At 40.9% G+C, this 1,153,433-nt stretch overlaps 5 protein-coding genes, 1 long non-coding RNA gene, 1 other non-coding gene and 4 pseudogenes across 44 annotated transcripts; 4 read left to right on the top strand and 7 right to left on the bottom strand.

The window, feature by feature from the left end:
* The first annotated feature begins 11,312 nt into the window (after window positions 1-11,312).
* On the top strand, window positions 11,313-12,550 carry LOC100992004 (peptidyl-prolyl cis-trans isomerase A-like; annotated as a pseudogene).
* Window positions 12,551-65,784: 53,234 nt separating this feature from the next.
* LOC100992343 (jupiter microtubule associated homolog 1-like) lies at window positions 65,785-66,604 on the top strand (annotated as a pseudogene).
* A 60,730-nt stretch (window positions 66,605-127,334) lies between these two features.
* Window positions 127,335-141,413, bottom strand: CDCA7 (cell division cycle associated 7). 2 transcript variants are annotated; one of them, XM_003824247.5, is made up of 10 exons: window positions 141,253-141,413; window positions 137,400-137,525; window positions 136,746-136,982; window positions 132,772-133,008; window positions 132,339-132,416; window positions 131,245-131,439; window positions 130,640-130,780; window positions 129,800-129,949; window positions 128,949-129,085; window positions 127,335-128,601 (listed from the first exon to the last, which is right to left on the bottom strand). In XM_003824247.5, the coding sequence occupies exons 1-10, from the start codon at window positions 141,271-141,273 to the stop codon at window positions 128,571-128,573; spliced, it is 1,353 nt and encodes a 450-aa protein (XP_003824295.2). In that variant the 5' UTR covers window positions 141,274-141,413; the 3' UTR covers window positions 127,335-128,570. The 2 variants fall into 2 exon arrangements, with proteins under 2 accessions (XP_003824295.2, XP_003824294.2); XM_003824246.5 differs by lacking the exon at window positions 136,746-136,982.
* A 15,910-nt stretch (window positions 141,414-157,323) lies between these two features.
* LOC112439099 (cytochrome c oxidase subunit 7B, mitochondrial-like) lies at window positions 157,324-158,396 on the top strand (annotated as a pseudogene).
* A 38,850-nt stretch (window positions 158,397-197,246) lies between these two features.
* On the bottom strand, window positions 197,247-198,132 carry LOC100993855 (small ribosomal subunit protein uS5-like; annotated as a pseudogene).
* Window positions 198,133-227,436: 29,304 nt separating this feature from the next.
* MAP3K20 (mitogen-activated protein kinase kinase kinase 20) lies at window positions 227,437-420,794 on the bottom strand. Of its 3 annotated transcripts, XM_034954519.3 has the most exons (20): window positions 419,188-420,793; window positions 404,003-404,195; window positions 325,048-325,135; window positions 311,973-312,074; window positions 307,293-307,358; window positions 303,997-304,025; window positions 303,743-303,880; window positions 296,802-296,888; window positions 290,989-291,063; window positions 284,971-285,077; window positions 277,566-277,701; window positions 265,117-265,161; window positions 262,627-262,657; window positions 262,390-262,529; window positions 256,418-256,480; window positions 255,358-255,450; window positions 236,136-236,252; window positions 233,831-233,905; window positions 231,073-231,223; window positions 227,437-228,917 (listed from the first exon to the last, which is right to left on the bottom strand). In XM_034954519.3, the coding sequence occupies exons 2-20, from the start codon at window positions 404,159-404,161 to the stop codon at window positions 228,217-228,219; spliced, it is 2,403 nt and encodes an 800-aa protein (XP_034810410.2). In that variant the 5' UTR covers window positions 404,162-404,195; window positions 419,188-420,793; the 3' UTR covers window positions 227,437-228,216. The 3 variants fall into 3 exon arrangements, with proteins under 3 accessions (XP_034810410.2, XP_054964761.1, XP_034810412.1); XM_055108786.2 differs by lacking the exon at window positions 404,003-404,195 and having other exon boundaries at window positions 419,188-420,794; XM_034954521.3 differs by lacking the exons at window positions 227,437-228,917; window positions 231,073-231,223; window positions 233,831-233,905; ... (4 more) ...; window positions 262,627-262,657; window positions 265,117-265,161 and adding an exon at window positions 267,692-273,662 and having other exon boundaries at window positions 419,188-420,777.
* A 21,407-nt stretch (window positions 420,795-442,201) lies between these two features.
* On the bottom strand, window positions 442,202-759,580 carry RAPGEF4 (Rap guanine nucleotide exchange factor 4). Of its 6 annotated transcripts, XM_034954511.3 has the most exons (31): window positions 759,362-759,580; window positions 700,200-700,342; window positions 697,018-697,106; window positions 680,203-680,349; window positions 577,103-577,175; window positions 572,644-572,663; window positions 534,167-534,220; window positions 533,752-533,858; window positions 529,299-529,420; window positions 527,538-527,721; window positions 511,388-511,472; window positions 509,475-509,535; window positions 506,687-506,763; window positions 506,121-506,267; window positions 504,027-504,142; window positions 498,396-498,484; window positions 493,603-493,681; window positions 480,286-480,436; window positions 478,472-478,560; window positions 477,705-477,735; window positions 477,405-477,483; window positions 476,111-476,257; window positions 474,199-474,296; window positions 468,545-468,670; window positions 467,984-468,162; window positions 464,993-465,083; window positions 461,248-461,298; window positions 458,995-459,082; window positions 458,515-458,579; window positions 446,557-446,611; window positions 442,202-443,573 (listed from the first exon to the last, which is right to left on the bottom strand). In XM_034954511.3, the coding sequence occupies exons 1-31, from the start codon at window positions 759,424-759,426 to the stop codon at window positions 443,446-443,448; spliced, it is 3,036 nt and encodes a 1,011-aa protein (XP_034810402.1). In that variant the 5' UTR covers window positions 759,427-759,580; the 3' UTR covers window positions 442,202-443,445. The 6 variants fall into 6 exon arrangements, with proteins under 6 accessions (XP_034810402.1, XP_034810403.1, XP_034810404.1 ...); XM_034954512.3 differs by lacking the exon at window positions 534,167-534,220; XM_034954513.3 differs by lacking the exons at window positions 458,515-458,579; window positions 458,995-459,082; window positions 461,248-461,298.
* Window positions 759,581-778,466: 18,886 nt separating this feature from the next.
* PDK1 (pyruvate dehydrogenase kinase 1) lies at window positions 778,467-940,215 on the bottom strand. Of its 27 annotated transcripts, none has more exons than XR_010109498.1 (17): window positions 940,184-940,215; window positions 937,051-937,192; window positions 933,607-933,678; window positions 931,218-931,402; window positions 930,832-930,927; window positions 928,941-929,018; window positions 927,063-927,139; window positions 925,056-925,154; window positions 909,448-909,558; window positions 902,697-902,810; window positions 899,712-899,906; window positions 889,886-889,927; window positions 871,395-871,511; window positions 870,406-870,479; window positions 869,324-869,368; window positions 824,595-824,684; window positions 822,841-822,937 (listed from the first exon to the last, which is right to left on the bottom strand). XR_010109498.1 is itself a non-coding variant. In XM_063595445.1 (12 exons), exons 2-12 carry the CDS (start codon window positions 937,158-937,160, stop codon window positions 899,766-899,768), a joined length of 1,143 nt encoding a protein of 380 aa, XP_063451515.1. In that variant the 5' UTR covers window positions 937,161-937,192; window positions 940,184-940,206; the 3' UTR covers window positions 896,906-899,765. The 27 variants fall into 27 exon arrangements, 3 of the variants coding, with proteins under 3 accessions (XP_063451515.1, XP_063451513.1, XP_003824307.1); XR_010109482.1 differs by lacking the exons at window positions 822,841-822,937; window positions 824,595-824,684; window positions 940,184-940,215 and adding exons at window positions 860,686-867,715; window positions 933,103-933,162; window positions 939,557-939,752; XR_010109483.1 differs by lacking the exons at window positions 822,841-822,937; window positions 824,595-824,684; window positions 871,395-871,511; window positions 940,184-940,215 and adding exons at window positions 860,686-867,715; window positions 933,103-933,162; window positions 939,557-939,752.
* Window positions 804,096-804,199, bottom strand: LOC112439191 (small nucleolar RNA U13). Its single transcript, XR_003027489.1, has one exon. It is a non-coding gene; the product is annotated as a small nucleolar RNA U13 (small nucleolar RNA).
* LOC103787060 (uncharacterized) lies at window positions 939,684-1,002,765 on the top strand. 2 transcript variants are annotated; one of them, XR_612819.6, is made up of 5 exons: window positions 939,684-939,814; window positions 981,424-981,608; window positions 997,622-997,716; window positions 998,331-998,472; window positions 999,759-1,002,765. It is a non-coding gene; the product is annotated as an uncharacterized LOC103787060 (long non-coding RNA). The 2 variants fall into 2 exon arrangements; XR_001337888.5 differs by lacking the exon at window positions 997,622-997,716.
* Window positions 987,668-1,070,121, bottom strand: ITGA6 (integrin subunit alpha 6). 3 transcript variants are annotated; one of them, XM_055108757.2, is made up of 26 exons: window positions 1,067,098-1,070,121; window positions 1,028,147-1,028,271; window positions 1,026,245-1,026,324; window positions 1,024,441-1,024,696; window positions 1,022,703-1,022,834; window positions 1,020,922-1,021,038; window positions 1,019,544-1,019,754; window positions 1,018,691-1,018,884; window positions 1,018,127-1,018,215; window positions 1,017,302-1,017,420; window positions 1,014,072-1,014,170; window positions 1,013,760-1,013,821; window positions 1,008,894-1,009,054; window positions 1,008,572-1,008,715; window positions 1,006,699-1,006,814; window positions 1,006,384-1,006,573; window positions 1,006,208-1,006,291; window positions 1,006,031-1,006,110; window positions 1,005,800-1,005,877; window positions 1,005,610-1,005,712; window positions 1,004,182-1,004,355; window positions 1,002,715-1,002,813; window positions 1,002,506-1,002,616; window positions 1,002,314-1,002,412; window positions 995,752-995,877; window positions 987,668-989,767 (listed from the first exon to the last, which is right to left on the bottom strand). In XM_055108757.2, exons 1-26 carry the CDS (start codon window positions 1,067,277-1,067,279, stop codon window positions 989,606-989,608), a joined length of 3,393 nt encoding a protein of 1,130 aa, XP_054964732.1. In that variant the 5' UTR covers window positions 1,067,280-1,070,121; the 3' UTR covers window positions 987,668-989,605. The 3 variants fall into 3 exon arrangements, with proteins under 3 accessions (XP_054964732.1, XP_034810400.2, XP_034810401.2); XM_034954510.2 differs by lacking the exon at window positions 1,020,922-1,021,038 and adding an exon at window positions 991,957-992,086 and having other exon boundaries at window positions 989,630-989,767; XM_034954509.2 differs by lacking the exon at window positions 1,020,922-1,021,038.
* Between the last annotated feature and the right edge of the window lie 83,312 nt (window positions 1,070,122-1,153,433).

Genomic DNA, 1,153,433 nt, shown 5'->3' with positions numbered 1-1,153,433 from the left:
TTTCCAAAATCTCCATTTTATCCACCTTTTGTCAAGCAGCTATGTACTTCAGGGAGTAGAGAGGGCAGGCTTTAGCCTGCCATTCATGGTGGTCCCATTCTCCTTATAGTGGTGGTTTGGACATGGTTAAAGGACACAATTCTGGCCAGTGAGACTTGAGGGGAAGTCTGCTGTGAGTTTCTAAGAATGCGTTTCTACTCTTAAGAATATAAGAGAATGTTCCTTCTTCTGTCTCTTCCTTTGATCAGTGTTATTATGTCTACATGTGATGGCTGGAACTGCAGCAGCCATCCTGCAACCATGAAGTAACATGCCTAAAGACAAAAACCACAGAAAATAAAGACAGAAAGAACCTGAATCTTTGATGATTTCACTGAGCCACTGAACCCTGGAACTGCTTTTTCTGAACATCTCATTAAGTGAAGTAATAAATATCCTTACTTTTTAACCACTCAATTTTTTTATTACATGAAACTGAAACATCTTAACACGTTCAATGCACAATCAGTCCTATTAAATGAATAACTGAACAAATTGATGCCAAAGAGCTCAACCACATCATGAGAGACAGAAAGGCACAGGCTTCTTCATTTTATAGTTTCATTTTATTCTATAGGGATTTGGAGCAAAGGGGTATAAGGGAAGAAAAAGAAACTGAAAGAGCACTGGAACTTAGGACAGAAGGAATCTGGTTATTTATAGTAGGGATGGATTTAGAAAGTCCTTACAAACACACATGAAAAAAGTATGCCCAAACTGCAGTCCAGCTGCTCTGGTGGGGGTGGGGGTGCTGATGGAAGATATGAATCACACCTCAAGAAAGCAGAGCAACAATAAAACCTCATCTGGTAATGATGCACACTTAATGTGGATTGTATCTTAGAAACTGCCCCCCATTTGACAGTTATAGCCCTCATGCCAGTTACTTTGTCTTTCATTCTTTAATTAAACAGGATTCCTTTTCTTGGGTTTGGAGCTTGCAAGAACTCCATCTTTTGACTAATTCACCTTCAAATGAGTGCCATGTCTTGATGTATTACTGTGATAGGCTGTACCACACATGTAATCCATCATAGTAGTTAGCTGTTGCTGGGCTTCCAGGATAGAGAAACTGAGCCAGATGTTGTTCTGACACATTGGAGTAATGCATCAACCAAGCCTAGGGCTCCAACGATCTATGACCCCAAGATGGCTCTGACCAGAATAGAGACAATCCTAGGGCACATGGAGCATTGTGCAGGCTTGACAGAGACCTACTCAGGGCTGAGAAAGACTTTAATACTGAGTGGTTTGAAATAGATATTGGTTTTCCAGACCCAGTTCAGCAGGTTTAATAAGGGGGTACAGAATCATGCACATGTATTGCTGTCATTGATCAAACTCAGGACATCAATTTCTTACTAATGTATTTCTGAAAAATCAAATCCATCCCCAACAGCATTTTATGTATCTTAATCTTTACTGTTGATGACTAGAATTGTCTTTACACAAATCTTTCAAGTCAGCAAATGATATAGGCCACAGTCCATCATCAGGGCCCCCAGTTGAGTATGTGTAAATAAGAACTGTTTAAATATTCACTGCTGAGAATTTGCTGAAACCATGTACTTCCAGTTTGCTTTTTGTTGCTCAAGTGAACACTTTCACTAGTGTCTACATTGCCTTGGCACAGAAGAGCATAAATGAAGTTACCTAAAGCACTGACAAAAAATACATAGGAAAGTATAACTATCCCTCATTCAGGTGCTCCCATTTATCCAGCCTTTCCAGGACTTACATGTCTGAAGAGGGAATTGACCCAGAAAATGAGAAGATTTGAAAATGAGATATGAAAAGAGTTCTTAATTCTCAGATACCTGTCTACCTCATTTATCAAGAGACCAAGTGTTTATAAGCAATCCCACGTTTCTCCAGCATCTTTCAGAAGCCACAAGTCTGGTGAAAGCATTTCCCTGGCTGTGACTCCAATGGCATGAAATGAACCCTTTTGCACCTAAATCTCCCCATCGGCAACATGAGAAATTATTCACAACTGTAGTGAAAAAAAAGATAGGACTTCCTAGAATTGCATGGGTGGGGAGGCAGCACAGGCAATCAAATCTTTTTGGCGACATACCAATCCTGTGTATCTTAACAACAAAATTTTAATTTTGCATAAATAGGAGAGTTAGCCAAATAGTAAAGAAAAGTTTGATTCAGGAATCCTTCATTCTTCGCTACACTCTATATAGCCAAAAAAAACATGATTAATATTTCCATAAATAAAACATCCCCAAATAATACTGTTGGCACTTCAATGGAATTAAAATGGTTATCAGCAATTTCTTATTAGGTTCATTCTCCCTGTCCCTGCCAGTTGAATTAAGGTCTCCCTTTTTATGTAGGCACAGAATGATCACTGTTCTTACATCTCCATCATGAAATGAGCATGGGATTTCAGAGGCATTTATCTTTAGGAAAACAATGAAGGCTTTATCTAGATATGGATATAGTAGGGAGGGTGACCAATTTGTCCCACTTTGCTTGAGAGTTTCCTAGTTTTAGCACTGCGTTCTCTTGTCCTGGAAATCCCTCGGTCCTGGGCAAACTAGGACGTTCAGTCACCCTAGCAGTAGGTCCTTAGGAACTCACACTTGGGGGCAGTGTAACTAAGCCAAAAACCAGGCCATTCTGTCTAACCCCTAGACTTCTATTTCCTCCTGTGCAAATAGAAATAAAATGCAATGTGGTGAAAGATACAATCGGAACTAGGTTAAGCAATGGGTTTGTAATAGGTGCACCTTTTCACAAAGGGCCTTCACATAGATTCCAAGAGAGAAAAGAAAGGGATGTAACATTTATTAAGCAGCTATTTTAGTCACTTTACCTATCACATTCATATAATTCTTACCACCCCCAAAATAAGTGCTATTAATAATATGTTTTACAAAGCAGTTTACTGAGACTCAGAGAGGCCTGAGGTCATATAAGTAATGAGTGAGTGGAGAATTAGAGATTTCAGCAAAGGCCTTCCTATTCCTTAGCACAGCTTTGGAAGTAGACAGAAGCCAGGCCAAGTCACTCACACCTGTAATCTCAACAGTTTCAGAGCTAAGGCAGGAGGATCGCTTGAGACCAGGAGTTTGAGACCAGCCTGGGTAACATGGGGAGACCCCATCTCTACAAAAAATTAAAAATTAGCCAGGCATGGTGGCACACCCCTGTAGTCCCAGCTATTCAGGAGGCTGAAGCAGGAGAATCACTTGAGCCCAGGGGTGTTGAGGCTGCAGTGAGCTATGATTGGGCCACCGCACTCCAGCCTGGGCAACAGATGGAGACCCTGTCTTAAAACAAAAAACAAACTAACAAAAAAGAAGTAGACGGACATAGTATAATTACAGAAAGAGTCCTGCCCAAAATAGACTACTCGACTGCCTGTAATTCTCTCCTCATAAAATGTGTTTTCTTTCATCCAGAATATGTTAATAGGCTTCAGTTAAAAGGCAAAAGTTCCGTGTAGGAAACTTTTTCCTTGTAGGGAATTTGAAGGGGTTGAAAGTATTATAAGGTAACATTTTTCTTGTTGGCTAATCTTATAGATGTTAAATGACAACCAGCTGAAAGCAGGATGCTGCAGAGGAGCCTCCTGTGGATGGAGTGTTGAAATGCAAGCAGAGGGCCTCAAAGATAGATGAAACCAATACTGAATGCTCTTCTTTTATTATATAATCAAAGGCACAGACTAGGGTCTTGCAATAGAATTCTGGTTATATTAGGTTGGTGCGAAAGGTATTGCGGTTTTTGCCATTACTTTCAATGGCAGACACCGCCATTACTTTTGCACCAACCTTAGTTCTGCACCCAACCTCTGAGTGGCCTTGGCATCCTGGGTTCCTCAACCACAACCTGAGGGAGTTGGACCAAACAATGGTTCTGAACATTCCATTCCAGTCTAAAGCTGTAGACTTCTAGAGCAATGTGGTAGGTTTCTCAGAGTGCTTTCTCAGAGGCCAATATTCTATTTCTCACCTTGACCTTCAGGATACACACAGGATTTGCAGTCTCCTCATTAACCCCAGAAGCAGCAGAGTGACAGAGTGGAAAGAACATGGGGTTTGGAGTCAGATCTGGGTTGAGATCCTTGCTCTACCATTTGAAGCTGTAACTTTGGGCAAGTTTCCTGACCTCTTTTTTTAAATCATGTTACGCTCACCTAAAAAATAGCAATGAACCAACCAACTGGTAGTTGTGTTGGGAGCATTAAATGAAGAAGCACATGCATAACCCAAATGACAATGGCAAAAGGCCGTGCAGCCATTTCACTATGAACTGCCCCTCACATAGGACTTCCCATTTATTTCCAGCACCCCAGCGGCAGCCTCACCTAGGTGCAGAAACAAGCCCCAAGACGGCCCTTCACCTTGGCTTCCCTCTCTGGCCTCCACAGTGATGTCCCAGTTGCCCATCACTGTGCTGTCATGGTCAATGGCTGTCACCAGTCCTTCTAATCCTTCCACTCTAACAACAGAGGAAGGGAAATTGTCCCTCGGCTGCACCTTCTGACCTTTCCTAGCTCTACCAATTTCCTTTCCACGGTTAGAACACAGTTCAAGAGAACAGATGAACTTGTCTCCTGCATAAAAATACTGGAGATCCCATCTCATGTAAAAATTACCTTCAATTTAATACTAACCATTCCACTGGAGTCGTCAAATTCCTAGAAACAGAAAGTAGGATGGTGGTTGCCAGGGACTGTGGGGAGAGGAGAATGGGGAGTTGTTATATATAATAGGTACCAAGTTTTATTTTGGGAAAAAACTGGCCGGGCATGGTGGCTCATGCCTGTAATCCCAGCACTTTGGGAGGCCAAGGCAGGTGGATCACGAGGTCAGGAGATCGAGATCATCCTGGCTAACATGGTGAGACCCCGTCTCTACTAAAAATACAAAAAATTAGCCAGGCATGGTGGCGCATGCCTGTATTCTCAGCTACTTGGGAGGCTGGGGCAGAACCACAAAACATTTCGGAGGGGGTTGGTAGTGATGGCCACACGGTAATGTGAATGTATTTAATGCCATTGAACTGCATACTTAAATATGGTTAAAATGATAAATTTTATGTTTTGTATATTTTACCACCAAAAACAATGAAAAATTAACTTATCACAGAAAGACCATAGGTGTTTCCTGAGACTCACTCCCGGATTTCATTTCAATGAACAGCCAGGCCAACTCTGAACCCTAAGGGAGAAGCATAGAAGGAAGCAAAGAACAGTTCTGGCTCTGGAGGAGCCTAAAATCTGGTGCAGAGAGCTCACTTGCTTGTAAAATAGTGAAGAGAGTCCATGCAGGGAAAGCTGAGCCCACGCCCTGGGATTGTGTGGTGTTTCCAGTACTGCACTCAGACTTAGCAGCCGTCTCGTGTAGGTTTCATGGGAAAATGGTTTCTCCATCACAGCACAAAGAGGCCCTTGGTGCTTCCTTATGATTCTGTTCAGAAAACGATACAGAAAATTAGTCAACTATTAATTAATCATGAGGTTAAGGCACTGGCATCAAACTGCCTAGGTTAAAATGCCAGCTGTGTGATCCGGAACCATCAACTTGATCTCTCTGTGCCTCAGTCTTCCCATGTTTGAAATGGGAAAAATAAGTATAGTACCTACCTCTATGATCCTTGCATGAAGCAGGTGAAGTGACCAGGTCCCACTTAGCACCTGATGAGTACTCAATAAATATCACTGGGTATTATTCCTGGCTGTGCCACCATGCCCCATTCCAAGTTAAGATCAAATTAAACTTGAAGTTTAAGGTTATATGTCTGCCTTCTCAAGTTTCTTTTTTTTTCTTGGACTGTCAAACTTTCTCCCTGAACAGTGGTTTTTCCAGACTTACCAATCAAAAGACTTTACACTCTTCATGATTACTTTGAAAATTTCCTTAGAAAATCTCTTTTTATCCATCCAAAGAAATTTTGACATACAAAGAGTAACATTAATATGTAAATTAGCATACAGAAAAATTCATTTTGGTGCCTCCGAGGCAGTATTTTTATAAATACAGAAACATAATTATGCATCCTCTAGAGGACTAAAAATAATTATACAAATTTACAACAAAGCCCAAGGCTGTGTTTCCTTTTAACTGACTGTTTTTAATATCATTTAAATCTTGTTAGAACTTAATTACCAAATCTCTCTTGTAATAATTCAGGTGGAAGATATAAAGTCTAAACTTGCCATTCAGAAAACAGAACCTCATCAGACAAACAAAGACATTTAGGCACTGATTGCCCGAATAGGACAACGGAAGAAATTCTGTCAGGATGGAGCCATGTTGGGCACTGAGACAAAGAGGCCCTCTGAGAAAAAAACATTAATATTCATATATGAGCCATGTTAATTATTTTAATCTATAATTTCTTGGAAGCACATATTATTATCATTGTGGATTATAAACCAAATTAACCATTTCTCCCTCTTTTATTTTCCATATTTTCCTTGTCTTTTTCAAATTAAGGTCAATATAATTTCAGGGCAACATTCTTTTCATAACAATTTAATTACTCCTTCGAAAGTCTGTCTAGAATATGTGTGCGTGTGTGGGTGTGTGTTTCATATCTAAAGATCAGCTTATGTTAATGTGGAAAAGAACAACGAACAAAGTCAGGAGCTAGCGTCCAATGTATACTCCGTTTTAAAGACAATAATTTATTGGCACTTAGAAAAAATGGGCTCCTTATTATGAAATAAAAGGCACAAGAAACTTGAACATTTGACATTTGAACACATTTTCTTTTCTTTTCTGTTTTGTTTTGTTGTTGTTGTTGTTGTTGTTGTAACAGCCTCTCACTCTGTTGCCCTGGCTGGAGTGCAGTGGTGCAATCACAGTTCACTGCAGCCCTGACCTCCTGGACCCAATCAATCCTCCTGCCTCAGCCTCCCCAGTAGCTGGAAACAAACACATTTCATTTACCACTAGTTAATAATATTATCTAAGACTTTTATAGCTCCCTGGAAAATTAATTACTCAATGTATGCTATAAAGACTAATAATTTGTTCATATGCGGTATCTCTAACGTAGGTTGTTATCCATTATAGCAAAACCTGACCAATTAATTTTTCAAGGATCAGTTCCATATATGAAATGTCTATACAAAGTCACAATTCATTCTAGTCACTACAAAATATCAGTCAATTCAGTGAAAAAATTGTTATTCAAAATGATTGTTTGAGTTATTGAGTCTCATTTTCAACATTTATTTTGGTTTTGTGTAAGCATATAAATGTACATACATTTGTGCTTATGATACATGGATTTTTTTTCCCATTTCAACGGCTTTAATCCCATGGAAAGATATATAATTCCACAATTATTTATATGTAATATACTTGATATGTGTGTGGGTAAAGGCCTTGCTCTTGTTTCTTGTCTTCAAGGACTTTTTAAAATACCTCCTTTGGGCTAGGCTCAGTGGCTCATGCCTGTAATCCCAGCACTTTGGGAGGCCAAGGTGGGCAGATCACCTGAGGTCAGGAGTTCAAGACCAGGCTGGCCAACATGGTGAAACCCCATCTCTACTAAAAATGCAAAAATTAGCCAGGCATGGTGGCAGGTGCCTGTAATTCCAGCTACTCAGGAGGCTGAGGCAAGAGAATCGCTTGAACCTTCAAGGCAGAGGTTGCAGCGAGTCGAGATCATGCCACTGCACTCCATCATGGGCAAGAGAGTGAAACCCTGTCTCAAAAAAATAAAATAAAATATCTCCTTTGAATGAATCCAAAGGAAGTATCACTTTGACAGAGAGACCCGGAATGAAGCCTCCAATGGAATGGGTAGATTTTTCTATTTTAACTCATCTTCTTTCACTGATGTGTGATTCTTTGAAAAGTCCTCCCTCTTATACCATATTCTCCTTTTAACATAAAATTACATCATTACCTCCATTCAAGCAATATTTAAGCCATTTATGATTTGGGAAATTCCAATCTTGCAGTGCTTAAATTTCCAAGTCATGCTCTTGGCTGCCATTTGTAACTGGTCCGACTGGGATCCAAAATAAGTAAATAGACCTGTACAGATTTCATATCTGGAGGAGGGTCTAATGAGCAATAAGGGGAAGCAAAAAGATTGGATCAGTCCCCATGGAAGCTCTAAGCATTGCATAGAAATAAGTGCGGGATGATAACTGAAGAGATTCAAGCACATGAGTTTCCTCTCATCTCTTTTTGTTAGTGATGGCAGAGTGTTACTCAAAATCAGAAGACTAAATATATTGCCTTGGCTGCTAAAAATGAAAATACCTAAAAACTCTTTCTGCAGATACTACACACAAGCCTTATAGCCTGTGACCATCTTTCGTCTTGGCCAGTATGAGAAATCATCCATGGTATCTGCCCATTGTACATGTCTATTGCATTTGCCAGCTAATGTTTAGTAACTAGGGCTGTTTGTTCTTCTCAAAAATTTGAACTTTCTCCATTTGTGTTTACCTTCACATCCAAACTCGAACAACTCTGCTCTGAGTTAATTCCCCAATTTCATTATGGCCACACTGGGGAAGGGGAGAGGAATCTGTGTACAAACCACCAGACAGAAAACAATGGGAACAGGCAGCAATCCAAGAGCTTTGGCATGATTTGCAAGAGAAAACCAGCTCTGATTAATGCTATCAAAATGCTTGTCTTTCCTGTGATTGATATTCCAGCCCCTTGTTACAATTATTGATGCTGGTGACCACTATTATGAGAGTCTTTTTATAGTTTGCTGTTTTGGAGGGAGGTTGCATGGACTTCACCAGAACATTTGCACACCTGCCTCAATTTAACCTAAAACCCATTATTTTGCAAACAAAACATATAAACCCAACATAGCAATCATTGTTTCCCATATTCTGCTATTAAAACACTCCTGCTCATGGTAAGGAGTAGATCTCCTGCTGGCCTACTATAGGAATAGTGTGTAAAAGGCAGTGTGGAGGGTAGGATGCACCATTTGAAGGTTCTTTGGCATATGAAACCTGGCAAACCAAAGACATCATTTGAAATGGTATTGTGTGCCCTGGGGTGGTGACATTACAGCAGGCTGAAATCAGCAGGTATTAAGTTTTATGAATTGCTGATCTTCAGGAGTAAGTGATAAAACAGTCACAAGTATCTAAAAACGCCCTTGCCCTGAAGAGCTTGCCCTGGATACCACAAATGTGCCTAGAAACACTATGCACCTCTGTGCATGGGGTTTGTTTGTTTGTTTGTTTGTTTGTTTGTTTGTTTGTTTTGAGACAGAATCTCACTCTGTCACCCATGCTGGATTGCAGTGGCAGGATCTCACTGCAATCTCTACCTCTCAGGTTCAAGTGATTCTCCCAATTCAGCTTCCCGAGTACATGGGTTTTTTTTTTTATAAGTTTGATATGAAATGTAAACAGGTTCATTTTCACTCTCAGATTATCCCATTATTCTGGTTAAAATAATTACCAGCCTAACCTTTGTGTTCCTTCTCATTTAAACTTGACTGAACTAACAACTTTTCCTAGTTTCGTGCCTCTGATTCTTACAGGATTGGAATTTTTGGTCTTCCTGTCTCCCCAGGGCAATATTTTAAGTTATAGAAGCCAGAAAACCATAAAGAGAGAAATAAAGTACATTTTACAAGTGCTTTTCCAGTGAAACTCAAATCATTTTTCTTGTAATACATAGGTTTAGTAAGGACGTTTAAAGGAACTGGTATTTTAAAAGGAAGACATTTTTAAAAATAAACCTATATACCTTCCGAAAGACTTACTTTCTCTAAAGGGTATTTTCGTTGAATAGTAGTTAATATAAGTGCACAGGATTAAGCTCCCTGCTATATAGCCAGGACTTAGAATTGTGCCCAGTATATAGTAGACATTCAACAATACCTGAATGAATTAATGAATGGAACTGACAGAAATAAGCCTTTGTAGAGGAATGTTCTATAGAAGTTTTTGCCAGTTTGGATTGATCACTATGGGCAGTCAAATCTTGATGAAAATAGATAAGTGAGGTGCACTTAGTCTAGATATCTATCTGTACCAATATCAGATGTGGTTTTCTCTTTCTACTTTTTAGTATGAGATTTTTTAACATATAAAAAGTTAGAAGAAGAATTATAGTTCAAAAGATGGCAATCATATTTGCTTTGTCTCTGTGTGTGTACAACTTCACAGTAATCTACAAACATCTGACACTTTGCCTCTAAATACTTCAGCATTTATCTCTTAAGTGTAAGAATACATGATGATAGTTCTTTAATGAAAATTTAAGAAAACAAAATTAAAGAATAGGATTGTTGGGGAATGACTGATACAATATATAAGAACTCTAAGTCACCAAATTTTGAGCCTAAGTGAATACAGCAAGGCTGAATGGTGGGATTCTGCTCACTGTTCCCAGTTTCCTACAAAGGGAAATCCTAAGCTTCTGTGAAATAATCTTGTCTGATTCCCACCCAAGGCCTCTATCATATCTGTCATTTAGGCTCACGTGAAGTGCTCTTATGCATCCTTTACTGCTCTCAGCCCTCAAAGCTTCCTTGTACCATGGCCCTCATTAGGATTTGAAGGAAATTTTCAGTCTCTGACTGCAATAGCTTCAAGTCCTAGTAAAGGACAGTCTGCTTATCAACTGTATTTATAACATAAGATTTGCTCTAATGTTCTCTACTGTACATCGCTGCCAGTTACTTACAGCTAGGAAAGACTTTTTTCCCACTGTTACAGGCTTAGAGCTTTCCCCTCTCTCTCTAAGCATTCTCTCTGAATGTGTATGTTCTATATTTTGCAAGGAAAAGGAGCTCCCAGAGTGAGATCTCAGCTGAAATGGATGCTCTATGATGCTGAATAGAAATATTATCTTTCACATAATGAGCACCTCCATGCCCAAACTCCCCATTCCCCATCTCATTAGGGCAGCCAAGAGCCTTAGACTTTAACCATTGTTCTCCCTATGTTATTTGAGCTGCATCATATATATGCGTGTTCTCAACAACATGGATGTCAGCACAACAAATATGGGCTATATTTAATTCGGATTACTCTGTGTAGACTGGAGCTACTGTTTGCATTTTGACTCAGATGTTGAATAATTACATACCAATTCATTGAAGACCTGTGTCCAAGGTTATTTTCTACTACCAATGGATTTGGAGAAATGTATGTTTCTCCAGAGCATCCCTCCCTAACTTGTCTGGGAATTTATCTGGAAAATGAATGTGGGAAACGTAGTAGCAAGGTTGAGGGAACAGGACTCCACTTTATTCCATAAACATTCACTGAGTGCTTTGCAGATGCTGCTGTCGGGAGCTCTGTATTACCAGCCATGGTCAACCCCACCGTGTTCTTCCACATCTCTGTCGACGGTGAGTCCTTGGGCCTTTTGAGCTGTTTGCAGCCAAGTTTCCAAAGACAGCAGAAAACTTTTGTGCTCTGAATACTGGAGAGAAAGGATTTGGTTACAAGGGTTGCTGCTTTCACAGAATTATTCCAGGGTTTATGTGTCAGGGTGGTGACTTCACACACCATAATGGCACTGGTGGCAAGTCAATCTACAGGGAGAAAGTTGATGATGACAACTTCATCCTGAAGCATACAGGTCCTGGCATATTGTCCATGGCAAATGCTGGACCCAACACAAATGGTTCCCAGTTTTTCATCTGCACTGCCAAGTCTGAGTGGTTGGATAGCAAGCATGTGGTCTTTGGCAAGGTGAAAGAAGGCATGAATATTGTGGAGGCCATGGAGCACTTTGGGTCCAGGAATGGCAAGACCAGCAAGAAGGTCACCATTCCTGACTTTGGACAACTCGAATAAGTTTGACTTGTGTTTTGTCTTAACCACTGGACCATTCCTTCTGCAGCTCAGGAGAGCAGCCCTCCACCCCATCTGCTCGCAGTATTCTAGAATCTTTGTGCTCTCGCTGCAGTTCCCTTTGGGTTCCATGTTTTCCTTGTTCCCTTCCATGCCTAGTTAGATGGCAGAGTTAAGTTTGTGATTATGAAATGAAAACTAAATAAGAAACAAAAAAAAAAAAAACCATTCACTTCCAGGCACTACTGTAGGCACTGGAGATAGAAAGATGAATCCTTGTCCCCAAAACTCCATAGTTAGTAGAAGACACTAATTTCTTAAGTTGGTTTACTCCAAGTCATTAAGCTATTTAGTCTACTTGAAGATGCAAGAAATTATTAAATTAGTAAATTAATTACAATTTTGCTATCTGGCAGCCCTTGGGTTAAATGTTTAGATGCATTATCGCCCTATCAGCATTCAAGTCCACAAAGACCTCAGACGCCAGAATCTAAACAGATACACTGTACTGTTTTCCACTTTCTTGCTTGATAAAAAAGAGACAATTTTGCCTGAAATAAACCCCGTGAATTTGAGGTCATGAAGCCCGTACTTATACCAATTGACTCTTTCAAGTTGGGAACTCTCTACAAGGCATATTTCTCTTTCCACAGGTGTCAGATGAAGGTTGGGCAGTTGGTAATTTGGCCACATGATAGTGTGGGCTTGTGTGTGGATACATGTGTGTCTATGTTTCAGTATGAATCACAGTGATTCTGGTTCTCTTAAAAAGCAAAAAGTAAGTGAATGACACAAGGACATTATTTATGTGGAATATTTATATCCACATATCCCATATAAGGGTAGATTTGGGTCAGACAAGGCTTTCTGTAGCTGTCCTGACTTTTTACTTCACGCTGTAACTTCCATGTTCCCACAGGCTATCAGTGAGAGGAACATGTGGAATACCACTCACCCACTGAGAAAAGACCACCTGAGATGCTCGTTTTATTGCAGGACATGAATGTTCACTGAAGAACCCTTGTAGTTGGTCATGTCAGCTTCTAATTCTTATCATAAGGCTCTAAGACTAAGCCAAGAATCAAAATAATACAGCCGGTTTTAATTCATGGGACAACTAACGATTGGCTGAAATAAGATCCCATTTCCAGTGCCAAATGCTGCCAGGACAACACTAATTCCTAGCACAGTGCCTGCCACTTACTTAACATATAAATATGAGAAGGGGCTGGGGGTTGACTAGAAAGATCATCAACCTTGGGGCAGACAAATCAAAGTTCAAATCCTAACTTACTTCTTAGTAGTGTATGACCTTAAACAAGTTATCTCATTTTGGTGACCCCAGCTGTGAGATACTACTATGTTATTCTACTTTATCTATATTCCCCCAACATAATCCTGTCCCTCAATAAATACACTTTGATGGAAAAAATAGATGCTTACTACTGATTGATTGGTTGCCAATTCAATCAACAATCAATGATATTATGCCAGTTAATGGTACCTGTAAGAATTTTGGAAGCATCTTTATCATTTCCATATTTGTCCCTACTAATAATCTTATTTATAGTATCAAAATCTCTCTTAAGAAGCCAAGGAAAGTGCAAATATCAACCTGTTTTATATAATTTTTAAATGGATTCAGAGAAGTGATGTCACTTAGTCAAGTTGCTATAAAGTGATTAACCCTAGAGTGAATAATGAGTTTCTTATTCTGAGTTAAAATCCTGTGCTCTCTCCTTAGTTTGTACCAAGACATTGCAGATTCTACTTTCACTTCCTGCTGACTCAAGTAACTTCAAGACATAGGATGTGAGAGGTGAAAAGGACCTCAGGTGAAATGACTGAGGTCTACAGAGGATGAGTGACCTGGCTCAGGTCACAAGTGAGGTAAGGAAAATAGTCAGAACTGGGTCCTACCTCCTAACTGCCAGGCCAGGGGCCCTTCTGAAAACCCACATGATGAAAACAGAGAAGGGCCCCTTTGCCCTTCATGAGCAATAGAGTCCTATAGCCACAGTGAACGAGGCTTGAAAATGAAAGTAAATGGAAAGAAATGGAAAAGAAGCAACTCTTGGCCATCCCAACCTTTTGTTGTCAAATAAGCCTGTAGAATCTCCCTGCTCAGTAGACCCTTGATGGGGATAAGACAGACGCAGAAGCCCAGGGCAGCTCTACTTTACTGGCCAACAGTTACCATGAAAACTAAAGGAAAGAGTGGTCTGGCCATTTCCGGAAGGTTGTAAAATGCGCACCTCTTTCTTTCTCCAGGTTTCCCTGAATATCTCTTCTTTTTATCAGCAAAAGTTTGGTTCATATTTGTCAACACTTATTAGGATAGTCAGTGGGTGGGGACAAAAAGCAATTCATCCGTCTTTGGCCTAGTTGCAGATAAACTTCTCTCAGTCTATGGCCTAGTTGCTGATAAATTTCCCTCAACCTTGATGACTATAGCAATATTATAATTAGCTATCATAGAGAGATTTACTCTACTCTCCACCACCCTACCCATGGGGTGTGACCAGCCTCAAGAGGGTCTTCAATCATCTTGTCTTCCTCCTGCCATGACGTCTCCAGCCTCAGGCTAGATCAGCTGCCTGGAGATCTTGCCCCTTACTGCTCTGGACTAATCTCAAATACCTCATACCAATACCAGCCATTTGTGGCTGCTTCCCGCTACCCACCCTCCCAACACACACTTTAGCCTGGGTCACCAGCAGATCATCCCTCAACAGACAGGTATTATCTAATCTAACACAAACCCTCCTCTCTTCCCAAGCTTTTCCAGGGCACCCTTAGGAACTCACTGATCGGCAAACTTTCCTACACCTTTTTCCACTTCTAAATGTATCTTCCTATGAGATCCTGTCATTTAAAACAACATGATGGAACTGGAGGACATTATGTTAAGCAAAATAAACCAGGCACAGAAAGACAAACTTCACATGTCCTTACTCATTCATGGGAGCTAAAACTTAAAACAATTGAACACAGGGAGACAGAATGATGGTTACAGAGGCTGGGAAGTATAGCGGAGCAGGGAAGTGGGGATGGTTAATGAGTACAAAAATGTTAGATAGAATGAATAAGGTCTAGGATTTGATAACTACAGTCAACAATAATTTATCGTACATTTTAAAATAGCTAAAAGAGTATAATTGGATTGTTTATAACACAGAGAAATGATAAATGCTTGAGGGATGGATACCCCATTTACTCTGATGTGATTATTATGCATTACATGCTTATATCAAAATATCTCATGTACCCCATAAATATATACACCTACTAAGTACCCATAAAATTTTAAAATAAAAAATTTAAAATAAAAATAAGTTTAAAAATAAATGTATCTTCCTGCCCAGGGAAGCCAGGCTGTCCTCTGAGGATTCTACTTCCAGCAGCCCTCTCAGCTAAAGACTGCCTCTCCTCTTCCCCATGCACCTGAAGGCTGGGAGAGGGGTAAATGCTCATCTGGTGCCCCCTTGTAACTTCTCAAATGTCTGATCTTCTCCTTCAAAAACCCCAGCTTTTTTGAAGCCAATCACCAAACTATGCAGCCTCACAAGCCTCTCATTGCTGTGTGCTGGCTGCCTCCTGGTTCATGGAGTCATGGGTGATGTCAGCTTATGACTTACTGCCATAAGCCCCATCATTGACTTTGGACTCAACCAACATCCTGAGACTCACCTCCTTGTCCTCCTTTGCTCCAATGACCTTTTCCTCCAGCCCACCTCAGCCATTCACTCACATGGTCGTTGGTCTAGGTCTAGCAAAATATCATCTTCAAAATAGTGTTCCACTATTTCGCTAGACCTAGACCATGTGAAACCTAGACCCTGCCCTTGCCAATAACTGCAGCCTTTGGCTCCCAGACACCATGTTCTCCTTGTTCATCTCCCTGACCTCCTTGCTCATCTCCCTGACCTCTGAACATTGGTATGCCTCTTGTATTGTTGGCCTTTTCTCTCCTCTATTCACACACATTCCTGTAAAGATCTCATGCAGTCTCATGGCTTAAGATGAGTTTCAAATTTTTTTATCTTCAGTATAAAATAGAACTGAACTAGAGCTCAGAACCCTGAATTCTAGTCTCATACAGCCAACTGCTTATTCCACACCTCTGCTTTTAAGTCTAAAAGGAATCTCAACCCTGACATGAACAAAACCAAAACCTGATTTGAAACCAAATCTAACTACCCCTCAGTTTTCTCTACCTGAGTAAATATTTATTCCAACCTTCCAGTTGCTTAGGACAAAGTTCTTAGACTCTCCCTTATCTCCTCTCTGCTTCATGTCCCACTTCCAGCCCATTGGCAAACACTTCTTCTTCTTCCTTCACAACACATCCAAATTCTGGCCAGATTCTCTTCTCCATCGCCAGCACTACTAGCCAGGTGTAGGTCACTATCTGCTTTCACCTGGATTATTGCAAGAGCTTCCCAGCTGGCCTCCCTCCCTCGATCTTGTCCCTTCTCTGTCTCCTCTCAACAGAGCAGGCATAGTGTTCCTTCTAAGAGTATGTCTCATCTCTGTTCCAAACCCTCCAGTGGCTTCCCATCTTACACAAGGTAAAAGCCAAATCTTTGCAATGACCTGCAAAGCCCTCCTCAAGCTGGCACATGCTCCATGCAATCTGATCCCTTCCCCCCATCATGTCTCTGACCTCCTCTCTTACTACTCTTCCCTTGCAGAGAGTATGAGCCCTCTGAGATACCCAGGGCACCTCGCTTTAGCCACAGACCTACCTTGCATCTGTTGTCATTCTGCCTGGACTGCACTTCCTGAGATATCTGTATGTCAATTCCAGTCCCTTCCTTCCAACCTTTGCTCAAATATCCAGCCCAGGCTGGAGTGCAATGGAGCGATCTCAGCTCACTGCAACCTCCACATCCCGGGTTCAAGCAATTCTCCTGCCTCAGCCTCCCGAGTAGCTGGGGTTACAGGTGCACGCTGCCATGCCTGGCTAACTTTTTTTGTATTTAGTAGAGATGGGTTTTCACCATGTTGCCTAGGCTGGTCTCAAACACCTGAGCTCAGGCAATCCGCCCACCTCGGCCTTCCAAACTGCTGTGATTACAGGCGTGAGCCACGGCATCCGGCCGTCTATTGTACATTTTATTCTATTTCCTGATTTATAAAGTCCATTTATCCAAATCTGCTTTCCAGAGCTTTATTTTTCTGAACCTTTATTTGAAGGTTTATTTATATTTTTACGCTTTAGCTTTTTACTTTTATTTTTTAATATGTATATCGAGAGTTAGAAATTTTCTCTCAGGTCTGCAACCAAATCTAATGTTATTTGATATTATAGGGAACCTGTCTTTTTTTATTTTTTTATTGTGGTAAGAACACTTAACATGAAATCTACGCTATTAACAAATTTTAAATATACAATGTAATAATGCTAACCACAGGCACAATGTTGTACAGCAGATCTCTCAGTCTTGATCACCTTGCATAATGGCAGCTACACCCATTGAATAGAAACTCTCCATTTCTCCCTCTCCCCACTCCAAGTCTTCTTCAACTCAACTAATCGCTTACTGTACCCCCATACCCAAGCGGCTAAGTGTTGCTGGAGAAAAATCACACAACCAAGGCTATCAGGACCCATTTCAAATTTATGACCAAAAATCTTCAGTGAGCACTCAACACTATCTGACAACTAAACTTCCCTAGTAAATTCATTAACCTACTCCCAAGATGACTATTACACACTTTCTCCTCAGTCCTCAAATCTCCAACATCTCCTCCCACTCAACTTCAGCCGAAGACTTTGTCGTATATTTCATGCAGAAATATAGATGCAATCATGTGAAAACCATTTCAGCTTCCCACCTTCATTCCACAAGCTTATTCATATCTGTAGTCACATGCTCTGGTAAACTTGTGCCCTATTTCCCAGCTTGCTCTCCTTCTCATGAGCTGGGCTCCTCAAACAGTTTCTTCTTTTCTGTATCATCTATTCCTTCCTAAACTAAATCTTTAAGCACTAGCTCCTCCAGCAATTTTTTTATAAGTCTCTTTTCTGGCTACACTTTTTTCTTTAGTGATTCCAAAAGCCCCCATGTCTTCAAATATCATCCAAATGTTGATGATGCCCAAATTCATTTTACTAGTCCAGATCTCTTTCCTGAGGTTTAGATTTGCATGTATAAATACATCTTTATTACATCTCTGTACGTTTAATAGGTGTCTTAAATTAATACGGCTGAAACTGAGCTATTGATCTTCTCTATCAAAAAAAATCATTCCTAAATTATTTTCCTATCCTAGTACCACCATACACCCAATTTCTCAGATCAAAACCAGAGTCATCTCCTTGGATTTCTTTCTCTCGACTCTGCATTCAACCCCACAGCAAGTCCTGTCAGCATGACCTTCAAAATTTATCCTGAATCCAGACTCTTCTCGTCATCTCCACTGCAAATTCTTCAGTCTACACCAACGTCTTCTCTCCCTTGGACCACCAGAAGAGCAACAAACAAGAAAAATGAGTTAAATATATAGTATGTTTCATAGTGATAAGAGCTAAGGAGAAAAAGTAAAGCAAGGAGTCGGGGTAGAAAGTGTTGGATTGAAGGGGTTGAAATTTGAGCCAGTGCAGCTATGGGAGTCTCAGGCTTTAAGATGGGAATATGCCTGCTCATTCAAGCACCAGTAGAAGACACGTGTGGCTGGAACAGTTAAAGGGTGGGAGAGGCAGGAGATGAGCTCAGAATGGTCATGAATGACAGGGGTGTGGGGCAGCCCTGTGGCCAGGACACACAGAGCCTGGTAGGTCACGGAAGGGACTTGGGCTTTCACTTTGAGTGAGGTGGGGAGCCATTGAAAAGTTTTGAACGGAGAAATGGCTTACTTTCAACGGGAGCATTCTGCCGTGGTGTTGAGAATAGATTACAGACAGCAAAGGTGCAAGTGGGGGGTCAGTTGAAAATAATCTATTACAGAAAGTAATCTAGTAATTGCAGTATTGCTATAATGTATTCTACAGTAATCCAGGTGAGAAATGTGGCTTTGACCAAGATGATGGCAGTGGGGTAGGGTGTAGTGAAAAGTTTCAGAATTTTGGAGATATATATATTAGTTCTTATATATATAATAGCTCTTATCACTCTGATATATATATATATATATATATATATATATATATATACACACACACACACACACACATACATAAACATAATCTTCAGTTAGGGCTAGGAAGAGTTGCTGAGAGACCAAAAGTGGGTGTGAGAGTAAGAGAAGAGTCAACGACAATGTCTCCAGCATTTCTGGAGACCTTTTGTCTTCACTTCGCTTATTCCCAATTAATAATTAGAATAATCCATGAGGAAGGCTGGCAGGCTATGGTCACAGTGGGTGATGGGGACTTGGATGGGGTCCTTGCAGGAAGTCTTGAGGTATGCTTGGACCCTGGCTTCTGGGATATGTCAGGAGAAGGGAGCATTGGCTTTTCCATCATCAAGCCAAAGATGCCCCTCTTTGGGGGTATCTTTAGTCCCAAGGAGATGCCTCCTTGGAAGTCTGCTTCTCTCTCCAACCTGCATTCCTTTGATCGGTCAACCCAGGAGGTGGAGCTGGGCCTGGACTATGGAATTCCCACTATGAACCTGGAAAATGTTCATAAAACAAAAACAAACACGAAGCCAGAAGTTTGAAAATGGCCGGTGGATAGCAGAGACAGGGATTAGTGGAGGTGTGGACCGGAGGGAGGCCCAGTGCCTTCACAGGCAGAACTAGCAACTGGAGGAAGAGAACAGTCTCTTGCAGCTGAAAGTGGACATTCTGCTGGACATGTTTTCAGAGACCACTGCTAAATCCCTTTTAATGGAGAAGGAAATGGATGCATGGAAGAGTGTCAGCCAGAGGAGAAAATGAAGACCCTAAAGACATGCGTTAGGAGAGCAGGGAGAAAGCCACTGATCAGGGGAGTAGATGTGGCTAAGCAGGGTTTTTTTATTTGTTTTGTTTTGGTTTTTTTTTTTTTTTTTTTTTTTGCTGGGGGGTAGGGGTTGTTTGTTTTTTAGCAGACTAGCGGATTAGGTCCTGGGAGACAGTATCATATAATGTAGCCAATAGGCACTGATACCCTTGGGTTGGCAATAAGATGGTGAAATTTAATGGAGGAAACCAGGCCTCCAGGCCAGGGCAGTAACCAGAAAGTCACTCCAGATGCACTGCTAGGGATGCCAGCCTGTAAAGAAAACCTCAGGGAGATCTGGGGGTGATGATAAGCCTTGGGGTGCCCTCCACACATGTAAGCATGCAAATGTCCATGTCCCAGAATCACCATGTTGGACAGACACCATCAGGAGAAGCAGCTGGAGCTCATCATCTCATCCCCTTTAGTGTTTGGGGCACTACGCCAGTTCAAAAGAGCCCGTATTAGGGCTGCTTGGATGAGTGGCTCTCTTGGTTCTCTGCCCCTCTGACCACTCTCCCTGTCCTTACAGAGTACTTGTTCCCCACATCCACAACCTCCTCGGCTTCCACTTCCCAACAGCATGCACCAACCTTCCACAGCAACACTGTATTTTGTGCTACTTCCTGTTCACACTACTTCTTTTTCATTAAATGATTGATGTTAAAATTATTTTTAAGTCCATGAAAATGAAGTCTCGTGTTTCTTTGAGTCAGTTTCAGAATTTCTCTAGAAATGTCTTTCTTAGGAATGTCACCAGTCAATCCTCCAGTAGTAAGAAGGCCACCCTCTCTAAGGAAATAGCCATTAAAATCAGTGACTCTGGAGCATTTTGTTGAGCAATGCTGTTTCTCCAACATTTGAATTGCTTTCATCAATTCCCATCTGAGTTCTTTTTAGCTTACATCAGTGATCTTTTAGGCTTCCTTATGATCAAAGGAGAGGCTTCCCAACAAAATGCAAATCTTACTACCCAAGACACATGGCAAGGTGTGTGAGAAGAGAAGTATGGAGAACCTGTAGAAGCACTGGAAGCCACTTTGTCACCTCTGCTCAGATAAATATACCTACAGAAGTCACTTCAGCAATTGGACCCTAAGCAGCCTCCAGTAGAAGCACAAGCACTGCTCTGGAATTCAGCCACCTGGAGTCTCAGGAAAAGCACCCACCTGCCCCGTGACTATGGACAACCACTACGCTTTAGTGCTCCCATTCCTAAATCTCTTAAAGAAAATATTAGATGGTTCTTGAGGTTGCTTCCAACACTGATATTCTATATTGCAGATACAATCTAGCTAGATTTTATGAATGCAGTGGGGTAGAAAGTCAACACTATCAAGTTTTCTCTCCTCCCATCTTATCCAGAGATTTGTATTCTATGAGCAGAGCACTAAAGACAATCACAAATAGATAGAATTCACCCAAACTCTTATGCCAAATCTTCTCTTACCCTACTGATGTCTTTCAGCAAAAAAGGCATGAATACTGTCGGGCCAAAACTTTAGACTTAAGGGACTGGTGCTGCTAAAAGTCTGACATGGCCTTATAAACTTCTCTTTCTCATTTTTCTTGTATTTTTTGACTAATCCATTCAGATTTCCTTAATATATCTTCAATGAGTATATAACACTTTTTTAAAGACCATGTTTGACTTTATACCTGGCCCCTTTATTATTGTATTAGCTATTTGTTGCTGTGTAAGAAAATACCCCAAACTTAGTGGATTAAGAAAACAATTGCTTATAAGTTCACAGTTTCTCTGGGTCAGAAATTCATGAGGTCATGGTCAAGATGTTGGCCGAGGATGCAGTCTCATGTGAGGGTTTAACTGGGGTTCCTTCACATGGCTGTTGACAAGAGGCCTGGGTTCCCCACCAAAGGCACCTCTCATTAGGCAGCTTGAGTGTCCTCACAGCATGGCCAGCTTTCCCAGAACACAAGAAATCTAAGAAAAAGCAAAGAAAAATCAATAGTATTGCCTTTTATAACCTAGCTTTAAAGATCACATGCTGCCATTTATACCTTGTTCCATTCATTAGAAGCAAGTTGCTAAGCCCAGCTGCATTCAAGGGGAGGGAAATAAGGCTCTATCTTTTAAGGGAATGTCAAAGAACTTGTGAACGTGTTTTAAACCAACAGATTATAAATATTTTTAAAATACTCAGAGGAGTATTTTTAGAACTAGAAGTAGTTCTAGGTTCAACTAAAACCTCAGGCAGCCATGAGTAAACTTTAGAACTAGAAGAAAGCATTAGAGAGTGTACATTATGGCCCCATGGGAAAATGTAAAAGTAACCAAAGGCAGTATTGAGTCTAATGAAAACATAGTATCCTAGGAAGAGCTCACTTGTAGATGTGACAGCCCTAAGCTTCAAACTTGGCCTCCCATTTCTAATTGTGTGAGCACTTAATTTCACCATACCTCAGTTTCCTCATCTATAAAATGGGAGGATTAATACTTATTTTATAAGGTGTTGTAAAGATTAAATGCAATATTTTATAGAAAGTTACTAGCACAAAATCTGTCACATAGTAGGTGCCCAATAAATCTTAGTTTTCTTCCCAATTTACTTGCTCTGCTAACAGGTGGCAGAGCTAGAACCAAGGTGCTAATACCCAGATCTGTGCCCTTTCTAGTACATATTGTTGAGTTACTTGTCATTTTTCTTATTTGGATATTACCTGGATGTCTTTTATTAGCCCTCTTGTTAAATAACTTATATTGATCATTAAGATTTTCATTTCTCCACATGCTCTTAATATGTCCTTTAAAGAAGAATCTGCCAGTGTGATTTGTAAATTGGTGAAACAACATAATAGGGAGAGTGGGGGCACTACCATATCAAGGAACTGGTATATACCCCCAACAAATCCAGTAGCCAGAGTCAAAGTAAACAGACCCATATGTCCATATGCCAAGCAAGAAGCTTTTTCTGTGAACACCCAGCAGGACAAATTAAACCTCAGCCAGCCAGGAGTTACCCTCCATTGAGTTGGGAGCTGGACAGCTTGGTGAACAAGGTGTTCCTCTCCGGCTTCCTCTTGTGGAGATTTTAGCTTTAACTCTTTGTTAACCTCTCTGCTTACCTATATGAGTATGATGCCACTCTCCCAACACTCTGACCCATTTTACTAGGTTACTATTTGTAGTCCTTGGAAGAGCTCTGAAAGTTTCACTAAACCCTCTGCACTTCCTTTTCTGACTATATGATAGCCCTCGATGCCTTGTTAATCTTGATAAGGAACTAATCCCCACACCCCGAAAATCATTCTTAGGCAAAGGAAACCATCTGAAGAACCGAGAGACTATCCCAAAATTTTTGCACAAAACCACCCACAGCTGTTTTGAGATAAGTGACAGCATTTAATTTCATGAGGAAAGCAAAAGAATGTTCTGTTACAGACTTTGCAGATTGCCTTTGCAGGGGTAGTTGTGCTTTTCGCTACTAACCATCCATTCTCCTTTGAGGCCCTCACTCAGCCAACTAAACAGCTACTGCATGAGAATCACAGAAAGACCTTCCCTGACTACCCCAGCTAAAGCACTCTTTTTCCACACCCCACCTGATCCCCTGGCGTTTTACTCCATAACATCTATCACTCTCTGAAATGTTCTTGTGCATGGTGTATGTGGTTAGTTACTTGTTCACTGCCTCTCTCCCGACTAAACTCTAAATGATACAAATGTAGCCACCCTCTCTCTCTTATTATCCATAGCATGCAGAAAAATCCACCTAAAATATAATTTGATCAGTGGATGAATAAATGAACACATAATAGCTAAATATATTGACTGTTTTACAGTATTATCAGTGCTTTTTATTTAATCTTCAAAATAACTTGATAAGTACTATTATTATTCCCATTTTATAGAGGAGGAAAGTGAGCTCCAGAGAAGTTAAGTTACTTGCTCAAAGTCACCATTCCAACAAGAAAAGGAACTAGACTTTGAACCCAGACATCATGCTCAATCTATAAAGGGGTCCCTTCAATACTCACCCTCTTTTCAGCCTAGCTCTGAACAATTTGAGAAATAAAACAAAAGAACAATAATGGGGATGGAAATGTTATCTTTATAATTGATGGAGGCCAAGTTGGAAGACATTGAGTATTAGGCCTTTCAGGAATGTAGACGTTAACATTTAACTCCAGATCTGTCAGTCCTGTGCTCTCAGCCCTGGGAAGCAGTACAGAGGGGTCCTGCCGGAGGGGCTTACATCAATGAGGGAGCAGAGCAACATGCCCGAAAGGAAAGAAGGAACCAAGCAAGCCCAGCTATTCTTCTCAAATTGGCCAATCAAATAAGCCATCCCACCTCTCTAGGGCAGAGTTGGTAAAAGGGCACAGGGAGGTCACAAGTTACATTCTCTGAGTTCCCTTCACAGGAAGAAAATGAAAGGATTGGGGAGATCACATCATTCTAAGAATGCCTCATGAGTATGGGGGGAAGAAGGGGTGCATGCACACCCACACGCATATGCAAAGGCATAACCAGCACTGCACATCCCACAGAGTGCCCTGTACACCATTTTTGCAGACTTCAGCTTTAAACCAAAGTCGGGACAATTGTCTCAACACTGACTGATATTACACAGCTAACTCTGCCATGGGTGATTTGTTGCCTCTGATGCCCAGACAAATACAATTGGAGCAGAATTTAAATACATGCCGTTTCTGTAGTCTCTGGAGCACTGATTTTAAATAAGGCTATAAAGGAACTCTGGGCTGGGGGAGGGGGCAGGAAGAAAAGGTAAAGTAAAAATTTTTAAATGTGAGTGTGAGACCATCTGAGATGCCTAACCCCAGTGGAACCACCCCACCTAGTAGCCCAAGGAGCAGGGATGAACTGTCTCTGCTGAGTCCTGCCCAAATTCCAGACCCACAGAGGCGAGAACCATAAAATGGTGGCTACTTTGAGCCAGTGATTTGGGGGTAGTTTGTTACACAGCAATAGATAACTGATACAGGGGCAAATAGATGCAGTATTCTGTGCATTTTATTTGATTATGAAATTTTTCTCCATAAGACTATTCTACCTAACAGATTCTTGGAAATGCTGATCTAAGTAGTTAACATGATGGACATGTCTAAATCACAGTGAGACAACTTCTTAATAAGTGATTGCTGTGGCCTCAGAAATTTCCTTTTTAAAAGGTCTGTTAGTCTTTCATTATCTGCCATTAGTTTCAAACACAATTTTTACAAGTTATTCATTCATTCAACAGATACTTGTTGAGTGCTAGAGCGGATCATGTTTTCCGAAGCTAGCGAGAGCAATACCTCCCATCCCACACAGCCTGTGTCCAGTGTGACCTTGACACTCCTCTGTCAAGTGGAGGGGTCTGTGTCCCTTTTCTGAGAATCAGAGAGAGTGTGACTTCCTGAACAAGAGAGTACTGTGAAACGAATGTTGTGTGACTTCTGAAGCTACATCATTAAAATACCAAGCACTTTGTCTTGCTATCTTGAGGCACTTGCTCTTGGAGCCCAGCTGCCGTGTCATGAGGAAGCCCAGCTGGCCCATGTGGAGAGATCATGTGGAAGGATCACAGGTAGGTATCTTGGCTGACAGTCCAACTGAGGCTCTGACCAATAGCCAACACCAATCAACAAACACATAGGTGGATGCCATCCAGTGGGCACCTCTGGGTATTCCAATAGCTAGTTAATGTGTGAATATTCTGGCTGACAGTCCAGCTAAAGCCTCAACCAACAGCCAGCATCACCCAGTCGTGTGAATGAAGACACCATTAGATGATTGCAGCCCTTAGACATCTGGTCACACCTGGCTTCTTCTCAAATATCATGGAGGCCCCAGATATCATGGAATGGAAACAAACCATTCCTGCTGTGTCAAATATCTAATTCATAGAATCCATAAATAAAATGGCTAGGTTTTGGAGGGGTTTGTTAATGCAACAATAGCAGCTGCGACTAGTAGGAATGTGCCCACTGTGTGTAAGGCACTGGGATCGATGAGGTGGAGAGTAGAAAGATATTTAAGACCTCAGAAATGTATTGTTTTAAGTCTATACTTTTTGTTTTTGTTTTTTTTTTTTTGAGGCAGAGTCTCATTCTGTCATCAGGCTGAAGTGCAGTGGCGCACTGTCAGCTCACTGCAACCCCTCCTCCTCTCGGGTTCAAGTGATTCTCCTGCCTCACCCTCCTGAGTAGCTGGGACTACAGGCACATACCACCATGCCCAGCTAACTTTTTTTTTGTATTTTTGGTAGAGACAGCGTTTTACTATGTTGGCCAGGATGTCTCGATCTCCTGACCTTGTGATCTGCCCACCTCAGCCTCCCAAAGTGCTGGGATTACAGGCGTGAGCCACTGCACCCGTCCTAATTCTGTACTTTTACCTATCCAATTTCACCATCCTTCTTATGTCAACTTAAATGTTTCCTCCTCTAGAAAGTTTACCTCATATGCCATTCACTTTCAGACTTCTGAAGTTCTCCTACTGTGGCTTGTAACACCTAGGCCTACCACATCATAGCTTCAGCAAGTTTTTCCTTTGACTGACTCTCCTTGTCTATTTTCTTCTGATCCACAGTAGACTGCAGGCTTCTGGAGGATAGACATTGTCCCTACTGTCCCTTGTTTCCTATGATAATTCTCAGCAACTAGCTCAAATCTGATACATTTGCTGAAAATATTCCATGTATTTGTTGGGAAAAAAATGAAGGCACTATACAATAGGTAAATAAATCAGTCTGCTTTGTTTTTCCTCAACTGTCTTCCTATAGATACGCAGATGAATATTATTTTCTCTCAAAAACAAGAATATATATTTTTAAATGATATACTCTACACTTTATAGCCAGTCCTATCTCTCTCACTTCCAGCTTCATGCAGCCTATATGCCAATCATATCAAACTCTTTGTCCTCTTCTAAATATCCATGGCCTTGGCTTTGTGCCTTCTCTTCCATTACTAGGAATTCTCCTCTTTCCTCTATCTGAAGAACTCCTATCCTTTTTTCAAGGTGCAACTTATATTATCTCCTTTGTGAAAATGTCTACAAATGTTAAGAACAGGATTCATTGTTATCTTCTGTCCGCCTATAGCATGTTTTATTTACCTCTGTTACTGTAATATATTCATTGTAATTATTTGTGTAGATTTGATTTTTATATCCAATTTCCCACTCTGTCTGTTCCACACTCCCATGGACTTTGCCTGTAACCCCCAGCGGATGAAGGACTTCAGATGCACTCTGTTTTTAGGCTACACTGTTGAGCTCCTCTAGGTCAAGACATTTTAGGAGACTACTTTTAATGTTGGTCTTATTTTAGTCCCTTGAGCATAAGTCTCAGGAAGGAGGCAAAAAAGAAAAGCTGCATGATGAACTCCAATTTTTCCCTTTTAGAAAAGCTCTAGCCAGGTGCAGTGGCTTGTGTCTCTAATTCCAGCACTTTGGGAGGCCAAGGTAGGCAGATCGTTTGAGCCCAAGAATTCGAGACCAGCCTGGGCAACATGGTGAAACCCTGTCTCTACAAAAATTAGCATGGCATGGTGGTGCACGCCTGTAATCCCAGCTACTCAGGAGTCTGAAGCAGGAGAATCACTTGAGCCTAGGAAGCTGAGGCAGCAGTGAGCCAAAATCATACCACTGCACTCCAGCCTGGGCTGGTTTCACAGAATGAGACCCTGTCTCAAAAAAAGAAAAAGAAAAAAAAAAGTTCAATGACATTGGTCTGGGCAATGATGTTTTGGTTTTTTGTTTTGTTTTTTAAAATAGAGCCTCACTCTGTTGCCTGGGCTGGAGTGCAGTGGTGTGATCTCGGCTCACTGCAACCTCTGCCTCTCAACTTCAAGTGATCCTCGTGCCTCAGCCACCAAGTAGCTGGGATTACAGGCGTGCGAGACCAGGCCCAGCTAATTTTTGTGTTTTTAGTAGAGATGGAGTTTCACCGTGTTGGCCAGGCTGGTCTCAAACTGCTGGCTTCAAGTGATCCACCTGCCTCGGCCTCCCAAAGTGCTGGGATTACAAAAGTGAGCCACCGCACCCAGCCTATTTTTTTTTATATGACTTCAAAAGCATGGGTAACAAAAGTGAAAATAAATAAATGGGATTGTATCAAACTAAAATTCTTCTGCACAATCAAGAAAACAGTCAACAGAGTGAAAAGACAACCTATAGAATGGGGGAAATATTTTCAAACTACGCATCTGATAAAAACTGATATGGTTTGTCTCTGTGTCCCTACCCAAACCTCATCTTGTAACTCCCATAATTCCCACATTTTGTGGGAGGGACCGAGTGGGAGATGATTGAATCATGGCAGTGGGTCTTTCCCATGCTGTTCTTGTGGTAGCGAATGGGTCTCACAAGATCTGACGGTTTTAAAAATGGGAGTTTCTCTGCACAAGCTCTCTCTTTGCCTGCTGCCATCCACGTAAGATGTAACTTGCTCCTCCTTGCCTTCTGCCATGATTGTGAGGTCTCCCCAGCCACGTGGAACCGTAAGTCCAGTAAACCTCTTTCTTTTGTAAATTGCCCAGTCTTGCTGGCAATTGCTGATAAAGTATGTCTTTATCAGCAGCATGAAAATGGACTAATACAAAAACTTAATATCCAAAATATATAAGGAACTCAAACAAATAAATAGCAAGAAACTGAATAACTCAATTAAAAAATGGGTAAAGGAGAACAGACAATTCTCAAAAGACACATAAATTGATGAAGGTCTAAGAAAAAATGTTCGACGTGACTAATCATCAGCAAAATGCAAATTGAAACCACAATAACATATCACCTCACACCTGTTAGAATGGCTATTATCAAAAAGATAAAAGATTTGGCAAGGATGTGAAGAAAAAAGAAACCTCACACACTGTTGATAGGAATGTAAGTTAATGCAGCCATTATGGGAAACAGTATGGAGGTTCCTCAAAAAATTCAAAATACAACTACTATGTGATCCAGTGATCGCACTACTGGGAACGTATTCAAAGGATATGAAATCAGTATCTCCAAGAGATACCTGCACCCTCATATTTATTGCAGCATTATTCACAATAGCCAAGATATGAAATTAACCTCAATGTTCAACAGTGGATGAATAAAGAAAATGTAGCATTTATGTACAATGAAATACTATTTGACCTTAAAAAAATAAGGAAGTTTCATGCCGTTTCAAGGGAGTAGTTAAAAAAATAAATAACAAAATAAAATAAGGAAGGCCTGACATTTGCATCAACACAGATGAACTGTGAGGACGTTTTTTTAGGTGAAATAGGCCATGAGCAGAAAGGCCAATACTGCATGATCTCACTTATACGTGGAATCTAAAAAACTGAAACTCAGGCCGGGCACATTTCCAGGCCCTGAGAGGACACAGAGGCCTGAAACCCTTTTCTGCATGGCCCGCAGCAGTTTAGACCTGTGTCAAGAGCTGGCAGAACTGGAATGTCTTGCAACTGGGATGTAGGGGAGAGGTGTTGGTCAGAGGATGCAAAATTTCAGTTAGATAGGAGGAATATGTTCAAGAGATCTATTGTGCAACATGGTAACTGTAGTTCATAACAATGTATTATATTCTTGAAAATGCAGAGAGTGCATTTTAAGTGTTCTCACCACAAAATGGTAAGTATGTGAGGTAACGCATGCTAATAGCTTGAGTTAACCATTCCACAATGTATACATATTTTAAAATATCATGTTGTACATAATCTATAAAATTTTTATTTGTCAATTAAAAATTTTTTAATTATCCTTTTTCCACAGAATATCCTTCTATCCTCTTGTAAGTGATTACCCTACCTCCAAGCAATTCCCTCCCTCCATGCTAGGATCCGCACAGCTTAAGTCTGTGTTTGAGATCTTCAGCACACTTTTGGTACTTCTGTCCTCCACAGTGAGTCTATTTGCTCCTCGAGGGCCAAAACCTTGTCTTCAGTGTCCACATACCTATCTGAGCACTGCCATTGTACATGACCTAATAGGAGCTCAGTGGCTGAATAAATGATTGATGGTTTATAATACTTTTCAAAGGGCTTCTAGCTATTATTGTTATGCAATCAAATGGTTTTGACTCACAATTTTTAAATAAGAATAAAGACTAGAGTGATTTATACATGATCTTGGGATTGCTTGAAAATATCACATAGCATGCTTATTTTCTTCACCAGAAATGGATTTAGATTATACACATATGCTTATTATCCCCATTGTTGTGATATATGCATAATTGCTCTCCTCCAAGAATATTTAATCACAGTGGGTGCAACTTTAAATAATATTACTTAATATATTAGAAATCCAACATCCATCAAAATAATGTGGCACTGCCTTATTTATGAGGTACTAGTCTACAGCTATAGAAATGATATCAGATAGCAACAAAAAGAATAGATTTGACTTCTCATAGAACTCTCCCCAAAACAGAAGCCTGACCTTAGCTCAGTACACTTTATGTTTGGTATTAAACTGATAACATTTCATCGGCAGCACATACACAAGACACAATGCTATAGCTTGCATAACACAGGATTTGACGTCCCTTTATCTCATCAGAGTTAGATTGAATCTTTTTATTCACCTTAGTGAAGTTCATTGGAATGCAATAAGTAAATTCTTTTTTCTGTAGTGTTACACAATGTGGATAGTGTCTTAAATATATAATTTAAAATAAGTCTCTAATGTTTCCTACACTCACTTGGATGTGATGTAGGAGAGATGGAAAAATTTGCTCTTGGGTGTGGTATAGTTTCTATGATTAAATGCTTTATTCATACTCATATGTCAATCTATTAGTGTGCTGTTAATTCAAATGTTACTATGATGTATTTTATCCCCATTAGCACATTCATCACAGGTGGATGTGAAACTTAGACAAAGGTGTATGTTCTCATTAATGATGAGCAGCCTATTCATCTTACTGGAATGTAATTAATGTTAGTTACAATCCTTAATTTTTCACTGTTTGTCATGATGCGTATTTAGCATTTCTCTTGTCCTTTATCAACCAGCTCCTTCTTATCACACAGCTAATTCAAAAAGACATATATTTAACTAAATCTGGTGCTTCATTTTAAAAGTATTTTACTGTCTATGTTTCTTAATGTTTGTGGCAGTTTCCAAACAGTGGGACTTCATAGTGGAAGCAGAAGTGCAAAAACAATATTAAGGGGATGATTTGGTTCATCTTTCTTTTAATGTATGGGATTAACATAATTCAGTTGCTGAATTAAATAAAAAGACTTTCCAAAGATGTATTTATATTCTGCAGTACAGCATCAACTGAATAGAATAGTCTTTTAGGTTACAGCAAAGAAAGAGCATGTTAAAAAAAGTACATGCATTGCCATGTATTACACAGATGCATAAATACATACATATATCTAGTGTTCTTTCTGTCTGTTGTTTTTATTAAAAGTGTTTTATATATGATAACTCATTTAATCTCATAATAATCCCTATGAGGTCATAGTCCTATGATTATTTCCATTTTACAACTGAGGTAACAGAAAGACAGAGAGGTTAAGTAACTTGCCCAAAACCGCATAGCTAGTGAGTGTGTGGATCCAGGCCCAGGGAGCCTGACTCCAGAGCTCGTGGACTTAATTCTGCCATGCTGCCTCTCGTATTTATAACTCCTAATGAACTTCATCATTTAATGGTAGTACATTAAATATGCATGAAGTCTAAGCTAGGATTCTGATTTTACTTACATTCAATGATCTTTTTATCATTTTGCTTTAATTTTACTCTAATGACATAAATGTGTTGAGCGAAATATCGATACGCTATTTGCAAAACAATAAACTTTAAGCCCTTTGAGGTCAAAGAAGACATTTTACGTGACTTTATCCTCCCTGTATCTACACGTGTATATAAATACAATACACATACGGTTGATTTCAAGCTACGTTACATCTCCAAGTTGCAAAGCCAGCGATAAAGCAAGCCAGAAAACCATACCTGTAGGTGAATATTTCTCACAGAGAGAGGCCACTCTGCCTCTGAGAGGGCTGTTGTCCTTCCCACTGGGAGTTTTGAAACCACTTAGGGACAGCAACCATTAATAGGCATTTTAACCAATAAATAAATTTTTTAAATTTAGGGTTCAAAGGAAAATGAGATAAATTCAGCCTCACACAGATTACAATTGTGAGGCTATGCTAATCATGTATCTTAAAGGTTTTCAAATGAAATTCAAGCATTTGGCTGTGTCTCTTCTACTCCAAATATCTGTTTAAAATTCAGTATTGAATTGGTGTTGAAATGGGTATGATATTTCTTAACATTTCTTACTCCACACTCAGGTTTTCAGAAACTGTAACTCTCTTTACTTTTCTGCAACTGAACTGAGTATCTGTCTCAATAGAAACTCAAGTCTCCCTTCTGTCCTCTAAAGGAAAATGTTTTTCAATTCATAGAAACATAGTCAGATCAGAGCTTGCCTAATGGATTCATGGTAAATTTGGTCAACGTAGAGTCTCCCCTTCACCCAGATGAGGCATGTCATCTATGCTCCCTCCCATTGGGGGAGGCCTCGGGTCCTCAGTCTCCATCTGTCCACCGGGCATCTTCAGAATTGTAGGGATCCTGCCTGATTCTTTGCTGTCCTCATCTCTTCTTGCTGGTACCCACCAGCATGGTGATGTTCCCATCTGGCCTCCAGCCATGGCACTCAGCCTGTACCTGTGACTGCCTTCCCCTACACCAGTTGTAAGACATCCCAGTTCTGACAGCTCTTGACACAGGTCTAAACTGCTGCAGGCCACGCAGGAAAAGGTTTCAGGCCTCTGTGTCCTCTCAGGGCCTGAAAATGCTCCGGGAGGTGGCCTCAGCCCCAGCTGCCCGCACGCAGCACAGGAGTAAGAGGCCGCCGTGGCTACACTCCCAGCTCCGCACTGCCTTGCAGGCCAGGCAAGTAGAGCTGCTAACTTACCTAAGGGTCTGTCACCTGCGTGTACGGGACACAGGCACAGCGTAGAACCCCTGTGGGAGAGACGGTCACTAACTTCTAACTATTTTGATCTTCTTTAATCTTGGGGGAATACAGTTGGTAGCAGAGAGGCTGCTTCTACCCTATCGTGTATTCTACCAAATAGTTCCTGTCTCATACATGAACCCCAGCTTAGATCTTCATGAAACCTTCACCCCCACTCCATCACTTCCTAGGGCCAAAAAACCGCCTCCTACCTAACGGCATAAATGGGTGTGAGAAAACTGCAGGGGAAAACGCTGTTCTGTTATCCCTGTCACAGTGCCGCAGGGAAAGCAGCAACCGGATCTTTAATTGAGTGTGTCGCTGAGCTCTTCGAGTCTAGAAAACAGCCAGGAAGTGGATTCTTTGTCCTTTCTTGTGTTTATTAGCCGTCCCAGTGCACTGGCTTCTTCTCCTTAAAACAGCCTTCTGCCTTTACTTCTGTATTCAATTTGTTTTCCAGTTTCCCAATGCTGATGTTTGTTCAAACCTACAGAAAGAATATGAACTACTCCCCTACACCAGGTCATGCCTGGCCGAAGTGACAGAAAACCCTTTAGAAAGTACATCAAGAAACTGTAGTGATCTACTGTAATTTTCTTGAGTTTAAATGCAATTTGGGGGCTGGGCGCGGTGGCTCCCACCTGTAATCCCAGCACTTTGGGAGGCTGAGGTGGGCAGATCACCTGAGGTCAGGAGTTCGAGACTAGCCTGGCCAACATGGTGAAACCCTGTCTCTACTAAAAACACAAAAATTAGCCTGGCCTAGTGGTAGGCGCCTGCAATCCCAGCTATTCAGGAGGCTGAGGCAGGAGAATCTCTTGAAAACAGGAGGTAGAGGCTGCAGGGAGCCGAGATCCCACCACCGCACTCCAGCCTGGGCGACAGAGCAAGACAGTCTCAAAAAATAAATAAATAAATAAATAAATGCAATTCGGGTGTAACCACTGCCATGCTGTGTACATTTTAAATGAAAAAGATATTTTAGTAAATATCTTTGTGGCCAAACATAAATTATTTCAAACCACACCCACATTTAACTGTTCTCTGTTCTCTCTCTCTAGCACCCTTGAATACTGTGAATCAGAGAGCACTAAGAATTGTCTCACTCATAAATAAAGATTGAGCACCTCTTGTCTTAAAATAACTGATTGTCTGCCCATAAAGCCATATAACCCCACACATATACCATCGCAGGTTACCATGAGTTCATGAGATGAATCAAAGACCACCAGAGAAAGTTGCTAGTTGTCCGTCTTACAGTGTCTGCTTTGTTATATGTGGACTTTGCTTTTTTCTTCTTTACTTAACGTTCAACGTAAACTTCTCATTCGCTGGAAAATTATTCACAGCACATCAATAAAGGCAATGAGAGTCTTAGTGTTTTTATTTTATAGGCATTATATAAGCCATCTGATGTACACCCCAAGGGACTGAAAAGTGGAAATTATTTTTATCTCTATTTTAAGCAAAAACAAAAAGTGGGGTGGAGGGGCAGGCACCTATTGGTTGACTCTCCTTTCTGACCTCAGGTCAGGAGGCTGTCAGGCTAGAAACACAGATCTCCCTGCTACCAGTGTGTGCCTTTGAAGTTGTTCCCCTCCTGACTCACAGTGCAAAAGGGTGCACCAGCCTGTGTACCAGCTCCAAGGTGTGATACTACCTGTTCTTGTTTAATTCACCCTCACCTGGAGGTTAACTAGCCTGATGGCGGCAGTGTGAGATCGTGAGAGCCACAGACCATGCCGTCCGGACAGCTGCTCCCTGAAAGGAAGTGGTGTCCCTCCTCTGGCTTCCTGCCATTCCCAGGGTGACCCATGTGCAGCAGTGGTGGTCTGCTGATGTTGCTGCCAGGCAGATTTAGGTGAATCAATCTCTCTGCATGGAGCTTTAAACCAGTGTGTATGTGCTACACACTGAGCCCTTTCTTCCCCTGTCCCAGAAGAGGCTTCTCTGTTGGAACGAGGCTCTAAGCTTTGTACAATCAAAAGCCTTTGATTAAATCGGACCCAGTCCTTCTACTTGCCATGGCATTGTGTGACCCGGGAAAGCAGCAGGGCTACAAAACAGCCCAATCTGTCACTAGGTGGGCTGACCAAAGCAGGGCTAAACACACGGTTGATTTCAAGCTATGTTACATCTCCAAGTTGCAAAGCCAGCGATAAAGCAAGCCAGAAAAGCATACCCGTAGGTGAATATTTCTCACAGACAGAGGCCACTCTGCCTCAGAGAGGCTGTTGTCCTTCCCACTGGGAGTTTTTAAGCCACTTAGGGACAGCAACCATTTGAACAGAAAATTGTTCCTGTTTCTAAATGATTTTTAGAAAGAAAGAAAGAAAGAAAGAAAGAAAGAAAGAAAGAAAGAAAGAAAGAAAGAAAGAAAGAAAGAAAGAAAAGAAAGAAAGAAAGAAAGGGAGAAAAGAATCTCTCAGGAAAGATACTGCTTTTCTGACATCTAATCCATAATATACACATACGGTGACACACAAAAAAAGGCCAGTTTATAAGAATTAACTTAAAGAGGTATCTGCTCACTCTGCTCTTCACTAGCGGCTGGTGTCACCCCGCACACTCTTTTTGTCCAACAGTAGTGTGTATCCGCTCCCCTGGCCTCTCAGCCCAGACAGAACTCAGGGGAGCTCCAGCTTACACCTCTCTTTGCCAGAACTCCACCTAACCCACCTCCTAAGAGCCAGAATGAGACATGTGGGTTTCCTGGGTCATGACTTGGGACCACTTTAAGTCAATATCCTTTAAAGAATCACTCAGCATTCATATAGTGAAAAAAAGAGAGAGCTGCATAGGAGAAGCGCATAAGAGGACACTGTGACAGTCCTTTGCATAACACCAAAGCCTTGAACTTAGCTGGCCTCCCCTTCTCGGGGGCACTTTGTTCACCACTTGTGGTTAACTCAAGCATGCTCTTCGCACCAGAGAGTTCTCCAAACCTTTCCCCCACCCTAAAGGGTACATCAACAGATTCCTTCCAGCAGGACACATTATTCTCCATGAAATGCATCCTAAATACAATTGACTCCATCCCTTCCATTTCTACTCTGTTTAAAAAGTCCTTAAAAGTGGATGTCTCCAGGACCACCTGCCCAGTTCAACCCTCATTCCAATTCTAATGTTCTATCTTACCTCAGCTCTGAATAGAGCTGAGATCTGACCTGGGGTGGATTCCATGGGGAAGAACTGAGGGATCCAAGCAGTAACAATTGAGGAGCAAGTAAGGAGAGGACACTAGTATCAGAAGCAAAGAGCATTAACAAGGTGAGGAGCCACCAACACCCTGCACCTCTCTTGGGGCTGGGATAAGGGTTACAGTCACTGGAGGGCTCTGAGGTAGTCTTGCCCCCTAAGACTCCCTGAATCACCTTTGCCACACAGACAGCCCCACTCCCTCCCCAGGATGAGAGTCACTCACCCACCCACATAAGTCTGGTCTTTGCAACAAATGAAAGGATGTATATTCACTTGAGCTCAAGTTTCATCATTTCTTGAACCCCTTGGTGTTAGAGTTCCATTTTTTTTTAATGTCGACATTTGAATATTAGTATGTATTATCGAGAGCTATAAAATCAGGAAGGATAATAGGACATCCTTATTGACACAGGGTGTGTCTGAGGGCATATTTGCAGTGAAGATTAATTTCTAACACATTTTCTTATAGGCGGCTGCTCAGTGTCACCAACCACTGGCTAATTCATTAATATTATTCAGCGAAAAACATTTCTTCCATTTCATTTGTTAATAAATTTATTTTCATTTTCATGGAAATCAGTCCCTTCCAAGTTCATTTAAGAGGAATATTTCATAACTTTCTAGTATGGGAAGTATTTTTATTTAAATATTTGCAATAACTAAATGGAGGACTTAAACCTCTCATCTTTAAAGGTATTTTCCTTGTGGTTCGTGAATGCTTTGTGGTTATAAAAGATTGTGAAACTATTAAACATGACACAGAAAATTAAACAAAAAGGAAATTAATTTCAGTTACATTGGCTCCATTGGTATTATTTATTATAAATCAATTAAATAGTAGGAATTTATTTTTACATTTGAAAATGTATAAGCTTATCATCTGCCTCATACAGAAAGAAATAAATGTCTGGAATAATAACATCAGTATGGGAAATCGTGTTGCAAAATTTTTAATTATATGCAACTATTATTGAGTTTTTCTTAGTAAAAATAAATAAAAGGTCAAAAAAAGGTGGATTTCATAGTGTGAAATGTTTCTAAGAGAAGTATTTGATGGAGTGTTTCATGACATCTTACTGCCCTGATAATGCAGCATTTGGGAACCATGGGTACTATGGAATCATGCCATTTCTACTTTGTAGTTTTCATTCATTTTTATACCCAATAGAAGAAGCAACATTTGTGTATGCCTGAGACTTGAATGATCGGGTCTTTGTCTTATTTTTTAGAAAAGAAGTCTTTTCCCCTATCTATTTCTAATGTATTTTGTTTATTTATTTTAGAGACAAGGTCTTGCTCTGTCACTCAGGCTGGAATGCAGTGGTGCTATCTTGGTTCACTACAGACTTGACCTCCTGGGCTCCTGCCTCGGCCTCCCAAGTAGCTGGGACTATAGGTGCACATCATCACACCTGGCCAATTTTTTAAAAATTTTCTGTAGAGACGGCGGGGTCTCACTATGTTGCCCAGGCTGGTTGGACTCCAGGCCTCAAGTGATCCTCCCACATCAGCCTCTCAAAGTTCTGAGATTACAGGCGCGAGCCACTGCACCCAGCCCTAATGTATTTTGGATGTAAATCATTTTGTTATTACATATGAATTCATTTTGTATGTACTCAAAGTACATGAGAGAGGAAAAAGAAGCAATGCCTTACAATCAGCGCAAGTCACCGCGCAGTGGCCACCTGCAGTGGTGAAGTAAAGGGGCGTGCAGGAAGCTGAATCCCAGGTCAAAACCAAGCCTTGGTCCAGCCTGAACAGAATCACTTTCAAAATATCTTGGCATTAGTCAACCTGTCTTCTAGAAATACTTGTATATAATAATGAGAAAATGTTCATCGTGATTATTTTCAGTAGCATAGTACAGCCAAGCCCTCAAAAAGAGGAAGTTTTCATTGGTAAGGCATTTCATTTAAACATTGAAATCTGGTGTAATGTGAAGTATGAAATAAGTTTTGAACGGAAGCTGATGATTAAGAAGAAATGCAGTGGGCATTTAATAACTGGAGGAACCACGAGATAATTAACTGGCATGCATAAAGATTCATGCTTTATACCAAAATTTTAATTTTGCACATAAATGTGCCTGATGTAGGCAGCATTTAATCACCTAGCTGACAGGAGTAACTACTTTCATTTAACCTTGACTGAAGATCATGAATTCTAACAGGTTTAATTGGATACATCATTTAACAGAATGAACAGAGCAAATTTTTCTCAATTCATAGGTTCTGATTGACATGCACCAGCAATAAGGCGTTGCACAATTACAGCTGCTCTGCATTCCTGCCCTGGGCAGCAATTGCCATAGTGATGTGACACCACTGGATCACTGTGGCACGGGAACGATACTGAATCTCCCCTTGTTTTGAAAAGGGCAATGCTTTAAAAAAGAAAGAAAAAAAAAGGAAAGAAAGAAGGAAGGAAAAAAAAGAGAGGGGGGGCTGGAAAAGAAAGGGGCTTAGACTCTTAATTTTTTTTCATATTAATCACATTGATGTGCACATCCTCTAAGGGAAGGGGTATGTCTTGTTATCAGCCACATGGAAAAATGGGGGAATAATGGCATTATCTTTCATCTGTTTAGCACAGTTTTTTTCAGAGTGTCAAAAAAGTCTATAGTTACACGAAACAGACTCAAAAAAGAGGGCCTAAAAGCAAATCATGCCAGCTTGAAATCTCCAATCCTTCTAAAGAAACTGCAGTGTGATGTGGGCTCACGGCGCTACTCTCTAGGCTGGGAAAGCTGCTGCTGCTGCCTTTACCGGGAGTGTGGGCATCTCTGCCACCAGAGTTCAACTCTCCCCGGGGGACACAGACCCTGGGCGTAAATGAGGGTAGAAGACAGGATTCAAAATGATCCTCTTTCTCTCTCTTCCTTTGCTTCACTTACAAAAACCCAAATGAATCGAGGAGGATGAAAAACAAGAGAAAGTGATTTTCCAAAATAAAATGATAAACCTTTCTGTAAAAGGTTTATAACCTATAAAATGAACAATATCCAACCTCAGGAAACTGCTCATGGGGCTAAATCCTATATTTCTTGGCCAATCTCAAATACCTCAAATATCTTTATAAATATTCTAGAAAGAATCAGAAAATTTAGATCTCAAGAAACACTCTGCAAGTTCTGTTAGTTTCAGATGTGGGAAAAAAATGTTAAAATACTTATTTTAAAAGACTTTCCTCTACAAATCAAACATGAATAGTTACTAGAATTCTGGCACTCTTAATTAAAATAAAATGTAAAAAACATTAACAGTTACTATTGTTTCTTCTTTTTTTATTTTTTGTGGAGATGGGGGTCTCAACACATTGCCTCCCCTCAGCCCCCTGAAGTGCTGAGATTTCAGGTATGAGCCACCGCGCCTGGCCCACTGTTGTTTCTTTTGTTGTTGTTGTTGTTGTTGAGACGGAGTCTCCGTCTGTCGCCCAGGCTGGAGTGCAGTGGCACAATCTTGGCTCACTGCAAGCTCCGCCTACCGGGTTCACGCCATTCTCCTGCCTCAGCCTCCTGAGTAGCTGGGACTACAGGCGCCCGCCACCACGCCCGGCTAATTTTTGTATTTTTAGTGGAGACAGGATTTCACCGTGTTAGCCAGGATGGTCTCGATCTCCTGCGCCTCGGCCTCCCAAAGTGCTGGGATTACAGGCGTGAGCCACCGCACCCAGCCCCACTGTTGTTTCTTTGCTTTCCACTCTTTACCCTTGGTCAACAAACCTGTTCAATTATCAAAATCCTCCACTCCTGCAGGCTTGGTGTTTGCACCCTCTGCCTCTCTCCCCATGTGACTGTCAGTAAACACTGATTTGCTCATATGTTGCCCTTTTACTCATCATCTCCTCCTCACGCCACCCCTGCAATACTACCCAGACTGGGGGCCCCTTGACCACGGACACTACATCCTACGTGTCCATATCCCCCCTTCCCAGAGGGGTGCCTCACGGCTAACCCTGAGGGCCACAGTTATTCAGTGAGTGGGAATGGGGGGAGGGCGGACGCTCAGAGTAGAGAATCAGAAGCTCCTGCTCTTCCTCACCTGTCTTTCCCTTCCCCTCACCTAGTCTTTCTGCCTTCCCTCTCCCTTTTTTCTTTCTTTCTGTCTCTCTTCTAAGCCTTGCAAATATTCATTCACTCAGCAGAGGTTTACTCTGCATCTGCTACGTGGCCAGGCCTGGTGCTGAGCACAGGGGCCTCCAAGATGCCTAAGACAAAGCTTCCCTCCCACAGGAGTCCCACGGGGAAGACGGGGGAGAAGCATGTCATGACAGCGTAATGCTGTTTGTACTGTACTGATGAGCAACAAGGCTGTACCACTCAGCAGAGGGTGGAGATGTGACGACCTCTGCCTGGGGTTCCGGGAAGCTTTTGCGAAGGAGGGGGCATACTCAAATGAGGAGCTACTTTGGAAGCCTGGAAAGTTAAATAGAGAAAACGGCATTTGCAAGATTCTCGGGTGTGAACTAGCATGACTTAGGTTCGGTATGGAAAGTAATTCTGCGAAGCAGGGGTAGAGGCAGGGTAGGAAAGAGGGGGAGTGAAGCTGGAGGGGTAGACAGGAGCCAGCCCGCAGAGGTCCCAGGGTGGCCAGCCAAGGCGTCCGCGCTCTCCCAGAGAGGCCAGGGAAGGTGGAAGAGGGCTGGCTGGAGGACTGGCCTGTGTTTTGGTAGTGTAATCCCGATCGCTGGTGTGAGGAACGGATTTGAATGAGAAAAGAATAGCGAAAGTCTAGAAAGGGATTTCAGATTTCAGCGGCTCCTGCACAAGCCCTCCCCCTCCCCTCTCTTCTGTGGCCATCCCACCCCCTTACATTCCTGAATTCCTGTGTTCTTTCTTTCCTTTCTTTTTTCCATTCCCACCTTTTCCCTTTCCCTCCAAAATAAACTCAAATAATCTTCCAAAGAATTTTTGAACAAAAATCTTTGAAATTTGGTAACAGTCAGTAAAGAGGTTCAAGTCTCCAGAGCATCCTGCAGTTCCAGCAAGTTCCCTGCTCTTCTCCGTTCCCACCGAGGAGAGGATAGGAGGGAATGGCCCAGCAGGAAGGACTTCGGTTAGAGACTAGGAAGACAGTTGAAGAAACATCTGGGCCGGGCCGGGTGCTGTGGCTCACGCCTGTAATCCCAGCTGTTTGGGAGGCCGTGGCAGGTGGATCATGAGGTCAAGAGATCGAGACTATCCTGGCCAACATGGTGAAACCCCATCTCTACTAAAAATACAAAAAATTAGCTGGGCGTGGTGGCACGCAGCTGTAGTCCCAACTACTCAGGAGGCTGAGGCAGGAGGATCGCTTGAACCTGGGAGGTGGAGGTTGCAGTGAGCCGAGATCACACCACTACACTCCAGCCTGGGCAACAGAGCAAGACTCCATCTCAAAAAAAAGAAAGAAAGAAAGAAAGAAACATCTGGGCCCAGTCTTCCCTAAGGGCTACGGAGCCATGGAGACTGCTGAGGAGACTCCTGTCCCCTGCCCCCAGCATGGGGTCCCCATGGGCTTCCAGGGCACCTGCGCTGAAGCCAGGACCCTCATCCACATAGTGCCTGCCCTTGGTGCTCTCCCTTCCTCCTGACCCCAAATATCAGGTGCCCTGCACACTGGCCCACCTTAGTTGCCGAACGAGGTGTCACCCTGGTAAGGTTTGGATCTGGGTCCCCACCCAAATCTCATGTTCGATTGTAATCCCCAGTGTTGGAAGTGAGGCCTCATGGGAGGAGACTGGATCACAGGGTGGATCCTTCATAATGGTTTAGCACCATCCCCCCTTGGTACTGCCTAGTGAGTGAGTTCTCATGAGATCCGGTTGTTAAAAAGTATATGGCACCTCTCTCCCCACACCTCTTCCTCTGGCTGCGTAAGATGTGCCTGCTTCTCCTTTGCCTTCTGCCATGATTGAAAGTTTCCCGTGGCCTCCCCAGAAACCATCATGCCTCCTGTACAGCCTGCAGAACCGTGAGCCACCTAAACCTCTTTTCTTTATAAATTACCCAGTCTCAGGTATTTCTTTACAGCAATGCAAGAACAGATGAATACACTGCTGACAGTGAGGCAGTAAGAATCGAAGCCCCGTTCTCTGGCAGGACACCCACTGCAACCAATTCCAAGAGGAATGGGGACCACTGTCCCTTCAGGTCCATTATTCCAGGGAGGATTGAAATAAAAGCCTGGCTCACTACACTCTCCTCCCCTCTTCCCAGGAACAAATTATCTGGGCTTCTCGGTCCCTCGGGTTCAGTACGGCCCCAGTGAGCCATGAATCCCTTGATACTGATATTCTTTTCCCTCATGTACACATCAACCCACCCCTTCACTGAATTGTGAGGGTGTGAGGTCAGGGGCCAACTTATCCATCTTTTTACCATCCTCCCCTTCAGGTTTATAGCACTGTGTCCAGCTCTTGGTAGCTGTTAGGGGTTGAATTATGTTCCCTCAAAATTCTGTGTTGAAGTCCTAACCTGTAGTACCTCAAAATGTAACAGTATTTGTAGATAGGGTTTATATAGACCTTTACATTTTAGCAGAAGTTAAAATGAGGTCCTTGGGATGAGCCCTGATCCGATATGACTGGTGTCCTTATGAAAAGGGGGAATTTTGAGACAGACACGCGCACTGTCTCTCTAAGGAGAACGCCTCGTGAAGACGAAGGCAGAGGTCAGGGTGATGCTTCTACAAGTCAAGCAACAGCAATGCTTGTCAGCAAACCCCCATCGGCTCGGAAGAGGCCTGGAGCAGATCCTCCCTCACGGGCCTCAAAAGGAACCAGCTCTGCCAACACCTTGATCTTGGACTTCAAACCTTCCAGAACCGTGAGACAATTAGGTCTCTGCTGTTGAAGCTGCCCAGTTTGTGGTACTTTGTTATGGCAGCCTTGCAGAGGAATACAGCAGCCTATTTGTCTAATAGATTGTTTAATCAGAAGGTTCTAGAAGGAGAAGGATGTTCTTCTTGATGAAAGATTGCCCACCTTGCCAGATGTGCTGCCATCAGTGCAGTTTGAAGACATATTAAATAGACTTTGCGGTATCTGGTCTTTCATCCTAATTTGTTTTAATGGTCTAGATCAGTTCTGCGGGGGCACAACTAAGAGCCAGCTGTTTGGGGAGAAGGGAGGGGTGTAGAAACTGCGAAGGGTTGGAGGGGGACTTGTTAACTGCTTGAGGAATTTTAAGTGGTGGCTAGATCAGGGCCAGCTTAAAAAATAATTCTACACGCCCAAGGAATACTGACTTAATTTCTTTCCTCAGTTCCGTAAGCAATTATTTCCCGTTTCCTATCAGGTACTTGGCCTCAGTTTCCCTAGATATAAAAGAGACTGATGGGGCCCAGGTGTGGTGCCTCACACCTGTAATCCCAGCACTTTGGGAGGCCAAGGCAGGAGGATCGCTTGAGCCCAGGAGTTTGAGACTAGCCTGGGTAACATAGGAAGGATTCATCTCTACAAGAAATGAAAAAATTAGCCAGGCATGGTGGCATGTGCCTGTAGTCTCAGCTACTCTGGAGGCTGAGGTGGGAGGATCGCTTGAGCCTGGGAGGTTGAGGCTGTGATGAGCTGAGATTGTGCCACTGTACTCCAGCCTGGGTGACCCAGTGAGACCCCATCTCAAAAAATAATAAATAAATAATAAAAAACAGTCTGTTTTATCTATTATGACAGCTCAGTAGTCCCCAAAGGGACTTTGAGATGCTCATATTAAGTTGCATATCTGGGGAGAGTTATCATCATTTTTACTATCATTTCCAGTGTTAAATGTTTTTCATTAAAATATCATGAGCAAAATTATACATAATGCTGTGTCTACAAATGCCTTCCCAATATGCTGTGTGAGCATAAACAGTTTTCTTTCTTCATAGAAGTTCTTTACAAATATTAAATGAGCAGATGATTTGTTGAAAGAGAGCAGTAAGTTAGAAACAAGCACACAAGGAAAAAGAAATGTTCTTTTTTTATTTTTTATTTTTTTTGAGACAATGTTTAGCCCTGTCACCCAGGCTGGAGTGCAGTGATGTGATCACAGCTCACTGCAACCTCAAACTCCTGGGCTCCAAGCGATCCTCCACCTAGCTGAAACCTCATGTGCCCACCACCACGCCCAGCTAATTTTTTAAATTTTTTTGTAGAGACAGGGTCTCCCTTTGTTGCCCAGGCTTGCTTTGAACTCCTGGCCTCAAGCAATCCTCCCACCTTGGCCTCCCAAAGAGCTGGGATTACAGGCATGAGCCACCGTGCCCAGCCAAAAAAAAAAAAAATTGTTCTTTTGCTATTTGAACAATGATTCTTCCTAAACACGGCTTTTCTTTTCCAATTCTTCCTCTTCTCACCATCCCCCTCTACCAAAGAAACAGCCAACTCTCTTGAACACATGTACACTCACAACCTTCATTTCCCTACCCATTCTTTCCACTTATCCCTGGTGAGCTCCACCGCCACTGCAACTGGCTCAATTAGAGCCCCATCTCCTTGGCCCCCTTTCCCCATCACACCCCCAGCAGGAAGTTCTGCTGCCACACGCTGCCCCAGCTCCCCAGCCCTGGCTCCCTCCCTCTGAGCAGTCAATACACCAATACACCGCAGCTCTTCAAATCTCACCTTAAAAGCTTCCCCTACATTTCATCTTGGCGGCAGCTCTCAATGCAAAATGTTTTGGGACACTTTGTATTAAGTGTGTTATTGGCACTAATGGTACATAAAAATCAATTGTATTAAATCTTCATGACTTCAGGTAATTTGTCTGGGAAAATGACATTCTCCATTTCCCCCTAGGATTTTGAATTTGTCTGTATGTTCTTTTTCCCACCTCGGTGCTGTTTTGAACAAACAACAAAAATTACATAAACTGTCGAATATCCTTTTCTTCCATTTTCCCTACTGCACCTTCTCATTGTGTGAATTGGCACAGTCTCCTGAACGCAATTGTGTTTACTTCTGGGCATACTGTATAATTTAAGTTTCTGCAATATAAAATAAGTCTGCGGCGATATTTTTACTTGTTCCGACAATGTCCAAAGTTGTCTCTCACTGTTTTTATTTAAAGGAACTAGACACAAACCTGGCTGCTTTAACCACGGCCTCTGGGAGGGCTACAGCTGAGAAAATCCGCTGTCAGGAAGAAGTGAATAGAACTAACAAGACTATTGAGCGCGCCAACAGATTAGTGAAAGGTCTGGAGGTGAGGTCCTACAGGGCAGACTAATGAAGCAGGCTGCAGAAAGCACTCCTTTGTTATACACTACTGATCTGGCAATAACAGCAGCACTTAGCAAAGAGCCTGATGAGCTGAAAAAATTATGTCATTATCATTCATTTTTTTCATAATAGAAACATGTTTTTGACCTTTACATTTTCTTACATTTTACCATGCTGCGGCCTGTATTAACTGTAAGATTACCTAGTGACTAGCATATTCACGAAACCCTAAAGGAAAGGGAACAGCCGCTCTTTCCTGAGTATTGACAAATAAAGTTGATGCAATAAAAAAAAGCAAAGACTTTATTTGGAACAATTAGACAATGCTAATGACAGAGCCCTAGGTTGGTTTTCCACGAAGCGCAATGCAATTTGTCCGACTTAGTTAAGGAATATGATAATGCCCTAATTATCTGTCTAAGATGTGCCCTGGATATTACAGAGGAGACAAAGGATAAAGAGTGGCAAACCATGAATTATCCGAAATAATCCATATTGTTAAAGGTTGGCTCCTGAGAAAGTCTGGTCACTGGCAGCTTTCTCATTTGCCATTCATCTATTGTTAATTTCATCTTTTGTATATATTCAAATTTTTTCCCTGGGTTAACATGTGTTGGGAGAATGTCTCTTCTTGTTCCCTGCCATTGTAGGAGGCATGTTTTTTTGCAACCAGCAGCTTTCCATGCCTTTCTTTTATTTTGGTAACTGGACGTAGAGTGGGCCAAGAAAGCATCAACCCACTGCTAATTAAACAGATTTATACAACTGGATATTGTTAGGAGAATTTAAAATATAAATTGATGAGTGCTTGTTTGGTGCCATTTGAAGTAAAAACTGAAAGGATTTATGGGCTGAGAAGAAAAAGTCTCAGTGTCTCAGATGAAAGCCGGAAAATTTAATGAATTTAAATGTATCCCACCAGGGTGGCCATATTTCTTCTCACTGTGAGACACTGATCCCTCTCAAATTAATGGAAGCAAATTACTATCTTAATCTGACAAATCTATCACTGTTTTATCAAATCAGTTTGCTGGCTCTCAAATAGACTGGGGGAAATAGTAGAGGAGTATCAATGGACTTCTTTCAAAAGAGTCGTGGGCACCCAATACTCTAAAAGACCGTCCTGAGCTCTGCTGTCTTAGACTCACTTCCTCAGACAGAGGTCTTTATGCAAAAATACCTGTAGGAACAAACTCTAGGCAATACCACACTCGAAGCCTAGAGAGGGCTGGCCCTCTGCCAGCATTTTCTGTCTGTTGCTCTACCTTTTCCGACATAATGAATCTGTGGCCTCCAGAGAACATTTACGAGGACTGTGAACACAGGACGCCTGTGGGGAGACCTGGCTCTCCTGAGCAGCTTTCACTTTATATGCGGGCTCCTTTGCAAGCCAGACCCCATGCAGCCTGTTGAGAAACCACATTGCCATAACTAACCCGTCAAGTAAATTCTACCACCCCATGGTGGAAATGCTCAATGTGTCTACTCCAAACCTTCTTTGTGGAAATACTTGTGCCATTTATTTGGAGGCATCCTATAGCAAACCGAAGAGTTGGGGATTCTGTAGCCATGTGGAAATGCATGTGCTTCTGTACTTACTTCCATGATGACAGAAGCCAACCACATAAGTGTCACAGAAACACTGCCATCTCTGCTTCTCTGGCAAACTGGACAATTAAGGCTTATTTCCTACAAGTATGTCTTTCTTTCTTAAGTTGTGTGTTCTTAGTACTTAAAAATGTTTTGATAGTTAGCCCATTAAATATTGCCATTCTGGAGGTGGAATTTGCTTTAAAATGTTTCTTTTCCCTTTTTTTCTTTTTTCTTTTTTTCTTTTTGCTTCTGCTCTGTTCATATACTCTTTCATATTTTCTTTCCTTCTAGTTTTTCTTCTTTTCTTCAATACACTCTCCTTCCTGCCTCTTTTGGAAAAATCTTCCTGTCTTCTTGTCCTTCCTTCCTTCCCTCTTTTCCTTTCTCATTTCATTCTGTTTTTCTTTCTAGTATTTTTTCTACTGCATTTTTCTGAGTTAAGAGTAAATCTAATTACTACGATTTTTTTTAAAGATAACTATTTTAAAGCAAACTATTAATTGTTTCTGTAAAAAAAAATGGTCTGTTACAATAAGTTCTGTGTTTACAGTTTAAAATTTATTTTGGAATAATCAGTGTCTGCATTTGTAAGTTCTGTTCATTTCTCTCTCTTTGGTATTGTACTAATAGCCACTTCATTATCATTTTAAATAATTCTTTGGTATAATTCATTATTAAATGTTGTTATGAGAATTGTTTTCTCCAAGACTATTTTATTACCATCATGAAATTCATTTAATTAGTATGCTTGTAAAATTAGTACAAATTTTAAAAATAAAATGTAGAGATGTTACTAAGACTCGTTGCTTTAAAATATACTGCTGTCTTTTGGAGGGAAATCTCAGAACATGAATAAAAACATTAAGAGTATATATGTTCTTCAATCCAGGAATCCCATTGCTAGGACTTTATCCTAAGGAAATACAAATATGGCAAGCATTCACCACTAGAATATTTGTTACAGCACTGTTTATAATAGCTATAAAGTAGAAATAATCTCAATGGCCCAAAACTGAATACTGGCTAAAAAAGTTAGGGTCATCCATTATATAAATTATCATACACCTGTTAAAAATTATATTGTAGGCCGGGCACGGTGGCTCACGCCTGCAATCCCAGCACTTTGGGAGGCCGAGGTGGGCGGATCACGAGATCAGGAGATCGAGACCATCCTGGCTAACACGGTGAAACCCCGTCTCTACTAAAAAATACAAAAAAATTAGCCGGGCGCGGTGGCAGACGCCTGTAGTCCCAGCTACTTGGGAGGCTGAGGCAGGAGAATGGCGTCAACCCGGCAGGCGGAGCTTGCAGTGAGCCGAGATCCCGCCACTGCACTCCAGCCTGGGTGACAGAGCGAGACTCCGTCTCAAAAAAAGAAAAAGAAAAAGAAAAAAAAATATATATATATATATATATATAGTAGAAGAATATTTTTCATCATATGAGAAAATGTTTTGAGGATATTTTGAAGTAAATAAAACAGGTTACAAAATAAGATACATGTTGTGATCTCAGTTTAGTAGTACATTGCCTCTCACCTCCAAATCTACTTTCATGACCTGTTTTGCTTTCATAGGCTGGACCCTTCAAGCATTTTTTTCCTTTGCAGCGAGAATGAGGTTTAGCTTGTCGGTAGAGGGCGCAGGAGAGACATTGCAGGAGGAAGAAGCTACCCCACTAGCCCCGCCCAAGGTTCCCGGACGTCCGTTGTTTTTCTACTTGCTCCTAGCGCACCACTGCCAGAAGCCTCTGCCCCTGCCACACACCCAGAGCATGCAGTTTCTCTGCAAGTTCTGAGAGAGCCCCAGCCGGTGACCCCCAACAGAGACACCACTCACCCCGGGCCTCTATCTGTCCTGCCAACAAGCTGACTCTTTGTGCCCTGGCTGTCTCTGAGGACCTGCCCTGCAGACATATGTTCCCCCCTTTCCCTGCAACCATGCACCAGTTCTGTCTCAGGCAGCCAGGAGAGCTCCACCATTCAATGGAGCTGAGACTCTCTTTTCCCTCACTGTCTGAATCCGTCGTGGGGAAAAGGACCTCCTTCAAAGTGGTTCCTCCCGATTTTCATCCTCAGCCCTAGGATATTGTTTAGAGCATTGTTTTCACCTTCCTAGTTAGGCCTACGTTATAGTTAACAGTTATTTATAATAAATTTTCCCTGTTCAAATTACTGTGTGGTTTCTGTCTCCTGATTGGCCTATGACTAATAAACATGTTTATGTAGAAGAGAGGAAAAAAAAGACTGAAACAAAAAGCCAAAACGTTAACAGTGGTTAACTCTGGGTAGTATAATTAGAGGTTGTTTTTATTCTGGCCTTTGTGATTTGCAATATTTTCCATAATATTTTGTAAAGAGCTTTTATTTCATTTATTTATTTTAGTTTCTATTTCTAAGACTATTGTGCTACATATTTACCTGTGTAGCAAACCTGCATATTCTGCACATGTGTCCCGGAACTTAAAGTAAAATAAAATAAGATTATTGTGCTAGCAAAAGTTGAGTCTTGATAGTATATGTTGTTGCTACAAAATTCAGATTCAAAACCAAAATGATCATGTTAGTTTGTCTTTTCAGTGAGCAAATTGGGTGAAGCTTGCCTGACAGTGGGACCACACAGAGCCGTGTAATTCCTACTAAGAACTGGCCTCTATACAGGGATCACCCACTCTCAGCTCCCTGAACCTTGGGTTTTAATGTCTGAACTCTGGTTTTAAAGTCAGCCTTTTAAAAAAATTTTTTTCTTATTTAACTGAAATTGCTGATCTCTGTATCATTCCAATTTTTATATATGTGCTGCCAAAGTGAGCACTAAAGTCACCCTTTTAATGCAAAAGTATTAAGAACTGTTTTTGTAAATAGTATGGCGATTTTTTTATTTTTATTTTTATTTTTGAGACAAGGTCTCACTCTGTCACCCAGGCTAGAGTGCAGTGGCATGATCACAGTTCACGGCAGCATCAACCTCCCAGGCTCAGGTGATCCTCCCACCTCAGCCTTCCTAGTAGCTGGGACTAGAGCTACAGCCACAGCCACACGCCACCATGCCCAGCTAATTTTTTGTGTGTGTGCGGAGATGGAGTTTTGCCATATTGCCCAGGCTGATCTCAAACTCTTGGGCTCAACTGATCCACCTGCCTTGGCCTCTCAAAGTCCTAGGATTACAGTTGTTAGCCACAAAACCCAGACCAATGATTTTTAAGAGTACTATATTCATCTTGAAAAATACATCATGCAATGTTATTGCAGCCTTCTGCTTTTTAGAGAGATGTTTCTATACAAATAGCAAATTGGCTTGTTGCTGTTTCAGCAGAAGTACCACTAATGTAAGAAGGAAGCCATGGTAGGCAAAATTCAAAGATAGCTTTCCAGATACTCAGCCTGCAGTACACACTCCTTCTCCCAGTTATTCAGTCAAACACTGCCATGAAAGGATTTTTGCAAATGTAATTAAGGTCCCAAGCCAGTTGACCTTAAGATAGGAAGATTATCCCAGCGGGCCTGACATAATTATATGAGCCCTTTAAAAGTAGAGGATTTTCTCTGGCTAGTTGCAAAAAAGGATCAAGTCAGGTTGAGAGCACAAGGGGGGATTCAACTTCACCATGTGTGAATTTTGAAGATGCAGGAAGCCAAGTGGTGGGGAATGTGGGCAGTCTCCAGGAGGTGAAAGCAGCCCCAAGCTGACAGCCAGAAAGGGAACAGGGACCTCAGTCCTGCAGCCACAAGGAACAGAATTCTGCCAACAATCTGAAAGAGACTGGAAGCCCAGGCCTCCAGATTAGAATACAGTGACTAAAAAGCAAACATTGGATCTAGCTGGATGCCACTTATTTTCCAGTGTTCAGTGACACAGACTATAAGCCCCTTGAAGGTACAACATATTCCTTGGGATTATGACCCTTAATTCCCATACATCCATATGGTTGTCCTTGTTGAATAACCCTTCCCCACTACCAACACACACAGTGTTCTGGATTAGGGATTAATATTCTGGATTACAGAGTCTGTGGATTAGTGGTTGGCCGTACTAGATTGCTTTTCTTCCCTTGATGATATGTTTACAAAGAGTGACTTCATGGTAAGCAAAGACTTGAGAAATGACTAGTACTTCTTATATTTTGGTTATGGTTCTGAAATGGAATCATCTCTTATTCAGTAATAGGTCTCTGTTTTCTAACATTCTTTTACCTCTATTTCCTGCTCCCCTACCCCTTCCACCTTTCTCATAGTCCTTTTTGCCCTTATCTTCCTAATATAATCTCTCTAATCTGGTTACTTTTTGCTTTTATTATCATTATTTTTTTATGTGTGTAGCCATTTTTTCCACTTTCTTTTTTATTTTTGGTCAGTTGTGCAAGGGTATAAGGAAATAAGAGGTGTAAACAAGTTATTGGAAACTTTAAGTGATTTTTCTTATCAGCTTTCCAGTCCTCAATAACAGTTTGAAATCTGGTTTGAGATCACTTTAAATGATTTCTACAAGTAATGAGAGGAGAGCTAAGCTCTTAATAGAGGGTAAAGAATTTGGAAAGTCCTTAAGAGAAGTTTGTCACTTTGAATTTATATGATGTCACCAAAGTAAAAAGCAAAATTGCTCCCCTGGGACAGGAGTTGCCATGGGACCTCCCACCCACCAGCCGGGCTTTCTCTGCTCTCTGAGCGAGTTGCTTTTATGCCAGTTTCCTAATAGGTATTAATCCTGGTCCACTAATTCCGAATAACTCTACAAACAGTTATTTCTCTAGTTTCCTATAGCCATGTCAACAATAAGGCAAAATAACACTTTATTTCCCTTTGGATAGCTGACTGGGGATTGAATTACAGAAGCCGTGAAATCAGTGAAACTCCTTGAGATGATCAAGTTGGAAGGGCAGTGATGCATGCTTTCTCTGTTGACAAGACTGACATTGTAAGTTTGAAAAGTCTTTATTGCTATTTCAATCTGTGCTCACCAAGAAGGAAAATGATTTGAAAATCGAGTTGAAAATTCAGCTAGGAGATGAGTTCTTCATCTGCCTTTCCTCTGTGCAAGGTAATTTCCTTGGGAGCACTTTCCCACTGGAGAAACTGGAAACAGCCCAGGGCAGTCATACAAGTCAGAATGAAGGTTAAACCCACAGGACATCTACTTGATGAGTGCTATGGGTTGAATTGTGTCCCCAAAAATGCGTACATTGAGGGAACTACCAGTACTTGAGAATGAGGTCGTATTTGGATCTAAGGTCATTGCTGATGGAATGAGTTAAGATGAGCTCACGTTGGAGGAAGGTGGGCCCCTAATCCAATATGACCAATAAGGTGTGCTTAGAAAAAGGGCAATTTTGGGCACAGAGACAGACACACTGGGAGAAGGCGATGTGAAGATTGAAGTCATGCTGCCAAGACAAGGGGCTACCAGAAGCTAGGACAGAGGACCGAATGATCCTTCCCAGGACCTTCACAGGAAGCAAGGCTCTGCCCACACCTTGAATCCAGACTTCTGCTGGTCTAACCCACCCAGTTTGTGGCACTTTGTTATGGCATCTTGTTTCCTCGGAAACGGATATGGTTATGATTCTCCCTTCCTTGCTGTTAACTGAGTGCTCTTGGCAAGCACTGCATCCCCATGACCCTTAGACCCATTGTGAAAATGACAGGGGGTTTGAAGCAGGGGCAATGAGCAGGGTCGCACAAGGCCTTTCGACCCAGGAGCAAACCAGAGATGTCTGCATGGTACTGCCCCAATTCACTCTGCAAAGTCCAGAAACGAGGTCCCTTGCCACACCCATTTCACCGTGGTAGCCAAACCAAAGAGCTGCTGCCCCCACAATTATGACCTAATGTTCCATTCTACTGAACATGGACAGGGACTCAAAGAGGCCATAACAGAATTTGTCTGGAGATGGTTAGTTGCTGTAAGTGTATTGTGTGCATATCTTTTTAAATGATGAAACTGCCCACTGAAAAGTGAGGATTTCACTCTTCTCCAGCATACAATATAAAAGAGCAAACACCTTAACCCTACTTTCCACACTATACATTTCTTGCAGTTGCCCAAATATAGCTTCTCGCATGCATTTTGGAGAAATCTGTTATTTTTAGCAACCCACCATTTTGAGTCACTAGTATGAAATTAGCCGGATTTTCTTTTTCTTTCTGCTCAAAGGTCTTTGTGGTGATATAATCAAATTAACTCATTTAAAAGTCGGCTGTGGGCCAGGCGCGGTGGCTCACACCTGTAACCCCAGCATTTCGGAAGGCAGAGGTGGACGGATCACCTGAGGTCAGGAGTTTGAGACCAGCCTGGTCAGCATGCTGAAACCCCGTCTCTACTAAAAGTACAAAAATTAGCCGGGCATGGTGGTGGGCACCTGTAATCCCAGCTACTCAGAAGGCTGAGGCAGGAGAATCTCTTGAACCCTGGAGGCAGAGGTTGCAGTAAGCTGAGATCATGCCACTGCACTTCAGCCGTGGTGACAGAGCTGGACTCTGTCTCAAAAAAAAAAAAAAAAAAAGTCTGCTGTGTACTTTATATATATTTTTCCTGATATTGAAGCTGGTGGGTATTGTAGTTGGCTATAGTATCAATTTGTTTAATTTTATTCTATAAACATGGAATTAAAGTCACTAAATCTTAGCATGCAGTTTTATGCAAATATATACAAAGTATATGCAAGTGATGCCCATTGTACCTGCAGGGATCCCATCCTTACATTTCAAGACACAGGCTCTGTATTTTAGAGGGAAGTATGCTCCTTGGGAGATATAGACGGAAGTATAGCTTGCCTCTTCACCATTAACATCAGATTTGAACATGGAAACAAATCAGCTTCTATTATTATTCTGCTCTTGGTTTTTCACAGAACATTCTCCATACTTCAGACTCCCAAAGGAAAGAGTGGGTGGAGCAGAGATGGAAGGGGTCGTGTGCTTATGTTGAGATTTCAGGTTTCTCCAACTCTTGTCCTCCCTGAATTCATTTCACCTCATCCTCCAGTTTCCAGTATGAAGGAGTAACAAATATATGAAGTAAAATCAGAGTACCTTTAGCAAAATGCAAAATGGACTCTTCATAGGAACAAAAGATAAAATTGCTAATAAAGGAGTAGTGTATGTTTAAGATGTATGATAATCCTAATACTTGCGTGAGAAAAGAAAAAAAATTTAAGCATGATTGTGGGCTGGGCACAGTGGCTCATGCCTGTAATCCCAACACTTTGAGAGGCCGAGGTGGGAGGATCACTTGAGCCCAGAAGTTCAAGACCAGCCTGGGAAACAAAGTGAGACCCTGTCTCTACAAAAAATCAAAAATTAGCCAGGCATGGTGGTGCACGCTTGTAGTCCCAGCCACTGGGAGGCTGAGGAGGAAGGATTACCTGAGCCCAGAGATCAAGGCTGCAGTGAGTTGATATTGCACCACTGCAATCCTGCCTGAGAGACAGAGCAAGACCCTGTTTCTAAAATACAAAAACAAAACCAAAAACATGTAAACGTGATTGTGCAGCTTCTTACCCATCCCAGTTTCTCCAGATTGTTCTTCCTTGAACATTCTGCTATTTCTCGAGGACCACCCAAATATCTGCCCCCAGGAACCTCTCCAAGGAGCCGCAGCCTTATTTTGTGTTCCCCAGTCTTCACTAGGGGCCTCCACAGGCCCAGAGACAATAGAAGAGAATGTGTGGATGAATTAGAGAAACTCCTTTTCCCACTGCAGCAAAAGCAATTCAAAGAGCATGCCCTTCTGGCAGTGGGGCACGCACATCATCTTTCTAGACAACAGACAGCACGTTATGCTTTCAAAACCATCCCAGCTAGAATACCTGAGTCTGTTTTTAAAAAAAATGATCTGTGGGAAATGGAAGTACCTTTGCAAAATGTGAGCAGAGGGGCATCCTAGTTTGAATGCAAGATTATCTTCTTGACTCAAACCTTAGCTGGGAATATTTGATTGGGAAGGAGTTTTGTTTCCAGCTGGATGTGATTGATTGAAGATTTGTCTGGGACGTATTGGCTACTGTCACCTAGGCATGATTTCACCTTGTCATTTGGGGATTTCTGAATGCATAAAGTCCCCTAGAGACTCAAGCAGTGGGTCCTAATGTGTATGTAAAAATCCAGAAAAATACAGTGCTGTCTATTTCCTTGCTTTATGATTCATCAGGGCAGATTGAAATAGTTAATGCTCCCCTAAAACTGAGCAATATACTCTGGCCTCACAAGTAGAATCAAGGCCAATAAACTGTAACAAAGCATAATATTCAGGACATACATATAACTCCACTCAAGGATAATGTTCTACGCATAACTCATGCAGTTAGCTCCAATCAATCCTCCTCCAGTGAACATACAGTGCTAATAGGTCTACTGTGGCCTTTAAATTTCCACCCACATTTTGATGCATACATTCTTTAGAAAGCACAAATTATTAATCAGAGTAGCCTCTTTTGTGCTTCTGTTATTTGTACCCAGAATCATCTGGAATACAAAATAAGAGGAATAAAAGTCAGAGGTCAAATGATACCCAGTTTGCCATATAAAACTGAGAGTAAAGAGGGAAAGTTGTTTTTCGTTTTGTTTTGTTGTTTAAAGCAACATAAAACTTTTGTCTCTATTTCTAGCACTCTGTTCTGGTTTCTACCTTATGGCTGCCTGTTGCTGGCATATCACGTGAAATTAGCTATATCAGGCATTTGAAGGTGAAGAGCTGATTTTACAGCTCATTGAAGTTCTAAAGGATGCATTGCACTTAATTAAGATAGTTCTTTACATGGGGTTGAAAAATATTTACAATGTGTCCCAGGCTATCAACAGGTAAAGTTAACCAAGTAACTGGAAAAAGAACTCTTGCCTCCAGATAATAATGGAGCAGCCAAAATTTTACAGACTGTTTTACTCTAACACACACACACACACATACTACACATACAAATTCTTCTGCTTAAAAAAAAAAGTGATAGCGTGCAAAGAAACATAGACAAGGAAAAGTAGTATTTTTAAAGCACAGCAAGTGTCCAATTAAAGTTGATTTAAGATGCACCATCAAATGAATTTAATTGCAGGGAAGAGATTACCAACTAGGAACGGAGGCTGTGCGCTCTAGAAGGTGGAACGTGGGTATGGGACGCAGGTGGCTTTTCGCATTATCTGGACACCTCTCTGCCATGGAATGGCCTCCTCAATACATGCTTCGGGCCCTAATTCACCCATCTGATCAACTAGAACAATGGTTCCCATACACCCTTTAGCTTTGACATTGAAGAATTTTGAGATGATTCTATAAGTGAAAACATGAATAAGAAATTTGCTGTGACTCTCTGAAAAGGAAGGAAAAATGTTAGTGGCTGTGGTTTTAGAAAGATTTGAGAAAAGTCCTACTTCATGGCAGGGAAATAATAATGATATCTAGAAATAAAGACCCACAGCCTCTTATCTGAATTCCTTTGCACCAGATAGTTTTCAGAATTCAGAAATGTCAGGAATTTAGAATTATAACCCAGTACATATGTCATATATTACATAATGTCCCCATTGTAGTCTGGGCAGCAATCCACAATCAAACATTCACATTTCTGCAGCTAAATATATAGATGTTTATATTAAATGGGATAAAGAAAAATGATCAGTGGCCTCATATTAGGTCATGCCATGTTTGGCTGCCAAGGGAGTTATGCAATAACTTCCAGTTTTTAGAATTTTTTTTTATTCCAGAATAGTGGCTAAGAGGTTGTACATCTGTTCTCCCCTTTTCAATGCAGCATCGCACACAAATTTCATGAGCATCTGTCAGTGATGCACTAAAACTAGTAAAAAGCAGGCGATAATGTCCCCATATGACAATGTGGGCCTAAGGGTTCAAAAGGTGAAATGATTTGCCCCAAGGTCTTACAGTTGGTTCTTGGCAAAGTGGGTACCAAGGGTGGGTTTAACAGAGATGGTCTAATAGTGAAAATGTGCAACAAAATATCACTCCAACACTGTCATCAAGGTCCAGCTTTGTAGGGAGAGGTAATAACCTCATCATCCCCATCCCCCGTTCATTGCCATTCCCATTAATACCTACCCTCACGAAGATCCAATTATCTGTCTTATAGTAAATTCCATGTATCTTCTTATATGTGCAGAAAAGATTTATTAAGTACTTCTTTTAAAAGGTACAAATTGTTTCAATTACCTTTTAGATAATCTTTCTCTTTTTTATAATTTCTAAGTTGAAGAGCGTAGAAGGCAGATATCTCCCTTATTCTTGCACTGAATGCCAGGCTCCTACTTCAGCTAGACTGCTAAAAACTGAGAGGAAAGGAGACAGGATATAATGTGACAAGAATAAGACAAAACCTAGCAGAATAAATACCAAATATCTGTGGGACCCTCCTTCCCACAGAGTGCAGTATGTGAAGGGCAGGGTGTAGGGGGCCAGAGAGTCACTTTACAGTGTAGAAACCTGACCAAACACTTCCTCAGCCATGTGGCCAAGGTCAGCATTAACAGTGATGGATTCTGTTGATAGGATGTGCCCTAGAAATGATGCCATGAGAATGCACTTCACCTCTGCGGTGCCCACTCCCCCACCAAAAACCCACAACCCCAGGCTAATCATGAGGAAGATTTTTTTCTTTTTTTGAGGAGCATTCTGCAAAATACCTGACCAGTGCTCCTTATAACTATTCAGGTTATCAAGAAACAAGGAACATCTGAGAAACTGTCATCGTCTAGAGGAGCCTAAGGAGATATATGACTAGAGGTAATGTAGTATCTTGGATGAGATCCCAGAACAGAAAAGGGGCATTAAGTAAAAACTAAGGAAATCTGAAGAAAGTATGGACTTTAGTTAATAATAATGGACCTGGGCCAGGCGTGATGGCTCACGTGTATAATTCCAGCTCTTCGGGAGGCCAAGGTGGGAGAGTCACTTGAGCCCAGGAATTTGTGACCAGCCTGGGCAATGCAGGGAGATCCTGTCTCTAAAAAAAAAAATTTAATTAGCTGCGCATGGTGGTGTGCACCTGTGGTTCCAGCTACTCAAGAGGCTGAGGTGGGAGGATAGCTTGAGCCCAGGAGGTTGAGGTTGCAATGAGTTATGACTGCACCACTGCACTCCAGCTTGGGTGACAGAGTGAAACCCTACTTAAAAAGAAATAATAATAACAATAATGTATCTGTACTGGTTCATTCATTGTAACTAATGTACCATACTAATGTAAGAAGTTGTTAGTAGAGGAAAGTGGTGAGAGGTATAAGAGAGCTCTGTATTATTTTTGCAACTATTTTGCAAATCTAAAACTATTCTAAAATTTAAAACTTTATTTAAATAATCACTTTTCCTAATATGCCAAATGTATATAATTAAACAATAAAATGTAAAATGTTTCCATTTTAGGGCATGAAATAACTTACACAACTTACAACTTACACAAAATCAAAATTGTGTTGTTGTTGTTGTTGTTGCTGCTGCTGTTGCTGTTTTGAGACAGGGTCTTGCTTCATCACCCAGGCTGGAGTGCATTATCTCGGCTCACTGCAGCCTCAACCTCCTGGGCTCAGGTGCTCCTCCTGCCTCAGCCTCCTGAGTAGCTGGGACCACAGGCATGCACCGCCACCGCAGCTAATTTTTTAAATTATTTGCAGAGACAAAGTCTCACTATGTTGCCCAGGCTGATCTCAAACTCCTGGGCTCAAGTGATGGTCTCCCCTTAGGGATCCTCCCACCTCAGCCTTCCAAAGCACTGGGATTACAGGCATGAGCCACCATGCCCAGCCAAAAAGACTATTCTAGTAGAAAATATTCTTCATCATCTGTAATTTATCAATCTGAATTTCTAGAAATATTCATTCATTATTATTTTCCATTTTCCTATTTAAAATTTGGACAAATAAATCTGTAGAACTTAGAATGATACAGGATTTTGTTCATCTTCATGTATTCAGTTTGCAGATGTAATTCATGTAATAGCGGGAAGAGCTGGTGCCTCTGAATTCTCTGCCCAGCAGATTGCCAGGCATCTGGAACCTCTGCTGCTGAGGACATTACTGGTGCACTTGGCATCCCTTCTTTTAGCTCAGACAGAGCATGTGTGGCCTTAGTTTCAGCATTATCCTGGCGGGCTACAACATCCAATATTTAATCCAATTCAAGACACACCTCCCCAAACCACATTTAATTTACTTTTTAAAGGGATCAAGAATATTTTTTAAGCTACAATATTTTTAAGTCAAAATAAAGCTTCCAGAGGTCATCTCTTCCTATCTCCCTAGACACATCCTAAGATAGTAGACCCCTCTCCCTCAATAGGGGATTGTGATTAGTCAGACCCAAAATAGAGTTGTATAGGGTTGGATTATGTCATCTGGTTTCTCTAAGGTCAGATGTCATAACCCCCTGCTTTCTAAAGGGATTGCTGGGTATTGGCTCATCGACTGATTCAGAAAGAACCCGGTGCTTCTGATGCAGAGTGTCCTCAGACATCTAATCACTGTGGACGGGAGGATTAGGTTTATAAAGAAGACCAACCCGGTCTTTTGTGGATTAGCAGCTGGGGGACCATGGATATCTTCCTTGTCTGGCATGTTTGGACTTCTCTAAAATGCAGACAGACCCTGGGCCCCTCCTCCTCTGAAGCCCCCTCATGAATGTATTGGGGAACTTCAGGCTTTCCCTTTTTTGGGAGAAATGGAGCTTGCAGCTGGAAAGCTCTTTGCATGACGAGACGGCGCTCCTGTATGCCTTGTCATGCCATTAAAGTTGCTAAAGTGAGGGTGACATGTTAGAAACGTATCATGAACAATGAGGGGAATCGTGCCCCTTCCCCTCTGATGCTTTGAAAGGTTAGATCTTTCTGGACAAGACGGACAACGTTAACTCTCCTGTCTCTTAGTTTGGCAGGATTAGGGAAAGGATAAAGAGATTATAATTTTAATGGAAGACATTTTTGCCCAGAGAGAAGTCTCCAAAGTAGAATCAGCCTTCCCCTGTACCCACTACTCTGCTTCACAGCCCTTGAATCAGTGGCATGGGAAGTCAACATACAGACAAGAGCAAATCACTGAATTCCACGGGGAAATAAATACTCCCAGCACCCTATGATAAATTGCAACTAGATCAGAGCCTCCTGAGTCCCTCACTGCCTCCCTTCTACCTTCAGCCCTTCTGTGCTCTGTGAAATCCCATTTCTCCCCAAGGGCCTGCTGTAATACCCTCTCTTCTATGCAGGCGTCATTTATCTCAATCTACCCCATATTCTCTGGTTGAGAAATTCATAAGTACTTCTGGGCTCTTCTCCACTCCCAATATCACCTTACTACATCTTATCACATTGCTTTACAATGATTTGTTTTCATTGGTTTCATTCTCCAGCAGTCTGGGAACTCCTGGTCATATGCATCTTTGTATTCTCAGTGCCTAACTTGTACCTGGCAGACAGCAGGTGTTCAATAACATCTGTTGAATAGATGAATGAATGAGCAGTAGGGGTAGCAATTGCGTGTAAAGTCCAGGATTATGACTGTCATATGGTTTAGGGAAGGGTAGCCCCTCCCCCAGCCTCAGAAAATGAGTTATGATTGTTCTAAGGCTTCAATCTTCCAATTACCTTTTACCCGTGATTGAATTAGAAGGAGGCAGGTATGCATTTCTTGTCTATGAAACATAAAGGAAGCCTCTAGAAGGTTCCAAAGAAGGCTTTTGCTTTCCTCATAAGAACAAAAACATATGATGTCCCCTTTTCTACATCTTGGCTGAAGCATCTTTCTATTCGCAGTGCCTAGTTTATTATCTGGCACATAGCAGGTGTTCAGAAAATATTTGATGAAAGAAAAAATGAATGAATAAGTACCAGGGACAACTGTAGGTAAAGCCCTGGCACTACCTTGAATGTGGATGTGATGGCTGGTGCTGCAGGAGCCATCTTGCCACCAAGAAGGAAAGGCTGAGACTCCTAGATATATATGGGGCTGCTGAAGCAACATCCAGACCCTGTCTATCTCCAGACTTCTTCTTATATAAGAAAAGCAAACACCTGTGGATTTAAATCACCATTTTAAATCACCCCTATTGATTTAGAAACCAATACAGAGGTCATATTCTTTTCATTATTGCCTCTTTACCACCTACTGTGTTCAGCCACACCTCTCCTATGGTATGTCTTCATAGTATTATAAGAGTTCACAGTCCCATAGGGAAGAAAACTGGAGATTTTCTAGGCCTATAAATTTCTGCATTAAGTCTTTTGGTGTGACCTGATTGTTCATAAATATATCTGAGGCTGGGCGCAATGGTTCACGCCTGTAATCCCAGAACTTTGGGAGGCCGAGGTGGGCAGATCACCTGAGGTCAGGAGTTCGAGGCCAGCCTGGCCAACATGGCGAAACTCTGTCTCTACTAAAAATATAAAAATTACCCAGGCATGGTGGCGTGTGCCTGTAATCCCAGCTACTCAGGAGGCTGAGACAGGAGAATCGCTTGAACCCAGGAGACAGAGGTTGCAATGAGCCAAGATTGTGCCATTGCACTCCAGTCTGGGCAACAAGAGCAAAACTCCATATCAAAAATAAATAAATAAATGTAACAGAGGAATGCAAGTAAAAAATTATAATGCAATGTGTTACGTGTTATATTGGAGATTTTGATAAGGTGCTCCAGGAGCACACACATAGAAAATAACTACTACCAATACTGAGCAATCTGAAGTGTGTTGCGTTCTCTCTTTTCAGCAACTGGGAAATTCCCACCCTCTAATCTTCCGCCACCTCCTGTTTCCTTCTGGCAATGGAGTCTAAACTCCCTTGTTCAGACTAGGTCTCTGTCACTGGCAAGTTTTAGAAATAAAACCACTAAGGAAATGACAAGTAACTACAATAAAGTCTTTGTTGTTCTCTTTCTTTACAGATTAGTTTTGTACATTCAAGACAAAAAACATTAATTCTTCTTCAAGTTGACTATATAATAGTAGATCAAAATGTTTGTGTGAACAATGAGTTTACTCTAGGGGAAATCTATTCACTGACTGTCCTACAACCTTTCTGTCTCTTTCTTCCCCACAACAGTTCTTCATCTTTAATCCCACCCCAAACAAGGCTGTAGATGGAACTCATCAACATCGTGACAGAGAAGGTCAATAATCTGATTGATGAGTTATCCATTTGACTCTCAGTCTTGTCCATTGTAGTCTCCTAAGATGAATATATCTCATTCAGCTTTTCTGGTAGGTGTCTTGTTTTCCCACATCTTAAAATAAAACACTTGTGTATGCATGTGTGTACATTTTGAGAGCACATGTATTAGAGTAAACTGGGACTCTACACCCTAACTTTTCAGTTAGCATAGATAGGTTCTCTTGCATTACTTCTGCATTCACATTTCTTGAAGATAAGTCATTCTACAGATCTCCAAAAGGTTAAAGAAAGGCATCGGCAGTTAGAAACAGCACTTCGGGTAGCATATGCCTTCTTGATATAGAATTAACTTGAGCTATACGGCAAAACAAGTACCTTTCACCAAGAAAGAAAGTTTATGGAAAAAATAGAAGATTCATCAACTAAGAATGATGGATGATTGCAGAAATACTGAAGCAGGTATTAAATATTAACATTTGTAACATGACAATGTCTGTATTTTTATATTTTGCATAAATGAATCATTGACTACTAATATATTACTCTGTGTAATTATTCCCAGAAACCAGACGTCACACAATTGCCTCACCAAAAAAAACTGAAATCTTCTCAAGTCTGAATAGTGACAGAGTTGTCCCTCAAAAAGCTTATGGAGAATCTATTTTTTAATGCAGTAAATGCAGAACACTTCCCACATTCCCCTTGTGGAAGTTGAGAACAGGCTGTAACTTTTGAGTGTTTGGAAGTAGCAGAAGTGGATTAAACCCCAGGGACTGGAACTGCAGGCAGGACTGCTCTCAGCATCTGAAATAATAGGAAAGAGAGGGGAAAACTCCCTAACGGACATGTACAGAAATTAACGGATCTTGCCTGAACCTCTCAAGTTGAGAAAGAATGGAGCGAGCGAAAGAACAAGGAAGGAAAGCAGAGACCATAGAGGATGCAGTAGGCCATGCTGCATGGGCTCACAGGGCAAAACCATCTGGAATAGAACAGATTGTTTCAGGCTGCAAATGCTGCCAGGTCACAGAATTTCTGGGATTTCTCTCTATCCCCTTGGGCAGGCTAGAAATATAATTCTAAGCATACTCATAGTAATTATTTTTATCTTTGGGTTGTAAACTAAGTGTCCTTAACCAAGGAAGGCAAATGGGTCTTTATCCATCCAATCTTGACTAGAATTTTAGAAGAGTAATTCTCTGTGGAGGAGAGAGAGAGTTAAATGGTCAGAAAGTTTAAGAAACACATAATATCATCCCCTTCTCAGAGACATATAATGTACAGAGCCAAATAAAGTCCTTTAGGCCTATTTGAGTTGAAAAACATCTTGTTATCTCAGTAGTTTTCATATTAATTTGAGTCACAGAACCTTTTTTGGCTTGCATTTGGGAAATCATTGCTATAGTGTAGTGGGAGATAAGCCTCTTGTCTAGCCCTGCCGGTACCCACTTCCAGACCCATCACTCAGAGATGTGCAAATGTATAGCATGTTCTCCTCTTTCTGGGAAAGACCAGAATGCAAATGATTCTAACTGGGAAGTTAAGTGTCTTTTTCAGCAATGTCAGTTGGGTAAGGCTTTTAATGGGACCTATGCTTCTGCAAATTAGGTTTTCCTTAGGAAAAATGTTCCCTTACTAAATCTGGGTTTAGACAACACAGACTCCAGACAGGCCCTGTTGTCCTCTCTGGAAGTGCCCTCACACTGGAAGACTAGGATTGCCGAATCCCAACCTTGACCCTTTGACAAAAAATCCCAACCTGAGCAACTAACCCAAACTTTGGGAAATATATGATATCAAACCATTGAATTCTAGCATCTTTTAGATGACAAAGAGGAAAGTTCCAGGGATGGGGCTCTGCTAAAAGAAATAAATGTAACTCAAGTAACCATAATCTTGGGAAGAGAGCAATTCTTACGCAGGGAATGAGGAGGCAAATCTGGTTGAAGAATCTTTTCATTTCTCTTGATCTGTAAAAGATGGGGTCTGGACCCCAGGGCGGGAAACATAACCGTGCTACGTGTAAGGGGAAGAATGGCTGCTGACAGTCTAGAAAGAATGGTACTTAGGTGGGTATCCCTGTGATGATGGAGAGCCAGATGCTGAGAGCAGTCCTGCCTGCAGTTCCGGTCCCTGGGGTTTAATCCACTTCTGCTACTCCCAAACCCTCAAAAATTACAGCCTGTTATCAACTTCCACAGGGGGACTGTGGGAAGTGTCTGTGTCCACCACATTCAGGAGGAAGCAGGACAAAGAGGGACAGAGCCGGACACCGGCTGCGACAGGGGGAAGAGCAGGGTTGTGGTCCAGGACTGGACAACTGGATCAGGCAATAAACAAGCAGGAGACAGATGTGGAAATTACAAGGCTGGACGGACAACATGGGGTCTCAAATGAGTGTGATATGAACACCAGAGTGATGAATTGGGAACATTTGGGATATACCAACATTGCTCATCTATTTTTCTTTCCTTTTTTTTTTTTGAGATGGAATTTTGCTCTAGTTGCCCATGCTGGAGTGCAACGGTACGACCTCGGCTCACTGCTGCCTCCGCCTCCCAGGTTCAAGTGATTCTCCTGCCTCAGCCTCCAGAGTAGCTGGGATTACAGGCGCCCGCCACCACACCTGGCTAATTTTTGTATTTTTAGTAGAGATGGGGTTTCACCATGTTGGCCAGATTGGTCTCAAACTCCTGACCTCAGGTAATCCACCCGCCTTGGCCTCCCAAAATGCTGAGATTATAGGAGTGAGCCACCATGCCCAGCCCCTCGTCTATTTTTCTGTTGAATAAGAAAATAGAAACGGCTCTAAGAAAATATCATCTTGACAGAAATGTCTATTAATAGTCTTCACGGCCAAGAATGACAATACAAATAGTAGTGATCAACATATAAAGGACAGTCCTTTACCCCCACGTATACTTGGAGCCAACTGCCTTTATTATGTCAGTGTTGATAAGGAATCGTTGCCTTGTTTCTCAGAGCCGTTTTGAAGTAAGCATGCTGTACACTTTGTGATTGGTCCCCTCCACTTCAGTTGGCAGTCCTCTATGCCTTCTCAATCACAGGGGATTAAAGAAGCAAACATTTTAAAAAACCAGAATGAAAGATGTTCCCCAGTAGTTCCAGAGATTTATTTTCTCTTCTTTACAAAAGAAGATATTCTAGAAGATAAAGCCCAGAAGGTCCTCAGGTCTGGCAGAAAAGTGTTCTCCTGTTCAAATATAAACCTACTATAGATTCTCTGTCTTTTAAATTAACATTATAATTTAACTGTCTTATGTACAGAGCAGTAGTGAAATAGCCGACCAAGCTGAACTTGATACTAGATATCATGACTCATTAAAGAAAAAATGCAAGTAACTCTGTAAAATTGTGTAAACACAATTTAAAACTAGCTGGGGCCAAGGGAAAGGCAACAAGGCAAAACCAAGCAGTGTTAACATTTAGGACACCGTGAATATTAACTCAGAGTCTGCTACTCACTGGGGAGATGTGTGGGCCAATTTGCTTAAATTCAGAGCTAAAAACACCTTTTTAAAATGTCAAACATGCATAGGATATAAAGAAAAAGAACAAGGTGGAGGCAATTAGCAAAAATAGAAAATTGGGGAAGTGAAATTTTGGCATTTGTATTTTGATCTCATGCAGAGATAAGTGGAGCTGTGAGTCAACTGGGCACAGGGACTTCGTGTCCAAGGCTTGCCTCACATGGTTGTGCTACAGAAGCTTCCATGCGGGGCATGTATGTGGTCAGCTTCTGATGGTATTGGCTGCCTGACTCACCAGCAAGGGACCTAACTGAATAGCCATGGTGTCCCATATTTAAAAAGCCGTACAGAAGAGATTATGTTTGAAGCCCACTAACCATGCCGTTTTTGACCTAGGATGAGTTATTTACATCTTAGGTAGTAATAAGTATCATTTCGAAATAGCATTTAAAGAGACATAATAAACATATTCCAAATAGCATTTGAAAAGCTAACGTGGGCAGGAGACTCCCCCAGCGGGGGCCAGTCTGTGGGGTATGGAGCCTCCCTGTGCCCCTCGGTCCGACCTTGTCAGCATTCTGCTTCCACGCCAGCCTAACTTGCTCCTCTGCGCCATGACCACCACCACCACCTTCAAGGGTGTCAACCCCAACAGCAGGAATAGCTCCCGGGTTTTGCGGCTGCCGGGTGGTGGATCCAATTTTTCATTGGGTTTTGATGAACCAACAGAACAACCTGTGAGAAAGAACAAAATGTCCTCTAATATCTTTGGGACACCTGAAGAAAATCCACCTTCTTGGGCCACATTGGCAGGTGCCAAGTCTAGAGGTGGCGGAGAAGACTTGGAGTCATCTGGACTGCAGGGAAGGAACGCTTCTGAAGCAAACTCTGTAGATTCTTAGATCTGAAGGAAGAAGATGACATTCATGAAAATGTGGACACAGACTTGCAAGGCAGCCTGGGGCCGAGGGAAGAGAAGCCTGCGCCTGCTGCACCTGTGCTGAGCCCCGCGGCCCCGGCCCCAGCACCATCCATAGGAAATCCCCCTGGTGGCAAGTGCAGCCTCATCCTGGGTTAACTCTGCTCTGACCATCCTGAACTTGGTTGTTTTGTTTGTTTCTCCCATGCTTGTGAACTGCACTACTTGAGCCTGACTGTACATCTTTTGAATTTATTTCATTAAAAAGGAAGCACTTTTAAAAAATAAATAAAATAAATAAAAAGACAAAATGTCAACTACATGGTTTCTATGCTATCCCTGTGAAGACCTCTAAAGGTTTTTCTACTTTTCCTCGCTTTAAAAAGCTTTTCCTGTGTCTTTGTTTCTCAATGATTTCAAGATGGTCTTGAAACCACAAAATATGTAACTCGGAGGAAGGATCAGGGTAAAGGGCTGGAGGATTCCATTCGCTGAAGTCTGTCGATGTTACCTGTTGATGGAATAATGGCTATGAGGAAAGCTATAAAAGCAGCCCAGATTGAAGGCTATGGGGAACAGTGTTTGTCAGGACATGTCAAAAGATTTTAAAATGTAGATTCCATTCTAAGAATTTATCCTAAGAAAGCAAAGATGGATTACACAAAGGTCTAGCAAGGAGGCTCGCAGCAGCACAGTTCATAATTATAAATGTTGGATGCACCCAGAAGCTCCAGCACTAGGGAATTGGGAAAATAAATGGCAGTACATTCAGACCAGAAAACAATCTGTCAGCATGAAAAATAAATTTGGAGAAACGTCCATATCAGCAAAAGAGAGCTGTTCACAATATATTCTTAAGAGAATCCCTATGTAGAAACCTATGTAGATAACCTGAATTAAAGCAATTAGAGAAACCTAAATGTGAGAACAGAGAGTTTATTCAAAAACATCTAACTCCGTTTCTTTCAGGCACTGTGCTGAGCACCCTAGGGGCTGCAAAGATGAAGAAAATATAGTAGTTGTCCTCAAAAAAGCACATAGTCTCCATGGAAAAGAATGACTAAAATGCCAGGTAGAAAGCAGCTAATGCCATAAATGTGTGTGTGTGTGTGTGTGTGTGTGTGTGTGTGTGTGTGTGTGTGTCTGTGTGACAGAGAGAGAGAGACAGAGACAGAGACAGAGACAGAGAGACAGAGACAGAGAGACAAACAGATTAAGATCAAGGAAGCAGTTTGGGGAAACACTTATACCAGTAAGAACGACTGTGCTGAGAGAAAATGGCTAAGGAGAGGCAGTGTGGCTATGAATGACCCCAGGGAATGGAGCCCCAGTCCCTTCTGGGAAGTTTGGAGGGAAAAGTGAGAACTCAAGAGCAAATCAGGGAAAGCCCAGTCTTCCCTGCTATGTCTAACTTGCCATGGCAAGGTTGGGTGTCTCTGTGGATTGAGGTGCTTTGCCACCACATAATGCCCAAGTTTGGAGTTCCCCAAGCTGGCATCCTAAGCCTCAGAGGAAACACTACTCTTTTTTTTTTTTTGAGATGGAATCTCACTCTGTCACCCAGGCTGGAGTGTGCAGTGGCACAATCTCAGCTCACTGCAACCTCTACCTCCCAGCTCAAGAGATCCTCCTGCCTCAGCCTCCCAAATAGCTGGGATTATAGGCACACATCACCATGCCTGGCTAATTTTTGTATTTTGTAGTAGAGACGGGGTTTCACCATGTTGGCCAGGCTGGTCTCGAACTCCTGACGTCAGGTGATCCGCCCGCCTTGGCCTCCCAAAGTGCTGGGTTTACAGGCGTGAGCCACCACTCCAGGCTGAAACACTACTCTCATGCACCCTGAACAAATCAGAGAAAGCTGATAGTCACCAAGTGTCCTGTGCAGACTTGAACCAACTCTGCATCACCCTGTAGCGACTCCAGAGTAGTTCCAGGGGAATTCACTTTCCCCAGGCCTTTTCAGAACCCCTCCAAAGCCCCAGAATTGATTCAGTCCCCAGAGAGTCTCTGGGCTTTTGACATCTTTATTAAAGGATTGACATACAGAGGCACCCACTTAATGGTAATGATACTTTTCCATCCATCTATCAGTTTATCCTTTCATCCAACAAACACATACTAAGCATCTACATGCCCAACTTAGAGAATATGAATAAGAATAAGAACCAATTTCTACCTTTTTGGTGGGGACAAATGGTTAAACCAGCAAGTACACTAAGGATTACTAGTACCATGAGAGAAGCAGAACTGAAGCGTTATGTGGGAACGAAGGAAGGAAGGAGGAGGAGTCAGGTCGGTAGCTCATGCCTGTAAATCCCAGCACTTTGGGAAGCCAAGAAAGGCAGCTCACTTGAGCTCATGAGTTTGAGACCAGCCTGGCCAACACGGTGAAACCCCATCTCTACTAAAATACAAAAATTAGCCGGGGATGGTGGTGGGCGCCTGTAACCCCAGCTACTTGGGAGGCTGAGGCATGAGAATCACTTGAACCCAGGAGGAGAAGGTTGCAGCGAGCCGAGATCACACCACTGCACTCCAGCATGGATGACACAGAGAGACCCTGTATCAAACAAGAAAAAAAAAAGAAAACATTTCATGGAAGAAGTAATCTTCCAAAGATGGGCAGGTAGAAGACATGGGGATGCTCACTTGAACCCTCTGGGTCTTCCCAAATATAGTTGCCATGACTCAATGTTTAATAGTCATGACTGGAATCTGACCTGACCTACTTGACCTAGGTAAGGAAAAAATTGGAATGTACTGACCTAAGTCCCTGAAGAGCAGGAGCGTGACTGAGACACCTGGAGCCGGGGACTCGGACTCTCTCCGACTCTCTTGTCTCTGCCTCTCTCTGTGGATCGGCTTTCTTCTCCCCTAACCACGGCTTGGTTTTCTCACAGAAGTCAGACGTGGCTGCTACAGCTACAGGCTTATATCTGCCAGCTTTTCCTCAAGAGAAAAACGTTTTCTCCCCGCAGGTTTAGTTTTTGAAATCCCAGGGGAGTGATTGGTGTGTTCTGAGTCATGCATTAGACACATGTCACTGTGGCCAGAACAGGGGCTCCCATGATTAGCTCAGCTTGGCCAGGGGCCTACCTTTGGATCAAACACTTTGTACAGACAAGTGGGGTCATGTAAAATACAAATTACCCATTTGGTTCACATTGGGTAGCAAGAACAGCTCCCCCAAATAAAGGGAGTGTTATTCCCAGAAAGTAGGAGGAGTACCAGAAACAGAAAACAATAAATATCTACCATATCAGGACACCGCCAAACCATTCCTAGTTTCCAGGTGTCAACAGAATCTTCTGGCCCAGGGTTCACATGACAGTAGCAAAGCTGAAACTACAAGCCTGGCTATGTGAGCCAGCTTCTAACCAGATTCAGGTGGTGCAAGTCCCTTCATGTCTGGTGGGGAGTCACAGCCAGCTGGATCAGCACTGAAGTAGGCCAAAGAACAAAACTGTGGGCAGAAAGGAATGCTGAACTCCTGCCAGGGCAGAGCACCTGGAATGTCCATATCTTCAAGGCTACAGTCAAGGTCATTAACTGTGACTGAGCCTACAGAGGGTGGGCTAGAGGGTTGCAGAGAGAGCTCAAGTTCACAAAAGCAATAAGGGTCTTGCGGGATTTGGATGTAGGGGAGCTGTGAGAGAGAAGTGTGTTACAAGTGTCAGCAGAAATGACAACTGAAATTGAAGCACAGTTTGAGTGGCAAATATTAACTCCCTATTCCCTATTCTACCCAAACAGATGGAGGCTTTTATTGTGTCCCTTTTTGATGCCATTCCTCATAATTCCTCATTTCCTCTTCCCCACTTTGGGGTTGTAATAGATCACTGATAGCTATCCATCCCCCAACATATTTTACTTGCTTTCCTCATTTACTCTCTGTGTTCCCCACTAGATTGTAACCTCCATGAGAGCAGGGATTTTGCCTGTTCTGTTCATTTCTGAATCCCCCAAAATAATGTCTGTCATTGAATAGGCACTTAATAATATCTGTGAAATCAATTTGCTGAGGACTGAATTCCCAAGAAAGAGATACAATCTCCTAAGGGAATTGCTATCTGTGAGGGACAGAATGTCCCCCCACTCTTTATGCCGTCTTCCACAGGTAGGAAGCTGCCCAGCAGAACACTCCTGGGCTCCTCTCCACTTCATTTCCCCCAAACTCCAGCCCCGCCATGGGAAGGTGCAGCAATGTACACAATGATGTGTTTAAGACAAAGAATCGGGCCTTCTTCGGTCACCCTCAGGCACAAGCTGCCCACAGGAAGCCACCTCCGCTCTGCTCCTGCCTTCCATGCTCTCCATGCTGAGGGCTATGGTCCGGCACTGCCATGGCTGGGGGCAGAGGAATTTCCATCAAATTCCTGCAGATATAGGTCCTATTCGCAGGATCAGCTGGCTCACTAGCAAAGGTGATATTTCAATCCTACACTTGCCTCTTTTTTGTTGTTGTTGTTTTGAGACAGAAACTCACTCTGTTGCCCAGGCCGGAGTATAGTGGTACAATCTTGGCTCACTCCAACCTCTGCCTCCTGGGTTCAAGTGATCCTCCCACCTCAGCCTCCCTAGTAGCTGGAACTACAGGCATATGCCACCACGTTCAGCTAACTTTTGTATTTTTTATAGAGACATGGTTTCACCATGTTGCCCAGGCTGGTCTCGAACTCCTAACCTCAAGTGATCCACCCGCATTGGCCTCCCAAATTGCTGGGATTACAGGCGTGAGCCACCCCACTCAGCCTGAATCAAAACTGTTTATCTGTTCCTGCTGAGTTCAAGCACCACCTACTCATGCCGTAATTAGTAAAAATGAGCTTGTTACAAAGTAGCATACAGCACTACCCAAATTACCTTCTGCTGCAGGTCACATTCCCTGGGAAACAGACCCTAAGATGATGAGATTTGCATGTGGAAGGTTTCTACCGGGAGTGGTTAGGAGGATCTTCTCAGAAGCAGGCACCTGTGAGGGAGCTGGGGCAGGACAGACAGGCAGGGAGAGGAGGCGCTGAACTATGATGTAGATGCAGTCTCAGCCAATTATACAGGGAGCTCTGAACTGCCTGGGGCTGCCTTTTATCCTTCTTCCTTCCAGGACCAGCCATTGATGGGGGCTGCCTCCAGAGAGGAGTGTGGCCTTGGCCAAGGGTAATTCCCCTTCCAGGTCCTGAAGGGGCATCTGTGAGGTCACCTCAGAGTGGATTCACACACCATCCTTCCGTTATATGATGCTGGGTATAACAACAACAAAAACATTTTGCCTGTGATATCACCTGTATAATAATAATTTGCCTGTATAATAACAACAAAAACCTTTTGCCTGTGTATTTTGCCTAGGGGAGAGGGGTTGGTAAGGGAATGTTTTGATGTTAGGCCTGTAAAGGGAGAAGTGACAGCAAAGACACCACCCAAGTGAAATCACGTGCACTGGAATTCAGGTTAGGCAAGCAGAATGCCCCTTCCCACTAAACTGGCTCAGTAGGTGCCAATCCCTTGAATCAGTTTCTAGATTCCCCCTCCCTCTCTTTGAAGAAAAGTGGAGAAGGATTAACTGGCTAGTGGGCATTCCTTGCCCCAGAGAAGATTTGGCTGTCTTCACACATAACATCAACTACAATGGCTTCTTTTCTCCAATGCATGTCATAAGAGTAATGATTTTCAGCCAGGCGCAGTGGCTCATGCCTGTAATCCCAGCTCTCTGGGAGGCCGAGGCTGGTGGATCATGAGGTCAAGAGATCAAGACCATCCTGGCCAACAGGGTGAAACCCCGTCTCTAATAAAAATACAAAAATTAACTGGACGTGGTGGCATGTGCCTGTAATCCCAGCTACTCAGGAGGCTGAGGCAGGAGAATCGTTTGAACCAGGGAGTCAGAGGTTGCAGGGAGCCGAGATCGCGCCACTGCACTCCAGCCTGGCGACAGAGCGAGACTCCATCTCAAAAAAAAAAAAAAAAGAGTAATACTTTTCATTCTGATTTTCCCCTCTCTGTGCCAATGTAAGATGCTATTTTTCAGACCTAATGTGCTCAAAGAACAGGGACTCATGTCTAAGGAGAAAGCTGCTATATATCATGGTACATTTGGAAGAGCAGCACATTGGAGCCAGGCCCCACCGCTCATCTTCACAAATTCTATAACCTCAAGCAAGTCTCTTAACTCAATGGAGCCTCGGTTACCTGACCTGCCCAGTGAGCTTTAACACACTACCTGCCTCCAAGCAGGAGCAGCTCAAGTTCTACCATTTTTATTGATCATTTCTTCAAGCAATAAATTAACTGCATCCTGCCAAAAATGACTTCCCAGTGGTGAGGATGCATGGATCTCGCTTTCTTTCTCACCCACAAAGTATTTGGCAGTCACCATCAGACCAGAAGTTTCTTTGCTTTCCTTGCAGGCTTTCGAAAGAAGGAAATAATTTCACCCCCAACAAAATGAGACCCTGTAGACAGGTCACTTAGAGACAACTATATACTGGCTGGCTGCCCTGACATTCTCTGGCACAAAATGCATAGTGAGCCTGTTATATATTTGCATCCTTGTGGCTTTTCTGGTGTGTGCATGCCTGGAGCACAATCTATGGCCTCAGTCAGTATATGGGATGTGTATGAGAGAGAGACATCTCAGCTTTTGGTTGGCTCTCTCATCCTTGCCCGGAGTGTGACTCTATGAATCTCTTTGTTTTTTTAGATAGAGTCTCACTCTGTTGCCCATGGTGGAGTGCAGTGCAGTGGCGCAGTCTCGGCTCACTGCAACCTCTGCTTCCCAGGTTCAAGTGATTCTCCTGCCTCAGCCTCCTGAGTAGCTGGGACTACAGGTGTGTGCCATCATGCTCTGCTGGTTTTTGTATTTTTCGTAGAGACAGGATTTCACCATGTTGGCCAGATTGGTCTTGAACTCCTGATGTCAGGTGATCTGCCTGCCTCGGCCCCCCAAAGTGCTGGGATTACAGGCATGAGCCACTGCGCCTGGCGACTCTATGACTCTCTTACCCACAGCTTCGTATCATCTTTGTACCTTTCTGGTTTAAGTTGTCAAAATCAAAGATAATGGGTACACAAGAAGAAAATGAAAAATGTGAATATGTAAAACATTAAAGGCAACATCAACAATATATTAATTTGATGATTTCTTGTGATTTAACCATGTGAAGATATTGGTATAAACAAATCGTGAGCCAAACTTTATTGTGGCTCTATTTTTTCTTCTGATAGTAAAGACTATTGATGTATAATAACCAGATTTACAATATTAAATTTTTAAAAAGACATTTGGATGATTTAGAGGGTTCTCTTAGAAGTGTATTTACAAAACAAAACAAAAGAAAAAAAAACTAACCCAGAGTAAACCTATCAAAATGTACTATCTGGGAAAAGAAAGAAAAAAACTGAAATTAATTGAACTTATATTTTTTCTGACTTTACGCTTGATACTTTATATTTTATCTTATTTAATCCTTATGTAATCCAGTTTATGTAGGTATTATTATCCCCATAAGAAAGATGAAGCCTATATTAGAGCCTAAATTATTTGTTCATAATCTCCCTATTAAAAAAAGAAGAACTGACCAGGCGCAGTGGCTCACGACTGTAATCCCAGCACTTTGGGAGGCCAAGGCAGGCAGATCACGAGAACAGGAGATAGAGACCACCCTGGCCAACATGAAGAAACCCTGTCTCTAATAAAAATACAAAAATTAGCTGAGCATGGTGGTGCGTGCCTGTAATCTCAGCTACTTGGGAGGCTGAGGCAGGAGAATCACTTGAACCAGTGAGTCGGAGGTTGCAGTGAGCCAAGATCGGACCACTGCACTCCAGGCTGGCAACAGACTGAGACTGTCTCAATAATACATAAATAAAAAATAAAATAAAATAAAATAAAATAAAAACAGAAGAACTGGAATTCAATGTCTTTAAGTTCAATATCCATCTCTTATTAGATTTTGAACAAATGGCCATATGATTATTGTAGTAAAAACAAAGATTATGATATTAACCTTGAAGAATTTGTGACCACAGGTAACCAAACAAATCATCAACTCAAGTAACACTCTAAGACAGTGTTTCCCAGAGTAGCTGATAGAACATCAGTCTTTGTGAATGCTCCATGTTTTAAAAAAATGTTTGTAAGGACAAATATGATTTGGGAAATGCTGCTTTTTATAGCCCCCTCTTGAAGATTCATGATGTTCACCACCTAATTAAAGGCTTGGAGAAAGAGCTCTCTTGCATCCAGTGGCACTAGCATTCCCAGGAGCAATACTTTAGGACACCCTGCTCTAAGGCACTGTCTGGTCAAGTCCAGCTGCAGAAATAAAACAGACAGCTCTGCTGGGGTTTAGAAGAGGGTTTGACAGCACTGTGAGCTCATGGGATGGGGAGAAGTTTTCTGTTGGAACTGAAAGTTTATCTAGGCCTGAGGGCCTAGAGAGGAAGAGGATACGTGAGGCGAAAGGTCTGCTCGTGGCACAGAAGGGTAGCAGCATGGCTGGAGCCAAGGATGATTTGTGGGAGACAGTTGGAGGAAATGAGGTGAGGTGATTGGAGTTGGAGCCTGGATGGCTTGCCATGCAGATCAGAGAAGATGGAATACACCCTATAATAGCTACCAACAATACTGGACAAGGACATGAGGCTCCACAGCTTTCATCTCCTGTGCTATCTCACATTATCACAAAAATGGGCCAACCAGAGAGGAGGGAATTGAGGGATTCGAGCTTTGTACCTGGGCTCCCTCCTTCCTGTCTCCCTTGTGTGATGGCTCACACCCATAATTCCAGCACTTTAGGAGGCCAAGGTGGGTGGATCACCTGAGGTCAGGAGTTCAAGACCAGCCTGGGCAACATGATGAAACCCCATCTCTACTAAAAATACAAAAATTAGCCAGGTGTGGTGGTGCACTCCTGTAGTCCCAGCTACTCAGGAGGCTGAGGCATGAGAAACGCTTGAATGCTGGAGGTGGATGTTGCAGTGAGCTGAGATAGAGCCACTGCACTCCACCCTGGGCAACAGAGCGAGACTCCATCTCCAAAAAAAAAAAAGCATTTTGTAGGGAGATTAATGTGGTTGTCATGCCAAGGATGGAACCAAATGTGGAGACAGAAAGCAGGAAAAGTGATGAGAACCCTCTGACAGTTACACAGATAGGAAGTAATGAGAGCCCAGAAGCGGCTCTGGGGAAGGAAAGGAAAGAGCAGGTGCATGTGAGAGTTGCAAATAATGATCCACACAATTCAGCAAATGCCCAGAAATGGTGAAACAATCAATGATAATTCACATGCTTTGAAACTGGGAATTCAGACAATGACGTTCCCATGAATGTGAAGAAGTGCTGATAGTATTATTGATCATTAACAGTTGCTGAGGTCTTACTATTGTCAGCACCGTTCTAACCACTTACATTAATCACTTATTTAAAATTCCCAAACCCATACATGAGAACTTTTATTACTTCCATTTTCTAGATGAAGAAACCAAGGCACAAAGGAGTGGGTTACTTTCCCAGGGTTACAAATTTAACAAATACCAAAAGTGAGAAGGGATGGATCCAGTTCAGAGAGAAGGAAAAAAGAGACGATGGGTTTGATCTTCGACTCTTTGGCTTAATGCAATGACAGGTGATCCAAATGGCCACGTAGTGTAGAGAGAGACCTCACAAAACAGGTAGAAACTGAGGACTAGGCAGACAATGGTCTGGTTTGCTAGGGACTGTGGGTTTCAGTCCTGAGAGCCCTGCACTGGGAAATCCCACAGTCCCAGGAAAATTGGGACAGTTGGTCATCCTAGGCAAGTGAGAACGTAGACTGTAAATCTTTTGCACAGAAACTAGAGCATCAGCCAGGGAGCACGTTGGTTCTTCCAAGATGGGTAGGAAGGAGGGTGGAAACTGTCCCTTGGGAAACTCCCACAACCAGGAAGCCGGCTGAGGAAAGCAGCACTCATGGCTGCAGAAAGAGTCTCCAGACCATGCAGTGCCTAAATCCAGGATAGAAAAGAGTCTCAGGAAGAACTGGTGTCAGCAAGATGTCAAATGCTGCAGAGGTCAGAGGAAAAAAACACAAAAAAGAAGCCATTTACCATTGGCCACTGCAAGAACATTCTAGGACTTCAAGAGTAAAAGATTGGTAAATAACACATTATCTAATGATCTCATTTAATTAGTATTTCATTATCTATTCACTATAGTGCTGTGGACATCAGCATTTTACAGACGAGGAAACTGGGATTCAGAGAGCTGAATGAGCGGGAGGCTCTCCTCCACTGTCTGTTGTGGCAGAGCTGGGAACCACGAGGATGAGGAGAGTGGACGCAGGCAGGGGAATGCCTGCTAAGGGTATGAAGTCAAGGGAAGGAAGCCAGAATAGAGAAAAAGAGGGAAAAGGCCAAGGGGAAGAGGCATTAGTTGAGACGGAAAGGGCTTCCAAGAGGTGCAGGAAGGCTGTGAGGTAGGAGGAAATTGGTTGGTTTGCCCTAATGAGACAAATGGGCAGCTCTTCGTCTCAGACTGGACAAAAATGAAGGCTAATCAGAGGGAAAGAACACCCCTGAGGGAGGACAAGGTAAAGGTGGGAACTTATTCTGGTTGGCCTCAATCTAATTGTCAAAGGAGGAGGTGATATGGTTTGGCTGTGTTCCCACCCAAATCTTATCTTGAATTGTAGCTCCCATAATTTCCACATGTTGTGGGAGGGACCTGGTGGGAGACACATGAATCATGGGGGCGGTTTCCCCCATACTGTTCTCATGGTAGTGAATAAGTCTCACGAGATCTGATGGTTTTATAAGGGGAAACCTCTTTCACTTGGCTCTCATTCTTTCTTGCTGCCGCCATGTAAGACGTGCCTTTCGCTTTCCACCATGATTGTGAGGCCTCCCTAACCACGTGGAACTGTGAGTCCATTAAACCTCTTTTTCTTTATAAATTACCCAGTCTCAGGTATGTCTTTATCAGCAGTGTGAAAATGGACTAATACAAGAGGTGAAATAGTCCCCTGGGATGTCAGCGAATAGGGCAGCAGGCGGCTCCAGAAGTCAGGAATACCTTCTGTGAGACACAGCAAGAGTAACACAGACATTGCCCCTCTGAAGATGAACAGCAGGAACTCCCCTCACTAGCAATGCTCCTCAGGCCAGCTTGGGTGGAATGAATGATGGAACCTGCTTTTCCAAACTTCCAGAAAAGGAAAAGAAGTCTGGGGATATATGAATCACCCCAAGAGGTGACCCTAGGCTCCTAAAGCACCCTGAGCCTGCCTGTACCGCTCACTTACACTCTGAATTGGTATCCCTGGCTAGCCTGATAACTAATCTGTGTCCCCACTATGTGATAAACTCCTGGAGGAAGGGACTTTGTCTTAGTTGACCTGGTAGCCATAATGTGTTGTGCTGTGTCTGCAACATGGTAATTACGCAATAAATGTCTGATATAGAGAAAAGGTTAAGATGGTGAGGTGAGCTGACCATGAAGTCAAGATTGGATAAAGAATCTGAGATGACCAGGAGGAGATTCATGAGCTGGATGAAAGGAGAGGGTTCATGGTGCTGAGGAAGTTAAAACTGTGCTGGAACCAGCTCACATCAGCTCACAAGAGTCAATTTTGCACATTTCTTCCTAACTCTATGTCAGTGAAATCACACTGGTAGCTTAAAATTAGCAATGGTGGGAATATTTACATCATGGGAATCGACAAATGCTACATATCAGAGCTTCTTTTTTCTGAAGAGGTGGTTGATAAGTTACCAACACACCATTGAATAACACCCAGATTTCATACAGGTAGGACAGCAGAAGTGATGATTCAGACGTTGTGTATAATGAAAGAGACTGTTGCATAAGACAATAGCTCCAGGTTTCCTCTGCAGAGGCCATACTTCCCAAAAAAGGCACCCAGAGCCAAAGCACATGCCTCCTTCATTTTTAAGAGCAAGGAGTTCCTGTTTTACTGTCAGAAGCATTCTGGTTTTACTGTCTTTTCCGCTTCTGTTTATTATTATGACAACTGGAATATATACAGATGAGGAATAAAAGCAGGCAATATAAAGATGAATTGGTTTAGGATCACCTTTAATTCTCTGAGAAATTGGTTTTGGCCTTAACTTTTGCAAGGGAAGAAAAACGAGAGAATAATGTTCTGCTCTAAAGAATGTGCATATCCACAGATCAGAGGAAAAAGAGACGACTGCTTATCTCCTGTTGTCCCAGTAGAGCATGAGATAAAGTATTAATACTTTAAGAGAAACATCTGATCCCTGTCTGTGTTTAAGTGCTGTAACCTGTTGGCAGGAACAGTTGAAGACTATCTACACTTCTTTCCCCAAAATGGACAATACTCCAAGGTTTTTGCCCCACAGCCCACCTCACTCAATATAACTCTATCTCAGTCATGCACACTAGCATGGACTCAGAATTCAAAAGAAATTAAAGCAGATCTAGAAAAAGTCAACATGTGGAAAATGCAGAGTTTAATGAAAATTCGCAACCTTTCCCAGGGACCACTTTCTGTCTAATAAATGAAGCCTATTCCTTTAGTGAGTGTAAGCTTTACATTGCCGAGGCCAACGGCATTTTGTGGGAAGTTATAGGAGTTTTATGCTTATAGATTTTTTGTGTTGGGATATCCAACAACAACAACAAAAAAATGTTTGTGTTGGGATTTTTTGGTGTTGTGTTATACTCTGTGTTGGGACAGCAGCATACTGAGGAATGCAGGTCCAGGGGTTCAACCATGTGTTTGCGTCAGGCCTGGCTGTTGTGATTTTCCACTAAAGTTGTTCTGTACACATATTTCATATGCAGATAATTTTGGGTAAAAAAATAAAAGCTCCATTCAACAAAAGAATGTTTATGCTCAAGAGTGTAAAAGAGAAATTATTAATCAAGAAGTATACAATATCAAAACAAGGCAACTTGGTGCATTAATCAAAGAAAAAGTTTGAGTATGACAAATAGTTCAACTTCTAATATTTCTTAAAATCTACACAGCAATTTCAATTTAAAATGAACATTCTGATGCCATGTATGGTGGCTCATGCCTATAATCTCAGCACTTGGGGAGGCCAAGGCAAGAGGATTGCTTGAGCACGGGGGTTCAAGACCAACCAGGTCAACATAGTGAGACTATCTCTAGAAAAAATAAAAAATTAGCCAGGCATGGTGGTGCCCACCTGCAGTCCCAGCTAGTTGGAAGGCTGAGGTGGGAGGATGGCTTAAATCCAGGAGGTCAACCATGCAGTTAGCTGTGATCATACCACTGTACTCCAGTCTGGATGACACAGCAAGACCCTGTTTCAATAAAACATAAAATAAACAAAATAAAATAGACATTCTGAAATTTTTCCTTCCACTAATTTAATTCATTTTTAAACACACAGTAAAAATTTCCCAGGAGAATATGGAATGGGATAAAATAATTATATCAGATTTAAATTTAGCGCTTTAAAGAAAACCATTGTCTAGCATTAATCCATGACATTTGAAGTTTAAAATCTAACATTTCTTTACTGAACTTCTGTAATTTGATGCCTCAGCAATTTGTAGTATGCATAGAATGTATTATAATGCCAGAATAGTACAACCAAGTTTGAACTTAAAGTATCTAATTTAGTCATTCATATTCTCTACTAAGGTGTTTAAATGTTCAATGAGCCCTTAGAGAAAATAATGAATAAGTTTAACAGCAACTTATATTCCAAGATATTAAGGGTACTTCAGGTAAATAATATTAAATTTTCTGTCAGACAGGTGAAGACTGTAGTTAAGGGATGTGCCAAGGCTCTCCAATAAAGTTTGGATAAAAACATGTACATGCAATGACGATTAGTAGTCCCAACTTTTATATACCTATTCAAAACAGTAAACTTTTCTTAAATGGTGGTTTGAAGATGAAATTCAAAATGTCACTAACTTTATTTTTTAATTCCACTTTTCACAATGTAGTCTAAAAAAATTATAAAAATAGAAAAAGCTTCATGCTTAAAGATGTTGACCTCAGCGTTATTTATCATTGGAATGTTATACTAAAATGTCCAACAATAGCAGAATGAGAATGTAAAGTGTATCAGCTTCACACAATGCTATGTGGTCCTTTCTGCATTTCAGAGTCTTGTCACTGGAAGACACCACAGCCCAGTGTGAAGATCACAGTATCTGGATCATATCTTCCGGAAATTTTTTTTTTTTTTTTTTTTTTTTTGAGATGGAGTTTCACTCTTTTCACCCAGGCTGGAGTGCAATTGCATGATCTCAGCTCACTGCAACCTCTGACTCCCAGGGTCAAGCGATTCTCCTGCCTCAGCCTCCCGAGTAGTTGGGATTACAGGCATGCGCCAACACGCCCGGCTAATTTTTGTATTTTTAGTAGAGACGGGGTTTCACCATGTTGCCCAGGCTGGTCTCGAACTCCTGACCTCAGGTGATCCACCCGCTTCGGCTTCCCAAAGTGCTGGGATTACAGGTGTGAGCCACCTGCCCTGCCAAGTATTTTTTTTTCTTCTTCTTTTTAAGATGGAGTCTAGTTCTGTCGCCAGGCTGGAGTGCGGTGGCGCAATGTCAGCTCACTGCAACCTCCGCCTCCTGGGGTCAAGCGATTCTCCTGCCTCAGCCTCCTGAGTAGCCGGGACTACAGGCGCCCGCCGCCACGGCCGGCTAATTTTTTGTATTTTAGTAGAGACGGGGTTTCACCGTGTTGCCCAGGCTGGTCTTGAACTCCTGAGCTCGGGCAGTCCACCCGCCTCGGCCTCCCAAAGTGGTAGGATTACAGGCGTGAGCCCCCGCACCCGGCCCAGAATATTTTTAAAAGCTGAAGACGGGATTTTCTTTTTTGAGACAGCAAAAGGTGACTTTTTGATGTCTACAACTGATCTCCTATGATTCATCCCCACCTTGTTAGTTTTGGAAGTATGATCAAATAAGTCTACATAGTTAAGAGAATGCCTGGAAATTTTGCCAAAATGTCACTATATTATAAAGTTGTCTGTATGGCTGACTAGAGAAAAGAGAATATGGCAAGAAATAGTAAATTTCCTGTTCTTGAATTGTTTATGCTCTCGTTAGGCTTGCACACTAGAAAAATTTTTGAAAACATAATTTAAGGGTACTTTAAAATACAGTATAAATGAAGTGCATAAACACTGAGAGGCTGGAGCACAAAGGATAATCGAAGTCAGGTGGCCCTAATCAAGGCCGGCGCACTGGCGCTGGCGACGGGTCCGGCCCCGTGTGCACGGGACGCAGGGTTTCTGTAAAGTTTTAAGGGGGCGAACAAAATACAGTTGCTGATCCAGTCGGTGACATATTTGCTCACTTCATAATCTGCTTCCTACATAAGCTGTTGCTGAATGGAAAACAAATGCAAGCACATCAAGTCTGGGAACAGATGGTGCTTCTGTAAGATGAAGAAAACAGGAGGGCCGGGGGACAGCAAGTTTTAAAAAGCTCGCTTTCTTCCCCTTCCCCCTCGGCTGCCTGGCTTCCTCCGCAGCCCCCTCCTGTTAGCCCCATCTTTCTCTTCAGCTCCTCCCACCTTTGTTAGGATGAAAGATGCTGTAGGTTAGAGAGATAGAAGACGATCCTTAATCTCAAATCCCCTTTGTGCGTTTTAGTAGAGCTCTTGTCTCCCAAAGTAAAATAAAGAGGCCAAGGCCCCTGTAAAATGGCAGCGAGGCCGCGCACAAAGAGTGTGGGGCATATGGTGACCTTCCTTTCTCCGAGATGGGTTCAGCCTCAGTTGTCATGCTGGGGGGTTGTTCTTAAATATCATTTGGATGCTATTGTTTGTCTGAGGCCCGGAAAAAAATGTGACTGTCTTGCTGAGCTGGAGGGAAGAAGAATCTAAAAAGGATTTATGGAAATGTCTGGAAATTTTGCCAAAATGTCAGTGTGCTAATTGTCTGCTGAATTACATCCGAGGCAGCTCCATCTCTATGCATGGGTTTGGACGTGTACACGTACTCTCTTATTATTCTTTGGTCCTTCTTGCCTTGTTTTGAATCAGGATTCTATGGCACCACAGTAAAACTGGTGTGGTGTGCGTTACAGGGAAAGTGGCAAGCTATGATGACAATAACCACGTAAATCAGATTTTCCCGGGCAGTTCCCATTTCAAACATTCTGCTTCTGTAGGTCTATTAGTGCACTCCTACTCATCAGACCATATGTCACCCAGGTTTTCAATTCTGAAAATAAATCACTTGTTTATGATGAAATACGTGCATAGTGGGCATGAATAAATGTTGGGAAAGAAAGAAAAAAAGGAAGGAAGGAGGGAAGAGAAAGAGACAAGGAGGGAAGAAGGGAGGAAGGAAGAAAGGAAAAACAAAGAAAGACATGAATGAATGAATGAATGAATGAATGTTTGTACTCTGCAGATGATGTAAGAAAGCTTAGGCTTTTGTTATAACTTTGCCATTTGCCATTAGTCATGTGGCAGCTGGCCAAAAAAAGTAACCTCTGGGTCTTTGGTTTCTTCATCTAGAAAGTGTTGAGACAAATCTAATTTCTTTCTGAGATCCATCCAGATCCAACAAATCTATATTCTAATGAAAGAGGGCTTTATCTGAGACTTAAGATTTTTTTCTTGGTTCCTGGTCTGATGGCTTAGTTGTGACTAATCAAATTTACCAGTCCTCTAAGCAAATATGGACAATGACATGTAAGTTTCTTTATCCCATGGTAGGGGGGGAAGCCCATGACTAGAAGTTACTGAAAGCTCAATCTTCAAGGGGTATTAGGGAAGGGACTATATGCAGAAAGGCAGTTGCTTAGGTTTACTGCATTTCTCTTTTTTTTTTTTTTTTTTTTTTTTTTGAGACGGTGTCTCGTTCTGTCGCCCAGACTGGAGTGCAGTGGTGTGATCTCAGCTCACTGCAACCCCTACCTCCTGGGTTCAAGCAATTCTTCTGCCTCGGCCTCCCCAGTAGCTGGGATTACAGGCGTGTGCCACCACACCTGGCTAATTTTTGTAATTTTAGTAGAGACAGGGTTTCACCATATTGGCCAGGCTGGTCTCAAACTCCTACCCTGGTGCTCCACCCACCTCGGCCTCCCAAAGTGCTGGGATTACAGGTGTGACCCATCTCACCCAGCCTACTCCATTTCTTGAAGGCAAATAAGAGTATTCGCTTTAGGGTTGAGGGGATACCAAGGTGCAAAGGCAAAAATTAAAGACAACTTAGTTAAGAATTGGAAAAAGTGATTTGAGAATAATATGCTAAGTGAACCAAAAGATAAAAAGTGAAATATGAGCAATTTGGGGCTTGCACAGGGCTGTTTTCTAATAAAGACAAGACATCTGAACTCGTAGCCAAAGAAAGAATGCCTTATAGTTAACTGCATGCACTCAAAATGTGGTCCAAGTTGCAAGAGAAGACATGAGGAGTACTTTTGCAAATAATTTTTATTCTAATATTTAATTTTGCTGGAAAGTCTTGTAATCTAACACAATAGTTAAGTAAAAGCTGGTCGAAATAATGAAATGCATTTCTTCCTAGCGCATGGGTGCTGAGGAGCCCTCATGGCAGAGACAGGGGTGAGAAATCCCAGACAAAAGCTCCAGGTCAACGCGCCCCAGCCGCGTCAGAGCCAGCAGCTCCTGCCCTCAGCATAAAATTGGTCCCCAGAGCAGGCTGTAGGAGAGTTCCCTGAGGTGGAAGGAGAAAAAGAAAAGGAGACTGGGGGAATGAGCTCTGTGTATGAGCATGTTCAGGGGATGGGAGCAAGAGAGGGGTTTACATCTCCTGGGAAGGCCCAGGGTACTAGGATACTGCAGCAAGACACCAACAATGGGCAAGTCATGTGTGCTATTCACTACGTTAACAACACAATTAACTTTTTAGTTGCATTTTCGTTAACTTATTCTATTTTTAGTCAATGCTTTTTATTGATCAGTTGGCAAACAAGTTTTTATAAGTGATTGTTTTTAAAAGCATTGATCATAAAGGAAAGAAAAAGAATGAGAAAGAAAAAGGAAGGAAGGACGGCTATGTGCTGCAACACTTCGGTACCCTTATGTTAAAAAAAAAAAAGGTCTTTTTATTTCCTAAGTCCAGGCTCAGAGGATGATCTCTTACTAAAATTCTAGCCTGTGGTCCTGGCCAAGAGAGTAAACTGCTAGTCACCAGGACATAATTCTGCACCTGTCTTTAGTATCTGTTGAAGTTCCTAGAGCAGCATCCAGGGATAAAAACAAATGACCAAGTTTTTGTATAGCACCGAAGCAAGGACACCAAATAGTCACTCTGATACCCTCTGCTCTCCAATCCCTGCGCCTCACGAGGCCCCTCCTTGCAAAGAACAGCTCAACGAAAGGAAATAGAATGCTTTTTAAAAATACAGGCTACCCACGTTAGACTTTGCACAGTTTTACTAGCTCTGCCGCTGACCTACAGATCTAACAACGGCAATAACATCTGTCACCTATTGAGCACTTCCAGATAGTGTTCTAAGCATTTACATACAGTTACACATTTAATCCTTACAGCAACTCTATTAGGAAGTTGCTAAATATTAGTCCCCACTTTGCAGATGAAATTGAGGAAAATGAGGTTAAGTGAGGTGCCCAGGCCACATGACCAGGATCAGCCCACAGGCCTCTGCTTCCAGCATCTGCCTTCTCAATCTGTACACTGTGTGATGTTGAAAGCTTTTGCTGGAATTAAGCCTCCTTATTTTAGGTTATCTTCTTCCTGTTAAACCACATACAATACTTCTGCTTTTATTTATTCAATAAAATCTGGAATCAGAATCAGGTAAAAAACATATATACAGAGAGAAACAGTAGTTCAAAGAAATTCAAGTCTGAGAAAGCTTTGGAAACATTTTTTCATGTTAAAGGATTTTCGGCAAAAATGTAAGTGTTTTTAACCTCTTCTCCCATATGTTTAAAACAGAAGGCTTTCATTAGAGCAAGTCATTGCACTAAGATGCAAACATTAAAAAAAAAAAAAAAGTGAAAATGACCCAGAGCCATTGCCTTGGAAAGAATAATAAGTAGGGGTCGGGCATGGTGGCTCATGCCTGTAACCCCAGCACTTTGGGAGGTGGAGGCAGACCGATCACAAGGTCAAGAGATCAAGACCATCCTGTCCAACACGGTGAAACCCAGTCTTTATTAAAAATACAAAAATTAGCTGGGTGTGGTGGCGGGCATCTGTAGTGCCAGCTACTTGGGAGGCTGAGGCAGAAGAATCGTTTGAACTCAGGAGATGGAGGTTGCAGTGAGCCAAGATTGCACCACTGCACACTCCAGCCTGGTGACAGAGCGAGACTCCGTCTCAAAAAAAAAAAAAAAGGATAATAAGTAGGACCACTAGGACCACTGATGTAAGCACACTTAAGAATCTCAAACAAGTTTTTGGATTTAGTTTGTATATTTTCTACATATACCTCTAATCAACAGGGATAGCCACTGTTAGCATTTTGAAGCATTTCTTCCAAAAAGTGTTACTATTTCTAACCACAAGCACAACAATATTGCTTACATAATTTAACTCTTAGGCTACGAGTGTTTGTTTTTTGGGGGTTTGGTTTTGAGGATTTTTGTGCCTTATAAATAGCCCTCATAGACTTGGGAGAAAGTGATGGCATTAATATGTAAAAAGAATAATATCTCTGGTTTAGATTTTACCATTTCTCATCCACAGAATGCACTTCTGCAGCACCAGAAGAACTTGTCAGGCAAATAGCTAGATTCGAGTTAGAAACAAACCAAAAATCCAATCAAATTAGTTTTGAGATCATGATTGAGGTCACGATAATGAACAAAAGAAATTAACCGTTGGCCAGGCATGGTGGCTCACGCCTGTAATCCCAGCACTTTAGCAGGCAGAGGCGGGCGGACAGCTTGAGCCCGGGAGTTCAAGACCAGTCTGGGCAACATAGTGAAACCCTGTCTCTACTAAAAATACAAAAAATTAGCCAGGAGTGGTGGTGTACTACCCAATTACTCAGGAGGCTGAGGTGAGAGGATCACTTAAGGAGTGAGACTCTCTAAAAAAAAAAAAGAAGAAAAAAAGAAAAGAAAGAAAGAAATTAACTATTGGAAATGTCTAAGTTTTAAGATTTTAACCCAATCTTTGACCCTGTAGATATACAGCTTAATTTGATTATTTCCTTTCCTGAGTTTATTTAATGGGCTTGGTATGATAGAAAGGATACCAAAGTTACAGTGGGTTTGTAACTTTGCAGGTGGTATGATATACTCATGGTTCTTAACCTGGCCGTCTGTTAGAATCCCTGGGTGAGTTTCTAAAAAAATACTAATGCCCTGTCCCCAGCCCAGAACAATGACTTCAGAGTCTCTGGCTGTGGAGCTGAGGCAATGATGTATTTTTAACTCCAGATGATACTATTGTGTAGTTTGAGATGCACCGGTACAAACAAACAGCTCAAGTTTCTGAGTCAGCCGGTGCTGGGTTCAGATAGTGGCCCTGCCCCTGATTAATTGTGCAAATTTGAGTGTTGTTTCCTCATCTGGAAATGGGAGATGGTAATACCTACTTCACAAGGTAATTGTAACTATTAAATGAAAAAAATGTTTGGAGAATGCTTGGGAAATAGTGGCCACTCGTTCATGCCAGGTCCTCCCCTTTATATCTTTCATGTTTTGTGTGCTCTAAAACAAATCTAGTTTTGCTAAATTATTTCAAGAAAGTCGCTCAGATATTCAATGTCTTTTCATTCTGCCCCAAGAAATTGAGCTTTCAAAAACTGTGGGATTGCTGGCTAGGCAGCTCACAGGTAGCATTGTGGAACAACAAGCAAAGTCTGAGCATCGCTTTAGGGAGCAATGCGTCCATCTTCAATAATACTGTCACATGCCACGCCATGAAAGGAATAGAAAGGTCTCGCTATTGTCTGTATCTGATCAGATTTAACGTTTAGATTCCACCCTCGATGCAGCCAAAGCATGCCTGCAAATGTTCCTCATTCGTGACTCACTAAATAATAAGGATGCTGATTTCCACTTGCAATAGTACCCTACAAAGTGGCATGTAATGGGAATCTGACACAGGAATTTTCTTTGAAATAAGATATATAATGTGATCTTAAGACCACAACAGATCTCATCTTAATGACGTTGAGAAACCCCATGAGCTTCATCAGGAGACGCAGAAGAAGTGAACATTTTGCAAGCTGCTATTGCTGGATTAATCTCAGAGGTGGTTGTTGCTGGCCTTGCAACAGCAGCCTATGCTCTTTCCTGCTAGCCTGGCCCAGTAGTGTGGGGAGTTAAGGACGGAGCCCCTCTTTAGATGTGCTCTTCTGCCATCTTTAATTCCAGTCTTAAGCCACAAGACTTCCTGGCCCATTCAGCATTCTGGAAAGAAATTGTGTTGACTTCTATCTTCCCTCCAGGAAGAAAGAAAGAACTATTTTTACTTTTATTATCGTATTTCAATGGCCTAAGCTAAATGCAGTACTATTCTCTCTTTCTTCCTTCAACTTCATTATTTTGCCATGAAATGATATATATGCTTTGGGGTTTAAGTTTGGAAAAAGTCAGTAAAAGCATACAATGTATCTATCCTTGGGTCAAAGACAAGAAACTTTAGCACAAACAGCCATGGCAACTGCATCAAAAGAAATCCACTGGATTATACTTCAAATAAGTCCACATTTTTCGTTACATCTGTGGTGCATTGCAGGACTGAAATCTGTAGCTTTTCAACATAATATGTGTCTAGATCAAACAGTATTAAATAATCATTAAAATCTGCTTTGTCCTTCTTGAAGAGCTGTTCATAGCTTCACATTGTGCTATGTGTATTAATGGAACACTGGATATTATATAAAATGTGAATTGCAACTGTCTTGTGTGGTAGACAGTTTACTAAAGTATTATCCAGAACACATGCTATCTGATTTACTAACTTATTATCCATTAAAAAATCCATGGGTAAATAAATGTGTAACTAAAAGAATTGTTACTTTGTATAATCAGCTGAATAGATACAAACAGGGAAGATTGCTGTCATTATGTTGTATATTGTGCTAAACAGATGCACATGATTTTTTTCAAATAGTGCACATATCAAACTGCTTCCTTCCGTCTGGGCTTTGCTTTTATCAATAAGATTTTCATATTCCAAATCAATTGTTGTTCTGAGAAGGCTATTCCTCTCCCCACTTCTCCTTCTCCCACCCTCTTGCCCTCCCACTGCCCCAAATCTTTCAGTCAAGGGGCTTGGCCCAGAAGAGAAATGACTAGAAACACCAGGCCTATTCCGTGTGACTGAGCACTAGGTCTGCCCTTACTCTAAGGAATATATCATGTCCCAGGGCCCATTGGAAACTCAAGTCAAATCACAGTGAGTGGAAACTGAGTCCTTGGAAGGTTGCCAGCTGCCACAGATAAACTGTTCCCACAGCAGTGGGCCACACTGCATCAGTATCACTTGTGTTTTGGATTCTTCGGTAGATGACAGGGTGGAACTGCACTAAGCCACCCATTCCTCATTCATTCTCCCATTGGCACACACACCTATTATGGAATTAGCAGGATTTCTAAGAGCAGGCAGCAGTCATGGGCAGAGATGATAATCAACCTTTCCTTCCATCCATCCCCTCATCCCATCCCACCCAGCCAGTCAGCCACAGCAGAAACCTTGTTAGGTACCTATGGTGTCAGGCAGCATGCCAGGATAGGGAGGGGAAGGGCTTCCAAATAGTTTAGAGTCCAGTAGCAGAGACTTGTCAGCAAGGCACCAATTATAATAGAGGATAATAAACGGTTCCAGGCTCGTGTGTCAGATGCTTTTGGAGCACAAAGTAGGGCATCTGACCCAACTACTTCACTAATATAATCAAGGGCCAGGAGCTGTGGCTCATGCCTGTAATCCCGGCACTTTGGGAGGCCAAGGAAGGAGGATCACTTGAGCCCAGGAGTTCAAGCCCTGGGCAACATAGCAAGACTCTCTCTCTCTATTTTAAAAATAAAAACAAAAATAAAATAAAATAAAATAATAAAAAAACTAATAGCTGGAATCAAGGAAGGAGGTAACCACTGAACTGAAAAAGGAAGCGGGGGGTGTCAGATAAATTTCAGAGTTTTGGTTTGGCAAAATGGATTAAAAAGTGGTGGCATTTATGAAGATAAACAATTAGGGAGGATGCGGTATCTGCCATATCCTCGGTCCTTCCTAAGAAATTTGCTTCTATGAAACTCTTTTTTCTAAACAGCTTTATTGAGATATGATTCACTTACCATGCACTGCTTCTATGTTGGTGTACAAGTCAATGGCTTTTAGAATAGAGTTTTAGCACAGAGTCGTGCAACCTTCATCACAATCAATTTTAAAACATTTCATCACCCCAAAAGGAAATTCCATACCCATTAACTGTCATGCCCCAATCCCCCACCCCCACCCACAGCCCTAAGCAGTCACTAATCTACTTTATATAGAGATGTGCCTTTATATATAGTTCTGGGCAGTTCATATCAATGGAATCACACAATATGTGGTCTTTTACGACTGGCTTATTTCACTTAGCATAGGGCAGTTGGGTGATTAAAACATTCTTGAAAAAGGCAGCCAAGTGTCCTACCTTTGGCCACAGTGACAGATTGGATCAGTGGGCCCTTGAGGGTAGCCAGCCCACAGGCTGGTCAAGAACCGATGAGGAGGTATGGCATGAAAATATGTGCCAGAAAATCATATTCTCTCCAATTTGAACCACAAAAATACTGAGAGAATGAGGCAGCATTCAGTAGGATCTAAAACTGGCATGGACATTCCATGAGCTAGAGTTGGCTTGTGAGGCGTCAAGGCATGCACGAGTTATGCAGAAGTGGAAATATGAGTAAGATGAGAACGAGGAAACAAGTTAGCAGAGTTGTCAGGTAAAGAAACAATGCACATCCCAGGCATGGACCAGCCACTCAGAAGCAAGTGTCAAGTGGGATAGCTGAGTTAGGTTAGCGACACATGCAAAAGCCACCCTGATTCCTGCTCTTAACATCCAAGAGTTGCTCTGGGCTCTCACTTTTCCTGACCCATTACAGTTTCTCTTCCCCTGGGGCCTGGTTTTGGTTTTTGCTTTTTCAGCTTTAACTAGGTTCTCCCACCTATGTATCCTTACAATAAAACCAACATTATTCGAAGTGATTCAAACGAGCTTAACATGAAAAGCAGCTAAGTGGGAAGAGGGAATAATGAATTCAGTACAAGACGTGCTAAGTATGAGGTATGGGACTCCAGGCTGAGTAGGTGTTGGGATATATATGCACCTATAGCAGGGGAGTTGGTAATGCGAATGGCATTTGCAAGGCTTTGATGTAGACAGAACTCATAGATACAGTATCATGAAGGGGAAAGACAGAAAGATGCTTACAAAAGATGTTTCCTTTGTAAGAGGGGCAGCCAGAGTGGTGGCTGAAGAACCAGGAGGTAGTGGTTGGGGACCAAAGCCACAACCCTAGTCTCATTATGCACCAACCTAGATGCCAGCAACTCTTACAATGGAACAGCTTGGTCTTCATTACTTCCCCTACCTGCTGAGGAGAGCAGACTAATTTCCTCATTCTCAGCTTTGATTTCCATTTAACTCAATGAACGTTCACCTAGGACTGACTTATGCAAAACACTATGCTATGAGGAATACCAAGGGGTGGGGTGGGGTGGTGATTACATCCCTAGACTCAAGGAAAAGGAGAGAAAGACCTACTGTTTCTTGTAAGCTTAACTTGCATCAATCTGGCACCATGTGAGACACATGGTTATCTTGCTTAAACCTCTCAACAACCAAGGCAGAAACTGAATAATCATGGGCTTGAAACAGACAAAACTTGGCTTCAATCTGAGCATCAGTTAGTGATGGTGAAACCTTGCTCTAAGCTCCATTGCAGAGGGTTGTTTGAGTATTAAATGAGATAATATGAGTACAATTCCTCATACATAGTAAGTGCTGGATACACTGGAGCTGTGATTTATTATAATTATTATTGGTAGTAGTATCCACTTGCTTATGAGGAATAGACCTGGCTTTAGTTTCAGGTGTTCGGACTGACTACTTTTCCACTACATCATATTACAGTCTGTGAGAATAAAGGATGTCTACTCCAATAACCACAATTCAAGGCAAAACAGGGCAGGGACAAGTCAGAAGAACTGGTGGGTTCCAGCCCTGCCACCTCTTCTGCACTCACTGTGCAAGTCATCTGATCCCTGCCTCTCCACCACTCCCCTGACTTCACATGGTTGTTTTACAGCTCGACTGACACTGTGCATGAAAGCATTTTGTAGACTGTGAAAACGTGTGCAAAGGTTACAATTTGCTGGGGAAAACCAGCCAAGTTAGGCTTTATGAAACACTTTTGGGTATTCCAGATGAATTTTTCATATAAGTATGCTCTCGGGAGGTGGCCCACTGTAAACACTTACCAGCCCCAAGTTACTTAGGCAAGATGCTTGTGGCGGGGAATACCTAGATCAGACTCCAGGACAGGTGGAGGCAGAGCCTCAGTTGGGGGAGGATGCCAGTAGGAGAGGCGTAGGAAGGACAGAGACAAAGTCCACACCCACGTCGGTAATTTCCCTGCAGGCCTCTCTGAAAAAGCCCAGACACCACAGCTCCACAAATCCTCTCCTGGGCCACCTAGGGTGTTAGTGTCATCTGTGGCTACATCGACTGACTGAAGCCCTCGTAATTAGCCACAAACTAGTAAAACAGAAAGCCAGGAAAAAAGACCACATCAGTGGAAGTTGCCTTTGGAGATGAATTCAGACCACCCAGAAAGCCACTCAGTTCTGCTGAGTTTACCAAATCTTAATGCACAACATTATCAATAACAAATAGTGAGAAGTAAACACCAAATCTGACCCTCTAATTCTGAAACAAACAGAAACCAACTAGAACAAAGACAGTAGACATTAGGGATAGTTGCCAGGGCACCTACAGCACAGCATACACTATTGGCTGAAAAACACATTGTATTACCTCGAGGTGCAGAGACATGTAGTCTGAAGGATTGTCCAGAGTCTGTTGTTTGTTGATCTGATTTGGTGAATTGTGTTTATAGAAGCACCAAGAGCAAGTAAAAGATTGTTAGGACGCAGCCCTTGCTCTCTTGAAGCTTACATCTTAGACATTCATTTGAAACCACAGCAACCAAGAAGTATATAATGACTGCTCAATTGTGTAACCCCAACTATAACAATTTAGAATTTGGCAGATATTAGTGAAGGCTGGAAATATCAGGGAAGCCTCCATAGAGGAGCCAGAACTTAGCTGCAGCTTGGAAAAGAGGACTTTCCACTTGATGGGAATAATACCTGGCACATAGTAGGTGCTCAATCAATGTTTGTTGGATAAACATTGCTGAGAAAGTGCATGCAGCTGGGCATGAGCAAGGTGGTTGGGTGGCCGGTCATGCCATACTGCAAAGCCACACTGCCTTATCTTCCTTCTGATGCATCTGATCAACACCCCCAAGGAAAGGCAGTTAAGGTGATTCTGTTTCCTTTTGCCATTTCTGTTCCCAAGTGAAGGAGAGGTAGAGATCTGGGGGGAAAGAAGACACGCCCTTTTAGCACAGAGGACCTGATCACCCTCGCCACTGTCCTTTATAGCAATTTAGAAATAAACCTTCAGGTGTACACTTTACAACTTGGACCATGCCATTAACGTCAGTCCCAACTATAATACCACCGTCATGCACTCTGGCTCCTGCTATTCCTCAGAAAAGACTGTAAATCCTTGCAATCTGTAGAATCCCCATTAAAGCTCTGAATAAATGTCCTCAACAATTAAAATTCATTCATTACATGAATTTTTTTAAACTCGCAGTCTTGCATATAAATAGCAAAGGGAATGCTCCATGCAGCTAGTCCATAGATTAAGCAAAGCAGACAGATAAAGACATACAAGTAGCCACAGGACTGGTGTGAATTGTGATTTATAAGCCAAATAGGAAGAGAGGGGAATAGTGCCTCCTCTGGTCATAAGATTTTGTTCATTTTGTCTATTTGTAGACAAAAGTCTACAACCTACTTTCAACATAAATGTGTGATCCATTTCTGTCTCCAGGAGCACAAATTTTAGGTATATTCGGACATCCGTCCTTCCCCTTTCAGCCAGGAGCCATGCAGATGTGTAGGAATGGAGGAGTCATCATTTTACAGAAGAGGAAACTGAGGTTCAGCGAGGCTACGTGATGTCAAAAATCATAGCTGCAGGCCTGGCACAGTGGCTCACGCCTGTAATCCAAGCACTTTGGGAGGCTGAGGGGGGCGGATCACCTGAGGTCAGGAGTTCGAGACCAGCCTGGCCAACATGGTGAAACCCCATCTCTACTAAAAATACAAAAATTAGCCAGGTGTGGTGGTGGGTTCTTATAATGCCAGCTACTCAGGAGGCTGAGGCAGGAGAATCGCTTGAACCTGGGAAGCGGACGTTGCAGTGAGCCGAGATTGCACTACTGCACTCTAGCCTGGGCAACAAGAGCGAAATTCCATCTTAAAAAAAGAATCATAGCAGACGTTAGGATCAGAACCGATCTACAGGAATGCAGAAGTTTCTTCACCCCTAGAACTTTGCTCTTTTATGCATACTCAGTATTTCTCAAGGTATGTTCCACAAGACACAAGTGCCTAGAACATAGGTGCTTTGTGGAAAGGAAAAGACAAAATGTCATGGTCGTCATGGTCAGATAAGTTTTGGAAGTGCTGGATCAGACAAATTTAAGTGGGCTTTTTCATTTGTTTGTTTGGACTGTAGAACTTATAGGACTTGTAACAAGATTTCTTTCCACAAAAGTTGGGGGAGTGGGGAATGCACAGATAGTGCCTACAGCCTTTCTCAGACTCTGACATCAGAACACTTTTTACCCCATGAAATAAATACCTGGGAGCCCCTTAGGGTCCAGCAACCTTTCACACAACGTAGCTTAGAAAATGCTGTGCCGAGCCCCTCTTTCTCAGCTATTTCATGGGCTGGAATGGCATTTGTCCACATTTTGTGGGGCTTCCTTGTCTCTCTGCAGACGCTTCTGAGCCAAGTCCAGAAGACGTGGGAAGTGGGGTCTCTTGGCACTGATGTAGCTACAGCATAAAGGTATTGTGTTTCTCCTTCCTAGGCACCCAAAGTGAGAGCAGCAGGGCGCAGCAGTGCCCAGAGCTGACTGATGGCATCAGGAAATCTAGCTCATCCCAACCACAGGCAGTTTTTAAAATCGGGGTTGTGGCTCCCCCTGCTAAAGGTATCCTCACAGGATGTCATATCAGAGCTCAGCCCCCGAGTGAGAAACAGTTATGCCTAGGGGTATGGAAGGGAAAAAGAGGAGGAAACGGGGGCTTTAATTTCCATCCCTGACTTTTTCCCGGCTGCCTTTGTAAGACTTTGGTCACCTGCTCCTAAAATGCCTCTTCAGCTGTGTTTCTACAGAGGTGTTAACTGCTTTCCTCACCGGGGACTGTGCAAAGGGAGACCTCTGTTTCTGGTTCAGCGACATTACCCACGGACCTTGTTACCAACCTTGGCGACCAGAGAACGCTGATCTCCAAAGGTCTAGACCCGGTGAAACAGCGTTTGGTGGCCACTGACCGGTTTCCAGAGTCAGAGCTCCCCCTGCTGGAATCCAAAGCACGTCGTAACCCTGTCTGGACGTATTTTATTCCACAAGACCGTGCAGCCCTGATTGAGTGAACTTTCCACCAGTCACTTTATCCTCATACACAGGCCTTTTTCGAGGAGGACTTGAGCCGACATCAGTGTTTGGCCATTCGCGGTTCTCGCTTCCCCTTGGTTATTTCCCCTTCGCTGAAATATATTCTAGTTTTCCCAGCCCAGATCTAACTGGACTCCTCTGGGCTGGGAATTTAGGTTTGGGAGATTTCCCAAATTAAACCATGAAGTTTATCACTAATATAATTACATTTCTCAAATACCAGACCTTTTGCATTGCTCATCTAGATGGGGGAAAGGAAGAAAGGAAAAAGTGAGGAAGGGAGGGAGAGAGGGAGGGAGGGAGGGAAGGAAGGAAGGAGGGAAGGACGGAAGGAGGGAAGGAGGAACAGTGAGTCCTGCTTTGCTATCATGGGATAATAACATGTCTTAAAAAAGTGTTTCCCTTAATTGGGACCCAGGGGACGGAGAGTAGAAAAATACCTCCAGAAAGTCCCCCTTCGGAGTGGGGTCTAGAGCACAGATGTTGGGAATCAGGTTTCACTCTGCTCCAACAGCTCAGCCTTTCCTTGCCATAAGGACCCTGCGCTGTCTGCCGAGGAAAACAACGAACAGTAAACCTTTGCTCATTTCTAGCTTCATCTTCAGAGACCAGATTCTCCAGGATTCCTGTGGCTGAGTAATTTCATGTCCCTTGATTTGGGGAATTCCTCCTAGGTAAAGCTTTAATAGACACCATTCTATTTGAAATCGCAAGTACTGTGCATCTTTTCATTTGCTAAAGGAGAAGAAGAAGGGAAAGAAGGAAGGAGTAGAACCCAGTCAGTGTGAAATGTGTATCTCTCCTGTGGGACAGCGGCAAGGTTTTCTGCTGGTTTTCTAGATCAAACGAGGACTCCTTATGAACTACTGGCACAGAATTTCGAGGCTCTTTATGACTTAGAATTAGGGAGCATGTTGGCTGTGTTTTCGTCCTCTAAAGGTGGAATGTGTGGCCATTTTGGGGCACCTTGAAAATAAAAAATGGAAAGATACCAAATGCAAAAGCCTAAATAAAGGCATACCTCCTTCAACTCAGTAAATAATTATTCAGATTTACAAAAATGAATAAATAAGGGAGCAAATCTTCATTTTACAGAAGTATGCATACACCATGAGATTCCTTTACATTCCAAGTTCCCCTGATGCATAAAACATATGACTAGATTTACAAAAACTTGATTTACACAATTTTTTAGGAAAACAACTTTGCAGAAAGATTAGGTATGATTAGATGCTAGAAGAGCTCTTCTCTCAAGGGAAAACAAATGAGCTTAGCTAACGGGAGATGGTGGAGTTAATAACCAAAAAATTCTTCATGCCATTTGAAAGAGTTGATTTCAATATTGTGAGGTTCTTAAAGATTTCTTAGGCAACTCCAAATGACTGCTTACAGGCATGGGAACAGAACTCCTGGAAGGGACTGCGGCAGGAAATGGGCAGTGTTCAACCCTTTCTGAACTCAAGGGTTCCAGAAGAGAGCCCGTGAGGCCAAACGTGTCAGCTAGGAAATGATAGGGTCTGCCCCCTGTAGGGCAAAGGGAACCTGTACGTTGTCCTTGAAGGACTGACATATTCCTCTCTCCTTCTAAACGCCAGTCCTTCCACTTCTATGAGGATAAATACTGGAGAAAGGAGAGAAGAGGAGGGGAGGGGAAGGAGAAAGGGAGGAGAGGGAAACCTGTGTGGCATTGAGGGCGTTTGGCTGAAGCTAAAAGAAGAAACCTAATTCTAAATGAATACATTTGTTCCAGAGAGGTCTAAGAAGACTCTCGGAGCCTTGCAGCCTGGAGCTGGATTTTCCTCTGAAGCCCTGCCATGCAAAGGGCAAACAAATGACCATGTAGATGATGCAGATGAGGGTTTCTCATGTATTTCTCCCTGAATGGTCGAAGACGCTTCACTTTAAAATTCAAACTCAGAATAATTAGCCATTCTAACCTTTAAAAAAAAAAAAGAGTTCACATGCATACTCTTTTCTAATAAATAAATACTGCCCTGCACCATTTTGAAATGTCTAGGAATTTCCGTCATATTGTGGTCTAATCTCTGATTTGCTTTTAGCCTTCTGATCTGCAGGAGAATCGGAGCTATGCGAATCCACATCCAGGTTCCTTTCTCACCCTTTTATTCTCCCACGGCAGCATTTGGAGATGGCTGGAGAAGGAGGTGTTCTCTTTCTCTCCCCTCTCTCTCTCATAGACGCAAAGCCACAACAATGTTGAAAATCTGTGCAGACGTCCACTTCTGTTAGCTTCCATTTCTGTGCATGCTACAGTATTTGTTTATGATTTTGCACCCGTTCTGGTGATGCAGCACATTTACAGCTCATGAATATTTGATACTGAATTAAACAATTTGTCATTCTATTACATAAAGAGCACAATTTAGTTCAGAGCAAACCATTTGAAAGAGAACTCATTATTATGATACCACGATTTTATTTTATTTTATTGTAGTGTTTTGATTGTTAAATAGACAATACATGTCTTTCTCTCTCTCTTTTAATTTTTTTTTGTCTAAAAGATGAAACCCTGCCTTTTACTTTGCAAACTACATTACTTATTTTCATTTAAATAAGGGAAAGTATTTTTCTAAAATATTAAATTGTTTAACATGCGCCCCTCTAGAAAAAAAAGGACCATGTTTGTATTTAATAACAATTCAGCTAAAAGACAGTTCAGAGACTCATCAGCAGCCCAGTTCGCTTGTTTGTCAATGAAGGATCTGTGATCGTGTTCTGTGCAAGTTGTTTTAATAATATGGATTCGTCTAAATGAATCTACGCAGGCACGGACACATTAGAAATGTTGGGTCTTTACCAACATAATCATTGGTTTGTGCATCTGATCAGGGCATCTACTGGGAGCAATGATGAAAATAACTAGGGTTTTGTTAGGAGAGCTAGACAGGCTACTGGTTCTTCTGCTCCCCACTCTGTTTTGTGGTGTTCTCTATCCCAGATTTCCAGAGCTGACCTCGGGGCAGGGATGAAATACTGCCTCAGGAGGGCCTGGCCCTGCGTGCCCTGTACCCTAAGGTACAGACTGAATTCCTGCCAAGGACAGGGGCAGCTTGTTCTCTACCCTGGGCCGCTTGTTCTATATCACTGGCAAGAAGACATCACCACATGGCCAGCAGTAAATACACGGAGGTGCTCAGAGGGTTCGTAAGTGTGCAGAGATGGAAAATTGTTCACAAGTGACAAAGCACATATGTTATTCTGTATGGTCATCAACTTCACTCAACATCTCTATTTTCTTGTTTGATTTTTCTTTTCCCTTTCATTTGACCAAAGCAAAGCAGGAAATGGCTTTAGAGCTTTAAAATAAAAATAAAATTAGCCAAGAAAACAAGTCAAAATACTTAAGCCACTCCTTGTAAAGATTTTTTCCTTCATTTTTGATAATTTATAAGACTTAGCCATATAAGAAATTTTGTTTAAGGTAAAGAACCAGTTCTCAATGTATCATTATAAGGTGTAACTATCCCCAAATATTTTTATTTCTTCATTTTCTTCCCTACAAGAATGTTTGTTGTTACTTTCCAAAAGCCAAATTGCTTTATAAAGGTCCATTGTAATGTTCCTCACACCTAATATTTGCTGATTCACATTCTTTTTTTTCTTATTTTATTTTATTTATTATTATTATTATTATTTTTTTTTTTTTTTTTTTGAGACAGAGCCTTGCTCTGTCGCCCAGGCTGGAGTGCAGGGGCACGATCTCAGCTCACTGGAGCCTCTGCCTCCCGGGTTCAAGCGATTCTCCTGCCTCAGTCTCCCGAGTAGCTGGGATTACAGGTGCATGCCACCATGCCTGGCTAATTTTTGAATTTTTAGCAGAGACGGGGTTTCACCACGTTGGCCAGGCTGGTCTCGAACTCCTGACCTCAGGTGATCCGCCTGCCTTGGCCTCCCAAAGTGCTGGGATTACAGGCATGAGCCACCGTGCCCAGCTGATTCACATTCTTATATTGAGGGTGGATTTTTTTATATATAATCCAAATGCTTCCTTTGATGTATAATTTAGATGAAACCATATTAAGATTTAACCAGGGAAAATAGACCCCTGCATTCTACTTTACCATATAAAACACTAAAAACATTTAGAATTCCTCTGCTGTCTCTTACTGCATGATATTCTTTAAAAACTGACAAAAACATATGTTCTGTATCTGATATTACTCCTAGAATGGCAAATGGTTTGCAGTAATTTTTGTTAACCATTTAAAAATATGGAAGAAAGGCAATACTAGTCAAATTATGCTTTCTCTTCAATAATCAGTTTAAGCCAAAAGGTACTACACATGTGTTTGTGATTATTTTCTCCATAATTAAGTTTATATCATAATATCCTTGTGCATCTGAATTGGTCAAATACAATGGTCACTATTTGTGTTTTAATATTCGTTGCCTGTTATTGACCAGAAGGCAACTAACTCTAAGATATATTTTATTTTTAAAGATTAAAAGTAACAAAAGCTAGAGTCACAGAGTTGGTTAAAATGAAGTGCTGTGTCTGCACGCTTGGACTGTATTTTTTGTTTGTTCGGTTGGTGGGTCAGTTTTGATAACTTGAGGACCTGGTGTCCTCAAATGTAAAGTAAAGGAGTTGGAATACATAATCTCCAGGTTTCTTTCCATTCTGTTTCCATTAAGGATGGGTTTATAAAACAAAGCTTGGCTTTTTAGGGTAAAATGATTTAAGGTAAGGCCTCTACGTGGTGTCATCAGCCACCTGGTGTCACTGTCAGATCACCTGGTGGATGCTGCTAACCTTGGAAAATTTGGGAAGGACTCTGTTCTCTGGGTTTTGTTTGTTTTGATGCTATTGTTTCAGGTTTTTGCTCAAGTAATATGATTTCTCTCCTTGGCCTTCTTATTGTTTGTTCTCACTCTCCCCACTCCCACCCTCGCCCCCCTCCACACACACACATACATTCTCCCTCTTCTTTCCTTCCAGTGTCCCTGATTCCTCTGTCTAGCTTGATTGCCTGCCACCCATTTTCTCTCCACTCCTTGCAAAACTTTTCTTCTTTGACTGACTGCTCACTTTGCCATTCCCCTCAACTACTTGTTTCTAAATCACTTTAGATCTTTCTGTTTACCAAGTCTGAAAATAATAAATAATAAATACAGGCCACTTTAGATCTAGGCTTTCTTAAACATTTTTTGGTTTGCCTCAATAATCCTAGGGGTTAGAGGGCCCCATAACCTGTAATGTAATCCAGACACTCTCTAGGGTAAAAAAAGGGTTGGATTTTATCCAAAAATCGTGGTTGTCTACAGGCATGAATTGAAAGAAGATCAATTGAGAGGAAACAGCATGACGTACGTTCTCTAGGGAATCCATGGATCCAAGAAGCCTTCAGAAGATAAATATTGGCCCCAGGGAGAAGGAGCCAGTTTCTCTCCTGGAGGTCACCTAAATGTGGAGGGAAACACCCCTATATCTGGCCTCCTCCATAGGCCAGGTGAGGGCTTCCCAATGTCTTGGAAAGCACCAAGTTGGTGAGTGGCATAACCTGATCATGTCATTCCCACTGATCAACAAAGACACACTAGTGGAATTTGTCTTCCTGTTTCTTGTAGCCCTCCCATCATCAATTGGGAGTGAGTGAAAGAGTCACCTCAGCCTCCCATCCAGTCGTCCTTAAGGGAACAGCTTTAAATGCAATGCAAACAGACCAGGCGCGGTGGCTCATGCCTGTAATCCCAGCACTTTGGGAGGCTGAGGCGAGCAGATCACCTGAGGTCAGGAGTTCAAGACCAACCTGGCCAACATGGCAAAACCCCATCTCTACTAAAAATACAAAATTAGCCAGACATGGTGGTGTATGCCTGTAATCGCAGCTACTCGGGAGGCTGAGGCAGGAGAATCGCTTGAACCCAAGAGGCGGAGGTTGCTGTGAGCTGAGATCACTCCATTGCACTCCAGCCTGGGCAACAAGAGCAAAACTCAAGAAAAGAAAAAAGAAAAGAAAAGAGAAAATGCAAACCACACAGGGATTAAAGGATAACCACTCCAAAATTCAAACTGCTTTAAGTCTCAGGAGAAAGTATGACATTGAAAAAATATAGAAAAATAGGTCATGAAAAGAATGTAATAGTAGAGGCCAGTATCCACAGAGTAGGAAGAAACACTGATAAATTAGAAAGGCTTCCCGGTGTTGTTACTGGTTTTTTATATTGACCATGTTTTCTACCGACACCAACATGTGGACAGAATGTGATACCCGCCAACTAGTCAATGCTCTTATGGCTGACAGCACACAAAGCTCAGAAGAGTCTTTCTTTTCCATCCCTGCCAGTGCCTGGCTTTTCAGTACAACTCAGGCCAAAGGAGACGTCCCTGCCTGCTAGACAGGGTCTGGTTTGCCATGAGCCAGAGACTTCCCGGTAGCACTCGGGGGCTGGGAATGCTGTGAAAATGCAGGGTCAGGCAGGAAAAAAGTAGGTGCTCCCTGTTAAAGCAAACTAAATGTGGCCTGAGAAGGACTCCGTACTTCTATATTTGAGCCCTTGTGGATGAAATGCAACCTAACTTAATAGGTAGATGAGATTGAAAACCTAATTTAGGAGTCTGCACCAGTAACAATCGCTAAGTCTTAGCCAATCCCAGCAGACATACTTCAACCAGTCACACACCGCTGAGTGTTCAAACTGTGTTCAAATAAGGCAAACCCCAACCTGTAACCAGTCCAGCTGTCTCTTTAGCTCACCTCCGATTTCTGTATGTCACTTCCCGTTTTTTGTCTATAAATTTGTTCTGACCACGAGGCATCCCTGGAGTCTCTCTGAATCTCCTGTGATTCTGGGGGCTGCCTGATTCACAAATCGTTCGTTGCTCAATTAAACTTCGTAATTCGGCTGAAGTTTTTCTTTTAACATCCTTGAAGGTGCCAGTGAACTTTAGCAATCCGTCAAAGTACTTTTCATCTCCAAGTCCAACCTGTTCACCGCACATCGACTTCCACATATATTAGCTTGGGAAGCAAGCCTGCCAAGATGACCTGAAAACACTGGAAATTGGTGCCATCCCTGCAATTAATGAGGGGTGACAGTGGCTGCAGTTGTGGGTAAATCCTCTCTGGCGGACAATTTCCTATTTGGATACACTCAAGTTCACCCTGTTTGTTTCTGAATCATAATAAACTCCCTCTGTGAATTTCATATACAAACCCCTGTTCTTGGGGCTATGCCAGACCCAGAGCCCACTCTGGATTTCATGGAGGAGAAAGATGTACCTAAGGTTTGCTCCACATCACGGCGTGTCTTCTTTCGCATGCTCTCGGTGGTCGTGTTAAAGCAACTAGAGGAAAGGGTAGGACATGGAGTACTTAAGATTTCCCTCGAAGCTGTTGGCAACACTGGTTGGAGAACTTCTGCTGTTCTCCAACCAGTGCTTATGCTGCAGGCAATTTTGTTGTTCAGAAGAGCTCACCTTTTTAAAATAAACAAGCCTCATCAATTGTGGGAGCCGAGGTTTTCTTTGCACTTCACGATTTAGCTACCTTATGTGTTTTTATGGCAACCTCCCTCCCACCCCCACCCCACCATTTATCACATCATCTTATCACAGTCTCTTTGGGAGACGCAAATAGCACACTAATGTTTCCTTTTGTTAGGGTGAGTTGTCAATCTCCTCAGAAAGGGAACAACTACAGACAGCTCTTTCTTTTGATAATCTTCCTGACACTTGCCAGAGACTGGCTTATCCATCACACAGAACCTGGCTCCGTGGAGAGGCACATGCCGACAGTCAATCAGTATGGATGTCACTTTGTGTCCATCAAGAAAATATGTAATGTGAACTGTCGTGTATTTTGTTCCAGTAAATAGCCTTCCTTTCTCCCTAAATCTTCTCTGTTTTTTTGTGGGCTGACAGTACAAACAACACACGCAGCTCTGCTCTTTGACTAAGCAAGTCTGAAAGCTGTCCTCTCTGCGCTGTTTTGAGTTTACTGACGTACTCTTGTTTTTGCTGACAAAGGAAGGGGAGAAAGCACGTAGAGCCTCAAATGCCCTAAGTTTGGATCAAGAGCACCTTGTTAGAATTAGGAATGCTGGATTTGGTGTGAACTTGGTGCTGAGTTACATCATCAGCCATAAGCTTCCAGCCACTGGAAATCTTCCCATAGACAACAGTCCTCACTTCCCAGATGCAGAGCAAGCCAGAGAACCTGTAGGAGAAAACCAGGAATATAGAGCCAGAAACATACAATGAAGTCATTTCTCCAAAAAAGTTTGGGTAAATCAGCCAAGTCCAGGCCCCCAAATTGTTCTTGGAACCTTTTCCTTTCCATCTGAAAGAAGAAGGAGATCCTGTAGGGAAAGAGGTTGGAAGAGGCTGGGGTGGAAAAAGGAAAGAGGTTTTATATGGACGTTTGTGTTCTGTTAGGCAGGCCATGCACTGGCTGTGGATTGCCGCCTTCCTTCTTTTCTGGGAATAGAAATGGGTAAAAGCCATCATCAACCAACAATTATGATTGTCTCCAAGATCTCTCTAAGTAAGATCTCTGGCTAGAATTATAACTGGATCTCAGACAAAATTAGATTCAATATCTAGGTTTTTAATGGAAAAATCTGTAGAAAGCCAGATATCTGATAGAAAATGGTTAATAAATTATAGAGAGCCAAACTATGGAATCCTTGGCTGCTACTCAAGAATGAGATGGATCTTTGTGTTCTGCCACAGAGAAGTGTCTACCAGGGAGTGAAAATGGCCTTTTGCATTACACTATGGACAACACAACCCACCTTTTATTTCAAAAGCACGATACAAATGCCAATTATTAATCACTCTCCCTGGGGTAATGAGACTGTGAGAGAGAAAATTTTATTTTCACTTTTTAGATTTGAATTTTTAAAAACAAGTGTTTATTTGCTTGGGTTTTTCTTTTAAGCCAATAGGAAAGATATACTTAGGTTCACTCACACATAATCTCCTGGCCAGGAAGGGTTTTAGGAGAAAAACTTTATGCACTTTCATTGCTTTAGAGAAGAGGGTGTATTTTCTTTTTCTGGGCATGTGTTAGGATGAAAAAAAAGAACAAAATCCACATTTAAAAAGCTCCCAAGCTGACTTCACTCTCCATGGCTGAGAAAATTAAGATTTTGGTGTGCTCTGCCAATGCAAGTGAATTGAATAGAATTTGTTTAAATGGAAGAGAAACTGGTGCTTCTAGGCCTCCCACAAAGATCTAGGGATCCCATGACAAAGAAATAATAATCCCTGGGGCTTCTAGATTAAAAAGAATTCTGTAGAGTCGATGTAAACAAACATCCTAATAAAAACCCGTTTCACTTTAAACACATATCTCTGAGAATTATTTTTACTTGTCTTTTTGACTGAAAATAAAAGATGTCTTTAAAAAATAAATTAAATAACTGACCAGGAAAATAAACCCCTGATATGAAAATTCAGCAAACGTGCCAACCCACAGCACTGGAGTTTTGTGACAGAGAATCTAACTCCTGATAGAAAGCACGGCGTATCACACAAAAACCCTAGGGGCTGGGGCTGGGAAACAAGGGCAGTGATATTCATGGATTACAGTGGAAGGAAATTCGTGTGTGCATTCATGGGCGTGCTTTCCACTCAAGTGGAAGGGGTGACATTACAACAACTTCACTCAGAGGACTGGAGCCAGAGATATTTTTTCCCCCTATAAATTGAAAGAATTGAATGGTCTGTGGAAGAAATTCTCCAACAACTAGAAATGAAATCTGGTGAGAATTTCTTTAATGACTTTTAAAACTATATGACATGCTGTGTGGATGCAAACATACTTTACATCTCCTGCTCCAAGGCTGGGCTGGATTGGGACCACTAGAATAACAATAACAACATAGAATGTATGTACACAGGCATGCATGCATGCACACGTGTGCACAGGCACACACACATTCACACACTGTCCTTTAGCACGAGCCACAAGATGAATATATGCTAGGGAAAGAAATGGAACAAAAAGAGATGGACAATATAAAATGTAGAAGCATTAATACTCATAGTTAATAACAGTAAAATAGGATTACAAAGCCTTTGGAATAAATCCATTCATAGATGTCACCCTAATGGCAATTTAAAAACATAATCACAAAGTAACAATGCTAAAATGTTCATTAGCAGGAAAGTAGTTTACAAATTATGCCATACTCAACAATAGGATGCAGTCATTCAAAGTGATGGTTTCGTTTTATATTTATTGACAGAAAGATAATATATAAAGTGATAATTATATAATTTATATATTTATACATCACATAAATGTGACATTTTATTATATTATGTAGTAATACTGTACAAAATTTTATTTCATAAATATTATATAATAAAAATTTATTTAAAGTGAGAGGATCAGATTGTAATACCGTATGAGTAGTTTGATTCATTTTTGTTAAAATGTGTGATATACATAAAATAAAGTATAAAAGTTAAATATAGAGAGAACAATGTATGCAAATACTATATATAGCTATATATATATATATATATATATATGGCATGAAAACAGGGTCTGGAGGCAGGGAACATAAGGCTGATTCACCCTTCAGCTATGACAGCAAATATCCTCTCCACAATAAACAACTTTGTAACTTGACTTCATCCTCCTCATTTACATAGGGTGTACCCCAAGTAGCCAATGGAATCCTCTAGAGGGTATTTAAATTCCCCAACATTCTGTAACGGGGCCCTTGAGCCCCTATGCTTGGGTCCACTCCACACACTGTGGAGTGTACTTTCATTTTCAGTAAACCTCTTCATTCCTTCCTTGCTTTGTGTGTTTTGTTCAATTCTTTTTTCAAGACGCCAAGAACCCGGACACCCTCGACCGGTGACAAAAGGATAAGCCTGAAATCAGAACGTGATTCCCTCTAGGGGAGAGACTTCTTTTGTTGTTCTTGTTGTTTTTGCTTTTGTTTGTTTGCTTGTTTGTTTGTTTGAAACAGGGTCTCGCTGTGTTGCCCAGGCTGGAGTGCAGTGGCACAATTTCAGCTCACTGCAGCCTCGACCTCCCAGGCTCCAGCCATCCCTGCACCTCAGCCTCCTGAGTACCTGGGATGACAGGCATGTGCCACCACATCTGGCTAATTTTTGTATTTTTGGTAGAAACAACATTTCACCATGTTTCCCAGGCTGGTCTCGCACTCCTAAGCTCAAGTGATCCTCTCACCTCAGCCTCCCAAAGTGCTAGGATTATGGGCATAAGCCACCATGGCCGGCCATGGGGGAGAGACTTCTGAGTGGATATTTCTAAGAACAGACACAACAGAGTTTGCTAGAGTACACGAAATGTTTTGATCTAGGGGGTGGTGACATGGGTATACATAATTTTTAGGATTTTTTAAATGTTGAGATGTTCACTTATGATTTATGCATCTTTCTTTATGTACATTTACCTCAATTTTTTTTTTTAAAAAGCACAGGACCAAGATGTTAAGAATGCTATCTTTGAAAGACATGATTGGTTTTTCTTTTTCTTAGTCTTTTATATTCTGAAAAAAAGAATAAAGCAATTGTTTAGAAAAAAAATAAAGCCATAAAGACCAGGATCGTGGTGACTTTTCCTAATCAACATAGAATTTCCCTCTGCCAGACTCTTTTCTTGGTTTATGGTAGATATATAATATCCATAACATGTTTTCCATACATTCTAAACATTTTCCCCAATGCCAACAAAATCAACAGTTTTCACTCTGTGGTTAAAAGGCATAAGGAACATGGAGACCTCATCCTCCTGCCTCATTAGGAAAATATCCAACCAAAAGAGGTCAGAAACCAGAGCAGTGCCCAGCCCGGGAGGGAAGTGAATGCGAGACGGGATGAAGGAAGCCCCGGCTCCGATTCCTGCAGCTCTGGCCTAGAAGTTGAAGGGCTCCGTTGAGGTGTGTTGCTGTGTACGTGCCAGGTTATGTTTATTTCATGTTCTGAATGATTCCTTTTTAACCTACCAAGTATTTATAGCCCATAGAAACTCAGAGATGAAAGTTTTTCCAATGTGCAAAAGCCACAAATGACAAAATCTTGTTAGAGTGGCCAAAGCCAGGAGGGCTCTCAAGCCCGTGTGTGTGTCCATCCGTCTGAAGCCCCGTTCATTACGACTGAGCTTTTCTGGGCTGGTCCTCAGAGGAGAATGGGTGACCCTAGGAAACCATTGCCACCACTGTGTTGTGAGCTGAAGGAGAGCCATTGAACACAAACAAAAAGAATGCTTCAAGGACACATTGCAACACAATCAGAACCATGCCACTGGCTCTGATGGCTAGAGGTGACAGCAGGAGTGACACAATTAGGGACAGGAGTGGTTCAATTTAGGGGGAAAAAACCCACAGAAGTATGCGGTCCGTGGGACAAAAAGGCTGAGTTCTAAAGTCCCCCCAGTAAGCAGCTTCCACAAAGAGCTGACCATGTGCATGGAGCAGGCTCTGCAGATGGCTCTTTCAGCCACACTCAGACCTGGCACTGTAAAAGGAGCTCGGGGGCAGCAGGCTTGAAGGCCAGGGAGAGTGGAGCTGCGTGAGAATGTGCATGTGCCCTCTCGTACCAGAGACAGTCCGGACCAGACAAAGCCCCACCTGGCAGGACTGGTGAGTCTCCACCCTGTGTCTGCTCTCTTCCTGCTTCTTCCCTCTTCTCCCCTCCCCAGCACTCCCTGGCTTATGCATTTTGAAGTGATAAGCCAGTTTAGAATTCCCACATCTCATTTGTTCAGCCATTTTGGTTACAAAGCTCAGTCAACCCCCCGGTGAATGCTTTGCCTCCAGATGAAAATTCTCAGAAAATAAGAGCTTGTGATCTTCTGGAAGTATAGGTGGGAAAAAGCTGTGTCATACCTAGCAGGAATACCAATGATGTACCCTCCACTCCCAATGACAATGACTCACATCCAGAATAACTAGGGGAAGAGATAGATGAAGACAAGTGGAATAAAATAAAATATGTGTTTTCACTAAATCGTTTTCATGGAATACCAGGCCCAGGTTAATCCTTTATCAATATGTTCACAACCCACCCACGAAAAATGAATCTCAACCAGCCTTTGCTATGCTGCTGAGGTAGGAGAGATGAGGAAACTCCCAAACTGCATCTTACCATGCTGCTCTTGAGTGTGGAGAAATAGAGGTCACGGGTCACGCGGAGCTGACTCCACAGACTCTAAACACCTAAGTATTTGACTTCTGCGAGGGCTCTGAGTACAAATGTTTAAGTTGCTGTTCTTGCGGAAGACTTTCCTCCTTCAAATACGAGTGCAATTTGCAGTAACGTTAGTGAGAGGAATGTACTTGCATCTTTTGGAAAAGACAAAGCCTGTAAATCCTATCCATTTTAGGAAATAGACTTTCTGTAATAGTAGGCACAAGAGCAGTCTGCCTTGAAAAAAATACAGACTTCAAATTTACCACCTTGCAGGCACTCAAAAAAGAATTTGTATTGAATTCCCGGCTTCTGAGTATGGTTGTACAGTTTGTGAATGGAGCAAGCCCCAGAGGCACTTCTCTAACTGTCACGTGCAATCTAATCTACAGTATGAAGACACATTGCTTGATGCTGACAAAGTAAATGAATGTTTACAGTGGGATATTGTTATCCTGAGTCAATGTAAGTACTCGCTCTCCTGTTTTCTTCTGCATCCTAACTCAGGTAACATGGCAGTGCCATGCCTTGACATACCTGTGCCTTCGCCTGCTGTATCCCCCCAAAGCCCACCTACCATAGAACAAGCACTTGGGTGTCTTCAAACTGCCACATGCAATAAGCTCCCCAGCCTGCCTCCCTGTAACCATGATGATTGTTTTCATGTATGGGATTTCTACTATGGGCCAGGGCCTGTGCTGAGGGCTTGACCGATGATATTATTTAGTCCCTGACAACTCAGAGAGGTAAACTGGCCCAAACTCAAACTCAGGTCTGTCTGACCCCAGCGGCCACATTCCCCACATAGTGACTGTGGTGCTCCTGCTTCCTTCCAGACCCTCTGACCTTCCTTCAGTTCACAGGGGCTCTAAGCCTCTGCTTCCATTGCTTCAAATGCTCTTTCCCATCCTAACTCCCTCTCACTCTTTGAGATTTCACTTTAGTATCACTCCCTCAAAATAAGTTAGCCTCCCCTCTTCTGCTTTCCTTCAGAGCACTTATGTCGTAGGGACTCACGGTATTGTTTCGTACATGTCCTTGTTCAGTGTCTGCAATGCTGCCTTTCCTGCCTTACAAAGGCAAGGCTGGGCCTGCTACATGGACATAGGGCCTGGCACAGTGCCTGGCACGTAGTAGGGCTTATTGACATCTAATAAATGCATGAATTAATTAATTAATTAATGGTCAATGAGGGCATAAGCAAGGCAGACACTGCAGCTTCCACTGCATCCTCATCAAACTGCTTCTAGTTTAGCTGCATGTGATTCTAATTGTGAAGAAAACTCGCAATTGACATTTATGCCTTCCTTTAAAAACCATTTTCTGTGCACCTATTAGGGTGCAAACACTTCAATCAGCCTCCCTGAGGAGCCCCCAGCCTCCCTTCTGCTCTGCTGTTCCCAACACAGCACTCAGCTGGCCACCTCCTAACCTCTCTGTCCAAAGAGGGCTTCCTGACCTCCCCGGGTGATGAAATTCTGGCCTGACACCCCACAGTGTAGAGTCATCCCTCCCAGATTCTCCTGGGTAAAATGCAAGGCTGCTCACCGTTTTTAATGTTAATGTGACTCCATCCCACCACTAAGTACAATATTATTCATTAGTTTCGTGTACAATGATCATATTATAGTGATATAATACACTGTGACAATCTTGATACTTTAGTCTGACAAGCCAACAAACCTGACAATCTCATTTTAAGGCATCTGCAATTTAAAGAAAAAAATGTACACTCTAATGTCATTGTGCCCTCCCCATGAGAGGAGGGGTTGGACCCACTTGGAGTACGACATTCTGAGATGCTGTCAGAATTCTTAAAATTAAACAAAAATCCTCTTGGTGTTACAAGTGTGAAGACAATAGCAGCCACTACCTGAATAGACAGCTGTCACTCCAGACGACAGCCTGCCCACTACTGAGAGACACTTTTCAGGGGAGGGCTATGCTGAGGCTTCAGAGGGTGTTTCGGCTGGTTCCCAGATTCCAGCTGCCCATGGGGTGGGAGGCTGTAACCTGGTTTAGCTAGTCCCTCATCAGCAGGCCATGGCTCTATGTCTAGGGAACAAAGGCTACCGGGGATGAATTGACATAGCCCTGCTATGTGGTAAGGCTGCTATTTACCGTCCATATTAATCCAGAAAACTGCACAACAATGCCGTATCCAGCCATACTTCCCTAAGATTTAATGTTTCCATTTAACTCTGCTAACTCTAAAAACTGTGCCTGCCCTCAGATCAGATTTTCTGGCTTTTTTATATATAGCTCCTCAATCAAAATTAATTACTTGCGTCCAAAAAAAAAAACTTAGCTCCCTGCTGTAAATAAAAGAGCAAAATTCTAGCCAGTTCTGATCCTTCAGAGCAGGAGGTGAGAAACCCCCAGGAGCTTGTAAAAACCATCAACTGTGCTTGCATTAGAGCAGGCGCCAGGCTCTGCGGCTGGTTTTGAAAGAGCTGAGCAGAACCTGCACCTCGGCGGTCAGAGTCAAGGCCTCAGACTTGAAGGGCGGCGTGTGCCTGGAATCATTTCCCAGCCTTAATAAGAAGCCCTGTCCTTCCCAGGCGTCAGATGAGTGCTCCTCTGTGACCCCAGCACGCCAGCAACAACAAGTCGCTGAGACGATGCTCACCTTTGGGGAAAAGAATGCTGTAATCTTGATCCTGCTCCGACGGCTGCAGGAATCCCCCTGGTTGTGTGTCCTCAGTCTTTTTTTCTTGTTTGCTTTTGTGGTCTGGGTACACTGATCCTTCCCTGCTTGGGTGAGAGAGCAGCGCGGGCCGCAGGGCTCCCTCCCTCGCCTCCTCATCTGGGTAGCAGGCTTTTTCAACCCCCAGTCCTTCTTCACAGGTAGGAAGCACATCACAACTCATTAGTAATTTACTGCTACAGTAATTTTTATAATTACTGCCAGGAGGCCTCATTAAATTTGATCTAATGAATAAATATTGTATTTTTCAACGTGATTACCAGAACAGCTTAAGCTGAGTGCCATAAACAATTATTTTCCTCACTACTCAGGATGTCGGTGACTATTGATTTTTATTTCATAAAGAATTTACTGTAGTAATACCAATATAAATGACTTCGGGAATAGGCAACATCCCCCGTGGCAATTCGCAAGCAGCATCTAGCCCCAGAAACAGCCCATGGGGAGGGTTGGGAGTGGAAAGGAAAGAAAGATCTGAGCAGAATCAGGGTCTGCTGAGTGCGTGTGGCCAAGGATGAAGCTGGTTAAGGACGGGCTGGTGCTGCCCCGGCTTCCCATTCTGAGCCTGTGATTTCTGACCTCTGGGTGGCGAGTTCCCAGGCTGAACAATAAAGCTGACAGTTGATTTTTGCATTTTATAAAATCAAGTCCATAAGCTCAGTTGGAAATTTCTAAAGTAAAACACGAAAACCAGGCTATCACAGAGGAGACTCATATCAGCCCCTACTTATGCATCTGTTTCTTCACTTCCACTAGGTATCTTGTGCTTTCCTGCTTTTCCTTTTTTTGGTTTTGTTTCTTATTTTATGTAATAGAATTTCTCATTTTAACTGGTGAGATGGGTATTTCCCTACCTCTTCTGTTTTTATTTTTTATTTATTTATTTATTTATTTATTTATTTATTTTGAGATGGAGTCTCATTGTCACCCAGGCTGGAGTGCAGTGGCACAATCTTGGCTCACTGCAACCTCTAACTCCCAGTTTCAAGCGATTCTCCTGCCTCAGCCTCCCAAGTCACTGGGATTACAGGCACGCGCCACCACATCTGGCTATTTTTGTATTTTTAGTAGAGACAGGGTTTCACCATGTTGGTCAAGTTGGTCTCAAACTCCTGACCTCAGGTGATCCGCCCTCCTCGACTTCCCAAAGTGCTGGGATTACAGGTGTGAGCCACCATGCCCGGCCTGTTTTTCATTCTTCGTAATGCCCCAACCTCTTCATACTGCGAAGAGGCATGTGAAACGTTGTCAAGATGCTTCTGATTTTGGTTTCTCTCCCTCTAGCCACAGCAGCATTGTGCTTGCTACCACGGGGCACCGTCATTCCCTGGCTCGCCGCTCTTGTCACCTCTTTCACCCCTAGAGCTGTGGGCCTCAACCCTGGCTGCATGTTAGAATCATGAAGGAACTTTTAAAACCTGCTAATACCCAGGCCCTGCCTCAGAGATTCTGATTTAATTAATCTGGGGCAGGGCTGGGTTATAACTGTTCTTTTTGGAGCTCACCGGATGATTCTAATGTGGAGCCAAGGTCTAAAACCCCTGCTCTAGAAGGTAATGGATGAAGTCAGAGGCCAGCTAGATGGGATAGGAGGAGCCAGACCTCCAGCCCCTTCAGACCTCCAAAATGCCCTAGGCATAGCTGCTATGGACTCAGTTGTGTCCTCCCAAAACTCATACATTGATTTCTAATCCCTTGTACGTCAGAATGTATTTGGAGACAGGGCCTTTAGAGAGGCAATTAAGGTAAAATGAGACCATATGGGTGGGATCTAATCCAATAGGACAGATGTCCTTATACAAAAGATTAGGACACAGGTACTGAGAGACGACATGAAGGACACAAGACACCATCGACAAGCCAAGAAGGAAGGCCTCAGAAGAAACCCACCCTACCAACATCTTGATCTCAAACTTGTACACCCCAGACTGTGAGAAAATAAATTCCAGTTGTTTCCGCCACCTAATCTGTGGCACTTTGTTATAGCAGCCCTGGCAAACTAACACTGTGGTCTTCACAGACGGGATGAGAGAAGCCAGTGGCTACAGCCGAGATGCTGGAGATGGAGCTTCACATTCTGGGTCTGTGTGCACCTGTTATACTGGTTACCTATTGCTGCGTATCAAATTACCTCAAAACTTACTGGCATAAAGCAACCCTTTTTCATTCTCGTGGATTCTATGGGTCAGGAATTTGGACAGGACATAATAGGGACAATCTGTCTCCGTTCTACAACATCCGAGGCCTCAGCTGGAAGACTGAAAGGATGAAGGTGCCTCAACAGCTGAGTCTAAAATCTTCTGAAGGCATATTTTCTCACATGTCTGATGATCGATGCCAGGGGCTGGCTTGGGGCCCTAGTTGGAGCTATTAGCCAGAATACCTGCATGTGGCCTTTGTTCAGAGCCTGGGCTTCCTCACAACATGGCGGTCGGGTTCTTCACAGAAAGACATGTTCGGCCTTTTTAAATCCAGTCTTGCAAGTCACGCCGTGACATTTCCACCATATTCTAGTCTTCGAGGAAGTCACAAAGGCTTGCCCAGGTTGAGTGAGAGGAAATGGATGCCATAGCAAGGGGAATGACGGCGTTCAGAAAAGCAAGCCCACAGCAAGGGGGAAAGCAGGTGGGACCAGTGATATTGTTGTGGCCATTTTTGGGAAAATGCAATCTGCCATACTCGGACATTTTTCTTTTTTTTTTTTTTGAGATGGAGTCTCTCTCTGTCGCCCAGGCTGCAGTGCAGTGGTGCAATCTTGGCTCACTGCAACCTCCGCTTCCTGGGTTCAAATGATTCTCCTGCCTTGGCCTCCAGAGTAGCTGGGATTACAGGCACGTGCCACTACGCCCAGCTAATTTTTTATATTTTTAGTAGAGATGGGGTTTCACCCTGTTGGCTAGGCCGATCTCAAACTCCTGATCTCAGGTGATCTGCCCACCTTGGCCTCCCAAAGTGCTGGGATTACAGGCCTGAGACATCGCACCTGGCCCTATGTGGGCATTTTTCTTAACCTCTTTGAACTTGCATATTCTCATCCTTAAAATGGAATAATGTAAACTTGGTTGTTGAAAGGATTAAAATGGCAAATCTAGAGCACAGTGCCTGGCACCTAGTAAGTGCTCAGAAAATTCTAGTTACTCTTCCTATCTGGCATAAGCATGCTTATTCTGGCCAGGCCTTGAGGGATGATCACAAGCCTCAGAGTACCCTGAAGCTGCTCCCACCTGCCTAGAATCCTAGCATCCACTTCCATCCCCTTCGTCTCTCATACTCACCCTCTTCAGACAGACCCAGTACAGTGCCCCCTTGCTTAAAACTTACCTCCACCACCTCCCGAGGGCTCCCTTTGCCTCAGTGCCTTCCCACCAGTCACCCAAGAATAAGAACCTGGTACTCCCCAGTCACCATTAACTAATTCAGTCGTTTGATGCTTCAGCATTCTCAGGAGTATCTTCTTGCATAAAAAAGAAGAAAAGATAATGTTCAGGGCAAAAAACTAATTTGAAAAAAGCAAGTTGCAAAACAGTGTCTCCAATATGCCCCCTTCCCTCACCTTTTTTTTTTTTTTTTTTTTTAGAAAGGTCTTGCTCTGTCATCCAGGTTGGAGTGCAATGGCAAACAGGTCACTGCAACCTTGAACTCCTGGGCTCAGGCAATCCTCCCACCTCAGCCTCCCAAGTAGCTAGGACTACAGGTGTGTGCCACCACATTTGGCTAGTATCTTTTATTTTTGTAGAGACAGGGTCTTGCTATGCTGCTCAGGTTGGTCTCAGACTCCTGGCCTCAAGTGATCATCTCGCCTTAGCCCTCGTCAGCCTCCCAAAGCGCTGGGATTACAGGCGTGAGCCACCACACTTGGCCCATTTTTGTTAAGCAAAAAAATGTATATATACCCAGACACAGAAAACAGAATATGTTAAAATGTTAAAAATGTTTATTATCTCAGGCGGCAAGATTAGAGTTACCTTTATTTTCTTCTTTATGCTTTCAAGCATTTCCCATATTTTCTACAATAAACACAGATTAACTTTGTAATCAGAAAAAAAAAACAAAGTAGTTTTTTTGAGACCCTGTATCAAAAAAAATAAAAATAAAAAAGAATGGAGAGATCCTGCCCAGGCATGGTAGGTCACGCCTGTAATCCCAGCACTTTGCAAGGCCGAGGCAGGTAGATCACCTGAGGTTAGGAGTTGGAGACCAGCCTGGCCAACATGGTGAAACCCCATCTCTCCTAAAAATACAAAAATTAGCTGGGGTGGTGGCATGCACTGTGGTGGTAATCCCAGCCACTCAGGAGGCTGAGGCACAAGAATTGCTTAAACCCTGGAGGCAGAGGTTGCAGTGAGCCAAGATCACATCACTGCACTCCAGCCTGGGTGATGGAGTGAGACTGTCTCAAAAAATAAAAAGAAAAATAGAGAGATCCCCAAAAGACTTTGAGAAAAATACAGGTCACTTGTTAAAAAAAAAAAAAGATTATCACCAGCAAAGACCTCTGTGAGGGAACAAAACTACAAAAATCTGAAGAGAAATTTGACTTCGTATTCTCTTTCCAATCAAACTAATAACTAAGTTTGAACACAATAATTTTCAACGTGTGCAATGACTTACCTCTTAACCTGGCCGATTTAATTGCCTGAGGATGTACCCTGGTACAATTAGAATGGAAACTAAGGGAGGGAAAAATGTGGGTTGCAAGAAATGATGGAACTTGCTCTTCTTAGGAAGACAGCTTTGTAGCAAAACAGGGGAGTAATTTAGTGGCTTCAAGAGAAGAATGAAGAGGGATCCAAGCAATAAGTAGAATAAAAAAGAAGAAAGATTAAATATGTGATAAAGTGTGTATTTCATTTTCCTTTCAAGAATAAAGGCAATCTAAAAACCTAGGAGAAAATTTGACATGTCTATAAGAAAGTTAAGAAAATAAAATGTGGGATAATTTTAAATCATCACTGGAGTATAAGAACAGACAATCCAATTGATGGTGGCACTGAGAATATTCTCCTTTGAGAGGCTGGCCACAGGTTGTCATCAAGAACTGAAGGGAAGGCAATGTAATAATAATGTATCACACCAGGCACGGTGCCTCAGGCCCGTAATTCCAGCACTTTGGGAGGCCAAGGCAGGAGGATAACTTGAGGTCAGACGTTTGAGACAAGCCTGGCCAACATGGCAAAACCTCGTTTCTAACAAAAAATACAAAAATTAGTCAGGTGTTGTGGCATGCACCTGTAGTCCCAGCTACTTGGGAGGCAGAGGTGAGAGAATCACCTGAACCCGGGAGGCAGAGGTTGCAGTGAGGCAAGATCACACCACTGCACTCCAGCCTCGGCGACAGAGTGAGACCATCTCTAAAAAGAAAAAAAAAACCCAAACATATCACTCACAACTGTAGTAAAGGATGCTATATCATCTTATTAATGTACACTGTTTATTTTTTCTCAACCTTTTGAACAATCCTATAGACAAGGTTCAGAAGACATTTTTAGATCAAAAGGTAAATATTATCAGCCTTGATTATGCAAAAATAAAAGGAGAGTTACCAGGGTTAGTAGCAGAAGTGAGGAAAAGAGGTCAGGAAGTCAGTGAGTAAATCAAAGTTTACACATCAAGAAATATCAGGAAAGAATTACTAGTTGAGATATGCAGGTTATTCCTCAAAAGTTATAAAAACTGAAGTTAAAAGTGGTTGCTCCCTGGAAAATAGGGCTGGGGTTCTGGAGAGGTGGAGAAAGGAGCTGTTGCTTTTTATTGTAAATCCTTCAGAGCTATTTGATTGTTTTAGCCAAATATTATGATTTAAATGTTTGTTCCCTCCAAAACTCATGTTGAAACTTAATCCCCAATGTGGCAGTGTTGAGAGTTGGGATCTTTAAATAGTGATGAGGTTATGAGGGTTCTGCCCTCGATAATGAATTAATCTATTCATTGATTAATGTGTAAGTGAAGTAACGGGTTAATGGTTTATCATGGGAGTGGGTCAGTGGCTTTACAAGGGGAGGAAGAGAGACCTGAGCTAGCAAGCTCAGCCTCCTCTCCACATGACACTCTGTGCCACCTTGGGACTCTGCGCAGAGTGCCCCCCAGCAAGAAGATCGTCACCAGATATGGGCCCTCGAACTTGGACTTCTCAGCCTCCATAACTATAAGAAATAAATTCCTTTTCTTTATAAATTACCCAGTTTCAGGTATTGTAAGCAACAGACAATGGACGAAGATACCAAGTCCATGTTATTACTTTAATTTTAAAAAAGAAAAATAATCCATGAAAGACATGCCACAAGTAGCTGTCCGAATAAATATAAAGAAATTACTATTACTTCTAATAATGCATTTAAACTAATGTTTCCTAAAAGTAAGTCATTATCACATAATTTAGATGTGAAACAAAGGGTGGAGGGATAAAACTTATATGTAGCATATAATCTTTTTTTTTTCTTTGAGACAGAGTCTTGTTCTGTTGCCCAGGCTGGAGTGCAGTGGCGCTATCTCAACTCACCGCAGCCTCCGCCTCCCGGGTTCAAGCAATTCTCGTGCCTCAGCTTCCAAGTAGTTGGGATTACAGGCATGCCCCACCAAGCCTGGGTAATTTTTGTATATTTAGTAAAGACAGCGTTTTGCCGTGTTGGCCAGGCTGGTTTTGAACTCCTGACTTCAAGTGATCTGCCTGCCTCAGCCTCCCAAAGTGCTGGGATTAGAAGTGTGGGCCACTGTGCCCAGCCATATAATCTTAATAATACTCAGGTTCAGTACCCACGAATAACCCAATTCTTAACTGCAGTTACTTGTAAGTGGAAGGATTATGGGTGATTTTAATTATGACATTCCAATTTTCTATAATAAGTAATTAAAAGATAATTTTTGTTTTTGAGACAGAGTCTCACTCCGTCACCCAGGCTGGAGTGCAGTGGTGCCATCAACTCACTGTAACCTCAAATTCCTTGGCTCAAGGGATCCTGCCTCAGCCTCTTGAGTAGCTGAAATTATAAGGCATGCACCACCACACCTGGCTAATTTTTAAATTTTTTGTAGAGATGGGGTCTTGCTATGTTGCCCAGGCTGCTCCTGAACTCCTGGTCTCAAGCAATCCTCTTGCCTCAGCCTCCCAAAGTGCAAAATATACTTTTATAACCATCAAAAGATATTGAGCAAAATAATATTATTAATAATAATTTAAAATATAATAAACATAGGCTCATTTCCCATATCCCTCTTTATGTCTGCCCTGACATTTTAACATCTTCAAATGAAGTGCTATCTATGGTTAATTTAAAAGTGGGAACTGGCCAGGTGCAGTGGCTCACACCTGTATCCTGTAATCCCAGCACTTTGGGAGGCTGAGGCAGACGGATCACAAGGTCAGGAGATCGAGACTATCCTGGCTAACACGGTGAAACCCCATCTCTACTAAAAATACAAAAAATTAACCGGGCGTGGTGGCGGGCGCCTGTAGTCCCAGCTACTCAGGAGGCTGAGGCAGGAGAATGGCGTGAATCCTGGAGGCGGAGCTTGCAGTGAGCCGAGATCGTGCCATTGCACTCCAGCCTGGGCGACAGAGAGAGCCTCCATTTCAAAAAAAAAAAAAAAAAGTGGGAACTTCTTGTTAATAAGGTAGTGTTGAATCCTCATATCAAGATGGGGTGAGACTAAGTAGGGTTGTAATATCCTTCAGCATTTAGAAAGACTGAGTGAGGATCAGAGAGTGACTGATAAACTCAGAGAATTAGCAAAAGTCCTCAAGAATGCACCGATGGGAAAGCAGTTCCCTTAAAAATAACAGTAACATCGATATACAAAAATGAGTTGTGTTTCTATTTACAAGCAATGAATGATCTGAGAATGAAATTAAGATAACAATTTGGCTGGACACAGTGGCTCACGTCTGTAATCCCAGCACTTTGGGAGGCCAAGACAAGTGGATGGCCTGAGGTCAGGAGTTCGAGACCAGCCTGGCCAACATGGTGAAAGCCCCTCTCTACCAAAAATACAAAAAAAATTAGTTGGGCATGGTGGTACGTGCCTGTAGTCCCAGCTACACGGGGAGGCTGAGGCAGGAGAATTGCTTGAACCCAGGATGTGGAGGTTGCTGTGAGCCAAGATCATGCTGCTGCACTCCAGCCTGGGCCGAGACTCCTTTCTCAGGAAAAAAAAAAAAAAATTCCAGGCTGGGTGTGTAGTGGTTCCTGCCTTTAATCCCAGCACTTTGGGAGGCCAAAATAGGTGGACTGTTGGAGACCAAGAGATCGACAGCAGCCTGGGCAACATAGCGAGACCCTGCCTCTACACAACATTTATTTCTAAATAAAATTTTAAAAGAAAAAAGAAAACAATTTCAGCTACAATAGTATCAAAAAGAATAAAATACTTAGGAACAAATTTAACCAGGGATATGGACAAAGGAAACTAAAGCATTGTTGAAAGAAATTAAAGAAGCCCTAAATAAATGGAAAGACATCTCATGTTCACAGATTGGAAAATTTAATATTGTTAAAATGGCAATATTCCCCCAAGTTGAACTATGATTCAGTATAATCCCAATCAAAATTCCAACTTCCATGTTTGCAGAAATGGACAAGTGATACTTTAATTCACATCAAGTTGCAAAGGACCCCAAATAGCCAAAACAATATTGAAAAAGAACAAAGTTAGAGGGATCACATTTCCCAATTTCACAACTTACCTATAAAACTACAGTTTTGTGGCCAGGCGCGGTGGCTCACGCCTGTAATCCCAGCACTTCGGGAGGCCGAGGCAGGCAGATTACGAGGTCAAGAGATCAAGACCATCCTGGCCAACATGATGAAACCCTGTCTCTACTAAAAATACAAAATTAGCTGGGCATGGCGGCACGCACCTATAGTCCCAGCTACTTGGAAGGCTGAGGCAGGAGAATCGCTCGAACCCGGGAGGCAGGGGTTGCAGTAAGCCGAGATCGCGTCACTGCACTCCAGCCTGGCGACAGAGCAAGACTCTGTCTCAAACAAACAAAAAAACTAGTTTTGTAATCAACACAGTGTGGGACTGGCATAAGAACATAAAGATCAATGGAATAGAATTGGGAGTCCAGTGATACACTCATATATTGGTAGTCAACTGATTTTCAACAAGGGTGCCAAGAGCATTCAATGGGGGAAAGAATAGTCTTTTCAACAAATGGTGCTGGGATATTCAATATTCATATGCAAAAGAATGAAGGTAGATCCCTAGCTCACACTGCATACAAAAGTTAACTTGAAATGGATTGTAGACCTAAATGTAAGAGTTAAAACTATAAAACTCTTAGAAGAAAAGATAGGGGTAAATCTTCATGACATTGGATTTGGCAGTGGATTCTTAGATATAATACCAAAAGAACAAGCAGCAAAAAAAAAAAAAAAAGATAAATTGGACTTCATTAAAATTTTTGTGCATCAGAGAACACAATCAAGCCAGTGAAAAGACAGTCTGGCAGTTCCTCAAACAATTAAAAACAGTTACCATATGACCCAGCAATTCTACTCCTGGATATATACTTAAGCGAAATGAAAATATATGTGCATACAGAAACTTGGACATGTTTATATCAGCATTATTCATAATCCCCAAAAAGTAGAAGCAACCCAAATGCTCATCAGTTGGGCAAATGACAATGTGATATTCCCACACAACGGAATATTATTTGGCCATAAAAAGAAATGAAGTACTCATACACGCTATAAGATGGATAACATTGAAAACACTATGCGCCACATGAAAGAGGTCAGCCACAAAAGTCCACATACTTTATGATTCTATTCATATGAATGTCCGAAATAGGGGAAGCTATACAGACAGAAAGTATTAACAGGTCGGTGGTTGCTTAGACCTAGGGGAAGCAGGGATGAGAGGTAGGGATAATAGCTAAAAGATACAGGGTTTCTTCCTGAGGTGCTGAAAATGTTCTAAAGTTGACAGTAGTGATGGTTGTACATATCTGTGGATATGCTAAAAACCATTGATTGTATTCTTTAATGGAGCATTTCAAATGTTTGTATGGTATGTGAATTATATCTCTATAAAGCTGTTAAAAATAAAAGTGGAAAATCCACAGAAATGGGAGAAAATAATTGCAAATCACATATCTGCTAAAGATCTAATATCCAGAATATATTAAGAACTCTTAAACTCAAAACAAAAAGAAAAGAAACCAATTTAAAATGGGCAAAGGGTCTGAACACAGTAGCTCACGCCTGTAATCCCAGTGCTTTGGGAGGCCAAGTGGGAGGATCGCTTGACCCCAAGAGTTTGAGGCTGCAGTCAGCTATGCTCATGCCACTGTACTCCAGCCTGGGTGACAGAGCAAGACCCTGTCTCTTAAATAAACAAATAAATAAAATGGGCAAAGGGCTGAAGTAGACTTTTTTCCAAAGACAATCTAATGGCCAACAAGTACATAAAAGTATGCTCTACATCATCTGTCATTAAGGAATGGAATCCAAAATCACAATGAGATACCATTTCATGCCTACTAGGATGTCTATAAAACAAACACACAAACCAGAAAATAACAAGTGTTGGCAAGGACGTGGAGAAACTGGAGCCCTCACACATTACTAGTGGAAATGTAAAATGGTGCAGCCACTAAGAAAAAGTTTGGTAGCTCCTCAGAAAGTTAAACATACAATTACCATATGATTCAGTGATTCCACTCCTAGGTATATACCAAAGAGTACTGAAATTAGGTGTTCAAACTAAAATGTGTAAGTGAAATGTTCATAGCTGCACTATTCACACTAGCCAAAAGGTGAAAACAACCAAAATGTCCACCAACTGATATATGGATAAATTGTGGTATATCCATACAATGGAATATTTGGGCATGAAGAGGAATAAAATGATGATACATACAACATGGATGAATCTTATCTATTAATTTTTTTTTTTAACACGGAGTCTCGCTCTTGTAACCCAGGCTGGAGTGCCATGGTGCAGTCTAGGCTCGCTAGAACCTCTGCCTCCTGAGTTCCAGCGATTCTCATGCCTCAGCCTCCCAAGTAGCTGGGATTACAGGCACCTGCCACCATGCCTGGTTAATTTTTATATTTTTAGTAGAGATGGGGTTTCACCATGTTGACCAGGCTGGTCTGAAACTCCTGACTCAATTGATCCACCTGCCTCGGCCTCCCAAAGTGCTGGGAGTACAGGCATGAGCCACTGCACCCGGCCTAACATGAATGAATTAGTAAGTGAAAGGACCCTGCTTGGTGTCGTAGCTCATGCTTGTAATTCCCAGCTACCTGGGAGGCTGAGGTGACATGATTGCTTAAGTCCAGGAGTTCCAGGATGCAGTGAGCTGTGATCACACACTGCTGCACTCAACCCTGAGTGACACAGTAAGACCCTGTCTGTTTAGAAAAACAAAAAAGCCAGATACAAAAAGCAACATACTGTATGTTTCCAAATGTCCAGCATATAAGCAAATCCAGAGACAGAAAGCAATAGGTTCTCATGGGTTGGAGAGAGGAAAAAAAGGAGTGACTTTTTAATGGGTACGAGGTTTCTTCTGGGAGTGATGAAAATGTTCTAGTGTTACATAGTGATGATGGTTGCACAACATTGTGAATGTACTGGAAGCCACCTAGTTGTATACTTTGAAAGGGTTAAAGTGGTAAATTTTATGTTATGTGAATTTTACTATAATTTTTTAAACGTTGGCGGAAAAAAAGCAACAAAAAGCTGAACAATAGGCAGAACCTAGCAAGCTTGATATTGAATTGTTTCCAAACCCAGTTCTCTGATCAAGCAAAGTTGCAATAGAACTTTTCCCTTACCAGGGGCAGCTCTCTAGCTGAGTCCCAAATCCTGCCTTGCTAAAATCAATTAATAGAGTTCTTGGTGTCTGCCCTAATCATCATGCACAGAAAAAATTTGGTTAATATCCTTTTCTCCCTCCCCAACACTGAAAAATAAGATAAATAGAATCTATCTCCATAATTTTACTTACTCATTTAGTTCAGTAGCATCTGTTTATCATGATTTACAAGAATTTGGCTGGCAATGAGAGTTGCAGAAAGCATTTGCATAAAGGAATTTTATTTACATATTTTTCCTCCTTAAGCACTAGGGTACTCGAAATGGTCACATCTTGGAAATTCAGGCAAGTGCCAGTGATTACCAGTTTTAAAAAAAAAAAAAAAAAAAACAGGCCATGCATGGTGGCTCACGGCTGTAATCCCAGCACTTTGGGAAGCTGAGGGCAGGTGGATCACCTGAGGTCAGGAGTTCAAGACCAGCCTGGCCAACATGGGGCGAAACCCTGTGTCTACTAAAAATACAAAAATTAGCCGGGTGTCGTGGCGGGCGCCTGTAATCCCAGCTACTCGGGAGGCTGAGGCAGGAGAATCACTTGAACCTGGGAGGCGGAGGTTGCAGTGAGCCGAGATTGTGCCACTGTACTCCAGCCTGGGACAAAGCGAGACTCCATCTCAAAAAAACACAGTGGATGGTCACTAAGCAGTGAAAAACATTTATAGCTATTCAATTTAGAAGACAAACTTAAGGATTAGTCTATTAAAGTATGGAAAACCAAATAAAAATAAAACTGAAATACTGGTTCCTGTTGATATGGCTTGCCTACTAAGTGTGTGAGGAGAGAAAATTTTACTTTTTTTTTTTTTTTTTTTGAGACTGAGTCTGGCTGTTGCCCAGGCTGGAGAGCAGTGGCACAATCTCTGCTCATGGCAACTTCTGCCTCCCAGGTTCAAACGATTCTCCTGCTTCTCCTGCCTCAGCCTCCCGAGTAGCTGGGATTACAGGTACATACCACCACACCTGTCTAATTTTTGTATTTTTAGTAGAGACTGGGTTGGGTTTCACCATTTTGGCCAGGCTGGTCTCAAACTCCTGACCTCAAGTGATTCGCCCACCTTGGCCTCCCAAAGTTCTGGGATTACAGGTGTGAGCCACTGAGCCCGGCTGAAATTTGACTTTCCTAGCATAAGCCCACAGAATAGTCTGTCCTTGGGCATTTGAGTAGAACAGAAAACAATTATCTACAATATTTTTTTTCCTCTGAAACTCTAAAGCTTAATTCCATGTTCGTACTTATGAGTACTGATTATAACTTCAGAATTCTTTTTTTTTTCTTTTGAGTCAGAGTCTCGCTCTCTTGCTGAGGATGGAGTGCAATGGCACGATCTTGGCTCACTGCAGCCTCCACCTCCCAGGTTCAAGCAATCCTTGAGCCTCAGCCTCCCAAGTAGCTGAGATTACAGGTGTGCCACCAGGCCTGGCTAATTTTTGTATTTTTAGTAGAGATGGGGTTTCACCATGTTGGCCAGGCTGGTCTCAAACTCATGACCTCAGGTGATCCACCCCCCTCGGCCTCTCAAAGTGCTGGGATTACAGGCATGAGCCACTGCTCCTGGCCAGAATTCTTTGTATAATAAAATTATGTTTATCTCCCATATATATAGTTAAGTGAAAAAGGCAGGGTAAAAAGAGTATGTAGTAAGTAGTATGCTACCATTTATCTGAAAGGCAATAGGAGGCTAAAAATTATATATATATATAATGTTTACATTTTAAAAATCAAGGCCTAATTTTTTATTTTTTGTAGAGACAGGGTCTCACTATGTTGCCCAGGATGGTTTTGAACTCCTGGGCTCAAGCAATCCTCCCGCCTCAGCTTCCCAAAGTGCTGGGATTATAGGTATGAGCCAACCGCGCCCAGCCTAATTATACTGAAGCCATATTATGTGTACTATAATTCTGTGTTACTATATAATTATGTAATTATAATTTTATATTACATATTAATTTGATATTATATATTTTAATATATAACTATATTATATAATTTAAATATACAATTTTATATTCTATATTATATGTATTATACTATATACATATTATAATTCTGAAGCCATATGTATACATAGCCACATTATTTTTACATATAAATACCAATATGTATATGTATGCATGTGTATACATGTATATATACACAAATATACTAACAATTAGTAGATATAAAAGAAATGTTTTGAAAACAAAGCACTTGGGAGAAATGGCTGACTCCAGGCTTAGGGTAGAGAATGTGTAAGAGTGAGCCTGTAACATTGGATCTTACCAGAAAACAAAAGAAGCCACCAAAAACCACACTGGGGCCAAATTTTAATGCTAATAGTTGCATATGTAGTGTAAGTGCTACCATACAAAACAAAATACAGATTAGAAAAAAACAAAATGTTCATGGCTTTCAGCTTTGAGTGGTATCTCTTTTGTTCCTTGCTCCTTCCCTCAAACGCTTACATCACCTGGATGTTATAACAGATAAAGGACTTTCTCTGGAATGTGCCAGTTCCTCTGCAACGAGGAGTCCATCCCTTACAGTCCCAGTCAGATTGCTGGCTCTTTATTTCCACCCCAAGCTCTAGTCCCTCTTCCGTTGTCTCACAGGAACGGCTCCTAGAAAGTTTTCTTGCCCCCTGCTTTTCCTCCTCCTTCCCCAACCTTGTAGTTATCTAAGGAGTCCTCTCCACCCACAGGATTCCCATGCCCTTCAGTTAAAACCTCGGGGGTTTCTAACATCCATGTAGGATCATCCAAAGCCCTGGTTTCCTACTGTCCCACTGCCTCATTCCTTCTGAACCTGCTCTCCACCCATCTTCGCCCCCCAGTGCAACCCCCTGATCCACACAAACGCTCAGACCCCTTCCAGCCCTGCCAGCCTCCCTGTTCAGCAGGGTTTCTACAGTAAGCCACATCAGCCAGGCTGGACCCAGCACCCAAGATGCCCTTGTTCTCCCTGCCAGAACCTTATCAACAACCCGCTCTTCTTTGACTCCTAAGGCAAAGTCAGCTTAAAGAGGGAAAAAAAGAATAAAGTCCTCTCTCTGGTGTTTGGCCTAGCTTTGCCTCTTTGGAGCTGTGTGATACTGGGCATTTTTCTCAACTTATCTGGATTTACTTCCCCATTCTTTCAGACATCTAATGGATGTGAGGTTAGCATTAACATAAAACCTCCTATTCCCCTCAGGACTGAGTACCTAATACTGTCCCCATACTCCCATCTTCTCCTAAAGCACTGAGACCTCTAGTTCCATTCTCCCAGTGACCTCATTTCCTTCCTGGGGCAATCAGAAGTCCCCTCTCACTTTCTTCTAAAAGCAAAATGAAACAAAAACAAAACCTTCCAGCAAAACCCTCTAACTGCAGCCTTTGCCCTTCATTGTGAAAGCCTTTTTAGTTCGTATTTCATTTCTTAACTCCTAAGTAAGAATCGAAACGTAAATACCATCTCTACCTCAGAACACTCTACCTCAGGTTGAAGAAACAAATATGAAAGCAGTTCCTGGGGCACAGCCACCCTAACACCATTTTTTGCAGCTAGCTGTGAAAACCGGAGTTCTCTCCACTCAGGATGGCCTGTGGAGCTCTGCAGTGGGCCCCGTGGGCTCCCACAGTCAAGGCTGAGGCTGAGCAACTGACCTAAGGCTCCTTATTATAAAATGGGATCATCACAAAACCCAGGAGCTCACCCATGTTTTAAAATGTCTGGTGATGGGAAAATGCCAATTCGTTTTTTTCCCTTCATTCCTGCTGAGAACATTATTTTTGGGTTTTCATCTTAGTTCCCCCATTAGATTGTAAATCCTTTAAGGATAAGGCATCCAAATCAACTGTTATAGTTAATTTTTAATGAAAACCACCATTAGTTCTACTTCCTATTAAAACATGGTATCACCTGAACTTTTCCAAATAAGCATCAATTTATATGAACTCTAAACATTTAAGCTTCCCAATTACATATCCAATAAGGTTGGATTATAATTTGGGTTAAGATCCAAAAAGTTTACAAAAACAAAGTTACTGATTTCTTTTGGATCTACACAGAATACCAGTTGTACAATTTCACTTAGCTTGTTCTTCTCCCCAGATGAGCATGGGGTAAACATGGCTTCTCAAATAACTCTAGAGCAGACACAATAAACTTTTTCTGTAAAGTGCCAGGTTGTAAATATCTTAGGTTTTGTGAACCATATTGTCTCTGCTTATTTAACCACCCTTTCCAAATGGAAAAAAAAATACTTAGTTCATATGCCATATGAATAAAGTCTGCAGCAGCATGTAGCCCACAGGCTGTAGTTTGCCAATCCCTGGTCTAAAGAATTGGACAGCCGGTGTGGTGGTGGCTCTTGCCTGTGACTTTGGGAGGCCAAGGCAGGAGGATCTCTTGAGCCCAGGAGTTTGAAACCAGCCTGAGCAACATAGCAAGACCTGTCTCTACAAAAAATAAAAAAATTGGGCTATGAGAGCTTTTAGACCATGCCTTTTTTGTTGATTCTCACAGTCCTGGAACAAGCCTCAAGGCACAGCATGCATTTAATATATGTTTGAATGGTTGATAAAAGTAAGCCAGGTATTGCAAAGCACATCATAAAGGAAAAGAAAACACTACAAAACTTCATGGGCACATATTGTTTTCTATCAGGCACTGTGGTTGTCTCCGCCCGTTTTCTGATCACAAGTATTAGTCCTGTCACCTAGTGAGGTCCTTTCAAACAAGCTGACCTTAGAACTTCAGAAACTTCAGTCAAAAGGGAGACTTTTTTAGAAAAGGTGGAAATGGCCTTTTATTTAAATATGAGGAAAAAATTAGAATTAAGTACAGTAAGATTATTTTTAAAAAAGCAGACAAGTTAGAACAAACATTTTATTATTAAAATAAACTTTTGTATAAAAGCATTACAGATCAAAAGCTGTATTTACACTTATCGATTCAAGGTCCAATTATGCATCAAACATTGAATGGCACAGCAATGGTTTACATATGCAAGTAAATTGGACATACAAACACTTAGATTCCACCTCTACCAAATACCTTGATTAATGCAAAGAGGAGGGGGAATACTGACACAGGAAACCTGCCCAGAAACTAGACTGGCAGAGATGTCAGGTTAACAAACTGCTAAAAGTTACATCTCCAAAAAGGCACTTATCATTGTTATAAAAGTGCTTAAAATCTAAACTTGAACCTTGTGCCTGGTTTATAAATTTACAAGAAACTGCAAAGAACCACAGACTAGTTTTTAATATCAAGTTTCCATACAAAATTGTCCAAGAATTTATTTGCAATACCTTACGTGTGAACTGAAATAAACTTTGCAAACTACAATTATACTAAAGTTTTATACTGAAAATTCAAATCAGCTTACTCATAATCTCCAGATAGCTCTTCCATCATTATTTTAAGTATTACATTGCCCACCAACCTTTGAATTATGATTGTGTAAGCTGGACGCACCACTTACCCTTCGGGCAGAAGAAATTAGGAGAAATTAAGTCTCAACTGTGACAACAACTTGTAACATAAGCGCAATACATGGGGTTGAGAGACATCAATCTGCAATAATTACCTAATTTTTCCACATGGTTTTAAGACTTTTGTGCCTTGATTCTATTAAAAATTTCAACTAGTATGAATGCTAAATCATACTCGTTTTTGTGTAAACAAGTTAGAAGGCTCTTCTCTGAAATTCAATAGATCTAGTTAGTTAATACTATTATTGTGTTTCCAAGTGCTTAGGTTTTATGAGGGCTATTTCAACACCAAGTAAATAAAATATGCTTTCATAAAACTGTAATTTAAAAGAAATTCAGAAACTAAGCGGTTGGAGAGGAGCATTGGAAATAGAGGGGGATGCTATGAGATGGGGGTTGGGAGCAGAGAAGAAACTGCAGGAGGGCAAAGTGTAACTAGCAATATACCTTCTGTGATGCTCCAGAAACACATGTCTGCTAAGATTAACTTGATTGGAGTTTCTTATGAAACAGGATGATCATCAAGATTTTTAACTCAGGTTTCAGTGAAAAAATTGGAAACTTTTACAAGAAAGATTTGAGAAGTAGAAGGCAGGCAGCAAATTTTCCAGATATTATGCTTGCATTTCAAATTCCTGTTTCAGGCTGTGAAAAACAAAAGGAAATGTGTCAGGACATAGTTTTCAACCAAAGAATTCTCTTTTGAAAGCCTAATTCATTTTTAAAACCATTTTTATTGAGTTATAACATCACTATGGTCAAGTGTACGCATCTTCAAGTATATTACCTGACTTTTTCATACACACCCACCCACCCGGGTTACCACCACCTAAGTGAAGACAGAAAACGTTCCCATCCCTTCCAGTGTGCCCCGTTCCAGTCAGTCTCCACCCCGCCAGAGATAACCACTCTTCTGACATCTATCATCTTTTCATTAAGATATAAATGAATATAAAATTCAGATGTGGAAGAGAAAAAAAAACACCCACTACCTTTTCAAGTAGGCATGCACATTCCCAAAGCCATGATATTTGGCTAAATACACAAGGACCCCAGTCGCACACCGTCCATCTCGCTGCCGGCAGAAACTGCAGTTGCAGATTCCTCGACAAGGCGGGCAATGCCAGTTCTGAAGGAGGATTGTCAAACAGCACAATTAAGTTAAACCTTACCTCCCCCACCAACTTATCTACATTACATTTAACCCCTTCATGGTTAAAAATTTATATGATTAATATGCATTAGTCATGCCTAATGTTTCCTAATGCCTAATGCTTCCTTCCAGGAGTGGAAGTTACAAGCAGCTACCAGGGATAAATGGAGCAGCAACTTCCCAGGGACAGTTCAGACCCGAGTATCGTAGAAGCAGCTCATGCCTATGCAGCACCATCCCTCTAAATTCATTTGTGTTCTGAATTAAGAGCACCCTGGGCCGGGAGTGGTGGCTCACACCTATAATCCCAGCACTTCAGGAGGCCGAGGCGGGTGGATCACGAGGTCAAGAGATCTTGTACCACCACACCATCCTGGCCAACGTGGTGAAACCCTGTCTCTACTAAAAATACAAAAATTAGCTAGGTGAGGTGGCGCGTGCCTGTAGTCCCAGCTACTTGGGAGGCTGAGGCAGGAGAATCACTTGAACTCAGGAGGAGGAGGTTGCAGTGAGCTGAGATCGCGCCACTGCACTGCAACCTGGCGACAGAATGAGACTCCATCTTAAAAAAAAAGAAGAGCACCCCATAACAGAAAGGGCTCCACCCCTTCACCAATGCCTTTTTCTGGCCTCATCACAGTTTGTGGCTGACCTTCAAGCCCACAGGACCAACCCCTGGCAGGCACCTACCGGATCCAGCAGAGCATCCCTGACCTCTTCACCATAACGGTTTCGAAGGCAGGGGCCACAGAACTGGCCTCGAACGCCCCAGCAGTCTGGGTTTCTGCAGTTTGTTTTGGTATCAATAGTCTTCTGACGGCACTGATGACAAGTAGAGCCCTACAAATAAGCCATTAAGAAAAAAAACAAAAAAAAACACTGTTTTTCAACAGAGGAAATGGCATATTTACAGAATGTCCCTCTTCGTAGTATAGGCTTACATTTTGTCTATGAATCTCTACATACACATGTATATGCCAGGGTACGAAAAATAACTCAACCAGGTGCAGTGGCTCACACCTGTAACCCCAGCATTCCGGGAGACTGAGGACAGTGGATCGCTTGAGCCAAGGAGTTCAAGACCAGCCTGGGCGATATGGCAAAACCCCATCTCCACTAAAAATATAAAAATTAGCCTGGTGTGGTAAAACCACTTTCCCTTTAAGAAAAGGTCTCATTAAAAAATAACCTACCCAAATCCACTTTTATCTTTGGTGTACCACCACACTCCAGCACCTAGCTATGTATACACACATAATAGATATGCAATAAATATATGTTGAATGAATTGATTTCTAAATTAGGAGAAAAGATTTACCATGACTACAGACTTACTAAGCAGATAATTCCACTGTGAAAGAGGGCTAAATCCCAGGGATACTGTAAAACTTTTCCTTCCTTGTGTGAAAAAAACATATAGGTACAGATTTCACATGCTAGGCCCTTTAGAACCTGGGCAACACTTAGGGACAGAAGCTCTCTTCCTCTCACAGATGTTTACATTCTCAGGTGTAATTTAGAGGCTCTCACCAGTGAACGGTTATATATCTTCTCTCGAGAATTGCTGCAGACGTTCTCCAAGTCTTCCTCTGTAATTTCTTCCACTGGGCGAATTATATGCGGAAGGGTCACGGATGATCTGGAGCGACGGCTTCTGGGCAGGTCATCTTCCTGCATTACAAGGAATACAAAACACAGAACTTCAAAACTTCAAAACTGAAAGAGATTCAAAACTGAAAAAACAGAGATTCAAATATGAAACACAGAGATTCAAAACTGGCTCTCCCCAGCTTTGAATCTCAGACACTTGACTTGTAATTTCTTCACACAAACTTCAACCTGGAAATCTCTCCTAGAGCTTATGGTAGGGGAACAGGCCATACGCCTACTGTAGCCTAACTGGACATTTTGGAAGCGATGCCTACAATTAAGAAGAGATGAAGAAAACCCAATTCTCGCCTGCTAATGAAATTACCAAGTAAGCTTATGTGACGTTTACAATTCTGAATGGTTAGAGGAAAACATTTACTATGGATCGCCTGGTGTTAAGGATGTGTGTGTACCTGTGCTGTGTATGATGCCAGGCCTACCGAAGATGAGAATCAGAAGAGCAAGTACCAATGCGGAGAACTCACATTCATGTAGCCATCCATGGTCTTCCTCTTTCTCACCAACATGTACTTATCCTCTTCCTCCTCCTCCTCCATGGGTAGAGCATCAAGGGACCCGAGGATCCGGGACCTTGACCTGGTAAGAGGACGAGCTCTCCGTTCAGGGTTTCTCCTGGAAGCAACACCCGGGAATGTACGCCTTCGCGGTCTCCTTGATTGCTAAACAAAGCACGCATAAGGGAATCCATTTATTCCATAATAAAAAGAAGTAGTACTTTGGGGAATTCATAGCTTCTCCTTAAGGATGTTTTAAGTAAAGAGAGCTCTATTTTTTCTTTTTCTTTGTCCTTTGCATAATGCATGGCAAAATGAGCCTAAAACCTATATGGCCATCTTAATTTTGCTTTTGTAATACCAAGCCCAGTTTCTTTCAACTTGAGAGATGAGCTATTTATTCTTTTAATTAATGAAGATGTAAGAAATGATCTTCTGTTCTAAAAAAAAAAATTTTCTCTGATGTCTCTTGACCCTGTAGAAACACATTCAGTTTCTACACTGCAAAATAGAGGGATATCTGTATGGCTTCCCTCTTTCCATCTTTCCTTTCCTCAGGGAAAGCCAGGAAAAAGAAATCTTTTCTATCACAGCAGACACACCAAATCTCCCTAAATTGTACCAGCTTAATTCCTCAGAATGCAATTGTGTATGATACCAAGCTACAACTTGATAAGAAATTGTGATTTTCTTCTTTTATTTTCATTCTCCAATTTTAAAAACATCTATTGCACATCTACCATGTAGGAGGAATGTGCTCACACTGGAGAACAGAAAAAAGTTTTCAATCTTCATTACCTGCCCATGAGGGGCTTAGTCTAGCTGGGAAGGAAAGAAAGAACCAATCAAAAGGAGTTTAGTGCCACAGGAGCACAGCAAGGAGAGACCAAACTGCCCAGGATTCAAGGAGGATCATCCAGAGATCTGTCAGGGGGTTTCCTCTAGGTCCCCTTCGTTTGTCTAGAAGGCCACACAAATAAAGAAATTAGATTTTTAAATACAACACAGATCGACCTTAGGTGTGCCCAAAACACTACTGTATATAAACAAGAACTGGTACTTACTGAGTCGGAGCCTGGGAGGGGATGTCTTCCACGGAACGAGCCAGGGAAGCTTTCTAATTCAGACATGAGTTTTGCAAGCTAAAAAGGGAGGAAATTAAACTGATATCATTGGCTTAGAATAACTGTCGAAAATGAGCAACTAACTTCTGGAAAATACTCAAGTACATCTCATGGTTTTATATTTGATAGTAAGCTGACACATTCAAAGTTTCTGATTTCCCCCATACACTTAACCAGGCCTTTAACAGATTTTTAAAAAGTAGTTCAGGGAAAGAAACACATTTTGAGGCACACATTGAAGACTTCACAGGTAAACAAAAATAACTTTTTATTCATGTAACAGAAAAAAATAACTTTTGCGTGATGGAACAGATTTAAGTAATGAGTCGCTTAGAGAGGAAAAATTAATTCTAACACAAAGTCAGATACCTACCATTGCTTTGTTCTGCTTTATATTTAAAGCCCTTTTCTCCAAAAAATTCATTCCACTTTCATCTTCTGAATCGGAGTTGGAATCAGTCACAGAATTCTCTGAGGGCTGGGGGGACTCTGCTTTTTTGTTGGTTGCTCCCCTGGTACTTCGCGCTGGAAACTTCATCGCCACCCTGAGAGGTCCAGAGTGCCTGCACTGGCTGCGGGTCCTACAGCCTTCCCGAACTGACTGCAGCCTCTAATCACAACAATTGAGTCATTAGGACTTGATCAGCAGACAAGCTGCATCAGTATAACTACAAAGTCCCTTTTCAATGAGACACTTGTATGAAATGAATTTTAACTGAACATTGATACCTCTGGGTAACAAAATCAGGAACCACAAAGAGTACAACAATCAACAGAGTGCAGTTTAATTCCATGTAGCTATCTGGACCACACTGTTATAAGCTATTTTCATAGTCCCTAGGCCTGTGGTTCTGAGCCTTTTTTTTAAATGTTAAAATTCCTACCACCTGCTTTTCATTTCTTTAGAAACAGATCTTTATGTATTTTAAAAGAATTCTGACAAGAACAAATGTGTTCTCCTGGCTGGGTGCAGTGGCTCACATCTGTAATCCCAGCACTTTGGGAGGCTGAGGCGGGTGAATCACTTGAGCCTAGGAGTTCGAGACCAGCCTGGGCAACATGGTGAAACCCCGTCTCTGCAAAAAAAAAAATACAAAAATTAGCTGGGCATGGTGGCGCATGCCTGTGGTCCCAGCTACTTGGAAGGCTGAGGTGGGTGGATGGCTTGAGCCCAGGTGGCAGAGGCTCAGTGAGCCGTGTTCGTGCCACTGTATGCCAGGGCTGGGTTACGGAGCCAGACCCTGTCTTGAAAAAAAAAAAGGGAAAAAAATGTGTTCCCCTATAAATATGGCTTCAATGTTTATGGCAATATTAAATTATATTAACAGATCTCAATTCTCTACTTTAAAAAATATATAATATAATATACATAAGATTTATCATTTTAACCATTTCTAAGTATACAAGTCAATGGCACTAAATACATGCACATTGTTGTGCAGCCATCACCACCATCCATCTCCAGAATGTTTTCATCTTCTCCAACTAAAACTCCATCCATACCCATTAAACAGTAATTCCTCATTCCCTCTTTCCCTCCGCCCCTGGCAACCATCATCCTATTTTCTGTCTATACATTTGACTTCTCTAGGTACTTCTCTAATCTACTTTTAGAAGTTCAAAATGAAAATATTTCCAGATTCCAAAAGTAATATAGGTTTTCATCATTAAAAATTTATCCAAATTAGCCATAGGGTAATGTAAATCAAAATCACAATGAGAGGCTGGGTGCGGTAGCTCATGCCTATAATTCCAGCACTTTGGAAGGCCGGGGCAGGCGGATCACCTGACGTCAGGAGTTTGACACCAGTCTGGCCAACGTGGTGAAATCCCGTTTCTACTAAAAATACAAAAATTAGCCAGGCACAGTGGCACATGCCTGTAATCCCAGCTACTTGGGAGGCTGAGGCAAGAGAATCGCTTGAACCCAGGAAGCGGAGGTTGCAGTGAGCAGAGATCACTGAGATCACACCACTGCACTCCAGCCTGGGCTACAGAGCAAGACTCCGTCTCCGAAAAATAAAAATAAAAAAAAAACACAAAACATAGTGAGACACCACTTCATAGTAGAGCTAAAAAGCAAAAGAAGGCTGGGTATGGTGGCTCACATCTGTAATCCCAGCTCTTTGGGAGGCTGAGATGGGCAGATCACCTGAGGTCAGGAGTTCGAGACCAGTCTGGCCAAGATGGCAAAACCCTGTCTCTACTAAAAATATGAAAAATTAGCCAGGTGTGGTGGCACATGCCTGTAGTCCCAGCTACTCGGATGCTGAGACACAAGAATCGCTTGAACCCAGGAGGCGGAGGTTGTGGTGAGCCAAAATTATGCCACTGTACGCCAGCCTGGGTGACAGAGTGAGACTCTGTCTCAAAAAAAAAAAAAGCAAAAGGAAAATAAAAAAAAGTATTAGCAAAAATTTGGAGAAACTGTAACCCTCACACACTGCTGGTAGGAATGTAAACTGGTGTAGCCACTTTGTCTATTTCTCAAAAGGTTAAACAGTTACTACATGACCCACAATTCTATTCCTATGTATATACCTAAGAGTATACACAAAAACTACACAAAAACTTGTACATGAATGTTCACAGTAGCATTATTCATAATAGCCAAAAAAGTGCAAACAACCCACTTATCCATCAACTGATGAATGGGTAAATCAAATGTGGTTGATTCACACAACAGAATATTCTGCAATAAAATGAAGAACTAACACATGCCACAACATAAATAAACCTTGACATCATTATCCTAAGTGAAAGAAGCCAGTCACAAAAGACCACATATCATGATTCAATTTTTATGAAATATCCACAACGGGCTAATCTATGACGACAGAAAGCAGACTGATGGTTGCCAGGAGCTGGGGGTGTTGGGAAAGAATAGGGAGTGACTGTTAATGGGTACAGAGTCAATTTTGGGGGTCATAAAGTTATTCCAAAATTGACTATGGTAATGGTTGCAGGTTAAAAAAAAAAGAGAGAGAGAAGAAAAAAATCACCCATAAATCCCAGAATTTCACCCATAAAGACTCAGTTTTAACATTAAAATATTTATCAAGGCCAGCAAGGTGGCTCTTGGCTGTAATCCCAGCACTTTTGGAGGCCGAGACAGGAGGATTGCTTGGGCCTAGGAGTTCGAGACCAGCCTGAGCAACAAAGTGAGCCCACATCTCTATAAAAAATTTTTAAAAGTTCCCAGGTATGGTGGTACACGCCTGTAGTCTCAGCTACTGGGTAGGCTGAGGGAGAATCGCTTAAGCCCAGGAGGTGGAGGCTGCAGTGAGCCATGATCACACCAGTGCACTCCAGCCTGGTTGACAGTGCAAGACCCTGTCTCAAAAAAGTCTTACATGCCCACAAACAGCTTTTTGTACTTTTAGTGTCCATGGATTGAGAGAGTCCAAAACAACAAAAACTTTTCATGAGTTCCTAACAATTATAATGAATTGGCATTTTATTAATCATGACAGTATCTTCAAAGAACTGAAACACTGCCCAGAAATTATTCAGGTTATTGACAATGTTTGTGTCACATCCAGATCTGCAGACTGGACCCCCTGCAACAAACTCCAGTATGCACTGATTTGGACCAAAACACTCCTTGGCCAGGCACAGCCACTTGTATCAATGTTACTCAAACCATGATCCTCAGGCAGTGGATCCATGTCAGACCAGTGAGTTGAAGAGCATGCACTTGATTATCAGTGAATGCACTGCTTCCTTTGTCAAGAAAGTCTTTGGAACAGGAAAATGTGTGCAGAATTAAGCAGTATGCTCAGAAGAGTGGGACCGAGGCACAGCACAACAGTGGCAGCGGCAGTTAAAGGAAGGTAGCGTGCATAGGAAAAGCCAACCAAGGAGCAAAAGTAGCAGCAGGAAGGGCCCTCAATGTCATTATCTGCAATGGAGCTCCTGCACATAAGTTATCACAGGTTTTCAAGATGCAGCCACAGATCTACTATGAGACCAACATTTATCAAAGGTCTGCTCTATGACAGGCACTAGGCTGGGCACTTGAACTTAAATGCAAATGTAGATAATATTTAGAACTAGTGTGCTTCCTGATTAGGCTGGATTTTTGTGGTAACGAAAATCTGGAGATTGGCCAATTTTATCTTACCAGTTTCCAAATTTTCAGAGCCTACAAAATGTTCATGATTTGTAAGTCCAACTACATTAGTAAACACTGCTTTAAGACATGAAGAAAATACTAAAAATTTTTAAAAGGTCAACAAAGTCTGCTGGCACGACTAAAATCAAAATCATAAGAAAAAATTTTTAAAAAATATGTCATGCCTCTAAATGTATCTTACTTCTTGAAACTGGTGAAATTCTCAAACTCACCATTCCATCTTGTATCTCACTCTCTGAGAAACCGCAAAATGATTCATCGTCAGAGTCGGCATGAAAAATACCGGCCAGTTCGTTAGTGACATCTGGCCTTGGTTTCTGTAAAAATCCACAATGGTCTAATACATCTTGCACCTCACTTTCTGAAAAGCCGCAGAAAGATTCATTATCAGAGTCCTCATAAAAAACATTTGCCAGTTCTTCACTGATATCTGACCTGAATTTAGGTTTCTGTAAAATAAATAAATAAATGTGGTTGTGCATTTTTTTTCTTTTTCAAGAACCAATTTTCCATAAACCGTGCAGAGAGCAAATCACATTTACAAGTGCACTACAAGAGAACAGCTTTTGTTACAAAGAAAAATGGTTCAGAGGTTTACAAATGATTTCTGAGTTGTTATGGCAAATCATCATGCATGTTAGGTTAGGCGACATTTCAAAAGGATAGAATAAGTAGCTAATCTACCTCCAACAATTACTACCTAGAACCACAGCAAAAAGTGAAATGAAATTATAGTGCATACTGTATTTTCATAACAGCTGTATAGAAATGTAGGCAAAAAGCAAGCAGTTTTAATCACGCACAAAGCATCTGGGGCATTTTGAGCACTGCAGACTCAATTCTGTTTATTCTCAGGCAGCACTTACCGTGTTTGCAAAATTATCAGAAGCAAAGCTGTCACAACTGTCATCAGAGGATGACGAGGTTTCCATGGAAATCAACTTCACATATCTGAATTTCTTTAAGTTCTTCTTTACTCTGAGATCTTTCTGCTGCAAATGGAAATAGCAATCCTATTAAGCGTGATGCTTACTTTATTTAACTAAAGACATCATTTTTTTTTAGTTTAGTAGGTTCAAACAGCACAGAGTAGATATGTCCATTTATCATACCCTACATAGAAAAGGAAGTTTGTTAACTGCTACAAAAAATTTTTTCTTTCTTTTTTTTGTAAGAAGCAGGATCTCGCTCTGTCTTCCAGGCTAAAGTGCAGTGCTGAGATCATAGCTTACTACAACCTGGAACTCCTGAGCTCAAGCAAGCCTCCTGCCTCAGCCTCCTGAGTAGACAGGACTACATGCATGTGCCACCATGCCCAGCTAACTTATTTTATTTCTTTTTAGAAATGGGGTCTTGCTATGTTGCCCAGGTTGGTCTCAAACTCCTGGCTCAAGCGATCCTCCCACCGGAGCCTCCCAAAGGGCTTGGATTACAGGCATTAGCTACTGTATCTGGACCCAAAAATCTTTAAAACCAGGTCAAATTCTTTTTTTTTTTTTTTTGAGACGGAGTCTCGCTGTGTCGCCCAGGCTGGAGTGCAGTGGCGCGATCTCGGCTCACTGCAAGCTCCGCCTCATGGATTCACGCCATTCTCCTGCCTCAGCCTCCAGAGTAGCTGGGATTACAGGCGCCCGCCACCACGCCCGGTTAATTTTTTGTATTTTTAGTAGAGACGGGGTTTCACCGTGTTAGCCAGAATGGTCTCAATCTCCTGACCTCGTGATCCGCCTGCCTCGGCCTCCCAAAGTGCTGGGATTACAGGCGTGAGCCACCGCGCCCGGCCAAAACCAGGTCAAATTCTAAGAAGGGATCCCTTTGCAGGAAAATTGTAAAGACATTTATCAATTTATTCAAACATCTGTAGAGCTACCTCTCAACTCACCTTTATGAGCCCCTAATCTTTAGCTCTTAGCATTATACTGAGCCCCACAGGAGATTTTAATGCTAAACTCCTAAAATCCAACCTGTTTTTTTAAAAAAATTAAACTGTACTTCTAAAAGGAAATTTCAAAAGTACAAAAGGGGAGAAAGATTTTTCTCCCTCAGCCAAAATCAAGCTAATGAGGTATTTTTATGTAAGCTTTGGGCTATGTACTGTGATGCTAATTTCACAAACTACAAAAACTGGGCAGGACCTCTACTTCAAGATGGCAGGCTTCCAAGCAGGCCCCTTTCCAATCAAGAGGGCTATCGTGATTTCCACAGAAGTCCTTACAAAGCAAATACATCAAACGCTTCAACAAATGGTACAAGGAGCCAAGTTAAAGATCAAATAGCACTCCAAATGCAGGTGGGATACCGGATTCCATTTTAGCACTCTATTACTTGAGGCTGTCATTCAGTTCTTGTTGCTGTCCCTTTGCTATACAAGACTTAAGTTTTTAAAAGTCCTTTTATAAAGTGCAAATTACTTATATAGAAATGCTTCATTCATTCATAAATACTGAACAGCCTGGCACTGCTCTCAGAAAATGCAATTGGCATCTATCTTGTATAAAAAAAGGATAGTGGTTTGTCATTTCTTAATATTTAACAAGATTTCTTAAGTGTTGCATTAGGTCCTGTGTTTTTATTCCTTAAATGGGGCCATGGAATAGCAGAAGTGATTCCTTATACTGAAAACTTTGAAAGGGCAAGCTCTGGTATAGATTCTACAAAATATGCTAAGATGTAAGATGTCAGGTGACCAGAACATTCTTGCCCTCCTTCTTGGCCTAACATTACGCATTTCAGTCTCTTGCAGATAAAGTTATTTTCATGATGATGGCACTCCCAACATCCCTATACCCCTAAGTAAACTCCGTTCAATCATCTTAGGAAGTTTTTGTCTTTTGCCCTCTTAACAAGGCAGGACAATGTGTAAAAGGTAGAGCTACTAAATATAAAGGTTAGGTGTATGCGTAGGGGGGTGGCTCACACCTGTAATCTCAGCGCTTTGGGAAGCCAAGGTGGGAGGATCACTTGAGCCCACGAGTTCGAGACCAGCGTGGGGAATATGGTGAAACCCCGTCTCTACTAAAAACACAAAAATCAGCCGGATGTGGCGATGCGTACATGTAATCCCAGTTACTTGGGAGGCTGAGGTGGGAAGACTGCTTGAGCCCGGTAGGCTGCAGTGAGCCGTGACTGTGCCACTGCACTCCAGCCTGGGACACAATGAATGTTGGGAGCTGAAAAGGATCTCAGATCCCATTTTCCAGATGAGGATATTCAAGGCCCCAGGAAGGTGTAATAGACTGCAAGATCACAGGGGCAGGAAGGAGAACTCAAGTCTGCCATCTTCTTAAGCAGCAGTGTTCATCGCATTACTGCAGGAATTACCACCCTTTACTCATCAATCTACCTGCAAGCAGTCAGAGGCCCCAGACAGCCTCAAAGGCGGCATTCTATTGGAAGCTGTCCGAGAAATACACGCTGAGCTTTAACAAGTCAGCACAAGCCAAGAGTTATCTACCAGGCAAACGTATCTTTGGAGGAAAAGCCACAAAAAAGCAGCAAGGCAAATAGTCAAGACGGAGATGAACTTCTTTGGCAGGTAAGTAATAACTAATACCATTTATAGTAGGTGTTTTTCGTGCCAGGCACTATGTTAAGTACACTTTCACGTCAGGTTTAATTCATTGCAACAAAGGTGCTATCGTTATTCTCACTTAGCCAATGAGGAAACTGAGGCTCAGGAAGGCGAAATGGATTACTCAAGTCCCATGGTGGCTCAGATTTGAACCCAGGCATGTCAGGTTCCAAGACCAGCTACACATGGTTTTCTTCATCCGGAAAGCCAATGCCCAGCTCCACCGGGGCGGCGACTCAGCTCTGAAACCACGCCCCATCGCACCCACCCCCGCGAACCTGTCCTCCCCCGCGTGGGTCCCTAACCCCTGATATTTAAACATGTCATTGTCTTCCGTTTCACCGAACCCCCACTCTCCTACCCTCTCCAGGAGCCCGATCCTACGTTCTGGCTTCCGTTAGAGCAAAAAGTAACGTTCCACTCAGAGCAACGTCCTGCAGCTAAGAGTAAGGCTGGGGGGTTGGGGGTTGGGGTGGAGGAAGTAGGAAACGAGCAAATGGTCGGCGAACGGTTTGGCCCACCAAGCCCTTTAAATGCACTTAACCACCGCCCGGGACTACGGTCGCTTCACACTGCGTGCGCAACCCAAGTTCTAGGAGACCGATTCGCAAGACCTTAAACCTCAAACGCGCTGGCCCTCAGCGGTTAGAAGCGGACGCGTCTCTTGCCGGGCGGGGTGCGCGCCCAAGGGCCACCCACTGAGCGCGGGTATACACGCGGCGAGCCACGCACTGGCTCCGAGTTGTGTGCGGGAAAGGGCTGGGCCGCTGCGGGACAACCTCCCAGGGGGCAGGCAGGCTGGCTCTGCCTGGCAGGCACAATCGGGACCGGCCAGCGCTCCCGGCCGCTGTCCGGCCTTTGGCGGACGCACGTGCCTAGGGCTTTCCAGCGCTGCTAGCCATCCTGCAAACGACTCAAGTCTCCACGCCGCCCGCACTTCGGGTGCGCACGCCACGCAGGAACGTCCCCATGGCCCTCAGTTATCCCAGGTGCACAAAATCAGGGGCTTGCCCAAGCGGGCAACGCCCAGGCAGGCCACCAGTTGATAAGGCAGCGCTAGGCTGCGGAGTTGGAGAGGGTCGGCCCGCGCCCGCCTGCGTCCAGCACCCACCGCGCCCGCCCCTCGGGTTCGCCCGCCCAGCCCTCACCGGCACGCGGCGAGCGTCCATGCTGGTGGCGGGTGCCCAGATCGGCGCTTGGAGCGGGGAGAGCGGAGCAGCCGCGCGGTCAGCGGTCCCACAGCAGGAGGAGCAGCAGCAGCGCGGCCGGCAGGCTGGGCGCGCCGACCCGGGCCCGGAGGGGCGGGGCTCGGGCTGTCTTTCCCGCGTTGGGACACAGGTCCTGCAAGCTGTGGTAACGGCCAGACATGGCGCAAGACTAGATGGCCCCCTGGAAAAAACATGACCCCCCTATATATTCTGACCTCAAAGGATAGCCTTGGGCACTCCTAAAATCCGCTTTGAGAAAGGGGCGCTTTAGGGGCTACGGGGACCACTCTCCTTGTGCAGCTGCGCGGTCCTGAGCGAGTGGCGCGAAAATGGTTCGTATTGCCCCGGGGTTAGCTGGCTGATTTGCATGAATTTTCGTGGTGGCGGAGGAAAAGTGGAGTCTGGGGGGTAAAGGAGAGCAGCGTGAGGGTGGCGCGGGTCACGCACCATGGCGTTTAGCACTTTCATTGCTGCGTGCGGTTTACAAGATTTAAAAAATCATAGAATCCAGCACGAACTCCACCCTTCATAATCCAGTTCACCGCCCCTGGATGTAGCACCTCTTATCTGGGAACCACACCATTATCTGAAGCAATAAAATGAGTTAAATCCTGATCTTTCTTTCCAAAAAGCACAGGAAGCCGACTTGTTTTACATTCGACTTGTGGTTTTCAAAGTAGAAGAAAAGCCGCAGCAGCTTGATGAAGACGTCTATAGTATAGTTAACCTTTAACGATTATCTGTTGGGGATTGAAACTAAAGATTGAACAATTGTGGCTTGATGATCTTCTCTGTCTTCAGAATTGAGAACTACCCTGAGTCAGTGCGAACGAGAAAACTTTTCATTGCCCTTTTAACCAAACTTGGCATTACAACGAAAAAATGAAATAAAGCGAGGCTTTTTGTGTGCGTGAAGAGCAAAAAACTTGCTTCTAGAAGAAAAAGTAAATTTAGTTTCTTTAGAAGACACTAATTATACTCAACATTTAAAACAAGCGCTTGAAATGAAAACATTCGCATTTCCCCCTCATTTCAAAACTTTTCTCTGGGGAATAATTAATTCCTTTGCAGTAAGCGAGTGCATGGACATACAGTGTTCCTCTCTTGGTGTACTGAATACAAAAACTGTGAGCAAGTAAATAATGCCCGAGGACAATGGATTGGAAGGAGTCTTCCAGCCTTTCTTAAGTATACCTACCCAGTAATCACTCTGCCACTGTGCAAGGGACAAAGAGCTCAAGGTCTAGAAGGTGAGTGCCAGGGGGAGAGGCTATCGGTGGGTGGTGAAATTACGGAATTACAGGGCCCTCAGTAAGTATTTGTTGAATGAATAAACATTTGGGAATATAATTTTGTGCCACTAAAGCTAAATATATGAAAATTCGGAATTACTAGATCCATGAAGCAGGGGAAGATTAAGTCACTTTGCCTGTGAAAGGTTCTGATAGGGAAACTTTTAGTCTTCCTGGGAGCACAAGAAAATAATTTGGTGTATGTGTTTTTTAAGGATAAGATCTCTGGTCTATTCGTCTTTTTAGTAATCAGGAAAATGCAAATTAAAACAAGTGTCACTGGAAAGGGGTCCCGATCTAGACCCCAAGAGAGGGTTCTTGGATCTTGCACAAGAAAGAATTCAGGGCAAGTCCGTAAAGTGAAAAAGCAAGTTTATTAAGAAAGTAAAGGAATAAAAGAATGGCTACACCATAGACAGAGCAGCCCGAGGGCTGCTGGTTGCCCATTTTTATGGTTATTTCTTGATTGTATGCTAAACAAGGGGTGGATTATTCATGCCTCCCCTTTTTAGGCCATATAGGGTAGCTTCCTGATGTTGCCGTGGCATTTGTAAACTGTCATGGCGCTGGTGGGAGTGTAGCAGTGAAGACAACCAGAGGTCACTCTCCTCGCCATCTTGGTTTTGGCTGGCTTCTTTACTGCAGCCTGTTTTATCAGCAAGGTCTTTATGACCTGTGTTGTGTGCTGACCTCCTACCTCTTCCTGTAACATAGAATGCCCTAACCTCCTGGGAATGCAGCCCAGCAGGTCTCAAGGCTTATTTTGCCCAGCTCCTATTCAAGATGGAGTTGCTCTAGTTCAAATGCCTCTGACACAGGAGATACAATTTCACTCAGACTGGCAAAATTTAAAGCGCCTGATAAGACCAGATATTGTTAAGAATATGAGAAACTCCCACAATGATGTTAGTAGTGTAAATTTTTAACTTTGCAGAGCAATTTGGGAATAGAGGCGTACCTCATTTTATTGCACTATGCTTAAAATTAAAGGTTTGTGGCAACCCTAAGTATAGCAAGCCTATCAGTGCCATTTTTCCAAAAGCGCATGCTCATTTAGTGTCTCTGTGTAACGTTTTGGTAATTCTTGCAATATTTCACCTTTTTCATTATTTTTATATCCATAATGGTGATCTGCAATCAGTAATCTTTGCTATTACTGTTGTAATAATTTTGGAGAGTCACAAATTGTACCCATATAAGATGGCAGACTTCATCAATAAATGTTGTATGTGTTCTGATTGCTCCACTGACCAACCATCCTGTCTCTCTATCCTCATGCCCCCCTATTCACTGAGATAGAACAATATTGAAATTAGGCCAGTTAATAACTCCACAATGGTCTCTAAGTATCGAAATGAAAAGAAGAGTCACATATCTCTCACTTTAAATCAAAAGCTAGAAATGATTACACTTAGTGAGGAAGGCATGTTGAAAGCCGAGATAAGAAGAAAGCTAGACGTCTTGTGCCAAACAGCCAAGTTGTGAATGCAAAGGAAAAGTTCCTGAAGGAAATTAAAAGTGCTACTCCAAAGAACACACGAACGATAAGAAAGCAAAACAGCCTTATTGCTGATATGGAGAAAATTTAAGTGGTCTGGAGAGAAGATCAAACCAGCCACAACATTCCCTTAAGCTAAAACCTAATCTACAGTAAAGCCCTAACTCTCTTCAAACTCTGTGAAGGCTGAGAGAGATGAGGAAACTGCAGAAGAAAAGTTGAAAGCTAGCAGAGGTCAATTCACAAAGTTTAAGATTCACAAGGTTTAAGAGAAAAAGCCATCTCTATTACATGAAAGTACAAGGTGAAGTAGCAAATTATTCAGAAGACCTAGCTAAGATAATTGATGAAGGTGGCTACACTAAACAAAAGATATTCAAAGTAAACAAAACAGCTTTCTGTTGGAAGAAGATGCCATCCAGGACTTTCATAGCTAGAGAGAAGTCAATGTCTGGCTTTAAAGCTTCAAAGGACAGGCTGACTCTCTTGTTAGGGATGAATGCAGCTGGTAACCTTAAATTGAAGCCATTGATCATTTACCATTCCACATTCTTAATTCCTTAAGAATTATGCGACACCTATTCTGCCTGTGTTCTATAAACAGAACAACAAAGCCTGAATGAGAGCACATCTGTTTACAGCGTAGTTTGCTGAATATTTTAAGCCCACTCTTGAGACCAGCTCGGAAGAAAAGATTCTTTTCAAAATATTACTGCTCATTGACAGTGCCCCTATTCACCCAAGAGCTCTAATGGAGATTGATGAATGTTTTCATGCCTGGTAACACAGCATCCATTCTGCAGTCTGTGGACCAGGGAGTAATTTTGACTTTAAAGTCTTATTATTTAAGAAATACATTTCATGGCTGGGCACGGTGGCTCATGCCTGTAATCCCAACACTTTGGGAGGCTGAGATGGGCAGATCATGAGGTCAGGAGATGGAGCAAGTAAATAATGCCTGAGGACATGGACATCCTGGCTAATATGGTGAAACCTTGTCTCCACTAAAAATACAAAAAATTAGCAGGGTGTGGTAGCAGGCGCCTGTAGTCCCAGCTACTCGGGAGGCTGAGGCAGGAGAATGGCGTGAACCCAGAAGGCAGAGCTCGCAGCAAGCTGAGATTGCACCACTGCACTGCAGCCTGGGCAACAGAGTGAGACTCTGTCTCAAAAAAAAAAAAAAAGAAATACATTTCATAAGTCTATAGCTGCCATAGATAGTGATTCCTCTGATGGATCTGAACAGAGTCCATTGAAAACCTTCTGAAAAGGATTCATCATTCTACATACTATTAAGAAATTTGTGATTCCAGGAGTTTACATTCTAGTAGGAGAGCAGAAGTAAACAACAACAAAAAAAATAGTTTCAGGTGTGCTAACTTCCGTGAAGAAAAATAAAAGCAAGGTGAAAGCTAAAGACAGGACAAGGGGAGAGAAAATGAAAGAGGTACAAATTTAAATAAGAGAAACAGAAAAGGCTTCTCTGAGAAGGTGACACCTGAGGAGGAACATGAACAAAGTCAGGAAGGAAGCTACAGGAAGAAGAGGAAAGTGCTGGTTTCAGGCACAGTACACAGCTGGCCCAAAGGCTGTAAGGCAGTGCGCAGCAAGGCACACTACAGAAAGCCAGGCAAAGAGGGAGAGAGCCCAGATCATGTGGGACCTTCTTGGCCATGGGAAGAACTTTGGATTTATTCCAGATATGATGGGAAGTCATTGAAGGATTCTGAGAAAAAGAAAGACCCAATCCGACCCCATGAACTGTGTGGGTCGTAAACTGAAGGAGAGCCAAGAGTGAAAGCCGGGAGACCTATGGGCTCCTGGAGAAGAAAATGATGGCTTGGACTGGGATAGTTGTGGGGTCAGATGAAGTCAGATTTAAGATATATGATTATTATAAAAGTTAGAGCTAACTGGACTTGAGGGATGGATGGTTCATTCATATTAGCATTATGTATCATAGTAAAATACTGCAGTCAACATGCCCCTCAGAAGGGAAATGGATACATGAACAGTGGTGTATTTGTACAATGGAATCTGAACAGTAGTTCAAATTAATGGCATAGCTTACTGGCATCATTGTAGAGAAATCTTAACAGTGTTCAATGAAAAAGCAAATAGTAAAAGTGTCTGTAAAGTGTACCCTTTATGCAAATTTTAGAAACACAAAACATACCTAAGTTGGGAGAGTATAAAAACCTAGACAAGCAGAATAGCACAGAAGTTAACTTAAGGTGGAAAAGATGGAGGAAAGAGGCAAGGGTGGGTCCTTTGATTCTATTATTAATGCTTTCTTCTTTTCTTTTTCTTTTCTTTTTTTTTTTAAAAGGCTGGGTCTTGCTATGTTGCCCAGGCTGGAGTGCAGTGGTGTGATCATAGCACATTACAGCCTCCAACTCCTGGCCTCAGGTGATCCTCCCACTTCAGCCTCCCACATAGCTGGGACTATGGGTGTACACAACTGCACTCAGCTATCATTAATGCTGTTAAATTAAGTTTAGCCTAAAGCCGCCTCCTTACATATTTTAAGTTCAGCCTAAAGGCTTCTCCATACACAATGAACTGTAACCCAACTGGGTGTATAAACAGACTAACTTACTCTTGTACCAACCACCATGTTTTGGCCAGTCAAGGGTGACCAACTGTTCAAGCTGTGTTCAAATAAGGCAAACCCTGAGCTGTAACCAATCCAGCTGTTTGTGTAATTCACTTCTGTTTTCTGTACCTCACTTTTTCTGTCCATAAATCTTTTTCCACCATGCAGCTGCTCTGGAGCCTCTCTGAACCTACTCTGGTTCAGGGGATCCCCGATTTGCAAACATTCTTTGCTCCATTAAACTGCTAAATTTAATTTGTCTAAGGTCAGTGCTTTAACAGTGCTTTCTTGAAAAATAAAAACCATGGGAAGCAAATATGGCAAATTGTTAAATGTGACAAATGCCAGTGATTAGTACATGGGTGTCTTTTACATGTTTACTTTCTGTGCTTTTTTTTCTTTTTTTTTTTTTAATCTGAAACATTTAATAATTTTAAAATGTTTAAGTTTTGGAGAGTTTGTTCTGCCAATCAATATCAATATATTTATTGTGTTAAATATACAGTTCCTTTACAGGGTCCTATAAATAGGAATGCAAGTTTGTCGTGCAATTTTAGATGCCTCATAAAGGTTTTAAGTCACTGTATTAATCACACACTGGTAAATATTTTCATTTTAAATGAAAGACACAAAATGAATAAGCATGGAAAATCAGTGTCCAGGGAAAGATGATGGCACAGGCCACAGCAAAAGGTAAAAGGAAATGACATTTTATAAGTACATACTTACACAGACACTACTTGATATGAGGGCTGTTAATACAACAGGTACTCAGTAAATACTTATTATATTTATAAGTATTATTTGTATAATTTAATTTAATTATTTTTTAAGTTCCAGGGTAAATGTGCAGGATGTGATGTGCAGGTTTGTTACATAGGAAAATCTGTGCCATGGGTGGTTTGCTGCACCTAGCAACCCATCACCTAAGTATTAAGTCCTGCATGCATTAGCTATTTTTCCAGCTAAAGTGGTTGTAGGTGGAATTTTATTTTATTTTTACATTTTTTCTTTTTTGAGACAGGGTCTCACTCTCACTCAGGCTGGAGTGCAGTGCTCAAGCCATGGCTCACTGCAGCCTCAACTTCCTGGGCTCCAGCAATCCACCTACATCAGCCTCCCAAGTAGCTGGGGCCACAGATGTAGGCCACCACATCTGGCTAATTTTTCTATTTTTTGTAGAGATGGGGGTTTCGTCATGTTGCTCAGGCTGGTCTCGAACTCCTGGGCTCAAGCAATCCGCCTGCCCTGGCCCCTCAAAGTGCTGGGATTACAAGCATGAGCCACCATCCCCAGCCCTGGAATTTTAAATCTTCAAAATATTCTAAAATATCAATCTCTTGTTAAAGAGCTTTGAATTCCCTGGGCTACTACAAACCTTAAGAATTCTGTGTTTCTCTATACCTTTTATTCACCTTGCACAAAGAATTCCATTTCCTATTATTAAGTTTGAAACTTGACTGTGAGGTTCAGAGCACTTACATAATGAGGTAAGTTAAACTTCAACTCAGAATGATTGGTTTTCAGACAAAGAATGCAACCGCTAATAGCATGTATCATTTTTAGATGAGATTTAGAAACAATGCTAATGTTTCATGTGCTGCTCTCGGTCCCATGCACCCATCTCTCAGGCGGTGTAACGTGAACCCAAGCGCCCCTGTAAACCAGAGACCTTCAATAGACCAGATACCCCTGGAGACAAAGGGCTGGAGCAATTTCACTGTGTTTGTGGATATAGACAGTTTGCAGTCTGTAAGGTCACAAATCTCTGTTTTAAATAACCCCTAATTACAGATTTACCTCTCCAGTGCCTGCTTTCAGGATGCATAAAGGCAATATAGCTAAAAGGCCTAACATTAGGCTTCAATTGTCAAAAGCTGCTCTGTTGGAGGGCCCAGCCCATTATCACCCTGGCTGTTTGGTTCACAAATGCTGGCTCTCCAAGCCATATTGGTATGTTTGTTTTTCATTGTATGTCAACACTGTTTTAAGTAGATCAGTTTGCTGACATCTGACACCTGATTAGGAAAAGGAATATGGAAAAATGAGTGCAAATCTGACCTTTTTTTGGCAAGAAGAAATACTTGTTTTTCCGTGGATGAACATTGTCTATTGTGAAATATATTAACTGCTAGTGTTAAAACATCATTAAACACTTTGCACAAGGGAAAGTCAAGCTTTGATTACTGAATCAGTCAGTTCCAACACTATGGAAGCTGAATTACAGCCAAAACCTAACTCAGCTTACTTCTTACCATCCACAGTTTCCCTGTCACTTGTTCACCTTTCCATAATTTCTTTTTTCCATTTGGCAAAGTTTTTGTCTGTTTTTATGTAAGAATTTTTCATTGTTTTTAATTTGATCATTTTTTTCTCTGGAAACACCCATAAAAGGTGTTAAATGTCTCTGTTCATCACATAGGCAACTTATTCTAAATTGTCCTAGTTGTGAATTATATAAATCATTTATGTCTTCTTCAGATCTGTTCCTTTCAAGCAACTCTTTGGAAAGAGAATTGCTGCAGAGAGAAGAACTTTATTAACTAAAAGGAGACTTAGGGCTCATTTGTAGGTGGTTTAATTTCTGAAGTAAACCAATGCAAGATATTGGTAGGGGGTCCCAGGGAAGAGGCTAATCTGCACATTGTCCTATCAACCTAGAATTCAAAATTAGTCCCCCAGCAGGCCTCAAAAGTTAAACACAGGGCCAGGCCCAGTGGCTCACGCCTGTAATCCCAACACTTTGGGAGGCTGAGGTGGGTGGATCACCTGAGGTCAAGAGTTCCAGACCATCCTGGCCAACATGGTGAAACCCCATCTCTACTAAAAATACAAAGAATTAGCTGGGCGTGGTGGCAGGCATCTGTAATCCAAGCTACTCAGGAGGCTGAGGCAAGAGAACCACTTAAACCCAGAAGGCAGAGGTTGCAATGAGCTGAGATAGCACCACTACACTCCAAGTCCAACCTTGGAGACAGAGCGAGACCCTGTCTAAAAAAAATAAAATAAAATAATAAAATAAAATTTTGATCCTTTGAACATGGATAAAACTTAAAAATATTATGCTGAGTGAAATAAGCCAAGCACAAAAGGATAAATATTGCCTTATTTCACTCATATGAGGTACTTGGAATAGGCAAATTCATAGAAACAGGCCAGGCACAGTGGCTCACGCCTGTAATCCTGGCACTCAGCCTGGGAGGCTGAGGTGGGTGGATTACTTGAGGTCAGTTGCCGCGAAGAAGAACCAGCACTGAGACAAAGGATTTCTCAGCAAGGCAAATTTACTTTGGCAGAAGGGTGCTGCCTGTGTCAGTCACGATCACAAGAGCACACAGAACAAAGTAGAGTAGGGATTTTTATTCCTAATGCAGATTCTACCTCTGTGTCTTTCCCCCATTGGCTGGGGTTGGACTGCACAGTCTAAACTAGTCCTGATTGGCGAAATATTCAAACTTTCTTAGATAAGGTAGGTGCGTAATAGAGGAGAGAGGGAGAGGAGGAAGCAGTCACTTCTGGGGGACTAAAAAGCTAACCTATTCCCACATAAGGAAAGGAATGTGGACTGGGGCTTATCATATCTAGGCATATTTAGACAGGTTAATGCCCAGCAAAAGCGGGGGTGGGGGGGTACTTGGAATTTAGAGAATAAAGAATGGGGGAACTTGGCAAACTGTTTGAAGAGGAACCTAGCTGTATCTAACATCAGGAGTTTGAGACCAGCCTGGCCAACATGGTGAAACTCTGTCTCTACTAAAAATATGAAAAAATTAGCTGGGCATGGTGGTGCATGCCTATAGTTCCAGCTGCTCCAGAGGCTGAGGCATGAGAACTGCTTAAACTCAGGAAGTGGAGATTGTAGTGAGCTGAGATCACACCACTGCACTCCAGCCCGGGCGACAGAGCAAGACAGTCTCAAAAAAAAAAAAAAAAAAAAATCATAGAAACAGAAAGTAGAATACCTGTTACCTGGGACTGGGTGGAAAGTGAATGGGAAATTATTGCTTAATGGATACAAAGTTTCTGTTTGAGATGCTGAAAAAGTTCTGGAAATGGTGATATGTTTGCACAGCACTGAATATACTTAATGTCACTGAATTGTACACTTTAATTTAATTTAATTTTTTTTTTCTCAAGATGGAGTCTTGCTCTCTCGCCCAGGCTGGAGTGCAGTGGCACAATCTCAGCTCACTGCAACCTCCACCTCCCAGGTTCAAGCAATTCTCCTGCTTCAGCCTCCCAAGTAGCTGGGATTACAGGTGCGCACCACCACACCTGACTAATTTTTGTATTTTTAATAGAGACAGGGTTTCACCATGTTGGTCAGGCTAGTCTCAAACTCCTGACCTGATCCACCCACCTCGGCCTCCCAAAGTGCTGGGATTACAGGTGTGAGCCACCATGCCTGGTCTGAATTGTATACTTTAGAATGGTTAACATCTACTATGTACCCATAAAAATTAAAAAATTAAAAAGTAAAAAGAAGTGTTTAATAAGAATGGTTAAAATGGTAAGTTATATGTTCTGTGAGGGGTTTTTATTGTTTTTTGTTTTTTGGGGGTTTTTTTTGAGATGGAGTCTCACTCTGTTGCCCAGGCTGGAATGCAATGGTGGGATCTCTGCTCACTGCAACCTCCGCCTCCTGGGTTCAAGCGATTCTCCTGCCTCAACCTCCCGAGTAGCTGGGATTATAGGCTCGCATAACCACACCCTGCTAATTTTTGCTTTTTCAGTAGAGACGGGTTTCACTGCGTTGGTCAGGCTTGTCTCAAACTCCTAACCTCAAGTGATCCACCCCCCTCAGCCTCCAAAAGTGCTGGGATTACAGGCGTGAGCCACCATGCCCAGTCTGTTCTGTTTTGTATGTTTTATCACATTTTTTTTAAATAAAAGCCTACCAGAAATCTTGATTCCATGAGGTTTCTTTTTTTTTCTTTTTCTTTTTTTTTTTGAGACGGAGTTTTGCTCTTGTTGCCCAGGCTGGAGTGCAGTGGTGCAATCTCGGCTCTCTGCAACCTCCGCCTCCCAGGTTCAAGCGATTCTCCTGCCTCAGCCTTCCAAGTAGCTGGGATTACAGGCACCTGCCACCATGCCCAGCTAATTTTTTGTATTTTTAGTAGAGACGGGGTTTCATCATGTTGGCCAGGCTTGTCTTGAACTCCTGACCTCAGGTGATCCACCCGTCTCAGCGTCCCAAAGTGCTAGGATTACAGGTGTGAGCCACCATGCCTGGCCTTTTTTTTTTTTTTTTTTTTTTTTTTCTCGAGACAGGTTCTAGCTCTGTCACCCAGGCTAGAGTGCACTGGTGCAATCTTGGCTCACTGCAACCTCCACCTCCTGGGTTGAAGTGATTCTCCTGCCTCAGCCTCCCGAGTAGGAAGGACTACAAGCATGTGCCTCCCGAGTAGCAAGGACTACAAGCATGTCATCCCAGGCATGAGCCACCACACCTTGCAGATTCCATGAGGTTTCATGGGGTCAGGTTAAAGGTGTTGAGAACAAAGAGGAGAACCACATTCTCATGCCAGCCACTCCCAGCTTTCCAGAGAGGAGAAGAGATTACTGTTGGAAATATGACAGAATTATTAATAAGGTATAAAGAAATCATAGTTCACATCTCCTTTTTGTTTTAATAGTGTGTAAAGATTGCAATTTTTTTTTTTTTTTGAGACAGAGTCTTGCTCTGTCACCCAGACTGGAGTGCAGTGGCGCGATGTTGGCTCACTGCAACCTCTGCCTCCTGGGTTCAAGTTATTCTCCTGCCTCAGCCTCCTGAGTAGCTGATACTACAGGCATGTGCCACCACACCTAGCTAATTTTTTGTATTTTTAGTAGAGATGGGGTTTCACCGTGTTAGCCAGGATGGTCCCGATCTCTTGATCTCGTGATCCGCCCACCTCGGCCTCCCAAAGTGCTGGGGTTACAGGCGTGAGCCACTGCACCTGGCCAAGATTGCAATTTTTTAAAATAATGATAAAAATGTTTCACTATTATGACACATAATCTCTATACCCACAAAGATGTATTCACTTCTTGGGCCATCAGGAAGAAATGTGATGAAAACATTCAGAATTGTCAACTAGCCCACATGCACAGAGATCCGGCCCTGGGAGAACTAGCATCCCTGTCCCTTGGTGGGTGTCACCTAGCATGAGGGAAACAAGCTATAGGATACTCAGGCTGAGTTAGGTTCCTCCTGGAACACCTAGGAATATCTGGCCCAAAGAAAGAGGGTTTGTTTGTTTGTTTGTTTCATACGGAGTCCCACTCTGTCACTCAGGCTGGAGTGCAGTGGCGAGATCTCAGCTTACTGCAACCTCCGCCCCCCAGGTTCAAGCAATTCTCCTGCCTCAGCCTCCCAAGTAGCTGGGATTACAGTGGCATGATCTCAGCTCACTGCAACCTCTGCCTCCTGGGTTCAAGCGTTTCTCCTGCCTCAGCCTCCCGAGTAGCTGTGATTACAGGTGCCTGCCACCACATCCGGCTAATTTTTTGTATTTTTAGTAGAAACAGGGCTTCGCCATGTTGGCCAGATTGGTCTCGAACTCCTGACCTCAGGTGATCCACCGGCCTTGGCCTCCCAAAGTGTTGGGATTACAGGCATGAGCCACCGCGCCTGGCCGGAAAGGTTTTGAAGTGGCACACAATGATCTACTCAAATGGTCTCCCAATGGGCTGGGTGGAACTTGTCCCTCCTGGGGTTGTAACTAAGAATGGACTGCTCCCTTGGGGATTAAATGAAACAATTGTAAAAATGGGGAGAAGGCTTTTTCTATCTCAGCAAGACTAGAAACTGCAATTACAAGTGTCATCAAACAGACTCTCATTGATGACGGAGGGCGTGATGAGGTGACATGAGTAATAACAGCAAGGCACTTTGCCCATGAGGACCACCAGGCAGTGGAGCAGAAAAGAGGCACTAACAGGTGTCACAGGGACAATCTAACGGCAAGCAAGGACATCACAGGCGCCTCTTGAGCTAGAATTTGAAAGGCTTAAGGAGTTTGGGTTTCATCCTGAAGGCAATAGGGTTATGAACAAAGAAACAATATAATACAATTTGCATTTTAGAAAAATAACTTTGGCAGCCAGGGAAGACTGTCCTGTAAGAGGGCAAGGCTGGATGCTGGGAAAACAGTTAGAAAGCGATTCCAACAATCTAGACAAGAAATGATGAGGGCCTAAATTAACATTCTTTGGATGGTATTAAAGGGAGGGAAGAGCATGAAACTGGTCATAAGAGATACTAAGAAAGTCAGAGGGAACAAGAATATAAGCAGTGGGAGAAAAGTACAAAATGGCACAATTAACAGAGATTTAGAGTGGTGTCATAAAAGAAAGAGAATCTCACTCATGTCCTCAAGAAACAAGCCAATGAACTACATTCCTAATGCCACATGAGTTTGGAGATATATTTTTAAAAATGTGTGAAAAATTGAAAACCATGTATATGATTCCAATAATCAAATCAAAGTTAGAGGTAAAAGTACAACATTGGTCGTCAATTGGAATGATATAATTACTAGGGTGATAAAGTATAAGAAAGACCCCATGTTAGTGGATTTACTCTGTCTGTACTATTCACTCTGTGCCCAGTGCTTTGCTAACATAAAATCACTTAAGGCAGGAGAAAACAGGATCTAGTTTTCTAGGGGCAAGACTCATAGTGAGCTGAGCTCATCCCTACAATACTTTAATTCCTAGAAATTTATTTATTTTTATTTTATTATTATTATTTTTTGAGATGGAGTTTCGCTCTCGTTGCTCAGGCTGGAGGGCAATGCCCCAATCTCGGCTCACCACAACCTCGGCCTCCCAGGTTCAAGTGATTCTCCTGCCTCAGCCTCTGGAATAGCTGGGACTACAGGCGCCTGCCACCACGCCCGGCTAATTTTTTGTATTTTTAGTAGAGACGGGGTTTCACCATGTTAGCCAGGATGGTCTCAATTTCCTGACCTCGAGATCCACCCTTCTCGGCCTCCCAAAGTGCTGGGATTACAGACGTGAGCCACTGCGCCCAGCCTAGTAATTTATTTTTTAAATTTCCTCATTCATTTAATGGATATTTGATATACTTTACTCTTTTTTTTTTTTTGAGATGGAGTCTCAGTCTGTCTCCCACTCTGGAATGCAATGGCACAATCTCAGCTCACTGCAACCTCCACCTCCCGGGTTCAAGCAATTCTCCTGCCTCAGCCTCCCGAGTAGCTGGGATTACAGGCGTCCACCACCACGCCCAGCTAATTTTTGTATTTTTAGTAGAGACTGGGTTTCACCATGTTGGTCAGGCTGGTCTTGAACTCCTGACCTCAGGTGATCCACCTGCCTCAGCCTCCCAAAGTGCTGGGATTACAGGTGTCAGCCACCACACCCAACTACTTTACTCTTTAATTAATATACTTCAATACATATTTAAATAATAAATATTTAAATAATATATCAGCAATGTTGATATAAGTACCATTTAGTCCATAGCTTATATGGCAAGAAGGAATTGGAGCAGAACTTGAGATATAATGGACGTTGTCAAGAGGTTATGTACTCTGAGACTGAAAAGCATACTTTAATATTGCCCCATGATATCATCTCTAGATACAGTAGCTGGCTATGATTTTAGGAGACTTTTTTCTTTCTTTCTTTCTTTCTTTCTTTCTTTCTTTTTTTTTTTTTTTTTGAGACACAGTTTCACTCTGTCGCCCAGGCTGGAGTGCAGTGGCATAATCTCGGCTCACAGCAACCTCTGCCTCCCAGGTTCAAGCGATTCTCCTGCCTCAGCTTCTCAAGTAGCTGGGACTACAGGCATGTGCCACCATGCCCGGTTAATTTTTGTATTTTTACTAGAGACTAAGTTTTGCCATGTTGCCCAGGCTGGTCTCGAACTCCCAACCTCAAGTGATCTGCCCACCTCAGCCTCCCAAAGTGCTGGGATTACAAGCATGAGTGACCACACCCAGCCTAGGAGCTTTTTTCTTTTGGAACAGGCATGTGAGCTTATAATTACAAAAGTATATTTGAATTATATTGGCCTAGGGCTACTTTGGAACTGTAGAATGAGAAAACATATGTGTTTATCAGACTTGATAATAATAGCTAAAATATATTGAGCACTGCATTCATTCCAGAGAGGTACTCATTTTATCCTAATGCCAATTTGTGAGGTAGCCTTGGATTATTACTTAGGAATAAGTACACTGAGACACAGAGAGATTAATTTGCCGAAGTTCATAAAACGTGATAAGTGGCAGAGCTACTTTTCTAGCTCAGGTGAAGTCTACATTCTTTACCATTGTACTGAGCGGGACAGCATCTGAATACCCATCCCTGTCAGCTTAAGCACTGCGTTTGACACCATGTGATACTGCTCCCCTACTTCCAGTCACCAAAGATTGGACGCCTGATGACATAGGGACTGCTGATTCAGAAACACACATGCATGACGTGAACTAAGCCAGTCATTTTCCTTCTCTTGGCTTCATTAATCGCTTCTAATACTAAGAGATAATGCTGGTCAATGGTAAGATTAAAGGTAAAACCATGCCCTGGTTTTACCGCAGACCAAAGCCTGCTGTGAGCAGGCTTTATGAGGAAGCAGAAAAGACACAATGGCCAGCGAGGAGGCTGGGCTGCTTAGGGCAGCATTAAGAACTACTCAAGGCTGGGTGCGGTGGCTCACGCCTGTAATCCCAACACTTTGGGAGGTCGAGGCGGGCGGATCACGAGGTCAGGAGATCGAGACCATCCTGGCTAACACAGTGAAACCCCGTCTCCACTAAAAAAAAAAAATACAAAAAAATTAGCCCGGCACCTGTAGTCCCAGCTACCCCGGGGGGCTGAGGCAGGAGAATGGCGGGAACCCGGGAGGCGGAGTTTGCAGTGAGCCGAGATCGCGCCACAGCACTCCAACCTGGGCGACAGAGCGAGACTCCGTCTCAAAAAAAAAAAAAAAAGAACTACTCAAAACTTGGAAAAATTAGGAACTGTAGAACCTGATTCCATCAGTCATGAATCCTAGTTGGAAATTGGTAAGGCCTAGCTATTCTAGTTGTCTTTCAGAGTGAGGGTTTGAAAGATCTCCTCTAGTTTGTCATCAGTGTTATGAGGGCATCTCTAGCATTCCCTGCCACGCTGTTTGTGTTTGGACCTCTCTTTTTCAGGTGAGAGACTGGAAGCCTGGCTGTGGTGTTATGTGAGTTTCCTAGGGCTGCCATAGCAAATTCCTGTCAACTTAGTGGCTTAAACAACAGCAATTTATTCTCTCAGAGTTCTGGAAAACAGAAATCTGAAGTCGAGGTGTTGGCAAGGCTGTGCTCCCTCCACAGGCTCTAGGAGAGATTCCACTTCCTTTTCCAGCTTCTGTGGCTGACCAAATGCCTTGAATGGTGGCTGCGTACTCCAGTTTCTGCCTCTGTATTCACAGGGCCTTCTCCTCTGTGTCTGTGTCTTCTCCTCCTGTGTCTCTTATAAGGACATCTGTCATTGGATTTGGGGCCCACCTTGGTAATACAGGATGATCTCATCTCAGGGTCCTTAATTTAATTAATCTGCAAAAACCCCTTCTCCAAATAAGGCCACATTCACAGCGGCTCGGCATTAAGACATGGACATATATTTTGAGGGGCTGCCATTCCACCTATTCCAGGTCCTGGGTTTGGTGTGGTGCCACTGTTTTTCTAAAAGCCTAAGGAAAGACAAAGGAGAGTAATACACTTTCAGGTTTCGGTCAGTGTTTCTTTTGTTTAATGAACTCTATGGGTTGGGCCCATGCAATTCCAGAAGGATTGCTAGAGAAAGTATCAGCCCACAATATTCTGCATGTTTTATGTCTGAAGCATGGGGAAAACCTTTACAAACAATTCGATTAACTCTTCCCACAGTTAACTTTGGGGACTCCCAGAAGATAAAATAATAAGAAAAAAAGCTGAAATCCTGCCATTTGACCAGTGAACGTTCCTGATCTAGTGGACTTAGAAACCTTCCCGAGGGACCTGATGCAAATTTGCACCAAAGCAGCAGCTGCATTTCCACAGTTCTAGCTTCACCTTCACAATGTTTACCTTGCTCAAAAAGGCACTAAGTCATCTCCAAGTTTGAAGCACCCAGCGAACAACAGCAAGGCAGAGCCACCAGAAGCATACACCTGATTTTCATGACAAACACGGTAACGCTGTATGAGCTAGTGAAACCACTTTCTGTATTGCTGTACGGATATGTATAGCAACACAAACTGGAATAGAATGGAACATGTCCCCTGTTGGCAGAGTCACCCCAAAGGAATGGAGAGATAAGTAGGCATCCCAGCTGGTATAATACTGAATTGTTCAGAAAACAACTCATAAATGATGCCAAGTGAAAGCACTGTGTACCCATTAAAACATTACATTATTGAAGAAGTAATGTTTTGAAGAGTGAACTCTTCAAAAAAAAAAAAAATTCTTACCTAGGATCACAAACTGGTGTTGACTAGGAGACAGTTCAGGTTACAGATAAAACAGAGATCTACCCAAGATAACTCAAGTAAAAGATACATGGGGAACAACAAAGAGACTCATGCAAACCCAGAATCAAATATTAGGCTGTAACAGCTCTGGGCCATGTGGGGAATGGGGTTTGGATTTGTAGCATCTCCAGGATTTCATGGATCTTCACCTGCTTTTCCACCCATAACATGACTGGCCTATACACCACTGTGTGTTTCTGTCTCTTGATGTCAAATATAATTTTCAGAAATTTGGAAACATAATTCTTATAGTTTGCTAAGTTTTGTACACAACTGGTTAATGTCCCACAGGAACATGAAACCATCTTTTTCAGAATTATCTTCTCTATTAACAGAAAAGAAAGTTATCACATCTTATCCATTTTACACAATTATAGAATGTCTAGCTTCTAATCAATTCTGTAAACAAAGTCCATTTCCCTAGAGAGTTAGGTGACGCTTAAGTCAAAGCTTTGGCGTGACACTAAAAATTCACACAATCAAAAAAAATTTCATAGAATCATATCGTTGCTTTATTTCTAAGTTTTGCATAATTCTCCTAAACATTCCCCCTTTTGATCAAAAGTAATCTTTAAGCATCCTTATTGGATAGTCAGCAAATCTAGAGCCATGTGGTGTTGATCAGCTACTAAGACCAGAATATTAAATTTTGCCTAGAGATTAAAAAATCTATAGTTTCATCTTCAATAGCTTCCATGGATTCAGAGATGATTTCTGTGGCTATTTACTCATCCATTTCAAAGCTAGGAAACCAAAACCAGAGAATTCAGCTCTACGAAGTTTTACCTGCAGTACCTTGTAAATGTACAGACAGGATCACCTGGGACTTTTGTCTGAACTCTTCTTTATTCTAGGCCTTGTTGTCTGATGCCATTTTCATAAACGTTGATTATTTTTCTTTGCCACCATGTTTTTCCCTCCTTATAACCTGTCTTCTGACAGAGCCCCTTCAGTCTTTAAACTTATTTCTACCATCCTGCCCCTGGCTTCTATCTTGTAATGAATTCCCCTTTTCTGTTTAAGCCAGCTTGAGTGGGTTTCTATTGCTTATAATTGAGTCTGAACCAATTCAATCACCTAATCCTACAGCCTAGGGTAACCAAACGTCAACTCAGACTTTGGTGGGACCCACATTACCCTTGGAACTGAAAGATCTAAACTAAAATTAATGTTTGTCTGACATTTTGATTAGGAAGAAACTATCAAAGGTAAAATTTGAGTTAAGTCTTGAAAAATCAGGCAGTTATTTATTTTTTTAAAAAAGTACTTGTACAAAAAAAGTATTTGTGGGGACTTCCACTTCTGAGAAGATAGAACAGACATATTTTTTTCCCTATTTCTCCTACTAATTACGACTAAAAATCCTGGATACTATATATACCTGGATACAAACATAAGGAGACTCCAAAAGATAGAAAGAAGAAAGCAGACCAACAAGGTACAGTGGAACCTGAGAACCCATACACGGGGGATTTCCTTTGATTTCCTTTTTGCCCCACGATCCCAGACTTGAAGTGGAGGAAGCCAGCAACCCATATTGTCAGTGATTCCAGAACAAAAGAGCCCCAAAAAAAGTCTATTCTCTCCAGCCATAAGACCAAGAAAGATGTAGCCAAATGAGGCAAGAATTTTAGACGATACCCACTCTACTCCATCCAAACACCATAGAAAACAATTGTGGCCCCATCTCTACCCCCATTAGCAAAAGTCAAGAAGCCTAAACTTCCACTCAGCAGATAGCATAACAAGGTATCCCAACACACAATCCCAAAGGGCTGGTGTCAGAGAGGGACAAGCAGAGAGCTGAGAGCTTCATCTCTGCTGGCCAGTAACAGGGACCTTCCCCTCCCCATGGTGTCAGTGGAGACCATATGGGGAGCCTGGACTTCCAGCCCCTTCCAACACTAATGAGGCACCCTTTGCCATTCCTGCCAGGGTGGTATCAGAGGGTCTAGTGAAGAGTCAGAACTTTGACCACTGTCTAGCAGTAATTAGGTCACTCCCACCAAGGTGTCCGTGGAGACCACATAGGGAACTGAGGCAGAAGGAGCCTGCTCCCCTCAGGTCTCAATGGTGGCCAAGTAGAGAACATGGACTTGTACCTCTACCAGTCATAAAGAGGCAGCATCATCACACATATCTCCCCTACCAGAGTAGTGTCAGAAAAAGCCAACTAAAACAAAAAGTTTAGATAAAATCCAGAGTCTCAGAACATAATACAAAATGTCTAGGTTCCAGTGGAAAAGTACTCATCATACCAAAAACTAGAAAGATCTCTGTCTTAGCTTAGGCTGCCATAACAAAATACCATAGACTGGGTAGGTTAAATAACAGGAATTTATTTCTCACAATTCTGGAGACTGGAAGTCCAAGATTAGGGTGCCAGCAGGTCAGTGTCTAGTGAGGATCTTCTCCTTGGATTGCTGTGTCCTCACATGGCCTTTCTTTGGTGCACAAGGGTGGAGAGAGGGAGAGAGGAAGCAAGCTGTCTAATGTCTCTTCTTTTACAAGTGCCAGTCCCATAATAAGAATTCCACACTTATGACACCCCAAAGTCCCCATCTCCCAAGCATTATCACACTGGGGCTTAGGACTTCAACATATAAATTTGTTGGGAACACAGTTTGGTCCATAGCAACCTCAAACCAGTGAAAAAAGACAATCAATATGTGCCAACACCAAAATGAGAGAGATATTAGCATTATTTCACAAAATTTTAAAGCAGCCATGATAAAAAATATTTCAGCCAGACATGGTGGCATGCACCTGAAGTCCCAGCTACTTGGGAGGCTGAGGTAGGAGATCTGCTTGAGCCCAGGAGTTCAAGACCAGCCTGGGCAACATAGTGAGAACCCCTCTCAAAAAACAAAACAGTTGGCCAGGTGCAGTGGCTCATGCCTGTAATCCCAGCACTGGTGCAGGCCAAGGTGGGAGGGCTGCTTGAGCCCAGGAGTTCAAGACCAGTTTTGGCAACATAGAAAGACCTTGTCTCTACAAACGATTAAAAAATTAGCTGGGTATAGTAGTGCATGCCTATGGTCCCAGCTATTGGGGAGGCTGAGGTGGGAGGACTGCTTCAGCCTGGATAGTTGAGGCTGTGGTGAGCTATCATGCCACTGCACTCCAGCCTAGACAAGAGAGAAAGACCTCATCTCGAAGAAGAGGAAGAAGAAGAAGAAGGAGAAGGAGAAGGAGGAGGAGGACGATGACCCAAACTGAAATCTTAAAGTTTAAAAATACAGTAACTGAAATTAAAAGGTAACTGAAATTAACAGCAGAAAGGAGTGAACTTGAAGATAACGCAATAGAAATTAACCTGAATAGCAGAGAGAACAAAGCCTAAAAAGAAAGAAAGAAAGAAAGAAAGTCAAACAGGGACCTGTGGGTTATAATAAAGTATCTAATATTAGTATCATTAGAATCCTATAAGCAGAAGCAAAAGATAATTGAGAAAGTACTCAACAAAATAATGGCTAAAAACTTTCCAAATGTGTCAAGGGACATAAATTAATAGATTTAAGAAGCCGGGCATGGCTGGGCATCTTGGCCCATGCCTGTAATTCCAGTGCTTTGGGAGGCCAAGGCAGGAGGAGCACTTGAGGCCAGGAGTTCAAGACCAGCCTGGGCAACATAGTGAGGCCCAGTCTCAAAAAATCAAAAAACGGCATGATGGCACATGCTTGTAGTCCCAGTTACTTGGGAAACTGAGGCAGAAGGATCACTTAAGCCCAGGAGTTTGAGGCTATAGTGAACTATGATTGTACCATTGCATTCCAGCCTAGGCAAAATGTGAGACTCTGTCTCTAAAAAAATAAAATAAGGTAAGACAAGATTAAACTTAAAAAATTAAATATGTTTTTTAAAAAGCTTAACAAACCCCAAAAAGGATAAACTCAAAAAAACATACCAAGGATCAGGGATGGTGGCTCATGCTCATAATCCCAGCACTTTTGGAGACTGAGGCAGGAAAATCACTTGATCCCAGGAGTTTGAGACCAGCCTGGGCAACATAAAGAGACTCTGTCTGTAAAAAACAAACAAACAAACCATACCAAGATATATAATAATTAAACTAAAGACAAAGAAAAATCTTGAAAGCAGCCAGAGTAAAATAATACCTTATCAATAAGGGAAACAATTAAAATGATAGTGTACTTCTTATCAGAAAGCATGGAGATCAGAAGGAACTGGCACAATATTTTTTCAGTGCTAAAAAAGAAAACTATTGATATGGTTTGGGTGGGGACACAGCCAAACCATATCATCTTGAATTCCCACATGTTGTGGGAGGCACCTGATGGGAGGTAATTGAATCATGGGGGCAAATCTTTCCCGTGCTGTTCTCATGATAGTGAATAAGTCTCACAACACTAGATGGTTTTAAAAAGAGGAATTCCCCTGCACAAGCTTTCTCTCTTTGCCTGCTGCCATCCATGTTAAGACGTGACTTGCTCCTCCTTGCCTTCTGCCATGATTGTGAGGCTTCCTCAGCCACGTGGAACTGTAAGTCCAATTAAACCTCATTATTTTGTAAATTGTCCAGTGTCAGGTATATCTTTATCAGCAGTGTGAAAATGGACTAATACAACTGTCAACTCAGAACTTTATACCCAGCAGAACTATATCTTTCAGAAACAAAGAAGAAACCAAAACATTCTCTGATTAAAAAAAAAAAAAAAACTAGAAAAATTTGTGGTTAACAGACCTATTCTCAAAGAATGGCTAAAAAAAGTTCTCTAAACAGAAGGGAAATGACAAAAGAGGAAAGTATGAGACATCAGGAAGGAAAAAATAACATATTAAGGAAAAGTATGGATAAATAATGCCTTTTCTTCTCTTAAGTTTTGTAAATTATGTTTGATGATTGAAGCAAAATTTACAATGGCTGATGTAGTTCCAAATGTATGCAAAGGATATACTTAAGACAATTATATTACAAGCAGGGGAGGGCAAAGGGATGTAAAGATTTAAGGTTTTATACTGTACTTGAACTACTAAAATGAAAACACTAGTAGACTGTGATAAGTTATGTATTCATAATGTAATATCTAAAGCAAACACTTAAAAAGCTACACAAAGAGATACATTCAAAAATACATTAGACAAATCAAAATGGAATTCTAAAAAATGTTCAAGCAACCCACAGGAAGGCACATAAATAGAGAAATGAACAAAAAGAAAAGAGAAAAACAGAAAATGAAATAATAAAATGGCAGACACATTTTTTTCTCAGCCGTTTGGCTAGATCAAGTGTTAAATGGAAGACCTAATCCATTATTTTTAATTAATTAATTAATTTTTTTGAGACAGCATCTCTCTCTCTGTGTTGCCCAGACTGGAGTGCAGTAGTGTGATCGCAGCTCACTGCAGCCTCAACTTCCTGGGCTCAAGCAATCCTTCCACCTCAGCCTCCAACATAGCTGGACCACAGGTGTGCACCCCCATATCCAGCTAATTTTTTATTTTTTGTAGAGATGGGGTCTCACTATGTTGCCTAGACTGGTCTGGAACTCCTAGGCTCAAGCAATCCTCCTGCCTCAGCCTCCCAAAGTGCTGGGATTACAGGTGTGAGCCACTGCACCTGGCCACACTAAATCTTTAGCATATTAAGAATTACATTAATATAAGTGGTCTAAATATACCAACTAAAGGACAGAGATTGCAGAGTGGATTTTAAAAAAATATGACCCGACTATATGCCATCTATAAGAAATGTATTTCATATATAATAATGTTGGATGAAAAAGATATTATACAAGCATTAATTTTAAAAAGTAAGAGTGCTATATCAGTATCAGATAAAGCAGAACTCAGAGTAAAGAAAATTAACAAAGACGGAGAGGGACATTTTATAATGGCAAATCAGTCACTCTACCAATAAAACACAGTAACCTTTTTTGTTTAGACAAGGTCTCACTCTGTCGCCCAGGCTAGAGTTCAGTGGCATGATCTCAACTCACTACAACATCCACCTTCCATGCTCAAGTGATCTTCCCACCTCAGCCTCCCAAGTAGCTGGGAGCACAGGCATGTGCCACCATGCCCAGCTAATTTTTGTATTTTGTGTAGAAACAGGGTTTTGCCATATTGCCCATGCTGGTCTCGAACCCCTGAGCTCGAGTGATTCACCTGCCTTGGCCTCCCAAATTGCTGAGATTACCCATGTGAGCCACCATGCCCGGCAAAATATGATAATCTTAAATATGTATATGGCTAAGAATAGAGCTGCAAAATGTGAGAAACAAAAACTGATAGAATTAAAGGAGAAATAAATACATCCGTAATTACAGCTGGAGACTTCAACACTCCTCTCAACAAGTCATAAAACAAGTAGACAGAAAACAAAGATATGGAAGAACTCAACATCACCAACCAATAAGAGCTAAGTAACTTTTATAGAATACCTCACTGAATAACAACATTATACACTCTCTTTTCAAGTGCTCAGCAAACATAAGCAGATACATCATATCATAGGTCAGAGCAACAATCCCTAAGACATTTAAAAGAATGTACATCACACAGAATGTGTTCTCTTACCATGATGAAATCAAACTAAAAATGAATAACATAAAACTAAGAGGAAAATCTTCCAACACTTGGAAACTAAACAACACACTTCTAAATAATCCTTAAAAAGGAAGTACCAAGGGAAATTAGAAAATACACAATACTTAATGAAAATAAAAATACAACATATTAAAATGTGCCAGACACTCCCTGTTGATAGGGAAATTCATAACCTAAATGCATATATTAGGAAAGAGAATAACTATCAAATCAGTAATTAAAGCTGCCAACTCAAGAACTCTGAGAAATAAGGGCAAACAAAACCAAAAATATCCAGAAGAAAAGAACAATGATTCAAGTATAAATCAATGAAATTTAAAACAGGAAACCAATAAAGGAAATCAATGAAAGGAAGAGCTGGGTCTTCAAAAAGATCAATAAAATTGACAAATCTCTTTTTAGACTGACAAAGGAAAAAGAGAATACACAATTGCCAATATCATGAGTGAAGCAGGGGATATTACTACAGACTCTGCAGACAACACAAGGAAAATAAGGAAATACTATTAACAAACCTGACAGACAAAAATTTGGCAACTTAGATAAAGTGGACCAATTTATCAAAAAACACAAATTGCCACAGCTCACCAAACATGAAATCAATAGTTTGAATAGTTCTATAACTATTAATAAAATTGAAGACGTAATTTTAAAATTTTCCCCAAAAGTCATAACCAGGCCTGGATAGTTTAGAGAAATTCTACCAAAAAATTAAAGAAGAATTAACACCAATTCTATACAATCACTTCCAGAAAATAGAAAAGGAAGAGACACCTCCCAACTTATTTGATAAGTATTACTATAATGCCAAAAGCAGAAAAAGACAATACAAAACCCAGCAAACTACAGATCAATATTCAAAGAGGGAAACTTTCTAACTTGATAAAGACCATCTACAGAAAACCCACAGCTAGCACTTCACCTAATGGTAAAAGACTGAATCCTACTCTGTACAATTGGGAAAAGGCAAGGTTGTCCATTCTTCATTCTAATTACTTCTATTTAATACAGTACTGGAAGTCTAGCCAGTGCAATAAGGCAAGAAAAAGAAATAAAAGCCATACAGGTCAAAAAGGAAGAAATAAAATTGTTTCTATTTGCAGATGACATGATTATTTATGTATAAAGTCTCAAGAAATCTACAAAAAAACCCCAAAACCTTTCTAGAATGAATATTTACAGCAAGATTGCAGGAAACAAGTTAATATAAAAAATCAATTGTATTTCTATATATTAACAATGAGCACATGGACATTGAAATGAAAAATACATTACTGGCCAGTGTGGTGGCTCATGCCTGTAATCCCAGCACATTGGGAGGCTGAGGTGGCAGGATCACCTGAGTTCAAGGCTGCAGTGAGCTATAATCACACCATCACTCTCCAGCTTGGGCGAAAGAATGAGACCCTGACTCCTAAAAATAAATAAATAAAAATACATTATCATTCACAATAGTACCAATAAAAAAGAAATAGGTGTAAATCTAACAAAACGTGTACAGGACTTACATGTTGAAAACTACACAATGTTGTTGAGAGAAATTTAAAAATATATAAACAAATGAAAAGAAATACTGTGTTATTGAGTTAGAGATCTGATACACTAAAGATATCAGTTCTCAAATTGATATACAGTTTAATACAATTCCTAGCCAAATACCAGCAAAGTTTTTGAAGGTATAGAAAATAAAAAGCAGGCCAGGTGCGGTTGCTTAAGCCGGTAATCCCAGCACTTTGGGAGGCCAAGTCAGGTAGATCACATGAGGTCAGGTGCCAAGACCAGCCTGGGCAACATAGTGAAACCCTGCCTCTACTGAAAATACAAAATTAGCCTGGCGTGCTGGCACACGCCTGTAGTCCCAGCTACTCAGGAGACTGAGGCAGGAGAATCGCTTGAACCTGGGAGGCAGAGGTTGCAGTGAGCTGAGATCACAGCACTGCACTCCAGCCTGGGTGACAGAAGGAGACTCTGTATCAAAACAAAACAAAACAAAAAAAGGAAGGAAGGTGGGAGGGAGGGAAGGAAGGAAGGAAGGGAGGGAAGAAAGGAAAGTAGAGTAGCTAAAACAATTTGTAAAAAGAATAAATGGGGCTGGGCCTGGTGGCTCAAGCCTATAAGCCCAGCACTTTGGGAAGCTGAGGCGAGTGGATCACTTGAGGACAGGAGTTCAAGACCAGCCTGGCCAAAATGGTAAAACCCCATCTCTACTAAAAATACAGAAAATTAGCCAGATGTGGTGGCACGTCGGTAATCCCAGCTTGTTTGGAGGCTGAGTCAGGTGAATCACTGGAACCTAGGAGGTAGAGGTTGCAGTAAACCGAGATCACAGCCACTGTACTCCAGCCTGAGAGAAACAGCAAGACTCTGTCTCAAAAACAAACAAACAAAAAGAATAAATGGAGAGAAATTGGTCTATCCAATTTTAAAACTTACCATATAGCTATAGTAATCAGAATCAGAGTGTGATATGGTGAAGGGATAGACACATACATCAATGGAATTTCTGTTGAGAACCCTAAAATAGACCACCACAAATATACCTAACTGATATTTGACAAAGCTGCAAAAGCAATTCAATAAAGGAAAGATAGCCTTTTCAACAAGCAGTGCTGGAGAATTGTGCATCCATAGGCAAAAAAAAAAAAAAAAAAATGAACCTCAACCCACTTTTCATACCTTATACAAAAATGACCTCCAAATGGATTATGAATTTGACTGTAAAATGTAAAACTATAAAACTTTTAGAAATAAACATAGGAGAAAATCTTCAGGACCTAAGCTAGGTAGAGAGTTCTTAGACTTGACATTAAATCATAATTCATAAAAGAAAAATTGATAAATTTGACTTCATCAAAATTAAAATCATTACACACTGCTAAAGATCCTGTTATAAGTTTGAAAAGACAAGCTACAGTTTGCAAGAAAGTATTTGCAAATTGCATATCAGAGAAAGGGCTAGTATCTAGAAAGTATAAAGAGCTCTCAAAACTCAACAGTGACAAAGTAAACAATCCATCAGGGCATGGTGGCTCATGCCTATAATCTCAGCACTTTCAGAGGCCTAGAGAGGTAGCTCACTTGAGCTCAGGAGTTCGAGACCAGCCTGGGCAATATGGTGAAACCCCATCTCTACAAAAAATATAAAAATTATCCGGGTATGGTGGACTGTGCCTGTAGTCGCAGCTACTCAGGAGGCTGAGGTTGTTGCAGGAACCAAGGAACTGGAGAAACCAATGGGTGGAACAGGAGGATTCTATTTAGGTGCACTGGCCCAGCAGATTTGCATCCAAAAGGCTGAGCCCCAAACAAAGACTTGGCTTGACTTTTATACATGCATCAGTGGTGCAAAATGCAGTGGTGCGAAAGCAGGTTTATAGAAGCAGAATAAAGGCAGTTTATTAAACAGCAACAGGCTCATAACTCAGGCTTTCATGTGATTCTTGCTATGCGGGCCAGGTGGCTGTTATCTAGGCTTGCTGAAGATGCCCGCACAATCTTATCTCGTGTCCTTCCCTATGGCACCCAGATGGCTACAGTCTAAGCTTTCTCAAGCTTGCTCAAAACTTGCAGTGCAGGATACAATTGCATGGAGTGGGGAGGGATTCAAGGGGGAAACTGTTCATACCGCAGGAAAGGAAGAAAGTTTGTTTTTTTTCTTCTTGCATCTTCTGCTTCAAGGTAAGAGGATTGCTTGAGCCTGGGAGGCAGAGGTTGCCGTGAGCTGAGATCATGCCACTGTAGTCCAGGATGGGCAACAGAGTGAGATCTTGTCTCAAAAAAAAAACAACAAAAAAGTAAACAATCCAATCAGAACAAGTGCAACACATGAAGAGACACTCCACAAAAAACAAGATGTACAGATAGTAAGTAAGCACACGAAAAGATCTTTGGTATCATTAGCTATTAGGGAAATGTACATTAAAACCACAATGAGATATCACTACACACCTATCATAATGGTTAAAATTAAAAATAGCAACACTGCCAAATGCTGGTGAGGATGTAGAGAAACTGGATCACTTATACATTGCTGATAGGCATAGAAAATGAGACAGTTACTCTGGAAAACATTTTAACAGTTTCCTAAGAAACAAAGCATGACACTACCATATGACTTAGTCACAGAGATTTCCCTGCAATAAATCTCACCAGACCCATTAGAAGAGACTGGCTGCCCAAAAAACAGCAAACAGCAAAAGTATGCTTTCAAAGGGGAAGCCATTGCAAAAAAAAAAAAAAAGAAAAGAAAATGGCCTTAAGAGAAAAACCAAGAGAAAAACAGGGAATTGCAAACTTGTGTTCACACAAAAACCTGTACATGAGTTTTCATAGCAGCTTTATTCCTAATAGTCAAAAATTGAAGGAAAAAATGCCCTCAAATATCTCTCAATAGATGAATGGTTAAACAAACCATGATACATCCATACCTTGGAATACTACTCAGAAATGAAAAGGAACAAACTACTGATACATACAATAATGCATTACGAGAATTATATTGAGTGAAAAAAAAAAACCAATTCCAAAAGGTTACGTGCTGTATCATTTCATTTATGTAACATTCTTTTTGCTGTTGTTATTTTAAGACAGGGTGTCATTCTATCGCCCAGGCTGGAGTGTGGTGGTGTGATCATGGTTCACTTCAGCCTTGACCTCCTGGGCTCAAGCAGTCTTCCTGCCTCAACCCCCAAGTAACTGAGACTACAGATGTGCACCACCATGCCTGGTTAATTTTATATTTTTTGTAGAGATAGGGTCTCACTATGTTGCCTGGGCTGGTCTTGAACTTCTGGTGTCAACAATCCTCCCACCTCAGACTCCCAAAGTGCTCGGATTACAGGTGTAGGCCACCATGCCTGACCCTATAATATTCTTGAAATGGAAATATTATAGAAATTGAGATGAGACTAGTGGTTGCCAGGAGTTAAGGAAGGCATAGAGGCAGCAGGAAAGTGGACATGGTTATAAAAAGGCAACATGACAGATCCTTGTGGTGACGGAAATATTCTGTGTCTTCACTGTATCAATGTCAATATCCTGTTTGTGAATAGTTTTGCAAAATGTTACCACTGGGGAAAACTGGGTAAAGGGTACATGGGACCTCTATTACTTGTTACAATTACACATAAATCTATAATTTCCTCAATATAAAAAGTTTAATTTAAAATTGAGGCTAAGCATAAAAACACTGAACAGTTGTCTATTAAAGCCTAAAGTAAAGATTCTGCCTATAAAACAGCCCAATTTTATTTTTGCAAAGACAAATTAAATCAATATCATAAGAAGGAAAAAAACTTGTGAGATTCTGCTTCAGAAATGGTGTAGTAACTCCTGTGGGGCCACACTCCTGGACAAGATCTAAAAAACAATTACCTGAAGGCACTTGAAGGTGACTAAAAGCAGGTGGGAACTGCAGAGAAGGCTGTAGTTGGAAGAAGGGAATGGCTTTTCACTTGAAGGTAGTCCTTAGTCCATACCAGACAGATTGGCTAAAACTTCAATTGAAATTTGCAGTCTTGGCCAGGCATAGTGGCTCACGCCCGTAATCCCAGCACTTTGGGAGGCTGAGGCGGGCAGATCACCTGAGGTCAGGAGTTCGAGACCAGCCTGGCCATGGTGAAACCCCATCTCTACTAAAAATACAAAAAATTGCTGGGCGTGGTGGTGCGCGCCCATAATCCCAGCTACTTGGGAGGCTGAGGCAAGAGAGTCGCTTGAACACTGGAGGCAGAGGTTGCAGTGAGCCAAGATTGTGGCATTGCTCTCCAGCCTGGGCAACAAGAGCCAAACTCCGTCTCAAAAAAAAAAAAAAAAAAAAAAAAAAATTAGCCGGGGGTGGTGGCAGGCACCTGTAATCCCAGCTACTCGGGAGGCTGAGGCAGGAGAATTGCTTGAACCTGGGAGGCAGAGGTTGCAGTGAGCCAAGATCACACCATTGCACTGCAGCCTGGGAGACAAGAGCAAGACTTCATCTCAAAAAAAAAGAAAGAAAAGAAATTTCCAGTCATACTGGCTTGAAGAAACAGATTGACAGAGTTCAAAGTGGCCACTGCAACTGGAAACTGAGGGAAAAACCTCAGAAAGGAGACAGTGACAGAGGAGTGACCTCCAATTCTGCAAAAAAACCCTGCATGTAAGAATTCTGCACATAACAGTGGCTCCCCTGGAGAGAGTGAGAAGCCCCAGGGGCATAGGGTGCCACCTTTTACATTTCAGCTGGACAGCAAGGTGAGTGGGCACAGTGGCTGCTCACCCCTCTGCCACAGTCACAGTATTACAGGCCAAGCAGGGAGACATCATGGCTCAAAGAATCTTGTCAAAGAATCTTGATGTTTTTACTCTAAATTTTAAAAAATGCAATATTTTTACTTAATACTTTAAGCATATGTGACACTTTGGTTTTATCCTCCCTTCATAATGGTTTTTCTCTTAAGGCCTTTTTTTTTTTTTTTTTTTTTTTTTTTTCAATGCCTTCCCCTTTCAAAGCATACTTTTGCTGTTTGCTGTGTTTTGGGCAGCCAGTCTCTTCTGATGGGTCTGGTGTCTCTAGCTGCATGTATGGCCTCAGGAGAGTAAAGATCTGGGTCTGGGTTTAGGGTGTGTTGGAGCCAGAATCACAGATCACAGCTTTGTGAGGGTGGACAGAGCCCTGGCAGTTCTGGCTTACAGCCAAGGTGCTGGGCATACAGGCACCCATTAAAAAGTGGGTACATTTGGAAAAAAAGAAAGAAAAGAATTCTGCACATAAACTCTGCTCAAATCTCTGGCTGATCTCTAAGCCACATATACAGAACATATCCAAAGAGTTCAGCCATGGATAAAAGAGCTAAACAAAGATTTCAGCTGCTGCCAACTGCAAGGAAGTTTGAGTTTAGAGTCTGAGGCAGGACTAATTAACTTCCTGTTAAAACAATCAAGACTATTTGATAGAATAGAACAGAATCTGAAATCTCTACAATGTATAATTTACAATGTCATGAATAAAATCAAAAATTACTAGACTTAGGAAGAAAAAGAAATTGTAGCTCATAAGCAATCATTGCAGGCTGACCAGAAGATTTCACATATACTGAGTTAGCAAAGATTTTTAAGATGGCTATTAAAACTATGTTCAAGAGCATAAAGGACAATATCCTATAATTAATAAACAAATAGGACATATCAACACAGAAATCACAAGTATTTTAAAAAATCAAACAGAAATTCTAGAGCTGAGGCTGGGCATGGTGGCTCATGCCTATAATCCCAGCCCAGCACTTTGGGAGGTGAAGGAGGAAAGATCACTTCTATGAAAGAAGGAAAGGAAGGGGAAGGGGAAGGAGAAGGAAATTCTAGAGCTAAAAAATAAAGAACCAAAACAAAATATTTAATGGATGGTCTTAATAGAAGACTAGATAGGTTATAAGAATAAGTGAACATAAAGACAGATCATTAGAAATTATCAAATTTCAAGAACAGAGAGAAAAAAGATTGGGAAGTGGGAAAAGAAAGACAATAGAAATGGGGCTTAGTGACCTAAGGGACAATATAAACATTTCTAACATATGACTAATTAGAGTCCTGGGAGGAAGGAATGGAATAGAAAAAACATTTGTGGGCTGGGCACGGTGGCTCACGCCTGTAATCCTAGCACTTTGGGAGGCCGAGGCGGGTGGATCACAAGGTGAGGAGATCGAGACCATCCTGGCTAACACAGTGAAACCGTGTCTCTACTAAAAATACAAAAAAGTAGCCGGGTGTGGTCGTGGGCGCCTGTAGTCCCAGCTACACGGGAGGCTGAGGCAGGAGAATGGCATGAACCCAGGAGGTGGAGCTTGCAGTGAGCCAAGATCGAGCCACTGCACTCCAGCCTGGGCAACAGAGCAAGACTCTCCGTCTCAAAAAAAAAAAAAAAAAAAAAAAAAAGAAAAAACATTTGTGGAAATAACAGCTGAAAAACTTTCAAGTTTGTAGATTCAAGAAGCTCAGTGAACCCCAAGCAGAACAAATACCAAGTAAACCACATCTATAGTGTCTTTGTAAATTTTCTAAAAAGCAAGGATGAGAGAAAAATCTTAAAAACAATTTTTAAAAATCAATACATTATAAACAGCAAATTACAATACAAATGACCACTGACTTCTCATCAAAAGTATGTTATTTAAGTGTTTCAAAGTCAGTGTCTTAGCTGTAATTCAACTTTAGTATACCACCAGCCAAAAAAAAAAAAAAAATGCAGTTGGACATGTGTCCATGATGCCAAGCCCTTTACATAATTATTGGGAATTTATTATTTGGTCACGTCCTTCAAAATAGATCAAAGAGCAAGTTACTCCATAGTAAACTGACAAAAACCTAGTTGCTTAAGAAAATAAAACTGTGCCTTCAATATATAAATAAGTATTAGCACCAGGTTGTCATATCAGCCCTTGAAAGGCCAGGGTAGAAAGGATTGGTAGCAGAGAGTTTGGAAAAAAGATAGCTGATTAAATTGGATTATCATCCTGATGTCCCCTTCTTCTAATCTTTAGCCAATGCTTTCTCCCTGGGGGTTTATTTTCTTTATATTCTTTGGATAACAGAAGTGTTAGTTTTCAGGTGATATTGACCTGATCCAGGACTAGAGTCAGATGACTTAAAAGAAAATTTTGTAAGTCTCTTCAGGATCAAGATCAATGATTAAAAAAAAAAAAGAAAGGTAACAATAGAGATTTCTGAAATTGAAGAAGTTTTCATCAGAGACATTCAAACAAATGAACTTACAGAGCTATTTTAAAGCTATCTTCACAATGGTTAGAAATAGAAAGCAAAAAATCAAATATAAAACATAAATCAGAAGTGGAATTGAGCATGTTATAGTGAATCTTACAAAATTTAACAACCTATAAGGATAAAAACATCTCAGGGGACCAAAGATAGAACCTCTTAGAATGGCTGTATTCTCAACAACCTTTCACATTAAAGTTGTAAAACCTGATTCTAACAATGGCACTGGACTGAAGGTGTTAAGCTTTTGAATTCTCAAATCTGTATTTCTTATCCTGTCTTTTCTTCCTGACTCTAGATTGCCATTCACCACCGTCTCATGGTCAGAGGAGGTATGTTACTGAGCACTATTTTCCTAACTTCAGTCATTCCAGCACTGTTGTCTCATGTTTCGCCATAAGTGTACAATCCTTGTACTATTATTTATTAGTTTTCTTTAAGTTGACTCACATTTTTTACTTGTGTGTAATTGAAAATCATAGCTGCAATGAGAAAAGCAGTGCAATTAGCATCAATAAAATTATAGAGAAATAAATGTAATATAAAACATAATTAGGTTCTAATTAGATGTTGTTGTCTTCCAAAGTCTGACACCTGTTCTGTCTTAGATAAAACAAAAACTATCCGATGTTAAATAACATTAATATCAGACTGAGCCTTTCTCCTTGATACAATTGGAAAGATTTTTACAGGATTAAATGAAAACTGACAACATAAAAAAGAAGAGAGGGAGAAGAGAAAAGTGAGCAGATCCAAAGTTACACTCAAGTATCAACAGAAAAAAATTCTAATATACTATTAAAGAGAATGGAGGCATGACTAGAATTGGATAGTTAAAAAAAAAAAATCTATTCCTTGAGTTATGCTCTGTCTTCACCTCCATGTTCCCTTTGATTATTCTTTGAATAGAGAATATCATATTTGCAATGATAGGAAGTAAATTAAAATAATCAAAACAGTGGCACTTATAAAATTCTGCAAAATGCAATAAAAGGTGCTTATATTTGGTAGAAATTCTTCTGAATAAGTTTGATTTTTTTGTTTGTCTGACAATGTACAAAATCTAATTTTCTCTAAGTGGAATTAACTATATTTATTGTGCTTTCAGATAAGTTTAATATTTCCTTTTACATTTTGAATAAGGTATATAACCATTGCAGGCTAATAAGGTTAAACTAACAACTGCTGGCAAAATTTAAACAATCAATTGACTTTAGATTGATGTTTATTCTACATAAAAAATTTAAAAGTCATTTTATAAAGGTTATTCAACAAGAGAATTAAATGAAATATATCAAGATTTTATTTTATTTTATTTTATTTTATTTGAGATGGAGTCTCACTCTGTCATCCAGGCTGCAGTGCAGTGGTGCGATCTTGGCTCACTGCAAGCTCCACCTCCTGGGTTCATGCCATTCTCCTGCCTCAGCCTCCTGAGTATCTGGGACCACAGGTGCCTGCCACCAGGCCCAGCTAACTTTTTGTATTTTTAGCAGAGACAGGATTTCACCGTGTTAGCCAGGATGGTCTCGATCTCCTGACCTCGTGATCCACCTCCCTCGGCCTCCCAAAGTGCTGGGATTACAGGCCTGAGCCACCGTACCCGGCCTAAGATTTTATTTTATTAAATACAATCTACCGAGAGGGAGGGAGAGGGGGAGAGAGAGAGAGAGAGAGAGAGAGAGAGAGAGAGAGAGAGAGAGAGAACGAACATAAAACAAGTTCTTTCCAAAAGTTTACTGTAGCATATAGGGTGAAATGGAGAATTGTAATTGTTTTAAAATCTGAAACTATTATTGTATTGTTCTAGTATAATGCTATTTTAATATGAAATCCCAATTAAAATATACTGTTATTGTCTCATTATAAAAAGAGAGAGAGAACTGAGGGTTCTGGTGTTGATAACATCAGAGTAGCTAGTACTACGATAACTCTCCCACAGAAAACAATGATAAATCCTGGACAAAATGTGACCAACTATTTTAAGGCACTGGAGAGGGACCAAAAGCAGGCAGAAATTAGAAGGGATTTCAAAGTTAAATGAGGGGAACCATACTAATTTGATTGGATCTACATTTATCCATATTTTCCTATATTTTTACAGCATGGGGCAGTTAGAACTCAAGTAGAAATATGCAGTCTTATTTGCTGGAGGTGTCAAAGACCGGGATTTCAGAGCTGCAAGAGTGGCTAGAAATCTAAAGTGAAATCTGAGAAAAAAGCCATGAAAGAGGGAGTCCCCAAATCTGCATATAAACTCCTATCAACTAGTTGGCTGACCCTCCAACCTGTGCATGTGCAGAGATTATTTCAAGGGGCCCACTGGAAAGCAATAGTTGAAAGGATGAGAGAACTGAGCAGATATGTCAGCTACTATCTACTGCAGGAGAGAAGGAGTTTGAGCGCTGCATAGTTAAGAGACTCAGTAAACACCTTGGTCTTTGAATAGGCTCACACTGAAAAATCATAAAATCAAGACTTCACAAGGTTAAGGTGATCTGCCAGGAACCTAATTGTCTGCAGAACAAATATCAACACTCTTCAGAGAAATCTAACAGAAATCAGAGTCTCTACAAAGTATCATCCAGGATGTCCATTATAAATATGAAATTACTAGACATGTGGAAAAACAGGAAAATTTGACACAGACTCAAGAAAAAAAATTGTGACATAAAAATATACCCTAAGATGACTCAGATGTAATTGGTAGACAAGGATTTTAAAGTAGCTATTATATGTAGTTTCAAGAACTTAAAAGATAGTCATAGTGAGTAGACAGATGGGGAGTATCAACAGAGAAATGAAAACTATAAGAAAAAATAAATTGGAAATTCTAAAATAAAAGGTACAATTGCTGTAATAAACAATGTACAGGGTGAGCTGACAAAGAGATTGCATATAGTCAAATGAGGACTAAACTCTGATTTTTATTTTGCCCAAATTCCTGTCTAAGGGGTCAGGAGAGTCATGCCCTACAAACCATAAATTCTCATCAGATGGGTTTTATTTAACCCTATAGATCATGATTTATTTTCCAACCTGACTCCGGCATAACATTACGAGACAAGGTGGCCAGGTGCAGTGGCTCACACCTGTAATCCCAGCACTTGGGGAGGCCGAAGCGGGTGGATCACCTGAGGTCAGGAGTTCGAGACCAGCCTGGCCAACATGGCGAAACCCCGTCTCTACTAAAAATACTAAAATTGCTGGGCCTGGTGGCACATGCCTGTAGTCCCAGCTACTTGGGAGGCTGAGGCAGGAGAATCATCTGAACCCAGGAGGCAGAGGTTGCACAGGGAGCCAAGATCGCACCACTGCACTCCAGCCTGGGCAACCGAGTAAGACTCCTTCTCAAAAAAATTAATAATAATTATGAGATGAGGAATAAAATCCAAATATTTTACCCCAAAACATGTTTCTTTGCCATATTTTGAAATGGCCCTGCAAAGCTGTTCTGCATGGGGGAAAATTTGCACCTGTAATGAATCTCTATTAACGTAGTTAGATCTTTTTCTTTCAGACCCTCCCAATCCTAAAGAGATTAACTAAGATCTGAATAGGAAACATTTGTCATCTATTGTCCCTAAAGGCAGCCACTATAAGACTTTAAAAGAACTTTCGTCTTTACAATCTTTATCTTAACCTGAACATTCCCTTTCTATCAATCCCAGGTCTTTAGACAAACACAACCAATTGTCAACCAGAAAACATTTAAATTCACCTGTAGCCTGGAAGACCCCCTGCTTTGAGTTGTCTCGCCTTTCTGGACCAAACCAATGTATTTCTTAAATGTATTTGATTGATGTCTCATGCCTCTCTAAAATGTATAAAACCAAACTGCACCCCGACCACTTTGGGAACATGTTCTCAGGACCTCCTGAGGGTGCTGTCACAGGCCATGGTCACTTGTATTTGGCTCAGAATAAATCTCTTCAAATATTTTACAGTTTGATTCTTTTCATCAACACAAAGAAGGAGTCAGAACTTTAAGACAGATCAGTATAAATTATCCAATCTGAGGAAAAGAGAAAAATCAATTTTAAAAATAAAACAAATACTCAGTGACATATGAGACAATATCAAACAGACTAAAATACATGTAATTGACATCCAAGGAGAAAAAACTCAGAGAACAAATGAGTCAGAAAAGAATTTGAATAAATAAAATAGTCTCCCTCCTTATCCTTGGAGGATATGTTCCAAGACCCCCAGTAGTACCTAAAACCATGAATAGTACCTGCTATGGTTTGAATATGTTTTCCAAAGTTCATATGTTAGAACCTTAATCCCCTGTGCGGCAGTCTTGAGAGGTGGGTCATTAAGGAAGTAATTAGGTTGTGAGAGCTCTGCTCTCATAAATAAATAGTGCAGGAGTGGGAGTGGGATCCTGATAGAAAGAAGAAGTTTGGCCTGATTTTCTCTCTCGCTTGCTCACCATGTGATGCCTTCCACCTTGGAATGACTTTGTCAGATGCTAATGCCATGCTCTTGGACTTTCCAGCCTCCAGAACCATGAGCCAAATAAACTTCTGTTCCTTATAAATTGCCCAGTCTGTGGTATTCTGTGATAGCAGCAGAAAATGAACTAAGACAGTACTTAATGCTACATATACACTCTTTTTCCTATACATAAATACCTATGATAAAGTTGAATGTATAAATTAAACACATTACTCTTGTACTTTAGGCTCATTATTAAGTCAAATAAGGACTACTTGAATATAAGCACTGCAATATCATGATAACAGATCTGATAACCAAGACAGCTAGTAGTAGGTAATATATATATTGTGGATATGCTTGACAAAAGGATGATTCATTTCTCAGGCAGAATGGAGTGAGATGGTGCAAAATTTCATCATGCCTCTGAGAATGGCATGCAATTTAAAACTTATACTGTTTATTTCTGAAATTTCCCATTTAATATTTCCAATCTTAGTTGACTGCAGGTAGCTGAAACTGTGGAAAGTGGAACTGCAGAGAAGAAGGGACAATGGTAATGGCTGAAATTTTGCCAAATTTAGTGAGAAATATCACTTTACAGATATACAAAGCTCAGCAAACCCAAGCAGAATAAACACAAAGAAAACCACACTTAATCACAGTATAGTCAAACTACTGAAATCAAAGAGAAAAAGAATTTCTTTCTTTCTTTTTTTTTGAGACGGAGTCTTGCTCTGTCACTCAGGCTGGAGTGCAGTGGCTCAATCTCAGCTCACTGCAACCTCCGCCTCCTGGAGTCAAGCAATTCTCCTGCCTCAGCCTCCCGAGTAGCTGGGATTACAGGTGCACGCCACCATGCCCAGCTAATTTTTGTATTTTTAGTAGTGACAGGGTTTCACCATGTTGGCCAGGCTAGTCTCAAACTCCTGATCTCAGGTGATCTGCCCACCTCGGCCTCCCAAAGTGCTGAGATTACAGGTGTGAGCCACTGCGTCCAGCTGAGAAAAAGAATTTCTTGAAAGCAGCCAGAGAGAAAGAAAAACATATTACATACAGGGGAACAACGTTAAGAAGGACTGCCAGCTTCTCATCTGAAGCAATGGAGGCCAGAAGGTAATGAAACAACATCTTTAAAAACACTAGGGGAAAAAATCTCTGCCAAAAACTCAATATGGAGTGAAGGTATCATAAAAAATGGGGCATAAGGTAAGACGTTTTGAAATATCAGGGTGATAAAACTCATAAACAGTAGACATATAGTACAAAAAAACAGTTTAGCTGAAAGAAATGACATTATATGAAATTTGGATCTACTGAGTGGAAGAAAGAGCATAAGAAATGATAAATGTGCAGATAAATAGAAAGGGCTAACTTTTTTCTTTCATTCTTTCTTTCTTCAGAGACAAAGTCTCACTCTGTCACCCAGGCTGGAGTACAGTGGTGCCATTATAGCTCACTGTAGCCTTGAACTTCTTAGATCAAGTGATTCTCCTGCCTCTGCCTCCCAAATAGCTGGGACTTCTGGCACATACCACCAGGCCTGGCTATTTTTTTTTATTATTTTGTAGAGACAGGGTCTGGCTATGTTGCCCAGGCTGGTCTCAAACTACTGGCCTCAAGTGATCCTCTTTTCTCAGCCTACCAAAGGGCTGGGATTATAGGCATGAGCCACCATACCCTGACTTTTTTTCTTTCTTAATTTCTTTTAGAAAGCAGCTGATTGCTGAAAGCAAATAATATTGTATTATGGGATTTTAACATAATATAAAACCTATAAAAAGTATATATGACAACAATAACAAAAATAATGAGGAAAGTAAACAAAATTATACTATTACCAGGTTCTCAATTTTATGTGAAGTGGTACAATATTAACTCAGAATGTACTAATAAATTAAGAATCCATATTGTAATCCCTAAAGCAAGTATGAAAATAATACAAGAGGTATAGTTTAAAAGCCAATCAAGCAACTAAGATTGAGTACTAAAAATATTTGACTTACCAAAAGTAAGGATGGGAAGGAGAAACAAAGAAACAAAAAAATTTGAGACAATTGGAAAACAAAGAACAAAACAGTAGAATTTAATTCAACATACTGATAATTATATCAGATGTAAATGTATTAAACACATCAATTAAAAGGCTGTGACTATAGACTGAATCAAAAAGGAAGACCCAGGCCAGGCACAGTGGCTCACGCCTGTAATCCCAGCACTTTCAGAGGCCAAGGCGGCGTGGATCACCTGAGGTCAGGAGTTTGAGACCAGCCTGGTCAACACGGTAAAACCCCGTCTCTACTAAAAATACAAAAATTAGCCAGATGTGGTGGTGTGTGCCTGTAGTCCCAGCTACTCAGGAGGCTGAGTCAGGAGAACTGCTTGAACCCGGGAGGTGGAGGTCACAGTGAGCTGAGATCGTACCACTCCGCTCCAGCCTGGGTGACAGAGTGAGACTCTATCTCAGAAAAAAAGGAAGACCCACCGTGTGCTGTCTAAAAGAGGCCCACTTTAAATGGAAAGGCATAGGTTGAAAATAAAAGGATAAGGAAAGATATACCAGATAGACAGTAAGTATAAAAAAATAAGAGAGGCTATATTAATGCCAGACAAATTAAGCTTCAAAACCAGAAAGTATTATCAGAAACAAACAGACACATTTTATAATGATAAAAGGGTTAAGTCACCAGGAAGATCTTTCAGTCCTAAATGGCAATATAGAGCCCTGTCTCTACAAAAAATTTTAAAATTAGCCAAGTGTAGTGGTGCACACCTATAGTTGCAGCTGCTTGGGAGGCTGAGGTAGGAGGATTATATGAACCCAGAATTCAAGGCTGCACTGAGCCATGATCACGCCACTGCACTCCAGCCTGGGCAAGAGAGTGAGACCCTGTCTCAAAAAAAAGTAAACAAACAAACAGAATTTGAAGAATTTGAAAATCACAATCAAGAAACTTTAATTACTCAATTGATATTTATAACACATTTCACCCAGTAACTATAGAATAGCAAAATATGCATTATTTTCAAGTGCAAATGGAACATTCATCTAGATATACCATACCATGTGTTAGGTCAGAAATAAATCTTAATAAATTTCAAAAGAAATTCTAATTGTGCATATTTCTTAACCACAGGGAATTAAGTTAGAAATCAATACCATTAAGATATCTAGAAAAGTCTCAAATATTTGGAAATTAAACAGCACACAAATAATCCATGAGTCATAAATTATAAGGGGAAAAATATTTTGTACTGAATGATGATAAAAGTACATTAGAGCGCCTGGTGCGGTGGTTCACGCCTGTAATCCCAGCACTTTGGGAGGCTGAGGTGGGAGGATAACCTGAGGTCAGGAGTTTGAGACGAGCCTGGCCAACATGGTGAAACCCCATCTCTACTAAAAATACAAAAATTAGCCGGGTGTGGTGGTGGGTGCCTGTAAGTCAAGGAGAATCACTTGAACTGGGGAGGTGGAGGTTGCAGTGAGCCAAGATTGTGCCATTGCACTCCAGCCTGGGAGACAGAGTGAGACTCCGTCTCAAAAAAAGAAAGAAAGAAAGAAAGAAAGAAAAACAGTACATTAGAAAAGGCAAAATGAAACAGTGGTTATAAAAATCAGAATAGTGATTGCCTACAGAATATGGGGATTAAGTGAAAGATGGCACGAGGGATGACGTTCTTGAATTAGCAAAGATGTGACTTTAACTGTTTTTGAGGATAGACTGTCTGAACCAAAGGCAGTGATGCCACTGTGTGCTATGAGTGCCATTACTATAATTATTATTTTTTTTTTTTTTTTGAGACGAAGTCTCGCTCTTTTCTCCCAGGCTGGAGTGCAAAGGCAAATGGCATGATCTCGGCTCACTGCAACCTCCACCTCCCAGGTTCAAGCCATTCTCTTGCCTCAGCCTCCCAAGTAGCTGGGATTACAGGCGCCTGCCACCACATCTGGCTAATTTTTGTATTTTTAGTAGAGACGGGAGTTCACCATGTTGGCCAGGCTGGTCTCGAACTCCTGACCGCAGGTGATCTGCCCACCTCGGCCTCCCAAACTGCTGGGAGTACAGGCGTGAGCCACCGTGCCCAGCCTATTACTACCATTATATGTCTCCAGCCAAGACTTTTCCTCTGAATGCCAAATTCATATGTTTAATAAGCAACTTGATGTCACTTTGAATGTAACATATCAATAATGGGACTGTTGATTCCCTCCTTACATCTACTTGTCTCCAAATCTTTTCCACTGCAATAAATGGCATTATCATTTACCCAGTTGCTTAAGCCAAAAACCTAAGCATTATTCTTAATTTCTCTCTGCATTTTTTTTTTTTTTTTGAGACCGAGTCTCACTCTGTCGCCCAGGCTGAAGTGCGGTGGCGCGATCTCGGATTACTGCAAGCTCCGCCTCCCAGGTTCACACCATTCTCCTGCCTCAGCCTCCCGAGTAGCTGGGACTACAGGCACCCACCACCACCCCTGGCTAATTTTTTGTATTTTTAGTAGAGACAGGGTTTCACCGTGTTAGCCAGGATGGTCTTGATTTCCTGACCTCGTGATCCACCTGCCTTGGCCTGCCAAAATGCTGAGATTACAGGTGTGAGCCACCGTGCTCGGCCAATTTCTCTCTGTTTCTTATGTTTCACATCTAATCTGTCACCAAATACTGTTGATTCTGCTTCTAAGGTACAGTAGTTCCTCCTTATCCTCAGTTTTGCTTTCCACAGTCTTAGTTACCCACAGTTAACCTCAATTTGAAAATATTAAATAGAAAATTCCAGAAAGAAACAATTTATACGTTTTTTTTGGCCTGGCAATAAATATTTTAATTTTTGTTTCATTTTTATGATAACAAATAATTTTCAAGTTTATTTCCTTGCTTATTTGTTTAAATAGAAAGCTAAACTACAAACAGGTACAATCAAGACATTGTATCTCACATTTACACTCCCATCAGATCCTCTTCCAATTCACTGACCACTGACCAGGCTAGTGGGGGGTGGGGAGGAAGGCTTTTTTAGGTAGCCCCATCGTGAGGCCTGGGGTGGGGCTGGGGGGAATCAAAAAGGAGGACAGGCTCTCATACCTGTTTCCATTCACACTTACCTGGGACCAGGGTGGGCAGGAGACACCAGGTCATGGCTCCTGAGCCCTGGTCCCTTGGACTGAAAGGACAGTGAGTGAGAATCGTCTAAATTGTGTGCCATTCTGAGTAGCATAAGAAAGTCTTGTGCTGTCTCACTCCATCCCACCCAGCACATGAACCATCCTGGGATGCATATATATTTTGCTATGTATGCTACCCACCTGTGAGCCACTTAGTAGCCATCTCAGTTATCAGATCAATCATCAGGTCAACTGGATGTATTGTAGTACTTGTGTTCAAGTAACTCTTCTTTACTTGATAATGGCTCCAAAGTGCAAGAGTAGTGGTGCTGACATATTACTATAATAGTTCTATTTTATTGTTTGTTAATCTTGTTAATCACTTACTATGCCTAATTTATAATTAAACTTTATTATAGGCATGTCTTTTAAAAAAGCATATATAGAGTTTGATATTATCTGCATTTGCAGGTATCCACTGAGGAACTTGGAATGTATCCCCTGAGGATGAGGAAGGACTATGAATATGGCAAATCCATCTACTTTTTTTCTCTGCTACTATCATTCTAGTGTAAACCACCATTATCACTCTGAGTGCTCCACTGACTTCATAAGCCAGAGCAGATTTTTAGAAAAGTAACTTGGTTTGTGTCACGTTCCTGTTCAAAAAGTCCTTTATCAGGTTTCCATTGCCCCAGGTACTACGTGATCTGGCCTCTGCCCACCTCCCCCATCTCATACCAATGCACCACCTGATTAATGTGGTCGGCACAGGAACATCTCAAAACTACCTTGAGGCCTTTGTGCTTGCTATTCTGTCTGCGTGAAATGATCTTTGTGCTCTGATTCTTTCTTAGCCTTAAGTCTTTCTAAGTTTAAATGTTACCTCCCTTAGGTCCTATATTATTTTCAGAGTGGTCTCCCCTAAATCCTATTATATTCTACCTCAGTGCTATGGTTTGAATGTGTTCTCCAAAGTTCATGTGTTGGAAACTTAATCCCCAATGCAGTAGTGTTGAGAGGTGGGACCTTTAAGAAGTGATTAGGTCATGAGAGCTCTACCCTCACACATGGATTAATGGTGATATTGCAGGAGTGGGTTATTTACTGTGGGAGTGGGCTCTGGATAAAAGGATGAGTTTGGTCTCCTTTTATCTCTTGCTCTCTCTTGCTCTCTCTTACTCTGTGATGCCTTTTACCGTGTTATGCAACAAGAATGCTCCCAGCGGATACGGCCCCTTAATCTTGGACTTCCCAGCTTCCAGGACTGTGAGCCAAATAAATTTATGTTCATTATAAATTACCCAGTCTCAGGTATTCTGTTATAACAAAACAAAGTGGGCCAGGTGTGGTGGCTCATGCCTTTAATCCCAGCCCTTTGGGAGGCCAAGCTGAGAGGATCACTTGAGCCCAGGAGTTCAAGACCGGCCTGGGCAATGTAGTGAGACCCTGTCTCTGAAAAAATCCAAACAAAACCAAAACGGACTGAGACACTCTGCGTTTCTATTTATTTTCACCACAGTTCCTTTCAGAATCTGAAATTTTTATAGTTATATGTTTATAACATTTCGCCTACAGTACCCAACACACACAGACACAGAGAGAGACACACATACACCCCTACCTAGAATGTAAACTCCAGAAAAGCAAAGACCCTGTCTGTCTAATTCATAGCTGTCATCTTTGTGTGGTGGCCTGTATATCCTAAATGTTTAATGAGTTCAGTTAAGGAACACCAGGGGATGCCAAGACAGCCAACTGAGAGTTTCCTGGTTGTACTATTTGTAACACTCTCCTTTTCGTTAAAACCTACTAAGTGCTCTTTTGATTTAGTAAAAAAAAAAAAATGCTGGGTTTGTTACTCTCGTTTTTGACAGCTATAAAAAGGAGAAATTAATCCACACAATCTCACACATTCTGGGAGGAAAAATAAACTTCTGGACTAGGCCTCTCAAGGCTCTTAGAGACGGAGAGAGAAACAAAGATGGACAAAGAACAAAGGAGATGGACTAAGAAGCTAAATCATCTCCCTGCCTCCTGTCTTACTCCTACCACCACAACCCACCCACCCAACCCAACCTCTCCCTGGCCTTGATTACACACATGTGACTGTATAGTTCCCCTGTTTGCAATTCCTCAATGACTTTCCATCAAATATTGAATACAAACTCATGATTTTCAGCCCAGGCCATTTATTAATCTTTATTTCTTTGTTCTTGCCAGTGACTCAGCCTGCTTTTCTTTTCTTCTTAAAATTCCACCATCCATAATCCTCTATTGCTTCAATTTCTTTTCTTGCTTTCCCAAGGCTGGCTATGGAATGGGTCACATTTCCCGAGCAACCCATGTAGGGTAGATGTAGGGGATCGAAAAATGCTACTCCAAAATGTGTCATTTTGACATAAAGATTGTTTTGAGCAGGAAACAAATGAGAATCAACCGATATGAAACCGCCATTGCAAAATTGTAGCTGAGGCAATGAAAGAGATCTGACCTAACCAACTCATCTGGCTTCTAACCTCCAAGCTGTCCTTGTTCATTCCTCGGTATAAGCTGAATCAATAATAAGAGAATAAATTAGTTTATGGTTTAAAACAAAGATGATAAAAGCCCTTTCCCAAAACAAACCTCTTTCTTGCCCGGGGACTAGACTGCCTTTGTAGGACTAACAAATTAGCTGCAAGAATAGAAATTATGGTTTAGGAGTCATGCAGCTGGAGGCTACAAGATTCCAATCCTCCCTAAACTGCTTTTAAGATCAGTCCTTGAGATATTTTGCAGACCCTGCACTTGATGGGTCAGCTGGGACCACCCAGATCGATGAACTGGCTCATCTGATCTTGTGGCCCCCACCCAGGAACTGACTCAGCACAAGAGGACAGCTTCAATTCCCTATGATTTTATCTCCTACCTACCTAATCAATCAGCACTCCTGGCTCACTGTCTGCTCCCCCCGCCAACCCCCCCCAACCCCAGCCCACACCCACCCACCCACCAAATTGTCCTTAAAACTCTGATCCCCAGCCGGGCGCAGTGGCTCGTGACTGTAATCCCAACACTTTGGGAGGCTGAGGCGCGCAGATCACTTGAGGTCAGGAGTTCGAGACCAGCCTGGCCAACATGGTGAAACCCCCTCTCTACTAAAAATATAAAAAAATCAGCTGGGAGTGGTGACACATGCCTGTAATCCCAGCTACTCAGGAGGCTGAGGCAGGAGAATTCTTTGAACCCAGGAGGTGAAGGTTGCAGTAAGCCAAGATTGTGCCACTGCACTCTAGCCTGGGTGACAGAGCAAGAGTCTGTCAAAAAAGAAAAAATAAAAAACTTCTGATCCCCAAATACTGGGGAGTCTGATTTGAGTAATAATAAAACTCTGGTCTCCTAAACAGCCAGCTCTGCATGAATTACTCTTTCTCTATCGCAATTCCCGTCTTGAGAAATCAGCTCTGTCTAGGCAGCAGGCAAGGTGAACCCACTGGGCGGTTATGAAATGGGAGAGTTCCCTTGTAGCAGGACGAGCCACAGACAAAACTCCTCAGACACCGAGTTAAAGAAGGAAGGGGTTTATTCGGCCGGGGGCATCGGCAAGACTCCTGTCTCAAGAACCGAGCTCCCCGAGTGAGCAATTCCTGCCCCTTTTAAGGGCTCACAACTCTAAGGGGGTGTGGGTGAGAGGGTCGTGATCGATTGAGCAAGCAGGGGGTACGTGACTGGGGGCTGCATGCACCGGTAAGTAGATCGGAACAAAACAGGATAGGGATTTTCACAGAGCTTTTCTATACAATGTCTGGAATACTATAGATAACATAACCGATTAGGTCAGGGGTCAATCTTAACTACCAGGCCCAGGGTGTGGCGCCGGGCTGTCTGCTTGTGGATTTCATTTCTGCCTTTTAGTTTTTACTTTTTCTTTCTTTGGAGGCAGAAATTGGGCATAAGACAATATGAGAGGTGGTATCCTCCCTTACCCTGATCCCCTCACAGGACTTGTGACAGGGGTGTGGCTTATTTGCTTGGCTGCCACACACACTCAAACCCCTTACGGGATGGGGGGCATGCAGACAGGCAGGTGCAGGAGCCAGGGCAAGCACTTTTGGGCTCCGGCCCCATGGTAGCGTCTAGAGCTATGTTACAATTAATGCTTTTTTAGCAGTTACTATCCACAGATGACTGTTAAACCAGCTCAATGGAGAGTCAGAGTGACAGCCTTTTACATCCTGCCACCTTGGTATCTGGGGCCTTGTCCAGTGTCCAGGAAAAATCAGGTCACTCGGACTTGAAGGATGGTGAATGCAAGGATTTTACTGAGTGATGGAGGTGGCTTTCAGTGGGATGGATGGGGATCTGGAAAGAGAATGGAGTGGGAAGATGATCTTCCCCTGGAGTTCAGCTGTCCCCCCACCAATCTCTTCTCCAACTGTCCCCAGCCAAACTCCTCTTGACATTCAGATGCTCTTTCTCTTCTCCTCTTCTCTGCTACGCTGCTCTGCCACTCTTCTGGTCTTCTGTACCTGCTCGTGGAGCTTGGGATTTATATAAGCACAGGATAGGGGCGTAGTGAGCCATAGTGGTCTTGGAAAAGGCAACATTTGAACTGAAAAGAGGAATGTCTGTTCCCATTTAGGGCCATGGGTTTCCAGGCTTGAGGGTGGGGCCTTTGCTGGGGAACTGCCCTCTTCTACCCAGTATTTCCCTGCCTCCTGTCCATATCAGTTACAGAGGCTGAAAGAAGCCTTTTGGACCTTTACTTATCTGACCAAAAGCAGACACTTCTGAAAATGAGGATTTCCATAAATCCCCTCTCCCAGGGAGGTTTTAAGACATTGTGTCACTCACAGACAATTGTTGTCTTGTTTAATATTATTCAGTTTTATGGCCATGAAGACCACAGAGAGTTGATGCTAAAATGGATCTGCAGAAACAAACCTTGCCCCATCAGTTTCCCCCATGTATTTGCCTTCTCGCAATTTGTCACCCCTGGAAACTCCAAGTCCTTTTTTTTTGTCTTGGTACTTCTGTAACCACCCAGTGGGTCCACCTTCCTGCTGCCTGGACACAGCCAATTTCTCAAGACATGGAAATTGCAATAGAGAAAGAGTAATTCATGCAGAGCTGGCTGTGTGGAAGATCACAGTGTTATTATTACCCAAATCAGTCTCCCCTCACAGGACTTGTGACAGGGGTGTGGCTTATTTGCTTGGCTGCCACACACTCAGCCCCTGGCTAACTCCTCTTCACACAAAGTAGGCTAGAAACAGCAGCCAAAGAGAAACAATAGGTACTTTTGTCTTGAGTGGGTGATTTGCATTTTGACAACTTCCTTCCAAGGAAATGCCTATTCCAAACAGCTTTTGCTTCAAAAAAGAAACGTGTTCTGAGACGGCTTTTTTTTTTTAATTGACAAATTGCAGCCTGGCCAACGTAGCGAAGCTCCATCTCTACTAAAAATAAAAAGTTAGCCGGGCGTGGTGGCGCACGCCTATAGTCCCAGCTCTCGGGAGGCTGACGCATGAGAATTGCTTGAACCCGGGAGGTAGAGGTTGCAGGGAGCCAAGATCGTGCCACTGCACTCCAGCCTGGGTGACAGAGCCAGATCTTGTCTCAAAAAAAAAAAATTGTAATTGTACTTATTCATGGGGTAACATTTGATGTTTTGACACATATATCTGTTGTCTAATGATCAAATCAGGATATTTAGCTTATCTATCACCTCATGCATTCACATTTCTTTGTGGTGAGAGCACTCAAAAGCCTGAGCAGGCATTTTTAAATCACTCTTTTTAGACTTAGGGGATGCTTTCCCAAGCTCCCTTAAAGAGTGTTTTGTCTCCTAGACTGTTCTGGCTCCAGTCACTAAGACTCTTGAAAACAGGGACCGAGTATTCCGATGCCTAGCACAAGAATGATGGAGTGTTGATTCTGAGCACAAACTCTGACCTGGGGTGGCTGCATGGGGCACTGAGAGTGGTTGTGATTCTGGAAGGTGGAAGAGCACAGCAGCCACCTAGCAGCTTCTGCTTGATAGGAATTACTTATGGTCACAAATGTGCATTTGTCTTGTCCTGGTGAGCCTTCATCCTCACTGAGAACCATTTAGGTTTCTTATGTACCATAACAATTCTGCAGACTTTAGGCTTTCCTGCAAGAACTCTTGTTATCCTCCAGGCCTCTAGCAAAATGGCCTTCACTGCAGCTTTCATCACCTGTATCTTTGTAAGGCCCAGCCCCTAATTGAGATGGCCTGGGGAACTCCAGGGTCTCTAGGTGACACCCATCAGCTCCCCACACCTCACCCACCATGAATGAGAAGACAGGTCATGAATTCTCCTAGTGTTTTATGGCTCAGTTCAGTTCATCAGTCTCTCATTTTCAGGCAAAAGCCTTCTGAAGCTCCCACTGCCTCTGCCTTCAATTCCACATCCCTTTGCATTGATCTCATTCATCAACCAGCAGATTACCAGGGATTTGTCATTATCCTCAAGAATGTTACAGCCCGTGCAAATGACCCATCCAACAACTTGCCTTCAGACTTCCTTAATGTGATTCTAAAGATTCTAAAGATGGCCAAATTCCTGTCACACCTGAGAACAGCTCCATTTGCATAATGGTCAACTCTAATGACACCACTCAACGTCAATCTCCTGGCCCTCTGCCTCACTTCCTCGAGGGCTGCTTTACAGTTAAAGAAAACCTACCTCTCTCCAACTACTAGCCCTTTACTCTCTGTGCTGCTGTGCCATTCCCCCACAACCTCTACCCAGGCCTTCTCTGGCAGCTGAGAGCTGTTGGAAAAAAATTACATGACAATGAAGGCTAATATTACACTCAATTTATGATGTCTAATTTAGGCTGGATTCTCAATTCTTCTATTCAGCGCTTTATAGGATTTCAGATCAGTTCTGTCCAAAGACAAAATTACAGCAAGTTTAGTTAAAGATCTAATTGGCTTTTATTTGTGATTCATGAATCAAGGCAGGTTCCATTCTATAAAACAGAATGAGAGCTCCCACTGGGCAATGGCAGAACAGCCAGTTTTGTAAGGTGGGAACAAGGAAGGAAACAGAACAATTAAAAAAAAAAAGCTGATTGGTTAACTTCAGGTTACTTTTTTGTAAAGATTAAGGCAAAGAGGACCTCCTGAATATGCTGATTCAGTTAGGCTGGAATGTCCTGTTTCCAGGGTAAAAAACCGTTTTCGAATCTACCTGCTACCTTGGTTTCAGTTTGATTATGTGACATTTAGCATGAGTGACTCCATTTTGGTGTGGTCTGGTCTGTTGAGGCCTAGTGCAGAAGCCTAGTCCAAAACAATGGGTTCTCATAATTTTTGTGTACCAGTTCCTTACTTAAATCCTGCTGAGGCTTATCCAAACCATTCACTCCTTTCATCATGTATTTGCCCCCTCCTGCTTCTCTTTTGGCCAGGGATCCCACCTCCTACCCTGATAGGAAATAAAGGTACAATTTCCCACCTAGTTTCCACCTACAAACACCTCTGCAGTTTCATGTATTCTTAACTCCAACCTGTTCCCATGCCTGGATCCGGGAACAATAGCTTCAGCAAAGGTTTTGGAATTTGTTAATAATGTAAATTATCATTGGACTCACCCCAGACTTGCTCTGGGGATGGACCTGCAGACTGTTATAAGAGGCCCTCCAGGTGATGCTGGGGCAGCTGTTTGAGACTGGTGTAGGCCTCCTCCTCTGAGGACTTCCTTGTTCTTCTTTCATCTGTCTTCATTTTCTCTCCTGTTTCACATAATATTTCCCCTTCTGGAAAATTTATCCGAAAGAAATAACTGAAAGGAAAATAAATCTTGGGGACCCAGAACCACTAAGGTAAAGGGAAAAAGTCAAGGTGGGAACTGCTTAGAGCAAACCTGCCTCCCATTCTATTCAAAATCTTCCCTCTGCTCACTGAGATAGATGCATATCTGATTGCCTTCTTTGGAAAGGCTAATCAGAAACTCAAAAGAATGCAACCATTTTTCTCTCACCTACCTGTGACCTGGAAGCCTCCCTCCCTGCTTCAAGTTGTCCTACCTTTCTGGACAGAACCAATGTACTTCTTACACATATTGATTGATGTCTCGTGTCTCCCTAAAATGTATAAAACCAAGCTGTGGCCTGACCACAGTGGGCACATGTCATCAGTGTCAGGCCTCTGAGCCCAAGCTAAGCCTTCATATCCCCTGTAACCTGCACGTACACATCCAGATGGCTGGTTCCTGCCTTAACTGATGACATTCCACCACAAAAGAAGTGAAAATGGCCTGTTCCTGCCTTAACTGATGATATTGTCGTGTGAAATTCTTTTTCCTGGCTCATCCTGGCTCAAAACGCTCCCCTACTGAGCACCTTGTGACCCCCACTCCTGCCCGCCAGAGAACAACCCCCCTTTTTCCTTTACCTACCCAAATCTTATAAAACGGCCCCACCCCTATCTCCCTTTGCTGACTCTTTTCGGACTCAGCCCGCCTGCACCCAGGTGAAATAAACAGCTTTATTGCTCACACAAAGCCTGGTGGTGGTCTCTTCACACGGACGCGCATGAAAATCAGGTCCTCCTGAGGCTGTGTCACAGGTGCACCTCCTCAACCTTGGCAAAATAAACTTTCTAAATTAACTGAGACCTGTCTCAGATATTCAGGGTTCACATAACCTAAAATGAGGACACAGTTTTCTACTTACACAAAGATGTTTATTACAGTATTATTTATAACTGGGAAAAACTAGAAAGAAGCCCAATGTCCATGAAATTATTAAGAAAGGACAATGATGGCTGGGCATGCACCTGTAGTCCCAGCTACTTGGGAGGCCAGGGCGGGAGGATGGCTTGAGCTCAGGAGTTTAAGGATGCAGTGAGCTATGATCATACCACTGTACTCTGCCTGGGCAACAAGCCAGACCCTGTTCCCCTTCAAAAGAAAAAAAGGACAATGGACTATAAGTAGCAACTGAAATGATGTTATTAGTGTAAACCAAAAATAAAATTTGAAGGCCCCCCAACCATCTGAATGGACTTCCTCCTCAACCAGGGCTCTTGAAATGTAACCTGAGAGACTGTTTCAGGCTATGATGTGAAGTAGGGGATCAAACATGCCTCATTATACCTCTCCAGCATTAAACTCAACATAGACTTTAAGTCTGAAAAGAAACACTTTGCAACCTATTCTCTCTGAAGCTTGCTAGCTAAAAGCTTCATCTGCATGATAAAACTTTGGTCTCCACAACTGTTTTTTTTTTTTTTTGAGATGGAGTCTTGCTCTGTTGCCCAGGCTAGAGTGCAGTGGTGTGATCTTGGCTCACTGCCAGCTCCGCCTCCCGGGTTCACGCCATTCTCCTGCCTCTGCCTCCTGAGTAGCTGGGACTGCAGGCGCCCACGACCACACCCAGCTAATTTTTTGTATTTTTAGTAGAGATGGGGTTTCACTGTGTTAGCCAGTATGGTCTCGATATCCTGACCTTGTGATCTGCCTGCCTCAGCCTCCCAAAGTGCTGGGATTACAGGCGTGAGCCACCACACCTGGCCTTTTTTTTTTTTTTCTTTTGAGACAGAGTTTCACTCTGTTGCCCAGGCTGGAGTGCAGTGGTGCAATCTCGGCTCACTGCAACCTCTGCCTCCTGGGTTCAAGCAATTCTCCTGCCTCAGCCTCCCAAGTAGCTGGGATTACAGGCATGCACCACCACGCCTGGCTAATTTCTGTACTTTTAGTAGAGACGGAGTTTCACCATGTTGGCCAGCCTGATCTCGAACTCCTGACCTTGGGTGATCTGCCTGCCTCGGCTTCCCAAAATGCTGGGATTACAGGCGTGAGCCACTGTGCCCAGCCTCTACATCTTATCACAACCCAGACATTCCTGTCTATTGATTCCAGGTCTTGAGACAAACTCAATTGTCAATCAGAAAATGTTTAAATTTACCTATAACCTGGAAGCCCTCCACCCTGCTTCGAATTGTCCCACCTTTCTGAACCAAACCAATGTATTTCTTAAATGTATTTGATTGACGCCTCATGCCTCCCTAAAATGTATAAAACCAAGCTGTACACTGACCTTAGGCACATGTTCTCAGGACCTCCTGGGGGCTGTGTTATGGGCCATGGTCACTCATATTTGGCTTAGAATAAATCTCTTCAAATATTTTACAGAGTTTGACTCTTTTGGTCAACATTACGTTTTTAATCACACAGGGAAATGATTATACTACAATACTAAATAAAAATTTTTTAAAGGAAATATAAAATTGTACATAAAGGCTGCTTTAAGGCCGGGCACAGTGGCTCACACTTGTAATCCCAGAACTTTGGGAGGCCGAGGCAGGTGGATCACAAGGTCAAGAGATCGAGACTATCCTGGCCAACATGGTGAAACCTTGTCTCTACCAAAAATACAAAAATTAGCTGGGTGTGGTGGCGCATGCCTGTAGTCCCAGTTACTCAGGAGGCTGAGGCAGGAGAATCACTTGAACCTGGGAGACGGAGGTTGCAGTGAGCCGAGATTGCACCACTGCACTTCAGCCTGGTGACAGAATGAGACTCCATCTCAAAAAAAGAGGCTGGTTTAAAATGTTGGTTTTAATACCAGCAGTTAGCTATGTTCCATCTCAAACCCCTCTAAAACCACAGTAACAGGAGTTTCCCTTGTTATTTTTTAATTTCTTAATTTTTGATAGCCATAGGGGTGTTGCTATGTTTTACAGGCTGGTATCAAACTCCAGGCCTCAAGTGATCCTCCAGCCTCGGCCTCCCAGAGTACTGGGATTACAGGCAGGAACCACTGCATCCAGCCTATTTGTTTCTAAAGTAGAAAAGCACAAGAGCAATGAGGGTAGGAGAGGAGACAATAATGAGAGGTGAAGCCAGCTGGACTTTCTGGGATGAGTGGGGACTTGCAGAACTTTTCTGTCTAGCTAAAGGATTGTAAATGCACCAACCAGCACTCTGTAAAAATGCACCAATCAGCACTCTGTGTCCAGTTAAAGGATTGTAAATGCACCACTCAGCACTCTGTGTCTAGCTAAAGGATTGTAAACTCACCAATCAGCACCAATCACTCTGTAAAATGGACCAATCAGCACTCTGTAAAATGGACCAATCAGCAGGATGTGGGCGGGGCCAAATAAGGGAATAAAAGCTGGCCACTACAGCCAGCAGTGGCAACCCGCTCAGGTCCCCTTCCACGCTGTGGAAGCTTTGTTCTTTTGCTCTTCACAATAAATCTTGCTGCTGCTCACTCTTTGGGTCCACATTGCCTTTATGAGCTGTAACACTCACTGTGAGGGTCCGTGGCTTCATTCCTCAAGTCAGCGAGATCACAAACCCACCAGGAGGAACAAATAACTCCAGACACACCACCTTTAAGAGCTGTAACACTCACTGCGAAGGTCTGCAGCTTCACTCCTGAAGTCAGCAAGACCACGAACCTACTGGAAGGAAGAAACTCCGGACACATCCGAACATCTGAAGGAACAAATTACAGACAAACCATCTTTAAGAGCTGTAACACTCACCGTGAAGGTCCACGGCTTCATTCCTGAAGTCAGCAAGACCAAGAACCCACCAGAAGGAATAAATTCCGGACACAATAACACCAGCATTTTAGGAGCTGGAAGATGGTAGAATGGCAAGCAACTTCAGATGAATTCCCTAGCCAGCAGTGAGGAAATATTCAGTAACAGAGCAGAATCCCCCCTGCAGGAATTCGCAACATTGTGTATCTTTCCGAGTAGTGGCACAGGTGAGTTACAAAGAGAAGGAATGTTTGAAATTAGGTTTGTTTTTTTGAGACAGGGTCATGCTCTGTCGCCCAGGCTGGAGTGCAGTGGTGCGATCTTGGCTCATTGCAGCCTCTGCCTCTGGGGCTCAAGCAATCCTCCCATCTCAGCCTCCTGAGATGCATGCCACCATATTTATGCATAAAATATTGTATATTTTATAGAGAGGGAACTTCACCACATTGTTCAGGCTAGTGAGAGAGTAGAAAGGAAGAAACTGGCCAGGCAGTTAGGGTGGGTCCTCGGTTGAATTCTTTAAACAAAAGAACAGCCTGCAGGTACAGATAAGGGAACTTGCATAGAGGGGCTTGCCTAAGACGTGCCCACAGCTGAACAGATAAGAAAGGCTATGCAGGTGACTTTCCCAGTCATGCCTGCAATGGAAAATTCCATCCCCTGACTCATGCACAGTAAGGGGAACAAAGCAATATGGAATAGCAAGGTAAGAGCCCACATGCACACTAGGAGGATGGGGTGGAGCTAGCATAAATTTGCATCTTATGCAAATGAGACACCTAGTCCTCTTCAGTTTCTTATAAAAGCCTTTGCATTTAACTGTAAAAATGGCAACCCTCTTCCAGGCTCCCTCTCCACAGCAGAGAGCTTTCTTCTTTCACTTATTAAACTTTTGCTCCAACTTCACCGTTTGTGTCCAGGCTCCTTAATTTTCCTGGTTGTGAAACAAAGAAATGCAGGTGATACCCGGCAATGAGAAACTGCTACATTGCGGTGCATTGGCAAAACTGTAACATTTTAGTGCATTGGCAGGGAAAGGAAACATTGGAAAGTTGAGTAGGAGGGACCTCCGATTCTTCATTTTTGTTTGGGGGCTTCTTGCCCTCAGTTTTTTTAATTAAACAAAACACTGCGCCATTCAGCCAGTTAAAAGCTTCTAGAGTGGCTGCCATCCTTACAAGACTCAGGGGACAGGCTTGCTGGAGAGGACTTTCTCAATCCCCTATCGCCCTCACATGGTGGGAATGTTGGCTCTGTTCCAATCCAGTTTCCTTTGGAAGGAGGTCCTGGGGCAACTGAAGGCATCTGGCCAAGGCTATATAGGCCCCTGGACAACCTCTGGCCCCTGGACTACCTCTGGCCCCCAACAGCCCATCAGGGTGTCAGCATCAGGACTTCCAGACTTTTCTATTGAATTTCTTTCTTCTCTTTTCACAGCTATCATATCTCCTATCCCTTCTTTATGTACTACGTTGAGGGATTTTTTACAGCCTGGGAGATAATCTTGTTGGGTACAGTTAGCAGGTGCCTTGGTAACCAAGAATGTAAATTTTAAAAAATTGCTGCTTCTGTGATTTCCTTGAGATGGGGGGATTTCAAGATTTCAGTCTAAACTTTCACCTAGTAAGGGCCTTTTTGTCCCCCAGTGATAGGCGTTCCTGGCACTGTATGTGCGGATATTTCACCCCGAGTGAATACCCTCTGCTCCATTTTTTTTTTCCCCATGTAAGAGCTCAGCATTCCCCAGTGAATTTAAGCAGTTCCTCTATGACAAGTTAATTTTTTCCTGCTAGTAGGCATGTTGTGGGGACATCCTATTAAGCCCCAAACTTCTCTTTCTAACATCTGCTTGGAAAGAATTTGGAGTCAGAGTTTTTTCCTGACATTTTAAGCACTCCAGTGCTACCTAGTGGGGTGGGATTCTTCTCCATGGGGAGCCTTGTCAGTCCTTCCAGAACCTCTAGTTCCCTGATTCCTTTCCCTCTTACGTCCCTCTCTCAGTGATCAGGCCCCATGCCCTATTTGTAAGCAGAAAATCTCCCCTTTCAGCAGCTGGGAGGAAGCCATCCTGGCAAGACAGATTTTAGCCTCAGTGCTATCCCTATCAGAGGGAGGAGAGCCATTCAATTCTTACATTATTTTGAGACATCTGTTCTGCATTCAGCTACATTGGCATCTAAGTGAGAAACGGATCTTATGTTTAGAAGTCAATTGGTCCCATTCTCTAGGAATTCATAACTTTGCCCAGGCAGTAGTAACAGAATGTATGGATAGAGTTAAGACACTCCCTCCATTAAAGGGTCTTGCCCAAATTCAACTATTGTGCAATCTCTCCTGGGCCCCTGGGGTACCCTGAGAGCCTTATGGGTCATGTGGGTCTGGGAAACCAGCAGGGTGGAGAGCTAGGGCCTCATACAGGTAAACATGACTACTCTTGCCGACTGGCTCCTCTAGATCCATGGGCGAAGGTTATGCTTGCATCCATGGGTGGCATCTATGATGGTTGCTGGGACCCTGAGGAGATGGGATGAAAGAGGAGAAGTGGGGCACTCTTTCTATCTTTCTCTCCACTCTGGGTCACTCTGAAAGGAGGAGGAAGACTAATGGACACCTTCTCCTCCCCTCTTTTCTTTTTTTCTTTCAGGCTCAATTCACTTTATTTTTCTTGTATAAAAACCCTATGTTGTAGCCATAGCTGGAGCCTGGGTCCTCTGCATGGAGACTCTGGTGTGGGTCTTGATGGCGTGGTCAGTGAATTCCTGATAGGGAGACTTGGTTAATACAGTCTCCTTCCAGGGTCGGGGGTCAGGTAGCTGTAGGTCTTAGAGATGGCATCAAAGGTGGCCTTGGCAAAGTTGCCCAGGGTGGCAGTGCAGCCCCTGGCTGAGGTGTAGCAGTCATCGATACCAGTCATCATGAGTAGCTTCTTGGGCACAGGGGCCAAGACAATGCCAGTGCCCCTGGGCACAGAAATGAGGCACACCAGCACAGAGCCACAGCAGCCTGCCACCTTGCAAGGGATGGTGTGGGGCTTGCTGATTTTGTTCCCCCAGTAGCCTCTGCACGCAGGGACAATGGAGAGCTTGGCCAGGATGATAGCCCCACAGATGGCAGTAGCCACCTCCTTGGAGCACTTAATACCCAGACTGATGTGGCCATTGTAGTCCCCAGTGGCAACAAACGCCTTGAACCTGGTACACTGGCTGGTATGGGTCTGCTTCTGCACCAGCATAATTTTCAAAACCTCGTCCTTGAGAGAGGACGAGGTTTTGAAAAAGTCAAATGATCTCAGATTCCTTGATGGGCAGGGAGAAGAGATAGATCTCCTCCAGGGACTTGATCTTGATGTCCTTGACCAGGTGGCCCAGCTTGGTGATGGTCATCCACTCCTTATACTCGGCCTTGCCTCCACGAACTCCACGGCCTTGGCCCTGGCCCTGTCCACAGCCACAACCCTGGTGCCAGATGCCACTACCAAAGCCTCTGCGGAAGCCACCACGGTTCCCCATCCTAGGGCCCCCAGGGCCTCTGGCCCCCTACTCCTGCACCAGCATCATCTGCCATTTGGTGTTTTCTTGGAGAAGTTCCTTCTCTCTTTTCTAGATGGGCAACAACCCATCTTCAAGCCTGCACTCCCCTTGAGCATAGCCTATATGTAACCTGGTGTAACCTCAGATCCTGAAGTTCGCTTTGGGCACGCCCTAACTCATATATAGAGATCTTCCAACTATTTAACCCAACTATTTAAACTCTCCTGGAAGGACGTTATGTTACTCTTAAATCAAACTCTAACTGCTGCTGAGAAACACACAGCCCTACAGGTAGCAGAGAAATTTGGAGATGAATAACATATTTCCTCTAGCCATTCAAGAAAGAAAGCCAGTCAAAAGGGGAAACAGAGTGAGAAAGAGGCAAAATCCCCATTCTCAGTAGGAAGAGAGGCAGTGCCCCTTGAAACCTCTAATTGGAACACTAGTGATCCCATAGATGAGTGGAAAAGAAAACACTTTCAGATGTGTATATTAGAGGGCTTACAGAGGACCAGAGCCAAACCCCTCAACTACTCTAAGCTATCCATGATACGTCAAAAGCTAGATGAAAATCCCTCAGCCTTTTTAGAAAGGCTGAGAGAAGCCTTGGTAAAACACACCTATCTCCTAATTCAATTGAGGGACAGCAAATCTTGAAAGACAGATTTACTCAGGTGGCCCCGGGTATCAGAAGGAAGCTGCAGAAACAGGCTACTGGATCACATAGCACCAAAGAAAACCTCCTAAGGGTACCCACCTTGGTCTTTTATAATAGGGACCAAGAGGAGGCCCAGGAAAAGGAGAGGAAACACAAGAAAAAGGCAGAGAGAGGGATACCTTGAAATGGAATGCAGGCCTGGGACTCCATAAGCCTGCTGTTCCAGCCAGCCTGGTAAGTTGGTCAGTAAAAAATTTTGCTGCAGGCCTCCATCTTGTTTTATATCCTTGGGACCGTGACCTTGTGACGTGGTGGTACTTTGTTTTGGCCTCTGCTGTTTTACAATGGTGGCCTGAGTTCAATCCTGACTTGAGGAATGAGCACTTTTGGGTTAATATCTGTGTGACTTTTGCCATTTCCTGATTCTCTTCTCCTCTATGAACAACATTTACCTTTTTTCTTAAATCTTCATTTCCCTGAGTTATCTTTAAAGGTTCTATATTTTGTAAGAACTGCTTACCCCACTTTGAAAACACCTCATACACTTGTGGTTAAATCATAATCTTAATTGAGGCTTGTTGTTTTCACCTGTGAGGTTACTTCTGGTAAAGCTCAAAAGCCAGAAATACTAACCACTTGGTGTGGCTAAAGTTGGATAACAAGGGATTTAAAAGGATTTTCTTAAAGAGTGCTCAGTTTAATTAAAAGTGGATATCTAAGTTATACGTATATTTAAAAGGCCTTTGTTTTTCTCTTCTTGGATCTTGTTTTTCTGGAAAAGGGTTTTTTTCAGTCACCTGAATTCTTTTTCTCCATTTTGTCTTGCCACTGTTTTTTTGTTTGTTTGTTTGTTTTTGTTTGTTTGTCTTTTGAGATACAGTCTCACTCTGTCACCTAGGCTGCAGTGCAGTAGCATGATCTCAGCTCACTGCAACCTCCGCTTCCCTGGTTCAAGCAATTCTCCTGCCTCAGCCTCCTGAGTAGCTGGGATTACAGGCACTCACCACCACACCCAGCTGATTTTTGTATTTTTAGTAGAGATGAGGTTTTACCATGTTGGCCAGGCTGGTCTTGAACTCCTGACCTCAGGTGATCTGCCCACCTCGGCCTCCCAAGGTGCTGGTATTACAGGCATGAGCCACTGCAACCAGCTTCTTACCACTCTTAATGCACACCTCAGAGGCCCCAAGATAACTTCTGGTGGCCTGGGACTCCTTGGGAAAAACAGAAAAGGTGCCATAGATTCCATTTTGGGAGAAACCTTTGTTTTCCTCCTGGAGCCGAGGAATTAGAGGCAAATAGATCCCTCTCAAAATCTGTTTCTGTCCTCCAGCTATGCCTGTTTATTAGGCCCTAAAAACTGCATGTTTTCCTAGCCCTGCTCTTAAAGGGGGCCACCCGGAGGCCAATAATCCAATTTAAAAATTGGCAAATGAATATCTTATAACTACTAGATCTGCTTGTGTTTTTTGGTGTAGTTATATGTGTGTTGCATGTGATGTCTACAAAAAGAGCTGTAATTAATTGGCTTAAAGAAAAATAAGTGTTTAGTTCAAATTTTTTTTTAAATAAATAGTAAAAGCTGTAATGCTTCTTGGTTCACAGAACTTTAATCTTTGAGAAACAAAAACAGTCTTAAGGATTATTGGCAAAATACAAATGTGTTCAAAATGTAAATAGATGGTCTAAATTATGCAAGTCAGATACTAGGTTCAGATTCTATCTAGTACATCATTAAAATAATTTACCAGGTTTCACATTAAAATTTAAAATTGCTAAGAGTTACCATTATAACATGTAATTGAGACTACTGAAAATAGATTTACATGCAAGATGTGTAAAAATAGTAAAATGTGTTTTTAGTAAAAGATTACAAGAAGGCATGGAAATATATATTTGCCTAGGGTTAAGGGATTGTTTTGAATCAGATAAGATAAAGCTGAAGGTTTAAACAAGTTGTGGAGATACTGTAGAAATTCTATGTGGACATCAGCTAAAGTTAAAAGGCTATTATTAAATTTTTCTGTAAATTAAGCATTGAAATAAAAGCCCAACAAGGTTTTCTTTTTTTCTTTTCTTTTTTCTTTTTTTTTTTTTTTGAGACAGAGTCTCGCTTTGTCGCCCAGGCTGGAGTGCAGTGGCGCAATCTTGGCTCACTGCAAGATCCGCCTCCTGGTTCACGCCATTCTCCTGCCTCAGCCTCCCAAGTAGCTGGGACTATAGGCGGCCCCCACCATGCCTGGCTAATTTTTTGTGTTTTTAGTAGAGACGGGGTTTCACCATGTTAGCCAGGATGGTCTCAATCTCCTGACCTCGTGATCCACCTGCCTCGGCCTCCCAAAGTGCTGGGATTACAGGTGTGAGCCACTGCGCCCAGGCTTCTTTTTTCTTTTTGAGATGGAGTCTCGCTCTTTTGCCCAGGCTGGAGTGCAGTGGCACAATCTTGGCTCACTGGAACCTCTGCCTCCCAGGTTCAAGCGATTCTCTTGCCTCAGCCTCCTGAGTAGCTAGGACTACAGGCGCCCGCCACCATGCTCAGCTATTTTTTTGTATTTTTAGTAGAGACAGGGTTTCACCATGTTGGCCAGGATGGTCTTGATCTCTTGACCTCATGATCCACCTGACTTGGCCTCCTAAAGTGCTGGGATTACAGGCCTGAGCCACCATGCCAGGCCAAGTTTTTTTAAGAAGCTAATCTGCTCTGGGCCGGGCATCTCAGAAAAAAAAAAAGAAGATAATTTGCTCTTTAGCAAAGTTTGTAAAGGGTTATAAAAAGTTTATAAGAGTCTCACCTCATGGTTAAACTGATTAAGATTAGATGAACTTGTCTGTAAGTTTTCATTTAAAAAATGGGGTTAACATTAATAAACTAATGCAAGGGTGAAATTTGGCTTTGAACAGGATTTTCATGTAATAGTAAAGGCTAGTGAAACGTTTTTGCCTTTTAAAATTTTTGAGTCATTATTTTGGCAAATAAATAACTTATAGTAATCTGGAATTCTATTTCATAACATCAAGTGTTTTAAATCTCTAACCTATTTAAGAGGCTTCTCAAAATCAGTTTTGGGAATTTTGTCAATTTTGAATTTCAGTTTCAGAATTGTCTTTCCTGACCCCTAGCTTTTGGATGCTACAGAGGGCCTCTGAAGCATCCAGAAGAGAGGTAAACAGGGTTATCTAACATGTTTAGGTATGTGGGGTTTCCAAAATGATGTTTAATCTTCTTCAGGTTATATTTTAGTGAATAATATTAATATACATTCAAAAATTGTACAGGATTTCAAAAATTCTAATGTCTGAGTGTATACCATCAATCATAATTAAGGTTTTTATGTTAAGTTATTGTAAACCACAGAAATAACCAAATTTCTTTGTCAATTGTGTTCTTGACTGTAACTACCCAGGACATTTCATCATTCATAGATAATTGTTATCTTACTTTAATCCTCTTCAAAGATTGGTTCATAATCAGCTATAGGACTTTGACAGGTGCCCTCAAATGCAAGTTTCTAATCAGTTTGTAGATTATGACATTGAAATAAAGGAAAAGTGCTCAGGACCCATGAAGAGCTGAAATGTTCATGAATATCAAGCAAAACAATAGTTAAAAAAACGGGCTTTTTAAAGTTTTTGCTCAAAATGTTGCTGATCCTTGTTTTTTTTTTCAGAGTCAAGGAAACTTATCTTAAGCTATTTACAGCCTTTCGTAATTACATAAGGCATACTCCTGTAAACAAAATTTGGAGGATGCTTGCTTCTTTCTGCCTGGCTTCTCCAGAATTTGGAAACTGTGAGTATTCTTAACTTATGGCAGTATAGTTGTTTGCCTCAGTGCAATAACAATCTATTTTCTTTTACAACAGGACACAATTGCAGAAACTAGTTGTTTTACTAAGGCTTTGACTGGAAGGATATGCTTCCCTTTAAGAAATCAAGCTTGGCTTACAGAGCCAATAAAAGCCCCTTGGGGAAACTGGCTTCATACCTTGTCTATACAGTCCCTGTACAGGGTTCCTAACCTGTGGTGAGTAAAGAATGTCACTTTCTAACAGGCCCAGGAACCCCATATTCTTGGGACCTTAAGAAGAGAAGAATTCACCTAACTCATAGGTATTTGAGGGTACAAACCCATGGCTGGGCTTGGTGTTAAAAAGTCCTATCTGAAATTCCACAGGTCTCATCAAAGCCAATTTAAAAAGCCTGTGTAAAAATAATTATTCTTATTGCACCTTATGTAAATAATCAGACCAAGTATAAAACTAAAGTTTCTATCATGATTTGTTTTTAACAAAAATGAGGACTGGAAAGAGAAAAATTATGTTTCAAAACTTCTTACATGTTTGTCATTAAATTCTAATTTCATTAGTTGCTTTAAAGTTCTTGCCTACATTTTAGACTAAGCCTGCTTATTCATGTAAACCAACCAGCATCTCAGAAGAAACAAAAAGGGATGGTTAATGTAAAAATCTGGATCAATATTTTAGTTCTGGTTAATTATCGTGCAAATCCTGCATGGTGATGGGAGTAAATAAGGTGTCCATTACTCAGAGATTTCTTTGTTTGGGAAAATAAAACTAAGGAAGTTAACCAAAGCCGAGCCCCATTCACCTAAATCTTAGAAGCATAACTATAGCCACTACTTATCTGGGCGTGTTGGCAGCCTTGGGATTTTTAAGCTGTTCTTACCTTGCCCCCACCTTGTTTCATTTTAATAGATGTCCTGTAATAACCCAAATTGTTTCTTCTTACCTAAAGGCTATCAAGCTCCAAATGGTAATGCAAATGAAATCACACATGGACACGCCTTTCTTCCAAGGACTCTCAGACCAGCCCTAGGAGGAATCATAGCTGCTGTTCCCCACACAAAGCTACTCTGTAGCAGCAAGTAGCCGGAAGGCTCATCGCCCCATCTCCCTAACAGCACTTAGGGTCTCCACTCCTGAGGGGGTGGAAAATGAAAGAGTAGAAAGGAAGAAACTGATTAGGCAGGCAGTTAGGTGGGTCCTCAGTTGAATTATTTCAAACAGAAGAACAGCCTGCAAGCACAGATAAGGGAACCTGCATAGGAGGGCTTGCCTAAGATATGCCCACAGCCACACAGATAAGAAAGCCTACACAGGTGACTTGCCTGGACACGCCTGCAATGGAAAATTCTGTCCCCTGACACATGCACGGTAAGGGGAACAAAGCAATATGGAGTGACTCAAGCTAAGGACCTACATGCACACTAGGAGGATAGGGTGGAGCTAGCAGAATTTTGTGCCTTATGCAAATGAGATGCCAAGGCCTCATCAGTTTCTTATAAAAGCCTTTACATTCAACTGTTAAAATGGCTATCCTCTTCTGGACCCCCCTCCATGGCAGAGAGCTTTCTTTTTTTGCTTATTAAATGTTCACTCCAACCTCATCCTTTGTGACCACGCTTCTTAAATTTCTTGGTCATGAGAGAAAAAACTCGAGTGATACCTCACAACGAGAGACTACTACATTGTGGTGCATTGGTGAAACTGTAAAACTTGTCTTGAACTCCTGCACTCAAGTGATCTGCCTGCCTTGGCCTTCTAATGTGCTAGGGTTACAGGTGTGAACCACCATGTTTGGCCTGAAATTAGTTTTTTTTTTTTTTTTTTCTGAGATGGAGTCTCTCTCTGTCTCCCCGGCCGAAGTGCAGTGGCGCGATCTTGGCTCACTGCAAGCTCTGTCTCCTGGGTACACACCATTCTCCTGCCTCAGCCTCCCAAGTAGCTGGGACTACAGGCGCCAGCCACCACACCCGCCTAATTTTTTGTATTTTTAGTAGAGACGGGGTTTCACCATGTTAGTCAGGGTGGTCTCGATCTTAGGACCTCGTGATTCTCCCGCCTCCCCTCCCAAAGTGCTGGGATTACAGGTGAGAGCCTCCGCGCCTGGCCCTGAAATTAGTTTTAAGGAGGAGGTGGAGCCCCAAGTCCCTCCTGCTCTGCAGCTGCTGAGTGGCTGCCCCTCAATCACAAGACTAGAGGTCTGTCATCTTTACAAGATAAGATAAGGGTCTCTGAAGTGAGGGACTTGACACTTGAAAAGAGGTGATTAATGACAGTTCACTTTTCAAATATCAAAGCTCCAGCTTCTACCCAGTTTGGCTTCCAGACTTCTAGCCACCAGGCAAGTATTTTCCAGACAGGAAAAAGGGAAAAGTATCTTTTGGGTACTTCTCTGATAATTCCAAGAGAGGGATCTGATCTGCGATTCCTCAGGAAAACAGGCCCTCTCTCTAGAGGTGACCACACATTACTGAGTCATGAAATAAATTTAGTATATTGTGTCCATACAGTAGAAAAAAAAGTATCAGATTATATCACAATAATAAAGGGAAGTATTGAAGTATTGTGAAAAAAGTATGGTGAAGCTTTTCTAAGATGCACGCACACACATTCACATACCCAGGGTTATCATGTAAAATACATTTCTTACTGTTGACTTGATCAAAACGTTTTGAAAGCCACTGCTCTGTGGTGAGATAAAAATTGATAAGCCACATTCATATGTTATGAGCTTCCATCAGCTTCTCTTTCTCAGTCTAAAAGATGACATTGGAGGATTGCATGGAATATAAAAAACAAAAACAGAAAAAAAAACCACAAAAAAATGGAGAAAAAGCAACTTGGAGAAAACAGAGACTCCGGGGCGGGGGGCGGGTGGGGGGGGAAGGCAGGGCTCAATGGCTCACGCCTGTAATCCCAGCATTTTGGGAGGCTGAAGGGGGTGGATACCTGATGTCAGGAGTTGGAGACCAGCCTGGCCAACATGGTGAAACCCAGTCTCTACTAAAAATACAAAAATTAGCCAGGCATGGTGGTAGGCATCTGTAATCCCAGCTATTCAGGAGGCTGAGGCAGGAGAATCGCTTGAACCCAGGAGGCAGAGGTTGCAGTGAGCTGAGATGGCACCATTGCACTCCAGCCTGGGCAACAAGAGCAAAACTCAATCTCAAAAAAATATTCAAAAAAGAAAAGAGACTGCAGCTGGGCGTCGTGGCGTATGCCTGTAATTCCAGCACTTTAGGATACTGAGGCAGGAGGATTGCTTGAGCCCAGGAGCTCGAGACCAGCCTGGACCACATGGCAAGACCCCATCTGTATTTAAAAAAAAAAAAAAGGGCCAGGCGCAGTGGTTCACACCTATAATCCCAGCACTTTGGGAGGCCGAGGCGGGCAGATCACAAGGTCAGTAGGTCGAGACCATCTGGCAAACATGGTGAAACCCCATCTCTACTAAAAATACAAAAATTAGCTGGGTTTGGTGGCTCACGCCTGTAGTCCCAGCTACTTGGGAGGCTGAGGCAGGAGAATCACTTGAACTCGGGAGGCGGAGGTTGCAGTGATCTGCCACTGCACTCCAGATTGGCAACAGAGCAAGAACATGTCTCAAAAAAAAAAAAAAAAAAAAAAAAAGACTGCCTCCATATGCTCAGAGATAAGATTATATTAAACAAGAATATTAAAGAAGGACTATTCAGAAAACAACAAAAGAAAAGCTTTTCAAAATAAAAAATAAAATTGTGGAAATGAAAACTGCAATAGAAGAGTTGGAAGACAGATGTAGGGAAATCTTGATCACTTCTGTATCCATTTCTAGCACCATACTCTTTACAAATGAAACCATAATGAAAGATTTGTTAAGTGACTAAATAGACTAATAACTGTAACACAGAGAGGGTAAGTCATCTGCCCAAGGTCACACAGATAATTTTCAGAGCTAGGAATGGAAACCAGGTCACCTGGCTAAGAAATCTCTCTAACATCCTAGAATAATGCAATCAATGTATCAAAATGCTTAAATGTATTTTACATGATTAAGCACATGTTTTGTTTGCATTTTGATATGTGGTAGTGAGAAAAGAGTGGGCTGAACTGAGTGTGGCATTCATGGTTTTATCCTGAATCATCATCACTTCAGTCATGTCGATAGTGTCAGGGGCTCTGTGCCTGTCTTAGTCAGTGGCCTATAAACAACAGAAACTTATTTCTCGGAATCTGGGAGGCTGGAAGTCCAAGGTCAGGTGCCAGCATGGTTGGGTTCTGGTGAGTACCCTCTTCAGTATTATATCCTCTCATGGAAGAAACAGGGCAAGAGAGCCCTCTGGGGTTCCTTTTTTTTTTTTTTTGGAGATGGAGTCTCGCTCTGTTGCCCAGGCTGGAATGCAGTGGTATGATCTTGGCTCACTGCAACCTCCGCCTCCTGGGTTCAAGCAATTCTCCTGCCTCAGCCTCCCAAGTAGCTGGGATTACAGGCGCATGCCACCACACCCCGCTAATTTTTTGTATTTTAGTAGGGACGAGATTTCACCGTGTTGCCCAGGCTGGTCTCAAACTCCCGAGCTCAGGCAATCCGCTCGCCTTGGCCTCCCTAAGTGCTGGGATTACAGGCCTGGCACCAATCCCATTCATGAGGTAGCCACCCTTATGACCTAATTAGTTCCCAAAGGCCCCATCTCCTAACACCATCACATTGGAGGTTAGGATTTCAACATATGAGTTTTGGGGGTGCCACAAACATTGAGTCTGTTAGTACCTATGATTTTTGTGGCATTATTGGATATTCAAAGGATATTATCAATGACTCTGCTGAAGAGAGAGATACTGTGTAGTGAGAAAAGACCAATCTACAGAAGCCAACTATTTTAACGCTTGATTACGTATTCTGTATTAAAATAAAATGTTAGGATATAAACGTTGGACCATGAGTTTAACAGAATTTTTGAGAAAAAAAAAAAAACCAAACTCTTTGTGAGCCTGAATACTCAGAAAAGCCCAGAAAGTCATTCGGGTGGTGTTGCCTATGCTGGTAAACTCCTAAAGAAGAGGCAGATGGACATTTGGCTGTTCCTGCAGTTTTCAGTTAGAAGATTCTGGTCCTTTCCAGCTGGGTCTAACATCAGGCCTATTCTGTTTTTCCACACAAGATGTTTACACATAGTTAAATATAATCTCTGCAGACTGTTATTAACTTTAGACATATAAAACTCCTCCTACATAACCTCCAACCTGTCACAAGCAAGGGTGTGATTCTTGGAGCTCTAGAAGTTTATTATAATAAAAAATTAGAGCTCACGCCTGTAATCCCAGCACTTTGGGAGACTGAGGTGGGGAGATCACTTAAGGCTGGGAGCCTGAGACCAGCTTGGGCAACATAAGGAGACCCCATCCCTACAAAATTTAAAAATTAGCTGGGCATGGTGACGTATGCCTGTAGTCCCAGCTACTTGGGATGCTGAGTGGAGAGGATCACTTGAGCCCAGGAATTTGAGGTTGCAGTGAGCTGAGATCGCACCATTGCACTCCAGCCTGGGCAACAGAGCAAGACTCTGTCTCCAAAACAAACAAACAAAATGGATAAAAAATTAAAGAGAATTCTTCCACATTGTATGTTGCCCATTACAAAAGATTTCTGCTGATCTCTATCTTCTTCAGGGGAGCATGGCGATTTTCTTTCAATTTATTGCTATGACATGTCAGGAGGTCTTTCTAGCTCAGATTTTTTTCCCTCTCTATTACCAAATAAAGCAATTTGTCTTATTTTGGATCAGAATAATAATGGTAATTAGGTCATAAGGCATATTGCTGTGGAAGTAAAAATTCGGTGGAGTATCTTTGAAGCACATTACCAGGATACTTTGGAGTTGGGTTTGTGGAAAACATAAGCTTAAATTAAGGTAAAGTTTTGATCCTCAGCAGTACTGCTTGAACCTGATAACAAAACTGTCACTGAATGCCAGTGCACACAGAGGTCCTTGTTTTGAGTGACTGCACACAGGAGGAAGGGGAGGAACAATGATCTGAAAACTTTGTGGGGTTCAATCAGCTCAGCAAGTTTCTAGCTAATGGACAGGGAATCATTTTGATGTGTCCCCTGCAGAGTTGGCTTCTGTTGGTCTTCCTCAAGTACTTCCCTATACGTGGGGACATCTACTGGGGGTGGCTGGAATAAAGAAGAAGAAACCCAAGATTAAAAAATAATAAGGGACTCTGCATTCAAACACATCTGAGAGGACTGAAACTCGATTGGGTATGGAATCAACTAGTTATTACTCTAGTTTATGGGAAACCCCCAAACCAAGTTTCTCTATGAGACAGAATAATGTTCTGCCACTCAACTTCCAGTAACGACGGTCATGCAGAAATCACCTTAGAGATTGTCTATCTATGGCCTGTACTCTTGCCTATGACATTGGCATGCATACGTAGTGATTTTCTAACAATGGGTATCATGAAACAGAATCACTCATGTAGGCAGTCTGCCATTCTGATGGACTGATGGAGTTGCAAATGTTAAGTGGAGTGTATTTCACTTTTATAATAATAATAATAGCCACTTACTATATGATGAGCTTTCACTGGTCTAAGAAATTTACCTCATGAGATAGGATAGGTACTATTATTATCTTATACTGTTGAGGAAACCGAAACATAGTAGGGTTAAAGTGGTGAGTTGGAGCAGGCTGATTTGAGAGACCTTGGGCTCTAGCCCAAAGAGTTTTAGATATGGACTTAGAAGACAATTGTAAACAAAAAAAAAAAAAAAGAGAAAGAAGAAGAAAAGCAGGTGTCTTGAACAGTCTCGAAATGAACACTGCCCAAGGAGTATTTTATTGACTTAATTATTTAGAGAGGGAAAAGGTCTTTAAGAATATGGGTGGTTTATAAATTAGAAGTGTAAGCAGGACAGAAGCTAAATTATTCAGGAATTAGCAGTAGTATTTATGATTTGGTAGTCATTTAATCAGCTGCTAAATGACTATAAGCAGCTGAACTAAATATAGGTTTTAGTTATTTAAAATTGAAAGGGTATTGTCTTAAGAGATACACATTTTTTTTTTTTTTTTTTGAAACAGAGTTTTGTCTTGTTGCCCAAGCTGGAGTGCAATGGCGTGATCTTGGCTCACTGCAACCTCCACCTCCCAGGTTCAAGCGATTCTCCTGCCTCAGCCTACTGAACTGCCTTGGTCTCCTAAAGTGCTGGGATTACAGGCATGAGCCACCACGCTTGGCCAATACAGACATCTTAATCATTTCAACAGCAAATGAGTGCAGGCTGTTCCTTTTCTCGGGCAAGGCTGTGTGAAACGAAAGTCTGCCTTCCTGTGTTTTTTCTTTTTTTCTTTTTTGTTGGGACAAGGTCTCACTATGTTGCCCAGGCTGGTCTCAAATTCCTGGGCTCAAGGAATCCTCCCACCTCAACCTCCCAAAGTGTTGGGATTACAGGCATGAGCCACCATACCCGGCCCTTTTTTTGAGATGTTAACACTTAACGTCTCAGGTGGGGGAATGGGCAAGAACCTCTTGCTGTTTGACCCACAGAGAAGAATTATTAGAGTGGCTTCTGTGGGTTGAAAGCTCACACTTGCGAGACACTTTGTTCAGAGTTTTACACTCATTGTCCCTAACACTCATAACTCTCCTGTGAAGTAAATATCCTTGTCCCCATTTCACAGATTGGGAAAGTATGTCCTACTCCATACAGCTCCTAAGTGATGTGTTAAAATGTAGGGTTGCCTTAATCTCAAAGATGAAATTGTCAGCTCACATCTGATAGAACAAAAACTCAGAGGGTTTTTTTTACTAGCAGTGGTACAGATTTGTGCTAGGGCTTATTGGATACCCCCTTGAAAATGCCTGGCTAGAATTAGGGGTGCTGACAACAAAGACTCTCATGGATAACTGTTGTGATTCCTTCAGAGGGTAGGGAGATACCAAAAGAATCCACTGGGCCAAGGAGGTAGAAAGCTCTCTTTCGAAGGTTTATCTAAATATATTAGATTATAATATTAACAGAAATATAGTTAATTTTTTTATTTTTATTTTTTGTAGAGATAGGGTCTCATTACATTGCCTAGGCTGGTCTGGAATTCTTGGCCTAAAGTGATCCTCCTGTCTCAGCCTCCGAAAGTGTTGGGATTATAGGTGTGAGCCACCACATCCAGCCAGAAATACATTTTTTAACTGAAAAAAGACAAGCAATTCATGCTCATTTTTGACATATTAGACAAATAGGCAAAACAAGAAAAAATACACAGCTGCTCTCTCACCACCCAGAGATAAACAAAATTAATATTCTATTGTATATCCTTCCAGACTTTTGTTTTCACACTCACACACACACTTTTTTTTTTTTTAACTTGACTAAAAAGTAATAATGTAATAATATCAGATTGGAATCTTGGGGATCCATTAAAAATTTACAGAATTTTATTCAATTTACTAAGTCACCATAGTGTTTAATGTTTACGAACATGTAAACTTGTACAACTAAGTCCCTGACATACAATCCTTTTACAGTAGCCAAAGCCTGAAGACAATAGGTATATTTATTTTGGGAGTAAGCTTACTAGATTATAATATTTTAAGGAATTTTAATATTGATCCACTACAAACACAGTTATTACCCATAAGGCAATTTTTTTTTTTTTTTTTGAGATGGAGTCCAGCTCTGTCACCTAGGGTGGAGTGCAGTGGCATGATCTCAGCTCACTGCAAGCTCCGCATAAGGCAATTTAAAAACAAAACAGAAAAGGGTTGGGGAGAATGGTTTAAACAAAGATGATTAACAAAAAGAGCAAAGCAAAAATGCTTGTTTTGCTAGTGAAAGCTGGTTTAGAGCCTTACTATTTCTGTCTCAGGCCTGACCATTTTATTTTGAATTTTAAGATATAATAATATGCTAGTAACAACAACATCAAATACCATAATAACAGCTACGTTATGATGACAAGAGCCAGGTGAATGGAGCACTTTACATAGATACACTTTATTCTTTTAAAGATACTTATCTTACTTTTATTTTGGAGCAAATCTAAAATAATTAGTGAATTATTAGTGAAACAATTAGTAAGCATAGTGAAATAATTACTGAGTATTCTTCTTTCTCAGGTAAGGAGAAGATAAAATATCACCAGAACAAACTTAAAAAAAAAAAAAAAAGCTTGGCATGGCGGCTTATGCCTGTAATCCCAGCATTTTGGCAGGCCAAAGCGGGCAGATTGCTTGAGTTCAGGAATTTGCGACAAGCCTGGGCAACATGGTGAAACCGTGTCTCTATAAAAAATACAAAAATTAACTGAGCGTAGTGGTGCCTGCCTGTAGCTCCAGCTACTTGGGAGGCTGAGGTGACAGGATTGCTTGAGCTCAGGAGGTTGAGGCTTGAGCCTGGGAGGCTGAGGCTTGAGCCCGGGAGGCTGAGGCTGCAGTGAGCTGTGAAGGCGAGAGGTGACAGTGTGCTGGCAGCCCTTGCACCCCTCGTTTGCGGTGCCTCCTGGGCCTCGGTGCCCACTCTGGCTGTGCTTGAGGGGCCCTTCAGCCCACCACTGCACTGTGGGAGCCCCTCTCCGGGCTGGCCAAGGCCGGAGCCGGCTCTCTGAGCTTGCGGGGAGGTGTGGAGGGAGAGGCGTGGGTGGGAACTGGGGCTGCATCCAGCACTTGCGGGCCAGCGTGAGTTCTGGGTGGGCATGGGCTCAGTGGGCCCCGCACTCGGAGCAGTCGGCCGCGCTGCCGGCCCCAGGCAGTGAGGGGCTTAGCACCCGGGCCAGCAGCTGCGGAGGGTGTGCCAGGTCCCCCAGTAGTGCCAGCTCACCGGGGCTGCGCTGGAATTCTTGTCGGGCCTCAGCTGCCTCCGCACGGGGCAGGGCTCGGGACCTGCAGCCCACCATGCCTGAGCCTCCCTGCTGCCGTGGGCTCCTACGCAGCCCGAGCCTCCCAGACGAGCACCGCCCCCTGCTCCACAGCCCCCGGTCCCATCGACTGCCCAAGGGCTGTGGAGTGCGGGTGCACCGTGCGGGACTGGTGGGCAGCTCCACCTGTGGCCCCTGTGCGAGATCCACTAGGTGAAGCCAGCTGGACTCCTGAGTCTAGTAGGGATTTGGAGAACCTTTATGTCTAGCTAAGGGATTGTGGATGCACCAATCAGCACTCTGTATCTAGCTCAAGGTTTGTGGATGCACCAATCAGCACTCTATACCTATCTAATCTGGTGGGGACTTGGACAATCTTTATATCTAGCTAAGGTATTTTAAATACACCAATCAGCACTCTGTGTCTAGCTCAATGTTTGTAAACACACCAATCAGCACCCTGTGTCTAGCTCAAGGTTTGTAAATGCACCAATCAGTGCTCTGTGTCTAGCTAATCTAGGGTGGACTTGGAGAACTTTTGTGTCTAGCTCAGGGACTGTAAAACGCACCAAGCAACGCCCTGTCAAAACGGACCAATCAGCTTTCTGTAAAACAGACCAGTCAGCTCTCTGTAAAATGGACCAATCAGCAGGACGTGGGTGGGGCCAGATGAGGGAATAAAAGCAGGCTGCCCTCCCCCAGCCGTCAGTGGCAACTTGGTCGGGTCTGCTTCCGCGCTGTGGAGGCTTTGTTTTTTACGCTTTGCAGTAAATCTTGCTGCTGCTCACTCTTTGGGTCCGCACTGCTTTTGTGAGCTGTAACACTCACGGAGAAGGTCTGCAGCTTCATTTCTGAGCCAGCGAGACCACCAGCCCGCCAGGAGGAAGAAACGCCAAACACAGCCGAACATCAGAAGGAACAAACTCCTAACACGCCGCCTTTAAGAACTGTAACACCTCGAGGGTCCGCGGCTTCATTCTTGAAGTCGCAGAGACCAAGAACCCACCAATTCCGGACACAAATGCATCATTGCACTCCAGCCTGGGTGACAGAGTGAAACCCTGTCTCAAAAATAAGTAAGTAAATAAAAATAAAAATAAAATAGTGCCCCCCACCCCTGCCAAAGACCCTAATTTTGTCAGAGAAGCTATTCACTATGGTAAAGGAGCCAGTACTTTTCAGTGGTGGGTCTGACAACCAGCTGAGCTAATGTTGGCTTCTCCTTACCTTCAACCCAGCTCTGACTCTGTTAAAGGTCAAACTCTGCAAGTGCAGAAAGGATTGGGATTATTTTCCTTTCCTTGTCTATTAATGGTAATGTTTTGGTTTCCACATGCTGCAGCAAACTCAGGAATAGCAATTTTAAGAAGAGTGTGTGTGCCGGTTATGATTGGTTTTCTTTGTTGTCTTTGTTCTTAATCATTTGTTTTTAAATTGGAATCAGGTTGGACGCGGTGGTTCACACCTGTAATCCCAGCACTTTGGAAGGCCAAGGTGGGTGGATCATTTGAGGTCAGGAGTTACAGACTAGCCTGGCCAACATGGCAAAACCCCGATTCTACTAAAAATACAAAAATCAGTCAGGCATGGTGGCAGGCCCCTGTAGTCCCAACTACTCGGAAGGCTGAGGGATGAGAATCGCTTGAACCAGGGAGGTGAAGGTTGCAGTGAGCTGAGATCACGCCACTGTACTCCAGCGTGGGCGACAGAGCGAGACTCGGTCTCAAAACCAAACCAAACAAAAAACTAGAATCAATGTTTAGTCAGTCACTCTTTCCAGCATTGATACAACACCAACTTTTTAGGGAGCTCAGAACGAGTGTATCTTTTACCTAGGCTTTATTTAGTAAAATAGCTTGTTAATAAAACTTGAGATATCCATCCCACTATAACAGAGTGATTGGTAGCAGGGCTGGGGGGAATAGCTATCTTTTGAGAAATTCTCTTTTAAGATATGTATTAGGGGAAATGTTCCTGTCTTTATAAAACACAAACTAATGGAGTTCGTGCTAATTTCCCACTCAGGGAAGCCAAGTGCTGTCTTTTTGTAGCAGCAGGACCTAGCACAGTCTGATTACGGCCCTGCAGGTTGAATAGAATGCTCATTTTTATCTTTCTATAGCTATAAATGGAATCAGTCTTGCAAGGATGATGTACACGGGACCACAGTGATCTGGATAAAAGACTAAACTTTGGTTCTTCTGCATTAAAATTTGGACAGCACTCTTAGATTTTTCTAATACCACCAGGGAAATCTTTTCACCTCTGTAGAACAGAGATAACGGTGTTCAACTAAGGTGGTAATGTTGCCTGTTATGGGGGCCAGCCTCTGTGCTCGGCTGTGAAGCGCTATATAAAGAAAAAGGTTTGTTACATTTAATGGTTTTCCTGTTTGCTTGAGAAACCTGTCACGGTAGAAATAATGGATTGAGGGGAGAACAGGAAGGGTGTTTTCTTTCAGGGAACTTGGCTGAGGAAAACAGAACTCATAGCAGAACACTACAAAACACAAAGGTTTCCACTCGCATGTAAACTGTCTTTTACTGAGAACCAAATTGTCACAGTCACAATAGCAAGCAAAATGAACTGTCTTTAAGGACAACAAAAAGCTCTCAAGATAACGACTGACAAGTATCATTAATTCGTGATCCCAATAATAGGCACAATGGCCTAATTCAGGTTGAAAGTGCACACCCTTCAGGAACACCGGCAGCCATTCAGCTTGAAAAGCCGCCTAGCTCGAGAAACTTCAAGACGAAGACATGGGAAAAACAAAATTGCAAAGAAAACAAAAATAAAGACAATCCAGGATTTGCGGAGTCTAATTAAACATCACACAAGATCATGTTTTTAAAGCACTTGGCACAGAGTTAGCTATATAGTTAGATTTATTATTACTACTGAGAACTGAGGAAAGAAAAAAGGCAGGAAAAAGAAATGAGAAAGTGATGACAGTTAGGTAATCCGGGCAGGCAGGTGTTTAAAGGCTCTGGGAGTGGAGTTGAGAGAATACAGGTCTAAAACTCCAGTTCTGACTCTGTCTCCACCTTGCGTGGTCTTGGGCACTTGAGTTTACTACCACTTAACAGAGGATCTAACATTCTGGGCACTTGGGATGAAGAAGTTACAGTCCCTGTCTTAAGTATTAGTTCACAGGGTTGTTTACCGTGCCTATCTTGATCATCTTACTGGTCACTTTCTGATGTCTTTTTCCTGTTTTTTTCTTCTCTCCCATTTTCAGTAGTAGTAGTAATTGTAACTATGATTTAATTGTAGCTTATTTTAGGCCCTGTGGCTACCATCTAAAACTCAGTAGGGTTGACTTAAATCAGCATTTCTCAAACTTGAGTAATGTATGGCATCCTTTTAAAGGAAAAGAATTATGAGATTCTCCTAGGATTACTCAATTACTTCGGTTATGATGTTACTTAAAAGAAAACCACCACTCCAAAAAGCAGAAACCTCTTTCCTGAGAGTTGTCATTCAACTATATACATCTCTCACAGACTTACAAACTGAATATAAACAAAATCAAACTTAATAGCATTAATTGGATATGAAATGGGATGTTTTTTAGAGCAAAATTGTTGTTCCCATCATGAATACGGTGTCTTCACCTACTCAATTCTGTCATCGTTTTTCTGTGTTCCAATTACTGGGAAACCAAACTACTACATGCAGTGAGCTTTGGCATAAATGCATTTCATGTGTGTTTAGAATTTCCCCTTGTATTTTTAGCCCACCAAGAGTAATATTAATACTATTTGGCATTAAGAAAAACCCAGACTCACTTAATAATTTGCATGGCAGTGTATAGTTTTGAGGTGGCCACATGGATGCTCCAGAATACATTCATACAAATTTTTTAGATTGTTCTGGAAATACGAACACAAAACTTTAAAACATTTCTTACAGAATGTGTGACCTTTAGAACACGTCTGATCTCAGTTTAAGGAACACTGAACTAAGTGATCCCTAAAATTCTACAAACTGTATTTCTTATTTTATTTTTATTTTTTTCCTTTGAGACAGAGTCTTGCTTTGTTATCCAGGCTGCAGTGCAGAGCATGATCCTGACTGACTGCAATCTCTGCCTCCTGGGTTCAAGCAATTCTCATACCTCAGCCTCCCAAGAAGCTGGTATTTCAGGCACGTGCCACCATGCATGGCTAATTTTGTATTTTTAGTAGAGATGCAGTTTTGCCACGTTGGCTAGGCTGGTCTCGAACTCCTGGCCTCAAGCAATCCACCCGCCTTGGCCTGCCAAAGTGCTGGGATTACAGGTATGAGCTACCATCCCTGGCCTAATTCTTACTCTTAAAAAGAGTCTTAGCCAGGCATGGTGGCACACGCCTGTAATCCCGGCTACTTGGGAGGCTGAAGCAGGACAATTGCTGAAACCCGGGAGGTGGAGGCTGCAGTGAGTCAAGATTGTGCTGCAGCACTCCAGCCTGGATGACAGAGCAAGACTCCATCTCAAAAAAAAAATAATAATAATAATAATAATTCTGTTGGCCAGGCACGGTGGCTCATGCCTGTAATCCCAGCACTTTGGGAGGCCAAGGCAGGTGGATTACTTGAGCCCAGGAGTTCAAGACCAGCCTGGGCAACATGGCAAAACCCTGTCTCTACAAAAAAACACAAAAATTAGCCAGGTTTAGTGGTGAGTGCTTGTAGTCCTAACTACTGGGGAGACTGAGGTGGGAAGATAGCTTGAGTTTGGGAGGTTGAGGCTGCAGTGAGCCATTATGGCACCACTGCACTCCAGCCTGGGTGACAGAGTGAGATCCTGTATGGAAAAAAAAAAAAAAGTCTGTCCTCGATGATAACTTACACATAGTAGGTACTCAGTTTAATACTGGTTTAAATTGATTACACTTTGGTATATAAAATTATCTGATCCGATCTTTCTTAAAAAGCAGAGATTTTTATCTGCATAATTTTCCTGGTACAGTTCTTATAAGTGCCACATAAAAATAGACATTAAATTCAGCAAATTTGTCGAAATATGCCCTTGTAGCAAACTGTGTAAATTAATCACTAGAGAATAACAATGTGCTGAAAAGGTTATGCCCTTACTCTGTTCTAAGAGAAATTATTGCACCTGCAGGCCCTTGTAGCCTAAATAGCCATGCTTTATATCATTTGCTATTCTCGTACTCTTCTCTTTATGGGCCACAGCTGACAAGACCAGGAATGGACACCTACCCAACATAGGGTCTGCTGAGCAACCCGCAACCTCTGTGGTCTGTTTAGAAAATATGAGCTGGGCCAAATAGACTCTCTTGGCACTTTGAAACAAGAAATATGGAAGGCTTGAAGGTTTTACTGGTTAAAGGTGGGAGCTGCAGCTAAAAGTTCAGGAACTAGCAGCAAGGATGGGAAGCCTGTGGCTGCAAGCTGAAGGAGGGAGAGCAGTGAAGATCAGATGGTGGTGGCATGGAAAGCAGCAGCTCTGTGGGGGTAGTGGAATCACATTAATGGCAGAGCACAAGGGCAAGGATCTGCCGCTAGAGCCACCTTACATTCTGAACCATCTCCAGCTCCAGTCTTTATGGGGTTCTACCCTATTACAGTTCCATTTCTTGGACTGCCTTGGGCAAATAGCTAATTTCTCTATGTCTCAGTTTCCTCAACTGTAAAATGGGGATGATAATAGACTCTACCTCATTGGGTTGGTGTGAAGATTAAATGAGGAAAGGTTTTAGAGCCAGGCTTGGCACATACATAATGAATACTCAATAAATGTTAACTCTAATCATAATCATTCTTTCCATGATATGTTTTATACTACGCTACAGAAAATTCAATTGTGTTTGAACTAGATAGAATGAGACTGTTTCTTACAGAGAAACCTCATTAAAACAAGCAGGTGAAGCTGGGTGTGGCAGCTCATGCCTGTAATTCCAGCACTTTGGGAGGCCAAGGTGGAAGGATCACTTGCATCCAGGAGTTTGAGACCCCAGCCTGGGCAACCTCTCATCTCTACAAAAAAAAAAAAAAAAAATTAGCCAGGTGTAGTGGTGTGTACCTGTAGTCTCAGCTCCACAGGAGGCTGAGGAAGGGGGATCGCTGGAATCTGGGAGGTCAAGGCTGTAATCAATTCTGATTGCACCACTGCACTCAGCCTGGGTGACAGACTGAAATCCTGTCTCGAAAAACCCAACATAACCAAGCAGATATTGTTGATTTCCTTTTGAGTTTCCTTGGAACTTCATCTGTATTGGTAAAGAAGAATGGGACTTCTGAAAATTGCCGAATGTCTTAGTCAGTTTGAGCTGTTTTAACAAATTACCATAGACTGGGTGTCTTGTCTCAACACAAATTTATTTCTCACAGTTCTGGAGGCTGGGAAGTCAGATCAGGCATGATTGGGTTCTGGTTAGGGCCCTCTTCTGGGTTGCAGGCTGCCATCTTCTTGCTGTATCCTCATGTAGGAGAGGAGAGGAGAGTAAGGGAGAGGAACGAAGCTCTCTCATCTCTCATGACTCTCCTTATGGGATACTAACTCCATCATGAGGGCGCCACCCTCGTAAGCTGATTACTCCAAAAGCCCCTGATATGGTTTGGCTCGGTGTCCCCACCCAAATCTCATCTCGAATTGTTATCCCCACATGTCAGGGGAGGGACTGGGTGAGAGGTGATTGGATCGTGGGGATGGTTTCTCCCATGCTGTTCTCATGATAGTGAGTGAGTTCTCAAGAGAGCTGATGGTTTTAAAGTGTGGCACTTCCTCGTTCTTGCTTACATTCCCTCCTGCTGCTTTGTGAAGAAGGTGCCTGCTTCCCCGTTGCCTTCTGCCATGATTTTAAGTTTCCTGAGACTTCCTAGCCATGCTTCCTGTTAAGCCTGCAGAACTCTGAGCCAATTAAACCTCTTTCCTTTATAATTACCCAGTCTCAGGTAGTGCTTTATAGCAGTGTGAGAATGGACCAATACAGGCCCCATCTTCAAATACTGTCACATTGGAGATTAGGGTTTTAACATAGGAATTTGTGGGAGGACAAACATCCAGTTCATAACAACCATCTGGTGTTGGATTAATAGAGCTCTTATTTTTGGTAAACTTATTTTGAGCCTTTGATAAAATAAGATAGTGATTTGCTAAAATGGCTCAAATTTAAGGAAAGGTCATCATTGAGTATGTTATATTAAATGCAGGAGCTAGTGATTGTTAGACATTTTTAAGACAAAAACAAAGAATAATAGAGTAGGCTAAGTCCCGAGAACTTCAGGTTCAGAGCCTCAGGTCCCTCAGGCAAGGATGAAGTGCAAACAGGGGAAGGGGGAGTGGAGAGTGGAGAGGAATGCAGAAGGAACCAAAGAATGGCAAAGGAGTGGGGAACAAATTATTCCTGTTCCACAAAATAAATGCTTTTTCTTTTACCATTTTATGTTTCAATTTCTTTCTTTCCAAGTTTCCAGTTAGGTCAATAGGGAAATAATTCTCCTTACCTCTGAGACTTGTTCCTGAATTAACAATGGAAACCAGAGAGAATGCAAGGCTGATACCTAACACCCAGTGGGTGTCAGCTAATGTTTGCTTGACTGAATTGAGCATTAAAACTTACTTTAAAGACGACTTTGTTAGAAATATTTATTCCATAAAACACATAATCTCTCTATAGCACCATGAAATCCGGAGGAAACCAACACAGGCCTGGTGAAGGAAAGAAGAAATGTAATTGCCTTAATGTCTTGCTTTTAGAAGCATTTACTCATCTACTAATTCATGAAGACTCTTCCCGCTGTTTATGGAGACCCAAGAAAATTCAACTGTACCATAACAAAAGCATTAACTTACAGCTGATGGACCTCATGAACACTATTTTTACTGGAGATTAAACATTTCACAAGGCATAAGCTTCAATGAGAACAGAGAAGAGCCAGAGCTGGGTAGCCTTGAGCTCTGCCTTTGCCCATAGCTGGCTGAGTGATGGGGCAGGTGCTTCAGAACCCCACAGGCTTTGGTTTCTTTATCTGCAAAATGAGCACATTGAACTTCTGTAAATGGTCTTCAAGATGCCTTCCTGCTCTAACACTCAGTTGAACTATGCTCAGGTCCAGATTTTAGGTTGGGAAAACGTGAAACAAGCAGAAACAGCAAAGCTTAGAAAAGAAGACACCAAATTACAATGGGGAGGCCAGAGATTTAACTGGTGCCTGTGGTTGCAAGCCTATGAGATGACAGCCCCTGCCCTCAATAATTCTCACTTCCTGGTGTTTGTACCCTTGTGCAGTCCTCCCACATTGAGGTCCACGTGGGGAGGAGCTGATGCCTCCTAAGAACACCAGCACACTCTTGAGAGGACCATCTTGGAAGCAGATTCTCCAGCCCCAGTCAAGCCTTCAGATGAATGTGGCTCCAGTCAGTGTCTTGATTGACACTTCATTAGAAACCCAACCCAGAACCAGCCAGCTAAGCCACTCCTGAATTCCTGACCCACAAGAACTGTGAGATAGTAAATGCTTGTTCTTATTTTAAACCACTAAGTTCTGGGGTGATTTGTTACATAGTATTACATAGCTATTATGCTGTCTGTAAGAAAAATATAGTTGTTCTTGTTGAGTGTTTATATAACATGCATTGATTTTTTTCACCTTCTATTTATTTATTTATTTATTTATTTATTTTGTGATGGAGTTTTGCTCTTGTTGCCCAGGCTGAAGTGCAATGGTGCGATCTCGGCTCACTGCCACCTCTGCCTCCCTGGTTCAAGTGATTTTCCTGCCTCAGCCTCCAGAGTAGTGGGGATTACAGGCACCCACCACCATGACTGACTAATTTTTGTATTTTTAGTAGAGACAGGGTTTTACCATGTTGGCCAGGCTGGTCTCAAACTTCTGATCTCAGGTGATCCACCTGCCTCAGCGTCCCAAAGTGCTGGGATTACAAGTGTGAGCCACCGCCCCGGCCTCACCTTCCTTCTTTAATTTAGTCATTCATCCGAAAATTTATTGAAAACTTACTCTGAGCCAAGTGATAGAAATTCAGTAATAAAGTTTCCTACCTTCAAGAAGCTTATAATCTGGGAAGCTGGGGGTTGAGTGGGTGGTAGTCAACTATAAATGCCTATAACAGATGCCCCTTGTATTCTTGCTTTAACATCGCATTTTCTGTTTCTGCCAGTGTTTTGAGTACATAAACTTTGGCTGTGACTTCAGTGGTTGAAGAGAATGCTCATCAGTTACTGCTACATTATTGTTTTTACTTTTAATAAGAGTGATCAATACCATCAGCTCCCCCTTTAAATGCTAATGAATGCTTTAACACAGCAGATGCAGACATACAGTACACTGCAGATTAAAATTAGGCACAAAATTAAATTGCTTACACATAGCAAAGGAGCCAGTTTGGACATCTTGATAATCAGTCACTACCAGCTGACAAATCTTGAATTGTCCCCGCACCAACACAAAGCATCCTCCAGTCTCAGCCAGAAGAGGCATCATCTGGCAACTAATGAGGGTGCTGGTGTCTTTGGGTAAGAGAAAGGAAAGGAAAACTGCCAGGTCAGACTTTCAGTAAAGCTTTGTGTACTTTTAGAAGCAGTCACAGCAGGACTGTAGAGGGCACTAGGATCAGAAACAATTCATATTCATTAAAAAGACAGAACTTTGGGCCTCTGAAAAGGAAAGCCAAATAGTGAGATTGTATGAATGTCCAAAAGGACATTCACACGACTGTGTGTGAATTTCACACATATCTATGTGCGAATTTCACACTAATCGGGAAATTAAATTGACATAATGACATTCATTCCATGAAATGCTTTCTTGACAAAAACATCTCTCAATATTTATATAATTCAGATCAAAATATTTTATCTATAAGTAGAGTCACACACGACTATTTGTGAACATACATAATATTTCTATTCTTTTTTATTCCTATGACAGGTGTTTATTGAGAACTTGCATTTATAGTGCTATGCTAGGTGTCAAAATTCAAAATGGAAAATGAGCACAGTTCACTATGATACAAGGGGCTTCTTAGGAAAAATAGACTGGCCCTTCCCTTGGGGTCTTTGGCTACCCAGAATCTGCTCTCAGTAATACACTCCAAATCTTAATCAATGTCTCAGAGTTGTACTTAGGGGCCAACTCACATTAGCAAAGCTCACAGGAGAGTGATGTATAAAATTAGAATGGTAATTATTTCAACATTAGACCTAACTCCTAGTTGGATTGGAGACTTCTGTTAAGGTCACTTAATGAACAAGAAATTAGAACAAGAATTTAGATGATTTGATGTGTGTTAGCCTGATTAATAAGTTAATCAATTAATCCATTCAGCAAATAGAGTATCAACTATGTATTGGAGAAAGATTATCAACTATGTATTGGAGATACACAGGGGATCAAGATAGGCACAATCCTGCTTTCATGAAGCCGATAGTCCAGTGAGGCATATAGAGGAGCAAATCTTGGGAGATTTATTACAATAGAGGGGGATAAATATGATTGAGTAACCAAAAGTTGCTATGTGAGTCACAAGGGCGGGCCTAACTCAGACACGGGGATCTGGAAAGGTTTCCCGGAGATGGTAATGTCTCAGCAGAGAGCTGAAAGGTGACTTAAGCAGACAATACAGGGGCAGCTGGATCGGGGGTAGGGGGAGAGAAGGAGTACAAAGTTTTGAAGACAAAGGAGGGTTTGGCAGCTAATTCAGTGTGGCTGCTGTGTGATGTGTGGTTGCTTCACTGTGGGGATGATGCAAAAGAGGTTCAGAGGAGCGGGGTTATAGCACCATCTCGACACCAGGTACATATTTCTCAGGCTGAATGGATTCTCACATCACTTTGGGAGGGATTATGCTGGACAATATTATCTAGTTTACAGGGCCACTACCTGAGATTGGGCAGGTCGTGCCCTGCATGAAAGTCTTGCTTGCCCAGTATGGCTAACCTTTTCCTTTGTGGATTGCGTTCTTCTAGGCTTCCATTGACGACCAGCTTTGGCTGTTCCAACTCACCACAGCCTCTGAAAGACCCATGCTCTCTTTGGATTGCTTGGTACCTGCAGCACGTTTCCATGCCTGGGAGGTATTGTAACCATTTCATCAATTAATTCTCAGAGCTTAGTCTTATTTCCCTTATTGTCAAGTTCTTGGGCAGCACTGCACTGTACTCACAGAGCACCTGCAAGGGAGTGGGTTTGTCAGGGTGAAGTAACGGTGCAAGAGAGTGTGTGATAAAGGGCCTTGGAGAGGAGCAGAATGGAGAAGTGGCTGGAGCTGTTGGGGAGGTCTCCAGGGAGGCAGGACTTCAGCAGGACCCTGAAAGCTGAGTAAGTTTCATCAGGGTGGTGGTAGGCAAGGAGTTTCTCTGGTAGATTTGAGTAATGGGACATTGGTTATAGAAACTGAATCTTGATTTTAGTGTTGAATGAACTATGAGGTTATAAATCTTCTTCATTCTGTAACTCTGTTGGTTCGGTCATGCATTATTTGGTCAGCTGGTACACTAAAGCCTTGACAGTTTTGACCCTCCATTTGGCACTTTTTCCACTTTAGCAATCTCATAAGCCAGTTCCAATAACAGCAAATAGTAAGAAGCTGAGTCCAGGTCTTTCGCTCTAATTTCCCCAGGGCACCCCAGCTTCACTGTAGTTTCTCAGATCCAATGATGGCAAGAGAGCTGATACACCTCCTAAGTGCAGTCTCTATAATTTAAAATTTCAGGGAGGTTACATCCTGAACAAGGTGGCACAGCTACATCATGACATCTTAAAATTGAGTAGTTTCTGAGAACCAGAGTTGTAGAAGCATAGCACATCTGTACCAACTTGTTGAAGTGAAAGGATAAATTGTAGAGAAGGTACTTAAAAAGCTTATCAAATATAAAATATTTTGGTACAACTGAATTGGAAAAGTTGCAGTTAAGTCAGAATGCCTTGAGGTGTATCCAGGATGTTTTGACCCTGCCATTTTGAACTACTGGAGATTCTGACCCTACTGTTTTGATCCTGGAGACATTTTGACTTTACTTATACATAAAACATTTTGATCGGAATTATATAAATATTGAGAAATGTTTTTGTCAAGAAAGCATTTCATGGAATGAATGTCATGTCAATTTAATTTCCTGATTGGTTTCCTATCCAACATAATGCTGTTTCCCATTTGTGTATTATTTTTTTGAGACAAGTTCCCACTCTGTCACCCAGGCTGGAGTGCAGTGGCATGATCTTGGCTCACTACAGCCTTAGCCTCCTGGGCTTAAGAGCTCCTCCCATCTCAGCCTTCCCAGTAGCTGGGACTGCAGACATGTGCCAGCACACCTCGAAAATTTTTGTATATTTTGTAGACACAGGGTCTTATTATGTTGCTCATGTTTCAAACTCCTGGGCTTATGGGATCCTCCTGCCTCAGCCTCCCAACGTGCTGGGATAACAGGTGTGAGCCACTGCACCTGGCCAAATTTTTTATTGTACTGATTTTTTCCCATGGAATCAATTATTTTCAATTTTAATTTTACAATGAAGATTTGCATATCAATTTTTTGTTGTTATTCATACTGCACATTACCAATTATAGCTTCTGCCACTGTGAGTTTTCGTTTATAGTTACTGTTTCTTACCTAATTTTCCCAGGTCAGATTTTACTGTTCTGAATTTTACTGTAAATAGTTTTAAATATTATACTTTTTATTTTTATGAGCTATATTCATTATAAATTGGCTGAAAACAATTGCTAATTGTATTTCTTTCAGAAGTAGTCCTTGATTAAAAAAGAAATCTCCAGTTCTCCTAGACAGATTTGGGATTATCCAGTTATTCAGCCTAGGTCCATGGTATTGCTAATGTGGTGACTGTGCAAGGAGCTAAACATCCTGCTTTGTCTGGGCCTTGCCTGGACTAAAGACTGCCTCGATGGTAGCAACCAGTGTAGACTTGGCACTTCCAAACTAGCTCTGAAGCCTATTTAGGGAAAATCTCCACATTTAGAGGTTCCCTGTCCAATATATACTCTTTCGATTTGTTTCTACTGTAATTTTTTTCTCCTAATCCTAGAATAATATCCCTTTCCTTTTTATTTTCTTCTTCTTTTTTTTTGGTCTTAACCACCTCACTCCTTGCAACTAATAGTTTCTCATTGTTGGCTACTAATTTATTTTTATGGGGAAAAAAAAGTCCTGTTAATCCCTGCTTTGCTCTTGACTTACATTGATCTTTCAACCTGGCAAGTGACTTTTGGTGAATAAGCATTATTAGGAAAAGAAAAAAATAGAGAGAACATCCAACTTATTATTTCTTTACAGTCAAGAAGCAGACTGCAGATGTTCTTACTCTGATTTTGACTGGGAGCATTGATGCTGACAAGTATTTTTCCATGAGATATTACAAAGTGGTCAGTTTTGTGGGCTGGTGGAATAACCTCTTTGCAGTCACTGACTGCACTAAATAGGGCTGAGATCATTGAGTTATTTTATTACCAGCTTGGATTCCCTACCCCATAACCGAAGAAAGCAAGATGGAAGAAAGTGGCATGAAACTAGCAACGATCTGCATAGTGCCTTTTAAACTAGACTCTTCAGCAATTCCCCAGAATGCAAATTTTGTTTCACAATTAAGGCCATACTTTGTGTTCCTTTCAGAGTGACTCGGTCAAGACTGTTCATCTATTTATCCAAAAATTCTGATCACAGAAAATATTTTATTGCTTATTTAGAAACAGCATGATATTAAGATAGCATATTTTGCATTAGTCTACTTTAAATTTAAATGAAGGACAAAAAGCAAAAATAATTGAAAACAGGCTGTGCTTGATAGCTTCATGAGAAAGAATCATGGTGGAGCTGAAAACCTTAGAAGTTGGTTACACATGATGGAAAAGAGGCCCTCACTAACTGATTACACCATTCCCATTGCTTTTGCTTGTAAATACATTTGGCACCCAATAAAACTTTATAAAATCAAGTTGTTGAATCAATGTTTAGGTGATGACAACTTCCCTTGTAAATAAAGGTCATTTCCTATAATTTTGACTTTAGTATTGATTGATTGATTGATTGATTGAGACAGGGTCTTGGTCTGTTGCCCAGACTGCAGTGCAGTCACGTCTCACTACAGCCTTGACCTGCCAGGCTCAAGTGATCTTCCTGCCTCAGTCTCCTGAGTGGCTGGGACTACAAGCAAATGCCACCATGCTCAACTAATTTTTGTATTTTTTTGTAGAGATGGTGTCTCCCTATCTGACCCAGATAGGCTGGTGACCCAGGCTGGCCTTGAACTCCTGGGCTCAAGCAATCCTCCTGCCTCAGTCTCCCAAAGTGTTGGGATTACAGGCGTGAGCCACCATGCCCCACCCACCTTGACTTTAATGCTACCGAAATACAGTTTTCCCCACCAGGCCTCAAGTAATGTATCACACACAGCAGGGGAGCTACCCTGAGAACAAATGCATGTACTCTGATGACCAGCTTCTTTTAAAAAAGAATTCAAACCCACAGAATTAGAAGAGTGTCCTCTGGATTTCTACAGAGCACTGAGTCTATGTAGGGCTTAGTGAATGCTAAACAGGGTTAGTGAATGCTGAACAGAATCTCAGAATATTGAAAGTAACATTTATTGATTTGACATATAATAAGTTTGTTGCTACCTGACTTTTTGGTTTGTAAAACATAAAGCATTTCACAAGTTGGATCCCACCATTTCTGCCCTAAGCTGCAGACAGTCTCCTTGCACCCCCACCGGTTTACCTCTTTGCCCGCAGCTGCTCAGAGCTGTCTTGCTGCAAGGCTGATATTTACTGTCTTACTCCAACAAGGATGTTGGTAATTTTAAATTTCTCTGGCTTTTAGCTTGTGATGTTATTGTCTTGCTCTGTGTCTGTTTTCTTTTAGATTTTAGATTTCTGACATCCCAAGAGGCCTTTATGGAGTGATGTTTTATCCTCTTTGCTCCTTTGGTGAAATTTAGAAAATAGTATTTGAAAGCAGTCCCTGGGAACTTAGGAAGAGAAAGAACCACAAATCTAGGCAATTTAAATCTTTGGTTTCTGATAAATCATAATGAATGAGATATGCATCATATTCAACATTAAATTCAGTAACTTTTTTTATTACTGAAAAATGACAAGCCAGATCAGTTCAACTCTGACCATCATACAGACACAAATATCTTACTAAAATAAATACTAAATACTAACCAGCAGGGCTGAGCCAAGGATGAGATGAGTGAGGTACCTGCCTTGGGCACAAAATTTAAGGGGACATCCAAAAAAAAAGAGGGGGAAAGAAAAGAAAAAAGAAGCAACAAAAAACCTCAAACCAAAAAACTCGATAATCAAGCTAAATGATATTTTAATGCAATATTTAAAAAAATAAAACAAAAGCAAAAATTATGATGAACAAAATATCAAAATGTTAAAGACAAGATCAGTAACAGTGCCTTGCCAGGCCATATTGCAGCCTCAGCCAAAAGGAAAAATCAGTAACATTCATCTTATCTTTTCCTAAAAATTTGATTTTTTGGTTGACCTCATTTTCCTTCCCCTTGTCCTGGCCCTGCTAACCAGAATATCAGTGGTTAGGGTAAAAAGATGGCATAACCTTTCCTCTAAAAATGTTCACTCAAGGCAGAAAATACGTGTAGTGATTTTCAAGCCTAGTTATGATCACTGGGTGACCAATATCCATAATTTTGGCCCTGGTTTGGCTATAGTCTCAATTAGAAGGTATTTCCCAATCCAAAAACTGGAAGCGTTGTCTTTTCGTTAATTCAATCTGAAGGGATCATATTATCAAAAACCATTACATTTCTTTTTTTTTTTTTTTTAAAACCTGCTTAGAAAATCTATGTAGTTCAATTCATCAAAAGTTTCTCCATCCACGGTGGTCCCCTCTGGCTCTCTCTTTATTGGTTTTGGCGGGAGATGGCCTGTGGGGCTTTTTCCGGTATTCCACTTTTGTCCAGCCCCCTTCGCTGACTTTGCTCTCCTCTTCACTGGCTCTTGAGTCAGTCTCAGGGTGCAAAGGCATCCCTGGTATGGTGTTGGGTTGGTGGAGGTCCCTGGGGCTTCTCTTGAAGTCAGGCGACTGGTGAAGATTGAGTGCTGACTGAGAAACCCTGTAGAACTTTCCAGGGTATCTTCCTCTTGAAGGAGTGGAATGCTGACTCTTTCCACTGTATCTTCCTCTAGGAGAAGAATTGAGTGATATACTACCACGTCCATATTTGTTCCTGCTTCTGTCTGAGTATCGACCCCTCTCTGAAGAGGTGTCAGTATTGCCACTGGAAAAGCCACTGTCCCTAGAGTTGAGATGTAGGGAAGAGAAGTTTTTGGTCAGTCCATACTGAGTAGGAGAAGAGCTTCTGGACTGGTTCACAGGTGTAATCTGTTGATACTTAATGGGCACCTGGGTCCGTCTCACAGCAGCAGCATAGGAATCCTGGCCATCAAAGTGTGAGAAGAATGGTGACCCCAGAATAGGATTGCTCTGGGAACGCTGTAAAGAAGTGTTGGATGCAATCTGCCGCATCCTCAGAGTATCTAACCACTGGCAATCAGCACCTGCGGGAGAAATGGAAATGAGCATCTTTTAAGCCACACTAAAGCTGCGTGTCTAATTCATACGCCTGTCTTAGGATAATTCAGGGCTGTTTGGGATGCTCTAAGCTTTACCATTCATAGAAATTCTAGGCTACGTATAAGGACATTTCCTTTATTACAAATACTTTAAAAAATAAGGACATTTACACTTATTCAGTATATGCTATGTGCTTGGCATTGTTCCATGGGCTTTACTTACACTATCTCATTTAATCCTCTCAGTAATCTTCTTAGGTAAACACTAATAGTTTTATTCTATAAATGAGGAAGCTTGAGAGGTCAAATGACTTGCCCAAGATCACTCAGTCAATAATACCAAGTCCTTCTGCATCTAAATCCCATCTTCTTCCTACATAGTTGTGTTGTTACTTCTAGAAAGTATGTTCAGGTGGCAGGGGCATGTTTAGTAAACAAAAGGTTTGTTTTGCAACCTGCATTTTTAAAACCTCAAGGACCCTAAATGCAGATAAGAGAAATGAGGTTCCGAAGGTTGAGACAGCTAGAGATTGTTTGGAAGAAAGACCGTTCGTGTGTCCGCAGGAGAGATCCTGAGGCTCAGGAACAAGAAGTATTTTCAGCATAAAAAAATGAAGCTGCATTGGCAAATAGGAAGAAGTTAAGGTAAAAGAAAATGGTGAATTAACAAGAACCATTTAGTAAGCTATATTTCAGTGAATAAGCAAGTTCCTCACACCTGAGATCTTTTCTGTTTTCCCCCGAGCCTGAACAACGTTACCCATGTTCTAGAGTTCCTGGGTGGTCCTCCCAGCCTCAGCTTCCTCAGCTACTCCACCCCCTGCTCACGCAGATAGCGCGCGTGGAGAGTATCAGAGCATGCACATGTCTCTGTCTCCTCACTGCCTGGGCACAGGTGACCCCCGAGCTCTGAAGTGAGTGACTTGTCCAGACAATTCCAGAGACTCCTCCCAGGCTTCAGTCCATCACAATGCCTTCTTTTGTTGTTGTTATTGTGTGTATGTGTGTATTTTATTGTGGTAAAAACCACATTTTCCATCTTAGCCATTTTTAAGCCTCTAGTTCAGTAGTGTTAGTATAGTCACATTGTTGCGCAGATCTCTGTAATTGTTTCATCTTGCAACACTGAAACTCTATACCCACTAATCTCTACCTTCCTCTTTCTCCATTTCCCCTCCCTTCTCCCCTGCCCCCTGACCGCCACTTGTTAACTGTCTTCTACTTCCTGTTTCTGTGACTTTGACTACTTCAGATACTTCACATGAGCAGTAGCATACAGAATCACAATGCCTTCTTTCCTCGCCTTGACTTGTCTGGAATTTTGGCTTCCAATAGAACCCTGATTTTGCTCCGTCTCCATCCCCCTCCATGTAGCCACGTGATCGGGAGAGTTGACTGCATTCTGGCTCCAGGGATCGACTTTAATTAGTTTAAGTCAGATGTGCTCATGCTACGTTTAGGAACGGACAGGTTGCTCCATTCTGGCCAAAGCAGAATTGCTGACGGGTAGTCTGTTGGGGGTTTCTAGAAAAGTTTTCCTTACTCCTATATATAAGAACAGGTAGGGACCTAACCCGTTATTTCCTCTGGGCATTGTGATATCTTTGTGTGATGACTGTAAACAGGAGAGGAGCCGAGGGCAAAGGCAGCCTATTGAGCATGGCAGTGCAGAAAGAAGGGAAGGTTCATTCCACTCTCTGAATATGGTTGAGCCAGCTTGTCTTACTGCACCTGGAGCCTGCCCTACCTCTGGGCTTCTTGTTATGGAAGATAATACATTTTATTACAGTTTAAATCAGTGGCTTAAGGACTTTAGAGTTGTTCTTAATCACTGGGAAGGCTCCTTAAAATGCAGACTGCAGCTCCTATCCCCAGAGTTCTGATTCAGTAAGTCTGGGTTTGGGCCTGAGCATCTGGATTTCTAGCAAGTTCACAGGTGATCCCGATGCTCCTGGTCCTGGGGCCACACTTGGGGAATTATTGGGGTAAGCCAGTTGCAACTGGGTTTTCTGCTACTCGAAGCTCAAAGATAGATCTTAACTGATTGAGGTGGTATCCTCTGAGTCTTTAGATCATCTGGAAATGTCATAATTAAGTTTCTGGAATCTAGCACACATCTAATACGGGAACACTAACTTACTTGAGTCGGACCTGCTTCCAGGGTTGCCGTCTGAATTGGTGAATAATGTCTGAATGGCAAGTTGGACTGCTTTCACTTCATCCTGAGGTTTTGTTCTACTCCACTGAATCGAATGGACATGTTTAGTGCTTTTTGGAGTTCTAACATCACTCTGGTAAAACAAACAAAAAAGACAAAAAAAAAGACAAATAGAAACATATGACCAAATAGACACACATACATAAAATGGGAAAGAAAGTCATCCAGGTTATTATATCACTTCAGTTTCACCTCTTAGAACACTATCATAATGCACTAGGAAAATATTCTGAACAGTTGGCCCAAATATGCTAATTCAATGAAAAGAAAAATTTTAACCACTTTATTTCTTAGTGGGTTATAGCACTTATTCCTTAATGGATTATAACATAAATTTCTTAGTAAACTATAGTAGCTAAAAAATATGGTTGTCTTTTCCCAGAATTTATTATATTTGACAAATCTCAACTTACCTCTTTGTTTAATAAGAAATAAAAAATTACATCTTGTATTTATAGTACTTGATGACAGCTATTTTGTTGAATAAATGAAAATCTGACCACCATGTTTGCCTAAGACTGAATTTGGATCATCAAGGAAACTGAGTGAAGGTGGTGGGGTGAATTACCTGCATGGAGGGGAAAGGGTCTCAGATGCAAAAGTGAGACAGGATCAAGAAGTAAGAAATGGGGACCAGGAAAAGGAGAGGACACTAGGTCAAGACACATTACTTTCTTGTTCTGAAATCTCCCTCCTCACTAGCTGTCACCAATCAGTGTCAATTAAAGAGTCTCCAGGATTCAATATGGTTAGGGAAATCTGTTTTAAAAAACTCTGAAGTGAAAAACCCAGACAAAAGTGGCATATCATCATGGGGTCTGAAAAAGGAGGAGGAGGGAGAGAGAAGAAGAAAAAGAGAACTGGGTGTGCTGTCTCCAAAACTGTCTAAGGCAGGCAGAGGTAGAATCTGGTTGTTCTAATTGTCCGATTACTAACAAGAGGGCTTTTCCTGGGTAGTGAGGACCAGTTAACAGGCTGTAGAGTAGTCTAGTTTCCAAGTTCCTCAAGACCAACCAGCCTCTTTTGTTTGGGTTTTGCACCTTGCAAGCAATGCTTTGACAAGTAATATAACTTCTCAGATGCCTCATCCCTGACAACCTGTGCACCCCAGCAGGTGAGGATAAATAACTGCTGTAAAACTTTTTGGCTTCCAGCCTGGATAAGTGGACTGGCCAGAGTTCGTATTGCTTTTCTTTTCTTTTTTTTTTCTTTTTTGAGACAGTTTTGCTCTTGTCTCCTGGGCTGGAGTGCAATGGCGCAATCTCAGCTCACCACAACTTCTGCATCCAGGGTTCAAGCGATTCTCCTGCCTCAGCCTCCTGAGTAGCTGGGATTACAGGCATGCACCACCATGCCCAGCTAATTTTTGTATTATTAGTAGAGATGACGTTTTACCATGTTGGCCAGGCTAGTCTCGAACTCCTGACCTCAGGTGATCCACCCGCCTTGGCCTCCCAAAGTGCTGGGATTACAGGCTTGAGCCACCGTGCCTGGCCCAGGGTTTGTATTTCTAATATTGAAAAGCCAAATCCTGGCAGCCCAGGAAACCATCAAAATGCCACACTCACAGAGTCCTCTTTGAGGTGGACTTCATCTTACTGCAGCCACTGGGAGCTAACAGGGTAGCCAGGGAAGCGCAGAAAGTGTTTTTTATAGTCAGAAAACATGGAATTGACTTCAACAATTCTGTCAGTGAGGACCTCACACCTCAAGACTTCCTTTCATCTCTCTCAGCCTATTTTTCCTATCTGCAAAATGAGGATAATAATATCTTTCAGTATTTTTTTTTTTTTTTTTCTGGAGACAGGGGTCTCACTGTCTCACCCAGGCTGGAGTGCAGTGGTGTGATCTCGGCTCACTGCAGCCTCAACCTCCTGGGCTCAAGCAATCCCCCGACCTCAACCTCCCGAGTAGCTGGGACCATAGTCATGTGCCACCACACCTGGCTACTTTTTGTATTTTTTGTAGAGATAGGGTTTCATAATGCTGCCCAGGCTGGTCTCAAACTCTTGGGCTCAAGTGATCTGCCCACCTCAGCCTCCCAAAGTACTGAGATTACAGGTGTGAGCCACTGCGTCTGGACGATATTTTTCAGTATTGATTTACATGAAGTTAGTGTGATCAAACTGGTGTAAGCACCTCTAATAGTGCCTGGTTCATGGTAGATCCTTAATAAATGTTTCTTGAATGAATGAATTGATGAATGAATGAAATGCATGTTCCTTTGGTGGTGGGTGCACACTAATATTTCCAGGTGTGCCAAGATTGTACTATAACTGTTGCCTTCCACCCACTCCCACCGGGTCTACGTACCTTGTAAGGTGTATGTCCTACCAGCCACGAAGATCTTGTTGATTTAAAAAAAATTAGTATTAACTATTAGTATCCCCAATACCAAACATCTTACATGGTATACAGAAGGTGTTCAATCCATAACTAATGAATGACTGAAGTACTACCTCAGTCTCTATCTGGGTAAGTTTATCCTGTTCTCTTTTCTTCCCAACACGTTGTGAGAGAAATTATATTGATCTTCCTATGTTCATGTTGGTTGGTTTACTCCCAATAAATTATATGCTCTGGGTATATCTCCCAATAAATTATATGCTCTGAGATAACAGATAAATTTATATTCATTAACTGATGGTGAGGCCACCAGCCTCTTGCCCCCAGAGCTTACCTCATATGTGACAGTGCACTCCACAGTCTGATTTTTTGCTATTCCTACAATCCACTTCTCCATTACAAATGGTGGCTGAAAAACAAAAGTTAGGATGGTGTAGTACCATAACACAGTCTGCTCTACTATAGTATGTTTCTTTGAGGCCGGTTGTGCCATACACAATTAGCAAATAGGAGCATAATATCAGATTATCACGAAAGCCTTGTTGGTTCTCATGTGATCACTCACAACATGCTAATGTTTGAAGTTTTGCTTTTCATAAGACATCCTTTCGTATATTTGTAAACAGCTAGTCATGGCCTCCCACAATCTTCTTTTCCGATATAACATTTGCTATCACTCAATCCTATCATTAGGGTATTAATTCTTGCTAAAGTTTGAAGCATCAGTTGGAAAACTTTCCAACAATTAAGAGAAATCCATAGCAATATGAGAAGACCCAGAAGTGCTTTCCTTGAGTAAAGCCGTGGCTGGTTTAGTGGCTTCAACAATCGCTCTGCTTTCCATGACATCACACTATCCAGCAAAGCTGCACATACACATGAAGAAACCATGGTTATGTTTTCCCACTATATTAAAACAAAGGATTAGTGAGGAAGCCTGTAGCTTTGATCCTATTTTAATTATGATAAAAACAGCCTCAGAAATAAGCTGTACTCTCCTGCCATCCCCCTTTCACTTCAGGTTTAAGGCTGCAAAGGAATGACTGGCTGTGAGCTGGGTTCAAAGAAAATGTGATAGAGATTTAGCTGGGCTAGGTTTTCTTTGAGACTGAGTCTCACTCTGTCGCCCAGGCTGGAGTGCAGTGGTGCGATCTTGGCTCACTGCAACCTCTTCCTCCTGGGTTCAAGTGATTCTCAAGGCTGAGCCTCTCAAGTAGCTGGGATTACAGGAGCACGCCACCATACCTGGCTCATTTTTTTGTATTTTTCGTAGAGATGGGGTTTCACCATGTTGTCTAGGCTGGTCTCCAACTCCTGGCCTCAAGTGATCTGCTCACCTCAGCCTCCCAAAGGGCAGGGATTACAGGTGTGAGCCACTGCACCCAGCCTGGGCTAGTTTTTTGTTGTTGCTGTCGTTTGTTGGTTTTAAATTAGGATTGTTATTGTTTCGGTTGATGTTTAAAAATTCTATAACTTTTGATTGGTCTGTCCCAGTTCTAGTTTTCCTATAAGCCTGCTAATGTTGCTGTGTGATTTTGTATGTATGGCATGATAGCAGAAACACTTATATTCAGTTTTACAACTCCGTGGCATGGGTGGGGAAGAAAGAAAATATCTTTCCAGTCTTCAAGACAACATACTGTGTCCTGACAAAATAAAAAGGTAAAACCAAGTGACAACCCTTACAGATAAATAATGCCATGGAAATAACTCCTGGATGCACAGTGGAATCCAATAATGAATATCAAATCAATCTGCTGGATGTCCACTTGCAAATTAAAAGGACTTGGTGGTTTAGCACTCTGATGTGCACTCTAATGCAGGTCTTTGAAGAACCATTTTAGTTCCCTATTTGTGTTTGTATCTGGGTCCTTTGCTACAAGCCCCACTTTCTTCACTGAAACCAAAGACCTGGTGAATAGTGTATTACAGTTAATGGATTATGTGAGGTTATGGTGACTGTCCTGTTGACTTCATGGTTATTTACCTGAAGTTGTTGACCTTCTACAATTGAAGTCTCATATGTATTGTTCCAGTATGACTGGGACAGAATTGAATTTTTTTCCATTTTGAGGAGCAAGCTAAGCATTTCCGCAAGTCTTTCTTGTTTTCATCAGCATGCTTCCACCATTGACCCTGGAGTAGTAACATGTTCTCTGGCCACTCCAGGAATTCATAGGTGTGAACTTAAGGAAGCCATTAAGACTTCACTGTGTGCCTCATAATTAACCTCATCTCAGTCCTTCAGGAAATTGACCTCAACCAAGAAAGTCATTCTCTGTGAAAAGTTTTCCAAAGTTTAAATACTCAAAATTTGAAGTAAATATTTTCATCGTTCACATTTTCCTTCCTTTAATAAATGGCAGAGTAAGCATAAAGAAATAATAGACAAAAAAAATTAAAAAAATTAAACGATACCTTTTTGCAGTGCTTTTTAGTTCACACAGCATAAGTAGAATTTTAACAAACACCTATTATGATCTCAGTCTGCTAAATAAAATGTGCCTTTCAACAGCCAGCTCGAGGCTGAGCTGATGTGAGCATGGACAAGCACAAAAGCACACTGCTGGGGTATTTTAATGTCTTTGTTTGATATCTGTGAATTCAAAAGAGCTTTTAAGCCGTAAATAGAACCCTACCTTTGTCATCTTTAAAATCTCCGCATCAGGTAGGTTAGTGTTGAATGTCACATCTTTTATGTAGGTTATTGCAATTTCATCCCCATCCATCTCCATATACATTTTCCACTTACAATCCTGGAATTAAAAACAAAATTACAGAATTTGAGAAAGTGAAACAATTTTTTTTTTAGTCTCAATATTTCCTAACATGCAAAATATTCTAAATGAAGTATTATTGGAGTGGCTTTTTTTTTCCTTTTTCAATAAAAGGACATGAAATTAGATTCCTATGTATATCTAAATAAGCCCCAGTTAGTGCAGCCTTGAGACATAATGTATCAGTGTTAAGTGTTCTATTATAGGAGTTAGAAACTCAAAATCCCGAAGGGACTAGGCAGATAATAAAAAGGAGTAAAGCCAGGCAGTTTCCTTATAAAGCTTTAAGTGGCAACCTTTTAAAATAGACCCATTTAATTTACATATTAAACATTGTAGGAACATTTTCTCATTGCCACAAAGAAATGTGGGTTTTCTACCTTTCTTGAAACATAAGGCCCTCTTGATCCACCTTTAATTTTCCTAGATTGATAATGATGTGGGTTCAAGAAACTCTCACTTTCCTCTTAATACGAAAGAAAACAACAGTGCAAATGTGATGATATATGATAATGGACAACTAGGGAGTTATGGGGTGGGTGAGGGACTCTGGGAAACCAAAGAACAGTTCCCCTAAAGGCACAGCTACTTCGTGGCTTCTGTTGATTGTTCCCATGTGGAAATATGAGCCCAGTTTTGCTAGGTCCTTTAATATTTCATGAACAGCTGAGAATTAGGATCCTTATGTAAAACTCTAGATTTTTAAACGATAGTATGTTAATTAAATTTTTAATAAAATCACCATATAATGAAAAAGTGCTTTACATCATTCGTTACCAGGAAAATGCAAATTAAATCCACAATGAGGTACCACTATACACCCATCAGAATGGCTAAGACTGATAACATCAAATGTTGGCTAAGATTTAGAGTTACTGGAACTCTCATATTAATATTAATACATTGTTGGTGGGAATGTAAATGGTACAATTGCTTCAGAAAAATTTTGGTAATTTATTATAAAACCAAATATATGCCTATTCTATGACCCAGAAATTCTACTCCTAGGTATTTACCCAAGAGAAAAGAAAAAAGACTTGTCTAGATATGTTCTTAGCAGCTTTATCATGTTGACTGGGAAACTTGAAACAAGCCAAGTGTCCATCAAAATGAGAATGGATAAACTGTGATATATGCAAAGAATGGAATACTACTTAGCAATACAAAGGAAGACATTATTGATGCATGCAACAATTTGGATAAATCTCAAAAACATTATAGTGAGTGAAAGAACCACACAGAAAAAAAGAACAACCTAATGATTCCATTTATGTGATATTCTAGAACAGACAAAACTAATTAATGGTAGAAAAATTCAGAAGGGTGCTTGCTTCAACAGATGGGGACTTACAAGGGGTATGAGGAAACTTTCTGGGGGTAGCAGTGCTCTATTGATAGAGGTTTGGGTTACATAGGTACATGCATTGGTCAAAACTTAGTGAATATATATTTTAAATCTGTGTATTTCTCTTTTTAATTAATTTTATAGTGATTACTAAAACAATTTTTTTGAGACAGGGTCTTGCTCTGTCACCCAGGCTGGAGTATGGTAGCATGATGTCTGCTCACTGCAGTCTTGACCTCCCAAGCTCAAGCGATTCTCCCACCTCAGTCTCCTAAGTAGCTGGGACCACAAGCACGTGCCATCATGCTCAGCTAATATTTTCTTATTTTTAATTTTTTGTAGAGCTAGGGTTTCACTGTGTTGTTGCTCAAGCTGGTCTCAAATTCCTGGGCTCAAGTGATCCTCCCACTTCAGCCTCCCAAAGTGCTGGGATTACAGGTGTAAGCCACTGCACCTGAACTGCATTTCTTATTCTAGCACACTGAAATATTTAGGAGGAAGTATACTGATGTCTGCAAATTAATTTGAAATGTATCAAAAAATAAAGATTGATGGATGGCTAGAGGGAGGGGTAGATGGATAAGCCAAGTATAGTAAAATGTTAATGGTTGAATGGGGGCTAGGAGGGTTCACTGTAAAATTCTTTCAACTTTGCTGTATAAATAATTTAATAATAATAACGTTTGGGGATAAACAAGGAAAATAAATTCATGTCTTTGTACCAAATTTGACCCCTGGACCATAAATGCACATTCTCTCTATCTGTCTGTCTATCTATCTATCTATTTTTTAAATTTCTTTTTTAGAGATAGTGTCTCGCTATGTTGCCCAAGATGGTCTTGAACGCTTGGCCTCAAGCAGTCCTCCCACCTCAGCCTCCCAAGTAGCTGGGATAGAGGCATGAGCCACTGCTCCTGGCTGTGTGTTTTTTGAAGCATGAAGAATCCTGAGGATTAAGGCTAATGTACCAAGCACCTCACATGCTGAAAATGCCCTCATAAATAAGAGTGGACCTGGAATGTTTCCTAGAGCAAGCTCAGACATAATTCATATGGAAAGGCATCCACAAAGAGGCTGTTGAAAGCCTGTTGGCTTCAACAGGAAGCTGGAGGTGCCTGATGTTTTAGGAAAGCCTCTAGATGAATCGCAAACCAAGCAGGGCCCATGTCTGACCCTCTTTGGCCAGCCACATTCACAAGATGGAAAGCCAATTAGTGAAGGAAAAGGTCTATTCAATAAAATGAAAACCTGGTTCTTGGCTAACATAAGTCAAATTAGTTTCTCCGAATTGACAAATCTCTCAGTATTTCTTTGTTTTGGAGCCACTGCTACCCAGGCAACGTGGGTCCTGAGGTAAGTGGGCAGGATAATGACTGTTTGGTGTCATGATTGCTCTTCTCTGAAATAGCAAGAACCTCCTCAAGGCAGCAGCTGGGATAAAAAGCCTTAGAAGAGATGAGTTTACTTAGTTCAGTTTCTTTTGCCCGTCAAGTTTGGGAATTAAGTTAGTCAAAAGCACAGTCAAAAGACCTTGAACTGTATGAAAACGCCTGAACTTCCCCTGCTTCACTCTCATCTCCTAACCAGGGAGCTCTCCCATGACTTCAAGCTAGAAATCAGACCCTCCTCTGCACACTGTCAGAACGGCTCTGTGTGAAGAAGCGGCTGACAGGAGGAGAACTCAAATTTGTGGAGTGCTTACTATGCTCTAGGCATGTTGCTGGGCACTTACACCATGCTGTTTTATTGGATATCCATCAGAACCCTGAAAGTCAGGACTATTTTCCCTTTAGACGAATGAGAAAAATGAGGCTCAGAAAGATTAAAGAACTTTCCTAGGGTTTCATGACCAATACGTGGTTGACATCAGCACAAGGCTGCGTGACTCCAAAGCTGGAGGAGATACTAATGGGGACAGACAAGCGGGAGAGGTGGCAGGTGAACCTGCTGGATGGTTTTGTTGAGCTCCATAAATGGGTCCAGCCATGGACAACAGGCAGGTGGAAGAAGGACCAGAGATTTCGTTGATACAACCAAGAAAGCTAGTGGCCATCATCCTCCCTGCAGCAACTGCTTCCCTGCTCCCCAAAGTCCAACTTTTGGAGAAACACTGATACAAATAATAGGGTTAGAGACCTTTTATTTTTAAATTCTCTTTTTCCCTTCTACTAAAGAAAGGCTTTTACCTGAACCATAAAAGAAGGTAGCTACAGAAGGAATAAAACTATAATCAAGGAAGTCATAAGACAAGGAGGGCATCATTCATTTCACTAAAAAGTAGGTTCTGCTTGTTACAAAGCTGGGTAAGAGAGAAAGAGAATATGCTGCAACATGCAGTGCCCATGTAAATCATTAAGTTAATCTGACAATGGCCTGACCTAACTCCAGGTATCTTCAGGGCATCTATGATGTCATCGTTGCCTAGTTAACAAAAGTAATCCACAAATAAAGTAATGGAATTCCTTATATTCTGCTCAGTTTCAAATTAGCCTAAGGTATCCTTAATGTTTTTGCCATCTTGTGAGTCATAAATTGTCAGTGAGGATTGTCCACAACTCTGGGATTCAAATGGTTATTGAATTGGACTGGACACACTGCAGACATTGAGATGCCATGTAACGAGTACTTAACTGATCAACCCCTGAAAAGGCTATCATTACAAATAAAATGAATTAAGTCATCAATAACATCACTAAAAATAACAATTCCACAAGTTTATGAGCCTAATATAGGATTTTACTTACATATCTGCAACCTTTTCAGTACCTTGGCTGTGGCAGGGACCAGGTAATGGGCACAGTGGACTCTGATTTTTTTTTTTTTTTTTTGAGACGGTGTCTCACTCTGTTGCCCAGGCTGGAGTGCAGTGGCACAATCTTGGCTCACTGCAAGCTCCACCCCCTGGGTTCACACCATTCTCCTGCCTCAGCCTTCAGATTCAGAGTAGCTGGGACTACAGGCGCCCACCACCACGCCCAGCTAATTTTTTGTGGTTTTTTTTTTTGTATTTTTAGGAGAGACGGGGTTTCACCATGTTAGCCAGGATGGTCTCGATCTCCTAACCTCATGATCTGCCTGCCTCGGCCTCCCAAAGTGCTGGGATTACAGGCGTGAGCCACTTTGCCCGGCCTAGTGGACTCTGATTTTAAAACCATTCACTTTGACCAGGGTAAGATTTTTTTTTTTTTTTTTTTTTCTGACACAGGTTCTTACTCTGTCACCCAGGCTGGAGGGCAGTGGTGCAATCTCAGCTCACTGCAGCATCGATTTCCAGGGCTCAAGCGATCTTCCCACATCAGCCTCCCAGGTAGCTGGGACCACAGGCGTGTGTCACCATGCCCGGCTAATTTTGCCTTTATTCTTTGTAGAGATGAAGTCTCACTATGTTGTCCAGGCTGGTCTGGAACTCCTGGGCTCAAGTGGTCCTCCTGCCTCAGCCTCACAAATTGCTGGGATTATAGGCATGAGCAACTGCACCTGGCCCAGGTAAACTACTGATTTTGGCTTGAGGTGAGTGATAGAAATGTGGGCACTGACTTTTGAATTAGAAATATTCAAGGGTCACTTTGAATGTCTGTGAACAACTCAAAAGCAAACATCTCTCTATTCTGAGGTCCTATGGGAACTGCAAAGTACTCCTTTTTCAAAACCATCTCACCCTGGTAGTCTGAAATGCTCCTGTTATTCACTCCTCTTATTAAGGTGTTGATGATTCCTATTAAAATGGAAACAGTATGGAAAAAAACTGTACATTAAGTCATTACTAGTGGGACATTGTGGGGCAAGGTGGGGCAAGATCACAAGTTTAAAGTTTGATTACCTGGGCCTGAATTCCAGTTTTGTCCCTTTTCCTCCCAACCATAGCCAACTTATGTAACCTTTCTGAACCTCAGCATTCTTTACTCAGAAGTGGATTGTTGTGTCATGTGAAGATTAAGATAATGTAAATGCAGTTCCCAGCATTGTGCCAGAACCGAATTAGGAGCTCAAAAAGGAATAATTATCATTATTACCAATATGGTCACCAACACAGCTCCAATTAGCTGGTTTGTCATCTAGCAGCCATAAAAGGGAATGGGACCGAGAACAAGGTAGCTTTGATGGGCAGGAAGGTGTAAAGAGTGGGCTAGAAGAGGGACCCTGCTGGAGTGGGCAGGCTGGGTCAGCGCGTCTCACTTGGGCAGGAGTCTGGGCGTGCAGGGGGCTGTGAATCATTTGGGTACCAGGGAGTGATCAGAGATGAAAAAGAGAAGATGCAGCCAAGCAGCAACATAACAATGGCCAGTTTCATGAAATGAATCAAAGAAGGAATAAATTCGTATCTTCTTACATAGATGGATCATATAACACCAATTCTGACCTTCCCTGCTTCCACATATCCTGATTCAGCACTACTAAGAAGCAGCACCAGATGTCTGGAGGTATTGTGTATGATTGACAGCCAGAGAGCATTATCTTGGATGAGGAAACCAAAGCACAGAGAGATGAGGTAATTTGACTGAGGTCACACAGGTAGCAAGTGGTGGGGCACAAGTGCTTGACGGGCATTTGCAGGGAGTGCTAATTACTCTTCAGCAGGAAAAGGGAACTAGCCCAGGAGCGGAGGTGGGCACTGGGAAGTGCTTTTGCTAGGATTTCGAGTAGCAAAAAGTAGTTACCCGGAACTTTCCACTAGCTAGAAAATCTGCCTCTCAATGCAAATCTACAGGAAACAAATGGAATTTTGTTGGGGCGAGGGGAATGTGTGTGTTTGACATGAATGAAAAATACAACAATTCTGGTGGGTGCCCAGAATATGCATGTTTATCTGCTGAAATACCTGGGTAATTTTAGGAGCACGTGTGTGGCTAATGGAGGATGAGAAAGCATTCTATCTGAACTGCTTCAGGATCACCAAGTGAAAAACTTTTCTGAATTAAGACTACTGGTCAACTAAAACAGAAACTCTTACACTGTGAAGATAAAATCCTAAACAACACTCAGTTGATGCTAAATTAAGTATCTCTTTGTGAGAAATCACTATTACACTCTCTGCAAGCTGTTTAAATTTTTTTAGAGTTCCAAGCTAGTACAAGTGATGCCAAACATCACAGACAAGTGATCTCCCCCAAGGAAGAAAAAAGGGAATGAAGAAAATGGGGGAAGAGGTGAGGGAATAAAAAGAAATAAGACAGAGGTAAATTTTCCAAATAGGAAAAGAGATTAAAAGGTAGCACAAAAAACTAGAGTTTAAAGTTCTGGGCAATTCGCAGACAATAATCTCAATCTCTCTCTCTCTCTATTTTTCCCTATCAAAATTTAATTGCATGTATCAACATTATAGATAAAACCATTAAACAATCAAGACCAAGATCATTCAGGATATTTCAGAAAGAAACAGACTCCCAAAATTAGCCTTTCAGGCTTTTATAGATCACCTTTACCTGATGTTACAGACATTTAAACAATTTTAAGTGTATTTTCTTATTGAGGTATAATTTGCATATAATAAAATGCACAGATTTTTAATTGTACAGTTCAGTACATTTTGACAATAGTATATATCTGTGTAACCACCAGAATAAGCAAGGTATTTACGGTACCCCAGAACCTTCCCTCGTGCCTATTCCCAAACAAGCTGCCTGCGTAACCAGGACACTGTTCCAGCTTCTATCACCATAGATTAAATTTGACTGTTCTGGAATATCACAAAATTAGAATTTTACAGCAGGTACTTGTATGTTGTTTTTGAGATTTATCTATGTTAATTAATCCTCGCAGCCTTACCCTGTTATAGAGAGCACTGCCCCCATTTTACAGATGAGGAGACTGAGGCTCAGAAAATGGGGAGATTTGTAGCCAGGTCATTTGGCTTTGTAGGATAGGAATTCAAGTCCACGCATGCCAAATCTAAGCTGAGAGGTTAATTTTCAAAATCCACCACCAGCCCCCAAAACCATGAATGGAGAAAAAGTAAAATCAACCAAGAATGCTCAGGGTTTCAGCAAAAAAGGCCTGTCTTGAGGAAGCAATTTAAAATATAAAATACAGAGGTCAGAATAAACTTTTTAAGATTCAAGGGAAGACTGGAAGAGCCACAAGAGTCACAACTGACTGTTGTGGCATCTATGAAGTAATGCAAGATGAAATAAGAATACGATAAAAATTTTGTTCATGCTGGTATTAAAAGTAGTAAGATGTTGACAATTTAGGCCTCTGAAGGCTCCTTTATATGCGTTGCTATTATCTAGCTCAGCTGCTGAAACCTGCAGTTTTAAAGGCAGGAGAGTGGAACATCCCGTGATAGCACCTGGGTTATTTATCATTAAGTATAACCCTGCTACACTATATTTTATTATGCTGCCTTTAAAAAAAGATAATACAAGTATGGTTAATTTGCTTCTCTTCTTTATCTATACAGTGTCATGACCCACCATGGCTTTGTCCCATGAGATTTGTTTTTTTTAACCAAAAAGAAATCCACAAGAAACTCTCCCTAAAAATTCCATTAATAACCTCTTTCAGCGTGTATAGGTTGCAGGGTCTGGAACTAAGAATGTTTTAATCTCTTCAGCAAAACAATGTCTCATAATGATGTACAGGACTATTGCTGTACTGATGAAGAATCATACATAATTCAGCACCTTTCACTTGGCACCACTGTGATATCCTCATTAGCCGTGGCTCACAGTGTCTGTCAGATGGTGTCCATGCGAACGCAGGCATTATATTGTCTTTGAGATGTGCAGCTGCTTCCATGACACTGCCAGTATATAAAAACATGACGCCAGTTTGTTTTATTTAGTGCTAAACCTTCCAGTTTGTAAAAACAAGGCTGACACAGAGCCTGACATGAGGCAGTGAAAATAATTAGCTCTCATTTTCTCAGCCTCCTATTTCCTTCTCCCTGCTGTGTTCTCTTTCCACTAAACCACCACATGTCAGTCGAAATGGGAGGCAATTAGTGGGCTCATTTCAGTCCCCACAACTGTGCTGAAAAGAAAGTATTTATGATGGCACAATGAACAGCTGAAAGATTAAATAACATTTGCCTTTTGAAAAGAAAATGACTTCTAGCTAAATGGGCAATTTTTGATTATTCTCAAACAAGCTTAGAGTAGTTGGTTTTTAAAATACAAGAAAGGAAAATGAGTCATTTTTAGGTGAAAGAATCAAATAAAACTTGACACAGTAATGCAAATAACTGATGTTTTATTGCAAAATATGTAAATGCGTTATACCCTTAACAATGGCTTGTGTCTAAGGTCAGGGCAGATTGGTGCCAAGTAGACACCGGTGGAGATAAGGTTGTTATATTGCCTTTTGGGGGGTTGTTATTTGAGTTATGTATGAAAAAGGGGCTTTAAGGATGATGTTAAAATAAAGTGAAACAAATCAAGTGAGACATACTTTCATATGATGCATTACACACTTGACTGTCTAAAATGGTTCAGATGTTGACATGTTTGGAAAGGGCATTTTCCCCCTTAACTGTATTTGAAATTGGAAAGTACTAGGTCTTCATGATGGAAAAAAATAATAGTAAGTCTTGCTATTGATTTCTGAATAATTAAGAATCTATTCTATGTCAGAGTGGGTTTCTTAACAAATATAGAAGTTGATCTCGCTTGCCTAAGCACTGCTTTAACATTTTTAAATACTGGGAAATCTACTGCAAATAAAGTTTTATCCAGGATCCTCAAAATATAAAAACAGCTGTTCTACCTCCTAAGTTCTTCTCCTCCCACCCCATGACTTTAGGGGTGACTCGAAGAAATATGATTTTCAAAGAAACACTAAGCTAGTTAGTAGGCATTGTTTATCAGTTGAGCTATTATCGATTCAAATCCTAATGTCCAGGATTGATATGGTTGTCCTACATCCTTGATTTTCCAACATAGTGCTTTTTAATTTTACTTCAAATAGTCTGTGTCTTTTATAGTTGATTATTCTCAACACCTAATTTTTGGTTTAGAAAACAGAAGCCACTGTGAGTACTGAGGTCTCTCGCTGCAGAACTTGCAGTGATCCTCAGAAGCTTTTGAAAACTTTCTTCTAAAAGCAAAGATCTCTCTCCTATAGACAACTGTGCCTGTCATCAAGGAGTCACAACTATGACTGTTTCCACGTTTTTTAAAGACAGTCACAAATTTACATTTTGTTTTTCTGTTTCCAAACTATATTCTTACTTTTTACAAAATTGAATCCCAATTTTTGATGTATGCATTATGGTCAGTATGAGACAATATGACAAAATGAGACAATGGTGATCCAGAGACCTGAGCCAACTGACAATGGATTCATTAGGAGACTGGAGCTCTCTTTGAGTTAAAGACACTTATTATTATAGTTGGTAACCAGCAATAATGTGCTTGTAATTTATTTGAGCCTATGTTTTATCATGTACATCACTATTTTAAAAGGAATTCGTAATCTTGATTAAGAAGACTAAGAGAGACCCAATAGTGTGCTGGAGCCAGCTCTCATGAGCTGATTGCTTACAGCCATTCCCAACTTCAAATCCAGTGATGCCAGATTGGTAACTTGAAATCGGCCATAGTGGGAATTTTTCACACCATGGAGATCTACACATGCTACAAACCAGGGCTTTCTCCCATTGTTAGACACTTCCTGGCCTGCTAGCGTGTATGCAGGACTGTCAATCCATTCAGCAGGTATGCACTGAGCACCTCGCCTAGTTCTGCTCTAGCTCTCTAGCTCTATAGGTGGCTGTCCAACCCATTTGACAAAGTACATTGCCACACTCTGTAATTAGAAATCAGCAGTGACTTATGCAGTTGTAAAATTCTGAACTGCATTTGCTTCTTTGCTCAATTAAAACTTGTGTTTCTTTCTCATTTTTAAAAAACCACTTTATTGAGATATGACTGATATATGAAAAGCTCTACCTATTTAATGTATATAACCTGATGAGTTTGGAGATACATATATAAGACAGAGTAGGGACGGGGCTCAACCCTACCCTCCCAACTAGTATGTTTTTTCCATACATCCTCACTGACCGTGAGAACTTGTAAACTGTGTGACGAAACTGAGAAGCAGCATTCCACCGTCAATCTCTAGGGAGTTAACCCTGTCACCCGCATGCACACAAAACCAAGAAAATGACCCATCCTAACCTCTTGCCTCATTATACTACTAAAATCCCCGCCCCAGGAGCTTATCTGCCATTTTTTGATCATGCGATGCATGTATTAACATGATTTCTCACTTCGCCTGCACACTCTGTGCTCTGTCCTGCACATGTAATGACTTTTGCTTACCTCATGCTTATTCATGTCACCCTTCTTAAAACACTGCAAGACCTGCCCTCAGAGAGCCAGTCAGAGAACTCTTGCTCCCATGCTGTCTCCCTTGGGCTTGAGCACAGGCCCCAGTAAAGCCTTGTCTGGGAAACTTTCTCACCCTCATGTTAATTTCTGTTGCATGAGAACTCAAGAACAGGTAGGTAACGTATGCACCTATGAGACCATCACCACAACCTATGCCATAAACATTTATCTATCACCTCCAAAAGTTTCCTCCTGCCCTCTTATTTATTAGTTATTATTTTTATAAGAATGCTTAACATGAGATCAAATTTGCAAATTTTAAGTATATAACAACCTGCTGTTAATTGTAGATACTATGCTGTACAGTAGATCTCTAGAACTTATTCATCTTAGATACTTAGGCACACAAATTCATGTGTGCATACATGTATGTTTTTCTCTCAAAAAATAGTTGATCATGGAAATAAACTTCCTACACTTAATTTTTAATAAACGCAAGATATATCAAAGTAAAGTGCCGCTTTCTGCTCTTCTGAAATTTCCAAAAAGTGTTGGCTTTATACTTACAAAATCCTTTTCTTTGTGCCCTGTTATTTTATTCATGTTTATCTATCCATTTATAAAGATTGCACAATAGGGAAAAAAAAAAAGCCCTATTTAACAGTTTTTGATATTTATAGTGCTCTGAGAAAGGGCCTGGAGATTCATCTAAGTTTATTAAAAGCAACATTTTATAAGCAATGTAATAAGGACTTAAAAGCACAATACAAGTGGGAAGCATTTGTAAAAAGCCGAATTTTTAACCTATAGATGACATGGCTGGAAAAGCAGAACTATTGATTGAATTTCTTCCACTGCGGAGTGGGAGAAGAGGCCAGGTGTTAACAATGGCAAGGGTGGAAGGCAGGAGAGGGAGTTGGCTGGGCAGGAAAGTCCTCTATTGATAAGCTTCCACTTTGTGGGCATCAGTAATTCTGCTTCTACCTCTTCCAAAGGTTCCTCTCATTTACTCTTCCTGCTTTTCTTGCCCCTTTGAAATAGGAAATTGGAAGTGATGGTCATCTGGGAAGCAGTGGCTCCAGTCTGGAAGCCTGGTCTTTATTTAAGGACCCACTCATAGGTAGCCGGCGTGTTCGGAGAGTTGGGAGGGGCAGCGTGCTGTTTCCGTTACTTTTCCCCTAACCTCAGTCTCTTATCTATGTCAGGTTATCAGTTTAGACCCATGGGAACCCAGCTTCAATCAGGTTTCCTTTGCCTTATTGGGGAGAGGAGGAAATAAGGACGCAAGGAACAAAGTCTGTGACGGTTGAGCATTTGTAAGGAATGGACGACTCCCCAAAGAGTTCCTTCCTAATTCTGCTTTTGAATTTTTATGACACACGAAGTCTCAAAAAGATCTTGGTGAGAAAACTGCTGGGTGATTTGATAGTTTATCTCTTGGCAATTTGAGAATCAGTATTCCTGCATGGTGAGCTGATAAGAGATATAATAATAAAATCTAGGCAGCCGAATATTTTAATAAAAAGGGGTGGTTGCCACCCTGGGGAGCGCATGAAGTCGCCTGAGATTCTGGAAGCCGCTTTCCTTTTGTGCCAAGTCAAAGGCCTTAGATTGTAAAACACAGGGCACTTTGATTGCAAAAACAAAAATAGTGGTAATGTAGAATTAACTGACCCCCAAATGCCTTTTCATTACCAATATCCTTATTTTGGAGGACAATGGTATCTTCCAAAATGAGGCAGTGTGACACAGTAGTTAGACCCTTAGACTGAATTTGCCCCTTACTAGGTTGGAGCCTCTGGTGAGGAGTTTCACCTCTGTGCCTCAGTTTCCTCGTGAAGAGGATGATACAGAGATAATGTTCCCTGTCATGTGGAGTTGAAACAATTACACAAATATGCCCTTTGCAAAGTGCTCACCAGAAGTACGAAGGAATAATAATTATCCCTAGCATGGGAAACATTCAAGCAGAGAAAGACACAATTTCTGCCAGTTTGATTGTCGTAACTTCCAGGTTGTCTCCACATATGATGTCATCTAAATTAGTATTATTATTTGAGATGAGTCTTGCTCTGTTGCCCAGGCTGGAGTGCAGTGGTGCGATCCTGGCTCACTGCAACCTTGCCTCCTGGGTTTAAGCGATTCTTCTGCCCCAGCCTCCCAAGTAGCTGGGACTACAGGCGCAGGCCACCACACCCAGCTAATTTTTATACTTTTAGTAGAGATGGGGTTTCACCATGTTGGCCAGGCTGGCCTCGAACTCCTAACCTCAAGTGATCTGCCCGTCTTGGCCTCCCAAAGTGCTGGGATTACAGGCATGAGCCACTGTGTCTGGTCTATGTCATTTAAATTAATAATTAACTTTACTATTTAGGAGCAGGTCAAGTAAATGGGGGTAAAACCTGTTTCGCTTATTAATTTAAATTGCCAGTGAAGCCTTTGGTCTAATCATGATGTTTTCCCTGCTAGGTTGTTTCAGAAAAAGCACATTTCACTTGTGGGAGAATTCCTGTAAGCATCAGTGGGGCTGGAGCCTGGTCAGGTCCTGGCTCTTTGGAGGGATGTGGCTGTGAAGACTAAGCGCATGGGCAAGATGGCCCTGCAGCCACTCCTGATTATGATAGCAGGGCAGGCACTCAAACACAGATCACCTTCCAGGGTTCTGCAGATCAACCTCGCTTTGTGCCATCATCCATCTGCTTGTAAAATGAAGCTAAGAGAAATAACTTAATCTGAATTCTTAGGACAAAGGTGGACAGGGTTTTTCCTTTACCTATTTGTGTATAAGGTAATATTTTCCTGGCTTGCTCTTAGTAGGCTTCAAGTTGTGGAAATGACATAATTTTAAGGGGTAGTTAGTGGGTGGTCCTTCTCAAATGCAAAGGGAAAATGTAGCTACTATTTTCATGATAAAGTCACTGTCATACCTTATTCTCAATGGCTGCCATTACAACACATTTTTCATTTTACTTATAAAAGAAAAGGTGAAATCCAGCAAATGCCTCTGCTATGCTCCTAGGTTGGAGAGAACTTGCAAAGCTCCAATTTTCTCTTGGAAAGCTTATTCCGGTCATGGAGGTGGGGGTGGACTTAAAGGCTTCACCTTTCCCATGAAGAGGGTTTCTGAGAACTTGGTTAATTGGTTTTTTCTTGGGTTCTATCTTTAAGGCCCAAGGCAACAAGGTTTTCGTGTGGGGAACTGAAATTTCAATTCAAAGCACATTAATCAGAAAATATTTCATAATGCTGAGACATAGGCTGGCATAGCTGGTATAATTTAGAACAGGACAGTAATTTATTCTAGGACTGTTTTATATAGGTTTACAGATGGCTTAAATGCTGTGGGTCAGGTGTGAGATCTAGCACATATTTACTACAAAGACAATAATAAAGATGTAATTTCTGGTCTTAGCTCTGTCCTTGCCTCATCCCAGGCAAGTCATACACTTTCTCTTGTTATCTCTTTCTGAATCAGCAACGATGATACTATGAGTTATGCATCTCACCCAAATGCTAACGGGATAAAGGAGATGACATTTATTGAATACCTGAGCTCTTTAGAAATGTATTATCTAAGCAAAAGCTTTAAGCATTATGTTCAGGAAATTATTCTGCAACTGCCCACCAACCTCTTCAAGCCCCAATAAAATACTCATGGTTCCAAAAAAGCTTTTCCTGGTGAACCTCACCCATTCCAGTCACTTCTTTATACTTTTAGCACCTTAGCATCATATTCACATTGTATATTTCACTTTTGATCCACCACTTTATAACATCATCTCTCTAGTTGCCCACACTAGAAACCTCAGCACCCTCCTGGGCCCTCCCTCCCACTTGCTGCGTCTCCAGCTAGTGACACAATCTAATTCCGTTTCAGTGTGTCCTGGGACCCATGGCACTGTCACAGGCTCAGCGCTTTGACATTTTTCACCTGGTTGTCTGCACTGCCCACTCACAGATCTTTCTCACTCTAGCCTGGCGGCCCCTTTCCAATTCATCCTTCTCTGTGCTTCTGAAAGATCTGTTAAAAACATAAATCTGGGCCGGGCGCAGTGGCTCACGCCTGTAATCCCAGCACTTTGGGAGGCCGAGGCGGGCGGATCACGAGGTCGGGAGATCGAGACCATCCTGGCTAACACGGTGAAACCCCGTCTCTACTAAAAATACAAAAGATTAGCCCGGCGTGGTGGCGGGAGGCTGTAGTTGTAGTCCCAGCTACTCGGGAGGCTGAGGCAGGAGAATGGCGTGAACCCGGGAGGCGGAGCTTGCAGTGAGCCGAGATAGCGCCACTGCACTCTGGCCTGGGCGACAGAGCGAGATTCCGTCTCAAAAAAACAAACAAAAAAACATAAATCTGATCCTATCTGCTCTCTTCTTAAAATCCTTAAAACTCCTTGGCTTAGCACATAAGACAGTGCTTTTTCTGGTCGCCAGCCCCCTTTCTGGGCACTCCCTTTGGCATCCCCCTGTTCCATGGTAAGTCTTTCTAGAGGGAGGATGCTTGAGTTGAGTCGTGAAGTCCCCTCAAAATTATTCCAAGAAAGAGCTCCCTGTGTTTTCCTGGCTTCACGCTTTTGAGCTTTTGCACACATGGTTTCTTCTGCCTTCAATGTCCTCTCCTTACCTAGTCATTCTTAGTGGCTTTAACATTTGAGCTTAAGCAACACTTCTACCAAGAAGACTTCAAGGACCCTCCCTCACCCCTTTCCCATCTGTTGTAGATCCTCATCCAGTGAACTCCCGTGGAACCACGTAAATGGCTTTGTAAAAACTCATCATTCTGTACCATAGCGTTTTGTGGATTTTGTCTATTGCTTATGATAAGCTGTAGGTTCTGTAAAGGCTGGGATTGTACTTTTTGATTTTGTATCAAAATCTAGCATCTACCTTAGAGCCAGGCACAAAGTAGGTCCTCAGTAAATGCCTGCCAAATGAATAGATAAAATTATTACTCTGGGCTGGGCGCGGTGGCTCATGCCTGTAATCCCAGCACTTTGGGAGGTCGAGCCGGGTGGATCACGAGGTCAGGAGCTCGAGACCAGCCTGACCAACATGGTGAAACCCTGTCTGTACTGAAAATACAAAAATTAGCCGGGTGTGGTGGTGTGCCCCTATAATCCCAGCTACTCAGGAGGCTGAGGCAGGAGAATTGCTTGAACCCGGGAGGCGGAGGTTGCAGTGAGCCGAGATTGCACCAGACTGCACTCCAGCCTGGGCAACAGAGTGAGACTCTGTCTTTAAAAAAAAAAAAATTACTCTGGATGAGTGACCAAGGAACAGCAGAGGATCAAAACCTGCAGCACTGCAGCAACTTTAGGGCTTGTAGATAATCTATGACTCAAGAAGTCTACATCATTATTACCAAAAACAGACCATTGTATTCAGTTTCAAATATTATCCATAGCTCCTTATTTTTACTAAAAAATAGATTTTTCAGTTTTCCATATTAATAAATTATTTCTTTTTTAATTGAAAATATTTTCTTGGCCAGGCGCAGTTGCTCACGCCTGTAATCCCAGCACTTTGGGAGGCCGAGGTGGGCGGATCACCTGAGGTCGGGAGTTTGAGACCAGCCTGGCCAACATGGAGAAACCCTGTCTCTACTAAAAATACAAAATTAGCTGGGTGTGGTGCACACGACTGTAATCCCAGTTACTTCTGAGGCAGGAGAATCACTTGAACCAGGAAGTCGGAGGTTGCAGTGAGCCGAGATCGTGCCATTGTACTCCATCCTGGGCAACAAGAGCAAAACTCCGTCTCAAAAAAAAAAAAAAAAAAAAAAAAAATTTTTCTTGGTTGAGATCTCTCTTCACAAGTCTTTTCCAAGGAAATTTTTTCTCTCTTCTTTTACCACCTACAAGCCATAACAAAGCTTAAAGATAACCCATAAATTCAATGTCATGGAATCAAGAAAACCAGAAAAGGCAATTGAAATGTGCAATTTGTTTACCATCAGATGAGCTTAGGGGTGGCCACAGCTGCAGAATCTCAGGGTTAGAAGTGCTTCTGATACTGTTGGAGACAGAAGAACTTACTTTCCTGTCCCCTTTCTGTAGCTCCTTCTAACAACAGGAATGAATAGACAGTGATCCATTCACAGAGAGAAAACTATTCTTATGTAAGAAACCTGGATCCAGAGCAGCTCTCACTCAACCAAAGTCTGTGGCCGAAACAAGGGAGGTAAAGATTTTCATTCAGCAGGTAAAGAGATAACTGCAGTGGTGCAGGCAAGACACATTCTTGCATAGATGTCTAGAAAGGGCATCTTTAAAAAAAAACTTAATGTTTTTGGGTATATACTAGGTGTATATATTTTGGGGGTACATGTGATTTTTTTTTTTTTTTTTTTTTTTTTGAGATGATGTCTCACTCTTGCCCAGGCTAGAGTGCAGTGGCACAATTTTGGCTCACTGCAGGCTTGACCTCCTGAGCTCAAGTGATCCTTCCCACTTTAGCCTTTCCAAGTAGCCAGGACTACAGGCTTACACCACTACACCCAGCTACTTTTTGTATTTTTTGTAGCGATGGGATTCCACCGTGTTGCCCAGGCTGGTCTCGAACTCCTAGGCTCAAGCGATCCACCAGCCTCAGCCTCCCAAAGTGCTGGGACTACAGGTGTGATTCACTGCGCCCAGTCTTTGTGATGCTTTGATACAAGCATATAATATGTAATAATCACATTAGGATAACTGAGGGCATCCATTACCTCATTTCTTTGTGTTACGGACATCCCAGTTCCACTCTTTTAATTATTTAAAAACATATAATTATTGTTGACTGTAGTCACCCCGTTGTGCTATCAAATAATAGATCTTATTCATTCTGTCTATATTTTCACCCATTAACCATCCCAGCATCCTCTTGCCCTCCCCTGCTATGCTTCCAAGCCTCTGGTAATCATCATTCTACTATCTCCATGAGTTCAAGTGTTTTAATTTTTAGCTTCCGTCTTTCTGCGACTGGCTTATTTCACTTAACATAATATCCTCCGGTTCCATCCATATTGTTGCAAATGACAAGATTTCATTCTATTTGGGAACAGTATGCCATTGTGTATATGTACCATGTTTTCTTTATTCATCTGTTGATGGGCACTTAGGTTTGCTTCCAAATGTTGGATTTTGTGCACAGTGCTGCAATAAACATAGGAGTGCAGATATCTCTTCAATACATTGATTTCCATTCTTTTGGTTATATACCTAGAATGGGATTGCTGGATCATTTACATTCCCACCAACAGTGTACGAAGGTTCTCCTTTCTCCACATCCTCACCAGCATTCATTATCGCCTGTCTTTTGGATATAAGCCATTCTAAGTGGGGTGAGATGATATCTCATTGTGGTTTTGATTTGCATTTCTCTCATAATTAGTGACGCTGAGCCATTTTCCATATACCTGTTGGCCATTTGTATGTCTTCTTTTGAGAAATCCCTATGCAGATCTTTTGCCCATTTTTAACTGGATTATTAGAAAAAGCATCTTTGGAAGGCCCAGGAAAAACTCAACCCCTCACAACAATTTCCAATCATTCCCAGGCACTGGTTCCCAGGAATGGCCTGGAGCAAGCATGGTTTCACTGAGGAAAGGCCAGGGCCAGCTGAGCCTACCAGAGCAATCGGTAGGCTCACACAGCTTGTGAGCTGTATTTATAAGGTCCCTTGGCTTCCCTCAAGGGAAGGCTTCCACATTATGAGTAGTTAAGAACTTGGGTTCTGAGACCAGAGCAACCTGCATTCAAATCTTTATTCTGCTATTTGCTAGCCATGTAACCCTTGGGCAAGTTATTTAACCTGTCCGAGCCTCAGTTTCCTCATTTGCAAAATGGGGGAAAGTAGTTTTCACACTTCAGTACTGTATGCCTGGTACACAATAAGTGGTCAGTTAACAGAAGTTATCATTATTATCATTAGCTATTTATAGTAATCAAAAGTAACACAAACCTACTATAATTCTAATTCACAGGCTACCTAGGCCAAATAATTTTTCCAGACTTTCAAAATGACATAAACTGAGAGGCTTATTGAAGAAGTGTTGCTCAAATGCCCTGCCACCCTATTTAGAGCTGATAATTTGGGTCTCCACATGGCCTACAGTTTCATTCTTAGTTTTTATTCTCGGTATTATAAAGCTGCTTTCTCTTATGAATCAGCAGGAAGCTGTGACATGAGTGGTATACACAGTCTGGTATCCACGGCCCCCCTTCCCTGTCCATGCTTTACTGTGAGTTATCCTGATGTTTGGGTGGCCTCACATGGGCGTCTTCAGCTGACTGAGAAAGTAAGATTCCTAGACTGGATTACAGAGGCAGCTGGCAGCCTTTCAGCTAAATTCTATTTTATAAAGTCTATAAATTTACTCAAAATCCAGTTACCAGCTGGTAGGGGGTGTATAAAACCATGGAGTTACGGAAGAGAAAAAAGAGTAGTTCGATTGAGATTTATCCAAAGGATTTAAAATGTGATTTACCTGTGGGCCAGTTCCTGGTTTCAAGTGAAAACCAAAAACCAGTTCCAGGTTCACTATTTTTTCCTCGTTTTCTTCAGGTTCACCTCCTGAGTCCTAAAACAGGAAACCAAGCACCAATTATTCTAGATGTTGTTTTTACTTCTCATGTAAAGAAGATGATATCTTGGCACTAGTTTTTTTTTTTTTCTATTCTAATCTATTAACTTTTGGTTATTTTGGATTAAGCTACAAATTCTAATTACATCAACCAACAGAAATGACATATTATGCCTTTCAGGACTTTGCCAAATGATTTATTTCATGCAGTTCAAATTGAATGTCACTGTCTTACATTTATCACAGTGCATCTTGCATTGTGCAATTTTACCCTAGAAATGCACTTAGCACCTCGAGATGCATTGTGAGATTTCAACTTTAGAGGTTCACAATACCCAGGGCATTTACAAGCTATTCCCAAAGAGGGATTACGCAGTGGATGGAGGATGCAAATGTGGATGGAGGATGAAGCAGAGGAACAAAACGAGTCTTTGAGGGCTTAGAGATGAAAAACTATAGCTGTTAGTGAATAAGTAAAGTTCTGTGTATGAATTGCAAGTATTTGCTGATTTTAAACAAAGTATGCCATATTCCTTTAAACTAGATGCAAAATGTTAAGTATACTAATATGTTATTCAAATAGTAAACCTCCCATCCCCTATGAAAGTTGATGATCAAGCGCTCCAGGGTATGAATTCTCTCAGTGACTTACATGTTGAAAAGTATCCAGGGTCAGGTGGGAGGCCACAGGACCTCACCTACAATGTTGGCACTTACAACTCCTAGCCACTAAAGTAAGGTGTGTTGTTCTTATCATGAACGAATTGTTAATATTTCAACTTGTGGGGAACAAGGGTGTTCAATTTATACACATCCCTTGCTTCAAAGGGCCTTTTGTTAGACAGATATGATGAAATTTCACTTCAAACAACCATTACCGACATTGGCAAATTTAGGTGTGGATGCAGCAGGTGCATGTGTCAATAAAGGTAGCATTAGTGTCGGTAAGAAAAACCTTACTTACCTTAATTAGTGGTGGGAAGTGAAACAAATTTATGTAATCATGGGTTAATTTCTCAATGGCTGACTGTAAAAAAAATCATATGACTTTATTAATGATCCAATAATACCAAGAGAAGATTAAAATCATTGGGTACAAACAAAAACATTCCTTATTTACCTAGTTCATAAAATATCTTGGGGGCATTTATATCCAACGTCTATTTAGAATAAATCTCATTGTCCAAAGCAGTGTAGGTGGTTTGTAATTATTTAAAGGACCAGAAATTTTTAAAAATTATTTTTTATTTTGGAGACCAGGTCTCATTCTGTCGTGCAGGCTGGAGTGCAGTAATGCTATCATAACTCACCACAGCCTTGAACTCCTGAGCTCAAGAGATTCTTCCATCTCAGCCTCCCAAGTGGCTGGGACTCAGGCACACACCACCACACCCAGCTAATTTATTTTATTTTTTGTAGAGATGGGGTCTTACTCTGTTGCCCAGGCTGGTCTTGAAATCTTGGCCTCCTGCCTTGGCCTCTCAAAGTGCTCGGATTACAGGGATGAGGCCAAGAAAGAAGACATTTTAAAGATGTTGAACCTCAGACTAAGCAATAAATAAAACAATTTTTCAAACGCCGGCAGAGTATAGTACTGAGAAGTGGATGTTCTATTGTACAGAATGCAGGTGCCACTCTGAATAACAGTGAGCAAAGCAGCACAGCACATAACACCAGACTTTCAGGAAGGCTAGAATCTCACTAAAAGGTTGATTGCATTATAAGAACATTTCTTTGGATATGTGTCCAACATCCCCTCTGCCAATGAAACACAAATCTGAAAGGAAAGGAAGACAATTTAAATGATGATTTTTTGGATACTCAGCAGGCACAGTTCAGATTTTCTAAGAACTGATTGCAGAGAGAGTAAAAAAGTACCAACCTGAGAAAATTAGATGCATTTTATTTTAAAGCAAAATAAAAACTGTTGACAGCTGACAATGTAATGAACACTTATTGGGTGTTCAGTCCTACTTCTTACACTCTACTCCTCCACACGAGGGCTTGCAGGCTCAGAGAAGAAGGGAGCCATGGTCAGGCTTAAAGGGAGGGACAAACACAAAGGAAAAGAATGGGTGGGGGCCGCGTGCGGTGGCTCACATCTGTAATCTCAGCACTTTGGGATGCTGAGGTGGGCGGATCATGAGGTCAGAAGTTCGAGACTAGCCTGACCAACATGGTGAAGCCCTGTCTCTACTAAAAATACAAAAATTAGCCAGGTGTGGTGTAGCCTGCGCCTATAATTCCAGCTACTCAGGAGGCTGAGGCAGGAGAATCGCTTGAATCCGGGAGGCGGAGGTTGCAGTGAGCCAAGATCGCACCATTGCACTTCAGCCTGGGCGGCACAGTGAGACTCCAGCTCAAAAAAAAAAAAAAAAAAAAGGTGGATATACTGCTCCACTGTCCAGTTTGATCACCTACCATTTAAGGACTGAGACTCTTGGAGAAAGTACACAACAATTGTGCCTTCCTCAGTGAAAGCGCAAAGAATAAAGGATACATTCTTACCATCAGGCTGTGTGTGAGAAACACTTCTGACAAGGACCAGGAGGACTCCTCCAGTGTGGAGCTACTCATCCCCAAAGGCCCAGCTTGGAGCATTACTTATCTTAATTGAGTCTATGCAGGGCCCTCCTAGAGTAAGTGCACATGACCCTTTCCCTTTATCTTTCCCTCTCATATAAACTTGTTGGAAATCCCCATGCTCTGGCTGAGTTTAGTGGTCACCTGTTGGCTGAGCCCCCACTGGGTAGCCATTCTTACATACAGCCCCAGCCTTGGCAGTAAGGGGGAGGGGTCCGCATTCCACACTTTGGAGACTGCCCCTCTGTGAATGACTGTCTTTAGAATGACTGAGTGCAGACTCACTCAGGAGTTTGAGGGCAGTGTTAGGACCCCCAACAGATGCAGGCTACTCCTTCATTTGGAGCTCTGGGCAGACCCTCTGCAGAGGTCATAAAAAGAGGACATTACACTGACTCCACTCTAGTGGGTCAAATAATTTTTTTTTTTTACTTTTAAGTGGCTGCTTCCAACAGGGCTTTTTCTCTCTGCATGTTCCTTGGCTTCTCTGCAAGCTTAGACCCCTGTCCCCTGTCCCTGCCTTTTTTTTTTTTTTTTTTTTTTTTTAGACAGGGTCTCACTCTATTGCCCAGGCTGTAGTGCAGTGGTGCAATCATAGTTCATGGCAGCCTCAACCTCTTGGGCTCAAGCGATCCTCCCACCTCAACCTCCCAGGTAGCTGGGACCACCACAGGCGTGCACCACATGCCTGGCTAATTTTTGCATTTTTTGCAGAGGCAAGGTTTCGCCATGTTGCCCAGCCTGGTCTTGAACTCCTGGTTTCAAGTGAGTTGCCCACCTTGACCTCCCAAAGTGCTGGGATTGCAGGCTTGAGCCACGGTGCCTGGCCCTGAGACCCTTTCGACCACCGATTCTATCTTAAAGCTTTTCCAACATTTGATTTTTGTAACAGCATTCTCTCCTTATTTCCTACTTTGTGGACAGATATTCCTGTCTTCCTCTTCACTTTCCTGGCCACACACATCCTTTCTGCCAAAGACAGAAAGCTTCCTAGCTGGAAGAAGACTACTCTTGGGCAGGGTGTAGAGGTGCCTGTGCTTTCCTTTGCTTTATTATTATTTTTTAATGAGGTCAAATTCACATACCACAAAATTAACCATTTTAAAGTGGGCAATTGAATGGCATTTAGCACATTCACGATGTTGTGCAACCAGTACCTCTATCTAGTTCCAAAACATTTTCATCACCCCCAAAGGGGGCTCTACTCCCATTAGGCAGTCAAGAACCCTTGCCTCCTCCCCCTAGCAGCTGGCAATCACTGATTGCTTTCTGTCTCTCTGGATTCGCCTATTCAGGATGTCTCATACAATATGTGACCTTTGTGTCTGGCTTCTTTCATTTAGCATCATGTTCAAGGCTCATCCATGCTGCCGCACATATCAGTGTGGAGTCCTAATAAGTAAGCAACAACGAGGAGGGGGTCCCAGGTGGGGGATAACAGTTGTTCTGAGAGACGGCTAATCACAGACAATCACAACAACCTGTTCCCAAATACCTCATTCTGCAAGTAACTCCAGCAGCATGACCTTGTCTGCACACCCTATCTGCACGTAGCCCCTCCAGTATGATCCCATAAAACTTCCCTCAAGCCCCTGCCTCTTGGCAGACAGCCCCTTCTCTGCTGTGCTGCCCATTGCACCCTTGCAACGCATCTTCATACTTTCTCTAATAAATCTGCCTTTCTTTACCTACGACTGTCTTGGTAAATTCTTTTACTGCCTGCGACAGCGGCCCCAGCCAGTCTGTCCACAACAATCAATACTTCATTGTGCTTTCCTTCTTGAGCCTGAGAACAGCCCTCTTACCTGTGACATCTTCCCCTTCTCTCCATTCGCATTTTTGCTACACTGCAGTGCTTATTATTCTCCACATTTATACCCTCCTGTTTTTTCAAAACCCAGCCTTGCCTTTTTAATACATTTTAAAACTTCCAGAAGCAAAGTGTAAACATGTCAATTCTCAATACTCCCGACAGCTGGTCAAATTCCAGCTCTTTCCCCCCAGCCTGAAGTTGTAAGCTGTCCAGGATCTGGCCCCACCTTCCTTCCACTTCAGGTGCCATGCGTTCTACTCATCACCCGTGTTCTGCAGACGGAGCTGCTTATGCTACTTAGGTCGGGACTCGTCTTTTCTGTTCCTCCACATTCTCTTCCATTTCTCTTAACTCTTTGTTCTCTCTGTCTAGATTAATGTTCCTTCCTTTCCTGGTCTACATTCCAAAATCTGTCATTCCTCCAAGATCCGGCTCAAGGGCCACCCAGTCTGTGAAGTTTACCCTCTCCATCTCCCACCATGGCCTCTCCCAAGTCCGGGTAATGAATTGGTCCTTTCCTCCCAATTGCCAAGGAGATGCTGTGTGCACGTTTAATCTTTTCTCTGAGATGTAAATTCCTTAACCACAGGTTTCTTTGAATCTTCATAGGCCCAGTCTCACAATTAGTAGACATTCACTGAATTTTTTGAACAATAAACAGTAAGTCTGGACTTCGCTTGCCTAAATGATACCGCTCAGCATGAAAGGGGTACTTAGGTTATCCAGGGCCACCCTTGGAAAGATGTAAATCACTGAGGGCTTCTGGTGAGATATCCCAGCTCACCACCCTTCCTCCAAACTGATCCTTAAGGAATACTGGGCCTTTTCAAAGATGGCAGGTGGGAAGGGGAGGTGGGAGCATCTTATTTGGCATCTGCCAAATAGGACAAGATTTACAAAATTTCTTTTTTGGAGCTCTGAAACATCTCTGTACTGCAGAAAATACTTTTTCCTACTGTGGCCCACCTAAGCCAGCATAGCTTTTAGGATGGACTTGCCCACACCCAGAGGCTGGGATTACATTCTTTGCCAGCCTTTGGGAAATATGCTATGCATGAGTTTTCCTGCCCTTCCTCTAAGAGGGAGAAGACAGCAAGGTCCTCTTTCTGTTGTGGAAGTGGTCTCTGGTGGGTGAGTGCCAAGCTGTTACTGTTACGCAAAGGGTGCTGAGAGTCTGTAAGGATGTTTCTTCCTGGACCTAGGGTCCACAGAATGAAATGAATGGGCTCTCTTTGGGCCTTAATGGAGATTTCTCTAGAAAGGTCAGTGTGGGTAGCTCTGAGGTAGGGACTAGTTGGCATGTTGGTAGAGCCTTTGTGAAGGTGTGGATTTGGACAGGAGGCTGCCTTTTCTAAATTTTCTCCTTTATTCTGTTTCTCTTCTTTCTAACCTATACACACTCGTCCATCTACCCACACCGGAATGGGGGGTGGGTTTGGGGAGCAAACCTGATTTTATTCTAAGATCTCTCTTAAAACAAGATTAGTCACAATGACCACACAGATGCCAGCAATTCTTACTCAGTTTAAGTTGCTAAATTGAAAAAACAAAAACAAACAAAAAACAACCATGACCACGACCACCACAATGAACACAGAGGTTTAGCTTTGAAACTACTTAACAGTTAAGTTTTGGGGGAAATGTTAGAACTTCCTGAGTAAGTGGGGATTAAAACACATACATGGTGGTGTCTGTTCCAGGTCATAATGACAAAAATTACAAATGCCTTTAGGTTACTGCATTGGCTTAGGTTTCCCTTTGGCCATGCAGAAATTCTGGGGTCCTTAGGGATTCCTGATGGATTTTTGTCCTCTCTAGAATTAAACTGAGTCACCTCCTGCTATTCTGGGTGGATGGCTGTTTTCCAGGCACCACACTGCCTTTGTGGTATTTCTTACAGCTGTCATTTACCATTATCGCATAAGCAGTATCTGTTTTCTCCACCAGATTAGAGACTTCCTGAGGGCAGGGGGGTGATATTCAGGTTATCTCCCTGTGACTCCTACTACACCATGTATGCACCTTTTTGCTGTTTGGATTATGAGGAAGGAATAGGGGTGCCTGGGGGCAGCTGCTGATTATCAACTTGTGTAAGCATTTCAGCACAGTAATGACCAGCATAGCACTGTTTCCATCTGCAGCCCCTAACACGTGATCTGCTGCATAGTAGGTGCTCAATAAAGATTTGTTGATGGAGGCCAGGCCTGGTGGCTCACGCCTGTAATCCCAGCACTTTGGGAGGCTGAGGCAGGTGGATCATTTGAGGTCAGGAGTTGGAGACCAGCCAGGAAAACATGGTGAAGCCCCATCTCTACTAAAAATACAAAAATTAGCTGGGTGTGGTGGCACGCTTCTGTAATCCCAGCTACTTGGGAGGCTGAGGCAGGAGAATCGCTTGAACCCAGGAGGCGGAGGGTGCAACGAGCCAAGATTGTGCCTTTGCACTCCAGCCTGGGCAACAGAGCAAGACTCTGCCTCAAAAAAAACCAAACAAACAAAAAAAGGGTTTGCTGATGGAATGTTGTCCCTTTCTCAGGTACCTTGAAGTGAATGATATGCCCCTTGGAGACAATGCCCATGTCTTTCAGGTCTTCTTCCTCCAGCAGCAGCAGCCGCTTCCCTGTAATGTTGTTTTCTTTAAACAAGCTTGCATATACACTCATCTCTGCTGAAGAGTCACCTGAAGGAAGTGATTAGAAAGCAGAATAAAATTAGATGAAATCACATCCAAAACAAAGTTAACTCCATGATTGAAGAAGGTAACTTATTCCACTTGCCTTTTCTGACGAGCTGCTGAACCCAACAATACTGTGAAAGAGAGGACACATACGGTTTTGAAGATTCACACATGGTCAGTGGCCAGTCTTCACAGTAAACATAGAGTTTTCAATAGATCAAAATAACTTTAATTCCTGGCTCAACCACAAAGGTAAAATAGAAGACTTTCTCTTTGTAGTTTTAAAACCTCAAGCTTTCAAATGGGAGATATCCCTCTCTTCGGGGGTCTTGGACAGTTAAAAGACCGTTGGTTTTCCTCCTTCTTTGGGAGATATTTTTAAATCCTTTCAAGAGGGTTCTTACTTATAGTGATTTTTCCATTTATGTGCCAGTGGTCCCCTGGATTGCTGAGGGGCACCAGTTTACTCAGGAATTGTATGAGTTCCAGGGACCACACAGCAGTGGACAGAGCAACAGACAGAAGGAATCTTTTGTTCTAGGCCAGGTCATGAAGTAGCCACGTGGCCCCAGCCAAGTCAAAGTGTGGAGCTTCCTATGTAGAATGAGGAGATTGGACCCAGTGACCCTTAGTCCCTGTATATCACAGGGTCTGGGTTTACTGGTGGCCTCTCACAGTACCTTGGTGAGGAGAGAAGGATGGGAGGCCAGACTCAGTCCCTGTGATTCTCTGGGGAGCCCTCAACTCTGGAATTTTATTTAAGTGGCCTGGAAGCCACTCAGCCTCAGAGCAAAGACTAAAAATAGCTGTTAGAACTCGGTGATTTTTCAAAATTTTCTTTTCAAATGACAGGGGAAACTTTGCAGCTAGGGATAAAGAGATTATATCCAGGCTTGTGAATAAAGGAGACCCTGAGTCCTCTTTCCTTGTTAAGCAAGGCTGGCAGGAAAGTGAGACTCACTGGGGCTCAGTGAATGGGAAAAAATAGTGGCAACTGGTGCCAAGTTTCCTTACCCTACGGAAGCCAAAGAGGTTAGCTAATGTTGAAAGCAGGTGCACTTCAAAAGAATACAAAGGGCAGAGAGGGAAATGCCTGGGCCCAAAACCAGGTTGAGCTAGGTAAACAGATCTTTTGAGGAGTTTCCAGTAGCTAGTCTGCACTTTGTGGCACCTGGTCTGTTCCCTGGGCTGGAGCCCAAACCCACTAAGGCTGGCATTACATCTTTTGTTTTTTTCATTTTCATTTAGTGATACCCTGAGCTTGTTAAATAGACCTGGATAGCATAAGTCCCTGAGTTTTATAGAACTTAAAAAAAATTTTTTTTTTTGAGATGAAGCCTTGCTCTGTTGCCCAGGCTGGAATACAGTGGTGTGATCTCAGCTCACTGCAACCTCCACCTTCCATGTTCAAGCGATTCTCTTGCCTCAGTCTCCCAAGTAGCTGGGATTATAGGCATGTGCTACCACACCTGGCTGATTTTTGTATTTTTAGTAGAGATGGGGTTTCACCATGTTGGCCAGGCTGGTCTCGAACTCCTGACCTCAAGTGATCCTCCTGCCTCAGCCTCCCAAAGTGCTGGGATTACAGGCCACCGTGCCCAACCTAGTCTCTGAGTTTTCACATCAGGAATTTTCATACCTGTTTTGTCACTAAAAAAATAGATATGGTGATGTAACAGACTAAGTTGGATTGTTTCTCAGGGTTTCTATCAAGAATGCAGAGTGCAGGACTTCTTTTGGACTTCAACAGTCTGAGTGCAGCCTCTCAAAAGCACAGGGCTTCTCTGGCTAAAGCTACAGAGAATGTCTGGGCGTGCTTGTGTCTATTCCCACTTGGGAGGCCAGAATAAGGCTGGCAAATATGATGCCTCACTTTCAAACAGGCCTGAGGTGGAAGGAAAGCCAGTTCAGCGGTGTACCAGCCCAGCACTGCCTTGACCAGATCCTCCTCTACCATGGCTCGAGGCCACCCCTGTTCTTGTAAAAAGATTTAAGATCACTTTTTTTTCAAGTATGTTCATTTGTTTTCCCGAGCTGCCACTTTAATTTCCTCATGGGTATTTGTTATTGTATTCTGGAATACTTTCAGAGCAATTTAGGAAGGTAGAACCCACTTAGAAGATTTGCAGAGATACTTGCTTTACTCTTGAGGCTTTATTTTCAATCATTATTGCATTAAAAACAGAAAAAAAGGCCAGGCGCAGTGGCTCACACCTATAATCCCAGCACTTTGGGAGGCCGAGGCGGGCACATCACTTGAGGTCAGGAGTTCGAGACCAGCCTGGCCAACATGGTGAAACGCCATCTCTACTAAAAATACAAAAATTAGCCAGGCATGCTGGTGGGAACCTATAGTCTTAGCTACTCAGGAGGCTGAGGCAGGAGAATCGCTTGAACCTCAGGAGGTGGAGGTTGCAGTGAGCTGAGATCGCACCACTGCACTCCAGCCTGGGAGACAGAGCGAGAAAAGAATTTGTCAACTTCTCCTAGTTAGACTTTCCTAAGGCCCAATCTCTTCCCCTAAAAACTTAGGGAAAAATTTATGAAATACCTGCTCAAGTCAAATAAGGCATGAATACAAAGAGCTTACCACATCGTCTTCTGTCCATGCACCAATCTCAAAGGAAGGCAGCAGCTGCATGGGAAATATGCATGAAATGAAAAAAAAAAAAGTAATATTATCATTGTCTTTTTGGTTCATCCTCTTGTCTCACTCTTTCAGCTCTCAGCTGCTGCTCTGGCTTGGTTCCTCCTGCAGGTTGGGTTGAATGGAAAACAGTTTTCCTGACCTTAAGAGGCAGTTCTCAGTGCTCCAGTAATGTTCACCAATCTCTCAGTAACAATTCATGTACTTTGGGAGCTGTTTCATATTCCTTTGTTGGTACCTGGTTTTTACATCCCACAATCAGGCCTCAGCAGTCAAGGAATTTCTGACATTTTCTCAGAGACCTAGAGTCTTCCTCAGAGTCTCAGCCAACATGAGGACTGTTGGATTATTAATGAAAATTCCAAAGCAACCACTTAGTAACCAGATCATGTATTATGCCTATTCTCAAGGGGGAATTTCTAAGTGTTTAAAGATCTCATTTGCACAATATTTTAAAAACCAAATGTTAGCACCCACGGATGAAGAAGGACATGGGAAATTGGTACGGTCCTAAGAAACCCAGGCTGCAGAGTTGCTCTAACTAAAACAGATTAAAATACCTCCCTGTGAGGTTCACAAGTACAAATGAAGATGCCTCCAGAGGACTTCGGCCTGCACCATTTTCAGAGCCAAAGAACTAATTATGCCCCATGGCCATCTAAATAATAAATGCTTACATAATTTTTAGAAGTCTGTGTGTCCTATAAGTCAAATTAGAGTTTAGTACAGCTATTAGCTTTAAATAGCCTAACTTGCCCCCCAAAAATGAATTGCTTATGAGATAATATGGCAAAACGTCACTCATCTTCTGTTACAAATATTTTCTTGTGAGTGAGTTTCAAAAAAAAGAAGTTGAGTTTGGTGGCTTTTACTGTTAGTATAAAAATCATAGGGTAGGTGAGTTAACCTTTCTAACTTACAGGTATTTTGTACCCACATGCTCAAAATTCTGCTAGGAAAGGCACAGCCCCTGCCTTCAAGGAGCTTTCAATTTAACTGGGGCTAATACAGTTATAAATTATGCCTGGGGGAGTCCAAGGTCACCTGAATCTCGGTTTACTTAATGCCTAACATAGTGCCTGGCATACGGTATCTGGTAAATTTTTGTTGAGTCATTTTAAAGAATGAATAAAATTAAAGGGTGCATTTACTGGAATGCTAAGTTCTCTGGTATAGAGTTCAATGTCTATGGGTATACCATAGACGGATGTATTCACAAAGGGATTCATAAAATAAGATGGGAGAATGGAGGGCAGCACGGCTTGAGCTGGGTCCTGCAGGGCAAGAAGAGAGGTGATTCCGGGTAAAGAGAAGCAACAAGGCAAAACCTGGCATGGCGGGAGAGGGAGGGACAGGAGGGAAGGATGGGAATGGAAGGCAGTGAGTTCATGTTGGAGGAAAAAGGGTAAATGAGGCAGACAGGGTGGGAAGGCAAGCGGAAAAACCCACTAGCTGAAATGGATATGAATGTTTAGGTTTGAGTATTTATAGACAAGTTGTCAGGACATAAAGTACACACTGAAATCGATCCTGTTCTGCGTATACTCTGCTACCTGCATGTGCTTCCCTTCCCTCCAGGGTTGCCCTTGCCTCCTCGGAAACACTTGAGGTGGGTAGGAGTCATCACACACATTCACTTGCTTTAATAATGGGGAAAGGAGAAAGACTTGAGGAACAGAATCTAAAGCTGAACTGGATCAAAGAAAAATAGGTGACAATTTTGTCTCTTCACAGGGCAGCTGGACACAGCTGCAGAATCATGCCATTCCCTTCTCCCATCACAGAAGCAAATGTGAAATACGAAACTTTTTTGGTTCGTTCAAGAAACAACAGTCTGAGTTACAGAAATACTTTCCTGCATCAAGGCTCACCTTTATAGAAATTGAGTTGGGGGGAGGGGATGTGTAGTGTTATTTTTATAAAATTCCTAAATGTTGTACTAAACAAAATTGAGAAAGTATTTTTTTGAATAGAATAGAAGTTGTAAATGAAATAACTAATCACAACCAGAATCTTTGGTTTTAATGTTGAAAGGAGAGGGGGTTGGTTGCACACTGAGGATGGTTCTCCAATACGATGCCTAGGGAAACGCACTGGCTTCAGCTGGACGCTCACTCCAGCAGGATTCTTTGCACAATGCTAGCAAAGATCAGTGAGAGGAAGGCTGGAGCCAGGCACTGCTTCATGACGGTTTGAATTTGGCAAGACAGGGGATAAGAGTTAATGGTCTCCAGCCACAGAGTGGCTTACCATTTCCTTTATGTTTTCTGTACCTTGTTAACATATCAGTGTATCTGCTGTAGGATGAGTTCTAAGCCTTTCTTTCTTTAGGGAATAAAAAAAAAATCCACCCCATGACTGTCCCATCACTTTACAAATTTATTATTTACACTCCCACTGACTTTAGGAGAGAAAAGCTAACACTTGTGTGCATGTGTGTGACAACGATTCCTTCAAAGGATGTTGGGAATCCAATCTAACAGGGATCTTATAGACACAGCAACACATAACAAAGGGATTTACTGTCAAAACGTTTATTGCAAAATGGAGTCTTAGAACAAAGGAAAGCAAAGAAAAGTTCACATCAAAATGAAATGTATGACACCAACTTGGATTTCTGAATACACTGTGGACTTTGTGCTGGAATATCAAATTCCAACTATAAAATCAGTAACTGAAATAGTCTTACCACACAAGAGTAAAATTTAATCTTCCATACAAACATTATACAAGATATTTGGCATAGGACTTGCTCAGAATAACATTGCAATAGAAGAATTGAGAAAAAGTTTTTGTTAAAAAAACAATAAAGTGATAATGCCATCTATTCAAAGCTCACACTCAAAGAATATAAATATTTTCTATTATTTAGTACAAAAATTTTAAGAGTGCAAAAGCAATATGTGCAGTGTATCATATCTGACATTAAAAGATATACTATTCTGCACACAATATAAAATAATTAATGTAGGTGCTTGGAACTCTAGTTTTGAAGTAAATAATCACATGCCAGAAAGCTCCTCACAGGCAACAGAGTGCAAACAAAGGTGGAGTCTGAGAAAACACGGCTAGTCTTCTAGATTTCCTGATGGATACTCATTTTTCATCATAGAAATGCTGTATCTAGAGCTGTCAGGCTATGCTACAATTGAGAGGAGAGAATAGATTTTTATGTCTGGCAATGCTTAACACCTAAACAGGAAAACAGTCTTACTCAAAAGCAGCAAAAGGTGCCTGATTATAGAAAATTTATGCTCTGTTATATATATGGTATGATGAAACTCTGCTACTTTCAACAGGCTGCAATAAGTCTAGTACAATAATTTTTTAAAGTATTAATATTTAACTCAGAATAAGTTTTAAAACTGTCTTTCATAAAACTCTTACCATTCCAATGAAAACTCTGAAAAATAAAGTTGTACGCACAGTAATTCTGGGAGGTCATTCTGGATCACTCCTAAACCCTCCCCCGACCCCTAATTCCTTGATTTTTAATGGGGATCAAGTTTGACTACCTTAGCTAGTGTTTAAAAGTCTAACAAATTCACTGCGCGTTAAAAATCACTGGTTAAAAACCCACCCTCAACATTTCCAGAGCACCAAAAACAGTGAGCTGTAGGCTTTCAACGTCTTTTCACTGGTTATGTAAAATAGTAAAATATAATTTTGCTTTCAAAAATGAGTAGAAAAAGGAGGCTTTAAATTAACCTATAGAATTGTAGCTATCTCAATGAGTTTTTTTTTCTTTTTCTTTTTTTTTAATTGTGGAATCAGTGTAATGGGAAAGTGACCTGCCCTGGTGCATTTGGCTGTTTCATCAAGTTGCCACCAGCATTTCTAAGGAGAAAGAAACCATTTTTAGGGAAATGGTGATTTAAGATAAAGCCACGAAACTCACAAAATTCAGGTCGTATGCTGCTGTAATTCTAAAAATACATTTTGTTTTGACTTGGGTAATTTTGTTCAGGAGAAAAATAATTAGAGACGAAACTCTAAAGCTTCTGGATTTGATAAGTTTGTCAGTGGGGAAGGGACAATGCTACTGGGTTTTGTTTTGTTTTGTTTTGTTTTTTGAGATGAAGTCTCACTCTGTCATCCAGGCTGGAGTGTAGTGGTGCAATCTCAGCTCACTGCAACCTCTGCCTCCCGGGTTCAAGTGATTCTCCTGCCTCAGCCTCCCTAGTAGCTGGGGTTACTGGCATGTGACACCACACCCAGCCAATTTTTGTATTTTTAGTAGCAACAGGGTTTCACCATGTTGGCCAGGCTGGTCTCGAACCCCTGACATCAGGTGATCCGCCCACCTTGGCCTCCCAAAGTGCTGGGATTACAGGCGTGAGCCACCGCGCCCTGCCCCTTTTGGATGGAAGACTTTACTGAGCACACTGTCCCTGGCATTCATAATGTTACTATTCCTGGCACTGGGCAGCAAATGCCACCCCAGTTGCTGTGACAACCAAAAATGTGCCCTAGCCCCAACACTCTCAAACACCATTCGGTGACAGCACCGCCCCAGCTGAGAATGACTAGGAGGGTCTCATCAAATTCTACAAGATAACTTTATGAATTAAGAAAAAAAGATGAAAGGTGAGACATTTTCAGTTGCATGTCTCTGATAATTATTCCCACAATTTACATTTCTCACTGTTTCTTTTCACCTTCTCTAAATGTACATTTTTGTAAATCAAGTAATTGGAACTAAATCCAACACTGATAATTGCCATTTCAAACACTGATCTGAAAAGTGAATTAGAAGCTGTACAATATCGTCATTAGAAATTCTGCATATGGCTAATAAATATTCCTTTTAAAATTAATAGAGTCTAAAGTCTTCCAAATGATCTTTACAGATAGAGTGGGACACTATAAAATTCTGATTATATGATTTAGATTTTAGGGATGTTTTAACATTTTCAAACCACTAGAAGGACATTGGGAACAGAAAGTAATAGAGCCAACGTCACGTGGTAATGATCAATAGTCCAGTTCTAGGAGGAGAACAATTTTAAGCTCTTCACTGAGGCCAATTCTGCTGTATTCTAATTCCTTGTAGGTTCTTGGTGGTAGAGTAATGAGCTATGACCATCTCTGGAATACTGGTGAGGAAAATGGCAGCAGTAAAGAAATGAGGAAAATATTACCTAATTAATGATAAAGTTAGGTCCAGTACAGAGTCCTGTTATTTTTCTCTTTGGCCCTATTTGGCTGCTTTTATTAATGCATCAGAACTTTATGTATAATCATATGGATTTATATGTAAATTAAGAAAAAATGTCCATTTCATTCAGTTCATATGTTCTAAACGTATTGCTGATCATTCTTAAATGAGACTCAAGGTTTACATTCTTACATAAAGTGCAGGGATCCCGAAGTTAGCCCCAAAGATCCCCTTGCCTTTTTCAGCCTTGCTCAAATGTTACCTTATCAGTGGGGCCTTTCCTGACCACACTTTAAAAACCTCAACACCCACCCATGGGCCTTGTCCTCCTTCCCGGCTTCATTTTTTGGCATATACTTATCAAATGTGAACATATGATGCATTTGCTTTATTTATCATCAATCTTCACTCACTGGCATGTAAGCTCTGTGAGTGCAAAGATTTTCATGTAGCTATCTTCCAGAACAGTGTCTGGCACAGAGAAGGAGCTCTATGAATATGTGTTGAATGAATGACTATCTGTGCCTTGTAAACCCCATGCTATTGGCTCTCTCTTCAGGTGGCTGACCACTGCACCCCAGGGCATGCTGGAAAGACAGGAGTCCCAAGCCCTCCCTTCTGCTCTACTCCGAGCTTTTCTGCTTGGGTGCATTGACTCAAGTCAGGTAGTACTTCTCTATGTCTGAGCACAGACAGGCTGTGTTCATGTATTTGCACATATGTGTGAACAGACAGAGAAACTAGTAGCATGGGTATGTGGGGGAATCCATCTTTTAGGGAGAGATTTATCTACTGTTTTTGTGTTTGGTCTCACCTCAGACCAGGTTAAGCTGGCCAGGGCTCATAGTTTTCAAAGAGCAACAGAAAAAATCTGTTTAGCTTACATTCTAAGCATGTTCTCTTTATCTTTCCTGAAAGCTATCCACTTTTAATTTCATCTCATACTACAGAGAAAATATTATTTGAAACTGATAGTTTTCCAGAAGGTTACTGAAATCACTTATTTTTCAGTGTCTTCACTGGCACCATTCACAGTAGCTAACATTAGCCACTTTCCGTGGGCCTGGCGCTGTGTTACAGTGCTTTACGTATATTCTTTATTTTAATCTGCACAATGATCCTTTCAAGTAGGTACTGTTGTTATTCCCACGCCGAAGATCAGCAAACAGACGCACAAAGATAAAATAATTTTCCCAAGGTTGTCAAGCAACTGAGCCCAGGATTCTGAGTGACAGTCAGACTCTGATCCCTTTCTTCATCACTATGCCACCTAGACTGCTGTACACCTCACACCCAGAACTTTCTACTAGTTATTTCTCCCCAAATGAAGCTGGCACAGCATACTGATCATTATGTGGTATTTTTCACCTCTCAAGGGGCATTAGAAACATGTCACGCTTCAAATTCCAAGAGGCTTTTAATGATCAAATATAGTTAGAAATACTGTTAGATCATATCTATGATGATGTCCTTTCTTTAAACTTCCATAAAAAGACCCACCAAAAATATTTTGGTGTAACAGTCAAATAATGACACTCCTTTCTAATTTAGTTTGAAAAAAGTCTTAGTTCTTTTGCCTCATATATATAAAGTGTTTTATAATTTAAACAAGCTTTGACAAATAGGTGATAACATTCTGAGAATATCCTTGGCTAGCCAGGTTTTCAGAGCAGTGCCTGTATCTACTTCTAAAACACCAACATTATTAAGCAGGGTTAAAACAAAAAACAACCCTGGTAGGCTAAACTTGATATGGAAAGGACCTGTGCTTTTGCCTAAGTGAGGATAACTTATCTTTACTATTTCTTTTATAATATTTAATTTCCTCTTTAAAATAGCTGAGCATATGCTTAGAATCCTGGATTATTATGCCCCTCTAAAAAACAAACCACCACGCATACCCCACTTGCTGGAAAATACAGGAGAGGCATGAACTCACCCCCCTGGAAGCATCCCCTTAAGACCACCTCTTTCTCTTTGTATAAAGCACAAGCACAGCCTTAAATGACAGTGTGTTGTTAAGAAGCTTCCATGGCCAGCAGTGGTATGAAAGTTTGCAACATCTGCTGTTGGTTTCAAATCAGGGTATTTTTCCTTCAAATACATTACTGAGAACACTGCTCAGGCTTTACTTTGAGCAGCTGTGCTCTTTAGTACTAAAAATTCTCAGCACTTAGGTATTTCTGAAGAGCATTTTGTTATAACCTTCTTAGATCATCTCAGTATTGTTGTTGTTGGATTTTGTACTATCAATTCTTTCTTTTTTTTGTTTTTTGAGACAGGATCTTGTTCTCTTGCCCAGGCTAGAGTGCAGTGGTGCCATCGTGGCTCACTGCAGCCCTGACTGATTGCTAGGTCTCAAGCAATCCTCCTGCCTTGGCCTCCCAAGTATCTGGGACTACAGGTGTGTGCTACCATGCCAGCTAGTTTTTTAATTATTAGTAGAGACGAGGTCTTACTATGTTGCTCAGGCCAACCATTTCTGATATTACATTGTATTGCTATAAGAAAAAAAAAGTATGTCACAGAATTACTACGTGTCAAAGAACAATTAGGAGTTAAGAGTGTTCAAAATGTAAGTTTTTAAAAATGATTTGAATAAAGGAAATAAAGTCAAATACAAACTAAAAAGTATTCATTAAAAGAAAAAGCCAGAATGTCACAACTTTAAAAGTCCTATATTGTATATAGGATCACAAATTTCTATAATCAGGCACCACATTTGCTGATTCATAAATTTACTTCTTTGGCTTAATTCTCCCCCCATTTTTCTGTAAGCAAAAATAAATCAAAAGTAGAATTGATAAGAAATTACGGTCATGTAAATGTGATTGGCTAAAAATGCAGTGCTTGGCTTTCTGCCTCCTTACTGTTTTTGTACAGACTGAGATAAACAAGTTACTTTTGTGTTTTCCAAACATTTGTGATTTTATTACTTTGCTTTCTGCTTTCATTCACTATTATCCATGTCATTATCCTCCTCCTCACCGTCATCATCATCATCATCGTCACCTTCTGACAAGTCAAAATCACTGAACCCCAGAGCCATGTTGACTTTCTTCCCCCTTCTCTTAGATGTGGTTTTGGAAGAATTCTGCTTGGCTTGCATGTTTATCTGCATCCCAGAATGCATCACAGCTCCTGCTTTGTTCATTGAGAAGATATCCCCAAAGCCCATCAGCATCATGGCCTGCAGACTTGGGTTCATGCCATGGCCCTCCCCGTTACTTGTTGCTGTGATCTGACATGACATCTCTGCACTGTTTGACTCCTCTGTTTTAGATTCAAAGTAAGACTCCTCAGACATTCTTGCAGCAAGAGGCAAGAGAAGCTATCAAAAGGGAAGAAAGGACAGAAGTAAAAAGAGAAATTAGGACCAATTTAAATCAGGAAAATAGATACCACAAAATTAGTTGGCACTACACAGGAGGTAAATGATTAGTGAAATAAATGAATGTAGGGAATTATGTGAGAATTTATTTAATGGCAGATTTGGCTCCAGCATATTTGCCATAATTTATGAATGACAGGATAAATCACAACCAAAAGTTTGCAAAGCACCACAGCAAGCCAAATTTCAAATGGAAAAGAAGTTGCAAGTTTTAAGCCCTCATTTTGCTTAAAACAAAATAGTTTCTAGGATTTATCTTGACTTTTCCCAATTTCACTTTCATAAGGAAACATTTAGTTGACCATTATATTTAAAAAAAAATAAATTAAGCAGAGATTAAATCTCAAATGAAAAATTAAGAAACTTTGTACCCAAAAGAAAAGCTTAGAGGAAGCACAAAAAACAGTTCAGCAGTCTATACAGTTCTAGGGAAATGTGGGTTATTAACTCCCTTTTTATCTGGATTAGTACTCTGAATATACACTAAAAATTAGTCTAGAATTCACTTGCTTCCACTTATTTATTTATTGTAGCCAGAACTGATGTAATACTATTTATTCAAATTATTAAATAATTCACTTGTGAACAAATTCTAGATTCTGTCTCACATTTAAGTTAGACTAAGTATGTAAACACATGAAAACTGGGAAGAAAGGAAAATAGTGTTAATTTAGATTGTTCTAATACGCGCTAATATTCAAGTTTTCTTCTTTCAACAGAACTTTTTTCTGAGATGTCACCACTCACAGTGGTCACAGACATTATCTTCTACTTTACGTAATTATTTTGAACAGCCAACTTATTCCCATAAATGTTTGGGCATATCCATTTCAGGGGTAAAACTGTTAGCACATGAAAAATGTTACTGCCTCTTCTTTTGAGAAACAAGCAAATCAAGGCTTATGTTTTTGGCATAGTTTCAATATGGATACATTTATGATAAATAATGTACAAATAATATACTGGGATGACCTCTATATTCTGGTACCTAATATTCAGGATCAGTTTCCTTTTTTTTTTTTTTTTTTTTTTTGAGACAGAGTCTAGCACTGTTGCCCAGGCTGGAGTGCAGTGGCACTATCTCAGCTCACTGCAACCTCTGCCTTCCAGGTTCAAGCGATTCTCCTGCCTCAGCCTCCCAAATAGCTGGGATTACAGGCGCCCGCCACCACGCCCAGCTAATTTTTTGTATTTTTAGTAGAGATGGGGTTTCACTATGCTGTCCAGGCTGGTCTTGAACGCCTGACCTCGTGATCCACCCACCTCAGCCTCCCAAAGTGCTGGGTTTACAGGTGTGAGCCACTGCGCCCGGCCTCAATTTCCTAATTTTTAAAGTGAAGTTGGAGCTGAGTTTTTGAAAAGTAGCTTGTTCTTTTGGGAAAAACCCTCCTGGAGTTGTTAGTTCAATAACTTTAATTTCATATAATTCAACTGAAAGGTATCCATTATATGGAAGAAAACAATTGCTTTAGATCTTTAAACATTGGAAACAGGATGTTATTTCCCTTGCAGTCAAACTTCTCAGCTTCTGAAATTCGTTTTCAATTGTTAGATATTCTCAGGAACTCTTTGTGGCTCATTGTATTATTTTGAGGGTCCTTCCTCACATGAGGTTTGACTCTAAAGATCTCTATAAATGTTTCTCAGATAAGCCTATATTCTTAAAATAAATAAAAAGTTTACATCAAGCTTCAACTATAATTAGAAAATAAACATCCATATTTATGCATAAAGGATTAATCTCCCCAAATATCCTTAACTAATGTTTTAGTTTTAGGAAAGAAAATAGTGCCCTTGAAATTAATTCGATGATACAATTTTTTATGAAGTTACATAAATGTTAAACTTACATAATTAAGATGAGGCCACCTACAGGAAAGCTAAACCTCCAGCCACTTCCTTTTTAAAATGTTTATTTCATCTTTCTCTAAGAAATCTCAGTTAAAGCTAAACAGAAACTGATGTGAGGACAAAAGAAAATACCTACTTACAAAATATCTGAACATAAACTTTCTTTCCTTCAGAAATACCAGCTCTAAGCAGAAGACACATTAAAAGCAAGTACTGTAAAGAAAGAAAACTTATCTCCCATAAGGAAAAAAGAAGAAAATCTCATTGAGATTGTGCTGCAGGCTGTCCATTGTTAGATGGTAGCCCTCAGAGCAGTTCCTTCACAGAAAGTTTTGTGGGGTTAAAAACTCAAGCAGGCAACCTACCGAGCACACAGAGCTTTATTGTAGAGCACTTTATTACGCAACTATGTTACTAAGAGCAATAATGTGTGCAAGGCAGCCCATTTCTTAGCAAAACTGATGCCAATAAACTAAAGAAAGGTTCTGAAGCATATATGAATGGGTAAAGTTTTTTCTTACAATACTACATTTAGAAAGAGTCAAGCCATGCAATGCTTTACAGCTTTAGATTTCAATGCATTTTAAAGCAAAACAAAACCTCGCAGACTTCAGAAGCTGTGCTCTAGGGACAAGGTCACATTTTTGCTCCTGTCCCTCATGAGCTCTGGGAGAAGCACTGCTCCTGTGCAGATCCCTAGAGTGAGGCTTTCAGAGGCTGCCTGCTGCCACTCAGCCAGAACAGGAAACTTCCCTCATCGTCTTTCTCACAAGCCAAGTTAAATTCACAGATAAAATGTGGCACTTATAAAATGTTCCATGATAGTGTTAGGGATAGCAATTCAATTCATTTTGGAATTCCCTGGAGAACCAAAGTCCTTTTTTTCCAAGTTGAATCTGATAATAAACATTTAGCTTCATGGTATTTTCCCTTTTTGGATATCAGGTTGCTTCTCCACACAAGTTGGGAAGGAGACAAACTATTTTATTCTTTAGACACTGGAAAATACTTTGCAATTGGGCTCTGGCTGCTTAATGAAGATTAAGACTTTTAAAGATAGGAAAGCTTTTTGAAGATCACAAAACGAGCGGCATTTCAGTATTTTTTGGCATCACCATAGCAACTATCAAAAATGAATTTGAAATATATGTTTACTTTTAATCTACCATTACGTGGGTAATTTTAAGTGAACAAATATTGCCCATTAAAAACCCTGGGGAAAAAAACAATTATAAATTTATACTTAATTCCTGAAAATGTTATGCCATTTAAAATAGGAAAGAATGCTGAAATTTGATTAGACTTGAATAATATATCAGCATGTAAGCTCAAGATTAGTGTATAACCAGTGAAATGCTTAAAAATAATTTTTATATTCCTCTAAATACAAGACTTGGGAGAAAACAAGATACTGCCTAGGTGTAATAAATACTGAAAGCTTGTCCAGAGAGAATCTTTTTCCAATATTTTGCTGCCCATGATCATAACACTAAATTGAGTACGAAATATTAATGCTTCTCATTTGCATGTCATCATGGTTAGCTCCATTTTAGAAGGAAAACATGGTTAAGTTCTGACACATCAAAGACTCTGTTAGTCAGTGAGCTGCTGGAGTTACAGTTATTAATGACTGAGTGACTAGAAGGAGTTAATCAGCACCGAGGTGCATGTTCTGAGACTGAGCAGATGGTGTGAAAATACATCGGATTTTATTATTGTAATTCTAATATACAAACACACTGACAGAATAACAGTTCTTAAGGAAGGAGCCAGAAATAGGATAAGCTTTTCTTTTAAATCTCTGGCATTTTATTAATTGAAATTAGGTATGAACGCTGCTTGAGTCCACACGCGGGCCCTTTAATACACGGGCGCGAGGCAGGAAATGAGGAGGGGGCGGCGGGAGGCAGGGGAAGAGGTGCCATGCTGCCATGCTCAGCCGCGCAGCCTACAGCCGCATGTGGAAAGACGGCGAAGGGGGAGGGTACTCACCGGGGTGTTGGACTGCTCTGTCAGCTTTTGCTCCCACATCTTTAAACGTCTTTCTCGTTCTTTAAGCTCCTGCTCCTTAAAGCTGAGATCACGCTCTAGTTTCTTTAGCCTCTCAAGAGTTGCCTCAATTTCGCACCTGCACGGGGATAGCTGGTGTAAGTCTCAACTTTACTTAAGAGACATCAAGCGCTTAGTGGGTCCATCAGAATGCTAATCAAAGTAAAAGACACATGCTGGTGCTTTAAAATCAACCAGGAAACTGCCGAAGGAGAAGGAATCTTTCATGTCCTTAAATATCAAGGGTAGTTTCTAGCTTGGAAAAATAAGCTCCAAATATTTCAACAAAGTGTTGAAGGGCCACTGGGGTGCAGCATAACCTATGGAGCTGGTGTCCTGGTACAGCCATTTAGTAAATGCTTACATTTATCTAGCTTTTTACAGTTCGTAAGTGATGTTATATATGATCTCATCTTATTCCCATAACGGTCCCAAGAAACAGGTATTAATCTCATAGTATAGGTGGGAAAATGATATTCAGGTTAGGTGGTCAACAACACACCATCAGTAAGTGGTTGAGATGACACTTTAGGCTACACATTGGCTGAGTAACCCAAGCAATCAATTGACTAACCTGTCTCAGTTTCCTTGGTTGAAAGGGGTGGTGGTTATAGTACATTAGGGTTCTCCTACCTGCCTGATCCTTAGACTTACATAGGCAACTTGTTTTTTTAAAAAAAACACACCAGAACCCAGCAAAACATGGATTTCTAGGACCCTTCCTTAGAGCTCATGAGTCAGTAGGCCTGGGTGGGACCCTGGAATTTTCATTATTTTATAAAAGACCCGAGTAATTTTTACAATCAAGCAAGTGTAGAAAACCCTGGGCCAGATGAACACTAAGGTTCCTTTTAATTCTAATAATTTTTAAAGGAAGTTATCCCCTTTGTGCCTATAGGCCAACCAACCTCACCACTTGGAACCATGTGCCATGTTACAGAAATCTGTTCTTCACAGAAAGTGGAACTGGTACCATGGCTCAGCACAAATGTTTTTCTCCTTTAGGGCTGTTGCAATGTTTAAGTCTAAATCTATGTTTTGAAAACTGGAAGCTCTTTCCCTTGAGTTTCTGAAAAGCCTTTAAGTAAGCCACAATACTGAGAGAATGAGGGAGAGGGAGAGGGAAGTCAAGGCTAGAGAAGGCACTGGAGAGAAGGATGCAGAAGATGGGAACTGGGTGACTATTGCAGAATAGCTGCTGGGTGCTGCCAGCTACTGCTTCCAGGTGCCACTGAGGCAATCCTGTGTTGTGATGGCATAATCATGATTGAGACGCTGACTATGGAAGGTAGAAGCCCCCACATCTAAGTTAATGAATATATGTAACCAAAGTCTGCCTTTTTCTTTCTAGGGAGAATAAGAGTAAGTGAACAGTTTACTCTTACTGGAACATTCCAATGCTCTTACAGATAATAACTAAGTGAATGAAAACAAAAAGTTCAGGCATTCACTGGCAAAATCCAACTCTGAACAGGTATGGAGGTGGGTCTGGATTTGGCTCAACATTTCACTTCCCTACTCGTCTGAAATGCACCTCAGAGCAAGGGAGGCAGCAATCAGGTGTAAGTAGCTTCTGCTGCACTGCCCACAAATATCAACAGCCTGTGCCTTTTACTGGTGCCATCTGAAAAATCATAAAAGGCTATAAGTCCCATTACTGTCCCTAAAGAAGGCAGTGAATCAGCAATCTTTCAGAATTATGACTGTACCATAAAATCCAAATTTTATCCCTGATATTTCTGACAAAAATATTATGCCTATGCACGTAAACAAAGTTTTTATTTTTCAATGGAGGACTGAGGGGAAAAAAACGTGAAAAACCTTAGGGTAAATTTTTGTCACAAAAAAAGAAAAGAGTGAGCCATCTTCAGTCACTGAGGCGGTCAGAAGGCAGCAAGGAGGTGGTGGAGCTGGGTGCCCTCAGTGTGCGATGGCAGAGGCCTGGGGACAGCATCTACACAGCGCTTCTGCCGACCCAGTCCCCACACCCCTGCCAGTGAGACAGATATCACTGATGTTCTTTTAGACCAGGGTAAATGGCCACTACATTCTATTTCACTTGTAATTTAAGCCAAAGATGCATCTCAAGTTCCAGCTTTGAGAGCCTACTGCGATTTTGAGCACTTCCAGAAAACAGATCAAGAGTTAAATGGACGGAAAGCTGTGACACAGAAACAAACACCGAGTAAATCTCCTTCCTCAATCTGTCTCTCAGGCTCAGCTTTCCAACAGCACTCCCAACACTGCAGAGTCAAATCGTGTGTGAGGTTATATGCCATTAGAGATGTAACCCCAACCCGGAGATGACAAAAAAAACAGCTGCTCCCTTGGTTTTTTTGGTGCATTGTTTTGCATCAAATGCATTTGTTGATATATTTATATAAACTTCTTGTTCTAAAAATATAGTTTAAATGTCTTAGTTGATGAAAATTATGGTCTTCTTGTAAGTCAAATCCAATCAAGGTCACTGTCAACTAGTATCAATTTTCCATATGCCAAAAACAGGCAATGAACTGTAATTATCTTCTTTCATCAGACAGAAACTTACTTTGAAATAAAAGGTCAATTTGTAAAAAGAGTGATATAGAATATATATTACATGATAAATGTATAATCTGTTTATTAAATGTGTTATATATTACATGATTTGTGCTAACATTGCACAAATTGCAAAGGTTACATTTTTGATCTCTGGTTTTTTGTTTTTAAGAACGCACGTCATGGTGAGAGTACTTTGGTCACCACGGGAAACACAACCAACCAAGTGTTTTGCCAAGAGACACAGATCAGAACGCTCATCACAACACTGCATGGCTCATTCAGTGCAGGTTGCCACAGGTCTACAGTCACATGGTTAATGAAAATCCAAAACAGGACCAACAGGATGACACCTTTTCTGTTCTTAATGCTCATTGCCATTATTGCTAGTAAGTCAATGGGAGGAGAAATAAGCTGAAGATCTGATGACTGAGGAAAAGTCTGACACTAGATTTTGTTCCTATCATTTATTAGGTCAAAGGAAAGAACACAGTTTATGTGGTTTTTAATAATGTAGTTTTAAAAAGAATTTCAGAATAACCATTCAGTTTTCTAAAAATACAAGTTGCATCTGGTCTATATGTAGAGGAAGCTCTGCCAGAAAATAATCATTTGCCAGAAACACCACAGCAGGATTGGAATCAGGCTGCACTGTGATCACGGTGACTCTAATTTACTAAAACACTCTTTGGACACTAGTCATGTGGTTTCAGACACTAGATAAAAGTTGGGGGGAAAGGGGAGTAGTCTGAATGTGTTGTCTTTTGAAATGTTGAGATTATCTGATAAAAACATATAATTCTTTTCAGCAGTTTACATATTGAGTTAGACACCTTAATAACCTAAAATGATCATGCCCTGTAATATTTCTCTTAGCTAAAAAGGAATTCAGTCAAGTGAATATTGCATGCTAATGAGAAGACAGCACGACAACGGCCACAAGTCTAGTAACCGCACTGTACAGCATGGGTGCAAGGGCAGGCCTGTGCTACCAGACCACCTGGGTTCTGTTACTGTATTCTGTACTGGGTTCTGTTCTCAGTTCTGTATGATTTTGAGCAAGTTACTCAATTTACCTTTGCATCTGTGATATAATTTAGGGTTGCTATGGGGATTAAAAAAGAAAATCTAAATGAAGTACAAGCATCTGGTAAGAACCTAATAAGTGACAACTGTGTTTATTATTAAAATTACTATTACAGTCCTGTTTTTAACCAATTGCCTGCTTCAGTGAAAACAGCTCTACTGCTTCTCAAACTGTGGTTTACTGGTTCAGGTCAAGATATATATTCTCTCTCCAGCTCTCAGAACAGGATTAACAGTTCCTGAAAGATGAGGAGGCCCCTTAGGCAACTGTATGCCTTTTACTAAAATACTTCACTGTCTTGTATCTCCTTTTCCCCCCGTTCTCAATCATCAATTTTATTTCCCTCACTTTCATCTTCAAGCATTTTAAAAATTGAATTTATCATCCAACTAGTCCATGTTTAATGTGGAAGAAGTAGGGAATAAAGATATACAAATAAAAAACACTCTCTATAATCCCATTACCCAGTGATAACACTGACTTTTTGATACTTTTCTCTGTGTACATATACACAATAATATATATTTATTTTATAAAAAATAGAAACATTCTAAACAAACTAGACTGTAGGGTCTACTTTGAAATCATTTATCAGATCTGTGATTTTAGGAATGACCATATTCTGTATATGGAGATACCATCATTTTAAATTTATTTTAATTCTCTGTTTATTGCACTTTATACCATTTCTGGTTTACCCTTTTCAGTGATGTTTTGCTGAATAAGTGTCCCTACATTTTTGCACAGCCTTCTCATTTCTTTTCTTTCTTTTTTTTTTTGAGTAGGATCTCACTCTGTAGCCCAGGATGGAGTGTCGTGGCCAGATCTCGGCTCAATGCAGCTTTGACCTCCCCAGCTCAAGTGATCCTCCCACCTCAGCCTCCCGAGTAACTGGGACCACAGGTTAGAGTCACAATGCCCAGCTAATTTTTAAATTGTGAGTAGAGATGAGGTCTACGTTGCTCAGGCTAGTCTTGAACTTCTGGGCTCAAGCAATCTTTCACCTCGGCCTCCCAAAGTGTTGGGATTACAGGTGTGAGCTACCACGCCTGGCCTTGTTGACATACTTTAAAAGACTCCCTATCTTGATATTAAAATCTTACTAATCCCTTCGGTAATAGATCAAATAGCATTTTCTCCAAAATCCTTTTACTATGTCCTTGGACTAGATCAGATTTCATAGCTGTATGCTCTCAGACATCTAGTATATTTCTCTGTCATAATACTTGTCAAAATAGAAATGCGATAGTTTTGAATATATTTAATAGTTTAACATTGGACACTTGGGCTGGAGAGCTCCACATGCCCTGGGACTCTTGTGCTCATCGCTACAGCCCAGTACCCGAATGGCAACAGTCGTTCTCACACCAGCAGAAGTTCAATGAATGGATAATGAATGAATGAACATAAGAAGTACTTTTGTCATGGCAAACATACATATTTATATTCTCTTGTATAATATCACAATCTCTTTTTATATTATTACCACCATGGTAATTTTCTCTCTTGCTTCCCCAAATATTTACGGAGCAAATGCTGTGTTCAAGGCACATTTTGATGCTGTGAGTGATGAACAAACGTGATTGTCTGCCTCTCTTATATTTCAGCCCGTGAGACACACATTAAACAACTAACTGCCGAATTACTTCTTTTTTTTTGAGACGGAGTCTTGCTGTATCGCCCAGGCTGGAGTGCAGTGGCGCGATCTCAGCTCTCTGCAACCTCTGCCTCCCGGGTTCATGCCATTCTCCTGCCTCAGCCTCCCAAGTAGCTGGGACTACAGGCACCCGCCACCATGCCTGGCTAATGTTTTGTATTTTTAGTAGAGATGGGGTTTCACCGTGTTAGCCAGTATGGTCTCGATCTCCTGACGTGATCCACCTGCCTTGGCCTACCAAAGTGCTGGGATTACAGGCGTGAGCCACTGTGCCTGGCCCGAATTACTTCTTAATTCCAATAACAGCAAAGCCTATGAAGGAGATGCTCTCAGAGCACATAAAGTGGAACCTGATCTGGGGTCAGGAAGTGTTTCCCTGCAGACGTGTTATTCAACTGCTATGTGAATGATGAACAGGAGTTAAGGTGGGGTGTGACGGCAGGCGTGGTACACAGCTGAAATGGGATAAGCTTCAAAGAGAGGAAACTGCTTGTAAAGATCCTGAATAGGGGAGAAATACGCATCTGTTGAGGGACTGAAAGCCAGAAATTAAGGGGAGCATGATCTTCTTAAGCTGACACTGGTGAGGCCACAGTAAGGAGGGTCTGGTGAGTCTTCTTAAGTATTCTGGTCCTTTTCATTTCTTGAGAATGATTCTTGCTCTGTCACCAGGCTGGGCTTGAACTCCTGGGCTCAAGTAATCCACCAGCCTTGGCCTCCTGAAGTGCTGGGATTACAGGCATGAGCCACTGTGCCAAGTATTCTGGTCTTTGTCTTAAGAGTAATGGGAACTCATATATGGATTTTAAAGGAGAATGATCTGATGACATGTATACTGATCTCTTACTGCAAAAAAATATTACTTATTTTGTTTTGTTAATTATCTCAGCCCAGAAAAAAGTCCCTTATACCTAGACTTGAGCTCACTGTATAATTTTTGTATCCCTAAATAAAAATTCATTTCCCTCACTAGCCCTAGATAGATATTTCAAAGGAATAAAAATAAATAAGGTTATTGTAAAACAACAAACAGAAAGCCCAAAGAAGTATCTAGTAACAGGAGTAAACAACGCAGTAATTTTCAAAGTGCATGCAGTATTCATTTGGCATCAGCAGATGGCGTAAGGCGTCATGTTACTGCCCACGGCTATCAGGAGCAGAGATGAAGTTACCTAAATCTCCGCTGAGTCAGGGGGGGGAATAATGTCAGCTTCCAAACATGCTATTTATAGTCATGCATCATGTGACCTGGCTCAAATGTTTCATCCTGGGTTTACTCTTCCACTCATGCAATACAATTTTCTCATTACTAAATTTATTTAACAAGCTTTAATAGGATTTATGATATCAAGTTTTCTTTTAAGAGTATTTTTGATGTCTCCCTATCCCCCTTCACTAGCAGACACACACTGCTCAGCGAATTTCAAGGTAAACAGTATTCTTGTTTCTTACACAACAGAGGACAAAGCTTCTTAACAAAGTAAACACAGAGAAATGTCTGGTAACCATCTTTTGTCTCAGAAGACAGGATTTCAATTTTTTTTTTTTTGAGACGGAGTTTCACTCTTGTCGCTCAGGCTGGAGTGCAATGGCATGATCTCGGCTCACTGCAACCTCTGCCTCCAGGTTCAAGTGATTCTCCTGCCTCAGCCTCCTGAGTAGCTGGGATTACAGGCATGTGCCACCACACCTGGCTAATTTTTTGTATTTTTAGTAGAGACAGGGTTTCTCCATGTTGGTCAAGGTGGTCTCAAACTCCTGACCTCAGGTGATCTGCCTGCCTTGGCCTCCCAAAGAGCTGGGATTACAGGCGTGAGCCACCGCGACCGGCCTCAATATTCTTTTCAAATACTTACACAAGGCAACAAGCTTGGAGAAACACTATTTCTTGCTTATGAAATGCAGGACTTATAAGAGTTCCAAAATCATAAAAAAAACCTTTTCTTTTTCCCTAAGCTATGGTCAGAAATCAGGACTATCATTCAGATCTCTGGTTCACTTCTTCATTGAGACGAGTGATGGTCTTTGAAAGCCAGACGCTGTGGCCTGCTGTTGGGGCTACCCACCTCCACTCCGCCTTGTTGTGTAGGAATGAGTTACACTTGTCAGGAAGGCTCGTGTCATTTGACATGGACTCCAGGATTGAAATGATTTGCTTGAATGATGGCCGTTTCTGAAGAAGAGAAAATAAGTAATCATTCGCTGGGACTTAGGAGATATTTAAGAGAAAACGTAGATACTACAAGCATAGTAATAAACTCAACCCACCATAACAAAACATGATACAATGTCCTGATGTAGTTATTTTACAATCATCAGATCACTCAGGTTTAGGGAGCTCTATTCTTTATTTTCGGTGAACTATTCACAAGGAGGGATTCAGATGCTGTTCTCTATCATGTGGCCTAAGGTTGGGATAATTCATGTTTTTTGTCCAGGAAGAGAGAAAACTAATTCTCTCTTTTAGTTATGATTAAGAACTCCTAAAAGGAAACAGTGAAGTCCTTTAAAAATCTCCGTGATAAAGCCAGTAAAAAGTTAACAGTAGACTGTGTGTGGTGGGATGTTAGTGTTCACTGTAAAATTCTTTCCACTTTTATGTTTGAACATTTTTATGATAAAGCGTTGGGGGGAAATCTACCTATCAATCTATTGGAACTAATAAAATTTTCTAAATTGGTTTGTCAGAAAAAAAAATTCAGGTACTATGCTGATTACCTGGGTGAGGAAATAATCTGTACTCCAAACCTCCATGACACACAATTTACCTATATAACAAACGTGGCCATGTGCCCCTGAACCTAAAAGTAAAGTAAAAACAAGAAAAAACCCCAATTTTAAAGCCATCATAACTTCACTGTTCTCAATATTTATTTTCTGTTATAATTAGCTTTAGTGCTAAGACACTGTAAGGTACTGTTCACTAGAAATGAGCAGTGGTTAAGTGTGTTTCTTGAGCTGGCAGTAACTATTCTAGTCTATCTCTTTAGACTCTAGCCAAGGTTGAGACAAAAGGTTAAAACAAAAAGAGAAAATAAAAAGGATGATGCACATTCTCTCTTCATCATGCCTCGTAATTACGCCATTACTGAACAAATTATAGTTGCAGCAATTAAAACATGCATTTTAATTTAAGAGCACAAAAACAAGAAGAAACAATGTTGAGGTGGCTTGCTCTCAGGATTTAAGTGCTTCCTACATTACTAAGAAAAGCAATTTTTCCATTTCTCAGAAATATAAAAACCTAGGATATATAATGAGTTCTGCCATTATTATTCTCTTTCAAGGGCACTTGTGTGCATGTGTGTGCCTGTGTCTTTCCTTGAAGAGGGCATACATAGATAAATGTTACTGATATATATTAAGCCTTCTAATAAGCAAAGAGGAAAATGCCCTAAGTAGGAAGCTTGAAAAATGTTCTATTTATCTTCTTTAACTTTGTCCTCCTCTTAATTTCTCCCAGCATGTATCGGGTTTTAAAATGATTTTTTTTTTTTTAAGACAGAGTCTTGCTCTGTTGCCCAGGCTGGAATGCAGTGGTGTGATCATAGCTCACTGCAGCCTCGACCACCTGGGCTCACCAATTGTCCTGCCTCAGCCTCCCAAGTAGCGGGGACTAAAGGTGTTTGCCACCATGGCCAGCTAATTTTTTAGTTTTTTATACAGAGGGGTCTCGCCATCTTGCCCAAGCTGGTCTCAAACTCCTTGTCCCAAGTGATCTTCCTGCCTCAGCCTCCTAAAGTGATGGGATTACAGGCATGAGCCACTGTGCCTGGCCTGAAAAATGTTTTAATCATTTGCATAAGAACTAATTATATAATAAAGGATTTTCATTTTGCAAGGAAAAGCAGCAGGAAGAGCTAATGAATTTTTAAAGAATAATTTCCCTACATTTAATCATTCTTAAAATAAGGTGAAACTCTTCTGTAATTGGATGACCAGCATCCCTAGAAAAGATTTAATTTTATAGTCAGAACCTACTCTTGGCTAGAGGTTATCAAAGTGAACATTTAAGAGGTGATAACAATATAGATTTTTGTGGTAATAATATTCTATGAGTATTCTGGTTACAGAATACAACACTTTGTCTAGGATCTTATATAAATTCCTCTGAAGCGGATTAGGTTCCTTTTAGGCATCACATAGGATTTGCTTATTCAAAAAAAAAAAAAAAAAAACTGGGACCATTTGTGAAGCATCTACATACATTATTTCTCTATTTGTTATCTTCATTTTATAGGTAAGGACCACAAGTCTCAGAAGAGTAGGAAGTGCCCAGCATCACACAGGAAGCAAGTTACAGAACCAAGGGCTCTGTTCGTAAACTCTTCAACATCTTTTATCACATAAGGGTAAGATACTACTTCCTATTGAACTTATGACTTCAACTTACTATTATTATTTTTGGAGACGGCGTCTTGCTCCATTGCCCAGGCAGGAGTGCAGTGGTGCAATCTCGGCTCAGTGCAACCTCTGCCTCCCAGGTTCAAGTGATTCTCCTGTCTCAGACTCCCAAGTAGCTGGGACTACAGGAACGCGCCACCATGCCCAGCTAATCTTTTGTATTTTAGTAGAGACGGGGTTTCACTGTGTTGCCTGGCTGGTGTCCAACTCCTGAGCTCAGGCAATCTGCCTGTCTTGGCCTCCCAAAGTGCTAGGATTACAGACGTGAGCCACTGCACCAGACCAACCTATTTTTTTCCCTATTTAGAAATGTCATTTTAGGACCTGAACCAATACCCACCTTTCCTTTTTTTCTCCTTCTCTTCAATAAAATATTTTGAGCACCTGTTGTAAGCCACTAGAAGGACTTGACATTTACCTAATATCAGCTTTCTCTTGCATACATCACCACCCCGCCCCCGACCCTCATTGCAAAAGAACAGCAGTTCTATAGGTGGGCTGAATATTTTAATCTAGATGTTAATACTCTAAAAATTTAAGGACTTAAAAAAAAAAAAGAAAGTACTTTAACTATTGCTCTACATATGTGCATAGGACTGGCACTAACTTCTGGTTGAATTGCTACGTATTTCTAGCCAGAAAATGGATGTACCACTCAGGAAATTTACTGTGGTCTGGCTACTTCAGGCAACAACAAATTTGGCATCCACTTTCCAAATTGATGTAATGTGCAATAGGCAAATACATGTAACAATTACCTCTACACCCTTATAAAGCTTGCCGTCCATCTAGGAAGAAAATATGTCTTTAAAAATACAGCTGTACCAGGTAAGGCCCAGACTGTGGTTTAGGAAAAGTGCTAAGCCTGGGGTGGGATAAATAGAATAACCAAGGAAGACTTGATGATGAAGTATTCAGAAGAGAAAGAAAAGAAGGAAGAGAACTTGTTTGGGAATGAAAGTATGTAAGGTGTGTCTAGAGGAGATCAGCAGTGAGAGAGTTGGAAATGTGGGCCGTGGCCAGGTATATAACCAAATCAAATACAGGGGACATGTCACTGTTTAATCAGAATAAAATTACATGAATTTAGAAAATAAAAATCAATCTTAAACTTCCTTTATACTTCATGTGGCTGGAATGCAAGATTTCTTTGGTCCTAAAGGGTTAGCTTACTACATTTAAAGACATGCCAGCTGCACAGCTTCAAGACTGGGCCTAATGTTCTTGTTGTGTAAGGTGGATGTACCATAAATGTACATTCTTAGAATTTTAATTAATGTGGTACTGAGTGCTCAATTAAGAAACTCAAAATTTGCTTTGCATACTGAAATATAATCACAATTATGGAGATCTAGTTGCAATAATCAAATTCAATGCAAATAATTTCAGGCAAAATTTCTATTTATGTATCAGAGAGAAACATATGTCCAAAATGACTTCTACATCACAATGGACATATAACTAGTAAGAAGGGTAGGGAAGGGGTAGTATGATACCATTTTAACAGTATAAAATAAATGTTTTAAAGGTATGATACCATTTTAACAGTATAAAATAAATGTTTTAAAGCAAGCTTGAAAATACGTGCTTATAGTTTCTACTGAATTAGTTGCAAAGTGTAGGCATTTCTCTTAATGCTTAAAAATCCCCATTCTACAAAATCATGTACTAAAAATTATAGGATCTAAACAGGAGTAGGGCAGACCATTCAAAAACCATGCAACTGTGTCATCAAATACTAATAAAAAGAACAACAATCCTAAATAAAATACTAACACAGTTTAAAAAGATTATTCTTTAGTAAAAATAATACTAGGAATATCTAGGACTCTACTTAAAAAAAAGGGTAAGGGAAGTCTAAAGACCAGGAGTGAAAGCAAAGATTTTGCAACATGTACGCAGCACAGTTTGTTGCTGGGAGAACCAACAACAAATTCTTCCAAGTTTAAGCCAAGCCAAGCCAAGAAGGAGCACGTGGAGTGAACAGGCTTCATAGCACTGGTCCCTTGCTGCCTTGTTGGCTGCATTATTACACTTTGTGCTCAGTGCAGAACAATGTGTTGGGAAACATTATGAACCATCAACATGAATTCTGTGTTATACTAACATAGTCCCCAGTCTCCATTCTCACCAATTGCTTCTGAGTTATTCCCATTAAAGAAACATATTGTAGAAGAACAGAGTATATTTTATGGCCATTCTTCTTGGGGGTCAGATTGGAACAGGGTTTACATTCAGTAAGAAATTTGATTCTTTAGTCTTTCTTTTTAGTCTGTTTAAAAGATCAGTTTTAATACCTCTATTTCCACAAAAAACTGGACAAATTTAAACTATAAAATTTTTGTTCCTTTCTTGAGTGTAACTGCTCTCTTATTCTAATCTTTAATCTGTGAGAATATTTTTTATTTTTTATTTATTTTTATTTATTTATTTATTTGGTTTTTTTTTTGAGACAGAGTCTCGCTCTGTCACCCAGGCTGGAGTGCAGTGGCACAATCTTGGCTCACTGCAAGCTCCGTCTCCCGGGTTCATGCCATTCTCCTGCCTCAGCCTCCCAAGTAGCTGGGACTACAGGCGCCCGCCACCACGCCCGGCTAATTTTTTGTATTTTTAGTAGAGGTGGGGTTTCACTGTGTTAGCCAGGATGGTCTCGATCTCATGACCTCATGATCCGCCTGCCTCTGCCTCCCAAAGTGCTGGGATTACAGGCGTGAGCCACCGCACCCAGCCTATTTTTTATTTTTTAACTCATTATGGAAAATTCCAAAATATACAAAAGTAGAGATAACAATATAATGAACCTCTATATATTATCACTCAGCTTCAAAAATTATCATGGCCAATCCATTTTAATCTATACCATCATCCATTTCCCTTCACTTTGTTTTGAAGCAAATCCAAGACTAGCCTATCATTTCATCTGTAAACATTTCCATATGTATGCGAGAGTCTTTTAAAATGATCTTTGCAGGGAAAGGATATGGGCCATTCATGGTCAAATGTGATAACCACATGAAAGCCTAAGCTTTGGAATTTCTCCAACTCTATTGTGGAGCTCAAAAACATCACTGAAGCTGGACAGGCAGTACATATCAAGATGCTCTAGAAGTGCTACTTTTGTCTGCTCTTTGGCTAGAAAAGCAAAATAGTGCAGTGGTTAAGAGCAGGGACTGTGCCAGACCTAGTTCATGTCCAGCCCTACTACCTACTAGCTGTGTGGCCTTGAGCTCATGATGTAACCTCTGTATGTCTTGGTTCTTCATCTGTTAAATGAGGATAATTGAAGCATCTATTTCATAGAGATATTCTGAGGAATAAATGAGTTAACATACATAAAGTGTTTGGAACAGTGCCTGGCATATTCTAAGTACTGTGTCTTAGCCATCTCAATAGCATATAGGTGCAATAGTTATTACTAAAAATTAAAAACAAAACAATAAAATTATTTATACTGAATTCAGAATGTCAAAGCGTGCTATGAGAATGAGTTAATAATGAGTCTCTAGAGATCAAGATTAAGCAGATGTCAACAGAAAACCTTAACAGTCAATCTGGGGCTCATAGGAGCATCAATCCAGCTTTGCTTTGTAATGAATTTTATTACCGTAAGTTTTAAAAACTGAAAGCCAAACAAGAGAAATTTCAGAATTCTAAACAATAACAAAAATACATATGTATACCTTGGCATCAGCTTCCCAACACTGATGTAACAGTTCAGCAAAACTTCTGGGGCAACTGCTTGGAATGGTTAATCTCTACAATAGAGAGAGGGGAAACAAAACAAAACAAAACAAAACACAGGGATTTATTCATTAATGTCAGCAAACACCGTATCTGAAGGGTCATAATAGAGTTAATTTAAGAACATAAGGCATGAAATTTAAAGCTTCCATTGATTAATATGTGACAAGTGACAATTTATGTTTAGATCTGTAATCTCTGAAGACTCATACTTTTTCTTGAAAGGGAACTGTAGTGAACAGAGAAGTCAGGTTCAGTACAACTAATGCAACAAAACATAAAATATCTAAACAACTACAGTAGGAGGGGGCAAGTTGGAACTTAAATATTAAATATAAAACCATATGTCACTGTATGTTTATAGGCAACTTGCGATATATGTAAATAGGCCAGGTAACTAGAAACCAGTTTAGCTTTGGCAGTAGGTATACAACTCTGAAAACATCTGAGCACAGATCACAGAGATAATTTTAAAAACTCTGCATTTCTCAGTGGTAAATAAGACATTCTGAACGTATGACTGATTACGGCTTTGTTTTGGTCAAACCCATATACTTTAAGGACCCGATACAACAAAAAAAATAATGTGAGGATGGTCCTGTTCTAACATCCTACAGTGGTGCTTCTCATAGAACTTGTGGTGCCTCTATTCCACAGAAGCATTTTGTGTTTGTTTTAGAGACTGGTGGGTTGCAACCGACTTTTAAGTATAACAGGTCAGGAATGCTAGACAATTCAGTATACCATACTATCCTGCATAACCAGGAACTCCCCTGTATCCCACAAAATTTCAAATGCCCCATTTACATTCATGTAAGTAAAACAAGCAAACAATGAAGTTTATAATTTTCTGGGCCTAGAATCTAACTCTAACTTACAAATAAACACAAAGTATTCTTTTGAACAGTTTTAAGATACACTGAACGCTGCAGAATGCATCTACCAAATAAAATAAATCAAAGGCTTATTGATTCTTGCATGATTCATAACTTTATCATGATTTCTGACATAACAACAACAGTGCTACTCCCAGTACTGGAGTCGTTAATACAATAACAGCAACAGTGCTACTCCCAGTACTGGAGTCGTTAATACAACCCAACTCCATCCGGGTGCATTTGTAGCTGCTGAGTTCTATTTATCCCCTAAAACTGTTCCAAAATCTCCTCTGGTGTGGTCATGCTTGAGCATTTGTACACTGGAAAACATCTTTCATTTATTTCTCTTTTATATTACAGTTAGAGCATTATGTTAACTTACAATATAATGTGTGTAGGTAGTTGTGTTACCTTTGAATTTCACCTCAAGGGAGTGTAAGGGGTTGTTAACATAGTTGTTATAAAATGAGCATTGGGTGTGATGGAGTTGAGAACTGCTGTAATAAGTATTAAGACTTATTCCACAGTTTTGTTTGCCAAAGAAGTTTTGCAAATAAAAAACTTAAAACTGAACTTGGCTGGATTTGGGGGAGGCTATGAGAAGCTAGAAACATAGTTGCCTTGACAAGAAAACTGACAACCTGTATTCTGAATTACAGATAATCCTAAAATCAAAACAAAGTTGAAAAACAAAACAACTCTCTCCAAACTAAAGGCCGTGCTAAGCACTTTCAAACTTCTAGTCTTGTGATTTCACAGAATAGGACAAGATGTATTAAACTGTACTATTATTTTACTGTAAACTGCAGACCTTTTGATGAAGGTTAAAAAAAATTCAGGTGTTTACTTTTTAAAATATAAAATGGTTGGGGGCTGGGAATTAATAAAAGTAGACTATAATTCCAATTATGCACTTGAATGTACTCTGTAACTAAAAATAATGAGTTTTCGTCAAGGGTAACATTTTTCAATACAACTTCGTCTCAACGTTTTCCTGAGAACTGAATGTGAGCTGGCTGAATATGGAGGATGATCATTTCTGTGATCTTTTCTTACTGAAAAACTGTTTAGATACTACATCGAAGTCATTACACAAGGAAACACAATTATTTTAAATAATCTGACATGGCCAAATATCAGTTAAATCTAGACTCAGACACTTTATGCAATGGATTATTTTGGTGCGTTAAAAAGTACTTTAAAATAGAATTCAAAGTATTTAAGTCCTGATTACATAACTGTGGGCATTCCTAATACATGAAAACATTCTGAAATAACCAGATCTTAGCACCAGGTTTGCAATACTACTTAAAACTTAAATATTTTTAAATAAAAGTTTCAAATTAAAATATTTCCCAATCACTAAATTAGGCATGACATTTTTAAAAGAGCATATTCATTTTTGCACCATTTTCTACATAAGATGTAAATTTTTTTTTAAGTCAAGTTTTTATCTTTTTCTAAAGTATAGTCAAGAACAGTGGATTAAGTCTTATGAAGATTTCTGTTAGTCAAATAGTTTTGTTATTTAGAACAAACACATTATATGTAAGAATTTAAGTATTTATAAAAATAGAAATTATGCTACCAGAACATTCTGAATGATCACTGATTGAGTACCATGGAAATGACAAAAGCAAATGTATCTATCTGTTCCATTTAAAAAATGTATGAGTAATGCCCTCTTAATTTCATGCCTTCTATAAAGGTTCATTGTTTACTTTGTAAAGTTTAGCAGTGCTTTATGAATCTAGTTTTAATAGGATTTAATATTAGAAATATGACTGTTTAAACATCTTATTTTATTATTAAAGGATTAGAAGCAAAGATCTTCAGATATAATTTTTAGAAAGTATTGATTTTTCTATAGATGCAAAAAGTAATCTTAAATGGTGAAAATGAATAAGGTCTATTGTCTGGGTAAGAGTAATGCGCCAATCTCAATTCCCTGGTCTTGACAGTATACTACAGACATGTAAGATTTCACCAGTGAGGGAAGCTGGGTGAAGAGTACACAAATTTCTTTAGTTTTTGTTAATTTAAAAAACTTTTTTGGCCGGGCACGTTGGCTCATGCCTGTAATCCCAGCACTTTGGGAGGCCGAGGCAGGTGGATCACTTGAGGTCAGGAGTTCAAGACCAGCCTGGCCAATATGGTGAAACCCCATTTCTACTAAAAATAAAAAAACTTTTTTGAGTCAGGGTGTCACTCTGTCACCCAGGCTGGAATGCAGTGGTGTGATAATGGTGGCAGCCTTGACCTCCCAGACTCAAGGGATCCTCCTACCTCAGTCTTGCCAGTAGATGGGACTACAGGTATGCACGACCACACCCAGCTAATTTTTTGATTCTTTGTAATATTTTTGCAAACTCCTGTGAATCTATAATTATTTCAAAATAAAAAGTTAAAAAAAAAGACAACTCTAATACTTGGATATAGATATTATAGATGACTAGATAACATTTAAAATGTCTTCCTGAACACTTGAACATGTCTGTCTTTATTTAAATGAGGCCTGTTAAAAATACGACTTTCTCTTTTCAACCCATAACCCAAAATATTCAATAGTAAAAATACAGTAAAAGAATTAGAAGTTGAAGGGATTTTGTAAATTATGTTTAAGTCAAAGCCTCAATTTTGTTATGAAATGAAATAAATCCTTGTGAATTATCTTTATGCTATGTCAACAGAATTTATTTTGGAAATGGATACCTCCATTTGTGAGGTGAAATGAAGATACCTTCTTAAATGATGATGTTGAAACTTACATTGAAACTTAATTTCCATATTTTTGACAAATAAATATTGTACAGAATGAGAATAGCAGATAAATATCCTTGTAATACCCAATTTTACTAAAGTTCATTAGAAAGTTGAGAAAATGTATTTCACCATGTAGGCTTTTTTCAACTAACTATTATATTTAATGAATACAGTGTGGGAAGTATTTGAGTAGTCTTCATCAGTTATTAGCTGATCATCAGAACATATCATGAATAAAATAGTAAACTCTACTTTCTGGGATCTCTGGGGAGAAAAAAGACTGCTTCTGCATGTATAATGTTGAAGAGGTTCTGAAGGTTATTCATGGGTGATTCCAATCCTCAAGTCAACTATCCAGGCAGCTTCTAAATTCATTTTTTTCTTCAGCTTTAAAAATCCTTCACGGATACTCCAGTGTTTTAAAAAGTGCTTTAAATTTATATCTATTCTGCCACCCTTTAGATATTATTTAAAAATATTAATTATTCTGTCTTATACATATTTGGAGGGTCCAGTTAGCTAAAAAAAAACAAAAACAAAATAAAACAAAACAAAAAAAAACAACCTTTCTCCTAGTTTATCTTGGAATAGTGCAGAGGGAAAAGATTACACTGAATGTTTTGGTTCCAGAGTCTACACAAGGTCAGTAATTTTCTTTGCTTTCATTTGTAAACCCAGAACCAGATCTCTAATCATCTTACTGGCAAAAGAAATACAACAGAAACAAGTGTTTCCTCATATGACGACAATATCAGTCATCCTGTGTGTAAGATCTTATTTAATAGCACATGAGGAATTACTATCACTTTTAATTAAAACAGAACAGCTCCTGTGAAACAATGAGTAAGGCACATTCTTGCATATAACTCCTTTTCATTTCTTAAATTGGCAGCTCTTTCCCATCAGTTTCAGCTATCATCAACATTTCATCCACTCCCAATGAATCAGGAGGAAAAATTATATGGTAACTCTGGATTATGTGATCTAAAAGATGGAAACTTGGTTTCTCCTAGTCAATAGCAGCTTTTTGATTATTCTAGTTTGTTCCTGCATTCACCTGGGAAGCAGATGAATCTAATTCTTTTAGAGCATTAAAAGGGAATATTTTTATATATTCACCTTTTTGCAAATTATTTTATTCTAAGGTTGCAGTCTTACCCTTTGTGGAGAGCACAGATAAGATTTGGAAATGAAGAAGTTTTGTGAAATAAAGTAGTTTTGCATTGCAAAGACAACTGCTTGCTTCCATTACATGATCTAAGTTCTCATAATACCTTGATATTGGATGCTTCATCCTTATGCTGAGAATTTCCATGGCTGTGCGTTTCAGTCACAATTTTAAACCTTTCAAAATGTAGTTGCTCTCTTTGATATGAATGTACCATGTTCTCTGATGTAGGCTCATAGGTCCAACTAACTGAAAGCCTCAATTTGTGGGAAGAAGAGAAGCGAGGCTGGGGACACAGCACAAACGGTGTTTACGCCACTGAAGTTCTTTTGAAATGGAAAGACTCTGCATGAAGAAGCGAACAGTTATGCCACTGCCTCGCCAATTCCAGTGAGGAGCTCATCTTCAATGTAGTGTTCAACGTAGGTGGCAAAACTGTAATTTTTCCCTTTTTTGAAACTATTTTTTCTTCTTTTATTTTTGAAATTCTCATCTAAGCGACAGTTTCTTGTACTATAGTGACTCCTGCTGGGAGAGGTAAGTTGAAGTAGCTGAAGGTCTCTTACAGATATATCAACTCCCGGCCAGTAAAAAAGATGTCCTAAACGCAGGAGATGGAGTTAAACTGTTCCCCTACCTTGGACGCAATGGCTTCTTTCATCACTAAGAACAAACCCCTAGGTTTTACAATTGAGACTGAGAAACTAGTACAGTACTTGTACAATTTTTGATCTACAGCATCACGACGTGAAGCTGCAACAATTAGATGTAAAGGGTCCATTCATGAGGAATAACATCACTTTGACCCTTTGTGTTAGCTCCTACTGCTAATCTTTCCATAAGCGTGAACTTACTTTCAATTTGAAGAAGATGAAAAAGTCTTTTGCAAAACCCCAATACTGTTTTCTGATCTATGTACCTGAATGGAGAAACGTAGTCTTACCTCGTTTTTTTCCACTACAAGCCAAGCTACTTGTAATCCTTCCAAACCTTTAAAGGGGACCTCCCTTGTTAGCATCTCCCAGAGAACCTGGAACAAAAAGAAAATGGAATTTTTATTCTTGTACTTTATATTTTTTGGTACATATACTGAAACTTTATCTAACATGTAATTGTATCTAATTACCAGACACAACCAACCCCAACTGTAGAAACTTGGGCAAAACAATTAAGCATACAACTTCTTCCATATATTAAATACTTTTTACGTTCTTTTTTTATAAAGAAAAAACCTGGTTTAGAAATTAGGACATCTAGAGCCAGACTTAAAATTTTATGAAACCAATGGGCCTGACTGATTTAATGTCATCTCATAAATTATCAGAATTTTTATGTTCTCACAAATTAGATTGTGTATTTTGTTAAAACTCTACCTTCAATTTCTGATACATTTGTCTAGGAAATAATAACTGGGAATTCAACAGTATTTTAAAAGGTTCAATAATGGTCTCATCAAAAATAACTGAGCCCCAAATCCAAATCACTGGCTAACCTACCTACCCCACAATGGTAGATACTTGCAAAATTGTAATACTTAGATTTTACATGTTACATTTTAGATTTTGGAGAAATCTCCCTCAAAATGAGTCAGTCTAAGGGATCTATTTTCATCTACCTACAATATAATCTATTATACCATACTCTAAGATGTAATAAACACTTTCTATACATATAAGATGACTATGTGAAAGTGAGCTTATGTGTGTGTTCCTCTTTGTGCAGTTCTTGAGATCAGTATGATTATTAAATCTGAGTGGAATGCCCAAAGAAAGCAAATTGATGCTAGGAATACTGCTGATTTTGGGTTCTCTTGAAACACTGAGTAATGGAGATTTGTATACTATGTTACTTTTCCCTGTTTATACAAATGGAGTTCAAAAATGTGAGTCTACCAATACTCTGTAAAGTGCAAAAACAATTCTAGTTTTATCACTAATAGTCCTAATAATAAAAACCACCACCGCTTATTGAGTACTTATTATATTCCAGATGCCCTTTTCATATATTACCATGATTAATAGCAATCCTACTGGATACATCTTACCCTTATTTTATAGGTGAGGTAACTATTTAAAAAGTTAAAAAAAAAACTTGCCCAAAGACAGTCAGTTATCCAGTGACAGAGCCAGACTATGAACCTGCTGGCTCACCCCAAAGGTCAGGCTCTTGACTCCTTTTAATGTGAGTGAAGGGAAAGTGACAGTACTAGAGAGAATGCGACAGGCCCTGTCTTAGGTATGGCGCCCTGGGAGAAGCAGGAAGAGAACCAGTGGCTTCGACTCAGATTTCCCTTGTTTTAAAAACAAAAGCTCATTTCTAATAGGAACGTAGATGGAGCACACATACTCTAGTCAAGCAAATCATAGAAACCTTTCATTCCATATCCACTATTTCCTCAGCCAGTGCTCAGTCTCATTTCATCCATAACACAGTAAATGAATTCTGGCTAATACGAAGATAATTAGCAGGAAAATCAGGGAAATTGGCAGATGCTGCTCAAGCAGGAGAAAAAAAATTCACTGAAGCCTCTTTGGGCTTTTAATCAAGTGTGTAAGGTACTCCTTTAGAGGAGCTACTGAATAATTCTATTTGAGTCACACAAGTGATTAGGAAAAGGTAAGGGGCATCCCACAAGGGGACAATTCTAGTGAACACCACACGTAAAGGAAGGGTGACAGAACAGGTATGCAATCACCCTGACCTACACAGGGAGGGAGGCTGGGCAGCAAGAGGGCTGAGCAGGAAATGGAGCCCCTCATTTGGCTGCAATTACCACTCCACAGGGGGATAGGGCTGGGGAGGGGAAAAGATATGAAGGGCAAGTAAATTAATGGATGTGGCATTCCTAAGGAGAATGGGAACAGGGAGTTAGCTTCCAATAAATCAAACGCTCCAGACCCCCAAACGCACAGATGAGCAGTGCCTCTTCTGAGTTTGGCCTGCAGGTATGATACACGCCGTGTACATGTGTGCACACATGCACAGACTGAATTTTGTGAAGTAAATTGCAAATCCAAGAGTTTGGGGAGACAACACCAGAAAAACATTTACGTCATTCTTGATTCCAAAATATTCTGCTGGAAAATGTCCAAAATCTAATAAAATTTAAGTTATATTTCTCTGAGAGCTCTAACCGTGAAAGAAAAAAATAAGCCAATTTCATTTGACTCCCTCTGTGTCTCTGAAGAGCTACTACAGCTGAGGGAGTTACTTGATGGATGTAAAAGTGTCTGAGGTGGCGTCATTAGCTGCTATGTCCTGAAGCCCAAATGAGGTCTTTAGTTTAATTCCAGTATCAGCACATCTCATGATTTCCTTTTATTAATTCCCTGGATTTGGGAATGTATCAAAAAGCAGGTGGTAAAAGATAGGACATCAGCTTTTTTTTTTCACACTAAACAAAAATCACATTTGGCATACAAAAGTAACTTTACTGAGGAAGTCACTTGGAGGTCTAAAAATATATTAAATGATGCCTAAAAATACCAGTTATGAGGATTCAGGCCAAATATTATTGTGATCTTTCACCTTAAAAATATTTTCCGACTCATTTTATATTGAGACGTCCTCACATTTAAACTGTGCTCACAAGGAAAATTTATGTTTTCAGTTTACAGAATAGAAACTTGGAAAAGACTACGTACTTTTTCTGCCCTTTCTTTTCCAAACAATAGAAAGCCATTACCTGAGCCCAGCTTGTTCTGGAACAGTGCTCACAGACAAGCCAGGCAGCCATGCTGTCTCTTAAGCCACTATGTTTTCAAGGCTGGTTTTGGCTGAGAAGCTTCTAAGAAGGTAATCCTTTCTGCATTGTCATTAGAATAGCTTTTTTTTTTTTTTTTTTTTTTAAAGAGAGGCTAGGCCTTGTGTTCTCAGAAGGCTTATTCTTTCAGTGATTTTTGCTTTTCTTTTTTTGTGGATAACATACTAAACACTCTTCCAGGTTCAGTCCTCCAAGAGTTCTCATAAGAGGGTAAAAAAATCTCATTTCTTATAAAATGGAAGGAAACAATTGCCTCCCTAGCAAAGTTTACCAGCTTAAGAGCAAGGATCATAAAATCCACTTCTGGCATTCACAGCACATTTATTTTAAGGCAGTACAAGGTTAGTGAGTCTTGCCATTTGTTAAGAAGCAACAAAGGTTTATCAACCTGGGGAGGGCTGGTGGTTTTGGGAGTAGTAGGGGCTAAATTCTTACAGCAGTCTAAAAAATTAGAAAAACAAAAAGCAAAAATATATTGCAGTTTTTTGGGTGGATTTAAAAAAAAAACCTTTTTTTAATGGTCTTATTCATCTGTATGTGACTGCTGTGTGTAGAGGGGGTTTCAATGAACAGAACAGACTCCCAATGAACAATGGGATATTTAATGCAAATAAATGCTCCTACTGACAAAGGAGTCTTGGCTACTCACCTATTTTTGAAAAGACATAAAAAATTCAAAATAACCACATTTTGAATTAAAATAGGTATCATTTTCCAAGTTTATGGACCACAAACTTCTAAAACTAACATGGTCCCAACCTTAACAATATCCTCACCTGCTCTTTTCTATAACATCTACTTTGAACACATAATGCTTTCTTCATTAAAAAAATACCTGTGGTTGTTTAAATAAAAAGTCGCTGGAAAGCATACCTCGTATTTTTTCTCTCATTAATGGTGTTTATTTAGAACAAACAGAATGAGAAGAGGTCAGAATTAAATATGAGGTTGGTGCAAAAGTAATTGCAGTTTTTGCCATTACTTTTAAATGGCAAAACTTCAATTACTTTTGCATCAACCTATACAGTCCTGAGTTCTTGTTTATAATTAAATTAGCATCTGTACACTTTTCTGAATGGAATTCTGCTGACACAACATTCTGTGAGGCAAACCAGCATTCCAAGCAAATGCTGTCTTCAAGACTCACACAGCAGAAGCTGTTTTAAAACAGACTCACTCACTGAAATGGCATTTCTGTTTCCACCAGGTAAGGGAAGGCTCTAGCATGAATGCAGAATTGATATTCCACATCACATGATGGGGTGGACAGGTTCTGCAGAGCAACATCCAGTGTGTAAATACAGAGCAACACTGGAAATGCTCAGTGGCTGGTGGTCGAGTTTGTTTCAGTAAGTGAAATTACTCCATAGGATGGTTTGTTAAGCATTTGTTAAATCCCTCCAAAACCAAACCAAACTAAGCAAAGGTAGGGTCAGCACACAAGTAGAGAGAAAAGCTAATCCACAAAGAGACGTGTTCAAGCCCTTCTACTGAAATGTGGTGCATAGTTTCTTAAGTGAAAAGATTTTTAATAAAAAACACTGAAAATGTGCAGCTCCAGAAAGGTTGACTCAAACTATGTTTAAGAAATGGGGTCAATGTGGAATGTATGAAGAGATTTTAAAATGATACAGGAAAAAAATCCTAAGCTCTGCAAACAGAAGTCACTCTTAACATCTTTTATAGTTTATGTGTGAAAAGGAATTTGTGCTTGGCTACTGGTACTAAGATTGTACTTCATCTCAGGAAAAGCAGAGGGGGGCATTTCACACCAAAGCCCTGGCAACTGTAAGGCTTTGAAAGAAGGCAGCATAAAGTTTGTTTTCATATATGAAATAATATTGCGGCTAAAAGTTCAATCTATGTATAGTTGTGTCTTAAGGTCAAAAATTTTTGAGATAAGGAAATTCAAACACTTGGGGAGAATTTTAAAAGTAAAAGCACTGTATGTGTGTGGACTCATAAGTGCAAAAATGAACCTCAAAAGTCTTCTAGTTCATATAAATGTGACAAACAATTTAAAAGCTGTAACAGTCTACAATAACTATAACCAACATACATATATACCTAACACCAACAAACATGTTTATATACATTTATATACACATGCACATGAAAGGAGTGGGAGCAGTGGGCTCCTGGTGAGCCACTCTGAACGGTCAAGCCACGTTCCTAAACCACGCTGCTCATCTTCCCAAGCCCTCTTGTTCCAGGGAGGTGCCCGCAACGATGGCCTGCTGCAGAATACAGAGTGGCTTTTTCATGTTTGATGGGTTGTAAGAAACAAAAAGCCAACTATGACATCTATGAAGACTATGTAACAGAAACTGTAAGTGGCCCTCAAAGCCAAAAATATATATTATCTGGTCCTTTCTAGAAAAAGTTTGCTTGTTCCTATTTCAACAGGACAAAACGAGAGGCCGTTCCCAACAAGCAGGCTAAGAAAAATTTAAATTACTCTCAGGTGGTGTGTGCCTCAATAAATAAACGTTTGGTTATAAATGAAGGAATGCACTTTCACAAGAGAAAACAATCTTACAAAGAGTCTTAAATTGCTACAAATAACCCATTGTCAGAATATCCCACAGATGAATGTATGATAGTTAGAATGTAGTAACATTTGACATAGGAGACTAGTTTTATAAGCTAGTCTCCTCTGAAACTTAAGTTTTGTTCTTTTTTTCAATGAGAAATATTTGATCACTGTCTGTAATAGCTTATAGTCTTCATTCTTAAGAAACCAGAATCAAGGGATATCAGGTATTGATTTTTTTTCTTTTTTTGGATATCAGGTATTAAGCCTGATGTTACTCTTGCCTTCTGACCTTTAAAATTCTAGCCTTCGGTCAAAAACATACTTCATTCTTGAAATGATTTTTTCAATAGCTAACAAAATTAATCTTTATTAATTTGGTATACATAGGATGTGTTATGATTTACAAAAAGCTAGTCACTGAAACAAGTCCAAAACCTGTGAAGCCAGCATTAAATACCTAGAGACTGAATAAAGAAAACAAAACAAAACAAAACAAAACAGGTCTGACAACGTGAATCTCCTCTTGTGTCATTGGCTACCACCTGCAGTAAGAAAACACAGAGGTTCAGGACGAAGAGACATGCTGATTTGGACCTAAAACAGGCTGCTTCTTTACCCATTACTATGAAAATGCCCTTTTAGGAAGTAATAGTATAAACAGCAGGGCAGTATAATAGTATAAATAGCAGGGCAGTATGAGATGTAAAGACAGGGAATTCCAAAACTATTTTGGACTTTTTAAAGAATACGTAACATTTTAGGGAAAAGTTTATCCTCAACAAAAGGCAACAAATGAATTGCTTCCTCCAGCAAAGAACTCTCCCACTCCACTTCCTTCTCTCTGATAATGCAGGTATAACCTATTCCTCAGGAAATGGCCCATCTCCAAATTCCTCCTCCAGGAGCTTCTGCTCCTTAACGGATTCATTCCTGTGGTCTCTTCCTTGAGCACTCCACCCCCTCATTAGTCTATTCTCTATGTGGCTCTGCTGTGATTCTTATGTAATGCCTTAGAGTCACGCTTCAGATAGTCACTGCTACTCTAAGACTGGCAGCAGACATGGACAAGGTCATCTGGTAAGTGCTAAGTACATTTTCTTTTGGACTTTTAGAAACCGATGAATCAGTTTAATAGTTGAGACTCAAAAGTTTCCTGGTAATTAACTCGCTTGGCAGATCTATTGGTGATTTTATACTGTTTAAGCAATCCATTACAATGAAGTCCTGTTCCAAATGATCCACATTTCCATTGAAATTACAGAGAGAGTCCACAGTCACATTACCACCCTGTAAAAAATCATTCTCACAGGCAAAGTGGAGCCCAACACTATCTCGGATTCCATTTAATTTGTTTCTTGGAAGTGGTGTTGGTTTCTTCTCAACACAGGACAAAATAACTCCGATGATTAAAAATGATTAAACATTTTGGCAACTAGGAAGCGTTCTCCAATGGTGCTGCTTTAGGCATTCCACCAGCAGTACAGTCTCAAATAAAAATAAAACCATGTTAAACTGTATCTCTCTTCTTTTGAGTGTTTGCTTTTTGTATTTCCTTTAGTAAACAAGAAATGAGAAATGAACTCACCACACCATAGGAATATGTGTCACAAGTTTCTGACACAGGGAGACTTTGGATAACTTCTGGAGCCATCCATGGGAAAGTTCCAACCAAGGACATGTGTGTTGTATGGTTATGGAACCGAGAGGCACCAAAGTCACAGATCTGAGAAAACAGGAATCAGTGTCAACTTTCTACTTATTGGCTAATTAAGGGATTATCAGTTACAAAAATCTACATCTGAAATTAACAATTTTTTTAAGTAAAAGAAATAGTCCTACCTTCAATACTCCATCAGCAGCTATAACAACTAAAAAAAGAAAAAAGGATAAATTATGACAATCATCTAATTTGTCTGAGCTGTCTTCTACTGAAAAAAACCATAAACTTCTATTTCTGTCTTCAATATGGGATTATGAAAGGTGAAATCAATGTATTTACAGCATTGAGGATTTTGCAAAAGGGGGCTGACATTAAAACAAAAACTTAATTCCATTAGGTACTGATTAAAAAGGCTTCTGAGACACTTGTTTTATCCAAATGCAGTACTATCCAGTAAGAACGGCACAAATTAGTAGTAGTTAGGAGAACCAAATTTTTACCTGGGTTCTGCCCATGTACTGCCAATGTGATACTGAGGTAGTCATTAGCTTTACTACTTCATATTATATATATGGTTTCCTCCCAACTGAGTGATTTTTGTTAAAGGTGGAGAGAATATTCATTCATTCACTTGTTCATACATTCATTCATTTAATAAATATTTGCTGAGGCTACTGTGGGTAACGCCATGTATAATGCTGTGGAACAGGACTGTAAGCAAGTCTGCCACTGTCTTTGCTCTCAGGGGGTTTATATTCTTATCAGAGAGACAATTAAATAAACATCTACAACAAACTGGGATAGATTCCATGATGAGAGAAACAATACTATAGAGCCAAAGAACAATGATATCTGTGTCGAGGGAGGTCAGATGAAGTTTCCTGTAAGAAATGATGCTTATGCTAAAACCTGAAAAACACAGGAGTTAACCAGAAAAAGGAGAGCTGAGGGAAGAAAGTAGTTTCCTAGGCAGAAGAGAGAGCCTATGCAAAAACTCAGGAGCAGACAAAAAACGTATGGCAATTTTGGAAGGTAGATGCCAGGTCAAGAAGAGAAAGAGAAAGCCAATGAACAATTTTATGTGGAGGAATGAAATGAGCAAAGGTGCAGAGGGGAGACTATGTCAGAGAAGAATAGACCTGGAGGCAAGGGCATCACTTGGCACTCAAGGTTTTGTGGTCCAGGAGACAGATGAGGACATCTGTACTAAGGCAGTGGCAAAGGACAGGAGAAAAGTTGACCGAGTCAAAAAATATTTAGGATGTAGGATCACCTAGGCTTAATGAATGGCTGGATACTGGGGGAGAAGGAAGCGAACTCAAGGATAAAATCAGATAAAGAAGCAATACAGATTCATGGTTAGAACAGGAGCTCTGGCTTTAAACTGTAACTACTATTTATCTCATTTCTGGCTTGGGCAAACAGTATTGCCACTCAGTAAAAGAAATGCAGGGATGATTTTTCGGGGTTAGGGAGAAAATGAAAAGATTAATTTGGACATAATATATTTTAGTGTCTTAAAAAATATCTATGTGGATGTGTCTAATCAGCAGATAGAAAAATAGTTTTGAAGTTGAGATCTGTTTTTTGAGTTAATATGTAAATAGGGCTTTTATGGGAGTGCAAGAATCAGAGCATAAGAGGAGATGAGTCCAAGGATAAAGTTCTGAAGAACTGTTTCAGATGTTTCTTTTGTAAACCGTGCAGTGCCTTGAACATGATAGATGATCAATATTTACTAGTTACTGATGATTTTACCAAGGAGGGAAAATGATCTTTGTATGATCTAATATTTGAAAATAGCCTCAGGGTAAACCTGGTACTATAAGTAATAAGCTACAAACTTTTACAAATAGAAATGTAAATATTAATTTTATATTCAGCTTTCTCATTATAAGATTAACAAGTGCTCACTAGAAAAACTGCCATTATAAAAATACATAACATAGAAAGTGAAACTCTGGTTACCTTTCCAAGGGAAAAAGAATTGCTATAAGTTAGGTCTATATTCTTTCAATATCAGTGTATGTGTGTTCCTATTTAGTAACTATAATACATATAACTGTAACTTTTTAAAATGGGGACATTCTCCATTGTTATATAGTCTTCATAATGATAGCAGGGATAAATCCATAATTTAGTTAATCATTCCTCTTTTGTAGAAGATTTAAGATATACTGAAGTCAAATAACATAGTTAAATTGAAATTCTGAGCATGAACTGAAAATTTACAAATTCATAAAACTCTGATCTTTTCTACTACAGCCTAGATTATTTCCTAATGACTTCCTGTTAGCTGACCATATATCAAAAGTGCTTAGTTCCAAGAAGCTTAAGTCTAAGAAGAACCAAAGAATACATGATAACCTAGAAGAGGAAAGGACAATCAGACGGGGTTAAATTGGTGGTCCAACCAGGACTACTGATAAGTGGAAGGTGCTGATAACTTCCCTCCCCACCCCCATCCCTTCACCCCCTGCTAAACACACACACACTCACACACACAAACCTCACAGTCCTGAGGCATGTGCAAGGGTACCTGATTGATTCATTCCCTGGTTCTCTTCCACTACTTGTCATCACCACCCATTCTAAGGATCACACTATTAGCATATACTCATTTTAATTAAAGATCTCCTAAAAATAGATAGTTCTCTTCCTCCTTACTGAGAAGGAGCATTTAGAAAGCATGTAAATAATTAATTGATGGGAGGGTATTCAGAAAAGTGGCAAACTCTGATGTTTACTTTAGCTAGTGCTATAACGCTACTGCCTTTCTCAGATAACTCTGAAGTGATGTAACAGAAGAAGCATTCTGTTACCACTCCTACTTGAAGGTAATGTCTAATCCTGCAAGTTATTTTAAAATGCTCACCCTCCAAATTATAAGATACAGGGCCATAAATAAGCTTTAGAAAGTACAGAAGAAGAGAAGGAAGAAAAAGAGAGCCTTTACTTTCCAAACTTCCAAACATGTGGCTCATTTCTGGGCACTACTCCAGGTAATACAGGCATGACTGGCATCAACAATTCACACCACGCAATTCAGATGCAACAAGAACAAAATTCAAAATTGATAGTGCACAAAGCCACCTAAAAATAGAAGACTAAAAATATATGACTGCATACTTTGACACAGCAGTATCTCTTTTAGAAAATGATTCTAGGGAAATAATTAGGGATGTCTTGAAAAATTTGGCTGAAATATTAAGCCCAACATTTCTTATCAGAGAAAAAATGTAAACAATTCAAATGTCCACATTCTGGGCTATATTTATACAGTGAAATACTATGCAGCTTCTTCCAATAATGTTGAGATTTTTGTTATTTATTGACAGTAGAAAGGCTTCCATGGTATCAGCAGTGAGTCCCATAGTAGGTTACAAAAGATATGTAAAAGAATGATGCTCATTTCTACATGCAAGTGTATGTAATTTGTAATAAAATAGGTAAAATAAAAACATAACTACATTACCATTTCTTGACTTGAGGTCTCTGTGAATCACCTTGACAGGAGCCTCCATATGTAAATAATGCATTCCTTTTCACACAAGAAGAAATAAAGGCCTATTAATATTTTTCAACATTACATCAGTATTACCTTTCATAGTTTTTCAAAGAACTCAAGAGCAGAAACTAATTCACATGTCTTATTCTTCCATGACTGATAAAATGAAAACAGAATATGTCTACATTAGTAACATGTATATGTGAAGTCAAATTTATAAGCTTTAATCTCTTAGAGGTTGGAATTTGACTGTGGGTAAATCTAGCTTCTTACAATACCTAATAAGGACACCTTAATTTTCTGCAGTCTGCATGAAAATAGCACAGTAACCACTGAAAGGAGGGCTCCACGACTAAGGTATTCCGCTACCAACTACCTTCTAAATCTGCCAAAGTTCTGAGTAAAATTTGTGGTTTTCATCTGGTTGTCTGCAGGTACCCAACTGCAGATTCTGATGTCCAGTTACCAAAGTTCTGGATGTCTATGGTTACCTGGCTGCAGCTTGGCTTTTTCTCAGTACCCATTCCAACAAGACCTGGGAGTGGATGTGGGGTAGTGGTGGGGAGAACTGGGAGGACTGATTAGTTACGGTTGGTAAATAATTTTATGATCTTCAGATAAAAAAGTATACAGTAGTTACAAAGTATTTCATTCCTTTTACAAGGATAAATCTTTGAGATAATCTGTATTTCAACATACTCCAAAATTCTTTCCATCATATTTATAGAGCTTTATTATTTTGAATATAAAATTATACTTTAAAGACACATTTTATGGTTACCACTTTAGTAGTTTTTGACTCTTTCTGTATTTACGTATTGTCTACCCCTTTAGAATAAAAAAAGGATGATTTTCTACTAAAATATATCCTCTTTATTTCTCAAGTTGTTTTTTCTAACTAATGGCAGAAATAGCCTCCCCCTCACCTCCAAATCAAATAGGCTTCTTTTTAAAATGAACAATGCATTGAAAATAATTTAATAAGAGGCTTTGGCTTTTTAAAGCATATAGAGAGGTTAATTTTTAAATCTTTATTCTTCTACTATTTTAATTATGACATATTGAAGAATCATGAAAGGACAAAGAAAATTTAAACTCTTGCCTTTTAATGATATCACTGAATGATATCACTGAAGAGTCAAGTTAACACAAGTATTAGTAATTATGTGATCTTAAATAAGATGTAACTGGGAAAAGGAAATTTCTCTTCTGATAAGAAGTTCTACATCCCTCAAACTGCAAAAATTCAATAGTTACAACTTGGGTAGCATTTAATAATCTATATGACTGGATTTCATAGTTACCTCTCTCTTGCTTTAGAATCAAATTCCTTAATAATTTTTCAGGTAGAATCTGTATAATTACTATTACTGGTAGAGATAGTTTCTACACTTGCTGACAAGTAAGGATTTCAAAAAACAAGACTCAAATACAAAAGCTTTAAATATAGGCACTTTCCTTCCTCATGGAAGATTATAAGAAAAAAGTACCATAAAGTATTAGTGTACGATGCATAGTATACATTTAAATAATATTTCATATAAACAATAGTCATCACACACACATAAAATTCTATTTAATGTTTTTGTAGATCCATCTATAATTCTGCCTTATATTTATTGCAAACAATTAAGAAGGCTGAAAAATACTTTCATCAGGTGTACATTCAGGGTTTCCTTAAAAAAAGAATTGGCAGGTGTAACTGAGGAGACTTTTGGGGAGAACTGGAATGAGTGGTGACCATTTTGAAACTGGATTGGAGTTTATCTGCTTTAATTGTTCCTTTTAAGCATTGCTGATTAGCTTGCAGCAATTTCAGATATACTTGCTGGTCCACCCTCCATTATTCTCACATCTAGAAAGAAGAGAATCTTTTTTTGCGAGAAGATATTGTCTCAACAGCAATGATGCTGAGCAATGCCTATTTTAAAATGCATGAATCAACCTTTGCTTAAAATATTCATTTTCTGATTTCTCAACATATCATTGCTCCAGTGGATTCAATCATAGGTTAAACTGAAAGGTACATAGCTGAATTTGAAACAGAATCAACAAAAATCAAGCCTTCCTACTTAATCTCTTAAATTCTTAAGTTCTACACCCAGCTTATCAGAGAAAGCTGAAGTCATTCCTAAAGCCTTGATTTTTTTTTTTATGGGCCATCTTATAGGATTTTTAAATGTTAAGTATTACTTGCGTCCATAAACCTACAAGCCTCTTCCCTGCCTCACTCTTCTCACCTGAGGTCAAACACATTAGCCAGACAGGCAAAAGGGATTTTATTAATCTGCAGTTTTGGACACCATCAGTGGGTCCAATCCCATTCTCTCCTTCCCTTTTTTTTATTTTTATTTTTTTGAGACAGAGTCTCACTCAGTCGCCCAGGCTGGAGTGCAATGGCCCAATCTTGGCTCACCGCAACCTCCACCTCCCAGGTTCAAGTGATTCTCCTGCCTTAGCCTCCTGAGTAGCTGGGATTACAGGCATGCGCCACCACGCCTGGCTAAATTTGTATTTTTAGTAGAAACAGGGTTTCTCCATGTTGGTCAGGCTGGTTTTGAACTCCTGACCTCAGGTGATCCACCTTCCTCGGCTTCCCAAAGTGCTAGGATTATAGGCGTGAGCCACCGCGCCTGGCCTCTCCTTCCTTATTTTTAACTCTGGTACCAGTTTGCTACCTAATTTTTTTTTTTTTTTTTCCTAGACTGAGTCTCACTCTGGCTGGAGTGCAGTGGCTTGATGTTGGCTCACTGCAAACCTCTGGAGTTTGAGCGATTCTCTTGCCTCAGCCTCCCAAGGAGCTGGGACTATAGGCGAGTAGTGCACCACCATGCCCAGCTAATTTTTTGTATTTTTAGTAGAGACAGGGTTTTGCCTTGTTGGCCAGGCTGATCTCAAATTCCTGGCCTCAAGTGATCCACCCGCCTCAGACTCCCAAAGTGCTGGGATTATAGGCATGAGCCACTGCACCAGGCCCAGTTTGCTACCTAATTCGATTCCTTCTCTTCCTTGCCCTTCTGATGCAGAGCACTAAAGCACTCTTGAGAAAACACCAAGAATGACTCAGCTGATGTGGAGCCAAGAGACTTATCCCTCAGTCGGGATGATGTGGCATGTGGTTAAGGGGGTGCAGGGAGAAGAGTTTCCCAGGCTGGGAATCAGGGATGCTTAAGTAGAGCACAGCAGGAAGCAGAGTGACTGATGTTAGCTGTTTTGTTTGCTGTCTATCTATTCTAAGTGCCAATAAAGTAATAACATGGGTGTAACTGGCTGAGCACCCTAAATGCAAATGTGTGTAAGGTGATGTGCTGTAAGTTAAGTACTACCTATATATGCATTTACATTATTTAAGGGTATTTCCACAATGCTCAGGCAGCCTCCAATAAAGGCACATCACCTTGCTTACAGAGAGCTGGTCCTTGTGTTCTACTGACATACAGAGAAGTCACTATGATATTACATGAAAATATCTTTAAGAATATGAAAGTTTAAGCATGATTTGAGATGCCCGATGCATCAATACACAATTAAGCAAATTAACATAAAGTCTCAGGTACACCACCCTAAACACAGAGCTTATTATTTTTATAATGTAATGAGGCATCATTCAGCAGCAGCATCTAGCATGAAACTCAAAAAAATTTTTTTTCACTTTCCCTATTTGAAGAATTTGGTAGGTGTTGATGAAACTTAAAATAGACAATTCCCCAAAGGAAAGACTGCTACTTTTGGAAGTCACACAGTGAAATCAACGTATGAGTTGCTCCCCTTACTGAGTGCTAAATCACATTATATTTGCTTTGTAAAGAGATGCTTGTAGAGAATGGAGTAGTAAAATGTAGAGGAGTTAATTGCCCCAGGAAAATTCAGACACACTTTGTAGGGGTTGCTAGAATACAAATGTAACTATCGGTGTTCATTATTTAGATGAAGTTGTTTCCAAAGCAACTCTGACAGTTATAAATAAAGCCCAGAAATGTTCAGTTAGGAAAATGGAAAAAAAAAGATAAAAATAAATGAAGTTTGAATTGCTTTAGAAAGCATTCATCTATGCAAGAATGTATGAGAAAAAAGACTGGGCACCTTGTTTAGGGGTTTGGTGTATTAAAAATATTTAATTCCAACAGCGATGCCTAAGTAAGTTTACATTAAATGTAAAATAAAATCTGAATTGCTTTTACATGGCAGGACAAATAAAAAATTTTTTTGCAAGTGGTTTCTATTTTTAGCATATTATGTATACAAAATGAGTAGAACTAATCCTACAATAAATCATGTTTTCTGGATACTGAGTCTAAGTAGAGACTTTCAGAACAACAGAACTATGATTTTTCCATTTAATGTGTCAAGAAAGCTAGTCAATTATAATATCACAAAACATGACAAACATGTCTGCCCTGAAGCTACAACTAGATTTCGTGGATAGAAATAAAGTAGAGTCTTAAGAGGAAGAGAAAAGGAATTCAGGAGTGGAAAGGCAATGACCTAAAATATTATCTGTACCATCAGCTGTGGAATTCTTACTACTTTTGGTCTGGAAAAAGAACATCTAAAGACAGAATAAAACATTTTCTGATGTTAAGTCCCCATTTCAGGAGGGGAAAATGCACCCCACCAATTCTATAAGAATATACCAAATATTATTACCTTTGGCTACATCAGTGGCCCAGGTCATAATGTGATCCATATCCATCTCCTCACTTCTGTTACTGTTAATGTAATCATAGAGTGATCCCAGAGAAGCATATTCTATTTTAAAAGGAAAGATAAGCATATAATTAAAATCAAGATACATTTCAGAAATAAGACTTTATATTTTCATTGAGAAAATACATTAAAGAATTTAACAAAAGACATCAAAAATATATAAAAAATTGTTCCATGGTGTGGTTTCTAAAAGTTAATGTCATCCAGAAAAATATCTGTCAAACAAAAGACAGTAACATACGATGAATAGTAAACTTCAGTTGAGAATCAAAAGCCATTTAGCTGGAACTGAGAAACCCAAAGAGGTGTTGGAAGAATAAATTTGAAACAAAGGTATGTATATAAATAGGTATTTCTTTAAAAGTTGTTATTCTTATGAGATAGATATTAAATGCATAAATCAGACAGCTTAATGACAGTGTAAACAAATCAATTGTTGTCACATAAGGACTTAGAAGAGCTCTCAAAATTTAAGCACAAAAGGTCAAAAAAGTGAGAAAAATCCTTTAAAAATGAAGTATAAATTACATACCACAAACTCACCTGCAATAAGTATATTATTGGATGATTTTTAGTAAGTTCATAAAGTTGGGCAACCACCACCACAATCCAGTCTTAGAACCTTTCCATCACTACAAATAGTTCTCTTGTGCCAGTTTGCAGTTAATCATCACTCTCACACCAGCCCTACAATCTGCTTTTTCTCTCTACCAGTGTGCCTTTTCTGGATAGTTCATATAAACAGAATCATACAAATTGTTCCTTGTGTCTGACATCATTCCCTTAGCATAATGTCTTTATTTCTTTGTTTCTTTCTGGAGTCAGGGTCTCATTCTTTTGCCCAGGTTGGAGTGCAGTGGTGTGATCACAGCTTACTGCAGCCTTGATCTCGGCTCACTGTGGCCTCCACCTCCCAGGCTCAAGCAATCCTCCCACCTCAGCCTCCCAAGTAGCTGGGACTACAGGCACATACCACCATGCTGAGGCTGATTTTTTTTTTTTTTTTTCGGTAGAGATGAGGTCTTGCTGTGTTGCTTAGGGTAATCTCAAACTCCTGAGCTCAAGCAGTCCCACCTGTCTCAGCCTCCCAAAGTGCTGGGATTACAGGCTTGAGCCACTGCGCCTGGCCGCATAATGTTTTCAAAGTTCACTCAAGTGGTAAGCGTATAAGAAGACTTCAATTCTGTTTTATTGCCGAATACTATTCTGTTGTATGGATATACTACATTTGGTTTATTCAGTCCCCAGTTGATAGACATTTGGATTGTTCCCAGTTTTTGGCTATTATGAATAATGCTCCTATGAACATTTGTGTACATGTCTATGTGTGTAAATATGTTAATTTTTCTTGGGTAGATTTCAGGGACTGATATTGCAGGTCCATATGGTAAGTTTATGTCTAACTTTTAAAGAAACTATCAATCTGTTTTCCAAAGAGGCTCTACCATTTTATATTCCTGCCAGCAATGTATGAGGGTTTCAGTTTCTCCACATCCTCACCAACATTTGATATTGTCTTTTTTTTTTTTTCTGAGAAAGGGGTCTTGCTATGGTGCCTTGGCTAGTCTCAAACTTCAAACTCCTGTTGTCAAACAGTCCTTCCCTGCCATCCTCTGCCTCACAAGTAGCTGGGATTACAGGTGCATGTGACTGTGCCCAGCAGTATTGTCTGTTTTTTTGATTATGGCCATTGTAGTGGGTATAACACTAGTGGTATCTCACAGTGCTTTTAATTTGCATTTCCCTAGTGACTAACAAAGTTGGGCATCTTTTTATGTGCCTATTAGCCCCTTTTATATATTCTTAAGCAAAATATCTATTCAAATCTTTTGTCCATTTTTACACCGGGTTGTTTTATTGAGTTCTAATAATTTTTTTTAGTTCTAGATACAAGTCCTTTGTCATATATATGATTTGCAAATATTTTTTCCCAGTTTGTCATTTGTCTTTTCATTCTCTTAAGATCATGTTTCAAAGAGCAGAAATTGTTAATTTTTATAAATTCCAATTTCTCAATTTTTCTATTATGGCTGTGCTTTTGGTATCATTTCTAAGAACTCTTTGCTTAACCCCAAAGCATGAAGATTTTCTCCTATTTTTCTTTTGAGAGTTTATAGTTTAACCCTTATACTTAGGCTTATGATCCATTTTGAGTTCATTTCATTTTTATGTATGGTCTGAGGTGTGGCTCTAATTTTTTTTTTTTTTTTTTTTGGCATATGGATTTATTTTTGAGACAAGGTCTCACTCTGTTGCCCAGGCTTGAGTGCAGTGGCACACTCTTGGCTCCCTGCAGCCTCAACCTCCTGGGCTCAAGCAATCCTCCCACCTCAGCCTCTCTAGTAGCTGGGACTACAGGTGCACATCACCACGCTGGCTAATTTTTGTTTGTATTTTTTGTACAGATGGGATTTTGTCATGTTGCTCAGGCTGGTCTTGAACTCCTGGGCTCAAGCGATCCTCTCACCTCAGCCTTCTACAGTGCTGGAATTACAGGCGTGAGCCACCACACCCGGCCCTGGCATATCAATTTCTAATTGTCTCAGCAATCAAAGACTGCCTTGGCATCTTTGTTGAAAATCCATTGCCAATCAATGTGAGGCTTTTTCCCTAGAATTTTAATTGTGTTCCTTTGGTCTATATCCCTGTAGATATTGTGCCAATATTGTATTATGTTGATTACTACAGATTTATAAGTTTTGAAATGAGGCAGTCTAAGTCCTCAAAGTTAGTTCTTTCTCAAAATTGGTTTGGCTATTTCTAGGTCTTTTGCATTACCATGTAAATTTTAGGATTGGCTTGTTAATTTCTAAAAAAAAGTCTGCTGGGATTTGGATAGGAATTGTGTGGAATTTATAGATCATTTTGGGGAGAACTGCCCTCTTGACAACACTGAATCTTCTAAACCATAAATATGTAAATGTCTATTTGTTTAGATCTTTAATTTTCTCAGCAATTTTTGTACTTTTCATTGTACAAGTCTTATACTTATTTTGTTAAATTTATACCCAACTATTTTATTCTTTTTGATGCTACTGTAAATGGAATTCTTTCTTAATTTAATTTTTAGGTTGTTCACTCTCAGTATATAGAAATACAATAGATTTTTAAATGCTGATCTTGCATCCTGTGACCCTTCTAAACATGTTTGTTAGTTTTAGTAGCTTTTGTGTGTGTGTGTGTGTGTGTGTGTGTGTGTGTGTGTGTGTGTGTGCATTCCTTAGGATTTTCTACCTATAGGTTGTCAGATAAGATAGTTTTATTTCTTCCTTTCCAATCTGGATGCCTATTACTTCTTTCTTGCCTGATCACACTGGCTAAAACCTTCAGTACAATGTTGAATAGATGTCAGAGTAGAACTTCTTTGCCTTGTTCCCAGTCTTGGGGAGAAAACATTCAGCTTTTCATCGTGGAATAAGATATTAGCTGTGGGTTTTTGTAGATGCTCTTTATCAGGTTGGAAAAATTCCCTTTTATTCCTAGTCTGTTGAGATTTCTTTTTTTAAACTTTTTTTTTTTTTGAGATGGAGTCTCACTCTGTCACCCAGGCTGGAGTGCAGTGGTGCAAACTCGACTCACTACAAGCTCCGCCTCCAGGTTCACACCATTCTCCTGCCTCAGCCTCCTGAGAAGCTGGGACTATAGGCACCTGCCACCATGCCCAGCTAATTTTTTGTGTTTTTAGTAGAGACGGGGTTTCACTGTGTCAGCCAGGATGGTCTCAATCTCCTGACCTTGTGATCCGCCCACCTCGGCCTCCCAAAGTGCTGGGATTACAGGTGTGAGCCACCGTGCCCGGCAGATATTTCTTATTATCAGTGAGTGTTGTCTGTCAAATGTTTTTTCTGAATCTTGAAATGATCATATAGGGTTTTTATCTTCTATTCTATGATTTTATTGTTTATTATGGTACCTTACATTGACTGATTTCAGATGTTAAGCCAACCTTCCATTTCTGGGATAAATTCTAATTGGAATTTATAATCTTCTTTATGGGTGGCTGGATTCAGTATGCTAATATGATTAAGAATTTTTACATCTATATTCATGAAGAATATTGGTCTGTCGCTTTCTTATGTCTCTGTATGACTTTGGTATCAGAATAATACTGCTTGTTCATATAGAATATTGGCATCTATTTTCTGAAAGAGTATGGGAAGAATTGATGTTATCTCTTCTATAAACATTTTATAGAATTCACCAGTGAAATCATCTTGGCCTGGGATTTTCTTTATGGAAATATTTAAAATTACTAATTCAATTATTATTATTTTTTGAAACAGTCTTGCTCTGTTGCCCAGGCTGGAGTGCAGTTGCATGATCTTAGCTCACAGCAGCCTCCGCCTCCTGGGTTCAAGCAATTCTCATGCCTCAGCCTCCTGAGTAGCTGGGACTATAGGGGTGTGCCACCACGCCTGGCTAATTTTTGTATTTTTAGTAGAGATGGGGTTTCGCTATGATGGCCAGGCTGGTCTCAAACTCCTGGCCTCAAGTGATCTGCCTGCCTTGGCCTCCGCAAGTGCTAAGATTACAGGCTGGAGCCACTGCGCCCAGCCTAATTCAATTTTTAAATTATAGGTCTATTCAGATCTTCTGTTTTGATAATTTGTATCTTTTAAGAAAATTGTTCACTGCATCTAAATTATCTAATTTATTGGCATAAAGACTGTCATAACATTTCTTTATAATCCTTATAAACTTCTGCAGGAGCCATAGCACTGCTCTTTCTTTCATTCCTGATTTTGCTAATCTTTATCTTCTCTTTTTTCTTGATCAATCTAGTTAAAGGCTTGTCAAATTTATTAATCTTTTCAAAGACTAAACTTTCAGTCTAGTCTTTAGATTAATAAATCCTTTAGTCTTTGGAAAGATTAACAAATCTAATAAACTGATTTTTGCTATTGCTTTTCTGTTTTCTGTTTTATTGAGCTCTGTTCTAATCTTTATTATTTCCTTTCATTGACTCACTTTGGTTTTAATTGGTCCTTCTTTCTGTAGTTTCTTCAGGTTGAGGCTCAGGTTATCCACTTCAGACTTTTCTTCTTTTTGATATAGGTGTTGAAAGCTATACATTTCCTTCTAAATAGTGCCTTATCTGCATTCTATAATTTTAATATTCTATAATTTTGATATGTTACATTTTCATTTTCTTTCACTCCAAAATATTTAAAAATCTACTTTGATTTCTGGACGGGTGTGGTGGCTCACGCCTGTAATCCCAACACTTTGGGAGGCTGAGGCAGGTGGATCACCTGAGGTCAGGAGTTCCAAACCAGCCTGGCCAACATGGTGAAACCCCATCTTTACTAAAAATACAAAAAATCAGCCGGGCATGGTGGCTACTCGGGAGGCCGAGGCAGGAGAATCGCTTGAACCTGGGAGGTGGAGGTTGCAGTGAGCCGAGATGATGGCGCCACTACACTCCAGCCTGGGTGACAGAATGAGACTTCATCTCAAAAAAAAAAAAAAAAAAAATCTATTGTGATTTCTTCTTTGACCCAGTAGGTATTTAGCTGTGTGTTGCCTAATTTCCAAAATTTGGGAATTTTCCAGATTTCCTTTTGTTGTTAATTTCAATTTTAATTGCATTGTGATTAGAAAACACATTGTATGGTATCAGTCCTCTTAGATGAACTGAGATTTATTTTATGGCCTCCCTTATGATGTATTCTGGAGAATGTTCCATGTGTACTTGAAAAAATATGTATTCTTTACATGTGAGTTAGGTAGAGTTGGCTGAGAGTGTTCTTCAAGTCTTCTATATCCCATTTTATTTTCTGTCTAGCTGTTCTATCAATTATTGAGAGTGGAATACTGAAATCAGTTACTGGTGAATTGCCTATTTCTCCTTTTAATTCAGTTAGTTTTGCTTCACATACTTTGAGACCTGTTTTAGGTGTGTATATATTTCCAATTGCTATGTCTTTCTGATGTCTTGATCCTTTTATCATTTTGAAATGGTTCTATTTATCTCAAGTAATATTTCTTATCTTTGCTGTATTTTGTCTGAAATTTAATATAGTTACTCCAGCTCTCTGGTGCTTACTGTCTGCATGGCATATCTTTTTCTATCTTCTTACTTTTAACCTATTTGTATCTTTGAATCTACGATATGTCTCTTGTAGAGAGTACATAATTGGATCTTGTTATTTTTTAATCTGATCCGACAATCTCTGCCTTTTGATTGAAGTGTTTAGAACATCTACATATAATGTGATTATTGATACAGCTGGGTTTACATTTGCCATGTTTTCTTCATGTCCCCTGTCCTTCTCAGTCTCCTGTTCCTTTATTGTCCTCTTTTGCAATAAAAAATTTTAATCTATCATTTAAATCCTTGATTGATTTTTATTATATTTATTGAATGACTTTCTTAGCAGTAGTTCAAGGGATCATAAAATGTATCTTAATTTAACACAATCTACCTCAGTTTAATACTAATCTAATTACAATAAAATATAGAAGATTTTCTCCAATATAACTCCATTCCCTCCCTTATCCTTTATGCTACTGTTGTGATATATTAATATATCTACATACATTTTAAAGTTAACAAAAGTGAACAAAAACGTATTGCTTTATACAATGTTATGTTTTTATTTTTATTCATCATTATCTTTATTTTAAAGGTAGAAAAACCATAAGTTGAATGGTAATAAAAAACAAAAATAAAAGTAGGAAAACTGAGGCATTTCATGAAAAGTGAAATCCATTGTACAATGCATAATATAGTCAAAGATCTTGAAATTAAATTGGTGTCTTAACTATTATTTCTTACCTTTAACCAATAAACATTATTTTTCTTTAAAGGAGATAAAAAGATTATTCATTAAATATAGTGAAAATAAACATCATTAATTAAACACTATATCTCGCTAACCTCTTTACATCCATTAACACTCTGTAGTAAAAATAATACTGGTTTTTGCTGTGGCTTCATATTTCTTTAAAATATTAACTAAAATAGATTTCTGATTTGGGAAACATGATAACCAGTGCCATTTGGTCTTAAAAAGAATTGTATCTTAATCACCAAGACAAGACAGCAAGAAAACAATGACATGGTCACTTGAAGATTCTCTCAGTCTACTCTTCACCATCTAGTCAAACACCCATAAATTAATTCCAGCAAAACGCCTAAGAAATTCATCGATCAACCTCCAAAGCACATCAGAGAAAGTGCTAATATAGTGAACAGTAAAAACAACAATGGCAGCAGAACATCTTATTTAAACTTTTGAGATGATAAAACAGTAGAGAACTGGGAACTCTTTGGAATTTTTTTCTTGTTTTGGTTAAGAAGATCATTAATACTTTATAAACTTCATACATATGGCCCACTGTAAGGTTTAAAGAATAAAAGGTTTAATAGAATAAGCAAGAGAATGCCATAAAACCCTTGAAATAAGAAACACTGCTAACTTTTACAAACACAAAGTTCCTCACGTTTCAATCAAGTTTAGTCAGCCCTCGTTATTCATAAGGACAAGTAGGCCAGTTTACAGACAAGCGGCACCCTACGAATGGCTCTTAGGCATGACACAGTTCTTAAGATAAATATGTTTACACTTGGAACAGTCATGTGGATATTATAAAGATGGCAACTGCAGTCCTGTAAAACTATACCTAAGAAAAGAATGAGTCAACTTATATTCAGATACTTCTAAAATCCCTCATATTTTAAGATGCTCTCTCCATTAATTTATTTGAACAACAAAATACTGTTTGGGGAAAAATATATAAGTCTGAGATGACCTCAATCAAAGCTAGTTTTTCAAAGCTTATAAAGGTCACCTATATGAATAAGACAAAAGAGAGGGAGGGAAGTAGGGAGGGGCAACAAAATTTAACACAGAGCAATTATTCCTGGAACTATGAACTCTCAATTCCAACTGCGGGATGTCACTGAAAACAAGTCTTCTAAAGATCACTTTGAAAAGCTGTCAGTTATGACTACAAATATAGCATATGGGACTAAAATATTCAACAATCCTAATGTTATGCCATTGGGTACTTGTAGCTTGAGATAAATATCCAGAGATAGTATAATACAGAGATTTCCCCAAAGCATGATATTTCAAACATCTTACACTACAGTGAAGACATTGTACTCCAAAAACCATGTTAACTTTAAAAAGTCATTCTAATGATGATGAAGACATGGAATACCATTTGACCCAGCAATCCCATTACTGGGTATATACCCAAAGGATTATAAATCATTCTACTATAAAGACACACACACACATATGTTTATTGCGGCACTATTCACAATAACAATGACTTGGAACCAACCCAAATGCCCATCAATGATAGACTGGATAAAGAAAATGTGGCACATATACAACATGGAATACTATGCAGCCATAAAAAAGGATGAGTTCATGTCCTTTGCAGGGACATGGATGAAACTGAAACCATCATTCTCAGCAAACTAACACAGGAACAGAAAACCAAACACCACATGTTCTCACTCATAAGTGCGAGTTGAACAATGAGAACACATGGACACAGGGAGGGGAACATCACACACCAGGGCCTGTCGGGGGCGTTTATTTAATGCTAGGGGAGGGAGAGCATTAGGAAAAATACCTAATGTAGATGACAGGTTGATGCGTGCAGCAAACCACCATGGCACATGTATACCTATGTAACAAACCTGCACATTCTGCACATGTATCCCAGAATTTAAAGTATAATAAAAAAGATACATGATTAAATAAAAGTTTCATGACTTTGAAGTTGCAAGAAAGGCAACATTATTACCTTTATTTCATATAAAATGTCATCTTTAGGTACGTGGATAGCTAAACTAACATATTAACTATTTTAAATAAGCATTTAATTCTTTCATCCTTTTGGTTTTCCCATTGGAAATTGTGGACTCACTATATACACATATAGTTACATGCTTTTCAAACCACTTCTCCATAGAAAGTAGTTTACTGGATTTTAGTATAAAGTATTTGTTTCATTTTTTTTGAAGTCATTAAGAACCACATTAAGCAAAAATTTCCTTTTCATTTATAAGATGATTCTTCCCTTTGAGTTTTACGGTGATAATAGCTGGCTTTGAAAAATGTAAACATAATATCAGTATTGTTGAACTGTTGAAACGAATACCATTACCACGAAATCTCTTTGTAATAAAATGTCACCAAGACCAAGCTTCATTTAAATTATAACTAATAGAATAAATTTACGCAAATGTCTGAAATGTGTTATAACAAAATGTGACATTTGTCTCTAATTGACTAATAAAAAAAGACTAGCACAATATCAAAACATGCAAATTAGATGTATCTGTGCTTAAAATAAATCAAGATCAAGTTAAGGGAAATGAGATTGGGCACTTAAAAATTAGTATGTTTTCCTTGGCTGGGTTTAATGAGAATTTGGGCCTGCTGAGAAATCATGCAGAACTAGTCTCCTCTCTTAGACGAGTAATAGAGGCTAACGCAGAACAGGTAACTTAAGAGATCAGCCCCTGAGAACAAAGCAATTTCCAGGCATCTGGGATCCTAAATCACTTCTCACCGGAACCCTGGGACCCAGTCTGCCACCCTTTCTTTACTCTTAGATTACCAGATACTTTGGGTGTGGGTTCCTCTCCAATCTGGCTTGCTACAAAAGAGCTACATGGTCTGGTATCCAGCAACTCCTTCCTTCATCTCCCAGGAGCTCCCCCTGCCCTCACGTATTTATGTTTTACACAGACACACACACACACACACACACACACACACACACACAGAAATAAAAGAATGGGAGTAGTACAGAATGAAGAGGTTTCCAAAGATCAAAGAAAAGATGATCCAGGCTGGGCGCGGTGGCTCACACCTGTAATCCCAGCCCTTTGGGAGGCTGAGGCAGGCGGATCATGAGGTCAAGAGACTATCCTGCCCAACATGGTGAAACCCCGTCTCTACTAAAAATACAAAAATTAGCTGGGCATGGTGGTGCACGCCTGTAGTCCCAGCTATTCAGGAGGCTGAGGCAAGAGAATTGCTTGAACCCAGGAGGTGGAGGTTGCAGTGAGCCTAGGTTGCACCACTGCACTCAGCCTGGCGACACAGCAAGACTCCGTCTCAAAAAAAAAAAAAAAAGAAAAGAAAAGATGATCCATTATTGTATCTTTTCTTTTGGCTTTGGACTCTGAGTTTCTTGTCACCCCATTTCTTTGTAGATCTGGGAGAAAGATGTTCATTTCCCTTCCAAGGGAAATAAATTGGCAGCTGCCTCTTAGTCTCTTCCCTGGCTCCCCTGATAAGCAGGTTTTATATGTCTATGATAAAAAAGTTTCAGCAAACACACATGCACAAGTATACACACACATACACACTCACCAAGAGATCATGTATTCTAGTCCCTTCATTCACATGAGAAAACTGAGACAGAGATCATCAGTGACCCATCTATGAAGCTCTGGCAGAATCAAGAGAAGATCTCACATCTCACAATTCCCATTCCATTGCTCATTCCATTCCACCACTCTAATAAATCATTCTTTCAAGTTCTCAGCATGAATGACAACAGCTGCCTGCTGCAACAACCTTTTCTATTAAAAAAAAAAAAACTACCTCAAATTGAATGGATTCAAGCCATCCAAGCTTCCTCCTTCAGAGCCTCCACTATTTGATAAATATGATAAGGTTCACAGAGGGGTATCTGGCTGGGGCTGGGTGATCAAGGTCAGTTTTCCCGCCTATCTTTGTTTCTCTCTTAACTGCCTCATACTAAGACTTATTTGTGCTCATTTCCAGTGGCAGAGTAAGTGTCGTCATCACTAATACCATGTGATTTCTTCACTCCCAAACTGGACTCAGTTGTCATATTTTCTACTACCCATGCACAGAGCATAGCTGTACAAGGTAGGTTGAAAGGCTCACATAAACAAGCACTTAGTTAATTAAAACTAACATCTCTAGGAACAAAGATAATCATATCAAATCAATACATTCAAAACATTAAAACTCACCTAACAGGTCTCTTTAATAATCAATCTCATAGGTCAATAAGAGAGCTATAAATATACAATCTACTACTGCCTCATAATCTGAAACTTGTGTTGTTTTAATTCTTTAGGTTTAATGTTAACTAAACAATGTAAAGCCAGTTGCTTACTTACTGGCTCTACAGGGAAAGAGATATAGATCCATAAAAAACTAATCAATTTAACTGAAGAATTTGGGTAGGTGCAAGTATGAGTAGAGAATGCTAAAGGGATGAATGAAATAAAGGATTGACTAGTGTGATACAAATACTGAATGAAAGAAAACTTCCGGGATTCTTTCTCCCTCTTTCAGATGAGATGACCTAGGGGAAATATGCTGGCTAAGAATGTTTGATATCTTCCTACTGAGAGTAAACTCTTGGAGAAAGAATTTCATATCACCACTCACGTTCCCTTTTCTATCCTTCACCCTCACCTCAAGAAACTAGAAAACTTCATGAATAGCTCATTAGTTGGCCAAAAATATTTTCAAAAAGCATTAAACATCAAGAGTATATAATAAGAAACAGAGTTTCTAGTCTCTTGGGAGTATCACACTTTTTTAGGGAGGAATAACATCAGCCACAAACGAGGATCAGAACACTGGATTCAGATTTAAAAAGTAAATATGACTAGTAAAAAGAAGTAGATACAATGGACATGGAAAAAAGGAGCCACATGGTATATGGGTCAGAGAAAGGTTTAACTTTAAATCAGAAATCTGACTTAAAATGTGAGGTATGGTTCCCCCTCAACCAACAATATAACCCATTCTTGGGTATTCACATTTATAAGAAATATAGACTCAAGATAAAAATTGCTACATGCCCCATTTCAGTCACAAATCTAAAGACAGTGAATTGGGGATAAAAGTCCCTCCACTTAAGAACTTAGGTTAAAATGCTACTAAGAGTAAAAGCATGTTAAACTACCTGCCGCCAGAAGATGGTATAACAGCAACCATGTCTCTCTGAGTTTAAGAACCAGTCAGCTCACAGCCTTCCAGAACCTACCTTGCATAGAAGAGGAGCTTCTGTGGAGAATCAGCCTGAGAAATTTATACCGCTTTGGTTCTACCACTAGCTAGGTGACCATGGAAAAGTTGCTTAAGTTAGAGACGTAGTTTCTTACTAGTAAAATAGGAATTATTTTATCGATCTCATAGGATTACTCTAAGTATTAGATGAGATAATTTATAGAAAGTACTTAATACAATCCTTTTTATTGAGGGTGTTTTGTTGTTATTTTCTATAAAGACAATCCAGGTTCTCACCTCTACCGAGAAGATGTGGCTAATACTTAAAGGTTTTCTTGTTTGACTTTGTTTTAATCAAAGATTTGCCAAGATAAAGATCAAAGTTATTTGTTGTAAAACCGATTATAGACCTACAAGCTATTCAGTGGATTATACAAATATGAGCATAAAGTATTAAAGATATGTGTCTTTCTGCATTTTCATGTGGCAAAACTTTCTATGTGCTGCTTTTTAGAACGCGTATTTCTGTCAGTTATAAACTGCTGCTCCAAATTATGTGATAATTTAGATCAAGGTCATTACCAACTTAGTTGACCAAACCTGAAAAATATTGTTCTTATGTCAGAGACCTTGAAGAAAGAATGCTCTAATGGGATTAAAATGCCTTGCAAAGAATTACAACATGAATAGCTCAAGAAATCTTAATTTATAAAAGGTCACAGAGTTACAAAAAACATGTTTCATTTCAGCTAATTAAATGAAATTTTAGTTAAACGGCACCTTGAAATATTGGTATTGCAGCTGCGAGTGCATTTAAATAGCATTTACGCAGATATAATTAGCACAATTAAACATGGGTAGAAGTGGAAACACTATTCTTAATTATATTGATATAATCAGTTTTATTAATGCTTTATAGCAACAAAAGTGACATCTGACAGTAACACACAATTCATAACTGAGCCTAATATTAAGCATTTTAGCATATTAAGGAATCTAAAGCTAGGTAATTGGAAAAAGAAAGAAGTCAAACACTGAATTCTTACCTGTGACAATGCCATAGTTGGGAGGTTCAAGAATTACTCCATAAAACTGGATGATGTTTCTGTGACTGAGGACACTGAGTATTTCTGCCTGTACAAAAAATAAAATGCAAAGTTGCATAACATTTCACATTTATAATAGTCAAATAAAACAGGCTTCCTATTCATTTTTTTTTGAGTTAGGGTCTTGCTGTGTTGTCCAGGCTAGAGTACAGTGGTGTGATCTTGGCTCACTGCAGCCTTGGCCTCCTGGGCTCAAGTAATTCTCCTGCCTCAGCCTCCCAAGTAGCTGGGACTACAGGCACACACCACTACACTCGGCTAATTAATTTTTTTTTTTTTTAAGAGATGGGGTCTATGTTGTCCAGGCTGATCTCGAACTCTTGGGCTCAAGCAATCCTCCCACCTTGGCCTCCGAAAGTGCTGGGATTACAGGTGTGAGCTACCATGCCCGGCCTTAGTTTTCTTTTATGTACATTTACAAAGGTATATATGTGCCCAACAAATATGTGATTCTGCTAAAGTTGTCTTTCTTGAAAGTTGAAACATTTCTACTGAAGCTTTCTGAAAATTTAAAAAGAAAATGGGGTTGAAGAAGCGATAAAAGAGGCGCTTGCTAGCAAGCCCACCTGACTGATAATGGAGGAGAATGACTGAAGAGATACCCCATTTATTTACAGTGAAGGTCCTCTTCCTAATAGTCCAATATATATATTTTGCAAAATGTCTGTTCTGAAAGGCTACAGCCAGACTGAACTTCTGTTGGTTAGATGAGTCAATAATAAGTGGGTATTCAGGTAATACCCACTTATTTATCTAATCATTTATGCAAAATATATTATTGTTCTCCTTCTGTATGCAAGGTACTATAAACATATAAAGGTAGATTCTTGACCTTCAGTGGTGATTTGATAGGAGGCCGTATTTATACATTTTGAAACGTGTTAAATACTAGAAAGTGGTACTGAAGAGTGACATGGTAAAAATAAGTTGTATTTATTAAACTTAATTTTTAAAACAAAAAAACAGATACTATAATATATATCTGCTAATGTCAACAGAAAGATGATCTCTTCATAAATCATATATTCATCAATATTTTATGACTTTTATGGAGATAAAATATGGCTAATCAAGAATTATAAATGAGGTATAAAATCACGTAAGTTAAATATAGAAAATATTCAGTATTTTTCAATGAAAGGCATATTACTGGCAGTAAGTAGACTGGAGATTTATAAGTCCCCACCCCAGAAAGAGGATCATCAAGAAGAATGTCAGCAGTTAATGAAAATGGAGACACTTTGGTCAGAAAGGGACTCCCCTTTGGGAATGTGTAAACTATGAATTAGTGTTATTTGCTAATCAGTTTTTTTCATAGGATAAGAGTTGGGATTTCATTAAAAACAGCTGCGAAACTGGTTTTGAAGGTGGTGTAACTAGGTGGAAAACAAGTTTGAGGGTCGGCATAGGGTCAATATGAAATTGAGATAAAGAATATCATTGATTGCATGAGACGCTTATCAAGCTTGATTTGACAGTGTTTTCTTATAGTAATACATGTGTCAAAGGGGGCTATCGCTGCTTAATCAAACAATTCCTTAATACTTATTGAGTGCCTCGTGTGTATAGAGGGGTCTGTGTTCATCAAGCAACCTTCTTCTCATAGTTTAGTTTCTCAAGTAGGAAGAAGATGTATTATTTGTGCAACACAACTATTCATCCACATGGCAACCCTACTTCTTACTATAATAATAAATAATAATAAATAAAGTTTATTTATTATTATTAGAAATAATAAAGCTTTTTGTAAAAATAGAATGTATGTGCAGTTTGGAAATCACAAAGCCCCCATTTTAAGTGGTAGGACCAATTGTTTGTGAATAAAGCATTAAAGTTCAATGTGAGTAAAGCAATAGAGTTAATGTTTGAACCAGTATTTGTCAAACTGAGGCAGTGTTATCCTTCGGCATATTCTTTGGGGCACCTGAATTTTGTGATCATTAAGGATTTTTCTATCAATAAAGAATAAATACAAGTATATTCTGAATCCTTGGATGACCACTTTACAATGCAGCATGATGGGATTTTCAGTGTGCCAGCTAGTTTCCATGTTTATATTTAAGATATTGCCAAGTGATATCTTGAGGAGATAGGATTGATCATTTCAGGTGCCGGTAAGCATGTCTAACAGCTGTTAGGCTGGCAAATGCTAATGTCAAAATAACAATCATTATCCTCTAACCCCTTGTTGTGCTCATATTTTTTGCAAAAAAATTTGCAGTTTTATTTCCAAGTAAATGACATTTTCATGAAATAAGATTTTAGGTTCTTATATAATAAACTAAGAATCTGATTTAACATAATAAAAACAACATGTTATTTTAGAGTGCTGTACTGATTTCATGGAAATGGGCCAACAGTAAACAGAGGCAGACTGAATAAGTAAGTTATATGTTTGTAATAAATGAAGGTCAAATGACATCATGATGTCAGCAATTCAAATAAGCTCCAATAAAAACAAGTGTGAGGTTAACCAAATTATTAAAACCTGTGTTGTTGCAATCACCCTCTGACAGCAAGCAGATATACTCTCTGGATTTTGCCTTTATAGGCACCTGCTTGCAAGAGCTCATTAAAAAAAAAAAACTGTTGGCTGGGCGCAGTGGCTCACGCCTGTAATCCCAGCACTTTGGGAGGCCGAGGCGGGTGGATCACGAGGTCAGGAGGTCGAGACCATCCTGGCTAATACGGCGAGACCCCGTCTCTACTAAAAATACAAAAAAAAATTAGCCGGGCGTGGTAGCGGGCGCCTGTAGTCCCAGCTACTCGGGAGGTTGAGGCAGGAGAATGGCGTGAACCCGGGAGGCGGAGCTTGCAGTGAGCCAAGATAGCGCCACTGCAGTCCAGCCTGGGCGAAAGAGCGAGACTCCGTCTCAAAAAAAAAAAAAAAAAAAAAAAAAACTGTTGCAATAAATGTGTAGTAAATAATTTCTCACTGAATTGCTGTTTTTCCTTTGTTTTCCAGATTTATATTCTGGGATAATCTAGCAAATGAGCTGTGCATCAAAATAATGGATTAGTGGTTTAAAAATGTGTTCACTCTTAAAAGGAAAACATGAAAATGATGAAAGCTAAAATAATGGTCCACCATACAAAAGTATATCTTTTTACACTATTAAAACCAACATAAGCCATTTATTTTCAGTAAATATAATTGGATAACAATCGTTAATTTAAACTGTATTGATTTTATTTTTGTTTAATTAAAAAATTGGTTTTGAATTTACCTGTGTATGAGAGTTATAAGGAGTTAATTCTTAGTTTTATGTTTATGTATATTTAAGTTACACAGAAATAATTTCAGTCAACATGTGAAATCTGGAAGACTAAAATTTTCTATATAAAAGATCTACACATTTCTCAGTGTGCAAAATGCTTTTCTAGGGAGTCAAACAGATACTTGGACCCAATGTCCAAAGCAGCATTATTCACAATAAACAAAAGGTAAAAACAACCAAAGTGTTTATCAACTGACAGATAAAATGTGAGGCTATATATAAAAACAATGAAACATTATTTCTGCTGTAAATAGGAATTAAGTTTGGATATGCACTGCATCATGAATGGGCCTTGAAAATATTACGCTAAGTAAAATATGCCAGGCACAAAAGGGCAGATACTGTATGATTCTACTTATATGAACTATCTTGAACAGACACATTCAGCAATAAAGAAAGCAGATTAGAGGTTGTAACCAGGGGCTGATGGGAGGAGAAAATGAGGAGTTATTGCTTAATGGGTACAGCGTTTCTGTTTGGGGTGATGAAAATTTTTGTAAACAGTGGTGATGGGTGCACACCACTGTGACTACAATAAATGCCACTGGCCAGGCACGGGGACTCATGCCTGTAATCCTAGCATTTTGGGAGGCTGAGGCAGGAGAAGAGAAGCACTTGAACTCAGGAGTTTGAGATCAGCTTGGGCAACATAGTGAGACCTTGTCTCTACTAAAAATAAAAAGTTAGCCAGGTGTGGTGGCACATGCCTGTGGTCCCAGCTACTCAGGAGGCTGAGGCAGTAGGATGGCTTGAGCCCAGGAGGTCAAAGCTGCAGTGAGTTGTGACTGTGCCACTGCATTCCAGCCTGGGCAACAGAGTGAGACCCTGTCTAAATAAACAAGTAAATCCACTGAATTATACACTTAATTACGCTGAAATAGCAAATTTTATGCTATGCATATTTTACCACAATAAAAAAGTTTAAAAAATGGTATTCTAAATTTTTGCAGAGATGAGTGATCAGAGTCTATGTATTCAATAGTCATCTTAAAGTTATACAAACTACGGTCTAAGTATCCATAAGATAAACATGTAATTTTCCAAACTAGGACTTGGAGGATCTAAGAAAAGACTGGGACAGACTGCAACAATATATATACATTTTTAGACAGAGTCTCACTCTGTCGCCCAGGCTGGAGTACAGTGGTGCAATCTCCACTCACTGCAACATCTGCATCCCAGGTTCAAGCAATTCTCCTGCCTCAGCCTCCTGAGTACCTGGAATTACAGGCACGCACCACCACACCCAGCTAATTTTTGTATTTTTTTTTTTCAGTAGAGACAGGGTTTCACCATGTTGGCCAGGCTGGTCTCGAACTCCTGATCTCAGATGATCCACCTGCCTTGGCCTCCCAAAGTGCCAATTTTAACTCAGGCTCTAAGATTCTCCATAAAATAAAGGGCCCCAATCTGAGATATAAACGGAGGAATCAAGGTCTATTCATAAAAATGTCTAATAGTCATGTCCTATTAGGGTACCAAAATGTCTCTACAGATTATTGTTTGCCTGCTCTTACTGTTTCCAGCTGGGGCCAGTTCCTTTCTCCTTTCCTCTTTCCTTTATCAGAAAAATTACAGAAGTTTTAGTTTGTTGATTAACCTGGGAGGTCGTGAGTATTTTGTTGTTAGTTTTATCGGCATTTCTATAAGTTTACAGGGGAAAACGAGCCATTAGCTCAGTTTGCCATGTTTCCAGACATCGACTAACACACAGGTTCCAAATGACTGATTCAGAGATATTAAAAGAAGTTAAATATCATAGTTTTAATTATCTTCCTTTGAAGTATTTCCAACAGTTAAAAAATATCTCCATCTTCAGAAGGACTCTTTTCCTTCAATTCAAAACTTTTTTTCAACCTAATCCCAAATTTTATTTTGTTTATTTAATTTTGGAGAGCTGCCATAGACTCCTTAAAAGATTCTGTGTCTTTAAAGCTTGTTTTGCAAACATCGACAAATGGGACTAATTAAACTGAAGAGCTTGTGCACAGCAAAAGAAACTGTCAACAGAGTAAACAGTCTACAGAATGGGAGAAAATATTTGCAAACTATGCATCTCACACAGGTCTAATGTCCAGAATCTATAAGGAACTTAAAAAAGTTTACAAGCAAAAAACAACCCCATTAAAAAGTAGGCAAAGAACATGCACAGACACTTTTCAAAAGAAGACATACATGCGGCCAACAAGCATATGGAAAAATGCCCAACATCTCTAATCATTAGAGAAATGGAAATCAAAACCACAATGAGATACCATCTCACACCAGTTAGAATGGCTATCATTAAAAAATCCCAGCACTTTGGGAGGCCAAGGCGGGCAGATCACGAGGGCAGGAGTTCGAGACCAGCCTGGCCAACATGGTGAAAACCTGTTTCTGCTGAAAATACAACAATTAGCTGGGCATGGTGGCACACACCTGTAATCCCAGCTACTCCAGAGGCTGAGGCAGGAGAATCGTTTAAACCTGGGAGGCGGAGGTTGCAGTGAGCTGAGATTGCACCACTGCACTCCAGCCTTGCGACAGAGCTAGACTCCGTTTCAGAAAAAAAAAAAAAAAGTCAAGAAATAACAGATGCTGGTAAAGTTGTACAGAAAAGGGAATGCTCATACACTGCTGGTGGGAATGTAAATTAGTTTAGCCATTATGAAAGGCAGTTTGGAGATTTCTCAAAGAACTTAAAACAGAACTAGCATTCAATCCAGCAATTCTATTACTTATATTCCACACTTACATTCCATTACTGGGTAATGGAATATAATGGGGGAAACCCAAGGGAATATAAATCATTCTACCATAAAGACACATGTTCGTCACAGCACTATTCACAATAGCAAAGACATGGAATCAACCTAAATGCCCATCAAAGGTAGACTGGATAAAGAAAATGTGGTACATACATACCATGGAATACTATGCAGCCATAAAAAAGAACAAGATCATGTCCTTTGCAGAAACATGGATGGAGCTAGGAATACTATGCAGCCATAAAGAACAAGATTGTGTCATTTGCAGTAACATGGATGGAGCTAGGAATATTATGCAGCCATAAAAAAGAACAAGATTATGTCCTTTGCAGAAACATGGATGGAGCTGGAGGCCATTATCCTAAGTGAGCAAAGGCAGGAACAGAAAACCAGATACAACATATTCTCACTTAAAAGTAGGAGCTAAACACTAAGTACACATGGACACAAAGTAGGAAACAATAGACACAGGGGTCTACTTGAAGGTGGAGGGTGGGAGGAGGGTGAGGATTGAAAAACTACCTATAGGGTACTATGCTAATTACCTGGGTGATAAAATAATCTGTACAACTAACTGCCCACGACACACAATTTACCCATGTTACAAACCTGCACATGTACCCCTAAACCTAAAAGTTAAAAAGCTTGTTTTACACCTTTTGTATTCCATTTATGTACTCTATATGTATTTGTGATAAATATTGTAAAAATAAAATTGAGTTCACTTATTTTTGTGAAAGAAAGCAAAGATACCAACAACAACCTGTTGATGGGTATAGAATGAAAGCAATCGTTTATGAAGCCCCACATCATAAGGCTGGCAGGTTCCACTTACATCTTATACTCAGAACAGGCTTTTCTCTCTGATTGTCAACAGCTACTTCCCTCCACCTAGCAGCAAGATTGTGTCTCAGCGGGGTCCATGCTTCTGCATGTGATGTGGCACTGACACAAGGTACACTTCTTTTGCCCATGAATGTCAATTACTCCTTCAAGTCCTCTAGTGTGTGTGGTATTTAAGCATATAACTACTCCACGGACCCTGATCTCTAAGGTCCTCACCAATTTTTTTTTTTTTTTTTTTTGGAGACGGAGTTTCATTCTTGTCGCCCAGGCTGGAGTGCAATGGCGCAATCTTGACTCACTGCAACCTCCGCCTCCTGGGTTCAAGCGATTCTCCTGCCTCAGCCTCCTGAGTAGCTGGGATTACAGGCGCCTACCACCACACCCGGCTAATTTTTGTATTTTTAGTAGAGATGAGGTTTCACCACGCTGGCCAGGCTGGTCTCAAACTCCTGACCTCAGGTGAGCCGCCCGCCTCAGCCTCCAAAAGTGCTGGGATTACAGGTGTGAGCCACCATGCCCAGCCGGTCCTCATCAATTGTAGGAGTCTATCATTTCATCAGAGTGTGGCAGTAAGAGAAAGAAGAGTGGTTCATCCAATCACTCAGCTGAAGCCATCTCCTCACTGCACTCTACATCCAAGGTCCAAGGCTCTCTCCAAAAACTGCATCTGCAAAATGCCAATATGATCCAGGGTCACTATATTCCCCCAAAGTTCAAGAATATAGGAGATGATCCTACATATTTTAAAAATAAAAATTATGTGTATAGAAAAAAGGCAAGGAAGAAAGAAAACATTATTGTGGTCATCTATTTCTAAGTGGCAGAAAGAATAGGGATTGTAATTTTTTTTGTTTCCCAAATTCTTTACAATAAGTCTATGTAATTTTTATAATCAGAAAAAGCAGTACAGGCATGTTATATGTAATATATATAAGAACATATGACTATGAAATTTAAAATATTTATTTGCATGGAAAGATTCTCCCTAGGATTGGGTCAGGAAAAAGTGAAGCTCTTTCCTTACCTTCCCAGGACTACAGTAGGCATATAAAAACTCATTTAGTTAACCACTGACCTGTGATTTTCTCCCGATACGGCTCTGGAACAAACCAGGGTTCATTCAGGTTACTCTTACAGAAGGCCATAGGTTCTGAGAAGCTATGAGACTAAAGATGTGGATACTGGAAATCACGTGGGCTCTAGATGGACTTCAACCTACTCGGTATGCATGTGGTTCAGCATTTTATTACATAATGCTCCTCTCCCTTCTTGTGTCTGCTCCTATGGTCTGCTACCCTTTAGAAGAGCCTTTCCTACTTTGCTCCTCTTATAAAATATCTAGTATAATACCACATGAGTGAGAAAAGTCAGATACCCTATATATAGGAAGCACTAACATTTAAAGGATGAATGAACAGTATTTGATGATAATGATATTCAGTGTGTTTAAATAATTATGGAGAGCCTATGTTAGCAAATGTTAACCCTGAACCGTACCGTGAGAAGAGTAAAATGCCGGGAGGTATGAATTTGCTTCAGTATTCATTCTGCTCTTTTACATGCTTAAGGGTTACTTAGGGTACATTTCATAAGAGTAACAGTCAATCAATTATATAATTGCAGTAGGAAGCACACTTCAGAGTTATGTTCACTAGTTCATTGTGGATTTAAACTTCAAGAATGAGGATTTGGACAGCTGCACTTTGCCTCTTTGTAGGCACTGTTGCCCAAGGCAATTACATGAGCACAATTTCTTGAGAATCCTTTGCTGCTTTGCATTCTTCAAGCATGCCCTTGCCTTTGCATTGTACTTTTTCTTTGCCGTGTATTTAAATGTAGGGTTTTAGGATTAAGCAAGGATGAAAGGCTTACTTAACCTTAAACCCTCTATTTCCAATTTTCTACCCAATACATTTTGCCATGTATTTCCAAAGTCACCTCTACAGATGAGCCAGCCTTTTGCCAAGTCCACATTCAATACCCATTATTTGACCTGAAAGCTACGGTAGGTGCTTCTTTGCTGTGTGCTGACAGATGGACCCCTGGTACTCAGTAGTGGGGCCACATTGCACACAAGCTCCATTCCTAGGCCAGGGCCAGTATCATAAATATCCACAACAAATGAACCAGGGTCTCCTCAGTGCAGCATACCTCTTATCTTTATCACTACAGAGTCCAGAACTATTGTACTTGGCAGCAGAATGTGAACGCAAGGAGAAATTATTGATTTAGAAACTCCTAAAACAGTATTTACAAATCTATAACGTCAAAACAGCTAGATCTTTCAGGAAAGATGTAGGGAGAACTTCCCTTGCCTGCTAATTGTTTCAGGCTCTGATTATAAAGAAAACGAAGGAGAGTTTTCAATCTCAGTTATCAAAAGTATAAAAGGTTCATGATCCCAGGATCTTGACTGAGTCAAAAACGAAACAAAATGCTGCTTAATTCAGTGCATTTTTACCCCAAGAGTATCATAACCGGGGCTTTTTTAAAATAAAAATAAAAAACTTCATTCTTACCTGTATGACAAGATGGAAAACCAGCCTTTCTACGTCTAAAACTGCTGTGCTACAACTTTAAAAGCAGGCTTGGAGGATTTTCAATCCTGTATATAATCACCAGAGAGTTATACACAGGTCATGCCCTTTGAGTCACTTTGGGCTTAACAAGACCCATTCAGTCACAGTCACATAAAAAGCAGCAAACTTCACAATTCCATAGGTTCTTTTTCAAATGATGCTCTTTAGTATTCAGGGCAATAAAGAAGGATAAATGAACTGAATTCAAACCCATAATAGAATACATCCTATATTCTGAATGATGTTTGACATCATGAAGACTTTTCTTTGGAAGAAAAACAGTTACAAATGCTATGAAAAAAAAAATACACCAGTCATTTCCCCACTCTTCTTAAGCAACTGAGATGGAGTCACCAGTGTTGGGAAGTCTCCTATTGCTCAATGGTATTCCTGGTGTGATGCAGCCGACTCACTGTGTGCAGTCACTTGGGAGGAGCCTGGGCTTCCCTCCAGGGATCTAGAGCTGCTCTCTAGTTAAGTACATACCCAACTAAGGGCAGACTCACCTGGCAGGATAGGAGGGTGGCAAAAACTGGATGAAACAGAGTGAAGATTTAAGACCAGGGATTCAAGAGCTATTTCCAAATCACAAAAAGGCAAAGAGATTTTACATTCTTTGTGTTCACACCAGAATGTCACTGATAACATGAAAAAGTAAGGCCAGGTGTGGTGGCTCACCTCTGCAGTCCCAGCACTTTGGGAGGCCAAGGCAGGCAGATAACTTGAGCTCAGGAGTTCAAGACCAGTCTGGGCAACATAGTGAGACCCTATCTCTACAAAAAATGCAGAAATTAGCCAGGCGTAGTGGCATGTGCCTGTAGTCCCAGCTACTCAGGAGACTGAGGTGGGAGGATCACTTGCACCTAGGAGGTCCAGGCTGCAGTGAGCTGAGACCATGCCACTGCACTCCAGCCTGGGCAACAAAGATCCAGGAAAAAAAAAAAAAAAAAGGAAGGAAGGAAAGAAAAGAAAAGGAAAGAAAGAAAGGAAAGAAAGAAAGAGTAAAATACATTGAAACAACCCGTACTCAGTTTGGGTGACAAAAACACAGACAAGAATTCAGTCGGCTTTCTGTCAAACAACTTATGCAACTTGGTCGAAGCAATCATACGGAAATTATCCCCAAAGAAAATCCCCAAACAAGGCTTCAAATTGGAACTAATGAAGGATTAGGCATCTAAGAAATTGAATAGCAATATAACTTAATCAAACATTGGACTAGGTGAGTAAAAATTTAATTCTGTTCCAAAATGGATGGCCCTAAAGCGACCTGGTCACTCTGGGCCTTTTTTCCTTCCTACAAAATGACTTGGTTGCACAAAATTGTCATTCAGATCCCTTCATGCTTTACATTTCTATCCATTTTTGTGAAAAAATTAATGTATTATTAACAGCACACAGAGTAGGTGCTCAATAAATATGTGACAAATGGATTGGAGGTAATTAACCATGTTGTATTAGGACAGCCTCTGGAGTCACATAGGCTTCATTACAACGTTGGCTCTGCCACTTATCAGTGAGGTGACTTTGAGGAAGTTATTTAAACCTGAGACTCAGTTTTCTCATCTGTAAAAGGCAGACAGTAATCCTACTCCAGTGCCCAGCAAATGCCAGGTTGCTCCACCAATGCTAAGTCCTTTCTCTGACATCTTTCTCCTTCCTTTATAATCAATGATCATTCAGAAGCAAGTCAAGCTTATGAGTAAATTCCTATGTCTTCCATCAATGGATTCCATTTACATATTTTGCTTGTTTTAATTAGCCTCATGTAGTGATTATATTCGACTGTCCTTGTTTACTTATGTTTTTACCTAAATATAGCACTTTGACATTTCCAAAGCATTTATCTTACTTGACTCTCAAAAATGAGATATTGTATTGTATTTAAGTGTTGAGAAAATTGGGTCTTTGATTTGATTTTCTCAAGCTTACTTGCCTAGTAAATGTAATAAAGTCTGATGCCAGGTCACCTGCCTCTGCCTCTTTTTATATATTCTCCTCCCCCTTACTCCCTTTAAAAAAAGTCCAGTAAAATCATAGGTCCTTCTAAACATTTTTTATTAAAGCTTTCCCCTGCTCAAAGAGATTTCAACTTGCAGACTCTATAATACTAGCTAACATGTATTGAGTACCTACTGTGAGCTAGGCCAAAAACTTCCTGTAGATTGAGCCCTTACATTCTCACAGCAAACATGAGTTAGGGCTTACTATTAATCACCCTTTCACAGGGGAAGAAACCTGGGCAAGGAGAAACTTTAAAACTTGCCCGAGGGTACAAGAAATGGCAAAGCCAGGTTTTTAGTACAAGTAGTATGATCTCAAAGCCCTGCTTATCATCAGTAAACCATACCACTCCACTTCACAAACCTAATTTGAATACAGAATAAAATGAACAAGGAAAAATTAACTGGTCTAGAAAGTTCCAAAGCTCCCTTTAGTTACAGAAGCATGAGAAACAACGCATCAGCTTCCTCTTAGGGCCTGAGCTGCTGTCCCCACTATAAGATTTCCAAGTCTTCCTGACACTCAACTGTGCAGAATCAGGTCAAGAACCAAGATCTAACTCCCTACAGGCACTAGGCCATCAGGCCAACCAGCATCAACCAATTTTATAGCTAATAAAACCAGTTAATTGCACAGCAGGAGGCACTCTCTCTATGCAAAAATTACATGGTTAGAAATTTTGAGCGACTCTCACAATCTGATTAGCTAAGTGCTTTATAATATTACTCTCCAGTGAAACAGAGTTTGATTATTTACATCCCATAAGAGAAATGTTTGCCATGTTTATTATGGAAATCTACAAAATCATTTAAAAGAATTTAGCAAATTTAATTTTAAAAGAGTCTGAAAGTCCTTTAACATCTTTTAGACTCCAATTAGACAGTGTCTTGAACACTTGGATTCTTCAGCTACATTAATGATTTTACTATTTTGGGGTTCTGTCAGCACAAACAGTAACTAAAGGCATATGGGTGATAGCTGGCAGATATTTTTAGTTTTATTAATTGCAAAAAAAAAAAAAAAGGTACCAAACCCTAACTAATACATAGTAAAGATAATCTGGAATCATAGAATATTAAGAATGGAAGGGATTTGAAGTCTTTCAGTCTTTTTCTTTCTAGTCCTCAACTACAAGCCCACTTTAAGGCAACTCCACTCTTAAAGGCAAAAGATCACTTCTCCCCTAATGGCTTGATGAACAGATCGCCTCCATTTGAATGAACTGTCTCATACTTAATAACCATGACTCCAGCCACCATCTTTCCTTTCGCTAACAAAGGAGTCAAAAGGGACACCCATATTTTCACCTGCACAGGGGTTGGTGCCCCTAACCCCTGCATTGTTCAAGGGTTGACTGTATTTTATAGTGTATCTCAAATTGCAGTCTTTAAAAGAAGATTCCAGGGGTCCACAGATTCACAGATCCTTGATGGCCCATGAAACCAAAACTCAAAGAAACACTGGCCTAATCAAAGGGTTACCTCTTGGTTTCCCATCTGTACATACAAATACTATTTCCTTGACTTTGTCTACGCCAGGAACTTTCACCAGCATTCTACTTTAGCTCCTTATGACCATCTCTTAGGTAATGGTACCAACAGTGGTCTGTTAGGAACCAGGTCGCACAGCAGGAGGTGAGCAGCTGGCGAGCGAGCATTCCCGCCTGAGCTCCGCCTCCTGTCAGATCAGAGGCAGCATTAGATTCTCAGAGGAGCACAAACCCTATTGTAAACTGCACATTCAAGGGATCTAGGTTGCACGGTCTTTATGAGAATCTAATGCCTGATGATCTGAGGTGAAACAGTTTTATCCTGAAACCATCCCCCACCACCGCCCCATCTGTGGAAAAACTGTCTTCCACAAAACCAGTCCCTGATGCCAAAAAGGTTGGGGACTGCTGTCTTAGACCCTTTCATTACCCAGCCACCTCACTTAGAAACCCTTCTCTGACCTCAATCTCTTATGCTTACTCCCGTGAAATCAGCTCTTCGGTTGACCAGGTTGAGGCTTCTAGTCCCTCAATTCCTTTCTAATAAATGGGGTTCTACTAAAAGAAACAGAGATCCAAAATAACAGTGCTTTAAACAAGATAGAGTTTTATAACAAATCAGTCTTGAAATAACAAAATGTCTCAAAACACGAAGGCTGCAAGAATCCCAATATGGCAGCTCAACAATTCATTATTCTACCATCCTTAGCAATGGCTTACATCCTCGAGGTTGTGTGGTGGTCCCAGTGTAACCCCTGAAGTTCCAAACCGTTAAATTTACATTCCAGGCAGCAAGAAGGAAAGTACACCAGGGTGTCCTCTTAGGTCAGCTTCTTTTAGAGAGCTTTCTCAGCAATCTCATCTAGAAAGTTCTGCCTATATCTCATAAATGAGTTCTATTTTCAGGAAGGGCTGGGAAATGTAGTTTTAAGCTGGGTATAGTGGCACATCTAACAATACAGGAATCCTAAGGAAGATGAGGAGAATATTACTGTGTAAGCAGCTAATAATTAATGCCATATCTATCAAGCTATCAGAGATCAAGGTTCTGTTTAATGGAAGAGTCGCTAGGGTACCACAACAACATTTTGCACTCCTTGGTCAAATAATCCCAAAACATACTTGCCAAAACCCTAAAGTTCCAGTCCCCATGCTACCAATCTCTAAGTATGGAAAAAAATCCAATAATTACCTTTCTATGCCCCTCAGTACTTTCAGATAAGCTTTTCTGACAGATCTGTACTGAAACAGTTAACATGGTGTAGTTATGATCTGTACATTTATTGAAAGCTAAAGGATGAAAGCAATCATTTTGAGTATCTCCAGTTAGTTTCCTCTTTCACTCTCCATTCAACATTCACCCAACAAATATTTATGAAGTATATATGATGTGCCAGGCACTATTTTTTGGCGCTAAGGACAGTGGTGAACAAGACAGCAAAACCTTTTTCCTCATGGAGCCTACTATCTAGCTGGAAAAGACGGACAATAATGATATCAAGAAATATACAAGATAATTTTCATGAGTAAGCTACAACACACCTCAGCTCTTCTCATGTCTTCTAGTACTCTTGCTTTTTCATCCTCAATAGATTACTATGAATACTCTCACATTAGGGAAACTATGAATACTCTCACATTAGGGAAACTGGTAGAACTCAGCACTCCTACCTTACACCTACGCCTTTCTTTCTGTCTCAGAGAAAAATGTACCCCTCCCCTTCCCCAGATTTTACCTCCCCCTCTTCTCTCAGGATATCGCTCTCCATCGATATTCTTTCTGAAATATTCCATCTCTTTCTAGTTCCATCCTCTAGGCCTAAGAAAATGTTTTTCATCTCTCCAAAAAACAACTTTTCTTGACCCTTCCCTCCTTCTCAAACTACTTTCCTGAACACCAAAACTTCCTGAAATAATACTTTACACCACGTTCCATTTCCTCACTTTCTATTGGCACCCTAATCCCATTATATTTGGTTGGATTTCTATAGTAATGCTAAAGTTTCCCTAAGTAACTTGGAATTCTGATCTTTTCTTTCAAGTATCCTATATAGGTTATAGTCTGAGTTTTAACATTAAATGTAACCATGCCTCTCCTTAACATTCTGATATTGTCCTTAGTATCTACATTATTTTATATATTGATACGAATTAAAACAAGGATGGCAGAGTGCATCAGAGTGCTGGAAGTCAAATAAAAAGAAATAAACTCCTGCTATCAAGGGCTTACCCACTATCATGGGAAAAATAAAAGTACCTATTAACAAGATGCCACGTAACAACCATCAGAAGTACAAAACACGTGAAGGATCTGTATTAAAATTAGGGAAGTTGGGAGGTAATGGACAGTGTCAACTAGACCATGAAGAATGGATTAGGCTGGGCACGGTGGCTCATGCCTATAATACCAGCACTTTGGGAGGCTGAGGCAGGTGGATCACCTGAGGTCAGGAGTTCAAGACCAGCCTGGCCAACACAGTGAAACCCCATCTCTACTAAAAATACAAAAATTAGCCAGGTATGGTGGCACATGCCTATAGTCCAAACTACTCGGGAGGCTGAGGCAAGAGAATTGCTTGAACCTGGGAAGCAGAGGTTGCAGTGAGCCGAGATCATGCCACTGCACTTCAGCCTGGGCAACAGAAAAAGATCCCATCTCAAAAAAAAGAGAATGGATTCCATTTGGGTTCATAGCTGGGACGGGGTGCATGCCTGAGAAACGGCAGCACTTTAGTTTGGCTGGAATGTGGTGTAGTGATAGGGTAACAGGCAGGTAATGGAATTGCTAACACACAGCAGTGTGACTGCTAACATATGCCAAGCTGATATTTATGTCAAATTTCGGTGGGAGTGACTCCTAAAAAGCAAGAAAACAAACAGTCGACTCTCTGTATCTGTGGGCTCCATATCCGTGGATTCAACCGACTACAGACCTAAAATATTGGAAAAAATTTAAAGATAACAATACAACAATAAAAAATAATACAAGTAAAAATATGTGATAAGAATTACTTACAGAGCATTTACATTGTAATAGGTATTATGAGTAATCTAGAGATGATTTATACAGGAGGATACGTGTAGGTTCTGTGCAAATACTACATCATTTTATACAAAGGACTTAGGCATCCACAGATTTTGGTATCTAGGAAATCCTAGGACAAATCTTCTGCAGATACCGTGAAATGACTAATTCTTAGGTTTACTTCAAAGAAATCTTCCAGGATCAGCAAGGCCTACAGAGGTAAAAGAATCACTACTTTCCCATAAGTTAGAACTTCAAGGTCATCTGCTCCAGTTGTCTAATGAAGTAACCCTCTTAGTAATATTCTAAGAAACAGGCATCCTACTGACTGAACACTTCCAGTGACAGATGAACACCAGGGAAACAGTGATGCATTGTTGGAAATTTGGAAATGATCAACCTACTAAATGGGTGTCAGCAGAGACATGTCAAGTCATCCTAAAGTGAAAGACCCTTTCAGGCCATGAGGATGGAGAATAACTTGATAGAAAGTTTTAACATATTTAATAAAATTGTGTGAGTATTCAGAGGTAGTCATGGACAGTCAGTTACAAAGACTTAGAGAAAAGTTAAAGAGATGATAAGCCCTAACAGGGGAGGGGTGAAAATGGGAGGCGTAACAACTTCTCCAGTAAGGTGGGCCTCCTGTTGAAGGGTAGGTAAATCGATTATCAGCTGAATGTGGTATCAGAACATATTCAAATCCTATTACTAACTGCTCTTGCTCTGAATTCACATTCATAAAGCAATCTTTTATAAGTTTGTTTCCCATACACCTTATCTAAAAATAGAAAATTTAGAGATTAGCAATATGGTTTAATTATTTAGTCTCAATCAAATTATATGTGATTTAGCATCCCTGAGAGTCCATTCAACTCTGAACTCTTAAGATTAAATTTCCAAATGCATAAATCAGAAGCCACTTCAACAGGGACTTATTTGGGCAGCCACCAGCATTCCCTAGAGTGTGCCTTCACTATATTCTTGGGAGCCTCAAATCTCCTAAAGTAGGAAACTATTTTTCAAAATAGCCTATTCTACTTCTACTATGTCAAATTACTAGAGTTGACCTACGTAACTTGTGGTGCAAGTCTTGATCTTGCTTGCTGTATCTATTTCAGCTCAGATTTTTATCTCCTTATTTCTAAATACCGTCTCACCCCAAATTCTAGTTTTTCTCTTTGCTTGAAGATTCAGCGGGGTGTCCTTAATCTGACTGTCACTCTACTTAACTTACTATCTTTGAGCAGAAGGGTTTTTTTAAAAGGGCTCCTTTAAGAGCATTCGATAAGTGGTACTTAACAACACTGTAACTGGTCCATTCTTCCATGCCTGTTGACTGAAGCAGTGTTTGTGTAACAAATACCATTTATTTCATGCAACAAAGCTTAGAACCTAGGGGAGATCAGAGACAACAGGCTTCAATCTGTATTCTGAGTTCTCCAGGTAGAACTCTTCCCATGTAACAGCCTATAATCATCACTAAAAGTCCCAGACAAAATAATCCGAGATTTTCTGAATACTGCTTATCAACTAAATATGACCTTCAAGAGACAAGAATCGTTCTGCATGTAAACAAATATAAACCTGGTGATGACTGATGCAATATACCAATCTACATCAGAGCAACATTCTGGCAGCCTGAGACATTTATTAACAAAATACACAGAAGGTCATTGCTGAACTGAGCTGAGATGTAGTGGTCCAACAGTGAGCCCAGAGATGAAGAAAATAAATTAGAACATCAACATGTTTTCCAGGAGATAAAAAATCATGGGCTATGAAGCATGAGAGTATAGACCCTGTTAAGAGCCTATAGAAAGGTATATAAAATTTGAGACAGATGAGGCAGACCACATAGTTTATTATAATTATTTTGCAATGAATGAATGTAATAACTGTGGAGTTTCAGAAGTTGTAAGCTGAGTACAATCTGACTCATACATTACAATAGCTGACACCTATGGAGCATTTCCTGTGTATCAACACTGGCTCATCACTTTACATACATTAACTCATTTAGTCCATAGGAGAAATACTGTTATTCCAGTGTGTCACTAAGAAAGTAAGGAACAGAGAGGTTAAGTAACTTGGTTATATAGCTGAGAAGCAGTGAAGCCAAAATTCAAACGAGGCAATCTGGCTGCAAAGCCTATGAATTCAATCATGACATAGGAATATAAATTCTCAAAATCACATAGATGTACATGCCTGCACATTTCGATAATATTACATATAAATAAACACCTATTACTAGACATATGCCTAGGCCTTTGTATACAGTAAATGTTCTAACATATTTAGTAATAGTTGATCTGAGTATGGAAGCAACTTTAAGATCACAATCAAGACACCTGCATTCTAGGCTGGCTTCTGATACTGAATGACTGTGTGACTTGGGGCGTCAGCTTATCTATTGATAAAATGTCAAAATGTGGAAGTAAAAGGGACAGATGGAATGATCTAGTCTCTTCAAGTCTAACATTCTGACTTAAATCTAATTTAACTGGTATAGGGTGGGGCTCAGGCATGGGTGCTTCTTAGAAGCTTCCCAGCTTCCAAGGTGAGTCTAATATGTAGCCAGGATTCTCTGAGTAACTGTCAGAGGGTTTTCCACAACAGCTGTTTCATTTTACATTCCCCTCAGAAGGGTTTGTGGGTTCTAACTTCTCTACACCCTTGCCAACACTTGTTATTGTCTAATAACAAGTGAGTGGTTCTGTGGCAAGCTAAACTGTAGCCTAGTTGCCTTGGAGTCTGAAAACCCTGGAGCTAAATTTCAGCTCTATCATGTATGAGCTGTGTGGTCTTCCAGGTCTCTCAATTAAGTGTGTTCTTTATATGTAAAATAAAACCAGTATCCACTTAACACAGTTACAAGGACCAAACTCCCATGTAAAGTACATGCTAGGCACATGGTTTTCCTCAATAAATGTTAGCTGCTAGAAATTGTACCTACATTAAAACAATTTTTTTTGGTCGGGTGTGGTGGCTCACGCCTGTAATCTCAGCACTTTGGGAGGTCAAGGCGGGCGGATCACAAGGTCGAGTTCAAGACCAGCCTGACCAACACGGTGAAACCCCATCTCTGCTAAAAATATGACAATTAGCTGGGTGTGGTGGTGTGTGCCTGTAATCCCAGCTACCCAGGAGGCTGAAGCAGGAGAATTGCTCGAACCCGGGAGGCACAGGTTGCAGTGAGCCGAGATCACCCATTGCACTCCAGCCTGGGTGACAGGACAAGACTTTGTCTCAAAGAAAAAAAATTTTTTTAAGGATATGCAGAACTGAACTCGGATACACAGAACATCAGCCTGAACAATCAATTGCTGGAAAACAGATCCACAGACTGACAGCAATAGCACTCTCTCTTTCATGAGAGAAGAGGCTGAAACAACTCTGTGTAGGACACTGACCACAAATCAAAGAGAATCTAGAGAATAGAGCGTTGGAAAAGTGTTAGAACACATGTCATCCTGCATAGTCAGGTCAGGCCACAACTGGCAAAAGAATCTAAATCCAAAGACCAAGATATACTGAGATGACCACAAGCTGTTAGTAAGCCTTGTTCTGCAAGCTTCCAAATAAATCTCTTAAGTCACCCTGCTATTTTAAAAAATAAATTGCCATGTTGACAGAAATTGAACATCACTTCTCTTTTCCACTTACAGGATATGGAATCTGGCGTACCATCTTTAGACTCACAATCACCACATTTGCAGAACAAATCTGAATTTGATGGGGGCAATTCTTGTGATTCTATTTTCTGTCCATTCACAGATTTCTGTGTCAGAGATCACAGAAGACACCACTACACTACTATTCTTTTTCAAAACTACTGCCTTTGGGCATTAGCCATCATTCATCATATCTTCTCTATACACTCCCTAAATGAGATTTCAACAGTTGTACTGGTTTAATCAAATGGGCCCCAAAATATGTACTGTATTCTCCATTCAAATATGGAAGTCAATAGTCACTTGAAGTCAACAGGAAACATATTTTTGAGTTATTTTTCCAGTAGTGAGCATGAATGGCAATGATCTCTTAACTGTAAAATGAAAGCATCACCTCTCAACCCTCGAAAGGCTGTGGGGAGGATGCGCGGAGATGACGTAGGCAGAAAGCAGTGCATTCTTCCTAAGGCAGTACTCCTCAGTACTCAGCACTCAGGTAGGAATGCAAGGACTCCAGTTTAGGTCCTGGTCTTTTACCACCTCCCCCCTGTGCTATTGAGCAAGGTTCTCAGCCTTTCCAAACAGTACAAATCTGGGGAATGAGGATAATGAGACTTGCATTGACTAGATCATAAGGGTTTTTTTTTTAAAAAAATAAACTTTTTTATTTTGGAGTAATTTTAGATTCAGAGAAAAATATAGGAGTGTTCCCATATACCCCTCACCCATTGTTAACATCTTATGTTACTATATATAGTACGTTACTATTAACTAAGCTCCAGACTTTGGATTTCACCATTTTCTCCACTAATGTCCTCTCTGCATTTCAGGATCCAACCCAAGGTGCCACACTGCATTTAGTTGTCATGTCTCTTTAGTCTACTCTGGTCTCATATTCACAGGGTTTTTATAAGAGTCAAATAAATACAAGAACACTTTGTACAGTGAAAAGTACCATGAGAATACACTTTACTATTCTTATGCATTAAATGAGTACATCCATGTAAAGCACCAGGAAAACTGCCTGTCACATATTAAGCTCCAAATATTGATTTCAGCACTATCATTATAAATATTTCTACCTATCCTACATTGTGATCAATTCTATACGTCTACAACAGATGTCTGGGGTTCAAAATTCCTTCTATGACCACAGATTTTATTTTCAGTGTAGGAAGTCAGCTTTATAGAATTAGCCCTTGACCAGATTTTTGTAAACACCTGGCTCAATCTGGGAGAGCAGGAAACAGAAGAAGAGGCAGAGTGAAGGCAGAGGTATTAATGGAACCTCAGGACCCACTTAGGTTTCCCTTCATCATCGAACATCAATCTCACACCTCAGAGCTATACAGTCAAAGAAGTGAAGAACTCTGCCAAATTTGGCAAACCACGAAATTCAGTAAGGGACATTCCATAGAGATCAGCAAAGTAACAAATACCCACACATTTCCTGTTAAACAATCTGCACACCGCTTCCAGGCATCGTCAGGAGGTTGGAGCGACCTGGGGTGGAAGGAGGCAGGGAAGGGATGCTTTTCTTTATCCCTCAGTGGACCAGCTGGTTAACTCTGCCCCTTTCTTGTCTTTCCTGCTGTCCTAGATTTAGCAAGGTGTTTATGAAGGTCTGCTCAAGGGCCAATTCTATAAAGCATGACCAGGACCCATTCTACTCACACCACTCATCCTAAGGATATCAGGAGATAGTGGAATAAATTCCAAGTCCCTTTCGAATAGTAAAATAAAGAACATGTTCTGGCACTTAACCTAGACTGAAAGCCATGAAACAGCCTACCTCTCATAGCATAAAATTTTACCAGAAAGTGGTAACAAGAAGGTTTTCTAACCCAAGAGCAAGGGAGAATACTAAGAGATTTCAGTACAGAGGCCAAAAACATGTCCACTTAAGGGTATGTTTGTTAAACCCATTAAAATAATGTAATGTTAGCCAACAAAGACAGACGAGAACTGGTGTGAGGGGGGACAGGGGAAGATAAAGGGGCAGAGAGTTGGGTAGAGGCATAAGAAACAGTGTATTCCTTCCATCTTGTAGGATTAACTTCAGAAAAACCATACTAACAAAAATCCAGAAAATTTATTTTTGAGTCTTTCTGTGAGGCCACTTATGGATAATGCTTCTCGGTCAAAGTCAGATTTTCAGAGAGGTCAGGATATAAGCATATTAACAAGCAAAATCAGACAACTTTTTTAAAAATCCTTTTTGGGGCCAGTTACAGACAATGCTTCTTGGCCAAATTCATATTTTAAAAAGGCTGGAGTGGCCGGGCACGGTGGCTCATGCCTGTAATCCCAGCACTTTGGGAGGCTGAGGTGGGTGGATCACGAGATCAAGAAATCAAGACCATCCTGGCCAACATAGTGAAACCCTGTCTCTACTAAAAATACAAAAATTAGCCGGGCGTGGTGGCAGGCGCCTGTAGTCCCAGCTACTCAGGAGGCTGAGGCAGGAGAATCACTTGAACCCGGGAGGCGGAGGTTGCAGTGAGCCGAGATCGTGCCACTGCACTCCAGCCTGGCAATAGAGTGAGACTCCGTCTCAAAAAAAGAAAAAAAAGGCTGGAGTTTGTTGGTATACTATTTTGAGTCAAAATTAAAAACAGTATACACTGTGGCAGATGCTGCTGGTTGCATTCTATTTTGTTTAGAATAGCAATATGCACCCCCAAAATTTCATTTCCCAACCCCACTTGAAGCTAAATGTGGCCATATGACATATCCTGGCTAATAAGATGTAAGAAGTTATTATCTACATACAAAAAAATAAAGTTAGATCCCTTCCTCAAAACAGACAAAAAATGAATCACACACATGAATGTATGAGCTAAAACTATAAAACTCTTAAAAGAAATTTAGAAGTAAATCTTCATGACCTTAGGCAAAGCCCTCTTAGATATGACAACAAAAGCACAAGCAATGAAAGTTAAACTGAATTGCCCCCAAAATGAAGAACGTTAGTACTTCAATAGATATTATCAAGAAAGTGAAAAGACAACCCACAGAATAGGGCAATAAATATTCATAAATCATACACCTGATAAGGGACTAGTATGTGGAATATATACAAATTCTTACAACTCAATAACAAAAAGATAAATAATTGAATTAAAAATAGGCCAAGAATCCAAATAAGTATCCAAAGAAGATATCTACAAATGGCCACTAAGTATAAGGAAAGATGCTGACCGTCATTATTCATTAGGGAAATGCAAATCAAAACCAGAACTAGAAACCACTTCACACCCACTAGGATGGTTATAATTAAAAAGATAGAGAATAACAAGTGTTGGCAAGGGTGTAGAGAAGTTAGAACCCACATACCCTTCTGGGAGGAGTGTAAAATGTAACAGCTGCTGTGGAAAACCCTCTGACAGTTACTTAAAGAATTAAAGAGTTACCATGCAACTCATCACTTCTACTCCTAGGTATATATACTCAAGAGAATTGAGAATACACGTCCACAAAAATCTTGTATACAAAGACCACATGGTTTTAAATTCTATTTATATGAAATGTCCAGAATAGGCAGATCTCTGGAGACAGAAAGTAGACGAGTGGGTGTCTTGGGTTGGGGACTTGAGGAGAACTGGGAAATGATGCTTAATGAATATGGATTTCTTTTGGAGGTGATAAAAATATTCTAAAAGTGATTGTGGTGATGATTTCATAACCGTGAATATATTATAAAACACTTAACTATACATGTTACATGGATGAATTACATGGTATATGAATTACACTTCAATTCACCTTCAGTATTACATATATGAATAAAATAGTGTGCATGTACACTGTATATGTGCATGTATGCATGTATACAAACACACACATTTGGTTATTGATTGGCGCTTCTGGAGAATCCCTCTAAAAGGCAACAGACTTGACTGGCTTGTTCCTTTGCCTTAAAAAAAAAAACAACAACAAAAACCTGAAACTTTTTTGTTTCTTCTGAGGTAAAATTTACGTATAATAAAATACACAGACCTTAAGTGAATAAGGTAGAGTCTTGAAAATATAGGCACCTATGTATGACCTTAATCAAGATACAGAATGTTTCCATCTTTCCATGTGTCTACCCTTCAGTACCCAACCCTCATGGGCTCTGTTCTGCTTTCACCATCAGAGATAATTTTGCCTTTTATTGAACTTCACGTGAGTGGAATCATGATGTAGTCTTTTTTGCTCAACATTTTGTTTTTGAGATATATATATATATCAGTAGTTCATTCTTTTTATTGCTAATTAGTATTCCATTTTATCAACAGTCTTTATCTATTTTCCCGTTAATATTTGAGTTGTTCTCAATTGTTGGCTATTATAAACAGCTGCTACAAATATTCTTATACTAGTCTTTTTTGGATATATGTTTTCATTCTACTTGGGTAAACACCTATAAGTTGAATTGCTGACTCATAGGGTAGGTGTTTAATTTTTGAAGAAACAGCAAAGAGCATCCCAAAGAGGTGATACCATTTCACACTCCCCCCAAAAACATATGAGAATGTGCTGACTCACATTCTCACCAACACTGGGTGTTTTGGGTTTTTTAAATTTTAGCCTTTCTAGTCTGGGTGAAATGGGTCTCACTGTGGTTTTCATTTGATATCCTTAACCACTGTCATTGAACACTTTCACACATGCTTATTGATTATTCATATAACTTTTTGTGAGATGACTATTCTAATCCTCTACCTATTTTTGAAAATCGTTATCTTTTTAATATTGACTTGCAGGAGTTCTTTAAATATTCTGAAAGCAAGTGCTTTGACAGATATATCTCATTATAAACATGCTCTCCCAGTCAGCGGATTGCATCTTTGTTTTTCAAACAATTTCTTTATGTAAGCACAGAGTTTGGATTTGATGAAGCTCTAGTTACCAATTTTTTTTTCTTTTTTTTTGAGACGGAGTCTTGCTCTGTCACCCAGGCTGGAATTTTATTTTTAGTACCTGTTATGGTTTGTCTAAGGAATATCTGGCTATCAAAGGTCATAAGAGATTACCTTTGCTTTCTTATAGAAGTACTATAGTTTTCGCTTTTACATTTAGGTTTACCCTGGATCTTGAATTAATTTTTGCATTTGGTATAAAGAAGTCAAGGTTCCCTTTTTTTCATATGCATATCCTACTCCTCCAGAACTATTTATTAAAAAGATTTTTCTTTTCTGCATTTAATTACATTGGCATGTTTGTTAAAACTCAATGGATTATAATATGTCTGAGTCTAAATATGAAATTCTGTTGCATCTATATTTTTGTCTTTATACCAATACTATACTGTTTTGATTACCAGAGCTTTGGATTAAGTCTTGAAATCAGGTAATGTGAATCCTCCAATTTGATTTTTCTACAAATCAATTTGGAGGAAAGTAACATTTTAATACTGAGTCTTACAACTGGACTTATGGAAAACGCATGTCTCTCCATTTATTTAGGTCTTTTTTGTTTGAGATAGGGTCTTGCTCTGTCACCCAAGCCAGAGCGAGATCATGGCTCACTGTAGCTTTGAACTCCCAGGCTCAATGAATCTTCCCACCTCAGCCTCCCCAGTAGCTGTGATTACAGGTGCATGCCCCCCAATCCTAGCTACTTTTTGTATTTCTTTTCTTTTCCCTTTTTTTTCTTTTCTCTTCTCTTCTCTTTCTTTTTCTTTTTTTTTTTTTTTTTTTGAGACGGAGTCTCCCTCTGTTGCCCAGGCTGGAGTGCAGTGGCGTGACCTCGGCTCACTGCAAGCTCCGCCTCCCAGGTTCACACCATTCTCCTGCCTCAGCCTCCCAAGTAGCTGGGACTACAGGTGCCCACCACCACGCCCAGCTAATTTTTTGTATTTTTAGTAGAGATGGGGTTTCACTGTGTTAGCCTGGATGGTCTTGATCTCGTGACCTTGTGATCTGCCCACCTTGGCCTCCCAAAGTGCTGGGATTACAGGCGTGAGCCACCACACCCGGCCTTCTTTCTTTCTTTTCTTTTCCTTTCTTTATTTTTATTTTTTTTGTAGAGACAGGGTTTCACCATGTTGCACAGGCTGGTCTTGAATACCCGGGCTCGTGTGATCTGCCTGCCTTGGCCTCCCTAAGTGGTGGGATTATAGGCATGATTATACATGCCTATAATTTAGGTCTTTTAAAGTTTCTCTCAGAAATGTCTTGTAGTTTCCAGCATAGAGGTTTTGTATGTCTTTTGATGAATTTATTTCAATGTATTTTTTGTGTTTAATGCTAATGTAAATAAATTTTTTTTACATTGTCTTTAAAATCTTTGCTGCTAGTATATAGAAATATAATAAACTTGTTTCCTGTAACTTTGTTAAATAAATTGATCAGTCCTAGTATTTGTTTTGTAGATTTTTAAAAAATTTTTTATGTAAACAATCATTTAATCTGCAAATAAAGACAGTTTTACTTCTTCCTCTCCAATCCTAATGCCTTTTGTTTCTTTCTCTTGTCTTACTGCACTGACCAGGATCTCTACAGAACAGTGAACAGAAATCATGAGAGCAGATATCCTTGTCTTACTCCTAATCTTAGGGAGAAAAACATTCAATATTTCCCCGTTGAGTTAAAATGTTAGGTGTAGGTTTTTTGGCAGATCCCTTTAAAAGACTGAAAATTATAAAAACTTATTTTATGATCTATCCTGGAGAACACTCCATGTGCACCTGAAGATAATGTATATTTTGTAGTTGTTAAGTGTAATGTCTCAGTTGCTTAGGGGGGGATATTTAAAATTTACAAATGTAATTGTGAATTTGTCTATTTCTTTTTCTAGTTCTATCAGTTTTGCTTCATGTATTTTGAAGCTCTGTTATTAGGATAAATATTCATTTATGATTGTTATATCTTTTAAGAAACTGACTTTTTAAATCATCATTATTAAATCATTTTATCTTTAGTAATACTTTTGGTTCCCGAAGTCCATACTGTGTCTGATATTAATAGAGCCACTACACTTTTATTATGCTTTCTATTTGCATACCTCTTTTCCCATTTCATGTTTTTACTTTCAACAGATCTGTGTCTTATATTTAAAATACACCTCTTGTAGATAGCATATAGTTGGGTCTTGTTTTATTTTTTTGTTTTTTGTTTCTTTTTGAGACAGGTTCTAGCTCTGCTGTCCAGGCTGGAGTGCGATGGTGTGATCACAGCTCACTGCAGCCTTGAACTCCTGGGCTCAAGTGATCCTCCTGCCCTGGCCTCCCAAATTGCTGGGATTACAGGTGTGAGCCACTGTGCCTGGCTGGATCTTGCTTTTTCATCCAGCCTAGCAATCTCTGCCATTTAACTGGGGTGCTTAATTCATTTATACTTAATGTAATTATGTATATTACTGGGCTTAAGTTTACTATCTTGGCTTTTAAAAATTCGTTCTATTTGTTTTTTGTTCCCCTGTTTTTCCTTTCCTGTCTTTGTTTTAACAATTTTTTTCTTAGTATATCATTTTCATTCATTCATTGGCTTTTTAGCTATACCTCTTTTGTTTTGTTTTTTTGTGGGGGTAGGTAGTGGTTGCTCTAAGAATTCAACATATATTTTTGCCACAGTCTACTTAGATTTAATTTTGTGCTACACATAAAATGTAAGATGCTTGCTCACTTCCCCATCCTTTGTGTCACTGTGATATATATATATTACTTTTTTTTTTTTTTTTTTGAGACGGAGTCTCGCTCTGTTGCCCAGGCTGGAGTGCAGTGGCACGATCTCAGCTCACTGCAACCTCCACCTCCTGGGTTCATGCCATTCTCCTGCCTCAGCCTCTTGGGTAGGTGGGACTACAGGCACCCACCACCACGCCGGGCTTATTTTTGGTATTTTTAGTAGAGTCAGGGTTTTACCGTGTTAGCCAGGATGGTCTCGATCTCCTGACCTCATGATCCACCCACCTCGGCCTCCCAAAGTGCTGGGATATAGGTGTGAGCCACTACGCCCAGCCATGTGTTATATATTTTAACGTACATACATTATACAACCCATAATGTAACACTGCAACTTTCCTTTTAGCTGTTGTCTTTTGAAGAAATTAAAATAATTTTTTAAATGATCATTTGTATTTACCCTAATATTAACCATAACTAAATCTGCTGGCAATAAATTATCTCAGCTTTCATTTATCTAAAAATGTCTATTTCATCTTCAGTTTTGAAGACTATTTTAAGTGGGTATTGATCTCTAAAATGGCAGTTATCTTTTTTCTTTTGGCATATTACAGGTCATTCCACTGTCATTTGGCCTCCATTGTTTCTAGTGAGAAGTAACTGGTATTGCTTCCTTTATGTAATGTGTCTTTTTTTTCTGGCTCTTTTTGACATTTCTCTTTTCATCAATGATTTTTAGCAGTTTAACTATGATGTGACTGAGTGTGGTGTTTTTGGTTTTCATTTTTAATTTATCCTGCTTGGGGTTTTCTGAGCTTGCTGGAACTGTAAGTGTATGGTTTTCATCAAATTGGGGCACTTGAAGTCATCATTTCTTCACATATTTTTCTATCCATCCCCCCTCTCTCTCTCCTTTCTTTCTGTGATTCCATTAATGTATATTAGATTGACATTGTCTCATGTGTAACTGTTCAATTTTTAAAATTTTTTTTGTGTGGTCTTGAGATTTGATAAATTATATTAATCTGTCTTCACATATACTGACCTTTTCTTTTGCCTTCCTCAATCTGCTGTTAAGCCCCATCCAGTACAATTTACATTTAAAGAGACTGTAGTTTTACAGTTCTAGAATTTTTAGTTTCCATCTTCCTGCTGAATTACTGATTCTGCTCTCTCATTCTAACCACGGTTTCCTTTAAGTTCTTGAACATGTTTATAAAAGCTGCTTTGTAGTCTTTTGTCTGCTAATTACAACTTCACATGTCTAATATGTTTTACTTCACGTCTAGTTTTTCTAATAATACTACACGAGAATATAATTTAGTATAAAAAGTAAACGTGAAGTAAACAAATATTATTTAAATACAAAATACAAAAGTTATTAAAAGGAATGTGGTAGCTCTACATGTAGTCACATAAAAAAGTGCCTCAGTATACTAAGTTCAAAAACTAAGTTGCGAGGTGATTTACAACTTACACATTGAGACACCTTTTTATGATATATATACATACAAAATATCATAATCTAGTTTTTTTAAGTTTTTACTTTGAGATAATTATAGATACACATGCAATTATAAGAAATAATACAGAGAGAACCTATATATTTTTCAACCAGTTTCTCCCAATAGAAATCGACATTTACACAATCCACCAACTTTATTCAGATTTCACCAGTTTTATATGCACTCGTGTGTGTGTGTGTGTGTGTGTATGTTTAGTTCCACATAATTTTGTCATACACGTACATTCAAGTGATTCCTACCACAGTCAAGATACAGGACAATTTCATCACAAGGTTCCCTCATGCCACCCTCTTCATATGATCCATTTTTATGGGGGGAATAGTATTAGCGATAGTTATAAATACAGAGAAAAAAATACATCTGGGCTGGATGCAGTGGCTCACACCTGTAATCCCAGCACTTTGGGAGGCCAAAGCGGGTGGATCACCTGAGGTTGGGAGTTCGAGAACAACCTGACCAAAATGGAGAAACCCCATCTCTACTAAAAATTCAAAATTAGCAGAGTGTGGTGGCGCATGCCTCTAATCCCAGCTACTTGGGAGGCTGAGGCAGAAGAATTGCTTGAATTCAGGAGGCAGAGAGGTTGTGGTGAGCTGAGATTGTGCCCCTGCATACCAGCCTGGACAACAAGAGTGAAACTCCATCTCAAAAAAAAAAAAAATCTGGAAAGTTACTCACAAACTAATGATTTTAAAGTATAGGATTGAGGCTGGGTGTGGTGGCTCACGCCTGTAATCCCAGCACTTTGGGAGGCTGAGGTGGGTGGATCACGACGTCATGAGTTCGAGACCAGCCTGGCCAACATGGCAAAATCCCGCCTCTACTAAAAATACAAAAATTAGCTGGGCATGGTGGCACGCGCCTGTAATTCCAGCTACTCGGGAGGCTGAGGCAGGGGATCGCTTGAACCTGGGAGGCGGAGGTTGCAGTGAGCTGAGATTGCGCCATTGCACTCCTGCCTGGGCAACAAGAGTGAAACTCCATCTAATAAATAAATAAATAAATAAATAAATAAATAAATAAATAAATAAATAAAATAAAGTATAGGATTGCAGGGAAGGAAAACTGCTTTTTTACTTTGCATACTGCTGAAATTTCTTGTTTTACATTGAACATGTATTACTTTTTTAACATAAAAATTTAAAATCTAGGAAGTAAATATAACATGGAAATATGTGGGTGTAAGTATAGCAGGGTCACAGTAAACAAATGGCTAAGAATAGAAACTTTAAAAAGAAACATGATACTGAGTGTGTAAAATAAAATATTTAGGAATCTACTTTTCGTTTACTAACTATATCCATATTGGTTCCTTTACTTAAGTAAGCACTGGTCATTTTTTATTTTTGGAAGAGATTCCACCAAGCAAGAAAAAGAACTTAAAAATTCACAGAAAACTAAAAAGCTAAAATAAATGAAGTTATTTTACTTATAAGTAAGATAACAATCAGGGGGAAAGTAGGCACCTAATAAATGTCATTTTGTAAGAGTTTTCTGAAGAGTATAATTTTAATGTTGTTTTTAAAATCATATTACAGCATTACATTGATCCTTTTATCCTTGGTCCAAACAAGCACTGTTAGACAGCATACGGTATAGACTCAGAATAACTCAGAGAAGAACTTTCTAATAGTCAGTTTCCCAAAGATAAAAGGGACTGGCCCAGGAGGCTACTGAGTTCTCCTTCATAAGCAATCAGAATTCAAACAGGAGGTAAATGCCCATTTGTGGCAGTAATGTTTCGGAGGACATTAAGGCATCGGAAATACGGTCAATTAAAGTCCTTTCCAAAGCTGAGATTCTATTATGAGTAGAGCACACACTGGGTCCAAAGCCAGAAAAACCTCAGATTAAGCACTGTACTTCTCCAGTTTGCTTCTGGGAATCATACACACTTGCTTCATCATTTGCAAGGAAATAATGTAAGTAACAGTGCTTTACAAATGGCAAAGCACTGAGTAATATTATATACTATCATTTGAGGATACCGAGTTCAAACGTTAACAAAAGTTACTTAAGCCAGCCATTAAGCAGAACTTCTGAATGGTGAGGATGATTGAACCCACTTCCAGACAGCCTGTGGACTTTTAAAAACAGATACAGAATTCGCAGTGTCTGAAATGACTTAGCTACAATCTTGATCTAGAACAGCAATTGATGTGGTACTATGGCCCTAGCTGACAGAAGTACCAGATGAAGAAGGAAAACAAAATGACCTTTTGGTGCTAATGTTAAAGTGTTATCAAATAAATGGCTATCATTCAGGAATATCAAACCTTCTCTCTTGTCACAAGCATCCAGTAGGCAGCTGAGTATCATTTAAAAAGCAACAGACACAGAAGGAACCTAACAGGGTGTAAGAGCTCCAAACCAGCAAACCAAAGACCTGGGCCCTTGAACTGAATCTGTTGCTACTGAACATCACCTATCTGAACTTCAAATTACTGATTGTTAAAATGAGGGCTTGGGGCTGTTGGACTAAAATAGCTATTAAAATTTCAGTTTGTGTATTGTATTCGATTTCTCAGAGAACAGAACTTTTCAGAATATGTGAAAACCCACCTGTTAAGCAAAAAACCTACACCACAGTGTCAATCCTTCATCATCTTTCAAATCTTCCCCATATTACAATGCTATGACTGTGTACAAAATATCCAAACCTTGACACATCCATAATTAGGAGTTCAAAACACACAAAATAGAAAAAGTGCATATTTCATAATCATGGACACTTTCAGATTTTAAACATCCCTTTAAAATCACAAATATTTGCCAGGCACGGTAGCTCACGCCTATAATCCCAGCACTTTGGGAGGCCGAGGCGGGCGAAACACGAGGTCAGGAATTCAAGATCACTTTGGCTAACATAATGAAACCCCGTCTCTACTGAAAATACAAAAAAAATTAGCTGGGTCGGGTGGCGGGCGCCTGTAGTCCCAGCTACTTGGGAAGCTGAGGCAGGAGAATTGCTTGAACCTGTGAGGCGGAGGTTGCAGTGAGCCGAGATCACGCCACTGCACACTCCAGCCTAGGCGACACAGCGAGATCCTGTCTCAAAAAAGAACAAAAAAATCACAAATATTTATTAATCTACGTGTCTTTTCAAATAAGCTACTTACCTGGAATAAATGAGGATGGTTAAAGTAGAAAGAAATTGCTAGGTAATTGTTCAAGTAGATTTTTGTGGCTTGTATGGTTGAGGATCACTTTTACTTTCTGTTACTTAAATGTTGATGCCCACGTGTCAACAGCACTAGTATTAGGAAATTTTATGTGGGTTACAATTAAAGCCAGTACTTTAAAAACTGTAAAAATAAAATTTCCTTCCATTTCTGCTCATAGATTCCCTTTTCTTTTTTGGGACACACAGATTCTCAAAAGAATATTTTATAAAATACAATAAGAGCAACATACCTATTCACAGGAAAAAGGAAAAAAAGAGAGGGAGAGAAAAGAGACAAAATAAAACATGCACACTTTTTACTCATATGTAATTACATACTAGACAATTTCTCTTACTTTAAAATTACTCAACCAGAAAAAAAATCTTCTCAAGCTGACATTTAAATTAAAATGGATGCTTCTGTCTTCTGCATTCATACTTATACTTGCCTTCCCAAACAGAGAACATAGGGTATTTATAATTCTCTTCTGTACACATCTACACTACACCGTATCTCTCAGTAACAAGGTGACTACCAAGGTACAAAAGATCTAATAAGCCATAATCACTATTATTCTTTAGTCCAGGTGTTTTGGCAGATTCCTAGTCTAGATCCTGACAGTAAATGGGGAATTTTGCATATATAAATTTTACGGTAAGTCATTGTGACATTTAACCATTTTTAAACAGATTAAAGAGCTTAATCAAATCTAACGCTTTAACACTCGCCAGCTACAAACACACAGGAAAGCATGTTTTCCCACGTAAAGTTCACAAACACAGCCATCAATCCTTTTTAGGTCAGGAGAGAAATTGAGAAGACCAATCTTCCAAAAATTTTCATCGCTACTCTCCCTAAAAAGTGGTGCTTCTTGCAAGAAAAGGATAGAACAAAGATCTTAATGTTGCAGGTTTGAAAGACAACCACATCAAAACCAGGTATAGTGGTCCTAACCTAAGCAGCTGGCAAACTGCAGGATGGATGTGGGCACTCTTCTGCCTAATAAAATCTGAATCAAACACTTTGCATCTGATTCTCTATGTGAGCTTTTATGCAAACTTCTAAAGTGCAAGGAATCCTGGGGTGGAAGAGCTATTCTGAGAGATTTCACATAGTTCATGTAATTAGGGAAACCACTTCCTTTGATTGTGAGTGTTCAAAACAGCTGAATTTCTCCTATCAAAGGCACTCTGTGATTTGGGTCACCTCTTTTACGTTCTTTCATGTTCCTCAGGATGAGAGGTGAAGCCGGAGAGCACATTATTTAGGGGAAAAAAGATCTTGCTTTTTGTTTTAGGGATTGAACTTGCACTATTCAAAAGATTGTCATTTAGAATCTTCCTTTCTTTCTCACCCTCTGCTTCTTTCCTTCTCTATCGAGGCTCTTCAGGCACTGCAGAGAACACAATCCAAAATGCCAATTTAAAGCTGATGGAAAACTGTCAGATTGTGTGTAAAAGAATTCTAATTTTCATGTTTGGGTTTAAAACATAATTAGAGCTGTAATCTGCAGGCTCTTGATCTCCATATTATGCATTTTCTGTTGTTATGACAGTGACTAAGTCAAAAAGAGGGAAAGAAACATGAACGAACAGGAAAAAGGAGCCCCACACCCCAAAAATCACATTCCTCCGTGCCATCAGCAAATGCTGTAAAAAGAAACTGCCACTCTATTCTTTCCCTATATTCCTGGGGTATCCTTTTTCCCTAAAAGTGGAACACAGGCTATTCAACAAGGTGGCACATGCTGCTTTTGTTACAGCTAATTTTAGCATTGATGTTGTTAAGGTATTCAGTACAACTTATTCTACAACACCTTGGTCAGTGTAGCACACAGGTTTGTCAATGAATATCTAAACTAAAAAGTGGTGAAAAATAATTCACTATTTACCAACCACTTAGATGCTCACATTTCTACTGAGTGTTTAAAGCAAGTCTAATAATCTATATGCTACAATCCCTAAGATTTTAGTTAATTTACATTCAGTTAATTAAAATTATACATGGTTAATAAAAACTGGTGATACTAAGTTGTCACTCATATCAAGGAAAAGGGTTTTGAAGCATATGAAAAAATGTGATAAAATTGTCTAGAGTGATAATGATATCTCCTGCATTCATTATATTTGACATTTACAATTCAGAGAAATATAACTGGGCAGAAATTATCCCCATTTTATAAGTGCAGAAACCTAGTCCCAGAGAGGCTGGCTGATTTCCCAAACAGCAAAGGAGGAAAAGATCTAAAACTTTAAACACAGAAGAATAGGGTATGATCTCCTTCATTCAGGATTCTAAAATCTTCCCATCACAGTTTGAAAATCACATTAACTTTTCTGGCAAATATATCACATTTTAACTCATAATAAGCCCCAAATATAAAATGTCCTTCTGTTAAGCCACATCTTCCTCATCGTCTATCAATCCTTAGCTTTCCAGAGTCTCCATGCAGGACTTTCATTTCCGTCTGTTAACCCACTGCTCTAATCTGTTGAAATCTTTTCAGGTTCTTATTCTTATTGCACCTTTTAACATGTCAATTACTCTTCCGACTGTTACAGGAACTCAGAGTGAATCAGATGCTACCTAAATTATTAATGGAAGTATTGAATAGGACATTGAATAAAATTATTTAACTCTACAAGAATTAAATGCTCTTTATGTACTTGTAAAAGTGTTTACAAATCGCCTAATTTGTATACGGAAACTTTTTTTCAATATTTTTATTTCAGGACCAGATAAACTTTGCCATCCAATTAGTAATACATCCTCTTTGCTTCTATCAGAATTATAACCCCTAGTATATTTTGTAGCCAAAATGTATCGAACACTTACTATATGCCAAGCATTGTCCTGAGGCAGGTCCTGTTATCCTCACTTTAGAAATGAGGAGACTAAGGCACAAATATGTTAAAGAACTTGCCTGAGGACTAAGCTAGTCACGTGGCTGAGCTAGGGATTTCAACATGGGTCTGACGCCAGAATCCACACTTTAAACCACTTCCTCTGTTCTGAAGATATTCACAAGTTTCTTTCTCCCAGTTTGACTGTAAGATCCCTGTGGGTCTCCAACTTCCAGCACAGTTCTGGCATATATTAAGCATAATAAGGATGGAAAGGGCTCTGTAGCCTAAATAAAATAAAAGTAAAAATAGCATCATAGCTGCCTGGAAATATCTGAAGGCTGCCACATGGAGGAAGTATCAGTTCCAATGTATGCAGCTCCAGAGGACAGTACTAAAACCAATGGGCAGCGTTAAAGTAAAGCAACTTCTAACTAAAACCAACTAAGTCAGCAGTAATGAGCTGGGGGCAGTGGCTCACGCCTGTAATCCCAGCACTTTGGGAGGAGGGCAAAACGGGCGGATCACTTGAGGTCAGGAGTTTAAGATCAGCCTGGCCAACATGGCGAAACCCCGTCTCTGCAAAAAAAAAAAAAAAAAAAAAAAAAAAAAAAAAATATATATATATATATATATATATATATATATATATATGTATAGACACACACACATACACACACACACACAATTTAGCCAGGAGTGGTGGCATGCGCCTGTGGTTCTAGCTACTAGAGAGGCTGAGCTGGAGAACTGCTTGAACCTGGGAGTTGGAGGTTGCAGTAAGCCAGTAAGCCAAGATCACACCACGGCACTCCAGTCTGGAGGACAGAGCGAGATTCTGTCTCAAAAAAAAAAAAAAAAAAAAAGATAGCTATTGAAAACAAGGAGGGTGTCTTAATATAAGATTCCTACCACCAGAGGTATTTAAAATATGCAGATTACCAGATGATGTAGAAAATAATCCCATACTGAGAATCTCTGGTTAGGGTAAATCAGTGGTTCTCAAACCCCAGTCCACTGACCTGCTACATCAGGCATGAATGTTTTTGTTTTTTGGTTTTTTTTTTTTTTTTGAGATGGAATATTGCTCTGTCACCCAGGCTGGAGGGCAGTGGTGTGATCTCGGCTCACTGCAAGCTCCGCCTCCTGGGTTCCCGCCATTCTTCTGCCTCAGCCTCCCAAGTAGCTGGGACTACAGGTGCCCGCCACCATGACCGGCTAATTTTTTGGATTTTTTTTTTTTTTAGTAGAGATGGGGTTTCACCATGTTAGCCAGGATGGTCTCAATCTCCTGACCTCGTGATCCGCCCACATGAATGTTTAAAAGAAAAAAATTTAAAATGCACACACACACAGGAGCCTAGGATCTACCCTGGAACTACTGAATCAGAGTCCTTGTTGTGGGCTATGTGTGTTTTAACAAGCCCACCACGTCATTTTGAAGCACAGCCAAAATTAGAAAGGTTGGTCTTGTAAGTTCCTGTTCAACTTAAACATACTATAATGTTATATGGCATACCTTCATATTCTCTGAAGGTATGCTCTGTAACTCTCTGAAGGTATGCTCTCAACTATCTCTTAATTTATGATTGTATTTAAAATTCTAATGTATGACAGATGCCACAGTCCCTGAATGACTCTCACTCTCTAAATCAAACTCTGGCATCTACTCTCATTTCACTGGGTCCTTTCAGTTACAGTTATTGTGAGAAAGCTTCTTCCAAGAACTTAGTGTTAATTTGGAAACTGTGCATCGTCTCTACGTGTTACCCAATCTGCTTTCAGATCTTATACACTTTTTATCACCATGGATAAAAACACTGATACAAGCTTCTTTAGGTAAAGGACTCAGATGTTTACATTGCTTTGCTACTAAACTATCTTCTAAAATTTTGGAATTAAATAAAAATACACATTCTTCACCATACTTCCCATTTTAAAATATGTAAAATTTAGGAAACTATTTAGAAAGATGACTCCCTAAATTTTATATATCTCTATCACCAACTTAAGTAGAGAAACATTGAAGGACTGTGTAGGAGTGAGCCACATTTTTAAATCAATAAATACTTTTGAGTACCTACTGTATGTAAAGTACTGTTGAGGGCATGGAAGTGGAAAAGAGAAACGCTCAGGATACATTTCTAACATTTATTTAATACTATGTGCTAGGCACTGTGCTAAACACTTCTTGTGTGTTCTCTTTTAATTCCCTTAACAAGCTACCAAGGTTAACTTCATTTTGCAGATGAAGAAAGAGATTTAGTGGTTGTGTAATGGACCCTGGGTCACAAAGCTAACAAGTGGTACAGCTGAGATGGATTCAAATTCAACAACCACTTCTGAGCCTGCACTCCTAGTCACTACACTATACTGAACCCATCCCTTTAACACCACACTACATATCTGACAGGGGAGGGGAAAAGCTTACAAAAAGCAACTGAAGACAAATGCTTGGCAGAGGTGGAAAACAGAGAAAAACTTTAACTCTCCTGGGTGGAGGCAAGGAGGGGCTAGGGCTTTGAAGGAAGGGTGTTTTAATGACAAGAAGCGCCTGAGGGGCAGGGAAGGGGTAGAAATGCATTTCAGCTGGAGTCCGAAAAAGCACACTGCTCATTCGGAGAGGATTCTTCCCTCTCTTGAAGCTGATACACAGCCTACATGGGGTGCAAGGGGTGGGGAGTCAGCCGGAGGAGAAGATGAAAGCTTTGTTGAGGGTGACTTTTGTAAAGGGACTAAATGCCATATTAAGGATTAGAATTTTTCTATAGGTAATGGAGAACCAACAAAAGTTTCTCCATTTTTGTGCAGAAATGACATGATCTGATCTGTTTTTTCTTCTTTTTAAATTTGAGGTCCATACGACAGATGAACAGAAAGGGGGAATAACCAGAGGCTGAAAGGAGTGATAAGTATGACTTGAATTAAGGGAAGGAGATATGGGGACAAGAAAGCATCAATTCAAAAATATCTATGATCCTTTGGGAGGCCGAGGCGGGCGGATCACGAGGTCAGGAGATCGAGACCATCCTGGCTAACACGGTGAAACCCCGTCTCTACTAAAAATACAAAAAATTAGCCGGGCGTGGTAGCGGGCGCCTGTAGTCCCAGCTACTCGGGAGGCTGAGGCAGGAGAATGGCGTGAACCCGGGAGGCGGAGCTTGCAGTGAGCCGAGATCGCGCCACTGCACTCCAGCCTGGGCGACAGAGCGAGACTCCGTCTCAAAAAAAAAAAAAAAAAAAAAAAAAAATATCTATGATCAACAAAACCTACATGACTGAGAATACAGCTAAACACTCATTTCCTCAGGGAGTTCCCTGACTTTCCATTCCAGGGACCTTGTTTTTGATAGGAGATGAGAATTTATCTGGGGAGATTTAGGGATGAAATTAGGAATGTCTCTAGAAAATTAAAGAATCAGACAGTCCTGGTTGCAAACCATGAAATCACACCAAACCAGTTAGCTGCCAACCTTGCCTCTGCTTCTATCACATCACATTTATTCTTAAAACTTGCTCCTTTCTGAAATCTTTGCTTTGTCATCAACCCCAAGGCAACCTGAGGTTCACAATACTGAGTGCACCTGAGCAGACCCTTAGAGAACTTGCCTCCTACCATTCCACTGCCATCTTTCTATATTTCTACACATGATTTTCTGAATTTTATTCAGCTTTGATTAAAATACTTTCTTCTGCAAATATCTAATATACCACATAATTTCCTAGCTGAAATAAAGAACCCTGCCTAGCCCTTTGGCTTACAGACAATATAAAATAACTGTTATTAATTGGTACTCATTTTCAAACATGTTTTCATTTGACAATTTCAAAAACAACTACTTGTATATATGACTGGTTTCATGGTTCCTATCTCTGGGCAGTTTATTTTTCACTCCACCTCAAAATGAAATCGTTGAATTCCTAAGCAACTCTCTCCCCATCTCCATCACACTGGGTATCCATGGCAACATGTCCTGAAGAACTGGTACACTGTGGCATTTCATTGTTTAATGGAGCACCTAATGTCAATTACTGTACATGTAACTTTATATGTGTGTATATTACTTAAGCTCCTTTGTATTCTATAAGGCATATATGACAGTCTCTAATTCCCTGGAGACAATGCACTATCCCCTCTAGTGGGTAAAAGCCACAGCAGAAAAACAAAATGAGAGTATGCACAGGATGATTTAAGATCCTTGGGCTGCCTCTGTTGCTGCGATTTTTCACCAAGTTAGAAGACACAGCCAAGGGTTTTTATCAAGGCAGACAAAAACTGTGCAAATGCCATTACTCCATGAGGTAATTACAATCCCTAATAAATAGCATGCACATTGTTTTCAAAGGGGCTGATAGACAAGTCACAATCTGTTCTTAGAAGCATCTTATTTGTTTTAGTCATAGCCACATGTTTCAGTAGAATTTTGATAGATCCTAAAACCTTGTCACATTCTGAATCCTGGTGCAGTTAAAGTTGTTGTTTTGCACTTACATGGCATAAAACAATCATCAGCAAGAATTCCCACTGTCTCACTGCTGGTCTCATTTTATCTACTAGACAGTGTCCTGAGAACAGAATCACAAAGTCTGTTCCATATAGAACACTTTCACAGCTCAGTGCTCAGCACCGTCCCAGACTGATCACACCCTAGCATGTTGGTTCTCTGTTAACCAGCATACTTTGGACAGGATCCAACACATTCTCATATCATATTTAATTCTGCACTTTAGTGAACGTGCATTTAAAATCTAAAACTGGAAAGATTTCAATCTTTCTATTTTTTAACTCTCATTTTACAGATGAAGACATCAGAGAGGGAAGCAACTAATTCCAGAGTCTAGGATAAAAATATGAGTATCCCTGTCTCCTTGATAGCATAAAAATACTGACATATTCTCATTACCCTTTTTGTTTCTGATTTTTGAGAATAATAAACATTAATGAATATTATCTCAGGGCAGTTCTTCATTAAGCAAATCTATATTGTCTATAAGGTGCTTTATTTAAAAAAATGGACATTTTTCCATGTCAGTAAATATGGGTCTAGACAATTGTTTTCCATACTAGCTTAATTTTCATTGAATGAAAATACCAACATTTATTTGCCCAGTTTTTTACTGTTGAAAATTTAGGTTGTTTCAAATGTTTCATGATAATAAAAACACTTAAGTGAACATCTCTGCACATTCATCAGATGCACTTGTTTGACCATAATCTTAGGATATATTCTGAGTTGTGAAATGCCGAGGTCAAAAGTAAGCACATTTTGACGCATAATGCAATTCTGCACTTTGGAAATATATCAACTTATGTTGCCTCAATTTTAGAGGTTCCTTAAACAAATTTAGAGAGTGTTGATTTCCCAAGTCCTTACTAATAGTGAGTATCTGCATTCATTTTTATCTTTATCAACAGTAAATACTCTACCCTTTTGTGAAATGTCTCTTCATGTCCTTTTTCTATTTTTGTAATAGTATGTTTGGCCCCAAGTTCTTGACTCCACTTAAGTGAGCTTCAATTATAATTTCTGATTATGCGTAATTTTAGAAAAGGCAATTCCAACTTGATTTTAATAGGTCAAGTATAGATAAAACATCTGGTAAAGTTTCATTTCTAAATACCTCCATATCGCTTAATGAAAGCACTTATGAAAGCACAAATGCAACAGTTACAAACACAAGACCTATCTAGTCAGACCAGGACTCAGATCCCAGCTCTGCTCCTATTTGCTGCATGATCTTTGGCAATTATTGAATTCTCTATGTCTCAGTTTCTTCAGACGTAAAACAGTGATAATGCTGTTGTATTCATGGATTGTAAGATGCATGTTTCTTTTGGTATCATTGACACTGGGGCTGTATTACAACTGGTGGCATCTTACAGTTTCCATTGGCAGCATTTTTTCTTAGTGGTGCATAATATTTTAAACCAAAGGCATCTTAGATTTGATGAGCTATGATAGTGCTTACCTCACAGGATTGTGGTAAGAATGAAATGAAATAATGCATGCAAGAGCTTAGCATAGTAAATACTCCAAAAAACTGTTAGTAAGTATTCATATAGTGTTACATATTTCTACAACTTTGATTTAAATGTTTAAGATTTCTAAAATTGGCTGGGCGCGGTGGCTCACCAGCACTTTGGGAAGCCGAGGAGGGCAGATCACGAGGTCACGAGATTGAGACCATCCTGGCCAACATGGTGAAACCTTGTCTCTACTAAAAATAAAAAAATAAATCAGCTAGGCATGGTGGCAGGCACCTGTAATCTCAGCTACTCGGGAGGCTGAGGCAGGACAATCGCTTGAACCCAGGACGCAGAGGCTGCAGTGAGCCGAGATTGCGCCATTGCACTCTAGCCTGGGCAACAAGAGTAAAACTCTGCCTCAAAAAAAAAAGAAAAGATTTCTAAAATTGATCTGAAGAATGTTTTTGGTTCCTTGAAGGAGCATATTTCATATAAAATAGTTGAAATTTTTTAATTTTAAAATTACCACAGGAAAAACAGGTTCTTATTTAATGTAATTTAAAGGGAATCTAGTTTGAACAGGAAGTGATTATTTTGCACTTTCAGGAAAGAATCAGCTCAACAATGTACTAAAATCATGAGATTAAGCAAAGTCTCCAAACAGCTAAAGGAGAATTAATGCAAAGAACAGCATGGAAACTTTTCATTAAAGTCAATTTAGGCTGGACTCAGTGGCTCAAACCTGTAATCCCAGCACTTTGGGGGCCTGAGGCGAGTGGATCACTTGAGGTCAGAAGTTTGAGACCAGCCTGGCCAACATGGCGAAACCTCCTCTCTACTAAAAATACAAAAATTAGCTGGGCTGGTGGTGCGCGCCTGTAGTCCCAGCTACTCAGGAGGCTGAGGCACGAGAATCACTTGAAACCAGGAGGCAGAGGCTGCAGTGAGCCGACATCATGCCACTGAACTCCAGCCTGAGCAACAGAGCGAGACTCTATCTGAAATAAATAAATAAATAAATAAATAAATAAATAAATAAATAACTAAGTCAACTTAACTATAATGTTTTCCATATGCTGCTGTGATTGGATCTTTTACAGATGCATAAACTCAAATCAATGTCATTTCTTGGAAACTGCAATTAGAAAACTATCATTGGAAATACTGGAGAAGGCATGAAGGAGGAGGAGTGTAAGATGAACCTTGTGTCAGAGGAAAATAAATTATTGAAATCATTTCAAGAATTTTCATAATCTTTTGCATCAACATGAAATTGTACTCGGTGTGGAAAGGCTTCAACTGGTATGAGATATGAGAAAAAAATACGTATGGTTCATTTGACAGAGGGACAGTTGAAATAATGTGTGTGTGCATGGCAGGTACGAAGGTCTAGATTCTACCACTTACTAACTATATGACTTTGGGCATGTATGTTCACTTCTCTCCATCTCTTCACCTGCGTCGTGGCAATAATTCCTAACCCACTGGGGTGTTACCTATGCACACAGGGCACTCAGCCCAATGCCTGACAAATGGGAAGAGTTCAATAAGGGATTGCAGGTATTCTTATTATTGGTTGATATGCATGAATTATGGGGCAGCCTTTATGTCTTTTTTTTTTTTTTGTCCTAACATAGGATAAATTTTACTGATGTATTCCCAACCAACATATGCATTTTTGGAGTTAGTACCTTATTTCCAATTCCCACACCCATCTCACTTGAGAATTAGGCAATTTTTTAAAAGGCTTCTCCAAGAAAGAAGAAAGGTTCGGTTTATTTACTGTAAATGTAATATATTTTAACTTTTTCTCCTATCTTATACCAGTTGTTTCCCATATCTTTTTTCTCTGCCAAAAACTCTTCAAAATGAAAACGTGCTTGTTGTAAGCTGGGATCTTAAATTTGAAAGATGCTGCTAATTCTAAAGATCGACTTTTTAACAGAATCTTCAAAAAGCAAAATTTCTGTTTCTGAATAAATTATTTATAAAGTTATTTTTCTTCTATCTTTCCTTCATTATGAATAGCAGAGTAAGTCTTAAGAGAAGGGCAGAGCAGTAAATCCTTAATTACATTATTTAAATATTCACAGAATTCTTAAATGAAGAGGAAATGGAGTGGGCCAATGGGAACCAACTTCTGCAGACTTTGCAGTCAGTATCTACACATCCATCTTTTCATTCTTTCTTAGATTCACTGTAATTAGAAATGGTCACTGGGTGGTCTCCTTCAATGGAAATTTGCTTTTTTCTTCCTTGTTGTATTTATTTTGTGATCAGAATCCTAATGTTATTGAATGGTCATAATGCTAGTCCCTACTTCCTGTTGTATGTTTGAAGAAAACCACAATACCAACTCAGATGGGATTGTGGTTTGGTGGGGAACTTAAATGTCCATTCTAAAACCACATGGCCAGCACAGAAGTTAAGAACATTCACAGGCTGTATTTCAATTTCTAAAATCCAGGGAACACACACCTTCTTGATGTTGCAGAAATCAATGTCAGAGTTAAACGTGTGGATGCTGCCTACAGAATGTCTGGCTTGCTTTTCAAAGCAAGCTTTATTGCCTAGAATAGTCTGTAAGAGCATTCTGCAGTCCAAGCAGTTCTCACTCCCCTTCCCTCTAGACTGCTAATAAAAATAGGAAATGCATATTCTCTTTGTAAAGAAACATTCATCAGCTGGGCACGGTGGCTCATGCCTGTAATCCCAGCACTTTGGGAGGCCGAGGTGGGTGGATCACCTGAGGTCAGGAGTTTGAGACCAGCCTGGCCAACATGGTGAAACCCCATCTCTACTAAAAATATGAAAATTAGCCAGGTGTGATGGTGCATGCCTGTAGTCCCAGCTACTTGGGAGGCTGAGGCATGAGAATCGCTTGAACCTGGGAGGTGGAGGGTGCAGTTAGCAGAGATCACACCACTGCATTCCAGCCTGGGTGACAGAGTGAGACTCTGTCTCAAAAACAAAAACAAAAAGAAAGAAAAAGAAAAAAGAAAAATTCATCATTACTTTGTTACCTTGAAACCACCCTTACCCCAATATCACCACTAGAATACCACAGAATCATCTCTTTCTTGCCCAATGTCAGACATTCTTTTCTCTGCCGCAACTATATAATATGAAACTCTAAAATACTCTAATTTATATAAATCCTATATAAGTGCCACAGGCAAAAACATTACACAAAGTATTTTAAAAATATATATATTTAGAGACAATGCCTCATCCTTTGGATTAAACATGTTATAGTCCCATAAAGAAATTTAATTATATTGCTTGAAAGCATTTGTTTTTAATCATTCTAGTGGTATAATTTTTCTGCTCACTTATAATGTACAGATTACTGCAAAACAGAATGGAAGAGTATATATCATTCAATTAAAAAATTAAAAGGGGCCAGGCGCAGTGGCTCACACCTGTAATCCCAGCACTTTGGGAGGCCGAGGCAGGTGGATCACGAGGTCAGGAGATCGAGACCATCCTGGCTAACACAGTGAAACCCCATCTCTACTAAAAATACAAAAAATTAGCCGGGCGTGGTGGCAGGCATCTGTAGTCCCAGCTACTCCGGAGACTGAGGCAGGAGAATGGCATGAACCCAGGAGGCGGAGCTTGCAGTGAGCTGAGATCGCGCCACTGCACTCCAGCCCGGGCGACAGAGTGAGACTCCATCTCAAAAATAAATAAATAAATAAAAGGAAATAAAGAAAAGAAAGCCTACTGAGAAAACTCTTCTCAGGAATAAAATTTATCTTCCCTTCCAATCCCCAGGGTACTGACATTTTTAGTGTTTGACAAGAAATGCTAGTACATTCAATAAAGTAAAGTTTTATTTTAAAAAAAAACACATCTAACATTTAACTTCACTTCCTATTTTCAAACTGTGAGGTGGAGACTGCTAAGCAGAAAAACACAAGTAAGTAAGGTTGCTCTAAGGATAATCTGAGATCCTTATTTTGCTGTGATGAGCCTGCTCACCAAGCTAAAAAGCTGTAAAACAATACACATTCTTTAGGTGTAGTCCAGGATTCACTGATATACAGTAATGCTCTGAAGACTGAAATACGTACACAAGAACATATTACATAGTTAAAGTGCTTTCTTTTAGAAGATAAGAGATTCTATAAGGGATATATTTAATGGTGGATTCAACATACCTATCTTCCTTAAAATAGGGAAGACAAAATGGTATACCCATTCCTTCTCAGAATGACTAGTACTCTATAAAATGTGCAAGTTGTGGATTAACTGCCTCTCAGTTCCACATCTACACCTTACCCTCCTATGTGGTACTTGAGCTGGACCCTGTAAAAACATCTCTCTTTTGTCAGTTGGTAAAATTTTTATTTTCCTTTTCTTTATTTTCTTTAGAGACAGGGTCTCACTGTCCCCCAGGCTGGAGTGCAATGGTGCAATCATAGCTCACTATAGCCTGGAACTCCTGGGATCAAGTGATCCTCCTGCCTCAGACTCCCAAAATGCTGGAATTACAAGTGTGAGCCACCATGCCCAACCAGTTGTTGCAACTTTAAGCTTTCTTAATAGAGGCATGGAAGGGTCGTAGCAGAGGAAGGAGCATCTTTCTTGTTTGTTGCTGCTTTTTCTTCCTCTTGACAGTCTGGCTGCCAGCAGAGTGCAGGAGATCCAGTTGAGCTCACCCTTCAGCAAGTTTCCTGGACACCCCAGCAGCTGGATTCCTGTGAACAAGTTCTGGCATGTCACACCCTAATGGGCAGTTTCCTGCTCACCAGCTCTGGCCACAGGCAACCCAGAACTTCTCATGGAACAATTCCAACCTGTGGCACTACATCAAGCCTCACCAGCACCCTAATAGGTGGCTTCTTGTGAACCAGCTCCCACCCATGGAACCCCAACCAACCCCCACCGCCCCATCATCCATTTGCAGCTGCAGCCTTTGCAATGAGGTCTCAGTCACAGCCCGGGGAGCGGGCCCTCTTCCAATCTGCTCCTTCCTTGGATGCACTTCATCAGGCCTGGAGCTAGTAGCTGTTCTCTGCCTTTGCTATCCCCATATACTTTAGAGTCTCTTTTACCCCGTTCAGTAGTCAACCACCTTTTACTAGGCAACAGTTCTCTATACTAATTATCCTAAATGAGCTCTAATACAGAGTTGGTACCAAGTGTGGTTCCTGGTTACAGACCCTCAAAAATATTAATAGAACTTTGGGATTAGTATGGTCATGAGCTTTGACTGGAGGACAGCACCAATCCTTGTCAATGGGATATGGGATGCTGGTAATCCATGGCATAAAGTCCCATCAAAATTAACTAAGCTATCACCTGTGATTAACTGCAATGAAGTGCCAACAGAAACAAGGTCTGGGAGTCAAAGAGGCTGCTGTCCTTGACTGCTACGGCAGTAATGATGAATATAAAGATTGTAGGGTACAATGAATTCTTTTGAGTGCAATGAAGCATCTACCGAAAGAAAATAAGTTTAGGTGTTTTTAACCCCCAGCCCAAGTCTAAGAACCAGACAGCTTCCACACTAGCTCTAAAAAAATATTTTATTTCCTGTAGTCACAGAGCTACTATTTCCAGAAATTAAAAAAAAATGTACTGGGTGTGTTGCTGAATTACAACATCAGTTGAATTTACAACCACAGTCTCTCATGTGAAAGTTAGGGTACTGATTAAAAAAGAATGGGACCTGAAACCTGGAAAGGGGAACATCTGGTTGAATTCAAGATGAAACAAACAATTTCAAGCCCTAAAGAAACTCTGAGGTTCCCTTGACCATGGAAGTTGCTTGCCCTCTTATGTCTCAAGAGACTAGCTTTCTTTTTCTGGAAAACTTTTGCTGAGTAGCCTCACCTGGAGTAGATGTCTTTATAAGGGGATGCTCATTCTCCTCAAGATCTCTCATAACCACTCAGTTCCTAAATCTCAACATGCTTCACAGTACACAGCATCACCCAGAAGGAAATGGCTTACAGACTCAAAAACCTGCAAGACCCTTGTTAATATATAGTGGCAGAACCCTGGGAATATGTGTGGGGGTAGGTACCCATGGTGTTAGATAAAGAACGCTGGGAAATATACAGCACATCAGGCTGCTTTCATGGATATAGATGCACCTAACTAGAGTTTTTGGACTGAATGTGAATGTGTTAGCTCATGAAGCCAGAAGTCTCTGAGAGCTTACTTGGTTGGTTGACTGAAACTTGTAATGAGGTTGAAATGCCAGAACTTCCCTGGCATGATATGGAGGATGGAATCCAAAGGTTTAAGGAGATAGGAATGTAGTGGATTTATCATGTGTGAACTACTTACCCAACCACCTCAACTACATCTCCTGAAAAGGACCAGAGACACTCCTTGCACTAAGACATTGAAAAATACATAAGTGAGGGGAGCGCTGCATCTCTGAAAAACTCTGTAGTTATTTTCCTTTGTAGACCAGTAAGACCACAGGAGATGTCACGACTGAGATGAGCTTCCTGGTTTCTTTGGAGATGGTGGGATACAGGAGGAGCAGAAAAAGTAGCAGCATTGAGTGCCAAAGACAAGATCGGTGCATTTACTATCAAAGGGATCAGGGACATATTAATCAAAATGCTTTGGCCCACAGGAATCTCTGGTGGTAGCTAATTTATCCTGCAGTCCCTAGGAATGAAATCAGTATGCAGTTTACTACAATACTGTATAATCTATATAACAACAACAACAACAAAACGTAGGTCCAGTGGCCATTACGTCACCACAATGGAGAGTCACAGAATCACACCCAGTTCTAGGCCTAGAACAGTGTATTGACCCATAACCCTTTGAAGGGAAGGCCAGGTTTCCTTCAAAAATAACCCTGCAGTGCTGCCACAGGCATATACCATAAATCCTTCTCCAAGCCTTCACCAAAGAGGCCTGCTGCCATTACTAGATGGACAGTGCACAGGGGGAAAGAACATACTCAGATATTTCAGGGATTACTAAACACTAGCTCTGAATCAACACCAAGTTTCCCCACAAGTTGACTAAGAAAGAAAAAACACGGGCTCAATTTATAAAGGGTTCTGCATGATACATTGGTACCAGCTGAATGAAAGTCTATGTCCACAGCTTACATCCCCAGTTAGGGGTGACCACCAAAGAACAGCTTTTAAGGAAAATCCTCCCAGAGGGAAAAACTTTGACAATACATTTGGTGATTCACTTTGTCTGTAATCAGAAATGGCCAGAAATAAGAGTTTACATTAATTCACGGGTGATTGCTTATAGTTTATCTGAATGATCAGGGACTTGAATAGAAGAAGATTGTAAGATTGGTGACAAAGAATTTGAAGGAAGAGGATGTGACGGACCTCTCACATTGGGCAGAGACCTCAATAATCAAATGAATACAATTATATGCTCTGCGGATGTCATTCAGCCTCCTTCCCAGCCACCCCAAGGCTTACTCAATGGGGCCATGAACAAAGTGGCCATGATGGCAAGGATGGAGACTAAATGTGGGCTTAGTAACATGGACTTCCCCTTATCAAGGCTGAACTGTCTGTTGCTACTGCTGAGTATCTAATCTGCCAACATGGAGATAGACACTGAGCCCCTGACAGTCCCCCATTCCCAGGAGGTGATGGTGGCGGGTGGGCGGGTGGGGGGGGAGGCATCCATGCTGAATGGAATAGACACGTATCCTAGATAAGAATTTGTTTTCCAGCTGGGCGCGGTGGCTCACGACTGTAATCCCAGCACTTTGGGAGGCCAAGGCGGGCGGATCACGAGGTCAGGAGATTGAGACCATCCTGGCTAACACGGTGAAACCCCGTCTCTACTAAAAATACAAAAAAATTAGCCATGCGTGGTGGCGGGCGCCTGTAGTCCCAGCTACTTGGGAGGCTGAGGCAGGAGAATGGCGTGAACCCGGGAGGCGGAGCTTACAGTGAGCCGAGATTGCCTGCTGCACTCCAGCCTGGGCGACAGAGCAAGAGTCCGTCTCAAAAACAAAAAGAATTTGCTTTCCCTGCCTGTAATGTTTCCGACAATATCTTCATCAGTTGCCTCACGGAATGCCTTATTCACCACTATAGTTTTCCATACTGCATTGCTTCCGACAAAGGAAACCACTTCACAGCAAGGGAATGAAGCAATGGGCTCATAAGCATGGAATTGAGTAGTCTCACCCCATATCCCTCCAATCAGAAGCAGCTCACCTAATAGAAATGTGTAATGACTCACTGGAAAATTCAGTTATGGCATCAAATGAGAGACAACACCCTGAAAGCATTTCTGATTTACAGGATGAAGTAAGAATATGCCTTGAATCACGGACCACTGGCAACCCTGTAACAGAATACATGGATTTGGTAATCAAGGAATAGAAGTGAGAGTGACTCCTGGCTGGGTGCAGTGGCTCACGCCTGTAATCCCAGCACTTTGGGAGGCCGAGGCGGGTGGATCACGAGGTCAGGAGATCGAGACCATCCTGGCCAACACGGTGAAACATGTCTCTACTAAAATACAAAAAAATTTAGCCGGCCATGGTGGCACGCACCTGTAGTCCCAGCTACTCAGGAGGCTGAGGCAGGGGAATTGCTTGAACCCGGGAAGCGGAGGTTGCAGTGAGCCGAGATCATGCCACTGCACTCCAGCCTAGGCAACAGAGAGAGACTCCATCTCAAAAAAAAAAAAAAAAAAAAAGAAGTGAGAGTGACTCCTATCACTGTTATACCTAATAACTCACAGAATTAATGATCCCCACCACAGTACCCCTGAGCTCTGTTAGTTTGGAGATCTTAGTCCCCAAGGATGGAATGCTTTCACCTTATTGCATGTGGGGACATAATAATTATTCCATTTAATTGGGATACGAGACTGCCACTGGCTATTCTAGGTTCTGAACCAACAAGCAGAAAAAGAGGATACTCTACTGACTGGAGTGATTAATCCCAATTACCAAGGGAATATTGGGTTGTTGCTAAACAATGGGGGCAAGGAGGTCTATGTCTGAAACCCAGGGGGGTCATGGGGTGACTCCTAGTGCTCCTATGCCCAAGAATAGAGGTTCATGAAACAATATGACAATCAATAAAAGGCAGGACTGCTGAGGACTCAGAACCTTCAGGAATGAAAGTTCAGGTCACCCCATCAGGTAAAGCCGCCCAGCCAGCTAAGGTTTTGGCTAAATGAAAAAAATATATATAGAATGACACGTGGAGAAGGAAGTCAGAGATCATGACTAGTTACAGAAATGCGGACTATAGCAGCTTTGGGGATTTTCCCTTTGTTCTTTTTTTAAGAGATAATTGTATTACATTGAAACCATTTTCTTTTAAAAAAGAAAGAGGAGAGAAGGCAGGAAGGCAGGGAGGGAGGGGGCTTTGCTTGTTCTTTGTGTATATGTGTAGATACTTGTGTATATTAATTATTTCTCTCTGATCTCTCCTTCTTCCCCTTGTTATTTTATATACAAATTGTTAGAGGCTAACTTTATGATTTAGTCTTTAGGTAACAGAATATTCAGTGTACTATAATGAAATCTAAGAAGAAATTAATAAAGCAGGCAATGGACACAGTGACTGTTGGGACTGCATCTCATTTGGGGGAAAGGGTGAGAACTTCTTCACTTGTACAAAGGGCAGCTGACCTTCATCATAGGTGAAAAAATAGAACTGTTTCATTATTACATGGAAGTTCAAGTGCGTGTAGATGGTGTATGTAGAAGCTGAGTAGCCAAAGAGATGAACTGTGCCAGTTAACAATTTATTGCCTCTCAGCACCACCAAATCCATCGTGTTTTGTGCTGCCTCGTGATACTGGAGCTAGGCCCTGTAAATACTTTTCCTCTGCCAGCTGGCACAATGTTAACCTGTGTCAATACAGTGCACTGGAGGGACCACTGCAAAGGCCTAGTGGAGGAAGAGACCTGTTTCCTATATGCTTTTCCTTCCTCCAGTGGCGATGATGGCCAGCAGCATGTACAAAGCCCAGTGGTACTGACCCTCAAGTGGGTTCCACTGGCCACCAGCCAGAAGACTCTTGTGGGCCAGCTTTAGCCTCCCAGCACCCCAGCAGGTGGCTTCCTGCACACCAGCTCTGCCCCACGACACACTCGAGATCGTCACTGGACCCCCAGCAGATGGCTTCTTGTAAACCAGTTCCAGCCTGTGACACCACCCAGTCGGCTGCAAACACACCTTCTCCAATAAGGGCTAATTTCCAGCCTGAGTGGGGCCCTCCTCCAAGTCTGTTCCTCCCTTAAGTGCTCTCCCTCAGTGCTAGAGGTAGCAGCTGTTCCCTATGTTTGCTAGTCCTATATTCTTTAGAGTCTTTTAAAAGTTAACTATCTTTCACTAGTTAATAATTTTAATACTGAAGTTTCCCTATTCAAATTACTGGTGTGGTTTCTGACTCTGATTGATACAATCTACTGTTTTCATACTGAAGCATCTACTATATCATGGTATTATCCATTTGACAGAATATACAATTGACAAACTGTACACTTCTAAAACTTAATTATAGCTACTTCTAGAACCATTAATTTGATAACATTTTAAGAAAATGACAGGATAAAGTTGTAATTCCTCGAGTGAAAGAAGACAGTTATAAATCAAGTTCAACATACAAGATGATGTAAATACAAAAAATGATGGTTACCTATCATGATTATTACTAACTTCCAAGTTAAATCTGGCCATTAAGGAATCTCTCACCTTCAAAGAATTCAGGAAATCTCCTTGCCAAATACATTCTCTAATCCATGCTTTACTTTATGCCGTAAGATCATGGTACTCAGAACAAGGCCTTGTGAACACCAAAGGTGGAGAATGTGTGGGTGTGCTTGTGTATCTACACACAGGCTTGTAGCTCCAAGTGCTCATGTTCTCAGGCATCAAAATTAGATGCACAGTCACCCCCCCAAAAAACCAAAACATAGAATATTTATATGTTACAGTTTTTACCTGCTGCCTTTCTAAATTGTTCCCCTACCACAAACTTATAACAAAGACAAAAATCTAGAAATAATTTCAAAAAATTAATTCAGGTCCATAAACTCCGTGGGTTAGGTCTTGCTCCCTGAACTAGATCCATTAATGTTAGTGACTAAATTCACATCTCATTCTTTCTGACACATCTATTTACAGTAGGATTTTTATCTTCTTAAATATAAACAATACAACAAACTAAGAAAATATCCTAACGTGATTGGAGGAAAATGGAATTACAAAGAGAAAAGAGATGAAACGTAATTAATCTTAAGGTCTACCAAATGGCTGAATTTCTCTTTTTGTAAAATGATGGAAGCAATAACAGCTGGCTCAGGTAGTATGCTTTCAGGTCCAGAATTTTCTAATTACAACTGTATAAAGAACAGAAAACCCCTTGGGGGTAAGTCTCCTGCCATACCAGAGATTTAGACACTGTACTCACGTCTTTCCTTTTGCCATCCCCCTCAAGCATCTATCACCCCCTTCCCATCATCCTAACTTTGATGAATGATAGGCAGGAAAGAATGACATCATGAATTCATCATGAGTGAATGACATCATCTGACACAGGGAAGGCCTATATATAACTTAGGAGGAGAAAGGAGAGTGTCTCTGTGCTAAGTGCCAGAAGTGATTAACAAAAATTTCCGTAGCCAAAAATGATTTTTATGCTTGCCTTATTCAGATGCATTTTCTAGATGAGTACTCCTTCAGAGTATCCTCACATTTGTTCTATTCTATACTGTGTAATCATGAAAATTACTAATCGATTCTTTTCGTGCAATTAAAAATAAAATTCAATATAATTTTATTAGAAAAAAAATAGGCCAGGCGTGGTGGCTTGTGCCTGTAATCCCAACAATTTGGGAGGTCAAGGCAGGAAGATCAGTCGAGCCCAGGAGTTTGAGACCAGCCTGGGCAACATAAGGAGACTCCTTACCAATAAAAAATAAGTAAAATTAGCCAGGCGTGATGGTGCACATTTGTGGTCCCAGCTATTCAGGAGGCTGAGGTAGCAAGATCTCATGAACCCAGGAGGTTGAGGCTGCATTGAGCTGTGATTGTGCCACTGCACTCCAGCCTGGGCAACAGAGTGAGATGGTGTCTCAAAAATAAGAATAAATAAATGAGGAAGTTTAAAACTACATATCCCTGCTTCAAAAAAGAAACTCTTCAGGCATTCTTAAGAGACTCACCTTAAACACTCCTCATTCTTTCAGATTTGCTTTATGGATAAAATTTAAAAATACCAATTCTTTTTTATTTAATTGATTGCATTGTTAAATGCTAATTAAAATTATACACTACATGACATAAAATGATAAAACAGAACTGATCTTTCCTAACTCTTTTAGAACTGATACCTCCAAATAAGCCTTGCCTTCACCAATGAAGTCCCCATCAATGAAATCCCCATTGCTGCCACCATTCAAGAACAATGATCCAGTTTGCTTCTTTTTCAAAGGAGCTAGGAATCTGGATTTATGTAAAATCATACGATTTTTAAATGTTCACAATGAATTCACAATATTTACTGTTCAGAGACTGGGTGAGATAGATTATAGGCAAAGAAGGGAAGCGCAGGCATGCCATTTTGAAGGTTCTAAGCTTCTACCAATAAGTAGCTGAAGGGAAGTGTAGCTGAAGGTAATCAAGGAGGTCATGGTAGAAAGAAGTCTGCAGTCGGCTCAGAGGTTATTAGGGTGGATAGCAAATTCACTTGATGATGGTTAGAAGCAGGATGCAGATGGTAACCAAGGCAGGTGATAAAGACACGCAAGGTGGGATTGTTTGCCAGATGAAGAAATGAGCCTGCGGCCAAAGCAATTTAAGTAGTCTTGGGGAAAAACAAAGTCAGTGATGAGGGGTGGCAGCAAATGAAAAAATGAAACTAATGTTTCTGTGGCTAATGAACTGATTCAGTCAAAGATAACATACTCATTTTGATTTAGAAGTTGTATAAAATCAGCTTTAGGGAACGCAGGGAGATGCTGGCCAAAGGACCTGAGATTTTGGTTAGGAGGAATAAGTTCAAGAGATCTATTGCACATCGTGGTGATACAGTTTGTAATAATATATTGTATACTTGAAAATTGCTAAGAGAGTATATTTTAAGTGTTCTCACCAACAGATCTATCGTAAGTATGTGGGATAAAGCATACGTTAAATAGCTTGATTCAGCCATTCCAAACATCATGTTGTACAGCATGAATATATACCATTTTACTTGTCAATTCAAAATATATAATAGGCCAGGCACAATGTCTCACACCTGTAATCCCAGCTCTTTGGGAGGCTGAGATGGGAGGATTGCTTGAGCTCAGGAGTTAGTGAGACTGGCCTGGGAAACATGGCAAAACCCTTTCTCTACAATTTTTTTTTTTTAAATTAGACTCTTTCCTGCTCTGCCCTGGTAAGACATGCTTGCTTCCCCTTCGCCTTTCTGCCATGATTGCAAGTTTCTTGACACCTCCCAGCCATGTTTCTGGTTAAGCCTGCAGAACTGGGCCAAAATTAATACTAATAAGAAGCAAAGCACAGACCAAAGCTAAGAACCCTCACAGAGTCCACTGCATCCCCCGCCACCTCCACCAGAACAGGCGCTGGGATCCACAGCTGAGAGACCTATAGGCGGTTCACATCACAGGACTCTGTGCAGACAACCCCCAGTACCAGCCTGGAGCCTGGTAGACTTGCTGAGTGGCTAGACCCAGAAGACGGACAACAATCACTGCAGTTCGGCTCACAGGAAGCCACATCCATAGGAAAAGGGGGAGAGTACTACATCAAGAGAACACCTCATGGGACAAAATAATCTAAACAACAGCCTTCAGCCCTAGACCTTCCCTCTGACAGAGGCTACCCAAATGAGAAGGAACCAGAAACCCAACTCTGGTAATATAAGAAAACAAGGCTCTTCAACACCCCCCAAAAAGTCACACTAGCCACCAGCAATACAACCAACCCAAAAAGAAATCCCTTATTTACCTGAAAAAGAATTAAGGACGTTAGTTATTAAATAGCTAATCAGGGAAGGACCAGAGAAAGGCGATACCCAATGCAAGGAAATCCAAACTATGATACAAGAAGTGAAGGGAGAAATATTCAAGAAAATAGATAACTTAAAGAAAAAACAATTAAAAATTCAGGAAATTTTGGACACACTTTTAGAAATTTGAAATGCTCTGGAAACTCTCAGCAATAGAATCAAACAAGTAGAAGATAGAAATTCAGAGCTCGAAGACAAGGTCTTCCAATTAACCCAATCCAACAAAGACAAAGAAAAAAGAATAAGAAAATATGAACAAACCCTCCAAGAAGTCTGGGATTATGCTGAATGACCAAACCTTAGAATAATTGGTGTTCCTGGGGAAGAAGAGAATTCTAAAAGCTTGGAAAACATATTTGGGGGAATAATCGAGGAAAACTTCCTTTGCCTTGCTAGAGACCTAGACATTCAAATACAAGAAGCACAAAGAACATCTGGGAAATTCACTGCAAAAAGATCTTCGCCTAGGCGCTCTGTCATCAGGTTATCCAAAGTTAAGACGAAGGAAAGAATCTTAAGAACTGTCAGACAGAAGCACTAGGTAACCTATAAAGGAATACCTATCAGATTAACAGCAGATTTCTCAGCAGAAACCCTACAAGCTAGAAGAAGAGATTGGGGCCCTATCTTTGGCCTCCTTAAACAAAACAATTATCAGCCAAGAATTTTGTATCGAGTGAAGCTAAGCACATGTATGAAGGAAAGATACATCTTTTTCAGACAAACAAATTCTGAGATAATTTGCCATTACCAAGCCACCACTACAAGAACTGCTAAAAGGAGCTGTAAATCTCGAAACAAATCCTAGAAACGCATCAAGACAGAACCTCTTTAAAGCATAAATCACACAGGACCTATAAAACAAAAATACAAATTAAAAAGCAAAAACAAAAAAACCAAAGTACACAGGCAACAAAGGGCATGATTAACGCAATAGTACCTCACACTTCAATACTAACGCTGAATGAATGTAAATGGCCTAAATGCTCCACTTAAAAGACACAGAACTGCAGAATGGATAAGAACTCACCAACCAACCATCTGCTGTCTTCAGGAGACTCACCTAGCCCATAAGTACTCACATAAAGTAAAGGCGTGGAAAAAGACATTTCATGTAAATGGACACCAAAAGCAAGCAGGGGTAGCTATTCTAATATCAGACAAAACAAACTTTAAAGCAACAGCAGTTAAAAGAGACAAAGAGGGACATTAGATAATGGTAAAAGGCCTTGTCCAATAGGAAAATATCACAATTCTAAACATATATGCACCTAACACTGGAGCACCCAAATTTATAAAACAAATACTAATAGACCTAAGAAATGAGACAGACAGCAACACAATAATAGTGGGGGACTTCAATACTCCACCGACAGCACTAGACAGGTCATCAAGACAGAAAGTCAACAAAGAGACAATGGATTTACACTATACCTCAGAACAAATGGAATTAACAGATATATACGGAATATTTCATCCAACAGCCCCAAAATACATATTCTATTCAACAGTGTATGGAACTTTCTCCAAGACAGACCATATGATAGGCCATAAAACCAACCTCAATAAACTTAAGAAAACTGAAATTATATCAAGCACTCTCTCAGACCACAGTGGAATAAAACTAGAAATCAACTCCAAAAAGGACCTTCAAAACCATGCAAATACATGGAAATTAAATAAGCTGCTCCTGAATAAGCACTGGGTCAAAAATGAAATCAAGATGGCAATTAAAAAATTTTTCAAACTGAATGACAATGATGACACAACCTACCAAAACCTTTAGGATACAGCAAAGGCAGTGCTAAGAGGAAAGTTCATAGCCCTAAATGCCTACATCAAAGACTGAACGAGCACAAACTGACATTCTAAGGTCACACCTCAAGGAACTAGAGAAGCAAGAACAAACCAAACCCAAACCTAGCAGAAGAAAGGAAACAACCAAGATCAGAGCAGAACCAAATGAAATTGAAACAAAAAAAATACAAAAGATAAATGAACCAAAAAGCTGGTCCTTTGAAAAGATAAATAAAATTGATAGACCATTGGCAAGATTAACCAAGCAAAGAAGAGAAAAAAATCCAAATAACCCCACTAAGAAACAAAACAGGAGCTATTACAACTGACATCATTTAAATACAAAAGATCATTCAAGGCTACTATGAACACCTTTACTCACGTAAACTAGAAAGAGATAGATAAATTCCTGGAAAAATACAACCCTCCTAGCTTAGATACCCTGAACAGACCAATAACTAGCAGAGAGATTGAAATGGTAATTTAAAAATCATCAACAAAAAAAAAGTCCAGGACCAGACGGATTCACAGCAGAATTCTACCAGACATTCAAAGAATTGGTACCAATCCTTTTGACCACTATTCCACAAGACAGAGAAAGAAGGAACCCTCCCTAATTCATTCTATGAAGCCAGCATCACCCTAATACCAAAACCAGGAAAGAATATAACCAAAAAAGAAAACTACAGACTGATATCCTTGATGAACATAGATGCTAAAATCCTTAACGAAATACTTGCTAAAAAAAAATCCAACAACATATCAAAAAGATAATCTACCATGATCAAGTGGATTTCATAACAGGGATACAGGAATGGTTTAACATACACAAGTCAACAAATGTGATACACCACATAAACAGAATTAAAGAAAAAAGTGACATGGTCGTTTCAATAGATGCAGAAAAAGCATTCAACAAAATCCAGCATTGCTTTATGATTAAAACTCTCAGCAAAATCAGCATACAAGGGACATACTTGTATGTAATGTAATAAAAAGCCATCTATGACAAAACCACAGCCAACATAATTTTGAATGGGGAAAAGTTGAAAGCATTCTCTCTGAGAACTGGAACAAGACAAGAATGCCCACTCTTGCCACTCCTCTTCAAAATAGTGCTGTAAGTCCTAGCCATATCAATCAGACAAGAGAAAGAAATAAAGGGCATCCAAATCAGTGAAGAGGAAGTCAAACTGTCACTGTTTGCTGATGATATGATTGTTTACCTTGAAAACCCTAAGGACTCCTCCAGAAAGCTCCTAGAACTGACAAAAGATTCAGCAAAGTTTCCAAATACAAGATTAATATACACAAATCAGTAGCTCTTCTATACACCAACAGTGACCAAGCAGAGAATCAAATCAAGAACTCAACCCCTTTTACAATAGCTGCAAATAAAATACTTAGGAATATACCTAACGAAGGAGTCAAAAGCCCTCTATAAGGAAAACTACAAATCACTGCCGAAAGAAATCATAGATGACACGAACAAATGGAAACACATCCCATGCTCATGGATGGGTAGAATCAATATTGTGAAAATGACCATAATGCCAAAAGCAATCTACAAATTCAATGCAATCCCCATCAAAATACAACCGTCATTCTTCACAGAATTAGAAAAAACAATTCTAAAATTCACATGAAACCAAAAAAGAGCATGCATAGCTAAGCCAAAAGAATAAATCTGGAGGCATCACACTACCTGATTTCAAACTATACAATAAAGCCATAGTCACCAAAACAGCGTGATACTGGTCCAAAAATAGGCACATAGACCAATGGAACAGAATAGAGGACCCAGAAATAAATCCAAATACTTACAGCCAACTGATCGTCAACAAAGCAAACAAAAACATAAAGTGGGGAAAGGACACCCTTTTCAACAAATGGTGCTGGGATAATTGGCTAGCCACATGTAGGAGAATGAAACTGGATCCTCATCTCTCACCTTATATAAAAATCAACTGAACATGGATTAAGGACTTAAACCTAAGACCTGAAACTATAAAAATTCTAGAAGGTAACATTGGAAAAACCCTTCTAGACATTGGCTTAGGCAAGGATTTCATGACCAAGAACCCAAAAGCAAATGCAATAAAAACAAAGATGAATAGTTGGGACTTAATTAAACTAAAGAGCTTTTGCACGGCAAAAGGAACAGTCAGCAGAGTAAACAGACCACCCCCAGAGTGGGAGAAAATCTTCACAATCTATACATCTCACAAAGGACTAATATCCAGAATCTACAACAAACTCACATCAATAAGAAAAAAACAATCCCATCAAAAAGTGGGCTAAGGACATGAATAGACAATTCTCAAAAGAAGATATACAAATGGCCAACAACCATATGAAAACATGCTCAACATCACTAATGATCAGGGAAATGCAAATCAAAACCACAGTGTGATATCACCTCACTCCTGCAAGAATGGCCATAATCAAAAAAATCAAAAAACAATAGATGCTGGCATGGATGTGGTGAACAGGGAACACTTCCACACTGCTGGTAGGAATGTAAACTAGTACAGCCGCTATGGAAAACAGTGTGGAGATTCCTTAAAGAACTAAAAGTAGAACTACCATTTGATCCAGCAATCCCACTACTGGGAATCTACCCAAAGGAAAAGAAGTCATTATTTGAAAAAGATACTTACACACGCATGTTTATAGCAGCATTGGGTCAAAAACAATTGCAAAATCATGGAACCAACCCAAATGCCCATCAATCAACGAGTGGATAAAGAAACTGTGGTCTCTATATATGATGGAATACTACACAGCCATAAAAAGCAATGAATTAACAGCATTTGCAGTGATCTGGATGAGACTGGAGGAGACTATTATTCTAAGTGAAGTAACTCAGGAATGGAAAACCAAACATCATATATTCTCACTGATATGTGGGAGCTAAGCTATGAGGACGCAAATGCATAAGAATGATGCAATGGGCTTTGGGGATTTGGGGGAAAGAGTAGGGGCGGGGCAAGGGATAGAAGACTACAAATATGGTGCAGTGTATACTGCTCTGGTAATGAGGCACCCAAATCTCACAAATCATCACTAAAGAACTTGCTCATGTAACCAAATACCACCTGTACCCCAATAACTTATGGAAAAAAAATTTTTTTTAATTAGCCAGGCATGGTGGCACATGCCTATAGTCCCAGCTACTCAGGAAGCTAAGGTGGAAGGAACATCTGAGCCCAGGAGGTCAGGGCTGCAGTGAGCCATGATCACACCACTGCACTCCAGCCTGGGTGACAAAGCAAGATCCTGTCTCAAAAAAAAAAGAAAAAAAGAAAAAAATATATATATATATATGTATAACATATATATTTTATTATTTATATATATCAAGTTGTATTAAAATAACTGTTTCTGTTTAAAGTTAAAAAGATAATTTTACTTATTTCCTACTTATTACTAACTTGACTTAATAATATCTTAAAAGGAGGAGGATCATTAAACATTCCTTTGGGGGAGACAAATACATCACGTCCCATCCCCCAACTAGGTTGCCTAATCTACTAGGAAGGATGAGAAAGACATTTCTCATCTGCAACTGCATCAAATGGGAACCCAAACTGAAAGATGGTTTTCATTTTTTAAAAAATTACAAGCCTTAAAATATGTTTCTGGAAACGTATCATATTAGCATTTTATGATTGTAGACAATTCAGCTATGTGAATTGAAAGAATTCTACAAACGGGCTCAACAAGAAAAGTGAGAAATTTAGGAAAACTTTTTGTTTGTAGACACAAATAGCGGGCCCTTCTACCTGGCGCCAGTGCCCTTCCAGAGAGCAGAGAAGGTCACCATACACTCTCTTTTCTAAACTCTCCTCTGAATGAAAGAGTTAATGGGGAATCTATCTCCCTCTCTCTGCAGACCCTGCTAAGATAAACAGGTGTGAAATACTTCTTTCTTTATACACAGTTCTTAAAAAGGAAAATTTCTTCTTACTCAACTTGACAAATATCTGTGGGTAGACATTCCAGAGCCTTTATGGGTTTACTAAAACAAACAGAAAAAAAAAACCACCATAATAAACGGAAAGACATATTTCAAATACCACCCAAGCATTGGTTTCATGTACTGGTGACAAGTACTGGTTTTCACCTACAGAGCATATACAGATTTCTCCCCTTTATAATCACCAGATGTGGAGAGAGCTATAAACAAAGGCAAAACCCTAAAGCATTATTGCTTAGTAACCAAAAGTTTTATTTGTATTCTTACAGAATACTAAAGGAAGGTGCCTAGTGCCCAGATAAATTCAAGTTACATTTAACTTAAAAAGTCTGCAGTATTTCTTCAGCTACCAATTACGACCTGGAGAAACTCTGAAGTAGAATTAATGTTTACTTTATATCACGTATCTGCTGAGCTTCATGATAGCAAATAAATTCGGAGAAAGAAAAAAGGGAAGTAAGGAGATTAAAATTCTGGGCCATCAATGACATTCTAGGAGGGTTGAAGCAGAAAATATCAAAAGCATATGAGTGTACTTTCAAGGTACTTTGCATGATTGAAAACTCAACAGAGGGGTGAACTGCCAATCTGTACAAAACACACCAATTATAAAGATTTTTTACTGTCTCTGTCCCACAAGTAAGATTCCATGCCTTTGGTTAGTTTTGTTGTTTTGTTCTGATTATAAAATAGAATGTGCTCACTGTTGCTGATTTGCATTGCCATACACAACTCTTAATACATATGCACATGCACTTTTCCAATTTTTGCTTACAACAAATTCCTAAAAGTGAGGATGATAGGTCGAAGGCATTTCATTTTAAAACTTCTGTCAATCTTTCAAACTGTCTTCTGGAAGGCTTACCATTTTAGACTTCCACCAAGAAAGTGTTATGCCCATCATTCCATTCCCTCACCAGCTATAAGTGTTTCAGTCCTTCTCATTTCTACCAATCTTATACATGGAACAATACCTCCAAATTATTCTATGATGCAATCATAATGAGCTGATATAACAATGATTCCTAAGTGAGAGATCTCAATTTCCAGAGGACAAGGAAGGGGACAGGACATGTGTAATTAAAAAGAGATTTTTAAAAATCCCAGTTTATGCCGGGCGCGGTGGCTCACGCCTATAATCCCAGCACTTTGGGAGGCCGAGGCGGGCGGATCACCTGAGGTCAGGAGTTCGAGACCAGCCTGACCAACATGGAGAAACCCATCTCTACTAAAAATACAAAATTAGCCAGGCATGGTGACACATGCCTGTAATCCCGGCTGCTCCGGAGGCTGAGGCAGGAGAATCGCTTGAACCTGGGAGGCAGAAGTTGCGGTGAGCTGAGATCACGCCATTGCACTGCAGCCTGGGCAACAACAGCAAAACTCCATCTCAAAAAAAAATAAAAAAATAAAAATAAAAATCCCAGTTTATAACACAAAATATAGTAAGTAAATGACAAAATATTGTTGTCTGGTGAGAAAATTTTTTAAAAAAGGATGAGAAACCACCATAGAGAACAAAGATTTTTTAAGTTTGGGAAACATTATACTCTAGGATGATGTAAATAGCTAGTTATCTATAAGTCTTAAAAAAGCAAGTTATGCTGAAATAGTGCTAACAAGCCACAGGGGAGAGGAGAAATCTCGAATATGTTCCGACTGTCTGCTGCTGAAATCATAGCACTAACCGCCACAGGTAACACGCACTGAGAGCTGAGTAGGAGCCAGGCACTGTACTTACCCAGATTACCTCATGTGGTCCTCACAATAGCCTTATGAAGTGGACTCTATTATTATCTGCATTTTATAAAAAAGGAAACTAAGGCTTGGTGCAGTCACTTTCCCATAAATCTAATAAGTAGTGGAGAAAGCATCTGAATCTACACCTGTCTGACGCTAAAGCCCAGGCTCTTAAACACGAAGCCATATTGCTTCCTAGGAATTAAATGCCTCCATTTGCAGCTCAAGGCAGAAGATGTTATTTAAAACATATATTTTATTTTAAAACATGTAAATAGGCGAGTCCTGAATACTCCAGGACTAGGCTCTGGGTGCCCTTATCCCTGTGCAGGTCAGCACAAGACAACCGGCTCCGGCTGCCCCCTCACCTCTCATGCCAATTCCTACAGGACCGCATGTATTCTAGCTGGATCCTCCTCCCATCTCTTCTCAACTCCTGAAACCCTTGCACAAAGCCCCTCTATCCTGAACCTCTTCTCTAAACCTTCCCTTGCCTCCTCTGTCCAGAGCCTGGCCCTCCCCGGCAGCCCTCGCAATAGCTGCTGTTCTGTCTCTTGGCCCTTGCTCTGCAGAGCTTGGTGGGGAGCCCCTCATTACCACCTCCAGACAGTACTCTTTCCTACCACCTCCCAAAAGCTGAATCTTCTGTCATGAGATTGCATCATTCATGAGCCTTCATTGTTGCCATCATGTACCAATCCCTAGTTCACTCCCCTGTTTCTTAATGATTTTAGCCCCAGCTCACTGTCACTTTGTCCGATTACTATTCCTGTCTGGATGTGGGAATTTTCATGCACTTACAAGACCCTCAGACACCTGTTCTTTCAAGTCTTTGAACTCTTCCCCTGCAACAGTCTAGTCCTTCACCCTGCCGCAGTCACAAATTCCTTTGGTCATGACTTAGGAATTACCCATAACTGCACCTCTCTACAATCCAAAATCCAGGCCCCCTACTTGCTGACCACCACTTCCTGTATTTCCAGCTTCCTGCCTCCAGCACCTGAACTCCAGTAATCCCTTGACCTATCATTACCTGTTCCTATACCTTATGAGTGTCACACCCTTCCCTGAAGTCTTCCCTCCTTACTTAGCCTAAATTCCAGGCCAAATCACAGAATCCTTCCCCTGCAACCATCCTCAGCATCATGGTTCTACTTTTCCTTCACTGTACTCAGGAAAACCACAACCCTGAAGAAATCCAATTCTCTGTTTACTCCACTCTTGCAACTGTTGAACTGAATATGGCTGAAGAAAACACACAACCTGATTGCTTCTCAGCAACCATACTACATTTCCCTAGTTCAGTGGTTCTCAATTTTTTCAATGTAGACATTAATCATTCCAGCACCAATTCTAGAAAAGGTTACCCTTTTCCTCACTTAACTGCCTTGGCATCTTTGTCAAAAATCTACTGACCAAATATATGTGAGCCTAATTCTGGACTCTCTGTTCGGTTCCACTAGTCTATCTACACACAAATACCACACTATCTTGACTACTGTAGCTTTATGGTAAGCCATCAAATAAGTTTGTAGTACAAGTTCTCCATCATTACTGTTCGTTTTCATTTTTCATTACTCCAGGTCCTCTTCACTGCCATATGCTTTACAATCTGCTTATCAATTTCTACAAAAAATTTAAAAAACTGGGTGTGTTATGATTTGGGATTATATTAAATCTTCAAATCAATTTTGGGGGAACTGACATCTGAATAAAAATATTCTGACCCATAAATGTAGGATATATTTCTTTTTTAAATGTATTCACTAATTTCTCACAGCAATGTCTTATAGTTTTCAGTGTAAAGATCTTACACAGACTTTTGTTAAATTTATCCTTCAGCATTTCATTTTTCTATAAATAGAACTTTGTTTTAAAAATTATAGTACATAACATAAAACTTACCAATTAAACCATTTTAAGTGCATAATTCAGGGGCGTTAATTACACTCACACTGTTGTGCAACTCTCATCATTATTCATTACCAGAATTTTTCCATCATCCCAAACAAAAATTCTATACCTATCAAACAATAATTCCCCACTCTCTCTCTCCCAGCCCCTGGTAATCTCTATTCTACTTTTTGTCTCTGAATATTGCCTATTCTAGGTACCTCATATAAGTGGAATTGTACAATATTGGTCCTTTTGTGTTAGGCCTATTTTTACTTAGCATACGTTTTCAAGATTCATCAATATTGTAGCATGGGTCAGAATTGTATTCCTTCTTAAGGTTGAATAATAAATATTGTTTATCTGTTCATCTGTTGATGGACACTTAGGTTGCTTCCAAGTATTTCATATTTTTATTGCATTGTAAATGGTATTTAGATGGCAGATTCTAATTGTTCATTGTTTGTATCAAAAAAGAACTCGACCTGCTCACAAACCTGCTCCTCTCTTGATTTCCCTTGCCCCCACGCACATCTTTCCATCTCCTCGGTGCAAAACCTCTGAGACGTCCTTGATTATTTTCACAGCCCATGGCCAATCAGTGAGCACATCTGGCCAATCTGGTTAACTCTACCCCAAATTCAACCACTTCTCACTGCCTCCACTGCAACCTTCCTAGCCCCAGACACAAGCATCTCTCACTGAGATTACTGTAATAGAGCCATAACTGGTCCCCTGTCTCTGTCCCATGTAATCTCTTTTCAACAGTCTCCAGAGTGGTCATGTGAAAATGTAAGTCAAACCATTTCACGTCACTATTCAAAAGCATTCAACTGCTCACCATTTCCTTCCAATTTAGGTCGGAGGCTCTTATAATTGCCTACAAGGTCCAAGACCACTTGGCCTCATTGCCTCTCTGGCCCAACCTCTTGTTTCTCCTCCCTCACACACTCCACTCCAGCTACGATGGCCCCCTTGCTATTTCTCCAATACAACAGGCATGCTCCCACCTGCCATGGGCCTGTATCTGGAATGTTTTATCCCCCATGCATGGTTCCCTCCCTTAATTCCTTCAAGTTTTTACTCAGTGTCACCTTCTTAGTGAGGCCTACCCTGACCAACTCATTGAAATTTGAACCCTAGCTCCTCTGGCACTCCTGATCTCCCTTACTCTGCCCTATTTTCCCCTTATATTAATTAAAATAAACTTTTTATTCTGGAATAATTCTAGGTTCACAGAAAGGTTGCAAAGATGGTACAGATAGTTCTTCTTGCCCTGTTTGCCCCCCATGTTAACATGCTGCATCACCAGGGTATATTTGTCAAAGCTAAGAAGCCAACATTGATACATGACTATGAACTAAACTCCAGGCTTTATTGACATTTCACTATTTTTTCCACCAACATCTTTTTTTTTCTGTTCTAGAATCCAATTCAGGATACCACACTGTGTATATTCATCACATTTCCTTATCTCTTGTGGTCTGTGACAGTTTCTCAGTCTTTCCTTGTTTCCCAAAACCTCAAAGTCTTGAGGAGCACTGGGGCCAGGTATTTTGTAGACTGTCCATCAGCTTTGGTTTGCCTGATATTTTCCTCATGACTAGACTGGGGTTATGGTTTTAGGGGAAGAAAACCTCAGGGGTAAAATGCTTTTCTCACCAAATCATATGTGGGATACACGTTATCAACCTGACTAATTACTAGTGTTGTTAGCCCTCATCACTTGGTTAAGGAGGCATCTGTCAGGTTAGCCCACTGTAAAGTTACTAACTATTCCTTTTCTATACTTGAATCTTTGGAAATGAATCACTAAATTCAGCCCCTAGCCCTGGCAGGTATAGGTCTTATATTTTCTAATGTGTTGACATACCATTTATTTTCTTATTCCCCACATTTGAAGGTAAACTCTAAAAAACATGAATCCTTGTATCTTTTATTTACCAGTGTAGTTCCAGTATCTAGAATAGTACCTAGCATGTAATAAATACTCAATATTTGTTGGATGGCTGAATTACAGAAAAGAAAGTTACCTCAGAATCTGTTCAGGTCACAGTTTCCTAGTGTCAAGTATGCACCTCCCCACCTAGAAAAATATGTGCTCAGGAAACAAATCAGGTATGTTTTGTACTTCAAGGTATTATTCACATGTAGAGTTACCTCTTTCAGTGGTATCTGCAGTTCTATTATGGGAAACAGCCTTAAAGAATAAAGTTACAAGATAAAATTGGAAGTGTTAGCAGTAGGCTTGAATAGAGAATCTATGCGAAGTGCTTAGAATAGTAGCTGTAAATAACAGAAACTAAAGAAATGTTAATTTTTTTCTATTTCCTCACCTTACATTTAGGTGAGAGAGATTTCGGAGATACAGAGGGCCTTCCTGGAACTTCAAAACATGCTTACTTTATCTGCTAATAATCTTAAATCCTTTTTGAAACAAGGCCAGAGTATAAACTTTTTAACACTCCATACTCCCAAGTCCATTTAATATTAATTAATTTGATCTCTTCCTAAAATCTGCTCTTGGTCTGGTCAACACTTGAGGTCAGTATATCCAGAATCAGGATTTCCCACAGAGCCTCACTGGTCTGAGAGAGGTGTCCTGGCCTTACTACAATCCCTAGGCTTCTTTGCACATAAGGTTTTTCCCATAGAAGAATGCAAGCCACACTTAGAGGCCTAGGCTTTACTGTGTAGTTAAGAAGACATCCTGAGGTTTTAGGGAGAAAAAGTCCCTCGCTTTCACAACTTTAAAGATTTGTTCAGCAGCGGATGCTCACTAAACTTTGTATTATATTTTAAAATAGCCACCAAGTGATTAAAATAAAAATGAGTATATATTTCTTTTTCTTTTCTTTTTTTTCTTTTTGAGATGGAGTTTTGCTCTTGCGGCCCAGGCTAGATTGCAATGGTGCGATCTCGGCTCACTGCAACCTCTAATTCCTGGGTTCAAGCGATTCTCCTCCCTCAGCCTCCCGAGTATCTGGGATTACAGGCACCAGCTAATTTTTGTATTTTTAGTAGAGACGGGGTTTTGGCCAGGCTGGTCTCGAACTCCTGACCTCAGGTGATCTGCCCACCTATGAGTATACGTTTCTTAAGGTAGATTCTATGTTCCAATGATGGAAGCAATTCAGTTTCCGACTAACGGAAGCACTGCTTGGCATGTTTTTAAAATGTCGTGAGATCAGCTGATTTTGTACATTACTTGCTGAATACAATCTCTGGAAAGCAGAGCTGCCATACAGTCTCCTCCCTCTTTAACAAACATTTTCATACTTACCAGTGCTGCTTCTCTAATGCACCTAATTCTGCCAAGCATTATTTTCTTGAAGAACAGTATCAGGGATAAGAGTCATATTTTCAAGTCATTAAAATTCTGGCAGTCTCATTTCATTTAGGACACCTTAATTTTTCTCAGGTCATGAATCAGTGAACATCTGATATTAGCAGGGCTAAGAAAAAGCATCTTGGATTCCTTTTTGGGAAATATGTTCAAAAGCAAACCAGATAAGAACCACGGCCAGGAAAACATCCTTTCTAGCTGCTATAGAACAGAACCCTTCATTCAAAGACAAAGTAATTTATTAAGAACTCAAAAAGTCAGCCAAACATGGAGAAGAAAAGGCTATAAAGTAGGGTAGGAATGGCAAGCTGTATTCTTTTCTGAAGATTCATTAACAGTGAAACCTTTCTGTAAATCTTACAAAGAAGAGAAAGTTGAGATGTGATCATTATGTTTATTATTCTTTTCATTTATATCCTATCCATTATTGACTGCTTATTGTGGACCAGGTACTGTGTAGAGTCCAGAAAGTACAAAGATCAATAAGGTACAGATGCCATCCTCTAGAAGCTGATACATGGAAGAAGGTAAGATTTGTTGTATATGGCCCCGGAGGCAGGGACCAGGAACAATGGCTGGAAGTTACATTATAAAGGACTTTCTAAGAAGCTGTTCCAAACTAGAGCAGACTGCATCTCATATGTCATCAATGGCAGTGTTCAAACAGAAACTGGATGTCCTAACCGGGAGTATGAGTCAAGCATCAGTGAAAAAAAATTGATAACATGGCCTCTATTCTTGGGTAATTTCATGTCAGTGACTTCCCATCTTCACTACAGAACAGAGAAGAAAATTCTAGGTACTTTTTAAATATTCAAGTGAGATAATTCTATTTTTGAAGACTAAGAACCAGTCATATCAATTTCGAAACTATCTGAAATACTTACGGGCTGCTTTTTCTCTCCTCCAATTTTTCAATTTCTCAATTCTCTATATTAGGCTTTGAGTTTCTCAGGAATTGAATTCATGCTGTATACTATTTTTCTTCTAATAGCAAGAGCCTAGCTTTGTATAACATCAGCTACTCAGGCTGTAACATTTTTACTGAAATACGTTAATTGGTTTTACTTCAGCATAATATTTCCAGCATGGCTATAGAACAAATATTAACTAACTGAAATGTTTATTGCTCAATATGCTGAGATCAATAATACTTTAATGAAAAGGTGAAATAACAGTTGCAATGTTTCTCATAAGGCAAACTGAAATTAACCTCCATGTACAGGTAAATATATTATCTAACAAAGCTTTGAAAGGATTTTTAAAAATTTTAAAGACTAAGTAGCAAACATAAGAAGGATTAGGGGCTTTGGCTTGCAAATAAAACATTTTTATGGTCACACTAATCATCTAAAAAAAATCAGTGGTGTTTGTCTTAATGTAACTACATTTCACATAACATGGTAGGAACATTATTTATAATTCAGGTAATTTTCCAAATTCCTCTAGGTCCTAGGAGAAGCCTTTCTGGTGGCTCTTCCTCACTGACCTCTCTCCTAAGGTTTGAGTTATCTTCAGACATATCAGTAATACATGTTACTCATTTAATACATTTATTTGCTCAACATGTGTCCAATTTCCTCTATCACCTTTATAGCAGTTCACCTTGGAGTGTCTTAGATTACAAGCTCCCAGTAACAGAAATGTCTGGTAGAAAAGAGCAGAGTGATGGATGGCTATTCAACATATACTTCTGGATGATGACTATGTTCATTATCAAATAAAATGATCCATTATTTTAAATTGCTTACTCTCTAATTCAAAATGATGATTTATATACGTAGCACAATGTTAAAGCACTGCACAGTGACACGTTTAAAATTCCTTAAGCAGAAATGGCATGCCAGTCTAAAAGGCACAAAAGCAAGGGCATTTATAAAAACCAGACATCAGGAACCCTACAGCAAGGGCAATACCTAAGAGTTTGTTACTATGTAGGTGAATGCAAGTGTGTTACTGTACTTACAGTGACATGGTAAAGACACGAGTTCTACCCTCTTCACAGCTCAAAGCAGAGTAAATGAAGAAAATGTAGGTATGTCAATACAAGATACATTTCCTAGATGAACAAAAATGAGAGGTATGTCCACTGCGACACAATACCAGGTATCAAGGAACAAATACTTCAATGTTCACTGGGAGCAAAGCACAATGGCAGGTGTTGTGAGGCTGGCAAGGAAGACCCAAGTGAACGATGCTGTTTATATTAGGCAGGCTGCTTAACTTCCCTGAGCCTTAGTTTCCATCAAATGCAGATTATAATCTTATAAAGTGACTGTGAAGAAGAAGAGGGCAATGGTGTAAAGCCCTTCACCAAATTCAGGCTCACAGTGGTAGCAGTACTTGGTAGAGTGATGATGACTAGTCTAGTGACAGCATCAGCTACAAAGACAGTCCTGCTCTCAGAAAGTTCACGACAGGACATCAAATGCACCACACATGTGCTTGCCCACTGTATTCACCCTGAGCCTTGCCAGGCTGCCTTTGCTGCTAACTGTATATGTGGCATCTGATCCCTTCTCAGCATGAGGCCTAGATATCAACTAATTAACATTTTCACAAAAGATGACATCTAGCTGCTGTTCTGACTGTGGGGTACAGTTGTGAAGATGCAAGTGATCGTTAACAGTTATCCAAGTCTTCCTATGAGTCAAGCACTCTTCTACATACATTTCACATATATGATCTCATTCAATCCTCTCAACAACTCTTATGATGTGGGTACTATCATTAGCCCTGCTTTTCAGATGAGAAGACATAGCATGTTCACATGAAAACTTAGGTGGCAATTTCTCACTGGAATGCAGAGTCACAGGCAGTTTTAACCATCGGTCAAATTAGTACTATGGGTATGATGTGGTATAAATTCAGAAGAGAAAGAGAAAATATGCTTGTATGACTGAGAATGCTTCACAGAGAAGGAAATAATTACAGCTGAAGAATGGGTAGGATCTGCCCAGACAGGGAAGACAAAGGTATTACAAGTGAAGGAAAGAATGTGAACAAGGTTACAAAAATTAAAAAAGTAATGCAGAAGAACAGTTGGACAGGAGTGGAGAGATCCTGTCACAAAATAAAGACAAAATAAAACAGCTGAGTGAGAGGGCTTGCACCTGTTAATCTCAGCCACTTGGGAGACTGAGCTGGGAGGATGGCTTGAGCCCAGGAGTTCGAGGCTAGAGTGAGCTCACTATATTCCAGCCTGGGGAACAGAGGGAGACCCTGTCTCAAAAAACAAAACAAAACAAAACACAAAACACAAAACAAACAAACAAAAACAACAGAAGGAAGGAAGGAAGAAAAAAAAAAAGGCTGGAAAGTCAGATTAGCACCACTATGAGAAGGGGCTGGAATTTGAAAGTATTGGCCTGAGGTTTCATATACATTTGCCATTCCTAAGTCAGCCTTCAGTTTATTATGTGCATAGGTGGTCATCTACAATGGGTGAAGTTAAGAGCCTAAAGGCCTCTAAGAGCAAAAACCTCTCCGCCACTTTTTGACAAGGTACCCAAAATTCCAAACTGAAGTTATACTGTCTATATTTAGCATATGATTGGCTAAGTACAATAAAAGTAGTGGTTCTCAAACTCTAGGCGACATCAGAAACAACTAGAAAGCTGGTTAAAACACAGATTGCTGGGCGCTACCTCCCAGTTTCTGACTCATTTGGTGTGGGGTGAGGCCCAAGAATTTGTATTTCTAACAAATTCTCAGGTGATGCTTAATGCTGCTGGTCCAGGGACCACACTTTGAGAGAACCACTGACCTAAAAGGATAAAATCCAGAATGAACAAATTCTAACTGGGGAGAGAAAAATTTTATATGAGATTATTTAATAACTCACAAAGGGACTCCTGAGTGAAGAGGAAGAGACTAGGCATGTGGAGATGCTATAACCAATATTCTTCAGCCATAAAAGGGTACATTTGAAAGTACGGGTTGAGTATCTTTTCCAAAATGGCTGGGACCAGAAGTATTTGGATTTTATCAGATTTTGGAATATTTGCATATATACAATGAGATATCTTGGGGATGGGACCCAAGGCTAAACATGAAATCAATTTATGTTTCATCTATATCTTATACCTGGAGGCAATTTTATACAATACTTTAAATAATGCTGGGCATGAAACAAAGTTTAGACTGCGACCTGTTACATGAGGTCAGGTGTGAAATTTTCCACTTGTGTTGTCACATCAGCACTCAAAAAGTTTGTGATTTTGGAGCTTTTTGAATTTCAGATTTTCAGATTAGGGATACTCAACTTGTACCAAATTAAAATGTTAGCTCTGGTATAGTTAACAAAGCTCTCTCCATGCTTAAAAATACCAGTGGCCACTCTTGAGCACCGCTTTGGACGAGTTATTATAGAAACTATGCCAGAACTCAATAGCAATTGTCAAATATCTAAGATAATTAATTTTTATTTGTATTGGTCCCATCGATATACTTAAATATTGAGAGGATTTACAAAGAAAGTAAATGTGGCATTATTCTTCTTTAATGTGTTTGGGTCGGGGGAAATATTTAAAATAGCACTTACAATTAAAACAAATTTAAAGAATTTATTAATAAAAAGTTAGCAACAGAACTGCATAGAAAAGAAGAAGGGTCTCCCTCCCATGAGCTAATAAAGTGATAACATTTAACTAGCCTTCCATAAATCACTAAACAATATCATATTGATTAACTGAGTATAATAAAAGCTTTTTATTTTTTGCTCTTGGTTCTGTCAATTTCAAGATTATATTTCCTATTTCACACAGGTATTTCCCCTTTATATAAAAATTATTGATAGTTCCTGTTATTATAACCAGTTTGACATGTTGATCTTCTCTCCTTATCTATAAATATTTATAACGTGGAATAAATTTGAAACTTGAATTTATCTGGCTTCCGACATTTCTAAAGCAGTGAAATTTGGTAGGATGCTTTTTCTTTTAAAATAAGGGTAGCGGTGTCTTACAAAAGCCAAGACAGATGAAGAAAAGGCCTTATATATTACCTCTTAAGGATTCTGCTTCCTTTTGATTCAATTGAGTATCAACAGATTTCAAGTTAACATAAAGGCTGTCAGGTTCCCATCTCTTCCAGACAGAAAAAAAAATACTATGTACAGACATATCTTGTTCAATTTATTATCAAATATACACAAGAGTACAAATAAGTTGCTGTGATTAATTGTGTTTTGTTTTTGTTTTTGTATTGATTTTGAGACAGAGTCTCACTCTGTAGCCCAGGCTGGAGTGCACTGGCACCATCTTGGCTCACTACAACCTCTGCCTCCCGGGTTCAAGCAATTCTCCTGCCTCAGCCTCCCAAGTAGCTGGAACTACAGGTGCCCACCACCATGCCTGGCTAATTTTTGTATTTTTAGTAGAGACGGGGTTTCGATCTCTTGACCTCGTGATCCGCCCGCCTCGGCCTCCCAAATTGTTGGGATTACAGGCGTGAGCCACTGCGCTAGGCCAATTAATTGTTTTCAAAAGTTAACATTCAAGCTGATGAACTCTTTGTCATGTTGGGAGTGTTCTCCTCTGGGCAGTAGCTGTAAATAGGACATTGCAGTCACAATGTCTTTCTGTACCACTTCTACTTGTCCCTTAAATTTCTGCCTAAGCAGTTCAATTTGATCCCAGCTCATCTGGAATTCATCAAAAAGATACAATAGTGGCTTCCTTTCTTACCTTTGGTGTATATGCTTAAGATCATATGATTTTCTCCTATTGCAAACACTATTTAAAACAGAAATAAATAGTACACTGTAAGTAAATCTGCAAATAATGTAAACAAGCTAAACTGAGGTCTTGCACTACTATGGAAAAGCGATATGAAAGTAAACATTAAACACTTTACAGCCACATATTGAGAGTGGAAAATTAGTGTTGTGTGATATGCTAAGGAGGTTTACAAAACTCAATTCACCAGATTGGCCGGGTGCAGTGGCTCACGCCTGTAATCCCAGCACTTTGGGAGGCCGAGGTGGGTGGAGCACGAGGTCAGGAGATCGAGACCATCCTGGCTAACACGGAACCCCATTTCTACTAAACTACAAAAAATTACCCAGGCGTGGTGGCACATGCCTGTAGTCCCAGCTACTCAGGAGGCTGAGGCAGGAGAATCGCTTGAACTCGGGAGGCAAAGGTTGCAGTGAGCGGAGATTGCACCACTGCGCGCCAGCCTGGGCAAAAGAGCGAGACTCTGTGTCAAAAAAAAAAAAAAGGAAAAAAAAAAAAAAAGAGAGTGACATAGATTGCCACAGCTACACTTTTTTAAATTGAATTTTTCTGATTATAAAAGTAAATGTGTGGGTCATGTGGTATTTACATTTCTCAAAACTTGAGGTAAATTTTACCCCAGAAGAAAACAAAACTGCAAACACATACTGAACTCTAGTAACAATATACACGATGAAGTGTTTAAGGAGAAGCACACTGATGCCTGCAACTTATTTGAAATGTATCAAAATGAATTAATGAATGGAAGGGTAGATAGCTGCATACACATCTTATAACGCAAGTATTTATATTAATGATAGGCACTAGATGGTAGGTATGCAAATATTTACTACAAAACCTTTTCACCTTTTCTTTATGTTTGAAATTTTTCACAATAAAATGTTGCGGGGAAAAGAAATGTAAAATCATCATAGGAAAATATGAAAAACAAGGTACAGTATAAGAAAAATAAAAGCACCATACAGACACAAAACCTATACCTGGGATCATATTGTATATAATGTTTTGTAACTTCCTTTCACCACTTAGCACTATACAATGAGCATTTTCCTTGCTTTCTAAATGTTCTTCCAAATGGAAGAGAAATCAATTATATAGCTGCAACGTAATTTGTAATTTCCAATTCTTCCTTGTTATACATCTGAGAAGAATCCTATAATTATATCCATCTTTCTGCACATCTCTGATTATTAAGTCCCAGAGCAAGATTCCTGGCCCAAAGAAGTAAACATTTTAAGATTCTTGATACATTTTGCTAAACTCTTCTCCAGAAAGGTTTACCAATTTACATTCCTAATAGCAGTGTATCACAGATGTAGCTAACCAGAGCCATGAGTTTACACTTCAAATAAAATGCTTTCATGAATAAAATTTCTCTGTAACCATAATTTCTGTCAAAAAGACAATGTTCTTTTTAAAAAAAGTCTAAAGTAAACAATCCTAGTACCCAAGTCTTGGTTCCTAAATAATATACTCCAAAATCAGGTATACTGACTCAGGGCTTCTCAAAAACATGGCTGACTCCAGGAATGAGACAGGAACTAGATGAGCCTAGTACATCTTTTTGTGCCTGAAGTAAGAAAATCATAAAAAAATGACAGCAACATACCAAAAGGACACAAGAGCCAGCTGGAAAGAGCTCTTACTTGCTAAATTTGGGATAGTTTAAGCATGAAAATGAATAACACTAATGGATTATAACATTCTGAATTCCAAAAAGTCTTTAAGTATACGATCAAACAATAAATACATGAATGAATGGTTGACTAAAGGAAGAAAGGAAAAAATAAGAAGGGCAAACTCACTTACGCTAGAACTTTTTACTTTCTGCACAGTAAACTGTTATAGTACTATTTGATCCAAACAAGAATCATCAATAGATGCTAAAAACATTAGTAAATGTTTGCTGAGGAAAGATATTTACTTAGCTTCAAAGTATCTACCAATAGCTTAATTATTAATTACAAAGGAAAAATAGGTATTTTCTTGTACTGTGGAGAAATTGGGTAAACCCCTCTTAACTAAGCATTCAAAACTAACATCATCAATAATGAGACTAACCAACATCACAAGACACCCATTAAGACACACCAAGGACACACAACCTATGTAGTTTTCCCGCCAAAACTACATAAACTCTGACTAGGCTGGGGGCTGGGGAGGAAATCACATAAACCCCAAATGAGGGACATTATACAAAACACTTATCCTATACTTTTCCAAAATGTCTACGTCTTAAAAGACAGAGAAAGGCAGAGAAACTGTTCCAGATTAAGCTGGGCTAAACAGACATGTCGATTATATGCAATATATGATCCTGGATTGGATCCTGGGTTGGAAAAATTGCCATCAAAAGCTCGCATTGCAAAAGTTGGCAAAATGTGAATATAGACTGTGTAACAAGTAACATTATTGTTATCATTGTTACATTTTTTGAATTTGTTAATTGTACTGTGGTTGTGTTTTGGGAGATGCTGAAGTATTTAGGGATAAAGGTACATGGCATCTGTAATGTACTCTCATCGTTCAGCAAAAATCATACAATATATATGAATACATATAAATCAATAATATATAGAGAAAAAGCAAATGTAAAATGTTACTAAATGGTGAGTGTAGGGGAAGAATAAAACGTACTAGAGTTCGTAGTAGTATTCTTTTAATTGTTCTCTAGGTTAAAAAAAAATTTTTTTTTTATTATACTTTAAGTTTTAGGGTACATGTGCACATTGTGCAGGTTAGTTACATATGTATACACGTGCCATGCTGCTGTGCTGCACCCACTAACTCGTCATCTAGCATTAGGTATATCTCCTAGTGCTATCCCTCCCCCCTCCCCCCACCCCACAACAGTCCCCAGAGTGTGATATTCCCCTTCCTGTGTCCATGTGATCTCATTGTTCAATTCCCACCTATGAGTGAGAATATGTGGTGTTTGGTTTTTTGTTCTTGCGATAGTTTACTGAGAATGATGATTTCCAATTTCATCCTTGTCCCTACAAAGGACATGAACTCATCATTTTTATGGCTGCATAGTATTCCATGGTGTATATGTGCCACATTTTCTTAATCCAGTCTATCATTGTTGGACATTTGGGTTGGTTCCAAGTCTTTGCTATTGTGAATAATGCTGCAATAAACATACGTGTGCATGTGTCTTTATAGCAGCATGATTTATAGTCCTTTGGGTATATAAAAATTTTTTTAAATAAAGTTTTAAAGAACTACAGAGATTTTAAGTAAATACAGTCTTTCTTTTTTGTTTTTAAATAAAGTAGTATTATACCCACTAAAACAGAGAAAAGTAGTACATACTCACTACACTAGAGGTCTGCAAATAAAGTGAAAGTAAATAGTCTTCCTTTCTCCTCTCACATAAACAAAGTTAGAGTTTGGTATATATTTTCTCTACATTTTGCTAAGTTTATAGAACATATATTTAGTCTAATATTAAGTCATTCTTAAAGAGTCACATGAAATGAGCTGCGAACATTTTATTAAGTGTTCCATTGCTTCTAAAACTCATCGGCAAAAAACAACCCAGTGACATGGAACTGGATCTATAAATTTGGAAAAAATCCAGGGCTTATTACCTTTATCTTATCACTTAGAAAACACCTAGCCAGAAGCCAACACACATTTCATAAAGCATAACAATTATTTACATAAGAAATGTATATTTCCTTGCTAGTAACTGTCAACTCCTCGCCATAACTTTTTATGTCTTAAACTCATGTTGTTCCAGTACAAATAGGGGTTCTTTGCCATAATTTACTGTGTCTCTTTATCACTCATAATCACTGACTAAGCCCCAAAGCAAAAGTGGAGGTTTTGTTTTTCCTACCTACAGGTTTATGAGTTATGCTCTTACAGTTTACTGGAATCAACTCAATTTCTGAATTACCTACATTCATGTTAAATACCTGCACGAAAGCAGGATTTGGCAGTTTCCAATTCCTGCTTTCACTCCTGCACTTTCCTATGTCATTTTCCTGGCTCTCCCAAGAATAGAAGAAAAGGTATTATGTAGGTATCCTTGGGGAGGGGGGAGTGGAGTGAACGGGTTACAATTAATATTTTCCTATCAAAATCTGTTTCATGTCTCATAAAATCTTTTTCACATCGAACAATCATATAAGAACATGTTCCTTTTACTAAAGTTGTACAATCTAAAGCTAAAATATTAGCATATTATATAAATAACTGACTATAAATGGATGGAGCAGGTTTAGTTTTCTCTTCGTACCTGGTCAATTAGAGGTTTCAGAGTCAAAAACTAAAGAACAGGGGTTCTAGCCTCCTGGATTTCATTTGCCCCTCCTGGGGCAGCTTAATACATTTCGCAAAGCTCTATTTCCCAATCCATAAAATGGGGACAATAATGCTTCCTATAAAGGACTTAAAGAATTGATCAGCTAAAAGGGCTAGGTTCAGTCCAAGGTAAGACATGGATTTATTACTTGGCTACTATTAAAAATTTTTATTGATCGAGAAATGGGGGAAAGGGAAAGTGACTTTCTCATACCCAGTACCTTTCTGTTTTGTGTACGGATGGGCTTTAAAAGCTCTCCTTTCTTAATGTCTTCCAAAAACCTATAGATTCCCCAAGGCAGAGATCTCTCAGTCCTTCTAACCTGGCTTCAACAATTGGAAACACAGCTGGTGATCACACAATTACACAGCACCGCTGGGAGGAAACTCACAAAGTGCTACCATTTGGGTTTCCTTCTCTAATCAATTGCTATGGTTCACTGGCAGCAGTTAGTGAAAAAAATGAAATCATTCAGGGAGATTAAAGGATATTTATGGGAAAGTTCACTTTAAAAAGATATTGAACAATAATTTGCCAAAACAGGGCGTAAATAGAAATGACCAAAACCAGCTCCAGAGGGTCGCTACTGAAGTTATCAATGCTGCTGAGTCCCTGCAGGTCAGCTCTGTAATTACTTTTATTCTCATGGTACCAAACTGAATGTGACAACCATGTTATATCTCATTCCTGAGAAGGATGACAGTTCTAAGAGCTCTGAGCTCAACTAGGACCAGCACAAATCCCAGGCTCTGAAAGCCAAGACCCTTTTCTGATTTTACTAGGAGGACAGCTCTCTGTCTGGCACCTATTAATTCTATATAATACAAAGACCATCACTGTTAGCCTTAAGTAGAGGTGAAATCCAAGAAACAGGTACTGCATATTTCAGTTAAAAAAAACAGTGTCTTATCTTTTAAAAGACAACTGCTGATGACCAGAAGTTCAAGCAGAGAAAATGGAAAGGGTATAAAAACTTCACACATTACTCTTTACCGACCCCTCTTGGCTGCCCAGGGAAGAGAAAAGCTTGAACCCTGGGAAGGTCTAAAATCTCACCTCTGCCTCCAGGAGAGCTCAGAGAACATTCGGTCTTTCATGCCCTGGAAAGAAATCCTCTTACTTCAGCTGACCCCTAGTAGAACTCAACCCTAAAGCACACGCTGCAATAATTTCTATTTATGGGGCTCCCAGAATGGAAATTGGGAAACGGCCTCGTGGATCAGTCCCAAAGGCCTTGCTAGGTCCCTTGCAGCCCTGTGACCCTCTAACTCGAGGTTGAAAAAGCTTACATAAATGGTATCGTGACTGTTTCTGTCAGCTGGAAAAGACCTTACCTCTTTCTCTATTTTGAGGAGCTTCTTTACAGCCACCTCCTTGTCCTGTGATATCCATTTGGCTCGATAAACACTCCCAAAACTTCCTCCACCGCAGTTTTCAAAAAACTGCAAGTCATCAAATTTAATTTGCACAAAGGAGGCACCGAGAGACGACATCTCATAATGACAAAGTATTATACTTCCACAAAATCTGCAGAAAGAAAGAAAAAGAAAAGCTGAATTACAAATACATTAGGCTAAATCCTCTGAATCCTACTTTAGATAATATATCATGAACGAGTCCTGTGAAACTTCCAGAAAGTCACGGTGACTTAGGAAGAAGAAAAGCAAGATTATAAACAAATCGAAAACACTCACCCTGGCAGCCCACGCAAAATTCAACAACAACCTGCCCAGACTTTGAAACACAGCTGCCCACAGAGAAATGGCTCAGATATCCCTCAGACAAAACCTGCAGCAGCACTTCCTACTCATCCCAAGGAGCTCTGCCGAAAGGCTACTGTGTCACCAGGTCTCCTCTCAGGAAGCCCTGACAGACGGGAAGCATGCTTTCCACAGCAAGCTTGCATAGCTCCCCTGGCATCTGAGGCATGCCACCTCTCCACGCTGCACTCACTTCACACAAAATATACACAACCTAAGCCACCGAGCATCCTGGTACACAGCCAGCCAAACGGCTGCAAACTGAACACACAATAAACGTTTAGACTCCAAAAACAAACTTTCAGGTTAGGGATGACAGAAAAGCTGGACTGTTTGCCAGAAGTGGCTCTCTGGACTGTATACTGTAACAAAACTTAAAGAGTAGAAAAAATTTGCCCTTGATTACAATATATTAAGTCATCGAAAGAATACTGCCAAGGACGTTAAAAAATATTATGCTTGTTTCCAAAGAAACGTATTACCCCCCCAGAGATTATTTTAGTGATCTTTCCTACAGTCTAAGGAGTTTTACTATTCTCCAGGTAAGTGGCCATTGTTAACACCCTATGCCAAACCATAGATTAGTGAGACTTACAAACACAAAAACTGGACTAAAATTGGGTTAAAATTTTGAACCTACATAAAATGCTTAAAAATAGTGGATAAAAAAGTTTGTGTACTATTTTATCCCATGTGTACTATTTTATGTGGTTTATACTATTCTTGCAAAAAGTATAAACCAAAACCTTAAGAGGGACAAATCTATATTTCTAGGACATTCTACAAAACATCTGGCCTAGGCTCCTTGTAATTATGAATGTCATGAAAGTTTTTGTTTGTTTTTTGCAGAAAAACTTCTAGCATAAGGAAAACTCAAACACAATAACTAGGCTGGGTGTGGTGGCTCACGCCTGTAATCCCAGTACTTTGGGAGGCCGAGGCAGGTGGATCTCTTGAGGTCAGGAGTTCGAGACCAGCCTGGCCAACATGGCAAAACCCTAAGCATACAAAAATTAGCCAGGTGTGGTGGCAGACACCTGTAATTCCAGCTACTTGGGAGGCTGAGACATGAGAATTCCCTGAACCCAGGAGGTGGAGGTTGCAGTGAGCTGAGATAGTGCCACTGTACTCCAGCCTCGGCAACAGAGCGAGACTCCATCTCAAAAAAAAAAAGAGAAACACGATGACTACATATAATTTATGATCACTGGATTCTGGATAAAAAAATCTATAGAAAATATTATTGGGATATTAGAGAAATCTAAATATTAACTATAAATTAGATGATATTATTTTATCCATGACAAATAATGGTATTTTTGTTTTATAGATGGATGTCCTTGGATGTATTGCTTGGGAAATGCATGTAGCCATTTTAAAGTATGACGTCTATAATTTACTTTAAAATGGTTCAGTCCTCATCCCTGTCCCCCGACACACACACTCAAAAAAGTACATAGGAATAGAGAGAGGGAGAGAGAAAGCAAGTGTGCCAAAACGTTAAGAACTGGCACATCTAGGTGACAGGTATCTGGACATTTTACTACTCTTTCCATTCTTCTGTGAGTTTTTTTTTTTTTTAAAATAAAAAGGTAGAAGGGGTTGGTTTGTATCCATATAAACTGGCAACATTTCTCCATAAAAAGCCTGGGGCTCTGCTGAGTGAAGTGCACAGGCAGCTCAAAGATCTTAGCACGCAGCTGGCTAGCCATCCCATTTCAGGAAAATCAGGTCACTGAAGAATGCTGATTTCTCACATGAAGTCAAACGCTGCTCTACTTTGGGGAGAAGGCGAGAAAGAGGAAGGGTTATTTGTTCATCCTCTAAAGTTTAGAAGATACACTCCACATAAAAATATGAGTGAGGGAAAGATCATAGTATCCAAATATAGTCTATAAACATATGTGAATCAACAGTTTACGTTACCAACTTTTTTGTAATTCCTATTTAGTTAAACATGGAAAAGAACAAAATTTGGATAAAATTCAGGAATGTTGCCAAGGGTAGGTATATAGAGTATGCAAGCTAAAAAGTTTGTTCAACCAAACGTCAAACACCATTTGCAAGGTTCCCTCAGCATTACAGACACTAGGTTTACATTTTTGTTAATTATTTTTATAAAAGCATTAAAATGAAATTGAACTACAAAGCTTATCATAAAAAATAGAAGTTTCCTGTCTCCCCATTCCCCATACCCAATTCCCACCCTCTAGACGCAACTAATTTCAACTCCTTTAGCATTTTCTTCTGGCACTGAACTCTGTATTTCGAAAGAATGTGCTTATATTACTATTTCTTGATTTTCCATTTTAGATATTATCTATTAACTTCTGTGGAAGACAAGAATTTAGTTCTCATATATCACTCTCTACCTCCATGCATACAAGCATGGCATACTTGCCCAAACCTCCCAGCTTCCAACCGTACTGTAACATTTGGTTAAGTCAATAGTCAGTGTTTACAGTAATCCAACAAAGTAAACATTATTCCCAGCAGTGCCATGTAGGATTCAATAATTACATTTCCTTTCTTGGATAACGTTTGGATTCTCTTAGAGTTATTAGTTGCCCTGTTTTTGCTTTTTTGTTGTTGTTTGCTTAGCTTTTTACACTCCTAACACATTCCCCTCATTAATCTCTCCCACGAGCTGCAAAACTCCTCTCAATAAAATTAAAACAGGTAATTTCTCTCTTTTTTTTTTACTCTTTCGTTCTATTGTTTTTAGAGACACTCCTTCTAGGCCCTTCATCCTGATTCAGTCTGGCTGGAATGGTTGCTCTCTAGGCCTGACTTGGACTGGGACTCCTGTTGGCTACCATCCTAAGAATTTCCTTCACCTTTTTCCTCTGTGAGAACCTTGTCTTTGGATTTCCCATCTTCCCTTTCTTGGTTTATTCCCTTGTTTTGACGACACATATCTCCCATTAGCTACCTGAAAAGAACACACAGAATAGAATTTTTTGAGAATCTGTATATCTTAAAATGTCTTGATTGGTAGCCTGGTTGGGCATACAATTCTAGGTAGGAAATGATTTTCCATATACTTTTGAAAGTATTACTTTATTTTCTCCTAGTTTCTAATGTGGCTACTGAGCAGTCTGATGTTACTGATTATTAACCGTTTTTATATTATTTTTTCCTCTCTGAAAGATTTTAGGATCCTCTATTGATCCCAGGAATCCTGAATTTTAATAGGATATGTTTAGGAATGAGTCTTTTTCATTCATTGGTAGGACACTCAGTGAACTCTTTCTATCTGTAACTCATGTATTCTAATTCCAAGAAAGTTTCTTGTGTTATTCATTTACCACTTATAGCCACTTTGACTTCATGTCGTCTCATTTCCCATACACACATGAGGAACTGCCTGCACTTCCCAATATACACTGACCTCTCACATCTCCACATTTCTACACAGGCTAGTGTCTCTGCTTCAAATACTTTTCTCTGCACAGCAAACTCCTATCCCTGACCACCTCTTTTGAGTCTCCTGAGCACACCTGAATTCTCCCTCTCATGTGCCACAGCACCTTTCTTTACCCATTTATCTTTCCCACTTAATTCCCACCAGACTATAAATTCCCTAAAGTCAAAACTCAGTTCTGTTTACATCTGGATCCTCAGCACCTACTACACAGCCAAGTACACAGTTAGGCAGCTTTTCCATTAAAAAAGCATTTGTTGAATAAGTGAGTAAATAGTTTCTGGTTATTCTTCCATTATACCTTTTGTAGCTGGAAAGGTTTCAACCAAGTCATGTAAAACTTAAGGTGTGTAATTTTTACAAGTGCCCCGGAGGGTTCTGAAGCAAATCCTGATTTGGAAACTGCTGCCTAGGCTTCTTCGGAGAGTGTATTTGGGACTTTCAGTACTGGGTCCCTCTGAATCCCAGGGTCAGGGAAGAAGGAGGAGTAGAGAAATCCTTTCCAAAACAAAGGTAGAGGTCTGAAGCAGGATGAGATCAGTATGAATTCATGTAAGCCTTATGCTGCAGAACAAGCCCAGGGAATGTGGATGAACTGAGGATCAGTCACAACTGACACTGACCTAAGGGTGCCAGAAAAAGGCTGACCTTTGAGAAGCACACTTCTCCAGGATTTCACCACTTGACAGGAGGCAACTAGCCAGGTTCTTCACAGAATCACTGCTATTTTGTGATACACCATGCCACTTTGGGAACTGGCTAGTTGTGAATGGAACTATCCAATTACTTGAATGTTTTATTGAAACCATAAAAAATTAAGTTCCATCTGAATACCGAATAAACTAGTAATCTAGGGTATATGAGTACAGGTTTAACTCCAGTGAGCTTGGCAAAGCATCATGGATGTAGCTGAAAAACTTGGTTGAGATTTCCACTCCCATATACATGAAAGTTAAACCATATATATATTTTTTCCCCTTGAGTTTTCTCTCCTTTAAGAATCATTTTTCTAAGGGGATCAATTTATGACAAGAAGAATGAAAAATCTGAGTGCTAGTTATTTATATTTAAAGCGTATTGGGGAAGACTGCTACTTGATAAAATTATGTTCTAATTTTTCAAATGTATTCTCCACTAAATGAATATACCAGAATTTAATAAAAAGTCATCTATATAAATTTATTCACATGGTATATCAAATCAAATCCAACGTTTTCATCTCACTGTATTAAAAGAACTGTTTTGGCCAGGCATGGTGGCTCACGCCTGTAGTCCCAGCACTTTGGGAAGCCGAGATGGGTGGATCACTTGAGGTCAGGAGTTCAAGACCAGCCTGGTCAACATGGCAAAACCCCATCTCTACTAAAAATGCAAAAATTAGCCAGGCATGGTGGCATGCATCTGTAATCCCAGCTACCTGGGAGGTTGAGGCAGGAGAATTGCTCGAACCGTAGAGGCAGAGGTTACTGTGAGCCAAGATCGCGCCACTGCACTCCAGCCTGGACAACAGAGTAAGGCTCTATCTCAAAAAAAAAAAAAAAAAAAAAAAGAATTGCTTTTACACAAAAAAGGCAATTTTGCTCCACGCAACAATGTTCAGTTTTAGTTCTGTGGCATTCTAACTGTTGTTTTATAAACTCTCAAAGCTGTTTTAAATGTTAAGTATCTACCATACAATACTGAAGGGTAAGTTAGAGCAGAAATGTCACAAAAATCAAAGTAAAATAAGGCATCACAACTCTGTAAATGTTGAAAATCAATAATTTGGTGGTTGAATCCAATCATTTCACTACTTGAGTAGAATGTCAAAAAATTTTTAATTTAAAATTTTCCTTAAATTAAAATTCAAAAACATTTAACTATTAACCAAATTGCTGAAAGCATATATAGCAGCATCACCTAATTATGAAAAGTTGGAACATAAGAAGGTAGGAAATCTTAAAGAATTATTTTACTTTTTAAAGTTTTCAATCTTCTAGTCCAAAAAAATAGACTTAAGTTTCTCTATTCACAGACCTATTTTGCTTCTTGATTTTTCAGATCCATGTTGACCTCAAATAAGTCATTTACCTTTTCACTGTTACTTTTGCCCCAAATTAAAAACAAAAATGACCCCACTACAGTTCTAATGTTAAAAAGCAAGGTTTTAGAATTAGATTGATAGGAGTTTGAACTCTCCCTCCACCTCTCGGTAACTTTAACAAATCACTTTTTCTCAGACTGTGGCATTTCCAGATGCATAAATAAAAAATTTCAAATCTTTTCCATTCAATGTCACAAAACTGATAGCCCCAAAGTTATCAAGTTTGCATAGTATTTGACTTCATTGATACATCTCACTTCCAAATAAGAGATATTTCAACAGGGAAGTAGCATGATTCAGGGTAAAGACCCCTACTAGAGAGATCTATGAGCAGATCTGTTATTAGCTACTTGGGCAAGGCACTGTGTCTCTCTGACCTCACTGTTCTCACTGGCAATAATACCAGTGCTGTGAAAGTGCATACGTGAGCACAGTGCCTAGTATATGGTATACATGCAATTAATGGAAATTATGGTTTTCTCATTATTTTAATAACCCTTGATATCATATTTAGCCATCTGTTCCTTCAGTTTTTATGGTCAGGTATGCTCTCCTCAATAGCTTTCCTCTCCCCATTTTCAGAATTGTTTTATATTATATCTCTTAGTTTTGTAGAGCAATTATTAACAAATAAAGGTGCTATTGATCCCTAAATCCTTTCCCTCTCTTTGCCTATTTTCTAATTCTTTCTCATTCCTCTGTTTAACTGCCGTTTTTGGTTTTGGTCATTTCTGAAAGATCTTATTAGTAAGTAATTATAATTTCTTTTAAGCTTTTTTCATAATGTATTTAAATTGCTAAAACACAATACTTTTCTCTTGTTTTGCACTTTTTGGACATTAGCATTGCTAAGATCTATTTATTCAATGATAGCACTCACTTTGGTAGGGTGCTGGAGCATCCCCTCCTTCCCCAGTGACCACGGTCTTCTTTCAGACATTATCTGCTGCACAGTCAATTGGATGTCTAACCCAAGAAAACTTAACCTGCTTATCCAATACCTGCAAGTGATGATTTTTTTAAAAAAATTAAATCTACTTTGGCCGGGCACAGTGGCTCACACCTGCAATCCCAGCATTTTGGGAAGCGGAGGTTGGAGGATCACTTGAGCTCAGCTGGGGCAACATAGGGGGATCTCATTTCTAAAAGTAAAAATAAAAATCTACTTTATGAAAGGATTAACTTTACTAGAAAAAAGGTCTTTGAACTTTCTCTGGATGTTTCTATCTTGTGGTTTTATATGGGCCTATATTTCTGAATTTAGATCCTTCCTCTTTTCCTGTCCCTAATTCATACTTTCCTTTCCCCCTTCTTCAAAAAGTAAGGTTGCCAGTTTACTTTTTATACAATATAGGAAGAAAAACTTACTTGTTTTATCATGACCTGGATGTGACAAAAAAGATACTCTTTGAAAAGAGCTTTCAATATTCAGCAAATTATTTTGCCAAACTTGCTGCCTTGATATTTATGCTAGTATTATTTCAGCCTCTTTAACATAGATCAGTGAATAAATTAATAATATGTGCTTTATCATCATGTGTATAAAAAGAACACCACTTGGAATCACTGTTCTGCAATTTTTTTCCCCTGAGTCTTATCTTCAAAAAAATGAGGAAAGCTCTGGTTCAGTGTATTTGTCCGTAACACCAAGGTCAAAGATTCAAAGATTCTATTCCTCAACAGGACTGCTGTTCTACTATTTTTTTTTAATCACTAAAAAAGATAAAAGCTGGCTGGGTACAGTGGCTCACACCTGTAATCCCAGCACTCTGCAAGGCTGAGGCAGGAGGATCGCTTGAGCCCAGGAGGTCGAGGCTGCAGTGAGCTATGATTACGCCACTGCACTCCAGCCTGGGCGACAGTGAGACTCTGTCTCAAAAAAAATAAAAAATAAAAAATAAAAAAATAAAAGTTGCAAGACTAGGTATATGAACAGAACCAACTCGTACTGTGTCTACCAGATATTTCCTTTCTTCCTCCAAGGCTGCTCCTAGAAAAATAGTGTATCTTATACAGAGTAGGTTGGGTTCAGTAAATAGGACTTCAGGTATAGATATCTGAGAGAACCCAACTTTAAATAAGAATCTAAAAAGCAGAATAGCCATTGTTTCATGTTTTCCCCCTTCCTCTATCTTTACAATATAAGTAATGTAACTCTCTAGTTAGAGCAATGGTAAGAATAAAAATAAGCTAAACATTCTTATTGAAATATTAAAGTAATTTAGTAGTGAGGCATTCTTATTGAAATAATTAAAGTAATTTAATAAAAGTCAACTTCCACAACACACTTCCTTACCAAAAGTATTGTTACCAGAAGTAAAAGATGGGAGGCACAGGAATGTAGCTGGTGGGAGCACTTAACGCCACAGAAATGCTGCGTGGAAACATGTCTGTGCTCAAACAGAAGCCCAACAAGGAAACATGAAGTGGATACAACCTACGGCCACGGCATGGGCCGCTGCGTGGGCTTGTTGTGTTGAGTAACTGGGAGCTTCTTGCAGCAGGAGGAAGAGAATGGGGCCAGAGTTGAATAAAGTGAGGGTGCACGGAGAGGGGAGATTTCTAGGGCTTGGCCAGAAGAGGAATTCACAGGTGTCAGGACTGGGGATGAGGAGAAAGCCGTAGCCTATGAGTAAACAAGGGTCACTTCAGTTCGCTACCTCCCACCTATCCTGCCCCCACCCTAGGTCTTGCTGCTACTCAGCCCTTGTTTGTACCCCAAATCGTTTTCTGTCAAATAGAAAGTATCAGACCATCCTGGCTGCTGACAGACAGGTACAACTTTGGACTGAGTGCCTGGAATGAATACTCCCTGAGAAGGGTGAATGCAAGAGTTAAAACATGGCAACCTCAATGTAAGATGAAGGGTGAAAGGAATGGGGATGGTAAAACTAGGGAAGACTAAGACCTTATATTATGTTTTGATGATCAAGAGGCAAGGCTATCTGTGGATGAAAGTTACAGAAAGAATTCCTGGTTCTTTGGGAGGCCAAAGTGGGAGTATCGCTTGGGGTCAGGCATTTAAGACCAACTTGGGCAGCATAGTGAGATCCCATCTCTACAAAAAATAAATAAATAAAAATTAGCCAGGTGTGGTGGTTCATGCCTGTAGTCCCTGCTACTTAAGAGACTGAGGCGGGAGGATAGCTTGGGCCCAGGAGTTCAAGGTTGCCATAAGCTATGATTATGCCACTGCACAAAGTGAGAACCTGTCTCCAAAAAAAAAAAAAAAAAAAAAAAGGATTCCTGGTTTAGAGTTGGCCAACAAGAAAATCTGCCACCCTCTTTAGTAGTGAGTGACCCATCACCAAGAGCGTTCAATGGGATGTGCGGTGTAGAGTGGGAGTGGGAGACTCTTGCATCAGCTAAGAGGGCAGAATGAAACCACTTTAAGACCCACTCCAACCCTGTGAGTTGATGACTAATCTACTATAGACAGTCTCCCTCCTTTTCTGAGGGAAGCAGTCATGAACCCGACACCAAACATCATGGAGAAGCACAGTGAACCACATCAGTGATGGAAATAAAGGAAATGATTTGGCCATCTTCTTCAATTTCTCCTCCCAAACTGGGTGAGAAGCTAAGAGCCACATTCCAGGTTTCTATCCTAAAACTTTCCTCTTCCTTCCCCCCAATTCCCAAAGCAAAGAGATCTCTTTGTCTTGAAAGCCATAGTATAACCACCTAACATCAAAACTCTTTGGATGATGATCTACCCCTATTCTTTTATCAGCAAAATGGAATTGCACTACCCCATGCAGTATTGGGCTGCAGAGCTTAATGGTGCAGGACTCTTTATCAGGACCAATCCCATGTTCCTCGTGTGCTTATTCCCATACGTGGTATTACACAGTACTGTGCAGAAGGTGATATGAATAAACAGCTGTCCTACAGCATCAATTTCACTTTAACACTATGGGGAGTAAGCCAGGCAAGGTGGCACATACCCTCAGCCCCAGCTACAGGGAAAGTTCAGGTGGGAGGATTGCTAGAGCACAGGAGTTCAAGGCCAGCCTGGACAACATAGCAAGACTCTGTTTCTTTAAAAAAAAAAAAAAAAAAAAAAGATTTGTCTTTTTTTAAAATATGTGTCTGTATCGATTTGTTCAATTTAAGTAAAACAATGTAGGACAGAAGAGAATGCAAAATCCACATAAATTTTTAAGATTAAATATAACATTTTAAAGCAAGTACTTGCTTGCATTGGGGTATCTGTGGCTATATGGACAAATTTTTGAAGGAAAACATTCATTTATCCCCACAATAGAGTACTTTGGTAGAAAAGTTTAATAAGTAAAGATTTATTACATGACGTGCAGACAGCAATTCTTTCCTTTTCTTTTTGGTTTTCTTAAATGGAAGCCTGGAGATGAGTCCAGAACGAAGGGTATTGGGGCCTTGCTCAAAATTAGCTATAAAAATGGTTCCAAGTGGTTCTAAAGCACACTTTAGAAACGCTTATACTCAAAGCAGGAGAGTAGTTATGAAAACCTACATACCCACTACATAAGTATAACTTGGGAACAGGACAGGGTACCAAAGGCAAGCCTTAGCTGGAAGAGCTGAGTGCTGTGGTAGGAATGCTCCCACCAAAATTCATGTTGAAACTTAATTACTTAATTGCTAATGTAACAGTACTGGGAAGCAGAACCTTTAAGAGGTGATTAGGTCATAAATGGATTCTCACTGTTATCCTGGGAGTAGGTTAATTATCTCAGGAGTTCACTTTTTCTCTTTGTCTTTCATGGCTTGCTTTTGCCTTCCACCCTTCCACAATGGGTGATTCTCACCAGATGCCAGAGCCATGCACCTGGACTTTCCAGGCTCCAGAACCATGAGCCAAATAAATTACCCTTGTTCCTTGTAAATTACCCAGGCTGTGATAGACTGCTCTAGCAGCAGAAAACAGACTAGGACAGTGGGCAAGCAGCTCTGTGTATAACTTGAGAGATGTAGTAAAACATCCTTCTTTACCACATTGATACAGTGGCTGAAATTTCAGGCACTGTTACAAGCATTTCTATGTGCTTTCTCATAAAGTCATGCACCACATAACTATGTTTTAGTCAACAATGGACTGCATATATAACAGCGATCCCGTAAGATTGTAATAAAGCTGAAAAATTCCTATTGCTCAGTGATGGCACAGTTTCCTAACATCATAGCACAATGCATTACTCATGTGTTTGTGGTGATGCTGGTGTAAACAAACTTATTACGCTGCCAGCTGTATAAAGGTACAGCACATACAATTATGTACAGTGCACAATGCTTGATAAGGATAATGACTGTGTTACTCATTTATGTATTTACTATACTTTTTATTCTCATTTTAGAGCATACTCTTTCCACTTTAAAAAAAAAAAAAAAAAGAAAGTTAACTGAGGCAGGTCCTTCAGGAGGTGTCCAGAAGAAGGCATTGTTATCATAGGAGATGGGGAGACGGCAGCTCCATACACATTACTGCCCCTGAAGACCTTCCAGTGAGCCAAGATGTGGAGGTAGAAAACAGTGATATTGACGATCCTAACCCCATGTGGGGCTAGGCTGATGTGTGTGTTTCTGTCTTAGTTTTTAACAAAGTTTAAGGAGCAAAACAAATTTTTTTTAAATTTAAAAATAGAAAAAAAATCTTACAGAATAAGGATATAAAGAATTTTTGTATAGCTGTACAATGTGTTTGTGTTTTAAGCTAAGTGTTATTTCAAAAGACTCAAAAAGTTAAAAAAAAGTTTAAAGTTTATAAAACGAAAAAGTTACAGCAAGCTAAGGTTAATTTATTATTGAAGAAAAATGTTTAAATAAATCTAGTAGAGCCTAAGTGTACAGTGTTTATAAAGTCTACAGTAGTGTACAGTGATGTCCTGGGCCTTCACATTACCTCACCACTCACTCACTGACTTGCCCCAAACAACTTCCAGTCCTGCAACCTCCATTCATGGTAAATGCCCTATACAGGTGTACCATTTTTTATCTTTGATACTGTATATTTTATACTGTATTTTTACTGTGCCTTTTCTATTTTTCGATAGAAATACTTATTACTGTGTTACAACTGCCTATTCAGTACAGTAGCATGCTACATAGTTCTGTAGCCTAGGAGCAACGGGCTATCTCACACTGCCTAGGTGTGTAGTAGGCTATAGCATCTAGGTTTGTGTAGGTGCACGCTGCGGTATTTACACAACTACAACATCACCTAACAACACAGTTCTCTCAGAACGTATCCCCATCATTAATGGATACATGACTGTACTTATCCTTAGGAAGCAGGTACTACTGTCCCTAACTTACATGAGTGAGAAAACTGAGGATCAGGGGTATGAAAGTAGCTCAAGCCAACTACCTTACAGGTGACACAACTTGTGTCAAATTCAGGCCTGACTCCAAAGTCATATCATTGTTTTCTACCATATCGTGTCTTTTTGTTAATAACATTCTGCCTCCTCCTTCTAATTTGCCTTTTGTTTTCCCTATTTAAACTAACTCTTTTCTTATTACAGTAATTACCGGATTGCTTACCATCCACCTAAAGTTCAATTTGAGGCTTTAATTTCCTATTACAATTGAAGACACTGGGGTTAGGGTGTCAAATGTGGGGCTGCTTTGTTCTCACAGATTCTTCTACTGTGCTGGGATTACTTAACAGCTATTAGGACGATGCTTCAGCATCCGTAGGACGGTCTGACATAAAAGCACCCATGTATCAGTCAAATCAATCTAAGCTCTAGCATTCATAGTCCTCTTCCCTTACCAGGTACAATTTTCTGGTCACAGCTGGAACTCTTTATTTGTGTCTAGTGGGGTGAAGTTAATAGCTACCAAAAAACTAGCCTAAATCTTCCTTGCAGTAAGACCAAAAGGTGCTTTAACTGTTCCTACTACATTTAGATAGACAAGATACTCACCCTGTCAATCTGACCTGGGTAGAATAAAATGGAAAACAAGTGATCTAAATTCATTTTTATTTCCAACATCTCAGGATACAGACATAGGGCTATCTTATTCCAAGAAGTACTATATCCCCACAAACATCTTTTTCCAGTTTTAAAAAAAACAAAAACAAAACAAAAACAAAAAAACCATTGATTCTCTCCTCTCTTCTGAATCTACCAATTTCTAAAATAAACTGTCCATTTTGCTCTGTCACTCCACACTAATAGCTTCACCTTACATCTGACTTCTTTTCAGGAAAAGTTTTCAGTGTTTTCTCTGATGATTCGATTATTCACTCCACGCCCCCACATACCTATTTATAATTTTGTAGCCCTATCAAAGTCAGTTTCACTGCTCATTCCAGATAGGCTCTGAGCCAATATATTGCCAATAACACTCACTCTTGTGCTAAGTTAAAATACACAGTGCAACTTGCCAAGTTTCCTTATTTGGCAAGAAGGCCCCTTAGTTCCCAAGATCTTTGACCATCCATTTTTAGATCCAAGTCCGCGTGTTTAATATTTGGATATTTTTTTTCTCTCTTTTACTGTGTCCTTATATATTCCCTAAAAGATTAAGAAAAACGGATCAATCATCTATTTGCTTTTTTAGACAACGGAGAAAGTCCTTGCAATTGCATCATGGTCATTTACTCTGGAATTATTATCACTAAATTTTTTTATTTAAACAATATTTTGTAGTTAAAAAACTCCCCAAATAATCTCAAAAAGTTATAGTAGGAATTAAATTGTGATAGATTAAAATAAACAGTGCAGTGGTCCAAAAGACCATTTTTCTTTATCTTAATTCTCTTTTCCCAAACTAAATTCGTATTCATTTACAATCTCCTAAATCTCTCACTATAGTAGCAGGAATTTAAAACAAAGACTCTACAAATGACCATAACCATAATTAAAATGCAGCCATCACTTTTTTTTTTTTTTTTTTTTGGAAAATCGAAAAACAAGTGAAATTTCACTGTGGAGATAGGCCTACTACAAAGAGGACATTAACTAGCCTTGAATCACTTGTTTATTTTTGTCTTTAAACGTGTTTGGAGGTTTGGATCCACTAAATCCTAGCTGTTCATTTCAACGAAGGTCGAGGAAGCAAGAAGGCTCTTCTAAAACAGCTTCGGGGTTAAAGAAGGAATACAGTTTTCAACAATCTTAAGTCAAACATCCTCAAATTCACTCTGTAAGACGATTCTCACACACCAGTATTAATGAGAGCTGCTTACTGTACCATACTTGGAATGGGCCCCTAAATTGTGTTGCTTTCATTATTACAGAAACTAACAAAAATAGTAATTAAGTTCCCCATAAACAGTACTTATGCGCGATCTCAAAGCGCATCAGAAACATAACATTTTCAGCGATCTAACAGAGATAACTTTTTTTAAAATTTTTTTAGGCAATCGGATGTTATCTAGCCAGTCCTGAATTAAAGTTTTCTGAAAGCTGTCATGGGCAAGCGAGGCCAGACGAGGCGACGGCCTGGGTAAGCACTTCTGGGCCTGGTGCAGGTCTGGGAGCCCACAAAAAGCCGCTGCCTGAGGGTCACCAAAGGAGACATCCCCGGCTCCGGTGGGAGGAAAGGGGGAAGCCCGAGAGGGCGGGCGCTTCATGCTGCCCAAGCCCGGGGCAGGAAGGGCGGGGAGCGGTGGCTCTGGATACATTTACGCATGTTTTTAAAACTAATCTTTAGTGTTCATTGTTCCTGCTGGTTATTCGCATGGCCTAATTGTGTGAGGGAAACAGAATGAAGGAAAATGGATGGGAAGCAACACCGCTCGCGGCCGAGTTCTTAGAAAAGCAGAAGTTCGTCGTCCCTCCTCGCACGCACAGCGAGTGCTGGGAAGTGGCCTGCACCCTACCCTGATTTGGGGGCCTCGCGGTTCGCCTCCCGACAGTGCCCCAGTCACCCGCTGCTTGGCCGGCTCTGCTGCTCGCGGAGCCCCTGCCCGTGCCGCACGCCCGGGGCCGCTCCGGCCTGCGCCCCGCGCCTCCAGGCGCCAACTTCTCCATGGGACTGGCCCGAACTCTCCCGAACCGCACTTGGCGGCGCCGCGGCCAAGGTCCCGCGAGGACTTCCCGGGCGCCGCGAACGCTCGCTCGCTCGCCCGCCCGCTCGCTCCGGCCGCCGCCGCCGGGCGGGCCCTGGGTCGGGGAGGGGAGCCCCGAGGAGCCTCCCGAGGCCGCCTAGACTCCCGGGCTCCGGCGGAGCCTCAGCCCCGAGACGCGGGGACGACTCGCGAGCGCGGCGGGCCTCGCCCCCTCCCTCCCCGCCCTCCGCGGGCTCCAGCCTGACCCCTACCTGGCTCCCGGGCGGGGCGTGAGCAGCAGCCGGGGGCGCGGAGGCCCCGCGCGCGACGAGGGCGGCGGGGGTTGGGACGACAGCGGCCCGCGCGGCTCCCACGCTTCCGCCGCAGTTAGGAGTTGAACATTCCGCCTCTCTGCACGGCGCCAATGAGGAAGACAGTCACGGCAACAGCACCACCTACCTCCCGGCGCGGAACGGCTGGGCCGCCCTCCCCTCACACGCGCGGGCGAGCGGGGCGTGGGGAAGGCGCTCGGGCCTCCCTGGCCTGCGCCCGGGGGGCACCATCCGCCCCGCGCCCCGGCACCCGCCGAGGCCCCCAGACACACCTGCCTTGCTGTGGGGGGAGGGCCGTGGGGGTGTTCCCCTGGCCCCCCGCACCTTAACTCATCTTTTTGACAAATTAACACCACCTGCTACTCCTTCAACTCAGTCTTCAACAAACAGGCGCTGGGGACGCAAAGAAATAGAGGCTGTTTTGTGCCCCGCAAGAGTTAATTCTCTAGTTGGGAAAGGCACAAACGTAGAGATTTCTGGGAACATAGGTCTGAAGGCTGCCTCTCTAGAAAGATCAGTAGGTACCTCTGGAATTTTGAGGAGGGGCCGTGGTCTGCTGCTCTAGTTGCTAATTTTAACAGCAGAATTCAGAAGAGGAGCCAGAGTCGTTACAGGCCTAAGCCAAAGGTGGAGGTGGGCGTTGGGAAGAAAAGAAATTTCTGATTGGGGAGGATGGTTCTGTGAAGGAAAAGTGAGAGGAGGTTGCAAGGGCATGGGCAACATTATTCAGGATTTTGAATTTGAATTTTATTATCCATGGACACTGGGAGCTGTGAAAAATTAGAATCAAAGGGGTGAAATGGGTGTTTGTGATTCTGTTTAAATGGTAATTTTGAGAGAGTAGTCCACAGTAGTTGTAGGTTGGGTTGCTAGGATGGAACCAGGATGAGTGGTAGATATTGTCACCACCCAGTTGTGGGATCATGAGGACCTGAGTTAGGATGTAGGAAATGGAATTAAAAAGAAGAAATGGGCTGGGCATGGTGCCTGTAATCCCAGCACTTTGGGAGGCCAAGCTGAGAGGATTGCTTGAGACCTGGCTGGGTAACACAGTGAGACCTCATCTCCAAAAAAATCAGAAAATTAGCCTGGTGTGGTGGCATACATCTATAGTCCCAGCTACTCGGGAGGCTGAGGTGGGAGAATCGCTTGAGCTGGGGAAGTCGAGGCTAAAGTGAACCACACTCACGCCACTGCACTCCAGCCTGGATGAAAGTGAGACTCTGTCTCAAAAAAAAAAAAAGAAGAAGAAGAAGAAATGGAATTGAGAGAAATATTAAACGTTTCAGCAAGAGGCCACAGAAATTGGTAACCCACAAAATTTAGAAGAGAAGAAGAAGAGAGATGATGCCAAGATCTCAGACCTGGATGACTGGAAGAATGATGGTGTCATTGGCAAAAATAGGAATACGTGAAAGGGAAGCTGGCTTCATGTTGAGTTTGAGGTCATAGGAGTAAAAACAGGTAGAGATGCAGCAACTGAAATATGAAACTGAAATTCAGAAAAGAGGTCAAGAGTGAAATAGAAAATTTGTAAGTCATTCAATAGGTTAAAGATATGAAAGTTGAGGGATGAATGAGTAGAGGTTAAAAAACAATTTATTAGTCTGATTAATTTGCCCTTTGATAAGGACTGGAGATTTTAGCATTAATAAATTTTATTTTGGTAACTGAGAAATTAGAATTGATGAAAATTGCCATGCTAAAAAAATGTATAATGCAGGTCTAATAAAATAATTCAAATAATTCCATCCTATCCATTCAAGGAAAAACTAAGGCTCTTTAGCATAGACCCCAGGCATAGGAAGACTCCAGTCATTTTACCTTACCTTCAGAGGCATTTGTTTGTTTTGGAAAGGACCCTAGACTGAGAGTCAGAGAACCTGACTTCTGGTCTTAGAGCTACCAGTTATCAGCTAGAGTGCTTTGCAGGATAGGCCACAGTTTCCTCCTCTGTAAAATAAGAGGGACTAATTAGAAGTTAGTTGCAGGTTCCAGCTTTAAAACCATGAATGTATTGCTTTAAATTTGGAACACATGGCTTAAGAGCATCAATATGTTTAGCCACATTGCCCTTGCTTCCCATCCCTTTGCCTTCATTCTGTTTCCTCACATAATTAGGCCAAGAGAATAAGCAGCAGGAACAATGAACACTAAAGATTAGTTTCAGAAACATGCTTAAATGATAATCTAGTAGACATTTTCTTGTCTTCCCAAATAGGTTGCAAGCCCTTTGAGGTCACATCTTATATTGTGTGGTATCTGCATATGTATTGTCCATAGCTGAAATAAATATATAATGATTGTATGATAAACTGATTGCCTCAAGTTTGGTTTTTCTTTTGTCAAGCTGCCTGTTTCCTATTGATTATACTGATCTTTTTAGGCCCCAGACCGGTCTAGTATGTATTCTCAACACTGACTGCTTTTTTGAACTTTCAAATCTTTTTTGAATTGGTTAATGTTCACCAGGCAGAGTTTAGGTTTACCTGTGTGAAAAGCAAAAACAAAAGAGACCTAGTCAAACCTCTCTTATCAAACCTGCCTATTCCTTTACTTCAAATGTTTCCACACTAAAAATAGATGTACTCTTAGCAGTGGGGTGGCTTGGAAGTCCTTAGCACCCTCTTATATCCAAGAACATTCTCCAAAATAAACATGCAATCTAAGTTGAAAAATATAAATATAGCTTAAGGAAAAACTTTCCTATCCCCCTATTCAATGGGACTGTTTCTTCTAAGCCCCTCTTCAAATAGATATTCTGAAACTGCCACTAGCTATCAGTGGATGAGAAAAGTGCAGACATAAATTCTACGAATGGCAGAAGGAATGGCAACTTAAAAGGAAGAAAGCGGTCTTTATCCTCCCCTCCTCTTATAGTGGTAAGAGTTATGGCACAAGCTGGCACCCAGGGGCATTTTCTCTAGCCGTCTTAGTTTTCCATCTTAAATTGTGAATAGTCTATGCCTGGATCATAGCTAAGAATTACCCAACTTTTATGCAAAGACCAAGGCTTTACTTCCTGTACAACTCTGAATCCCTGGGAAATTAAGGTATATAATCAAACATCCTTTAAGTCATTTAACCATTGCCTTAAAATCATAAATGAAGCCCAGATCATTGTTTGAGTTTAGTTTTTACATCTAACTTGAGGATCAAAGAGATTTACAGGAATATGCAGGATATCGAGCTTATTTAGGCACCCTGGGACCTGAAAGGAGCGGTGTGGCAAGAAGACATATTGAAGACTTTTACAAAATGTATTCAACAGGCATTTACTGACTGCCAGGCACTGTGCAGAGCTTTATGATTATAGCAGTGAACAAGCATGGTCCCCTCTCTCACAGAGTTTTCGGAGTGCAATGGAGGAGCCAGCAAAGACACGAGCAATTACACTATGGTATGCTCTTAAAGGGGCAAAGGTTGGGGCTTACAGCAGGGTACCTAGCATAGTTTTGAGAGGTCAATGAAGGCTTCCAAATCAAAGAAGCTCGAAGTTAATACAAGAAGAAATGAAGAGGATTTGCTGGACAGAAAGGAGGGAAAGGTATTCCAGGCAAAGGGAACAAGTGCAATGGCCTGAGAGCATTTAGCAAGTTCAAAGAATAAGTTCTTTATGTATCTGAGTAAAGACATCACCAGCAGGGAGTAATAGCCCTCATAGTAGTGGTAACAGTAATAGCAGAAGCAATAATAATAATAGATGGTTAATATTTACTGAATAGTCATACGCCATGCACTGAATTAAGAGTTTTACACAGACGTCTTCCCATTTAGTCTTCACAATAACCCTAGCAGGTAGTTTTAAGTCATCATCCCATGCTATGGGGCCAGAAAAAGTCTTGGAAAAGTTGGGCAACTTGCCTTCCCTCAGGGAGCAAAAGGTAGACTTTAGGCTTGTTTCTTCAAATCAAGCAGTTCTGAAACTTTTTGGTCTCAGGACTCGGTTACACTCTAAAAAAGTCATTGAGGATGCCAAATAGCTTTTAAGTGAGTCATATCTATCAAATTTATTATATTAGAAATTAAAGCTGGGCACGGCGGCTCACGGCTGTAATCTCAGCACTTTGGGAGGCTGAGGCAGGTTGATCACAAGGTCAGGAGTTCGAGACCAGCCTGGCCAACATGGTGAAACCCCGTCTCTACTAAAAATACAAAAATTAGCTGGGCCTGGTGGCGGGTGCCTGTAATCCCAGCTACTCGGGAGGCTGAAGCAGGAGAATTGCTTGAAGCAGGACTTGGGAGGCAGAGGTTGCAATGAACTGAGATGGTGCCACTGCACTCCAGCCTGGGCTACAGGGCAAGACTCCATCTCAAAAAAAAAAAATTAGAAATTAATCCATTTAAAAATAATAAGCCAATAAGCCTACCTATGTTAACATAAATAACATTTTAGTGAAAAATAACCATTGCCCCAGATTTTTAAAAACTGAAAGAATACCATTGTTTTACATTTTTGCAAATCTCTTTAACGTTTAGCTTAGTAGACAAAAGTTGGATTCTAATATCTGCTTCTGAATTTAATCTATTCCAATATCATACTACATATATCCTCTGGGAAATTCCACTGTACACTCATGAGAGAGTGTCAATATTTTTATGAAGAGTTCTGACCTTGCAAACCCCCCAAAGGGTCCCCAGGCTGCATTTTGAGAACTGATATTTTAGAGTCTGAAGGGAGTTGGTTGCCTTGTTCTCTGCTTCAAGACGTGCATAACAGGGCAGCTGCATCAAGCAGGGAAGAGAGCACTTTGCTAAATGGCAGAAAATCTGGGATGTGGTGCCAGCCCTGTCCTTAAACAACTGTCGCCTCCTCGGGACCATACTACCTGATGGTCATGTGGGATGATAAAGTCCTACATATCTGAGTCTTGAGTCCTAGTCACTGCTCATTCTTTACTATTGTTTGCCATGCTACTTTTCTTTAAAATGCTATATCTAAACTTTGACTGAATCATAACTGAGTTTGTCACATCCATTCAGCATTGAGCCTTCTATTCTTTTTTTTTTTTGAGACAGGGTCTCACTCTGTCACCCAGGCTGAAGTGCAGTGGCATGATCTTGGCTCACTCCAACCTCCACCTCCTGGGTTCAAGCGATTCTCCTGCCTCAGCCTCCTGAGTAGCGGGGATCACAAGTGCAAGCCACCACGCCTGGCTAATTTCTGTATTTTTAGTAGAGACGAGGTTTCACCATGTTAGTCAGGCTGGTCTCAAACTCCTTACCTCATGATCCACCCGCCTCAGCCTCTCAAAGTGCTGGGATTACAGGCGTGAGCCACTGCACCTGGCCGAGTCTTGCTATTCTTTCTACTCACTCTTAACTCTACTTTATTGCAAGAAACTCATATACCTCTTCCCAAAGATGTAACAATTGATGTAATTTTCTGACAGAATCCTGGAGTTACTTATTATGAAGTGGTATTATTAAGTGAAGGGCTGGTAATGACTTTGAATATGAACACTGGGATTCACTGAATCCCAGCTTGGGTTCACTGAAATCAAGATATGTCTAGTTTTTGCTACTGGTATCAGAGGAGGTCAGTGTGGATCTGATTTCAGTGAAACATTTGACAAAGTTTCTCAGGATGGCTTTAGAAATCAGAAGGAAATTTTAACTGATGACAACACAATACAGTGAATTTCTGTTAGAATGAAAACTGAGCCACAAGTGCTGATGAATGGATCAGTGCTCTGGTGGAGAAGGGTTTCTAATGGTATGTTGCTGGACTGTCTTCTTTATTCTGCCCTGTTGAACATTTCAACAACTTGGATGAAGACCCAGGAAGCTTGCATATCTAATTAAGGACTAACATGAATTTAGAAGGAATAGCTAATAAATTAGGTAGAAGAATCCTATCAAAACCCAAAAACCTTTGCTTAAAACCTTTATTGATGCCTTACTGCCTAACATGTTAGTCCAAGCTCTTTAGGGTGCATTCAGAATCCTCCATTAGTAGCCCAAAGTTAAAACCCCAAATCCTCCATTATCTAACCCAAACATCTTCCATCATCATGGGCCTCATGACAAATAGAACCATTCATTTTCCAATTTCCATGCTTTCCTTCTAATTACTTTCTTCTAGCACCTCTGCTGTCTTCAAGGCCCAGGTAAATTGTTCCCTTTCTCAAAAGCCTTTTCCAATCCTCTGTTAAGAAGTAATCTTGGGAGGCCAAGGCAGGAGGAGCACTTGAGCTCAGGAGCCTGGGTGGCATACTGAGATCTCGCCTCCACAAAAAAAATTTAAAAATTAGCCAGGCATGGTGGCAGGTACCTGTAGTACCAACTACTTGGGTGGCTGAGGTGGGAGGATCGCTTGAACCCATGTGGTTGAGGCTACAATGAGCCATGATCAAGCCACTGCACTCCAGCCTGAGTGACAGAGCAAGACCCTGTCTCAAAAAAAAGAAGTAATCATTTCCCCCTTGGAATCTTAGAATACTTTTGTTTATCTTTTGGGTTTTGCCCCATATTATGATTATTTACATGCTGTTGTTGCTTTTCTTCATGATCTTTAAAGGGAAGATCCACATATATTATTATTTCTGTGCAAACCCACCACAACTGACATAAACATTGCTTGCAATCACTCAGTAAATATTTATTTAATGAAAAACCGAATAAAAGAAAGTGAATTCCTAATTGAATTATGATTCAAGAAAATACTTTTAACTATGTCAGGGAGTTTATTTGTAGAGAAGTATGGAAACTAACGCCACATGAACACTGATTCTGTGTTAAGCATTTTATCAGAAGTTATGCAAATACATCACTTAATTATTTAATTTATTTAATCTATAAAAGAAGAACTGCAGACTCAGAGATGCTAAGTAATTTGCTGAATATCACATAGCTAATATGTGGTAAAGTCAGGATATAGATACGCCTTGATCTATCTGAGTCTATAGCCCATATTGTTTTTATTGTACTGTGTTTCAAGGGAAATATACTTTTAGATGTTTTTGATAAAGAAATGGGCTATAAGAAGCACCTGGTCAGTCTCTACAATTATTTCTCAAAGGGGCCAGCCGTTGCTAAAAATTGGAAAAAAAGTGGCATATTTTATAATATGTATCATAAGACCTTTGTACACATCAGAGGCAATTGCATGTATTCCATGTCTTAGCACATGCCATCAAGTAATGTTTTTCTGAAAGATTTTAGTTTTTGGTTTAACTTATTAAAACAAAATTTACTAACTAAATAGCATAGAAGCAAAGGGCTGACACCTGTTTAGATAAGATGATACAAGAGTTTTAAGGTTTTAAGTGCATGATTTCTCACTACTTTATCATAATTAATGGTTCAAGAATAGTCTCAGATCTCTATAAAGAATATCTTCCTATATACAAATCTTCAAACACTACACAAGTGTTCAAGAAGGAGAATACCCAGGTGGAAAAAGTCTGTGCATGGGCCCAGCTCCAATTCTTCCACCATTGTCCCCTCCCAACATCTTCCCCTACACCTTGGAACCTGCCTACACCAGTTCTCATGCTCATTGTCACACCTGGCAACCAAGAATACACTGCTTCCATCCCAAGTGCCGGGGTGGCAGCCTGTATTCAAAAAAACATTACTGAAATCTACAGAAAAGCATACATAATATAACTACATAAAAATAAAGTTTTATAAACCTAGTCAAGTTTCTAAAATTGAGGCTTCTACTTTAAAAGATCCAATAAGCAGGGATGAACTTTCATCCCCAGGTGGCTATATCTCAGGTGAGCTGGTAAACATTACAGATACGTTGCTACTTTCTTACAGTCCTCAGAGCTTCCCCTAGACACATCTTGCTGTTTTCCTGGATAAACCAAATTCTCAGACCCAAACTTCTGGAAATTCTGAGAAACCCAACTATAACCCCATATGTCATTCAGCTATACCACCAATTTCTTTAATTTAAGCATGTGCAATAGGGCAGGAGAACTATTCTATCTGTTGATTTCTGGAAAAGCAATAATTATATTTCATAAGGTAATTATTAGATCCATTTAATCATCACTCATAAATATTCAAGTGACATAACCATCTTTTATATAAAATTTTCAGATATCTGTAGATTTCTCATGGTCTTTTTCATTATACACCTGATTAGATGATACTAATACATAATCATCTGCCTCCCATAGTAATCCCTTTCTTTTCTATATGCATTTTTAACTGATATGCCTGATCTGTGTTTTCTTCATTTCTCTTGCTACCAAAAGTCTACAACTAAGCAACATACTTCCTCTGGACTGCCTGGAGGAAGAGTGGGAAGTAAGGGAATGACTACTGCTTCCCAGGATCTGGGCTAGGACCTCCCAGATGTGGATTTAACAACTTGTTATAATCAGAAAATCCTGGTCAAATTTCAAAGTCACTTTTCTGGCCACACTTCTTTTGTATTATTCTTTCTCGTGTTGAAATTTCTCTAACTGATGTTTTTATAAATTCAACCTTCTTTCTTTTTTCTTTTCTTTTTTTTGTCACTGTTGGTTCTTCCTTAACTTTTCAAGGTCCATTTGTATTAAGCCCCTGTCTGCATTGTTGTTTGTAACACCTTCCAATTTAGCAGCATCTGCAAATTTCATTAACATGCTATTTACTCCTTCTTCCAGATCATTAATAAATGCTATTTCTTATGTATTAAATTTTGCGGTCGAATAGATTTAATTTGCTGTTATAATTTCAATGCATGTTTTCTAAAGACACAATGCAGTTAAGAATGGTCTTAACATAGGCTTAAATCCATACCCAGTTTATAGTTATTTTACTATTATGCAATCCATTTGTGTTCTCTAATCAGCACTGTTGTGAGCTCCATTGAAGCCATGATCTATTGATTTTCTCGTCCCTCTCTTTCAATACAGTCATCATCTTGGCTTTAAGTGCACAGCAATAGCAGAGTTGGAACTATTGTTGTAGTACTCTAATCCACAGCTATTTATCAAAGGAAATTAAGACTTTTTTCCTCAGTGGATATTCTTCCACTGATTTAAGAAATGCCGTACATTAAAAAATTTATTTTATAACCATAACATTTTATTTTCCTATGCATAGTATCAATGTTCTAAAAGAAATAGATTCTAGATCTTTTTTATAAACAAGTAAAGGTAATACATACAATTGATATAAATATATGTTTTATATACTTATATAAAATATATTTGATATTTTATATATTTACATATATAAAATAGGGATGTGTGTGCATGCATTATATATATATATATATATATATATATATATATAATTATTTTTTGAGTCAGGGACTTGCTCTGTTGCCTAGGCTGGAGTGCAGTGGCACAGGCACAAACACCACTCACTATAGCCTTGACCTTCTGGGTTCAAGTGATCCTCCTGCTGCAGCCATCTGAATAGCTAGGACCACAGGCATGCACCACCACACCCAGCTAATTCTTAAATTATTTATAGGGACTGGGTCTTGCCATGTTGCCCCTGCTGGTCTCGAACTCCTGGGTTCAAGCAATGCTCCTGCCTCAGCCTCCCAAAGTGTTGGGATTACAGGCCACTGAGCCTGGCTTGTATATACATATTTAAATACATCTGCTCACTGACTCCCTGACTTCTACAGACTCTGGGGTGACATTGCTTTTACAATAGAATTAGACATGTCACCTTCAAATCAGAGAATGAGGTTTATTAAGCCTTTTTTTGCCTGGGTCACACACCCTCCTCCTTATCAAAACTTCTGTAGTGCCAGTTTACATTCTCAATAGGATGAGCCTTCCCACATGCCACTTGTTGCGATTCTTATGTTCGCATATAACAGTTCCAAATAATTATGTGTGAGATTAGTCTTCACATTTCTATGTAATATTTCCAGGAAATATTTTCTTTTCTTTCAATCTTTCTTCCTTTTTTTCTCTAGTGTTCTCTGGATATGACCCCATGGTAATCTTTTCTTTTCCATCTTGAGAAATGAATTTAACCTCTCAAACTCAGCTTCCCCTGCTGTGAATTGTCCCTTATAGCTTTCCGATCCATCTCAAAGTGTTGTTGTCAAGTTCAAATGAGGTAATTTATGTAAAAGTATTTCATAAGTTTTAAAAGCAAATAAAAGGCATTATTTTTATTGAAACATAGTAAAGGCAAACATATATAGTTTTCACCGAGAAATACAAGCTGGATTTCCAGATGATTTTCCATGTTGAACTTTTGGTAAATGTCCCTTTTTTTGGTAAATGTGAAAAGACATGCTCTCCTTTCATATTTGGCTGTCAATGCAATTGAGTTCTGAATCAAGGAATTGAGTAACAAAATGTCTGTAGTTTAGAATGTTCCTAACTATACAGCATACAATTTTACATCCAAGATTGTTAAATAATTCCACAGTAGAGCTTTGAGTTAAGAAAAGATGACACACAATAAACTAAAATTTGTTTTCCTATGGAAAACTCTTTTTCACTTTTTGTTGTTGTTGTTTGTTTGTTTGTTTGTTTGAGACAGGATCTCAGTCGGCCATCCAGGCTGGAGTGCAGTGACACCATCTCAGCTCACTGCAACCTCTGCCTCCTGGGTTCAAGTGATTCTCGTTCCTTAGCCTCCTGAGTAGCTGGGATTATAGGCATGCATCACTACACCCGGCTAATTTTTGCATTTTTAGCAGAGACAGGGTTTTGCCATGTTGGCCATGCAGGTCTCAAACTCCTGGCCTCAAGTGCTCCACCTGCCTCCACCTTCCAAAGTGCTGGGATTACGGGCCACTGCGCCCAATCTCTTTTTCACTTTTAAAAATTGTTTTTGAAGTCTTAAAGAGTGGAACTTTTGTTGAAAACATTAATTTGGTTATTTATTAGTTTAATTTTCCATTCAGGGTAATTCATCTTATATACATTTTGGAGGTTCCATGAGAGTTGATTCTCAAGAAAGACACTTGACTAGAAGCTATTCTCACTAATTCATCCTCCTGACACATAACACTCTTTTCATTACCAGTCATGTTTTATGATAATTCTCCCCACTTTCAACTTTTTCTTTAGAAATAGCCTTAGTCTATGATAATGATAAAGTTCTTGCCGTTGTTGTTTTCCTAGTGGAGAGAGAAAATTGAACACAGGTAGGTACATGGTAGGAAGTGGTAGGTAGGTAGTATTTGGTTATGGCACCCCAAGCTGACTAATACAGGAGTACTTTAATGGAAAGAATGTTCTATCAGAAAGAAGTGGAGAGCAGGGCTATTTATCTAGTGTGTTCATGTAACTGTAAACCCTTCACACACACACACACACACACACACACGCACATGCATATAAACACATTTTTGCCTCAACTATTTAAGTATTTTAATCAAAATTCTTTTTACTAGCAGATGTCAGGGAAAAAATAAAAGTGTTGAAATAACTGGATAATTGCCTAAGTTTTTCACTTTGTTAACATAGAGCAAACCTTCCCAGCCCACTGTGGAAAACATTTCAAAATAATTATAAGTCAGATATACAAAATTGTACTGAATTATTTCAGTTGAGTAATCAAAATTCAGCCTCGCTTAGCCAGCCTCCATCTGTCTCGACAACTAGTTTATCTGGATTATTTTACTATGCAAATTAGTTACATAAACCCCTCCAAGAAGTTTCTGTGTGTCAGATCACACATCTTAATAGCCATGAGCAACATTTCCAGTCTCTGGAGGAAGTTGCCTTAGACATATCTTTAGATGATTCAGATCCTGATGGACCTGGACACTACAAGTTTCAAGGTCGACATCTTGTTACAGAACAAAGTTCATAGGTATTCTTAAAGCCCTGGGCCCCTCATCTCCTCACTCGCCTTATCTGTAAATGTGTATATAGATGGAGACCAAATTCAAGCTGTCACCCTTCCCCAGACTCATAGACAAATCAGGGTGGACCCTCAGTAGTCTTAGTAGAAGAGAACTTAATAGCTTGATGAATCCCTTGGGATAAATGCTAATTAGGACTTCCAAGTGTCTAAAACTCAAAGATTAGGGCTCTGAAGACGATGTAGCATAGGGACTAAGAACATGGATCTATCGCCGGGCGCGGTGGCTCATGCCTGTAATCCTAGCACTTTGGGAGGCCAAGGTGGGCGGATCACCTGAGGTCAGGAGTTCGAGACCAGCCTGACCAACATGGAGAAACCCTGTCTCTACTAAAAACAAAAAAAAAAATTAGCCAGGCGTGGTGGCGCATGCCTGTAATCCCAGCTACTCAGGAGGCTGAGGCAGGAGAATTGCTTGAACCTGGGAGGCGGAGGTTGCTGTGAGCCGAGATCGTGCCGTTGCGCTCCAGCCTGGGCAACAAGAGCAAAACTCTGTCTCAAAAAAAAAAAAAGAACATGGTTCTATCTGAAGTGATAGGACTCACATAGAGCTGGATAGAGGCCTGGGTCTGCGGCTTATGAGCTCTGTAACTTTGGGGATTTTACTTAGCCTCTCTGAGCCTCAGTTTCTTCATCTGTAAAATGAGGATAGTACTCAGGTTTTCGTTTGGATTAAATAAGTCTACATGTGAACAGCCCTTAAAAACAGGACCTGGCCCAGAGTTGGGTGTTCAGTAATTCTAGCTATTATTATTGTTATTATTAGTTGCATTTCGTATGCTGAATATTTGCTGTTATTATTATTGTTGTTGTTGCTATTCAATTACCTGAATTATTTGGTTTTTTCCAGAGTTAGTTTTTCTCTTTATTTTTGTTTTTTTATTTTTCTGGTACTAGTTTTCTCAGAGATCTCTGGTGATTGTTATTGTTTACATGTAAGAATGAAGAATTATGTTGGTTATTTTAGTTAGCTGGCATGGATTATCTCCACTATTGTGAAGTAGATTTTTCAGCCATAGGGTGCTTTCCTGAATAGGAAAACTCAATGAGAATCTTTAGTACATGATGGGACAAGTTGATCAGCAGGCTTATTGTAGGGTAATGTATTCATAATTGGCTCAGCCTGTGTGGTTGAGTCAGTGCCAGCATGCCTTGGAGTTTTTCTGTCTTATTTCGTGAAGTTATAACCCATATGGCTAATGAAAAAATGTGAGAGATTATATTGGAGGTGATTTTTTTTTTTTTTTTTTTGAGACAGAGTCTTTCTCTGTCGCCCAGGCTGGAGTGCAATGGCGCCATCTCGGCTCACTGCAAGCTCCGCCTCCTGGGTTCACACCATTCTCCTGCCTCAGCCTCCCAAGTAGTTGGGACTACAGGCGCCTGCCACCACGCCCGACTAATTCTTTGTATTTTTAGTAGAGACGGGGTTTCACCGTGTTAGCCAGGATGGTCTTGATCTCCTGACCTCGTGATCCGCCCGCCTCGGCCTCCGAAAGTGCTGGGATTACAGGCGTGAGCCAACGCAGCGGCCTATTGGAGGTGATTTTTTAAAGTGGCAGGAAGAGTATCTTGCTGAGTATTTAAATGCAAATTTTTGCCAATGCTCGAGAGGCGTTTAAAGAAATGTTCGGTTATCAAGAAGATAAAAATCAGGCCGGGTGTGGTGGCTCATGCCTGTAATCCCAGCATTTTGGGAAGCCGAGACAGGTGGATCAGTTGAGGTCAGGAGTTTGAAACCAGCCTGGGAAACATGGTGAAACCCTGTCTCTACTAATATATATATATATATATATATATATATATATATATATATATATATATATATATATATATATAAATTAGCTGGGCCTGGTGGCGCACACCTGCGATCCCAGCTACTCTGGAGGCTGAGGCAGGAGAATCGCTTGAACCTGGGAGGCGGAGATTGTGGTGAGCTGAGATCGCGCCATTGCACTCCAGCCCGGACAACAAGAGCAAAACTCTGTCTCAAAGAAAAAATAAAATAAAATAAAATAAATAAATTATATATATATATACACACACACACATATATATATATATGCAGCCTCTAAGGATTTTTTTTTTTTAAGTACTGGGAAAAAATACTGTCCCCTAAGCTTATTACAACTTAGAGGATATGAAGAGAAAGGAAGGGTAATGTTAACGTGTATGCTGTGAATTTGTCTCCAGGTGGAATGGCAGTGACTTATTAGGCTCCCATTTCCATGAATGGATCCTCGGCTAAGTGTGCTTGGATACAGCACAGCTAGAGGAGGCTTTGAAGTTTCGGTCTTCCTTTCTTTTTCTCTCCTACCAGGCTCTGAAATGCATTAGGTTGGTGCAAAGGTAACTGTGGGTTTTGCCATTACTTCCAAAGGCAAAACCCACAATTCCTTTTGCACCAACCTAAAAAGGAAACGTATTTACTGCTCCTGATGTGAATTATGACATTCATCCTGAGGAGGTAGAAGGAGCTTTTGCCAGTTTGGTTTTATTTTTATATATACTTATTTTTATTTTGTTTGTTTTTTTCAGGCAGGGTCTCACTCTGTCACCCAGGCTGGAGTGCAGTGGCAAGGTCATAGCTCGCTGTAACTTCAAACTCCTGGGCTCAAGCAATCCTCCCACTTCAACCTCCCAAATAGCTAGGACTATAGGTGCTTGCCACCAGGCCAGCTAATTTTTTAATTTTTTGTGGAGATAGGGTCTCCCTACGTTGCCCAGGCTGGTCTCAAAGTCCTGGTCTTAAGTAACCTTTCCTCCTCAGCCTCCCAAAGTGCTGGGATTACAGGCACCAGCCACTGCACCAGGCCCAGTTTTGGTTTTAAATAAGACTATTTAACCTATTTTATATCATAACAGTTTTCGTTATTCCTATTTTTTTTCTTTGATAGTACCATTCTAAAGATAAGGGATCTTGGTAACAGGAGAGTCTTCTGTTTGCTCAGTACAAACAATATCTTCATCCTTAGCCCAAGTAGAGATTTTCAAGTTTGGAGTCAGAAGCTATGAGAAGATTAAAGTGGTCTGCATAAGAAAGAAAACATGACTTAGGGTCCCCAAGAATGATCTGCAAACTAGAGAGGGTGGAGAGAATTGGGAATAGAAAAAGGAGACCATGTGACTGGCAGCAGAGGAGAAAGAGCTCCAGACAAGATATATCCAATGAGGACTTGTTAAAATGAAATACTCTTGGGTTCTATAATGAAACCCCCTTGCCTCTGTTTTCTTCATAATATTCAGTAAATACATGGAGTTCAAGAACGCTTTGATTTCAGTGGAGTCAATTTCTAATGAAATAAACTACAGAGAATAATATGAAAACACATATGGGCCAATCATACGTATTTTAAGAGATAAACCATTTCAAATACAACTGAAGCCACTTCTTGTATATGAGTGAATCTCTTATGGTGAATACAAAGAAATGTTATTTCCTGAGTAAAGTCTTCCCATAACTGATATATGGCATATGATTTGTGGGATATTTATGAAGGGATTCATATACATACATACACACTTTTATTTTAAAGATAAAAGTTTAGAAAAAAATACTCCAAATCACTTTCCTAAAAACCTCACTTACTATATTTTGGCAAAATTAATCTCATGCTTTGGTTCTTGAACTCCTATCTGTTATTTTTATTTTGCAGCATCAAAAGCCTGAATAATCAGTCCTCTTGGGGACGAGAAGCTAGGCAGACAGTGAGCCTCATAGCTAACAACATATGCCTTGGAATCAGATGTACTTGGTTTGAGATCCCAACCTCTTTCATAATCTAAGTATGTGACCTCGGGCAAGATATTTCATTTCTCTCAGTGTTTCCTCATCAGTAAATAGTGAAACTATTCATTTCTTAGGTATTTAGAATAAAATGCTTTCTGTATGTAACTGGCACATAGTGGGTGTTCAATAAATGCCAGAAGAACTGGCAGACAAAAAGCATTGATTACTGAACCAGTAAACAGCCCAGAAAATTCTCTTCCAAAGTCCACATTCAGTAAACTTTGTACTAAAAATCTGTGTTCCTTGGTGACCTTGCTTTTCTTCTAATTTAAAAAACAAGTACAGGACTTCCTCTATTTTTCTCCTAGCAACCATCTCATCGTGCTCAAAAGATTTCCATGCCCCGTGCTACAGACTTTCTTCAGTTGCTGCAAAGATGTTTTTTTCTAATGCATAAATGAACTCTGCACAATAAGCCTATAATACAACTGAGTATCACAGTTATTCCCATAATCCCCTCCACCCACGACTGTTTCAATGTTGACTTAATGTTATTCATTTGCTTGTTTTGTTATTGGAAACAAATTCTTAATTAAAATGGCCCAGCATCACCTGGCTCACGTAGAGTGCCACAAGCAATAATCCCTAATGTAATGTACACTTTGGCTTATACCTACAATTTAATTTCTGAAGCCAGAAATATAAATGGATTTTTATAATGGCTTCTGAGTATTAGGTGGGGGAAGATTAGGACTGCTAATGAAGAGCTACTTTCTTAGGAGGCATCTCGTAACAATGCATAATTGTTTCTAGGTGAGATAGACTGAGCATGTAAATGAACACCCAGGTTAGGCTAAAATCTAATTTCTGGCGTGACCTATGTCTGTATGACTTGTGTTATATTTTGGCTTAGTTTCTAGTCTACTCTTTCATATATGAACATTTTATCTGTTGTTAAGGAGCATGAGTCTTTTATTCTATTTTCACTTCTCCTTTCTTTTATTCAGTAATTTGAAATGTTTTCTATTCTGCTGCAAATAACTTTTCAGTTGTGCCTATATAAAAATGTGGTATCTTGGTACAATTATTGCAGCAAAAACTTTGCAAAACTGGTGTAACCCAAGTTTGGAATACAAAGGACAGGCATCTGACAGAACTCGTAAACTGCCCCTCTAGCCCAAATCAATTTCAATGACTTAAAGCCACCATATAACTTTCTCTCCTTTTTCATCCTTTCATAATTGGTTTGGCTGAACTGTCAGGCATCCTTCAATGTTCTAAAGCACCTCTTTCTGTGGCCTCTCATTATAGCAGAGAGGCAGGAAAGGCACTAATATTTCTTGAGCACCAAGCACTCAGTATGCCAGACACTTTCTACAGCTTCACTCATTTAGGACTCCCCCCAGCTTTTGTGAGGCAGGCATTGTCATTCCCATTGGCAGATGTAGAAAATGAAGCTCAAAGAGATAAAATACCAAAGTTCACAGCTGAGGGCTATCACATTACAACAGTGTAGGCCACAGCACACACAACAGGAAGCCTGGTTGAGGAGGAGCTCTCTGTGAGGCAGTACCAATGGAGAGAAGGGTTGACTCTTGCCTAATACACACAAAGTTGCTGTCTATACTGGAGGTGGCCCTGATTGAGTCAAACCCAGGTCTGCCTGATCTTCAAGCTGGTTATCTTTCTGCTGGTCCTGCTGCTTCCCCAAGAGCTAATAGAGTCACCCTGGAGAAGCACTTTCAACAGCTGGCTGCACCACGCCTGAAAAACTCTCCCTAAACAAGAACAGTGGACCTTCCAGCCACTCCCCTTATGTGCTACCCTCACTCTAGTAGATGGTTTGTGAAAATGGCAACAGCTTTCCCCTCCTTATATTCACAACTTTGATGATATGACTTGGTTGTGCCAGACATCAAGAGAGAGAATTGTTTCTCCACTCTTTGACTCTTGGCTATCCTCTTGACCACTTTGGTCAGCAAAGTGCTGCAGAAGTCATAGTGTCCTCTTGGAGCACCAGTTCTGACCTGGGCCTCCAGAGCTCTTGCTTATCCTCTTGCTTCCTGGGAACACTTCCCAGCCAACAAGTGATGAAACCCAGGATAGGTGGTTGGAGAGTGAGAGACTATATGGAACAGAGACAAGTCATTCCTTCTGAGGCCATCCTAGACCAGCTGACCACAGATGCATGCCTGAGTCCAGCCCTGATCTGCTAAGTCTGGCTCAGATGGCAGAACTGTCCAGTTAACCCATCAACTCATGGTTCATGGTCGTTGATTGAAAGCTTGTGGTTTTAAGTCACTAAAATTTGGAGTAGTTTATTATACAGTGTGATAGCTAATTTTGTCAAGTTGGAGGGTGTTTTTAGATGAGATTAACATTTAAATTGGTGAGCTGTGGCTAAAGCAGACTGCTCTCCATAATGCAGACGGGTCTCATCTAATCCATTAAAGGCACCTGAATAGAACAAAATGACTGGCCTCCATCAGCAAGAGAAAATGCTCCAGCAGACTCTGCCTTTGGACTTTATCTGCACCACCAGCCTTCCTGGGTCTCCACTTGCCGGCCTTCAAACTGGAACTGCACCATCAGCTTTCCTGGGTCTCCAGGCTGCCAGTCCACATGGTGCATTTTGGACTTGCCAGTCTGCATAATCATGTAAGCCAATCCCTTATAATCTCCCTTAAAGCTCATTCTATTGGTTCTATTTCTCTGGATAACCCGAATACACACAGCAATTGATAAACTCACTGATATCACTGAACAACCTCTTTCTTTATTCTTCTAAAGTTACCACAGCTTGGCTAGTGCAGAACACGTTCCCCAAGAGCTTCTGTGTCTCCTTACCTCAAGCGCTTCTCCCTGCTGGGGAGACTGAATCATCAGTCTGTCCCTCTGTCCTAAAGTGTCAGGACTCCTTCCTGAAATCATCGATTCTCCTCCATTCCTGACAGGTCCTTGATGTTATCACCTGGAGACTTTTGCCACCTGTCTCTGGCTAAGGAAATAGATGGAGACCTGATGCAGCTTTTCCAGTCCTCTTTTTGTCTCAGGTGCTGCAAAAACCTGTTCTGAAGAGGTTTACACCAACTTTTGCTCTCATGTTTCTCTTGTACTGGTCCTCCGATTGTAGAATTCCACTCTTCCTGAGTTTTCTCTGGCTAGGAAGAGTCAGAACCCTCCCAGAGGAGGATGCAGGAAGAAGACTGGGATGGAATCAGGCAGCTCTCACATGCCCTGGCTCTAGGCTCTCTTTCTTCCTCAAATCTGGAGGGAAATGTCAGAGCCCATGAGCCCATAGTGCCTTGTGTTTACTTCCCTTTAGAGCAGGGCTTTGGCCCCGATCCTTCCAAGGTTGAATTGTCCCAGGAACAAAGATCCTGGCTTCCTGTAGCAGCATCCTTGACCTTCCCTAGCTGCCTGAAAAGCACATGCAAAGGAGCCCTAGCAAAGCGACCACATTTCCCATTCCCACGCCCTTATTCTCTGGGGGTTAGAAACATTCCCTTCACTCCTCCCATCCTGCAGTGTAAGACCACAGGCAGCAGGAGTGTGGTGTATCAACCCACAGGGCAGCAAGGATGGACAGAGGTTCTGGGGCTGTGATTGTCTCGTGAGCTGCCCTGGCTTGACAGATGGGACACTGGCAAATGAAGCCTCCCTGCTCCTTGCTTGGATACCCACATACTGAGCCCTGGGTCCCCTGCCCACTCCTTCTCTCAACAGCTGTGCCATACATTGGCAGCTTCGGAGATGACGCAGGTAATTACGAGCTATGTCCAATGTAGCCCATTAAATGGTACAGCCACTGTAGAAGACAGTATGGCAGTTCCTAAAAAAATTAAACGGAATTGCTATACGATTCAGCAATCCTACTTCTTAGTATATACCCCAAAGAATTGAGAAGTTGGGACTTGAACAGGTGAATGGACAAACAAAATGTAGAATCGACATAAAATGGAATTCTATTCAGCCTTAAAAAGGAAGGAAATTCTGGTACAGGCTACAATTTGGATGAACCTTGAAAACATTAAGCTGAGTGAAACAACCCAGACACAAAGGACAAATATTGTATGATTCCACCTATATGAAGTCCCGAAAAAGGCAAATTCATAGAGATAAAAGAATAGTGGTTACCAAGGGCTGGAGGAAAGGAAAAATGGGGAGTTAATGTTTGATGGGCACAGAATTTCAGTTTGGAATGTTGAAAAAGTTTTGGAGATAGATAGCAGCAACGGCTGTACGACAAGGTGAATGTACTAAATGCCACTGAATTATTTGCTCAAAAAGGCTTTAAGTGGTAAATTGTATGTTGTATATCTTTTACCAAAATAAAAAATTAAAAAGTGGCCCAGTGTGGACTTAGTCAGGAGAAGGGATGATGTTTGTCTGTATGGGTGTCTGGGTCCACTACTGCTTTTGAATGCTTGCATTCTCCACAGCTCCCTCTGCTCTACCTTTAAGCCTTCATAATAAAGTAACTAAGGAATTAGAGATGGCCCTTACCAAGTGTCCTGGGCAGTGTGGTACACAGAAAGCAGTGGCCCTGCCGTTCAAGGGCTCACCATTGGAAATGCAACGCCCTGCCTCAAGCTCTTCAATGACTTCCTACTCAAAGGTCTGCATAGGCCTTACATGCTCTGAGCCCTTCTTAGCTCTCCAGCACATCTGGAAATGCTGTCTCCTTCGATCTCCATTAGCCACAGTGAGCTTGCTGTCCCTTACTGCCAATGTTACTTTCTGCTTAGAACACATTCTCCTCCTCTGTCTTAGCCAGCACTCACATCTTTCAGAGCTCAGCTCAACTGTCACTTTCACAGGGAACACTTCCTTGCCTCCGATCAGGTTAAATTCCCTTATTACATGCTCTTGCAACACCATATCCTTCCTTGGAAGCATTCTTTTTTTTTTTTTTTTTTTTTGAGACAGAGTCTCACTCTGTTGCCAGGCTAGAGTGCAATGGCGTGACCTCAGCTCACTGCAACCTCCACCTCCCAGGTTCAAGTGATTCTCCTGCCTCAGCCTCCCAAGTAGCTGGGACTACAGGCGTGAACCACCATGCCCAGCTAATTTTTGTATTTCTGGTAGAGACGGGGTTTCACCACATCTCTTGAATGGTCTTGATCTCTTGACCTCATGATCCACTCGCCTCGGCCTCCCAAAGTGCTGGGATTACAGGCGTGAGCCACTGCGCCCAGCAGGAAGCATTTTTATATTTATTTGTTCACATCATTATTTGGTTACCTCTGTGTCCTCCACTGAATGATAAGCCCCAGGAGAACAGGGACCTTCTCTAGTTGTCCTCACCATTGAATTCTGTGTCCACAGAGGGCACTCAGTAAGCACTTCAATCATTATTTTCTATGAATGAAAATGAATGAACGAATGAATAGAAAAGTGACTAACAATACCTAAGTTAAAGGCTTTTTTCCAGTTTAGAAGTAAGGGATAAGGTAACTGTTCATCTAATACCACAATTTTCAATGTAGGACAGATTAAGATTACTCTAAAGCAAGAGATGTAATGCATTCTAGATTGACAGTAAAAGGAAAGCTATTCGAGGTAGGGGTTCATTTTACCACACTGCATATTCCAGGCTGACTTTTTTTATTATTATTCAGAGCACAATTTGAAACTAAAATGACACTCTGTTTAATTTTCTCACACTGGTAGTCATTGATCTGCATTCATATCTTCAGAGGAAATGCCACTGAATTCAGGAGGAATATACTTAACCTGCATGGTATTCAAAAATTGCCGGAAGAGCTTAGCTCCCATAAACTATGCCAGTGACCTTGCTAAATAGGTATGTTAAACACTCAAATGTATAATTTTCTACAGGCGCTTTTGGTAAAAACATTCTTCTTTTTCACATCTTCCAGCAAACCTCATTATCCTTCTTGTGACCCTGTAGGCATCTCATTTTCTTTTGGCTTGTTTGCAAGTTTTAAAGTATTAACTGCATCTCCTGCCTCAGGAAGGGTTGCTTGGCTACTACTCTACATTTTTAGAGTGTGAATTCTATTATTTTACCACTGCTACCTTCAAGAATGGAGTTTAATGCATTTTCAAAGAAGCTAGAAATAATTAAAAATGTCTTATCTTTATTAAGTACAGTAAGTTATTCTCATGTGGAAGAACAAGGGGAACATACATGGGGAATATGTATCAATTTTGAATAATGTTGAAACTATATTAAAATAAGATCATAAGTTGGCATTCACCATGGAATTGGGGAAAAGTGCTGCTGTATATAGAATGCTAGCTTTCAGTAAAGTAGGAATAAAGACAAGCAAAACAAGAGCAAGGATGCCCCAGGAACGGGCTCCCAGCTTCATTCATCATCTTTGTAAATTATCTAGAAAAGAAACTATAAAGGATATCTAAAGGAAAATATATAAAAGTGGAACCTTTGCAGCTGACACTGAGGTCTATCAGATAGTGAAATACTGAACGATAATGATTTCAAGAAGATTTATTCAGTGACCTTCTTTTATTGTCTAGTAAATCCCAGGCACTGCACTTGCCTCCAGAGGCAGGTGTAATACCGCAGAAAACACCACCTCTGGTTCTGGGGACCTTGAAATTTTATATGAATGAACACAGAGAGGCATTCTTGCCTGCTTTGGCATTTCTCAAAGTGGACTTTAATTGTGGGATGTTAAAAGGGATTACAATAGGACTTCTCAGAGCCTTCAATGTGTGAGTGAATACTGGGAATCATTTCTATGAATGGGGTATATTATGCAGTGGTCCCCACATTTATTTGAAGATAGAATCTTGGTTTTGTTTTTGGCTTTGTATGTGTGTGTTTGTTTTTGGAGGGACAATATGTGAACTTGTGAGACTAGAATAGGCTGGAACACGCTCTGGAAAATGCTGACTTATTAAAAAAATAGAGGCTTGTCTGGAATTTAAAGAATTTTGGATATCTCTTCATCAAATATTTGCTAAGTACTTAAATCACTGAGAAATGGCATGAGGCCCCACACAAGGGAGCTCTAAAATCCAGTGCCCCTTCAGAACAGCAATGCTCCTAATTGCCGAAAAGTGAACACAACAGACAAATGTCTGTCAACTGATAAATGGATAAACAAAATGTAGTCTATTTATAGAATGGAATATTACATGGCCATAAAAATAAATGAAGTACTGGTACAAGCTATAATATGGTCAACCTTGAAAACATTATGCTAAGTGAAAGAAACCAGACGCAAAAGGCCTCATACTGTATGATTCCACTCATATGAAACATCCAGAGTAAATCTGAAGACAAAGAAAGCAGATTCGTGGTTGCCAGAGGTTGGAGGGAGAGGAGAAGAAGAAGTGACTGCTAATGAGTTCAGGGTTTCTTTTAGGGATGAGGAGAATGTTCTGAAGTTAGATACTGATGATGGTTATCTATACAACTTCGTAAATATACTAAAAATCACTGGATTCTGCACTTTAAAAGAATGAATTTTATAATATGTGTATTTTGTGTCATTAAAAGATCCAATACCCCACCATACCAAATGGTTATCCCTTTTATATTACAGGAATTGAGATGAACACAATCATTTCTTGTCAACAATTATATTTAGTGAAGATACTAGATGTTATTTACAGAAGATATACATACATACAATTCCTACACATTAAATGTAGTCTAATTGTGAAAACAGGAAAAAATGTACTTCAAAATTACATACTAAATAAAATAAATAAAAAGTAATTATTTGGCACAATATCTATTATGTAGCAAATAAATAACTCTATACCATTGATTGAATGAACTATTTACAATCTTTGAAAGTGCAAAACAATTGCTGAAAATTAAGATATTTGTAATAACATTTAAGTCCAGAAAATATGTTTTCATCAGGTACAATAAATTTGTAGCCAATAGTACAGGTTTTTAATGCCCAGGAAAATATTTCAATTTTGACAAATGTTTTATGCATATTGTGCTCTTCTGAAATGTTATTTTCTACTTTAACGCTGGCAAATTTAAGAACCTTGGCATTTCTTAGTGGAATTCTTATGTATATAATCCTGATTTGTAAATTTTGAAAAGTTACATTGTAAACATAAATATTATTCTATATATCATTCAGAAATTACAGACCAGTCCTCCCTAAATTACATAAACAGCCATAATGTTTCATAATAATGTGGTCAGGTTCTATTCCTTCAGAGGTAAGACAATGAAGATGGAAGAATACAACCTATAATTTGGACTTCTATAGATTCCTCACCACCTTCCCGAAACCCCAGGCTCCAAATCAAGATGTTGAGTTAAAATTTTATCCAAATCTATCCCATTTGTAGCACATCTCATCCCATAAACACTCAGAAAAAAATGTCAGGGGCTTGCTAGTTCTCTTGACAAGGCTATTTCTACCAAACTCTTCACGTGGGCCTTATTCGACACTTCAGCAAAGAAGATGGCACAAGTGGAAATGAAACAGGGTAACCACAAACTGGGGATTCCTAAGCTAGAGTGTGTAAGCTTTAGGCAAGTCAAATAATTCCTTCTCTTGCTAGGTAGCTGGTAAGCTGAATGCAGCCCTGAGGTGTCTCAGGATGTGCTTTTGCTTGTTTTGTAGAATTCTCTAGTGGCAATACAGTCAGTAGTAGCATAAATGGCATTTTTGAAAGACTGTGGACTGGAGACAAACTGCTGCTTTGGGCATTTGAAATGTCTATGGTCGACGAGGCTCTAATCTGTGTGACATCTGTGATAAAGTTCTCTGGTTGTCAATCACATTTAATTGCCGTACATAACTCCGGACATCCTGATGGTTCTTATTAGCTTGAGCTGCATCAGGATCTGTTGAAAGAGGAAAGGGCAGAATTGGCATTGTGTAATATATGTATATAAGATACAATCTTACTTCTCCAATTATTTATTACATTTATCGTAGGTTCCTGGGTTCCCTCAAGACCTTTCAACACACCACAATCATTGAAACGTTTCCACTTGGTTGTTCCATCTCCTCCTTCCTACCCTCCAATTTTCTTTTCTTCCCTGGAATCACCTCTTTTGATCATTCTCCTTTGAATTGCACGTTGTAAAAAAAAAAAATGGCACCAAATTAAAAGGGAAGCATGTGTCTGATAGCCCCTGGGTATAGATTAAAATTGTTTCCCTTTCCAGAGGTCTCTGTGTCTCACACTCTGTGTCTCTGCCTCCTTTGATCCAGATGAAGACTAATGTCAAAAGACAGTTTTTATTAGCCCCTCACAAAAGCGCTTAACATCTGGGCCAAACTGAAGCAAGCCAGTGAGACTACAGAGTCCTGACTCCCCTCTTTACTTGCATACAGTATACAGCATTACTATACCGCCTGTATGTTCTTAGAGACTGTCCATATTCAGAAAAAACCCAACTCACAGGCTGAAGTTATGACTTCTGCTAGACGTTTGATTCTTTGATGCTATCTGCTCTGAAAACTCAGCTACCATTCTATTCTGATGCACATCCCAAGCATGTGAGCAACTGAGGTTAACCAATTTCATGAAGATCAGGGCTGAATGATGAGCCAATGCACTCAGCCCTCTCAGGGAACATACATGAATAAGGAAAGCCAGACTAGAAGGTGGTGAACTGGAAACACAGGTCCCTCCGGAAGTGATGACCTGGCTTCTGCATGTTGCTGCCACGGGGAATCTGTGCCTAGAGTTGCCAGATCTTCCTTTTTTTTTTTTTTTTTGTTAAGAAATGGGAAATCTGGATTTCTTCTTCGTGAATTCTCCCAATTTTAAAATGGTGACATTATTTCAAAATAAAAGGGAAAAAAATGCTCTCTTTAGACCCAACACCTCTGTGGGCCACCTCCATTTCATGCATCACTGGGTAGGGCCTCTGGTCTAAGGGGACACCCGGAGTGGCAGAGCCAGACCCTGGCTCCTGACCGGGGTTTCCACCACAGTACACTACCTTCTGCAGTCTGGCTGCTCCTGCTAGATCCACACAGCACTCCCAAAGACAATTAGAATGCCATCTGCACAAGGGGTGAAGGGGAGTGTTGCAGGTCTGAAGGCAGAAAAGCAGAGAGAAGACATACATGCCCCTGCCCCCTGTGAGAAGAAACTCATCAGTATAATTATCACATAGAAATAATACCACAGCAAACTGCAGAGCACATTGTGTTTAATTTCCTCTGCTTCTCACTGGCAGTGTACTCTACATGTACAATATACTGTAATTACATTGTACACATTCCCACAGTGTTTGTGAATCTATTCCTATAGCTTTATCTATAGATTGTTGACTTCGGAGCTGAGCAGCTGTTGTTTACCAGCAGTTACTGATAACTTCAACAAATGCAGTGGAGTTTTTTCTTTTTAAATACATTTTCCCCTTGGCTTCTCTAGGAGGAGACATAGAAGAATGCAAGATTTACTTCCAAAGAAGCTCATAGAACAAAGCATATTATTTTATGGTTCTTGAGCCTCACTGAAAACCTTCTTAAGGCTATAAACCCCCTCAGGCACACACGATCTGGCATATAATTTCAGGGTCCCCTTTTATCCCCGCTGCTGGATTTGGGATTATAAACTCTGGTTATAACTGGTGTCACTTATCTATTCTTGTTTTCACTTGTACAACTGCTTTATGATCACATCTTTAAACACAAAGTAAATTAATAGATGAAAACACATGAGACACTTTAATTCTGGCTGGATCCACATAAGAATAGTTGATGATATGCAAGACTATTCACATTTTGGAAGTCAGAGAAGGCACAGTCATTTGAATCAGTGGCTCCCCAAATCAATGTCATTTTTCTTATATTTTTCCTCCCTATTCATTAAAAAATGAACATTTAGTAGTTCTGGTGTCCCATGTTAGCAAATCTGGCCATGAGCCAGTCCTGCTCTAGGAAGAACAAACAACTGACTAATAAAACAAGAACATCATAGTCTCTTAGCACTGGGTTTATTGGAGGAGACGGTACTGGTAGCCTCAGATTCATGTCTATGTCATAGTATCATATTGAGTTAATGAGATAAATTTCTTCAAGTGACTCATACAATGAGCTTAGCAAAAACCTTTAGTGTTCACCTTCTCATTTCCAGACCAGATTGAGGGAGCCAAAGCTCCACCCCCACCACCAAAGTCCCAGCCCAGAAGAAACAGTAGCACTGGTCTAGTATGCCCACCTGGTGCTATGATGCAACTTAACTCCCAACAGACTAAAATTGTTATTTATTATTAGTAATTTTTTTATATTAAAGTATTATACCAGTTCTTGTGATAGATGTTCAGATTTTAAAAGAGCACCTCAAATTCATGTGGGAATACTAGAAATATAATATGAAATCCTGTTTTTGGACCTTTTACGAATGTGCTATAAACATTAATGCATTCTTGCAACACCCTGAAAGACAATAAATATTATCTTTCCTGGTTTATAATTGACTGAACTGAGTCATCAAGGGCTGATGTGAGTTTCTCAACATGGAGCAATGAGTCATAAAGAGAGTTGGTTTGAGGCAGGATTTGTTGGCAGTCGTACTTTAGTTGTCTCCAGCTGCACTGGATAGAGCAAATTAAATCTCTTTAAATTCATTCACAAAATAATATTCCTATGGTTATTTTCTAGTTTCACAACAATGTAAATATGTTCTAGTTTAAAACAGCAAAAAAAATCTTTAAACTCAAGGCCCCTATCTCATGGAATTCATGGTCCAAAGTGTCTCTGACACAGTCAGATATTTCCCAGGCTCCAAGGGTGTCTCAATGGCCTCATTAAGAAGACCTTAATCACCAACATCTACATTGTAAGAGGTGGCAGCAGTTAACTTACTGAAGGGTTGGCTCCTGTAGTATCTCACTGTTCTGGCCGTATTTGCAATCATGCGCTAAAAGGAATATAGAAAAAAGAAAGATAGAAATTCAAGTAAGCGTAGAGTACAATCCAAAAAGGAAAACAAACCATTTCTGCAATACTTGGTACCATGAGAAGTGACATGTTCTGAGATGTTGACTATCTGAAGGCAACTAGCTGATGTATAACTTGTTTAATTATTTCAAAGGGGTACCCACATACATACAAGGCATTTTCAGGTAAGGAATATTAATGGCATAACTCTCATAATTGTTGGCATGTTCCCCATGATGTAAAAAACATCTATCATGCCTGAGACTGTACATTAGTGCTTTTTCACCATCCTTTCTTGAGGTTGCCATGAATTTGTAAGAGAATCTGTAACTATCCTAGATGTGGAGAAGGGTTAGCTTATCAAGTTCCTCACAGTAAATAAGACTCACTAATGAGGTATGAGATTTTATTGACTGAACAGCAAGTCAAAATATTCTACATTTACATTTTTGCTACACACTCTGTATTACTGACCTCTCTAATCTTCCAGCAAAAGTTTGCATTTTAATGTTAATCCTGATGATTTGATTCCCTCTTTCCCTCCCTTCTTCCTCCTTTCTGATTATAACACTAACATATACACATCTTAGAAATTCAGAAAATAGGCCAGGCGCAGTGGCTCACGCCTGTAATCCCAGCACTTTGGGAGGCCGAGGCGGGTGGATCACGAGGTCAGGAGATCGAGACCATCCTGGCTAACACGGTGAAACCCCCTCTCTACTAAAAATACAAAAAATTAGCCGGGCGTGGTGGCGGGCGCCTGTAGTCCCAGCTACTTGGGAGGCTGAGGCAGGAGAATGGCGTGAACCTGGGAGGTGGAGCTTGCAGTGAGCCGAGATCGCGCCACTGCACTCCAGCCTGGGCGACAGAGTGAGACTCCGTCTCAAGAAAAAGAAAAAAAAAAAAAGAAATTCAGAAAATACAGAAAATGTTAAGAGCAAAGTAAAAATCACTTAGAATATTACTTCACAGAGTAATCTTGTTAATATTTTGGCATATAGCCTTCTTATATTTAAAAATATATAAAAACATGTTTTTCAAAAAATTTGAATTCATATAGTACATACATATTTTATTTTGATTTGAAATTTTTCACATTGCATTGTGACTATTTTCCATGCCATTTGCATTTTAAAACATTTTTTAAAAAGCATGTATTCAACCAAATGGACAGATTATAATTTATTTGACCTTTTAAAATTTGGTCACTAAGCGATCATCTTAATTTCTTTGTAAAGTTTTGGTTGCAATAAAGACTTAAAAGGGAATCTTTTGTGCTGAGCTCAATTAAAAACAAAAGAAAAGAGAAAAGAAAATGGACAGAAACAGAGACTCCTATCCCCTGGGGAAAAACACTGATGAGACCTACGCTCCATTTCTTAGCCAGAATGTCACGGTATTTGAACAATAGCTGGCACTCCTGGTCACTATGTATGTTTCAGGACACCTTACTGCTCAGGCTCTAAAGGGGTTCCTGTGGAGATAACAGATTAATTACAACACTAGCAGAAAATTGATAAGGCTCCACCCAGGGAAAGAGACTCCCTGATCTCTGAGCAGCTATGTAATTCTAGTCAACCCTTTCCTCTCTCACGGACCCTTGGCTTGCCAAAGTATAAGAAAATGACTTTGAGAAAGCTTACATAGTGTAAAAAAAAATCATAGATGAGTCAAGGCCTTACAAATATATTATCTGCAAGCATCATAATACCTCACTGAATACTACTGCTTTGAGGACTCTAGCAAGCCTGAAGTGACATGTACCTGCATTGGATAATTTCGCACACAAAGAGGCAATTGGAAAAGTTAGAACTTCACTTCATCAAAGATCGTAAAAAGTGACACATCCATCTGTTGATCAGCATGAGAAACATATCACAAATCCCTCCCAGAAAATGTAACGTACAATGTATAATTAGCCCTTGATATATGGAGCCGTGAAATAAATAGTAACTATGATAACTTCCCTGCTAATTTACTTTTAAGTTGTTTTTTCACTTCTCTAAAGGCTTTGCATCTGAAGGGCACAAGTATATTCCATGTAGAATTATTGTAATTCTTCAGATATTGAATGGAGTGTAATTACCGAAAACCCTGGGAAATGCTGCCAGTATGCCCCTCTGAAGAATAAAAAAACAATTAGCAGGGGTCAGAAACCTCTTCCTATACCATTTTGTAGGGAGTAATTGTTCTGCTTTTTAGTTTTGAAAGCTAAAACATTTCATTCTGACTTTGGTTTTATGCTACTCTTTAAAGCTATACTCTGAGACTTCATAATTTTTAGCTCATTATGTAGTTTAAAATGTGAGAACAATTGTTTAAATCAGTAATTTCCAGCCCTGAAGTTCATTCTACCTTTCTAAATCTTTGATTAATTTTAACAATGGTTTTAATTTTGACGTATCCTTTTTAATTGTTCTCAAAGATAACTTCAGTTTAACTTCGAAATCCAAATCTGGCTTTACAACGAGGTCCATTCTTTTCCTTTGTGAGGTCCGGACAATAATGTTTAATGGTGTGAACCCACAGTTATGATGTGTGAATCTAACTAGCATTCCTGGTCAATGCATAGTTACAAATGCTTTCACAAGGCCAAAGAAGGGTTAACTTAATATTTTAACTTCACCTCCTTTTGCACCCATTAACACATGTAATATTAAGCAGTTACTGACAACTACACCCAACTACAAGGCACTCTCCTGAGTTGCTGAAAGAGACTTCAGGAGTCACCTCCTTGAACCATCCCCAGAGTGCATAATGCTTTTTCTACAGCCTGCCTATAAACAGTGGCTCTCCCACTGTTTGAATGCATCCAGCAATGAGTAACTCATTACCTCCAAAAATAGCCTCTTTCATTGTTAGACATCTCTGATTATTAAAACTTATCATTTTGAGTTAAAGTCTTTCTCCTTTTACTTTTCGCTCATTTATCCTTGGAGCTCATAATGCATTTGCATAAGACTCCCACGGGCACCATGACAGTTTACAAATGCCACGGCAATGACCCAACAGCAAACACGTTTAATTTCTTTTTAACAGGACAAGTCTTCAAATACTTGAATATAACTGTTATGGATATCTTCACACTCCCAGATCTTTTCTTGTTCAGCCTAAATATTCTCAATTTCTTCAACAATTCTTCATAAGACAGTTTTGGTTCTCTTCCAAACCGTCTCTAGTATGGTGCCCTAGACTAAACAAATTGTAAAGTGCAGAGAAATTATGATCTTTCTTCTTTCCTTGATCTAGATGATGCTATACTGGGCCTACAGTTAAAAAGAAGTCATGCCACTGACATCTGTTGAAGTATTCATGAATTAAACCTCTCAGCCTCCTTTGCTGAGCTGCTGTGTGGATGCAGCTTTCTGCTCTGTGCATGTACAGTTGATTTCTTGGACCAGAGTGGAGGATTTTAAAAACTAAAACCATCTAGTTAGAGTCTATCTTTCCACAAACTTCAGCCTATGTTATTTTTGACGGTAGACAGCTGTTTATTCATTGGTGCTCGCAGTCTAGCCTGGCAGAAACGAAGGTTAAAGAGATATAGGGTTCATTATCCAACTGCTGCAGCAGGGGTGAAACCAAAAATTACACCCTACGCTTCATGGTCCTGCCAGAGCAGGTTGGCCTGCCTGGAGCTGGCCAGGCAACTTTCTATAATGCCAGGCCGGGGGGGAGTGTCTGATTAGTCTAAAGCACAGATTCTCATCTTTTTTTCCCCAGTAGCCAGCCTGAGGTTTATGACACATTCCCATGAGCAAATAGCTCATTAAGACAGCAACTGGTAATTCAGGAGTAAATGTGGGGCAAACATGCCCCGCATTAGAGCGCCTCCTTTAGAAGGCGCTCCGGATCCGTGTAGGGGAACAAATTGAACCCCCCTGTCGCCACGCTTAAACTGATGTTTCTTGGGACTAATCCTAAGTACAGGTCTTCGGAGCTTATGTGCAAAAATGAATATGTTCCTACAGTTCGTGGCCTACAGGGCTTAGAGATGGGCCCAACTGAAAGCTGGTGAATTCCCCTCAGGACATACACTTGAGGAGGGAAGTGCAGAAAGGAAAAACGATGTGGTGAGTGAAGAACTCTGTGACTATGTCACGCGTTTATTTTTCTTTAGAGCTGAAAACAGAGGGGCACAGAAGTAGATGTCCTTCCTGGGGCCTGCGTTGCAGAGTGGAGGTAGAAGATCAGCAGGATTTGTTTTCCCAGCCTTGGTCACCACCCTGCTGATGTAGCAAAGAAACCAGCCCAAACCAGCTAGGACTAGGAATTATAATGCATTTGCATAAGACAACACCGCTCCCCCACCCCCACCCCCCGGCGCCATGACAGTTTACAAATGCCACGGCAATGACCGGGAAGCTACCTTAGATGGTTCCAGGAACTCCTGGCCCCTTTTCCAGAAAGTTTGTGAAAAACCCGCTCCTTAGTTAGCATGTAACTAGAGTAGGTATAAATAGAGCCGGCCAGCACTCTGTGAGTGCTACTCTGTGCTACCCTGCCTATGAGACAGCGCTGCTCGGTCTACAGAGCACCTGTTTTCCTGTATACTGTTCCTCTCATGAACTTGCTGTCTTTCATTGTCAGCTCGTTCTTAAATTCCTTCCTTAGGAAAGCCAAGAACTGTCTCCAGCTGAGCCCCAATTTAGGGGTCAGCCTGCATCAGAGTGACCAGTACAAAGACAGAATCCAGAGGAAGGGGTGACCACTGTCTGCACCTTGGCCTGGTACAAGCCAGAGGCTCTGAGGCCAGCATCCCAAACACAAATTTCCCTCAAGCTCTGATGCAGGGAATTTCCCTTGAGTCCGCTGAGGTGTCAGAGGTACCTTGTTCTCAGACTGGGCCTTTGGGGCCTGGCTCTTGGCAGGCGTCACCCTTCTGTGGTGTCCTCCCCTCAGGAGCAGGCCAGCCAAGTTCCACTTTCACTCCTATAAAGACATGACGTAGCCTACCAGGACTTTGTGGCTGCCCCCACCTTCCTAGCCAGCTTGCACTGACTCTTGTGCCCTAGTCCAAGTTCCCCCTTTGCTCTCCCACTGCGGAAGAGAAGACTTCATTCTTCAAGTTCTGACCGGCAGGCCCTCCAGGCCACGCCACCTCATTGGTACCACTCTAGGACCTCCCACTCCCAGACAGCGGCCACAATAGCCTTCCTCTTAGCCTATTATTCTGCCTCTGCTCAGATCCCTCAGGAAGCGGCTCCTCACCGTCAGGCCTCTTCTAAATGCCTGCCCTCAACAGTTTTAATCTTCCTTCTGTTGCCCCTTAAGATCTTTACCGTCCTTGCTCTTAATGTTTGCCAGATTGCTTTTTCTTACATTTCTGCCTCTACCGATTTGATTCTGTCTCCAGACCTATGCCTATCAAATATAGGACCTTTGTTAATTACTCCTTGCTTAGAATGTGTAAAACCACATTTACACCATTTGATTATTTCACTCAGACCTCCACATATTTGGGACAAGAATTTTTTTTTCACAAGATCCAGAAATACACAGTGTCTCACCTAACAAAGATTGTGCCTGTGATAGCAACCAAATGGCCAGGCACAGTGAGGACCAGAGATAAAAGGGAATTGAAGCTGAACTAGCCTTCACTGTGTGCATCATTGAGGAGGAGCCCTGAGTCCGGTCTCCCTGCAGATCTTTAGTATCCAAGAGGTGTATGACATGCAGATACGCATGTGTAACACATGCATGATGCTTACGGTATGTGGTATATATGATGACCATGGGAGAAGACAGTTCAGGTGCCTTTCCAGGCACGTGTAGAGTATGTATACCTCTATGTACTCAGGGAGGGACACTGGAGGACAGACACAGCACCACAGGGAGGAGGGGGGACAGAATAATGTCTGGTTAGGAACAGAGGCTAAGGGAAAGTCATCTTTTATAATGTCTCAGTTATGCAAAACGCTTTGGGACATTTTGGTTAATCCAATTTTCTTTCCCTTTTTTTTTTTTTGATTTGGAGTCTTACTCTATTGCCCAGGTTGGAGTGCAGTGGCACGATCTCGGCTCACTGCAACCTCTGCCACTTGGGTTCAAGCAATTCTCCTGCCTCAGCCTCCTGAATAGCTGGGATTACAGGCGCCCGCCACCACGCCTGGCTAATTTTTGTATTTTTAGTAGAGATGGGGTTTTACCAGGCTGGTCTTGAACTCCTGACCCCATGATCCACCCGCCTCAGTCTCCCAAAGTGCTGGGATTACAGGCGTGAGCCACTGTGCCCGGTCGATTCAACCAATTTTCTAATAAAATAGAAGACACTTTTGGATTTATTACATAAAATATTTGAAAAATGCTTTCGTGCACTAAGCCCAACACTGAAACATTACATTTTATTCAGCAAGTACTTCTTGCATACTTACGATGTGCCAGACATTTTTATGGGTGCTGGGGAAATAATGTGTCATATATTTTTATGGTGCTGGAGAAATATCAGTGAACAAAACAGATACCTGGGCCAGGGCACTTACATTCTGGTAGGGAAGACATTGAAGAGGCAGGAAGATAATCCCAGGCTGTGAAACCCCTATCAAGGCAAGGTTGTGTTGGAGAGTGCTGGGTGTGGCAGAACGGTGTTACACGGAGGTCAGGCACAGTTAGCACCACAGGGAGGAGGGGAGATCAGGGAAGATGTGTGATCTTCTTCCCTTCCCACAAGGGTGGTTAGGGAAGACTATTTGGAGGAGGGGACCTGTGAGCTGAGGCCTGACTGACGAGGAACCAGACAGCAGACGACTAGGGGAAGACAATTTCAGGCAAAGGTAACAGCTAGTACAAAAAACCCTGAGGCCAAAAGGAGAAGAAGGCAGGTCAGTCTCACCAACTTGGACTGGATACAGAAAAGACAAAGTGTCAGATGAGGCTGGACAGGTGCTTAGGGCTAGTCTAGATCTTCTGATATTATGTCACTGCATATAATGTGGTTTTATTTTCCATTGATAAAACTGCATGAAGTTTTCTTTCCTGCATTTTGCTTTCTGACATCTTTTATTACTATTGTGACCTAGTTTTTATATCTTATGTGGATTTTTAATATTTCATGTGTTTATGTTTTCTCTTCCCAACTGCAGGTAATCTCCTAAAGGCCCAGGGTTACTTTCTAGATGTTTATATTTCTTAGTAAATTCTTTTGCCTGGACACTCCACACGTTATGTTGTTTTGAAGCATACCCTTTGGAAATCTGCATTTAGCCTGGCCTGGGAAATCTATACAAAGATGTAAACTCTCAAAGTACTCCCATAGATTTCTTTTGTGTTGGAGAGCTCTGGGAATAGGGTGGACTTGAACACGTAGATTTTTACTTAGAGATTCTTTTTTTCCATAGATTGAGGTAACAAGTGAAGTGCTCTCTCCATGAATCTTATAATAATATTATTGGTGATAGAAAACATATTGTTGCTAATTATGTAATGACATGCTTAGTGATACAAAAATAAAAGGATTCAAAACATTTCTCTTCCTTAATGAATTAGCTTCTGTAATGTTTACAGAAGTATAAAAGTTTGCCCTATGCTTCTCATTCCAAATAAAATGACTACCTTAAAAATCATATTTATAAATAAATATACCTAAATATGGGTATGTCTGAAATAGAACCAATCTCTTATCAGCATGCTTTATGCAGCCTGGGATAGTGGCAGGTGGCCAGCATATTATCCTCTAATCCATTGCTAGTCTACCTCCTAAATGTTATAAATATTCATGTATGCCATAGAACTAGGAAGGACTTTATTCAAACATTTTTTTGAATATTCCTTTATGTTCCCCCCAAATAAAAGAATGTCTGCTTTTTTTGGCATCAGGATTAGGGTGTGAATTCTCTTTTGTTCATACCCATAAATCCTGAAAACCAATAAGCAACAAATTCTCTAATCCTTATTTCATACCTCAAGGGTGAAGATGTAGGAGATTGGTTCTATTGCAGAGAAATGTTTTGAATGAAGATGTACAAAATAAAAACACTTAGAGTTGGCATGGTGGTTTGCTGTGACTGTACAATGCTGCCACCAAGAAAAGGTATCTGTATTCCTGGCTACCCTGGTGACCTCGGCCCCTGGCAGGGGCTCCTTCTGGGGACCCAGCCCACCAACCCCACAGAGGCTGCCAGCTCTGCTCAGCACCTGGGCCTTGATCATGGATGACTGGGAAGTGGCATTGACATCAACCTGAAAAGGAAAATGTAGCCTTTCCCAAGACCCACAGTAATAACAGCAGCCACTGATGGTAGTGGTGGTGATATGGGGGTAGGGGTGGGTTAGTTTATGGGGAGAAAATTTTGGAAACCTGGCAACATGCACCTTGCTTAGAAAACATAATCAAATCATTTTGAAATTTCATTTAATTTTCTGGTAACATCTAACTTGTGGAAGGACAATTCTTTTTTTTTTTTTTTGAGATGGAGTCTTGCTGTTGTCATCCAGGCTGGAGTGCAGTGGTGTGATCTCGGCTCACTGCAATCTCTGCCTCCCAGGTTCAAGCGATTCTCCTACCTCAGCCTCCCAAGTAGCTGGGATTACTGGTGCCCACCATCAACCTGGCTAATTTTTGTATTTTTAGAGAGGTGGAGTTTCACCATGTTGGCCAGGCTGGTCTTGAACTCCTGACCTCAGGCGATCTGCCCACCTCAGCCTCCCAAAGTGCTGGGATTACAGACATGAGCCACCACACCCAGCTGGAGGGCCAATTCTAAAATCAAACTTTCTTATGGTAGAATTTCTCACATGAGATAAAATGTACCATGTGGCTGGAACAGAGAACTTACAGTACTCTTTTGATATCCTTTCTTCCCTTCTCTTTCATATGAATAAAACTCCTTAACTTTCAGTGGGATATATGAATACTTCAAATAAGGGCTTCATGTTTTAGCCTTCCTTTCATGGGACTAGGTTTCTGAGCAACAAAATATGAGGCAAGTGGTGAGTGTAACTTCTTCCCTATCTTTAAAAGGGATGAAGCATGCCTTCACCTTCTCCTTTCCCTTTCCCTGTGGTTGGAGTGTGGAGGTGGAGGTTGCCATCTTGAACCAAGTGGATGTAAAATTGGCAAGAGAGAAGCCTGGGGCCTCTATCGCATCCTGTAGCAGGTCTACCATACCTGCTTGAACTTTTTTTTTTTTTTTTGAGACAGAGTCTCGCTGTCTCCCAGGCTGGAGCACAGTGGTGCAATCTCAGCTCACTGTAAGCTCCGCCCCCTGGGTTCATGCCATTCTCCTGCCTCAGCTTCCCGAGTAGCTGGGACTACAGGTGCCCGCCACCACGCCCGGCTAATTTTTTTTTTGTATTTTTAGTAGAGACGGGGTTTCACTGTGTTCGTCAGGATGGTCTCGATCTCCTGACCTCGTGATCCACCTGCCTCAGCCTCCCAAAGTGCTGGGATTACAGGCGTGAGCCACCACACCTGGCCTGCTTGAACTTTTAAGTGAGAAAGAAATAAGCTGATCTTGCTTATGCCATCATTAATTTAGGTTTCCATTAATGAAGCTGAACTGCTTGCTATCGTAGCTATTCATTGCTTTTCAGCAAAAGTGGACTCTGTGAGAGCAAGATGGGAAGGATCTCTTTCCTTAGTGCTAGGCATGGAGGAATCCACTGCTCTGGGTATGAAGTGCAGAAATGGGGAGAGGAATGGCACTCTCCTAGTATCCACTGAATGTGACCTTGACTTTTCCTTGCAGGTTACGGATGGGACACCAAGATCTCAAAACTCAGATGAAACAACTTTTATCTACCCCAACAGATGGCTGGCTTTGCATACCTTGCTGTTCTTATTTGTTCAGTTTAGTTAACTTTGGCCATCAAAACTTACTTTAAAAAATTTATTTTATTTTATGTTCCAGGATACATGTGCAGAATGTGCAGGTTTGTTACGTAGGTATACATGTGCCATTCTGGTTTGCTGCACCTATCAACCCGTCTAGGTTTTAAGCCCAGCATGCACTAGGTATTTGTCCTAATGCTCTCCCTCCCCTTGCTCCCCAACCTCCGACAGGCCCTGGTGTGTGATGTTCCCCTCCCTGTGTCCATGTGTTCTTATTGTTCAACTCCCACTTATGAGTGAGAACATGTGGTGTTTGGTTTTCTGTTCCTCTGTTTGCTGAGAATGATAGCCATCAAAACTTCTAAAGCTCAGTAAACTCTTTAGGAAACCCTGACTTCTACATCTCTGTGCACATGTATATTTTATAATTAAATGGGTGGCTTAGCCAATCCTCAGTTTGCATTTCTGCATAAGTAATCCAGAAGTTTCTTTACGCATTTGCCAAATCTTTCATTTCTGGAAAACAGGTTTTCTTTCTGGGAAGTCAGAGGAATTGTTTAATTATCCATACTAATAAGTTAGCAAAGAATGTTGTCTACTTTGATCAATTATTAAATTGACACAGGAGTAAGATGTTCATACCCTGCCTTTGGTGTGAGGGGTGGGAAGGAAGACTGCTGAGGACATACTTGCCATCTAGTACAAAGAGTCTTTGAGGAGTGTGTACTCGTGTTACTTCCTAAGAAGCTTAAGACATAGTGCCCAGCAATAGCTGCACTTGACCAGACTGGGCTTTGCAATAAGCGCATTCCCCGGGCTGAATGCTGCAGATCCTTACAGGCTGACTGCAGGGTGTTTCAGATTCTCCTGGAGTCACACGTGCCAGCTTGATTTCAAGAAACAACTAGAATAACAGTTTTCTGATAAGAAGTCTATAGCACTTTATGGCTTACATAATCCAGAGATAGATGGGCTGGGCATGATTCCCATTTTCTGTTGGGGAAACTGACTCACAGAGAAGTTAAGGGACAAGTATAAAGTGATGAAACTGTGTACTGAACCTCATGTCTCCCAGACTCCAGGTCCCCGGCTTTTCCCACAGCGCCACATTCACACTGCAATTCATGACCGGGCAAATGCTCACCCACAGAGAGATTAAGCACTCCAACACTCCATCCACCAGGTTGCAGCCAAAGGATTCAGAAGACAATGATCATTCCATCAGCATGCACCATGCAGCTAAAGAAAGGTTTTGGCATGCTCTGCTTTATTGTTTCACAGAAGATAAGAAAATAAACTGCAAAGTAACTTAAGCCAGATAACCCTGCTTTCCCCCCCACTAGGAGTAAGGACTAGGAGGAGGGTGGCTAGAAAATACTGAATATGTGCCAGTTCCACATCTGTTGTGAAAAAAATTTTCTAGGCCAGGCGCAGTGGCTGATGCCTGTAATCCCAGCACCTAGGGAGGCTGAGGCAGGAAGAGCGCTTGAACCCAGGAGTTTGAGGCTATAGTGAGCTATGATCACAACACTGCACTTTAGCCAGGGTGACAATGAGAGACCCTGTCTCCAACAATAAATAAATATATAAAAATGTTAAAAACAAGATTAAAAACTTTTTATTATAAAGATTTTCATGTTCCTTCTCTGAACTTGAGCGAACTTTATTGGGATAAGCAATACACATTTAGATTAGCCCTCTATAATAAAGGCGTAGAATTGCCTTTTACCTACGGGCACTAAAGTCAGGCTTGGCAGATAAACCTTTCAAAGGCATCCTGGGGCAGTCTAGCTCCACAAACCTTATAGCAAAACAACAACATGGAAGTCACTCAGGAACATTTGTGCATTTCAGCAACAGGCTGCCAAGGAAGAAACACACGGCATAAAAGCCAGCTGCTGCTGTGAACCACCACACAAATACTATTCAATTTCACAAAAGAGAACTGACAGAATAGAATAGGTAGCCAATTTGAACCAAATATTTCAAAACTCCTTTATGTGTAACTACCTTTTTAGCAGGGCAGCATATATGGAAATTATTTCCTTTATTAGAAAAAATGCAAATTTTATTTTAAAAACACATTGTGGTTAAGGTTATAATACTGCACATACCATTTTTTCAAAGTTTACTAGATTGTCAATGAACGTCTTGTTCCCCTCATGAGTAAATGTCATATCTGTAAAGAAATAAAAGCCACATTCTAATCACTAATGGAAATATGTCATACTAAGAAAGCACAATAGCACCATTAGATTATGCTGGCAGATTTGCATAACACTACAGTTGAAAAAAGCTGTTAATAGTTCCTTTAATGCTAGGTGTTTAACTTTTTAAATCACTTCACCTGAGAGTAGTAAAATTTTTAAACTAATCTTCTGTTTCACTAACAAGTTTTCCAAATCATGAATCTCTGCTCCTCCAGTCATCTTTCTGACCCTTTCTGAACAGTCAGGACTGAGAGGAGATGACAAAGAAGGCAGAAGGATGGGATCGATCATTCTTCCCTAAGTAATCAATCTTATCAAGGTATTGTTCATTTCCCTCCCCAAATACTCATCACCTGCTTGGCCTGTGCATCTTATTAGGATTACCTTTAATGAGCAAAGGCATGAAGGGGATGAGAGGAGGTTCCAGCTTAGCTACTGTCAGCCTGTAGGCCCTGTGGTTCCTTGAAGGGTCCTTAGGAGAGAAAAAGAGATGATGGTAATGACTGGTGACAGATACACCACCCTTTGTTACCTCCTAATACACCTGCCTTTCACCCCACAATCAGGTACAGTTGACCTTTGAACAACACAGGTTTGAATTGTGTGGGTCACTTATACATGGCTTTTCTTCTGCCTCTGCCATCCCTGACACTGTAAGACCAACAACCCCTTCTCCTCCTCCTGAGCCTACTCAACAAGAAGAGGACAAGGATGAAGACCTTTATGATGATACACTTCCCTTTAATGAACAGTCAGTACATTTTCTCTTCCTTATAATTGTCTTATCATTTTTTCTCTAACTTACATTATTGTAAGAATATCGTACATAATAATACATATAACATACAAAATATGTGTTAATTGACTTTATGTTATCAGTAAGGCCTCTAGTCAACAGTAGGCTATTAGTGGTTAAATTTGGGGAAAGTCAAAAGTTATGCTTGGGCTGGGCATGATGGCTCATGCCTATAATCCCAGCACTTTTGGAGGCCAAGGCAGGAGTATCGCTGGATCCTAGGAGTTCATGACCAGCTTGGGTAAAATAGTGAGACCCCAAGTGAGACCCCTATTTTTTTTTTTTTTTTGGAGACAGAGTCTCACTCTGTCACCCAGGCTGGAGTGCAGTGGCGCGATCTCGGCTCACTGCAAGCTCTGCCTCCCGAGTTCACGCCATTCTCCTGCCTCAGCCTCCCGAGTAGCTGGGACTACAGGTGCTTGCCACCAGGCCTGGCTAATTTTTTTGTATTTTTTTAGTAGAGACGGGGTTTCACCATGTTAGCCAGAATGGTCTTGATCTCGTGACCTCGTGATCTGCCCGCCTCGGCCTCCCAAAGTGCTGGGATTAGAGGTGTGAGCCACCGTGCCTGGCCGAGACCCCTGTTTTTTAAAAAATAAAAAATTATTTGGGAGGCTATTTGGAAGGCTGAGGTCGGGGGATTGCTTGAGCCCAAGAGGTCAAGGCTGCAATGAGTCATGATTGTACCACTGCACTCCAGCCTTGGTGACAGAGTGAGACCCAGACTCAAAATAATAATAATAATAAAAAGTTATACTCAATATTTCTACTGCATGGGGGTGGAGGAGGTGTCAGTGCCCCAACCCCTGAGTTATTCAAGGCTCAACTGTATTTCTGAATCAAATATAGCTACAAAAGAAAGGTAGACTTAGTTAAACAAATTGATTTGTATTTGTGTGTGTGTGTGTGTGTGTGTGTGTGTGTGTGTGTGTTGAGACGGGGTCGCACTCTGTCACCCAGGCTGGAGTGCAGTGGCCCAGTCACTGCTCACTGTAGCCGCCACCTCCTGGCTCAAGCGATCTTCCCATCTCCGCCTCCTGAGTAGCTGGGACCACAGGTGCAGGCCACCACATCTGGCTAATTTTTGTATTTTTTGTAGAGACGGGGTTTCGTCATGTTGGCCAGGCTGGTCTCGAATTCCTGACCTCAAGTAATCCACCTTTCCTGGCCTCCCAAAGTGCTGGGATTACAGGTATGAACCACTGCGCCTGGCCTGATTTGTGTTTTAAAATAACTTCACTTATGTCATAAAAAATTTGGAGTTTTCTTTTCCCTTTCTTGTTTGAAAAAGAGATTTGCATACAGGGGCCAAGGGGAGATATTTCCTATGAAAGCAAAAATGAAACCTCTACTGCAAGATTCCCTTTTTCCTGAAGCCCCATCTTCTTCCTGGGTGTCTGGCTCACTCACTCTCTGCCCTGCACAGCCGATCCCTGTCCCGATTTGCCCTCTGAAACCTGCCTATCACTCCCGGCGAGCCCAACTCACTCCTTTTCTGTCTAACACCTCCAGCCAACGGGGAAAAATAATCTTGGCAAGCCAAGGAAAATGCAGCTTCCAACCCATAGCCAACCTGAGCTGGATGGAGAGGACCCTATTACACTGCTTTTCTTAGTTATACAAATTGACCTTATGTGGGACATAAGTCCTCTTTAAGTTAGTTCCTGAGGGTGCCATTCATTCGTCAGACATGCTTGTTTTAGCAGCACTAAAAGGGATCATAAACTTCTTAAAGTCATACAAGGACAGATAAAATTTCCAAAATGAGAACTTCAATTCAGCTAATCAGAAATTGGATTAATGTAGACAGTGAACAGAATAAAGAAGCCACTGTCACTTACCATTAAACTTTCAAACTCTGCATAGAACTTCTTGAACTTGCTTGGCAGTTTCTGTTAATGAAATGAAAATGCCACACGCATATGTCAGATTCAATATCTAGATATGTATCATGGGTTACCATTTCTAGGGGAAATATATTTCCATTGGCTCTTAATCAAACATCTCTGAGACAGGCCAGACTGTAATCTGTCTTGCCATTTGAGAATAATCTTCCAGAATATAGAGAACTTGCCTTTTAAACGTCTTTAACCTAACTGAACCAAAAGTAACTATGAATGCTTTGGTGTTACTGCTTTTATAATGTTTTCTGAACTAGACGATCTATAAAGAGGACTGCATTCCCTAGACTAGAAGAGTCTGAATATACCTCCCCCCACACTTTTTAAAACTCTCTGATTCCCACAATCAGGAATTTAGATTACAGAATATTAGCAATAAAAGAGCTTATGAAACTATCTCTTTCAACCCTCCTCCTCCCTTATAAGGTAAACTACATGAGAATATGAATTTTTATTTGTTTTGTTTACTGATATTTTTCTCAGTGCCTAAAAAAGTACTGGGTACATAGTACTCCCTAAATATTCATTTGAATAGATTGAGCCTGTGTTTTACAGATGGAAAAAATTAAGTCTCACAGTTTCAATGACTGGCCCAGAGTCACACAGCTGCTTCTCATTAGAGCCTGTAATTCACATCCCCTGCCTCCTTTCCTGCTGTCTCGTCTCTCACATGCGCCATGCTTTTCTACATGAGCATTTATTTCTCCCACATGCCTTCCTATAATACAAAATTGGATAGTTCTATCAATTTACTGATTTCTCATGTTTTTATTTCGGCAAATGATTCAACACCACTTACTGCACCCACATATCTACACCAATAGATCAATACTGAATCATCTTCCAATTTATTGGTTCCTACTTTGCTTAGTTCCTGAGTCTTCAGTAAAGCTGAACCTTTCACTTCTCTCTCCTGACAGGGCTAAGCCAAGATAGAGCTGTGTGATACGTTTCCCATCCCAGGACTAGGAACTCATCAACCAACCCCTGGGTCTCAGAGACTCCTGGGTCATCTGGGAGGAGGCTTTGAACAGTGAAGCCTGACTTCAACAGTTGATTCACCAATTGGGCCTCTGCAATCCACAGAATGGCTCTTCTTGGCTCTTTCTCTTTCCTATCTCAATCAGTTTGTCATATTCCCATTTAAACATCTGTAAAACCCCGATTTTGTTTCTAAAAACTAGTCCCTGTATATCCTCCAAACTCATTTTTCTGGCATTTCAAGTTAGGGTTCAGGAAGACTTGATGCCCTCACTTAGGGGAGACTATTCAAAGGGCTGAAAGCTGGGATGGGCATCAAGGGATGCCAGGATCTCACCCCACACAGAGTATCCAGATCACCAAGGTATGCAGAAACATTGACTTACTGAATTTAGTCCATTTAAAAAAATAAGAGTGGATTATGTTTTTGGCAAGACCTCTGTCATCTGTTCTCTTTCTTTACTTAGCTTTCTTTTAGGTCAAAGACAGTAGGGCACAGGGTAATAAAAAATGTTTCTTTCATTCTTAATACTATTATTTATCCACCCCCCCATTCTTAGTACTATTATTTATCCACCCCCCCATGCTTCTAGAGCAGTGTTTTCAATAGGGCCATCCTGCCAATCCAGGAGGCATTTGGTAATGTGTGCAGACATTTTTTTGTTGTCACAGCCGGGGTGGGGCATGGTAACAGGTGCTTCCAGCATCTGGTGGGGAGAGGCCAGGGATGCTCCTAATTGTCCTGCAACAGAGAAGATGTCTCCACGACCAAGAACTGTTCTGCTCCAGATGTCAGCAGTGCTGAGGCTGAGAGAGTGTGTGTGCTCCAGGTAATTCTCATTTGCTTCATCTCAGCTTGATCTTCCCCCTCAGTTTTGAACCCTTCCCTTTATTGTGTGCTCTGGCTTTCTTTTCTATTTTATTCCGTGGCTGTTCCACACGTGTCCCCTAGTTCCATGAGGCCAGGCAGCATTTCTCACACTGCTCTTGTGGTCACTGTGGTGCTCAATGGAGTTGCATGGGAGGCTTTTGGGAGGTTTTCTCGGCAAGTGCAGGTACATAAACTAGAATCAAAGGTGCTTAGGAATGAAATCTCCCATACAGAATTATATAATTATACTTCACCTTAAAAAACAAAGGCTTATAAATGATGAAAGGATAATTTCCTCTTTTCAGCAACATTCAGTGCTGAAAAAAGAAGCTCATAGACTCACAGAACTCCCATCCCTAGTGAAACCAAAGGACTGGCCAGTTAGCTATCTCCTTTTGCTGCCTGCACCCTCTTCAGCAGCCTCCTACTTTTTTATTTAGACTGGGAAAGAGGGTTCAGAGAGTGTTTCCCACATGCTTTGTTCTTATTGTCTGGCTGATCTGTGGTACCCACACCTGGCCTCCTTGGACCCTTTGAGGCTTTATGGTTTTTTAAAATGTCCCCAACCAACTAATTTGGACTCTGTGGCAGGGGGATTAGAAGCTGGAAGCTGACTGGGGAAGGCAGACTCTTTGCAGGAGGACCCTAGGTCTCCAGCAATCCCAAGAGCCTTGGACTATAAGACGAGGGAGTTGCATTATGGCTTTGTGCTTAGATCTCTTGGCAGCACGAGCTCCGTCCTTTTACTAGCTGGAAGATGATATAGCTGCATGGCACGCAGGCCTCACCAATTCCCTCATTCCTATATTCAGGGGATGAGCTGCTGTGTGCTGCATCTGCCTGGAATTTTAAGAGAAACCCAAGACAGAAGGACTTGTGAGGACCTGCCCTACAAACAATGGAAACATTTAGGAGGGACGGAAAAAGAAAATCATTGCAAGAAGGACATGGGGAAGAAAATAATTTCAGAAAAGCATTTAGAGATGCAAACAGCTGCCTTTAAGCACCATTGCAAGTTGGGTCTCTAATATATACTCCTTGCCCTCTTTCTGTGTCCCACTTACACACAATTTTTTATTTTTAGCATGAGTCTATTTCTGTATGTATGTTCTATTAGAGATTAGTATTTCTTCAACTATATGCCACGTGTAAGAGGTCAAGCACATTTTGAGTACAAAGCTAATAATAAATGAAGATGTTTTCTAGCTTGAATACCAAACTCTCGACAAACCATTCATTATATTTGCTACAGAAACTCACAACACACCTGCCTCACTTTTGCCCCAAACTGAATATTAGCCAACTGTTGTTCCTCTCCGTGGAGAGAAGTCTGCCAGGTGGTGAGGCGACACTTAGTACTCAACTGCTGCAAACAGTTGGCTTCCTGGCTCTTCCTTCCAGAAGCAAAATGAGTACTTGGATAAAAATGGATCTTCTGTCCTCTTTCAATTAAAGATAAGGTTTATGGCAAAAGCAACAAGCAGACATTTCAGAAAACAATACAATCTATGAGCAAACTTATGAAGTCATTCCCAGCAATGTGGGTCCTTCATGTTATACTTAGGAACTGGACTTATTTTTATTTACATTGCATATATCAAGAAGTAGACATCTCCTCATCTCCCCCACTCTCCATACACAAAAGGACAATATCTTTTAAAAATTCTCCCTCTGAGGCAACTGGAAAAAGGAGACAGGTCACCTCCCTCCAAGTGTCCCACCTTTCCCATTGTTATACTAGTGTGAGTGATATTTCTATTAAAAAGCTCACTGGTGAGCCTGTGTTTTTATTCCTAAGGCAAAAGTCACAGCTGGATCCTAGCTGAAGCTTACCTCCCACGTTAGTGCCAAGCGGCTCACAGCAACGTTACTTAGTCCCATGACGATGGCAAAAAAGGAATTCAGATTTTTATACTCCTTACAGCTGAAACACAGGAGATGCGTGTTTGAGTAAAATGTTACTTCTGTGTGAGATAAAAAAAATTAGAGTTCTATTTTCTGATAGTCATTAATATTTGTCAGGGCTCATTTATGAGAACAGGCAATGATAGATTTAATGTACTGTAAAAGTTCCACTTGGGTGACCATGTTCTGCTGTTTGATTTCTCATTGTGTTTTTAGAAAGTTGAAGACATTAGCCATTGAGGTTTGGGATCTGAGAAGGAACTTAAAGACAGCTACCTTAGGGGTTGTTGTTATAATCCCAAACTTGCTAAAAGCCTTGTTGGACCGAGAGGGAAATATCTCATGGGGTAAGAAAAAAAGTGAAATGTCCTTGGAGATTTCTAGACCTTTAGCCTGAAGGTGGATACCCTCCTCTGGCAGCTTGAGAGGGCACTAAGGGAGTCTCACAGCTGCAGCCACCATGGCTTCTACCTGCCATGCAAATGCTACTTGTTTGTTGAAAAATATCAACTTATAAGGTGTGATCTCTATAGGCTGGGCACTCAATCTCAAGGAATTTTAAAGCTGAGAAGTAACCTAAACAACTGACCAAGAAATAACCTTCTCTGTGTTTTACTGACATCAATGAAGCTGATCATTTTGAATCTGTACTTACGCCATTATTAGCTTTTATGAATATATGTTTGGGAATGAGACGTGGAAAAAAACAGAAATTCTTATTAGAATGGTGATGTTTAACACAGGTACTTGGTTTAACCATTTTTTAGAAAGAGGAACCCCAAACTTCTTCATACCAGGTCCCTGAAAAGGGAAAGAATTCATTTTGCAATAAGCATAAATCCTTCATCCTGAATCAATATGGTTATCGAAATTGACTATATCATAATGAAATCCTGTTTGGATTAACATTTTTGAAAAAGACTAAATTGTTGCATTTGCTACCCATTGCAAAGGTAGCAAAGAGTAATTCTTGAATTGTCTGTGTGGAGATGGAGAACATATTTCAGAGAAGCTAGTGTGTATGGTCCCACTGGTGAGAAAGCAAGTGAGGCCTTTGGTGTGCTGGGACAATGGGTCTGAGTTCAGGAGCTGAAGGTTATTTAGAAGACACCTGGGGCTAAAGGCAGGTACAATTGCATCTATGTGTTTGCCTTTGTCCTTTATGTGATCTTGAAAGAACAAATGCAGGGCTGTAGACCTGCCTTTCTAGTCACTGCCTTGTTATCAGCTAACTTTATTACCCTATGGAAGTCATGAAATTTCTCTATGCCTCCACGAATGTAAACAGAGGAATAAGAACATCTGCTTCCACCAACTTCACACAGTTCTGGGCAGGCAAAGAGCTTAAAACAAATATGTTGAAGTTCTCTAAAAATATAAAGTAAAACAGATGCTACTGTCACGAGGTTTCAACCTCATTCTTGTAGATCTCGGATTTAAAAAGTCTACAGTCTTCTTCAGCTGGGCTGTGTAAATAGCTTCTCTATAGGACGGCAAATGTAGCACAGGGCTTAATAATGGTTAAATAACATAAACTAATTTATACTGAAGGCCAAGTCCACCTACTCGTTCACATAAACAGAAGGGAGAGGGATAAGAAAAGCAAAAACATGAAAAAAAAAAAAAAAGTCCTGGATGTTCTGAAAGGCTCTCCCATGTTGCCTCTGTAAAATAACAGGATCAGGCCCCAAAAGATTTTCTGGCTCCCCACATTTGTGTGCAGATTGCCTCTCTCTTCTTGTTGCACTGGGCACTGCCAGGCTAAGGTGAAGAGAGAGAGCGTGCTTCTTCTAACGGGAAAGCACATCTTGTCATAGTTTCCATAATCAGCTCATTCCAAATACGTGAAGGCATTTGTCCCTTGCCATAAGGCTGTGCAGACTACCAGGGAAGTGGCTATACTCTGAACCAGAAATTCACAGGCACCATTTTACCAAGCCTTTCTTAAAATAGCCAGCTTTGCCATATTAACAGATAGCAGCTTTTGAATCCAAGGGATTTGGTATTCTATTGAACCCTCAAGTTGTTGGCAAATAATTCCAGGCATCTGGCAAACTGATATCTATAAAATGTCAAGCAGCCTTTACTTCTTTGTTTAGCCCAGGAAATCAAACTCCATGTTTGATTTTGGGTCAAGAAAATTGTCTAGCTGGGGTCACTTGTGCTCTCAGCCTTCCTGTGTGCTAGAGCTCCCTGCATTTAGAAAGGAAAGAAGTCTCACAGCCATAGGCCACATTTAGCATTTTATTTTTAGCACTGTGGTGATACCAAAAACATGGAAGTAAACAGGAGGTTGTCAGGCATATCTAAATAGCAGGAGAAGATTAAATTCATGTCAGGGAGAACTCTAACTGGCCCCTGTAGTAAAAAAATTGTTTCCCATGAAGTGCTGTTTAATAGAATATTTATAAGATAGATGCTTCTTTTTCTGATGTTTGTAGTGATGATTTTCATGTACCAGGTTAGCTTGCATGCATTTTACCGATTTAATTCTGTCTGGGCTGGATGTGCTGCTGTACATGCATGCTGCACTGCCCTCTACTGGTGAAAATGTGTCATGCTGGACATTGACTTCAAGATCTTTTCAACTGAACTTTCGAAGTATAAGGGAACTTGGTTTACGGAAGGAATTTTAAACTAAAGGAGGCAAAACCGTCTGAGTAGAAAGCAAAGAGCAAAGAGAGGTCACAACTTCGACTCCAGCATCAGTGCTGTAAAGAAGTTAATTTATCTATTGATGTTAAATGCTACAAAATATAGAAGGGATCCATTACAAGAGTTTGGTTATTCCTAAGACCCTGTGTTTGGCCCTCTAGCAGTTCCCAGATCCTGCTTTTCTTTTTAAGGTGTAGTCTAAGAAAACAAAATGAAAACACAGCTCAACATTTTTTTTTCTCTTTCCAAGCTAAATATACTTACTGGGCTGCTATCTTAATAAATTTTTTTAATAGCTGAACACGCTTGCTGAGCTGAGAACAAAGGCAGATCTCAGTGACGACCCAAAACTGAATTTCATTAAATCTCCTCAGGAACAAATCCAAGTTTGCTGTGGTCTTTTTAAAATTATGCCTTCCAAATGTGTGATAGATTAGCTCCAGCTAGAAAATAAAGGAAAACAATTTTGCTTATTTTTTTTTAAATCAAAACACCAGCTAGGTTTCTCTATTTGTCAAGACAGTGTTTTACTGGTCAGCAAATGTGAATTCAATCAGACTTGAAGGGCTTCCATGAGGCTTGTTAAATATATAAATATAAACTAGGTTTTACTGGCTTAATATACACAGGAAGACATGGCATACTGTAAAGATTTTTCTTTAATACTCAAAGGCTTTATAGCATGCTTTATTTATAAGCTCAGTATGCAAAATAGGTCATGTGGTTTCCATATTGTAGCACATATTAGCACTTACAAACTAAGCAATGCCAGCAGCCTTTATCCTTGCTATCTCAGCTACTAACACATCTGATCCTGCATCTTACCTCATGCACGCAGTTGAAGAGTTCCCAATCATAAATTGTCATCTGGTATGCTAAATCTTTGGAGCTCATCAGTTCAAAAGTTCCCACTGTTCCAACAGTTGGGCCTTCCTGTTCTGGTAAGGGAGTCTATGAATAATAATGCAAAAATATATCAGAAACTCAACACAGACAAGTATTTAGCACTAAAAGCTTTCAGGAGTTTCTGAGGGGAAAGGATTCTGGAGATGGACGCTTTCAGGAATATCTGGAAACTCTGAGGAGAGATGCCTCTGCTCGCAACGCTAGTTGCTTTAGTGTCGTCTGTAAGTCACCAATCATCATTATCATCAATTCCACTGACTGAAAAATGTGAACCGCGGCAAATAAGATTCAGTGAAGAGTGACCTGCAGAGGTTCTCTTCTCTTACACTCAGGCCTGGGAGTTCCCTGGAAACTCTTCTTTTCCCTGGTAAAAATGGAAGAAGTCCTGGGAGACCTTTTTTCTCCTATTTCTCACTGAAGCTGCTGTAAAGCAGGTAATGGCATGGCAGTTTGGGACATTCATCCACAGTGCTACTTCCTGCTGCCGGTGGCCATGGTAACACTGCTGCCTCTCCATCTCTTGGGACACACTGCCTGGGGTCATGAGGGAATGGAAAGCTCTGTGAACTGAGGTTACACATGATGTCTGATTCCTCTATTCTTGGGCAGATGTTGAGCTGAGGATGTTATTCGCATGGTCATGGTGTTTTGGGCTAGACATTAGAAAGCCAACGTCTGCTACTTTCTGGAAGACCCCTCACTAAAAGTTTCCATCTGACTTGCTTATCTCAGTTTTATTTTATGAGAAATGATCTACAGTGTTTTTACTTAGTGAGATGAATGATATGCATATATAGGAAGCACATGTATAATGCAATAGATTTATATATAAATAGGCAACACACACATTACAAAGTTCCAAAAGTCACAAAAGTGGCTGGCACAGTGGCTCACGCCTGTAATCCCAGCACTCTGGGAGGCCAAGGCGGGTGGATCACCTGAGGTCAGTAGTTCAAGACAAGCCTGGCCAACATGGCGAAACCCTGTCTCTACTGAAAATACAAAAATTAGCTGGGCGTAGTGGCATGTACCTATAGTGCCAGCTACTCGGGAGGCTGAGGCAGGAGAATCGCTTAAACCCAGGAGGCAGAGGTTGCAGTGAGCCGAGATCGTGCCACTGCACCACAGCCTGGGCGACAGAATGAGACTCCATCTCCAAAAAAATAAAATAAAATAAAAAATAAAAACAAAATGATGCTAACTATATTTAGATACTATCCATGTCAGAAGTCCTAATATTATACAAGTTCCATCATCATTTTCATCATCATCACTGTATTCTACAAACTCCCACTGCATTCTGGGCACTAGAGAAATTACATGTTCTGCAGGTAGACGGTCCTTGCATTTGGAAGTTTACAGTCTAAGAGAGGACCAAGCAAGGTTACAGTTGAAGGGAATCAACCCTGTCTGGCCCATACAGCACTCCACAGAGGCAGCATCTGCTGCTGGTCCTTATTTGCAGGTATAAAGGGACAGAAGCAACAACACACGTGACACCCAGAGATAAACAGGAGGGGAACATGAATGAATTTTTGGGAAGTTATTGGGTATTTGGAATGAATGTGTGGTCTGAACAGGATCTTGAAGAAGCTGGGCTTTAAAAGACGAAGCAGACAAGCTTGGGCAGGTGAGAATAGCAAGGTTTTCCCTGAGCATCCAGGATGGTCCCTTGGGGTGGAAGGATGGCAACAAGGGCATGAAGATGGGGAAGCTGTCATGAAACTTGCCTGGCAGGAGCAGAGAGCACAGGGGGTCCCCATGGACAGTGTGAACAGTTAGTAGCACATCTTCGTGTACCAGATTAGGAGTTTGTGTTTTGTAATAGACTAGATAATAGACCAGGTTAGTGTCAGCTTTAGAGAGCAAGTGACTCTGAATATAAACCCTACTCTAACTGCGTAGACTTGGATTGATTCCCTAATCTCTTGAGTGTCTGTTTCCAGCTCTGGTAAATTGGGGTCATGATACCTATCCCTAGGCTTGTTAAGAGAACTGGATAGGAATGATTTCAGTGAATCATGTAAATACAGTGCCTGGCACAAAAGAGGTCCCCTCCCCCAAATCAGTTCACTTTCTAGAAGTGCTGCAGCAATGCAAATACACAGAAAAGTGTGATCAGTACAACACCTGGATGTAGGAGCGAAATACTGTTGCTCCCAATTTACTCTACACAGGGGACAGAGGACAGGGAAGAAAAGTGATTCCAAAGTTTTAAATCTTAGGGAACTGAACCGAAGCTGATGGGCAAGTAGCATATGGAAACAAATGAGGAGAATGATTTCAACCAGGGTAGGTCCTAGGTAAAAAAAAGTTGGGGAAGCTTATACATTTTAGGGGTTACGACTGCCTCTCAGAGGATCAAACTGGCCCTGCACATTCTTCCTTCCCTCTTGCAGCTGCTGTGAACACAGCCCCTCTGCTGCTCTGCGGAGCTGCCCCTCCTACGTTATTCCTGCTGTTCGCTCTCTCCTCAGGATTGGAGATACCCAGTACACCTTGCTCCTTCTTTTACTTGAGGCTTTATAACTTTACATAAGGGGGATAAGTTTACCTAACAACACAGGGAAGAGTCTAATATTAAGAAATATGCAAAGTTCTTTTAGTCGTGGATGCTGGTCTATCACTCCTGCAACCCTTTTGAGAGTAACGGAAAGCTCTATTGAGTCTCAACTTTTCTTTCAGTGGGCAGGGCTCACCAAGTCTCTCTCCCGGCATAGGGCAGGTTGACCCCTTCCATGAGCCACGGAAGAGGCAATCTGAGCAGCAAAAGGTGCTTCTCCCTTAGAAGTGGGGAATATAAATGCTCACCCTGGACCCCAGAGGAAGCGCCTCCTTGGGCCATTTTCTTGTACATAGCTCTGCGGAAATGTCCTACAGATAAGGCATAGCAGAGCTTATGTGGAGCCTGCATTGCACAGACAGATCTGAAAGCTGCTTACACACAGACACAGAACTCCCATGCATTTTCTCCCCACGGTTTTTGAGCCATGATTTCTTTGCTAAGGCTGGAGAGGGGTAATTGGGAGAGTAGCATTGTTATCCTCCCATTTTCCAGATGAGGAGACTAAGACATAAAAGGGATGTGTGGATTGTCAGTGACAAAGAGATGGCGAAGGTAAGCTACCCGGAGCATCTTCCTTTCCTCGTGCGCCCACACCCTCTGTGTCTAGCTCTGCTGTGGCCCTTGCTGCACTGCATTCTCACTGGTCACATGCGGGGGTGCCTCACTACACTGTTTGCTCACTGAGGTACAAGGACCATGATGGTTTTGTCTTCAAGACCATTTTAGAGCCAGAACCATCTACAACGCCTCCGATGATGTGGTAAGTACTAAATAAAAGTCTGAGGAACCAGTGAATGGAAAAAAGTAGAATCACATTATATACTACAATGGAGTTTTATAGGAATTTGCTCTGTACTGATATTTACACTTAAATAAAATGTGAAGAGTAAAGTTTCAGAATCTGAACCCTTAACCACTAGGCTAACTCGCCAGCACTCTGCTAATTCTATTATAGACCACACAATTTAAGGCTAACATTGAACACTAAGACTTGTTCTATTCCAGGCTGCTTGTGTTAGTCTCATCTCTCTGGCTTTAGCGTAACTGCGGTAAGGGCAGAAGCTCTGGGGCACTTGGTTTAGTGTCGCACAGAAGCCAGCACAGCCCCAAGCACAGAGCAGACCCTGAAGAAGCGTGTGTGGATGGATCAGAGAGTGTGGCCAACATTCTCTACTGCAGGGTCATCCTCTGTGCGACTCCTCCTCGATGGGCTGTCCTCAAAGGGAATCTTTAGAAAGCCAGAGAAGGAGCTCACTGTCCACAGTTATGTGAGGCAGGTAAGGTTTGGCCACTCACAGCACAATGAATGGCAGAGCGCTGATAGGGAAGAAGTTCATGCCCAGGGTACTCAATGCAGAGGACATTCCTTCCAACGACAGAGGCCTTAAAACAGAGGACGAGCAAGGACTAAGAACTTGGAAGGCTGTAGGACTGTGTGCCAACAAACAGAGGTTTAGAAAGTTAGTATCTGCCCCACAGGGAGCTGAAGACAGTCTGCACTCCCTGTGTCTGCGCCATGTCATTTGGCACTGCGGCCAAGAACCCTCTGGCAAGAGAGTCCCCAGCACCCGTGCAGTAACATGTCACATAGCACCTTTAATGGGGCTGCGCTGAACTGGCTTTTTATGGCTTTCCTTTCCAGGAGAGGGCAGCACGACTCATTTATGACATTTTTTCCCCCAATCCTTCAGTATTGAGAAATATTTATTTAGAAAGCAATGAATGTAGATGACTAAAAAAATATACGGAAAGGCGGGGGGCAGACTCAGATCTTATAAGGCTGGTGGTTGAGGAAACGTGAGCGTGCTTATGGGCTGTGATGGATGAGGGATTAGCAGGAAAACTAATGCCACATTTGCTAAGTTCCTCTCCAAGTGAATTCAAAATATGGTAAAAATCCACCTATCCTCACTGGAGCACACAAAATGGTACTCTCTAAAACAAAAAATCAGGATTATGATGAGCCTGAAACAATCTCTAAAAAGTCCAAGGAAGAGAATCTTGATATCTATAAGAGCTGATCTGATCAAACTTGAAACCTACTCATGCATCCCTTATGTAAACTCTCTCCCTAAAATTGGATGCAGTTTACCTCTGGCTCTTGTCTTGTGCCTTTCTTTTCTTTTCTTTTTTTTGAGGCGGAGTCTCGCTCTGTTGCCCAGGCTGGAGTGCAGTGGCGCCATCTTGGCTCACTGCAAGCTCCGCCTCCCGGGTTCACGCCATTCTCCTGCCTCAGCCTCCTGAGTAGCTGGGACTACAGGCGCCCGCCACCACGCTCGGTCTTGTGCCTTTCTTAAAGGAGAAACCCCGTGTATCCAAAGACTGAAGAAACCAGTTTCTCTACCCTCTGAATTGGCCCTCTAGGCTTTCTAAGATATGTTACTAGCTACTCACCTACATACCAAATTCTGGTAGGATAAATAGAAATGGACGCTACCACCTACTTAAAAGAGAGCAGGCTACTCAGTTATTAGTGTGGTCCTATTAGTCCTTTCTTCACAGAAAGATCTGTCTGTATGCTGGGTAACAAGTGTTTTTGGAGACTTAGGGAAGGGTCTGGCCTTTGCCTTTTTCTGCATAAGGTAGAGAAAGTGCTTTTGGGGAACAGCATTTCTCTTAGATCAGATGGTGGCTTTGCCATAATGCAAAGGAGCCTGATAAATAGTGATATCTTGCTTTAGAAAAATTATTTCCATCCTGGTGTAAGTATTCAGATTCTTAATATTTAAACTGGGGACATACCAATGAGGCGAATTACAACAAAGAGTTCTGAAAGCTGAATTATGCCCTAATAGTGGTGCTACTTGGCTAATTTTCACAAAAGAAAATCAAAACCCCTGAGCATCTCAAATGAACACCTGAGGCTTACCTAATAGACTGCAGAAAAAGAAAAAGCTAAGTACCATTCAAGATTTTTTAGCCACTGGGTTCAGTGTGACTGCAAAATTAGGCTCCAGACAAGTTTTTCTGATTGCAATGCTGCTCTGAGCAGGCCATCCACACCTACCAGTGAATCGAATTGCTCTCGCGGGCAAGCAAACAGGCGTCCATTAATGGTGAGCGTCGTAAATACTGAAACATCATTAGGTTTGAGCACCACCTTTTCTGTGAACATAAAAAGCATGAGATTGCCTATTAAATACATCTGAGATTTGCTGCACTGCCCTAATCACACCAACAAATTGCCAGCTTGGTGAATTACCGGAACACTCAGAGTGACTGCATAAAATAGAGTACTGAAGGGATCCACGGAATAAAAAAGACAGCATTCATGCAGCCCCGCGCCACTCAGGATGCCATCAGAAATGGCCACAAAAAGGAATAGAGATGCCAGAGGGTCAATTCACCCAGTTTTGTGCTGCAACCATAATTACTGAGCACATAAAACCCGCACTTGCTATTTATCTCACAAGTTATGTTTCCAGATGGTAATCACACCCAGGACTTTGGACATAGAAAGATCACTTTTTAAAAACTTTGGAGGTTTCTGAGACCTCACATGATTTTAGATGCAAAATTTACTATTGTTTTTTCACTTATTCCCTAATTTGCAGGGCAATAGAATTAACTAGATTAAGCCTCCTCCTACATTAAAAAAATTAGTTCTTCAGATGAGAACATGTCAAAAAAATTAAAAAATTAGTTCATTTAATAAACATTTATTTTGTATTTACTGCATGCCAGAAACTGCTCCAGGCACTGGGGAGACAGAAGGGAACAATACAGAAAAAAAAACCCACTCCAAAAAGCATTACATCATAGTGGGAGATGCCAACAATAAAGAAAAGAAATAGATTAGAGAGTGAGAAGGCAAGGAGAAAAAAATATCGCAGGGGTGGGGTCTAGGAAGCTTGTGTAAGGGGAAGAAGTTAACATTTTAGAAAGGGAATGAAGCAAATGAAGGAGGGAGCTTCAGTGAGACACTGACATTTGGGTAAAGACTGAAAGAAAGTGAGGGTGAGACCTGGGATATCTATGGGAAGGTGACAAGGGGTCAGGGAGGGCAGACATCCTGGGCCTTGTGCAACTGGAGCAGAAATGGAAGGGAGATCTTAACATCCAACATGCATTTAAAAATCCTCCATCAGTGGAATCATTCACCTTAAAACATGACAGAAATGGCTCACCTGTTCCTGAAGGATTCCGCCAAATGGCTGCCAAATCATGACTGGAGAAATGAACCTCACTGTTGCTTCCTCTAGTCTCTCACTACGATATGTGGTCATTCCTAAAACTCTTGCCAGCATGAACTGTAATTGTTTTAACTTACCGTCTACCTCCTCCCTGGCCTGGGAACAACCTGGGGACGTGAGCTGTGTCTAACTCATTCTTTCCTTCATAGCCACACTGTGGCCAGTAAATATGTGATGAATGAATAAATGACATTTCAAAAATGCACCATGTAATCAAGGACAGTGAAAGGAACTGTAATCCCGTGGAGGAAAAATATTCCTCATTTCATTTGAGCCAGGCTCCTAGCCTCTCTACTGAGTAAGGAGAAAAACCATCATCAGCTTCAAAGAACTAGCTTCTGACCACTTCCAACTTTGGACTTGTAGAAACCCATGGCCTTGAGCTTGTCCAGCTAGATTTCCTCTTGGGGCCCATATTTTTCAGGGCTCCAAGGCCTAAAACTTTTTTGAATAGAGTTTGAATTGAAAGAACTCCAGGCCAACATCTACACGACAGTCCTCAGTTCCAGTCACCTTTCCGATTTAGAGTGGGTACCTACAAGATAGGGGACATTAAAAACCCAACCCACCTCTACCCATACTGTTTCTGCTATTAGTGGAAGCATACATAAGCACCAGTTCATCCTCTGGGTGAGCCTCACATGACCACGCTAACTCCTTACATAGTTTCTGCTTGGATGGAATGTCCCATTTTGCAGAGCCTAAAATATGAATTAAGGCTGTTACCTCCTCCGGAACTCATCTTGACTATGATCAGGCCCTCCCCGGAGCCCAGCTTGTCGGCAACTGCACTGATGACTTCCTTCACCGAGGTGGCCACTGGCACCCGAATGGTTGTGTAGGTGTGGTCCATGCAATAGACCTTAAACAGAACTATCCAAAGGCAGTAACAAGGTAGTAAATCAGTCTTAAGAGTTTTCAATAAAACTATAGTTATGAAAAATGTTTAGGCATCCTCTCCAATTTGCATCATTTTGCCATTTTTATTACTGTATTTATTCATACTCATTTACCCCTATTCCTGCCCCTTCTAAACTGCTTACCTTAGCATTGGTCTAAGAATAGGTGCACATATGGTTGCCAAGTCCAATTAAAAGAACAAGAGATATTGGTGAAAACCCCACAAAGAGGTCATGGGAAAAAATTGAGAGTATCTTCAGGCTGATGTTCAGGGTCTGAAGTGCTATACTGTAGGCAATTCACAGATCACTGCTACCCTGTGTGGCAGTGGGGAGACACCATTCACCTCTCTGCACACAGGAGGGCTTCCGCCTGGGCCATGAGCACGTGCTGACACTCCTGCTCACTTGCTTCAGTGGCTTGTGTGCTTTGGGGCCAGGCCATGTAAGCTCGGATGCTATTTAGCTCAGCAGACTTAGATCAGCAGATCTGGATATGGCACCCAGAGGCTCAACTCTGAACACAAAAATCCTGGGAGCAATTCCCATTATTATATTATAATTCCTGGGCTTAGAGGCAGTCCTAAATGACAAGATTTATTTATAGCTTTAAATGAAATTTTTATCATTATTATTGCGACTATTTTTGGTTGTGATTCTTTGGAGAATCTTAACCAAACAAAAGCCAGCATCTTGATCTTCCTGATGTAAAGCCTCCCTGCTCAGGGCTGGGCTCAGGGCCAGAGCATTGTCCCTGGGCAGGATGCTGGTGATCCATTGTCTCCTTGGCACCCACTAGGCGCCAGCTACCTTCCCACCAGCTTTTCCCAGGGGTGGGCAATCCTGACAACCAGGCCCTGAGATCATCTTCATTTCCTCCAAGGAAAGGGGTTAAGCAGGGAGAGGCCAAATCAGGGAAAGGTAGACAGGCATCTCGGCTTCAGGCACAAGAGTTTAAGGACATAAATAATCGGGCCACCAAAGGGCACCTCCAAGCAAACCATCTGGAGGGCAACAGGGCGTCTTCAAAAGAAGCTATTCTGTGGGTCCAAGGTGATGCTTACCATTATCCTGACTAAATAATCTATACAACTACGAGTTAGTTGGAAGAGGGTTCTCACCTTCATCAGAGCCGCGGATAGGCTGGCGCTTCTGGGCTCTCTCATCGCCCGTATTGAACTGTTGCAAAAGAACCTTGTGCTGTAAAAACAACCACAGCAAGTGCCATAAGGGACAGTGACCAATGCATGCTAGCATCTCAGAGAAGACACATCTGAGAAGCAAGCAGAGTCAAGAAATGAAGACAATATATTTCACGTCTACAAAAAAGAAATCACTTTTATGTATACTGCAATATAATATTTCTGGGGAATTGTAATTCTACAGGACACAGACAGAGAATGCAAGTTCATGCCACCTACCTTCTTTTGCGGTGCCTTTGCATCTTCTGAGCTACGAGAAGTAGAGAAAGCACATTATTTAATACCATTGCTACTATTAAATTGCCTTATTTGTATATAACTAATCTTATGTTAGAAAATGAAATCACAATCACAGAATCCTTTCAGGAGACAATATGAGCTTCCTCATTTTAATAGTAATAGATCAAAGCAGAAGGGTAGACAGCAAAGATATCAGCTCTTGTCACAGGCAGATTCCTGGCAGAACCGATGTTCAAAGCCAGGATTTCTAGCTTTCAAAGTCTATCTAGCAGCACACTCACTCTCTGATACTGCATTTAATCTATAGTTCAAGTAATAGCATGTGAAAACCTTCTGGTACATTGAGAGGACACAAATATTCACCACCAACAGCTTTGGCAGCAGTTAGTGAATTTTCCATATAAGTAATTGCCCTCAAACTTTCTTTAAATGCCGCTGGCCATTTTATTGCCAGATTCACTGCCTTGAACCTAAGGGACCCAGGTTTATTGAGTTGGACTCTACCCAGGAGGATCTTTTCTTTCCCAGGCTATCTTTTGGCAGCCCTCTAGCACAGAATGAACAGAATCTCAGTCCTTCTGTTCCTCTGGCCTTACTGTACCACCTATGCCCTCAGCCCAGTCTGCTTAAATCAAATCAAGCGGGGCATGGCTATGGAAAGACCAGCTTTAACCTTTCTTGTGGGCAAAGGACTTTTTGAGATTTACTTGATGAAAGCACACCCCCAAAGTCAAGCCCTTCCTTACATTTGCTTGACAATCTTCTCCAACTCTGGCAGTTGCTCCTTGAGGGCAGCAATCATCCGGGCATCATCTGATACAGATACATAAAACTCCTGTAATTGGCAAAAGTCACAGGCTTTTAACAAGAACTGCAAAAGGCACATGATTCTGTCAAGAGCAATAAAGATGTGTCCCTATGTCATCTGCTTCACCAGCATCTCCAGACCATGGCTTCGTGGACTGGAGGAAGAACAAAGAAGAAAATGTTACACTATGTCTAAGTTCAAAATTGGCCATGAGAAAAAATTTTGGAAATAGATAGTGGCAATCAATGACTGCACGGATATCAGAAATGAAATGAATGCCACTGAACTATACACCTAAAAATGGTTACAATGGGAAAATTTATATTAGATATCTATTTTACAACAATAAAAATTCAATTCAAAGTAAATTGCAGGTGAACTGTTTATATGATATTTATATGAAAGCCAATGTTTTGAAATGGGTCATTTTGGAGTCCACAAAAGAGTGCTTTTTTTAGTTCATTTTTCTCAGGGGAATTTTAATGTTCGTTTTCACATTATTTTGGTATGTATTGTTTATTTACTAGGTGTCACTCATTCTGGGTCATAGTTGGTGGTAAGATGCAGCATGGTCTTCAGCACTGTAGCGAATTTATGCTGAGTTTGTGCCACCAACTCAGGACTCTCTGATGCCCTTCTGGGAACTGTCCTGACCCTGCAGCTGTAGGTGTGCCTGCTCTGCAGCAGAAGGTGAGAACCATGGCAGTGCCAGCTTCACCACCACTTTAGTTCATCTACAAAATGGTCCTGTACTCAGTGGGTAGAGGCCATGAGTCAATGTATGACCCCAAGCTACCGCCATTCCTCGCATTTTCAAAATACTTCATTCCTCAGCTTGGAGGGATGCTCTCGGTCCATCTTTCCTCATTGCCTCGCCCCTCTGGCTGTGAAATGATATGAATAGAAAGGAGAGATGGTGTATGTTTCTTTTGGATAATTTATAATTTTAGAACACAGACTGAAAAAGTTTGAAACGGAAGTAACATTGCCTTTTGCCTGAACAGAAGTCAGGTCTTCATCCAAATTTTGGAGGGGAGAGCGACTAATTGAGCTTAAATGTCAGGATCAGTGCTGTAATTTGGGGCTAGAGCTACGGGAAGGAACGGGGAAGTGCAGCTTTCAACAGTGTTTATGAACCACTTTCACAGCCTACCATTTCCGGTTCTAGCAATTCCTAAATAAATGATCTGCTCCACTCCACTCAAAAATATCTACCATTTGATCTAGTAATCCCATTTCTAGGAAGGTAATCAAGGACAGAATCACTTGCACAAGACTTTTTACCGTACTATTATTCTACGAAGGTGAAAACTGGAAGTGATGTGAACACTCAACAATAAGGGAACACATAAATATATCTGTGACATGGCTACTCAATGGTCATTAGAAATTTTTTTGATTACTTCAGGAGATGTAAATAAATTTTTATTATAAGGACTGTACTGACAGAAAAATCCTTATATCAAATAAATGGAAAAAGCCTGCAGAATGATGGGTGCTACGTGACTACAAGATAAAACATACAAAGAAAAAGAGACTAGATGAAAATGCTACCCATTATGGAGTCAGAATGGCAGAATAATGGGTAAATTTTTTCCTTACTTTTTCTGTAGTTCCTTTCTGACGAATGAATGTGTTCACAAAGTCTAGCATTTGCAATTACAGTCTCTCCAGGGAAGCTGCTGAGCCTATAAGTAGGTCCCTGTATTGCAGGACAACAGTGTATTCTTGGAAAAGATGACCCCTGCCTACCTCCAGGAAGGCCATAGACACGTCATCCTCTTGCAGGAGGTCTCCATACATGGCAGCCCACTGTAGAACCAGGCGGATGACTCGCCTCTTATTGTTGAGGGCATAATCCATTTTCTCCTGTTCTGTACCTTGTGAAGGCTGTGCGTGGTAGGTGCCGAGGAGTCAAGGAAGAAATTGAGCCATTTCACACTCATTTCACATGCTACTTTCAAAGGTTAAGAGTGACAGATCCCAGCTTCAGAAAGGCAGGCTTTTAGATGGATAGAATTCCTCCCCTAGGCCCTCATGAAAAACCCCACAGAAAGTGTCTGTGCCGAATGCATGCAATTCCTTGTTTACTCCTGCTGACTCTGGCCTGATAGTTGCCCAAGGGATTAGACTTTCACAGACTCCTCCTGGACTTGGTGTGGACAAGGATTCTTGTATCTAGCTCTAGCTGTCATTCTCTGCCAGGATCTGCCTTGCCCTTTGCTACTCTGGGTGGTAATGTTTCTTGCCATTGCTTCTCTCTGGGTGCGTTTCCACCCGTTGTTGGTTTCCAAAATTCTTCCCGAATCTCTGTAATCCCCTTTGTTACATGCATTTCAGTAAAACCCTTCCAAGTGGGCATCTAGTCCTGCTGGGACCATCCATGGCTGATACAAAGAGTGCATGGGTGGGCAAGAGAGGCTGGAGGTAGATAAACTTACCCAGAGGTAGGAAGAGGAAAGGCTCCTGCTGTACCAATTCTCTGGTGAGGGCCTCAGACACACTTTTTACACCACACCTTCTTCTCTTGTGTAGAACCATGACTGACCTTACTGGCTCTTTGCACATTTATGGCTACCATCTTAATTGTAAGCACCTTGAGGCTTGGGATGATGGTCATTTGTCCTGTATTCTACACTATGCCTAGGATACTGACTTTCACCCAGAAACTGTATTTATTCATTAATGCAACAAGTACTGATTGAGGGTCTCCTATGTGCCAAGAGTAAAGGTCCCTGGTCCATTCTTGTATGCACTACAGGAGGCACAACATCACAGGTAATCAAGAAATATTTTAGGTTAGACACACCATTCCTTTTTCAATGATTTATAGTTCATATTATAGATAATTAGTTCATAAAACAACTTACTCTTCACAATTTACAATATAACTTGCACACAAAGTACTTCAGTTCAACTCCACTTTATAGCCTTGTGATGAAAGTGTCGCTCCATTTCTATAAGTGAACAAACTGAAACTAAAGAAGCATAAATGGCCAGGATTACAGAGTGAGAGTGCAGAGGTTGCGAATGCAAGACTCCTGATGCCAACTAGTGTTCTTCCCATTACCCAACGCCCCCATTCCTCACAGCGAGCTACAAGACTGGCCCTGTCTTAGCTTCCTACCTTGCCTTGAAAGACGTAGAAAACTGGCTTGTGACAGTGCTGTGCTTGAGAGCTAAACCAGTAAAGAGCCTTGTCTAAAAGGACTATAAATAATCATGATCAAGGTAAATGACAGAACTTTAAAGCAAAGGTTTACTGCATGTAAATGGGTTGCAAAATGGCTTTCATAAATTGAGCACAAGATTCATAAAAAAGAAAATTGCTCAACCTGTATTGCTACAATCCTCTCTCAGCTCACAATAAAGAAAGGAAGAAAGATCGCTTTATGTGAAAATTATTTCTTTTCTGATTAACTCTTTGGTCTCTTGCTTGCATGCATTTATAACTGAGTTTTTCTTTCCAAAGAGTTGCAATGCTGGACATTATATTTTATGACCTTTTTTTAATGGCACGTAGGAGCATAGTCAGATGCATGGTAGGTACCAAATAGGAAAGTCTTAACTGATTGAAAAATATGTACTGGTTCACCCAAGAGTGGGAGGATCTGGGTTCAAGTCCTCTAGCTGCCACCATTTAGCTATGTGATATTGTGTAAGTCACTTAGCCACTGTAGACTTCCATTTACTCTCCATGAAATGAGGAGGTGAGAAGAAATCATTTCCAAATTCTCTTTCAGCTACCGCATTTAATAACGCTAAGGCAAGGTGAACCGAAGGAGAATCAGATAGGTGCCACAAACTAACATAATGAAAATACAATGCTACCTTGCCATTGTGCTTTCTTTGGTTTAGTTTTATGGTAACTTGTGTTTGTGCAGAAACTTGGATGACATCAGGCTTTGGCAGGTGCTATCTTTTTCATTTCCATGGCATAGGAGCCAAATGGAGAAAGTAAGAATGGCCAAGGTGGGGAGTAGGGGTGTGGGCTGAGGAACGCCAACCCCTATAAATGTAAGAGTCAGTGGAGATTCTGAATTCTGAGTACGGTATGTGTCAAAGCTCCCATTAGGCTGGGCTCGCTCCCTAGACTGCTGTCCCAAATATCCTGATGCCACTATGGACCATGCATGTTCCTCACCGGGTACCTGAGGCTAGGCTTCTTCCCTCTAGCCCCTCTTCTAAGTCTAAGTGATAGTGCCTGTGAAAGACAACCTTTCTGATGGCCTTGTACTGTGAAAAATGAGCAAATTTAATTCTCTCTCAGATCATGCCAATTTAAAAGAATGTCACACTGTGCCCTAAGTTACTCTATAAACTATGATCTTAAAAATATTTCACTACACATGCAACATGAGCATATTTTGAATCACTCAAAGATGGAAACAGCATAGAGAGGAAAGGGAAGCTTTTACTGAGCTGGTAGTAATAGAGTGGTGAACACTTAGCCTCAATTTAGAAAAATAACCCCAAGATAGGACAATTAAGGTGCTAATGTGTTTTTTTTTTTTTTTGAGACGGAGTCTGCTAATGTGGTTTTTAAGAAATAAATATATTTTCAAATGAATTAATATGCTTTTCAGAGAAAATACATCAAAATGCTTTACAAGTACTTAGGCAAAGAAACTGTTCAAATTGATCCAATTGATTCACTAATTATTAATTGACAGACTACTTTGAGTAAAGCACCATGCTAGGTTCTGGTGATACAATGGGCACAGTCCTATTCATCTGAAATATTACATTGGACAACATGTTGGAAAGGAGGTATTCACATGTGTAAGAGAGAAAGGAGGAGTCGGGGGAGAGAGAGAGAGAGGAAAGATTCTTTCCTACTTGTTATGATAACATGTGTATAGAGCTTTACAATTCATAAAATAACTCAATATTCTTATGCTATCAAATGATGCTTTCTACAAACCTGAGGAGGAAATATTTACCGGTGAGGAAAAGGAGATTCAGAGAGAAGAGATCTGGCCAAGGTTGTTGAGTGAATAAATGGCAGGGCTTGCAAATTCAGACAGGGCTCTTTCCACTATTCCCACCCCCACTATCCTAACCAGCAGCTATAGCAACTAGACCTTAGTGCTTGGGTTCATGAAATTATTAAGAATAAATGCATCTAGAAAGCAAAAAGCCTAATGGGAAAGAGATTCCGTGTGTGTGTGTGTGTGTGTGTGTGTGTGTGTGTGTGTGTGTGTGTGTGCGCGCGCGCGCGCTGAAGTTCCAAGGTTCCCGCAGCTGATTCAGCATGTTTAGTCACCAGGGCTGAGCACCCCTTGTCTTTGATGAAGAACCCCACAGCCTCTAGGGAGATAGAATTGACCAAATCTGGAGGGACTGGGAAAGGCTTTCTCCCTTTTCTCATGAAAGTTCAGTATTTTTACCCCTGGGAAAATAAAAGGAAGCGCTGACTTATTTCACAAAGTCTCATTTGTCCCCTCATGGATGTTTATTTACTAAAGTGAGGGTGGGGGTGATACTTCTTTTATAGCTGAATCCAGGCATTGCTAAAGGATTCTGCTCCTCCAGAGGCAACACTTAGGGTTGCCTTTCTGAAATGTCTGTTGAATCAGGTTCTTAAGAAACACAGAGAGAACTTTGTATACAATTGATTATACCTGAAATGGTTACAGATCAGATGCTGACGTTTCTATTCATTCCCATAACAATCTCCCCAGGCTTTTAGAAAGTTTGTAATTTTTAGATTTTATTTAACTCCTACAAAAAAGGTAGGAAGGGGGAAAAACTATATTCCCTTCAGGTAGCAGCCAAAGAATAAAGAATATCCTACTAGTTCCCTTGTCTCAATATGATGTCAAAAGTGCAATCTAAAAAGAGTAACATTTCAAATACAGCATGTTCATAAATTCAGACACATCAGGAAGGTTGAAGAAGCCGTCTCTGGCTAAAATTGGAATAATGCATGATCAAGAAGTGCTTTTATTGAATAAGGCCATGACTCATGATATGACAGTTGGGTCCAGGAAAGAAGCAATATGGCTGCCTGAACTCATAGGGAAAGAGATGCAGAAAGACAACATGGCTCCTATATCTCATAAAGTTCTAGTTTTTTAAAAGTCTGTAAGGCAATCTAAAATTACTTACTGAATTAGTATTTTAAACACCATTAAGGAAAGGCCATATAATTTAAGTGGCCAAACTTATCACTGACACATTTGAGTTGATTTCAGGTAAGTCATGGAATCACAGGATCTCTGTTTCAAGAGCCCTTTGATTACATTTCCTTCAACTCCATCACCTTAGAGGTAAGAAAACTAAGGCAGAATGAGTTTAAGCGATTTTTCCAAATTTATCAAAGGAATTCTTGGAACTAGAACTCAGTTCTCTTATTTTCCTCCCCAGTACTCTTTTTACCTATGTTGTTGTGTTTTGTCTGATGTTAACATTACTTTCTTTATGCAAACATAGATTATACAGCAGAGTCAGATGACTTCAAAGTTTGTTGGGAAATAGGAAAATCCATCTGAGATGTAGAAATTGATCCCCCAAATCCTGATAACAAAGCACATGCAGAAAATCAAGAGTTAACTATTACAGCCTTCATAATCTGATAGAGAGGCACAGAAATCGTTAATACCTGAACGAGATCCCATCTGCTATAGTTTAATACCTGTCAATTAGGAAAGCAGTGGCTCACTGCGACTGAGCAGACACTGTTAAATCTGATCATTCAAATTCCAACTTGAAGTTTTGCTTACACAGTTGAGTATCTCTTTTCCCAAAGGCTTGGGACCAGAAGTGGTTTTGGATTTCAGATTTTTTTTTTTGGATTTTGGAATGTTTGCATTATACCTACTGGTATAAGAGCTAAAAAAACTTCGAATTTTGGAGCATTTTGGATTTTGGATTTTCAGATTAGGAATACATAAACTGTAATAAAGTATTTCTCACCATCTGGAAGTATTAAATCAAAATCCTTAACAGAAGGAACGAGGTCGTAAACTCACTGTTAATTTCTGCACTTTCTAGCTAAAGACTGGGCACACAAAAGCCTTCAATATTTTTTTATCAACTGATTACAGATAATTTATTTGCACTGTTTGGAATGCTGTATCTAATGCACTTTTCTAAAAAAACAAAAAACCTTTAAAACTATCACAGCTATTTAAGAGCCTTTAATTAAGTTACCCGGAATCCCATCTTGTCAAGATGTCAAATACAGATCAGAGGTACATTCTAAATAAATTCATAAAGAATTTAATTGTAAAACATCTGGTACATCTTTTAAATAGAATCTTTCAGTTATTGAGTATTTAATCTACAGGATGACAAACTTTCAGAGTGACTAAATCTTCTCGGAACTGAACCACCTCCTTCAGCATTGTGTACATGTGACTGAAAGCAGATTGGATCTGTTTGCAGTGAGGTTTTAGGGCTGAGAATCAGAAGAGGTGAAGGCCACAGTGTAGGCTACAGTTTTTCTACCCTGCCAACATCAGGCTTAATATTCCATTGAGTCATTTTCCTCATGCCGGCTCTGCCGTTCAAACACTGTAATTATTTCATATATTTTTACCTAGTTATTATCTTACTCACCACAGGCACCTGTAATTTTTCTGTACTTTTTTTTAACTGCTCATTTACTTATTCTTAATTCAGCTAATAATGGTTCCATGTATTAAAATTATCATGGGGAAAGTAAGTGAAAACCTCCCAGGATGTAGAGGCAGCAGATTCATTACAGCCTACAACAGGGAATAAAATATTATGTATACTTTTTGCAGTAAGTACATGCTAATTATGCAGCTATTTATAAAACACTTAACAACATTCAAACTGATACTCTTCAATGTTGTTGTTTTTTAAAACCCTGCTTTGCATACAAGATCTCTGCTTGCAGCTGAAAACAAACTTTGGGGGTCATCTGCCCACTGACAAGACAAAGCTTTTGTATATTCTTTATAACATGCCATATTCCTCTCCTGATGGTATAATAATAATAGCAACATATATATGGGACTTTAAGGTTTATAACGTATGTTCACACACATAACCTCATTTGATTTTCACAACAACCTGGTAAAGTGGGTAGGGCAAGTATAATGTATTAGTCCATTCTCACACTGCTGTAAAGAACTGCTCAACTCTAGGATAATTTATAAAGGAAAGAGTTCCACAGGGCTGGGGAGGCCTCAGGAAACTTACAATCATGGTGGAAGGGGAACCATCATGTCCTTCACATGGCACCAAGAAGGAGAAGTGCCAAGTGAAGGTGGGAAATGCCCCTTATAAAACCATCAGATCTCATGAGAACTCACTCACTATCATGAGAACAGCATGGGGGGGCCACACCTGATCTAATCACCTCCCACACAGTTCTGCCCCCAACACATGGGGATTAAAATTCAGATTACAATTCAAGATGAGATTTGGGTGGGGACATAGAGCCAGACCGTATCATATAATTACCCCTATTTTACAGAAGGGGCTTGGAAAGGTTAAGCATAATTGCTGAGTAATATAGCTTATAGGACACAGGTCTTAAACACAGGTCTTTTTACTTCAGAGCTTTTGCTTTTTTTTACTATAATCTGGGCTTCTTGTCTTTGTGGAGCAGCCTGACATTCTGACCACTGGGTCTATTTCTTCCTTCATATGGCATGTTCATAAAATGCAAGTTCTGAAATTACACTACTTAGGTCCCATCCTGGCTTCCCTACTTATATAAAAACTGTATGATCTTTGGTAAGTTAATTGACCATTTAGAGCCTTGGTTTCCTCATCAGTAAACTTCATAAGATTGCTGTCAAGGATGAAATGAGATAATACAGGTAAAACATGTATCTGAAACATATTAAGTATTCAGTAAATCTTAGCCACCAATGTTATTATTGATTCTTCTCTGGAAGTCATTTAAAATATTTTCAATGGACTGTTGTGGAATTTTTCATAAGACCTGGCATTTCTGGGTTTAAGTCTGTGATGTTACTCCTATCCACACAGGCTGCTCTTTTGTTTGTGTGTACCTATTAACTTTGAGCTCATAGGAGCGCCTTCTGTACCATCAATTTCTTTACATATCTCCCATTTTCTTGCTCAGAATATTTTTCCCACTGATTTTCAGAATCCTCTGTGTTTTTAGAAGTCTCTAGTTCCTGGCTATTCTCCTTTTAAGTCTCAAGCCAAGGGCTTGTACTCATAGCACAGCAGTTAGGACGTACCCTAATGCAATACACTGCTTGGGTTCAAATCTTGTTCTAACATTTACTAGCTATGTAGCTAGGGGCCAATTATCTAGCTGCTCAAGCTCACTTTCCCTATTGTGAAAAACAAGACTAAAAGAGTACATAGTGTTGATATGAGGCCGAGAACATGTATATGAAATATTTTTTAGCATATCTGATAAGACAGTCATTTTTTTCCCAAGAAGCATATCATGTTCATAACATCACCAAACAAAGTCTTCCTCATGGAAACAAACTCAAATTGCATATCTGCAGAAGCAAATTCCTCTGACGGTGACATATGGATCAAACACTTTTCAGAATCAAATGGGGACTATGATGACAAAATCTGGTTTCAACAAAATTTAAGTTGAAAGTTTTTCTTAGAAATCTAAAAAATGTTCCTAAAAACTTGGCTTCATTTAAAGAATATGAACCTGCTGCTATTATGTGAATCTTTCATCAAAAAGAAAAGCAGATTTTGATAAATGTTCCACTTATAAAACCCAAGTCAACTTATAAAGAGAACATCTCCAGATCAATTTCACAAAGATTTTTATGACAGGGACCCTAATTTTTCAGTGAGGGAAGCTGTTGTGTTTGCTTCTATACAGGGATGAAACACAGAAAAGGTGGATTTAGCTAAAACTTAGTGGCAAATCCATGTTCTATATTTTTTTCTTTTTAATTCAAGAAACTAAACTCATTATTTCCAGGCCAAAAGCACAAAATTTGTGTTGAATACTAAGCTAAAGAAAATTAGTATACTAACAAAAAAAATCTGTCCAAAATTATTGCTGTTTTAAAATTTCTGTAAGTTTAAATATCAGCCATTCATACTTAAGATTCTTTTAGCTGCAGTAAGAATCTGTCCTAAACAACAAACACCTACATTCATTGACATAAAAAGATAATCTATTGGCAGAGTAAGCTTCAGGACCAGTCAAATGCTAATGATGTTATCACAGACCCCTGTTTTTCCTGTCTCCTCATTTCAGCTTTATCTTGGGGTTCATTCCCATCATGGTTGTAAGATAGCTGCTGCTGGCAATTGGAGTTATAGGCTTCCTGTTTTTTTCTCCTAAATGTTAAAAAGGTTTTCACCCAAAAGCCCAGGAAGCCTCTCTTTGAATTCCATTGGCCCAGTCTAGCTTGGGTCTGGCGTTGCAGAACCAGTCTTTGGCAAGTGAGGCTAATTACTACGAGTGGCTAGAATGACCGAGTAATAAGGCATGAATGTTGGCAAATCAACCACAGTGTCCATTACATCAGTGCTACATGGACTTCCTCCAAATGTCTACCAGTATATGCAGGATCTCAGGCAGTTATTAGACCTCCCTGTACCTTGATTTCTCCTATATGTGAAATGAAATAAATACCAGGTGTGGTGGCTCATGCCTGTAATCCCAGCACTTTGGGAGGCCAAGGCAGGCAGATCACGAGGTCAAGAGGTGGAGGCCATCCTGGCCAACATGGTGAAACTCCATCTCTACTAAAAATAAAAAAATTAGCTGGGTGTGGTGGTGCGTGCCTGTAGTTGCAGCTACTCGGGAGGCTGAGGCAGGAGAATTGCTTGAACCCAGGAGGCGGAGGTTGCAGTGAGCCAAGATTGCGATACTACACTCCAGCCTGGTGACAGAGCAAGACTCTATCTCAAAAAAAAAAAAACAAAAACACAAAACAACAACAACAACAACAAAAATAATATACCAGACTTTTTTGCTTTACATTTGGAGAACTGGTGTTGGAAAGATAAAGTAAATAATGTGAAAATACTCTGAATCAAAGAGAGTTATTAAAATTCAAAATAGTATTGACTTCGTTGTGATCACTTACTAAACTGAAGGCTAGCCTGGAGTTGTACAAACAAGAATATGGCAGAGTTTAATCACAAAGCACTAAATTGAGACAATAGGAGAGTAATTTGGGAATACACATCAGAAGCATTAACATACTACATATTCTTTGCCTATTTTTAGGAATTTAAAGTGTGTACATTTTCATATACATGAGCAAAGATTTAGCTGGAAGGATGCCGATTCACTCCATTGTGTTTGTTATAGCAAAAAAAAAAAAAAAGAAAAAAACCGTGGAAATAATCTAAATATCCAATAGGTAGAGGCTGAGAAAATAATTATGACATATCTATTAATATAATAGTCATTAAAAATGATAATGTGTCTTTCTCACATATCTTTGCCCCCTTGTTGCCCAGTACTCTATGTGACACATTTCCAGTAGTCAGTAAATGTTTATGGAAATATCTAGAAGAAAAAAAAGATGATGTAGTTTTATCTATATATATATTAGTTTGGAAAGATATTCACAATATACCACCAAGTGAAAAACAGCATATTACCAAAAAGCACATGTAACATTATTTAATTTATATAAAATCTTATGAACATAAAAATGTATATATAAATTCTAAAATTTTAAAAACAAATTTATTAATGGTGGTGAGATGCCAGGTGAACTTTGCTCTCTTCTCCTTTTGTGGTAATTAAAATTTTTTGTAATGAGAATGTTTTATTTTTAAGGATGACAACTATCTATATTTAGAAAAATGGCACAGAAAAATAATGACATAAAAAGATAGTCACAAAATATTGCTTAATTAAAAGGTATACAAAATTATTTACAGTATGATCCCATTCTTACATTTAAAAACATGTATCTATATGTATAGAAAAAAAGACTGGAAGGATATACACAAAATGGTTAGCAATAGTACACCTGAGAGGTTATAGGGTTATATACAGGTGGTTTTAATTTTCTTTTGAAGACTAAAGGAAAATTGAACTCAATTTTAAATGCAGATTTAAAAAAGGATTAAAGAACCTGGAGATGAAAAGTATAGAAATTGAACAAATATGATTTTCAAACTCATTATAAAGTACTTGTATTCATCGGGTCAAATCATGTCCAAACTGTGTCTAATGAATAGAGAGTCTCTCTCATTAGCACATAAAAGGCCTGATATATTAATGTTCAGCAGAGTTCTACTATCTTTCTCCATGGTAAAAGCAAAACTGGAAGAGACACACAATGTGGGTTAAGAACAGAAATACGTGTCAGTAGCTCAAGGCTCAAATCTTTTCTCTGCTAGTAATTACCTTTCTCTGAGCAATTCATAATTTTTCATTATTCTAGTTTATTGATTTAGAAAAATAGCAGTAAAAATACTGACTTCTTCATAGGGCTGCTATGAAAAGTTCCAGATGTTAAGCACTTTAAAAATACTCCACTAAAGCAACTGACTAATGAAACATAATTAAGTATTTTACTATCCCTAATATCCCACGTTAAAAACATAGGGGTTAAACCACTTGTTCAAGTTTGCATTATACATCCCTGTTGCTTGCAGGTGTGCTGTTAAGCAGTTTATGATGCAATATAGTGTCTTGAAATGTTCTTAAACTCTAATTAAAGGTTACAGAATCATTAAAATTTAAACAAGCTTTCAAATAAATAAGTTGTGAAGAGAGAGAGAGAAAAAAAAAAGGCAAACTCCAGGTTTGGAATCATCTGGAGAACTCAGCTACTTGCCCTGGGCAAGCCACTCCTTTTTTGTTTTTTTGTGGGGGCTGGGGGTAACTTCAGGACCCTGATTTGTAACACAAAGCTAATACTAACCCAATAGAATCCTGCCAGGATAGAGTGGTATAATATTGGTCAATGCTCTTAGCATGCACCTGACACAGACAGAGCTGATTCAAAATAGAACAGTGAAGAGAATCTAAGTTCCCACAGGGCCAGATATGAGCCAGGTGGTCTGAGGGACCTAGATAATACAGATCATACCCAGTCATCCTGGATTCCCCCGTCTACAGACAAAAGAAGTCAGATCTGACGTCACAGCTCTTCCACGCCTGTTTGCTTTCTTGTCTTCCCCTCTCCCTGCCCGCCAGTATCATTTTCCCCCTCCTCCCTACCTGGGCATGGAACGGACCTTCTCTCCAGAGCGCTATTTTAAAAAGAGAAGTTAGTGATTTGAATGTTCTCAGTCAACTCTTGAAGGGGAACAGGCTAATACACGAAGAAGTTAGAATCTGAAAAAAAAAAAAAAAGACAAGCGCAGTGTTTGGGGCTTGGAGTTGTAAAGATGCCAGGCCTTGGCCCACTGAACTCGCTGACTCGCCCTTGAGTTTTGTTTGCCTTAGGCTTATCTGCTAAAAAAACCAAGTCTAAACTCAATGGTGGATTTTATTTTTCCTTCCAGCAAATCTCAAAGGTCCATAATGATTAGTGCGTATGGAGTTAAAAGAGCACAGACATCCTGAATTTGTTCATTTTACTTGAGAAAAATTGAGTATGTGCCAGAAAAAATACATAATGTATGAAAGTCTCATTAAGCCATCATTACTCGGTAAAACAGTTTCCAGGCAAATAAACACACAAATCTCCCTCTTGAAGCTGCCTCTGAGTTGCACCTTCAACTCAGATCTCCTGTCCTCATACATTGTTTACTTCAAAGAGAATTATGAGTGAACAAGAAAATGAGAATCAGGTAGGGTAATTATAATCTTGAATGAGGAAAACATGCCAACATTCATTGAATTCCCCCCCCCCCAAAAAAAAGAAAGAATAAAAGAGTCATTCTCCTTCAATATTATTTAACTGCTCAAAAGGGCCAAAGTGATTTGGGGTCTAAATTTTTGTTGTTCTAAAAATAAAACAAAATCTTAGAATATACTTTCACATGCTCCCAAAATTGAGTGTGAAGCTTATTAATAATACCCACTTCTTTTATTCCACTCCCATTTTCTGAGAATGTTTGCTCTGTGCTACACACCAGCATCAACTGGGCCATTCCAAACACTGTTGAAAAGCTGTCCCAAATAAACTTGGCCTTCAAGCTATAGAGAGGAATTGTCACTGGAATTTCAAATTTTGGGTCTTTAAGTCAGTAAGATGATAATAAAAGGGAGTAACAAAGAAAGAAATTTTGGTATCTAGAGGAGAGGATGGACGAGGATGAATGGGAAAAGAAAGTTATCCTACAGTGATAACTTGTATTTATCTCAGCAGGTTAGCAATTTAATACCATAGCTCGGAGGAGGAACACAAGCCGACCACAGTCCACCCTGCCAGGGAACAGTCTGTCTCTGAGGTTAGGGAACCATTCCTGCTAATACTCCCAGGTTCTTCTCCATAACCCTTTCTAGCCTGCCTCCCAGGCAATGGATTTTTTTTTTTTTTTTTTTTTTTTTTTTTTTTTTTTTTTTTGCCAGCATCACCTTCCTGTGGTAAGCTGGTTCACACTTCTCTGCACAGATAATGGTACAGTTTGGATGTTTGTCCCTGCCCATATCTCATGTTGAAATGTAATCCTCAATGTTGGAGGTGGGCCTGGTGGGAGGTGTTTGGGTCATGGGGGTGGATCCCTCGTGTCTTGGTGCTGTCCTTGAGATAGTGAATTCTCATGAGATCTGGTCGTTTAAAAGTGTTTGCCACCTCCCCCACCTCGCTCCTGCTCCCCCTTCACCTTCAGCCACAATTGTAAGTTTCCCAAGTCCTCCCCAGAAACAGAGGCTGGCACGATACTTCCTAGCAGAACTGCCAGTCAATTATACCTCTTTTCTTATAAATTACCCAGCCTCAGGTATTTCTTTATAGCAATGAAAGAATGGCCCAATACAGGTAACAAGGAGGAAATCCTTAAACATGGCACAGCAGACCTCTGCCAGGCAGAGCTAGAGTCTGTACAGGGGAAAACTGTGGGAAATGTGGGAAAACACATTTCAATGTGATGAGGGTGGAATGCACAACTCTGCCTGGGCCATGACTTACCTGCAGAAGATGAGATAAGAATGGCCCTTGATAAGGGGGGTTGTCTTCGAGGCAATAGGGACTTACAATCACAATAAAAGGATATTGGGCCACCAGTGCTGGGCAAAGCTGGGTATTTGGCATAAAAACACAGTGCATCATAATAAAGTCATTTAAAACAGAATCTGGAAGGGGAAAAAAACAGAAAAGGAAATTAGGTTCTTGTGGAAATCTTTAGGAAAGCAAGAGTATCCATTCACTTGTTCTTAGTTATTGGTTCTAACACATTGGTTTGGGGCATGAGTTTACTTTACACGGAAGCACTTCATGTAAATAATGGTGTTGACAGAGATTGGGATGAAAATCAGTTTCTTATGACAATGGACAAAAAGTATAATATTTTAAAGAGAGACAGCCTTGTACAAACGGCACTGGGTACCTTAGCCACCAAAGATTTTAAAATCTGTGTACTTAAAGGGTCACATGTGGGCAGTACCATACATGCAGAACGAAGACATGGTCGTTTCTTTGTCTATACCATATTTGTTTTTTCAAAATCCTTTCTCTTTTATGTCTTTTTCACCTCCTATTTCCAAAAGAAGCAATGAAAGGTAGGAGGACAATAGAATTACAGAATCAGGACGTGGTAAGAGCAGAGAATTGGTGAGGGGAGAAAGAAGCAGCAAAAAAAAAAAAAAAAAAAAAAAAAAAGAAAAGAAAAGAAAGAAAGAAAACAAGATTAAGGCTGTGAGCAGCAACTAGAGCAAAACAAAGGCTAACAAAACAGAAGCTGGTGGATTCAAATGGTGACTGTCCTATATGTGAAACTATTTTGTAGGTAAGGAAGCAGGGGGTTGGCAAGGGAAGTAAGGCAGGTCCCCCAAATAAGCTTCATTTACTTCGTCATTGAATTTGATGCTGGTTCTTCATTGCAGACAACATGCCCTGGCTAGCCAGATGGGAAAGCTCATGAAGGCAAACCTAAAAACCTCAGGACTACGCCCATCAGAATTTGGAACCCAAGATGCCATGACATTTCCCGGAAAACATGAAATACACTGTCTGAGATTCTGACGCTCATCTTAAATGGAAAATGGTGAGAAATACGTACATTTTAATGCTATAAATTAGATTGCCAAATGTTGTCCATGTTTTTAATGAACTTTTATTTGTGAAGTCTGAGTCAGTTACTAAAGTTTTAACCATTATACATAGTCATTTAAATATAACTGATGAGTGTAATACCAAGCTGTCACAACTCAATGTCACCAGGTCTTCAGTCCCGTTATACTGAGCCAGAGAAGAAGCAGAGAAGGTGCCAGACAGAGGCTGCAAGAAACTATTTTTTTTAATGTACCAAAGGATTTTGGCTTGCCTGAGCTTAACATCTAGCACCATCTTGATATGTTTTATATATTCCTGAGAATAGAGGAGGTAATACTTGCTTATATGTACCCAGGAGGCTGTACTATCCGGTAGTTTAAAGTTTGCTAAAGCAGAGACTTGACTTGGGTGCTCCAAGGCTGGGGAGGGAGTCAGTTAACATGGCCAACCACTCAGCTCACATTTCAGTGTGGCTTTCCGGCTCTCTCCTCACATGTAGCAACTCTTCTGTCTGGCACCTTCTCTGCTTCTCAGTATAATGAGACTGAAGGTGACTGGTGACACTGAGTGATGACAGCTTGGGATTACACTCATCACTTATATTTAAATGAGAATAATGGTTAAACATTTAGTCACTGATTCAAACTTTGCCAATGTAAGTTCATCAAAAACATGAACACTGGAAATCTAATTTATAGGTTAAAATTTGCTTAAGAACTAATTTAAAACATCACTTCCTACTAGAAGACGATTTACCAAGTCACTCCATGACTAATGCTGGTTTTAAAAGTAAAAATATAAGAACTAATAGGTCTCAGGTAGAAAACAGATTTTTGGTAAATTAAGAGAGTGTAATGTCAAATTCAGCAGTGTGCATTTTTATGATGTAAACAACTTTCACGGTAACTCTGACCTTTCTTACTGTACTGTAAATCTATAACTGCCAAAGGTCTCCTACTCTGGTATATCGACAAATTTCGTGGACCTACCCTAGGATTATTTAGTGTCCAGGAGGGAGGCACATTTGTATTTCTGATTTATGAGAAAGATACTGGTTTGTTCTTTATCTCCAAGGCATAAACATTACTTGTAGGAAAAAAATATCAGGAAAAACTGCAGGAAATGAAGTTCAATATTAAATTATGATGTTAGCCTAGTCTCTACCATCAAAAATGGAAGGGTCAAGAATCACATCCCACACGCCAGCCTTAGAATACACTGATTTCTAGGCTTTAATTTTTTTGATGAAGAAGGAATAATCAGGCTACTCTTGGCACACTGCCCATGGGTTAGCCCTGCTCTGCAAGGAACAGTAATTAAAAAAACAAAACTAAACAAAAGAAGCAGAAGCAGCAGCAATAATCCAATCTCCATCTCTTTTAGAGGTGACTTGAAAGGAAGGCTATACTTGCCCTTCATGGGTGGTAAAGATCTTATAGCTCGTTCCTTAGATGCCACAGTCTCTAATGTACCAGAATATATATTTTTTTGAGTCAATACATACTTTAGGTAAGATGCTGATTCTTGCATTATGCAATCACACATTCTGGGCAAACAGTTAATCAGAGGGAAAAAATCAGCTGCATTTTTTCCTGACCCATGGTCCTGGAAATTTGGTTTATTTGAGGTTACATATGGCTCTTGGTAGCTATCCTCACATAACCGGTTCTTCAACAGTTTCTCTATACTAAATATGGAGTAACTTTTCTCCAGCATAGTTCTTATCATGTTCTTCTTGCTCAGACATCTTCAACCACTTCCCAGTGCTTGGCTCTACCTTTTTGTTGTTGTTGCGCAAGCTGGAGTGCAGTGGCATGATCATAGCTCACTGTAGCCTCAAACTCCTGGGCTCCAGTGATCCTCCCGCCTTGGCCCCCAAAGTGCTGGGATTACAGGCGTGAGCCACTGCACCCAGCCGGCTTTACATTTAAGACTCTCTAAGATCTATACCCCAATTCTTAAACCTTTCCTTCATTTTCCAACTTACGTATACAATAGTCCAGTAAAAATCCGACCACTCACTCTTCCCTGTCTATTTCTAGGTCAGTGCTAATATTATCCCTTAGTATGGATGGCTTTGTCCCTATCTCTAATTACTGGTTACCAGCCTCCTTCAGGGCCACTCTATATTTTCCATGATACTTTTCTAGATCCCTCATCTAGTCAGTGTCCCTGAAGCACTAACCACATTCTGCCTTATATTCAAGTTATGTGCACATTCCTTTATATCTTCTAACAGATTATAAGCTTCCTGAAGGCAGGAGAATGATTCCTTGTTCACATTGCCTAGTCCAAAGCATCTAGCTTAGTGTCTGCCCAACAAGATACTCAGCAAATATTGACCTGAGAATAATTGGCCTGGAGCCAGTGATCCTGATGATTATATCTACTATACCCTAATTAATTTGCTACATAAAAAACCTCAGGTAATCTATGTATAAAATGAGAAACTGGAATGAGAAGATAAAATAAGAATTCAGTGGTAAAATACCTTTAGGAGGTATATAATAATAATAATGATATCTTCAACTTGAGTATATAGCAAAGGTCAATTATGGAAATGGATTTTGAACTAAGTTTTTGAGATAAATCTCTGAACTTCTTTTAGTGAGAAAGGCTCTTCTATGGAGCTCAATGTGCTTAAAATATTAACCCACAACATTATTCTGAGAGACAGGCAGTAGCATAGGATTAAAAAAAAAACCACGTTGCGTGTGGGCTGTTTCAAAGTCATATACAAGATGGTAACCAAAGTGGAACACAATTTTATAACTCTGAACACTTAGTTCACTGGTGAGATTTGTTTTATTCACCCTAGAATTTCTGTGTCTTAGGTAACAAGACTGACTCACTGTAAGCAGATGTTATGTGTTGAATTGTATCCCCCCAAAAAGATATGTTGAAGAACTAACCTCCAGTATCTCAGAATATAATCGTCTTTGGAAATAGGGTCTTTGCAGATGTGGTCAAGTTAAGGTGAGGTCCTTAATGAGGGCCTTAATCCAATATGACTGCCATCCTTATAAAAAGGGGTAACCTTGGACCCAGAGACAGACAGGCACAGAGGGAAGGCTATGTGAAGAGTCACAGGGAGAATGCTGTGTGAACATGAGGGCAGTGATCCGGATGATGCATCTACAAGCCAAAGGATGCCAAAGATAGCCTGCAAACCACAGGAGGCTAGGAGAGAGGCATGGAACAGATTCTCCTTCACAGCCTTCAAAAGGAACCAACCCAAATATCACCTTCAGCTAGGATTTCTAGCCTCTAGAACTGTAAGACAATATAATTTTGTTGCTTGAGCTACCCAGTTGGTGGTAGTTCATTAGGGCAACCCTAGCAAACGAATGGTGGCATTTAGTTATATTCTAGAGCAGCTGGACTCTACAAAAACTGCAGAGAGAAGTATCTTACTCCCAACTGGAGCAAGGCTGTACCTTTTATGTAGGCAGCTTCAAATCCTTTGTGGGAATAGGTAGGATGTATGATAAGCCCAATAGATGCCTATAGAAGGTGGGATTTGAATAACTTAAGAGAGAGATGCCTAGGGAAGATGAGGCATAGTATGTAGAAATGAGGCTGAGTAATTTCTAGAGAACAGTCAGGATTGGGGAGGGAAGAGGACAGTCAGAAGGACTGTTCCCAGTCAGGTCACACAGAGATACTTTTCAAATATCAATACACGGAATCCCCTTCCCAAACTGCTTTCGCTATACACACTGCAAATGAATTCAGGACTTTTAAACAATGCTATGCATGGATTTAATGGACATGCAAACGGTTCTATGTGTATACCTGTTGCTTCATTTAAAGTTGCCTCAAGGCGTATTGTTTCTAGAAAATGCTCTAAAATTTTTTCAGGTGTTCCTGACATCACAGTATACCTGGATAAGAAACAAAAATGCCATTAGTTTTTCAAAAGTGGGCAAATCATTAAAAAAACTTTTACTTATCTAAGTTTTTTTTTTTTTTAATTTGAGATCCCAGGGAACCATATACCTTTCATGGTAAGAGAGACCACACACTTTGTCAAAGTCACACAAGAAGACAAAACAAACAAACAAACAAACAGAAAACCCACAAAGTGAAGTCGTTACTACAAACACTGTTCTTTTTTCCCTATATGGAAATAAGGTAAACTTCTTGAAGAGCAGCTTTAGTAGGCTGGGAACTGAGAAACTTCAGTCTTTTTTCCAAAGGAGAATAAAAAGGAACATGTAAAACCCAGGGCAGTTCAGGTCAGGCAGGGGGAGCTGGTGAGGGGAAGTGAGAGTAAGCTAGGTTATCCATATATGGGTTACTCATAGCAAAACTTCTTCCCACACTGGATTCCCCTGCCTATTTCTGGAATGCTCTGTCTTTCCCAACTGTACACTGGTATGTGCTTTGGAAATTCAGCTAATAATAAAACGAGAGAAAGCAAACAAAACCCCATAACACTGATGAGCAAACAAACAAACCCCAGTAGCATCATGAATGGGAAATAAATCAGCAGTAGAAAATCCTTATAATTTATTTCAATGCCAGATATAAATTACTGGGGGTTATATTAGACATTATTTCAGAAGATCTTTCCATGGTGTTCTTCAATTAACACAGGAGGATTTATTTTTTAAGTTGCATGTGAACTGTTTCAAAATCATACTCAAGACAGTGACAAAACACTACTATGTGGGAGCTGTAGACAAAATACATTCAGATGATCTGGGTGCTTCTCTTCCAAAACTCAGGCTTTGCTTTTCTGCTTGGAATTTCACTTAAAAATAACAGGCAAGTAGGGGCCAGGCGCAGTGGCTCACGTCTGTAATCCTAGCACTTTGGGAGGCTGAGGCGGGCGGATTGCCTGAGCTCAGAAGTTCGCGACCAGCCTGGGCAACACGGTGAAGCCCCGTCTCTACTAAAATACAAAAAATTAGCTGGGCGTGGTGGCACATGCCTGTAGTCCCAGCTAGTTAGCAGGCTGAGGCAGGAGAATTGCTTGAACCTGGGAGGCGGAGGTTGCAGTGAGCGGAGATCACGCCACTGCACTCCTGCCTCGGTGACAGCAAGACTCCATCTCAAAATACAAACACACACACACACACACACACACACACACAAACAGGCAAGTAAAAACAACAATGAAAATAAAATTGTCTAATGTTCAGAAAGCAGTGAGAATTCAGCTCTGGTTTCCTTGCCTGTTTGAGACTTTTGAGGTGTGTTGAGATCCCAAGAGTAACTCTAACATATTGTTAAATCTCAGGATCTTAACCCATGGCCTGAGGGAGTCATGTGCAGACATTTTAACATATGTGCATGTGAAAACGGTGAGGGAAGCACCCCTGGTATTGAATGAGGTGGCCAATGCAGTCTATCTGGAAGGCAGCTGTTAGCTAAAACTATAGTGCGCGCACAAGACCAAAAGGAAGCTAAACAGTTAAGTCTTTGAGGAAACCTGGCTTTGGAGCCTAGAGGAGGAGAGAAGGGGAATAGAAAAAAAAAATAGTCTACTTTCATCTCAAAAGTCTGACCCCTTTCTCAAAAGAGATAAGGTAGAAGACAATGGTTTTTCCTCTTGTGGGCAATGCGTATTTGAGGAAAGAAGAGGGCATATTTATAAATGACTTTCAATATTGAAATAGAGAATATTGCTCAATTCATTCAGTAATTCCTGAAATATATGATTCTTTGATAGCACTCACCAGATGAGCTGGAAGAAGAGTAGCGTTGGCCACATTAATCAGGAAACGGGGTTAGAGAGAGCAACATCTGTCGAAATGTTTACTATGCCCTAGACAGCTAGGTGGGCACTGAATAAGGTCGTCCTGTTTACTCCTGCTAGTTAAATATTATCTTCATTCTGCAGATGGAGAGACCGCTCAGGACGGGGAGGCATCATGCCTCAGGTCACAGAGTTAGTAAATGGGAGACCTCTGACATGAGCCAGGTGTGTCTGGCTTCAGAGAACAAGCATGAGTTTCATGGCACTTTTCTGCTTGTACAGCAAGACGCTCCACATGGAGACCAGGTCTAGCTACCTGGAGCTTTTTCAGAACAGGAAATTCTCCATGTAATTAACAACCTTCCTCTAAAGAGGGCTTGTTCAGTTTGTTTCTGAAAACGAGTTTTATTTCAATAGGAGTATATGTACATTCCATAACATGAAAACTGAATGGGGGGAAAACCAGTCTGTTACTTCGCGTGGCACCAGGCAGCGGCTGCTGGGAAGTTACAAGCTCTATAGCTAGCCGTGTGACTCATACATCAGTTTGTAAAATGTGTCCCCTTGTCAAAAGTTTAATTCTACTAGAAGGTTGGCTTCACATTCTGGTATTCTTTGTTTGGACATCCTTTAGCTAGGGCATTATGGCTGGTCAAAAGTAATAGAGATCTGAGAGGCAAGCCAGATGCCTGATCACCTCTCTAGAAAGTGGCCTCTCTAAGCTCTGCCCACCTGGCCAGTCGGAGACCCCCAGGATCTTTCTTTTGCTACCAAAGACTTCCTCTCGTGGTACAGTTGCCGTGGCCACCTTACCCCAGCTTCTCTTCACAGCTCCACAGAAGGCTATTAGGTGCTGACCTTCCCTTAGGGTGGGGGACTCCAAGACGGAGGGGCCAGGAGCTTCTGGCCAGACACAGCCCTCTGGGTTCTTGGGGTTCTGGGTTTGGCTGAAACATCACGTGACGGCTTTGTTTCCCACTGTCCACTGCCAGGCACCTACTGCTTGGCCTCTGTTTAAAATGAGGTCAGGACCACTTGAAGACCACACAGCATGACCCTTTTCAGTTTATTTCATGAAAGAGCGACTCTAGTCCAAGTTAAAAGCAAACTCCAATTGGTTACATTATGTAAGCTATGAAGTTTTAAACCTCTGACATAAAATATTTTTCTGCAAATGAGGACACTACAATCTGTTCCTAGAATAGAGAAGGGTGTGGAGAAGGGGACCTGAAAGAGACTGTCTTCCTGCACACAGGATGGAGTTGAGCAATGAGAAAACAGTCTAAGATAAAAGCAACACAGTAACGAAAACAGGAATATGCATTTCAAATTCTTTCTTACTAAACCCGCATAACCACACAGCAGAAAGACATGCGAAACAGTAAACGACTACGGGCTCCATGGAATTTATCCTTCATGGCAAATATTGTCTTATTATTGACATTTTTAATATCACACTCAGAGTTGAGATGCTTAGGTAGAGTCAGGAGGTTTTGAAAGTTAAAAATGTGCACATAAACTATTCTGGATTTTTCAGGGAAAAAAATGAACCAGAAAAATAACATTATTAGCAGCACCAACATGGTGACCCTTTTTGAGCTCAAAAAGGATAATTTCTGAGGAGAGGCCCTACAGCTTCCTAAATTTTAAGTCCATCCATACACATGGTTGATGCCACATTTTTGAAGTCCGGAATATCAGCCCCAAATTTATTTACATGCCCCCTCCCCTTCAACTCTGGTCTCATTTGGGAAAGCTCAACATGGAAAATGACCCCTTGAGAGAGCAGCTTTTCATTCTTCAGGGAAATGATTATGTGTGGTGCATTAATTTGTACTCACTGATATTTCTTAAATGGCTCATTGTGAACATGCATAAGTTTTTGAATTGCGGAAGAAATTTGGATTGGAATACAGGACACAAATAAGGAGATATAATAAGAAAATCAGATCAGGCCTAAAATAATAAAACATACGGTCTCTTCTTTTCCATTCCTTTTAGTTTGATTTCATAAGAAACCTATATTTGGAGAACACCCTGAATGAAAGCCATTGTAACAGGCAAATGCTTTTGATCATTCCCCAATGACATGAAGAAGTCAAGCAAGGGGACCTCCAGGGAACCTCTTGATCAGATGTTTCTAGGTTAAGGAGAATTCTGAAGGCTTGCCTTTTCAGTAAGCATAATTTTCCCGGGACATCTGAAGCATTAGTTTAAAATACAGATAAAACACCAGGTATTTAAGGGAACCAAAGAAAATCACTAGAAGCAGTCCCAACCTTCACATAAAAAAATGTTTTCATTCTTATCCTCCTTAGTGGACTGGAAGGACAACTGTTAAAAACATTTGGGCAAGAACAATTTCAAGAACAGACAGTAGAAAACAATAAATAATAAGGAAATTTCTATGGTAATTTTATAGTTTTGTAAGTGAAAGGTAGTTTTTTTACATAGTCCTTTTGATGTCAGTTCTTTCGATATGGAGTGGTTTGCAATATTTACTAAACAGTGTTGAGTATGTAGTCTTATCTACTATATTTTGTTATAGTAAGCTGGCAGGTGGAAGGGGGATAGGCATGTGAAAACTGGTCAAGCTGGACTTGAATCCAAGCTCTGCCATTACAAGCTTTGAGACCTTGGGCAAGTAACTTGTGGCTCTGAGCCTAAATTTCTCCATCTTTTAAAAGGTGTTGTAATATGATAAGAATCCTATAAAATCTGCAAAATATACTATGGCTATTTAATAATATTATCTTTTTTCCTGCCCTCTTTGCAAATATGTTGATTCACCCAAATGAAAATGTCTGGGCCTTAGACTTTTAGTCTAAACAATAAAAATTAATCATTTATGGTGAATGCCTTGATAAAGGAAACACCTTGCTTATTTGGCAAACAAAGGAAAATTACTTGAGATGCATTCTCCTTCAACATATTATTGGGCAACATTTCTTTAGCTACAGAATTGGTGTTTTTATTACACTAAGATTGAAAATTAATCTCCATTTTAAAAACTAGATTCTGCAATTTTCTGTAATTTCTTAGAGCCACATTTTCTATTCTGTCTTACCACTCAAATGTTGGTACATTTGATGCAGTCTTATGTAGTAAGTTGCAGCAAAAGCTGGAACTGAACATCGGTATGCTGAAAAAGACTCAAGTTAAACAGGACATCTGAGAAATGTGAAGCTAATGGCCTTTTGACATTAGCAGGAATAAGTATGAATGAGGCCAAATGGATGCTTCTGGGCTGCAATCAATAGACTGTTTTATATTTGAAGTCTGGGTTTCCATCAAAGACGCTCATTCTGATAACAAGAGGAAAACACTTCACGCGAAATCCTGCATACGAAATTCAAATACCAAAAGTTCTCATCACCCAGGGGCCTTCATATCCTTTGAGCTGCCTGGCATTGCTATTCCCATTGTTCTCTCACACGCCTTCTGTTCCACAGCTATTACAGTTGAACACTGTATACAAAGAGTGGTTTTTAGAGTAAAGGAATATTCTCTCCCGAATTACTCTAGGCAGCACCCGGCTCAATGCTGTGCCAGAAATGGATACATTATACTCCACAAGATGTGTGATTAGTCAATAGAGAGGAAAAAAGTCACATACACTGCCATCTTCCACAGAAAAGGAGAGCATGCTATTGTAGAAATGATGATACCATGTGAAAAGGTTAATCATAGTCTGGCAATTACAGTGTTGGATGCAAACATACTTTTGCTGAGGCTGTGAGTTTCCTTGATTAGAAGCTCTGTTCCCTGCTGGGACCTTCTCCAGCACCAAGACATCTTGGTCATGTTCTTTAAGTCTGACTGTATTCGCCTCCACGTCCTGCAAATACAAATTACACCACATACAGATGCTGCCGCTTACTCAGACAATGAAAAAATTTTCAAATGCTTCAGAAACTCATTTGGTGCTTGTCATGCTAATTGTTGCGTCTACAAATTAAGTCATTTTCAAAGTCAAGGGCTGGAACGGTCAGAGAGAGGACCAGATGAGGTTTGAGGCATGTGTTTTTAAGACTGCTTTTACCCTAGCTTCAGAAAAACAGCAGAATAAAGCATAGCGTGGTTATGCTCTGAGAAACCTTTGGGAGAAGGAAGCAGAGCAGGAAGGTGGGGAGCAAAGGCATTTATTAGTTATAAAAATATGTGGTAAATAGCAAGCAGCTTCAGCAAAGTTCTTTTTCTTCTAAGCGTATTTAGTTTCCTTAGGAGTGGGGCACCTTTTCTCTTTAATCAAAAGACTGCTTTGTTTTGTTTTGTTTTTTTTAAAGAAAAATCTGTTTGAAATGTGTTAAAAACTATTTTTGGTTATTTTAAGTGATTTTATAAATTACATCAATGATAATGGTCCTAATCTGATTCGTTCAAAGAATGTTTTGGCTGAATGTAAACTCCTTGTGTGTAAACTTGAAGGAGTTAGTACAGTTTACCTTTAAATTTCAATATCATTGTAAATAGTTAGTTTAAAAATTTTAACATGCTTTTCCTCAACATTTGGCCCCCATTTAAAAAGAGGTCAGATAAGAACCAACTCAAATTCCATCTGGTATTTTTTTAATATATCGTTCAAGGGTATACATTTTAGCCTTTGTTTTCTTTTCTTTTTTTTTTTTTTTTTTTTTTTGCATTAAGACCATGCCTTCCTAAGACAAACTTAGTTGTCAGAAATTTTGCCACCAAAGGCAAATGCTTAAGGCCATGTAGGGATTGATGTCCAGACACAAGGGCAGGAGCATGACATTGTAAATCATCATTAAGTAACGGGAATATACCCCAAAGCACAAAAGCTACATTTAGGACTTCAGGAGGGGATAGAGATGCTAAGGCTGCAAGAGGGACAGAAGGGACCCTGCTCTGTGGGTCAGCAGTGAAAGAAAGAGGGGCAGTGTGACCCTAGAAAGAACAGCCTCCTGAGTGAACTCAAGCTAGGGCGGGAAGGACCACAGGCCACCTGAGAAGCCAGGGGTGGTGGGACATCGTCACCATCCCTAAAAGTCCATGACCAGGCCTCAAGCAGCCAAAGCAGAGTCATCCCTCCCAGGGACAAGGGACCGCATGCTGGGGAGAGACCAGAGACCATTTTTTTCTAAACATCACCCACACTCACAAATTCCTTAATATGCTTAGAGTAGGCTCATCTGCAGAGCCAACTTTTAAGTGCAATTGCACAGTTCCCTCTACTACCCCAGTTATTCACCTGCCTGCCAATGTCAGAAATTCCTTTAGTTTGTAACAATTTGAGATAAAGCCCTTGAAAATGAAAATGCTTGGTTGGAGTAACCATGATAGATGTTAATTCTCAGTAAAATGTAATCACTCAATAAATCAAGGGAATGTATGATGATATGAGACAGGCTCAGATTTGGGAGGAGAAGGAGGTGGAAACTAGGAAGGTCTAGGAAAGAGAAAGACAAGGGGCAGAGGCGGCTGCCACTGTGTTGGAGAGTGGGATGGGAAGGACACAAAGAAGGATGCCCAGGATGTCAGAGAGAAACTTCTCAGACTGACATTTTGCCAAGGCAATTCCTATTTATCGTCAATTCTCATGGACCAGTGCAGGGATGCATAGAGGGACTGGGTCCAGCATAGCATCCTGCATTTGCAGCTTTACTAGAATACAACCTCTGGATCCCAGAATGCATACCAACACATTAAATATAACCGGTTTGTAACAAAGGCCCTTTGTGCCTAGAGCACTCATTCATCACAGGACTACTCAATTAAGACTATGCTCAAAGCTTTGCTTATTTAGTTAAAGAAAAAATGGGCTGTCTCTCAGCCACACTTTGCTTTGGACTCACCCTCAGGATCCGGTTGAAATCCTCCTTGTCTACTCTTAAGAAATGGCAGTTATCTTCTCGTAAGACGATAGAGGCAGCTCGTGGGGCATCATTCACTAGTGCTAACTTGCCGAAGTCATCTCCTTCATGCAGGGTGCAGACCACACCCTGGATAGAGTAGAACACACAGATGAAGAAGATCCCTGAAATAGAGCAAACACCCAACACCTCCTGCCACAAGACCCCCAGCCCCTAAAACATTGTAGATAAATGGGCTGTACCTAGCGATGCCAAAGGGGATTACACAATTACATTATGATGTTCACTTTGCTTTCACTGAGTAATATGGTCTGTGGCTTAACTTAAATGTACACACTTTAATCCGTCAGGAGACAAACCCCAGAAAGTACAATACAACTTTAAGTATAATAACTGAGGTAACTTATGATTAAAGATACAATAATGTCTTTTCTACATCTAGGAGCAATGTTGTTGCAAATTTAATTGTGGCACTACATTGCTAATACTTAGAGCCACACTAGTAAGTGGAGCGTAATAAAGTTTCAAAAAGAAAAAGATATACATACCTTGCCGTAAATGACTACATTCACTGATCCTTTTAGAATAATGTACCAGGAGGTACCTTCTTCCCCCTGGTTAAACACTAGACACAAAAAGATGAAAAGACTTATGATAAGAATAGAAGCACATCAATATAAATTACAGCTTATCAAATCATCACTTTAAGTCCCCAGAAAATATGCATACGTAAAATTCGAGAAACATCACTGGCAAATATTAACTTGTTCAGGTGGCACATTATCTCCTTTTCTATAGAATACAAAAGAAAGAGAAACACTGCATTCCTTGCTATGCCCTAAAACATAGGTTTTTAGTAGATATCAATTTATCAGCAATCTGTTTCTTAAAGCCATACACATTTCTTCCACAATTCATTAAAACTTATCCCATAGAAAAATGGCTCTAAAATGTAATCTGACAAGTAATGTGATGTTTAAAAACATGCAAATCAGCACTATATATTGTTTACAGATACATACCTACACACACTTGTCCCTTCGTATCCATGGGGAATTGGTGCCAGGACCTCCCAAGGATATCAAAATCCACAGATGCTCAAGCCCCTGATATAAAGTGGTGTATTTGCATATAGTCTACACACAGCCTCTTGTATACTTTAAGTCATTTCCAGATTACTTATAATAGCTAATACAATGTAAATCCTATGTAAATAGTTGTTATACTGTATTATTTAAGGAATAATAACAAGAAAAAAGTCTGTACATGTTCAGTAGAGACACAGCCATCCGCTTTCTTTTTTTTTGGAATATTTTTGATCTTCAGTGGGTTGAATTCGTAAATGTGGAACACATAGATGTAGAGGACTGACTGTATTTTTAAAAAAGTGAGTTGGAATGATCACCACTACATTCAGGGTAGGAGTTACCTTGGGGTAGGAAAGATGAGAATGGGATCAATGAGGGTACAAAGGGTCTTCAAGTGTAGTTGTATAATTTATTTTTTATTTTTTGAGACAGGGTCTCACTCTGTCACCTAGGCTGGAGTGCAGTGGCGTGATCACGGCTCCCTGCAGCCTTGACCTCCTGGGCCTAAGAGATCCTTCCACCTCAGCCTCCTGAGTAGCTGGGACTGTAGGTATGCACCAATCCACCTTGCTAATTTTTACAGACAGGGTTTCGCCATGTTCTCCAGGCTGATCTCGAACTCCTGGACTCAAGGAATCCACCTGCCTCGGCCACCCAAAGTGTTGGGATTACAGACATGAGCCACTGCACCCAGCGTGTATAATTTAATTCTTTAGAAAATATGAAAAAAGGCTGGGTGCAGTGGCTCACGCCTGTAATCCAACACTTTGGGAGGCCACGGCGGGCAGATCACTTGAACTCAGGAGTTTGAGACCAGCCTGCCAACAAGGTGAAACTCTGCCTCTATTAAAAATACAAAAAAAAAAAAAAAAAAAAAAATTAGCTGGGCTTGGTGGCACACGCCTGTAATCCCAACTACTTGGGAGGCTGAGGCAGGAGAATTGCTTGAACCTGGGAGATGGAGGTTGCAGTGAGCCAAGGTTGTGCCACTGCACTCCAGCCTGGGTGATAGAGCAAGACTCTGTCTCAAAAAAAAAAAAAAAGAAAATATGAAAAAAATGGCATGTTATTATCTGACAAAGATTAAGAAGGTAATTGTAATATACTCTATTTTTTGTTTAAAATATTTAACTATTTCATAATAAAATGAAAACAATTAGCAAGTTTGAATGAAAAGAATAAAAGAAAATAAAAAAGAATAAGTCATTAGCAACCATTAAGATAAAAATATTAAAGTAAGCCTTGAACATTTGAAGAAGTTACATTCTTACTAAAATAGATATCAATGTCAGAAATAGCATTTTTGATGACTGAAAGTAAAAAAACCACATTTACAATTAATGTTTCCTGCTTATTTGACTCATACAATGTAGCCTGAAGAAAGAGCAAGATTTTCTAAACTGTCTCTAAAGAGTTAACAGGTGTCCATGCAAAAAGTGTTCTATGTGTCATTAGGCTCAGGAAGTATCGGTTTAAACATGGTGATCATTTCTCCTTATTGCAGAACTTCTGAGAACACATTAGCATGCTGCTGTGTCCTGTGATTCTGCAAGAGAGATTGGAGAGGCATTTCCTGACCTTAGTAGATCACTAACCCTGTTTGTTCCAGCCAGATTTTTGTAGGAGTAGTAAGGAATGCCAGCTTATATAATATTGTTCACATCTATTCACATCAAATTTCCTTTTCTTGCTTCCAAATATGATCACAGAACTAAACTACAACTTGGATTTTGGTGAGATACTATAGATTAACACTGCATACGTATTTGAAGCAAAGAAATTCTCTCCAACTTGGAGCTTAAAGTGGAAGTGAGAGAAGAAAAATAAAGTAGGATGGTTTAAATATCATTCTAACTAACAACCTCAAGAGATCGATTAGTTCTTCTAAAGCTATGAACGAAATGAGGTCACTGGGAAAAGGTACTGCCTCAGGCCCTTCCTGAAGGGCAGTGACTTCATCCCACCCTCTTTAAACACTGTGGTGAGTCAGGAGGGTAGGGAGCCAGTGAGACTCAGGCTGGCACCCACAACACTTGCTGGTACTAGAAAACCACGATACTTCAGAATAATTGACATGTGCTGGAAATAATCACAGGTCCAGAAAAACGAAAGTACCACAGGACACCCTGCCAAGTCACCAAGCCAGACCCGGGGCCAAGAAGTGAGGCGTTAGCAGCCTGGCTTCCCGTGGCATGTGCTTGCAAGGATGCTGGCCAGGCACAAGGTTCCAGTACAGCTTTTCACTTACACACAGTCCCTCCTTTGGCGTGAGACTCAAAAATGAGAACACCTGCTAACTCTCGTTTCACCTAGAAGAAAAACAGAAGAAACATGCAAAGGCCACATTTCCAGGTCTGGGTGGAAAAGGGTCATGCTCTTTCTGGGGGCACAATGCAAACTCTCCCGGGGCTTCCCATGCAGTCATCTCTCACCTCTCTTGCTGCTGCTCTCATCTAAAATCACTTCTACTCGATTTGCTGCTAGGCTTTTAAAGCTTGTAGCTCTTTTTATAGAATAGCTTATAGCTAATTCATACCAGGCAACCTCCTTAGAGACTGTTTCAAACATGGTCCCACCTGCATTAACTAGCCCACTTGCCTGCCTGTCTTTGGCTGTGGGTGAGAAGGGGAGACCATGTACAACATCATATGATTCTGTTGCTACTAGTGACTCTTGCTTGCATTACATATAATGCATCATGGCAAACATGTTGGAAAATTCTATGTCTTGAAGCTGAATAATGAAGCCTAAATGAACGAACACATTTATATTCTTAGTTAAAATTCCAAATTATTCCTAGCTAGCTAAAATTCACATTTAAAAAAAAATTCCAAATTACGGTCCCAAATCATGGCTCTATCTTCCTAAGAACCTAGTAACTTGAGATTTTTCTATGCCTGGGTACCTGGGGTTTGAGGTAGAAGACAAGACTACCCACAATCCTCTCAATTCCAGTGAGACCAGGGAAGTCGGATCGGGGCATGCTGGGTCCCTGGAGCACAGGCAGGGAAAGGGGTCCTTCCTTACTTCCCTCTACATCATGAGCTCATGGAGCCTCAGCTTTCTGCCCTGTATATATGAGGGCTTCCCAGGTGAGGCTCCCAGGCACTACATCTATGCCCTGTGGAGAGTAAGGATGGCAAGGGCAGTGGTAGGTAGGTGGGAGGCTGGGCTGGACCACTTCCCTGGGTAGTCCACATAGGTGAGCAAGTCTCCAGACCCTCAGTGGTGCCAGAGGTGGGAGATATGTGAAGGAGGTTTGTCTAGGTTGAAGGGGAGAGGGGACTTGAAGCCCTCTTGCTTGGAGCTATGGCAAATGCCTCGCTGCTCTCAACAGAGACCTGAACTTATCCCCAACAGCAGGGACTGGCAGGTACTGCTACTGTGAGGTAGCAGAACACCACTTTTAGTGAGCTAGGAATGAAAACAAACTAGGCATCTAGATATTTCTTAGGGACCTCAGTATATACTCTGTGAAAGTTGAAACCACTTCATTCTTCTTAACTTATTAGCGTGTAGGACATGTGTGTTTCCTAAAAATCATATTCTTATGGGAGGAGGTGTTTCTATCCCTATTCAGTGGCAAAAAATTTCTGTCTCCTAAATACTCTAATCAGGTAAAAGTTCAGAATCAGATACAGCCACTGGGTCATTTTTTATTAGTGGGTGGTGTTATTTTCACTAATACATCTGAGCTGATGCTCTCTTGAACTTTCTGCTTCCATTCTCAAGAAGGCAGCAAACCCTGGTGGAGTTGGCCCCATAAGCCAAGACAGGTCATCTAGGTTTCCCTCTTTCCACCTTCTGGCAGCATACCATGGCAGGATTCAGAGTCCCTCCCAGGCCTGGCTCTCTTATCTGAGTGTGCAGGTTCCAAAATTCATATTCACAGGGATGAAGCCCATGTTCCAACCCTACTCACATGGGGCTGCTCTGGGGTTTAGGGCACATGGGCAACTACCAATAATAGGACAAAATTTGATTCCTTTCAGTGATTGTTCTTGGGTATAACTTCCTCAGCATCTCGTAAGAGAGTAGAGGTGATTTATGAGGTGAAAATCAGACATTCTTTCCCCCCACAACACCGTAATACTCTCCTCTGTCCTAACAGTGCATTTATTGCAAAGTGCTCCAACCATGCTAAACTAAGAGACAACTTACTGTGGTAGAAAGATGGGATAAGGCTTTAATATGAAGAAGCTCCTCATAGATAATCTCTAGGTCATCCACAGTCCTCTGGCCAGGTCTACAAAGATAAAAAAAAAAAGGAATATGGAAAAAGGGCATCACTAGGGCCTCAAACATGGAAACGGATCCAGGCATCAGTAACATGCTCAGGGATTTCTTCTGCACAAGAAGATATTGGCGGAGGGAGAGGTTGCACCAGTATAATCCCTAAAGGGATTTTTGAAATAAATGTGTTCCTTGATGAAAGGATATGGGAGAAAACCAAAGTCCACAGGATCCCTTCTCTTCTGATCTCAGAGGGAAGAGCATCTCCACTCACGTGGTAGTTGGCCAACTCATCTCTCACTTTGTAGATGATTGAGCTAAAAAACTGCTTTTCATTACCACCTTAATCAGTAATGGCAAAACTTGTCTTTTAACACCACTAGAAACAATTGGTATAATCAACTTGACAACTGATCTAAATTCCTTGAGATCCTGTGTACTATCTTAGCCTAGCAGAATAATAATGCCACTGTCACTATTATTTGGGGTTATAAAATGTATTTTTTCCGAAGGACTCAAATATAGGATGTATGCAGACTCAACATTTTCTTTTCTAGCCCTGAGGAGATAAGGGCATGAGATGAAGAGAAGGCAAATGGTAGCATCTGCGATTAGTAAGAGAAGGCAAGAAGGGAGGTATATTCCACATTCCCAAACTCTTGTTACAAAAACCACCACTGCCCACCAGACAGTAATCAGTTTATGTAAAGCATTTTTATTCTAAAATTTATTATAAAACTGGTATCCAATAACATGCCTTCAAGGACTCAGTATATAATCTGTGAAAGTTGAAACCACTTCCTTCTTCTTCTTGAATTATTAGAATTATGTAGGACATGTGTAGGGTATGGGGGTGTTGTGGACATTTTTGGCACTGGAAGACTGAATAGATTCCTAATCACTTTTCGTATCTATAATTATTCTGAAATCATTCATAGTGTTTATATTAATGGTAGGAGATACAACTGGTCAGCAACTTGAATTTTTTGTTGCTTTCTGCAAAATAAAGAATCCTAACTAATATGTTTTTGAAACTTGAAAACAAACTAATGGGTTATTAATCCTGAGAGTTCTAGGGAGTCAACTGAGAGACAATCTATATATTGATGGATAGGCGGCATTACTCTCAGCTAATTGCTGCAGTTATGAATATTATCTATTACATAACCATCCGTCTATTTTGTGCATTTTGTCCTAAAATTTTAACAATTTATGGTATTATCCAATATTACTGTAATTATTACTAATTAAACATTAAACCCTTGATGAGCTACTGATGATGTACCATCATGACATTATCATTTATAAGGTGTTCCCTGGTCAAAGAAATTTGAGGAGTATTGGTGTACTAAACACAGCACTAGATTTAGGGTCTGAAAATCAAGTTTAAAATCAGTGCAACCACTCACCAGCCATGTGACATCAAAGTCTTAGTCTCATATGAAAACTGGGGACAATATCTTTCTGAGAGAGATGTGAGAGCTAACAGAAGCAGCAACCATAAAGGTGTCTACATATTTATTTGTGTAAGTGAAAAAAACCCAGCAAAGTGATATTCAAAACTCAGACCTTTGCAGAAGCAGTTAAACAAACTTACAAATAAACTATGACATTTGGTCTACTAGAGTACATCTGAAACTTAGCTGATTATTAGATAAGTACTCTTAGTAATCAAAACTGAATTATGAATATTCTAAAATAGTTAATTGGATTAAATAACTTTGCAACCATATTCTAACACGGGGAAGATGACAGATTTAGTGGAGTCTAATTGGAGGAAGAAAACTCTGCATACTTTGCACAGTACCTTCCCAAGGACAGCTTTAACATGAACAAAAGAATATTATAACGTTCTCTTCTGGAATCAACAGGGGCTATCTTCCTAATCCTGACTGTATAAAGACAGATACTAAATCCATGACCCGGGAGATGCTAGCCAGGTTCACCTCCTGCTAAAGGTCACCACTGAGGGACACAACTGCACACCAATCTCGTGCTTATGGTGGAACCCAGAAAGTATGGGACCCATAAAGACGCTGAAGAAAAGCCGTGGCCACAGGGGCTCTAAAGGAGCCAGGCCTTCTCGGCCAGAGCCCTCATCCACTACTTGACTTGGACATGGGGATTTTGAAACTGCGACCCTTGGGGATTTAAAAGTCAATCAAGTCACCTTCATCCATCTACTACTATAGAGGCAGCTAATGCGAAAGTCTCAAGGTAGGCGTAATAGGATTATGGATCTTCAGCACAAGGAGCAGCCCTGCTGTTCTTGCTACTTGACATCAGCAGCAAATAACACGGAACCCTCCTAGAAGCTTGGCTAAAAGAGAAAGCAGTCACCAAGTCTCATTCGCACCTCCATGGGGTGGGCTGTTACGGTGAGAGGAGAAAAGCTCAGCTGGGAAAAGAAAGGCTTAGAATTCCGCTCTAAAATCTGGACATATTCAAAGTTGTAATTTTGGGAGCAGATCTCTATGAGGTTAGGAAAAGTGTTTATATAATATAAATATGAGATCTGTATTACTCATCTTTTATGGATTTCTTTTTTAAAAATGCTGTCCTGCCTGCCTGGGTGTGCTGGAACACACCTGTAGTCCCAGCACTTTGGGGGACCGAGGCAGGAGGATCACTTCAGGTCAGTTTGAGACCAGCCTGGGCAACAGAGTGAGACCCCGCTTCTACACACACATACATAATGATGCCTGTTGGATCTACACATCTCAACATATTAATAATATTGCATCTGAGATTTGAAACAGGATGAAGAACTGTCAGACCCTCAATAACATATACTGAAAATTTGATATCATGGTTCAAGGCTGACCTTTGAGCCGTAACAGCTAGTCTTAGGACCTGCACAAACTGTAGAAGAAGAGAGGTAAAGATGGCAGAATTCCAGCTCCTTTTGAACCATGCTCACTTTAACTGCTGCCCTCCACCACTAAGCATGCCTGAAGCTCTCTCCTCTCCCCATGCTCCTCCCCCTTGGCTCCCTTCCTGCTTTATTGAACATTTCTTCTCAATGTCTTTTTGGTTTGTTGTTCTTTTGTCCATCCCTTGTATTGTGTTCAGCCCCCAAGGCTTTGTTCTACCTTCTCTCCCTGGGAAAAACCCTCAACTTCCATCTAGATAATGACAAGACCTAAATCTTGTTCTCCAAACAGCCCTCTTTCCTGAGTTCCAAGGGCTTCCTGGCCATCTCTTCCTAGATAACTCACAAGGACCACCAGCTTAATCTATCTAGAAGTGCTCCCTCTTCGTCACACAACGCTCCTGGAAACCAGATCTTAACTTCCTTCTCTAGACTCATCTATCTCCCCTCTCTTCACATCTTCCCTGATAGCTATACTCTCTCTCCAGCTATCCCAGGCATCTCTCCATTCCTCGAACACACTAAGCTTTTTCATGCCTGCAGGACTTTTTGCATGCTCTTCTCTTTGCTTAAAATACTTTTGTTCTGCCTCAAGTCCAGCTCAATGTCATCTTTCCTAAGTGAAACTGGCTCTCTAACCTTTCTTGCCCAGGCTGGAGTGCAGTAGTGTGATCTTGGCTCACTGCAAGCTCTGCCCCCCGAGTTTAAGGATTCTCCTGCCTCAGCCTCCTGAGTAGCTGGGATTACAGGCACATGCCACCACGTCTGGCTAATTTTTGTATTTTTTGGTAGAGACGGGGTTTCACCATATTGGCCAGGCTGGTCTCTTAACTTCTGACCTCAGGTGATCCACCCGCCTTGGCCTCCCAAAGTGCTGGGATTACAGGCATCAGACACCATGCTAGGCCACTCTCTAACATTTATTCCTCCGTGGCACATGGTCTTACTGCTATGGTAATTACAACATACTGTCACGAATGTTATTTGCTTAAATATCCATAAATCTAGCCTGTTCTTCTCAAGAGAAGCAGTATCTGGTAGTGCAAAGGCACTAGATTGGAAGCAGAAACTGAATTTGAGATCTAAATCATGAACTTCCTCGTTGCTCAACTGATCTAATGACTTGTTTCTGCATCTGTAAAATGAGAATAATACATGGGATTGTTACAAAGGTCAAATAAGGTAATATACATGAAGCTTTGTATATACTGACAATATAGGACAAATGTAGGGTGGTATTGTTATCAGGGTGGGTGTTTAATATGGCTCATCGGATGAGTGAACACACGAGTTCTCATGATTCATGCTGAATTTAGGGTCTGCCCAAGGGAGATGGCAGTGGTGCTATGGAGCAGTTCTTTTGTGTCCTGAGGGAGATGTGTCCTTATTCTCTGTTGTCCTTCCCACTGAGGTTAAGCAAGGCAAGGCATCCACGGCACAACTCACTTTTGGTACAGGACACATTTATTTCATGGCAAATAGTTAATTATTAATAGAGGGAGGAGATGTGAAAATGATGGGCCTCACCTCTTACTCCAAATTCTGTAAAATGATAGAAAAGGTCTACTTTTCTTAGGATTACAGATTTACTCAACTGTTTGTGAAAAATAAATTCCCATCTTAGACCAGCTAAAGATACTCAGTACCTATGTTGAGATCAGCGGGAGTTTAAATGGAAGTCCACTCAGGACCAACAAGCAGCACCTTGCTAATCTCTTCATTTTAGCCAGATTTTTGTCTGCCATGCTAAAGGTTTGGCAGAAAAGATATTTTAACATGCAAAATGACATTGGAAAACAAATGAGCAACACCACCACCACAAACGATGAACTATCAGCAGACCAGAAAGTTTTAGGAATTCCTGGATAATAGAGAGCAGACGAGAAAAGAATGTCTGAGAAACAAGACTGGAAGCAGCTGCAGCTCAACCCTCACAGAAGAAAACCATCACAGGAGTAAGACAGCATCACTGATAAGACAGCTCTGCGTCAATCAGCCCAGAGGGCAGGAGAGGGCGGTGTTAGCGGGGTTGATCAAAAGGCCCACCACTTGGTCAGGCCCCTACCCTTCCATGCCTGTCACACTCAGTAGTGGACAGGGGCAGATTTACTGCCAGGCAAGACCTTGAGACCTGCTCTCTAAGACAGACGCCCCAGGAGGACTGAGGGTGAGCACTGGAGCCTGGGAGAAGCAGAACAGAGGGTGTGAAAACCCCAGGCTCTTCCAGGTGACACAGTAGGAAAAGGAGGCAGCTCTCCCAGGAAGAGCAGGGAAGGACTCTGTTCCCAGGAAATCCTTGCTATTTTGGCAACTAGTGAGAGGAAAGGGGATGGTGTGAGCCTGACTGCTCCCCAGGTACCTCTACCAAAGCAAAGCCTGCCAAGAAAACTGCCTCCTTGCAGGGACAGCCCCCAGCATTTCCAGGGGAAGCTCTGTGGGGGTGTGACCACTACATCTGCACAGAAGCCCATGTGGGCAGCCTGCTTTACCTCCTGGTCTTTCATTCATTAACAACCCACACAGAGAAAGAGAGGCTTCCATGGGGACTCCCGGATGCCTCAGAGAGGTCCACAACAGCTGTTCGGGACTAAAGGGAACAAAGCCTAAAACAGTTTAGTTTCTGAATCCTAAACAACATTCAAGCTGCAAAGAAAAAAAGAGAAGCACGACAAGAACAAAACCCCAACCCTGTGGTCTGAGGTGGTCACAATAATCACACAGCAAGCAACTATCATTTGGCAATCCACCCAGGCAGCAAAGAACTTTTTGGTCCTGTTTACAGCCAATGTTTTAATGATGTGAGAGAAGTCAGGACTGCCAGGTGTGAAGAGACTTACTTTAAAAAATGAGTATATTCACAGCTAGCAAAGCAACAAAAGCACTCATGAGAGATTTGCTGTGAGCTAGGACACTGTCCCTCAGGGGCCTCAACATGTCATTAGGATTGAAAGTTGAGGTGAGTCCCAGGGAGGAGGCCAGGTGGAGCAAAAGTCAGTCTGGTCAACCTGTGCCCACCAAACTGCATCAAAATGGAGCCCCCTCCGACCCTAGGGGGGGCTCAGTGTTCGTGGCAGCAGTAACAGAAACCAGCCCAGCCTCTCGGAGGCTGCTGGCTCGGAGCTGCTGTGCCATCTAGTGTCTCAGAAAAGGCTCACCTCTCTACTCTCACATCAGACAAAGGTTCTCCCCCGATCCACCCCACCCCTCAAAGAGCACCTGATCACATCTAAAACTGAGCGTTCCCCACCACAATCACTGAACAAAGTCGCATTTTAAAAGCAGGTTTCTCTTGGCAAACAGTGGCATTAAGCACCTTTCCTGCTTTGGTCTTTACGGGGGTGACAGGGGAAAAAAAATGGAGAAGAGATCCTGTAAATCAGCCCCCAGACTGTTCAAACAGTAATGAAAGGGTCCCAAGGACTGAAGGCAATCTGGCTTTCAAGAGTAAAGGGAACACTGTGCCCGAGCAGGAGGAGAGAACTCCCATGCACCTTCATAAGAGTAACCTACAAGGCTGGGGAAGTGAATTGACTCTCTGGCTGCTCTGAGTGGCAGCCGGTGAATGTACCTGGTCTTTACTTGTCCTTCTCCAGATGACACAGGGAGAGATATTAGGCATCCCTGCTTCTTTACAAATCTGCGTGGTGCCACATTGATGTGGATTTGTCGGATCCCGCTGTGGAAAGGCCTAGTTTCTGCAGGGGATGCATTCTGGCAGCAATGTCTAGTTACAGACAAGATAATAAATGGGGATGGATAGGGAAGCAGTTTATACATTAAAGGATGGGAGGGCTCAGGTGATATTGGAAGCTACTGGTAAATACAGTTTTATCAAGGAATTTATCAAGGTCAGAGACAGAGCTTCTCAGTTATTGGAACATGGATAAAATGAGGGATTCACCCAGCCATCAAGCAGCACATTGGCATGGCCCATAGTAAAATATGCAGGTAAGAAGGCAAATATCCCAGTCCTCTAGACCTGTCACCTAGCAGACCTTGCTACAAGGGGAAAACACCCGGAGAAATCAACATTATAAATATCTACATAAGCCATGGTCAAGCTTCGAGGTTTCTAAAAAAAATGCTCTATTTAATTGTGTGTGGGGGGTGGGGGATGCTTTATTTTTGATGCAATGCTTCATCTCAATCCACCTGATTCTCTAACTTTTAAGTCCTTTCTCAAACTTGGACCATTTTCCCACACTGTTAAGATCTTAAGATCTCGCTTCTTCCACTTCCCTTAAAGGAAAGTTTAGTGCAGTTTTGCACTTCCTTGTCTAGCAAAACCAGCAAAGCATGTTTTTTCTTTGCCTCACCTCTCAGGACCCCTGCTTCTTAAGTGTCAGAGACATTCCAGGAACCTGGTGACTGCACATTTAAAGTGTCCTACCCAGCTCCGACTGCTCAGCTCCCTGCCATGCCACCACCCCTCACCTTATCTTTAACCCCAAAAAGGACATTTTAAGTTCCCTTTCTAGTCCTAATAGCAGAGCTTGTGTACACAGGGATCCTTTTCTGCTTTGTGAAGTTAGAAATGAATACAGTCTATAACTGCAATAAAGGGCAAAAGCTTTATGAATATTTGTGAGAAATGAAGTCATCCCTGTCAGGACATGGGATAAGGGTTCCATAATTCATGGCTTCTGAGTGCTAAGTGTTTTTAGGACAATGTGGTTTGATCACATTTAGAAACTGTATATGCCCAGCATTCTTCCAGCAAAAGTGTTTACTACAAGGACACTCAAGAGTTTAACATTAAATCTTTTAAAAGGTACAAGTACAAATATTTTCCTTTAAAACACCTAAGCAACAAGCTGAGAAGAACAAATAAATTTGGATGGAGTCAGATAGTATAACTGCTTGCCTTTGAGGATGAAATATACATATGAGATGGAAAATGCAAATGTTTTTTGAGAAGGTGCTACATGAATGCATTGTTACTTCTTCCTTGCAAAATGTCAATTCTTAATTAATCAGGGACATAGATTGTCCATATTTTGTGGTTATTTCACTGCTTATTCAGTAAATTCACTAGTGAGGACACACTTGAGGCAACCTAGGAGAGAGGAAATAATATTGTCAATGAAAGAAAAAAAGAAGAAATAAAATTGGACTTGGAGTAAGATTTGGATCAGTTCCTGGTTCAGCCACGTATACTGCTGTGTGATGTTGAGAAAGGCACTTGGTGTTGACTAAGCTCAATTTCTTTGTCAGGACATAGTGGATTATCATGAGCCATACTTAATTCACAGAGCTTTTTAGTGGTTCAAAGAGGGGACGGATGTGAGACCACTATATAAACTATACAGTGGTATTCAAATATTAGTGGTTAAGTTTTGTTTGTGGTTCTGGCTAGAGGGTTGCTGTGGAGTAAATTGACTCTTTCCAGAGCTGTGGGTTTTCAGTGTTTTTTATGTGATCTTTAGACTAAATTTTCCAGCAAGTCTTCAAAGGAGCTGTGAAGAGAGGCAGATTAATTATAAGTTGGGTGCCGGATTTGGCAAATAAAAATATTGCATGAAATATACTTATATCAGAACATTGTTTGTTATTCATCTGAAATTCCAATTTAACCGGGCATCCTGTATTTAACCTGGCAACCCTAATTATATGGCAATTAAAACTATAAAGCACTTCATTTCTGTGCAATCAGTTTGACAATGGATTGTAAAACTTTAGACCCATATGGCCCGTTGGATTCTGCTCCTGACGATACATAGTAAAACTCAGGACATAAGACAAAAATAAAAGAATTATAGGTTCCAGAAGCATGTAACTCCCTCAGGAAAGAATAATCTTCATCATCATTTTAACCCATTATGGATTAGCAGCACGCCTGGGAATCTGCCATACTAGAGGACTTTTTTTCCACAGTAGATGGTGAACTCCATTCTGGTCTATATGGTAATAATTTAATGAAATTAGATTAGTCTGTAATAATAATTTTATTTTTTTGAGATGGAGTCTCACTCTGTTGCCCAGGCTGGAGAGCAGTGAGATGATCACGGCTCACTGCAGCCTCCACTTTCTAAGCTCAGGTGATTCTCCCACCTCAGCCTCCTGATAGCTGGGATTACAGGCATGCACCATTACGCCTGGCTGATTTTTGTATTTTTTGTAGAGATGGGTTTTCGCCATGTTGCCCGGGCTGGTCTTGAACTCCTGGGTTCAAGTGATCTGGGTGCCTCAGCCTCCCAAAGTGTTAGTACTATAGGTATGAACCACCACACCCAGCCTTGTAAGAATTATTTTAAATTGGATTTCCATGACACCTTTCCTTTCCAATGCTCAAAGCATAAACCCATGAGTCCATTCTGAAGCCCCTTTGGACGATGGCAGGTTATGGTAGTGTGCAGTAAAGAGCACAGGCTCAAGAGTCAGGCAGATCTGAGTTGAATCCTGAGTCTAGTGCTTTGTGGATAACCATAGGCAAGTGACTCAGCCTAAGCCTCTGTCTCCTTGTCCATAAAATGGGAGTAATGTTAAATAACTACCTCAGAGTTTTGTTGAAGGAATTGAATTAAGTAATTGTTTAGCACAGTGTCTAGCACACAGATGCTCGATAAATGGTGGCTATAGTTAAATTCAGTTGGCACTTGTGTTTTCATTTCCAATCTATTGTGAAGTAGGGAGAGGGCAAGCAGGTATTATTGAATTCCTTTTATACCTTAAGAGACTTGCAATCTGAAGATGTTAGATGATATAATGATAAACTGGTAAGAATAGAACCCAGAGCTCTTGTGCTCAGTAGTATTTTCACTTCATTTACAAGACTCTTGGGTCAAATGCACGTATCTCAAAGGCTGTCATTTCAAACTATAACAAACATAATCTCATAAAACTCAGTATCTGGCTTTCTGTCTTTAGTTGGCCCCTCCAGTCTATTCTCTGGAGATAGCAGAGAAACCAACCTACTACAAATCTGATCACACCACACCTCTCTCTAAAACTCTTCAGTGGTGCCCCATATGACTACAAAATAATACCCAACATACACAGAGGGCATGGCAGATGCCCCCACTGACGTCAGCCTAACTCTCCAGCTGCATCTCCTAGTGCTCCTGTCCGGTCACTCCCTTGGTGTGAAACAGTTTACAGTTCCCTGCGGGAACTTTCCCAGCATCTTTCTGCCCCACCTGTGCCCCTATCCGGCTAGGAGCTCTTCCTTTGTTCTGGGAAGAAGAGTATTAAAATATTATTTTTTTGCTGCTCTTAAGAAGAAAGGTGCTGGGCCCAGTGGCTCATGCCTATAATCCCAATACTTTGGGAGGCTGAGGTGGGAGGATCGCTTGAGTCTGGGAATTCAAGACCAGCCTAGGCAATATAATGAGACCTTGTCTCTATAAAAAACTTAAAAATTAGCTGAGCATGGTGGCATGCACCTGTAGTCCCAACTACTTGGGAGGCTGAGGTGGGAGCACCACTTGAGCTCAGGAGGTGGAGATTGCAGTGAACTGAGATCACCCCACTGCACTCCAGCCTGGGTGACAGAGTGAGACCCTGTCTCAAAAAAAGAAAAAAAAAGGGGCTTGAAAAACAACCTAAACATCCAACGATCACAAACTGAATGCATTAAAGAACATTCAGAGAATACACCTATTTAAAAGCTCCATCCTTAAAGGATATTTAACTTTAAGAGAGAATGCTGTGATATGTTATTAAGTGTATAAAGTTAGGAATTAAAAAATAACTAAAGGGATAGGCACCAAAATGTTAACAGTAATTAACTGAGACATGTGATTGCAGGTATTTTTCTTCTTTTTTAACTCTTGTCAGTGGTTTCCAAATTTTCTCCAATAAAGAGATCGACTTTAGCAATAAAAAGTCATTAAAACCTTGAGGCAATCTTAAACTCTAAACTGTAGATGAGCAGCTAAGTTCATCCTCCCCTCTCCTGAATCTTAATCATAAAGGTAGCAATCCAATGGTTGGTTTCAGGCCATGTGGATATGAGGAATAAGAATAAACTGCTTTCATGGGGAGAGGCAGAGAAATGACCTACTTAATGCAATCATTTATTCAGGTAAATTCTACAAGCTTTCACTTGTGACGCCAAAATCTTTCCAGTAAAGACCAAGGTGAAGGTCGCCATGCAGTGAAGGAAGGATTCGCCGTGACTGTCTTACTTCAGAAGCCTAGGTTCTTTCGGTCGTGCTTTTCTTTTCATCTGATTAACATTTGAGATGAACTTCGTAACTGTGGACATTCTCTTGACACATCCCAGCAGAAATCAAAACCCTAACCACCACCAATTTTAGGCTTGCTAATCTGGAATCCCCTGAAGAAACAAATCCCTCTATAATTACCAGGATTTTAAATTCCACACCCTGGAAAAGAGTTTAGACAAATAAAGATCCTATTAAAACAGACACTGCTAATTAAGACACGATACACAGGCTCTCACGCGCCCTCTAGAGCAAGTGTGTGGAATCGAACAGCAGCGGGGTAGTCTCCACACAGCCTCTGCAGGACAGCCTTGCATTAGGGCAGCCAATTAAGGGATAAACAATACCCTTCCCACCCCCACCCACAGTATTTTGCCTTTATGTCATTTAATCCACCTTAAATTGTTGCCTTTCAACTTTACGCCCTATAGCATATGTTTGATATGAAGCCAATATATCTCACATTTCCATATTTCTTAATGCCTTAGCAGAGTATGGGCAATGAGAAAACAAACAAAAAAACCATTTCCAGGACCTTTGAACATGCTCTCAGTTTTCAGGAGCAAGGTGCTCAGATGGTCTCTTCAAGACAACAATGATACTGGCAATTCTTGACCAACGAAGCTTGTTTTCTTTCTGTTTAAGTAAAATTAAATAGTAACTCCAAAGATTATTAGCAGATCAAAAAAAAAATGGGGTATGTGTGTACGTGCATGTAGAGTTGGACTGTCTGTCTCCTAAAATTAGATTCCTTACTTTTCACTTTCCCATCTCTCAGAGCTCTTATTCCAGCAGAAAGAGTCAAAAGAAGAAATTGCCAGCCCAATTCCAATGTTTACAAAGTTTCAAAAAACCTAGGGAGATGGGAAAAATCCCAAGGGCAACTGAAATATTAATTTATCACATAAAATAAACGAACTCAAGTTTCTGTGTTTCTGACCCAGTTGGAAGATTCCCCAACTTCTAACAATTCTCTTATATATACATATATTTCTCTCTGCTCGGGCCCAAATGACTTTTCTCTTTCTCAACTTACTTAGGCTTCTACTGTTAGGCATTTTCAGAACTGCAGACCTAAATTTTGATTTGGGAAACAGTGTCTACTTAATTGTCCTCCCAACTTTAGGCTGGTCTCTGATAGACCATCCTGAACATTGGAGCCTATGTCTCACTTTACTTGGAAGGAGTGGTTGGAAGGCTTGTACAGCAGAGCGTCCTGTCTCCTTGAAGCCTCTTTTTTATCCACAGTTGGCCTCAAGTTTACAATACTCTGTTTACCTAGTCACTCCAGATCCTTTTACTCATATTTCTGTAACCAAAGTACCTGCTCAAAGAAAGCCAAAATGCACATTTCTACTGGTAAGAGTACCCATTATATCTACTTGCTATAGGGCAACCTCTTGTTTTTAGATTTATAAACAAAGCAAAATCAAAACAATAAGCTTGGAGAGCTCATTCAGTGTTTGATGGCCCTGTCTCAGAGCTACAACAACAGCACCGTCAAACTGTCATCGTTCTGTAGCACTTGCCCCCAAATGCCATCCAGGTCTGCACCTGCGAAACCAGGACGGGCATTGTGAGTCACTCTGTCTGCCACCACATAAAAAGCTAATTTCACATGCAGAATGTATGTGTTTTTTTTCAATACCAATAGCAACAAGAGTGTGCCAAAAAATTTCCCCTGAAGCTCTATTCTGTTTTTTAAACTACAGAACATTCTTTCATAGTTTGACAGTTAAAATGCTGCAGTTAATGTAATAAACAGAGAATTTTTCTAAGTAGCCTGTCAAAACAAGTGACACTTTTTTTTTTTGCTAGCAAGTCTCAGATTCAGAACAATAGGAAGTACATTTCAAAGCAACATCTTCATTATACAATCAAATTCTCAAAGTAATCTTCTCATCAAAGAATATTGTGTTATTTCTTTCCCAGTAATTATCAGAGTTCTGCAACCTCTCTGGCAGTGGTGACTATTATAAAATGCAGCCGTGCTGAGTTTAAAAGTTGGGGGTCCTGCCCTGGTCAGTATGAAGCCAATGCATCTCATGCCTCCACATTTCTTAATGACTTAGCACTTTCGGCAGTAGAAAGTCAACATTTCCAGGACCTCTGAACATGCCCTCAGTTTCCAGGAGTGAAGTGCTTGGTTGGTCCCTTCAAGGACAGTAGTGATACTGGCAATTCTTGATCAACTAAGCTTGTTTTCTTTCCACTTAAATAAAGTAGTAGCTCCAAAGATTATTAGCAGATCAAAAAAAAAAAAAAAAGGGTCTGTTTGTGTATGTACATGTAGAGTTGGAATATCTGTCTCCCAAAATTAGATTCCTTATTTTTCACTTTCCCATCTCTCGGGAGCTGCTATTTCAGCAGAAAGAAAACTGAAGAATTCCAGAAGTGCCAGCCCAATTCCAACGTTTGCAAAGTTTCGAAAAACCTAAGAAGATGGGAAAATCCCAAGGCCACCTGAAATCATGTATCTTGGAATATTTGTAAAACCTGTACTTTAACAACTAGCGATAGAATGGAAGAGTGTCAGTTTTGGAATGTAATATTCTGTGAAGAATCTGGGCTGCCAGGGATCATGCAATTCAATGGTGTATAGAAAATAAAAGGAAGCACAAGCAGCGACTCCCATTTCTCCCAAGGTGACTCATGAAAACAAGCTCTCACGTCTCTTGAGAAGGGTAAATCAAACAATTAGCATGAATGTTCCTAGCATACAGCAGGCACTCAATTGATGATTGTTGGATCTTAATCTAATTTGGGGATTCCTCTCCCATTGAATTATAAACTCCCCAAGGGCAGGAGCCATTTTATTACTTTTTTCTTTAAATGTCTTTGGTAGATGCTCAAAAACATTTGTGAATCAGATGGCATTTTTGCCTCCCTTGAAGCAAGTAAGAGCTGAGGGAACATTAGCTGGGACTGTGTATTCACACTTCCATTCATTCATTCATTCATTCACTCACTCAGCAAAGGTTTACTGATGGCTTATGTGGTGTAATGCACAGAGCTAGGGATACGGCCTTACTAAGTTCCACACCAGGTTAAACCCTCCTCCACATTAGGCTGTGCCAACACACACTACATCTTCCTCCATAGCATGTAATGCAGCTGTGATTAAATGATTGCTTGCATAAGTAGTTGCTTAATCCTCTGCCCTAGACAGAAAACTCCAAGGAGGAGAAGCCTTCTTGTTCAATGTTTACCTTAATGCCTTAGCACCTAACATAGTATCTAGAACAATGTAGGTGCTCAATAAACGAACAAATGTAGTAAAATGAGATCTGTCTTTGCCTTTAAGAAACTCATAGTTGACTGCAATATTTCTCCACACGGGCATTGTTCTCAGGACAGCTCTTTATTGTGTTGGGTTCCTAGGTACTGCAGTGTGTTTGGCAGCCCTTGGTCCTAGCCACTGCCCAGTGAGTGCTAGCAGTGGGCCCCCTCCTGTGCTTTGACAACAGCCCTTAGGGGGCTGTCCCACCTTGATTCAGAACCACTGCATATGTTGGCTTGGATGCAGGTGGCAGCAAGGAGGACAGCAAAAAGGGGATGGACCCAGGAAATGATGGGGAAATATGCAGGAGGGACAGTGGGACAAGAGGGGACAAGAAAGAAAACATGGCTTAAAATGGTGGTATTCATCTGAGTTCCCCAGGCCCCAGGGATTCTCTTGTGCCCCCTCAGCCATGCTCTCCTATGATCCTTCAGGGCAGAGAAAGCATACATTGGCTGGGCAGGTTTCTTGGACCCCACTCCTGCTTATGTCAGTGAAGCTCTAGCTTTGTTTGATGTTTTGGATTTTCCTGTTCATCTTTTTATGTGAAGAAAGGGTTTTGAGGCTTACAGAGCTGAAGAGTGTGGTTCTAGAGTTAAGGATGATGGTATCTGCTGGGATGAGGGGAGGCCTTTGGAACACATGGTGTGGGAGAGTCAGACCCATGAGAAAGTTTTGACAAAGGGGACAACCCTGAGTAAGGGCAAGTCAAAGAATCCTGGGGAAAGGAAATTAAAGTGCCTTCAGAGAGGCTACTGTGGGTTGGTCTGAGGGGCAGCCTCTGGGGAGGCTGGCCTGAGGGACACCTCACTCTTGGAAAGCACCCAGCAGACACCCAGGACATGTAACATGTAATGCCCTTGTCTAATACAAGACTAATACACCAAGGTCGGCCAAACATGACTCAGAGCTGACATCCACAGCTGGCCGACGCTGGCTGTGGGGCAGAGGGCGTCTTCATTTCCAGCCGAAAAACACAAGCCTGTGTGGTGGTTTCGGATGCAAGGGCCAAGTCACCGCTTACTGAAAAGGTTTCCCTGAGGATCAGGACCACATGTATGCTTCTTTATATGCCCCATAGCAATTAGTGGAGTGCCCTGCATCAAACGGGGGCTTAATAATACATTCTTCCTGAGTGGATCTGATTAAACATTTCAGAGTCCACAACTGCAGGGGGTGGCCTGCTCCTGAAGGTAAGGTGGGTTCAGCTGAGACAGAAGGGAGAGACTGCCTCAGTGGCTCAATGGGGGCCTTGACAGGGGTAATGCAGTTGTGGTGTGCTCAGAAGAATGAGCTTTAAGCTGAAGAACAGAAGCCTCAGAGGTGGGTAAGAGCATGTGCTGAATGAGTGAAGGAACAAATGAATGCAGGCCTAGGCATGAAGGCTATGGTCCTGATGACCTCTGTCCTGTTGCATTAGGGAGATAGGTGCTGCCACAGGCTGGCATAGAAACAGAGCAGTTTCTGTTTGTCATTGACCAAAGGTCATTTAATATGGGGACTCAGTTTTGACAGCCGGAGCCAACTACTGACAACCTCTACAGCTTTAACTCATGCAAATGGAAAATGGAGCCATCTGGATCAAACACAAAAATTAAAATAACAGAGACAAGCACTGCTGTGGCACCCTTCAGCTGCTCCCTTTTGTTCCATGGGGGATGGCCAGGGCTTTTGAGAGCAGCCTTGTGTCTCTCCTCATGGTACGTCTACGCACTAGGCGGCCTCGGGACCTGGAGGGGTGAGCCACGAGCTCTCACTCACGGTTTGCGGAGGATCATCCTCATGTGGGCGTCGGGGCCCATCTGTGACAGTAGCAGCATGGTGTCCTGGAGCTCCTCATCACACTCCTTCTTCTCCTCCTCAGTAGGCAAAGGGGCATCCTCGTGCTCGTCATCCAGAAATCGATAGAATAAATATTTGTCTTGGAAATGGTGCTCCTGGTCCACTATGGGAAACATGGAAGCACGTGTCAGCTGCAGCACCTCGGCCTCACAGCTCCGTTTACTAGAAACAAATGCAGAGTGTCAGGCAGGAGGGCCAAGTGGCAGCAAAGCCGGGAGCCTCCTCGCCCTTCTCACTCTGCCCTGCCCAGACTGTGCAGCTGGAAGACATGACCTCGGGGCTGCAGTCATGCACACCACAGCCCTCTCTGACCCACCCATCTCCTCGGCCTCTGTGGGACTCCCTTTGAGGACCTGCCAGCATTTCTCAGATGAACACTTTGACCTGCAGAAATCGTCTTCCTGATATTTTCTAGGATGTGGGACCTGTGTCCCAAACAGGAAAGGAACCAACTGCCAGGTCATGTTCTGTCACAGCTTTGGAAAGTACAGGCTTTGAAAACAATCTGCCTTGTCAGGATCAGAATTTATGTTATTCTTTCTATATGTACTGTTTATCAACTGTACTGTCTGCACTCTGGAAAAAAATGTTAGTATAAAATTAGTTGTCTGAACAAAGCTGACCAGACCAGGTTTCTAGATCATATACTGCTAGAAGGATTTTGTGGTAAATTTCTTCCAAATCTGATGTCTTAAAGTTTTTTCCTCTTGTTCCTTTAAACAGGATTTAAATCTTGGTAGGACAAAGACAATGAACGTGGCTCAGAATCCCTCATGTACATGTCTTAGAGCCTTGAGCCCCTTTTCAGGATGGAGCATCAATACTCTCAAAAGGTAAAGACAAGCAGTAGATCCCTTGCTGCTCAAAGGGTGATTCCTGGAGGAGTAGCAGCAGCAGCATCTGGGAACTTGTTGGAAATACAGACTCTTGAGTCCATTCCAGACGAGCTACATCAGAATCTGCACTTTAACAAGAGTCCCAGGTGACATGTACGCACATTAAAGTATGAGAAACGCTGGCAAAACCATTACTAGATTCCCAGGTGTTGGTAAATGAAATGAATGTTTTTAATATTTTGTCTGTTTGGAAGTGTCTTAAACAATGGCATAAGAGTTTGGCCAGAGTTACACACCAGTCCTGAAGAGCTACTCTGTTCAATTATAGCCCCTGCAGTTATCAAGAGCCACAATTGCAGAGCACATTCTTGATTTTAAATATGGTCATCCTGTGGGTATACAAATTGGCTCTCCCAGACAGCGGCACAGTTAAAAGGCAGCTTCCGAATTCATTACTTACTTTCATGTCATCAGCCCAGCCACACACTTCACTGCTCTTCATTCTGCCCCTGCATCAGGATTGCTATGCACTGCTCAGAGTATAATCACACTATCAATGAACCGTGAATGCAAACTAATAAACATAATTGGAACTGATGCACTCGGGCTGCAATTTCATTTTCCTTTCATACATTCTTCCAAGTTAGGAAGGTACAATGGTGGAACATAGCAATCAATAGCATCTACTTGCTGCATTTGTATTGCTAAATGAAGATGCTAGCTCTGCAGGTCCCTAAAGGGATCGTAATTCTTTCTTGCCCATTCAAGAGTTCAGCAACTACTTACCCAGGGAAATGCACTTAGCATTTCTTGAGAGGTTTCCAGGGACTGGGGCTCATCTTACCGTGGTTGAGAACACCATCTTCTAACAGGACTTGCCACATGCCAACAGCTTGAGTCCGGGAGTGAACACATGGTGTCTGCTGCATCATCCAGTCCACCAGCTCAGTTCCCACACAGCATTGTCTAAGGAGAGGTGAGACATAAAGGGTGGGGAAGTCACCCCTTTTCAGATAGAGGATGGGAGATGGCTTTTGAGAGGAAAACCTACCAAAGGGCTTAATGGTCTCCTACCAGAAGAGGTCTCATGGCAAACAAAGCACCACACGTGGTAGCTTCAGGTTCTCAAATGTTAATACAAGCCAAAAAAGCCACTCAGCTCATGAGAGAACTTTAAAGCAAGGCTGGTTAAATGAAAGCATTACAACTTGTAGCACCAGGGGAGACCAGGGGGCCCCTAGAGGGGGAGATTGTCTGGCAAGCTAATCAGAGGAACAGAAACTCTGTCCTAGTGAGCCGGTCCCAGAAAATCTCAGTGCAAGATGGAGGCAAAGCGAAATACATACTGACTCTCTCCACCTGAGTCTCGTGCCGAATGAGTTAATGTTTATGAGGCACTCAGAGGTGCTATGAAAGGCACCGTATAAGTGCAAAATTATATAGCACTTTATATTTTCAAGTAATACTACTGATCTTCCTTGGAGGGGTGTTGGGAGAAACAAGCAATTAGCGATGCAAATCTCTTTGAAAAAGTTCTGTGTAATGAGCATTAGCACTTCTCCAGAGCCTGTCATCTGAAGAGCTCCACATGCTTTCTGGCTTCCTGTATATTCACACATTAGTCCCCAAGATGCCCTTCTGTGGTGAGTTGGTCTGGATAAGCAAACTGCATACATTAGTTAGGAAATGCATAAGTATATACACTCACATATTTGGGAATACCGAAATTCCCCATGGGGTGAGAGAAGGGGGCAGGTATCCACAACATGATGGTTCAAGAGAGGAAATAGAATCTGAAGTCCTAGTGATGGCTCAATCCCAAGGGATGATGGAACAAGGCAGGGAGTCACAGAGCAGCCGGCTGCCTGAAGCTGGGACTGAATCACTGGTGGCCTCCCCTCTCATGCTAAGGACAGCACCACCTCTGGGGCATGGGCTAGGGAGCTCCTCTCTAGTTGACATTGGAGGAGACTCATGGTTCTGTGCCACTTTGGGAACAATCTTGAAGTGGCGGGAGACATGAGATACAGAACTAGGTCTGCTACTTAGCTATATGACTTTGGCCACATGGTTTCAACTCTCTGGTTCTCACTTTCTTTGCCGTAAAAAAAAAAAAAAAAAAAAATAGGAGGAGCAAATGATGGCCTCTAAAGCCTTTTCCAGTTGTAATAATTTTAATCCTAGACCTCTGAAATCTATCAGAGGAATTGTGGGATTCCTTGATTTGGGGTTGACCCTGACTTCAGAATATTTCACAGGGAGGGTGTACTGAGAAGGCCATTATATTTCCAGGACTGCCCTTATTACAGTCTATACCCACATATTAGAGCTTCAGTAGGCACAGTCACCTACTTATAAATCATTCTGAACCAAACATAAGACCTTCCATTATATTTCTTTCCTAATTTGCGAATTGATTAATCGTAAAAATCATGTAAAAATACATAAAATCAATTTCATTTGGCTTTTAATTCAGTGATTACCTTTACAAAAAAAGAGTACACAGACTCGAGATGATCCCAGAGCATCTGATGAGTCCTTACAAAGGGTTTAAGAATCTTGCAGTCAGAATACTGAACAAAGACACACAGTTGTGCTACTTGTAGCTGATGGAATCACAGGTATCCTTTCCATTAATGATCCCTAGACGATTTAGAATTGACAGCAGACCGCTAGTATAGTTATTTTGGGGGGTTATGCTGCACCAGGAGAGGCTTCAGCCCCTGAATACTGTGGCAATAATATAATGGAGTGAGAAGCAGGAGGGAGAGAGAGGATGGAACTGGAAAGTATAAGATCTGGGACAAGGAACTCAGACTGTCCTGCAGAAAAAAGAAATCATGCTTCTGGCTTCCAGTTGAGTCCTGTGGTTATTCCCAATAGGTCATTAATTTGTGTCACAGGGCATGGAACAGACATAACACCTATATTTCAGGGGTTTAAAATCTTAGTACAATGGAGCACGAAAGAGATTATGGTTTCTAACTTCTAGTTTCCATTATCTATCATCAAACATGACTTATTTTAATAAATTTTCCCTAATGCAAGTCAATACTTGGCAAAGCACAATCACATCTTAAATTATGGAAAAAAGTAATACAATTTTGAAAAGAAAAAGTTCCTTTAACCATATGAGATCTTTGAGATCCCCTGAATGAATTTAAAAGGTTGAACTCTCTCTGAAGACATATGACACATTGATTTATTTACTTTAACCTTTACTTTTCTTAAAATTATAGCAGTATGTAGGGGGCCTGATATGGTTTGGCTTTGTGTCCCCCACAAATCTCATCTCAAATTGTAATTTCCATGTTTCAGGGGAAGGGCCTGGTGGGAGGTGATTGGATCACGGGGGCAAATTTTCCCCTTTTGCTTTTCTTGTGATAGTGAGTGAGTTCTCATGAGATCTGATCATTTAATAGTGTGTGGCACCACCCCCTTCTCTCTCTCCTGCTCTGCCATGGTATGATGTGCCTGCTTCCCCTTTGCCCTCTGCCATGATTGTAGGTTTCCTGAGGCCTCTTAGTCATGCTTCCTGTTAAGCCTGTGGAACTGTGAGTCAATGAAACCTTTTTTCTTCAAAAATTACCCAGTCTCAGATAGTTCTTTATAGCAGTGTGAAAACAGACTAATACAGTTCCACAGACTAGAAAAGGAATCAACTTCTGGTGTTGGAGAACAGGACTTACAAATGTAAACATCCAAAATAGTAGTTAGTTAATATCAACATAAAAAGGGCTAAGTAATCAATCTGTCCTAAGAGATGGAATGTATCTTAAGCGGAATATGCTACTGATGAGACTAAGGCACTTTCTCAAGTCCCATCTCATTTCCAAAATTCTGTCAACAAGAGGCCAATCTAAATGTAACACACTGTCAATTTTGGTCTTGTAACATATTCATGCCAAATGCAAGCAGAAGAGTATTAGTTTGCATGGAGTATAGAAAAAATAATCAGAAGAGGAAGAATTTGCAATATATTTTTTCTATCTCTGTCCTTGAGTAGGTTTGCTTTAAGGTGAACCCTGTAGATACTAGATCTAGATCACATTCAGCTAACATTTACTGAGCACTTATTTATGCTCAAATTCCTGAACCAGAACCTTTGTAGATTCTATCATAGTTGGTAGAAGATATGCATCCTTCACGGTAACTTTGAAATTTGCATTCTAGTTTTTCAGTGTGTCTTATGAATTTGGTTCCTGTGAATCAAATGGGTTTTGACTCATGCCAATGCTGATGGGTTCTGAGGTCATGTCTAGGCTAAATGGGAAAGAGAGTCTCACTGATTGCTGAAAGAGGGCAGTCATGTCTGAGCCCTGGGTTTGGGAAGACAGAGTGAAGGTCTGTGTGCCACATATTGGCAATTCTAGTTCCTCAACACTTGCTGAATTGATCAAAAGTTGCTGAATTCTGAAAATCAAAAGTTAGGGATTAGACTCGAGTTCTTAACTGGCCCACCATGGTTCAGTCATCCCAGAAGGTTCAGCTAACCATGAAATCTCTGCCTTTATCTCTGTCATTTCTTAACTCCAGTGACAACTATAATTAGGAATCCATATTCTATATGAATATATATGTGATACAGAGTTGTGTATCCTACTGTATGCATGCTACGATGGAATCCTACATTAGAAAACAAGCTCTGTAAAGGACTTTGCATATTTTGTTCACTGCTGTATTCTTAGAGCTTGAAACACAATAGTGCCTGGCACACAGTAAGTGCTAAACTTGTGAATAAATCAATGACTGACTGAATGAAATGATCACTGAATCTGGAAATCAACCAACCTTGGTTTAAATCCTGGCCCTGCCACTCACTAGACTTGTGATTTGGACAAGCAAAACTAATTTCTCCAAGCCTCAGTTTTGTTATCTGAAAAATGGTCTACATGTCTAGCAGTGTTATGTGAATGAAATGAGCTAATATATCAAAAGGGACCTGGTACAGGTCTTTGAGTATAAATAAGTGTGCAGTCAATGTTGGTTGAATGTGATCTAAATCTAGTAGGCTGCCTAAAAGTCACTAGCAAAAAGAAATTACAAAAATTTTCTTCTCTTTGTTCATCACAACTAAACCAATATCCAAGCAACTTAGTTTAGGAGGTGCTAGGAATATTAAGGATAATTAAACAACTGCAGTTAAGCTGAGATGTAAGACAAGCCTAACCTTCCAGAACCTGAAGGCATTACAAAATGGGCTGCGCCCACATGGAAAACAGGGAGAAGCATTTTTGTTCCATTTTCACTAAACATGAATATGAGCGGGGCACAGCCTTTAGAATTAGCACACATACCTGTATGTCTTTAGGTGGTATTTTCTATCTCTTATCATGTGAGGTGCTCGAGAGAGAATGGCATTTCGTAAAATTTTTCCAGCTCTGAGGATCTTCTCTGAAGGGACCTGGATTGTAATCAGGTGGAAGGAGGGGAGGAGATAGAAGTGTTTATAGAAGGAAAACAAACCAAACAAATCCTGAAACCACTTTCCAATCTGACTCTGGCTTGGAAAACATAACTCACTCAGTGCTTTATTTTGTTCACTTGTGGGATATGTCACTGGTTTATGTTGAGAACTGAAACACTGAATATTTCCTGTCTCTAGAAAATGTATCAGAGGCTTCCTGATGTGATCCCCTGACATATGGACCACCTCCAGAGGTACTTAAGAAGCTAGCTCAATGGCTCATCAACCCACCTACATCCCATTACCTTGGTAATGGTGTTAGCAGGACGAAGAGGAACGTGAGGTTCAATGAGAGGTGTCTGAAAAATAAAATGTTAAAGCAAAAGAAAATTAAACAAAAAGTTCACTGAAGAAAATTATGGGTTGGGGGATAATAAGAAACATCCATTTTTTATAAAACTCAAAATATAATTTAAAAAAATAAGAGATAAATTCTGCCTAAAGAACTTGAATGCATAGGCATTCAAAGGGCAAAATTAGACCATTCAATTTGCCAACATTTAAATATAAATTATTAAAAATGAAAAAACCAAATAGATAGGAATGATTAGATGTTTGTAGGCTTCATGAGAAGAGAAAATAAATATCTATTCAGAGCCTAACAAACATCAGAGCAGAGGAAAAAGCAAAACAAGATAAACATAAATGGAGATTAAAATGACCTGTCTCCGGGGGTGGGAAGAAAGTATTGATATGGGATGGAAATGAGCTATTTCGTCTCTCTCTTGTGTAGTTAAGATTCTTTTTCTGCAATTTGTATTTTTAGAAATAAAGTTTTAATTTTTAAATGCGACTTCTTGGCGGTTCTATGCACTCAAGCTCCTAGAGCCCACTGAGGCAGTTAGTACACTTCTCTTTCTTCTACTAAGTAGAAGAAAGTGTACAGAGTTCAGGATTCTGTGGCTGTCAGATCAGCTCTAGGCTCTAGAGAAAGTGCATATGATTATCTACATTCTAGTTTTTAAATAGATGGGGTCTTGCTCTGTTGCCCAGGCTGGAGTGCAGTGGTGTGATCCTAGCTCACTGCAGCTTCAAAGCCTTGAACTCCCAGGCTCAAGAGATTCTCCCACCTCAGCTTCCCAAGCACCTAGGACTACAGGCTTGCACCACCATACCCGGTTAATTTTATTCTGTAGAGATGAGGTCTCGATATGTTGCCCAGGCTGGTCTCGAACTCCTGGCCTCAAGAGACCCTCCTGCCTTGGCCTCCCAAAGTGCTGGGATTATAGGCATGAGCCACAGCACCTGGCCTATTAACAACATTCTTCAGATGGAGGTATTGAATGTAATCCCAGAAAAATTACTTCCACACAGCTACACATTAAGCCCTCTAGTCTTACGGAAACCCCTTCGTTTTCTTGCTCTGAAATAATCTGGTAATCATATTCCAAACGGTGGAGAAAAATGTTTCCAGTCAAGGGGAGTGACAGAACCACCAATACAATGCCATTTATGCCACTTCCAGAAGGTAAGAAAAGATGGGAGATTTATTTCTTATGAGATTGTGGTAGGCAGAATAATACTCCCCCTGATAAAAAAAAAAAGTTTATGTCCTCATCCCTAGAACCTTCAAACATGTCAGGTTACACGGCAAAAGGGACTCCAAAAATATGATTAAGTTAAGCATCAAACCAAGGAGATCATCCTGGTGTTTCTAGCTGGGCCAAAGGTAATCATAAGGGGGCTTAAAAGATGGAAGAGGGAAGCAGAGAAGTCAGAACTGGCTTTGAAGATTAAAGAGGCCAAAGGCCAAGGAATGAGAGCAGCCTCCAGAAGATGGAAAAGGAGAAAAACAAACAAAAGAGATTTCCCCTACAACTTCCAGATGAACGCAGCCCTGCTGACGCCTTATTGTGAGCCCAGTGAGACCCATTTCAGACTTCTAAACAATAGCACTGTTAGGTTATTAAGGTGTTTTTTAACCGCTGCATTTGTGGTAATTTGTTATAGCAGTCATGGAAAACTGATGTAGAGATTATTACGCTTTGTACTAAAAACCCTACTGTTTGCAAATAGAAGCCATTACAGTGAAAATAAATTGATAAGTTTTCCCTCTAGTCCTAATAAAAAATGAGGTAAATAAAGGCCAATATATAATATTGTATGTAGCTAAATACAAATATACATGCATAAATATATACCTTTTTAAATTAACAATAAGTTTCAAGTGGGTTGATGCTTTTGATTTATAATAGAATTAAGGAAAAAGAGAAAAGAATACTAAACTTTAAGATAACAGCATAGATAAGATACAGATGTATTTAGAATGGCTGAAATCTCACTGAACTAACTTATTTAAACATTTTCATCACCTCGCTGGCATCTAGCAGACTTTTTTCCCCTCTTGAAATCACTGTAGCACAGATGTCAAGCAATATTATAGTATTTTAACAGCATACTGTTTACAACCAGCACAGATCAAGAAGTATCACTCTAGTCCAATTCAACGGTTGCTTTAAACAGGGACTGATTTTGCCCTGAAATAGTCCATGCTCCGTTATGGCAGACCTACTGATGTGACTATGAGCTCACAGAGTCCCTGTACTTGCACCTAACACCTCAAAGAAGACAAGAATTCTTTGATAGTATATCACCCAGAGAAGTGTTCAAACATGTGAGACCATCATACACTGGGACCCTGAAAACGTGCAGTTAAAACACGCTACATATTTCTAAGTTGTGAGTTCCCAGGTTCTTGAGCCTCTCACCTCTTTTCATTACACAGGTTGGTTTACAGTCTAGGACTGCACCTGACTGTATCAAATTGTAAAGACCTCTGGTTTCTTGAAAATAATAGTAGAAATCCATTTCTTCTTTTTGTCTTAGAGGAAAGAGGTACAGATAGGTGTGGTCTAGAGTAGATGGGTATGGGATTTGTTTCTGAGCTCAACTTTTCTTTCCAATGAAAAACCTACTTTCCTTTGCAGTGATCTTTGAGAGGCTGCCAGAACCAAGGTCAAGAAGATGCTCATGCTTCTGGACTGGTGATAAGTGTTTACTCTTTGGTAGGTGCAATGAAACATTATTTGAAGATTGCATGTTTTAATTTGTTTCTAAAGCAATGGCTATATTTTAACAAAATGCTAACAAGTGGTCCCTAGGCTACTTTATTTTGTTGGACAGCTCCCTTTCTGGTTCCTTGGAACCCTGAAAAGAAAGTGTTACTAAAGCAAAGAAGTATCAAGCTTCAACCAGAACTTTTTCTTTGATTTGCAACTTCTAAAGAGGTAAATGTACACAAGGTTGTCTTTTAGCTAGTAATCCTAGTACCAGTTCCAGGACCAAGAGGGTATTTCATCTGTTGAAAGGCAGAATTCTCAGATCCTTCTCCGGCTCAAAGATTTTAGGTTTAGGGGCAACATGATGAATGAAGGATGCCTTGAGGAGGGGATAGTCCCTTTATTTAAATAAAACCTCCAAGGAACACATGCAGGGGAAAGCAGGGAAGGTTTTATTTTGAGGGAATAGGAATTTGTCTTTGAAAGGGACACTGTATTCAGTTAGGCAATATATCACATCCTCAGAACTATGTGGGTAAACTTAGAAGCCAAATGCTCTGAGACAGAGGGCAAGCCTGACAGGCAGGCCATGTCCCTGGAAATAGTCACTGGCCAATGCCTGTTCAGAGACCCCTGCATTACAAGTGTAACTTTATTGCCTTTGTGTCAGATTATTTACTTCCTTTTTGGTTTCCCTTGGTTTTCAAGTAAAGTTTCTTTTGAGAATTTTACCTTAGCTGCACTGTAGAAAAATAAGAGAAAGAATGTCATTTTAAGAATTCTTAGGTTAAACAGGAGAAGGAAAGACAAAAGCATGGTGATATTTGTGAGAAACAAAGAAAGCAAGCCAGCTCTAGAGGCAGGTTTATACATGCTGTGTACACATGCTCCTTTACATGTATCTTCTTGCTATATTCTGACTCCCATTGTTTATGGAGACAGCTAAGACCAGAGACACCTAGGGACTTGCCTGTGCTCACACAGCCAATAACTGGAATTGCTTAGAGTAGACTCCAGGTCTATTTCACTCCAGTGTCTCCACTGCAGGTACAATGACCCCATCCACCTGCAGTTTTCTTCTCGAGACATCTTGGCCCACCCTTTGGAAGAGTCTGTGTTCTGTTTGATTCAAGTTATTGAGAAAATTGCATCCAAGCTCTTCTAGGTCATCAGGTATCAGACTTGATCTGATGAATTTCCAGCAATAAATATTCACAGTGACCTACTGAGATTACATATGAGCACCCTGCATCATGCTTGGTCTGAATTAACTTTTTGAAAAGCAACTTTGTGGGCCAGGCGCAGTGGCTCACGCCTGTAATCCCGGCACTTTGGGAGGCTGAGGCGGGCAGATCACGAGGTCAGGAGATCGAGACCAACCTGGGTAACACGGTGAAACCCCGTCTCTACTAAAAATACAAAAAAATTAGCCGGGCGTGGTGGCGGGCACCTGTAGTCCCAGCTACTTGGGAGGCTGAGGCAGGAGAATGGCGTGAACCCGGGAGGCGGAGGTTGCAGTGAGCTGAGATCGTGCCACTGCACTCCAGCCTGGGCGACAGAGCGAGATTCCATCTCAAAAAAAGAAAAAAAAAAAAAAAAAGAAACTTTGTAACAATAAAACAACATTTAGCATTGAGGAACTGTCCTATCAGGGCTAAGACAAATATACCAGGGAGAGGAGTAGCAGTCCAGTGCAGCCAGGAGATGGAAACCATTCAGTGTATTTACCACAAGGGAATTTAATGCGGGAAGTGTTGCACCAGGGGAGGAAAATTTCAGAAGCCAAATAGATCACTGTGAGAGGTAGTCCCAATATTGGCAAAGCAGGAGGCCCTCAAGCAAAGGGACAGAGGGAGAAGGAAGCATGACCAGGGCCTGAGCCAGGTGTCCTGCTGGGAGCTGGAACCCTGGAGGGTGTCCCAGAACCCTAGAGGTATGGCCACTGCTAGAGATGCCTCGGGGCCACTGCTGAGAGGGAGGCAAGAGCTTCCCGCATCCGATCTCTCTCCAGCCAGAAGTCAGAGAAACATGGAAAAGAATTTCATTTTATAAATGATTAGGTTAAATGGAAGAGGGAAAGAAGCAGCACTGCAGTATCCGTGAGAGTCAAAGAAAGAAAACCAGCCCAAAGGCGGAACCAAAGGGCAAAGAGTTGATCCGAGAGCAGCGGCCCCAGGACCCATACAGAAGAAGTCGCAGTGGCCACAGGGCTGGGCAGGGCTGCCACAGCTGCCACCCAGCCCTCTCACTCGCTCCCTACACCATATCCTCCCGGATACTCTTCCTGCTGAGCGCTAGGCTAGGCAGGAGGACAGCGGGATGGCACAGAGTAGGGGCTGCATTTGGCCTGCTCGGTTTGCTTCCTAGAGCTCCATGTTTGGCCCTATAGCCAGAAAACACGTATCACAAATGAGCCCCGAAAGGCATGGACCCCTCTCCAATGAAATTTTCTAGATTTTGACACATCAATCATGTGTTGATAAAAATTCTTCCTCCCTACCTGAGCATGAAAGAATCCAAATGGGGCTGTGACAATGTGATCCTAAAACCGTGAGGCAGGGGGGACAGATAAAGGCAGAGGCATTCAGCTTTCTTTCTGCTTTTCTTGGCTTTCTCCACGAAAGACTTCCCTCAGGACTGACTGTAATTGATTTTTGTTTGTTTCTGGAAAGGGGATGCTCTTTCTACTGCCTTGTATTATGTTCATATTACTACTGAAAAGGAGAAACAGAGACGGAAAATATTCCTTTTGGCACCAGAGCCAATACATAAATACTAATCAGGTGAATGAAAAATATGAATTTAGCCTCCATTACAAGATGCACAATAACTCCCCAGTAGATTATAATGAGGTATAAGGCACTGTAACAGGCCTCACGAAAGACCATATTCAGACCCTTTTGAAAGGGGGTAATTCTTTTTCCTCAAGTGCTTGCTCAAAGAAGCCTTTTGCAAAGCACAGCATTTTAAACCAAGAGACAAGAATGACAAGCAAGATTGGGACACAACTCCTGCCAAACCAGTGCGGTAAAAAGTCAGGCAAGTCCACATCCAATCTGATTCAAGGATTTAATGAAGGTCTGTTGTGTGCAGAGCAGTGTGCGAGGCTAAAGAAGGAGACTCTGATAAGGTACCTGGCCAAAATGGGCTCTTGGTCTTGTTGAAAAAGCCAAACTTCTATGGGTTAAACAATTACAAGATAATATGAATCTAATAAATGCTGCAACATTTTGGATTTCAAATCCCCCTTTTCTTATTTCAGCTGAGGACATTTCTAGGAGGTAGAGAGCAGTATTCAGTTTTTTAGTGAAAATGATATACTTTTAGGAGCTATATTCCCTTGTTTTGGCATTTTGGAATAATATAACTAAGATCTTTGAAATGTATGTCTCATTCTTGTAATAGTTATCATCAATGTCATCACTCTTTGGGGCCGCCCAGATGAAATTAAAATAAGGACTAAGTCAGACTCATAGGCAGATTTCACTACTCTGAATTAACTCTGTAAGTTTTTCCATTTGTGAAATAATGGAAAAATCATCTAGAGACTTCTTTGGCTTCCATTTGAAGGCTTCTTTTTCCTCCCCAAGTCTTTTCCCCTAAGTTCAAAATTGGCTTAGAGATTTCCAGTTTCAGCTTTTCTCTTGTAAAGAGCTTGAAAGTTGTCACTTATGGCCAAGAAAAAAGTGAAAATAATGATTGCTCTTGGGCTCCTCAGAGAATTGAGGTTGCAAAGCAAACTGCCACCCAGAAATCTGGAGAGACAGGAAAATCCGGAGTCCTGATTGAGAGATTCGCTCACCTGGAAACCACAAACTGGTAAGAATACTTAAATGGTAGTTCTGATTAATTGCTGGAGGCTGAATGCAGATTAGCTTGACAGTGAGAAACTCCTGGGGATGGGGCATTTTCAGCTGGGCACCCACACTATGTGAGTTTTACCTACTTCAACCCCACCAGTTTTACCTACTTCAGCTCCTCATGAAGAGCCAAAAAAGGGTCTCCTTGTGGCTCTGGCAAGGAGAAGGAAAGCATCATCATTGTGAAATACACCCAGAGCATTCACCATAATAAAGGCAGACTCTCTAGGGAAAAGACTTTAGGAGTGTCTTATCTCATGGGGTAAGGTTCTCTGACTGTAGCCACTCTAGCCCACCAGTTGTCTCCTAAAGGGAAAAATTTGTCTTGACCAGTCAAAAGAATAAATGTCTTCTTTCTCTCTCCTTCATACACTAGTAGCAGAGAAGTGCAAGTAAAGACAGGTGGGATGGGAGACGCAGATCTCACCCTCATGCCCCCACCCCACCGAATGCTGGGACCACCAGTCCAGGCTCCTCAGGGATTCAGCTCCAACAAGAGCTGAACATTTAAAACATGTACATGACTAATCTTTAATAGCTGAAATAACATTTTAAGGGCCCAAAGTGACAAAACATTTATGGATTAAGACTGAGGTGTTTTTATGGTTGCTAAGTACCAGAGAGAACACAGTTAATAGTGGTCAGTGGGGGAAGGGGATTATTTCATGTGTATATTTCACTGAGTTGAAATATACTCTCTCTCTGTCTGTCTCTCTCTAGAGAGTTATTTGGTTGGTTTTACATATATTATAACAAATAACTGAGATTATATATTACATATATAAATATATAAGTTATTTTTTATATTTATTATATAACATATTTATATATAATTCTCTCTATACATATATAGAGATCATGATATATCTATATATAGAGATATATATAGAGAACTATTATATATAGAATTATATATAGAGAACTATTACATATAAAATAAATAGATATAATATATAATAGATATAAAAGATTGTATATTATATAAATGTAAAATATCTATAATAGATAGCTATTATATATATATTTTTTAAGTGGCTCATAAATCAGGGGCACTGAAGCCTAAAGTGTGGTCTCAGGCTGCAGTCTGACTATTTGTATCTGACTGTAAGAAGAGACTGAAGAATACAGAAGACTGCATGGTGAGTCTGTAAAACCGGACGAAGGAAGCGCTTCCAGGAAACAGGCTGCCTGGACCCCACCTGTCAACTGGTCTGGAGTACTGCTCTTAGCAGGTGCTAGCAAATGGTTCAAGTTTTTCCGCAACATACCCTAACACAGTGCTGCAAGATGGCATGTTTTTAGAATGATTCTGTCAAACCCTAACTTACAATGTAAGATTGTTTCTGAATTCTTCTAGTGGAGAGAGGCAGCTTCAATTAGATAGTAATCTTTCTTTTAACATACAGGATCTTCTGAGTGTTTGCTTTCTAGGAGGTATATCTATATCTGTTAGACACTTCTAAGTCAGATATTTAGAGGCAAAAAATAAAATGGTAACTTTAGAGAGGTCCCTGTTCTTACCAGTAAGAATGGTTCTCTTTTAGATCTTACAAAGTAGTTCATTTTTTCCTTACAAATTGGCTTGATCGAGCCTAGATTTTCTTATAATGGCAATACCAACATATTACTATGAAATCCGCATTTGAGTAGTAGAAGCTAAGAGATGTACACAAGCCAACCATAATATTCCACAGAAGCCACTGCCCATTACGGTGTGTCTCCCCTTACAACTGTGACTTCTATGGAAACATAAACTCTGAAAAAGAGTCTTCAACCACTGTTCCCTCCTCCTTTTACAAATCTAAGCCTTGGCCTCATCATTCACCCTTGTTTCCAATACGAGAAATTCTGACAACAAAGTCCAAACCTGGGAATAGTGTGTTGAGTGCTTTTTGGAAATAAAACGAATGTTAAGATTTTGAAGACATGGTTCAATTCTTACAACTTTCATGGACTGGCACTTATTACAAAAGGGCTGGAACACTATCACATTTCCCTTTATAATCTCTAATTTAAAAAAAATAGCCTGGTGTGGTGGCACATGCCTGCAGTCCTAGCTACTTGAGAGACTGAAGCAGGAGGATCACTTGAGCCCAGTAGTTTGAGGTTGCAGTGAGCTATGATTGTGTAAATTACCATGCCTGGCAGGAATTTTGATTTAAATTAAAAATTTTAAATTCTGTTCCTAAATTTCATTAGCTACATTTCAAGTGCTCCATAGCCACTTGTGCCTTATCCAAGCCTTGGTTATCCCTTGTCTAGAGATCATGATCCTGTCCTAGAAGGTGTGTATGCTTCCATCCCCTGCCATCCCTGCCCCAACATCATCAACCCCATAGCCGGATGATCCTATAAAAACATAGATCAGATCATGTTGCCCCAAATCCTCCAATGGCTTCTCTTCCCACTCCCAGTGAAAGCCAAACTCTATAGTGTACAGTGTAACTGTCTGGCTCCTTGCAACCTCTGATCTTATCTCTGCTCTCTAGCCCTCTGCTCAGGCCACACCCTCTCTTCCTTTTGCCTGGATGCACTCTTCCCAGACAGCCCCACGGCTCACACCCTCACTTCTTTCAGGTCTCTGCTCAAACACACCTTCTCGGAGAGGCCTGCTCTGTCCATTCTATAGGATATCGTATCCCTGCCCCATATCTGGCACTCTTTACCCCTCTCGCTATAGCATTTATCACACTGGATATTCTATGTTCGTTTCTTACCTGTTTACTGTACTGAAATGTTAGCTGCATGAAGACAAGAACCTTGTTTTGCTCACTGTTCTACCCCAGCTCTTGGCATACAGAACTACTCAAGGATTTATTGAATGAATGGAAGAATTTCTTCATTGATTCATTTATTCTAGCTGACTTCATTGTAGGTGCCCAAAGAGAAAACTGAGAGTAACTTATGTGTTCAGGTATATGAAGGGATGTTGGGAGCAAACTGATTGGGTGTTTCCACTGCACTGTGGTGTGAAGAATCAGATTCAATGAGTTGCAATTGAGTAGAAACTTACTGACAGAGAGGAATACTAAGTAATTCCCCTCTTCCTAGTCCTTTGTTTTTTTAAACGGACTGGGTTTTGTGTCTGATAAAATGATGCACAAAATCAGTGCTTTGCAAATTTTAATGACTGCATGAAGCCCATGGGGATCTCATTAAAATGCATATTTTGGTTATGTTGGTCTGAGATGTTACCTAAGATTCTTCATTTCTGCCAAGTGATGTTGATGCTGCTGGTGTGGGAACCACACTTTGAGCATCAAAGAATTGGATGAGTATCAGTAGAACCCTATGGATCCATAACTTCATAATCCTTACTAACATGTGAGCATTTCTAAAGATTGGATCTAGTCAATATAATCATAAGGTCATCATTCTAACAACATTTATGTTATCTAAATAAGCCAATATGTTTTCCAGTTAAAGGAATTATTGTGCAATCACACTTGTCTTTATTTTTGGAATACTCAAGTACCTGACAGGAAAATCAAATACTTATAATTTATTAAAGAAAATGCATTTGGCCTTTAGGAGTATTTGAATAATATACTTAATATTCACAAATAACACACTTCAAACTTTCTAAATTACAAATAAACTATCTCAACCAAATTCATTATATAAACATTTCATAAGAATAGATAAAAACACAAGAATAGATAAAAACACAACATAATCCTTACATTACCCTCCTAAGAGAATCAGGAAAAAAACACACTCCATTTTTATGAAATTTAATAATAATTTATGAAATTAGTATTGGAAAATGTTTACATGTGAATTTAAATCTCAATAGCGTGATTTCAGTATTTGCTGAATGGATCAATCCTTATCCTTATTCTAACTACTTGAGGCAGAACAGGGTCACCTTGGCCAAGCCCCACGGCCCCCGCCACTGGGTACCACTGAGACTCCCAAAGTGCACACATTGGACCCCAGAAACCCAGCCCCTCCCCTACCGCCCTCATCAAGGAATTGGATTCTGTAAAGGATGGCAGAGTTTGGGTCACAAGCTTCGGCTTTAATTGTGTTCAGGAAGGCCAGATTTCTAAAGTTTGAAAAATCCCAATCAAAGTTAGCATTCTCTCCCCACCAGAAAAGCAGAAGAAATGGCTACTAACCTGGGATGTTAAAACCTAAGTATAGAGAACAAATTTATAAATATTACAAGCATGCATATTTACAGTGTATAACATCTAACAAGATTACAGCTATCTCAGATACCCTGATAGAAAGGCAAGTTTCCATTTCTCAAAACTTTGGAAGTATTTTCTCAAGCCCATTGGGCATACAGTAGATACATCCTTAAAACTATGTCACAGTAACAAACTTACAATAACACCCTATAAATAATAACATATAATGATTTACCATGTTATGTAATTCTAGTTTGAATAAAAATACCTGTGCAAACATCAGTTTATTTCATGGACATTTGAGAATGTCATCTGTTATGCTCATCTGATTTGTCAGAGTTCAAAGGACACTATTCTGGTAAATGATACTAAGTTAATTATAATCCTAGGTTTGGGTTACAAGATGTTTAAAAATGAGATTGGCTCAATTAGAGACACACCTACTGAAACAATCTGAGAAGCTATAGAAACTGCTTTAAAAAATATAGCACACTACAGGTGACTTTTCTCATCCTTGGTCTTTGAAGATTCATAATCAATGCATTAGATGAAACAACTGAAAGGGAGATTAGTGATCGGGTTAGGGTATTCCTGATTTTCTTGATTTTGAGCGATCTATGGGATATATTTCCGCCAGACACCAGTCATATCCTGAGTGCACCCTCAGGACCTTTCTGCATTTCCTGAATCTCCATTACAGTAAATATTTCATTGCTTATACCACAGTTATTGATATATCTGTTTCTCCAAGTACTACATGAAGTCCTTAAAAAATTGTGTCTTTGTTATCTCAGAATCCCTGCGGTGCTTTGTGCATACAGATTGTTCATTAAATATTTATTTGATTAATATGTAGAGAAATCTCTGAGTAGTTTTTAGCTGGAAGTGGCATGAAAAGAATTTTTCCTCTTTTCATTTCTGAAATTCCAGTTTTGCTCTTCATGGTTAGATATGAAAAGGCTAAGTTTACTGGATGTTGGAAATTAATTTGTGAACTATTTTACTTTTGCTTTTTCCTGCCTAGGAATAACATTTCCCTTCAGTTCAAATCTGCACTAAGGTATTTTAGGTTGGACAGAAGATATATTAATTTCCTTCTTTTTAAAAACTTTTAAGTTCAGGTGTACATATGCAGGTTTGTTATATAGGTAAACTTGTGTCATGGGAGTTTGTTGTACAGAATATTTAATCACCCAGGTATTAAGCCCAGTACCCATTAGTTATTGTTCCTGATCCTCTCCCTCCTCCTACCCTCTACCCTACAATAGGCCCCAGTGTGTGTTGTGCCTCTCTGTGGGTCCATGTGTTCTCATCATTTAGCTTCCACTTAAAGTGAGAGCATGCAGTATTAGGTTTTCTGTTCCTGCATTAGTTTGCTAAGGATGATGGCCTCCAGCTCCATCCATGTTCCTGCAAAAGACAGGATCTCATTCTTTTTTATGGCTGCATAGTATTCCATGGGAAAACACATTAATTTCAAGTGGACACCTTTATATTTCCTTTAGATCAAGGAAGTTCTAGAAAACAGACTGTCTTGGAGCCTGAAAACATACTTCTCCACCATCTTGACTTCCTCTTATTTTTCCCTAGATAGACACAAAACCAGTTTTGAGGCTTCGTTGTTTTGATAAGTATTTCTGACTGTTTTTGGGACACTTCTAAGAATTACCTAGAAGTTATGGTATGCACATACATATATCTAAAATTGTGCTTATAATTTCAGAGGTAAATGGACTTCTGGAAGTCCATATATAGAACATAAACCTGAACAAGTACATTCCTAACACCTCAGAAATCTACTGCCACATAAAAGCCCAACAAAAATATTGTACATACATTCACTAAAAGACATATACTAAAATGTTCAGAGCAGTGCTATTCACCATAGCCCACCACCAACAGAATGAACAATACATCATGTAGTCCCATAATGGAATGAGAGAAAACAATTCACACCTGCATGCAACAATGTGGATAAATCTCACAAACCGAATGCTGAATGAGAGAAGCTGGATACAAAAGGTATACACCAGATGATTTCACTGATATAAAGCATAAAAACAGATTACTATACCCTTGGAAGGCAGGACAGTGGGGAGTGGCTAGAAGGAAACATGAGGTAGGCTTCTGGGGTGGTGGTGACATTCTGTTTCTTGATCTAAATGCTGTTTATATGACTGCATTTGTGAAAATGTACTGACCTAAATGATGTGTGCAGTTTTTTTTACATGTATATTCTATGTATATATATTCTTTAATGAAAACTCAGAAGAAAAAGCTTGATTTAGAACTTCTTATCAAAAAAAATTTAAGAAAGTACTTACCAACCCTCTCTTATACAGATGAGTCGTACAAAAAAGTAAAGGAAACCTTGGAATTTTCAAGTTTATAAAAACATTTGAGTAGCACTTACTCATATGTAATCCTGATCTACAGCCCAACATGCAGCAATTTTCCTTTAGGAATGACTCGAAGGAAAAAAGAGAATGCATATATGTTTGTATGCATGAAAGACACCCAGAAAAAAAATGTTACCACCACCGACCTCCACAGAGGGGAGTCTTCAGCAGGAGGTTACCGGGCTAGACAGTGAGCCTAGCAGAGCATGCAGCATTTTTAGTAATATTCATTCCTTCAGCGATTCTGGAAATGTCCAAGAATACTGATTGCAAATGTCAACTATCTACTACTACGTAAAACACCACCAACACCCTCAGAAGTATGTAAACACAGGAAAAATCAAAACAAAAAAAGTATTGAAGTCCATATGTTATTAAATGTTTTACAGCTATTTTATTTAAATACTAGCTGTACCTGCCAAAGCATATATTTTCCTAGCAGATCATGGAATAAAATATTAATGTATCCTATTTATTCACATATTTCATTGCAAATATAACATGATCACATTCTTCCTAGATTTAACACTTAGGAAGCCCAATGATTTGAGTCTTAACAACAGACAGTTGTCAATAGACAACCACAGGCTTCTGGAGGTACAAGCTGAATGTCAAGTCTCAGAAATTTTCACAAATACTTTTAGGCAATGTATTAAATTCAGAATAAGTGAAGCACATTTAATGATACATGTTGCAGAATCTCTACAGTTGACTTTTTAAGTTAAGGTAATGAACAGTCAGAAAAATGCATACAGTTTTATAGGCAGTCGTTACCCACTTGTCACCTGTCAGTGTCAGCACTGATAAATCAGCAGGTGGGGCTTCCCAAGGTCAGAGGGATGCCCATGCCTCCTCTGTTGGCTGGCCCAAAATGATGAAAGGCACAGCCGGTGGAACCGTTTTACATATACACAAGTATTTTATAGAGTCAGAAGGTTTGTGGTGGGGGAAGAAGGGAAGAGCAACAGTTGTCCAGGGTGGTTCAAGGAATCTTCCCAGAGGAGGTGGGATTTGAACAGCGTCTTTAGGATGAACAGGGCTTGATAGTGAGAGAGCAGATGGAATTGCAGGCTGGAGCCAAAGTCACACAGACGGGAGTTTAAGGCATTGTGAGTCCCCTAGTCTGGCTGTAGCCTACAGCTGGAGTTGGGAGGAGGTGAGAGAAAGTGTAGGAAGACAGTATATGTGATGATAAAAATTCACCATTGTTAAGAACAGATACAGAGAATCAGATTATCAATTGTAGTAAAGGCATATACTCAGGTATAGGTTTCTACCTTTTCCTATTTTTCCATTACATATAATGCATGCTTATTGGAAAGTATAAAAAAGTTTAATCTTCCAAAACGAACCAGTCAAAGATAATTGTGTTAATATTTTGGAATATTAATATTCAGCCCCTGTTTCTAAGTGTGGGTTTTGTTTTATTTTTAACTGAAGTGTAATCATACTCTATATAAAATTTTGTATCTTTCCTTTTTACATAATGCTAAATCATAAGCAATTTTACATGTTGCTATAAACTCTTTGTAACCATCAAAATTCCTTTAAATGTATACAGCATAATTTAACATTTTTTTGGTCAATGTGCCTTTAAGTTTTTAATGATTTGCTAGTAGTATTAATATGCTATAAACTTAGGCCAAAAGTTCCCCTTACCCACTCATATTTGGAATTATCTTCTCAGAATCAATTCCCTGAAGTAGAAAACCCAGGCCAGGGATTATGGTTCCAAATGCATATTGTCAAATTGTGAAGCTTGCATTGAAGGTAACTTTGGATGAGATATTTCTTCTGAATAAACTCTTAGAAAAGTGGTCTATCTTTGGCCACTTGAACATAGCCAGTGTCTTTATTAAGACTAATACATATTAATGTGGAAGAAATAGATCAATTAAGACAAAAATGTCCAACAGAAAAACACAAATAGATTCTCTTAATATTTAAATGCATGCTATGTAAACTGCCTTAGGCCATTATTTTAATAGCATAGAAACTCCCAGTTGGGACAGGTAAAATAATTACCATGAAAAAAAGGTCTTTGTCCTACACTTTGAATTAAAAATAATGCACTCGATTGACTTTTGTATAGTCCTCTGCATGTGAGCGTATTTATCTGTATTGATTGAAAATTGTAAAAGACTTTTTTCTACCTCAAACAATCTAGTAGGCAAAAGCTACAATAAACATAATTTTAGTACAAATACAGGACAAGAATATACAAACAAATAATTCTGATAACCTTTAAGGACTCAGAAACCTGAGGGCAGTAGTATATTTGATCTAGGTTTGGCAAAATTCCTGGAATAGCAAAAACCTATTGATGTTTTCAAGAAACCTTTTAAGCCTTTGCAAGGCTCATCAAAACAAACATGATCAAAGTCCTAAAAGCATACCATATAAAATATGGAAGCAAATCAGAAAAGTAGCATACTACATAAAATATCAAGTTCATTTCAGATCAGGTTCATAAACCAGGTTCCCTAAACATAGTTTTGTTTTCTTTTATCATCAAGTTGCCCTAGTACAGATGATGGTTTCAATTAGATATGCCAACAGTATTCTAAAAGGCCAAAGAAATAAGTAGCATGATATATTAAGTTCTAAAATTTGATTTCACTCATATTTTCCTCCCTTCCCCTTCCTGTATTTTTCTAATTTCCAAGAATGTGTATAAGAAGAAAAAAAAAACCCACAATAATGAGCTGATGGAGGCTCACGCATACTTTAGAAACCTGGCATTTCTACCTGGAGGTCACAGTTTTTTTATTCAAAGTAACTTGAAAGGTTTAGACATACTTGCAACATCTGCAAGTACAATGAGAAGGAATCAAATGTTATTGTGTTCTTTTATTGACTAGGAACTTAAACTGTGGACATAATTTTTTTTGGAAGTACAATGAGGATTGCAGCTCACCCTCAGGACAGATTTTCACAGTATCTCTTCGAGAAAGGGGAAATGTTCAGCTGAAGATGACACAGCTACAACAGCCCCTTGATTAAAGCTTTCAGTCAGACTGGGGTTAATCACTCTAAGATCAGCCTGTTTTGAGAGAAATCTCCAAGTATCTCAATCCCATCTGCTTCCCTTATGTGAGGCTCCAGATTCTGGAAGTGTTGGGTTTTGCAGCCATGAAACAGAAACAGCCGAAGTGTGGGAAGGTAGTCAGTCATGACTCGCTGTGCTAGGACACAGGCTCACCCTGGGCACTTGCCCAAGATAATAAGAGGACTCCACTGCTTACCTGTTTTCTTGCCTCTATCTCTACCTAACATGGAAACACTACAAATCTCTGCTTTCTGCCCCTTAGGACTTTCAAAATGGTGGGCTGCATTTTAAAGCAAATCTCTTCCAAACAAAGACAGAACTTTCAATACATGACTGTCTTATCGCATAAACCTAAAAGGATTATTGAGACCTGTCAGTTTCCTTCTTTTTTTCTACAGTGAGGCTCCTCCCAGGATGCAGACTGGCAGCCTGCATTTACCAAGGGTGCATTTACCAAGAACAGAAGGAAGGAAGGAGCAGAGGGCAGCCTAAGATGTTCCCGTGTTTTTGGCTAGAAGTGAGGAAAACCTGTTCCATGTGATTTAATATCTATGTATTAAGTGTTTTTATTTTAAAATTTCATAAGTAAAATGCCTTAGGTGATTGACTGTTTGCAAATACCATAAATAATTGATCTATTATTATCTGGTAATATCATTGCTTTTTCTTACTCAAGTAGCCATTTGGAGAACTATTTCTCCCTAATTATCATTAGGAGGTTAACCTCAGTGATCTTACCATATTTTTAAAGAAGAAGCATGTGGGAACCTTTATGAAGATATAGAACAGAGAAAACTCTGAGAGGATGTGGTTCATGCAACAACTGTTCTCAGGTTATGAAAGCAAACGCATATGCAAGCAAAAACAGCGGGTGAAAGGCAAGACAGTGAAAGGGTTTTCTTGTCTGATTTTGGGTTGTGGGGTAGGAGTAAAGCCATTCCATTCTTATCTCATTTGTTTAGGGTGCTTCAGCACAGGAATCCAGAGGCAGGGAAGCCCAAGATTTGAAGTATGTTCTGAAGACAAAGGAAGGTTTGTGGATTTCTCCTATAAGAGACTATTCCAGGCTCAGGCAAGGGTAAGAACAAACATTTATCAAATGCTGTGTGCCAAGTGAGTCACATCAGTTATCTTATTGAATACTAACAACAACCCTTTGATGAGCTCCCATTACTCCCATTTCACAGATGAGGAAACTGGCAGCTCTGGGATAGGAACTCTCTGGTTAACCACTTGCACTACTGTCTGCTGCCCTCTGAGGAAAGAGTCCTTGCTTACCTTCCCCTTAAAGTAAAGGCAATTCTCTAAAAAGAGCCATTCTGATCATGTCATTTTTCTAGTTATACACAGTGCCTCCCCATTCTTCTAGGAACAAATCCAAACTCCTTACCACTGCTTCAAGGTCTCTTCAGAACATCACCTCTGCCTGCCTCTCCAGCCTCAGTGGCTCCCTTCTTCCTTTTTAGCTTCTCAAATATGCCAAACGCTTTTGTTTTGGAGGTTTTGCCCAATCTGTTCCCTCTGCCTAAAACGTGTGTTCCCCTCCCTTTTCCTGACTTCCCCATCCTTCAAGCCACACCAAAATGTACCTTCCTCAGACAGTTCTTCCCAAGCCCTCTAATACACACTTCTGAAGCTGCAATGTCCAGTGCAGTGGCCGCCAGCCAGATGTGACCACTGAGCCCTTGAAACACAGTGAGTCTGAAGTGAGATGTAAGCATGCAAACACATGCCCAAGTATGAAGATGGAGAACAAGAAGCAGCATGCAAAATATGTCAGTAACATGTTTTATTAATATATTGGTTATATGTTGAAATGAGAACATTTTGGATGTGTTAGGTTAAATAAAAATACGTTATTAAAATTAATTTCACCTGTTTACCTTTTAAAAATGTAGCAACTAGAAAATTTTAAATTACACATGTATCTTGCATCCTATTTTTGCTGGACCATGCTGTGACAGAGCATTCTGCACTTCCCTTTGGTAACACACATTACAGTTATAATTACTTGGTTACTGAATTTTTTTTTTTTTTACCAGACTCTAAGATCTAAGCAGGAGGACCATGTTTGTCTGATTCCCCTGGTACTCCAGTGTTGAGGCACCTGGCATATAGCGTGGCTAAATGGAGTTGTTGAAACAATAAAGGCTCATTAAAGGTGGACATCCGTTAGGAAAAGGGGAGCAGCAAAATGCTGTCTCCCTTAGCAAAATATGAACATGGCCCTTTAATCTTAGAGAGGAAGAAAGCAGATGGTGGTTCTGAATTTGAGCTAAGATAATTTAAAAATATATTACCAGAAGTTTTTGAGATCTATTGCAGAACATGGTGACTCCAGTTAATATTAGGTAATTGTGGTGCAAAAGTAATTGCAGTTTTTGTTATTACTTTTAAAGGCAAAAACCGCAATTACTTTTGCACCAACCTATTGTATATTTCAAGATTGCTGAGTAAATTTCAAATGTCTCATCAAAAAAGGATATGTTAATTAGCTTGATTTAATCATTCCACATTGTATACATATATCAAAATATCACATCATACTCCATAAATATCTGTAATTATTATTTGTCAGTTAAACTCTCTGAAAACTGCAAAGCACCATTAAAAGAATATATGACCAGAGATGTAAATGAGGGGAATCAATTTTATCTTGTTTATAATAAAAAAATACTTGTTGAGAGCATACTATGTTTCAGGTACTGTGCTGTGTGAACTTTATATGCGTGTTCTTATTTAATCCTCAGGACAAAGTGAGGAAGTCGATTCTATTATTATCAACCCATTTTTCGGATGATGAATCTGAGTCTTAGTTTAAGTAACTTGCTCAAGCCCACATAGCTAAGAAGTGGCAGGGCCAGCATTGAGCTCAAGCAGTCAGCTTGCAGTCTCCTTGCTGGTTTACTCCTACGATGTACTGCCGTAATACAGTTTCCTCAGAAAGTGTAAAGAGAAATCTCTGCCCATAAACACAGGTTCTACCCTAACTCCCCTAATCACTGATTTTTCAAAAGCCTTAATAATGATAAGAAAAAAAGCATTTTATCAAGTGCTTACTTTTTGTCAGATGTGGCAATAAGAACTTTCCATGGATTATGCTATTTATTTTTCACAATAACTTCGTGAAGTGAATATTTTTCATCTTTATCGTGAAAATAATAAAACTAAAGAATAGTGAAATTAGAAACAATCAAAATATACATTATACAAATGGTTAAAATAAATGACGCTGCACCAGAATTAAGGACTATTTTGCCACCATTACAAATAATGCTTCGTGGAAGACTTAAGAAATATGGTAAAAATTATTACATTAAAAACCTAATAGCAAGGGTATTCTTTCTCACCATTCCTATTGACTGTCATACCGGAAGTCCTACCTTGTGCAACGAGACAAGAGAAATAAAGAAAAAGCACACAGATTGGGAGGAAGAAATCAATCTGTCTTTACTTGCAGATGACATGATTGTCTACGTAGAAAATTCCAAAGAACTCCTGGAACTAATATGTAAGTATAAGGTCATAGGATACAAGGTCATGTACAAAATACCAATTGTTTTCCCACATATCAGCAATGAACAACTGGAATTTGAAATAATAAAATACCTCTTAGAACATCATCCTTCCAAAATAAAGTACTTTGTATTAATCTAACAAAACATGTACAGGGCATATATAGAGACAACTACAAAATACTGATGAAGAAAATCAGTGAACATCTAAATAGAGACATATTCCATGTTCATAAATTATCAGACTCAATACTGTTAAGATGTCAGTTCTTCTCAGCTTGATCTATAGATCCAATGAATCCCAATCGAAATCCCAGGAATCTATTCTGTAGATATATAGACAAACTGATTCTACAATTACTGGAAAGGTAGAGGACCTAGACAGAATAGTGTATTAGGCTGTTCTTGCATTGCTATAAAGAAATACCTGATACTGGGTAATTTACAAGAAAAGAGGTTGAATTGGCTCATGGTTCTGAAGGCTGTACAGGAAACATAACGGCATCTACTTATGGGGAGGCCTCAGGGAGCTTTTACTCATGGTGGAAGGTGAAGTGGGAGTAGGCACTTCACATGGAAAAAGCAGGAACAAGGGACAGAGAGTTGTGGGGAGGTGCCACACTTTTAAATGACCTGATCTCATGAGAACTCACTATCACCAAGACAGCACCAACCCATGAAGAATCTGCCCCCATGATCCAATCACCTCCTACCAGACCTCACCTCCAGCATTGGGATTACAATTCAACATGAGATTTGGGCAAGGACAAACATCCAAACTATATCAAATAGTCAACACAACACAGAAGGAAAAAGTGGAGGACTCATGCTACCTAATTTCAATAATAATATATATTCTCATAGTAGGAATTCTTGATATGATGTGATGAAAACAGTAGAACTCGGTGGTCTTCTCCCCAAAACCCATAATCCTAGTCTAATCTTGAGAAAAACATTAGACAAATTCTAAGTGAGGGACATTCTACAAAATGCCTGACCAGTATCTCTTAAAACTGTCATAGTTACCAAAAACTAGGAAAGTCTGAGAATTATAATAAAGCTAGCAATTAAGACAGTGAAATATTGGTGAATGAACAGAAAAGTAGATGAATGGAACGGAATATGAAGTCCAAAAATAGACCCACATAAACATAGTCAACTGATCTTTTACAAAGGAACAAAGACAATTCAATGGAGAGAAGACAGTCTTTTCAAGAAATGGAGCTGGAAAAACTGGATGGCCCATATGCTAAAAAAAATGAATCTACACACAGACCTTATGCCTTATACACACACCTGTACCTCAGAAATGATTATAAACCTAAATGTAAAACACAAAACTATAAAACTTCTAGAAGAAAATACAGGGGAAAATCTAAATGACATTTAGTTTGATGATAAGTTAGATACAACAACAAAAGCATAATCCATGAAAGAAAAAAAATGAATGTTGGACTAGACTGAAATTAAAAACTTCTTCTCTACTAAGTACACTGTTAAGATGAAAAGCAAAACCACAGACTGGACTGCAAAACTCATATCTGATAAAGGACTTGTATCTAAAATATGCAAAGAATTCTCCAAACAATAAGAAAAGAACCAAATTTTTTAAATGGGCAAAAGACACCTCAACAAAGAAGACAGATGGCAAACAGCATATGAAAAGATACTCAATATCATCTGTCATTAGGGAAATGGAAATTAAAAACAAGAATGAGATACCACTACATATCTATTAGAATGGCTTTAAAAAACTGACAATACCAAGCTGGCAAGGATGCAGAACAAAGGAACTCTCATTCACTGCTAGTGGGAAAACAAAATGGTACAACCACTTTGGAAGACAGTTTGGCAGTTTCTTACAAAGCTAAATATAGTGTTACCACACAATCTAGCAATTGTGCTCCTAAGAATTACCCAACTGATTCGAAAACTTATGTCCACACAAAATCTGCCCACAAATATTCATAACAGTTTTACTCATAATTGCCAAAAAATGAAAGCAGCCAAGATGTCCTTCAAGAGAAGAATAAATAAATAAACCGTAGTACATTTATATAATGGAACACTATTCAGTGATAAAGGAAATAAACTATCAAGCAATGCAAGGACATTGAATCTTAAGTGCATATTGCTAAGTGAAAGGCTACATGCCGCATGATGTCATTTATATGACAGGTTGGAAAAGGCAAAACTTTATCGAGAGTAAACAAATTGTGGTTTCTATGGCTTCAGACATGGAAGAAGATTAAATAGGTAAAGCACAAGGAATTGTTTAGGGCAGTAAAACTATTCTGTATGATACTGTAATGGTGCATACATGGCACTATACATCTGTCAAAACTCATATAACTTTACAGCACAAGGAGTAAAACTTAATATATGCAAATTCTAAAAATCATTTAGAAGGTTAGGGTATCCCACGATGGAATGCATACTGTGACAAAATAATTTGACTGTATAATAAATGTATGAAATAACTTCAATGAAGGGAGTGGCAGAGCAGAGGCAGGTGAGGAAGGTGCTGACTTAAGAAATGAGTGGAGCGTGAGATACTGAAGGCAAGGACACTGCACACAGTGCTCTATTCTACTTGAAAACATTTGTTTCCCATGGGGGCCCAGGCAAACAGTTTAAACCATTGTAAATGTATATGCGAATTAGACAGTTAAATAAATAGGTGGCAGATGGTACAAGCCAAACTTCTCACTGTTGGGAGTGGGAGGTTACAAAGAGGCAAGGAGAAAGGACTAGAATGATCCATGTGGTAATGGATTAGAGTTGGAGGAATCAGTATGAAGTCATGCTTAGCCAAACATAGATACAGATGGTTGTCTCTCTCTCTCTGTGTGTGTGTGTGTGTGTGTGTGTGTATGTACTTACAGATATGTGTACATGCACAGGTTAGGATGCACACATGTATTTCCTTGCTATCTCAGATGACAGGGCTTAAGATATCCTAGTAGCAACAGCACACCTAGCACCAAGATCTTGCTAACACCATTCTTTCATCAAAGGAACCAAGAATCCTTGGCAAAATGGCTGACTCTGGGACTAGAGCCGAGAATATATATGCAACTAGTTGTGCCACAGGTAAGGCAGTGCTCCATAAAACAAAATAAAACAAAGCATAGTGATGGGAGTGTGTCAAAGGAATACAGGAGCCAAGGGAAAGAGCTCCCAGTGGCCAAAGCTGGAACAATTTGAGCAATAAAATTAATATGGTAGTATTGGATTATAACCCAAAGTATAAAATAAATATCCATGAGTGCATAGTGATATAAAAAAAATGACAGAATAAACCAATCAACATGGGAAAGGAGACAAATCCCCCTCACAGAGGAATTCCAAACAATGTAGCTATTCTGCTATCAAGAAGCTGGAGCCTAGCTCCTTGCTCCTTAAGTGTGGGCTGTGTGCACGATGACTTCCTTCCAAAGAGTTCAGTATGGAAAGCGGGGCAGGAGTTGTGGGAGAGTGACTTTACAGTGGAGAAACTTGCAGACACTACCTCAGCCAGATGATCAAGGTCAACATCAACAGTGATAAGTCATACTAATAGTATATATTCTTGATATGATGTGATGAAAATACGGTCTTCCCCAAACCCCTAGCCCCAGTCTAATATTGAGAAAAACATTAGACAAATCCCAATAGAGGGACATCCTACCAAATACCCGACCTATATCCCTTAAAACTGTCAGTCATCCAAAACAAGGAAAGTCTGAGAAACGGATAGCCAAAAGGAGCCTAAGGAGACATGGCGACTGAATGTGAGGTGGTGTCCTGGATAGAATTTTCGAATAGAAAAATGATGTTAGGTAAAAATGAGGGAAATCTAAATAAACTACGGACTTTTTTTTTTCTTTAAGAGACAGGGTCTTGCTCTGCTGCCCAGGCTGGAGTACAGTGGCATAATCATAACTCACAGCAGCCTCAAATTCCTGGGCTCGAGCGATCCTCCTACCTTAGTCTCCCAAGAAGGTAGGACTGCAAGCAGGTACCACCATGCCTGACTAATTAAAAAAGACTTTTTTTTTTTTTTTTTGCAGAGAGAGGAGTCTCACTATGTTGCCCAGTCTGGTCTTGAACTCTTGGTCTCAAGTGATCCTCCTACTTTGGCCTCCCAAAGTGCTGGGATTACAAGTGTGAGCTACCACATCCAGCCTTAAACTATGGACTTTAGTTGGTGATAATGAATCAATATTTGTTCATTAAGAAAATACTCTTATAAATAAAGACAAATTAAAGATTCTCTCAGATGAGAAAAAATTTAGAATTTGTAGCCATCACAACTGCTTTAAAAGAATTTCTTTAGAAAGTTCTTCAGGCAGAAGAGAAATGATACCAGAGGAAAACTAGGAACATCAGGAATGAAGGAAGAGCAACAGCAATATAACAAAAATAATTCCAGTAATGGGACAGGGATGGTATGAAAAGTAACTTTGACAAGGTACAAATAGCTATTTAAAAAATATTATTGCAAAAAAAAACCAATAAAAATGTATTGCAGAGGAAATTCATTCTACATTACGGTTGAGACAATATTAACTAATTTTAAAAATCCTTTAAAAAATTTAATTGAAAAAGGAAGAATATGAAACTATATATACAGTGTAAACTAAATTTTGTTTCTATTTGTATACATTTTCCTATATGTTAACTATATAAACACACAGAGCTCTGGGAGGTAGCATTTACAGAAGTTTTTTTGGGCAGGGGATGGAGTCTCACTTATTGTTCAGGCTGGAGTACAGTGGTTCAATCTCAGCTTGCTACAACCTCTGCCTCCCGGGTTCAAGTGATTCTTCTGCCTCAGCCTTCAGAGTAGCTGGGACTACAGGCACACACGCCATGCCCGGCTAGTTTTTTGTACTTTAGTAGAGACAGATTTCACTGTGTTGCCCAGGCTGGTCTTGAACTCCTGAGCTCAGGCAACCCACCCACCTCGGCCTCCCAAAGTGCTAGGATTACAGGCATGAGGAAGATTTTTAAAAACACTTATTTTTCCAAATATTCAACATAAGTATTATATTTATGATCAGAAAGAGATAACCATTATTTTTTAAAATCCACCATCTTGCTAGACTTCATTTTAGACTCTTGGCAGAAACATCTCCTTTTAGGCACAAAGTATAAATATCAGTGACTTATCTGAATGTAAATTTGGCTCACAGACTTTAAAGACTTAAAAATGTAGATTAAAAAGGAAGAATTCCTGTAATATTCTAGGAAAAATGAGATTGCTTATGTCATGTACTGTTGGAGCATCCACATCTAAGTAGCTCAAAAGACTTAAGATCAAATCTTGTTAATCTCCACATCATATATGTTAAGAAGACGGTGCAAAAGAAAATTTGATTCTGACTGAATGGAATGGATGGACTTTCTAAAGCACAATGCTCACTGCAATCACAGCTACTGCAAAATGTGATGTCAACATTATTTTCATAAGTGCATCTGTCCAACTTCTTCATAAACAAGGCATGAAGACTAGCCCGAAATGAGATATTGATTGTATTATGATGTTATTTGAGTACATCAATCAAAGGGGGCAGGTTTTTTTTGGCAGTCAGCGGAATGCACATCACTGGCGAGAAGCAATGAACAGCTCTCACTTCCCATCATTCCTCCTCCTTCTGGGCACAGACCTCCCCATCAACAGAGCTGTGTAACCCACCTACACTGGCTCAGAGTGGGGATAGGGGAGCCATGTGACCCACCATAGGCCAGCCAGAGTCCTTCCCCTATGCTCCCTCATTGTGGCTGCTGGGGAGGAGCCAGGAGCTGTTGGTTGCCATGTTTCTAGGCTGGGGAAGAAGCAATAAGAGGTAGAGCCCTCGGCTCCCATCAGCCCAAGGCCGGCTCCACTGTGAGCCCCCAATTTCCTCTCTTGTTTGGTTTTTTTGAGACAGGGTCTGGCTCTGTCACCCAGGCTGGAGTGTTATGGTACCATCTTGGCTCACTGCAGCCTCTGCCCTTCAGGCTCAAGCCATCCTACCACCACAGTCCCCTAAGTAGCTGGGACTACAGGTGCGTGCCACCATACCTGGTTAATTTTTGTATTTTTTGTAGTGACAGGGCCTCACCACGTTGCCCAGGATGGTCTTGAACTCCTAGGCTCAAGTGATCCTCCCATCTTGGCCTCCCAAAGTGCTGGGATTGCAGGTGAGAGCTACCACCCCCGGCCTCTTGTTTGCTTTCGAGGTGGCTTGATCCAGGTTTCTGCCACCTGTAACTTAGAAGTCTGGAGTTATATAGTAACCTAATAATTCTGTAGCCTTGTGAAGAGGGAGAATGTTGGGGTAGGGGGTGAATAATGAAACTTTTTTTTTTTACTGCAACCATAACAGATGAAATGAAACACTGTTGTCTCAGAAATCCTTCTGGTTCAGGTGACAAGGCTCTTAGAGTGTGTATTTTGGTATTTTGGTACTTAACTCCAATCTCTCTCAGTACCACATTCTGAAATAATTATCTGTTTACCTAACTCTCTCCCCCATTAGGTGGTTTGCTCTTTGAAATCAATAATTCATTGCATTGGACTTTTTGGACTTTGTATCTCCAGAGCCTACATGGCACACAGTAGAAACTTAATAAATGTTAGTTAATATAAAAAGGATTAAATAGGGCTGGGCGCGGTGGCTCACACCTGTAATCCCAGCACTTTGGGAGGCTGAGGCAGGTGGATCGCCTGAGGTCAGGAGTTCGAGACCAGCCTGACCAACATGGTGAAACCCAGTCTCTACTAAAAAATACAAAAATTAGCTGGGCATGGTGGTAGGTGCCTGTAATCCCAGCTACTTGGGAGGCTGAGGCAGGTGAATTGCTTGAACCTGGGAGGTGGAGGTTGCAGTGAGCCGAGATTGCGCCATTGCACTCCAGCCTGGGTGACAGAGCAAGACACTGTCGCAAAAAAAAAAAAAAAAAAAAGGATTAAATAAAATATAGTTATTTTTTCTACTATTACAAAATTACCTCACTCCTTCAAACTTTATTAATTAGAAATTTGTGACTAGGCTAGAAAAATTAATTTACTCAAGGAAAAAGGGGATTATTAACCCATTTAGTAGTGTAAGAAACTGTAAAAAGAATGATTAAACTAATTAAGAGAATAAATTGTTTCAAGCAGGCCATAGCCATTTAAAGTCACCTATTGATATAGAAATAATTTGTGAACTAAGTTACAAATAACATCCCTCTACCTATTCATTAAATTAGGTCCCTGAGAATGTCTATTAAATAATGCTTTGTTAGCCTGGTTCACTTAGCTGTTTTTACTTGAAATATTACATAAATCAACCTTTTATTAATTTAAAAGGTGAAACCTGAAAGCATATACAGAGTTAACTTATAAACGTAAATGATCTTAAATCTATAACATATAATAGAGGGCCAAAACAAACCTGATAAAATTCTTGCTGATTTATGTCTCACTATTTCATTTCTTTCAGACACATTTTAATTTCATTCATGCCCCGGGCATGTCCTACTCAGTGCAAATCCCTATCATCTATCTCATTATCACTCTCTAGGCTAATGTTTATCATTATTAGCTATTGACTGCACCCAGGTACAGTGCAAAATCTAATTACACTTCATTCTTGGATACTGCCCAGTACAGTGACCTTCAAACCAGGTCTCCAAACTCACTCTACTCTCATCCTTCCCTCCCTCAGTTGATGGCAGTTGCATCCTTCCACGTGTTCAAGCCAAAACCCTTGAAGTCACCCTTGAGTACCTTCTCTCTTACCTCGTATTTAATCCATCAGAAAATCCTATGGACTCTATTTCCAAAATCCATCTAGAATGCAACACTTTCCACCCCTCCACTGCAACTCCACCATCATCTCTAGCTTTCCATGAAGTACACATGAGTTTCCTGGGATTCAAAGAATTTAGTAACACTGTTACTTAAAACTACTTCCATCCCCAGCTTCCTGTTTTTGTGAATGAGTTTTCCCAGTGCTTGCATACATAAAAACCAAGAAGAAGAATGAAACTGCTATTTCCTAAAGGTGCATGAATTGACTTTTTAGAATAATTCATTTTTTAAAACACTTGCCAAAGTCACCCAGTGATGCATTTCTAATAGTAATTTACTTTAATGTTTAATATTTCTGTACAGAAATTTATAAAATACTTATTTTGTTTTGATGATCATATATATCTACTTATTGTCATAACTCAATCTAGAAGAAAAATTATAACAAAGACCCATGGTCACAAGAGATTTTAAAACACGAATATTTAAATGTAAGTACATATTTTTGATACATGTTCAGTATGAGGGTGATCCATAAGAGACTTTCAATCACAAACATACATTACAACGTGAAGCTGCCATACTGACCCTGGGCAGCTCATATTTGGACAGTTAACATGAGTAAAAAAAAATCTATTTAAGATGCTGTTGTGTTTGAGTCTTTGTTATTATACCTGAATCTGGATGACAAAGTCGTCTGGCCTGGAAAACAATATGTTACAGTAGAATAAAATTCTACAGAGGAAATAAAATGGGAATATGACTTAAACAACAAAAGGAAATAATATAACATTGTAACTATTAAAAAGCTTGTTCACATATTTTTTTAAGTGGTGAGCAACAAATTATTTTTCACAATGCCTGGTCTAATATACTGTATGCATTCCATAAAAACTTGCTGATTAATAAAGCCATTCCTTGAGAAAATTTGTTTAACTTACAGGACTGGAACTCAATTATTCTGTATGGACTTGCAGACCAGACCATGCTGCATTTAGCAAAGTCAAATATCAACAATATGTGAGAATGGAAGACTATACATGTGCACATATGAATGGATGAATGAGCGAATGAGCTGGTTATTTTGGTGGTTTCCAAGTACTAGGAATCTTACAAACGAAAATAACATTTACTACTAATATTTCCACTTTTCATCCAAATATCTTGTGCCATGTAACTAAAACTTGAAGGTTAGACATGCATGAACACTGGAATGACCACCAGAGGGAGCCCACGTGTTTTTCTGAATATGCGAAACACCAAATTGAGAAAAAGGAAGAAAACACACACAAAATATAAAGCTGGGGGTGGGCGCATGGGGGTGGGGGTGGGGGGCGCATGGGAGTCGGGGGGTGCGAGGAGTGGCGGGAAGGGGAAAGGGAAGCATTACCTGTTTCAGTTATTTAAGAGACTATATTATTGAATGACAGAACCATTTACGCATCTATGTTACAAATCCTTTTACTAGGCAGCTGTACACTGCAATGCTTTGACACTTATAAAAGGAGAATTGGTTAAACGTAAGATTTAAAAAATCTCACATAACCTAAAACTAGCAGGTCCTGGGTGGGCTGCTGTGATAACATCCATGACTCTCCCCTGTGCCCCAAACAAGCCAGCTGCCTTCTCCAGCTTATCTTTGTGTTCCTGCTCTCACTCTCTATTCCGGTTCATCTTTGTGGTTAACTTTGGAGGAAGGTTTGGGTGTGGCTTCCTCACTTTGTTTGGGATTGGGCTATCAAATTACAGCACCAGAGGAGCACTTGGTGTGACTTGGGAATTTCTGATTCTCCTGTCTGAGCCAAGTTTATAAGGACGGTAAGATGAATGACTTTCCATTTGTTGTCCTGAAGTCTTCCCAGAACTGAGAATTGAACCAAGTGCTAACAGGAAGCAAGAGCACCTCTCTAAGGCTTTCCAGGCCCAATCTCCACTTACACCAGAACCCACAGGCCTGCCTCAGAGAGCTCCCCGCAAGCTAGAAAAATATCCTGGGACTGAGGCTATAGAAACAGGATGTGATCTTATCTAGAATTACGCTCCATGTAAACTGAATAGAATGTTTTCTATTTGAGATCAGTGTCGAGTTTTGGAATCCCCTCCCACCTGTCCAGTCCCCCCGCCCCCCAGCGCCACGCCCCCCCCCCGCCCCCGGCCTGGCTTGATCTTACTAATCCTTTTATTGTGGTAAGTCAGATCACCATTATACCAGTGAGGAAACTGAAGCTCCTGGAAATGAGTGACTTGTTCAGTGTCACTGGCTATTAAGTGTCAGGGATGGGAACTGGCAAACATGCGCTTCTAGGGACATGGATTGTAACAATGAATGAGTATTGAACCCCGTCATACTAATGTCTTTGGAGACAGAAAGAAAATTATTGTCTTCCTTTTCCCTCAAACTACAATTGAGTGAAAAGCATGACAGAAGTGAATTCAATGACTTAGCCCTTGTTTTACCCAGAATTTTCATGGTATGTTTTCCCAAGTTTCTTTTATGTCTGGATGGGGTGATCATAAATCATGTATGCAAATAAATTAGCACAAACAAATTGAATTCCACAGGCTTAGGTACTGGGCTGAATGCTGCTAAATTTAACATGCTTATTAATGCCTTGAATATGGAATCAAATCAAAAACATTCTTATCAAATTTAACAATGATACCCAATTGAGTGGGGGTGGCTGGCAGTTAGGAGAGCTAGTTTGAAATTTAAAATGACCTTGACAAACAGAAAAGGAAAAAGAGGGCAAAATTCAATAGAAAGCTTTGCAAAGTAATTCATTCAAAAGAGGGGGGCAAACAAAGAGAACAACAGAAATGAGGGAGTATTGATTGGGTAATTATAACGGAAAAGGAGCTGGAGGTCAGAGTGAACAATAGCCTCCAAACTCAAGCTAGTTCTGTATTTTAAAAAAGAAGGCATGATTTTGAGAAGTAAAATAGGGGGAAACTCAAGCTAATTCCCCCTCCAGACTCAAAATAGATCAAGCTCTTTGAGGAGGGGTGAGGAAGGTGTCTTGTTGGGACACTAGAATGCCTATGGCTTGGAAGCCAGGTTTTTATAACTTTGAAAGGGATCCTTAGAAAGAAGAGTGCCCAAAATAATTCAGAAGAGAAAATTCGGGTACTCTTTTCCTGTGTTCATGCAATGCTATCAGCCTGGCATATTGTTTTCCTTCCCCCTGGGTAGCACCCACCCAGACATTGCCTCCTCTGTGGGGCTACTTTGAACCCTTTCCCTTCTTCTTAACAAGAACTTCACAGTCCCGCTATGTGTCTCCACAAAGCAGATACTAGAGGCCAGCACTGGCTAAGTCCTTGGCATACATTATCTCATTAATACTCTTGAACACCTCCCTGGGCAAGATGCTACTATTATTCTCCTTCTGTAGATGAGGAAACAAATGAGTAAGGCAGTTAAGTAACTTGTTCATGTTCCCATGTTAGAAATTGGCAGAGCTGGGAGTTTAACTGAAACCCTAAGAGCTCCTAAATCCCTGTTCTGAGGCCACACTACCCTGTTGACATGAGCACCCACAATACTTCACTGTTCTTATTTGTTCACGTGTGCTTCTGTCTAGGCTGCAGTGCCATATTTTCATAGTCCTATATGACGGCCTGAGATTGATCAATAAATGTTCATTAAATTGAAGATTTTCAAGCAAGCAGTGGTATATTCCAGGGGTGTTTCTGAGTCATTCTTTGGCTGAAGGGAAATAGAAAAGAAAACTAAATTAAACTAAAAAGGATTTAGACATTTATAAAAACTGGCAATAGGAATTCTGAACAATTCTGGACCATATTAGTAAAGGTGATTTGACCATTTTCTTTTCTGAAAATTTTAAAGAATTGAAATTGCTATATACATATTTATACATGTACAAATACATATGTATGTGTCTATATATATTATGTGTATATGTATATATATGTGCATTTATCTGTCATCTGTCTTCAATGTAATGTCATCTAAAGGTAAAGAGGGTGACTACGGAATATTTAATATCTGTGGACTTAGGGAATCTGCCTGACACAGAATTCTTGGTAGAAGAGAATCTAAACCCTAAATGACATGTCAACACTAGATTAATTTATCCAATCTGAGAACACTATAATTTTTTCTGCTAACCATAAGACATATTTTGCAAATAATTTGTTCTCAGTTTCTCAAAACAATAAAAATTCAAACACATCAAACATAAGGGATACTATCTATTTTATTCTCACAGTTAATTGAGATAACATGCTAGCAGCCCAAAGTAACTGGTGATGACGATAATTGCCTTCAGTACAGGAGAAAATATCTCTGAAGACAGCAATATACTCTCCCACAGCTTGGAAGCAGCAGCTGTGTACATTACTAATAACATGACATCACACTCCTCCCTCCCTGCTGACAGTGGAACAATTCTGAGCTGCATCTCAAGGCTGTGAAATGTTTTAGGTGAGAGCAAGAAGAAGCTGTTGGCCAAAGAGAAACTCATTTCTTTTATTATTATTATTAAACTATCGAACATTACACAGGTTATCTGGGATAGCTTGCCAAATCAAATTCTGATGACTGAAGATGGAGGGAGCATATTCAAAGCAGGGCCGTGCAGTATATCTCAGCTGCAACCCTAGAAAATCGTCAGCATGGCGGCAGCATTAAAAAGTTCTATTTCATAAGAGAGATTTTAAAAATTGCAAAGAAACCAAACATAGAATATTAAAACAATCACCAAATGTAATTCACAGTATTACAAAAATAATTCTAAAATATAGCAATGAATCATCACCCCAATACATCTCCTTTCACCAACAAACTCACAGCAAGCAGGTCCTAGGAACAATGTCCAGGACATTCAAAAGCAACCAACACACGGTATAACTGACAACAGAAGGATCAGAGTTCTAGAGTATTACCTACATTTCCTATTTACCATTTAGGTGGATGACAACTACACGTCATCCTAAAAATGCAATTAGCTTACCACTTCAGAAGCTAGAGAGAGAGATGGTATGGCTAGCTTTTGTAAGAGTTGAGGAACAGATGGAATAAAAAGCAGAAAGAAATTCAGCAAGGACAGTCTGCCCCATAAAATGCATAACTCACAAGTACAAAAACAAACATTTCCTCAGAGACTGGAGAGCTGAAGTTGTTCTTGGCACCTTCAACATGAAGTCACGGTGTTTTCTAGAAGGTGGGGCAAAATAAGTCCTGGCTCGGGGGTTACGCTTTCTAATAGGCCAGCTAATGAAAGGAGTATTTACACACTACACAGCTCACAGGATTGGGCCAGCAGCACTGCTAATCTAATCTTCATTTGGGTGATAAGCAATGTGTCCTTCAAAATCAGGACAAGATGGCTCAAGATTTTCAAAGCTTCAGCATTTTGTGGTTTCACTCTCCTATTAGAGTTTTGTACCCTGGCCAGTTACACGTGAGTTTCAGAATGGTAATGGCACTAGTGAGGCCACTGGTACCCTAGAGCAGAGGGACACAACTGCTAGGGGAACACCGGTGACACTGGCCAAGGTGTCTTCATAGGTTCAGCCTGGATCAATCATGTAAAGCAGGGTTTTAAAAACTGTGTTCCACAGAAAACAGTTTGAATTCAGTCGGTCCTCGAAAGGTGGAGTTGAAAGGGTTTATACAGCCTTATGGAATTATCTCTGATTGTTGGTTTTTTTCTTTTTTTTTAGAGACAAGGTCTCACTCTGTCACCCAGGCTGGAGTGCAGTGGTACGATCCTGGCTCACTGTAGCCTCAACTCCTGGGCTTAAGCAATCCTTTTGCCTCAGCCTCTCAAGTAGTTAGGATTACCGGCATGAGCCATCAATTATCTGAATTTTTAATGTTTTAAGTTTGTATGAGGATACATAATTTCTTATTTCTTTATCTGGCCCAGAATTTCATTGTCTTAGCCAGTCTGTAGTGATAAAATGTTGTCATATAATAGGTGGAAAATATTCTAATTTGTTCTCTCTAACCTTAAAAAAGAGCAACAATAAAGATAAATAAATGTTATTGTATTCCCTAAAAATTCCCCAAATTCCTAACCTTTTGACCCTCACAGTCAAAAGGTTCTTATTATTCTACTGCCCTTCCCTTAAGGAGAATTTCCACAAACTGTGAAACTTATTTCCTTACTAGTTGCCATTTGAAACCTTACATCTTTATAATAATTTCTAAAACTTATTCTTCATATAAATGACCCATAGTTTTTAAAGTTTGAGAAACTCCTGCTTTAAGTAATCTCCTTAAGATGAGACTTGCCAAGTGGTTTGAGATGATCTCCAGGCTGGGTCATTACTAATTACTAGCACGAATCCTTCTAGCACTTGGGAAACAACTTTGAGCTCCACATTGATGGTGATTTATAGCGAGAAAGCATTCTTCAGTATTTAGCAAAAAGCTTATTAATCATACTATCAATACTATAACTGCCTAAAAAATGAGGACCTCGGGCTGGACGCGGTAGCTCACACTTGTAATCCCAGCACTTTGAGAGGCTGAGTCGGGCAGATCACAAGGTCAAGAGATCGAGACCATCCTGACCAACATGGTGAAACCTTGTCTCTACTAAAAATACAAAAATTAGCTGGGTATGGTGGCACGCGCCTGTAGTCCCAGCTACTCAGGAGGCTAAGGCAGGAGAGTCACTTGAACCCAGGAAGCAGAGGTTGCAGTGAGCTGAGATTGCACCACTGCACTCCAGCCTGGCGACAGAGCGAGACTCCGTCTTGAAAAACAAACAAACAAACAAACAAACAAACAAACAAAAACCTCACAAAAAATGAGGACCCCAGATGATCCTCTGGGAAACAAGATGTTTATAAATTAGGAAATGAGATTATGTTGTAATATCTCCATGAGTCTACTTCTCCAGCTCCTTCCACACTAAAGTAAAGTATTACCTTCTAAAACTAGGAAACCCCATAGCAGTTGCCCTTTCAGAAGTATGGAGCACAATAAGCAACACAATCTGCCTAAGTAGCCAAAAATTAAAGACAGGGTCATTATTCCAAAGGGCAACTGTAACATTCAGCATTCAACATTCAAGCTTTCTTATCATTGTGATTTTTAACTTCAGTGTTAAACATGGTCAGTCAGGTATAGCACATATAAAAGACAGAAACAAATACAACTTTAATAGATCAAAGAGAATTCCTTTAACAATCACAACCCTATCAAAATAATCAACTTGCTTTATTGGCTCCATGGTTTTGCTTCCTTCCTTCTTTCCTTCTTTCCTTCCTGTCTGCCTGCCTGACTTCCCTCCTTCCCTCCCTCCCTCCTTCCGTCCTTTCTTTCCCTTCCTTCCTTCCTCCCTTCCCTCCCTCTGTCCCCCCTCCCCCTCCCCCTCCTTCCTTCCCTCCCTCCTCTTTCTTTTTTACTCTCTTTCTCTCTTTCTTCTTTCTTTCCTTTCTTTTCTTTCTCCTTCTCTCTTTCTTTCCTTCCTTTCCTTCCTTTCTTTCTTTCTTTCTTTCTTTCTTTCTTTCTTTCTTTCTTTCTTTCTCTCTCTCTCTTTCTTTCTTTCTTCCTTTCTCTGTTTCCCTCTTTCTCTCTTTCTCTTTCTTCTCACTCGGTTGCCCAGGATGGATTGTCTAGTGATACAATTATGGCTCACTGTAGCCTCAACTTCCCAGGCTCAACTGATCTTCCTGGGACTACAGGTGTGCACCACCACATTCAGCATGTGTGTGTGTGTGTGTGTGTGTGTGTGTGTACAGACAGAGTCTCACTATGTGTCCTGGCTGCGTGGTTGTTTTTCTAACATTTTTCTTGATATTTTGTAGGTTCCAGCATCCTGTATTATCTCACATTAAATGATGTCTCCATCAATTATAATAAATAGTAGACAAAATAATCCAGCAAGTAGCTGCCCATCCATTTATTCCTACAAAGGTGCAATATATGAAAAGGAATTTATTTTTGTGCAAGGTAAGCCTGAGTCTGAGAATAAAATGTAGCTGGCAAGGCAGCCACAAACAGCACTTGTTGATGTGTGCATATTTTATTAAAAGTTAAACATGGTGGCTGGGTGTGGTGGCTCACACCCGTAATCTCATCACTTTGGAAGGCCGAGGTGGGCAGATCATGAGGTCAGGAGATCAAGACCATCCTGGCTAACATCATGAAACCCTGTCTCTACTAAAAATAGAAAAAATTAGCCAGGCATGGTGGTGGGTGCCTGTAGTCCCAGCTACTCAGGAGGCTGAGGCAGGAGAATGGCGTGAGCCGGGAGGCGGAGCTTGCAGTGAGCTGAGATCATGCCACTGCGGAGCTTGCAGTGAGCCAAGATCATGCCACTGCACTCCAGCCTGGGTGACAGAATGAGACTCTGTCTCAAAAACAAAAACAAAAACAAAACAGTTAAACATGGTGATTAACAAAATGATGAGAAGCTGGGAAGGAGAATTTTTTTTTCTACAAATAATCTGTTTGGACACTGAAACAATAGTCTAAATGTTTTTATTTCAGTCCACAGGCATATTATTGTTATTTTGAAACATAAGGGGAATATAATATTGCCCAGCATGTAGTTAAAGAAGCTGAAGGATAAAAGAAATCATCATAATACAACTTGTCTCCTACGAAATAAACATTTTCAATTAACACCACTTTAAGGCTCTTAAGCTTCTTTTTATCTTTCTAGCGCTTCAACTTTGCTCATGAATGTCTTTCATTTCATTTGCTGTACTTTGACTGATGGCATTGGAGAGCTTTCCTAATAACACATGGTGATGATACATCTACTCTATTTGCTAATAGAGAATTAAAGTGTGGTTCTCTGTTTGCTATAGAATCTGACCTACAATAGCCTAGACAAATACAAATAAACATATACTACTACTAGTATTAGGGAGATGGCCTGGCCAGTTCCCCAGATCTTTCAGAACAACATGCTAACAGTTCATTGTATCTGACAAGCTCATTGTTCTGCAAACTTTAAATTCCTATTTTGTCACAAAGTGAGCTACATGATGACAGCTGTTAGCCCTCTGCTTAGAGCCCTGTGCCTGTTGTTCCACTGCAGGGGGATCCCGCCTAAAGGTCACTGGGTGCCCAAGAGCGACCACTTCCTTTTGAAGCCTAGAACATTTCAGCCCTCCCAGGGCTTGGACATTCTGTGTGAGCTCCCCACATCACTGATAGTCTCTTGATGAGGAAGGACAAGGCCTTTCTGTCTTCTTTATTTGGCAAATGATTTGTGTATTATTTGTTGTAGGATGGATAATTTGGGACATCCATGTCCAAAATGGTGGCAAGATCAGTTTGTTCCTTTAGAATCGTTATGAGCCTGATTTTCTAGAGCTTGACTCAACATACAAAGATTTTTTTTAAAGTTTTTAAAATATCAATAGCAAGGTTCACTGAAGAAGGGGCAGCCATAAAAGGCAAAAGGACAGTTAATTTATTAAAGGGTAGGACATTTTTCAGAGGTGAAGAGTAGCTAGAAAATGATACAAGACTTGAGAAAATACTAACCACATTAATAGTCCCAATGTTTACTGAGCCTACCTACTCTACTTGTCTGTGCTTTCTCCACAGATTATCTCATTCAATATTCATAATTTCCTTTTAAGGTAACATCCACATTTTAAAGAAGAGATGAGGATGTTTAGACAAATCCAGTAGCTTGGGCAAGACCACACAGCTAGGAACTGAAATCCTTTGCCAGACCAAGCGAAGTAAATTTTGGTGTAACATTTGAAGTGACACTGCTAGGTCTTAAACCCAAGTCTGGCCAGGTGTGGTGGCTCATGCCTGTAATCCCAGCACTTTGGGAGGCCCAGGCTGACAGATCACTTGAGGTCAGGAGTTCGAGACCAGCCTGGCCAACATGGTAAAACCCCATCTCTACTAAAAATAAAAAATTGGCTGGGTGTGGTGGTGCATGCTTGTAATCCCAGCTATTCGGCAGGCTGAGGCAGGAGAATCACTTGAATCCGGGAGGCAGAGGTTGCAGTGAGCTGAGATTGCACCACTGCACTCCAGCCTGGGTGGCAGAGTGAGAATCCATCACAAAAAAACAAAAACCAAAATCAACCCCCACCTCCCAAGTTTGTAGTCCTATAGCAGTGGGCTAGAATTCCCAACCAGTCCTTTTAAAACTAATACTATGAAAAGAGGAAGAGCTAAAGCAAGCCAGAGACTGATATCTGAGAACGGATATGGAAATAATCTAAATTGAATTCAGAGAGTATATCTTCCCACAGACATGGGACCGAAAGCAGAGAAAGGCAAGGGTGACAATCCTGTAACATTGCCACTTGGATATAGCAATCAAAGGACACAATTATAAGGTGACACATCTGAAAGCCAACCAAGCACTGCTCCCAATCAATCACTGCATACTCCTATCGTTAACCCTTCCATGTTTTTGTCTAAATTTAGATGTTAGTTAATAGAATGAATACTATTATTATTTGCATGCAAAGGTATGCCACTAAACCATGACCACTCTTGGAATGCTTGCTATTTCTTGGTGAAATCTTTGTCCTAAACCTTCTACTCTTTTACAGAAAGAATACAGTTTTACAGAAACAATTATAGCAATTAATCATTTTCAGTTTCCAAAGAGAAATGTTAACACTAGTGCACTTGTATATAATTAGACAAATTCATCAACTGACCCTGAATTTCATAGTTTGTATTCCTGCTAAGGAAAAACAACTAGTTTTCTATATGCTATTAGGCTAATGATTTGTTTGACTGCCATGTATGCATCATCAGAAAAAGAAAACACTTAGCAATTGTAGCATTTGCCCCTAGAATAACCTTTCTTCAGACTGGTTAAAATCAGGGACATGTGACGACCATGTCAGAGCAATCAATCTTCTCCCCTTTCTATTTCAAAGTGACTTGCCAAAGATGCCAGAATGAGATTAGAAAAATATTTATTGCTCTGTTGAATGTGGGTCAAGAGCTCTCTTTGTTGGTAGGGTTACCATGATTATTTTTTACCTTATAACAATTTTTAGAAGATAGGCAGAGAGAGTAGCTACTCACGTTCTCCTTGTCAGGAATCCCTAAAGGAGGAAAAAGAGACAGAGAGAGGCCATGAATTGTATAATCAACCGGTAAAGTGGAATTGAAATTTTGCTGAACCAAACCAAGTAAAATTTCAGTGTTTTCAATTTGCATTTCCGTGAAAACTTACATAATGCTGCTTAGAAATATAAAAACTTATATAATGCTGCTTAAATAAATCAATGAATCAGGAGCAGGGCCATGTGCCCAGACACCAAAACCCAGGCTTATTTTGCTTCTACCATATGGTTTACTTTCACAGAGGTAAATACCCATCACTGATTCATTCTCACCATGAAAACAACTAATTCCACTGATTTAGGCACCAGAACACTCGGAATTTTGGAAAGGCACATCAACTCCTAAGTTTCACATGCTGTGATTTTACTTTGCAAACCACTCCACTCGGCTCTAGTGATTTGAAGCTGGGGCAAGTAGCACATGAAAGACATTGGAAAACAACTTCCATTGTGAGCAAAGCAAATTCCTGCTATCTCCAAGCCAAGTCTGAGCACAGCAGAGGCTGTTTCCAGGGGTATCTCAGTGTTCTGAGCTAGAAGGCTAATGACTCATCCATTTGCTCATTTGTCATTGATTTACAAACATTTCATGAGTATCTACTACAGGCAGTCCTATTCCTTTTTACCTCCTTCAGGCTTCTCCCCTGGTAAGGGTGGCCACACTCGGAGGTTCACTGCCCCAGCAGAGCTTAATGTCTCCAGTACAGCAGGCACAAGTGACCTTATACAGAGGAGACAGAAGCATAGGTCATTTTTACATGTGGTTTGCACCTATCTTCAAACTAGTGGAGCAGTATGAGGTGGTTTGCAACAAAAAAAATACAATAATCCAAATTCTGAGTAAACAGGACATTTTGTTTTTACACAAGGAGCTACACAGGATTTACAGTATCAGCATTAAAAGAACTGAGTGCTGGCTGGATGCAGTGGCTCACACCTGTAGTCCCAGAACTTTGGGAGGCTGAAGCAGGTGGATCTCTTGAGCCCAGGAGCTCGAGAGCAGCCTGGCCAACAAGGTGAAGCCTGTCTCTACAAAAAACTAGCTGGGCATGGTGGTGCATGCCTGTAGCTACTTGGGAGGACCGCCTGAACCAGGTTGGTTAAGGCTATAGTGAGCAATGATCATGTCACTGCACTCCAGCCTGGGTGACAGAGTGAGACCCTGACTAAAAAAAAACAAAACAAAGACAAAAACAAAAAAGCAAAAAACCTGAGTGCTCATCCTAGTAGGCAGTAGTACAGAATGCAGGAGGGGTGAGGATGAAAGAGACTTTGGAAACATTCCCTAATTGAAGCTTTGATCCACACCTGGGACCACACAAGACATAAAAACGCAGTCAGAAAAGAGGCAGAGAAGAGCTATTCTCTGAAAGAGAGTATTAACAGGCTCGCTATCACTTCCCAGGTCTGTCAGAAAGAGGAAGGATGGCCTCAGGTCAGCACTCTGAAGCTCATCCCAAATCATCCATTCATCCATCCGCCTATCCATCATCCATCTGAAAGAACTAGGGTTGATTGTATGAGGTTATGGGATATAACAGAAGCTTACTTTCTAGCAGGTTCAATAAGATAAATACACAGTTGCACAAATCACCATATATGAGTAGCTGGAAATTAGGGTATCTGTAGAGAAATGACACTGAAAAGGTGATTTGAGGCCACACAGGAACTTGACAGTTGGGCTAAGACATTAATAGTCTTGGAATTTCACCTTCCATGGCAGGCAATGGATGATCATTGAAAGGTTTCAAGCAGCAGAGTGATATGATCAGGAGAAAGGAGGGAAGGAGACTGTCTAACATTAAAAGACGTTTAAGACATAACACCAGATGACCATAGCATGGCCCTTGACTGAAGTCCAGTTTGAGCAATCAGCAATAAAGACATTCGGTTGGGAACATTTGAATATGGATTGGGTGGTGGATGTTATTAAAGAAAATCATGCCAGCTATTAGGTGTAATTGTGGTGCTCTGGTTACACATGAAAAAGTCCTTATTTTCAAAAATGCCTGGTGACATATTTGGAATGACGTGTATATGTGATTGTGATTAGAAGAAAAAAAATGGCAAAAATAATATTAAAATGCATATTAATTTACTACTAAGAAATATATTGAAGTATTAAAATATTGACATCAGTTAAATGAAAGTGATGAAAATAAGGGTGTTAACTGTATCATTCTCTCCACTTTCTGTATGTTTGAAAATTTTCATAATAAAAAGTAAAAAATGTCTTGGGGAAATCAGGCCTAGACTAGACCAAGGGTGAGATAGTGAAGGTTCACAGCCAGTTGACTCATCTCTGCCCTAAAATCCAAAGAGATGAGGCCCAAGGCCAGGTGGCTGCAGAGGGAACTGAAAGGAAGACTGTGAACATGCAAAGGAAGGGTGCTGGGCCCGGGCAAGCAGGGGTGATGGCGAGAGAAAGGAGGAGTCCAAAATGGCTGAGTTTTGGAGCCCAGCACAAGAGGAGAACAACGGAATTGTCAGAAACCGGCCTCTCCAGAGGAGGGGCTGGTTTTGCGGGAATCAGAATGTGTTCCCTTATCAACATTTTGAGTTTGAGAGGCCAGCAGGACAACCAGGTAGAAAAAGAACCTGAGGTCACCTGGAAACTTAGGCTGCCCCTGGAAGGATCAAACAGAGGTGTTGGTTTGGGAAGCGTTTGTATCAGTTGCAGGAAAGGATGCCATGGAAGAGGGGAGAGTGAGTATGGAGAAGGAAAGAGAAAAGAAGCCATGGCTAAACTCTTCCGTAAGGGGGGGAAGAAGTACCTATGGAAGAGACCAAAATGTGAGTGGCCAGAGAGAGAGGAGGAAGCCAGGATAACACAGTGGCGCCCCGGGAGCCAAGGCGGAATGGAGTCTGGACGTGGGCAACGGGAATGATCAGGTCTGGTTATTGGTTGGTCACTGGTAACTTTAGAGTGGTTTATTCAAGAAGTATGGGGCAAAATCCAGACTTTGAGGGGTCGAAGAGTGACTGGAGGTGAGGAAATAGCCAATGCCATTTGGGAGCTTTTTACATGCCTGGCACCCTTTGAAACACTTAACATACTTTGATTCACTTGATCTTCACAACAACCCTCTGAGGAAACCGAGGCACAGAGAGACTACGTGCCTTGCCAGATGTCAGCTAGGAGACAGCATTGCTGGGATTGCAACTCAGGTGCTTTAATTAGCCAGCCATCCCTGGCTCAGCCAGGAGAGAAAGAAAGCAAGAACAAGAGAGGAAAGGAAGGATGAACCTGTCCCTCCCACCCTCCTCCTCTGCAGGAAAGCAGAAGGCAAATGGGGAGACAGGGCAGAGGCTGCATAGAAATAGTGAAATGAGGGGAGGAAAATGAGGATGTTCACTCAGGATTGCGGTCAAGCAGGGAGAGAGATCTCTTGCAGTGAGTGACTGGTCAGCGAGGGAGGGTGGGAATTCTAGGATCCAGGAAGAGGATCTGAAGGGTGGCTGGCTGTGGCTCTGAAGATGCAGGGACTACCTGCTGCACCACTGGGTCTGCTGGCTGAAGCACTATAGCTCCAAAGACTCCAGGACCTGGAATCTTGTTATATGTGTACACACAAGAGCTTCCTAAGGAGACTCACAGATGCAATGGTAACGAACGCTAACCGTGTTTCCGACATGCATGAACAGATCAAAAGACTCAGGGGACATACGGGTTTCTTTGAGTCTAGTGGGTCCCCACTAGAGAAGAATACCACAGAGAAAAACTTCGTTTCTTTGCTGACCAGCCAGAGACTGGTCTCTCATAAAAGGCCTGGATGTTTTAAATTAAAAATATTTAATATGTACAACACACTGTTTTGATATACATATACCTAGTGAAATGACTACTCCAGTTAAGCAAATTAACCTGTCACCTTCCATAGTCACTTTGTGTGTGTGTGTGTGTGTGTGTGTGTGTGGTAAGAGCATCTAAAGTTCACAAAGGCCTGGAATTGGAAGAGGCCATGATTTAGAAGATTAAATAAATGACTCACCCCACTTCTCCTCTTCATCAATAGAGTAAAAAAAAAAAAAAAAAAAAAAAAAAGCAAGAGGTGGGGCTCTCAGGTATCCAGCTGGGACTGAAACAAATACAGTTCGTGCATCCCTTCTTTAAAAGGGCACAGAAAGAACACTGGATTTCACTATAAGATGAAGATATTTTGGGAAAGTATTCTATGCATGCCAAAGTTCCAGCTGGCACCAGAGCATACCTCTCTCTATCAGCTAAGACCACAGACTAATACTATATTAACCATTTCTTTAAAAATATCTCCAGTGTGAGCTGGCAGGTTTGTTTATCCACAAAAGAGTCTGGAGACTTACTCTGACAAGCTGGTGTAGGACATATTTTTTGTCACATGAAAACACATACCACACGACAAATTTTTAGATACAAAATGTTCACATTTTCCACTTACTGTCATTGTTAGAGCCCGTTTCCATAACACCATAAGGAGGAGCCAGAAGTCCTGCCATATACTGTCGATATTTCTGAAAGACAAGATTGTAAACTCAACACACAGATATTTACTTGCTTTGAGCATTCATTTATTTACATGTTAAAAAGCAGAAATGCTGGGTGTCAGGAAGCATCTGAGCCTTGTATTTATAGAGCCATGAAACGTGTTCTCCGGGGTCTCTGGTCTGAAATAAAGATGTTGTGTTCTAAACAGGTCTTCCTGAATAAGACTGAATGTGCCCGGGGGCAGGGGTTCTATCTCCGCCAGTTCATTTATATATTTGTGGCTGCCTGAATTGTGTGGGATATTTAGCACCCCCTGCACCCCTCCCCAACCCCACAAACACAAGCTCAGCTTTTTGTAGAGGGAAAAGGCACTCGAGCTTTATAGATGCAGATACAAATAAATGTGCTGCCTACTTAATAGGTGAATGGCACTGAATCAGCTTCTTTCAAAGCAAAAAGAAACGCATCTTGAGAAAAATGTCTTTTTTGAAAGAAGCTGATTCGCTTCCATTTACCTACTTCCTTTTACATCGTACACCTGCCTGTTTATGTGACCTCCAAAGAACTTTTGCTATGTGTCAAATAAAATAGTTTAGCTTAATTTAGAACTATTTGGATTCCCCTGAATTTATCTGCCTGACTTTTGGTCCAAGCTTGCTCTAAAACCTGGCACTTAGCATAAGGTATTAGCCCCAGGAGTCTGTGCTGTTTAGGAGGGATAAGGCTTGGTGAGAATAAAGCCATCTAGAGCATCCAACTAGAGAGGAGTGACATTTATAAAGAATGGAAAATGAATATTAGCCACCCTCTCTTCTCAGGTCATAAATACAATCTCCTCCCCTTTCAGAATGGAAGCTGGGCAATTTTATTTATTGCATGGTGTCATGTATATTTATGGTTTATAATTACGATGACACATACATGTTAAATAGCATCAAAAGAATCAACACTCCATGGTGTGCTTGTGGGTTGCACAAACGTCAGCAGAAAAGACTTCATCTGTAGCAATGGGCAGCTGGCAGCACGCAGTATTGGGGCAACCATCTGGCCCATTTGGTAGATTTGAATGGCGTTTGTAATGTGACATTGATGCTTTCTCAAAAGAGCCTTCTTCTAGTCAAGATGTAACTAGCTTTTTAAAAATTCTTTTTTTCTTCTCATTCTGAGGCAACTATACCAACACCTGCATGCAAACATTAAAACCATGATTTCCTCAGCCTCTGAGCTAAGTGATCACTCAGACATACCCACAGGACCAATATATCACCCTGCATTCCTGATATTTCCTTAGATAATTTCCTAATTCTGATTCTCTTCTTTCTTATGAGACACCATCTACTCTTCTTCTTCATGAGACAGCATTCACTAAGCAGCACATTTCTGGGCTTCATATTATGCTGGACTGTAAACAAAACAGGCCCAGAGAGAGCAGATGAGGACTGGTTATGTTGTAAGGTTTCGTGACTCCTGATTACCATTATCAACTCCCTAACAGGCTCCTAAAAGAAATACTTCCTGTTAAATTGAAGGGGCCATTTCACTTTGCTTAAAAATATTGTCTTGGATGTGATGGGTGTTCTTTGCCTCAGGCACCTTAATGTCAATCCCCATGAGCTCCACAGAAGCACCTTCCTGATCCCTGAATGAATGGGACTTCATCTTCCTTCAGGCCCCATAGCACCTGGTCTGTTGCTGTCTTGTGGAGCACACCATCAGGGTCGCTGCTAGTGGGAACAGAAACTAGAGCAGCCCTGTGGGCAGGAGTGTGTGGGCTGGATTTCAGGACTTGTGCATATTGAGCATCTACTATGTACAGTGTCTCAAGATGGGCTTACAGCACAGAACAAGTAAACAAGGTCCTGTGCACTTGTGAAATGTCCATTTTCTTCAACACAGGGAACTATGTCTTGCACATAATACAAACTTCGTACTTATCTGTTGACTCTCTAAATTTTTCTAGAAAATTTCAACAGATACAGAAATAGAATACCACATACTCCACATTCAACTTCAATAATTATTAACTCATGACCAATACTATTTCATCTACACATTTATCCACTTACCCCTTCTAGAATTATTTTGAAGCAAATCTCAGATATCTTTTTTTTTTTTTTTTTGAGACAGGGTCTCACTCTGTTGCCCAGGCTGGAGTGCAGTTGAGCAATCTCGGCTCACTGCAACCTCTGCCTCCCCAGTTCAAGCAATTCTCCAGCCTCAGCCTCCAGAGTAGCTGGGACAGGACCACAGACACACACCACCATGCCTGGCTAATTTATTTTTTGGAGAAACAGGGTTTCGTCATGTTGTCTAGGCTGGTGTTGAACTTCTGAGCTCAAAGCAATCTACCCGCCTCGGCCTCCCAAAGTGCTGGGATTACAGGCTTGAGCCACCATGCCTGGTCAGATATCATATTATTTAATCCATAATTATTTCAGCAGGAATTTCTAAAAGATAAAGACTCCTTTTTCCCAAAATAAAACCACAATACCATTATCACAGCTAAAAAATGTAATATATCCATAATATCCAGTTGATGGTCAAACTTTGTAATTGTTTCATTCATGTCATTGCTGAATTGAATTTAAAAATAATTCATTTAATAAGACAATATGGGTTCCAGCATAATAGCTTTTAGTATAGTGAAGATTACCAAATTAGGGTTGAAATATTTATACTTGTAAATTAAAAGTCAGTCCTTAAAATTGATGGGGCACTTTTTAATAAACATTCACTAAACCTGGGAGATTCATTCTTATGTAGCACCCTGCAGAATGCTCTATATTAATTAGGATAAAAACAGCTAACTAGAATAAAACCTGTATCAGAAAATTGGGATTTCTAAATTATTTGCATATAGCTTGATCTTTGGGCAGCATTTCATCTTCCAAGCACAAATTTAAAAAGCAGTTCATAAAAGAAAATACCATATGAAAAGATGCAGAACCTCACTCATAACAGAAAGGCACATAAAAACTACAGCGCAATATAATTTTTTAATCTGTCGGAATTGGCAAAGTTCCAAAAAGTTTGCTAATACACTATTGGTGAGAATGAAGCAAACATGTTATCTCAGATATTGCTTATAGCAGTGTAAAATGATACAACCTCAGAGGCAGGTAATTTGGAAATATCTGTGTAATTCTTTTTCTTTTTCTTTCTCCCTCTTTCTTTCTTTCTATATTTCTTTCTTTCTCTTTCTCTCTCTTTCTCTTTTCTTCCTCTCTCCTTTCCTCCCTCCCTCCTTCCCTTCCTCCCTCCCTCTCTTCCTCCATATTCAGTGGCCAGTGACTAGATCTATCAAATTTTAAAATGCATATTTCCAGCAGGGCGTGGTGGCTCAGGCTTGTAATACCAGTTACTTGGGAGGGTGAGGCAGGAGAATCGCTTGAACCAGAAGGCGGAAGTTGCAGTGAACCAAGATCGTGCCATTGCACTCCAACCTGGGCAACTGAGCAACTGAGTGAAACTCTGTCTCCAAAAAAAAAAAAAAAAAAATGCATATTTCCTTTGACTGAGCTAGGAACCTCCCTCAGAGGGCAGATGCAGAGTCTCCTGAAATACCTGAATACATACGCAAACACATGTGCTTGTATGTAATAGTAAACCAAACAACAACAAAACAGGAAATTACTCAAATGTCCATTAGTAGAGGACACTGGGTTACTTTCTGAGAAGATGATGGGTTATTTCTTGATAAATAGATGCTGTTGGAATAGTATGACGCCATGACAAAGAATGAAGCGGCACTACTTATATACAGATATGGAATGATCTATTGCTTTTAAATTTAAAAAGCAAACTACAGCATGGTGTATATACCATTTTGTGGGAATAAAAGATGTTCGCGTGTGTGAATATACATAAAGATCTGTAAATGTGTAGCTATCTACAAGAAAGTAGTAACCAGGATTGTCTCTGGAAAAGAGATCTGGGTGGCTGAGGGTCAAGCAGGAGAGAGACTTAGTTTTCACTATTCATTCTTTAGAACTTTTGACTTTTATTCCATGGGACTCAAGAACGGTTAATGTTCTTCTCTATTTTACATGTATTATTAAACTCTCTAATAGATTTCAAATGAAATGGAAGAAAGGATTCTACCAGTAAGACATCAAGCAAACAAACAAAGCAAAAAACCATACAAACAATCAAAACAAAAAAAAATTTTAAAGGAAGGAGTTAGAGAAAATAAGAGCTTATATATGAGTGCTCTGGTCAACTCTCCCAGCTGACTCCAGCCTTGGAGTCATTCCAACCCAGGAGCCAACACATGAGTGAAGAAGCCTCCAGATAATTCTAGCTCCCAGCTAGCCAAGTCACCTCCAGCCACTCAAGTCACTTTTGTCATTCAAGTATTCCCAGATGAGGCTCCAGACAAGTTATTCCCCACAGCATCCTGTTCAAATTTCTGGCCCACAGAAACCTGTGAGCATAATGAAGTGATGGTTGGCAAATGCTGTTAAGTTTGGCATGGTTTGTTACACAGCAATAGATAACTGAAGCAGAATTTGATACCTGAAAGTGAGGTGGTGGTACAACAAAACCTAAGATGTGTGGCATGAATTTTGGGAGGAAGCCTGATGGGGCTGGCGGAGATTTGATGACAGTTTCAAGAAGAGTGAGGGCTGGGCGCGGTGGCTCATGCCTGTAATCCCAGCACTTTGGGAGGCTGAGGCAGGTGGATCGCCTGAGGTCAGGAGTTGGAGACCAGCTTGGCCCAACATGGTGAAACCCCATCTCTATTAACAATACAAAAATGAGCCAGGCATGGTGGTGGGCGCCTGTAATCCCAGATAGTTGAGAGGCTGAGGCAGGAGAATTGCTTGAACCCGGGAGATGGAGGTTGCAATGAGCCGAGATTGTGCCACTGCACTCCATCCTGGGCGACAGACAAACACTCCATCTCAAAAAAAAAAAAAAAAAAGAGTGAGGGAGACATTAATGGAAGATGGAAGACACTCACACTCACCCTTGTTTTGCAGTGGTGGAAAGTTGAGCAAAACTGATGCCTGCAGGAATGTGGAAAATGAAAAGTGCCCCTGAGGAACTGATGGATCTAGCCAAAGAGGCTTCTAGGAAAAACACCCGTGGCAGCTCCCTTCTCTTAGCTGTATATTTTAAGGTGCATACACAGATGAGCTAACAAAGGAGTCATTTAGTTTGTATTCAGAATTTAGAGTAAATATAAATTAGGGTCTAGGACTTGCAGAGTTCAAAAATAAAGCTATTTCTAACCACTCTCAATAAAATATTTTCAAAGTTAGAAAGGGCCTCATGACAAACATCAAATATAGGGCATTGGCAGGAAAACAAAGCCTCAGAGTAAGGAGGCCAACTGTGCAACTGTAAAACCCTGCTTTAAGACTTCAGAAAGATTTAAGGTGGTGCTTCACAGATTGTTTTAGATACGCAAAAGACTTTTTAAAAGAATCTTAAGGATGCTATATCACAGTAACCACAAAAAGGTTCAAAGTAGGAAAAGGCTTATGCAAAGATGCACATGGGTATGGTTTTGTCTAATGAAATGGATGATAAATTGATACATAAGAAACCTATTAAGATTTTCAACAAATTACACTATCCTGGGCTGTAAGAAACAGAGACAGTAACTAATAAAAAGAATCCTTTGGACCCTTCAAGTTCTATGAGCAGGAAGCAGGCTGAGAACTACTCAGCTACAACACAGACTACGTTTTATGAGAAGAGAACATGATTCAGAAGGTAGAACTAAAAACCCAGAAGGCAGAATCAGACTGGGTGTGGTGGCCCACACCTGTAATCCCAGCACTTTGGGAGGCAGAGGTGGGAGGATTGCTTGAGGCCAGGAGTTCGAGACCAGCCTGGGAAACATAGCCAGACCTCATCTCTACAACAAATTAAAATATTAGCCAGGCCTGGTGGCGTGTACCTGTAATCCGGGCTACTGGGGAGGCTGAGGTGGGAGGATCACATGGGCCCAGGAGTTCCAGGCTACAATGAGCTGTGATCACTGCACTCTAGCCTGAGTGACAGAGCAAAAATCCTGTCTCTTAAGAAAAAAAAAAAAAGGCTTAGCACAGTAGTTCATGTCTGTAATCCCAACATTTTGGGAGGCCGAAGCAGGCAGATCACTTGAGGTCAGGAGTTTGAGACCTGCCTGGCCAACATGGTGAAACCTCGTCTCTACTAAAAATACAGAAATTAGCTGGGTGTGGTGGTGCATGCCTATAATTCCAGCTACGCGGGAGGCTGAGGCAGGAGAATCCCTTGAACCCGGGAGGTGGAGGTTACAGTGAGCTGAGGTTGCACCACTGTACTCCAGACTAGGTGACGGAGTGAGACTCTGTCTCCAAAAAAACAAAAAAGGCAGAAAAGCCAGGAGCCACAGAAAACAACTCCCGGAAAGTAGAATTGGACCTTAATCAAGGACCTGATGCCATTTGCCCAGCTGGACTTCAGAATTGCTACAGATTGGTAACTTATGTGCCACATATTCCAACTTTTCCCCCTTGTTAAGTGAGAATGTCTGCTGCAGTTTCCCTATCCCCTATACCCATTGTTTGCTGGGTGTGGGGGACACGTAACTTGTCTCTTTCATTCATAGGTCTGAGATTGAGAAGAAGCATCATCAGGGAACTGTACCTAAGAAACAGCATTCAAGGTGCCTCATCCACATCCAGATCTGATTTAGCTGATGGGATCCTGGACTTTGAGTTGACGCCATAACAGGAACAACTCTGGGAGTCTCAAGAAAGGACAGAGTGCATTTCGGATGTGGGAGGGGTTGTGAACTGTCGTGGCCAGACAGTGGACTGAGGCAGCCTGCCTTTTCTAAAGATGAATATAACACTATCTCTCACCCCATACGCTTTCCTGAAAGGTGATGCTCTCTTTCCTTCATCAGTAGGGACCATCTAGTTCCCTTCCTTTTGAACTTGGGCTGACCTGTGTGATTCTGTTGTAACCAATAGGATGCAGCGGATGTGATGCTGTGTGACTTCCCAGGTTAGGTCAGAAGAAGCCTTGCAGCTTCTCCTTGGTCTCCAGGAACACTTGGTCTTGAAATGCTCTCTCCTGGGGTGCTGCCTCTCAGCAGCCATCTGCCACACTGTGAGAAGCTAAGCTGCATGGGGAGACCACACCGAAGTGCTCTGCTCCACAGTCCAACTGAGGCCAGCCTCTGATGCCTCCAAATGATTCCAGCCCCCAGGTGCTCAGATCAACTCCAGCCATTCAAGTCTCCCCTACTGAGGCCAAGACAGTGTGGAGCACAGACAAGGCATCCCTTTGTGCCCTTTTCAGATTCCTCAGGGAATCCATACATATAATAGAATGGTGGTTGCTTCATGACACTACATTTGGTGTGTTTGGTTAGACAATAGATAAAAGGAATAGTAGAGACTAAACATATGCAATTGGAAGATCTGGCTTCTACAATGAATAAGCAGGGCTGGAAGATCACTTTGGAAGTTAATGAGCCACATTCAACAGGGAAGCTGTAGAGTTTATAGCCCTCAAAGTGGTGTGCAGACACTATTTGTGTTCATGGGGTGCAATGGAGAAACTGTCTAGAGGTTATTGGAGAGGATTGGGGCATAAGGATTCTAGGTTTTCAAGGTGACAACTGCTAAACCAGATGGCACCATGTCTATGTGGCCTAAAATAGATGAGAGCCAATGGTACAATTTTGGGAGCCCAAGCCTGAAGCGCTCTTTGCTGAGCAAACACTGAGGCCATGGAATCACCCACTGTGTCTGTCTGGCAAGGGGCTGGACTGATGGGGCTGGTCTGCAGCCAAATCACAGAGCACGCATGGCACCTGGCAGCAAGGGTCATGCCCACAGTGGCATGAGCAGACAGTCCTCTCTCTTTGATTGTCCCATGCAGCGGTGGGGTAATTCCCTTCCGCTGTAAAATCCTCCTGAGGTAGAGGGATTTGGGGAGTTAGACACTGGGCAGTCTTCTAGTAGGCCTTATTGGTGTTTAGCTGATGAATTGAAAAAAATAAAAGAGAGATGACCATATCAGTAATGCTAGGTTGTGGAGCAGTTCATATCTTTATAGAAGTTTAATAGTCACTTCAAGTTCTCTGAAAATCAAAATGAAACTTAAGGGGATTGCCAAGCCTGTGTTCAATAAGGCCCACACATATAAGTCAGCACAAGTCAGCTTAAACCTGGGGTCAGCAGTGGTTCAGAGGTGACTCGGCAGGTCTTTATGTGGCCCCCACATGCCCTCCACACTCCGGCTGTGGAGGTGTGTGGTGGCCTGGCTGAGCTCTTGGACAATGTCCTCTCTGGGGCCCTGGTGCACTTCCCCCTGTAAACCCTTTCCCTGGATCCCAACACACTCTGACACCTTAACAACATCAATGACCTCACTCGGTCGTTTTTCAAATTGCTATATGCACTTGGGAAAGAGCTATGTCTTTGGCTCAAGTACTACAATGATAGAGAGTTAGCAGAGATAAATCAATAGTCAGGTGAAGAACAGAGTAGAACACTGAATCGGTGCTTTGAGGTGGAGAAGGGAATGGTGAGCTCTAGTGTTACTCCAAAACTCTTGCATGGTGGCCTTGAGGATGCATGCCTCAATCAACACTTGGGAGGGCTCAGGCTTTTGTTACAGAGTATCCTGCTCATGTCCAGAGAAGCTTCTACAAGGCCCTTCTGAGAGGTGGGGTGGCTTGTGCAGCAGGTCACCAGTCTGGATTGAGTTCTGTCTCTGAGGCCCAGGGCACCAGTCTCACTCCTGACACTGAGGCCACCCTGCCATGGTGCTAATACACGTGGGAGGCCCCTATCAGGAGGACTCATGCACACTCCCTGTCCAAACCCTCCAGGACCCCTCCAGGACCTCTAAAGGCAGTTAGGAAATCAGTTCTTCAAATGACAAGAAAACCTCAAGGACTTTCAAGGGTCTTAGAAGCACTTGGCCGGCTTGGCTCCTTACTGCTAATCAGTTGGGTCATTGCAGACAAGTCCCTCAAGCTCTCTGGCTTCAGTCTCCCCATCAGTAAAATGAGTGCTTTGGATTAGATCCATTCTGTAGAATCTGTACTCCCTGGAGTACCCTCAGCCGAGGGCACACCACACAAGCATGGCCTTCAGCCCCAGTGATCACTAGAGTGTCTTTATTTTTTGTTTCATAAATTAAAGTTCCAAGAATAGTTTCATTTGAAAAATGACTTTGGATCCTAAAAAATAAGAGTTTACAAACCACAAGATTAGATCATCTCTAAACTTCCAGCCAGACAAGATGTCACTCAAAGATCTACATGAAGCATCAACAAAGACCAATTTAGGATTTGTCTACGAAGTGTTAGGGACTCTACCCTCTGTTAAGATGACTTCTATGGTTGTGGGTTGGCCAAGTGACAGTTTTCACCTTAACGGAAAGGTTTATCAACAAAACTGGTACCAAGAATTTAACTGAGATGCATCACAGTGCAGTGCTGACCTTCACAACCGAGGTGTGCAGACACCCGGTGTGGGACCCAGCAGAGCAGAAAGGGATGTGAGAAGAATAAACAGGAGCTCTTCCTGGAGCTCAAATTTTATTCTATGTCAAGTAGTTTAAAGGATTATTTTTATGCTTTTATATTATGGAGTAGAAAGCTAAATTTGCATAAATTTTAAAGATTAAAGCATGAGACTTCAAAGAAATTCTGATCTGGCTGCTGGCTACTTCTAGCTACAAAGGGTATAGACCCCAGGCATTATGTATTGATTTCCTCTGCATTTGGGAGCTTCAGTGGAAAAAGCCAAGAACCTCTGATGTTACGGAAAGTGTGCAGACATTTAAATCACACAAGACTGGGGTCTTAATTCCGATTCCACTACATGCTACTTGTGTGAACGTGGGTCAGTTACTTACCTCGGTCTCTTGGGTAAGGAAACTGGGATAACAGCACCATCTTTCAGGACCATTGTGAGGATGAGAAATAAAATCTATAACAGTTCCCTGCACATATCAGGCACTTAGTAAATGGTTCTGGATAGTAGTAGTAATAATAATAATAATAATAATGGTAGTTGTAACAATAAACCAAGGATTAAGTGAACCCCAGTATATCTGATGACATTTTCCAACCAGATAGTCTCCAGCTTTGAGAAAGAATATTTTCTGCATTACAGCTTCACATCACTGAGGCTGTTGATATGCATACAATGACCCACAACACACCTACTGATCATCTGCTAAATGGACCTGTGGGAAAATAAGAATTCAAATAATAGACTTTCTTAAATAATTTTATAATGTACCACCTGTTTTTCACCCACATGGTAAAATACTTCAAGAAGAAAGCAACAAGTTCCAAAGTGATGGAGAAACGAAGAGCACCAGAGAGAAAGCCCAGAAATAACCTAACAAACACAAGCAAAGCCTTTCTGCCCTCTGAGCTGTTTGTTACTAAGAGACTCCTTTAAAAAAATTAACCTGTCAATTACAATTGGCCAGTTTTTAGAGCAAAGTAAGTGCCTGTGGCTCAGAATAGAGGGAAGAGGGAAGGCAGAAAGAAGGGATGGGAAGGGACAGAAGTCCTCAGGCCAGTGAGGCCAGATGCCTGTCCCCAGATTGAGTTGCAAATGTATTATTATACTGACTAATACAATATTAGTATACAGACTATACTAATATTTTCTAATATGAAACAAAAGATGACAGTCTTAGAAAGGTTGAAACCTGGTCTACCTCACAGCCAATCAATTGTCTCCATCAAGAGCACTGAGGAATTCTGGCTGGAAGGCTGGCAGAGCAACCACCAGACTGGGGAAGGGGTGGTGGGGGTAAACCCAGCTCTGCTGAACAAGCCTTGAGCCCTGGCCTGGGGCTGCTCCTGCCTGGGGCAGGGAGCCCCTTTTTATAATGTGCACGAAGTCTCCATATGGCCTAGAGGTAGCCCAGGAGCTGGCATACAAAAGTTGGGTGGCATCTCCTGAAGGAGGAGACATTATAGAGGCATGTCACTTTCTGAGACTCAGTTTACAAAGCAAGATGCAGAGAAGAAAGGAAGGCTGGCAGCTTGAACTGAGCTGAGCCATCTGACAAGTGAAGACAGGGTCCTGGCAGGCAGAACTCCCTACTGTGGAGGTCAGGGCCTTCCTGGCACTCTGTGAGGCCTTTTCTGGGTGTTCTCCAAGCTGCTGTCCACTGCCAAGGAGGAGCCTCCACCAGGCAGGCCAGAGTGGCATGCAACTGCTGGCACCCAGCGGCTACCACATTCCCACCCGGATGCTGCCTGAGCTTTGGGCACACCCCTTCCCACAACTGTCCCCTTGCTTTCCCCCTCCTCCTGGGCTATCATCAGGCTGTAGGGAAAGCATCAGAAGCTCCCTGGGGATATGTCTGAAACCCCTTGGCTGGGATAATCAGCACCAGAAAAGCATTAAAAACAGGAAGCCACAGGGATAATTGACAGGCATTGCTGCAAACACCTGGGGTGGGGGTGTGCTCAGAATAGGGACAGAATAAGGAGAGGCAGCGTCCAGGATTGGGAAAGAATAACACAGGACTGTTCTGGGGATGTGGGGATGTGTCTCATCATAAGGGCCCATTCATTATGTTCCACTAGGTTCTCCCAATATACTAAAGCTGAGATCATAAACTGTCATGACAAAGAACAGGTCATCTGTACTTTCTCTGAAAGCCTCATGATTAGACAGTAGAATAGCTTAGAAGAGTGACATAATGTTTAGACCCTTTTTTTCTGTTTCTTGCCCAGAGTTCTTTCACAACCTCTAGATGATATGAAAATGGACACAACACATGGCTCCAAAATCCCAGAGTACTACAGAATTCTTAAACCCATGCATGGTAGATAAGAAGGCAAAAAGCAAAGCAGTTATAAATGGAAGCCTGCAAGCAGAAGCTTTCTGTTTACCTGTTTAAAGCCACATGCACTGCCTTTCCCACAACAGATCACTAGCTGGACTGAGTTGACCTCTTAAGGCAAGTTATTCTGTTTCCTTGTTCCTGGATTCCTAGAGCATCCGCATAATGGGGCACAAATAAGTTCGAAGCCCTTTCAGTGATACCTAATTACATCCTTTGGCCCTTTTATAGACATTTCTACGTGGAAGCAAAATTCTGCTTGTCAATTTATGACCATTTTTAATTCATGGCCAACCTGCTGAGAGCAGTGGTCTGGAGTGCAAGAATCACAACTTTAGCTCTAGTAGAAGATGCTTTCCAAACCTGAATCACATAAGAGCCCCTGACTAAAGCCCAACTGGGATGACACTACAAGCGAGCAGATAAAGTTGTGGACAAAGCCCCCTGTTAGAGATGCTCTCTCCTCCTGGCCTGGACAGTTCAAGATTCTGACCCACACGTGTAGGGAGCCTCAAGTACTCTCAAGTGAAAGCAGAATTATTACCTGTGAAGAATAATAGTTTAGCCAAGTCTCAGTCATAGAAGGCAGTCAGATTAATCCTGCAGCAACAGCAGAATAAATCCACACTCATTTAGTCAGTCAACAAATATTGACTGCATGCCTGCTGGGGGATGACAGAGGAGTTATGGTGGACCCCTCCCAGGCCTTGCAGGCTAGTGAGGACAGCTACCAACACATGAGAGTACAAATACCTGGATTCGCACAATGACGCTAGATGCCGGAAAGGAAAAAAAGTACAGGGTGCATTGAAAACCTGTTCGGGTGGGGAGGAGAGGGCAAATTCAGATTTGGGAGCCAGAGAAATGATATTGAATCTGAGGCTGAGGAGGCTTGGGGGATAGGGGAAGCAAGAAAGGAGAAAGGGAGCAGGTCGAGTGTTAAGGGACAAAGAAGGCCAGTAGGGTGGAGAATAAGGGCAAGGGGAATTGGGGAAGACAGGAGGGTAGTGAGGCCTCAGCACACAGGGGCCAGGACAGGGAAGGCCTTGCAGGTCATGGTAAGAATTTTAACCATCATCCTCATGTGACAGGAAGCATTCTAAGTAGAGAGGTGACAAGAACAGATGGGTGTTTTTAAAAGATCGCCCTGCCTGCTGCTTGGAGGAGGGTTTCGTTGGGAAAACAAGGAAGGTATTAGGTGCTGAAGGGGAGGACAGGCCTAGATGTGGCACCTCAAGGAGGCTGGAAATGGGGAAAAGAGGGAGGAAAGAGAGAGGGAAGTGGTGTATCGGGTAGAGAAAATTAAAGACACTTCACTCCTAAAAGCAGAGGTGAAATGATCTGCAACTATTTATTGCTAATAATATTAAAGCCCCTGATTTCTTGTTGAAGCACACTCAACCCATTTGTGCCTTTCATATGACTAAAAGGTTCAGAGATTTCAGGGGCTCACTGGTATGAGTGTAATTTTAGTTAGTGCACACTTTGTATATTTGAGTAATTAATCAACCATAAGCTTCTCTTACGGAAGCTCAAGTTGAGAGCAAGACACACACAGTAGGTCAATGCTACTTAATTGAAAGTCGTAAAACAATTTGCTCTAGCAATGTTATTGCATAGTAAATCCTTACCTCTCATCACACTAAGTCTGAATCTACTACAGTCCAGCGAACATATAAATGGGACTAAGAACAGTGAAAAACATAGCCATTGCCTCCTTGTTCACAGAGAAACAGTTGACTGACAACATTTTATTCAACCATATTAGTCTTCAAGGGGTGATGAATATTACTATAATTATTCTGAATTAAAACTCACATGAAGCCCAGCTCTTATAAAATTAACAATAATGTCAGTAATAGAAATCATGGAAACATGGAAGTTACAAAAAAGTGCCTACATATTAGTCAGACAGATTTAGGATGCACTGATCGTTTAAAAACCTAAAATAAAGGATCATTTCACAGAAAGTAATAGCCCATGACTGTCGACCCTTTTGAGCAAACTACCATCATCTTGTTTTTGCTTTCTCGCCCTTCAGTGCACTGCTCCAAGGGTGGCATGCCAGGTAGAGGGGATTGAGTGAAGATTTATGGGGCAGGAAGACTGCCGGCTCAGAGACACCTGGGCTTCCCACTGCAGAGGCATCCCTTCTGGCTTTGTCCCTCAACATGTGAAGCCACTGGGGCAGAGGCACTTTGCATTTCTCAGTTTATTTTCTGACCAATTTTCTCAGGAAGCATTCATATATAACTCACCTGTCTTAAGTCTGATCCTACCCAGTAACCCCCGGGGGCATACAGTATCCATAGGGTCTCTTAGCTTTTGCCATATCCATGCACATTGGTCACTAAAATGTAAACTACAGAAGAACAGTGACTTCTGTCTGTTTTCTACACTCACTGGCCCAGAACATGCTACTTCTTAGCTTCAGGCATTCTTCATCTTTAGAAACTTTTTTTTTTTTTTTTTGAGATGGAGTTTCACTCTTGTCGCCCAGGCTGGAATGCAGTGGCACAATCTCAGCTCACTGCAACCTCCTCCTCCCAGGTTCAAGCGATTCTCCTGCCTCAGCCTTCTGAGTAGCTGGGATTACAGGTGACTGCTACCACGCCCGGCTTCTTTTTTTTTTTTTTTTTTTGAGATGAAGTCTCACTCTGTCCCCCAGTCTGGAGTGCAGTGGCGCAATCTCCGCTCACTGCAAGCTCCTCCTCCCAGGTTCACGCCGTTCTCCTGCCTCAGCCTCCTGAGTAGCTGGGACTACAGGTGCCCGCTACCATGCCCAGCTAATCTTTGTATTTTTAGTAGAGATGAGGTTTCACCATGTTGATCAGGCTGATCTCGATCTCCTGACCTCAGGTGATCCACCCATCTTGGCCTCCCAAAGTGTTGAGATTACAGGCTTGAGCCACCGCACCTGGCCGAGACTTTGTACTTCAATTCCTTCTAAACTCCGCCAGCTTTTCTGCCCACACATGTTGTTTGCAGTGACTTTCTTCATTCCCCTCCATTATGATTTTTTCTATTATTGCTGCTCCAAGTTCCCATGAACAACCTGAAAACATCCTTGTCAATCTAAGCCAATATATACTTACTGCATATATGTAGTAGGAATCACCGTAATACAGCTCTGTGTGGTTTTGGAAGTCTCTGTTTATGGTGGAATTTTGCACCCCTTGAGTCATTTGAGTGGATCCTAGTTTCTGTCATCTCTCCACTCCAGAAAATCTCAACTCTGTTTTCTCTGCAGGGTATGTTCTTATGGGTCTCACCCAGGCCCATACTTTATATCATCAAATAACAGATTAGGCCCTACATTTCCCCAGCATAAAGGCTAGGAGGTGTCAATAATGAAAGTGGTGCTTTAGCTATTCTGCAAAATAGTGTGGAAGAGAATATTAGGGTGCCACATGTTTGAAGGGGTGGGGCATGAGAGACAGCAGGGCTGAGAGAGTTGGGAAGATATAAGCTTAAAGATCCAGGCATCGAGACCAGCCTGGCCAACATGGTGAAAGCCCGTCTCTACAAAAAATACAAAAATTAACTGACTGTAGTGGGGCATGCCTGTAGTCCCAGCTACTCAGGAGGCTGAGGTGGGAGGATCACTTGAGCTCAAGAGGTCGAGGCTGCAGTGAGCCAAGGTCATGCCGTTGCACTCCAGCCTGGGCGAGAGTGAGACCCTGTCTCAAATAAATAAAGAAATTAATAAATACATAATGAAGATCCAGGCAGACATGGGCTCCAATCCCAGCTCTACAAATCTCCACTGCTGTTAACAAGACTTGTGAGCCCTTACACAACCTGGCCTCTGCCTTCCCTCCAGCCTCAGCCCCCACTCGCCTCCCCTATTCATTCCTTTCCAGCCACTCTGCCCTCTTTCAGGTCCTTCAACACACGAAGTTTTCCTCCTGAAGCCTCCTGCTGCCTGGAATGTACTTCTGCCACTTGCCCTTGCCAATTTCTCCTCACCTGAGCTTAAATATAACCTCCTCAGCGTGGCCTTCCCCAACCCCCAGTCCTCATGACTCCCCCAGTTATTCTCTCCCTCAGCAACATGTCTCTGTCATTGGCATGCCCAGGTAACGTGTCATTATGCCCCGCATCTGAGTGTGGAGTGGCTCAATGCTTTTTCTCCTCTGTTAACCACAGACTAATGGAGGGCAGGACGGCATCTATTTTCTCTCAGTGCATACCCAGACCCTAGAACACTTGCCTGGGACATGGGAAGAAGCTCTCAGGGAATAGTTGTTGAGTGAAAGAATCACTGATTGAATTTCTCAACCACTCTGAGGTTCAGATTCCACAATAATAAAGCAGAAAATTACCATGGCACCCCTCATGGTTGATGGAAGGACTGAATGAGATAACTCAAGTAAAGCTCCTCACAACACAGGCACACAATAAATATTAGTTCCCATTTCCTCTACTTCATCATTGTTTCTCAGATTGATTCTGCCAAAGGGCACATTTTCATTCAAAAAACAGATGCTTGAAAGAAAAATCAGCCTAATGCATGAAGACCTACAAACATAATGTTAGTGATTTGGAGATAGGATGAAAGAAGCCACTTAAAATCATATGCTGTACATGGTCAAATCTCTCTGTGATGTTCTTTATGAATAAGCTTCTTGCTTTAAGAGAAGGGACAGGGGAAGCATGATGATCACTTGATACCAATAAAAACAAAACCTAAATTTAATTCATCAAAATCTAGGGATACTAATCAATTTTGTATTTTAAAAGGAAGTACAGAGGAATAGAGTGCCCAGTCTGTGCTCTCGGAATTAGTGCCAAAATATACTCATTGGTGAAAATTTAGTTTTAAGAAACCCATGTGTGGCCCACTTATGATTTCGGTTTTATTCTCAAAAATGAGATAGCACTGTAAATACTTAATTCCAAGGTAAACAGATATAAAGCATGTCACTCAGAAAATTCCTTTGATCTCTCTGATGACTTTATCTAATTGGTATCATTATGTTGTAACTCCACTTTCAATTGTATTTCTGTAAACTTGGCTAAAGCTCCCATGTAATATATTTGAAAAAAAAAATAATGTATGTGTTTTCTCTTTCAACACTGTGGGAAGAAAAAAAGAACCTTAATTACATTTTAAATGAAAACTTCAATCATTGACAGTTTAAAAATAATAGAACAGAAATCATAAAACATTATGGACGGTGTTTGAGTATTATTATTGGTGTTAAAAGGAACCAGTTTTGCTGATTTTGACAACCGTCTTATGGTTATATAAGAAAATGTCCTTGCTCTAAGGAAACATGCCCTCATGTATTTGGGGGCAAAAGAGTACAATGTCTTAAATCAATCAGAAAAATATAGGAGAGAAAGGGAGATTGGTGCTAATGGGGCAAAATGTAAACAATTGGCAGAATTTGGGAAAAATTCTAGGTAAGTCCTTTGTGTTATTCCTGCAACTTTGCTAGATATATTTAAAATTATATCAAAACTAAAAATTGGCCAGGCACAGTGGCTCATGCCTGTAATCTCAACACTTCAGGAGGCTGAGGTAGGGGGATTGTTTGAGGCCAGGAGTTCGAGACCCACCTGGACAACATGGCAAGACCCATCTCTACAAAAAATTAAAAAATTAGCCAAGTGTGGTAGCACATGCCTGTAGTCCCAGCTACTCAGGCAGCTGAGGTGGGAGCATCCCTTGAACCCAGGAGTTGGAAGTTAGGGTAAGCTATGATCACGCCACTGCACTCCACACTGGGTGACAGAGCAAGAGCTTGTCTCTAAACAACAATAACAGCAACCAAAACCTAAAAATTATCCAAAAATGGAAAGGAGTCAGAGTTGCAGCTTTAAATGATTGCTCTTACTGCATTTATTCTGTCCATCTGTCTTCCTCAACTCAATTCCAGGCTCTGCTGTCCTCCATTCTGCCTCTGCCTCTCGAGTGAGTCCTCTTCGGAGTGGGGAACTCCGTCCCCACTGTCAGGGAAGGTCTAGAGCTATCCCTGGGTGCCCATGTGTCCAGTTATCTGGCATGAGGGGAGGAGGAGTCCAAGGGTGGAAGGAAGGGCTGCATCTCAGGGCAACAAAGCCACAGCGTTCCCTAATCCACCTCATGTGCTTGGCCTTTTTCCTTAATAAGCATGTCTGTTCCCTTGCTGGGATGGAGCTCGGCCCTACATGCGGTCCACAGCCTGCCTTCTCCTTGCCATACCTACATACAGGATACCTCTTGTCCTGCATACCTCTAGTTCTAGCCTGAAATGCAGCCCACCCTTTACAGCTGACCCAGAGCCTTGATGCTATCAGCTGTCCGATTTTTTGTTCTTTCACTGTTGCTAAATCTCTTCTGCAGGTGCCACCCAGCAGAAAAACGGATCCTCCTGGCCTCAATGCCATCATAAGTCAAGTCTGAATTTGCTGGCCTCCTGTGGCACTGTCATTTGGATCACTGGCCACTGTCCTCAGGGGTCAGCCTTACAGCTTCTGTAACTAGGTTTTCTGGGAAGCACATTCTGGCTTCCTTGTATTCTCCACACTGGACTTCCCTGAGGCCCAAGGACACCATATATCCAACCTTTAATGTTAACACAAGCCAAGAGTCTCACTTTCCAATGTAGATTAATCTTTGATCACACACTAAAACAGATTTCTGCTGCAAACACTTTCCTATGCAGATTAATCTTTGGTCATGCACTAAAACAGATTTCTGCTGCAATCTAGAAACCCAACTTCAAATGCCAATTTTCCCATCAGAAAACAGCTACACTGGGCTTTCTTATAAATTATCTCTATAGTACTAGAAGAAGAAAAACGACCTTTCTACCAACCAACCTTTTTACCAGCCAACATAAAATCTAAACAATATGATACAGGTGTGCTATGCTTATGAAAACCCAAAGTATAAAACATGAATGTGTGTTTTTCAGTATTTGTAACATACAGATATTCTTGATTTTATTGCAGATTTAAATAAAATGCTTGGTGTTTTAAAAATAACACTGCATTTTGCCCACATCAATATATACATAGCTTTTAAGCAACATAATTGAATACAGTGAGGTATATTTAAATTGGGGGAAAACAAAGATAATCTGCAGGAAAGAAAACCTGAGGGAGTGGAGGAGTGCCTTTTTAAAACTTCCTTAGAAGTTCTGCAGGGAGAGACATCATTGCCAGCCACTTTCTCACCTAAACACGTGGCACACAGCTAATCTGGACAAAAAGGACTCTCCTCCCTTCCACGACAGTGTCAGAAGCTGAAAATGACACCTTTCAGGACAGATGTGTGGCGGCCCATAGGGAGGGCAACCAGGTGAGGGACTCTGAACTTGGACCCAGGACCCAGGGGAATCTCTCCTGAACCTCCCTACCCACCTGTCCCTCCAGGACATTCTTGTTTGTCTTCTATACCCTCCTCCAGGTGCAAGTGAGCAGGTCCGGCCAGCCCACATCCCAAGGAGCTAGACACCTGCCCAATGCCTGTTCACCTCACCCATGGGTGTCAGGGATTTGCAATGACGGAAGATGTTGCCCAGAGGAGCTTGTCCCAGTGGGTCCACAGAGTGAGGTGGGTCAGAGAAAAGGTATTAGGAGAAAATGGTGGGGGACAAAAAAGCAAGCACCTGAGCTACTCAACTGGAGTAAAGAGAAGACGGTCTGGCAATGCTGAGTGGGAGGTGGGGTATCCAGCGAGCAGGCGGGATTCTTTCACAGGAAACAGGATTCAACAGCTACCTTCTCAACTCTTCTGTTCCCACTCCAGCCTCTCCTTCCTCCAGCCTGCACATCATATCATGTGGATATCTACCATGATCTCTACCTCCCTTTCAGAGCTTTAGCTTCTGCTTTGAGGATCTTCCATCTGGATGTTTGACTTCTAACTCCCCCAACCTCCTGTACAGAAATCCACCTGGTCCCACATCCCTCTTTTTAACTCGGATCCACTTTGGTCACTGGCTCTCCTGCTACTGCCACCCCAGAGTCCCCACACAGCTGTGCTCAGCCTGCAGCCTGCAACCCACCCCAGTGATGTTGTGAAATTACACAGTCTCTCCTCCGCCAGCCCAGTCACCAGGGAACTTCTTACCCCTAACCTTGTTCCACTGTCAGCCAGGCATCTCATCTGGAGCTTGTGCGAAAGTGCTTTACAAACTATAAAATACAGTACATGTGATGAGTATTAAATGTAGTTGCTGTGCCGTGAAGCTAAGACATGAAGTGAAAAAGGCAATTCCAAAGATAAGAACTCTCTGGCTGATGTTTGCTCTATAAAATAAATAAAATAAAATAAAATAAAATAGATGAAAACTCCCATTCAAAAGCATCCTAGAGTCTGGGCATGGTGGCTCATGCCTGTAATCCCAGCACTTTGGGAGGCTGAGGTGAGAGGATCCTTTGAGGCCAGGAGTTCGAGAATAGCCTGGGCAACAAAGCAAGACTCTGTCTCTACAAAAAAATTTAAAAAATTAGTCAGGTATGGTGGCATATGCCTGTAGTCCTAGCTACTTGGGAGGATGAGGCAGGATGATTGCTTGAGCCTGGGAGGTCAAGGCTGCCGTAAGCCATGATTACCCCACTGCACTCTGGTCCGGGTGACAGAGCGAGACCCTGTCTCTCTCTCTCTATATATATATATTTTTAAAAAACCCCAAAAACCCAGCATCCTAGAGAATGATCACCTTCATTTCACTGAATTAATTCACCCAAATCTGAGTCTCAGGAGAGTACTAACTGGGATGTGGGGTGTCTTTTTGGAATAATAAAAATGGTCTAAAACTGGTTGTGGTGGCTGCACACATACTGAAAAAGCTGCAGAATTATACAACATAAATGGGTGAATTGTATGCAATGTGAATTACACTTCAATGAAGCTGTTAAAAAAAGAGAAAACACTGAGTGGACTTCAGGATGTGGGCCTAACTTGCCCCATGTATTCTCCTGGTTGTCAGAGGGAGGGATCAGAAAAAGATGCAGGAAAGCCATTTTCCAGAAATTCTGGGCAGCTTCTGGTGAAGCATATATGCTGATTTTACCCACACGGAGCCCAAATCTGACCATCCCTCCCTAGGCCGCTCACCGCACAGGAACACTGCATGCCAAGAGAACTGGCATGTGTCGATTTCTCAGCACCTATAGCATGCAGAGTTATGCTTACTTTTCTCAGCATTTGATTTTTCCAAACAAAAGGAGAAACCAAGCACACAAAACCCAACAGTGAACTGATGAACAACTTTGCATATATATAGAATTTACAGGCAATAAAGCATGCTCTCCAACAAGCTTGTCTTTGTTTGGAGGAAAATTATGCTTTGCTTTTTCACAATGCCCTCTGCCAAGCCCAATGTGCCCTTCTAATTTAAATCAGTCTTTCAATAGTATGATCCTTCCAAAAGAAACTAATTTTCACTACGCTCATTCAGGGAACTTAACCAAAACTGGATTTTTTTGGGGGGGGTGGGATGGTGTTGGTGGCAAACCCACATAATAAGGTTTTCTGCTTTGTCACAATCCTAAGATTAATCATTTTCTAAATATCTATAAATACTATTTTGATTATATAAATAGCTTTAAATAGCTGTTTATGAAAAACTCTGTATACAAAGGAATATGCTTAATACAAAATGTAAGAGAATTAAACACAACTTGCAGTTATATTCTAACCTGTAGATTATAAATCAGTGTGCCATATGATGTATCCTGAAAATTATCTTATCTCAACAGAGGATAAAAAGCCGATTAAAATAAATCTTCTTGTAAATTCTAAAACGCTTCATTCACTGGGTAATTTTATTCTGTCCTATCTCAATAAGGACATTTCAAATCAAAGACATGAAAAGGAAGGTTAATACATCTTGATGGTTTCAGTAGCTTCCGTTTTCTTATTCTATGTTAAATTCCTCAAATATGTGTGAAGTTTGGCAGTTCATGTAATCTGGCATAAGAATGGAAGATTGTAAAGAAATGTTTAAAATGTTGACTTCTCAGACAACGTCTTTATGATCTCTCTTTTTCACTGCTCGTTTATTTCACAGAAAAGCCTCCATTTTCACTATAATTTTCCCAAATAAAGCTGTTATGGAAGAGGATGCCAGGGCAATGGGAATGTAAAGAATCAGATCAAAAGTGGGTTAATTTCTAAACTGTTGTAATAATATAGCTCATCCTATCAATTCATAATCTAGGTAAACCAATCATTCTGCATGGTTTAGGGGCAAATTCTGGTTTGTTTGTCTGTCTGTTTGTTTTGAGAAAGTGTTCTTTTTACCCCTCCTCTCCCAATTCCTTTTTCCCCATATACAAAAATAAGATACTCATCTCTGAGTGCCCTTGGTGACCTGAACACATACTTTTGGGACAAATTATGTCAACACAAAATTCGAGATTGGCAGTCTCAGAGAACCACATTAGAAGTAGATTACTTCTATGTAAAATATTGTATATAAAATTAAATCATTTTGGCAATAACTAAATTCAAAGAAAATCTTGAACAATAACTAAGGAAATAAGCCTTTTTGGGGGCATGTTCATGTAAATGACAAATCAACAAATGCAGTTTATTTCAGGGAAAGTGTGTGTCTATGATCTTTCCCCAAAGTAGAGAGTTGAGGGAAAAGCATTCGGCCCTCAGGTGAGGAGACTGCAAGGGTAGAAAAAGGTCTACGACTCCTTGGAGATACTCACTGGCTCTATTTTCCAGCAGTTACCAATGACAAGTTCCAAAAAGCCAAACTTTTAATTAAATCCTATGGACAAGTAGGATGCCACATGCCTTTCAAAAAATCCAAACCCACCGGAATGGCTCTGAACAGGACACGGAATCAAGGATAAGTACTAAAAGCAGAATCCAGCTGTTGTCTCTAAAAGATTAAAAACAAAGATAAACGAAAAACATGAAAGCGAAGTGGCTGTCGGGCTGCTGCCAAAGGAGCACTTAAAACAGACCCAGAAAGTAACAACAAATCGCTCCCCACCTTCCCTCACACACCAGAAACTATAGAGAGCTCTCTAAAGAAAATTCAAAAATCAGTTCTTCTGCTTGGCATTCTTTGAAGAGGCTCGATGCACATAGTATCAATTGGGCAACAAACATGCAGAAAGTTCAAGACAGTTCAAGTCCAATTCTGCAATAATTACTACGCAATGTTCACTGCCCAAGTTAAAGGCCAAAATAGAGTATGCATGTGCATGTTTAAGTATGAATGTTTTTAGAAGGTTAGTACAAACTGGAATAAGAAAACAGATGGGAAGACACTGATACCATTCCTTTGAGTTTCTCTGAAATGCACCCTCAGAGCAAAGCCAGACTTTGGCACCCACTTTTCACCAAGTCACAGATCAGCTTTCTATTCTCATTAAATCCTCATTCATGCAGTCAGTCTAAATTTCCTATTCAGACTGAAATGAATGTTCCATTCTTTTCCTACTTCTCTGGTCAGAGTCACTTATGCTCGTTTCCAAAATAAATCTTCATTTTTCACAAAATAATTCTTCTACTCTCTCCCACTAAATCCTTTTCCTAAGAATAAAAAGAGAAGGAAATCAGAAAGAAAAGTGTAACAGTGAGAGTTAGAATTTTATAAAGCTTAGTCCCGATTTTAGAAATGAAAGGGAGTTTAAAATTTGGAAGCCATCACAGGAAAGCAATCTTGCATAGCGCAAAGGGAATCTCTGGCCAGTGGTATACTATTGAGAGCATACAATTGTTTCTACAGGACAGCGTCCATGATGAAGCTGTTAATGAACTGAAAAAGTCCTAAGCAGAGATCTGAATAGGGAAACCACTAGACTCTAAGGTTCTCTACCAGCCACTCCATGCCAAACAGGCAGTGAGCATGCTCCTTAGAGCAAAAGAAGGTGGTGGTGCAGTGGCCTGTAGGGAGAAGGCTATGGATTATGCAGAACTCAACACTGTGACTGGTCTTACCCATGATGTGTGCACTGCACACACAGAGACATCTGCTCTGATTCTTTACATCTTTAAATTCAAGAATGAAGAAGTCTTTGTATAGAAAAATGAATTAAAATAGGGGCTTTCCAGTAGCATCTTTATCAAAGATTTGGGCAGAATTTTCTGCTAGCTTGGACCTAACCAATCAGACTGTGGCATTGTAAACATCAATAATGCAATGAAAGTGGCCAAGACTGGAAGTGCATTTGGAAACAGATGCACACTGGTAGTGGCAGGAGGTCAGACAGAGATGCCTGAGGCAGGATGGGAGATCAACTGCAGTCTGGACCTTTCTCTGGCTCAATGAATCGAGTTTCAGTAAAGGTGCTTTAGATTTATATTACTTCAAGAATTGCAGGCATTCCTGGAGCCCTTTCTTCTAAAGAAGACAAAGAAAGTTAAGATTTGCTGTGAATAAATGCTTCATAAAAAATTTGATAGTGACTAATATCTTATACACCTGAGGCTCTAACTAAAACAAAAAATTGCCTTCATAAAACATGAAAATAAAGTTAGTATAGTATATTTTTTGAAAGCCTAGAATCCTGAATCAAAAGTCTTGTGCTCAACTCCCATGATTCGGGGCAGCCATCTGGGGGTCGATGCACTTTATAAAGTGCAAACTTTACGGGGAATGGGGTTGTTACTGTGCCCATGATGTTTCAGCAATGCTCCTTGTCTCTTCACTGACTTTCACATAGGACATGTGGTGGCCGCTTTCATCTCCTGATTCTAAGTTAGCCTCCAACTGGGCCCCAGCTGCTTGCAGTTCTCTCCCAGGACGGGGCTGTCTGTGCCTCCCTGCCTTTGCCCAGGCATCCTCCCATCTAATGTGTTTCCTCTCTCTGCCCCACTGGCTCTCATCCACTTATCCTGTACAACTCCTCGCTGTGGACCCACGGCTGACCATTTCCACGGGATCTTCGTTGTACTCTGGGGAGATTTCTAGCATCGTTTCTCTTTAACAGACTGAATGCTTTCATTCTAGCATCAGCCTGTAGCATGGTGCCCGACAGAAGGGGGCTTTTGGAAATGTTTACTGCATAGATCAATACATAATGAGATGCCATAAATATAAGGGAAACTTTTCAATGTAAAGAATATCTCTAATTTTTTGATTTTCTCTTTTACTTATCAGTTTAAAGACCTTTGCCCCAAGGAATGCCACAGTTGGACCAATGCATGCAGAAGTCTGCCATATATGCATGCTAGCCTGGCCAAAACTGTATCCTATTCACTTTAGGGGCATCTCTTAGTCTGAACTCTTCTGAAAGCAGAACGTGAAAGCAGAGCCTAAATGCGGCTCATTTGGGAGATGACCAATCCCAGGAAGCAGGAGTGAAAGTCAGGACAAGTGAGACAGGGAAGGAAGGAAAGAAAGCAGGCTGTGTTAAGGAGCTAGCTATCCCACTGGGGACCCTTGTTGAATGCATTTCAGAATTGTGCCTCCAAAGGACAGGAATCTGGGACACATATCTGCAGACTGCAATCCCCTGTTATCTGAGGTGAACCTTCAGAAGCACTAACTCCCTCTGCCCCCATAAAACTTCTCAACGATCTGGAGTTTAGGCTGTGCAAGCTGTTGTGGGTTAGGAAACAGTCCTGAGCCAGAAAGGCTGAGAGACTGGGAATAACTAGGGAGGGGTGTTGATGTGCACAGGGACTGTCTGTCACAGTGGCAGCTGAAATGGAAGGTTGGCCAGGGCACATATTCAACTATTGATAAGGAAAGGGCAGTGGAGTCAATGGTTAAGGTTTTGCATCATATATATGCAGCTAAGTAAAAACCTGATTCCAAAACACAATCCATTAATCGATGAAAAGAAAGTGCTTAATAGGGAGCATGAGGATGTCCTAGCTGGACCTCAGGGACAGAGTTCTCAGGGGAACGGGCAAGCGTCTGCCAGTGGATGCTCAGGAATATCCAAGACTGCTCCACCCCTCACATCCGCCCTGCTCCTACCCTCTCCCCTTACTGCCACCCCACCATTCACAGGGCAAAGGGCTGAGAACTGCCATTCATCCATTTTCATTCACTGTGACTTCCTTCCACCATTGGTCTTCATGGTCATTTTATAAAAAATGGGTGAAGGAAGCAGTAAAGAGAAAAGGAGGGGGACTTGCTGACCTGAGTATGTTCAATCATTCAAAGACAGCTCTTCTTCCCCTCTCTTGGGCTTTGATAATGGAAAAGAATTCCCATATAATATGTTGGGGAACCCACTACCAATGACAGCAAATGTGCATTAGTCAGCTTTCAAGTATATTTGTATTTATACTTGAAAGCTTCTTGTATTTATGTCATCAGAATTTTCTTTGTCAATTGGAATAAAGGCAGACCGAGTCCCATTCTGTCACTGTTTTTACACCTGACCCTCTGTACTCCACTGTTTATTTGAAAAGGACGTCAGGCACCCGCCCATCCTTCCATGCTGCACGTGCACCCATCCATGTCCCCTTCCATCTGCCTCTGATCCCACCACGCAGAACCACTGTCAATGAATTTGACTCTTTGTTTCTTGGAATCAGTCACACTTTTCCAACATGAACCTTTTAGCTCAATACCAGCCCAGAATTTTGAGATAAACAGATGTCATGACAGAGGAAAAGGGCCATAAAGGAAATTAAAGCTGGCTTCTATAGAAAACGTCTTTTTAAAAGGAGAAGGAGAAGGAAAAGGAGACAAATATACATTGAGAGATTGAGTTAAATCAGAAGACATCAGGGACACATACCTGAAACTTAATATCTGACAGATATCATAGAGTAATGTTTGTTAAGATCAGGTAAGAATCACCCATGAAACTCATGAAGGGAAGAAAGATAAAATCAGGGCTGGCTTCATGGGTGTGAGATCTGTGCAGTCACACAGAACCGCATGTTCAGAAGGGTCAGCGCTTGGTTTAATACTGTGCTGTTACCATCTTGAAATTCCTTTTTTTTTTCCTTAAAGCCAAAGTCTCACTCTCTTGCCCAGACTGGAGTAGAGTGGCATGATCTCAGCTCACTGCAACCTCCACCTCCCAGGTTCAAGCGATTCTCATGCCTCAGCCTCCCACGTAGCTGGGACTACAGGTATGTGCCATCGCACCTGGCTAATTTTTTGTATTTTTAGTAGAGACGGGGTTTCGCCATGTTGGCCAGGCTGGTCTCGAACTCCTGGCCTCAAGTGATCTGCCCACCTAGGCCTCCCAAAGTGCTAGGATTACAGGCGTGAGCCACCACACCTGATCTGTTAATAATTTTTTAACGAAAGTCCCCATGTTTTCATTTTGCACTGAATTCCCACATATTATGTATCCAGTGAAAGAATAGAAATTATTTGACAAGATCTTTCCTTCACAGTCTAGGAAATAGCAAGAAATGGTTTGCAGGGGTATTCTCAATGGTTCCCTCCCTGCTTCTTGCAGATTGATGTGAAGCTGTCTGTCTAGGTTTGAAGATGCTAGGAACTACAGCCTATAGACACATTGGACAGACGAGAGAAACGTAACCTGGTTGATTAGCACCAAGAGGAGGAAGTCTTAACGGATGAAGTTCTAAATGGATGAGATTCTAGGCCCCCTTCACTGGTTTATTTATTTGCAGAAGTGGAGAAATAATACCTCCCCAAATAACCAATGATTACTCTTCAAAAGAAGTTCACTTACATAAAGCCTAACTTCCTTGCGAAGAAAACTCTTTGAGTCTCCTGTAATGTAGCCCAATTAGAAATCTATTCTCCTCAAAAAAAAGGGCAGAGGAGGCAACAAAAGGTCACCCAATAGTCCCCAAGGACAACTGTGGAAATGGCTGTCGCCAGTCATCAAAGTCCTGACTCTAAGCCCCGGCTCTTATCAGTCATCAACTTCCTCTCCTTAAATAGAGCCACTACAAATGTTACCATCAGTCTTCCTCAGACAAAATCAGGCATCTGGCGTCAGAACTTCAGCTGCCAAAATAAAAACCCTCTAAATTATTTTCGGTTCACATTGGACCTTCCTTCCTTACATGTTCTAAATTCACTGTTTACTATTAAGATGTCTGGTCAAGTCTTGCCTTCAGTCTGCAGGCATTGGCCCAAGTGGCATTTGAGCTTGACAACTGTAAAATATTGAAGCATGCATCTTTCTTCTATGGCTACAGAAATAAACCCAGCACATCACAAAACATTCCCAGACGCTGGTAGATAAAACCCCAGGAATAGAGAGCAACTCACAGTCTTGCATACTGGAGTAAGTTTCCTTTGCAAAATCTGCTAAGAGAAGCCACATATGGTCCAGGAGTTTAAATACTGACATTGACTAGAATCTTACAAAATATCTATCTATATTTTTAAAATTTTCCTTGCTGATTGACATTTGAAAGTAACAAATCAGATTAGTGATGCAGTGGGTAGCGTGTGTGTGTGTGTGTCTGTATTCTCACAGTGAATGAGAAAGAATGACTGGTGCATATATATGTATATATACATATATATTTGATTAAAGCCTGTCCTTGCGTATAAACATGTCCCCTTGTAAAACCTCGTTCTATGAGTGGGAATTACTAGAAGAAATGACCTCTGTGGGAGAAGAGGCATTTGTTATTTGGACACCATCCTAAATGCAAAGTAGTTCTATGAACAGATAGCAAATGCTGCCCATGTTTCTAGCAACCGTACGTAAATTGGTCTCTCAACAATTGAAATCTGTTTGTAAGCAAATACGACTCTTTGTTGACATTATTACTATGTATAAGTATTATTGTCAAAGCCTGAACAATGAAAATCCAGTAAAAGTGGTTTTCTTTTTTTATAAAACATGCCAAAAGGATGTTAAAAGCCCATTAACTTGAAAGGCGACAGTGTCATGTGATCTCTTTCAGCTCTTTAGTAAGGAAAAAAAAATGAGTGCCACACTCTTAAAACATAATTTCATAAGTATTAAAAGAGAGGTTCTAGTTTGTAAGTTCTCATTCAAATATGATCTTTGAGATGATAAATATGATTTTCCTACTATTTAAAATTAGATCTAAACTGCCTATCAATCTCAGAAATTGTTCGTCAGCACTCACGGTTGTCTTTCCTCTTCTCTGTGTCTTTCCCTCGGTGAAGAGGTGTCTAGGAAGTCAATTAAAGTTCACCTTTATTACCCTATAAGTGGTTACCAGCCCCAGGAAGATGGACAACTGGGCTCTCTGCCAGGTCAAATTCTCCCCATTAGGCAATTGGAGAGCATGAAGCATCCAGCAGTTAACTGGCTCTAGCAACATGAAATCACCATCACTCAGATAAATATGAGAAACTCTTGAAAAATGCTGCTTTCTGTATTGAATTCAATCTTTCATGAAAAAGGAGACAATTATTAATTCGATCATAACAAGCCACGTCACCAAGCTGATATTGCAAAGGCCATTATGGATTCAAAGCAGCTTTTTAAAAGGATTCATATTTTCATGGAAGGTAAAGACAGTATTTGGGGCTGAGAATTATCCTTATTATTCAAAGGGAAAACTTGAGGTAGATAGAAAATCAACTTATTGGTCCACAAATGAAAGACAGAGCTAATGCTAAACTTTTCTAATCTGCTTCCTACTTACTATTAGAAGTTGGTCCACCAACAAATAATCCATTTCTTCCACTGTGGAAAGAAGTATTAACAATCTTACTAATAACTCTCCAATTAACATGCTGTGTCTAGTTCATCCCCACTGAAAAGCCTCTGTTGATGGTGTCGCACATGGAAAGGGCAACAGACTGAGATACAGGAGAGCTGGGCATCATGTCCCCCGTCTTCTTGGTCAAGGCTCCTGTTCAGCCTCGGCTTTTTTCCCCATCTGGGAGGTGAAAGAACAGGGAAAAAGTAGAACAAAAATAATTCCTAAATACTTTACAGTTAAACCTTCTATAATTTCTCCAACTGCTGCATGTGTTTCTCATTACCCCCACACTCTTTTCTGTGCACTGGTTAATAATATTCAACACCCCCAGTTATTAATCAGTGACTTCTTGAGCATCTACTTGGTTCCAGGCTCCTGGACGGATGCACGGAAGATGCAGAATTAAATAAAGATATGGAACCCATCCTCTACAGCTCATACTCTAGTAGGAGATAAACACAAGAATGTGAATTATGATACTAATAACAATGATAAGGGCTTTAATATATATCTGGACAAAGTGCTGTGGGAGCCTAGAAGAGGAAAAAATACATTTTGAGGAATTCAGAAGTCTCACAAAGAAGATGAAAAAAACCAACCAGGGCCTCACTAGCTTGTAGCAGAAGTTTCTAAGTAGGAAAGGGGAGAGTGGCCTTTAGGCAGAGGGAACAGTATGTGCAAAGGCTCAGATGCACGAAAAGGTTCGGCAAGCAGAGGAACTGTGAGAAGAGACAGGAGTTGCCAGATACAGAAGGCTTCCTGCAGCAGCGATCAGCAAAGGTTTTCTGTCAAGGACCGGTGAGTAAATCTTGGGCTTTGTAGCCCATACAGTATTGGTTGCAGCTACTCACCTCTGCCATTATAACACTAAAGCAAGCATAAACGATATATGAATAAACGAGTGTGGCTGTGTTCCAATAAAAGTTTATTTACAAACCCAGGCAGTAGTCTGGTTTCACAACCCCTGCCCTAGAGCATAACAGGAGATAAGATTATAAGCACACCTTGGAAATCAGATTAGAGAAGTTCCTATAGGCATTACAGAGATGCTTAGAAAAATGTTAAATTTTTTTTAAGTAAATGAGTGAGATGATAAAATGTGTATGCTTAAAATGGTAACAGCAGCATAGAATATGGATATTTTCATATCCTGTATCATTAAATTTAAAGCTATTATCTTTCTTTACTTCACTATACCCTGATTTTTCTTTCTTTTCTTTTCTTTTTTTTTTTTTTTTTTTTTGAGATGGAGGCTCACTTTGTTGCCCAAGCTGGAATGCAGTGGCGTGATCTCGGCTCACTGCAACCTCTGACTCACAGGTTCAAGTGATTCTCCTGCCTCACCGTCCCAAGTAGCTGGGATTACAGGCATGTGTCACCACACCCAGCTAATTTTGTATTTTTAGTAGAGACAGGGTTTCACCATGTTGGCCAGGTTGGTGTCAAACTCCTGACTTCAGGTGATCCACCCGCCTTGGCCTCCCAATGTGCTGGGATTACAGGCAAGAGCCACCGCGCCCGGCCAATTTTTCAAATTAAATAGCTATGGCATGCTTTCCCACGTAAAAGTGGAAGTGAGAATCTTTTCAAACAAGCAAGAGTCTGGAAAACACTTTGCATAGGGCATCATGTCCCACTTGGTCTGAAACAAATGGGGAAGAAAAAAAAATAGTAAAATCTCCATCTCTTTAGAAAGAGCATTGCCAAAAAAAAAAAGGCATTGCCTAGTGAACGTGACAGTAGAGGTGGGAATCTCACTTCCGTGTGATAAAGAGCTAAAAGAAGGGGGTACCACACGCTCCAGGTCTGGAAATGTTTCCTTGCTGTGAACAGTACTGCCCCAAGAACACATAAAATTCTGAAGACAAGGGACAAATCAAGAGGGAAGAAATGCATTCATGGAAACTTTGTTTCAAGTCAGACATATTTATATTATGTCTACTTTGTGTCAGGAACTATGCCGAGTGCTGGGTTCTTTCTAATAGTGAGCAGGAGACTCTTCTTTCAGAGTTCACAGTCTAGGGGAAGAGTCTGCAAGCTTTTTTGTAAAGGTCTACATGGTAAACATTCTAGACTTTGTGAGCCATGTGGTCTCTTGCAGATACTCAACTCTGTGGTTATATCATGAAAGCAGCCATAGATAATATGTAAATAAATGGATGTGCCTGTGTTCTAATAAAAGTGTAGTTGTTGGCAGATCCCTGGTCTAGAGAAAGAGATGTTAAACATGCAATGGAAAATGAGCTACATCATTGCAAATACGCCAAGCTCTAGGAAGGAAAAGCATAGGCTACTCCAGATCGATGGGCTGGACTAAGCCTCAAAGATCTTAGGAGCTGGTAAACAAAAGAGTGCAAATAAACAAGTCCCACAGAGGAAAGGTGGTGCAGAAGAGCCAGGCGTGAAGGCAGCTTGCAGGGAAAGGAAGGGAGAGAAGTCCCAGTGGCTGCACTGGTCTCAGACATACTGAAATGCAGCAGCAGCCATGGCACTCAGGGCACCGAGATGCATTAGGGATCTGGGACTCCATTCCTAGGCAAGAGGAAACCATGAAAGGTTCTGGCACTTGGTTAATTTGCATTTCTAACAGATTCAGGGTGTTGGTGGCAAGATGCCACACAGGGTGATATGGTTTGACTCTGTGTCCCCACCTAAATCTCATCTTGAATTGTTCTCCCATAATTCCTATGTGTTGTGGGAGGGGCCCAGTGAGAGATAATTGAATCATGGGGGCGGTTTCTCCCATACTGTTCTCGTGGTAGTGAATAAGTCTCATGAGAGCTGATAGTTTTGTAAGCGGAAACCCCTTTCATTTGGCTCTCATTTTCTCTCTTGCCGCCGCCATATAAGAAGTGCCTTTTGCCTTCTGCCATGATTATGAGGCCTTCCCAGCCACGTGGAACTGTAAGTCCAATAAACCACTTCTTTTGTAAATTGCCCAGTCTCAGGTATGTCTTTATCAGCAGCATGAAATGGACTAATACACAGGGCGACCAGCTGGCAACCTAAACCAGTAGTTCAGGGAACAATTCTGTCTTAGCTTAAGTTCCCCAGACAGACCCAGAGACCAGGTCTTGGGAGGCAATCTCAGGAGGCATAGATAAAGGAGGAGGAAAGTGAGGCAGGGAGGAGGAAAGTGAGGCAGGGAGAAGGAAAAGCCAATACTGCCATGGGCAACTGGGGCTCTGTCCTGCTGGGGACCCACTGGGGAACTGTGTGGAACACACTGTAACGCTGACCCACAGAGGGATGCAGAAGCTGGGGCATTCAGCCCTCATGGTCAAACGCACCAGGGAGCATCAGATCCCTGAAGTGTCTGTGCTGGCTTGTTGGGCTGTGGATATCCCCCAGCATTGAAGAAAACCCTCAGATGAAGTAGAGATATACTGATACTTGAAATGGGAGGCCTTCAGGGGACAGGGGGCAGTCCACTGTGGCTACTGACAAACCCAGGCATAGGCCAAGGGTATACGGAGAGGGGCAACAATAGCGTTTGCTACAAGTAATCTTTCTGTTTCATCAGAAAGTAAATAAATCAAGGCAAATGCAAATGATTTTCAAGCACTGTCAGAACTTCCTAAATTTCCCCCTTATATGATCAAAGACAAAACTCTGCTAAACTGAAGTATGTTGCATATGTATTTTTTCGGAAAAAAGTAATACCATATCACAGGGACCATTTTCAAAATATCTCACGATTTAAACAGCATGGGCACAGATCATTCAGAACAGACCTTTAAAACTCTTTTGGGGCACACAAGTGTGGACCAGCTGAATAACAGCCCTATCATTCTTCTCAAAATGCTCAGAGGGTATGGTAGGGATGGAACAGGTGTGGCATTAATACAAGCACAGAATTCCCACATATGAGGCAACGCTTTGGAATCTCCAGCTGGTTCAAGCACGCACTATGCTGACAAGTAGTATGAGAAGCCTGGAGGTGATCTCAGATAAGTTTCTTCAAGCAAAACTGAATCTTCTGGCAAATTCAGTACTGATGTTGCAAATGTTAGTCCAAACAGGGATAGAGGCTCCAGTGTAGGAACACTACTGACTGCAAACACAAGTTTCCTAATCAATCTACCTCCCTGCTGTAAATAGGGAATAAAACTGTTGGTTATCCAAATTACAGTCCAAGGTCAACATGATATTAAGGACTTGTATCTGAAGGTAAAATATTTCAGACCATTTTCATGGCTTCCAACTTGAAAACACTGCTGTAGGAGAAGCCTCCCAGCAAGGAACTACCTCATACATTTTAACAGTTCACTGTTGGCTCCCTGGTCCTGGGGTGGAGGTGCAGGGGTATAGTAGAATTTAAACACTGTCATCAGAGGTCACTGTTGTAGCAAAATTGCTGTGGCAACAGTTTAGTTACCGGAAGAAGCCTAATCAATGAAGACAAAAATTGGTGTGATACCATAGCTGCTGTCCCAACTCCATGAGGCCAATTATTTCACTGACCGTAGATATAATTTCTCCCCTTCTCTCCTCCAAAATAACTTTTATATATGGTTTGTTCTTTTCACTAACCTAAATGCAAGGTAAGGAAGGACTCAATGCTCTTGCCTTCTTCCAAACCATATTTTGCATCTCATCTTCACACTGCTTGAAGTCAGATTTGGGTTGGGCTTTCTGTGGTCCCAAGGACCACACAAGTTGATTCTGTGGCTTAAGTCCTCTCCCAGACACTGCCAACTGAAGCGGGCTTCCAACCAAACCCACCTTTCCTGAAAACATCTTCTAGGAGAGAAAAACATCTTCTGGGTAAAACTTCACCAGGTATTTACCTAGCAGAATTTTTAAAAATGTCAGGTCCTATTTTCCTTCCTCTATTAACGTTTGACCATGAATTGGTCTTTTCTTCAAGAGTCTTCATCAAACTCCAATATGAATGTTTTTGACCACTTGTCAGAAGTATGCTAGGGTTTGAATGTCCAAAGTTCAATTGGAGTTGGAGGCTTAATCCCCAATGCAACAGTGTTGGGAGGTGGGGCCTAATGGGAGGTGTTTAGGTCATGAGGGCTCCACCTCATGAATGGATTAATCCTGATTGTAAAAGGAGCTTGAGGCTGTGAGTTGGATCTCCTGCCCTCTCTTGCAAGCATGCTCTGTTGCTCTTCTGCCTTTTGCCATGAGATGATACAGCAAGAAGGCCCTCCATAGCTGCAAGCCCTTCCACCTTGGACTTCTCAGCCTCTAGAACTGTAAGAGAGAAATCTCTGTTCTTTATAAATTACCCAGTCTCATATATTCTGTTATAGCAGCACAAAACAGACTAAGACAAAGTCTAGCCCTAAGGTAAAATTCACTCCTTTTTTTTTTTTTTAACACATATTAAACACGTTGCTTTAAACTGGCCTAGTCCTGTCTTCTGACCATGTTCCTGCTCATCTGCTCCCCTACTCTGACTCCATGCTTCCAAATCAGTGGATAATTGGAAATCAACAAATTTAAAATTTAATGACAAAACATGAGTAAATGCAACAATTGGACTTGAAGCAACTAAAAGCAGGAAAACAGTCTGATGCTTCAAGTAGCCAGGACTTCAGAATTCTTGGATCTAGCATGTCTTCCTAACAGCAGTTAGGATGGTGATAATGGTGATGATGATGATGATGATGATGATGATGATGATGATGATAATGTTTGCTAGCACCTTATGATCTGTAAAGCACTTTCACATGTTATCTCATTTGAGCTTTTTTCAACTTTACATTATAGCTAGAACAGACACTATCCTCACTTTCATCAATGAAGAAACTGAGTCTCAGAGATGAAATGACCTGCTAATGATGAAATGACAATGCTAAGTGACTCACACAGGTAAAAGTCCAGATATAAACACAGACCTTGAGTTTCTGAATTCCATATGCTTCCCTCATAACACACAGCCTCCTCCTCCTCCTATGATAGCTTCTCATAGTGCATTTTGAACTTCTTTGTGGTTTAAATTCAGCTTCCATGTCTTTTAGATTCTTGCATTTTAGTCCTGGGTGTCTCTAAAGTTCCTGTACTCCATTAAACAACAGAGTTAAACAGGCCCTGAGTGGGGCCCATTAAGTGTGTAATGAAGACAAAATTGGATCCAAACTCAAGGTCTCAACATGGTCAGCTGGCCCCAGAGGACACAGGACTGCAAAGAGGAATTCATTTCAGGCAGATACCCCTTGAGGTCTAAAGAGAGGAGGAAGTAAATATGGAAGCGGGGGAAAAGGTATCAGATACATTTCAAATTGAGTAAAAGTTTACTAACTAATCGCAAGGCATTTCATGCTGGGAACACAGGACAGATGGTTAGTACAGAAATAATTTAATTTGAAAAAGTTAATATGAGTTTAGAAGAAAAATGTTGGATTTACTTAATTATCAACAGTCCCCTGTTAACATGAACACACCACATATATATTTTAATGCTTTCCCATCTGTATGTCTAAAAGAGCTTATTGTTAAATCTATTAGAAAAAGGGATTTCCAACTCCCAGCTCACTAAGCCCCATAGGGTGGCATTTTTAAGAGCCTGTCCCCCTACCTTACTCCATCATCCCTCAGAGAGTAGCTTCACAACAGTTTTAGAAAATGTTTAAAATGAAAAGAGTCATTTAAAGGCCACTGATGAATTCTCTGATAAGGCATACCAAAGTAGTCTCTCAATACAGATCCTTAGAAGTACAATTTTAAAAACTACAAACGTGTTGGAGTAATACCATTTCTAACAACAAAATGTTAGCACTTTCACTGATATTAACAGACTATCTTATTTAAGCCTTGCTGACAACTGAGTGCCCATCTTATTTTCCTTGTTAGAGAAGATGAAACTGAGCTCACACAGCAACTAACTAGCAGATCCAAGACCTGAACCTAATGTCCTTCCCCACAGTGCAGGCTGCTTCCTTCTATCCGAGGAAGTGCTAAAACTTCTAGCTCAGTCCATGGCATTATGTTGAATTCAAGTTAAAACTGTAGAATAGAAAATAGAATAAAACTTTTTTGCATATGCTAAAACTTTGTCTGTCTTAAATACATCAAATATTGGCATTAAATAGGAAAGAATTCAACCAATGTGGAAATCATAAAAAGCATTCGCCTTATTCATTAGAGAGCTCAGTAAGAGCCTCATCAAGCCACTCTTATTTCTACACAATTATAACATACTTGGTAGTCTGATTCCCAAGAGCACAGTATATTAGAAAAAAGAAAAACAGTCAAAGAAAGTACTAAAAGCTGGCCACGGAGCTTAGTAAGAATTGAAAGTTGACCATTAATAAATGTAAGGCAGAAGAACTCAAAAATCAGAATAGTTGGGAAGTGTGACACCTACACACACCTCCACAAGCGTGGGCAGTATTTCTGTGTTGTGCACAGGACGATAATTACTGCTTATGACAATGTTCCTGAGTTAAAATGGAGATGCTCATTATATTGTTTCAGGAAATAGAAGCCATTTTTAAAAGATAATACACAAAGTTGGTTAAATAATAAAAACTCAGTTTTTAAAGGGGTATTCAAAAAACTTGACCAACTAGAATGACATGTCTTGAAGGTTCTAGACAACAATCACTAAGAGTGAACAACAAATGAATTTATCTATGTGCCATTCCCACTGTTAAAGCTTTGCGTTCACTATCTCTTGAATCCTAGCAACCAGCCTGTGAGGTAGATTGATTTTGGTATCTCCATTTTACAGAGGAGGAAACTGAGGCACAAGCAGGTTAAAGAACTTGCCAAGTCACTGGCTAGTAAGTGGAAATGCCAGGATTTGAACATAAGCTATTAACTCCAAAGCCTAAACATTGAACCAACTAGCCATATAGCTAAGTTTTAATTGTACCAGTTTTTAATTATCGTGCTTCTATACATTTCCCTTATATCCAACCACAGGAAAGCCCAGGTTTTCAAAAGTTCACTTATAAGACAGTTCTTCAAAATCTAGACTTTTTATCCTTTATTCGACAGTCATTTCTTGAGCATTTCCTGTATACCAGGCACTGTATTGAGCTCTGGGAATACAGAAATGAACAAAGACAGAGTAAAGAAGAAGACTGACATGTAAACAATGAATTACTGCAATGTGTACCTATAGAAGTTCAGGAAGGTGTCAGGGAGATGCAATGCTATGCCTGCTGGTTAGGAGCCTAGAGAAGCACGTTTTATAGAGCGTGAGCTCTATTGAATCTAATGATAGCTGTGAGCCCCAGGCCTCCTGAGCTCCCCAGAGCGTGGAGCTCTGAGTCCACCAGAGCTCTGGGGCATCAGGGAAGTGAGGTAGACAGTGGGACCTGAGTAACATTTTATGTTTAATGATGGACTCTTGTTCCAGTCAGCAAGTGGGCATGTGATTCCCCCACCCCTTCAGTCTGCAGGTAAGTCGCTGTCTCAGCTAGCTGTTTGTGATGGCCACCTCATTTGCAGGCTATGCAGGTATGCTTCCCGAAAAGTGTACGGAAAAAAGCCTGTCATGTTCCATTATATAAATGGACCAACCACTACCAAAATAAAAAGGAAAAGCTTTTGTTGTACCACCCACCTTTGGTTTCCTGAACAGTCTCTTTGGGAGGCAATTCAGAGTACTTTTCCCAGAAAGCTAAGTTGCAACTTTCCTATTTTTATATATGCTTAACAAATTATACAAGTAATCCATTTTTTGGAGACAGGGTCACACTCTGTCACCCAGCTGGAGTACAGTGGTATGATCACGGCTCACTGCAGCCTTGACCTTCTAGGTTCAAGTGATCCTCCCACCTCAGCCTCTGAGTAGCTTGGACTACAGGTGCACACCACCATACCTGGCTAATTTTTTGTGTTTTTTTGTAGAGACGGGGTCTTGCCATGTTGCCCAAGCTGGTATCAAACTACTGGACTCAAGTGATCTGCTCGTCTCGGCCTCCCAAAGTAATTCATCCTTATTGTAATAGAGATGTAATAAAATATCAAAGGTCAGAAGTATGTAGAGTAAAAAATTAAAAGTCCCGCTTCGTCACTCCACCCCAATTCCTCTCTTTGCTGCACTGTCAACAGTTTGGTATATAGTATTACATGACTTTATCTGTGTATTTATGTACATATCTAAGTATATATACAAAGCTATGGCTTTAGGTTTATTTTTTAAATGAATGGAATCATAATCATATGTATTGTCCCTGCAGCTTCCTGCTTGGGCATTAGCAGTATGTCTTGGAGATATTTCCATAACAGTATATACAGATCTCTCAGTTTTTTAAACAGCTTATAGTATTTCAAGTTAAGCATGAATTATGATTTACTTAACTAGTCCTTTACTGATGGACATTTAGAGTTTTTCCAGTAGTTTGCTATAGCAAACAATACTACAAAAAACAGGCCCTTATATAATATCTTTATGAACATGCGCAAGCATTTCCAAAGGAGAGATATCTAGACTTAGGAGTATTTGGCCAAATGGTGTGTGCATTTAAAATTTTGATAAATACTGCCTGTCAACTGCAAAATGTAACTAATATTTGCAGCCCCACCTGCAGAGTACAAGAGTACTTGTTTCCCCACAGCTTTCCCATCACTGCATATTTATTGATTACTTCCATCACTGCCAATCTGGTGAGTGAAAAAGCATATCTAATTGTCTCCATTTACGTCTTTATGACTACTAGTGATATTTACATAATTATTGACCAAAAGAAGAAATATATTTCTTTCTTTGTGAATTGCCTATACACATTGTTGCCCATTTTTTCTAGCTAGTGGACTTTCCTTGTCAATTGATAAAATATTTTGAGTTCTTTACTTTAGCAGGGAATGTAATATATAAGACTTCTCATCCAGGTGTTGTTTCTAAATCCATCTGTCTACTTTACCTGCCTTCATTCTCTAAAAGAATAAAGTTCTGATGGCTCTCAGTGAAATATGCTGTCCCTTTCCTGAGCTTCTTCCCGACAATTTTTAACAAACTTGGATTTTTTTAAACAGGAATAACTACAGAAATAATCACACACTGCAATCTGGACAGCTGCCATCTGCCCCAAGCTGTAGTTATAGTCCTTCCTAGAAATGAACAGACTCTCCTAGAAATAAGACTGTCACAGAGAATCCTTCTGGATACAAACTCACATGGACATCAGAATATTTTGAGGTAAGGTACAAGGTTAGAATGTGAATGGGTCCATCAACAATTGGGTGAGTGGGAAAAAGAGAGAAGAGAATGATTAGGGAAGGTAACCTTGTCAATAGAAAATGTGGTCAGAAGGACCTACACAGAAATGATGGAGGAAGAATAACCACCGCATCACTTCCCCCATCTCTAGTTCCGCTTTACCACCTCTCTAACCTTACGCTGTTTTTCACACCAGGTGGGTGTAGAATTAATTCATTTGAAGTGCAGATTCTAATGCAAAGAGCACAACTTAAGTAACTTGTTCTAACAGATTCAAAACCTGCCTCCCACAGCAAATTAGTAATGCTGGCTGAGTCACGGAGGGGTCACAGACAAAGTTTCTTAGAGTTTATTTGCCTCTATTCTTAGCAATCATCTTAGAGTGAAAGAACAAAACATACTGAGGATCTATTCATATTGCAGACTTCCAGTATGTTTAAAATTATACAGCACCATCTTTCCAATAGCTAGGAGAGTCACTGCTTTCCAAAGGTATGGAGAAGACAGAAGGTCCCTCATCCATAACGCACTCCAGGGGCATCAGGGTAGCCATGAAGAAAGAGCTTCAGGCCAGCACTTGGCTGGGTGCTTTCCAGAATACAGGCAGCAAGTGCAGAAGGAAGGGGTCTTTTATCTGAGAGGCCGGTCTAGGGCGTGTGAAAGACTTGGGTTACAGCTGGTGCCGCAGCCCAGCAAAGTGAGAAAAGCAAGGTTTAGTTCCAGCAGAGAACAGCTCATCATCCAGGTCTTCAACTGGACTTTAAACTAATTTCTTTTCTTTCTTTTTTTTTTATATTTTAAGTTCTGAGATACATGTGCAAAACTTACGGTTTGTTACATAGGTATACAAGTGCCATGGTGGTTTGTATGCATGGTGGTTTGCTGCACCCATCAACCCATCATCTACATGAGGTATTTCTCCTAATGCTATCCCTCCCCTGGTCCCCCACCCTCTGACAGGACCCAATGTGTGATGTTCCCCTCCCTGTGTCCATATGTTCTCATTGTTCAACTCCCACTTATGAGTGAGAACATGTGGGGTGTTTGGTTTTCTGTTCCTGTGTTAGTTTGCTGAGAATGATGGATTTCCAGCTTCATCCATGTCCCTGCAAAGGACATGAACTCATCCTTTTTTATGGCTGCATAGTATTCCATGGTGTATATATGCCCCATATTCTTTATCCAATCTATCATTGATGGGCATTTGGGTTTGTTCCAAGTCTTTGCTATTGTGAATAGTGCTGCAAAAATGATAAAGGGGATATCAGAGAATACTATAAACACCTCTACGCAAATAAACTAGAAAATGTAGAAGAAATGGATAAATTCCTCGACACCTACAAACTCCCAAGACTAAACCAGGAAGAAGTTGAATCCCTGAATAGACCAATAACAGGCTCTGAAATTAAGGCAATAATTAATAGCCTACCAACCAAAAAATGTCCAGGTCCAGACTGATTCACAGCCAAATTCTACCATACAAGGAGGAGCTGGTACCATTCCTTCTGAAACTATTCCAATCAATAGAAAAAGAGGGAATCTTCCCTAACTCATTTTATGAGGCCAGCATCATCCTGATACCAAAGCTTGGCAGAGACACAACAAAACAATAGAATTTTAGACCAATATCCCTGATGAACATTGATGCAAAAATCCTCAATAAAATACTGGCAAACCGAATCCAGCAGCACATCAAAAAGCTTATCCACCATGATCAAGTGGGCTTCATCCCTGGGATGCAAGGCTGGTTCAACACATGCAAATCAATAAATGTAATCCAGCATATAAACAGAACCAAAGACAAAAACCACATGATTATCTCAATAGATGCAGAAAAGGCCTTTGACAAAATTCAACAGCACTTCATGCTAAAAACTCTCAATAAATTAGGTATTGATGGGACATATCTCAAAATAATAAGAGCTATTTATGACAAACCCACAGCGAATATCATACTGAATGGGCAAAAACTGGAAGCATTCCCTTTGAAAACTGGCACAAGACAGGGATGCCCTCTCTCACCACTCCTATTCAACATAGTGTTGGAAGTTCTGGCCAGGGCAATCAGGCAGGAGAAAGAAATAAAGGGTATTCAATTAGGAAAGGAGGAAGTCAAATTGTCCCTGTTTGCAGATGACTTGATTGTATATTTAGAAAACCCCATCGTCTCAGCTCAAAATCTCCTTAAGCTGATAATAAGCAACTTCAGCAAAGTCTCAGGATACAAAATCAATGTGCAAAAATCACAAGCATTCTTATACACCGATAACAGACAAGCAGAGAGCCAAATCATGAGTGAACTCACATTCACAATTGCTTCAAAGAGAATAAAATACCTAGGAATCCAGCTTACAAGGGATGTGAAGGACCTCTTCAAGGAGAACTACAAACCACTGCTCAATGAAAATAAAGAGGACACAAACAAATGGAAGAACATTCCATGCTCATGGATAGGAAGAATCAAGATCGTGAAAATGGCCATACTGCCCAAGGTAATTTATAGATTCAATGCCATCCCCATCAAGCTACCAATGACTTTCTTCACTGAATTGGAAAAAAGTACTTTAAAGTTCATATGGAAACAAAAAATAGCCCACATTGCCAAGACAATCCTAAGCAAAAAGAACAAAGCGGGAGGCATCATGCTACCTGACTTCAAACTATACTAGAAGGCTACAGTAACCAAAACAGCATGGTACTGGTACCAAAACAGAGATATAGAACAATGGAACAGAACAGAGCCCTCCAAAATAATACCACACATCTACAATCATCTGATTTTTGACAAACCTGACAAAAACAAGCAATGGGGAAAGGATTCCCTATTTAATAAATGGTGCTGGGAAAACTGGCTAGCCATATGTAGAAAGCTGAAACTGGATCCCTTCCTTACACCTTACACAAAAATTAATTCAAGATGGATTAAAGACTTAAATGTTAGACCTAAAACCATAAAAACCCTAGAAGAAAACCTAGGCAATACCATTCAGGACATAGGCATGGGCAAGGACTTCATGTCTAAAACACCAAAAGCGATGGCAACAAAAGCCAAAATTGACAAATGGGATCTAATTAAACTAAAGAGCTTCTGCACAGCAAAAGAAACTACCATCAGGGTCAACAGGCAACCTACAGAATGGGAGAAAATTTTTGCAATCTACTCATCTGACAAAGGGCTAATATCCAGAATCTACAAAGAACTCAAACAAATTTACAAGAAAAAAACAAACAACCCCATCAAAAAGTGGGCAAAGGATATGAACAGACACTTCTCAAAAGAAGACATTTAATGCAGCCAACAGACACATGAAAAAACGCTCATCATCACTGGCCATCAGAGAAATGCAAATCAAAACTGCAATGAGATACCATCTCACACCAGTTAGAACGGCGATCATTAAAAAGTTAGGAAACAACAGGTGCTGGAGAGGATGTGGAGAAATAGGAACACTTTTACACTGTTGGTGGGACTGTAGACTGGTTCAACCATTGTGGAAGACAGTGTGGCGATTCCTCAGGGATCTAGAACTAGAAATACCATTTGACCCAGCCATCCCATTACTGGGTATATACCCGAAGGATTATAAATCATGCTGCTATAAAGACACATGCACATGTATGTTTATTGTGGCACTATTCACAATAGCAAAGACCTGGAACCAACCCAAATGTCCAACAATAATAGACTAGATTAAGAAAATGTGGCACATATACACCATGGAATACTATATAGCCATAAAAAGGATGAGTTCATGTGCTTTGTAGGGACATGGATGAAGCTGGAAATCATCATTCTCAGCAAACTATCGCAAGGACAAAAAACCAAACATCGCATGTTCTCACTCATAGGCGGGAATTGAACAATGAGAACACTTGGACACAGGAAGGGGAACATTACACACTGGGGCCTGTTGTGGGATGGGGGGAGGGGGGAGGGATGGCATTAGGAGATATACCTAATGTAAATGACGAGTTAATGGGTGCAGCACACCAACATGGCACATGTATACATATGTAACAAACCTGCACATTGTGCACATGTATCCTAGAACTTAAAGTATAATTTTAAAAAAATACACGTGCACGTGTCTTTATAATAGAATGATTTATAATCCTTTGGGTATATACCCAGTAATGGGATTGCTGGGTCAAATGGTATTTCTGGTTCTAGATCCTTGAGGAATTACCACACTGTCTTCCACAATGGTTGAACTAATTTATACTCCCACCAACAGTGTAAAAGTGTTCCTATTTCTCCACATCCTCTCCAGCATCTATTGTGTCCTGACTTTCTAATGATTGCCATTCTAACTGGTGTGAGACGGTATCTCATTGTGGTTTTTATGTGCAGTTCTCTAATGACCAGTGGTGATGAGCTTTTTTTCATATGTTTGTTGGCCGCATAAATGTCTTCTTTTGAGAAGTGCCTGTTCATATCCTTTGCCCACTTTTTGATGAGGTTGTTTGTTTTCTTCTTGTAAATTTGTTTGAGATCTTTGTAGATTCTGGATATTAGCCCTTTATCAGATGGATAGATTGCAAAAATGTTCTCCTATTCCGTAGGTTGTCTGTTCACTCTGATGATATTCCTTTTGCTGTGCAGAAGCTCTCTAGTTTAATTAGAACCCATTTGTCAGTTCTGGCTTTTGTTGCCATTGCTTTTGGTGTTTTAGTCATGAAATTTTTATCCATGCCTATGTCCTGATAAACTCATTTCTTTAAAGTCAATGGCAACAACAAGGAAATCTTTACCTAAATCATTGCATTTGTACATATCTCTAGTTTGTGCTAAATGATTATGAGTTATTGTTGAATTAGGAAAGAGGGTAGCAGCTGAAGGACCAAGGAGGAAAGACCTAGAGTTGCTCTTGTATCCTTTGTAAGATATACAATCTAAAGACTATGCCAAGGTTATAATATGGATGACAGTTAAAATGTGTTGGCTTTCAAAGTATTCTCTAATACATTAACTTTAATTTTATTGTAATCTTAATTGTACATGGATACTATACCTAGCAGCATCCCTCTGAACAAGGTTCCCTGAGAAACATGAGAACATTTCCAGACAAGACGTAAAACTGGATGAATCTTGAGGAAGGTTCTTAGGAGTCTCCCAATGCCTAGTCTTGAATATCAGCCATCTCTGCTTTGTCTGGCTGTATTGAGAACGCAATTATAGACACATTGTATTCACTGTGAGAAAATTATTGGACTTTGTATTCAATGATTTACACTCTGTCTTCCAAAGTTGCATCTTCAGTTAAGGAGTCTGATTCCCTCTCCTAAGCTGGTGGCATGTTATAACAATCGATTGCATTTGACTAATGCACCCAAGTAAGGGGTATTCAATAAATGGTTCCGGTCAGTCTGAACTCTTCACAGACATAGAAAGCCTGAAGTGAGAGGGGATTTGTAACACCACTACTGCTTGTGAAGCTGGAAGAAAAAGCAGGAATCTGCTGGTATTAGGTCATTCTCTCACTGCTATAAAGAACTATCTGAGACTGGGTAATTTATGAAGAAAATAAGTTTAATAGACTCACAGTTCCATAGACAGTACAGGAAACATGGCTAGGAGGCCTTGGGAAACTTACAATCAAGGAGAAAGGTGAAGGGGAAGCAGGCATGTCTTACCATGGTGGAGCAGGAAAGAGAGAGAGGGAGCGAGGGGGGAAGTGCCACATATTTTTAAACCATCAGATCTCGTGAGAACTCACTCACCATCATGAGAACAGCAAGGGAGAAATCCGCCCCCATGATCCAATCACCTCCCACCAGGCCCTTCCCCCAACAAGTAGGGATTACAATTCAACATGAGATTTGGGTGGGGACACAGGGCCAAACCATGTCACTGTTCAACTTTTCATCCTCTCAGATGAGATGTCAAAAACACAACATACAACTACCCTGGGCTTGGCAACTAGCAGACTACCCAGTTGGATTGAAGGATGCCTTATCCTAAAAGTTGTAAATTATGAAAATAGGCATAACAATGCTGCAAAGATTATTCACCAGGAGTCAGTCATATATCTTAAAAAGGAATAATAGTACGTCACAGATAAGCCTCTGAAGAGTTTTGTTAACCAGTGCTAAAAGAACTAGTAAAGAACCATTAACAACTAACAAATGCATTTGATAGAAACAACAAAGTGGAAACAATACAATATATACCTTAAAGAAAAACAGCTCCAGAGAATAAAGCAAATTTGGAAACTGAAGTATGATTTAGAAACTAAATATAGGTCTTTCAATTATCCAGTTTTCTCAGAAAGTAGGTTTGTTTTTAGATATGCTATTATCTCTTAATCCCACATCAAAGGCAGATGATACATCATGGGAAGGATTCTGGACCTAACATCAGACTTGAAGCTGGGCACAGCTACTTCCTTGCTGTGTGACTCCAAGCAAGTTGGTTAACTTCTCTGAGCCTCAGTTTTGTTATTCATAAAATTAGAAACAGGAAAATAACCAACTGCCACCCAGAACTACTAGGAGGATTAAACAGCCATGTAAAAGTGAATTGGAAAGTGTCTTGAAAATAGCAGCTTCTCACTGCATTTTTTTTTAATCTGAAGGACTTACCCTAATTTAATATATACTTCCTTTGGCTGGTCATTTGCTTATTTCGATAATGCTGTCATCTCAAAATACTGTTGTAACTCTTTTAGAATTACCTTCAGTGCAAAAAAAAAAAAAAGTCTGCTGTTTTGGGTCAAAATGGATAATATCCCTTTTAGTGAGGTCTATGAAATGGGAATCTTATTTCCATTTTACAACTGAAGGCCCTGGCAAAGAGAGGTTAAGTGATTTACTCAAGGATATAAAATGTGTCAGAGGCTGAGATAAATCATCCAGATTTTGTGCCTTGCCCTCCACTACCCTCCATCTAACCCTGGGCTCTGTAAGCCATTTCTGTGAGTTCTTGAAAGGAAATCTCCTATGATTGTCACATATCCCTTGAGTCAGCTTTCTCACTGCAGAAAGCAGGCCGATACCAATCAAAACACTCTGCCAAGGGCCTCCACACCTCAAAAATCAGTGCAAGTCTAAGGCAAGTTAATTCAAAAGTTTTCCCTTTGAGCAACACACTAAATCCATTCTGAATTCACCTGAACAAGAAAGCCTCGTGCCTCTAGTTCCTGCCTGATTAGCAGGATTTCAGATATGATACAGTCTAGTTTGATAATGATGGAACAACCCTATGAGGAGAAGAAACTGCCTCTTTTTTTCCCCTAGAAAATATAGGTCTCTGAATTAAAAGCAGTGGACCACTGGAAAAGCCACATTTAAACAGACTATCTGAGACTTAAGGCAGGCAAGTGGTGTTTATTTTTCTTAATTCTAATAGAAATAAATATACAAGTTTTATACCAAAATTTAGAATTCAGTTAAAGGTGCTATACCTCTTTTCACAACATTTCAAAAGTTTTAATCAAAGCCAAAATATTCCCAAGCTACTGATTCTCCTAGCAAAATCCATAGTCTGTATTTAGTTATACGGCTCTGCATAGGAATTTTAATAAATTTAAATCTCAATTTATAGATAGGAAAAAATTATAAAGTCATATTTGAAATAGGAAACAAGCATAAAGATAAGTAATCTCACCTGGCTATATCCATGCACACAGCAGCATATCTCTCGTAATAGTCATGGTCAAACTGAAACATCCCACCGTGACTGAAGCCATTACCACCTATAATTAATTCCATGGGTTCCAGAACTTTGTTACTGAAGCCATAGCCCCAGTCTGGGGTTTATCTGCAAGGCTGTGGCTTCTCAGAACCAGGAATAGGAAAACAAATCCTGATATAAACTGACACAGGCCACGGCTACTTAAGAGGGATAAAAAGCTTAAAGATTGAGCTGGCATTTTTTCCCTCTCTCATGAAGCATAAAGGTCTCCACAAGTTTAGTTGGGTCCTCATTCAAAAAAGACATGATGGATAGCTTCTCAGAACTGGGAACTGGCCTACCAAGATATATATCATAGAATAGAATAGAACAGAATAGAATTGGATAGATTGATTGACTGGCTGATCATATGCATATATACATCATACAGTATAGTGTACCGGGTCATGTATTCCTACTATGGGTTACAATAAAAGAGGCTTGAAAAGTAGTGCAACAGGGACACCCTATCTCCCCCTAATTGGGTGAGCTGCAGGTGAAAGCAGCAGTATCCACACAGTGGTAACAGCAGAGGGAAGTGAGTTAATAGGAAGGCAGCGGGACTCAGGAATGAGGAGATGACTCAGGGGTGCTGCAGCACACCCAGGTTACCAGTTTGTCAGGATTGCTCCTAGTTTGAAATGCCCACTCCCTGGGAGTGGAGTTCACCCGTAGGATTATAGGATGTCCCCAGCTATTAAGCACCTATGATTTCCAGTGCATTTGTCTCCATGAAGGATGTCAATAATAGTATCTGCAGCCCATATGAAAAGACACTTTACCTCTACATTTTATATTTTACATTGTCTGAGCTCAGATTTCTGGACTTCCTTTTAGATATGACATACAATCCCTGCCCTCCAAATGCCTATGTCAGACAGAGCAGATAAACAAACACACATTCAATAACAGAAATATACTTATATTAAGGCTGAACATACAAAATCACCATTTTTGTAGGTCAAAAGTAGAGTCAAATATCAGCAATATTGTATGGTTGTGCATAATAAAAATCATCAAAATGCAGTGAGGGGTGGATGGCTAAGAGGCTGAGCTGACAAACACCCCCATCCCATATCCCATACACAGCTACATGGGTGAAACATCTAAATATTAGAAAACAATTTTCCATCTATAGTTCTCAAGACACAAAATTTACCATTAACTCCATGCAAGATGTTGGACTTCCTGTGCTTTCTAATATACAGCATAAAATTACCCACGGGGAAAGGACTTTTAGCAAAGAGATTTTTCAATATTTTAACTTCAGATGTTCAAAATTATTCCTTAAAAAGCACATATTAATTTTTTTAAAAACCCAAAACAATAACACAATAACTAAGAATTTATCAAGGGCTCTGGTTTGTTTTTTTTCATGATAAACTTTCTATTTTAATAGAGCTGGATTGTTTATGAAGGACTTTCCTGTGTTATCTCATTGAGGTCCCCTAATAACTCCATGAAGTAAGGGTTAGTCTTCACATTTTACAGATAGGGAAATGAATCATTCTAGAGATTCACTTAGAATTGGGGGAAATTCAGTTTTGTTCTTTAATGTAAACTTTGTTTTCAGATCAAATTCTAGTTGGCTCCAGATACCAAAACTACAAACACTTATTGAGATCCTACAAGATGCCAGGCCCACTTTGGGAGGCCAAGGCGGGAGGACGGCTTGAGCCCAGGAATTTGAGACCAGTCTTCTCTCTCTTGCTCCAGCTCTCATCAGTGACATGCCTGCTCCCCCTTCACCTTCCACCATGATTGGAAGCTTCCTGAGGCCCTCACCAGGAGCAGATGCCAGCACCATGCTTCCTGTACAGGCCGCAGAACTGTGAGCCCAAATAAACCTCATATCTTTACAAATTACCCAGTCTGAGGTATTCTTTCACAGCAATGCAAATGGACTAACACACATGTTCCCCTTTTAGAAGAAGAAAAACTGTAGAAACCCACTTAATTAAGATGAAGCTAGAACTATGATTCTGTCCTCTGAATTAATAAGTACTGTCAGGTTCAGACAGATAGCTGCTTCCATTGTTTGAATTTATCTGCAAGAGACATACCTTTAAAGAAGGCATAGGCACCATTCACAGGAGAGAGCTGTACACATGGCTCTTTCCTCCCACTCCCCAATACAAAGATTCCTTCCCCTCTGTCTCCCTTCCCCATTACATTTTCTCTTATTAAAACATAGAATGAAAAAGTAGAGACAGTCTGTGCTATATAAGAGCATGTTATGCAGTCTGCTCTAATTCTACAAAATGAAATATAGGACTCATACTTTCCAGAAGCATTAGGATGTCAAAACAAATTTAGAGTTCTCTGTGAATTTCAAATGAACCTTGAAGCAAAGGTCTTTCTTTCAGTTAAGTATTATCATTAAGGATATGAGTTGGGTGAATATTGATCAAAAACATTTAATTCATGCTTTTATTATTTCTGAGATTGATTACTGGGATGCTCGTTTTGTTAGGTGGTCCAATAATCTCTTCATGTGATTCCAATCTGTTCAAAATGCAATTGCATGCCTGGATGATAAGAGTCCAGCAACTGAAGCATGTCACACCTTCTTCCATTTCTCTGTCATTGACTAACAGTTAAATTTTGGATTAATTTAACTATGACACGATTTGAATTTATGAAATGTTTTACTTTCTTCATCTCTGGAAAGTTCAAATATATTCCATATTCTTCTACAAAAAAGTGGCTTTAAAGAAGTTAAAAAGGTAATATAAAAATTTATTTTCCTGATCCAAATCATCAGACTTCTTCTCTGTCACAAGAAACTTTTCCAAAATGTAATTAGGGCTCAAAGGTTCAAAATAGTTTCTTAAACATTAACTCCTTTACCTATGTAGATTGGCCTGGATGGACATTAGCTTGTGCCTATTTAATCAGGATGAAATTGGACAAGGCCAGTGGATTTAGTTCTATCTTTCACCACATTTTAATTATGAATGCCCAACAAATAGCCATACCCTCAATCATAAATCCATTTACTCATGAAGTGTTGAAAAATTAGATGGAGTCTTCCAACCATTACTAGTTTCAACATGAGATAGATACATTTCAGATGATAAGGAATCTGTTCAGATAAGCAAAGGAGTATTCTCTTGGACCTTCATGTTCAAGGGTCAAGAGTCTCTTCTCTTGAATGATTCCTCTCACCAACTCAATTCCCTTTTCCATTCCTCTGTAGGTTAAAATATTTAAAAGTTTGTATCTCATTGCCCCTATGAGATCATTCAGTTACCCCAAGGACAGTAAAAGAACTGAAGGAAACAAAGAAGCCAACTGCTTGTCTAAATAGATTTATTTATCCAAAATACAGACAAAGGTTTTTTTTATTTTTAATAAGCAGTTTTTGGCTGGGCACAGTGGCTCACACCTGTAATCCCAGCACTTTGGGAGGCCGAGGTGGGTGGATCACCTGAGGTCAGGAGTTCAAGACCAGCCTGGCCAACATGGCAAAACCCCATCTCCATTAAAAATAAAAAGAATTAGCTGTGTGTGGTGGCGGGCGCCTGCAATCCCAGCTACTAGGGAGACTGAGACACAAGAATCGCTTAAACCCAGGAAGAAAAGCAGAGGTTGCAGTGAGCCAAGATCACGCCACTGCACTCCAGCCTGGCAGCCTGGCAGCCTGGGTGACAGCAAGGCTCTGTCTCAAGAAAAAAAAAAAAAAAAAAGCAGTTTTGAGATAGAAAAGACTTTCGCATTCCAAAATTTTGGCTTAATTAGAGGGACAAATTCTATAAAGTTTACACTATAAACACTAGACTATCGAAGAATGTAAGAAGATTTTAAAGTCTGTATTTCAGCCCCAAAGGAGATCAATACAACAAAATTGGTGGTGGTAGTGATAGAACATGTTTGAGAGAGGTTTTTTGTAACAGAAGGGTAATTCAGCAAATTATTGGTTTGGGCCAGAAAAACAGGCCCACCCTCAGACTGCACCATTTTGGGGTTAAAATCCAAGTTGAGTTTGGAGTTCTGTTCTCCAAGCAGAAGGGATCTGTATCCTGCCTCCCAAAGTGAGGCCTGATCTAAGCATGGGAGCCAATAGTATGTATGTATTAACGGAAGCCACAGCAATGAATAGCATCTCCCCATTTCTCCCAAAGTCAGAAGAGTGCCCCTGAATACGACTTATATTTTAATAGTGTATAAAGAAAGATAAGCCTACAGAGACTAAGGAATAGGAGAGCACTAAAAAGCTGCAAGAAAATAATATTTCAAGAAGGGAAAGGAATCCACAATGTCAAATGCTATAGAAAAATTAAGGACTGAGGCTCTCTTTCACATTCAGAACAAGCAGGCAGGGGATGACTTTAGCTAGCCAGCTTTCTGTGGAGTGGCTGGGTTAGAATTTTAATCACAGTGGATTGAGGAGTGTCTGGGAAGGGAAGAAATGGATACAACAAATAGACAATTCCATGACAAAGATTGGCTATAAAAGGGGAGATAGAGTAGATAAAGGGGTGCAAGGGGAAGATGAAGGTTTTGTTTTGTCTTGTTCTCTTTTAAATTGGAATGGTTGGAGCCCATGTACACTCAGATGAGAAGGATCCACTGGGGATGAAAAGGTGAAAGATATAAGAAATGGAGGAAATTATGCATAAAGTAAGCATCCCAAGAGGATGAGAGTGAATGGGGTCCAGGACACAGATGAAGGGGTCACGGGAGGAAAAACCTCTTCTATCTTAACCTGAGGGACTAGAAATGGATTTGTACAAATGGACTATATATATGTATGTGTATATATATACACACATATAAAAATATATATATACACACACACATATATATAATTGCCAGTATTTGCAATGCCTCCCTCCCTTCACTCGGAAGGAGGATAACCTGCTTATTCAACCATCTATGACTCATCCTGATGGAGGTAAGAGGAATGGGTGGTGGGGGGAGTGGCCAACACCAAGACAGGCTAGTGTGCTCTACCCATGCAGGAATAAGAAAAGGCAGGCCAGGGTAAGAAGGCAAGGCAGATGAGTGTGGCAGCTGGTGAAGAAACAGAGGAAGAGGGCAGAGGGCAAGAAGAAACGAACTGCCACCAGGAGGAGCCAGACTTTGGGAAGAAAGACATGTAAAGACGATTTTTAGGAAATCTAGCTATATATTTTAAGACTAGTGCCCTTTTTGGTCTTGGCTGACTCCTCAAGAAACTTTCAGTAAAGACCTCCTTAGCCTTCCAAGGCTTCCTGGAGTTACACTTGATTTCACTGTGTTGAACTGTCCACAAGGCAGTTGGTTTTATTTGGACTACGCAGGTAATTGATTTGTTGGCAGGAAGCTGAAATCTTGCATGGTAAGAGGTGAGGCTGTTTGCAAAAAGTGACCAAGGAGGTGGTTTGGTCAAGGATTTGAGGAGAGTAGAAATCTTCAAATAGGTGTTGGGGAGAAGGGTAGAAATGCATTAGGAGAATATATAAGGATGGCTCAGTTGTGCCGAGGGGTCCAGTGAGGTTGGCGGCGATGGATGTGCCACAGAAGCCATGTGGAAAGTGGTGTGGTTTTCTCTGGCACTGCTCAGCAGCCTGGCTGGAGGCAAGAGAAAGCCTACAACTGGACTGAGGAAGGGTTGGTATTGGACCTGGTAGGTGACAAGGGCAGGCACAGACCTGCTTCATTCATTTCCAAGTATCCAGTACGACAATGTCCGAAGCACAGGAGTCACTCCATAAATCTTTTGGATTTTGTTTTTGTTTTGTTTGCTTTTGAGACAGAGTCTAACTCCATGGCCCAGGCTAGAGTACAGTGGCATGATCTAGGCTCACTGCAACCTCTGTCTCCCAGGTTCAAGCAATTCTCTGGCCTCAGCTTCCTGAGTAGCTGGGACTACAGTCACGTGCCACCATGCCTGGCTAATTTTTGGCATTTTTTGTAGAGACAGGGTTTTGCCATGTTGGCCAGGCTAGTCTCGAACTCCTAGCCTCAAGTGATCCACCCACCTCAGCCTCCCAAAGTGCAGGGATTACAGGCGTGAGCCGCTGTGCCCGGCCAATAACTCCTTACTGAATGAATGATTGGGAGAACCAGTAATATGGACAAGAGGGTGATTGAAATGATAGGCCATGGTATCCAAACTGAACAGGGAAGGAAGTGAAGACAAGGGGGACCTAAATCGGGGGACGTACACTGGAGGTTCCTCAGGTCTACCCAGTCAAGAGCCGAATCCCAGACTCAAGAGACAACTTCTCTGAGGCTGAAGCACCCCCTGGTGGCTGATCCAGGGAGCCATGAAGCCCAATGTTCTTTCCCCTCAAGAGCAAAATGCACACCTTTTTGTGTTCCTCCTTCAATGTCCAGTGCTCCCTTCATTGCCCTTTGACCTCTTTCTCACTCATACTTTAAACCTGCTGTTTTTCCTCTCAACTTTTGCCCCAGCTACCTCAGGTATCTCTCTCACTACCCGCCTTTTTCTCTCATCCTCGTTTGTGAAAACAACCCAAATCATGGCAGATATGGGTAAAGGTAGAACCCATGATATGCCTGAAATAAGGACAGGAAAATCCTACTTTTCATAATGAAAGAAGTCAATGTCTCAAAGTCAGTGAAGGCAGACACAAATTTTAAAAGAGTCACAACCCATACATATCATCTTGTAGTTAACCCTGAACACTAGCATTCAAAATATTTTCTATACTGGTGATTATTGCTTCTATTATGCTTTAATTATTGCTTACTGCTTATATAGTCATTGCTTAATATTGCTTATATATGCTTTAATTATTAACATGAAAAGTGGTTTTGCTATTAATTTTTATTGCAATTGTATGTGACTTTGACCCTAGGGTGGGTTGGGTAGACTTTTGAAAAGGAGCCTAAATATGTTTACAACATCGCTCCTATAAAGGGCTTGCAAATGAACTTGTGGAAAACAACCTTTTTGCCAGTTGGGGGTTTGGTATAATTTTGATTCTTGCTTGAATTTCCTTAAAAATCACAATAAGTTATTTAGGGAATAACAGTTGCCAAACTTTCTGACAAATCATAATGAATGGTTATGTTCTGAAAGGTCAACTAGCCATCTTTTGGCTCCCATTTCCTCTTTAAAACTGAGCTATTTTGAGAATTTCCATTCCTCGTGCTCTTTTTTCTTCCCAACCCTGACACTATTTGTATCCCCTCAGTGGCATTTTTTAACTCAGGAAAACTTAAATAAGTTCCAAGATTGCAGAAGAGCCTTATTATTTGATGATTGTGGGTCTTGTCTGGGAAAAACTCCAAACATAGATTTGCCATTTTAAGCAATTCCTTTGAATTCTCATTCTATTGTCAGCAATAGCTCTATGTTATTGGTTTATTATTGATTTTTCCCTTTCCCTTTACATAAGTTAACTAGAGCACTCCAATTTCCTCTTCTCTCTTGCTTTTCTTAGTTTATAAGTCCCTGAAATATTGTATTGTTCTAGCTTTTTGATTTTTAGAGAACACACACACACATTAGACTTTGCCATAATCATAAACCCATCATTTTTTCACTCCTCACTATGATTCTTTCTTCTTTGTCACCCTATTTTAATACAATCTGCTGCCATATTCTGTCATGTTCCCTTTTGAAACATATTTCAGATTCATCTTTTCCCCCTCATTCCCACGGGCACCATCCTGTCTCAGGTCATATTCTTATCAAAGGTACTGTTCCACCCTTCTAGCCAGCTTTCCTGCCATCCTACTCAGTCCCCCACCTCCCCTGTGCTCCACTGCACACTCAGTCCACAGGGTAAATGATACTACTATATCCTGTGAGGGCAGGAGAGCACCTCCTAACACCCAGGTACATCTCTTCTCTTAATTCCTGTATGATGAATGTTACTTTCTTCATTTCACAAAGGAGGAAACTTCCTCTCCCAAGAGATTAGGTATTTTGTCCCAAACCACCTAACTTGCAAGTGTTCAAGTCACTAGCCCTCAAATCTGAAGAGGGAGGGTGATCTGTGTTGCAACAGAAAAATTAAGCATCTCCATAACAAGGATTTAATATTTAATACCTTTAAAGTCAAGGAACTAGACAGACTTGCCGTTATCATATCAAGGGCAATAGTTTTCAAGAGATGGGATTTATAAGAGAAATGTATAAATCCAAGTGTCTGCTCTCAAAGAGTTTTTAATCTAGTTGGTTACAGCATGTATCTAGAACATGCTAGATACACAGCAAATGCTAAATAAACACTTGCTGAATTTGGGACCAGAGAATGGAAGGTGAGCCCTTGCTGCTGTCTCTGCTCAGCTTGCCACTAATTGTACTATTTAGTCATAGGATGCTTCTTAATATAAAATGCTCTCTCTGACACTTCCTTCTGACCCGGTCCCAAAGAATATCAGAACAATACACTGTTAAGAAAAAAGGCACTGAGATTACTGGGCTGCCTTCCAAACTGCAGGGGCCAATTTATTTTTTCCTAACTACAAGATAATTATTGCTGGATATTATTATGGGATTTTTCCATATGTCCTTTAGTTAGGACAGTGATGACCGAATGCTGCCTTTTAATGTACTCTGATCTCCTGCCAGCTTACCTCATTCTACCACTTTGTCTTTGGTTTTTATTTTTGTGATTATTCAAACTTCCCATCGCCTAATCAATACCTCATTTGGCCATTGCCGCTGTTGACAACACACTTCGACAAAGACTCTTTGAAAAGGGTCTTTTTTGCTGGCAGTGGGCTCATTTAAAGCAAGTTCTTGCTACGTGCATCATTTTGGCAAACAAGGACAAGTTCAAGGAAATTAGAGGCCAAACTTGACAGAGCACTGGGTGCAGCTGCTGGCCCAGCTGTGCAGTGATTCTCAACTGGTCCATTACCTCCAAAACTCAACTATTCAGCACAGCTTCCCTAGTCCAGCACTCCTGTCGGTCTAATATATTTGGCAACAGCCATTATTTCAGAAATGAATGCTCATGTGTATTTATAGAAAATCACATGCCTGCTCTATCAACAATTAAACAGATTAAGATTCAGCAGACATATTCCTCTAATTAGGACAAGATGGAAGACATAGTGTATAGAACCCTGCAGTTTGGTCAAGGTTTATTCTTTCCTAACAAGACTGCCATACTACATTTCATCAGTCAAACACCTAGGCTCGCCAGGGACACCATCTTCCTGGTATAGCATTCACTTCCTGTGTCTGCCCCATGGAATTTTCAGTCAGGGGATTCTATTTGCAACTGGCACTTCAAGATACCCCCTTTTCCCTCCCTCTAACCACACTATAGGATCAATGGACTGTTTTAAGGCTTGTTTTGAAATAGCATGTGGACAGCATCATGTGGTCACTAATTTCATTCAGTTACACCCTTCCCCTGAGCCTCAGTGTATGCTGTATGCTCACACTTAAGTAGTGTCTCCTCTGAACAAAAGCCTGATCACACTGTCTGGGCCATAAATTCCATCTTGCTTCGCTCTTGCCCATGCATTATTTAAGCAATCTTCTCGGTGAGCCGGCATGAGAATTTCCCTCAGAGCAACAATCAGCAGGCGCTTTAAGCCCTGTTCTAACGGGAAATGTAGGATATCTCAGAGAGTTCCACCCATTCATAGTCTCGATAATGAAATATGATAATCTAATTTGGTAAAAATAAACTGTGAAATCAGAGATTTGAGGCAAAAACTTTAAAGATGCAATTCAGACTAGCAATCAATGCTCATTCAGTTTCTGTACCATCTCAGCTTTCTCCTTGTGCAGATGCTTAAGTGATGCTAAATTAAATAATTGACAAATTTTTAAAACTGCTGAAAATTACCATCTGTACTTAATTTTGGAATATAAAAAGGTCCATAGAAAACACCCTTTATGATTATTTTGTCTAATAACAGATATGAAACAATACAAACATCCCAGTCATAAAATATAATGTGTTTCTAGCAGGCTGGCTTTACATATTTAAACATAGTTTTTCAAAACAAAAGACCACAGGAGGAGTGAAATGCTGGGTGACAAATACATTTTTTAAAAAAACAATTGCCAAATAACTGAGTTTTTCATTTCAAATCTACTCCTCTAACCCTTCACTTCCCCGTAAAACAAAACCAAAAAAAAAAAAAAAACAAACAAAAAAAACCCCCAAATAAACAAAACTCACGCACAGGCTTCCTGCAGACAGTTATGACAACCATTACTTTTTTTTACATTTCTCTCCTGGATAAACACTGGGTTAAACTGTTCTCTGTTAAGAACTTTATTAGGTTGATATTACATTTACACAAAATGAAGTCTACTTCTGTAAATAAACATGCTTGAGGCTTCCATGAAAACACAGAGAAGAGAAACAAGCTCCCTGTATATGTGAACACACTGCTAAATACATGGATAAAACAAGCTGAAACTTACACCAGACACTTCTCCCAGGTCCACCACGGCAGGAGCCCTAGGGGTACATTCTAGTTTTTTTTAAATCCATGTTCTCCTCTTCTCACTGATGGGACTACTCAGGCACATGGTCAAGTTGCAATCAGCTTCTCCCTTAGTGATGTATGAGAGCTGGACTGATTTATCTTGGCTTTTCTGCAGCATATTAGCACTAATGTTTCTGCGTATGCATCCTACCTTTCTTTAGCCGTAGCCCCGGCTTTATCATTGGTAATCTAAATTAAAGAGCCAGTGAACAGAGCAGGGTTGTTGTCCCCCACCCCTCCCTGTTTTCCATGAAACAATTGCCAGGCAGTCACTCCCGGACAAGGATTCCACTGTTTATTCTACCGAGCCTCCTCTTCAATATTCCATTGAGACTGGAAGTCAGAGTTGCAAAAGGATAGGTCCAGCGAGACTGTCTTAGTTCAAAGGTATATTTATGATTTATGCTCGAAAACAGTAGATGGCCTCAGGAAATACTAGAGAGAGCTGTCATTTACCAGTTTTTCACCCCAGAATTCAGAATCGACACTATTTATAAAAACAGAGCAACTTGATACTTCACCTTACTGCCCAGGGTGCACTTTACCTTCAGGGCACTCTTTCTGAGAAATCTCTTCCTTTTTCCACCAATATTTGTTTTATATACACATGCTTAAATGTTTATTTTAATGAGCTATATTGAGCTATGACTTAGCAAGTTCCATACAAGAAGAATAAAATGCTATAAAAATTTGGGCAGATCCATCAAACAAATCATTATTAACCTTGTTGCAACCTGCTATCAACAAACAGCAGCTGAAGCAGGAGCTAAAGGCTGTATTTAATTCATGAGCTGTCAATTCCTTTCTTTAAAACATGTTTAAAATTTTCTCAACCTCCACAAATGTTTGGGAAGAGGAAATATATCAGAGTACATTTTCATATGAAAGTTTTTAATATCTTGAAAATGTTGCTGCCTTAGCAGCACCTCAATGCTTTTTAAACTCAGATTTACAATGATTACTGAAGTAATATTAGGTTTATTTTCTCATTTTATTCAGCAAGACTTAAACAACTGTTAAGCAACAGAGTTTGATGGATAACAAAGCATACCAAGTTTCATCTCTATTTTTGTGTATTTTGTTAAGGGAATACATGATCATTTTCATAATTTTAAACATGTTATTGCATTTTAAATTTTGCTTATTAAAATTAACAAATTTAACACACCCATTTTCATGTAGGCATAAAATACAGACTTGTCATTTTAAACAGCTTTATATATTCATTTCCCTAATCCTAATGACATCTGCATTTCTTCAATTTTTCATTATAAAATAAAATGTCTCATCAGAAATGCTAAATACTCACATTTCAGGTTCTTCCCCAACCGCACCCCCCAAAAACAGAAAAAGGCAATCTCAAACTTTATGCTTCTCAGCGTTTTTCAAAATTTCAGTCAGGAGAAATAACTTGAGAGGGCTGGTTAGAGACTATTCAGGGTATCAGTTCTTCTTAGATTATATCACTTGGGTAAACTTTAAAAACATATATTGATTTCTGTGCTCTAAAACTTGGTTATACTTAACTGCTCCACAAACATCCAGATAAATTATTTTAAAAATTTAAATCTGGGCTTGTCACTCGGCTGCTTAAAACTCTGCATAGCTTCCCATTACTCTTAGGATGAAAGCCAAAATCTTTATCATGGCCTTCAATGACTCAGTTTTATTTCACTGGGAAGATAAGCCCACCTTCCCAGAACTGACTGGCTGGCATTCAGAACCATCAATCAATCAAGTATTGAGTCCCTGCTCTTTATGGGCCGGTCACTGGAGTATGGTATCCGAGCACTGGTTTGGGATGCTGAGAGAATTCCAGGAGCACATACACATGCCTTCTCCTTCAGTTTGAAAGTAACATACATGAACAAGATTTTACTACTCTACAAATCAGCTTATGAACTATGACAAAATCAAAAAGAGCAAGCCAGACTTTGAAAATACATCATAAAGATAAAATCAAGGGGTAAGAGGAATATGATGAAATTAATAATTTGGTGAATGTTAATTCAAACTGACTTAGGCTAGTTGAGAAAAAGGGAAACAGTCAAGAAGGAGCATAAACTCAAAAACAAGAATTGCTCAAGCCTGGTCTTGTTGTTAGGCTTTGAAAGTCATGACTCACATCAGCTAAATTACATTTTTAAAAGTTTACTATTTATCCATAACTGTGGTTCTGAGTGTTTTCAACAAATAACTCATATATGTTCATTACATTACTGTGGATATTACCTTCCTCTAAAAGTTCTCTTTATTTTAGTCACTAAAAGAATCACATAATAAACTTCACCAGTTTCCTTTTTTTTTTTTTTTTTTTTTTGAGACAGGGTCTTGCTCTGTCAGTCAGGCTGGAGTACAGCCGTAGGTCATGGCTTGCTGCAGCCTCAGACTCTCCAGGGCTCAAGTGATCTTCGCCACCTCAGTCTCCCAGGTATCTGGGACTGCAGGCACGCCACCACACCCAGCTAATTTTTGTACTTTTTGTACACATGGGGTTTTGCCATGTTTCGCAGGCTGGTCTCAAACTCCTGGGCTCAAGTGATCCTCCCACCTCAGCCTCCCAAAGGGCTGGGATTATGGACATGACACCTGGCCTATTTCACCAGTTTCTATGTAAGATGGCCCAAGCCAAGATCACAGGACTCTGAAAATAGGGATTTTCATAACTAAAGATCTACTTTGTAGTTAAGCAAGAGCTCATGATCCTTGAATGCAACTTGTATATAAACTCATGTCTCAAATAATGTATACACCGAAAGACATATGAAGTATCCACTGAGTAATGAGATCTTGGGATGAGTCTGGTGCATAAGGAATTGACACCATAAGGCCCCATAAGTTCCAGAATATTTTGTAGACTTCCTTCCATTGTCCTGAAAATTCACACCATTAAAAGCTCCCATTGGAAGAAATCCTAAGACTTGGATTTGCCTGTCTTCAAATCATAGTTCTGCCACTTACCAGCTGTATGACCTTGGGCAAAGTACTAAGACTCGCTCTTTGTGTGTGTGTGTGTGTGTGTGTGTGTGTGTGTGTGTGTGCGCGCGTATTTTAAATTCACCTGTAAAGTGGGATAATAGAGTTCTGCTTCTGGTCACGAAAGTAATTCAATTCAGGCCAGCTCTCCCACAGATAACAATTATAAGTCCTGGATAAAATATTTAAAAACAATAATAAAATTATCTGAAGGCAGTGGAGAATGACTGAGAACAGGCAGAAATAAAGGCGGGTGGGGGGTGGGTGCTGACACTTAGAAGAATGGCACTTGATAAATTACCCAATTTTTATAACTTTTCATCTAAGGACAAGGCCCAGTCAGTTCCACAGTGTGGCCAGAGTCAGATAAAAGCCTGTAGTCTTCCTGGTTGAGAAACCAGAGGACAGAGTTCAGGGAAATGATAGCAGCTAGAAGATAAAGGAGGAAATCCTAGAGAGAAGACAGCCACAGAGGGAAAGCCCCAGATTGACTACATGAGATCTGACCAAATCTCTGACTGATACCAGTACTATACATATGTGAAGCAGACTCCAAGCCACTCAGTTAAGGAGAAAGAACTGAACAGAGATGTCTGCTGCTGTCTCAGGGAAGACGAAATTGGAATTTGAGTTTTGCCAAGTTAACTGCCTACAAAAACAGAAAATCAATACTCTTTAAAGGCATATGACAGTATTCAGAATCTCTGTAATATATCACTCACAATGTCCAGAGTACAGTCCAAAATTACTACACATGCAAAGACACACAAAAAAATAACCCATCCTCAAAAGAAACCAACCAAAAGAGACCAACTCTGAGATAATTCAGATATTAGAATTAACAAAGACTTTAAAGCAGCTATTATAACTAAGTGCTCAAGGACATAAAAGAAATCTCAGCAGAGAAGTACAAGTTATTAAAAAGTACCAAGTGAAAATTCTAGAACTAAAAAACACAGTATCTGAAAAAAATTCACTGAATTGACCCAACAACAGATTGGAAAAATAATAATAAAACGTGTCAGTGAACTTAAGGATAGAACAATAGAAATTAACCAATCTGAAGAACAGAGAAAATTCTTTTTAACGAAGAAGGCCTTAGGGATCAATGGGATATAACAGCATATGTATAACTGGAATTCCAGAAGGACAAGAAGACAGAGAATAGACAGAAAAAATATTTAAAGAAATAATAACTCAAATTTCCCAAAATTTGGTTAAAAAACGATATAAACTTAAAAATTCAAGATTCTCAGAAAACCCCAAACCAGATTAATAAAAAACAAAACAAAATAAAGACCCATGCCAAGGCACATCGTATTCAAACTATTAAAATTCAAAGATAAAGAGAGAAACTTAAAAGCAACCAGGGGGAAAATGGCATACTATGTATAGGAGAAAACTATATTAGTAGTAACTTTCCATCAAAATTCACAGAGAATAGAAGATAATGGAATGACATCATTAAAATACCAACAGGAAAACAACACTTGTCAAGCTAGAATTCTATTTGTCAAGCTAGAATTCTATATCCAACAAAAATATTCTTCAACATTGGAGGCCAATGAAGACATTTTCAGAAAAACAAAACCTAAGACACTTAATCTCCAGCAGACCTGCATTACTTGAAACATTGAAGAAAGCTCTCCAGAATGAAGGTAAAAGACACCAGATGGTTAGCCAGATCTATAGGAAGGAAAGAAGATCACTGGAAATGTCAATATGTGGGGAAATATGAAAAACAGACAGACACACACATACTTTAAAAATATTACTTAAAAATATTACTTGTATTACAGGCAACCATTGAAATAAAAATTCTAACACTGTATTTTGGAGTTTATAACACAGATAGGTATAATATCATCAACAATAACATAAAGCATTGGGGGGGCAATAAATGGAATTATACCATTTCCAGGTTCAGTATTTGACATGAAGCAGTACAATATGAATTCTAAGTGGAATGTGAAAAGTTAATAGATGTGGTAATCCCCAGAGCAACCATTAAAAATTAATGCAAAGAGATACAATTGAAAAGCCAATGGAAAAATTAAAATGGAATTTGTGGCAGCCATGATGGTGCCTACTTCTAGAAGTAAAAGATCTACTTCTAGAAGGATCTCCCTTCTAGAAGAAACTTGCCAATCAGCTGTGAAGAGTACAGCTAGCTGACAGCATCCAACTGCAGTGATTTTTAGATCTACTGTGAGTGAATCAAAGCTATGTTCTTTAAAGTTAGTCAATGATAAGCATGGTAGGGAGGGCCATCATTTCTGCCCAATGCAAAACTTGTTTACAAGAAATTTTTGCATTAATGCTCTCCATCGGGCTTGCAGAGACATTCTCAAAACTGTGCTGCAGTCTGAGGCTCTTTCTCTTTCATCCTCATTCCTTCTGCCCCTTTCACAGGTAACAAACTCTCTCTTTCACCTCTTTATTTTTGTTGGCCTTGCATCTAATAAAGCTCTTGTACTTATAACTCAGTCTTGGTATCTGCTTCCTAGGGAACCAAACTAATGTAGAATTCTATAAAAAAATTAATTAATCCAAAATAAGGCAAGAAAGGAAGAGAGAGGAATAAAAAAGCATATGGAACAACAACAACAACAAAAATAGCAAAATGGTAAACCTAAATCCAATCATATGAATAACTACATTAAATGTAAATGGACTAAACACTCCAATTAAAAACAGAAATTGTCAGAATGGATAAAAAAAGCAAAATTCATCTATATGTTCTTTATACCTTTTATATACAAAGAAACAGATAGTTAGAAAATAAAAGCTTGGAAAAATATACACCATGAAAACAGAAAGCATAAGAAAACCACAGTAACTATATTAATATCCTATGAATTAGATTTGAAGGCAATAGAGTATCACCAGACAAAAGAGATGAATTTTATAATGATAAAAAGGGTAATTCACCTAAAAGAAATAAAAATAATAAATGCATACATGCCTAATAACAAAATGTTAAAAAGCAAAAAATTAAAAAAATTATTGAAGAAAAAGACAAATACTTGGAGATTCTAATACCGTTCTCTCAATAATAGTTAGAATAAGATGAAAAAATCAGTGGGGACATATAAGACCTGAACATTACTACCAACTACATTGACCTAATTGACATTTAAAAAATACTACACCCAACAGCTGCAGAATGCACATTCTTTTCAAGTGTGCATGATAGATTTACCAAGATAGGAATACCTTGGTAAATATAAAGAAATCTCAACAGCGAAATATAAGTTATTAAAAGGTACCGAGCGAAAACCCTAGTGTGCTATAAATAAGTCTAAACAAATTTCAAAAGACTGAAATCCTAAAAAATATGTTTTCGGACCACAATTTAATTAAACCAAAAATCAATACCAACAAGATATGTAGGAAACAAAATATTTGGAAACTGACAACACAGTTCTAAAGAACCCATGGGCCAAAGAAGAAATCATAGGGGAAATGCACAGTATTTTGAACTGAATGATAATGAAAATGTAACATATCAAAATTTGTAGAAAACAAAGCAATGCTTAGAGGAAATTTATAGCTTTAAATGTTTATAGTAGAAAGGAAGAAAGGTATAAAAGCAATGACCCAAGTTTCCATCTTTAGAAGCTAGAAAAAAAAAAGAACAAATTAAACCCAAAGTAAAGAGAAGGAACGAAGGAATTTTTTTAAGTCAGAAATCAATGAAATAGAACACAGAAAGTCAACAAAAACATTAAAAATAAACAAAAGTTGGTTCTTTGCAGTGTATCTGCAAATCCTGATACACTGAAAAGATGATAACTATAATAAACAACTCTATGTCAATACATTTGAATGCTTAGATAAAACAGACAAGTTCCTTCAAGAATACAATTTACCAAAATTGACACAAGATGAAATTAAAAATCTTTAATAGTGCCATATCTATTAAAGCAATTGAATGTGTTATCAAAATCCTCATAAAGAAAACTCTAGTACAAATGGTTTCATGGTATTCTATCAAATATTTATGGAAAAAATAATATCAATCCTACATGACTTCTTCAGAAAATGAAGGAGGATGGGACAATCCCCAACCATTTTATGAAGCCAGCATAATCCTGATACCAAAATCTAATAAAAATACTATAAGAAAAAAATTGCTATGAACATAGAAACAAACATCCTTAACAATTACAGCAAATATCAGCAAATCAAAGCTAGCAATATATATCAATAAAAAGGACAATCATTCTTTTTACATAATAGAGTTTTTACATAACAAGTAGAGTTTATTTCAGGAATGTAACACTGTTTTAACATTAAAAAATCAACCCATGTAATGCACCATATCACTAGAATAAAAGAGAACAAACATGTGGCTCTTACTAATATGTTCAGAAACAGCATTTGACAACATTTAATATCAATGTGTGATTTTAAAAAAAACTCTCATCAAATTAAAAATAAAAAGATATGTATTTAATATACAGTTAAAAATAATATTTAATGATGAAATATTGAATGATTTTCCCCTAAGATCAATGACAAGGAAAGGATGTCCATTATCACCACTTCTATTCACCCCTGTGCTGGTGGTCCTTGCCAGTGTGATAAGGCAGGAAAAATAAGTCAGAGGCATAAAGATTAGAAAGAAAGAAGTAAGATTCCCATTATTTGCAGATAACATGATTTTTTGTATAGAAGAATCACAAGGAAGTTGAAACAGGGTAACACTAGTAATACCTACCTCATATAGTTGTTAGAAGGATTAAATGAGTTTAAATTTGATGTGTTTAAAACTCTACCTGATACAAGTAAGCACTATATAAGAGTTAAGTAAAGTTAAACAAATCTAAATATAAAATCTGAGAAGGGTTACGTATCGGATCAACTTATTGACAATTCATCAAAATTGACAATTCATTAGCTTAAGAAGCCTTAAGGAAGATAACCTGAAAGAATAAGGAAGGTTATCTTCATCCTGGGGCTCATGTTATGAAAACGTTCAGGGAAAGTAACACTGGGATGCCTAGAATATGACCAGTCCTCACTGACATTCCTAAAATAGAAAGATGAAATGTGCTACAATGTGGTGACACTGTCTGCAGAGTTACTGCTTTCATATATGATCTAATATGTCTATACAGTTACACAAACAAATCCAGGCGTTATTTTTAATGAGCACATAACTTGTTGTGATCTATAAATATTCATGGCAAAATATCCATGAAAGACATTGAAGTAAAAAGTCAGTTTGCATAATCATATTTACAGCATAATTCAATTTTTAAAAACTTTTATTTTAGTTTCAGGGGTATATGTACAAGTTTGTTCTATAGATAAATTGCAAGTCTCGGGAGTTTGATGTATATATTATTTCATCACTCAGGTAATAAGCATGGTACCCAACAGGTACTTTTTTAATCTTCACCTTCTTGCCACCCTCCTACCCTCCACCTTTAAGTAGGCCCTGGTGTCTATTGTTCCCTTCTTTGTGTCCATGTGTTCTCATTGTTTAGCTCCCACTTATAAGTGAGAACATGGCAGTATTTGGTTTTCTGTTCCTGTGTTAGTTCACTTAGGATAATGACCTCCAGTTCCAACCATGTTGCTGCAAAGAACACTATCTCATTCTTTTTTATGGCTGTGTAGTATTCCATGGTGTATATGTACCACATTTTCTTTTTCCAGTCTATCATTGATGGGCATTTAAGTTGATTCCATGTCTTTGCTATTGTGAATAGTGCTGCGATGAACATACATGTGCATGTGTCTTTATAGTCGCTCGATACTTGACTAAATAGGCCTAATGGACAGCTACAGAACTCTCCACCCCAAAACAACAGAACATACATTCTTCTCATCTGCACATGGCATATACTCTAAAATTGACCACACAATCGGCCATAAAACAATGCTTAGCAAACTCAAAAAAACAAATCATACCAACCACACTCTTAGACCACAGTGCAATAACAATAGAAATCAATACCAAGAAGATCACTCAAAACCATAAAATTACATGGAAATTAACCCACTTCTGAATGAGTTTTGAGTAAACAATGAAATTAAAGCAGAAATCAAGAAATTCTTTGACACTATCAAGAACAAAGATACAACATACCAGAATCTGTAGGACACAGCTAAAGCTGTGTTAAGAGGAAAGTTGATAGTGCTAAACACTCGTAACAAAATGTTAGAAAGATCTCAGATTAACAACCTAACACCACACCTTAAGGAACTAGAAAAGCAAGAGTGAACCAACCCCAAAGCTAGCATAAGACAAGAAATAACCAAAATCAGGGCTGAACTGAATGAAAATAAGATGCAAAAAACCATACAAAAGATCCCTGAAACCAGAAATTGGTTCTTTGAAAGAATTAATAAGATAGATAGACTGCTAGTTAGACCAATAAGGAAAAAAAGAGAGAAGATCCAAATAATTCAATTTTTAAAGCAACAAAAGAGGCACGTACATAATAATTACATTGATGTGTCCATAGAAAAATGTCTGGAAGTACACAGATAAAAGTGTTAATAGTAGATAGTTCTGGCTAGTGGGAGTGGAGAAAATTTTTCTTTACTTTATATCTTTTGCATATTGTTTGCATTTTAAATAATATCTGTTAATTTTTTTTTTTTTTGAGACAGAGTCTCGCTCTGTGGCCCAGGCTGGAGTGCAGTGGCATGATCTTGGCTCACTGCAAGCTCCGCCTCCCGGGTTCATGCCATTCTCCTGCCTCAGCCTCCCAAGTAGCTGGGACTACAGGTGCCCGCCACCATGCCCGGCTAGTTTTTTAATATTTTTAGTAGAGATGGGGTTTCACCGTGTTAGCCAGGATGGTCTTGATCTCCTGACCTCGTGACCCACCCACCTCGGCCTCCCAAAGTGCTAGGATTACAGGCATGAGCCACCACGCCTGGCCTGATATTTTTACTTTTTAATTTAAAAATGTTACAAACCTAACTAAAGCAAAAAAATTGACATTTAAAAGTAATGATTTTTTTTCTGAGTCAAATAAGATGAAAAGAATTTTTCCTTTGTTTCCTTTAAACAAAGGTAAATTTTTATTTTAGACATCAAGATCATATTCCAGATGCTTTTATCTTTAAGAGTCTCAGCATCCCCACGCCCTCCACTCCAAGTAGGAAATAGAAGAAAACATGGGTCAGGTCAAATTAAAGGGTCAGTCTATCCTTAGCTACACAGGCTCATCAAAACTGAGAGCACGAAGAGGGCAAAGGTCTTGATTCCCCTGTGAGCCTGTCTGCTTACTTCTAACTCTTGCCTTCTGACTGCACCATGACTCCAGGAACTGGTTTCCCCAACTCCTATCTGTGGATCCATGGAGACCAGTAGAGAGGCACATGGACCAAGGACAATCCATCACCATTGAAAGCACAGCATTTTAGTAAGAATAACCTTAGATAATGTTTAATTCATCTACAGACAAGCAATTTTCAGGTAAGGAAACTGGAGTCCAGAAAAATGAAGCAACTTGCCCAAGGGCGCACAGTCACTAAGAGATCTTAGAGGTCTAAGCAGGTCTCCCAAGCATCAAGATAGTGTCTTTTCCATTATGACTGAGAAAGGACAGAAAAGGGCATGTCCTATTAATAATGTTGGACCAGTGGCTGTGCCTCCGTGTACAAAGATAGTACATTAGGATGCAGGCTAAACAAGGCCCTGAAGAGAGCAATCTTCCTGACTTTCTAATACTGCCCCAAATCGTAGTGCAAACATAAAAAACTGGCTCTGTTATTCTTTTACTTTCATTACTGATATTCCATATGATATATACTTTCTCTACAAACAATCCCTGAGAAAAAAGAGAATTTTCCCTATTTGAGATTTGCCTTCTGGCCACATCATTCAGAGATGCTTTTAGTATGTAACTAACACTAATAAAGGGCTCTTATTAGAATGTTTTCTGCATTTTGTTTACAGGAAATAGGAAATCTGGAGATATTTAAACTAATGCAATGTGTTCTATTATGTTCTGTCATATTGTTTTTTATAGTGAGAACTATAAATCAGTTTGTAAGGTTTCGGCAGTAAACCAATGATTAAGCTCTGGAATTACATAAAATCAATAAATCAGAGACTGACTGAATCAAGTTGTCTGGCAAACTTGTCCAGACCATAAAGAAATCCCTCATACCTCTCTGCTAAAAAAAAAAAAAAAGAAAAGCTCCCAGAGAACAGCCATTATCTTATCTATTTATCAATATAAGTTTTCTAAAGCCCTCTGCTATAGATGGTTATTTATTAACACTGATTAATGGTTATAATACACTCAGAATTATAAAAATGGTCACCTTTAGTCAACATCACCTTTTTTTTCACTAATTGAGCCTTCTAACTTATTGTAAGCTCCTCTGATGCATTAGAAATATGATTCAATTACATACACCCTTGAATTTGCAGGAAGATATCTTGGTACCTGCATTCCTTATAAGAAGCTGAAGTGAGTGCTGAGAGGCAGGCCTCTTGCTGGACTCGAAGGCTGCTCACACATGCTATATTCCCACCCCTCCCCCAGATACTTCCTTGCTAATGATTTTCTAACACTGAAGCTTTGTAAAACTTTGATCTTTTGTGAAAACTCTGTAAGATGATAAAAATCTTCCAGCTGAACAAACAGACTAGGGCGGAAAGACCACCCCCTTAGCAAAGACCATCCCCTTAGCATTTGCCCTGACTCCACCCCAGTGTTTCATTAAAGTGGTATCTTTCAAAATATGCAGATGACACAGTAACACTTTGAACAAACAAACGAATTATGTGAGCCTCTACAGGCAATTTACTCAAGGTAATTAAGAATGCTAAACCAAACAAATTATCATTTTAAATGGCAAGTAAGTTTTAATTAAACTTAATTTCTATACTAAAAATGAAACTACCAGCTCAACAGAAGGGATCTAGTGTGAATTAACAGGCAAAGCATCAAGAACGGGCTGGCGGGGGAAGAATGTATACCTTGACTTTTGATTCACAAGATTAGAACCAGGTGTCACTGCACTGTCATTGGACACTGGCTCAGGGAGAAGTGCCCTGCGCGTGAGTTTAGAATTTATAGAACATATTTGGGGTGTCTCAAGCATGAGTACATTTTAAGTGGTAAAATTGCTAATCAATAACAGAATCAACTAAAACCCAAGGTAGTTTCTTTCCAACTAGACTCTCAATCTTTGTCTTCCATTATGAAAAGGAACCCAGCAAGCTACTGCCCACCCCAGAGATTAAGAGTCCTTCTGTAAGGAGTTGGGAGATGTGGAGATCCCTAGTAGAATGTCAACAGAGTATGATATGACCACCACTCATGAAATAATTGTGTATGATGGACCACATCCATGGGCCCCAATCAATAACCATGAAAATAAACATGAGAAAGACCACCAGAGTTGTCCCAAGATGACAAGGCTAACACATGGTCCTATTAAAGTAGATTACGCCTTCAGAATAAATAATCTTAAAAATAATTATAGTCTCTTAAAAGTTTCACGTAATTTCTGAAACTAAACTACGTCCCTGCCCTTTTACATGTTTTGTCCCAATAAGGTAATGGGACTCTGATTAGACTCCAGCCACCAGTACTGGCCACCAATAAAGCCCTCAAAGAACCACCTGCTTTCTTCTCCACGTGAAACACCTTGCCTGCTTCAGCATTCAGGGTCTTCCCACTTCCACCTTCAGCCCAGTGTCCCACAGGAATACACACGATGCGTCCTGTCCCCTTCAGTCCCGGCTTTCTGGTCAGGTGAGATGTCCCAGGGCAGGAGCCAAGGAGGAGGCTGAGAGCATGAGCCAGGCGGTGGCAGGGTGGAACGGGAGGAGCCTGAGCACAGGCTGGGGAAGCCATGCTGTCACCACCTCTGGCATCTGGGTACAGTCACCCTGCCACGCAAGACCATTTTCATATTGTTTCCCTAAGTAGTCTGCTCTCAGGGTGACCCTAGGAGCACTATTAAGATATTTGTGACAGTGTTAAGAAGTCTGTGTCAAGCTTGTGTTCCAGGAAGCAGTGAGAACTTCAGATTGCTGTATTTTCTCTTCTGTACCTGTGCCTGCAGTCTAAAGAGGCAACCCTGCAACCGCTAACTCTGGAACTAGAGAAGGAAGAACACTGCCCCTAGAAACGAAGAGACCAGAAGAGGCCCATATGTCCCCAATTCTTATATTTGCTCCTGATTCTTGCCAGAATGGTATTCAATCATCCATTAATTCATCAAACAACCACTGGGCACCTTCTACATGCCAGGCACTGTACTAAGCTCCATTCCATCCTCAGGTTGCTCACATTCCAAAGGGAGGAGAGACATGCAAACAGGCAATTCCAAAAACACGTGCTGGAAACTCATGATGGAATGGCAGTGCCTGGGAGGAGCACAGAGCATCTGTGGAGGGGCATAGTCAGGGGAGCAGACTGAAAAACCTGCCTGTGACCAAACATCAGTCCCAACAGAATGTGTCTGCTCCTGTGACCCACCAGCATAGGGGCTGGGCTGGGCCTTGTGTGAGAAGTGCTCTGTCTCCTACAGTAAAGCAGAAATCTCAAGAATGCAGGACCATATTCCCAGTGTCTAGCACAGAGCGTGGTTCACCATGAGGGCTATTCAACAAACATCTGTTGAGTAAATGCATGATCTAAGAACTCAGATCTGCCACTGGGACTTTTTTTTGGCCAGAATCTGGGAGAGGGAAGATCTTAGAAGTCACCTAATTAACCCAACCCCCTAGACTTCACAGACTAGAAACTTCTTTAAAAATGTTTGCAGGTGAATAGATAAAATGTGGTATATCCAGTCAATGAAATACTATTCAGCAATTTTTAAAAAGAACTCCTGACACATGCTCCATCATGGATGAATCCCCAAAACCTTATGCTCAGGGAAAGGAGCCAGATGCAAGACGACATGTCATATGATTTCACTTCTATGAAATGTCCAGAAAAGGCTAATTGATAGAGACTGAAAGTAGGCCACTGGTTGCTTGGGACTGAGGGTAGAACAGGATTAACTATAAATAGGCATGAGAGATCTGATTGGAAGGATAAAACTGCTCTAAAACTAGATTATGACAGTGGTTACACCATCTGGTAAAGATACTAAAAATCATTGAATTACATTTGAAATGCATGAAGTTTATGATATATAAAGTACACCTCAATAAGGTGGTTTAAAAAGATTTGCAAAGGGAGTCATAAGCTACAGGTTTGTCCTCCTGCTGCGGTGAGGAGGGTTTGCTATGTTGTTGAAAACAACAAAGACAGGAGCCTAGATTTGAAAAGACCCTCCGTCTCTTAATTCCCAACCCCAGTGTCTTCCATTCCCCTGAGCTACTGTGCTGTCCTGAAAAGCCTACTTATAGACAGGAACCAGATGAATTGGCAGGGACTGGAGAAGTGAGAAATAGGGAGTGACCGCTAATGGGTGTAAGTTTTCCTTAATGGGGTGATGAAAAACTTCTGAAACTAGACAGTAGTGATGGTTGCACCACATTGTGAATGAACTTAATGCCACTGAATTGTATATCTAAAATGGTTAAAATGGTAAATGTCACGTTATGTGCATCTTAACCACAAGTTTTTTATTAAAAGTCTACTTGTAAATAGGCCATGCTTCAGGAACATTTTCACATTTCCTTTCCATCTGCCAATTCCATTCCCCAGTACCACAGAGGGGCCAGCTGCTGGCCCAGCTACATCATGTCAGGATGTCTTAGTCCAGGTGACAGCACAGCTCTAAGCAATTTTTTTGCTGCCTTCTATCACCTTCCCCTTGGTTGGCAAACATCAGACATTAATTAAATACAAAAAAAAAATCTGGGTTTGGTTTGCATTTTAATCCTGCCCACTTGAAACTGGCTGGCATCATTCAAAACAACACATGCAGGGCCATTCTCTGAACTGTCAGGCATCTCATTAGGCGTTGCTTCCTGGCTCCCTGAAAGCATAAGAGGCGATGACTTCTCCTGTAATGTGGTTAGCCATGGCATATTATGAAACACTTGCTGCTCAGGCAGAAATACTATAGGTCCATGAAGCTCAAGGACTCCCTGTCCCCACATAACTCAAAGAAGCTCCAGCTTGGCCTGAAATCACTTCCACATGATCCCTATTGCAAATGCCCTAGGTCACTACAGTCAGTGACACTTCCTGGAGTACTTCTTTTCATCAATACCATTTGTATTACTATTCCCATCAGAAAATCTGTAATGTGGGCTAAAATTCTCTTTCCTTCTTCCCAAAAAGAAGATGGATTCCATTTGTATATAGTAAGTTGCCCAAGGATACCAATTTATTTAGGGGCAGGAACCAGGGTCTGAACATGCTTTGCATTCATATACATATTTGCTCAATGTTGTACATTGAAAGTTAGGATTATCAGCTATAAAATATTTTCCACATCGTAGATGACATTAAACTGAAACTATCACTTTTGAGTGGCTTACAATATGTCTGCTATTGAATGAACTAAAAACAAAAACAAAAACACAGGCCTTAGGTTTCCATTTGTGAAATAAAATTTGGAGAACAAGTACAAAATGTCAAATGTCTCAAAGAAGTCCTCTGAGGAAATTCTTCTTTACTGCCAGCCAAAAATCACAGGGACACACTGTGGCTGACTTTTTTAATTGTGTTTTTTTAGTTGCTGGATAATTTTCTGACCATTAAAGACAATCACAGCCAAGTCTAACAATAAAAGTAATTGAATCTCATGCTTGAGAGTATACAGCCCATTCACTGTAAGGAGGAGAGGAAGGAGACAAATGAGAGGATGCAAGAGGTCCTGAAGTCATTTTCTCTCCTGAAAAGCAGAGCCTGCCTGCACAGGAGAAAAGCCCAAGATGGAAGTACATCTTTATTTCCCGAGTGCCTCACTTTCCAGGGCCCATTCTCCCAAGTGGCACCTGAAAGCCACCAGAGGCCGAAGAGGCTTAACCCTGGACTCTGCCCAAAGTCTCTGCCCAAAGTCTCACAGGTCCAGCTCAGCACATCGAGATGAGGTTTCCAAGAGAGGGCAGGGTGAGGCCATGACCATTCTGCCCTTGGGAGATTGTGCTTGTTCCAAGTCCCCAAGTCTGGACACGGACAGAGTACACAGACTTACCTGGCAGTGTATACTGATCAACCCGTAAAATACAGCCTAATGTGGAGTACTTATATGTCAATTGCAAATGCCAAATCAAAGATTCAGCTTCTTCTTTATGTAAACTGCTTCTATGTAAAGCAAATAACACTGTCTCTGCCTTCAAAGGATTTGCAATTTAACGGCAAAAATACCAGCACCTGTCAGAGATAAGATAGCCAACCAGAAAAAGAACTGGTGTCAGAAACAGATCTACTTCTGTGAACAATTCCTGTGTACAGCTTTTCAGATGGAGTTGGTGCTCACTGAGAAGGCCTTTACAGATTGGTCTTTACAGATAACAGATCCTAGCGTACGCCTTGGGTAAACTACTTAATTTTCCAAGTAACGCTATTCTCATCCATGAAATTATGATTCAGATCTAGAATCTCAAAATCAAATACATAATATGTATGCAATGAAATACATGAATATTCACACTAAGTGGGATGAATAGAGACTATAAACAGCTTTATGTCTATTCAATACCTGTTCAGGTCAGGTTTTGCTGACAAAAGAGCTCACAAGAACTTTTCATCTTTTGAAACAGTTTAGGTTTCAAAGTGGTAGTAAGGGACTGTGAGGCTTGTAGTAATATCCCAAAGGACTACTCTAAAGGCAAAATAAAATAACTATATAATCACATTTTGAAGAAAATCTTAATTTTGTAAATGCACTTAAATCAATTATGTCCTTTATCTGTTCAGAACTCACTGTGGGAGCTCAGGAAACACTAATTATCCAAGTGTGCATGCTTTGACTTGCCCCTGGCAAATTCTGTTGGAAAACTACTGCCCATCTCTTTAAGGATAGAGCCTATATTATTACTTAGCTCATAACAGTGACATTATCACTGTCCTATTTTCCCCTTTTCCTCTTATCCAAGTATTTTGAACATCGTATTATTCCTGGTAATTTCTCTCTTTCCTGTCACTTTTTTCCAGTCTCTATTTGTACTCCATGCAAGGCCTTATCTTGGCATATCTAGACTACTGTAATAAACTCCCAGTTAATGACACCACCTCCAACGATCCTGCACACTCCAACCAGATCATTCTAGTTCATCATCACTGTGATTACATCAAAAACTTGAAAGCATCACCAGTGTCAGCAGGACTAAATCCAGATTCCTTAGCTTAGACTCCCACCCATTTTCCAAGCTCCACCCAACATGATTATCCAGACACCTGCAACGGCACCACCTCTGCAATCTCACTCCTATCATTCCACGGCCTGTGGGGCAGACTATGTTTTCCCAAATGGCCACAACAGTATCTCCCCTCCCACATGCTCATCCTACAGTGTGACTTGAAGATGTTAAAAGCAAGGCCTATGTTCCCTCCCCTTGCATCTGGGTGCACTTGTGACTATGACGAAAGTGGCAGTGAATGACTTCCAAGGCAGGTCATAAAATTGAAGAAGCTTCTGCCTGGTTCTCTTGGGACACTGGCTCTTGTCACAAAGCCTCTTGCTGGGAGGAAGCCAGGCAGTCACATGGAACAGCCGTATGTAGGTGCTCTGGTCAACAGCCACAGCTCCTGTCAGCATCAACCAACACATGTGCCAGGAGCGATCCTTCGGGTGATGCGAGCCTCCTGTGTGTTGCCCCAGGTGATGCCCAGTGGAACAGAAGCAAGCTGTTCTCTGTCTCATCCCCCAACCCAATCCAAATGGCAAATTCAGGAGAAAATTAAGAGGTGTTGTTGCTTCAAGGCACTACATTTGGGATTGTCTGTTATATAACAATAGATAACTAGAATAGACTAAAATACCTTCCCCTTCTTTTTGGCCTTCTGCAATCCAATCCACCTGTCAAAGCCCAGTCAGTATAGACTTCACCTCCTTCATGAAGTTCACCTCAAAGTAATTTTTGTCTCTCTTTCTAGCTTGAAGCTTGAATAGCACTCAATAAAGACCTGCCATTGAATGCATATTAATATCATTGTGCCCTCCAAATTGAACCAAAATTTCCTTGAGAGAAAAGACCATGCTGTGTCTTCTTAAGAACCCTTTCCCCACATCTCTCAGAATATCTTACACATAACAGATGGTCTATATATACTTGCTGGATGAATAATTTTCTAGCCTCCCGAGTAAAATGCACAGTAGGTCCTGAATAAAGGATACACACTATGGCAGGTGTTTACTAGAAAAGAAAATATAATAGGAGAATGAGGGACAATAAAAATAATTTTTCAATGGAAGATAAGGTAGTTGTAGGAAATTCACACTTTTCAAGTTTTTTAACTGCCTTTTAACTGCTTTTAAATTTATGTTCAAGTGTGTGTGTGTAGTGTGTGTGTAGTGTGTGTGTGTGTGTGTGTGTGTGTTATTCAGCCAACATGTAGATTTGGATGTCTGTTTGGGGAATTGTTCCCTCACTAATAATTAAATCCTAAACGGCCATTTTGAGAAGTGGCAGTAACCATCCACATTCTATAATCTTGTAATTACTCAAGTGTAATGAGAATATAGGAGTATTTAGAAATAGGCAGAGTGTTTCTTGTAAATTCCATCTGTATCAGTACTTCATAAAATGGAGGTCATGTACCCTAGACAGCTGTCATTGGATAAGCTTCATGAAGTTCATGTCCAAAATTATATCCAAAATTGTAAGTGTGTGTGTGCATTGTCTCAATCTGTTTGTATTGCCATAAAGGAATACCTGAGGCTGGGTAGTTTATAAAGAAGAGGTCTGTTTGGCTCATGGATCTGTTGGCTGTACAAGAAGCATGGCACCAACATCTGCTTCCAGCGAGGGGGCTGCCTTCACTCATGGCGGAAGATAAAGGGGAGCTGAAATGTATAACGATTACTTGGCAAGAAAGGAAGAAAGGGGGAAGGAGGAGGTGCTAGGCTCTTTTCAAGAACCAGTTCTTGAGGGAAGTAAGAGTGAGAACTCACTCACTTCTTGGAGTGGCACAAAGCCATTCATGAGGGATCTGCCCCCACCAGCCAAACACCTTCCACAGGCCCCACCTCCAACAGTGAGATCAAATTCCAACATGAGACTCTGTGGAGCCCAACAAACTATATCCAAACCATAGCATGCATTTTTCTGGGGAGAGGGTCTATCACTTTCATCAGGATCTCAAAATAGTTTTGGACACTGTTAATTCAAGGCTTTCCCTTATCACATTAGCTTTTAAGCCCCATTCAGACATAGTGCTATGGCGTCAGCCCTGGGCCAGTAAGAGGAAAACCAAGGCTGGTCCTGGCTCTGCCAATGCCCAGCATGGTGGCCTTAGGGAAACAGTTGAAAGCTCTCTGGACCTGTTTCTGCTCTTCAGTTCATAGGCAATGAGTGATCTCTAAGACCCCTAGAGCTAACAAGACATCCCAAGACAATTTCCCTGAAAAAGGACCTGCTAAGGAAGAAGAGGGCAGCTTCACTTGATGCTTTTGGATTCTTCCCTATAAAAGAAGTATAATATTCACCTTAAATAAATCCATATCTAACTGCTAACAATTACTACCTTAATAAATATTAACTGGGTGCTCACGATGTGACAGTCAGCAGTGATGAACTTTTCATGCGGTCGCCTAAGACTTGGCTTTTACTGAGTAGCTCGCCCCAACACTGCAAATAACTCTAGCAGGTAAAGTAGACAGTAAAAGTATCAACAACTAAGAGAATGGCACAGAGGACCAAAGAACAAGTGGTTGATCACCCAATGGGTAGAATAGGCGTTGTGCAGATGTTGAAGTGGAAACATAGTACTCTGCTACGATAACCAGGTTGATCTGGCTAATCTGTCCTGTTGGGTCAGGGCTCACTCCTTCTTCGCCTTCCAGAATTGCATGATCAGTTAAGAGAATAGTTTTCCTTCCTGGAGGAAAGATTTGGAAGTAGCTGCACTCTGGCTCAGAACCTCTAAACCAGCTCTGACAGGAATAGAGAGCCATAAACAAACAAAAAGCAAGCGAACACAGATCCTTAATGGAAGAGAAGCCATATAATGAATAATTTGGACCCAGGGATGCTCTGACCATAATTCTTCACATGCTCAAAGGTTTCAATGGAGGAAGTAAGATTTTATAAAAGCTTTGAATTAGAGATGAAACACAAGACAAAGTACTAAAGAGAAAAGAGGCTTTTAGCACTTAAGAGAACAGAAAATATGATATTGATCATTTCACTTCTTGATCCATACATGTTCCTCTTAATGTTAGCAACTTTTATATTGATACTCTGCCTTTCATATGCATATGACTTACCTCTTGAATTAGTACCTCCGTACGCCCAATGCCCAGGAATTTTTTTGTATCTCCTTTGTGTAATGATGTGCCACTACTAAATACTCAGTAAATATACTATGAATGAATAAAGGTAGCTTCTCCCTAAAGCTTAAGATGATGATAAAGCTGTCAGAGGTATGTGAACCAGAACAACTCCATCTTAAATAGGAACTGGGTAAAAGGAGGCTGAAACCTACCGGGCTGCATTCCCAGATGCTTAAGGCATTCTAACTCATAGGATGAGATAGGAGGTCAGCACAGAATACAGGTCATAAAGGCCTTGTTGATAAAACAGGTTGCAGTTAAGGAGCTGGCCAAAACCCACCAATACCAAATAATGACGAGACTGACCTCTGGGCATCCTCACTGTTACACTCCCACCAGCGCCATGACAGTATACAAATGCCATAGCAATGTCAGGAAGTTACCCTATATGGCCTAAAAAGGGAAGGCATGAATAATCCACCCCTTCTTTAGTATCTCATTAAGAAATAACCATAAATATGGGCAAACAGCAGCCCTCAGGGCTGCTCTGTCTACGGACTAGCCATTCTTTTATTCCTTTACTTTCTTAATAACATTGTTTTCACTTTGCACTGCAGACTCGCCCTGAATTCTTTCTTGTGTGAGATCCAAGAACCCTCTCTTGGCGTTCTTGGACCCCCTTTCCTACAGGACCCCTTTCCTGTAACAAAGCCAATGACCTGGCTTTATAAGGAAGCTGAACACTTTCTTCTAACTCACCATAATTAATATTCACGATGTATTTATTTCATTAAAAGTAAAAATATAAATGGAGGTCCTGAGTGTGTTGCTGATCTTTTAGGGGAGGGGTCATGGAGACCTACACCAGAAGAAAGCTGTTCCCTGTTTGGTGATGGGGATCAAAGGATGCATGGGAAGAAGAACTTGCTTATTGCCCAAACTTAGAAACTAGCTAAATTAATTTGTGCTTCTTAAGAAAAAAATAAGTGCAGTAAAGAACAACATATGGTTCAAATAAATAGGCTTTGGTTTTCTCTAACACGTTTCATGCAAGTTTTCCTCCCATCCTCCCCTATGACTGTGTTTGGTGTATCACGTATATGTAAGATCACACTTTAGATAAATTTGCACATGTGTAAACTAAATTCCTAGAGAAGAGAAAATATTTGGGGTACACGATATCTTTAAATTTTACCAAAAACATTTATACAAAGTTTTCTGGAATCTCCTCCATACCAAGAGATCCTACAATAGTTTTTAAAACCCATATCTAGGTGATAAAAGAGATCTAAAATTGAACTAATCACCAGCATGCTTAGAAAGCCTTTAAATTTATTTGAGATATTAACTTTCTACCGTGCATGAGATTTCCTCAAAGCTGCTTCTGGATTCTTTCCTTTTAGTCATAAATCAAATATCCAAAAGCTGGCTTATTTAATATTATCTTACTTCATTTTCTCTAAGTTAATCACTTTAGAACTAAACCAAATTGCAGGGATAACAAAGGCGGATTTCCCAGTGTGTTCTGGTGTGTGTGATCATGGTGGTATAATGGCCCATGACCATGACTCTGATCTTTCTATGAAGTGTACTGAAGTTAAAATGGGGAAGATATTTTTGAGGAGGATATTCTTTCATGTCATGATATCCACAGAGAAATAAACATGTTTCATTTTTTAGGATATCAAAGGGAAGACCCCCCAACAGGTCACTTCTTGTAGGAAATGATATGTAGCAATGTGAGAGACTAAAGTGAGAACAGTAGCCTTAGCCTTCTGGTACTCTTTTGCCTCAGCCTTCTGGTATTCTTCTGGTATTCTAAGAGGGTGCTCTTTTCCAAAGTATCTCTTGATTGTTCACCTCAGGGTCTCATAAGAAGCATGACCAACACAGTAGGCACTTCATATTTGTTGGATTTAACTTAAGGTTGTAGATTTCCATTTTTTCCTAAGTGTTGGTGAGAATGGAATACTACACCATATTTGAGCTATTGTTCTCCAAGTGAATATAAGCATTTTTCTTGGCTGGGCAGAGTGGCTCACACCTGTGATCTCAGCACTTTGGGAGGCTGAGGTGGAAGGATCACTTGAGGATGGGAGTTTGAGACCAGCCTGAGCAACATAGTGAGATCCCATTACTACCAAAATAAATTTAGCCAGGCAAGGCGGTGCACACCTGTAGTCCCAGCTAATCAGGAGGCTGAGGTGGGATTGAACCCAGGAGTTCAAGACCACAGTGAGCTACAATTACACCACTGCACTCCAGCCTGGGCAACAGAGTGAGATAATAGAAAAAGAGTACCTTTCTATTATAACATACACTCCATTAAAGAAGGTTGAAACTGCATTTGTTTGTTTATTTACTTGTTTATTGGTTTGTTGGTTGGCTGGTTCGTCACTGATAATGCTTGATCATAGGATGGTAAGAGAGAAAAATGGTGTGGTACAAATCACAAGTTTTGAAGTCAGACAGAGCGAGTTTAAATCCTAACTCTTTCACTTTACTAGCCATACAACCCTGGGCAAGCTCCTTAATCTCTCCAAGTCTCCATTTTCTTACTTATAAAATGGGATAATCACCCCCACCGGCCAATGTTGTTAGGAGGATTCAATAAGACAATGTATATAAGATGGCTACTTAGCATAATGACAAGCCCATAGCAAGCATTAGTCATATAGCTATTTTTATGTTTATAATTGCCTCAAAAGCCCATAGTTAGGATTCAGCAAAATGTATACACACACACACCCAACATGGTTCTTGACATACACAGTAATAAATGGTAATGCTCATGTTCTGTAAGAACACAATTTAAAATGCAATACGAGCCATTCTCCTTACATACCCCAGGGAGCTTTCTCACATGACTGTGCTCCTGGCCACATTTCTATGTGCCATTATAGCACATACCTAGGTCTATCTCAGACATATATCAAACACTTCACAAATCCCTCACTCTGAATAAACTCTAACAATGTTTCTCAATTGCCAGAAATCACAAAAATAGAAATAATCATCAGAATTCAGATCTGCAATGAGAATTCTGGTAAACAGGAGTACTTTGATGTGGCACTTTGGGTTGTTGAAAGCACTAAATGACTAGTGTTGAGGATGCTAGCCACGAGCTATTTCCAGCCCTCGTTGTATTTCCTGGCTTTACCTGGATGGGATGTGTGCTGAAAGCAGATTTGTTACACATGCCATACAAATAATTATGGCCTGACTGGTCTCCTGTGTCACATCCTCAAGTCTCTTCTCATGACTCATCATTCAGCTGGAAAGCAGGAAGTGCTCCATTTGGGGGAGGAAGTCAAAAGGACGCCACACCTCAGGACAATACCCTTCTTACCTAAGCAGTGTTATTTTTCTACCAGGCAACACCCAAACAGAGCGTGTTTAATCACATGGACAGAATGGGAGATCAGGGCTATGAGGTTGCTCTAGGATATCACAACTGAGACGTCACACACCACAGAGCTACAACGAAGTTGAGTTCTGGTGGTGCCAAAGGCATCACACCTTTAACCTCAAAGCACAGAGTCTTTGAGGCATTTGCTTCTTCTGGCATTTCTCCTGGAAAATTGCCATAGACATGTGGAAGCAGAAGAGGGTGTGTTTTGCATGTATTTATGCAGGCATATGTGTCCATACATGAGAGATTTTTGGCATTCAAAGGAAGCTACCATGAAGATTTTGGCTGCCAAAATTGTTAGCTATTGTTTTTTCACTAATTTGCATCTAAAAAAATAAGCCTGAGATTATACCAACATGTGACATCTTTTATGGAGTGGAAGGTATATTTCCATTTCAACAAGTTAGATTTACCTCACTTTTCACTTCTATTCAGAAAGTCTGGAGTAATCACAACTATCACCCTCATTCAAAGTCAGGAACAAAAAGCCAGAAAGAGATTGGAAGAATGATACTCAATCTCACCCTCTTTCCAGCCCTAGACCCACATTCTAATTTAGAAGCCTTAGAGGAATGGAATGCTCGCTAGTCTTAGTTCTTTCTGGATCTCAATCTTCCCTTGCCACTGAGAATTTGATTTCTGAATTGGGAATGTACACTGGTTAAGAGATTGTTGTTATTTGAAAATTGTATATTTTTTAGCAAGTCATAATCATATATTTAAGGTATGTATCAATAAGGATAAATAATTTTATTATCATAAGTATCAAGAATGTATTCTAATGATTTATATTCATAAAACATATTTAAGTTAATATCAGGTTATATATTTCTAAAATTGTTATCATTTAATGAAATTCTTTCACTCAGTGTTTATTCATGTGCTAGGCATGCCACCACCACACAAGCTATATTTTATTATCTCACTTTACAGGTGAGAAAACTGAGGTACAAACTTCTGGTCCAGTATCACACTGCCAAAGAGCAGTAAAATCTCATTTTGATACCATGCCCATGTGCTTTCCACTGTAGAAACTGTCTCTTCTATTTATTAATGAGCATGCATATTGTTGGATATGTTTGCAGCTTGGTCAACAGTTTAGAAATAATGTTTTATAAAGATTTAAATCACTAACAACACACCAGTAATCCAATAGCCACTTATACACATCCTTTAATTGATCTGAACACAATTAGCAACTGCATATCTGTCCTCTAAGACACCAAAATGAATGTGGCATCTGTTTCACATATCAAAGCTGCTAGGTGACACCACTATGAGCACTCACAACTCACTTCTTCACGGTCTATTTACTCTTGCTTAGACGCATATCATTTCCCAACCTTTAGCAGAGAAAAGGCACCAGGAGCAGAGGAAAGAGAGCAGTTTGATCTCAGTGAGAAGGGACGGCTGGCAACTTAGAGCAACTCTGTAACGTACTGGTGTCAGCTAGTGGGGGGCAAAAACTCCTACATAGCTCAGAAGCCTCAGAGGGCGCCAGTCAACTGAAGTACGGAATAGGAGCATAAGCTGATAAGGATGACATTGCCATTATGCCACAGGAAAACAAAATGTAATATTTCACCTAAGAAAAAAATCAAAGAAAGAGAACAGAATTTAATAAAAAAATTCTTTCAAGACTATTTCGATGTTTAAAGGAGAAAGAATGTGTGTAGAAAAGAGATTTCCCTTTATTGAAACCCAATCTTTTGTAGAGGTTCTCATTTTTCAAAGTGGTTAAAAGTCATTTGTTTGGTTCAGATTTCTGATTTTTTCAGATTTTGGAATATTTGCAGAATGTTTACCCCTAATCTGAAAACCTGAAATCCCAAATGTTCCAATTAGAAGAAGAAGAAGAAAAAAAAGCAGTTGCTTGGGATTTTATAAACAAATAAACAAATTTATTTACAATGGGATTATTTCTTGTTGAGAGAGTTTTCAGAGCGCGCAGAAAAGTAGCTTTATCTTCCTGTTTACTAGCACCAGTCACCACAATTGTAGCATTATCTCCAAATCAAGTTTTATGAAGAGTAGTTATCTTCCTCTGCCTTTATAATATGTACCCCATCTTGGACACTCCTTTCAATCTCTCTTCCCTGAGTTTTTTGAAGCTGCCTCTGCTATTTTCCACACATGATTATATCCCATTTTACTAGAACCACTGAAGGCCAATACATTGAGCACTGGGATGATAAGATTGAGGCACAAAAGTGGAATTACTTTGTTTTTGCATTCAGTGTTCTTTAGCTTCAACTCTACTAGAAACTCCCATTGAAAGTATCTGGTGTGTAAAGAGAAATAGAGACCATGCGGCCAACGGCTAAGCCATTGATCCAGCCAAGAAAAACAGCACGTGATAGAATTTCAAAATGCCTTCTTCCTCTGAGTTTCCCCCAAATAGATAAGGCTGAATAAGTGCTGGGAATTGCGTCTTGGAGCCAACAGATCCAAGAACTAACTAATTTGGAATTAGCTTCCTGAAGTAGCATCTCCCCAGTAGAAAAAGGATAAAAACATCAAACAGATAAAATAAAATAATTTCCAGGAGAAGCAGTAGACAATAAAATGATTTTTTAAAAGTTTTGCTTCAATAGTGATACTGTATGTCCTTAGGGATGTGTAACTGGGGCATAGTTCACAGGAAGAAATTACAGGGAAAAAAATTAATGAGTGAAATGTCTTGAGGAAAAAACTCATAAAGGAAATGCTTCTCCAGTCCTAAGCGCCTAGTCACAACATGTATCTGGAACAAAACCCTGGAAAAGATATTTTAATGCATATGGCAAAAGGGGCATGTTTCTTTAATTTACAAAGTGTTCTTATAATCTCATAAACTGTAGATACAACCCAATAGAGTACTGAACAAAAGATGTGAACCAGCCATTCACAGACCAAAAACAGTACAACTGCCAAGAAATATTTAAAAGATGCTTAACCTCACTCGTGATTAGGGAAATACAAAGCGAAGTAATAAAAATTTTCAAAGTTTGAAATTACTCAGGTTAAAGAACTGAAAAAACAAGTATACTCCTACACTGTTGTGGAGAGTGAAAATTGCTTCAGACTTTCTAGAGTGTAACTAGAAAATATTTATCAAATTTTAAGTTTTGTATAACATCCATAAAATGCGTTCTTCCCCTTAGTTTCCCCCAAACAGATACTATGTAAATAGTTACCATATCATATTGTTTAGGGAATAATGACAAAAAAAAAAAAAAAAAACCCAAACCTCTGTACATGTTCAGTGCCATAACTTTTTTGGATTTTTTTTTTTTTTTTTTTTTTTGAGACGGAGTCTCGCTCTGTCGCCCAGGCTGGAGTGCAATGGCGTGATCTCGGCTCATTGCAACCTCCACCTCTCAGGTTCAAGTGATTCTCCTGCCTCAGCCTCCTGAGTAGCTGGGATTACAGGCGTGTGTTACCACCCCCAGCTAATTTTTGTGTTTTTAGTAAAGACAGGGTTTCGCCATGTTGGCCAGGCTAGTCTTGAACTCCTGACCTCAGGTGATCCGCCCACCTTGGCTGGGATCACAGGCGTGAGCCACCGCGCCCAACTGGCATATTTTTTTGAAATCTGGGGTTAGTTGAATCCATGGATGTGTAACCCATGGATACCAAGAGCCAATTCTATTAGCCAACCATTAGTCTGAAAATAATGACATTAAAGTAAAGGAAAGATAGGGCAACCTATACTTCTTTTTCCTTTTAGTCCTTCCTTACTGTGAGTAAGCTGAAGATAGTCAGTGTTGGTTAGAATGTGCATGCATCAAGAAGCAAAATAAAAACAGTTGAATCAGTTTTGTGCAAAGTTTCCACTGCCCTAGTAAGAATGAAATATATACACATGTCCGAGCTAGGAAGTTCAAATTATGTAGTTTGGGTCATTCTGCATGTAAGTTAAATGGTCTTATATTTGCATTTAAAACTGGTATTGCACCACAGATAAACAAATTTATGCTAATAATTTAAAATTTGGGTTTTTCTTTACTTAGAACATTAAATGGCAAAGAACAAAATGAGGAGTTGAGATAGAGAACGCAGAAAAAGTTAATATTTTTTCCTCTGAGGAGAACAAGAGATCCCATATTTTTATTTCGCACTGGGCCCCACAAATTATGTAGTTAGCCTTGTCTGTACTGTTTGAACTTTGTGTACATATGCCCTATTTTTGTATATTAAAAATAGGTGTCTTTTTACCTGCCCCACTCACTCCTTTACTTTATGAGCTTTATGCTACCTCTTACCTCAGACGATCATAGATCTGTTTATTAATTTCTAAAAAAAATTCAAAAACTGGTAAGATCCAGAGGGAACCGGCAACCAAAAGACAACAGGTGCCCAAATGAAGAAACACTTTTAATAAACAAAGGCAATATTTCACACTATTATTCCTGCTCTCCTTTCCTTCTGTGGGTAAACACTGTCCCTGATTTATAGCTCTGTAACCATAGTCAGCACAATGAAATTAAGCAAGAATAATATGCCAGATTAAAACACCCAAACCCAATTTTACGAACTCAATATATGGCAGCTGCACTGTCAACATAAATATTTATTCTCTCAAAGGACATGGATGCAAGGTCATCTACCCCACAAGGGATGCTTGCCTTGATGAGTGCACACACATCAACTCAGAAAATGTAGATCAGTAGAGGTAATTTACAGGGATAACGTCTTCGAAAATTAGTAGAAAAAGAATTTCTCTCGTGGCATTTACTAGCATGGTACCAATTTGATATCCCACAGTCTTAATAGAGACTAACATCTCTATTAAAATTGAAGGAGGTAACCTCTTTTGCTTTTAATATTATTAACCATATGCATTACTTCAAATTTCCAACAAATGTATTAGTTCTTAATAACTAAAAATTCAATATGATTATACTGCAATGATTCTTACATACTTAAAGTTTTCTATCTGGGCCAGGCACGGTGGCTCACGCCTGTAATTCCAACATTTTGGGCAGCTGAGGTGGGTGGATCACCTGAGATCAGGGGTTCGAGACCAGCCTGGCCAACATGGTGAAACTCCATCTCTACTAAAAATACAAAAATTAGCCGGGCATGGTGGCAGGCACCTGTAATCCCAGCTACTCAGGAGGCTGAGGCGGGAGAATTGCTTGAACCCGGGAGGCAAAGGTTGCAGTGAGCCAAGATTGCGCCACTGCACTCCAGATTGGGCAACAAGAGCAAAACTCTGTCTCAAAAAAAAAAAAAAAAAAAGTTTTCTATCTGAAACAGTCACATTTTGTGAAAATATTCTCAGATTTAAAACATCAGACGGTGCTAATAGGGGTTCAAGGTGTTGGAGTTTAGTGAAATAATCAAATAAATGGAACAAGTAAATGAAAACTCTGGTAGGTATTTTAGAGTCAATTTGTGTGAAAATTTTGACTCAAAATGCCTTGACAGTTTCAGTAATTTTAAAAATTGATTTTTCTTTTTCAGGAGGTTGAGAAGAGGAGTCAAATGTACATTTTGGAAGTCTTGCCCAGCAACCTATTAAAGAGAACATCCTTCATAAAATATTCTACAGAGAAGCCCATAACAGTGATTGCTTCTGGTGAAGAGATCTGGTGGTTGGGGCAGGGGAGGGTGAGAAGCATACTTTTCGATATATACCCTGTTGTACTTTTGGAATTTTGTACCACATGTATGCATTACCTAGTTTCAATAAATTAAATAATTTCTTTAAAATAAAAATAATAACAACAACAAATTAGCCAGGTGTGGTGGCACGTGCCTATAGTCCTGGCTACACAGGAGGCTAAGGTGGGAGGATCTTTAGAGCCCAGGAGGTCAAGGCTACAGCGAGCCGTGATTGCACCACTGCACTATAGCCTGGGTGACAGAGAGAGACTCTGTCTCAAATGAATAAATAAACAAACAAACAGGATTCTTGTTTTGCGTGATGGGTTGTGTTATGACTACTTTTTGAAAGTATCATTGTCTGAAGTTGTCCAGTTAGCTTTATAGGCATTTTTAAATGTGGACAGTTTTGGGGAGATATGGAACTGAGGATACAAAACCACACATCTGTGAAAAACTCCTGCGGTAGCTCAATCAGTTTGGAACTAGGTACAAAATGTCCAAATGATGTCAGCTATTTAAAAGGGCAATGAATCAACAAATAAGAAATATTTATTTTGAAATGGGCTTTGAAATACTCTTTCGGCAAAGTATTTCTGTTTTGATCTCTGGAACTTAGCATTTTTCCCTAATAATTTCTTCTTCACTACAAAAAGAGTCAAAGCCTTAAAGCTTGATGACAAGTACTTTTCTATTTCCACTCTCACCATCACAAATTCTACAAAGATATGTTACACTGGGAATAAATGTTCTCCCACATAAAGAAGAAATAAGCTACATAATCTGGTCTATATTCTTTTAATTCCACAGAAAATGGTTCTTAATCTTTTGGTAGATAACAGACCCTTATCCAATTAGAATGAAAGCTGATAATATGTTAATCATAATTTATATGTGTGCATCCATTAATATATGTATTATATATGGAATATAAAAATGCACACACAGATAAAAATTTCAAAAATGTCAAAGCTGGTCCTTGAACTCCTCAGGGCTCAAGAATCCCAGGTAAAAAGCATCTGTTGTGAATCATCCCTCTTTGCTGACCCTCCAAACGCAGACCTACCTGCCAGAGGACTAAATGAGTTATTATATTATATATAATATATATATAAATGAGTTATTATATTACTAAAAGGCAAAAGGCTCACATTTGACCTAATCCTACATTTTTCCTAAACAAACTTAGAGCTCTTTTCATTCCAAAAGCTCCCATCACTGAATTCTTGATACTTAAATTATCTTCTTCAGACTAAGCTGATAATAATTTACCACTAAAGAGTCAATCTACATAAAAAGATAAGAATAGTTTCTGGCACTTAGTTGGTGGTCACTAAAATTCATCTGTTATCATTACTTACGTATTATTCACATACAGAGACCCGCCTTGCAAATGTAAAATCCAAGTGACCACGATGTTTTCGAATCAGATCTGGCCCTCAGCCAGTTCATACCGGGGATGCCTCACATGGATGAGCTCAGGGGCTCACCTTCCTTCTGCATGAGGTCAGAGAAGACTTCCCCAAGTGCCAGGGTAACACACACATGAAAAAGAGTGATGTGGAGTGTTTAGGCTTTCTGCTACTCAAGAACCCTGGCCTGACAGCCAAGGTGAGCTCTTGCCACGCCAGTATCAGCAGAACTCCTGCTGAAAGTGGGAGGCACTGACTGAGAAAGACCTGCAGGCCTCTAGTCCAGGAGAAACTAAATGGATCTCCTGAGTGTGTCTAGTTCCCACTGGATCAGTTTTGAAGCAACATACGGCCTCTTGCTCCAGGGCCTCTCAGCCCCAGGCCCTCATAGCCCAGGTCTCTTGGAGGGGCCGCAGCACTCTGGCCTCCACTTTCCCTAAATCAGCAATTGGAGATGTTGTGGTCCTGATCCCTGTTCCCTGAGCTGATCTCAGGTTCAACACCAACCTGTCTTTCCTAGAGTCACTTTCTCTTTGATCATCTGGATCATGATCTCCTCAGGAGGAAACTCAGCCTCCTTGCAGCCTTTCCTTCACAGAAAGATCTGATTTTAAAAATAAACTGCTGAGAGGTAACAAATGTGTGAACGGGCTGCCATGATTCCCTCCTGATGTGATTTGCCTGAACTGGGAGGCGTCGTCTTGAAGACATGGGAGGAGACAGCATTTGAGCTGGGTCTTGGGGTAGGTAGAGAAGGAAGGTGACTGTAGGCAAAGGGCCCCTTCAGCAAAGAGACCAGGAAGACCCAGGCAGGAGCAGTAGTTAGTGGGCCTGAAGTTGGAGTCTGCTACCCCTAGCAAGACTTTCACCAAGAGTTTGACCTTCAGTTCTCTTGGTTAACATGTCTGGGTGTCTTATGTGTTTCTGCACCAAGAGAGCAAGCAAGCACACAGCTAGGAGATGTGAGATGGGTCAAGGAGGAGCCGAAGGATGTCAAAACCCTGTTCTGTCCTCAAGAAAGGCCAGGAGGCTCCAAAGGGCTTCTCCTTCCACAAGGAGAGTCTGAGGATGAGAGAAGATTGTCCCTCACACTGGGGGGCTGTTATGACCCCTCCTCTGTGTGAAGATATGTCACATCAGAAAGACTTGTATACTTTGCCTGGGTCTGGTGGCATCTTCCTGTCTGTCACATTTCTGTCGGCCTTACGAATGCAACGCCCATGGAGTGAGGGACTTGGTCTGGAAACCCTTTTCACTCTCCTTGGCAATTACTTTCTCTATTCCTTCCACCTCTAGCTCCTGTATGCACCCCTGTTGTACCTTTTATCTCACTTTAATATTTATTTTCTTATATTTATCTCCATTAAGTTGCAAGATCCTTGACGGCCACAAGTTGTTCATTTCTGCAACCCCAGTGCCTAGCATCGTAACTGGCATTTAGTGAATGCTTGACTAATGCTTGCAGATATGACTGAGGTTAATTAAAAAAAAAAAGTGTGCATCAATTAATAGAGGCACTACAACTAGAAAAGGATGCAGGGGCAGATTTAGAAAGCTGAGCATGCCAGGGCAGCTAGTTTGAACTTTAATCCTTGGGCAGCAGCGAGAGCTGAGTTAGATGTCTGAGCACCTGGAGTGAGGGATTTGAACCCCTGCTCTGTCTATGCATCCAATCATCATCACCACCCACATCTACTGGGTTTGTTCTTAGAGCTAGGGGGTTGATTACATTATATCATTTCTTCCTCTCAGCAACCATTTATGGTACGGTTATTTTGACCCCCATTTGACAAATGAGGGAAGAGATTTAGGGATATTATGTACCTTGCCTGAGGACACAGAACTGGCAAGAAGCAAGGCCAGGACTGTCACTATGTCCTGGTCAATTCCAGTCCATGGTCTTTAAGCTCTGTACTGCCTCACTTATGCTGCTGAGGCTTGAGGACAGAGAAGGGAGGTCACTGAGAATGGTGGGATGGAATTGAAAAGGAAGAGGTTAATGTAAAGGAAGAGGTTATATGACTGATTATAACGGGAGGCCAACTAGGACAAGGAGAGGCAGAGAGAAAGCGAACCTGAAATACTGAAGGGTAAAGTCAGATGTTTCAGACCTAGGTGAGGTCTGGAGAAGGGACTTGGATAAGGGAGAAGGAAATATAAAGTAACAAGCAGAAAACAAGAAAGGGAATTCAGGGGAGATGGATTCCCAACTGTGCTAAAATATATTAATGTCTCTAAAAATGGATTAACAGAGCCGGGACTCAGCTGTTTAGAGTATTATACACGTGCTTGCAACTGTTATTATCAGGAATTCACCGAAGGCTTTTAATTTATTAATTTTCATTTAGTAATGATCACTTTATTAATAAGGTACAATTTGCTATGTATGATGAAACTTTTTGGTGAGGAAGGAAAGAAAATGTGGATGGAGAGAGTGTGACTAGCAGCACAGTTTTAAGAGAACTAAAACACTAACATTTAAAACACTATTTTAAAACTTCACACTTTTTTTTTTTTTTTTGAGAAAGGGTCTTGCTCTGTCACCCAGGCTGGAGTGCAGTGGCATGATCATGGCTCACTGCAGCCTCAAGCTCCCAGGGCTCACGTGATCCTCCCACCTCAGCCTCCCATGGCTACAGGCACATGCTTCCACACTGGGCTCATTTTTTGTGTGTGTTTCTTGTAGAGACTGGGTTTCACCATGTTGTCCAGGCTGATCTCAAACTCCTAGGCTCAAGAAATCTGCTCGCATCACCCTCCCAAAGTGCTGGGATTACAGGCATGAGTCACCGAGTCCAGCTTTATAACTTTTTAAATAAGTGAATGCCTTTCAAGGTGTTGTTCACAAAGTGGTGTATGTCCCTGGGAACAGGTGTATCTCTACTAAATACAATATCTGATCATTTTACTATCTTATCCCATTTTTAAGTTCTATGTGCTTTTAATAGGAATTGTATATAGTGAAAGTTATTATAGAGCTTTTTTCCTTTTTTAGAATATTTGCATTTGGCAATTCTATAAACTTTAAACAAAGCTAAGCATAAGCAAAAAAAACACCCTCCAAACAGATAAACTAAAACCCATAACAAATAGCAAAGGCCTAAAAATGAAAAACTGTTTCATTAAAACTTATTGGTAAGAGTTTCAGTACTTTCTCCACAACTATTAAAGAGGTAGACACAGTATTGGACAGTGGAAAAAAGAAGGCAGATATGGATGCACACAAAAAAAGAGAACTCGCTTCTCTAACCTCAGAAAAGATCACAATTCTACTGGATAGTTTCACTCAGACCAAAGCTTAAAGCATGTTTGCGGGAGGGCATGGCATGGAGGCAAAAGAAAGCAAAAGACCAGAGCCTTCCACAGTCAAATCGCTGGGATCTTCACAGACACCCAACGGCTAGAGGAGTGGAAGGGATGACCATAGATCATGCTGCAAATATCCAGAAAAGAAATCTTCACAAAATTTTGTTACAGATCACAAAATAAGGTTTACACAGAGGTTATAGGAAACAATTAGAGGCAAGATATGGATTTGTAAGAATATTTAATAAATTTTTGAAGCAAATGAGAGAAGTGACAAAAAATTTTTAAAACTTCAATCAATTCATGCAGCCAACACCATTGGGTAAAAGACATTATTACTTACATCATGTTATTTTACAAATCCACTGTAAATGAAGGTAAGATAATATCTTTATAAAACTAATTTTAATTTTTTAAATCATGAATATAGCCAGGTTTATGGTGGATTTAATGAATTTAAAAGGTATGTACTTTAAATATTATGAAACATGAAAAGTAAACAGATCAAGATTAAATATTTGCAGAAATTCTAAGAGGGTTAATGTCTCAATCATATAAAGCATTCACATAAATTGGTAAATAAATGCCAATGTATTTAATTCATATGAATAACATGTCCCAAAAGAGGACATGTTACATTGGGTATTTATAATCAGTAAAAAAAAAAGAGATAATAAAACCTCAAGCATCCCAGTAATCACAGAAACACAATTGCAATAGCAATGCCTATTATATTGGACACACATAGAGCCAGTCACTAACTTATGATGGGTCAACTTAGAATTGTTCAAATTTACAATGGTGCAAAAGCAAAAAGCATTCAGTGGAAACTATACTTCAAGTAGCCATACAACCATTCTGATTTTCACTTTTAGTACAGTATTCAATGAATTATATGAGATATTCAACACTTTATTATAAAATAGGCTTTGTGTTAGATGATTTGGCCAACTGTAGGCTAATGTAAGTGTTCTGAGCACATTTAAGGTGGGATAGGCTAAGCTATGGTGTTCAGTAGCTTAGGTGTATTAAATGCATTACTGACACGATATTTTCAACTTACAATGGGTTTATCTAGATGCTTCCCCATCATAAGTCGAGGAGCATCTGTATATATAATGGTCACGATGGCCAAGGCCAGAAGCAATAGGCATGCTCAAATACTGTTGGTGGCAGAATAAAAGCTACTGAAAATAAATGTGATCATATTTATCAAGAGTCATAAGTTTTCACATTCTTCAAACTAGTGATTCTTTTCCCGGGAATTTATTGTAGGTAAGTAATTCTTACAGTATAGTCTGGGGATAGTTGAGAGCCTCCCACGATTCCTATGGGATCCAAGAATTCAGAACTTCATTCACAGTAACAGTAAAATTATTACCTGTCTTCTTTACTCGCATTCTCTCATAGGCGTACAGTGAAATTTCCCAGGAGCTACAAATTGTGAAAGACACCATTGCTCAGACTGTTAAGAGAAGGTGCATTTGTGGGATGGTGGAATTTGGGGATGATCTTGCACCTTATTCTCACTCTTCCAATAACCATTCCACATAGGCAACCTCTAAATCATAAAGCCTTGAACAAACCCCACAGATTCTGACTCTAAAGTACTGACTGCCATTATTACATAAATCTGCTAGAAACTCTAATTTGGAAGTAGAATGTCTATAGAAGAGAAGGACAAATTACACTAGGAAATTCAACACAGACTTGTAAGGAACAAACATTATTCAATCATAGCATCTCAGCACAGGGCAAGGACACCGGCCAGGTGTATGCAGAAGTAAGCACAAAGGGGAATGGTGAATTACCAAAACCCACTGCTGAAGGGGTTCTCAGCCCTGGCTGTCCAGAGACTCATCTGAGGAGCTTTCAGAAGCTACTGATGAAGCTCTATCTTCTAGAGATTTTGGCTTCATCAGTCTATCAAAAGTCCCGGCATGGAAATCTTTTAAAAAGCTTCCCAGATACTTCTAACGTGAAACCAGTTTTAAGAACTACAACTACAAATGATGAAAGTTACCAAAAAGTTCTTCTTCCCTTCCAAATAATATATTTTGATACAATATGAACTACTGCCCTATATTTTATTCTTTCCATTCACAGAATTTGTGGCTCTCCCTTCTTTAATTTGCAAACCAAAAAGGGAGGGGGACACTAGATTTTTCAACTCATAAGGCACATAAGAATCAATCAACATTAACTGTGACCACTCCTGTCAGCAAGGCAGGATTTAAGTAAAGGTATCTCTATTTTACAATAAGTGGCCTAGGAAGCTGGAGAGCTTTGCAAAATGTCATCCAGCAAAGTTGGGTTAAACCAAGAATAGACCAGAATCTCAGGCCAGACCATTCAACCACATCAACAACCTTTGGAAGATTTGTCTTGCATTTATTGGTTTGGGCTAGACAGCTCAAAACATTGAGGTCAGTGAGATCAAACAGGGGCAAGACTGCAGGAATTTGGAGAAGCGAACTTAGTGACAGGATTTCTGCTGCTTCATCCTGTGTGTCAGACCCTCTGCCCCAGTAACTGTGCCCTAACCTCTCACAGCAGCCCAGAGACGACTCAGGAGTGGAATTTGGCCCCACGAGAGCAGGAAAGTCCCATGACCACAGGGCTTTCTACACATAAAGAGCTTAACAGTATCCCCCAGTCCTCACCACGAGTTCCTTCTGAAAGTCTCAAGTTCTTAAAGCTTTCCCAACTAGAACTGCCTTTGCCTGGGGGAACCCGTTAAACCCCAGAGCGGATTTCTCCAGATGATGGCTGAACAACAAAAAACAAACCCAGACATTTGGAATCACAACACATGACAGGCTGAGTTCTCACCATGCCTGCCCAGGGGCCCAGCAAAGGAGAAGAACCCAGAGTGCCACACAACACAACCACAGAGTGAAGAAGCCCAGCCCCTTTTCTGTGGACTCAGTCCCTCGGGACAAGGCTGCCTCAAATGCTATCATTTGGTTAACTGTCCCCAATCCTTTAGGGATGCTGAAAAACAGCCTTGCTACCCACATAAGAATTCAGAAGCAGATCTCTTTGTTCTTGGATGAAATGAGGCCCTTGGTGGAAATGGATCTCTTCTTGCTCTGCCCCTGTCCTTTAGCACGCTGGATCTTTCTTAGAGTATTTTTCAGTTTGTCTCATATTTGTGTCTATGATTGTCTTTTCCACTAGATTGTAAACCACAGAAAGGCAGACAGAGGGCATTTTGCACCTCCACCTGGTGGGAAACAAGTATGTTTGCTGAATATGACAGAAGCTTCTTAGAGATGAAATGTTTAACGTGGCATCAATTCTGTTGAGGTGAGCAGCTATTGAGAAGGGCAGGCTGCTCAGTAGCTTAGCTGAGTGGGTGAGGAGACCCAGTGTAAGAGAACAGTGCAGGGGAGAGAGTCGGGGTGAGGTGTCAACAGAGTCCTGGCTAGTGCACGGCCAAGGGAAGCATTTCGGAAACTAGTTTAACAGCAGCTCCTCAAAGACCTGAGTATTCACTCTACACTCCTGAAATGAACACCCAAAGTAGCGCCAGCTCAGAGAAAGCAACTACTGGTTATAGCACCCTACCGGCAGGCCCACCATACAGCATCTGGGCATTCCTGGCATTTGCCAGCCAAGCCTTGATCTGCTCAGACCCCTGATCATCTTCTGAGAAACATTGAAATCATTGCTTGGGGAGCAGGTAGAACCCTTAGTTATCAATAATGTAACAGAATGCCTATAAACAGCAAGGACTTCATTGAGTCTGAGAGCTACAGGCAAAATACCTTCCAGGGGCCTGGAGGGTGAAATACCATCACCCACAATCTGTTTCCTTGGACAAAATTCATTTTTAATATGTGACATTCAAATATGTCACTAGAAAAATACATGTATGTAATTTCACTGTGATAAATGTTACTCTGCCTAGTTATGAACAACTACCTTTATTTATCTTCTAGAAACATATTTAAGATCATCAGGCTAAATAAACACGCTTTACTAGCAGAAAGATGAGCCACCACTCACCCCCTGGCCCCACACACACCACAAACAAAGATGAAATCAAATTATGTCCCTGCCATGGTACATATTTGGGTCTGGTGGAACATAATTAGAAAAGCCAGAGATGTTTTTGAGCATAATTCCAAAATGCAAACAGTAACATGTAGTATTTCCCCACTCTCCCACCCTTCACTAAAAAATAAAAAGATTCATTCTGACCTTGTAGAGCATACGTCCTTCTTTTTCGGTCTCTCAAAGTTCTCAGACATCCAGTGAGCATCTATCCTTTATTTGATCAGCAAAATGAACCTTCATTGCCGTTCATTCCCTGTTCGTGTCTACTACTGAGTGGATCTCAGTCCACAGAAAGGAAACTGGTGCTGATGGTTCTCCAGGAAAGCTCAGGCAGTCTAAGGCAATAAGAAAACACTTCCTTTTTTTTTTTTTTTTTTTTTTAACTTTAGTTAGCTCCTAATAACTTCACTCCCTTCCTTTCTGGATTTGAATCATTTTGCCACTCCATGGAAAAGCTTGAAGACACAGGAATGAGACCCTGGTGCAGACATAAGTCCAAGTCATCGAAGCAGGCTTCCGCTTGGTTTAAAAGAATCAGAACTGTGAGGAGAGAGACAAGAGAACCAGCCAACAGGATGTGTGTGGCTGGAGTTCCTGGCATGAAGTCTTGGCTTTCATGTTTATTTTTGGATATATTTTTCTTAGTCCTTTGATGCAAATTTCTGGCCTGAGAAGTAACCCTACAGTACAAGCTCCAAAGTTGCCAAAAGTAAGCTCGGGCTCCTGACTTGGGAGAATGCAGGCCCCTTGGCTTGGAGGCTCTGGTTGCTCCTGATGAGGGTATGGGTCTCGGTCCCCGTGCATTATCAGGCAGGCAAGGGGCTGCCTTGTCTGCAGGTGGGCCGGGCATTCCTAACTCAATACCCAAGCCCATTAAATATAAACCTGAAAAGCCTACCATTAATGCAAAAGTGAAACAACCTGAAATTGTTAGTATGGTGGATAAAGCCATACAATTTACCTGAGAACTTCTGGGATATCTGTGTTCTGAGATATTAATTTTTAAGTATTTGGCTTTCATTTTTCTGACAGCTACAGACAGATAGAAACATCAAGCCTATTGGAGCAAGAGCAGATGCCTCTGGAAGGTGTATTATTCTAACAGCGTTTTTAAAGCACCTCAGCAAAGACTAAGCTGCTGTTGCTTCAAACAATCCTTATTCTCACTGTGGCTTGAAAGATTTTAATGGAAAAGGGATTTCCCCCTATTTACTCTAAAAAAAAGTCAGTAAATGGAAGTAACTAAAAAGCTTTTCAGTTCCACAACTGCCAACATATCTGGTAGAATCTTATAGAAAAATAAACATTCTGAAAATTAGGGAATAGAGACAGTCATAAACATATTTCTTCAACAGCATTCATTATTCTGATTAATATCTCTATTTACTAACTACTTTCTTTTCTTAAGACAGAAACGTGCACTTTCTTATTTTTACCACTCAGTTTTGTATCTCATAAAGCATGAAATACATTTTCAGTCAGTTAACAATGTTTACTGAGGCCACAGACACATTTGAGCAGTAAATCTAATGTGCCAATCATTATATCCAAGCGACGGCTCTCCATGACACGTTTTGCCCTGGTTGGAATAAAATCACAATAGCATGTCAAGAGGCTCCCAGATAACAATCACAGCTAAGAAACCACTTTTATAGTGACACAGGTCAGACTACAAATTTAAAACATTGCTTTTATTTTTAATGGCTCTGTAATTTTATTATTGTCTTTAATTTTTTAAGAACATATTCATAAATATGTGTTATTATTTTGAATATGCTCAAACATGGCTCATGGCAACAGGGAAATTTTTCCAGAATGGTGTTCATGCAATTGAACTACAGGTAAAGAGGTGGTAACCACTAGTTCAAGGGCCTCTCAGAAGCATCTTTCATGGATTTAACCAAGAGCACCTCTCTAATCTACTTTCCTGAAAACAGTGGACTCATCACCTCGTTCAATTTCATGTATTTGAAATATTCCATGTAAAGATGTCAAAACATGCCACAAACCTGAAATCATCCTCATACAAACACAACATCAGACAGAAAGTCAAGAAGAAAACCCAACAAAACCTTCACTGTTTTGTTCTAGCCATTGGAAACCCTCTTATACTATCTGTGCTGAGCAGAAATTCATGGACTTGGATAATAGATCAGTTTTTATTTATTCCAAGAGCTACTATCAATCATAAAATACCCATAATCTTAGATCAACTATTAATATAATAACTGCTTTAAACTCCCAAACTTACAGTTAACTGCTTTGCCATTTAACTTCCTTACTGAGGGTAGAAAATGCCACTAGTGTCAAAGAGTTTAAATTGTAAATTATAATTGTCTCAAGAACTAAAAATGGTATTCTAAGACTTTTAAATTCATTTTCTTCTGTATGTAATTCAGAAACATACTGTCTCCAATATTTATCTCTCCCCATCTCTGCCTCCCTCCTGAAATGGTACTGGAAAATGAGATGTTTTATACCCTGGTTAATATTTTTTATTAAGTTCTAATATTAAAGGGGTGTAAATGGAGAGAGGCATTATTTACCAACTCTGAACAAACTTAACATAATTCATTTAAACTAAGAAAATAAGACCTGACTTTAAGATAGAGCAACCCAGCACCCTCAGATCTGACCAAAATTGGAAATTGAAATAGGGAAAAGGAGAAGGAAACCAGGTCATTTTCATTAGGAAAGATGTAGGGTACAAAAGAAAAAAAAAAGTGCCAAGCTGCCACCTCAGTTATATCTTAGGGAATATTTATTTTATTTGATATATTTATAGAGACTATTGAGGAAATGCTTCTAATCACATTCATGATGATGATTTTTAAAAAATACTCTGAGTGTTGCCTATATGACTTACAGCAGAATAGACAATATAAAGCAAGAGGTATTGGGGATAGAATTAAATAGGATTTCAAAACCTTACGTGTGTTCTCTGAGGGCATACCTGAGGAAGCCTAGAAAACTTGCTGTTGACCTGGAAAAGAAAAGGAATTCCCTAGCTTTGTGCTACCATTACAGTCCCAAGTGTAAGATATACAGTATTTGCTCAGCCTATTAAAGGACTACTTTTTGACTGTGCTACCTGTTAGTGATTAGGGACCATAATTTTCCCTTAGAAGCAACTCAGAATCCTGATGGGAGTGTTCTAGCCTGCAGCTCCTGTAAGTGACAGTAAGAGTACCTACAAGGAGACAAAGCCCAACATAAGAGCGCCTGCCATGAAAGGAGCCCACCAGGACATTCCTCAAAAGTAAACACTCAAATGAGATGAACATGCACATTGAGACCCAGGGTCTCTGATTCAGGGTCTCTGATTCAGGGTCTCTAATTTTGACTATTTGGAACCTGTCACCGAACATTGAACTCTGAGCACCTTAGCTCCCTGATGGTGGAGGCCTTATCCAGTTGACCTTGCTGCTGCTTTCTTTTTATATTTGCATGATATATATTTTAGTGTTTTTTCTCTTTTTTAAAATTTCAATAGGTTTTTGGGGAATGGGTGGCATTTGGTTACATAAATAAGTTTTTTAGTGGTGACTTCTGAGATTTTCGTGCATCCATCACCTGAGTAGTGTACTCTGTACCCAATGGTAGTCTTTTATCCTTCACCCCTCTCTCCCCTTTCCCCCAAGTCCCCAAAGTCCATTGTGTCATTCTTACGCCTTTGCATCCTCATAGCTTAGCTCGCACGTATGAGTGAGAACATATGATGTTTGGTTTTTCTATTCCTGAGTTACTTCACTTAGGATAATGGTCTCCAATTCCACCCAGATTGCTGTGAATGCCATGATTTTGTTCCTTTTTATGGCTGAGTAGTATTCCATGGTGTGTGTGTATATATATATATAATTCATATAATATACATTATATATAATTGAAATATATATATTATATATATATAATTGTGATATATATATATATCACAATTTCTTTATCCACTCATTGAATGATGGGCATTTGAGTTGGTTCCATATTTTTGCAATCATGAATTGTGCTGCTATAAACCTGCATGTGCAAGTATCTTTTTTGTATAATGACTTATTTTCATCTGGGTAGATACCCAGAGTTGGCATTGCTGGATCAAATGGTAGTTCTATTTTTGTTCATTAAGGAATCTCCACGCTGTTTTCCATAGTGGTTGCACTAGTTTACATTCCCACCATCTGATGCCTTCTTTCTGCACTCTTACTGTTCAGTGATGATTCAGGAGTTGGCCTGAATCCTGAATACGTAATTCTTCCCCGTATAGCTCTTCCCTTTTGATATTTGGGTGATCTAGCTGACTTAGGCTTCAGCTGACAGTATGAGCTTGGGTTTAAATTTTACTAACAGATATCAGCACAAGATGGATTTTACCAGAACAAGGATGGATTAATTTTACTAAACCTATTATCTGACATATCAAGGAATAGGCGTTCTGGTTATCAAATATTTTGCAAGCAGATTAGCGCTATATATGCCATGTATAGATCATCAACATTCAAATCATGCACCTAAAGTTATTTAATGATATATTATGCTCTGAGATTCTGTGATTTTTATTTTCTGTCTCCTCTGAGCGGAATAGAAGCCCCTAGCCTGAGAGCAGAAGCATATATATTTGTATATATGTATAAACATACGAACATCTGACTATATCCACATACATACATATACATATACCTAACACATGGGAGATACTCTGTATATTATGAATAAATGAATAGACAATAAACAGAATTCAATCTTTTTTATTCAGAAGGTACTTTAGAATTGTGTAATTTTTTAGGATTATCATGTACTGCATGTGCACAAGTGTGCCCATTAATGAAGTCCTGATTAACAGATTGCTAGATAATGGGGTTTATTGCATTTTCAGTTTAGACAATTAAAACATTGATTGAGCATCTAATTCACACTCTACACTTAGTTGCATGAACAGGCAAATATAATGAAACATCTGACTATCTCTTACTCACTATGAGATTTCAGTCCCCACCCTGTAAAAGAGGTCAGACTAAAAACTATCCACTCCTGTCAATTCCAAATGGCTCTCTGAATGTCGTCCCCAGTACACTTATGCCACTGGCAAGGGAGATCACAAATCATGCTCTGAGGTTACAGGGGAAGAGTTGGACCCACTGAACTGCAAAACATGTGGCAAGGTTTTAGATAGCAAGGACAGCCCTCCATATCAATGTCTCTACTAAATATTTTTCCTCTAAGGGAAAGAACTGTGGAAAACAGTCCTAAAAGGTACTCTGATACAACCTAACCAAGGGATCAAACGTAGCATCAACAGAGCAATATCCTCAGCATCACTTTTCACATTTTCTTGCCAAAAATGTTTGACTTGATCTAATCAAACCTTTAGCCTAATTTCCATTTATAGGAAACCTTGGGATAGAAGTGCAAAAAAAGATACCATGAAAAAAACAATCAGACAAATCTTGAATTTGGGAGAAACTGACCTGGCCTTTTTAAAAAGTCAATGCCATGATGGGGCAGGGGGAAAGTAAGAGAGAGAAGGGGGAGAGAGGGAGAGAGGAGAGAGAGAGAGGAGAGAGAGAGACTTAGATATAACAATCAAATGTAAGACATGGCTCGTTATTGGAGCCTGGTTTGAAACAAAGCTATAAAAGGTATTTATGAGACAATTAAGGACATTTGAAATATAGACTGGGTATTAGATAATATTAGGATATTATTGTTTTATAGGTGAGATAATGGCATTAGGATATGCAACAGGATATTCTAAGTTTTTTGAGATATATGCTGAATATTTAGGGTGATATGTTATATGTCTATCATTTATGATAAAGTAGTTCACCAAAAAAAAACAAACAAAGCTGAAGCAAATATGGCTCTACATTAACAATTTCTGAGTTCAGTGGGGGTGAATGGGTGTTCATTGTACTATACTTTTTGATTTTTCTGTCTGTTTGAAATTTTTTTAAATAATAAGTTTGTTTTAATCTTCACAGGTAGCAACCTCTTAGAAACTTCCTTCTCAGCACTAAGGGCTCCTAATTAAAATAAATCTTTAAAATATTTCCACAAACCATCCTCTCTCAGCAATTTGAGTAAGTCATCAGAGACAAAAGTGGTTATAATGACACACATCACAGTTAGAAATCATTTTTGTTCTGAAAACCAGTTTTCCAAACTCCCCTTTTGAAAAAGACTTTTCAGTTTACCTTTTAAAATGAAAGATCCAAAAAGTGGCTTATTTGCCTCAAGCTTGGTCCCTTTTAATTGACAGAAAATCTCTCCACATACACCTCATGCAAACCTACTTTCAATTTTCCTTCCTAAAACTAGCTTTTGTCTCTGAACTTTACAGAACGGTTGGAGCTCTTTAATACTTTCTAAGAGAAATATTTCAAACAAGTAACCTCACAATTTATTCACTACTGCCAAGAATAAAAGTAACAGGTTTCACCACCAAGGCCTTCCAAGGCTTTGCATGACTTTTAAGGCAAAGCATCACTCATTCACCTGCAGGTTGGCTCCCTTAATGCATCTGCCATTTGTTTGGCTCTGGAGGAAACTATTTGATTACACAAAATTCTTTTTAGATCAAGTTTAAAATCTTAGCCACACTGGGACCAGTGGCGAAGCCTGCAGCCTGATGGTTTAACACTTGGACATACTGAGCTAAGGACAAAGACAAGGAGCAGGTTAAAATCAGAGGCTTAAAGAACTGAAAAGAACGAGTGTAAAAGATGCAAGGCTTAGCTGGGCCTTTATAAGTGCTCTATTTGCCATGACTGCATATCAGATGATTTATTCCTCATACTTCTTGTAAATGAGTGCAATACTTTAAGGGGCTCTGGTAAGCATTGATAAATGCAAAAGCCAGTAGGACCAGTTGCATCCATTCACTGCTGTGCCACCTATGCATTTTGAAGTTGGCAAGTAACCAGACATCTTTATGTACCTCCATTTCTCATATCTTATTATAGGGCGCATCATTTTTAAAAGCATTTAAATGAAGCAGATGTTAACCCCATTCATTCCACTTTCCCAGGGAACATGTCAATGATGATTTTTAAAATGCAAAAGAAAATGTCAAAGTATTTTGTTCCCTGGTTAAGAATACATCTGTGGAAAAGAAGGGAGAAAATACATAAAACACTCTATGGTCATTCAAGAAATAATTATAAGGTATGTCAAACTACAGAAAATTGAGCAAACACTAAATTAAACAAAAAAAAAGGATGTCTTGTGTCAAAATGGCTTTTTCACTCACTCATTTCAAAAACAAGTTTTGAAAATTAAATTCCATCTACCAGCTCAGAACAGAACACATTAAGGCTTGACTGTAATGCCATTATCCATGTGGCAGCTCCCTTTCTTTTCTGAAACTGCATTAATTGACAAAGAAGCCTTAGGGCTCACCTCCCATAGTGCCTTGAAGTCCTTCTGCTCGATGCGGAGCAGTTCACTGCTCTCCCTGGTAACGATGGTTGCATGGCGGGGTGTGTTGTCCAGAATGGACTCTCCAAAGGCCGTCCCAATTCCCAGGGTACAGATGGTCACAGCATCCTGAGGATCCCAAAAAACTAGTCATTAGAAAATTAAACATCTAATGGGTAGGTGTTTTCTTTTCTTTAACTGAAGTATAATTTGTACAAGGCAAAACACCCAATTTAATTGCATAGTTCAACGAGTCTTGACAAATATATATACCGGAGTAATTACCAACCAGATCAAGACAGAACATTTCTATGAACCCCAAAAGTCCCCTCGTGCCCCTTTCCAGGCAAGACACTCAGATAACTTGTTCTGATTTCTGTCATGAAAGAATTTTGCCTGTTTTAGAACTTCATGTAAAAGAAGTCAGACGATATTCTCCGGTTTGTGCCTAGCTTCTTTTTTGCTCAACATAATGTCTGTAAGATTCATCCATGTTGTTGCATGGATCCATAGATTCTTCCTTTTATTCATGAGTAGTTTCCCATAACATGGGTGTGCTTCAATTTGCTTATCATCCTCCTGCTGGTGGACATTTGGGTTGTTTCTACTTTGAGGATATTATGAATAAAGCTGCCAGCAGGAATCTTACCTTTTTATACAACTACTATCTGTTTTCAGAAAAGAGGAGAAATCTATCGAAGCTGAGCTCAGTTTTTTTTTTTAAGTTAGAGAGTGCAGTTACAATATTTAAATAAGAAACTGGCACGTCTGTCTTGACAAGATGAGGAAACTGAGGGTCAGAGTGGTGGATCTACACAGCCCCAGTTCACACAGTTGATAAGCAGTGTGGCCAGATTCTAACCAAATCTGACTATAAGTTTACAAGATTTTTGTATCATGCTGCCTCCTGCAGCCACAACAGAGTAAAAACAGCATCCGATGAAGTACGGTGTGACTAGCTTATAAAATGTCATGAATCGATGATTTAAAAGTTTCTTAAGATGTACGAAAAAAAGTAATTTCCTCTCTGCATGCAACACTGGTGATAATGTTTGGATTTAATCCTAACTAGTTTCAAATAATGCAAATAGCCACTCAAAATCACCTGGACATTAATTTTGTAAGGCATTATAAACTAAGGGAGACACACAAGGGTAATCCTCTGAGTTAGAAAGCCCAGTTTTCCTTTCATGCATCTAATATACGATAATAGGCAAATGTTATTAAGATCAAGTTAGTGACTCTGTAATCACATTACTAAGACAAATGCCCATAAGGATCCAGTTCCTTCAACCATAGCAAATTGCTTCTGCACAGATATTACCATATAAAATTATGTTAGGGAAAATAAAATCAATATCTCAGAAAAGAATAAAAGATCAGGGAAGAAGTTAAGAAAAGCCTGCTAATAAATTTTGCAGAAAGGCAACTGCAAATAAATTCACTCAAAAATATCCCCAGAACTGAAATATCAATAGTCAATGAGTTAGGTCTCTCTGAGCAATTTTTAAATGCTAGTAAAAACACAAGATAGATTATGATAAATCACAGACTTTCACAATTCTCTGGAATAGCAGGTTCCCTGAAGTTCCCACTAGCCTATTTCATTTTTCTATCACCTGAACCCTTCGGAAAGAATTCTTTTGCCTAATTTTTACTTTCCAGCATGTCTTAAAAACCTGAAATGGACCCTAAGTAATACCACTGACATCATCCACATATTTTACATATATATGGTTATTTGCGAAGTATAATGCAAAAGAACTAGGATGCTCTCAGTTATTCCTGAGCTAGCTGTACAGTTTATGGATTAATCAGTCTTCTTTATCACCTCCCATCCCTGACACGAGTAGTTTGTCACCAAACAGTACACAAGGAAATACAGAGGCTGGGAGACACACGTGAGCCTGTCTTTCGCCAATAATCAACTCTTGTAATAAAGACACAAGATTGGATTTCTTCTTGGATTTTCCCAGGAGATTTCAACCTGACTCATGCCTTTATCACATACAACAAAATTTCATCACGGTAGTGCTGCCAACTGTACTCCTTGGTGTATTTCTGTGTCAGGACCACCTCTGTAAGGGGAAAACCATGCCAGTGAGTACCCAGCTGCAGTCATCAGCTCAAGCACTCTGGGCTTGTTTCAGGAATCAATTCTTCTACCAGAATTAAGTATGGGATCAGTCCTTTCCAGATCTTCTCTTTCACACTGCGTCCACTCAAATTTAAGGACAAGGAGTCACAAATTACAAGATATGATCTTAAAAGTAGGACTGGAAAACCTCACCTGAAAGGAGTATGGTTTGCAAGTTCAAACTTTCAGCAGATTCAGAGTATTTTTTAGGACAAATATACTTAGAAATCTGAATGAATTTGGGAGGTATGGTTGGGCATTGGGATAATTGGGCACAGAGAAACAGAAGGTGCCAAGAAGAACATTTTCACCCTAAAGACTATTCACTATCTTTACAGTCTATGGGTGCTAGCCCTTATTTACATTTAAATCACAGGCAGGGCCTTGCAATGTGCTGCGAGAGTAATTTTCAAATAAAGAAATTGACATCCAAATGTTCTCTCACTTAGCAGAACCAATATATGTTGCTCAGCACGTATGATGAAAGGTAGATTAAGAATGGACAGGATGAATATGAGTGGATGTAGAAGAAGCACTCTTAGATATCCACACTAACATCTAACCAGATCTCCATGGGTCAGGATTCCAAGTCTGAAACCCTGTAGATGGGCTTAATGCCTGCCTTCGCCTGCTGCTGAAAGTGTCTGTTTCTGGATGTAACATAACCATTTCTTTTACGCTTATACATACTGCTCATGTCTCAATACTTATTTAATAGGGACTATTCAAAAGAGCACTTTTATTAATTTTCTGCTCATTTGCAGATTAATATTCAGCGAGGCCATCTGAAAGAAGATGTTTACAGTAACACAGAGACTGATGAAAGCAATCAGCACCTATGCAGGGAACATGAAATGGTAACAGTGAAGGAATGTCCTATTTTGTGATAAGATTGCACTTTGTTTTGAGAACTTTCAAAAGGGAAGTAAAGATTTAAAAACCTGACTTCAATATGTGATGGTGGTTTAGCAGATGCTGCTGGAGCCCTGCCAGATTCTGCACTCACCCCTGATGTCATCTGTAGCTTTCTGGATGGCTCTGTGCAGTGTGCCACCTCGAGCATCTGCACCCTTGCTCTGCCTGAGGGCAGAGTGCTAGGCAGTTAATGCCTTAAAGGGGCAACCATTGCCATGACAGTGGTAGGACATGAGAGTGGGAAGATAAACACCCCAGCTTCCTTGCCCTTCACAGTTTCTTAGCAGGCCCCCTGAAGGAGTGAGTCCAGTTGCCTACAGTGGAAATGCTCTTATTAGAACACTTTGATAGGCTTTCCTTCCTTCTTTGTCTAATTTTCCCATTCTGTTATCATATTTCCCAAGATCATCTCTAAAAAACCACTTGTAGCCAAATCCTTTTCTCCAGGTCTGCTTCTGGGGAAACCGAAAACAAGGAGGTGGGTGAGCCAAGATGGCCGTGGGTCCTAAATTGCACTGAGACCTCTGGGGAGGTACTGGACCAAACCAGCATTCCCAAAGAGACTTCTGTAATAAGGACAGAGGCCAGAGTGTCACTTACCACTTGCATCAGACACACTGTAAGGGCAGTATGTTTTGGGTGACACATGGGAAGACTTCATTCTGTTAGGAAAACATACTGGGTTACCTGAGATCAATTCTGCTAGATAACAAGGGCTGATGGGAACACACACACAAAATCGCCTCTGGCATATCACCGACACGCCATCTGGCTTTTTCCTCCAATCTGATCCAGCTATCTCATCTCTCAGTCCACTGGATCACTCCTTCTCCTCCTTCTAAAACACAGACCTCCTTACTTAATTATCCACCCATCCTTAGTCCCATTGTGCAGCAGCATGCATGTTGATCTGCATGTGTGTGAGTGGGAACTGGGTCACACACTGGCCAAGTGTCTCAATGACGATGCCTCATTTATTCCTCACAACAGGTGAATGAGATGATGTATTTAAACTGCTTTGCATAGTGCCTGACTCAAAACAAATGCTTAATAAATTGCAGACACTCTTACTAACACGATCCAGCAATATCAGTAGTACTATTGCTATTTTATAGGTTGAGCAAATCAGGCTCAAGGATAGTCAGTGACTTGCCCAAGACGATGGCTAGTAAGTAGAAGAGCTGAGATCAGAAACTAGTCAGTCTAATGATCTACCCACATACTTCTTAGATTGTCCTAGTAAGTATAAGTACCTCTTAGCCAAGGTTCAGTTGGAAAATCTGTTAAGGTACCAATTTAATTTATATTGATTCTTATTTCAGTCAGCCAATCTGTGTATTTATTGAATACCAAATAAGTCAAAATCACTAGGAAAATATAAAACATTTGGCATTGCTCCTCTTCTAATCTTCCAATTCCAATATTGAGATCCACTTGATCCTCCTTAGAGGATCAAATCCATCCCAGGCAATCCTCTTATTCATTAGGGGAAATTTAAACAATCACAAACAGGTAATTAAGAATTGAATTGAATCACTCATTCCTGTTATACCAGCACTTGGTGGAGGGGAGGTGAGGGGCTTGCTTGAAGCCAGGAATTTAAGACCAGCCTGGGCAACATAGTGAGAACCCCATCTCTAAAAAATAAATTAAAAATTAGCCAGCCATATTGGTGTTTGCCTATGGTCCCAGCTACTCAAGAGGGTGAGGCAGGAGGATCCCTCAATTCCAGGAGCTCAAAGTTACAGTAGGCTATGATCCCACCATTGCACTCCAGCCTGGGAGTCACAGCAAGACTCTGTCTCTAAAAAAATAAAATAAAATCGGCATTTCTGCTTTTCCCACTCTGATCCTGTGTCCCAGTTCTAATAACTGAGTTCTGACCCTGGTTGGAGAAACTGAGTTTCTGTCTTTCAGAGTCTCTGCCTTGATAACCTGCTGGGTACCCTAATTCTTCTCAAAGTGACAGTATCCTGTCTTGACAGCCCTTCCTGGGTCCCAGTTCCTCTCTGGCAGTCCTTCTGTGGCCAGACTTCTTAGGCAGCCTGCCCACTGCCCATCTCCACCACTGGGCCTGCTTTTGACTCCCTCCCATCAGCAGGCCAAGTCTCATCATGCTACCCCTGGTTAGACCAGCCTTGGCCCCTCCCCACACTAACCTGGGGGCTGTGTCACACCACCTTCCTGCTTCCTCTGCCCCTCCTGCCCAGTGCTGCCTGAACATGCCCTCGAGATATTTCCCACCTCCATCATGGATGCCCCCCAGATTCCAGGTTCTTCTCCTTTACCCAGCCAGGCACCAGCTGAAGTTAAGTCATGAGCACTGTCTTGGCACAGTGTTTTCAGTGGGATATGCAGGGTCCAGTTAACTTCATTCATAAAAGCTGGCATTAGGTAAGTTAATAAAGATGTCGATGAAGCCGCCCATGCTGGAAGGCAGGGCATCAGGCAAAGGACTCCCACGTGGAGGCTACCCATGGTCAGAACACTCAATGCTCAGCAGGGAAAATCCCCTGGAAGCAGCAGAGTGGAAAAGCCACGGGCCTTGGTAGACTTAATTCAAAACTTATCTCTGCCAATGACTGACCTGTGGGCTTTGGGCAAAATGCTCCCCAGAGCCTCAGTATCTTCATTTGTAAAATGGGCACAATCTTACTTGTAATATCATTAGCAGTATTAAATCAAAATAAAGTAATACACAGAGTCCATTATAGTGCTGTATAGTTTCTGGCACATAACAGGTGCTCCATAAATAATGGAAATTATTATTTCTAACTTAGTCACAAACATGTATGGGTTATCCATATTTCTAAAAAGCAAAGCAGTTTTTTTCTATCATTTAAATAATAGAGAATCTCTATATTCATTTTGTTAATCTTCAACTAATGATGGCTTTCAACACTTAAATTCCAAGTTTCTCTGTCCCCTAGTCTGGATGTCAAGTGGATTGAATGATCTGCAAAACACTTCAGCTCTCTGGGGGAGCTCGTATTCAAAGGAACCCTTCTGACAAACCGTGCTGTAAATCAAAGAATCCTTTTGTACTGCAACTAATCACCTCTTAATTTATCTGCTTTGTACGTCTGAGTTATGTACACTGGGTTTTCTTAAAGCAGACATTCTCATATGAGGCGTTTTATTTGTTTCATTGTAAATATAGTAAACAGTATGGAAATGGGAATGGTGTTAAGAAAGCCGATGGTTATGTGTCACTGATAACTAAGACTGGTATTCAAGCTAAGGCACTTGTGCCTTGCAAATAAATAATGTCTATAAGCATCAGCTGAAATCCAACTTACACAAGTTATAGGTATTCTGATGGAATTTAAAATAGCTAACAATCAATTAAACAGACATAAGAATTCTCTGTGGTAAGTACATCAAGATTTTCTAAAAATTGTACTGTAATTTCAAGGGCTATCGGATCATCTTATTATGCACATTTAACTCACTTCCATATTCATGGCTCAAGAAGAGTTCATTGTCTCATGGCAAATTTATTGTTTTGGACATATACTGAGTTAACACCAAGGGAAAAACAATTGGTCCTTTAAATGTGTGGAGACAGAAACATATTTTTTTCTTTCTTAGAGATGAGGTCTTGCTATGTTGCCCAGGCTGGACTGCAGTGGCTATTCACAGGTGTGAACATAAATTCTAACAAGGCAAATATTTTTATAAGTTTTATTTTAGGCCTACAGGCAATATTTGCCATTAAGTTTCACAGCACCTGGGATTATTTCACGAACTTGAATTTAGTGCTGGAATTTACTGGGTGCTCCAAGTCATCTTAAGTAATAAAATTAAATGGAACCCAATCTCTTAATTTGTCAAGATGTTAGATTGTATGTGCTGCAGAAGCATTTCCTGCCAAATCAAGAGGGCAAAATACTTCTCAGGCAAATGTGTTTTCTAACAAACAGCAAAGACAAGGTCTGTTACTTTTAGAACACATCCCTGGAATCAGCATGTTCAATAAAGCTTAACAAGATCAGGCAAGCCGGCCGCAGGAAGGTTTGATGAGAATGGACTAGCATTAGCATTCTGGTAACTGAATCAGGGAGGCCAGCCTCATTTCAGTGGAGAGCCAGTCTGTCCAGCATTGTGACGCAGTTTTGCATCCAACCACCCAAACAAAGAATTACAGGGCAAAAAAACTAAATGCAGGATGCAGGATGCTCAATAAACTCCCAATCAGCTCCTAACAAATAGCCTGACCTGAGCATAGACAAGTAGGAGGAGATTACAAACAACTGCTGTGGACTTGGCACCTTTCACGTTTTATGGGCTCAATAAATGTGCTCAGAAAAAAAATGTTTCCAATGATGGCAGTGTTCTCTGTTTGAAAATAACGGAGTGAAATGAGTGAATAGAAGAATCAGAGAGGCAAAGAGAGAAAGACAGACAAAGGTAGAGAGATCCTCATTACAACGAAACACACATGTTCTTCAAATTTTGTAAACAAAAATGCAATGCTTAAAAACATTTGTTACTGTAGAAGGAAAAAAGAGAAGGCAAATAAAAGCATATTATTTTACTTTAGGGAGAAAACTAGTATGAGATTTTTTTCTGAAATTGAGCTAAAATGTGCCAGATAATTTCACAGTGATAGATGAGGGGATGAAATTAAGTGATGACCAAGGCCAAGTGTAGCCCGGATTCTCTGATCCATGAAATGGCTGAACAATATTGTTAAACTTCTACGTTTCAAATCCCAAGTACATTTCCTGCGTTTTCTATTCTGGCACTGCCCTCTTGTGATAAAACAACAGCATTGCAGTCATTGCAACCAACTTTTCTTGAACTGGTAATTTCAAAAAGCACAGACCCTCTGCCTCTATCCCAGGCTTTGTACTAAGTGCTTTACATACATCAGCTCATTTAAGATAAGAGCTATTATCCCCAATTTACAAGTAAGCTAACTGTGCATACCCACAGCCAATTAAGTGGCAATAGAATTTCAAAGGAGCTCTGAATTTAACCACCGTGGGTTCCATTGGGTAAATACTAATGCTTTCAATAGGCATCTGTGATAGAGATGTAAAGGTTTTAAAGAATTAATAAACCATCCATTTTCTATCTTGCAATATAAACTTTATTCTGTCAGCAGCCATTTGAAATTCTTCTTTCCTATGACTGGAAAAGCCTTTTTACTTTTTGAGAGGTAAAGATTAATTTAAAATCTTATATATATCTAGGATTTTGATACTTACTATGCCAAAAAAGCCCCTCACTTAAAAAATCTGCAGAGAAAAACAGGACCTTCTCTCTCCCTTTCTCTCTGTCTCTGAAGTAAACACACACACACACACACACACACACACACACACACACACACACAGCCGGATAATATCTGATACAATGAGATTTATAACCCTATTTATTGTTTTTAAGCTTGTTATTTATTGCTTATAACTTGTCCCAATGTTCATCTCTAACCCTAAATCGATTAAAATATTACTGAGAAAAAATACACCCATAGTATTATTCATTCTAGTGGGAAGGCAAAATATCTGACTTTTAGCCCTATGTAACTTTTAAGTTACACAGGCACCAAGACAGGAGAGGATCTTGTGCAGACAAGTACAGCAGTGGGGATCTGGAGGTGGATGTGTCCTGGTTAGGCTCAGGCAAGAGACTGAAGGTGGGGACAGATATTATTGGCGAAATGGAAGGATTAATCCTTGATAGAGGCCAAGTGGATGTTCCCAGTGGAAATCTACGTGAACATGTCAGCCAGGTTGGGACACCTTAGGAGGATGAAGTGGTCTGTGGGCAGGTCCCCTTCTTGGTGCTCTTTTCCTTGGGTTAAGATGAAGAATGGCTAAGGCAGGAAGGGTGTCTGAGAAGCTGGGAGAGATGCCTCTGACAATTACGCATAGTGGTAAGAGTGTTGCAGTAGGTTTCATTTTATAGAGTAGTGAAATAAATATAATTTATAGAAAGATAATTACAAGGATTTGTCAGCCTTTAAAAGTTCCTGAAAGTAATAGGGGCAGAATAATCTATGCATTTCCTACAATTCTTAGGACAAACACGTTTTCAAGGCAGTAACAAAAGAAATGAAAGCAATGCAGCCCCAGCTCCTAAGGGAGGGTCTCCGAGAGGCAGACAGAGTCCACCGTCCCTCCCGTCCAGGGACCATTGTCTCCCCTCCAGTCTCTTGAAGCCTTGAATTAGGGAAACTTGACTGAGAGGAAAACAAAGAGAAGAAGCAACATGTGGTCCTGGGGCCTGCCTGGAAAGGGCCTGACTGTGAGAGGGGAAAGCAGTGGGTTCCCCTGCTCAGCAGGAATCCATGCCACTATCTGATGCTTCCTGGGCCCAGAGAAGACCCATGGGGTAAGGCCCAGTCAGCCTGCAACTCACGCCTCCTACAATGGCCAACTTCTGGCCATTCTGGTGGGTGGGCTGACCAGGGGTGACACTGGAAGGTGAGCCATTCCAGTCCTGCAGCCCGATAGCTTTTTTCTCCATCCTCCCTTCCTAAGAGAGGGCCTGAAGTGTACATCAGCACTCATCGAAATGTCTGTAGTTAATACTTCTCTGAAATGTAGAATCATGACTTTTTTAAATATATAATTTTAGGCTTCAGCAATCCAGGGGCAAAAAAGGATCCCCATCACCCCTCTCCACCCTACTACGGACACTGGAGGAGCTTGTGAGCAGGTGCCCTTGGGAGCAGATGCCTTGCAGGCTTTGCAGATTCCCCAGGGAATGACTGCACGCACTGCCTAAAGCACAGGAGAGCAGAGGCAGAATGCTGGATGGGCTCAGGAGGCCAGGTCCTCCCCGTTCCCAGGCTCACCACTGCATCATCCTGAACAGCCACTCAGGCATCAGGCACTAAGCAAGAAACAGCATAGCTGTTTCCCAAACAGGGCAGGCTCAAACCAAAGAAAGTTCCTGAAATGATCTGTAAATGAACAGTTACTACTATATGCTCTGGGTATATTGCTGATGAAAAATAAGTAGGACCCGCAACCCAGTATTCAAAAAATTCAGGAAGAATTTGCTAAACCAATTACACAGAAGAAGCTGTGTGTTTTTTAACCTAGACAGTAAAAAATATAAGGGAATGACAAGAAGGGAGAAAAAGTAATATTAACTTGAAACAGGAAGGCAATATGAATTTGAGTCAAATAGAATAGTTACACCCCATGTATTCTTGAAATTTATATACAGATATATCTTTCTACCACCATATGCAAGAAAGAGGTTGATTTTTTTTTCAGAAAAAATTCCATCAAATCACTCATACTGATACAGTTTGGCTGTGTCCCCACCCAAATCTCATCTTGAATTGTAACTCCCACAATTCCCACATGTCATGGGAGGAACTGGTGGAAGGAAATTGAATTATGGGGGCAGGTCTTTTCTGCACTGTTCTCATGATAGTCTCACATGGACATGAGGAACTTGTTGGGAACTGGAGCAAAGGTGGCTCTTGTTATGTTTTAGCAAAGACACTGGTGGCATTTTATCCCTACCCTAGAGATTTGTGGAACTTTGAACTTGAGAGAGATGATTTAGGGTTTCTGGCAGAAGAAATTTCTATGCAGCAAAGCATTCAAGAGGTGACTTGGGTGCCGTTAAAGGCATTCAGTTTTATAAGGGAGGCAGAGCATAAAAGTTTGGAAAATTTGCAGCCTGACTATGTGATAGAAAATAAAATCCCATTTTCTCAGAAGAAATTCAAGCCAGCTACAGAAATTTGCATAAGTAACAGGGAGCCAAATGTACTCCCCAAGACAATGGGGAAAATGTCTCTAGGACATGTCAGAGATCTTCATGGTGGCCCCTCCCATCACAGGCCCAGAGGCCTAGGAGGAAAAAATGGTTTCATGGGCCAAGCCCAGGGCACTGGTGCTATGTGCAGCCTAGGAACCTGGTGCCCTGGATCCTAGCCACTCCAGCCATGACCAAAAGGGGCCAAGGTACAGCTCAGGCCATGGCTTCAGAGGGTGCAAGCCCCAAGCCTTGGCAGCTTCCATGTGGTGTTGAGCCTGCAGGTGTACAGAAGTCAAGAATTGAGGTTTGGGAACCTCTGCCTAGATTTCAGAGGATGTATGGAAATGCATGGATGTCCAGGCAGAAGTTTGCTGCAGGGCTTTCATGGAGAACGTCTGCTAGGGCAGTGCGGAAGGGAAATGTGGGGTCAGAGCCCCCACACAGAGTCCCTACTGGGGAACCACCTAGTGGAGCTGTGAAAACAGCTGGTATCCTCCAGATACCAGAATGGTAGATCCACCAATAGCTTGCACCATGCACCTGGAAAAGCTGCATACACTCAATGCCAGCCCATGAAAGCAACCAGAAGGGAGGCTATACTCTGCAAAGCCATAGGGACCAAGCTGCCCAAGACGATGGGAACACGCCTTCCACCTCTTGCGTCAGCATGACCTGAATATGAGACATAGAGTCAAAGGAGATCATTTTGGAGCTTTAAGATTTGACTGCCCTGCTGGATTTCAGACTTGCATGGGGCCTGTAGCCTTTGTTTTGGCCAATTTCTCCCATTTGGAATGGCTGTATTTAACCAATGCCTGTACCCCCATTGTATCCAGGAAGTAACTAAGTTGCTTTTAATTTTACATGCTCATAGGCAGAAGGGACTTGCCTTGTCTCAGATAAGACATTGGACTGTGGACTTTTGAGTTAATGCTGAAATGAATTAAGACTTTGGGAGACTGTTAGGAAGGCATGATTGGTTTTGAAATGTGAGGACATGAGATTTGGTAGTGGCCAGGGATGGAATTATATGGTTTGGCTGTGTCCTCACCTAAATCTCATCTTGAATTATAACTCCCACAATTCCCATGTGTTGCAGGAAGAACCTGGTGGAAGGTAATTGAATTATGGGGGTGGGTCTTTCCTGTACCGTTCTCTGATAGTGAATGAATCTCACAAGATCTGACAGTTTTAAAGATGGGATTTTCCCTGCACAAGCTCTCTTTGCCTGCTGCCATCCATGTAAGATGTGACTTGCTCATCCTTGCCTTCTGCCATGATTGTGAGGTCTCTCTAGCCATGTGGAACTATAAGTCCAATAAACTTATTTCTTTTGTAAATTGCCCAGTCTCAGGTATGTCTTTCTGAGCAGCATGAAAATGGACTAATATACATACCTAATAAATGTATAGCATAAAATACTATTGCAGAATCTGGGAAAGGTGGTCTCCCTCATGTATTCCCATTTCCATTAGTAGCATCACTGTCCACCTCTTCACCCAAGTCAGGAGCCTCCCTTTCTCTCTACACCTCCACATCCCATCACCGTCAGTTCTAACCATTTTGTCTCCATCTTGTACACAGTGTACTTCACTTTCCCTCCCTATCACCTACACTTATCTACCCCACCCTCTAATCCAGATGCCCTTTGGAGGGAGGGCCACACCCCTTTCACTGTGCATCACCAGATCAAAGAGAGGGTGGGAGGAGGATTGCCTCCAACAGCACCTGGGCAGTGGGCTTAGAGGGGAGGGCTGTGGGGCTCAGAGCTGCATCAGACACCCAGGTGGGAGTTGGAGAAGCTGCAAGGGGAAAGCTCCTCCCTGCATTCCTTATTCCTTAATGGCTGGCTCAGCTCCCCACCTCTCTTCCTTCCCCTTCTGGTCCTTCTGGTTGGCACCTATACAACCACAATGGGCAAGCATTGAGCCCCAGAATCACAAAGAACTGGCCCAGATACCCAGCAGCTTTATGACCTTGGGCAAGCTGTTGAATATCTAGCCTCTAAAATGAGACAAACCACAGCACTAAGGGGAGGGCAGTGTGGTGAGTGCTGGTGGGATAATGCTTGTGACACACTGGGCACATAGCCTCCTGTCATAGGCGCCCATTGCCAGCAGCCACTCCCGCTCTTCCATCATCCTGGCTCACACCCCACTGAGGGTCTGAAACCTAGTGCTAAGTTTGGGAATTTGTCACTACATCCCTCTGGCTCTCAGATGAGAAAGCAGACATGCAGGGCAGCAAGGAGCAGGCTGGCAAGAAACTCTGCCCCGTCCTCCCTGAAAGACTTGACTCTGTGCCATCACCTCTTTTCTCTTTCCTCAGTTTTCTTTTAGACTGTGTAACTTTTCCTCCTTCACTTTTATCATCCTCCTCACACCTCTGTTCATGAGTGCGCCCAGCAGAAGAACATGCAATTTGGAGGATGTCAGACCTGAATTCAAATCTCAGTTTGCCCACGTACACGTGTGTGGCCCTGGGAAAGCTGCACCTATGTCACTGAGCCTTGTTTTCAAGCCTTTGGTAAAACAGGACACAAATGCCTAAAGATTAATTCAGTTAATGTCCATGGAACCCCTCACATGAGCCACACAAGGAAGGCACTTAGCAATGATCTTTTCTGGTCTCTAGGGGTAGGAATTCTAGGTCTCTCCTTGCTCCTTACCCACGGCCTTCACCCAACCCCATTTCCCTCCTCATTGGGGTCTATTATGGTTAATTGTATGTGTCAACTTGGCTAGACTATAATGGCCAGTAGTTTGGTTAAATACTAATGTAGATGTTGCTGTAAGGATATTTTTTAGATGCGATTAACCTTTACAATCAGTAGACCTTAAAGTAGATTACCCTCCATAATGTGCGTGTACCTCATCTACTCACTTGAAGGCCTCAGAGCAAATAGGTTTCCCTTGAGGTTTCTTGAGGAATTCTGCTTCTGCCAATAACTCTTACCTGAATCTCCAGCCTGCCAGCTCTAGACTTCAGACCTGCCAGCCCCCACAATCATGTGAGCCAGTTCCTAAAAACAAACCTGTCTCTCTCTCTCTCTATCTCTATCTCTTAGTGATTCTGTTTCTCTGAAGAACCCTGACTTGTATGGGGCACTACTCTGTCATGATAAACAATCCCCCTGATTTACCACATTGTTAGTGGGCAGAGACCCAGAGCCCATCACAAGGCCAGCATGGGTAGATATGGCAGTTTTGTTTCTCCCTTGCAAGCATCTTGGTATGGAAGGGGGCTCTGCCATCTTGGTCATTCTCCTTAGCTTCTTTCTCCCATGTGGCTGGACCATGTCCTACCTTCAGAACTGGCTGGAAAGCTGGGCCCTGTTTATCTCAGGCTGTACTCTAGAGGGCTAGAGGGTGTAGGAGTCAATGAGCTTTCTCTTCCTTTCATTTTAGTGATACAAATCCATCCAGAAAACTCTGGTTGAACATTGTGGGATGAAATACATAAAGGAAGTAGTAAGCCGGCTTTGGTATTAAATTAACTCATTCCTAACAACTAAAAGAAGACCGAGCCCAGCTTCGGTAAGTTCTCTGCATTGGTTTTGAGGTCAAAATTACAAGTAAATCTAAAATTAAAAGTTTAGTTAAAATTGTTGAATCTGTAGCTAATAACCCTGCTATTATGGGTTATTATAGCATGGCTAGGATGCCATGGTGAGAGATAACTGGTTAAGGGCAATATTCCCGAAACCCCTGGCCAGATACTATTTTAATACCATCAAAATCTCGGCCAGCTTTCACATCTGGTGTGTCAGCACATAAGAGCTGGTGTTATGTATCATCCCCTTAGGCACATCTGCTCTTCCTTTTCTGATTCTCCTTCTCTCTCCTTCTCGAGATTTCCTCTTCTTTCTTTTCTCCTCCTTAATTCTCATCTTGCTTCCCTTTCCTCTCTTTTGTCACATTTCTCTTTTCAGCTTCTCCACTCTCTCCATTATCACTCATTCAGGAACCACTCGAGCTGCAGGAGGAACTGAGCAGAATGATCCTGTGTAGGCCCTGTCCCCAGGGAACATCTATGCAGGTAAAACCTGGGGAAACGAAGTACCAGGAGCAGCTCTGAGCAAAAAAGCCCAGAGAGTCCCCACCAGGACAGCATCCACAGGTAGGAGATATGCAGAAAGAAGGACATGGGGTAATCTGAAAGGATGACAAAAGGCAGGGAGAGAGGGAAGTTGCATGTTGCCTCATGTTTCTTAAGAGTCAAATGGTGGAGAGCAGTGGCGAAGAGCATCTGTTCAGGTGCCTGACTGCTTGGGTTTTAATCTTGGTTTCTCTAATTTCTAGATACAATACTCGAGGTAAGTTATTTAACCACTCGGGGACTTCGTTTTCTCATCTGTAAAATGAGAACAGTAATACGACCTACCTCATGGTTGACTTGAGGATTAAAGAAGTAAATAAATACCTGTTAAGTGCTTGGAACACTGCCAAGTAAATATCCAAGAAGGACTGGATAAATTACATATGGATAAATATCTTGATTATATAGGATATGGCAAATATCCAAGAAATGCTAGCTGTTCTCCTTCCCATTCGAAACTGAGGCCGCTTACAAGAATCAAAACCCACCTCTCACCTTGACTCTCTCTGAAATCCAAGAGAAAGCCAGCCCTGTGAGAGACAGCAAGAGGAAAAGTACCATCAAAGTTGGGAAGCACAGGTTCCAGGCTGTGTCTAATGGAATTTTCATGCACTGATGCACAGAAAGAGTATGCTATGGATTACACAGGATTTGGACACTGGCCTGAGAATTTAACCCTCCATTACAATGGGTATCACCCAAGAAACTACATCGCAAATTCCAAATGCACACCTTACCAGCAATCTTTTGGGATACCACTCCATTTTTAAGATGGTGACTGCCCACAACTTCAATACACATACAAGTTCCTAAAAAATTTAAACCTCAAATTTGGTGTGTCATAAATGTTTCTCACATTTGAAGTGTGCTACCTATGAAAAAGCCTCCAAAACATTGCCTTAAATATGACACTTGGCAGAAGGTTATTTGTCCCTTTAAATAATTCTTTAATTTTTTTGGACAATTCTTTCAGATTTCACAATTAACTGATTCTCTTCCTTCAGTTTTTTTCTGAATCCTGAATATGTGGAAATAAGACTTGGAACATTTTCATAGTGATACCTGATGGTGGCCTTTTATGGGTCATACTTTTCAGACTCGAGATTCTTGGCTCTAAACAGTGAGGTTGTGTACATTTTGGCCACTTGTCTTAATGACAGAGCAAGAGTCACTGCAGATGTGAAAGAAGGCCCTGGGTTCGACTTTAAATATTCATATATTTTTTCTTTTTTTAATATTCTTTCTTTCTTTTTTAATTTTGTTTTTGTTTTTTTAATATTCATAAATCTTGTGAACAGAAAAAAGAATGAGTTTCATCTACTAGGATGCCAAACTCCTCAGAGGTGACTAATGAAAATAAAGCCAGTGCTGTACTTTAGAGGGAAAATAATATTATTAGCCTTCCACATTTGAAAAGACAAGGCAGAGAAATAGAGATTTCAGGGGGACTGCATCAGCCACATATCCCCTGCATCACAAGATCTCCTACAAGGCCGATGAGGGGATCACTTCTAGGACAAAGAAAATTCAAGATACAAAGATGGAGAAAGGATCCAAGAGGAAACATAGGAAGACTTCTTCTCCTTCCCCTTCACTCACATTTCACCCTATACAGCAATTTGTGTCACACTGAAATTGCTTGCATTTCCAAATAGACCTCAAGCTCCTAGAAAGCAGCCCCAATGTGTTCTTGCATTTCATGTTTTGACACCTGGCACCATACTCAAATCAGGGAAGACATTCAATAGGTGTTTGTTGAGTAACTTAATAAAGGAATCCAACAAACAGTGCTGAACTCCTTATTGTGGGAAAGAGGAAATGGACTTGAAAATGTAATTTTAATGGCATAAAAGACATAGGGATAATCAGTCTTTAAAAAAAATAAATCCTACTTTCAAAAAAATAGACCATATTACCTGGTGACTGCTGGTCTCAGATACTTTAACATCCAAAGACCCTGCCAGGACAGCATACCAGTTTGTTCCAATATCACCCTGGCGAAATACTGGGAAAAAAAAATTGTGATATAAATATAACAGATACAACTTGGTTTTACTATATGATCTGCCAGTTTTTCACTGGTCCAAGCATGTCTTGGACCTAACTGAGCTTACCACCCTTCCCCTATCTGTTGCCCACAGGAACATAACATGTTTTTCTTTACCTCATCTGTCAACAAAGCTATATCCTATTTATTCAATATTCTGTGAAGTGGAACCTTATTAAAGAGAACTCTATCATACTTACAGAGCTGTAATAAAGATGATAACTTTAAATGTTATAAGATCCTTTGAATTTAAGAAGAATTGGCTGATATTTCCCAAGACTATATTAAAAGCAATGTGTTTTCTAGACTAGCACCTCTCCTTTTAAGGTGACCAATGATTGATTTAAAAAACCAAAATCTGCTTTGTTTAAAAATTTTAACTACTATATTATCATTGTCCATATTCTTATTCTTTTTATAAATTCACTGCTTTTAAGCATTTAGAAGTGATCCTCATCAGAAATTTTTGAACCTGATCTTGCTCTAAGTTTGTCCTCTCAGAGAGAAAATATTTAGGTATTTAGATAGAACCATACTTCCCATATCATATTAAGACCAAGTTTGGGAAAGTAATTCCAAACCACTGGTTCAAAAATCTCATGCAAATCAACTGTCCTTTTAAATATCCTAACTAAATAACTAGATGAAGTGATTTGATATTTTAAAATCCTCTTCACAGTTAAAGTCAGAGGTCAAGTAACTCAATGAAAAATCACATGACAGTTCGTGGGACAACTGAGTCCTGGCAAGGCTAGTGCTTACTGGAGAAGAGCAAGCTTCTGGGAACCATAATTAATGATGACAAGCTGCTCTGACCTTCCGGACTAGGACATGCTGTGAAAAGGCAAAGAACAACAATGACATTCTACCAAATGCAATGACAAGCTTAAGATGGGGTTGATGAGTTTATAGCTGGTCTCTCCAGTAACTCTGCTGCTCCAAATCTTTATAAGTGATTCATTTTAGAGTTAGGGTTTTGTCTTTCATGAAATTCTTGGCCCCAAAAGACGTTATTATTTGTCAATCAAATTCATGTTACACGTTAGGAGATTCATTGTGAAAATGGCTTTTAGAAACATAAAATAGTCTTATTGCCAAAAGAATAAAGTTTCTGATATCAGTTTAAAAAGCTGGTTGAAAATAATATGTATGAATAATTCTTTTCTTAACAGAAATGTAACTATGAGCTGGGTGCGGTGGCTCATGCCTATAATCCCAACACTTTGGGAAGCCACGGCGGGAGGATTGCTTGAGACCAGGAGTTCAAGACCAGCCTGGGCAACATAGCTGACCTGGTCTTTACCACAATTAAAGAAAGTAGCTGGTTCAAAAATCTCATGCAAACCAACTGTCCTTTTAAATATCCTAACTAAATAACTAGATGGAGTGACTTGATATTTTAAAATCCTCTTCACACTTAAAGTCAGAGGTCAAGTAACTCAATGAAAAATCACATGACGGCTCGTGGGACAACCGAGTCCTGGCAAGGCTAGTGCTTATTGGAGAAGAGCAAGCTTCTGGGAACCATAATTAATGATGACATGGTGGCATATGCCTGTAGTCCTAGCTACTTAGGAGGTTGAGGTGGGCAGATAGCTTGAGCCTAGGAGTTCAAGGTTGTAGTGAGTCATGATTGCACCACTGCACTCCAGCCTAGAGTAGCGCAGAGTGCAATGGCGCAATCTCGGTTCACTGCAACCTCTGCCTCCTGGGTTCAAGCAATTCTCCTGCCTCAGCCTCCTGAGTAGCTGGGACTATAGGTGCCTGCCACCACGCGCGGCTAATTGTTTGTATTTTTAGTAGAGACAGGGTTTCACCGTGTTAACCAGGATGGTCTCAATCTCCTGACCTATTGATCCACCCACCTCAGCCTCCCAAAGTGCTGGGATTACAAGCGTGAGCCACTGTGCCTGGCCCACAAAATATTAACGGTAGAAACTGTAGGTGATTTTTATTTTGTTGACTTTCTAAATTTTCTACAATAACGCTGTGACTCACCCTGTTCCTTTCCCACCCAGAAACACTCATGCCCTCTTGTCTAACTGAACCCAGGTTTTAGACAAGTTTCCACCCTCATCCATAGGCCTAGGTGTTAGCTCCACTAGGGCAATCATGATTGGTCTAAATCAGTCCTGGTGATCCCATTATTTTTGCAAGTGATTGGTTTAGACTTAGGCATGTGATGCATTTCTGGCCAATGAGTCAATACAAGAAGTCTGCTGGGAGACTTCTAAAACAGAGACCCAGAAAGAAATAGTCCTTCAGCAGGATGTTTTTGTATCAGTAAATAATGCATCCAACAGCTGTAGCTGTCAGAACAATCTGGGACAAGTCTAAGGACAAAGCCCAACACCTCAGAATGCATACAAAAACAAAAAATACAGGAAGGACCTGAAGCCTTAATAATTTCACTGAGTCACTTCACTAACCAACCCTGAAGTCATTCTACCTCAGGACTTCTTCTGTATAAGTAATTGATTTTTTTTCTTCTTGTATAAGTCATTGAATATTCCAATTAGTTGAAAGGGAGTTTTCTGTGAGTGCAGCATAAAGTGTTCCAACAGAAGAACTATTACTTCTTTAATGAAAAAATACTTTTTAAAAAATCCAACTGTTACTCTATCTCCCTGCCCCTTATTCACACGTGGAATAGATGATATTACTGGCATTAATTCAAAACATTACTATCAGCACTAGTTAAGAGAACTTTTATCTTAATATCCTATTGGCCACATATTTCTTGGATTAGAGAAGACAATTATGTGAATTTCTAAAGATATAGCTAAATGTGTGAAACATTACATCCCTCCAACTCCATCTAGAAAGTTGGTTGCCTTGGAAGAACCATTTATGTTCTGTGAACAAAGGAGTTAGGGAAACACCTACATGCAACTGAATAAACAGACTAGAGGGAAATGTCACCTTAATACTTTTGGTTGAAGCTCAAATATTTAGCACATAAATACTCCATTTGCTATTTATCTCCATAAAGTAACCACAAATCAGCATAAACCATACATGGAAATATACTACGAGAGTTGCATTTCTTACATGTTATTCCCTTTTCCAGATTCTCATAATAACCACATAAGCAAATCTGATGAAGGAGATTTGGGTGAAATTTCTCAAAAGCTTTAACTTCTTTCAGTCGAGTGAAGATTATATCCACATCTTCGCTGGATCGCTCCAGTGGTCTGTATAGGGAGAAAAGGCACAAAAGCTATGTCAGTAAAGATTTATCTCAAAGTGAATCAACAGGCCTCATTTTAATTATATTCAAATTTACCCAAATATCCCACTTGCGAATATTTCATTGCAAATATTTATCCACCCCCTTATAGGTATTTCTGGGCTAATACAGACATTTCTGGAGCTTTACCAACTATTCGCCTTAAATCACTACTATTGCAGATGCTACAGCAGGAGTCAACCTCAGAGTGCTAAATTCAAGGTGATACTCTGGTATAACACTTAATCCCTTAGAAGCACAAGATACATGAAAATGCAGATTCTACTAAAAAATGAAGTCACAAACACAAATGCCTGCAGGGGCCAATGAGATAAAGGAAGTGGGTAGAAAGAGCAAGATATAAGGGGAAAAAATCTCTAAGAAAACAACACTGAAATCACAAAGACAAATGAGAAGTGACAGCCTCAGTGTTGGTGATTCTCCAGGGAATGGTGGGCATCAGGGTGAACTGCAAACGGGACTGTCCGCAGGGAGCAGCTCTTATTTGGCTGTTTTCCTTCTTCTTAGTTTTCTGTGTAAATGTGAGCCCAGATGTTGTCAAATCTTCCCATTGTTCAAGGTAAATCTAGGTGTGTGGACATTTGTCTGCTTTTTTCTTTTTTTTTTTTTTTAAGATGGAGTTTCACTTTTGTTGCCCAGGCTGGAGTGCAATGGCATGATCTTGGCTCACTGCAATCTCTGCCTCCTGGGTTCAAGCGAATACAGCCGCCCACTACTACATCCAACTAATTTTTTGTATTTTTAGTAGAGATGGGGTTTCACTATGTTGGCCAGGCTGGTCTTGAACTCCCGACCTCAGGTGATCCACCCACCTCAGCCTCCCAAAGTGCTGGGATTATAGGCTCACTTTGTCACCCAGGCTGTGTGCAGTGACACAATCTTGGCTCACTGCAGCCTTGACCTCCAGGGCTTAAGTGATCCTGCCACTTCAACCTTCCAAGTAGCTGGGATTACAGGTGCACTCCACCACGTCCAGCTAATTTTTTGTACTGGCGGGGTTTCGTCATATTGCCCAGGCTGGTCTCAAACTCCTGGGCTCAAGCAATCCTCCCGCCTCAGCCTCCCAAAGTGCTAGGATTACAGGCATGAGCCACCATGCCCAGTCTGTTCATATTTCTTGAACACTGTGTGGGCCACACACATAAAAAAAAATCTCTGGAATAGATGCAACCTGCTGACTGCCATTTCATAACCTCTGGATTAAGATAAATCAAAGAACCAAACAAAAATAAGACAGTTTTACACACTACATAAACTATTTTTTTCTTTTCTTTGAGCAATTTTCCAAGTCTGTTCCTTCCATGTGCTTTGCAGGAACCCACTGCTGTTCTTGATAGATATTTCACATTATATAGAAACTATCATGTGTTCCCCAGAGCATTCTGGGATCAGAGGAAACGAACTGGATGAGGATGTGAAAGAGACAAGTAATGTTCACCAAATAGCCATGTGCTCCCATGAATATACTAGCCTCCTTTGTAGTTATGTTGGGGCTGGACTGAGAACAAAACTAGCATATATTTATTCTGAGGTGAGACTGATAAGAGCTGGGGGCCTCTCTTCTTCAGGAACAACTTTGAAGGGTGTTATGGGTTGAACTGTGTCTCCTCAAAAGATACATCAGGGACCTGATACTCAGCACCTGTGCATGTAATCTTCTTTGGAAATAAGGTCTTGTAGATGCAATCAAATTAAGATGAGGTCACACTGGATTATGGTTGGCCCTAATCTCATAACTAGCACCCTTAGAAAAAGAGGGGAATTTGGACAGAGAGACACCGGGAAAACAGCCATTTGGAGGTGGTGACAGAGACTGGAGTGATGCATCCACCAGCAAGGAATGCCGAAGATTGCTGGCAACCTGCAAAAGCTAGAAAGAGACAAGAAGGATTGTTCCCTAGAGCCTTCAGAGAAGACATGTGCCTCCCACACCTTGATTCTGGACTTCCAGCCTTCAGAACCCTGAGAGAAAAAAGTGTTTGTTGTTTTAAACCATTCAGTTTGTGGTATCTTGTTCCAGCAGCCCTAGGAAACTAAGACAGGAGGCATGTGTTTTACATGCCATAGCCACAAGATGGAGAAGAATGTACAACCCACAAAAGATTCTGTGTAAGTGGCAGGTACATTATCAGAGCATCTCCCAGCATTACCCAGACTAATACAGAAGTCAAGACTAGCTAGGCCAGAGTTCAAGGGACTTGGGACATTGTCAGAAGACAGATTCCATCATGAGAGATGAACATTTTCAGAGGACATGAGTAGATGATCTGTCACTAAGTGGAAGACCTAAGATACAGGCTTTCCTGAGCTTAGTTTAAAAGCTCTTCATCTTGCTCAATTTTCACCCCATCACACTTTTAGGCCCAAGAAAACTAGATTCAAAGAATATGCCCACAACCTCCCTGGCCTCCCAACAAACCCCTACTAGAAGGGTTTGGATTCTGCTTCCTGGGGAAGAGGAAGGGAAATCCTGATGTGTGTGTGCCCAGTCTCTGAGATGACAGCATGCCTGAAAGCACTGAGAGATGTGCAGGCTTGACTTGGAGAAATACAACACATCAGTATCAGTGCCTCTTCCTCCTATTACCCCTTCAGAAGGGCTTTCTAAATTCCTTACCAGAAACTATGTCCTCAAAGTTAAGGGGCTTTGGAACAGAGACTAGGACTTCAGCAGTTAATAAGGTGGTATGGACAATGGTGCAGATAACTTTCAGTCTTTGTGTGACTGGGGGGCAGCAAGGACAGCAGCAGCTGGCAGAGGCGCCCCTACTGGGGGATCCCAGACAGTAAAGCACACTTCCCGGGAGGCAGAGCTGGTGCTGGTGCCAGCAGGGAGTCGGGTTGCGGCCACAGAAGCACTGGTAGCAGCCACAGGCCCAAAGCAATGGCAGCATGCAAGTGACTGTGGGAGGAATCATAAGAACTAGATGAGCTAGAAACTGACTGGACATTGATATGGCAGATTCTACTTAGCTACATAGGAAAAGAGACAAACAGAGATTCGAATCCATCTTCCACAAAGAAAGAAAGAGCATGCCTTTTTGTTTATTCTCACCAGAGCATCTCCCACATTAGGAGTGTAGACTAGGGCAGCTAAAAAGATTTTTAGCCTGACACTCAAGAGAAAATAGTAGAAGAAAAATGTAGGTACTTCTATACAGTCCAAAACAAGCACAGAAGAACTTCAAGCTTCAGAACCAGATTGTTAAATGACAAAAGACACTTGGAAAGACAAAATTAATTTGAGATAACTGGGAGAAGAATGAAATCTCTTCTCCTGATATTTTTGTGTGCCCCCAAATTAGGCCCTAATGATGTCATTCTTGTTTAATATTTAAGCCTCAGAAACAATGAAAAGCAACCTTCTATCTGTCATTAATTTTATTGGGTACTTCATGGAGTGGGGAAAATTTCATTTGGCTATTAACAGACACCTTTACTATTCGATCTCTGGAAACTACCACCAGTGATAATCCTTTTGTGAATCTCTAATTTCATAATGCAATGTATATTCTCACCTCTCTAGAGGTCATGTCTGGGACCTCCTTTATCGATCCTACAGTGCCCGAAACAGGGCCAACCATACAAAAAGTCCTTGCATGTAATCTTCTACAGAGACCTCAAACTGAACTTATCTTCTCTCCCACATCTGCTACTGCACCTGCCCCCCTTATTTCCATGCATGGAGTAGACTCACCCTCTGCTATGGTCTAAATAGCATAGAGGTGAGCCTACTCCTTCTGCTATTTGGTCCCTCAAAACTCATGGGTCAGAAATTTAATCACCAGTGCAACAATGTTGGGAGGTGGAGTTTAAGGAAAAGTGCTTAGGTCATGAGGGCTCTGCCTTCATGCAGTATCTGTGGATTAATGAGTGGATTAATACTGCCATAAAAAAGGCTTGCAGGAGTAGGCCCACCCCTTTCTACCTTCCACCATGTGAGGACACAACAAGAAGACTCTGACCAGATAGATGCTGGCACCTTGATACTGGACTTCCCAGCCTCCAGAACTGTGAGAAATAAATTTCTGTTCTTTTTGAATTACCCAGTCTCCAGTATTCTGTGATAGCAGCACAAAACAGACCAAGACACTCTCCCTCACCACATCCCGGTGATTTTACCTGTGAATGTCTCTCAAATTCATCCCTCCATTAATCCTTATGCCACTCTCTCATTGAGCGTGGATAAAGGGCATATGAAGCACAAAGCACATGTTGAGACATGAATCTGAACAGCATGGCAGTCCTATCCTAGGAGGGTTCTGTCTAATAATCAGCAGAAGCATTTTAAGCAGGGTAGTGGCATGCTTGGATATGCATTTTGGAAAGATCACCTTGACTGTGACTAGTAGCAGATGGGAGACAGTCAAGATCAACAGCCAAGAGGAAGTTAGGAAGTTCTTGCAGTATATCAAAATGATGATGTGGTTTCTCTAATTATAGCTCGCTCTAGGCTCCTTTCTTCTCCCTTCATGACGATGAACAGCTGGTCCCCAAGCAAAAGCTCCAAGTACAGAGAATTGATTTTCTTTAGCCTGGCATCTAATATCCAGGGCCTTTTTTAAAAAATGACTTTTTAAAAACTTCCATTTTTAAAACATGTTCAAACAACAACAAAAGAATCATTTACAACCTCTACAACTTGGTATTCTAAAAAATTAATATCTAATTAAGAAATAGCCTAAGGACTTGAATAGACGTTTCTCCAAAGAAGACATACAAATGGCCAACGGATATGAAAAGGTGCTCATTGTCACTACTCATCAGGGAAATGCAAATCAAAGCCATAATGAGATATTACCTTACATCTATCAAGATGGCTATTATAAAAAAAAATGTTGGTGAGGATGTGAGGAAACTGGAACCTTTGCACACTGTTGGTCAGTATCTAAAATGGTGTGGCTGCTATGAAAATCAGTTTAGAGATTCCTCAAAAAGTTAAAAATAGAACTACCATTCATCCAGCAATCTCACTTCTGGGTATTTATCTGAAAGAATTGAAATCAGGATCTTGAAGAGATATTCACACTTCCATGTTCATTTCAGCATTATTCACAGTAGCCAAGATACAGAAACAACCTAAATGCCTATCAGTAGATAAATGGATAAAGAAAATAATACATATATACACACAATGGAGTATTATTTACCCCTGAAAATGAAGGACATTCTGCAATCTGTGACAACATGCATGAACCTTGAAGACATTCTGCTAAGCGAAATAAACCAGTCTTGGACAAATACCGCATATTTCCACTTATGAGGTTTCTAAAATAGTCAAATTCATAGAATAAAAGACTGGAATGGTGGCTACCAGGGACTGGAGTGAAAGGGAAATGAAGAGTTATTATCAGCTGACCTAGAGTTTCAGTCAAGAAAGATGAATAAGCTCTAGAGATCTGCTGTATAACACTATACTTATACCCAACAAAAATATATCCTACACTTAAAAATTGGTTCAGAGGGTAGATCTCATAGTAAGTGTTCTTAACACAATAAAATAAAAAATTTAAAAAGAATCATTTGTAAACAAATACACTGTAGAACACAGGATTATAAAGTGGCCCCCTGTGACCCACACCATGTATAATCCTTTTGAGGCTGGGTGGGAGCTCCACTTTGCTTTTAGCCAATAGAATATGGCAAAGTGAAGAGAGATCACTCCCATGATTATGTTATGCTGTATGGCAAAGGTGAAGAGATTTTGCAGATGTAATTATGGCCCAGAATTAGTTGACTTTGTTAATCAAAAGTGAGGTTTTCCTGGTTGAGCCTGACCTAATCAAGTGAGATATTTAAACAAGAATGGAAGGAGTGAGAGGTTCTTTTGCTGGCACTGATGAAGACAGCTGCCCTGGTTGCCTGAGGGCCTCTGAGAGGGCCATGTGGCAAGAAATGTGGGCAGTTACTGACTGACAGCCAGCAAGAAAACAAGGACCTCAGGCTTACCACTGCAAGAACTGAATTCTGCCAAAAATGATGTGAGCTTCGAAGAGGTCAACTGAGCTCCAGAAAGAAGCACCTCTTATTTATTTATTTATTTATTTATTTTATTTTATTTTATTTTATTTTTAGATAGGGTCTCACTCTGTCACCCAGGCTGGATTGCTGTGGCATGATTATGGCTCACTGAAGCCTCGACCCCCTGGGTTCAAGTGATCCTTCCACCTCAGCATCCCAAGTAGCTGGGACTACAGGTGTGCATCACCATGCTCTTCTAATTTTTTTATTTTTTATTTTTTTTGTAGAGACAGGGTCTCGCCTTGTTGCCCAGGGTGGTCTTGAACTCCTAGGCTCAACCAATCCTCCTGCTTCGGTCTCCCAAAGTGCTGCAATTACATGTGAGCCACCACGCTTGGCCAGGAGCACCTTGATTTCAGCCTTTAATACTCTGAACAGAGGATCCAGACAAGCTGTGCCTAGACACCTGCCACATGAAAACAGACAGACAATACATGTATGCTTTTTTAAGCAGCTAAGTTCATCATAATTTGTTACACAGCAACAGAAAACTAACACAAAGTTATTTTCTCACACTGACTAATTTCCTTATGGCCCAGCTTAGATTTCACTCCCTTCTTGGAGCTTTTCCTTACAACGTTTTCTCTTCTCTGAAATCCAATTGATAACATCTCTTTTTGGCATCTAACCCCATTATTTATTATTTCATGTTTCATGCATGTAAATTTTTTCTTGGAGAGACCTTCTGCTATGGTCTAAATGTTGTGTCCTAAGTCCCCGAAATTTATATGTTAAAATCCTAACCCTTAAAGTGATGGTATTAGGAGGTGGAGCCTTTGGGAGGTGATTAGACCGTAAGGGCAGAGCCCTCATGAATGGGATTAGTGCTATTATAAGAGACCCCAGAGACTAGCTCTCCATTCTGTCATGTGAAGACACAGAAAAAGGTGCTGTCTATGAGTTAGAGAGCAGCCCTCACCAGACACCAAATCTACCAGCATCTTGATCTTGGACTTCCTAGCCTCTAGAACTATGAGAAATAAATTCCAGTTGTTATAAGCCACCTAGTCTAACATACTTTGTTAGCCAGGGCATGGTGGCTCACACCTGTAATTCCAGCATTTTGGGAGGCCAAGGTGGGAGGGTTGCTTGAGCCCAGCAGTTCAAGACCACCCTGGGCAATATGGCAAAACTACATTTCTACAAAAAATTTAAAAATGAGCCAAGCATTTTGGTGCATGCCTGTGTTCTCAGCTACTCAGGAGGTTGAGACAGGAGGATTGCTTGAGCCCAGGAGGTTGAGGCTGCAATGAGCCATGATCACGCCACTGCACTCCAACCTGGGTGACAAAGTGAAGCCCTGTCTCAATAAATAAATAAATAAATAAATAAATAAAGCACTTTGTTTTAGCAGCCCAAACAGTCACCTTCATTTATCTATTCATTCATCCAATAAATACTAGTTGGGTCTTATTTCTTATTAACCCTCGAATCACTATGTATTCCTGTTTTGTTTTTTTCTTCTTCTCATGGTTCCTCAGCTCTTCCAAGATGAATTTAACAGTCATCAAAAACTTTCTGACAGCAAGTTAGACAGAGGACAACCCATCTAAGTTAGCAAAAGGCTAAAACTAAAAATATTTCTGATGACATAAAATTATTTTAAGTTCTATATAAATCATAATGGTAATAATGTCTATTAGCAGTATCAAAAAAGACCATTTTATTAGAATGTATTGATAATCTTAAAAGGAATAGGGTTTTTTAATTTTTTAATTTTTATTTTTTGAGACAGAGTCTCACTCTGTCCCCCAGGCTGCAGCGCAAGGGCATAATCTTGGCTCACCGCAACCTCTACCTCCCAGGTTTAAGCAATTCTCCTGCCTCAGCCTCCCAAGTAGCTGGGATTACAGGTGCCTGCCTGCCACCACACCTGGCTAATTTTTTTGTATTTTTAGTAGAGATGGGGTTTCACCACGTTGGCCAGGCTGGTCTTGAACTCCTGACCTCAGGTGATCCACCCGCCTTGGCCTCCCAAAGTGCTAGGATTACAGATGTGGGCCACTGCTTCCAGCCAGGAATAGGGTTTTAAAGTTAAGTTTATTTTATTTTTTTAGAGATGGCGGTCTTGCTATGTTGTCTGGGCTAGAGGACAGTGGCCATACACAGGCATGATTATAGTGAACCAAAGCCTCAAACTCCTAACCTCAAGCAATCCTCCTGCATCAGACTCTCACGAAGCTGGGACTACAGGTACATGCCACCACATCCAGCTAATTTTGAAAATTTTTTGTAGAGATAAGGTCTCTCTATATTTCCCAGGCTGGTCTCGAACTTCTGGCCTCAAGCAGTCTTCCCACTTTGGCCTCCCAAAGCTCTGAGTCAATTCTTAATTACCACCTGGCCTATAAATAAGTGTTAAAACCATTCTTTTTTCTTTCAGGAGACATAGACACCAGAGAAATTTATGAAATCTATGACATTTTAAATGGCTCTCCATTCACCGAACACATCCTTTCATGAATGCTCATTCATTTTATTTATTCACTCAGTAAACTATACTGCTTTACTACTATACATTAGGCACCTTAATCTGGAAGTATAAAGATGAGCAAAATGCCAACAGTATCCACGAGGAGCTCACAATCTAGTGGCAAATGGAATCAACCAAAATTAGAATATAGTATAATAAGGACTGTAATACGAGTACCAACAAGGTTCAGGGCTGGACCTTGTTTTACTACACACGGTAGTTGAATATGGAAACTATCAAAGTCAGGCATCCAGGCAATAGCAAAGGTTCTGGATTCCGGGTGCTGTCCACCTGCATTATGCAATGTGGACATCTACTGTGCTCTTAAATTTTAATTCAGTCAACTCTGGATTATCTAGGAACTAATTAGCCAGTTTCTGAGTTAGCTGGAGCACAAAATAAGAACACAAAGGCATTTGTGGGAAAGAACACACAATAACCATAAATCAGTAAGAAACATTGTCCCCTCGATGACTTCCGTTGCTTGGCTATCTGACAGTCAATATTTGCAAACCCTTTACCCTGGAGAGTGCCCACCTCCTTCATCAATCAGCTGAGTAGACCCCTTAGTGGCAACTTCTGCCACAGCTTCTGGGGACCTCTTGGGACAGCAGATTCCAACACCCAACACACCTGAGGGGTGCAGGAAGAAGAAGTGGAGAGAAAGGGGGAGGGAGGCAGAACTGCTCTCTGCCCAGTGCCTTCCCATAATTATAAACAAAAAGCTTGGCCAAGAAATGGACCACATTAGCAGACTATGATAACACTGTCATCTTATAGGAATGTATATAATGCTCAACTACCTCAATATGTTTTTTAAATTTTCAGATGTCTTTGGAAAATCAGTAAATATATTTCAAAACATTGAGTGTAATGGTCACTTAATATATATGCATTAGAATGACTTTAAGGTTCAGTTTGACTCTTTTTAACAGTAATTTAGCATTGCAAAGAGCTGCTCATCTCCTCCAGTGAAGAACTGTCAAATCTGAGATAATGCATATGAGCTTTATCAATTACAAAAGGCTACAGAAGCTATTTCTAGTACCACCGTCGTCATCATCATTATTAGCCACCAAGACATTTTTTAAAAAGTATCTCAAGAAAGCAATAAATAAAGTGCTTAAAAACATATACTAAAATTTTTCCATGCCTTTTAGAGGTTTTATGGATAGGTGTGCATTGTGTTTTTTCTCTATAACAACAGTTAAGATCTTAAATACTATGTACTCTACAATCTCAATCTTTTTATAACACTATTAGCTTTTCAAAGGGCCTTGACACTTACTGAAAATTTTGATCATTGCAGCCCTGTTAGATAAAACAGGTATTAAGAATTCCATTTTGGGCCGGGCGTGGTGGCTCACGCCTGTAATCCCAGCATTTTGGGAAGCCAAGGCAGGCAGATCACCTGAGGTCAAGAGTTCAAGACCAGCCTGACCAACATGGCAAAACCCCATCTCTACTAAAAATACAAAATTAGCCGGGTGTGGTGGCACATGCCTGTAATCCCAGCTACTCGGGAGGCTGAGGCAGGAGAAACGCTTGAACCCGGGAGGTGGAGGTTGTGGTGAGCTGAGGTTGCACCATTGCACTCCAGCCTGGGCAACAAGAGCAAAACTCCGTCACAAAAAAAAAAAAAAAAAAATAGAATCTCATTTTACACACATTTAGACACAGAAGTTAGGTGACTATTAGTATGCTAAAATCATGTATTTATAATGTCAGTGATGACATGGATATAGCAAAAGTCTTTGAAACTCAAGATGTTTACCACTTATGTTATTATTTTAATTATATGATTATTAACCACTTAGAATACTGAAATGTTTACTCTTTCCTAATTACAAGTTTTTCCAACAATGTCAACAAAATTCAGAAAGGTGTTGAAAATGCACTCAATCTGCAAGTATTTACTGAGTATGAAGACTATACTTTCAGGGATCTTTTTTTTTTTTTTTTTTAAGAGTTTCGCTCTGTTGCCCAGGCTGGAGTGCAGTGGCATGATCTTGGCGCACTGCAAGCTCTGCTTCCTGGGTTCAAGCCATTCTCTTGCCTCAGCCTCCTGAGTAGCTGGGACTACAGGGGCCTGCCACACCATGCCCGGCTAATTTTTTGTATTTTTAGTGGAGATGGGGTTTCAATGTGTTAGCCAAGATGGTCTCGATCTCCAGACCTCATGATCCGCCTGCCTCGGCTTCCCAAAGTGCTGGGATTACAGGCGTGAGCCACCGCTCCAGGCTCAGGGATCATTTCTATAGTTCGTTACTGAGTATCATCTGTATGACAGGCGAATAAAGTACTCGGGTGATATAAAGATCATGGTCCCTGCACACACAAAGTTAAAAATGGGTAAGAGAGATACAGAGATACGTACATCTACAGCAAGTATCAAGGTGAAATGTGGTAAGTAGCACAATGGAAATGCGAAAGAAGAGAATGGGAATCCAGGAGAGAAAGAGACTTCACGTACAGATGAAATTTCTAAAAAGACTTCATGAAGGCATTACTGTAAAATCTCCTTAAACTCAGTTTCTTCTCATTTCTTTTTTATGACTACAGCACCAACATTGTTTGGTCATTTCATCCGAAAACTTTGGTGCATCACTGTGGCCCCTCTCCCTAGAGATCTGCTCTCCTAACTCCTTTCCCTGTGAGTTTCCTACTCACACACCCACTCCCACCACACACACACACACACACACTCACACATACACACAAGCACATACACACACACACAGATACCCATATACATACCCACATAAACATGCCTACAGAGATACATACATACACACGCGCAAGCACCTCCTCAAGGCAATCAACTGCCCAAGTTCTCTCTCGGCTGAGGCTCTTGACTTTGTCAGTATTCAAGGTGACTCTCAGAAAAAAACCCCTTTGAAGGAGCCTGAGATCCCAGGGACCATTGCAGTTTTTCACTCACAGCTGAGATTGATCATCAGTCAGACAGGGCACACCAAGACCCCTGTGACCCTTTGGAAACATGGCCTGCACAGCCGCCACTAGGGAGCAGAGCACGTGGAGTCTGTGAATTCCTGGCATAATGCCTCCTTGTTTAGCAGTCATACCCTCTTGCTTTTATGTCTCTGTGAAAGAATGAAGAGGAAACTGCTCCCTCAAGATCCCAAATGAGATAAGAAAGTTGTGACTGGAGGTCACTGCAGACCACAATTTTGCCCTTAAGCAAAGCAATAAAAAGGTTCAAATACTTCCACCTCCCCGACCACTCTGTCCTCACTCTGTCCTCGGCGGATGGATGAATAAGATGCCACATCTGAGGCTCAGGGCTATTCAGAGAGTTGAAAAACCCCATCATTAGGCAGAGGGCCAGACCAGGCCTGCTAATATCTAAAGAATGTTTAGCCCTGCATTTGTAAGTGAAGAGAGAGAGGAAAATTTTTTGAACAGATCTACAGTGTTGCAATTTGTCTTGTTACAATTAAAATGCAATGTGAAATCGAAGTACAGCCTTGTCCAATTTTAACAGACCCTTTTCAAAAACCTCTGACTGTTCCTGAGCATCTAGCCTCAGTAGAGGATCATCAGGCTTGGCAAAGGCTCTCCACCACACACCCTCAGCCTCAGGTCACCAGACCCCAGCCAAACGGGGATGCTTATTGGATCCCAAACAGCACATAAAATAGAAGTCTACCATAATTGTCCCTCTGAAATACACTTGCCCTACTAGCATTAAGTTAAAAAATAATTTCATTTGGCTCCTTAAAATTTAGAACAACTTCTGGGATGACTCAGATAACCGAGGCTTCTTTAAAATGCTTTCTGGATGGGTTTCAACTGATGGCTTTTTTTCCTCTGTGTAATTTTCACCATAGTAAGCAAAGGCTCTCAAAAATCATTTCATAGTACTTAGTGCTACACTCAAATTTGAGATGACTCTGTTAAAAAATTGCCACTGTTGCCCCTAAATAGTAGGAGAGCCCACGGAGGGCTTTGGGTTGAAAGAGTTAGAGAAGGGGACTCTCTTGAGTCAGGTCCTTCTGACAGTCTTCTCTTAGCTCTCTCTATTCCTGGGTAACTAGAGGGAGACCCTTCGAAGAGAAAGAACATGGAAAAAAGGAAGCACACTGAGCATGGGGGGAGGGGAAGCGACTAAGAACTTTACCTGGAACAGTGATTCTCTGCCTTTTATCCCTCCCAGCCCACCTGAGGCACAGCATGCACAGCCAGGACTAGCAACACAGGGAACACATTTTTAACAGGCAAGATTTGAAAAAGACTTTCTCCAACTGAATCAGCTGTTTAGGAAGCTCTAGCTTTAAGAAAGAAGTAGTTTATGAGTTAATGATGAGTTTATGAGTTATTTATTAGTTATTTGTATATCTTATCCCAGCTATTCATGGAACATCCCTTGCATCTTGCCACCTCCCCAAGTGTTCACCAGTACCTGCTGCTGGTGCCCACCCTGGTGACAACTTGAAGAACCCACAGAATAAGTAGGTGAAGGTGTGAAGTCGGGGACTTGAATTGAGAGGAGTACAGCTGGCCTTCCATATCTGTGGGTTCTGCGTCTGAGGAATCAACCAACCACAAATTGAAAATATTTTGAATAAATAAATAAAAAACAATACAATACAAAATAGTATAAATTTTAAAACTACACTGTATAACAACTATTTGCATCCTGTTTACATTGTATTAAGTAATCTACAGAGGGTATGTGTATGTTATATATTAGGTGTTGTATTAGGTTGTGTGTGTGTGTGTGTGTGTGTGTAGGTAGGTAGGTTATGTAACACAAATACTACACCATTTTATATCAGGGTCTCGAGCGTCTGCAGATTTTGGTATCCAAGTGGGGTCCTGGAACAAATCCTCCCATGGGTACCCCAGGACGACTGTACATAAATGCAGCATTGGAAATTTAAGAATGTTTATCAGAAGTCCTGTTGTTGGCATGGTGGCTCATACCTGTAATTCCAGTACTTTGGGAGGCCAAGGCAGGAAGATCGCTTGAGGCCAGGAGTTAGAGACCAGCCTGGCCAATAAAGCAAGACCTCATCTCTGCTAAAAATTAAAACTCCTAGGTTCAAATGATCCATCCTCCTTGGCCTCCCAAAGTGCTGGGATTACAGGTGTGAGTCACCACACCCTGCCCTCGTGAGCCACCATGCCTGGCCCTTCCCTGTCTTATTCTTCTGACTGAAGTGTCTGTTTCTGGCTTCTGGCTGGAGGCTTCACTTCCCAGCCTGCCAGAAGGGCCACCTAGCAGGCTACAACTCTTTTTGAGAAGTAAAATTTTCCTTTCTAAATTTATGAATATTGTTATTCTTCAGTTGACACTTCCTTTGAATAAAGTCTGCCTTACCATCAATAACAAAAATTATTGTTAAATAACTTTTATTTAACAATACTATATTCAAATAGTACTAAAATACTGTTGAGTTTCAATGCACAATTGAGTGACAAGCCTTCTCATTTTTTCCCTAAGATGTCTTTGGTTGTTAGAAGAATGTACCCTATGAATGAATAGCCTCAATTTCAATAGATGTTATGAATATGAAAGAAGTGAAATGTTTTTAATGTGTAAAGATACACAGTAAATAGATGTAAATATAAATTCAGTGGAGGGCAATTTGATGGTGTATATCAAAATTACAATATTTTAATACAATAATTGCAGTTATCAGACTTCTGCAGATATTCTTGCACATGTGTAAAATTATGTATGCACTAGAATATAAAATATATTTATATGTGGATATAAATAATGATAAATCCACACAGTGAAATGGTACCACACAATGAAATGGTATGCAAAGAAAAAATGAGATAGCGCTATCAATCCAAGGTATTGAAGAGCAGCAGAATATTCCACTCCAAAATATGCCATATGGTTATTTTGAGCTAAAGGCAACTGAGAAACGGAACCAAAAAAAAGCTCTCTGCCCTCCCGCTATTTGCCTAAAAAGAAGACATAAATTTACAAAGGCGTCTCTCCTTCCCTCTCTAACAGAAAGAACAAAAGCTAATCACTGGAAATGACTTTAGATCCTTATCAGCCTGGAGAAGATACCAGAGGACTCTACATAACAAACTTTGCTAACTAGCCTTTATCACAATTAGTTTCCCATAGATTTGCCTTCCCACAATTTGCTGTCCCTAGAGACTCAAGGTCCTCTTCCTTTGTCTAAAATGTATTATCCTTCTCTAAAATGTATTCTTCTTTGTTAAAGATGCTATAGTGAGCCTGGAGTTCTAAGCCACCTGTTGAAGAATTACTCAGTCCCTGGGTATCTCCCATGTGTATATGAAATACATGTTAATAAACTTCTGTTTGTTTTTTTTCTTGTTAATCAATCTTTTGCTACAGGGGCCCCAGTTAAGAACTCAGAGGTGTACAGGGAAAATTTTTCCTTCCCTAGAGTACCATTCAGTAAAAAGCAGGGTTTAGGTGTGTAACATGCCGTCATTTATTAATAAAAAAGTGGCAGAGGGAAGAATATATACATGTATTTATAAATGCATGTAAGAAGTTGGACCAAAAATTGAAAACTGGCATTAGTGTTTATTCTATGGCGTGACTAAGTGACTAGAATACAAGAGAGGGAGATTTAATTTTTGCTGTTTACCAGAAGAAATATACACACAAATATTACATTAAAATATTTCCAGAATGCTGTCACTTCTCACCACTTCAAGACTTCCTGCCCTGGTCTAAGCCACCATCATTTCTTCCCCAGACTATGGCACTGATCTCCTAGCAGCAATCCCTGCTTCCACCCTTGCCCTCTTGGAGTCTATTTATTATCCTTGGAGGATCCAGAGTGATACTTTTAATATTTAAGCAGGTTCACAGCATGTCCTGCTCAAAACTCTCCAGTGGCTCCCTGTTTAGCTCAGAGTAAAAACCAAAGTTTCCACATCACCTGGCCCCCATGTCCCACCTCAGTCACACATTTCCCTTGGAACCTCGTCTCCTACTATCCTCCTCTTACTCCCACTTCTCCAAACACACTCGTGTCTTGGCTGCACCTTGATGGCCTCTGCCCCACCTTCAAGCCCTTGCAACAACTATTCCTTCTGCCAGGGATACTATTTCCCCAGATATCTGCCCAGCTCATGCCCTTGCCTACTGTAAGGCAGAGCAAAACTCTCCTTCCTAATGAAGTCTACCCTCCCGTCGCATTTAAAACCACAGTCCTCTCAACAGCACCCTTAACCTGCATTGCTTTATTCCAAGCACGTAACAGCTTCTAACATAATATTTATGGTAATAATTTATTGATTGATTGATTTTGGCTATTGTCTCCACTAGAACGTAAGCTCCATAAAAGCAGGGATTCTTTTTTAATAACAATTGTATCTCCAGTACCAAGAACAATGTTGGGAATATAGTAGATACCCAATAAACATTGCTGAAATAAATATACTTTTATACCTTTTTTATTTGTACATGAGAATGTATAATCATGAAAAGTTAACGGCACTTCAGAGAAAATTAAATTACTTTTTTGTTAAGAAAATTTTTGATGTTCTCTACCATACTTACCAAAATCAGTAATAATAACTCCTCAGAATACCAGCGTTCTCAATAAAATAAATAAGCAATTATTCATTTTTTAATGAATATTAGTAGTGATTTTTTTAAATGAATAACAGCTTATTTATACACCAGGACTTCCTGTGAGATCCCTTTCACTTTTTCTCCTGTGAGCCCATGCTAATTTTCCTGAGTGATTAAGTAAACCTAAATATTCAAAAATGTGGTATTACACTATTTATGTACTAAGTCTCTTCTGAAGGTATAAACCATATAATAAATGAAAATAATACAGTTCTAAAGCTATATCCCAGAATCAGGAGGACAGGCACCATTCCTTTTTAGAGAGATGCACTCAAAGAAATCCCTTAAACTAGGCCCAAATTGAAAATGGTTCTAAACCATTTTCACACTAGCAACTACAAGGTTTATTATTCCCGTGCAGAGATAATCAGGCCACTCCTTTGGTCACTAATCTCTCCTGCCCCACAATACTTGGATATAAGTATATTTAAATGGGGAGGGGGGTGCTTAATTTTAGCTTAATTGATAATTAACAGACAGAAATAGAAAAGTGGGTATGTAGATACATTGGAGAAGACAGGTCTCTAGATTAGTAATCAGATTATAAAAGTTTAGATGTTCAGTCCCCATAAGGAACTAGAACTCATGCAGGAGGCAAAAATAACAGAGGCATTCTGGGGCTTCCGGGAAAGAACCCAAGACAGAACAGAACAAAGAAGTTAGCAAATCAAGGTAGGCATCACTTTGACCCAGGAGCCAAGGATTTTAAACTAGAACTAATTTCATCAGCTCACTAACCTGTTATTGAACCACGCATACTAGCCAACAGTCAAAGAAAGTCCTACAGGTGTCTTTACTTCACTAACAAGATAATATCTACATCTGATGCTTTAGATTGGTCACCTAAGCACTATGTAGAATTGTGATTTTTAATATAAGAAATTTTTATTTATTAGAAAATTATATTATATCACTATAAAAGGGAAAGAACTTCCACTTCTGGCTGTAATGGAGTAACTGGCAGAAAACTAACCTCCTTCATCCACAGAAAACAATTATAAAATTGAAAAAATATAGGAAGTGACTGCTTTCAGACACTGGACAATAAATACACAGTAGTGTGATCCCAGGAAGAAGGGAAACACACAAAAAAGATCTGTCTACACAATCGCCTTGATATTTTGCCTGGAAACACTTTCTGGAACACAGGCAGAGAGGGAGAACTCAAACAGAGCATGGCAGTCTCACGGGGCTGGGGAGGCAGCAATCAGAATTCAGGGATGCTGAAGTAGCTGGAATGTGCAGTGACGTGAGTCAGAGGGAAAGTTGTTCATAGAAAGAGATCTAAAGTTTAGCATGGGGGGGGTCTTCTTAAGTTATTAGCTGCACATGTGTAGACCAATACTCATGGAGAGATGTGGCAGACAATAGGTCCCAGACAGTGTGAGCTGAGTGGACATTCCAGAGGTCACACAGTGCTGAGAGATACAGCACTTCTAACCAGTCAGAGTACACAGGCTGATTTATTTTGATTATTGTCTCCACTAGAACATAAGCTCCATAAAAGCAGGGTTTTTTTTTAATAACTATTGTATCTCCAGTACCGAGAACAATGTCTGGATTATAGTAGATACCCAATAAACATTGTTGAAAGAATAAATATACTGTTTATACCTTTTTATTTGTTATTTTGCCTAGAAACACTTTCTGGAACACAGGCAGAGAGGGAGGCTGCCTGGATCACCCTGGACATTCAGCTGAGTCTCCAAAAATGCTACTGTAGCCCAAGAGCTAGACCTATTCTAATAAAGCTTAAAAATAAGCCAAACAGAATCAAGCTGATTGGCCAGGACATTAACTGCCTAGGAAAATGGAAGCTGATCTTTTTTAAAAAAAGAAACACAATCCAGACTCTCAATAGCATAGCATCCACAGTATCTAGCATACAAATATAAATTACTATAGATGCAAAGAAATAGGAAGATTGACCCATAACCAGAAAAATAATCAGTAAAAACAGAGTCAGAGATTACAGAAATGTTGAAATAGCAAACCAGAACTTTAAAACAACTATAATAAATATGTTTAAAGATTGAAAAGATTATCATAACGCATGAACAGATAGGGAATATCAGTAGTGAAGTAAATATATTTTTAAAAAGCAAATGGAAATTCTAAAACTTAAAAACACAAAATATGAAAAAAATTCACTGTATGGACTTAATAGTAGATTGGGCACTGCAGAAAAAAAAGGATAACTGAACCTCAAGGCAGGCAATAGAAATTATCTGAAGTAAAGCACAGAGAAAAGAAAAGGATGAAAAACAGTAATAACAATTAGAGACTCAATAGCCTCGGAGACAATACTGAGAGTTTAATCCACATATGATGAAAGTCCCAGAAGAAGAAGAGAGACAAAATGGAGGGGAAAAAATTTAAAGAAATAATGGATGAAAATTTTCCAGTTAAAAAGGCAGTAAATACGCCAAAAAGTCTAAAATATTATAAAGTAAAATTTAAGCGTTCTAAGTATGGTAGATTAAAGATGGCCACAAATGCTTTGTCATCATCTCCATTAAGAGGTGGGATTTATTTCCCCTCCTTGTTAATCTAGGCTGGCCCTGTGACCACCAGAAAGTGATGGAAGTGATACTATTTGTCTTGTGTTTAGCACTACCACTATCAAGCCTACCACCCTGAACAAGTTGCTTAACCTCCCTGAGCCTTGACTTTCTCATATCCAATAGAGTGATGTGGGACTCAATTTTCTGAGATTCTATCCAGATTTAGAAAAATCTATGTTCTAAGAGGAGTTACATATTAAACCAATAAATAAAAATAAATCAGGATGACATGTCAAAGTGTAAATCTGTAAGTACTTGGCTGCTAAGAATATGAATATCTTAGTCAAAATGTATATGAACCTTCCAGATCTATTGCTAAGTCAAAATACACTTAGGATTCTGGCTAGAATAATGTACTCTTCATGGCTCTGACTTATAAACTAAAGATTATATAGTAGTAATAGGGTCCTATAGCTAAAGAGTATTAGTAAACCAAAGATGATTTAAGGCACCTTAGGATATAGTCAAATCCCTTTCCTTTCACAGTGCTTAGGCTTTCCCCCCAACAACCCTCAGTCTTAAAGAGTGAATAGACTTAAATAAATCTGAGGTAGCTAGTAGAAAAAATATCTATAATTTTTTATAAACTTTTGTTAGACAAAAACCTTTTGTCATACCCACTGAGTCTAATATACCTCATTTTCATAGTTCCAAAACTACAAATGCCAAAAAAAGCCAGATGCCTTGAATTTCATTCTTTTTGGAAACAGCTTCCGGTACACCCTTCAGTGTGGAAAATGGCAAGAGCAGTCCTCACCATCACAAATTTCCAATATGCCTCACTGCATAGAATGAAAAGCCCCAGGCAGCATGATTTGTGCCAAGGACATACAGCAGGGATTATGATTAGTTAGGGATGAAGACTCAATTTGACAGTCTTTCTTTTTAGTGTTAGTCATTTCAGTTTTCATAGAGATCAGAATTAATAGATCAGGCCAGGTAGGCTAGTGTATAGAATGCTGATTTAATAAAAAGAAAGCTAACCATATGTATAATTTCAGGCAAGGTTTGAATGATTGCATTTAATTATAACTGCCAGGAATTGTGACTACCTGGGCAATAAGAAACCTAGAGACGGGGCTCCCAAAGGGCCAGCAAATGGCCAAAGCTGGTTGCAGAAAGGAGTCTTGTTATAGTCATGTATGGTCCATTTAGCAATAGGATACTGTAACTACCCACCCATGCCAAAGATATAGCTCTGGCCTGGGAGATTATAACAGGCTTCTTAAATGCCAAAAGCTGGTCCATTTTTTCTATCCCTCCTATGAAGGAAAGGAAGCCACGCCTCAGAACCAACAGGAATCAAATGCCCACACTTATCCCAGTCCCAAGTCTCTGAGCAAGCAAAACAGGAAGCATCTTCATCCCACAGTTTTTCTTCACCAAAGCAGAGATAAACAGCATCAGAATTTTGAATTGCAGTCTCTAATTTCTTTCATTCAACAATACTGGTACATGTCTAGCATGTACAAGCACAATGAAAAGTTATTTGAGAATTACAAGGAAGAACCAGACCTTGAATCTGCCCTAAAACAGCTTCTGATCTATTAGGGGATCTAAGACATATATCTACATGATGGCAATGCAAGGATAAAAGCAGTCATATGGGTCTATAAAAGATACACAGAGGTCTGTAGAAAAACTCCTAGAAGTTCAGAGCTATATGAGATAAGAGTGAGTAGAGAAGGCTTCATAGAGAGCCCCTTTCTTCCAATGCTCAGCTTTCCACAGCATTTTAGCTGATATTTTAACTAGGTCATGGAGAATGGACAGAAATTGCAAAAGTACAAACAGAGGTTAAAATGTTTCCAGACAGCAAAATAATAAAGCTTGAGTAAAGGCATGGGGGTAGGAAATGACAGGCCAGGAACAGCCAGTAGTTCCAATGGTTTGGAGTTCTAGTGGTTCTGAGAAACAAGATTGGGACCCAATTGGGGCAGCATTTGAATGCCAGCCAGTCAGGCACAGACTTTATTCTGCTAACCATGGGAAGGCCACCAGAGATATTTAAAAATCAGAAAATCAGAAAAAATCAGAGCCATCATTTTCAAAAATTAGTCTTCTAGCAGGGAATGAACTGAAGAAGAAAGGGGCAAAAGGTATGGAAAGTAATTAGGACAGAGCTTTTAGGGCTCCATATGTCATGCTTTTCACAATAACATGCAGAATCCACATCCTCATTTAGGTGTGATAATATCATTACTCTCTTCTCTCTCCAATGTCTACTTAGAAGTAGCACAACAGTAAGTCTTTTTTCTGGAGATGGTCATGGCTTATACCTGTAGTCCCGGTGAAATTAATAATACTGCCCCCATTCACTCTCAAAAGTATTCTGGTTTGGACAATAAATTATGTATGCACCTTACTTAGAAATAATCCTTCTTCTTCCACTTCTCTGCAGATCCTCTTCTAGATACCAGGGTTTCAGAGCCAATTCATACCATTTGCAGCCCCCTCCCCTCACTCACTATATGACGATTATGTGATCAGTTTCTTTCCTTCCCCAGGATATCAGGTGATCACATTTGTTTTGTTTTGTTTTGTTTTTTTGGCTTTAGAGCTTCTGTTACCTTTTTTCTCCAGCTCCAAGTCAGTGGGTCAGAGCAGGATGAAATTCTGATTGAAAAGGTTTAGGCTGTTGGGTAGGATGGTCCGCGGGGGGGCAGTGTGGGGCAGGGAGGCAGTGTGGGGTGGGGAGGGAAGTCTGGAATAGGAGATAGAGGCTCTCAAGTCTGAGAAGAGGGAGGAGGACAAGGTTTCTCCAGAGAGCCATGGATGAGTAAGATTCCAGACCTTTGTCTTTTCTCATCTGCAAATGCTAGTGGGTGTGTGAAGATGATGATGAAAGGGTACATGTTAGCAGCAAAATGAAAAATGTGACTTTACTGGATGAAAGTAGCACTAATTATAGTCATTTATTAGAACATCATATGAACCATTTGTCCCTAATTACAGTGCTGTCCAAGAACGAATATGTAAATCATAAAAGATGCCAGATCATTTTTATTGTGGCTGTATTTGATTGTAATAGTAAACTCTTTAAATGTGTTCATAATTATAGTTTGTTACACATGTGGCATGATTATTTGTTTACAACACTAACTCCTTCTATTATTAATAATAAATCATATTATCCAGTAAAAGATCTGGATTTTTCAGATACTTATGAACTTGTGTAAGAAGGAAAATGCCCAGCCAACAGGAATCATCTTTAAAAACCAATGTAAATGTACAAAAAGTGGCACTGCATTTCTGGGTGGGCCAAGATTAGTTAATGAAAGAGAATAATCCAGTCATTCACATGGAAGTGGACCTAATGAGTTTTAATCAAAGAAAGGGATCAAAGAGTGATTACTGACATCTCCTGGAAGACCTGTGTGCTAAGCAGATTCAGAAAGCACGTGCTTGTGATTCACTGTTAGTAACCCTGGGTTTAGAACATAACTAGGACAAGTAAATAAAGAGCACAAAAGTTTGATAAGGAAATAAACTTCTGTCTTCCCCCAGACTGTGAGCAGCCTTAGCACAGCAACCACATCTGACGCACAGCACCTGGTACCAAAGCACACGCTTGGTTATTCACATACTCGTTCAACAAACACACTGAGGATTTAATGAATCATCGGTCCTTAAACAAACTCATTTCATTTTAAAATAATGTTTTAGCTGGGTGCGGTGGCTCATGCCTGTAATCCCAGCACTTTGGGAGGCTGAGGCAGGCGGATCACTTGAGGCCAGGAGTTTGAGACCAGCCTGGCCAACGTGGTGAAGCCCCGTTTCTACTGAAAATACAAAAATTAGCCAGGCCTGGTGGCAGGCGCCTGTAATCCCAGGTACTCGGGAGGCTGAGGCAGGAGAATTCCTTTACCTGGGAGGCAGAGGCTGCAGTGAGCCAAGATTGCGCCACTGCACTCCAGCCTGGATGACAGAGCAAGACTCCATCTCAATAAAATAATTAAATAAAATAATAAAATAATATAAATAATAAAATAATATAAAAAACATAAAATAACATTTTATTCTGTTTTAACTACATTCATTTTATTCTCTGAGTTCAAAAATTATCTTTGAGACAGAGTCTTACTTTGTTGCCAGGCTGGAGTACAGTGGCCAGATCATGGCTCACTGCAGTGTCCATCTCCTGGACTCAAGTGATCCTCCCACCTCAGCCTCCCGAGTAGCTGAGACTACAGGCGTATGCCACCACACCCAGCTAATTTTCGTATTTTTTGTAGAGACAGGGTTTCACCATGTTTCCCAAGCTGGTCTCAAACTCTTTGGGCTCAAGTGATCATCCTGCCTCAGCCTCCCGAAGTGTTGGGATTATAGACATGTTGCCACCATGCCCAGCCAACAGTTATTACTTTCTACTGGATGGAAAGCTTTTTATTTTTCCTTGAGCAACAGACATTTTTCTTTAAAGATCAAATGTGGGCTTTTATTTAGCTGCATTGAAGGCTGGTTTATTGTTCACAATATAACCACTTCATATCATTGTTTAGAGTTTACTTACTTGCAGATGCACATAAACATTTCGAATATAACATTAAAAATAATTTTAAAGCCAGGAACGGTGGTGTACATCTGTAATACTAGCTACTCAGGAAGCCGAGGTGGGAGGACTGCTTGTGCCCAGGAGTTTGTGACAAGCCTGGGCAATATAGTGAGACCTTTTTCTCATACCAAAAAAATAAAAATAAAAAGAATTTAAAAATAACACTTATGAGAGTTTGTCTTTTCCTAATTACAGAAATGCATTTCGGGGAAAATATTAGGGGAAAAATCACAATTACAATCTCTCAAATAACCTCAATATGCTATATATTTTTTCAATCTTTTTCTAGCAAGCTAGCTAGCTAAAAATCTAAAACTTGCTTTATTTAAAAAAAAAAAACAGTACTGCTTTGGTCCAAGTGTTTGTATCCCCACCCCCAAATTCATATGTTGAAATCCTAACCCCCAAGGCGATGGTATTAGGAGGTAGGGCTTTGGGAGGAGTCCTCATGAGTGGGACTACCGTTCTTATAAAAGAAGCCCAAGGGGGCTTGTTCTCCCCTTCCACAGCAAGAGGGCACCACCTATGAATCAGAGACCAGGCCCTGACCAAATCTGCTGGCACCTTGAGCTTGGACTTCCCAGCCTCCAGAACTGTGGGCAATAAATTTATTTTTTAAATAATTTATTGTTTACAATAAATATATTAAAATTTATTAAAATAAATTATTTAAATAATTTATTATTTATAAATGACCAGCCTATGTACTTTGTTATAACAACCTGAACAGACTAAGACAAGGGCCAAGCTATATTCTGCAACAACTGAAAGTATTACATTACAGCCTAGAACAGTGCCTCCCATCCTTTTTTTAAGTCATGATGGACTCACAGAAAATTACATTTGCATGGCACACTAGGGTAAACTGATCCATGTCCCCAAGCCACCTTTTGAAGCTCAGGCCATCCAAAGGCTGCAGAATCAGTCCCTTAGGTATACCAATACCGCATATTAGTTGGGAAGTTCTGGCCTAAAGAACCAGTTCTGTAAGTGTGTCTGTTCAGGAACCAACCAGGGAAGATTATTTCCTAATCCATGGGGACAATAGATGGCAATTCTTTCCATTTAACACTCATCTAGTGCCTATTGCATGCCACCATAATACATGCTGTGGGTGCAATGTGAACAGGATTTACTCCCTCTCCTCAAGGTATGTACATTCGAATAAGAAAGATATTAGGTAAACAACTATATCACAACCTAGCAAGCACTATGTTTTGGGAAATAACAGTAAAATAGCAGATGGCATTTATTGTGTTTTCATTAGGGCCCATCAATGTACTCACTTTACATATATGAACTCATTTAATCCTCACAATAGCCTTAAAAGGTAGGTATTATATTATCACCCTGCTGATGGGGAAACTGAGCTTGGGGTGTTGGGAACTTCCCCTAAATCTCCATAGGCAGTGGGGTAGCCCAGCCTGGAACTCAGAGCATTTGACTGCTCTCTTCACCACCATATTTTTGATCAGGGCCACCCACAGATGTGTGACTGCCCCAGGCAGGCAGATAATCGGGGTCCACTTCAAACATTCTCTGACTGTTGGTTCAATATTTATTTAGCAGAGTAGCTGACCAGAGGAGAAGGACCAGCCAGTGGCAGCTCTCAGGTATTCTTATACTTTCTCAAGCAGTTTAGCATACTCTGTCAACAAACAAAAGTGGGTATGCATGCATACACCACCAAATACATCAGCAAAAACTAACCCTGCATTTAATTAGTCTCACCCTCTTTAGAAGGGTGTTAGACTATATGTGGTTCATCATGATCACCTTTTTATCCACCCTTGGATCCCTTCAAGGGATACTCCATCCCTAAACAGTATTTTTGTGTGAAGAGTTCTGGTAAGCCTAGGGTTGCCAGATTTTGCAAATACAAATATTGGACACCCACTTATATTTGAATTTCAGATAAATGAATTTCAGTTTTTTTAATGTAAGATGTCCCATTGTAATAATTGGAACATACTTATATTTTAAAATTATTTGTCATTTATCTGAAATTCAAACTCAGTTGGACATCATATATTTTATCTGGGAACCTAGATAAGCTCAATTTTCTCCATATCTTATTTCTGTTGGTGTTGTTGGGGTTCAGAAAGCAATACCCCAAAATATGCTGCTTTGAACTTCAAACTGAGAGCACCTGGGGAGCAGCAAATGCAGGGAAGGGCTTTCCCTGAACTCCCCCTATCTACTTAAAGGCCAGATCCTCCAGAAGATATTCAACTGTATGAATCTCTTTCCCAGATATCTTGTCAACCAGGGGAAATTGATGCATACCCCAGGAAGGAAGACAGGGGTGGATATCATACCCAGAGCTCAGACAGACTTTGTCCCAGGCTACTGTCTGTTCTTCAGGCCCATTCATTTCCCCCAGAATCTTTTAATCTTCCTCTAAAATTGTCTACATCCCCCACTTGCCTCTCCCCTATGAAGAGGGTGTCTAAGCTTCAACCATCTGGCCTTCCTTTGAGTTTCATACTTTTCGTGACTCCCATGCATACACACGTAATAAATGTGTATGCCTTTTCTGCTGTCTACTGTCAAGTTTATTCCAGAGATCAAACCTTCAAGGAAGGAAAATTCCTTTTACCCTAACAATGATTTAGAACCTCCTTAAGACGGATACCCCAAGACAACTGCCCTGAAGTTTCACAGCTTAACCTAGGTCTAGTTCTCCCCCTTCTACCATATCATGATTTGCTCCACATTCACACATAAGGAAAGGGAAATGGTGATCCCATGTCCTTGCCCCACACCACCATGTTGGTGCTTCTGTGGGTGGCATGCTCGTCGTCTCATGATGGTATTCAGTTCTCTGTGAGAGTACAAGGAGAGCTGTGAAATGCAGAGGAAACATCTACCTGAAGCAACAATTTTACTGAAATAGTTTGAGATGAAAGATTTTGCATTCTTGAGTTTTTAAAAGAATTTGTCACAACAATATGCAGCAGTCTTTTGGTTTTCCATCTTGGCCAATGTCGAGCTTTTCATGGAAACCAGTAGGCCACAGATATTTTAATGTGCAATAAGGGACTGTAATCTTTGGTACTTTGGAGTTATATGGGAATCCCCAGAATCAGCACCATGGTGCAGAAACAGTGAGGAATGTCTTTGGCAGAACTGATTATGCTAATGATGTCACCGGCACCTACAACTGGCACTCTTCCGCCTGAGTACTCACGCCAGGAAGTGTGATTTCTTGATGAATCCACAGCTTTTTTTTTTTTCTTTTTTTTTTTTTACTTTTGGTTGCAAAAATTCTACTGGCTCCCATAAACTAGTGCAGCTTCCTATTGGAATTGTTCAAAAATGTGATAAATCAAATATTTGTTTACAAACACAGGACTATAAATAGCTTCATTTTCTGTTGTACTGAATGTCCCTATAACATAAAACCAAGCAAAATTAAGGTTTTTTGGTAGATATATTTTTCCTCTTCACATTTTAAAATGGCAATACATTTCTTGCGTGAATGATTGTCTGCTGGTCCATACATCCTCTCAATGGCCTTGAGCTCCCTCCTTGACTTTAATAACCTCAAGATTTCACCTGGTAGAGATTGGGAACTGTCTGCACAAGCAGTGTATACATTTTGTCCCAGTCAATAAAAAGTCATGCATCAAAACATGAATCAGGCCAGGCGCGGTGGCTCATGCCTGTAATCCTAGCACTTTGGGAGGCTGAGGCGGGCAGATCACTTGAGGTCAGGAGTTCGAGACCAGCCTGGCCAACATGGCGAAACCCCGTCTCTACTAAAAATAAAAAAAATGAGCTGGGCACGGTGGCAGGCGCCTGTAATCCCAGCTACTCGGGAGGCTGAGGTTGCAGTCAGCCGAGATTGTGCCACTGCACTCCAGCCTGGGCAACATGCGGAGACTGTGTCTCAAAAAAACAGAAACAAACAAAAAAACCATGAATCACTATAGACTCTGGAACCTAGTGTCATCTTTTAAGCTTTCCACAATAAACTCAAGAGAAGATGCTGGCAGGGCCATTTCACAGACAATTATTTGGAGGTACACACAAAGGTAGGCTCTAAAAAGCATATGGATCCTTATTTCTAAAGTTTTGAAAATAAAAAAAGAAATATAACCACTTGGTGTCTTTGTTTTCCAAGAAAGCAGAAAGAAAAAATTATTTCCTAGGCTTCCATCTTTAGTTTATTTTTCTTTAGTGGGCTATGTTCAATCTCAGCACAATCTCATTTTCCTCATAGATTCAACTGTCCATGCATATGTTTATATGTTTTTTTAAAACAGAGTATTTAGGCCGGGCTCAGTGCCTCATGCCTGTAATCCCAGCACTTTGGGAGGCCGAGGCAGGTGGATCATTTGAGGTCAGGTGTTCGAGACCAGCCTGACCAACATGGAGAAACCCTGTCTATACTAAAAATACAAAAATTAGCCGGGCATGGTGGCGCATGCCTGTAATCCCAGCTACTCGGGAGGCTGAGGCAGGAGAATCGCCTGAACCCAGGAGGCGGAGGTTGTGGTGAGCCAAGATCGTGCCATTGCACTCCAGCCTGGGCAACAAGAGCAAAACTCCGTCTCAAAAAAATATATATATATAGAGTGTTTATCTTTGTTTATATGTTTATTTAAAATAGAGAGTTTATCTTCACAACCCAAACCTTATTGTATCTTGGATGACCTATGACCGTATATAAAAATCTATGACTTTTACAACACATCAAAAAGCCAATTAGGCACATTTTAAAAGAAAGTTCTCAGAATTTGTTGAGCTGAAAACAGCCAACTTGACTAGAAGTGAGACAATCAAAAACAAAACCATACAAGAAAATGCTGCAATTGCTTGTAGCTTTCCTTGCACACAGTTTCAGAATCGTCTTGGATAAATGAATTGTGTATATGCACGCAATGGAATACTACTCAGAAATGAAAAGGTATGAGTTGTTGATACATTCAACAACATCAATAGATCTCAAAACAATTACAGAAAAGAGCATCTATTAAACGATTCCATTTATAATAAACTCTAGAAAATGCAAGCTAATCTATAGCAACAAAAGCACATCCACTGTTGGTTTTGATGAAGAAAGGCGACGGGAGGGGCTGGAGGCAGGGAACATAACGAGGCCCCAGGGGACTTAGGGGTGATGGGTATGTGTGCTATCTCGATTGTGGTGATGGCTTCACAAGTGTACACATAAGTCAAAATGTACCAAATTGTGTAATTTTTTTTTTTTTGAGACAGAGTCTCACTCCATCACCCAGGCTGGAGTACAGTGACTCCCTGCAACCTCCACCTCTGGGGTTCAAGCAATTCTCATGCCTCAGCCTCCCGAGTAGCTGGGACTATGGGCGCGTGCCAGCATGCCTGGCTAATTTTAGTATTTTTAGTAGAGACGGGGTTTCGCTGTATTGGCTAGGCTGGTCTCGAACTCCCGGCCTCAAGGGATCTGCCCGTCTTGGCCTCCCAAAGTGCCAGCATTACAGGTGTGAGCCACCATGCCCAGCCCCAAATTGTATAATTTATAATGTATAATTTTATAATCTAGATATGTGTACTTTATTGTATCATGGTCTACCTCAATAAAGCTGTTTGATAAATACATAAATAAAAGTAAAACTTCAGTGCCTCAACTGAACTTAAAAAAAAAAATAGGATATCATAAATCTGCAAGATATCTTGTTTAATTAGGTATGATAAGCCCATTTTTAAGGGACAAGAACTCTAATTCACATGTGACACTGAAACATAAAATGGCTTTCAACACCACAGTCCAGGAAAAACCCCACCTTCTGCAAATTGGGCTTCACACAGAGAACAGCCCAGGGTTCAGAAGTGACAGCTACTTCATGTCCTCCCCTGAGCCCACAATCCAGAACCCAAAGTCTAAAGATACAGGGAAAGTCCCTTTGCAATATGCAAATTCTCTGCACACACCCAGAGCCCATTCAGCTGGGCCTCCCACTTCCACCTCCCAACAGTGGCAGCCAGAACCGAAGAGAGGGGAACCCAGCACCAGCAGTAGAGATGAGTATCTCCATGTTCTCTGGTTGGTTTTGCTGGATGTACCCATATCTGATGTTCCTAAGGTCATAGGAAAATATGAGGAAATCGTTGGCCATGGCTGGATCCAGGCTTACATACACATAAAACTTCAGCATCCCACAGTACATACTCAGCACAGGCATAGTCATGATCTCAGACACCAGCATCCCCAGGACCATGTTGATCTGGATCCTCTGTGTGTGAGAGATGGCAAGACACTAGGGACAAGTAAAAAGACCATCCTGGCTCTTTCTCTCTTGGGATAGATGAAGCAGAAGTTGGGTTCATGGAATATTAGACACAGGTCTTCAAAATAGTTTAGGAAAATGGAACAGGTCGACTCTTTTCTGAGTTTTCCTGTTATTGTCTGTACTGGGTTGAACAGTGTCACCCCTACCCTCCAAAGTCATGCCACCTGGAACTCAGAATGTAACCTTATTTGGAAAGAGGGTCTTTGCAGATGTAATTCGTTAAGAAGAGGTCACATGGAACTAGGGTTCTCCCTAAATCCAATATGACCAGTGTCCTTCTGAGAAAAGGAGAGGACACACAGAAACAGACACGGAGGCAAGACAACCATGCTATGATGGAGGCAGCAATTGGAGTGATGCATCTACAAGCCAGGGAATGCCAAGCAACCATCAGAGGCTAGGAAGAGGCAAGGAAGTCTTCTTCTCTAAAGTCTCCAGAAGAAACACTGTCCTGACAACGCCTTCATTTCAGATTTCTAGCCTCCAGAACTGTTAGACAATACATTCCTATTCTTTAAGCCACCCAGTTTGTGGTACTTTGTTTTGGCAGTTGTAGGAAACTAATACATGGTCCCATAGAAATTCACCTTCCCAGGGCAAATTCTCAGGCCCATGTTCAGTGCTGGCTCCAAGTCTGATAAGGCTGACCAAATTGCCCAGTGCTTCTCCCATAAAACTGAAAAGCACTCTGGACAGACAAAAAGTCTTTTGTCAATCTCCATCACCAAGAAGGCAGGCACCTTAGATACTGTGTAGACACGTCATAAGGGTATGGCTCCCAAAGTAGTTCCCACAAAAGGGGCAAGTCATTGCCTTCCAGAGTTCAGGCATGGATGCTCTTTAATTAAGATTCTCTCCACGGGCATCCAAACTGAAGAGTCCCAGCTGTATCTCAGGGGATCTGGACTCACTGCTACCCTTTTATTGGGACAAGTGAGATCACATCTTCCACCCACATCCTGCCGAGCCCATCTCACCTACACTCCTTCGACTACATTTCCATTGAAAAGTCAAACAAAATAAAAGCAGGAAATGCACTCACCTATGGTAGGACTCCAGGATTTTGGGATGGTACCTCTGCAAGTTCCATGTCAATTCAAACAGCAAATAAAATTTTACCTGGCACCTACTTTGTGTAAGAATCATGTAAGGAGATAAGGCATGTTTAATGGCGAACAAGAAAGACTTGAATCATGAAATGACAGTACTACTTTCTTTCCTTTTTTTTTTTTTTTGAGACAGGGTCTCGTTTTGTCACCCAGGCTGGAGCGCAGTGCGTGATCATGGTTCAATGCAACCTCAATCTCCTGAGCTCAAGCGATCCTGCCACTTCAGTCTCCTGAGTAGCTGGGACCACAGGCATGCACCACCATGCTTGGCTAATTTTTTTTTATTTTTGTAGAGACAAGAGTCTCCCTGTGTTTGCCCAAGTTGGTTCCAAACTCCTGGGTTCGAGTGATCCTCCCATCTCGGTCTCCCACAGTGTTGTGATTACAGGTGTGAGCCATGGTGTCTGGCCGATAGTATTACTTTTTATAGGTTAAGTAGTATTTCCTTTCATTTGCATACAGAGTCCCTTTCTTAGCATAATCAGAAAATACCAAAAAAAGGAAATATGAATATGTATACATTTACAATTTTGTAACATACATCAACATACAAATATTTCAAAAATGGACAAACTAGATAATATTTTCATTGCATTAAACGGAAAAGTCAACATTATTTATAACAAATTCCTTCAAAAGTTTGCCTGTACTATCTAGCCAGAGAAATCTGCAGGTCATTTTTTCCTAATCCATATATCACTAAGTCGAAATGATTAATTCACAATTCATGTACATGTTCCTGGCTACATGGGGGCTTCTTGAAACCAGGAAATAAATCATCTGGATGAGATGATAATCAAAAGGTACTGTGTACATAAGACCCTCTGATGTTCTCTCACCTACTCCTGTTTATTGCTTTCATGCCACCTCCTCTGGGGAAATCTGATCTGATCTCCCCTGTGTATGTTCTCAAAGTCTGATCTGATTTCTCATAGCACATATGAAAATTACATTAAACACCCCTCTGTTCAGTGTCCGTGTTCCAGGTAATTTCTATAATGGCAAGGACTGTCCCCTTCTAAGGACTGAGCCCCGGCATCAGGGTCACATGTAGCACATTGTTCAATATATGACAAATAGGCAACACATAAAGGCTTTATAAAAATTCTTTTGAATGTTATTTCCTTATTCCTGTATGACTCAAGACAAGGAAAGTGGCTGTATGATAAAATGATGGTGAAGAAGAGGGTGTACTTAGATTGAGGAAGGCATCAGAGGAAAGTAGGTTCTGGGATTTGAGAGCTTCATATTCTGCCAGAGTTTCTTCAACAGACTGGCTCATCAAGTTAGAAAAAGATTTACTGTGCCATCCACACAATCATACCAGGCTCTCATCTTGGAGATCTTAGTTTCAAAAAATAAGTTAAATAAGCCTTTCCTTCTTTAATAACTAGAAGGCATCACTGACATTCACCACTCAATTCTCATAACAGCACACTGGCCTTCATGGTCACACAGGTTTATTATTATCTCATTGTGTATCCCACAGTCACTCAGAGCAGAGGCCTTGCAAGTCCACAATCAGTGTTTTATCATTGGCCCCACTCGCCACTTCCCTATGTGTATATCAGCTAAGATAGCAGGTCCACGTAAATGCAAAGATGTTCACTCCCCAGGTTACACCATGTGATTCCTATCTATGACCTTGTGTTAGGCAGCGACATTGTCCAAATACAAGGCTGGGATATATGAAGTCTGAAGCCAGGGAGATAAAAGTTGTTGTTCACCAGCCAGGTGTGTCCACTGTTGGCCACCTCTTCTTCTGTCCCCTGCCTCTAACTGGGGACAAATGCAGCCCCAATCCCAGACAGAAGGCCTCTTATAGACAAGCTCAGCCTTTGGGATTCCAAAAAATTAATAATTATCAGGTGAAGAGGCAGAGTGAGAATAAAGACTGAGTATAAGTGATGCCCTTGATCGAAGAAATGTTTTCCAACCACTTTTGGGACTCCATAAAGAGCATAGATCTCAGTGATAAATATGTGATTCTCCTCGCAGTCTGGCAAAAGAAACAGTGGAGGCCAGGGTGGGGCAGTCTATATCTCAGGAAGAGATCTTGCATGTGGGGTGGCTGGATTACTGGAGAGGGAGGAATGCTGGATAGAAGTCAGGAAGCAGAAGGAGCTGTACATGCTCACCAACTAACATCGTTCTTGTATACCAAGTGGGTAATTTAAGAATATTATTGAGGGGCTTTTAAAATATGGAATTCTGGTGCATAGAAGAAAGCAGCATGTTTGTTTTTTGTTTGTTTGTTTGTTTGAGACGGAGTCTCACTCATGGCTGGAGTGCCATGGCACGATCTCGGCTCACTGCAACCTCCGCCTCTTGGGTTCAAGTAATTCTCCTGCCTCAGCCTCCCAAGTAGCTTGGATTACAGGTGCTCGTTACCACCCTTGGCTAATTTTTGTACTTTAGGGACGGGTTTTACCATGTTGGCCAGGCTGGTCTTGAACTCGTGACCTTGTGATCCACCCACCTCGGCCTCCCAAAGTGCTGGGATTACAGGCATGAGCCACCATGCCAGGCCGAAAGCAGCATGTTTTTTTAAGGATAGTGGAAACAGGAGGGCACTTGCATTGAGAGTTACCCATTCTAGCACCCACTGATCTCCTTGTACATTTCTGTTTTGCAAGTTATGCAACTTTAATTCAATCTCCTTTCTCCTGTGCTTCATATGTTTACTCTTTCCATGTTCCTTCTTTCTCCCTGATATTCCAAGATTCCTTCTTTTCTCATTTCCTTTCTGTTTCAGGAACTTCTTTTAGTAATTCTTCTTGGCTAGGACTACTAGTCACAACTCCTCTTAGTTTTTCTTCATCTAGAGACAGCTTGGTTCCCCCTTCATTCCTGAAGGATATTTTCACTGGGTATAGAATTCTGGGTTGACAATTCTTTTTTTTTCCACATTTGAAAAATGTTCCACTTCAGGCCGGGTAGGGTGGCTCACACCTGTAATCCCAGCACGTTGGGAGGCTGAGGTGGCCAGATCACCTGAGGTCAGGAGTTGAGACTCTGTCTCAAACATTTTCCTAACCAACATGGAGAAACCCTGTCTGTACTAAAAATACAAAATTAGCCAGGCGTGGTGGCGGGCACTCAGGAGTAATCCCAGCTACTCAGGAGGCTGAGCCAGGAGAATCGCTTGAACCCAGGGAGCAGAGGTTGCAGTGAGCTGAGATTGTGCCATTGCACTCCAGCCTGGGCAACAAGAGTGAAACTCCATCTAAAACAAAAAAAAAGAAAAAAAAATTAAAAAAAAAAAAAGAAAGAAAAATGTTCTACTTCATTCTGGGCTCCATGGATTCTGATGAGAAAAGCCCCTGTCATTCTCATTGTTTTTCCCCCATAGGTAAGGTGTCCTTTCTCTCTTGCTGCTTTTAAGTATGTTTTCTTTATGTTTAGTTTTCAGTAGTTTGGTTATGTGTCTTGGTGTGGATTTCTTTGAGTTTTCATATTTAGGATTTTCTCCTTCTAGGATTCCAAAGATAATGAATGTTAGATCTTACCACTGTTATTTTTTATTCAGCCCATCTTCTCTTTGTTGTTCAAATTGGGTAACTTATATTGTTCTATCTTCAAGTTCACTATTTCTTTCCTCTATCTTCTCCATTCTGTTGTCAAACCATCCATTCACTTTTTTTTTTTTTTTTTTTTGAGATGGAGTCTTGCTCTGTCGCCCAGGGTGGAGTGCAGTGGCGTGATCTCAGCTCACTGCAAGCTCTGCCTCCTGGGTTCATGCCATTCTCCTGCCTCAGCCTCCCAAGTAGCTGGGACTACAGGCACCCGCCACCATGCCTGGCTAATTTTTTGTATTTTGAGTAGAGACAGGGTTTCACCATGTTAGCCAGGATGGTCTCGATCTCCTGACCTCGTGATCCACCTACCTCGGCCTCCCAAAGTGCTGGGATTACAGGCGTGAGCCACCACGCCCAGCCTCCATTCACTTTTAAATTTCAGTTATTGTATTTTTCAGTTCTAAAATTTCCACTTCTTTCTTCTTTATTTCTTGTATTTCTTTGCTAAGGCTTTCTATTCTTTGCTTAAACATTCTGTTTTTTCATATGCTCTGTGTTCATAATTGCTCAGTGGAGTATTTTTATGATGATGCCTTTAAAATCTAGGAGTAAAGAGCTGCTTCATCACAACCAAGCAAGGATGGATGATTAGGCTCCTCATTTGGTCTTTGCTGATGGGGGTGGAGGTAAGCTTGTGGTTTCTTCTGTGGTGTTTGCATAGTAGAGCAGTTATCTGAAAGTTTTCTATTTCTCTGGGCTTCTATTTTCCTTGTTTTATGGCTACAAAGAGTAGGCTTTTCTTGTGGCATTTTTTTGTCTGTGCCCATTGGTGTTTCTGGGTAGCTGTCAACATCCAGCCTGGGATACATGAGGCAAAGAGAAAACTCAAGGAATTCACCACTGTGTCCTTCAGATAGACAGGGCCCAAGCCAGTCTGCCTTTTCTCTCTGCCTTTTAGAGTCTTTCTTTGTTTGTTTATATATAACGTCCAGGGTTTAGAATTGTACTTAGTAGGAAGAATTGAATCCACTCCATCTTGTCCAGAATGAGAAATCTATAGTTGTCTTTTTGGCAGCAGTTTTGCTTATTGGTAAACTGGGTAGTTACAATGTCACAACTGCCATATGTATCAAAAGCAAGTATGCACAAACCAGAAACTCATTTACAGAGGCATACCATCTCCTAAGAGGATATGTTTCCAGGGACATGGCAACCAATGAACCATATGTTGTTTATTTGGTAATCACTTGACAACTCTGGCTTTATTGATAATATCACTTCTGAGTTTCACAGAGGCTCACATGCCTCAGCTGTGATCATTTGCTTCCTTGCTGTTCAGTATTTATCACAGTGATGTTGACTCTCTGTTCTTTTCCCATCTGTTATGGAGAAATAACACCCTAATTTCATAATTGCATCCATGTCATCCTCCCCCTTGCCCTCTGCAACTCCATGCCTTGATTTTTCATCTTCCTTTACTTTCCCACTTACCTGCATTCTCATTGAATGATCTCACTCTAACCTGGGTCACAGGCTATGCATTTGCCCTGCACTTTGTATGCAAGATCTTTTATTTTTGTTTTTAGTACTGCCAGCTTTTTCACAATACCATTTGAAGACCTGCCACAGAGTCTGCAATCAGCCCAACTGCCAACCACACTGGAAAAATAGACCTACTAGCCATATCACCTGTAAGAAATAAAACTTCAAATGCAACCCCAGATTTTGGTCTTTCTTCTTCCTGATGTTTTGTCAACATGACACAATCTGTCTGAATATTTGAAAACATCTTTACTTGCCTTTCAAAACACGGTTGACATTCCCTTTATCTTCTTCCTGCTTCATTGGTCAATCCCATGCAGCTTCTTTGCTAGTTACTCTCTTTCCTTCTGAACTCCTCTCTTTCAATGCTCATTTTTTTGGTATTCTCCCATCTCATGGCTTTAAGTGTCATCTATGTATTAATGATCCCCAAATGTATATCTCCAGCTCAGACCTCTCTCCCAAACTCCAGAGGCATATATCCAATTTCATACTTAACATCTCGAATTGAATGTCTAATAGGTATCTCAAACCCAACATGTCCAAAATTGAACTCCCCCTCTTATCTACAGCCTTCCGCATCATAACAGATGACCCACAGTCCTCCAAATGACCCAGCCCAAAACGCTTAGAATTATCCTTGACTCTTCTTTCCCATACACTTCCACATTCAATTCATAAGCATGTCCTATTGGTTCTACCTCCAAAATGTATCCTACTGCTTCTCATTATCTTCACTGCTGTTCCCCTGATCCAAGCCACCATCAGCTTTTACCTAGATTACTGAAATAGCTTCCTCATAGCTCTCCCTTCTTCCACCATTGTCCCCCTTCCCCCAGCATCTTCTCAATGTTGCAGTCATAGTGATCTTTTTAAAATGTAAGCCAGATTATATCATTCCTCTGTTAAAAAACTTTCATGGCTCCTATTTCACTCAGAGTAAAACCCAAGATCTTTATAACAGCTGTCAAGTTCCTATGTGATCTGCCCTCATTCTCTGTCTCACTTCCTCTCCTACCCTTTCCCTTGTTCACTTCACCCTGGCCACAACATCCTTACCATCCCTCAAACAACCTACACATGCACCCACACCAGAGCCTTTGCACTGGTTGTTCCCATTGCCAGGAATTCTTATCCTAAACATATGCTTGGTTAAACTCCTCTGCCTCTTTGCTCAAATCACTTTCCCAGTGAACCCTATTCTGCCCACCCTATTTAATATTACAGTCTTCACCCACTGGCACTCCTGATTTTTCACTGGGCTCTATTTGTTTTTTGGGGTTTTTTCTTCCATAATACATACTGCCTTCAAACATAAGATATAATTTATTTATTATGTTTACGGTTTATTATCTATTTCCTTTGTTAGAATGTAAGCTCCATGAGAGCAAGAGTCTTTTGTTTTGTTCAATTATAAACTCTAAGCACCTAGAAGGTGTTTCTTTGGCACTCAATAAATATTTGTTAAATGCAGGAATTAATCTCATTACAGTAATGCCTCAACTATTCAGAGGATATTTATATGGAAATCTCAGTTATTAAAACAATCACTGGAGTGAGATCATGTAGCAAGCAAGTTTACAAAGGATTTGTAAAACCAAAATCAAGGCCCCAAATACCAAAAATTCTGACATTCATACACTTAATTCAGAGGAGAAATACCCAGAAGGCAAATACATGCACTTGTATTATACATACAGCCCCAATAAATTTAGTTACCTGGATTCGAAATCCAAAGGATTAAAAGCAATATATTATGTTTGTGCAAGGGAAGAAGATAGGATGGAAACCTAAAGGGCAAGCAAGGAGTGACAGCTTCTCAGTAGTAGGGAAGAGACAAATAAAACAAAAGCAAACAGAACTTTAAAAACAGCACTGGGGGCATCTGGTATTAAAACAGATAATCCACATACTTCAAAATCATAAATCACAGAGGTACACAGGGTGCTAATTTATGTTCAATATACTGAGCCTTAATCATCAAATAAAAGAAAAATGAAACTCAGTATGCTTTAGAAAAGCAGTCACATTAAATATTCTGCCAGAGTTACTAAATAATGGCAAGTTTAGAGGATTAATTGGGATAAACTTGTATGAAATTAACTTCCCTATGATGCTGGATTACTGAAGACTCACTGAAAATAGCTACACTGTTTGGCTTTCAGCCATTTGTTTATTGCTGCAAATCCACAAATTAATCTTGTGTTCCAAAACAGAGCACATTCCAATCAACTCTAAGATCTCAGCAGGTTTTCAGAACTCTGGGTAAATTGAGGTTCTCACAATTTCAAAACCATGTACAGAAAATTCTCAGTTGGCCAAAATGCTTGGGAAATGGTCCATCCCCGATAGGTGCATTAGGATTAGGGTTAGGTTAGAAGGCACACATCTGGAAAATATTACTTCAAAGAGTCACCAGGCAGATATATAACTCTGTGAGTTTCACTCTGATTTCCTTTGAGTTAAGGCTTTTACTTCACTAGGAATTCTTTATTTGAACTACAGTCATTTCTGCAAGGGATAGCACATTAAATTCTTTAACACGTTAGCTCAGATTACTTTATTAAAGGTTAGGAAATTTGGGACTGCAAGGTCCTGAACAAATAGATGCAAGGTGCAGTGCCCTACCATCCTGTGGCCACCTCCAGGTGTGGGAAACAAGGTGTCTGTCCTACTTCTTCTATTTAAGAGATTAGCCTACAAGAGAAGTACAAGACAGGGCTGAGGAAGAAGTCAAGAGGACTCCTGTCCAAGGAGTCTAGACACAAAAGGGAGACTAGACACAATCAACTAGGGATATGACAGGTATAGCAGAATAGGTATGGCAGATTATGTGGGTTGAAAATGGCCCCTGGAGGCTCACCCACAGTGGTGAGGGCCATGTGAAAGCTAAGAGTGGGAGCTGACTGTCATCCTATCAGCCCCAGGGCATTTGAGGTATCCAAAGCGATGCGCAAAGGCTAGGCAGTCCAGTAAGGCAGCAGACGGCCATGGGAAAGGGCACTGGAGCACACAGGCACCTTTCCATTTTGCTTAAGGTCCCTCCTAAACTCAGAATTAAGGCCAGCCTTCTTTGGTGTTAAAATTCTTTCTAAACTGGACTGGCCAACTTTACTGTCCTAGTAAATACTATCTACCAAACAATATTTGAACCTTAATCAGTTATCAGCAGAGACCTATAGAAATAGATAAGTGATATGAAGTAGGGTTGGAACTATCATATCCTAAGATATACACTGCTCATTTTTTTAAAAAACTAGTTTTTATTGACAGGAGATGGGTAGGCATGGCTACAAAGGGCTGGAGAGAGGGAGTCTTGGAGAGATTGAGCAGTTCTGCATCTTGAGTATGGTGGTAGTTACATGAGTCTACAAGTGATGAAATTACATAGAACTACACACACACGTGTGCACTTGAATGCACATAGAATTGGTAAAGCCTGAATAAATTCTGTGGACTTTACTGATGCCAATTTCCTAGTTTTGACATTGTACTGTAGTATGGTTATGTAAGAGTTACCCTTGGCGGTAAAGATTGCATGGGACCTCCCTGTACATGTTTTTGCAACTTCCTGTGACTCTATAAGTATTTAAAAATAAATAGTTTTTAGGCCAGGCGCAGTAGCTCACGCCTGTAATCCCAGCACTTTGGGAGGCCGAGGTGGGCAGATCACCTGAGGTCAGGAGTTCAAGACAAACCTGGCCAACACGGAGAAACCCTGTCTCTACTAAAAATACAAAAATAGTAGCTGGGCATGGTGGTGCACACCTGTAATCCCAGCTACTTGGGAGGCTGAGGCAGGAGAATCGCTTGAACTGAGAGGCAGAGGTTGCAGTGAGCCGAGACTGCACCACTGCACTCCAGCCTGGGCAACAAGAGTGCAACTTCATCTCAAATAAATAAATAAATAAACCTTTTTTAAAAGATAATTTTTAAATTATTGTTATTAGCTCAATTTGTGTTACTTTTCTATCTAAAATCTCAAGGGGCTGAATTTAGTAAGATTTTAATTATGTCACTAAACCGTTCCTCTTTGGTCATTTAATCTTACCTAAAGGGATTAATGTTAGATGTTTATGGGTCCTGAGTTAAAGAGTTTCTGTACGGGGCCAGTAGAATATGAACCTCAACTTCTCATCAAAAGTCTGCTTTCTTCACCATAATGTAGCCCGGCATCAGCAAGCACATCCCAGAGTATTCCTCAGTGTTCTACGGCCACATATCATTTTGTCTTTATGGTGATGTCCAGACATAAGAGGATTTTTTTTTTTGAGATGGAGTCTCACTCTGTCACACAGGCTGGAGTGCAGCGGTGTGATCTTGGCTCACTGCAAACTCTGCCTCCTGGGTTCACGCCATTCTCCTGCCTCAGCTGGGACTACAGGTGCCTGCCACCACGCCCAGCTAATTTTTTGTATTTTTTAGTAGAGACGGGGTTTCACCGTGTTAGCCAGGATGGTCTCCATCTCCTGACCTCGTGATCTGCCCGCCTCGGCCTCCCAAAGTGCTGGGATTACAGGCATGAGCCACAGTGCCTGGCCTGAGGATTTTCTTAAAAAGCTTTAACTTGACATTTCCAAATTTTTTCTCATAAGCCCTTTTTTCCTTGCCCTATCTACTAATATTCCAAGGAACACACTTGAAACACTTACAGTGGAAAACGACTGGGGTTCCAATTCCCCAGTGGTCCCTAGCACTTAGCAGCTATGTGACCCTGGATGAGTAATTTAACTTTTCCAGACCTCAAATTCCTTATTTCTAAAATATCAATAATAGCTTCTTACTGTCTTTATGAAAAGTAATTTAAAAATATGTTAAAAACCTTAAATCTCTTAACTTACATTAACTAATTTTAGTTCTATAGATATCTCTCCATCCTAAGTATCTAAAACACAAGAAATTTTTAATATAAAACATTATTCCATTATTTATAACAGCAACAATCATTTTCAAATGTCTTAGTTGTCCAACAATAAGGAAAAACTTAAGCCACATGATCTGTATGATTTCAGCCAATACGAATTATATTTATAAAGAACTGTTAATAACCTGGGAAATGATCATCCTATAAAGTTCATTTTAAAAGGTATAAAGTCATAAAGTTCAAGCTCAAACACATTAAAAAACACTCACACAAAAAAAATACTGCAGGAAAATACGCTAAAAATGTTAAGACCTGTTATTCCTGGTGATAGAGTTTATAGAGATAAATTAATAATTATAAGCCAGAAATTATTTTATTTGGTCCAATTACAACACAGTTTAAATCACAGTCTGTAACTTTTCACAAGCTCCTGCCACTTTCCTCCTGGGAAGGATAAAGATATGTCAACACATGTTAATTGGTAACATTCTCAGAAAGAAGCTGGTATGTATATGTGTGCGGTGTGTGTCGGGTGTGTGTGTGTGTGTATGTGTGTGTACATACACTGTCACGTCTCAGATGCAATCTAGCAGCAACCCTCACAAACCGAAAGAGGAAGGGATGTGCTGGTAGCAATTATGTCACATGTCACTCATTTTAAGAAGAGTCATAGTGCCGTCTCAGATATCTGGTTTAGCATCTAAACATTAGTAAGCTTTAAAAAAAAAAGTTTTCCTTTTCCCCTATAATTTCCCTTATTACTAATTTGTTATTTTCTAAATTTTTTCATTCACTACAATATCAATCCTATGAAATCAAAGCCCTATCAATGAAGTTTCTTTCCTATATAATGATATGAATAAATAGAATTCAGTACATAAAATCAATTGTATACCTGTGTTGCTTTTCCCAATTCAAAAGAAATATACTCAAATATATTCTATTTGTAGAGGTATTCTTATGTGGCAGAATTTGACCACAAAACTCTTTATAGGCAGATAAAAATCAATTGTAGGTAAATTAAAAAAAAAAAAAGAAAATCAAGGTTTTAGTTCAACTAAAATGGAAAGAAGAACAGTTTTATTTTAAATAATTTTCCAGTTTTTAAAAAATCATTCCATTTGGTTGTTTTTATTTTATTATTGTTCACTCTCCCTTCTCATCAATACCTACACTATTTCCCTAAAGGTGATTAATCATATATACATTTTAAAATTATTTCAGTTTTGCAAATCAACAACTTTATGATATTTCATATAACTCAAAACAATACTAGGGCTAAGTAATGTCCATTTTTTATTCCTGTAAGTTCCTCCGAGAAGCAGTTTCATTGCTCATTTCTCCTGTGGATATTTAGGATTAGAACTTCCAGTCACAGAGACAAAAATATATTAATCATCTGAACACCAAGGGCTCTTTAAAATTAGAATTGCTTTGACATCCATGACCTGTTAAATGTTGAATTCTAAAATGAACCTCTAAAGTTGTTAAGATAAATATCCAGTGAAGTGCTGAAAAGGTAAGAAGCAAAGCAACAGAGATAATGTAAAATTCAATTGAGGAACAGATAAGGTTCATTCACAAGCTGATAATGTACAGCTACAGCGCAAGGAGATAAAAGAGCACAATAAAATTATATTCTGTTCACATTCAACCAGTTGGACATCCAGATTTGGCTATGCCTTATAGATGAAGCTGCCTGATTATGGTTCTCTTGGTATGTTCTATAGCTGCACACTTTGTATCAATAGAAGGCATTTATTTATGATCTGATGATTTACATAATTAAACAAGGACGCCTAATCTAGGTTTTTAAATTATTTTTGGTAAATAGAATGTAAAACCTGGACACTAACTAGATAGTTCTAACTCTACAACCTAGACTTTCAAATACCATCAGGGAATATTTATAAGTCTAATGTACATATGGTGCCCTAACATCACAACAGAGACTTACTATTCTCAAGTTACCTTCAGTTTTTGACATGAAAAACTTTTAAAACATACTGCTATATCACTGAATTCATCTATGAATAAAATATGATAAAAATTCAATACAAAAGCACTATCAAGAGGCAGATGGTGGAATAACAGCAAAGAAATCCTTCAGATGAGAAATTGTTGGAATTTCTAGGTATCCAGGACCACTTTCCTGCTCTAGCACATTTGCCTTCGAGGCCTGGCTAAGACACTGATCCAACAGAGGTACCAGACAAATTCATCACTAGTGAAACTAAACTGGTTAAATATGAAAACCAAAATTCCATGGGTAGGATGGGAATGAGGACACCACCATGCTGTAATCATCAGCATCCATGATCAAAAGCACGCAAACAGTATCTTTACAACTCCATTTAAATGATAGTACCTTTCCTGGTCTGAATGGTACTTATCAGTTCTCTAGGTGTAGCTTTCTTTTTCCTGAATATTATTATCAGAAAAAACTAAAGTGAAACATATTTTTCACATCTTTAAGTCATAATAACATTTAAAGGATAAACCAAAATTCCAAAAGGACTTCATCTATCCCTTTCATTGTTTTGTGAAGCTACTTGTCTATTACTTCAACAAAAGCAGTTAGTAGTCTATGGGTACTTTCCCAAAAAAAGGCCTTGTTACCAAACAAAAGGACAGTGCTGCATTGATTCAGCCTGTGTTTGCACCACAGGCACTAACCAGCCTGACCTCTGTTCTCTAAAATACCTCATCCACCTATTTAGTAAAGTCTGGATTACACTGATCTAAATTCAAACTAGGTGACCTCTCAGTTCATTCAAGGTCTTTGGTCAAATATCACTTCTACAGAAAGACCTCTCTGACCACCCTCTCTAAAATAACACTACCCCTCAGTCTCTTCCCCTCTTCTCTCCTTGATTTTCCTTCACTGCTCTTATCACTGCCTGACACAGTAGTACAGTTTTGTCTGTATTTGTTTACCGTCTGTTCCTCTACCTCCATATTCTCTTACCTTTGGCTTCATAGCATTTATTACCATCTAACTTCTCCTATTCTATCACCACTGTATTCCCTACCAGCTAGAATAGCATCTAGCACATACTAGGTACCCCATAAATCGTTTTTTGAAGACTGACTGAATGAATGAATGTCTTCCCACCTAGTATTTCAATTCGTGAAGTCAGGGCCTTTGACAGTTTTTCTCACTAACGTATACCCACCAAGAGTGACTGGCACATGGTAAGCAGATAGTAAAATCTCTAAATGAATGAGTGAATGACAGTAGGAAAGTAAATTACTACAATCAGATCCTTTTCCTACAACACATTTGGGTGGGGGAAGATGGAAGACAGTATGAGGCAGGTGGAAGAGTGATAAAAGGAATGGCAAGGGGCACTGAATATGGAACTTTTCTATATTCCAAGTTTCTTTAAAGAGTCGATAAAGAAAACATGTAAAATTCAAGAACCCAGCTTTTGCTGTAACATGTCCAATAAATAACTAATGACTGCACAGTAAAACAATCAATACAATAAAAAATTCAACCTATAAAATGGGAGAAAATATTTGCAAATGATATATCTGATAAAGGGTTAATATTCAAAATACATAAGGAACCTATATAATTTGATACCAAAAAAACAAGTAATCTGACTTTTTTAACGGGCAAAACACCTGAATAGACATTTTTCCAAAGAAGACAAACAAATGGTGAACAGGTGTATGAAAAGGTGCTCAACATTACTAATCATCAGAGAAATGCAAATCAAAACTACAGTGAAAAACAACGTCACACCTGTTAGAATGGCTATTACCAGAAAGACATAAAATAACAAGTGTCATTGAGGACATGGAGAAAAGGGAACCTCTGTGCACTGTTGGTGGGAATGTGATATGGTTTGGCTGTGTCCTCACCCAAATCTCATCTTGAATTGTAGCTCCCATAATCCCTGTGTTGCGGGAGGGGACCTGGCAGGAGATAATTGAATCATGGGAGCAGTTTCCCCCATAATGTTCTTGTGGTAGTGGATAAGTCTCACAACATCTGATGGTTTTATAAAGGGAAAAAAACGCTTCTGCTTGGTTCTAATTCTCTCTCTTGCCTGCCGCCAATGTAAGAGGTGCCTTTCACCTTCTGCCATGATTGTGAGGCCTCCCCAGCCACGTGGAATTGTGAGTCCATTAAACCTTTTTTTCTTTATAAATTAACCAGTCTCGGATATGTCTTTATCAGCAGCATAAACAGAGACTAATACAGTAAATTGGTACCAGGAGAGTGGGGTGCTGCTGAAAAGATACCTGAAAATGTGGAAGTGACTTTGGAACTGGGTAACAGGCAGAAGTTGGAATAGTTTGGAGGGCTCAGAAGAAGACAGGAAAATGTGGGAAAGTTTGGAACTCCCTAGTGACTTGTTGAATGGCTTTGACCAAAATGTTGATAATGATATAAACAATGAACTCCAGGCTGATGTGGTCTCAGAAGGAGACGAGGAACTTGTTGGGAACTGGAGTAAAGGTGACTCTTGCTATATTTTAGCAAAGAAACTGGCAGCATTTTGCCCATGCCCTAGAGATTTGTGGAACTTTGAATTTGAGAGGGATATTTAGGGTATCTAGCAGAAGAAATTTCAAAGTGGCAAAGCACTCAAGAAATGACTTGGGGGGATTAAAAACATTCAGTTTTAAAAGGGAAACAGCATAAAAGTTCAGGAAATTCACAGCCCGATGATGCAATAGAAAAGAAAAGCCCATTTTCTGAGGAGAAATTCATGCTGGCTACAGAAATTTGCATAAGTAATGAGGAGCCAAATGTTAGTCAGCAAGACAATGGAGAAAAATGTCTCCAGGGCACATCAGAGACTTTTGTAGCAGCCTCTCCCATCAATGGCCTGGAGGCCTAGGAGGAAAAAGTGGTTTCGTGGGCTGGGCCCAGGGCACCCCTGCTGTGTGCGGCCTAGGGACTTGGTGCCCTTCGTCCCAGCTGTCCCAGCTGCTCTATCCATGGCTAAAAGGGGCCGAGGTACAGCTTAGGCCAAAGCTTCAGAGGGTGCAAGCCCCCAGCCTTGGCAGCTTCCACATGGTGTTGAGCCTATAGGTGTTCAGAAGTCAAGAACTGAGGTTTGGAAACTTCCTCCTAGATTTTGGAGGATGTATGGAAATGCCTGGATGTCCAGGCAGAAGCTTGCTGCAGGGGCAGGGCCCTCATGGAGAACCCCTGCTAGGGCAATGCAGAAGGGAAATGTGGGATTGAAGCCCCCACTCAGAGTTGCTACTGGGTCACTGCCTAGCAGAGCTGTGAGAAGAGGGCCACTGTCCTCCAAACCCCAGAATGGTAGATCCACCAACAGCTTGCACTATGTGCCTGGAAAAGCCACAGACACTCAACATCAGCCCCTGAAAGCAGCCGGGAAGGAGGCTGTACCCTGCAAAGCCACAGGGGCCAGGCTGCCCAAGACCATGGGGACCCACCTCTTGCATCAGCGTGACCTGGATGTGAGATGTGGAGTCAACGGAGATCATTTTGGAGTCTTAAGATTTGACTCCCCCACTGGATTTTGGACTTGCATGCAGCCTGTGGCTCCTTTGTTTTGGCCAATTTCTCCCATTTGGAATGGCAGTATTTACCCAATACCTGTAACCCCATTGTATCTAGGAAGTAACTAACTTGCTTTTGATTTTACAGCCTCATAGGCAGAAGGGACTTGCCTTGTCTCAGATGAGACTTTGGACTGTGGACTTTTCAGTTAATGCTGAAATGAGTTAACACTGGGGAACAGTTGGGAAGGCATGATTGATTTTGAAATGTGAGGACATGAGATTTGGGAGAGGCTGGGGCAGAATGATATGGTTTGGCTGTGTCCCCACCCAAATCTATCTTGAATTGTAGCTCCCATAATTCCCTTGTGTTGTGGGAGGGGACCGGGTGGGAGATAACTGAATCATGGGGGCAGCTTCCCCAATTCTGTTCTTGTGGTAGTGGATAAGTCTCATGAGATCTGATGGTATTATAAAGGGAAACCCCTTTTGCTTGGTTCTCATTCTCTCCCTTGCCTGCCACTAATGTAAGACATGCCTTTCACCTTCTGCCATGATTATAAGGCCTCCCCAGACACATGGAACTATGAGTCCATTAAACCTCTTTTTCTTCATAAATTACCCCATCTCAGGTATGTCTTTCTCAGCAGCATGAAAACAGACTAATACAGAATGTAAATTAGTATGTTATTGAAAACTTATGGAGGTTCCTCAAAATTAAGATTAGAAATACTTTACGATGCAGCAAGCCCATGTCTGGGTACATATTCAAAGGAAATGAAATGAGTATCTTGAAGAGATATCTGCATTTCTCTGTTTATTGCAGCATTATTCACAATAACCAAGAAAGAAAACAACCTAAATGTCTGTTGACAGATTAATGGAAAAAGAAAATGTGGTGTATATATACACAATGAATATTATTATATTATTCAGTCTTAAAAATAAAGGAAACCTTGGTATTTGTGACAACATGGATGAACCTAAAGGACAGTATGCTAAGTGAAACAAGCCAGGCACAGAAAGACAAATACTGCATGATCTTACTTACATATAGAATCTAAAATATTCAAACTCCTAGAAGCAGAGAGTAGAAGATGGTTGCCGGGAACTGAAGGGAAGAGGAAATGGGGAGATATTGGTCAAGGGGTACAAAGTTTCAGTTATGGGAGATAAATAAATTCTGGGCTGGACACAGTGGCTCCTGCCTGTAATCCCAGCACTTTGGCAGGCCAAGGTAGGAGGACTGCTTAAGCCCAGGGGTTTGAGCAGCCTGGGCAATACAGCAAGACCATGTCTCTACTAAAAATAAAAAATCTTCCAGGCATGGTGGTAGGTGCCTATAGTCCCAGCTACTTGGGAAGCCAAGGCAGAGGGATCGCTTGAGCCAGGAATTCAAAGCTACACTTAGCTATGATTGTGCCACTGCACTCTAGCCTGGGTGACAGAGTGAGATCCTATCTCAAAAAATAAAATTAAAATTAAAATTAAAAGATGAATACGTTCAGGAGATCTAATATACAACAATGTGAACACAGTTAACAATACTGTATTTCAAACTGCAATTTGCTAAGAGAGTAGATCTTAAGTGTTCTCACCACACACACATACCAGGTAACTATATGAGGTGATGAATATGTTAATTAGCTTGATTGTGGCAATTATTTCACAATGTATACATACACCAAAGCAACAAGTCATACATCTTAAAGTTATACGATTTTTACTTGTCAATTGTGCCTCAGTGAAGATGAAAAATTAATGACTAGAAGAATAAGGCTGTTCTGACGCTGCCCCAAACACAAGGGAAAACATTAATGCCTTCATCTAGGGTATAAACAGAATTGAAATTTCACATAATACCAAGAATCAAGTTACTAAGTTGTGAGTAATATCTGCTTCTCATCAAAGATATTTTCTATTTGTTTTCAACATCTCAACTATTAAGTCTTTTCTAAGGGCCTATAAAAATTATTTCTCCATTTAATTAAGGGGGGGTTTCTTGAACTTTTCACCAATTTATAAGTAATATTTCTGGCCAGGCACAGTGGCTCAAGCCTGTAATGCCAGCAGTTTGGGAGGCCGAGGTGGGCAGATCACCTGAGGTCAGGAGTTCAAGATCAGCCTGGCCAACATGGTGAAACCCTGTCTCTACTAAAAATAAAAAATTAGCCAGGCATGGTGGCAGACATCTGTAATCCCAGCTACTAGGGAGGCTGGGGCAGGAGAATCGCTTGAACCCGGGAGGCAGAGTTTGCAGTGAGCTGAGATCGTGCCACTGCACTCCAGCCTGGGCGACAGAGTAAGACTCTGTCTCAAAAAAAAAAAAAAAAAGAAAAAAGTAATATTTCTATACAGCAAGTCATCCATTTTGATATGCTTACATTGTACAATCAATTTTATTCAATAAAAGTGTTTTTAGAAAATTATTTCACTCACGGATAAGCATTTTAAGATTACTCCAATGCAATTAACATATGTCCCTTGGTTTCCACAGTTGCAATTAGAGGGGCTATGTTCTGTAGCATTACCTGTGGGCTCTTGACCACCATTTGTCTATTTGTTAGAGTGGCACCAATATTCCTCTTTGAGAATACACCCGTGCCCCCACATCCTCACAGAGAAGAGACGGAACACCATTAAGGCACACATTCTTGTTTGGCTACCAAATTATACATGAAATGAAATAAAGCAATGGAATATAAAGGTCAAATGATAGCCAAACGAGAATGTAATTTTCCCCCAGTTTGGCTGACACCAAAGTCTTATTACTCTTCATTCAGCCAACAACACAGAATAGAATGATTCCAGGTATCTATTGGAAAATATTACTTCAAAGTCATTGCAACTCAATCATAATCATTATTAACAGCTCAAATGTGAAAAAACAATATTTATAGTGGATTTCCAGTAAGAAACACAATCCATCTATTTCTAAAATATACTAAAATCTTTCCTTGGATTAAATCAGATCACCTGAAAACTGTATATTATATTGGCCCCCTCGCAGAATTACCCTTTCTTAATGTTTCTTTAGAATTATGCTGTATTTAAAGAGCCTGTGAAACTCACTGCTGAATCACTGTTGGAATGTTGTTGAGGATATTGTTCACCACATTGCAAAGTATACTCTTGAGGCTGAGGGAGTCAAGAGGTCCCAGTATCAGCTTGATTAATTGTTCTTCTCCAGCAGAAATAGTTTAAGTTTACAAATACTGAATAAAAAAAACCTGTGCTTCCTTCTTTGTGTTGAAAATGAGAAATTGAAGCTAAAATGCTTGTATTAGTAAAGAAGAAAGGTTAAAATTAAGCAACGAAGTTTCCACTTTAAGAAGCCAGAAAAAGAAGAATAAGTTAAACCCAAAGTAAGGAGAAAAAAGGAAAAAAAAATGAGCAAAAATCAATAAATTTCTCAAAGAACACAGTAAATCAACTAAAAGTTGTTTCTTTTAAAATATTAACAAAATTGGGAAGCTCCTAGTAAGAATGAATTTTTAAAAAAAGACACAAATTACCAATATGGGATACAAAGGACAGAACAACACTACATATCCTAATGGCATTAAAAGGATTATAAGGAATACTATGAACAACTCTATGTCAATAAATTTGATAACTTAGATGAAATGGACAAACTCCTTGAAATAACTATAAAAACTGACATGAAAAGAAAATCTGAATAGTCCTCTATTACAGTTTGAATTTGTCATTAAAAAGCTTTTCACATAGAAAACTCCTGGCCCAGATGATATCTATAAGACATTTGTAAAATAAATAGCATTGATCTTATATAAGTTCATTTAAAAATAGAGGGAAAAAAACAGGAAAAAAGGAAATGTTTCTTAATTCACTTGATGAAGCCAGAATAATCCTGATACTAAAATAAGAAAAGAAAGTTATAGGCTAATATCCCTCATGAATTGACATGAAAGTAGCATTAACGAAATATTAGTAAGTTGAATAAAGTAATATATAAAAAGTATAATGCATGTTGACAAAGTAGTATCTATTCTAGGAAGGCAAGGTTGGCTTAACATTTGAAATTCAGTCAATGTAAATTCACTATAGTTACAGAATAAAACAGAAAAATAATATAATCATCTCAATAATTTCAGAAAAGGGAATTTGCTAAAAAAAAAAAAAAAACAACAACTACATGAAAGACAACTAATGTGGCAAAATAGCAAACTATTTTTTATAAGATCATAACCAAAACAAGAGCATCCATTCTCACCCCTTCTATTCAATTTTGTCCTGGCATTCCTGGAAAATGCAATAAGGCAAGAAAAATAAATAATAGAAGACATAAAAATCAGAGAGAATAAGTAAAACTACCAGTATTCACATTCAAGATTGTCTACAGGGAAAATCCCAATAAATCTATAAAGTAACTACTGAACCAAATAACTTGCCCAAAATTACACCATCAATAAAATTAAAACTGGGGTTTGAGCCTATACAGTCTGACTCCTAAATTTTTAACCTCTACACTACATTTTCTCTCTAGAGATGACCACGCAACGTTTGCATTAGCTCACACACCTCAACACAGCCATTACTGTAGGCACTGGGAATCTCATTTGAAGATGTGAAAACAGAGATTCAAAAAGATTAATAACTTGGCCAAGATCACATAGCTAGAGGGTAGAGGTGACAGAATTTGAATCCAGGTCTGGCTGATCCTAAGACAAAGCTGATTTGACTATATCATGTTTTCCAGACTGGAAACAGAAAACGGGGAGATCCAGATGCTAAGGCCCTGAAAGAAAAGTGGAATAAAAGTCAAGACAATTAGTGACTGGTTAGATGTGGAAAAGAACATAGGAAAGGGAAAATGCAGATAACTTCAAAGTTCTGAGAATGAGGAAGTCATGATATCATAAATAAAATAGTAAAGCAAGAAGGAGAAACTAATGGGGAGCAGGGCTAAAAAAGATGAGGTCAACTTTAGACAAGTATCAATCTGTTAGGTTAGAGATCATTTTGATGGCGAATGATAGAACACCAAACAAAGAATGCTTTAGAGAAATAGGGCTTTTTTCTTCACAAAACAAAAATCTGAAGGTGGGTAACTACTGATCTGGGTTCAGCAGGTGGACAAAGTCAGAACTGGGGGCTCTGTGTTTCTCTGGGCACTTGCTCCTGGGATTACAAGATGGCTGCCACAGGCCCAGGCCTCGGGTAGTAACTCCAGGCAGGAAGAAGAGAGGAAGGGGAAATCAAATACACGGGTAAAGCAAGAGCTTCCCTGGAAGCCTCCTGTAGACTTCTGCTATGTCTCATTGGCCAGACAGTGTCACATGGACACCTCACCTGAAGGAAGATTGGGAAAATAAGTATGTTGTTTTTCCAGCCTCTATAGCAGAGGTAGGTGAAGGAAAACAATGTCTGCCCCACAAAATATTAATGGGATATTCATGTGGGAATATCCAACAGACAAAAATACATCTGGTCTAGAAGATAAGCCACAGATACAGAGTTTAAGGAATCTGCGCAGTTACAGCAAAGGAAACAGATAGGTGCGCCAAGAAAGAGCTGGCATGGAGAGAAAAGAGAGTAGTGGCAGCACTTTGTTTTTCTTCTGGGGCAGGGGAAGCAAGCGGGTGCACAGGGATGCAGCTGAGTCAACACGCCAGGATTGTCCGCCTCCGCTCGTCAGCCAGATTGTTTTCTGTCAGATGTTCAGCTGGATCTCTCGCTGTCTCCCTCCCCACCCAGTTCTTTCCATCCTCTTTCTCTTTCCTCAGTCTCTCAGTACTCCTAGGGCAATCTCTCCCTCATCTGTGACGTGAAAGTACTGGAGGAAAAACCCACTCTCATTGACCACTGTTGAGGATGCACAAACGTGATTTTATTCTGACTGAAGAAAAACTAGCTGCATGGGGTGTGAGGAGGTGGTACAGGACAATAAGCAGCTACGATGAGAGGGCCATAAAATCTTCTAAGCTCATGGGAAATTCCAACAAAAGGTATCTGCCAGTCCCACCTCACAGGAGGGGCCAGAAATCCATTTGAGAGAACTCCAACTAAGACAAAGAGGCTGGATTTGCTTTGCTAAGCACCACTTTTCCTCTGAAGACTCTTTCCAGCTCCCAGGCTGCATGCAGGAGACCAGGCAGCAGGGTCAAGGGTGTGGACTGAGCACACCAATCCTACATGTATCCCCAGTCTGAGGGAGTGCAGGTCTGGCTAAACTTTCCTTTCCTAATAGATTAAAGCAAGTAAAATCAGCATGACAGAATTTAACCCTAATTACATATGAGGTTGTATTGTTCTCAAATTACTCCAAATATATATGTCATGTGCTCCCATGTATTTGAGGCCACAGTGAAATGTCTCCCAATAAATTGCAAATAGATAATTCCCAAGCATTAAACTTTAAAAACAATATATTGCTAACATTATGAAAAGAGATCACTTGACATTATATACCTCATTATGGAAATATATAACACTTCTGTGATGCATTCTTACCAAAAAGTCAAACTCTAGACCCAAATACCAATTTACAGGAAATACAGGGGACAAAGGAACATGTTTTAAAAAACTGCATGGAGGTACAATGAAAATTCAGACTGAAAAAAACAACAACAACCCAGTTTCTTCAAGAAATGTATTACAAGGAAGAAAAAGAGAGAAAGAGAGAACCCAGACCTATAGACATATCAACTAAATGCAACTTATTTGGCTCTTGATACAAACACACTGCAAAAAAGAAAGTTATGAGGTAAATGGGGACATTTGAACACTGACTGAATAATTGATTATATTAGAGAACTAATGTCAAGTTGTTTAATGTGTGTGGTATTGTTTTCTTTATAAAAAGTCACTACCTTTTAGAGACATATACTAAAATATTTACAGATGAAATACGTGGGATTTGCTTGAAAATAATCCTGGGGGGAGTGGGGAGTGCGTGAGGGTATAAACAAAACAAGGTTGGCTGTAAGTTGATGATGTTGGAGCCGGGGAAGGGGTGGCACAGAAGATCATACTGGCTGGGCACAGTGGCTTAAGCCTATAGTCCCAGCACTTTGGGAGGCCAAGGTGGGAAGATCACTTCAGCCCAGCAGTTTGAGACCAGCCTGGGCAACATAGGGAGACTCCATCTCTATAAAAAATTTTTAAAATTAGCCAGGCATGGAGATACACATCTGTGGTCCCAGCTACTCAGGAAGCTGAGGCAGGAGGATCGTTTGAACCCAGGAGGTCAAGGATGCAGTGAGTTGTGATCAAACCACTGCCTTCCAGCCTGGGTGACAGAGTGACCCTGTCTAAAAACACACACACACACAAACAAAAAGAATTAAGAATCATACTGCTATTTCTTCTTTTTGTATATTTTGATTTTTTCCACAATAAAAAGATGTTAGTTTTTTTTTCAAAGGTGGGTGAGGATTTAAGGAGGAAGAATAGATTAGATTAGAGCTATGCAGTGTCATTTTAAAAAAAGTATTCACATTAGCCAAAAAACATAGAAGAAGCAACAAAGGCAGATGTGGATGGTGTCACCCACGCCCTTCCCCAGCAAAGGGCCCAGTGCCAGGGCCTTTTGGGTTACAGAGGCCATCATCCCTGAGGAGAAGGATGCCTGTGGCCATCTTGCCCTGGGCCCATTAGCACCTTCTCTAGTCAGGGCACTGCACTGAAGCTGAAGATAAAATGATGAATAAAATATAGGGACTAAAGTCAAGTGATGTGAAAAGAGAAGTAAGCAGGCCATTACAATGGAATCGGACTTGTGCTATGTTATTACAGAGTGGGACCAAAGTGTGCTGTGAGAGCACAGGTAATGGTGATCTGACTGGAAAAGGTGGCAGCCACGCTGTCCTGGACGATTCCCAGGACTGCCTTCTCATTATCATCCAATTCCCAGGCTCTGTTGCTCTAGGAAGAGGATGTACTCCTGTACAGGCCAGAAGACGTAAGCATCCTGACCTCCTGGCAGCTTGGCTTCTCATTGTAAATGCAGAAAACGGACTTCTGAGAATAATTGGATTTCCCATATGGCTTACTTAGAGGAAGAATACATTAGCCAAAGGACGTGAGTGTCCACTTCTCTGATGTGACAGATCTTATTGTCAAATTAATAAACTGTCTTTCTGGCTTTTAGAGTCTCTGAGAGTCTGGTACCTGTGTATCTGTCGCTGAAAGATACATTAATTTTTGATGTGCTAACAAGTCAGTATTCTGAGATTGCAAGACCAGCCTGAGCCCTGGAGGATGTACCGGGGTAATGTCATCCCTTGGGACATGGCTAGTAGATACTAGCCTCCTCCAGGGACCCCTTTCTGCTCTGTGTGCCTCTTTGATCCTCTGCATTTCTCAAGGGTGGACCCATGTCTGATGCTTCTTTGATATCTGAGTTATCTTCTCTCACCATGTGTGCTACAAAGCATTTTGGTTCTTAACAAATTTGTTTCTTGATTTCTTTCACTCGAATTCAACCTAATCAAAATAGCTAAAATAACATCTATTTGGGGGCAAGTCAGATGGAAACTGTCCATGGAGTATTTTTAAACTGAAACACGAATACTTAAAAAAAATTTATCTGCTGCCTTTGAAAGATCACAACCTTTTGAATAACCACGTTAACTTCATCATCTGCTTTGGCTGTGACAGCCAGTGTTCCTCAAATAAGCCAATCAACTGAGAACCTTTCTCCAACCTATACTTCTAATTAAAGAACAAGAAACCAAACACTGTGAACTCCTTTCCAAATGGAAACGATTTCTTTCATCTCCAGTGGTTTCACTGTCAATCACTTAGATAGGTTCTTTCATCTATAACAAAAGATGGCAAACTTTTTCTGTAAAGGTCCACATAGTAAATATTTCAAGCTCTGTGGGCCCACAGTCTCCATTGCAGCTACTCAACTCTGCCACTGCAGCGGGAAAGCAGCTGTAGACAATATGTAACCAAATGAGCATGGCTATGTTCCAATAAAACTTTGTTTATAGACACTGAAATTTGAATTTCATCTAAATTTCATGGGTCACAAAATACTACTCTTCTTTTGATTTATTTCCAACCATTCAGGAATGTGAAAACCATTCTTAGCCCACAAGACATACGGGCAAGCCGTCAGATCTGGCCCACAGGCCATAGTTTGTCAATGCCTGTCCCATCATGATGAATGCCAGCAATGAGTCGCTATACTACATGAATGTGTATGGTCCCTGTCCCTTCATAATACTCCTTTACCAACCCTGAGAACTAGGACTTATAAGTGGATCTGAAGTTCACAGTTGGCAAATTTAAAATCTTACGGGAAAAATATTTTCATTAAAATTAAACAATGGGCCGGGTGTGGTGGCTCACACCTGTATTCCCAGCACTTTGGGAGGCCAAGGCGAGCGGATCAGCTGAGGTCAGGAGTTCAAGACCAGCCTTGCCAACACGGTGAAACCCTGTCTCTATAAAAATACAAAAATTAGGCAGGCATGGTGGTGTGTGCCTGTAATCCCAGCTACTCGGGAGGCTGAGACACGAGAATTACTTGAAAGCAGGAGGGGGAGGTTGCAGTGAGTCAAGATCGCACCGTTGCACTCCAGCCTGGGTGACAGAGTGAGACTCCATCTCAAAAAAACAAAAACAAAAACAAAAACAAAAACAAAAAAACTTAAACAATGGTCAGCACACTTAAAAAAAAAAAGAAAGGACATTTTACCTATCTTAAGTCCCAAATAGTGGGAACTATGTAATTTGTTCCTAGTTGCCATCCCCTCAGAAAAAAATGGTAAGATCCCTGAGATAGTGGTGAGCTTGTTTTACTCTAACAATACATCTGCTGAGATTTTTTTCAATGTTGGTTTATCCATCCAAATGTTCAATGTCCTGTCTTTCTGGTTTTAAGATTAGTATTTGTAGACCCTCATCTCCTCAGTCCCACCATAGTCCAAGATGGTGGATGACTGATACATAAAAAGCTATAGATTTTGTTTCTTTAATCTAATCTACACATCTACAACACTTGCAACACCCTTCCCCACTTGCAAGTATTGTCCTGTCTATGATAGCTTTCTAGGCATTCCTAACAAACACTTTAAGGCTCTATTTTCCTTGTGTTTTGTTTCACTTCAAATTTCATTGCATACTTCTTTACTACTGCAGACTTTCTCTTTTAACTCTCTTTTTATTTTCAGTCCCAGGGTTTCTCTTTTTTTCACCATCCACAACAGTTGTCACTTGAATGAGGCATATATTTGAACTATGTTTCCCAGTTACGTCCTTTTCCCAGTTGAAAGGTCCCAGCATCATATTCCCAAGTGAACCCACATGGGTTCATTGTACTTTCTCTTTTGTGCAGGGTTGAAAATGTCCATAATAAAAAAGATTTTATAAAAATAGAGCATACATTCCTATACTCTAGATTTGGTCACAAGAGGAATTTGTGGTTGGGAAGAAATTAGCATATTCATATGCCACACCACTCCCTGGCATGCCCTCCCTATTCTGTGCCTGGTAAAATTGTTCTCAGCCTCTGAGTTCTAGGCAGGACACCTATGGAAGCATCTCGATAACTCTCTCATCTGCATTCCCAAAGCACTTTATACATCTCCATTAAAGCACTTACTATTGCATTGTGGTTAGCTGTTTATAGAGCCGTCCCACCACCAATCTCCCCTACCCTCTAAGCCTATAAGCAACTCTCATATTTTGTTGCATCCCCAGTGCCCAGCACAGTGCCTGGAAAAGAAGATCAAGATAGCATTTAAAAGAGGATCAAGATAGCATTTCACAGTGCCTGGAAAAGAGGATCAAGATAGCATTTCTCAGAAACATTGAGGGCAGTGTCTCCACTAAACAGGTGTTTCAGGGGGCTTCCCTAGCCAACTTCCATAAACACTCTCAACCTTTCTCCTTTCCTAAAAAAAATAAATAAATAAACAATCTAAGTAAAAACACAACTTCAAAACAAGTCCCCCCATGGCCTTCATACAATGAGATTGCTGCCCTAAACTGTTCCTCATTGGAATTAATTCTGGCATGAACACTGCAGAACATGCAAAGTTCTTTTAATACCACAAAACAAAAAGCCTACATGGCACTCACAGTTTTCAAACTATTTCACCTTTTTTTTTCTCCTTCCATTTGTCCACTTATCCCTGATAGTCCTATCCTCATTTTTCAGACACTCAAGGAAGTAAAAGTGACATGTCCAATATCAGAACTGGTAACAGCTCTGTGCCTAAAACCCTTAACTTATTGATCTGTCCACTCATCTGACTCTTCTGATGCTAGGCTCAGTATCTGTGAAGGGGTTTTTTTTTTTTTCCCTAGATTTTTTTCCCATTATGAATGGTGGCATTAAATGGGGGCACCATGCTCTAAAAAATCCATTTCAAGCAAAATCATTTAGGCAGATACACATTATGAAAAGAGAGAGTCGAATATGTCCCACTTGTGTTAGTATTGCTCTATGATTTTGCCATAAGTACTTCTTATTGACTAACGGGTTTCCAGTGAATTACCGACTGTTCAAAAAATGCCATGCCATGCATTTCTACACATAGAAATATGTTATCTATTATCTAAAAATTTTGCTCATAAGGAAGCACTACTATTTATAGGTTAAGTGCAAGATCTTGAATCCCATATAATTCCTTTTTCCTGAACTATTAAATTTAGATACTTATCACATTAACAACCTCTATACTTTAAATACTCTTAGTTCTTCTACATAATCCTGTGTGATTTAACTATTACTTTAATTCTCTTACTATTTATTGCATGCAACTCTTCTAATATTAGTACATATCATTTTAGACATAAATAGGGCACTGCCTGCCAAAAAATCTTGCTACTGAGTGGTAATTGAAAGTCAAGATTATTTCTCAGATATATTAAGCTTTTCAAATGAGCTACATTTAGCTTTTCTCAAATTACTTAATATTTTTCAACAAAGGCCTATAATAGAGTATGCAAAGCACGTCACACTTAAGATTTTCAAGTTTGATCTGGTTACGAATCTGTTAATTGAAAATTTTTCAATATGGCAGAGCACAAAATATTTCACACAAATGCAAATAGAGATGTCATGCAGATAGCTGCAAGACGTGCATCATTGCCCTTCTGCATCAAACTCCGAAATTCAGAGGCAGTTCACTCTGCAAGATTTCTTGCTCAGTTCTTAAAAGTTCAGATGCATCACCTTTTAATCAGGGTAATAAGCTATAATTGCAAACATACTGTGTAATGTTTACTGCTAAACCTGCAATCTGGACAAACAGAAAATTATGCTGTCAGAGCCTGGAAACAACTGCAATCCACTGTTAACACACACATCCTCCTTAGAGAGAGCTGTCGTCGGGAGTTACATGCTTTATGGTTTTAATTTTTTTTAGCGTAAAGATCTTTTCCCGAGAAGCAGGTATTAAGACGAAAGCAGCCTCCCAAATGACCTTCTCTAACACAGACCTTGAGCGAGCGACTGCGGGGGCAGAGAGCTGTGAATTTCAGCAAGGGATTCGACAGCTCCACCGGGTCCCTCACACTTTGCTTTCAAGAACAAAAAAAGAATGTTACTCTGCACCTGCCGGTGCCCCCACCCCTCTTTAAAACTTCATACCCCGCAAGGTCTGAATAGCCGGAAAGGGTATGCATCGATTCTTCTGTCCCGTGATGCCAAGAGAAAATAAACCCCCACCCAGGAGCGGAGCCTGGAGTCGCGGCGGGGCAGGGGGTTGGAGAGGTGGGTGCTCTCTCCCCTTACTGCGCTGCATTTGCTCCACCACGTGTAATAATCTCATGCCGCTGGCACCCCACGAGAGGCGGGGATCCTTGTCCTCCTGTCTCCCGGACAAGGACCTCAACCCCTTCCCCCGCTCGGGGACCCCGGCCACCCGCAGCCCGGCCGCGCTGCGCCCAGGTGCGGAGCTGCGGTGGTCTCGGGGCCCAGGCAGCACCGCAGAGCTCGGCCCCCGGCTGCGGCCCCCGGCCGAGCTACCTTTTATCCAGGCAGGCGATCCACTCGGCAGAGGAGGAAGAATGGGCAGCGTGCGCAGCGACCATGTTGAGCGGCGGCGCGCGGTGTCCCTGGCTGCGGCGACCTCCCGCGCTCGCTCTGCCTGCGCCTCCGCCCCCGCCTCGTCCGCCGCGCGGACCCCGCTCCTCCCGGCCGCCTGGCGACCAGCGCGGCTGCGACAGGCCCGCCCTCCCCGCGGGCTCCCGCGGCCTGGGGCGGTGGGGAGAGGGAGGGGACCCGGGGGGCGGGACGCGGGCGCGGGGAGGGCCGAGTCGCCCGCCCGCCCGCCGCTGCACTGCGGCGCCCGTGGGTGGGGATTCTGCCCCGGGGTGGGGACCCCGCGGTCCCGCTGCTGGGGGACACTGGGGGTGGCGACCCCGGTGGCCGGCCACCTGCGACAGGTGGCCGCTGCGTCCCTCGGAGACTGGGGCCCCACCCTCACCCCGGGGCCTCTGAGGCGGGGCGGGAGGGCAGGCGCCGAGGCGGAGTGGGGAGAGGGCTGCCAGTGTCTATATATTTTTCATACAGCAAATGCTACTAAAATGGCTGCTGCCTCTCTGTTTCCTTAGAAACCCATGAGTCTTCCTCAGCAGCTGTCGAAACTTGCCGGCGGTTGCTTTCTCACCTTTGCTGTCTCCCCTTCAGAAAAGGCTGGAGGGGAGGGCGAGGAAGGCTTGGCGTGGGGACGCCCGTCGAGCCTCTCAGTGAGGAATGAGAGGCCAGCTTCTCCTGCGGGGTGAGGAAGGGCTGGGCGCAATGGGGGGCAGTGCGGGCAGGGCTGGGGGGCAGGGAGGGAGGAGGCCGGTGGGCCCGATGTGGTCTGAGGGGGTGACAGGCTGAAGTCACTGGCCTTGAACCCTGGGCCTGTCTGGGCTTCCATCACCTGCATGGTGAAGAAAACACAGTTGAGAATGGGGAGTAGCCGGGCCACAGCAGAACTGAAGTTTTAGGATGCAGGCCGAGACCCCGGACTCGCAGGTGAACTTGTATGGCTGGCCCCCTTGCTGTTCTTCCTCTGGCTGGAGTGTTGAATGGGTGGTGATAACGGCCTGTCTCTTGTAGATGTTCACACAAATGTCATGTCTACAAGTTATTCAGTTACACTCTGCCAAGAACCAAATTACACGCCAATGGTTGTTTAGGAATTTGCGGACAAGTTAAATGTTTTGGACTATTACCAAGCACTGTTTTGATATTTATGGCACTACATTTGGGGCCAGACAATGGGGGAAAGGGACATAGCATTGCTTTCTTCTACTGTTCCCTGCCTCCTCCCCCCACCAAACCTCCTATCCAACGCTGCTCAGGGGAGAGTCAAGGGGACTGGAGAGAAGGAAAGAGCAAGTGCTTTCTGGGATGCTTTGATCCTAATAAAACAATTATTACCATGATATAAAAGCCTCCAAAAATGTGCCATTTCCCTCTGCTGGATAGCCAGGATCTAGTTTCAGACCTGCCACAGTGTTCCCACAGCAACTCCTCCCTCCCTGCTCAGGGCTTTTCCCCCAGTTAACCTTCATTCTGTTAATTTCTATCATGTTTATGGTAATATTTAAAATAATATACTATAGAAAGATTAACCAAAGGTATTTATGTTGTGGCTTTTTTACTATACAGGTATGAAGGAGGAACTGTATCTCCTATATATATTAAGTTTCATTTATAAAGACATCAGAGAGCACCTGAGAATGTTTCAAGGTCACCAAAAGCTTTCTGAAAATGCCTTTCTGCAAAGAAGGTTTCCAGGTAAGGAGCTAGAGGAGAAAGGAGCTGCACATCACCTGTCATCACACAGAGGCTCAGAGTTGCCATAGCTTTGGTTATGATACTAATAATAGTTGCCATTTATTGAACATCCACTGAGTGTTAGACCCTGTGCAGTACTCCTTACATGTGTGATCCCATTTAATCTTCAGAACACTCTATGAGGCAGAGCCAGAAAGACACTACTCCACAAACAGCAATAAATATCCTTGAAAATGTAGTGAAATATTGAAAATGATATGTATCAGTACTTTCAGGGAGAGTGTTAATTGGATTGGAAGGAAGACACTGATGAGCTGCTGGGAGTGAGAGTGAGACCCTCGAGGAGTCCACAGTGCATTTTAAGGAGTGTAGCTCTGATGAACTGCAAGGCCTTTGTTTTGCTGTGTGGGGGCCCTGCCTTTTCTCTAAAGAGAAGTTGAAGACTTATTTAAAGAACATCCTTTCGAAGGAGAACCAACAATCACTAGCTTGTCCAGAGCATGCTCATGTCTTCATCCAGCCCTGGAGGTAGGTACAAGTAACTCCAAGATACTCACTAAGACACTGAACTCAGGAAGGGTCCATAACCCAGCTACAGGAGATGGGGCCCCGGAGTGGAATTTGGGTCTGTCTGATTCCAAACCCTTGCACATCAGTGATGGTGTCCCTGTTTCTGCCAATAGAATGGGAGTATAGGGCATGTCTACAATGACTGTCCAGAGGGTAAGAACAAAATAGTTATAAATCAGTTTTTTAATGTAAAAATAGAGAAATGTGTGAGGAATTAAAAAATAGAGATCCTTAAAACATCAGGAATAGCTTTACTGTCCTATAGATTATCTTGTGATCTGAAAGGGATTTGATTGCTGGTCAAGAACTACAGGAGTAAAGGAAACTCTGTTGATAATTAGTTATTATAGTATTAAGAGGAAGAAAACAGGCTTTTGCTTGGATTGGATGGGAAAGGCAAAGAACCAGAGAATATTTATTCATTTCCCTCTCTTTAAAAGAACATAATATATGTCAGTCCCAAAAGAGCATATGTTGTATGATCCTATTTATGTGAAACTTCCAGAAAAAGCGAATCTATAGAGATGGAAAATAGATTAGGGATTGCCTAAGGCTGGGAGGTGGGAATAAGGGATGACTGCAGATGGGCCTGAGAAATCTTCTAGAAATGATCTAAAATTGAACTGTGGTGATGGATATACAACTCTATAAATTCAATAACAATCATCAAATGGTATAGTTAAAATGAGTGAATTTTACAGTATGCAAATTATCTCAATAAAAATGTTAAGTAAATAAAATATTAATAAACCTATATGGAGAGGAAAAATAATATGATTGATCTTTTGGGGGGAAACAGAGAAAAGTATAGGAGAAAAAGTAAAAATTACCCATAATTCCATAACATAGAGGTAATACTGTTAATATTTTAGTGCATTTAATTCTAAACTTTTCTATTATAAAAAGACACAATCAAGGCCAAGCACAGTGGTTCACATCTGTAGTCCCAACAATTTGGGAGGCCAAGGCAGGAGGATTGCTTGAGGCCTGGAGTTCAAGACCAGCCAGGGCAACATAGTGAGACCCCCCATCTCTACAAAAATTTAAAAAAAATTAAAAATTAGAAGTGATATGATCATACATGTACCCACAAACACATACATATAACTAGCTATGTGTATGTATATGTGTGCATATATGTATGTGTATAGATACATGTATTCAAACAGACTTGAAAGCATTAATAGTTTATAGGCTACTTTTTCTATTGGAATGGAAAAATGCTTTACTTTCCTTAAAAAATCCTTAAACATTTTTTCCTGGCCACCAAATATTCTAGTGTACAGTTATAATTTACTTACACTATCTTTTGAGACTTGTTTTTTCACTTGGAAAAGGTATTATCTGTTTAATCTCCTTCCTATAGTTTAGTGAATTCTTTCTCTACTAGAGAACTAAGATCTCTACTGAAGATCTCCATGAGACAAGGATGAGACAAGACCAATATCTGTTAATGCTATGTAGATCCTCGAATGAGTTGCTAAAATGTCTGATTTCCATTTTGTTCATCTGAGCAGAGGTTCAAAGTTAGGAATTTGAAGGCAGGCAGCCAAGTTCAAATTGCAGCCATATCTTCTGCTAAATGTTTGGCCTTAAATTAACTACTTAGCCTAAGACTCCGTTTCATCATCTGTAGAGTGGAGAAATTAATAGTATTATATATGAATTTGGTATTTGTAAGATATTTAGCATAAGTGCCAAGCACATAGTGAGTGTTCAATAACTCTTAGCTATTATTCTCCATATGGTGCAAATAATACTAGGTGCTCTCTGCATTTCACAGGGACCTGGTGGTGATAAGCTGTCGAGATCACTTATGCTAAAGGGCTTTGACATCTATAAATTGCAAGTTTTGGCTATAAAGGATATGAGGGATGGGTCTCCTGAGAAACCCATAGAAATTCTCCAGGAAATTCTATCATAGATTGGGCATTCACTCATATCCGTATATGGGGGAAAATCTGATTCACCATGTTTTAGGTACCTCATTGGAAGGTAGGTTATAAAAACACATCTATCACTCCTGCTGGTGATATAACCAATTCAATGAAGACGCAGTATTCCTTCGGTGAAATCATAAAAGCAATTTTAATGTTTTATCTCACTGTCCTTTTAAACTTGCTCAGTGAAGGCAATTCTACCCCTGCCACTGGATATAGCTTGTTTGGTCACTTATAGGTAATAGAAAGTACCAGATTCTTTCTATTAGAATGCCCAAACCAATATATCACTACATATTTCAATCTTCATTTCAAAGAAAAGAATTCTGCCCTCCTCCCCAACCTACAGCTGGTCACAGGCAGGTCTCAGCCTTTAGGAGAGAAGACGTGGTCAGCTTCTCCTTTCCTTCCTCATCCCAGACCACCATGAAAGCTGCTGGTTTTGACCCTTCCAGAATCAGAGTAGGGAAGGGAAGAGAGAAAAGAAGGGGCAAGAAAGTTCTTACTTTACTGGGACAGTTGTAAGATGGCATTGTCTTTTCCAAACCTGGCTAATGTCAAACCTGCTCTTTATCTTGTGGGTGCCTTCATTTTTTCTTAGGTGCCCCTGCTGCTGGGCCCCCCACATAAGCAAGTGTCACTGGATTTCCTGAGTCCCCTCCAAATTTCCTCCCTCTGTAGGACTCCCAATTTATCTTCCACCCACACCCCAGCTGTCTTCTTGAGCAGGATTTAAAGGGGCTCCAGGATCGTTCTCTTCTGTGTGTCCCACATTTGGTCCATAGGGACACTCGACACCTATTTTGCTCTAATAAACTCAGAGTGCAGACCAATCCTACCAACAGTGCAGCCTCTTGACTCGCCAAAGAGGCTCACCAATCCCTCTCTCTTGATCTGTAGGTTTCCAGGGCTGGAGTCAGACAACAATCCCCTATGCTCCCAACTTACAGGTTCTCTGAGTGGCCCACATGGAGAGGAAAAAATAGTATGAGAAATATTACTTTTCAAGACTTTCCATGACTAAAACAAGAAAATACTCCTGTTTTAGTCATGGTTCTCCAGAGAAATAGAACCAATGGATTATATATCTGTAACTATGTCTATATCTGTATCTATAAAAGGAGACTTATTATGAGGAATTGGCTCCCACAATTATGGAAGCTGAGAAGTCCTACCATATGCCATCTGCAAGATGGAAACCCAAGAAAGCGGTGTAATTCAGTCTGAATCCAAAAGCCTGAAAACTAAGGAAGCTGCTAAAAATCCCAATCCAAGAGCAGAAGACGAGATGTCCCCATGCTAGCAGTAAGGCAGGAAAAAAGGGGCAAATTTCTCTTTTTGTTCTGTTCAGGCCCCCCAACTAATGGGATGCTGTCTCCTTGAGGAGGGCAATCTACTGAGTCCACTGATTGAAATGCTGATCACATCCAGAAAAACCCTCACAAACACACAAAGAAACAGTGTTTAATCTGGGGACCCATTGGTCCACTCAAGGTGACACATAAAATTAACCATTGCAACTCCTCACAAAATCTTCCTTTAATTTCTCCTTCGTAGGCACTATTTCCCCCTTCAGGTGAGAAGTTTTAGACCCATGAAACTGGTCTTTAGTATTTTGATTGAAAGTTTGCATCTTGGCATCTCACTTTGGAATTTCATAGCTATTCTATTTTGGTGCCTGACGTGAAACTTGCAATTTAACATCTGTGACTTGGGCTAGTGAAAACTGAATCAAGTCAACTTCCTTCCACACCTTCAACATTAATTCCTACTCAACCAAGACAATTGCCTTTTCTACGCAAAGTGATTCGCCTGGGACTTGGGAGGAATACCATACTCATTAGGGAAGTACAGCTCTTACAGTCTCTTGAGCTTTCTAAAAAAGAAATGCGTAATTAAAAATATCTGATCAGGAGAGTCCCAATTTGTGGGTAACAATAAAAAGGTTGTGGTTTGTTTTAAAACTGTGATTTGTCCATTTAGGGGAATATATTTGGATTAAGATCTTAAAGCGATAATAAGGGGAGACAGGAAAGTGGCTAAAATTTTATTTATGATAACACTTTTTTTTAGACTTTACTGCTAAAGCAAAAGTCACAAATGACCCACATTTAGGACCTCAATATTTTCAGTACTAAATTAAGTATTGAGGAAAGAAAAGAACTTTCATCTGAGGATTGTGAGCCCTTACGAATTGTTAGGCCCAGAGAGGCATTAAAATGAGATCACAGTTGTGCCCTATTACCCACTCTGAGCTATGTATTTATCTCCTGCAACTGCTTAGCTATTGTGACAGTAGCTATAAATTAACCTAATAATGCCACACCAGACACTATAACCCACACCCTATAGCTTACCAACGCATAGCCAATCACTAATCAGTGTTAAGTCTGTAAACCAATGAGAATTCCTGACAAACAACTTTGTATCAGCCCACTCACTGTTTTCCTTTCTTACCTTTAAAAGTCTGCCTGTAGGCCCTTTGCAGTGGCTCACTCCTGTAATCCCAGCACTTAGGGAGGCCAAGGCAGGTGGGTCGCTTGAGGCCAGGAGTTCAAGACCAGCCTGGGCAACATGGCGAAACCCCGTGTCTGCAAAAAATACAAAAATCAGCCAGGCATGGTGGCACTCGCCTATAGTCCCAGCTACTTGGCGGGGCTAAGGTGGGAAGATCACTTGAACCTGGGAGGTTGAGGCTGCAGTAAGCTGAGATTGCACCACTGCACTGCAGCCTGGGTGACAAAGTGAGACCCTGTTTAAAAAGGAAAAAAGGAAAAGAAAAAAAAAAGATAAATAAAAGTCCGCCTGTAACTGCTACTAATCAGAGGGTCTATTCAGGGCAGCATGCATCTATGCTCCTGGGCTGCAATCTTCAAACTCCCGGCCCAAATAAACTCCTACTTATATTAACTCTGCCTCAGTTCCTTTCTTTTGGATCGACAGTATTATTACATTTCTTTGTGACTTTTAGAAGCAGAGTTTTTCTTTTGTTTTGGTTTTGTATTTCTATCATTATGGCATGTAAAAGTAAATTAAATTAGAAAGGAATTAGCTATTTAGTTTTAACTGTACTTTAGATATATCCAACTTCAGGGCACTAGAATTAAGGCAAACAACTAAATATAAGTGCAAGAAAAAAAATGGTTTGAACTTGTCTAGTGACTATCTTCCAATCTCCAGCTTTGTAAAAGACTAAGGTAAAGTTCTGTTTTGTACTCCCTGTGCTCTTCAGGTAACTTCATAGGTAAGGGCAGTTATAGTTCCTCGTTTTACAGAAAGGTAAATTATCCAGTCAGGAGGCAAAGTTAAAATGAACTCTCTTAATTTAAAAAACATTCAGAGTTAAAATTTGTGACTTAGTTATTAATGGAAGCAAGTCTTAAGGGAAAAGAAAAATCTTTTGTCCTGGAAGTAATTGCATCTGGTTGAGAAGCATACTGACCTCTGTAAAGAAAATGGTAGTTATTAGTGTTAGTTCCCATAGCATACGAACTCCCTGCCTCCTGGGAGGCAATAGGCTAGGAAAGAGCTTGAACGCTCCACCTCGCCCCCTTCCCAGAAGGGACAATTCCTCACAAAGCCAGAATGGTGAAAGTCAGCAATCCACAAATCACTCAGGTCCAAAGTGGGTTCAGCACTCCACCTATGCCACAGTCGTCCTCACCAAAACGAAGTCTGCACTTTCTCACCAAAACAAAGGGAGAGGGTTACATATGCCACTTTCTCAAGCTCAGTTCGTAAAGTTGCAGTAATGAACTTTGGTACATAATTTGCAGTGAGGAAAATGTCACCATGTCAACAGCTTTAGTCTTAGGCCTATTTTCTAGTGGTGGAGTATATTTACTTTGGTGAAATAACAAGCTGCCATTGCTTTTTATTATTGTACGAAAGACACAGAGTACATTATTCAACTCAGAAAATCTCTACCTGTGTTATACTCATTTTTCACACTAATAGAGAAAATTACCACAAACGAATTTTGAATGAATTATGGTCACCCAGTGTTTGTTACAATTTCCTTTTCATCAGTAATCCAATATGGTCTCCTACATATTTCAAAAAATGGATGACTTTATATAGTGAATTCCACAGAGAAAATAGCACAGGAAAGAGAGAATGTGACTAAAAATCATATTGATTATATTGAACCAAGAGCATGTTGACTTGAAGGAAGTAAAATGGAGAATTGTCATTTAAAGTGAGACACATTAAATCTTGACTGGGCAATAAATAATAAGGAGCTGAGCTCTTTCGCTTAGGTGACACTAATTTTCACCTTAAAAATATGATAGTGCCACAGCTAGTAAAGAAGATATATTTATTGGCATTTTGGGACTAAAAGTACTAGTTTGGTTCCAGAGATAGAAGATAACTCAGGAAGCTTAGAAGAGGTCAACCTGGGAAGACAGGATTCTTTCTCCCCACCCGTGACTCTGCAGGAAGCAATACCCTCCCCTCTGGGCAAGGTCGACCCTCCAAGTCTAGATGAGAAGAGTTCCCTCTGTCTGCTCTTTCCTCTGCCTGATGACCCAGAGGCTTTGCAGCTGTGATCCTGGCAGCCCCTGGCCGCCTCAGGGAGCTGCAGAATTCAAACCCTGGAAATGGAGCTCTGCTTGCAGCTGCACCTGGGGCCTGACCTGCTTAGGACAGGCCTGTCTGGACCTAAGAGAACCCCACTGCCACCCACTCAGCTACTCCCTAACAGACTGCAGAGACCAAGTCTTTTTCATTTCTTTATATCCATTGATTTCTCGAGTCATCGAAACTCAATATTTACTGAGCACCTACAATGTGCCAGGCACTGTGATAGGCACTGAAGAAAGGGCAAAGGACGAGCAGATAAATTTCCTACTTGCAGGGAACACCGTGGTAGTGAGTAAAATGAGACATTGCAAATAAACACATAAATATATAATATGTCAACTGGCAATAATTGATGCGAAGAATGATTAAGCAAAACAAGGAAATGCAGAGACAGGGAAGGAGCATCTATCTGGTATGAAGTAGTCAGAGAAGGCCTCTCTGGTCAGATGACATTTGGGCAGAACCTGGGGCCTGTCTCAGCACCACCTGTTCCTTCCTCGGCCACTTGCTCCCTGCAGCCACCACAAGCCCCTGTGGTTTTCCTGCCTGAGGCTCATCAGCCACAGGCCTAGAATATCTGGCTTCTCTCCCCACGTCCAAACTCAGCTGAAATGCCAAACTGCAGGACCTTGTTTCCTGAGCAACTGCCAATGGGTCTGAATGATGCAACTTGGAAAGGAAGAGGATTTCATTCCCCCTGAATGGACTTTGCACCAGTGGGAGACAGGAAACAGGAGATTGGAGGATACTGGGCAGCTGAACTGCCTCACCCTTTCCCCCTGCCCTGTCTGGTGCACAATTTCTCCACACAGCCTGCTGTGTGTGGCCAAGCCTGTGCGCCGACTGAGTGTTATGGGTTGAACTATGTTCCTCAGAAAGATATGTCGAAGTCCTAACCCCCAGTAACTGTGAATGTGGCTTTATAGTATTTGGAAACAGGGTCTTTGCTGATGCAATCAAGTTAAGATGAAGTCATTAAGAGGGTGGGGGCCTAATCCAATCTCTTGTCCTTAGAAGGAGAAAGACAGAGACACATCAGGGGAAGATGGTGAGGTGACAATGGAGGCAGAGATTGGAGCAATGCATCTAAATGCTAGGCAACACCACAGAGAGCTGCAAACACCAAGGCTAGAAGAGGCAGGGAAGGAGCCTTCCCCTACAGGTTTCAGAGGGAGCATGGCCTCACCATACCTTTACTTCAGACTTCTAGCATCCAGAACTGTGACACAACACATTTCTGTTGTTCTGAGTGACAACAGTGTGTGGTGTGTTATTACAGCTGCTCTAGAAACTAACATATCGAGCAGCCAGCTGTGTGGGATTGTACCTCCCAAGTAACCCTCTAAGACTTAACCTTTGCCCAGGGCTCTGTCTCTAGAGAACTGTGACAATGATAGGTAGACCTGAATAAAGCGAAGGATGATATCTGCAGGGATATTTGAGGACAGGGAGTGCTGACAAGGGAGGAGCCAGTGCAAAGGCCCCGAGGTGGCAGTATGCTTGGTGTGTTGGAGGAGGAGGAAGGTGGCCAGGCTGTTTGGGGAGTGAATAAGGGGAAGACTGCTCAGAGGAGAAGTCAGAGAAGGGGTCAAAGACATGTTCTCTAGGGCCAGAAAGGCCTTTGGATCTTTTCGACATTATCTTCTTGACATGTAATTTATATAGTAGTAAAATGAACAAAATGGGTGACTATTTTGTGAATTTTTTGATACATAAAACCATGTGATCACTATCCAGATCAAATGTTGAACATTTCCATCACCCCAGAGAGTTCACTCCTGCTACCTTCCAGTCAATACAACTTACCAATCCTGAGGCAACCAGTACTCTCTCTTTTATCATCATACATTTGTTTTAACCTGTTCCTTAATGGCATATAAATGAAACTACATAGCATGCTTTTGCTCAAAATAGTGCTTGTGAGGTTCATCCAGGTTGCTGTATGTATACTTCAATTATTATTATTGCTGAGTAGTATTCCATTGCCTGGATATATCACAAATTATTTATCCATTCTTCTGCTGAATATTTGAGTTATTTGCAGTTTAGGCCTATAAAAAATGAAGCCGTTAGGAACATTTATGTGTTCCTCTTATTTTGGTTGTATGCAATCATTTCTCTTGGTATAAACCTATCAGTGTATTTTCTGGGTCAACTGGCTTAGGTTTAGGTTAACTGTATTCGTTTACACCATTTTATACTCCCGTCAGCAATATATGAGTTCCAGGTATTCTGCATCCTCACCAACACTTGGAGCCTTTCTGGTAGGTGTGTAGTGGCATTGCATTGTGCTTTCAATATGCCTTTTTCTGCTGACTAATGCACTCCTTTTTATATGCCTATTATTCACATATCTCCTTTTATGAAGTAGGTATTCAAGTCTTTTGTTCACATTTTATGTTTTTGTTATGGCCACATCTCACTTCCAGAATCTGTATTGGTTATCTATCGTAGCATTAAAAAAGTACTCTAAAGCTTGACAGCTAAAAACAACAAACATTCATTCTCTCACACAGTCTCTGCAGGTCAGGAACCTGGGTGCAGCTTCATGGGGTGGTTCTGGCTCAGGGTCTCAGGTTGCATTTGAGCTGCTGTCTGAGGTTACAGCCCTACCTATCAAAGCTGAACCAGAGCCAGACTCCATGTCTAAACTCACTTATGTGAGCTTCAGTGTGAGAAATGTATGAATTTTGTTTGATGAAATATTGAAAAGCTTAACAACTTCCTCCTACTCTCATTGGCCTCTTGGTGCCCAGTATCTGAGTCTGAAAAATCTCATCTATAGGAATCAATGGCAGCAAAGACAGAACCAAGGTCCCACGGCTATCAGGGAGGTTGGCAGATGAGTGAGGAAAAAGGGGTGTCAGCAACCTAAAAATATTCAGGCTCACAGAAATATAACTGTTTGAAATGACTCACTTTTATTAAGATCCTGCCATCTCACTTACCAGCTTAAAAAAAAAAATAGATCACAGCAGAATGTTTCAAATTCTCCATAAATGGCCATTTGATCCAGCAACCTACCTGTGGAAATTTATGCCAAGATTAGAATCTACAAAACACATACAGAGATGCACATTGAAGTATTATTTATTAGGAATCTAAATTGTGGAATCATTAAAGAGAATACATATTCCCTCAAAAGAATACCACGGTGTTATTAAAAGTAGTCATTATGAGTGGTTAGGATATAATATAATATTACAGGAAATTCTTAGGATATACCATCAAGTAGAAAAACTTTTCTTCCCAGCTTTTCAATGTGAAAATGTTTAAACCTACAGGAAAGTTGTAAGGCCAGAACAATAAATGCTTGTATAGCCTTCATCTAGATTCTCCAACAGTGACCACAGTTGCCACATCTCTTTAAGTGTAATGCTCATCCTTTGAGAGTAAGTGCAGACATTTTGATACCATGGTCTAAGTACTACAACACCTATCTAAAATTGTAGAAGGAAACTCTTCTACGATTTTCACACTCAAGACATTTAACATTGATATAAAGTTTATATTCAAATTTCTCCAAAAGATTTAAAACTATCTCTTTGGTTTGTGTTATCCAGGACTCAATGGAGGATTGAGCATTGCATTTAGTTGTTGTGCCTCTTTAGTTTTTTTTTATCTAAAACAATCCCTCAACCATTTTTAAAAATTCTTTCATGACATTGACATTTTTAAAAGACTCTGGAACAGTCATTTTACAGAATATCCTTCAATTTGGATGTGTCTGTTTCCTCAAGATTAGAAATTACATGAACTTCTTGGCTAACTTCTCCATTTTATTTTGTGTTCAAAATATATTACTCTTTCCCATGTCCTGTGAAAATAAAAAATCTCTAATGTGTTTGTGAAAAAGATTAAGCTAAGATTTTGTTTGGATGCAGTGTGATTTGGACTTAGGTGTGTGTATCTGAACTTCATCCTTTGTCATCAAAAGAATAGTATAATAACTAAGAACATGTAGCTTAAGAAATCCAGGCACTTGAGAGCCACTGTAAGTAAACTCTAATTCCCACAGCAGAAAGAAGGGGTCTGTCTGCTTTTTAACCACCAAAAGTTTATCTATATCAGGACTGTTTCCTATTCTTTGTTTCCTTCTATTTGCCAGACCAGTCTATAAGCTAGTAAGGAGTTCATCGGTTCATTAGAATAGACTTCAAGACACTAGATCACAATCCCAACGATTAAAATCATCTGCTTTGCCACTGCTCAGATGGAAGAAGTATGTGTGCCTTCAAAAATGTTTTACTAGAAATTTTGAGTCCTGAAAATACCTGATTTCTAAACTAAACAAGCAGAATCTAGGCAGAGGGATGTCTAAATTTCATTTATAACTTAGCCGATTAAGGCTGCCAATAAATCATACCAACTTATATAAGTAACAGCCATGGTAAGGATATTGCCTTAATGGTAAGTGCCTCTTACTTGAGATTTACAAATCTGGGTACTATTTCTAGGAACAGCCTACTGAATGCATCCAAGAGCTTGGCTTAAGTCCCAGGGATGACGAAGTTCTTTGAACCCATGCCATCACCCCTACCTCACCTGCCATGATAGTTATTGCCAATTAATCACAGTGTTCTTTTCTATTAGCCTGGACACTGCCTCAGACAATTTCCCAACACAGCACTACAAGCAGTCACTAATAATAATTTGGAGTCAATACATCAGATGAAATCTTTATCACCCTTGGAAAATATATTTTTCTGAATCTCATCTAGTTTTTAGCTTCTCAACTTCATCTACACATGAATGGTGAGGCTGTAGAAGTCTGTTTCTTGTGAATGACCTACAGATAACTGGCAAGCCTGGTAAAATCTCATATCAGAGCAGGTTGACCAGGTGATTTGACTAGGGAAGGAAAGGATAAGATTAGTTAGGGTTGGCCATTTGCCAGGACAATTGACCTCAATATCTCTAAGAGCTGGAACACAAAGTTGATGTCTTGCTCATGAAATAATCCAAGTTGACTCCAGGCTTGGGAGATGGGAGTGTATGAGTTCCATTCTGCACAGTCATTAGGGATTCGGACCAATAGAGGCTCTGCCTTCTTAAACACCTGACTTCCCACATCACTGTGGGCATTTGCATCCACCTGGTGGTAAGGGAAGGAGCATGGAGGAATGCCACGTGAGTGGCTTTTACAGGGGAAGCCTGAAAGTGGCTCACATCAATTCTGCAATTTTATATTTGCTAGAACACAGTTACATGGCAGTAGCTAACGGTAAGGCAAGCTATAAAGTGTAGTTCATGGAAGAGCCAACTGTTCCCAATGGCATTCTACTATAGAAGAGAGCATAAATGTTTGGTGGCCAGCCAGCCACCTCTGCCCACAAAGAGAGGCTCTTCTGGGAAACTCCAAGCCTTCTTGTAGGACAAGAAAATGATGATAGCACTTGAGTGCACATAGCAATACGCCAGACACAATATTGCCTGGCCTTTTCCTAGCTGGTCTATGACTCAGCCAAATGTGAAGATGAAATTTTGGATAGTGAAAATTATTAACCCTTCCATGCATTACTGGGAAAAATCTGCAAAATTTTAATCTCTAGAATAACTTTAAAGATACAATGGAGGCCAGGCACGGTGGCTGACACCTATAATCCCAGCACTTTGGGAGGCTGAGGTGGGCAGATTACCTGAGGTCAGGAGTTCGAGACCAGCCTGGCCAACATGGTGAAACCCCGTCTCTGCTAAAAATATAAAAATTAGCCAGGCCTGGTGGCACATGCCTGTAATCCCAGCTACCTGGGAGAGTGAGGCAGAATTGCTTGAGCCTGAGAGATGGAGGTTGCAGTGAGCTGAGATCATGCCACTGCACTCCAGCCTGGCCAACAGAATGAGACTGTGTCTCAAAACAACAACAAAAAGATACAATGGGAGTTCTACTTCTACCTAGGATGTAGAAAGCAAACAAAAACACCTTTTCCACCCTAGAAATAAGAAAAACTACAGATAAAATACAAACTCATAATTTTTCTTGAACCCTTCAGATAGTTAAGGCCATAGGGCAACTAGGTAGCTTGAAATCCAAGGCGTCTCTAAGAATACAGGGTACAAGCTCTGTCTCACCTTCGGCAGAACACAGGAAGAAGAGATACCGGTTGCCATCAAACAAGTAGGAAGGATTTGCTAAAATTTCTAACAAATTGCAGAAGTCTGACTGTGAACTAGTGTGACAGTACAGGTTTGTCTGGGAGCCACAGACAGAGAAGCAGTTCACACTTACAAGATCTTCTTCACAGATTTCCATTTAGTGCTCATGAGAAAGACTGGGTGAGGGTGGGGGACCAGAGGGAGTCTTCCTTGGTGGTGCAGGCCTGGAGGAGGGGAGTGCAGTTGCTGAAGGAAAGTCACAAAGCCCTCCTTACATGCTTTCTCAAGGAACAAAAGCCTCTAGCCTTGGGGGAAGAACCAGAAACTTCATATCTCCAAGACTAGATGAAAACCCATTACAGCTAGAGAAAGAGAAAACAAAACAAAACAAAACAAAACCTTGTCGTTATTGGAAGAGCAAGGAACAGTCCTGGGCTCAGGATCCTACACCATTACTAATAGAAGTCTCCTACTACTGGGAAGGTACAGGGAAGTCCCATAGAAGATTTGCCAAAGATGCAAGGCAGTTTGGCTGCCTTGAAAAGGAGAAGTAGGATCACACAGGAACAAAACAACTGAGCTTGCAATACTGGGTAACAAGCAATAGCAGTCCACTCCTTGGGAAGATAGATCCCTTTTGTGGTGCTACAACACAGGAAAGGCTGAAAGCTGGGGGTAGAGCAGCAACATTGAGAAAATCTCAGCCAGGCGCAGTAGCTCACGCCTGTAAACCCAGAACTTTGGGAGGCCGAGGTGGGCGGATTACTTGAAGTCGGGAATTCAAGACTAGCCTGGCCAACACGGTGAAACCTCGCCTCTACTAAAAATACAAAAATTAGCCCAGTGTGGTGGCGCATGCCTGTAATCCCAGCTATTTGGGAGGCTGAGGCATGAGAATCACTTGAATCCAGGAGGCAGAGGTTGCAGTGAGCTGAGATTGTACCACTGCACACCAGCCTGGGGGACAAAGCAAGACTCTGTCTCAGAAAAAAAAAAAAAAGAGAGAGAGAGAGAAAAGCTCTTTGACACCCAAGCAGCAACAAAACCTGCTCAACTGCTAACTAGATAAACTCAACCCCTATACAAATAGCCTAGCAGAAGAAGAGACATGCTCATTTCCAATCATATATATTGTTTGTTTCAGCCTCTGCTGTCCTGCAAACAATGTCTGGTATTCAGTCAAAAATAATAAGACAATAAGATAGGTAAAGTAACCCACTGTCCTGAGATGAAGTGATCAACAGAACAAAACTCAGAGATGATTCAGATGCTGGAACTATCACACAAGCCATTTGAAATAACCATTAGTAATATGTTAAAGGCTCTAAATGGAGAAGGCAGACAATGTGCATGAACCAATATGGAATTTCAGCAGAGAGATGAAAACTGTAAGAAAACATATATTGGAAACTGGAAATAAACATATATTGGAAACAGGAAATAAACATATATTGGAAACATATATTGGAAATAAACATATATCGGAAACTGGAAATAAACATATATTGGAAACTGGAAATAAAGCAAGATGGGAACAAAGATAAACAAAGATTTCTTATGTATGACACCAAATAAAAACCCACTGAGACATCACTACATACCTAACAGAATGTTTAAACTTAAAAAGACCAGCTGAACCACATGATGACCAGGATGTGGAGCACTGGAACCATCATACATTGCTAATGAAAATATGAAATAATACAGCCACTTCAGAATATAGTTGGTAAGTTTTTTTTAATAAAGCTAAACATACAGTATGATCTAGCTATCCTCTCTTAACCATTTACCAAAGAGAAATAAAAACCTATTTTCAACCAAAAACCTGTACACGACTATTTATAGTGACTATTCATAACCTCCAAATGCTGGAAACAACCCAATTGTCTTTCAGCTGGTGAATGGATAAAGCGTAGTACATCTATGCAATGGAGTACTACTCAGCAGTAAAAGCATGAACTGCTGTCACATGCAGCAACTTGGATAAATCTCTAATGTATTATGCTAAATGAGAGGAAAAAGACTAGAGGAGCTATATAATGATCTAATTTTTAGTACCTTCTAGAAAAGGCCAGATTATAAAGACAGTAAATAGATCAGAGCTTGCTAAGAACTGGGGTAGAGGTTTTGTCTAAAAAAAACCAATTTTGGGGGTGATGGAACTGTTCAATATCTTGAATGTAGTGGTAGTTGTACAACTTTATGCTTTTGTCCAAACTCATAGAACTGTACATTTAGAAAGGTGATTTTTAAAATATATAAACATATACTTCACAAAAATAATAAGTAAACACATAAAAAGATATAATAAATAAAGACAGGGACTCTGGCTTCCTGACTTTTTCAATCCTCTATTATATTGCCTTACAAGAAGATGATGCTTATGGTCTATTGTATTTTGGCCCAGAACATCCCCTACCCTTTCCTAGGGCCTTCCCCATTAGACCTTGCCTTATCACCCCAAACGGAATCACTCCAGAAGATACAAACTCACTCAACATATTCTGTTTGCTAAAACAAATTCTATAAGCCTACAATATACTACATCACATTTGATTTAAAGTGTATTTAACATCAAAGACAAATTACTCTGAATGCTATATTAAAAGAACTAACTTTTTCTAAAATATATCTTACAGATCTCAATTTTTGTGAGCCACATCTAATCAATCTCTGATCATTTCAATAACATGCATATTTTTATATCTACATGAAAATGAAAATTGTAACAAAATACGGTTTCATTTTTTATGGAAGTTTTTTACTTTGCCTTCCTTTCATAATTTTGGATTTCCCCAGTTTACGATGCTAAAGGGCAGTGTGAACATCTCTTCATTTCACTCGCTTCATTATTTCCTTCCATGAGTGTGGAATTTTACCTGTCTCAAACTAACCTGTTACCTAAAACTAAAGGCTGATTTCTCTTTTTAGAAAATACCATTTCAAATGGAATTTTTATGATTACAAATTTTACATTCTTATATTCAAATTTTTCAGCAAATTACATTCCATGTGACAAATTCCTGGTTTCTTTTACTTTTCCATTATGAATCATCTCAAAAAAAGATCAGCAGATTTCATTTACCCTTCCCCAGGAAAAGCAGGACATTCCTCTCTTCAATCTGGTAGCTCTCAGCTGTATTGGAATAACACCCTTTTTATAAAACAAATGTTTTGTAATGTTTCCTTTGCTATCTTAAAATGAAGTGTCTTACACATTACCGGATGTCTAACACCCTTAGCTCCCACCTACTAGAGGCCAGTGAGCTCCATTAATCATTTTGACAACCAAAAAAAGCCCCTCACATAGCTCTAGGTTGTCCTTGGATAGGAGGAGAGTGGAACCACCACCATCAAGAACTACCAATTTAGGGCATATTTCCTTAATGGCAAAGCAATGTTCTACTTCAAAATACTAATAGGCTTGGAATAAAGAACAATTTATTTGGGAGGTGAGGCAGGAGAATCGCTTGAACCCAGGAGGCAGTGAGCCGACATTACGCCACTGCACTCCAGCCTGGGCAACAGAGCAAGACTCTGTCTCAGAAAAAGAAAATTAGGCCAACTTAATCAGGTATTTTAGTAACAAGTATTTTAGCCAAGTATATAGTTTAAGTAACAGGTTTAATAGGAAGCGTAGTAACTAAAGGTAGTTTATTAGTTTATCTGTTACTACACAACCAATTACCCCAACATTTAGCAGTTTAAAACAACAAGCGTTTATTATTTCACTGTTTCTGAGGGTCAGGAATCTGGAAGCAGTTTAGCCCGGTTGTTCTGGCTCGAGGTCATCCATGAGGTTGCAGTCAAGCCAGGCTGCAGCCATCTCAAGATCCATCTGGAGCTTGAGGCTCTGCTTCACTCACATGCACACAGGTTTAGTTCAGCCATATATGGGTCTCTCACAACATGGTTTCCCCTAGAGTGAGCAATGAGAGAAAAGCCGTAAGCAGTTCTTTGATAATGTAGTCTTGGATGTGAGATACCATCATTTCTGCCATATTCCATTGGCCAACCCTGGTACAATGTAGGAGGGACTCCACAGGCTGTGAATAACAGGAAGTGCAGATCACTGGGTGCCATCTTGGAGGCTGTTTACCCCAGGTAGGAATCTCTACATTTCTAAATAAATACAAGTACTCCAATCCACATTCAGGTTTTAATTTTATTGGACTGTAAGGGATTACTTCACAGAACTGAGAGAAACAGAAAACATTGATGAAGTTTTGTTCCAATTAAATAGAAACTGTTTCTTAGCAACATGAAAATATCATTTTAGTGATCTGAGGCTCAGAATCACAGTTTTTCAATGTCTATTTTTACCTCTGTATTTTAGATTTATTCAACTGCTGAATGTGAATAAAATTCCATTTAGCAATATCACAGGTAGAAGTAAATCTGAAAAACACAATATTTGAACAAATACATATATATTAATTTTAGCAATAAGAAAATAAATTATTTATTAAGCCAGAAAATTAGGCCAACTTAGGCCTGGCACAGTGGCTCACCCCTATAATCTCAGCACTTTGGGAGGCTGAGGCGGGCGGATCCCCTGAGGTCAGGAGTTTGAGACCAACCTGACCAACATGGTAAAACTCCATCTCTACTACAAATACAAAAATGAGCCAGGTGTGGTGGCACGTGCCTGTAATCCCAGCTATTCGGGAGGTGAGGCAGGAGAATCGCTTGAACTCAGGAGGTAGTGAGCCAAGATTACACCACCGCACTCCAGCCTGGGCAACAGAGCAAGACTGTCTCAAAAAAAGAAAAAAAAAGAAAATTAGGCCAACTTAATCAGGTATTTTAGTAACAAGTATTTTAGCCAAGTATATAGAAATGGTGTAGGTTGAGAAATATGAAGGTGAATGTGTAGTCCAAGTAAACACTTAAAAAAATCAAAACCCTATTTCTGACATAGTTTTGCCTTCATATTATTAATGAGTATGCCTTCTACACATCCATCTTGATAACATTTTCAAAATCTCAAAGGCAGGACATCAACTTTGTTCATTTTTGCTAATGGATTGAAGTTTCTGAAAAACATATAAATCCTTTATAAATCTGTGGCAATTTTTCAAAGGAGGATAAAAATCATTATAATCTAATGAAATGTTCTCTGGTTCCCTAAGAATTATTAATCACAATTATGATACTCCAGATTGTGACCTGTATGTTTACTAAATACCTTAGGAAAACAGCATGATAGTTTTATTTATTTCTTTTCTAGATCACTAAAAAGAATGCTTATTTGAACTCTAGCCCTTCAAAGTATCTTAAAACAAAATTTAACATTAAGATGAGTATGACCTTGTTTGAATGTTTCCATTACATTTTGATTCTTATTATACTACTTTCTCGGGAGGCAGTTCACAGGTAACAATTTTCATTTTTTTCCTTATGGACATAAACTTTCACTCAAAGGTGGAAGAGCACTCATCTCCCATCATGTGTTCTTTGCCTGTGTCCCACCGGCTGTTCACTGTCCATTCTGTGAGGTTGCATTCCCATGAGGCGGGCAGTTGTCACATAACAACTCAAGCTTCTGTGAACGGTCTCTCACAGAACAGCCTGATGAACCTCCTAGGCAGGCTTTGTGTCGCTGGGCTTTCTAAAAAATTTAAGTAAACTTGAAATACATAGTGGTGGGCCTCAAAAGTCTCCACTATGGTCTTCAAACTGGAATTTGTGTGGGAGCTTTCAAAAGGGTATGTAATCTTGGATGGTTTTAAGGGACTCACTTTGCAGAGCCTCAACTTCCATAGGCTTAAATCTGAGCTGTCTGAGAACTTGGGCAAGGCATAATGCTCCATCTCTTCCCAGTTCCTCATTCCCAGTCACCTTGACCCAACTTCTTAAAGTAAAGGCAAACCTCTCACCCATCAGGAATCCTGCTATGGGGTCTTGGCCTGGGGTGTCAGTGCCTACAGGGAAGCTGCCTTGATCAAAACACTGGTTTGTGTCTCTGCTAAGTGATTTCAAGAAAAAAGGAATACAAATTCCCCCAGTTATTCCTGCTGGTCAACATTACATTTTCAAGTATCCAGAACATATATTAGAAATGAGTTAGTGTTGTATATTTTCTTGTACATTTATTCAGACTCATAGGGAAATTCTGTAAATAACTATTCCATAAAGATAATTAGATATAGAAAATCTATATTCATTTTTCATTTGGGTGCATTTTCTGTTTGCTCTTATCGGCTTTTATCAGTTTATTCTATCCTATAGTGTACTTATTTAGAGGTATAGTAGCTGAACAAAATTGGATGGTGGATTCTACTATAAATAGTCATTAATACAACTTCTATAAGCCATACACATAAAAATGGCCAATAATTGCTTTTTGCTGTCAATTACCACAGTATCCAGTCACATTCTAGCAATAAGTAATACATATCTATTGACATATAACCTAATTTAAAAAGGAAAAAAGCTCCATTCATCTCATTAAGAGATATAGTTCTAGTAACATTTTATTTGTTATCTTTATTGATTATCAAATTTAATAATACATTTATTTGTTATATTTAATTGTATATTAATAACTGTGATAACAAAATCTAGAAGAAAATTTTACCACTCAGCTTTATCAATAAAGAAAACATACATTTTAATTTCAACATAGGCATATTTTTGATACAGAAAAGTATGGTAATATAATTAATTCTAAAAAAACTTTCAAATATAAAGAAAAAATTTTGTGGGTAAAGTTAAATGGAAATACAAGGTCAAGGGAAAACAGGAACAATGTAAATTTTCCTAATGTTAGAAGAGAGGTTGTTCATATATTTTTAAAGTTAAGATAGAGCATATAAAACTGTTCTGGTATTTAATATTGTATATGTTGAAAAGAGTGATGTCATAGGTTTTTGTTAAAAAGTGTCAATATTTATAATTATATCTTTTGTTACTATTTAAATTTATGAGAAAAATTTCAGATGTTAACATAAAAATGTGTGAGAAGGCACATTGTTTTTCAAAACTATTTTAAGGAGTACGCTAGCAACAAAAAGTACTACTCTAGTACCAGTGTTTTGTTCCCAGATCTACTGTAAAATCAGGCATTTATTTCCATTTCCTCATCTGTCGTCTTTTCTCCAAATATAAAATGGGTATGATAACTTTCCTTGTGGCCAGAGGTGTCTGTGCAGCTCTTGTGAGGAAAAAACTTGTGTAATAGTGATGGCAGCAGTGGCCTATCTGGAAAGGCTGCTGAAAAGACACTAGCTGCAGCCAGGGCTGTGCGCTCCGTGGAGCCGGGGGAGCCGGGAACAGACGGGATCCACACCCCCTTCCCAGTTGAAGGGGCGGGAACCTTGCCCTCCCGGACACAGCTGCAGCCACCCAGCTGCAGGACCCGGGCATCCCTGTGCTTCTGGAGGCCCAGGAAGTCCCCCTGTCCGCACAGGCACAGAAGTGCCTGCCCGCGTTGCCTGGCCTCTCCCTGCTCCCAGCACCCACTCCAATTTCAAAGCAAAGTTGTGACCAAGCCCAGGTGCTGTCACAACTGGGCTGGGTGTGCACATGCTCAGGACAGTGTTGACACGCCAGCCCCCTGCCTCCTCGGCCCCCTCCAGACTTTGGGCACCAACAAGTATGAGAGAGTGGCCAAGGGGGCACTGTGGGCAGCTCGGCATGGGCCTGGAGGCATCCCTCAGCTCGAACAGCCTGGGCACCATGAACAGTGGCAGGGGGCAGACAGGCTCCTGGGCAGAAAGGAGCTAGTCCCCCATAAAACCCCACCTGAAGCCTGGGGACCAGGCTGCCAGTTCCACGGACTGGAGTGAAAACTTACAGTACTTTTTCCAAGCCCACACATGGCTGCTCATGGACCAATCAGCACATAAGTCCTCCTCTCTGAAGCCCATAAAATCCCGGACTTGGACAGATGGCAGGACGACCTCCCTGCAGAGCGGAGCTACCCACCATGAGTCTCCTCTCCACTGAGAGCTGTACACTCTGTACAACCTACCTGTGGATAGGAGCTACCCACTCCAGGTACTCCAGGTCTCCTCTCCACTGAGGACTGCAGAGACATCAGAAAGACCAGCCTGCAGATAGGAGCTACCCACACCAGGTCTCCTCTCTGCTGATGGCTACAGAGACATTCAGACAGCCTGCCTGCAGAAAGGAGCTACCCACTTTGGGTCTCCTGAGAGCTGAACTGCTGCTCAATAAAGCACCTCTTCACCTTGCTCACCCTGCAGTTATCTGCGTACCTCATTCTTCCTGGATGTGGGACAAGAACTTGGGACCTGCTGAATGCTGGGACTGAAAGAGCTGTAACACAAACAGGCCCAAAACACACCCTCCACCCCTGCTTGCCACATTGTGGGCAACAAGGAGAGAAGAGCTGCAGCTCTTTGGGAAGCCCAGATCTAGGAGTTCCCCAAGCCATGGCTGTGACACCCTCTTTGGGGCTCTGTGGTTCCTGGTATCTCCAAGCTTCAGGTGCCACTGCATTCCCAGGTGTCCACAGTGGAAGCCGCTTGCAGTACACCTGGTCCAGCCACAGCCTAGCAGGAAGCCAGGACTCATGCCGGCACCTGGAACTGCCCACCCCACCGCAGCTAGCATGCCTGGCTGTGTGCAGTGGCTGGACCCCGTGCTCGCTCACACACCCCTCACCGCCCTGTGCCTAGCTTGCCCTTGGCAGCCATGGGATCGGAGCCAGTAACGAAAGCCAAGTGAAGCCTGCCAGGCCAAGAGAGCAGAAAGAGCCCAGCGGCCCAAGTAAAACTCAGGCAAAGGTGCCAACAGCCACAGAGGTTCCTGGCTGGTGAAGTGACAACCTAAGGATCCCATGACAACAATAATAGTAAAAGCCACATTATATGTTAAATTACTTGTGAACTATTGCAGGTTAGAAATAAAAGTACTCACTTATCTTGTTCTTTTTATATTTGTTACAATTTATTACAGGGGAAACTGAAAACCCATGGGTTCTAACAAAACAGACAATTCAGAATCTTAGAGGTTTAAGACAATAGTTTCTAACCTAGTCTTTTAAACCTATAACCTTAACAGTCTTAATATGACTCTATATGCAAATAAATGTAAATATATATACATTATATATGTAAATATATGTACTAATATATATGTAACATCTTTTAACAACAACAAAAATATAAGACAGATAAGAACATATTCCTAAATGTTCTATAATCTCTTCCTCTCCTTTTGAGCAAAGGGAACTCTTTTTTTTTTTTTTTTTTTTGAGCTAGGTTCTCACTCTGTTGCCCTGGCTGGAGTGCAATGGTACAATTACAGCTCACTGCAGCCTCAACCTTTCGGGCTCAAGTGATCCTCTCACCTTATCCTCCCGAGTAGCTGGGACGAGAGGCCTGCACCACCATGCCTGGCTAATTTTTTAATTTTTATGTAGAGACAGCATTTCACTATGTTGCCTGCCCAGACTGGTCTCGAGTTCCTGGACTCAAGGGATTCACCAGCCTCTGCCTCCCAAAGTTCTGGGATTACAGGTGTAAGCCACTGTACCCAGCCATAGAGAGCTGTCTTGACAGCCTTCTATAAATTTATAGATGCACAATTTGCCTGCATCCAAATTCCTATTCTCATTACCATGTGATAACTTTGGTTGCTTCCATTAAGGAATGGAAATATATTAGTTTATTCACACATTTAACCATTATTTATTAAGCATTTCCTGTGGACTTAAACTGCTTGTACCAAACTGCTGGGCAAAGAATTGTTACTTTATTTGGAAATGTAAACTGTGAGGGTGGAAGGTAGGGACAGAGTGGAAGAGGAGATTAATGCACTATCTCTGAACTAAAATAGTTTGGAAGCAGATCTGAAAGTTCTGGAAAGACACTGACACACTATGGCTCTTTCTGTTGGTCACAAGAGACATCTTTATGTCACTATTAATGCTAAACATTTCTAGAAGTAAATTGTCCAGCCAGTGAGGACAATTGCTGGAATGGAACAAGAGAAGAAAATGTCAGGGGAAATTTGGCATAGTCAAAATTCCAATCTAGGCTTAAAGAGGATGCTCTCTAAGCTCTCATTTACAACCTAGGAAAAATTTTAGTTTTGCAGTGAAAGTTGGCATAGCCACCCGTTGGACTAAATAACTTCCAATGTGCTTTCCAATAATAGGCTTGTATCAGGTTACACTCAGAGCACAGAATCACATTAAGAGAATTTAGTTACATGATGTAATTGTTTAGTGGCATGAGAGCCTTCTCCACAATGTGGATATAATGACTCACTCGACTGAGAATTAGAGCATACTTGCTTTTGCATGGGAATGCTTTGCTTCCTCTAGGGTGGCAGCAAAGGGGTAGAGCTGAAAAGAATAAAAGGTTGAGAACTACCTATCTGTAGCTTGACAGTCTGACAATTTCACTGATCTCTGGCACCTCCAGCAGAGGGCAGGCCGGTATAGAGAAAAGAAGGAAAACATGAATTTCTTAATTTCCTTTACAGCCAGTCCTTGCTTTGCCCAGTAGTGCAGGACCATAAAAAGGACTGTGCATGCCTAAACCATGCAAAACAATCTTCATAACTTTCCTGACCTTTAATAATTGTTGTCAAAACATTAAAACTTTGTACATGTATAAGGAAATGTCGAAACATTAAAACTTATACATGTATAAGGAAATGAAAAAATACTAAAACTAGCATGTTATTTAGCACTTTGTAATTTAAAATATAAGAAACATTGGAATGAAAGTGTTTTATTTCTTTGTGAAAAATATATTAAGAGTACTTTGAATTATGCTTTCAGTCTTCTTGTTGCAGAACTCATGGTAGGAAACAAGCATCTTTCACATGTCTCAGCTGATTGTCATACTCCTTTCTGAATTTGGATCAGCTTCCAACACGTTACCCTTTGCATTTTGGATGTGGTGAAGTATCTCTAAGAGTGCCTTTACCGTGAAAGTTTTTTCCAGCATCGCTTCCTCTGGCACACCTTCATCCATTTCCTCACAGCCACTTTCGTCACTTACGTCATGAGTTCACCTGCACTAAGTTCCCCTGGCTGCATACCCAGAATCTCTCCAGTGGTAGCAGGGTCAACATTCCCAGGGTCAGCGATTTCCTCTATAACTTCATTATGTTCACTTCAAATTTCATTTGCAGTATTATCACTTTTTTTTTCTTTACTGCAATTTCGTCTTTGTTGGCAAACTGTCTTTTTCAGTTATTCATTTTTGTAAAATGTCATGTGGGTTTATCACTGAGCGATAAGAAGACCATACTACCATTGCTGTCCATCACTGAATTGAATAACAGATGCACCGTGACCCATCAGGAACAGACTGGACGAAGTGATGTGATCAGTTGCTGATCATTGATGCATATCTGTTATTTACATAGTGACTTGTGAACTAAGAGCTAGCAGCAAAGTTGGCACTTTATGCAATTTCTCACAGTTAGTATACCATGGTAACTGAAATTTGAATTGTGCCGTTGGGTGACTGCTGTTATTTAACTGAACGGTGGTAACTGAAATTGGTACACAATGTAACCATTCGAGCAAGGACTACCTGTATTTTCCACATCCACCCTCACAAAGAATGTATGAAAAGTTTGCTGAAATTAAGCAAGAATTAGCTTCAAGACTGACAGCAAACTTATTTGGGATGAGCGTTGCCTTTCCTTTTCCCTAACAGAACTAACTTCATTTCTTTTTTCAACAAAACATATTGATGGGTCATTTGGTAGGTGGACTCACTTAGCACTCAGGGATGACTTTGATGAAATACAAGAATATATATTTCTCTGAATAAGAAAAATAAGATGTTTGAGTTTTTGAAATAGTGAGGGGCTGAGGAACTGAGAGGAGCTGAAATAGCTGAAAGCAAGTTGTGAGGAGAGATGGTCCCACAAGACGAGAGGCTAGGACTCCAGGAGAAAAGATGGTTTAGGGTGGTGGTGGTAGTAGATGTATTGTTTTATCCATCTACTGTTTTTTAAATACCCTTAACTATTTTCCAATTAATTTTTATTTTATGACATCATTATAACTGCAAAGGTTTAAAAACATAGTGCTAAATGGCTACAAAAAAAAGAAAGAGAGAGAGAAACAACAAATCTCTTTATCAGCTGTCTTTTTGTCCCATCTCTGACTGCAGCTATCAATTACAGGTTGAGCATACCTAATCTGAAAATCCAAAGTGCAAAATGTTCCAAAATCTGAAACTTGCTGAACACCAACATGATGCCACAGACGGAAAGTTCCATACCTGACCTCATGCGATGGGTCCCAGTCAAAACACAGGTGGACAACACTAGTTTATTCAGCATTCCCAAGGGAAAAATGAAATTACCTTCAGCCTATATGTATAAGGTGAATATGAAACATAAATAAATTTTGTGTTTAGACTTGGGTCCCATCCCTAGGGTTTTTCATATTATATATATGTACAAATACTTTGAAATCAAAAAAATCTGAAGTCCAAAACACTTCTGATCCCAAGCCTTTCAGATAAGGAATACTCAACCTGTATCAATTATTTTGGCTGTTTTTCCCAGGATTTATTTCCATATTTCCCAATGATATATATATACTGCTATTTCTTAATTTATCTTTTTTGTCATTATTTCATGAGAAACTATTAAAATAGTTGATGATTTAACTCTCTTAAACCAAGCCACACATGTGCTTGCACACTTCTCTTGCTACTATCCTCCCCCTACAGTTAAAGCAATTATATTATTATGACAATTTAAATATCAACAAAAACCAAGTTTTTGTTTTCCTTAGAGTTACTAACAACCATAGTTTTAATTTAATTATCTATCACTAAATCCTGTTGGCAATTTTTCTTTTTTTTTTTTCACTCTGTCGCCCAGGCTGGACTGCAGTGGCACAATTATTGCTCATTGCAGCCTCTACCACCCAGGCTCAGGTGATCCTCCCACCTCAGCCTCCCAAATAGCTGGGACTACAGGTGCACTATGCCCAGCTAATTTTTTGTAGAGACAGGGTTTCACCATGTTTCCCAGGCTGGTCTTGAACTCCTGGACTCAAGCAATCTACTCACCTCGACCTCTAAAACTGCTGAGATACAGGTGTGAGCCACCACGCCTGGCTGGTCATTTTTCTAAATGGTTTTATCCTCCATGTATTCCCCACTCCCTAAGCACTCTGTTTCCCTCCTCCACAGTTCTTATATACTGGTTGGAGAATTGTCATAGTTAGCATAATGTGGATTTGTAAATTCCATTTTTCTGTGGAAACTTTAGAACTTTAAGCAAACATTTCTATTTTCTAACAAATGAAGATCCCTACAACAAATGTGTGGTCCCTAGTTATAAGTCAATGGTTTTCAGAAAATAACTATTAACACACAATTCTCAAGACCTTTGTTTCTGGGAAGATGGAGTAGACATACTTTTCCCTATTCCTCCCTCTATGTATAACCCAAAACCTTGAACATTATATATAAAATGAACATAAGATTCTGAAAGGTGGAGTGAAGAAGACAGACTGGTCAGGGACCTCAGGACCCAGGGAATGACACAGCTGTGAGTTCCCGGGTTTTGCTTTAGTCTTGTATATCCCAGACCTGGAGCTGTCGAAGCTGGCAGCCTGGAAGCACCAAGGAGTCCCGTGCAGACAATAAATGCCCAACAAACCTCTGCTCTCTAGCCAGAGGACTAGGAAAGGGGTACCCTGGCAAATCAGAAAACTTTCAGACGATTTCCACTCTAGCCTAGTCAAACATCCTAGACAAACTGTGGTCCCACTCCCGCCCATGCCAGCCCAAGTCTGCTGGGGAGCCTAGACTTCCAACCACACCAGGCTGTAATGACAAAGTGCCCCAACCTTCCTCCCGCTCCCAGGGTGGAATCTGAGGAGACCAAGTACGGATCAGGACTTTCATCCCTGACAGGTGATAAGGAAGTCCCCACACCCTGTGGTAGCAGTGGAGACCACATAGGGAACCCAGACTTGGACTCACATCCAGAAAAACAAAGCCTCCCTACCCTTCCCTGCTGATGGGGTATCAGAGGAGGCCTACCAGAGAGTCAGAACTTCTGCCCGTGCCCAGTGGAAACAAGGCCACCTCCCACCCCCATGGTGTCAATGGAGGCCACAAAGGAAGCGGTAACTCCCTCCTAGCTGGTGGTGTCAGTGGAGGCGGAGTGGGGAGCTGGAACTCCCACCTCACCCAGCAGGAACGAGGAGACCCTCCCCCTGGATGATGTGGATGAAAGCTGAGAGGGAAGCCTGGAATGTTACCCTCACTGGCCAGTAATGGAGTGGCTTTCCTCCCCACCTGCCCTGTCAAAGAGGTACCAAAAGACTGCTAAGACAGAAAGCTCAAATAAGCGCCAGAGGCACAAATAGAATGCCCAAAAAGGATGAGAAAAGACAATGGAAGCCCAGCGTGGGTGCTCACATCTATAATCCCAGCACTTTGGGAGGCTGAGGCGGGCAGATCACTTGAGCCCAGAAGTTTGAGACCAGCCTGGGCAACATAGTGAGACCCTGTCCCTATAAAAACACAAACACCAATTAGCCAGGCATGGTGGCACATGCCCATGGTCCCAGCTACTCTGCATACTGAAGTGGGAGGATCACCTAAGCCTGGCAAGGTCAAGGCTGCAGTGAGCCGAGATTGTGCCTCTGCACTCCGGCCTGGGCAACAGAGCTAGACCCTGTCTCAAAGAAAAAAAAAAAAAGACAATTGACAGACACCAACACCAAGATCAGGATGACAGAGATGTTGGAATTGTCTGACAAAGATTTTAAAGTAATCATCATAAAAATGTTACAATAAGCAATTACAAACACACTAGAAACAAATCACCAATAATTCCTCTGAGTGAAAAAAAAAAGGCAATCCTAAAAGGTTTTACACTGTAGCCTTGTATCAATTCTATTGAAAGGACATCTTGAAATAACAAAATTGTAGAAATGGAGGACAGATTCACAGTTGCAAAAGGTTAAGTAGTAAGGAGGGACAAGGGTGTGGATATTACCAAGCCACATGAGAGATCTTTGTGATAACAGAAATGTTCTTTATCTTGACTGTGTCAACCTTAATATCCTGGTTGTGATAACTGACATACTATAGATCTTACCACTGGGGGAAACTGGGTAAAGGGCGAGCGGGGTCTCTCTGTATTATTTCTTACAACTGCATGAGAATCTACAGCCTTCTTCCTCTCAAAGTAAAACATGTATTTGAAAACCTCACAATTCTCAATACTACAGGTAAGTTCTGTGCCCTTTTCTGTAAACAGATTTAGAAACTCAACTTTACAAAGGCAAAATACAGAATAAGTATATTTAACTTAAACTATAGAGCAACTGTTTTGTAAATATTCTTTATTCTTCCTTTTCAAACAGAGGGTAATGGTTAATCCCATCCTTAACATTTGCAAAGTTACTTGTATAAATAGTTTTTTCATTCAATATTTCTTATTAAGCATGATTAAAACTGACAGTCTGATACAACCATCATTTAAATTGAGTGAAGATTAACTCTAAGTATTAGAGGCTTATGACAATTTTACTCCACATCACAACTGAGTACAAGCCTGAGTCAAACTGAGTAATAGATCTTTCAGAAAGCCTGGATTATGGTAAAGCGAAACATACAGTGGCAGGACCTGCACTTAGGTGACAGTAATAAGATAGGGCAGAATAGAGAGAGTTTCACTCAAAGATTCCCAGGGTTGGGCAAACACCAGAGATTTGTGCAGACTTAAAATGTCAAGAATTAATGATGCAAAAGGCTGGACACTCAGAAATTCCTATAGGAATCATTCTGTAAGAAGATCAATCTATAGGAAGAAAGGGACTGTTGGACCTTAAATGTTTTAGCAAAATTTTCAAGGCAAATCCTTGGACTTTGGATACTTTTTGGGTATTTTTGAAGGATACATCCTTACAGTTAGACTTGCATTAAATTTTGTACATTTTTTTGTACATTTTATACAAAATTTAATAGATATGGATAAATCTGCCCGCTCAAAGTGTATCAACCATTAACTCACAACATTATATGAGATGGTCAGTTTCCTCACTGCCTATTTAAATATTCACATTTTAATCTTTCTTTTCTGATTACTGAGTCCTATAAAGTTTTCCACCTTTTTTGCTGGCCTTTGTTTTCTCTGTTTGTTAGAAGCAGATCCTGGCATTTGTGTTCTTCTTTGAGCTTGTAGAACTGATGTGATTTCCAATTCTTCGTATTTGGTTGATATTGGGACTCCATAACTTTTTACCTCAAGAGTACGGGGAAAAGTTTCTAGAACTTCCTTGTTCAATCCTGGCTACAGTTCTATGTGACCATTTCTTCACTCAGCCTCCCAAAGTGGGAGACAGATGAGGGAGGACGTCTGTCTACACAGGGTTGTAATTTTATACACATATATGGCTTTTGGTTGTTTCCCCATACCTTATCAGGTGGGTACGTGCTAAAATAAAGCACATAAGCATCTGGGTTTTTGTGATGCTGAGCATGGCATTTTTAAAGACTGTGGTGCTTTGGATGTGGGCTCAAGAGTATACCCTGGCTCTCACACTCTGTAGAACTTGTCGAAATTGATCCTTCCTTAATACTGCCCTCTTGTGGGCTCTCCTGAAAATACTACTTCCCTTTACAGAGATTGTAAACCTTGGCATTCCCTGTGATTCTCAATGTACCCCTTAAGCCGCCCTGTATTCTGAGAAGAAATGAGAATGTAATCCCTTTCACCCCAACTCAGTCATTCTGACACATGGACCCCAACTGTCACAAAACCCTGACTGAAAACAGCCCCTTTTCATACTGTCAGCTGCCCTTCTTTCACTAGAAGACAGAGTCCCTGGGAGCCCTGTGGGAAGGAGACACCACTTCGCTGTGGGAAGTCTCACCATCGCTGTCGTGCCAGGAGCCGTTGGAGTGTCCCCTTCTCTAAAGCCATGTCAAGCACAGTAAGAATAAACAGAGGGGAAGTGGAACCATGAGAACATGCTCTTAAACCCTATTTTACAGTATTCCTTTGTTAAATGAAATGAAAGCAATTACAAGAGAAAAAGTAGGCCGGGCACGGTGGCTCACACGTGTAATCCCAGCACTTTGGGAGGCTGAGGCGGGTGGATCACTTGAGGTCAGGAGTTCGAGACCAGCCTAGCTAACATGGTGAAACCCTGTCTCTACTAAAAATACAAAAAATTAGCCGGGTGTGGTGGCATGTGCCTGTAATCCCAGGTACTCAGGAGGATGAGGCAGGAGAATCACTTGAACTTGGGAGGTAGAGGTTGTGGTGAGCTGAGATCGCACAACTGCACGCCAGCCTGGCTGGGTGATAGAGCGAGACTCTATCAAAAAAAAAAAAAAGAAAGAAAGAAAGAAAAAGAAAAAAAGGAAAAAGAAAGAGTGACGAAAACTTACATAAAAACACAAAGTGTGAGGAGTTAGAAGTCAGTAAAAGATCTTTAAATACCATCCTATCTAAGATGACTTCCTGGCTTCCCTCAGCTAAAATTAATTTCTCCCTCTCCCATATTTTCTTTGATTTTTTATTTTAATTTTAGCACCTGCTTATTATTGTGGGGTTGGGTCAGAATGACTTATGATAGCAGATTGTGAGTCTCTGAAGGACAGGGACTCAAGGCTTTGAACCTGTCAGGTGTCTTATGGTATTTAATTAAATGAGATAGGAAAATGATATAAAAATGGCTTTGATGGAAACAATCTAGGTATGTTTTCTGTGGCTGCAGTAACAAATTACTAGAAACTCGGTGGCTTAAAAACCACAAAAATATATTATCTCACAGTCCTGGGGGCCAGAGGTCCAAAATCAGTATCACTGGGCTGAAATCAAGGTGTCGACTGCTCCTTCAAAGGATTTAGAGGAGAATCTGTTGCTTGACTCTTTCAACTCAACTCCCAGTGGTTGCCGGCTTCCCTTGCCTTGTGGCTGCAGCACTCTCACCTTCGCCTCTGTCTTCATACTGCCTTCTCCTCTGCATGTGTGTGCAAAATCTCCCTCTGTTTCTCTCTCATAAGGACGCTTGGGATGGCATTCAGGTCACACCCAAGTAATCTGGCATAGTCTTCCCCATCTCAGGCTCCTTGATTTAATCACACATGCAAAAATATTTTTTTTCCTTATAAGGTAACATTTAAAGTTTCCAGGGATTAGGAACTGATATTTTGGGGGGACACACTTTTCATCTCACTACAGTCTACAGTGAGATGGAATAAACCATAAAATCAGCGTACACAGAAAAGGTATTGCCAAGAGAATATGGGCAGGGTACCAGTGGTTTTGCCCTCAATCATGGTGATCTAGATAATTCCAACTATCCATCCTAGTGAGAGCAGCTAGTAAAGCTGAATACAATTTTTTTAAAAATCTGTTTGCATTCAAATCAGTGAAAGATTATAGGGCCAAAATCCAAAAGAAGGAGGAAACCTAGAGAGATGAGCCCAGCATTTTTGGCTGCTTTGCTCTTGGAAGCACCTGCCAATTAAAAAAAAAAAAAAAAAAAAAAAAAAGGCAGTTAGGAGGCAGAGAAGCTGAGCAGAGCTTTTGGTAGATTAATGGGGTAAGCGAGACAATTGTAGTTCAGGGTCTAACAATGAAAGAGGCCCTGGCAAATCCCTCTGTCTTTTTTTTTTTTTTTTTTTTTTTTTAACAAAGTCTCGCTCTGTTGCCCAGGCTGGAGTGCAATGGCACGATCTCGGCTCACTACAACCTCCACCTCCCGGTTTCAAGCAATTCTTCTGCCCCAGCCTCCCGAGTAGCTGGGATTACAGGCATCCGCCATCATGCACCGCTAATTTTTTGTATTTTTGTAGAGACGGGGTTTCACCATCTTGGCCAGGCTGGTCTTGAATTCCTGACCTCAGGTAATCTGCCCGCCTCGGCCTCCCAAAGTGCTGGGATTACAGGCATGAACCACTGCGCCCGGCCATCCCTCTGTCTTTAGGTTGGAACCCACAAGCAATGCACCCTAGGAACAGAGGTGAATTAAAATAAGCCAGTCGTCTTTGAGTCATCCCAGTCCTTCACTTAAATCAAATTCACTTGTATTACCAGCGCCCCTAACCTAGTCCTTGGCCTTAAGCACATGTAAATCCTTTTTGGAGGAAGATAACATATCCAGTGAAAATATTTTCAAAATTAAGAAGAAATAGTAACATTGTCAACAAATCAACACTAAGAATATTGTCACCAGAAGATATATACTAAACGCAATACTAAAGGGAATCCTTCAGGCAAAGTGTATTCGGCTAAAACAGACATATGTAAGTACATCTAAATGAACTGTCTCTTAAAATAATAAGCATTTCTAGAGGTAAAAAGGAACATCTCATAATAATAAAGAGCTCAATTCACCAAGAACATAGAACTATTCTAAATGTGCATGTATCTAATGATAGACTCAAAATATGTAAAGCAAAATTAACAGAACTAGAAGTAGAAATAGAACCCTCATGTTCCAAAAAAAAAAAAACAGGATAAACTAGTTAGCAGCTCTTTTGGACTCACAGACTCTGGAAAGAGAAAACCACAGACTGCTCCAACAAGTAGCCTTACCCATGTACCAAACAAGTTATCCTGGGTACCTGGGCTTACAAATCTTCACCAGTTCTTGCCCAGATTCTAACTCTGACTCCTGCATCAACCATCCAACGAGTAACTCCACTCCAACAAACTTTATAAAACCCAAATACTCAGGCGACTCAGGGAATTCATTTGACTGATTCATTTGGACAGTTGCCCATTGTCTGAGAAGTTTTCATTAAGCTCAGCTTGTTGTTTTTAATCAAAACATAGTATCTGTTTTTATCAAGACAACCTTTTGTGATGACTTTGACACACAAATGTGGATAGAAATATCAGAAGAAACAACAATAACAGAGCAGATAGTGCTTGTGTCTGGGAAGCAGAATTTGGAGGGTGAGGAAGATGGAACAAGTGGCCGATTTTGTTGTTGTTGTCATAAGCCATGACTTCTAACACTATGTGCATCTATTACTTTGTACAAATAAAAATTAAATTAAGAAAAAGAGCTCTCCCTCTCCCTCCTCTCCCTCCTCTCCCTCCTCTCCTCCCTCTCCCTCTCCCCTTTGCACGGTCTCCCTCTGATGCCAAGCTGAGGCTGGACTGTACTGCCGCCATCTGGACTCACTGCAACCTCCCTGCCTGATTCTCCTGCCTCAGCATGCGGAGTGCCTGTGATTGCAGGCGCGCTGCCATGCCTGACTGGTTTTTATATTTTTTGGTGGAGACGGGTTTTCGCCGTGTTGGCCGGGCTGGTCTCCAGCTCCTGACCGCGAGTGATCTGCCAGCCTCGGCCTCCCGAGGTGCCGGGATTGCAGAGGAGTCTTGCTCACTCAGTGCTCAATGTTGCCCAGGCTGGAGTGCAGTGGCGTGATCTCGGCCCGTTACAACCTCCACCTCCCAGCCGCCTGCCTTAGCCTCCCAAAGTGCCGAGATTGCAGCCTCTACCCGGCCGCCACCCCATCTAAGAAGTGAGGAGCATCTCTGCCCGGTCGCCCATCGTCTGGGATGTGAGGAGCCCCTCTGCCCGGCCGCCCAGTCTGGGAAGTGAGGAGCGCCTCTTCCCAGCCGTCATCCTGTCTAGGAAGTGGGGAGCGTCTCTGCCCGGCCGCCCATCGTCTGGGATGTGGGGAGCGCCTCTGCCTGGCCGCGACCCCGTCTGGGAACTGAGGAGTGTCTCTGCCCCGCCGCCACCACGTCTGGGAGGTGAGGAGTATCTCTGACCGGCCGCCCCGTCTGAGAAGTGAGGAGCCCCTCCGCCCAGCAGCCGCCCCGTCTGGGAAGTGAGGAGCGTCTCCACCTGGCAGCCGCCCCGTCCAGGAGGTGGGGGGCAGCCCCCGCCCGGCCAGCCGCCCAGTCTGGGAGGTGGGGGGCGCCTCTGCCCGGCTGCCCCGTCTGGGAAGTGAGGAGCCCCTCTGCCGGGCCGCCACCCCGTCTGGGAGGTGTACCCAACAGCTCATTGAGAACGGGCCATGATGATGATGGCGGTTTTGTCGAATAGAAAGCGGGGAAGTGTGGGGAAAAGAAAGAGAGATCAGATTGTTACTGTGTCTGTGTGGAAAGAAGTAGACATAGGAGACTCCATTTTGTTCTGTACTAAGAAAAATTCTTCTGCCTTGGGATGCTGTTAATCTATGGCCTTGCCCCCAACCCCGTGCTCTCTGAAACATGTGCTGTGTCCACTAAGGGTTAAATGGATTAAGGGCGGTGCAAGATGTGCTTTGTTAAACAGATGCTTGAAGGCAGCATGCTTGTTAAGAGTCATCACCACTCCCTAATCTGAGGTACCCAGGGACACAAACACTGCGGAAGGCGGCAGGGCCCTCTGCCTAGGAAAACCAGAGACCTTTGTTCACATGTTTATCTGCTGACCTTCCCTCCACTGTTGTCCTGTGACCCTGCCAAATCCCCCTCTACGAGAAACACCCAAGAATGATCAATAAATACTAAAAAAAAATAATAATTAAAAAATAAAAAAAAGAAAAAGAAAAAAAGCACATTTAGTTCTTCTGAAATAGAGCAATAATTTTCAGTTAAATTGGTAAATATTTGTGGAGCATCTATTCTGTGCCAAGTGCTATGCTAGACAGCAGGAAAAGAAACCTGAAAAGACTGAAGTCTAGCCTGAAAATCGGTCGCAATTACCTGAGTCCCACAGAGACTGAGTGGTCTCATGGAATAACAATCCAGTGCACTACTTTTAACTTTTACAATCTGAACAGTTAAAAAAAAAAAAAAAAGTCAGATGAGGTCTGTACTCAAAATCAGGTGTCTTCAAAAAAAATATGAACGATTCAGTTGACTACTTGCAGGAACGGAAGAGTTTGTTTCCAAGCACAAACTAACTTACAGCTCAGCTTCACTGAGAAGCTCTAGTTTTACTCAGTTGAGGTTTCCTGATAATTATTCTCTTGATAAGGAATATGTTTTCCATGCCATTTATTATGTTTTTGCTGTGCTCAAATGCTGCAAATTTTTATTCTCTCATAGAAAACAGCACATTCATCTCGCCATAAAAAATAGCGTAATTAAATTTCTAGCCACCCAGTTGTAGCAACTAGAAATGAAAGTTTGCTATTATTATGGCTATTATAATTCTTTAATATTTGACTAACAATAGATTCTGGGGACATGAGACATATGTTAATGTACTTTTGAAATATTTTAAATGCTGCTTAAATATTAAAACATGCATTCTTCACATAAAATACCAAACGTATAGGGGAGATTTTGAGTCAAGGCACTCTCCTTAAATCTCACCCCCCTTTGCATCTCTGGCATCAGCTTCTCTTACTGTAATGGTTCTCATCCTAGCAGCACATAAAAATCACCTGAGGAGCTTCTAAGAAACAAAAAAGACCAGTACCTGAGACTCTCCTGCAAGAGATTCTCATTTACTTGGTCTTGGGAGGCCCTGGGCATGCGTGTTGTTTAATACCTCCTCACGTGGTTCTAATGTGTAGTCAAGGTTGAGGACCATTGCCTAAAACAGTAGTTCTCAGTGTGGTTCCTAGACCAGCAGCTTCAGCGTCACCTGGGAATTTGTTACCCATGTGAATGCTGAGGCTTCCCACAGCCCTCCAGAATCAGAAGTTCTAGGGGTGGAGCCCAGTCACCTCTGTTTTAACAAGCCCTTCCGATAGCTGTGGTGCACACTCAAGTTCCAACCATTAGGCTTAAAAGAATATAACAGGAATTTTCAAGAGAATGCAGTTAACACATGACAGGGAATATAGGTAGGTGGACTTTCTTCCTGAGGGGTAGGAGGCTCTGTAGTAGTTTGGGTGGAAGACCAGACGTTGCTGAGGAAGGTGATTTTCTTTTATGATCAGCTTACCCAGGATGAGTCATACCATGGTGAAGTGAGTCACACTTACAAACCAGCCCAAACTTATGCTATATTTTCTTGCATGAGAAGAGGGAGATTCTTGGTGGAGAGAAAGGAAGGGGCAGGAAAATGCTCAGAAGTCTAGAGAGCATGAAAATTAGAAACTCTAAATATTTGGTAGAACAAAGTGGGGGATGATTCATGCATACCTCCATGTAGATACACAAAACCAGAATGCAAAATTAAACTGGTTTTAGGAAGTATTTCATCTCGCCCTCTAGGCTGATGCTGATGACTTTTATCTCTGCCATAAAAATTACATAGTAGACTGGGATTTCTTTCAGGAAGATGGGTGGCCATCTCATTGTGGGATTGTACTTCAGAATAAACAAATGCTGACATTTGGATCATTTTCTAGGGTTTCTAGTTTTCCAGTGAGATGCTTCTGACAGTTGCCATGGTAAATCCCTATGGACACCATTTTAAATTCTCCTCATTGGCAAGTAGCATATGGTGAGGATACACTGCAATTTTTGCTAAAACCATAGCTGTGGTAATGTATAATATAAATGAGATACACAGTTCAGCTTCTGTTGATCTGGGCCAGTATCTTCAGAATGGGGAAGTTTCTTCCATCTTCTGAGACAAGGATTACACATATTTGAAAATACGGGTAATTGAAATATTACACATATTTATTGAAAGATTAATGTCACACTAATTGTTTTTAAGAAGATTATCAATCTTGGGGAGAACCACACGTAATTATTGGGGTTAATTAACATCTCTAAAATCTCTGAGGACTGTATTTTAACTGGAGACATTCTGAGCTCAGCTTGGATCATAGAGCATCACTGCTCAGCACGTGTATTCTAAAGATAAGGAAGGCAGTTGCCCCATCCATCCTGATTAATATGGCCAGTGGTATACTTGGTGTAATCAACAGCCACATAAGAAATACACTTCTTGAAATGTCAGAGGCTTGATAAAGCTGGATATTTACATGTGAAAATAATGGCAGGAACCTATCTGGATACTTTACCAGCAAATTTAAAATTAAACGTGCCATTTATTATTTGCTATCCCCTGTCGTATGTCTCTGGGAGTGTACAAACAGGGTCAATTACAGATCTTGGGGAACTGGTCACAGAATTATTTCTTGACTTAGTGATTTTTGCCCAGTGGGTTTTGCAGTTGGAATTGGCAAATGAGAGAACTAGATTTTCTTAAGGCAGCAAATGGGTAGCATTCACACAAAGGAGCCCTCTCTATTTGGGGTAATGTCATTGCAAGGATAAGTTGGGAAATATGCTCTCAAACATCTTCCGTTACAAATTCACCAGTTTTACAAGCAGAAGTGGATTTATATTAATAAGTAAGTGCTTTTACTAAGGAAACTTAAACTAATTGGGATAGAAGCAGAGTAATAAATTAGAATATAGTATATAACTTGTGAATGTTGGTTGATTGGCACAAATATTACCACTTTTTACCTCTCCTTTATATATTACTGATATTCAAAGGTGTGTAACACTTTAGAATAATTTCATACACTACAAGGATCCTATAAGATCATGAATAAGTAGTCTTGTGGAAGATATTGAGAAACTTCATAGGATTCCTTATAAAAGATGTTAACTGGAAAAATTTTAGCAATGCAGAAATATAAAGCAATAAAATTAAATTTACTCTTTCCATAGAAATTGGAAGAATGTGACAGAGTCACAGTGTATAAAGAGAAAATAAGCTATCAATTAGGATATTATTAAATCCTAATATGTCAGTGATCCTATGTCATCATACTAACGCATATTATGATCATTATACACTTTCCTCAACAATCAACTTCTCAGATTATGAGAGCAGCTAAATCAAAATGGCCCACTGTCAAAGATGTTCTATAGCCTTTCATCAACACTTTATAGGCTGTTATATAGGATTCTACCTCACTAAAAAATTAAAATTAGGAGATGTTAAAAACAGGAGTTGGGTAGTGCATGAACTATATATTGCCACAGAGTTATTGGCCTAAAACAAAACAATTTATTACCTCATTGCTTTTTTGAGTGAGGAGTTCAGGCATAGCTTAGCTGGGTTCTCTGCTTAGGGTCTCACAAGTCAGTAATCAAGGTGCCAGCCAAGCTGTGCTCTTATCTGGAGGCTCAACTGGGGAAGAATGCTCTCCTAAGCTTTTTTTTTTTTTTTTTTTTTTTTTTTTTTTTTGAGACAGAGTTTCGCTCTTGTCGCCCAGGCTGGAGTGCAATGGTGAGATCTTGGCTCACTGCAACCTCTGCCTCCTGTGTTCAAGGAATTCTCCTGCCTCAGCCCTCTGAGTAGCTGGGATTACAGGCACCTATCACCACACCCAGCTAATTTTTGTATTTTTAGTAGAGACGGGGTTTCACCATGTTGGCCAGCCTGGTCACAAACTTCTGACCTCAGCTGATCCACCCGTCTCAGCCTCCCAAAGTGCTGGGATTACAGGCATAAGCCACCACACCCAGCTTCTTCTAAGCTTACTCAGGTTATTGGCAGAATTCATTTCTTTGTAGCTGTAGGACTGAGGGCCCTAGCTTTTTGCTGCCTAGAGGACATCCTCAGCAACCAGGCTATCTGCAGTTCTTCTGAGCCCCCTGTCATTCCTAGAGGCCACCTGCAGTTCCTTGCCACCTGTCTTTTCCCAACATAAGCATTTCATCAAGCCAGCAAGGAGAGTCTCTAGAGCAGTCTCCTAGTAAGATGGAGGTTTATATAATGCAACATAATTCCAGGAGTGGCATCTATCACCTTTGCCATATACTATTGGTTGGGAGCAAGTCCCAGATCCCATCCATGCTCAAGGAGAGGGGCTTACATAAAGGTTTGAACACTGGAAAGCAGGATATGTGGGAGAGTTTAGAGTCTGTCCACCACAGGTAATTTATTTAGCCTGCTTGAGTTTCATTTTCCCCTTCTGCTAAATGGGAATTGTAATCTCTACCCTATAGACTGTTGTCTATGTTGTGTGCATGACAAGAGGGCAGAACACAGGACCTGGTGTGGAGTAGGTCCTCAATATATGAGTTAAGTCTTATGTCTCGCTCTCTTCCCTCCCTTTCCCTTACAGTGTGATAGAGCACAGTATGGCATCCATGGGTTCTTAGAAACTGTGACTTTAAGCAAAATAACATATAATAAAACCAATTTCATCATAGGCTAGTTGATATAAACAAGAGTTAAGTTCCTATGGCATATTTCTGGTCACAAAAACATCGCTAAACTTTTTTTGTTTTGTTTTTTGAGACAGGGTTTCACTCTGTCACCCAGACTGGAGTGCAGTGGCATCATATAGGCTCACTGCAGCCTCTGACTCCTGGGTTCAAGTGATTCTCCCACCTCGGCCTCCCAAGTAGCTGGGACTACAGGTGCACACCACAATGCCCGGCTAATTTTTATATTTTTTAGTAGGGATGGGGTTTCACCATGTTGGCCAGGCTGGTCTCGAACTCCTGACCTCAAGTGATCCACCCACCTTGGTCCACCAAAGTGCTGGGATTACAGGTCTGAGCCACCGTGCCCGGCCTACCAAACTTCTACATAAAGACTAAAACACTTCTAATATTAAACACTGAAACAAATGAGAGCTATGTATACATTTAAGAAAGATTAATAAAAACAAGTAAGATAATTATTTACCCAATCATTCCAGTTCAGGACCAAGGGTGGCCAGAGTCTATCCCTGCAGTTCACGGTGCAAGGTGGGAATCAACCCTGGACAAGATGACATTCCATCACAGGGCGCACTCATAGCCACACTCACTCAGACTGGAATGACTTAGACACACCAATTCACCAAACTAGCACATCCTTGAGATGTAGGAAGAAACTTGAATGCCTGGAGAATGCCCACACAGACAGGGAGAGTCTGTGCAAACTCCACACAGACAGTGGTTCCGGCAGGAATTGATTTTTTTCTCATCAATGTTATAATGAAACGATGTTGAATGCTATTTGAGGACCTGCTGTATTTCTTTTATTTTCTATTTTCCATTCTTTTTTAGCTCTGTGAAGAAATAAGATTCTAATGGCTTCTGTAAAAACAAAAAGAATGCTACACTCTTAAATGCTTGGGTAGTCTCTTGTGTAACCACATGGACATTGCATTAGGGCAGTGCAAGAGCCTTACTTAAAGGAAGTATGAAATGCAGTTCTCTTCCCTCAATGCTATGGATCCTAACGTCTTTACTCTGGAGACTGGGAATTCATTTCCTACGGTGAAAGGTGAGGAAAGAGAAAGAGTAGCTTTCTGCCCTCCCTGTCTCCCAGCCCCATGCCTCTCTGCTATGGTCACCACACGGAGGTGGGACACCCCACACATACACCAAACATTTTTTCGGATATCCTGACTACACAGGAAGCAAAAGGGTATGAGGAGGTTTACTTCTTACATAATGAGGCTTGCTGGGGACAGCACAGTAGGCTCCCAAGAAGGTCTGAAAATGGATCTTGAGGGAGAGCCAGGAGGGGAGAGCAGCCTTGGCCTTTATTGTACTTAGGGAGTGGGCTGGGCTAGGGGTTCCTGCATAAGACAAGAGGACTGTGTGGATTGAGCTTCCTATGGGCACCAAGTGAGGGGAATGTGGGCTTTCTTCTCAGCTTGCTCAGATGTGGAGCAAGAGGGGAAGAGGAAGAGGTGTGGCTCCGGAGCTGTCAGCAGTCAAAATAGAGTCCGATTCTTTATTACAGCTTCAAGGCATAGAAAAGCAAAAACAGGTTTGTCCTCTCCCCAACTCTGACCCCATCCGTTTTGCCATTTGGACTTAAATGGAGCTACTCTAATGCCATAGAAACAAACAAAAAAAAATCAAACACTCATATAGCATCAGGTACCAGGTACCTTGTAAGCATTTTACATATACCAAATCATTTAATTTTCACAACAACCCTATGAAGTAGGTATGCTAACATTATTACCACTTTACAGAGAAGAAAACAAAAGCATAGTCAAGTATCTTGCCCAGGGTCACCCACCCAGTAAATGGCAAAGCCAGAATTCCAGCTTAGGCAATACCACTCAAGCAGATTCTCCTCACCACTCCCACACTGTGGACTTTTCTGCACGGAGCTGCTGCAGTGACTCATGAGTTTATGAGCCAATGGCTTCCAGCCAGTGTGCCATCAACACTTCCCAGGGCATATGGACATTCTGACTCACGTGTAAAATGTATTTTTCCTATCACCACAGTGATGTGTCAGATGGGGCTGAGCTAGCCACGGGCACAGGAGGTGAGAGCAGAACTTGGTGCAAGGGAAGAGGCTCACTGTGGGGTGAGCTGGTCCTCCAGGAGGGTCCAGATTTGACTGAAGCATAAATCTGGTCAGGTAGACACCTCTGTCAAACACCACCCAGTGGGTGCTAAAGGGTGACTTGGAAAACAGAGTGATTACTGTGGATGCTTTTGCAAATTCTGTGAAGCTGTAACTGCAGAACCAACCCAATCTGGTTGAACTTTGTGTAATAAAATGGTGAGTTGGTTTTCAGTTGCCATGGGTGCAAGTTACATAACCTGATTATCCCCAGGTGAACCAAGTGTGCAACCATAGGTGGCCCTAAGTGCTCTGACCAAGGAATATGGGTACCAAATTAAATGCAGATACCACATGGCATGATCCAACCAGATCACGCCCTGGCATCACCTCATGGCAAGATCCAGCCAGATCACAGCTCCCAGCATCACCTCATTGCAAGATCCAATCACTGCATGCCTCAATACCCTCTCCCTATAAGACCTGCCCTAACCCCCAACTTGGGGAGACAGATTTGAGGCAGACTCCTGTCTCTTTGCTCAGCAGCTTGTAATAAACTCTTCTCTCTACAAAAGCCTGGTGCTTCAGTGTTTGGCCTTCCATGGCGCATGGGCAAATTGACCCAGTTTGGTTCAGTAACAGGCTATTACACTTAAGGAGTGTGATTCTTGCAGACATATTTAGTGGCTTAAGTGAACAGCAAAAAGTTCTAAACTTTGAAAATACATGACGAACATACAAAGTTTGTAAACTACTATTATATAATCCCAGAGCCACCAGTACCTTGTATTTGAGCCTTAAAAAATTTTTAGTTTTATGGTATATTTCCTCATCAATACCAAAATACATAATTTATATATGGTATAAATAATAATAAAACCAATTTTCATGCTCTCAGTGCCAGGAAATCTGTGTACTTATCCCTGGATGCATCCCTCTCCACTGCACCAAAGGTTACATAATTCTGAATGCCTATATTGGTTGCCATCAAGCATGGGCAGGCTGATTATGAAGTGTCACTGATGCCTTTTCAAGTGCTCCAATGGAGGATTCTTGGCCAAAGGGGAGAAATCCAGCTTTCTGTTTAAAAAATACACCAAGGTTCTTACAAGACTAAACATACTCTTACTATACCATCCAATTCCTTGGTATTTACCCAAAGGAGTTGGAAACTTATGTCCACACAAAAACTACACATGGATGTTTATAGCAGCTTTGTTCATAATTGCCAAAACTTATAAGTAACCAAGATGTCCTTCAGTAGATGAATGAATACATAAACTGTGGTACATCCAGACAATGGAATATTATTCAGTGCTAAAGAGAAATGAGCCATCAAGCCATGAGCGGACATGGAGGAACTTCAAATGCCTCTTACTGAGTGAAAGAAACCAGTCTGAAAAGACTAAATATTGTACAATTCCAACTATATGACATTCTGCAAAAGGCAAAACTATGAAGATAGCAAAACGATCAGTGGTTGCCAGGGGTTAGGAGAGAGGGAGGGATGAATAGGCAGAGCACAGAGGATTTTTAGGGCAGTGAATCTACTCTGTAATGATTCTATAATGGTGAATACATGTCATTATACATTTGTCCCAGCCCTTAGAATGTACAAAACCAACGGGAACTCTAATGTAAATTATGGATTTTGAGTGCTATGTATATTTCTTCATGTCAGATGGGAAATGTGCCAATGTCCTAACAAGGTTTGGGGGCGGCACATCCCACACATGCACGTGAACACCAAATCATCATGCTTATGAACTACAAAAGGATCGCTTCAGGACGATATTGATGTGTCAATGTAGTCTTATCAATTGTAACGAATGTACCCCTATGCCGTGGGATGTTGACAATTGGGAAGGCTATGCATATATGGGGGCAGAAAGTATATTGGAAGTCCCTTTACCTTTTGCTCAATATTTCTGAGAGCCTAAAAGTGCTCTAAAAGCTAGTCTGCTTTTAAAAATAAACACAAAAACCAAGGGTAACTTCACCAGTGTCTTTTTGAGAGGTGAAGCCAGCTGGACTTCCTGGGTTGAGTGGGGACTAGGAGAACTTTTATTTATTTATTTTTATTATTATACTTTAAGATCTAGGGTACATGTGCACAACGTGTGGGTTTGATACCTAGGTATACATGTGCCATCTTGGTTTGCTGTACCCATCAACTCATCATTTACATTAAGGATTTCTCCTATCCCTCCCCCAGCTCCCCACCCCCGCAACAGGCCCCAGTGTGTGATGTTCCCCACCCTGTGTCCAAGTGATCTCATTGTTCAATTCCCATCTATGAGTGAGAACATGCAGTGTTTGGTTTTCTGTCCTTGTGACAGTTTGCTGAGAATGATGGTTTCCAGCTTCATCCATGTCCCTGCAAAGGACATGAACTCATCCTTTTTCATGGCTGCATAGTATTCCATGGTGTTTATGTGCCACATTTGCTTAATCCAGTCTATCATTGATGGACATTTGGGTTGGTTCCAAGTCTTTGCTATTGTGAACAGTGCCGCAATAAACAAACATGTGCATGTGTCTTTATAGTAGCATGATTTATAACCCTTTGGGTATATACCCAGTAATGGGATTGCTGGGTCAAGTGGTAATTCTAGTTCTAGATCCTTGAGGAATTGCCACACTGTCTTCCACAATGGTTGAACTAATTTACACTTCCACCAACAGTGTAAAAGTGTTCCAATTTCTCTACATTCTCTCCTGCATCTGTTGTTTCCTGACTTTTTGATGATTGCCATTCTAACTGGTGTGAGATGGTATCTCATTGTGGTTTTGATTTGCATTTCTCTGATGACCAGTGACGATGAGCATTTTTTCATGTGTCTGTTGGCTGCATAGATGTCTTCTTTTGAGAAGTGTCTTTTCATATCCTTTGCCCACTTTTTGATGCGGTTGTTTTTTTCTTGTAATTTTGTTTGAATTCTTTGTATATTCTGGATATTAGCCCTTTGTCAGATGGGTAGATTGCAAACATTTTCTCCCATTCTGTAGGTTGCCTGTTCACTCTGATGGTAGTTTCTTTTGCTGTGCAGAAGCTCTTTAGTTTAATTAGACCCCATTTCTCTATTTTGGCTTTTGTTGCCATTGCTTTTGGTGTTTTAGTCATGAGGTCTTTGCCCATGCCTATGTCCTGAATGGTACTCTCCAGGTTTTCTTCTAGGGTTTTTATGGTTTTAGGTCTAACATTTAAGTCTTTAATCCATCTTGAATTAATTTTTGTATAAGTTGTAAGGAAGGGATCCAGTTTCAGCTTTCTACATATGGCTAGCCAGTTTTCCTAGCACCATTTATGAAATAGAGAATCCTTTGCCCATTTCTTGTTTTTGTCAGGTTTGTCAAAGATCAGAGGGTTGTAGATGTGTGGTGTTTTTTTCTGGGCCTCTGTTCTGTTCCATTGGTCTATATCTCTGTTTTGGTACCAGTACCATGCTGTTTTGGTTACTGTGGCCTTGTAGTGCAGTTTGAAATCAGGTAGCATGATCCCTCCAGCTTTGTTCTTTTTGCTTAGGATTGTCTTGGCAATGCAAGGTCTTTTTTGTTTCCATATGAACTTTAAAGTAGTTTTTTCCAATTCTGTGAAGAAAGTCATTGGTAGCTTGATAGGGATGGCATTAAATCTATAAATTACTTTGGCCAATATGGCCATTTTCTCGATATTGAGTCTTCCTATCCATGAGCATGGAATATTCTTCCATTTGTTTGTGTCCTGTTTTATTTCCTTGAGCAGTGGTTTGTAGTTCTCCTTGAAGAGGGGACTTGGAGAACTTTTCTTACAAGAGGTTTGTAAAATGCTCCAATCAGTGCTCTGTAAAAATGCACCAATCGGTGCTCTGTAGCTAGCTAGAGGTTTGTAAAATGGACCAATCAGCACACTGTAAAATGGACCAATCGGCACTCTGTAAAATGGACCAATCAGCGCTCTGTAAAATGGACCAATCAGCAGGACATGGGTGGGGACAAATACGGGAATAAAAGCTGGCCACTCTAGCCAGCAGTGGCAACACACTCGGGTCCCTTTCCATGCTGTGGAAGCTTTGTTCTTTCACTCTTCAAAATAAATCTTGCTGCTGCTCACTCTTTGGGTCCGGGCCACCTTTAAGAGCTGTAACACTCACTGTGAAGGTCTGTGGCTTCGTTCTTGAAGTCAGCGAGACCATGAACCCACTGGAAGGAACCAACTCTGGACACACCTTCAGCAGAAGATGCTGTGGGGAAGAGAGTTGACTGACAGCCTCTGGCTGCCATGTGGGATTCAACACAGTGTTCACACTGAGGCCAAGCTTACTCTGGGTTGCACTCAGCCAGTGAATGGCCTAGGTAGGGGTGCTAGGGGGAGTGCACTGAGGCTAATTTTCTCCCTATTTTCCTTCCTTCTCTCCTTTCCCAGGTATTAGACCTGCAAATGGTCTAAAGACTCTTCTGCCTCTTCCTGCTCCCTCCTCCTTTATCCTTCATAGGCATTTTGAATGCCTCTTGCATATCAAATCCCACTTTGGGGTCTGCTCCTCAGAGGATGCAAACTTGCTACCAGGAGTGGTCCAAGACAAGAGTCAGTAAGATGGGGCTTGGGACTGGTTCACGCACCACCCAGCTGGCAAGGAGGACCCAGTCATGAGGGAAACATCAGGCACAATAATCCCTGGCACAAGGTAGTTAACCTAATTGCTAAGGATTTCAACATTGGTGCTCTGGGATCCCACACAAAGAGCATCTGACCAGTGCTCTTACTACACAGTGCAGGAGGTATGGGAGTGGGATCACACACATCCATCCATACATATCACATACTTCTGGCACAATCCAGAAGGAGCTGCTTCACGAAAGACTGCAACAGCCTACTGAAGGATTAGCTGGAATGCTCAGAGGTCATACTCTGCAAGGATAGGTGCTATCCTGTCCTACATGTTTTAAATAGAGGACTCTATGGCAGTGTGGCCTCTCAAGGAAAAATATATGTGTCTGGGAACCAAGGCTGAAAGCAAAAGTAGTCCCAATTGCCATCATTCTTAATTGACCTACTGTCGGATTATGTGCTTCTTGTCCCCACAATTCTGGGCTTTGCAGGGTAGGAGGTCCTTGCTCCCAAAAGGGGATCCCTGTGCAGGGGGACTTGGTAAGGCTTCCACTGAACTGCAAGCTATGGCTGCTGCCACCTCACTTGGAAGTCTTTGTGTTCAGTGGGCAGCAGGCAAGAAGAGGAGTCCCCATCTTGTCAGGGGCAACTGACTCCCATTAGCAAGAGAAGGTCAGGCTGATTTTACACAATGCAGGCAGAGAGGAATATGTGTGAACCCAAATGATCCACCTGGACACCTCCTGCTATTCTCTTGCCCAGTTGTAACTGTGGACTTTATAGCAACCCCAGCCTGAGAAAGATATGATAAACCAAGCGCTCAGACCCCTCGGAATGAAGGTTTGGGAAACACCACCATGTAATCCACCATGCCTTGATGAGGTGATAGCTGAAGTTGGGGGGTAGGGATTTAGAATGGATAATGGGGAAAAAGAGGATGAGTATGAAGTGTGACCCTGAGACCAATTACAGAAACAGGAGCTATAGTTCATCCTTCTAACTTCCCTCTTCTAATATTCCCAGGAAAACTTGGAGGATGCCCTAAAAATGTAAAAAGATAGGACACATATTCAGAGAAGTATTTGTGATGCATTTAACAACAAAGGAGTATAATCCAGAATATGTTTAAAAAAAAAAAACTTCTTAAATAAATGATAATTTCATAGGAAAATGAGGAAAGACAGGAATTAGTATTTTACAGAGAAGAAACAATATAGACAATAAACATATAAAAAGATAATCAACCTCATTAGTAATTGGCCTGATTCCAATTAAAATCAAATAAAATATATTTGGGAAGGAGGCAGGAAATAGAGTTCATTAAATTGTATGTTTCTCTTTACAAATTCTACATATTACTATATAATATATTGTTAGTTTACATGGGATTATTGTTTCAAAACAAGCTTAAATACTTCTTATGAATGAGCTCAACCATACAAAAAGTGCTTATATTCCTAAAAATTGTTATATAAAACAGTAGTGCATATGTTATTCTCTTCCTAAAAAATTAGGTGTGATTTTTAAAGATGATATCAAAGACAGATGGTATGTGATTAAGTTCATTTTAGTTGTCTAATAATAGTAATCTTATTTGGATCATGATAGATAGCAGATAGGTAGATATATAGATAGATAGACACATAGATGGATTTAGATCAAGATGTGTCCGGAATTGGTTCTTTCTGGTGTGTTCCTGGTCTCACCGACTTCAAGAATGAAGCTGCAGACCTTTGCAGTGAGTGTTACAGCTCTTAAAGGTGGCACAGCTGATTTATTGTGAGCAGCAGACAGTGAGCAGCAGCAAGATTTATTGTGAAGAGCAAAAGAACAAAGCTTCCACAGCGTAGAAAGTGACCCAAGCAGGTTGCTGCTGCAGGCTGGGGTGGCCAGCTTTTATTCCCTTATTTGTCCCCGCCCATGTCCTGCTGATTGGTCCATTTTACAGAGCACTGATTGGTTCATTTTACAGTGTGCTGATTGGTCCATTTTACAAACCTCTAGCTAGCTACAGAGCGCTAATTGGTGTTTTTACAGAGCACTGATTGGTGCATTTTACAAACCTCTAGCTAGTTACAAAGCGCCGATTGGTGCATTTTTACAGAGCACTGATTGGTGCATTTTACAAACCTCTTGTAAGAAAAGTTCTCCAAGTCCCCGCCTTGACCCAGGAAGTCCAGCTGGCTTCACTTCTCAAAGGGAGATCTTAGCAGTGTAGCTCTATGGCTGTCACAGGTGCTGGGCGGTGTTTCTAGGGCCACGATTCCTGTTGATATCCTTTGAGAGACTTTACTAAAGAGTGAAATTCCTTTTTTATGATATTTTGGCCTACTTAGACTCTGTTTCTTTAAATGAAATAGCACTTCAGTGGTGAAACTACATCATACAAGTCTTCAGTGGTTAAATTTAAATATCCAGCACTTAACACAGCTCCTGGAATTTTGTAGAAACCCTGTAAATTTTGTTTGAGGTTGATTTCTCAGGAGCATAGGATGTATGTTGAACAAAATTGGAAATGTGAGTGCAAAACAGGAATTTAAACTGGATTTCATAGGCATTGGAGACAACAAAGATTTTTTTGAGCAGCAATACGATGCTGAAAATAGCCACGTGCAGCTGTCTGTTCAGCATCGAATGAGGTGGTATGGAATTTTGGAGGTAATTTGATAGAAACAAAAAGTCACCTAAGATCATTAGAACCCCAAAGTGCTGATTTATCATGAACAATACAACATGTATCGGGTGCATTTATCAGGTTCTGTGCTAAGTGCTGATTTGGCATATTTGCAATGATCAATTATAGTATGCAATGCTAAACACTCACATTTTATTAATGTGGTATCTTATTGTTTAACTTAGCAAATCCCAGTGAGGAAAATAATAATTTTCATTTTACAAATGAGGAAAATGAGGCTTAGAATATTTATGTGACTTACCCAAAGTGAGGCTGTGTCTTAGTCTACTGGTTTATTCATTCATTCAGCAAATGATATTTCTTTGTGCACAGCTGGTGAAGTATGTAGAAATCAGAACATGCAGAGCCTTGAAGGCCAGCCTCAGGATTTTAATCCAGGAGAAAGGGAAAATATGGAAGTGAGATGATAAGATTTCTATTTTAAAAGCTCCCACTGCCTCCATTGTGGTCTATGACTAGAGGAGGGCTTCAGGGACTGTTTTGAAGAGGCCAGTCAGGAACCTATTGGAGTGGCTTAGGTGAGTAGAGCTGTTGTATTAGTCCGTTTTCACACTGCTATAAAGAAATACCTGAGATTGGGTAATTTATGCAGGAAAGGGGTTTAAATGACTCACAGTTCCACATGGCAGGGGAGGCCTTGGGAAACTTACAATCACGGCAGAAAGTGAAGGGGAAGCAAGTGCCTTCTTTACAATGTGGCAGGAGAGAGAGAAGTGAGGGAGGAACTTCCAAACACTTATAAAACCATCAGATCTCATGAGAACTCATTCACTATCACAAGAACGGCATGAGGGAAAGCGCCCCATCACCTCCCTCCCTTGACATGTGGGATTACAGGTCCCTCTCTCAACATGTGGGAATTACAATTCAAGATGAGATTTGGATAGGGACATGGAGCCAAACCATATCAGCTGTGGAGGGGAGTAGACAAATTTGAGAGATATTTAGGAGGCCAAAATCGACAGCAATTGGTGAATGACTGGACATGGGGTGAAGGGGAGGAGGGTGTTAAAAATAACTAGCAGATTCTGGCATGAGCAACTGAGTAGATAATAATGTCCTTGCTGAGACTGAAGACACAAGTAAAGGACCAGGTTTGGAGAGAAAGTTTATACTCAGAGTCAGCCCCTTGATCCCAGCTTGATTAAAGTCACTGGGGCACTGATCCCAAGGCCACTTAAGAGGACTGACTCATCTCCAGCTTGGTTTACTGGTCTTGTAAATACCTACAAAGTTTTTATGTTCTCCCCAAAATCTAGCCCCCTTCCTGTCACCAGTTCCTTTTCTATTCTTTATTTTATCTTACTTTATTTTATTTTATTTTGAGATGGGGTCTTACTCTGTTGCCCAGGCTGGAGTGCAGTGGCACAATCTCAGCTCACTGCAATCTCCACCTCCCAGGCTTAAGCAATCCTCCCACCTCAGTGCCCTAAGTAGTTGGGACCATAGGCATGCATCACCACACCTGGCTAATTTTTTGTAGAGACCGGGTTTCACCATGTTGCTCAGGCTGGTCTCAAACTCCTGAGCTCAAGCAATCCACCTGCCTGGGCCTCCCAAAGTGCTGGGATTACAGGCATAAGCCACTGCACCCAGCCCAGTTCCTTCTCTAAAATAGAAATGATTATCACCATTGCTCAAAAAATATATTTCTCTCCTCCCTATCAAAAAATAGAACCCAAATATTTCCCAACTTACCATTTCTGCTGCCAGGGTATTCTCAGCTATAAAAATCTCCTTCCTGGCCCTCTGTTATGCCTCCAGGGTTGCTCTCATCATAATGTCTCTAGTTTATATGTATTTCTCCTGCTTCTAAAAGGCAAAGAACCATTCCAGTCTTCCTCTGGGCTGCAGGCCCTGAACATCTAAGTATAACAGGTCAGTGTTTCCCAGCACACCACTCTCTTGGTTTTCATTCTTTCTCACTGGTTGCTCCCATTCAGTCACTTTTGCTGGTTTCTCCCTATTTTCCCAACCTCTTAAAGATGAAGTCATCTAGGCCTCAATCTTTTGACCTATTTTGTAACTTTACTCATCCCCACAGTAGTCCCAATCTAATTCCATGATTTTAAATATAATCCATGCATTACTCACTCCAAATTAACATCCCTGGGAAGACATCTTCCTAAACTACAAATGTATATATCCATGTATCTATTCAACATCTTCACTTGGAGATGAATTAACATCTCAAATTTAACACACCCCACTCTTGCACCTGTTCTGCTCAAGTGAGATGCCTGCTCCCCCTTCACCTTCTGCCATGACTGGAAGCTTCCTGAGGCCTCCCCAGAAGCTGAGCAGATGCCAGTGCCATGCTTCCTGTACAGCCTGCAGAACTGTTAGCCAATTAAAACTCATTTCTTTATAAGTTGTTTTTTTTTTTTTTTTGACGGAGTTTCGCTCTGTTGCCCAGGCTGTAGTGCAGTGGTGTGATCTCAGCTCACTGCAAGCTCCGCCTCCTGGGTTGATGCCATTCTCCTGCCTCAGCCTCCCAAGTAGCTGGGACTATAGGCGCCTGCCACCACGCCTGGCTAATTTTTTTGTATTTTTAGTAGAGACAGGGTTTCACTGTGTTCGCCAGGATGGTCTCAATCTCCTGACCTCGTGATCCGCCCGCCTCGGCCTCCCAAAGTGCTGGGATTACAGGTGTGAGCCCCCATGCCCAGCCTCTTTATACGTTTTTTAAAAAGCACACAACCCAAACCTCACTCCAAGTAGACCCTTTCAAGCCTGTTCCATCACCTCACTTCCTCAGCCTTATAAGGTATCAGCACAAAAACCATAAAGTCAAACAGCTCTCCTTTTTTGTCATGAAAGTCTATGGGCTCTACCTTCAAAATATATTCATGGTCCAGCCTCTTTATTTTGTGTTACTCCACTGCTAATGCCTTTTTCCAGGCCACCACCATTTCTTACCTAGACTATTACAACAGCCTCCCCATTAATCTTCTAAATTTCACTCTTGGCCTTTGTCTTAGTTAGGGTAGGCTAGATTTCCACAACAAAAGTACCTCCAAATCTCAGTAGTTTCAAGAACAAGAAATTTATTCCTTTCTTATGTAACAGTCTGGGCTGGGTTCAGGTCTGCAAAGCAGCTCTCCACCACACACTCATTCCTTTCTCAGCCAATGGCCACTCTACTGTCTTCTAGTCACATGACCACACCTGCATGCAGAGGAGGACAGGAAATGTGGTCCCTGGTTAGCCAGCTGCTTCCACTGACAACTCTCCACTGTGGAGGAAGGAGGGTGGATTTTGGCAGTCTGCTGGCCATCTCCGCCACACTCCCTATGGATCATTCTCACTGCAGTGGCCAGACTTTGAAACACATATCAGATCAGGTCACTCATCTGCCCACAGACTTCCAGGACTCTCCATTTCACCTTCAGAAAAAACCCTGAGAGGGGCTTCCATGTCCCAGTACCATCTGAGCCTTCATCATTTTGCTGATGTCCTCTCCTATTCTCCCCCTGCTGTCTCTACTATAGCCACACAGCCTCCTTGTTGTTCCTCAGATATGCTGGCCATGGTCCCACCTCAGGGTCTCTATATGACTGGAATCTCTTCTTCCAGATACTGGCAGAATTGACTTCCTTATCACTTTCAAGCCTTTGCTCAAATGTCAGCTTTCAATAAGGCCTACATCGACTTGCTCATTTAAAATTGTAATTCCTGGCTGGGCGTGGTGGCTCACGCCTTTAATCCCCAGCACTTTGGAAGGCCGAGGTGGACAGATCACTGGAGGTCAGTGGTTCAAGACCAGCCTGGCCAACATGGTGAAATCCTGTCTCTACTAAAAATACAAAAATTAGCCGGGTGTGGTGGCAGGTGCCTGTAGTCCCAGCTATCAGGAGTTTGAGGCTTGAGAATCGCTTGAACCTGGGAGATGGAAGTTGCAGTGAGCAGAGATCGTACCACTCCACTCCAGTCTGGGCAACAGACTGAGACTCCATAAAAAATAATAATAATAACTAATAAATAAAATTGCAATTCCCCACCTTGCCCACTCACACTCCTCATGCCCATTACCCTGATTTTCCTTTTGTATACCATTAATCACCTCTGAACATGTATAATTTACTTATTTATTATGTACATTGTCTATCTTCCGCAACTAGAACATCATGTCTACTTTACATACTGTTGTTTCCACAGCACTTAGAATAATGTCTGGCCCCATAATAGGTGCTCAATGAATATTTGTTGAATGAAGGAATGACAGAAGCTGAGAGAAGTACTCAATGCACATAGGTGCTGATAACTCATTTTCTATCTCATGGTTAGGAACGACTGCCTCTCAGCTGCATGCCAAGTCTCACAAGGGAATTAGAAAAGAGAACACTAATTAACTGGCACAAGTCTATCCCCACTGCAAAAACAAAATTCAAAATTAAATAATAAAATAAAGCTCCATAATGTGCATGTCCACTATTAGTGATCAGAATTATCAACTTCACTGGGACTGGGGCGGCATTATGTAATAATACGGATTTTGTCCCTGGTTCAGAGCATCGCTTAACTTCTTTTCACTCCTTTCCTCTGTGGGCACAACTTTCGTTCCCAATAAATTAAATACAGTGCCTAGTTTAAATGATTGCTACCAAACTGTTCCCAAAGAGAAAGAAAAGCTCTCAGAGTTATTACAGTCCAAAACAAGAGAGATCACAATATCCAGGCAGCACACAACAGCTCAGAAATAAGCCAGATGTACTAAGCCTGTTGCCAGGTGAAAGATGGAGTATAGTTTCTTGCCATAATTTATACTTCCCCTGAGTTGCTTCACAGGCTAAGGAATGAGCCAACAGTCACTAAAAAGAAAGAGAAGTGTCAAAGCCTGATGGCAATCCCAGGTTTTTCCTTTGTCTAATTGGCCCAGGCCCTCTGTAGCTGCTTTTGAGATCTGCCTTAAGCTCTCTGTTGCCTGTAAGCTGTCACAATACCCATTGTCTTATTCCCTTTGGACTAGAGAGCTTTGACCAGTTGCCAAATTCAGAATTTATTGTTGGAGTCAAGTTTTCAATGAGTGCACATTGTTTCCAGACAGGTTCCTGTAGATATAAAGTAAAAAAGAATAGGGCCAGCCACGATAGCACACATCTGTAATCCCAGCACTTTGGGAGGCTGAGGGAGAGAAGTGCTTGAAGCCTGGAGTTCAAGACCAGCCTGGTCAACATAGCTAGACCCCGTCTCTACCACAAAAATAAATAAATAAATAAATAAAAATTAGTGGGCATGGTGGTGCATGCCTGTACCCTCAGCTATTCCAAAGGCTGAGGTGGGAGGATCACTTGAGCCCAGGAGTTCAAGGCTGCAGTGAGCTATGATCATGCTACTGCACTCCAGCCTAGGCAGCAGAGTGAGACCTTGTCTCTATTTAGAAAAGAAAAGAAAGAAAGAAAGGATAGTACAATTCATTTATTCAGTAAATATTGATTGAGCATCCACTATGCCCAAATACTGAACCTAGGGCATTCAATGATGAACAAAATAGAATGGCCCCTTCCCAGAGCTTGCAATTCAGGAAAAATTCTGGCAAGTAAACAATTACTAATATGCAATTGTGATAAAGACTGTGACAGAGCGTGCAAGGAAGAAGCACCTGGCTGGAATTTGGTATATTAGGGGTTGAACTTGGGGGTCAAGAAAAGTTTTACAATATAACTCTACTAAGAAAAATGGACCTGATGTAAGTTTTCTCTTAAGCATTGAGGGGAAAATGGTTTCAAATTAAGAAGGCTGGTTTTGGTATTTCTTGTGTCTCTGAAATAGGGTCTTGTGTCTGTTTTGACAGATAATTCTACTTAAAGAAATAAAAAATAAAAAACCTAAGTTTAGGTGTGCTCTAAATGAAGAGGCTATAAAAAACCCAAAACCCTAAGGTTAGAGATTTAAGCTGTGTTCGACCTGGTTTCCAATAGCTAGATCTGCTGAGTTATTACCTTCTTTTCTTTCTTGTTTCTGTTTTGCTTCCATTCTTTTTTTTTCTTTCTCTCCCCATTTTTTTCCATTATAACTTCAATTTAGAGGACACATGTTAATATACAATAAGCTACAATTTCACAATCTATTGGTCCTATTTTACTGCAAATACTCTGAACAAGTTGTTCACCCTATGATGGTCATCACTGATCCAAACCCTCCTCGAAACTATAGTATATTAGGCTATAAAAATGTTTTCCAAAAGAAAATGCTTCCAGTTCTTTCTTTCTTCAAGACTTCATGACTTCATCTTGTTGCTCAAATAACAATGAAAAATAAAATATTATTTTGTTGTTGTTGTTGTTGTTAAGAGACAGAGTCTTGTCCTGTTGCCCAGGCTGGATGACAATAGTGGCATCATAGCTCACTGCAGCCTCAAACTCCTGGGCTTAAGTGATCCTCCTGCCACAGCTTCCCAAGCAGCTGGGAATACAAGTGCATGTCACCACACCTGACCAATCTTTAAAAAAAAATTTAGAGACAGGGTCTCACTATGCTGCCCAGGCTAGTCTTGAACTCCTGGCTTCAAGCAATCATCCCATCTCAGGCTTCCAAGTCATTGGATTTATAGGCATGAGTCATCATGCTTGGCTTAAAATTTTCTTTGAGAATAAAAATTTAGGGAAGTTTCAAACTAATGAGCATCAAGTCAGCAGTAAAAAACATACCATTATCCCTAAAGGCACACATTACAGGCTATATTTCTGAATGTTCAATTATTATTGCTTTAGGTACCATTGTCTTAAAGAAATCTCTGCGAGAGAGTCAACATCATACACTCTAAGCTCTAGAGCTATATTTTGTAAAAACAAAAAAGGTTTCCCTGCTTCACTTTGCCTGCAGGACCCCCTTCTGATGAACTCCACTCAGGGTAAGCCTGGTAAGCCATTACACCTGTACTTGGAAATATCATCTGATAAACCTGGTTTCTCAAAGGTTTTTCTGCCTTTGAAAATGCTACTGAATGTTGCTTTTATTCATTAACAAATAACTAATAAGCATCTACTTCGTGCCAAGGCCCTATTTCAGAGACAAAGAGGACCTAGTACTTATTCTCCCTCCAGTGGCACCTTTCTTAAATTGGGGAAAGAATCAAATACATAGTATAGGAAGTAAGTATTCCAGGAGTCCTTCTATATGGCCTCTTGCTATAAAAGGAACATTTTGGTTTATATCAAAAAGCATTAGGCAATGTTAATCTAATCTGTTCTAAAAAGTCAACTTTCAAGTTTATTTTAATATAATGCATAAGCATTATTTTAAATCAAATAGTACTAATAGACTCTGTTAAAAACCAACAGTCTCCTGTCTTACTCTCTCCAACCACCAATCCCACTCCCTAGAGACTGCCACTTCCAACTGAATTACCTGTCTCATCTGGCATTTACCTCTACATTTAAAATAATATGCCTGTAATTTGGGTGACCATACATCTAGTTTGCCCATCAATTCCAATTTGTACCTGTTGTCTCAGAATAATTATAGCCAGTGGTCCCTTCACTCTCAGAAGTGTCTCTATGTGATTCATTTCAGGATCGATAGACTTCCCTTTGTGGTTGAGCCCTCTGACTCCCTTTCTTTTTTTCTTTTTTTTTTCTTTTTTTTTGAGACGGAGTCTCCCTCTGTCACCCAGGCTGGAGTGCAGTGGTGCAATCTTGGCTCACTGCAACCTCCGTCTCCCGGGTTCAAGGGATTCTCCTGACTCAGCCTCCTGAGTAGCTGGAATTTACAGGCACCCACCACCACACCCGGCTAATTTTTGTATTTTTAGTACAGACAGGGTTTCACCATGTTGGCCAGGCTGGTCTCGAACTCCTGACCTAAGGTGATCCGCCTGCCTTGGCCTCCCAAAGTGCTGGGATTACAGGCGTGAGCTACCGCACCCGGCCTAATTTCCCTTTTATTCATCCTCCCAATGTAGCTATATAGTTTTGGATTAAATCCATAATCAATATTTACCTTATTTTGACCATCTAAGTATTATTCACTGCTAAGCCAAATAACTTCACTGTGATGTTTTCATTCTTGTATAAACTTTTGTTTTCTCTGAAGTTAACAACTGCCTCTTTTTAAGATGTTTAATTATTTGTGTACTTTTATTTTTCCCAAAATGCTTTAACAGAGCTGTGAAATGTCTAGGCAATAATTTTCCCAAGTGCTCAAACACTTCCAATTGTTATTTTCCCTTAACAGCCTTGTTCCTGGAGCCCTCTTCCTCTGGCTGCAATCCAGAGCAAGTTGCTGTCTGGACTTGTTGAAAAGCTGTTGTCCTGAGACTTCTCTTCAAATTCTAAGGAAAAATTTACTTTTTCTCAGGATTCTAAACCCAATCAAATAATCAAGTGTAAAGGCAAAATAGATACAAAATGTATCTTGCAAATACTCTAGGAAGTTACTGGAAGAAAGGCTTCAGCAAATAAAGGAAGTATATGAAGAAAGAAAGAAGCATGGCACATTGCTACCTTAACTAATAAAAATCTCTGAACTTTCTGGTCCCGTCTGAGGAAGCAAAAATGCTACTTGCTGCAAAAACGACACCATTTATCACACTGCAACAAAAGCAATGTATAGGCATACCTTGGGGATATGTGAGTTTGATTCCAGACTACTTCAATAAAATGAATACTGCAATAAAGTCACACAATTTTTTTTGTTTCGCAGTGCATATAAAAGTTATATTTACTTTATACTGTAGTCTGTTAAGTATGGAGTAGCATTATGTATTTAAAAAACACTATACATACCTTAATTTTAAAATATTTTATTGCTAAAAAATGCTGACAACTGTCTGAGCCTTCAGTGAGTTGTAATCTTTTTGCTGGTGGATGGTCTTGCCTCAATATTGGTGGCTGCTGACTGATCAGGATGGTGTTGCTGAAGGATGGGGTGGCTATGGCAAATTCTTAAAACAAGACAACAATGAAGTTTGCCACATCGATTCAATCTTCCTTTCACAAAAGATTTCTCTGTATTATGAGATGCTGTTTCATAGCATTTGGCCCACAATATAACTTCTTTCAAAATTGGAGCCAATCCTCTCAAAACCTGCTGCTGCTTTATCAACTAAGTTTATGTAATATTCTAAATCCTTTTTTATCATTTCTACAGTGTTCACAGCATCTTCCTCAGGAGTAAAGTCCATCTCAAGAAACCACTTTCTTTGCTTATCCTTAAGAAGTAACTCACCATCTGTTCAAGTTTTATCATGAGATTGTAGCAATTCAGTCACATCTCCAGGCTTCATTTCTAATTCTATTCCCTTTCTATTTCTATCACATCTATAGTTATCTCCTTTATTGAAGTCTTAAATCCCTCAAAGTCATCCATGAAGGTTGGGCTCAACACCCAAACTCCTGTTCATGTTGATATTTTGACCTCCTCCCATGAATCACTAACGTTCTTAACGGCACCTAGAATAGTGAATCCTTTCCAGAAGGTTTTCTATTTACTTTGCCCAGATACAGCACAGGAATCACTATCTATAGCAGCTACAGCCTTACGAAATGTATTTCTCAAATAAGACTGGAGAGTCAAAGTTACTCCTGAATCCATGGACTGCAGAATGGATGTTGTGTTAGCAGGCATGAAAATCATGTTAAACTCCTTGTACATCTCCCTTAGAGCCCTTGAGTGACTAGGTGCACTGTCAATCAGTAGTAATATTTTGAAAGAACTATTTTTTTCTGAGCAGTAGATCTCAACAGTGGGCTTAAAATATTCAGTTAACCATGATATAAACAGATGTGCTGTCATCTGAGCATTGTTGTTCTACTTATAAAGCACAAGCAGAAGAGATTTAGCATAATTTTTAAGGGCCCTAGGATTTTCAGAATAATATGTGAGACTTGGCTTCAACTTAAAGTCACCAGCTGTGTTAACCCTTCACAAGAGAGTCAGCCTGTCCTTTGGAGCCTTGAAGCCATTGGCTTCTTCTCTCTAATTCTGAAAGTTTTAGATGGCATCTTCTTCCAATAGAAGGCTGTTTTTTCTAAATTGAAAATTTGTTGTTTAGTGTAGCCACCTTCATCAATGATCTTAACTGGATCTTCTGGATAGCTTGTTGCAGCTTCTCCCTCAGCACTGCTGCTTCACCTTGCACTTTTATGTTATAGAGATGGCTTCTTTCCCTAAACCTCATGGACCCACCTCTAGCAGCTTCAAACTTTTCTGCTGTAGCTTCCTCACCTCTCTCAGCCTTGATAGAATTGAAGAGAGTTAGGGCCTTGCTCTGGATTAGACTTTGGCTGAAGGGAATGTTACGGCTGGTTTGATAATCTCTCCAGAACACTCAAACCTTCTCCATATCAGCAATAAGGATGCTTCACTTTCTTATCATTCTAGTGCTCACTAGAGTAGCATTTGTAGTTTCCTTCAGCAATTTTTCTTTCGCATTCACAATTTGGCTGTTTGGTGCAAGGGACCTAGCTTTTGGCCAGTCTTGGCTTCCAACATGCCCTCCTCAGCAAGCTTAATCAGTTCTAGCTTTTGATTAAAGTGAGAGAGGTGAGATCTTCCTTTCACTTGAACACTTAGAGGCCACTATAGGGTTATTAATTGGCCCAATTTCAATATTGTTCTGTCTCAGGGAATGGGGAGGCCGAGGAGAGAGGGAGAGAGAGAGAGAGAGAGAGAGAGAGAGAGAAGACAAGAAGCAGCCAGTGAGTGGAGCTGTCTGAGCACACACATTTATCAATCAAGTTTGCCATCTGCTATGAGCGTGCTTCGTGGTTCCCCAATTACTATAGTAACATGAAAGACCACTGATCACAGATCATTATCACACATCATCATCACACAGATAAAATAATGGTGGCAAATGTGAAATATTGTGAGAATTACCAAAATGTGACAAAGCGAGCACATGCTGTTGGAAAAAATGGAACTGGGCCCGCGAAGTCCCCGCCTGCTGTCCCCGCAAGGTGGCGCCTTGGACGCGTGCGCACAGCCCGGGAGAGGCTCAGGAAGCCCAGGGCCCGGCCCGGCAGCCTGCAGCCCGAGGGCTTCGCCCCTCCCGAAGGCCCTGAGCTCCATTCTAGGCGTTCAGACGGGACAAGGGCGGTGGAAGATGAAATGAGAACCAGAGTTTGACAAAGAACTGGCAAAATAAAAGAAAACTCACACAGGACTTAGGAAGAGAGAAAATCTTCATCGGGAAGTTCTGATGGAAAGGAACCTGCATCCACAGTGCTGACGACTTCTGCAGAGGGGAGCGTCCTGAGGAGAAGGCGGACACAATTGCCTGTGGTGCCACACTAAAGACGTCCCAAGACACATGCTGCCACCTGGCATTCAACCCAGACTCCCAGTACATTTAAGAAGCATAGTCGTGGCCAGAAAATCAGACTCTGGAAGTGGCTCTGCATTTCTGGGATCCTCCGGCTGAAGGAGGATGTGATTTGCCAAGATATCCACCCGGCTGACCTCAAATTCGCAGAGAGCAGCCCCGAGCCCCAGCCAAGCTCACAGGACGACTTTGAAACGTGCCCTGGCACCCATCAAAGTTACACGCGTGGACTGCGGAGTGCAGGACGAATTTGATTTGAAGTTTCGCTGAACCCTTGAGAGACTTCTGGGTCATAAGCTAACTGTGCCACCTGCGGCCACCAAAAGAAACAGCTCCTCCCAGGTCTGGTGGAAGGCTGATCAGGTGCCAAGCACGTGTGCGCACTTGCACCTGGGGGCTTCTTTGTTGCTAGTTCATCATCTCACAATAAATTGTTAGTCAAGCCTTATTTTCTTAAGGAACATTAATTTCATGTATAGTGAGTGAATTTTGCATGTTTTAAATTGTAAATGGGGCTAAATCCAAGGAAGCTCAAACTTAACACAGGCTTGTGGCAAACTTTGCTTTAATCCCCTACCATGCTCCAAGGTAAACTGACAAGTATACTGAAATGGATTTTCCACAAGTATTTTAAGTTGCCACTTGTCAGATGGGTTGTTTTGGATTTAACCATGTAATTCATGGGACCAACTGAGAGTAATCTTTCTTTACAGGTGTCTGCCAAAGCAGTGTCAAGAGTCAGACACCTTTACTATCTTTATGGAAACTTAATTTTTGGCCTTTTATCAATATGTCAGACAGGGCTCTGAACAAACATGTTAAGTTGAGCTGTTAAACTGATGGGTTTTATGGAAGTTTACATTCTTCATTTGGTACCTGTGTTACAGTAGGTAGCTAGTCAGGCATGAGCAGGACAGGAGAGGGCCCTCCCCCGGCACACACACCAGGAATGTCAGGTGACCATCACGTGATGCTCAGGGAGGTTGTTAACTGTCTCTCTAAAATAATAATTAGTCATAGCCAGGGCCAGGGAAAGGCAGTTTCCCAATAGATAGAAAAACCTGAGCCTAGTGATCAGCAGCTTCCTGATAAGATCCCAGGAGTTGGGCGATTGGGCTCAAGCATGTTTATTAAGGGACAAAATGGTGGAATTTAACTGGTATATGACCTCCAAGGGACATTCAACTAGTAAGGGAAGAATGCCTCAACTGAACATGCATACAACTCCAATAAACACAGTGCACATGCTCACCTCCCAAGTGCTGGCAGGCCACTGTGCATGTGGACAACACACCCCAAGGGAAGAATCAGGTGAGAAGAGATGCAAGACCCGGGAAGTATGCCAACATAGAAAATCCCAAGTCAAAGGTCAAACAGCGCACTTAATCTCTCCAGTTGCCCACTTGGCCTTCTTCCAAGTGTACTTTACTTCCTTTTATTCTTGTGCTAAAGCTTGATAATAAATTTCACTCCCACTCTAAAACTTGCCTCAGTCTCTCCTTCTGCCTCATGCCCCTCAGTCGAATTATTTCTTCTGAGGAGGCAGGAATTGAGGCTGCTGAAGACCCATATGGATTTGCCGCTGGTAACATGCTTTGATGCTGTATGACTTGGGTATGTTCTGCTGCTAACATTTGTAAATAGAGCTAGGTGCATTCTTTATCTATAATACTCCAAGATTTAATGCAGCAGAGCGACTTATAAAGAACACTTTTTAACAATCAGTGGATTTACCACATAAAATTGCTGTAAATTATAATGTGTACAGATTTTTTGTTCAAATATTCCTTTGTAAACTTAATATTAAGACTGTTATGTTTCTACTGCTTTTTATTCAATGATATTGCAAAAATACAAAGAAAAGCATCTTCTTTTTTTAAAAAAAAAAAAGAAAGAAAAATGATACTGATGGACTTGCTCAATGAAGAGTTGCCACAAATCTTCAACTTGTAAAAAATGCAATATCTGTGAAGGGTAATAAAGCAAAGCACAATTAAACAAGGTGTGCTTGGATAGGGAGGTCTCAGCAGCCTTTTGGGGTCATTATTTAAAAATCACAAATCCTCAATAATTATGGGAATGTGCTTGACATTTAGACTGTGAAGAGAACAAATGGTGAAATAAACAAATTTACTTAGCAAGGAGTGGAGGAAGGAAGGTATGTCATCTAGAGAACTGGTGATTCATGGATAAAAATACAATCACTGAACACATAAAGGAGAGCTATGACTTAGCAAGAGAGTTTGTTCTGATGTATGGTGCTAATTTCAAACTTTAAACAGCTTGAAAAGGGAGGAGAATGACTAAAATGAGAGGCTCAACTGATTCAGAGATAAAGAATATAAAATCAATAGTTCTGGGAAGGATCTACATTTGTCTTCCTCTCTGCAGACCTACAAACATTGCAAGAATACTTTTTGTCTCTTTCAAAGTCAAGTACGCTCTCCTTACCAAGATTCCCACTTCTACCAACTCATGGTGCTTATCTTTCCGGAGGTTTCCCATATAAATAGTAAGAGAAAAACGGCAGCTGACTTTCTCTCTCCTATCCAATTAATTTGTTCACTCATGAAATAAATATTTATTGAGAATTCATCTTTCTCCAAATTTTTATCTTGTTTTCCCTTCTCTGAAATGTATTTCACTTTTTACTGTGTTACCTGTCTTCACTTTCGTTGTAACTTGCTAGGGATATCCTAAGGGCAATGATAAACTATTATTCTAAGACAGAAACATTGCCTCTTCTCTTTCTCTTCTGCATTCATGTTTCACCATAGACACACAGATAAAAAGAGATGTAATTACCCCTTATGACTCACGTGTGCTCAGATTTATTGGTTTATTACATTATCAGTGTGTGCTATATCAAGAATAGTCATTATATCAAATACAATCATTTAGACAGTAATTTACAAAGAAACTTCACAACCTATAGTTCAAGTTATTTTTACAACAACCAAAAAAAAAAAAACCAATAGAGGGAAGAAGTATTATAATCCTCTGAGGGAGCAACTGAGGCCTAAATATATTAAGAGCTTAAAAAAAAAGCATTAACTTACAGATACATTCCAATCTATTTTGGTTATTTTAGCTTGAAAATTCCTAAAGAATAAAAAATTTATCTTTGAATGATATATATATTATTTATTCATATAATTATCAGATATCAATTATTCATAGTTATAACAATTATTTATAGTAGTGATATATAAAGGTGACAAAATCTTACGGGTCTTAGTGGTTGATGAGAAAGAAAACCAAATTTGTTCAAGGTCTTTAGATTTAACAAAGACTAGGATGATGCAAAACAAGTAACTGCAAAATAAACTTATCCTACAATATATGATAAAGAAAAGATACTCAGAACAACAGTTGCAAAGACAAGCTATTAAGTTGTGCTTTAAAAAAAAAAAAGACACTCAAAACACGGCAGGGAATTAGATTTTTTATCATCCTTCCTATAAAGATAAGTCATTTTGCAGGAACATCTACATCATAAAAAATCAAAACATCTCTATGGATCAAAGTCAACACGTTAGCATTTTGTAGTTCCTGAGGCAATGTAAGAAGTATAACTATTAACAAAGTTCATCCAATTGGATGACAGACTCAAATAACTCACCTTGGGAGGGACGTTCGTGCCTTTTATCTCAAGACCTGAATCATAGACTATCAATCCCTCTTATAACCTTCAAGAGCTTGAGAGGTTAGCCTGAGAAAGAATAGAAATATAAATGAAGAAAATTTAAAAATAAATACACCATACAAATACTTTTATAACCAAGTGAACCGATCAGTTTTGCAATCATTGCAATATTGATTTCATTTTTTTTAGTGTTTAAGACATTTAAGAAAACCTTAATTTTTTTAATGCCTATTTCTTTGAGTATTTACTTAATGCCCAAGGGAAATTTTGTATGAGGAAAAAAATGTTCACTATTTGTACTTCGTCTAAAATCAAATTTATAAACCTTCAGGCAATTGACATTCTCCAAATATTCACACATTACTAAGATAACATTAATTAAAACTTCATAAATTTAGCAAACTAAATTTCCATGTGTAAACATCGACAGTAAACTTAACATTTTCTCACTCAGCTGAAAGTTCAAGTATAGTATGTTAGATTTCATAAATTAAATGATAATTGTTAATATTTTTGCAGGTAGTTCAAATTATGGAAATGTTCCTTTTGAGCAACACTGGAGATCCTAGAATATGAAAATTTTAGGTCATGGTTATTTTTCTTTAAAATCTGTGTAAAATTTACAAATTTAAGCAATTTTTAGCTGGGCACAGTGGCATGAGCCTTTAGTTCCAGCTGCCCGGAAGGCTAACGTGGGAGAATCACTTGAGCCCAGGAGTTGAAGGCTGCGGTGAGGTCCGATTGTGCCACTGCACTGTAGCCTGGTTGAGAAAGCAAGACCCTGTCTCTAAATAATTTTTTTTTTTTAAATCTAAGCCTTGGCAATGAAATAAAAAAAAAAACTCAACAAATGGGATTGCATAAAACTAAAAAGCTGCTTCACAACAAAAGAAACAATAGAGCAAAGAGGCAACCCACAGATGGAGAAAATATTTGCAAATGATACATTAGATAAGGTGTTAATATCCAAAATATACAAGGAACTCAAACTACTCAAAAACAAGAAAACAAAGACTCCAATTTTAAAATGGGCAAGAGACTCAACCAGATGTCTCTCGAAAGACGTGCAAATGGCCAACAGATAAATTAAAAAATGCTCAACATCTCTAATCATCAGAGAAATGCAAATAACACACAATGAGATATCATTTCACATCTACTAAATTTGCTATTACCAAAACAAGTGTTGGTAAGGACGTGGAGAGAAAGAAGCTCTGATACACTGGTATTGTAAATTAGTACAGCCATTTTGGACAACAATATGGAGGTTCCTCAAAAAACTAAAAATAAAACCACCGTATGATCCAGCAAGCCCACTAGTGGGTATATACTCAAAGGAATTGAAATCAGTATGCTGAAGAGATGTCTGCACTCCCATGTTTATTGCAGCATTTTTTACAATAGCTAAGACATGAAAACAACCTGAGCATCCAACAATCAATGTATAGATTTTGTAAATGTGTTATATATACACGATGGAATACTATTCAGCTTTTAAAAATCAGGAAATTTGGCCGGGCGCGGTGTCTCACGCCTGTAATCCCAGCACTGTGGGAGGCCAAGGCGGGCGGATCACAAGGTCAGGAGATCGAGACCACGGTGAAACCCCGCCTCTACTAAAAATACAAAAAGTTAGCCGGGCGTAGTGGCAGGCGCCTGTAGTCCCAGCTACTTGGGAGGCTGAGGCAGGAGAATGGCGTGAACCTGGGAGGCGGAGCTTGCAGTGAGCCGAGATCATGCCACTGCACTCCAGCCTGGGCGACAGAGCGAGACTCTGTCTCAAAAAAAAAAAAAAAAAAAAAATCAGGAAATTCTGTCATTTGAAGCAGCATGGATGAAGCTAGGGGACATTATGTTAAGTAAGCCAGGCACAGGGAGACAAATATTGTATGAGTTTACTCCGTCTCTCTCTCTCTCTATATATATATATATATGTGTGTGTGTGTGTGTACATACATACATATATATGTGTGTGTATATATACATACATATATGTGTGTGTGTATATATACATACATATATATGTGTGTGTGTATATATACATTTTATATATACACATACATATGTGTGTGTACATATATATGTGTGTGTATGTATATACACACACATATATGTATATATATATAAAATATATATATATTTAATATATATAAAATAAAATGACATTTCTTCCTTCTGCTGGAAATACAAATGACAATAGCCTGACTGGTGGCCAGTCAATAAAACAGTCATCATCATGGCTGGTTGACAACTGATGGCAGCTACAGAGCACCCATCCAAAGAGGCCATAATTTCCTATGAGGTGAGAGTAGATGAGAGATTCAAACAATCGTTAAAGTAACATTTCAGACACATACCCAAGCTCCTATCCATAGCTAAGCAGCAAGAGTAGGCCACTTGAGTTCAAAATTAAATCATAAAGGGTATATATAGTTTAGGTCGAGAAAAATAATAATCATAGAACTGAATCACAAGATTTATGGTTCACAGATCATTACTGGGGGTTTTTTGTTCTAGGAAGTAGAGATATAAGTGGCTCATCTGGGAACGAATAAAGATATGACCTTGAAGGTTGCTTTGGGTCTCTTAAACTTTGTTTCATTGCCAAAAAAAAAAACAAAGAAAGAAACCATCAGCTCAGGGTGTTGGGATTTTCCTAATTGTTGCTGGTTTGCAGTTATTACTGATGCCTCCAAGACTACCAGATTTTTAGATTCACTGAGGCTTGCTATGATTCATATTTGGGAAGGAATTCAATGAGACATTGCAAGTCCAGAAAACAGAAGTGGAGAAAACTCTTCCTGGAGCTTCTCTCAAATTTCCCAGAGTCAATCCTTTAAATAGGCTCCTGATTTTAGACCAGAAGTGAGACAGTTATTACCTAACGTTTATTATTGAGACTTTCTCAAGAGCAGCTGCATAGACTTTTGCTCTGGCAAAACATAATCTTACTGGATAACAATGCATTTGGAAGCAAGAAGCCTAAGATCAATTCCCGGTTTTGCCACTGATTAACTGTGCTGTCATTGGTGGCATTTAGTTTCTTATTGAAAGACTCTATAGCATTCATTAAGCTTTATTTATTGAGGACCCGCATGGCAGAGAGCCCAAAACCAGAAGCTGTGTTAGTATGTGATGGTGATGTAAATTGTAATATGTGTACTTAGTAGAGAGCACTACAGAATACAGAATTACCTTATGAATTAGCTTATATCTGACAAGAATGTTTTATCAGACGGTCTTTACAAGAAACTGAGGTCATTGCAGTAATATTTGCGAAAACCATGCTTTTCTAGTTTCTGAATTTGAAGCTTTCCCATCCAGGGAGTTGCTGACCTGGAGGATTTGTCCTTCCCAGGGTTAGCTAATTTCCAGAGATAGCAAATGTTTGCACCTTTCATATGCAAACCAACTAATTCAGAGCCTACATTACCAATCACCTTCTTTATTTGGTTCTTATACTCTGTGAAACTGTATCCCTCTCCTAATCACCCCTGGGCCAGGTACCAGGCAACTAGGGACAGCCCCATTGCCCCAGACCTTGCTGAAATTATTCAAAATAGTTCATTCTAAACCTGCTCACTCTGTCTTGCCGGTTCTTTCTGCAGACAACCACAATAAAGGCCCTTTCCCACATTTCCCTCTTATTCCCTCTGCTTTCTGACCACCCCAGTCCTACTTCCCTAGAGGTCCGGCTTCTGTTTTCTAGGAATATGTGAGTATTAAAAATGTCTTCCTTTTTCTAGTTCCCTTGAAAGGGTGAAAGGGTGAGAGTGGGTGAGAGATGAGAGACTACCTAATGAGTACGATGTACATTACTTGAATGATGGTTACACGAAAAGCCCAGACTTCACTACTACATAATATATCCACGTAACAAAACTGTACCCCTTACATTTATACAAATAAAAAATTAAAAAATTAAAATTTCTTTCTTCACAACAAAACTTTCTGTGTCTGCGTAGGATATAATAAATTCCTCTTCAAAGGTTTTAGCCAGTAAATTGTTAAGTACAATGAGTTCTGAGATCCTCTCCAAAGAACTAATGTATCAGTATGTTCAGCTCTCTTGTTCTTTGTTCTTCATTTTAAACTTCCTCATTCTTTATGTCTCTTGCCCCTAGTTTCAGTAAATAACCCCCTCCTAGCCTCTATCACCTGCTCTGACCTTAGTCACCCCGGTCACCTGCTCTGACCTTAGTCATCTTTGTCACCTGCTCTGTTCTTAGTCACCCTGAGTCACCTGTTCTGTAATCATCCTTCCCACCAAACTAGTCACCCTGCCACTCCAGCTCGTACCCCTGCTCTTTTTAAAATAGCCAATCAGAATTAGCTTAGACTGTGTGGTCCAACCCTAGCCAATAGGGGAACGACATAGCAGTAGGGGCTACCTGCGTCAGGGATAAGAACCCCTTCCCCTCCCTTGTTCAGGTGTGCTCTCGCCATTGCTCCATCCACGAGATACACCCTTCTACAGAAGTAAAATTGCCTTGCTGAGAAAATTAAATTTATGTTTCAGTGCTATTTCTTTTGTGGCACCGAAAATTTATTTCCAACATCTGTATAGACTACTGGAGAAAGATACCTACAGGAATGTCTTCTCTGTACTCCTCTATTGATGTAAATCTTGAGCCTTTTAACATACAACTGAGACATAAGGAATAGCATGTGTAGTATGTTAGTGGGACCCTAGACAAGTTGAGCTGTGGAAATGATAATCTTGTCAATGCAAAGGAGGAAATGCCTCAGTAAATCAAAGTATTGATCGTATATACAGCCCTCAATAGAGACCTAAAACATTGGGCCTTAATTAAGAAAGAGGTTTATATTTCTTATATTACCAGAAATCTGGGAAGAGGAAATCCAGAGCTGACCCAGCTCCTCAAATATGCAGGCTCCTACTATTTTTCTGTTCCATCATCCTTAGCTTTTGGCTTTCATGCTTATGGCCACAAAATAACTGCTGCTTCTCCAGGTGTTATGTCCGAGTGATCCAGGAAGAAAAATGAGGGAAGGAAAAGGGCAAAGGGCTTTGCTAGCTCAGTCTGACCATTTCCATAGACACTCAGACTTTTCCACAAACCCCACCCCATCGATTTCTGCTTATGTCTGTTTGACCAAACTGTGCTACTTGGTCACAGGAGCCTAGAAATTAGATTTTAAAATGCCAACGCTGCATATCTGATTCTTCCTGTGCAAACTGGGGTTTTGTTATCAAGGAAGAATGAGAGAGAAAAGGAATCTGGTAGGCAAATTGCACTTCTGCTACAATTTTTAACAAAAGTGAGGTTAAGGGGCTTCAGGGTAGGCTCAGGCAACAGCAACAGCATAGCCACCTGCCTCTTCATGGATCCAAACAAAGGACAAAAAGTGAATTTATATGCAAGCCACACCTTCAGCATAACCTAAAGACAGAATGTCCAGACTTCAAAATAATTGTGAATAGAAAGAGAATAATAAAACCTCAGAACACAATTTCTCATTCCCTCTCCACACCCTAGCCCTTAGGGCAAACAAAAGCAAACCCAGAGAGCTGCAGGGAAGGCAAAATAGGGAAGCTTGTGAAGGATCCTGAGTTTGATTTAACACTAGAAAGTCTAGGTCCACCCTAGTCTGAGATCAGAGCATGGACTTCAGGAAGGAACTTGGAAGTCTGGGCAATTTAAAGGGGGCAATCATTGAAACCCAAAAGTTCTGAGAAAGAACAAAAGAAACAAGAAAAGAAAAAAAAAAACATTCTTTGGCACTAGGTGGGAAGAGTTAAAAAAGAAAAGATGGAAATTTTAGGTTCCTTCAAGAAAAAAGGGAAACATAAAAGCAGAGGATTCACAACTCTCTCTATCCCAGCAAATCAAACCAAAATATCCTGCCAAAGACCTGGACTTTGCAATACCAACATAAGATGATGCCATTAAACCAAAAAGTTTGAAAACATCTTCATACCATAAAAATTAACAAATGGAAAATGAAGTCCATATGCAGCTATAACAAAAGCCAGGAAATGGAATTTCGATTATATCAACTGAGAAAAATTCTCCTCTGATAAAACGAGAATAGGCTAAAATTAAAAGTTAACAGAATAGACTCAAATTAAAAGTTAGTAAGAGGCATTGAAGAAAAGCAGGCAAACTATGAGGAGAATAAGAAAGGCATAAGTGAAGAAGGAGAAAGGGCCAGAAGAAGAGTAGCAGACATGGAAGACAGGCCAGTAATAATAATAATAATTTCTGTGTTATCAGAGTTCCTGAAGAAGAAAAAACAGAACAATGAGACAGAGCCAATATCTAAAACTATAATTCAAGATAACTTTATAGAGTGGGAAAAGACCTATGTCTACACATTTCTAGAGATCACTGAGTAATGGGAAAAATTTACCCAGAAGGATCATACTCCAAGGCGGAACCTAGTAAAACTATTAGATTTCAAAAAAGAAAGAAAGAATGAATGAATGAAACTCTCAAGCCTCCAGGAAAAAAGATCAAATAACTTACAAAGGTAAAAGAATTAGACTGGCATCAGACATTTCAAAACCAACATATAAAGCAAGGCAATGCTTTTTTTTTTGAGGCAGAGTTTTGCTCTCGTTGTCCAGGTTGGAGTGCAATGGCACGATCTCGGCTCTTTGCAACCTCTGCCTCCTGGGTTCAAGCAATTCTCCCGCCTCAGCCTCCCGAGTAGCTGGGATTACAGGTGCGTGCCACCATGCCCGGCTAATTTTGTATTTTTAGCAGAGACAGGGTTTCTCCATGTTGGCCAGGCTGGTCTCGAACTCCCTACCTCAGATTATCTGCCCTCCTCGGCCTCCCAAAGTGCTGGGATTACAGGCGTGAGCCACCGCGCCTGGCAAGGCAATGCTTTTAAAAAGCTTACTAACCTCATTCCTACGAGAGGTTAAAAAAAAAAAAAAAAAAAAGCCACATATGGTGGCATAACCCTGTGTGTGGTCCCAGCTATTTAGGAGGCTGAAGTAGGAATGTTGCAGAACTTTTCCTTAGTTCAGCTAAAGATGGGGTCCTTGTCTATCCTATGGCCATGAAGATTTAGGTTCACAGACAGTTTGAAGGGTGAGTAAGACAGGGTTTTATTGGGTTAAAAGGAAGAAAAGGGGGAAACAGGGACTCTCACTAGGCCAGAGTCCCAGCTAGAGCGCTTCCTGCCCAGCATTTGAATCCCAGATTCCACCCAAGAAGCGGAGGGGCCAGGCTCCTCCCTGCTGCAAATGCAGTGAACTTCCGAGGCTCCACCTCAGTGGGTAGGCTGGTTGGAGTTTCTCCAGGACCCCCTCCCACCTGGCTGTCACAGGAGGATCGCTTGAGCCTGGGAGGTGGAGGCTGCAGTGAGCTGTGATTTGACACTGCACTCTAGCCCCTAGGTCACAGAGTGAGACTCTGTCTCAAGAAAATTCATTACTTTGGTCTCCAAAGACATCCATCCTTTTTGGCTCTAACTTACCACAACCCCACATGGCAATCTGCACAACTGTGTGGGCTAAATTAGGTCCCCTGCAAAATTCATATGTTCAAGTCCTATCAAAATGTGACTGTATTTGGAAAAGGAATCTTTCAAGGGCAATTAAGTTAAAATGAGGAGGCCATTAGGATGGGCCTTAATCCAATATGATTGGATTAAGAAGAATAGATAAGGACATAGACACAGAGGAACGACCATGTGAAGACAGAGGGAAAAGCTGGTCATCTACAAGTCCAGGACAGAAGAAACCAGAAACCTGGAAGAAACCAGCCTGTTGATACTTTGACCTCAGACTCCTAGCCTTTAGAATGGTGAGGAAATAAATTTCTGCTGTTGAAACCACCTGGTGTGTGATACTGTGTTGTTAACCCTGGCAAACTAATACACCAACCCTTCCTCTTTCCTTCTTACATTCAGCAAATATGCATTGAATATGTCCCCACATCAGACACTGGGCCACAGGTTGAAGCTAGAGGGATGAACTTGCAGACACGGTCCCTGCCCACATGGAGCTTGCAGTTTACCAGGGGAGGTCTTTTAAAGACTTAATATAGGACTGGGATGGCATTCCCTAAAGAAAGAAAAGGAGAAAAGAGGGGGAAAAGGCCTAGTCATGCATGTACCTTTTTTCTAGAAATTTCTCTTAAGGAAAAAAAAGGATGTATTATTTAGCTGCAAAGAAGTGCTTAGTAGGGTTGTCTTTTTTATTTGTCACTTGTTTGTTTTATTTATTTATTTTCCTAAGGTTGTATTTTTAATTGCCACAAATTGGGAATGATCCAAATGTTCAATCATTGAGGACTGGTGAAATAAGTTATAATCAGTACAACAGCCTTCTATGGAATAATTACAAATCTGAATAACATGGAAAGATGCTCTCCAAATGCTCTTTTACACACACACACACACACACACACGATTTTAAAAAGTCTTCCCTTTATAGCTATAATTCAATATTTGTTTAAAAATACGTATATGCATATGAGTCATGTTATCTCTTGGTGGAGAAATTACAGGAGCTTTTTACTTTATTTTTGCTTATCGATACATTTTTAAGATTTTGTACAATAAACAAAAGCTCCCTCTCATCCACAGAGGGCAGTGCTGGCTAATCAGAACTGAATTTTTAGAGTGAATTGTGGCCTCCTGACAGCTGTTTGCTGGTAAATATCTTATAATTGTATCTTTGAGTGTAGTTCCACCATGAGTTTTGGTTGATGTTTTCATTTAATGAGTAAGGCAAAAGAAAGATAATGAAAATGTATGTTGGAACTTCACTCATTCACCAATGATGTGAGTGACTTCCTTGTACTGAATCAAATAATAGTTTTTGAAAACTAGAATATTCTCTTAGTGTTTGTACTATTCACATTGTAACAACTACAGACACATGTTTAATCTGCATTAACATTTTTCTTCCACACCTTTGTAAAAAATAATTTCAACTTTTATTTTAGACTCAGAGTGTACAAATGCAGGTTTGTTACATGGGCATGTTGCCTGATGCTTAGGTTTGAGATATGAATGATCCTGTCACACAGGTGGTGAGCATAGTACCCTATAGGTAGTTTATCAGCCCTGCCCCTCTCCCTCTCTCTCCCTTCTCATAGTCCCTATTGTTTATTGTTCCCATCTTTATGTCCATGTGTAACTCATGTCTAGCTCCCAATTACAAGTTACATGCGGTATTGGTTTTCTGTTCTTGCATTGATTTGCCTAGGATAATGAACTCCAGCTGCATCCACGTTGCTGCAAAGGACATAATTTCATTCTTTTTATGATTACATAGCATTCCATGGTTCAACCATTTCTTAAGTCTACACAATCAAAAAAATAATAAATCAAGCCCTGGCTTTCAATATTTGTAATTCTATGATGTAAAAACTCCAACCGCAGCTGATTTCATGGCTGACGTCACTGAATGTGGAGTTGGGCAGGACGTGTAGCAGTACATGATTATGTGGTATTTCCCCCAGACAGGCACCAAATAACCTCAAGAACAGCAGCAAAGTGTGGTAAGACAATTAGGAATTGATGGTTTTTGAGTATTTATTACCTTTGTTTTCAATATATAATTTTTATATAATTTATAAAATAATGGCATATAATTTAAGCTTAAATAATGGCTGTGTTTGACCACCAGGTTGCAAAATTCCTAAAATGTAACAGTCAGCTCTCACAAGACAGCTCCTGCACCCCTCTGCCTGGAGGTCTACTGGGAGAGGGTAGAGCCTACTGTAAGCACAGCTACATTCAACTGAAAACCATAAGCCCAAGCCCTAGCTGCTGATCAGAATGAACATTCCTGATGAAATGTCAATTTCACTTCCTCACCTTGTAGGTCCCTCATCTTGTAGGGTCACATCATCATCACACCCATACCAACCCCCCAACGTCAGTATGAATCTCATTTTTGTCTTTTTTTGTATGCCATTATCAAGCTTATTTATATCACTACCATCTACAGAGCTCATGAAAGCAAAGAACATTTATTCTTGTCCTTCTTCCCTTGCCAGACAGGTAAGTCCAGAGCTGGAACTCTGGCTTGGGCTTATTTAGAGCAACAGGGCAGAGACCCTGAACCTGCAGGGAATGGAACAAAAGAGAACTGAAGAAAGTGCCTGGACAAAGAGAGGCTCGAGCAGGAATCCACAGGAAACCCAAAGTGTCCACAGATTTGAAGTTGAGGACCTGCTTCGACCAGGGCTGCCCCCACCAAGCAGAAGTGTCCTTGAGGCTGTCACATATAAGCAGTGTAAATAAAATTTCAAGGGAGATGTTAGCCCATTAAAAGAACAATATGATTAAGGAGGTCACAATTATCATTCAGAGACAAGCAAAATAAGGGAAAGCAATTTGGCCGGGCACTGCGGCTCACACCTGTAATCTTAGCACTTTGGGAGGCTGAGGCAGGTGGATTGCCTGAGCTCAGGAGTGCGAGACCAGCCTGGGCAACATGGTGAAACCTGTCTCTGCTAAAATACAAAAACATTAGCAGGGTGTGGTGGAGTGCACCTGCAGTCCCAGCTACTAGGGAGGCTGAGGCAGGAGAATTGCTTGAACCCAGGAGGCAGAGGTTGCAGTGAGCCGAGATCATGCCACTGCCCTCTAGCCTGGGTGATAAAGCAAGGATCCATCTCCAAAAAAAAAAAAAAAGAGAGAGAGAGAAAGCAATTTTACATAGATCGATACACTGACATGTTAATTACAAACCATCCCCTTTAATCTGTTCAGACATTAGTAAGCAATCCTGGAATCTCTGATCCATGGAACCCTGGGCCTGGGGTCAGTCCCTCTCTTGCTCTCATCCTGCACCTTTCTCTATTTTCTCTGGTTGCCCAAGCTGGTTACCAGACTCCTCAATTAGCAGAACCCCCATGCAGCATCAGAACATCCTCTGCATCTCATTCCCTCACGTTCCTGCTAGATGGCAACTTAGATCATTAGATTCACCAAATCTAATGATTCAGCTGGTCAAATGCAGCTAAAGCGTGTGTGGTTTGAAAGTGTTCCCTTCCCAGAAAAGGTGCTGCTCCTTAACAAAAAGCCTTCAATAACTTATTCCAAAGGGATTGATTACAGATATATTTTAGACAGTCAGGCAGGGCTTGGGGTAGGAGACGTTTGGAGCCAGGAGAGCCCGTTAAAGTACCCTACATTGCCCTGTTTGAAACTAATAGAATTGTATTCATGTTGAGGTCATCTCTTTTCAGAATTTACTGAATGAATGCTTTCCTCACGACTGATTCAAAATTATGAGTTTTTAGTGTACTTTAAAACATTGGTTCCCCTAGCATGTGGGTTAATGTAGGGGAGGCAAAATTTTACCTCTACCCTCTTAGAGACTTTTTCGGTTGTGGGGTGCTGAGAATTAAATTGACATAAGACAGATCAACAGAAGAAAAGCATACAAATTTATTTAATCCATGTTTTATGTGGCACAGGAGCCCTCATAAGAAAATGAAGACCCAAAGATGCAGTTAGGGTTGAACACTTATATACTGAATGGAACAAAGAGTAGTAAATTATGAATATGTGAGAAAGCAAAGGGCCTTGGGCTAGGGTAGTTACTTGGGTGAAACGGCCAGGAAGATAAGGGTTAGTGAAATTAGATTTGTGCTATAGTTTGGATGTGGTTTTATCGGGGGAAACCGCCCCCCCATATTTCAACATGATATTTTGTCTAAGTGTTGGTGGTCTGAGAAAGAGAAAGAGTACAAAGAGAGGAATTTTACAGCTGGGCTGCTAAGGGGTGACGTCACATAGTGGTAGGACTGTGATGCCCACCTGAGCCACAAAACCAGCAGGTTTTTATTAAGGACTTCAAAAGGGGAGGAGGTGTACAAACAGGGAGTAGGTCACAGAGATCACATGCATCATAGGGCAAAAAGGAGAACAAAGATCACATGCTTCTGAGGCCAATAAAGATCACAAGGCAAAGGGCAAAGCAAAGATCACAAGGCAAAGGGCGAAATCAAAAACTCCTGATAAGGGTCTATGTTCAGCTGTGCACATATTGTCTTGATAAACATCTTAAACAACAGAAAACAGGGTTCGAGAGCAGAGAACCGGTCTGACCTCAAATTTACCAGGGAGCAGTTTTTTCCCCACCCTAATAAGCCTGAGGGTACTGCAGGAGACCAGGGCATATTTCAGTCCTTATCTTGACTGCATAAGACAGATACTCTCAGAGCGGCCATTTATAGACCTCCCCCCAGGAATGCAATTCTTTTCCTAGGGTCTTAATATTCCTTGCTAGGAAAAGAATTTAGTGATATCTCTCCTACTTGCATGTCTGTTTATAGGCTCTCTGCAAGAAGAAAAATATGGCTCTTTTTGCCCAACCCTGCAGGCAGTGAGACCTTATGGTTGTCCTCCCTTGTTCCCTAAAAATTGCTGTTATTCTGTTCTTTTTCAAGGTGCACTGATTTCATATTGTTCAAACACACATGTTTTACAATCAATTTGTACAGTTAACAAAATCATCACAGTGATCCTGAGGTGATATACATCCTCAGCTTACGAAGATAACAGGATTAAGAGATTAAAGTAAGACAGGCATAAGAAATTTATTATAAGAGTATTATCAGGGAAGTGATAAATGTCCATGAAATCTTCACAATTTATGTTCCTCTGCTGTGCCTCCAGCCAGTCCCTCCATTCGGGGTCCCTGACTTCCTGAAACATGGTTTGATTTCACCAAATCTCATGTTGAAATTTGGTCCCCAGTGTTGGAGGTGGAGCCTAATGGGAGGTGTTTTCATCACAGGGTTGGGTCTCTTATAGATAGATTAATGCCCTCCCTGGGAGGTGGTGGGGTGGTGTGAGTTAGTTCTCACTCGATTAGTATCCACAAGAGCTGATCATTAGAAGGAGCCAGGCACTTTCCCCTTCTCTCTTGCTTCCTCTCTCCCCATGTGATCTCTGCACATGCCAGTTCCCCTTCACCTTCCACCATGAGTGGAAGCAGCCCGAGGGCCTCACCAGAAGAAGATGCCGGCATCATGTTTCTTGCACAGTCTGCAGAATCAAGAGCCAAATAAACCTCTTTCCTTATAAATTACCCAGCTTCAGGCATTCCTTTATAGCAACTCAGAATGCGCTAAGACTGTACAGATTTCCTTCAGCCTCAACTTCTTATCCTTGAAGATAAGAATAATGCTTTCCTTCTGGCATAGGGAGAGCATCTTTCACATGGGAATTTCATCTCCTGCTTTTAAGAAACTGAAGAAAGGTCAGAGTGATCTTCTTGCACCTGCTATTGTTCAAGTGCCTTTAACTTAAAATAGTCAATATGCCAGAGCAAGATATTTTGGGGTATCATGCTTTTAACTCCTTCAGTAATTGTAAGAAATCTATGAGTCCATAAGTGTATCAGATTTTATCTGTAAATTAATATTAAATAATACAACCTGCACATAATAAAAACCACAAGTTAAAAAATATAAGCATCATTTAAAGGCAGTATCGAAACACTTCTGGTTTCTGGTTCAATATGAAAAGAGCTTGGAAGTCATCATTCTCATCCTCACAACAAGAAATAAGCTGAACAAACCAAAAATCAACAATTCTTCTGACCAGGCACGGTGGCTCATGCCTGTAATTCCAGCACTTTGGGAGGCTAAGGTGTGGAGGTCACTTGAGCCCAGGAGTTTAAGATCAGCCTAGGCAACATAGTGAGACCCCATCTCCATTTAACAATAATAATAAATAATAAAAATAACAAAACAAAACAATTCTTCTTAGATCCATCAGATAATTGAGGTCACAGGGCAAACCACCTCCCAGAAAATTTGCAAGACAGGAGGATGTAGAGAATCACAACTTACCAAGAACAGAAGCCCAGTAATAAAATGCCAGCACTGGAGGCAATACCAGTAGGAACACAAACGGTAATTGACAAATTGCTGGAGCCTCAACATGAATGAGCTTGGGAGTTAAAAACTCTGGGTGAACCCAGTCTTAGGAGGGCCCCCACACTTGTCTTGAGTCTTACCTCCAAGAGTCTCATCAAACTCTCAGGTGAACGTCAGAGAAAAACTTCCCCTCATGTGTGGGTGGGGGAATTACTTTTAAAAAATTTCATCTTTTAATTTTTATTTATTTATTATTTTGAGGCCAGGTTATGAGACTATTTTTGTATTTTTGGTAAAGACAGGATTTTGCCATGTTGCCCAATAAGGCTGTTCTTGAACTCCTGGCCTCAAGAAGTGATCCTCCTGCCTCAGCCTCCCAAAGTGCTGGGATTACAGGCATGAGCCATCACATACAGCCGCATGCGGGAACTATTTTGCAATATACTAGAGGCTTTGTTTTCTTTAACAAAAGCGTGCCTTCCAGAGAAACTATTTTACCAGGGCCTAACCTAATTGGGTTTTGCCAGAGCCTAATCAACCTGGGGAAGAAAAATACTCAACTCCAATCCTCTAGGCTCCTCTAAGGGAGGAGCATGGGGGAGACCTGAGAAGCACTTGTAAAGGTCACAGCCCAGGGACACGGGCTCACCACAAGCTGAGACTTAATCATAGGACTATAGAATGTGTCCCCCACCCCACACCTCACTACCACATCAATCAGGCTCCTATAAGATAACAAGGGTTTACAGCTAAAAACAATGTTGAATGTATAGTAGCTTATTGCTCTGTATTTTCATAATGTGGGATTCCACCACTATCATATGGAGGCTCAGTAAATCGTTTTAGTGTAAAAAATACTTAGAGATTCTGAAACCACTGTTCTAAAATAAAGCTACCTAATTGTACTTGAGGATAATGTCAGGTCTTAAAGAGAGAAAAATGGAAACAATCTGTAGTGAATTTAGTGCAGATAATAAAGCTTCATATACAAATAAGGTGATGTTTATGGAGGACAAACTATAAAGATCCAGGGAAAGATGACTCATCTTTATTGAATATCTCTCATGTTTAAAGTGTTTGTGTCTTCGAAGAAACCAAGCTTCATGCTAGATTTGAGTCAAAAACAAGCCAAAGTCACTTCTTTACATTCAAGTTCATGTGTGACCCGCTTCTCCCAGGATGCTGGACAAGAGTTTGGGATACAGAGAGCTGTCACACTGGCACTCTGCCCTTACAGAAAGGCAGAGGGTCCACTGAGCTGGCCAACACTCAAGCCATCCGTGGACAGCAAGGCTAAAAGGGCACACTGTAACACACGCCCACTTGGGCTCCTGCACTTGTCCAGCTGCCTGCTCCCCATCCTGTAAGGGGTTGAAGGGATGGTGACCAAACAGACAAGCCACACCCCTGTCAAACATCAGGCAAAGGGGTTCAGGGAACTCTCCCGTTTCACCACCATGCTGCTTCCAGAATGACCAAGAAATGATCCAAGAGCTTAGAAGATATGGCTTAGCACTTTTTCACCTTCTTACCTGAAAAGAAAGTTAAATAAAATGTAAGCCTGGCCATGTGAATGTGAAATAACCAAAGGAGTGGAATGAGCTCTTTCTATTAGTGGGATTAGCAAAAGGTTCCTAAAAGGGGTCACTGGAAGTGAATCAGCAAGACCTGGAATGATGAATGTGTGACTAAAAACCACGATTTGTTCAACACTGGGAAATGTGAACAATGCTGCCTAAGGAGTTTGTATTCAATAAAATGCTCTCTAAAGAAATAGTTTTAAAGCTGGTCCTCGGGACAGATGATCACCTTAAAGCAGAGCCCATGGGCCTCATCCAGACCACAAAATGGGAGAAGGGCTTTGCCAGGCTGCAGAAGCCTGCTGGCTCCAGCCACCACGTGGGCAGGGCTGCAGGCTGGATAGCGGGGGAGCTCCAAAAGGTGGGTCAGGAGCTACAGAAGTTCCCCTTATCATCAAAAATCCAGGATATTCTGACTGTGGAGTCTTTGAAGACTACCATGCTTGTTTTTGTCCATCTATGGGGTAGTGGCTTGGGGAAAGGGGATGACAAGGCAGTACTGAGTATAGCTGACAAAATCCCAACCCCCTGCAGCTCACAGGCTTTCGTGCTTGTATTGTCTTCTCTGCCCGCTATTAGGTAACCTCTCGGGTGAAACCGTCCTTGCAGCTTATCCATAGCCAGGTAGGGAGGCCGTAGACTTGCTTAGGCAACTGGGTTTTCCACGAGGCAGAGTGCACTGACATTAAAAAAATTTTTTTTATTATTATACTTTAAGTTCTAGGATACATGTGCACAACACACACATTTGTTACATATGTATACATGTGCCATGTTGGTGTGCTGCACTCGTTAACTTGTCATTTACATTAGGTATACCTCCGAATGCTATCCCTCCCCCAGCCCCCCACCCCACGACAGGCCCCGGCGTGTGATGTTCCCCACCCTGTGTCCAAGTGTTCTCATTGTTCAATTCCCACCTATGAGTGAGAACACGCAGTGTTTGGTTTTCTGTCCTTGCGATAGTTTGCTCAGAATGATGGTTTCTAGCTTCATCCATGTCCCTACAAAGGACATGAACTCATCCTTTTTTAATGCTGCATAGTATTCTACATGCCACATTTTCTTAATCCAGTCTATCACTGATGGACATTTGGGTTGGTTCCAAGTCTTTGCTGTTGTGAATAGTGCTGCAATAAACATACGTGTGCATGTGTCTTTATAGCAGCAAGATTTATAATCCTTTGGGTATATGCCCAGTAAAGGGATGGCTGGGTCAAATGGTATTTCTAGTTCTAGATCCTTGAGGAATTGCCACACTGTCTTCCACAATGGTTGAACTAGTTTACAGTCCCACCAACAGTGTAAAAGCATTCCTATTTCTCCACACCCTCTCCAGCACCTGTTGTTTCCTGACTTTTTAATGATTGCCATTCTAACTGGTGTGAGATGGTATCTCATTATGGTTTTGATTTGCATTCTCTGATGGCCAGTAATGAGCATTTTTTCATGTGTCTATTGGCTGCATAAATGTTTTCTTTTGAGAAGTGTCTGTTCATATCCTTTGCCCACTTTTTGATGGGGTTTTTTTTTCTTGTAAATTTGTTTAAGTTCTTTGTGATTCTGGATATTACCCTTTGTCAGATGGGTAGATTGTAAAAATTTTCTCCCGTTCTGTAGGTTGCCTGTTCACTCTGATGGTAGTTTCTTTCGCTGTGCAGAAGCTCTTTAGTTTAATTAGATCCCATTTCTCAATTTTGGCTTTTATTGCCATTGCTTTTGGTGTTTTAGACATGAAGTCCTTGCCCATGCCTATGTCCTGAATGGTATTGCCTAAGTTTTCTTCTAGGGTTTTTATGGTTTTAGGTCTAACAATTAAGTCTTTAATCCATCTTGAATTAATTTTTTTTTTTTGAGATGGAGTCTCGCTCTTGTCGCCTAGGCAGGAGTGCAGTGGCACGATCTTGGCTTACTGCAACCTCCACTTCCCAGGTTCAAGCAATTTTCGTTACTTAGCTGCCCAAGTAGCCGGGATTACAGGTGCCCACGACCACACCCGGCTGACATTTGTATTTTTAGTAGAGATGGAGTTTCACCATGTTGGCCAGGCTGGTCTCAAACTCCTTACCTCAGGTGATCCACGCACCTCAGCCTCCCAAAGTGCTGGGATTACAGGCATGAGCCACTGTGCCTGGTGAATTAATTTTTGTATTAGATGTAAGGAAGGGATCCAGTTTCAGCTTTCTACATATGGCTAGCCAGTTTTCCCAGCACCATTTATTAAATAGGGAATCCTTTCCCTATTCCTTGTTTTTGTCAGGTTTGTGAAAGATCAGATGGTTGTAGATGTGTGGTATTATTTCCGAGGGATCTGTTCTGTTCCATTGGTCTATATCTCTGTTTTGGTACCAGTGCCATGCTGTTTTGGTTACCATAGCCTTGTAGTATAGTTTGAAGTCAGGTAGCGTGATGCCTCCAGTTTTGTTCTTTTGGCTTAGGATTGTCTTGGCGATGTGGGCTCTTTTTTGGTTCCATATGAACTTTAAAGTAGTTTTTTCCAATTCTGTGAAGAAAGTCACTGGTAGCTTGATGGGGATGCCATTGAATCTATAAATTACCTTGGGCAGTATGGCCATTTTCACAATCTTGATTCTTCCTATCCATGAGCATGGAATGTCCTTCCATTTGTTTGTGTGCTCTTTTATTTCATTGAGCAGTGGTTTGTAGTTCTCCTTGAAGAGGTCCTTCACATCCCTTGTAAGTTGGATTCCTAGGTATTTTATTCTCTTTGAAGCAATTGTGAATAGGAGTTCACTCATGATTTGGCTCTCTGTTTGTCTGTTATTGGTGTATAGGAATGCTTGTGATTTTTGCACATTGATTTTGTATCCTGAGACTTTGCTGAAGTTGCTTATCAGCTTAAGGAGATTTTGGGCTGAGACGATGAGGTTTTCTAAATGTACAATCACGTCATCTGCAAACAGGGACAATTTGACTTCCTCTTTTCCTAATTGAATACCCTTTATTTCCTTCTCCTGCCTGATTGCCCTGGCCAGAACTTCCAACACTATGTTGAACAGGAGTGGTGAGAGAGGGCATCCCTGTCTTGTGCCAGTTTTCAAAGGGAATGCTTCCAGTTTTTGCCCATTCAGTATGATATTGGCTGTGGGTTTGTCATAAATAGCTCTTATTATTTTGAGATACATCCTATCAATTCCTAGTTTATTGAGAGTTTTTAGCATGAAGGGCTGTTGAATTTTCTCAAAGGCCTTTTCTGCATCTATTGAGATAATCATGTGGTTTTTGTCTTTGGTTCTGTTTATATGATGGATTACTTTCATTGATTTGTGTATTCTGAACCAGCCTTGCATCCCAGGGATGAAGCCAACTTGATCATGGTGGATAAGCTTTTTGATATGCTGCTGGATTCGGTTTGCCAGTATTTTACTGAGGATTTTTGCATTGATGTTCATCAGGGATATTGGTCTAAAATTCTCTTTTTTTTGTTGTGTCTCTGCCAGGCTTTGGTATCAGGATGTTGCTGGCCTCATAAAATGAATTAGGGAGGATTCCCTCTTTTTCTATTGATTGGAATAGTTTCAGAAGGAATGGTACCAGCTCTTCCTCATACCACTGGTAGAATTCGGCTGTGAATCCGTCTGGTCTTGGACTTTTTTTGGTTGGTAGGCTATTAATTATTGCCTCAATTTCAGAACCTGTTATTGGTCTATTCAGAGATTCAACTTCTTCCTGGTTTAGTCTTGGGAGGGTATATGTGTCCAGGAATTTATCCATTGCTTCTAGATTTACTAGTTTATTTGCGTAGAGGTGTTTATAGTATTCTCTGATGGTAGTTTGTATTTCTGTGGGATCGGTGGTGATATCCCCTTTATCATTTTTTATTGCGTCTATTTGATTCTTCTCTCTTTTCTTCTTTATTAGTCTTGCTAGCAGTCTATCAATTTTGTTGATCTTTTCAAAAAACCAGCTCCTGGATTCATTGATTTTTTGAAGGGTTTTTTGTGTCTCTATCTCCAGTTCTGCTCTGATCTTAGTTATTTCTTGCCTTCTGCTAGCTTTTGAATGTGTTTGCTCTTGCTTCTCTAGTTCTTTTAATTATGATGTTAGGGTGTCAATTTTAGATCTTTCCTACTTTCTCTTGTGGGCATTTAGTGCTATAAATTTTCCTCTACAAACTGCTTTAAATGTGTCCCAGAGATTCTGATATGTTGTGTCTTTGTTCTCATTGGTTTCAAAGAACATCTTTATTTATGCCTTCATTTCATTATGTACCCAGTAGTCATTCAGGAGCAGGTTGTTCAGTTTCCATGTAGTTGAGCGATTTTGAGTGAGTTTCTTGATCCTGAGTTCTAGTTTGATTGCACTGTGGTCTGAGAGATAGTTTGTTATAATTTCTGTTCTTTTACATTTGCTGAGGAGTGCTTTACTTCCAACTATGTGGTCAGTTTTGGAATAAGTGTGATGTGGTGCTGAGAAGAATGAATATTCTGTTGATTCGGGGTGGAGAGTTCTGTAGATGTTTATTAGGTCCACTTGGTGCAGAGCTGAATTCAATTCCTGGATATCCTTGTTAACTTTCTGTCTCATTGATCTGTCTAATGTTGACAGTGGGGTGTTAAAGTCTCCCATTATTATTGTGTGGGAGTCTAAGTCTCTTTGTAGGTCTCTAAGGACTTGCTTTATGAATCTGGGTGCTCCTGTATTGGGTGCATATTTATTTAGGATAGTTAGCTCTTCTTGTTGAATTGATCCCTTTACCATCATGTAATGGCCTTCTTTGTCTCTTTTGATCTTTGTTGGTTTAAAGTCTGTTTTATCAGAGACTAGGATTGCAACCCCTGCTTTTTTTTGTTTTCCATTTGCTTGGTAGATCTTCCTCCATCCCTTTATTTTGAGCCTATGTGTGTCTCTGCACGTGGGATGGGTCTCCTGAATATAGCACACTAATGGATTTTGACTCTTTATCCAATTTGCCAGTCTGTGTCTTTTAATTGGGGCATTTAGCCCATTTACATTTAAGGTTAATATCATTATGTGTGAATATGATCCTGTCATTATGATGTTAGCTGGTTATTTTGCTCGTTAGTTGATGCAGTTTCTTGCTAGCATTGATGGTCTTTACAAGTTGGCATGTTTTTGCAGTGGTTGGTACTGGTTGTTCCTTTCCATATTTAGTGCTTCCTTCAGGAGCTCTTGCAAGGCAGGCCTGGTGGTGACAAAATCTCTCAGCATTTGTTTGTCTGTAAAGGATTTTATTTCTCCTTATGAAGCTTAATTTGGCTGGATATGAAATTCTGGGTTGAAAATTCTTTTCTTTAAGAATGTTGAATATTGGCCCCCACTCTCTTCTGGCTTGTAGAGTTTCTGCCGAGAGATCAGCTGTTAGTCTGATGGGCTTCCCTTTGTGGGTAACCTGACCTTTCTCTCTGGCTTCCCTTAACATTTTTTCCTTCATTTCAACTTTGGTGAATCTGACAATGATGTGTCTTGGAGTTGCTCTTCTCAAGGAGTATCTTTGCGGTGTTCTCTGTATGTCCTAAATTTGAATGTTGGCCTGCCTCACTAGGTTGTGGAAGTTCTCCTGGATAATATCCTGAAGAGTGTTTTCCAACGTGGTTCCATTCTCCCCATCACTTTCAGGTACACCAATCAGACGTAAATTTGGTCTTTTCACATAGTCCCACATTTCTTGGAGGCTTTGTTCATTTCTTTTTACTCTGTGTTCTCTAAACTTCTGTTCTCGCTTCATTTCATTCATTTGATCTTCAATCACTGATACCCTTTCTTCCACTTGATCAAATCGGCTACTGAAGCTTGTGCATGCATCACGTAGTTCTCATGCCATGGTTTCCAGCTCCATCAGGTCATTTAAGGACTTCTCTATGCTCTTTATTCTAGTTAGTCATTCGTCTAAGTTTTTTTTCAAGGTTTTTAGCTTCTTTGTGATGGGTTCGAACATCCTCCTTTAGCTCGGAGAAGTTTGTTATTACCGATCATCTGAAGCCTTCTCTCAACTCGTCAAAGTCATTCTCCGTCCAGCTTTGTTCCACTGCTGGCGAGAAGCTATGTTCTTTTGGAGGAGAAGAGGCACTCTGATTTTTAGAATTTTCAGCTTTTCTGCTCTGGTTTCTCCCCAACTTTTTGGTTTTATCTACCTTTGGTCTTTGATGATGGTGATGTACAGATGGGGTTTTGGTGTGGATGTCCTTTCTGTTAGTTTTCCTTCTAACAGTCAGCACCCTCAGCTGCAGGTCTGTTGGAGTTTGCTGGAGGTCCACTCCAGGCCCTGTTTGCCTGGGTATCACCAGCAGAAGCTGCAGAACAGCAAATATTGCAGAACGGCAGATGTTGCTGCCTGATCCTTCCTCTGGAAGCTTCGTCTCAGAGGGGCATCCAGCTGTATGAGGTGGCAGTCAGCCCCTACTGGGAGGTGTCTCCCAGTTAGGCTACTTGGGGGTCAGGGACCCACTTGAGGAGGCAGTCTGTCCATTCTCAGATCTCAAATTCCGTGCTGGGAGAACCACTACTCTCTTCAAAGCTGTCAGACAGGGACGTTTAAGTCTGTAGAAGTTTCTGCTGCCTTTTGTTCAGCTATGCCCTGCCCCCAGAGGTGGAGTCTACAGAGGCAGGCAGGCCTCCTTAAGCTGTGGTGGGCTTCACCCAGTTCGAGCTTCCCGGCAGCTTTGTTTACCTACTCAAGCCTCAGCAATGGAAGACGCCCCTCCCCTAGCCTCGCTGTGGCCTTGTAGTTCAATCTCAGACTGCTGTGCTAGCAGTGAGAGAGGATCCATGGGCATGGGACCCTCCGAGCCACGCGCGGGATATAATCTCCTGGTGCACCATTTGCTAAGGCCATTGGAAAAGCGCAGTATTAGGATGGGAGTGTCCTGATTTTCCAGGTACTGTCTGTCATGGCTTCCCTTTGCTAGGAAAGGGAATTCCCTGACCCCTTGTGCTTCCAAGGTGAGGCGATGCCCCGCTCTACTCTGTGGGCTGCACCCTCTGTCTGACAAGCCACAGTGAGATGAACCCAGTACCTCAGTTAGAAATGCAGAAATCACCCGTCTTCTGCATCGCTCACGCTGGAAGCTGCAGACTGGAGCTGTTCCTATTCGGCCATCTTGGAACCTCCCTCCTCTATTCAACATTTAAAATTTTTCTGTTTTGAGATAAACTTACAGAAAAGATGCAAAACTAAGAGTTACTAATATATATCTTTCACTGACCTTCCCTTAAGGTGAACATCTTACCGTCTAACCATAGGACAATTAGTAAAACCTGGAAATTAACACTGTTACAATACTGTTAACTAAACTGTGGACTTTATTTAAATTTTATCGGGTTTCCTACTAATATCCTTTTTCTGGTCCAGAATCCAAGTCAGCTTCCCACGTTGCATGCAGTTTTCATTTCTTCTTAGTCTTCTTCAATCCAGGACAGTTTCTAAATTTTTCTTTGTCATTCATGACTTTGAAACTTTTGAAGGTTACTGTTCAGTACCTCAATTTAGGTTTGCCTGGCATTTTCTTATGATTAGATCAAAATAAAACATTTCTGGCACGAATATTACAAAGTGGTGTGACCTTCCTTCTTGGTGCATCACGTCAGTGGGTACGTGAGAATATGTCTTATTATTGGTGATATTCAGCTTGATTCTTGGTAAAGGTAGTGTCTGCTGCGTTTCTTTGTTGTGAAGTTACAGTACTTCCCTTAGAAACTAACAAATATCTTGTGGTAAAGACTTTGAAACTCTGCAACTATTCTGTTTCTCATCAAATTTTTACCTACTAATTTTAGCATCCATCAATGGATCTTGCCTGCAACAATTATTACGGTAGAGCTTGCTTCATAGTGAGTTTCCAGTTTCTGCATTCCTTTTACATTTATTAATTGGAATTCCTTAAGGATGAATTGTCTCTTTTCCTTCCTTTATTTTTTACTCATTCATTCAATTATTTATTTATGTAAGTATGGACTCATGGATATTTAACTTTTTTCTGAGGGCTATAATGAAACGCTATCATTGCTTATTTTAGTCCTTGAATTAGCACTACTTTGGCCATAAGTTGCCTCCTGTGTCCTTTTGACATGCCTCCATTATTTTTTGAGCAGTTTCTTACTTGCATTTTACAGCTTCTCTCTTTTCAGCATATGCTCCTCAATGTGGTAGCCTCAAAGTCCCATCTGTCCTGACCAAGAAGCTGGCTTACCAAGAGTGATCACCACAAGGGTCCCTCAACTTCACAGTGTATCCGATCCATCATATTCCCTGCACCCCGTCCCAAGACTCTGATTTAGCAAGTCTGATGTGGGCTTATATCTAGATTCTGTAAATAAACACACAAAAAACTCATTAGGTGCTGATTCTGAAGCTCGTCCGTGTTTGGAAATCACCATCCTCTTTCATGGGCTATGGCAGTATGCTCCTTATTGGCCTCTAAATTGTGCTACTCAAAGTGTGATCCATGAACCAGCAGCATGAGCATCACCTGGGAACACGTTAGGCTGGGCATGGTGGTTCACTCCTGTAATCCCAACACTTTGGGAGGTCAAGGCAGGTGGATCACCTGAGGTCAGGAGTTTGAGACCAGCCTGAGCAACATGGTGAAACCCCGTCTCTACTAAAAATACAAAATCAGCCAGACATGGTGGCACATGCCTATAATCCCAGCTACTTGGGAGGCTGAGGCAGAAGAATTGCTTGAACCTGGGAGGCAGAGGTTATAGTGAGCTGAGATCACGCCATTGCACTCCAGCCTGGGTAACATGAGCAAAACTCTATCTCAAAAAAAAAAAAAAGGAAATGCAAGGTTTGGGTCTCTCTGACTTGAAGCAAAAATCTCTGGGGACAGAGCCTAAGAATCAACATTTTAATGAGCTCTTTAGGGAATTCTTATGCATGCTAGTCTGAGGAGCACTGAAATGAGCTATATTGTAATTACTAAAAATCACAGGCAGGCTAACAAAATTCATCCCTCCAGTCTAAACTCTACCTGAAGCAACTGCATTAAGTTGACCGCTTTTTTTTTGCCTTCGATGTGTTTATCTAAAGATTCCCATAATTCAACATTCTCCTTTTCTTGAGTATCATCCAAACAGTTCCAAACAGATTACTTGGTGCCTCTATGAGGCTGTCAAATTAGAAAGAAAAAAAGGGGATTTTTGTTTGCAAAGACTAATATAAATATTCCACCACAGAGCACCATTTCCTTTTTCATTTCTAGCGTCCTTCTCTCAGATGAAACAATGCCAAAAAATTGAAACAAAACAAAAATAGCAAATATGTTAATTAAGTTGTCATCTAATTTAAACTCCTTTTGTATGAGAATCACTCTTCAACAGACATATATAAGAAGTCATTTTTTCTGTTGTGTCTTAATCTATTTTGCATATTATTATCTATCCACAGCAAACCCTTCAGTAAATTATAATAATCCAGTTGGGGCAGTGCACACTGTGCAATTATGCTATCTTATTTAGTATTTTAAAAGGTGTTATTTGCTTCATTGTTAAAGGTACATGTTTATAAAGAGAAGAAAATATAGAAATGAGTATTTTGGCTAAGTTTACCCACAGTAGCCTGACTCAATCAACCAGTCAGTGAAATGTTTTAAAAATCAGGTTTTTGGTGTGACATCTGACCAGTCATATACATTATTTTATTACTGCATGATCAAACTGATTTATTCAATCATGTATCCAACAAACATCCTTTCTGCCAGGTACTGTGCTGAATCTAGGGGAAATAAAGATGAATAAAAGAGTCTAACAGAGATGGAGAAGGTTGCAGTGACCGCTGCTCCAGTCTCTATGGCTATGATGACAACACGTTACTTGTCCTGTCCTCTAGACACAGTCTAAGTCGTTTTTCTCTTGGAGTACCATAGGCACAACCATCCTCTTTCAGTAGTGGCATTATACAGTGCCTCACATAGATGTAAACATGTATTAAGAGCACAATAAAGCAACAGTTTTAGGCCATGCACAGTGGCTTACACCTGTAATCCCAGCATTTTAGGAGGCCAAGGCAGGTGGATCACTTGAGGTCAGGAGTTCAAGACCAGCCTGGCCAAAATGGTGAAACCCTGTCTCTACTAAAAATACAGAAATTAGCCGGGCATGGTGGCAAGCGCCTGTAGTTCCAACAACTCCAGGAGAACCGCTTGAACCCGGGAGGCAGAGGTTGCAGTGAGCCGAGATCGTGCCACTGCACTCCAGCCTGGGCCACAGAATGAGACTCTATCTCAAAAAAAAAAAAAAAAAAAAAAGCCTATTTTGTACTGTGTACATTGCTAAGCCTTTTAAATGTTTATCCAATGTCATCAGTGCAGTGCTGGTAAATGGATTTCTGGGGGAAAGGGCACGATATGTACTTTTTGCTGATTTCTGTAGTGTAAATACTCTCATCACAGCTAATTTCAAGATACCCAGTGTTTAAAAATTGGCTTATAAAATCCTGAAAATTTAACCATTGAGTCTCCCATGGTATGAGCTAGTTCCAGCACACCACCGAATGTAATCCTCACAACAAGCCTATGTACTGGGTATTAGTATTAGTACTGTCATAGTAATATTATCTGTATTTTACAGATAAGAAAACCAAGGGCATAAAGAAGTGAAGTAATTTGTTTAGGGTCATACAGCAAATAGCAAAGTTAGGATGTAAACCTGGGCTCTGTGAGGCTAAAGCTAGTATTATACTGACTGACATCACACTCCTTATGTGTAATAAGTACGGAATAAGATGAAAAGTTATTAAAATTCTCATTTGCATTTTCCAGATGATTCGAAAGCAGTCCTTCACATTGGAAAAGGAAGCCATTGCTTCTTTGGCTGTGAGACTTTCTCAAGTTCAAGTTGTATTTATCCTGCGGCTCAGAGCTAACCCATTCATTGAAGAGTTTGCTTTTCACTTTAAACTGTGCTTATTATCCATATAGGCAAACATTTTCCACAAGGACTAATAGTAATCACAACTCTCATTTATTGAGTACTTGAAATGTGCTAGGCACTCTATACTCTGTGTGTTTCATTTTATTTAATCCTCACAACCACCCTGTAAAGTAGGCACTATTACCATTCCCATATCACACACAGGAAACTAAGGCACAGAGGAGGCTTAAAAAAGGCCCAAGCCACACAACTAATGACCATCAGAGCCAGGATTTAAGCCCCAGGCATGTTTTTAGAGCCTGAACTATTTAACTATTATGTTATCCTAGTCAGTCCTGAAACACTACAGACAGAGGTGCGGGCTGATTTTATGTCGCAGCAGCCCAACTCCTTGTTATATTCCTTGAAGTTTTTTTCTGGTACATTTTTAAAGTCTCTCTCTCTCTGTCCTGTCCCTGGTCATCTCTCCTTTCTTACCTACAGCAGGTGTTTGCTGTGGCCAGAAGAGCTGGATGCCTCCTCATGCCCTCGGAGCATCTCCAAGTCTGCTTTGCTGTACACCTGTCATGCCCTTTGATGTTAACCATTCTCCGAAGATGGCACTCATAGAACTCAGTAATGGGAACTGAAGCTTCAAGTTTCATATAATGGGGGAACACATGAGTCACTGTGGGTGGCTAGCCCACCCTTGACATTTGTGGGGCCTGGGGGCAAGAATGCTAACGGAGGCCCACATACCATTTGTCTAAATATTTAGAATTATAAATCAAGCTATTAAACTGTTAAATCAAATGTACTCTGTTCTTCATAATGCTTTAGGGAGCCAGGCTGGAATTTAGAATTATTGAACTCCTCAGAGTTTCTCACGGTGGGGCAGGGAGAACTGGCCCTTAACCAAAGGCCTGTCCCATTTTCTCCCCACCCTCAGCTCTGTCCTTTCACACATGAATGTGGACATTCCAGCCCATACATCCAAGCTAGGTCCCCCTTCCCAACAAGCAGCTGCCCCTTGGCCACCCCTTGAGTCTAGGGGTGCACACACTGGAGATGTGGCCTGTCCCCAGGAAGATAGACCTAAGGAGGAGGCCTGCTTAGGCCTGGATGTGCACTCTGGGTATTTGGGCAGGAGATTCCAGGGCCCAGGGGCTAGAAGAGATGCCTTGAGGCTAAAAGAGGACTCAGCACAGCCCTCGGAAGCACAGGGCTCACGGCCACACCCCACTGCTGCAGATCGAGGCTTGGGACTGATGGTGAGTATGCTCTTCCTGGAGTACAACTTTGAACGTGTGGGCGTTAAGTTTGAATGACTCAAGTATTTGACAAATGGATGAAAGGAGGTGAGGTAGTAACCTAATATTTATAAAACTGCCACCATTATGAGGTGACAGCTACATGGCAATGGCTAACAGTCACCTTTTCAGCCCCAATGTCCATAACACCAATGTGAGAGCTAATGCAATATCACCATTTGGCCAATGGCTTATAACAAACATGACATTCCAAAAAGAACTACAGTTTAATTGAAGGGAAGACTCCCAGCGCTTTCCTATGTACAATCAGAGTTACTGAGTGCTACCTCCTTCCAAAGCTCCTCTTGAATAGGCAAATTTTGGGATAATCTTATTTTAGTTCACTGAGTATGAAAACAGATGATGTCCTAAGAGAAAAGGTTTGACACTTAAATTTCCTAACTCTCAGCAGAGAAGAAGAAGGAGGAGAAGGAGAAAGAGGAGAAAAAGAAGGAAGAGAAGGAGGAGGAGTGGGAGGAGGAGGAGAAGGAGGAGAAGGAGAAGGAAGAGGAAGAGGAGGAGAAAGAGAAGAAGGAGGAGGAGGAGGAGGAGGAGTGGGAGGAGGAGGAGAAGGAAGAGGAAGAGGAGAAGAAAGCCAGTACCTTGGCACAAAGTGCCTGAGGGAGGGAGCCCAAGATCATGGGACACACTTGAAGATGGGACCGGCCACCCTGTCAGGAAGTCTCTATGAACACACTAGGCCCAGCTCATTCTCTCACTGGCTCAAAGTTCTCAAACTTCCTAGCACATCAGACTCACCTGGAGGGCTTGTTAAAAGGCAACAGAGCCATTGGGTCCCACGCTGAGTTTGTGATTCACTAGGTCTGGGGTGGGGTCCCAGATCCTGCATTTTAGCAAGTTCCCAGGAGATGCCGATGTTGTTAGTCTGGGGACACCACTTTGAAAACCTCTGCCTTAGGGTTTTCACAGCCACTCCTACACCATACTCACAGCTCAGCTTCCTCTATAACTGTGCCCCCACCACCTTCCTAATTACATAATTGATATTCCATCTTCACACCAAGTACCCACACAAGAGATTAAACTCAACAGTGTAAGCCATTTGCACAACAAAAAAGAAAAAGCACATGCAGTCTCAAGGTATTGGTAAATTCCAAAAGTCTTAACGTTAATAACATATCCTTTTTTTCCTACAATCAAACAAACAACACTATAGATGCTCCATTCCGCTCTGTATTCTTCCCCAACAGCAGTGCCGATGGGGGATGTTTTGCGGAAATCTAATCTCCAAAAATACTGACTTTCATAATTGGCCTAAACCACTCAAACTCAAACATCTCTAACTTTCTTTTGGATTTGTTAATTATGACGTTATTGTTGGGGCTTAGAAAATAATACCCCAAATGAAAGGCTCGCCAGCAGCCTCAGAACAAAGGTTTTCTCTGCTCTTCTGCCCTCCCGTCTCTCAGTCCCCTTCTCTCCCAAGGCCAGCCATAGAAGCTAGAATTCTTCTTCCCCAAGGCAGGTTGTAGAAACCAGAATACGTTTTCCCAAAAGCCAGCCATAAAACCTAAAAATATTACTCTAATTTTTCCTCCGCCTTTTTGTATAAAAACTGGCCATAAATAAATGATCTGGGACAGGGTGTGGTGGCTCATGCCTGTAATCCCAACACTTTGGAAGGCCGAAGCAGGCAGATCACCTGAGGTCAGGAGTTTGAGACCAGCCTGGCCAACATTGTGAAACCCCATCTGTACTAAAAAGTCAAAAAAATTAGCCAGCGTGGTGGCGGGCACCTGTAGTCCCAGCTACTCGGGAGGCTGAGGCAGGATAACAGTGTGAACCCGGGAGGCAGAGCTTGCAGTGAGCCGAGATTGTGCCACTGCACTCTAGCCTGGGCGACAGTCCAAGACTCCGTCTCAAAAAAAAAAAAAAAAATGGACAAGTTACCAGATGTGGCACCTTACACCTGTAATCCCAGCACTTTGGGAGGCCGAGGTGGGAAGATCACTTGAGGCCAGGAGTTTGGGATTAAGCCTGGGCAACATAGAAAGACCCCGTCTCCACAAAAAGGAAAAAAGAATTAGCCAGGTGTGGTGGTGATTCGTGCCTATAGTACCAGCAACTTGGGAGGCTAAGGTGAGAGGATTGCTTGAGCCCAGGAAGTTGAGGCTACAGTGAGTTATGATGCCACTACACTACAGCCTGGGAAACAGAGCAAGACTCTGTCTCAAAAGAAGAAAGAAGAAAGAGAGAGAAAGAGAGAGGAAGGAAGGAAGGGAGGGAGGGAGGGATGGAAAGAGAGAGAGAGACAAGGAAAGAAAGAAAGAAAGAGAGAGACAGAAAGAGAAAGAAAAAGAAAAGAAAGAAAGAAAAGAAAAAGAAAGAAAGAAAGAAACAGAAAGAAAGAGAGAAACAGAGAAAGAGAAAAGAAGGGAGGGAAGGAAGGAAGGAAGGGAGGGAAGGAAGGAGGGAGGGAGGGACAGCTTCCCCTGTATATTTGGATTTTCATTCTCAAGGCTACTGTGTATCCATGTGAAATAAATTTGCATGCCCTTTCTCCTATTAATCAATTAGCCTCATGTCAGTGATTTTCAGCAAACCTTTAGAGGGCCCTTGGTCCCTACATTATCTAAACTCTTCCTGTTTCTATTTTTAACATATTATCACCTCTAACAAAAGCAGGTTACCTCTCCTTGTAAAAGACTATTGCCTCATTGTGGTTGGCTGTGAGCAGGCCACATGCTCCAAGCACATCCCTGTGGTATTTAAGCAAAACACCCTGAACAAACCAAGGAAGCAAACAGCTGCCAGCTATTACATTTCCAAACAATTATTTGGGTCTGTAAACATACTATCTATCAATCAAACCATATATATATTTTTTTCTCTCAGTCTTTGTCTGAGGGTTCTGTGTAGCCATTTGCCTTTGCTGACCTCATCTGCCAATGAGCAGGCTGAGTTCTCACGCAGTTTTGGTTGGGGTATTGCTTTTCAGGACCAGGAAGGAGGGCCCAAAGTTAGACGTAGTGTCTAAACTCACATCAAACCTAAATATACACTTATGAATAAATATAAGACATCTTCTCCAGTGAGTCTCAATTTCTGTTCACAGTAGATACTGTCCATAACTTAACCATACTAAAATGTTTACATTCTCCAGTAAGTACCCTTCTATCCCTTGTCAAGGGGAAAATCAAACAGGATAAAGTTTAAAGACAAAAAAAATTTCCTGGCAGTAGTCCATGGCCTCTATCACATTGTCCATTTGGAATATTTTTTCGGCTTTATGGTTTGTCCACTGATTTCCATAATCCAGTCCTATCTCCTTGGTCCATATCCTCACATTTGTTTCACCTTCCACCTAGTCATCTGTTGCTGAGGCAAATGTCACTGCTGACTCAGTCAGTGTTGATTGCTATGCCCTGTCTACGCAGACTAAAACCACAATGATTGTGCTCATTCTTTACATGTCTCCCCTAAAGCCCACATAAAGGCTGGAGTCCCTTAGGGCAAAAGTGTGATGACAGCATTAGATTCCCTCACCCATTTTGCTGATTTTTTCTGTTTGTTTGTTTTTGGAGAGCGAGAACCCATGCCCAAAAGATGGCACTAATCCCTTCATGAAGATGGATCCCTCATGACCCAACGTCCCTTAAAAATACCACCATTTCTCAAAACTGTTACACTGCAGACCAAGCCTCAAAATGAGTTTTGGTGGGGGCAACCATATTCAAACCATAGCATATAGCATATTTAAGTTAGCATCACTTATTTTGGGAATGAAAATAATTCTACATAATTTACTGAACAAAAATCATAGCATATTTTGTGGTTTTATGTTAGGTGCTTTTAATCGCAAAGAATAGAGAACTCTGGTTGTCTCCAATTAGGGAAGTCTATTATAAATCATCTTGTAGTAATAAGGAAACGGGGACCTCAGACACATGGCTAAGACACATGGGAACCTAGAAAAATCAAGTGCCCAAACATCACAGGAAGAACAGGGACTCCACTAGCCAGACCCTTTGGAGAGTGAGCACACAGGTCATTCAGGATATAGGTGGCTCCTGAATTCTTGTAACTGTGTAGCTCCCTCCACGGCTGGCTACATAGTGTTTCAGGCCACTGCAAAATGAAAATGTGAACCCTTTTGCTCTAAAAGCAGGAGAAGTTTGCCATTAAAGATACTTGGCTAGGCATGGTGGCTCATGCCTGTAATCCGGCTTTTGGAGCAAAAGGCCTCACATTTTGGGAGGCTGAAGTGAAAGGATCACTTGAACTCAGGAGTTTGAGACCAGTCTGCATGGCATAGTGAGACCTTGTCTCTATTTTAAAAAATAAATTTTTTTTAAAAAGGTACTAAAATGTTTTTTCTTTTCTTCTGCAGTTTCTCTCTCACCTTGTCGTGACGTTTTTACATGCTATTTGATGCCATTCCAAGTTATAATTATAGATTATCAGCATTTTTACCTTCATCTTGATATGGTGTGATGCCATTTTTAAATGCAAATATAAGAACGTTTAATTTATATGTGGAATCATTAAAATTCCAAACCTTTAGCTAGACACAGAGTGCTGATTGGTGTGTTTACAATCCTTTAGCTAGACACAAAAGTTCTCCAAGTCTCCTACCCAATTAGCTAGACACAGAGCATTGATTGGTGCATTTACAAACCTTTAGCTAGACACAGAGCACTGATTGGTGCATTTACAATCCTTTAGCTAGACAGAAAAGTTCTCCAAGTCCCCACCCGACCCAGAAGCGCAGCCAGCTTCACCTCTCAATAAGATTTAAGTATAGATATTTCCTAGTTTTATGCTACATATTATACTGAATATGAGCTCTTTTACGGATAAAGACCATTATATAGATTTTACCTATATGATTCCACCAAAGAAATAATATTTTCTACACGTTAATATTTCAGTGGAAATTCAGTTAATAATTTTCAAAAACAGTTTCTTCCTCCCACTGACTTCATAGGAAGGAGGATTTTATGTCTTTGGAAATGTATGTCAGCAAGAAGATAAAATGGCAGTTAAAGGTTCATTTTAATTTGTTTTCTTCACTTGTTTATTTTTGGCTTTGTAGTAACGAGTGGCATCACCTAAGACACTTCATTCATGATAATAAAATGTCGTTTTCTTCATGACTTACTTTTTAAAATAAAAGTGCCATCTCTGACCATGGCAGCAGTCCATGGTGTTTCTTTCTTGGGCCCATACTTGGGCAGGTTGGTTGATCACCAGTTGCTTGCATGACTGTTTCTATCCAAGTAGCAATTATGAAAATCAACCAAACATAAAGGAATTTATTTATTTAACTTAATATTGGTTTTTATCAGCTTTCTCCCTACTCCATTTAAAAAAAAATAAATGCAGGCTGGGCGCAGTGGCTCACACCTGTAATCCCAGAACTTTGGGAGGCTGAGGGTGGATCACCTGAGGTCAGGAGTTTGAGACCAGCTTGGCCAACATGGTGAAACGCCATCTCTACTAAAAATACAAGAAAATTAGCTGGGCGTGGTGGTGTGCGCCTCTAGTCCCAGCTGCTCGGGAGGCTGAGGCATGAGAATTGCTTGAACCTGGGCGGTGGAGGTTGCAGTGAGCCAAGATTGCACCACTACACTCTAGCCTGGACGACAGAGCGAGACTCCATCTCAATAAAATAAAAAAATAAGAAGATAAATGCAGCCTATTGATGTAGAAGTAGAAAAGAGAGCAGATCAGAATGAAAGTACTAAGTTATGTATTTACTTGATCAAATCAACTAAATTATGGTGACTTAAATGTAAATCTACAGAAAAGTGGATTAAAATGGGAGAAAAACAAAAATTATTGATTATACTATTTCTAAATATCCTAAGGATGATAAAGAATTTTGTAGACCAAAGAGTCCCAACATTTATTTATCCTTGATAAAAGAATAATTTTAAATGGGTTAAGGTGTATCAGGTACGGGGCCAACTGAGGCTGTTTGGTAGGCATTAAAGAAATATCCAGTGAAGAGAAATAGGCAGAATAAGTGACCTCTGTGGATGTTTAGTGGGGAGCATGTGAAATGTTCTAACTGAGCAGTGAAGGGTCCTTCATCAGAAAATGTGTTCCAGAACAGAGCACCAAACTGCCAGCGTCAGGGAGCTGCTCCAGAACAGGTCAAAGTGGGAACTAAGGAATACTTGGAAACATGAACCATTTTTTAAAAGTTATCTACAAAGCTGCTTTATACAGAAATCACTTGAGTCAGTTCTAATGCAGATTCATTAACCCGTTCTAGACTCTTCTTTCTCATAAGTGTTATTGAAATCCTGCAATAACATAAACAGTTATATAAACAGCTTATGTATTATAAACTGAGCCACGGATTCTGGGGAACTTAAGTTCTGGAGTAGGAAGGAGACTTACTGTTTACCCTTTGGTACGGTTTGAGTTTTTTTCTATGCGCTTTTTTATTGTTTGCATTGGAGGGAGGAGGGTAGTAGACTGACATCGTCTGGATGTTTGTCCCTTCCAAGCCTCATGTTAAAATGTGATCCCCAGTGATGGAGGTGGGGCCTGGTGGGAGATGTATGGACCATCGGGTAGATCCCTCATGAATGTCTTGGTGCCATCCTTATGGTAATGAATGAGTTCTTGCTTTTTTTTTTTTTGAGACGGAGTCTTGCTCTGTCGCCCAGGCTGGAGGGCAGTGGCGTGATCTCAGCTCACTGCAACCTCCACCTCCCAGGTTCAAGTGATTCTCCTGTCTCAACCTCCTGAGTAGCTGGGATTGCAGGTGCCCACCACCATGCCCAGCTAATTTTTGTATTTTTAGTAGAGATGGGGGTTTCACCATGTTGACCAGGCTGGTCTCAAACTCCTGACCTCAGGTGATCCACCCACCTCAGCCTCCCAAAGTGCTAGAATTACAGGCATGAGCCACCGCGCCCAGCTGAGTTCTTGCTCTTTAAGTCACCTCGAGAATATGATTGTTTAAAAGAGCCTGGCACCTTCCTCCCCCTCTCTCTCCCGCCCTCTCTCACCATGTAATGTGGGCTCCCTTCGTCTTCCTCCGGGAGTGAAAGCAGGCTGAGGCCCTCACTAGAAGCAGATGCTAGTGCCATACTTCCTGTACAGCCTGAAGAACCATGAGCCAAATAAACCCCCTTTCTTTATAAATTGCCCAGCCTCTGGCATTCCTTTATAGCAAAGCAAAACAGATGAAGACATAGACCTTCTGTAGATACGTCTCATTTGTGTTCACAGGATTCTAATTTGTGGAGGTGACTGTGTGCTGACATGGAGAGGCCAAGGCCACTGGAAGAAGAATTTCTTACATTTCCCAAGAGAAGAGGCAAAACCACGCCATGTGGGGCCACAAGGGAAACATCAGTTTTGGTTAGGAGGCAGAAAGGAGCCAGAGGAGAGCCTAGGTCACAGCTTTTACTGGGTTTCCACAGGAAAGCCAAGGCAAGGTACGGGAAGCAGTTTAAGATTGGCTAGTATGAATAATTCTGGTGGGCTTTGAGCTATTGGGGTGGTGCCTGGTTGACCAGTGACAGCCCCTGGAATGATGTGGGGAAGAGGAAATACTGGGTTGGTGTGTGAGGTTAAAGAGAGCAGTTGGCTTGCATATGAAAGGCATACTCCCAAGTCATTTGTTCACTATGTTTAGGAATTAGCCCCGGGGGGAGGGGGAGGGCAGCAGTCTCTCCCGGGGTCTGTAAGGCCCCCAAATGCCGAGCATCAAGAATACAAAAAACAGAAAAATAGTTAATACAGGGTGCGGTGGCTCACACTTGTAATCCCGGCACTTTGGGAGGCCAAGGAAGGTAAATCACTTGAGGCCAGCAGTTTGAGACTAGTCTGGCTAACATGGCAAAAACTCATCTCTACTAGAAATACAAAAATTAGCCAGGTGTGGTGGCAGGCGCCTGTAATGCCAGCTACTCGGGAGGTGGAGGCAGGAGAATCACTTGAACCCGGGAGGGGGAGGTTACACTGAGCCAAGATCGCACCATTGCGCTCCAGCCTGGGCAACAGAGCAAGACTCTGTCTCATCCCCCAGCCCCCCAAAAAAGTTAATACAATTGGCCGTGTGATAAATAGATGCCAGACAAATACAGAATCTAAGAAAGCATGGTAAGAATAAGATTATAGGAATGAAATACATTTTTATATAAATTTTACTGTGAAATAAATATGCAGTCATGTAAATCCTACTGCTTCTATAGTTTATAGAAACATATATAGGGTATAAGTGTTCAGACAAATACTAGATTTATGTATTGAACAATGCAGTGATATTGTAGACTTAAACACATATAGTGAGATTTCACTATTTCTGATGAAACAGTTATGCAAGTCTACATTTTAGGTTGTGCTTGATTTGAGGGGGAAAAGCAGGGAGTATTTTAAACAATTAGTTTTCAATGGAATAAAGAATGTTGACATTCTGATAAGAGTTCCTTCATGAAATGCAATTACAATGACTGTTCATTATAATGCACTAATACACTGCAGTTACTTCATATAAAGAGGGTAAAGTTTCCTTAGAGTTTTTATAAATTATGTATTTTCTTTTTGAAAATAAAAAACCTTATCTTTTTTTTTTTTTTTTTTTTTGCATTTTAAGAATAGATTGCCTTAATCAAGAGATTAGAAGGTAGGATTGAGGAATTCTTTGTACCTGAACATGAAAAAGGAAACATGTTCAAAGTTCACTGCAGCAATGATTGTAATAACAAATGAGTGGAAATAATCCAAAAGTCTCTCAGTAAAGGAATTTATAAAATACTATCCAGACGTTAAAATAAGTAGATTACGGCTGGAAATGGTGGCTCACGCCTGTCATCCCAGCACTTTGGAAGGCCAAGGCAGGCAGATCGCTTGAGGTCAGGAGTTTGAGACCAGCTTAGTCAACATGGTGAAACCCTGTCTCTACTAAAAATACAAAAATTAGCTAGGCATGATGGTGCGCACCTGTAATCCCAGCTGCTCAGGAGGCTGAGGCAGGGGAATCACTTGAACCCGAGAGGCAGAGCTTCCAGTGAGCTGAGATTGCGCCATTGCACTCCAGCCTGGGCAACAGAGCGAGACTCAGTCTCCAAAATAATAATAATAATAATAATAATAATAATAATAAAATAAATAGATTACATCTATATCTTCTAACACAGCAAGAACTAAAAAACATAATGTTGAATGAAAATTGCACAAATATCATAGACTTGGCCAGGTGCGTCGGCTCACGCCTGTAATCCCAGCACTTTGGGAGGCTGAGGCGGGCAGATAACCTGAGCTCTCAGGAGTTCGAGACTAGCCTGGCCAACATAGTGAAACCCCATCTCTACTAAATATACAAAAATTAGCCAGGCCTGGTGGAGTGTGCCTGTAATCACAGCTACTTGGGAGACTGAAGCAGGAGAATTGCTTGAACCCAGGAGGTGGAGGTTGCAGTGAGCCGAGATCGTGCCACTGCACTCTAGTCTGGACAAGAGAGCAAGGCTCCGTCTCAAAAAAAAAAAAATCATAGACTAAAGATATCATACAGGCAAAATTTTAAAATCCATAAAACAATACTGGGAGGGTGAGATATGAGAAAGGAAAAAGAGAAGTAGGAAATTTTCATTGGTCATAATAATTTTATTAATAAAATTAATTAAGCTAATACATAAAATAAAAACTTTATTATATTTTTACTAAAAAGAAGAAAATTGAATTGAAGCAAATATAAAATGTCAATATTTGTTCATCTGCAAGGCTGGCTTATGGGAGTTTGTTACATATTGTACTTTTCAAAAAACTTTAATTAAAAAAACTACAAGCAAAACAAAAAAATAGATTGGCTTTATCTACAAAAAATGTAGGAATGCTCTTAGCATTATAAATTATTAGAATCAGCAGTGCATACAGTAATTTGGAAAGTTAATAGGCATTTCTAGAAAATGATCAGTTCTGATTTTGATCAATTGGAAGTGTCAAGAAAATGGACTAAAAAAAAAAAAAAAAAGAAAGAAAGAAAATCAACAAATACAAAATATCAAATAGGGCCAGGCTCATTGGTTCACACTTGTAATACCAGGGCTTTGGAAGGTCACGGCAGGAGGATCACTTGAGACCAGGAATTTAAGACCAGCCTGGACAACATAGTGAGACCCTATCTCTAAAAAAAAAAATTTTTTTTTAATTAGCCAAGCATGGTGGTGCATGCCTATAGTCCCAGCTACTTGGGAGGCTGAGACAGGAGGATCGCTTGAGCCCAGGAGTGTGAGGCTGGAGTGAGTTATGATTGCTCCACTGCATTCCAGCCTGGGCAACAGGGTGAGACTTTGTCTCTAAAAAGGAAAAAATATTAAATAAAAATGTATACTATATTTCTTTGAATCAAAACCATCTATGTTCCTTTTTTTTTGAGACGGAATCTCATTCTGTCGCCCAGGCTGGAGTGCAGTGGTGCAATCTCAGCTTACTGCAACCTCCGGCCTCCCGGGCTCAAGCAATTCTCCTGCCTCAGCCTCCCGAGTAGCTGGGACTACAGGTGCGCGCCACCACACCTGGCTAATTTTTCTATTTTTAGAAGAGATGGGTTTTCACCATGTTGGCCAGGATGGTCTCGATCTCCTAACCTCGTGATCTGCCCACCTCGGCCTCCCAAAGTACTGGGATTACAGGCGTGAGCCACTGTGCCCGGCCAAAACCATCTATGTTCTAATGCATCATTATTTTGCGTACCACAAAGGAGACAGGTGGAGGGAACACTGCCAACTGCCAACAATGACTATTAGATGTCATTAATCTAAAGATGAATCCACATTGCAGACATGTTCAAATGTAAAGCAAAACAAAACAAAGTACATATTAGAACTGGCAAAATGCAATAAGCATTTTGTACTGGATCTTCCATCACAAATTAGCCCAACAAAGCATGCACTGGATCTTTACCAAAAAAACTCACTAAAATTCTTTCATGAAGGAAGATCTAAATAAATGGAGTAATACACTGTATCTGCAGTTGGGATGACTTATTATTGTAAAGAGTTCCCTTTTTCCTATATTAATCTATAAATTTAATGCAATTCCAGTCAAAATTCCAAGGGAAGGTTTTTGTTGTTGTTGTTGTTGTTTTTTTTTTTTTTTTAGACAGAGTCTCACTCTATCACCCAGGCTGGAGTGGAGTGCAATGATGCAATCTCAGCTCACTGCAACCTCCGCCTCCTGGGTTCAAGTGATTCTCCTGCCTCAGCCTCCCTATAGCTGGGATTACAGGCTGCCATGCCCAGCTAATTTTTGTATTTTTAGTAGACGGGGTTTCACCATGTTGGCCAGGCTGGTCTTGAACTCCTTACCCCAGACGATCCACCTGCCTCGGCCTTCCAAAGTGCTGGGATTACAGGTGTGAGCCACCACATCCGGCCACAAGGGAAAGTTTTTAAGAGACCTGAATACTTTATTCTAAAGTTTATATAGAAAAATTAAAGTCTAAGTAAAGCAATTTCAGAAAAGAAGGGGAAAGGTAGGCTGTGTCAGAAGTGTATTCGTATACCAATATCACAAAGCCCTAATATAAGAGTTGCATAGACAAGGGATGATTTAACTCATGCTACAGGCTAAGAGACAGTTGGGTTGATATTGACAGCTAAACAATGCTACCAGTCATAGAGGTTCTTTGAGTTTTCCTGTCCTTATATCCTTAGGATATATACCTTTGTCCCCAGGTATGTTACCTCAGAATATTGTCTACATTCTAGGCAAGAAAAGAAGGAAAGGGAGCAGAGAAGAATGACTTTCTGTGAGATCTTTTTACTCAGGAAACAAAAATCACCCTAGGGAATTTTGTCTCCATCTCATTATTTATAACCTTACCACATGGCTAACCTCTGCTGCAAGGGTCTGAGAAAATGAATATTTTGGCTGAGTATATATATTGCTGTCCCAAACAAAACTGGGAGGCCAGTCCACAATGGTGGATGTTAAGTGCACATGCATAAGCAGAGAAGGTTGGTTCTGTTAGTGAGAATGAAAGAGAATGAATACTGAATCATAATTAGGAGAATCTGCTTTAAGAGAGGACTGTGTCTTCTAGTAAACAACACAACAATCAGTACACATCTGGCACAAGCCAAACAAACTAATTGTGGAATAGAATGACATAGGATGGGATGGGATGGAATGAAATAGAAAAGAATAGAAAACTCAAAATAGACACGTTTATATGGTAATTTGTTATTTGATAGAGGTGGCCCCACAAAACAGCAAGAAAGGGGTACATCGTTTAACAGATGGCATTTGGAAAATTGGCTCATTGTATATAGAAAAATAAAGCTGAAACTTTGTCACCCTATATATAAAGATGACTTCCAAATGGATCAAAGACCTAAATGTGAAAGGTAAAGCTATGAAGTGAACATAGAATATGTAGAAGAATATTTTTTGAGTACCTGGGGATGGAGAAGGACTTCTTAAGGTTCCATGAGAGGGTGGCTGAGCACAGTGGCTCATTGCCTATAATCCCAACACTTTGGGAAGCCAAGGTGGGAGGATCGCTTGAGGTCAGGAGTTCAAAATCAGCCTGGCCAACATGGCAAAACCCCATCTCTACCAAAAAATAAAAAATTAGCCAGATATGGGGGTATGCACCTGTAGTCCCAGCTACTCATGAGGCTGAGGCACGAGAATTGCTTGAACCTGGGAGGTGGAGGTTGCAGTGAACCGAGATCGCGCCACCGTACTCCAGCCTGAAAGACAGAATGAGGCCCTGTCTCAAAAAAAAAAAAAAAAAAAAAAAAAAAAAAAAAAAAAATTCCATGAGAGGGTAAAAAATAGGTGGATATGACCATATGAATATTAAGGATCATTATTCAATGAAGGACATGGTAGATAAGACTCACAATTGGATGATCACTTGGGAGAAGATAGAGCTTTCTGTGATGATGAAATGTTTTCTGTCTGTACTCTCCAATATGGTAGTCATTATCCACAGTGGGTTACCAAGCACTTGAAATGGGGATAGTGCAACTGAACAACTGAATTTTTAGTTTTAATTCATTTAAATTTAAATAGCCATCTGTGGCTAGTGGTTACCATATGGAGCAGTGCAGAACTAGGGTAATTTGAAGTACTCTAGCAGATCAATAAGAAAAAAATACAAGATTGTCCAATATAAAAATAGGTCAAGAATATAAATAGGTTTACAGAGGGGAAGCCCAAGTACATAGTTTTTAGGAAAAGATCCAAAATCACAAGTAAATAAGCAAAATACAAATTAAAACCATAAGATAGTATTGCTAAAATTGGAAAGTCATATGATCCCAAGTGTTAGTAAGGATGTGGGGAAGAGCAACCCTCATTTACTGCTGAAGGTTGGGGAGTAGTAGGCTTGTGCAGCCATTTTGGAATGAAGTATTTATATATCAAATAATCAATCAATCCTTCTCACCTTCCTTAGAACAACTCACACACAGACTGTTGAGGAGGTGAATGTGAAACTGAATACTTCCCTTGACCTCCTCACAGGACTAGCCAAAGGGTTGGCTCGTTTACTCAGCCCACAGCTTTCAAACCTTCATGGGACGGGGAGCATGCAGGTGACAGGGTACAGAGGCCAGGATGAGCACTTCTGGCCAATCGGCAGGAGCAGAACTCCATGCAGGCCTGCAGCAGCACCTACGGGTTGCCTGTGACTCCTGATGCCCCAGAGGGAGTGTTACAGTGTGTTCTCTTAGCTTTGCTGTCTGCAGACGGCTAAATGTTTCATAGCTCAGTGTGACAGTCCTCTGTATCCCAAGCTCTTGTTTGGTGTCCAGGAAGAATCAGGTCACACGAACAAATTGAAGGGTGGTGAGTGTGGAGGATTTTATTGAGTGGTGGCAGTGGCTCTCAGCGGGATAGGAGGCTGGAAAGGGGATGGTTTGGGAAGATGGTCTTCCCCTGGAGTTCGGTCTTCCCCGGCTGAACTCTTCTCTGAGATCTCACTGTCAAACCATCCCTCTGAAGTCAAGCTGCTTCTCTCTGATGTCCGGCTACTTCTTCTCTTCTTCCTTTTTCTGCCACTCTGCCACTCCACCACTGGGGCCTGTGGGGTTTTTATGGGTACAGGATGGGGGGGTGGGAAGGGACAGGATGGTTTTGGAAAAGGCAACATTCGGGCAGGAAAACAGGAATGCATGTTCTCACTTTGGGCCATGGGTCTAGGCTTGAGGGTGTGGCCCTCGCCGGGGACCACCCTCTTCTACCCAGTATTTCCCTGCCTCCTGTCCATATCACATGTACAAAGATGAAAGGCGCCCATCACATTTTTTTTTTGAGCCGGGGTCTTGCTCTGTTGCCCAGGCTATAGGTACAGTGGTATGATGAAGGCTCACTGCAGCCTCAACCTCCTCAAGGCTCCAGCAATCTTTCCACCTTAGACTCCTGAGTACCTGGGACCACAGGCATGCACTAACACACTTGGCTAATTTATTTTTTATTTTTATGTTTGGTAGTGATTGGGTCTCCCTATGTTGCCCAGGATGGTCTTGAACTCCTGGGCTCAAGAAGTCCTCCCAACTCAGTCTCCCAAAGTGCTGGGATTACAGGCATGAGCCACCATGGCCCACAACATTAAGACAGTAGAGATTTAGAGGCAATGTAAGTTTATCGTGGGTGGGAATGGAGACGTTAAATCTGATGGAGGTATACTATGGAATACTCTGTTACAGTCAGAAATAATGAACCAGAGTTACATACAACAACATGAAGAGGGCTGGGAAGTCTAGTATTAGGTGAGAAGGGTAAGAAATAGAGTGAGATGTGATAGTATGATCCTATGAACACGGGTTTCCAAAATCAACTCACCCAGAAATAGTTATATATTATTCAAAGATGTTTATATAACCAAGGCCATATATCAAACACATTACTCTTGCTTGGTACCTACTGACAATTTTGCACCATGAAGTAGAGGGTGAAAGGGAAGTGGGGGGCAGGGATCAGGGGGAAAAAGAGAAAAGGCTACTGCAACAGGAGTGATGATTATATACCATAAAGGAAAAGAAAGAATTATCTTAACCCTCAAACCTGTTATAGAACTGAAATGGGTTCTACTAGCCCGGCACCGTGAGACCAGATATCCACATGGTGGTTTGCAGCACAAGAAAGTGTTTTATTGGCTGGGCGCCAAGCAAGGAGGCTCAGGTAGCTAAGCTAACGCTTAAACCTTGACCTTCCCTATGACTAGCAGGTAAGGGTTTGTAAAGCAGGGGTAAATTTCAGGAAAGCAGAAGCTATAGGCAAAATAATAAATCAATGATTTATGGTCAAAACCATAAATCAAGGTTACACATTGGTTTTGGCCTTAAACTACAGGATATCTTGAAGCAGGGGCTTATAGGTCATAGACAGATTCAAAGACTTTCTGATTTGCAATTGGTTTGAGGAGGTTTAATAATTTGGGGTCAGCAGAAAAGAATGTTAGGTCCAGCTCATGGGTGTGACTTTCTCCACGCCCCGCGGGAAGAAATTTAGAACAAAAGATGGTGGTCAGAGTTCAGGTCCCAGATCTCACTTATCTGAGGTCTACGTGCAAGTGGATGTGCAAGCAGATCTGTTTGGTGAGGGTTCGGTTTCTGAAAAACAATTTGGAGACATATGTTACAATGTTATCTTTGGTTTGTATATGGGAACCAAATATCCCTTGATTCTAGCTTCCTTGGCTCTTGCTTTAGGCTACCTTCTTGCGTATCAAGTTGCTTATTTACTTCTCAGGGCTAACTAGGTGCATGGAACTTGAAGGAACTCAAGATTTTCCTTAATTTCCATGCTTCGGGGGGGCCCACAGGCCTCTAAGGAGGTCCTTACTCCACCTCACATCTGATGTCCAAGGGAGGAGAGAACAAAATATGGTCCAGTATGTGAATTTCCTAGATCTTTTAAGGACTATGTATGGCTTTCTTGATACTGTGCATATTTTTTGAGCTAAATAGAAGCATGTTCTGTGTTCTGCTGCCTCTTTTATGTCAGTGCTTGCTTTAAACATAAGCATGTTTATAATTCATCATATTGGGCTCTGCTCATTTCTATAAACTCTACCAGCTGCTGTTGCTTTGGCACAACAGAGTATTTTATGTTCCACTGAAGTATTTCCCCGACGAACATAATGCTTTATGAAACCTGTATTGCAGAAAATGTCTGAATGTTGAATTGAAACCATGAGAACTGAAGAGTGAATGGGCCAAGATCAGAGCTTGTGACAATCCACAGGTGGCCCTGGATGCAGGTTTAGATACTATTCTTTCAGACAATGTTCTCAGCCGTGTGCATCATTCAATCCTCCACATCTGAAATGATTTGCATAACCATGTTGCTGGGCCTGGGACAAAATTCCTATGGCAGTGTTGAAGCTTTTTCAGATTCTCATTCTCTCCCCTCTTTTTTTTTTCTATCTTTTAGAATTCTGCAAGAATGGATTTGTGTGGGGTTTTCTTTTCTGTAGAAATTGATGTTGTATGTCTTTCATAAGTGTTCAGAGCTGAGAAAGAAAGGGATTGGATACTGTTGTATTTTACTGTGCCTTCTATAAGACATTTCAACAATCTCTGTAAATTAGTTTATCTTGTTTTTTATTGATTTCTTAAATAAATTAATTATCTATCCCAAAAGAAGGTGTGACATTAATTTCTTTTCTTTTTTTTTTTAAGTGCAGTGGCATGATCATAGCTCACTGCAGCCTCAACCACCAGGTTCAAGCAATCCTCCCACCTCAGCCTACTGAGAAGCTGGGACTACAGGAATGCACTACCACACTGGGCTAATTTTTTTATTTTTAGTAGAGACAGGGTCTCACCATGTTGTCCAGGCTGGTCTGAAACCCCTGGGCTCAAGTGATCCTCCTGCCTTGGACTCCCAAAGTGTTGGGATTACAGGTGTGAGCCACTGTGCCCTGCAACACATTAATTTCAAAACTATATCTTTAAAATAATGCATATTGTGTCTATATGGATTGCCAAACTACAGGGACAAGAACAGTTATTTCATTTCATTCCTTATAAAGCTTCCCTCTTCTCCGAAATAACTATGCTGGCAATACCAGTATGTCAACAGAAATTTTAGGTATATAAATTCCTTTTTATTTATCACCCCCATTATTACTAATGTCACTCTACCTTCAAAAGCAAAATCAAATTGAAAAGTAGCACATATCTGACTTAGGCTATTGAAAACTTTTAACTACTTACATTTCAGATAATAAATGAGCCTCAGCAACTAATCACACTCAGAATCTGAAAAATAAATAAACTTAGTTTCTTAACTATAAATTATTTTGCCCCAAGCCAAAGATATTTTTATCTTCCAGAGATATTATAATCTCCCAAGCCAAGGAAAGAAAAAAATGTTAGAAAGAATCAAATACATGACTGCATTTTGAAAGATTTTTAGGAAATGTTTTTACCTGCTGCAGACTAACTACCTTTAGACATCAGTTACTACACTTGCATGGGAGGAGGATCTTTGTGATGTTTATGTTTATTTTCTCTTTGTCACTTATTCATTCATGTCATTAAGCATATATATGTACATATGATATATATGACATAGATACGTATACATAAAATATACCTATATATTTTTTGCTATGTGCCAGGCATTGTTCGAGGCCCTGGGAATGCAATGCCCAAGAGTCTTTATACCTCAAATCCAGAGAGGGGAAACAGACAAGCAATGTAAATAAGGTGTCATAAGTGCTCCATTAAGACAAATAGAAAGTACTATGGGAGCTCATAGCAGAGGCACCAGATTAGGATTAGACCAGACTAAATGTTCAAGGCAGGCTTACTGGATAAAGGGATATTTACACAGAGCCCCAAAAGATGAGACAGATTCAGTCCTTGGAAAACAACGGCTGAAGAAAAATACGTTCCAAGCATAGAGAGGTATAGCAGGGACTAGCAGGAGATATGGATGAAGGGAGAAAGTTACAAACAGATGCATGATATGATTAGATGAACATTCCAGGAACATCACTCTGCCTGGAGAAAGGACACACAGGACAATTACATCTGTCAGGAAACCAAACAAAGGCTGAAATACAATAATGCAGTAAGGATAGAAAGAGAATTTACATAAAAGGCAAATTCACAGGTCAATTAACTGTCAGAGTGGGGATGGGGAGAGTGGTTGATCACAGCCCTTGAATTTTAGACATACTAGTGAACAATCATATGGTGGGCTACTGTATTAGTCAGAATCATTGATGCTAACAGCTGTTATGACTCAAAATCTCAGTGGCTTAGCACAACAAAATGTTTATTTCTGTCACCTCACAGTCCAAAGTTGAGCTGGGAGAAGGTGGGTTCTGCTCCACACAGTCATTCATATCTCCATGTTTTCTCCCTGGATTCAAGCATTCAAAAGACATTATCAGGCTTTTGTCCCCTCCGCTCCCTGGCTTTTTTTTTTTTTTTTTTTTTTTGAGATGGAGTTTCACTCTTGTTGCCCAGACTGGAGTGCAATGGTGCGATCTCGGCTCACTGCAACCTCTGCCTCCTGGGTTCAAGTGATTCTCCTGCCTCACCCTCCCGAGTAGCTGGGATTACAGGTGCACAATACCACGCCCAGCTAATTTTCAAACAGAGACAAGGTTTCTGTTGGTCAGGCTGGTCTTGAACTCCTGACCTCAGGTGATCCGCCCACCTCGGCCTCCCAAAGTGCTGGGATTAGGGGCATGAGCCACCGCGTCTGGCCCTGCCCCTTCCTTCTTATTCTCAGCTCTGCCTTCCTCTCCATTGGTTTACCCCCAGGGAAGCTCTCTCCTTATGGTGGCAAGGATGGGACCCCAGCATCTCCACTCAAATGATCTCTAGTGCAGCAGTTCCCAACCTTTTTGGCACCAGGGACTGGTTTCATGGAAGACAATTTTTCCATGGATGGTGTTTGGGGGATGGTTTGGGGATGAAACTGTTCCACCTCAGATCATCAGGCATTAGATTTTCCTAAGGAACATGCAACCTAGATCCCTCATATGCGCAGTTCACAATGGGGTTCACCCTTCTATGAGAAGTTAATGTCACCACTGAACTGATAGGAGGCAGAGCTTAGGCAGTAACACTCACTTGCCTGCTGCTCACCTCCTGCTGTGCAGCTGGGTTCCTTACAGGCCACAGACTGGTACCTGTATGGGGCCCCAGGGGCTGGGGAACTCCTGCTCTAGTGTATCATCTCCGGAGATAAGCTTTCCCCAACCATTCTCTAAGCATCTCTAATAATCCCTGCAAAAGGATTCCGGACTTCCTTGGGTCAGATAACCACCTAGGGCCAGTCATAGTCCAAGTGGATGAAGAACGTGATTGGCCAGCCTGAGTCACACCCCAGAGGCAGAGGAGATCTGATGATTGGTAGCTCCATCAGATGTGGGAGGAGGAGTTCCTGAGAGGAACAGAGAAAGAAAGGCTCTAATACCAGAAGGCAGGGGTAAGTAGCTGCAAAAACAACAGCCATCACCAAAGCTATATAAGTTTTAATTTCCCATCAAATTTTGGTTTAGGATCTTAGCAGAACTGAAGGGTAGAAAACCAACCTATGGAATTTTAAGTTAGGAGTGCCCAACGAGCAACCTGCTCTGCTCTCATGCTATGAAGTATGATGACTAAACATTTCCATTGTGTAAGTCTAGAATGTCACATTTTTTTTTCATATCTGTATGTTCATTGGTGTTTTATCTTTGAAACAACATGGTTTTACTCCAGTCTTTAGCCTGTACTGAGGTTTATGGGTCTCCTGGAGAAAAGCTAAGTTTAGTGTAAAATTTGTTCTGTCTTCAATCACAAGGGAAAAACAATCTGCCCTAGCAAACCCTGTGGGAATATGATTTATGAGTGCATGCTTAGGTGTTTTATTACTACATATCATAACTTTTATTAGTGCTTCTATTAATATTGCCAGTCATGAGCGATAAAATTGACTCTGAGTGCATCCACAGGCTTTTATAAACCTCTTTCTGAATCACTGGTTTTTCTGTAAAACATAAAACATTTTGGTAAAAAACAAAAAGTGGCAATTCACTTGGTTTTGGCTTAGCACTTGCATTTTCTAGGAGTGGAATCATAGCTGCTCAGAACTGTGGGAGCTCTCAGAAGTCATCTGACCTCATTCTCTATTTCTCTGTCAGTGGAGGGTAGGCACTCTGTACACTTAGTGGAACGAATGAATCTCCACTATGGCATCACACTGCTATTAAGCTTATTACCTCACAACAGCCCAGGTTTTCATGTGATTGTTTTATTTTGTTTTTGAGACAAATTCTTTTTTTTTTTTTTTTTAAACAGAGTCTCACTCTGTCACCCAGGCTGGAGTGCAGTGGCATGATCTCTGCTCACTGCAACCTCCACCTCCTGGGTTCAAGCAATTCTCCTGCCTCAGCCTCCCAAGTAGCTGGGATTACAGGCATGCACCATCACGCTGTACTAGCCAGGGTTCTCTAGAGGGACAGAACTAATAGGAGATCTATCTATCTAAATATTTATAATATATATATCTCCTACTATATATAAACATAAACATATATCATATTACATATAATATATAAACATATCTCACATAATATATGAGATATAAACATATCTCACATAATATATGAGATATAAACATATCTCACATAATATATGAGATATAAACATATCTCACATAATATATGAGATATAAACATATCTCACATAATATATGAGATATAAACATATCTCACATAAAATATGAGATATAAACATATCTCACATAAAATATGAGATATAAACATATCTCATAAAATATGAGATATAAACATATCTCACATAATATATGAGATATAAACATATCTCACATAATATATGAGATATAAACATATCTCACATAATATATGAGATATAAACATATCTCACATAATATATGAGATATAAACATATCTCACATGAGATATAAACATCTCACATAATATATAAACATATCTCACATAATGAGATATAAACATCTCACATAATATATGAGATATAAACATCTCACATATGAGATATAAACATATCTCACATGTGAGATATAAACATATCTCACATGTGAGATATAAACATATCTCACATGTGAGATATAAACATATCTCACATGTGAGATATAAACATATCTCACATGTGAGATATAAACATATCTCACATGTGAGATATAAACATATCTCACATGTGAGATATAAACATATCTCACATGTGAGATATAAACATATCTCACATATGAGATATAAACATATCTCACATATGAGATATAAACATCTCACATATGAGATATAAACATCTCACATATGAGATATAAACATATCTCACATATGAGATATAAACATCTCACATATGAGATATAAACATATCTCACATATGAGATATAAACATATCTCACATATGAGATATAAACATATATACGAGAAAGGAACATACAACATGAGCTATAAACATACATCATATGAGCTATAAACATACATCATATGAGATACAAACATATACCACATATATGAGATATAAACATATATCATATATGAGATATAAACATATATCATATATGAGATATAAACATATCATATATGAGATATAAACATATATCATATATGAGATATAAACATATATCATATATGAGATATAAACATATATCATATATATGAGATATAAACATATATATATGAGATATAAACATATATCATATATATGAGATAAACATATCTCATATATAGGAGATATAAACATATATCATATATAGGAGATATAAACATATATCATATATAGGAGATATAAACATATATATAGGAGATATAAACATATATCATATATAGGAGATATAAACATATATCATATATATGAGATATAAACATATATCATATATATGAGATAAACATATATCATATATATGAGATAAACATATATCAGAGATATAAACATATATGACATATATGAGATATAAACATATAACATGTTTGATATATAAACATATATATGATATATAAACATAAACATATCATATATGATATATAAACATATGATATATAAACATATATCATATATGATATATAAACATATGATATATAAACATATATCATATATAATATAAATATATAAACATATATATAATATATATATAAAAAAGAAGAGTTTATTAAGTATTAACTCGCATGATCACAAGGTCCCACAACAGGCCATCTGCAAGCTGAGGGGCAAGGAAAGCCAGTCCGAGTCCCAAAACTGAAGAACCTGGTGTCCGATGTTCAAGGGCAGGAAGCATCCAGCATGGGAGAAAGATGTAGGCTGAGAGGCTAAGCCAATCTAGTCTTTTCACGTTTTTCTGCCTGCTTTATATTCTAGCCACACTGACAGCTGATTAGATGGTGCCCACCCAGATTAAGTGTGGGTCTGCCTTTCCCAGCCCACTGACTCAAATGTTAATCTCCTTTGGCAACACCCTCTCACAGACACACCCAGGATCAATACTTGCATCCTTCAATCCAATCAAGTTGACAGTCAGTATTAACCACCACGCATGCCCAGTGAATTTCTGTATTTTTAGTAGAGATGGGGTTTTGCCATGTTGGCCAGGCTGGTCTTGAACCCCTGGCTTCAAGTGATCCATCTGCCTTGGCTTCCCAAAGTGCTGGGATAACAGGAGTGAGCCACTGTGCCCAGCCGACATGTTCTAATCATCAGAAATTTGTTCTTTTTTTTCCTTTGAGCCTGTATTAGGCCATTCTTGCATTACCAAAAAGAAGTACCTAGACTCGGTAGTTTCTAAATAAGAGATGTAATTGGCTCACGGTTCTGCAGGCTGTACAGGAAGCACTGTGGCATCTGCTTCTGGGGAGGCCTCAGAAAACTTTTACTTATGGTGGAAGGCAAAGGGAGAGCAGGCACTTCACATGGTGAAAGCAAGAACAAGAGTGTGAGGTGGGGAGTGCCACACACTTTTAAATGACGAGATCTTGCGAGAACTCACTATCATGAAGACAGCACCAAGGGGATGGTGTTAAATTATTCATAAGAAATCCAGCCCATGATCCAGTCACCTCCCACTAAGTCCCACTTCCAATACTGGGGATTATAACTCAACATGAGATTTGAGTGGGGGAGACAGAGCGACACCGTATCAGAGCCCCACAGAATGAGCCTGCATAGGATGACGGGTCTCATTTTCAGATTACCCTAGGTTCCCTGAGGCTTTTCTCCTCCAGGCTTCATATCCTCAGTTCTGTCCAACTTCCCTCACATGCCATCGTTTCCACCGTCCCCTCTATCTTGATCACTTTACTGTGGCCATGTTTCAGTCCTCTTTGGGCAAGGTTGTTCACTGTATTATAAATCTACCTGTGCTTCTGTCTTCTGGTTCCCATTCTTAAATCTTATTCATGATATTTTAGGGGACTGTCCAGTTATTTGCTGAAGTCCAGATACCTATTTCAACAGCCTTTGTCTGACCAAGACAAATTATCAAAAAAATAAATGAGTTTTGCTTTGCTTGTTTGAGACAGGGCCTCACTCTGTCATCCAGACTGGAGTACAGTGATGTGATCTTGGCTCACCACAACCTCCGCCTACCAGGCTCAAGCAATTCTCCTGCCTCAGCCTCCTGAGTAGCTAGGATTACAGGTGGACGCCACTACCGCCTGGCTAATTTTTGTATTTTTAGTAGAGATGGGGTTTTGCCATGTTGGCCAGGCTGGTCTCGAACTCCTGACCTCAAATGATCCACCTATCTGGGCCTCCCAAAGTGCTGGGATTACAGGTGTGAGCCACCTGCCCAGCCTGAGATCAGTTTTGTCTGGAATGTTCTTCATGTAAAACATTAAGGTTGCCAATCTATAATTTGCAGCATCCTCTTTCTTCCTTCTTTAAATGAAATTGAGACTCTTCCCTGACTTTGATCATCTGATCCTTTTCCCTTTTTCATGAGCCATCAAAGGCTATTATAAGCTTTCATGGATCTTATCACAGATCCTGTCAATATCCTTGGGTGTAATTGTGGCTGGATAATATTTTGAGATATTACCTGAGAAATCCTTCTCTGAATTTTTTACTCTTTGCCTTTTATTCATTTAGTCAATGCATTCATTGCCTCAGGGAAAGACTGTTACAGCAGAAAACCAAAGAAAGAGCTTCTAAAATTTCTGAAGCTTATGCTTTTAGATTAAAAAAAAAAAAAAAGCTAGGCCTAGAGATAACGTAAGCACAAAAATTTAATGGGGGAAAATGAGTTACGGGCAGTGTCTGCACTGCTTTTCCTGGTCCTCTGCTTCCCTTCAGCTCCACCCCTGGTCCACTGAGCTATGGAAATTTGTTCAGACTATGGGAAGACAGAGGAGAAATACTCAAGACAGTTGGAAATCCAAGAACAGGAGAGAATGTGGGCATCCCTGGTGAATAAGGCAAGGCTTGAGGGTTTTCTCCTGCCCAGGAGCAGAATGAGTGCAAATGTCCACATGATGTATCCCAGCAGCCCAAGACAACCTCACAAGGCCCTGCTCTCCCCAATGCAGTGGGGGGCAGGGGGTGGCAGAATGATTTCCTGTAAGCCTGAGGGTAGCATACAAGTGGTGAAAGTCATGCAAAGATGAGGACTTAAAACAGAAATGTATGAGTACTAGGAAGAAAAACCTGCATTACTTCTTACAGCGGATACTGCAGCACTTCATCCAGAGTTGCTCTATAGGGTCGATGCATCTAACTCCAAGCTGCTGGGGATATTAGCTGCAGACCATAATTTCTTTACCCAAAGTCACACCCTTCCCAGTACTCACTGATGCAGGAATAAAATGGCCCACTTCTCCAGCCTCAATGTGGGACAACTCTGAAGAGCCATCCCCAACTCTGGAACTCCCAGAAGGATCAGCTGGGACCTCAGCTGCAGCCACACTGTAGGAAAGCTTCTTATTTGGTCAGTCCTACCTGCCCCAACTCCTTCCAGCTGTATTTTCTAAGAACTCTCCCGAACAAATTTTCTCAGCTCTCCTTAATTTTGTTGCCAGGGAATTCATCAAAGATATCTGCTCACCTGAGACAATAGCTTGAAGATTTCATAATTCTGCTCCAAACATAACTTTTCCAGGTGCAGAGATAAATTATTTTAGAGAATCATGGTTTGCACTATTATTCTTTTCTTCTTTATTCATCTTTGGCTTCAGTTCTCACACAGCAATTTTACTTCTACTCTTTCCTACCAGATGATGATTATTAAAGTGAAGCAAAGTAGGAATGGAATGTTTTAATCTTTATTGCTTGTTGCCATCATTGTCCAAACATTGGACCAATGTATCCTGGCCATCTACTTTTGGGTAAACTAAAAAAGACCTCTTGTTTTCGTCTTTAGCATTTTTCAAAATATCTCATTCTAAAATTTTAACTTTTCTTTTTCAATCTTATACACTTGAATAGTTTTATATCTTAAGATGAATGACGACTTCAGGGTCCTAAGCCAGTTTACAAAAGCCTCCTTTGTATAATAAGTCCTACCTACATAGTCTACCATCTCACTATAGAATGTAGGGGTAGTTGGATCCTTTTATTTTATTTGCAGACTTGGAAGCTTCCACTAAAACTGACAGAGTCTCATTTACTGTCCTGTTACATTGCAATAACCTAAATAACTGTGATCAAATGAGTGTTTAAATCATATCTATTACAATGGAAAACTATATAACCCCTAAATGTGTTGAGGGTGATTTATGGGTTCTAACATGAAATATGTTTTGTAAGTAAAGGAATAGGTTATTGCTGAATAGTTTTCAGCAAACAGGTTTTTTAAAAATAAAGTTATGTGTTTAATGTGTATAAATATATGTATGTTTGCATATACATAGAAAATGTTAGGAATAATGCACAAAAATATTCACAGTCATTATATCTGGGGCATGGAATTATAGAAGTTCAGAGGTTCAGAGGATGCTATGGTTTGAATGTTTGTTCCCCTCTTAACTCATGTGTTGGAAGCTTAATCCCCAATGCAACAGCACTGGGAGATGGGGCTTAATGGGAGGTGTTTAGGTCATGAGGGATCGCCCTCATGAATAGGTTAATGCCATTAGAAAAATGGCCTGCAGGAGTTGGTTTGCTGTCTCGGTCTTCTGCCATATGAGGATATGATGGTCCTCCCCTCAGATGACACAGTGTTCTAGGTGCCATCTTGGAAGCAGAGAGACCAGGCCCTAACCTGCCAGTGGCTTGCTCTTGGACTTTCATCCTCCAGAACTGAGAGAGAATAAATTTTCATTCTCTATAGATTACTCAGTCTGAATCTTCTGTCATAGCAGCACAAAACAGACTAGAGGGGAATATTTTTTATTTAATATAAATTATTTCCTTTAATAAGAATTATCTCTTTAATAAAACATTTAATAATTTTATCGATTTAATTTTCTTAAGTATTATTTGAATTTTAAAATAACTGGCCAGGCGTGGTGGCTCATGCCTGTAATCTTAGCACTTTGGGAGGCCAAGGTGGGCAGATGACTTGAGGTCAGGAGTTTGAAACCAGCCTGGCCAACATGGTGAAAATCCATCCATACTGAAAATACAAAAAAAATTAGCCATGTGTGGTGGCAGATGCCTGTAATCCTAGCCACTCAGGACGCTGAAGCAGGAGAATCGCTTGAACCCAGGAGGTGGAGGTTGCAGTGAGCCGAGATCACGCCACTGCACTCCAGCCTGGGTGACAGAGTGAGACTCTGTCCAAAAATAAATAAAATAACCAATCATTATTTTTATAAATTACAAAGACAGAAAAAGAACATCTTATTGGGAAAGTACACTGTATGCCATGTTCTGCTTTTGTTTTGAAGTTGACTTTCCAAGACACTACCCTGAAAGAAAATATGCATTCTACTGTCAGTCCTACTACTAGCCAATTTAGATGCAGAAGTAGGCTATTCAAGAGGGAGCATTATTTTATTGCTTTTAAAATTAACCTAATAATTTAAAAATATTTCTAAATTAAAAAATAACCCATCACACATAAGTAAATTATGTAGCATAATATGAACCTCTATGAACCTATTTCTCACAAAACCTTCAATTTGAATGAATACCATTCATTCACCTATGTGCTTTTCCCTATTCCATCTATGCAACCATTAGCCTGAATTTTGCATTTATCATCCCCTCACCTTTCAAAAAATGTAGGTTTTCATATGCCTGAGCATTGTTTTGTTCGTGTTGGTTTTTTTAGTTTATGGCGATATCATACAGTATCAGTCTGTTGGGAGTTCTTTTCCACTCAAAATTGTGTTCCTAAGATTCATCCATGTGTGTAGCTATAGTTCATTAACTGCTGTATTTCGCTGGATAAATATATCAAAACTTACTTATTTCACATCATTGGGTTTTGAGAGTATTTCCAGTTGTTTTTAGCATTCCAAATATGTGCAAATTTTCCTAGAATGTACGTCTAGGGGTAGAGTTTTAGGTCACAAGTTATTTCAATGTGTAACTTTACAAAAAAACTGCTAAATTGGTTTTGAAAGTGATTTTATAAATTTACACATGCATTATAATGTATGAGAGTTCACAATGATTCATATTCTCACATTTGGCTTTGTTAGATCTTTAGTCTAAGGGATATAAAATAGAACCTCAATGTGGTCTTAATTTGTACTTCCTTGATTACTAAGCAGGTTCAGCACCTACTTACATGAGATTTGGCTGGCTGGCTTTCTTCTATAAAGTGCCTGTTCGTAGCTGTGTCCCCAAAGTGCCTCTTCCGTTGTAGGCACTCCCTAAATGTTTGCTGAATAAATGTAGCATGTAGCAAAGTAAGACTTAGGATATGGACTTGCTAATTTAAGAAAGATGTTCTTTTTTACCGGGCACCACAAGCTCTACTTCCCTAACCTTGTAATTTAATAAGTCTCATTATATAGCCAATTTAGTTAACTGACCAATAACTGATTCTTTTGCATAATTGATTTATTTCAAAAAGTGTTCACGGAATTATTGTAAAGATGATTTTGCATAAGATATTACTTACCCTTGGTGAAGCAGTATTTTGCTTCTATTAATTAATTTTTTTTTTTTGAGACAGAGTTTCGCTCTTATTGCCCAGGCTGGAGTGCAATGGTGCAATCTCGGCTCACTGCAACCTCTGCCTCCCAGGTTCAAGCGATTCTCCTGCCTCAGCCTCCCGAGTGGCTGGAATTACAGGCACGCACCACCACACCTGGCTAATTTTGTATTTTCAGTAGAGAAGGGGTTTCTCCATGTTGGTCAGGCTGGTCTTGAACTCCTCACCTCAGGTGATCCATCCGCCTCGGCCTCCCAAAGTGCTGGGATTACAGGCATAAACCACCATGCCTGGCCTCTATCATTTAATTTTAATGGCAGCAGAGAAGTTCTAAATTTTGTTCTAGTGACTGAACAACTCAAACAGTGCTGCTGTTTTCAGAGTACTGAGCATTTTCTTCAGAAAAACATGAAATATTGAATCCAACGTTGGCAGTGATGCAAGATTTCTCTCAGCCCCTTCGCCAGACTCCCAGCAGGGGCACCCTGTCTACTTGGCCTGCTGTGCTCAACCCCTTGCGGCAGGGAGCACATCAGTAAACAAGTGTGGGATCCAGGCGGCCACTCCACCGACACAGGAGCAAACTCCGTGCAGGGTCTGCAGCCAGACCAGGCAAAGTTATGTCCAAGAAAAAGTGTAAACAGCTATTCCTGACTGCTCATCACTGTTGTGTACTAATACTTAACAGATATGTCATGAGGCATCAAATTTATGAAAAATTAATACAACTTAAAATTCAGAAAAATGTTATCTGTTAATTTTTATGAAATCTTTTTGTGTTTCTGAATTAGAAATAGATTATTGTTACAGGATCTCTGGGGTGTCAATTTTTCTGGCCAGAAACCTCTATGGCCATGGTGCCTGAATTCTTGTCCTCCATCCAGGGAAGAATGAGGTATGCAAACAAGTGAAGGGTGAAGAAGAGTTTTATTGTGTTAGAACAGCTCAGAGGAGTGGGTGGCTCCTCTCTGTAGGCAATTATCCCATTGGGTGTTCAGCTCTCAGCTGAGAGAAGGCCCTGGAAAGAGTGGCTCCTCTCTGCAGGCAAGTCATTCAGATGTCTGCAGGTCTCTGAAGCTCTCAGCAGAGGGCAGCTCCTCTCTGCTAACAGTTTCTCTCTGCAGGTGGTCGCCCATCATCTCCAGTTATCAGTAGAGTACTCCTCTCTGCAGCTGGTCATCCCATCATCCTCTGCCCTGCTCTGGCTGAGCCCAGGGCTTTTATGGACCTCAGAGAGGAGGAAGTACATGCTGATTGGTCCATAGGCAGCCATGAGCAGCACAGAAGAGCATGAGTCCCCACTCCTGTTGGAGGGACTGGCAGCCACTGGCAGCCTGGTCCCCAGTCTTCAGGACCTCCCTGGCTGGAAGGTGGGGACTTACTGGGGACTCACCCCTTCCATTCAGGACTCTGTCTGAACAGGTACCCCTGAACCTGCAGGGATGGGGGTTGGGGGGGTCCTTCCTGGGACCCCTGAGGGCACAGGCTGCAGAGATTCCCAGGTTCTACACCTGGGAGGGCGGTCGCGGCTGCACCCGCGAGCTCCCACCCCATCAACTTGGAAGGGGCAGGGCTCCTGCTTGTCCACAGCTCCTGCCTGCTTCCTGGAGCAGGAGACCCAGATCTGCGGCTGTGGGTGCGGCAGCTGCAGCTGCACCCAGGAGGGCAGATCCTGCCTGTTCCTGGCTCCCCCAAAAACACAGGGAAGCTTGGATCCACAGCTGCACTTTGAGGAGCCCAGGAGGGCGGGGCTCCTGCCTGCTCCCTAGAGCAGGAGGGTCTACAGCTGCGGTTTGGGTGGCTGCAGCAGCACTGGGAGTTCCTGTCCCAACTCAGAAGGAGAAGGGCTCCCCCTGGCTCCATGGAATATGCAGCCCCAGCCACACTTCCCTGCTGGCATCATTATTACACATTTTTAAGTGGGTAGGTATTCCACAGAAATATGTTTTTAAAACCACCCTTCAGATAGTCCAGATAGGAGACTATCTGATAGGGAATAAATTAAAAAGTCAAAGGTGGGCATGGTGGTACACCTGTAATCTCAGATACTCTGGAGGCTGAGGTGGGAGGATTATTTGAGCTCTGGTGTTTGACGCTGCAGTGAGCCATCACTGTGCCACTGCACTCCAGCCTGGGTGACAGTGAGACTCCATCTCTTAAAAAAAAAAAAAGGAATTAGCAAAAAAGGTCAAACAAGGATAAGGATTTTACTATTTGTCTTCTCCAGCATTTCTTCTAAAGTCATGGAGTGTACTGCTCAATTTCCCCTCAAGAAAGAATGTACAGTTTAGCTGTAAAGAATGCAAATTAGCTGATAAGCTCCATCTGTCAGTTCCTTCAGGCTGTGTGCTTCAGCTTTCAATGCAAGGCCACACCCCTAGGGAAGTCCCTGCCAATGACTGAGCAGGGCCAGGGTACCAGCCATTTCTGCCCTTAGTGGGTGTCCTCATGGGCAGTCTTCGCTCCTAAGCTCCTCCTGTTAGTCAAGACTCAGTTCTGCATCATGGTCTGAGGTTCTCTATGCCCAGTACTGCTTCCTCCACAATTCATTTCTAAATTGTTTCGTTACCCTCCAATAAACCTTTTACATTCCTGTCTCAGCATCTGCTTCCCAGAGTACCCAAATGACACAACTTTTCTGTAGCAAAGGCTTTAATTAAAACACTAGCTGGGCCAGGTGCGGTGGCTCATGCCCGTAATCCCAGCACTTTGGGAGGCGAGGTGGGCGGATCACCTGAGGTCATGAGTTCAAGACCAGCCTGGCCAACATGGTGAAACCCCGTCTCTACTAAAAACACAAAAATTAGCCAGGTGTGGTGGCATGCCTCTGTAATCCCAGCTACTAGAGGAAGGAGAAATGCTTGAACCCAGGAGGCAGAGGTTGCAGTGGGCTGAGATCACGCCATTGCACTCCAGCCTGGACAATTAACAGTGAAACTCCGTCTCAAAAAAAAAAACACTACTGGTAGCATTTTCTTTCACTGACATGCATGTACAGCATGTATTTGGCTAAATACACAGAAAAACTATTAGTACATTTTAAAATTGAATTTTGGATAGAGTGGTGACTGGACTTAAGAGAACACAGTGTTCCTATCACCTTCGACCATGGGTTTGAGAAATTTATGCTTAGCTTGAAAATGTTTAAAAAAAAACAAACCTTCTAATCAATGTAAAAAAACTCTTGACATTGTTAGTTTATGACAGTGATACTAATTACTAACATATATTCAGTATTATATGCAGGAAATGTGCTAAGCATTGTACATACATTAGCTCACTTAGTTCTAGAGGCTTATGTCTAAACAATATTAACTCAGGAATTAGTTAATTGCTCTTAAGAGTTTCAGCTTTAGCCAGGAAGTGCATTAGCGTTGGATCTGGGAATTGCTATCTTGGCTGTATAATGAAAATATTCATTCAAATGTTAATGTATAACGGTGGATCTTGGGAAGAGAAATGGTCTTTACTAGCTTAGGCCAATAAAGTGTGTACCATAGGAGTAATTATGAATTTTCCAACTGCATTATACATTTAGAGAAATACTCTTCTCTGTGAGAAAACAACTTTTAAAATTGTGGCTTTGATAATTATGATATGGTAAATATGTTTGATTTATTCCATTTCTAGCCATGTATTTATTTTGAATTCTGACTCACTGATTTACAAGATGAGATATGAAAAAGTATTATTCTTACATCAGGGAGTATCAAAGATGGGAAAAGGTGCCTGAGGGCAGTCAGCACTATCAGATCCCAACGTGGGGACCACTGGCTATTTTGAATAGATGTGAATTTTGTCAAATGCTTCTTCTATGTCAATTGATATTATCGTATGATTTCTCTTCTTCAGCCTGTTTCTATGATTACACTAATTGATTTTTGAATCTTGAACCATCCTTACTTAGATGGGATAAATCACATTTGGTCATGACACGTACTTCTTGTTATACATTATTGGATTTAACATTTTGGGGGGAGTTTTGCCTCTAAGTTCATGAGAAAGATTAATCTGTAGTTTTCTTTTTTGTATTGTGTTTGGTTTTGGCATCACGGTAAAACTAGTCTTATGAGTTGGGAAGTGTTTCCCTCCTGTTCTATTTTCCGGAAAAGATTGTGTAAAACCAACATTAATTTTTTTTTACATACTTAATGTATGAAACTGGTAATTTTTTTTAAATGTTTGATAGAATTCTTCAGTGACACCTAGTGGGTCTGGAGATTCCTTTTTTGAAGTTTTAAAATTACAAATTCAATTTATTTAGTGGTTAAAGGACTATGCACATTATTTCATCCTGGTTGATTTCTGGTACTTTTGAGGTTTTTGCTCCTGGTTTTATTTAAGGAAAAGATGAAAACAGTCAATGAGAGAATCACATAAAATATGAAGTTCTTACTAGTAATTTGAGAAGTTGAGAGAATGCAAAGTATTTTATACTCAGGATTTGACTATCAACTTGTTCATGAATCTAAACCATTGCTGAATGTGATGTTGAGGATTTTTTCCCTTCTGTAGCCCTAAGTCTCTGATTTTATTGGCTTTATATGCTACCAAAACCCCAAGATCCAAACAAATATTTCACTTAAAAATCACACATAAATTCTACAAAATAAAAACCTTCCTTTGCCACTGAAATAACACTTTAGATACACGTTTGCTATTTTTACAGCTGTATTAATCAAATTAGGAAAACAGAAATTAAGAATTTTAAATAGAGGCTGGGTGCAGTGGCTCACGCCTGTAATCCCAGCCACTATGGGAGGCCGAGGAGGGTGGATCACCTGAGGTCAGGAGTTTGAGACCAGCCTGGCCAACATGGTGAAACCCCATCTGTACTGAAAATACAAAAATTAGCCGGGCGTGATGACAGGCGCCTGTAATCTCAGCTACTTGGGAGGCTAAGGCAGGAGAATTGCTTGAATCTGGGAGGCAGAGGTTGCAGTGAGCTGAGACTGCACCACTGCACTCCAGCCTGGGCAAGAGAGCGAGATTCCATCTTAAAGAAAAAAGAAAAAAATTAAATAGAGATAATTTGATGTAGGAAATTGATTACACAGATAATACAAAACTGAAAAACCAAAAGGTAATTGTGAGGTAACCCAAAGATTAATAACTACAGGAAAATAATTTTTCAGTCCCACCCAGGACTGGAGAACAAAAGAAAAGATGCGGTGTTTCAAAAACCTAGGCACAGGGAGGAGCCCCCCCACCATGGTGGCTGGTGCTGGCCCTGCAAAGAGATCCGGTGTGCCCATGCTCAGAGCTCTGAGAGGCATTGTAGGGGCAGGCAGTGCCTAAACATACTGGATACCTATTTTTCAAATAGTGACTGTAGAACAAGAGGGATGATTCATGCAGTAGATACATTTTGGAGAAGATAAACCAAGAAAAGCCACTGTTGAGTGGACATAAACCTGAAATCCTATATTATAGAATTCACAGCAAAGGATATACTAGATGAACAAGACATAATTCAGCTAGAATATTACAGATTAAAAGTGAATGCTGGCTTGGTGCAGAGGCTCATGCCTGTAATCCCAGCACCTTGGGAGGCTGAGGCAGGCAGATCACTTGAGGTCAGGAGTTTGAGACCAGCCAGACCAACATGGGGAAACCCTGTCTCTACTAAAAATACAAAAATTAGCCAGGTGTGGTGGTGGGCACTTGTAGTCCCAGCTACTCGGGAGGCTGAGGCACGAGAATCATTTGAACCTAGGAGGCGGAGGTTGCAGTGAGCTGAGATCACACCACTGCACTCCAGCCTGGTAACAGAAAGAGACTCCATCTCAAAAAAAAAAAGACAAAACAAAAAAAGTAGTGAATGCTTTTTCTGTAGTTGTCAACAATTACAGGTTTAGCATAGGGCCCATCTACTGCATTTGCCAGATGGATAATTGAGTTTACTTTTGGGACAATACTGCAAGTACAAACAGCAGGATAATCATGTGTTCTAATGATGATGTTCACTTAAGGAAACATGCATGTCCGTTTTAGAAACTAGTGTCCGCATTTCCTTCCTCAGAGCATTTCCTTCCACTTCTTTGGGTTGTTTGGACTCTAATAATTTCTTCTGTGTGGTCTTTATTTTATTGAGTGCAGTGGATAGCTTTGTGCTTGCAGCAGTAATACTCCGATTGCAATAAATCAAATTCACTTCACTTAGAATGCACCTGAGAAAAGTTAATCAAAAAAGCATAAAATCTTATTTTCTTTATAGTAAGTAAAATTTCAGATTGTGTTTAATATGATACTTAACAGGAAGAAGTCCAGTTGTTTACACTGATGAGGAGGAAAAGCTGTCTTTTACCTTAATTAAATGTACCTGACCAATGTACAGCAGCACTCCCCTTTCTAAGACAAACCAGACAATCTCCAATTAGAATGTGCCCAATTTCCACTTAAGAATCATTTTCTGGAAGTTGAGTGTCCTTGTCATAGATAGCATTCACACAGAACACCATCCTAACTTTCTCTTTGAATTGGAATCAAGTGCTGCTATCTGCTGATTGGAAACTAAAAGTGCATTTAGGGTGCTATTTCAAAAGTGTCCATTATTAACTGTCTCCTTAGAAAATAAAGCTTCTAAGTCAAGCATATTTTTAGTTTTGCATAATGTAGTAAGTTTATCTTCATTGATTTGGGACTTTATAATGATTTTCCATTATAGAAATTCAGAATCATACAATTTAATGTGGTTTATGAAAATATCCAATTACCAACGTCCTGAGTGGCTGTTAAATGACAGGGGAAAGACAAGACAAATTCAATTCCAGGACCTACAAAAGCCCATCTGTGGATGGTGGATGTCTTAGTCTTTTCCATTTCAGTGCCTTTCATAATGCTTAGTATGCAGTAGGCACTCAAAAAATACATGTTCAGTGAATGAACAATCATACAGTGGGTAGCTTTGAATTTTTTCTCAGAGGGTCTGGGTGGCTCACACAAAAATGAGTGACATATGATGCAGGAGAACATGAAGGATTTTAATCAAACAGAAGAAAATGGAATAAGGAAAGAGATACGATTCAAAAAAATAAAAGATAGTTTGGAGGTGATAAAATGGCCATTGGTAAATCCATGGATTTGGTTTCACACAGACTTACAGCAGAGTGAATGATAAACAGTTGTACAATTTAACATGATGGAAATTTAAAATTTCTTGCATAATAACTGGAGGTTCTTTCATATCCCCGTTAATACTAACTTCTTCTGAGTTTATGGACATTGCAAATAACATTAGCCAAAATACCCCAGAATCTTGGGGGTGGAAGAGTAAACTAGCTATATAATCACCTAGAATCGGAAGGAAAATGTTATAAACTAAAATGACCTTTCTTTCCTTCTGTATGTTTATTTTTCTTTAATCAATGCCCAAGTAGCTGACTCCTCTTGCTATATATTTCCATTTCCTAAATAGACTTTAGTACCAGCAATATCATTACCATCCCATTTCTTTTCTCCTATCTCACTCTATATGTTTGTTATATTTAGATTGTAAATTCCCCACAGGGTATGATGGTCTTGAGTTTACAGCCTTCTCTTCTACTTACCTTTTTGCATCAAGAGTCTCAATGTCAGTCAAGTATTAACTAAAACTGTTATTAATAAACTTTATTATTCAGATTTTTACCTTTTACTACAAAAACTGCACACTATCTGATACTGCCTGGATAACTACAGTCTAACACTGAAACACAGCTCCTTTTAAAAATATCATTTCTAGATCACTGCCCAGGAAATGTCTTGGAGTGTAAGTATATACTGAGTATGGTGTACTGCTCTGAACTGGAAACTGTAGGTTCCAGATGCCAGTTATCAACACTACTCTGCTCCTAAAGTTCCCCTATCCCCTGCTCCTTTTCCTTCCCCTGCTGCCTTCTGGTCCTTGCATCCTTGCTGCTGCTGAGCCTGTTCCCCTAGGACCGACTCTGCTACAACCAGATACAAGGTCAGCCTCCACTCTGAGTTTGGCCAACCTCCTTCCTAGTACCATTGTTTTGGGTTCACCATCACGATACCATCCCACTCCATTCTACTAGTTAGAAAGAACACAGAGCTTGGCATGATGCAACAACCTGTAGCTGTAGTGGTTGCTAAAGCAATGAGAGTTGGCTTGTCTCAGGGTAACAGCAAGTCTTATTTTGGTTTGAGTCAGGCCCTGGAGTGGCAAAACAACTGGAGACATGTTGAAGCCATCATCCTTGGCTGGTTCAAACTACATCTTAGAGAACAGAAGGAGTTTTAGAAAGAACTGTATATGAAACTTAGCCAATTATATTTTCACAATTGATTCTATATTAAAAAAAAATCAAAGCACTTACTATTTCAAATTTTTGTTTTAGAAGCAACCTCGCTCTGTCACCCAGGCTGGAGTGCAGCAGCACAATCATAGCTCACTGCAGCCTGCAACTCCTAGGTTCAAGAAATTCTATCACACCTCAGCCTCTGGAGTAGTTGGGATTATAGGCGTGAGCCACCATGCTTGGCTATTTTGGATTTTAATTTTGGACTCAAAATGTAAGCATGTTGATGTTAGTCTTTGGCTGGTTTAAAACATTCCTTTGAAGACAATATGCCTGAGAGCTAATTTAGACACAAACTGTTTCTAAAGGCTTACTCTTTTATATTTCCACCCTTATATAATCATACCACTGTAGAGAAAGATCCCAGGAATAAGACCCCAAAGCATGCTACAAAAGTGGCATGATAGAGAAACTACCACTGTTTAATGGGTGCAAGGTTTCCTTTTAGGGTGATAAAAATGTTTTGGAACTAGACAGAGGTGGTGATTGCACATTGTGGATGTACTGAATGCCACTGAATTACACTTTAAAATGGTTAGTTGTAGGTCATGTGAACTTCAACATGAAAAAGGTTTTGTTTTTTTTTTTAAAAAGGAAAGAAAAAATAAACTACCACCATTCTCTCTGCTACCACAGAGCACTAAAATCTAGGAATTTGACTTTACTGCAGCCATTAACACCAGCACCGATGCCACTTCTGTATCAGGAACTTAACCTGACAACCATGAAAGGTCCTCTGAAAGCCAGATGATACATATGGCAAAACTCATGACAGCATATGGACAACTGCACAGAACTTGTGCTTCATGTTGCTAAGTGCAGATGTTTCTAATTACCAAAGTTACTGTCTGCCTCCTAGCAGCAAGAGAGACTTGAGGAAGTAAGGTTCATAACATGGAGGTTCACTAAAGTATAGAAAGGCCATTCAAAAGGTTGTGAGCTTCCACAAAAATGGTAAGTATTAATTACATCCTCCTAGCCTTCTGTGGATGCCAAGAGTTTGATTAAGTTCTAAGAGAGAGGAGATCTTTACCTTCCAGAGGATGCAGGCAAATTGGCTTTGCTAAAGCACCCAATGTCTGCTTATGATCACTATACTCTTATCAATACTTTCCAGGTCTCCAGAATTAGGACAGTCATTTGTTGTTAAATTAGCTGTATATTTCTCCCAGCGATCATATTCTCATGAAGGCTGATCAACGACTGACCCATTTAGTCATAGGACTATGCTATCCAAGAGAGGACCCAGTGATGCCACCATTGAAGGTATCTATGAAATTAAATGGTTTTATATCTATAATAGTACAGAGTTTTATGATCACGCAAAGTATGTATAAAATCTGGCTCATGGAGTTTGGGAAGAATAGTGATTGGACTGCAGAAATTATAGTATCTATCAGGTTTGGGGGAGGTGGAGTTGTGGGGGTAGTAGTTAGTGAATATCAGCACACTGACCTTTTCAAACAGGTGGTAAATGTCTTTCCACAGATCCTGCCCCTATGTTGGTCAGAGAGAAGCAAAGTAGGTGAATTATTTTCCATTAATTAATATTAGCATAAATGGGGCAAACATGAAAATGAAAATCTAAAGAAACCCATTCAGTACAGCTTTCATGAGCTCAGTGCCGACTCAAGATTTACAGAGAGGCTGAGCACGGTGGTTCATGCCTGCTATCCCAACACTTTGGGAGGCCAAGGCAGGAGGATCACTTGAGCTCAGGAGTTCAAGACCAGCCCGGCCAACACGGTGAAACCCCGTCTCTACTAAAAATACAAAAATTAGCTGGGCATGGTGGCAGGCACCTGTAGTCCCAGCTACTTGGAGGCTGAGGCAGGAGAATCACTTGAACCCAGGAAGCAGACGTTGCACTGAGCTGAGATCACGCCACTACAGTCTGGCCTGGGCAAGAGCAAGACTCTGCCTCCAAAAAAAAAAAAAAATTACAGTGTAGACCAAACCTGGACAGTCTAGTTAGCTCCACTCACATATCTTTAAGCTCAGAGGCTCTTGAACGCCTATGTGTCCCACCCAGAGGCCTCCAGTGTCCTTGACTGTTCATAGTGGAATAGAAGGAGGCATTATGGTATTTGGTTCTATCTCTTGTGCCTCCTGTTGACTGGATCCTCACTTAGAAATAAAAGACTGACACAACCCAATGGATGGGCTGGGTTAAGATGCCAAGGAGAGTAATATAGGTGTGTCACTAACTAAATGGGCCAACCAAGCCCTGTGCCTCCTTCTTAAAATGGGGAGTCTATAGAGGGAAAAGTTTTCTCTGAGAGCCTCAGGAATGTTAAGCCTGGCATCTACAAATGTATCTTTGGGGCTGAGATCTTGAATCTTATACTTGCTTAATAAGCCATTTACTGCCTGCCATTTGGAAGATAAGAAAGAAAAGGGCATCAGAGATCAATGCCCCTAATGATACTTGGATAAGAACATACCCAATATAAAGCTCCAAAATAATCTCGAAACTAGAAAAGTAGTCTGGCCACATCATATTGTGGCACAAAACAGTAACACTCAAGCAGCCCTGGACCGGGCCAGTGAAATTTTACTGCTGACCCTTCCAAGTCTAAATGGAGAGGGCTAGACAAGAGGGCAAAGTCAAGTTCATGGTGTTGCCATTGGACATACTGCCATTTACTCAATTATGGACACCACATCAAAGACCAAGTGGATAAGGTGGAACTATGTTACTTAGCTACCTCTAGTCCTCAGTAAAACTCCAGAGGCCATGATTTTTTTGAACTGGAGATTCAAACGTGAAATGTATTAGCAATGAACACTGGAAAGGAAAAATGTTTTTTAAAAAAAATTTGTAAGTTAAAAAAAAAAGCAAATACTTAGATTTAAGTCTAACAAAATATGCGCGGAATCTGTAAGCTGAAAACTACAAAATAACAATGAAAGAAATCAAAGGCAATCTATGTAAAGGAAGATATATGCTATGTCTGGCTGGGTACGGTGACTCACGCCTATAAATCCCAGCACTTTGGGAGGCCAAGGCAGGTGGATCCCTTGAGGTGGCGACACCCTGTCTCTGCTAAAAATACGAAAATTAGTCAGGCGTGATGGCGCTTGCCTGTAATCCCAGCTACTGGGGAGGCTGAGGCAGGAGAATTGCTTCAACTCAGGAGGCAGAGGTTGCAGTGAGCCAAGATCATGCTACTAAACTCCAGCCTGGGTGATCTCAGAGCAAGACTCTGTCCTCACCCCCCGCAAAAAAGATATACACCATGTTCATAAAATGAAAAGCTATTGTTAAATTCTCCTCAAATTGGTCTAGAAATTTAACACATCACAATCCAAATCTCAGAATTTTTTTAGATATTGATGTTAATATCCTTGCCCATCAGTAGTGACAGAAGCATCGATCTTACCAGCCAAATATAAATGGACTCTCCTTTGTTAAACCCTCAGCAGTCACCCATACAGGACATTCATGTATTAGATTATGTGAAATGACTATAGTCATCTGCTAAATTAATGCAGAACATTAATAATGAAGTTTTATCAGGGCCTTCCATTCACAGGCATAAGAGGTCTTACCAACTGACTTTGATGTTACCTGCCTGGATCTAACCCTGGAGACTAGATCCACATCGACATTCACCAGAGAAAATCACTTGGACCTTGCTCTTTAAGGGGCCACACTAAGTCCTATCTACCCCCCACCACTGCCATAAAGTGCCAGAGCTTTCGGTCTTGGGTCCATGCTTCCCACTGCCAGAGACTTCACTTATTGCCTGGAGCAGACAACATTAGTGAAGCTCTCATTAACCACTCAAGTTCGCTGTCGTCTTCCATGACCTTCCCCATGAAATGGATACAAAGATAAGCATTACACATGAGTATCACTTCCTTGCATTAGCCAATTATCAGGATTTCCACTAGTTATATGTTCACTGGGTAAGATCCCTAAAATTCAGATTTCACAAAGATTAACTAATGGGTTTTCGATCTCGAGGTCATGGACACATCCACCAAGTACCCTGGATATCAGGAATAGATCCTTCTTATCTTTTTTAAGTACTCTAAGAATCAGATTACCAGATCTGTCTCGCCATTTGCTCTGTAACTGGTCTCGTCTTTCCAGCTGGCCCTTTGGGCTGCTAAAAGCAGTTTATCTCACAACCTTTAGTCCTTTGCTACTCAAAGTATGGCTCACAGACCAGCAGCATTAATATCACCAGGAAACTTGTTAGAAATGCAGAATCTCAGGCCCCACTCCAGATCTGCTGAACCAGTCTGCATTTGCTCAAGATCTCCAGGTGATTCGCATCAGGAGCATTGCTTACAAAGATTTAACCTTACTTTCCATTGGTTAAGTGAGTCCTTATCAAGCCAACCCTGATCCAAGAGCAACAATCAAGTTCAGCTGTGCACCACAGCAAATGAGGTATCACCTGATGGTTCTTAATTGGTGGTTGTTCCTATTTGTTGCTTTTGTTGGTCACTGAGAGTTGGTTTTAAGATGAAAGGGACCTTTTTCTCCAAAGGAAGATTTGCCACACCAAAGCAGGAAAGGCAATGGTTTACCAAACAAAAAAACCCTAGGCCCTTTTATAAGTCTAATGTTTACCCAAACACAGAAACATAAGATGTTTCTTTCCTCTATGCTCCAAAATAGTAGGTCAGAGTTAGAAAGGAGAATCCATAGGCAGGTAACTTTTTGTTAACACCTTGCAAATGGTGATACTTGCAACGCCTGGCAAATGGTGACGACTTTGACATATTACTCAACAAATTTTCCATGGCAGGCCCATGGATCCAACCTCATAGACAATTCCAGTATGTCTGTCTTACATCTGACACTATACAAGGTTTATTGTAACATCCACTAATGGCTTATATAAGTGAGTTAAGCAGTTTTAATTACAACTATCCCCCAAAGAAACTGAATTTCCTGTTTCTGTTGATGTGATCATATAGTTTTTCTCCTTTAATCTGTAGTTAGGTAAATTACATATTTTTATTAAAACATCCTCCTGTTCCTGGGAAAGATTCTCCTTTTGCTCATGATACAATATTTTATGCACTGCTACATTCAATGTGCCAATATTTCATCAGCAATTTTCTTGTTCATAAACAAGATTGGTCTATTAATATTTCACAGTCTTTGCTCAAGTGTAGCTTTGAGATTTTACTAACTTTCTGAAATGGGTTGGGTAGCTTTCTCTCATTTCAAAGTTTCTATAAGACAGGAATTATCAGTTTCTTGATGTTTTGGTAACATTCATCTTTCAAAAATTGTCTTTTGGCAAGGTGGACTTGTGATTACTGATTCCATTTCCTTAGTGGTTGTTTTAAATTGTCAAAATCTTAGATGGATCTTCTACTGTTTTCCTAGAAATATATCCATTTCTTCTCCACTTACAAAATTTTTATCATAAAGTTAATGGTATTCTTATGATTATTTTAAATCTCTATTGGTAGTTATGTCCTTTAAAAAAAAATCTAAATACTGTTTATTTGAGCCTTTTCCTTTCCTGACTGGAGGTTTATCTGAAGGGTCCCTTCTGCTGCAGCCTGCAAAGCCTCCATCAAGGGACACCCACTAGCTGGTTGCTGCCACAGCTGTGGCTTTACCTACCCCAGCTAACCCAGCGAGTATTAGTCCATCCCCACACTGCTATAAAGAACTGCCCGAGACGGGGTAATTTATAATAAAAAGGACTGACTCACAGTTCCGCAAGGCTGCAGAAGCCTCCAGAAACTCACAATCATGGTGGAAGGCACCTCTTCACAGGGCAGCAGGAAGAATGAATGCAGGAGGAACTACCAAATACTTATAAAACCATCAGATCTCATGGGAACTATCACGAGAACAGCATGGGAGAAACCACCCCCATGATCCAATTACTTTCATCTGGTCTCTCCCTTAACATGTGGAGATTATAATTCAAGATGAGATTTGTGCGGTGGGGCCAGAAAGCCTAACCATTATCAGTGTGTTTGCTTGTTTACTTCTATTTTAAACTTTAAAATAAACCCGTAACTTTAGCAGTGCTGTTTTGCTACTCCTCTTAAATTCTCTCATTTTCTTGTGTATTTCATCCTTTTGCTAGTTTTGCACTGGTTACTACTCAGTTTCTTTGTTGTACTGAGTCATTTAAGTATCATTTTGAGAATGGAAAAAAAATGTTATTAAGTTCATTATTCCTTATGTATTTACTGAGCATACAATTGTTATAGAAGGCAGAAAGAATTTAGGTAGACAGGGTAAAGCGAGTCCCCGGCAGAAAACTTTTCCTTTAACAAACAGCAGCTCAAATATAGCTCTCTTTTTGACCTCATGCAGTTAACCCCAGTAAAACAGTGGCCCTTAATAAGCACATTCCTTTCCCTTTAGGGGCACTAAGATAAGGAAGCTAAAAGCAGACTGGGGGGATGCCTGCAGCTGCAAGATGTATGGGAACAGACAGAGAAACTCTCCCTTCCAGATAAGCTGGACAAAGAAACATAGACTAAGAGTCTAAGAGCCTATGTGGTCAAGGAATGGGATAAGAGCTGATAAAAAGCTATGCTCTGTACAGATAGCACACCTGGTCCCAACTAAAGCGTCCTCGGACCCTAGGAGGATAAGACATCCCCTCCTCATGAGCCCCATCCTCACTAGGCCATTTATAAAAACCCTGACATTTTTACTACAACTTGGCAACCTGCTCGGAACCCCTCTCTGTAACAGAGCTGTTCTTTCCTTTTGCCTATTAAACTCCTGCTCCAAACTGTGTGTGTCTGCGACCTCGATCTCCTTGGCCATGAGACCAAGAACCTTGGTATTTACCCCAGACAACGAGGCTGCTTCACAATTACAGGTGCCTACTACATACTGGGCATTATGGAGATACTGAGAGTAAAGAGATGAAAAGAAATAGTTCATATTAAACCAGATATGTTTATACCGTAATACAGACATATTTTTCTCTGTCCCATCCTATTTTATAGTTATATAATCATATGGGCTCCATTTCTGGAGTACAGTTTTGGACAAATAATTTCATACCATACTGTATTTTCATGCAATACTGTAACTGTAGAACTCTATATTAAGTATTTTCATGTAGTACTATAACTGTCACATTCTGAATCCCATAATGAGAGACATCTAAGTACAAAACCATGGCAAGAATACTGTGGCTTTTTATACTTGAGTCAAACTTAAAAATGTCCTGGCCTCATAAACTGTTTCCAAAAAAAACCTTCTCAGCATTTTTAACTTATAAGTAGATGGCAACATTTTAATCAAAACAACAAAATTTCTGCTATTATCTGTGACAAATGCAGGAAATGTACTTCCACTCTCAAAAAATAACCCTTGAATGAACACAACTCTCACGTGGAAGTTTATTTTACTGGGGTGAAACTCAGTATTTTTGCTAAATAATTGCTAATTTAACAAAGTAAAAGACAGCTGTCACAATTCCCAACATAAACAACAGCTTTTCCAAGTCAACCAAAAAGAGTAGAGTTTTGCACCAAAAACTGACAATCTTGTCTTTTGCTATTAAAAACCTATGGTTAGCAATTGCTAAAGAACTGTGGAGACTCTAGAAAGAGGGGGGTGGTACATATGTTCAATTCTTTTTTCCAAACATGTCAATAGAACAGAAGGTACAGTAGTTTATGAATGCCAGAACTAAGCAAACTAGTGGTTTGCTTTTTTTAACATGCAAAAAATTCTTCACACAGTATTAATTATATTATTTTTCAAGTGCATTGGGTTTGACTGTAAGAAAATTAATTATTGGGACCAGAAATTAATAAGACATGATTAAAAGTTCCTCCAGCAAAAGTCATGTTTGCAAACTACCTAACTCAACCCTGATTACCCATATGTAGAAACTTCACACTTACATCACAATTAAAGACATAAACTGAAATTAGTTGGCTGATTTTTGGCTTCCTCTGATTAGTCATTCACAGAGCAACAGCGGGACCTTAAAACTAACAGTTTCCCCAGCTATTTACCTCTGGAGTTCTGTTACGGAACTTGTTGGCTTCAACAATGAAGGGAAATTGTGCTGCCTATATCCCATCAATTAAAAATAGGATAGGAATTTATTTTTGACTATAGTAGTTCTGCCATTCAATTGGTACAAGCAGAGGGTAATGCTGGTTAAATTAAGACTTTTTTTTTTTTTTTACAGTTATACTGTGGGAAGTTATTCAAATTTCAAATTTATTTACAGTGTTTGAAAAGCACACAACAGAAGATCTTCATTTATGCAACAAGTCAATCATCTGCAGTATGTATGGAAAATAAAAATCTAAGGTAAGTCAAACATACAAACTCTACCTCTTGCTTTCCCCATTAGAATATACACATTGGAAATCTAAGTTCCAAACAGTTCCTCTCTACTGAAGATAGTGAAACTTAGTGCAAGCCCCCTAATTACCAATTTTTTGGATGCTTACAAAATGTTGAGCCTTGATGGCGGAAGAGGATTCTATTTAAAAGAGATGACTATATTTTTAAAAGGCTAAATTGACTCAGTTTATTTTCAAAAGAAGGGTTGATCCATGTTTTCAGTTTATTGCCATACAGAAAACATTGTATAAAATAATATGGTAGACTTCTACTTCAACATATTCACGTAAAAACATCACAGTGCAAGAAAGTGATCATAATTAAGCATGAAGACATCAAAAGCCAGCCAGTATTTTAACTACAGAGCAGAATATTCTTGCTGTCCCTTCCTAGAAAATGTTGGCACATTCATTAACTGCTCAGGTTACAAAAATCACTTCATGTCCACTTCCTGTCCTTCAATATATTTTCATAACTACACTGTGTTACATTAATGCTGGTGGACAAATTAGCTCCTATAAAATCTAAAAACCTTTCAGGTAGCACAATGATTTAAAACCAACTAGGAAAAAGCTCTCCCAGAATATTTTTGTATGTAATATTCTGTCCATTACCACAATAACAGAGTAAAAAGCTGTTTTACCTTAAAAATAAGCTAAAGGAAGATAATTTCATTTTTCCTTTAAAACATTTCTTAGCTTTTAAATAGAGAGAAAAAGTTTAAATTTTCTTGGGGGAGGAGAATATTTCATAAGTAAAAACATCAAATGTTGTACAAATGTTTCATTTAGGAAACAAATACTTAGATTCAAAGGATTCTAAAACATTTCAACATTATAAGAAAACTGTAATTTAAAGCTAAAAAATTGTAATACATCAAACTAATATAAATTACTCAATAACATGTTCTATTGTTTTTCACAAAATCCATAATTAAGGAATAGTGGGTTAGGTGAGACATTTTCCCCAACATTTGGTCAGATTAGCTAAGCAGCTCTGGGCAAAGGATGTCTCCTCTGAATCAGGATCTTGGCCTCTTAAATGAGGGCACTGGACTAACTGCCCATTCACATCCCTCTAATCTACACATTTATCACAACTGTTCATCTTATATAATCCTTCCAAGGATGAAGTGTTTCAACTCAATGTATTTTCCAGACAAAGCTCCCCTGTTTAAGTGGCAAAACTCTTCTTTAAACTTTAAAATTTTTACTTTAAAATGTTATTTCCAATATTATTTCCTGCCACCTTAGAAGATGTTGAGGGATAACTAACAACACAGTCTCTAAATGACACAGTCTCCTGGACTTGCCAGCTGATGACAGGATCTGCAGATACGTCTCAGGCTCTGCTCCAATTCTGAGCAACTCTGGGCCACACTGAGTGAGAAAGAGAATGATACCACCTACACTGTATCGCTTTATTTCAAAGACCAGTAGAGTTATAATATATCAAAGTATTTGTAAAGTACAAATTACCATACAAATGCAAAGGACTGCTGTAATAAACCTAAGCAAACTTTTCCCTGATAATGAAATCTGGATAGTTTTAGAAAATATATGTTGTTTGTCAAGACTTGTGCAATAGGCCATGTGTGGTGGCTCACGCCTGTAATCCCAGCACTTTCAGAGACTCAGGCAGGAGGATTTCTTGAGCTCAGGAGTTCAACACTAGCCTGGGAACATACTGAGACCTCATCTCCACAAGAAATCAAAAAATTAGCCGAGTGTGGTAGTGCACAACTGTAGTTCCAGCTATATGGGAGGCTGAGGTGGAAGGATTACTTGAGCCCAGAAGATTGAAGCTGCAGTGAGCCTTGACCATGCCACTGTACTCCATCCTGGGCAAAAGAGCGAGACCCTGTCTTGGAAAAAAAAAAGAAAAAAGAAAAAAAGACATGCGCAATGATGGCTCTGATGCTTTGGTTACGTGGCATTTTGTTCTTCTGCTTCTAATTATGCTTCTAATTGCACCAGGTGTGGGATTCAGTTTCTGTCTCCTTGAGTCTATAAATCTGACTTTAAATAGGTGGAAACCAAAACCTACAGATGTTACTTTAGCAAATGCTGTGTCATCACTGTTTACTTTGAAAGAGTGGTTCCCAACCTAGGGTAGGCATCAGACTTACCTTGGAAGCATTTTAAAAAGTGAGATTTCTAGGCTCTAGCCCTAGGGATTCTGATTCAGTGTATCTGGAGTAGGATGCAGAAAAGCTCTATTTTTTTCCAAAAGCTTTCTAGGTAATCTCAACAAGCAATCAGTTCAGTTTTGGAGACATATTACTTTACCCTCAATTTCTTCTCTATTTTAGTAGCTGCTAGTTTGTTTGTTTGTTTTCAGTATAAAAATTTCCCCTTGCATTAATCAGAAGTACACTTAGAACAGATGGCCCATGATTTTGGCATAGATCCACAGAGAGCTAGTCATTACACTTCTTTACAATAAAATTTAAAAATGATAAATTAACCTCAGAGCTAAGACAATGCATGTAGACGCCGAAGGGTGGCTGGTTCTGTGATTACAGGGCAACTGTTTTCTGCTTTACTTGTAGTCAAGTCACTGATAAACATGAAGACCATATTACAGCTGTCACTACCGAATAAAAGATGGCAGAACTCCTCCAAATAACAGGAAGATGGCGAACCAGCTAATCACTATCATTTAGAAAATGTTTCTAGCAAACATAAATGAAAGTATTTCTTAAAAAAAAAAAACTAGTTTCCTATAGAAACCCGAAGATTTCCACACTTCTGAAGTCTACCACAAAGTGAAAAGTTGCCCAAAACTACAGTTGTTTAAAAATATGTTCAATTAACTGTGAAAATGTAAGTGTAAAATAGGTGCAATTTCATCCTTTAGGAGGTTTAACGGGCACAAATGGAATTCAGTTTCCATTTATTCTACTCAAATAGTTTTGTGAAAACGATAAATAAAGTACTTGGTATAATATAGTTCTGAACACCATACCTTCCAAATTTAATACAAAAGCCACATTTGGATTTTCCGATGTCCCACGTGTGTCTAGGCACTGCGGAACGTCGTCATGTCTTTGGGTTCTCTGCTGGGGACGCACCAGTCATCAGCCTCGTGGTTGGTGTTGTAATGCTTCCAGGCAGCTTTGTTATACACTGGGAGTCTTTCTATTGAGTCTGTTGACAGAGCCTGAAAAAGAAAAACCTAAGACCTATTAAGTCTGGCATTTTTTAGAATTCATTATGTGAGAAAATAGACAATGGCAAAAAGGTTATGACAAATTAAATAATATTCTATTAGTATCTTATTAATCCTTATACCACCTAAATATACTTTTAAATGGTATGTATATTTGAAACGTGTTATTTATGAAATCTGTGGCACTGACTGATGTGCAGGTTGACTGAGTTTGTTGCTTACAGTAATTCCCCAGCCATCCTGGAAGCTGCTGGACTGAAATTTTACACAAAACATGACCCAGATCAGAGTTGGCTAACTGAAGAAGTTGGTTAAATGTAAAAGCATACAAATCGATATATGTATCTTAATGTATGTACATAAATTTAATGAACTCTATTTTAATTATTTACTAGAAGAAATAGTGTTCTTTTCAGCATAGTCACTGTGCTTTAAAAAAAACTCATCACAAGCCAGGCACGGTGGCTTATGCCTATAATCCCAGTGCTTTGGGAGGCTTACAAAGGAAGATTGCTTGAGCCCAGGAGTTGGAGACCAGCCTGGGCAACATAGCAAGATCCTGTCTCTACAAAAAATAAAAATATCAGCTGGACATGGTGGCACATGGGTGTAGTCCTAACTACTTGGGAGACTGAGAGAGGAGGATCACTTGAAGCCCAGGGGTTCAAGGCTGTAGTGAATTATGATTGTACCACTGCACTCCGGCCTGGCAACAAAGCAAGACATTGTCTCTATAAATACATAAAAATTTAAAAACTCATTATAACATTATTAATAAATAGAAATCTATGTCTAAGGCATCTTAGCTTTTTCGTGAACATTTATTGGCCCTGGGTTTGAATCTGTGTCTTCTCCGGCCTCCAATTTCAGTCACTGTGCACAAGATTTCTGCATCATGCATGATTTCAGTTTTCCATATATTATTACCAGTAATTCTCCATTGTATTTCAGCTTCCTATAAGTCACTGGAACCTGAGATAAACTACATTTCTAGTTATCTTCTTCAAGTTAGGATTTTTCAGTAGTATTTCCATCCCAGGCCAAAGGCATTTCCTAAGATGCAGAACATCCTGAACCAGAAAATCTCATTCTGATAATGCTAAAGTCTTTGATGTTGACAATTTTAATGATTCTCTAAGACTTCTTATCTTCTATTTTCCCTAAGGTAGAACAAAAAACCTTTCACCTCCATATTTCTCTAAATATTCCAGAATTTCTTGATCTACAGGCTAGATCAAGCTTGTCCAATCCACAGCCCACAGGCTGCATGCGGCCCAGGATGGCTTTGAATGAAGCTCAACACATTTGTAAACTTTCTTAAAACATTATGAGATTTTTTTGTGTGCAATCTTTTTTAAGCTCATCAGCTATCATTAGTGTATTTTATGTGTGGCACAGGACAGCTGTTCTTCCACTGTGGCCCAGGGAAGCCATAAGATTGGACACTCCTGGGCTAGATCAAAATGTTACATTTTGTCATAAAAACATTGCACTGGGCCAGGTGTGGTGGCTCATGCCTGTAATCCCAGCACTTTGGGAGGCCAAGGCAAGCGGATCACCTGAGGTCAAGAGTTCGAGATCAGCCTAGCCAGTGTGGTCAAACCCCATCTCTACTAAAAATACAAAATTAGTCAGGCGCCTGTAATCCCAGGTATTCGGGAGGCTGAGGCAGGAGAACAGCTTGAACCCGGGAGGCGGAGGTTGCAGTGAGCCGAGATCATGCCATTGCACTCCAGCTTACGTGACACAGAGCGAGACTCCGTCTCAAAAAAAAAAAAAAAAAAGAAAAACATTGCATTGATGTTGCCCTTTTCCCTCGCAATTGACATGGTTAAAAAAACAAAAAATACCATCTAGAAAGAATTTAGTCTTTTCAGATATTTTTTCCAATATAAATTCTTCAACATTTCCTATAAAATAGATGCCATCTAGTGGCCAGAACAAGAAACTAGAGTCACTAAATCAGGCATAAACAGCCACCAGTTAGCCGAAGAAGGGGAATGATGGAACCTAGTGTTTTTCCAACCATGTAAAATGTGTGGAACCCTCCTTAATGCATTGAACACTCCAGGCAAGCAGACTAAGTGCTTCTGTGTCCATTAGGTAAGCTATATGCTTACCAAGAGTCACTTGTGCTTGTTCCCAAATCTGTTTGTACAATTCTGTCATGATAATTACAAAATTTATTACATAAGCAAAGAATAAAAAGGGGAATGTTTCCTTGAAAACTAAGATGAATGTTTTGGAAAGACTCATGAAGGAAAGTCACATAAAACTTGCTGTCAAATCAGTCAGGAGGTATCTGTAAAGGACTGCATAAAAGTCCAAAAAGAGTATGCACTTGTTGGTTTAAAGAAACTAAAATGATGCACTGTCAGTACAGCTTTTGCAAAAAAGACAATGTGACACTCCAATCTGCAGACCCATATACAAAGAAAAAGCCTTGGCAGTACATCAAAAGTTTGGCGTATCAATGTCCATTCATGTGTTTCATGTTAAAATTAAACTTGTATGATATATAACTTATGATTCTCTAACCCAATTTTTTTCCTATTAATAGACAGAGTCCTAATCACTCCAGGATACAAATCTCTTTCCCCATAGTTTTAGGGGATCATCTATCAAAATGGGTGAGATCCCAGGCAAAAAACCATAGTTTTTTTCTATTTAAACAGCATGTGGTAGAGTTAAATTTCATTACAGTTAAGTATGGACATCTGTTCTTATCATCAAAAGAAATATTAAATCAAGAAGACTACAGCTATTACCTACAGCTATTACCTTAATGTAGATAACTGCATCTGTCCCGTAACCCTCTAGGGAATACAGCTTCAGGTCTCCTTGGAAGTATTGTGCGTAAAGACGTGATATGGGCAATCCATAACCAAAACCAGCCTGTTTGATGAGAAAAACAAAATTCTATTCAGAAAGACACACACTGAAATACTTTTCTAATTAAGATAGATGCCATTGAGTACCACGGGGCTATCAGAGCCCGCATCTGAGAGATGCATTATATTTAATATAATTAATATTTAAGCATTGACAATGATTAAGCTGAGGTTTACTTGAGTACTGTATCAGCTGACTTCCCTCTGGTCATTTAAAACTCTTTATTCTTTCTATAAAATGACTTGTGGTTGGTCTCGAAAAAGCATATTGCTTTTCCTTGCTGGCCTGCTCGGTCGTATTGTGTCCGGAATTGGTTCCTTCCAGTGGGTTCTTGGTCTGCGGACTTCTCCAGGAGAGGGGAGAAGAGCAGCATAAGCAGCTGGCAGAGGCAGGGAAAGACCAGCAGAAAGGAAAGAGAGAAAGAGACAGAAAGTCAGAGAGAGAGACAGAGGAAGAGAGAGACAAAGAGGGAGTCAGAGAGAAAGAAAGAAAGAGACAAAGTCAGAGACAGAGAGAGGAAGAGACAGGGACAAAGAGGGAGTCAGAGAGAGAGAGAAAGAGAGACACAGAAAGTCAGAGAGAGGAAGAGACAAAGAGGAGTCAGAAAGAGAGAGGCAAAGAAGTCAAAGAGAAAGAGAGATAGAAGTAGTAAAGAAAAAACAGTGTACCCTACTCTTTCAAAAGCCAGGGTAAATTTAAAACCTATAACTGATAATTGAAGGTCTTCTCTGTAACCCTATAACACTCCAATACCACCTTGTTGTCAGTGTAAACAAGGGCATAGCCCGGAAGCACTGAGACCACTGACAACCCGTAGCTTTCCTATCAAAAATCCTTAACCCAGCAGGTTTCCTAACAGGGGATCTAAATCTGAAGGTCCGACCAGACACAGGAGGAACTCCCTTCAGGACAGGACAATAGATGTTTCCTCCCAGGCGATTAAGGGAAAAAGACACAATGGGTATTCAGTAAGTAATAAGGAAACTCTTGTAGAAGCAGAGTTAGGAAAATTGCCTAATAATTGGTCTGCTCAAATATGCAAGCTGTTTGCACTCAGCCAAACCTTAAAGTACTTACAGAATCAGGAAGGAGCCATCTATACCAATTTTAAGTTAATATGGACTGAACGAGGTCTTATTAATAGCAAGGAATAATTGAAATTCCAAACTTACAAGGTTTTCAACAAAAGTAAAGTTTGCTAAAAGTTAACAGTGTAACATTTATTATCTTAACTTCTAATCCTATGGAAATCAGACCCTATCAGTGCCCCTCAAAGCTCAAGTCCATCAGCGCAGGGCCATACAACTAATACCCCTACTTACAGAGTTAGAAATGGCCACTGCTACAGGAACCGGAACGGCCAGTTTATCTACTTCATTATCCTACCACCAAACACTCTCAAAGGATTTCTTAGACAGTTTGCAAGAAATAACGAAATCTATCCTTACTCTACAATCCCAAATAGACTCTTTGGCAGCAGTGACTCTCCAAAACCGCCGAGGCCTAAACCTCCTCACTGCTGAGAATGGAGGACTCTGCACCTTCTTAGGAGAAGAATGTTGTTTTTACACTAACCAGTCAGGGATAGTATGAGATGCCACCCGGCGTTTACAGGAAAAGTCTTCCGAAATCAGACAACACCTTTCAAACTCTTATACCAACCTCTGGAGTTGGGCAACATGGCTTCTCCCCTTTCTAGGTCCTGTGACAGCCATCTTGCTATTACTCACCTTCGGACCCTGTATTTTTAACCTCCTTGTCAAATTTGTTTCCTCTAGAATCAAGGCCATCAAGCTATAGATGGTCTTACAAATGGAATCCCAAATGAACTCAACTAACAACTTCTATCAAGGACCCCTGGACTGACCCGCTGGCCCTTTCACTGGCCTAAAGAGTTCCCCTCTGGAGGACACTACAACTGCAGGGCCCCTTCTTTGCCCCTATCCAGCAGGAAGTAGCTACAGCGGTCATCGCCCAATTCCCAACAACAGTTGGGGTATCCTGTTTAGAGGGGGGATGGAGAGGTGAAGCCAGTTGGGCTTCTGGGTCAGGTGGGGACTTGGAGAACTTTTCTGTCTAGCTAAAGGATTGTAAACGCACCAATCAGCACTCTGTGTCTAGCTAAAGGTTTGTAAACACACCAATCAGCACTCTGTAAAAACGCACCAATCAGCGCTCTGTGTCTAGCTAAAGGTTTGTAAACACACCAATCAGCACTCTGTAAAAACGCACCAATCAGCACTCTGTAAAATGGACCAATCAGCAGGACATGGGTGGGGCCAAATAAGGGAATAAAAGCTGGCCACCCCAGCCAGCAGTGGCAACCCGCTCGGGTCCCCTTCCACACTGTGGAAACTTTGTTCTTTCACTCTTCACAATAAATCTTACTGCTGCTCACTCTTTGGGTCTGCACTACCTTTATGAGCCGTAACACTCACCACGAAGGTCTGCAGCTTCACTCCTGAAGTCAGCGAGACCATGAACCCACCAGGAGGAACAAACAACTCCAGACACGCCACCTTTAAGAGCTGTAACACTCACTGCGAAGGTCTGTGGCTTCACTCCTGAGGTCAAGCAAGACCACAAACCCACCGAAGGAAGAAACTCTGGACACATCTAAACATCTGAAGGAACAAACTCCAGACACACCATCTTTAAAAACTGTAACACTCACCATGAGGGTCCGCAGCTTCATTCTCAAAGTCAGCAAGACCAAGAACCTACCAGAAGAAACCAATTCTGGACATGGTATCTCAATACTGCTCTTGGCAATATCATATAAAATGTGTTATCTCTTTTAGGAGCAAGAGTAGAAAATGGCTTGTTGCAGCCTAACAGATATATCTCATGACTTCATATCATAAATTTCCAGCCACGTTCTGAGCCTGGAGATATCTCTAATATAGATCTACTTTCTTAATTCTCACTGACGGGTCACTTTTCCACTTAAAAATCTTCAAAACATACCAGCACTCCCACCACCCCTACCCCACTGTCTTAGAAATCAAAACCTAAGCTTCTAAAAAGAGCTTTCTAGACCTGGTAAGATCAGGTCTCTGCCTCCCACTTTCCAGTCCAGCACAACTACACCTCTTGCTCTTAAGTTCCTTAAACATATCATTCCGTGTCTGTTCATTTTGGTCCCAGTATCCAGAATAGCCTCTTTATCTGGATAAATCCTACCAATTCCTTAATACAAAACAAAACATCTGGATAAATGGGAAAATGGTTTTTATTACCAAGTCATATGTTTGATGACATTCCATATAGCATGCTAACTATGAGCTTGTATGGACTCAAGAATCAGAGTGCTATTCACAAACCCAGGCTCCAGCTTTACCTAACTCTACCAACTATAACTTAACTTTTCTACCTGGAGTCTCTGTTTGCCCGTACAAATCAACTATTCCATTTCCACACCTCCCTGCCCTGGGAGGCTAACCTGGATTGTCACTGGATTCCCATGCCCTCTGCTTACAGCATGTCTTGGAAAACCCAGCAGGAGTTCAGAGGAAGTCAAGGCGGGTATTTACTCCCCTGGTTCCTTCCCTGAGGTTGCCTTGGGCAGGCCGGGCCCCTGGAGAGTAAGCAGCTACTCTGCAGCTTTCCCTTCCTCTGGGTTCTGCTAACTTTGCCTTCTCCTCATCCCTCATGATTCAAGGTGGTGATAGCTTTGCTGCTGCTAGCCCTGGGTTCCTGTGCTATCTTTACCTACACCTATGTAATTAGTTTCTTTGTAAAAAGGCCTTCTTTCATAATTTGAGTGAGCTACCTCTTTCCTCTTGTGACTCTGAGCGATACATTAACTGGTCTTAGAAGTGGCCCCAAGAAAACTGTATGAGCAGGTGGTTCAGGCTCCCACGATACCTGACCTACTTTACCACGTGCTCTCTCTTGACCATACTTATGGGCTGACTCATAGGGCTTCCCCTATAACCAGTTAACAGGGAAGAAAAACAACATGGGCCTAGTCCACTGGTGGATCTACCCCATGTGCCATCACCATCTGAAAGTAGGCTGCCGTTTTCCTACTACAATCCCTCTCAAGGTTGGAGGGCAGACCTGAAAGACAGCAGTGAAAGTAAACCCTTCCAGCATGGGCAGTGGCAAAACAAGTGGCTGGCTTGTTAAGGACTTGGAAAGAACAAAACTGAGTGAAGGATGAGAAGGAGGTCTGGAAGAGAGATGTGTGGATGTTCCTCTCTGGACTTACAGTGTGAAGATAGCCTATCCATGCAAAGACCCACAAGAAGGTATCCACAGGGAGGAAGCCCTCCGTAACCAGGTAGACAAGAAAGCCACTCCTGTGGGCATCAGCTGGCCTTTCTCCAGCTACCCTACTGCCTGCTGACTGGGACCATCTACAAAGCGATGTCAGCAGAAAGGAGGCTCTGCAAGAAATTAGTAACAGTCTTAGCCTTGTTAAGGGCATGTAGATGTATGGAGGAGCCTGTTCCAGGTCAAGCCTCCTATTTTCTTAAAAATTCACATACATTTTACATCCTAAAATAACAGACACTTACATGGCATTTACCATGAGCCAGGCACCATAAAGAGCATTTTTACATATATCAACTCACTTAATTCTCACAATAACTCCATTTTTCTAAGTGGGGAATCTGTGGCATCCAGAGGTCAATAATTTTCCCAAGGCTGCACATCTAAGATGCAGCAGTATCAGAAACAGAACCAAAGAGTTTAGATCCAGAGTCTGGACTAGCTCACTATGCCGCTCTCCACAAAAATTCTACAATATTCGTTTACTACAAAAACAGCAGCTCCCTTCTATCCCTCTACTTTTTAGGATAAAACTAGACTTGTAAAAAGATGCTCATGTTTATCATTTGACATTGTCTGTCTGCCCCTTGACATATGGATGCCAACTCCTGGAGGGCATGTATCTGAATTGGAGAAGGACATTACTAGAGCAAGCATTTCAACTATAGTACAGCTGCAGCCATAGCATTTGTGCTATGCATTAGGCAAAACTGAGAGGTGAAACCGGCTGGACTGGGCTTCTGGGTCGGGTGGGGACTTGGAGAACTTTTCTGTCTAGCTAAAGGATCGTAAACATACCAATCAGCACTCTGTGTCTAGCTAAAGGATTGTAAATGCACCAATTGGCGCTCTTCGTCTAGCTAATCGGGTGGGGACTTGGAGAACTTTTGTATCTAGCTAAAGGATTGTAAATGCACCAATCAGCACTCTGTGTCTAGCTAGCTAAAGGTCTGTAAACACACCAATCGGCACTCTGTAAAAACACACCAATCAGCTCTCTGTAAAATGGACCAATCAGCTCTCTATAAAATAGACCAATCAGCAGGATGTGGGTGGGGCCAGATAAGTGAATAAAAGCAGGCCCCCAGAGCCAGCAGCGGCAAGCCACTCTGGTCCCCTTCCAGGCTGTAGAAGCTTTGTTCTTTTGCTCTTCACAATAAATCTTGCTGCTGCTCACTCTTTGGGTCCACACTACCTTTATGAGCTGTAACACTCACCGCGAAGGTCTGCAGCTTCACTCCTGAAGCCACCGAGACCACGAACCCACCCAGAAGAACAAACAACTCTGGACTTGCCACCTTCATGAGCTGCAACACTCACCACGAAGGTCTGCGGCTTCACTCCTGAAGCCAGCAAGACCACGAACCCACTGAGAGGAACAAACAACTCCGGACGCCCTGCCTTTATGAGCTGTAACACTCACCGTGAAGGTCTGCAGCTTCACTCCTGAAGCCAGCGAAACCAGGAACTCACCGGGAGGAAGAAACTCCAGACACATCTGAACATCTGAAGTAACTCTGGATACACCATCTTTAAGAACTGTAACACTGCGAGGGTCCGCGGCTTCATTCTTGAAGTCAGCAAGACCAAAAACCCACCAATTCCGGACACAAAACTATCAGAATAAAGTCCTAGTTACTTCCTAGGAAGGGGTCTAAAATAGATCTATCTTGTACTATACCCCCATCATGTTACAGCATAACTCTACTGGAAATGTCAGAGAAGTTTCCAAGCCTAGAAGAATAGAGTTCTTCTAGAATTGCAGACAAAATTTTGGCAACATACTTTTTGTGGGGGAGTTAGAACATAAAGATAAGGATGGAGTCAATTCAAAAGTTGATCCTATTAAACCTGAAAATAGGTGGAACTAAGATTAACAAAACACCATCAAAGCAATTATAATTTAGGCCTTCAGGTTGGTGATTGAACAGATTAGAATTTTAGTCTTATTTTTCAGTCTAGGATATGAGATCATTCTAATGACAAGTACTTGAGAAAAAAGTCAACACTAAAAAGTAATTCAGTGTTGACCAAACACTACTAAAACCAGTAATTTATTCCCCACATTAGAAATAATGTGGTTAACCATATTTCAAAATATGGTTTTACACAGGAAAACTACTGCTATATCACGATCAAACTTTGTAACAAGAACTCCAAATCTCTGTCTCGTGCCCATTTCAGTTGGAAAAAAAAAAAGTATTCTGAAGGCTGTTTAAATTTAGGGGAAAGTGTGCATTTCTAAGAGCTTCTTTCTTCCTTGTGGAGTACCCTACATGACGGCTTAACTTACTTATTTGGCAGCTACAGCATGTGGAAGGCAATTCACAGAAACACACTTCATTATTTCTTGATAACATACCAGAGGCACCGCGCGGGAGGTCTCAACACGAGGTCTTGGTGCAGTTGAATACATGTAGTTGAAAAGTCTGTCAATTTTCCTCAAAGGAACGCCACCTCCTCGGTCACTCATCTAAGGTAAGAAAAGGATTGTGCTCTATGCCCAAATCCTCAAAACAGCAAAATATCAACACATACTCATAGCATCACAGTTTAACTGCTGGTGGGAGAGCGCTTTTTTTTTTTTTTTTTTTTTTTGAGACAGAGTCTCGCTTTGTCGCCCAGGCTGGAGTGCAGTGGTGCGACCTCAGCTCACTGCAACCTCTGCTTCCCGGGTTCATGCCATTCTCCTGCCTCAGCCTCCCGAGTAACTGGGACTACAGGCGCCCGCCACCATGCCGGGCTAATTTTTTTTAGTAGAGGCGGGGGTTTCACCATGTTAGCCAGGATGGTCTCGTTCTCCTGACCTCATGATCTGCCTGTCTTGGCCTCCCAAAGTGCTGGGATTACAGGCATGAGCCACCGCCCCCAGCCTGAGTGCTGCTTTTGAAAATGAATACAACACAATCCAAGTTGCCAATATAAGCATTTCCCTCGCTGTTGAACCCAACCCAACTCCTCTAATATGTGAAACTCTAATACATAAACTCCATCATAATACTGCTGTGGCTTTGTATATTTCCGGGAGTCTCATTAACAGTGCATTATAGCACAGAACTGGGCACAAGTTAACCCTATCTTGTATGTAACTATAAATCTGTTACTCCTTTCTGGTGGGCAGCATGGTGACTAGAAGCAAATTAAACACGCACACCTGTAATCCCAGCACTTTGGAAGGCAGAGATGGGTGAATCACTTGAGGTCAGGAGTTCAAGACCAGTTTGGCCGACACAGCGAAACCCCATCTCTACTAAAAATATAACAATTAGCCAGGTGTGGTGGCACATGCCTGTAGTCCTAGCTACTTGGGAGGCTGAGGCAGAACAATTGCTTGAACCCAGGAGATGGAGGTCACAGTGAGCCGAGATCGTACCACTGCACTCCAGCATGGGTGACAGAGCAAGACTCCTTCTCAAAAAAAAAAAAAAAAAATTAAAAATGCATGTACTAGGCTGGGCATGGTGATTCACGCTTGTGATCTCAACACTTTGGGTGACTGAGACAAGAGAATCACTTGAAGCCAGGAGTTTGAGATCAGCCTGCACAACAGACTAAGACCCCATCGCTACAAAAAATTTTCTAAAATTAGCTGGGCATGGTGGCATACAACTGTGATCCCAGCTACTTGGGAGGCTGAGGAAGGAGTATCACTTGAGCCCAGGAGGTGGAGGCTATAGTGAGGTATGATGGCATCACTCACTGTACTCCAGCCTGAGTGACAGAGGGAGCCACTGTCTCTAAATTAAGAAAACAAAAACAAACAAAAAAAGAAAAGCATATATTGGGTGGGTCTGGTGGCTCACACATATAATCCCAACACTTTGGGAGGCCATAACAGGGGAATCACTTGGGCCCAGCAGTTCCAGACCAGCCTGGGCAGTATACTGAGACTCCGTTTGTACAAAAAAAAAAAAAAAAACTTTAAAATTACCCAGATATGGCAGTGCATGCCTGTAATCCCCAACTACTTGGGAGGCTGAGGCAGGAGGATCACTTCAGCCCAGGAGTTCGAGGCTGTAGTGAGCTATGATCTCACCACTGTACTCCAACCTGGGTGACAGAATAAAACCCTGCCTCTATTTAAAAAAAAAAAAAAAAAAAAAAAGAGCATGTACCTTTCACACAACAATGTCACTTCCAGAAATTTATCCTGAGAAAATAAGCAGAAAAGCATGCAAAGTATATATGAGAACATCCATCACAGCTCTATGCAGAATACCTAAAAGTAAACAACCTAAATAGGGGATTAGTTAAGTAAAAGAAAGTACATTCTAAAATAGAATATTGTTAACCATTAATTAGATATTATATAGAACTCCATATACTGGCATAAGAGATAGTTAAGCAGCAAAAAAAACCAACCAACAAACAAAAAAAAAACAGTTACAAAGAAGCATTTATAATACTCTGCAAAAATTCTATTATAAAAAGGTCTGAAATGATATCTAATTTTATTGTCTGTAGAATGAGTAATTTTCTCTTCTTGTTTGGGGTTTTCAGTTTCTGAATTTTCTTCACAATTACTTTAACAGGAAAAAAACAGTATAATTTTCATTTTCAGGGAGAAAAAGACAGAACCGCTATTTTGTATTTCCATCTACCAGCAATTTTACAGCCTAGAACCCCAGAAAACTTTCTGATATGTTCGTAAGGCATGTAGGTCTTTACATTTTCATATCATTTTTCAACTCAAACAGTATGGCAAATCAAATTTAGTAATTTATTTACATATAATTTTTCTTTTCCTTCAAAGTTAACATGGACTTATTTTCCTAGCTACTATCCAGCTTATATTCTAATCTACTACAGCCATTTTCCTTTGTCACAGAACCTGGATTTTACTGCCTATAACAATATAGTTGTCATACACAAACAAATCTGCTTTTAATTTATGTATATATAGATTAAAATAGTACTGAATAATATGTATTAAAAGTCAATAGGCTGAATGGCTTATAGTTGAGTTTTTATATATTTAAAAATTTTTACAGTATATATATATTACCTTTATAATGGTAATTATGTAGATATTTTGATTTTTATAACTAAAAAAATCTGCCTTGAAATACCATTGAAAGATGTGCCTCGAATACATCTAAAATTAAGTAATTACACTATCAATAATAAAGTATACAAGGACTTTATTAGGAACTTGTGGCTGGGTGTGGTGGCTTACACCTATAAACCCAGCACTTTGGGAGGCTAAGGCAGGTGAATCACTTGAGGTCAGCAGTTCGAGACCAGCCTGGCCAACATGGCAAAACCCTGTCTCTACTAAAAATACAAAAATTAGTCAGGCGTCATGGTGCACGCCTGTAATCTCAGCTACTCGGGAGGCTGAAGCACAAGAATCTCTTGAATCCAGGAGGAGGTTGCAGTGAGCCAAGGTTGCACCACTGCACTCTAGCCTGGGTGACAGAGCGAGACTCTGCTCAGTAAAAAAAAAAAACAAAAACAAAAAAACCCAGAAAACTTTTATGCAGCATTATGCTTGAAATTGCTCTTGGCCCTGTAAAGTAATTTATTTTAGTAAGATGAATAAAGAGCTCTGGGTATTTTGAGAAATCCATCAATTTGTTAATTACTCATCCTTTAATTCAATGCTCTGCTGCACATTTGCTAGTAACATAAATAGGAAGTATGTGTATTCTATAAATACATGAAGGGAGTAAAGAACATATTAGAATAGATACTAAGATAAAAAGGTAGACTTGAGTAAATATTTCCTGGTTTTCCTTAACCTTTTGGCCACGGAGACTGTAACAACAACCTAGCAAGTACAAAATAAGAAGTCATTTCCAGCCTCAGGCTGCATGGGAAAATAAGAGGGGATAAGCAGACAGGACAGAGAGGATGTGAGAAGCATCATCTTGCTAGAGGTAAAGGGCAAACTAAGCCACAGGAATAGAGTTAGAAACTACAGTCAAAGTAGTACTTTGCTTTGCAGCGAACAATACAATAAACTGGAGCCAGTGGATTTTAAAGTAGGCAAGAGTTTCCAAAAGAGCAGTAATAGATTATTGGAGGATCCAAGTTCTTCAGGAAAAGGGAGGGAGGGAATAATGGAGAGACAGATATTTAGTCTGTATATATTCAAGGCAAGAAGAATGGTACCTTTGATGACAAATGTATTGAAAGAGAGATGTGAAAACTAACATGAAACCTTATTAAGATAATGAGATAAGTAATGTCAACAGGAAGGCCAAGGAAGAGAAGTTTGCCAATTATTTTTAAAGTTTTCTCTTCAGTGCACAAAAGCACCACTTGTCAATGTCATCTAACCAAGAGCTGCCATCCCTAACTTCCTATTCCCAGTAACACTAGGCTCCCTAGGTTAATTCATGTGAACTCCAGGCCCAGATGAAATGAACCACTATTGACTAGATGACAGTTCTAAAGCCAGGACATTCCCTGTATTCACCCAGAGTTCCTAAAGTTTCTTAGCCAACAGCGTTTTCACTGTTAAGTCTGTAAAATCATCAACAGTAAATGAACCAAGACATTTAAGTTTTAATTTAAATGACATGTAGGCCACGCGCTGTGGCTCATACCTGTAATCCCAGCACTTTGGGAGGCTGAGGTGGTCAGATCACTTGAGGTCAGGAGTTCCAAGACCAGCCTGGCCAACATGGTGAAACTCTGTCTCTACTAAAAATACAAAAATTAGTCAGGTATGGTGGCGCATGCCTGTAATCCCCGCTACTCGGGAGGCTGAGACAGGAGAATTGCTTGAACCCGGGAAAGAGAGGTCACGGTGAGCCGAGATTCTGCCACTGCATTCCAGCCTGGGTGACAGAATAACACTCCATCTATAAAAACACACACACACACACACACAAAAGACATGTGGCTATAACACATAGGTTATTTATAGATTATATACTAAACACAGAATTGAAAGAGCAGCTAGGGCTGTAAGACAGAAACAACAACTTTTGTATAGGATTTTTAGCAGAAGGATAAAAGGTAAAAAATGTCAATAATTTGAACAAGCTAAAAAAAATGGGGAAGAAACAAAACCAAGCCTTGATTCTAAAAGTCTAGGGTAAGTAATGGGGATCAAAGCTCGGCTGAAGAAAAAGCAAGAATTCAACATGTAAAGAGAGGCTGCAAGAGGAGATGCCTTCATGTGACCTTGGATGTGAGGAGCAGAAACAACAGGTGAAGGCAGAGCCTAATACAGACAGGACTTCTAGAACAGTCTTTTTGAGACCTTTACAAGCCTTTCTATTTTATTTTAAACAGCTTTATTCAAATATAATTAACATAGCAGGCTTCTAGAACACTCTTTTTTGAGACCATTACAAGCCTATTTGATTTTAAACAGCTTTATTCAGATATAATTTACATAGCAGGCTGGACACAGTGGCTCATGCCTGTAATCCCAGCACTTTGGGAGGCAGAGGCAGACGGATCACTTGAGGTCAGCAGCTTGAGACCAGCCTGGCCAACAAGGTGAAACACCATCTCTACTAAAAATACAAGAATTAGCCAGGTGTGGTAGCAGGCGCCTGTAGTCCCAGCTACTAGGGACTGAGGCAGGAGAATCGCTTGAACCTGGGAGGCGGAGCTTGCAGGGAGCTGAGATCATGCCACCGCACTCCAGCCTGGGCAACTGAGGGAGACTCCATCTCAAAAAAGATAAAAATAATTTATATACCATATAATTAATGCACTTAAAGTATATAATTGAATGGTTTTTAATATATTCATAGATATGTGCAACCATTACCACCGTCAATTTTAGAATTTTTCATCACCTCCAAAAGAAACCCTAGCTCCTTTAGTGGTCATATCCCTAGGCAACCACTAATCTACTTTCTGTCCCTATGTATTTGCCTATTCTGGACATTTCATGTAAATAAAATCATATAATATGTGGCCTTTTGTGATTGGCTTCTCTCACTTAGCATAATGTCTTCAATGTTACAACAACCAGTTTGTAGCATTTATCAGTATTTCATTCCTTTTGTGGCCAAATAATATTCCACTGTATGGACATACCACATTTTGTTTATCCATTCATTAGCTGATAGATATTTGGGTTGTTTCTACCTGTACACTATTGTGAATAGTGCCACTATGAGTATTTGTGTGTAAGGTTTTGCCTAAATATTCTCAATCCTTTGAGGTATAGACATAGGAGTGGGATTGCTGGGTCATTATGAATTTTTCTTTACATCATAAAGACAGATTCCTGAGGTTAAGCCCATCCACCAGCACAGAAGTAATCTCTTCTGAGAGTCTAAGAACTCAGTAAACCTTGATCTATGCAATGACGGATAATAGCAATAGAAAGCAGCTGCAGACCAAAATGCTAAATAAAGCACTTCTAATAGAAGCAGAAAAAGGTACAAGAAAGAACATGCTGCAGCACAACTTAAGCCCCAAACCAGAAGACCAATGGGTCTTTTCTTGACTGTAAACCTTAACGGGCAAGTAGCTGACACACAACTAACCAAAAAATAGACACATTAGCATCTGAGCTAAAAAAAAAAAAAAACAAAAAAAAAAAGTGATACATTCATATTGTTTTTACAGCAAACAGATGGCATTGCCATTTATTGACTTTTTTGTGCCTATCTCTTTAAAATGAACAAACGAGAGAGAAACGGACAAAAGGAAACTCAGGAAACGGACAATGCAGGGTGCAGAGGCAAATTAATTAAAAAAAAAACACGATAATATCCTTAGAGCAGTAAAATAAAACTAGAGCAGAATTCTAAAAAGGGATTAATTTTAAAAATAAGGATTCTTGGAAATTTGTAAGATAATGGAAATAAAAGTTCAATAGAAGGGCTGGGAATCTGAAGTCAAGGAAATCTCACAGAATAGAATAAAAAGTTGAAGCGATAAAAAACAGGGAGTGATGTCATGAAGCCCAACATCCTCTTAATATGACTATCAGAAAGAGACTAAACACACAGTGAAAAGGCAAATATCAAGAAAATAATGGGAAGTTCAAAGACCACAGCCCAATAAGTAAGAAAAGGCCCACACCAAGTCACATCACTGAAACTTCAGAACACAGCTTAAAAAAAAGAAAAAAAAAAAAAAGTTAAAAACTCTAGTTAAACAAAAGTAGACACCCAAAACTGGTCACATAAGAAGGAAGAGGAATTGTAATAAACGTTGTCTTCTCAAAAAGAACAGCAGGAGTGACATCAGCAAAAATAGAAGAGAAAGAACCTGCAAAAGTCTATCCTCTATCAAAGCACCAAAAAAAAAAAAAAAAAAAAAAAAAAAAGAAAGAGCGGGGGAGGGGGGTGCAAAAATCATTTAGAATCTACTTTGACAGAATTCTGGAAATTAACTAAAGGCATGCAGCAATCCGGGGAGCATTTATTCAAGTAAAACAACTGAATCCGTATAAGAACAGTAAGCATTTTAACTTGCTCCCATCTGCTCCCCCTCCCTCCAATCAATATGCAATCAGAGTGAAACCAGCAGCCTGGTAGCTGCTGGGAAGACTGTATTTATTTGACCTGACTCTGAGCTCCCCAGTACAAAAGTCTTGCACCCCACCCCCATCCCTGGAAACATCTGTCAAAAACAATTAGAAGTAACTGATTAATTTGAGGGCTGCAGAAGAAACTGGACAACAGCTAGGGCAAACAATAAGGCTAACCAAAAAGCTTAACAGGAAGGTCTAGGGAATGAGATAGCCATAGGGGCTTTGAAAAACTCAGCTATCTCCTGGGAATCTGGAAGGCCATACTCATGCCCAGGGTCATGCTCAGGAAAGACACTGAGAAGGCCCTAAGCTCTATGCGAGCAGGACCTAAAGGTTAAGGCACAGTTGTCAACTGCTTGGCTGTGTTGAAAATATTTTCCTAAACACTTCTATGCACACACAGAGTCCCTTGGCAAGGACCTAAAGGTTAAGGCACAGTTGTTAACTGCCTGGCTGAGTGTTGAAGATATTCTCCTAAACACTTCTATACACACACAGAGTCCCTTGGCAAAGACTGGGAAACTTACTGATTCCAGGTATTTGAGGAAATCTCAGTCCAGTCATTAGCTGACCACTAAGCTAAATGAGCAGAGACTTCAGAGGCCACACACAACAAAGAATTCAAACTTAAAAGAATTAACTCCAAAAAAAAAAAATTACAAAACAACAACAAAGACAGCCTTGGGGAGACGGCAGTATCTGATCTGCAGAGCTGTCAAAATATATTATTTTAAATGTCCAGTTTTCTACAAAAATAACAAGATATGAAAAAAACAAAAAAGTATTGCCCATACACAGGCAAGGAAAAATCAGTCAATAAACTATACCTGAGTCAGTAAACTCACACTCCGTAAACAAACACTAAAGAACTAAAGTATGAGGATGTCTCAAAATAGAAAATTTTAAACGATACAACAATAAAATATAGGGCAATAAAATGATATGCATCAACATTTAGCAAAGGTGAAAAAAACAGGGTAGATATTATATAAGAGAACTAAGTTGAAATTCTGGAATTGAGAAGTACAATAAATGAAATGAAAAATAAACGAAATGAAAATTTCACTAGAGGGGTTCAACAGCATATTTGAGCATGTGAAAGAAAAGAATCAGTGAGAGTGAAGACAGGTCAATTGAAATTATCCAGTCTGAGAAACAGAGAAATGACTCATCACATATGTGCAATATTCAATAAGATTGTAACAGCTGATTTCTCATCCAAACCATGGAGGCTGGAAGGCAGTGAGATAACATATTCCAAAGTGCTGAAAGAAAAAGACTATCAACAAGAATTCTATAACCAGCAAAACTATCCTTCAAAAATGAAGGAGAAATTAAGACATTTCCAGATAAGCAAAAACTGAGAGAGATGATCACTGACAGACATGGGCTATCAAGAAATACCAAAGGGAATCCTTCAGGCTGAAACAAAAGGATACTAGACAAAACATTGAATCCATGTTTAGAAATAAACAGTGCCAGTAAAAGTTATTACAAAAGTAAATCTAAAGGAAAATATGAGTATATTTTTTGTTTGTAACTCTTTTTGTGTCCTATCTGATTTAAAAGACAATTGAATAGAACAATAATTATAAATCTCTGTAGACAGGCACACAATGTACAAAAATGTATGTTATATGACAATAACAGCACAAAGGATGGGTGGGGAGGGGAAAAGGCCTATTTAGGAGAAAAGTCAGTGTATACTATTGAAAGCAAATTGGTATTAATGTGAACTAGATTATAAATTAAGGTGTTAATTGTAATCCCCAGGATAATTACTTAAAAAACTCAAAGAAATATAGTAACAAAAACAAGAACGAAATTAAAATGATATAATACAAAATATCATTTTAACAAAAGACAGTGATAATGGAGAAATAATAAAAAATGATATGACATATATTGAAGACAAAACGGCAAACATAAACCAAAATTACTGTTAATTACATTAATAGTAATTATATTAAATTTAATTGATCTGAACATTCCAATTAAAAGGTGGACATTGGCAGAATGGTTTTAAATTCTAACTATATGCTATAAAGAGACACATTTTAGACTGAAAGGCACAAAGAGGTTTAAACTAAAAGTCTGGAAAGTTACACTATGAAAACAGAAACAAAAAGAGTTGGGATGGTTACACTAACTTCAAACAAAATATACTTTTAAACAAAAACTGTTATAAGAGACAAAATAGTACATTTTTTAATGATATAAGGTTAATACACAAAAAAGAGATAATAATTAAAAACATATATGTACTCAACAGAGCTCCAAAATACATGAAGCAAAACTGATAGAACTGAAGGGCGAAATAGACAATTCAACAATAATTGGAGACGACTTCAATACTCCACTTTCAACAATGGATATAACAATTACAAGATCAACAAGGAAAGACAAGCTTGTACAACACTGCAAACCAACTAAACCTAATAGCTATCTGTAGAACATTCAACAGCAGCAGAATGCACGCTTTTCTCAAGTACACATGGAACATTCTCCAAGATAGACCCTATGTTAGGCCATAAAACAAATCTCAATAGATGTATACTTGAAATCATACAAAGTATGTTTCCAATCACAACAGAATGAAATTTAAATGATTAAGAGAACACATGGGAAATTCACAAGTATGTGGCAATTAAACAACACAATCCTATTAACCAATGGAAAAAATCCAAAAGGAAACTAGAAAATACTTTGAGATGAATGAAAATGAAAACAAAACATTAAAAACTTGTAAGATAGACAAAGCAGTGCTTAAAGTAAAATTATAGTTGTAAAATGTCTCAAATGAATAACCAAAACTTCCACCTTAAGAAACTAGAAAAACAGGAGCAAAATAACACCACAGCAAGCAGAAGGAAGGAAATTATAATAAAGCCTAGAGTGTAATTAATGAAATACAGAATAGAAAAATGGAGAAAATCAATGAAATAAAAAATTGATTCTTTAGAAAGATTAACAAAATTGATAAATATTTAGCTATATTGACCAAGAAAAAAAAAGAAGACTCAAATTTATAAAACCAGGAATGAAAGTGGGGACATCACTACCAATCTTACAAAAATAAAAAGGATTATTAGGGAATACTATGAACAATGGTGTGTAATAATTAGATAACCTAAATGAAATGGACAAATTCCTATAAAAACACAAACTATAGGCTGGGCGTGGTGGCTCATGCCTGTAATCCCAGAACTTTGGGAGGCTGAGGCAGGCGGATCACGAGGTCAGGAGATCGAGACCATCCTAGCTAACACAGTGAAACCCCATCTCTACTAAAAATACAAAAATTAGCCAGGCATGGTGGCGGGTGCCTGTAGTCCTAGCTACTCAGGAGGCTGAGGCAGGAGAATGGCGTGAACTCGGGAGGCGGAGCTTGTAGTGAGCCAAGATCCTGCCACTGCACTCCAGCCTGGGCGACAGAGCAAGACTCTGTCTCAAAAAACAAACAAAAAAACACACACAAACTATAGACACAGCTCAGGAGCTCAGGAAGAAATGGACAATCTAAATAGATATCAAATGTATTGTTTATATTTATTTATTTAATTATTATTATTTGAGACAGAGTCTTGATCTGTCACCCAGGCTAGAAAGCAATGGCACAATCTTAGCTTACTGCAACCTCTGCCTCCCGGATTCAAGTGATTCTCCTGTCTCAGCTTCTCGAGTAGCTGGGATTACAGGCACACACCACCGTGCCTGGCTAATTTTTGCATTTTTAGTAGAGATGGAGTTTTGCCATGTTGGCCAGGCTAGTCTCAAACTCCTGACCTCAGGTGATCCACCTGCCTCGGCTTCCCGAAGTGCTGAGATTACAAGCGTTAAGCCACCGTGCCTGGCCTATTATTTATATTTATAAATAGCTATCCATAAATATGAATATATAACAAATAGAGATTGAACTAGTAATCAAAAGTCTTTCCACAAAGACAAGCTCAGGCCCAGAAGTCTTCACTGTTGTGTTCTACCAAACACTGAAAGAATTAATACCAATCCTTCAAAAACTCTTCCAAAATGTAGAAAGCTCATTCTATAAGGCCAGTGTCATCCTGATACTAAAACCAAACACATCACAAGAAACTACAGACCAATAAACATACCTTATGAACATCAACGTAAAAATCCTCAACAAAACAACATAAACCATAAAAAAATTGAGACTTATCCCAACAATGCAAGGTTGGTTTGATATAGAAAAAGCAATGTAATACACTACTTAATAGAACAAAGAACAAACCACACAATCATTTCAATCTTCACAGAAAAAGCACTTGACAAAATTGAACATCCTTTCATGATAAAAACACTCAAACTAAGAATACAGGCAAATTTCCTCAATCTGATAAAGGGTATCTATGAAAAAAATCAGAGCTAACATCATACTTAATAGTGAAAGACAAGAAGTTCTCCCCCTTAGTATCAGAAAAAAGACAAGGATGTCTCCTGTCAGCACTTCTATTCAACATTGTACTAGAGGTTCTAGCCACACTTACATCTTTTTGCAGAGACATGATCATTTATATAGAAAATTCTAAGTAATCCACAAAAATGTACTAGCAGTAATAAAGACATTTGGCAAGGATGCAGGATACAAGATCAGTACAAAAAAATCAGTTATATTCCTATCCACTAGCAATAAGCAATCCAAAAAATGGAATTAAGAGAACAATTCCATTACAATAGCATCAAAAATAATAAAATACTTAGGAATAAATTTAAAAGTCCAAGACTTGTACACTAAAAACCACAAAACATTATTGAAAGAAAGCAAAGAAGACCTATAAAGATGCCCTGTGTTGTAAGTGTAAAGATATCTTGTGTTCATGAATTAGAAGAGTTAATATTGTTAACTCTAAGATGGCAACACTTCCCAAATGATGCCCATCAAAATTCTAGCTGGCATTGTTTTTTTGCAGAAATTGACAAGCTGATCCTAAAACCCATGGAAATGCAAGAACCCATAACAGCCAAAATAATCTTGAAAAAGAAGTTGTAGGACTCACACTTGCAAATTTCAAAACTTAAAGCTACAATCATTGAGACAGGCATTAAGTACTTGCATAACGAGAGATATATACATCAATGAAATAGAACTGAGAATCCAGAAATAAACCCCATACATTTATGAGCAATTGATTTTTGACAAGGGTGACAGGGCAATTGAATGGGGAAAGAATAGGTTTTTCACAAATGGTACTGGGACAACTGGATATCCACATGCAAAAGAATGAAGATGAACCTCTACCTCAAACCATGTACAAAACTTAACTCAAAATGGATCGAAGACCTAAATATAAAAGCTAAAACTATAAAACTCTTAGAAACATAGGCATAAGTCGTCAAGACTTTGGAGTAGGCAATGGTTTCTTAGACATAAAACTGAAATAACATGCAATGTGAAAAAAAAATTGAAAATTTTCAAAACTAAAAACTTTGGCTGGGTGTGGTGGCTCACACCTGTAATCCCAGCACTGTGGGAGGCCAAGGTGGGAGGACTGCTTAAGTTCAGGAGTTCAAGACCAGCCTGGGCAACAAAGCAAGACCCCGTCTCTATTTAAAAAAGCAAAAAACAAAAAAACACAACTTTGTACTTCAAAGGATACTATCAAGAAAGTGAAAAGAACCCACGGAATGGGAGAATATACTTGCAAATCATACATCTCATCAGGGACTAGTAACCCCTATATACATATATATATATTTAGAGAGAGTGTATATATATATACACACACATAGTATACACACAAATAGAATATATATAGGGTGTATATATATACACACACATATATGTATATATGTATATGTATGTGTGTGTATATATATACACACACATAGAATCCCTATATATATATACACATATACATAAGAGAGAGAACCCTTACAACTCAACAATAAAAGACAGCCAATTTTAAAACTGAAAAAAGGATCTTAATCTACATTTCTTCAAAGATACACAAATGGCCGATCAGCAAATGAAAAGATGTTCAACATCATAGTCATTAGACAAATGCAAATAAAAACCACACTGAGATACCACTTCACACTCACAATAATGTCTACAATAAAAAAGACAGACTACAATTGTTGACAAGGACGAGGTAAAACAGGAACCTTCACACATTGTTGATGACAATGCAAAATGGTGCAGGTCCTTTGGAAAACAGTTTGGCAGTTTCTCAAGTTAAACAGAGTTTCCTATGATTCAGCAGTTCAATTCCTAGGTATATACATAAGATAATTGAAACACATGTTCACACAATAATTTGTACACAAACATTCATAGCCGTATTATTTATAATAACCAAAAAATAGAAACAAACCAAATGTCTATCAACTGATGAATGGATAACCCAAAGGTGTTATATCCATATAACAGAATATCATTTGGTCATAAAAAGGAATGAAGTACAAATGCATACTATAACATTATACTAAGTGAAAGAAGTCAGTAACAAAAGACCACATACTGCATGATTAAATTTATATAAAATGCCCAGAAAGAGAAATACACAAACAGAAAATAGATTAGTGGTTGCCAAGGGCTAGAAGAGAGAAAAACGGGAAGTGACTTCATAGGTACAGTGTATTTTCCTTTTTTTCTTTTTTTCAGATGGAGTCTCAATCTGTCACCCAGGCTGGAGTGCAGTGGTGCGATCTTGGCTCACCGCACCCTCTGCTGCTGGGTTCAAGCGATTCTCATGCCTCAGCCTCCTGAATAGCTGGGATTACAGGCGCCTGCCACCACACCCAGCTAATTTTTTGTATTTTTTGTAGAGATGGGGTTTCACCATGTTGGCCAGGCTGGTCTTAAACGCCTTACCTCAGGCAATCTGCCCAACTTGGCCTCCCAAAGTGCTGGGATTACAGGCATGAGCTGCTGTGCCTGACGGAGTACTTGGGTTTTTTCTTAGGACTGACGAAAATGTTCTAAAATGAGACAGCGGCAATACTTGAATAACCTTATGAATTCCACTGAATTGTACCTTTTTTAAAAAAGGAACAATGGATGCCTTCAAAATTTTGCAAGATGATTATTCTCAGCTTCGAATTTCATATACAAACTTAAATATTGGGATAATAGTATAGGGAAACTGGCCCTTGGGCTAGGGGAGGGGAGGGGAGCAGGTGCTCTATTAAAGAGAGCTAACTCCTCAACTACTATAACAGAAAGGTAATATTTACTGTTTAAAATGTAAACATTAGGCCAGGTGCAGTAGCTCATGCCTGTAATCCCAGCACTTCGGGAGGCCGAGGCAGGCGGATAACACGAGGTCAGGAGTTCGAGACCAGCCTGGCCAATATGGTGAAACCCTGTCTCTACTAAAATACAAAAAATTAGCTAGGCGTGGTGGCGGGTGCCTGTTATCCCAGCTACTTGGGAGGCTGAGGCAGGTGAATCACTTGAACTCAGGAGGCAGAGGTTGCAGTGGGCGAGATCACACTACCGCATTCCACCCTGGGGCAACACAGCAAGACTCCATCTCAAAAAAAAAAAAAAAAAAGTAAACAAAGACTAAGAATCTCTGAGTAATGAGGCCTACAAAGGGCCAGGAACTGACACATTTGAATTTTTATAGTCTCTGCATTTATTACTTTAATATAAATTTTTAAATGATTATTAAAAAAGAAAAACACTATCATACTCTTAAACTGGAGCCATGCACAGTGGCTCACACCTGTAATACTAGTGCTTTGGGAGGCCAAGGTGGGAGGATCACTTGAGGCCAGGTGTTTTGAGATCAGCCTGGGCAACAAAGTGAGACCTAGTCTCTACCCACCAAAAAATTCTTTTAATTAGCCAGGCTTGCATGCCTGCAGCCTGCAGTCCCAGTTACTCTGGAAGCTATGGGAGGAGGATTGCTTGAGCCCAGGAGTTCAAGGTCACAGTGAGTGATGATCACACCACTGCACTCCAGCCTGGGTGACAGAAAACAATTTTTAATAAAATGTAAAAGAAGAAACTGGGCCACCTGAACAATGTAATAGAAAAGGCCTAGCACTGGGGACAGAAGACTGGATATCATGTCCCATAGCATTTCTGCCCTGTGTGATCCTGAGCTAACCACTGTGTCTTAGTCTCCACACCTGTAAAAGTGAGGATAAAATTACCTACGTCATGAGAATCAAATGAAACCAGTAGATTAGAAAGCACTGTTTTAAAATTTTTAAAATTATATATTAAATACTATCTCCATAATACTGCAACTACCCAAATATTTTAGATCTTACTTATCAAAGAGATATTAATGATAAATTGTCTGTCTCCAAGATTTATTTTAACTTGAATCACCTCGACGGGGGACCTGCATAGAAAAGACTCAAGGGATAACTATAATCCACCAGCTCAATGAAGCAATGTGCTTATTATCTATTACAGACAAGATTCTTTTCCCCTGAGAGTAGATTATGTCTTTTAGAAATTATGCGTATGGTTACCTTTGCATGTCTGTTCATCAATTACAAAAAAAAAACAAACAAAAAAAACCATTAAACACATTTACCTTCACAGTCAAATCCTCATTACCCAGCGTAACATGAACTTGAATAGGGGGGTAAACACCTCTGTTGGCATGGTGTTCCATAGTGGCTCTCATTGCATTCTGAAATACATTAGGGTTGTATTAAAAATACAGCTTTTTAGAAAAGAGAAAGTGTAATTTTCAAGTACATATGCACTATTTGAAGTTTTTAAATTTGATGGAAATATGCCAAAGAATCACAATTCTTATAACCACATTTAAAGTTTTTTTTTTAATGGAGTCAATTTGGGGGGGATTTGAAGGATATTCTGACCTAAAGATTCCAACTAAATTTTGCTTATTTTCCAAAGTCAGACTTCAAAACACTTTTAACTAGTTACATTAAAGCAGAAAACTCTGTTCAAACACTTTTATAATTTTAGTAAATGATGGGCAAAACATTTTTGAAAATGTAGTTTCAGCTATATTTTTAGAACTATTTAAAAAACTGTCATAAATTTCTTTAAAGGAAAGCAATTTTTTTCATATAGTAGTAACAGCAATGGTCGTATTTGATGGAGCAATGAATCCCTTTATCTCTAGTTTGAAATTAAGGGTATTGACATTGTAAAGCTGCTTTGACTAATTTCTAAAGGAAATAGGGTACACAGTGCCAACATATCAGAAGCCTTAAACAATATCATGACATTCAGCATTGCAGTAGAAAATGATATAAACTAGATGTAACTAAAAAGGCATCCGAATTTGGAAGTAAGAGTGTGTGGCCCTGGCACAGCAATTGCGATTGAGTCCTCTTATGGAGGAGATTCCATCATTTCCACCAAAGGCAGTTTAAGATTAGGTTCCAGGTGAAAGCCATTATTACTGACATTATGTACAATATAATACGGAATGCCTCAATCATAGAACACAAGATCTTTATGCCACTGGAATTTCAAGGAAAAAATTCGTGTTAATGCTTGAAGTGCCCATCACTACTTGTTTAACTACTTGGATAAAAAGATTTTGGGGCTAGGTGCAGTGGTTTATGCCTGTAATCCCAACACTCTGGGGCAGGACTGCTTGAGGCCAGGAGTTCAAGGACAGCCTGGGTAACAGAGTGAGACCTCAACTCTACAAAAAATAAAATAAATATTTTAAAAAAGATTTTATAAGGTATTAAATACATTTTTGCTGTCTTGGAAGAAAGAACATTCTGCTGCTGTTCTAAGATATTCGGTCAGTTTTTCTGTGTTTCAGTGCACTTTTCCTTTACATTATCAGATTGAAAGCCACCCCCTCCTTCCTCTAGTTTGCTGCTGGCTGATGAAACAGAACTGAAGAGAGACTACAAGCTTCTGATAGAGGGCAATCATTTTCACCCACCAGGACCTGTGCCCCTCACTCCTCACCCATTTTCTTGTCAACCAGCAAGTATCATTGGTGGGGAAAAAAGATACTCTCAATATTAGTAGCATAATTTGTTTTCAAAATTTGTTGTAAAGAGCAAAGATTACAGCAGAAACCCTGTAAGTCAATATAAATGACCTCCCCCTCCCAAGAAAAGCCAGACCAAAAAAAGAATTCTGGTCCTTTGAGGGTAGCAAGTTGAGAATCACTCTTCTAAATATTGTTTTATAAAAACATAAAGATAACTCTATTGAGCACCTATATGTAATACGTTGTCACTGTACTGGACACTTAGTATGTTATTCCCAATAGCCATAAACAATCCTGGACAGTATTCTTGTTTTACAGAAAAGGAAACTGAGGCTCAGAGAGGTTGAGTGACTTGCCCAAGGTCACACACATATTAAGTGCCATAATTGGGATTCAAACCCAGGTCTTTCTGACTCCATAGTCTGAGCTCACCACTACATGGAGATGTCTCCCTGTGTTGATAAAAAGCTGATCTCCAGCAATGTGATATGATACTGACATGAAATGGCACTTCTTAATAGGAGAACCTAGTGGAATATTTGGCTTTCAGAGCAGATTCCTAACCTCAGAAAAGTACTGGTAAAGGTTATGTAATACTATTTTACAAACCTTGAAAAGTTCAAACACCATGTGATAGAGATGGGATGGTACATAAACCACTTGTATTGGCTGTCCTGGTGATTTTGCTACAGAGCAGAAGAGAAAAATATGAAAGTACAGAGAGATGTGCTTAAAGCATTTTTAAGAATAAACTGTGTAGTAATGAAAAGAAAACATTAACTACAGAGGACAGTATTATCTGGGGGAGAACTGCCACACCATTTCTTCAATGTATTAGTGTTTGAACCCATACCCACAAATATTTACAACTGATGATGACAAGAGTCCTGTGGTCACTTCTCACAATCTTGCATAACAATCGAACCAACCCATGCGCCCATTTTTCTCTAGGATGGTAAAGTCTTTTTAAAGATCGCTTAACTTTTGGGTAGGAATTTTACTTTCCAAACAGAGAAGTGTTAAAGTCTTTAAATTCCACAGTCCAATTCACATGCATACATTCTTCTTCTTCTTTTTTTTTTTTTTTTTTGAGACGGAGTCTTGCTCTGTTGCCCAGACTGGAGTGCAGTGGCACGATCTTGGCTCACTGCAACCTCCACTTCCCAGGTTCAAGCAATTCTCCTGCCTCAGTCTCCCGAGTAGCTGGGATTACAGGCGCCAACCACCACGCCTGGCTGATTTTTCTTTTAGTAGAGACGGGTTTCACCATATTGGCCAGGCTTGTCTCGAACTCCTGACCTTGGGAGCCGCCCGCCTCGGCCTCCCAAAGTGCTGGGATTATAGACGTGAGCCACTGCGCCCAGCCCATACATTCTTTAAGCCAGTTTCAAAATGTTTCACCTGGGTGGAATATTGTTTTATTTCAGGCATTTCGATGGATATAAAGCTGAATAAAAAATATGAGCTAGCATCGAGTTCTCGAGACAGTAATTAATTCTACATTTAAACACTTAATAGGAGCCCCACTGGGGGTGGTGATAGGGGTGTGTATAAAACAGACATTTAGTAGAACAAATGATTAAGACTCATGATATCTTAGAATTCTAATTCAACCAATAAATCAGACCTTCCTCTGAATAAACTCCCCCTTGGGAACAAAAATGGGACATCTGGAAATTGCTCACAGCAGTTCAGGTTTGCAAACTATCACTTACTTGTACACTGTGATTGTTATTTACCAAATGCTATGCTACCATCGTGGCTCAGAAGAGTTAATATGGCTTTAAAAAACCACCAAGCAATGCTGTTTTCAATTGCATAACTTCACTGCTCTCTCACTCTAAGGTCCAGAATACGGCTTAGTAAAAGCCTATTTTGTTTTATTCTTCCCACACCTTCTTAAAGTGTCATCTTAGGAAATGCTTTTCTCTGTCAAACTACCATGCTTTCAGGAAAAAGAGACTCATCAATCCCTCTTCAAGGCATCTAAACCTTTTTTGTCCAAAAGGCACTAATCAGGGTTAAAAGAAAACCATCAGAGACAAACAGATTCTCAAATAGATGAGCATCTTTCTTTCCTCTTTTATAACCCCAGTCTATGTCCTCAACAACAGAAAATTATTTACAACTCAGGAAGTAGAAAAAGGGTAAGTCTTACATTATTGAAGTGCATGTAAAAGTCAAATGTAACTTTCTTGGTATCATTTTCTTTCTATGACTAAACAGAAAATAAAAAATAAGCAAAGAATCAAAGTTATCAATTAAAAATAAAGAAAATGAGGCACAAAAAGCCAAATCTTTTCATAAAGAATCTGACTAAATTACATATATGTTTATAGATATATTTTTTACATGATTACTATCCTTTAGCCTTCATATCCAATGAAGTTGATGAAAAAGTCATCTTCCATTAAAACATTTAAATTCTTATCCCTTATCAAGTAACCAAAGCACTAATTATTGAGAAAAAGACAACATCAGGCTTACCATTTAGTTCTTCAAGTTCTAGTTCGGGAGAGTTAATATAATACAAATCACACAGACGCCTAGCATTTTCATAGCCATCTAGTGTGAATCAAAACAAAACAAAAAAGGATTTAATAAATATACTTCTCTTTCACGCATTAAGATGGCAATAGTATTGACAAATCAAAGTCTTAAACTCTCTACAGAAGAAAATATACTTTGATAGTTTGGTGAAAGTCTGCTTTTTTTTTTTTTTTTTTTTTTTGGTAGAGACATGGTCTCCCTATATTGCTCAGGTTTGTCTCCAACTCCCAGGCTCAAGCCATCCTCCTGCCTTGGTGCTAGGATTACAGGCATGAACCACTGCCCCCAACCAGGGAAAGCCTTTCCTTTTTTTTTTCCTTTGAGACGGAGTCTCGATCAACCAGGCTGGAGTGCGGTGGCGCTATCTCGGCTCACTGCAGCCTCCACCTCCCTGGTTCAAGCGATTCTCCTGCCTCAGCCTCCCAAGTAGCTGGGACTACGTAGGCACGGGTCACCACGCCCAGCTAATTTTTGTATTTTCAGTACAGAGGGGGTTTCACCATGTTGGCCAGGCTGGTCTCGAACTCCTGACCTCAGGTGATCCACCCGCCTCAGCCTCCCAAAGTGCTGGGATTATAGGCATGAGCCACTGTGCCTGGCCCAGGGAAAGTCTAAGTGTGACATGACAAAGCTGAATAGCCATAAACAATGAATGACAAATATAACTACAAAAAAAATGTAAAAGTCTATATGCTAAAAAGACACCAACAATGTAAAAAAGAAAAATAACAGGCTGGAGAAAATAATTGCCATCTATGTAACAAAACTTAAGAGTTGGTTAGGAAACACTCTTATCCATTGTTTGAAACCTTTTTGGAGATACCAAAATTTTATATGCATTTAAATGTTTTTAATTCTAGGAATCTCACCTCTAAAATACTAGCAAAAGTGAGCATGTATTTAAGGATGTTCACAGCAGTACTGCTGGTATTGGTGGTAGCAGAAAAAAATTAAAACAACCTAAGTGTGCATGAACAGGAGAATTAATTAACACATACTGATACATTCCATAGAGCCATTCAAAACCTTGGAGCATATCCAGATGTACTGAACAGCAAGATGTCTGTAAACTTGTAGAAAAAAACATAGAGCACCCCATTTTCTAAAAACAACAATGTAAGACCAACATCAATTGTGTACGTGTACAAGTGGTATAAATAGAAAAAAGTGTGAAATGATTCAAACCAAATTGTTATGAATCACTGCTCATAGTGTAAGAATTAGAAACAGGGCAGTAGGGACTTCAATTCTTTTTTAAGTGAAAGATACCCTCAGCTGGGCTCGGTGGCTCACGCCTGTAATCCCAGCTCTTTGGGAGGCCGAGGCAGGCAGGCAGGCAGGCAGGCAGGCAGGCAGGCAGGCAGGCAGGCAGGCATTCCAGACCAGCCTGGCCAACATGGTAAAACCCTGTCTGCACTAAAGATACAAAAATTAGCCAGGCGTAGTGTTGAGCATCTGTAATCCCAGCTACTGGGGAGGCTGAGGCAAGACAATCGCTTGAACTCAGGAGGCAGAGGCTGCAGTGAGCTGAGATCCCACCACTGCACTCCAGCCTGGGCAACACAGTGAGACTCTGTCTCAAACAAAACAAAACAAAACAAAAAAGATATCCTCTATAGTATCACCAAACTTTGCCTAACAAATAATTCTATCAATAAAATAGTCATCCTATACATAATGCACAAATAATACTATAAGGTTATTTTCAAACCCATGCATTTGTGCCTACCATTTTATCTCATGATACAAATAGATGTTTTAATAGTAAGAAATAACAATAATTTTGATTTTTGTATCTTTTTTTGCAAGGGGAAATGTCAGTATTTACCTTTAATAACTTCAACTACATTGCAGTTTGGATTTATGCTTCCAATGTGTTTTCGATGAGATGGACTTCCTTTGCCTTTTCCACCAAACAATAAAGCTATCCAAAAAGGAAAAAAACCAACAAAATAAGCTAAACCACCTAATGCTCTTTTCCAAATCTGGATACTGTTTAAATTGTACCAAACAGAACAAATATTTTCCTTTAGGATAAACATAGTATTTTACATTCAATAAAAACACCTTTCTTGATGGCAGTCTATTTATTTTTCTTAATTAGCCAAAAGGTAAAACTAAATTTCCTACCTAAACGGAAGTTTCCTAAATAAATTTAAAATATGCCAACACATCTCATTTAGCTTCTTCTCTTGACTCATGAGGGACACTTACAGTGCTGATTGAGTAACATTCTAATTGAAATGCGACTCATGTAGAATCGATCCAAAAAGTACTGAACATTCTGGCTGGTGACAGGATCCACCCCAAAGCTCTCCTTGTATTCAATCACACCCTGGGCCATTGTGGGAATGACATCATTGTGTCGGTTTCTGATCCGTATCACAGTATCTGTAAAGCTAAACAAACCCATCTGTCAAAACAGCCAAATATTTTGACAAGTAAACTTAATACAAAAATATAAGTTTAACCAACTATGCTAGACAAAAAATCCCCAATTTAATAAAAGGAAAATCGGTTCATGTTTTCCTATACTTATTTAAATGTATTTCAGATCATAAAATATACCAAATCTATGAAAGTATACGGACCTCCAAAATAAAACTTTCAAGATTTAATTCTTTTCTTGGCTTCCTAAGAGTAAGGCTGCCACAAAACATAATCCAAAAAATGTTAATGGTTTTAACTGTTATCAACTAAGGTCATCTGAGCACTGGCTAAGAGGATGGTATTCCAGAGACATTCTGCATAGGAGAAGACAAAGCACTTGCCTCTAGAGAACACCTGCTCTGCTCTGCAAGGAATCAAGATGAATGAGCCAATAAAGCCTGCCTGTTTTGGACCTATTCCCTAGGGTTCAAAGAGAGAAGGAAACACTTAGGACAGTAAAACAGAAAAGAATTCTCATTTCACTCATCCTATGAGTTTATAAAATGGGAGAGGAAAAGTAAACAATTATATTAAAAGACTAATCTTCAAATCATCTAGTCTTCCTATCTCTGTCACTTAGAAGACACTGCATGGTTAAATAACTAAATAAAAGAGAAAATAAGTCCTTTTTTTTTTTTGAGATGGAATTTTGCTCTTGTTGCCCAGGCTGGAGAGCAATGGTGCAATCTCGGCTCACTGCAACCTCCACCTCCCGAGTTCAAGTGATTCTACTGCCTCAGCCTTCCTGAGTAGCTGGGATTATAGGCATGTACCATCACGCCTGGCTAATTTTGTATTTTTAGTAGAGACAGGGTTTCTCCATGTTGGTCAGGCTGGTCTCGAACTCCCGACCTCAGACGATCCGCCCACCTCGGCCTCCCAAAGTGCTGGGATTACAGGCGTGAGCCACCGTGCCCGGCCCAAGAAGTCTTAATTATGCAGTAATGAAACCAATTTTCTAACATAACCCATCTGAATTTACACTTCCAAATGAGTGCTTTCCTATTCAAAGTCATCATCCTGAGTACTATTAACTTATTCCAATGATGTTTCCACTGCTTAAAACATTTTTGGAATTCCTAGTTAGTAATGCGCTTCAAAACAAGACTGTTAAACTAAAATACAAACAACAAAACTCTTCAAAAACAACAAACAACTCATCATTCTAGTCACTCCTTTATTATTTTCTTTCTGCTTCAAAGAAACACAAATCTGTATTATTCTGCTTGACTACTTATTTTCCACAGCTCTGAATGACTGTTTTCAGAAGGCTCTATAACATGTTTACTTTTAAAGTAAGACTGCTTGGATTCTACCATTTGCTAACTATGTAACCTTAAACTACTTACCCTCTTTGTGCACAAACAGCATTATTTCAATGAATTGTTTTAAAGATTAAAAAACATCATTCATGTAAAGTCTGCTCAATACCTAAGCAAGGAGTAAACTCCTGCTGAAGTTATTTTCAGATTAAAATCATGTTTAAAAAAATGAAGTGTTACTGTTCACTTTAAAGACAGTCCAAAAAACATGTGTAACTAACTGAGGACAAGAGATGGTCATTACATTCTCAGTACCCTTCACTGCAATAAGCAGGTAGCTGCATAAGGCAAATACTTTGGTTTACCAATTCTGGTATATGGGTTATTAACATTGTCATATTACTTACATCATCTTGCAGGCCATACAGCATAAACTAGAGACCTGCAACCATGTTCTTCTAGGCCTTCTGTGTTTTAAAAAATGTTTTAATTAGTTACCAATCTTTCAAAAGTGAGAGATTTTACATTACAAATCTAGACTTGTAGCTTTAAAATCAGAAAACAATCAGATGATATGGGCAGTATTTTCATATGGCAAAGATCAGCTGGGGCTGAAGGTGGTTGTCCATTAGAAGGAGCATGCACCCTCCAGGTGAACAGTCCAACTGGCACTGAGGCCACACCTACATTTCCATTGATCATCACACCTGAACTTTGTCTTTTGTTAAAGAGGAACACGAAGCATTTTTTATGCCTAGTCAAATTTGCTGATTGTTATTTGTCCTGCCTGTATGGGCTGCTACAGTCACATATATCACATGTTCTAAAGTAGTAGAAACGTAAAAGTTAATCAATTTCCCCCAAGTGACCTAATAATAGGTTTAAGAATAGGGTCAAAATAGTGAACTTACTCATAAATAGCTTTAGCATCCTCAGCACTTTTGTCCTTAAAATCAAGAAGCTCCTGAAGACTCTGGATATACCTAAAATGCAGATCAATAGGATAAGTTCGTTCTTTTATATTCTGAAAGTTCAATATCATGAAAATTAGCTCAAAAGCTATTTTTAGCATTTTATAATTTTTAATTTAGAATACTGCTATAAATTATGGTTGAAGTAGAATTTTTACACCCATGCACATTCAAGCAAAGTGCTGGGAATGAATGGTAGAAGGTGCACATTTTCTCCTAAAAGCATAGGTCAAATTTAAGAATTTTAAGATTTTCCACGTTCTACATTCTAAAATGGCTTTTAATTTTTTTTTAATTTACCACTGTACATTACAGTATATATACTGATTATGCTGAGATCTGTCACCAGTAACTATGTGATCTTGGGCAAATGATTTAATTTGTCTTATAATCAGTAAAAGGAGGACAGACTCTCTTGCTCTAAGACTGTATCTTAAATATCTGTGCTTTAAAACCTTAATTTTACATATTTATGTCCAACTAACAAGTATTTATTGAAAGCCTATAATCTACTACATGGTTCTTTTAAACTGAACAAAAAACACAAAAGTCATAAAAATGTACATTTTAAATTTATCTAACAATTCGAAGTATCAAAGCATCTGTTAAGGAATGAGCAAAATATAGAAGGCCAAATGATTTTCTGATGGTCTTGCAGGCAAGTACAATGGCACTGCGGGGCCAGAGCTAAAAATAACTTGCTACCACTGAATTACTTTCTTCGACAGTGTAAGGGATCTGCTCCACTTGGCTGTAAGCACTTTATCTGCAACTGTCCTAACTTAGCAGGCATCTAGGAGCAATGGAAGTGCTTTAAAAACCTGTAATTCCATCTGTTGGTTTGGAAAGCTGTTTCTGACAAGCAATATGTCTCACTGCATTCCAAAGTTAAGGGATTCTGATAGCAGCTGCTGCTTTGCTTTAACCCTTAATTTCCTCTTAATTGGCAAGAACCACTACGCTCTCCATCCAAGAGATATTTGAGTACCTACAACAGGCACCTATCAGACTTCATGACTGATAAGCTTCAAAAAGCAGCATACTCTACTTCTAATGAAGAATTTTTTAAAAACAGGAAAAATCTTCCATGGAATATTATATTTTCTCCATTATACCCCATCATAATTACTAAACAAATGCTTCCCATTTAATCCACACTTATAACTATTCCATACTTGGACTAGATAGCATCTGATTATCATATATATAGCAGTCATATTTTGCTTTTTTAAATTGCGATTAGATCAACTTCTCCCATACACTATAATGCTTACAAAAAGAAAACTTGAATCTCCATGAATCATAACTGGGAAATGCCCTGCAGCTAAACCTTTTCCATTTAAGACTTAACTCTGGGCAACTCATTTGTTTGAAGCATACAGTGCTTAAAAGAACAACACTTTTAAATCAGTAACATTAATGAAGGCTGTATATAGGTGGCTCCATGAGTGTATACCCTTAACATCTCTACTTATCTTTGGGAAGAGATCACACTTTTTCTACACAATTCCAAAAACTTCTAATTGGTTTAAAACAGAAAAATAAACGTTTTAACTTTTGTAATTTATAAAAAGATACCCTTCAATAAACACAGTTTATTAAAAATACATATACCCTTTCATATATTTCATCATTCTGACTATAGCACGGTATAGCAGAGATGGACAAATGGAGGTTTGAATCCCAACTCCACTATCAATGGTACTGCCTTACGCAAAAGATTTAACCTTTATGTGCCTCAGCATCCTCATCTGTACAGAGTTAACCTGCCAGGTGCGGTGGCTCATGTCTGTAATACCAACACTTTGTGAAGCCAAGGTGAGAGGACTGCTTGAGCCCAGGAGTTCACAACCTGCCTGGGCAAAAAAGTGAGACCCCCATCTCTACAAAAAAATAAAAGAATTGGTCAGGTATGGTGGCGCATGGCTGTGGTCCCAGCTGCTCGGGAGGCAGCTGCCTTAGCAGGAGAATCTCTTGACCCCAGGAGGTCAAGACTGCAGTGAGCCATGATCACACTACTGCACTCTAGCCTGGGTGATGGAGACCCTGTCTCTAAAAAGAAAATAAATTAATTTAAAAAATAATAAACAGGCTAGACACAATGGCTCATGCCCATAATCCCTGCACTTTGAGAGGCCCAGGTGGGCAAATACCTTGACCTCGGGAGTTTGAGGCCAGCCTAGGCAACATGGAAAAACCCCATATCTGCTAAAAAATACAAAAATTAGCTGGGTGTGGCATGCACTTGTGGTCCCAGCTACTCAGGATGCCGAGGTGGGAGGATCACCTGAGCCAGGGAGGTAGAGGTTGCAGTGAGCTGAGCTGTGATCACCACTGCACTCCAACCTGGGTGACAGAGTAAGAACCTGTCTCAAAAAAATAAGTAGGCCAGGAGCGGTGGCTCATGCCTGTAATCCCAGCACTTTGGGAAGCCAAGGTGGGAGGATCACCTGAGGTCAGGAGCTTGAGACCAGCCTGGCCAACATGGTGAAACCTCTATTTCTACTAAAAATACAAAAATTAGCCAGGCATGGTGGCAGGTGCCTGTAATCCCAGCTACTCTGGAGGCTGAGGCAGGAGAATCACTTGAACCCAGGAGGCAGAGGTTGCAGTGAGCCAAGATCATGCCATTGCACTCCAGCCTGGGCAACAGAGCAAGATTCCATTTCAAAAACAAAAAGTAAATAAAAATAATAACAATGAATAAAATGGAGAGAATCATACCCACTGCGCAAGGTTGTTGAAGGGATTAAAGGCAATATACATAAATACCCAGTCATCAACAAATTGCAGACATTTTTTCTTATAATATCCTTGAAGATATACTAACATAAATCCTAAATTTAGCATCTGTATTTCAGTGCAGTTTTGACTGGCTTTCTCAAAATCAAGAAGTTGTGGAGTCCACGATTCAGGGCACAAGCCCAAATACATTGCCCCCACCTGCCCCCAGCCAAAAAAAGAATACTGCTACTACCTTAAGACTCTGGTCGGGCACGGTGGCTCACGTCTGCAATCCCAGCACTTTGGGAGGCCAAGGTGGGTGGATCACGAGGTCAGGAGACCGAGATCATCCTGGCCAACATGGTGAAACCCTGTCTCTACTAAAAATACAAAAATTAGCTGGGCGTGGTGGCACATGCCTGTAATCCCAGTTACTCGGGAGGCTGAGGCAGGAGAATCGCCTGAACCCGGGAGGCGGAGCTTGCAGTGAGGCGAGATCGCGCCACTGCACTCCAGCCTGGGCGACAGAGCAAGACTCCGTCTCAAACAAAACAAAACAAAACAAAAAAGATTCCACCAAAGAGTAAAAAAAGCATTTGCTGTAACCTTGAATAAAGTCCACAACTCCATCAAATTGCAAACACAAGATGAGAATCTTACCAGCTTTGTACCAATTGAACGGATGGTGTCCTGAGAAGATTATCTGGAAGGAGACTTATTTCTTTCATTATATTTGCCAGTCTGACAGGCAACTCTTGCCGCAGAAACATAAATGAGGTCTTTTCACAAGCATTCACTGATCCTGAAACCAAACATGATGGGTAAAGCAGTAAGTAAAAGCCATAAGGAAACAGAAGGCAAGAGGCAGAGAGAAAGAGAGAGGAAGTTATCTGGCAAGGCCGGAGGGATAGAATCACCACGATGGGGCAGGGAATAGGAGGCAAAGATACACCTGCCTGTGGGAGGCGAGGGATGAGATAACCCAGTCTCCAGAGTTATGACCTTCCAATAACTGACATTCCAATGGCTCTGTACAGCAATTACGATATTCTTGTTTCCCTAATTTGCATCCTTAAAGTAATCACCCATTTTAGAAGTTAGGTAACCTGAGCATGTCTGAGCAAGGCTTTATAAAATTAACAGCAGAACCTGGAAAAGTCTATCCTGTACACCCCGTTGCTGCTATCATTTAGAAAATCTGTTATCTAACTCTAGGTTTAAAAACAGTAAGTGCCTGTCTAAGAAACAGAAACTTTAAGCTGGTCCGAATGCAGTGGTATTTACAACTAATTGATCACAACCGGTTACAGATTTCTTTGTTCCTTCTCTACTCCCACTGCTTAACTTGACCAGCCTTAAAAAAATAAATTAAAAACAGGAGGCCAGGCACAGTGGTTCACGCCTATAATCCCAGCACTTTGCGAGGCCGAGGCTTGAGGACTGTTTCAGCCCAGCGGTTCAGGACCAGCCTGGGCAACACAATGAGACCTCACATATACAGAAAATAAAAAATAGCCGGGCGTGGTGGTGCTTGCCGGTAGTTCTAGGCTTGGGAGGCTCAGGCTGAAATTTGAGGTGAGCTATGATAGCACCACTGCACTCCAGCCTGGGTGACAGAGTAAAACCCTGTCTCAAAAGAAAGAGGAAAATTTTGATGTTTGCATAGGAAGACTCACGGATTCCATATAGAAGCACTAATGCTAATTACCATAAGCAAAGATTAAGTGCAGTCCGGGCATGGTGGCTCACACCTATCACTTTGGGAGGCCGAGGTGGGAGGATGGCTTGAGCCCAGGAGTTTGAGACCAGCCTGGGCAACATAGTGAGACCCCATTTCTATTTTTAAAAATATATATATACACACATATACACACACACACACACACACACACACACACGGGAAAAAAGAGTAAGTGCAGAGGAAAGCTTTCAAGCAACAGAAAGCAAAATTCACCACTGCCTGTTTGCACCATCTTCAAGTAGGTCCTATTCAATTGTCTGGTTACTGAAAGTCTCCTGACCCCTCTACACTCCCATATCAGGATCCCATATCACTCCCTAAGTAGAATCGTTGTAGAATGTCCTTTGGCAAACAGCTCCATTTAAAATTAAACTAAAAGGTCTTATTATTCCAGTAATGCATTTTAAACTTACTATTCTTGCTGCTTTAGAAGAGAAAACGTTAGCAAAAACTAGATTGTCAACAGTAGAAATTAAGGTACTAAAGGAAAACAGCTTGTAAAAGTTTTATGGCATACTTATGAATACCACCAAATTTGCCCCTTCCTCGAACTAGGGTCATTTTAAAGTAAAAACAAAAACCTAAGGCTTTGAGCCAAAAATTATGCCACTATAAACCACAGTTTTAAGACAAGGTTGCCAACCATGCAGGTATCGTTCAATGCAGAAGTCACAATGCAGAAGATAACCTTTGTACTCAAATTTTATGAATTCATTAAGGTTTTCCCTTTTCCCCTCATCGCCTTCACATGGGAAGTGGGATGTAAAAGTTAAAATGCCTAACTATGCAATTCCTTCTGCAATTTGTTGAACAGCTTCTAGAGAAAACCAAGATAATGTGGTAAATAAACTTCACAGCATCTTGTCCTCATGCACTCAACACGTGCCCAAGACTTACTTGCTGATGATGAAATGTGCTGTTGGTGCCAACAGTTTTAAGCCACTGGCAAGGAAAACATTCTAAGAAACCTTGGGCCAGTTATAATCTGCCTTCCCTATTATCACGCCAATTCTATGCAATCATCATATGCAAAACTGGGCATTCATCATCACTGCACGGAATCCAAACGCGATTCTCGGGGGTGCCCACGCTCGGCCTCCCACCCGGGTCCGACTCCTTGGAAGGGGCCTGGCCTAGCGCGCACCTGCACACGTGCGCCGGGAGGCGGGAGGTCGTCCCGCGGCCCAGCTGGTTTGTTTTCAACAATACGGTCAAAGCCACACGCCCACCGTTATTTACGCCGCCAGCCAGCGCCGGCACTTCGGAGGGAGGAAGGAAGCACCTAAGGCGCTGGGGGCGGAAACGCTGAGGAGGAGGGGTGCGCCTCAGGCGAGAGCTGGCCGGCGCCGACCCGGCCTGGGGCAGCGGCCGCAGCTCCCCGCCCGGGACCGCGCAAAAAGGCCCAAGGTCCCGGGCCGCACTCACCGAAGTCCAGGAACTGCTTCATGGAGAGCGGGGACGGCGAGAAGCGCGCGTAGAAGTCCACCTGGCCCGGAACGCCGCGCTCGGACGCCGGGCTGGAGCCCGAGTCCGAGCTGAAGCTGCGGCTGGAGCCGGCGGCGCGCAGCCCCGGGCCCGGGCCGGCAAAGGCGGCTCCGCGAAGCAGCCGCGCCAGCCTCATGCCGAGTCCCGCTAGAGAAGCCACAGCCAGTGCGCCAGGTTTCCCCGCGCCTCTGCCGAGTGGTACGTGAGGGACGTGGCGGGCAGCAGGGGCGGGGACCGGCTGTAACCGGCGCGGCCCCCACCCTCCTAGCCGGAGCCCGGCCCCCTGCGCCGCTGGGCGGGACGCGGAGCGGGAAGGAGGCGGGGAGAGAAAAGGGGCGGGCGCTCGCGGGGCCCGCCCCCTCGCTGGAGTCCCGCCCAGCCTCCCGAGGAAGGAGATGCGGAGCGCGCGCCAGGCCGCAGCCGCCGCCCAGATCCCGCCCCAGCCGGCGAGGTGTGGGGTGAGCGTGTCGGCCGTCCCCGTACACGTCGGGTGATGGGACTGGGGACACTAAGAGGCGAGGCGGTATGGAGCGTCCCCTTCCCGCACCCTTTTGAAACAAATCCCACCTTCCTGCTTCCTCTGCCCTCCCAATCTCAGCCAAAAGGATCAAGGACAGGGCGGCGTTCCGCTTGCACACACCGCGGTGTCGTGCTGCGAGCGCGTTCCAGAAACGCTCCTCTGTGACGCAAGCCACGCATTTTCCAGGGTCAGAGAGCTTCAGGAGTCCCCGCTTGCCAAACAGTAGTACGTAAATACGAATGCTGAACACTGGGACGTGTGGCCCTAAATAGTATCACTGCGACGGCGGCCCCGGGAGAAGAGATGTACTGCCATGTACTGGCTGTGTGCCTTTGAGTGAGCTGTTTAACCTCTCTGAGCCTCCGTCTCTTTACCTGAAAAAGGAGCATATTATCTGTTTCAGTTGCTGTGACATGGGTAGTAGAGCTATCTGTGTTAGCACAATGCCGGGGACATACCAGATAATAAATGGGATTTATTTTTACCATTATTGCTTTTTAAAATTATTTCATTATTAAGATTTTATCAGAACCACTAATCTGCATTTTCCCTGAAGCACATTTTACCAAAAGTTTGAGAGAAAACGGTTTTTGGCGGTTTTATAACTATTTGATGTATTCGAGTATCAGCAGTTCTCCCACACTGACTGTTGGTTTTAGAAAGTGTAACGGGTACATAGTTTTGTGAACCCCGAAAGTTTGAGACAAGTCTCAGTTAATGTATAAAGTTTATCTTGACAAGGTTGAGGACGCGTGCTCGTGACACAGCCTCAGGAAGTCCTGAGAACACGTGCCCAAGGGGTGAACAGCTTGGTTTTATACAGGGAGACAGGAGACCTCAATCTATATGCAAGAAGTACATTGGTTCCTGCTGGAAAGGTGGGACAACTTGAAGCAGGGAGGAAGGCTTCCAGGTTATAAGTAGGTGAGAGACAAATGGTTGCAGTCTTTGGAGTTTCTGATAAGCCTTTCCCAAGGAAGCAATCAGATATGCATCTGTCTCAGCAGAGGGATGACTTTGAATAGAATGGGAGGCAGGTTTGCCTTGAGCAGTTCCCAGCTTGAATTTTCCCTTTAGCTCAGTGATTTTGTGGCCCGTGATATTTTCCTTTCACATATCAGTGAATCTTCTTCGCATTATGTTTTTCTGGACAACCACATGTGGATACCATATGGGACATTATTCTTTTGGCCAGACAGCTTTGTCAAACCTGGTATCAGTATGCGCATCTGGAGTGCCCATCTCTTTCTTGGCAAATTTCCAGATATCTTTGCTGAGTGCCCGAGGGGCACACTTCTTGAAGTCCGTTTCAATGGGATGTGCTTGGGAATGTTGATGGTGTCACCACCTCATTGATGGCTGAATGGCCCCCTTCTTCTTCCCACCCTTCTTCTGCGGGACCTAAGTTGGAAAGAAGAAAACAATTTTAAGTTGAATATTACACATTCTTAAAATAGTCCCTCAAACATTTTCACAGCTCTACCCCAGCCTCTCAGGTTGCCTCCTCCTTTCTAATCTCCTTCCTTCTAGATTATTCCCTGAGCTCCAAAGTCTTGTCACTTTATCATGCACAGCATTATTCAGCTCCCTCAATCCGTTTGCAATTTTGCTGCTTTCTGCCTGAGCATGTCAAGATGCTTAGCTGAACATTAATTTGTGTGAAAGTACAAAGGCCCAGCAGAAACCTTGAGACTATTTTAACAAGATTTTTTTCCCTCAGGAAGGAATCAACTGTTGTATAAAGTGCTTTTTCTTTTCTCCAAAGTATATTCACCATGCTTCAACCAATTTACAGAGAATGTGCATATAAAAGTACATATTAAATGGTGTCAACTTTTGCTTCTTAGTCAAAGACTTAGAGTCCAGAAACTGGAGAGAACCTTTGAGGACTTTAGTAAACAGCTGTATTACTTCTCTGTTGTTATGGTCTGAATGTGTCCCCTAAAATTTCTATGTTGAAACTTAATTATCAATGTGATAGTATTAAGAGGTGGAGCCTTTAGGAGAGAATTAAGTCATGAGGGCAGAGCCTTATAAAAGGGCCTGAGGGGGTGAGTCAGTTCCTACCATCTCTTCTACCATGTGAGTGAAACTGCCTTTGAAAAATTATAACAGTGAGAAAATTTTGACAGTGAAAGAGATCTGACCTAACCAACTCCATCTTGCTTCTCACTTCCAAGCTGCCCTTGTTTATTCCTGGGCATAGGCCAAACTAACTTTGGGAGGAATTTAGATTACAAACTTTGAAACAAAGATGATAACAGCTCCTCCATGAAACAAATCCCCAGCTTTCCTGGGGACCAGACCACCTTTGTTAAACTAACAGATTAGGCAGGGCACAATGGCTCACGCCTGTAATCCCAGCACTTTGGGAGGCCAAAATGGGAGGATTGTGTAAGTCCAGGAGTTCGAGACCAGCCTGGGCAACATAGACCTTGTCTCTACAAAAAATGAACAAAATTAGCTGGGCATGGTGGCACTTGCCTGCAGTGCTTCGTGGGGAGCATCACTTGAGCCCAGGAGGTGTAGTTTGCAGTGAGCCAAGATCCTGCCACTGCATTTCTGCCTGTGTGACAGAGCGAGACCTTGTCTCAAAAAATAAGTAAACTAACAAATTAACTAGAAGATTAGAAATTATAGCTCAGGAGTCATGCAGCCAGAGTCCACAAGATCACCAACCTCCACAATTGCTCCTATAGATAACATTGCTATTATAAAACCTAACATTGGTGTTTGAGTTATTTTTCAAATCCTGAATTCCAGTGGACCAGCTAGAACCACACAGATAAGTAAAATGACTCATCTGGTCTTGTGGCCCCCCTCCAGAAACTGACTTAGCATAAGATGACAGCTTCGACTCCCTATAATTTTATTCCTGACCCAACCAATCAGCATTCCCCATTCTATAGCCTGCTGTCTGCCAAACTGTAAAAAAACCCTAGCCTCTGAATTTTCAGGAGGTTAATTTGAGTAGTAATAAAACTCATCTTCTGTTTAGCCAGCTCCACATGCACTAAACTCTTTGTCTTGATAAATTGGCTCTATCTGGTCAGCAGGCAAGAAAAACCTATTGGATGGTTACATGAGGACACAGCAAGAAAGCCCTTATGAGACACTGAGTTCTGGCATCTTGATCTTGAACTTCACAGCCTCTAGAACTGTAAGAAAACTAATTTCTGTCATGTATAAATTACCCAGACTGTATTTTGTTACAGCACCACTAACAGACTAAGACACACATGTAGATATAAAGTGTAATCATACTGTAAGCTTCTATAAAAAAATTTTTACATAGCAGACATGAGCCAGCCCCTGTAAATTCACTGAGAATTTGTGATCCATGTTGGACTGATGTGACTGAAAGGAATGGAAAAAGCAATAGAAAACAAGCTAGACTGTGTCACCTTGTCCCCAGTACCCTCTGGCTTCATGAGGTTCAGAAGACAAAAGGAAAGAAAAGTCATGATATTTTTTCCCCCTGCTTCTTTTCTTCCAAGCTATAATTTGTGTTCCTCTAAGTGTGGCCACAGCTTCCTACCCTTGTCCAATATCCATGGAGATAGTACTAATTTTTCTCTGTTGCTGATTGGGTGCTCACCAGCCCTGGAGGTTTAATTCTGCCCACACTCCTGTAAATAGTCCCTTCATTAATTAATTAATCAATTTCCCTTTTGAGTGTGCTATCATTTCCTGCCCTAGAACCCTTTTTGATGTGCTGGAAAGATAATTTTCAAAAAAGGTAAAATAATGACTCTCACGCAGCTATAAAATGAACATGTGTCAAAAATTTTATTTAATACATTAATTAAATGAGGGAACCAGTAAAGATATTATAGCCAGTTCAAAGGAGAAGTGAAAAAACAGGAATTCAGAAAAATTTGCAAAGGCTGTAAAACTGGCTCTTTCCTTGGGAATCAGGGAGGGTTGCCCTTCTACCTGACAGAATTTATTTGCACATGTATAGGTAAGAATTATGTGCGTTGTTACCATTTATCTGCAATTTACAGAGTTATAAAATAGCTCAAAGACAGTGAATTGGAATCAGATACCCTGAAAAGTTGTGCTCTAAACAATACGTAATATTCCACTGAAGCATAATTTTTCTCCATATACATTTGCCTTCTTTCTTTAAAGGGTACTTTGATTCAGGTAATTACTTGTGTAGTGATATGAGGGCATCCTATTCACCAGGATTTATTTAGCAAAAACATAGTTTTTATCTGGAGTAAGTGCTTTGAAATGCTGATGGAGTGGAAGGAGAGATCTGTATGTAGGGAAGGCTCAGAACAGCTTTACAGGAAGCAAGGAGAGGAATTCACTTTGTAGAGCAAAGGGGAAGGGGAGGAGGCAGAAGATTGCAAAGACTGTTCACAATGTGAGCACTCCTTATAACCCAAACCTTCAGTAAAGTTTGCAAAAAAAGAGAGATTATTGGATACTGAAGCTTTTATGTGTTGTGCTTTTGTGAAAATTGGAGGAAAGGATGAATTTTTGTATGAGAGTTTATGGCAATGGAGATAGACTTTGCACACAAAGAGTCTGAGTGGTGGTGGCGTGGGGGGGACTATAAATGAGACTATGAGCCTCAAGAATTTACAGACATGGACAGGGAGAACTCTAGACTTTCACAAACTGAGACTGGTAATGTTAAAAGATAAATTTGGGCACATTAAAAGTTTTAAAAATTTATTTGAACTGTTGATTTAAAAAAAAGACTCAAACTCTGTAAAATATTTTAAGAGATTTATTCTGAGCCAAATGTGAGTGACCAAGGCCTGAGGCACAGTCTCAAGAGGTCCTGAAAACATGTGCCCAAGGTGGTTGGGTCATAGCTTGATTGTATACAGTTTTAGGGGAACAGAAGTTGTAGGCAGACATCACTCAGTACATGTAAAGCATACACTGCTTTGGTCTGAAAAGGCAGGACAACTTTAAGACATAATATAGGGGGATTGGGAAACTTGTGGCAGGAGGGGGCTTCCAGGTTATAGGGAGAGTCAAAGATTTTCTGACTGGCAATTGGTTGAAAGAGTTAAGTTACTATCTCAAGACCTAGGATCAATTGAAAGGAGTGTCTGGATTAAGACAAGGGGTTGTGGAGACCAAGATTCTTATTACACAGATAAAGGCCCCACATAGCAGGCTTCAGAGAGAACAGATAGTAAATGTCTCTTATCAGACCTAAAAAGGTGTCAGACCTTAAAAGGAAAAACCTGGAAAGGGAAGGGGATCCTCTACAGAATATAGATTTTCCCCAGAAGAAATAGCTTTGCAGGGCTAGTTCAAAATATGTCAAAAAAATATGTTTTGGAGTAAAACACTTCAGTTTATTTCAGGACCTGCTATCTGTCATGTGATGCTACTGAGGAGTAAATTCTGATTTTTTTATCTTGCCCAAATTCCTATCTAAGAGTTCTGGGGAGTCATGCCCTACAAACCATAAATTCTCATCAGATGGGTTTTATTTAACCCTATATATCGAGACTTACTTTTCACCCTGACTCTGGAATAACATTACATGACAAGGAAGAAAAGCAAAATATTTTACCCCAAAACATGTTTCTTTGCCATATCTTGAAATGGCCCTGCAAATCTGTCTTTTGTGGGGGAAAGTTTGCATCAGTAAAGAATCTCTATTAACATAGCTAGATCTTTTACTTCCAGGCCCTCCCAATCCTAAAAAGATTAACTTAAAGTCTAGCACCTTTTAAAGATCTGAATAGGAAACGTTTGTCATCTGTTGTCTCTGAGGGCAGCCACAATAAAACTTCAAAAGAACCTTGGTCTCCACAATCCTTTATCTTAACCTGAACATTTCCTTTCTGTGATCTCAGGTCTTTAGATAAACTCAACCAATTGTAAATCAGAAAATGTTTAAATTTACCTATAGCCTGGAAGCCCCAACTTTGAATTGTCCTACCTTTCAGGACTAAACCAATGTATTTCTTAAATGTATTTGATTGATGTCTCATGCCTCCCTAAAATGTATAAAACCAAACTGTGCCCCAATCACCTTGGGCACATGTTCTGAGGACCTCCTGAGAGCTGTGTCATGGGGCCATGGTCACTCATATTTGGCTCGGAATAAATCTCTTCAAATATTTTACAGAGTTTGGGAGTCCTCGGCCTCCCAAAGTTCTGGGATTACAGACGTGAGCCACTGTGCCCAACCTTGTAAATGTTTCTTATCAGACTTTAAAAAGGTGCCAGAGTTAGTTAATACCCTTCTGAATCAGGGAAAGTACTTGGAAAGGGAAGAGGATTCTCTGTAGAATGTAGATTTTCCCCACAAGAGACAGCTTTGCAGGGCCATTTCAAAATATGTGAAGAAATATATTTTGGGATAAAATCTTTAGTTTCTTGCAGAACCTGCTCCTTGTCATGTTGGTATCTTAGGCTACAAACACTCTGTTTTGTCAGACATAAAATCTCTATGTTAATGTTAATGCTGGTCAGCTGTACCTAAATTCCAGAAGGGAGGACAGAATAATGAGACATGTCTGACCCCGCCTTCCCATCATGGCCTGAACTAGTTTCTCAGGTTAACTTTGGAATGCTCTTGGCCAAAAGGAGGGGTCCATTCAGTTGGTTGGAGGGTTTAGAATATATATATTTTTTGAGACAGAGTCTCACTCTGTTGCTCAGGCTGAAGTGTAGTGGCATGATCTCAGCTCACTGCAACCTCCGCCTCTTGGGTTGAAGTGATTCTCCAACCTCAGCCTCCCGAGTAGCTGTGATTACAAGTATGTGCCACCACACCTGGCTAATTTTTGTAATTTTAGTAGAGATGAGGTTTCACCCTGTTGGTCAGGCTGGTCTTGAACTACTGACCTCAAATGATTTGCCCACCTCGCCTCCCAAAGTGGTGGGATTACAGGCCTGAGCCACCACCCCAGCCGAATTTTATTTTTGGTTTACAAGGGAGAAGCTCATTGGGTAAACCAACTAAGGAGGGGCAGAATAACCAAATACTTATTTTATTTTGTTAATCCTTTCAGAGGTGCAATGGTTTTCACTCACGTCTGTGTGAAGACACCACCAAACAGGCTTTGTGTGAGCAATAAAGCTTTTAATCACCTGGGTGCAGGCGGGCTGAGTCCGAAAGGAGAGTCAGCAAGGGGATATAAGGATGGGGCCATTTTATAAGATTTGGGTAGGTAAAGTAAAATTATAGTCCAAGGGGGGTTGTTCTCTGATTGGCAGGAGTGGGGTTCACAGGGTACTCATTGGGGGAGCTTTTGAGCCAGGATGAGCCAGGAGAAGGAATTTCACAAGACAATGTCATCAGTTAAGGCAGGAACAGGCCGTTTTCACTTCTTTTGTGGTGGAATGTCATCAGTTAAGGCAGGAACCGGCCATCTGGATGTGTACTTGCAGGTCACAGGGGATATGATGGCTTAGCTTGGGCTCAGAGGCCTGACATTTGTGTTGACAGATTTTTACTTTGTATTTGCCAGGCCTCTTTCAGACTCAAGCACAAAAAACTCAGTTCAAACGTCTTTAAATAACTGGAGGCTATATTGTCTGATGTTGATGCAGGATTTTTCTCGGTCACTTTGCCAGCTGGAGACCTCTGGCTGGTGATGCCCCCACCCAGGCTTTGGTGGGGCACACTACCTGCCCCTAGGAGGTGGCCTGCCCCTCAACCCACCCAGGCTGGGTCCCAGCCCCCCTGTGTTATAGCTCGTACCCACATACAGCGGTCCCTGAGTTCTTGTCCTGTGTCCAAGAAGAATGCGCGTACTCTGACAATTGAAGGGTGAGGAGGGCGGAAAAGAATTGTGTTGAGCAAGAGAAGAGCTCTCAATAGAGGCAGGACATGGGGGTGGTCCCCCACTTGAAGTTGGGCGGTTTCTTTCCCAGTGTGGCTGAGTCCAGGGCTTTTATGGGCTCAGAATAGGGGAGTACTTGCTGATTGGTTTGTGAATATGCAAAAAAGATTAAAACACAGGCATGAATCAAAGGTGGGCATGACTGTAAAAAACCCATTAGGGAAGGGGTAGGTGTATGTAAAGTAGGTGAAGGGTAGGGGTAAATCAGAGGAAAGCATGCCAAACTGGAAGACAGGTTCTTAATCTGGTTCATGGATTTGACTTGTAACTTGGTTCTCAGGCTTTAAATTGTCTTTGGCTTGGAGGTGGGGTTTCACCAGGTACCTGTCCCTGTCTGCCTAGGCATTTTTCTGCCTCCTGCTGCTATCCATTCCCCTCTCTGAGGAGGTACATCTAACTGCCATTAGAATAGAAATGAAGACTGAACTTAACTGCTTCCTGCTGACAGGGGCCGCTGTTTTGGGAAGACGGCAGTCAGATCTCCCTCAGAGGCCTATTTAAGGGTCCCCGGTAAAAGGGAGCCATTGTCCGAAGCTGCGGTTGCATTACAGTTTGGAGTTTGATAGCCTGAAGGCAAGAAGAGACATATTAGAAGACATATGTCAGGCCAGGCACGGTGGCCCATGCCTGTAATCCAAACACTTTGGGAGCCCGAGACAGGCGGATCGTAAGGTCAGGTGTTTGAGACCAGCCTGGCCAACATGGTGAAACCCTGTCTTGGCCAGGCGCGGTGGCTCACGCCTGTAATCCCAGCACTTTGGGAGGCCGAGGCAGGCAGATCACGAGGTCAGGAGATCGAGACCATCCTGGCTGACATGGTGAAACCCTGTCTCTACTAAAAATACAAAAAATCAGCCAGGTGTGGTTGTGGGTGCCTGTAGTCCCAGCTACTCGGGAGGCTGAGGCAAGAGAATGGCGTGAACCTGGGAGGTAGAGCTTGCAGTGAGCCGAAATCACGCCACTGCACTCCAGCCTGGGCGACAGAGCAAGACTCCATCTCAAAAACAAACAAAAAAAGAAATCCCATCTCTACTAAAAATACAAAAAATTAGCTGGGCGTGGTGGCATGTGCCTGTAATCCCAGCTACTTAGGAGGCTGAGGCAGGAGAATTGCTTGAACTCAGGAGGCGGAGGTTGCAGTGAGATGAAATTGTGCCATCGCACTCCAGCCTGGGTGACAGAGCAAGCAAGACTCGATCTTGAAAAAAAAAAAAAAGAAAAAAAGAGGACATGTATCAAAACAAAACAAAAGAGGGGGGATAAGGGCAGCTCCAAAATCCTGAGGCTGCTGACATGCCCAGATAACTGGGGGCTATGGTTATGCCTGGTAAGATTTGGGTGCATGGGCCTAGCTTTGGTTAGCTCCTTTGGTCTTATTTTCCCAAAAACGAAACTGCTGGGTTATAGACACCCTATTTACTCCTGTCACCTGGCAGGACTTGCAGAATGATTGCCCAGAACTTAAAAATTGTTTCAGATTTTTACATTACCCATCCCTTTTGTCTATTCTGAACTGCAGCCAGAGATCACTGGTTAGTTCACAGGAATAAACAGGGTTAGTCTAAAATGCAGACAAAAACTTAAAAACTACTAATAATGAGACTAGAATATAATGACAAGTGTATGATAAGTTTTGAAACATAATTGCTGTCTCTCCAGTCCTCATTTTTGTTAAAACAAATCATGATAGGACTGAACTGTTTGCAAAACTGAGTTTAGTTTCATACTTGGCCTGATTATTTGCATAAAGTGCAGCAAGAATAATTATTTTCACATAGGCTTTTAAAAATTGGCTCTGATGAAACCCTGTTCTCTAAGGAATCTCAGTTGAGACTTTTTAAAGCCCAGCCCAGCCATGGGTTTGTACTCTTAAATACCTATGAATTGGGTACATTTCTCTCTTCTTGAGGGCCCAAGATGACTTGGGGCTCCTAGCCCTGTTAGAAAGTGACATTTCTAACTCACCAAACCTGTACAGAGATTGTGTAGACAAGGCATGAGGCAAGCTTTCCTAAGGGAAAACTTGCAAGTTTTATTGCCTCTGCAAGTCAAGCTTGATTCCCTAGAGGGAACCACACCCTTTTAGTAAAAGCCTTGGTAAAAGAACCAGTTTCTCCAATTGCATCTTGTTGCAAAAGAAAATGGATTCTTATTGTGCTTATGCAGAACATTATATTGCTATAAGTTAAGAATATTTGCATCTAACTTCCAAATTTTGGAGAAACCAGGCAGAGAGAAACAAATATGCTCCAGATTTTGTTCGCAGGAGTATACCTTACTCAGTTGTTAAAAGTTGTAAATAGCTGAAAATAAAAGTTTTCCTGGCTTTGAAAAACAAAAGGTTCAGCAACATTTTAAGCAAAAAATTAAAAAGGATTACTTCAGTTTTCTATCAGTTCAGTCCATTTTGTTAACTCTTATTCTGCAATTCAGCTCTTCATGAATCCTATATTGTTTTCCTCTATTCCAATGTCACAATCTCCCAAGTTATCAGAAACCTTTATTTAAGAGCACATGACAAAGTCCTATAGCTGATTATAAACCATCTTTTGAAAAGGATCAAAACAAGACAACAGTTGTCTCTGAATAACAAAATGTCCAGGGTAGTTACAGTCAAAAACAGGATTAACAAAGAAATTTGGTTATTATTGTGGTTTACAATAACTTAACATAGTAACTCTAATTATGATTGGTAGCATATACTCAAACATTAGAATTTTAGAAATCCAATACAATTTTGGAACATATTTTAATATGATATACTAAAATATAACCTGAAGAAGTTAAACATAATTTTTATTTTGACAATGCTGTGTAACTAAACATGTCAGATAATCCTGTTTATTTCTCTTTTGGATGCTTCAGGGGCCCTCTGTAGCAGCCAAAAGTTGGGAGTCAGGAAAGAGAATTTTGAAGTTGAAGTTTGATTTTGGGAAGCCTATCAAATATGTTAAAGATTTAGAACACTTGATATTATGAAATAGAATTCCAGGTTATCATAAATCATTTATTTACCTAAAATGATGGCTCAAAATTTTTTTAATGTTATATATCTTTATTTCTTTAATCATACGATCCATTCTTTTTTTATTATTATTATACTTTAAGTTCTGGGGTACATATGCACAACATGCAGGTTTGTTACATATGTGTACATGTCCCATGTTGGTTTGCTGCACCCATCAATTCGTCATTTGCATTAGGTATTTCTCCTAATGCTATCCCTCCCCAAGCCCTCCACCCCTCAACAGGCCTCAGTGTGTGATGTTCCCCTCCCTGTGTCCATGTATTCTCATTGTTCAAATCCCACTTATGAGTGAGAACATGCGGTGTTTGGTTTTCTCTTCTTGTGTTACTTTGCTGAGAATGATGGTTTCCAGTTTCATCCATGTCCCTGCAAAGGACATGAACTCATCCTTTATTATGGCTGCATAGTATTCCATGACGTATATGTGCCACATTTTCTTTACCTAGTCTATAATTGATGGGCATTTGGGTTGATTCCAAGTCCTTGCCATTGTGAATAGTGCTGGGCCCAAGCTGAGCTGCTGTCAGTATCCAAAGGGTCCAGTCTGGTGATCTGAAGAACAACAACAGGAGACTCTGGACAGCAGAAAAGGTCCATCCCTGATCTAGGTTCTGAGGGCCTGCCATGAGCCTTTCCATCTTAGTTCAAATTTCTCCTTTCACTGTGAGAGTTACCTGAAGCTCAGCATCTGTGATGGTCTAGGGGGCTTCTGAGGTGATCGGGCAGTGTCAGTCTTCAGCCACTAAGTCAAGAAGATCTGGGAAGGAGTCAGTCAGAGAGCCAGGGGCTCTGGGAGTGGCTGCCAGGTGAGTTGAACTGTCCGATTTTCAGTGGGGTCCTGCACAGATTGGACGCAGCTTAGGAGGAATTCCGGGCTGTGGGCATTCCTTGGCCTGGTGGCCAGATTTCTGGCACTTGTAGCAAGCTTCTGGGGGAGGCGGGCCTGAAGGAATGCCTGGCCACTGTGGTTTAGGCATTTGGAAGTTTTTGTGTGCTGGAGATGTGGCTGATGTTTGTCTCACAGTGGAGGCAAGGAATTGCAACTCCGAAATATGTTGCTACTTGGCTGCCTCTACTCTATTATTGTACACCTTGAAGGCGAGGTTAATTAAGTCCTGTTGTGGGGTTTGAGGGCTGGAATTTAATTTTTGGAGTTTTATTTAATGTTGGGAGCAAATTGGATGATAAAATGTATATTGAGAATAAGACGGCCTTTTGACCTTTTAGGGTCTAGGCTGTAAAGCGTCTCAGGGTTGCTGCTAAATGAGCTGTGAACTGGGCTGGGTTTTTATATCTGTTGAAAAAGAGCCTAAATGCTCTCTGATTTGGGATAAAGAAAAAGGAGGATTAACCTTGATTGTGCCTTTAGCTCCAGCCACCTTTTTAAGAGGAAATTGCTGGGCAGGTTGGGGAGGGCTAGTCTCGGAACGAAACTGTAAGCCGGACCTGGTGTGAGGAGGGGAGGTGATAAAAAGGATTATAGGGTGGAGGTGCAGAGGCTGAGGAAGAATTGGGACCTAGCTCAGCCTGGCGAGGAGGGGAGAGGTCAGATGGGTCTGTAGAAAAGGAATATTAGAAAGACTCAGTGATGCTTGTGGTTGGGACTAAGGGGACAGGTGGGAGAGAAAGAAGGAAGATTTGGGACAAGTTGCATTGGGAACAGAAACTAGGGAGGGACCGATGTGTAAAAGAATGCCTGGACGTCAGGGACCTCAGACCGTTTGCCTATTTTACGACAAGAATTATTTAGATCTCATAGGATGGAAAAATTGAAAGTGCTATTTTCTCGGTATTTGGAACCACTGTTGAGTTTGTATTGGGTCAAGTGGCATTGCAGAAGGAAATAAGGCATTTAGGTTTTAGGTCAGGTGTTTGTTGAAGAGGTTTTAGGTTTTTAAGAACACAGGCTAAGGGAGAAGAAGGGGGAATGGAGGGTGGAAGCTTGCCCATAGTGAAGGAGGCAAGCCCAGAGAAAAGAGAGAGTAGAGACACGGAGAGAAGGAGTTGGGGGTTCTTGACCCCCAGAAAAGCAGAGAAGGGGTAAAGACACAGAGAGACGGGGTCGCGGGGTTCTTGCCCCCTAGAAAAGCAGTACTTGCCGCTAAGGATGAAGGAGAAGGGGTTGAGGGGTTCTTGCCCCCTAGAAAAGTGGTACTTGCTGCTAAGGGTGAAGGAGAAGGGGTTGGGGGGTTCTTGCCCGCCAGAAAAGTGGAGAAGGGGTAGAGACACGGAGAGAAGGGGTTGGGGGGTTCTTGCCCCCCAGAAAAGCGGTACTTGCTGCTAAGGGTGACGGACCAAGGCAGGCATCCCTGCATGGTCAGACACCTCTGAAACTTAGGTGAATAATCAGGCAGGCGTCCCCGTGTGATTAAACACCAAGGGAAGACTGTCTTCCCCAGTCCTTGACTGGCGCTGGAGTTTTGGGTCCACGGATAAAACGTGTCTCCTTCATCTCTACCAGAAAAGGAAAGGAACTGAAATTAAGAGAAGGGAGAGATTGAAGTGTGGCGCCAAGATTTAAAGGAGAAAGAGGTTGAGGGATAGTGAGAGAGGTCGTAGAAGAGAGTAAAAAAGGCCACTTACTGGATTTAAAATTGGTGAGATGTTCCTTGGGCTAGTTGGTCTGGGGACCAGAGGTTGTAGGTGGATCTTTCTCACAGAACAAAGAGCAGGAGGACAGGGGATTGATCTCCCAAGGGAGGTCCCCCTATCTGAGTCATGGCACCAAATTTCACTCACGTCCATGTGAAGAGACCACCAAACAGGCTTTGTGTGAGCAATAAAGCTTTTTAATCACCTGGGTGCAGGCGGGCTGAGTCCAAAAAGAGTCAGCCCAAAAATTTTTTTAAAAAGCAAAAACCTTTACTCATTTAGAGGGAAGACTTAGGTTTCCAAACAGTCTGTCTCTTGTATCTCCCTTCCTTTTTTTTCAGTAGCTTATTTGCAAGGCAAACAAAAGTCTTTCATTATCCTTTAATTATATTACATGAAAATCTTGTTTAAGAGAGAGAAAGCCAAATTCCACCCTTACATTAGTCTACTATTAATGTCAGCCTTAATTTTTAAAAAATGAAACCTTATAGGCTGGGGGTGGTGCCTCACACCTGTAATCTCAGCACTTTGGGAGACAAAGGCAGGGGATCATTTGAGACCAGGAGTTCGAGAACAGCCTGGCCAACATGGACAGACCTTGTCTCTATTAAAAATGCAAAAATTAACTGGGCCTGGTGGTACCCACCTGTAATCCGAGCTACTCAGGAATCTGAGACAGGAGAATCGCTTGAACCCAGTAGGCGGAGGTTGCAGTGAGATTGTACCACAGCACTCCAGCCTGGGTAGTGACAGAGTGAGACTCTGCCTCAAAAACAACAACAACAAAAAATGTTATAGATAATTCTATCAAATCTTAACCTGTTCATCTGTCAGGTGAGATTCTTATAAACCATTTTTTTTTTTTGAGACAGAGTCTCGATCTGTTGCCCAGGCTGGAGTGCGGTGGCATGATCTCAGCTCACTACAACCTCCGCCTCCCTGGTTCAAGCAGTTCTTCTGCCTCAGCCTCTTGAGTAGCTGGGATTACAGGCACCCACCATACTTGGCTAATTTTTGTATTTTTAGTAGAGATGGGGTTTCGCTGTGTTGGCCAGGCTGGTCTCGAACTCCTGACATGGAGTTGGGCTATCTGACCACCTCAACCTCCCAAAGTGCTGGGATTACAGGCATGAACCACTGCGCCCATCCTCTTATAAGCCTTTTATAACTCTTTACACATTTTTGTTAAAGAGCAGATCAGTGCCTTTAGAAAACCTTGTTTTCCTTTTATTCCCATGTTCTATTTGTGGAAAAACCAAATAATACTCTTGAATTTAGTCAATACATTTACACACAAGATTTCTTTTACAAAGTTAATTTTTACACACCTTCCACAACTTGTTCAAACCTTTAATTTAAAACAATCCTTTAACCCTCTAGGCAAAAATTTACATTCCCATGCCTTCTTATAATCTTTTACTAAAAAGAAATTTTACTTTTCTCACACACCTTCCATGTAAATCTATTTTCAGTAGCCTCCGTTACATGTTATAATGGTAACTCTTAGATATTTTTAGTGTTAATGTAAAACCTGGTTAGTTATTTTAATTATGTACTAGGCACAGGTAAGGTGTCTTTCCAGCATAGTTAGGGGTATGGTTAAATCCATATGTCCCCAGGCCTTAAACTGTAAAGCAGGCAAGTCTTAACAACTTTCAAAAGCCAAAGAAGCAGTTTTTGACCTTAAAGTATTTAGTAATCCAAGTATTTGACCTGCATAATTTAGACCACATATTTACATTTTGAAGACATTTGTCATATAACCTTTAAGACTTTTTTTATTTCTCAAAGATTAAAGTCACATGAACTAAAAGGGATTACAGCTTCTATTTTTTCTTTAAAAATATTTGATCTAAGTGCTTATTTTTACTTAATCCAATTAATTGGAGCTCTTTTTTATATAAACATCACACACATATTACATGCATAACTACACAGACAGAAGAAGATCCACTAGTTATAAGATTTTTTTTTTTTTTTTTGAAACACAGTCTTGCTGTGTCGCTCAGGCTGGGGAGCAGTGATGTGATCTCAGCTCACTGCAAACTCCACCTCCTGAGTTCAAGTGATTCTCCTGCCTCAGCCTTCTGAGTAGCTGAGATTACAGGCACCCACCACCATGTCTAGCTAATTTTTCTATTTTTAGTAGAGATGGGGTTTCACCGTGTTGGCCAGGGTGGTCTCAGACTCCTGGCCTCAGGTGATCCACCCACCTCAGCCTCTGAAAGTTCCAGGATTACAGGTGTCAGCCACCTGGCCCTGACAGATTTTTCACTTGCCAATCTCCTAATTGGGTTACTGGACCCGGGGTGGAGCTCTTCAAAAAACGGGTAGGAAAACATGCCGTTTCTAGGGCCTAATAAGTAGGTACAGCTTGAAGACAAAAACAGATTTTGAGAGGGATCTGTCTGACTTTAATTATTAGTTAGAGTTCCCTGAGGAAGACAGATTTTTCCCAAAATGGGTTCTGTGGTGCCTTCTCTGTTTTTCCCAAGGAATCCCAGGCTATCAGAAATTATCTTAGGCTTCTCATGTGTGCATTAAGAGTGAAAAAAAAATTAAGTCAACTGAGAAGACAAAAACCTTTTTCCAACCAAACAAGATCCAAGAAGAGAAAAAAAAGACATAAAGGTGTTTTAAATATACCTATAGCTAGGATATCCAATTTTTTTTTGTTTCAGACAGAGTCTCACTCTGTTGCTCAGGCTGGAGTGCAGTGGCACAATCTCAGCTCACTGCAACTTCTACCTCTTGGGTTCAAATAATTCTCATGCCTCAGCCTCCCAAGTAGCTGACATTACAGGTGCATGCCACCATGCCCAGCTAATTTTTTGTGTTTGTAGTAGAGACAGGATTTTGACATGTTGGCCAGGCTGGTCTTAAACTCCTGAGCTCATGCAATCTACCCGCCTCGGCTTCCCAAAGTGCTAGGATTACAGACGTGAGCCACCACACCCAGCCTCTCCACTTTTAATATAAGCTGACTTTTAACCATGGTGCTCTTTTAAAAAATATTTTCAAATCCCTTATTACTTGAGTTGGTCAAGCAGCCAATATTTCTGGCTTTTGAACTTTACCAAAAGCAACCTCACAGGTGAAACTAACAAACCTCAACTAAGGTTATGACTTAACCACAAGTATTATGAATTATTTTCAAAGAGATGTTAAGCAGTTTTTTAAAAATCTAGAATCTCTAAATGTGGCTCACAGAAAGGAAGATTTAAAAAAGGAAGCTAGAAGTTGTGGATGGATGAGAACAGAATAAGTCAATGTAAAAGTTACACAGATAGGGCCAGGCGCGATGGCTCACGCCTGTAATCCTAGCACTTTGGGAGGCTGAGGCGGGTGGATCACAAGGTGAGGAGATCGAGACCATCCTGGATAACACAGTGAAACCCCATCTGTACTAAAAATACAAAAAATAAGCCGAGCGTGGTGGTGGACTCCTGTAGTCCCAGCTACTCGGGAGGCTGAGGCAGGAGAATGGCGTGAACCCGGGAGGCGGAGCTTGCAGTGAGCCGAGATCATGCCACTGCACTCCAGCCTGGGTGACAGAGTGAGACTCTGTCTCAAAAAGAAAAAAAAAAAAAGTCACACAGATATTAACCAGAAAGTACTCATTCCCTAAGGCAGGACTGAACCTGGGATGCCACTGTAAAATGGCAGAGAGCAAGAGAAAATACTTCCATGTGGTTACAAGGTTAAGCTCCCAGGGATGTAAAACAAGATGGAGACCTCATCCAGTGTTGTTTTGTTTTTGTTTTTGTTTTTCTTCTGAGACCTGTAGCAAAGTTTGTAACTATCCAGTTTTCTGGCCTGCTTGAACAGCAGGCTTATGGGATCCTAAGCCCAGGTTTTGTTCTAAGGTATTCCACCTTATGACAGAACTATACAGAAAGACACAATGTATACCAGATTAGCTACAGGTTAAGACTAGCCTCACAAATCTTTTTTTCCATTAATCAAATCTTTACAGATTATATAAACATTGATTTTTTTTTCTTTTTCTTTTTCTTTTCTTTTTACCATTCATTCATCCTGTTTTTACAGAGAGAGGGACGCTGGAAGTGTCACTGGTAAGAACTTTTACCCTTCTGCCGGCATGTCAGATTTCTGAGTTCCCTTCCCCTGAGCTATGGAGTCCTATCTGGAGTCCTGTGAAGGGGAAGCAGACAGAGAGGTTATCTACATACTGTAGACGTTGTCCCTCCTCAAGAGATTTTTCGGTTAGAGCTGTAATTTCTTCCTGGTTCATTTTTAGGCCAAACAGTTTAAGGTTTCGGGAAATTATACTTATCCCAGTTTGGGGATACATGTGAATGGGAGGTTCCTGTGGTATGGAGACACGATTAACCATCCACAAAGGGAGGACAGACAAGGACACAGAAAAAAGGCTTTTTTTTTTTTTCAAAGGAGTTCCAATGATTCAGGATGCACTGGAGAGAAGTACAGACTGAAAATGGTTTTTACCCATCTGGAAAGAGGGGAAAAAGGCATCCCTTAATTTCTCTTTCCAGCAAGTACCCAGGGTACATGCGGGAGAGGAAAAAAAATGCATCCCCTTTTTTCTTCCATCCTTGTATCCCCACGTTTCACCAACCTTGACAGGTGCTGCCCATGGGTCCCAATATGGCCTTCACCCATGTAGCAGGGAAGCCTAGAGGGTAGGAATATCTGCACTGGCCTGTCCTCTTGCTGTTGGTAACCTTCGAGTCCCCTAGACCTCGTTTATGCCTTGGATACACACATAACCTTCCATGAAGCTGGGGGGAGGTGCCTAATTGGCAGGAATTAGTCGTACTTGCCTGTGCTGTGCCCCTAGACTTCTGCTGTTGTCTGATCTAAGACTTAATTTTCTTTTCTGGGGCTTCAACCCGAAGGTTGGAATTGAGTTTGGGACAACAAAGTGCCCCGGGAGGGTGCATGGACTCATTAAATTGACTCCCATGTGGACCTTGCAAAACTGCAGTCAGTGACTGTCAGTGGCAGCCTGGGCCATTCCTCCATTGTTTCTCTGCCATTGTTTCTCTGCAGACTGCTAAGGTGAAGCTGTGGAACCACATCTTTCTCTAACAAGGGAGAGAAAGGGAGTCCCAAGATTTGGGGATGTGGCCCAGTAAGGTGCCTCCCAAAAAAAACCTCTCGCATAGGAAAGCTCTCTGTATTTGCAGGTCTGTGTTAACTCCTGACATGGTGAAACAAAAAAAAAAAAAAACAGATTAAGTCAAGGAAAGGGTAGGCACCTGGAGGAAAAAGCCTCTTGCTCTTATGCAAATGAGTTCCTTCAATGGGGGAAAAAAACCTCTTAATCACTGCCTCCTCGCTGCCTCCAAGAATAGATGGAAACCACATTGTTCTGAATTACATTTTTATGACTGGGCCACGTGCCCATCCTACCCAGTAATATCTCTGTAGTTTGCAACAGCACCCTTAATATTATAAAAGAAGAGATAGGAGCCATTACAATCCATGAAAGAAAGAAGGGAAATGCCACAGCAAAGTCTTGGTTGACACCCTAACAGTTGGTTGGGAACTGGAGCTGGTCTGGGAACTTCAGGCAACATCAAGGTTTGCCCTTGGCTGGATGCCTTCAGTTGCCCCAGGACCTTATTCTGATCCCCGATGATGGCCAGACCTTTGTGAAGGGAATTAAAGCCAGAATTCCCTACACCCGAGTGCAACAGAGCAGGGGTGAGTGTGGCAGGTTCCTCCCCAGCATTGCTCTGTAGCTGTACCATTTGCCCTTAATTGGCTAATCAGAGGATTGGTGCTTCATCTGCCTTCAGAAGAAAGTCTGAGGATGAGAAGCCTTGGGAAAAAGTGAAGCATCATAGGTCCACATTTACTAACCCTTCTGATGATCCTGGATGAGCTCCCAGAAAATGATGCAGGACTTTTCTCAGTCATTTTGCCAGCAGGGACCTCCTATTGGTGAGCCCCCCCCTCCACCCAGGCCTCGTTTGGGCATACTACCTGCTGCAGGAGGTGACCTGCCCCCTCAGCGCACCCGGTCTGCACCTGACTTGCACATATGGCTGTTATAGCTCATACCTGCATTTGGTGGTTCCCGAGTTCTTGTTCTGCATTGAAGAAGAATGAGGATATTCTGACAATTGAAGGGTGAGGAGGGTGTAGAAGAATTGTACTGAGCAACATAATGGCTCTCAGTGCAGAGGGGATGCAGGGGTGGTACCCCACCCCAAATTGGGTGGTTTCTCTCCCAATGTGGCTGAGTCTGGGGCTTTTATGGGCTCAGAATAGGGGAGTGCATGCTGATTGTTTTGTGAGTATGCAGAAAGTTCAAAACAAAGGCATCACTCAAAGGTGTGCATGGCTGTGTAAAAAACCAATTGGGGAAGGGTAGGTATATGTAAAATAGGTGAAGGTTGGTGATCAGAGGCCAGTGCACCAAGTGGGAAGACAGGTTCTCAATCCAGTCTGTGGGTTTGACTTGTGGCTTGGCTTTCAGGCTTTAAACTGTCTTTGGCATGATGGTGGGGTTTCCCCGCCACCCACCCCATCTCCCTAGGCATTTATCTGACTCCTGTGCTATCAGTGTCACTGGAAATTCTTCAGTTATGTTGGACCTAAAGCACCAGAATGTGTACTGCCCTCACTTTGCTTCCTTTCCTTATTTCAGCTCTGCTTTCCTTGGTGTCTGCTTTCCTCATAATGACGGATGGACAGAGTAGCACCAGGCTTCAGTAGTCCTAGCTGAGCAAAACCTTGGTAGTGAGCACTTCTTTCCAAGTCAGTTTTGAAAAGCGCCAGGATAGTCTCTGTTTGGCTGGGGTTGGACCATGTTTCCACTCCTGGAAACTGGGAATGAGTAGAGAGGCAGCTCACACACACACACACACACACACACAAACACACACACACACACTGCATCACAGGATGTTAGGCAAATAAAAACCATACCCATTCATCACCAATTTTGATATTCTGCACACTGGAAATACTTTCTTTTATTGTACTTACACATTTCTACTAACTGAAGATTTTTAAATTTTTCTGGAATTTGTTGGTGGGATTTAATAAACACATTCAATTCATGAAATGTGACATTCTTTAAAACTTGAAGAATAATGATTCTTTACACTTTACTTTTATTCCTCTCATTTCCTGATTGCTTCTTTTGATGGGAGTTCCCAGACTCCAGGAACAAAAGACAGATTAACAAGAGTAAAACACACGGAAGTTTATTAACACATACATCTTCTATATACATGGGAGATAATCCAGAGAAATGGGTAAATCTCTAAGAGGTGACTTTCACTTCAGGCTTAAATACTATGGTTTTCTGAATTAAATCAATGGTGTGGAGGAGACTCAATTATGACGTAATGGCCAGGAAAATCCTGGTAAACAAGAGCAAGGTTTGTTGTGTAGATTTATGCCAATGCCTTCTTCATTGATTAGTTTCTAGTGATTTTAGAATGCAGAGAGGAAGCCATCCTTAAAAATGGCGATTTCCTTTACAGATGTATAATTTCTCTTACAAAAGGGTAACATCTCTGTTTTCAGAGCTTCCCTTGTTTCTGCTGTTTTGCAAAATAATCAGCTCAAAATAATCTTTATGCTAACAAGGTAAATTTAGAGTGCTGTATTCTCCTACAGTCATATTTTCAGGTGGTATGTCCTGAACCCTGTCTCTTTTATTATTTATTTATTTATTTATTTATTTATTTATTTTTTGAAACGGAGTCTCGCTCTGTTGCCCAGGCTGGAGTGCAGTGGTGCGATCTCGGCTTACTGCAACCTCCGCCTCCCAGGTTCAAGTGATTCTGCTGCCTCAGCATCCTGACTAGCTGGGACTACAGGCATGCACCACCACACCCTGCTAATTTTTGTACTTTTAGTAGAGAAGGGCTTTTACCATATTGGCCAGGCTGGTCTTGAACTCCTGACCTCATGATCTGCCTGCCTCCCAATGTGCTGGGATTACAGGCGTGAGCCACTCGGCCTGACCCCATTTATTATTTTTTAGTTAAGTAATGTACATGCATATTTTCACCCTTCTTAGAGATTTAGAAAAAAGAAGAAACAGAATTCACTGTGATATGAACTTATTGGACATATCTTGAATAATCAAGTTGATCTTAAAAGCAGTAAAAATACTTTGAATTCAGAATTAGCTGGAAGAAGGCAACATTACCTTTTGTCTACATATTTTCTCTTTCAATTTCCCAGATCTTATAACATTTTCTTTGGGTGGATGGCCATATCGGTCAGAGTTTGATGCATAAAATAGAAACCACTGTAGATATTATTGGCATGAAGAGATTTAATTAAGGAGATTGATTAAATGTAAACAAAATAGACTAAAATGGTCTCTAGGCTGTACCACTGAGAATCATTTCTAAAATAATAACCCAGCTAGGGAGTTCTGAGGCAGTCACTGGAAATTGCCAACTGAAAATGATTAAGTTAAAACTGCATTTGCAAAAATGAGAGTGGGCAGTGGCTCACGCCTGTTATCCCAGCACTTTGGGAGGCTGAGGTGGGCAGATCACTTGAAGTCAGGAGTTCAACACCAGCCTTCTCAACATGGTGAAACCTTATCTCTAAAAAAAATACAAAAATTAGCCAGGCTTGGTGGTGCATGCTTGTAATCCCAGCTACTTGGGAGGCTGATGCAGGAGAATCACTTGAACCCAGGAGACGGAGGTTGCAGTGAGCTGAGATCACACCACTGCATTCCAGCCTAGGTGATAGAGTAAGACTCTGTCTCAAATTAAAAAAAAAAAAATTATGAGAGTGAAAGGGATCTAACATAACCAATTCCATTTTACCTTTAACCTCCAAGCCACCCTTGTTCATTCCTGGGCGTAGGCTGAGATAACTACAGGAGGAATTTAGTTTATAGTTTAACTTTGAAACAAAGATGATAATAGAGCTTTCTCTAAAGAAATCTCCTTCTTGCCTGGGAACCAGACCATCTTTGTAAGACTAACAAATTAGCCACAAGGTTAGGTTTAGGAGTTATGTAGCTAGAGGCCACAAGATTCCTGACTTCCACAATTGCTCCTAGAAATAACATCAGTATTTGTAAAAGTGTTCAAGATATTTTTGAAACCCTGTATTCTGATGCACCAGCTGGCACCAACCAGATCAGTAATCTGGTTAAACCAGTTCTATGATCCCACCCAGGAACAGGATGGCGAGAACCCACCTGGAACCTTCTATGATTTTATCTCTAACCCATCTAATCAGCCCTCCCACTCCTTAACTCCCTATCCACCAAATTATCCTTAAACACTCCATCTCTGAATTTTGGGGGAGACTGATTTGAGTAATAAAACAATTCTCCCCTTTAGCCAGCTCTGTGTGCATTAAACTCTTTCCTTAATCGATTCCCTTGTCTTGATAAATTGTCTTTATGTGGGCAGTGGGCAAGGAGAATCCACTGTTCAGTTACAAATCTAGGGGATCGTCTGGGATAGCTCTTGTGGACATCTGTTTATGGTTTGGCAGTCCCTCACCAGTTTCAGGTCCACAGGCCAATCGAAGTGGCTGCTTAGTTCTCTTGGACTAAGGGCTGCCTCTGGTGCTGTCTCTGCCGGCAGGCTGCTGCCAACCCAGAGTGCAAGGATCTAATTGCAATGGAGACATAGTTCCTCAAAGACATCTTATAACCTGGTTTGGTGAGTATTCCAGGTGCTGCCAAAACCTTCTTTGTTCTCCTGATCTACTGACCTCTCTAGATTTACCTGTGTCCCCATCACAGGGACTAGCCAGCTCTTCCTGGAATTGTAAGAAGAGTCTCAGTTTGTGGCAATCTCTCCCCAGCTGGATGAAGAATAAGGAACATGTTTGAAGAAATGCTCTTCTGGTTTGAAATCTGGTCTGGAATTGTGGTTTGGAAAGCCTTCTCTTTGTCATTACTTTGTTGTATATTTACATATATGGAGGGGATCCCTGAAGGAATTGCTGAGAGAAGTCCAGCAGGCCTAACTCAGGGTGACCGTTGCTCTTCCATCTTGCCCAGAGGTTTTTATCCTTAGAAAACCCAGGTTTACACTCAACTACATGGAAACTGAACAACCTGCTCCTGAAGGACTACTGGGTACATAACGAAATGGAGGCAGAAATAAAGATGTTCTTTGAAACCAGTGAGTACAAAGACACATACCACAATCTCTGGGACATACTACAATCTCTGGGACACATTTAAAGCAGTGTGTAGAGGGAAATTTATAGCACTAAATGCCCACAAGAGAAGAGAGTAAAGATATGAAATTGACACCCTAACATCACAATTAAAAGAACTAGAGAAGCCAGAGCAAACACATTCAAAAGCTAGCAGAAGGCAAGAAATAACTAAGATCAGAGTAGAACTGAAGGAGATAGAGACACAAAAAACCCTTCAAAAAATCAATAAATCCAGGAGCTGGTTTTTTGAAAAGATCAACAAAATTGATAGACCTCTAGCAAGACGATTAAAGAAGAAAAGAGAGAAGAATCAAATAGACACAATAAAAAATGATAAAGGGGATATCACCACCGATCCCACAGAAATACAAACTACCATCAGAGAATACTGTAAACATCTCTACGCAAATAAACTAGAACATCTAGAAGAAATGGATAAATTCCTGGACACATACACCCTCCCAAGACTAACCCAGGAAGAAGTTGAATCCCTGAATAGACCAATAACAGGCTATGAAATTGAGGCAATAATTAATAGCCTACCAACCAAAAAAAGTCCAGGACCAGATGGATTCACAGCCGAATTCTACCAGTGGTATGAGAAAGAGCTGGTATCATTCCTTCTGAAACTATTCCAGTCAGTAGAAAAAGAGGGAATCCTCCCTGATTCATTTTATGAGGCCAGCATCATCCTGATACCAAAGCCTGGCAGAGACACAACAAAAAAAGAGAATTTTAGACCAATATCCCTGATGAACATTGATGCAAAAATCCCCAATAAGATACTGGAAAACTGAATCCAGCAGCATATCAAAGAGCTTATCCACCATGATCAAGTGGGCTTCATCCCTGGGATGCAAGGCTGGTTCAACATACGCAAATCAATAAACGTAATCCAGCATATAAACATAACCAAAGACAAAAACCACATGATCATCTCAATAGATGCAGAAAAGGCCTTTGACAAAATTCAACAGCCCTTCATGCTAAAAACTCTCAGTAAACTAGGTATTGATGGGACATATTTCAAAATATTAAGAGCTATTTATGACAAACCCACAGCCAATATCATACTGAATGGGCAAAAACTGGAAGCATTCCCTTTGAAAACTGACACAAGACAGGGGTGCCCTCTCTCACCACTCCTATTCAACATAGTGTTGGAAGTTCTGGCCAGGGCAGTCAGGCAGTAGAAAGAAATAAAGGGTATTCAATTAGGAAAAGAGGAAGTCAAGTTGTCCCTGTTTGCAGATGACATGATTGTATATCTAGAAAACCCCATCATCTCAGCCCAAAATCTCCTTAAGCTGATAAACAACTTCAGCAAAGTCTCAGGATACAAAATCAATGTGCAAAAATCACAAGTATTTTTATACACCAATAACAGACAAACAGAGAGCCAAATCAGGAGTGAACTTCCATTTACAATTGCTTCAAAGGAATAAAATACCTAGGAATCCAACTTACAAGGCATGTGAAGGACCTCTTCAAGGAGAACTACAATCCACTGCTCAACGAAATAGAAGTGGACACAAAGAAATGGAAGAACATTCCATGCTCATGGATAGGAAGAATCAATATCATGAAAATGGCCATACTGCCCAAGGTAATTTATAGATTCAATGCCATCATCCCCATCAAGCTACCAATGACTTTCTTCACAGAATTGGAAAAAACTACTTTAAACTTCATATGGAACCAAAAAAGAGCCCGCATTGCCAAGACAATCCTAAGCAAAAAGAACAAAGCTGGAGGCATCACGCTACCTGACTTCAAACTATACTACAAGGCTACAGTAACCAAAACAGCATGGTACTGGTACCAAAACAGAGATATAGACCAATGGAACAGAACAGAGCCCTCAGAAATAATACCACACATCTACAACCATCTGATCTTTGACAAACCTGACAAAAACAACAATGGGAAAGGATTCCCTATTTAATAAATGGTGCTGGGAAAACTGGCTAGCCATATGTAGAAAGCTGAAACTGGATCCCTTCCTTACACCTTATACAAAAATTAATTCAAGATGGATTAAAGACTTAAATGATAGATCTAAAACCATAAAAAACCCTAGAAGAAAACGTAGGCAATACCATTCAGGACATAGGCATGGGCAAGGACTTCATGTCTAAAACACCAAAAGCAATGGCAACAAAAGCTAAAATAGACATATGGGATCTAATTAAACTAAAGAGCTTCTGCACAGCAAAAGAAACTACCATCAGAGTGAACAGTCAACCTACAGAATGGGAGAAAATTTTTGCAATCTACTCATCTCACAAAGGGCTAATATCCAGAATCTACAAAGAACTCAAACAAATTTACAAGAAAACAAGCAACCCCATCAAAAAGTGGGCGAAGGATGTGAAAAGACACTTCTCAAAAGAAGACATTTATGCAGCCTAAAGACACATGAAAAAATGCTCCTCATCACTGGCCATCAGAGAAATGCAAATCAAAACCACAGTGAGATACCATCTCACACCAGTTAGAATGGCGATCATTAAAAAGTCAGGAAACGACAGGTGCTGGAGAGGATGTGGAGAAATAAGAACAGTTTTACACTGTTGGTGGGACTAGAAACTAATTCAACCATTGTGGAAGACAGTGTGGCGATTCCTCAAGGATCTAGAACTAGAAATACCATTTGACCCAGCCATCCCGTTACTGGGCATATACCCAAAGGATTATAAATCATGCTGCTATAAAGACACAGGCACATGTATGTTTATTGTGGCACTATTCACAATAGCAAAGACTTGGAACTAACCCAAATTTCCATCAATGATAGACTAGATTAAGAAACTGTGGCACATATACACCATGGAATACTATGCAGCCATAAAAAAGGATGAGTTCATGTCCTTTGTAGGGACATGGATGAAGCTGGAAACCATCATTCTCAGCAAACTATCACAAGGACAAAAAACCAAAGACCACATGTTCTCACTAATAGGTGGGAATTGAAAAATGAGAACACTTGGACACAGGAAGGGGAACATCACACACCAGGGCCTGTCGTGAGGCGGGGGGAGTGGGGAGGGAAAGCATTAGGAGATATACCTAATGTAAATGACAAGTTAATGGGTGCAGCACAGCAACATGGTGCATGTCTACATATGTAACAAACCTGCACATTTTGTACATGTACCCTAGAACTTAAAAGTATAAAAAAAAACAAACCCAGGTTTAGGATTTATGTAGCTAGAGGACACACACACACACACACACACACACACACACACACGCAAAAGAGAGTGAAAAGGATCTAACATAACCAACTCCATCTTACCTTTAACCTCCAAGCCACCTTTGTTCATTCCTGGGCATAGGCTGAGATAACTATAGAAGGAATTTATAGTTTAGCTTTGAAACAAAGATGATATAGTGCTTTCCCTAAATCTCCTTCTTACCTGGGAATCAGACCAGCTTTGTAATACTAACAAGTTGAATTCTTGGTCAGAGGTCATCCCTCCCCACCTTGAGTGGATCAAAGATGATAGGGGCCAATGGGGTCAAATTTTAGTCTTGCCAGGTCAATATTTGGGCCCTGGCAAAGAAACTAACGTCTGTGTACTGTTCTGTGTGTATTCTCTGCCTTTCTGGGAATCTAAAATTTATTTTTGCAGAGTTTCTTTCACCCTGTCCTGTCCGTAGATAGGTGTGGGTGGTGGGGTGGTAGCTGCTTTGCTTTGACTGTGGCCCCCACCTTGGTTGCGCCCGCCCTCTTATGGCTACTGCTGGACAGTGAAGAGGTTTCCATAGTGAGATCAAGAGTGGGAACACATGTTCCAGAATCCTCTTTGGGAGGGTGGTTATAAGGTGCTATGTGGCAGTTGGGGGAATACCTCAATCCTTCTTGAATGCCTGCAGCTGCTGTTAATATGCTGTTTTATAGTGGGGGAACCAGCCCCCAATATTTCAGTGTAGGTCCTTTCTGTTTTCCCTAAGTATCGGCCGGTCTGAGAAATAAAGAGAAAGAGTACAAAGAGAGAAATTTTACAGCTAGGCCTCCGGGGGTGACATCACATATTGGCAGGTTCCGTGATGCCCTGTGAGCCGCAAAACCAGCATGTTTTTATTAGGAATTTCAAAAGGGGAGAGGGGTACGAGCAGGGAGTAAGTCACAAAGATCACATGCCTCAAAGGGCAATAAAAGATCACAAGGGCAGAGAGGCAGAGCAAGATCACAAGGCCAGGGCGAAATTAGAATTACTGATAAGATTCCATGTCCCACTAGGCATGCATTGTCATGGTAAACATCTTAACAGGAAACAGGGTTTGAGAGCTGACAACCTGTCTGACTAGAATTCACCAGGCTGGAATTTCCTAATCCTAGCAAGCCTGAGGGCACTGCGGAAGACCAGGGCATATTTCATTCCTTGTCTTCAACTGCATATGGCAGACACTCCCAGAGTGGCAGTACGTAGACCTCCCCTGGGAATGCAGTCCTTTCCCTGGGTTACTCCTTGCTGGGAAAACAATTCAGTGATATTTCTCCTATTTGCTTTCTGTAATAAGAAAAATATGACTCTGTTCTGCCCAGCCCCGCAGGCAGTCAGACCTTATGGTTATCTCCCTTGTTCCCTGAAAATCGCTGTTATCCTGTTCCTTTTCAGGGTGCCCAGATTTCATATTGTTCAAATACACATGTTTTACAAACAATTTGTACAGATAACGCAATCATCACAGGGTCCTGAGGCAACATACATCCTCAGTTTACAAAAATGATAGGATTAAGAGATTAAAGTAAAGACAGGCATAGGAAATTACAAGAGTATTGATTGAGGAAGTGATAAATGTCCATGAAATATTCACAATTTATGTTCAGAGATTGCCATAAAGACAGGCGTAAGAAATTATAAAAGTATTAATTTGGGGAACTAATAAATGTCCTTGAAATCTTGACAATTTATGTTCTTCTGCCGTGGCTTCAGCCGGTCCCTCCATTTGGGGTCCCAGACTTCCTGCAACAGGGAAATACCTCAATCCGTCTTGTATGCCTGCACCTGCTCTTAATGTGCTGTTTTCTTTGACCCATGGGAAAGCCATCAAGTTCACCCTCTGGCATATTGGGCTTCCTGTCAGGCCAAGAAAATGGAAAACTTGTTTTTGGCTTGATCTGATGGATGGGGTGTCCCTGCAAACCACTGGAGGCTCTTATTTGAAGATTGGAGACAAAGTTGTGATAAAAACACAGAAGTGTGGGGACCCAAATGTCTGCTATACTGGTGGAGAGCCCATTGGCATGTATCCTCGAGAAGTGGAAATTTTGGGGATATTACCCACTGACCCATAAGCAGTTTGTTTTCTCTGTAACACAACTTGGCCATAGTTTCCTGTGGGATTAAGAATGCATGATGGCCTTGTCAGGGTTCTGTTTGTCACCACAGAATCTTGGAGTTAGATTTGTATTGTAAAGGGAAAGAGAAATGGGATGGGACCTCCTATGTAAGTGTTTCATGGCACTTAGGCAAAATAAACCAATGCAGTAAAGGTGTAAGGTCGTGGCCCAACTAACTGGCAGTAGAAAAAAGCCTGTTTTTTTGAGTCACATGAAAAAGATGATGACATTTTGATTGCTAGGTTAAATGAGCCCTCAGTTCCTCCTCCTACCTATGGCGGCTGGGGCTGCTCTATGAGCACCTGAGCTGGGGTCCCCATCTTCCCTGATCTCCCCATCTTCTCTGATCTCCCCACCTTTGCAGGAATAGAAGCCAGGAGCAATAGGAATGGTCTACCCCCACACCTCTGACAGGAAACCAAATTCGGCCAGAGTGCCCCTCTAGCTCAGGGAAGGCAATTCCCTCTTCAGCAGATTCCTATAGGGGAGCATTGATGCTGTCACAGGTCAGCCAATGGGGCTTATCTGGGTCTACTCTCCATTTCCACCTTCAATTAGTTTAGTTGGAAAAATAACGTACCCACGTACTTGGAGAATCTGAGGAGGATGGAAGATTTGTTCTTGATATTTGCAACCCAGTCATGCCTTGGGCAGATGTACAAAATTTCCTTTGCATTTTATTGACCTCAGAGGAGCAGAGAATGGTCCTAGGGAAGGCCAGAGAAGAGGTTGGTCTCATGCACGAGGTCCCAGGTAACCTGGTAAGAATGGCTGCACAGGTGGCTGTACCCACCTTAGACCAGGAGTGGAACATAAATGGAGAAGGCTTTATCAAGATTTAGTCTTACCAAGACTGCAGCTGTATTCTGGCTGGCCTCTGCAAAGTAGTGCTGAAACAGAAAGGTGTTTTGTTTTGTTTTGTTTTGTTTTGTTTTGTTTTGTTTTGTTTTGTTTGAGACAGTCTTGCTCTGTTGCCCAGGGTGGAGTACAATGACACAATCTTAGCTTACTACAACCTCCGCCTCCTGGGTTTAAGTGATTCTCCTGCCTCAGCCTCCTGAGTAAGTGGGATTACAGGCATGTACCACCTCGCCTGGCTAATTTTTTGTATTTTTAGTAGAGACAGGGTTTCACCATGTTGGCCAGGCTGGTCTTGAACTCCTGACCTCAGGTGATCCACCTGCCTCAGCATCCCAAAATGCTGGGATTACAGGTGTAAGCCACTGCGCCCAGCCTAGAAAGGTCTTAATAAGTTTCAGGAAGTTAGGCAGAAACCTAATGAGAGCCCCTCAGAGTTTTGGAATGGGTGTTTAAAGTGGGTAGGTGGTATACAGACATGATCTAGAAGTACCAACAGATGGTAAATATGACCTTTATCAGCCAAAGTGCCCCCGGCATTTGGAGAAAGTTGGAGAAGATGGATGGGACTCTGCGTATGTCCCTGTTCCAGTTAATGGAGATTGCCTTTAGAGCGTTTGCCAGTGTAGATAACTTTTTAAAAGGAACAATGAAAGGTGAAACATCAGGCTAACCTTCTGGCTGTGGCTCTGACTCGAGAGGCCCCAGGACCACAGCGTGAATCTCGTTCAGATGCTCCATCCCAGGTAGGACCCCTACTGAGCCCCAGACCAACAAAGGGTGACACCCCACTGTAGGTCCCAAGCAGTGCACTTATTGCAAGCTAATAGGCTGCTGGAGGAAAGACTATCCACATTGTAAAAAGAACAGTGTTAAGGAAAACCCACTCCCTGTTCACCAGATGCCTGAAATAGCCAAGAGGTCTGAGGTTAAAGATACCTAGGATAAGGACCAGGAATGATGGGGCCCTGGGGTTCCTCCTGACCCAAGCAACACCCTCCATATTCCCACATAGAGTCCCAGGTCATGATGACAGTGGGAAATCAACTTTTGGACTTTTTGGTGGACACTGAGTCTAGTTATTTGGTGATAAATACCTGGCTGTCTAAACTGTTCAGAAACTGTTAAAGTGACCAGGGTCTTGGGAGAAACCTTAACGAGACCATCCTTCAACCCTTAGAATATCAGCTGGGCCAACCCACCTGAAGCACAGCTTCTTATATATGCCTGAATGCCCCATTCCTCTGCTGTGACATGACCTCATAACTAAAGTAAATGCCAAAGTTACTTTCAGCCCAGTATGAGTAAATATTTTAGTACCATCCAGAACAAGCCTATGCCCTGCAGGTTACTGTGGAAGCATGGGCAGATAGGAGACCAGGAAGGGCCAGAACAGCCATCCAGTACAAGTGAAGGTACAGGTAAGAACAACGTAGCCATGCTTGAAACAATACCTGTTAAGCCAACAAGCGAGAAGGGACATCCAACCTCTGTTGTGTGCTTTCCTTCAGTTTGGACTCATTAGGCCTTGCTAGTCCTCATGTAACATGCCTATTCTGCTGGTTCAGAAGCCTGGGACTAAGAAACATAGATTTGTTCAGGACTTGAGGGCTCTCAATCAATGGTAAAAGATATCTACTTGGTGGCCCCCAATCCCTATACTTTACTCACATCCCCAAATGGTGAACTCAGTTGGTTCACAGTCTTAGATTTAAAAGATGCCTTATTTTACATCCCCCTGAGCCCTGAGTCACAAGAACTGTTTGCTTTTAAATGGGAAGACCTAGATACTAAAGCACAGTAAAAGTATTGTTGGACAGTTCTCCCTCAGGGGTTTAAAAACTCCCCTGCCATCTTTGGGGAAATTCTTGCTAAAGACCTCCCAGACTTGCAATTAAAGAATGGGACTCTATTGCAGTATGCTGATGACATCTTAATTGCCAGTACCACACAGGGGTTGTCTGACCAAAACACTATATTGAATCTAAGTTTTCTGGCTGAACTAGGGTACAAGGTATCCAAGAAAAAGGCTCTGATTTCTCGGCCTGCAGTAGTATCTTGGGTTCGAGCTCTCCCAAGGGCAGAAGAACCTGGTTCCTGACCAGCAGGACGCCTTCACCAGGGCAGACAGACCAACCACCTGGCAACAGTTGTGAGATTTCTTAGTTATGGCCAAATTTTCCTGGATATGGATTTCTAATTTTGGACTTATTGCCAAGCCTCTATACAATGCTTTGTGGGGAGGAGATAATGAACCCCTAGAATGGACTGGAGACTGATAGAGGACCTTCCTTGATATCAAAGGAAAACTGCTGACTGCCCCAGCACTTTGATCTCTTTGTGCTGGAGAGACAAGAATAAGCCTAGGAGTGTTAACTCAGGACCTAGGAAATATTAAAAGACCCATTGCTTGTTTCTCAAAGCAATTGGACATTGTTACAAAAGGATGATCTCCTTGCATTTGGGCTGTTGCTGCCACTTGTGACCTTCTCCAGGAAGCAGAAAAGTTTACATCAGGCCAGCCAACCACAGTGCACCCAACCCACTGTGTACTCCCCTTGCTGGAACAGAATGGAGGATACTGGCTGACCTCTGGGAGACTCTGCAGGTATCAGGTCATCCTTTCAGACAACTCAAATGTAATGCTGAAGGCCATCTCTACTCTAAATCCTGCCCCCTCCTTCATCAAATGCCATCTGAACTTGCGCACAATTATCTACAAACAGTTGAATTAGTTCATTCCTGCTGGCCAGACCTGACAGACGTAACCGTAGACAGCCCAGACCTAGAGATGTTCACTGACAGGAACAGCTTTATGGGCCAGGGACAATAGAAAGCCAGGTGTGTGGTGGTAACCCACTGACAGACTATAGAAGCCAGAGCATTGCCCTCCAGAACATTAGCACTGAAAACGGTGCTCAGAGCCCTCATTGGAACCCTCCATCTAGGTAACAGAGCACAAGTGGCCATGTACACAGACTCTAGATAGGCTTTCTCTGTTTTTCATGCTCATGGGGCCATCTGGAAGAAAATGGGACTACTAACCTCTGATAATTAAAAACAAACAAAACATGCTAGAGAAACTCTAGTCCTATTAAATGCCATTTTAGCCCACAGGAAGTAACTATAATACATTGCCTTGGGCACCAGCAGACAGATAGTTTGGTGGCAAAGGACAATATTGCATAGATGAGGCCATGAAGAAAATAGTAAGGATAAAGTCCCCAAAATGCTATTGATACCTTTGCTACCTAAAACAGATTGTGGCCCTGAGCCTTCCATATACTCAGATGAGTACCTAAAAAGAGCATTCAATTGGGGTTTTGACCCCAATCAGAGGACTCATGATGGATGGATATACAATGAGAGAGAAACAATTCTGGCACCGGCATATTTTAGGAATGACATTGTTGAATGTATTCATGACTCCACCCAGTGTGGTAGGGATGCCACCCTCCAATGGATACAAAAATATGTTGCTGGTTCACATATAAACAGGACCATTCGGAAGGTTATAGAAAAATGTCTCTTCTGTGCCCAGAACAACCCAAAAACTAGCCCTCCCCACTTAACACAGGAGTTCAGACTGGGGGTGAAGGAACAACAGAGAACTGGCAAATTGATTTTATTATGATGTCAAGGATAGCAGGTAACTTGAAATACCTACTCTTGTTTGTGGATACCTTGGGTTGAGGCTTTTCTTTGTTGGACAAAAAGACCTTCTGAAGCATTAAGGCCTTAATAAAAGAAATCATTCCTTGGTTTGGAACACTGGTTTTCATCTAGAGTGACAGTGATGCAGCCTTCATGACCCATGTCTCACAGGGTATTTCTTAAGCCCTCAGTATAACTTAGAACCTACATGTAACCTGGAGGTCGCAGTCCATAGAGTCCATAAGATTCCTGACTTCCGCAGTTGCTCCTAGAGATAACATCACTGTTGTAAAACCTAATACTGGTGTTTGAGATATTTTTGAGACCCCGCATTCTGGTGCACCAGCTGTTGTCACGCAGACCAGTAATCTGGTTCAAGCAGTTCTATGATCCCATCCAGGAACAGAAGACAGCAAGAAGAACCTGCTTCAACCGACTATGATTTCATCTCTGACCCAACCAATTAGCACTCTCCACTCTCTAATCCCCTTCCCACCAAATTATCCTTTAAAAACTCCAGAAGTCTTCAAATTTTTGGAGAGACTAATTTGAATAATGACTCTGATCTCCCCTTTAGTTGACAGGACATGTGCAGGGGTCTGTCCTTCAGACACTGATCCACCAACGGATGAATAAAGTACACTGACACACAGATATGCTGCTTTGCCAGTCCAGCTGCGCATACTGGCCACTTACAGACTCCAAGCAGAGTGCTGTAAACAGATGCGACTGCGGCCTCTATCAGTCAGATAGACTTGCATTTATTCAGTAAAGATTAATTGACAAAGGTCGTGAGTAAACACCACTAGAGGGTAATTGACATTGTGGACCTCCTGAGTAGAAAGCAATTAAGCACCCAGGGTAAATCAAAGATTAGTCTTGGGACCAGATGAGTAAACAAGCTAGTTAGATAAACTCTCCATATTGCTTTGTTTCTACTCTAATTTAAGGGGACAAGGCTGCCTTCAGCCAAGTTTATTACTGGAGCTTACGCAAACCCCTCAGGCCTTCCAAGAAGGTTTGTGTCTCATAATTTTCCCCACCATCCTGACTGAACCCCCACATCTCCTCTTTTTTTGTTTTCTGCATCAGGTCTTTTTCATTGGAGAGTGTACATGTATGTAGCAACAGGTTTGTCAGGTGTGGCGGTCATTGCTCTTATTCTGGCTTTGCATCCTAGAATTAGCAAATAGCATAATACAATCATGAGTACAATTAGCAACATTCTTTCCAGTCAAAGAGTGACCCCCAGGAGTGGGGTTCTAACCAGGAGAGATGATCTTGCACACCCTTCTATATGGGTGTTTGTTGGGTGTGTAGATCTATGGTGTGAAGGGATTCTAAAATTTTAGTTTTAAGTTACTTTATGTCTGCTGTTAAATTGTCATGAAAGGTTCCCCAGAGGTGTTGTTTTACCTCATCCCAACTATGTATTGATTGATTCCAAGGTAGAGAAGTGACACAGATATGTTTATGCCCCAGTCACAGTTTAATTGCTTTTGGAATGCCAGTGCATCTTGTCACTCCCCCACATACTCTAAGGCAGCCTCAAGGGCTCACAGTCATGCAAGAATCTTTTGATCCATATGTTGCTATAAGAGAAGATCATTAGACACATTTTGGCCAGATTATCTACAAAGCTAGCTGTTTATATTGACTCAGTAATAGATGCAACAGCAATGCTAGCAGTTGCCAGGATGACTAGGCTGAGATTATAAAGGCCATAAGTGTAACTGTGAATCTTTTGTGTCTGACCTGGGACAGAGCACATTCTAAGGTGGCAAGGGCAGAGGAACCTTGCCAATCCTGTCAAATTGACTGGTAGAAATGTCTCAGATTGTCTCCTTAATACCATGACACTAGTGATTTTTAAATTAGATATATTGTGGTGAGTGATATATGAGGCAAACCAAGCCTATCCCTGCACCTGGGTCACAAACTTGGAGTTTTGGGGTATAATGGAAATGTTAGTTCCCATAAGGAAAACATATGGATGGGTAGTGCAAATCAGGCACTGATCAGTGTGATTATGAATAAAGGTTATAGTATAGTTGCAATGGGAATTATGATATGTCCCATGTTAGGTGTTAAGGGAGGTGCTGAGATGTCCCAGGCACCATAAGGTGCCTTGGGTTGGCATGGACTTTACTTGGGGTCTGGGATATCCTATCCCCGCATTGGCCCAAAATATAGGGGAACAAGACATGGCTATGAAACTGTGATTGATGCTGTGATGGACGAAGACATTAGTAAGGCTGCCCAGCAATCGGCCGTGGGGACTTCAGTCTAAGATGTTATAATTGCCTAACTGGAGGCTATGGGCTTGTTTCCCATGACAGACATCCCAGCTAAAGTGGAATCCATTACTTTTCTGGCTTTGTTCTTTAGCACAGGAAGGAATGTTTGGGAAAGCAGCATTGATTGCAATGCCTGGTTTGAGGCTACCTGTAGCTAAGAATGTTAAGGCATTTCCTTTGCCATGATGTAGCCATACTTGTTTTTGGGCAGGTACACAGTAAGGGTTAGAACCTTTATAACTTATACACAGTGGGAGGATAGTGGAGTGTTATGTAGTGTTATTTGGCACTTTAGTCCAATGTGTGTGATTATTGAGGGACTCCACTGGGGTTAAATCTATCCCTCCTAGCCAAGCAGTCACGTTATTAAAGGCTGGGAAGGGAGTGTCTGCCAAGGTAACTGGGCAAAAGAAAGGTGGGTCTAAGATAATGAGCCCAAAAGAGTGTAGCAGGTACCAGTTGCGAACAAAGTGAGAGCATAAAAGGGATTAATACCCTACGTGAGTTGCAATGTACAACAGAAAACATAGCAAGAAACAAATTATCTGGAGTAAATGCTGTCTGTGTCCAGAGCAGGATTTGTTCAGCCTCCTGAGTTGTCTTCTTCAGCATCCCCCAGGTAACATCTGGGGCTTGTGTCATCCACGGAAGCCGCATCTTCTGGGTCTGTGGGTCTTGTAGGGTTAACTCCTTCATTTCTGGTACCGGGTTGGGTCCTAGCCATGCCATGGTATGGTTTGATGTGTCATGCTGGAATCCAAAGAGGACCTGAGGGGGTGTGAACACAAGCATACCCTCTTCCCCATGTTAATAATTCATTTGGACCACACCATACATTACTGTTTACATCTTTCCATCAAACTGCAGGTTTTATGCCTTGAGAGGTTTTAGCAAAGTGCTTTTCTACAGCTGATTGAAATTTGTCATCTAAATTTAAAAAATTAAGGGTAAATAAGGCTTGTGCCTATAGTGTTGCAGGGTCTTTTACCCATACTCCTTCTTTCCTGTTTTTTTTGAGCATATTTTTTAAGAGTGGGCACGTTCTATTGCTTGTCCTTGGGGGTCATATGGGATCCCTGTGGAATGTTGGATATTCCACATTGTGACAAAATTGTTGAAATTGTGAGCTGGTATAAGCGGGACCATTATCCATTTTAATTTTTGTGGGCCATCCCATAAATGCAAAAGTTAAAAGACGATGTTTAATGACATATCGAGTAGACTCTCCCAGAAGGGCATGTGCACTAATTAAATGGGTGTTGGTATCAACGGATACACGTACATATCTCAGTTTTCCAAATTCAGGGATGTGTGTAACATCTGTTTGCCATAACTGATTAGGTTCTAGTCCTCTAGGGTTAATACCTGTGGAAGGAGGGGATGTGCCTGTGAGCTGGCAGTCTGGGCATTGTAGGATAATTTGTTTAGCCAGCCTTTGTGTATGTTGAAATTGTTTAGATAAGTTTCCCTAATTTTGGTGGAAAAATTGATGCAATTGGGTGGCTTGGTCAAGCAGTGATGTCATAACCTGAAGATCTGCTTGTTCATTGCCATAAGCCAATGAGTCAGGCAGAGAGCTGTGGGCTCGAATGTGTGTAATAAAAATAGGTTGTGTATGTTGATCTAGCAATTGCTGAAGTTGGAGAAAAAAAGCACACAAGGCTGGCTCCAGAGTGGACTTAATTAAAGTTGTTTCAAGATTTTGTAGCAAATATACTGAGTAAGCCAAGTCACTTACAATATTTGTGGGCTGAGTGGAAAAAGTTTCCAAGGCCAGTATCAGAGCCCCAATCGCAGCTCTCTGATTGCTAGTAAACCCAGATCAAGTGATTGAATTGTGTAGTCTCCCCCAGACTGCCGCTTTTCCATGTTTACCAGACCTATCAGTAAACAGTGTTAAAGCATTAGGTATGGGGGAGTGAACTGTTTTTGTAGGTAAGATTACCTGCGTATGAGGTAAGAAATGAAGGAGTTTATCAGCAGGAAGCATGTGCTCTATTTGTCCTGTATAATCAGAGAAAACTATTTGCAGATCTATCGATAAGAGCAATACTGATTCGCATTGCTTTTTGCTTAAAGGAATCCTGATGACTTCAGGGTCATAACCTAGCAACTGATTGCATCTTTTGTGGCCTGAATAGATGACTTTAGTAATTAACTGAATATACGGAGATAGTGTTTTAGTCCTAGTATGTGAGCAAAAAACCCATTCTAGGAAGCGTAGCCCTGGGGTCATCTGTCCTATTAACCCTGTAGGGGGGTGTTTGGTGGGAAAAATAAACAACTGAATTGAATACCATGGATCAATGCAATCTAGCTGCCTCTGAGAGATGGCATGCTCTATTTCCTCAGTTTCCCTATTTCCTTCAGGGGTTAAATATCTGGGAGAATCCAGGGCTGGATTACCCTTTAAGATAGAAAACAGATTTTGTAGTTTATCAGTAGGAATCCTCAAAGTGGGGTGGAGCTAGGTAATATCACCCAATTTCTGAGAATCATTTAAGGTGTATACGTTGCTAGTATTTAATTTAACCTTTTGAGATCTTGCTGACCAGGAAGTTAGTATGTACCCAAGATATTTCCAAGGAGAGGATATTTGTACTTTCTTACGTGCAATCAGTAGACCTCTTAGCTCTGTATTCTTTATGACAGAAGAATATAAATTTAAAAGTATTGGCTCCATTGGGGCTGCTAGTAGAATATCATCCATAAAATGAATAATCTTGCAATCAGGAAATTCTTTTGTACTAGGGACCAAAGCTTGATTTCCATGATATTGACACATGGTAGGACTGTTTAGCATTCCTTGAGGAAGCACTTTCCAATGAAATCAACAAGCTGGCTTTTCATTATTGATAGCTGGTATTGTAAGCGCAAATTTTTCTCTGTCCTGTTCTGCTAGAGGAATTGTATAAAAAACTTTTAAGTCAATAATGATTATAGGCCAATCTTGAGGAATCACCACGGGGGAGGAGTGGCCCTGTTGAAGGGGTCCCATAGGCTGTAAAGTAGCATTAATAGCATGTTAAGTCATGCAAAAGTCTTCATTTCCCAGACTTTTTGGGAATGACGAAAATGGGCGAACTCCAAGGGCTGTTAGTAGAATATTATCCATAAAATGAATAACCTTGTAATCAGGAAGTTTTTTTGTTTTTGTTTTTGTTTTGTTTTTGTTTTTGTTTTCTACTGGGGAGTAAAGTTTGCTTTAACTGCTCCTTAACTAACTCATGGGCCATTTGTAATTTCTCTCCCTTTAGAGGTTACAGTTTTACTTAAATTGGATTTGGAGAGAGTTAGGGGTAAGAGAGAGATAACAGTGCCCATTATCAGAAAGAGGTTTTTCAAATTACTAAATTTTACTTAAATCTTAGCATAGAATTATAATTTGGGATGTCTCTTGTCTACAAGGAGCACATGAAATTTTGCCGTGGGCCACCTGCAGAGCTGGAGAGCTAAGCAGACTGGTCCTGGGATGGCAGCTGCATTGCGCTTGCAAAAGCGCTGCTTTTTTCTGTGCCGCTTTTCACCTGTGCCACTTCCTACCCCCGCTGCCCAGTGGCTGTTGCCCACTGGGCCGACTTTCCCACATGCGCCTCCTGCCTCTCTCTAACAGGCTAACTTCCGAGCACTGGGCCTGGCTGTTTGTTGCCGCTGCCCCCGTGTGGACAGAGTTCCCGGGAGCACTTGCTGGCTTTGGTTTCCCGAACTTCCTCTCTGCCAAGTCTCTCCTTCTGCTTACTGCTGGCTTGGCCACCTGGCTTTGGCCTCTAATGCTTTTTTTAACAACTCTTTAGGTACCTGATTGCCTTGCTGATTTTGCATTATTGGGCAGGCTAAGAGCTCCCCTTTTAATGCTGCCTGCTTAAGACAGGGTTTCATAGCTGTAGTGTATCTCTTGTTTTGTTTTTTTTTTCTTATCTATTGGAGGAGGTGGCTCAGGCACAACCTCTGTTTCCTCTTTGTTATTTTGGCCCGGTAATATCAGGGCTGAGGGAAGAGGAGGCGATAAGATAGGTGATGGTTCCTCCTCCTTCCCCTTTTTAGGCTCTTCTGTGTATAACGGAACTAGGGCTGCTCTAATTAAAGCCCATAGCATTAAAAGCTATTACTGGGACACATTGCCCTTGTGCATAACGTTGTTTAATATTTCTCCCCACTTGTTCCCAGACCTCTACATCTAGCGGTCCTTCTTCTGGGAACCATGGATTAAGTGAGACAACAGTTTGCATTGGGTCTCTTAATTGAGCCTGCAAAACTGATGCTCCCCTAGCCTTAAGTAACTGTTTCAACACTTTTATATACTGTCTTTGTTGAACTGATAACTGTTGTCCCATGATGAAATCTCAGCCTGAACAATCCCCCACCCCCCCAAACTTGGTAATCCCAAGCAGGCACCAATGACTCACTGTTTTACTAACTTGACCGCCAGTCCTCTCCACCTTCATTTCTGGGGGTCCATCGCGCTCCCTTCACAGTGATCCCCACACAGGGCACCAGCTGTGGAGTCTGTCCCACAGACCCTGACCCAACAACGGATGAATAAAGTACACTGACACACAGATATGCTGCTTTGCCAGTCCAGCTGAGCATCCAGGCTGCTTACAGACTACAAGCAGAGTGCTGTAAACAGTTGCGACTGCGGCCTTGATCAGTCAGTGAGACTTGCATTTATTCAGTAAAGGTTAATTGACAAAGGTCGTGAGTAAACACCACTAGAGGGTAGTTGACATTGTGGACCTCCTGAGTAGAAATCAGTTAAGCACCCACAGTAAATCAAAGGTTAGTCTTAGGACCACATGAGTAAACAAGCTAGTTAGATAAACTCCGCACATTCCTTTGTTTCTACTTTAATTTACTTAACTAAGGGGACAAGGCTGCCTTCAGCCAAGTTTATTACTGGAGCTTATGCATCTCCCCCAGGCCTTCCAAGAAGGTTTGCGTCTTATAATTTTCCCCACCATCCTGACTGAATCCCCAGAGGCATGTATTAAACTCTTTCTCTATTGCAATCCCCTGTCTTGATAAATTGGCTCTATCTGGGCAGTAGGCAAGGAGAACCCATTGGTTGGTTACAAAGTTTATAAATTTGGAAAGGAGAGCTTTATTTTTCATAAAAGTTTGCAGCTGGCAGGGTGACCATTCTGACACTGGGAAGGATAGCCTCTGGCCAGGAGCTAGAAACAGATACTTTGAGGGAGGGGCAAAGGGAACAGGAGTCTATGCTGAACAGAGTGGCCAGCAATAGGAATCATGAATATTTACAAAAGGAGAAATGTGCATATATGCAATGGGGCTTCATGCCCCTTCATGAGTCACATGTACACTAGCCAGAGCCACTCTGTGGTCAGTTGTCTCTTATTAGGAAGAAATGCTGGTCAATTGTTGTGTCAAAACCCCAAAAGGGAGATGCAGCATCCCTTAAACTCAGGTTTTCAAAATTACTCTGGGGTCCCTGTGGCAAAGAGGGGGTCCATTTATTTGGTTGGGGGGCTTAGGATTTCATTTTTATTTTTCAAAATAGGGTTGAAGGCAAATACTTGAAGTTGCAATCGAAGGTCAAGAAAATGGAATCAAGAGGTCACAATCCTTCTTTGATGATGGCTTAGAAAGCTGGAAGACACTCAACATTGAATCCTGGGGCTCTGTGCCATGCTTGCTAGGAGAAACAGCCACCATGAGTCCATCTTTCGGATCTCAAGTGAACAGGTATGCAAGTCATAGAATTAAATTTATTTCAGCCGTGTACGGTGGCTCACTCTTGTAATCCCAGCACTTTGGGAGGCTGAGGCAGGCAGATCACTTGAGGTCAGGAGTTTGAGACCAGTTTGGCCAACATGCTGAAACCCCCATCTCTACTAAAAATATAAAGGTAGCTGTGCATGGTGGTGGGTGCCTGTAATTGCAGCTACTTGCTACTTGGGAGGCTGAGGTGAGAGAATCACTTGAACTCAGGAGGTGGAGGTTGCAGTGAGCCAAGATTGCACCACTACACTCCAGCCTGGGCTATGGAGTGAGACCCTGTCTCTAAATAAATAAATAAAAATAAAAAATTCATATGTACAACCCTAGCTGCAAGGGAGTCTGGGAAGGCATTTTTAGCACCTCAGCCCTTCCAACTAGAAAAAGTATGGAATAGAGCAAGCCAGTCCACAGATATGTATCACAGTGGCTTAGGAGTTTTATTAATTTATGTGTGTGTGTTTTCTGGCATGAGTACTTGGCTTGTTTGTGGTAGGCACAGGCAAAGAAACACTGAATTGCTGCTTGAGAAAGGAAATGTCAAATTGCAAAAGTTTCTCTTTAAGTCAGCCTGAACCTGTTCAATGTGTTTGTTTCATTACTGATTTAGATAAGTCTTTATAACCAGATCAACATGTCACTGCTTCTGTGGGTCAGCTACTAGAACTGGCACATTGTTTCCCATTCTGTTGTAATGCTATTCACTGTCATGGGATTTTCCTTCTCACAGGGCAGGAATCTTAAAAGCATGGCCTGTTAGAGTAGCCTACAACAAATGTGAGCTATCCTGTCAAGACGGTGAAAGCTATATATTTAGATAAACAGACTTAACTGCACCCCAGTTGGTCCTTATCCACACATTTGAGGATGTTAGGGGTTTGGGAGTTGTGTAGAAAGACATAAGACAGTGTAAGCCTAGGTTATAATCTTATTCCTTATACCATTATACCTTATACCATTTTACAGGTGAAGGAATTAAGGCATCAGGCATTTAAACTTGCCCAGGTCATACAGTAAAAAGTGACACAATAGGGACTTGAATAAAGACTGGCTCTAGAGACCCTTGACACCCAAAGAGTAATCCATAGATCAGTAGTATTGCAGCACCTGGAGCTTGTTAGAAATGTAGACTCTCAGGCTGTTTCCTAGACTGTTTAAATCAGAACCTGAATCAACAAGATCCTCAGGTGAGTCTTAGGCATGTTAAATTTTGAGAAAGACTGCTCTTAACTTCTCTAATTGAGATTTCCTGACCACCAGTGGCTTCCTCAGGTAAGAACCCCAGAACTTCAGTTCCATCAGCAATTTGAGGACACCTTGGCATCAGGCAGTCCCCCAGTCTTCCTATGGAAGAATGCATGTATATGTATGTTTTTTGCCTTTACATAGTCTTTCAGTCCATGCATTATTGTGACATGTGGGAGGCAGGAGTTTTCAAATTTGTTCTTCCAGTGACAAACTCCGTTCTAACACACATGGTGTAACTCAGGTGCAAGATGAGCTCTGTGAGCATTTCCTCTTCTGCACAGCAGTAAAGGTAATAAGCAGTAAAACTGTGGCTTGCCTTCCCACTAAAGGAAACCAAAGAAATCGATGGTGTGTAAAGAACTCTGAGAAAAGGTTCAAAAAGAGAATCTGCTCTTTTCACACTCTTCCATGTCAGGGGGGAGAAAAACACAAAGATTCAATACCTAGCGATCTCAAGATGCTTTGTTGATTATCTTAACAGGTCATCTTTCTGACCCCAACCAAAGACTGCATTATGGTCACTGTATTAAGGGTTGAGACAGAATTTAACATAGAAATAAGGTCACTCTTGTCGTTGTTCAGAATGATCTATGTTGATAAGGACTTTAAGAGGTTCATTGTATTTTTTTTTGTAGTTATAACACCCACTAGTAAGACTTAAGTTGGTGGACACTGAAGAATGAGGAGACAAAAGGTTCCTGTGACAATAAAAATAAACCTGTCTCCCCATCTGTGAAATGAGGAAGTAGAACTAGATTTCCATGCTTCCTTCCCCTTTTAACATTTTATGGTTCTATATAATAAACAAGGGTAAGTATAAAAGTAACTAGTAAGCACTTCCAGATGGTCCAATTTTCTCTTTACAAGAACCTCTGGGCTGGGTGCGGTGGCTCACACCTGTAATCCCAGCACTTTGGGATGCCGAAGCAGGGGTGGATCATCTGAGGTCAGGAGTTCAACACCAGCCTGGCCAACATGGCGAAACCCCGTCTCTAGTAAAAATACAAAAAATTAGCCATGCATGGTGGCGGGCGCCTATAATCCCAGCTGCTTGGGAGGCTGATACAGGAGAATCGCTTGAACCCAGAAGGCAGAGGTTGCACTGAGCCAAGATCGTGCCATTGCACTCCAGCCTGGGCAGCAAGAGTAAAATTCCGTCTTGATGGAGCCAGACTCCATCTCAAAAAAAAAAAAAAAAAAAAAAAAAGAACCTCTGAGCGAGCACTATAACCAGTCTTATTTTACAGGCCAAGAAACTGGGCACAGAGATATCCGTAACTCACCCAAGGTTATGTTCTAAGAGGAGAAGCTAATTCACACCTGAAGCGTGGCTCCAGAGACATGCCCTTATGCACTGCTCAGCTGCCTCCCTGCCTATAGCAAATGCACCTCTAGCTTCTCAGCTCCTGTTACTGGTGCAGTGGAAGTACCACAAACAGGAACGAGGCATTCCACACAGTGAGCATATTATTTTGATAAATATTCACAACATCCAATAATCTCTAAAGCAGTTCTCAATCCTGGCTGCACTTTACGAGTCAGCTGGGGAGCTTTAAGCAGCGCTAATTCCTGGGTCTCACTCAGATTCTCATGTAGTCAGTGTGGCAGATTGTCCAGCCATCAGGATTTTAATAAATATATTTCTTTGGTGATTTAAATGTGTAGACCTGCTTAAGAATGACTCTAAATTTTCTGGGAATGGGATTGTTCTCGGGGCAAGTTCTGCCCATAAAGGTTCAGGTATTGACTTTTTTTTTTTTTTTGAGACAGAGTTTTGCTTTTGTTGCCCAGGCTGGACTGCAGTGGCGCAGTCTTGGCTCACTGCAACCTCTGCCTCCCAGTTCAAGCGATTCTCCTGCCTCAGCGTCCCAAGTAGATGGGATTATAGCCATGTGCCACCACCACACCCGGCTCATTTTTTGTATTTAGTAGAAACGGGGTTTCACCATGTCAGTCAGGCTAGTCTCGAACTCCTGACCTTATGTGATCTGCCTGCCTCGGCCTCCCAAAGTCTTGGGATTACAGGCGTGAGCCTCCACGCCTGGCCAGGTATAGGATTTATGTGTCAATCATTGATATCTTAGGGTTTTAAATTCTGCTACCTATAAAAAGTGAATTCACTTATGCTTGTCAATACCATCTGTAGTTTCAGATAAGCTTCCTATAAAAGGTCAGAGCCAGTGTCTTACGTATATCCCCAGAGCCTAATTTAACATCCCTAAACATCTGTTTACTTCCAACTGGAAAATAATTATTAAATCACATCCCTCTCACAATGACAGGATCTTAACAGAACACTCACTTAAATCCACTTACTGATTGTTGGTGAACTGAAAACTTAAATTGCTAGGCTTTGAGATAACAATGGTAGCACATTCTGACCCTGTAATTTCTTGAGATTTTTGGCACGTTTTAGAAGGCTGAAGAGTAAGAAATTTATCTGACCTCTCCTAGCAGGGAACTGTTTCCATGACCCCAGCACAGGCAGCATAACTGAGAGATGCCTCCAGGGCAAGAGAAGATTGAGGCACTTATGCTTTGCTGACTGCTACAAAAATTGCACTTGACCACTTGACTCCCTCAACTCTGGTGTAATCATCAACCATTACCTGGTTAGTTTTGCCCTTTGTGGTGCCTGGTCCACCCTTGCACTGGGCCACACCAGTTTCCTTCCTCTGGTTTGTGTTTTACAGTTCATTTACCCTGAGTCAAGAGGATTTGGCTATGAATCCTCTCATGATTTTCCTCCTAGATGAGGTCTGTTGGTAGCACCTCCACAGACCTGGTCTCAGCTCCTAGTGTACAGCTCTCCCACCTTCAACAGCTGGATGAGATGCCTTTTGGAGCTGGCAAAACCTGTTTAAGGTACAGGAGAGAAAAAGAACTTGCTATTAACCGTAATCAGAAACTACGGGAAGAACAGATGCCCACTAGCATGCAATAGCCACTCTTGAAATCATTCTTAAGTTCATTTTCTTCACCTCTTTGACCCTCGCCTTTTCCTCATTCCAAGTGGTTGGTCCCTGTCCTTTGGTCTTAAGGAACTGCCTTTAATCACTTACTTTATGCTCCCCAAATTGATCAAACAACTCTTCCACATTTCTGTTTTCTCAGCCCTGTGGATGTACTTATGTGGAACCCAGCCACTGACAGCGTCTCTTTCCCTCCTTGAAAACAAAAGTCTCTCAATCCCGGCTTGTCTTCCCACATTGTCCTTTTGTGGGATAGTGTACTGGAGACCAGTTTCTCATTAAGATGTTTTCATTTAGAGTAGAAGGCTTGATCTTATCCTTAATTCCCTGATTTGGACAATTTTTGAGACAGGATCTCACTCTGTTGCCCAGGCCAGAGTGCAGTGGCATGATCATAGATAGCTCACTGCAGCCTCAAACTCCTAGGCTCAAGCAATCTTCCCACCACAGCCTCCCGAGTAGCAAGGACTACAGGTGCACACCACCACACCTGGCTAATTTTTAAATTTTTTGTAGAGATTGGGTTTTGCCATGTTGCCCAAGCTGATCTCAACTTGTGGTCTCAAGGATCCTCAGCCTCCCAGAGTGCTGGGATTACAGGCATGAGCCACCATGGCTGGCAGTCTGGACAATCTTTAAAGCATTCCCCACCGATATCAACACCACATGCTAGAATATTCTCAGCCACAAGGGAAAAGCGTAAACCATGACTATGCACAACACACTGAATTTGCAGCAACTAATTTACAACCAATAATGAAGTATCAATGTTTGCAGTGATTCCTCTGTGAATCCAAATAGATCCAAGGATAACCCTGTAATAATTCCACAATCGCTGGTAGACGTTCCTGTAATTTTTGAGAGGGAGGGGAAGTGTTGGAATCACAGGCACTATGACTGGATGGGCCATGACTTACAGTCTGTGTTATTTATGCCATAGCCCTAGTCAAACCACAGCTACTGATAGGCTCTATGAGGTTATGATGATTACATATTATTGTAGTGATTTAATCTGGGTATATCTGATATGTGAACTGAGGCTAAAAAGGTTCACAGCCACTGGCCCAAATCATTAAGTGCCAATCAATCACATATTTCTTTGGGTGGTAACACCTGTTTGATCTTCAAAGAACCAAGAAGGCCAAGATTTTATGTAATGCCAAGTATAGTGGAGAGCTATTACCTAATATATTAGACATTTATTCAGGCCAGGGCACACTACATTGTCTAGGCATTTTATATATATATATATTTTTTATTTTCTTGTATTAGGTTGTGATAATCCAGCTAGAGAAGTTTCATAAAACTCAAATCTAAAATCTTTTGCTGAAGAAAATATTTTCTGACTAGTTGATTCTGCCACACACGTCACAGCTAGCCTGCTCCCACATCCAAAACAAACATATTCTAAGAAGGAAGCAGCTTAGCTGTCAGAATTTTTTTTAATGCCAGGTTATCATTGCTAAGCAATTCCCTATCCTTACAAGGACAGGCAGTGAAGAGGAAGATTCAATCCAAAGACAATTCCCAATTTGTAGGTTGTTAAATACCTGTAGGTTTCTTTTAATCATAAAGAAGGAAAATGAAAGACTTGAGGATCACCTACCTAGAGCGAAAACAGAAAAAACCCTGAATCCCATTGCTTTGGCACTAATATCTTTCTTTGGCTGATCTGAGATTACATGAGACACCAAAAATCAAAAATACAAACACTGAACTTTGGGTCTGATGAAATAGATAATTCAGGTTGTCATTTATAATTTTAGAGTTTGCTTCACATATACAATGCTGTGTTACGAAACAATGAACACTTTTATAAAAAATTTATTTCACACTTTTATACAAATATCCACAGGTAATTTCTAATCATGAAATAATTTTACAATGCTAGTTAGTACAAAAATGTATCAAATGCAAACAGACCAGTGACTTGACTTGAGATGACATTTTTAACAACCGTAAATCTAAACACCATAACATCTTTGTTTCTTTGTTGAACCACCCTCCCAACACCCTTTTCAGGACATTCATCTTTTTTTTAGTAACACAGGTCTAAAAACACTGTCAAAGTATCAGCTCCTTAGCAATCTAAACACATTAGGGACACAAGTTCCCCAAGCAAGAAACTGAGACTTTAAACACTGTTATAACCTGTTTTGCAGAAATTCTTGTAAACAAAATATATTTTGTGAATAAGAATTCCAAAGTACAACCAAAACAACGTCCTTAGTATCTTAAGGTTTAAGATTTCCGAAAAGAAACAAGCCCCCCCAAAACAACAGTGGCACTACAAACTGTGTTCTATTCTTTCAAAACACAGACACTGCTTATACTATATCCAAAACAAATTAGCACCTGTTTGCTGTTGCTCCCCATATAACTTAACATTGTGAAGCATGGTAATTAAAAAAAATCAGCTTTCATATCTATTCAGTCTCTGTTGAATGTATAGAGTAATAATTCCACCCCCTGCCATTTTTACAATTAAAACACAATTTAAAGTTCTTGTTAAATTAGCCCCAAAGTAATTTTTGGGAATACAGATAGGGGAGGAAACAAAACAAAAAATAGAACATTGACTCACTGATTAACTGTTTTGGTAGCAGATTCAGTAGTCTTATACTGGATCAGTTTGGATCCACCATAGGCATTCACCATTTCTTTCAAGTCCTGAATATACAGTATTTGCAGCAGTGAGTAAACCGCACTAGAGTTCAGTGAATAAACCCATTTTCTCCAAGAATTCCTGAATGTTACAGTATGAAATCCAGAAACATTACGCAGGCTTCTAAACTAAAAAATATCCAATGCCTGAAATAATTAAACATCTTTACAGTTATAATTCTATTTCTTAAACCTTTTGGGTTGTGGGGTGGAGGCTGTCATGAAGGAGAGGTTATAATTTATAGATAAGTTATTAAAACAACTCTCTCTGGTACATTTATAAAGATTTTCTTTTTGCAGTAAATAATTTAGGTCAAAGTGATGACCTCCCATGCTCTAATTCTGATTGATTAAACCAACCTGAAGGGTAAACTGGAGACTCTTTGGCCTGTTAGTCAATAACAAAATGGTTTGTAAAGAAAAGAAAAAATAAATACCATATACAAATAAGTATAACTAGCATTCAAGTCTGTTGCACCTGTGTGTTTTAGTGAAAGGGAGAATGAAACTTGTATGCATTTGACGTGAGCAGGTATTCACACAGCTAGGAAACAGGAAAAGATGGTAGGATGGCAACATCACCTTCTATTGCACATTTAGTTTAAGACAGCACTTTCCGTTGAAACACAACTACCCCAATGGCATAGTCTTGTGATGTGGGACAGCTAACGTGATGGATGTCTGCGCAGCAGGCCCGAGGTTAGGACGGCCACTCTGTTAGTGCAGGTGAGTGTAGGTGCCTCCTCAGCTACACTATCTGGAGGATGTCACCTGAGTGCAACTGGGCAGGCCCTTCCCCAACACATGATGTAAGTCAGCCACGCCAAAAACAAAGGCAACCCAGAAAGTTAAATTAAGGCAGTTAAAGAAAAATCCATTCCAACAGTTTTAAATTTGGCTGTGCAAAACAGGAGCCTTAGGCTACGTAACAATATCCACAGTTAAAACTGTAGGTTCGTACTGTGTGTAGTCACTCTGAAATCAGTCCTCAGGGATTGAGCAGGCTTTTAAATCCAAATTGAATTTCTGAGTTGGAAAAAGCAGTTTGGGTACTGTGAAGCTTTTTTTTTTAGGCCCCCCCTATGAGTAGCTTTCATTTTCGTTCCACTTTGTGATCCACTGTTTTTTATCAAGGTTATCAATATACTTTTCATCTTTGATCTCTCGCTCTTCTTTCCGGATCCTTACAGCATGGTATCGGGGAACACTGTCATCGTACCTAGAGCGTTTAAAGAATCCACACTAGAGAAGAGGGAAAGAGAAAGAGAAACAAATTAATCTCACAAAGAAGCAAGTACACTAAATGGGAATGTCTAAGCTTTCTGTTCAGCTATATCTACCTCTGGACTAAGGGGAAAAAGACATGGTTTTCTTTTAAGAAAGAACCAAGAGGTTGAAATGAAAGAAGAGCCAGTGGGGATCAACGGAAGAGAACAGCTGTAAAACTGGAAAAAAAGTCCATTTTCATCTTCTCTTTACATTTTATAACAAATGTAGGCTACCTCTTTACTAACAATTTAAGAGTTTATGAAAACAGTGCTTCCATATTTAAAAATAATCACATTATATGTAAAATATCTGATTATCAGATTAGATTAAGAATAATTTTTAAAAGGCATAAACCAAAGATTATTTCATGCCCCTTTCCCACTAATAAAATGCAAATCATGTCACAAGTATTTTACAAATTACTATTTGAATATGCCAGTGTTCCAACAGGTCAACTTTATAATCTTTTTCTCTCCTCTGAGGCTGTAGTACACATATCACTTCTCTCATTAGCCAGGAGGTCATTTATGTTGCCTGGATTTGCTATTGTGCTTCTAATTAAGCTATTTCATTAATAAATCACATAGTAACTGTTTCCTGCAATAAAAATCATGTGCTGCATAGGACTTGAGAAGTGCATCACTACACTGAATTTCAGAGCACTCCCTAATTTCTCTTCTTTTGCAAAAATACATTTACCTTTAAACTGTTAATGTGTGTGTTTATATATATATATAAAATTCATTTAAATAGTCAATCTGATCCAAAGTATATTTTTACTGAGAATATATCTGAAAAAATTTGAATTGAGATTAAATTTTTAAATGAAATATATTTACTTTTTTTAAAAAAAGGGGTTTTCAACTTTAAAATGCAGTTTAGAAGAATGAGGATATTAATAGAACGGTTAATGTGTTTATTGTGTGACGTCAATAGTAACAGGACATTTGTGTTGAATGATGTTATGTTATAAAAATGCCATGGAGCAAGATAAAATTATATGCATAGTTATCACTAAATCAATAGGCAAAATGGACCAAGATGTTTTGTTCCAGGTCATTTCTACATGGATTCATTTATTATTCTGTGCAAAAAAAAGAAAAAAAAGCCAAAGTACCTATCTATTACAAAATATGACTGCTGTCTACCCCATTTAAACAAAGAGGGAAATTAAGGGTAATATGTAAAGCTGAATGGCAATGTTGTGATTCACTGTGATAGTGCCATGGAAAGGATTACAGGAGTAATTCTGTCTTCTCATGCCCACATAAATGGTGAAAGGGATCACTAGCAATTCCTATTTCCATGTATTTCCAAATAAGAGAAACTTGAATTTAAAATCAACTGAGATCCAAGGTTGGATAAAATCTCTGGATACATGAAATATGGTCAAACTCCATCACAACACATTGCAATAAAAACTGTTCAGGGTATTTTTTGTACTAGAATTTTGTAGATGGAAGGTAACTTTGGTAAGGGATCATCTTCTGAAGTTGGCCATAAAAGCCCATCATGCTGATAATCAGTTTGTTGTAATGGTCTTTGACCTGTAGGAGATATGCAGGAAATGGAAGTTGCATGCTTAGCTAGCATAAAACGATTCCTGAGCAACAGTAAAAAGCATTCCAAGCCTTCCCCATCACTTTATAGCAAAGAGAACAAAAAGATGACAGTGAGGAAGCCTCACCAAGAGAAACACAACATTTCCAACATGCAACAGGTTAATTAGGCGGTCGACACAGCTTCTATCTGTGGAAAATTCCAAAATGGACAAGAAATCTAGAATGATTTCTTATGCATCTTTGAATTCCCTAGTGGAATGCTACATACCGAATTAATAACACATTGCAAACTGGGCTACTATGGAGGGCTAAAAGTCTCTTTGTGTGTGTACAAATATTGCAAATTTTCTTCATTGCTGTGGTAGATATTTAACAAGAACATAAAATAACTCACCTGCAACGAAAGACTGTGCATTAAAAAAAACAAAAACTGAGCTTTCAAGTGAAATAAAATAAAACAAATCCAAGCAAGGCAAGCCAGTGTGGACATTTGGAAACATCTGTTAATGGGACACACATAGCAAGCTGTTGTTCTTAAAGTTAGCCACCACAACCATAGCGGGTCCCACAGCTAGCAATTAAAAAACATTGATCAATTACCAATTACAGAAGTAGATCAATACTATGCATCAGAAGTAAGCCTCTCTTTATCAGATGGCTGAGCATGGATCTCAGCCTTGTGATATGTGGCATCATAATGATCTTTCTTATTTCTCTTGAAGAAACCACACTACAAGGAAGCAAGGTATTTAGTCAATTTTACAGTTTTGTGTATAAGAGCCAAACAACAGAACATCTCAAATTTTAATCTGCTTTCTACTAGTGGCTTGTTTACAAACAGACCACTTTCAGTCAACCAACAGTGAACAGCCACTGCATTGTTTCGTTGTCATGTTCAATACACCCTTCACCATACATCTCTGGTCAAATATTTATATGGATAACACTAGTCAGCTCATTGATTTTTCTCTTTGTAACAGAAATCTTGTGGACAAAAATCATTCTAATAGGGAAAACGTATATACATTGCTGATTGTAGCTTTGGGTAGTTTCTTCCTGCAGGAGAATATGAACTCCAAAAGAGGCAAAAGATTGACTTCGGCGGTTTATTGAGACAAAGGTTAGAAAATAAATTCTCTAAATAAAAGCACAAATCCAAATAAAATATAGATATACTATGGGTATTTTTCTGCCTTTTACAGTAAATTTTATGGAACAAATGCCATTTACTTGAGGCCTTGGATCTGTGGGGTGAATCACAATACAAATTCGAATACACCATCGTGAAAGAATGATTGCTGTCATTTTCCCAAACTCTGAGCACCATAAAACCCTTAAATGGTAGGGACCCAATGCTCCTCAGGTTAGGTCACTCTAAATGAGTATAAAAGTATAATTCCACTTTCTACTATAATTTCCTTCGTTCAGTGATAGAGAACTTTTCCTATTTACTTTTATCTAGTTCATAAGGCCATGGAACTGTCTTTTATAAAATTTAACCTGGTCACATAAAATCTCCGGAAAAACTCTGATTCCTAGTCCAGCAACTCATGAAGGTAAAAGCCTAGATTCACTTTGTACAATATATGGGAGCTGCTGGCTCCGTGAGGCTATTCAGATTGAAATTAATTTAAATTACATTTAAAACTCTATGCCTCAAGTGAACCAGCCATATTCCATGTGCCTAACAGCCACACATGACTAATGGCTACCATACTGGATGGTGCAGCTCCAGAACATTTCCATCAGTATAGAGTTTTGTTGGGCAGCTTTCAATAATATGTGCTAGTAAATAGGGTAGGAAGAAGAATAAACCAGGAACCAAGAAGCCTGGTCCTGCCTCCAACCTGGCAACATTCTTTCTTTTTTTTGAGACGGAGTCTCACTCTGTTGCCCAGGCAGGAGTGCAGTGGCACGATCTTGGCTCACTGCAAGCTGCACCTCCCAGGTTCACACCATTCTCCTGCCTCAGCCTCCCTAGTAGCTGGGACTACAGGTGCCCGCCACCATGCCCAGCTAATTTTTTGTATATTTAGTAGACGTGGGGTTTCACCACGTTAGCCAGGATGGTCTCCATCTCCTGACGTCGTGATCCACCCGCCACAAAGTGCTGTAATCCACCAGCCTCCCAAAGTGCTGGGATTACAGGCGTGAGCCACCGCGCCCAGCCGGCAACATTCTTAATATCCCTGGTCATAAGCATCTTTTTTAGCAAAATGAAGGTGATTTAGACCAGCCCAAGGGACTTTTTTTTTTTTCACCTGCAAACAAAATCCTGTACAGAATCCTGATATTTAAAATAGATACAATCTGAACTACTGTGGTTGAAGTAGGGATCTTCGTCCTGCCTAGTTTAGCTTTGCCCTCTACATGGATATACAAAATCCAATTTAAGGGCCATTGAACTGTAGTTCTGACCCTAAAATCCTATGACTTTAACATATTAAATAATTCAGTTGAATAAAAGTATAAAGTAATAAAAATGCTTCTCATGTGGGGTTGTATAAGTTGTATTTTAGAGTCCCCTTGACAGCCTGGACACTTCAGAGCTTCAAAAATCAAAAACAAAATAAAAACTCCCAAAATAATGAAATCATCTAATAATCCAATCAACTTATTTAACAGACGAGGCAAACAGAGGCCCCAGGGAGATGGAATGATTTGACCAAGATTATATACAGCTTAGGTTTCTAACTTTAAATCCACTGCTGTCTCACCCTCATTAAAGGCTGCCAATGCTCTGAAAAAGACCATCCTTATGACCTCTTCCAGAAAACACAACATCATCCTCAAATATCAAACCCCAACTTTAGTTTTTGATATCAAAATAATTTTCAAGGCCAGGTGCAATGGCTCACATCTGTAATTACAACAATTTGGAAGGCCAAGGCAGGAGGATTGCTTGAGCCCAGGAGTTGAAGACCAGCCTGGGCAACACAGCAAGGCCTCATCTTTATGAAAAAAAATTTAAAAACTAGCTAGATGTGGTGGCACGTAGTCCCAGCTACTCAGGAGGCCGAGGTGGGAGGATTGCTTGAGCCCGGGAGGTCAAGGCTGCAGTGAACCATGATCACACCACTGCAATCCAGCCTGGGTGACAGAGCGAGAGACCCAGTCTCAAAAAAAATTTTTTTTTTCTTCAAGGCATCTCCTTGAAAAAATGTTTTATATTGACTGGCTATGTTTGCCAGAGGAACCTACTGCCCGAGGTAAACATTAGAGGTAAAACTGGCTAAAACTCCATACCAGGAGGAGTTCTGTCATGAGCTTCAATCCCATGTCTAGAAGACATCAGAAAATTATCTCAAATTGGCAAAAGTCAGTCAAAAAAAATAAAGCAAAAACAGATGCTCAATATTTGCAAGTAAGACTATCTTAAACCCTTATGTATTATATTTTTGGATCCAGTGAAAAGAAAAGGATAGTCTGATCCTAGGGGGTTGATGGTTCATACAGAACCCTCCAGACCAGACATGTTTGAGAATCCAAAATTTTTGTCCTTTAAAATGAGTAATGCACTGCATACCTAATGCTACTATAATCAAAATGTTAGTATTTCTGCAGTGAAATCAATCATAAAGGATAAAGACTTTGAAGTAGCCTCTCTTCACATCACGTCAGGTTTTATTGCCAAATAAGTCATTATATACTTCAAGGTTTCAGAGCTTTTTGGAATGGCAGATAAGGGACTGTAAGCCTCTATCACTCACGGAATAATCTAAAATTTTTAGGTTGTAATCTTTGGGCAATAAGAGTTTGTAATCCATCTCATACGCAGTTTTTCATAATGTAGACTCTTCACTGGTAGAATCAGGGAAAGATATTACATTTTATTTACAGTCAAAGGGCCAAATTCTAATGAGGAACATCATATTGAACCTAGACCTTCCTTATGTTTGATACACGCTATAGTGACCCCCTTGAGATAGAGTTATTCATTCGTGTCATACTCTTCTATTCCGAATCTAGCTGTAAGCATAACCGACACCAATGGCTGCTATGAACATTCTTCACAGAAACTGAAATTAGCAGGGATACACATTCAGATTATTACTACACCCTAACAATTTGGCTTAGATCCAGACTTCAATCTTAGGTGAAGAAAATGCTAAAGTAATAAAATCTAAATCTGTTATCTGCTAAACATGCTAAATTATGTGTGAGACAAATGAAGAAACTTATTGTGTACAAATAATATACTTTAAATACAAAATATTCGGTAAATATACAGGTGTTCATGGTAAAATTTTCCTCAAATTTGCTATGTCAAAAGAGTTTCATAATGTTAGAAAAAAGGAAGCAATGAAAAAGAAAACATACTATCAGTGCTGATTCCCATTTTTTAAAACATGAAATAAAGTTTGTTATGAAATTCAAATGCCAGATATGACTTACCTTCCATAGTATAAACACTAATAAAGCAAGCATCAAGATCCCAGCGAGAATAGCCACTAGGATGATCCACCAAGGTACTCCCGAATACTGAGCTACAGTCTTTGAGGGAAACACAGTCACTCGAACCTACAGGGCAGAAAAGAAAGCAGCATTACTAAATACAGCGGCAAGAGTTCACACCAGGAGTTTATGGTTCTAATTCTGCTTTTGAATATATTTTGGACAATGCAGCCTGTGAATGGATGAGATGACTTTCTGATGCAAGATCCTTTCTCTTAACAGAATATTGCTTCAAGAGACATTCCTTGAAGATCTTTCCCCAGAATCTTGAAAATGCTGGGTTGTATTCTGACAAAGTGGTTACTTCTTTGTTAATTTATCTTAAAAAAAATTTGTTATCAACACAAGTAAACTGTATAATGAACCCTTATGTATTCATCATCCTGTTCCAGCAATTATCAATATACAGCCAGTCTGTGTATCTAAACAAATTGCTCTCAAAAAGATACCCAGTTAAATAGACCTAACAGCCAGTCTGTTCTATCTATCTAACCTGGTATCTTTTTGAGAACAATCATACTTTTTTTTTTTTTTTGGAGACAGGGTCTCACTCTGTTGCCCAGGTTGGAGTGCAAGTGGTGTGACCATGGTCACTGCAGCCTCAACCTCCCAGGCTCAAGTGATCCTCCCACCTCAGCTGCCTCCCAAGTAGCTGGGACTACAGGCACATGCCACCACTCACAGCTAATCTTTTAAAAAAATTTTTTGTTGAGACAGGGTCTATGTTGTTCACAAAGTGCTGGCTTCAGGTGATCCTCCTGCTTTGACCTCCCAAAGTGTGGGGATCATAAGTATGAGCCACCTCACCTGGCCTATACTTTCTTTTAATTAATTTTCAGCAATGGAAAGAAAAGGGCCAGTTTAGGCAAAAGTAGCCAACATTCCTCATTCAGACTTTAAAGATGTTGTGAAATACAAAAATAGGGATAGGGCTGTATAACTGATGGACACCATTTTACCTTTTTCTTAGGATATCACACTAAAGACCCTCATAAACAATAACATTTCCTGAAATGGCTTGGTGCCATCTTCTACAAAAAGGTATACGAACAAACTAGACCCTGGACCCACTCAGAGGCAGCTTAGCGCTTAAGTTGCTCCTGCTGCTGAGAAGCTTAAACTCTAAACATAGGATAGTTTGCAAGTATCAATTAAATAGAAATGGTGTTTACTCAGAAACCTAAAAAGCTGCTTCTGGCAATTCCAACAACTCAGTTACATGGGTTTAGAATGCAAATGAACTTTTGTGATACCAGGAACTATTTTTCAAAGCATGCTAAAGACCTGGTGATTATTGTGAACATGATTTTGTAAACTACACTGATTAGAGATCCACTGGTTTGAAGTTTCTGATATTTGTGAATTAAGAGAATGTAAAGTAAAGGGAAACAAAACTCAGGGGGAGCATTTAACTTCTGAGAAGTGTTTTCAGTCAAATATTCTATGTCCATATTGAACCCTGGATGCTGCTATGTCTACACTGTGCTTCAATACTTCTATGCGGTGGTGTTTCTCTTTAAAAAAATCTCTCATCAAAGTACTTCCCTTTCCACTTCTAGGAAACAGTTTCTCAACCTCACCTGACTTACAAAAAATACTTAAAAGCAGTAAAACTGCTTTTCTTTAAACATTCAATAGACAGCAATCACATCTTGAGATTTAGCCAATTATACTGATGGTAACAGGCAGGCATAAAACACCTTTATCAGCCACCATGTTTCCTGTTATGCTCTAAATGAGGTTTTCTATAAGCTCTGAGCCCCAAGGTGGCCTCGTGGCTCACTTCCCCTCTCCTTCCCTCCCCTGACAGGGAAGAGATTACTGCGTTCAGCACAGGGACATCTACAAAGAAGGGAAGAAGAAACAGGGACAGACCAGTGAAGCAATAGAATAGTTACGTGGTTGGTAAGCTGACTACAATGAAACAAACCAAATAGATGATTTCAATTAGCCTAAACTGTATCTTGTTTAACTTTGTTGCCCTATTATCTAACACAAGGAAGGTATACAGTGTATCCTTAGGGCAAGGTGGTCATGTGGAAGGGCCATCCTCATTTGTAAGAAAAAGTTCCAGTAAATCTGGAAGTGGAGAGTGGAAACTGGTCTTCGGCAAGGAGAATCAGCTTTATTATAATGATACTGTGCACAAGTGTCTTTAAAACAGCGGACAGTAGGGGAAAGCCACCCCCATAAATGGTTGGGATCCAATATTGTTAACAATTGAGCAAAGTAATTTTTGATTTTGCAGCCTGGAGTGGCAGGGTGGATGGGAATCCAGCTGAAGCTCTAAGCCCCAGGCCTGGCACCATTCAAACCAGAACTTCCACATATTGTTAACTCACTGGGCATCAAAGACTGAGGACCAAAGTCAGGGACTGGGTTGGCTACACATTTAAAGGGCAGATGTGCTCTGTGGTTCTGGAGGGCGAGAGGCCAGTCGGGAAGATTTTATTGGTTGTTTGCTTAAACTGTCAACTGAAGGTGTTTTTGTTTTTTTGTTTTTGTTTCTGGTATGACAGTCATTGTCCAGCTGGGATTGAGAACAAGGGGAAGCTGGCCATAGAGCCAGATGACCAAAGATGGAAGACAAAGGGTGGGCTGTGATTCCCAGAGCTCCAAGCCTTGTTCTGTCTTGTCACACCAACTGTTACTGATGAACAGGTGAGTAGAAACTACTGTAGAGCTTTACAACTCCAAAAATAATTTCTTACCTTTGGTTTCATTACAGTGTAGTTATTTCCATGGGGATGACGCACACCTGTGAAACTCATCCACTATGTGCCCATAAGGGGAAGAGGGATATAAGCTCTGTTGATGCATTAAATTCCATTACCAGTGAGCAGTGCTGAGACTACATTAGCTTGTCAACTGCCAAAATACCTTCTCTAAATTACCCTGTAATGTACCACCCACTGTTCTCATTGAACTTCATTCAGTACAGGAAGTCACCCAATGAAGGGATTTTCGTATCTTTTACAAAATTATCTATTAAGGACATCATCCACTCTTGGTGTTTATCATATAACAGGCCATCTTATAAAAGGATCCGTATCTTAAGTTGTTCTCTGAATTTTAAGTTGTTCTCTGAATTTAGAGCCAAAAGGGAAAATCTTATTCCCCTGAAGAATTATGCATTTTTTTGGTCATTTTAAAAAAATTTTTGACAGCCAGGAAGCTTGGATACTCTCTACTTGCTTCCTTAGGGATAAATGGGGACAATATAAATACAACCAATAAACAATCCCCCTGGCTAATTTGACAGTGTTTTCCTGGTTCTGTCTCCTACAGCATGACATTCTTAACAGTTGACACTGTATCTTACCCAACTTTGCATCTCTAACATTTAGCACAGGGAAGGCATACATGTGTCTTTCATAGGTGTTTATTAACAAGATGGATTTAATTTAACTGATGCTAAAATATAGCATGGCTTACCTGGCTCAATTATGTGACTTCTGCTCTCCCTGACTTCATTATAATAGTATCCTAATTTAGAAGTGTTTTTTATTGTTTGTTTTGAGACAGGGTCTCACTCTGTTGTCCTGGCTGGAGTGTAGTGGCACAATCTTGGCTCACTGCAGCCTCGACTTCCTGAGCTGAGGTGATCCTCTCAGCTCAGCCTCCCAAGTAGCTGGGAATACAGGCATGTGCCACCCCACCTGGCTAATTTTTGTATTTTTTTGTAGAGATGGGGTTTTGCTATGTTACCCAGGCTGGTCTCTAACTCCTGGGCTCAAGCAATCCGCCTGCCTTGGCCTCCCAAAGTTTAACTGTGTTTTATTAAAAGATGAACACAAAGCTCTTGAAATTGGTTGGGTTATAAGAAACAAAAAAGTTTTTTTGCTTTTTTAAGCCAAATTAAGCTTAGATCTTCAAGCCCAGGAAAACTACAGCTTAAACTACTCAAGAAATGTACAGATATGACATCTGAGCTTATTGTATTTCAGAAATCACAGAAAACAGAAAAGGTGTCAGAAGACTAGAGGTTAAGAAAATGTCTCAGTTTTCAAAAGACATGGGTTCTAGATATGAGACCAGTAACCCATTCACAAATCTACCAATTTGTGAAGACATCAATTCCCATTGGGAGGCATGAGTTCTCCAAGCTCTAAGAACATAAAATGCCCAAGAGAACCTCACTTTCATTTGTGACCCAGTCATTAGACTGGACACCAGGGCCCCCAGAGTTCCATCATCTTCCAGAAGAAGACAGCACTTGAAGAGGAGACATCAGACTCAAGGTCTGGTCTCAGCTCTACTTGCTGGTCGGGTGACCCTGAGGGGGAGATACCTTTCCTTGGATTCAGTTTTCTTATCTCAATTTGAGATTTGGGGACTTTAAGGGGGACCTTGTGCCACAGAGTCAAAGAACAGAAGCCCTGAAGTCAGACAATTACAGGTTTCAATCGAGGGTCTCAAATTATATCCCCTCTCTGAGTCTGCTTCCTTGTTTGTAAAATGAGTACAATGTTTACCCTTGGCATTCTTCTGAAGTTTAAATGATAGAGTATAAAGTATCTAGTAAGCTGTAGACATTTTATTAAGGCTTCATTAATGTTAGTCCCTTCCCTCTAAAGTGTTCTCTGTCTAGCTCTGAAATCTCAGTGATTTTCAGAGTTGCTGATTTACAGTTATAGAAAGCTATACCTGCTGCCTTTATAGATGCAGAGAAAGGATCCTTAGGGAAGGTGTGGTTTATTTGAAAGTCCCTTATGATGCCTGTTGATATGTCCTGGAGAGACCGGGACAGTGCTGGTTGATACCACTTATCGCAGCAGCTTGCCCAGTACAGCATTTGTCTCAGGCAAATGTATCCTGGGGCTGGGTGCAGTGGCTCACACCTATAATCCCAGCATTTTGGGAGGCTGAGGCAGGCGGATTGCTTGAGTCCAGGAGTTAAAGACCAGCCTGGGCAACATGGTGAGACTCTGGCTATACAAAAAAAACTGAAAAATTAGCTGGGTGTGGTGGCATGCCTGTGGTCCCAGCTACTCAGGAGGTGAGACAGGAGGATTGCTTGAGCTCAGGCATTCAAGGCTGCAGTGAGCTGTGTTTGCGCCACTGCACTCCAGCCTGGGTAACAGAGCAAGACTCCATCTCAAAAAACTAAATAAAAACAAAAATGTATTCTTGCTTGGATAATAAATCGTAAGGACTGCTATATTTCAGAAAACAGAATGATTAGGGAGGCTCCCTGAATTTTCAGCTAGCTAAATGACTGAAGCCAGAACATTTCCATAAGTAGACTGGCAGATTAACTAAGAACAGTAATTTGCAGTATTTCTTTCTCCAGTCTCTTTTGCAAAACATTCCCATTCATTATTCCCACCATGACATGCAGTCATTCTGCCTCGAGATCTTTATACAAGTCCCTGTGGGTTCTAGACTCCCACAGGGAACCCCTCACTATTGGTTCACTACAAGGTTCTACACCTAGTCCTATTCAACATATTTGTCATTACCTGGATGAAGACATAGAGAACATGCTTCTCAGTTTTTAAAACTTTCAGGGATAGAAAGTTGAGAAAGCAAATGATGAAGCAAGATTCAAAATTACTTTGCAAACTGAAACAATGGACCCAAAGCAAATCACATAAAATGTAAGGATACGCTTAAAGGCATACATTTAGATTTTTACAAATAGCTCAAGGACAGGATACTGGAAACACAGCTTGACAACAAATTCTGATGAAAACACCTGGAAGTTTCGGTAGAACACTAACACAAAAATAGCAGCTGCTAGAAATTCAAACATGCTGCTCAGCAATGGTTTGAAAAAGCAAATTTTAGGCAGGTCTGACAGAAGTGTGGTGCCGAGATGCTGAGAGGTAAAGGCCCCAGGGTAAGTGGGACCAAGCAGACCCCACCTCAGCTGCTCTGTCCACGTGGGAATCAAATTGCCCAGGAAGGGAGAGGCCAGGAGCCAGTTCAGCTGTGCCCAATGTGACGCATAACTCAAGAGCTGGGTGCGTAAGCTCTGAGAAGAATAAGAAACATCCAAGGAGGCATGACCATTTCCTTCAATTATTTGAGAGGCTGCTACATGGCCAAGAGAGAGAACTTATTTTAGACTTGTTTGAGGGGCATAACCAGGGACTTACAAGGTTCAGTTCAGGAGTCAGCTATGAAGAGATCTTTTTTAATAATTACAGCTGGTCAAGGGATGGGCCATCACTGGGGCATTACACCAATGGCTGCAGCATTAGAGATGGTAGAAGACACAGGTTTCTAGAGGGCTGTGAGGTGCACCCATTCTCTGAATTGAGCCAGTAGTTCTCAAACCTACCATGGGCACTGCTGAACTGGATGACCCTAGATTTACTTCTTTTTTTCAATGATTCTATTAAAATACAGCTTGCAGTGCCAGTACCTTAAGACAGTTTTCTCCATAACGGGGCTATGAGGGAAATGAGCACCAAAGCACATGACTTCAGGACATGAGTGTGGGGTACAGGGAAAAGAGACATGTTCTGAACCTGAATGAAGCTGGGGAACCTCTCACCTGAGTGCCTGCATTTGGCAGCCTGATATTTTCGGCAGCAGCAGTCACATCAATGAAGGCTCGCATGAGAATGTCCAAGTAGTTCAGTTTGGAATATTCCTGTTTGGAGACAGTGAATGCATTAGGGAAGTGAAAAGTGTCCTAGGCAAAGGCAAATTACTTCCATGGGACAGCCTCAAGCCAAGGTCATACCTCCAGAAATGTGCTGTTCCATAACCTCGAGCGCAAAATAAGAGACGCCTTGCTGTCCAGCCCCCGCAGTGGGCATCTGATGTTCACACAGTTCACGTTCACGCTACAGTTCTAGAGAGAAAAAGAAGAACGGTCATCAAAAGACATTGTTCTGAAGAAATCCTTCCCCTCATCCTCTCAAATATTCACAGCTCTTGAAAAATACTTACAAGAGTCTGGTATTTTCTTTCAGCAAATAAAGAAAATTTTCTGTTATCATCTATCTGTTTTTCAGTAATTTCCCGTTTCTTTCTTGAGTTGTGAGACTCCTGAAAAAAATTGTATCCAAAATAGTTCCAATTTATGTAATACTTTGTCACTACCATAACAAGCTTCTTGAGCATATCCTCCCAAACAGTGCCAGATTCACATAATCAACAATATTTGCCTCTCTCCTGCCAAAGGCACAGAAGTAAGTGTAAAACCAGCAAGTATTATCACTCTAAATTCAAGTTTATTGATTTACTCATAGGACTAAGTAATTCATTCCCACTCTGACCTTAAAACTCAGAGAGAGAGAAATATGCTTTCTTTGTTCCTCTGTATCCCCCACCAAACTGTGGGCATACTGAGATCAGAGATCAAATCTTATTCCTGTATCCCTAGCCTCCAGCTCTGTTCCTAAAACATGGTAGTCAGCACATCTTGAAGGAATAAGTGACACTGAAGAACAGAGAAAGAAGCAAAAAGACCCATTATATAGCTCATTCAGAGCAGAGCAATGAAAACTAAGCCATACAAGAACTTTTAAAATTGCATTTTCCTTACAGCAAAGATTAGTAATAACCGATTATCTTGATTTTTAACATTGATGAGTAGAAGATCATGCTATAAGCCACCAACTCTGATCACTGATCATACCCAGTCACCTTAGACTTTAAAATAAAAGAAACAAACATGCAAACCTTCATCAAACTGGAACACAAATGATAGGCCAGTTATCTAAGCATGGAGCAGTATAGAGAGAGGGGTTAACAGTACAGGCTTTGACATCAGGCAGAGCAGGGCTTGTATGTGGAATCTGTCTCTTAACACCTGAGTGACTGAGAGAGTTACTTGCTCTCTGAATCTTAATGTCCTCATCTGTGAAATGGTGAGGATAATGAGACTCCCTCATAGGACCATCCAGAGAATGAAATGAGAAAATGAAAACAAAATGCTTAGCATAGTTCCTGAGACACAATGAGTACACAATAAATAATTACTATTTTAAAAATGAGCATAAAAAGCTTTCAAGGTTACTTGCTAAGATGCCATTATCTTTTCCAATGAGTTTGGTTCTACTTGGAGTGAACACTGGCTGGCCCCTGGATAATAGCAGCTACCATTACCCCAGGAGCATCCCCCAGTTCTCCTTATTATGTAACATACTGGGTCATGATGAAACATCAGAAAATACCATTTGCCTCAGCAAGCACTGAATGACTCTGCCTTATGTACTATAATGGTCATTAACCAGCAAAAATGCCTCAGCCTTCCTCAGTTACCCAACTAGAAAAGAGAAATTGTGACAAACCAAAGAGAAAGTCAACCTGCCAGAATATGCCACTTTCCTAAGAACAGTAATGATTTTCCCCTAACAAGTTAGTTTCTCTAATTTGCATTTATGGAGACATTAGATAAATCTACCAACATACCGTTAGGTTCAGGAAGTTTATCTCCTTTTGTGGCTCACAAGTTACCTTTTCCAATCCTTTGGATTCTACTTTCACCAAATAAAGCAACCATTTCCCATTGCTAATTTCTTTTGGCCACTGAATGTTCAAGGTTGCTGTGCCGAGGTTTGTAAGAGGTTTACCTAAGTTTATTACCTGTTAGAAAATAATACATATTATCTCAGTCTAATCTTCTCAATGTAAATTTAAGTAGCAGCTCCTATTACCAAGAGAAAGAAGCTAAAATATCTAACGTAATCCTATAATAAAAGCACAGGCTCCAAAAATGGACTATAGATAGGGCATTCAAAATAAAGACTTGTGCCTAAAGATTTTTGTAAATAAAAACAAAAAGGTCAAAGGACAACTGATAGCTAACTCGTTCTAGGAACAACTGCTGTATGCAACAGAATCAGCAGTGTAGATATACTATGTTCTCAACATATGCCCAGGGAAAATCATGTGTGAATTTGTGAACTGCCCTGTAACCACCCTGCTTGGCCAATGACAAGGCCTGGGTCAAGGCAGTGTACCAACAACCTGCTTCTGGAAAACCCCATCCACTGCAAAAATGAAGCTGCCTCTGTCCCAGAGGAGACTCTGCAAAACCATTATTAGGACAGCCATGAATCTGAGAGTCCAAGCTGGGAACAGAGTGACGTCCTGCGGCAGAAGCCAAACACAGGAGGTAAGAGCGCTCTTGGTGTTGAGACTGTTCCAGAACCCAAAGACTTCTTTTCCAGCTGCACCTGCATAGAGATCATAACCACCACCACCACCTACCCCAGCTGTGTCTATAATGCTAAGAGACACACAGAGGAGAATTCAGCCTCTTCATTCTGCCAGAATCAGGTGGGCCCATGCTTGCCATTTGAGGCTTTCACCACAGTGGTCACTATGCCTTCAGGAATGTGATTTCAGCCACAGACCTAAACCCATGTGTGAGTTACGAACAGACTCCGTACCCTATGTTTATGTTTATTCAACAGGACAGAGAGTCACTGTGATTGCCTACTTTGAAATGGTTCAGAGCCAATCACTGCCTTTCCTACAGGCATATACCAAATCTACATTCACCACAAAAACTGGGCTTGTGAAAGGTAGGCATACATTAATATTCTTTCAACCACAAGCAGTAAGAAAGATGACCTTATAAAGGAGGAAGGAATAAATCATAACGCATTCTAAACTGAACTGGATTCTGAACAGTGACAATTGTTCTCCATCCTGGAGGATACAATTTTTACTATAAGCCAGTATGTTCTTTAAAAGCTGGCAAACTAATTTTTAACTCATGATTTACTTATAATGCTTATTAATATTGCTGATTTATTAAAATGACATACTCAAGACCATACCTAGTATATGTCAGCTTTTGGTATAATGAAAAGACCAACTGCTCCAACTTACCCTGAATTCATACTCTATTAAACTTCCCACTTCATCTTCAGATTTCATAGCTTGCTCGCCAACAACTGTACCTCCAAAATACACCTGGGAAGGTTTAGCGACTCTGTCAAATTAAAAAACACCAGTTTTAATGAGGATTGTAAATGGTTCTTTCAAACATTGATTTGTTATGCTAAACACAAACACTTACCCCGAGACCGATAAAAGCAGTTCAATAACCACTTTTGCTTTAGCTGTAATTGGAGCCAAATTATCTTGATTGCTTGTTCTGAAAATGAAAAGGAAACAATAGGGTTGTATTTTACCAGTCAGTTTTCTCACTACAATTAGACTTCTTTTATGAGGTAGATCAGGGCCAATTCATTGACTGCCCATATTTTCATGAAATAATACTGAATGGAGAGGTTGATGTAACTCTTACGTTTCTAACTTCAGATTAATATCCAGATCTGGGGTGTCAAAGGTGACTTCAGTTGTACTTAAAACCAAATAAAAAGTGACCTAAAAAAACATAAATAGCTGTTAACACAGGCCATGCATACAGACACTGCAATGGTATTTAAAACAGTAAAATACAGTATATGAAGGCATCACCTACATTTGAATTTCTTTTAAAAGGATTTCCGAGCTCACAGTCAGCTTGCGAGCCATTCTGGTTGGCAACACAACTCAACTGTTTCTCCTGTAAAAGAAACGCGCTAGGTCACAATCCACTCATTTGCCACACAGTGTTGATTTTTTTTCCCCTCTCAGCTGGTCTCTAACAATACTTACAGGGAAAGCCCTCAGTTCTCTATATGCAGAATATGTTAAAGTGTCTGGAAACGTTGCAATCAGTTTAGCCTCATGGGCGTCATCGCCATCTTTTGTGGGATTCCTTGGGTTGGAAGGGCTGTTTGTCACTGTTATTTCTAAAGCAATATCCTTCTGATCTTTTAGAACTAGTTCTGGTACACCTTTTTGACTATTAAAAATAAGAAAACAAGAACAAAAAGGCAAAGTCCTCAATACGTTTCCAGTAAACTTTCTTAACACAAAGCCACCATGAAGCCAGAATCATTTTTGCTAGTGCTACACAACAATTCTTACATTGGTAAATAAGAAAATTTGTCTTGATTTCCTTCTCGGGTGCAAAATTTATATTCTAGTTCAAGGTTGCTGTTACATACATTGTCGTCTCCACATCCCTCTTTTAAGAAGTGAACCTGTAGGAAAACGAAAACTATTGTCAATTTACACCATTCAGGACTCAGGAAGGCATCGATGTAGGTGACTGGCTATTCCACACAGTTCATTTCCCTGTGTGACAATTACCAATGCAGAATTCAAGCTTTAAATGTACTTTGCCACACATCAAATTTCCATTCTGTCCTTTAGTAAAATTGTGTTTGAAGAACACTTTGACCAGGGCATGGAGGCAGTGTGGTATAGAAGAGTGTGACCCAGCAGTCACACAGATTTGGGTTTGAAACCCAGCTCTACCCCTTACTTAGCTAGCAAGTCACTTAATCTTTCAGAGTCCAAGTTTCATCATAGGTAACGTGGAGATACCACCATTCTAACTTTATAGGGCTACTATAAGAAGTATCAATAATAATGATGATGCCAACGATTATAATACTCGATTTACATATCTTAACTCATTTAATCCTCACAACAGGCCTCTAAAAAGATACTATTATTATGATCTCCATTGTAGAGATGACGAAACAGAGAGCTTAAGGTCAGGTAAGCAAACAGCATACTAGCACCATGCTAATGGGTTCTTGATAATCACACCGATAAATAGAAAATCATCTCTAGCGATGGAGCTGGGAATGTACACAAGTAATATTAACATGATAATAACAAAAGTACATAAAAGTATACAGAAATATAAGGAACTATATTTGGTGACAAAAATGATCGACAATATGCAGATGTAAGCATCAGCTCCTGAGACAGTGAGGACTCACTTCTGCAAAGCTGCCTCAGTAAGGCACCAGTACCAGCAGCCCCTAGTGGACAGACACTCATCATCAATTAGATTTTTTTTTTTTTTTTTTTTTTTGGAGATAGAGTCTTACTCTTTTTGCCCAGGCTGGAGTGCAGTGGTGCCATCTCGGCTCACTGCAACTCCACCTCCTGGCTTTGAGGGATTCTCCTGCCTCAGCCTCCTGAGTAGCTGTGATTACAGGCATGCTCCATCATACCCGCTAACTTTTGTATTTTCACTAGAGACGGGGTTTCACCATGTTGGCCAGGCTGGTCTCAAACTCCTAACCTCAAGTGACCTGCCCGCCTCGGCCTCCCGAAGTTCTGGGATTACAGGCATGAGCCACCACACCCGTTCATCATCAATTAGATTTTGAAAGCAAGAACATAATGCCAAATCAAGCTGTCATAGCTGCCTGGGCTAACCTTGCAACCTTAACCATCCTAAACCCCTAGCAAACAGACCCCACCTCATATGAGGTATCCCGCAGGCCATCTAATACGCATTTTTCTTCCAAAGATGACTTAGGCTATATTAGGCACTAAATGACTACTGTATGCTAATAATACTTTTTTGCTTTGCTGAATTTTGATATTCCTTGATTTTAATGTTCTGACTAGCAACACACTGCTTTCTACATTTCAGTATTCTCAATGGTAAGTAAAACACAATGTATTTTTCTTTCTATGTACAGCTAAAGGAGAAACAGTGTTAGAATATAAGCTCTACCATTTATAGTCTCGATAGGTTATAATGGCCAAAAATGAAGAAGGAAAATACACTCTGGCCCCAAATTGTATTTCATGTTTTTATGTTTATTGCTAATTTGGGAAACAAGTCTTCTCTAACTTTGCGTACATTAAAAACATATTAACACAAAAGAATGGCCTTTAAAGCAAATCACTAGTTCTATTCCCTTCAAAGACATTTGATTTAGCATCATAAATGGCAAAAAACTTTGGCAAAATGAAAGTCAGAGAGACTTACATCAATATGAGCTGTCTTGGGTTCATCTGAATTCAGAATTGGAAGAACTTCTGGAAGTGAATTCACTCGCCTACGAGAGCTTGGCTCTTGGATCTCCACTGAGGCAGTTATGGGAATGGGACGCAGTTTATCTCTGATATTATCCTGCATGAAAAGCATGCAGTCAGAGTTAAGTGGGGTATACATGCTATTGGGGAATTCCAAAACAATGATTTTGTATTGATTAAGAGGTTGCTAGAATAAATTTCAGAAATCTGTATATCACCATATAACCTTTTTCTGTCCTCTTCATAAAACAGATATGACCATCTGCAGCCCTCACCTGTAGCCACAGGGTTTCCTCCATGCACACTTTCTGTTTCTGCCTCTTCAGAGTTAGTTCTTGAGTATATTTGGGCTCAGAACCTTGGTTTCGAAACTGAACTCTTGAGGATAGCCCAGATTTTCTTCTTTCTTTTTCAGCTTCAAGTGTGCCCACAATTGCTAGATAAAATTAAAATCATATTAGCGTAAGTGCATTCATGCACAATCCAGCCACAAGCATGTTGAACTCCTTTTAAGATTTTAATTCCTTGTAGAAAACATTGCCATTGTTTCTCTTCATATTTCCTGGTAATATGCATTTGCACAATTGTGATGGTTCAAATCAAGCTGTCTTTTCCTTCCTTTTGCTGTTAACAATGTTTCAAAGTTAAATTTTCATTGTGCCACCTGGGGGAGCTCAAGAATAAGTTAAAACCTTTCAGCAGCAGCAGTTATTAAGAATCAGTTTCTGGCTGAAGTTCATGAACCCACAGAATACTAACGATAAGCAGAGGAACCCAACACTCCCCCGAGCACCTAAACTGATTTTCTCCCTTTAAACCAGTCAATGCTTATTCAAGTGGCCTCGTGCCTTTGCCATCTGGGAAAGGTCTCTAGAACAGCAGCATCTCCTGAGGGCCTGTGAGGATGCAGAACCTCAGGCCCAGTCACACCTACGGAAGCAGAATCTGCTTTATTAATAACAGCATCACCAGATTATTCTTATACATATTAAAGTTTTAAGAAGCACTGATAAAGGATAGTTGTCTAAACAGAGGAATAATATATTTTAGAGATGGAGAAGTCTTTCGACAGTAGGATGAGACCTTTACCTTAACAAATAAAAAAGAGGACGGGCACAGTGAATTCTGCCTGGCATCCCAGCACTCTGGGAGGCCAAGGTGGGTGGATCACCCGAAATCAGGAGTTTGAGACCAGCCTGACCAACATGGTGAAATCCTGTCTCTACTAAAAATACAAAAATTAGCTGGGCTTGGTGGCGCATGCCTGTAATCCCAGCTACTCGGGAGGCTGAGGCAGGAGAATCGCTTGAACCCAGGAGGCAGAGGTTACAGTGAGCTGAATTCATGCCATTGCACTCCAGCCTGGGCAACAAGAGCAAAACTTTCTCAAAAAAATAATAATAAAGATAAAAAAGAATTACAAGGTAAATTATATATTTTTGAGTGGATGGAGGGCCTGTCGGTCAGCATAATATAGCTCTCACAACCAAACTGCCTACCTTGCACTGGGCTAGAAGGCACAGCCTGTTCTTGATAACCTACACTAATGGAACCTGGAGGGAAGCTAGGATGTGGATGATCAGAATCTCATTTTTTTACTTCAGAACGCATTCTTTGTTGGTTCAGTAGATGTGGCTGCTAACTTTGTTTTTCATGGGCCAATACTTAAATTACTTACATTCATTAAGCAGTCACTAACCATCAAAAGGGAAAGCAAACCAAAGTGTGCAGAGGGCTGGAGAAGGCAATCTCCAGGACAAAAATCTGCTACAGAAAACACAGAAAATGAATAACTCACATTCTAATATTCACTTTAGAGTTGGAAGAGACCTTTTCTGGGGAGGCTTGGGGTCATACTGAGAGGGACAGAAGCAGCACCAGCTTCTGAGTCTCTATCACAAACACAAAAGGCGATTGCTTTCTACAGGGTCTTAGATGCCCAGGTCTCACTTGCCTCCTAACCACCGCAGGAGTCACTCCTTCCCTCAGCCAGCTGTCTTTCCCTTCTTTTCCCTTCCACCTCCCAGCAGTGTTGGCCTGCTTGGCTAAGCCCTCCCTTCCCCTTCAGATTTCAGCTTGGACCTCACCTCCTCCAGGAAGCCTGTCCTGGCCTCTCCTCGCGATCCTAGAGTATTCCATCTCTCCAGTCTCTACATTTAGGCCCACTACGCTGTGATTTCCTGATTGTCTCCCACAGTGGGGCAAAGCCGAGGACAAGGATCACATCAGTCTTATTCCCCACCACAGTCCCCAGCAACTAGCACAACACCTGATAGACATATGATTTATAGAACAGATGAACAGAAGCGGCAATAACTGGTTCCCCACTTGCACACACACGCGCACACACACACGATGTGACATTCTTATGCTGAATGTGAGCTATTCAGAACAAAATTTAGAAACACTGACAGTTTCAATAGTAATTTTTGTGTCCATCTGGAGAATTCTTAAATGTCACAGCTGCCAAATGGAATGCTCCCCCATTTTAGCCCTCTGCAGCCTTGACATCATCCATTTATAAGTGACCTGCTAGCTTCACAATGAACCAGATAAAGGCTCACACGCTGAGTGCCCCTCACAGCAAAAGTATGGGAGGTGTGGGTGCAGGAAAACCGTTTATCTGCCAAATTCACTCTAACCTTCCCTAACCCTCCAGACAGTCCACATCATCTTAAAATCTTTGCAGGCCACCTTTGCTAACTGCTTGAGGGGCAAGCCAAGTAGAACACTCATTACGGCTCAATTATAGATATCTATATGTATGGAACACCACATCTGAGGACTGCTGAGCTAAAATAGCCCAGTCAAACAATAAGCTCACATTCTTGGCTACTGGGAGAAGATTTTAGATGTATTAACTTATGTAGCTTTGTAGAAGTTCTGTCTTAGTTCATTTAGAATTTACTGTGGAAGTAAAAGCAATGAAAGCAAATGTTCTTTGAATGTCTTCAAAGGAAAGTTCCACCCATAAAAGGCCATCCATAAACACTTCGTTAATGGAGTAGCTACATAACATAAAAGTAATACACATGGCATCAAATGCTGTGCTACAGCTAGGAGAAAGTCTGTATTTTATATAGGTGATTAATTTGGGGGAAGTCAAGGAGTGCTCTGATGATATTTCACATCTACAGTCAAACTGAGAGTGGTTTGAAAAAATGGCCATCAGAACAGAATAAAAATGTTTCCCCTTTTTCTCTGGCTGCCTAGTCAAAGAATCACTGTTTTCTCCTTGTCTCTCTAATTCATTCCAAACACTGGCAAAGGGCCCATTATCCAAGTGGGCTAGTGTAAGGTATGGCATTTGGGTAAAAATAACACAAATGATACTGAAAGGATGATAGATCCTGAAGAGTCACAGTATACATTTTCTTGTCATTAAAAGCCACACAAAGAATTGCTTTCTACACTCGACAAAATGCCGGCTGCATCAAAAAGCAAAGCAAAAGGCCACAGCTCCCCCTGTGCACGAAGTCATAATCCATCCACTCTAAGAATGCTTCGTGCAAGGTCTGCAGGTCCCATGGAGAGACCACACAGCAGGAGACGACCCCACAGAAGGGGAGACGGAGAAACCACCTGCAGACAGCTGGAAATCTGGAAAGATGAAGGCTAACTGAGCTTATGACACTGAGAATCAGGTGAAGGGGGACTTAAAAAAAATTAAAGACAGTACATTTATTTAAACTGTCCCTTTTCATAATTCACTGAACTTTATCACAGGTCAGTATCTTCATTCTGTTGTCTTAGTGGATACATTCATTAGTGTTATATAAAACTTCATATAAAGTTAAAGAAGAATTAGAGTACAACTAAGAACAGAGCCGTGACGTGTGAGAGGATTCACCATTGCAAACCCTAGTCCTTATGTGGCTATTTTTTCCTGTTTCAAGCAACAACTTTAGGTTATTTGAATTAGGTTACATTCTGGAATATTATAAGGGACATCTTTTTAAATAAAGAAAACTACTACTTTAGATAACAGGGAGAACACTTCAGAGGACTCATTACCTCATAGTATCGTAAAGGCTGACAACCATATGAAAGGACAGAATGACCTTGTTCTTCACAAAGTGTCCCTTGGTGGCAGATACAGTACACTAGAATCCCAAACTGCCAGGACCATGGCCGGACCCGGGTTGAGAATTTCCTCATTCTTTTCACTTCCTCTTTGCAGAAAAGATTTTCTTGGAATTCCTATGCCCCTGGCCTTGACTCTGGAGCCAGGGGTCAGGTGACTCACAGCTGAAGAAGTGTGGCTGCTATTAAAACATGCCAGAGGAGAGCTTACTACGGCCACTATTGTTAAGAGTATCATTAACAGTGTCAAAATTCTTGTCAAAAATCCTGTGTTGCCCCATAAATATATACACCTACTATGTATCCACAAAAATTTTAAAAAATCTTATTTTGAATTACAAAAAAAGGAAGCAGAACAGTATCTAATAAATGACAAACTGCTTTTCATGTCTTCTCAGTTGATCTCCAGCACAACTGTATGCACTAATGACTACTAGGCGTTGTTCTGAACGGATAGGAAAACAAACTCAAATGTTAAGGGACTTGCCCTGTGGGTCAGTCAGTATCAAAGCTGAAACCAGGAGCAGAGACCAGGTCTCTGACCTCTCAGGGCCGGCCTGCAAATTCCCTAGGGGCCTGCTCTTGGGAACACAGGGCAGGTGTTCCGGGAGGGAGGGGGCGTGGGGAAGAGAAGGCAGCCTGGCAGCGACTCTGTGCTGTGCTCTGGCTCCTGCTGTTGCCCTTTCACAACCACCAGCCACCACCCACCACCTCACAACCACCCACCACCTCACAACCACAAAATCAATTTTCCACACTGCTTTTCAAAGACAGAAATGGAGGAAATGGTTGTGGTAGCAAATAAGTACTTTTCCAAGCCATTCTGTCCTAAACCATCTGCTCTGGAAAACTCAAATGGCGACCAAGTGGAGTTTTTTTCCTCCCTCACTGTGCTGTGCCCTCCTGATTAAAAGGGAGACAAAACATACACTTAATTCTTTACACCAGAATTGGCAGACCCATGTTGGCCACTGCAGTTTTATTTTTCTGTGATTTATGCAGAAGTTTCAACCTGGCAGACAGAAAGTAGACATATTTTAAAGGTACTAGGTACTTACATATTGAAGGATTATAACCAGCGGGGTTAGCAGTATATTCAAAACAGGATTTAACCTGGAGGCTGAATAAAATCAAACACATATTTCTTAAAAGATCCATTATTGCAGTGGAAAAAACCCAACATGTTCCCTAGCTCTCCAATCCCCCCACTGCCCATTGATGATCAACATGTTATAAAAACACTTGACAGACCCTCTTCCCTTTGCCCAGCACTCCTGTCATCTTCCCTGTGGCTCCTCAGGACAATAGAGTCATCATGAAGTGGAGGTGGGAAACTGAGGGGGATCCCACCAAGACAGAGGGACGCTCACCATATCCCACTAGGCGCCCCACACGCTGTTTTCTGGCGGAGGTCAATTCTGTTAGGAGTTACTGTGATGGTTTTCTGAATATTAATCACAGGCCGGGATCTGAAGACAAAAGGAGTGAAAAACAAGCTCAGCCTCTTGTTACCTTGAATGTGAGACTAATTCACATACTAGACAGCATCCTTAGCTGCCCAGCACAGCTTAAAAACACAGGAAAAAAAATACACGTGACGTTTTCCCCCATTGCTGAAGAAAATAAATGTTAAGATATAAATGTATACAATGCAGAGCCTCATTATACAATATTTGTTTAAAAACGTACACACTTATGAGTACATGTGCAACATGTAGGGGTTTGAGTTTTAAAGTAAATATTTTGTCTCCATTCCCACCCGAACACCCAAGTAGCCTTGTATGTTCTTCCAGACATGTCAGTTAAAATTATCTAAAATTAAATATTAAAATATATGTATAATTTCAACTAAATGGGAACTTAATTGCCATTGTTCTGTATGTGGCTTTTTCTCCTTCATTTCAGAGGTCTTGTCCTGTATATACACATAGATCTAGTTCACTCTTTTTCACACCTGATGGCATTACACTGTATCAGTGTAACATCCTTTATTTAACCAGTACCTAATCGGTAGACATTCACATTGTTGAGCTTTCTGCTTTCACAAACATCATCTATGCACACACTTGAGTTTATCTGTGGGATAAATTCCCAGCAGCAGAATTTTGGAGTCAAAGAATATGTGCATTTTTAATTACAAGTAGTCTTGCCAACATACCCTCTGGAAGAATTACACCAACAAACACCTAATACCTGAGATGCTCATGATCAGCGTGTCTACAGTATGTGAATTAATACAGGCAATCCCAAACTTGGGAGTCTCCATTGTACAAACACTTGCCCTTCTCTTCAGCCTCCCTCGGAGTCTCCCACCCACAACCTTCAGTCTTTGCCTTCCTATTGCCAGGATTGACAACTTTTCTACCCCACGATATCTCTGCAAGCAAAAACTTAAACTTTTAAACTTCTTCCCACCTCTGCGCTGCCTACTGCAACCCCGCAAACACTTGAGAAGCTGGAATCCAATTCCACGCCCTACTCTGGTTCACCATCTGAAAACATCTTTTCGTATGTTTTGGCTGCCCTGCTCCCAGCAGCCACAGGGGTCTCCACGGGTCTGTGGCCCAACCGCTGCCACAGGCACAAGAAATGCAGGTATGCGGTGGGTTGAGGGGTATGAGTGGGTGAGGAGGCCCACCTCCATTGCTCCCCACCAGATCTCAGAGGGCCTGGGGTTTCATTACCACGTGGATTCAGTTAGGCTGACTCTGATGGGCTTGTGGTAAACCCAGCCATTCTGGAGAACAGTCTTTCTACAAGAAAATGCATTCCAAATCCCAAACAGCTAGCTCAAACTTCTGGAATCAATCTGTTGGTAGGCTAGAGCACAAGTCCATTCACGGTGAAGGTAGGGTCCAATAAAGGGTCAAATACTGCCCACATTCCCTGTTTTTCTATTTTCCTTTATTGTTTACCATTCTATTTTTATTTTACATTTAGACAGCTGCTAGGTTCTAAGATACTAACTAGATACATTCTTAAGTTTTGAGAGCATATTTAAAAGGCACAGTTGCCACAGATACAGTATTTTACATACTGTAGAATTTTAACAGACATTTCTGCCTAGAACATATTTTGTTTTTTAAACATACAACACACAATTTTGAGGGCAAAATATACATGAATTATGAAAACTATGTCTTTTAACATAGAAAATAAGTCTTATTAGTTTGGCTGCCTCATGTTTAAAATTGGTGTTTATTTACTAACTACCCTGAAGTGCTAGTACAATTTAGTAGAAAAAATGCACAGGATTCAAGTCAGGAAGATTTAGGTGCTACATTCTGTCTCTCAGGCTCCAGCCTTAAAAGCTCAAGCCAAGTCCTGGGCCTCAGTTTCCTCATTTGTAAAATAAGGGGAAGTTACTCCTCTTCTTATCAAAGGGTTGTTGAATTCTACTTTCACACTATCTGCAAGTAAAGAGAGAACAAGTGTACAGGGTTGACAGTCAACCTACTTATGAGGACAGGAAAGTAAGGATATTAAAATATCAGTTACACATAGACAGGGGCAAACATTTAACTGACTAAAGTTAGGTCATCTATTGTATTGACAAGGAGAGACAGCCCAAGATTAAATAAAAACCAGATTAGACAGCAGAAGTTACAGTGTAGCCTTTTGATGATACCCTAAAAGTAGAGAAATGCGCACAAGTTTTGTGGAAGATGGGAATAATGTACTGGATTTTCTATAATTCTATATTATTAACTTTTAAAAAAATAAATCTGCTACTTTTTGAAAATTAAAAAACAAACCAAAAAAAGCCTCCAATTTTTAATGGTGATTTCCAGCAGTGATGAAAGCGCTGGTTAAAGGGAGACTCAAACACCACGGATGGGAAATGTCGCACCATTTCGGGAGGTCATCTTGGCGAAACCGAATCAAAAGTCTTGAAGCACATATATCAATTTCACATCCAGGAATTTATAATAAGGAAATAATCAAGGATATAAACAAAAGTAAGAATGTTTTCCACAGCTTTTTATATCATGGGGGCAAAAAAAAAAATTGTGAAGCAACGTAACCATCCAGTGAGAGCAAGGCAGTTGGTTAAATAAGCTCTGAACCTGTCAGAAGATGCCTCACAGACAGTTGTTAACTTCATTTTGGAAAAGTACTCGGTGACATAGGAAAAGTCTACTATGTATCCTAAAGAGACAAAAGCAGGTTACAAAATTATGCACAATTATGGTCTTAATTTTGTTAAATATACATGGTCCAATCACAGAAAATAAAAGAATAGAAATCAAGATCTTGGAGTTTAATAATGCATGGTGAATTATAGGGGGTTTCCTTCTGTATGTTCTTTGTACTGTCACATTTTATATGTGTTTTGTTTTTTCATCATCAAAATTAAGGTTTTAAAAATATATGAAGTAAAAATTCTAACTTGGATCTATGTTTTCCTCAGATACTTTAAAAGATTTTAGAAAATAGGTTTTTATTACATTGTCTACTACCTTCAAAAGAAAAAGAAATAGCTTCACAATTCATATAAACCTTTGAAGTATAGGTATGACAAATTTCAGTCCAAAAGGTCAACATTTTAGTATAACCTGATTATAGAACATGCTTAACACTAAAATCATAGATAACAGACCTGAAAATAGTTACTGAATCTGAGAGGGAACCAACAGCAACATCAGGGTAGGAATTTCGATCAAGGTCCATGTTTCCAGCAATTGAATATCCAAAATAAGGTGATATACCCTTGAGAACCTGAAATACACAGGGCATCCGAATGGACATTAGGTTATCACCATAAGCTTCTTAACAATGCTTTGAAAAAGACACACAAGTTTCTTTTGAACTGAAATTTGAGAGTTCACTTATAAGTAAATTATATTATATACAAGTCATAAATTTCTATATGATCTAACACTTCATACATTTCATTTCATAAAAGTCATCCGATTTACATAGTATCTCAAAGCAGAAAAGAGCCCATTTCTGATGAGCTTGTTTATTGTATTAAGTCAATCAGGCCATTTCAAACCAAATCTCCCTACCTTCCCTACAAGTGTTATTTTTCTCAAAAGACATTTTTAATTTTTGGTGTCTACATTCTCCATGTAGCTACAGTCATTTATTTTGTTTGACCAATTTCATCTCTATTTAGTATGCTACTAAAGAGAATATATCGTATTTCCTCTCTTAATGCCGTCAGGGTAGAATAACATTCTTTTGCTTTGGATTACCTTGATTCCTAACTTATCTAAGAAATTTTACAATTAGAACAAGCAAGTCATTACATTTATATATTTATTTTGAAGGTATCTTCTAGTAATACATTTTTTAAAAATTTATACTATTGTGGACTTGTAAATAAAATAAGATTTGTGTGAAAAGTCACTTAAACCTAAATATTTTATTATAGGGCAAAAAGTTGAGACTCTAGCTGTAGAAATCCCGGTTATCTGGTTACCTGTGTTGGTTTGGTATTTATTCCATTTGCAGATCCATGATAGATAAAAACCTTTCCCAAGTCATCATACGGAGCTCCAACTGCAATATCTGTTGACAACATCACATTTTAACATTTTAACAAACGCTTTAGAAACACTCCAGTAAAATGTTTTAAAGTAAGATGACACAAGCACTATTATTTATTTGTTTGGCTTTTTTGGGTTTTGTTTTTTGTTTTTTTTGAGATGGAGTTTCGCTCCTGTTGCCCAGGCTGGAGTGCAATGGCGCAATCTTGGCTCACCGCAACCACTGCCTCCCGGGTTCAAGCAATTCTCCTGCCTCAGCTTTCCAAAGCTGGGAGTAGCTGGTATTACAGGCATGTGCCACCACACCCAGTTAATTTGTATTTTTAGTTTCTCCATGTTGGTCAGGCTGGTCTCGAACTCCCGACCTCAGGTGATCCGCCCACCTCAGCCTCCCAAAGTGCTGGGATTACAGGCGTGAGCCACTATGCCCAGCAGCGCTATTATTTAAACAATCAAATAATCTATAAATCATAGCCATTTCATAATCTATTATCTACCTGGGTAGCCATCTTGATTAATATCTCCAATATTTTTTACTGCAATGCCAAACATAGAATCTTTGGTTCCATTAAGACGAATTGGCTTCACATTATTCCATCTGCCTTGCTGGTTCATGTAGACATACACTGCACCTCCAACTTCTCCATCTCTATCAAAATACTGTGGGGCTCCAATAACTATATCTTGCCACCTAAAAACATAATGAGGGGAAAGAGCCGTGAACCAACAGCTAACATACCAGCAACACCAGTCTAGGTACTAAGGATACAAAGACATATAATAGAAAGGCCCTCAACTCCAGAATTTATGACTCAATTGTAACATTTTTTACAAACCAAGGTAGCCTATAATAAACGCCCCAAGAAAAATACTAAGGGTAAGAACTCAAAGCCAATTTCTCAAGTTAGAACCATAGTACAGCAGGACTCCCATTAAGACCTCCCTGTTCTAACCCCCCCAACTGGCACCAACAGCCACATATCTGTTTTTTACTTTATCACCAATCCCTATTTTCAACGGGAGCTGATGCTCCATCAGCCCCATATGAAACCACAGAACAGAATCATGCAAGTGTTTTCTGAGTTAATTTTTTTCAAATTTTAATTCTCATAGACTCATGATCCCAACAAGTAAAAACTGAAAATCAAAAATATAATCCTATACGCTGGGGAGGGATATGAATGTCTGTCTGCTGCCATCATAGAAATGATAAAGATAGGCTGGTAAAAATGCGGCAATAAAAATATTCTTTACATCAATGAACCTGAAAGGACGGCTCTTCTCCAGTCGTATAGAAGCTAGTCAAAGCAGAAATGATTTGCAGCATAATATAACCTGAGGCTTTCTCACCCATCCTTGTTGAGGTCCACCACCGCCACATCATAGCCAAATGAAGAGGCCAGACCTTCTCCATCGAATATGTGCTCAGGGAGGAGATGTGCAGACTTCATGTCTCTCTTTAGCAAAACCACGGCTCCACTGTGATTGGCTCTGGGAGCACCAGATACAAAAGTGATCTCATCTTTAGAAACAATACCTTTCCCTGAGTCCAAAGAAAAACCTAGAAAAACAAAATATATAGAGCCCCTCACATCAATCCATATATTTTAGGCCTATGACATTGGTAACTCCATCATTACCTCTTCCTCTGGCTTCCCACCCCTCTTCTCTCCTCTTGACCCTCCCACCAGCTATCACATTCGTAATATGAGTGACAGAGTTCAGATTTGACACAAGGACAAAGTCCTGGGGCTAGCTAATTTACTGCTTTCTATGGATATTAAGACTTTTAACTAAAAGCACCTATGTATAACTTGAATTTTGAAGTATTCATACATCTTAAGAATCAATTTGCACCCTATTTTAATATTGGAACTATGGTAAAAGGAGATCAAGCTAGATACTGAATTGTCCAGGAATAATTTGGTTATGTTACATCAAATACACAGAGAATATATAACCTGACTGGAAGCATAATTGAGTGCATGTTACAGGGTTCTGCTATAATTTAATGACCAGTATTTTTACAGGAATAAAATAAAATTGAAGAAAAAGTAATTAAGCTTGGTAAGAGGCATCAACTCTTTGGTAATCAGACAAAAACAAATGCTAACATCATTAATACACCATAGATAGCATTTCATTGTTTTGGACCAACTTAGTTCTCAGACACAAACATGCAGACAAAACAATGACTGATGATACATGGTATTTGAGAACCTAGTATAAACAACAGAGGTGAGGAAGTTGTCATTGGTATCAGTTATATACTTGTTCAGAGGGCAGAAAATATTAGGACACCCCCATTATAAAGCATCAGGTAGGATGTCAGATTACAAATAACAGATCTGGTGAAAAGCAAATAGAAGTGCCCATATCAAAACCATTCAAATTAAGTAAATGTTTCTATAGAAAGGTGAGGCAGATGCAGAATAATATAAGCTCACCCCCTTTATTGGGTTTTACTTATGAAAAGCTTCACCACTACCGTTGCAGTTCTCAAATTGTGAAGTGAATTGAAAAACATGAGCCACCAGATTAGAGGGCAATATGGAGTCCAGCTCTTACAACCATCTGGCCACAGAGCCCCAACCATGGCATGCTTTTTGTGTGTGCTTCAATGGAAACAAAATAGGGCATAAAAAGATTTATGCTCTGTATGGATCAAAAAAAAAAATTTAATGACCACAACCAAGACAATTTATTTGTCGTCGCAGAGGTCACAAACCTAGGTAGCTATTCATCATCACATCAGGGAATGTGTCAGGCTGCTCCCGGGGAGGCCGTGTTTTATAAACAAACTGATCAGGATCTGTATAGGAAACGCTGGTCAAAAACAGCAGGCCTGTACGCATGCACGGGACGGAAGAAATTGAAGAAAAAGTAATTATGCTTGGTAAGAGGCAGGACAGCCACTGCTGTTCTCGCTGGATGAGGAGGCCACCACTGCATCCGGCAAGCTGCTCTCATTGCCAGCTTCCAAAACCTCAAGCAGATCGTTTTGTTCCCCCAAACCCTCTGATCTTTTGAAGTGACAGATTCCACACAGTACAGACAAACCGAATGTAACAATATGAATTTGATTTCTTTCTCAGGCATTCACTTTTGAGGAAATCCATTCTAAAAGTGGCAAATGTGTTTGAGAAAAAATGCTTCATATTTTCAAATGTTCTGACAGCAAGCAAATTTATAAAATCCACAGCCATCCATCTTAAAGACCAAAGTATTGGTTTCTTGGCCAGTGCAATTACAATCAAGTATTTTAATCATAAGTAATCCCTAAATAAAACATTCTGAGGTAGGGTCCTGCTCTGTTGCCCAGACTGGAGGGCAGTGCTGCAATCACAGCTTACTGCAACCTCAACCTCCCAGGCTCAAATGATTCTCCTACCTCAGGCTCCTGAGTAGCTGGGACTACAGATGTGTACCACCACGCCTGGCTAATATTTTTGTATTTTTAGTAGAGAAGGGGTTTTGCTGCATTGGCCAGGCTGGTCTTGAATTCCTGGCCTCAAGTAATCCGCCTGCCTCAGCCTCCCAAAGTGTTGGGATTACAGGCGTGAGCCACCAGGCCCGGCCTGAACAACTTATTAGTGCGTGTTTACTAGCACATTGCTTGAAATTATTCATGTATCTCTACCTGTTTTTTCGTTTTTTACTTTCCATTCTTCCAGTAATATCCTAACATCTGGGTACTTTTCTTCACTTTTTTTTTTTTTAAACAGGTTACTATTTGGGTTTAGACTTTTTTTTACATTTTTTCCAAGAAATGCACAGTAATTATTCTTTATGTCAACTCATACCAAGAATTAAAGCTTTTAAAAGCCTTTGTGTAATTACCATAATGTACATGAATAACTTAGGACACCCATTAGTCATGCAAACAAGCCTTAGGAGTTAAGAATTGGCCCTTAGACACAGTCTGGGTGTCCTGAAAGCCGTTTTAGCAGTCCTGCTCAACCTCCGCTGGGAAGCTTTTATCCATCTGTGGGGCCCTGTGACATGGGGTCCCAATCCAGAAGCAGGGCTAATCCTTGGAGAACCACAATCACAGAGGGAGGACCTGGAGGTCTTGACTTGCCACTTAAGAGTAACTTTATTAAATGCAGTTCTTAAGAGTATCTCTGGAAGGAGGCACTGAACAAAGATCTCAGCTTACTGTGAACACCCATGCATGTTTTCATGGCTGCATGAGCGGCCTGTTTCAGGTTACGGAGGCTGCCATTAGCTCAAGAGACAGACTTCTGAGCAGGAGGGAGGACGGATGATTTTAGGTGATAATAGGTTTCTTCCCCCTTTGAGGGAGCCCCAGTCAGAAGGAAAGGATCCCAGGCATCAGTCGGGTTAACGCCTCTAGATCACCAAGCTTATCAAATTCCAGCAAAAGTGGCCCGGCCCCACCTGGCCTCTTCTCAGCCTAGAAGTCCAGGGGCCATAGGTCCTGCGAGGGAGTTTCACACAAGGTATCTGAGAAGGTGGGCAAAGGCAGCCATCTGTGCCTGCTCCTACCTAAGTAACTGTTAGCAGGAACAGGAACGAGACTTTCATCATGCTCAGTCTCTCCACCAACTTCATAAGGCCCATCTTCAAAGATGTTCATGTCAAAAAAAGTGTTATTCTTTTGCTCTACACGAACAATCCCTAAAGGAATGAAATGGTAAAAACAACAAAAAAATGAAGATGAAACAAAAGAAAATAAATGGTTCCTAATAAACATCCCCCATGCTATCACTAGTTACAGGAAAAAAAATTTGGAGGAAAAAAAGGAAGGACAGAGATGACTTTTATGGTTGTAAAATACATTTGTGTAAATTTTTATGGGAAAGAAATTTGTTTGAGTCATTAAAAAATGTCCCATGCGTTTTCATGAACTATCTTTATAATGCCATGAAACTAGATGAAAAATGGAAGGTTGCTTAGTTAACAAAATCTACAGAGAACCAATTTTTAAATGACATGAACTTGATATATATATTTTACATTCTCTGTAATCCTGCCTCAATTTGTCTTTTTTTTGCAGTGTAAAAGTGAGACATATTGATCTTTTCTTTAGATCACTTTAACCAAGATTTCATCTTTTAAAAATTCTTACAATTAGTAATTTAAAACATAAGATTTCATATAGTAAGCCCAAATCACTATATGGCTTTAAATGGCGACATTTTAGGTCAGGGTTTATAAAGCAGGTAAACCATATTTTCCATGAATTAAAATATACATAATTGGTGGATATTTTTGTTTTGTTTTACTATATATAGTATTTATTCATGCTAAAATAAAACTAAATTCAACATGTTATTTCAGTTAGGTCAAAATAACCTGGGAAATACTGTACATGAAGATTCTGTTGGGGTGGAGGTGGGGGCAAAGGGAAATTATCCTTGAAGATTGCACACAGAGAAAGGTGTTCAAGAGTCATTTAGAACCACAATTAAAACAAATTGTTGAATGGAAAAGGGACCATTTTCCTAAGTTTTCCCTGATGAGTGAAAGTGTTATGTGACTTATATTAATAAATTTCTCAAAAATGGCTTATTTCCAAATCAGATGCAGTTCTCTTCATCATGGATGAGAGTTAGGTTGTCTTTTATGATATAGCATTTTCTATACATACACAGTCAAAAAATGTGGGCCATTTTCCTCTTTACCTCTCTACATCTCCATTTACTCACATCACAATAATCAAACGACTTTTCCTCACATATCTGAAATTATACCTCAAAATTCCCCAATTCGTCTGTAATCTGCCCTTCTAACTCTACTGAATTATTAGCAAAGCATGGCCTTTGAAAATAACATATACAGAGAGAAATGTCCATATTAATACTCTGTTATTAATGTCCATGTTAATACACTGTTATTTGTATATACCATTATTTAATCCTCCTAAGTTTTCAGATCACTAACTTAAAATTAACACTTCCAGCTTCATGAGCCACACAAATCTAAAACAGCAAAAAACACTAATGTTAATTATTATATTCCTGCTAAAAAAAAGTTAACTACCTGAATTAAAGTAAAGTACTGGTAGAGGGGAAAAGAATGTCAACACCAAAACATACATTCCACTATTATTAGCTTTTAAAAATCATATCATTTAGAGATTTTTTTAAATCCTACCCAACTTTTATAATATACGAATGTCTTCTAACACATTTTAGCTCAAAATGTACTAAATCATGGTACTAAATCATATTACAGAAATTAGGGAAACTAATCTCTATTTCTATAAATACAAAGGTCATACCTTTCCAGTTATAAGTACCCGGAGCTCCAAATACAATGTAATGAAAGTCTTTAGTAAAAGTAGCTGCTACACCTTGCTGGCAAGAGCCAAATTTCTCATGGCCTCTCAATCGCCCATCACAAAAGCTCCAATCTCCCCCATCCATATCGTCTTCAATCCTGAGATTCTGACTCAGGACATAACACCGCCCAAAGATGTCTCGGGATTCCTGCTTCGTATTAACATGCTGCCTTTTTTCATATCGGTGAGCACATGTCTGCAAGCAGATGGAAGAAAGTAGCCCATTCTTGTCTATAAACCTTGTTTTAAAAAAATTACATATGAATAAAATGGTCAATACAGAGGTTAATTCTAAAGAGGATGATTAAGCATGTCCTCATCTTGGGACTGGATCCCAGACCAGCAAATATTCCCCAAAGTGGCACTAAGGAGACCATTATGAAGACATATAGAAACTAGAATGTGCCTTATTCTCACTCAGAATAATCCTCCAATCCAAAATTGAATGACAATTTGTATCCATAGGCAATTTATTTGTAAATTTACCTGTCACATAAACAAAGAGAAACACCTTATTTCATTTTCTTAATTCAAATTGGCTTTTAGTGGCTGTATAAACCTTCAGAACATCAGTGTGAAAGTGGGTAATTATGTTCTAGAGGAGAGAAATCATGGACCTGTTTTCATAGGAATCAAACAAACACAGCTAAAACAAAGACATTTCCTTTTCCCCACACTATTTCCTTGTAATCAGTCCTAACTTACACCCTGAGCTCTGAGATTATTTCCCAAAATATGCCTACTTTTAAAAGGCAGAGAGAATTACAAGGCCAGAAGAGAGAGAAATAATCTCTATAATTTCTACAGGGTATGAATGGCTACCCTCCATGTAAACACAGCCTAAAAATATAATATCAAACCAATTTTCCATAAATGTCATTCCTTAAATATCAAAACTCAATGTTCACTAAATTTTTTTTCTCAAAATTCGGTATAAATTTCGTTACAGCAACCAGATTTTGAAGGAGACAAAAAGATCATATTCTAACCAGGAAGGCCTTGCCATGACCATCTAGCCCAATCCACCTAACAAACCCTCTTTTCTTTGCTATCCCTTCTATTTGAAAAAACTCAGAATAAATAACATGAGGTTAAAACTACCTGGTTATTACTTTCTAAGACCATGCCCATATTTTTACTAACTTATCTATAAAGCTATAAAATTCCAAGGACAGAAATGATGTCTAGTTTTGTTTTGGATACCATCTAGAGTTTGAGGAATATTTAGTAAAGGTTCTTTAATAAGTTATTTAAATCTGAAAGTTCTAAAGAAAAGTAGGTTGTGTGATTGCTTCTAAGTATATCAGGAATCACAGGAGAAATAAGGCTTTGATTACTTGATTACTTCTTTTTTTTTTTTTTTTGAGATGGAGTTTTGCTCTTGCAACCTCCACCTCCCAGGTTCAAGCGATTCTCCTGTCTCAGTCTCCCAAGTAGCTGGGATTACAGGCGCATGCCACTACGCCCAGCTAATTTTTGTATTTTTAGTAGAGATGGGGTTTCATCATATTGGTCAGGCTGGTCTCAAACCCCTGACCTCAGGTGATCTGCCCGCCTTGGCCTCACAAAGTGTTGAGATTACAGGCATAAGCCACCACGCCCAGTCTGATTTCTTTTTGACATCCATTCCTGCTTTAAAGCAGTAAGTTCCCTAGAATGTATGCTCCCTGCTGTCCCCAAGCCTGGTGCTGGCACATAACCAGCAGTCCAACAGTATAGGATGAACATGTGTCTCTACACTTACCACGACCTTGCCCCCTGGACCTTGGCTCTGGACGGTGACCCCCATCCACTGATCTTCCTTGCTTTCTGACGTGGGGTCAGCTGTAGAAAGGAGCACAGTTAGCCTTCCAAGTGACTGCACATGCTAGAAACCATCACTGAACAAAAATACAAGCAACTGTTTCCAAATGGCCTTGACTCTGAGTCTAGCTACTCAATAAATTCAGTTACTCAATCCAGAAAAATTACTTGTCATCTCAAGGAAACAGAGATGTGGTTTTTGGAATCTTTCAAAAATTTGAAACATAAAGTACTTAGCTCTATATAGTTGCCTATTTTGTCCAACAATACCCTTTGCCATCTCTTGATACCTAGGGTCCTGAATGCAGAAGGTAAGGGAAACTGTAAGACTAAGGGAGCCCTCCAAAATACATCTCTTGAGGCAACAATGTAAAATCTAGTATTCCAAACTGCAGCTACCATCCCAACTAACAAAAAAAATGGGTACTTCTCTATATAGTCCCCAATTTTTTTATTTAACAGCATTAAATGTTCTTTTCTTTACTGGAGATGGGAGAAAAAGACTCAGATTTACTTTAGGATCTTGTAGCTGACAATGTATCAATGCCAAACAGGACAGTTACTGTTAGTCAGAGAGACGGGGACCACAAACACCACCAGGCGCTCATTTCAGTATCAATTTAAACCCACTGTGTGACCTCTATCCAAATTTTGCACTCCTCCATAAGTAGCAATACAGACACAAGTTTTAATCTTGAATCATTACAAAAACATGAAACTAAACAACTTTAGACAGAAGGAAAAATGCCAAAATGTTAAAAAATAAGTCTAGATACTGAGATTGCCAGTGGGTTTTTTTATTCTTCATAGGTCTGTGTATTTTACTAGCTTCTTAAAATTAACACATATTAGTTTCTAATAAAAGAACACATGTTATTTCTTTTCTTGAGATGGTATCTTGCTCTGTCACCCAGGCTGGAGTGTAGTGGCACGATTTTGGCTCACTGCAGCCTCTGCCTCCCAGGTTCAAACAATTCTCACGCCTCAGCCTCCTAAGTAGCTAGGACTACAGGCGTACACCACCATGCCCGGCTAATTTTTGTATTTTTAGTACAGATGGGGTTTCACCATGTTGGCCAGGCTGGTCTTGAACTCCTGACCTCAAATGATCCACCCAACTCGGCCTCCCAAAATGCTAGGATTACAGGTGTGAGCCACCGCCGCCTGGCCAACAAATGTTATTTCTAAAAGATGAAGAAGCAAGAGAAGAACATAGACACGAATCTGCAAATCTACTTAGACCGAACATATCAAACGAGGTTTGGCTAGAGCTTCTCAGTACACTAACTGCTCTGCTTAACCTACAAGAAGCCAGGTACATTGGATGTCAACATGCCTACCTCATGGTATCTTCTACCTATCCAGAGCCCTTAACAAAACAAGTCTCTATCTGAGACAGGAGGGAAAACTTTATCTCTGTTAGCCAGCTCTCATTCCAAAGGGGTCTCATATTTAAAACTGTCTTTCTCCCAAATATTTTAACAGCATGTGAGAACTTTTGGCTGATGAATACAAGATACGCTCATTCATTCTCTTCATTGCTATGAAATCAGTTTTTCCACAACCTCCTGCAGAACCTCAACACATCACTAGGTGGCAACATGCCTACACCATATCGGTTTAGAAACCACGGTTAGGAGGAGCAGCAAAACACGCGGCATCCCAGTATGATTCAGAAGTAAAGTAAGTAAATATTTTCAGGGCAAATAAAAAACAGTCGAGTCTGATGCAATTAAAAGAGGTCCTCTCTACAAGAATAAATGTTTGTCCCCACTCTCCTCCCTCATGGAAACAGTACAGGCAAGCTGCCGGAGTGAACACTGAGTGAGGGAAAGGAACGCACCATCGTTATCAAATTCGATCCGCGTGCATGGCCCCCGGGCGGTGATGTCGCAGCTGTACAGCCCTCCCGTTCTGTTGGCTCTCTGCAGTGGAAGCGCTTCTGCCCGCGGGGCCCCCACGAGCAACCTGTTGATGAAAGAGACAATTTGGAGATTTGAATTTAATATACGTTTAACAGTTAAATCAGTCAGAACTAGGAGATAGTGGGATTATTCTTTGTCTAGGAGTCCACTAATTCTTCAACAGCTTAGGCAGTGAGTGAGAACAAATGTAGAGTCCTATGGCTTGTTCCTGCAAAACGCACAAACACAACTAAACAGGGGAAGCCAAAGAGGGGATACCAAAACGAGGAAAACAGGCCTGTCTCTCATAGTATCAGCATTTCTTGCTGGGTATGATCTGGTGTTTAAAAGACACCCTCTTCATAGAATACAACCTCTAAGCCCCTATGATGCCAGGGATATCATATGAAACTCAAGAGAAGAAACCAAATACTTGCGACAATGGAAGGAAAAAATGGCCACACTAAATGTAATAAGCAATAATATGTCAGTTTCTAACACTGTGCCTTCCTGAGGTAGTTTTCAAGGGTAATTCTGACTATATCTTAGATTTTCAGTTTATATACTAATTGAGAGAACCTAACGGTAAGTAAGATACAACTCGACTGAATTATTCACTTGCAGCCTTGGCCTCTTTCCAATTCTTTTTTTTTTCCCTCCAGTTTTATTAGGGTAGAATGGACAAATAAAAAGCAGATATATCTGAGGTGTACAAGTTGATGTTTGTTCTTCCAAGTCAGTTCTTCCTCGCACTTTTGTCACATTACAAGAGTTCGCCCTCTCTCATCCTATCAGTCTCCCACAAAGGATTCAGGGACAACTGGTGTAGCTCCACTTATGTACTAGGCACTGTAATATTCCTTCTTCCCCCCGGCCGAGTGTTTTTATCTCCTATAAGGAGGCCCCCAGTCCAAATCCACAGTCCTTAAAATTTCACCATCTCACAGCTGGACAGGCTCTTTAGAGATCCAACGACCTTGCTGCTAGGTCTCTTTTGCTAACACCTTTACTCACCATCGGGTTTACAATCTTTGAGGCCTGGCTGACTCATGGAACAACTAGGACAAGAAACAAAGACAAAGAACACACACCTGACTGGACAGAGATAAACCAAGAGCTGACAGTTTTGGAAACAAGGCTGGAGCTGAGGAAAAGGACTGGGAACACGAACCTGTACAAACAACAAATTCTTACAACAGAAAACAAGCCACTCCTGGCCGTCAAGAAACCCACAAATCTCAGAAGCAAAAGCAAAACAAATGAAAATACAAACCAAATAGTCTCTATTACCTTCATGCCTGTTGGGTCCCAATAAAGGAATCATTCCAATAAAGGATTCAACATATTTTTTTAAAACCAATATCATGCAGCAGGTGCCACGGGAGGCAAGTGTACCTGGAAAGCAGGGAGGGGGGCCAGATGATGCCCAGACAGAGAAGGACGGGTGGCTCATGGATAACACATAGCCCCAGCACTGTCCTTCCTCCCAGATCCCTGGACAGTCACAGTCAGCCCCCACCTCCAAACCCACCCTACATTTGAAGGAACAAAACAGCACACACGAAGGTACAGAACTGACACACAGACTTAAATTAGGAACTGGAGCAGTGTCCTTGGTGCCTGAACCTTCTTGACAGAGGACAGAGGCAAGGCCGGGGCCACAAGGGTCCCCACAGGTCTGCTCCACTCCTATTCCAGTGATGTCCCTGATCCCAGGAATGCCAACAAACAAGTACCTGGGAGGTGAACTGGCCTAGACTATAAGGTGAATGTGTTAAATTACTGTACTTGGCAGATGTCAGAGGTGGAGTCATGTGGTGGGTGCTGGAAGGGATAAGTGGGGTGCCAGGATCAGAGGCCCAGAACCCCAGGACTTTCACACTGGAAGCCCCTGAGAGAGACCAGTCCTCCAGTTTTACAGATAAAGAAACAGAGGCCTTGAGGAGCTTAATTACTCATCCCCCAAGATCTCACAGCTAGTGGGTGGCCATGACAAAAATTATCTTGGTGCAGTGTTGTCTCCATTTCTTTACAAAGCTGCTTAGGAAGTAAAACCCAGGATTTCAAGTTTACAATCTAGTTGAAAGGGCAAAACTCACACAAATAAAACATCACAACCAAAACTGTTCTGTATGCTGATAAAGTTAAGATAATAGAGCCAAGTAGAGGGGAAGGAAGAAAAGCATTATTGCAGTTGGGTGGAGTGAAGGCTGGGTAAGAGATTTCCTGTAAAGGTAACCACCAGCAAAGAGAAGCCTAGAAAAAGCAGCACAGGAGTCCCATTGTCTTAACTGTGTGTCTTCCTAACCACTTCCTCTTCTCACCCACACCCAAGGTGGCTACTAAGTTACCTAAGGCAGGCACACGGCTTATTTCCTGTTTATCCCATTCCCACATTCGTTCACCTATTCACTCAACAAACGCTGATTAAGAGCCTCCTAGGATGAATAAGGAATTGCCCCCACTCCTCAATCTCTGGCCTGGGGAAGCCTGATCCGTGAACAGGTCATGAGGTCATGAAACCACAGGGAGCTAGAGGCAATGAGAGGATAGAACGGAGTGCTGTGGGCACCAGCACCTGCTGGAGAGGAAGGGAGGATGTCACTAAGAGATGACAGCGGGACTGGAGGTGGCCAGGTAAGGAACACAGCATATGCAAAGGCTGCAAGGGAAGGAGCCAGAGAAAAGGGAGAAGAGGGACACAATGGGTGACAAGAAGGGGTCGAGGATCAGCAGCCTGGTCAGCAGCGCTAAGCCTGGTCAGCAGCGCTAAAGGACGAAGGGTCAGAGATCCTCTGAGCCCCAGGCTTCTGTAGCCTGCTGTGTCCTGCAGGGTACAGCTGCTTTTGGGTGTCCTGTGGTTTAAAAAGCTGTGGAGGTTGTCCCATTTACATGCCCAGTCCCTCAGAGTGGGTTGGCTTCCCTCAGCCTCTATCTGCCACTTGTTCTCCACTCTCTGTAACTAATATGTGTGGGACAAAGAATAGGCATTTAACTCGAATTTGTTGGCTGGTTACAGGGGTTGTGGTGACAAAATTTCACAAATGCCCACACCAAGCTCTTGCAGAAGAGGTCCTCGTGTCTTACATGCGGCGGCTACTGCAGATGACAGCAGACCACACGGCAGGATGGGGGCAGCAAGCTGGTTTGGGGAAAAAGGACAACAGATTCGAAAAGAGACCTGCAAACAACAAGAGAAATGTACCCACAGAGAATAACGTTAGCTGTTGCACCGCCTCTGGGCGAGCTCAGCCTGCACATGGTCCTGGCACTGTCCTTCCTCCACCTCAGGTGGTCCCACAGGGGATGCAGGAAGCAGGGGTGTTCCACCGCCCCTTGCAAATCCCCTGGGCAGCCGCGGGAGGAAGAGCTGACACCCAGCAGCAGAGGGCGCCCCTGCCCCAGTTGCGCCCGGTCTCCTGGGACCCACCGCGATAAGGTGGCAGAACCCATCACCGAAAGGTAAGGTAAAGCTACACCTTGATGAGAGAACACAGTAACCCCAACCACATTCAGCAACTGGAGGCGCCTTCATCCTCAAGGTAAAGCTGCCCTCCCTGGTTTGGGAAACAAGCAAAGGCTCTTAATTCTGCCTGGAACCAGCTTTAAAGGCAGGAGATCACAGCCCATTAGCTGAGGCTGTGCCTAGCAGGAACAATAAATAAGGTAAATAGAGCTGTGTCCAAACAATGACAGCAGAGAACAACCTATCTACTTCCTAATCTAGGTCATTTAGGGTCTGGGTGCTGGTCTAAGCTGTTCAGGACATGGTTGGCTCCTGAGCTAGCAGAGTGGATACAGGTCCAGGAGGGACAGTCTACACCTAGGAGGACCCTCAGCCCACACAAAATCCAATTTATGCTCAAATTCCAGCTTTCTTCCCTTTCCCTCCAAGGCCCTTAAACGCCAAAAACTGGGCCCAGGCCACCCAGATGGTTCAGTGTGAAAAGCAGGTACTCTCTGGGCACTACCAGGATGCTCACAGCAACTCCTAGGACCAGGGCAGCTGCAGCACTCATTACTGACCATCCCAGTACGTTTGAAGGAGGAAAGAGCTATGTGACAACTCGACCTTCAGAGCCACAGGGACCAAGGGATATGAGTTAGGGCCTTTGTAGGGAGGTGATAGAAATTAACAGAGCAGAGCCTGAGAGGTCTATTCCCATATGCGGTCAAGGCAAGAAAAACTAAACAAAGGGCAAGAATCTGGGTGTGAACTAAGATCATTTCAAAACCGGCCAGTGGACAATGACCTCCACTGAATTTTAAAGCTGCACCGAAATAAAAACTGCCTTGGGATTTCAGCATATCAGAAACCCACACTTAAAAGGCAAAACTCAAAACCACAATATCATCTTTAACGATAAGAAATAAACACTGAGATACTAAAATGGAATGTAAAAATCTAACGATATAAGTATAACAGTAACTGGGAATATGATATAAATTCAGGTCTTTGGAGTCTAATCAGAGCTCTGGGCACAGAGACTCAGGACTCACTATCATGCTATGAACACAAGGTTATTTCAAAATTCTTCAAGTAAGCCACATCCGTTTCATATATTCAAGTTCTCCCCCAAAGAGAGCTGGTATACTTTTGCATAAATACTTCATATCAAAAGTTCTAAACACTGGGACACTTTTAAAACTCCAAGAACAATGGCAGCTTTGCTTCACTGTCTTTGGCAATAATTCATTTCCTCAAGGATTAAAGATTCTGCCCCTAGCTATGCAAGCTGGTCAGAGGAAACATGAAATATTGCACCATTAGAACAAGAACACTATTATTGCTTAATTTAAAACACAGCCTGCTTAGTTTGTCCAAATTAAGACCTAAAAAGTTAGAAAGTAGCATTACTGTGGCAATTGTGTCACCTCTACATTTAACCCATTTTCAAACTCAGGATTTAATTTTTGCTAAAGTAATAAGTACAAATGATAGGAAATCAAAAAATAAAAGACTTAACGGTAGAAAGCAACAGATTCCAAACTCATCCCAAGCCCCACACTCTGGACAAACCTCTTACTTTTCATTCTGGATTTACTTCTCCATAATTCTGGATTATTATATATGTATTGATTTTTCATTCTGGATTTACTTCTCCATAATTCTGGATTATTATATATGTATTGATTTATCAGCTTTAGGCAATAACTGTTGGCCCCATAATATGAAAAGGAAAGAACAAACTGCTTGCCACTTCCCATCCTATGTTTAATAACTAGATTTAGTTCCTCTATTTGCTACTCTGAGTTTTAAAGATTTAAACCTCTATTTTCCCTTCAACTTTTGACAGAAATCTTGATTCCCTAGTTAGTGAGACAAAGCTATGAGCACTTGGATTCTTCCTTCCAAACTTTCCTCTTAGTTTCTCCATGTCTTGCTATCTACCAGCTACACCTTTACACTTACAGGACCTATTACCACTTACATTTTGCCTTTTAACCACAATTCAGTCATCTATTCTTTTACATAGCCAAATAAGTATTATTCAGTGCTGAACCAAACTGTATTCTGATTTTCCTTTTTCTGTCTGGGAGCAGTATCAGAAGCCCTTGGCCTCAAAAGAAACTGTTCCTAGCATTAAGGTCAAACAGACTTGCTATTCTTACATTCTATCAATTGCTTTGTGTACTTCACATTTGGACCATGACTCTTGCTTTCCTTGGCTTTTCTCATTGTCTTTCTTTTTTCTTCTATTGTTCACCTTTATCCAAGCCTCAATCTTCTCTAAGCTCCCAAGCCATACCCGCATTAAATCAGGATCTCATCTTGGCTCACACTCCCTTCTCAGAGCCCCTGGACCTTTCTGCAGCAACGTAGACCTGATGTTCGGCCGGGCCTGCTACACAGGATCATGCTGGAACAGCCCTTCATGGCTATCCTGGGGTAACTGGATTTGATCTGGGATCTGATGTTCCCCCTTGTTTGAATTACTTTCTTAAATACTGTCCTAATAGCATATGACAGGTAAACTGAGTGACTCTGCATATACAAAAATGTCTTTATGCTGCTCTCACTCTTGATAGTTTGGGTGTAGAACTCCAGGTTGAAAAACATTTTCTTCAGAACCTTGATGGCACTGCTGTAATTAATTCTAGTATCCAGTGTTGCCAGTGGAAATTCTGGTGTTAGTCTGATTCTCAAAAGGGTAACTTTTTTTTTTTTGAGACAGTCTCCCTCTGTTGCCCAGGCTGGAGTGCAGTGGCATGATCTCCGCCTACTGCAACCTTTGCCTCCCGGGTTCAAGTGCTTCTCATGCCTCAGCCACCCAAGTAGCTGGGATTACAGGCATGTGCCATCATGCCTGGCTACTTTTTGTACTTTTATTAGAGATGGGGTTTTGCCATGTTGACCAGGCTGGTCTTGAACTCCTGGCCTCAAGGGATCCACCTACCTCGAGGCCCCGGCTACCTCAGTCTCCCAAAGTGCGTGAACCACCGTGCTCCACCACGTTCTCTACTTTACCCAAGGCATTCTGAACAGCATGATGGTGAGCCTATGTGGGACCTCTTTCACTCCACAGACTTAGGACATGAATTTCCTGGAAACTCTTTTTATTGTGTGTGGATCGTTTCATTTGTATGTTTTCTGTCCTCTTTCTGAAACCTCTGTTAACTAGTCAGGTGGTGAACCTCCTGGGTTAATCTACCCTTTCTCTCATTTTCCCTCCTTCTCTGTGGTTCTGAGATTTTTCAACTGTATTTTCTGGTATTTATACTGACATTTTTAATTTCAGTAGTCACATTTGCAGTCTTCAAGAGCTCTTTGTTCTGACTGTGCCTTTTACATAACAGATCCTAATCTTATTCTGTGGGTTTAACATGTTCCCAAAATTCTAAGCATTTTGCCTAGAAGTTTTCCTACAGTTCTTTGTGTTCCTGGATTATCTGCTTCTTGTAGTTTTTCTGTTGGTTTACTTCGGCCATTGCCTTTTATGCTGCTAGCTCTCATCACATGCCTGATAATCCCTGTTCTCTTTTGTTCTGATGTTGTATAAAAAGGTCCATTTCTGGCTCGCTCTCACCCTGAGCAGGAATTCTGAAAGGGAGTCCTGGGTGGGGCTGCTGACTCCAGGGATTCGCTTTAGGCTGAGTGGGTAGCCAGCTAGTTACCAGACTGCAAACCACTCTTCAAGTGCCAGAATGAGGACAGCTTAATTCTTGGGGTCCCAGCATTCACAGTAGAAGCCCTAGTTTTAGGGATTTTTTTATTTTTAGTGTCATGACTTGGCCTAATCTACTTCTATAAAGACTTCATTCTTGGCCGGGTGCGGTGGCTCACGCCTGTAATCCCAGCTATCTGGGAGGCTGAGACATAAGAATTGCCTGCACCCCGGAGATGGAGGTTTCAGGAGCCGAGATTGTACTACTGCACTCCAGCCTGAGTGACAGAGAAAGATGGTCTCAAAAAAAAAAAAAAAAAAAAAAGAATTCATTATTTTTGTGCATTGTAATCAATTTAAGTTCTGTAAAACATGTACATGTCAACATTCCCCTATCTGCCTGTCCCCAGAAAGTGCTATGGGTTTGGTATTTTCCCCACAGCCAGGGTGTGAAGTGCCAGCAGCCCCTACTCCAGACAGAGGTAGGGAATGATGGAATCACCTGGTCTCTGTGGACCCCTGTGTGGTCCTTCACTTCCAGACCCACTCCTCTCTCCTAGTCCCTGCTTTACCTGATCACTCTTGGTTGGGGGGCGGGGAGGGGCACATGATGAACTCTAGACTTGGCTCCTTCCCCTGCTAAGGTCATAAGTCCAGATCCCATCTGCTTTCCACTTCTTCATAATCTCTAAACTATTAGGGAGCCTTGAGGAGCCAGGAAGCAAAACCATATACCTAGTTTGCCATCTGGAACCACAAGTCAAAATACAATCATTTCTTGCATCAGATTTTCATCCCAGCCTAGTTTCCCCCACAGTTTGAAGGGGGATGACTTTCCCCAGCTGTTACCACAATGTCTCTCTTATCATGACTACCACTCCTCACATACTATGTATGCCTAAATAAATGAATATAACGGGGAAAAACATTCCAAACTTTTTTTTGGCTAACATATATATTTAAGCTTTATGAATGCAGATGAAAGTCAACTGACATTTGATCGTTTAAATTTATACAAACATTTAAAATCACACATACTAAACATTCATTTAAAAATAATTTTATTTGTATTTCATCAAGCAATTTTAATCAAACTCTGTATGTTTCTTTGATATTACTTCATCAGAGAGCAATGCCTAACCCAGTTTTCTAGAACATTTCCAGGATGTTTTAAAGTTTGTAACATCCAGTACTTGCAATTACGATGCTAAATCCTGAGGAATGAGTATTGAATGTGAACTAAATTTCTTTGCTTCCTTTTTTTTTTTTTTTTTTTGGAGACAGAATCTCGCTCTGTCACCCAGGCTGAAGTGCAGTGTTGTGATCTCGGCTCACTTCAACCTCCACCTCCCAAGGTTCAATCGATTCTCCTGCTTCAGCCTCCTCAGTAGCTCGCACTACAGGTGCCCGCCACCATGCCTGGCTAATTTTTGTATTTTTAGTAGAAATGGGGGTTTCACCATGTTGGCCAGGCTGGTCTTGAACTCCTGACCTCAAGTGATCTCCCCACCTCAACCTCCCAAAGTGTTAGGATTATAGGTGTGAGCCACCACAGTGACCTGCCTCCTTCTTTAAATTATTTATTTTTATTTAAAACCAAAGTTAACCTCTATCAGCATTCACAACTAAAATGGATTGAGGTCCTTTTAGATTAGTCAAGGTGTTTAGAACAGATGACTGTGTCATTCCAAAATAAAGTAGTCAGAAGGGCAGCTCTCATAAGAGAACAATTTTGTAATGTTCAAATACAAGGAGAATAATTTTGGGGTAAAAATAAATATTGCTTTGTATTTGGATTATAAAGAAAACACCTATTCTAGACCCCTACATCAGAGAGCTGTCTATGCTATGGGCACAGACATATGCTAGCAAGGGCACCTGGGACAATCCCTCTCTTCCTGGGGGTGCTGAGGCCCTTCCACACACAGGCTATGTTGTATTTAGCCATTTTGGGTCATCAGACCATCCAATGGAATGGTTAACGCTTCTAGCCTTAGCTAGGCTGGCCATATGTCCAGGTTTCCCCAGGACAGTCCTGGATCATACCTGTTGTCTAAAAATTGAACATTCACTCCACTCCCTTTCATTAAACGTGTCCTAGTTTGGAAGATGAATGATATGGTCACCCCAGGCTCGGACAGAAAGCTGGCAAAGAAACCTGACTGATGCAGCAGCTTGAATTCAACAGCACCACGCTTCAAATCTCAACAGTGCGGCTGCATCTGGCCCTGGTATGGTTTCACAGGCACAGGTGAGTTATTTTGGTCTGGGAAGCCATATGGCCAGTCTCCACATGATCAGGATACCTGAGGGTAAGCTCATCTGGTCAAAGCTCACTGGCCTTATAAGAGTCCCTCTCCTTTCCCGCAGCTTGACCCTCCAGGTATCCACTGACAGAAGTACTGTCTCTCCTCTGGCTCCAGGGGGAAGTGCCTGCTCTCTAAGGGCCAGTGATTAACAGGGAATGTCCACACCCTCTACCACTTCCTGGCTGCCCTCAGCAAACCTGGTGGCCTGCCTCGACTGCTTAGTCTTTACTCTCCTCTCTTTAGTTAAGGGTCCCCCCACTTCCCTGCCTTCCCCACCTGGTGAAGAAAAGCAGAGGAGGCGTTAAAGCTTGTTTGTGCGTTTATCCAAACCCTGTGCCTCTGCCTCTGTAAACTCTTCTCCCTTTAAACAAGAAATCAATCTACCAGACTAACACCTCATATCAGGCTTTCTAGCCTATATGCATGTTGGTGTGTGTGTACTTTAAGTTATAAAAAAAACTATTTTCCTTATTTTGGTGACTGATTTGGAGATCTAAAAAGACATCTGAGAACTCTGTACTCACAACAGGTTCTATCCAGCAGTAATGAGCTATGCTTCAGCAACTATTATTGTATTCAGTTTGTCCCATTTTATCAGTCCCAAAGAATCATTTCAGAATAACCTGGAAGGAAACTATTTCAGTATATATATGTTTTCCTACAAGTAGTTAAGATAAGGAAGGGACTTCTTTTTCAGGGAAAAGTCACTGCTGTTCACAACTATTTAGCAGCAGCTGCAGTCAGGGTTGGTGTCTGGATGTGAAATTCACACTCTTGCTGGCCCTTCTCCATGGGGCAGGGCTGAGAGGCATCTAGAATGAAACTTGGTGAGGGCACACATCTTACCATTTTCACCCAGCAGTTATCCCAAGCTTTGAGAGCAAGGTCTGGCACGTGGCAGGCCCTCAGTAAGTATTTACTGAGCAATATTTACCTGGAGGCATTATTAGTAAGAGCCACTCTCCACTGCTCTGTGAGCAGCAAAGCAAGCACCAGAGGTCGTCACTGCCAAGTGACTTGGTGGTAACACCCACCTATGCAATGAGACGTTGAGTTGGGTAGGCAGGATGTTTTCTATTGCTGCTTTAACAAATGGCCGCAAACTTAGTGGCTTAAAACACAGTTATTATAATAGCCTTCATCTTATCTTACTATCTCACAGTTCCTTAGGGCCACAGGCCAACCCAGGTCTCACTTGGCTGCATTCCTTCCTAAAGGTTCTAGGGGAGGATCTGTTTCCTCGCCCTTTCCAGCTTTTTTTTAACTTTTATTTTTGGTTTGGGGGTACACATGCAGGTTTGTTATGCAGCACAACTCGTGTCACCGGGGTTTGCTGTACAGATTATTTCGTCACTCAGGTACTAAGCCTAGTGCCCAACAGGAAAACTTTCCCTGACTCATGGTTCCTTCTTTCATCTGTAAAGCCAGCGGGCGAGCATCTTCAAGTCTCCCTCTTCCACATTACAAGAACCACTGGGCCCATTTGGATAATCCAGGATACTTCCCTGATTTTAACATCAGTTGATAAGCAACCTTGATTCCTTCTGCAACCTAATGCCCCTTTGCCATTTAACCTAATGTAGCAGCAGGTCTGGAGGGTCAGGACATAGGCTTCTTTGTGAATAGCATCCTGCCATCCACAGCAGGAAATCCAAACAGCCTCTTATTCACATTCAGTTGTGCTCAGACACCAAGAACTCAGATCCTAACAATGGCTTAGGTAAAAGTATTTCAGGTTAGGTATTTCCAAAGGGCACGTTCTGGGTTAACCCTCTCCATCACTCTCTACTCTTTGAACTGCAGTGGGCTTCTTTCACACCCCTCCAACCACCACCACTCTCCTGGCTCAGGACCTTTGCACAGTTTCTTCTCTCCTCCAGGCATCCTCCTACTCACCCCTTCATGTCTCTGCTTAAAAACCTTCCCCGAGGCAGGTGGATCACGAGGTCAGGAGATTGAGACCATCCTGGCCAACATAGTGAAACCCCATCTCTACTAAAAATACAAAAATCAGGTGGGCACGGTGGCACGCACCTGTAGTCCTAGCTACTCGGGAGGCTGAGGCAGGAGAATCACTTGAACTCAGGAGGCAGAGGTTGCAGTGAGCCGAGATGGCACCACCGCACTCCAGCCTGGGCAAGAGTGAGACTCCATCTCAAAAAAAAAAACAAAACAAAACAAAAAAAAAAAACTTCCCACTTTCCAGGCTAGTTCAGGTCCCATCTCTTATAATTATCATTTGCCTTTCCTGCACAGCAGTGGCCACAGTTAGTGATTATATGACTGTGTGTGAGACCATTTGCTCACTGTCCTTCTCCCTCCCCAGAAGGTCAGCTCCATGGGGGCAGGGGCCACACCTGTCCTCGTCACTGTTGCATCACCTAGCATCCAGCTCAGTGCCTAGCACTTACAGGACACTCAATGGTTATTTGTAATGAACAAGCCGGGTAATTTACACAATTAAAAGACAAACTCCAGTATTAATAATTCCAACACAGCAGACTTAAAACTTTGAGAAACCTTAAACCATTTCTAAAGTAAATCCTCTAAAGGTGGAAGAAAGTAGGGAATATCCCTGTCAATGCCCCTGCCCAGGAAAGTATCTTGGATTATCCAGATGGGCCCCATGCAATCATCCTTCAGCCCAATACCAGTAAGCCACATGCTCCTTCGAAGGCTCTAGTTCTTAAAAACAAACACAAAAAACCTTTGTATTCCATGTATACTGTGATTTTCTTTCTGAGACAGGGTTTTGCTCTGTTGCCCAGGCTGGAGGGCAGTGCGTAATCGTGGCTCACTGCAACCACCTCCTGGGCTCAAGCAATCCTCCCACCTCAGCCCAAGTAGCTGGGACTACAGGTGTGTGTCACCACACCTGGCTAATATTTTGTATTTTTAGTAGAGACGGGGTTCTACAGTGTTGCTCAGGCTGGTCTCGAACTCCTGAGCTTAAGCGATCCTCCTGCCTCGGCCTCCGGAAGTGCTGGGATTACAGGTATGAGCCACTGCGCCCAGCCCTGTACTGTGATTAAAAAAAAAAAAAATTGTGTAACAGATTATAATTAACATAGCATTGTTTTAAACAAAAAGTTTTGTCTGCAAATCTTTGAGTAAAAGTGATGCAGAAATGCCAGCTGCCAGGCTGAGAACACGACCTTTCACTCTCCACTCTTTCATTCAGCAAACATTTCCTGAGCTCCTTGCTAAGTGACTGCTCTGCCCTATGCTGTGACGGGGCCCACCTCCCTGCCTTAACTAGACTTATTAAAGGAGGCAGTGATTCTAATTTCCAGCAATTCCTACTGAGTAATCCATTTATAAGAGCTGCAAAGGAAAGAGGGCTCTCAAAATCAAATGCTTACTAACAGCTTAGCCTTACAGCAGTTTACTCCAAATACCCACACCACATTTGGGAAACCAAAGCTAGGGCTGAGGAGTTTCAAAAGGCAACTCCAGTTAATGCAAATGCCCTTATCTGTAACTTATCAGGTTACAAACGCCAAAATGAGTCCATTAATATGGGTTTTGAGAGAACACTTAGGAAACTTCAACTTGGCAGATGAAGCTTGAACTTTGTTTCTAATTTTATACTTGCAGAACTAACAGCACTAGCAATTTTGAATGTTGGTAACTGGTTTTTGGATTCCCCACATGGCTACTTATAGATGAGAAAATGCAGGAGAATCACCCTATTCCTATTGATGGGGTCACCACCTGGAGCTGGTCCACCAGGCTGTTTGCACTCCCACACTGTGCAAATGCTGCCCATTCTCCAAAAAGCACGTGCCCAGCCCCCAATCCCCTCTATATCTCAGCTGAAGCATCACCTCCATTAATGAAGCCTAGTACTTTCCTGCCTCGTGTGTTGCTTTGTTGCTGCTCACACCTTTAGACAAGACTTGCTGCCACTGACTCCCACCAGTCCCTGTTCCCTGGAAGAAATCAAGGAAGCCCACCTTGATCTCATTTGAGCTCCTAATTTTACAGAAATAGGGACAAAGGTTCAAAGGGAGCCTCACAGGTCGCATGGTCAACTATGCAACCTGCATTTAAGGCCTCTGGTAATCAAAGCAATGAACCACCTATAAAGAACTGGAAGGTTGAGGGAAGCCAGAGAAAGAAAACGGACTACATTCCACCTCTTTCTAAATCAAATTCCAAAACCATATTTCATTACAACATCTACAAGAAATCCCTAAAATGTCAAGTTCCTTCACAATCTTAATAGGTAAAATTACCAAAGTAAAAATGAAGGGAGGAAAAGACAATAGAGAAGATAATATACATATCTTTAAGTACCATGTGATTTCAAAAAGAACAGATTTTTGAATCATAAAAGTAGATACTAGAACAGTACACCACCACTCCCCTCTGTCCCTCGGATTATTAGGAGTTTGCAGGAGCTCGCAGCAGACAGTGAAAGTGGCCACCTTCAGGCAAAACACAAACATAAGGGTCGATCACCAACTTGATTAATGTTAGCAGTGAGAATAAACACCAGGGGCTCCTCTTTACTGCTGGAGCTTCAAATGGTAACACTAGGAGGGTACCGTGCAGAGAGCCCTTTCTAATTTTGTGCAGAGAGCCCTTTCTAATTTTTTCTTCCCCTAACTGAAAATGTACCACTGCCCATATATTCTGCAAGGTTAGAAGCTATCCACTATGATCATTCCTATCTTGCCCTCAACGAGAAATTTTTTTTTTTTTTTTTTTAGGCAGTCTCGTTCTGTCGCCCAGGCTAGAGTGCAGTGGTGTGATCACAGCCCACTGCAACCTCCACCTCCCAGGCTCAAGCAATCTTCCCACCTCAGCCTCCCTAGTAGCTAGGACTACAGGCACATGCCACTACACCTGGCTAATTTTTCTATTTTTTGTAGAGATGGAGTTTTGCTATGTTGCCCAGCTGGTCTCAAACTCCTGAGCTCAAGCAATTCTCCTGCCTTGGCCTCCCAAAGTGCTGGGATTATAGGCATGAGCCACCACACCTGGCCAACAAGAAATTTAAATTGTGGGCTCACTGCTCTGATTTAAGAGCAGAGATCTAAGTGTCTCTGTGACTTCCCACATCCAGTTCACTTTTGGCCCTCTAATTCGATTCAGTTGGGAACTAGACCAAACAGTGGGAGGAAGGACAGCAAGGTAGATGGATGTACAAGTCAGTCGATACTTGCCAGTTTCTCCTCGGGTTTGCTGGTTGCTCCTCTCTTCCACCAGCTCTTAGACCTTTTCCTCATCTCTAGCTGCGCTCTCATCCTGTGGCTGGAAACACCATCCATTCACTGATAACTCTCAGAACACCTCTTTTCAGCCCCAGCTTCTCTCCTAACTCCATACTCAGATATTCAATTGCCTAGTAAACATTTCCACTTAACATCTCATATTTAATACATTCAAAATAGAACTCAGCTTCTCCCCCAGCCAGGCTTTCCATAAGCATTCCCTTTTTTTTTTTTAAGAGTCTCGCTCTGTTGCCCAGGCTGAAGTGCAGTGGTGCGATCTCGGCTCACTGCAACCTCTGCCTCCTGGGATCAAGTGATTCTCCTGCCTCAGCCTCCCGAGTAGCTGGGATTACAGGTGCCCACCACCACACCAGGCTAATTTTTGTATTTTTAGTAGAGACAGGGTTTCACCATGTTGGCCAGTCTTGTCTTGAACTCCTGACCTCAACTGATCTACCAGCCTTGGCCTCCCAAAGTGCTGGGATTACACCACCGTGCTCGGCCTCCTTCCCTATCTTTATTTAAAAATTTTTGTCTTTTGAGACAGAGTCTCACTCTGTCACCCAGGCTGGAGTGCAGTGGTGCAATCTTGGCTTCCTGCACCCTCCGCCTCCCAGGTTGAAGTGATTCTCATGCCTCAGCCTCCCAAGAAGCTGGAATTACAGGAATGCGCCTCCACGTCCAGCTAATTTTTGTGTGTGTATATATATACACACACACAAAATATATATATTTATATATACAAGATAAATATATTTATATTTATTTAAATTTATATAATTTATATATAATATAAATATATATTTGTATATAAGTATATAAATATATTTGTATATAAGTATATAAATATATTTGTATATAAGTATATAAATATATTTGTATATAAGTATATAAATATATTTGTATATAAGTATATAAATATATTTGTATATAAGTATATAAATATATTTGTATATAAGTATATAAATATATTTGTATATAAGTATATAAATATATTTGTATATAAATATATTTGTATATAAATATATTTGTATATAAGTATATAAATATATTTGTATATAAGTATATAAATATATTTGTATATTATATAAATACATAAAATATATTTTATATAAATACATAACATATTTATATATAAATACATAAAATATATTTATATATAAATACATAAATATATGTGTATACATTTATATATAAATACATAAATATATGTGTATACATTTATATATAAATAAATATATGTGTATACATTTATATATAAATACATAAATATATGTGTATACATTTATATATAAATACATAAATATATGTGTATACATTTATATATAAATACGTAAATATATGTGTATACATTTATATATTTATATATATATATATATATACACACACACACACACACACAAATATATATATATATTTAGTAGAGATGGGGTTCTGCCATGTTGGCCAGGCTGGTCTCAAACTCCTGGCTTCAAGTGATCCACCTGCCTCAGCCTCCCAAAGTGCTGGGATTACCGGCTTGAGCCACCATGCCCGGCCCCCTTCTCTATCTTACTAAATGTACACCATCTACCCAGGTGCTCAGGCCAGAAACCTAGAAGTTGTCACTGATTCTTCACTTGCCCTTATATCCCACGTCCAATGCATCAGTAAAGTCTACAGGCTCTACCTCCACATTTTACTCTGACCACTTCTCAGTAGTTCCTTTCCAGTATTCTCACTGCTAACTTTAATCCAGTTTGTGATCAACCCTTTCATTTGTGTTTTGCCTCAAGGTGGCCACTTTCACTGCCTGCTCTGAGCTCCTGCAAACTCCTAAAACAAAGGCTTGAGTCACCATCACATCATACCTGAACAACTATAGCATCATTCTAACTGGTTTGCTTCTACTCTTGTTCCACCCCAGCCCGTCCTCCACATCTGTTCTTTGCAACTGCTGTTCTTTGCACATCTCAGGTCATATCACATCATTCCTCTGCTTACAGCCCTCCAGTGGGTTCCGATGGGCAACGGAATGAAATCTGAATTCCTGCCACATTCTATAAGGCCCATGGTGAGTGGCCCTTTCTCTGCCTCTCCAGCTGCACCCTCTAAAGGTGTGCACTCCTGCCACACTGACTCCATTTCTGTCCTTTGAACATAGCAGCCTCATTTCCATCTCAGAGTAACCGCAGTCGCTTCCTTTGGTTCCGAACACTCTTGACTCAGATCTTCTTCGCTGGTTGCATCCTTCACATTCCTCAGGGCTAACTCCGCCATCCCCTTCTCTCTCTCTCTTTTTTTTTTTTTTTTTTGGAGAGGAAGTTTCACTCTCATTGCCCAGGCTGGAGTGCAGTAGCATGATTTCGGCTCACTGCAACCTCTGCCTCCCGGGTTCAAGCAATTCTCCCACCTCAGCCTCCCAAGTAGCCTGGATTACAGGCATGTGCCACCACACCGGGCTAATTTCGTATTTTTAGTAGAGACGGGGTTTCTCCATGCTAGTCAGGCTGGTCTCAAACTCCCAACCTCCCAAAGTGCTGGGATTATAGGCGTGAACCACCACACCCAGCCAACCATCCCCTTTCTCACAGAGGCCCTTCCTTGAACATCCTAGCTACCAGCTCTCTCTAAATCACCCCTACATTCACCTGATGTAATAATCTTCACAATCTTCATCAGTACCTGGGATCGTGAAAGTCAGCTGTCCATCTTTCCTCCCCTAGAATGCTGTTAGCTCCATGGGCACAGGGACTCTTCTTCTGTTCCCTGAATACAACATCTGGAGCAGTAGCTGGTATATCCTTGGCATTCAATAAATGGGATGAATACAACCTTAGGTAGATATTATTCATGCATCCCAATATTTTTCTTCGCCAAAAAATAGCAAACGAACTACTCACATTTGTAGGACATTCTATAATTACCAAATCCTTCACATATACTTTTATTCAAATATCTCAGCAATTGGGGGGTAAGTATCTTCATTCTAGAAAATAAAAATCTGAGGCTCAGACATTCCCTGACATGGGTAGGGCTTCCAGCCCAGTGCCCTTCCCGCTGTGCAGCATTCTTCCCACCACAATTGGGAGCCCTCCTCCTCCATCTAGCCACACCCTGGCCATCCACCAGGAGCTGCCCCTCCTCCTCTCACTTCCCAGGCACACAAGGACTTTGACGCCTTTGCTCACATTTTCCTGCCACCTTGCCCCCAACCCCATAAACACTGTCAATTACCAAGCTCCAGCTCCAGGCCTTACCTACGATTTTGCCTTCAAGACCCCTAACTCAAGTTTCATCATCTCCAAGGGCAAGTACTTCTCCCAATTTCACTTTACTAGGCTATAAACTCCTTGAGGGCAGGAAGCAGATCCTGCTTTTTTTTGTAACCTTAAGGGTGTTTGGAGAAGAAAAACCAAACCCTATTTTAAAATTATACTTACTGGATAATCCAGTTGGGCAAGTGTGAGCTAAAATTCACAGTGGAACAAATCCAGCCTGGAATTTTCATGTTTACACAGAAAGTTGGTTAAAAGGCTGAGGCTCTCTTTTGACTATAAACTACAACTCCACATTCAAAAGACCAGATTTCTAATAACCTTCTAAGAAATCACAAACATAGCCTACTTTCAAAGGAGGCAAACAAGCTATTATTAATAATGCCCCAACAGCTATCATCTCCTATGCTCTCATATTAGGTACTCTGCCTAATAATATGAGACACTATAAGAGACAATAATATAAGAGACACTATTGCCATTACCCATTTTACAAATGTGGACACAAATTGAGAAGACAAGTAACTTGTCCAAGGTCACACAGCTGGTAAGTGACAAACCAGGAGTTGTGCCTAGCACTCCCGGGCTCCCAGATCTTGCTCTAAACCACTACTCCAAGAGTCTCCTTTCTGCTTGATTTGATGACATCACTACACTCCAGTTTACTCATTAAAAAAAATCTATTACAAGAGCATGGTCAGTTATAATTAACGTCTATTAAGTACTTTGAGATCTGTGCTAAAGGCAAAATTAAAGGCAAAGAATACCTGTTACCTTTAACTGGAGCACAAGACCAGCAATTTTATCCTGGCCTTCCCAAAATTTCACAAGATGCCTTCTTTCCTGCCTCCTTGAAAGAGCATGCTAGAACTAAACCCATTTTCTAGTGAATATGATGCTCATGTGACATTTGCGCCTGAGGGTTCTAGTTCTTAACCTGACTCAGTGCACTTTACTATGGGTGTGTCTCATTAAGAGCAAGGGAGCTCATGCAATAAAGGAACATCCAAAGCAGAACGTGTTTTTAACATCCACAACTTTCAACTCCTTCAGCTCAAAGTCTTTACCATGTACCGGGGGAAAAAATGTGAAATCACAACCCTCAATTTCAACTATTTAAATGGAATATGCTAATAAGAGTGGTCAGATCAGGAAAATGGAGGAGGAGACAGGAAAAGAATTCTGGAATTCTGGTTCCATCCCTAGGATCTATTTTTGGTGTGACCTTGGTCCACCAACACTTGCTTCTTATCTCCCAACATAAGAATTTCAATAACCTCAAGGAAAAAAGAATAACATTAGCAACAACATAAAAATCACAAAAGCAACTGGCCTGCATTTAAAATGATCAAGAATTCCACTTCAACAGAAATTTATAAGTACAGAAATAAATATACAACTAGCCCATTTTAAAATAAAATTGGGGCTGGGTGTGGTGACTCACACCTGTAATCGTAGCACTTTGGTAGGCTGAGGTGGGCAAATCACTTGAGATCAGGAGTTCGAGGCCAGCCTAGTCAACATGGTAAAACCTCGTCTCTACTAAAAATACAAAAATTAGCTGGGCGTAGTGGTGGACGCCTGCAATCCCAGCTACTTGGGAGGCTGAGGCATGAGAATAGCTTGAACCTGGGAGGCGGAGATCACACCACTGCACTCCAGTCTGGACGACAGAGTGAGACTCCATCTCACAAAATAAAAAATAAATAAATAAAAATAAAAATAAAATTTGGCTAGGCATGGTGCCTCACACCTATAATCCCAGCACTTTGGGAGGCTCAGGCAGGGAGATCACTTGAGGTCAGGAGTTTGAGACCAACCTGGCTCACATGGCGAAACCCCGTCTCTACTAAAAATACAAAAATTAGCTGGGCACGGTGGTGCACACCTGTAATCCCAGCTACTTCAGAGGCCAAGGCACAAGAATCGCTTGAACCTGGGTGGTGGAGGTTGCACTAAGCCAAGATTGCACCACTGCACTCCAGCCTGGGCAACAGAGTGAGACTCTGTCTCAAAAAAATGAAAAATAAAATTAAATTAGGTGAAAAGTTTTCAGCTGAGCAAGCAATTCATACCACTAAGACATCTCTTAAAGAGCCACAATAAAACACTGTCTACTGCAGCAAGGAAAAATGAAAGTCCAAGTTCTGATAATTGTCTCCAAGCAATCCTGTTCTTTCAGTTTCACAAGGCAGCTGCCAGATCTTGTCAAATGTGGCATTTAATCATTTCCTGTGCTTCTGAATTACCAGATACCCGACTTATCAGTTGCCAAATGACATTTGTGATTTGGAGTCCAATCTCTAGTGAGTTTTCCTTTCAAGAAACCAAGTCTAGGAAACTGTACACACTGGATTGTGAGCTCACCATTTCCATCCCTGACCTTTGCACAGTGCTTGGCACATAGTAGATGCTTAGTAAATTTCTGTTATGGGAATAAAGTTTTATCATTAATTCATCACTTTTAATAATTTTAAATTCTAGCATGTTGTGACCAAGCAGGTTTTTCTATTTCAAGTGTACCAAGCATAAATATTATCAGTGTTAACTCAAAAAATAAGATTCATTTCTTAAAACCTATTATCAAATAGTTCATCTGCAAAGGAAAAAGCGACTTTAAATTCCATCATTTTTCAATAAAATATTTTCAATAAAAAACAAGAAGAGAAAAGGTAGACTTAATGAGCTCACACCTGGTGGGCCACCATACCCATTTTACTACTCCAATAGTTTAGGAAATACAAATTTTTCAATGCTTTGAAAAGGAAATTAATATGGTCACAGTTTATTTTCTAAATGAGATAAATGAAACAACAGGCTTAGTAGCTCTGCCAGAGAGTGCTGGCTGTCACCCAACATCAGTTCTCCTCTTTCCCATAGTAAAAGACTTTTTAGCTGGGCATAAGGCCACCCTGAATAACTACTACTCAACTGAACCTCCCTCTTTAGCTGGATGTGCCACACAACTCAGTTCTGCTGAATAGGACGTGTGACAAAGCATCACACTGCTGCTTCCAATAATTTTCCTTAGAAGATGGCATGCATGTGCCTTTGGCTCTGTTCTTTGCTCCTTTCTTCAGCTGCCTGGAATGTAGGTGCCACCACCTTGAATTGGAGGTTGAGGTTGAGGCTCCTCAACCTCAACTTGGAGGCTCCTCAACTTGGAGGTTGAGGCTCCAATGGTGGAGCAACAAGAGAGCAAGTCCTGGGTCCCAACACCTCAGACCAGCTACCCAGATTTTTAGAGGCCAGGAAGACAAAGACAAAGCAAAAAGCAAAACCAAAAGAGGTCTTTCAGGCTTTTTTTTTTCTTTTTTTTTTTTTTTTAAAAGACGGAGTCTCACTCTGTCGCCCAGACTGGAGTGCAGTGGTGCGATCTCAGCTCACTGCAAGCTCCGCCTCCCGGGTTCAGGCCATTCTCCTGCCTCAGCCTCCCGAGTAGCTGGGACTACAGGCGCCCACCACCACGCCCGGCTAATTTTTTGTATTTTTTGTAGAGACGGGGTTTCACCGTGTTAGCCAGGATGGTCTCGATCTCCTGACCTCGTGATGCACCCGCCTCGGTCTCCCAAAGTGCTGGGATTACAGGCGTGAGCCACCATGCCCAGCCCTTTTTTTTTTTTAAAAAAAAAAAAAAAAGAAAAGAAAAAGACAACAGATTTAGAAATAGGATACTAAGAACAACAAAGGCAATTTACAAAGTATAAATACCAGCCGGGCACAGTGGCTCATGCCTGTAATCTCAGCAGTTTGGGAGGCTGAGGCAGGCAGTCACTTGAGGTAAGAAGTTCAAACCAGCCTGGCCAACATAGCAAAACCCTGTCTCTACTAAAAATACAAAAAAATTAGCCAGGCATGGTGGTGGGCACCTGTAGTCCCAGCTACTCGGGAGGCTGAGACAGAAGAATCACTTGAACCTGAGAGGCAGAGGTTGCAGTAAGCCAAGAGCCCGCCACTGCACTCCAGCCTGGGTGACAGCAAGACTCTCTCTCAAAACAAAACAAAACAAAACAAAACCTACAGAAATCAAGTTATATGCCTAAACGCTTACATTGTTTAATACTCCATTCCTGCACTTAGAGATTTAAGAATATTTAGGGACCAGTATGGCTTGGGAACCAATTAGCGAGCACAGATGGTGGCCATAGCACGGGAGCTACAATCCAGGGGCTCCTCGCTTATGAGGGCATTTCCCCTTTATTGCTGGGTTGTGGGGGGAAATATGTGGCGATTAGGGGGGTTCCTATGTGAAAACTGGCCGGGGAAGTAGAGAAAGAAACTCAGGGGGGTTTGGGGCAAAGCTATTTACAGGTTGAGTATCATTTTTCTGAAATGCTTGGGACTACAAGTGTTTTGGGTTTTTGGGTTTTTTTGGCGGGGGGCGGGGGCGGGGATTTTGGAATATTTGCATTAATACTTACTGAGCATCCCAAATCTAAAAATCCAAAATCCGAAATGCTCCAATGAATGTTTCTCTTGCATGTCATGTTGGCAGGCACTCAAAAACACTCAAAAAGTTTCCAGCTTTGGAGCATTTCAGATTTTGGTTGTTCATATTTGGGATACTCAACCTGTACCAACCAGAATGAAAGTTATTTCAATATTTTACCAACTAATACTTCTTTGTGTATACTGAATCAGTCCTACTTGGACTTGCTATTGCTGAGATAATATAGTGTATGCCTGTATCAGCTACTACCTCAAGAAAGCTTACATCTTCTTTTCTGCTCCATAACAAACTGGCAGACCAAAACCATAATTAGAAATATCAAGGAAGTTACAAGAATGGTGGGTTCAAGTCCTGGCAGTACCACCCGTTAGCTGAGTATCACTATGGATTATCTGTGAAATTGTTCTATCTAAATGTTCTCATAGGGTGTTGCAAGGATCAAATGAAACGATGGGCCAGGCATGGTGGCTCACTCCTGTAATCCCAGAATTTTGGGGGCCAAGGTGGGAGGATCACTTGAGCCCAGGAATTTGAGACCAGCCTGAACAACATGGTGAAACCTCATATTTACAAAAAATACAAAGATTAGCCAGGCGTGGTGGTGCATGCCTGTAGTCCCAGGTACTCGGGAGGCCGAGGTGGGAGGATCACCTGAGCCCAGGAGGTTGAGGCTGCAGTAACCCGTGAGTGCACCACTCGTACTCCAGCCTGGGCAAAAGCGTGAGACCCTGCCTCAAAAAAGAAAAAAGAAATAACATCAAGTAACTTTGTAAACTCAACACAGTAATGAAACATGAAACACTATATGCAATCTTACACATTCCAACAAGCCATTCTAATTTTAACACATACATTTTAACAAGCATAAAGTATAGCTAGGACACAAACATTGAAGCCTTCAGGGATCCAACAGCTTGGGCATAAGGCTGACAACTCTATTGTTGACATGACTCTACTAAACCCACTGATAGCGTAGCCTGTGGTCCTATCAGATGGTTAGGATAGAAAGGAATGAGGGCAGCCACTCCTCCAGAATCAGCCATGGCCATTAAAACAACAACGCCGGCCAGGCCACTCTGCACTAGGAATTAATTAATTCACCTTAAATTAATCCATTTAAGGTGAAATGAGGGAAGCATAAAGTTCTTCACGGCAGCACTGCTTTTAACAGCGAAGGATTAGAAATTATCTGAATACCCAGACTGGTTAAATAAATCATAGTTCATCCTCGAAACTGAGTATTATGCAGAGATTAAAAATAATAAGGAAGCTCTTTATTTATAAGATTGAACAGGCATTAAAACATACCAAGAGAAAAAGAGCAAGGTGCAGAAGAAGCTACATGGCAAATGAGTAAAAAAAATCTATGTACATATTTGCTTGTAAATGTATAGGTAGCTCTGAAAGATTCACAGTAAGCTGGTAAAACAATGGTTGCCTCCAGGAAGAATACGATGCCTAGAGATCAAGGGTGGGAGGCTGACTTTCATTCCATCTTCGTAGTTTTAATATTTGTACCATGTGACTGTACTACCTATTCAAAAATAAATTAAAAATGAAATTTTAAAAATGGAGGTCAGTCCATGGACACGGGGGTCACTGAAAATCTTGCAGAGAAAATGATGGAGATAGTGAGGTTAAAAAAAAAAAAATCAGCGCCCACAAGTCATGAAGCAAACCTTATAATTGCATAAAACAAGCTCACACATGCTCTCTTTATGTAGGCAGTTGCTGGCAAAGAGTCAAAGATTGATTTTTACAGCCCGTTCCAGAGGCATGACAACACATCAGTAAAGCAAGCTCACAAACACGTACCTACTGTGCGCCAGGCACTGTGCTGGCAACTGGGGCATTACAATGAAGAGTGAATGTAAGGCAGAGGGCAAACTACATGGAAGAAAAGAGGTGCAACAGCTGAAAAAGTAGATAAGCTTTCCTAGGGAGTCCCACAGTCAAGTGAGCTGCAGCATAAAATGAATGACATCAGAGACAGGAACTCTAACCTTCCCTATAAACATCCATGGCACTGACAGCATTCAGGGGAACCTTTCAGCTATGAAAATACACCCAACAAGAACTCCTCACCCTTCGTCTATCCTCCTTTCAGAAAGGACTGAATCTGTCCTTTCTAGGGGAGTCCCAACATTCAGACTGAAAGCACTGTAAAGTGCTGTTTATAAATAGCTGCAGGGTCCAAATGCTTTAGTCCTGGATGCCGTGGGCACTCCTCAACCTGCCTGGGGCAATCACTTCCTACCGGGAGGAGCTGGGTTTACCCAAGCAGAGTGAGTCAGTGGCCTGAGTCAGGCACCTCGCCTTTCATCTAATCTAAAGCAATGAATGAGGGGTGTGGCGGTAACCAGGACTCCTTATTCAGAAACATGACGCAGGGGTTGGTGACAAACATGGGGAACACACAGCTGCTTCTGGATTTGTGGCCACAGGCAAATCCGAGCCTAGTTTCTAATGGAGAAATGTTTATCATCTGAGCAACTCAGGATGGTACCTCTCTATGATGAGAAAGAGATTTGGACAAGTTTGATGGGACACGAACCGACGTACTTAAGCTTCTGGTGGCATTTTATAAAAACAGACACATTAGCTAGCTGGACCTCTGCTTAGGGGTGAGGGTGGGATGGGGTTCTAGTGGGAAATGAAGCAGAAACAACTCAGGACAAGAAGGGAATTGTAGGCACAGCTCTGTCTGTAGCTGGCTGCAGGACTATGACAAATCCTAGGTCTCCATTTCTTGTTCTATGAAATGAGGATGGTGGTCTACCTTTCCAGGCCATTCCCCAAGTTCCTTCCCAACTTCTACAAGTGGAAAATAGTTTCAATTGTAAAGAAATTCACAAAAACATTGGGTATTACTAGAATGTGTCTACTCTCGTTCACAGATGAAAACACCTGTGTCTTATGCACTGAGGTTTGATTTTTTTTTTTTTTTTTTTTTTTTTAAGAGACAGAGTCTCCACTCTGTTACCCAGGCTGGAGTACAGTGACACAATCATAGCTCACTCTCACCTTGAGTTCCTAGGCTCAGGCCTTCCTCCCACCTCAGCCTTCCAAAGTGCTGGGATCACTGGCATGAGCCACCATGCCTGAGTTTAGATTTATTTTAAAGCATATTTTTAAGAGTTACAAGTGTCAGGCTCTGTTAAAGCTCTAGGCAAACACAGATAAATCAGACCCAAACCCCTGCCTTCAGTGGCCTCACAGTTCGGGACCCTCAGTAAGCTTTTATTCTGACAGCTAATAGATAGATAATATTTATTAGTTTCTATTCTGATAGATCCCAAATAACTTATTAGAAATCTCATCATGAAAACATCAGTAAGAAAAAAGAGAGCCTATTAAACTCAACAGGATGAGAGCAACGGAGAAATTAGTCATTACCAACTCAAGAATCTAGAGCTGCTCCCAGGTAATAGATTAACATGGGTCTAAAGGAAGCAGGGTGGGGAGCAGGGATTAGTGAACAAGGAAAGTATTTGCAAGACAAGCTAAAGATGACCTTAATACAAAGGACAGCTGTTAGTCCAATTGGTGTTCCCTGAACAAACAGGCACTTCCTTTCAAACTTCAAGCCACAAATCAAGCCTCAGCTTCAATCAGAACACAGAATGCAACTGAAACCACTCTTGGTTTCATCTTAAAGCTACCAAGAGTTAAGGAGTACTAACAACATATAAATGACAAGCTAATATAGCCAGGCATTTTATTAGTTGCAATTTTCTGTTACTCAATTAAAAACTTAAATTACTTGGTTTCTCAAAGGCTATTGGTGCCAAGTATACAACTGCTGAATTCAACTCATAGCAGTCCTTAATCAGATTGGAAAAACACATAATAAGCTATGAGACTAAATTTCAACTTGTACCATAAATATGTTAAACTTTAAATTTCATTGCCACTAATACACATTAGAATATAGTACTAAATGATACAGCACAATCATATATTGAGTTAAAGTTTGTTTAGCTTATCAATACTTTATGGCCTCATAATATGAAACAACATCATTTCCGGGCAAGAAATGATGTGAATATACTTAACAATACTGAATCATACACTTTAAAATGGTTAAAATAAATTTTATGTAATGTATATTTTACCACAATTTTTTTTTCAAAGTACCAGCATGTAAAAGATCATTCTAAAGAAATGTTTACCCTGGTTCCTGTTCTCTAAAAGCCTTTAATGTATTTGGGGAATCAAAGAGTTCAACAAATACCTACTGAATATCCATTTCTATGTATTAGATTTGAACCAAAACTGAACAAGATGTCAGCCTTGTTCTTAAGAAGCTCACAAACCAACAGGACTCATATCCATCAGGCATACATTTATAGGGTGCCTTCCATATGCACGGGATTTAGCAAGGCCAGGAGGGCAAACAGGTGCTGTCTTATTTGCAAACACCCACACAACAGTGAAGGCTGACCAATGTTGACCTGAAGAATTCTGAGACTCCACTGAAAAAATGTGCTATGGTCATTTGGAGTGCCCTAGTAAGCAGGGGAAGGGGTGACAGTGGCTGTATTTTCTATCTCTCCCAGCCCACTATGTAGGGGACATTTAAAAACCCAAGATACTGTTCTATTAAGGGCAAGATTTATGTGGCACAAGTTTAACTCCAAGAATGGGCTATTTCACCAAACGGAAGATGTGTATGGCATACCATCAGGTGGACTGGGCACTGGGCAGCTAGGTTTCAGGGCCCACATTACCACTGACTAGTTGTCACTTGACTTTTCTGGGTCTCAGTCTTCCTTCTAGAGAGAAAAGGTTGAGCTGGTCAATGCTTCCCAGCCATTTTCACAAAAGCACTGAATGACAGAGGCAGGTGAACATGTACAGAGGCATAGTGCAAAGCAACCACCAAAAGCTTGCAATGTCTTCGAAGACTTGTGTTTTATATAAGTACACACTTCATTCCGTACTATAATGAAGCTTTTATACCACCACCATGCCACCTCAGGAAGATGTTTCATATCTGATTTGCAGCACACCAGGGGAATGTATGCTCAAGTCCTGACGACTCACACTTTTGCAAAATTCTAAAGATATTCTATTTCCTTTTGAACTCAGATTTCCCTCAAGGTCTATACCAATAATCTTGAAAGAAGAGATTGAAAAACGACAGTATTTTAGAACCCAAAGTGCTGATTGAGCCTCATTTTCTACACTCCTGACAATTCAACAAGGCCATTCGTCATTTTTTATTCAATATATGCACTGAGACGCTGGATGCATTGACTAGGATTACAAAGACAAATCAACCAGGCCAGCAGGAACAGGAAGCACAGCCTTGGCTCTCCTGCTGCGTTCTCGGAGCTGGCTTCCACCCTGTATCACACACACCCAGTCAACGCCCTCCTGTCCACTCAGTCTGCAGGATACACCAGGACTGTGCCATCCAAGGCACTACCCAATTCTAGAGCTGCAGACCCACATGGGAAGAGCTCTCTCCACACCTAAAATGAGTCTTGTAAGAACTCAAAATAAAAAGTCGTGGTTCTCTGTAGCTCAAATATAGCACAAAGGTCTACAGATTGCCAAAGAGTTTTGACATGCTGCCATCTTCTCTTCCTTCTTCCAAGTCCCATATTTCCCCTTCCTGTCTTCATCAAAACAATGTATACTTCATGGCGGCCTGTGGACTGCCCTCCAGTTGTAGTCTTCCATAGGGAAACTTAACCTTTGACCTGGCCCCCAAAGGGTAACCTCTGCTGTCCACCAGACTGAAAAGATGAGAGCTACAAAAACTCCCCAGTGTGAAGGAATTATGTTCATATTTTACTTTAAGGGACCCTAACAGTAAAGGCTGATGTTGATTGGATATGCCGGGCACCCTGCTAAGTGCTTTATCCTCACCTTTAATGTTCACAACCCTCTGAGGTAGGTGCTATTAGTACCTTCATTTGACCAATGAAGATAAGTAATTTGTCCAACGTCAAAATCAATAGAATGTAAAGGAGCTGGGATTCAAATCCACATCCATCTGCCTCAGTGAAGTTCTTACTCCTAATGAGGCAAACTTTTACACAACTACTTAGGGCTAATGACTTATTATTATTCACTGAGAAATTAGAAGCAATGGAAAAACCCCATGCCCTTCCACCAGGATAATTAGCCACCTACCTGCATCTGTGCCCCTCATCCGACCTTTCTTCCTCGTAACTGTGATGAGCTACCCTTGCTCCAGTCATCAGGCCACCTCCCCCATGGTACGTCCTCTCACCTACTCAGTTGGTGAGGTCACACCAACAGTTCTCCCCTCTCTTGCATTAACTTTTCCTTTTTGACTGAATCATCTTCATCAAACCAGCTCACTATAATCTTCTCCCATCTTAAACAAAACGAAACAAAAACCCACTATTTCCCCTTACAGTTGTTGCCATGGCTCTGCTCCCCTCTACAGCAAAACCCCTCAAGAGTTCCTATGGTCTCCAATTCCTTCTCTCCTGTTCTCTCACAAACTCACTCCAATTAGGCATTGCTCCCACTCCTCCCCATCAGTGCTCTCACAAGGTCACCAGTGGCTTCTACATTGCCAATCTAGCGATCAAATCTCAGTAAGTGTCATTTGATATAACTGATCTTTCACTTCCTCTTTGAAACCCCATCATGTGGTTTCCAGGACCACACACTCCCTCCCTCTCCTCCTGCCACGGGTGTCAGTCTCCAGGGCTCTCCCTAACCTCCATGTGTAAGAACACCATAGGGCTCAGGCCTCCATCCCCGTCCTTGGTGCCCTCATCAGTTCATCATTCTAAACACAACCTAGAGGCTCCTCTACTTGCATCACCAATCAAACCTTTCCAGCTGAACTTCAGGCTTTTAAATTCAATTTTTTTAATTGACTCAGCTGCTTACTCAACTGCCTAAATAACTCACTTGGCTGTCTAGACACTCCAAACCTGACATATCTAAAACCATACTCCTGCCCTGCCCCCAAAATCTATTCCTCTCACATCTCTCCCCAAACCATAATACAACTCCATCCTTCCAGCTGCTCAGGTCAAAAACTTTGGACACATTCTTCTCTACTCTGTCTGTCCCAACTGATACCTAGTCCCCAGGAAATCCTGTTGACTCTACTTTCAAGACATATCCAGAATCCAAGCACTTTTTACTATCTTCATTGCTGCCACATTGGTCCAAATCACCATCTCTTATCTGTTTATTACAGGAGCCTCCTAGTCAGTATCATTACTTCTATCTTTGTCCTCATACAGTCTACTCTCAAGGCAGCAGGCCAGAGAAATCCATTTAAAATCCAAGTGAGGACATGTCCTACTCTTCTCAGAACCTACAAATGCTCCCCATCTCATTCATGAGTAAAAGCCAGTCATTCGATGATCCATAAGGCCCTATACAATCTGCCTCCAAGGAGACTCACTGCTTTGCCTGAACATGCTTCTGCCTCAGGACCTTTGTGTTTGCCATTCTCTCTGCCAGGAATGCAGCTTCACCTTCTCAGCAAAGTCTTCCCAGGCAGCCCTACTGCTGACCACTTCCCTCCCCATCTGCACTCCCTGTTCCCTCTCTACTTTATATTTTTGCAGATCACATCAACCATTCTCCCCTCTCTTGCATTAACACTTCTGCATTAATTATTACTATCTAACATAATACACCTTTTATGTTTATGGTTTGTCTCCCCGATCAGAACATAGGCAGGGATTTTGTCTATTTTGTTTGCTGCTGTAGCCCCAGCACTAGAAAAGTGCCAAATACATAGTAAATACTCAGTGAATATCTGTTGAATGAACAATTTCTATAGGAAAACCCCAAAAAGCTGGCCACAGTTTCTCTGGCAGGTCCAGACCATATTCCCTGCATGTTCGAATAAAGACAAAAATCCCTATTTCTTTTGGGTTAAAACATGTACACACACACAGAGAAATAAATGAGCTTACAGAGCTTACATATTCTATGATATTGAAAAACTTTCTCAGCTGGCTTCTGGCATGGCTGCTAAGCTTGGGCAGAGGTATCATTGTCTCTCAGAGCTTACCTCCCAGATCATCCTGAATGAGGATCCTCACAATGCCTCTCCACATTCCTACAACCCCTTCTCAGTTAACCTCTGTAGCAGCCCTTTCTAAATATAGGGCAAGCCTTAGAAGGTGCTTTTCTTTCTAAGCTGGCTTATCTGATACAGTATCTGAAATGGGTTTCCCATGCTCTTGGCATTAAAACACTTCTCTAGTCTGGGATTCCCGAAAGTCCTCCCTCAGCCTTGGCACCATCTAATTCAATAGGTGTCTCCTTCAGCCTTCCCCAAGGCCACTGTCCTTGAGCCTCTAAAAGGCCCAGCAGTGCCCAGACCCATCTCTCTTTGCACTTGTAAATTCATGGAGGTCTTCTTCATTCATCACCCAGGTCTTTAAGCCACCTCTCAACTTTTTCAAAGTATCGTCTTAAGTCGGCACCTGGGCCTAGTCTCACCAGCAGTAACGAGGACTCACTGGCAAATATTAATAATATCCCTTTCCTAAAATTATGTCTCTGCATGTCCACTTGATCATTTCTGAGCCTCTTTGAACTCTTCCTTTTTTGAAAACTCTTGGGGCTGGGCATGGTGGCTCACGCTTGTAATCCCAACACTTTGGGAGGCCAAGCCAGGCTGATTGCCTGAATCCAGGAGTTCGAGACCAGCCTGGCCAACATGGTAACATTCTGACTCTACTAAAAACACAAAAAAATTGCTGGGTGTGGTGCTGCACACTTGCAGTCCCAGCTACTCGGGAGGCAGAGGTGGGAGGATTGCCTAAGCCCAAGGAGGTCAAGGCTGCAGTGAGCTGAAATCGCATCGCTACACTCCAGCCTGGGCAAACAGAGTGAGACTCTGTCTCAAAAAAAAAAAAAAGAAAAGAAAAGAAAAGAAAAAGAAACAAAACTCTTGGGTTTTGTGTCGCGGCAAAGCTGGATTCCTTAGGTCCAATCAACAGGTTCTCAGCACCTTTGATTGGAAAACAATGGCCTTTTTCCTACCTATCTCTAATCTCTCTGGAGCCTTGTAGAATTGTAAACATTTCCATTTCACAACTTTTATTGTTTCGATACCTTTGTTCTAAGGGAAATACATAATCACACTGCCAGTAAGAGGCCATCACCCACAAGATATATCAGGGGAATGGGGCCTAGGGAGGATTTCTTACTACCCTCAGCAAGAAGGAAGGAGAACAGAACAACTCCAAACTCTCAGTGCTGCTGAATGGGGCATCCCTACCAGAGGCCAACCATTCCACCCCTTGGCTGTGATTCACTTGGATAAGGATCCTCTCGTTAACTTTACATCACAATGCTTTATCATAATGGCAGCATATCCTGAAGAGAAGGGCTCCTGATTCTGCAAGGACAAAGGAGTTATTTGGCTCAGGAAGGCTTAGGTTCAGTGACATTCTGCCCTCTGGGTCTGAAATGTTTATTATCATTTGCATCATACACACACACACACACACACACACACACACACTTAAAACCACCTCAGTACAAATGAACTTCCTTTTCAAAATGAAGAAACCACAGTGACATTGATATCACCGAGCAAAGCAAACAGAGCTCTTGCGTAAAGAGGCATTACTGGGTGCTTCCTTACTCTTCAACTAACCAGTGTGCCCTTTTCAAATTATTGCAAAGTTTATTTTTATTTCTATACTCCCAGGCTTAGAAAGCATGTTTCTCTCAAAGGCTTTTCTTATACTATATCTGAAATGGCTTTTCAAAAAGTAAGTTTCAGATTGTATGACATGCAAAATATACTAGCCGCTTGGCAAATAAACATGCAAGCAGATACCCACGGCTCCATGTCATGAGTTTTTGCCCTTTGTAACGTGCATTTAGTGGTACTTCCTCCCATTCCCCCTAATTCAGAACAGTCTTCTTTACCATTTAATTGGTTTTAGAGACTTAGTTTTCTAAACAGTCTTTCTGCCAATTTAGGATGAGATGAAGCGACAGTGGGATCCAACGTTGGAATCTGGCATGGGGCTGAACTGGGGAGGGTCTGCTGCCACACTGCGGCCTGCGAACAGTCTTCTACAAACATGCCAACCTCGGAATTGGTACGCTGGTTTGAGATCGTCTTGCCTTGTTTATCTAACCAGAAAAGCCAGATAGCAGATTTGATGGTGGTTATCAAACCCTGTTATTAGTTGACAGGGACCTGCACTGGTGAGAGGCCCATCTACCTGCCCCAGTTCAGGGCTAATTAACAATTAGCCTTTTAACTTAGTTCCAAGAGATCAGTGTTTGCAAATCTAAATGCCAGTTTAACACACCTGTGAAGGAAACACTACTTCCATATATGCCCACATACTTTCCAACCTTAGGCAGTTTTGTCATCAATAATCCACAAGCTCCTTCCTAGCAAACATTAGTGCCAAGCAAAAAACTAAGAAAAATAAATCATTTTCAAACCTGCCCTGGGTGTTGTGCAAGTTATCCAGCCTCCTAGGGATGGAGGTGTGGGGGTGCTTTCAAGGTCATAGAGGTCTAAGAAGGCCTGGAAACCAGACAGGTGGTATTCCTTAGCAGTAAGCCCAACCTATAACTGCACCACCCACCCTCCACGGGTATCCAGCTCGCAGTCACTGCCCCGTCATGTCTATGCACCCATCTGTCCACTCATCTCTGAACACTGAGACCTCACTGGGATTTACCTATGGCTTAGTAGCTACGAAAGGCTGCTAAGTAGAAGGCATGGCTCTTCTGAGATGCACTTTTCAACTGGAGAATGGAATGGAAGAAAGGGAGAATGTGATGAAAACCAAACCTTTAAACGTGATGAAAACCAAACCTAAAAGGAGAAAGCACATACACAGCACAGGCCGGGAAGCAGGGAAGATGCAGATTGAAGACCAAGTTTGCTAGACATGCCGCCGCCACTGCACCTCTTACAGCCTTGGTTTCCTCATCTATTTAACAAACACAAAATGCTCACTCTGGACCAGGACTATTCTAATGTGTGAGGATACTAGCTTCACAGCTGAAGGCAGGAAGGCCTAGGAAGGTTAGGAATCCTGCACAAAATCATAGCTAGTCAATGGCAGAAAAGGGTTTGATCCTACCTGGCTCTAGGCTCTGCTCTTAGTCACTACATTACACTCTGCCTTCTGTGTAAAGGAGAAAAGCTAGTCTGACTCAAACGAAGAAGACTTTAAGAACAGCTTCTTGGAGCACACTTATGGAAACTGACGTAACAGATCTAGGCTGGGCTGAGAATCACACTTTTATAAAAGGTTGCCCAAGTAGTTACCCTGAAGACCAGCCAGGTTTCAGAACCCCTAAGCTTCCTTCCGGATATAAAGTTATTTGATTCCAGAGTTGTACCCAAGCCCAGAAAGGGAAGATGGGCATTGGGGGCTGAGACTACGTCCACTTCCCACTGCTGCAGTACGTAATCTTTACCATCCTCCCAGGAGCCAGCGGGGGTGCTACACAGATCCCCAGATCCCATGCTATGGTTCCTAGGCTCACCCCCGGAGCAGGTAAGCAGCCTTCCCACCATCCTACCGAAAGAGTTAAATATATCCAAGATTCTCTTACTATCCTTGAAGAAATAAACCTACTGCTATCAATTCACAAGTGACTTCACACATGTACTGCACACTTCCATTTGACCCCCACACCCCTGTCAAGTTGCTTTCAGAAAGATCTCTATTCCACAGTCATCCTTCTCTATCCAGCCTCATAACAACCAACCACCTCAGCAAGTCCCGAGTACCCACTGCAGTGTAGATCAGCCTGTATTTCTGGGGTTAGGTTCTAAAGTCTGCCTTTAGGGCAAAAGCCAGGTGAAATTTAAAAACACTCATGAAAATCCCTTAGCTGGAACCCCCCGCCTTTGAAAAATCAAAAACCAAGAATTAACTTCTTGTGCGTTTCTTTGCTAAGCTTACAGCTTCCGTTTCCTCAGAGGCAGAAGACACCAAGTCCTGAGCAAGGAAGGGCAAAGGGTTAAAGAAAGGGATTTCTCCCTCTCTCCACCCTCAGCAGGGAGAGTTGATGTCACAGGTTAAACTGAGTGTATAATATCAGACTCTATTGTATTTGCAAGGCATATGCTAGGTGCTAGCAGGCAAAGAAATGAATGTAAGACCCCTGCCCTCACACAACCTACAATCCAGTTGGGAGAGATTAGATCATGTCCTAAAGATAGTGGATCACAGTTTAGCACAAAACATCAGAATTGTCAGACACAATGTGCTACAGACATCCAAAGGAGTTAAAGACATTGCTTTAGTGTAGGATGAGGAAATTTTAAACTGGTTCTTAAGCTATGATTATATTCTTAAAATGGGCTGATTCAGCACTAAATCAGTGTTTCAGGCACAATTGACCCTGTCATCTAAGCTTACGACAGTATTTTCTGTTTTGTCTCACCGTCCCTCTTGAAAATACCAAATAATTCACTGGCCTCACTGTCCACAGTAATATGTTGAGCCGAGGTCTTCAGGGAACCATGCGTCATAATTCTGGTACTATTTGGTTATGAAAGCTTAAATTAAATCTCAATATATTGTTATGCTAAGAGAGTCTATATAACTGAGAACACAGAATAACCACTTCTTTATAATAAAGGAATCCTTTTATATAAGCATTTAACCTGACTTCCCCAACAAATTATTTATACCATATAAATACTCTGACCCTTTTTTTTCCCCAACACTGTCATTACTTGGTCTCACACCAGCCTGTGTTAAAATTAAACTTGCCTATTTCTGCTTTCTTGCAGAGTCCTAAGACTTCCTGTAAGTCTCGCTGCCCGTTTTGGCTTTTTCTCTACTCTTAGCATTCAAGGTGACCCAGCAATCCCTGGAAGATGGCCCTGGGCCACATGGCACTCCGAGTGAATAAATGCAAGGAAGCAAGTGCTTAGGTACACATCCTGAATACAGCTCTGATTCTTGGCTAGCTATAGCCACACTTCACTGGGCTTTTTCAGAAGGGAATGGGGTGGAGACAGGCAAAGAAGGACGGACCCAGAACTTGTTCCAAAGCCAGCTGGAATAGAGTCAATAGTAAGAGTCCAGGCACCAATATTTAAATAGATAGCCCTGACCTATGCATATGGGAAGCAGTTTGATAAATCAGCACAATATAGTACACTTCCAAAATTCAGACGCTTGCCGATTTCTCTAGGTCTGAAGAACATTTCTGGCTTTTCCATTTAAAAATGGCATGAGCATGGGTCAGAGATTCAAATCCACATTCTGTTAAGATTCTGCTCAAGCTGAACTTTCAGCTTCAGTTTCTTCATCTGTAAAAAGAGGCAGTTGGACTAGACGATCTCTAGTTCAGAAAATACGATTTTAAGAGATGGAACATGACAAGTCTGAGAAAAGTCAAGAACAAACCTAGTAAGTGTCAGAACAGAACAGACCGCGGGCCTGGAGCATTTCTGGAAGACAGTGGTGGTCAGAGAGAGAGACCCCATAAAGAAGAAAATGAGGGTTGGCAGAAATCCAAAATGACTTCATGAGACTATCTCTTATAGATCTCCTTCTTCTAGGTTCTTCCCTGTGATCATATATAGATCCATCTCTTCCCAGAAGAGCTAAGAGTGATGATTCATAGGCTGGATATACCCACAGTCATCATCACATACCTTCCACCTCTGGGAATGACTCAATCTTAACTACCTAAGAGAAATTAAAGAGTCCAAGGTGCTCAGACCCTGACCTCAGTCACTCGGCGGACCAACTTGGCTGACCATTGAGTAATCTTTTGGAGTCTGAAACTTCTTTAATACACAGCCTGAAAACCTGGATGAAGTTTATGGTATCTACTTCAATTTTATAGTCTCCAAAGCTTTAGGAACACCCGACATGTTTTGGGGCTCTCTGACACAATATTATTCTGTCAAAGTCATAACTGGAGTTTAAAATGTGACTGAATAGTTAAAGGCACTATAGAAAATTTAAACTACAAAAATGTATGATAGGTCTTCTATGATCGTGCATTTATCTGACCGTCCCATGCATCTGATATTTTACTTCTCCTTCCTCAAAGTCCCCTGTTCATTAAACTCACTTTTGTTATAAGTCTAATTAAGACCTATTAAAGTTAAGTTGCTTTGAACATGGGTTTCATAAATATGACTGAGTTTAAAATATCATTACCCAAAAACAACCACCTTTGGCTTTACTCTCAGGCAATCTTAGAATCACAGAATGTTTAAGACACCTTGTAAGGTACCTGACACACAGTAGGTACACAATTACTGCTTTTTAAATGATCATTAACAGCTACCATTTAGTCAGCAAGTACCCATGCCAGGCAGGCATTAAGCACTTTGCATATTATCTCTTAATCCTCATAATAACCCCAGTAAGCAGTAACATCTCCATTTTACAGATAAAGAAATTAAAGCTCAAAGTAAATTAACAGCTGCTAATAAAAGGCCGAGAAGGAATCTCAGCTTAGGTCTCTCTCCCACCAGGTCCCTGAAAGACCCCCACTGAGTTTTTCCATAGAGTTTAGGAAGCTGGTCCAGAAGTTTTCTCAGTCTTACTGGCTCTGCCATTTACACCCACATTCTTTACTGTCAAAGGTTGACAACTGACCTGTGCTATGGCCTGTGTGTGCTGGTTCTCCTGGGAAGACCAATGCTATTCCTGAAGCTGGAATAAAGCTTTACAAAAGCATGGAGGTGGGCAGCACGTGACATAAACCACAGCCTCTTTAAAGTGTGGTCACTGCCTTTGGACTCTAGGAAACATACAGTCTCCTTATACGGGGCCTCTCCCCTCTGTCAGCTGCTAAGAAGAGCTTTTCTAGAAGGCATCAGACCCCACTGCAGGCTTATCCTTACCTCGGGAGGAGTTGCCTCAGCTCTAATACCAGAGAAGCCCAGCAGCAGTAACAAGTTTTAGCAAGCATGCTGCTAACCTTCACGACACAGATTCCTGGCAAAGTCACGTTTCGCAAATCTCCACTGCCAGGATATTTCTTGTCCCAGTACTTTCCCTTCACACTTTTTGCTTGAACAAGTATTTCAAGGAAGCCACCGGTTTCAGTGGGGCTCTGGTGCAGAGAGAGAATGCCCAGGAGAATGAATTCCCTCTGCTGGCCCACAATCATTTCTGCACTAACAAGCTCAAATTCTACACACCAAGTATTCCGAGACAATAAACGTCATCTATTAACTGAGTTAACAGGAACCTTTCATTTCAGATTTACAGCTTAACAACAATTATTTCTGAGAGAAAGCAGAGTATAAGCAGCTGGCCAGGCATATAGACTCAGACCACCCTCCTAGAGCCTCCCCACCCCCAGCTAATTTCTGTGCTTCACCTAGCAGGTGTTATCAGGAAAAAAAAAAAAAAAAAAACTGACTAAAATTCAGGGGCTGCAACATTCACGAATTCCAAAGTTGTTAACCGCTGAAATCAAGAGGTTTCCTCCAGTTCTAAAATCCCATTCGCCTCTCCTAAACACAAAATCTCTTCACTGTGGCTGCACTTTGCTTTCTCCGGTCTGTTGGTCCTGGAAGGTCCTTAGTTCAACTCAAGGCCTGGGTGGGGAGGGGAGACCTTTTGTTGCTACAGCCTATTTTTCAGTAGCACAGATCAAGAATGCAACCCCATAGCGATTAAGGCGACTAAGTGCCAAAATACCCTCTCCGGCTTAAATAGCCGATCATGTGGGAACCAAACACTGTTTAAGAAATAAAAGGAGAGGCCAGTAGTGCCGGTCTCCTCTTTCTCCTGGGAGGTTTACCGCTACGGTGGGGGGTTGTCCCTTACAAACCTTGTTTGCAAAGTCCAGGCTCAGATCGGACATTTTGCTTTAACCCCTTGGCTGTGCCCGCCCAACGCAGGAGCCGAGCGGGTCTCGGGTGCGGCCGAGTACTTTGGGGGCTGGGCACATCACTCAGACTTGTTTTCTCAGCTGATCTAGTCCAGCGAACAGGTGTTTGGTTAATTCCCGCCCCCACCCCCATCTTTTTTTTTTTTTTTCAAAGGCATGTAAAAGTATCTCCTAAGGAGCGCCCCCGCCTTGCTGGGAAAGTCATGCAGGACACATGGAAAGTGGCTTTCCAACTTGTGCGGGGCGCGCCAGTCTGCGGGGGAGACGGGGTGCACCGTGAGTTTGGGAAAGGCCTAGACCATCCTGGAACTACGCTCCCTGCAAACCCACAGCAGCGCTGCGGTGACCCTGAACGCCACCCCAGCCCCAAACACACACGTGAAGCTCAGCAAAGCGTGCCACCTGCCGGGGTCCCAGCAAACATGCCCGGAGGGAAGAACCGGCGGAAAGCACTTTGTTTAAAACAGAAAAAAAAGTAAACTCTCCCGGGGCCCAGCCTAGCCCTCGGGTTCTCCTCCTTCTCGAGCTGAATGGAGGGAGGCGCCGCGCGGGGCGGGTCAGGGCGGGGAGCCGAGCGCGCTGGGCGCTGGGTGCGCCTCGGCCGGCCCGGGCGCGACCCACGGGCCAACTACTCCCCGGGGCCGGCGGGAACAGGGCGCGCCCTCGCCTCAACTCGCGCGCAGGCCGGCGCCCCGGTGGGGGTGGGAAGGGTCCGGGAACTCACAGCCGCTTGTCCTCGGGCTGCAGTTGCCAGTGCATGGCCAACGAGAAGCCGAAGAGGCTCCCGGGGTCTCCATATTTCCGGATCACGTTGTCCTCCCGAGTGTCCAAGTTGAAGGCTGCGCCAAGCCGGGACAGGAGCCCCGCCGACAGGTAGAGCAAGCACAGCTGCCCCGCGGCGGCCATGGGCGGACGCACGGGGAGGGGAGCGGGGACCTGCAGCGGCCGCCCTGCGCTCCGGGCTGGGTCCGAGGCTGCCGCGCTGCTGCTACCGCAGCCACCTTCGCCTCCTCTCGCCGCTGCGCCCGGCCCCACCCCCGGGACGGGTCGCGCTCTCCGTCCGGCCGCTCCCCCTCGCGGGCAGCTCGCGACCGCTGAATGAGCCCGTTGTTCTCTGGAGACTCGCAGGCGTTTTATCAAGTGACGAGGACGCCGGCCCCGCCCCTCCCCACCCTCTCGCCCCTCCTTGCGCGCCCGCGGCCCGGCGCACCGCCCGCACCTTACCCGCCGGCTCTGGCGTCTCCAGCGGCCCGGTACCTGCCCGGAAGCCACGACGTGGGAGCCCCGGAGGCGAGCTCGCGGCGAAGCAGCCCCACTGCGCCGCCCTCTGTGGACAGAATTGTGGTTGCCGAGTAGCACAGAGCGAGGGAGACTTTACTACCCGTTATAAAGAGAAGTGCAGGTGATGCACCGGGCCTCATGGCCTGAGCAGCCTGTTCTTGCAGATGTGGGCCCACGTGCAGATGCATACGTCATTCATTCATTTCTACAGGTGTTTATGGAGCGCTTAAGGCGTGCCCAACACTTGGGGACTACAGCTGTGTAGACTGTTCTGGGTCCTCAAACACCTAACAACCCTCAAAAATGATGACAGCGCACACCTTGATAGTGCTGTATAATGTACACAACCCAGCCATTACCTCAATTCATCCTAACAGTCCTATGAGGTAGGTGTTTCTTTTTGCAGATCAGAAAACCGAAGTTCCGCCTTGTCCCCAGATCACCTAGGATTTTGCCCAGGTGACCAGGAGAGCTTGTGGAAGAAGTCACGCAAGTCAAGGATGGGTTGTTTAAAGTGGCGCCAGGAGCTCAGGCGACGATGCCGTTCTTTCCTAGCCCCGGACTTTCAGAACTAGTTGTGGGGAGAACTGCTGGGCCAAGAGACAGCTCCGAGTTCTGTGTAGGTGGCATGAAGGCTCCTGCCTCCAGGACATGAGGCGGGGCTCCAGTGAGGTGTTGGCCCTAGGGGCAACCTTATCCTGCAGGGGTTCTTAACCCGAGGAGAGATAATTAATTCAAGAGTACTGTGAACTTGGATGAGAAAAAATTTACATCTTAATTTTCACCAACCTCTGACATTTAGCACGTTTTGCCATTATGAACGTAGACAACAAACTACAGTAGCAGTAGGATAAGTATTTATGACTTAGTAATCACTAGAAACCATAGGTTTTTACATCACATCACAGTTGTTGCAAGTATCTCAAATAACAGTAATTAGACAATCAGCCAGATATTATATGTCAATAATGAAGCATATATATTGCTCTAGCACAAATTTTTAAAAACATTTTGTTAGCTACATTTCAATATTATTGGCTTTTTTTGTAACCTCTTGTGGTTTCTTTTATGTATTTAAAACCCTTATTCTGAGAAGAACCCCTTGGTTTTCAGCAGCCTGCCAAAGGGGTCCCATGGCATGAAAAGGTTGGGACGTGCTGGCCTGAAGCCTTCTGGAATGCCTTGGGGAGCCCTCTTTGGAATCTGACATCCCTGCATTGGAAATACAAGCAGGGTGCAGCCCCAGGAAAGAGCAGGAGCTATGTGTGCATAGGGGTAGGGGTGGCCTCTTCTTCACCTCAAGGAGTATTCAAGAGAACAGCATGTGCCACTCAGAAAAGCTGCGTGAACATCATCAAGGGTCCCCACAGGTGGTAGCAGCTGTCAGAGTAAGTCCGTCAGTATATTAGGGGTGTGTACCACTTCCTTTCCAATCAGTAACTCCAGTCAATTATAGTCCAAAGTGGGGTGCAGTGGTTTAAATTCAGTAGATGATTTTGGAGAGCACACAGTTTTAACAAATATATCTTGATAAGGTTGAGAAACTATTGGAGACAATCTAGTAAACTAAGAAGTATTTGCAACATGATTTTTCATGCAAATAAGTTGCAAGTTAGCCTTTTCCCTTTGTGTAAAATATGTACTATTCCAGAGAGATGGGGTCCAGACTATTATAGCCATAGTATAATGAACCTCACTGCAGAGTGTACTCAGCCAGGAGCTGGTGATTTGGCTGTAATGGTTGCTGAAATATTCTGAATTGGTTGATAAAAGCTGCTGCCCTTAGTTCCTCACAGGCAACCATCCCTGCCCTGCCCATTTTCCTAGGACTAAGCAACTTCCGCACAACCTAGCAAATGAAAGTTTAAGCCCTTAAGCCCTGATGCAGCAAGGGCTCCCTCTGCTTGGATATCCCCATGTCACACCAGCTGTTAACTATTCTGAATATCACCCCTTGCTTCTAAGAGTAATTCTGTGGACCATTCATTCCTGTCTTCCCAAGATGTGTTTAGTGGATGATGTATGAATGGCCAGAGTTATTTACTTTATCCCAAACACAGATTGTGCTCAAATTGAAATTCTAAATAATATTAAATTTAAATATCACAACTACATGTATAGCACTACTGAAGCAAATTATGCTTGTGTGGGAAGAGGTTCAGATAAAGAAAAACAAGGCTGGGAGTCTTGTTCTGGAATATGTCAAGTGCCCATCGCAAATGGAAAACTTATTAGCTCAGTGCTCCTACCTGCCACCTGTCTCCTACCTACTTGAAATTGAGTCAAACTCTCACTCTCAACATAGATGCCAAAGATACTTGAAGTTGAGTCAAACCCTCACTCTTGACATAATTTATTTGAAGATTGTCAGCTCCTTCGACTATAACCATCAAGTTTTGGCCAGGCACAGTGGCTCACGCCTATAATCCTGGCACTTTGGGAGGCGAGGTGGGAGGATCACCTGAGGTCAGGGGTTCGAGACCAGCCTGGCCAAAATGGTGAGACTCCCCCCCACCCAACCCCACCACCCCGTCTCTACTAAAAATACAAAAATTAGCTGGGTCTAATGATGGGCACCTCTAATCCCAGCTACTCGGGAGGCCAAGGCTCAAGACTCACTTGAAATGGGGAGACAGAGGTTGCAGTAAGCCAAGACTGCACCACTGCACTCCAGACTAGGTGACAGAGCAAGACTCTGACTCAAAAAAAAAAAGAATCAAGTTTTGTGACTCAGTTGTTATTTCCATTGTAAAACAGAGTTGGGTGTTTTACAAAAGTGTCTTACAAAAAGGAGGTTTAGAGGTCATTCTGGATCCACTGAGGACACATCAATCTCTGGGGCCAAAGGAATAAAAGAATTCAGAGCCCTAAAAATTAAAGACCTGGGGAGGGAGTACACAGTTTTAATGGGGAAAACAAAATCTGGGACAGGAAGATACTTGTCTGGAACCAAAGGGAGAGAGATAGCTTGGTGATAAAGGTGTGCTGAGTATATAGGGCATGGGGCATGTGTGTGTGTGTGCTAGCACACATGCCTATGAAAACAAGACATGCACAGTGCAAGAAGGGCCCTACAAATCCAGTTAACTGGCAGAACCGTGTCTAAAAAAAAAAAAGGGCCGATTAGAAAACGAAATAACACATCACAGAAGAAACTTCTATAAACTGAACATTTTTAATTAAAAGGCAGTGAAAGCTATGCATAGAGGCATTTGCTCAGGTGAGAGCTTTTGAATTCTTATGTTTTACCAGTACACTTTTCAAAATAAAATTATTTATTTGTACTATATCCCACCCTCTGTAGAAGAGCTTTCAAAATAATTTTAGAATATTGGTCATTTATGGAGAAGTCTGAAGAATCCATGTCATACCTAATATATTTTCCATTCCCTGAGACCTACTTTAATCATTTTGTTATCATGTTCACTGTTATATTGACTTCATCATCACTAACAGCAGAGAATATATTTGCTTTTTTCATGCAACATAAAAACTAGTTATTAGGCCGGACGTGGTGGCTCATGCCTGTAATCCCAGCACTTCTGGAGGCTGAGGCAGGCAGATCACCTGAAGTCAGGAGTTCGAGACCAGCCTGGCCAACTTGGCAAAACCCCATCTCTACTAAAAATACAAAAATGAGCCGGGCGTGGTGGAGGTGCCGTAATTTCAGCTACTCAGGATGCTGAGGCAGGAGAATCGCTTGAACCCAGGAGGCAGAGGTTGCATTGAGCCGAGATTGCACCACTGCACTCCAGCCTGGGCAACAGAGCAAGACTCCATCTCAAGAAACTAGTTATTGAAAACATCTCTTTATTCTCTTTCTGTGGTTACATTATCCCAACAGTTTTACATATTTCCTGGAGCCCTTTAATGTGAGGCCATCCATGAGAGTGGGTAGCACATGGTCTCTGGAACCCAAGTTCCTTATTTCGGATCCTGCCTCTGCTCCACGCTAGCCACAAGGCCATTTAATCTCTCCATGTCTCAGTTTTCCCAGCTGTAAACTGGAAATAACAACATGTCATCTACCCCTCAGTAGTTGCTTTCTCTTAAGGATTAGTAGAGTTGATGTTATCTAAAGCACTTAGAATGTTGCATCAAAACCAGAGCTCCCACCTGTGTACAGTCTTTCAAGATACGGCTTTTATGAGCTATGCATTGACCACAATATACTTATAGTTTCGTGAACTAAACTTAATAAACTGTTCTGACTAGGGATTCTACTATTCAATGGCAGATTTTTTGTTCCAGAGAAAGAAACAGAGTTTTCCCATACTGTTTTTTTATTTGTCTTTTTATATTAGTGTTCAGAGTTTTCTCTTCTACACTGAAACTTAATGCTTTTGTGTTTAAAAAAAAAGTGACATTTTATTCGCTCTAAGTCACAGACCATTTAATAGGGGCAAACCTGCCTTTGGTTGGGATCAGGAGACTCCATACTGCCAGCTGTTCCTTATTTTAACACCTAGATCTATTTTGAAGTAAATTGCATTTGAATGTTTCTGATTCACTTACAATGAGCTCATTAAAATGTAGAGTGTTTCACGTTGCCATTTTAGGTGGGCAAACTTTTTTCAAGTTTGTTTTGAGGGAATTTTTCTAAGCCAGGAAGCCATATTTTGCCAGCCAGAAATAAACTCCAACCTTAAATGAATCAAGTTAAATCTAAAACTGAGTCATAAGGCTGGGGTGAAATCCCCACCTGACAAATTTGGTTTTCCATCCCCACCTTCATTAGAAACAAACATGAAGCTATGTACATCTCATGCCACAAGCAATGCACTCTTGAAAGACCAAACATGGGGTAGACATTTTAAAATTAAGTTCTTTAAAGAAAAAAATTCATTGCTTTCTATAAAAATATCTCCTGTGGGGGGGTGGGGGGAAGGCTGATTTTGAGTTAGGACTTAAGCCAGTGATCTGTGGAGTGTATCAGGTGAGATTAAGGCAAACACTCATGGAAGGCAGCTTAGCCTCACCTTCTTCCCGGCTGAGGGCCTGGAGCAAGTTAACCAACTTCTTTAGGACTCAATTTTTTTTTTTTTTTTTTTTTAGAGTGAATCTCGCTCTGTCGCCCAGGCTGGAGTGCAGTGGTGCAATCTCAGCTCACTGCAACCTCCGCCTCCCGGGTTCAAGCGATTCTCCTGCCTCAGCCTCCTAAGCAGCTGGGATTACAGGTGCGTGCCACCATGCCCAGCTAATTTTTGTATTTTTAGTAGAGACGGGGTTTCACCATGTTTGTCAGGCTGGTCTCGAAATCCCGACCTCGTGATCTGCCCACCTTGGCCTCCCAAAGTGCTGGGATTACAGGCGTGAGCCACCTCCCCTGGCCTAGGACTCAATTTTCTAATCTGTAAAATAGCCAGAATTCTTACCTCATCAGGTTGTTATAAGGATTAAGTGAGATTATATAAGTGAGGTATATAGTACAATGTCTACTATTAAATGCATGCTGAAATAAAATAGTAGCTGTGAAAATGTAGGTGAAGAAAGCATACTAGAAAATAAAACGAGAGGACTTCAAATAATGGAGATTAAACATAGGGAGAGGCAATATGCAAATGAGGTCACTTGTGCCCCATATTTGCATCATTTAAATGGTCAGCATAAACCATTCCTTATCGTTATAGCTTGGCAAATATAGTCATCCCTCGGTATACACAAGGGATTGGTTCCAGGACCCCTGCACATAACCAAAATCCATGCATACTCAAATCCTGATGTCAGCCCTGAAAATCCGCATATAGACAAAGTCGGTCCTCTGCATTCACCGGGTTCACATCCCGCAAATACTGTATTTTCAATCTGAGAGGTTTTTTTAAAAAAAATCCATGTGTAAGTGGGCCCCTGTGGTTCAAACCCATGTTGTTAAAGAGCCATCTATAATCTCTGTCATATGATAGTTTCCTGGTGCCAAGGTCTGCATAGAAACAAGTTTGTGCTTCACTCTGGGTCTGAACCATTTCTGTCTTTTGCCAGGATTTGGAGAAGTAACAGTGGGTCCCAAACTCTGTGTCCGCCGGAACTTCAGAAGAGACAAACAGTTCAGACGACAAGCTAGCTAGGAGGCCTGGGGGGAATAAAGAGACAAAAGCACAGGGACATTACTGAACACGTCCTTATCACAACCTGCTCAGCCAAGGAGAAAGTTAGCACTATGAATTATCCACAATCACAGCCAACTTATCATTATTTTGTTTGGAGCTTTATCTTCTTGAATACATCTTGCTGCTAATATTAAAGCAGCTTATACTACTTAAAATAAGCTGACAGGATAGTTATGAGGACATGTCACTTGTTAGGGAAATCAAATCTTGAACTTTAAAATTTCTTCAACATTTTTGAATCTGGAAAGCAAGTCATTGGAAGGTGAAAAGTAGTCACTATATTTAACAGGTCCCTTCTTATGGCACATTAACAAAACATTTGAAGCAATGCAATAAATTCTGCCCTGTGAACACACTACTCTATAGAACAAATAACAAAGAAAGGAGGAAAAAAACGTAGAAATCTGAACCACCTAATAGCCAAGAATGTCCCTATTGCAATGACTTTGTTGTCCCAGATCACATGCCCAAAAGTGAAGGGCCAAACGTTTCTGCATTATACAACGTATTTCTGAACTTTCCCTGGTGAAAAAGGAGAAAAATGGGTTCACAGATACTTATATCACATTTCATGTTCAAAAATCTTTTCAACCCTAAAGTCAGTGCATCTCCACAAAGCAAAAGCCAGTGTCCTAATTTTATGTCTGGAGACACTAAAGCAGGGACTTTTCCTAAAAAGAATGTCAGTCTCTCTGACCAAATTAAAATTTGGGATTTCCCGACTTCTGATTTCATAACCCAGACTACTCCATTGAACCCTTCTTCAGCCTTGGCAGAGAAATTCTCCATGGAGACCAAATCTCCTGCTTCCCAAACAAGGAACTGTAGCAGTTTGTACCGTGTGATCTTCAGCCAATGTGTTTTCTGGCGGGGAAAAAAACACCAGTAACACGTTGTCAGTTAGGTTGGGATGTTCAGGCATAAACACATGCTACTTGTTCATCCTGCTTACAGAAGGATGCAAAGCACAGAAAGGCTACTTAGGGGGATTTGTGCCCCCACTTAATCCAATAAGCCACAGTGAATTTTTTCAGCCTTGGGCCCTACTAGGAAATAGAGCCTCCAATCCATTGCCCCAGAAGTTTACTTTCCCCAAGTAGCCAACCCACCCCTGGTTGCTGTTGGTTACAGAAACAGTTGGGTAAATGCCACATTGGTTGAAAAGGAGGTAAGAGTATGGGAGACAGTCACCTCTTTGATTTTGGAGGGCTTTTAGAATTTCCTAATTTATACTCTGTAAATAACCAAAATACATCTATTTCTCTGAGACTTTCTTTATGTGCTCACTACAGTCAGCTAGCAATGTCTTTAGTGCTTATAAACAGTTCTCATCTGTATTTCTAAAATAATTCAAATGCAGGGAAAATAATTTGAGAGTTATGTGTATTTTGAAAATATACTCCAAAGTTGAAACCTTTTCAAATGTTAATCAAAAGGATTTATAGCTATAGATTATACTCCAGCCATCAGCCACTTATGTAACAGTGAAACAGCAAAAGAACTAACATAGCAAACTCCATTTTTGTTTAAGGAGCCTTTAGCCTGCACGTAAGCTAGGATAATTTTGGAGCACTGAGAAAATATGCAAAAACAACAATCATGTAGTTTTTGCAACGAACTCTGGGATTAAAGGGAAAGTATGTAAACAATTAACTATGTTTTGTTAAAGATTTATAGGAGTGTTGTGACCTGACCAAGGACAGAGTTGTTCCCAACCTCCTCAGACCCTCATTGGCGTCCAGATGTCTGCGGTCATTGGTCACCTCTTGATCCCAACCCTCTCTTCTTCCCTCTGTCTTTAACATAAAAAGAGCCTGAAATTTGTACTGTCTTAATATGGTACTTTAGAATGCTAGTCCACCATCTTCTTTGTTTACTGGATCTCCGAATAAACCTGCTTTTCCTCCCACCAACTCTTGCCTCTCAAGTTTTGGCTTTTGGGCAGCAAGTAGCAGAATCTAGGTTTGGTTACACTTACGATAAATTCAAACAGGAAGGTGGGCATTAAGTAGACACTCTTTCCATCTGCCCCAGCTCTCCCTTCCTAGTCAACAGTCTGCATATCCCTTTCTCTTATCTCACATTGAGGGACACTGTGATTTATTTGCCTACATAGATGCCTACTATTAAATCCTTAGTTCCTTCAGAGTAGGGACCATGCGTTGGTCATTTTTCTATCCCTGATGCCAAACACTTTGGTACAGAAGCTACCAAAAAATCACTATGTTACCAAAGGGTTTTTACCAATCATCATTTTTATGCCAAAAGGCTTCTTTGAAGTTGAAAGGATTTTTTTGTTGTTGTTGTTATTGTTTTATTTTTAGAAAATGTGTCATCCTTGTGTTACATTCTTAAAATGGAGCATACCCAACAGTGTACTTTATCCAAAGGGTACATGCTGTCTACCCAGATGAGTAATTCTCATGGAAATGAAAAACTGCATCAAGTCAGCTGATCAGCAAGGCACCATTTTGGACTCAAGGTCTCTGGTGCTATAATGCTGTCTACAATCCAAAGATATTGAGGAAAAAGTTAAGATGAGCTGCATAATCTAGAATGGAAATTCCTAGAGCAGGACTTTGGGGCGGTTGGAGGGAAAATGGGGAGAGAAGTGTAGATTGGAAAGGGGGCCATGATGACTGCAAATTGAGAAGCCCCTTGAACAAAGCAGCAGGGTTCTGGGAGGGGTAGATTCCATAAATTGGAAAATGTATTTGATTCACTCTTTGGTCTACTGTGCCAAGATACTCATAAAGCTACCATCTTCAATGTGTCCCATCCTTTAGTCACCATACAAAGACATGGTGACATGAACTAGAAAGGAAATGGTTGAGATGATAGACTTCTCTAACCATTTCTCCCTCCACTGCCCAACCCACCCAATGGTAAATAACTGGGTCAGTCTCTGCACCCTGCCCTCTCCCTATTCCAACTGTACATATCCAGATGGTAAGAGGCTCAATGCCAGCAAGGTCTTCTCAGGAAAATATTTGGGAGAAGGCATGCATTGAGTATCATAGCAGACATGGCTAAGGTTTATGAGCTTGAAGAATACTACGAATGTGCCTTTTCATTGCAATGAAAATGAAAAGACTGAAGGAAATGGCCTCTGTTCACACCTGCAAGGATGATATGGTATCCTTCAAAGCCACAACTATAGTGTACATAGAATTCTGGAGACATCGGAGGTATGTGAAGGAGTATGGTTGTAGTATGAGATGGCAGACCATGATGCAAGGAATGGGAAGAAGCATTCAATGTGTGAGTCCCAGAATTTAATACTTATGGGCTGTGTTGTTTTACCTAAACATCAATTTTCTCTGTGATTTATTCAAGCTTGACAGTAAGAGTTATCCATTTGAAAGCTAGGTTATTACTCCCAGTCATATATTCCATTTAATGGATCTCTCAAGTGTTAATGAATATTATTAAGTACTGAGTTCATGATAGAATTAAAAGCCATGGGCCAGGTGCAGTGGCTCACATCTGTAATCCCAGCACTTTGGGAGGCTGAGGCAGGCAGATCACTTGAGGTCAGGAGTTTGAGACCAGCCTGGCCAACATGGTGAAACCCCATCTCTACTAAAAATACAAAAAATTAGCCAGGCGTGGTGGTAGGCACCTGTAATCCCAGCTACTTGGGAGGCTGAGGCATGACAATTGCTTGAACCCAGGAGGTAGAAGTTGCAGTCAGCCGAGATCGCACCACTGCACTCCAGCCTGGGTGACAGAGTGAGAGTCTGTCTAAAAAAAAAAAAAAAAAAAAAAGAAGTAAAAGCCATGTTGGTGGGGAGAAGAGCACCGACAAAACCAAATTTAGAGCCTATGTTCTAAGAGAAACCAAGCCTGGCAGAGAATATGGCATCTTTTGAATAAGGAATATGCCTTTTTAAAAAAAATTTGGGTTTCTTTTCTAAAGAATATTTTTTTCTATTTTCTTTTCCATTTTTGGGTAAGATATGTGAAAAATGACTTGATATAGAATACTGAATTATTTTTCTAAGGTCAAAAGAAAGTGTTTGAGGCAGATTCAAGATGGCTACAGATTTTTTTGATACTCCTCTCATTAAGAAGTGGGGTCTATTTCCCTTTCCCTTGAATCTGAACTGGACTTAGTGACTTTCTTGACCAATAGAAATTAGCAGACATGATGACCTGGGAATTTCAGGACTGAAATATAAGAAATCTTATGTCTTATTCCTAGGACTCTTGGGAACTCATTATTGAACCTTAAGCCACTATGTAAGAAGCCTAGCTTCCATGGTGGAGTGAATATGAGGCCACATGGAAAGGGAGAGGTCCAACTGAGCCCATCCTTCTAGCTGTCCAGGCCAAGACTGTGGAAGTAAAGCTATCTTGGAATCTACAAACCTGCCTACCCACCAGCTGAATAACCGAGTATCCCCAGCTGACACTAAATGGAGCAGAAGAACCACCCAGCCAAGCCCTACCTGAATCACAGACTCACAGAATTAAGAGGTATTTATAAAATGGTTGTTGCTTCAAGCCACTAAGTTTTAGGGCAGTCTGTGATGAAGCAATGGATGGTGTAAAATTCCCACAAGGGACTCTTCTGATGGTGGGTGTCAGCTTCTATTCAGAAGCTGACCACTTCCTCTGCCATTGTCACAGTGGGAGCAAGTCTGCAGTGCTAGGCCAGGGTCTACAAAGTGATTGAGTCATGCTTTTTGAGAAGTGAGATCAGTTGTACTGGCTAAAAAGGGACTAAAAAGAGTTTTGGGGGTGATGACTTTATGGCTCCATGACTAATTCCCAACCACTCAATAATAGGTCCAAGGCATGTGCCACTGGGATAGGTTTTACACACTTCCCCCAAGCCTCTGGTTTAGGGTGGAGATAGGAGATAGCTAGCAACAAAAGCAGCTCTGTCTGACATCGTGTGGTTGGTGATCGCTTCCATGGATCCACACGGTGCTCCCTGGCCCACTTCATCTTTATTTTAAAGAGTCTTTTCCAATCCTTAGTTCTTATTGGTGTTAAACATACCTATGATCACAAAGAATTTGAAAACGGCACTGTAGAGTTTCTGGTAGGCAGGAGGGCAAGTCCCAAAGTGTCAATTCAATGTGGAGTCTACGAACTCCAATACAAGGGAGGCTTTCTACAAACTTAAAAGATCTTCTACCAAAGTCTCTTAGCCTCCCTCTTCATTAAAGATTTTGTGTTTTCCCCCCTCTCCAGCTCTAGTTTCATTTTGTGAAAAGGTTCACTGCCTTATGTGCCATGAGCAGACAGGCTTATCGAATGAACTGTAAATCTAATCAGTTTGCCACAGGGGTTTCATGGGAGCCATGTAAACAATAGCTGGAGTTGTGTTAAGCTTCAGTGACTCCAACTGATTCCCAGTTTGGTTCATTTGTGAAGAACAGTTGGAGATACAAAGCCAAGCCCATTAATTTCTAAAGAGCAATTCTAAGAGAGGAATGAGCTGTCAATCCCCAGAAGGTTTTCACTCCAAGCTCTAACTACAGGATTTTATTTATGGCATAACGTTTGTCTTCCAGTTACTGTTTCCTTCCATTTCTCCAATATTCTGTATTTCTAAGGAGATCCTGGCAACTCTTATTGAAATTGGAATCCTGTGGAGGAATTGAGCAGAGAACTTCTCCAAGTTCCTATGGTCTCTAAAATAGTGATCAAAGTATGGTCTTGGATCCCCCACCTGTGTTCTCTTTAAAATGTAATTGTGCCCTATGTTACTTCTGACAAACGGACTTAATTAGTTTCAGTTCTAGTTCTCATTCAATACTTTTACAGAAACACATTTTTGATTTGAATTTCACTCTCAAGACTATAAAGTTTATATAGTTATACTGCTGAAGTCACACCAGTTTTTAATCTCCTAAATTCACACATACTTAGTTTCCAGATGGAAAAATGAATATTCACCACAGCTCTATTAGGAATGCCAATTTCCCATCAGTCCCTAGCATTGGGCAATGCAGTTATAATACTGTGTTAATTTCAGACATCTTCTGGTCCTCCGAGCCTTGTATTTACATACTAGCTGAAACTGCAAGTGGAAATGAATGGAGCTGATGATATTTGCCTTATCCTAATTTTTCTGTGAGAAGGAGAAAAACACTTGTGCTTCAAATAAGCAGATGTGAAAACACTTCTCACTAATCAAAATGTTTACCACTAGGTTATGAGAGGCTGCCTGTTTACAGGCAGTGAACCTGATATGTATACTTAGTAATATAAGTCTATTTAGTTTGACAAAACCTTAGAGCAGAATTTTTGCAGCTTAGTTCAGGATGATCACTAGCAATGCCAAACTTCATTTTTTATTGAACTTGGATCCAAGAAGGCCTGCTGTGTCTATTTCAGTATAGACTCTCATACCAATATATTTATGCTTCAAGTCACTACACCCAGAAGTGATGCAGTGGGGGAAATGCAAAGAACAACATCACTGTAAGATTCACAGAATGATCTTTGTAAAATATTTTATATTGACTTAAGGAAACTCATTGGAATTAATTAAATTAAGTCTCTAATATTCTGGAAGACAGTAAAAATCAAGCAGTTGTTCTCAATTTGATCCCGGCAGTTGGAAATATTCATAATAGGAAATTCATGAAATAATACATATGAAGATGACAGAAAATTACCAATGTGATTCTGTAAAGAGCTTGGCATAGCAACTTGTCTAATTTCTTTCTATAATAAAATTATGGCCACATAGACTGATAGAAAGCGACTAGGAAATCCATCTGTATTTTCGCATGTTCTCGATCATATGTGGAAGCTAAAAAAGAGTTGATCTCATAGAAGTAAAAAGCAGAACAGAGGTGACTGAAGGCTCGGAAAAGTAGGGGGAAGGCAGCCATAGGGAGAGATTTTTAAAGGATACAAAATTACAGCTAGATAGGAGGAATAAATGCTGGTGTTCTATATCAGTGTAGGATGTCTACAATCAATAACATATAGATTCAAACAGCTAGAAAGAGGATATTAAATGTTCCCAAAGCAAAGAAGTGATGTCTGACATGATGAATATGGTAATTACCCTATACCATGATACATTATATGTATTGAAACATGTCTGTTATATGTACAATTATTGTCAATTTAAAAAAATAAAATTTTAAAAATGGCTTAATAAAAAGACCACTGTGACTGTAAAATTCACAGAACTCCGCCTGAAACTAGCTTAAGCTATATAGTTGGTATTCAACAAAAGGTTATGGAATTAATTGTGACAATGTAACTATTCTGTGGAGTATTTACCTTGTAGTAGATACTGTTCAAAACATCTTAGGTTGATTAATTCTTTAAATCCTCACAATAGCCTGTCTCACAAATACTCTTAGCGGTGCCATTTTATATACAAGAAAAGTGAAGAGCAGCGGGGTCACAAAAGCCCCCCACACCACACAGCTCAGAAGTGTTGAAGCCAGGACTTGATCCCAGGCAGGCTGGCTCCAGAGCCTGTGCAAGCAACCCCCACTCCCAACTGCTTCCCAGAACCTGGGACTCTATAGGTTACCCATCAAGAAAAAGTATACTCTTTGACTTTATTTTGGTATGAGTTACAGTTTTGGCTTATGGATTGAACTCAAAAGGTAGTAGTGTTCAATGGGACAGTTTCCACCTGGGATATTCAGAAGAAACTCCCATGGGGTTCATTTTTACAATCAATCTTATTTAATATCAGTATTTATTAGGTGGATAAAAAGCATTAGAATATATGCCCCCAATTTTTATATGACAATAAATTTAGTAGAATTGTTAATATTCTGGGAGATAATGAAAATTCCCTCTCAGAAAGTGGGGAGAATAGTTCTATGAAAACTATTCGGTTCACTTAAGATGTACCAGATATTTATCAATCACAATGCCTGATCAGTTGCTCCCAGCTGCATGTTCTTTGAATGACAATTTCACATGCCCAGCATGAAGAGGGACATAGGTGAACACCTGACATAAGGTGCTGGGTCACTCTTGAGCCTCAGTCACTCCACAGGCTGGAATGAAAAAAATGAGCTGGTCCTATCAAATCCTCACTCTTGGGAATTTGCTTTGGAAGACAGAATGACCCAGTTGGCAACCAGAACTTAAGTTGGAAAGTTACGATGTGGGGAAAGGAGAAGAGAGATCATTGTGGCCAAGTGCATGTGCAAGCCAAGGCCACAGAGAACAGGAGCTTTGAGGGAGCAGAGCAAGGTGGTCACTTTAGAGAGATGAATGAGATAGAAATGCAGAATGAAAGAGAATAGGGGAACGGGAGGAGACACACATGAATGAACATGAGAGGCCAGACAGTGGCCCTGTGCCAAGCTGCCAAGATTTCTGGTGGTGCTTGGTTCCATTGTAGCCCACAAGGACCCTTACGACAAGCCCCATGGCCTTAGATAACTCAAGAGGGTCTTTGTTCCTTGTGAAGAGAAAAACCTGATGCAAAAAGTAGATGAATAAAAATGGTTAACTTTTGGGCAGAATCCTCCCACCCAAAAATAAGTTAAGGAAATATTAATGTGGAAAAAGAAAAATGACCTAAAATTAAGAATAATCTACCTATGTGGAAGCATTGTTTTAAAAAACCAATATAATGTTGGCCTATATGAAAATGAATGCATTATATAAATCATGGTTTTCAAAGAGCTAAGGGTTTTGTTTTTGCTCTTTTAAAATCAGATCTTACATAGCACACCATCTCATCTTAGTCATCCTTTTAAGAAAAGACATACGGCTTCTGACAAGGGTTCCAATAATAATCAAAATTATTAAGGTATGACTTATAAGTAAAGCCACAGGGAGTTTGTGCTATGTGGTCTAGAGAGAAGAAAGCTAATGGTGATTTCTTTTTTATCTTTAAGAGTATTGGCTGAGGTGTGAGGATTGCTTGAGCCCAGGTGTTCAAGACCAGCCTGAGCAACACAGTGAGACCTTGTCTCTACAAAACATAAAAATAAAAAAATTAGCTGGGCATGATGGCACTTCCCTGTAGTCCCAACTACTTGGGAGGCTGAGGTGGGAGGAAGGATTGCTTGAGCTGGCGAGGTCAAGGCTGCAGTGAGCCAAGATTATGCCCCTGCACTCCAGCCGGGGCAACAGAGCAAGACTCCGTCTCTTTATAAAAAAACAAAAACAAAAACAAAAACAAAGAATATGGAAGAAGCTGGGCATGGTATCTCACATCAGTAATCCCAGCACTTTGGGAGGTCAAGGCAGGAGGATCACTGAGCTCAGGAGTTCAAGACCAGCCTGGACAACATAGTAAGACTCTGTCTCTACAAAATAAATAATAAACAAACAAACAAACAAACTGGGTGTGGTGGCATGCTCCTGTAGCCCCAGCTACTCAGGAGGCTGAGGTGGGAGGGTTGCTTGAGCCTGGGAAGTTGAGGCAGCAGTGACCCATGATCATACCATTAAACTCCAGCTTGGGCAAGATCCTCTCTCTCTCTCAAAAAACAAAAAACAAAAAACAAACTATATATATATATGTATACACACACATATATATACATATGTATGTGTGTATATATATGCATACACCCACATATATACATATGTATACACACATACACACACGTGTGTGTGTATATATGTATACACATATGTGTGTGTATATATGTATACACATATGTCTGTATATATGTATACACATACGTGTATACATATGTATGTGTATGTATACACACATGTATGTGTGTATACATGCGTATGTATACACGCATGTATGTGTGTATACATGCGTATGTATACACACATGTATGTGTGTATACATGCGTATGTATACACGCATGTATGTGTGTGTATATGGTTTTAATCACTGATCACAATTATCTCTTTTATTCATAGAAGTAAGACTGAGCTTTGCTCAAAGCTTTTCTGTCATATATGAGGGGGAATCTGTTGACAGCCTGCAAAAGAAGACCCAGAACTTCTTAGTCCTGGAGATAGACATCCAGGAAAGAATTTAGAAACACCTGGGAGTCTTGGATGGTTGGCAGATAGGGCTCAGTTGGGTTTTTTTGTCTGTGGATCTGAGCTGCAGATAGGAAAATACACGACATCCATCCATGAGTGCCATGGGAAGTCATGAGTCAGATAAGAAGGAAGAACTGGAGATTAGACAAAACAAGGAGAAAGAAAAAAGCAAAGAAGGGAAGGCTGTCAGAGGAGGTGTTCAAGTTAGCGTTCACTTTCAGGATGATGTCTGAAGGCCACTCTGACCTCTCTTATTTTGTACAATGTAGTATGTAACAGGCTGGTCATCATCAAATCACATCCATGCTTGAAAGTGACTCAAGTTGAGCCTGACATATAGAGTGACCAGGAGTTTGGGCACTTCATGTGCAGTTTCCCTTCCCCACTCTCCACAAGACCTCCTTGGGACAGATTCCATACCTGAGGGAATCAGGTCAAGACCGAGTGAGTCATCAGCTTACTTCAGGAACCCACCTGCTGGCTCCAGAGTGGCCCCGTCAGAGCAGGAATGGCTTGGCCAGAAGAACATCACCGAGGGTGCCACCCTCTACCAACTCTGCCCCTGAGCTAGGAGTAATTTAAAGGAAAATGCGTGACATGGCCCTTATTTCTAAGGTGCTGCGCTAATGAAGAGAAACTTGAAGGCAGACTTGTCTCCATGTGGGAGCATGGAGTACAAGATCTTAATCCCAAATACATACTTGTTTCATGAGAAACCCTGAGCCCTCCATGTCTCTTGGTCCTCCCTCTCCCATACTTATAAAGCTGGTTGGGCTGACTTTTCTTTGACTGACATGTCATACACATATAACATACAACATAGACCTATATGACTACATATATGACTATGACCGAGTTGCTATGTTTACTTGAAGTTGGGCTTTTTAAAAAACAACGAGGTTGGGCATGGTGGCTTATGCTTATAATCCCAGTACTTTGGGAGTCTAAGGCAGGAGGACTGCTTGAGACCAGGAGTTTGAGATCAGCCCTGGAAATTTAGTGAGACCCTGACTCTACCACAAAAATAAATTAAAAAAATAAAAAAATTAGCTGAGCAGAGTGGCATGCACCTGTAGTCCCAGCTACTCAGGAGGCTGAGGCAGGAGGATCCCTTAAGCGCAGGAGTTCAAGGTTACAGTGAGCTATGATCACCCCATTGTACTCCAGTCTGGGTGACAGAGCAAGACCCTGTCTCAATCCATCAATCAATAAGGACAAGAAAGGAACTATACGGTACTCACTACTCAAAAATCTTGGTTTAGGAACCACTTCAGAGGTCATAAGGATTTTTGTGCCAAAAGAGACCTTAGAGATCATGTAAAATTCAGTCTTCTCCTATGTATAGAGTTAAGGAAACTGAGACCCATAAAGGGTAAGGGGCAGAGCCAGGCCCAGCTTGTGAGTCTCCCTAATCCTAACAAGTACTTTCCCCAGAAAACCAGATTAAAATGAGAGTGGCATGTTCTTCTTCTCAACATCGCAACACACTAGGATTCATAGGGTTCTGCAGTGGCATACAAATCATGCAGTTGTAGAACAAACACTTGGCAGAGGCTGAGGCAATTTCATGGCTTCCACTGAGGCTGGATCCTCTGCCTTAATGGGGCACAGTAATCACCAGTCACTGCCACCAAGGTTCCATACAAGGGCTTGCAATCTGCCTGGTTTCACACCATTTCTCAAACCAGAGGTCTGGATGAGAAGAGACTGAGAAAAATCACCCCTCCTGCTGTAGGAAGAGGCTCTACCCTAAATTACGTTGGTTTATTTCCACAAGTTCCTCCTAAAGTCAATCAGATCAAATCAATTTATTCTAATATTGCCTTGAATCATGCTTGCTTGTGACATCAGTGTGAATCCAGGTTAATTTTTCATATGTGAATGAAATTATTCTAAATAAAAACTGTTTTTAAACAGTTAAAGTATGAGTCACATGCTCAGTAGTAAACAAAGAAACTTAGACAATAGAAGTGTATAAAACAGAAAGTGACATTTTCCACCCTGTCCAGTGCCCCTCCCTTGAGATAATCATTGTTAACAGTTTGGTTTACATCCTCCCTTTTATGCCCGTAGGAACATGTTTATAAGTATTTGGCTTTCAAACCTTGACTAATGTTTAAAAGCTCCTTATTAAAGATCATAAGTCAAACTTCCTATTAATAATGCATTAAGCTCACTTTTGGGGTCCTAAAAACAAAAATAGTAAGTGCAGAATGAAAGCAACCTGATTTTCTGTGACTACTTTTGGCAGGTTACCTCAAACAGGCAAACAAGTCAAATCTGGTAATTTAAAAACAGGACTCCAGCCCTGACCATAGTTAATAAGAACTATAAAACCAAATTATTTTCCAGTGCTATTCTGTGGAGTTGAAGAAAAGTCTCAAGCCTAGGAAAGTTCGATTTAATCCTAAATGTTATCTTATTTACCACTCATAATGAATCTACTTGGCACAGTCTGGTGCTCTGGTTATTTCCTTTGGTTACAATAGTAACTATGGCTAGGGTGCTATTCCCCTGATGTTTGGGGAGGTGGTTATAAGTTGGTCTGATTTGAAGGACAAGTCTCTCTAGTCTCCCTATGACTAAAGCAAGTCCACACCCAGATACCTGAGGGTTGTGTCTCTACATGCCACAGCTGAGGCAATGTAACCTCAGGTGCTATTTATCTGAAGGGCTTCCAAGGCTGCTGAGCTCCTGGCAGCTGTTCAAGAAGGGACACCTGCATTTGGGAAAGAATAGTAGCTTCCCATGGCAAGCATTCACCGCTTGTGGACCTATAATTAGAAGGGGATAACATCTTGCAAGCTGACTGCTTGTTCTCATGGTCTCAGAAAAGCGATTAGTTTCCATTTCATCCCTTGTAGCTGAATAGGACACAGGGAGTCAGGTACAGGGAGTGCCTGTTTAGCACAAGTGCCTGATGAGGCTCCCTGCATTGTGGTCTGGGATGCCTTGTCCTGGTTAGCCAGAGGAAGACAAAAGGTATAGCTTAAATAGTGTCAGAGCAAGCCAAGGCTGAGCAATTTTTGTCATTGCCCCTCACTTTCCCTCTCAGGCACAACTTTGACCTCGAACCTAAATTTCACCATAACTTTCTCTATGCCCCTGGAGTGCTGTTTTCTGCCTCAACTTATTCATCTGCAGAATAGGCTTAGCAGTGCCCATCTCTAAAGGAGGATCAGCCAGTCCATGCCAAAGATGGGTGTTGAAAATATAGATCAATGTCACAAAGTCTCACTTATAATAATCACAAAATACTACCCAATTTCTTCTGTTACCCTGGAATTTTTTTTTTACATCAATTACTACTTGAAGTAAGCTGGGGTAATGTTTTCTCAAACTGAGATTCACAAGTTCTGAGATAATTTTTTAAATTCGGGGCTTTTCTTTGGATTATGATCTAAGAAAAGTCATATCAGAGTGTTCTGGCCCATCAGGCTGACCATCTTGTAACTAAATACTGGCTTGAGTTCATTATCTGTGTTTGTGTTTCCAAGAGAACTGGTGCTAAACTTTCAATGTCGTATGCAACACTGTACACAACATCGTACACAAGACAATGTACTAAATTTATTGGACAATCAACATAGTCGATCAATGGATAAAAACAAATATAAGAGCTAAAAATAACAGTGATAGGAACAATTAAGCCTCAAATAATGGCTCATCATATTCCAGATCAAAAGCATCAACCAGTTAGTGAAGCATGAAACAACCAAACACATCTTCCTCCTATTCAATCTAACACCAGCAATTTGGTTTCCATAAAATATCATTTATCACATTTTAAAAATATTCCTCATTTGAATTTCACTGATTTTTACAATTATGGATATTTAATTGATAAATGTATTTTACCATTATACTTGTTTAAGGGTCAAAAACCTAAGAAGCATATAACTAGTTTTGTTTGATGGTAATGAAGTAATGTTACTTAAAAAAATAATTTGAGTCATCACTTGGGCTAATAATTTTTTCCATGAAAAGCTGTATATAAACTAACCAAATCTGAGAAATACTGAACGAGGGCATTAGCTGGGTCTTGGTGCTCTTATTAAAGAGAAAATCTCATTCTAATGTTACCTATTAGAAAAGAATTTTGTCAGTAACTTTCCAGCAGAGATTTAAAGCTAGTAGATCTTCCTAATATGATTCAAAGTCTTCTTTTAAAATGTGCACGCCACCACACCCAGCTAATTTTTGTATTTTTAGTAGAGACTGGGTTTCACCATGTTGGCCAGGCTGGTCTTGAACTCCTGACCTCAAGTGATCCACCCACCTCAGCCTCCCAAAGTGCTGGGATTGCAGGCATGAACCACTGCGCCTCGCCCTTACATGAATTTTTTTTCAGAAGGGTATTAGAACATTTTTGTCAGGTTTTCTCCAAAACCCTATTGGTTTTTTTTTATTAGGAATGTGTTGGAAATTGGAGCTTAATTTGGGGGACTGACTTATTAATAATATATCTTTTTTTTTTTTTTCAGACAGAGTCTCGTTCTGTTGTCTTGGCTACAGTGCAGTGGTATGGTCACAGCTTGCTGCAGCCTTGACCTCCCAGGCTCAGGTCCTTCCACCTCAGCCTCCCAAGTACCTAGGATGACAGGCACATACATACCACCATGCACAGCTAATTCTTAAATTATTTTTGTAAAGGCAGGGTTCTACTTTCTAACACTATCACACTGGGGATTAGGTTTGTGGGGGACAAACATTCAGACCATAGCACTATCTATATCTTATGGTGTGTGTGTCTTATTGTGAATGGAATCTATATTTTTATTATAATTTCTGTTTATTGCTTGCATACAGGAACAGCATTGATTTGCATAATTATTTTGTAATTGATTCCTCTGATTAGGTCTGATAATTGCTTCCATTCTTTTTCATCTGAATAGCATTAATGGCAGATGCCATTTTAAGTCATGCTATTAACTCAAAAAATATTTAAATCTCTTATTTTGTGCAAATGAAACCACCATGAGATACCATCAGAATGGCAAGTATTAAAAAGTCAAAAAATAACAGATGCTGCAGAGAAAAGGAAACACTTATACACTGTTGATGAGAATGCAAACTAGTTCATCCACTGTTGAAAGCAGTTTGGGGATTTCTCAAAGAACTTAAAGCAGAACTACCATTCTACCCAGCAATCCCATGACTGGGTATAACCAGAGGAAAATAATCCATTCTATCAAAAAGACACGCGCATTTGCATCTTCATCACAGCGCTATTCACAATAGCCAAGATACGGAATCAACCTAAGTGCCCATCAGCGCTGGATCGGATAAAGAAAATGTGGTATATAGACACCATGGAATACTATGCAGCCATAAAAAAGTGAAATCATGTCCTTTCCAGCAACATGGATGTGACAGGAGGCCATTATCCTAAGCAAATTAATGCAAGAACAGAAAATCAAATACCATATATTCTCACTTACAAGTGGGAGCTAAACACTGATTACACATAGACATAAAGATGGGAACAGTAGACATGGGACTACTAGATGAGACAGGGAGGGAATGGGGAATGGGCTGAAAAACTACCTATTGGGTATTACGCCTACCACCTGGGCGACAGGACCATCTGTATCCCAAATGTCAGCATCACAACAATATATCCATGTAACAATTCTGCACGTGTGCCCCCGAATCAAAAATTCTAAAAATAATAAATAAATACCTCATTTTGGTCATGTTTGCATTGAATTCCTTAATATCATATTTGTTGTAATATAAATAAATTTACGGACACTATTTTATTAATAAAATTGATACTCCAGTGTGATGTGTCATGCATATTTCCCAGTATGTTCATCCCAATTTGACAAACATAGTTTTTCAGTTACTTCCTCTGGTTTAGACAGTCTTCTAACAGATGGTCTAATTTTTAAATAAGGATTATTTTATCTCCATTAAATATTTATATCTCATAAAATAATATTTTGTTACAAAACAGTTCTTAATTAGTATGCTATGCTTTATTTAGTCAGATGCCTTACATTGCCTCTTAGTTTACTGATAACACTGAATAATAGCACACTGTTGCATATTTCCAAACAGTGACAGGTCAGAAGTAAGAATCTGGTTGCTAATCTGCTGTGCTTGCGCCGTGTCAGACTCTGGCTTTTGAGCAGCAGAATCTTGGCATTTTTGGTCTGCTTGCTCACTGTTTTGGCCGAAGGAAATGAGTTGGATGAGTGCCCTTCTTTTTTATTCAGAGATGCCATAGATTAATTTTAAAGGCTTTCTTTCATCTACATAACAGAATGGGTTCAGATAGCCTTTTAAGCTATTATCTGCAGTTCAGAACTTTGTGCTGGAAAGTCATACTGGTTATACAAAAGGGGTCTGTTAGAAACACTGAACAATGAGAGTTTGACATTTTTCTCCTTCTGCCTCCAGAAAAGAACCAAAGCAACTATTTTATTGCATTTATGTATTTCATAAAAGAATGTGGGGGTTATATTTATATGCCAGCAAACTTCATGAAAATGACAAAACGGTGGAGCTTGCATCAGGGGACACTGATTAATAACTCATTCCCATTGAGTTGCTTGAAAGAAAGTGGCAGCAAATTATTCCATGTGTTCTACTAGACATTCAAACTCCATACTTGTTAAAATGTGAAAAAATAAGTAGTAGTGCCTAATCTAGGATGAAACCTAGCCTTATTTTGTAGGAGTAGAGCTGGAAAGGGGGAAAATAGTAAATAGCATGCAATACATTTTGAATTTTGGCTGATAGTAGGCCATGTATACACATATTTTAAACAAAAATTAAATTAAAAAAAAATTTTTTTGCCCTGCCACATAAGTGCTTCTCAATTACAGTTTCTTCTGTTTCCCCTCTTGACTTCATTGATTTTGTGTGAGCCTGCATGTGTGCACATTCTTTGAATATAAATTGCTTTAATTAAAAACCACCTGAGCCACAGAGTTCACTCTGGTTCAGGAAATTCAATTCTCAGCTTGGCGGGGTGAAGATTTAGTAGAAATGATTTTACATCCTGGTTGCCCTTCCAAAGGAGCTGTGACTTTTCCAGGACAATCTCTTCTTTGAACCCAACATGAAAACACATTAGTGCTCTTTTCAGAACAAAGAAATATACATAGGAAATAAAGACATTGTTTTATCAAAGCCTCATCTTCTACTCTGACGTAAACTGGCTGGGAAAGAAAGTGTCTCCTTCCGAGAGGAAAGTGGTTCAAGTCTGTTTTCTCCATACTCAGAAATCTTACTCACTTGCAATTATAAAAAAGTAGATGCGAGCTTTCCCATTTTCTCTTCTCTAGCATGTTGTCCCGATCTTCCTCAGTTTGTCCAGCACAGGTTGTGAGCCCACTGCCACTCAGTGAATGTGAATTACTGACTGGATAGCCAGGCTTGGTCTGTGCTCTTTTATCTGAATGGCAGCTGACACATTATTCATCAGATTTATTTGAGCTGGCTTTGCCTCCTTCTAGGATGAGGAGGAGCACTGTTGTCAGAATCCAGGCTGCTCAGAACACAGAAGAGAGCAACAACCCCTATCTTGCAGCCTGTCTCTACATGCAAGGCCTCCACCCTGGGCCCCAAAGACAGCCTGGCTGAGACCAGTTCAGGGTACATTTGTCTTGGGTATTCCGCCTACTCCATCCATATCCTCTGACACACATGGCGTGTCTGTGGTGGCCCCCTGGCTTGCCACTGCATGTAGCCAAGAGCCAGCTTCCTTCTGTCTACTTCAGAGCTCACTCATGGCCCCAGACAATCCCTCTCCACCCATAGACTCAATCGTGAGTGTGCAGTGACAAGGCCCTTGCTGCATCCCATTGTCTCTGGGAGTCTTTCCAGTACCCCCTTTCAGGGCTCCCTCTGGCTTCTTCTCGCTTCTGGATTCTCCACCTACAAGTGTGGACTTGATGCAGACCTACCACTGCCCTCATTGATGGATCCCAAATCCAGCCCCATTCCCTTGTATTACCCGTCTGAGGTCTGAGAATCCCAGCTCACTGAAAGGCTTGGGCACTCTCCACAAGGTGCCTAATAAAGACATATCCCAGGATATGATAGGACTGTGGGACCAACAAAATGCCCAGATTGTGCTCATTGTCTCTGAGTTTATTCTCCTCCTAATATGAAGAGTAACAGAAGTCTAGTTGTGCAACTAAACAGTCTGGTACCCGAGGACGTTTAAGGAATATCTAAACCAAGTGTTGACAAAAGTCACATTAAACAAGCCAAGCACTCCAGAAGATACAAACAAAAAGGTATATAATAATGTGCCACTCTGAGTAGTTAAAGAGACATACGTTTAAAAATATTTTTTCTACACTTATTTAGCACCTTCTATATATGCCAGGCATTGTACTATGGGCCAGATAACAGAAATGAATAAAGACCACTTGGTTAGCACAAGGAACTTTACAATGCAATGGGGAAAATGAGACACACAAACAAATAGCAATGATGCAGTAATGGATGTGTGCTGGGAACAGCAGGGACTGCAGCAGAGTAAGAGGCTCTGAGTGGAGGCAGTGGGTTACTCCCCAAACATTTATCCTAGGCTTATTAAGCTCTGATACTAGGAATAAAGTCCCTATTTTCAAGGGGCTCACCTGTTACTAGGAGAGAAAGATAAACAAACAGGTGCATGCCAAACAGCATGATAATGAGCAAACAGGGATATATATGGGATGCAGTGGAACTCAGAGGAGGGGCTCTAACCATAGGTAATACTCAAGATCTTTAACTCACCAATCGGAAATGACTCCAGCAGTAAACAATTGACTCTATAAATGGCTGCACTGTCTTATTAGGAAAAAACCCTGTCCCAGCCCAGACTGGATGGCCCAGGAGCTTCCTGGAGGAAGTGAGGCCTGATTAGCCACTTGAAGGACAAGTAGAAATAGACCAGGCAAGGGCATTTTAGAGAGAGATAACAGTAAATGCAAATGCTTGGTGGTGTGAGAACAGAGAATCAGCATTCCTTCCCTAAACACCCCCAGTGAGCACCCAGACCACATGCACCTGGGGGTTCTCAGAAGCAGGCCTTGTGGAACAAGGCAGCTCACTCAAGTCATTAGAAGTGACATTTGAAGATGGTCAAGATTCAAAACAACACACACACACGCATCCACCCATGCATGCCTGTATGCACACAGCACACACGTGATACTGCTGTTAATAACCAGAAGCCCAGGATCCACCCTGGATAATGAAGATCAACCACTGAGCCAAGGATGAAAAGGGAGAGACTGGCAAATCAAGAAAAGCAGATCAATATGGAGGGAAACATAAAAGAACAGGCCTGAAAAAATTTCCCCCAGAGAAAAAAAGATTAAGGTCAAACTATAAAACTGCTCTAATTATAAATCTACTTAGTGGCTTAAGTGAACATACATTAATAAGACAAAATGCAAAACTGAAAATTAAATGGAAAATAAGCAAATGTAACAAATACAATGTCTGATGTAAGAAAGTAGGAGGCAGCTGGGCGCAGTGGCTCATGCTTGTAATCCCAGTACTTTGGGAGGCCGAGGCAGGTGGATCACTTGAGGTCAGGAGTTCGAGACCAGCCTGGCTAACATGGTGAAACCCTGTCTCTACCAAACATAAAAAATATTAGGCAGGCATGGTGGCATGTGCCTGTAGTCCCAGCTGAGGTACAAGAATCACTGGAACCCAGGAGGCGGAAGTTTCAGTGAGCCGAGATCACGCCGCTGCACTCCAGCCTGGGCGACAGAGCAAGACCCTGTCTCCAAAAACAAACAAGAAATGTAAGGCATTTGTAGTTTCTGCCTGCCCAGAACCCACTCTATTCTTCTGTAAGGGAGACCTCCTTTCTCTTGAGGGGCTCAGGCCCTACAGTTCAGCTGGAGCTAACCCTTACCTCTCCTCTGCCACAGGTGTGGGAATAGGACTTGGGCCTGTTCAAGGTGGCCCATTACCTCTAGTTCCAGTGATGGGTTCACACGTGAGCATATGATTTAGTCCTCTCCCAGGACTTTCCTGGTGGACTTATTGTGAAGAAGCTCTTCCTCAGTGGGAGTTGCTAAGCAGGTTGCATGTGAGCCCCAGAATGCTTGAAACCATCTTCACCAGTGGTGGGAGGTGAAGCTTGATTACATCATTTCGACTCCTGGAGCAGCTATCCATCCTGGACTTTTCTGGTATTTGAGCTAATTCCCACTTTTACTTAAGCTAATTTGAGTTGGATTCTGTCACTTGAACCCCAAAAGGTCCTGATTAATTGAAGAAAACTTTCAATCACTAAAATAATGGTTTCAAGTGACAGGCACTCTGGCCCAAAACTGACTTTCCTAAATGGCCAGACCCTACATACATTGAACACTCATAAATGGAAATATAGGAAGAGAGAGCTAGATAGCATTCACAGAACGCATTTGGTTCTGATTTGTTAAAGAATTACTGGTACAAAAAGTTTAGGCCAGCAAAAAAGCACCATAATAAGGTGTCTCCCAAAAACATTTTGCATATGTCGGAAATACTACCCAATTGATTCCTTCACTTCATAAACGTTCATTGAGCAGGTCTAGACTGGGCACTGCTAGGGAGAAACAGGGTAAGACAACATCCCTTCATAGAGAAACTCACAGTCCTGTGGGAGGCAGACATTGGAGCAGATGCACCAGCAGAGGAAGGGCGGTAATCCAGGAGAGATGAAGTGCTATAGGAGGCCACAGGCAGGCAAACAGTTTTCTTACATCAGAAGTAAAAACAATCCTTCCATTGCAGTGGAGAATAGATCCACAGAGACCTACTCACCTATCACATTTCACTTGGACATATTCATTGAGCTGATGAAGATTCCCTCAAGCTTTGAGACGTTTCTCCCCTTGAGAGTGGAAGAAAGGAAACCTACACTTGTTGAGTTCCTAACCTGCGCCAGGCACTGTTAATTTATCTGTGGCAACTCAGAAGTAATGATGCATCATCGTATTATACAAATACCAAGGCCTTGATCTGCTCTGAAACCATTAAAAAAAAACACCAATTCAACAACTAAATCTAATCTGACAGTGCTGGTGATTGAAACACTGTTGACTTCATCAAAATATAAGGGGGTACCAAAAACATCAGAAAGCAAGAGAATATTTTAATGCAAAATTCCAGCATGAACAAAATATCAAAATGTTAAACAAAGACATGATCAGATCCAGCCCTGCAATTGCATGCCTTGTCCTCACTTGCCTCACCCTAATTTGGACCCTGATCCCCAGCCACATCACCCGGCTCTATGCACCTTATAAGGGTTGTCACCTGCCTTCCTGTTCATAAACAGCAAAACAATCCTTAAAATGGACGTGGCTCTCGTGCCCATGTTTGGGGACACCAGGATAACTCTCGTGCCCATGTTTGGGGACACCAGGATAACGTAAAGCCAGAAAGTTTGCCTAATCCCTGCAGATGGACAGCCACCCGCTTGGGGAAAGGAGGAAAGCTAGTGTGGGTGATGAAGCCCTGTCCTCACTGTTGAGGTAGGGAGAGGGGTTGGGTAAATGGTGAGGGGAGTGCCTGCCCTGTAAAGAGACCTTGTTCATCAGGGTTCTTAAAAACAACATCAAACCCTCTCAATCCTGATGGAATTAGCCAGATACCCTCAGGGCTTCTGAAGACACCAGTAATGAAATGCACACCACCTGTCCTATTTCCCTTCTGTGTGGTTTGAATGTTTGATTCCTCCCACTCTTGTTGAAATTTAGCTGCCATTGTGACAGTATTCAGAGATGGGACCTTTTTTTTTTTTTTTGAGACGGAGTCTCACTCTGTCGCCCAGGCTGGAGTGCAGTGGCACAATCTTGGCTCACTACAACCTCTGCCTCCCAGGTTCAAGCAATTCTGCCTCAGCCTTCTGAGTAGCTGGGACTACAGGCGCCTGCCACCACTCCTGGCTAATTTTTTGTATTTTTAGTAAAGACGGGGTTTCACCATGTTAGCCAGGATGGTCTCAATCTCCCGACCTTGTGATCCGCCTGCCTCAGCCTCCTAAAGTTTTGGGATTACAGGCGTGAGCCATCGCGCCCAGCCCAGAGGTGGGACCTTTTAGAGGTGATTAGGTCATGAGGGCTCTTCCCTCTTGAATGGGTTAAAGCTGTTATCTTGGGAGTGGGTTCCTTATAGAAGGATGGGTTCAGATTTGTATTGAATGGGGAAGCATTCCATTCATTATCTACACTAAAATAATTAAAATAGCTAACATTTATGTGCCACACACAACACCGGTTTATGTTTTCTCATTTAATGGTATTTTTTTAAAAAATGGTGAAGTTCAAAGAAAGTTACAGGAAATATATATATTCTGTTAATTAAGAACTAATTTTTAATTCATTTATTATTTAACAAATACTTATGGATGGATAAACGAACCTACAAGCTTTATTACTTCTACATATTTAGGGCATCATGGGATTACTTCATGTTATCTTAGAAGACTTTGGAGTTTTACTTATAAGAAAGAAAATTTACTTAACCAATAATTTGATTATACTAATAAAAATTAACTCGGGCTCTGAACATGAAATTAAATGTACTCCCCCTACTGAGAACTGAAAACCATGCATCCGATTTCAGAGCCAGCTAGGAAGTACTGGCTGCATTCCACCTCTGGGAGGTGGAAGTTCTCCAGAATGGCCTGGGAGGGGCAGTTCTCTGGGTAGGTATCCCTTGCTATTTATCTAGTGCCCTTTTAGCATGTGCAGTAAGCAGCTGTTGACTTGACTGGACTCCCCCCACCCCATTCCCATGTCCTTCCCAGGTGTGCTGGGACAGGTCACCTCTGGCTGTCATTGAGCCTGGGGGAAGAAGGAGGGAGAGAGAAACAAAGCACAACAAAAATTCTCAAATGAGCTAGAAAAAATGAATTATCTATCTCACTAAGCCAAAGGGGATCTATTTAATACACCAAGGCTACAACTAGGAGGCTACAATTTCTTCCCAATTAGCCTTTTGTTTCTGCCAAGTCTCCACAAAATAAAAGAATTGACATCTATGCAGAATCAAGTCACTTGGAAATAGTCCCCTAATATTCCAATAATTGTAATTAGTTTCCCACATCTATTATTTGAAGACTATTGACCTTAGTTAAAGAATAATTTGCCAGATTGTAAAAATGTTGTTGCTAGAATGGACCACAGATATCTAGTCATGAGAAATCTGAGGCCCAGACAAATTAACTGAACTATCCCAAATCACACAGCAAGGTAGTAGCATAATACTCTAGAAGACCATAGCTAAGCTCTGGACTCCTAGAGGGCCTTTGATGGAAGCTGTCTTGTGTATGTTATGTTCTTGCCTTCATCCATGCAATGAACGACAGTGTTTACATTTGTGGACGATTTTCTACATGTTAATGAGCGTGCAGGGGTGTGTGTATGTGTTTTCTTGGCAAAGCACATGTCTGTTTAACTGTCAGCTCAGGACCCTATTGTGTTTAAGATTCTTTGATTTCAGGGAGAACTGCCCTGAGGCTCCCAAGAGCTCTACACCCACTCCCTGGGACTCCTCACACACACCGCTGTGGAAGGTCTGCCTGGAAGCCTCCCAGGGCAAGTCCTCCCAAGGGAAGGGAAGAGGATACCACCCAAAGAGCTCCAAGTGCACATCTGTTCCCAGGCCCTGGCAGAAACCATCGCTGGAATTTAGCAAGAAGCCTGCAGAATCATTACTATTGCTCTGGGGCTGACAGTTGTTAAGGACTCGTTAGGGAGTGTCAGTTTTCCACAGGCAACTGCATTTCTGAGAAAAGGGCCTGAACTCGGACTAAAAAAATGCTAGCAGCTATTTCTATTTCAAGAGAACAAGTTGTTGAACCTAAGTGGCAAAGGAATTCACAAACCCCTTTATCTCCCACTTCTGGCATGTTCCATCCACTCTGAACTAAGATGTGGGTCTGAACTATAAAACAAGCACTTGATGAACCTCTGCCTTCACCTCCGCCTCCGCTCCCCTCCTCCAAAACCCATGCTGAAAACAGTCAGCAGCCTTAGGAGTTCTTCACAGTCAAGGAGGAAGTTGGGAAGACAGGTTGGAAAGCTGAGGCCAGCCAATGATGGCACATGCTCAGATGCCCATTTATCCCCTGTGTGAGAATGCCAGTAAATGAACAGAGGCTGGTGCTTTAGAAGAAAGGAAAGAGGCAACAAATACCATCCCTGCCCTTAAGGAGCATAGGATCTGAAGCAAGAGCTAACCCCTTGGAAACAAAGACCGAAATAAGACTGAGCACTACACATGATTCAGAGAGGGCATCTTTCAGCACAGAGTTTAGGGAGCAGAGAGGTCACTGAAAGCTGGAGTATTGCCCACAGCCTCCCTCTCTTCAGGCCCTCTGTAGATGCTGTGCTCTTGGAGTCTGTCCCAGCCTTCCTGTTGAGTCTGACTGCTCTCCTAGATCAGTGGTTCCTGAGAACCCACTTTAGACTCTCTCAGTCGCTGTGATGGATATCCAACTTGAATGAGCTTAATTCAGCAGGTCTCCATCTTGGCAGTGCATTCAAATCACCGGGGGAGCTTTAAAACCTACCTATGCCCAAGTCCTATCCCAGACCCAGACCAATTGAATCCAGTTCCCCAGGTGAGAGACCCTGACATCAGATCCTAATGGCAGTCAGGTTGAGAACCACTGGTTTAAGCAACAAAGGACAATTTGCAAACTCACAGAGGAAAACCACAAGAAGGTGGAGCTGTCCTTAGGGACAACTAGAACCAGGACATTGAACCAGTCAAGATCCTCTCTGTTCCTCTGTTCCCCTTTTCTTGCATATCTGTTGCATCTTCTCTCCTTGAGATGGGAATCATTACTAGTAGTGGCTCTGGCTTACCCTTTAGCAGCTAGAGGATAGAGCTTTGCTTCTCAGTTCTGTATTGACCATCCCCTACCCACCCCTCCACCTTTTTTTTCTCTAAAAACAACTCTGATTGGCCTTCCAGGGGTCATGTCCCCACCCCTTGGCCCATGTTGAGAGGTTTTCATTGGTCCAGCTTGACTCACGATTGTGTTCCTACCCCTGGGGAGGGGTGCTGGGGAGACTATCATAGATCCTTGCTAGTCAAAGTGTGGTCTATGGACCAACTCTCTGGGCATCGCCTAGAAGTTTGTTAAAAAATGGAAACTCCCAGGTGCCATCAGACCTGCTGATTGAGCATTTGCCTTCTAACAAGATCCCTAGGTGATTTGTATGCACATGAAGCCCTGAGAAGGACCACCCTAATGCTCTGGTATCGCTTTCTCAGGTTGATGAAGGTAGAGGTATTCCTTTCTCTTGGTTTCATGCTAAAGCCTCAGAAGAAGGATGCCGCCACTCCTCTACAGCTTCTGACAGCAGCAGTACCAACACCAGGTCATTCTAGCCTGGTTGGCAAGAAACCCAGTCAAGCGCCCCACACCATTCCTTCTTCTCTTTCTCAAAACCTGGCTCTGGATGAGGTCTGTGGTTTTGCTGCAGTAGTTGATAGGGAAGAGGATGTGGTTCTCTGGGCCAAGTAGGGTCCAGCAGCTGGTGCTTATCAGCCATGCTCTGTGATACACACAGATGTGTCCACGCCTACCTTCCTGGCCGAGGACGTGTGGGAACTCAGAGCTTCCCCTGGGAATGAATGACAGAGCAAGGAAGTGACAAGGCTGATGTAGGTGTGATGGCATCCTGCCCAGCATCTTGATAGTCAGCTGGGTCAGGGGATTTGCCTCTGAAACCTGGAAGCACGTGGGAAGTACAAATATATAATCTGGGCATCTGGCCACTCAGTTTAGTGATGCTCTAGGTCCTTCCTGGAGGATACCATTTTCAAGTTCAATGTACTCCCTAGGCCCCAAGCTCTATCTTCTGTGTCAACCCATTTTTTCCCTTACCTTTCCCTTCCCCTGTCCATTTGCTTTCCCACTCAAACAGGAAAAGGTGAAAATTAGTGGGCACTCAATAATTATTGTTAGAAGAAATAGATGAATAAATAAACAAATGGTTTTGCATTTTTGGAAGAAGGAGAATTGAGCTTTATTTTCATCTGCTTGGATGGATAAATAGCTTTACTTCTGGGAAGTGACACAGAATTACTGCCTATAAATCATCGCCTTTGTTTAGATCTCTCCCGCATCTCTACCCTCCACAAACAAGAAATCCTATGCGTTTGTACAAGAGAGCCTCAATTTTTATTTTTTTATTTTTTATTTTTCTTTTCTTTTTTTATTATTATTATACTTTAAGTTTTAGGGTACCTGTGCACAATGTGCAGGTTAGTTACATATGTATACATTTGTCATGCTAGTGTGCTGCACCCATTAACTCATCATTTAGCATTAGGTATATCTCCTAAAGCTATCCCTCCCCCTTCCCCCCACCCAGAGCCTCAATTTTTAAATTCTCCCTCATGTGGGCTTCAGGAAGAGCCTGACTTTTGGTCTCAGTGGCTTCTGACCAGCATTGCCTCCAAAGAATGAAGAGAATATCCCCCCAATTGTTTGGGTATTTTCATCCCAAGATGAAATCTACTCCTATCCTCTTGTTCCATATCAGAATTAGAACTTTAGAACGTGTCTGCTGGAGAACTGGCCTAACCACTTCATTTTATAGAGGAGGCAACTGAACCTAGAGAAAGGGAATAGATCTGTCTGAGGCCACACAACTAGTAAGAGCCAGTTGTCTGTGTAGACCACAGGTTTCCTGAGTTTGGATCCAGTTCATTCTCCTTTCATGCCACAGTGTAGCCTGTTGACCACGCTGCTATCAGAACTCGCCTCAGCAGCAGTGGTGATGCCATTTTCCTGTGGCTAGAAGGACGGCCGATTAAAGGACCTCAGTCAGCACCCTCCTCTAACGGGAGCCTGGGGGAGGGCGCACCAGGTAGGATTCCAGCAGCCAGTTCCACACCAGCCCCAGAGTCACAGACCTGTTTTTCCAAAAGTCCATTTATTTCTGTCTCCTTTACCCAGCCCAAACAGCAATGGAGAGGATTTTGCTCAAACTTTCCAAAATAACTTCCCTTTGGGCTGAGACCAAGCATGTGTAGCTTCAGGCCAAGGAATATTGAGAAGTTTATGAGCCACTAAAAATAGACAGTTACAACAGAAACTTCCTCTTACTTCTGCCATTTTCTCTGCTGGCTACACAAACACAGAGGCAGACTCCCTGATCATGGAGGGTGGAAAAAAGCATCCCATGCTCCAAGCTATGGTGTGATCAGATGGGAAATATGTTTAAGGAAGAACATTGCCATTTCAAGAACGAGTCTGAACCCAATATTACAACTGGAAAGGAGAGGACCCATTGGTGCATCCTCTGGCCCTGAATTCTTTCTCTCACAGCCAAAGAAGGGCAGAGGCAGGAGCAATGGCAGCACTAGAGACAATAGGCAAACCCACGGTAGGCCTCTGCCCATTTGTAGCCTCTCATCTGTGGTTGGAATGGAAGCCAGGTTTAATCATGGTGTCAGTTCTAAAATATTCCAGAACAATTCCAACAGGGCAAATGATGTCTTTAAGATATGTTTGAGCTGGTTATGCAGTCTATCCCTTGCCTTCTCTTTGGACTACATCTGTACCTGGCTGCTTTGAAGATTCTAGTTCACTTTATTCACTTTACAGAGTCCAGAAAACAGCCAAATTAAGAATTTTCATTAGGTCCCAAAGTTCCTGGTTTCTAGCCAGCCACATACCAGTAATCCCTGAACTAGACTGCATGGAAGTAAAGGCTGTAACGTATAGGCTTGTGTTAGTCCAGTGTCCACTAAGCCTGTACGGTGCTCTACGTTGCAATGGGATGGAATAATAGAATCCCACCAAGAATGGAAATCAGCTCACATGCTTAAGAGAAAGCAGTTGCATGTTTAGTTCATTCTGCAGCAAATGACTTTCATGGCCTCAGTCTGTATAGAGATGACATAAAACATCTGAAATTATACAAAGGAATAAAGAATAACAGAGGTCCAGAGAAGAGAAGGCATATCTTTCCCATCTACCACATCCAGAAGGCTGAGTGGGGCCCTGATGTGATTCTCAGGATTCCAGTTCTCCCCCAAAGGAATAATTTAATGTTGTACCAAGTGTTTTCTGTGCATTTCTTGTCCTTAACCTCTGTTTTATATACTCGGCACTGAACAGTGACCCATCATAAGATAGCACCATTCTTCCTTTTTTTTTTTTTTTTTTAGACAGGGTCTCGCTCTGTCGCCCAGTGGCGTGATCTTGGCTCACTGAAATCTCCACCTCTGGGGTTCAAGTGATTCTTGTGCCTCAGCCTCCTGAGTAGCTGGGATTACAGGCACACGCTACCACACCCAGCTAATTTTTGTATTTTTAGTAGAGACAGGGTTTTGCCATGTTGTCCAGTCTGGTCTTGAACTCCTGGCCTCAAGTGATCTGCCCGCCTTGGCCTCCCAAAGTGCTAGGATTACAGGCATGTGCCAATGCGCCTTGCCCATTCTCCCTATTTTTAAAGGCTCCCAGAGGGGAAAACCAGAACATTTTTTTTTTTCTGGCCATCTTAATGTTTTAACAGCTCTTTAGAGAAAAAAAAAAAACATCCTTATTCCTGACCCAAATCTCTTGTGCTGGGATTTAAAACCATTTCTTCTTGTTTGGTTCTTAGTAGAGATAGGAAACACCTGGAGCCCTTCCTGTGTTTATTGTACATGGTGTCTTGGGTTTCTCATTTTATTCTTTTTTTACTTCCTTATCCATCTCTCATGAGTCCCCTCGAAATTCTTCATCTTCCTCTCTCATTATGAAGTCCTAAAGGAGCCACAGTGCTTGGGACAGGACACTAGTGCCCACAATATAAATATATATGTATCTTATATAGTAAACATATGTATATATATGTATGCACGTGTATATATATAGATGGTCTCTGACTTGTAATGGCTTAACTTATAATATTTCAACTTTATGATGGTGCAAAACCATTGCAATTTCAACAAAATATACAGTGTTCAATAAATTACATGGGAATTCAATACTTTATTCTAACATAGGCTTTGTGTTAGATGATTTCACCCAATTACAGGCTAATGTAAGTATCCTGAACATGTTTAAGGTAGGCTAGCCTAAACTATAATGTGCAATAGGTTAGGTGTATTAAATGCATTTTCAACTGATAAACTCATTGTAAGGTGAAAATATTGTAAGTCAAAAAAGTATTTAATACACCTAGCCTACCAAATATCATAGCTTAGCTTTTTAAATCTTTTAAAAAAGATGTTCATATGCACCAGCTCATTTAAACCTTAAAACTGCCATTCTGTGAGATGGCCAAGGAGCCATTATTACTTTCATTTTATAGCTGAGAAAACTCATGGAGTTGAAGTGAATTGCCCAGAGTCCTAATCTAAACCTAGTAAGCAGCTGGACAAGCAGCCAAACTCAAGCCATCTGATTCCCAGTGCAGGGCCTTCTTCATGACACCGTCTCATCTTTTATGTGTCAATCTTGCATTGTAGGACTGCACACCAGGCCCCTGTCCATCTAGACCCAACCCCCCCATCCCCTTGTTTTTCCTCTGCACCCTGTTCACACTTACATCAGAGCACATCAAACATCCCATTCCACTTATCTTTTACTTCTGGAGGGCAAAGACAACAGCCTACTTATAGATTTCTCCTGCTTTACAGAGTGGTTTAGTCCTTTGTAGGTGCTCAACAGATGTTATGAATGAATGACAAAAGCATCATAGGGAGGCATAGAGATGGTGTTTATGCTATCAAATCTACTACTATGAGGCAAATAAGCTTAATTAAATAAAAGGGACAATTACACAACTGCTTTAGAGCATTAAATGAAGCTTCCACCTTGATAATTTTTATAAAATGAGCTTCCTTAGTCACAGCATATTATATAGCATTATAATATCCAAGTTATAATCATGTATTGCCATGGTTATATTAAAAATCAGGCCGGGCGAGGTGGCTCACGCCTGTAATTCTAGCACTTTGGGAGGCTGAAGTGGGCGGATTACCTGAGGTTGGGAGTTCAAGACCAGCCTGGCCAACATGGTGAAACCTCGTCTCTACTAAATATACAAAAAATTAGCCGAGTGTGGTGGTGTGCACCTGTAATCCCCGCTACTCTGGAGGCTGAGGCAGGAGAATCGCTTGTGCCTGGGAGGCAGAGGTTGCGGTGAGCTGAGATCACGCCACTGCACTCCAGCCTGGGCTACAGAGTGAGACTTCATCTCAAAAAACAAAAAAGCAAAAAATTAAAAATCTATATAACACCAATGTTAAATATTAAATCAACCATTTTTCACTTCAAATCTAGGAAATTATTTCTCCTGTCAATGGTAGTCTCATTCTTCACAGTAAAGTGACTCCTCCTTTTTTTCCCAGGACATTTCCAAACAGTAGATGTCTAATATCACTGACTACATGGCAAGTATTTATTGCTCACATTGTTGGGTCATATTTTTATTCCTAACTTCCCACAGAAAAGCTACATAGGGTAAGCCAGCTTAACATTTATACCGCATAGCCATTCCTTTTGTCCCATAAAAAATAACAGATTAGAAAGTCCAACCTCTGTTTAGAGAGAGTGGCTTGGCTTTTAACTTCTTTATGGCTTGAGATAACTTAAAGTTTAGATATTTAAAACTAAACATTGAATCTATAGTTCACATTGAAAAACACAGTTTTAACCCAAGGACTTCCTATACCTGGGAAATTTCTGTTCCCTGTGCCATCCTGTAAAATGGTCTTTTTCTCTGCTTGGGGGGAGAATTTGCATTCAGTGATGCATAATTAGCAAATTAGGAGCCAGCAATGAATCAATAACAATGTCTTCTCACAAAGTCTTAAGGACCAAGTATTTATAATATTTACATTTTCTTGCTATTTTATTTCACTGTGAAAACTGAAGAGAAATAGTAGTGTTGATGTTATTACTAAAGTACCATTATGAGATTAAAAGAAAAAAGGCAAAGGCTGAATGTTTCTGTAATTATTTATGGCTTGTTATCTAAGATCAATTTTTTTTAGATCCTCCAAAGGAGAAGGGAAGCCGTTGTTTCCTGTACACAAAACTTGCTTTGTCACAATCAACAATTTGGAGACCATAATAAGCAGTATAGGACTTATGATTTCTCCACCAGAAAGGACGGCTTTCTAAAGACTTTGAACTGAGCTCTTTGTAAAGATCCAAAGTTCCCTTGCTGGCAGCCATTGTAGTGCTCAATGGCACACAAGGGGATGAAACTTTTGGCATTTTCAATTCTGGTGGAAGTTCAGCACTTGATTTAGACAAATCGGGCCTCAGGCTTGCTAGGGCTCAGGAGTCTGGAAAGTTGATGAGTATATGCAGACTGCTGGAAAGCAAATGGACAGGTGAGCTGTCAGGATCCAATGTCCAGTCTTTTAGGCTAGGTCATGTGGTTGGGGTCAAAGTTCAGCAGTGCAGAAAGGACAGGAGAAACATGTGATACCCGCATTGGGTTTGAAGTTCAGAGTTTGGGAGGCACCACCCAGATCCAGAGCACTGGTTGAAGGATGTGAAACTGACAGAGTGGAGTGGGCAGGAATGTAGGCTTGACCTCAGCTTGCTTCTTCAGGCTTCTCTTCACCAAACCTGCCAGCCATATTGAACCACTTGCCACTTTTCTGAATGAGCTAAATTTTCTTTGCCTTGTTTCCGGGGCTTTCCACATGCTGCTACCTCTGCCTGAAAGGTACACAATTGTTCTACACACACTCAGGAATCACCTTTTTTTTTTTTTTTTTTTTTGAGACGGAGTCTCGCTCTTGTTGCCCAGGCAGGAGTGCAATGGCGTGATCTCGGCTTACTGCAACCTCTGCCTCCCGAGTTCAAGCAATTCTCCTGCCTCAGCCTCCCGAGTAGCTGGAATTACAGGCATGTGCCACCATGCCTGGCTAATTTTGTATTTTTAGTAGAGACGGGGTTTCTCCATGTTGGTCAGGTTGGTCTTGAACTCCTGACCTCAGGTGATCCTCCTGCCTTGGCCTCCCAAAGTGCTGGGATTACAGGTATGAGCCACTGCGCCCAGCCAGGAATCACTTTTTATGGAAAGCCTTTCCTAATCCATGCCACACCCCCAAGACTAAATTAGGCGCCCCTCCCCTAGAATCCCCATGGTCTCCATAGACATACTGCCACAGTACCATTTAATATAAAACCTTCATAGCGTTTCAACCACTTTTCTTATTAATGGAGCACTTTCTTCAAAAGAAATCTTACTCAGAACCCAACGCAAAAGAGCAGGTGCTTTGACAAAGTGGAGGAGGGTGACCAAGGCCCTGCCTACTTGGCCACATTGTTTACCCAAGGAAGTTACCCCTGAGAAACTTTAAGAAAAGGCTAAAGGGGCTCAGAAAATGCTTTTAAAATCCTAGGCCTAATATATATGCTTGCTTATATTAAAATACATAAAATAGAGGCATGCTTTATTCAAAGCTGTCCCATGAAGTACTTATTTATATTGAAGTACTTATTTATATCAACACTTTTAGCTGATATAGTTTTGAATTTGTATGGCATGGACACTGAGTAATCAGAAATCCACCAACTATTAATAAGCGTGGCTGTCCAGTGCATACCAGAAGAACATATGCAAACTTTTATTCACTAAAAATCCACTATTAGTGTGTATTTTATCCAGGCTGCAAGCCACTGGCACATCAGCTACATTACTCCAAGTTGGACAACGATGTTTTTAATCCAATGTGGCCTTTCTTCCTGCCCATTATTTTACATTATGATGAATACCCATTATAGTCGATAAAGTGTGAAGGATGGAGTCAAACCTTCCCGAAGAAGCAATGGAAGTGACATACATAGAATCTGGAATGCAAATGTTAGGGTGCCTTCTATCATCTCCAAAGACGTGGCTAAGAAAAGAGTAAGTCTCATGATGAGCAGGTAACTAGGGATTGGTAGGCATCATGGATATCCTGGTAACCTACGAGGGTTAATCCACAGGTGAGCGAATGGGAGTTGGAAAGAATGAAAGCATGTTTGCTAGGGCACCAAAACTGGGACATAGCTCCAAAATGTCTCTGCTAGAGTGACTCTGTACCCTCACCACTTCAATTAGAGTCCCCATGTCCAGAAGACATCTACTGTATGTCCACCCCAGCTCAGATACCTTGGGTATATGCATGTACACATAACCCTGGGAGAATGTCAATTCATTTCTTAAGTTTACTTGGGAGAAGAACCCGGGGTATGCACCATAGAAGTGAAAATAAAATGTTTTACTGTAAACTTTTCATATGATGTTAATTTTATATGCTCATATATAAAATCACCAGCTTTTTTGTCTGCCTCACCGATTAAACTGTAAGTTTCTTGAGGATAGAAACAATGTCCGATCCATCTCAGTATCTCTGACCCAAATACAACACCTGGTATGTAGTAGGTAATAAATGGATGGATGGATGGATGGATGAAGGGATAGATGGAAGGGTAGATGGATAAACGGATAGATCTCAGCAGACAAGCAGTTTTAGCACCAAAGAGATTATAATAGCAGGTTCCTGGGCCTAAACAAAGAGCCCTGGGAAAGAAGAAATCCATAGAATCTAACTGCAGAGCGACTGGGAGGCAACAGCAGAAGAGCATAGTGGCAAGACTGAACCCTACATAAGAAGATCTCTCCCTGCCTAGAGCTAGAGCTGGACACAGTCCAGAGCCTAGGGTCCTCCCAGAGACTTGGAAGAAAACGCAGCTCCATTGTGCACAGTAAGATTTCCAGGAAAGTCAATAGAGGGACATACGAAGCCTGATGCTTCGTGCTTGTAAGATACTTATCTGTCTCTGACTTGAGTGGCTTTCTCAGGCCAGAGAAAGAAAATGAACATTATGAAAGGGCTTTAATTGGCCTGGACAGTGCTGATAGTAACATAAGTTACCATGGTAGCTAATGCACACACTTCCCTCTCAATAAATAATACCTCCTTATCTGCTTTGTAAAGAAAGAATTAATGAAAGAAGAAGAAAAGAAAGCAAAGCTACACCTCCTGCAAAAGATGCCCATTTCTTTCTGCTGTTACTTTTGGGGATTCTAGCTGTTGGTTGAGAAGCTGCCATGTGATTATTTGGATCTCAAAGAGCAAACAACCCTTACTTAATAACACATGCTGTAAAAGCTGTGCAAGGGAATATCTTAGTCTCTGACTGCTGTGAGGTGGAGGGCATTTTGAAGCACCGGAGGGAATTGGGAGACTTATTCAGAGTCCATTCATGACAACGTTTGTAGTAATTATGGAAGAAGAAATGGAAGCACGAAAGGCTATTTGAAATGGTTCTCTCTTTAAAATTGAAAGGATGATCTTACAATATTTTAGGATGACATTATGTGTAGATGCTTTTACAACTTCTTTGGTAGAAACGATCTGGAATCGGAGCCCAACTAGAGATTAAAGGGCTTGGGGTGAGAGGGGGTATGAACTTACTTCTTTGTTTCATTGGTTCAGCTCCAGCCTTTCTCCTTCACATAAATCAGATGCAGGAAAAAACCCTCTGAGATCGTCTTATGGATGCCCTGCAGGGTCAGCGCCAGTCTATTTTTTGTGTATCTGAGTGAAGTGCTTTATTCAGGCAATTTTGAGAAGATTTAAGTAATGCAGCTCCCACCACTTTCTCTGGCAAATTTTAGTATTCACAGCCTTGAGCAAAGGTTTGGTTTTATTATTATTATTTTTTTTAATAAAATGGCAGGCAGATAATGGCTGGCCGTTACTTTCAGGCCAACAACCTGCAGAATATTCTGTTGGTAGAAATGCCACGAGTAATAGGGGCCTTTGTAAGAGCAGGCTTCCAAGACGCCTCGGCATCAGGGGTGCGTCCAGGGTTTTGTGGAATAGTAGAAAATTTCATTTTCTCCCTTTTCAAACTTTTCTTTGTATACTGGAGGGAACCATCAAGTGCTGCAAGCCCACACTCTTCTTCTAGGGAAAAGACCCCCCCACCCCCCTGCTAAGGGACAGGTCTAGGAAGGCAATGTACAGACTGGTGAGTGTCTTTATTTAATTTTTTTCTCACTCTGTCACCCAGGCTGGAGTGCAGTGGTGTGATCTCGGCTCACTGCAACCTCCGCCTCCCAGATTCAAGCAATTCTCCTACCTCAGCCTCCCTAGTAGCTGGGATTACAGGCATTTGCCACCACGCCTGGCTAATTTTTGTATTTTTAGTAGAGACGGGGTTTCACCATATTGGCCAGGCTGGTCTCAAACTCCTGACCTTGTGATCTGCCCACCTCTGCCTCCCAAAGTGCTGGGATTATAGGCATGAGCCACTGTGCCCAGCCCTGGTGAGTGTCTTTGCATGAAATCCAGAAGATTGTTAGTGTTTAAACCAGGCCCGTCATTGTGGAGTTTGAACATATAAGAGCACTGATTCATTGGCAATGAGTCCACAGATGAACCAAAGCCACGAGTAAGCAGAAGCCATGGCTCTCCCTGAGTGAAGGGCCAGCTGAACACGCCGACACAGAGCAAAGGCACAGGGGATGAAACACAATGCAAGGCACTGGGCGGATGCTGGGAAAAGCCAAGAAAAGATGAAAAGAGCTCAGTCACCATAATGGTGGGGATACAAAATTGTCACTGTGAGGGAGCAACAAAGTAAGCCCTGGAGAAGACTTAGATCATTCCAACTCCTGAACTCTACTCTCTCTTCTGTGGGTAGCTGGTGTCCTCCATCCTGGGCTCTTGTGGGATCCCCATTTTCTGCCGTGTCTGTTTTTACAACATCTACTGTTACTCGAGGCAACCTAAGAGAATCTCCAGGCCCTCAGAGTGTGATGAACCAGCCCTTTACCCCAGAGCCCGCACTACAAACTCAGTCATCACACGAATGGACTTGGCCCAAATGAAGAAGCACCAAGAGTATAAAAGAAATGTCTAGGGGGTAATGTGTAAGGCATGAAGTACAGTTTTGAAGGCCAAGTTCCAAACGTCATTCACGAGCCTTCTTTTGGTTATCGGCCACTATTCAGGAACTAGAATAACATGGCAGATGTTTAATATGCAGCAAAGCCATGAAGAGGGTCCCTCCCACATGGGCACATCTCGGCCTTCAGAGACTTTCGCCCTTGCCACTCAGCCAGCTGCATGACTGAGTCGAAGCCAGCTAGGGAGGCAGGTGGGGTGGGGGCGGGGTTGTGGGCTTTCACTGTCCTTGTCACCTCTCCCCCTTCAGGCTGCCAGATGGGAACCCACAGACCTAGTATGCCAGCGGGACAGTCCCCAGGGTGAACAGGGCCCCTGGAGTTGTACAACACAATAGCCCTGCTTGGTGGCCCTTCGGGAGGCCCAGTGGCAAGGATGCCTGTGCCCTCAGCAGCTGCAGACCCTGAGCCTTCCCCTTCCCCAGCTCCTCTGTACCATTCTTGTGTACCATTCTTGTGTGTGTACCATTCTTGCTGTGCTTCCAAGAGAAAGCCCAACTTGTTCATTTTCAAACACCAAATCATCCTGCTCACCCCGATTCCCCACTCCCACGACTCCCCCCTTTGCTGTGACACGAGAGGGACCTAAATCAATAGCATGAGCAGACAGCGACTCTCAGCCACTAACAAACATGTCGACCTAAAGGGAAGGAGCTGAGGCAAAATTAATATAAGCAGTTTATTTGAGCCAAACTTAAGGTTTGCAACTTGGGAGCACAGATTCAATTGCCCTCAATATACACACGATTACAAGTGGATTTTTAAAGGCAAAGGAGGGGACTGGGAGTGGGCTGATACAAAGCTATTGTCAGGAATTCTCATGGTTTATAGAAGTGACATTGATTACTGATTGGCTATAGACTGTTAAGCTATAGGGTGTGGGTTTAGTGTCTGGTGTGGCACTATTAGGTGAATTTATAGTTACTTGTGGCAATAATAAGCAGTTTCAGGAGATAAATACATAGCTCAGAGTGGGTAGTGGAACATAATTGCTGTCTCATTTTAACATCTTTCTGAACCTGATAATTTAAAAGGACTCACATTCCTCAGATAAAAGTTCTTTTATGGCCGGGCATGGTGGCTCACGCCTGTAATCCCAGAACTTTGGGAGGCCGAGGCGGGCGGATCACGAGGTCAGGAGATCAAGACCATCCTGGCGAACACGGTGAAACCCCGTCTCTACTAAAAATACAAAAAATTAGGCGGGCGAGGTGGCAGGCGCCTGTAGTCCCAGCTACTCGGGAGGCTGAGGCAGGAGAATGGCATGAACCCGGAAGGCGGAGCTTGCAGTGAGCGGAGATCGCGCCACTGCACTCCAGCCTGGGCGACAGAGCGGGACTCCGTCTCCAGAAAAAAAAAAAAAAAAGCTCTTTTATTTTCTCAAATGGTAACTCTTCTTCCTTCTGAGTAAAGAGATGTGACTAATGTGAGGCGGGGCTTCCGAGGGAGGGACCAGGGGCAGCTATTTGGTCCTCCTTTGCTCCTTCTTCCTCTGCTCCTCCCTGGTTTGCTCTTTGATCAAAAGAAGCAGCCGGTACTAAGGAAGGAAAGCCAGTACAGAGCAAGTCACATCTATCATTCAAGTTTCCTTACACTAACTCACCACCAAAAGAAACCGTAAAGTGGGAGAAATAGGATGACTTCGAAAGCAAAAATGCAACTTACTAGCGTATTTGATTATATGCAGTCACAAACTAAGGAAAGGTCATTGGTTTGTTAGTTTTTTTTTTTAAGTTCCAAATATTGTACTTGTAAAGTACACTCTTTTTGTAGGAAGTGGCTGGCCCAATGCCATTACTGGGTATATACTCAAAGGAATATACAAAGTTCTATTATAAAGACACATGCACATGTATGTTCATTGCGGCACTATTCACAATAGCAAAGAGATGGAATCAACCTAAATGCCCACCAGTGGTAGACTGGATAAAGAAAATATAGTACATATATGCCATGGAATACTGTGTAGCCATAAAAAAGAACGAGATCATGTCCTTTGCAGGGACATGGATGGAGCTGGAGGCCATCATCCTTAGCAAACTAACGCAGGAACAGAAAACCAAATACCACATGTCCCCACTTACAAGTGGGAGCTACCTGATGAGAACACACGGACACATAGAGGGGAACAATACACACTGGGGCCTACTAGAAGGTAGAGGGTGGGAAAAGGGAGAGATCAGAAAAATAACTATCGAGTACTAGGCTTAGTATCTGGGTGACAAAATGATCTGTACAACAAACTCCTAAGACATGAATTTACCTATATGACAAACCTGCACATGTACCGTTGAACCTAAAATAAAAGTTAAAAAAAAAAACCCAAAGAACAGTTATATAAGTTTTCTGGAATTTGTGGCCAAAAAAGTAGTTGTAGTGTTGCAGGAAAGGGGTCCTGATCCCAACTCCAAGAGAGCGTTCTTGGATCTCATGCAAGAAAGAATTCAGGGCACGTCTGTAAAGTGAAAGCAAGTTTATTAAGAAAGTAAAGAAATAAAAGAATGACTGCTCCACAGACAGAGCAGCCCCAAGAGCTGCTGGTTGCCTGTTTTTTTCTTTTTTTTTGAGACAGAGTCTCGCTCTGTTGTGCAGGCTGAGTGCAGTGGTGCCATCTCGGCTCACTGTAACCTCCACCTCCCAGGTTGAAGCGATTCTCCTGCCTCAGCCTCCCCAGTAGCTGGGACTACAGGTGTGTCCCACCATGCCTGGCTAATTTTTGTATTCTTGGTACAGATGGGGTTTCACCATGTTAGTCAGGTTGGTCTTGAACTACTGATCTCAGGCAATCCACCCACTTTGGCTTCCCAAAGTGCTGGAATTACAGGCGTGAGCCTGGTTGCCTATTTTTGTTTTGTTTTGAGACGGAGTCTCACTCTGTCGCCCAGGCTGGAGTGCAGTGGTGCAATCTCAGCTCACTGCAACCTCCGCCTCCTGGGTTCAAGCGATTCTCCTGCCTCAGCCTCCCCAGTAGCTGGGACTACAGGCACCTGCCACCACACCTGGCTAATTTTTGTATTTTTAGTAGAGATGGAGTTTCACCATGCTGGCCAGGATTGTCTCGATCTGTTGACCTCATGATCAACGCCCCCCCTTCTCGACCTCCCAAACTGCTGAGATTATAGGTGTGAGCCACCGCTCCAGGCCGCCTATTTTTATGGTTATTTCTTGATGCTATGCTAAACAAGGGGTGGATTATTCACGCCTCCCCTTTTTAGGCCATATAGGGTAACCTCTTGATGTTGCCATAGCATTTGTAAACTGTCATGGTGATGGTGAGAGTGTAGCAGTGAGGACCACCAGAGGTCACTCTCGTGGCCATCTTGGTTTTGGTGGGTTTTAGCCAGCTTCTTTACTGCAACCTGTTTTATCAGCAAGGTCTTTATGACCTGTATCTTGTGCTGCCTCCTGTCTTATCCTGTGACTTAGAATGTCTTAACTGTCTGGGAATTCAGCCCAGTAGGTCTCAGCCTCATTTTGCCCAGCTCCTATTCAAGATGGAGCTGCTCTGGTTCACATGCCTTTGACAGTAGCAAAAAGCAGTCCCCTCTCATTTCAATCCCATTGTTGTTCTTTTTTTCTGAGTTTTTAATTCCTTAAATCTCGATGCATAGCTTTTGTTCCCTAAATGTGGTTATGAGTTCAAGATGGCCCACTGCTCAGACCTTCCTTAAGTGTGGAGGCTTTCTGTTGGCTGTGGACTACCCCAGAGTTATCCCTGACAGGCAAACACTCATAGGCCACTGTGTCAGCCAGCTATGGGTGCCTGTCTAGAAGGCCACTCACAGGCAAGATGCAGATGGATGAAGGCACACAGACCTGCTTCCTCAAAAGATGCATTTTTTCAGTTTGTTTTTGATTAACACATCCTTCTTCCCACCCCTGACACCAGGGTAGATTCATCAAAATCTATGGAAATGTCCGTAGGTGGCAGGAAGGTCCCCTGATTCTGAAACACAGGGCTGGAGAGAAGGCACAGTATTCCAACGGAATAATTCACAGAACCACTGGCGGAGAGTAAAGGAATTCTTGGCTTTATCTGGGTTCCCCTCCCCCCACTTCATTCAACATTTTAAAATACTTTCACCTGCTTCAGTGAAGGCACAGCTAGGGAACTTGTTGACTACCACGTGCTGTTATTTTAGTTAATATCCTTCTCCCCAGAGCTGAGCTTGTTTGCAGGAGGGCTTTGCAATGCGTGGCTTTCTTTCCATCCTGATAAGCTTCATTTCCAAGCTGGTGGCTCTCCGAAATTCTTTTGCAAAACAGAGCCTCAGATCTCTCCCTCCTTCCTGGTTCTATGGGGATTCTATATGAGAATTTAGAACAAGGCTCAGCATTCACCAGAATCGCCTGGGCTTCTTTTCTCTCCTGCGATTGCTATGTTAATGAATCTGTTGGATGTCGCTGTGACCTACAAGCTCCTACCCAGCGGGAGAGCCCTGCATCTAAACTGCTGATATGTCACACTAAGAAAGGAAAAGAGGCCCTGCCTGGCCAGGCAGAGGGGCAAGGGGGTTTGGGAAGCCTTCCAAGACTCAGATCATTGTGTAGAGATGTAAAAGATCACAACTCTCCTTGTTATTACTGGTGATAAATGGCTGGGCAGGCAGATCTGCACCACAAGAATTGCTGAAATTGAGGAAACCTTGTGGAATGAACAAGCAATTGAGGAGGAAGTGAGAGGCCGATGGCAGTGTGACCTTAGTGGCAGAAAAGCCATATGTCATGTTGCTGTAACAATTTATGGCAAATATTTCTCTGTCTGGGGTTTGCCTTTAAATAGAAATCACAAATGATGCAAGCTCAGGGTCATCACCTCCAAGTGCAAAGTCCTGCCAGTGGAGAAAGCTGCATGGAAGGGTTTCACAGGTTTGGGGAACTTTTGGCATGAAAGAGCCCAGCTCTTTGAGTTTGAGTTTCATCTACTCTTTTTTTAAGGATGAGTGGATATGTGAAAGTTGCAGTTGGAAATGAGCAGCTTCTCATAGGCTTTTAACAAACTCAGGGTTTGTTAAAACAAGGATGAGGTGGCTCATCCCTGTGTCTGAATTCTCAGCAGCTCAGATCCCTGGCTTGTTTCTTGGGGATCCCATCCATGAGGACTGACATGGTTTGGCTGTGTCCCCATTTAAATCTCATCTTGTAGTTCCCATAATCCCCACATGTAGTGGGAGGGACCTGGTGGGAGGTAATTGAATCATGGTGACAGTTTCCCCCATGCTATTCTCATGATAATGAGTAAGTTCTCACGAGATCTGATGGTTTTATTTATTTCTTTTTGAGACAGAGTCTCACTCTGTTGCCCAGGCTGGAGTGCAGTGGCGTGATCTCGGCTCACTGCAAGCTCCACCTCCTGCATTCATGCCATTCTCCTGCCTCAGCCTCCCGAGTAGCTGGGAATACAAGCACCCGCCACCACGCCCAGCTAATTTTCTGTATTTTTTTTAGTAGAGATGGGGTTTCACTGTGTTAGCCAGGGTTGTCTCGATCTCCTGACCTCGTGATCCACCTGCCTTGGCCTCCCAAAGTGCTGGGATTACAGGCATGAGCCACCGCGCCTGGCCGGTCTGACGGTTTTATAAGGGGCTTCCCCCTTCACTTGGCTCACATTCTTCTCTCTCCTGCCGCCTTGTGAAGAAGGACATGTTTGCTTCCTCTTCAACCATGATCGTAAGTTTCCTGAGGCCTCCCCAGCTGTGTGGAACTTCGAGTCAATTAAAACTCTTTCCTTTATAAATTACCCAGTCTCAGGTTATGTCCTTACAGCAGCATAAGAATGGACTAATACAAGGACCTTCACGAGTATCTCAGGCCTAGCAATGTCCACTAGTCTGGACAAAGGCATGCATGGCTGTGGAGACCCTCTGGCACCATGTCAGCCACACACATTTCTTAGTTTCATCTCTGTTACTTCACAGACAATGCTGGAAAAGTACAATAGATGACTGGGTTGAGTTACCTCTCTACAACACAGGGAAGAAAATGCTCAAGGCCATAGGAAACTAGGCAGACATTCCAGAAATAGGATGTCCAGGGATTCAAAGACAATGCCATCATGGGGACTGGCCATAGGGAGCGCTTGATCCAGGAATGGGCAGAAAGTAGTGCCATTCGGCTCCCCAGCTGGTGAAAGGAACAGCCATCCTTTGGCTTCCACCTGGGGAACCACCTGGAGACCCCTGGTGTTGGGTTACCACCTTCAAACTGCAGTTCTGTCTGCCCCTCCCCTGCATCACTCAGGAACTTGCCTCTCCATCCTCTGGACCTCATGGTAAATGCATACCCTTGCATTTCCTCTGGGACACTTGTCTCTTATATAGTTTGAGCCCAGGGAAGGCCTTGGCTTGGTCATCACAGCTTACATACCATATTCTTCTTCCCCCACTCCTCATACCCCCAGTCAAATAAGGTGATTTTGATGGTTACCAGGTAGCTCGTGAGGCCAAGATATTCCATTCACCAGGGCTTGAGGTGAGTCAATAGGGAAACACAGAATCTACTGTATTGTTAAGCAAACACTCTCTTTATGGGTATTTGGCCCAAACAAGCTCTGTTATGTAGAGCACACTGATAGAATTGAAAATGTAAAATGTTAAAAACTTAGCATCAAGAAACAGTGGCTCAAAATAAACATGGAGATGAAAAATCACAGACATAGGTCATCATTAGAAAGGACAATACAGTGTTCTTAAAGCAGAGATCCAGAAAAATATCTGTTAAAATGCAAAACATAATCAGAAACAAACTCTAATATCAGGACTTATACAAATATATACACAAGCTGGGAGTGGTGGCTCATGCCTGTAATCCCAGCACTTTGGGAGGATGAGGTAGGCAGATCATGAGGTCAGGAGTTCGAGACCAGCCTGGCCAACATAGTGAAACCCCATCTCTACTAAAAATACAAAAATTAGTTGGGCATGGTGGTACATGCCTGTAGTCCCAGCTACTCAGGAGACTGAGGCAGGAGAATCACTTGAACCGAGGAGGCAGAGGTTGTGGTGAGCCAAGATCACGCCACTGCACTCCAGCCTAGGCAACAGAGCGAGACTTAGTCTAAAAATTTATATATATGTGTGTGTGTGTGTGTGTATATATATACACACACACACACACAAGTGTAGTCTGTCATGTGTATGTGCATTTGTACATGTGTGGGAGAGGGAGAAGGAGAGAGAGGGACCAAGAGCTTGAGCAAGCAGTGGAGGTGGGGAAAGATCTCTTGGTCACCATCTGTCCTCCATTTCCTAATTCTGAGAAGCAAAGAAATGGCCAAGATTAAAATTTTAGGTTACAGGGGACCTCTGGGGTAGTAGAGGCAAGGCATCAGAGCAGCTAATGGAAATTCTTGCTACTTTCACATGACACCATGTGATTTGCCTTTATGTGGGGCCCTGGTTACTGAGCCCCCTCTCTTCTTCCCTATCACTCCCTCCCTTCCTCTAGCCTTCTGATCACTGCTCATAGCAGTGCAGATCTCTCTGCAGACATAGTACTATCTTAGGGAATTATCCGCAAGGAATCCTGTGTACCTAGTTTGTTTTATTGGCTAGCAAGTAGATGCATTATTTCCTAGTCAACAGGCAGGGCAGAACAGTGTAGGGCCAGGATGCAAGGCTACATTAGCAAAGGCAGCTGTTTGGACCACAGTCTTCTCAGGCAAAGTAGCAGAGAGGAGTGACTGATGTCAGCTTCCACCAACACTGAGAATTCTACCTTGAGCTGGAACCAGGATCTCGGGACAGTGGCTCTAGATAGTATCTGAGGCAGCAGGATGTCATGCTTGCGAGCACCTTCCTGGAATTCTGCTCTACTGCCCAAGTAGAAACCTAATCATTTCAGGAACCAAGCACTTTCTTCTTATAGGAAAATATAGTCTTCTCAAAGCAATGTTTGCCTGTCCTCCATACTGCATTTTAGCTATCAGGTGTAGAAAATTCTTCAGGGTGCCCGAGTTTGAATGCCTCACCTTTGCCACTCAAGGTGTGGCTGCTTTTGGGACCTCCAAAATTCTTCCAGCAAGTTCATAGGATAATATGGAGACCAAAAACATAAAAAGGAAAATCCTGGGGCTCAAAGAAGAGGGAATTCATCTTTTCATGCTCTCTTTTTATGAGTGCTCTTATTAAGAATATGCTAAGGCTGATACATATCTTTCAGGCATTTGGCCAAGATGCCAAGACATTTTAAGTTTGACTAGAAGGAGACTTACGCTTTCCAAATTGCTACCTTGACAAATGTTTCTATTTTATCCCCTGGATAGATTTAATTCATTTACTTATTGCCCTGAAAGATTCAAGCTTAAAGATATTTAATTATGTCTAACCTTTCTCCCATTAAGTAGATTAAAAGTCTAAAGCATTGGCTGCCCCCACCCCCACCAACACCGTATGGCTGGTCTGTTAGATATGCATGTTCAATCGGAGCTTGCAAAAAGAAAGATATTACATCAGCCTTAAAACAGTATGTATTCAATATTTGATTCTATTTTAAGCTTACACTTGGCTTAATTGTACTAAGCAAGGAAATAATATTACAGTGACGCCACTGAATTAATAAATATATTTCTGTTAGTGAGAAAGGCCAAAAGAGTCATCCAATGTAAATTTATCCTTGGCTACTGAGTGATTACTGTTTCAAGGACTTGGGAAATTGGCAAGACTTCTGGTTCTGTGCCGGAAGTGCTCTTAACTGTGGTCTTAAAATAGGGAAAAAACACTACACCTAAGAAAGTAGGTACAGGTTTCTTATTTGGGTGAGGCCCCTCACAATAAGGAATTCCTTAAAGGGAGATTGGGGAGAAATCTAAGTACTATATGTCTAGTAATGTCATTACTTACTGCAAAAGGGAGACAGATAAATATCTTGGTAAGAAACTCTAATTGTGAATGATGCACATACTACAATATTTCAATGCATGACAGCATTTTCCTTGATATGTTGTGCTGAGATATATGGTAAAGGTGACACCACCTGTATTTTAAAAAAATTGAAGAAATCTATCCTGGGGCAGTGTGTGTGTGTGTGTGTACGTCTGTGTGTGTCCATGCACATTTACACACATGTGTGCACATGCAGTGGTATGCTGGTAAATGTTTAACAACCAACTCTGTGGAATAAAAAGGCCAGGTTTGTAGTGCTTGCCAATACCCATGATGTAAATACTCCCATAATGGCCACGGTAAAATTATCTTCCTTAATGGAACACTGATCATGCAAAATAAAGTCTAAACATCTTAACATGGCCCATGACATTCTTAACCTTGACTCCAACCCCACTGCCTACCAAACCCACCTTGCACCCTGGTACTCCAGCCAAATTTTTTGTTGCTTCCCAAACACACTGAGATTTTTCTCATTGCTGTGCTTCTGCTTAGGATGTTCCTCCTTTCTGGAATAGTTGATCCTCTTTTCTGGGCATGAAAAATTCTAAAACTTTCTTAAAGACACAGCTTAAATGTCACCATGAAGCCTTCCTGAAATTCTTCATAGAAGGAACTCCCTCTCCTTTAATAAGCACATTAATAGTACTTTTATATACCTTTATTGTCGCAATTATTACAACATAGAAGAATAACTTCTATGTTAGCTTCCCCACTAAACTGTGAGCTTCTTCAGAAAAAAGGAGTTTTATACATACCATTATATCTTTATATGTACTATTATCTTACACATTATTTGGTACATTTTAGGCACAAGTCATTTTTTTTTTGAATGAATGGTCAAATAACTTATAGCAGATATTCTTTAAGCACTTATTATGTACTAAGCACTTTACATGGACTATTTTGTTTAATTCTCTCCAGAGTCCAGTGAGGTAGATGCTGTTACTGCAATTTCCCCATGAGGAAACTAAGGCTTAGAGATATGAGTCACACTCAAAGGTCACACAGAAAACAGTGGTGGGACCAGGATTTGACCCAGGACATCTGACTTCGGCTCTTATATTTATACTAACTCCCTCCCTGATTGAAAATCTCCTTTTGCTCCAGATATTCAGTGAATCCTTTCTGGCTGTCTGGAATTAGGGATCTACACAGCCAGCTCTTATTCTGGAAGCCATCTGGGTATCCCATGGAAATTCAACCCACAATCTTAGTTATGCCTTTTGAACTTGGAAAGAAGACCTGCCTAACCCCATCTCAGAAATATTTGGATGTAGGGGAAAAAGGATTCCTCATCCCCAGGATGAAACCCTTTGGGAGAGCTCATTTCTGTCCTTCCAGGGTGGAGCTTTAAGATTTAAAGAGCAAGGCTTAATTAGAGTATTTCCTGGCTGAGTAAATATTAAACTTAAACTCAGCTCTGCCTTTGGCTAGCGAGTCTCAGTTTGAGGCTTGGCTTCCATGTTTCCTCCTGAGTTCCTCATAGAGGAATAGGGGTGGGGAATGAAGTCAAGGAAAGACTGTGGTCTAGGGAACAGAGTGACCTAAGGAGTGCTGATGAGGCAGAGACTGAGTCAACCTGTGCTGCAGATCTGTTACTAAACCCCAAACACACAGTTACTCTTTCCAACAGGTTAAATATTAATCTGTGTCACTGTTCCTTCCGTTGGTCATTAATTAGACTTTGTTTAATACAGTAATTCTGAGATCCACCTGCCAGAAAGGCTACCTTGGGCAAAGCAAGGGCTTTTCCACGTTCTAAGAGGCCAGATCCATGGTAGTCACAAAGGAAGGACTCCATACTTCTATGAGGGGATGAAACGTCACTAGAATTAATCCTGTTTTTCTCATTTTAACTGGAACACTGACCAGAGGACCAAAATAAAAAGTGCAACCTGGATACCAACCCAGTCCATTGCCCTTAGCTCCCACAAAGCAGTCAGACTTTCCAGGGACCTGTACAGTGGGGACTGGGGGCAGGACGAGCTAACCAGGCACTTTTTCGGTGTTGCTGTTTTGTAAGAGCTGTTGTATGAACTGATTTGGATCAGCTGTGGGTTCTAAACGGGTAGAAGCTGTGAAAAGTAGAGAGTAGGAGACTGAACTCACGGACACCATCCCAGGCACAGCTGGTCAAGGAGATTGGCACCTACAGCACTTAGCAGAGAGTGAGCCATCCAACCAGTGTCTATCCACTCTTCTAGGAATGGAACCCTAGTTTTACCCTAGTGAACCACCTTCTCCCCTTGGTTGGGACCATCAATCAAGGTGCCTTGCCCAGTCCCAGCTAAGGAGAAGGTCTCTGACCCAAGCGAGACTATTCAGGTATCTGAATGTTTAGCCAAGTGATAAAATGACTGTTGGAGTTGATTTGGTAAGATATCACTCATCAGTTCTGCTTAGAACACATCTTCCTCTTCCACTCAAACTTCACGATTCCCATCTGTCCTAATTGTTCAACTTTCCTTTTGATTCTGTGAGTTACCCCACAGCCATCAAGTTCATGCCTTTTATATTTGAATTAGCATTTGTTTCTGTTGCTTGACATCCGAAAACCATAACTCATATACTTTGTTGTGTTTATGAGTATGTGTTTAAATATCATCCTCCTTCTACACACACTAAATATTTTTCACTACTGTTTCCCTGCCTATAGTCCACCCATTGGACAAAGTTTGGAAAATATTTTTTAAAATTCAGACCTAGAGAATAGATGAATATAGGGAATAATCAGTTAAACACAAATTGGTGCCAATCAATTAAATCTGATTGCTTTCCGTTGCCAAGAGGGAATAAGAGTTTCATTTGGGCAAAAAGGAGGGAAGTCACTGAGATGCTTGGGGGCCTTGGGGAAAAGGAGCAAGCCTGGGTAGGGTCTAGATAAAGCATCTTGTGAGCACTGCTGCCTGGAGGGGGGTCCAGGAAGAAAAAGACATGAAGAAAAGAAAGTGCAAGGCAAATGCCTTCTTTCTCCTTCTTCCTCCTCCCAGTCCCTGAGTCCTAGCAGCCAGAAATCAGGTTAGGACTATCAGGATAAGAGGGTAGCTTCAATGTAGGCTACACAAGTGTTTGTGGGAAGGCTCGGGACTCTAATGGTCACTTTAATATTGTTTCTATGGCAACATGTTTTTCTACTATCAGGAAAATAACACATCTTCTAGACCTATAATTTTCTAAATGTTCTGCACTCCTGAGATTCCACTCGTTATTTCTGGCATCACTAGTCTATCTGGAAGTCTTGGCATTCTTAACAGCCATTTGTCTGTTGTCTTCCTAAATATTAATATGAACTATTTATATATTGATATCCCTAGAAGGCAGGGATTATCAAAGCTCTGGCCAAATTTGTTTTTGGATCAAGTTGGATAAATCCCAAATCATTCTAGTTAGCAGATACTTCAACACATATAAACACACTAATTATTATATAATGATACCCAGTAAGCAAGGGAAGCTATGAGATCAGTTATAGATAAGCAAAACATACATAAAAATTTGTCCATCAAGAAATTTCTGGGCAATTTTACATTCAAATTTATATAGATTCATGTTTACATATTACTGGAGTCTCCAGCTGTGGCTTTTATTTAGTTCTGGAACACAGATAATAGTCTTAATAGGTCAATTTATGAGCTTTTCAAAGAAACAGTTTCCCAGATCAGACAATACAGATAGCTCTGTCATAGCCACCCCTCATCAGTCATCCATATGAAGATGAAAATGATGTACAGTCAGGACCAGACCTGTCCTGTTAATTAGGTTTCCTGGTTTGTCTTACAGAGTGATCTTCCCAGCATGGCTCTAGGCAATGCTACCTGGGGGTAAGGAGAACAGAAATTCCATTCCTCTCTGACTCACTCACTGCAAAGTCTTGGATAACTAACTCAGGTATCCAGGGCTTTACTTACTTGAGGGATAAGATGGGGATGAGGAAATAAGGATACCAAGTACACGCATAATTTGGAGGAATGAAGGAGAGATTAGTGACAATATCTGCAAAGGATTACAAGAAGCCACAAATACCCTCTTTTTGGCAGAGGTATTTATAATCATAAATGTAAATATACTTTACTTTATGTTTTATCCTTTTCTACAAAATCTTCTTTCGACAGACAATTGAGACTTTACTCAAAAGACAGATGATTGAGACTTTAACACCCACATGTTATCAATTCAAAGACACACATACTGTACCGTCTCTGAAATACTCTGTCACCCAGGTTGGAGTGCAGTGGCACAATCACTGCAGCCTCGACCTCCCAGGCTCAAGTGATCCTCCCAACTGAGCCTCCCAAGTAGTTGGGACCATAGGTTCACATCACTATGTTTGGTTGCTATTTTCATTATTTTTTTGTAGAGGCAGGATCTCCCTATGTTGCCCAGGCTGGTCTCAAACTCCTGGGCTCAAAGGATCCTCCCACCTTGGCCTCCCAAAGTGCTCAGATTATAGGCTTGAACCACCACACCAAGCCCCATGTCTTAAAATTGTTATTTTCATGTTACTGAACTAGGGATGCACTTTACAATTCATGGGGGATTTTTTTGGTTTTTTTGGGGTTTTTTTTTTTGAGACTGAGTTTCGTTCTTGTTGCCCAGGCTGGAGTGCAATGGTGCAGTCTTGGCTCACTGCAACCTTCACTTCCTGGGTCCAAGCGATTTTCCTGCCTCAGCCTCCTGAGTAGCTGGGATTACAGGCATCCGCCACCATGCCCAGCTAATTTTTGTATTAAGACATCTTAAATTTAATGACAAACAGCATTTCTTCCTTCACATACACAGACTTACCTCCTTTGGCCAACTGGCTTACAGAAGGGATTGTGATGACTACTGACTTTGGAGCCCTGAATGTTTGCAAAAGGTTGACACACTTAGAGGCAATGGCAGCACCCCCAAATCAGCAAGGCAGACCCATTTCAAACACAGCTTGATTCGTGTTCTGATAGGGGGACACACAAGATTCTATGAGACCACCTAGTTCAGATGTGGGGTGGGGAAGGGTGGTCAGGAAGACTTCTGGGAGGAAGTGATATCTTAACTGACACTGAAAGAAAGGGTTGATATTATCTAGCACAATACTACCCAAAGTGTCTTTGAAGTCTATTTGAAGCCACCTTTGCAATGATTATGACAGTGAGAGAAATCCAGCATAGCTGACTCAATCTTGCTGCTAGCCTCAAAGGCTGGCTCTCCTTGTTCATTCCTGGGCATAGGCTAAGCTAGCCATGGGAAGAATTTAGTTTATAGTTTAACTTTGAAGAAAGGATGATAATAGTCCCTCCCTAAAACTGACTTCCTCCTTGTTTAGGGACTGAAACCACCTTTGTAGGAGTAATGAAAGGCCACAAGATTAGGCTAATGAGAGATGCCTGAATTCTGCTAAAATATAGGCATAGTTAAACAATAACCAACCATTGTTTCCCAGCTTGCTTTTCTATAATCCCTTACTGCTCAGGAGTCACGTGGCCAGAATTCACAAGATTTGTGACTTCCCCCATTGCCTCTATAGACAATATCACTATTGTAGAACCTAAGATTGGTCTTTTGAGGTGTTTTTCAGACTTTTGCTTTTTTGTGACTGATTGACTTTACCTGGACCTGAGACTGATAACTAAATTTTTCCCATGGTCCTGTGGCTCCCACCCAGAAGCTAATTCAGCATACAAGGACCATTTTCCACACTCATAATTTCATCCCCAATCAGTCAGCAGAACCCATTCCCCAGCCCTCTGTCTACCAAATTATTCATAAAAATCCTAGCCTCTGAGTTCTCAGGGAGGCTGATTGAGTAATAAGCTCCCAACTTTCCAGCTGGCTAGCTTTGAATTTATTACATTCTTTCTTTACTGCAATACTTCTGTCTCAGTGAATTGGCTTTTCTGTGCAGCAGGCAAGAAAAATCTGTCAAGTGCTTACATATTTGTTACCAGTCTACTGCAAGATAAGTACAGAAAGTGGCAGTTTAGAAACCTTGATAACATTATACATATATAACAAATTCACACATATAACAAATAAGTAATTTTATGTTTATTGAATCTAATAATTTAAAAATTGGGAATGTACTTTATATACCTGTTTTACATATTTTATTTTCCCAGGTCATTAATTTTATTGCATTTTACAAAAGTAAGTCAGATTGGTTGAGCCCAGGAGTCCAAGACCAGCCTGGGCAATATGGCAAAACCCTGCCTCTACAAAAACAATACAAAAATTAGCCAGGCCTGGTGGCACGTACCTGTAGTTGTAACTACTCAGGAGGCTGAGGCAGGAGAATCGCATGAGCCCAGGAAGCAGAGGTTGCAGTGAACCAAGATCACGCCACCACACTCCAGCCTGAGTGAGAGAACGAGACCCTGTCTCAAAAAAAAGTTGTTTACATTATACTCTAGTCTAGTAAGTATGCAATAGCATTTTGTCTAAAAAATGTACACATTTTAATTTAAAATACTTTATTGCTAAGAAGTGCTAACAATCATCTGAGCCTTCAGTGAATCATAATGTTTTTGCTGGTGGAGGGTCTTACCTCAATGTTGATGGCTGCTGACTGATCAGAGTGGTGGTTGCTGAAAACTGGGGTGGATGTGGCAATTTCTTAAAATCAGATAACAATGAAGTTTGCCACATTGACTGACTCTTCCTTCCATGAAAGATTTATCTGTAGCATGCAATGTTGTTTGATAGCATTTTGCCCATAGTAGAACTTCTTTGAAAATTGGAATCAATTCTGTCAAACCCTGGAGCTATTTTATTAACTAAGTTTATGTAATATTCTAAATCCTTTGTTGTCATCTCGACAATGCATTCACAGCATTTTCACCAGGAATAGATTATATATCAAGAAACCAACTTTCTTTGTTCATCCATAAGAAACAACTCTTCATTTGTTAAAGTTTTATCATGAGATTGCAACGATTTCATCACATCTTCAGGGTCCCTTTCTAATTCAAATTCTCTTGCTATTTCTACCACATCTGTAGTTATTTTCTCCACTGAAGTCTTGAACCCCCCTCAGCCGTCTATCAGGGTTGGAATCAACTTCTTCCAAACTCCTATTAATGCTGATATTTTGACTTTCCATGCATCATGAATGCTCTTAATTGCATCTAGAACTGTAAATCCTCTCCAGAATGTTTTTAATTTACTTTGCCCAGATATATCAGAGAAATGTCTATGACAGCTATAGCCTTACAAAATGTATTTCTTGAGTAATAAGTCAAATTATCTCCTTGATCCACGGTCCATGGAATGGATGTTGTGTTAGCAGGCATTAAAACAACATTAATCTCCTTGTACGTATCCATTAAGCTCTTGGGTGACTAGGTAAAGTGTCAGTGAGCAGTAATATTTTGAAAGGAATCTTTCTTTCTGAGCAGTAGATCTCAACAGTGGGCTTAAAATATTCAGCTAACCAGGCTTTAAACAGATGTGCTGTCATCAGGCTTTGTTGTTCCATTTATAGAGCACAGGCAGAGGAGTTTTAGCGTAATTCTTAAGGGCTCAAAAATTTTCAGAATGGTAATGAGCATTGGCTTCAACTTAAAGTACCCAGATGCATTAACTCCTAGCTATACAGTCAGCCTGTCTTTTGAAGCTTTGAAACCAGGCATTGACTTCTCTTTGGCTACGAAAGTCCTAGATGGCATCTTCTTCCAGTGAAAGGCAATTTCTTCTATTAGGCTGGTACAAAAGTAATTGCAGTTTTTGCCATTGAAAGTCTATTGTTTAGTGTAGCCACCTTCATCTTAGCTAGATCTTCTGGATCACTTGCTGCAGCTTCTACAACAGCACTTGCTGCTTCACTTTGCACTATTATGTTATGGAAATGGCTTCTTTCCTTAAACCTCGTCAATCAACCTTTGCTACCTTCTAACTTTTCTTCTGCAGCTTCCTCACTTCTCTTAGCTTTCAAAGAATTGAAGAGAGTTAGGGCCTTGCACGGATTATTAGGCTTCGGCTTAAGGGAATGTTATGGCTGGTTTGATCTTCTATCCAGACCGCAAAAACTTTCTCCATATCAGCAATAAGCCTGTTTCACTTTCTTATCATTTGTTTGTTTGCTTAAGTAGCCCTTTTAATTTCCCTCAAGAATTTTTCCTTTGCATTCACAACTTGGCTAACTGTTTAGTGCGAGAGGCCTAACTTTTAGCCTTCTCAGCTTTTGACATGTCTTCCTCACTAAGCGTAATCATTTCTAGCTTTTGATTTAAAATGAGAGATATGTGACTCTTCTTTTCACTCAAATACTCAGAGGCCATTGTAGGATTATTAATTAGCCTAATTGCTAATTAGGGAATAGGGAGGCCTGAGGAGAGGAACAGATATGGTGGGGGGACAGCCTATTTATGGAGGAGTCAGAAAACACACACAACATTCATCAATTAAGTTTGCCATTTTACATGGTCACAGGTCTTGACGCCCCCAAACGATTACCATAGTAACATCAGAGACATGATCACAGATCACCGTAATAGATATAATAATAATGAAAAGTTCAAAATATTGAGAAAATTACCAAAATGTGACTCAGAGACATGAAGTGAACCCATGTTGTTGGGAAAATGGCACCGATAGACTTGCTCCACAAAGAGTTGCCCAAACCGTCCATTTGCAAAAAACACAGCATCTGTGAAGCACAATAAAGCAAAAGGTAGTAAAACGAGGCATGCCTATAGGTAGTTTCTTTGGAATTTCCTCCTCGTAAAGACAGAATGATAAAAAGCACCTACCTCACAGAATTATTGTGAGGATTAAATGAGATCACATAGGTAAAGTGCTCAGAACGGTGCCTGGCACACAGCAAGTGCTGTAGGAGCTTTTGCCGTCCTTCCTGTTTTCTGGCTAAAGCCCTGGACTAGAATGTTATGCAGCTCTGGCCCCCGGGTTATTTCTCTGTCAGCTCAGTGATGGGAGTTCATGCGTTCCTACTCCAGGACTCCAGCAGTGTGAGATACAGTCACTCACTCTGTCTCTACTTTTCTTCAGGTTTGTTTGCTTTACGGGATGCTTTACTACAGTCAAATCCTGAGAGAAAGGGCTTTGATTGGTCCAGGTGGTTTCTATCCTTATCCCCATTGGGTGAACTCTGTTGATGGGCCAGCCAATAGATCAGCAGCCCTTTTGTCAGGTCTTCTCCTAGTCCAATCAGCTCTCAGGGGCCACAGAGTGATCAGTGAGGGGTGAGGAATCACCTTGGGCTGCCTCCCTCCTTATGCAGAGGGATTTTTCGGGTGACCCTTAGGACACCTCCAGGACCGGAAGGACTAGAGTTCCCACTGCTGCACCATCAGCCCCCAAGAAGCAACCCACTTTCTTCTGCTTCCTCGGGTGCCGCCAAGAATCATCAGAAGAAGCCAACTCATTGTGTTACCTGAAAGCCAGATTCCAGGAGTTTCTTCCAAAACGCTTATAGAAGGCACCGACAGCGGGGCTGCTTCTCGACTCCCTCTTCCTGGCATAGCTGCAGGCACATTATGTCAGGGGGAACTTTTCCAAAAATTCACATGGAAAATAGCTTTCTTGTAGAAAATAATGTGCTTAAAAGGAGCTTTTATTTTCCGCATTTGCTTAATGTCGCTGGCTTAGCATACTGAAGATTGGGCAGTTTTATAAGTGTTGAGAAGATGAGTTTAGGAATCCTGAGTGATAGTATCTGGACTTCATGCTGATGGTTGCAAATGTTAGGACATCTGCAACTTATCAGGCCCTAAGTGAAGCAGACGCGTCGCAGCACCTGCCTGATAGAAGTCTTCCAGCATTGGCACATCTGGGACTGGGTTCTGCTGACACCACATAAATTTCATATCTCTATAAAGCCCTGCCCTGTGGAGAGCTCTTGAAAGGAATAAAGACCAGGAAGCCACATAAAATGTGAGCTCCAGCTTCTGTTAGCCAAGACTGAGAAAGGAAGCAAGCAGAAACAGAGGGTCCAAAATAGACAAGGCACAACATAATGAACTTATCGAGAGACAGGGCTAATATCTAACAATGGACTAGAGAGTTCATCCATCCCCCTGTCCAGGACATGATTCCCACATAATGAACCCCACATAGCAGGCTGTATTATAGCATTTCTACAGTTCAACAATTAAGGTGTTGAAAATTATAATCTCCATTTCTTGGTCTAGGGTAATCTTCTGACTTCGTTTAGTTTCTGCATGGAAGTTAGGAGATAGAGAAGTGGGGAGAAAAATGTATGTGCTTCCCAGACAGCATTTGGAGAAAGGAAGGTGGAAGTTTGAATTGGCAATGCAGAAAGCTGGAAAAGGTGCATTGTGGTTCCTGAAGCTGCAGGAGTGAGGACCATGACAAAGACATGGGGGCACCCAGGTGGAAGCACATGCCCACCTCCCATTTCCTAGGAGAAAACAAGTCAGATAGAACAGAGAAGGTGCACACAACCAGCTCTGGCACATTATAAAACTTATGCCTCAGTTCTATTTTTTTCTGTGACCATGTAACGATCATAAAGATCTATCAGGATAGAAAGTCAAGTAAAACAAACTATGTGCCCTCTCAGCTGCCCAAATGTCTTAATCATGCTAGGCCTCTGCTTACACCGGCTCTCCTTCCAGCACCATCGATGCCACTCCAATCACATCAATCTCTTTACCGCCCCTCATCAAGCCATAGTTTCCCGTATATTTTTCCCATTTGTGTGCACTGTTTCTTCTGCCTGGAATGCTTCTCCCTGCCTTTTCCACACCCCCAGGCCTCAACCAAAGTATTTTGTTTTTCTGGGAAATGTCTTCTGATGGTCCCTTTCACCTCTCCATTTCGGTCATTGTTTGCATGTAGCACGTACTGCTAGCTAGCCCCTAAAATCCATTCTCCCTGGCCGGGCGCCGTGGCTCACGCCTGTAATCCCAGCACTTTGGGAGGCCGAGGCAAGTGGATCATGAGGTCAAGAGATCGAGACCATCCTGGCCAACATGGTGAAACCCCGTCTCTACTAAAAATATAAAAATTAGCAGGGCGTGGTGGCGGGCAACTGTAGTCCCAGCTACTCGGGAGGCTGAGGCAGGAGAATTGCTTGAACCCGGGACATGGAGGTTGCAGTGAGCTGAGATCACACCACTACACTCCAGCCTGGCAACAGAGCAAGACTCTGTCTCAGAAAATAAATAAATAAATAAATAAATAAATAATCCATTCTCCCTGTCTTCCATAATGGGGAAGTAGCTAAATACATGGCCACCCTACCACAGACTGACTTTCCCACACCACCCCCACTCTCAGCTTGCAGCTCTGTGTGACCGTGTGGGGAACCTGAGCAGATGTGATTTGTGCCACTCCCACCTCACTGCATTGCTTTTCTGCTCTCTGTCCCCTTCCTGTGAGCTGGAACATGGATGTATTATGAAACCCAGTGCTCACCATTGCATCAGTGAGCTAGCACTAGGTAACAAGCCACCTTAAAACCCAGGCTTAAAACAAGAATCATTTCTTCTCTTGGAGAGTTGGCTAAGTGGCTTTGCTTCAAGCTATGGGTCTGGCAGGGCCTGACTCTTGCTGGGGTTGAGTTCTGATCTGTTCCACAAGTGTTCATTTTGAGACCCAAGCTTAAGGGGCAGCAGCTACCTAGGGGAACTTCTTACTGTGATGGCAGGGATGGCAGAGGGTGAGCCTAGCTGTGCAAGCACATGTCAAAATTCTGCTTGAGCCACACTTGCTCCCAACCTTGCCTTGGCCAAAGCAAGTCACATGGTGGAGGCCAAATTCAAGAGGAGGAGCACAAAACATCTTTTATAGAGGTTTAGGGGAGGAAATAACTATTTTTGAGCAATAATCTAATCTACCTCAGTCATGCAGAGAAGGACAAAGTCTTTGGGTGGAAGGGGAGCAATATGGATTCCTCGATGACTGTGTACGCACAGCATCCTGCCTACCCACCCTCACTGTTAGGCAAGATAAATGAATTCATTGCTTCTTTAAGCCACAGAATTGTTGGGTCTGTTTGTTAAAGCTGCTTAGCCTTTTACCCTGAGGAATGTAACATGGTTTCCACTATAGCACATATTATTTGTTCTTTCTTTGGTTTGTTTTTCTTTTCCTAGTAGAAGTTTTTTGCTTGTTTTTTTTTTTGTATGCTTGTTTGTTTTTGAGATAGGATCTTGCTGTCGCCCAGGCTGAAGTGCAGTGGCACAATCAGGGCTCACTGCATCATCAACTTCCCCTGCTCAAGTGATCCTCCCACTTCAGCCTCCCAAGTAGCTGTGACTACAGGCATGTGCCACCACACCCAGCTATTTTTTTATTTTAGTAGAGATGAGGTCTTGCTATGTTGCACATGCTGGTCTCAAACTCCTGAGTTCAGACAATCCTCCTGACTCAGTCTCCCAAAGTGCTGGGATTACAGGCATGAGCCACCGTGCCTCGCCAGAAATTCCTTGAAATCAACAATTATGTCTTAATTAATTTTTGAATCCCTAGACCTACCATAGGATCTATTGTAGAGTGAGTGAATATTCAATGAAAGTTTGCTAACTGATCAAATGAATTTCCTATTTTCTATTACTTTCACCTGGAAATAAATATGTGTTTAAAAAAGCGTTGCTTGCGGTAGTTATGAAAATAACAAAAGCATATTACAGGACCTAGATCATGGGTATCCAACATTTTGGCTTTCCTGGACCACATTGGAAGCAGAAGAATTGTCTTGGGCCACACATAAAATACGCTAACACTAACGATAGCTGATATGCATAAATAAATGAATAAATAAATACATAAATAAAATAATTGGCTGGGTGTGGTAGCTCACACCTGTAATCCCAGCACACCTGTAATCCCAGGCCAAGGTGGGCAAATTACCTGAGTTCAGGAGTTTTAGACCAGTCTGGCCAACATGGTGAAACCCCATCTCCATTAAAAATACAAAAATTAGCTGGGCATGGTGGCATGTGCCTACAGTCCCAGTACTTGGGAGGCTGAAACAGGAGAATTGCTTGAACCCCAGAGGCAGAGGTTGCAGTGAGCTGAGATTGTGCCACTGCACTCCAGCCTGGGTGACAGAGCAAGACTCTGTGCATAATTTTCGTGATTTCCTCCACAGAGATAAGCAAAAAATCCTTGCCTTCAAAGGGTTGGACATGGTTGCCCTAGATGCTAACTTCCTCAAAATGTATAGATGATATGCAGATATGTGATTCCTCACAAGGAAAGTGGCTTCAGGAGGACATTCATTCATTTATCTAGTCATTGCATAAATACTTACTTAGTGCCTACCCTAAGCCTGGCACCAATCTAGGATGAGGATGGATATAGCAGTGAAAAACCAAGACTCCTCAGGAAGCTCACATTTTAGGGGAGAAAGAGAGAGATGATAAATACATAAGTGAAAGATCAAGCAGACTGAATGGAGGTGTCTGAGAATTGGGGAAGGATGGAACTCTCAGTGATGATAACATTTGAACAAAGACCTAAGGAGGTGATGGAACCACATATTGCTATCTGAGAGAGAGCTTCTGGATAGATGGACTGTCAAGTATAGAAGCCCCGGGTGGGAGCCACCCTAGTTGTGTTCAAGAAACAGCGAGGATGCTACTACGGCTGGAGCACACAAGGGGGAGAGTGGTAGAAAATGTCCTTGGATATTGAATTTGCCAAAGAAGGCAGAAAAAGCCCAAATAGGTTTGACCAGCTAGGGGATTCTTAACACGTATTTAGTCAATGAACATTCAAACAACAGGTTTCTGTGGCTGTCCATGGTTGTGAAATCCATAGTGTTGAAGTAGTACTTGTCTTTGCCTAAGTGTCTTTGTGACAGTGTCTTTGTGCAGTGCTCAGGAATCAGGTGCCCATAGCTTAAACCCATTGATATCCTTGGGTTCAGCTGGGTGCAGTGGCTCAGGCCTATAATCCCAGCACCTTGGGAGGCTGAGGCAGGTGGATCACCTGAGGTCAGGAGTTCGAGACCAGCCTGGCCAACATTGTGATACCCTGCCTCCACTAAAAATACAAAAATTAGCCAGGCATGGTGGTGGGCGCCTGTAGTCCCAGCTACTCAGGAGGCTGAGGCGGGTGGATCACCTGAGGTCAGGAGTTCGAGACCAGCCTGGCCAACATTGTGATACCCTGCCTCTACTAAAAATACAAAAATTAGCCAGGCATGGTGGTGGGCGCCTGTAGTCCCAGCTACTCAGGAGGCTGAGGCAGGAGAATTGCTTGAACCTGGGAGGTGGAGGTGGCAGTGAGCAGAGATCATGCCATTGCACTCCAGCCTGGGTGACAGAGCAAGACTCTGTCTCAAAAAAAAAAAAAAAAAAAAAAAGATAGCCTCAGGTTCATTTGTCCACGCTCCTTCTCCAAAAGATAAGTTGGGAAAATTAATATCAATTCTCAATCAACATCAAGTTCAAGATGATCTTTGAGGTGTAGTTTTCAGCAGATTAATGACAGACATTCCTGCCTCTTCCCCATCGCTAGGAGCTAGATGGCACTGAACAGGAGAGATGGGATATTAGCATATTCCCGGCTGCCTCTCTTTGAATCTGTATTGGCCACACATGTCTTCACTTAGTTTCAAGCCCACGTGCCCCTCTCTGCCCCACCCTTGCTCCCACCCCATTCTTTTTCCTTTTCAAAGAAAAGCCATAGCCATGTTATAATTGTTGCTTTTCTGTTGGAGAAGCGATATTATAGATTGGGTAGAAAATGTTCAAACAGAATTTAAAAAATTGAAAGCTTCTGAACATACTGTCTTAACACAGCCTCTTGAGACCTATTAACTGACTAGAAAGGAAGGAAATTAGCAATGGGAAGGTGGAGTTGAGTGCAGTTTCTCCTGCCTTTTTGTATATTCTAGATGGAATTGCTGGGATAATAAAAGTTAAATATTCTAGGGTAATTGCCATTCCAGTCAATCCTATAAAAACATCATCAGAACTAGGGTTCTGACGTTGTTCCAGATATGGTAAATACCAGAACAGAGGAGGAATTTGGGAAAGGGTGAGCACACCCTTTGCTGGATTTTGACCTGTTTGTTATCTGTTGTTATGGATTCTTCAGTGTTCAAATCAGTCTTTCGACTCAGAACTCTGAATCACAGGTCTCTAGATTCCCCAAAGAGAAACAGCCCCATTCCTTGTGATGTATTAGCCTAGTAAATTATAATTTTATTTGTTCTATTAAGCAGCTGAAGTTCAGCACATTTTTAATCATTTTGTACAATAGGCATTAAATGATTCTGAATGCCAGGCACCTAATCAGATTAAGAAAATCTTCATGTTGGTCAAAGGTTTATGCTTTTATACTGCAGTAAATTCCCCCATCATCTAATTCTTTCTACTCTACCCCAGCTCAGGGAAGACAGCAAAGCAACCCAAGGCTTTCAGAGACGCCTCCTCATACAAGGCCTTATCAGGTGCTCCCCTCTCCTCTCCAATCTTTCATATTGCTAGTGAGGGTAGGAGAATGGGCCCAGTTACACAAGATTAAAATGGAGACTTAATTGACCAGGCATGGTGGCTCATGCCTGTAATCCCAGCACTTTGGGAGGCTGAGGCAGGTAGATCACCTGAGGTTGGGAGTTCGAGACCAACCTGACCAACATGAAGGAAACAATGTCTCTACTAAAAATACAAAATTAGCCAGGTGTGGTGGCACATGCCTATAATCCCAGCTACTTGGGAGGCTGAGGCAGGAGAATCGCTTGAACCCAGGAGGCAGAGGTTGCAATGAGCCGAGATCATGCCATTGCACTCCAGCCTGGCAACAGGGCGAGACTCTGTCTCAAAAAAAAAAAAAAAAAAAAAAAAGATTTTACTTTCTCCTTCCACTCAAGAAAAGATCCTAGGTGGATGCATAACACAGCAGGCACTGTTGAAATCCCTTGAGCTGAACCATGAGACTTCTGAGGGACTGGCCCCGGTCCCTGGGAGGATGTGGGAACAGTGCAAGCTGGGGCACCCATGCTAAGCTGAGTCCCTTTGGTGATGGGCTATGCATGAGGCCACAGGATTTGGAGAACTGAGCTTGGCCATGAGCACCAGCCAATGACCCCACACTAGGGGATTAGGGAAGTGAGGCAGGCAAGATGGAAGCAAGGGGAATGGGCTAACCCCAGGCAAACTTTATAGCCACATGCCAGCCAAGCCTACCTGCACTCATTCTTCCTATGTTAAAATCATTATAGGGATCCTACACACTCATCTGTTTCTATAGTTTTGCATATTGGGTAGTCTAACTTTATTCCTTGGTGGATTCCCTTTAGAAAAATCCAATTTTATCTTAGATTTATGTCACACTGTCTGTTTTGGCTACTTCGGTGCTGGTGACAGATTCCAGGAGCCAGCTAGCATTGTCCCACCTCTTAGTCAGGGTGTATGAAGGGCAGGGGTGGTGGTGGGAAGCAACAAGAACACCAGCTCATATTGTATAGCATGGCCTCATATTTTATCACATTTAACCCTTACAACACTGTAAAATAAATATCATGGCCCCTATTTTACACATGAGAAAACTAAATATAGAGATTTAGAGAAATAAATAGACCATAGATTCCAGGTAAAGTCCAGGGGCACTGGGTCTGATAATGAGGTGAAAGCAGAAGGAGGTATTATAGGTTGAATTTGTGTTCCCCACAAAAAGACATATTGAAGCCCTAACCCCTGCTACCTAGAATGTGATCTTATTTGGAGATAGGGTCTTTACAGGTGTCATCAAATTACAGTGAGGTCATTAAAGTGAGCCCTAATCCAATATGACTGGTGCCCTTATAAAAAGGGGGAATTTACGCCGGGCGCAGTGGCTCACACCTATAATCCCAGCACTTTGGGAGGCCGAGGCAGGCAGATCACAAGGTTGGGAGACCGAGGCGAGGCCATCCTGGCTAATACAGTGAAACCCCATCTCTAACAAAAATACAAAAAATTAGCCACACATGATGGTGGGCGACTGTAGTCCCAGCTACTCGGGAGGCTGAGGCAGGAGAATCGCTTGAACCTGGGAGGCAGAGGTTGCAGTGAGCCGAGATGGCACCACTGCACTCCAGCCTGGGCAACAGAGTGAGACTCTGTCTCAAAAAAAAAAAAAAAAAAAAGGTGGTGGTAGAATTTGGACATGGAGATCAACACCCATAGAGGGAAGACAATGTGAAGAGGCCCTGGGAGAAGGAGAGAGGTGTGGAGCAGATCCTTCCTGCACAGCCCTTGGGAGGAACCAATGCTCCTGCACCTTGATCTTCACCCTCCAGCCTGCAGCACTGTGAGGTAAAAACCTTCTGTTGTTTAAGCCACCCAGTTTGTGGCGTTTTGTCACGGCAGCCCTAGAAAACTAATGCAGGAGGGAAAGAATGGTGGGAATGTGGACACGGATCCTCCATCTTGGGAAGGGCAGGATGTGGACATCACTGGGGAAACTTCCCAGCCTCCCAGCCACAGGGCTCAGCTCGGATCACCAGCCAGCACCCTGAGGGAGACTGCACAGGTGGCTCTGAGTTTCACATGGATGAAACGGTTGCCGCCCTGGGAGGGAACTCCAGCTTGAGTGACAGCCCCAGGAGCCCCCTTGTACCTGAAAGGTGCTGGCCATTGTGGGCACAAGGACATAAAAGTGAGCTGCATGAGGGAGGGGTGGGTGTGCTGGCGCAGACTTGACCGTGCATCTTGGCCTCCTGCCCTATGACTCCATCCCTTCCCTCACTCCAACTGCCTGGGATCACTTCCCAAATAAACTGGCATGAAATGCGGCTATTCTGAATTGAGCTGTGCTAGAAATAAAAAATATGCACCACATTTCAAAGAATGAACAAAGAACACAAAATCCCTCCTCATATTAGTTTTCCAGGGCTGCTGCAACAACCACAAATTCGGTAATTTAAAATGATAAAAGCTTATTCTCTCCCAGTTCTGGAGGCCAGAAGTCCGAAACCAGGATGTTAACAGAGCCTCCTAATTCTTGGACGCCCCCAGGAATTCCCTGGCTTGTGGCTGCATAATTCCCATCTCTGCCTCTGTCTGCACATGGCCTTTACCTCTCTGTCTCTGTATTTCCTCCTCTTCTCTTATAGGGACACTTGTCATTGGACTTAGGGCCCACCCTGATAATCCAGAATGATCTCACCTTGAGATCCTAAATTTAATTACATCTGCAAAGACCCTTCTTCCAAAAAAGGTCACATTCACTGGTTCCAGGGGTTAGGACATGGACACAACTTTTGAAGGACCACATTTCAACCCATTATACTCCTTAACATATATATATATTTTATGTTGACCACATGTCACATTAGTTTACTAGGACTGCCATAACGAAATGCCACTGGATGGCTGGCTTAAACAACAGGAATTTATTTTCTCACATTTTGATTATGTTGGGTTAAATGCAATCTACTATTTACTTTTGAATTAAAAAGGAAGGCTGGGGGCATCTTAAACACTCCTTCACAAATTTGCCCAGGGTCTACCCTTATGTTTCCCATTGCCCGCTCTCCTCTCCTAACCCTGACCAGGGCAAGGGCTGTTAATGGGAAAACTTGGGATCTGGGTTTCTGGGCAGTTTTGAGGAGCACCTGGAAAAAGGAAGCTAGGGAGAAGGTCCTGGTGCTGTTATTACTGAGGAGCTTTCCAGGACAGAAAAAGGATACCTAATAACTTGAATGTAAGTACATGTTGTACAACCACGACTTCACTCCAAATGCACCCTGTATCTGCACGTCTTGAGTGAAGTCTACCACACACCCACATGTCTTATATGAGCAGTTTCCTTAAAGAAATCAAGCAAAGAGTCTGGTTGGCATGGGCTGAAGAGGAGAGCAGCCAGAGGTGGGGTGTGTGTGAGCCCAAGGCCAGCTGGAGGAGGCCTTGGAACCACAAGTGACCATGAAAGCCCTGAAGCTTTGCAAAGATCTTTGGGAGGAGGCCTCCGACTTCCCACAGGATGTGTGACAGGGGCTCGAGTTAATTTTATTTTAAATCTCAAAGGACAGGGTGACGTCAACTGACATCTGGGTTGCACTTGTTATCAAGGAGTTGAAATGAAGACAGAGGAGGCATGCTTATCAGATTTGTGGAGGACAGGAAGCTGAAAGGAACAGCAAACACCCAATTACAATCCCCAAAAGTCTCAACAAGCTAGAATGCCAGCCTGAATTTAATAAGAGAAAACTTAATAAGGATGAGGGAATGTCCTGCACTTGAGATAAAATAAATAAATAAACCAAAATAAAACAAACTGTCCATGCAAAACACATGAAAATGGGTCAGGGGTTTAACTCAGATGAGGGCACCTGAAAAGCTGAATTTGAAGGTGTTCTGATAGAAAAATGAGATGCAAAGGAGGGAATAGGTAATCAGTTCCATTTTTCCTGGTTAGACCGCTGGAATATCAACTTCAGGTCTGCCTACTGTCCAGTTAGAAGGATGCAAACCAGAGTGCATTCAGAGAATAAATGGCTAGCGTGATTCACACAACCCCGGACTGCATAATGTAGGAATAGTGCTGTTTAGCTGGAGAAGACAAGAGTATTAGTCCATTTTGCATTGCTAAAAAGGGATACCTGAAACCAGGTAATTTATAAGGAAAAAAGATTTATTTTGGCTCGCAGTTTTGCAGACTGTACAAGAAGGATGGCACCAGCATCTGCCTCTGGAGTGAGGGCCTCAGGAAGCTTACAATCATGGTGAAAGGCAAACAGGGAATGGGTGTGTCACATGGTGAGGAGAAAGCAAGACAGAGAAGGAAATCCCAGACTCTTTTTAACAATCAAATCTCACATGAAGGGAAGGCATTACCACTGGGAGGGCACACCAAGCTGTTCATGAGGGATCCGCCCCCATGAAGCAAATACCTCCCACCAGGCTCCACCATGACCTCCAACATTCGGGATCACATGTCAGCATGAGATTTGGAGGGGACAAACATCCAAACCATACCAATAAGCTTCAGAGTGACTCAAGAATTCTCTATAAACATCTACAATTCTCCTGCATGGAGAAAGACTGGGCTTGTCATGTCTGGCTCTGAGGAGTGAACTCAGGACAGTGAGTGGATACTTCAGGGAGAAACTGGAGTAATGTATAATGAAGAAACCCGATGTGCCCATTAGTATTGATTTAACTGTAAGTAACAGAAAACCTGATTAATAATGACTTAACCAAAGAAACATTTTTGCCACTTAAAAAGAAGCCTAGAAGTAACCTGTGGTTAAGGTTCTCCAACCTTCTTCTCCACCATCCTCAGTGTTGGCCTCATCCTTCTGTCTGTGGCCTCATGGTCACAAGATGGCTGCTGAAGTTCTAACAGCACAAGTCTGCACTCAAAGTGAGGGAGGAGGGTGACAGCGAGAGGGTGGCCAAGGCAGCAAAGAGGACCTTTTCCTTAATGGTGCTATCATTTTGTCAGAAAATAAAATAATTGGGCCAGGCAAAGCGGCGGCTCACGCCTGTAATCCTATCCCTTTGGGAGCCCAAGGTGGGTGGATCACCTGAGCCCAGGAGTTCAAGACCAGCCTGGGCAACATGGCAGAAACTTGTCTCTACACACAATACAAAAATTAACCAAGTGTGGTGGCGAGCGCCTGTAGTCCCAGCTACCAGGGAGGCTAAGGTGGAAGGATTACTTGAGTCCAACACTTCAAGGTTGCAGTAAGCTATGATTGGGCCAGTGCACTCCAGCCTGGGCAACAATGGGATCCTGTCTCAAAAGAAAAAAAGAAAAGAAAATAATTTCTCAGATGTCCTTGTATATTTCATTGGCCACACTGGGTTATATGGCCAATTCTGGCTGCAAGAGAGGCTAGAAAAAAACTATCTGCTTTTCCAGCCTATGCAATAGAAGACTAGCAAGGATAAGGAGATGGCTTTTCAGTTGCCCCCAACAGTGTCTACCACAACAAAGTTACCTGTGATTCAACCCACAGATTAGCTTAGTCTTTTTTTTTTTTTTTTTTTTTGAGACAGGATCTCACTGTGTTGCCCAGGCTGGAATGCAATGGCATGACCAAAGCTCACTGCAGCCTCAGACTCTTGGGCTCCAGTGATCCTCCCACCTCAGCCTCCCAATGCCACGTGCCATGATGCCCGGCCAATTTTTTAATTTTTTGTAAACGTGGGGTCTTGCTTTTTTGCCCAGGCTGGTCTTCAACTCCTGGTCTCAAATGATCCTCCTGCCTCATCCTCCCAAAATGCTGGGATTACAGGCATGAGCCACCACATCCAGCCTGGCTTAGTCTTTCTAATGCAAATATACATATGTTTCTATAAGCACATATACCCATATACAAATTTTCACAAATGTGGAATTATGTATTATAAATAGTTTTAGTTCCTGGTTTTCTCACTTAGCATTTATAGTATCTTCACATATCATTTTCAAATTCCTTGAAGATATTATTTTCAGCAGCTGCATAATATCCCACATGGACATTACACATTCAACCATTCCCCTACTTTTGGACATGTAGCACTTTCTAGCTATCGTCTCCAGAGACAGACTGCTATGGAAGTTATTGAGTTGCCCACCCCTGGAAGTATTCCACCACAGGTATGGAATAGATAGCATACCAGTATCGGGTAGGTTACTGGACTATATGACATTTCAAGCCCTTCCCTGCCTCAAGATGCTGATGATAGGGTTTAAAGAGATGGAGGTCATTAGGGAGGATCACTGTGCCCTGACCAACTACACCTTCATCTCTGTTTATCTTCCCTTTGCCTGCTCCTGAGCACAAAAGCTGTATACAACATTCCTACTCCAGATACCCTCAAGGTCAGCCCCTCACAGTGCCTGCCACACCATCTTCTTCACAATCTTCTATCAACAGAAAGAACCTGAATCACTCTTGACTTGCCTTAAAATTGCTGCAATGAAGACAGCAGCACCTCTGGCTCTTATCACTGGGGACACACTTGAGAATCAGCTTGAAGGACCCAAACCTGAAGAGAGGGGCTGAGTATGGAAAGAGCTTGAGACACCAAAAGTGATGACAACATTGCAGTGGTGCTGTTCTGCTGCCTCTTGCTGCTACGAAGGCCTATTTGTGGCTTTCCAGCGTGCCTCCAGGACAGGCGGGGGACAGGGACGACGACTCATCTCCAGGATCAGCAGACACCTCTGAGGTCACTTAGGTGAGCTGGATAGTGGAGTGAGTGAGACATGTCAGCATATCCTTGGGTTAATGTGCTAGGGGTTCCAGATGCAGGAGTAGTGCTAGGGACAAGACAGATACCTGCCTTATCAGCACAGAGCTTGATATCAGCCTTTTGCTATATACAGTTATGTTCAGGGGCTGTGATCTGACCTAAGGCTGTCTGAATCTAAATTTGCCTTCTGTGGAACTGATATGCATTTATTCTCTTGAACAGGGTCAATAAGCCAAGCCTACGACTCAAATACTAGAATTTAACACAAAGGTTTTTGACAGAAGCAACCTGCAAGATGACCACCCAATGACAAAAAATATATATACATATAGCCATCAACAACTTTTGCAAGACAACCACCCAATGACAAAAAAAAAAAAAAAAAGCCATCAACAACTTTATCAGTGTATTCTCAGCTATATGGAGCTTAACTCATTCCTCTATAGTATCTTGCTCCTTTAAGTGGTTACAGGGAACAAATATTTAAGGTCAAATAACTTTGGTCAACTTTAGTGATATAATATTGCTTGCTGCGATAATTTGGTCTTTTTTCTAAAATGGAACTCTCTTTGCCTGGGGGTTGTATTGTATTAGAAAGGTCACACAGTTTGCAAGAGCAAGCAGCCCGAAAGTTGATTTTCTTGCCTATGAGGGCATTGTGTCTATGAGGAACATCTCACAACACAATCTTGTCTGCACTGATACCCACGAGGGGCCAACCAGAGGCCAGAGCACAAGATCTGAGCAGAGGATCTCATTTGTGTCTCAGCTCTGCCAACAATTCCCGCAAAAGCATGTCTCCTAGTTTCTTCATTACTTAATTTCTCCAGGTACAGGTCGTTATGTGAAGTCCTTGAACCTGGCCGCCAGATGGGGAAACTCATAACATTCTTACTACTAACAGCTGCCCTTTTCCCCTAGGTTAGTATCAGAGAAAGCCTCTTACAATATTATTGTAATTTTGGACTAGGAACTAGTCTCATCCTTGTGTGAATCACAAGTCTTTTAAAATTCTACCGATTCTAAATTTTAGAACAGAACAAGATGTGTCTAATCTTGGTGAAGCATAAGTTTGAAAAGATGTTAAATATCCTGCTTATATTCTCTATTGCAAACTCTCATAAGATGCAGAACATTGTATAAGTCAACCTGCTGGCTTCTAGCACTGGACAGACCAAATCCCTGGCCTCCAGGAACTTTCAACATGGAGGAGAAACCAACTGAACAAATTATTAATGTGGGTATTGAGAGAGAAAGAAAAAGGCACGCAGAGGGTACACGTATTTTTGAACAGCTATAATAGACACATCTGGGATATCTCTCCAGCCCACAGTGACCTGCTTTCTCTGAGAACTACCTCCTCCCACAGCTATGGCATCCAGTGGCCATATTTACACATCATCACCTATCCCCCGCTCTGCCAGAGACAGTTGGACCAGGAGTGGACACCTAACCAAGCTGAGCCAAATTCTCTCTCCTGAGAATCGAATTGTGATTCAGAGCACCTGTAAACCCAGGCAATGTAGGCCATCTATATCTCTGAAGAAAGAGGAGGACAAATAGAACAAGAGACAGAGTCACCAGACCCCGTGTGTCCCTATCCACAGAGACTGAGAAGATGGCTGCCCTGCCCACGGATGCTCTGTCCTTTCTGGTTCTGGACTCCTGTGGGGCCTCGGCAACATTCCTACCATCGTGACACAGCCTTGTATCCTATGAGACATTCCCCCTTTCTTCTTCCCCTGGCTCAGGTACATTTGCTGTTACATCCCAAATAGTCTTGATGAGGACCTGAGCATAAACATGCCCCGGTTCATATAAAAACAGATGTAGATAATCAAAAACAGTCAATAATCCATAAGCCATTTCTGGCTATGGAAGATAGCGTAAAACAAGTATGTTTAAATTGCTGGACTTCATAACACCTCTGATGATAGTACAAACCCACAGCAACATTAAACTGATTTGCCCAGACCTGCAAAGCCCATCCATTACCCTTGTTCTGCCTCAGGCTCTGCTCCTCTCTGCTCTCTGGTCCTTACAAGGCCTGAGTAGCATCGCCTCTCCCCTTCCTCACTCTACCTCATCTCCCCAGAATGTCCACAGCCACTCCACTGATGCCAGGCTCAGCCTGACACATCTTTCCTGGGAGAAAGTATTTTTAAAGGCCCTTCTTGATAGCAGCAAGCGAAAGAGACGGCAGCCTGAGCAAATAGTCACTAGAAGAGGCAAGACTGCTTTGGGAAGAGTTTACCATTGCACCTCAGATGATGCGGAAACAAACAGAGCCTGCAAGAGAAGCCAGAGAGGCCCTGAGTGGCTTCCTGGCCGATGAGGGTCTCAAGTGTGGTTCAGAGATTTTCATGGAAGAGCCATGAGAAAGGAACCTGTTTGAGGATCCATATGAATAAAATTGTTGAGGGGACAAGAGCAAATTGTCTGGGTGACAAGAGTGTGTGAGCAGGGGTCGGGGTGGCAGGAACTAGAGCAGGAGCTACAAAGCCTGGGTAAGGCCCTGTATTCCTGGAAACAAAATCCAGCAACTGCATTAAAAAGGGATTTCTTTGTATAACTCAAGCTCTCCTTGTGGCAAAATAATCCTTCCTTCTTCCTGTTGGCAGCTCCTCATGAGCAAAACTAGGTTAGAAACACACACAATCACACACACATTCAGAGACACACATAGACTCACACACCACACCACTCACGCTACCGCATGTTCTGAGGGTTGCCCTCATTGCCTCCCAACACATGTCCAAAGAAGTGTATGATGCCTATTGAATAGCAAGGTGCCCTGAGATCACATTGGGGACCCAAAAATATGCACATAAGGAGCAGCTTCCAGTTCACCAAGGACTTTGTCCTGTTTATCTCATTCAATCGCAGAACAAGAAGGCATGGAGGACCCTCAGGGAGCTCCCTTCTAATACAGCTCCCTCCGTGTCCATATGAAACCAAGGCCTAGTGTGGTTGCCAAAAAATGACCCTAGGCCAAAGTAAGACCTTCTAGGCTTGGCTAGATTTTTCTTTGTCTCCCAATCTAATAGAACAGGCCAGGCTGGCCCAGCTCCCAGCTCCAGCACACGAGGTTTTGCCAACAGGCTTCACGAGTGCCCAGCAGAAAGGTTGCCAAGCTCAGACCTCACCCTGGCTCATTATCCACAGGCAGGGCTCTCCCATGACTTTCTGGCTGCCCTTGCTGCCACCTCTCTTTGTGGGACAGCTGTACAAGTTTGGCCGCTGGTGACTTCAGTCACAGGTCTTGTTTTTGTTTGGCGGATAAACGTGATCAAGTTCCAAGTCCTCCTACTAAGACAGAGGGTATTCCGATTCTCTGTGACACCTGCACCATCTTAACATTGTCTGTGTCACCCAGATCCTGGAGTGGCCCACGCCTGAGTCTTGAGGATAAGGGACCACAGGAGAAGAGGAAGCTGTGGTCGTCAGAGAGTCCCAGCACCCTCTTCTCTTTACAGAATCACCTTCCATGTTTGCCTGCCAGTGGATCTTTTCAGTTATTCTTTTTATTTTATTATTATTTTTTTGGGACAGAGTCTCGCTCTGTTGCCCAGGCTAGAGTGTAGTGGCATGATCTCGGCTCACTGCAACCTCTGCCTTCAGGGTTCAAGTGATTTTCATGCCTCAGCCTCTAGAGTAGCTGGGATTACAGGCATGAGCCATCACGCCTGGCTAATTTTTGTATTTTTAGTAGAAACAGGGTTTCACCACGTTGGCCAGGCTGGTCTCGAATTCCTGATCTGCCTGCCTTGGCCTCCCAAAGTGCTGGGATTAAAGGTGTGAGCCACTGTGCCCAGCCTCAGTTATTCTTTTGTGCCTCAATGATTACAGTTCTCCCATGTCCTGAAAAGCTTCTCTCCTAGGAAACACTTGGACCATCCAGTACAGTCACTGACTGTAGCTTAAAAGACCTATGTCAATCTTTCTAAAAGTGAGGTAGACATCAGAAACACTGGGTCTTTGTTAAAAATGAAGACTGAGGGCCCTCTCCCAGCCTTTCTGAATTAGAATCTCTTGGAGTAGTGGCTGGAAATCTGATGTTTTACAAAAGTGCCCCAGTGAAAGTGATGTACATCAATGTGAGTCTGACTCAATTATGCCTTACAATATGGAATAATTGTGCTCCCTGTGTCCTCTGGGTCTTGTCTTCTAGATCTCTGTCAAAAAAAGGTAAAAGATTGTGAAAATGCTAACTTAATGACTAAGATTATTTCTTGGAGGCAGGGGTCCATTTCTTCTGCCCTGACTTCACCTTACCTCATCAAGCCCCAATAGTAGACAGGATAATTGCCCATGAAGGATACCTAAAACCAGAGACTCATGGACCACCTTCCACCTCCTTTCCATATGAAATTTTAGTTCCCCCCCACTCCCACCCCACCAAACCCTGTGAGATGGATTTCAAAGTTTAGTGACCACTTTGGGAGCACAAATATGGGGTGTTTTTTAAAATTTGTTTTATTTTTATTTATTTTTTAAGACAGAGTTTCACTCTTGTTGCCTAGGCTGGAGTAGAATGGCACCATCTCGGCTCATTGCAACCTCCACCACCCAGGTTCAAGCGATTCTCCTGCCTCAGCCTCCTGAGTAGCTGGGATTACAGGCACCTGCCACCACACCCGGCTAATTTTTGTATTTTTAGTAAAGACAGGGTTTCACCATGTTGGCCAAGCTGGTCTCGAACTCCTGGCCTCAGATGATCCACCTGCCTCAGCCTCCCAAAGTGCTTGGATTACAGGCGTGAGCCCCGGCACCTGGCCGGGTGTTTCTTTTTGTGCGGCAAAGGTCCCTGGAGCCATGGACCTCCACTTTACTTGTTTAGAAAACAAAATGACATGAGGATTCTGAGACTTCATTTCAGCTCGACTTCAGAAAGAAGTCCACAGGAATGCAAAAATCCTCCCTTCCTTAAAAAACCAAGTGTCATCTAAAATACCTAGATAACTAAATGAGATCTTGTTCTTGTCCCCAAGATGACTCTTCATCCATTGACAGAGGGATGAAACTTGATAATTAAGTCTGCAGCCTTGTTCCAATCATGAGCAAAAAGCTGACAATGCATCCTACACATATTTTGTGTCCGCATCTTGCTTCTGAAGAATCCAAAGCACTTCCACCTGTCTCTGTGTGTCCTCTGGCATGGAGGATGGCAGACATCCACCCTGATTCATAGATGACCCTTTTGAGGCCAGAGAAGTATGTGATTTGTGCAAGTAGAACATTTCAGTAACAACAGAATTCCAGAAATTGATTAAGGTGATTTACTCCTTGGGTCAGAGAGCTGAGCCACTCTCTTTCTGCAAAAAGTCATCTTTTGGGTGCCCAGGACATTTTAATCTTGTTGGCATTCAGTGTGCAAATAAAGCTGACTCACAGGTAAAGCCATCTCCGGACACTTTTCCCCACCTTTTATACCCTGCTTACTGACATGAGGGTTTTCACCTGTTCCTGTTATTGTAGGAGCAAAAAAAAATCTAAGTAGTTAATTAAAATAGAATGTTAACTTATATTATTTCCCCGAGATGCAACTGGGTTATGGAAGAAATGCTTAGAAGAGGGTTGCTTTACCCAAATAAATGACTAGTTGATTTTGAAATTTTAGACATCAGCAGGATAGGAAACTTCCAAGTATTCTTTTTAAAATGTGTTTAATGGATTTACTTGTGAGTCAGCTTTATTTGCAGACTGAATGCCAACAAGATTAAAATGTCCTGGGTACCCAAAAGGTGACTTTATGCAGAAAGAGGGTGGCTAAGTTCTCTGACCCAAGGGTCAAGTACCTTAACCAATTTCTAGAATTCTGCTACTACTGAAATATTCTACCTTGAACAAATCACATACTCCTCTCGCCTCAGAAGGGTCACCTGTGGAACATGGTGGATGTCTGCCCTCCTCCATGCCAGGGGACACACAGAGACAGGTGGAAGTGCTTTGGATTTTTCTGAAGCAAGCAGAATGCCAAAACCTATCTATAGGACAGCAGATATTCGAATGAAGAAACTGTCAAACACAAAATTAAAAACAGAATTTAAGTAACCAAAGTCTATCTAAAAATCACCCAAAGAAGGTGATTTTGGAGGTCTGGAATCACAATTTTAAATGAACTTGTAAAAATTATCCAATCTGGAGACGTCCATTATAGACCAAGATGGAGGATCAGAAACTGAACTTATTCTTCTACTCCAAACAACGAAAAAATCAGACAAAATATATGAAACAACAGTTCTCAAGACATTGGACACCAGGCAATGAAGGGCAGTGATCCCTGAAAGATGGGATAACAGATGAGGTGAGCCCTAAGATTTTCCCAGCTTACTGCATTGAGAGAGTTTCCAGGCCACAGTGCAAGGAGGAGAAACCCAGATGGAGTCAGCTGTCTCTCTGAGTAGAGGAAACTGGGGAGGCCGAGGTAGCTAGAGCTCACAGGGTGGAATACCAGAGAGGAGAGAGCTGCAGAGAGGACTCTGGAAATCTGCAGAGGATCCCCCTAAATATTCAGTTGACTATTTGTTCGATATAAATGAGAAGAAACTGCCTGACAGTAGGAAAGAATTACCTGAAATAATTAAGGAATAAGGAGTACAGGGAGCTCACCTAGGGCTGGGAACAATGCCTGTTCTCACTAGCCAGACCTCATAACTCACAGGGTATCAGGTAGACTACTCAAAAGGGCCTTCACTTGGCACTGGGTGACATTAACCATAGACCAAATACTGCCCTAGTCCCACTTAAAAAAGCTTACTCAAGAAGAAACAGATAACCTAAATAGCCCTGTTAAATAAATTGAATTTGTAGTTTAAAATCTTCCCACAAAGAAAGCTCCAGACTCAAATTCCTTCACTTGGGGATTTTACCAAACATTTAAGAAAAAAAAATACCAATTCTACACAAACTCTCCCAGAAAAGTAAAGAGAAAGGAATACTTTCCAATACTGCATGAGGCCAGAATTAGTACGATAACAGAATCCAGAAAAAGACACTGCAAGAAAACTACAGACCCATATTCTTCATAAATAAGACTCAAGAATTCTGAAAAAAATTTTAGCAAATTGAATCCAATAACATATAAGAAGGACAATGCATTATGACCAAATAGGATTTATCCTGGAAATGCAAACAAGTCATTCAGGCAGTTACTACCTACCAGAGTTAGAGCTGCAGGGAGGAAAAAAAATTTTTTTTCATCTCTGACCCAGGTCAAATGTCTTGTTTTATTAAGCTGAGGCCAAACTGCAGAACAAATTGTACTAAACTAAAACTAGTATTAAAGTCTCCTGGTTGCTAATCCAATGTGCTTTCTACAACACAAGTTTAAGAAAAAGTAGGAAACAACAAAAGCTGGAGTCTAATAAAGAGAGGCTTGTAGAAAACTATGAGAAAAAAAATCAAGAATTTGAACGGGATATCAGATGTGAACTTTTGAAGAATGTCAGTGATGTATCATGGGGCTAGTTCTAAACACATCTATTTTTCATGAGACTAATAACAGTTTTGGTGCAAAGGAAAGAATTATCTGCAATAAAATAGATGAAATACTTATTTTAAAAATATTTTTCATAATAAAAGTGTTAAAATGACTCAAACTGTTTTTTTGATCTAACATGAACATGATTCTTACGACCAGAAAATTGCCCTATTTGCAAATAAGGCCAAAAAAGCAAGATGATGTAAGATTATGCAAAATGCAAGCCAATAAAGTCATATGTAGATATACAGAAATATTATTAATCTTGATGAAAAAATACATCATTGGTTTGAAGCACAAATAAATATTTCTCTTAAAAAGCAATGACTTATTTAATAGCTGTCTGTAAGCCATGTGTTCATTTAATAAGAATCACATGTGCCTATTAAAATAAAGATAGACTACCAGCTAATGGCGAACTATGAACAAATCCACAGACTGTGGATCTGCCTACCTTTCTATCCCTATGTGAGTTCCCCATGAGCAGGAGCTAGGTCTTACTCATCTTCATATTGCTGGGGCTAGCAGAATCCCTGGCATGTACTCAATCCTTTCTTCTTGCTCCCAGACTTGTGTCATGTGAGATAATGAACACCCTTGCTGTTTGAGTTAGTCAAATGGAAGTTTCTTACTTGCAGCCAAGAGCATCAGCATTGAGACAACCACTACATGAGTCTCCATTTCCTGAATTGTAAAACCGGGAATGGTAACATCTGTCTGATGGGGTTTTGAGAGCAATAAATGAGATAATCTACTTAGAACCCTTTGCACAGTGCCTGTCTTAGGAAATGCTAAGTAAATGTGAGTTTCCTTTCCTCTCTCAAGGAATTTGCCATTTAAAAACCAAGGAGACAAAGTTCAACACATTCAAAGTTCACAGAACTGTTCATGATGTCACCTGCTAAACTTGATGCTGCCAATTTTGAGATAATTATTGCATTAACCATGATTTTCTCTCTATATTGTTATTGTTAAACTCATCAAAGAATTTGCTCCAGGAAATGATTTTAAAAGGGTCTGTGAATGAAAACCTAAATTTGTATCAAGCAAGTAACAAAGAGAATGGCTCAGAACACTCTTCCTTCCCAAAAACAAGCCATTATGCTGGTAGCCCAGCAGCTGTGGCCCACTTTCATTTTATCGTGATTTTTGAAAACTTTTTATTGGAAAATGTCAAACTTACAGAAAACTTGCAAGCACAAAGAATAATAGCACTAAGTACACATGTGCACCCTTTCCCCAGATTCACCTACCGTTAACATTTTGCCCACTTGCTTTCTCATTTCTTTTTCTTTTCTTTTTCTTTTTTTTTTTGAGACAGGGTCTCACTTTGTCACCCAGGCTGGAGTGCAGTAGTGCAGTCTCAGCTCGATGCAGCCTTCACCTCCTGGGCTCAAGTGATCCTTCTGCCCTCAGCCCCCCGAGTAGCTGGGACTATAGGTATGCGCCACCACACTCGGCTAATTTTTTATACTTTTTGTAAAGGTGGCATTTCACCATGTTGTCCAGGCTGGTCTCCAACTCCTGAGCTCAAGCAATCCACCTGCTTCAGCATTCCAAAGTGTTGGGATTACAGTCATGAGCCACTGCAACCAGCCTCGTTCTCTTTCTCTGTGTATGTGTATATGTATACATAGGTACATAATCTTCATACACATTTACTATTCTTTCTGAATCATTTGAAAGTTGCAGCCATCATGCCCATTATGTACAATTTTTATTTAAATTTCATTTTCTAATTTAAACACTTAAAAAATAGATACTTATGCCACAGTTCATGTCCTTTGTAGGGATATGGATGAAGCTGGAAACCATCATTCTCAGCAAACTATCGCAAGGACAAAAAACCAAACACCACATGTTCTCACTCATAGGTGGGAACTGAATAATGAGAACACATGGACACAGGAAGGAGAACATCACACACCGGGGCCTGTTGTGGGGTGGGGGGAGGGGGGAGGGATAGCATTAGGAGATATATATAATGCTAAATGACAAGTTAACGGGTGCAGCACACCAACATGGTACACGTATACATATGTAACAAACCTGCACATTGTGCACACGTACCCTAGAACTTAAAGTATAATAAAAAAAATAGATACTTGTATATGATTTGTACACGGTGCTAAACCTGAAGTGTACAAAAGGGAATACTGTTAAAAGTAAGTCTTCCTTTCATCCCTAGGGCCTACACACTGGTGTCTCAGAATAAGAAGGGAATGTATCTTGGGATTCTCTGAATCCATTTCTTTCCCAATTGTATGAAAACTTTCATATATCCAAAACAATTGAGAAAACTATAGATAACTATCTAAAAGAGAAAATTCAAGAAATCTAATCTAGAATCCCTCAGGAGCTACTGCTCTTTCTGGTGCTGCAAAGGTTTGAGACATTTGGCCTTTTCTCCAGGGATTCTTACTTTTAGAACCCAGATACCATCGTATGAGGAAGCCCAAGCTGCCCTGTGAAGAAACCCATACAAAGAGAAACTGACAACTTGCAAAAACTTGCCAGCCAGGTGGGTAAGACATTTTGAAAGCAGATACTTCAACCCCATTGGAGCTGCCCCAGCTGACGCTGCATGGAGCACAGATGAGCCATCCCTGCTGAGCCCTGCCCACATTGTAGATTCATGTACCAATTAAATGATATTTTTTGTTTTAGGACACTAAGTTTTGAGTTTTTCTTCCCCCTACAACAATACTTAACCAGAATAGCTAGTCATGGAGGAATACAACGATAGAGTGATCTATTAGGGTAGGGTGCCTGCCTTCAAAGAGCTCATGCTCTAGTGGAGAAGCCACTAGAAGCCAAACAAAAATTAATTAAATACAGTGCTGTCTAGATAAATACCATTTTCATATAAAATTTTAGGAGAGGGGACAAATTAACTGAGTTTGACAGTGTCTCAAAAAAATGTAAAGAAAATAAAAGTTGAGTTCGGTTTTGAGAATGAGTAGGAGTTCACCAGGTAGAAGAAAGAGGGCTCTCATCACTTCAATGCCATGCAAATTTGTAGAACATAAGAAAGGATGGTAAGATGGTCAGGGCCAGGAGATCAGAGAAAAGGAAAGACCCAAGTTAAGGGTTCTGGTTAGACTAAGAACAGGGACCAGGGAGGAAGAAGCAACTGTGGGGCAGGGGCGAGAGGAAGAGAGCAGGAAATAAATGAGGTTGCAGAACAGCCAGGGCTGCTGGGCAGGGCAGGACACCTAGAGGGCCCAGGACCAAAATCTGGGCCTGATTCTGCCTCTGGTGAGCAGCAGGAGTTGTGTGGGATATAGGAGCCTGGGAGAACCTCTTCAGGTTTCTGGACTAGTCTTCCCTCTGTAGAATGAAGGGTGGGACTCAGGAGCTTCAAGGCCGTTTCCAATTTTGTGACACTTACAAGGGTCAGTGTTTCTCTAAATGGGGTCCTATGGAATCAGGATGCCTGGGCATCCCAGGTAATCCTGATGCCAGTTATGTTTAAGAAATACTATTGTATGAACTGAATGGGACGGAACTTCTCTTGTCCTTGGTTTCTTTGCATTAAGTAAGAAACAAGAAAATTTTTGCATTCCGTAAGCAATACTGTAAATGCAACATAAAACTCTGTAAGATGTAAATACCATACCATTTTCCCCAAACTGCAAACTGAAGATTTATTTTCCCATCAGGTAAGAAAGTGGTGCATTGTTTCTCCTTTTTTCTCAAGGAAGCAAACTTACTTTGACAAGTAAAATACCCTACTTGGCCTCAGAAGCTGAGGTTACTGATAAGAAGACTGGGCAGCCCCAGAGAGAGAAGGTGGCCTGTAATTCAACTTGGATTTGTTGAAACTTACTCCGAAACCCCTCTGGCTGGGCAGCTGCTGAAAGCATTGGCCTTTTGTTTGTGGTAAACACCAAAAAAAACCCAGCATCTTCTAGAATCTTCTAGACTGTTGGTGTGCAAGAGATGAGGGCGATTAATTTTGTTGGCAGATGCAGAAACAGTCATGAGAGGGGTCTTCTGGAAGAGAAAGTCAGGGCCTGGATAAGCTTCTTGAAATCAGACATGTAGAAGCCCAGTGGAGACACGGATTTGCTTTTCAAATGTTAATGAGTGTTCTTAATCAAACGTGGCTTTCACCGCAAGTTCTGCTCCCACACACTCTGGTTTAAGGCTGAGCTAGACTGGAGTGCACTTGATTAAACTCAGCACAGATCTTATCCAAGGGCAGTCTTCATGTGTTTTTCTTCTCAAGCACCAGGAGGATTGTAAATAAAACATGTTGAGGAAATATAAATTCCCCATCTCCCCTAGTCTCAACAAAACTATAGAGGTACACATCTATTTTCCTTAAAGGATTCAGCAGTTAACTGAAAAATGTATTTATTAGATCTTATAAAAAGGAGGGGGAGAGAGAGAGAGAGAAAATGAGGAGGAAAAAGAGGAGAAGGAGCAGGAGGAAGAGCAGGAGGAGGAGGAGGAGGAGGTGGCAGAGGAGGGAGAGGGAGGGAGCTCATGGAGTGGAGCCCAGGCCATTCCTGGGAGGTGCAGTCTGTGAGGGCTCCTTCCCTTAATCAGGTGAAAATGGACTTCAAGCCCTAATGGGAAAAGAAAGGAAGCACCAAGAGGAGGAGAAGGAAGCTGAGGCAGAAGGCAGGGAGCCCTGTGTCCTGGCAGAGGGCCACTCCTTTGCTGGGAGGTCCGTGGCCTCTGCTTCTCCCGAAGGTCACTGATCACTGTTGGCAGCATCCTCCTTTCCTCCCTTCAGTGGTGCACACGGCTCCCACCAGATAAAAGGTCCAAGGAAGATGACCCTTTTATGAGGCATTGCAGGAATTTGTGATTTACAGGAAGGAGACACTGCTTGTAGGTTTCAGAATACAAACTCCAAAGAGATAGAATCGGCAGAATATATCCTTCTTTTCCTTGAGCTATAGCACTTCTAAGAGGTCTATTAAAATCTAAATTGGAAGATTCTCATAGCTTAGACTCCAAAACACAAACCAAAACAAAACAGCAGTAGAGAACCACAGTAGTTCATTGCCTAACCTAGCTTCCCCCACTCATTCACTCCAACTTTTCCAAGGATTTATTTCCATTACATTTAACTCCTAAGCTCTCATTCTTCATAATATATTTGTCCCGCATTGATTTTTACAAACCCACGTTCATGTTAATGTCAAGAAAAAAAAAATCAGCCGGGCGCACTAGCTCACGCCTGTAATCTCAGCACTCTGGGAGGCAGAGGTGGGTGGATCACGAGGTCAGGAGTTTGCGATCAGCCCGACCAACATGGTAAAACCCCATCTCTACTAAAAATACAAAAATTAGCTGGGCTTGGTGGCGTGTACCTGTAATCCCAGCTACTCAGGAGGCTGAGGCAGGAGAATCGCTTGAACC

Source organism: Pan paniscus, chromosome 13 (genome assembly GCF_029289425.2).
Source record: "Pan paniscus chromosome 13, NHGRI_mPanPan1-v2.0_pri, whole genome shotgun sequence".
NCBI lineage: Eukaryota > Metazoa > Chordata > Mammalia > Primates > Hominidae > Pan > Pan paniscus.
The sequence above is the reverse complement of the archived record's forward strand: the minus strand, read 5'-3'. Positions and strand labels throughout refer to the sequence as shown.

Excerpts from the sequence above, each read along its gene's own strand:
- CDCA7 (XM_003824247.5), bottom strand. The coding sequence starts at position 141,273 with ATGGACGCTCGCCGCGTGCCG. Across the intron at positions 136,983-137,399 it reads CTGATAATTTTGCAAACACG|AAACCTAAATTCAGGTCAGA; the intron begins GTAAGTGCTGCC and ends TTTATTTTACAG. Across the intron at positions 129,086-129,799 it reads GGGATGCTCTGCTGGATCCG|AACTGGCATTGCCCGCCTTG; the intron begins GTAGGTGCCTGC and ends ATCCTCCTTCAG.
- MAP3K20 (XM_034954519.3), bottom strand. The coding sequence starts at position 404,161 with ATGTCGTCTCTCGGTGCCTCCTTTGTGCAAATTAAATTTGATGACTTG. Across the intron at positions 325,136-404,002 it reads TCCTCAAAATAGAGAAAGAG|GCAGAAATACTCAGTGTCCT; the intron begins GTAAGGTCTTTT and ends TTTTTTGTACAG. Across the intron at positions 265,162-277,565 it reads CAGAGCAGTCCAACACCCCG|CTGCTGCCTTCCTTTGAGAT; the intron begins GTGAGTACCCTC and ends TTTCCCATGCAG.
- RAPGEF4 (XM_034954511.3), bottom strand. The coding sequence starts at position 759,426 with ATGGTCGCTGCGCACGCTGCCCATTCTTCCTCCTCTGCCGAGTGGATC. Across the intron at positions 461,299-464,992 it reads GCTTGGCACTAACGTGGGAG|AAACTGCCAAGCAAGTTCAA; the intron begins GTAAGCTTCAGC and ends TTTCATTAACAG. Across the intron at positions 443,574-446,556 it reads CTACAGGAGCCAACCCTTCA|ATCCTGATGCAGCTCAAGCT; the intron begins GTAAGTTAACTG and ends CTCTTTCAACAG.
- PDK1 (XM_063595443.1), bottom strand. The coding sequence starts at position 939,752 with ATGAGGCTGGCGCGGCTGCTTCGCGGAGCCGCCTTTGCCGGCCCGGGC. Across the intron at positions 937,193-939,556 it reads GAAGCAGTTCCTGGACTTCG|GATCAGTGAATGCTTGTGAA; the intron begins GTGAGTGCGGCC and ends GTTTGGTTTCAG. Across the intron at positions 930,928-931,217 it reads AATGTTACTCAATCAGCACT|CTTTATTGTTTGGTGGAAAA; the intron begins GTAAGTGTCCCT and ends CTTTTTGGATAG.
- ITGA6 (XM_055108757.2), bottom strand. The coding sequence starts at position 1,067,279 with ATGGCCGCCGCGGGGCAGCTGTGCTTGCTCTACCTGTCGGCGGGGCTC. Across the intron at positions 1,002,814-1,004,181 it reads TAAACTTCCTGAACCTAACG|GAGTCTCACAACTCAAGAAA; the intron begins GTATGTTGGTAG and ends AATTTTTTTCAG. Across the intron at positions 995,878-1,002,313 it reads TGCCAAATGCAGGCACTCAG|GTTCGAGTGACTGTGTTTCC; the intron begins GTGAGAGGTTCC and ends TCTGCCCTGTAG.